Source organism: Phalacrocorax carbo, chromosome 3, assembly GCF_963921805.1.
Source record: "Phalacrocorax carbo chromosome 3, bPhaCar2.1, whole genome shotgun sequence".
In the NCBI taxonomy this organism is placed as follows: Eukaryota; Metazoa; Chordata; class Aves; order Suliformes; family Phalacrocoracidae; genus Phalacrocorax; species Phalacrocorax carbo.
This window is the reverse complement of record NC_087515.1, coordinates 126,633,634-127,767,486: the sequence shown is the minus strand read 5'-3', so window position 1 is coordinate 127,767,486 and position 1,133,853 is coordinate 126,633,634. Positions and strand designations below refer to the sequence as shown.

Below are 1,133,853 nucleotides of genomic sequence, written 5' to 3'. Positions count from 1 at the left end.
AGGTGAATAGGTCAGGTCTGGGGGGGGCAAAGCTGTGCTCCCTCGGCTCCAGGTTTCCCAGCTCAGTCCGGACTCATTTCCCAGGAAGCCGCCTCCGCGCAGACGGGGGATGCTGTGTTTCCAGAGGAATAAACGAGGCCAGATTTTGGGGAGGACGCGTCCATCCGGGCTGGAGACCCTCAGCAAGCACCCTTACGAGCAAGGGTTTCCAACGGAGAAAGCAGCAGATTTATTTATCTTTTCTCTTTCTCCTCCTGGAGCTTTCCCTGCCCCTGGAATCGCACTGCGGGCGGCCAGGGATGCTCCCGGAGAGGAGGGGGCAGTCGGGGATCCTGGTACCTCTGGGGCATGGGGCACGGGTGGTTTGGTGGTGATGCATGTGTTTATGTGGAAGGGGCTGAAAAGCAGACGGGGGCTGGGAAACAGGGAAAAAGAAAGGAAAGGGAAAAAGGAAAGAGAAGGAAAAAGGAAAAAAGGAAAAGGGAAAAGAAAAAGAAAACAAAAAAGGAACAAGAAGGGAAAAGAAGGAAAAGGGAAGGGAAGGGGAGGGGAGGGGAGGGAAGGGAAGGGAAGGGAAGGGAAGGGAAGGGAAGGGAAGGGAAGGGAAGGGAAGGGAAGGGAAGGGAGGGGAGGGGAGGGGAGGGGAGGGAAGGGAAGGGAAGGGAAGGGAAGGAAGGGAAGGGAAGGGGAAGGGAAGGGAAGGAAGGGAAGGGAAGGGAAGGGAAGGGAAGGGAAGGGAAGGAGGGAAGGGAAGGGAAGGAAGGGAAGGGAAGGGAAGGGAAGGGAAGGGAGGGGAGGGGAGGGGAGGGGAGGGGAGGGGAAGGGGAGGGGAAGAGGAGGGGAGGGGAGGGGAAGGGAAGGGAAGGGAAGGGAAGGGAAGGAAAAAGGACTCATTCACAATAAGTAGCCACAATTTATTTCTTTTCTCAGCTTCCCCTAAGTTGCCTCTTTTTCCCCTCCTCCCCCACCGTTCCTTTCCTGCACAAACTTCTTCAGCTTCTTGCCTTTAAATGCGAATTTCACAGGACTTTCTGCTCCGCTCTCCTCTCCTCCCGTGCCAGGATGCTCCGAGCAGGAGTACCCCCATCAGCATCAGGGCTTTAAAATGCCTGCTGAAAAATATTGGGTTTTTTTTCCTTTTCCCCCCAAATTCTGCCTCTGCGTGCATCACAACTGAGCAAATTATTCAAATGTTCAAAATGCCACTAACACCCTTTGGTTGGGGAAGTCGGAGCCGCGCTGGGCGCAGCAGCCTGAGGGCAAGGGGGTACCACAGGGGTCTTTTGATGGCTTTTTGGGTGCTTGTGCTGGTGCCACACGGGCGTGGGTGAGGACGGCGACGTGCAGGTGCTGCACCGACCCGGGGCGTTTCTGCTGCCGAGAGCGGATGGCGGGAACCCTGCGGGATCCCAGCCTGGCCCGGGCTGTGGGCAGGGATGTGCCGGGCACTGGGAGTGCTGGGAAGCTGCCTGCAAATCCCTCCCAGGTTGGATCCATAGATTTAACAGCTTTTAAATAAACAGATGGGGGTTGGTTTTACTTTGGAGCCTTTTTAAGGGGAAGGGAGCAGGACCCCAGTCCTCTTCTGGCTCTGTGAAGGGGGGGAGCGATCCAGGACAGGGGGGATCCAGGATGGAGCGGGATCCTGGACAGGGGCTGATCTTGGACAGATGCGAATCCAGGCCAGACAGGGATCTGGGATGGATGAGGATCCAGGACAGATGGGGATCTAGGATAGACAGGAATCCAGGATGGCTGGGCATCCAGGATGGGGCGGGATCCTGGAGAGGAGGCAATCCAGGATGGAGAGGGATTGAGGATGGAGGAGGATCCAGGACAGACAGGGATCCAGGATGGACTGGGATCCTGGACAGGGTGGGATCCAGGACAAAGTGGGATCAAGGACGGATGGGGATCCAGGACAGACAGGGATCCAGCACAGCTGGAGATCAGGCATGGGTGGGATCCAGGCTGGGGGATGATCCATGTATCTGGGGTCTGGGATGGAGGGCATGGCCAGTGCTGGGGCAGAGGAGCTGGGCGAGAGGTGGGTGCCTGGGGAGAGCTCGGGGGAAGTGGGACAGGGCTGGTCCTGGGGTCAGGACTGTGCTCCCCAGAGGGGTCTCAGGGGTGCTGGCTCCAGGGGTGCAGGACCCTTCATGGGGTGCAGGTCTCTGAGGTGCTGGCTCTGGGGGTTCAGGGCCCCTCCTGGAGCTGTGGGTTTCAAGGCTGCTGGCTCTGGGGGTGTAAGAAGCCTCCTGGGAATGCAGGACCCCTTTGGGGGCCACGGGTTTCAGGGATGCTGGATCTGGGGGTACAGGACCCCTCCAGGTGTTGCCGGTCTCAGGGGTGCTGAGTCTGAGGGGTGCAGGAGCCCCACTTTGGGTACCAGCACCCCTCCTGGGGGGCAGGTCTCTGAGGTGCTGGGTCTGAGGGTGCAGGGGACCAGAAATCCTCCTGGGGGATACAAGTTTCAGGGGTGCTGGGGGAGCAGGACCCCTCCTGGGGGTGCCCATCTGAGGGGTGCTGAGCCTGGGGAGGGTGCAGGATCCCCTCCTGGGTACCAGGAACCCTCCTGGGGGTGCAGGTTTCAGGGGTGCTGGGGGTGCAGGACCCCTTCCAGGGTGCAGGTTACCCTGACATGCCCGTGACGGCTGGAGACACGTTCTGCCGAGCCCGGGCGCTGACGGGTGTCCTGCGGGAGCTGGGTGCGGCGGGTGCCACCCATCTACTGCTTCTGTCCAAAGTTGAGCGTCGAGAGGAGCCGGTTGCACCTGGCCCTGCCCAGCCCAGGTGTCCAGCACGGCCATGGGGTGAGTGGCTTCCTCGGGAGTGGGAACTGCAGGGTCCCAGGCTACAGGGTGCCCCCAGCCCTGTCCCCACCCCAGGCTGGGGTGCCAAGAAAGGTGGGGTGTGGGCAGGCACCTCAAACTGACGCTGGTCTTGCTCATCTCAGGGCACAGCTGGGGAAACTGAGGCAGAGCGGGCTGGTGCGGGATGCGGTGGGTTGGAGGGCTCGGCGGTGCGGGACATCACCGGTGCTCGGACCCAGCGTGTGCCCCAGGGCTGCCAGATCAGCTGGAGGAAGGTGGCTGGAGCATCCATTGGGAATAAATCCCTAATTAATTTTGTTCTACGGGCAAAAGCACCGTCAGGCTGAGGCCTGCCTTCACGCCCAGCCGGGGGGTGGGCCTGGCCTTGGAGCTGCAGGACCGTGGTGTCCCCAAACCCCAGCATAGCTCTGGGAGCCGGGACGCCGTGCCGGGAAGGCTGAGTCACAGCCGGCAGAGCGAGCTCAGCCTGTTCAGTGGTTTGGTTTGCCAGGCTCTCGTCTTGGAAGCCAGCCTTGCCAGAGGAGCTCAGTTCACCCCGAGTTTTAGGCAGTGGGGTTTGGGTGGAAGAAGGAGCCAGGGACTTTTGGGGGGAGGCTGGAAATGTGTTTTCTCAAGCAGGTTGGCCTCCCTGTGCTTGGTGTGGGTTCAGAGGCACCCCAGTGGGGATACCCAGTGTGATGGCATCACCCCCCCCACCCCAGCGTCACCCCCCCATACCCCAGCATCACCCCCCACCCCCCCCCGCATGCTCCAGCTGGTTTTGCCACCCGCTGCCCCTCACTGCAGAGGCGAGAGCGGCCACCGCTCCGAGAACCCGGGGTGGGGATGGGGCACGCCTGCCTGGACCCTGCCGGCGAGCGGGGCCGTGGGTGCCACCACCGTGCACTTGTTTGACACACAGAGCTTTCCTGCACCCGCAATAGCCCCAAAATCCTCTCCTGCCAGAAAGGGAGAGAAGGGTGGGATGATGCTGGGCATCCCACTGGGATGAAAGGATGGGGAGGGATCCCTGGAAAAATTGCTTCTGATATTAAAGGGAGAACGGGAGCTCCACTCCAGCACCCCCTAACCAGCCCCCTGCACCCCGTTATTACCCCAGTCCCCCTCTGTGGGCCTGACCTGGGGCTCGTCTCTCCCCCAGCTCTGCCTCCCTCCAGGGCTCGATGGCGCTGGCAGAGGCTTCGGTGGCCCCGGGTGCCGCGGTGGCCTGGGGCTTGGCCAGCACCAGCCTCTTGCTGCTGCTCCTGCTCCTCCTCTGCTCCTTCTTCCACAGGTACGTTCCCTTGGAGGGGGGCAAAAAGGGGGCGGGGGGGGGCGGGATCGGTGTGTTTGGCTTCTTCCCGAGGGTTTGCCATGGATTTCGTGGGCTCCAGGGAAATGCCGTGGATGGGGAGGGGGTCACGTCCATGTCGGCGCGGGATGGGGAGCCAGAGCTGGAGGATGCTCTGGGTGCAGCCAACCTGCGTGGGGTCAAGCGGAGAGGGGACGAGCGCTGGGGAAGGGGACACGGTGCGTGACTAAACAGAAAAGAGCAGCGAGCGGAGGGGATGGGGGGGCCTGTGTCACCTCCGAGCCCCCCCCGAGCATCCCTGGGGATGGGACGCAGCTCCGCTCACCTCTCCCTCCTCCTTCCGCAGGGCGAACCGGCGGTTTTCCACCCAAAAAATGGAAGAACCCCCTGCGCTCGTCCGTGGGGTGAGACCCCCGGGGTCCCCACCGCGCCCTCGGCTGCCCATCGGTGGCTGCTCGGCCCGGCTGGAGGGCGGGGGGGGTCGGGGGGGGGGGGGGCTGAGGGAACCCCGCCGGGCCCCACGCGGGTCACGCGTGCTTTGGGAGCCCTCCAGCGTCAGCCGGGGGAACAGCCCTCTCCTCGCCCCGCATTCACCCCAAACGGCTTCGCTCGGCCCCCCGAAAAGCGGCAGGGCCAGGCAAAGGGTGGGGGGAGTTGGGATGGGGACAGCGGGTGGCCCCGGCCACGGTGGGACCCACCCCAGGGGTGCCCCACCCCATGGGTGCCCCCCACCTAGGGTTTGGTGGGGTTGAGCAGAGGGGGCGTAGGTGCCCCCCTCCCCCGGAGCTGTTGGGCCAGTTGGGGCCAGTCGGGGCTGGCAGAGGGCAGCCCCCCCGCCCATGGTCCCATGCTGACACCCCCGCCCGCCCCCCCAAATCGTGGGTGCCCCTGAGCTCCCCGACACCTATGCTGCTGGCACAAGGGCTGGGGGGGTGTGTGAGTGGCCGGGGGGTGCACAAGCGCCCAGGGGGGTGCACAAGCGGTAGCGGGGATGCTCGAGCGCTGGAGCGGGATGCACAAGTGGGGGGCGGGGCGGGGCGGCAGTGCACAAGTACCCAGGGGGGATGCACAAGTGCTGGGGGGATGCACAAGTGCCAGGAGGGGGTGCACAAGTGCCAGGAGGGGGTGCACAAGTGCTGGAGGGACGTGTAAGTGGTCGGGGGATGCATGAGTGCCTGGGGGGTGCACAAGTCCTGGGGGGACAACGCACAAGTGCCTGGGGAAGGGGATGTGCACAAGCGCTGGGTGAATGCACATGTGCCAGGAGGGGGTGCACAAGTGGTCGGGGGATGCACAATCTCCAGGGAGGATACAGGAGGGTCAGAGAGGGGGGATGCAGATGTACCGGGGGCGGATGCGTGAGTGCCAGGGGACTAATACATGAGCACCCACTTGTCTCCTTCCGCTGCAGGTGAAGCTGGCAAGGCTGGGCTCCGGCAACGGGGGAGCAGCACTGCTGGGGGGTAGGTCACGGCACGGGGGCACGGCCGCTGCGCCCCTCTGCCCTCTCTGGCCCTGCTGCTCCCAGGGCCCTCGCACACCCAGGGGTTGGGTGGCCCTGGCCATGGAAGGCCCGTGGGTCTCCCCCAGCTCCCACGGCAGGCGTGGGGTGCAGCAGGATTGGGCTCACCCCACGTATTGGGATGCTGGCCATGCCCCAGGGGAGGGCCACGCCGGTGTCATGGAGCCGGGCACCGCGGTCCGAAGGTCCCCGCGGATCAGCCTCGCTCCGGCAACCCAGCCCGGTTAATGATTTGCCTGACGGATGAACTTGGAAGAGCTCAGGGGCTTGGCGGGACTTTGAGCCAGCCCTTGGCTAGATGTGGGGGGCTTCAGCCCTGCACCCCCTCCCCGGCCGGGGTCACGGCAGCCAAAACAGAGGAAATTAGTGACGCTTATTAGCGGCAAGGAGCTGCTCTCCATCCCCGGGCACGGAGGAGAAGATGGGGATGCCCCATGGCAATGGCGAGGGCATTTGGGTGGGCAGGAGGCCACACGGGCTGGCAGCTGCATCCAAAAATCAGCTCCTAAAATTCCCAGTTACAGCAAAATATCCCAGTAAAAGCCTGCTGGGCGTCCCAGTTCCTCCAGCAGGACCATGTCAGATGTTTTAAAATACGCCCTGGCCTGCTCGGCGCCGGCAGAAAGAGAATTGCCTGGGGAAAGCTTTAAAAAATGGTGTTTTAATGCTCCAAACCCTCCTGCCGGATTAAGCATTCAGCCCATTTGCTTTTCCACACAGCCGGGAACAAGTTTCTCTTCCCATTTACACCAGGAGTGCTTTATTCGGCATCGCCAGATAACGAGGACGATTAAACCCCACGTATTAATTTCCCCTTTCCGCCACGCCGCGGCTGAGCTTCGAGGTGCTCGAGCAAAATTCCTGCTTCTCTTTGCACCACAACGGGGAGCTCCTGAGTATTTTATGGGGTGGCTCTGCCAGCCTGCCCCCCCCCCGTACCCCATTTCTGGGGCACCCCTCACCCTCTCCTGCTTTGCTGCAGAAGGATGGGGCAGGGACTCCCCGAAAGCGAAGCCTCGGCCCCTTGGGGTGCAGCAGGTGGGCTGCGGGGGTGCGCCGCGGTGCTCTCGCTGAGGTGCTCGCATCGGGGCCTCACGGGGTGTCCACACTGGGGCTGGTGGTGGGGTGCCGAGGCTGGGGTGCTCATATCGGGGTGCCCATGTTGGGGTGCTTGCATTGGGGTGCTCATGCTGGGGTGCTTGCTTCGGGATGCTCAGGGTGGGGTGCTCATGTTGGGGTGCCCTTGTTGGGATGCTTGCATTGGGGTGCTTATGGTGGGGTGCTCAGGTTGGGATGCTCATGCTGGGGCGCTCACATTGGGGAGCTGACAGGATGCTAACAGAGGGCTCGTGCTGGGGTGCTTGTTCTGAGGGTGCTCACCTTGGGGTGCTTATGTTGGGGTGTCCATGTTGGGATGCTTGCATTGAGGTGTTCACGGTGGGGTGCTCAGGTTGGGATGCTTGCTTCGGGATGTTAATGTTGGGGTTGCTCACTTTGGGGTGCTTATGTTGGGGTGTCCATGCTGGGATGCTTGCATTGGGGTGCTCATGTTGGGGTGCTCATGGGGCTGCTTTCTGCCAGGCCAGAGTTGGAGGGCGGTGAGGAGGCTGTGCTGGCCCCGAGGGGCTCTGGCCTGGATCCGACCCTGCAAGCTCCTGCACCAGCCCGTGCCTCCACCGCCGTGCTGCAGGCACGTACGCACCCCGCACCGCAGCTGGGGCAGGGAGCGCCCCGGCTCCTGCACCCAAATCCCACAGGACCACCATACCCCCACATATTTAAAACAGGAGGAGAAACACCCGGTTACGTAGCTTTTTCCAGAGCCTACTTCGCTTTCGGAGCGAACAAACCGGCTGGGCGTCCTGCTCTGCCAGCTCCCCGTGCTGACAGATCCTGCTCACAGAGCAGAGCCTCCTTCTTAAATAAATATTTGACCAAAGGCATGAGCCGCCGCACGGGAAGGCGGGCGGCAGGTCCCGACACCGCGCTGGCCCCGCTGCCATCCCCCGCCACCAACCTGGGGATTCTCGCCCTGTTTTTAATTTGCTTTTTATTATCTTTCTTGCTAAAAGTGGGGAGCGGGGACAGAAGTGGGAGCGGGACCTGTTTAATCCCATTTCCTCAGGGCTACTTTACCCTCGCATTAGCCAGGGATGACCCCCAGGGCGATGGTGCTGGGGGTACCCTCGCCGGCTCAGCACCCCCTCTTTTCCCTCCCTGCAGGCATCCCCTCTCCTGGTGAGCCCCAGCAGCAGGCAGACAGCCTGGTGGTGCCGGGAGACCCGGATAACGCCGGTGCGGGACACCCCAGGCTGCAGGTGCCGGGCTGGACACCCCATTCCCAGGAACTCTCCGGACCGTCTCCAAGGACCCCTGAGTTTCTGCGGCACCGACAGCTGCCGGTTCTGCCCGGGGATGCTGGCACACCTGCAGCGGACACTGCACTGGATGCTGAGGGGACCATCTATGAAAGCATCCGGTACAAAGCTGGGATGCTGAAAAAGCCTTGGGATGCCGGCAGCACCCCGAGGGACTCCCCATCCCTGCCCACCAGGGATGAGCCGAGCATCCCGGTGCAGGAGGTCATCATCCAGGAGGAGCCGGGCAGCGAGGGGAGCCCCAGCCCTGTGTACGCCCGGGTGTGCAAGCTGCACCGGGCACGGCAGCCCCAGCAGCCCCCCAGCCATCCTGAACCCCAAGAAGAAGCACCTCCATCGCTGCCGGAAAAGCACTTTGATGTGGCATAGGATGCCCCGGAGATGTTTTGGAGCTGCCTCGAGCCTGGCCAGTTTGTACAAGCTCGATGGAGGTTTTCCCCAGCTGCAGGCAGGAGCGTGGGCTGGCACGGGCAGCAGCCCGGGAGAGCTGCCTGCTCCCTTCCTAACTCTAAAATCAAGTGTGGGTGGCCTGGATTATCCCCCAGCATCCGGCACGAGGGTCCCCGAGTGCCCCTCTGGGACATCCCCATTGCTGGGGCCCCATGTGGAGCGGGCGGTGGGGTTACACCCACGCAGGGTTGGCCGAGGAGAAATGGCAGAAGAAAATTGTGTGATCATTTTTTGGAGAAACTCCAAAAAAAATCCACAAATTATTTCCACACGTCATCCAGCTCCGATCCCCTGGGAAAAGTCACCTGTAGCATGGTCTTGCTTCCCGGAAGCTAGAGGTTATGGATGAGCAGCTATGTAAATAGTCCTTAATTGCTATTTTAATTGTTTTTAATGAGTGTGCTGTGCTCTGCTTCATCCCTGGGGCAGTTTGGATGGGGTCTGCCAGGGGGACGAGCGTCCTGCAGCCAGGGTTCAGGCAGGGGTGGGGAGAGCGGCCGCCTTCTGCTGGATCCTAGGTGTGGGCTGGCCTGATAGAGCAGTGAGACTCAGTTTATCACCTCCCAAAAAAGGCTGGCAGGGCCCCAGGGAGGCCTGTCGGGCAGTGTGGAACGGGAGCGGCGGTTACGTGCGGTGACTGAGATAACACTGTTGTGCTTCTTCCCGGGGTGTCCCTGTACCTCTGCCACGGCTGCAACCACCACCAGCCCCCGGCAGCTCCATGGGGACCGGCACGGACCCAGCTCCCCCTCTTCCCCACTTTCCATCACCCCCCCTTTGCCATTTGATGGCAGCCACCAGCGGATGCTCATCCCAAAGCAGGCAGAGCGAGGAGACCCAGTATCCCTGTCCCACCACCGAGGCAGGAGGGTCTGGCCGTTCCCATCTCCCAGCTCTCCATCCCAGCAGTCGTCCATCCTCTCTTCCCTCCTTCTCTCACCATATAAACCTCCAAAGCAGCCTGGGCTACACCCCCAAGCACTCCTCCTTCTCCCCTTTTTGCTCCCAAGTTCTGCATCCCAGAAAACCACCCAGCCATGCCCCACCAGGACGTGGCATCGTCCCCCCAGACCCGCCTCGCTGGGCTTTGCTTCTCTCCTCCTGCATCCGCCCCCACTGGCACCAACGCTGGCAGCCGACGTGCCGCGGGCCACAGCGGAGAAGCCGGGGAGGAGACTTTGCCGGTGGCTTTATTGGGGCTGAGTTAGAGAGTCAAAGAAAAAAAGGGATTTCACTTTAAAGGGAAAAAAAAACCACCAAAAAAATAGCCTGCAACATTATTCCTGGCTCAGGAGCCAGGGACATTTCTATTTTCATTTGTTGCTAGTTGGAAGTGTGCTGCTGCATGCAGCGGGATGAGTCATCTCGGCACAGCCCCGGCACGCCGGGTCCGGCACGACTCTGCCGGCGCGGCCGCGTTCGGTGAGGCGAGGTTTGGGTGGCTCGGAGCCACGGGGAGTTAGAGGTTTCTGCTGGGCTGGGCCTCGCCCCCGGCCTGCAGAGCCACCACCCCCCACAAGCACCGGCTACCGCTGATGGAAGGAGGTGCTGCCGCTCGGGGGCTGCAGGCAGCTGACCCCTCAGGGGCTGGCGGGGGCTGTATGCTCACCGGCCTCCCTATACACTCACTGGCCTCCCTACACACTCATCCACCTTCCTGCACACTCACCTGCCTTCCCATATGCTCAACACCCTTCCTATATGCTCTCCTGCCCTCCTGTACACTCATCTGCCTTCCTATACGCTCATCCGCCCACCTACACACTCACCTGTGTTTCCATATGCTCAATTGCATTCCTATACGCTCACCTGCCTTCCTATACACTCATCTGCCTTCCCATATGCTCACCTGCCTTCCTATATGTTTATCCTCCCACCCACACACTCACCTGCCTTTCCAAGTGCTCAACTGCCTTTCTATATGCTCATCTGCCTTCTTAGACATTAACCTGACCTCCTATATACTCACCTGCCTTCCTATATGCCCACCTATCTTCCTATATGCCCATCCATGTTGCTATACACTCATCTGCCTATACACTCACCTACCTTCCTATATGCCCACCTGCCTTCCTACACATTCATCTGCTTTCCTACATGTTCACCTGCTTTCCTATAAGCCCATCCACATTCCTATACATTCACCTGCCTTCGTATACACTCATCCGCCTTTCTACACACGCACCTGCCTTCCTATGGAATCCTCTGCCTCCCTGCCCATAGGTGCTGTTGGTAGCATCCCCCCGAGCCGGGGCAGCGTCTCCACGGCCAACCAGTGGGGCAGGCATGTGTATCACTCCGCACTGTCTGCAACCCTATATAAAAACATTAAAAATTGAGATTAAAGGGGAAAATAGCGTCGTCCCCACCCAGCAGGTTTCTCTTCTTACAGCTTTGCTGTCACCTGCAGCACTCACCCTGCTCCTCCGCTGCGGGGACCAAGCTCCCGGGCTGCACCCCGGCGCTGCCAGGAAGGAGAGGGGCGACAGTTCGCTGTCCCATGAGGAGCGCGTGAGGGCTGGAATTGCCTGAAACACCCCTGAAAGAGATCAGGTCTGGAGCTGCTGGTGGAAACCCGTGGGAAACGCCATCTTAATAAGCAGCAAAAAAACACCAGTGCAGGGCCAAGGGGATGTGTAAAGGCCCCTGGGTGCTGCCCCGGTGTTGGGTCGGGTCTGACTCCAAACCCCTCAAACCTGTGTTGCTGCAAGTAATTTTAGCAGCATAAGGGAAAACACTACATTTTTAGGAGGGTGATGAGAAGGTTTGAAAAAGCTGAATATTTTCTTGGTTTGAGCCTGGTCTGCCCTGGCTAGCTCAGGAGGGGCGTGTTGGCATGCTCCCTGTCCCTTAATAAATATTAACCCATCGGTTGATTTGCACTGGGATGGAGATTTAACACTAACAACATCTTGATGGGTGTCGTAAAAATAAGGGAGGAGGGTTAGAGCATTTGCAAGCTCGCCAATCAATTGGGAGGGTGAATCTTTATGGAATAGGATTTCCTTCATCCAGTTCTGCCAGAATTATTTGGGTTTAGATTTAATATATCTAAAAGAGGCACCTTTGCTTCTCTGGCTGTTGTTGTAGTCGTCCTTGAAGCCCCACAGAAGGAGGTGGCAATGTTCCTGGTCTTTAGTTGGGATGGGAACTAACACAGGACTTTCCTTCTCCAGTGGAAAAGGCAAGGGCCAACCTTCTCTCTCCAGCCAACCAAAGCACCTTTCATAAAAAGAGGATAAAAAATTAATAATTTCAATAACAAGCAAGCAGGAGATCAAACCAACCAACCTCCTTTCCTATCATCTTCCAGCACCCCAAAATTCCCTGACTAGAGGGAAGTTGCCTCCCATCCCACCTTGCAGCAGCGGGAGCACGCTGACGTGTGCTGCGAGGTGGGTACAAGAGGATGGAGGTGGGAGAAGGTGGTGAGATGCTGCAAGGGGTTGGTGACCCACCGGCACACCTGGGCACGGAGGGAAGACCCTGCAGATGCAAAAAGGCAGGCAGCTTCTGAAATATTCACAGTATTTCACAAATATTGTGGCCAAGAGATGCATTGCCGTAGGACGGGCTGGTTGCAAAGAGAGGTGGCTCTGGATGGTGGAGGATAGCCCCGGGGCGGTCGAGGCCACCCCGAAACACCAGCATCCTGCTCATGGAGAGGAGCTTGCTGGAAAAACAAACAGGCTCCAAGGCAACAGACAACCCGTAAGGCAGGTGTTATGGTTTTCCTTTACGTGCCGCTCAAAGGACGGGCCAGTTAATTATTAATTTTCTATTTTAAATGAAGCAGAGTGAAAGGTTTGGCTGGGTGAGAAGCTTGGGAGTGCAGGGAGGGGCAGGCTGAGATCAACATGGGCAGGCCCAAGAAGAAATGCCTGTGATCCTAAAAATCCGCTCAGGGAGCGGCGCCAAGATCTCATCTGCTGTCAGCAAGTGCCAGGGGAGGATGAATCCTGCCCATGCTGTGCGTGTCCAGCCAGAGGCCTCCAACCCCTCTCCCCAGCTCAGGTGGAAGATCTCTGTAGGGTGCTCCCAGCCCTGGGACCTTTTGGAAGGGAGGAGATCCAGGACAGGACAAGCCTTTGCTGACATCCCCCATGAAGGGTCTTGAAGGCTTCAGCAACATGCAGGTCGGTAACTTTGCAAGCCAGAAGTGACATCTTTGTATTTAAGAGCCCTCGGTGGACTTTTCTTCCATCTCTCTATCCCGTGAGTTTCTGGAGCCCTGCAAACCTTTAGCACCCAGAGCATCCTACGGCAAGGAGTCCCGCAGCTCCACAGGGGACTGATGAAAGGCTCCGCATGGTTTTGGACTTGTTGCAAACCAGTTTCATTCACCCAGTAAAGGAAAATTCACTGTCTCCAAGCCACTCACCATCTTACAGACCTCTGTCACGCTCCTCCTTGATCTCCTTCCTCCTCACCAGCGCCATAGTTTGTGCAGATCCCTGTTTCCCCCTTATATAAGAGCTGAAACATCTTTTTCTTGTAGAGGAGCTCCTCCACACCTCTCATCATCTTCATCAAGTTCTCCAAACGAGACAATCTTCCTCCAAGCTGCCACGCCGCGCTGCCCACCAAGATGCAGTGGAGAAGCTCCAGCTTGCGCCCAGTGGTCTGACCCATGGTGAAGAGCCAGGCTCCTTAGCGCCAGTGCCCTGGCTTTTTTTCCCAGGGTCTCCATATCTCACCAACTTGGATCCGCTCAGCTTCCAAAATAAACCAAACTCAGCTGTAAGACAGAGCTTGTGCCTGGTGCACTTGACCAAGTACTTTGTATAGACCTGGAGATTGCTGAAACCACGTGGGCTGTGAGGCAAGAGCAGTGCTGCGAGTGAAAGCAAAGAGTTAAAAATGAGCAAGCCAAAGGAAGGGGTTAAAAAAAGGCAAACAGGCCAGAGTTTAAAAAAAAAGAAGTAGAAGGCGGCAAAGAGCAGAAAAGGAAACCTCGTGAGTGTCTCTTCCCCTCTTGGCTTCTCCTCGCTCAGATGGTGAAGAGGAGGGGAGGCTGGAGCCCGCGGGTGTGCTCCCGCAGCCGGGCTTGTCTCCCAGAGGAACCCCTGCGACTCCAGCACCAAGCAAACGTCTTCCCTGGCAAGAGCAGGAGACGGACTCTGAGCTCCCTAATGCATCCGCGCGTTTCCTGAACACCCTTAAGAGGCACAGGCACTCCAAAAAAGCTGGTTATCTCTGGGTCTGAACATTTCCACGAAAGCCAGGAGCTGCGGCGAGAGGCTAAAAGCACCATTTCCTCCAGCGAAACACGGCTGGGGCGCTTACGCCACCCGGCAGCCCACGATTTGGAAACGCAGCTTTTGGGACGAGCTCTTTAATGCAAGAGCGGGCTCTGCTTCCCCGTGGGTGTCCCAGCCGCCGCCGGAGCGGGAGCCGGGAGCCAAGCGGCTTTGCTCCCTTCCCCCTTCTCAGCTCCATCAGCAGCTTGTTGAGACGAGCCGGCGCTGGCTGCCGCACACTTGGCAGCGAGGGAGCGGGGAGCCTTGCCCAGGTTTGGCTGGGCGAGCTCCCGGGTCGCGCACGGCAGATTTGGGATACAATACACTAAATATGTTGTCCGCTTGTAATTTGGGGAACAAGGAGGTGCCGCAGCGGTGCAGGCACAGCGGTACAGGGTGCGGGCGCAGCCAACACGTGGCGGGGGGGATGAAGGATAACCACGCACGGTCCCATTACCACACCAGAAAATAATTATATGGTTACAGGAAGATGGGAAGGAAAGAGAGGGGGAGCCCAGGGGTCCCTGGATGATTTTTAAGGTGATTGCTCCTCAGATGAGCTTTTGCCAATGGGGCTCGGTCGGGGACCTGCAAGAGAAGAGCCCCCTGGCCAGAGCAGGTGCTGCCTTTGTGGGTTTTGCCTTTACGTGGCCCGTCCAGTGCCTGTCAAATGCTGTTTTTTCAGACTAACAGGGAACACTCGTGTCACATTCCCAAACAGTTTCCTACTTGTGTTAGAATAAGAAAGCCATTTTTTAACGTGTGAGTGGGGCACCTCCATGGGCCTTAGTCACATGGAGCCTGAAAAAAGCACACTGACATCGATTTTTCAGCTAACAGTGACAATTCATGCAGAAAAAAAAGGATCATTTTGCCCCATTTTTTCCCCCCCTAAGAGTTTGTTGCATCAAGTAGGGGCTGAGGGCCAACAGCTGGAAGCAAGAGAGAGGCAGTGCAGGCAATCGGGAGATTTGCAACCTGGCCAAGGGCTCTCCAAACCTCTGCCAGAGCCCGCCTCTCCTCCTTCTGCAGTCCCCTCCGAAAAGCAGGGGGAGAAGAGGAGCAGGCCCGGGGCGTCGGTGGCGCTGTTCGGAGCCCACTGCGAGCACGGGTTTCGTTGCCGATGTTTACATCGTTCTTTCCTGTTTCCTTTTTTGTATTACAATTGGAAATCCCGAGCGCGGGCAGGCTGCTGTTGAACACTCCTCGCAGCTGCACCACGAAGCGTAAACAGCCGGCGAGCCCTTTATTGCACTATATATGGACAAGGAGCCGAACTCTCCTTTTAATTTTGAAATGAAACACCCCAAAGGAAGCACACGCTTTCTTTTTAAGACATGCTTACTCCTTGCAGTTTATTTCACCTGAGATGGCTCTGCTCAAAGCGTTCCCTACAAAAGAAAAGCAGAATTGCAGCACAGAGCGAGCATCCGAGGCACCGGTTTCTGCCTTCTGAGTGAAATGTTGCAGGCTGTTTTGTTTATAATATGGAAAAGAGCCCGGAGGGTGTTTGGAAGGAAGCAAAATTGCAAACGGCTGAATTGCATAACCAGGAATCACAGCCGCGTATCACCATCTTCCCTGCAACTTAGAAACGACACAGTAGCGGCCGAGAGCTGCGTAGGTCAGAGCTTCCTCCGCGGATGCCGATGTGATGAATCCCACCGCCTCTGCGGAGCTTTCCTGGGTCTCCCTGTTCATGCGAGACGCCGCGAATAACTCCGTTGCAAAAAGCTTTCCTGACGTCACGTTTTGCTTCGCCGTATGCGGCTTTGCGGATAATCTTTTCAAGCACCTCCCAGTGTCCTGCTCGGCATCCGGTACGCTTCCGCATGGGAGAATCAGCAAAATTGCATTAAAAGGGCGTTAGGATCAGACCACCAGCTTTCGCGTCAGTGACTGGAACAGGCACGTTGCAATAACCAGGTCGCTGAAAAAAGTAAAACAGCTGGGATTATTTCACTTGAAAACAATAAGTATGTAAATTATTCTTCGTGGACACACACCTGCTCCCCTTCTCCCCAGACCAGCCCCTGACCACACAACGTTTACGGCAGTGGCTCTGGATCCGAGCAGGGTTCATAGCTGCTTGTAAATCTGGGAGGTTTTTCCCCCTCCAGCTGGTCACGAGCGTTGAGCCTGGGAAGGTCACGTAATCTGCTCCCAAGCAGAGGTTGCACAGAAGCACATGCTCCAGCCCACCGCCCTCCTGCTCACCACGGCCTGCAAGAACTTCACCTCCTCCCAACAGCCCAATTCAAGCTTTTCCTTTACGTTGGAAGAAGTTACGCTCTGCAAAACAGAGGTGAGCAAGGCAGGTGCACTGAATCCCGGCAGTCGGCTGCTTGCAGGAGACGGTGCTCGGCCACGGCTTCCTCTTGCGGCTCTCGGCTTGCCAGAAGTCTCTGTGGGGAGATGAACCGTTTTGTGCGGCCACCAAGAAAGCCCTCCTACCCCACAAGAAGTGGTTTTGCAAGCCTTGCTTCTAGAAGGTAATTAATCACTCGCAGCATGTGAAGCAAGCAAAAAGTCCCGTTGAGACACGATTAACTTCAAATCGATGGAATTGCTCATGCTGTTAGCACAGTCCTCGGCGTAATTTTGCCGTGGGTCAACTTGCACACCTCCAAATAACTCACCCAGGCATGGGTGAGGAGTTGGCATGGGCTGTGGACAATTTCCCGGAGGCAGCAGGGATAAAGCAACGCTCCTCCTGGAGCTCAGAGACTCGAGTAGTGGGGATGTGGCCAGCTTTGTCAGTGGTCCTCAAGGTGTTAGTGCTGTTGAATTCACTAATGTTGTTGTTGCTGTTGAGGTCAAAATTGGGAATAATAAGTGAAACTCTCCCAAATCCAGCTGGCTTTTGTTAAGGCTAGGATTTTATGCAAATGTTCTCCGCATGTGTACCAATACGGCAGGCGCTCAGGTGCTGCACGAGAACAAGCCGTTGAAGGCAATAATTTTAGAAGATGTAGCCTCCATTTTAGATGGACGCCATGTCCCACAGAAGAGGCTCCTCACTTCCAATGGCCAACCTAACAGTGCCGACAAGCTCTGAGGTCCTGTGGGATGAAACACCCCAGAAACAGGGAGGGAAGTCTGATTTCCCAACTGGATGGCCCTGACGAGATGTGGCTTTGATTAGTGCCTGCGCCTCGAGTCTGGGAGGGCTTTCAGCTCTTCTGCTGGTCTCAGCTGTCAACGCTCGATTTGGGAAGGAGGGTGATGAGCAATAATGGGTCGGTTGACTTGCGTAACTCGGCGCAATTGCAGGCATCAGGAAGACGAGCTCCTGTGTATCAGGACACCCAAACGGCTGCACCCGAACTCACAGAGGATGCTTTCTAGGAAATTTCCTACTTTTCTTTAACAGCACGGTCGATAAAAATCTACTTAATTTTCTCCGCTCCTCCCCACATCTCCTCTTCAAATGTCTTGATCCCATGAGCTGAGGATTTTAACAGCATCATGTTCCAAGGACTGCAAGAATTAGTGACTCTAAGATTGACACCTTGATTCTCCCAGTCTGGAGTTGCTCAGATCACCGTATGTGTCGGTCCTTTGTAACAGCAACAACATGTAGGAAAACCTGGTAAAAACCCTCCAGTTTATTTGGTTAGTTTGGTATCGGTGGCTTGGCTCTGATTTGCCTCCTGTCAAAACAAAATGAATGATATTAATAGATTCAAAATGTCAGTTAAGCAGTTTATCCTGAGCTTGTGTATTCAGAAATGAATAATCGCTTGAGGTCGAGGGACAGAGGCCAAAGCGAAATGCCGGGCAGAGCAGTGGGTGGGTAAGCCCAAGCCAAACTTATTCAACTGCTCAGCATTGTTGGACTCAAACTAACATTTAATATTATTTGAAATTAAAGCTGTGAGTAATGGTCATCCTGTGGACATGTGTTTTTTTTATGTATGGCAGTTTTTTCCATTGTGTTTTTCCCCCCTCTGTTTTAAGATGTTGCACAATTAATTTAAAAATTGGGTGTGTTTCTCACATTGCATTCATAGCAATATTGGGAACACTACAAAGAAGAAGAGTCAAAATAAAACCCGAACAGAAATAGGCATATCTTAGTTCTTCTTCAGTAAAGTAGGCTGAACCATCACAAAATAGTTTTAATTGGGATTTTTCACTTACAGGTTCAGGGAGATTCACCAAGACTCCCTGTCAAATTCTGAGAGACCAAGTTTTTGTGGGACAGGGAAGGAAGCCTCCCTTGTAGATAACTGGTTAAATATTTTTGAGAAACCAAGAGTAGAAATAAACAGCTTCACATCCATTCCCCAAGGCAAGAGGGTAACAGATGGGATCCCTCATGGATCTGGACCGGGTGATCTGTTGTTCAACACATCATTATAAAATCTGACCAGGGAATGAGTAGTGAGGTGACAACATTTACAGGCAAAATTATCCCAAACAGCCGTGCTTGAAACCAGGGAAAGATCTCACAGCACGACGCGATGAGGAGATACAATGGCAGATGTGATTTGACCTCAGTAAGAAACACATCTTGGAAGAATTATGCTAATCATACGTATACAGTCATGGGCTCTAAATCAGCTATTACCTCTCAGGAAAAAAAAGATTTGGGGGTGATTGTTGATAGTTGTCTGAGAAGATCAGCTTAACGCTCAGCAGTAGTCAAATCAAACGTTGGCAGCTGTTAAGAAAGAAAAAGAAACCAAGATAGCAAACATCATTATGCTGGCGAATAAAATACCACATTTTGATGACTGATGCCAATCCTGTCACCCCATCTCCAAAAGCTTATGTAAAACTACTAAAGTTACAGCGAAGGGTTATCATGGTTAATCAGAGGAAGAAGTCAGATTCTGCGCAAGGGAAGACCAAAAGTCTGCTTAGGACGTGACTGGTGGGGCAGGGAGGGAGAACCCGATAAAGCCCCTGAGTCACAAACGCTGCAGGGACGACAAAGGAATTAGTCAGTAAACACCTAAGACAAAAGCTGGGGACACGGAAGTAATAACCCTGGCAAAGCTGTGGGCGCAGGATGTGGCCGGGACCAAGCGAATTAAAAGGGTACAAAAAGGGACTAAAGAAATTAATGGATTAGAGGTGCATTAGTGCTATTAAACATGATAGGCAGACGCTTTCTAGGTTAAAAGTGGACTATTAACCACAGAAGAGCTTTCTACCCAACGTGAAACGATCCCAGTGCAAGACCTCAAAGGCCGCTCCCGCGACATGCACACTCATCATCAGTGCTACCACACTTGCTCACAACCTTAGCAGAGATGCCGCACGGTCTCAGCTCCAAATCCAGCCACAGACCTTCTCATTTGGGGGTCAGGTACACTGACGTATCGGTGAGCTTTACGCACCAGTATCCATCACGTTACATTTTATTGGTACGCAAAGGAATTAGCTGCCCAGGACTGGGTATGCATCTGGGATATTTAAGCAGTGGATCACGCACACATACTGCTTTCACTGTATTAAGGACTCTATCTAATACTACACCTATCTCAAGCCTCTAAATTTGGACTATATACAGGCACCACTAGTACTTATTCTCCACAGATGCACTCAGTTTAGCTTACTTTCAGCTAAGATTTAATCTGACATCAACCCCAAACTCTGACAACAAAGGTAGAATTAGTGCAATGAGAATCACTAGAGCTAGGAAGGAGAGAGGTCAAGTAACATCCTACGGTGAGAGTTTTCCGTGGTCTCAGAAGAATTCTGCAAGATTTAGGACAGGCAGTTGATCAGTGCAATTATTTATTTGCTGTTGTGCATTTATGGTGTTTTTTTTTAATGGGCTGCAAACAATTTTTTAAAACACGGGTAAAGAAATGTCTCTGGAAGCAGGAGGGACATGATGCTGCAGCTGTACTGCACACCTAGGCTGGATACCCAGCCTAGGTAGGACAGGCCTTACTTGCGATGCAGAAGAATGCCTGCCCCATACCACCTCTTTGCTTCTTGCACTGAAAACAACGAAGTGAAAACGCAAGAACATTTTCCCTACACTTTAACCTCACTTTTCCCTCTTTTAATAAAATAAAACCGCACTCCCCACACGCTAACCCGAGGTCGAGTTTTACCCCCCCGCCCTTGGCGGGCTGGCCCCGCTCTGAGGAGCGGCCCGCGCCACGCCCGGGCTGTGGCAACGGCAGAGCTTCCCCCTCCCTCAGAAGGAAGCTCCCACCCCGCCACGGCCGAGGGGAGGCGAGAGGCGCTGCCTCACCGCCATCCCTCCCTCATCCCTCCTTCCCGCCCTCCCGCAGCGCCATCGGGGCACCGGGGGCAGGGCGGGGCTTCCCCTGCCGCCCCTCGCTATTGGCCGTCGAGCGGCACCGCCTCCCGTCATTGGTCCCTTCCGGCTCGCCTGCCGCCCGTCGATTGGCGGCGCTTCAACAACCACCCCCCCCCCCCCGAGCTCCCGCCCCCTCTTCACCCGGCTCGCGGACGGGGGCGCGAACGTGCCGGGCGGGCTGTTCCCTGGCCGGGGGGCGCGCGCGGCCGCCACGTGGGGAACTGCACGTAGTCAGGGCGGGCGGGGGGGGCGTGAGGGCACGCGCCGTTCCCGCCAGCGCCGGGGGGGGGGACGGGAGGTGGCAGGGACGTCAGTCGCCGGGCGGGGGGGGAGAGAGGGGGAGGGAGGGGCGGCCGTGGGGGGTGAGGGGTGGCCGTGAGGGGACATCATGGGGGAAGATGGGGTCAGCCATGAGGGGTGAGGGACTGTCGTGAGGGGACATCACGGGGGAGAAATGAGGGGTGGCCATAAGGGAAGATCATGGGGGCGAGATGAGGGTCAGCCATGAGGGGTGAGGGACCGTAGTGAGGGGAGATCATGAGGTGGGGACATGAGGGGTGCCTGTGAGGGGTGAGGGGAAGCCATGGCTGCTTGTGAGGCCCCCTCTGAGGAGCAGGACTGGGGTGCCCCTGACACCACCCGTGGGCTCCTTCCCACTGGCCACAGGGGTCCTACCCCTTGCCAGCCCCACTCCTCCCCCCCAGCAGCCACCTCCCGACCCCCGTGCCCGGAGCAGCGGCAGGCCTCGGCACAGCGCCAAGCATCGCCAGGCCGACTGGCTGCTGAGGGAGGCCTCCGCTGATGCCGGCGGGGTGCGCGGTGCCCTCCCAGCCCCCTGTCCCGGCTGCTTTGCAATGCCTCCCAACGTGCGTGAGACAGCTGGGCGAGCGCTGTCGTAGGCACCTGCCCCCGTCTGCATGTGTAATAACTCACTTCTCATCTTAACAGGTATTGAGGTGACTTAGAAATCCAAGTCTGAGGATCTTGGGAGGAAATTTAGGAGCATTGCTGGGAGTAGAAGATTTTGGCTCCTGTTTGGGTGCTTTGGAGAAGGTACCTTATTTTTACTGGACAAAAAAAAAAAAAATAGAGTTGGGAAATACTAGAGTCCTCATGCAGACAAGGCAGATTTCATTTTTTTTTTATACAACAAGTGGATGATAACCCCTTCCTGTTCCAACAACTTACCTTGGACAACCGTAGTAAAATCCCATCTGCATTGTGTATTAGTTGGTGGTAAAAATACACTTTTTTTTTTTTAAGCTGGCAAGAGGCCCAATGTTGGTCTCCACTAGCCAACACGCATTAAATCGCCTTGCCTGTACCGAGGTTTTAAAGGTGATTGCCCGAAGGGGCTGGTGGCCAGTGGGTGGGGGGTCCTGAGCAAAGCCTGAAGGCGTTGCGTTGGCCGCTGCATTTGTACATCAGCTTTGCTGCAACCCGCTATAAAGGGACGAGCGGCAAAAATGGGGATTTTTGTCACGGGGAACCCAGAAGCCAAGGCTTTGAGAGGGGAATTTCAATGCCCGAAACCGAAATAAATGTCAGAAGGCGCATGGCTGGTGTTAATTTAATTCTCCCTTATTGCTAAACAGACCCGGTGAGGCTGCTTGGGCAGAAGAAGAACCTTCGAGGTTTGTGTCCAGTCGTGCTGGAGAGCTGTGGCGGGGACTCGAGTTGGGGGTCATCGTAATGTCCCCTCCAAATTAAGAGAAATTAGCGGTAGGGCCTGTTAAATGCAAACCGAGAGGCTCCGGCCGCAGAGTTGGGACCCTCCGAGGTGTCTGTGTGCATTGGCGGGGGGATGAGGACAGCAGGGTGATGACGGGGAGCCCTGGCCCTTGGGTGACAAGCCCTGACAGCCAAAACTTAAAATACGGATTAAAAAAAAAGGCGACTTTTGGGGCAGCACAGCTTAGTAAGCAATGATAGATGGCATGAGCGTTGTCAGCCGCCGCGCCTGGCGCTCGGGTAAATGGGGGAACCGGGGTCTTCCTCCCCCTCTGCCTGCGTTGCCCCCGGGCCGGGCCGGGCCGGGGCGGCTCGGCTAAGCTCAGCTCAGCTCGGCTCCGCTCAACCAGCCCGGCGGGAGCGGCGGGGCCGGGCGGCGGGGGCGTGTATTTAAAGGGAGCCGCCGAGCCAATGCGCAGGAAGGGGCCGAGCATGTGGGGAGGTTGTTTACACCAGCCCGGCCCCGGGAGCTTTAACCCGGCCGGCGGCGAGGCGAGGCGCGGAGCGGGGCTCCCCGGACGCCGTGAGTAGCGGGGCCGGGCACCCCCCCACCCCCCGCCCGGCCTCCCCCCTCTCTCCCTTCTCCCTGCCGGGGGGAAAAAATAAGGGGGGGGGGGGAGGGAAAAAGGATAATAATAATAATGATGGTAATAAAAAACGGCGCGCGCGGGAGCGGCGGTTCCCGCCCGGCCGGGCCGGGCCGCGCCTCCCCCGGCCCCGGCTCCTCCCCGCCCCGCCCGGCGGGGCTCCAGCCCGGGGCCGCCGCGTACGTGAGCCGGCCGCGGCGGGGACGGGGATTTCAAAACAAGCTGCGGCGGGTGGAAGGAGGGAGGGAGAAAGGCGGGAATAGCGTCGGAGGTAAGCGCCGAACCGCGCCAGGCCCGCTCCCCGCTGTGGGACCCCCCCCTTCCCTCCCTCCCTCCCTCCCTCTCTCCGGGGGCGGGGGGCGGCTCCGCACCCCTCCTCCCTCCGTCGTCCTCCGGTGGGCGCACCCCCTCCCCCGAGTCCTGCCCGTTGCACGGTCCCTCCGGTGCACGCCTCCCCCCTCGCCCGGTGCATGCTCCCCCCCTCCCCGCCCGGTGCATGCCCCGCCTCCCGGCTTCCCCGGTGCATGTGTGTCCGTGTGTCCCCTCCCCGTCCATGTCCCCCGCCCGCCGCAGCCTGCCCCGCGCACACGTGCCCTGCCCGGTGCCGCCCTCCGCGGCAGGCCCGGGCACACGCCGCCTCCTCCCCTCGCCTCCGGCCCTGCCATCTTTCCCGCATGCCCTGCCTGCCCGCACGGCTGCGGGCCCTGCACACGCATGCTCGCACGCATGTACATGCGATGCACGCCCTGTCTCCTGCTGCATGTTCGTCCCGGTGCCCGAACGATGGCTTCAAGTCACGCTCTGCCGGCGCCGCTCCCAGAAAGCACCAAACTCCCGCCCTTTCCTTCCTGGCTGCCTTCGCCACCGGCCCGCCGATGCCCGGGGAAGTCGCTCTGTCTGCGCCGGCATTCCTGCCTGCGCCGGAAAACTCGTTTTTAGGCAGGCGGGTGTTCTGCAACAGTGTTTTTCCTCTGGGATCGCCCAGCAAACGCCAGCGGGGGTGAAATGGCGGGGCGAGGGTCGGGGAGCCCTGCCCGGTGCCGCTGGTGGGGATGCGGTGCAGCCCCGCGGTGACACGTCTGCGGGTGGAACCTGAGCGGCGAGCACCGAGGCGGGATTAGGAGGAAACTTTTGGGGAAAGCGACTGTTTTGTATTATTGTTCCTAAGGGTTAGGTCGCGGGTGGGTTTGGCTCCACCTCGGGGTCAGCAGATCCTTCTTGCTTCTTTTTTTTAATTTTTAATAATAAAGGCCCAAACTTTGCAAACCGCTCCGTGCGGATATCTTGTTTCCCTGGTCACGTGTGCTGACGGGCGCGGGGCCAGAGTGCTGTCTGTAAAGGGCTGTGGGACGTTTTGGGATGAGAGTGGGCTTTTTTGAAAAACGGCGGGCTGGGAGGGAAGATGGAAAAACTGGGGTTTATTATAATTTACTGCAGCTTTTAGGGTCTCTTACAGGGTGGACTTTGCGGTCTGGGTTGCTGATCCGTGGTGGCACGGTGGTTTGTGGCAGGAATTAGGCTGGATTTTAGGGAACCTACCACCATTTATTCCTAAAAATAATGGGGGGAAATAGGGTGTTCTGTAAACGCACGTTCTCTGGGAAGGGGATTTGTGCCAGTGGTCCTGGTTTGTGCAGCACCACGGGTGTGAGAGTTGCCTTTCTCCCAGCAAACCCTGGACAAGCAGCAGCCGGGGTGAGCTCTGGGGCACCCTCCCTGCTTTGCAGCAGCCCCCCGCCCCGAGCTTCCCCGCTTGCTAAACGAAGCGTTCCTCATTTGCCAAACGAGGCGCCTGCTTTCCTAAACCTCCACCCGGGCTTTGCTCTGCCGGCAGCGGCAGCAACACCGGTAGGCAGAAGGGCTGACGTTTTTTCCCCCCCAGCGAGAGTTGGGAAAACGCGGTCCAAAATACACGCCCGGCATTGAAGCAAGAAATAATTTGGGATCTGTGCCGGCTCTGACCCCTGCGGCGCGTGATTGCTAACAGCTGGGAGGGCTTGCGGCGGCAGCGTGGCCTCCCAGCTCCGCCTGCACCACTGACGCCCTCCCAGCTCTTGCTCCTCTTCTTGCTTTGTGTTTTGGGGCATGGTGGGGGAAGGATTTTTTTGGCATTGGCATGTCACCCTCAGCTATGGGCTGAGCGCTGAAATGGGATCTGGCATTCAAAGGTCTGCTGGAAGCAGATGTGGCTCCAAAATCTGGCTTTTTGGGAGGGTTTTTTTCTTCCCCCGCTTACAAGCGCGCCTCTCTCCTCCTTCCCGCTCCCCGCCCCGGACCTGAGGGGGAAGGAAAGGGAAGGCAAAACGAAACCCCGAAGGAAATGAGAAGCAGCCTCCCACCTTTGGCGCTGCCCTCCTCACATCTGGCCGCCAGCCAAGCGCTGTCTCGAAACCGGCGTGCGCCGACCATCGGGGAGGCAGCAGCAGAGATTCGGTGCTGTTTTCTATGTGTCAGCAGCACCGACATCGCTGCATCAACTCCCTGAGCCCTCGGAAGGGCAGTTCCCAAACCCTGGTGCCTGGGATATCTGAGAGCAAGGTTTTTAAGGTGATGTGAGAGGAAACGTGGTTTGGTGGTTACTTTCTGCGGTGAGTTGGAGGGGCTTTGCTGCAGCTTCGCGCTGGGATTTGAGGCAAACCGCCGCGTCCCCCCCCTTTCCCTGCCCAGCCCTTTTGATGGCCTTTTGGATGCGAAAGTCCCATACGGGTACGTAGGAGATTCGGGAGCAGAACTGCTTGGCCAGGTCACTTGTGTTCATCAAAAAAGCATGTTGCACTGTGGGGAAGAAAGACATTATCAGACCAAGCGGGCTCTGGAGCATCCCCCGGTGAGACCCGTAGGCTGCAAAGTCCAGTGTGTTCCGCGGGCAGGGTGAGATGAGAGGGAAGCCGGGGGAGCGGCTCCGCTCAGCCAGCCGCTGCGGCCTCTTTGATCCTGCTCCCGAGGGAAGGCGGTGACGGCGGCAAAGTCCCCTTGCACTGCGGGACAGGCAGCCCTGGCACGAGGTGCTCTCCCCAGCATGCCTCTATCCATTTCACACCCTATCCCGCTCTTCCTGCTCTATTCTTTATGACTCCTAAATAGCTGTTAATTTTCTACTCGGGGACGGCTGGATTTCGGAGGAGGACAAAGTGAGCTGAGTGCGTATGGTTGTTCATAAAACCGCTTGTAAATCTTGGGTGTCCTTTGAAGTGTGCTTTGGAGTAACCCTTGTCAGGATGGCCGGCGGTTGAGAGGAGCGGTGAGCTCCCCTTCCCTTCCTCAGGAAACTTTTTGCATCTGAGATAGTGTGTAAAACAGCTCTCTGTAAATCGAATATCCAATAAAAATTTTGATCTGCCGTTAAAATGCTGCCACTTTGTGAGGGGGAACTGAGCGTCTCTTGCAGCGACCTTGCACGAGGAGGGGAGGGTATGGGCACAACCGCCTGGTAGCTCGGGGTTAATCTTGCACAAGCAGCAGCCCCTCAGAGCTTGGACTCTCCGTGGCCCAGGTTACGCTCCAACCCAGACACCCAACAAACACCCGCAGTCCCCGGCCAGCCGGGTGACGCTCGCTGACAGGCCCAGGCAGGGTGGCAAAGGTGACAGGTTTGGCAGTGCAAAAGCACGTGGCTTTTTCGGTGCACCCTGAGACATAGCGCTGCACCAAGCCTCTTGCCTCCTCTTCCCTCCTCCTGAACCCCAGGTGCCATCACCCTTCAGCCTCACCACGGTGTGCTTCCTTGCTTCCCGCTCTCCTCGGAGATGGTGTTGCGGAGGACACTTAGGGAGGAGGACGGAACAGAGCAGGGCAGCAAGTGCTGCTGGAGCTGTCAGATTTATCAGGGCTGGGTGCATCATCTGTCCCCGTGACTGGGTGTCCCTTGCTTATAAAGAAACCTGTAAAAGCATGTTTCTTTTAAAACAGCAGTAAAATCTACAAACCCAATCTTTCTTTGTCTCTAAAACAGCTCTCTGGGTAGGCTTGCTAGAAGAGCCACACCAACATGAGGAAAAACCTATGTCAAAGAAAAGGGGAACTATTTGGGTGGCAAAATAGGTTAAAGATAGTTGCAGAGAAACAGTTTAAGTCAAAAAAGCTCCAAATTCTTCCGTTTGTAACAAAGCAGGGCAGGAGGACACTCCTGGCTTGTTGCCAGACTGGCCCTGGGAGGGCTGGGCATGAGCTGCAAGCCTGGAAAAACCTCTCCCAAAAGCATGAGGGCTCCCGAAAAGAGGAGCATTGGGGTGCAGGCTGGCAAGGGGCGCTGGCTTTTGCTGCTGAAAACTTTCCTCCCCTGCCAGAGCGCGGGCAGGGGAATTGCAGGACTGTGCTGGGCACGGGCCCAAGTCTGGAGGTCAAGGTTGAAGAGCACCGACGGCGGGTTTCAGTGTGATGGGCGGGAATAGCCACGGTGGCATCGGGAGTGTGCGCTGGGGGCAGCTTGGGGGGGGGGATGTGGGCTCCCACAGGCGTCAGCGGAGTTTCCTTTGGGCTGGCTCAATGCTTTTTTTTTTTTTTAATTCCAGAGGGGTTTGGGAATGACCTTAAAGACAAGAACTGCAGCATAGGGGGAGCTCAGGCACCAAGGGATCTTGGCTCCTGGGGATGCTGGAGCAGTGGAGAGCTGCCTTCTCGGCTCCCAGGGTGGCGGTGGGGATAAGACACCGGTTGAACGTCATGATCCTGCACCGGAGGTAACACCCCCGTGTCTTTCTCTTCCGCAGCGTGTCCGAGATGGCGAGCGTGCTGTCCAGGCGCCTGGGGAAGCGCTCCCTGCTAGGCACCCGCGTCTCTGCCCCCAGCGCTTTGGCCGAGGGGGTGCTGGTGGCCACCCAGATCCCTGGCTTGCAGACTGACCTCGGCCGGGCATCTGCCCACGCAGCACCGCGAGAGGACGGATCCTGCGTGCCACCAATGCCTTCGGCAGAGGAGAGCAACCAGGCACCCAGGTTACCTAGCCCCAGTCGCCAGCAGCTCTGCACCGGGCAGCAGGTACGTAAGGAGGCTCTCGGTGTCCTTGGCTGGTGGGATGTGCTCCAGTCGGGGGGAGAAAACTCCTGGGACTCCCCTAACGTGAGGTGCAGTGGGGATATGTAATTACCGAGAGTCGCTAACAGGCGTTGGCGTTAGTGCACTCGGCCTTGGCTGTGCCTGAGGGGTTTGGACCATACCAGCTCAGGCAGAGATCCGTCTCCTCCAGGAGATATCTCCAATGCTAGCTAGAACTGGGTGTCCAGAGAAGAGGGTGAGAAGACCTGACGCTTCCCTCCAGTGCTCTCTAACTGTCTGAGGCTAAGGGAGATGGTTTCTATACAGTTAGTGACTCCCGGTGGACTTCTCTTCATGAACTATCTCCCCATAACCCACATTCACATCTGAAGGCAAGCAGCCAGGAACCCCCCAGCTTAGCCGTGGTGGCGATGAGCCTCATGGCTCAGGCCTTGGAGCTCAGTCTGCTGCAGCTTTTTGCCTCAGGGTTGAGGGTTGATGGTGTGGACCTACATGGTGAAGAAGTTCTTAGGGAAGAGCAAGGTGTGACGGTTCGTCCAGAAAGTCCTGCTGGAACCCCCCATTTCTTGTGCCCCAGGCTCTCAGTGCTTGGGAGGACCATGCCTTGGCCAGGATGCTGCCTGGGGCAGGGAATGGCGCTCATTCGCGATCCCACTGGCACGATTCCTGTTAGTGCCTGGTCAGGCAGGACTGTCCAAGGGGAGCTGTGAACTTCTGATGTAGAGCCTGTTTTTTGGCTGCCACCTGCAGAACTGTGAAACCTCTTTTGGGCAGAGCTTGTGAAACAGAGTGTAAATAAGGCCCCTTTTGGGTTTTCTGGCTCCTCCTGCCCCATGTTTATTAACCGCAGAGCAGTGAGAGTTGTTTTCTCCTACGTGTGGAGGATTTTGCTCACCTGCTTTGCTGCTGGGACCAGCAGAAAAGCAGCAACGAGGTGCCTTTGCCTCCCAGATACAGCCAGGACCTGTGTTGGTGGCTCTGCAGAGCTGAAGGGGATGCTGGCTCCTCATATTCTGCGCAGTTTGGGGGACAGCCCGTGTGGTTCACAGGGAAGCCTTGCTCCTTGTTCTCAGAAAGCAGCATCAGGGTCTTCAGTGTCCTGATCCTCGCACTGATCCCCTTAACCCTTGTCCTGCTGCGGGTGGCTTTTTTTCCATACTGGTGTTTCTGCTGGAGATCCCACCCAAGATGGCCTTGCAGGCTCCTCCTGGTCAGGGTATGGGTGCATGTGTCTGTCCCACATTGGCTTCTTGGTACGCCACCCGTGGCACTCTCATAAAGAGATGTTCCAGTTCCTATAAATAGCCAGAGACACACATAGCGTCTTTTGACGCAGATACATTTCCATTAACAGAAATAGGCTCATGGGTGATAGTGGTAGAAAACTCTCCGTCAGAAGGAGTTTGGGACTCTGAAGGAGGAGGTGAGGTTTGTGCATCTCCTTCCCCTGCCCAAAGGAGCTGGGGATGGAGGAGCCAAGGTGTGAATTTGGGATCACTTCACCCAGGAAACCTCCATTTCCCTGTCCCCCTCCTGCTTTTAATCCTTTTATCCACATACTTTGCCAAGGTGTGTAATAGTTGTGGGAGTCCTTGCAGCAGGATGGTGCAAAAACAAAGCCAAAGCAGACAAATTCATTGGAGAAAAGTCCGCCCAAAGTCACAACGCTCAGACACACCTGATACCAGCTCAGGAAATCCCTCAGTTTGGGATTGCTGGAGTTGGGGAGCTTGTACCTGGGAAGAGCAGATCTCTCAGGGGTGGGGTTGGGACAAACTCTGGCCACCCCTTTGGTTTGCTGTGACAGCAGTCTGAAGTCCAAGCCCTTCAGGACAGGCTCTGTCTTCATCCTAAAGCCCTCTGTTGCCCCCTCTGCCACGGGAGGAGGAGGGAGGATCCTCTGGCAGCTGAAGCCTTGCTTGTGCTGCAGCAGGACACCCCCCAGGAGCAGCGGGTGGCACTGACAAACCGCCCCTCGTGCTGTTTTCAGGTCCTCGTCACCTACAACGGGCAGGAGTGCGCTGGCCTTGTGGAGCAGTACAACCCACTGAGTGACAAGGTGAAGGTGCTGCTGCCAGAGCAGGGCTTGCAGGCGTGCTGGAGGGTGCAAGACGTGCAGCCGGCCGCGCTCCAGCCCCCCATCCTGCCCACCGCTGGCGGTCCTGGCCCTGCCGAGGCACTGCAGAGATCCGTATCCAGCAGTATCGATGTACCTAAAAGGTTTGTGCCTTTGGCTGGTGGTATCTTGCTCAGGCAGGAGAGGGGCTCTTGGTGGCTCTAGCAGCACTTGTGCTTGGTTTTACACCAACAGAGAGAGCGATGATGCCAGGGATATCTGCCTTCCCAGTGCGGGATTATCTGGAGGATGGTTAAATTTAGGATTAAGGGGTCTTGTAATTTTTTTTTTTCCTTCAAATGGAGAGAAAACATCCCTCCCAATGAGTTCAAAATGATTCAAAGTTAAAGGGAGGTGGGGAGTGGGGGAACCTGCTGTGTTGCTGCAGGTTGTGCTGCCCTTTGGGTGCCCAGTGACTCCCCGGCTCGTACCCGGGCTGTTTCTCTGCTTTTTCCTCCCTGTGATTCACGCCTCTCCTCTCACGGTGCAGGAAAGCCGATGCCGCTGTGGAGATGGATGAGATGGTGGCAGCCATGGTGCTGACGAGCCTCTCCTGCAGCCCAGTGGTGCAGAGCCCTCCCGCTGGCGAGAGTGGCATCCCCCGTGAGTGTGCATTTAAAATATTCATATATATTTAGTAAGAAAAAAATCTGAAACAAAAGGAGATGTGGAGAAATGTGCTGTGCTCTTTGGATCTCAGTGTCAGGGCTCTTGATGGCCACAGAGGTGCTTTGCTGGGTGCCGAATAGTGCCAGGACAGGGACGGTGCTGGGCTGGAGGTGGCTGGGGAGCAGCGCTGGGGTCACAGTGGAGCCCATGGGTGCTGGTGCTGGTTGGAACTGAGCAAGGCGGGACAGACACCCTTGGCAGCGTGGTGGGGGTAACCCTGCTCTCCGCAGCCGTCCCGGGGGGCCAGGGAGCCCCAGGTCGGGGAGCACCACCCGGTCGCTCCTTTTTTTAGAGGCAGTTTCATTCCCGAGGAGTCAAATGCAGCCAGAGGAGTAAAAATAGCCGCCTGGAGCCGTGGGAAATGTGTGTGCCCCGGTGCTGGCTGCTTGCCGTGTGCTGGCTGTGCCTGCAGGATTGCACTGATGCCAAGGAGGATGGGGAGGGGGGAAAAAGGGGATAAACGACCAATAATTGGGAGCTGGTGCTGAGCAAAGGTGTAAAGACTTCACCTTGCCAAGTTTTTAATTAATAAATTAGGGGCAGACTGTTACTGCAGGTTATCCAGCTTCAGGGGTGGTGTCTGTCCTGGAGGGGGTTTGGGTGGCACCGAGCTGAAGGTGGCAGCATGTGTCTGCTCCCCGCAGCCTCACGAGCGGCGTGCGATCCCTGGAAGGAGAGCGGTGACGTCTCTGACAGCGGCAGCAGCACCACCAGTGGGCACTGGAGCGGTGGCAGCGACATCTCCACCCCTTCGCCCCCCCATCCTGCGGGCAGCCCCAAGTATTCCAGTGAGGCCCTGAGCTCCCCCCAGGCGGACGACGGCTTCGAGACCGACTCTGACCCCTTTCTCCTCGATGAACCCGCTCCACGCAAGAGAAAGGTACTGCTGCGCGGTGGTGGGATCCCGGCACTGGTGGGGTGGCTCGAGCTGAGCCGGCGTCCTGTGGAGGGGATGCTGCCACCAGGCAGGGGGTGATATGGCCTATCTCTCTGCCAGAACTCGGTGAAGGTGATGTACAAGTGCCTGTGGCCGAGCTGTGGCAAGGTCCTGCGCTCCATCGTCGGCATCAAGCGGCATGTCAAGACCCAGCACCTCGGGTAAGGGGAATATTTCACCTCCTCAATCCCTGCCCAGCCACCGAAGCTGTGCACCCTGCTGCCGCATAATTAATTCCTGCAGCGAATACCCCCAGTAGCGGAGACACTGGCCTCTGTGCACTGAGCTTGGCAGTGCTCAGCCAAGCCCTCCCATGTCACTGAAGCCGCTGTTGTATGTGTCCCCACCTCCAGGGAGCCTGGGGCTTTCTGGAAGGCACAGGAGCCCCCTTTGGGCTGCAGGGCTGCCGAGCTCTGCCCAGCTCAGGAGTGGGTGTTGCACCGGGGGGAGCTCAGGTTCCACGCGAGCCCTTGGCTCCGGAGCAGATGCAGAAAAGCACCAGCCCAGCTAGGTTCTGGAAGGGCTGAAAGCCGTGCCTGCTGCAGTGGTGGCTGACTCCAGCTTGGCCATCAGGGCTGGCGCGGGCGTCGACGTGCCAGCCCGCCGGCGGCCACCCCTTTGGCAGTTTGCTTTGTCCTGATCTCCTGTGAATTCTCTCCAAAATACAAAGTGGGGAGGGTGTGTGGATCAGCTTTGCTCTGCTCTCCTCCTGTGGCCCCATTGCAGTTCACACCCCAACCTCAGTTTTCTTGTGCTTTTGTCCTTGTTTTCTGGTACCTATTTTTCTCCTCCTTGCTTGCAAACATGAATGCTCTGGGAAAGGCGAGGAGGGGAGGGCTGTGGCACAGCGGGCAGCGCTGGACTGCCATCCAGTGCCGGATAGACGCACTGGGAAAATGATAAAAACAACTTCAGAAGCTGTTTCCTGCTGGCTGAACCACAGGGCTTCAGTCGCAGCTGTGCTAAATGAACCCGATTAGAAATGAGCAGGGGACCTTCGGTGGTGCCAGGTCAATGTGCCAGTGTTTTTAAAGGCCCTGGAAGAGGTATTGATCTTCCTTCAGAGCGCAAAGCGCTGCTGCAGAGGCAGTGGCTGTTGCTGATCGCAGCCAATGTGATGCTTTGGAGCCTGCGAGCAGAGCTGCTCTGCCCGGAAGGGCGAGATCGTTCTCCCCCGGGGAAGTGAGGGGCTGCTCACATTGGTGGAAACAGGGCCGCCTTTTCACAGCTGTCCCCTTTTCCTCCCCGGCAGGGACAGCGCAGACTCTGACCAGCGGAAGCGGGAGGAGGATTTCTACTACACCGAAGTGCAGGTGAAGGAAGAGCCGGCGACGGAGGCAGCTGCTGCCGCCAGCCCCACGTCTGCATCCGCCCCCATCATCATCCAGCAAGCCCTGGCGAAGCCGGAGGCACTCCTGGTGGAGCAGCCGGCGCTGGAGCCCGCCCTGGCCAGCAGCGCCCTGAGCCAGTCTGCCCCCAGCTCCTTCTGGCATATCCAGGCTGATCACGCCTACCAGGTGAGCTGGTGGCATCTCCCGGCAACCGGTCGCCTCCTGTAATCTTGCCAAAGGGCAGGTCACGATCCGTTTTCCTCCGCAAGTCCCTGCTGCAGCAGGGATGTTTCATTGCCACCCCTGCAGCCCGGAGAAGCTTTGGTGCTGGTGTAGCACCATCCCCAGCCTGGCTGCCCTTCAGCCCCTGAGCAACTGGCTTTGTTAACGCCTGGTTCGGGGGCTCATGTGCTTCTGCCGTGGCTGTTCCTGGGCTGGGGGGAGCTGCCGGCCTCTGCTCCCCTGCAATTACCCCGTTGCTGGTATGCAACACACCCTTCTGCCAGCAGATAATGCGGGGCTGGAATGCAGCTGTGCCGGATCCTGCACGTCTCTGCTGTGTGCTTGCCGTGGCACGGGTTTTTGAGGCACGGGAAACCTGGGGACCCGGCGCGGTGGTCCTTGTCCCTGCTTGAGAGCCGAGCACTGTCTGGGAGCTGCAGGGTAGCACAGGGACGGGCTCTGTAGATCCATAAGCTGCTTGTGTATCCATTCCCATCCCAGTGAAGGGATGCAACATCATCTAAAAGCAGAAAGTCAACGTAAATAGGTGAAAAAAAAAATATATATATATGGACCAGGATGGTGCATGTGGTCTGGTATTGCAACCGAAACCAGTTGGGGGAGTGAAGAAGCTGCTGTGCCCGGGTGAAGGGTGACACAGCACAGGTGACGTGCCCTGTGTTAGCAGGATTGTGGCGCTGGAGGAGAGGTTGCATGGGGATTTTCATCCCACCCCTAGTGCTCCCAGTTTGCAGGCTTTCCAGTCTGGTCTTCTCAGGGCGGTGAATGCCCGTGGGGCGGTGTGTGGGAATGGGGAGCCCCTGGGGCTAATGCTGACTCCTCTTTTTCTTCTCCACCCACAGGCATTGCCCTCGATCCAAATTCCAGTGTCCCCCCACATCTTCACCAGCATCAGCTGGGCTGCTGCCACCTCGACTCTCCCGTCCCTGTCACCGGTGAGCCCTGCCTGCGTTTCCCCTTCATCCTTTTGGGTGCGAGGTTGGGCTGGGAGCTATGGGGACTCCATCTCTACTTTCTCCCTCCCCACTTTAAACGTCGGGATCTGTGGCCCGAGGGCACCCGTGTCTCATCGCGTTGCCCCACGTGCCCTTTGACACCCGATTCCCTGCAGGTGCGGAGCCGGTCGCTCAGCTTCAGCGAACCTCAGCCACCGACACCGATGCTCAAGTCCCACCTGATCGTCGCCTCGCCACCCAGGGTGTCCATCGGCACCAGGTGAGGGTCCCGCCGGACGGAGGTGGAGCCCGTCAGCAAATTGGCTGCCCTCCTGCATCTCCACTGAGACATCAGAACGATGCTCAGCTGTGGTTACGGGACCTCATCCTTAGATATGCGGCCAAAATTCTGCAGCAAATTGCTAAATGTTACTACTTCTTTCTCCTTTTGCAGGAAAGTCCGCGGTGAAGCCAAGAAGTGCCGTAAGGTGTACGGCATCGAGCACCGGGACCAGTGGTGCACGGCCTGCCGGTGGAAAAAAGCCTGCCAGCGCTTCCTGGACTGAGCGCAGCACCGCGGTGCCGCATCCTGCCCCTGCTCCTGCCCGGAGTCCCTCACTGCTGCAACCAGGGACCTTGGAGGTACCTCCTGTGACCCCAGAAGACACCTCCAGAGCTGCGTGTAAATTCCTCCTTCTGTATATTGTACAACTGCTGGGTTTGCTCTTTTTTTTTTTTGTGTTGTTTTTTTAAAAAAGACTTTTTCCAACTTTTTTTCTTTTTTTAAAAACCTGAAGAATATCTCCCTTTGTACGGTAAACCTGGGGCTGGAGGGAAGGAAGCCGGTTCCTCACGGTTCGGGTGGAGATTGTAGGTGGTTTGGGGACCAAAGAACTTCCTGCATTTCCCAGATCAGTCCTAAACACCTCCCAAACTGTCACAGCGTGGCAGGAGTGAGGCCTTGAGGCAGCTTCCTGTGTCCTTTGACTACCCAGCAAGTGCGAATCCCTTGTATCCTTTAAGGGAGGGGATTGGTCACAATTATAGCTTTAAAAAAAGAAATGCTGTTGGGTTGTTGCAAGCAGGGCGGGAGCGGTTCTCAGGGCAGGAGTCGGACGTTTCTGTCCCTGCGTGGACGTGGTCTTCGCTCATGTCACGTCATGCCGGTAGCTTGCGCCTGCGGGTGACTCTGGTCGGATCCAGCGCGTCGGTTTTGGAGGCATTTTGGGGGGGGGGAAAAGCCCACCCAAAACACTTTAATCAGGAAAACAGAACTTTTAAGGCGAAACCTGGTGTTCCTTCTCATTTTAGGCTTTGTGAGTCTGCTTAGCTCCATGAAAATCTACGTCACGGCCCTCACCATGTCTTTCAAAACTAGCCGAGCAATTCTTTTTCTTTTTATTTAACGATTCCACCAGGAAAGGCAGCTGGGAGGACTGGGAAGGGCTTTCCTGCATCCTCACCATATGGCCCCAATTCAGCAAAACACCTCAACGCTTACTTTTGAATCCCGTCAAGCCTGGTGGGGGTCAGGTTTTTGACTTCCATCCTTTAAAAAGATACATTTTCCCCACCCAAATTCCTGCTGTTTCCCGTGACTGGCACGGCTGTCCCACCGACACCAGCAGCGCTGGCGGGGCCGTGCACTCGGTGTCGGGCCGATGAGCTGGATTGCCCCATCACCTTTCTCCCCTCGCTGGGGCAGGCAGCCCTTTTGGATTTTTTTTTTGTTTGTTTCGGGTTTTTTTTGCTGCGTTTTTGATAATCATAGGCCATAACCCGCAGCCATCGAGCGAGCACAATCCCTTGAGCCCAGGCTGAGACTCAATTTCCCTTATAAAAGCAAATAAGGTGATTGGGAGAGTCCGATATTGTTCCTGAATCTCTGCGAGCCCTGTTGTTGAAGGGGAAAAAGCAGGAGCAAAACTTCCCAGGTGGGTCTGGGCAAGCCTGGCTTAAATCCCAGGGAAGAGAAGGGGGTTTTGCTCCTTGAGAGCCGCTCTCTGACTCCTGTCCCCGCTGGAGTGTGGTGTTAGGAGCAAAAACATCAGGAAAAGCCTTTTTCTCTCCCGTCGGCCTTGGAGGCTCTTTGCAGGTTCCCAGGTTGAGCTTTTTATTGCAAGAAGAGCTTTGGGAAGCGCGTTGCAGGCCGGTGCTCCGCATCCACAGCTCTGGTAACAATTCACTGCGTGGCGGGCTTGTTGCACTACTCAAAAAGAGGTATTTTTATAATATTAAAAAAAAAAAATCGCCCACACCTTTGCTGCTGTCCGAGCTCCGGTGTTTGACTGGCTGAGCCAGCGTTATCCCTCCTGCAATGCCCGAGATGCTGGTGGCTCCCCGGAAGCGAGCCGGAGCTCTGGGAAGTCCCACAAAGCGCCTCGCTGCATTCTCATTTTCCAAATATTTTTTTGAAAAACAGGGCTTGAGGCAGTGCCCAGAGCGTGGAAGGAAAAAAAAGGGTGAATTTGTGCTTTCCTCAGACCTTGTGCCTTTGTCCCCATGACTCGGAGAGACCCAGGCAGGGCCGGAGATTTTTTACTTCCTCCTTTTTATGCTCTTTCCGCCCCAAACTGTGTCGAGCAGTGCCTGGACACGACCCGGCTCCCGCGACTCCCGGCTCAGTCACTCAGGAAATGTCAAACGAAGCCATCGGGGTGTGGGGTTCATCCCATCCCCCCCCCAAAACCAGCATCGGACACCCCCAGCCCTTCCCAGCGCAGATCTGCCTCAGAGATCGGGCTTTTCACTCAGGTCTCTGGAAGAGAGTGAAAATAACCTGCTGCTTTTCTGTTAAAGATGCGCTTTTAAAAAAAAAAAAAAAAAACAAAAAAAACCCAAAAAATATATAGAAAGGGAGAAAAAGGTGTTGATGGCTTTAGAACGAGCAGGCGCGTGCGGCGTGCAGTGTCCCCCGGTGAGACGGGGGGCTGGCGGGACCCCTCGCAAGGCCTGAGGAGGGGCCTGTGGGAGTGTTTGATACCGGTGGGGAGCTGTCGGGGCGGCAGGAGCCTACACCCTCTTTTCCGAGGGTTTTTGTGGTACGGATTTCACTGGACAAACTTGTCCTTATGCTTCTGCCTCTTTTTTGTTATTGGGTTTTTTTTTTTAATTATTTTTAATGGAGAAACTGGTGCAGGGTGCGTTGTTCTGTTTTGTTTTGTTTTTTTTTATTATTTTCCCTCTGGTTTGGGAGTATTTTTACACTTCAAACCAGAAAAACCTCATATTCTTGCAGAAATTACAGCAGGCTTCCACCGTTACCGGGTTGGTTGGCATTGGATATATATATTTTTTTTTGTCTTTTCCCTATTATTTCCCTTTCCTATCATTTTTTAACTCGCTTCCAGCCACCTCCCGACCGTTGGACTTTTCCTCCCGACCCTTGAGTCTCGCTGGTCTCAAGAAAACTCCTCTTCAGCCCCAACCGCGGGTCACCCCGACCTGTAAATCCAGCTTGGAGAGTTTTCCCTCATCCATCCGGCTGTCTCCCGGAGCATGTATATGTATGTATATAGCAACCTCTTCGTTGGGCACTAATTAATTGGAGGCTGCTCCCCCCTCGGGACGCTCTGCCCGCCCTGCTGCTGGTCGAGGGGGGACCCCGAAAGGCGAAGCGAGGGGGTTTAGCGCAGGGTGACCCCCCCCTGCTGTCTGTCGGGGCCCCGTCGGTGGGAGGCGTCACGGGGAAGGGGTTGGGAACGTCGTGGCCGTGCCCCTGTGGGGCCACCGGCTGAGCAGGGACGGTGCTGTGTTAGTGAATTTTCTGTCTCATCGGAGCTTTTTCTCAGCTGTCTTCCAAGTATTATTTTTATTGTAAAAAAGAGGGGAAAAAAAAAAAGGAAAAAAAAAGTTAAAAAATGTGAAATGTAATTTTTACAGCAGCAATATGAAATATATTTTATAAGAAATAAAAAGAAAAGTTGCCTGGTAGCTGGCTGGCTCTGCCTTGTCCTGGTAGCCTGTGTTGTGGGGGTGCCTCACGGCCCCCGGGACCCCCCCCATCCCGAGGTGGGGGCACCTCTTGCCTCCGCCCGCGGGTGTGGACGCCCCCCCCAGCTCGGGGAGCCCCTTGGCACGGCCGTTTCTGGAACCACTAGATAGCAGTGTCTGTCCAGCGCTGGGAGCCACGACGGCAGCGCCGCTCCCTCACGCTGCGCCTCCGTTGGTGGTGGTTGTTGGTTCTCCTCCCCCCACCCCCCCTGAAAAAAAAACCCAATTCTTCAAGTTTTTAACCTGGAAGCTGCAGGGAGGGGTTAATACGCACTAAACTGGGCGGGTTTTTAAATGTTCTGTCCACGGGGCACTCTGGTCTTGCGGCCCAGAGCCCTCCCTTGGTGCGAGCCAAACGTTGAGCTGAGAAGTTGCCTTTTGATGCAAAAAAAACCCTAGATAATTTTATATATATGTATGTTTTTTAATGGATATCGAGGTGTGAGAGGAACTGAAAAAGGGGGTGGAGAGGGGAAGGGGCTGGAGGATGGAGGGAAGTGGAAGGGAGCGATGTCTTCCCCCCCCCTCCAGTGGAAAAGGAGAAGGGTAAAAAAGAAACTACTAAAAAATATCATCCCAGCAGCACCAAATTGATGGAATTCCTGCGCTTTCCGCAGGGCGGCGGCTCCGCACCTGGGCCCGACCCCTCCCGCCGGGCAGCTCCGGGACCCCGGCCCCAACTCGCGGCGGGCGAAGCAAACCCTCCCGCCGGTCAATGTCTTCCCCCAATTAATTTTTTAATTGCTGCCCCGTTTCCTTCTCATCAGCAAGAAAACAAACCAACAGCAGCGGGAGTTGCCTCCCTGCCCGGGGCTGGTTTGTTACCCGGGGCCTAGCGTTAACCCGGTCGCAAACTGGGACCCGAGTGGGGCCGCTGGGATGGGCCAGTGGTGTGGCCACCGCGCGTCCCTCCCGCCGGCCTCCTAGGGAGAGCCGGCTTCCCGCCGGCGCCGTTTCTATGGCAATGCTAAAAATAGCACGCGGGGATGGGGATGCCGCCGCTCTCCCCAAACCTGGGCGCCGCCGAGGAGAGGCGAACCCCCACATTTCCAGTGGGGTTGTAGAGGCCGGAGCCTCCATGGGGATGGGGGGGGCTGCAGGTGCCAGAGCCTTCATTACCCCTGTGGAAAAGGGTGTGATGGAGCAGGGCAGGAATTCTCCTTTTCTCTCTGAAACCCTAAAAATCCCTTTTTTATCCCCCCAAATAACCCCCCGACCCATCCCATTTTTGGCTGAGGGGTGCGTGTCCAACCAGAGCGACCCCGCCCTGCCCATGCAAGGCGGAGATTTCTACCGCCCCAAAAGCCCCTACTCGGGAAACAATGCAAATAGATATATAATTTTTTAAAAAAGACAAAAACCCCCTCCCTTTTCCCCGTAACCCCACGGGATTCCCGAGCTGAGCGGGGGGGCGGTGCCCGCCGTGGCGGGGGGGCGGCAGGGACCCGCCCTGCGAGCGTTGACCCAAGTGACGGTCGCCAGTCGCAATAATATCGTAGAAACAGTAAACTAATTTATTAATCCTTTTGCTATGTACAAGTTTAATGGAGAAATCTTTGTATGAAACAATTAAAAAGAACAAGATCTTGGAATTCTTTTTTTTTCTTTTTTTTTTTTTTTTCCAGGGGGGTATTATATTCTATTTTTTTGTATTTTTTTTTTTTACAAACAGTGAAGGGCAGCGCTGCGGGTGAGACCCGGGCGGAGTCGCTCCCGGGGTACAATTTTTTTTATTATTTTTCTTTTTTTTTGGATAGCGAATTCGGCAGGAGAATCAACCGGCTCCGATTTATCCTCCCGGGAGCAGCACGGAAAGAAAAGAGACCCAGCCCGCCTCCCGGCGCGGGACGGGGAGGCGATGCGTGCCGGGGGCGGGGCGCAACGGAACCGTGCGGGTTGTGTTGCTGAGCAAAGAAGTCAACCCCGGAGGCTTTAGAAAATTTTAAGGGAAACGCTTAAAAAAAGAGGGGAAAAAAATTTAAAAGGAATTTTTTTTAAAAAAAGAAAATTTAAAAAAAATAAAAGGAAATTTTAAAAGAGAAAAAATTAAAAAGGAAAAAAATTTTAGAAGGCAAAAAAATTTTCCCTTTCAATTTTTTCACTTTTAAATGGGAAAAATTTTTAAAGGGAGGAAAAAATTTTAAGAGGGAAAATAGGAAATTCTTTTAAAAGGGAAAAAAATGACAAAAGAGAAAAAAATTTAGAAGGCAAAAAAAAAATTTAAAAAGGAAAAAAGGGAGAAGAATTTAAAAAGTGAAAAATTTTAAAAGGGAAAATTACAAAAATGGAAAAAATTAAAATGCAAAAAATTTAAAAGAAAATATTAAATTTAAATATTTAAAGGGAGAAAAAATTCAAAGGGAAAATTTTTAAAAGGGAAAAAATACACAAACGGAAAACATATTAAAAGGCAAAAAATTGGAAAGCAAAAAAATAGAAAATTAAAAAGGAAAAAAATTTGAAGTGAGAAAAAAGTTTAAAAGGGAGAACTTTTTAAAAAGGTAAAAAAAGTTACAAAACATGGAAAACAAAGTCTAAAAAGGGAAAAAGAACTTCAAAAGGGGGAAAAAAAAAAATTAAAAAGGGAAACAAATGTTACCAATAACCGTTTCCAGGCGGTGGCGGGCGCTGGGGCGGGGGCTGGCGGGGACGGAGCCGGCGTGGGGCGTGGCCCCTCGGCACCCCCCACCCCAAAAGCCGGGAATCAATCCCGTGGGGAGGCGAAGGCCCGGCCGGGGGCTGCCGAGTTTCCTGCTGGATCCCAGGCGGCTCGTCCGCGGTGGCCAACCCAAAAACCCCCAAATCCAATTTTATTGTTTTTGCAAAATATCCCATTTTTTCCCCTTATTTCGTTTACATTTCCTCCTGCCGCCCCGCGGCCCTCCCCGCCGCTTCCCCGCGGCATCTCGCTCCCGTCGCCGGCGGAGGCCGAAATTCGTCGGGTCCTGGTTTAAATCGGGCTTAGTGAGTGAAGAGCAAAGTGATTTCTGAACGCGTGCGAGTCTGAAGCGCTTTGGGGTCCGTCAGAGAGAGGATGGAGGCTGCTGGGGTGGACAGGAGCAGGGTTAATTTTGCCTGTGCCTGGCGGAAGGTGCTGGGATGCGGTGCCGGAACGCTATAAAAAAATAAAAATAAAAAAACATACAGAAAAGAAAGAAAAAAAAGAAGAAAAAAAAAAAAGAAAATAAAAAGAGGGAAAAAAAAAAAACAAAAAGAAGGGGGGGGGAAAAAGCAGCTGAGCCAAGAGCGGAGGGAGCGGGGGGCTCCCTCCCAGGGGCTGCGGGGCCGGGGGTGCACCCCTAATTTACGGAGATGCCAGCCGGGGGGGGGAAAAAAGGAAAAAGAACCAAAAAAAAGGGGGGGGGGAAATGTTAAACTTCTCCCAAATTGTAAATTGGGGGGAGGTTGGGGGGGGGGGGGGGAGGTTGGGGGGGGGTGTCCTTGGCAGCTGCAGGGCAGAGGGGGCTCCGAGCATCCCGGGGCGGGGCCGGGGTCGCTGCTCGCCGGGGAGCGGCAGCACGGGGTGAACCCGCTGCTCGACTGGGCCACGTGAGGCTGGGGCGTTTGGGGAAGAATTATTGAATTTCTGAAAGGAAAAGGGTTGGCTTTAATTTATTGTCATTCAGTATAATTTAATTTTTAAATTTATTTTATTTTAATTTATTTTTTTTATTTTTTTAAATTTTATGTCAGTTTTTAAACTTTCAACTTTCATTTTTAAAACCACTTTTTAAAAATGTTACTTAATTTTTAAATTTTTAACTTAATTTTTAAATTTTTACTTAATTTTTAAAATTTTGACGTAATTTTTTCAATTTTAAAAAATTTTAAATTTTTATTTTTCAATTTTGTTTTTACACACACCCCCTGTTTTTTGGGGGGCGGGGGGACTGAACCATCCTTCAGACCTTTTTGGCGTCGAGGATAAAACCCTTCCGCCCACCCTCCCTGGGTGGGGGGAGGCTGACGGCAAAGGGCCTTTCCCCACGTGCCCTCCAGCTGCCGAGCTGCCGGCGGCCGCCCTCAGCATCCCTCCCCGGTCTCCAATTTGGCATTTTTCAAGCCTTTTCCAATTTTTTTTTTGCCCCTATTTTTTCATTTTTTCAATTTGCACCTATGGAGATGTGGTGTAGAGGGGTAGAGGGTTGACTTTTTTGGCCATGGCGGACCTAGCCGGGCGGCGCGGGTCTCCGTTAGATCTCGTTGTGCTCGCTGATGCCGCCGGCAATGTCGTACTCACTGGAGCGGGGCGACATGCCCAGGTACTGCTTCAGGAACTCGCTAAACCTCTTCTGGTTGTTCCACTTCCTCGCCGACTTGCGGACCCCGATGAAGCCCCCGTACCGCTTCTGCACCCCCCTGGCCGTCGGCGCCGGCCACGAGTCGCGCGTCCCCCGCGGGAAACCGCCGAGTCGTCGGGAAATGTCCTCCGGAGGCTGCAGGAAGGTGCCGGGCGCCGGTTCGACGCCTTCGTCTTCGGCTTCCCGTCGCCGCAGCAGCTCGCTTACCTGCAGCGGGCTCGCCGGCGCCGCCGCGCCGTGCCAGGGATCGCCGGCGTCCTGGAGGTCACGGGGCCGTGGGGCGGCTCGGCCGGCGGCAGCGGCGCACAGCTCCCAGGTAGCCCGTGGCACGGCTTCGCCTTCGCACTCCAGGATGCAGACCTGCGCGGGAGGCACGGGGATGGGTGTCAGATGGGTTTTGGTCCCCCTGGGACTGTGCGGTGCCAGGTGGGGTACCTCGCATCCCCCCCACTTTGAGCCCATTCAACGTGTTGGAAGACGCCCATGGGAAGGTGCCGGCAGCTCATCAGCCCTCACCTGGCCTCATTTAGTGAGGTGTCCCTTCCCAAAACCCATTCCTGGGTTCCCAGAGGTGGTGGTGGAGATGCTGGGGAGCCGCGGCAGCTGCTCAGCGTCCCTGTCCCGACCCTCCCTAGGCTGGTGCTGCTTCATGCTGGACGTGCTCCACACTTCCCTGTTGACATCCATGCTCCCATCCCACCACCCCACGCTCTGCATTGCTGGGCCCTTCAGTCGGGCACGAGCCCAAAATAAATCACCGAGTCACCAGACAGCGGAGTTCTGGCATCCGGGCCCTCTGCGTGTGCCCATGGCATCTCCTGGAGCCTGGGGCTGGTCCTCCCCAGGGCAGGAGCTAGAATCAGGGAATTGTTAAGGTTGGGAAAAACCTCTGAGATCATCAAGTCCAACCCCCAACCCAGCACCCCCAGGCCTCCTAAACCACAGCCCCAAGTGCCACGGCTGCACGGTGTTTGAACCCCCCCAGGGACGGTGACTCCCCCACCTCTCTGGGCAGCCTGTGCCAGGGCCTGACCCCTCTGGCAGGGAAGGCATTTTCCCTCACACCCAACCTAAACCTCCCCTGACGCAGCCTGGGGCCGGTTCCTCTCGTCCTGTCCCTGGTGACTTGGGAGCAGAGACCAGCCCCCCCCTCACTCCAGCCCCTCTCAGGCAGCTGCAGAGAGCGAGAAGGGCCCCCCTCAGCCCCCTCTTCTCCAGGCTAAACCCCCCCAGCCCCCTCAGCCGCCCCCCAGCACACTTGTGCTCCAGACCCTGCCCCAGCCCCGCTGCCCTTCTCTGGACACGCTCCGGCCCCTCAAGGCCCTTCTTGTCCCGAGGGGCCCAAACCTGAGCCCAGCATTCAAGGTGGGGCCTCCCCAGGGCCGAGCACAGGGGCCCCATCCCTGCCCGGCTCCTGCTGGCCACACCAGTGCTGACACAAGCCCGGGGGCTGGTGGCCTCCTTGGCCACCCGGGCACTGCTGGCTCATTCCCAGCCGGCTGTCAGCCAGCACCCCCAGGGCCTTCTCCGCCGGGCCCTTCCCAGCCCCTCTGCCCCAGGCCTGGGGCGCTGCCTGGGGTTGGTGTGACCCAAGGGCAGGACCCGGCACTTGGCCTTGTGAAACCTCATGCGGTTGGCCTCGGCCCATTGATCCATCCTGTCCAGATCCCTCTGCAGAACCTTCTGACCCTCAAGCAGATCAACTTTGCTCTTCTTGTTGAAGTTCATGAGGTTGTCACCAGCCCATTTCTCCAGCCAGGCAAGGTTCCTCTGGTTGGCAGCATGACCCTGTGCTCTACCACCCACAGCTTCTGACTTGCGTCATCTGCTCATTGCTGAGGGTGCGCCTGCCACATCATCCCGGTCATTAATGAAGATGTCGAGGTCCTCCAGGTCCACCTCACTGCCCATTTATCTACCCCATGCTTCAGCAGCTTGTCTACGAGGATGTCATGGGAGACAATGTCAAAGTCTGATGAAAGTCGAGACAAGCTGGTTTTCTCACTGCAGAAAGCTATCAGTTTGGTCAAGCACGATTTCCCCTTCATAAATCCATGCTGGCTTCTCCCAATGACATTTTTGTCCTTCATATGTTTGGAAACGCTTTGTGGGATGATGTGCTCCACCACCTCCCCAAGGATTGAGGTGAGACTGACAGCCTATAGTTTCCCAGACCCTCCTTCATGCCTTCCTCGAAGACAGGTGTGACACCTCCTCCCGGTCCCCAGGAACCTGCCCTGATGGTCACGTCAAGAGCAGCCTCATCAAGAGGTGCCATCAGGCTTGCTCAGCGCTCATAGGTGCATCCCGCTACATTTGCATCTCATCCCGTTCCAAGAGGCCTCATCTGCCAAGGTGGGACACAGACCTGGCACCACTGCAGGGTGATAGCACCGGGCGGGCTTGTACCACCAAAACCAGCACCCAGGGGAAACCACCCAGGAGAATATCGTAGAAGAAAATTAACTACATGCCCAAAGAAACTAGGGCTGGAGGGCCCAGAAGGGGCCTCGGAGTGTCTCCATCCCAGTGTTAACTTCATGGTGGGCTCTTTTAAATGCTTAACACCAACTGGGGAACCCCGCGTTGAAGCATGTTGGCGTGTCTCATTGCTCCAGGCCACCTACAAGACCAAAACCCTTGCAAAGACCCTTTTCACCGTAGGTTCATTAACTTTGCCAGTTGGGAGGTGCTACAAGTCCCAGCGTGGTGTCTCAGGGCTGCAGCTCAAGCACGTGGCTCTGCAGTGGTTGACTATTTCCATCCCCGAGGACAGCCAGGCTTGTCAGACAACAAGAAGAAATAAAAATAGTTGTCCCAAAGTCAGGTGGTGACGAGGGTCTTGTATGCCGGGACACCTACGAGGGTCCTTGCAGAGACATTGGGGGTATCTTGCCAAGCCAAGATTCTGTCCTGGGATCTCCAAGGCTTTGGCAGGGTCTACAGCTGATGGACAGGGTCCAGACACCTGGGCTGGAGATGAAAGGTACAAGTAACAGCTCAGATGAGCACCAGCTAATAGGCTTCAAGAGGAATTACCCCAGGCATCAGGCTGAAGACCATCAGTGGTCCTACCATTCATCCACCAACCAGCCCCATGAACATCCCAGGGTCCTCGGCCATCGTGCTGTGGTCTTAATTCACATGGAAATGGCTTCTGCTCACAGTGTTTTGGGAGCCCTCAGCAAACACCAGCCAATGTTCCTCCACGTCCAGCATCAAAACTACCTGGGGAGGGTCCTTCTGATCTTCAGTTGGCGTTAACGGTGCCACCGTGGGTTTGCGCCATCCTTAGATGACCCTGGGCACCAGGTCATAGGTGATTCATCCCCATCTTGAAGACCGGCTCCATCAGCTGGTCCCTGCCCTGCCCTGGCAGCTGTAACTTCAGGGGCGATCTCCTAACTCCAAAGGATGGATCAGCCATGTCGCTCATGGGACTTCTTTGGCCATTGCTTTGGAAATGGTGGAGGGTTGGATCAAATCCCACCACGATGCTTCTTCCAGCTGAAACTGAGCTTCGGAAGACCCCAGGTTCCTCTGTTCCCAGTTCAAACCGCTCTTGCTTTGAGACACAACCTTAGACGCAACCCATGAGCCGCCATCCGTCCCATCTCCTCTCCATCTTGCTGGCCGGGGAAGACAGAGCAAAATGCAGCTCCCAAAGCAGGACCAGGTGGGAAAAGGTGGGGGCCTTGCAGAGACGCTGGTGCCTTCAGACTGCGAAACAGTATTTTGGGCAAAACCAGGGAGGTTGTGCCCGAAAACTTGGTGGCAGCAATGTACTATTGCAGGAGGCTTTGGCAGCAAGGGGGTGGCACTGGGGTGGCTCCAGCATCTCCATGCTGCCCTGGAAGTCACTGGTCCCCCGCTGGTTTGGGGGGGACATTTCCCAGCCCTGGGGGCTTCCCGAGCTGCCGGCTCCTTTCGGGTGGACGTCTCAACCCACCGTGATTTATTGTCGCTAATAAATGGGGGAGCGGGTGGGGGGGAGGCGATGGATAATCCCCTGGGGGTGGAGGGGGAACGGGAAGGAAAGAAAAGCTGCTGGCCAGGGCATAGCCATGGCTCAGCAGAGGGGAAAAGAAAGGATATGGGGCTAGAAAAAAAAAAACAAAAAGGCTCTTTAATGGTTCTTCCTAACCAGTGTTGGAGGCAGATCAGGTGGGAGAGACAGGCTGCGGGGTGCCCAATGCCGGGTCCCCTGAAACACCATGGTCTGCCAGCCACTTGCAAAGCTTGTCCCATCCTGACGGGGCTCAGAGGGGGATTTTGGTGGCTCCTTGGAGGATGGGGTGGGGATCTGGAGGGGGTCTGGGGTTGGCGTGGGTGGGGACAGCGATGCCACAAGCCATGGGGGCAGTGAAACTGGGGAAGCTCAGGTTCTTGGGACCCTCTTGGGACCCTCCATGGGCTACCGCAGCCTTGTCCCCATCACTCCCAGCAGCTGATTTGGGGTCTGCATCCTCCCTCGGGGCCACCTTCACTGATGGTGTCCCCGAGGGGTGCTCAAGGAGGAGGGACTGTGACAGCAGGTGGCATCTTCCCCTTGAGGCTCCATGCCAAGCAGCAGCCAAAGCCCCCCCAACCCCAAACCCCAACCCCTGACGCAGGGAGGGGTGATGCAGCTGGCACAGCACCCATGGGTGCTACCCCTCATGGGTGCTGCCCATGGCAGGGGACAAGCCAGCAGGCGGAGGAACTTACGAGGACGTCAAAGCTGTCCCGGTAGAGGTGGCGGTCGCAGCGCAGACAGTCCCCCCGGCAGTCACCCCGTGCCCGGGCGAAGAGGCAGAGCAGCAGCAGGTCCCAGAGCACAGCCCTCATGGCGGCAGCGGCAGCGGCTGCAGCGCAGGAGAGAGAAAATCCGTCAAGCTGGGACGGCACCGGCACCGCTGAGCCCTGCACCTGCACCGAAATGTGCCCGTTCTCAGCCCGTCCTCCCTCACTGCTCCCCCCAGACACGTGTGTTCCCAGTCTCCCTGCCGAAGTTATCCTTTCAGGAAAGGAGCCCGCCTGCTTCCCCATCCCTGAAACAGATCCAGCTTAATTTTTTCCAGGCTATCTCATGGCACGAGTCCCATCCGGGGCTTATTTTAGCAGGTGGACGTGGCGGGGCAGCACGTTCCCAGCTGTTCCCTGAGCAGGACACTCCTTATCGGAGCATCACCGGAGCCCGATGAGGATGTCCCACTCCATTTTCCTCTCCTGGCCATTTTTGGGGTGCTGCCACCCCTGTCCCTCCCATGTGAGGATTCAGCCATCACTGCCAACAGTCTGAGCCAGGATCTGAGCTCACCCCATGCAGAGCAGCAAAGCCAATTCCCAAGGAAACCCCCTGCTCCCTCTCCAGTTTTGCTGACGTCGGAGCCAGGCGGTGATTAAGTGACATGACCAAGGCCGCGCGCTTCCCTCACAATTCCCTCACAATTCCTAGAGATTTAGCCTGATGCATCCTCATGGGCATCAGCAAACAGGAGGCTTGGTCCTCCTGACCTCCCCCCCTTGCCCTCATCCTGCCGGTAAAAGGGATCTGACATCTCCGTGGTCCTTGAGAGCGGGTCCCGGTGCTGCAGAGCATCACGTTTATAAGCCAGTGAGGGGACGAGATGGAGTGATGGAGAGGAGCAGGATGGGGATGTGAAGGCTGGCGCTGCCTTTGGTGGCACCCAGGTCCCTCCACGCTGGAGCAGCACCTAGGAACATCCCGTACTGCGATGCTCAGAGGCAAGGAAGACCTTGGTGACAGTGGCTTTGCAACCCCTGAATGCTCCAGCAGCATTTCAGGCTGCCTTTTGGGGGGGGGGGGGGGGGGGGGGCGTTGAGCACCTGGGCAGGGGTCCCCACTTATTCCCCACCCCACCAAGGCGGGGGGACAACCCCGCTCCCTGCAATAGAGGCAGAACGTCCGCCAGGGTCCCCAGCCGGCGTCACGGTCACCTTTCATCCCCGCCACACAGAGCCTGGCGGCTCCTGGCTGTCGTTTGCTGGAGGGTACAAGGGGAAGCTGATAAGGAGCAGGAATTAAGGCTTAATCTTTGTCGAGTCTCATTAAAACTGGCTGGCAGCGTGAGTCAGAGGCTTGGCAGAAACCTCCCGGGAGAGGGCAAAACACACACACTCCCCTCCGCCCTGAAAAATCACTCAGCCCCAAAACGGGGTTCAGGTGAGCCAGGGAGGGGGCTGCAACGCACCCCCCAGCCCTATCCCCATGTCCCCAAGAGAAATCGCGTCCAACGACCTGGGAAAAGCAGGTCACATCTGGCTGCGGAGGAGGCTCCGAGATTACGGCTCGGTTTTTCTTCCCGGTTAATTGAAAGATGCTATCGGGCGGGCGGGATGCGGTACCCTGCCAGCATCACCGGCCGGGGCAGGGCTGTGAAAGAGGGGAACAACCCCCCTCTTTGTGCATTGGCACCCCCTGAAAAAGTCAGTCAGGCCATTGAAAGGAAAGGACCGAGTGCGGTGGATTTTTTTTCCTGCTTCTGCCCTTGGGTGTTTGGGGCAAGGGGGGTGGTAGGGTTGGGGGGCGGTGGCGGCACGAAGCCCCTTTCTGAGTTTCACAGTCATGGACCCACAAGAAGAAGAATAATGCCTTTTTTTCCCCCTTTTTCACCATTTTTTCCCCATTTTCTCCCTTTTTTCACCATTTTTTGCCATTTCCCCCCCCTTTTTTTTCTATTTTTCCCCATTTTTTCTTGTGGGAAAACCAAACCTGGGCCTTATTTCTCCAGGGATGCACCAGCCATCCCCGCTGCCCTCACACCCAGGGATGCCGCCGACCCCAGCAAAGGATGTGACAGCCCTGGCATCACACCACAGCCACCCCTGTGGCTCCTCGGACACCGGGGCTTCTCCCGGGCACAAACCTTCCTCTTTCTCCCCAAAAACTAAACCTATCCCTTGCAGGGGGTGTAGCAGGATATGGCCACCCCATCCCGCAACACAGCTTTGGGACCCCCCCACTGCTACGGGCTGCCCCAAGTGTGCATCCTTAGGAGTTTGCAATCCAGTTGAATTACCCTCATTAATATTTGAGGTGGGGGGGAAGAGGTTTTTCTAGAAACCCAGCCTGTGTTTCAGATAACAGCGGGGTCTGGTTATCCGTCAGGACAAGCGGCTTTTATTTATCGCTCCGGGTGGGATGTTGTGGGAGATGCAGCCATATAAAAGGGCTGATTTGAGGGGCAGCGGGAAGGATGGAGCGGAGCTTGTGGGATGTGAATAACCAGAAAGGAAGAGGTGGAAGGGGAAGCAGGTGCTTGCTGAGATGGGTTTTATTCGCTTGATTTGATGCGATTTGGGTTGGGAGCTCGCGGGCAGCGCTGGTGAGACTCTCCCTGCTTCTCCCCAGGGATGCTCCATCCCCTCTTCCCCTGGGAGATGCTAACAGCTGGGATTATCCCAGCAGTGGGATCACCGTCCTTCCCCAAACACCTTCGCAGGGGTTTAAACGCAGCGATGTTCTCGCTTTCCCGGGTCAGGATCAGTCCCGCCACGTGGGGAGCACATTTAGGAGCTCCTCACCTCCCACACCCGCAGCTCAACCAGCCCCAATCAATTTTTTCCCCGCTAATTCCCACACTGCCCAAAGCCAAGGCCTGATCCAGAGGGCAAGAGGGATGCGACGGGGCAGGATCTGGCCCCGCTGGGAGCCAGCATTGAAGGAGTCAAAGCATTTTCCAGTCGAAAAAGCGCAATATTGTCCAACAGTGTCCCCCACTGGCACCGGCTAAAACACTTCCCCGAATCCCCCAAACCCTGGCGATGCCGCATGGCTTTGTGCCGGCGGCTTTTGGGAGGATTTTAGGGAGAACCGGAGGGATTTGGGGAGGGGTGGGGGGGGTTGGCTACAGATGCCCAGCGCTTGCCAGAAAAATAAGCGTTTCCTTTTGTCGATCCCCCTCAATCAGGTAATTGGCCATAATTGGCCAAAATTAGACGCCGCGGCGCGACTATAAACACAGATGTGGGCTCGAGAGGCTGAGAAAGGCTGTTTAGAGGTAAAAAACCTCGGGAAGAACATTTCTCTCCACGTCCCCACGTCTCAGCTATTTATTCCTGCTCTTTGGGGGAGACTGAAAAAAAACCAAAACAACAAAACCCCCCCATTTTTCTCCTCTTTATGCTTTTTTTCAGAGGAAAAAAGGGATTGCTCGCAAGCTGGGCATCTCCCAGAGCATCTTGCAGTGACCCCGGTAAAGTCCTAACTAGAGGAAAAAGGAACAGAAATACTCAACAGGGAAAGTCATGGTGCGGCGGCTCCCCCCAGAAAAATCCCCTAAAAAATCCTACCCATCCTGGAGGAACACACCGTCGCCCCACGGGCTTCCCCCGGCTTCGGGCAGGTGGCCCGCACCAACTCCTGTTGCATCCCTCCGGCTCCACTCTGGTTGATTTTGGGGCTGGATGATGAAGCCGAAACTTTTCCTCTCTTGGGATAGAGGGGATGGATTTCTCCCTCCGGGAAGATTTTTCATTTAACCCTCAGCAGGGAGGGCAATAACTAGCTGTGAATCGAAGCCGGACGGACCATCCTCAGACTAAAAAAAAACCAGGCAAGCCCCCCCAGGATGGAAAATTCAAGCAGATTTCCTACCTGCGGGTGTGCTGTCGGCTGCCGGCTCCTCTGATCTGTGACTCCTCCGGCGCCTGTACCACGGTGGTATATATAGACGGTGTACACACGCATCCCCACACCTCCCTCCCCGAACACGTGCGTCGCTGAGCCCACCCCCGGGGGCTGCCGGTGGAGGGATGCGCCAGCCGGCAGCTGGGGACTGGGGATGTGCATCCTTCCCCCTTCCTGCATCCTTCATCCCTTCCTCCTCCTCCTCCCCAAATCTGCGGGGCAGCCCCGAAAGAGGTGAGGGATGTCGGCCTCGTGGTTATCTGAAGGTCGGTGTCTCCGAGTGTCCCGGGGATGGTGGGGTTGGGATGGAGCCCGGTGGGGGGGGTGTGAAGCTGCTGCTCGCTGGTCCCAATGTGCCCTGGTCCGGACCTGGGGGGGGGGTTACAGGGACCCAAAGGCACCAGTAGCTGGGTGAGCCCCGAAATCACCCCCACACCGCTGGGGCAGCCCCCAGCCCTTCACGGAGGGGCCTTTCCCCCCCACCTTAGACCCCAGGAGGATGCAAAGGGGAGGTCCCCCACCCTGTTACCAACCCTCTCCGGCACGGCTGCGGCAAAGCCACGCGGCTACCGAGCACGTCGCGCATCGATGCCAAGCGTGCGGGTGGGAATAATTGATTTCAGGCTCAGTGGATGATGGGTGTGGAGGGGGGGGGAGCAGAAAATTCCAACTTTACATTTCACGGATGATAGAAACGCCCGGCGAGCCAGATGCAGCCGCGTGCCGGCCCCTCATGAAGCGGGGAGCTGGATTTGGCCGCTCCGGCATCAGGGATAGATGCTGCCTTTGGTTTGGGAAGGCCAAATCGGTGTCTACCTTCAATAGTTTCTCCTGCAAATGAGCATCACCCCATTTTTCTCCCCATTTAGGTGACCTGCAGCTGTAACGCTCACCCTGCCGGCACCAGCGCAGAGCCAGGACCCCCTCAGGCACCCCTCCCTGCCCCACCTCGGCAATTAAATTATAAAATCTGCCACGGTGCTGCGATCCTATCTTGGTAATTCCTTGCAACGACTCCCTAGGAGGGGCTGGAGATGGGAGGAAATGCCGCGGCACGCTTTTCGGTTCGGCTACGGCTGTTAAACGGTTGCATTTAATGCCCCGGGTGAGACCTCGGATGTGCCGGGGCTTGGGCGGGCGTAAAAAATATATCTAGAAATTGATGAAAATGCCAAAAAGTGGTGAAATGGCATCATAGGAGAAGTTGGAAGGGACCTGCCTGGTGCTGGGGCCAAGATGCGAGCCTGGATTTTGGGTGTTTTAGGGGAAAATAGGGCTGGTGAGCAACGCTGTGCAGGACCCGGGGGCAGCCTGGGGTGAAGCGGTTCCCCATCATGTTCCCAGGCAAGTGCTGGAGACAGGGAAGCCTATTTTTTTCATATATATATATATTATATTTCTATTTTTTAAATGTGGGGTTTTTTAATGTAGATCACTTCAGTCTTTCCTTAACCACTTGGTTTTTCATTAAGGACGTATCCCCTTGGCTGTTATGCAAAGCTGAGCAGCAGCCGAGCCGGGGCGGGAAGGCTTCGTGCTTCTTTGTCATCTCCTGGGGTAATTTTACAAGCTCTCGGAGCTGCCGTTCTCCCCGTGGCCCCCCAAAATATTAATTTCTCAGCATTTATTGAAGTGCCAGAGCCTTTTCTCCCCTAACTTGGCCAAAGGGGGTTGCCTTCACAGCCCCTTCTTTGAGCCGGTGATGATGATGCTGTTGAGCTGGCAGGAGCAGGAGGCAGCAAATGACATCGGGGTGACGTCATTTATGGTCTCACTAATTAACAGAGGGTGGGGGAGGGATGATTGACAGCCAAGGTGCCCATAGCCAGCACGCTAGGCAGGAGAAATGCCCATTTTTGCAGCATTTCCAGGTTTTTCCAGGTCCGTGTGGGTACCAGCAGTTAAACCCACTGTGGAGGGAATGGGTTTGGGATCCAGGGACAGATTCACCCCTTGTAAAATTAGGATAGAAAATACAGATGCATTTTTTTTTAAGTTTTTTTGGGCATTTCTGTTTCAAAGTTGGGTCCGACTGAGCGCTCTCCTCCATGGCTTGTGGGGGGGGGAAGAGCATCCCTGGCGAGGCGGAGCAGGAGGATTCGAAGTGACAGGCAATTATCAGCGAAAGGCAACGATCCTTTTCAGAAAGAGGACATAAAGCAGATGGGATCTGGTGCAAGGGAAACATGGAGAGGATTTGAAAGCTGCCTGGAGGATGCAGGAGCTGGAAAACTCAGCAGCTGGGAAGTTGTGCTGTTCCTCTGGTCTCGTGGATCCCCTAAATGATGCGTTTGGAGGGGCCGAGGATGTACCCAAGCCTGTCTGATGCATCCCATGCTCACTTTTGGATGCTGCCTGATTATTTTCCTCATTAACTCTGGGCACGTATAGGGCAGCTGTCCCCTCCATCAAGAGAAACACTCCCCGGGCGTCACCTCCTCTCCCGGCCCCTGCTTGGGTACCACCGCCCAGGAGGTGATTTTCCAGGAGCTTTTCAAGAATCAGGCACTCGATGCTGGGGCCGCCCCCTGCTCCCAGGCAGCCTCGGTGAGATGCTTTAATAGGATGAAGCAGCAGCTTCAAAGGCTTCATTGCCCCCAGTTTGGGGGTCAAGAAATGCCAAAGGTGGAATACAGACCGGTGTTGTTGATTTACTTGCATTGGCAATGATGGGGGGCTTTGAGCTCTGCCCTGGTGGGATGAGGATGAGCATGATGAAGGCTCAAGCCCTTTCTGAGCCCCTACAAGCAGCTCGGGGCCAGGCAGAGGAGTGGGGCCAGCACACTACGTCCCCTCGCCAAGCCAGGGCTTGCATGGCCACCAAACACTGCAGCCATCCGGGTCCTGCTGGGCAGCAGGCACGGACTTGCCGAGCACAACGGGAACCCGTTCGCACCCTTCACTGTCAATAAACCTTAACCAAGGCTCCGGGCCACACATGGGGACCGCTGGAGGCCCTGCCGAGGATGCCGAGGGTTGCCTGGAGACCTGCCTGCGCTGAGCAGGAGGCAGATGCTCTGAGCAGGGGTGCAGGCAGGAGGCGAACCCCAAATTTAAATGCAAGGGGAGGGGGGGGAAGCAGGTTTTTGCCAAGCCATGGGGTCAAGGCACATGGGGGCGTACCCTCTGGCTCCATCACCGTCGAGGCAATGGGTGCTGTGGGTAATATTGTAACTGGGCTGGAGCTGATTCAATTCACTGGGTGGGAAAAATAGATTGCTTTTTGCTCAGGTAGGTTTTCCACCAACTTAGTGAGTTGGATGAGCTCGGGAAAAGGTCTGATGGGTGACGGGGCAGAAACCATCCTCTTATGCAGATGTAGCTCTTCATGGGCAAAGCAGCACGTAATCCTCTGCCTGGTCTCCACTGTGACGTGGGCAATAATGGCTTTGCTGCTGGGTCTCCAGCAGGGCCTGGCTGAAATAAGTCAAGAATGGATGAGTTGAGGGATTTGGGAGAAATGTTAAGGAAAAAAAAAAGAGAAAAAAAAGTGAGGGGAGAACAATCCTTTCCTGCACTTTGCATCAAGCAGGAAAGTAGGAAAGATGATACTCGTGCAAGGGAAGAGGGACTAGAGCAATTCAGCTTGAGGCAACATCTGAGAAGATCATAATTTCTGCTTGGTGCCCTTCATCCCTGCCGCCAGGAGGGGCCAGTTTGGACACGGAAACTCCATTTTGTGTTGGGAAAGGGAGGTTTTACCCCCAAAGGACGTGGCTGCTCCTCTCTGCACAACCTCAAGGTTTCATCCTTGGAGATGGTGGAACCACGTCTGGCCAGGTGCTGAGAAGCATGACCTGCTTTGAGGTTAGTCCTGCTTTGAGCAGGATTACGACCAGACCCCTGTGGAGGTCCCATCTCACCTTCCTGGGACTTTCTGGCCCAAGGTGGGGTGAAAGGTAGCAGGGACCTAAAATAGGCCAGGAGGACCTTTATTAAAAGTAATAAGGGGGGGTATTTCCCCCCCTGCCTGGAGTGACACCAGGAGTCATAGGATGTGGCCATCTCTGCCCATCTCCATCTCCACCCATCTCCACCCATATCTTCACCATCTCCACCCATCTCCATCTCCATCCCTGAGCCAGTCTCGGTAGAGATGGGACAACTCTTGGAGACTGGCAGTAGCTGGGGAGCATGTCTAGCCCACAGCAAGATGGTGGAAAGTATCCATCCTGGTGTTTTTTGAATTAATCTGTGGGACCAGTCTGCCTTGACCAGATCAGAAACCCTCCACCGGCACCTGCTTTGCTTGCATAAGGACCTGGAGCCCCCACCTTTCCTCCAGTGTTGGTTTTGGGGGACCTGTCACATCAACCCTATACAAAGAACTAAGATCAGCGATGGATTTTCCTCAAACATCCTCAAATTTGCCATTCAAGGCAATTTTTGACCCCAAAGCTCTTTGTGCCAGCATCCCAGACCATTCTCCTGGTTACCCCATGCTGGGACACACCATCCCCAAATGTCCCCACGGCTCTGCCCTCCTCAGCTCTGCTCTCCCGTGGGACACACGGATGTTAGCTGCCACCACCGTCACCACGCACCCACCTCGGCGTGCACCCACGAAGCAGAGCACAGCCAGACAACAGTCCGCGGTCTTCTCCAAGCAGAACCACGAATAGGTTCCTCAAGAAACAAAACCAACGGGAGGAATTGCCAGCAACACAAGAGCTCTGCCGCTCGATGCTCAGCCTCAGCGAGCGGCGGGGGCTCGACAGGGCCCCGCCAAGTATTTGTGTCATCTCGTTAGAAATTGCCGTTTTACTGAAAGCCCGATTGCGCTCATTTAGCTGTCGCTCAAACCCTGCTGCAGCCGCTTATTAGCGCTGGAGCGGGGAGCGATAAGACATTGCTGAAGATCACCCATCCTTTCACAAATTACCTCTTACTGATGAATTAAGGCCATCAAGACGTTGGTGCCTGAAAGCTGGAGGGATATCTGAATTTCAGAATAAGTGCCTGAAGCCATTACCCCTCTGTAGTCATCACCCGTGGAGCCACTTCTGGAGCGTTGCATGGGATGCCCGGCTCCGAGGAGCAGCACAGGGACCAGGAGGCCACGGGGATGGTCGGAGGCTGGAGGCTGGGATGTCGGAGGAGCTGTTAATAGAGGCTGTGGAGAAAATTTTTATTGAAATGGTGGGGGAAAATGGTAGATCTGACCCTAAGTATGGTCCAATGTATGGTGTATCGTCCCTTGTACATCCCCACCATGCCAGAGTGGGTGGCTTATTAGGAGATGGCTTGAGTCCAATGTGAGGGGAGAAAATCACCTTATTAGCACCATAGGCTGATTTTTGGGGGAAGAACCCTCAAGTTTAGGCAAATCCCTAAAAATACTTCAGGGCAGAGAAAGCATTTTGTAGGGGAAAGATTTTAACCCATGGTGTGGGGAGCACGGACACATCCATATACGTGTACGTAGGTTTGGGCATCCAAACAGCAGCCAAAACTTTGCCGGTTGAGGCTCTCTGCCCCCCAAAGCATCTGGGAGCGACGATGCCATGAGCCCACGGTTGTTATATTTATGTTCAACCCCTGAGGCCAGCACTTGAAAAATGGGAAAGATGATGTTTAAACCATCTACTTGCTTCTTGCTTTGGGGCCACGGCACCCCCCGTCTCCTCCTTCCCGCAAAAAAGATCTTCCCCCGGGAAAAAAATCTGCTTGGCTCAGCCCCGTCTGATGGATGGCGGCGGGGACGGGCTGGCGAGAAACCAGATTGAAACCGGTGACTCATTTCCCACCGGCGGCTATTTCGGGGGAGACAAGCAGCGGCCCCCCCCCCCAACATCCATCAGGTGGTCGGAAAGTCCCCGCAGCCACCTCCAACACCCGCCGCGCTGCTGCGGGGCGGGCAAATGAGTTTTCACCCTAATTGGATCTTTTTCCTCTCTTTTCTTGCATCCCCGCCCCATGCCATCCCCTGCCGGACGTGGGATGAGGATGCAGCTTCGTCCCCGCTGGTACCCGGACCCTCTGTGTCCCCCCTGGCTGTCGATGGGTGACATTTGGTTGCGACGGAGCAGCTTTCCCTGCGAGGGGAGATAATTAGCAATCAGCTTCCCTAGGAGACCACCATCGCTTATAGATGCTGCGATGTCTCTAGGCGCTGAGACGGAGCCCGTACCTACCCAGAAATACAGCACAGATGCCCCAGGGGGGTTTGGGGGCAAGATTAGAGTTTTGAGGTGCCGATGATCCCATCTGAGAGCAGAGGATGGCTCTGAGCCCAATGCACCAGCACGCATCCATCCTTGCACTGCCCCAAACGCTTGCGCTGCCTCCAGCCGGGCTCGCGCTGGGAAAAAAGATCTTGAAGTTTAATGAAACAGGTTCAGCAATCAATAAAACAGAATAACTATAAGGGATTTCATTGCTCAGCAGCAACTAAATCTCTCCTGCCGCTCGCAGTGCTGCCCAACCGACCAGCCTTGCACCCTCCGCTCGCCCCATCATTCCCAGTGTGGGTCCCACCATCCTCCCAGCAAGGAGCCTGGGCTGGTACCAGTTAAGCCACAATGCACCAAAAAATAACCCCCAAGCCCCAGCATTTAGTGCTTTGTGAAAGAAAAACTGCTACATCACTGTCGTCTTTAGCACATAAAACCTCTGAGTCACCGGAGGAATGTGCAGCGCTTTTTAATAGAGTCCAAACTGTCCCAGCGGGCCCGATGTTTAACATTCAGGACTTTGATTTATTTTATCTTTATTTATTTAGATTGCTCCATTAAAATATTCCCCCCCCCCCAACACCCTGACACATTGGACGATGCGTTTGCAGGAGTGAAGGGGCGCCGGTGCTGGATGTTGCGCAGGTGAGGAAGGACAGGTTGGCTGCACCGCCAGTCCTCTTGATGCTTAATTATTTTTTTAACCCAAATGCAAAAATAACAATTATCCCTGATAGCAGGAGTGGGTTTGTTGATGATGCTGGGTGAGGTGTGGGAACGATGGGGTGGTCCCCTCATGAGGGACGGGGAAAGAGGCAGCTCAGGGCAGACATGCTAAAGGTCTACAAAAGCCTCTCCAGGCAAAAAAGTTAGTAAGAAAATTACTTTTTTTTCCAGGATAAAATACAGAAATGCAGCGAGCAGATGGGCAGCTGGAAGGGGAGAGGAGGAGGGATGAGCCCCTGACTCCTTGCTGCGGGACATCACGGCAGCTGAAGGATGCTGCTGTGATAATAATGGAATAAAAATCCAGCGAAGGCAATTAAAACCCTCCCTGCCAGCCGGGCATGGCTGGGAAGGCGATGGGGTGGTACCCAACATCCCACCGGGCTCATCCTCCCTGTAGCATCTCCATGTGGAGCCAGGATTTGGGGCTGATGTGCCCCTGGTGGGTGATATCGCATCCCTGGGTCTTGTTTTTAAGGCACAAGGAAATATTTCAGACCGGTGCCGTGGTTTTATTTCATATCAGGAGCGCTGGCTGTTATTAAAACCGATATCAAGGGGGTGTGATGGCCACGCAGAGGTTGGCCACAGGGGAAACTTCCCCAGCCTTGTCAATTAATGCTGGGGGACTGGGATGCTCCAGTCCTCAGGGCTGGCACCCATCTGCAACCCTGGGTCCCCCTCTCTGAGCCATCCTGGGGTGAAGAGTGGGAGCACCGTGGGGTTTTTATTCCATTGCAATTCCTAATGCAAGCACAACCAGGGTGGACATCTCGAGTGCTTTCTCACCAGGGAACCACCACAGCCCTTATTGCTGAGATGCAGATGGTCCCAGCTGCCTCTTGCTGGTCCCTTTTCCCGGCCCCATCAGTACTAAGAGCTTGTTTAGGACACAGATATCTCCAGCAGCTCAAAGACACCTCTTAAAATTGTATTTTAGTTTGGAAATGTGGCCAGGCAGGGTTAAACAGGAGCGGGGAAAAAAATGTGGGACAGTCTGAAATGGTCCCCACTGAGAAATTTGCCCCCTCCCCCCTGCCATGCAACCAAATCCGGTTGGTCTCTATAAATTATCAGCAACAGGCTCCATTTTCTGACAAAATTGGGTTGTTAAAAACTCTTTTGTATTATTAATTTCTGCAGGTGCAGTGGGGAAATCCCCCGTGCCCTGTCTCGCCCATGCACGACATGGAGGGAAATGAGACCAGCTTGAAAAGGCACGTGTCCGCTGCCTGAAAATGCTGCCAATTAAGAGAGATGAGCTGGAAATCAGCCTGCCCGTGGTGAAGCCTCCTCCTCCTCCTCAGAGGTGCAGTCTGAATCCTGAGCTGGGGCTGAGAATGAGGGGGTGACCCACAGTTTGGGATGAACCCCCAAGTGATGCTCTGGGATGGGGGCACATCCCTCTGATGCTCTTTTCGAGGCATTTGATGCCACCATGTCTTCGCGGGGGGTTGCACCAGGACCCTCATTTTGGGGGGCCCGGGTGGGCTGGTACCCTCCGGGCACCTGCCAAAAGTTTCAAAAAAACCTTGTAGTTATTTAAATTTTTTTTAAACCATAGCAGCCAAATCGGAGGTGGGAAGCGAAGGCCTGGAAGCAGCTGCATTTGCTTTGCACAGTTGCCTCGCTAACCACTGCCGGGACAAGGGGACAGACAGGCAGACGGACGGGTGGGGAGGACACAGCCTTGGCCCATGGCTCCAGCACACGCGGCGTTTTGCGGTGGTTTGGCCTCAGCGGGCACCTGTCAGCCGCAAAGGCTGCTGGGACTTGTAGTTCTCCCCACCGCCCGCTCCGCCACTACCACGCAGGCGCAGAACTTCCCCGCCCGGGCCGCTTGAACCGAAGGGAAGGCGAAACGTTCGCTGATTGGTCCGACGGCGGCCTCATCGTCCCCGTCGCTGATTTGTGATTGGTTCGACCGCTCCTCCTTCCTTCTGGTTGGCAGGCTGCGGCCAGTGGGCGGGGCCGAGCGGCGGCGGCGGGAATTGCGGCGGCGGCGGCGGTGAGAAGGGGGAGGCGGGTCGGGCTGTGGGGCGGCTGGGGAAGGGGCTGAGGCGCGTGGAAGCGGGATCGAGCGGGACCTGAGGGGCGGGGGGGTGGTGGGGCAGGGGTCTTTGGCCAAGTGGTGGGAAGAGGTGGGCCTGAGGAGATGGGGAAGGGGGCTGAGGGTGGGGAAGGGGGCTGAGGTGAGATCCTGGGAAGGGGTGGGCCTGAGGGGATGGCGGAGGTGGGGAAGGGGCTGCGGGGTGGAATGGGGAAAGGGGCTGAGGTGGGGAAGGGGCTGGGGGGTGGAGTGGGGAAAGGGGCTGAGGTGGGGAAGGGGCTGGGGGGTGGAGTGGGGAAAGGGGGCTGTGGGGGTGGGGAAGGGGCTGGGGTGGGGAAGGGCCTGGGGGTTGAGGAAGGGGCTGGGGTGGGGAAGGAGCTGGGGGGTGGGGAAGGGTCTGAGGGGTGTGGGGAAGGAGCTGAGGTGGGGGATGGGGGTGGGGGAGGGGCTGAGGTGGGGAAGGGGCCTGGGGTGGGGGAAGGGGCTGAGGTGAGATACTGGGAAAAGCTAACCCTGAGGGGCTGGTGGAGGCAGGGGAGTGGGGAAAGGGGCTGGGGTGGGGAAGGGGGGAGTGGAAGAGGGCTGAGGTGAGATGCTGGGAAGAGCTGGGGCTTGGGGGGGTGGGGAAGGGGGGCTGGGGTGAGATGCTGGGAAAAGTTGGGCCTGAGGGGCTGGTGGAGGTGGGGAAGGGGGCTGAGGTGGGGAAGGAGGGAGTGGAAGGGGGCTGAGGTGAGATGCTGGGAAATGCTGGGCCTGGGGGGGGCAGGGGGGAAGAAGGGGGCTGGGATGAGGAAGGGGGTTGAGGTGAGATGCTGAGAAAAGTTGGACCTGAGGGGCTGGTGGAGGTGAGGGAGTAGGGAAAAAGGCTGGGGTGGGGAGGGGGGTTGGGATTAGGGTGGGGCCCAGGGAGGTGGTGTGGTTATGCCGGGGGGAGGGGGTTTGGGGGAAGGTTGGGGTTGGGGCTGCGGTGGGGGCTGCTTTGGGGAGGGATGGGGGACTGGGGGACTGGGGACTGAGGAGTGGGGACATAGGGTGGGACAGGTTTGGGAGGGCTGGGTGGAAAGATGAAAGGTTTGCGAAAGGAGCACAGGTGGTAGATGGAGCTGGAGGAGAGGGAAGATGGGGCTTGGGTTGGGGGAGGTGGACCGAGGGTTTGGGAAGGGAGGAGAATTTGGGGGGCAGTGGGGGCTTTGAAGGTGGTGTAGGGAGCAGGGGAGAGGTTTGAAGGGGGAAAGATTAAGGGGATTGGGAAAGGAACATTTGGGGCATTTAAGCAGAGTAAAATTTTGCTGGGAGCAAAGAATTGATGTGTTGATTAAGGAGCAAAATGGGCTGGTGTTAGAGAGCACTGGAGCAGGGAGAAGTGAGATGAGGGGCTAAAATGGGAGTTGGGTTATTAGGGGATAGGGCTGGGGGGAGTCGAATGAGGGACCATGAGAATTGCAGGGAGAGCTGGTGTTAAGAGAGTGAAATGGAACCCAGTGGGGCAGGGAACTTGAAGTGGAGGGGAAGTGCAGTGTGAGGGGCTGGAAGAGGGTGAGCTGGAGAAAGGGGGTGAGTATCAGGGTATGGACTGGTGGAAAATTAGTGGTGGAAGCGTAAGGACATGATGTAGCCATTAATGGATAAGTACAGTTGCGAGGGGGGAAAGTGAGAACAAAAGATCTAGTGCCAAACTGGCACTTCTGGTTAACTTTATTTCTTCAAAAGTCAATTCTTGTAACAGTAAGTTCAGCTGTTACCCAGGAGGTCTTGTCTTCCCTTTCCTGCCCTGCTTAGGAAACGTGTCTACATAGTTCTTTTCCTTTCTCACTAAACTTCATCCGCTGTTGACAAATCAATGTCACTTCCCAGGTGGTTGTATCCAACTGTGCAGTCCGGACTGTACCTGATAATGTCTTAAAGTTACCATGGATATAGATTTTTTCCTCTTAAAACCCCATTTTAGCTGTTGGTCCTCATGCAGCTGCATCACACACCGATGCATATACCACTAAAATTGATATTGGGCGGAAGTATTTGCAGGTGATTGTTGGTAAGCTGCTTTGTTTGGGAGAGTTTTAAGCTTTTTATCCCCTTCTCTTCCAGGGTTTTACTGCAGGTGACTGATTGCCATGAGTTCACGTATTTTCCTCTGATTTGCTGTTCGCTGGGCCGAAGTGAGGGATGGCTACAGAAGCCAAGTACAGCATCGTTCGAGAAGTGGGGCGAGGGAGCTACGGGGTGGTTTATGAGGCCATCGTTAATCAAACTAGAAGCAAGGTAGCTGTTAAAAGGATGCATTGTAACGTGCCCGAAAATGTAGAACTGGCTCTGCAAGAGTTCTGGGCCCTGCAGAGCATCCAGAGGCAACATGAAAACGTGATCCAGTTGGAGGAGTGTATCCTGCAGAACGGCCAAGTTTTTCAGCCAATTAGTCATCGTTACAGGAAATCGGATAGCCATTTGCTGCTAATTGAGACCTGCCTGAAAGGGCGGAGGTGCATGGATCCCAAAGCCGCCTGCTTTCTGTGGTTTGTGATGGAGTTTTGCGATGGTGGCAACATGAATGAATACCTGCTGTCTCGCAGCCCAGATGTTCAGCTGAATAACAGCTTCATGCGGCAGCTCAGCAGTGCCGTGGCTTTCCTGCACAGAAACCAGATAGTGCACAGAGACCTAAAATCTGACAATATTTTGATTTCTCTTAGACGTGGAAGCCCCATAGTAAAGGTAAGGGAATAAAACTTTGCTGTAACAAGTACATGATCTACAGGCTCGTGCATCACATGCTTTGGAATGGTCTTTTGGTAAGTCTTGTGATCCTTGTAGCTTGTAAGAAATGTACTAGGAACATCTGATATCAGTTGTGGGCTTTTTGTGTTTTATTTTTTTTTAGGAGGCTTGGAAGGAAGTAGAGGGTCACGATGGTGTGTTTCTGTAACGTCCTTCATCCACTGCTTATCCTGTTGAGGGGAGCGGTTTGGGGCTAACATCTGCACGCTAGATAATCAGAGAGATCGTGATCAGTCAGAAGTGAAGCAATTTTTTTTGTTCCTTTAAACTCTAAGAACATACTGCCCTGTTACAACAGTTAGTGCTTCCAGTAGTGCTGCCTCACGTTCAGGGGAGGCAGGGAATGTCTTTGTGTTTCCTTCCTCCTTCCAGCAACCCTTCCTGCAGGTTGATGCCTGGATTGAGGTGAAGACTGGCTAGCTGCCTTTCTTGTAGCACCAGGCTGAAAGTCCGTTCAGCTGCTTTTCAGGGAGCTGGAAAAGCTGGGAGCCATCTTGCTCCTGAACGTTCAATCCCGAGAGTTGCTCTAGTTAGAAAATAAACAGGTCGGTGCCTTGCAGATAATTCATGTCTTGACCGTTCAGATCAATAACGGTTATTCGTACTTCGACCTGTAGAGCCGTCAAGAGACATTTAAATCAATGTCATCTGAATCACTATGGATAATAACGGTCATGCGAGAGGTTCGGTGCACTCGCTGTGGAACAATAAGAGCCACTTCTCCCATAGATGTCATTTGAGCTATGTTCATGCCCGATTAGATGTAATCGGAATGAACTTCACGGCAAGATAACAAACAGATACCTGCTTTGCCCATCTTAGGAGGGGGAACAACCAACAGGGAAGGAGCTGGGGAACAGAGAGCTAACAGGGAAATAATCAGCTCTTTGTTTCGCTAGGGTTGCCACCCGCCAAGCGTCAGTGGTGGATTTTGGAGTGGCATTCGCTGAGCTGCTGTTGCCTACCCTGTTTGTAAACGATGCCTGTAAACTCGATGTTTGTGAATAAGTTCTTGTTTTTTTTTCTTCTTAGGTAGCGGATTTTGGCCTCAGCAAGGTGTGTCAGGGGAAAGGGAACGTAAACCAGCATCGCTTCTCCTCTGCGTGTGGGTCAAACTTCTACATGGCTCCAGAAGTATGGGAAGGTCACTACACTGCGAAGGCTGACATATTTGCCCTTGGGATCATTTTCTGGGCTATGGTAGAGAGGATCACCTTCCGAGACGGGGATACTGAGAAGGAATTGCTCGGTGAGGATCAGATCGGTGCTGTCCTGTTGTCAGCAGGTGTTCTGGATCTGTAGGGAGCCTCTGAGAGGCGTCTCTCCCGTGCGTAGTTACAAATGCTGTGGCACATATACCTTGGATGTGGCTTTTTCCAGGAATCTGCAGGCACTTTGCAACCCAAAGAAACCCAAGTTGGGGTTTTTTGGGTGTTTGGTGTTTTTGTTTTTAAAAGAACTGCAAAGAAATCTTTCTTCAACATGCGTTGCTCCTAATTTGATTGCTTCTCATGCAGGGTTTCCAGGCCCTGAAGAGATACTGCTAAGGCGGAGGGAATGCTTTTTGTATTTACAAATCATTTTGTTTGGAAGATCATTCCTTCTGCCAGAAATACTCTGTGGGATTTAAAGGTTAAGGGAAAGATCGCTTCTGGCACTGCTGTCAGGCCTGCCTTGCGCTGAGAAATGCTCTTCAAAATGGATTTGGCCCTTATTGTCACTAAAGAATTGTAAGAGGAAAAAAACTGGTAGCTGTTGGTGAGGCATCTCTCTTACAGCTATGCTCTTTGTAGAGGATTTTGTAACCGTATGCTTCCATTTGCTCAGAAACGCTTTTAATGCTCTTAAAACCAAAACCTTTCTGGAATTGGGCTTACGGGTTCGCTTGTATCCTTGACTTGGCATAACCAAGGGACGGGATCACTCGGAGCACTGAAAGGATGTTCCAAGGAGCCAAATAATAAACTGGGAAAGGATGTTTAGATAAGCCTCAGTGCCATCTGGCTGAGTTTCCTCGCAGTTGAGAGATGCAAGATCTCACAGGGACGACTCCTCCGATGGCCTGCTCTCTCCGCCTCCTCCTTCCTCCAAATCTCCTACGTATATGCGCGCTTGAAATCCTTTGTACTAAATGATTTCAGAAAAGTATATTGCATTGGAAAAATCCATCTCGAGAGGAGAGAATGCCAGTCATACCCATTAGCATAATAACCGAAGACATCCACCCAGGCTCTGAGATCAATGTCTGTCTGTCTTTTAAATGTTTAAATTCTTTAAAAGGAATTTCTACCGAGGACCTTTGAGAAGCTATTGTGCTACCTCTTTAACTTTCCTTTTTTTTTTTTCGTCTTCAAGTAGGCTCAGTTCTAATTCGATTATTTATTTCTTTTTAAAACGCCAAACATTGATAAATGTTTGCCTACAGAAACAAGCAAATGGCTGCAGCTGAGACCAAAGCATGAACAGATTTCATTAAAATAGCTACCCGCCTACTGGAGATAAGGTGTTTGCAAGGCCAACCTTTTCTATACGCAAAGAGGTCGCTGCCTTTGAAACATTTATTCTTTGCTTGGTGCAGGGGCAGAGCAGCTCGAGTGAGCAAAGCTGTTTTTACTGTCTGTTTTGGAAGCTGGTTGCTCATTTCCAACAACCGGTGAAATTATTTAGATTACCAGGAGCAAATTTACATTTCCCTTCCTTAATCTTGCCGAGGAGAAGTTGGCTAACAGTAAATGGCATATGCTGTCATTTTAATTGAAAATTGTTTGACTAACTGAGCAAATAAGTTTTGTGTTTAACTCTTTCAAGTCACCTCAGCTAAGCACGGTCTCCCCCCTTCTTCTAGAGCTTCTGAGCCTGCTGGTAGGGTGGAACGGAGTAAAATGGAGGAAGCTGATTTCGGCAGCCCACTTTCTCTGCAGATGGCCCGTATAACCGCCTGACGAGCGTGCCGTGCTTACACTTGCTCCCTCTCTTCCACGCACGGTTACGCATGCAGCCTTGTGCAACACCTCGCTTACTCTTTGAAAGTAAAAGCCTCTTCTGGTAACAGCTTCTCCCAGTATTTGACTTGGCAGTCACCTCTCAATAAGTGATCTCCGGTAACCTTTGGGATGTTTTGTTTTCCAGTGTCTACCCGTACCGCACATGACAGCGTTTTGTGTAGACTTTCCTCTACCTGTGTAACCTGACTCCTTCTAATCTGTGTTCAGGAACTTACATCTGCCAAGGCAAGGAGCTTATTCCCCTCGGAGAAGCGTTGCTGGAGAATCCCAACATGAAATTACAAATTCCCTTGAAAAACAAGAAGTCCATGCCGGATGATCTCTGCAAGCTCCTGCATGATATGCTGGCTTTTAACCCAAAGGAAAGGTTGGATGCCTTCCAACTAGAAGTCCGAATCAGGCAAATCTCCTACGGCAAGAAGCGTCAACGCTCTGTCTCATAGAGACGAAGGGCGTTCAGGTTAGTGTCGCTGCCAGGCTACTCCCTATTTAGGCTGAGCTTACAGGGGATTTTTTCTGTTATTGACCTCCAGGCCAAAGCCCTCTAAATCAAACATGACCGGTAGCAGCTCTGAAAATTCAGAGATGGAAAGTTACAGCCAAACTAGAAGAAGAAAGGGCTTTGATAAACCTTTGGGAAAAGGAATTTGGTTGAAGTATGTGTAAGAGAGAAACTTTTGCCTCCTTAATTGTGTTTGTTCAGGGAATTGGCTGTGCCATCTGCATCTGGGCCAGCCTCTCCTTTACCCTAAACCTCGTCTGTTGCCCCAAGTGAGGGCAGGTTTCTGCCATCACTCCAGCACTTACCTTTGCTTGTTGCTTTTACAGTGTATTTGCTAACTAAATAACACCTGAAGTGGGAAAAGTTACTGTATAGTTGAGGGGTGCATCTTAAATGTGGTATTTAGGTATGAGAGTAACTGTAAGATTAAAGACAGGTATTTCTTTTTGGTAATTAAAGCACTCTCCATGCTCAGAGCGTATCGGAGCTGGGTACACCAGGGGGTAGAGGAGCTTCCTGTCAGAACTGTTTTACATGTAAAAGCCTTGAAGAATGTCTTGGAGAAGGCTGGGCTGGTGGCCTTGCCGAGTCCTGCCGGGAGACTGTTTGGTTTTATGTGCATATTTGGAAAAAAAACTTGTTCCTAATCCTTGATGGCCTCTTTCGTATCTGCCTTGATGGAAGGTTGGCCATCCACCAGAACATTCAAGGTGATCTCTCAGATTCCATGTCTTTCAGCAGAGCAATGAAAATACAGAAGGGAGTTTCCAGGATTTTCAAGTCGTGTCTTCTGCTGTCACGGGCTTCATATCCTGGCATCAATTTGATAAGTGCATCACAGAGATGAAGATTTATGTGTCTGATGCTGTCGCTGCGACTGAGCACCTGGCTGTTCTTATAGCTAAGGACATTCTCTCTTGCAACCCAAATGCATTTCTGATTGGTTTAACGCTCTTGATCTCGTGACGGACTTGTCCTTTACCTTCAAATGTTCTTCCCCTTCCCAGGTGTTTGCCCATTCTGAACTAGTTTGTAGAGGACAACTGTAACTCTAGTGGCATTTCTTCCTGTCCAAGCTTGGGTGGTTGGTTCCAGTGAGCCTGGCTCCTCCATCCTCCTCTGTAGATACAAATAATTTCTGTGCTTCCTCCAGACGAGTCTCTTCAGGTCCTTGCAAAGCACCAGTGTTTACTGGCTAGGCTGGAAATATTCCTCCCAGTGTATTCCAGGATCGCACCTCTCTCCTTTCACATCTGTATCACTTAATCCTCTCATAATTACTTTGTATCCTAAAGCCCTTTTTGACCTGAGTTGCTTCAAATCAGTACCGTTCTGGGTTACAGCAGTTACTTCAGTTCACAGATGCATGGCCTTATGTTTTCTATTGCTGAGTTTCAGCCCGTCAGTCAGAAGAAACAGTGAAAGACCCTGAATATTTCCCCATCCTTTTTTATAACCGTAATACCTCCAGCTTTGTGTCATCAGCACACTTCTAATTGTGCCAAGGCTGTTAGTGAAAACATTAATTAAACAAGTCCGTCGCCAGTGCCAATCTTGATAAAACTCTGCTCTAGCCTCTTCATTTCCAAATTATCCGTCCCAGTTTTCCCTTGGGCCAAGTTAACTGCTTTGCATCTTCCTTTTCACTAATCCCAGTCCTCTCCCGTCTAGCTAACGCTTTCTGGTGTGGTGCTACATCAAATGCTTTACTGAAATCTCGGTAGATGAGACCAACGCTGCTTTTTTTATTGAGGAAAAATCAATTTAATCACTGAAAACTACTCGATTAGCCTGGTAGGGTCTGCAGTTCTCGGGGCTCCCACCTGAAGCAGGGAGGCCTGGTGTACTGTAATAGCAACGGTACCACTAGTTGGCAGGCCAGCCCTGAAGTGGTTAGCCTGCGACAGAGGAATTTGCAAGGATAAGGTGGGGGTGGGAAGGCTGTAGCAGCACAGTGTCAGGCTTGCAACGGTTCACTTTCCTTTTCCTTTATGAAACCATGTTGGTAGGTAGGTTTGCAGAACGAGGTTCAGGAGAAAAACACCAGCGCAGCCAGGATGTAGCCCTGAAAACCCCGTCTGCCTCAGTCCTCTTCATTTATTTTATCTTGCTGTTCAGTAGGAAGCGAACCGGACACCTACCACGCTCGCTTTTGGTGCATCGCGGGTGTCGATGCAGCAGCGACTTGTGGCGCGGCGCTGTTGAAAACGCCGTCGGCCGCCGTGTTAGTGCGGACTGACGTGAGAACCCCCTCGCCTTTCCAAAGCGGGCTTGTCTTAAACGCCGGTTCGTGGGCGCTTCGGTCCAGAAAACAGAGCGGTTTCGTAGCTGACTTTCCTAATCTAAAATCGGGAGTAGCACGGAAGCGGGAAAGGGTTTCTCGGGTGCTAAATCCAGATGCTTCCGAAGAAATTCTCCAATGGCCAGTTCGATTCAAGCAGGAGACACTTTTTTTTAAAATTTCCATAATGCTTTCTTATTGCAGGGCAATGAACTCTACAGCGTAGGGCAACCAAACACCGACTCCCCTCAGAACAGCGTGAAAAACATCTAAAAGAGTTTTCTTTCATGAATTTAAAGACGAGGATATAGATATAACCTGTGATTCAGGAAGTCCTTAAGTTAAACTTTGCTCAGAACTGGAATTTTTACTGAGGGAAGCCCGCTTGCGTACCCGCCCTGGGCTCTTCCCTGTCCCCGAGGCAGGACAGAGGGTCAGGGGAGCTTTGGTACAGCCCAGTGGTCTCACCGAGAAGTATTTTATTTTGCAACTTTGGCGCGTTTCCTCTGCAGGTATCGTGTCCCGCTGTGACGTGGAGGCCTCGGAGACGGCGAACACCTCTGCCTTCCTTAGGAATGAGCGGGTCGATCAGAAGACCGTTGCCAGCTTCCGGTTTTCCCAAACGGTTATATTTAAATGGACAATAACTTTATTTATTTGTACAGTAATTTTAAGAGGAGAACTACAAAAAAATATCTATTTTTATGCAAACCATCGGTGTTTTTATATTTGTGTTCTTTTATGCAGCGAGTAGCGTAGGTGAAAACTTGACCTTGACTGCCTGGCCACGCTCGGCACGGTCGTAGGGGAGTTTCTGAACTTGCTCTCTTTCAAGCAAGCCTTGCGCATCCTTTTGTTTCGAAGGACAGCAAAAAACCACGCAGAATCCACCTGGAGACGGGCCTCTCTGCCCTGCTGCGTGTTGACTGCCTCTCCCGCCCTGGCTTCTCACTGATAACGCCACGTCGCGCGTCCTTGGCGCAGAAGTTGTCTTTACGAGGTTTAATTTGAGCTTTTCTTTCTTTCTTTTTTTTTTTCTTTGCGCAATTCCTTGCTCCGTATTGCTCGGCCGCGTTAGCCGAGTGATGGCTGCTGAATGAGCTGGCAAAGCGTTCCGTGCCTATTCTGAAAAGTTAGAGCAGAAACAAAACTGCATTTTTCTTCACAGTAGCTTTTGAATATTCTTGCTTAGATTAACTAAAACGCTTTCTTAAAATAAATACAAAGAATGTTAAAGATGCCAACTCTTGATTAGAACGTATGCGTCACTAACACTTAAAGTAGTTTAAGGAATCGTGCTTCCTGCTGTGTTAGCTGCTTGTGCCAGCTGTTCGTACAAGGGAAATGAAAAGGACTGAACTGGAATCTTGGCAGGTAAATGGGGAATCTAATTTACACCCTGTTTGAAAAATATTTTAATGTGTCTGTAAAATACTGCTGATCTCTGCTTTCCTTAAGGAGCCGGGGCCTCCTGGAAAAGGTTCCTCCCGTGCTCTTCTGTTGTGCAGAGGTGAAATAGCATCCTTCAGGGACGGCTTCCTTTTGGAGGAGAGGAATGAACAGCCAAAAGGAACATGGTGAGCCCCTCTGAGCCGCTCGGGGGACAGAATTACATCGAATTTGGTTAGAAATAGATTATATATTTCTTCCCCCCGTCCTACTCCGCTAAGACTACTGCTGTAAGGTAGAAGTCTGTATTATAAGCAGTGTGTCATAAGCGAAATTCGTGGAGAGGGTCTTTCCTCCTGCCATGGCTTTACCCAGAGGCTCAGCTGAAGGGTGTAACACTTTCGCACCTGCTCTTCCAGGCTCTACTAAATACTTCGTCCTGCAGAAATGAGCACTAATTGATCCCTGTCCCCTAAAAAGGGTAACAAAGGGACTGCTCCTGTCGGGTCACCCGTGAGAAGAGCTGTGGTGGGAACGTAGGTGTTAATTCAAATCTTTAAATTGAACCTGACTGACTTTAGCGAACCCCTAGCCCAGCGGCACGTGGGAAGTGTGTGCGGCAGTGATAGCCACGGTCGCTTCGAAGCTCATCCAGCTCTTGACGCCTCTGTGCGGACGGGCCGTACGGGGACTGGAGACGAACTGGAAACGGGGGTCTGGATCTTCTGTTACGAAGAGCCGCGGCCGCCCTGTTCTGGAGAGCGCTTCCACCTTCTGGTAGGCGACAGGTCCGGCTTTGGCTGCAGCTCTACAGCCGCAGTACAGCCCAGTTTTACCTAATCCTCGTCGTTGCCTTCATTTCTAACTAACCTTGGAGTCCCTGTGTGCTGGGTTTTCCTTTCCGCAGCTTTCGGTTAGAAATCCTCTCCTGCTTTGCAGAGCTGCTGTTCTGAAGTAAGGTTTCTTCATCCTCCTCTTCCTAACCCTGGAGCCGCTGCTACTCTCTTGTCTGCTTTCTGCCATCTCTCCTCTGAGCGTGCCCGTGGCCTTGCAGGGCTGGCTTTAGTTGAGACCGGGTCTATTTTTCTGGAATACAGATGGGTTTGCGCACCCTTGCAACACGTGAGGGAACGGCGGGGCGCGAGAACGGCTGTTTGCTTGTGTTCTTCCTTGTTTGCCATGCTCGGCGTGTACCCTCGCTGCTGCCAGATAATTTTAGCTAGTCTGTACCTGTGCTTTAATCACTTGAAACTGTATTTTATAAACTAATAAAATGCTGTGGTTATTTTTATAAATGCATTAAAATTGTGGGAATACCGAGCATCTCTTTAGAATCGCATGCGACCCTCTTTTTGTTAGCTACCACAATTTAAAGTCTTGCTTTAATACCTAATGAATTGGTAAAGGAATATATGCAATAACAGCCTCTAATTTAAGTGACTACTTTTGGGGGAAGGGGGTGGTGGGGAGAATGCTGGAGCTGCTGAAAGCAAGCTCAATATTCAGAAGTGATCTGAAGGGTAAATGGGGAATGGGTAGCTGGGAAACGGGGCAGGGTCAGGCTGGAGGCCCGTAACTAGCGGTGTTCCCCAGGGGTCTGTGCTGGGCCCTGACCTGTTTGATAGATCCATCAGTGACCTGGACGATGGGACAGAGCGTAACCTCAGCAAGTTCGCTGACGGTACCGAGCTGGGAGGGGCGGCTGATGCACCAGAGGCCGTGCTGGCACCCAGCGAGAGCTGGCCAGGCTGGAGAGCTGGGCCCGGGGGAACCTCAGGGAATTCAACCAGAGCCAGGGCCAGGCCCTGCCCCTGGGGAGGAACAGCCCCCCGCACCAGCACAGGCTGGGGGGGACCTGCTGGAGAGCGGCTCTGCTGAGAGGCCCTGGGGGTGCTGGGGGGCAGCGAGGTGACCCTGAGCCAGCACCGGGCCCTTGGGGCCAAGGGGGCCAGCGGTGCCCTGGGGGGCATGGAAAGGCGTGTGGGCAGCAGGGCGAGGGAGGTTCTCCTCCCCCTCTGCTCTGCCCCAGTGAGGCCACAGCTGGGGGGCTGCGGCCAGTTCTGGGCCCCCCAGTGCAAGAAGGGCAGGGAACTGCTGGAGCAAGGCCAGGGGGGAGCTGCCAAGGGGATCAGGGGCTGGAGCATCTCCCTGGTGAGGAAAGGCTGAGAGACCTGGGCTTGTTCAGCCTGGAGAAGAGAAGGCTGAGGGGGGAGCTCATCAGTGCCTATAAATATCTGAAGGGCGGGTGTCAGGGGGATGGGGCCGGGCTCTTTTCAGCGGTGCCCAACGCCAGGCCAAGGGGCCACGGGCACAAGCTGGAACACGGGAAGCTCCCCCTGAACATGAGGCCAAACCCCTTCCCTGTGCGGGTGCCAGAGCAGGGGCACAGGCTGCCCAGAGAGGCTGTGGGGTCCCTTCCCTGGAGACATTCACCCCCCGCCTGGACGCGGCCCTGTGCCCCTGCTCTGGGGGTGCCTGCTCCAGCAGGGGGTGGGACGGGGTGAGCTCCAGAGGGCCCTGCCAGCCCCCACCAGTCTGGGATTCTGTGAAAGGAGCACAATAAAATGGAAGCGCGCACGAATCGGTGGTATTCACTTACAAAAGCTGTAAGCAGCTCGTTAATAACAATATAGCTGAGCAAAAAAAAGGAAAGTATGGAGAAGTTTGTCAAAGACAAACTTTGGGAATGGGAAGTTTGTTATGTGTGTTACAGAGAACAGGACCTCCTCGTCATTAAGCGGCCGCTCCCCCTTATGCTGTGAGAGCTACGGGGGTGCCCAGGGGAGGCACCCGAATTGCTAAACTCCCCGGTGCCAGCGGAACTGTCCGAGAGCTTAAAGCACACCTAGTTGTGGAAGACAAAGCTCTGAGCGGTTTCTGAACAGTGGTTTAGAGCAACTTTTGTTTCGGAGCGTTCCTAACCCGTTGTGTAGGTGCTGATGGAGCTGTTCTCACTGTGGTGCCCTGTTTGTAGCTGGTTTTTCTTCCAGCTCCAGGGAGAGGCAGCGATGCTGCCCAGAGCTGGCTGCCCAGCACAGTCCAGTACCTGGGTCTTGGTGAAACCCGCTGCTTTGGTGGCTGGAGCAGGATGTTTGCTGGGGAGAGCTGCTTACATGCCCTCACATTTTAGGGTGAAAATGTACATCATGAGGCAACAGGGCTGCAAGCGGGTGCCTCGGCTCAGTGCCCGGCTCGCAGGGCTTTCACACTGTTGATTTTTCCCTCGGTCAGGGCGGCAGTGACTAAGGATGTCCCACGCTGTTTTTTTAATCTACATTCGTAATAGCTCTTGAAGAAAAGAGAAGAGAAAGGAAAGGAATGTGGCTCAGTGATTCAGCTTTGCATTTTGAGCGACCAGATAGTGAAGGTGAAGCTTTGTTCTGCTTTGGTGGGGGGGGGGAAAAACCCGTGTGAGGTCTCCATTTTTATTCTCTCCCCCCTGCAACGTGCCTTGTGTACATCGGAGCTGTTTGTAGACTAGCCGCTAAATGCCGGAGCTGGCCATCGAGGCAGGCAGTGAAATTGATTGCTTTGGATTAAGGGTGCTTCAGAGTAGTTAGATATTTTTTTTTTCAATGGGACAGATAACATCGCTCACAGAGACGCAAGATAGCTAGGGGCTGGATTTAGCTGGGGAAGAATTAAATACTCACCACCGTCCCCAGTCAGGATCAAGTCAGTCACTACTATTCTATTTTTCTCTAAAATTAAGCGTCGGCGCCAAATAATTCATTAACAGAATCCCCCATTAATCATAAAGCCCAGGACATCACGCCAGACAACAGAAGCGGGTCTTTTTTTCCCCTATGTCTGTTAAATACATCATGGTAGCGGGTAGGCTTACAGCTGCTGGGAAGCGGGGTGGTTTTTTTTTTTGGAACTAAATAAATTCCCAGGTCTGTTAATCACAAAGACTAACGAAGGCGCCCGGGACGCCTGTCAGCGAGCAGTTATCTGCAGGCGGCCGACGGGCAGATGGGGTGGCTGGAGGTATAGATCATTCCGAGGGGGGACCCGGGAGCCGGCGGTTGGATTAAGTGGCTCATCTCGGCGGGAGCTCAGGACGCGATAAGGAGAGCAGATTTGCCGACCTGTCCTGGAGGCTCGGGCGGGAGGAGGGACGGGAGGCGCGGCGGCGCTCCTGTGACCCTGATGCAGCAGCTCGGCACGTTCCCTTTGCGAAGGTCGGAGGAAGCGGTTAACTTCTTCATGGCTGGAGAGGTAGGAACGACGTTATCGACTTGTGTGGGTGCAGAAGGGACCTGGCGGCACTCGCGGACTGACTCTAGAGAAATATTTTTGCAAAATAAGGAAAAAAAAATGGGGAAACCTGTGGTTTAATCCATCAGAGGTGGATACAGGCTATTTCCTAATGAAAACCTTTAGCACTGGAGCGCTCGCTTCCCCTTCGCTGTTCCTCCTCGCTCATCCTAAACTTTGACCATGTTGCTCTTTTGTTCCGCTAAATAGCTGCTGCCTTTCCCCATCGAAGGCGGCTGGTTCTGCCTCAAACACTAGCGCTGTATTTGCGCGCTGTTCGCAAAGCGTGAGGCAGGTGCTCTCGCAGGTGAAATGTAAAGACACCTACGTGCCGCGGCTGCCGTCGCGCAGGAACATCATAGAGGGTTTGAAAAGGTAACGCGCTCGTGCGGTTCAGCCTGTCGGTCCCTGTTGTTCTTTCAAGACTTTTCCTACACTCTTAATTGATTTTGCTGAGGCTTTTGAAGCTGGAAGCAGCGCTTTGCTCCTTTACAAGCTTACTTAGCTTTCCTTTCTTCTCACAGAGCTGCAGGATCGCAGAATTGACATTGAATTGTTTTTAAACTGGAACAATGAGCAGCCTACTGGCGTTATTCGCACCTCCTCGCAGTGCTCCCGCTCGGCGCAGCCTTCTGCTCGCTCCCTCTTCAAAGGGCTGTTTGCAGACCAGCCTGGCGTGCAAAGCGGCCGGGTTTCCCAGGGAGAGAGGCGAGGGGGGAGCTGGCAGCCGCCATCCCGCCGCATCCTGATGGACACATGTGGACGTAAGACCCAAAAGCCATCGATGCTCGCCCTCTTGTAGCTGCCCCAGAAAGTCTGGGGTTTCAGTTTTTGCGAAGCGGGTTTTAAAGCAGCTTCGTGGATGTCTTGCAGGCTGTGCCGAGCGGTGATGTGGGGTCCCACAGCGAGGGGGACAGACACCCACGCGCGCTCTGCCGGGATCCAGCCCCTGGTGTCGCTGCCCTGCTACCGCCGGCTGCCCTAATCCCAGCAAACCTTCCTGGGAGAGCGGGCTCCCACGTGAAATGGAGGCTTAAAGAAACCATAGTAATGGGAAATAAATTTCTAGAACCGCTCTGATACATGCAATGATGCAGGAGTTTGAAAGCCCGGTGGCAGAGGAGCGGGAAGGGTCTCCCAAGGATGCTGGAAAGCTGTGGCCAGTGTGGCCAGCAGGAGCCGGGCAGGGATGGGGCCCCTGTGCTCGGCCCTGGGGAGGCCCCACCTCGAATGCTGGGCTCAGGTTTGGGCCCCTCGGGACAAGAAGGGCCTGGAGGGGCTGGAGCGTGTCCAGAGAAGGGCAGCGGGGCTGGGGCAGGGTCTGGAGCACAAGTGTGCTGGGGGGCGGCTGAGGGGGCTGGGGGGGTTTAGCCTGGAGAAGAGGGGGCTGAGGGGAGCCCTTCTCGCTCTCTGCAGCTGCCTGAGAGGGGCTGGAGTGAGGGGGGGGCTGGTCTCTGCTCCCAAGTCACCAGGGACAGGACGAGAGGAACCGGCCCCAGGCTGCGTCAGGGCAGGTTTAGGTTGGGTGTGAGGGAAAATGCCTTCCCTGCCAGAGGGGTCAGGCCCTGGCACAGGCTGCCCAGAGAGGTGGGGGAGTCACCGTCCCTGGGGGGGTTCAAACACCGTGCAGCCGTGGCACTTGGGGCCATGGTTTAGGAGGCCTGGGGGGTGCAGGGCTTGATGATCCTGGAGGCCTTTTCTAACCGTGATTCGATGCTCCTCCGTGAGGATGTGTGTCCCAGGAGCAGTGTACTGAGCTTGTGTTTCACCGCTGCCTTCCCTGGAAGTGATCTGAGAGGTCTGTGGGATGCATCAAGCCCTCACAGGGATGACGCTACAGATATGTAAGGCTTACGTGCCATGTACATAAGGCTTGGCCCCAGATCTAGTGCCCAAGAACCATCAGTGGGTATCTGCGACAGCTGCTGGCAGACATGGCCAGAACAAAGCTTGGATTTCATTTTCATCACAATGTCAGCTGGATTTAGGCAAAAACTAGGACTGCACAGCTTCTGGGAGGCAGCATCAATGAAAACAGGCATCTACGGATGAAGTCGCACAGTTCAAGTAAAGAGTTTTGGGTTTTTTTAACCTTCTCCCTTAAGCCAGCACCAACTCCTGCCAAAGCCATGCGCTGACTGAATTTAGCTGCCAGTTTGTGACTGAGTTGTCCCAGCCTTTCGCTTACACAAACGATTGAGGCTAAAACCACCACATTTGGCTTTTCCCCACAATTATAAACAAACTGAAAATGAAAATCTAAAGCCAAGTGTGTTGCTGCAAGAGTTTAAAACCACCAAAGCAGCTCTGTCAGCCAGCGCAGGGGCTGGTGACCTTCGGGAGGGGGCTTTGGGCATGCAACCCCCCGCTGCGCCAGCCAGCTGGGACGGGGAAGGGGCAAAAGGGGAACCAGGCAGCGATGGCGAGAAATCGATGCCAAACCACTTCTTTCCCGTTTGGAAAAGGGCTCTGAATGAGCCCCAAGATTTCGTGCTGCTGTTTACCTGAGGTCTGAGCGGTGCCATTTCACCTCAACTTTGTTTTTTCCGAACCACTGGCTCCTCAGTCTTATTAAACAAAGCTGATGAGCACAGCCGGATCGTGACTGCTGTATTTTTTCAAAATCAGGCTCCTTTCTGGCTCCTGCTCCTCTTGATTTAATTTGCTCCCTCTCTCACAGATTCGCCGCAGATTCCCCGACCCCCGGCGTGACGGCTTATTGCACTGAAGGCGGGAGGCAGCCCCTGCTGCTGCCACACCGAGCGGGCGAGCGAAGAAGAAAAACAAAATCTGAGCTGGCAGAAGGGGATCGATCCTTGAGCGCAGGTCAGACCCCCACCACCCTGCGCCGCTGCTAACGCCTGGCCTCACCAGAGCGGCTGCCCTTAGTGCCGTTAGGTATTTCTGGGTTACTTGCCTTTTTTTTCCTTTCCCTGTATTTCTCTGGGTTTTTTTCCCAGTTCACTTTTTTATAACGAACAGAGCTGCTGAGGTCTCGGCAAGCACCGGAGCTAACCGGGGCTTAGAGCTGGCAGCAGGATGAGCCAAACAAGAATCTGGAAACAGATATTTTATTTTCTCCAAACTGAAGAACTTTATCCTGCTAAATTGATCCCTTTCAGATGTAGAAGGGTCTGCTGGATGTTAAAATTGCCCTTAACATCAATGACGGCCGAGCAGCTGAGCGGCTCACGCCCTACCTTACCGTGTTTATCTCGGTGTTGGTGTCCTCCCGTTTTCTGGCTCAGTTCCTGGAACGGCGATGCTTCACTGTGGCCGTCTTAGGCTTGAACACCGCGAGTTTTTGAGGTGTCTCCCAGCTGCTCTTCAATTTCCAGCTCCCCGCTGTGGTCAGACGCCCTTCTCCTGGAGCCAGCCCTCCTACCTTGCAGGAGTTGCTGCGCGGAGTCGTTCGGCACCGCGAGAGCCACCCGCACGGCACATCCCGTGGCTCCCAGCAGCAGCTTTCTGGGTTTTCTTTTTTTGCCTGAAGAGGTGGTTGAATCACCGTGTTCACCTGGCCCATCCTGCCTGATCTGGCTTGCGCGTTCACTCGCGTAGCTTCAACGGGCAGGAACCGCGTCCGCCTGCAAAGCTACAGGCAGCGAGGACAGGTATTGCACTGGGGTGACCAACAGGCAGCTGGGGCCGGCAACGCAACCAGCTGGAGGCAGCCATGGGTGCGTTTTTGCTGGGGATATGGGACATGGGGTTGTGCAGGAGCTGTGGCGGATCTGGGTTGGGTTTTTTTTGCCACAGAGCTTTGCAAGTAGGGTGATGCCCAACAGGTCCTCCAAGCTCAAGTCGAGCACTGAAGCAGAGAGGACAGAGGTGCCCAGATGTGCCAGAAAAATGTAGGTGCAGAATCACTTAGAATCATGGAATCATAGAACATCCTGAGCTGGAAGGGACCCACAAGGACCATCGAGCCCAGCTCCTGTCCCTGCACAGGACACCCCAAATTCACACCGTGTCTCCGGGGGCCTTGGCCAAGTGCTGCTTGAATATCGCCAGGCTGGTGCCGTGATGCCTCCCTGGGGAGCCTGTGCCAGGGCTCCACCACCCTCTGGGGGAAGGACCTTCCCCTAATGCCCAGCCTCACCCTCCCCTGGCACATCTCCCTGCCATTCCCTCGGGGCCTGGCGTTGGGCACCAGAGAGCAGAGACCAGCCCTGCCCCTCCTCCTGCCCTCGGGAGGGAGCTGCAGAGCGCCATGAGGCTGCCCTCGGCCTCCTCTGCTCCAGGCTGAACAAACCAAGGAACTTTAGCAGCTCTGGCTGGAAAAGATCTTTAAGATCATCGAGGCCAACCATCAACCCAACAGCACCAAGCCCACCACTAAACCATGTCCCGAAGCACCACATCTGCACATCTTTTAAATACCTCCAGGGATGGGGACTTGACCACTTCTCTCTGGGCAGCCCATTCCAGAGTGTGACAACCCTTTCGGTGAAGACATTTTTCCTAATATCCAACCTAAACCTCCTCTGATGCAATTTGAGGCCGTTTCCTCATGTCCATGACTGTCTCTGTGCTGCTAATTTCGCCATCGCTTGCAGCCAGGGGAAAAGCTGGGGGCAACAGCACACGTCAGCAAGGGGCGCAGGGTACTCTTACCTGAGCTTTGCTCTCTTCACAGGTGGAGCCTGTGCTGGGTGGGCCCACCTGGACGCCTGTGTGACCCAGGCCAGCAGCTTTGACCCCTCCTGCAGGCACCAGCCACCGGCCCGATGCTGCGCTCCACCGGAAAGCAGGCGGTAACAGCTCCCCGGGGTCCGAGAAGCAGCAGATCGAGGCAGTCCTGCACCCTCAGCAGGGTTCTTCTGCCAGCAGCTCTCCTGGGCAAAGATGGGATCCTTCCCATGGCCGCAGGGAAGCAAAAACCTGCTCTGCAGCCCTTGTGCTTCCAGCGAGAGCGGTGCGCTTAGCAGGCACTTCACTCATCGCTCCGGCACTGCCGAGGCAGGGGCAGAAAGTAATTTTCAAGCAATGAGGAAAAGGCATATAAAGAGAAGAAAGAGAAATATTGAAGCTGGCAGAGCTTCTTTTCAGGTCAGAAAGCACAAGACTACAGCAATGAAATCACGGCGCCAGCCCCGGCGCTCCTGCCCCGAGCAGGTTATTAGTGCTCGAGCTGCACCTGAGCTCCGGCCACCCGTGTGCCGCATCGTCACATCCGAGCGCAGGCAGGCAGAGCAGCGGCGGCCCGAAGCCCGAGAGCCGGGGAAACGCAATAGGCTAAAATTAATGCAGAAATGAGCATGACTCACCTGCTGCTCCTTCTTCCACGTATTTTAAGCTGGTCGCCGCTGTTTGCCCGTGAAAGGCGAGAGCAGCTGCCGTTAACAACTTGCTTTCTGCGTGCTGGCCTATTTTCCTCGTGGGTTGCGAAGGAGCTGGGCACGGGCGGGGGAGCACAACCCTCGCTGGCGCGCTCTTGCTCGGCAGCATCGGCCTTAAATCCCCTGTGCCTGACTGAGGCCATGCGGAGTTACCGAGCGGGGAGGACGCAGCAGGAGCACCTGCTCCGCAGCAGGGGCCCGAATCCTCCCTTGGCACCATTTCAACCTAGAGCAAGGAAATTTGGGGGCTTTCCCAGCCCCGGGTTTCATTTCCATGGGCATGGGATTGGCCACAGCCCTTGCTCTGTTGGGTTGTACAGGCAAACGGTGTTTGCTTGACTTTTCTCAGCTTTTAAACCGAAGTGCAAGCCCTTGTCTCCTTAATCATGCCCATCGTGAAGGGAGGAGGAGGAGCTGCAGCTTGTCAGTACAAACCACCTTGGTGGGGTAGGGTTTGGTGGTTTTTGTTTGTGGTTTGTGGTTTTATTTTTTGTTTAGTTTTCCATCCAGGAGGCTTCAATACACTTTTCTACCACATCCCGCGTAAAAGAGGCCGGGCTCGGCCACTGAAGGCCACGCTGCCTGCATTGAGCCCCCCCCGAACTGCAGGACGATTCACGGCTGCACACGAGAGCCACATTTCATGGGCTGCAGCGAAGCGCAACTGCTCCTGCGTTTCAAAGCCGCTCTCCTCTTCGCAATTAATTACAGGATGCTATTAGCTGATTTCCGACACAATAGCTCTGTAAGAATGACGTACCTGAAGTAAAATGGGTGCTGTTCTTAGGGAGAGACAAAAAACTCTAACGTAATCACCCCAACTTTCAGACTACTGCAAAATTGGAGACAACTGGAAAATTCCTCGGTGGGGCTGAGTGGCTACCAGGACTAACGGCACGGGGCGCGGGCACCGGCCTGGCAAAGAACACAACCATTTCGGTCATGTACAATCCTCTCTGCAAAGAGCTGCTGTCTGTACATCCGCGCTGTCACAGCGGCATCTGCATCAGCCCTGGGGTGGCCAGCGGGAGCCGGGCAGGGATGGGGCCCCTGTGCTCGGCCCTGGGGAGGCCCCACCTCGAATGCTGGGCTCAGGTTTGGGCCCCTCGGGACAAGAAGGGCCTTGAGGGGCTGGAGTGTGTCCAGAGAAGGGCAGCGGGGCTGGGGCAGGGTCTGGAGCACAAGTGTGCTGGGGGGCGGCTGAGGGGGCTGGGGGGGTTTAGCCTGGAGAAGAGGGGGCTGAGGGGAGCCCTTCTCGCTCTCTGCAGCTGCCTGAGAGGGGCTGGAGTGAGGGGGGGGCTGGTCTCTGCTCCCAAGTCACCAGGGACAGGACGAGAGGAACCGGCCCCAGGCTGCGTCAGGGGAGGTTTAGGTTGGGTGTGAGGGAAAATGCCTTCCCTGCCAGAGGGGTCAGGCCCTGGCACAGGCTGCCCAGAGAGGTGGGGGAGTCACCGTCCCTGGGGGGGTTCAAACACCGTGCAGCCGTGGCACTTGGGGCCATGGTTTGGGAGGCCTGGGGGTGTTGGGTGGGGGTTGGGCTTGGTGATCCTGGAGGTCTTTTCCCACCTTAATGATTCCATGATTCTATCCTATGACTCTATCCCTTGTAGGCAGGGCTACTGGTAGGAAACATGCCGTGTGTCTCTAGCCACCATCAGGATCCCTCTGGGCTCCCCAGTTTGTTATTTGGGTACCTGGTCCCCCACTGTCACCCCGTATTAATGATATTTACCTCAAGAGGTGGCCGCCAAGCTTCAAGCATCACCAGGGGAAGGATCTGCGCAGCGCCTTTTCTGCCAGTAGGGTTCATGTTCCCTTTGTGCCCCCTTTTTTGCAGCTAAGGGTGTCTTAAATCTTACCAGTATCGTGGCTTCGTTGCCGTTTGTGCCCGGCGTCCCTCAAGCCCCAGGAAGCCTGCAACCCTTTGGAACAGCTTTAGTGGGAAGTGTCGTTTCTCTTGCTCTCCCCCCCGGCAGCCGCGCCACAGGCGGCCGAGCGCACCGCAGGAAACGATCTTGCCTGAACTTATGTCCAGGCAACTGCAGAGCCCACGAGCCACACTAAACCCCACGGAACATTCACACGCACACCTGCTACCGCGTCCCTTCCCCAGCTCTCTGTAGGTGACCGACACATACTAATATATTTCTAAACTTGGGCAGATACACAAAGGGTGAGGAGCTGGAGCTCGGGCTGCCCTCTCCTCGCACATCGCCTCTCCTGCGCCATCCTGAGCTGCCCCGGCGAGGGGACTCGGCTGCCTGAGACCCTCTGACCCCGTCCCAAACGCCAGCGGTGCAGCAGACGGGACATACGCCAGGAACATGCGTTGGAGGAACTCCCTGTCCCTGGCTGAAGCAGTGGCTCGGAGAGAAGTACAAACCAGCTATTCATTTGGCTGCATTTATATCAAACGGACAAATCAATACATCACACTTCAAAACAAACCCAAGCCTGCGCAGACAAGCCCGGAGAGTTTCGCAGACAGTGAGCCAGTGCAGCATGAAATCACCCCAGAAAGAGCACATAAATGGGAAGCTAAAAATAAGACATTTCCCCCCCCCCCCAATTGCTTTATTTCTTGTTAAAGCTGCCCATAAACTCAAAACACATTGGCCTTAAGAAAAAAATAAACGTGTCCGATATTTCCCAGATTTGCCAGAGGGCCACGCTTTCAGACACACGGAAGCGGTGAGCTTTTCTGGCCAGTACCTGAAAAAAAACCAACCCTGGGCTGTCAGAGCTGAACACGTCAGAGTGATTCATAATTATGTCAGTGGTACCAGAACAACAAATTTTGTGGAAAATTTTTAAGGATTCTGCACAGAAATTGCATCCCCTCTCAATGCATCGCTTTTCATCTCGGCTTTTACGGCGTCAGACGCTTAACATGCCCCATTTACCAGTGTCTTGGAGGATGAGAAAACCAAACAGTTCAAGAAATCAAGAAGCAACCGCCTCCATCTCCCTTCTTTAAACCAAACCCTCTGTACGGGCCAGGAGGCTCAAACGCGCTCGGGGTTTAGGTACCAACAAGCTGGTCTGAGGGTTTTTTTTCACTCCCAGCCCTTAAAACACAGGCCACCAGGCGTTTACCTTCAGTAATAAAAACTTTATTGCCAGGTACGTCGGCTTTCCAGCAAGGACGTGCTTTTTTGGTGCCGCCCGGGCCGCCGCCACGGCCCGTGCGTCAGCAGACGTCAGCGCGGTTCCGGCCACCGACCCGCGAGTCGCCGCTCGGGAGCAGCGACAGATCACGGTGGCAGAAGCGCATTTACTGCGTGGCGCGGCACCGCCGCCACGAGAGCTTTCCTCCTGCGAGTTAATCACGTGTGTCCGAGCGCTCGTTATTGGCAAAGTTTCTAGAAGGCTCCTGACAGTGTCATTTATTTGAGTAACGCCCGAAATGTCAACTTCTCTACCAGCCGCTACTCTGGATTTCAACCCTAGTTTTGATTGAAATACCAATAAAAAAAGCAGCGGAGGAGGTCAGAGCTCTGGCCGCTCCCTTCTGGTTTTGTTAAGTCAAGCGGGCAGCACCAGCCACGCTGCTTTTGAGAACCCTGAAGCGCCGGCATCAAAGGGCACCCACCCGCCCTGCGCCATCCCCGCCGAAGGGCTGGGGAGAGGTGAGGGAGGTGCTGAGCCCTTCACCCAGGGTCACGCCGCACTCTCCCATCCCATCTCGCTCCCTTTGCAAAAAGAAGCTTTAACGCTATCGTTCCTGATAGAATTCCGCGTGCCTGGAAAAGGCAGCCATCGCAGCCGTCTCCAGGGGGGACCAGGGGGAGGATTTGGGGAGCTACAGTCAGCCCCACCTCCATGCTGGGAGAGATGGGGACTAAACCCTTCAGCTGTGGGACGGGGAGGGGAAGACAGAGCTGGCAACAGCCAAGAGGGATCTCCCGGGGGCAGATCGTGCCTGAGCAACCCCGCTGCCTGCTGGGGTGAGATCGCGGCAGCACAGGTAAGGGAGGCCCACGGGTGTTGTACACCGTGACCTTGCCACGGCCCCTGATGCTGCTGCCACACGGCATCCTCGTGCCCAAATCGAATGGTTATGGGCTGGAGAAGTGGCAGATCTGGTGCTGGAAATAGAGACTAACAAGCTGGAGCAGAGGCCATGAGGATGGGTTACGGCATCGGGGTATGTGATGTGCAAGGAGAAGCCTGGAGACCAGAAGCAGACTTCTCCCAGAGGTGCTCAGCGACAGGCCAAGAGGCAACGGGCACAAGTTGAAACACCTTCAACTCCAATCTGAGATCAGGAAAAATTTTTTCAACATACGGGTGGTCAAATATTGGAACAGGGACCTAGATGCTGCGGACTCTCCACCCACATCCATTGATTATCGCCAGCCTTGGAGGTATTCAAGCATCGCCATCCTGCTCTCATGGGGCCTGCTTTGAGCGGGGTTGGACTAGAGACCTCAGAGGTGCCTTCTAACCTCAGTTACTCCACGGTTACGTGTCTCTGTGGAGATTCAGGTTAAGTTTTAATCTCAATTCCTACCGCTAGCAAGGTAATAGCTTCCAATCCTCATGGTCTCCTACTGTGAAAGGATCAAACGGCATCGCTTGGGATGGGCAGAAAGCAGCCAAAGCCAGCATAAATAAATATGCACAGAGGGGGAATTCATTCACCTTGCAAAATAGCACGCACAATTTCAACACTGAAACGTTAAAAGCCCGCTGACAACATCACAGAAATAATAGATGTTTTTCCCACTAGGCTGTTCAATAGGGTCCCCAAATTCAGAGCTTGCAGTTCACCCACACTTCAGTCCTCTACTGCAACGCATGAGGGCCCGTCCCGGGGATACGGCAGGCTGACGCAGGTGACGTGAAACGTCCCCAGCCTCTGCCGGGGCAACGGGCAGACCTCAGAACTGCTCTCCCCAGAGGAGATGCCCTATTTGTGCCGCGGGCTCTGGCATAAGCAAGTCCTTTGTAGTTGGCAGGCTTTGGTTTTTAGCTTACATCTGCCACCTTGAGCTTTCTTTCCAGGATGAGTCTTGTCTCCTCTCCTCCCAGCAGCTGGTTGGGGTGAGGACCTCTTGGGGCATCAGTCCAGCCTTTTCACCATGTAAGGCCCTTCCAGCTCGTAGCCGATCTTCCTGTAGTAGTTCCTCGTGCCAACACCTGTGAGAAGAATGACAGAAAGGTGCAATTCAGTGCGATCACAAAGACGTTGGAGAAGCCAGGGCCAGGCAGGAAAGTCATTTCCATGGAGGGATGGTGCCAAAAGGAGCTCTGCCTCTCCGAACAGTCGGCGCCAGGCCTCCCCAGCTGCCGTGCTGGAGCAGGGGTGTTTACTCATTAGCATCTGGACTGATTATGGTGTTTTTAAGGGGGGAAACGCAGGAACATAGCTGTTCTATCTGCCCTCAATCACGCACCTCGTCCTTTGTCCTGAGAAAGGCTGTGAGCTGCAAGGGAGAAAGGATGGACCACGGGAACAGCGATGGAAGTTCAGAGTACCCCAGATATAACACAACCCCAAGACAGGCTCTTGAGAGGAGGCAGCCCAGCTGCCCGCATCATTACCACGAACTGAAGGGCTCTAAAACCCGACAAACTCTGTCTAATCGCTCCTAGAAATGAGCTCAGCTCCACTTCAGAAAGACAAGTGGGCTCCGCAGCCACAATCCAATTTCCTCGTTGAAAAGGACAGCCTCCGAACGCCTCAGTTCTCAAACAGCCTCTTCCCTCTCCTTCCTCTCTTAATGAGACCCCGCAGCGTCTGTGCCCAGGGCGAGCCCAGCCTCACCGACCCGACCGCAGCTGCCTTTCACGCAGGACAGGTCCAGCACAGCAGCCTTCCCCCTCGCCTTATCTAATTACTCACAGATGCAGACATTAGTCATCAGGGGAGGGAGGAGGAATTCAGCATCATGGCATCATTGGCAGCGCAGCTGGTGGGCAGGGACAGAAGGACAGATAGGACACAGCTCTCCATCAAGAAAAGCAGCCCCTCTTTCCTCTAATCTCATCCTTCCAGCCAGTTCCTGGAAACAGCCGTGCTTGCAAATGGCTCTCCAGGAATCGGCTGCATCTCCTATGCAGGGAGTGACCCGGTGCAGCCGGTAACCCCTTCCTGCCCACGCATCGCTGCAGTGGTTTTACCCATTGCTGCTTTAATGGGATTTGTTTAAAATAGCAGTACTGTGTTTCCTGAATGCACATACAGTATTACCAAACGCTTAAGCACCACAGCTCCAAACCCCCAGCCAACATCCTAGAGAAGCATTCTAGCAATTCAAGGTACTGAAGGACACCTGAAACCCAGACCTGAGATCTCCTCCTGCCCCTCGTTCCAGCTGAAGCCGGGAAGAGCTTGAGAAACCACAAAGAACAACAAATTGGGGAACACCTGAGCAAATTTCCTTCTAAGCGGTGGCAAAGCCCCTTGTGACATTGCAACAGAGCACCGTCCTCAACTAAAAACATCCTGAAGGGATGCAAATTCACTCATAGAATTATGGAATCATTAAGGTTGGAAAAGACCTCCAGGATCATCAAGGCCAACCCCCAACCCAACACCCCCAGGCCTCCTAAACCACGGCCCCAAGTGCCACGGCTGCACGGTGTTTGAACCCCCCCAGGGATGGTGACTCCCCCACCTCTCTGGGCAGCCTGTGCCAGGGCCTGACCCCTCTGGCAGGGAAGGCATTTTCCCTCACACCCAACCTAAACCTGCCCTGACGCAGCCTGGGGCCGGTTCCTCTCGTCCTGTCCCTGGTGCCTTGGGAGCAGAGACCAGCCCCCCCCTCACTCCAGCCCCTCTCAGGCAGCTGCAGAGAGCGGGAAGGGCTCCCCTCAGCCCCCCCTTCTCCAGGCTAAACCCCCCCAGCCCCCTCAGCCGCCCCCCAGCACACTTGTGCTCCAGACCCTGCCCCAGCCCCGCTGCCCTTCTCTGGACACGCTCCAGCCCCTCAAGGCCCTTCTTGTCCCGAGGGGCCCAGACCTGAGCCCAGCATTCGAGGTGGGGCCTCCCCAGGGCCGAGCACAGGGGCCCCATCCCTGCCCGGCTCCTGCTGGCCACACCAGGGCTGACACAAGCCTGGGGGCTGGCTTGAACCTTGAGCTTCAGCGTGAACCTGGAACCAAGGAAAAACCCAAACCCACTGCACACACGTCCACTCCCCTCTTCCTGATCTCTGCCTGGGAGGGTCGGGATCTCTGACCTGGAGTAAACTACCTCTCTTATCAATATCTTGCCTAAAAAACTTCCTCTGGGTTCGTTAGCAGATTTTGGCAGTAAAACAGCAGAGCCACCCCCACCCACAGGCCAGAACAACTTGTTAAAAGGATTAGCGAAATCTAAAGCTGAAGAACAACCTCTTGAAGTTAGAGGACAACTGAGTAATTCAGCTGATGATTTTAAAAACACCTTGATCAGAGTTATTTAACACTTTCCCTTGTTTTCTAAAGCCCTTGGGAAATGTGTGGATTTTAAAGAAGGCAGTTTAGGTTGCGTCGGCGCATCATGTGCTGCCTCCATTAATCTCAGAGCTATTAAGTGACGCTAGTTAAGCGCCAACTCTTCCTCGTTTGAGGGCAATGGGTTCAAGGTATTAACAAGACCGATGATGCAGTTGGCTGGCCCTGTGCCCCAGGGGTCCCACGCCGTGCTGCTTTGCGAAGCGTCTCCATCATCATCTCAGCCCTGCTCGTAGCAGTAACTTCTTGCACAAAATTACTGTCTTTCAACAGGAAAAGTCTTCCATGAAGAGGAGACAGGAGATATCTCAAGCTGAGGGCTGCACAGGAAGGTACGGCGTGGTTTTCCTGCTGCCCAGCTCTAACCTGGGATGTCTCGCTAGCTCCAGCGCTGCAGGAATGTTTTCAAGGCAAGAAGCTTTTGAGGGAAAAGCTCCCACCAAGACACCTGTATTGGGCTTGCGTGGCAAGGTTTCGGTAGCCGGGGAGGCTACAGGGGAGGCTTCTGTGAGAAGATGCCAGAAGCCTCCCCTGTGTCCAACAGAGCCAAGGGCAGCCAGCTCCAAGCTGGACCCGCTGCTGGCCAAGGCCGAGCCCATCAGCGATGGTGGTAGCACCTCTGGGATAACACAGTTAAGGAGGGGGAACAAAGAAACCCCCCATGCAATTGCAGACAGAGGGAGGAGTGAGCATATGTGAGAGGAACAGCCCTGCAGACACCAAGAAGGAGGGGGAGGAGATGCTCCAGGCGCCGGAGCAGAGATTCCCCTGCAGCCTGTGGGGAAGACCATGGTGAGGCAGGCTGTGCCCCTGCAGCCCACGGAGGTTAGCGATGGAGCAGACACCCACCTGCAGCCCAGGGAGGACCCCACACCAGAGCAGGTGGATGCCCAGAGGAGGCTGTGACCCCATGGAGAGCCCACGCTGGATCAGGCTCGGGGCAGGACCTGTGGCCCCATGGAGAGAGGAGCCCACGCTGGAGCAGGTTTGCTGGCAGGACTCGTGACCCCGTGGGGGACCCATGGTGGAGCAGCCTGTTCCTGAGGGACTGCGCCCTGTGGGAAGGACCCACACTGGAGCAAGTCCATGTAAGCCCATCTCCTGTGGGAGGGACCCCACGCTGGAGCAGGGGAGGAGTGTGAGGAGTGCTCCCCCTGAGGAGGAAGTAGCGGCAGAGACAGCGTGTGATGGACTGACCACAACCCCCATCCCCATCCCCCTGTGCCGCTGGGGAGGAGGTGGAGAAATCAGGAGTGGAGTTAAGCCTGGGAAGAAGGGAGGGGTGGGGGGGAAGAGGTTTTAAGATTTGGTTTTATTTCTCATTACCCTACGCTGATTTGATTGGTAATAAATTAAGCTAATTTCCCTAGGCTGAGTCTGTTTTGCCCATGACAGTAATTGCTGAGTGATCTATCCCTGCCTTATCTCGACCCACGAGCCTTTCACTGTATTTTCTCTCCCCTGCCCAGCTGAGGAGGGGAGCGATGGAGCGGCTTTGGTGGGCACCCAGCGTCCAGCTGGGGTCAGCCCACCGCAACACCCCAAAAAGCAGCTATTGGGTTTGTGCCCAGAAGCAGGGCAGCCAAGTGCTCAGGATTATGTCCCCTGGACCACCAGCCCGTGTCATCGTGTCACAGCACAGTGGGATGGTGGGAGGCTGCCCAGGCACAGGACCTACATCTGGAAGCGGGGGAAATCAGGCAGGTGTGGAGGTACAAGCCAATGGGACAAAGACCTGTTGCAGCCTCATCTGGCATATTGGGAGTGGATGAGCAGATGGAAGCACTCAGTGCTCGAGCCCACACCTCATCACTATATTGACTGCAGGGGGTGACTCGAGACTGGATTTTTGGTATCCTGGACTGCATGTCCCCACCACACACTTGGTTTCAAGTTGGCCAAAAAGCCATTCATTCAGACCCCTCTGTCCCCTTCAGAGGGTGGACTGTGTTTGAGTGGCACTTGGAGCAAAGCTTGTGGTTTACATTACCCTGAAATGAACTGTGCTGAAAGGCACAAAAATCTCCCTGTGAGCCAAACTGATGCACAGCAAGGGAAGATGAGGATGGGATTCACTTCAGCTCCTCTGAACCCAAATGCTAACAAACCCAGCCTACAATATTCACTAGGATGCTGTTAAATCGAAGGTGTCTCCCTGTAGTCAAAGCATATCAGGGAAATCGCAACCAGGACGGGTGTTTTGAGATCAGCATGGCACAACTGGAAGAGAAATGGGGTGTTGATTCATGGAATTAGAGGGAGGCTGGCAGCCAGAAACCATCCACAGCCTTCCTCATCCATGAGAGAAGTGCAGCACGGTAGGCACCGCTAAATGGAATAAAAGGTCTGTGGGACACTAATAATTGCCTATAAGTCACGCAGAAGGAATCCCTCCTTACAGAAACCTCCGTTGTGAAATTATCACAACTTTGTACGAATGCAAAGTCCAAAAAACCAAAGTTTTTGGATCATGCTGCTGGCTCCTGATCACAAGTGGAGTATCAACATGCAGCCCTAAGAACATCAGAGCTACAGCTATTAAAACAACGTGCCCTTTCGTCTGCTCGCAAGTCATTCTAGGGGTAAGCGCTGGAGAAGCAACTCGTAATGCCCAGCATGCGCTCAATACTTGTCCATCACGCGTGCCTGAAAGCAAAGCCTCGATGGCACAAGTTCTCTTCCCAAACCGCTGCTGCTCGAATTTACAGCAAACACACCGCAGAGCTGGTGGGACCTGTTCAGGCAGCGCTCTTCCCAAGCCGCTCGCTGCTCCAAGTCACACCCGTGCTTTCTGGTGAAAAGAAACGTCATCCAAGAAAGATCACAAAAGAAATACCCTACAGGAGTGGAAGAGGAAGGCCAAAAGCTGGCCTAAGAAGCTTTTTGAATTTCCAAGCTAGAATTGGCTGCATTTCTTGTTCTGGGTCTTTAAAACGGGGTTTTAAATTTTAAATATTCCATATCAAACTGTGCAGGAGATCTTAGTTTGAACTCAGCAGCGCAGATTTCAAGCGACCACTTCCAGATTCACCACCAGCAGTTTGGTTGAAGGGCAGGGGCTCTGATCATGCTGCCTGGATGGAAACCTGTGGCCTGGGGCCAGCTGAGGCTTTTTGGACACGTCCCTCTCTGCAATCTTCAGATGACACATCCTCTGGCAGCGGCTGCTGGTTAATTTAATCGCCTTTTGTTCTCTTCTTTTAAAAGCATCTGAGAAACTGTGAAGCCTACTGATAAAACCCCAAACCTGGCTTTTCACTGTAACATTTAAACCTCAAAATTCATTAAATAAAGAAAAAAACCCCTGCCTGTAGCAGGGGACAGAGAACAGTGACCACAGCGTCGGGGTCAAGCACTCTTCTGGCCCAGAAGGATGAGCAGCCGGCACGGGACTGCTGCCCCGAGGACGGCAGAAATGAGATTTCATTGCCCATGTGCAGCAACACCTGCCCATGACCTTTTCTGTGCGGAGCCCATAAATACACCCTTCTGACTCAGCCCTGCCACACAGAAATATTGCGATGCAGCATCCGAGGGTGAGTATCCTCAAAGATTCCTTCACCACGGCTCACTAGTCACAGAACTAAGTGAAAATGAGATTGTTTTCAGGATCATTAAAGAGCTACTAATAGTTCATAAAATTTCCATAGCAGAGACTTACTGAGGCACACGAGAGACTTCTCTCTACACAAGCCTCCGCATCTTCTGGCAACGACTAAAATCTTTTCCGAAGATGCACAGTCAAGGCATATCGTGTCTCGCAGCTTCCTTCCCCCTCAAAATATTTCTTAGAAGCAGTTAGCGGGGCCCTGCGTGCAAGGCGGCGAACCTGAGTCAGCTCAACTTTCCAAATTGCCTCAAACCATTAACGTGCCAGCTGCAATTCTGGCGATAGCGAAGCCTCTTCCAGGTTTTCTTGGGAGTCGCTATCTGGCTCAGCGCTTTGCCTGAGGGAGGGAGAGCCCCGGGCTCACTGCGCGGACACCCGGATCGACTGTAGGATCCCTGGCAAGTAGGACTGTCCTTCAAGGGTGCCAAGAAAAGGATTCGTGGCTAGGGCAGGCAACAAGACAGGAAAGGGTGATGCTACATTCGCCAAAGCGCTATGAATTTCACCCAGAATGAGCAGTGAGTCTCAAGCCAGCCGCGGGGATTTGGGAGGGCTGAGGCTTCTTCTCCCCGTATCAGAAAGGGCTGTGACCGCCAGCGTTGCTGCTGGCACAGCGATGCTCTACGAGGGGAACGCTCTGCCACGCTTGGAATGTGATTTCTGCAGTTTTGAAAAGGCACAGAGAGGGAAGCAACAAATGCTTTTGCAGTCACCTACAGTACTTCCATGGACATCGGTTAAACACAGCGACAGCACATGGCGACAGCACAGAGCCGGGCAGGAGGCTTGGAAGCTGCTGCTGCCACGGGACAGACCGTAAACATCTGCCTTTTCAACACAGCTAGAAAAGCGGAGGAAGAAAAAAAGAGCTCTGAGAGAATCTCCTTGGCCTCCACGCGTGGCTCCCATGATCAGACGGAGGCTGCCAAAGCGTCAGGAGGATTCAAAGGCCGGCAGTCAGAGATCACAAAGCTCACGTTTCAGAGTCTCTCAAGACTTGGGGCCGGGTGACTCAGAGCCTGACGTCAGTGGTGAGCGAGCGAACACAATCCTCTTTTCACCACGAGTCTTGGTGGAGACTCAGGCTACTAAAGGTGAAATGTTAGGCTTTTCTTTATACTCCTTGCTTTGACCTCCACCAAGTCCGAGAAGACACTCTGCTAGCTGTCAAGCAAATGCCCTGTTGTGAAATCCGCTGCTATCCACAGACTATGCTCCGCGCGGGACTTCAAAGCGAAGCCGACACTTACTGGCACTCGGCAGCCACTCGGGCAAGCGTCCAGAGCTTGCTTCGGAGCGAGCCCTTGCTCTTCAAGTTGGCAGGACCCGTTTATACGAGGAAGGGTCAAAACTAGGGTTTCCAATACATAAGATTGGTAGGAAAATAAGAACGAGATGAGTGAATGTTTTCTTGTCTGCTGTACACCGGACGCTGACCCAAAAACCACACGCCGCATTTCTGAATGATGCACGAGTTAAGAATGCACAGCACATCCATCCATCACCTCCGATTAGTTTGCTTTGGCATTTACACTTTTCACAATGCTGGATTTTATCTTCAGGGAAAACACGCGGCTGTTTCATGTGAATCGCTACCAACCAACCGCAGAGAACCGTAACAGCGGGGAAAAGGCAAAGGATCTGAGATAACCAAAATGCCTTATCGGCACCGAGGAAAGAGGGAAAAACCAACGTTCTTAACACTGCTGAGAAAACCCGGGCACATCAGAACGATCAGAAAAAAGTTATTAATTTAGGAAGCCAAGGAACAATCCTTACATCAGTCCCTGCAGCAAAGATCTTGGTTTTTTTCTTAAAAGGTTAGATAATTGGCCACTCATTTCCCAAAAGTTCCTAAAGATCCTGGGAGATAAAAATCCTATGAAAATTAGAAGCAGGGGTTTTTGGAAATGTTACCCAGTGTCTTGCAAATACAGTACTCTCAATTTTCAAGTTAGCATTGAGAGGAAACACAAACATGCTCACTCTTCTTGTCAAACAATGGATTCTGTTGAGAATTATGGAGGACTTTGGCAGTTATCAGAAACCATAATCCAGGCAATGCGGATGGAAAATAGGAATACCTTTTTTTTTTTTAAGATAACTGAAAATATTTTTATTTCGATAAATCTGCTTTAAAACCAGAGCACCAGAAACCCTTTTTGATATTTTTTTTGCACCCGTAAGCACATCGCAGCACTGCGGGCTGAAGCATTCTCCCCACAGAGCGACTCTCCCCACGTGTTTCAACAGTCTCCAGAGAGACTAAATCCCAGGATGGGAGAGTTCAGTGTTTCATGACCTCCTCCTGCTGCAGCAACCACAGAGAGCTAATTAACGTCGCAGTTAGAGCTGTGACTTAGACATACCTTTATGTACTTACGTGATTGTTAATATCACCGCCTGTGAAGCATTTCATAATCCTTTCTCCAGTAAGGCTGAATGATTAGCAGAATCAACCCCGCTAACAGCGACGGTGCCTAACCTGTATTTAGTCTGTGTGTTGCTGATTGTTGGACCTGGAAGAGAAATCTGCACCTAAAAGCCTCTATTTTTTTCTGTCAAATGCAAGTTGTGCTTTCTTCCTGCCCGCATTGCTTCCCAGAGATTTTAAATTATTATTTTTACAACACCTCTGTCTAGCAGGGAGGTACTGTCATCGCCACGTCCCAGAAGAGGAGCCAAGATCCCAGGCAGGTGGGTAATTTGTCTGAAATCACAAAGCAAGTCTGTGATAAAAAAGACTTTCGAAGCCTGGGTCTCCCTTCATCAGCTCAGCAACGCACTTCACTACTGCAGAACACTGATGGCCTTTCAGATTCGAGATTGGATTATTGCTGAAGCCGTGACCCACAAGCAGAATGCCCTGAATATCCCCAGCATCCCTCCCCGCCCAGCCTCCCACGTAAATCCAATCCTTGCTCCACTTCAATCCACTCTGGATTTGATGCAAACACAGAGAGACGCAGACGAGATGCAGTCCCTTCCAAATAGAGCTGATCCTTCCTCCAGCTCGTGGTCAGCTACTGGGCTTGATAAATAAAAATGAAGGAAGAAGCTACGCTATGTAAACAGGAGCACAGACCTTCACTCTCCCCTTTGCAACTTACTCTTTATATACTACATATAATCTAATTTAACTCCATTTCAATCTAGAAGGGCTTGGCATGGTCTAGGACCTGGCCGCTTTGAAAAACTCTTCTTCCTCTCTTGCATCTCCCCAGGGAAAGGCAGCACCCCCTCATTTACCTTCAGCCCTCTCAAACGGAGGTCTCTCATCTAGCAAACGAGGTCCCTGCACTCGCTCCCGGTTCAGCCTGCCCTCCCTCCGTCCCCGGCCGCAGCGGGAGCCTCAGCAATCACTTCAGAGGAACCACCTCAACTTCAAAGGTTAACACGGGCTGCGACGAAACCTTCTGTCACAGAGCAGCGACACTGACTCACCGGCAATTTCAAGGTGAAAGAGGGATGTTTGGGGACACCGGCTTCAGACGCCCATTCTCCTAATTTGCCAGGGTAGGTCTGCCAACCACCTAAGCACCAAATACAATTTAACGGGACAAGTTTCTGGAGTGACATTTTAGGGTGGGAGCCTGCTGTGCCCGAGGGCTTTGAGGGCTACAGGTGCCCCAGCCCAGCTCTGGAAAGGTATTTTCATTGTAAGGATTATAGTACCTTGCCAGAATCATTTCCTGAACTGCTTATGAAGTTTTATTGAGACAAAGCAGGTATACCGTATTTCCTCCTATCCTGCCACGCTGCAGAGTTTGCGTGTTGGTGAAGGTGCAGAGCTAACAAGGAAATCCAGAGCAAAAGCTTTATCATATTAACAAACGGACTGCTCAGAGATTCTCTGATGTCTTTTTAAGGCCAAATCTCAAAACCACTGACTTTTTAATAAATATTTAAATAATTTTAAATAAAAATAATTAAATGAACGGTAGAATTAAGGAACTGATTTTACACCATTTACCTTTTGGGGTGCCTCTTCGCACACAAGAGATGGCCTGCCTAGAATTGATTTTTAAATAGCAAGTCTGCAGCTAAGACCCATCCTAGAGCTTCCAGATGGTGAGATTACATCTCATTGATCTCTTTATTATAGAAGCGATATTTCATTAATGACTACACAGGCCTGCCCAAACCCAGCTGCACCGAAAGCATCCACTGTCAGGAGAGAGAAAGCCACCACGCCAACACCGCCTTTAACTGTGACAGATAAAGCCAGAGGTGACAGATCTTCTGACTCTAAACCAAGCAAAATTAAATATTTAAGAGCTAATACTGTAACTTCTCTCACACTTTAACAAAGTGCTGCCACCGGGCACTGAGAGAGGCGGGGACAGTGAAATGTGTCTGCTCCTCGACCCCAAATTTGTCAGCTTAAACGTTTGGGAGATCTTAGATCTACAGGCTATGCAATGTCTGGAGGCTTCTTCCAGAGATGGTTGCTGAAATATCCAACCCAGCTGGTAAGGTATTGCCGAGAGATTGGGGATTTAGGATGACTCACCAAGCATGTGAGGCATTTGCGATCGATTTTCTGTCCTATGGGCTATGAGATTTTAAACACCAATGAAGAAACACTCGGCAATCTTGAGAGTGAGCCCTCCAGTCTCAAATCAGCAGCACCCCCACGCATCTACTTAACCAGAGAATCATGGAATGGTTTGGGTGGGAAGGGACCGCTAGAGGCCACCCAGCCCAACCCCCTGCCATGAGCAGGGACACCTTCAGCCAGAGCAGGTTGCTCAGAGCCCCGTCCTGCCTGGCCTTGGGTGTTCCCAGGGATGGGGCATCGACCGCCTCTCGGGGCAGCCTGGGCCAGGCTTTCACCACCCTCATAGTAAAAATTATCCGTATATTCTGCCATTACTTTTGGTAGGAGCCACTTTCACCACCCTCAGCGTAAAAACATAGCACATGGCTTCAGGAATTTGTTTCAGTACCTGTGCAGTGCAGGAAGGTAGGGGTCAGAAACCAGCCTTTTCTTCTAAACTTCCCCTCTTACGCATCAGAACAAGAAAGAGACCATTAGTGTTATAAATATGATGTCTCTGTACTGAAGAACAACTCCTGTAGTTCTACAGATTAATAATGCAGATTGCTACATCAGATGTTAATGACTTCTGGTGAGTAAAAGTAGTGTGAGAGAAGAGCAGAAAGACCCCAAATGCCTAGCAGGAATCCCTGCCATGGGTTCCTGTAAGCAATGGGCACACTCAGCAGTTTCGGTGGCTGCACCTGAAAGTTATTACCGCACGTATTTTTAATAAAAAAGCATAAAAATGCTCAAAAAAATAACGCTACTGATTAAAAAGAAGTGAGAATGACCGGGCAGGGGAAAATCCTTTATGATCTCTTCTTGTTTTTACACGCGTTTGCTTTATTGTCCCTCTTGCAAGTTGCTGATAGGGCTCCTACAAGTTCCTGCGTTCGTCTGGACCCAGCAGCAATGCAGGCGGAGAGGGTCCCTCAGACATCAATTACATTGGCACCTCTGCAGTGCAAGGAGGCCCTGGAAAGGCCCCGGTGTGGCAAATACTGAATGAATACAGTTAATATAATACTAGCTAGCCTCTCGCTTCCAAACTTTGCAGACAACACCCCTTACCTGCTCTGCAGAAATACCGTTCCGCTTAGTTCTGAGCAAAGCACACTGAGATGGGCGGTTAATGAGGACTGTGCACGCTACGGGCGATTTTTTCTCTGGCTCTTCCTCAGCTACTCGACTTCTTTGATGATCCGGCTAATGAAGCAGGCTGGCGACGCTTGACATCACCTGATCCTCCACGCCTACCATTCAGAAATCCATCCTGCCTTCCCATCGCCACCTTCAGCCTCAGCGCACTCAGGCGTGAAACATCCCTGGCCTGTGTCCATGTTAATTTTCTACTTGACAGAACGCAAATAGAAACCTGGTCTGGGGGAAAACTGATCATCTTGCCGCATAGTAATTAGCTTATAGCAGGGAACGGCAGCGGTGCCAGACCTCCACACCGCCGCGATAAGGCTGCTACGTCACCGGGATGGAGCGAGGCTACAGTGAAATCTCGCTGCAGGGAGACATTAAACTACTGCTTCAGAAGATGAAGCGTGCTGGTGCGGATTTGGCTGCGGTTCCAGACACCTCTCCAGTCTTGAGAGTAAATTACCAGTGAGGCTCGTTTAAAGGCTACTGGAGACAGTGTAGGCACAGGTGACAAAACGCCTGCACTTTAAAGGAGAAAGGAAAGGGTGCTTATTAATGGACCTCGGTGCATTTGGTTTGAACAAGGCAAGCACCTGCGATACGGGAATTCAATCTCATCCCCCACCCCGAACAAGCGTCTTCTGTACAGAGATAAGGAGACAATCCTGCTGGTACAAGCCAAGCTAGTCTGCTTTTCTGATGCCAGCATAAACAGATAACGCTGACAGACGTCACAGCAGATACTGCAGCTGAAAAAGCTCTTCCGTGCAAGAGCACTGTATTTATAGAGCTAGCTTTTAGTGTTTGAAAAGTAATTTGCAGTCTTACAGCGCATAAATATTTCGTCTGTGCTCTCCTGGTCCTTGCCCTTGGAGTAGCCAGCAGCCTCACCCACAGCATCTCAGCGGTCAGATTCACTAAACCGAGGAGGCAGCTCACCTGCTGCAACCAGCTCGCTCGTCAAGGACAATCAGTAAGACGCCAACCCTTTACGGACAACGTGGCGGTATAACGGTGCTGTCCCTCTCCTTTTGGCTGCTGATTTAGGCTAGGTAGACAGCGATAGAGACAGCTCAACAGCTGGATCCCTTCAGTTCCGCTGCTGTGAATATACAGTGGTAGCTCCGCCTTAACTTCAGCCAAAAAACTCAGGTTATGGAGGTGAAATAAGTAAGCTATGTACTGTCACTGTTAAGTGCCGCTGGTACTGAAACCACCACCCTCTGCTGTGCCCATAGAAAGTGAAGTTGGAGGCAGCGACCTGCGCTCTGCGGTGTGAAGTTTAGAGGAAAGCAGCTTTCACACGCTGAAGACGTGAAGGGCACGCAGAGGCAGTGGTGGACAGTACAACTAGGGTTTGGAGACGGTAACACTGAAAATCCCTGTGTAAAGCCAGCAGCTATCCCTGAGACGGGAAGAGACATATCCTTTTAAAATAAAAAAACCCCAACCAGAACAGCAATGTTACACACGGAGTCAAAGCAAGATTGTTTTGGTGCCAGGACAGGATGTCAGTTTGGCACAGCCCCAATGCTTCTCACAAAGAGGAGCAGGAGATTAAGGACTTGGCAAGGAGCTAGCAAAGCGTAACAGCCCGCAGCGCACTCGGAGCCGGGAGAGGCTGCCCGGGCGCAGGCGAGCTCTGACGCACGGACGTCTCACACTCGGTTATTGCTAAGCCGTGTGTCGGCACAGGCCGGTCACAGCCGCTCAGGTATTGGCCGGGTGTGCTCCAAGTCTTCAAGGCAGAGGTCTGAAGGCTACCGAGCCCAGCTGGAACGACAGCAGCACTGAGTAGATCCCTTCGCTGGCTCAGCTCTGGGCTGTGACGCTTTCTGCCACCTTGGATGAGCACCCAGGCTTTGGCCGGCGGCGCCGGGCACTTCCAGGGGCAGCAGGTCCTCATGAGTGACCTTGAACACGTGTGTGCTGCTGTCGCTCCGTGCTGCTACATTCACTCGGTTGCACCCTTCTGTCTCTGTAGACCTGCTGATTATAGCCTCTCTCCAGATTTCCTAGATTGCTTAATAGATGACGCAAGCATTAAAAGAACAGAAATATTTGGGATGGGAACTCTCCGAAAACTGCACCTGCATACACATTATTTAAGTTCACAAAGATTATTTTAAAAGGAGGTAGGGAAGCATTTCTGCCACACGATCTTCAGTATCCCGTGTAACTACGCAACTTTAAAAGAGAAAGGTCTTGTAATTTTACTGCTCAGGTGCTTCAGGTAATTATAAAGCACTGACTCAATCTCTCCAGTCATTGTTATTGCTGAAGGTAACCACCACAATCAGAGGATGACACCAGAACAATCGAGTTGCTGCTTAGAGGACACACAAAGAACCCACAAAGTATGAATTTGTTGAAGCACGTCCACTCAGGAGCTTTATGCTTCTGTCATTTAGGAGGGGAGGACCCAGGACTTCTAATATTTCAGAATTTGATGTATGTTACATTTCACATGCTTATCTCTGGTGCTTGAGGTTTGAAGTACTTGCTACAGGATTAGGGTCAGATGGGGCTCATTATGGGGTGTCAAGCAGCAAAGTCAAACAATGGCAATAGGAACCCTGAAGGAGACAACAGGAAAGGTTTTAACAGAGGACTGTCCTTTATCCACCTTCACCTAGACCAAACGATTACTCCTCCCAAGCTCAAGGTACAATGCCGAGGCAGTGCAACTGACCCGAAAAAGCTCACGGAAAGGGATGGGGAGAGAAGTTTATTAGTTGTTGCAGGCGGACTGGCAAGGCAGAAAAATCCCTCGAGGACTAACAGATACAAAGGCACCCTCTCTGACTCTAGAAGTCCTTGGGCTACAAATGGCTGGAGGCGGAGAAGATGTTTGCCTGCTTACTCAGTATTTACTCCCTTCCCCAGACAGCCAGCATCGGCAGCGTCAGAAATGACATATTGATCCAGCCCATCGCAGCCTACTCGTATCCTTCAGGCAGCCTGAAACGCTGCAAGTTGGACTAAGATACAAGTACGAGGGCTGCGTTGGACTCGTGCTGCAGGAGGAATGCGGGGAAGGAGCACGCGTTTGTCCTAAATCATCCTCTGGATGCCGTGCAGTTTCTGCCAAAAACCCTGTAGTGCTTGAGTCGCCGCATGTGACTGCTCGCCGCTGGCTCCCAAAGGGGACCCCGGCAAGTGTTGACACCTTCGGACCACAAAACGGGAGATACAGCCTCAAAACAGAGCTCACAAAAATCCTACCCCAAACAGAAACAGACACAGGTCCGTAAACTGAATGGTAAAAGAGGATGGGAAGGGAAAGCGTCGTTAGGGATTGGAGTAGCATCATCATATCAAAAGGAGAGAAAAACCTGAATGCAGAATTCAAGCATCGGCTATTGCCAAAAAAGGAAGACGCAATTATAAATTCAGCAAGCTTACAAGCCCATCCACTAGCCTCAAACACCACGTTTTTTTACATTTTCAGTGCCTAAGGACTTGTGGACATCAGAAGAGTAACATGTTTAAAATTGTTTCAGTGTAATTTAGGTTTGGGGGGGCTTTTTCCAAAGGGAAAAAAAGATGCAAATTCAAAGCAGGTAGCACAGAAAGAAAAAAAAACCACTGCAAAACCAACAAAAGGCAAAGAAAACACACATGCAATTACAAATGCTGGAAAATGGAAAAACAGACATTTCAGATCAGACCTCCCCAGAGCTCTGAATAATGGAGTGATGCCTCCAGGGTCTACCATTCAGCTACCCAAGCCTGCATACTAATATACTACTCACATCAGAAGAGTAGAAAGGCACCACTCATGCAGAAAATTACCTTAAATGAGCAACGACTTCATGATAAACAAGCCACTCGCTTTTTTACTTTGCTCTTTGATTTAGGTGGTGGGGGGCACCTCCTCCCTGCTGCTAAGGAGCAGACACAGCACACTTCTGGCTCTGCGCACAAACCTTGCAAGCAGGCCACAAAACCACCTCGCTGTTGGGAATATTTAATTCTGGTTGGTTTGGTCAAACACCAAGATATGAGATTGCATCTTTGGGGGGAAGGACGTACCTTGTAATCACTAACGTCCAGGATCCAAAGCATCCAAGCTTTAAATAGAGCAGAGAATCTGCACAGTGGCAATGCCAGAGGTATAACTACAGCATTGCACTACAATATGAAACCAGAGTATCTAAGGCTGATATCGCTTCCCGTCCCATCGCTACCCTAATTTCCCCCTGTGCTGCCAGAATCCAAAATGCCCTTCCTAACCTGGCTTGCAAATGCTCGTCTCCCCTTACAAGCGCACTCCTAGTGCATTTGTCATTGACTCCATAGTCGATTAAATGCAGTTCTCCCACCGGTCCTCTTCAAATGAAGTGATATTTAACTAGACACACCACGAGGCAGCTGCTGTACAGCCTAGCTTGCTTTGTGCATCATTCTCCGGTTCATTGCCTGTGATGACTCCTGGGTGCCTGATGCAAGGGACCTCAGATTTTCCTTTGTTTGAAAGTAACCTTGCATGGCTTGAGGTACTGTCGTGATAAGCAACGGCAATCCCTTTAAATCCTGCTGCATCTTTTTCCTTTTCTGCCCGTAAATTGAACACCCCTAAGAGCTAAAAGACTTGTGATGAGAAGCCAGGTTCAGCTGAACCCGTTTACTCCAAGAACAGCAGGGAGAAAAAAATGCTTTGGAAAGAGTCCGCAGGGAAACGCTGAATTATTTTTTTTCCTAGGAGTGCAAACTAATGTGCTCTGAAGAAGCGCAGCAACTGATGGCATTCATTTGTGCAGTCGTAGTTTGAATGTGCTTTTAAAGGAAAATCTGCTCCCTTTCTCATGAATACTGACATAGGGAGAGGTCCTCACCCTGCAGCTGATGAGGTGCAGAATGCTACCCAGACTGCAGGGTGCGACTGGTAAACCAGGGAGGGGTGTTGGTCTTTCTATAGCAGCCTTTGGAGACGAACAAAGCACACCAGAGATAAGCCTGCCTTAAGCCAGAGGTAATTCTCAGCTAAAGCAGCAGTTGAAAAGCTGGACTGCAAGCGTGCATCAGATTTGGGTTATGAACACAACAAAGATGAAACCCACAACTAAGCAAACTCGGTACTCAAAGGTTTGACTAAGAACAAGCTTTAAGCCCTTAACCTCTGGCACAGCCTTCAAAAGGAGGCTTACCACTTGCAGGCAGTGTGAGAACAGTGCCAGTCAGAGAGGAAGATTCCCATGAAAGAAAACGATATTTATTTTTAAATCCCTGAAAACTGCTGTTGCTCACAGTTCTGACTCAATGCTATTTATACCGCTATGTATTACAAGTCACTAGGATGGAAATCACCTTCATTTCATCATTAATCTGATTTCTAAACACTTCCTACCCAACCTAATTTCAAGAATTTGTGGGTTCTTTTTAGTTGTTTGGGTTTTATAAACTTGGGGTTAGTTTGGGTTGAGGTTGGGAATAGAGTTGTTGAAAAAGGAAGAAGCACAAAGGAGGTATCGCCATACGTTCAACCCCTGCGCGCTAGATCTTGCGTAGGATTTGTCTTACCGGTTCTTCCTCGGCCCGCTCTAGGGCAAGCTCCCACAGATGGAGACCACACAAAAGCCTTAACAAACCAAGACAGGTCTCCACTTTCCAAAACATGCTCAGCTGGGACAGATGCAAGACAGGTGGAAGTCTCTGGTCTGTATTATGCAGCAGTGAGGTCACCTTAGAAATCTTTCTTTGTGAGATATATTATGGTATATATATATAAAAAAGCTTCCTACCAGAACACCCTCGCAGAATGCTGGCTTTTGCAGAGGCGTCCTTGCTTAAGGACAGAAATATTCCTGTTCACGCCTGCGCCGAAATCCTAGTTAATACAGTATCAAGCCTGTTTTCAAAGCTGTTACGTTATTAAACCTTCAAAACTGAAGTTCATTAAGAACTAGAGGATTGCACACAATAGCTATTCCACAGCACCAATCCCCTTGTACGGGTTTATCCTTGGCTTCTTCCAAATCCCCCTAATTAATTTTTTTTCAAAGGCCATCAATCTGAAGCAGGCAAACATCAGAGAGTCAATTCATTAATGTTCCCATATTTCCACTTATCTTGGGCCACTTCTTCACTTATTAATAGCTAGTAAGATTGGCATTTCTAAAAATAACCAACTGGCGCTGGAAGCAAAACTCTGGGGAGCCCTCCCAAACCCCATCAATCCTCCCAGCAATACTTCGGAGTCTCGTCCTAAGGTCTCCCGAGTACACCCTGGCAGTTGGCAATCTCCGAGGCAGCCCATGAATCAACATCCAATATGAACTACGAGACGCTGATTACTCAAGTAATTTATTACTACTAGGGTGACCAAAAGGCTGTTTACATGAGGAAATTAGGATACTTTAGCGTACCATTGAATGTGCCCTTAACGTTTACCTCTGATTTATAGGCTGGCTCAGTTTCTCTCTCCTTAATGTTCTTCATCGCAGGTGAATTTAACACCGCTGTGATGCATCGGATTTACTTTTAGAAAGTTCTGAACCTCTGTTCTCTCCCTAACCGCAAAGGGCGAAGACAAGAGTAGCACAGTTTCCTTAAACACATGAGACAGTGTGCTCAGGCAGCACCAACAGACCGGGAGATGAGTCACCGACTATAATGAACGATTTTATCTCTCGTGGAGACTACAGAAAACAGGTGGTATTAGTTTAATTTCTATTCACAGCCTTGCGATTGTGGATTCCTGGCTGCTGCAGCACGCTTAGGAGAAAGATGTTGGGATCAGTCACCCCAAACTGATTATTACGGTCCTACTGATATTAATCAGGAGGCAATCATGAATTACTCACTTGTTTCCCATTTACATGTTTGTATGAAGTGATTTTACAGTACTGCCTGACAGAGAATGTGAAAACGCGGACACTTTACCCTGAAATATGCCACTGACTCACTGCTGAGGGGGAAGGATTTTTAGCCCTCCTCGAAGCCAGAAACAGGCAAGTACAAGACATTACACCTGACCTAACGAAGGGGACACCTGCATTTGCAAGGCAGTGAAATAACGTTTAATTAAGAGTATTGACTAGTTTATATGTGGGAAGGAAGCAAGCAGAGGCAGAGGGGGGAAGATGTCTGAAGTCCTCCAGGGAGCCTGGACAAAAGGAGAATTGGCTCTGGCAGCTACCATGCTCTGCCATGGAGGAAAGAGGTTTCTAACGAGTGATGCTCTAATGGACACAGCCTGAGATGGCAGGAAATGTTGAATACTACCTTGATCAGGGTGGGCAGCAAATCAGCTGGACAGCAAACTGGAGAGAGGTGTTTCTAATGTAACCTCACTAACAGCAGATGACTCATATGGTGTTTTTTTTTCTTTCTTTCCTGTTTTTCATAACCATTTGTAACTGTATCGCCTGTTTTAGAGGTTGTACATACATACTTCCATCTGAATTTACCTTAATCTGTCTTAGGTTAAATGCATTTCCAGACCAACTTCAAGCCACGGTTCAATCCAAGGCTGTGGCAAATCGTCAGCCAGAGACTCCTGGACTCCTCCAGACTTACCTAGTTCCCAAAATTCATTCCCTACAGGGTGAGTCCCCCTGCCACCAGCTGCATAAGCCAGAGGTGGATGCCTGGCCTCTTGTCTGGGGAGACAGAAATGTCCTCAAGTAAACTACAATGCAAAGAAAATTCATCAAGGGTTTGAAAATCATAAAGGTGCAGGAGCCGGCCGTCCCCATGTGCCGAAAGACGAGCCAGTGGGGAAGAAAACCAGCCTGGCTGAAAAGAGAGCTTGGGCTGGAACTCAGGAAAAAAAGGAGAGTTTATGACCTTCGGAAGAAGGAGCAGGCAAGTCAGGAGGACTGCAAGGATGTCATGAGGTTATGCAGGGAGAAAATTAGAAGGGCCAAAGCCCAACTAGAACTTAGTCTGGCTCCTGCCATAAAAGACAATAAAAAAATGCTTCTATAAAAGCATTATCAACAAAAGGAGGCCTAAGGACAATCTCCATCCTTTATTGGATGTGGCGGGAAGCAAGTGGCTGAGGATGAGGAAGAGGCTGAGGTACTTAATGCTTTCTTTGCCTCGGTCTTTAATAGACAGAAGGCTCTGCAGAGGGATCTGGGCAGGCTGGATCGATGGGCCAAGGCCAACTGGATGAGGTTTCACAAGGCCAAGTGCCGGGTCCTGCCCTTGGGTCACACCAACCCCAGGCAATGCTCCCAGCCTGGGGCAGAGGGGCTGGGAAGTGCCCGGCGGAGAAGGCCCTGGGGGTGCTGGCTGACAGCCGGCTGGGCATGAGCCAGCAGTGCCCGGGTGGCCAAGGAGGCCACCAGCCCCCGGGCTTGTGTCAGCACTGGTGTGGCCAGCAGGGGCCGGGCAGGGATGGGGCCCCTGTGCTCGGCCCTGGGGAGGCCCCACCTCGAATGCTGGGCTCAGGTTTGGGCCCCTCGGGACAAGAAGGGCCCTGAGGGGCTGGAGCGTGTCCAGAGAAGGGCAGCGGGGCTGGGGCAGGGTCTGGAGCACAAGTGTGCTGGGGGGCGGCTGAGGGGGCTGGGGGGGTTTAGCCTGGAGAAGAGGGGGCTGAGGGGAGCCCTTCTCGCTCTCTGCAGCTGCCTGAGAGGGGCTGGAGTGAGGGGGGGGCTGGTCTCTGCTCCCAAGTCACCAGGGACAGGACGAGAGGAACCGGCCCCAGGCTGCGTCAGGGCAGGGTTAGGTTGGATGTGAGGGAAAATATATTTTCACTGAATGGGTTAAGCACTGGCACAGGCTGCCCAGGGAAATGGTTGAGTCACCTTCCCTGGAGGTATTTAAAAGACATGTAGACGTGATGCTTAGGGATATGGTTTAGTGATGGACTTGGTAGTGGTAGGTTGACTGTTGGACTTGATCTGAAAGGTATTTTCCAACCTAAACAATTGTATGATCCTGTGATTCTAAAGCAAGGCTCTGGCACACAGCAGGATACCAGGGGGCACCCAATTGTTCGGGGTCCCTAGGAAACGGGCTGTCCTAAACCAATCAGTGTGAAACACCCCTACTCAAAGCCAGGGTAGGGAACAGTCACAGATGACCATAGAATCATTGAATGGTTTGGGTTGGAAGAGAGCTTTAAAGATCATCTAGTCCAACCCCCTTCCCACGACGACTGCTGCTAATTTCTAACCAGAGCTGCTAATTTCTAGTTTGAGCTGAACTTGATCTTAGAGATAAGACCGAACCTTTAGCCAATAATGAAAACCCTATATGCTGTCCTACCTCAAAAATCATGTGCTTCTTTTTGAAGAAATCAAAGAGGGAGTTTGCTACTTAGACATAACTTCCCTAAAAATTGTTAGAGTATAGAAATTCAACCACCCACTCTGTTACTGTGCTAGCAGGAGCCCTGAGAAGGTTTCAGCCCTGACGGACTAGCACTGCCCCACGCAGCTCCCCAGCGAGTGCGTGCATCAGGGACCATTCCCTGAAGTGGCAGTCTGTGTGTTCTGGCACCATTTAGTTGACTAATACTGATGTAGCCGTTAAGTGCAAGACTGGAAAATACTGTTGAAGAAAGGACACTGTTAAATGAAACACTGCAACAAAGCATTAATAAAAACATGCTGTACTAATGAGATAGAGTCCTGTGAGAGACATCTTCAAAGCAGATCTCCCTTACACGCTTCTCTCTAGAAAACAGACAAAATTTTGCAATATGTTGGAGACCTAACCTTGCAGTGGGTTCCCAGATTGAAAAAATCTATTTTGAAAACAAAATTAGCAAAACCAAGTTCATCCTCCAATGGAGAAAGAACTTCTGGCTATGTTTTTATTTCAGATAAACCTACAGGAGAACAGAAATTCAAGCGGTAACATCTCCAAGGAAACAGCTGGAAAACTTGTGGCCTTTGCAGATGCCGTAGCGTTCTGTATTCAAAGACAAATTGTACCATATTGTACTTCGCACTCGGGGAGCAGGGGGGGATTTAAAAGTCGCCAGGCAAGGTCTTAGTAAGATGCCACAAACTCTGTATGCAGCAAAACAAGACTTCTTGCACTGGATCTCGATGCAAAGAATATATTCTTCACATTGCATTGCTAAAATACAGCTAAAATTAGCAACGTGAATGTTCACAAATGATCTTTTTAGTAATTGCTGCATGTTTTCTGTTCTGGTCAAAAGAAGTGTTCCTCAGCACAAAGGAACCGTGATTTCCTCTCTCCACACACCCCAAGCCAAGGCACCATTAGCAAAACCAAACGAAACCATTTTCACTTTCGCCTCTCTTCTGCCTGAGGAGCGACGTGATATGGACATTTCCTAACCGTATGAAATTCCCAGTTCAAAGTGACACCCACGCAGCAGCAATAGAGAAACAGGATGGTCATATGTCTTAAGCAAACAAGAAATAGGGAATCCAGTGAATACAGAATTAATTATCTTTAAGCATCTGCCTGCACGCTGTCCTCACACTCTGGCCCTTGTCACAAGTACTTGTCAAGACAGCGCACTTCGGTTTTTCAACCTCCAGGGATGTTACACAGCTGGAAAGGCACAGAGAGGCTTGTCATTTCAGCACTCAGCAGCTTGGATCAAAGTTTTGGTTTCTTGCTTTTTTGGGGCTTTTCGGTGGGGTGGCAGAAGAATATTGTTTTATTTTTTAAAGGTCTGTAACTATTCTGTCCCCCAGCATACACGAATCTTACACCAACAAGAGTTTTTCTTCCCATACAATTTGCCAGCACCCCCAGTTGTATAAACTATACGACTGTAAAAGCTTTCTATAGCTACCACAACTGCTAATATAAGATAAATTAAGGCACAAAGGCAGTCCCGACCTTGGTTTCACACATGCACAATGAACTCTGATGCCGCTCTTCTTAGTCACAATGCCTTGAAAATGAAAAAGGAGAAAGGGCTGCAGCTCTTTCTTATATAGCTCCCTTCATGATAATGCTTAATGTATCCTAAAAGCACATCTGCCCACCCTAATGACGGTACTTGCAGAAAGACTCTAAAATGGAGGCCGGCAATTTTCTATCCTCGTAAGCTCTGGAAAGCAGCCCTTGACAATAACAACCTGCGATGGGGCCAAATCAGCGAGGTCGGAAATAGCGTTTGGAGGAGGAAGACACCCATGCTCACGCAGTCTGTCTCCTCGGGCACTGAGAGCAGGATGGTTCCCCGCAGCGTGTCCTCCGGTATGCTGCTCACAATCCTAGTATTGTCTGGATAAAGCTATGATGGAATTTGACTCCATCACGAAGAAGCATCTGCTGAAGCTCATTTTCTACCTAATACGATGAATGTTCACAGCGGTGGCATTGGCTGCACAGGGTTTATTTTCAGATTAAGATATATCTATTTTAAAAAAAGGGATAAAGCAAAGGTACCTGAAATTACAGCAATTTTCCATGACCCGTGCTCCTCCTTGGCTATTCTTTCTGCCTCCTCCATTAGTAACATACCAAATCCCTATAATGGGAGAAATAACAGGAAGAAAAGGTAAGTTCTGTAAAAATAGAAAGCATAAGCAAGGTCAGAATGTAAGCATCAGTACAGTTCCAAGAGAGTCATATTTTTGGCACAGGAATGATGAAAACCTTACTGCAGGAGAGGGCTTGAAAAGAGTACCGCAGGAGAGGTGTACCGACACTAAGCTTTACAGTGGAGCTTTCGCAAGGTTCTTTTCTGATCGTGAAATTCTAGTGTCTGACTGCTTCTCAGTGGCAGGAACACAACGAAGTTAAATCCATTGATGGTAAGTCAACTCGGTATGCATCCTGTAATTCCTGGCGCTGAACAAGTCTATCCTGCTGAGATAACCGATCCTGAACAACAATCGCCCATCTTGACGTCTACCTTACTAGACCCGGCTTTGTGCAGGCGAATTAAACAAAGCCAGAGCACAAACGCCAGATGCAACTGCCTACACTGTCAAACTGCAGAAGGATTCCAGTGCCATTCTGACCGGGGACATCAGCTGAAACAGAGGTGGCCAGACACTACAGATCCAGAGACCCCTGCTGCTGTTCATGTTTCTGATAGACATCTTGCCTTTGCCCCTCACAATCTTTATCTCCACAACCCCTCTGGGAGTCACAGAATGACAGAATCCCAGGCTGGAAGGGACCTCAGGGATCATCTAGTCCAACCTTTCTAGGAGGAGCCCAGCCTAGACAAGTCGGCCCAGCACCCTGCCCAGCTGATTCTCGAAAGTGTCCAGCGTGGCCGAGTCAACCCCTTCCCTGGGGAGATTATTCCAATGGTGACTGTCCTCACTGTGAAAAATTTCCCTCTTGTGTCCAATCGGAATCTCCCCAAGAGCAATTTGTGTCCATCCCTCCTTGTCCTCTCCATGGGACTCTGTGTAAAAAGGGAGCCTCCATCTTCTTTGTAGCTGCCCCTTAAGTACTGGTACGTGGTGATGAGATCCCCTCTGAGCCTCCTTTTCTCAAGGCTGAACAAACCCAGCTCTCCCAGCCTATCCTCATATGGCAGCTTCACAATCCTTTGATCAGCTTGGTGGCCCTTCTCTGGACCCCTTCCAGCCTGTCCACATCTGGGCAGTCAGGAGCTGTTACCGTGCTCATTTCAGGATGAAGAACTGAGGCACACAGCGACCACAGGGCTTGTCGGGACTACACGCAAAGGCTGCATCAAACCGCTGCATGACCCTTGCAGACTAGGCTGGGCTTAAGCTCTGTACTGCTCTAAGCTCAGCTTGTGACATAGGAGATGCCAAATCAAAAAGAATTGCAGAAGAACATGTTAATATTCTGGACCTGATCCATGCCTCTATTTACATTTGGAAATCTTGCACAGCAGGAGTGCTACTGGAATCACAATAATGCTTCAAAATAAGGGAAGAGCCTTTCCACTCTATTTAACAACTTTGTTGTCCTATATATCTGGGAATAATTGATTGGATTAATTCACTCCCAACATTAGGATGCAGGAATTATACTCAGCTCTTCCTTCATTTGTCTCCTGACAAGACTTAGAGAATTGGGCTGTGGCCACACTGAAGCAGATGTGATTTAATTCAAAAAAACATTTAACACTTAGAGGCATTTTTAAATAACACACAGAAATCTTTACTCTAAAATGTCCTTCTAATCAGAAATTGCCCCCACAACTGTGAAGAACACTTTCTGATTAACCTCTTGAACATTGACTATTCTGAACGAACATGAGTGCGTCATATGCCATGAAATTTCAATTTGCAGCCTATTTTAATGTTTGTAGTAGGCTACTTTCAATTGATTTTCTCTCCCTCTCTCTCTCATTTATTTTTTTTCAAATACTTAAGATGACCACTTTTTGCTTTCTAAATTTTAAAGTGTTAACTATTTTATAGCAGAAACATCCACTTTTTTTTGCTTCTTCCCCCCCCCCCCCCGCCCCCAGCCACTGCTTTATGGTCACACATCATCAGCATCTAGCAAAACTGCATCTTAATGCATATACTTAGGGAAAGATTAATAAATACAGGGAAGTTAATTTAAACCATCAGCCCTGAGCCCTTCTGGCAAAGAAGACAAACTGATTGCTTTTTTAAAAGCTCAGTCTGAAGGTCTGAAACCTACCGGGGCAAAATTTAATTCACATTTTTGCTTGTTGCAAGCCACAGCATGTTACATGCAGCAGAAGGATAATGTGCCATATTCATACGAGTTGCTGCAAAGAATTAGAAACACAGCTCTCCGCTCTATTCTTCACATGCTTTAAGATATATATGAAACAGCCTCACAAGTGTGTCTGAAGCAAAAAGCTGTCAGCCCCAACGGAGAGACTTTACTTGGGAGTCTCACCACATCACTTAAAGTGATTATGCATCTCAACCAAAGTTGGATTTCTTGTTTTGGTAGGAAGATGTATTCAATAAATGTTCCTTTGACAGAAAACTGGGTAGTACCAAAGAAAATCTCACCTCCCATATATAATTATTTCAGATTTCAGAAGTGAAACTCATCTATCGAACAGGATCAATTTTAGAAGGAAATAAAAAGACACAATGGATGTATCGCCTTTGTTTCATTTTTAGTTGGTTTGCAGTGAAGTCTGACGTACCGTACAGGATATCAAAGGAAAGATGCTTCAGAACCAAAGATGCTTAGCACTCGAAAGCCAAATTACCATCCAGCTCATACTGTGTGGGTATGAAGTAACGCTGAGAGCATTCAGGCATGCTTTTTTTATCTCAGAGCAGTTGCAATTGCCTAAACATGACTAGCAAAAACTCAGAAGCAGCATGATTTCAGTAGGTGAAACACAAGAAGGGGCTCAAATTCAGTTCTGTTTCTATTGCAGCGGACTATAATTCAAAGCAACTGAATGAATCTCACATATTTAGTAACGTTCTTCTCCAATTACACTGGGGAGAGGGGAGGAGGGTGCAAGAAACAGGCACAGATGAAGAATAAAGACGGCTTAGAGTACCTGGTGCTGAAATTTTGAAGGATCCCGACTGCTCACAGGGACCACACTCCCATACACATGCAGCTCCCGGACAATGGAAACGCCTCCTTTCAGCTCAGGTCTGAATGATTCCTCTGAACACTTCCGCAGCCGTAGAAGCCCAACGAGAATATCCTGCTCTGGATCTTCATAGGACAGGAAGGTCTCCCAGCCACCATTAGCCACATAATCCCTTCTAACTAATTCAATCTGGTCAGAGAGAAGAAGCGATAATGAATACAAAGCAGAAAAGACAAAAGGAAAACTTCTTTAAAAATATTTAAGCAACATGTTGAACAGACCAAAACCAATTTCATGGATCCATAAACTATTATGATTCAGAGAAAACATGAAGTGCTTTCTTAAAGGCCAATTTAATTCTAGATGGATTTTAGCAGTAGTGGATAAGAACTGCTGCTACTGCAGTCATATTAAATATAAAATATGTGAATACTTTAATAGAAATATATTTGCCAATGGGACGGAACTAGTCTTCTGTCCCTATTCACAAGCTTTCAAGAGGGGCTGGTAACTCACGCAGTTACCTGTTTGTAAGTCAGAAACCTAAAACCTACATTTCTTGAGTTACTTGAGTTTCACACCCACTGCAAAATCAATGGGGGCAGCAACTCTTACATTAACCAAGGGTACGTGCTCTAATTGAAGTTCAGCTCCAGTTACAAACTTGCTAATGTAGAATGAGTGGTTTTGCATCTGACTTCACTAAACCTGCGTTTAGGTCCATGTCTCCACTGCTTTGCAGAAGAAATGGCTTGAGATGTCTACAGACCATAGAATTATTAAAGTTGGAAAAGACCTTTAAGATCATCGAGTCCAACTGCCAACCCAACACCCCCAGGCCTCCTAAACCATGGCCCCAAGTGCCACGGCTGCACGGTGTTTGAACCCCCCCAGGGACGGTGACTCCCCCACCTCTCTGGGCAGCCTGTGCCAGGGCCTGACCCCTCTGGCAGGGAAGGCATTTTCCCTCACATCCAACCTAAACCTCCCCTGACGCAGCCTGGGGCCGGTTCCTCTCGTCCTGTCCCTGGTGACTTGGGAGCAGAGACCAGCCCCCCCCTCACTCCAGCCCCTCTCAGGCAGCTGCAGAGAGCGAGAAGGGCTCCCCTCAGCCCCCCCTTCTCCAGGCTAAACCCCCCAGCCCCCTCAGCCACCCCCCAGCACACTTGTGCTCCAGACCCTGCCCCAGCTCCGCTGCCCCTCTCTGGACACAGAGCAGTCAACTCTTTCACTAATTACCTATTAGTTCTTTCCAGCACCACACAGGATCTACCTGAGCAAACTGTGTAGCGCAACAGCAGTGGATCTGAAAGAGTTGGTGTTGGGCAAGTGTGGCTTACAGAATCAGCAGGATGTATTTTCTCACTCATTCAAATAGTACTGAAGACACCAAAACCATCCAGACAAGTACCCTAAGAACTGACCAGAGACAACATATTACTTGCCTCAAATCCAATTTTTTATAACAATCTAGACACAGGCAGCTCTGAAGATCACAATAAGTGGAAGGGAAAAGTGAAGTGAAAGTTGCCTGGCTGTGGAGAATACAATAAAGACCACGCTTGTGTGGAAGAAATCACTTCTGCAGAGCACCTAGAAGCTATAAGGAGTAACTAGTGGATAAGAGAGCAGGATGAAGAAAAAACTTCCTTTTCAGAGAGTCCTGACCTACCATCACCAAGTAGCAGCCCCAGGACCCAAGACAAGACTTCCTCATGGCAACAGAAGATCTGATCCAACCTCACATAACGGTAGCTGTGTTTCTATTCAGCGGAGGTAGCACCGAGTTTACTCGATGTAACCCGTAGTCGATGATGATAATGTCACACCTTTGGTGACAAAATGAGTCACTGTTTGTGTTTTCAATTGATATGGTAGAGCTGGAATAGCTGCCCATCCTTGCTGTAGGGCCTCCCTTGCCCACCTGTAACAACCAGCTGCTGAGCAGGTCAAAATTACTTCCCAAATTGTCTGGCTCCACGGAGGAGCGGCAGCAATAGTTCGCAATATTGAGAGCCTGATGACAAAATATATGTTGGGAGGTTTACAGTATGGACTAGTCCCAGTCTCACCCCATGAACTAGGCACCTACTACCAGCTGGCATACCTTAGGTGTGCTCCCAAATTATTCTTAATTAATTAAGGCACTTTCTAAATTAATGTGAAAGAAACCAGGTTTCTGTGCTTCCTGATGCTTTCCAAGCGGGGAACCATGGGAGGATTTGCTGCACAAGCACACCCCTGATCTGAAATAAAACCACCACGTAGATACACCTGCCATCATTTTGAGAGACTCCTTTAACTTTAGGAATTCAAACGTGAATGGCAAGTGTCAGCAGATGCCCTCGTGTTTCCAACCTTTACATCCCAGCAGTACAGTATAGGACTGACCCCTGTGCATACCTTGCCATGCTCTTCCTAGTACTTCTATGAAGACTAAAGCACAGGACTTCAGGGTTTTTTTTTTGCAAATCCTCTAACACCCAGAAATCCATGAATTAAAGATTTGTTTACAGAAAAGCCATAAGGGATTCTGTCGCCTGCCTGCTCTGCTCCATGACGAAGCCTGGGTGAACACAGCTCACAATTAAATCCCTTACTGACTACAGAAGCAAGGCTCATTTCAACACTGACGTACGGCTCACGGGGTAAGCGCCCAGACAGATGTCTGCCGATGTGCCAAATTGTCCAAGAGCACAACCCCACTCCGCTTGTCTGTCACGACGGCTGACACACACTGATCCAGATCTACCATTGGGTACGTAACACCACTAGGAAAATGGAAATGTACTGGAAAATAAAAGAGTACGAGACTCTTAAAATACCCAGGTTCTGCAGTTAAATTCCATATGTGGAAAAGCAGTTAGGTTAAAGCTTACTGCTAATTTATAAAAAAGCAGAAAATATTATTAGTCACTGCTATACTAAGAGTTCGAAATGGCAAGATTGGAGAACTCCTGGTTTCTCCCAAGGGCAAAACAAAACAAGTAGAAAACGTGGCTCCGTTGCTTGCCCTCCGGTAGGGACTAGATGCCCTGTTATGCTCACCTCCAGCCTGAGAGCCACATGTAGACAGAAATGAAGTAAGCCTACAGGAACCTTCCCCAGGAGGCTTTACATTGTGTGCATCGTGCGCACGCACCAGATGCGTTGATATGCTCAGAAAAGTCCCTATTGGATTGTGCCCACTTCCCTGGGCACAGAGGGTCCTCGGATACATAAATCCCCTCAAAGGGTTTTCAGGGACTCATAAGACATAGAAAGCCTTTTCCTTCTGCGATACTGGTCCAAACGAGGCCAAAGCCACCTCCTGGCCGATCGGTATGCAGCGATGCATGGCAGCATGCTGCAGTTCCCAGCGTCAGTCCCTTGTCCGTAAACCACCCTGTGTGCTGGGTAAGAGTAAGATCCATCAGGGTGGATCACCATTTCAGTATGCAATCCTATTAAATATCTGGCACCGCCTGTTTTAAACTTATTTTGACAAAGGCAAAACCCAGTTGCGGACTACATTCTTGACCTAAAGCAGCTACTCTCAGCTTAAAAATGTGCCTTATTCCTACTAAGGCTCTATACTAAGATCATTAGCTTGATACAAACGCCCAAGCTTTGGAGGAAGAGCAGCTTCTACGTCTTACGCTTTCTGATTCAACACTAATGTACGTTCATATCTGTAACAGAGCTGTCATTGCCCCTTCTCTTTCAAAAACTGTCAGTCCAACATCTCTTTACAGCAACAATTCACTAGAGCATTTTTAAGGCTATTACGTAGCACTATGTAGCCTTAACCCTTCTGAGAGGGAGCGAATACCTTCTGCTGCTACGGAGAAATGCCACTAATTGAAAAGGCAGCTTAGAGACGGCTCTGTACAAAACCAGCTATGGGCAAGTAATCTAATTCCAATTCATTTAAAAAAAAAAAAAACTTTTAAGAGCAGACACACCACTGCCTACCGATCCTTAACAGAAAGAAGCTGCATGAAGTGTACCTAATTACAGCAAGCGATTAATTTATTTTAGATCCGACATGATAGCCTCTCTTATCGAGAGGATGTGTTGTTTACTTATGAAGCCAAGAAACACATCATACCTTGTCATTAGTCTAAAGCGCATGAAAAATTATACCATCTTCAGAATATTTCTCTTGCTTGCTGTCATGATAAATTTTGCTAAGACTACATAATGACATCCTCCTGCCACTCAGACAGATGAGTTTAACAAAGGGAATTTTCAACATAACGTTGCTTTGAAAACCCTGTGATAAGCTATTTGCTAACTACTCAAGAAATTTAAAATTTAAATTAGATTAGCACTGCTGACAACAGCCGTCTTTGGAAGATATTTCGTGAAATGACCACGGATCAGACAATGGGAGCAGAGCACAAAGGCTGCATGGCCCAGGTACAAACGAGTCCGTACAGCCTCAGTTCTTGCAGAAGTCTGGCAAGAGCAAGATAATCTGGGATGGTTATACATTTCCATAGTGGATTTCTGTTATGCAAGATGGGAAGTATCGCGCTCCATCTGAACACACGTAATAGCTGGAGAAAACCAGAATATGGCTCCCAGTAATCTCTGATTTGCACAGTGAGAACATCTTTCAGATGCCAAACTCAGAGAATATTCATGCTACTTCACTTCTGGCACCAAACTCACAGCCTCTTTGAAGCCTAAACAATCAGTGGAGCTTCCAAAGCACAGCTGAGAGGACCTCTGTTAGGAATCTCTTCCTGTGCTGACGCCTAGAAAGCCTAACCCCAGTTCGGTGGCTGACATTTAGAAAGTGGGTACGTGCCCATTGCACAGAAGAGGAGGAGGTAAGTGCCACGCTGATTCAGCTGCCTGCCTGGGGGTAGCAGTATCTTCTGCCTGGCACAAAGAACTATTGTCTGAAAATAAAGGAGGTATATGTTGGACAAACTCTACAATTCATTTCAAGTCCTTCTTTAATGTCCACAAAGGAGGAGGAAGAGAATACTTCCAGGGTATGATTTACTAGCCCGAGCATACATGCCTACTGAGAGGGACCCAACCCTGTGTGATCTTAGGAAGCTCATCTGCCGGGGTGCCGTACATGGCCACGGACCTCCTGACAGCCTTCTGGAAGGACAGATCCTCCTTGTAACTCCAGCCAGCTGGAGGATTAGTGTCCTAAATTGGATGCTTGAAGTTCAGCAGTGAACATTCTGCTTTCTATAAAATAAGCATAGCAATCTTTTTGTGGACTATTTTAGGAAGGTAAAAAGCAACATAAGTGTCATACACTGACTGGATCTTCTCACATATAAATACATATATACATGGGCAGAAGTGTATTTATACATATACTGTTCGCCAATATAAACATGCACGTTCACAAAAAAAGGCTGTAAATTCATCTTGCTAAATATTCGTTCCCGTTCAGCACACACACCCTGTGGTTTTGGTATTTTCTAAATCCAAATGTGTAATGAGGATGGAGAAAAGGGAAGGGTGAGAAGCAGTAAGAAAGAGCTGCTTTTTTGTTATTACAGCGCAAATACCAAAATAACAGCTGGCTGTAGTCAGTTTATTGAACACGGCGGTCCATATATTTCAACATGTGACTGACTATGCTCAAATAAGAGACATCCAAAGCTGCTGTGAAAATAAATGGAAAATTGCATCCAGCTACAAAGGCAAACCGCAGGATTGGACGTGCAACAAATGGGTCCCAACGCCTCCGCACCAAACACAGGTAACAAATTGTGTCTGAAACAAGCTCCTAGAAAAAAAGATAAATTTTACCTGGTACGGTCTCACTTTATGGTGGATTTCTTGAATTCCAACCTCTCTTGTCCTTACATCACGACACTAGGAAAAGAAAGGGAGGAAAACAAAAATTACATGGGAGAAAAACATTAAGCTCTGAAACACACGACTTCCGGCCACCTATTGGGTTCAAAACTAAGCTGAAATAGCATGAAGTTGCAAGGATGAATTTCAAATGGGTAGACTTCAAAATAAAAATGCTCACCCATCCATACCTAATACACCTCAGAAAGAGGTCTTAGTGCTAAATGGAAAGACATGCTGGCAAAAATCAATTCACTAAGCAACCATTATGGCTCATGAGGAAATGTAGCCTTTGATTCACAAACAGCAGGGTCTGGAGGCAAAGTCAACATACGTGAAAGAATAACAGAGAAAAAAAAGACACTTTGCCATAATCCATTTTTACCCTACATTGGGAAGGCCTAACATCAGCAAAATCTACGCTGAGGCACCAGAGAGTGCTTAAATAGCCAGGTTTTTAATCTCAGCAACCTTTTTCTTGCTTTTAAACCATCACATGAAAGCTGTTGCAGAAGTCCTACCCAAATATCGGAGAGCAAATCTAACACTGATCTGGCATCCACAGAGCATCACTGAGGCTTGGGACCAGTGATGGAGAAAACAGAAGACAGCCAAAAGAAATCTTCCCTCCCTTAGAATTCTGGAACCTTAGAGACTAGGTTCCAAGCTCAGTGCCTGAGAGACGGGTTATAGCTTGCATTAACTTTTGTGCTTCTCAGCAAAGCTAATGAAAATGGAGTAATTTGGCACCCATTCACATAAGATAACAGTTCTGATAGCACAAGCACTCCTACCGCGAGGGACTGCGCGCATTCACGTCTTAGCGGGTTTATTGGGAAGTTCAGTGCTAGGCTTAACCAGAAGTGCAGCCACGATACTTTTACCCAAAGCAGATGACTTGCAAACGCTCGCTTCATTCCACGAGCACTGCTGTACTTGGAGGGAAGGAAGATAAACTCCACCAATGGGCTAAAATTGCCCTAACAGCAAGAGCACCTACCTGCCCAGGTATTTCCAAAAGCCAGACTTTTAGATGGGGAAAAAGTGTGTGAAAATGCAATTCACGCAGAAACTCAGAGTACCCAGAACAAGCACAGGTCTGCCTCATGCCCTGTCCTCGGAATGCTTTTAAATTCCATTATCAGTATAAAGCAACAATCTCCCAAAGAGCAGAAAAAGCAGGGGTTTTTGTTTGGTTTTTAGAGTGGACGGGGAGTAAAACTGAGAGTCACTGTTGTATCAGGATTCTAGAGCAGACAAACTCCTCTCTGCTTTACAATTTCCCAGCTACTCAAACAGCCCAGTGAAAGGCTCAACAACAGGACTCAGAAGGTCGTGGTCACTGGGGCAGGGTCTGGCTGGAGGCCCGTAACTAGCGGTGTTCCCCAGGGGTCTGTGCTGGGCCCTGACCTGTTTGATAGATCCATCAGTGACCTGGACGATGGGACAGAGCGTAACCTCAGCAAGTTCGCTGACGGTACCGAGCTGGGAGGGGCGGCTGATGCACCAGAGGCTGTGCTGGCACCCAGCAAGAGCTGGCCAGGCTGGAGAGCTGGGCCCGGGGGAGCCTCAGGGAATTCAACCAGAGCCAGTGCCAGGCCCTGCCCCTGGGGAGGAACAGCCCCCCGCACCAGCACAGGCTGGGGGGGACCTGCTGGAGGGCGGCTCTGCTGAGAGGCCCTGGGGGTGCTGGGGGGCAGCGAGGTGACCCTGAGCCAGCACCGGGCCCTTGGGGCCAAAGGGGCCAGCGGTGCCCTGGGGTGCATGGAAAGGCGTGTGGGCAGCAGGGCGAGGGAGGTTCTCCTCCCCCTCTGCTCTGCCCCACTGAGGCCACATCTGGGGGGCTGCGGCCAGTTCTGGGCCCCCCAGTGCAAGAAGGGCAGGGAACTGCTGGAGCAAGGCCAGGGCAGAGCTGCCAAGGGGATCAGGGGCTGGAGCATCTCCCTCGTGAGGAAAGGCTGAGAGACCTGGGTCTGTTCAGCCTGGAGAAGAGAAGGCTGAGGGGGGATCTCATCAATGCTTATAAATATCTGAAGGGCGGGTGTCAGGGGGATGGGGCCGGGCTCTTTTCAGCGGTGCCCAACACCAGGCCAAGGGGCCACGGGCACAAGCTGGAACACGGGAAGTTCCACCTGAACATGAGGACAAACCCCTTCCCTGTGCGGGTGCCAGAGCAGGGGCACAGGCTGCCCAGGGAGGCTGTGGGGTCCCTTCCCTGGAGACATTCACCCCCCGCCTGGACGCGGCCCTGTGCCCCTGCTCTGGGGGTGCCTGCTCACGCAGGGGGTGGGACGGGATGAGCTCCAGAGGGCCCTTCCAACCCCCACCGGTCTGGGATTCTGTGATTCTGTGATATACTCTTCATTAAGAACCCCAGAACTGAGGAAGGACAACGTATTCTGGGATGCTGCTTTAAAATTCCATGTCCCAACTGTGTACCTCCACTTCTCCGTGTTGGGCAATCACGAAGGCCAGCATCTGGTCCCACCAACACAGCTCCTCAAGAAAAGTTTCTTTCCAACAACCCCAGGCACAAGTTGCAGTGTTGGCATGACTGATCCCCATCCCTCAAACACACTCCTCACCAAGCCATTTCCCAAAGACAGATGTCGGAGCTGATGGGCTGGTTGATCTTTGCTACTGAGCCTGCAAATATAAGATTCCTACAAGTTTCTTCCTTGCTTTGGCCTTTTCCTCTCCTTTCCAAGCTAAGAGACAAGAGGATAAATGTATATTTATAGTTTTCTCCTATGACACAAGAAACACACAACAGTACCTTACATTTCAAGCAGCCTGTTTGGTTCCTCATTCCGCCAGCTGCAGAGTTTCTGCCTCACTAAATTAAAATCTATAATCATCTGCACAGCAGAGATATTTACAGATTTGGTTCTTCTAAAAGCGACGACTGCCAGCTTGACAAGTCCTTTAATGGTTCAGCTCAGCCCTGGCTGCCATCGATCAGCTATCCCTGCTTCTCCAGCTGCTCTTGATCAAGTTCAGATCAAATGATGTGGTTTAGTATCAAACCCCGGGAAGAGTTCAAATGTAGCCCTAAAGAGCTCAACTGAAAAGGCCTAGCTGCACCATGGAGGTTGTCTCCCCTGCCTGGTTTTGAAGTGAAAGGCCAGCAGGAGGGATGGAAGCTTCTGTGGCTGGCAAAGATGTCTGCCAAATCCTGGCTTGCTACTGGAGAGAGACTGGGAGAATGACTTAAGGACAGAGTCCAGGGCATCAGCTTAGGAGAGATTAAGCGGTATGGAAAGCCCAGCTGGAAGGAAGACAGTCTGGAGTTTATTTTCTGATCTTTTGCACTGCAACGGCAAGATCCAAGCAAGAAGGCAAAGGCAGTAAAGAGCTAGATGTAGCCTAGAGAACTATCCACATTAAATACCAACAACATAGGCCAGCAGCTCAAGTTGATGTGGGGCTACAGGCATAGACTGTACTTCAGAAGACTTTACTATTGCTGGATGCAGTAATGCCTTAAGACCTCTTTAAGAAAAGGTAAGCTAGAAAGAAGGAGTGCTGAATGGTAATGAACACACAGAACAGTTGTGAGGATCTGCCCCTGCCTGAACACCAGGACACCAAAGCAACTGAAGCCCTTTGCAATAGTCTCAAGGAGCACGAGGTTTGCGTGATGTTTTGTCTAGGAAGTCGGACAGCCCAAGAAAGGCAGGACCTGGGCATAACTCTGCTGGAGGACCGGCAAACTGTGGCTATTAAGTGGGTTTCGGAGGGAGGTTCAAACAGTGGGCAGTGTCAGGGCAGACCATGAGGGACACCGTGCATGCCAACTGCCACAGTGACCTTCCGAGAAAAATCAAGACTGGGTATACGTACCACTTTCTGACTTCAAATATAAACACAATTCCTCCCTCCCCCTCCTTCTTTCCACCCCCGCTCGTATTTTTATTTTATCTTAGAAATATCAAGAATATCAAGTCTCATTTGTTTGTGCTGAAATCTTCTCTTACAATATTTCTCTGGCCTCAGACTAAGAGCTTTTCTTCCAATTGTTCAGTCAAGAAAGTGCATGCGTGGGAAAAATAAAGGAAGGAGAAATTCTAATAGCATAAATTAAAAAGAAACCTTCCTGCCTTCTCTCTGATTTAAAGGGTTCGTTCTGTTAAAAAATGGAATATCACAAACTAGTTACCAAGTACCTTCAGGAAGGAGGTGAAAGTGCTAAAATAAAAATCAACCAAACAAACCCAGCTTTTCAGAAGTAACATCAAGGTGCTTTTCAGTCATTACAATTTTTCTGAAAGACCTTTGCAGATCATTTTAGTTCAGCAGTAAACCTGGCTCTTATCCTGTCTTTTGGTCATCACTTTCCTCGCTGCTGCTTTGTGTAAAGTCATCAAGCAGCTCTCCCTCAATACCAATTGAGAAGTATCTTACCTGTGTCCCAAGATCTTTCATCCTGGCCAAGGCAAGCTCTCTCAGGTTCCCGTGCTCCACTCCAGAGCTGACTAGGGGCATTGGGATATCTCTGCATGTAAAAGGAAAAACAAAAACCTCAAACAACTGCATTAGTGGACAATACACCATAAAGCGCCATTACAGTCACCTAAGCCAAGATCCCAAATAGCTGACCACAGAACTTATCTGAATTACCTTTGTTTCAAGTCTTTGGCTGAACGAGAAATAACCCAGACAAAACACAGCTAAAAGCAGGAAAAAAATGAAGGGAAAAAGCTACAGATTTTATTTTAGTAATAAGAGTGAAGACAAAATTATGCTTTTACAACCCTGAGAAATGGGTCGTAATTTTGCTCTTAGTTCTTCACTTGGAAGTCTGGAAGAAAAAGGAGCATCCAGCCAAGCCCGTGCCTCGCCTAAGACTCCAGGTCAGATGTTCTTCATGGTATCTGTTGCTGGAGACAGGCGATTGGGAACAAGACCACATCTTTCTGCAGTCTCCCAGTTGAATGTCCATCAGGGAAAATTCATCAGAATTACAACATTTTTATATTGGGACTCTAGCTGCTTAAAAATGATTAGCAAATGATTTGCAGCAAAACCCAGCCAGAAAGTCTAGGGCCTTCCTATGGGAATGTAAATCAGGAGTCTGCAGATGGCAGAACTCCCTCCTTCTGTTCTCCACGGGAGGTACTACAACGAAATTTGAAAGCAAGACCAGGTTTGGCCTGTCGACTGCCTTCCTGAGCAGTTTGTCCCTCTGGAGATTAGGAAAGTGGGATACCATCCCTTAGGGAAAGGAGGATTTATGCATCCAGATCAAGCTGAAAAAGAAAGACGTGGATTATTGGCACATCCCACTCCACACTCGCCTTATACCTAACGCTGTACTATAGGGTGATTCCAAATGCTCCTCCCTCCCCCTGCTCCAGCTCCACCCTGGCACCTCTGATAACATGCCACCCAAGTGCTCGACTGCGTAATCCCAACCCCCTCAGATTTTCCACAGGGAAATAAGGACTACACAAACACCAAAGATACTTGGTACACTGTCCAACAGGTTGGTCTCAAAACAGGGCTGAAATGCTCCTTGGTGAGCATTCCTCCTTTTTTCTTTATCCATGCAAGCATTCAACAGAGGAAAGAAAAGACTATCACAAAAAACATACAGAGAATGGGATGGTTCGGGGAATTGGTAATGTAATTAGCTTAATCCATCTTGGTTCAGTAGTGATTGAAAGTCATCACCATCTAGCAGCTGTCTGATGACCTCCGTAAAATGTATTAATTGATCTATTCAGTTCCTTAAGGACTTGCATTCACATCATGGCCCCCATTAACAATTGCTATTTTTGGCAGTAGCTGTATAAAAGATAAAGGTCTTCAAGGGTCCTAAAGACCCGATCCTTGTGCTGCTTTGGCTTTGTAGAAGTCTGAGGCAAGAGGGGCAAGAAAAGTGTTTTTTCTTGACTGTTAAGAACAAAACCAAGAGCTTCAGACTCCAGGATTCACCTCCCTTTTCAGCATCGCACTCCAATTTTGGCACAAGTTTCTCCAGCATAACGAGGGTCCTGTGCTTTACTTTCCTCCCGTTTTCTCTGCTCTTTTTTTTTCTATAAAGCCAAAGGGTCTATGAAAAATTCTTCACCTCTTACACTCGCATGCCAAAAAGTTGAGGCAAAATACAATTAGCTAACCAGTTCATTTATTCAGTGGATTTCTTTGAGTAAATAAGACACTGCAGAGCCAACACAACATACTTCAAAGAGCTTCAATTAGAGGAAATGAGCACTTCGCATTGTGACTAAAGGACACACTAGAGGAGAACGGCATTTTCATCAGGGTATGTTAGATCTACAGTGATAATCTAACTAAACGCCTTCCTTCTAATTATGGAACAGCTCCAGAAAGTCAGGCCGTGTGTATTTTCCCTACAGGGACACAGATGAAACATCCTGACATCTTCCAGTAGCAGGTCTTTAGCTAAATCCAGAGTCAGCTATGAAATAGCAAATAAAGTACTGCAAATAAAAGACAGATCACAACATACAGTAACTCGAGCCTCTCTCACCTGCCAACTAGGGAGCAAACAAAATTAAAACATGAATGTGAAAAATAATCTTTTTAAGAAAAAAAACAACCAAGAAATAGGTTTTCCATTCCCACTTCACATTAGGGTAGAGTATTTAAATAAGTACCCTGTGTGCATCATGAGTGTACTAACTGCCTATTCTGAATAGCCACAAGACAGCATTGTACCAGTGACTTTAGTACTTGTTAAAATGCTAAACAAATTCAGGGATACGGGGGATTAAATCCTGACCTTATTAAAGTTAATGTGCAATTTGCCAGAAGCTTCAACAAGGCCTATTTAATCTTTTATTTTTCAAACATTTTGCATTACTTAGGACACTTGAGAAGCGGTCGATTGAAGCACACGGTGAAAGTCTAAAGACCTTGAGTCTGCTCTCAACTCTGACTTATTTTATGATCTCGGTTGAGTAAGGTATTTTATTTCTTCATACCTCCATCTCCCCATCGGTACAGTGAAAATGACATTCATATAAAACACCGGGATCCACGAAAGGAAAAAGTCTCAAGCTGTGCACACTCCTGTCATTTCACACCTTCTCACACACCAGAGCACTTCGGTGATAATGAGGTTCACAAACATTCAGGATAAATACAGTATTGAGCATCTCTGACAGTTACAAAACACCCTGGAAGATATATTCTCCTCCAGCCAGCCATTAGCAACAGCATCTCTTTTTTATTTTTTTTTTTTTTAAAAAAAACATATTTAACCTGGTTTCCTGAAGCAGAAAGACTTCTACAGCGTTTTGTCAGTGACACCTCTCCCATGCTCACCCAAATCATTAAACTTATTATTTTGAGCACGTGAGGGGCTACAAAAACATTGACTCCCTTATGGCTCCTCAAAACCTGGTACTAGGGAACAGAGATCCCAAGTGCTGGTCCTAGCAAGGAAGGGCACAGACAGCTCAGTCGTCTTACGGCGGTGTTTGCTAGAAAACCCGAACGCACGTACCAACCAGCTGGTCAGTACGTGGAGAGCTCGGGACAAGCTGCCATCAGGGCACAAGCTGGGGCTGAAAGGACTGTGGAAATAGAGCTTGAAATGCTCTAATGAAGGATGTGAAGGATGGAGGACTTGTGGCAGCAGGCTGGAAGGAGATGGAAAGGACCTGGGGCAACAATGGAGAATGGGGGAAAAGTTGCTGTCCTCAGTGAAGCGGTGTCGGGAACAGGCCACAAATGTTTTTAGAAATCTGGCTTTGTTCGTTATTCTGTTAGAGAATCACACAATGGCCCTGAAAGCAATTTAGATCAAAGTAATAGCTTTTGGACTTTGCATTGGAGGTGTAAAAATCTGTAATCACCAGGAACAAGTTCCAGATAACATGAGGCAGGCAGTAAGAAAACAGCTATTCCTCTGGAATATAATAACTGACAACCGCATGACAGCTGGATGGAGGCTGCTGCTGTTGACAGAAGAAATCATAGTCAAGCTCAGGCAAATCAGCACACCAAGCAAAGACTTTTCCAGGTCTGTGGTCCTTAGGAGACCACCTGCTAGGCTGCAAACTCATGTCGCCCTCTAAGAATAAACCTGTTCTTTTTAGATACGATGCTATGGTGACAGCATCACGACCGAACGGGCCATTGCGCCTCTAACAGTGGAATCGACGAGGAAGGAGACATGCAGGGAGAAAGATAGGAGCTTTGCCTTTAATAATGCTCCTACAAGTGAAAAACCTGGGGGAATGAATATCGAGTAGATATTTCCTCTAAGCCGTGTTTTGCCGCCTTCACCAGTATCACATCCTCCTTCTCAGAGTTCAGCTACAGCCACCAGCTTCTCAGTTAACGAAGAGCTGAAGAAATCCTGGTGGCTGAATCTGTGTCTCAGTTACTACAGACTCTTGGATCACAATCATGTTCATAAGCCTAATCAAGCTTCACCATATTCATGTTTAGCTTCTCTTCTTCTTTGGTAACTTTGGAAAGCTATTCCAGAACCTCAGCCCTGACCAAAAATTCCAATTCCCAGCTTCCTGCCTCATTTGACACAAGGCTACTTCTTATTTCCTCATTCTCTGCCCAAATCAATGTCCCTATTTCTTAGAAGGTTATTGTCCTTCTCTCATAGACTTGCAGAGGTCATTTATGTCCACACCTATCCTTCAAACAAAAGGCTCATGCTCCTCTGCACATGTTTCAGCAGTTTATTTTCTTGAAGATGGGGATTATTCCAGACAAGGTCTTACCAAAGCCTTGGCTGGCTGCTCCATTAATACTTTCATCTCTAAGAAGAGTCATCCTGAAAAAAAAAATGCTTTTCACGGCTGCATTCACCAGTGGCTTATTCATATTATAGACCAAGACGTTAAGAACTTTTCCTCCTCTGCTATTTTCACATGGTGATCTCACGGTTTGCAGCAAAACCCCCTCCGAGTTTGACCTCAAACTTCCCTGAGCTGCAGCTCATCCCACTCCAGCTTCACCACCACCAGATCCTGCTTGTGCGTCCCCTCCCTTTCAGTGATGCTCTCCAGCCCTGCAAGGTTTCCTCAACGCCCTATTACTTCTTGTGTCATTGTAAATAAACACCATTTTGAGCAAGATGGGTTTTTAAATAGACGTTTGAGAAACCACGCTCATAACCCCAAGTCCATACTTTCTTTAACAAAGCTACCCAGCGTTTCTTGCCTTCAGCCACTTTCTTCTCTACCGCGTTTCTCTGCTTATCCCTGTTCCGTCATATTTCTGTTAAGGCACAAAATTGAATGCCTTAGAGAAGTCCGGGCAGGTGAGGTCTCATGCACAAGACTTTCTCCTCCTGCACGCTCTTGGAGAGCCAGGCATCGGCACTGTTTCCAGCTCATGTAGCCGGAAGCCAACTGTGTATTGCCTGCACATGCAAAAATAGGCAAGTATGCTAGAGCCTCCCTTCCTAATATCAGACAGATGAAGGAGATAACAGAAGAAAAATAAGCCAAGGAAGACCCCACACTGAAAATACAGTGCTAAATGGAAGTATTATCTATCATCCTGGGAGGTGAGCGCCGGAAATAATGGCACCACTATAGTGCATTTATGAAAACCCTGCAACACCCGCAGGGAAAGAAAAGAAGTCTCTATAGCAAAAAAAAAGACACACCTTGCTGCTCCTGCAATAAATATAGGAAAATTCACCCACAGTCAAGAGGCAATTATCTACCAGTATCATTAAAGTACTACGTGTGCCACATCCTATGCTCTTGTCTGACTGGCAACAAAAGCAAGGCCTCTGGAAATCTTGAAGTTTCTGGGTGCGTTAGACAGGCAGTTCAATTTAAATAGCTTCTCATTCCCCTTGGCCTTTCCCATTCTGAATAGGTAGCAAGCAGTTTTAAAAATCTTTACTGCATTAACGATTAGGGCTGAAAAATAAGAAAAGGCTGAGTCAGGCCTCGCTGTAATTAAAGTAAGCATCCTTCCAAGTACAATAAATCAAGATACAAGGCCCACCACAGAAAATTACCTCTGAACACGGTACACACGCGTCCACGGCGGGACAAGGGCCAGGATTCTGGCCACCAGATCCACAAGCGTGCTGGGGGGGTAGCTCTTGTATCTTCCAGTCTTCCAGAGTTCGTACAGCCCAGTGCCACGGATCACTAGGGTCGGATAGAGCTTCATGCCGTCTGGACGAAAAGCAGGATTCTCAAAAAACTCCTGCAAAAGTGGAACCAAAAATGCAAGTCAGGGCAAAACAAAACTACATTTCCTGGGGCTTTAGTGCCCCAACAAAACTAATTTCAAGGCAGATTCTGTAAAAGGGAATTGTAAGTATGGTTTAAGAATTACCGGCTGATGTTGAGTTTCCAGTTTACGACATTTTTAGAAATGAAAGAACACGTTCTAGATTTAAAGGGAAGTCTACTAAAGAGAAAAAAAACCCCACATGACAATGCTACGATGTCAAATCTGTACATTAGTTCTACCTTTCAGCATGAATTCAATAGATATTGCACCGTTTATTGTAACAGACTCTGCTCAGAATTAGAACAATAGAAATGAGTGTACTTATCTTCAATCTCAGCAGACCACATTTAGAGATTAATCAATGTGTCTGGGACACATCATTTGAATAGCAATGAAGAAAAACAGATTTATTCTACAATGATGTTCTGAACAATCCCAGAGAACAGGAGGACAAACTGTATCTCCCACTAACTTCTGTGACTAAATCCCAGTATAGAACTGCAAATTGAACAGCACTAGCTCACACCTCACAACAATCACATTGTTTTTTTGCAGATGAAATTTCAGTAATGACAACGAAAATAAAATCACTTAGGAAAAAAAAAAATCAAAACCAGGCAAGGGCCCCTGAACCAAGCAACCATTAAATCAACTTAAGGGATGACATGGCCCTCATTATAATAGCATCTATGGGCCAGATCTAATACTGGATTAGACTGTTGCACATGTGAAATCCACTGCTTGATCCCTCTCCAGCATGGTATTCTCATAGTAATAAAAAAAAGCTGAGTTAACGGCAGGCTATTGCGGTGCCACCAGTTGCTGCGCAAGCTTTGGTATTCACCAGCGCTTCGCTGAAGTGCTTCAACACATTCACGTGGCCCAGACCCACTCAGACATTTTGCTACACTTCCTACTGCTGCTGTGTGTTAAAGCAGCTCCTGGAGTGCTCCAGCAAGCCCTGATGTTGAAATAAAATGCCATTAGCAGCCTGCTGGGAGCAGGACCTCCCCACCTGGGCAGCACTAAGCAGAAATGTTGGCTCCGTGTGCTTCACAAAACCGTACTTCGACATGATAAAAAGCAGCAAATGGTTCGCTGCTAGCTTAGGCACACCAGAATGGATCTGCAGACTTGGGTGCATGCTAGGTCCAGCACAAGGACGGGAGGAGGCGAGCAAGGTCAGAGGAATGGCAGGACCACGTCAGCCCAGGCCGTTCCTGGCAGACACCCTGCCTAAGCCTGGGGCCAGCTCCAGCAGCCTCTGCCCTGCCCGCCCGCGCTCCTGTGCCACCCTGCCTGCTGTGCAGCTGCGGAGAAAAACCAGAGAGCTAATCCAGCTGAAAAAAGAAACCCGTTAAAAAATATCTTTTCCAGGCAGACCATCCTCCTGAGCCTCATGAACAGAGAGACAGGGACAACCGAGCCAGTTTAAGAGACAAAACAAGATCTGGACCGTGGGTAAAGTCCACGCTGCTGCAGTAAAATTAACGGTCAGATCCTGTATTCATGGTCTGATGAAGCTTCAGCCATCATCATCGCAGCAGCACTGCTGGCTTAAGGAGCAGTAAGTCTCAGATGGCCCCATAAAGAAAAAAAACAACACTAGGGGGAGGTACTGGTTTGATATTTTTCAGTGTTGTTTTAACTCAGATCAACTCAGTGACTTGAGTTACCTGCAGCTTTGCAAAACAGTTGTGCCAAAAGCTGCTGCTGCGAGAACTCGCCAGGCACAGCCTCGTTGTGCTCACCTCGCTACAGAACTGCTGAACAATTTGGTTCACCCAGAAAGCGAGACCCACATTCTCCACCCTCAGCCTCCAGGAGCGACATCTAACTCATTTCTCCTCAAAGAGTATCCAAGACGCAAGACCAACTACCCCAGACGGGCAACAGACCTTGTATCCCATTAAGCTGGGCCATCTGGAATGTAAATGCTTTACAAGGAAGTTGGCCAAAGGCAGATAAAGACAGCTGACCCTGAACCCCAAAGTCAAGGTGCTCACTCTGGAGCGTGTGTAGATACAAGGTTGGTCTCCTCCTTTCCTCAGGTCTCATTATGTGCTCTACAAACACTCCTGTTCGTCACGAATCTCACATCACCATCACGAGATGAAAAAACATACTTATCTTGCCAGCTCTGTGAAATTCTAAAATCATCACCACCACCTCTGAGGATAGGACATAAGGGACTTATTCGGTGACGCTTGGGGCTGGTTTGTGCTGCAGCTCCGCAGGCAGCAGATGTAATGGCTCCCTGCCCTGCCCAGGCTTCCAGCCACGCCGTCCTGCTCCCAACCTCGTGCCAGCTCCGATTCCCGATGGACCCCTGACCAGGATGACTCACCTCGCTGATGCAGGAGAGCCCAACAGGCATTTTGAGGAGAGTGCTTTTCTTTTGTTTCGGTGTTGGGCTGGGTTACGGAGCGGTCTGTTGAGCACCACTGATGAATCACAGAATATCACAAGTTGGAAGGGACCCATACAGATCATCGAGTCCAACTCCCAGTAAGTGGGTAAGGTCAGAAATAGGATCTGCCGCCATGTGACTGCAGGGAACCATTATGTCTGCTTAATGCATCTCTTGGAAGCGTGTGTCCTCCCCTCTGCCCCAAGGGTTCAGCTTGACTTTACAGGCCAATACTATCACAGGCGGCTGTCAGAGAAGGCAGACGTGTTCTGCCCTTGGCTGGCCACTCTTACCCCCTTCTGTGCTGGCCCTAGTGTGCATCTGATGCTCTAGATACAAAGAAGGGGGGGGAAAATAAATCATTTTCAAAGCAGCCCGCTGAAGCAGGTGTGTGATCCAAAGTTATATAGCATATGAGGTAGTCTAGGGTCCAAAAAATAATTCAGAACCCTGTTGTCCTGGAACAACCCAAAAGGACAGACTTCCATCTTTTGTGAGTGCTTAGAGGTGCTCTAACGCAAAACAAAGCAACTGTGAAAGAAGGAATAAGAAAATTGTGTAAGAGGTGATTGTTCTAACGAGAAGAGCTCTATGGCCAAGTAGGACTGAAGAAGAGAAAGCCATTCAGGTAAGAAAGCAATGATGCTTCCCCAACGAGATATACGAAGGTAAACAAACCGCTCCAGCAAGGAAAAAAGGCTTCCAGTAAGATTATGTATTAATATTCGCAATGATACTGAATGCAAAAGCGTGTATGATTCACCAGTCGGAATATTTAAACATTCGCTGATTTACATTGCAGATTACAGGCAAAGGCACCACCACGGCACTGAGGTTAAAGCCATCCAGCAAAGGCAAGGTCGGAAGTTAAGGTTTCTAATCACATTGTGAATTTTTGCCACTTCATACAGACCGCATATTTTACGTCAACATATTAAGCCAGCTGATAATGCTACCTCATACTTCAGTAATGCTGGCATTCAAAGAGGAACAGATTTTCATATTTATTTCTCAACATATTTATCAAAATATTACTGAAGTTTAATTATTTCAGAAGTAATTAATTTCGAACAACAAAGCAGTGTCTCCTTATTTTTTCTGAACCCCTTTTTCCAGCGGTAAACTTTAAATAATTTCTGTAAATCCCAATGTTTAAAGGCTTAACCTTTTCCTGTTTACAAACAGTTTTGATTAAGTCTCTCATGAAACAAAGGAACTATAAAATGCCAACACATGCCAAGCTTTAGTAGGAATTGTAGCCTTTTCTTTTTTTAATTAGACACCTTAAAAGGTGTCTTCGACTGATAAAAACGTTCAGAACCGTTTACTGACAAAATAAATCCAATCCCTAAAACATTTATTCCAGAGACCACCATCCATAGCATCACTGGAGTCAACAGGAGGCCTTCCATCAGCTCTAGCAAGCACTCCATCAGGGCTTAAATCCACGCCTGCTAATGCGCTGTGAAGTTAGAGGTTAAAGATGACCTAGAGAGAAAGGATCCTTAAGTATTTCCAGTCTTTTGAATCACTTGCGGCGCAGTGCTCTCGCATGCATAAATATTCCAAATGGAAGCACAAGCAACTTCAAAGCTACTAAACCAATTTTCTTTGAAGTTTTCTCCCCTCTAGCTAAAGACTGTAAGCCAACTAGCGTTTAACATGTCTCGTGCAATAAAGACAGATGCTAGAGTAAAACTTAAAAATTTGCATGTGTGGAGGGCGAACAGGATGTGAGAATTTACCGTAGTGGTTTAGTTGTAGTATAAAAAAGGGTCAATTCAGATCAGCTGAAACTTAAATGATCATAAACATGGTCATTTTCCTACCCTAAAATAATGTTCATCATAACCTTCCCCAATTTATGTGGTATTAAAGTTGAGTACTTTTCTCTATAGACCTTGAGGGACTGGAGCGTGTCCAGAGAAGGGCAGCGGGGCTGGGGCAGGGTCTGGAGCACAAGTGTGCTGGGGGGCGGCTGAGGGGGCTGGGGGGGTTTAGCCTGGAGAAGGGGGGGCTGAGGGGAGCCCTTCTCGCTCTCTGCAGCTGCCTGAGAGGGGCTGGAGTGAGGGGGGGGCTGGTCTCTGCTCCCAGGTAACAAGATCGGACAAGAGGAAGCAGCCTCAAGTTGCACCAGGGGAGATTTAGATTGGATATTAGGGAAAATTTCTTCACTGAATGGGTTGTTAAGCACTGGAACAGGCTGCCCAGGGATGTGGTGGAGTCACTGTCCCTGGAGATGTTTAAAAGACCTGTAGACGTGGTGCTTAGGGACACAATTTAGTGGTGGGCTTGGCAGTGTTAGGCTAATGGTTGGACTCAATGATCTTAAGGGTCTTTTCCAACCTAAACGATTCTGTGACTCTACTTTTTCACAGCAAATAATATAATGAGGAACCACAGAATCCTGGAATTCAAAATTATTTTTTTTCTTGCTTCACCTGAGCTCCATTAAACATACTTTACTTGTAGGAACAGCTGCTCTGTGAATTACAAACAATGAATCTTAATAAGATCCCATCAACACACATTCAGTCTACAAGGTTATACAAGTTAGCCGCTAACATGTTTTATGAGAACAGTAATTGATTTTACTAGCATATGCCTTTGTTGCAGAAGTTCCCTGTTATTAAAGCTAATGGCTTCTATAGGATCCATTCATCCACCACCTCATAAACTCACTGCCACCATGAATAATCAGGGTCCAGCGGGTGTAAAATCAGTCATTTAGATGCCAAGAGGCCACTGATTTTTCCGTCAAGACAGATGTATCACAATGCACGATGGAATCATTTTGTCCAACTCCCATCAGTTGTTTGAGTCTTAAAAATTGTAATTACTGTCCAAGAAAACAGACATTAGTTGAAAACTAAAAGTCAATGTAACACTATGCAAATGAAAAAAAGATCAGAATATAAGAGGAGGCAAAATCAGGAGATGAAGTCCTGAACTCAAATATTTCACTTCCATGTGAAAATGGGAAGCCAATCGATGCGATCTTTTTGGATTTCAGTAAAGCTTTCGATACGGTCTCTCAGAGTCTCCTCCTGGACAAAATGCCCAGCACAAGCTGGGTAAACATGTCGTGCAGGGGGTGGGCAACAGGCTGATGGGTCGGGCTCAGAGGGTCAGAGTACATGGGGTTACATCGGGCTGGCGGCCAGTCACTAGCTGGGTTCCACTGGGATCCGTCTTGGGGCTGGTACTCTTTAATCTCTTTGTTAATGACTTAGATGCAGGACTGGAGGGAACACTAATGAACTTTGCTGATGGCACAAAGCTGGGGGGAGCTGTTGGTGCTCCTGGGGGCAGAGAGGCCCTGCAGAGGGGTCTGGACACACCGCAGAGCTGGGCAATCACCAGCCCTATGGAGTTTAACAAGGGCAAGCGCCGGGTTTTGCCCCTGGGGCAGGGCAGCCCCGGCTGTACAGACGCCTGGGGAGCGAGGGGCTGGGGAGCAGCTCCCCAGGGAGGGACTGGGGGGCTCTGGCCGACGGCAGGTTGAACACGAGCCCCCAGCGTGCCCTGGCAGCCAAGGGGGCAGCCGTGCCCTGGGGGGCACCGAGCCCTGCATCGCAGCCGGGCGAGGGGGGGGATTGTCCCGCTCTGCCCCACGCTGGGGCGGCCTCACCCCGAGCGCTGTGGGCAGCGTTGGGCGCCGCAGGACATTGGGGGTATAAAGGTACTGGAGAGTGTCCCGAGGGGGCCACGGAGTTGGGGAAGGGTTTAGAGGGGAAACCGTACGAGGAGCGGCTGGAGTCCCTTGGGTTGTTCAGCTGGAGCAGAGGGGGCCGAGGGCAGCCTCATGGCGCTCTGCAGCCCCCTCCCGAGGGCAGGAGGAGGGGCAGGGCTGGTCTCTGCTCTCTGGTGACCAACGCCAGGCCCCGAGGGAACGGCAGGGAGATGTGCCAGGGGAGGGTGAGGCTGGGCATTAGGGGAAGGTCCTTCCCCCAGAGGGTGGTGGAGCCCTGGAACAGGCTCCCCAGGGAGGCATCACGGCACCAGCCTGGCAATATTCAAGCAGCGCTTGGCCAAGGCCCTCAGAGACACGGTGTGAATTTGGGGTGTCCTGTGCAGGGACAGGAGCTGGGCTCGACGGTCCTTGTGGGTCCCTCCCAGCTCAGGGCATTCTGTGATTCTATATGTGTTTGCAACAACCTTTTTAAACAGAAACCCCGTTAGTCACCCATGTATCTGTTCAGAGTTGCAAGAGAAAGGTCAAATGATTTGGGATCCTAACGAGACCACACAGCATTTTGGTTCTATTTTCAAGTCCAGTAACAGCACAACTCAGCCAATATTAAAAGTTTTTACCTTGCAGTTCTAATCTGATTCTACTGACTACTTCAAGTACAGAACAAATTAGAAACATGTTGTGAAGACACCCAAAAGCAGCAGCTCTCCTCTCTCCAAAGAGGAAAAAAAAAATTTTATGGGATTCCACTTCATCTTTTTACAGACCAAAGATTCGGTTGCCATCCTCAATCTTCTTGCTCTCGAGATGTTCAACTGTTTGAGGAGATATCAGTTATAGGAAAGCGCAGCAATTTTTAAAAGCAATTTACTAAAATGTCAGGTTTTGTTAAAAATAAAGGTCACCAATATCTATTTTTTAATGACTGTCCACTAGCAATCAGGTGCCACTCAACCTGATTCTTGAATTGGTTCCTTTTCTATAGTCCCTGCATTAAACAGATGATTAAATTTATGTCTGACTACATTAAGGTGAACATTATCTTAACTCTCCATATTACAGCCTTCCTTATCTCCATCAGCTGTATTATTTATAACTATGAATACTGGTAGCACTTGAAAGCTCCTGCGCTGAATGACACTTCCAACTCTACAGGGAACGAACAATCACTTAGTAGTTTAATTATATGCATTAATAGAAGCTTGTGGCTCTAAAAATGCAGCTCCATTTTAACTCGAAATTTGCATTTTCCCCTCTTTCTTGTAAATGCTAGTCAAATTAAAATGCAGCGATAGGATCTGCATTCACTGATACTGACAATGGCCTAGTGACCGAGAAGGATATGCTAAATTGTGCCTTTTGGAGCAGCCCGGGAACACACACATCATCAAGCACCAGTTGTCGCAGAGAAACGCGGTGCCAACAGCAAGCTGAGGTGGTCATCCTGAAGTAATTTAATATCTTTCAATTATGTGACCTTCGACTTCTTATTAAGTTACCAGAACATAGTAAAATACTACTTGTTAGCTGCTCTGACCACCACCTGTTTGCAGTCTCTGAGTCGTGATAAATGAGATGGTTTTAGATCAAGTTTCCCACTCGGTGAGAGAACGGTGAAAAATAATATTTACTGTGATGCATGTTATGAATGCGTATGTGCTACATAGCGCGACTGTATACACACCGTGTGCCAAGCCAGCAGCACGAACGCAGCGCGGACCGTTCAGTGATGACAGGGCACGTCAGCCCTCTACGGAAGGGAAGCAAACTCCCTAGCATTTCACCTGCGGCAAGCCAGAGCTTGCTTTTCTGCTGACTACGGGCACACCCACTCTTCAAGGTATTTTTACTTGACACTCATTATAAATACACAGAACAACAATACAGTTGAAACGTTTTTCTAATATAACCTGGGGAATTTCCAAAGCTGCCTTGGGTTTAGAGAGAGACAGTATGTCGAAATTACTTGTGCCAAATACGCCACGGTTTCTGAGGTCCATCAGGTGTCACCTGTCCTCAAAGAGCAACACTTTCTGGCCATTCAAATGTTCTTTAGGGGAGTGACTTTACAGTGGTCTCTGCTCCCAAGTCACCAGGGACAGGACGAGAGGAACCGGCCCCAGGCTGCGTCAGGGGAGGTTTGGGTTGGGTGTGAGGGAAAATGCCTTCCCTGCCAGAGGGGTCAGGCCCTGGCACAGGCTGCCCAGAGAGGTGGGGGAGTCACCGTCCCTGGGGGGGTTCAAACACCGTGCAGCCGTGGCACTTGGGGCCATGGTTTAGGAGGCCTGGGGGTGTTGGGTTGGGGGTTGGACTCGATGATCTTAAAGGTCTTTTCCAACCTTAATGATTCTGTAATTCTAGTAAATCCTGTTGGCTGAAACAGTGAAGTCAGATGCAAACGCAGTACAAAACAACAACATTTTTAATTAAGCTCCTCCAAAATGCATCTGTTAAACTATATATGTTATCGTAACTCTATAAAATTCATTCCAAGGTGGGCTGAAAGCAGAAGTAGATCAGGTCAGTTCTGCTTAATGCCTGCACTCATGACAAAATGTCCTATAGATGTGACCATGGGCAAAAAATTTCTAAAGCAGGTGATTCACATTTTCAGCTCTCCTGAGAGCACCTGTAAAGCATTCTGCACTCAGGGGAGCAAAGACCATTTTCCAGTTAATTGTTATAACTTTCCTGCCTATTGACAGCTATGGAACGAAATCCTTTCAGTTCCTGACACACTCAAGCTGTCAAATTTCACCACATAAATATGATCATGGAAACTACTCAGCCAAGAAAACAGTGACATCAACCCCAACATTTCTGCCCTAAGAGTGTCAGTTCTGTGACAATGACCAGCATCTATTTTTAGCCCATCTGCCTGCAAATTTCTTCAACATTAGGATGTCTTAGCGTAGAGAAGAGCAGCTCATCAGAGACAGTAGCATGGTAATACATTGTATGGGAAACAGAAAAGTTTGTTTCATATTAATTTTGCGTATTTGTTTTGCCAGTCATTAAATTCCTACAGAAAGAGGCTCTTTTTAATAAAACCTAAAGAAGTTGTTCAGTAGTGCGTCACTGAAGGCCTTGATATGTCTTACTGAACTATTACAATAGCACACATTAACAAAAACATACAGTTTTGGTTGTTACTTAACAGGATAATCCATGAACTTATTGTAGGATGTTCTCTAATGTCTCACATGTAGACTTTAAATGTCAAGTAAGAAAAGTGGATTTGCCTGCCAACGTCCGGAGTAAGCAGTGTAAAGGACCTTGCCATTCACCCTGCAAGGTGCAGAAAGCTGTTATGCCTCCTCCCTTCCCCAGCAGCCTCAAAAACCCCAAATCCACATGCCAAAGGGAGCTTTTCCAGAAGCGTCTAACACAAGTGAATCCTCACAATCTTCAGCTCCAGTAAGAGCAGGAACAAACTGCTCTTGGGGTTGAAAAGCAACCACTACAGTAGAGACGAACTAATTGACAAGACCATTTAGTCCACAGATGAGAAGGTGTCTTCAGCGAGTTATTTACCAAGACTACGCACCTCAGCGCCATAAATACTCTCCATAAATTCTCTACATGGTATAGGAAAGTGCTGCTGCCAGGTGAGGAGGGAACATGCCTCCCATCCCATTCCCATGGTCTCTTTTCACCTCTGGACTGTCAGGATCTACAGGTTGCCTCCTGTCTAACACTCCGCTGGATAGATCCTCTCTCCAAGTTCGCACAGAACTTATCGCAAGGAGATCCTAGTCTGCAACAGTCCCCGGCACCTCTATAATACAACTCAATAAGAAGAGACATTTAACATTTGGAAGAGGCCTTGGGCATCGGCAGCGTGACCTTGGAGCGTGGTTTTGACTCCTGAACACAGTAGCTATCTGAACACCAAGACAAATCTCTCCAGATTGTGCTCACTGCACCGAACAGTCCCATCTGCTTCGTCTTGCAGGTGCTCCAAGTGAGTCTCCATTTATTACGCAGTTTTGGAGAAACCCATGAGAATACCTCGATCAATTTGCTGTGAAGTTTCACCTTCACTTTTACCAAGCACAGAACTCTGGTCTTTACATTTCTGGAAGGGTCAGCTTTCCCCTAGGGCTAAGTACAGGAAATAAGACAATGAAAAATGCCATAAGTACACAATTTTTGCAACGCAGATCCCTGTAAAGCATGTCTTCTTCCCTAAAAAACATTGAGACCAGCAACTCTATGATGTTGATAATCTAATCCTCCTTCATCAGACCTCTCCTTTCCATAAGGAGCAGCAATACAGCTATGTGCTCTCTCCCACCCCACTCAACTGCGCAAAAGCTTCTCTCTTTTATGTTTTGACTGATACCATTATGCTTTTCCAGTATGCTTTTTATTTTATTAAGAAAAAAAAACCCCAACAACCCAAACCTACACAAAACCAACAACTAAGTCCTCAAAAATTTAATTTGGACATCACGGTCTATCCACTCTGACGCCAAGCATTCAGTTGCTGCTGCCGATTTGTGCTAAACTACATATTTTATTGAATTATGCTCTCTTTGCCTAAATGCTTGGCAAATTTGCACTCTTTATCCAAGACACATCCCGTCCCTCTATTCCTGCGCTCCTTTCCATTCAGCTCTATGTTCCCAGCCATATGCTCATTATTGACTTCAGCGGCGAGGGGCCTTTGTGAAAGAGCCCCAGAAAACAACTTCTGAACGCTGGCGTGAAAAACCAACGCTTGAACGGGCAGAGCAACTGTGTGAGCCTATGCAACCCACAGCGGTCTGTGCAGAAATGATCTTTTAGTGCAGGTAAAAAAAAAAAAGGTCTCAACTGTACCTTTATATTTACCAGAAGCTCTTTCTGAATGGGAGGCTATTTTAAACGGTAATGTTTGTTATTATCATAACTCCTACAGCTGACATGCTGGAGGAAAACGTGTGTGCGGACAAAATACAAATACAAATTCAGAAAGACAAAGGAAGCGATCCAAGACCCATAGTAAATGCAGTTTTCCCACACAACTGCAATTTATCACGCCCATACTAGTGGTATAGCGATATGTACTGTGTTCCTGGGCAGTACAATGCAACGTAGCATAGATCACGCTGCTACTGAACCCCCCTATCCTTTGGATTTTCCGGTTTAAATTGTGATGCCCTACCCAGATTAGGCACGGATCCCCAAACGATGCGGAAGATCAGGGATCCGTTTCACCCGAACTATTCAATTGATTCAGCTATTCTGTTTCTGCACATTGTCACACCAGGGGCTGCAGCTTTAACTTCTACTTCTTTCCTACGCTGCGCATATCCAGAGAGAAGTCTGACCTGCTTTGTAGGAAACAAACCCAGAGCCACAGCAAACACACCCAGCGAGCAAATAAAGTTATCTCCACCCGGTTGCTGGAGAGCGAGAGCAGCTTTGTGCACACAATTCGACCATCTGCAGAAGTGGGCACACACTGGGGCTTTATCAAGATATTTTATCTGCAGAAATATGAGCGCAATTATCTGTGAAAATAGTTTCTAAAAATAGCCTGTTCCGTACTACCATGATTCTCATTAACATAAAAATTACCACAGCGCTGGCCATAGTTCATGAAACTCTAATTGTTTCCGACGTGAAGAGCTTTTTAGCTCTAACATTTACTAAAACTGCAAGAGAAGCTCTAGTAACTGAAGGACTCATCATTAAATACTGCCTAATCTGTTTCTGTAAATGTGCCCATGGAAAAAAAAAAGACAGATTTTCAGAGGTAATGCTGGCTACCTGCCAATAATAGTGTTTCAATGAAATGCTTAGTAGGAACTGAAAGGAAAATCATTTACCCCACTAAACATTTCAGAGCTATATTTAAAAACATAGATAATTGTCTTCCCCAAAGAGTCAAAATCAGTGTAGATCAGCAGCTTAACTGTCTTTTATTACAGTTATTAAAAGCTCCTGATAGAGGTGCAATATATTAGTTTCATTATGAATTTCATCTCCTTGATAAAAATGAGAGCCCTCAGGAAAACCATCTCCTTATTTACACTAAAGGCGATACAATAGTATTTAAAGTTTTACAGCAACATCAAACACGTCGCAAAGAGAAAGTACACTCGTATTACCCACTGCGTTACTCGACCGTTGTTTTTCTCTCTCGTGTTCAACATGCCCAGGGAGGCCGTAGCCCTCTGCATAATTTACACTTGGATCCCAGATGCATCAGGCGCTTCGCTAAAATTACTCTGTTCCTGGGAAATGCTTGTTTTGCAATTTCTTCAGAGAAAACCCAGCCTGACACATGACTGTCAGAAAAGGAAGTTTCGCCAGACTAAAACCATTCAATGATTGCATTTTATTTAAAGAACGCAAGAATGGCTCTGCTGAATTGAACCAAAAGTCTTTTCAGCCTGATACTTGTCTCCAGCACTGACCACTAAATGGTCCTGCCTATGCTTTTACCCTCGTCGCTTTATTTATATGAGGCTTCAGATGGACAGAGTGAAGCCACAGGACCTCCTCATGGATCTCCTCAAGGAAACTCAGCAACTGAAGGCCTATCTGGTATTTCTGGGCAGCATCCACCACCTCCCACGTGCCTTCAGAGCTGGAGGGTTCTGCCAGCAGCTTGCGATGACACTTCCCCTGATGCTTCCCACACTTGAAACTTCTAATCTTCTGGCTCTCCTCCCTGTTTCCTTTCCTTTTCCTGCTCCCCAGATTTATTTCATCTAAGAAGGGTCTTTAAAGTTGTCTGAGAGTAGGCTTACAGCCATCCCTCCCGGAGGACCAAGAGGAACAGCAACAGTAAATCATGCTCAGGCAAAGACCATAAAAATAAAATAAAGGCAAACATAGCAATACCTTCCCCATTAATAAACGTTACTAGCTTCATAATATTTATACTAGAGCAGAAACAGCTTGTTGATTATACCATTGCCACTCTGTGGCTCTGCAGCAACAGAATGAGGAATTAGTATCAGCATCCTGGGAATTCTTTAGCCTCCTAAAGTTTTTGCTTAAATCCTAAGTTCTGCTTGGTAGCCCTGTTGGCAAGTGTGATTCATGAATCCTCCCAACCATTTACCCCTGGAGTCACCTCATCTCTCTCGTGCTACAACAGCAAAGCTGAGTGTTTATCACGTTCCACAGAATGAGGTGTCTGCTCTGGTAACAATTCCATTATTCCCGCTGAGTCCTTGATTTATTCTAGCTATTATTCTAATTATTTTCTCCGACCACCTGCTACGTGAGGCACTGCGAATCGGTCTTAACTGTTTTGCTTGCATTTGCCAACAATAAGTAGCTGTGCGCCCGCGTGTGCGCGTACGCTACCTGACACTCGTGGCACAACGACGTGGGTGGTGGGAGGAAGCAGAGCATACTGCCCTCCCTGTAGCGTTTTCCCGTGTGTGGAATGGGGTGAAGAGACCTGAAGTTGAAAGGAAATCCTCTGAGGCTGTAAAAGACTCAATAGCAAGGGGAGAGGCATGATGGGGGAAGGAGCACGACATAACTGGGCCATAAAACTAGTATATCCACTCTGAAAAAAGGAACTGTACTAATCTTTCATCCCTCGTGATGAAGGCAGGCAAAAAGCCAGTCATATGCCACTGACTGTAAAAAAGAATATATACATATAACAAAAGATCTAATATACTCACTCCAATCAATAAAGTTTGGAATAATTATTAATCAACTTTCCAGAAGAACAGTTGCTATACACACACAAAACTTTGAAAACCTAGTTACGCTTGCAAAAGAGGAACTGACAGGCATCCTAGCTGCTGGATGGAAGTAGCAGGAAGCACTTCGGAATCAATAGGTCATAAGGGACAGAAGCAGTGTTAGTCTTGAAACCATAATTACTTGTTCGGTTTGAAGAAGCACCCAGTATTTTTAGTACGCGGTCAGCACAATCAGCAAGTTATTATCTTCCCAGGAGAAGCCCCTGTATTTAATATATCAACTGGTAATGAAGGCAAGGTGCTTAGATCTCCTTCTGAAGTCATTTCGGTTCTTTTTTTGTCCTACCATTCCCTGGTCTGAAAGGCACGTGGCTAGAAAGGAGGTCAGTATCACAACAAATAAAGTTCTTTTCTCCAGGCTTATTTAGAACTACTGCAAAAGCAAAAATTGAGAAGCATCCTTGATAAGGCATAGGTGTCTTTGTCCCAAAAAGTCAGAGGTATCTTAAGGAAGATTGTAATTTTTTTTGGGAACGAGGAGGATACTGCATAAAAGAGCACTAGGCTGCTCGTGAACAGCTTAGTACTGTTGTAAGAACCCAACAGATGCTCTCCACTTCGTTCCTCTCTTCGCTCTCACATTATTTTTATGCAGTAGAAGTGTCTAAATATTTACCAGCACAGACCAACATTTATACAGCACAACATACAAATAAGTTGCTTTAATAACTCGAGACCATGATATAAGATTTTAAGGTAGGAAACAGAGAATGGACTATCTAGCTGAATCCCCGGGAAAGACGGAATTACTGTCTGCTGCACACTTGTATTATGTCCACCAGTGCAGGGCTCTGGGAAAAAAAACCAAACCACAGAGGGCTGTTTTTACCCTCTATTCTCTCCTATTTCAGACAAAAGATCTTTTAAAAATAAATCATAAAGCACCTAAAATAGGATGAGAAAGGCAGAGGAGAAGGTAAAAGGAAGAAGATAGCTGTCTCATTTACCATCCCATCTTGAAACATGTCACAGTGATCCACAACCTCTCCACTCTCATTCCCTGCAGCTCCAGTTTCTGAAGCATACTGTGATCACTGAGCCGGGCATCAACTCTGCAGCTGCCTCTTTCACAGGAGTCTTCACGTGCTGTCCGACTGCGGTGGGGACCCTCTGCACCTCTCTAACGCGGGCGTTTTAATTCCTTCTTCTCTCCTTTCCCACACTCCCTTCTCTTTAAAACAACACAGGTATAATTCTTCTCCATATTGATGTGATCTATCACCTCTTCCCCACCAGCCCGCCTCTCCAACTTCCATTTCTCTTCCTCACTCTGCAGCATTCCCATTACTTCTTTAGGGCTTCGTCCTCCACACTGATTACTCATCCTCCAACTCCTCAGCTGTATGTTCACTGGCATCAAAACTTAATTCGATCTGCGAGCCCCGCTTCAAATTTCTGAACTCATTAACAGGACTGTCACTTGAGCTGGTCTTCACCCTCTCTGTGTTCTTCAATTCCCTTCTCTTAAACTACCACCTGGTTTTCTTTTTTCCCTGCTCAGCATTTCTCTTTCCTGGCCCTCCAACCAGCCTTTTTGCCAATTCCAGGCCTTCAGAAAAAAAAAATTCTGATCTTATCTTAACCTTTCCTTTTCTAAATTGAAAAATGTCCTAATCCTCTTTGGGCCTCATTCTCATCTACTCTTGCTTTTCTCATCCTTCCCCATCACAACGTGCAAATTCCTTCCTGCTGTGTCCCAGAGCTGGCCCGCCATCAACAATTGTTTTCCCAGCTCCTAAAGTCAAGGGACTTCTCTGGCAGAAATAGTCTAACAAGTTGACCTCCTCTGCCCAGTTTTTTCCTTCTCCTGTTTTTCTATGCTCAACTATTTTCCCAGCTTTCTTTTAATCCCCTCTCTCACAATTCCAGCCTTTTCACCACATTCTGGTCTCTTCTTTCTGAAAACTTTGCCCTCTGCCTCTTCTATTTCTGCAAAAGTTGTCATTAATAAATGGACAAAATACAGCATGGCGCTACCCTTCCCCTAACAAGCAAGGGAGCCTGCTGGCCCGCCAAAACTGGAGTTATACCTTTTAAACAGACTCCCTAAATCTCCTGCAATGAAACAGGAGCAACTCCAGACCCAACAGTGGAAAAGCCTTAGCCGTTTATCATGAATAAGCAGCAAAGAATAATAATCACCAAATACTTTCTATGGAAGCTTGTAATTCTACCTTAAATAATTCCTCCCTCTTCAGTTTTACATCTTGCAAATACCTTAGATTACCGTCTCCTCTCTTCTGGGTCTTACCCAAGGTTAGCTCTTTAAATCTTGTAGTCGGTATTGCTATTCTTCCACCACAAATATTCTCCAGCTTAGTATTTCTTCAGTAACGACAGGCCCATAAAGAACCCAGCACTACAGCTGCACCTTCATGAGATACTGAGAAAGGGACTCAGGTTTTGCCGTACCCTGCATCACAAGTAATTATATGAAAACACAGATAACGTGATGCCCACCTCTATCTCCTCTCCTTCAGCATTATAAGAAAATAAGCCAGAAGCAACAGAGTCTGGGGCAGGAATTTTGACCACGTGCACGTCACTTTGCCCCTGCCTCTCACTTTGTCACACGAACGTAGTATTTGCTGAGTACTATGACATTGTTTCTGAAGAGCTCAAGGAATTCGGCACAAAACCCCTTACAAAAAGTACCTACCGCAGTTTTCAAAATTTCCTTCACGTACCGTACAGCTGTGTTTTCGATTGCTTCTTTCTAGACATGCCTGTTCACAGCCTACCAAGACAAACCGCTGCTTTCTGCCTGTACTCCTAACCAATATATCCCATCGCATTGATAGCTTCTTAGTGCCAGAAAGCACCTAGTCTGACCTTGCACAGAAATACACCCGATTCCTGTATCCTGATGGCAATTTCTGCCCTATTTTAAAAAGATAATCAATTTTGACTTTAAAAGAAATTAAATAATGGAAAAATCTACCACGCTACCAGACAAAGTGGTTAGTTCCCTACACTGTTTACCAGTTGCTCTTTTCTCATTTCAGTTTCTCTAGAAATAACTTTATATTTTCTTCCACATCATTGATAAAGACGTTGAATAGCACCGAGCCAAGAACAGAGATGCGATATAATACACCTATACACTTTACTTTGCAATTAATTACCTTCGAGAGACTATGCTTTTAGCTTTGAATCATGTAGTATTCTAAATCCAAGGAAAAAAAACACCTTGGAAAAAGCAAGAGCCCTGGTTAATATCGGAAGAGCTATATTCCACAGAGACACGAGTGACTCAGTCTTTCATGAGGCAAGGATATAATTTTCTGGATGAAGTAGTTCAACAAATCTTTCTCACCCTCCACCTTCAAAAACGAATTTTAAATTATTTGTCCTTAAGAAACAATTCTGGCCTGGATCGTAACTAATAGCTGAGCTAAGAAAGAGAAGCAGCATTAGATGACAAAGCTGGAACACACTAGAAACTCCCTGTTATTTTAAGCCATACTCACAACAAACTGGTCCATGTCCCTCTCGAGCCCCATGTTTGGTAGGTCAGGCATCATGTGCGCCACCACTTTAAACCCAGCGTCCTTGGCTAAGTGAAAAGACTCGCACACAGCCTTCACGGTGTGACCCCTGGGAAGAGAGAAAAGAGAGTCAGGATCACACAGAAAGACATATTTTGGGATGTTTGAGATCATTCTCTAGGTAGTGAGAAAGGTTGAGTTTCATTATCGGTTTACCACCACCCAAGACTCCGAACACGGATGCTAATAAAGTAAACTGCACTAGGGGCTAAAAGTAGCCCAGTATGCTGCTACTTTAGCAGGTGAATCCTACCAGGGCTACAGCCATTCAAATCACAGCCTGAGAAACTTTCGAAAGCTGCTGAAATTCCATTTGGAAAGCAATGGCACAAGTTGATGCCACAGCACAAGCCACGACACACTGCACTGAAGACTGTGTATAATCAAAATGAAGCATAACCAGCAACAGAAGGGCAAAAGGAGAAGAAGGATGGGGCTACAGAAAACCAGCCAGCTAGTGAATCATCCTGCAACATGCTTGCCGAGCTCTCAAGTACTCCCTTTAGAGAAACACAAACTCTTCTAAACTTCTGAGAGGTGCCAAACCTCTGAAACATAGCCTGGATTGGGACTTTTGAAGGATTTCTCGTTCTTCTCCACTGACATCAAACCAAACTAACTCCAGCTTGCTTGGAGAGAGTGGGAGCACAAGTGACTGCAGGAACAAAGGTTGACTCTCGCATAACTCATTAGCCTCAAGCAAACTCCTCCCTTCCTCCACCTCCACAGCTCTGGAGCTGCCTTTTGCCTCCACAACAGCAATCATTATCACTAAAAACAGCTACTAGGAGGTCCCTATCACCTGAGATCAGTCTTCCCATAAAGTCCTTACTCTTGCTCTTTCCCCTCTGGGAGGGCTCTTCCACTACTGGCTTGACATTTCCATCTTCTCAGCACCTGCTACCTTCTTCCCTCTCCAATCCCAGTTTTCCTCCCGTCACACTTTCACACCAGTTCACCCTGTCTTTTGGAATTCTTTGCCAACAGATGAGCTCAGCAGGTGACTCTTGTCCTCAACAGTCCTTTGGATGAAGAATTAACGCCATCTGGGCATCTCTACAAAGGCATGCCTTCTGCTGAGACCCAACATTAACCAGACAGCTACTTCCCTTGTTTTAAGGACCTCTTCCTTCTTCTCTACTGGAAGACTCTGCCTCTGTTAAAACCTTACATGTAGTTTTATGACTATAGTTTTATTTACGATTTTTTTCAGAAGTATTACAGTGTTTTTCTGAGACTGTTCAAGGACAGTATTACTCAAGACCTTGAGTACCCCGAGGGGAGTGAATGGAGACTTGCTTCATGAATAAAAATTATTTTCTTATTAGAAGTGGAATTTAAGCTGCATCAATAACTTGATTATTTGATGCCTAGATCTGTTCTTGAATATTTTTCTGCCTCACAGCCACCAAAAGCACTCAAAAACCTCACTAATGACTTATGGAACATAATAGAAAGTAATTTCCAAACAGTTAGCCTAATTGGTTGTAATCTGACATTTTGCTACAAGCAAAATATTAAAAGTTTAAAGCCAAAACACAGCCCCCACAAAGTAGCAGAAGAACAGAAGCAAAATGAGGTCATTTCAAAAGAAAGAGAAACTTGAATCACCCTTCACTAAAAGTATATTCCAATTTGTTGTCGGAAAAAGTTAGAGGGAGATATCTGAGTGAACAGCCTGCGTTTTCCCTGCTCTGGGACAGCCTGCAGCAAGGCCTTTTAGGAATTCTGCAAGCAGCTTTCAAAAATACAATCCCATACAGGATTACTTCTGAGCAAAAGCAAGTCAGTAACATAGTACTTCATTCTCCTTCTGATTCATCAGCATTCAAGCAAGGGTTCATTAGCAAACCTACGAGCCAGAAGTGGCACGCTGCTTTGAATGATTTATGGTACCAGTTCTGATGTGACAGACAAAACCAGAGGAAGACCAAAAATGACTGAAGGGATGGCTGAGTGGGGTTTTACCGTCCCACCTCAGGATGGGACACCTTTAAAAGATTTGAGGTGAAAAAAAAAGTTTTTAAAACTGAAGAGAAATTCATGTTAGATTTACAGTGTGTCAGAATCAACCATTAATGAATACATCTAGTCCAAGAGTGAGATTTAGCTACATTCCTAGGTAGGGATCTTTTCATTTGGAAAGCTCTGACATCTAGAGGAGGAAAGCACCACCTATAAATATTAGCTCTTAACTCTTGGACCACTCAATAAATGGCTCTTCCCATCTACTGAGACCCGGAGCCTGACCGTTTCATAGCAGTGACACCTGGCACTTCCATGAACCAGCAATACTGCAGCTAAACCTGCAGGAGGAAACTCATTTTGGATTCTTTAAGCCTCTAAAAGAAAACGTCCAACGTTTTCAGTTTTGCACTACTGCCTTTAAGGTAGGTATTAACAGAAATGTGCTTTGCTTATTGAACCATAATCTCTCTGTCATTACGTATGATTATGGTTATTAAACATCTTTGGTAGGCGACTGGAATACGCAGTAAGAATGAAGGCAAGTTGTACGAGTATCAGAAGTGAAAAAACAACAAGAAAAAAATCACTTTCAAAATCTGAATAGAATTATGAGACTTGCAATAGAAAAAGAGACAGACTGGCTTACTTGCGTGTAAGGGATGAGATGAACAACGTATCACGCACTGTCCTACGCAGGACAACCATTCTTTTAGCCATAGGTCCAATATGACAAGGAATAAATCACAGGCCTCTTGTGAATTTATTTTGTGATCCCTGGAGATACTGTATGCCTAGAATGACTGTGGTTAATCTATCAACAGGTGTTGTTTCTGGCTATGCCTCACCCTCTGTACTTGCCAATGTCATCTCTCCTCTCCAATATTCAGCAGTAAAAAAAGGTATCTGGTGTAGAGAACGTGCTGTTTGCTGGTAAAGTACCTCCAGTAGATTATACTGCATTGTATCTACTCAAGCCTGTAGACTATGAATTATGTAGGACAAGAACTATGAGATCTCTCTGGGCACATGTTCTGCTTCACAAAACTGCATTTATTTATGAAGAAATTAAAAAAAGGAAGATATGTACAATACAGGAAAAGAATGTGATTTAAAAATAAAACATCACAAATAACCCCATTTTCTCAAGCCATGGTCTACAGAGTATCACAAAGAAATCCATGAAGCCACTGCGGTTTATTATTTTTTCTTAACAGACATACGGCCACACAAGCAAGGAAACGAGCTAAATGTTTCAACATTCAATGTTAAACAGGTGTTCAAGCAAACAAGTCACAACACGCAGCTCAAGAGCATTCCAGAAAGCACAGAGCGAGCAGCCACGCTCAGCTTCGCACCGAAGCTTTCTTCTCACCTGTTGGTGTCCCTGGCCACGTCCTCGTACACGCTCTGCACTCCAATCTCCAGCCTCGTACAGCCGTAGGACAACATGTCGCTTAAATGCCGCTTCAGGCAGTAATCCGGTCTGGTCTCTATCGTTATCCCGATACATTTTGTCAGGCTTCTTTCTGAATACCTGCAAAAATACCCATCCTCTATTACAACTGTGAAGTTGTCACACGGACTTCAGAAGAGTTTCCAACATCTTCCAGGTGAGAGTTTCTACATCACTACCAGAATTAAAATCCAGGTTAAAAACCTCAAATATCCCAGCAGAGAGGGAACCCTCAACCTTGTTGCAATGCATGGATGAAAGCTACACAGATATACACACTAATACAAGTCTGGGGTTTGCTTTGTATAGAAGAGCACTGGACTGCAGCAGCCTTGCAGGGCTTTGTTAAACAGGCCCTGGCACAGGCTGCCCAGAGAGGTGGGGCAGTCACCGTCCCTGGGGGGGTTCAAACACCGTGCAGCCGTGGCACTTGGGGCCATGGTTTAGGAGGCCTGGGGGTGTTGGGTTGGGGTTGGACTTGATGATCCTAGAGGTCTTTTCCAACCTTAAAGATTCCATGATTCATTCTAGCCTATGATTCTAAACAGTTGTTGTTAGGAAGATGCTCCCAGACCAGACTGAGCCTCCAGTACTCATCATCTGGAAACTAAGCCTGGGCAAAAGTCAGGGCAGGCAATGACAATCACGTTCAGCTTTGGGGCCAAACCGAAGGCAGTTTGAGCGCTCACTCCCGCTCAGACCCTGATAATGATACAGGACCTCATGTTAGGGAGAGTTTGGTGTAGTCGGTACATTTTCATTTGATTCCCATGGTCTACAGATAAATTGCAGGGACTGGGACAAGATCCAGCTGCGTTCTCACAAGAAAACATACAAGATTGTCTATGAAAAATTCCACAAATCACCTCCCTTCGTGAGCAAGTGGCACGCTTCAACTTCGCTGAAGTCTAATGCTGAAACAAAATTAATTGTTAACCTTTTCCCCCTCCTCTCCCATTTATCACTGGATGTCTAACAGAGACTAATTGTTCCAGCTAGTAGAAAAATCCTCTACTGATGACAAATGGTAAGTTACTGACCTATGAGAGAGTAAAGCAGAAGGAAAAAAGGAATCGAAAGCAGTCTTGAACCAAAGCTCACAAAAGGAAACCATCGATCAGCATACTCTCCAACATCACCAGCAAGGATAATATTCCTTTCCATGTACGAACCATTTCACTTGACCATCTTTCCTGCAGAATACTGCGGTTGTATAACAAAGGACTGCAGCACAGGAGAAAAGATTTACAGCAGGAAGAAGGAAACTACTTCTTTTGAAACCACTTGGAACTGCAGAGAATCTGGATAATTCCCAAACCAGAATGTGGGCAGGATTAACAACTACTGTTTCAGAGGAATATCGGTCTCTTTAATGGTTTCAAATGATGAAGATCTCAGTACTAATATGAAGTGTTGCTGAAAAGAGGACACCTTGAGTAAGAGAGAGATGTTGTGCTGATACCTGAAAGAATGCTGCTCGCCAAAGCCACAAGGATGACTAACTGCAGCTCTTTATTAGGTGTTCTATAAAGATTCATCATCTGATTTCCAGCTCCAGATAGCTGGAAATTTCTGAATCAAAATAAAGCTCCAGCGCCTTTCTTAGCACATGATGGGCATCCAATTTTACCAAACCACCCCCCCCCTTCCACCCTCCCCCGAGAAAACCAAACCAAACAAAAAAAAAAAATCCAGAAAAAACCCCCAAGGGGGCTCAGACTCACAAGCAAAAATATTAACTCACTTCAAACTGTTAAAGCCTAAGATCTATAAAGACCAAGATATTTGCAGGACAGACTGTAATGGCTGTCAAAATAAGCATTTTTAAAAAAAGCCCAACAAAAACCACGTAAAACATTTCAGAGTTTGTGGCTCACTAATCTGACAGACTAACGGAACAATTGTTTATCACGTCAGGGAAAACATTGCCAACGTGTGATTCATTAACATCAGGCTGAAAAACGCTCATTTTTAAAGACGTGATTTGCAAGAATTAAAGAAATTTTAGCTAAGAGGGGGAGAAAAAAGTCACCAGATAGCTCACCCATCAACGCCAGAGGGTACGTGCTCAAATTAAGCACCTGCAATCATGGCTAGAAATACTATAAGTAATTGTATCCCCCTGCCAAGCAAATTTATGGTCAAGATTTAAAATGCTGCATAGAACAAACACCAACAGACCCTAAACTGTTACACCTACTAGGGCACCAATGGGATTTCAGTATGGTGTCATGGCTGGTAAAATTCTCTTTTCAGCGTAGAGCTGGGCAAGACAAGCGTGTCTTAATAATAACCAGAAAAGCAAAACAAAGACGAACCCAAAACAGATAAAGTAACAAAGACGACATTTCCAAGAAAAGTCACAAGCCTCATCAGATCACCATCTTCTGTAAGACTCAGGCATTTGCAACCCGAGCCACAAGTCCTCCAGGTCTCCCCAGCGGTCCCAAAGACTTCTAGTGAGTAAACAGAGCGCAGTCTCATACTCTTCTATTTTACTAACATAAAATAAAAGCTTGAATCACGTGGTCCATATTTAAAGCCTACAGATCCTTTTCAACTAATTGAAAAAGAGAAAGAAGTGTGTGATAGCCAACCTTCCACAGAAGGTGATTTTGGCAACACATCTCCATCATTTCCTGAACAAAGGAAGAGAAATTTGACTTTTCTTCTGCCTTTTCTCAACTTTTAAACTTTAAACACTCATTTGGATGGTCGATATTTTTCCTATTCGCAAAACGAGCAACTCTGTTTCATTTGAAACCTAATACTGAAACTGAGGACAGGCACAAATTGTAAGACTGTAAGGTAAGACACCAAACAGTATCAGAAGTGGACATGAATTGAAAGTTTTACTAGATTTACATAACCTGTCATTTTATGGAAAGAGTTATCAAACAGCACCCAGAAAAGCTGTACTGATCATCATAAACCAGCACAAAGCTGCATTATGCAAAGTTAACTTTTTAATTTCTTAAAAATGAATCTGTCGGTGCTCAACATTTAGTTGCATCATTTCCCTATGCACCATCCGCACCTCCTTCGCTGACCGGGTCAATGGTGAGCTGCGAGAGAGAGCTCGGAGACCTGAAAAAGGCAGTAAATACTCCATAAAAGGTTATCTACCAAATATTGGACTGATATCAAGAAAGACAATTTTTTTTGTTAATCAAATTGGCAAGATCTCTTATTTAAAAGCACAGGCAGAATCCAAGACAGATATTTACCAGCGAACAGAAAAAAAGAAAAGACAAACTGATGTATGTTTAAGAGTAACCCTTCTTTTTAGTGAAGAAAGCTTTTGGATTTTGTTTTTAAGAAGTATATCTTTGAAATCTGATAGTGATTTGCAGGTCTGAAGTCAGATTTTGTTATTGATCAGTGATTTATGTAACAATTTCTAATAGACTGGCTATTTCAAGACTGACTTTACTCACCTCCTACTTTCAGCACCCAGGTTTCATCGTAACTGCCCACCGGAAAAAAGGTGGTTTCCCCCATCTCTAAGCAGGTTGGGTAGGCACATTTTTGCCCTGGCAAATCCATGCTGAATCCTCCCGGCCACCTTCCCAGCTATGGAAGCAGCTTCCAGAAAGACATGCTCCATAATGTTCTTGGGGACCAAGGCGAGGCTTACCAGCCTGTAGTTCTCCTCTCACCCTCTTAAAGACAGGCCCAATGTTTTCAGTCACTGGGGACCTCTCAGTTGTCATGATCTCTTCAAGGTGAGACAGAGCTACCTCTCCCACCCCCTTCCACAGACTTGCGTGTGTCCAATTTGCCGGTCCTGTCCAATGCAATCCTTGCCATGGGCACTACCTCTCACCCCAAATCGCCACGAGCAAGAGCAGATCTCCCAAATAAAGACTGAGGCAAAGAAACACTGCGTAACTCAGCCTTTTTCTGTGTCCTTCATCACAGAGTTCCCTGCCTCATCCAGCAGCAGACCCACATTTCTTTTGACTTCATTTGCTGGCAAGCAGAATCACAGAAGGCAGGGGTTGGAAGGGCCCTCTGGAGCTCATCCCGTCCCACCCCTGCCTGAGCAGGCACCCCCAGAGCAGGGGCACAGGGCCGCGTCCAGGCGGGGGGTGAATGTCTCCAGGGAAGGGACCCCACAGCCTCTCTGGGCAGCCTGTGCCCCTGCTCTGGCACCCACACAGGGAAGGGGTTTGTCCTCATGTTCAGGTGGAACTTCCCGTGTTCCAGCTTGTGCCCGTGGCCCCTTGGCCTGGCGTTGGGCACCGCTGGAAAGAGCCCGGCCCCATCCTCCTGACACCCACCCTTCAGATATTTATAGGCACTGATGAGATCCCCCCTCAGCCTTCTCTTCTCCAGGCTGAACAGACCCAGGTCTCCCAGCCTTTCCTCACGAGGGAGATGCTCCAGCCCCTGATCCCCTTGGCAGCTCTGCCCTGGCCTTGCTCCAGCAGTTCCCTGCCCTTCTTGAACTGGGGGGCCCAGAACTGGCCGCAGCCCCGCAGCTGTGGCCTCAGTGGGGCAGAGCAGAGGGGGAGGAGAACCTCCCTCGCCCTGCTGGTCATACCTACGGAAGTCCTTCTTGTTGCCCTATAATCCGTTGGAGTTTCAACTCTGGCTAAACTTTCCTAACATACCCTCTGCCTGCCTGTATCCCCCCTGGGTATCCCATACCTCCTTTCACCTTCTGCACAGTCCTTTTTTCATACTTGAGCTCCATCAGGACTTCCCCATTAAGCAGTTAAGCAAAGCTGGTGACCTGCTTGGTTTCCTGCACATCAGGATGCACCGTCTCTGCAATTTGTGGAGGTTGTCCTGGAAGACTGGCTAAGCTCACATGGGCTTATTCACCCTTCAGGGCATCCTCCCATGGGATCCTGCCTTTCGGTTCCCTGGAAATGTTGAAGTCTGTTGTCCTGAATTCTGACGTCTTTATTCTGCTATTCGCATCCCTCGGGACCTTAAGCTCTAATATCTCAGTTACTGCAGCCAAGACCACATCCCTCCCTCAACCAGCTCTCAGAGCAGCAGATCCAGGAAAGCACCTCTCCTAGGCACTGGATGAGCCAACTATTTCAAAACATCATCATAATGCACTCCAGAAATCTCCTAAATTAGTTGTGGTCCACCATGTTGCCATTCTAGCAGGTATCGGGCTGTCAGACTAGATTCATGCAGTTTTGTATGTTGTTCATTAAGTGCATATATTCTAATGCTTCCATCATTTTCATACCTTTTCTTAGCACCGTCTCCAGTTTTTAAGCATTCTTCTTGTTGCCTTTGAGACCAAAAACAGCCACAGAACTTTGCAGACACACCAGTACTATATCCAGATGGAATATGATTTGCCTATTCCTATCCAATTTTCCACTATTTATACAGTCAAGGGTAATTTGGCTGCTGAATCATACAGAAAGCTCGTGATAATGTGACTTAACTCCTAAATATTTTCTAGATATTTCGCTGCTTCTCAGAATAGAATCCTGCACCGTTCCTAGAAAAACAGCTTTACATTTTCCCATAATAAAGTACACAGCTTGCTCGTATACAACTTACTATGGAATACAGATTTATCCCTTATTTGCCCATCTCCACTATTGATAGCTCCTGCCAACCCTTAGAAATTACTATTTTAACACCAAGTATTAAACACAAGGCCCGGAGGCAAAACCAACAGAATCCTATTAGAAACCATTGAGGTCAATGACAATAATTTTCTGCTATGCCTGTTTTGAAAACCAGTGTAATGGGTGACACGTTGTTCTAGTCTCCTTTTTAATGTCAAAATATCCCACTGTACCATCTTTTGCAGAAGCGTATGCATATTACACCTCATTTCTCAAAAAAAAACAACAAACCCCGCTGCAAGCTCACTACCAGGATACAGTGACTTATCGTGATAATGGACATGACGGATTTGCCCTCACTTCATCTTTAAAAACAGCAGATGTCTAGCCACATATCCCACAGGAATGGCACGCCAGCCGAGGCAGATAGGAAGAGGGTACAGCCCCTATCCAACTAGGCAGACAGCCTGAAAAGCAGATATCTAGAGCTCTGAAGAGAGGGATTTCAGGATACTCGGACACAAGAGGTTAAGACAACCTCGATAATGACCAAGACAAGCAAAACTATTACTAACTGAAGACCAAGAGAAGCAAAACAGAGAAAGCCCTGAGAAATTAGATGAAGCCAAGCTGGAAACTCTACCCGTGATGGTCTCGTATGTACAAGTTCACCTGATTTCCAGGTCCATTCTGGCATTAACGTTTATGATGTGCGTTTCTTCTGGAACCTGAGAGTGGAGATGGATTTTTATCTTCTCAAGCAGCAACAAACATTTTGCAGCATTTCTTCTCCCTCCCTGGAACGGCCTTATTTGTTATTTGTAATACAGCAGTATTACACATTATCAAAAGACTAATCAGAAATCAAGACAAGTGTATAGCACAAGATGACAGTGGGGCAATTTTAACAAAGGACTGACAGCAGCAGTGAATTATGCAAATAAAATAGATGCTGAGCCATATAAATGAAGAAAATGAGATACAGAGGAACCTTAAGATTGGACAGACAGAGCTATTGTAAAGCCAGTTCTTTTCAGCCTGATTACAGAACTGTCTGAAATACGAAGAAGTAAAGGAGATATTATTAATCATTAGAGAGTATGCTCTTTTTTTCAGATCGAAACAGCACCTACCTCTCCCCCAGACACAGCAGTTTGACATAGGGTCTCAGGTACTTGCTTACTTAGAGGAAAAACAGACAGCACTGTTCTGGCATAAAACAACTCACTTAAAGCCTCTACTCGCTCTCCATTAAACTTTGGTCTACAGACAAAAGTCTCATCAGCTAAGAGTCCTGAACATCAAAGACTCGATTATTTACAATCCATACAGCTTCCAAACTCCCTGGTTGGGATAAGAGTGGCAGGAGGCCAGACAGCACAGAAAGACTTGCTTCACCCCAACAAACTCTGAAAAGATAAACGATAAGAATAAAGCAGGTGGGTTAACGCAGCACGTATACAGCACGTTAATCACACGCCTTGAAACCGTTTATCTGTTTTACACGCTTCAGAGCGGGGGAGTACAAAAAGAGGAGGTGAATGGAGAGGCAAAAGAGCAGAATAAGGCATAAGAAGCAGCAGAAACAGTTCAAAGGCAGCATCAAAGAGAACCAACCATCAAGAGCAAGAAGTGTTTAGGTGTATCCACCTATATGGAGAGAAGGGAAGGATCCAGCACAACTCATCCAACCCAACAGTCCCCAAAAACTTGCCTGTGGGACATTCCAGCATGACTTCAAAAGCCTAAGAAAACCTTCTTGGAGGCACAGATGGAATAAATGATGAAGATGCTCATATTACTTGATCACCGTTGTTGCTAACGGATTAACCAACAGGAGCCATCTCCACAAAACATGGTGCTCCCCACTCATACACATCGCAACGAGCAGACGCAGCTTAGCTGGGAAGGGGAAGGCACCGCTGCTCATCTACCCTTAGCCTATCCCCAAGAGGGAAAAAAAAAAACCCACGAATTGCAAACCTGCCTTGGAAGAGGTGCTTAGAGTCTTGTGGGAAGAGGGAAGCGTTGGAGGGCTGGCCAGGAATATCAAGAATTTTAATCAGTGACCAAAGGAGTCACAGAAGGCTCCTGGCCTTAACTTTGTGAAAAACCAAGACAGTGAATAAACAGCATCTCAAACAAGCCCAACACCTTGAAAAAACCCCTTCTTGCGCCCTTGACTGCAAGGAGCACGGTCCCAGGTGTAACACAAGTACAGGTGATCAAGACAGACAATAACATCTATACATATGGAATTAAGACAAAAAGTGACACTGTGGGTTTCTGAGGAGAAAACCACTGATATAATACACAATATCTTACGTATCACATCCTCACCTATTATGTAAATGACCTCCCCCTTCTTGATCTCCAGTAGCTCTGCTTTATCACAATGCCAACCTCTGAAAACACAGCTAGCAATAATTAATTCAATATCTACAATTTCCTGCTAGTAAACAAAACCAGGTGGCATCTTACTCATCCGACATGTTTTAAAAGTTGCACATTTGATGATTGCCCAGAGCAGCTCAGATGCCAGTTATTTGGCTTTATACTACTTTTTTATTGCAACATTTCAGTGTTTTCTTTATCACCCTTACCAGGGGTAACACAGACTGCTTTGGTTTCTTAGCAGCATCAGTCTCCCAAGGTTCAGTTTTCAAATACTGAAAAACTTAGTTACTTAAAATACAGTCATTTATTGACTAAAACATATTTTTCCCGTTTTGATAAAGTCCTATTATTTATACCTGTTAAAAGATGAGCAAGAACAAATCCTTTTTTTTTTATGGTGAAATGCCACTAACAGGTAAGTCACACGTAATTATGCTCCCTCCTGCTGTGTCACTTGTGTTAGAAATCCAGGATAGGATCCGTGTTCAAAATAATACCCATTCTGAAGCATAAAACCCCTAGAACTTACCAGTTTTCTCGCTTTCTTAATTTGTTTACCAAGTTGTAACTGCAATGAATGGATCTGACATCTGAAAATCCTCCGAACAAGCAGCACAGCACGAGCAGAAGCGGCACAGTTATGTTAACACACTTCAGGCCTAATCAAAGTAGGGCTATTTGCATGGACTAATTAAACGCCTGGCTGTAACGACAAGGAGGTAATGATGTCGGCTATAGAGGGAAGGGGGTGGGAGGTTTGTTTGGTTTATTTTTATATCATTCACGGCTTTCATAGAGCAACATCACGTAGAGGACCTTCAGGCACGGAGGCTGTAGCTTTGCTGGAGGGACCCTGCCATTCACGACAGCCAGGACAGAGCCGTGCACGAGAGCCGCTCTGCTCTTACCATGCTGGGCTGATAAATGCACAATTATTTCCAAAGCCATAATCACTGCCTGTTCTCAGAGGACATCTGAGCAGGCCCTGAAAGGTTTGTCCTAGCTCAGGGGGCAAAAAAAGGACACTTAACAGAAAACCCCAACAGGACCTTTTAACACTGCAGGCTTATTTTCTAAGCTCCCATCCATCAGGCTCAAGGCAAGACCAATACAGACAATGTTTTTTCAGCAACAAATTATTAGCAAGCTGTAACTGAAAACACCAGGATGAATAAGCATATGCTAGAGTGAAATATTTCAAACAAGAAAAACCCATGTGCGCGGCTCTAACAGGGGCCAAGCTGCAACCTCTTTTCTACCTATCTCTGTCAAAAGTAAAGGTTTAGGGGAAAAAGGCTGAAACAAGGCTAATATGGGCAGGAGAGTGCTTATCTCCTCCTCCCTTACGTTAGCCCTCTGCTCTTCTCAAACCTGTCCCAGCGAGCACAGCCAAAATATAGTCTCAGAGACCAAAGCCTTCACAGTTCTCCAAGAACAGAAGCAGCGACACGAGCTGCCTCTCCCTCGCACCGAGGCTTAGGGAGAGCGAGTGTCTGAACCGCCTTCACATGGCAACTGGGATGCCACTAACAAAGTGACCTGGTCTGGTGGTGGAACAAGGGACCTGCACCCTCCAAAACCACACCGCCAGTGCCTTGGGGAAGTCCAAAGGTCTGTTCAGCCCAGTAGCCCACCCACTCACAGCAGCTGCAGATGCTTAGACTAGAGCAGTAGGAGCAGGGCAAGCTGCGGTTGTGTTTTCCTTGAATACTCTCACAGTTGCAAATTATTTCCTCTTCAGGGACTCCCTGATCCAGAGGTGAGGTCTTTAGTTGCAGTAGGTGTCTTCAGCGCTTAGCAGCTCTCAGTGGATATTTTCTGGATGAACGTGTTTGGTCGCCCCTCAGCCTAACTACATACTGCACTAAGAAGGGCCCCCTTTGTATTTAGCTCCCATTCATAAATGAATTCCCATTTCATCTGGCCCTAGTTCTGGTGCTGCAGGAGATAATCAACGTTTATCCTTTTTCTGTCTTCTCAGTGCCACCCAGGATTTCATATTATATCACTCTCAAATATTTTTCCCCAGTTCCACAGTATCATTTTCCCTCTCCCTTTCCTTATTTTTAAAAAGAATTGAATATAGATTCAAGCTGTGATGGCGCTGCTGAATTACGTGGTAGCATAACAATATTTCCCAGTTTGCTCTCTATTCCCTTCATTATAATTCCTCACACTGAGTTGGTCTGTTAACTAATACCAAGCATCAAGCCTGTGTTTCTCATGGTTCTCTACTATAACTTTAAAATCTTGCTCCTGAGTGGCACTAGCCAACTTGGAGTTCATTGTTCTGCAGGAAAATAAGGGAAAAAAATAAATATCTTCCTTTCATCGCTCTGTATCTATCCTAGTTTTCAGCTGCCTCTTCACCAGCCACCCAGCATGGTCAAGACCACCTATCCCAGCACGGATTCCTCTGGGACACCACTAACCACCTTACTCTGTTGTGTAAATTGATCATTTATTCCCTTTCCCAATACCTTTCAATTACTTATGCACTCAAGGCCTTCACTCTTACTCCCACAATCTTTAAACAGGTTTTGGTGAGGGACCTCATTTTTGGAAATCCAGGTAAAGTTGCACATCCTTACCAAATGCTTCAAAGACCACCTCAACCTAGAGGTTTCATTGAAATATTAGCCCATTTCAAGTAGCCAGAGAAAAAGAGTCCATCTGCTGTGGCATGAAAACGTTACGTACGGAAACAAGAACCTCTCTATGCTCATTCTACAAAAAGAGGGAGGTGGCTTGGTTTTTTAGCAGCTAAAGAAAACAAAGACTGTTATCCTAATAAAGATGATTGAGGTCCAACACATCAGCAAAACACAACTTCTTCCAAGATGTCTGAAAGAAAAAAATACATAAAGTGCTTGTAAAATGTTCACTTCCTAAGCCCATGCTCAGTCGATTAGATGAGGAGCGTGCACACTTCCCTTCAGCACGAGCCAGACACTTTAGATTTCAGACTAATATATGAATGCCAGTAAAAAAAACCAACCATACGTCTTATATGTGGAAGATGCCTCTAGTCCAACACACCATGCTGGTCATTCCAGCTTGGGTTTTCAGCAGCCATGACAAGCAGATCAACGAGCCACACGTGGATGAAATGATAGGTCGGTTGCCCGTGCGCTCAACCAGCCGTTCTAACACTCCCGTCCTTGTTCCCAGGACGCTTGTACAGACTTTTCATCTCCTTTGATGACCACTAGTGGCATTTGCCAATGACAACTAAAGAAAAGAAGCCATGAATGTCATCCTGAAAGTCTTGATAAAACTGCAAAAAGGAAGATATGGTTCAGATGACCAGAAGCTTGAAGGCGCTATGAAGCTCCAGGCTCGCTACAAAGAGCGCAAGATTTCCTGTGCCAAACAGCAGCTCCTCTCCTATTTAAGAAAATAGTTTACAAGTAATTACATGCCCTCCCAGGTTACCAAAACCACCAAAATCACTTCCGAAGTGGGGGAAAAAGCCCACACCGAAGGGTTATCAACCCCAAACAGTACTGTTTTGAAAACCATTTTGTCGGTTTATGATGCAGAAAAGCTTGGCAAAAAATATGCTCAGCACAATGAGAGAAAATTGGAGACATTTTAAGCTATCAAGTTTTAGAAATAATTGAATTAATTTCGTCGTAACAGTTTGGGAATTTCTGCCCAGTAATCCAGGATAAACACTAAATACAGGTCCCACTCTTTGCCTTAAGCATTGGTTCTGTGCAGTGCGGCAGCCTTAACCCACACAGTGTTTCAAGGGGAGAAAAGCAGGAGGCTGTAGGCTGACTTTGGTTAATATTTCTTTTTGGTCAATTTTACCTTCCTGGTATCTTTTCACCAAGCAATATAATGTCTAAAAAGACATAGCTCTTAGTCCCATTTCAGCTGTTCCTTATGTGGATTCCAGTACAATTTTATCTGACCTTTAGTTGAATTCCACCTCTATCAGGCAATCGATATCAGCTATTCCCACAGGACAGGTTTTACTCTACATCCCTTTCTCTTTTCATCCAAGCGTACAGAAGCAGATAACGCCCCGTGAACAACAAACCATGTCACCACAGTGACACTGAATCACAAGCAGCTCGTCAGCCTGGTACGTACAAGTGAAACAAAGACTGTTATAAAACTTGCGTGAGGAGATGCCCAAGATTTGCCCTTGATTTCTCACACCTTTGCCGGGCAATTTAGTTCAGGGAAACTTGAGAGAGCAACAATTTAAATGTCTGTTGCCAAATCAATATGATCAACAATTGGGTCATAATTATATCAACAGTTTACCATGGAATAGTCAATATATAGTTATAGATGCAGCCTAAGAAGGGATTTGGCAGAAGAAAATCCTTATATCTAAAATTATGAAAGAAATGAAACAACAGCCTCTTCTATTAAATCTAAACTGAAGTTCAAAGTTTTCTTGCTACAGTTGATGAGAGAGACAGCACTAGGTGAGACTTGTATTAAAAAAAACTTCATTTCAGATATCGACTCACTGTGACCTAGGGGAAGTTGCATATTCTTAGCAACAACCACTTCCTAGCTGATATTGAGGAAAATCACTGCTTTTGCTGCTGCGGTACTGCTTATAGTTCTGACAACTAAATGCCCTAAAAGTTACTGTTGCACGAAGACAGTGTCCAGTAAAGAACTTGCTTCGTAGTTTCTGCATCTTCCTATTAAACAGGATTCATCTCGCCCCCATCTGACACTGCGATATAAACATTTAGCTCGAGGAAGGAAAACAGCTTGATTGCCGCTTTGAGGAAACAAAGGAATTGTATCAATAAAATTATAAACAGAGCTAATAAAAAGCAGTCATCAGCCAAAACTGCCAGTGTAAAGCTATGGTTTAGCTAATCTTGTTCTCTTGCCAAAGCAACTCCCTCACCTATAAAGCTGCAATATGATCTCTGTCAAAAGAAAAAGTGCTACAAAAACATATACGTGCTTGTTTTCTCTGCGCTTGTAAAACCACACGCTCAGGAAGAGCCTTGCTGCAGTAGCCTACAAGAACCGTTGGTGCCATTTCCCCAGCTCCATTTGCCATCCGTCGCAGCTCCCACTAAGGTGCCAACAGCAACTCAGTTTTTAATGGTGATTGAGCTCATTGCTTTGAAAAGTATTTCAGCCTTTAGCTGTCACAGCGGCTTAAAACTGCATGCGTTCCCCCGCGGCACAGACATCCCTCGCACCTCCGGTGAAGATGTGTTAGTCCCTACAAGCAAGTTCCTGCTATGGAGTGAAGCCACCAAACGTTTCCTCACACAGCTACAACCCCTGTGAACGGCACAAGCTGGCTTACGACAAGACAAATACCCCAGAGACAACAGAAAAATGAGAGTACAACCAAAGGTGAGTGACTACTTTTGTCTTCCTAGAGGTGGGGAAACACAAAGACCTGGAAAGGAGAATGGGACCAAGAAGCAACGCTGCAAGAAACAGGAGTATCTTGCAAAAAGTGACGCTGCATCAAAAACTAGCAGGAGCTCTGGGAGTCAGAAGTCAGAGATGAAGAAGAAAACACCTCCTGCCCCAGCCTGCAGTGGAGCCAAGGCATTTCGTGCGGGATCCAGCTCATGGATGCCAACGCCTATATTGAGCTGGGGCTCTCATCTCCCATGGCAGTCAGCGGTGCCCGGCCAACAGAGCCCTGAGAGCGACGCAGACCCAGCGCGGGTGCCTGCTTCAGCATAGCTGGATCCTTCTCTGGGCCCCACTCGCTACACCTCCGCTGGCTGTAAGGGGAGATCAGACACCAAGTTCACATGGAAACATCTGAATTGAGCTGTCTTAACCCACATCTCACCTCAGAGCTGTTAAAGAAAAGGTGACTCTTATTTATATTGAAAGAACAAAGGCCCTTCCCACTAATATTTGAATTTTGAGGGCAGCGCACAGTCTATCTCCAGAGGACAACCAGGCAAAGGTCTTGCAGAAAAAAAATAGGTAATCGTGTAATCCAAGGCCCAGGCAGGGGGTGACCGAATTAAGGCTGCACAAACAACCCCAAGCTCTGCCAGTTCCCAGCTTTTGAGTATTTGACTTGACAAACTGATGGGCCACGAGGAGGCACAGAGTCCCAGAGCACATTAGCTGCAACACATTGCGGAAAGATGTATCTCAAAAGCAAACAGCCTCTGCTCTGCTTAGTACGGCATTCGCAGAACAGGCACAGGAAAACCACTTCTTGACACCCTTCCATAAAAGTATGAAAATTAAATCTGCCTCTTTTTTTTTTTTTGCATGCCTACTGCACCCACCACGTTACTAGAAAATGACTTTTCTTCCAAATTAATTTAGCGCTGTTGAAAGGCAATGGGTCTCAGTTTACAATATCAATGAGGCAAGCACAGCACAGCTGAGGGAACTATAAACCACATCGCACTATTTTACCAGCCCATTTTAATTTGGGCTGGAAAGCAATCTCTGCTGAAAGAAGGAGAAAAGGTAGTGCAGGTCCCATATTAGCTCTCCAGGGCATGGGAGCATCAGTCTAGGATCACCTGCATCCTTACGGAGCTCAAAGCACACTTGGAAAACCAGAATAGAAGAGCAACTAAGGCAATACTTCTGTAATACACAGGGCAGCGAAATACTTTGTGTCAGGGAGGAAATTAACACAGAAAGCTTGTTTAGTACATGCCTCATTGTCTCTTTGTGGCATTACCTTTGGATCACCGGCACCATCTGAACTAGAACCAAACAATCATCAGGCCAGGTTCATATTCATACAGGTGACCGAGCCATGAATAAAATTCCACCTCCAGTCAGCGATCCCAGCTGACCACTCAGATCCTATCCTGGCATTAGCATTTTAGTGCAGGTCACCGGAGAACTTGTTACGTTTGCCAAATTACACGCGCACAGCAGTGAAGCAGCAAAAATGAGAAAAGTATTCCCTTTGGCAGGTGTTCAGCAGTAATTTGCTGAAAACGTACAAAAAAAGGCACTGAAATTCATTATTTCACTTCGACAATGTCATGACCGCTAGGGCCGTCATCCTTTCCAACCAATGTAGGGTGAAATATGGATCAATAGCATTTACAAATATTGCTAAATTTGGTGTAGCTCAAATTTCTGTTATGAGCAAACACTAACACCTTGTAAACCTATGACAAAGATGTATTTGGTTCCTTAGAAAACCTAAAGTCACATAACATCAGACGTTGCACATGCACAGAAATATGTGGGTACGGCTTCCTCATATCTACCCTCCCCAGTCTTCTACATCCAGTCACAAACCTGAATGTTTTACGGGTAGGAGAAGACGCTGCAGAAATACTGAACAGCAGAGAGAACTGGATCGGTAACCACCTTCCAAAGCTGCAGGAGGCAAAAAGATGCACAGCTACCCATAACAAGATTAGGATCTGATGAAATGACTTTCACTTATGTGCCTTCCAAATAACACACACTTTAGCAGCTAAAAGTTGGATCTTGCAGTAGACAGTAAGCAAGGCAAAAGTAACAGGATACCAACAGAGGCCAGCCAGCTTTGGGGTAATTTTCCTCAAATTCTGCAGTGTAGAAAGACATTCTCTATACTGAAGGCATTTAGGGGTAAACACTCAGCAACAAACAGGTTTTAATGGCAAACATGGCTCCTGCACCATGGAAGAGTCGCAGCCAAAGCTGGAAAACAAAGAAAATCCGCCCGCTTCTCCAGAACTAGTCTCCAAATCTCTGGGAATAAAAGGAAGTTTAAACCGAATCTCTGCTGTCAACGATCTGGCACTAAAACAATAGCCAGTTATCTCCTGCCTGGCACAGAGGCGCGGAAAAAATCACTGCCCAGTCGGACGTCCTAAGGGATTTGACAGGCAAGCTCTGATGGATACAGCCACAGCAATTTGCAACGTTGCTGCCTCTGGCTGTTCACTTCCTTCCCCGCCAGAAGCTGCTGCCTGCACAGGAGGGGATGCAGAACCGGATAAGCGCCCACACACCCCGGCTGCCCAAATTACCGCTAGAATAGGAGCTTAAGCTGACAATTACAGCGGTTTGTGCTGGAGCTGCGAGAGCTGCAAGAGCCTACCTGTCACAGCACCTACTCATTAGGGCAAGTCAAGAGGTGAGATCTGACTATCAAATTCTGGCAATTTGTAGCAGGGCAATTTAACAGGCTGGGCTCCCCGCAGCCAGAGAAGCAGCATATCTTCTTAAATCGCTATCCGTTCCAGATTACGTTAATTTGCCACAGGGTGAACTCTGGCAGCTGAAGGGTGGACGACTGTGTTTAGCTGCCTGTTTTGGAAGTGGTAACCTCGAGCAGAGGGTCAAGGTAGATAAAAGGAGAACAGTAACCTCTTAAATAGCCCCAGCATGAATCACTGGAGCTAGTGAGTCAAAGCGCTCGGTTATTTTTGCTAGAGTCACAATTAGTACTCAGAAAGCACAATTAAGATACATTAGTGTAACAAGCAACCATATGTCAATTGAGCCATCCGAATTGCACGAGAGCATCTCCTTCGCCTATATTAACTGCAAGGTAAAGCATTGTATTGGGCTTGCATGGCAAGGTTTCAGTAGCCAGGGAGGCTACAGGGCTGGCTTCTGTGAGAAGATGCCAGAAGCTTCCCCTGTGTCCAACAGAGCCAAGGGCAGCCAGCTCCAAGCTGGACCCGCTGCTGGCCAAGGCCGAGCCCATCAGCGATGGTGGTAGCACCTCTGGCATAACACAGTTAAGGAGGGGGAGCAAAGAAACCCCCCGTGCAATTGCAGACAGAGGGAGGAGTGAGCATATGTGAGAGGAACAGCCCTGCAGACACCAAGAAGGAGGGGGAGGAGATGCTCCAGGCGCCGGAGCAGAGATTCCCCTGCAGCCTGTGGGGAAGACCATGGTGAGGCAGGCTGTGCCCCTGCAGCCCAAGGAGGTTAGCGATGGAGCAGACACCCACCTGCAGCCCAGGGAGGACCCCACGCCAGAGCAGGTGGATGCCCAGAGGAGGCTGTGACCCCATGGAGAGCCCACGCTGGATCAGGCTCGGGGCAGGACCTGTGGCCCCATGGAGAGAGGAGCCCACGCTGGAGCAGGAAAGGAGTGTGAGGAGTGCTCCCCCTGAGGAGGAAGGAGCAGCAGAGGCAGCGTGTGATGGACTGACCACAACCCCCATCCCCATCCCCCTGCGCCACTGGGGAGGAGGTGGAGAAATCAGGAGTGGAGTTAAGCCTGGGAAGAAGGGAGGGGTGGGGGGGAAGAGATTTTAAGATTTGGTTTTATTTCTCATTACCCTATGCTGATTTGATTGGTAATAAATTAAGCTAATTTCCCCAAGATGAGTCTGTTTTGCCCATGACAGTAATTGCTGAGTGATATCTCTCCCTGCCTTATCTCGACCCACGAGCCTTTCACTATATTTTCTCCCCCCTGCCCAGCTGAGGAGGGGAGCGATGGAGCGGCTTTGGTGGGCACCCAGCGTCCAGCCGGGGTCAGCCCAGCACAAGCATGTTGGCTTCAGTCTCTTTCCTCGAGATTCACAGTACACTGGAATTTCTCACAAGTGGGGCCAGCGAAATATGTACACAAAGCCAGCTGCAACAGCACAGGCATAATATGCCCACTTGTTACCCCACATAACTTCATTGAGTGCCTGTGCCCTAGAAGTCAAGCAGCTGGGCTAAATCTTGGTAAAATTACAGCAGCAGCAGCAAGGCTAGACTTACCAACAGAAGCCTTGGCCTTCTAACAGAACTCCTAAAGTCTTACTTGGGAAATTTAAAACAGACTTACTTCGAAAATAAAGAGTGACCTTTTAAAAGTAGGTTTATTCCTCACTATTGAAAAGCAAAATTAGGAGTTGCTTAGCTGTCAGCCTTCATGATCACCGTATTTCTTGTGGAGAAACTGCAGCTTCTATTAGAATTACTGATACATGAGATCTAACATAAGTATCTGAGACAAGAATGTAACGACCTTTCCAGAAAACACATCATCTGATAACCACACAAAACACATCTTTCATGGGTTGCTCTGATCTGGCATGTTCAAGAAGAGTGATTATCAGCTGGGTTTTAAAAGCACCAGGAGCTCCACATATCAAACCAACTGCTGCCGAAACTGCCAGCGCTCAGGGCTTTTTTCCTTCCTCGGATGGGTTAAGAGGTCTTAAACCGGACACACAATAATCCAGCCTTAAGCAGTGGTTATTTAAAACCCATGTACTCTCTTTCAGTGAAGGCTCTGAAACAGCTGGATCTACCCGCTTACCGCTGGCCAAAAGATTAATACAGCTTTTGGGATACCCAAAGGAAACTTCCTGGTGCATAATGAAAACGTTTGTGGCAGCGGGAAGCACTGCTGCCTGCTCACCAGCTCAGCAGAAGACACAGCTAATGGTGGAAGCACAAAAGGACACTTGGCTCAAGCAATTGAAGACAAGGCTAAGAAAACGGCTGTCTCACGGTGTCATCTGGTATTAGGAGCTGCAGTTTCTCCATGAGGTATCAAACCTGGCCGCTTACTTACTTCTGCACGTTCTGGGCTTCAACGCATGATGCAAGTGGAAAATGAGCCTTTTAAGAGACTAGTGACTGATGAGTGGATGCAAAGCCAAAGCAGTCTTGAATTATGGGCCTATTATGGAAACAGTTATGTCTGCTGTACACCTGAATATCGTCACATAAATATCAGGCACAAGACTTGCAGAACACGAGGTCCTGGCAATTTTATCCCCTTCTTTCTTTGCCATTGACAATGTGATCTACAACCAGATCAAGCATCAGATAACGCGTGATACTGTTCAAATAAAATAAAAAAAATTAATAATTTCTGTATTTTTAAATACACTAAGAGAAGTTGCAGTCCAAGGAGCTGCACGGGCACGTAGCCTCAGGGAACCTTGCTGACACCTGCCTTTCTCAGCACAGGCAAGTTCTCCTTTGGCCGCATCTACTAATTAAAAGTCAGATCCTGGCTCCGGGATGAGGTGCTCAGCCCTCGGAGTTAAGTGGTGAGTCACAATGGCAGTTAAATATGCCCAGCGCCTCTAATGACTCACAGGTCAGGTGAGAGGAGCAAAATGATGGGGAGCAGCAATTCTCATTTGCATGTGTATTTTACACCTTGGTTCACTGTCCTCACAAAAGAGCAAAGGCAGCTGCATCAGCGATCAAGTCAACGCTTTGGCTTGATGGGAACAACTCCCAGGGGAAGACGTATTTCTCTAGCGTACAAAAGGAAAAATCCATCTTATAGTGATTCTTTAGCAGTAATTACAAGTCTCCCCCTAAAGAAGGGAAGCTTATCACCAAGTCTACAGCCTTGCTTGATAGGCACCCAGAAGCACACCGAGGTCTCCTAAGCAGTGTTCTCAGCAGATAAAAATTCAAACTTCTCAGTCTCCTTGCACACTCACTAGAAAACAAAGATCCCCTCTGGCTCTGCAGTTCTTCACTCATTCCTTGGCCAACTTATTTCTCAAGCATACCAAAGCACCTCAAGCAGAGACTTCTGTCTGAAGAGTCTAAAAAAATGGTTATTAGCTCAATAGGGAGGTGCTACGGAAATGCTAAACACCAGCAACACTTTCTCAGGGACGTCATTTCCCTCCACTCACAACAGAGTTGCTATGAAAGCCCAGCAGTTTATGTTTTCTTTAAAAAAAAAGGTCACACTTTTGGTTGGCGAGTTCATGTATGTAAATACAGTCACTTCTACACTCATCTTCCATTCATGCATCCATAAAATCCAAAACCTTAACCCACTTCAGGTCCACTCATGCAAAAAGGATCTCCTACTGCTTTATAAAGAGAGGTATAAAGGGAGCTCTTCACACTCCCCAGGTCAGCTGCCCAGTTTAACTGGGAACAGCAGACTAGCTTACATGCTCTGAGCTGCCCCATGAAGATCCTGCTCTCTCCACTGACTACAAAGCCACGGTTTCAGAGTTATTTATTCGGCAGCAGCTGGCTGGAGCAGTGCCTCCCTTCCCCGGGACAGATGACTCCCGGTCCCACATCGTTTCTCTCAATAGGCACTGCTGGGTTTGCAGCTTCGTGATGTACCACGGGACTGGATTCACCATAAGACACTGAATCTGTAAGAAAGCCAGAAGCCAACTCAGGACATCAGCTGGGGTCCAAGGACCAACACAGTTTAAAGACTTATTTCTTTAGTCAGATTTGCGGTGCCGGTTCCTGGTGAGGAACAGTCTATACCTCCACGGCAGGCTACGGTCGTACCGTACTGGTTGAAACTGCACAGAGTCACATCCTTTTTATCAGATTAACTGGCACCAGAAGCTGCAGCGGGCTGATCAAGACAAAGTATTATACGAAGAAAATTCAGAATTACGTCAAGAGGAGGATGCCGGATTGATGAGCCCTTCAGTGCTGCACAATTCAGACCATGTAGGTCAGAGCATCGCTATCACTGGAAAGACAGCATTGGGCATAGAAGCAGAGCTCAAGTTTAGGGCATAATAAAGAAATGACTGGACAAAAGGGGAAAAAAAACATCTTCACATTTAGGTGGACTGAAGCCCATATAGATAGATGCTGCACTGGTTTAATCAAAGGTCATGCTCAGAAAGACTTTTTAAGAAGTACTCTGGGCGAAGGTCTTTTTCCCCATCAGGGAAACACTACGCAAAATCTAAAATTAACCAATGATTTGCACAAGGAGAAAAAATTTCAAGGCTACTGTAATCACATTCAAATTAAGGGGTGAGAGAGACCAGATCTCAGGTTACCGCCTAACGCAGCGCCCACAATATAAAACAAGTAAAATATTATCAGTATTCCCCATGCAGCATGGCCTCTGTTGATGGAAGCAGTGAGGGAGAAGGGCTGAATCCTCATGTTCAATGAGAAATAAATTCAACTTTGACTGTTCGTTCCCCCTGCCATTGACCATCTCAAAACAGAACTGCAGTGCCACAGCACAACGAAATGCAAGAAGCACAAAACGTAAAAGGTTCATCTTGAACCCAGTTTTCTCACTTCTAGAAAATTTAGGAAGTGCAACTGGAATAACTCCCACATACCTCCATTTACTAAGCATTTAACTTAAAATTCATGTTAAAAATACAAACCTTTATTTATCTACTGGAAAAAAACCCACAAATTGTCAGTGCAGATTTTCTCATGTTGCTCGATCTGCGTGCTTGCAAGGCAGTACACCGACTTCAGAGTCACTTCATTTTTGCAAGCACTCAAAATTACTTGGTCACACAGTCTGTGCTGTAAATAGTTTCCTCAATAACCTGCAGAGCAAAGGACAGGCTACTCCAAAAGCAATTTTGGGTCCAGTAAAATTAGCTAGACACCTGCAGCAGACAAAAAATACGCAATAACCACATCCTGAGCCACCTGACATACGTATAAGCACAGCACTAATTTGGATAGACAACCTCCAAACTCCACCCTTCTCCCATACAATGAGTTGCATCCTTCTGGGCTCACGACCAGGGCACGAGAGCAAAAAGAAAAGCAATTCTTTTCCCAACTTGCTTGTGATTTTACCTTGATAAAATCCACTTGGAAAGAGCAGCAGAGCACTTTTTGTCTGGTCTTCGAATGACAAGTTAAAAAAAACAACAAAGAAAACCAGCAGAAGTGTTTGCTGCCCTCCAGAGGAAAACTAAATGAAATCACAGCTTTAAAGTACAAAGGTAGACATGAAGCTAGACAAGGGCTAGTCCTGCTCAGTACTAAAACCACTTTCTTTAGTAGATGATAATGGTATCAAGGAAAATCCACTGCACTGAATGATGACAAAGTAGCAAACTAAAACTGTCAGTAGGGATGCTCACCTAGTTTTAACGGCTCCAAAACATCAAATCTTTCACATTTTTCTTCTCAGTTTTCTACTACAAAATGCACTGGAAAGTTATATGTTTAATGACCCAAAGCACACGCAAATAAATCAGCCCCTGATTTTCAGTTCATCATCTATTAAATGAGAAGGGGAGCATCTCCCTGTCACACCGAAATACTGCAAGGGTAACCGCGTTTGAGACTGCGAGGGGCTCGGAGCTCCTGAGCATTGACGCTCTCGGGGGTGAGTCATCCCTTATGGGAGCTGACGTCTGGCCTCCCTCCAAGCCAGGATCAGCTCCCCTTCCTAGCTAAAGGAAATAAATCCCATGGCAATGTGATTCGTCACAACTCCAAATCAAGGTGATGAGGCATAAAAGGTAGAAGTCCAGATGGAACGCCAAGAAATCAGAAGCATCTTAGCATTTCCTACATGAGAAAACAGATAAACCATGGCCCAATCTTCTGCTGGTGCGATGCGGCACACAGAGCAATGCTGCAAGCTGAGCTATAAACATTCTGTGCCTAAGCACGTATTTGGATAAATATTGCCTTTCAAAAAACAAAAAACGAGGCCTCAATGTTTGTCTTCAGTATCTTCTGTTCCCACATCAGTTAAAGAACACTTCTAAATAATTACATGAAAGAAAACCAAGACGCTTACCTGACGGCCTCTGCTACGTTATTGGAAGTATGACCTGATAAGGCATCATGAAGGTTTCTGATGAAGTAATCTCTGTACTCTTCAGGCAGGGCCATGAACGTTCCACCCATCACAATGAACTCTACTTTATCCACGCTGTGGCCCAGCTGCTTCAGCTATAAAATTAAAAGTTCCAGGGAAAAATTACCGATCAGGGACTTACCTAAAAGACTTCTCTGAAAACCCTGACACTCCTACACTGCATTTCCTTCTTTACTTGTCAGAACTTTCATGAATGACAAACCATTAACACTTTGGTACAGATTTCTTGTAATTCCCCCCTCCAGGAAGCCTCAGAAATTATTCTTCCACTACAAGAACACAGTACAGATATTGAGCCCAGCGTAACAGGTTTTCTTGACAAAGCAGAGTTATTTGAGCCTAGCATCTTACTGTTACCCTGCTGTTACCAGTTACACTGGTTCCAGCTTGAAGCTAGCTTAGATATGGCCAGGAGGAAGTTTCCTCGCATCGGCTTCAATCCATGTAGAACTAACTTGCCTTAAAAACTTGTGGGAGAAAAGGACTGCACTGAATCCACGGAGCATTTTCTAATGGATTTGGAGATAAACAGGAAACCACTCGAAGCAGAAGAGGACTGCGGAATTTTTCAGATCTAATTCACCAGCAGAGACCCCAAAAAAAATCATTTTGGCAGGAAAGCCACTATTTCAGTACTAAATCCTCCATGTAAGTAATTATCAAGAACTAGCAACTGCCACAAAACTTCTGTACAATTTTGTTGCAATTGGATCCCCTCTATCAGTAATCAGGTATTGCTCTGAACAGATGACATCTTACAAAAGGTTGCCATTTGTCTAATGGAAATGACTGTTAAGACAATTAAAAGGCCAGGCTAATGTGGAATTATAGAATCATGAAATGTTGAGGTTGGAAGGGACCCCTGGAGATCACCTAGTCCAATCTCTCTCCTCAAAGCAGCATCAGCTACAGCAGTTTGTTTGACGCTCTGTCCAGAAATGCTTTGAGTATCTCACAGGATGGAGACTGCACCACCTCTCTGGACAGCCTGTGCCAGTGCTCGGTTGCCCTTGCAATTAAAAACTGTTTCCTGACGTTCAGATGCAGTTTCTCATGTTTCAGTTTGCCTCCTGTCCTGTTCTGTCACCGGGCACAGCTGAGAAGAGCCTGGCTCCATCTTCATAGTGTCTCCCACCAGGTATTTATACACACTGGTAAGATGGCCCCAAGCCTTCTCTTCCCCAGCTTAAACATTCTTGGCTCTCTCAGTGTCCCTTCAGATGCTCTGGTCCCTTCACCATCTTAGTGGCCCTCTAGTGGCTAGACTTGCTCCAGTATGTTCACATCTGTCTTCTGCTGGGGAGCACAGAACTGGACACAGCTCTCCAGACGGGGCCTCACCACTGCCAAGGCCAGAAGAGAGATCCCCTCCCTTAACCTGCTGGCAACACTCATCCTAAGGCAGCCCAGGAGGCTGCTGGCTGCCTTTGCCTCAAGGCCATAATGCTGCTCATGGTCAGCCTGGTGTCTACCAGGACCCCCAGGGCTTTTTCTGTCACGCTGCTTTCCAGCTGCTCAACCCCCAGCATGTCCTGGTGCCCGGGGTTGTTCCTCCCCAGAGGCAGGACTTGGCACTTCCCTTTGTTGAATTTCAAGAAGTTCCAGCCAGTCCATTTCTCCCTTGTCCAGGTCTCTCTGAATGGCAGCACAACCCTCTGGTCTATCATCCACTCCTCCCAGCTCTGATTAAACTACAAACTTGCCGACAGCGCGCTCTGTTCCAACGTCCAGGTCATTAACAGAGAGGTTAAACACTGTTGGCCGCTGATATTGACAGCTGGGTTCTATGACTAGAGCCTGGCCTCCAGCTGGACTCGGTGCTACCAATCACAACCCTTTCAGCCCACCGGTTCAGGCAAATAAAAGCATTATTATTTTCATCACAATCACAACGCTTCCCCCTCACACTCTAAAAATGTACCTGTTCCACTCTGTGTCTTGTCTGGAGATACGGGTCATATCTGGCCCGAATGGCCCGCATGGATGTTGGCTAAAAAAAACAAACACAAGGAGATCCATTTTGTAAACGTTTTTTGTTTTTTTAAAAAAATAATCATAGAATCATAGAACCACTAAGGTTGGAAAAGACCTCTAGGATCATCAAGTCCAACCCCCAACCCAACACCCCCAGGCCTCCTAAACCATGGCCCCAAGTGCCACGGCTGCACGGTGTTTGAACCCCCCCAGGGACGGTGACGCCCCCACCTCTCTGGGCAGCCTGTGCCAGGGCCTGACCCCTCTGGCAGGGAAGGCATTTTCCCTCACATCCAACCTAAACCTCCCCTGACTCAGCTTGGGGCCATTTTCTCTTGGGGTTGGACTCTTCTCCCTAGTAACAAGCGCTAGGACGAGAGGAAATGGCCTCAAGCTGCACCAGGGGAAGTTTAGGTTGGATATTAGAAAAAACTTCCTCACCAAAAGGGTTTTCAGGCACTGGCACAGGCTGCCCAGGGAGGTGGTTGAGTCTCCATCCCTGGACGTATTTAAAGAAGGGTAGACGTGGTGCTTGAGTATATGGTTTAGTGGTGGGCTTGGCAGTGATAGGTTAGCGGTTGGACTTGATGGTCTTAAGGGTCTCTTCCAACCTTAACGATTCTGATTCTCTTGTCCCATCACTGGTGACTTGGGAGCAGAGACCAACCCCCACCTCACTCCAGCCCCTCTCAGGCAGCTGCAGAGAGCAATAGGGTCTCCCCTCAGCCACCTCTTCTCCAGGCTAAACCACCCCAATCTTGAAGTGTACAAAGCCTGCTTTTGTTTTTTATTTTTGCAACATGGGTGAATAAGTAGAAATGAGAAGCAGCCTAACCCAAGTTTACAGCGAGTGTAGGCACTGCATTATGGCAGACCAAAGTAGTACCTCATATCCCGTGTAAGACTGTGTTGAATATTCAAAATCAGAATCAGGTCCACCTGGGCAGTATCTGCAAATATTAAAAGACAGAAAACAGGCGTCAAACTCACACGAATGAATCACAGAATCACAGAATCACAGAATCACAGAATCACAGAATCACAGAATCACAGAATCACAGAATCACAGAATCACAGAATCACAGAATCACAGAATCACAGAATCACAGAATCACAGAATCACAGAATCACAGAATCACAGAATCACAGAATCACAGAATCACAGAATCACAGAATCACAGAATCACAGAATCACAGAATCACAGAATCACAGAATCACAGAATCACAGAATCACAGAATCACAGAATCACAGAATCACAGAATCACAGAATCACAGAATCACAGAATCACAGAATCACAGAATCACAGAATCACAGAATCACAGAATCACAGAATCACAGAATCACAGAATCACAGAATCACAGAATCACAGAATCACAGAATCACAGAATCACAGAATCACAGAATCACAGAATCACAGAATCACAGAATCACAGAATCACAGAATCACAGAATCACAGAATCACAGAATCACAGAATCACAGAATCACAGAATCACAGAATCACAGAATCACAGAATCACAGAATCACAGAATCACAGAATCACAGAATCACAGAATCACAGAATCACAGAATCGTTAAGGTTGGAAGAGACCTTAAGGTCATCGAGTCCAACCGCTAACCTATCACTGCCAAGCCCACCACTAAACCATATCCTCAAGCATCACGTCTACCCTTCCTTTAAATATGTCCAGGGATGGAGACTCAACCACCTCCCTGGGCAGCCTGTTCCAGTGCCTGACAACCCTTTCAGTGAAGAAGTTTTTCCTAATATCCAACCTAATTGCAATGACGTAACCTGTCTGAGGTACACAGAGGGCACTGGCTGAGCAGACACTGCTCGAACAACCTCATCTCTCATCAGAAACACAAGGGAACACCAACTCGAGACAGCCTGACCACAGCAACGTGCCGACCGCCCTGCCAGCATCTGGGAGCTCTCACGCAGGCAAAACCAAATCCACAAAAGGTGGATTACTAGCTCAGGCACTGCGGTGCCTCAATGCTGCAGTACAGCTTCTAGACTAAAAGCTGGCTCACGACTGGTCAGCTGAGAGCACAGGCTGAATGAATTCCTGTGTTTCTGCATCACCCGATGTAAATGCAGGTACGGACCCAAACGCACACGCGGAGGGCAGCGGTTCTGTGATATCCAGTGACACTGAGAGGAACAGAGCCTCTGCGTGCACACAAATGCTAAGTGTGCAGTGCAAAACAGTTGTCTCGTTGAATTTTAATGAGAAAGGGATGTCAAAAAAAGAGTTCAGACCTGTCAAAATTACTAAATCCGTACAAAACTAGATGTACTAGAAGCAAAATGTACTGCGAACGTATTTCTGGAACGTGGCATTATTTTAGGGAGCTGCCATAGAGTTTTGGAGTAACAGGTACATACAGATGATTAGATTTCAAAAAGTAATTTTATAATAATTTCTAAATTAAATGCAATATGTTTAAAATTTCAATATTTTCCACCGTTCTATCAAAAACAAGCTCATCTGATGTAAAAAGGGGTTTTGTTTGGCGTGGGAAGACATAAAATGGAGACATCATCCTGTCACACGATCCGTATTTAAATTCTATAAATTTCCGGAAGAGAAATATCTTGATGATGAGAAAGCTCATTTACATTTGTTTTCTGATCTCAGGAACATGCTATTTCATGCATACAGCATTCTAAGACCACGTCACAGGAACAGAGTCCATCTACTCCGGATAACTGTATGGCAGTTTGGTACCGAACTGCACTTTGTGCACTCTGAGGCTTGTCTGAAACTCTTATTCCGTGACACAGCAAGACCAACTTGCAGCTCTCACAGCACGGCTGCTAGCTAGGAGAGGAACGGTACACAGCAGAGAGTAATTAAAAGGAATATAAGTTTATTCTGAAGGGTCTTTAGCTTTCTTTTGAGGGCTGTGGGGTTAATGACTGATGTACAGCCGTTCTGTGCTCAAAGACGACCTGAGATTCAGCGTTAGCTGCGGGCGCCGAGCACCTCCTACAGACGAGGAAACAGAGCAGTCTGCCTGTTGTCGCTTACAGCGAGCAGATCTCCACTGCACAGACTAAGATAATGCCATCTCTACCAAATCAGACACATTCGGCTCACAGTATAATTGATTAGTTTCCTCACCGCCTGCCCTGCAAATTCAACCCAAGTCATCTGTCACCATTATAAAATTAATTACCAAATTACCACGGCCAAATTAATTTGCTGGCAAAAGTTGTACAATCCAACTGAAGACATTTCCTGTACGTAATTACCTGGAACGTCTCAAACAGAATAGCTCCTCGTGAAAAAACAAGAACAGAGCCAGCTCCCTCTGCATTAGGCAGCGAAATGCGCTGGTAGTTTGGGAGTGACAAGGCAGGAATGAGAAGCAATGTTTTAAAGTAGATGAACTGATATGGTTAGCAAAAAAACCAGACGAGATTTCAGATGCACAGACTCTTAAGTCAAACAGAGGTAACATACTTCTAGGTAAAACCAGCTTGGGTTTCTCATTCAAATAAAACTCAGAAGCTATTCCCTTAACGCCACAAGCTCTTGGCAGCTGGAGGCCACCCCTTCCATCTGCCCTCTCCTTTCATTCCAGAGCCAGGCAGAGCCAGACCATCACACCGAGCAACTCCTTGCAGACACCACCCGCACTTCCTCAGGAGGGTCTCCGTTCAGCAGTTTTCAAATTTTTCAGGTTAAGCCCTGTTTCTTTTCTGTAATACTCTTCTCTGATTTGCTTCCGTACCCAGCCATACACACAACACGCGTCCTGCCACAGTAACACAACTTATATTTCATAGAATCACAGGCTGGTGGGGGTTGGCAGGGACCTCTGGAGCTCATCCCGTCCCACCCCCTGCTGGAGCAGGCACACCCAGAGCAGGGGCACAGGGCCGTGTCCAGGCGGGGGGTGAATGTCTCCAGGGAAGGGACCCCACAGCCTCTCTGGGCAGCCCGTGCCCCTGCTCTGCCACCTGCACAGGGAAGGGGTTTGTCCTCATGTTCAGGTGGAACTTCCCGTGTTCCAGCTTGTGCCCGTGGCCCCTTGGCCTGGCGCTGGGCACCACTGAAAAGAGCCCGGCCCCATCCTCCTGACACCCACCCTTCAGATATTTATAGGCACTGATGAGATCCCCCCTCAGCCTTCTCTTCTCCAGGCTGAGCAGACCCAGGTCTCTCAGCCTTTCCTCATAAGGGAGATGCTCCAATCCTCAGAACATTTGATTGTTAATACATTCTCCTGGTAACTGTATTCATGAAAGTGTATATCTACTAAGGTAAGTAGGGTTTGGCTCACAAAAGAAAAAGGTTTCCGCCTTGAAGAAAAACTGAAAACAAGCAGACTTTTAGCGTGATGTGCAGGTATCAGCAACCTGCAACTTTGTGCTTGCGCAGAAAGGAAGCCTGCCCCCAGTACAACACTGCTGCAACACTAGATTTATACAGAAATACTGGAAAACAGTCCTCTTAGGTCATCCAAGCTGTCATACTTACACACATATGTTGCCTGTGAAGTTAATGTGCGGACACCTGTGCGGTTTACACATCACAGCCACGACAGCAATCTGTAAGAAGCAGAGTTAGAGAGGAGAGAAATTATAGTAATTGCTTCTGAAGTTACTAAAATAAAATGGATCTTGGAAGGCGATGGATACACGTGCATCTGCAAGAGACTATTTAAAGATGTTTTCTGCTTAGTCTGCCAGCTAGAATAGCTGCGTGTTAACTCTTGAAGGAGACAACAGTGGATAAGGAGATCACAGAATCATAAAAATCACAGAAGGGTTTGGGTGGGAAGGGACCGTTAGAGGCCACCCAGCCCAACCCCCTGCCATGAGCAGGGACACCTTCAACCAGCGCAGGTTGCTCAGAGCCCCGTCCAGCCTGGCCTTGGGTGTTCCCAGGGATGGGGCATCGACCACCTCTCGGGGCAGCCTGGGCCAGGCTTTCACCGCCCTCAGCGTGAACAATTCCTTCCTTCTCCCTAGTCTGAATCTCCCCTCCTTTAGTTTAAACCCATCTCCCCTTATCCTGTCACTACAGGCCTTGCTAAAAAGATTGCCCCCGTCTTTCCTACAGTCCGCCTTCAAGCCCTGAAAGGCCGCAATAAGGTCTCCCCGCAGCCTCCCCTTCCCCGGCTGCACAACCCCAGCTCTCCCAGCCCGGCCTCGCAGCAGGGGGGCTCCAGCCCTCGGAGCATTTCTGTGCCCCCTCTGGCCCCGCTCCCACAGCCCCGTGTCTGTCCCGTGCTGAGGAGCCCCGAGCTGGAGGCGGCGCTGCAGGGGGGTCTCACAGAGCGGGGCAGAGGGGCAGAGCCCCCTCCCTCGCCCGGCTGCCCGCGCTGCTGGGGATGCAGCCCGGGGCACGGCTGGGGGTCTGGGCTGCGAGCGCACGTTGCCGGCTCGTGTCCAGCTTTTCACCCCCCAGCACCCCCAAGTCCTTCTGGGCAGGGCTGCGCCCCATCCCTCCATCCCCCAGCCTGGGCTGATCCCAGGGGCTGCCCCGACCCAGGTGCAGGACTCTGCACTTGCCCTTGTTGAACCTCATGAGGTTCACATGTGGCCACCTCTCCCGCTTGCCCAGGTCCCTCTGGGTGGCGTCCCGTCCCTCAGGTGTGTCGGCTGCACCACTCAGCTCGGTGCCATCTGCAAACTCGCTGAGAGTGCACTCAGTCCCACTGCATATGTCACTGCTGAAGATACTAAACACTCAACTTGGAATACCTCATTTCCCGTTTTAAGAAATCCTGGTTGGAGTAAAAGTTTAATGAAATATTCCATAGCCAGAAAGAAGAAATTAAGGGATTTTTTTTTGTGCTTTTGTTGGGGTTTTTTGTTTGAGGTTTGTTTTTTCTTTTGTAAGTTACAAAAATTTAACAATTCCTGGGATTTTGGTTTCTGTTTTTAGGGGTGGTTTTTTGTTGAGTTTAGGCATGCTATAGATACAGCAGGCAAGCTTAAAAACACACCGCTGAATGTCAGCTGTGCCTCTATTCCTGCTTTCAGCCCAAACTACCTTTCAAAGAAACAGGTTAAACACTAACATTTCACCCGTGTTCACTGAGAGGGCCTGCAGATTAAGCTGCACTGTTTCTACAGCAACTAAAAGGCGAGACATGCTGCTCTGAAACAAAATCTCCACACCTCCTCTTTCTCTTCTCCTGACCGCTTTGAAAGCGATAGACCTGTGGGCACATCACAGAAAAGGCAACCTGGAGGCTGGCAATGCAGCCAGAGCATCTTCATTAAAGATTCGGGACGATGGATATCCTGGTCTTTGAAAACAATTAAATACAATTTATCAATGAGAGCAGGGGCGGACGGCGGTGGATGGAGAGAACAGCGTACGCGCTTACCCCGCTAGCGGTCCTTATGGGCTTGGCCTTCAGCTTTGGTACCAGCGCCTTGCGGTACTGTGGTGGGACAGCAGCGATGAGGTCAACCAAACGCGGCTGCGCCGAAAGCCCGTACTTTGCTGATGTCTTGGTTTTCAGCCTGAAGGCAGAAATACTTCAAATTAACATTTCTTCTCCAACTTGCATATCCATATTCCACAGCTGTGCTTCTGTATTGCTCTTCAGCTACATGAGATCCAGGTAGGTTCTCCCAGTTTGCCTTTCCAGGCAACTTATTTAAAAAGCATACAGTAATTCCTTGGAACAGCTGCGCTGTATATTAAGATATGAAAATAAACTCCAAATAAAGTTGATAAGCAATGATGTTTTGAGCTTCTGTATATTTTACTTCTAAGTATGATTTTATCAAAACATCATGAAAGCTGCCCACAGGCTCTGGCTCACCCATTTTCAGTGATTTAATCCTTTTCGTAAGGCTTCCACCTGATTAACCCACACACAGGCAGACTCCAGCTGACTTAACTTCTAAGACATTCATGTCAGTTATTTTCAGCATCAGCAAAACTTGGTAATTGTATCACGTAAACAAAATAGAAACAGCATAAGAAATTAACATTTTGTTATTCCACATATGTAAAGAAGCAAGAACTTTCTGTAAACAACAACTTCATTTATAACACACTGCTAAGAAAGTGTGATTTAAACTTTACCCCTAAATTAATCTCTCCTTTCCCTGATGGAGCTGACTTTGGGAGTGCTGAAGGATGAACACAGGTGGAAACACAAAAACAATGACAGGCTGCTTGGAGTTTTTCACCAAAACAACCCATTTTGTTCTCTGAGCATCGCCAATAACAAGGCACGACCTCAAATGACCTCAGAATTTGCAAACCTGGGCTGTATTTTTTCATCAGCTAACAGGAAGAGAAGTGACAGTAGCTGGTAAAAATAAAACGTTTTAATAAAGCCTGAACGTAACAGACTGTACAGGACATGTTCATCACCGGTGGATCAGCTCTTCAGCATCATCCCGGAGTGACTTACTTGTTCAGATTCACATCTTTTCCCTGCTCGTGAGCCTCAATTAGTTGCTTTATGATGTCAGCTATTGTCATCATCATCAGCTCCGCATGGCTGAGGTCTCCTGAAACGAGAACAAAACAACAAACCACGTGTATAGCCAATGCTTTCTAACTCCTTGTGACAGCACATCTGCTCTTCATTTTTAATATTTCCTACAATTGTTGCCTACAGAGGGAATTTTGCCGCTGTGTATCACTCTGATTTACATCATTCCTCAAACAAATGACAGTCACCTCCTCGTATCACTGATTTTCTTTTACTTCTAGGACAAACTCCACCATCTCATGCCAGAGCAATCTGCACTACCACTAGAAACAGAGTCGTTGGAAGTTAAAGACAATTAGGAAGCCAAATGCAGAGGCCAGCTCTGTGAGCTCCATCACAGAGAGGGCACACTGCATCAGGCGGTGCCATGGGGACCTAAAGCTTCCCAGCTGTGCCTCACAGACCCACCCCATGCTGCAACGACGGTTTGCACCATACAGATTGTGTACCTCACAGAATCCCAGGCTGGTGGGGGTTGGAAGGGTCCTCTGGAGATGATCCCGTCCCACCCCCTGCTTGAGCAGGCACCCCCAGAGCAGGGGCACAGGGCCGCGTCCAGGCGGGGGGTGAATGTCTCCAGGGAAGGGACCCCACAGCCTCTCTGGGCAGCCTGTGCCCCTGCTCTGGCACCCACACAGGGCAGGGGTTTGTCCTCATGTTCAGGTGGAACTTCCCGTGTTCCAGCTTGTGCCCGTGGCCCCTTGGCCTGGCGCTGGGCACCGCTGAGAAGAGCCCAGTCCCATCGTCCTGACACCCGCCCTTCAGATATTTATAGGCATTGACGAGATCCCCCCTCAGCCTTCTCTTCTCCAGGCTGAACAGACCCAGGTCTCTCAGCCTTTCCTCATAAGGGAGATGCTCCAGTCCCTTGAGCATCTTTGTGGCCCTCCACATTGCTTACATTTCTTCCATGCCAGCTCTGGGAGAAGAGGGGCACTGCTATTAAGAGATCCATCAGCACTTCCTAACAACAACGTGCATTTATGTCACCTTGTGTAGCTCCATCTACACCAGCAAGTACCGGGACAGTAAAATATACACACCAAACTTGTCAGAAAAGCCACCCACAGGGACATAGTGGCATGTACAACCGCTCTGACAAGTTTTTGTTCATGCCAGCTGTTCTGAAATCCAGCAGCACTTACACCCACCCAGGGAAAGTGCCAAAACGATTCTCCCATCAGGTCGCTCTCTGCGGGTAGTTATGTGGGACAGACCACACCGCTGCTAGTCCCGCGCTGCCCCACATCCCTTCCCCTGGTTTGTTTTTTTTTTCCCCTTTGCCATGAGGGAAAAACCCTGCAGCACCCGGATTCCCCCGCGCCCCGGACCGCACTGCACGTCTGGCAGCCGCGGCACCGCTCCGAGCGAGGCACGCCCTGAGCACCCCCATGGGTGCAAAGCCTCTGCCGCCCAGCGACAGCGGGGGAGGGAAAACGGGTGGCTCACAGAGGGGTGCCAAGCCCTTCCAACCCACAAGCAGGGTCAGGGCTGGCCCTTCACCCGCCCCCAAAGGAACGGGGGGGGGGGGGGGGAAGAGCAGGGGTTTGCCTCCTTTTCCCTCTCCGCACACAAGCACAGCGCTAGAGGAAGTGTAAAGCCCTCCTACCCCACACCTCCCACCCCCAGAGGGCCGCGGGAAGCATAAGGAGCCCCGTCCCACAGACCCACAGGGCGAAGCGTTGCTCCTCAGTCCCCCCTTCACACACACACTCGGGGCTGGGGGAGGAGAGCAAAGCCCTGCCCCACAGCCCCTTCTCCTCTTCCTCCCCCCTCATTCCCAGGGCAGGGAGAGGCGGCAAAGCCCTGCGCCCTGCCCCCAGCTCCCGGGAGAGGGTCGGGAGCCACCCTGCTGCCGGCCCCGGGGCACTGCGACCCCCGCACACCCCAGTACCTTTCCTCTTCTGCTTCATGGCGGCGGCACCCCTTCAGCTGTCCCCCTCAGCGGCCGGCGCGCTCTTGCCGTCAAGCGACACCCTCCCTCCGCACGGCGCCGTCGCGAAAACGTCGCGCTTCCGGCCGCGCTGCCGGAAAGCCACACGAGGAGGGCACGGCGCGGGTGGGGGGAGGGGGAATGTCGCCGTATGACGCATGCGCACACGGCGGGTGAGGCGGTACCCGTGCGCCTCTTCAGCACTAGGGGGGAGCAAAGCATCGCCATGAGACGAGGGAAAGGGCACGGGTTTTTCTCATAAAAAGCTAAAAATCCCTCTCTGGGGGTTGCGTGGAGACCTGTGGGATCCTGCGGTGGTGGAGGAGCGCGGGGGAGGGGAAGGGGGTGATGGAGGGGCGTCCCTGGGGAGAGGCTGAGGGAAGGGGCTCGTCCAGGCGGGAAGGGAAGGGTTTTGAGGGGCCCTGGGAGCTGCCCCCAGAACTGCCAAGGAGGTCACTGCTTCACAGTGGTGTGTGGTGGGAGGTAACGGGCGTAAGTGTTAAGGACGGGTCCTGGGGGTGCTGGCTGACAGCCGGCTGGGCATGAGCCAGCAGTGCCCGGGTGGCCAAGGAGGCCACCAGCCCCCGGGCTTGTGTCAGCACTGGGGTGGCCAGCAGGAGCCGGGCAGGGATGGGGCCCCTGTGCTCGGCCCTGGGGAGGCCCCACCTCGAATGCTGGGCTCAGGTTTGGGCCCCTCGGGACAAGAAGGGCCTTGAGGGGCTGGAGCGTGTCCAGAGAAGGGCAGCGGGGCTGGGGCAGGGTCTGGAGCACAAGTGTGCTGGGGGGCGGCTGAGGGGGCTGGGGGGGTTTAGCCTGGAGAAGGGGGAGCTGAGGGGAGCCCTTCTCGCTCTCTGCAGCTGCCTGAGAGGGGCTGGAGTGAGGGGGGGGCTGGTCTCTGCTCCCAAGTCACCAGTGACAGGACGAGAGGAACCGGCCCCAGGCTGCGTCAGGGGAGGGTTAGGTTGGGTGTGAGGGAAAATGCCTTCCCTGCCAGAGGGGTCAGGCCCTGGCACAGGCTGCCCAGAGAGGTGGGGGCGTCACCGTCCCTGGGGGGGTTCAAACACCGTGCAGCCGTGGCACTTGGGGCCATGGTTTAGGAGGCCTGGGGGTGTTGGGTTGGTGGTTGGACTTCATCCTAGAGGTCTTTTCCAACCTTAATGATTCTATGAGAGAGGTTCAAACTGGGTGCAAAGAGAAATTTTTTCATTTCCAGGCTAGCCGAGTGTCCAAGTGGGTTGCCCATAGTGGTTGTGTCATCTTTGGAGAAATTGAAGACTCTGTTGGATCCTGAGCAACCTGGGTTGATCACAGAACTGACCCTGCTTAAAGCAGGAGGTTGGACCAGAGACCGCCTGTGGTCCCTTCCAGCCCTAATTCTGCTTCGGTCCTATGAAATGAGCTTAAGATCCTTCCATGAATCTCCAGTGACTTCTAGAACCCACAGGAGCTTCATACAATCATTTAATTTGTGGGCTGGTAAAAACCTTTCTTTGAAAACTTGCTGATCTGGTGGTGGACCTGAAGATTTTTGGCATCATGCTCATGACCGGCGTGTGCCCAGGGACTGAAGGGTCAGCAGGATTTGCAGGGAGGGAAGAGGGCATGTGGAAGGAGCTGCAGGTCAGCTGTTCCCACTGCGTGGGTTGGTTTATGAAGCAACCGGAGCCTGCACATGCAGCCCGGCATGCGGCTTGTATGAGGCTGTGTGTTAGCGTGCACGTGTTGTGAGACCATCCTGCCTTCCCCACCTTGCTGGGTGGATTTGGCAGCATCCTGCCTATACAAAGCAAGATCCCGGGGTGGAACAGGTTGAAAACATGTTTTAGACCATCTGTTCCCATTGTTGCCTCCTGCTTTCAGGGCTTTTTGGAGAGCTGAGTTTAGTTTCCTTCCTACAGGACGTGCTGGGAGTGTCCTGCAATGTCTGGACCTGTCTATACCCATGATTTTACCTCCCCAGGGGTCTCCCAAGTATCCTGCGCCAACCAGCAATTTATCAGTGGTTTGGAGAGTGGCTGTGATCAGGATACGGGCTGTGGAAACAGCTACAAAGCATCTATCCAGGCACGCATCTCCTGCCATCGCCTTTCTCAAACCTACTGCAGCAGCTGCTGTGCAGCAAGGGGCATTTCAGATGTGACCACGCGGTGTGGGGTTGTTTGTGTGTCTAGCCGTGTCCTGCTTTGGGCTGACTGGGGTGTGAAAGCCATACCCGCTACACAGCGTCCATTTGGAGGACGTCTTTGTGTGTCATTGGGGATGGCACGGAGCATGGGGCAGGTAGGATGCCCATCGTAGGCACGCGATAAGGTGATCAGTCTGAGCACACCAGCAGGGACAAGACAACTGATTTCGAACCGATTCCCGTACCCCTTTCCCTTCCCTAACTCCACCCTCTCAAACACAACCCTACGCAGCGCATCACTACCTCCTCATCTCCTCAGCCCTTTGTTACGTGAGTGGAGCTGCGCTTTCCGTTCTTTATCAGCTTCATCCATCTATTACAGCAACTTTTAATCTTGCGCTTAGCTACTGTCATTAGCTGCTTTCCCTTTGCAGCAAGGTCTCCACACTCTTCGGTAACCATCCTTTAACCTATTATGACCCTAATGCCACTGCGGAGACTTCGCTCTGTGAACGCCCTTACTTCCCTGGCAACAGCTCACGTTCACTCCTCTTCCGTCTTGCCACACAAGTTGGGTTTTTCCAAAAATCCTCAGTTTTACTCTAACTCCGCTCCCACCTGCGACTCCCATCAACTTCATTTACACATATTCCTTTTTCCAAGTTTTTGTTTCTTTAGCTCAGAAGAGCAATAATTAGGAAAACTTCATTTTGGCTACAAAGCCAAACTACAGGACCAAACTCTACCATTGCTCCCGGCAAGGAACACCGGGTAAATGCAGGTGGAGTTTTGGGCAGAAACGGATGGTAAAGCTTGGATAAGAGGGCGGCTGGCATGTTTGGGTTTGTTCCCCACATCTGAGCAGGGCTGTAGCCTAGGGCTCACATTCTGATCTTGCTTGTACTGGTGGAATTCAGATGCAGCAAGGCTGATTCATTGGCCTCTGGGGTTTAAAAGGTACTTTCAGTTCTTTAATCAAAGGCTGTGGCTAATCAAGAGTTGTGCAGGATCTGGAAATACCAAGCAGTGCAGGGAAATGCACATCTACAAGGAAGGGCGAAGGCATAACAACCTTCCTCTGTACTCATTTAGCAATTTCTTATCAGAATATCTGGAAGTGCACTGTATATGTGGGTAAGTAACCATCTGCCCCTGCAGATCAGCAGCCCGAGGCACAGGCAGCGATACGGCTTGCCTGAGGCCAGCCCACAGCTCAGCGGCAGAGGCAGGTGATGGAGACTCTGTCTCTCCCTGTCTGTTCTCTCCAGATTCTGACCCATTTTTTGACCTCAGGAATGACTGTGAAGTACGTTGTTAAGTACATACCTTTTTATTCTAACAACATAATCGGTAGGAGTTACATCAAGGCATTACGCAGGTCTGCCATTACTTCAAGGATAGACTACTTGGCTTGGTATGTCTCTGGACATTCCTGTTAGTTACTTTACAAAATCATAAATACAAAAACTTTATAAATCAGAGAAGGCCTAAGCCTTAAAGCTTATAGCGAGCGCGTAAGACGCATGATCTGCCACAGCAAAGGCACAGTGTCTGCAGTAATGCCTGAGCATTCAGCTCCAAGAGCAGGCAGACTCTGGGAGCTTTATGTTTCCGGCAAGTATGCTCATTGATGAGAAAAGAAAAACCATTGCTGCAGGGTTACATCATTTCCTTGCATAGCCATTCGCTCTTTGTAACACGGACCGAGCGCTGAACTGCTGCCACAAGAAGCTACACGCTGCTGAACGGAGACAAAAAAAAAAAAAGTCTGGAACAACAGTTTGGGCTTGAGAAGCCAAGGGAACACCCAGGAAGCAATCAGTTTAACTTGGGTTCCTGGGGGAAAAGGGCTTGGGAGGAGAGATTTGCAATACCAGGGAATGATGCCGATGAATATTTTGGATGGGATTTACCCCACCTCACTTTAAAGGCTTTAAAGTTAGCTTTCTTAATCAAAATTAGTCAGTCTGGTCTCTTGCATAATCAACAGGTCCTAAGATACGTGAGATAACTGCCATCTGCAAGTTCCTATTTCAGCTGATCGCTTGAGAGGTGAACAGCTTAGCGTTACCTAGCTCTTAGGCCGTCGTGTTGGCCTAGTTCATCATGAGATGACCTCCCCCGTCCAAGCATCCAGGGAAACTAGAAAAATGAAGGAACAAGAGGTGGGAGAGGGTGATGCACCGAGCTACCTGATCACTGGTTTGGTGCTGGAATTCACATGGCACTCAACCAAGTACCCCAATGGGCACAGTCTCCTGCTGGATGCTTTCCCTTCCAGTAAGATCCACAGTGCGTCGGGCCCGGTCCCTGGTCTTGACAACAGTCAATGTCTTTCATGTGAAAGAACTTGGAACCCTTGAGTGACACAGTGCAGAATAATCTGCTCACAGAGCAGGAGTCTCCTAATCCTTGTCGATCACTACAATGAGTAGTTGGCATTTTCTCTGAAACATAATTTCTAGTCTGTAAGTGTTGAGAATCCATGGGCGTACTGTGACTCTTCCCGACGTGTGGAAAGGTTCGGTTTTACCCCAGCACTCTCACTCTGGGATATGATAAGACAATGAGTTATAGTTGCTGTGCATTCAGTCCCCTTCTTCTTAAAAACTGTTATTTATTACGTTTACTGGATATTTCCTTAATTGCAGAAAAGACACATAAGAGCACATGATTTACATTGTCTTAAATAATCAGACTAGTACCAGCTCCCCACGCAGTGCCATGTGCAATGTTGTAATCCAGAGTGGGAGATTTGATTTCCTTCTCACTAACATGATTGAAACGATGGAGTTGCCTTGTTTAACATGAGAAAGAACTTCCATCTTCAATACACCCCTAACTAGGTTTTTGTGGAAGCGTTTTCCCTGAGCCTCCTTTCTCCCACGAAATAAAGGCTTTTCCCTTGAACGCTGTGGTGCTTTCTTCACAGCCTCGCTGACTTGGCTGGGGCTGTAGGTTGCAGCTGAGGGATCACATTAACATTGGTGGTAAACCACTCACTTTGTAGGGAAGCTACAGTTCCCGTCACTCGGGCGGCTGGCAGTCCTTCCTTGTCTTCCACAATCCCCTCGGTGCCCATGGAGACGGACAACTTCCGTAATTCACTGGCAAAGCATCACAGAGCAGCTCAGGCCATGGGCTGTGCCCTGAGATGTCTGAGTGACACACGGGCAAGCTCACATGAGGTCCAGCAGCTCTTGTGAGGATCTAGGCAAGTGCCTCCATGGTCAAAAGCCTAGGTGAACTCTGCAGAGGCAAAAAAGAGCATATAGCACCAGCTCGAGAGCAGCAGCGACAGGAAACCAGCTGAGAAGCACAACAGGAAAACAGGCTCAGACTGACCTCCAGTTTGGAAATGGGAGATCCCACCTGGAGATCCCAAAGGCCAGCAGGAGTCATTGCACCAAGTACGGGACTTTCCAAATAAAAAAAAAGTACAAAGCCATTGCTCCAACGCCTTTCTATCTAAGCTGGCTGCAAGGCAGTTAGGGTTTCTTTTGGACAGCCTAAGTGAGAACAGACGCAGGACCTCCATGCCCCTTTCTTTGCATTGTGCGGTGAGATCAACGAAGAAAGTCTTTTCTAGCAACAGTTGAAAAAAGAAAAAGAAGGTGGGTCCGTATGAAGGACTCAAAAGCAGCTGTTCTTCACCGAGCACAGCCTGTGGCTCAGGTAACATTGCTGTTGTTTCCCCAGTGCCTGGCTGATGAGTTTCTGTTCTGCTGGGGTGAAAAATAGTCTGGATCCTTCCTCCTTTAGTCTGTGTCAGATCCTTGGTCAGATGGAGGAATGTGCCAGGGCTGAGCCTCAAACAGTGGAGATGCTAGATGAAAAAGAAATCATGTAAGAATCAGATTGATTTAGTCAGATAATTCAGATTCTAAACATATTTAGGTACTCAGCCAATCCTTGGGATTTCAGTGGCATTTCATACCTCAAATACCTTTACAAATTTGGACTGAATGGAAAGACGGTTTCCATTCATCATCTCATTGTGGAGAAAATAATCATCAATCAAAGCGTCTTTACTTTTCCTGCCCACCTTTCTGACAATCTGCAAACATGCCCTGCTAAAGCCCAGCTGAAACACTAAAGTTAGTAAATTTACCTTGAGAAAAGCCTGGCAGAGATCACAAAGGTCCAGGAGAGGTCACCAAAGGAATTAAGAGAGGATTTGTCTCTCTCTGATACAAAAAAAAATACAGTTTTGCCTTGCAAATTGCCCCTAATCCAAATGCAATCCCTCAGGGTTAATTTACCTTGGTAGCTTTTATACTACAGCAATGGTGGTTGTAGGTAGCTCGCTTTCCTCATGCACAGTTTTTAAATTTCTTATCGTGTAGAAGACAGTGACTGCAGCACAGCTCGGACAGGACACTGCACGGCCCTGCATGCGCCGTTATCCTCCACCCCTGTGGAATCATTACTAATGACTGGTGGCCACTTCCCTGCAGGAGCTCCCCTTACTCCGTCCCCCACATCCTCTTTGACAACACTGAACCGCGCCTCAACAGCAGTTCAGCCATTACAAATTTGTTCACAGAAGTTAAGGGACTTAAGAAACACCTTCTTCCCATTCCTAGTGCCTCCCAGACGGCAGCAGTTGGAGCTGAGTGCCACATTCCTGGGAGGCCACAACACCGCTGCCAGACCAGCGGAATTCCCTTGATTGACTGGAACAACCAATAACACAGCCAAGGCCCAGAGCCGACACTTCGTGATTTGGCCACAGTCCAGCGAACAACCTTCCTAAGGCTCTGTCCAGGCAATGCGACTTCAGGACGAGGGTCCTATTTTATAGACACCTTGTATTGCTTTAGAAATATGTGGCACTGTAACCCTCTAGCCTAATCTTGATGCTTTCCTCTCTTGGCTTGTATGACCAGGGTGCATTTATGTGCTGCTTCCAACGTGAAGCAGCCTTAATGTGTTTTCCATCTTACTCATTGCAGTGCTTTCCCCTATGTATCATCCTTCACCTGTGTTTGGATTCTTTCTTTCATCTCCCACAGAAGGATTTGTGAGCACTGTGGGTCCTCCTCGTGGGGGTTAGCCTAGGCACCTGCTAAAAATGCTGGATGCTAGGGAGATCCGAGGGGATGCTGGGGGCCTCCACATGCTCCATTACCTCCCTTCCAGATGGGATCATCAATAATTACTGGATAGTCGCTGCCTGTAGGAGCTCCCCTCACTCTACCCGTGTTCTCTTTGAAGATCCTAACAGTATCACGTAGAATCACAGAATCATTAAGGTTGGAAAAGACCTCTAGGATCATCAAGTCCAATCCCCAACCCAACACCCCCAGACCTCCTAAATAATGTCCCCAAGTGCCACGGCTGCACGGTGTTTGAACCCCCCCAGGGACGGTGACTCCCCCACCTCTCTGGGCAGCCTGTGCCAGGGCCTGACCCCTCTGGCAGGGAAGGCATTTTCCCTCACATCCAACCTAAACCTCCCCTGACGCAGCCTGGGGCCGGTTCCTCTCGTCCTGTCACTGGTGACTTGGGAGCAGAGACCAACCCCCCCCCTCACTCCAGCCCCTCTCAGGCAGCTGCAGAGAGCGAGAAGGGCTCCCCTCAGCCCCCTCTTCTCCAGGCTAAACCCCCCCAGCCCCCTCAGCCGCCCCCCAGCACACTTGTGCTCCAGACCCGGCCCCAGCCCCGCTGCCCTTCTCTGGACACATCAGAAACCTCTTTTCCTTTGTTCACTCCAGGTTCTTTATCAGCTACCATTCCCGTGCTATTAAAAATCATCAGGGACCACAAATTGCAATCCTTGTGTGGACAGCCCGCTTGTGATCTAATAGGACCTTCACCAAAGTCTGCACAAATGTTGTGTTCTTCTGAAAGATACCCAATAATTTCCCAGACAGCTGCAGGCACTGAGGACCTTCAGGAGGTGCTGGGTATATCAAGAAGTGAGGTCTTTGTGAGTCACTGAGCCAACCCTAGACTGAAATGGCACTAAACTGTTTTTGATCGTGTCACTCTGCCTCCATATTTTTGGAAGCCATTCACAGATCAGCTGCTTTCTCAGCTGTTACCTCCCTGCAGTTGACTGCTTTCTCCTGTAATTTGCTGAATGCTCTGATTCCAACCCAACCATACCAGCTCCTCCTGGCGTCTGTCCAGGACCTGGCAGAGTCCATGGACTTTGGACTGAGACACCCCTGTCACTTCTGATCTAAGATCTCTTGCTCTGCCATTGAGTATTAGTGAGTTAAACCCACGTGAAGCCCATGCCAGGGTTTAACACCAAGATGACAGTTGTGACAGACAGGTGGATCTAGCAAGTGCTAGATGTGACGTCTTTGGCCATATGTTCTCTTCTGATGCAGCAAATCAGTGTCACCTGGATTCCCACCCTCCAGAATGACTGCCTTCACCTACAGAAATACACTGCCAGCACCATCTCCTTCCCTCTGCGGTCTAAATTGGGATATTGGCCGTCTCTAAAAGAGCTTCCGCATGGGACAGGGCAGCTTACTAACATGGAGACCTGGTGTTCGTCCTTGGGAAGTCTTTCTTTCCTCCTTCATGTGGCTTTGGCACTGGAGCTCGAACAGGTGCTGGTCGTATCCCGGCATTCCACTGGGAGCTCTGGGCTAGGGTCTTTGCTGCTGCCTTGGAGGACAGGCTCCCGGTTGGCTGGTGAGTGGCCCAGCTGGGACGAACTGGTGGTTTGGGAACAGGCTCAAGATCTGCAGAAAATGATAGCTAGGAAGAGAAGGCAGTAAGTATCATGTCATCCCAGCAGCTCCAGAGGGACTGAAAACATCAGAGTCTGCTGAGAACTTCTATAAATTCTATACATTCTATATACATCCTATAAATTATCTTCCTAAACGATATCCCTAAGTGATATTCCTAAATGATACAAGCATAATTTGCATTATTTGCAGTGCCCAGTGCTCTGGTATAAGTTTACCTTAAGGACAAAAGGACCCAATTAGAAATTGATGCCAGTAAAGCCAAACCCACGTTAATTGATTCTCCACATTAATTCATATGTTAATGCACAAACTCTCCCCTGTGCATACGGCTGCGACTGCTCCCAGTCTTGCTGTTTGAAGTCTCGCAGCGTAAAGGATGAAGTTTTATTTTAACATACTGTTCAATGAGCATTTTACTCAATAGGATAAAAATGAAGCAGAAAAAAAAAAAAGATAAAATCTTAGCAACACAGTGATTATTTATTCCTTGAGAAAGATCCCAAGGATTCAACACAGGTTCTGCAGATCAACGGCTTTGGGGTTTTTTGACTGATACCGAATTATTTGGTAAGAATAGCAAACGAACGTTAACAAACCCCAACATTTACATAGCAACTCATTAAAAAGCAATGTGGGCCGATACTCTGATGTGAAACTAGTGTCCATAGTAAAATGGTTGTGCGGGAAAGTCAATGCTGGTCTGTAATTCCTGCCCGCCCGTTTCCCCTTCCCATTATTTGAATTGGCAGCAGTGGCAGATATATGGTGCTTCATGCCTAATTGCCTCGTTATAAATAAGCAATCCAGCGGCTGCTGAATATTGGCCTAAAGAAAGGCCAGTGATTATACAACTGCCGGAAGCGGCCCAGGTTTTTAGCGGTACTTGACGTGTGACAGAGACGGCGTGATAAACCCAGCTGCAGGTTTTTTGTCCGAGCGAGAAAAGCACAATACCATAGAAGTGGCGGTAGTTGCAGCACAGATCTGTCTATTCCTTGCTTTTCATCTCCTGAGTTGGTGGTGGTCCAATTTTAGAGCTCACAGGGATGGATAGCCATTATAGCCAGGCTATACTTTTAAAATTAGGGTGACATATAAGCTGAATTTGAATATGCAAAGATTATATTGAGCTATTTTCACTCTTAGGAATAGTCCCATGAAGTTCAATGGGATTTCTTGTTGGAATAAATAAAATTCAAAGTAAGGTTTGGAGAATATATGCACTGGACAGCACCATGTCTCAGTGCCGAGAGCCCTGGATCTTCATATGGGCTACACCCACACAGTACATAAATTGAGATTAATATTCAAAACATCATTTCCCTGTCAATATGTCATAGGAAAATTTATTCCTGACTTCAAATGCTGCAATCTTATTACCTTAGGATATAGGGAGCGAGGCAAGAATGACTGATCCTGTCAAAAAGATGTTATTTAGTAAGTACTAAAAATAAGGCAGTAATTCAGGAACAGCTGTGAGGGTGGAGCAGTCTCTCCAACAGAATCAAGCAGACAGCCTGAAAGGCAAAACCAGCCCCTAATTGCTGACATTGCAGTCATTTGCAAAGCTGTCAAAAGCATCGATCAGATTTTACCTTCCTCATAAAGTATCTGGGAATTTTGGCATTGGGTATGACGCTGCCTACTTCACTGAGAAGCTACAGAAGACTCCTCACTGGAAGTCCTCAAGGAGTTGTGTAAAGGACACCGATGTGGCGGCAGAAGGGGCCTGTAGGGCCAGAGCTCAGAAGTCACAGCAGGGCAACACAGCTCCATGTCAGAGTGAACAGGAGGGATGATAGCGTGGCCCAAAACAGAGAGCTGGGTTCCATGCCCAGCCTGGTAAAAGCTCGGAGAAGTCACCGAACCTGTTGCATTCTTCACTTTTCTTTCTATACCACTGGGCAGCAGCTGCTGAAGGCGACGTGAGCATCACGGTGGTGTAGACAGGCCATAAAGCCTTGATCCAGTGAAGTGCTTAAAGAGATGGTTAACACCGCAACTATACATACCCTTAAAGTAAGGCATTTTCTTGGATAAAGATAGAGCAGGTATTCCCTCGCCGCTGTAGAGACACGGGGGCTGCATGTGCATTCATAAGAAGGAATGTGGCCCTCCATTCAGAGACCTAATTAACTTAATTTATTGTAATTTAGCCAATTTACTTTAATGTATTCTAAATTAAGTGTGAGCCCGGTCACACTTTATGCCACTGTTTCCATGATTACTAATAAACTCCAAAACCTCACAAGTTGACTAGGAGGAGAACTGATTCACCGCATGCAAATGTGGAGCCAGTGGATGTAATTCCAGGACTCAGGTCATCACCTTAATTATATGTTTGTTCTATTTTGGTGTGCTGTTGTTCAGCCTCCCCAGCTTGGAGCTCCACATAATAGCCCTTTTCACGTCTTCATTGTTGGCTGTAATACATTTTATTCTCACCTACTTTCTGCACTTGTGTCATTGATCTATTTAAGTGCTTCATTTTAATTTGACTTGATGTTTGCTTGCTTGGGGCACTTATTCTTTCATCATAGTCTGTTCTTCTTCTAAGGATTTACTAAAAGATTTGAGCATTAAGCCTCTTTATTTGGACTTGATTGAATAAGAGTCTTTTTACAGGTCTCCATTTCAACAAGGTTTCCCAATGCTACCTTAATTATAAATGGAAATTAATGTTGGATTATTCCTAGCAAGTTATATGTATTTTTTTTCTTTTACTATGCCTCAGACTACCATAACCTAGCCTTTATTGTCTTCTAGTGTTGTAATCATTAATGGCCGGCATGACAGCAGGCTTGTACATCAGAGAATAAGAAACATGGCTCTTCTACTGAAATTTGGACAACTCTAAGCTCAAGGGAAATACAAACCTAGTTTCAACATAAAGGTCTAGGAAAGAGTGACACAGCAACAGAGGCTACCCCAGATTTTTCACACAAATAGAAGCCAGTGCTAACACGACTGCATGGCACAAAGGCACAGAGCTCCGTTCTGGGCTGATGTCCCCAAGGTGTAACCCCATGGGTTTCAGGACACTTACCCCTGGCTTAGGCTGTCCTAACTGCCTAGGAGGGACCAAGGGAGGACGGTGGTTCTGCCAGGCCATGGCAGCTGGCAGTGGCTTTAACGCTCTTCCCAGAGCCTTTTGTGGGGTGAGACTTCAGCACTCACTAACTCTGCGTGCTCCCCCGGACACCCATCTGTGAGCATTCTGCATCAGCTAAATGCTTTCTGGTAATGATTTGCTACAGCAATAAGAATGGCCCTCTTAAACTGTGAGCAGCCACCAGAAGGTGACACACACAGACTCTTCAGCCCTGTACTGCTGCAATTCATAGCAAAATCTCCCACTGAGGTTGTGCAGGAGGGTCTGGATTTCATGGTGGGAGTCAGACTACATGCTTGTGCCTTCCTGATGGTGGGTTGCAGGTTAAGTAACTTCAAAGAACACATAATTTTCCTAAAATCTGGGGAAAGAAAACCAAATTCACCTCTTTTTACCCTGAACTAAGATTGTTTCACTTCTAGGCCAACAATAGACAAGCTTTAAATTTGAAACGGGAAGCTGCGGTGGAATGAGACTTTGTAAGGGTGCTCTGATCTAAGGGCTACGGAGGAAGCCATTGGAGAACAGAAACTGTAAGACACAGGCTGAATAACTTTAATTATATTTTCTGGTTTTAACACTGACTGAATCTATTTCCTTGCAACCAGGCTGTATTTGGGTCAGGAGAATTCCTCCCAATCTCGGGAGACAATGCCTGTCTTTTATGTAAACCTTCTTTAGCTCAACTCACATGCATGCCCTGGCTTTCATCACTTAGGAAACACGCTTCCAGGTCTGCAAAAACCCCCTGACACGCTTGTGAGCACGTCCTTCTTCTGGCAGTTATTTGTTGCCGTACCTACAAAAGCTTAGACCCATGGTGCTTTCTGGAAGCCTGACTTCCCTCGATTCCTTTCATGTGAGGATGCCCTATTTTACCAGCAATGAGCACAATGAATCCTCAGTATTAAGACCTTGGGGCTGCTTGCTCAAGCTCAGTGCAACGAACAGAGAATAAACTAACATCAAACTGCGACAATCAAAAGTTGCAAGCGCAGAAGAGAAGCTTTGGGAAGAGATGCAAGTGTCATAAGAGAATTGATCCAGTGCTTTGTAAAGCGTGGAAACGGACTGTCGGGATACCGTACAGGGAGGAGCAGATAACAAGGTCGCTGCCTACATACAGGCAGCTGCTGTCCTTTTCTGACCGATGGCAGATGGACGATGTCTAGGCTGCAGTGAGAGACTGCGCCTGGAGCAGCCAGACACGGTGTGTTTTGTGTCCTCCTTCTGCCCGGGTATCTCCCTCAGGGACAGGCAGCAAATGTGCCTGGCAGCCTACGTACAGCAGGAGCAAAGCTTCTCAGTTACCTAAGTAAAAGCTCTGAGCTAAAATGTTCCTGGGTGTACCTGACACTGGGCCCCAGCTGATGTAATTACAAGCCCGTGATACTTGCCAGTGATTTTGCCTTCTGGAGCTTATTAGATCCACGACCCGCTCTCTTTTTTCTCTCAGCTGCCTGCCGGCTAAGGTCTGGGGTCTCCCCTCCTCCTTTCTTTCTCCTGCAGGGTAGAACAGAATAGTATTAACAAGTGCTATGGAGTTGGTTCCCTGGGGTTGAGAAACAGAAAATTCCTTATGGTATTGCCACCCGAAAAGACATGGTTTAAGATAATACATTTTATCTTGCACCTGGGGAGACCAAGAGCACGATCAGATGCTGTGGCTCAGAGGAGGGTGGAAACTTGCTATTTTTTAAGTTATTTTAACTTTGTAGCACTCAGACACGTGCCCTTAGCTCAAGACTTACTGATTTAACCTAAATCCATGTAACATGTTACATCAGCTTAGGGGAATTCATGGAAAGGCAGGTTTAGCTAGATCAGTTTGAGAGCTTTCAGTGAAGCCCATGTAAGTGTAACATAAATAAGTCTGGAGGACTCCCCTCCAACAACTTATTTATTCATTGGTTTTATACCCAAATACTTCTTCCTGTGTATGTATATAAATTTATAGATTTATAAACTTATATGCAATAATGAGTAAAGTCAATACAATTAACTGCCAGAACAGGAGTATACCAGAGTATGAAAATTAAGTGAAGCACACCAGAATATGGCCAGTTGTCACATTTTTTCCAATATCAGGAGTAAAATACATACTATGAGGAAGTTGTTTTAAGAACTCAGGCAGGTTCATAAAAACATTTGCTCTGAAGGTGTTCATTCCCCTTCCACATTCAAATTCTGCAATACAGAACTAGAGAATTTAAAGCAGCAACTCTGTGCTCTCTGGGTTGGTGTCCCAGCTCCATCACCAGTGTCTCTGGGCTCTTGGAAGGCATGCTAAAAAGCATGTTCTGAATAGAAAATCATGAACATAAAGGGTGGAAAGAGACTCTAAAACCTCTACTGCTGTATTCTAGAATCATAGAATCATAGCACATGGGACAGGCTGGATCGATGGGCCAAGGCCAACTGGATGAGGTTTCACAAGGCCGAGTGCCGGGTCCTGCCCTTGGGTCACACCAACCCCAGGCAACGCCCCAGGCCTGGGGCAGAGGGGCTGGGAAGTGCCCGGCGGAGAAGGCCCTGGGGGTGCTGGCTGACAGCCGGCTGGGCATGAGCCAGCAGTGCCCGGGTGGCCAAGGGGGCCACCAGCCCCCGGGCTTGTGTCAGCACTGGTGTGGCCAGCAGGAGCCGGGCAGGGATGGGGCCCCTGTGCTCGGCCCTGGGGAGGCCCCACCTCGAATGCTGGGCTCAGGTTTGGGCCCCTCGGGACAAGAAGGGCCTGGAGGGGCTGGAGCGTGTCCAGAGAAGGGCAGCGGGGCTGGGGCAGGGTCTGGAGCACAAGTGTGCTGGGGGGCGGCTGAGGGAGCTGGGGGGGTTTAGCCTGGAGAAGAGGGGGCTGAGGGGAGCCCTTCTCGCTCTCTGCAGCTGCCTGAGAGGGGCTGGAGTGAGGGGGGGGCTGGTCTCTGCTCCCAAGTCACCAGTGACAGGACGAGAGGAACCGGCCCCAAGCTGCGCCAGGGGAGGTTTAGGTTGGATGTGAGGGAAAATGCCTTCCCTGCCAGAGGGGTCAGGCCCTGGCACAGGCTGCCCAGAGAGGTGGGGGAGTCACCGTCCCTGGGGTGTGTGTTCAAAAACCATGTAGACGTGGCGGTTGGGGGCATGGCTTAGTGGTGGGCTTGGTAGCGTTGGGTTGATGGCTGGACTTGATGATCTTAAAGGTCTTTTCCAACCTAAATGATTCTATGGTTCTAAAAAAGCAACATTTACCCTATAAAGAAACAGGGCCACACACAGAGACATCCTCAAAAGCAGCCAACACCAGCACGTATCTGTTATTCACTCGTCCCTGACCAGCTACAGATCAAGAGCCATAAAAGCAAAGTATTTGAAATAGTATATTGAGGAAAACTGCAATCTGTTTACAAACACTTCAGTAACAGCCAAGAAAGAAAATTCAATCCAAAATTTTATTGTAGGGAATGAACTGATCATCCTTAATAGAACGCAGGCTTGGCTTTGTGGTTGTAATTTAAGATATTAACCTCTACTGCTGTATTCTAGGGTCCATGCTCATGGTGTCAGAGCAACCCTCTGCAGCAGGTCACCACCATGATTCACCTCAAAATCAGGAAATTCCCATCCCTGGGAACACTCAAGGCCAGGCTGGACAGGGCTCTGAGCAACCTGCTCTGGTTGAAGATGTCCCTGCTCACGGCAGGGGGTTGGGCTGGATGGCCTTTAGTGGTCCCTTCCCACCCAAACCCTTCTGTGATCCTGTGAAAAATGTAAGCAGGAGGATGAATTTCTCAAGGCTGCAAAGCAAAAGGGCATCAGAGCTGAGATGAGGATGGCAAGTCTCACTCTCAGTGCTGAACTGGGTGTTTCTCACCCCGCTTTCCTTCCTTAAGGAGCGTTTTTAATTCCCACAAGGCTAATGGGCAGAGTACTGGGCTGGCTATTCAGAAACATGAAAAGAAGAGAAAAGCGTTAGGATTTGGACGGACAGCGAAGCACCATGCCCTTCTCACGCAAGCCGGCCCCGTTTTTGTCAGAAACTGGGCCCAGGCTGCTGATAGAACAATTACTTAAAGTAATTATTTTCTCTTTGGGTAAACACTCCAGTACAATATGCAACTGTTTTTAGAGCCAGTCTACGTCCATAAATTATCTAACTGAATTAGTGCTGGCTTCCAGAAGCCCAAGCTGGTTAGGGGGTGGGAAGGAGCTTGCATTTTGGCTGAGCTGTTGCCATGAGAAGTAGCAGGGCTCTTTCTTGAGACACAAGGACACAATCTTGGCGGGGATCCAGCGCTAGGCTAGAATCAGAATTCATTATTCATGATAAAGTGAGAGGCAAATCTTTTGATTTATTGGCAACAAGCAGCACAAACACCAGATGCCTTACAGCAGAACTCTACATGCATGGACTGAAAGAAACGCCCCTCCTGGTCCTTTTTAGCTAGATCAGAGTCCCAGAGAAAACTTGCTAATTTGGTTCCATACTTTAGAGAAAAATGTTTCACTTCACCCCTGCAATATTGCTTTGTGCCCAGAGAGACAAATCCATCTTTGCTGGTCTCTGTCTTGTTTGTTTGTATATAAACAAAAAGCTACCTGGACAATTCAGGCATAAAACAAACCTGACCTACCAGAAATCATCCTCATGATAAATTGCACACGTACACACAGCAACACTGAAAGTCACAGCTCTAATTCTACCAAGGGACTTTGATAAGCCCTTCCAGGCAATTTGTAATTCAACCCCTGTCTGTATTTCTTCTATTCTATGTCACCTCACCACTCCCTCAACTATGCATCTGATCATTGCTATTCTTAATTTCACTGCTCAGTGACTAGGAAGCTTCTCCCACACCCTCCCATCTAAACCAAATAACGTCTCAGTGAGCGCACTCAGGGATCTCTGTCTCATCTCCTTCAGGCTGCGGTGATGTTTGTCACTGAGGCTCTTGGGTGCCATTCAGTTTTTATAGTACAAGCTTATGCCTTTCTGAGCAAGCAGCAAAAAAAGCCGTCAGAAAGAAAAACCCAGTCGAGTCTCAATTATCATCCAGATTGCAAATTAACACCATTCTACCATTTTTGGGGGCACTACCCAGCTGTGGCGCAGTGTTACGGTTCTTCCCAGAGACATGAAGCACCAGCACAGTCCAGGCCAAACCCTCGCCCAACTGCTCTATAGAAATCTATATAAGACCCAGTTATGGTCTTATTGCCCAGAGTATATGTTTTGTGTTACCTCTTTTAGGACTCCCTCCTTCACCTCCGCTCCTCTGCTTAACTGAGAATTGACTGTAGCTCATTATACTTCCCATGTTTCACTTTTTTTGGCTAAGCAAGGAAAAGTTCTCTGCTATGGATTCACAGCAGTGTAGTTGTGATACTGCTGAGGAAGGGAGTGCGTAGCTAATGACTCGTCTCCAAAGTCCAGCAAAGAAACCAATGATGACTCTGCCATTTAAATGACAATATTTCGGCTGCAGTGTGGACACCCTGTTATGAACAGGAGAGTTCTCACCTCTCTCTGGACCAGAAAGCAACTCAGAGTGAGGTCCAGCTCAAGGGGAGATTTTAACCAGGTCCAAGAACTCAGAAAAACTTTATTTTTTCTGTTACCTCTTAAATTCTCCAAAATTCAACCTGACATTAGGCAGATTAACTTTGATTCAAAGAAGTAGCCAGTGACTAGTCTCACACATTGCTTTGATGATGGCGTCAGGTATTCCTTTGATGTAATCTTGTTTATTCACAAAGAATTTTCTACAAGCCCGTTTTCCCTCAGCACACCAGAACTCAAACGGAAAGAATGGTTCGTTGGCTCGCAGCTTTCCAGTCAACCTGCTGGCCTACTCACGCTCTCTAGTCCTTCTCTCTCAGCCGTCACTTTGGCTTTCTGCTGCATTTCTGCTGGTTCTGCAGCATCTTTTCACACATGCTCATGACCTCAAGAAAACACTCGTGCCTCTTTATATCTACTCAGACTGCAGCAAAACTCATTTCCTCTCCCAGACTACCTTTGCAAACCCCTGTATTTTGGGAAATCACTCCTATTGTTTTAGGAATCTGATTTTACATAGATTTCATTACTTCTGACATTCGTTTTACATGAAGAGTGGTTGTTATGCCCTTGAGCTCCAAGAATTCATCTAATCTGAAGAATAACTATACCTATAACAGCCTGGGGGGTCAGAGATTTTTATCTTGGTTCTCTGTTCTACTTTACAACCCTGTACACTGGTCAGGCAGGGTCTGCCGGAGCCTGTAGGCTGCAGTGAGGTAGATCAGCTTGCACCGCATTCACATGAGACTCCTAGTTCAACCGACTAGACACTCACAGTTGGCTGAGCATGGCCTTCATCAGCTGTCCAAAACAAAGCTTGGCATCACCGTGGGGCACTCTGACCGCTTTGCCATTGTGCTACCATTGACAGGCACCCTGCGCCTGCCCAAGCTGCCCACTGGCTGCTGCTGCTACCTCCACCGAAAGCCTACACTTGTGGAACACCCAAGCACAAAAGGTGGTCCTCCTGTTCCTACTGCAGACAGGGAGCCGGCTGAAGTGCTGAAGACCCAATCCCCGTGGAGCTGCCCAGAAGCAAAGGATGGAGGATGCAATATTTAGACAGGACATGAGGAGGCATTTCCTTACCAAGAGGGTGGTCAAACCCTGGGACAGGCTTCCTGGAGAGGTGGTCGATACCCCAAGCCTGTCAGTGTTTAAAAGCCATTTGGACAATGCCCTTAAAACATGCTTTAACTTTTGGTAAGCCCTGAAGTGGTCAGGCAGTTGGACTAGGTGATTGTTGTAGGTGCCTTCCAGGTGAAATACCCTACCCTACCTACCCTACCCTATCCTATCCTATCCTATCCTATCCTATCCTATCCTATCCTATCCTATCCTATCCTACCCTACCCTACCCTAACCTATCCTACCCTACCCTATCCTATCCTATCCTATCCTATCCTATCCTATCCTATCCTATCCTATCCTATCCTATCCTATCCTATCCTATCCTACCCTATCCTACCCTACCCTAACCTATCCTACCCTAACCTATCCTACCCTATCCTATCCTATCCTATCCTATCCTATCCTATCCTACCCTATCCTATCCTATCCTATCCTATCCTATCCTATCCTACCCTATCCTATCCTACCCTATCCTACCCTACCCTAACCTATCCTACCCTAACCTATCCTACCCTATCCTATCCTATCCTATCCTATCCTACCCTATCCTATCCTACCCTACCCTACCCTACCCTATCCTATCCTATCCTATCCTATCCTATCCTATCCTATCCTATCCTATCCTATCCTATCCTATCCTATCCTACCCTATCCTACCCTACCCTAACCTATCCTACCCTATCCTATCCTATCCTATCCTATCCTATCCTATCCTATCCTATCCTATCCTACCCTACCCTATCCTATCCTATCCTATCCTACCCTATCCTATCCTATCCTATCCTATCCTATCCTATCCTATCCTATCCTATCCTATCCTATCCTATCTAGACCCTTAGCAGGAGGACTTCTGGGAAGGGGCTGCAGAGGGGACTATATCAGCAACGTGTCCACAGAAAAGCAGCACCAGAATCTCATTACGTGAGTGGGAAGCTGGGCCAGCACCTGAAACGGCACACCTGTGTTGCTGAGTAGTCATTACAGATGAGACTACACACTAGCAATTACTTTCAGCTTAAGCGATATTAAAGGCAGATCCTTGATAAACAAGCAAATCTCATACAATTCATTTCTCTCCTTGCGATAATCCTCTATAATTACGGATAAATGCCAGATTTGCTAGAACACTAGGCATTAAAATATTCTCCATTGCACAAATGAATAGAGGCTCAAATCTCACTTAGGAGAAGAAAACAGTCAGTGTGCTTACTGTATCATTAGCAACTCAGAATCATTTACATCTTCTTGTCAGCTGCATCTGCTCAATGCTGGAACAAGTGACTTTTAAACTCTTCAAACAAGGCTTGTCCCACTTTTGACACGAGGTCATGGCCAGCACAAGGGACACCCTAAACCTCAGAAACCTTTGGGAGCAACGACACAGAAACATTTAGCACAGCTGAAAAATAGTATCAGGACATCCATTTGCAACAAGAGGCATTTTGTCAAAATATTTAAAAGCCTCAAAGAACTCTACCCAAAATGGTGCTAGAGTTTGGAAACATACCACAGAAAGAGGGTGAGGTGGAAACTGGAAAGCTCTTTGAAGTAGTGCAGTATCCTAGGACTAGGGGACGCGGATTAAAAAATGATTCATAAAAGGCTTTTGCTCAGACACTGGGAACTTTGTGGAACACCCCGGAGGAGTGGTGGGTCCAGCAAAGTTAATCACATTGAGAAAGAGCCTACGCGAGTGCACGACTGCTTAGCCAAATAATCACTTGGCTGGGGTAATTCATGGGTTGATTGTTCCTGCGCACAGGGCTAATCTCAGCTCTATCAGTTATTTACTTAAAGAACAATCTGGGTACTTTCATTGTGGCTCAGTTGGTTCCCAAGGTTTTTGTTGGCAGAGTGGAGGAATCTCCTCCTCTCCGCACATTTGGTTGGGTGAGCGTCTGTGGAGTCCTTTTCACAGGGACTCTCACAGAAACTAGGCAACGGTCAAGCTAATCCATTACCTGTTCACCAGGCTCAGATTAATGGTAGTATTGCCAGTTTCACAAGTTACTGCACATCAGCTGAATGAGGTAACCGCTGTGAGCCCAGGAAAAATGAGAGGCGGTATTAACAGAGATTTAAACGAGAAATGGGCCAAACATTGTACACGGGCAGCTGCTGCAGCCTCCTTGCTTATTGTTCCTACTGATGTTTGTCAACGCACAGAAATTTGACCACAGATCCAAGATTCGGAAAATACCTGATGCCAGAGGCATCAAAGGAAAACATGGGGCAGTCCTAACACAAGTCAATGTGCAAAACTATACTGGAGGGTGGAAATGCCTTTCTTTTGCCGGTTGCTGACCAGATAATCCTGGGAGCCCAAGAACTGATGGATTGAGGTGGTCTATCCCAGGCAGTGTAGATACAAAAACTATTCATTACTTAAATGTTCTATAGTACATGCACACTCTTACACCCGCACCCCCATTCAATCATCTAAACCTCTTTTCAGCCAGAAGATCCTTGAAGTGATAGCGTTATATTTAATCACAATTAATTCATTCTTCCTCTCTGTGCAAAAACCGCAGATGCCTCTCAACCTTGCAGCTTTATTTAAAAACTCTTGAACAAACTCTCGTCCTGATTCTCCCCATTACAGCTGTGTAACATCCCCAGAAGCTACAGCCTATTTTATAGGCAGACACTAACAGGCTGCGCCCATGCTCTGCACTGAAAGGGCACAAAGTAGCGCAGCTGCAACTACAACAGGACCAGGATCAATCCAAGAAAAGCCAGAAGAGCAGCAAAGTGGGTTTGCAACCAGGTTGCTGAACTATAAGGCTTGCAGGCAGCTTGGAGCACAGGCAGAATGAGCCTGCAAACGACACGGACATGCCCTACGTCACAGAAAAAGCAAAAGGGAAGAGATCAAGCTCTTACGCCTGCCTAGCCTGCTCAATGGGATCGAGGTTGTCGAGGTAGTTGAATCGGATGGTGTCTGTAGGGTGCCTGTCTGATGAACGCCACGGTGGGAGCTCTTTTTTTTCCTTGTTTGCCCTCCTTCCTAGCGCAGAAAGTTTTGCCTCTGGGACATTGCTTCTTACTGGTTGCACGTCAATAACTACAAACTCGTCCTTTGAAGGAGTCTAATAAGAGAGAAGAAAAGCAGAAAATACATTTTAGCCTATAACGAAAGTGAGATTTATTTTGCCTAATTTTAGACTTCTAAGAGTTGGTTGTTAACTCAAAATTAGTCTCTCCAGGCTCCATTATGGTCAGTGGACAGAAATAGGCACCCTGACAGTGCATGTCATCACCCATGTCCCAAAATCTGTATTAAATTGAGCTGAACTGTTTTGAGATGCTTTGGCTTCTCTCCATTGACTACAAGGAGAGCCTATGGAGGAGTTTGGTTAAAATTAGAGGGCTGAGTTTGGAATTCAGGGCAGAAGAATCCCACCCTCGCAGCCCTGCAAACCAGGCATGGCATCAATGAATCTCAGGAGAAAGCAATGGCTGCTGAGTAATGATCCACCTCCCCAAAATGGTCCTGCCACCTTTGAAGAGGAGAGAAAGAGACAATACCCAGGGCTATAACAGGCATAATGGGTGCTTTTTTTCCTTTCCACCAGGTAAACTGCCTCTGAAATGCCAGCAGGGGTGATGCTGGGTACCCCACCTCTGCTTCTCAGATTGAGGCAAGCTATCATATGCTCTATAAACTGGGGAGAAAGAGAGGGGAACAGCCTTGAGTGTTGGAGAGGGAAAATCAGAGGATTACTCCAGAATACCCTGAAAGGATAGCAGAGTGAGACCTTGGTGATTGCTTCTCCCAACCAGTCTGATTTTCACTTCCCCCATACCAGGGATGGATGATGGGAAAGTAAAGCACATGGCAACACATTAGTTTAGATTCTAATTTAAAATTCTGTATCTTCCATTTTACCAGTGGTAGATTACAGAAGGATAAAGAGGCGAAGGGGTAGGCACCCAACCAGCCCAGTTTTCCCACTGGCCCTAGAGGTGGTAGGTATGTACCTTCGGTCTTGTGACACGCAGCTCTTTCACCATCTCAATGTAATGTTTCTTCCAGATTCCTTGCTCAAAGGGGGTTGGAGAGAAGTTGATGTACCAGCCAAAACGGAGGCATTTCAGCATCCAGAGCTGATCCAGTTCGGACAGGTACTTCCAGTACCAGCTCACCTATGAATGTCCAGTAAGTTGAAAACCTTGGGGTTTCAACCCCAAGATTGCAACCCCAAGATGGTTTCAACATCCAAGATTGCAGCTAGAGACTTCTGTGCTGTGGATGTAATTCCCCTGTGACCTTAAACTAGTACAATTTTTCAGCACTCTATGCTCCATTTAAACCTTTCATTAAACCATTTAAACCATGCAAGGTCTTCATGACATGCTCTGTTTCTAAGTGTTAGCTGATCTTCAGCACATAGAATCACAGAATCACAGAATCATTAAGGTTGGGAAAGACCTCTAGGATCGTCAAGTCCAACCGCCAACCCAACACCCCCAGACCTCCTAAATAATGTCCCCAAGGGCCACGGCTGCACGGTGTTTGAACCCCCCCAGGGACGGTGACTCCCCCACCTCTCTGGGCAGCCTGTGCCAGGGCCTGACCGCTCTGGCATGGAAGGCATTTTCCCTCATATCCAACCTAACCCTCCCCTGACGCAGCTTGGGGCCGGTTCCTCTCATCCTTTCACCACTTACTTGGGAGAAGAGACCATTTCACATGGTGAAATACTCCCAAAATCACCAGCCAAGAGAAGAAATTCCAGCTCATACAGGGCAGCTTCCTGCACTTGCACTCAATAAGCACACAGGAGTTTGAATAAACCCTTTATTAGTTTCCACTGAGAAAACCAGCATCTATAAACTCGCCACATCTGACAGACCCCTCCTGAACATTTTCTTCCTACTCATGTTCTGTTCTAGTCCATCACACAGTCACCTTGCGTACAATGTTTCTGCCAGCTTAAGGACAAACATCATCTACTGGCACTGCTGCGCTTATAATAGGAGCTATCCATGATATGACACAAGTCGCACTGTAAAGATCTCTCTTTCTAAGTAATTTCCTAACCTGCCTTCTCCCTGCCTGTGAATGAATAGTGTGAGTTGCATCCACATAAAACATCAAATGCTGGAGAAAGATACTTGAGCAAGCTTTAAACAAGCTGAGATGTGGATATATTTGTCGTATTACATGGAGTGCTATGTCAGTGCAGTAATAATGTCACCGATATCTGAACTTATTCGTTCAGAACTACTTTGGGCATCACCTCACAGCACTCTATCTCATGCAAACATATTTTTGGAGTCTTAGCCACTGCGCTCAAAAGCACACCTGTAACTTCTCTGCTTCTCCACGTCCAACACTTTACCCTCCAGCATTTTAAAGGACCTGGATTTCCTAAAGAATCATCTGCAGTTCTTTGCAACCAGCACAAGCCAATACTTTCCAAAGCAATTAATGATTCTGCACACGGTGCAAGGTACTTTAAAAGAACATGATTTTCAGAAAGTACCAGGCCTCCTTCTTGGGAAGAATCAGTCTTGTAAAATGCCACATTTTAAATGCCTTAGAGCTGAGCATCTAAAATTACTCTTCCCTTTTGTAATTCTTGGCCAATCTGGCTTAATTTAGGATCTGTGAAAGTGTTGCGTTCGGTCCCATACAAGCGTCACTAAGCATCTGGCACCACGCTTCCGAGTCAGGAGACATCCTTGCACTATGAAGAACAGCACTGGTAAGTCTTTGCTGAAAACGAGGGCTGTTTTCTTTAACTAGCTCCACCTGACTTTCTGAACCTTAGGTACATGTTGGCTTTTTTACCTGTGCACATCGACAGAGGCTCCGTGGGTCCAGGAAGGAAAAGATGTATAAAGACAGTACTCTAGGAAGCCTTGTGGTAAAATCTAGAGCCTCGGTGGGAACTCGATCCTGTAGCTGCTTGGCACAGAATTTCTGCTGTGACGGAGAGCAGCGTTCCAACAGGTCCACCAGGATCCTCCGCCTCTGACCATCTGTCCACTTGTCAAACTGAAAAAAGGAGTTTCAGGTTCTGAGAAACCGGAGGTTCAGCTTCTTAAAATAAAGCACACATTTAAGGCAAGGGAAAGTGCATAAGCAGCAGCTTCTGGTGACTCATTCAAGAGCAAAGCACATAGGAACTGGGAACAAATGGAGAGGCTACATTAAAAAACTCTGAAGCCACGTAACATATGATTTATAATCCTCAAAGGATCCAGGATGGCCTAGTCCAGGACACAGTCACGCTCACAAGACACTCTGCTCCTGGGACCAGCTCTGAGCCTTGGCTTCACTCATGGAGAGGAGGAGACTCAGATGTGTGTTTACACGATCAGGTCCCAAATTATGAGTTCACCGCTGATCCCTCATCTACCCTGACACTTCTATGGCCCCCACTACTGCAATATCTGAGTGCCTCACAATTTGTATTTATTCTCACAATCCCGCTGCATAGGAGAGAAATCCCCAGTCCAGAGAAGCGGAGCAAAGAGAAATTAAATCAGCTGCCTAAGTCTCACAAGGAAATTCTGCGGCACAGATCCGGCAGCACAGTAACAAAGATTTTTCACAGCATCTCTATGCTTATAACAGGTATCTAAAGAGAAGGATTAAAATGTTGTGGGAAGAAAGGAGCGCTTAGGTAACCACATGAGCAGGTATCGCTTTGCTACGATGGCAACAACGCTGCACTGAGCGGAGCGGGACAGAGCTGTGTAAACAGGGTGGGAGCGATGGTGGCGGTAGCTGGTGTTTTAACTTGTGTTGATAGCAGGGGATGGAAAGGGCCCTGTCAGCAGGAATCTCCTGGGAGGAGACTGACCTCATCACCACAATCTGTGCAATCTGTCTCAAAACCTGCAAGAGCAGTCCTGGCTGCGAGGGCAGCGCAGAGTGCCAGCAGGGAGGAAATGTCAGAGGACCACGGCGGCTGCAGGCGGGACTGGCAGGAATCCCCGGCGGGAGCTGCAGGCAGCACAATGGCACAGTTAAAAGTGGCTTTCTGGAGGTGAAATACAGATTTTGGAGAAGTCCCACTTCATCTTCCTTCCTAGCACAGCACGAGCAGCCTCCATCCAAACTCACCTTCTTTTCAAAGGGAAAACTGAACTGTCTGGGGAATTCCCCTGGTTGGGTTGTGCTGCTTTCCCCCTTGTGTTTCCTTCTCATGCGTTGGCCATCCCCAAAACACGCACCCTGCTTTCACAGGACTGTTTCCTGAAGCCAGCTTTCAATAGCTTGATCTCCACAGGTCAAATCACAGCACATTCAGTTTTGCCTTTAACCTCAGGGGCATTTGAAGATCTTATTTAAATGTGACCTCCAAAAATTACAAATAATAAGAAAAAACACGCATTTCTTCCCATATTTTTTCATTATTGTAGGTACAAGCTTTGACGTCCAATGACCCTTCCTTTCCCTTTCAGAACAAAACAGACTAGAAATTCAGATATTCTGTTTTCTCTGCTTCCCCCCCAAAAAAATCTACAGTCAAGTGGAAGACTGGCAGAATAACAGTTTAAAATGTACTGTGCAGATGAACAGTAATTGAGAAGCAATTTCTTTCCAGGTGATTTTAAAGGACTTTTTGTTTCTTTATTTTTACTTGGCTGTATTTAATCCAGTACCAGTGAATGAACTCTAGGAAGTAAATAGCTCTTCTTCTTGCAAACACCTCTGCAAGACCTTTGAGGAGGTCAGCAAAAAGAAAAGGGTGGAATTGGCATTCCTGAGATCCCAGAGACAAAAAGCCAAACAGAAGAAAGCTCCCAAATGTCCCTGCCTTTGAGACGCAGACAGTGAATTAAGGAATACACCCTTTCCCTCTCATCCCTGTTTTGCATATAACTTTCACCTCTAATGATGTTTAACAGAGTACTAAGGAAAAACTGAAGCAGGACCTTTGGATTTGGGGCTTAGAAAGGAGAATAAAATCAGACAAAGGTGTACCAGAGGGGGACAGAGGAGGTTCTGCCTGTCCCCTTCTCGCCCACAGCTTGATAGGAAGGGCTTTCTCTGTCATATGGTGAAGGGGGAAAGCTTCTGCTGCACAGACTCCTCGTTAATGATCACAGCTACAGCCTCTTCTCATTAAAACAATCTGCAATTGCCCATTTGCAAAGATAAATATCTCCCATATATATGTTCCAGAGACAAGGGGGGAACTGGCTTACTCCCTTCCACACCAAGAGATTAACTGAACTAATAAAAGCAAATCTAGAGGAGACAGAATATTTGCTCCTATTATCTCTTCCCATTCTGCCCCAGGTTTTGCAATAAAGCAGTTCTTTCCAGCATCCTCAGCCTGTGCTTACTCTGCAAGGGAAACTCCATTTAAATCAGCGCCACACAGTCAAAACCATGGGAACACCCAGCTTCTTCTCCCCTGCATTCAGCAGCAGCCAAGTAGTTAAGGAGGCATAATTTGTCTATTTTCCAGTATTAACAAGCATGTCCCCATCCTACATTTGGCTGCCTTTCTCCAGAGTTCCTCCCCTTGCATCTGATTACAGCAACCCAACCAGTTGGACCGGATTCCCCTTTTCAAGGTGCTGCACCTTCTCTATCCACAGCTAGGAACACTTTTTCCCTTTTCTGTGCCTTTCCCCGAGCCCTGGCGAACAATGTCTCCCCAGGGACCGTATGACATAAGGCTACGCCGGCAATGCAGAGAGCTCAGTCCCTGCTTCCGCGATCAGTTTACAATTAATCCATGAGTGCACACACACAAATAACGCAGCCTGGCGCTAAGGGGAGAGCCCAGGACCTCAGGGCCAGAGGCTCTGCCGTTTAACCTAAAGAGGCCCCTCTCCGCTGTAAGACACAGGTTGTTTTACTGGCTTGAAGTAGCCGCTGAAACGGGACATAATCCTCACCCTCAAACCAGCGTACCGACAGGAGTTCACAGGGTTAAAATCACATGCAGGCATCCCTGTGCTCTGCAAATGTAGGACCGCGTTCGCTAGTCACTGAGGCTCTTGCAGAATGGCTTGCAAGTAGATGGGAGATGATTCACCCAGGGAGAAACAATTTCCCCCTCCCTCCCCAGCCATCTTCTCCCCATCCCAATTAAAGTATTCATTGGAGCCCCATGACCTGGGTGAGAAGCAGACAGGCACCTGGTGTCCATAAGATATACTAGTTTGACCCACAAAATCCTAAACATCTCTGCTGCCAAGCTGCTCCTTGTCAGCCATTAGCAGCTAGCACCTAGGATCTATTCCTTTTTGCTTTCACCACTGTAAGTTAAACAATCAAACCTGAAATTTTGTAAGAGGAGACTCCTGGGAAGACTGCTGAGGAAGGCAAGCCGGCAGCCTCGTGACAAGAAGCATCCCTGGGCAGGGGCCATTGCTCCTGCACCTTGGCATTTAGCATTCAGCTCCTGGGTAAAGAGATGTCTGTAGGTGGGGGTCTGTGGTGAGCAGGGACAGGGTTCAGCTGCCCAAACACCAGTGTCCCGTGTTGTGGGGCATCCTGCAAAGCCTAGAGCTGCCCCTCCAAGGGTGTCAGCTGTCTGCAAGTCCTGCATCATATCTGCCGTAATATGAAAGGTAGAAAATGAGACCAAGAGGTGGATAATACATATGTCCACACTGTCATCCTCTTATCCTTCAAAACAAGGTGGCTGGATCCAAACCATCTATTTGGCATGGTTCTTGGCCCAGGCCAATGCCTGAATTGTGTCTGAACAATATCTGGAAGAGTGCGACCGGCCCAGGCCAAAATCGTGCCAGGTAGCGTGCTAACAATTTCATAGTGTGGACAAGCAAGTTTCAGTCCTCAGGAACTCTCAGATGTGCTGTATAAATTACTAGCAGAAGATGTAGCCCACAGGGTGAGCTGAATCACTGTCTGGCTCCCCTGACTTGTCTACATCTCATTTGGCTATAACGGAAGCTGAGAGGCTCAGATCACCTGGAGACACTGAAGCTTGGGTGTCTTAATCTACAAGTTCAACCCCAGCTCCATTGTCAACTTATTAACGTGGGTGTCAGCGTGATAGCACCGAGCATTAAGGTAGAGCAAAATGCTTTTATGTTTTTTAAATTAATGGGAGGAATTTTTGGCTTGCAGAACACAGCAGAAAGGGAGGCTGAGAGGCAGCACGTCAAGGCATCTGCCCTGGGTGCAATACAGAATAAAAGCGACTAGAATAAAACAGAAAAATTAACAGAGAGATGTTAACCCTTTCACAGCTTAACCATCAAAAGGGTTTCAACTGAAAGACAGCAGCACAATTTCTCTTTGTTATGTATCTGGGTAATATTTGGGTAAAGGACCTGGTGCGAAGGAAATGCATCGCCAATGCCTCCAGCGGGATCAAAGCCTGCGAATACTCGTGCATGGGAACGGCCGTGTAAGACAGGCAGTCTGCTGCCACCACACACCACCACCGCTTCCTCTGATACTCTGCGGAGCTGAGCGCAATCTGAGGCAGCCAGAAAACTGTCGAGGGTCCCATCGCGCGTCTTGGTGACAGCGCAGGCAGCCCCGTGTCCCTTGGGGCTGCCCAGCAGCCTGGAAACAGAGACATGAAGTCCCTTCAGGTCAGCTAGATCATTGTTTCTCGACCTGTGTTTTATGGACCACAAAAGCCTGGGAGACATCAAAGATGTTCTGTGGCACAACCGGAAAAAAAAATAACTAAATGAAAATGCACATACATAGTCCCTGAACGCATGCAAATAAAATCAGGAGGAATAAAATAAACAATGAGCATCCAAAGTTTAATCTTTATTTGGCTGTAAAGGAAAACCACTGTGGCAACGCTGCACAAGGCAACCTGCTCTGCTTTCCCAGAAGGTTGGATGGTCCTTCAGTGTAAAAAGGTTGAGAAACACTGAGCTGGTTCATCTCCTGCCGCGAGGCAGGATCCACTCTACCTAAACCATTCCTGACAAGTGTTTGTCTAACCTGTTCTCAGAAGACTCCAGCGATGGAGATTCCACCCCTAACCCCTAGGCAAGCTATTCCAGCAGTGAATTATCTGTAGCATTAGATTTTGCTGGTGTCTAAATTGTGTCTCCATCATTACAATTCAAGCCCTGGTGCTATCCAATGTGAACACAGAGATCAGATCATTCCCTTCCTCTTTTCGGACATCTTTTGTGTGTCATTGGAAAGATGTTATTACGTCTTTCCTCCATCTTGCCTACAGTAAAGGGATTGTTTTTGTATTTTCTGGACCTGAGACTGTTCCCCCATATGCCTTGTTCTCAGAAGTATCTCCAGTTGGTCCTCCGCTTTCTCAAAATGCAGGGACGAGAACTGAGGATGGCTCTGTCTTTCAGACAGCCCTTTGGGATATCTCCCTTTATTACAATTAAAAACCACTGTCAGCTTATATTCTATTTGTGATCCACCATAATTCCCAGCAATTTTTTATGCAGAACTGCTCTGTACTTGGCTTTTCTCAGATCTGCAGTTTTTGTAAACGTTGTTCTTACGTGCAGTGCTTTCTACTTGTCCTTATCAAACTGCAGATCATTTCACTCTGATTTCTAATCTCCAAAGGTCATGAAATCCCTCTGAGCCTGGTATCGTCTACAGATGAGTATGTACTTTCCATTCCATCATCCAGATATTACTGAAAATGCTTAACAGTTCTGGACTTAGGCCAGACTTCAGCCTTCCAGTTTCATAATAAAGCATTTACAACCACACTGAATGTGCGTCCCCAGCCATACAAACCCACCCTTCAGCAGTTTCATCTAGCCCATACTTCCTGCAAGCACTTTGAGGAGGTCATGTGAATCAAAGTAAAAACTCCTGCCCAGAGCACAGTGATTTCTTGACACAGTTTCTCTCAAACTCAGAGCGCTCTAGGCTTTGCATACCAGATCTTATAACGCCACAGGCTTTCAAGGGAGTTAAGAGCAGCTTTTGTGCTTTCTGCACCCTTTTCATTGGTATGATGGATGACAGCAGCGCAAGGAAAATTAGCTCTGGAGGAGCGTGATGAGAGCTACTGATCTAGTGTCATATGAAGGGTCAGAAATGTAACCTTTCAGAAGAAGATTCAGCACTCCTATGTAATTTTGGAGGAAGGTTGTTTCCAGGTTTTGGCTCTTGCAGTGGGGGTTCTGATGAAAACATTTTTGTCCTTTTGCTGGAAGATCCCATGGGAATTTTAAAACATCCAACAATATTCAAGGGATAGGTTTTAGGTCTGTCAGTTACGGACTATGGTGCTAAATGGTGGGTTTTGAACAATAATCATTGCATTATTTTGTTTTGTTGGTGTCCATGAAATTCCTTATTATCAAAATGCATGCATGTCAACAAGTTATGGAAAGCATATTTCCTATAAAATGAATAATCCTTATAAGCTTAAAATCAAAATACTTGTCTGTAAAGAGCAGTTCATATGCAAAAAATTTCCACAAGTCACCTATTAGGCATAAAGAATAAACATCATCGTTCAACTAAAATTACTGTGCAAATACTATCAGAGAGTGCTGCTAAGGAGCATCATTTCTATATTTCTGCTTAGCTTGTGTATCATATGTGACCATGTAACTGTTTCTTTGGTTCCATTTATAAAGATGTGCACAGGGCTCAACCATACAGTTCCTACCAAGCCACATGAATACATTCAGCTGAATTCACTCATTTATCACAATGTTATTCCTGGTTGCAGAGGAGACTGAGCAGATTGCGGCTGCTGCCCCATAATGGCCTGCCAAGGGATTTTGCCGTATAAAAAAGAAAGCACAATGTGGTATTTAAGGGCTGAAATTTTTAGGGCAAATCTTGTGCCATTGCACGCTCTGCCATCAGCTTCCTGGGTAGGTCAGCTGGAGTTGTATTCCTTTCAAGCAGCGACCAGTGACGTCCTTCATAGGCTATAGAAAGAAATGGGCAACTCTAAAGGGCTGATCTTTCACCCTACATTAAGTGAGATGAATTACTCTCTGGAAGTACCACATTCTCTCTGGTGACTCTGCAAGGAGCCTGTGATGACCAGACCAGCCAGACTTAAATATTATATTTCAGACATACACACCCAGCCAGAGAAACCCCATCCTGAATGCCTAACTTGCATTGTTTGTGGTTGGGGCAGACAAATCCTATCTCATGTCTTTCTGTGCCTCATTTTTTCATCTGCAAAACAGGGTGACAGCACTTTTCTGTCTCACGTTGGAGCTGTGAAGATAATGGCAGTAAGAAATTGTGAGGCGCTCAATGATTACAGCATTAGGAGCCATATGTGTGCACTTGGTAGATAACAAGCCATTTACTACAGGTTTCAAAGACCTGCTAGCAGGCAATGGCAATACCTAAACATCCAGTATCTTCTTTGAAGACTTCACAGACTTTTCCCAGGGTTTCTTATCCCATTTCAGATCATTCCAATGACGGACTCTGATTTCCCAAGTTCAGAACTTACAGAATGTGGTCAATGAGGGAATTTACACCTTTACCTTCCTCAAAAGTAGAACAGTTACAGCTCACTTTTGCATCAGGAAAATGAACCCCTTTGTCAAAATAGGATAAGTTTTACATTCCCATTATAGTAATCTTGATCAGTTCAGAAATCCAGCTATATTTAAATTTATATTTAAAGAGAAAAGTTTACCCATTTTCCAAGCAGGGCTCTTCTTTCTTCAAACACCTATAAAACATACACATGCAAATAAATAGAATACTTAAAGGGGATTCAATACGTCCTATGAAAAATACAGCTTGAAAAACAATCTACAAAATATAAACAGAATTGCTGAATGTAAGAGTTTAGAAGAAACTCGTGGAGATCCTTTAGTCCAAACTCCCTGCTAGGGTCAGCTAAAGCAGGTTGCTCAGGGCCACGTCCAGATGGGTTTTGAGTATCTTCTTGGATGGAGACTCCACAACCTCTGTGGCAACTTGTTACAGTGTGTGACCCACAGTAAGAACATTTTTTTCTTACATTTAAATGGAATTGCCTGTATTTCAATTTGTGGCTATCGCCTCCTATCTTTTCACCAGATGCCACCAAAAAGAGTCTGGTTCTGTCTTCTTTACCCTCTCCCATCAGGTATCTATACACATTGATAAGGCCCTCCACAAGCCTCTCTTCTCAAGGCTGAACAACCTCAGATCTCTCAACCCTTCCTTATACATCAGGTTCTCCAATTCCTTAATCATTTTTGCGGCCCTGCGCTGGCTTTGCTCCACTAAGTCCCTGTCTTTCTTGTACTGGGGAGCCCAGAAATGGACACAGCATTCCAGATCTGTCCTCACCAGTGCCGAGCAGAGGGGAAGGATCATCTCCCTTGACCTAGCACCTACATTCTTCCTAATGCAGCCCAGGATGATGGTGGCTTTCTTTGCTGGATCGGGGCCCAGTTAGTATTCACCAGGACACCCAGGTCATTCTCTCCCAAGCTGCCTTCCAGACTGTCAGTCCATTTCTCCAGCTTGTCAAGGTCCCTCTTAATCGCTGGAACAACCTGCTTAGGGATGTGGTGGAGTGCCCATCGCTGGAGGTTTTCAAGACACTACTGGACAGGAGGCTAGATAATCTCATCCAGGCTCCCTTTCCCACAAAAGATTGGACCAGATGATCTTTTCAGGTCCCTTCCAAGCTGGGCTGTTCTATGATTCTATGATTTATGAGAGCACAAACGTCTGGTCTATCAACTACTCCTCCCAATTCTGTCATCTACAAACTTGCTGAGGGTGCACTCTGCCCCATCATCCAAGTTGTTAATGAAGATTTTAAATGATCCTGGCCCCAGTGTCAACCCCTGGCATACTCCACTAGTGACTGGCCTCCAGCTGAACTTTGTGCTGCTGGTGACAATCCTTTGAGGCCAATAAGTCAGTCAGTTTTCAATCCACCTCGCTCTCCACTCATACTTCAGCTTGTCTATGAGGATGTTATGGTATACAGTACTGAAAGCCTTACTGAAGTGTGAAAACCATTCAGTTTCTACTGGACCTCTCCAGGGCCACATCCTGTGTGATTCTTCCACATAGATCCCTGAAGAGGTCAAAGTCTGCTCTCCTGAAGTCCAGGGTTGTGATCCTTCTATTTGTCTTGCTCTTTCCTCTTGGTGTCCTGAACTCCATCATCTCCTGGTCACTGCCGCCAGTACTGTCCCTGACCTTCACATCCCCAACCAGTCCTTCCTTCTTTGTAAACATGAGGTGCCGCAGAACACCTTCCTTTGTTGGTTTCTTGATGGCCTGTGCCAGGAAGTTATCATCAATGCACCCTTGAAAGCTCCTGGATTGCCCTTCCAGCAGATATCAGGGTGGGTAAAGTTCCCCATGAGGACTAGGGCCTGTGAACATGAGGCTTCTACCAGTTGTCCAAGGAAGGCCTTATCTACTTCTTCCTGATCTTCTTCAACTCTATAGGCTGGTTCCTGTGGAAGGTTCCTTTAACTGAAGAAGAATCCCTAAAGTTCAGGGGCTATGTGTGCACCTCTCTGAAGGACAGCTCTGCAGACTGGCTGTAATGTTCTACCTCTCATCTTCAGCTACCTTCATTGCAGCTGCTGCACACACAATGTGCCAACGTAGCGCTCTACTCCCTTGGCCATGCGTGATACGTGGTGTCTCATGTGCTTTGGTGAGACCAGGAGCTGGGCTTCCCACCTCTTTATTTTAGAAATTTTATTTCTCCTAAGTTGGAGACATTGGGTCCTCAAAAACCTAGTGAAGTTAGTCAAAAGTCTCCTAGAACAGCTACAGCATGGGTAGCTAACACACAGCCCTCGTGATGGCTTCAATCTTAACATGGCAAGACCATTTGGACTAGATGATCCCTGAGGTCCCTTCCAACCTGTGATTCTGTGATTAGGAGTAAGATAGTAGGCCAGTCTTTGTTCCCTGGCCACTTTGCAATGACATCTAACAAGAAGGATGATCAGTATCAAAATACAGTGGAGGATTTATCACATTGACCTTTATCCATAGGGAACTAGACCTGAAAGCACTAGCACATGGCTCCCCGCTACCACAAAACTGCCTTCTATACTCTGGATTGTGACCTGGGAAGTGAGGAAATGCTGTAGATTATTTTTCCAGAAGACAGATGAAAGAGGAAAAAAGCCCAGCTTATAACTGCACATAAAAACAGCTATTAACCACAACTAGGAAAACATGCTTGATCATTATAAACCCCAAACATGTTATTGCTATGACAGCCTGCAAAGAAGATTCCTGCAGAGAAAGACATTATCAGTGCTGATGCCTGGTACAGCAGTTGACAGCGTTAGCGCTGTCTCTCTCAGCAGGAGTGTCTCTTGCAAGGGGTGGAAAATGACATTTCTTTCATTTGTATGTTGACAGTTATTATTTGCTTTATTTGCATGTGGGACACTTGGCCAAGTAAAAAAAAAACAAAACAAAACCAAACAACTAACAAGCTGAACTTGGAAAAGGATTTGCCACAAGCAACTGATGAATAGTCAAAGATCTATGCTTTGGGTTGGATCATTCAAGTGAAACAGGGAACTATTTATATAACTGAGAGCAATGTTAATGGTCTTTGATCAAAGAAAGTCACATATTTGCTTTCAGCATTCTTGGAAATGCATCTGAGCCAACTCTGTCAGACAAAGTTCTGCCTACTTCAGGCGCTTGGAAGCATTAATTAGCAGCAGAGTGCCCCAAAATTGGTATAATCATCCACTGCCTTAATCAAGCCCATATTTACTGTCCTCTCCTCCAAGGCCTTGGAGTTATACCTATCGTGTGCCTAAGCTGGCTGGCCTTGGATGCAGCCTGAGGCCTAGGTTGCTCCAGAGATCTGCCATCTCACATCCATGTCTTCAGGTGGTTTTAAATAAGCTCAAGTTCAAGGCTGTCTGGCAAATCCCTCCACCCTTTGCTGCAAATGCCACTGGGGGCTCTCCTACCCCACACCTGAATTACTGCCCAGCAGAAGGCAAATCATCTCCCGACTTCCAGCCCTTCCTTAAAGGCAGCACAACCCTGCACTCAGCACGACTGATGCTGAAGTCTGGCAGTTTTGCTGCCGGCAAGCAGGCTGCCCCGCCTCCTACCTTTACTTTATCCTTAGCTGTAGGACAACCTTGGCATATCCAAGACTCCACCTCTGATTTTCTGACAATGAATGCTGCATAGTTTGAGGTTTCCTAATTCTGGCTTCTTCATCTGTTCCTGGTGGTTCCTAATTCTGCCTTTGGCCTGTCCCTGACGGTGATCCTGGCTTTAAAACAATCACGACTGCCCATGTCCCAGTCGTAACACCCTGGATTGTCTCTTCTGTTCTAACAGCTGCTGTAAGGGCAGAAAACCAGAGATGGAGGCAGCAGGACTCGGGACATGCCATAGGCAGGAGGGAGCTGGGTCCTACCAACAATGCAGATGAGTGTACTCTTAAGCATGTTTGAAAATCCAGGGAAATCTACAGGAATGGAGTTCCCCCAGGACAACCCAAAATTAGACAGGTAGCAATTTTATGCCTCTAACTGTTCTTGGGCCCGCTCCTAACAATGGTTTAGATGAAGCTTTAATGCTTCTGCCTTGGATCAGCTCTGAATTCCCACCAGTCCTGCCCCTCGTTGCCTGTTCTACCAACAAGTGCATTTCTTAGGCATCCCGTCTCTCTATGCTTTCATCTTCTCACTGCTTGTCACGTACCTTTTATCTATAAATTATTTTCTCTCTTCATGCTTTCTCTTAACTCAAGACTGCAGAAATAAGCAGATATATGATTGTATGAAAATGGCGCCTTCTCACTCGCTAGCTCCCTATAGATAATAATTTGATTATCTCCTGATCTCAGCTGTCAGCAATATTTTTGTTGCAACTGTTTCTTTTTTCCTGCTAACACTGCGGAGCATTATAGTGATTTACAGAGAGGAGTTTCAGGCAGGTCAGTCTGTTAAACCTGGATCAGAAACGAGCAAACGCTTTTTATCATGACTGAGCACAGGTCTGGGAGCTTATGGGATATTCTTTCCTACCTGGAGCATCATTAAGCACTGGAGTATACAACAATCCAATATGAGCTCCTAAAAGTTTTGCTGCAGCTCAAAGCAGCATCAGACTGCCTAAGGAGCAGAGAATTAAGAAGGTGGAAAAGGATGGCTTTACCCACAGCCTTATTTCAAGTTAGATCATACTTTATTGCACAGTGATGTGCATCTGTAAAAATATGTTTTAAAGGGTGTAGGAAAGAGACATTAGAATGATTCAAAGGCTGGAGAATATGCCAGATTGAAAGGACTTCAAAGAGCTCAATCTGTTTAGTTTATCAAAAAAAGTTCAAGTGTTGGCTTGAAGCAGGGTAAAAGTCCTTCCACAAGGGAAAAATACTGGTTACAAAAGAGTTTAATAAGCTAGCAGGGAAGATTTAAATGATGGAAGCTAATGCTAGAGATATTCAGACAGGAGACAAGGTTTTATCTTTTAATGGTATAGGGGATTAATCCTGAGAAAATTATTAGGGAAGTGATGACATTTTCATTTCATAAGGAATGAAGGTCCTTGACCCCAAAGGAAGTCTGGATATCTTCGTGAGAGATATATTTTAGCCAAAGTCTAGTTACTGGGCTCAAGACTGGGAGAACTGTGTGAAACAAGAGGGCCCAAGAAATCCAGGAAGCCAGACTACATGACGTAATGGCCTTCTGTGGATTAAATTCTATGAATCATCAACAGAAATTTAAACTGTATTGTGAGGGAGGAATATGATCCTGGTGATACATGAGCCCAAACCCCCTCAGTTACGTTAGCGGATCCCAGATATAGTATACAGAGTGGGAGGGTAGGAAATGCATCTTGTTATTTATAAATTGAGTGCATCACTTCAGTTTCCAAAATATCAAGCTAGCCTCATCACTGCCAAGCTTAGCCGAGAAGCCAGAGCATGGGTACTAAGGTCTCTCCTACGAGCTGAGATGGAGCACATCAGCCTCTCAGAAACCTACATTGATGCTCAGTTTGCTCTGAAGCTAAACTAAACTCTTCTGGAGCAGAAAAAAGGAATAATTTGGCAACTTTCACTAACAATTAAATACACTTTTTGTTTAAAAACAACTGATTTGGTAAAATAACAATACTTGAACTGAATACTTGAATGCTTTAAACAATGTACATTAGGACTTTCAGTTTTTACATAACTTATTAGTTTTTATGTATATGTATTCAGAATAAAGTCTGTATGTGTGTTTGATATATACATACTTCTAATAGTAAGCAAAACCTTTATGTTCTTGTTCCATTACTCATGACCTACACCGGCAAAAATCATAAAGGAGGTTGTAGCGAGGTGGGGGTTGGTTTCTTCTCCCAAGTAACAAGCAATCAATGAGAGGAAACAGCCTCAGGTTGCATCAGGGGAGGTTTAGATTGGATATTAGGAAAAATTTCTCCACCTAAAGGATTGTCAAGCATTGGCACAGGCTGCCCAGGGAAGCGGTCGAGTCAGCATCCCTGGGGCTATTTAAAATATGTGTAGACGTGGCGCTTCGTGACATGGTTTAGTGGTGGGCTTGGCAGTGCTGGGCTAATGGTTGGACTCGATGATCTTAAAGGTCTTTACCAACCTAAATGATTCTATGATCCTATGATTCCATAAGTTAAATTTTTCTAGGACTTGAGAATTTTTGAAGTGAACCTGAGAATTTGCCTTGGGAGTTGAGAATATTCAAAACCTGACTGGACAAGATCCTGAGCAAATGCTCTAGGTGACTGCCTGGAGGGGTTGGCCTAGATGTTCTCCAGAGGTCCCTTCCAACCTCAACAATTCTGTGATTCTTTGAATTTAACCCATCTGCATGGAACTTGCCTTGTCATTCATGAGTTGATGGTTCAGTGGAGTCCATGTGCTCATCTTGGTCTGTAGCTTGGGGCCATCCATGTTTCTAGGAGGTGCAAATGCCATAGATAGAGGAGATGGTGGGTCTTCTGATGTCTTGTCGGCACCAATGGCTACAACAATCGAACAGAACAAAGAACCAGCATTATCTCTGTGCTACTCCATTACAGTATGTTAGTGAAAAGTAAATAATTTTAAGAAGGAATCCAATTATTTAAAGCATAGCAATGACACAAGTAAAATTATCTGAAAGTCAGTTAGGGTAAGGCCTTTCATTTGATGTGCCCACAGGAACTGTGACAGTAAAGGCCAGATTTCCTGACAGAATCTCTGTGCACTAGTGACATATAAATAATTAAGAATTAAGCAGGTCTTCCCCATCACAAATGTTGTTGAATACGCCTTTGATTTTTGCTATGACAAACAGGGTATCACAACAGGGTATTTGCAGCACGCTAGAAAGTACATGAAATTCCCCTTTCCAGTTGTTGGCACTGAAAATTAGAGAAAACTTGTGTATTTACTTAAGTGACACTAGCTCTGTTTTACTGATTTTGATGGGCATAGAATGCCAAGTCTCAAAGGGCCAATTTGTTTCTCTAACACTTAACTGAAAGAATGAAATACAGAATGGCTCAGAATTTACTGAAATCTCTCAGGGTCTTGTGTTCAGGCAGATTGGTTTGGACTGTCTGTGCTGCTCTTTGAAACAAAAACTTCTACATGAAGTAAATCGAATATTTAACAAGATTTTCCCTTCCCTTTTGTGACACCAAGTAACTAGACTTCGTTCAGACAAAGTAATTTCTTCATAAATTCTTGCCCAAACATAGGAAAAGCTTTTTTTCCTTCATCTTCTATCCTGCAGCTGGATTCAGCGGGATAATGTCATTGCTCACCTCAGGCATCCAATTTCCAGACTGCAGGCTTAAGCTGCAGCAGCCTGGAAACCACGTCAGTTCTTTACCGCATTAAAAAATATCTCAGTTCCCTGCAAGTAGTTACTCGGCAATTTTTCTGTAAACATTTCAGATCGCTTTAAAGCTTCATGGTAGCAAGGTGAACATTAGGTCTTTTGGAATAAAAGAAAAGGCATATCCACTAAGTAACTACAATATTGTGTTGCCAGCCTACCCTGAACCCAAGCACTTCAAAACCCACCCAGCAAAAGGACCTTTCTAGATAATGCAGCTCTGAGGCTCACAAGACAAATCGTCACGAAAGCCCAGTCTCCCATTCCTTACCCAGACAAAATTCCTGTCTATATCAATGGAAGATTAATCTTCAAAACCCACTGCAGGATCTGTCTGGGCACATCACCTTTTTGATTAGTTGTTCTTCCCTTTCTTTCCTAAGTTTTTATGGAATCAAAGAAATATAAAGAGAAAAAAAAAGAAGGAAAAATATGTTACATCTTTATCCCTGCATCTGGAGATGTAATATGGTCTGTGGTTGGGAAATCAGTTCATTACAAGAATCTGAGTTCTTTCTCTCCTTTTTTTTTTTTGCTAGAGATCCTTAAACACCTTATTGTCTGCATACTGCAATTTTAACTTCCCACAGAGAAGCCACTGAAAGCTAAAAGACTGACTAAGGTTTCAAAGCCTCATATTCTGTAGTTGACCAATGTTAGAGGCTTCTTGTGCAACTGAGTAGGAGCATTTGGGATACGCATTACGATGGGATCGCTTACTGGGTAGGTTTTGGTTTCCTTTGTCTTCCTGCAAGGCCCCTGCCCTTTTCAATGCACAGAAATACAACATTACAAGCTAGAGAAACAGCTCCACTGCCAAAAAAACAGGTTCAGGCAACCATGTCCTGTTTTTCAGGGACAACCTTCTACATTAGTCACAAAAACATCAGTTGTCACTACGGCACACTCCCAGCCCTGGATTCACGTTCCAGTTTCCCTACGCAGACATCCTTTCTTGGTGCTGGAGCAGCCGCGTTCACAAAGCACCTCTGCGCACCGGCGTGTTAGCAGCTCATAGCCCAAAGAGACAGTCATGCCTCTGGACCCTCTTGTGCACCTTTTGTGCCAAAAATGTGGCTCAGAACACACCAAGCCACATATTCCCAGCTGCATGTGCCACAAAACTGCCTGAATTGCACTTGATGTTCAAGCACGATGTGGAAACGGGGCTGCAGAGGCAGGTACCATCAGGCAAAAAGGTGCGCAGAGGCAAACATTTCAACTTTGCATACAATGTGCCGGCCCGCCATCCCTCCCTCGCTACCCCTTTGCTACCACATCACACAACCACCCTCCGCTCAGCTCCTTGTCTCCCCAGCTGCGCTCAAAATGGCGATGAGGGGTGGGAGGCAACCCCAAGTCCAACCCCAACTGCGTGTGTTTACAGGATGAATTCTTTGGTGAAGTCAGGACTGTGCAGCGTCACTTTAGAGCATGTGTTTTACCGGGGTTCCTCAAAGTCACGCTCTGCATGCCGGGACTCAGTGCACTTACTTATTAGGTAGCCTTGAATTTCATGGGATGCATCAGAGGAGCCGGCAGCGTTAGAAAAATCTAGAAGCACCTTACTTGTAACATGCAGCTATCCTGAAAAATGGACTGCTAATTCTTTATAGGCCTTCAAGAAGAGACTTGGTTTACCAACTACAACTTAGCTGCCTGCTCCCCAAAGGAAAACTTGCACTTCTTGTCTTCACCATGAACTCCCTATCCCTGACAGGATTAACAGCCTGGAGTAACCCTGATCAGAGTTAATCGATGACATGATACTGAGGTGGCTGCAGCAGCTTGCTCAGCATGCATTAAAAGGCAGCCAGTGTACTGTGCAGACCGGCAACTGTCAGGCTGTTCAGCCAGGGCCCCACTTTTCTTCTGCAATAGTCGTTATCTTTGCACTGGCTGCCCAAAATAACATTCCAGAGATTGCTCCACCTTGTTCTTCGTGTATCCTGGGATGAAATTCATCAACCTCAGCTGATCTGAAAACACTCAACCAGCGAGAGATGAGAGATGAGGTTAACAAGAAATGAAACTTTAGATATACAGAAGGAAAATGTTGGTTCACTACCCAAAGAGGAAAAGCTGCTGACACATGACGCTAAAAAAATTTGCTACTATCCTTCTAGGAAAAATAAAAAGGCAATGTAGGACCAGACGGCATACATAGCAAATACCAGTGTGAAAGAGATTTGGTAGAAAGACTGGGGAAAGGCCAAGTTTTGTGAGTATATACAATGTTTTCAAGCTAGTCATGTTTGATTAACTTCACCCCAAGTTGGTCAGAGATCTCCAGCTGTTTCAAAGCTGGAGTTATCTTACACAGTTTGCAGAGAGCTGGTGAGCCTGGCAGAGCGCAAATGTTAAAGAGCAAAACTGCCTGGGTTGCTGCAGCCAGAGAGTACCTAGGAATGGTTCACAGCTCAAATGAAAGGATATACTGAGTGGGGATCCAAGAGATTTGTGCTTTTTGAGAAGACATACCTTAATTTCATAGGGCAGGAAAGACGGATGGCACTGTCTAACAGCAAGACAATTTCAAGACTAATCGAAATCCTGCTGAAGCCAATGGAAATACTTTCTCTGATTTCAGTACAAGTTGGGTCAAGCCCTTGGTTTTAAAAAATGTGATTGCATTTAAGAAAGATTAACAATACATAATGATCATATCATATTAACTAGGGGCATTGGAATAATTTCCTTTAGCTGGGTTAATCTCTGCTTAACCCTCTGGAATGCCATTCCAGAGGTTTGTGAAAACCATACTCAAAATGAGTCCTTCAGAAGCAAACCCGCTTTATTAATGTTTTTGACCACATCTCTATAGCAGTAAGCCTCTGCGGTTCAACAGAGCCTGGTGCATTCAGAGGTTTAGGAATAAGTTTTGCAGAGAAAGAGCCTAATCACATTAATCATGTGACAACTATGGCATAGCTGATGAGTTCAGTTGTGAATAAACAGAATTTAACTGAATTAATCTCAAGCTTAGACAGGAAAGTAATTTTTATTGTCAATTATTGTATCAACAATAAATAGTGTAATGATTGATGCTATGGAAGAAATGCTTTAAACAGTAGTAATACAAAAACAATCTAGAATGTAGGCCAAACTGTAGGGCATTCAGAATGGAAAAAATACAAGAGGATAACTCTGAGTGGAAAAGATAACGTGAAATAGATCCTTGTATGCAGGGGGACGCCTAGAAAGATGACAAGAGGAGAAGGGCAGGAGGCTAAGTGCACATGTGCAATGATTTACAACAAGGAGGCCAATACTGCGCTCCTCCTTTCCCTCTAGCTAGCCCTTAACCCACAAGCTGCAAAGCACTGATATCATCCAGCCTTCCACATTTGTCACCTGCACTTTGCACAGTCACGCCCTGCCCTCAGTTAACACGTCCGCTCTGACTGCATGATATTGCCAGTGTTCCCGGCTACTGCATCAGCCTTCTCATGGCTGTCCCCAGCCCCGCGGAAGGCTCTGTGACCCTGGCATGGATGTTTGCCCAGCTGGCTTCGAGGATCTTTGTGGTACCATAGAATCATAGAATGAATCACAGAATCACAGAATGCCCTGAGCTGGAAGGGACCCACAAGGACCGTCGAGCCCAGCTCCTGTCCCTGCACAGCACACCCCAAATTCACACCATGGCTCTGAGGGCCTTGGCCAAGCGCTGCTTGAATATCGCCAGGCTGGTGCCGTGATGCCTCCCTGGGGAGCCTGTGCCAGGGCTCCACCACCCTCTGGGGGAAGGACCTTCCCCTAATGCCCAGCCTCACCCTCCCCTGGCACATCTCCCTGCCATTCCCTCGGGGCCTGGCGTTGGTCACCAGAGAGCAGAGACCAGCCCTGCCCCTCCTCCTGCCCTCGGGAGGGAGCTGCAGAGCGCCATGAGGCTGCCCTCGGCCCCCTCTGCTCCAGCTGAACAACCCAAGGGACTCCAGCCGCTCCTTGTACGGTTTCCCCTCTAAACCCTTCCCCAACTCCGCGGCCTCCTCGGGACACTCTCCAGTAGCTTTATACCCTCAATGTCCTGCGGCGCCCAACGCTGCCCACAGCGCTCGGGGTGAGGCCGCCCCAGCGCGGGGCAGAGCGGGACAATCCCCCCCCTCGCCCGGCTGCGATGCAGGGCTCGGTGCCCCCCAGGGCACGGTTGCCCCCTTGGCTGCCAGGGCACGCTGGTGGCTCGTGTTCAACCTGCCGTCGGCCAGAGCCCCCCGGTCCCTCCCTGGGGAGCTGCTCCCCAGCCCCTCGTTCCCCAGGCGTCTGTACAGCCAGGGCTGCCCTGCCCCAAGGGCAAAACCCGGCACTTGCCCTTGTTAAACTCCATAGGGCTGGTGATTGCCCAGCTCTGCGGTGTGTCCAGACCCCTCTGCAGGGCCTCTCTGCCCCCAGGAGCACCAACACCTCCCCCCAGCTTTGTGCCATCAGCAAAGTTCATTAGTGTTCCCTCCAGTCCTGCATCCAAGTCATTAACAAAGAGATTAAAGAGTACCAGCCCCAAGATGGATCCCAGTGGAACCCAGCTAGTGACTGGCCGCCAGCCCGATGTACTTTGACTCTTTGAGCCCGACCCATCAGCCCATTGCTCACCCAGTGACCAGTGCTACAGCATCAATAAATGCCCAGAGCATGGCATTGCCACAATGATACACCCAAACACCTGCAGCACCTTGTGCCACTGATGTTTCTGCCTCTGCCCAGCACCATCACCTCTGTGCACCCTGCACTGCACAAAACCAACACCCTTACCCCTGCCAGGGCGTGCTAGAAATATCCCTGTGCAAAAGGATTGAACGTTTGAGTACCACTACAATCCCCCTTACCCCAGGCAGTGAATAAATAATGCTGTGTTCCTCCCTTGTCCTCGATGCCTACCAAGGCACCAGCACCTCCACCCCAGAGGAAATACCCTCCACTGACCCACAGACCCAAAATCTCTTGTGCTCCTTCATACCTATGCCATTGCTGTGCTGCTTTAGCTTCCATGCCCATTCCCTTCAGAACCATGGCTCAAAGCTGTGTCAGAGGAGGTTCAGACTACACATTACAAAGCAGTTCTTTACCAAGAGGGTGGTCAAACCCTGGAACAGGCTTTCTGGAGAGATGTTTGATGCCCCAGTGTTTAAGAGGCATTTGGACAATGCCCTTAAAACATGCTTTATCTTTTGGTAAGCCCTGAAGTGGTCAGGCAGTTGGACTATGTGATTGTTGTAGGTGCCTTCCAGGTGAAATACCCTATCCCATCCCATCCCATCCCATCCCATCCCATCCCATCCCATCCTTTCCCATTACCCCACAGCATCACTCAGCTGCAAAGGACCAGTACCATCTTTGACCCAGTAAAGCAGTGATCTCCCCTCTCCAGTGGTGTCAATCACAGAATCCCAGACTGGTGGGGGTTGGAAGGGACCTCTGGAGCTCACCCCGTCCCACCCCTGCGTGAGCAGGCACCCCCAGAGCAGGGGCACAGGGCCGCGTCCAGGCGGGGGGTGAATGTCTCCAGGGAAGGGACCCCACAGCCTCTCTGGGCAGCCTGTGCCCCTGCTCTGGCACCCGCACAGGGAAGGGGTTTGGCCTCATGTTCAGGTGGAACTTCCCGTGTTCCAGCTTGTGCCCGTGGCCCCTTGGCCTGGCGTTGGGCACCACTGAAAAGAGCCCGGCCCCATCCTCCTGACACCCACCCTTCAGATATTTATAAGCACTGATGAGATCCCCCCTCAGCCTTCTCTTCTCCAGGCTGAGCAGACCCAGGTCTCTCAGCCTTTCCTCACGAGGGAGATGCTCCAGTCCCCGATCCTCTTGGCAGCTCTGTAGCTCACGCCTCCCCCCCGTGCCCCCCCGTCCCCTCCTCTACCCCCGCTGTGCGCCACGCTCTCCCAGGGGATCCGCACACCCCGTGGCCCCCTCAGACCTCGGTCACCCCGAACTGGGGCCGGGCCGGGCCGGGCCGCCCCTCACCTGCCTCCTCCCCGCCGCGGGCGGCGCGGCCTGCTCCTCCCGCAGGCCCGCTTCCAGTCGCTATGGCAACCCCCGGGAAGGGCACCAGCCAATCAGATCCTACCCGGGCGGAGGGACGCGAAGGCAGAACGGCCGGAGCTCCCGATCTACCTAGCAACCTGCCCGGCTCCTTCTGATTGGTTCGTTCTCTTGGGCAAGGAGAGGGGCGGGGCGCGGTAGGGCGTGACGGGACGAAGGGGGCGGGGCGGAGGCGAGGGGCGGGGCCGGCGCTGCGGCGGGGTCGGGCGGGAGGAGGAGGCGCGGCCGCTGCCTCCGCCGCCGCCACCTGAGGGAAGACGCGGGGCCGCAGCGGCGGGACCCCGCGCTGAGGTAACGGCGGGGCCTCGGTCCCCGGGCGGGGCTGGGCGTGAAGATGGGCAGGGGGTTTCCCTCAGGGATGTCGTTCTTTCAGCCCCGCGGCGGCCGCCTCGCTCGCCAGGGGCAGAGACACCCGCTCCGGGAGACGGGGCTGCGGGGGCCGGCCATGAAGCGTCCTCCGGGCGGGGGAGCGAGAGGAGAGTGGAGTCCCCCCGCTCCGGTGCGGCGGGCGCCCAAAGGACACGGGATGCTTGTCTCGTCCTCCGCGGAGCGACATGGAGGTGCTGGATCCACCCCCTCTCCCTCAGCAGCGCCCCGGGGCCGGGAGATGCTGGTCCCCTGCATTCCCGCTCCCCTTCTCCCTACCAGTGCGCCGGCAGGGCCGTTCCCCCGCAGAAGGGGATGCTCGTCCCATGCGTTTCCCCTCCCTTTCCCGTAGCAGCCCATCGGGGACCCAAGGGGAGCGGGGTGCGAGTCCCAGGTACTCTCCGCCCTTCCCCTCGCAGCGCCCTGGGAGCCGGGGGAGAGGGGTGTTAGCCCATGTGCATCCTCTCCCCCTTTCCCCTTGCATCTCCCCTTGCAGCGCTGGACTCGGAGGAGAGGGGACGTACTGCCTCGCTTTCCCCGACCTGAGGACCCGAGGAGGAGGGGATGCCATCCCTCCCTCCGCACACACCTTTTCATCTGCAGTGTCTTGGGGACCAGAGAGGTTGCCAGTCCCACGCTTCCCTCCTTTCTCTTTGCAGCGCTGTAGCAGTGACCCGGGAGGAAAGGGATGCTAGTCCCATGTGCACCTCCCTCACCCTTTTCCCTTTGCAGCGCAGCAGGGACCCAAGGGGATGCTTGCTCTGTCCACGCACTCTCCTTTTCCTTTTGCAACGCAGTGGGGATGCAGGGGGAAGGGGTGCTAGCCTTATGTACGTATATATCCTTCCTTTTCCTTTGCAGTGCAGCAGGAATCCAAGAGGATGCTAGTCCCGTGTGTGCACTTGTTCCTTTTGCCTTTAAAACGCAGCAAGGATTCAAGGGGAAAGGGGATGCTAGTTCAGTCTGTACCCTACCTCCTTTTCCAATCTGAGAGGGGTGATAGCGAGCTCCCTCTCCAGTTCCTTTAGCTTGCCATGCAATATGAACTCAAGCGGAGAGGGATGCTAGACCTGTCCCTCCATATCGGTGGAGAATCTAACCAGAAAGGGTTTCTGCCTTTCCGTCGTCCCTGCTGGCAGTGGAGCCGGGACTGTCACGGTGTCGCTGTACGGAGGGAGAGGGGAAGAGGAGCTACTCTGCATCTTTCTTCATTCTGCCCTGTAGTACAGTGAGGAGGAGCGTGGAAGAGTAGGAGAGCATAGCATGTGCCCTCTTTCCTCCGTGGTCTCCTAATTGAAATAGAGGATGTGGGGGATTATGGTGTGGTTCTTCCTTAACACGTAACAGAAGTGGAACAGGGGAGTACAGCACTGGAGTTTCTTTCCCACTGACTAATTAAAATGGAGTTGGGAGAATAATGTATTCTCCTTTTGTGCCTTCATGTGGGTGGGAATGGGTTGGGGAAACGCTGCCAGTGCTTGTATGCATTGAATGAGTTCCTTTCCTTTCTCCGTGGTCAGAACTGGGTGGGGAATGACTAAGGTGACATTCTCCTCTCGCCTTCTCACTTGTACAGGAGGAGTCTAGTTTGTTGTTTTATCACCTCATTCCTCTGGGGCAGATAACCGTGAGTTAATCCACCTACAGACTTTCTTTCGAAAGTATGATGAGTTTTTCTCATTACCCCCTTCTTTTCGCCCCTTAGTAACTTCAATATTTATTTGGAGAAAAGAAATTTCACTTGTGGGAGTCAACCCTTGTAATGTAATGATTTTTACTCTTTATAGTAGTTTCCTATATATGTCTTAAGTTATCCTTTACAGCAGGAATTGGATGGGATCCTGTGATTATAAATAACTTCCAAATCCATAACCACACTAACAAACTAGCTGTTTCCTACCCCTTTTGCCCGCAGTTTTTTTTTTGCAGCGCCTTGGGGCAGGTGGGTAGGTATCCCCTCCTCCTCTTTTATCCCCAGTGTCATTGTGAGTGTTTTGTTTTGTTTTTATGTACATACAAAAATAACCACAAAATTTCATATGTAGGGGCTTAACAAAGAGTATACAGAACTGGATCTGTGGTAAGAAACTATCTTGACACTAAAGATTGCTTATTACAGCATTCATCTGTCTACACCAATTAATAGGTCATCTATATGCTCATTTGCAAAACTTCCGTCTCCTTTCGCAATGATATGGTTGGGTTTTTTTCCTTAATTTCACCTAGATTTCCTCCCCCCACCCACCATGAAAGAGCACTGGGTGACTAGGCTATAACATTTGGTGTTCTTTTCCGGCTCTAATAAATATATTCTTCATTTCCTTTATGATACTATATAGTAATAAGATCTTGAGCATAAAATGGAAAAGTCCTGAAAGGACATGATGATTTTTTTCCTGCTTTTTGCACAGTTAAAACTTTTTGTGGCTTATTGAGTCTGGGTTTTTTGCATGTTTTTTTCAGTTTGAGGTTGTGGGGAAGGCAGAAGATGGGTGGATTTGTTTGGAGTCTCTACTTTGAATGTCATTAATATGATGATTTGTGTGTAGCGTTCTTGGAGTTTTTCCCAAGACTCTAGATCCTGACCTGGATTTGCCCAACGCTTGTGCTTCCAACTTTAACACAATCCCTGGTGTGAGTACGTTTCATCTTACGTTGCTTCTGAACCTCTCTTAAGAAGCGTTATCTGCTGATCGCTGCTGGAATGGCACCTGAATTCCAGGGAGTGTGCTAAAAAGTCAATTGCTAACTCACATTACAAGTTGACTTTGCTGAAGTTCTCGAATACAGTCTTTTCGAGTTGGTGGGCGAGATGTTTGCGAAGAACTATGTGCTTGAGGCCGGTTTGGGAGATGGCAACAAACTGAAAAGGCTTCTTTTCCTGAGTTTGGGGAACTATTATTAAAATGTTAAAATCAAAGGACTGGATTTAAAGGGGTTTAGGCACCTTGTGCAAAACGAAGTAGGAATTGGTTTTGTCTGTCTCTAACTTGGAATCTCCTGGTCAGGATGTGAGAATATGCAGAAACCCCCAGGGTTAGCTGCTTGGAAGATGGGCTGGTTCAGACCTTTGGGGTTTTTTTTGAAAGAGGCACCGTATTCTTTGAAAAATAAGTCTAAGAAATGGCTTCCTTAGATCAGAAGGTCATAGTTTTCACGGCCATATGAACTTGAAATTGGACTGAAATCAGGTGTGCTTAGGTGTAGCATGTCTTGTATATTTTGGCAAATTTTGATCTTTCCAATTCAGTGTGTTCACTGCTCTTGACAGCAATGCTTGCTTCGGAATATAAGGAAGATGCTGTGATTTGAGCTGTGTTGGTTGGTTCTACCACCAAACTTAAGGTGTAGCTAGTTCTTATTTCTGCTTTTTTGTGGTCATGTTTTATTTTTCCTAGGTTTGGAATGGTTTTACTATTTATATTCCTTCTGTACTTCAATGCTGCTTCAAACACGGATTCCCCAGCACTAGCTGAGAGAGAGTAAGCAGCCTGTGAAAGCAAGTTGTCAATGAACTTAATTTAACATGGTTATGTTTAGCATCCTGGTCTTTTTCCTATTTGTGTGTTTGTTTTTACCAGCCTGTCTTGCACAGCTACAGCCAAAAACATTGCCTCATGTGATCTTAAAGAGAAGCACAGAATTGTTTAGGTTGGAAGGAACCTCTCAGGATTATCTAGTCCAACCCGCAAAGTGTATGAGGGTTTAAAGAGGTATATGGTATTTAATTTTTCTGACCATAAGATGGGCCTATGTAAACAACAGTGTGCATGCATGACTTCTTTGATCGGCTGATACCAGCAGAAGCCTGGTAATTTCCTCTTTTGTCTCTCTCACTAAGTTTGCATTAGGGAGAATGGAAAAACTTTTTCCCTCTCTGATGTGGAGGACTTCTTTCCCTTCCTGAATATCTAAGGAAAAACATTACCCTCTCTCAAGATTGGAAGCCTGTTCAAATTTGTGATTGCCTACCCTGGGGAACATTGATGGAGTACGTGGGGTTTTCTGGTTCAAACAGAATGTTTAATTTTCTGTTCCCTTCTTTAACGATAACTTTTTAAAAGCAGTTGGTTTGAGGCTGAGTTTTGCAAATTTCATTGCTGTAAGACAAAATTTTTGTATGAAAAGGACCTCTTTGTACCCTTACAGCTCTCTCAACTTTTTCCATGCTTTAGCCTCCAGTTTCCGAGTTGGTTTCTCCAGTCGATGAGCACAATATGCTGAGTCCCCATTCTGCTCGTTCCGCTCCAGCCCCTTAGTGCTGAGAAAATGCAGATCCAGCCCTGAGGAATGGCTGCTGTTTAAATTGGCTCTATGGGTAGAGTGGAACTGGCAGAACAACCGTACGTAGCTACCTTTGCAGCTTCCATCTCCGAGAGCGTGTGGAGAAAGAGGCGGTCAAAGAATGCTGTTTTCTGGCTTATCCTGAGCTGGTATGATGGTTTCCAGAGAGCAAAAGACGAGATGTGTGCGAGCAAAATGGGTTAGAGACAACAAAAAGCTGTTTACAACTGGACTAAAATTACATATTTGAACACAGGTAGCCAAACCGTGACTGTAGCTTGTTGGGCAGAACAGTAGCCTTCAGTACTGCAAGTTGGGGCTTGTGTATTGGTGGTGGCGACTGCTTTGTTTTTGTTTTATAATTATGCAGCAGAAGTTACGAGGGCATGCAACTAAGGAGATGCTATCGCTGTGAATGTACCAGTGGAGATGCTGAGTCACAAATAGCTTGGTTTCAGTGTGGCCAACAAGTGTAATATTCACATGGTAATATTTGAAGTGTGGGGTTTTCCAAAAATGTTTTCCTCATAGTAAATACATTCCCCTCTTTCACCATCCTGAGGTTTACAGAATACGGGCTTTTTTCCACCAGAAACGGCCTGTAACCAGGATTAAAACTTGTCAAGGGACCTTCTAGTTGTGCATATGAAAACTGGAAGCAATTTGTCTGCCAGGTTATCTAGAGCTAAAATATTTTAATCAATTACGAGGCTTTTGACTGCATTCTGTTTGCTGTGTTTTTTATTCTAGGGCACCTAACAAAAGAAGAACCTAACTCAGCTGCTGCTCTGCCACGATGGGGTCAATTGTGTGGGAATGCGGTTAAACGTTTTATACCTTAACCTGATACATGTTGTATAGTACGGAGAAAAGAAAAGCTAGGGTTGATCACACATCTGTCTCAACTACTTCATCTTCTGGACTGAGCTGAGAATGTTGTGTGCAAAGAGTATTCCAGTTTTGAAGAACGTTAAACAAGGAGCGAAAATATCGCCACTGAAGTGAAACCTGAGGGTACCTGAGGAGCTGAAAGAGCTTTCTGGCTGGGCTCGATAACTGGCCCCGTCCCCAGCGTGGAAGGATGGCTGTTAGCTGGATGTTCTGTTACATTTGGCTTTTGGATGTTCTGGTAGGGCATGCAAGAGGGCACAGTTTATTTTCTTGTGAGCCCATCATCTTGCGGATGTGCCAGGATCTGCCTTACAATACCACCTTTATGCCTAATCTTCTGAATCATTATGACCAGCAAACAGCAGCATTAGCGATGGAGGTAAGACTGTTTTTGGTTTTTCAGCAATATATATGGTTTTGGCCTTTGGTTGACAAATAATTGGTAACAGAGTCAAGGAAGATATTTATATTAGAAATAAAAATGAAAAAATCAAGATAATACTTCAAACATAAAACCAAATACCACTTGCGTAAGATGTAATACATACTAAAATATTGTACGACTATAAAATTTGCCTAATTTAGTATAACTGAGTGTGAAATACTCTGGATGTGTTTTGTGTTAGCCTGTTACTTTAAATATTTAGACAGATGAAGAATGCTTATTTTGAATGGTCTGTCACTCAACTAAATGCCAGAAAAATAGCATACTGAACAATGAACAGAAGATTTTTGGTTCCGAAGGCTGTGTCCTTTGGTGGCTTCATAATATTTGGCCTTTTCTGACTCGCCTAAAATTTGGTGTAAAGAAAATGAACGTAATAAGACATACTATGAAAATAATGGAAACTGCTCATTTATTAGAACTCTTTCTCAGCTGCAAGAAGGTCTGTTCTCTTGCAGACAATTTAGTTACCCTGTTTCTGTTCTATTTCCAGGCAGACAAGCTTTGAGACTTGCACTTTCTTTGTTATAATGGTACCTTATTGCTGTTACCATTTTCCCCCAAAACCTGCTTTGGACTTACGTATAATAATTTTCTCCTTTTAATAACCCCAACACATTTCCACTGGTATTTGTCGAAGCTTTCTTTGGAGAACTTTCTTGACGGGGCTTCAATGACACGCTTAGTCTGTTCTTATCTACAGTCTAATTTAGACAAGACTTTTAAGTTCACTTCAGTCTGTTCTCTGTCCTGCCACCCAGCCTAAGGAGTTTCCTTACTTGGTATTCTGTGATATGACTAAAATGGATGGAAATTCAGAATATTGGGCAAGTCTCACTGTCATCCTGTTCAAATTTTCATGAGAGATTTGTGCAGATTGGGTTTATTGGTATTTTTGAAGTGCTTGAGAATCCTCGCCGGTAGGTCTGCTGTGCTGTGTACTGGGAACAGAAAGAATAATCATGTTTTTGTCGTTGAGTGCTCTTTCTGACAATATAGAAACTTAATTCAACTGCTCTTGTTAAACAATATAAAGCCAAGGCTTTATGTTGTCGTTCTATGGAAGAGTTGTGAACCAGACTTGACGGGAGTTTTACAGTAAGAAGAAAATCGAGATTATTACACTTAAATTTTCTTTGTTTGAAAGAACTATGGACTTGCATTTCAACAGCTCATTTGGTTGTGGCTAGGGATTAAATTATACTAAATACATAGCAGCAAGAATGAAATTTATTTTAGAATTGGTTCTGGAAAGCTCTGAGGACCTTTGAAGATCTAACTCTAAGGAGGGAAAATGAAGCCAAAGCAAGTTTAATAGGATAACAGTGTGAACATCTAGGTGTGACAAACCGTTTCTTTCATCTTTGAAAGGTGGAACTTAGGGTAATAAAGGAATCAATGAAACCAACTGGATTGAAGACTTCAGGGACTTGGCTTGCAGAGGGGTGGAGATAGTGGGTTTTGGCTGCATTGGGTGGTTGGAGAAGTCAGTGGTCACCTCTTGGAGTGGAAGTAGGTTATCAGTGGACGACTTTCGGGATCTGTGCTGTTCAGTATTTTCTTACATGATCTAGAAGAGAATACCAGCAGTAAGATGAGAAAGCCTATTGCTACTCTTGTGAGTAACTGAAAACTAAGGTCAAATCAGAATGAAGAAATGTATAAATCTTGAGATTATGTTTGAGATACACTGGGCCATAAAATTGTTGAGTAAATGCAAAGTGATAAATATGTATGTGTTTGGGGGAATAATATTCTTCGTCTCAGTGGTGGTGGTCAGCTTATTTCCTTGGACTTCTGATGGTTTGTTCTATTGATGTATGAGTTGAAAGCTTGACTGAGCAGCAGGAAAGCCAAAAGGCAAATCAGATGTGCAATATTAGGAAAGGAATAACGACCAGACATGATGGAGGTGTTATATCATCCTGTGGCTCACAAATAGCTGGAGTGTTGTGTGAAGTTGTGAGCTGTCTCAAAAAAATGTTTGAACTGAAAAGGTCCAGAGAAAAACAGAAAGAATGACCACGGGCTTAGGGAGCTTATCCCGTGTGAGGGGTGTTAGACTGCGGCAGGGCGCTTTAGCATACTTAATTTAAAATAGGGGAAAAAAACCCCAAACAGCAACAATGACCATCGTAAGTGGCATGCAGAGGGTTGTAGGGATAGACTGTACATGGTCTGTTCCAGTGCAGGAGCTAGGCTCCCTCAGATGAAGGTGCTGGAAGCCAAGTCAGAACAAAGAGGAAGAGATGGTTCTTCAAATAGCTGGCAGTAGAGCTTTGAAACTCGTTGACAGTGCTGTGGATGCAAAAACCTCGAGGAGATTGGACCAGAACTGGGAAGATAATGCCCATGAGGGTGACCAGGTAGAAAAAAACCACTTCAGGCTCTTCCCCATGGCAGAAAATTGTCACAGGCTGGGAAAGCATTTAGGGAATGTAAGGAACATCTCTTTTGCCACGCATTCGGTATCTGCTGATGGCAAGAGGAGGTACTACTTAGGAGAGGGGTGCACGCCTCTCGTCTGTGGGCTGCTTCTCTGGTGCTTCCTCCGTATCCACAGTCCCAGAATTACGGATGTTAGAGGGCACCTCCCTGCCTGCTCCCTTTCGTATCATTTAATGGATCTATTATCAATGAATTTCTCTATTTTATGAATACAATAATGTCAACCGGTTCATTAGCCACCATGTGAAGAAGTTCTTATTCTCCAACCTGTTTTAAACCAGTCTCCTGCTAGTTTCATTTAATACCCTTTTGTTCCAGTGCTGTGCAATATTGCACTGCAGTTAAATCCTGTTACACTTGTGATTTTGGAAAACTTGGTTTTATCCCCCAGGCTTTTCCTCTCCAAATTGAAGTGTTCCAGCTGTTTGGACTTTCTTCGTGCAATTCAGCTGCTTCATTCCTGTAATAATTTCAGTTACCTTTCTGTGTCCCTTTCTTCTAGCCTTGTCCTCGCTGAGGTGTAGAGATGAGTGTGGCACACCGCTCCAGATGTAGGCGCACCAGGGGTTTATTTATAAATAAAATCACACTTTTTTTGCTGCTAATAGCTTCCTAGTAACAGCCAACATTATGCTTATTTTTCTGGCTTTTGTTATGTGTTAAACCAATGATTTCCGAGAACTGTCAAAAATACCACTTTCACTAACAGTCTGTTTATGGCCACTGTTGGAAGCAGAGCAGTAATTATACGGACCCTCAGTCTAAGCCAGAATAACTGGTGTAATTGTTCTTATCTTTGTAAAATAGCTTTTGGCTACAGGGAGAAACAGTTGAGAAGCGAATGTTACTTCTCTGCTTTCCGTGGTATAAAGCTCAGCTTAATAGCATAAATTAGCTTGGATGAAACACTGTGTTGCTGCAATTCATATACTAGCTCGATGCCAAAGCCATTCTTGATCTTAGCATGGGTGCGTTGGTGTGGCGGGTGTATATAGTGCTCCTTCTGCCAATGTAATTAGCATATAGGCCGGTGGTTTCAGTCGGGGAATGGACTGTGGGCTACTTCAGAATGCTTCATGAAAAATGATGAAGGCTGGGCAAGGAAACAAACCTATCAGCAAGCGTAAATTCACTATGCAGGGACCTGCACCTCTATTGCAGAGGTTTTTTAGAGGTTTGAACAGGGGAAAAGAAATGAAAAGCCACAGACTTTCATAAGTATGTTTCTACTCCTTGCATGAGCCTAGATTGCCCCTTAAATCAGTACTTAGCAAGAAGGAAGTCTTTATTATTTGGCTTTTTAGACGTTATTTAATGTTGCAGTCAAGTGGATGGAGCGCTCAGCTTTTGAACTGGATGAAGGCTATTAAAACTTGCATTGTGACTTTTTCTGGTAAACACCTCTCATCTCCAAGGCCTCCCTAATTGCTGCGAGCAAAACCACTACAGCAGCAGAATGATTCATCTTGTGTACTGCGGGGGGAAGGCCTTGTAATTCTCACAGTTTTTCAGTACCGCTTTTTCCCAACAGTTCCTAAAAAAAAAAAAAAAATCCATAAGAAAAATTCAGCTTGCTTGTACTGAAAGAGTGCAATACAAGAGAGTGACCGTGAAGCAAAACTGGGAACTACTACAGCTGTTGTCTTACCATCAATAAATTCAGCGTGCTTCTCTTCCCATACCATTGATTGCTTCATTGAAGGAACTGTTGAAAAACTTACTTGTTATTTCTTGAAAACTCAAAAAAACCACTAAGTTGCCTTTTTGAGACTTTATGCTAATATTATTCCTTCATAATTATAATAAAGGCTAATGTCGCATCGTCAGTGTTGTCTTGTTACATTGCAGCAATGTTGGTATTAACCGTCTTGATTAAATGAAGAAAATCAGAATATTGCATCAGGATTCATTCTTAGCGTGTGCTGGTCCCTGCTGAAATCAGTTCCCATGCTTTCATTTACTCCTAGGAAAGATAATGCCTTAAGCTTTCTGCTGTGCCACATCAGCAAGGCCCGGTTTAAGCTGGGAATGCTGAAGGGTGGGTTTGCTGCCTTCAAGGGCCTGGAGCGTCATTCTATCCCCGTGTATCTCTAACGGGGCTTATTCCTTTTGATAGAGAACAAACCCCACTTGCACTAGTCCAGCCTCTGTTAACATTCGCTTGGCTACAGCGGAGACTAAAATCAGAGTCATTTTACATCTGCTCCTTTCTAAAAGGAGTAGTGCTGCTTAATGTAGACTAAGGCACTAGTCGTGATAGAGCGTGGCGATAGGAGGTGGTAGGTGTAAGGGCACGTGTTTTTGGGGCCCCCTCCCCAGGCCCTGGGCCAGGCTGAGCTGTCCAGGCGGGAGCTGTCCTGCCCCGCAGTCCTGCACCGCGGCAGCCGCTGCGCACCTCGGGGCCTCACGCTTCCTGCCTCCCCGGGGTCATTCCTTTGATGTGCTCCGTGCTCTCATGTAAAACATACTGTAAGGTATTTTTAACGTTTTCTATCATCTGCTAACAGGTTGTTTTGTTACAATAACCATCTAGCGTGGTCAGTCTGTGCTACGCTGTTAGAACTTCCCTCTAAATATGTTTGTTACGATAGCGTGACATGGAGATGATGTTGCACAGTGCTGCTGCTGCAGTTCTGCTGTGTTACATAGATCGTGTGCTGAACGAGGCAGTGACAACAGGGAGGTTAAATTACCCCTGTCCCCTGAGGGATCTGACCTTGTTTATCCATCTCTTGGATTATTATTGCTGCAAAGAATTATCTTCTGTCCCTTTCTCGCTTAATATTCCTTTGGTCTTGAAGGATTTGCTTATGTGTAAGACTAGCAAGAGGTGGTTTTTTATCTGCCTTAATGCAATTTTTGTAGACAAATATTTTCATCAGAGAACACGTAACTCGGTAGCCTGTTGGAGCCTGGGAGCATGCTATTCAAGCTTTTGTCGCTGATGAAGAGAAGTGGTTTAATATGATGATGGCCAGCCTTGCTGCAGTCAAATATACTGCCAGCACTTTCTCCTCCTCACTCTGTTTTTTATGGGACCTCACAAATGATATTAGGGGTCAAAGAGGCTTTAATGGACAGGAACCAGACATGGTGGAGGGCGAAACGGGTCCCTCTGGGTGAATGCAGAAACGTTTTCCTTTGGGATTATAGCGGAGGTCAGACGCTCCAGAAATGAGATGATACAGTTGCCATGTGGGCAGAGGAGATAACATGCTATTCCTTTGCACTCTCTCCCAACTTCCATTCCCATTTTGCATATCAAAAAAGAGCAGCAGCAGGACTTCGGGATGCACCGTAGCTAGGTTGGCTCGTGTGTAGGTGGGGGATGCAACAGGGGAAATAGAGAAATAACGTTCTCCCACAGTTGATTTGGTTTTTGCAGTGTGAGGGAGGTAGCTGGAAGGGGGAGTAATGTTGACGCATATGCTCCTACTCCATCAGCATGGCAAAGCTCACCAGCTGGCAACCATTGGATTAATATAAATAAACTATCCGGTCATGGAGTTTTGAATATTTAGAAGCGGAACTGGTGAATAGTTAATGGACTTTGTCACAGAAAATGCAACCGCAGATGTGAAGACACCTGATTTTTCCATACCCTATTTCAAATTTAGTGGTTTCTTGCTTGTGCTGATTCTTGCAGAGGATGATGCTGTTGACCTGCCGCAGAGCAGCGTGCATGCTGCAGGATCCGTGTACCCTTGCTAACTATATTTCTGTGTGTACAGCACAGTTTCTTTTTTGTGGCAATATATTTTTTTCTTCTTCTCCTCCCAGCAGTGATCTTTGGAGTCTAGCTCCTGGATTTTTCTGTCTTTTTTCTTTTTTAAGTGGAAAAGAACTGGAGTATGCTTAAAAATGCCATCAACAAAAGACTTAGATCTATTTATTCCCATCCTAGTCTTAGCATGTGCAATAGGAGTTAGGTATTTCACCAGTATAGGTAGGTCAAGTATTAAGCGGCTCATTTTAATGAGGTTTCTCTAATAGCTTTTTTTTAATCAGGCATATGTTACTGATTTCAGATAACCTGGGTTTGGACTCAATGCTGTCTCTTAATTCTTGATTTGCATAAGGGTCAGGGAGAAGTGTGCAAAATTCACTGATCTTGGTTTATGTGATAGTGATTCCTACCTTCCCTGGAGCTGGGAGGTAGTACTGCCCCATCCCTCCTCCTATTTCTGAGTGATTTTTTTTTTTAATACAAATGGGAAGCATCTATCTTTCTTTTCCACTGATAAGCAAGGATGGATAGAATGCAGGGTGGGAAATCCTTAACTTCTTCCCCCCTTAATTCCATCTTTATTCCTAAATGTTAGCACTTTTCCTTGGCTTTCTGTGTTCTTCAGTTCTGCATCCAAAACTTGTAGAAGTATAAGAATCTAAAGCTAATGGAAAAGCAGGTTTTAATCAGCTGGTGCTTTGTAAGCACGCTGATCTTAGACGCTCATTTGCAGTAAGGATTAATTTTCTCTTTAGCATGTAAGACTGATGCTTACAGAACAACGGAACTGTACATGACCATAAGAATGCCAGCTGTGCGCCAGCTGATTAAAGCTTACTCTTCCATTAACTTCATATTCTCTTATTCCAACTCTGAATTTTTACCTTAGAAATAGCCATGTAAAGATAGAGACTGTTTTGTTGTTAAACCAGAATGTCTCAAAGCTGGAATTACGGAGATGATTCTGCGGAGCAAAGGAGTTCCTAATAACGTACTGCTTAGAAATTCCAGCTTTAGGAATAACCTGAGGCTTGTCTGTTTGAAACGCATCAGCTTCTGGTTTCAATCTTGACCAGTAAAGGCCATGAGTGTTGTGCAAAGGTGAAACTTCTGAGTGCATAAGAACAGTTTGGGAAGAACTAGAGCTGTTACATCCCCAAGTAGATCCCTACAAAAATTGGTTTGATCTGATGGTTATGTAAAATGAGGCTTCAGAGGAAGCTGTTTCTTGAATGCAACCTCAGATGGTCTCGTATTAGGACCATTGATCTGAACCTTTTCACATTAAGGTCCAATGAACTTCAAGATAATCTGAACAAATAATATTCAGTGAATACTGAAGCACCTAGACTCATTGGATGGGAAGAGCAGCCACGTGAGATACTAATTCATGTTCAGATGAAGCACAGAGCTGCACGTATGTGCCTACTTTGAGGTTGGTAGAGGCTTAAATAAGGAAGAAAGGGCAAGTGCCTTGTCTTGGGCTAGAAATCTTTTGAAGCAGTTAGCCCAAATCGAGCAACATCCAGGAGTAGATGCAGAAGAGATGGGCTCTTCGGCTGCTGTCACGTGCAGTGTCTGTGTTTGGGAGGGCACTGCAGTTCTGACAATAGGACTGCCACATACGGGCTTACCGAGGGAGGGATTTGTCAGTGCGGAGATACAGCATCCACAACAGCAAACCGAATGGATTCCTGGGCCTGGCTCACGCCTAGCTCACGCCGTCCATCCTAGTACAACAATCCAAGGGGATATAAACTCTATCTGGCATTCTAAGGTAGAATGGATGCTTGTTTAATGGCAGCAGTCACAAAGGTGAGTCTCTGATTTTTTGGGTTTTTTTTCCTGCCAGGGGCCATGTCATTGTGCTTCGAGAAACCAGACGAAGGTATTACAGCGCTATGCTGTACCGAGCCGCATGAAACATCAGAGTCCGGAAAAGATGCTGCTTTCTAAAATGAATACAAAGAACACAAGGGTTAAAACTTCTGCCTGTGGATCTTTGGTGCTCGAATAGCAGAGCTAGGTAGCAGGTGTTAGAAATGCTTACTTCCTTTTGCCTGGCTAACAGGCATTCTCCAGAGAATAATTTCTGAAATACTGTTTTTGAGTCTTTTATGTTCGTTAATGAGAACAAGATGCCACGTGAATATTTCAAAATGCCAACTAGTGGTGATAGAGAAAATGAAGACAAGTGGGGTTCGGCTTGGAGGGGTGTTAAATTGATAAACTACCGCTTGCACATTGAAGATGAACTTTGACACCATGTTCATATTTTCTTGAATAAAAGATTAATTCTGAATGCTGATTCAAGTGGAAATATGGAAGTGAAATTTAGCCTTAAGAGTTTAGTGCAAGCAGATGAAAAAAACATTAGTTTTATGTAACGATTCAGTTTAAAGTGAATGATCTACATCTTAATCAACATCTATTCACAGTGGGCTTGTTTTCAGGGTCATGAAGGCAGATGGCTCTGCATTGTGGCTAATTCTGCAGCATCTGGTGGAGGCTTAAAGAGGAATTATTAGGAAAGGTGGAACACATGAATTTACTTTGAATAGTTAAATGACAACATACTGTAGAGTCATTTGTATCTTCATATCTGCAAGTGTAAACTCAGATGCAAAAGAATGTTGTGCCGGAGCATTAAGGGAATATTGGTCTTACCATTCACCATTCCTCTTACCTACACAAGTGTACAGACATTCGTTCCTACCTTTGTATGTTTTTTCTCTACCTTAACCAAAATCAGCCCATTGATTCTCTTAGGTGCAGCTGCTGTGGGACAAAACCCTGTGTTTATATTGTATATCGTATGCTGTGGTAGTACAGGTTAGTATTTGTTACAGTGACTAGACTGAGCCTTATATCTAGTCGTGTGTGTAACTTGGAGGGTACAGTTCTGCTCTACTAGCACTGAAATAGCTGCCTTGTTTTCTGTGCATAGACATGTTAGATTCTGTCCCTCGTAAGGCAGGGGTCTCGTGTGGCGGCTGTAGAATCAAGTCCCCACTTCTGTTTAGTGCAAGTTACTAGCAAGACCTTTCTCTGCCCCCTTTACACTCTTCTGGTACCAAGATTATCTAGGCATCTCAGTTATAACTTGTGAGCTGACATACTAGGTTGGAAGCGCTTCGGTTTTCTGTCCTTTCGACTTGCCGATCTTCTAGAACATGTTTTTTTGTGCAAAAAGTTGGCAGGGATGTGAGTAATGATGGGCTACTTAAACATTACGTGGCTTGGCTAGGATGGACTTATGATTTTGCTGCTCGCTTGGAAGCGGTGGGTTTTTTCCTTGCTTTCTCCAGTGTGTGATGATGGCTCCAATTATAGGATAGTTGGATTCAAAAGGAAAGCCGCAACAGATTGACAAGACAAGAGAATAAATATGAAATAGCAACTTAAGCACCAAGGAGCAGTTGTTATAGATTTTACCATTTGTCTGGCTGGTATGGCTGCAGATTTCTTCTTTGTTTTGGGAGACACCTATGGTGATTTTAAGGAAAATTAGGATGGCTTTTATGGATTTGAATAATTTTTGTATCAATGGGATGTTCCTTTGTGGCTGCAAAGGTAATGTGTTCTGTGTTATAAGAAGAAGAATAATTCACCAAAGCATGTTTTTGACATTCAAAGGACAAATCTTAAATTCACATGTGCCTCATCTGTGCACTGTCACCTTGCTCCACATTCTGTATCCTGGTCATTAAGAGACACAAATGCATGAGGGTTTTGTGACTTTCTGAAGGAAACTGAGCCAGTGTTTGTCCTACATCTGCCACCAAACCAGTACTGAAGGTGAGGAGCCTGTGGGCTGTAAAATATCCCTGATGGCTGAGGAACCCACTGATGACTTGAGTTCATCATTCAATCTTGCAACACCCCAGACCTGCAAAACAATAGTATTTTAATAAAGTATGCTTTTAAAGAATATACTTGGTGTGAGAGATGGGCTAGTAGAAATGAAATTGGGGAGGAGATGGATGAATGTAAGACCCTCAGGCCGGCGATACGAAGTCAGACCAGGGATCTGGTTAGCCTGGTACTCTGTCACCCGATGGTGCCCCACAGTGGGTGTGGGTTGCAGCAGATAGGAACAGGTCAGGTACGTAACATACACCTGCCCAGGCTGTTATTCCGCGCTCAGCAATTCGTGGCTTGGAAATGATGTCTCCTATTAGTAACCTTTGATGGATTGTTGTACAAATGTATCCATTTTCTTCCTCAACTCATACATTCTTTTAGCACCCCCACAAATGGGCAGCAAAGAGTTACAGAAGTTAAAGGCGTTGGGTGAAGAATTTGCTGTTGGGGATTTTTCCTCTTCAAATGAACCGCCTGCCGGTTTTATGTTCTCTACTTTTTGTGCTGAAGATAGAGAGAACGATTGGACCACATTTTTCCTTTATATATCATTTGTGATTTTATAGAGCTGTTTCATGCCTCATCCTCCTGCTGTCTCTTTTACAAGGTACAGGAATAACGGTATGCCATATCTGTATTTTTATGTAGTAGATGAATGCAATGGCCTGTTAATATACTGTGTGTAGATCTGCTCTGTCAGACTGCTCTTGCGGTAACAACAGCGGCTAGACTGTCTTCCATATTTGCAGAACTGTTAGTGTAAACTGGCTCTGCATGTTTGAAGCGATCTTCCTGAAGCGGTGTTGTTTCCGCGTACCTGTGAGATGTTTAGAAAACATCTTCAGAGCCCGTCAAAGTCAAAGGGGAGTATTCAGCATCTCTTCAGGAGACCGTTAGGTACTTGCGTCGAATTTGAGAATCGGATCTGCCCGGTTTCTCTGTGGTCTCGTGTAGATAAATTCGATGCTATTATGTGGCCTTCAGCCTAGCAGGAAGCTGGATACTGGGTCCTTAAAGTATTATTTGAATTCTTTTCAGTTGTAAGACCTTTTTCTTCACTGTAGGTTCTAGCGTTGCGTTTTTAACGATGTCTTTCCCGTTTTGTTTCCCATCTGGTGGGTTCGGCCGCGATGCTCCTCCTGCCTGCCGCTGTCCCGCAGCGTTAGTTCCTATGGTTACCCCCTCTTTGTGGGGTGACAAAGGTTGGCATCTTGATTCTCCCGAGCCAAATTCTGCCCTTTGACTCTCTCCCCTTTTCACACCCCTGGCTAAGCTTGGCCTCTTGCTCCGCTCGGAGGCTTGTCGGCGAGGGGGTTCCCATGGAAACGAGGAAGGAAATTTGAAAAGAGAAGAGAACAGAAGCACAAAGGGCTGGTTAATTTGAATTTGAACAAGGAAGGAAAGCTCCTTGTAGTTCATCTTTGTGTGCTGTAGCAACCTGAAATTTATCTTTTTAAAGTTGCTTTCAATTTGTAAACTTGTTTATGTTCCCTGTTTCTTGATTTATAGAACAAAAGTTGTCATGTTTGTGCCACTGAGCAAGGAGAAACATCTTCCTTTTAAGTTCAATGAGATAATTCTGGTCAGCAATTCATTTAGCTCTTTTCCCCTCACAGGTCCAAAAGCACCGCTCATGTTTTTAATATTTTTCTCTGAAAACTTACACGTATTACTTTTGTTCCCTTCGTAATGATTTGATCATACTGTCAATTATCTAACATCCATGCATCCTTTTTTGGGGAGGAGTGGATGAATATATGCCGTTCGGAATCAGCAGACCCATTAGCTGAATCCCTCCCTATGAGTATTCCTTCTGGTTTCTTGTGCGTTTTTAGCGTTGTCGTCTGTTCTGGGCAGGCGCAACATGGAAACATAACTGCGGAGAAGAAGATGGTAACAAAGTTTGGTCTTGGATTTCAGGTTTGATGCTTACTGTCAGTAAGGAAGAAAGCATTTAAAGAAACAAAAAATGTATATCACGTGGTTCTAAGTGCCTTTGAGACACTTCATCTGCGTATTACACAAATGTGTTAAGTAATTAAAGTTTGAGGTGAATTTGTTAAAGAATGCTGAAGTTACTTTGTCTTCAGGTTTTCCTCTGTAGCTTTTTGAATGACAGATAGTCTGTCTAGTTCTTACAGAAAACCAGTCTGTACCTCATGCAGAAGAAATACCATTTAAATGGTCTGATGTGAAAATTTGTCTTCCAACTGCACTTTTACAAAGTCTTTTGGCTAAAATACTGAAAAATGGCAGACCCTGAAGAGTAGACAGAAATTTTCCTTAGTCTTACTTTGCAACTACAGGCAAGTATTTCCTGTTATTCAGAATAACCTTAATTAAGTGGCATCACAAAAAGGCGACATAATTCTTCAGATCCATCAGTTACTTTTTTTCTGACACAACGGGAGGCGGTTGCTTTTGTCTGGAAATAGTAAGCTTCCAGGCTTTTAAAATTTAGGCTTTGGTTCTCCTCCCACTTTGTACTGGCTGCTATTAGTAGCCAGGGTCACGGAGGGGACTCAAGAAAGGGGTGTTGAATTGAAGCCAGGACTGTAAAAGATCTGTAGCTTGTGGTTCTCCTACAGCGGCAGCCAATGCCTCTGCCATAACCTGTTGTACCCATCAGAGAGGAGCCAGCGTGACGGATTAAAGGCCACGTTTTTGATCTCTGGGTGTTACTCCTCATCCATGAGGTGGGAGGCAGTGGGAGCCAATATGAGTGAAATCAGCAGAGGGCTGTTGGGCAGCACTCGTCGTGAAACATTAACAAATGCACGTACGTACACTTCGATCCACTACCCTGTCCCTGTCCTGCTTCTTTTGAGGCTTAAGAGACAAAGGGAGCTGGAAAGCCAGCTCTGCCATAAGAGCTTCCTATGGTTCATAAGAGCTTCCTATGGTTCTTCAGCGCAGAAACGCCCTCTGACTGGTCTTCTGTGGCTGCAGGTGAGCCCTGCTACAGCTGTCCAAACAGGGCTCATCCCAGCAGACTTCCAGCTCTTTTCACCTTCCCTACCTTGCAGCCCCACGCCTGGTCTTTGCTCAATTGCATTTTCCGTCCCTTTAGACACAGATATATATAAAAGGGATTTTGCAGTGTTGGGCAATTATTCAAAGAGGCGATCAATGGGAAAACAGACTTACCCCCTCTCGCCTCTTGCATCGCCCTCAAATGCTTTCATCTCCAAACAATTTAATGCAGTCTTTCCTATTTAGCTGACCTGCTCTTTTATAGTTTGATCCCACCAATTCCGTCCTGTGTCGATTGCCCCGCTGCAAACACCCCTGCAGCATATTCCGTGCAGAACCTGGCACACAGAGCACATTTGCAGTGCTTGCGAGTGTCTCACTGACTCTTTGAGATACCTTTTGAATAGGTACTTCCTCCACAGCACCCACAGATATTTGCTTCTCTTTCTTCTGTTTATTTAACTGCAAAAGAATTTGGGTCCATCATCCTGTGTAGGGGCCTCACGGAGTAGCTGCATAATCTTTTTGTCTCCCCTTATTTCCCTCCATCTGTGTCCCCTCTCTCCTCCCACTGTCTTGTTAATCCTGTTACTGTGTTAGGTCTTGTCCTACTTGTCCCGAGTGTTTCAAAGACGTGCAGGATACACAGTGGGAGTAATTTTTCTGAAAGATATTGGTGATACAGAAGAGGACTAGGCATAAACTTCTGTCCTCAACAGGGAGAAACTTCTGGACCTTTGAGGGCAAGATATTATTTAATCGATTTTGAGAGAAGCAAGCACGCTTTTAGGGTGCCGCAGAAACAAATAAGCGGAGGCACTGTGGGAATTCCTGTCAAATATTTATCTGGTAAATTATTAACTGTAGGGAAGAAAAATCAACTTCAGGAGCTTGGTTTTATTCTTAATTTGATAGTTTTGGTGAATTCAGACGCTCGTGAGGCAGATGACAGCTTTCTGTCCGGTGGGGAAGTGTGGCACAATTGCAATTATTTTTTAAATTCTCTTTCCCTATCCTCCCCTGTAGAGTCCCTCTGTGACCTCGTTAACTTGGCACTAAGTGGGAGGGATAGTATCCCCTGTTGAATCCTAAATTTTAATTTACAGCTACTGTGTTTGGACATGTTTTTTAAAAACGGTTAATTATTACAGTTGAAGTCACCAATTATCTTAAAGCTTCTATTTTAAGCAGAAATGAATTTTCATTTCATATGTTGGAGGAGATTGAGATTTTTCTCAGTCCTGACTCTTCTGTGCTCTATTACTGTCTGATGAAATAGAGAGGCCCAATTAGTGACCCTCTTGTAATTCTGTAATTAGGTAAAAGAAATATATATTGGGATGGAAAATCTCTTAGAAGTTAAAAAAGCCACCCTACCAGATGGAGTCAATGTTTGGTCAGAATATATAGACTTGCTGTAGAATTATAATAATGAAAGAAAAACCTCTTTCCAAAGACTGAAAATTTCCCCCAAAGCCCCCTCATTTTCCCTTTGTTTGTGTCGAGCTGCATGTGCTGTGCAGGCGGCACACGGCAAGAATTTTGCACGTAATACCAAAATATAGAAAGTTGATCCCGAGGTTCAACTATCCAGGTCCCCTTTTATTTTTGTCATGGCTGCTTTGTACTTGCTCGCAGTAACAGCAACAGCACAGGGTGATTCTGCGTGGAGCTCCTGGTAACACAGAGATACATGGTTGGTTTTTTCACTCAAACTTCCAGGTAAATATACAAGTTTTCCTGAATAAAATCTGGATTATATTATCATCTGGCCACATCTACCCAATTAATGCATGTGAAGGGTACGAAGTACTGCAGCTTTACTCCTCCTGTGGTAGAAATTGGCTAAAATAGCTGCAAACCCAGATACAACGTCCTGAGGATCCTTACAACTGAAATAGTCTGAAAACTGTAATTGGTATTTGAGAGAGAAGAGAAACGGTAACAGCTGGTAGTAGAGTAACTCTGTAAAATGACGTGGAAGGTGCTGTTGAATTGCAATTGGAGGCGGTGCAGCTTGACTGGGATTGGATCCTACTCCAGTAAATGCATATAGGGGCAGCCGGGCTGCAGAGTTTGTAGTGTAGACCACGCATCCCGGTAAACCATCCCACATTATTTATGCCTGTAAAACAACCTGCTAGTTTTTAGAATTAACTGTACCAAAAAACATCTTAATATATATATTAGACTGATAGTGTAGCTTTCCTGGAAATTAAGCAGGAGGGAAAGAAAATCAAAGCAGCAGATAATATATTTTAAATATTGCCCTGTGAATATCCTTAATTTTGAGGCCTGAAGGTGCAAATCTCCCCTCCTATTCAACTGTTGACACGTGTGTGTGTCTGTGTGTGTGTGTATGTGCTTTTGCCGGTATGTAGCTGTAACAGATGGTTTGTAACATTAGATTAAGATGCAGCTGTTAAAATATTAGCATTCATTTTGCAGATAGGTTTTGGTTGCTATTCAGAATAATTTTCACAGTATTAATCCAACAGATTATGTTCTTACTTCAGCTTGCATCATATTGTTTATGTACATAGTTGTACTGGATCGGTGTCACACTCTGTTTCTTTCCAAGCCATGTATACCAAGCCCCTGACATTTTCATTGTTAGAGAGGCATTATTGTATTACCTGAGTATTCGTTTTGATTTTCAATAAATACTGAGCAGGATCAAGAAAAGTTTCACTCTGTAGCCGCACACATCTGCAAATTCATTTGGCACGACTGGTTTTGGTTTTTTATATAGTGGATATTGCAAGATCATTCCCTGAGGTATTTAGGTTAGATTCTTTATGAGCTTTCATAGGAGCAAAATTAAGTCATTTCACCTACGCCCAAGGAGATGTCGATCCTAATGTCACCAGGAAAGACATGCGAGTTTTTGATAGATGACTCCTGCTTTGAGAACGCTGTCTGATATTTCAAGTTTAAACAGTAAATTTATTAATTAGGGTGACTGAATCTGCCATTGAATTCTCATCTATGAAACCAGCTGTTTTGGCGAGTAAGAGAATTTTGTGAGAGAATTTTGACAGCAGACTGGCTGCCAAGGGAGTAGCAAATAGAGCTTTCTGAATTCATTTAGTGTGTTTTTTCTCTTGCAGCCTTCTGTCTGCAAAAGGTTATGCTCCTGGGTTTGAACAGCATTGACGACTGTTCTCTGCCATAGCACAAAGTCTTTGTCTTCTGTGTTGTGGAGCTAATGCTATAAAACTCAAAGCTTTGCCTTAAACATATCCTTGTAATGTTCTCTGGGTCTAGTTGGGTTCAGGGAAGTTGAACGCTGTTTTAGATGGTTGTGAACACACCAGATGTCCTGAGCAGCACAACTTAGGGTTCAACAGTAACTAGCTGTAAGGTCAGCCTAGCTGTGCCCGGTTCTTCATCCTCCAGTAACACATCCTTTTTGCACCTCGTGCGCTGGCACCGGAGTTTGCCCAAGGCTATTTTAAGGTCTTTAAGGAGCTAAACCAGTAAAAAACTAAGCTTAGAAAAAAGTGAATTGATTAACCTAGGTGCGTTATACGGGCAAGATATTTAGATGCCAACAGTTAAGGGGCTCAGCATCGAGGATCTTACCTGGATTTTTATACTACTGATGGTCCAAATACAGCATGTGTGGCTTTGAGGTTAGGTTTGTGGACAGTTTCAATCAATCTTAAACCCAAGTCAGTGCAAAGGGGAGGGGCAGGGGTTCATAAACTGATGCCCGTAGTGAAAGTGCACCCTGAAGTGTGTTTGGTGGCATCTGTAATTTGTCCTCACTTCACAGCCATACAGGAGGAGGAGGATGACAACTGACCAGCTCACATTTACTTCTAAGGGAGTCGACAAACTGAAGGTTCCCTTGGTTAGTCTGTTAAGGAGCACTGTGGCTTGAGTGTCAGAATTCAGAAGACAGAAGCCACCTCCTGTCCTCATCCCAGTGGAAAACATGGAGCTTCACGTAGTCTGCACTGGCTTGTAACATTAAGCTCTCTTAGATAGAGCTACCAAGGTGATCAGGGGCTGGAGCATCTCCCTGGTGAGGAAAGGCTGAGAGACCTGGGTCTGTTCAGCCTGGAGAAGAGAAGGCTGAGGGGGGATCTCATCAGTGCTTATAAATATCTGAAGGGCGGGTGTCAGGGGGATGGGGCCAGGCTCTTTTCAGTGGTGCCCAACGCCAGGCCAAGGGGCCACGGGCACAAGCTGGAACACGGGAAGTTCCCCCTGAACATGAGGACAAACCCCTTCCCTTTGCGGGTGCCAGAGCAGGGGCACAGGCTGCCCAGAGAGGCTGTGGGGTCCCTTCCCTGGAGACATTCACCCCCCGCCTGGACGCGGCCCTGTGCCCCTGCTCTGGGGGTGCCTGCTCAAGCAGGGGGTGGGATGGGGTGAGCTCCAGACCCCCACCAGTCTGGGATTCTGCTACATCAACTGTGTGAAAAAACACAGTTAGCGAAGTCACACGTGAAATAGTAGAAGTCATCCAGCCTTTGAAAAATAAAAGTAAATTCTCTTCAATGGGAGTATCCAGTGTTGCTTTCATTGTATTTTAGAAATCCAACTTGTCTAATCTTATTCTGCAGGGTATTAATGTTGTTTGTGATGTGACAGACGCTGTCATTATGTATGTTGATGGCAGTAAAAATGAAAAGGTGAAGCAAATCTGATTGGTGATTTTGAATCTTGGCTATGTTCTTATCTCTGTTTTCCCTCATGTTTCCAACTTTTTGAAATTCCCTTTTTATGAGCTCTGAAGAGCTTGATCTGTCTACCGACTCCATTGTGTGCTCTCAAGTTAGTGTCAAGCCTTCTAACAAATTCTTCATACCAAATGCTTTTCCTCCTTCACACAGCCAGATAAATTTTAGAGCACCACGCCAATGGTGAAGTGTTTATACTCTTCACTTCTGTTGTTCTTCAAGGAGACAGACCTCCCTTGAGTTGGCAGAAACAGTCCGTGAGTCCCTGATGTCCCGATCAGTCTGCGGTGGCAGAGCTGAAGGGAAGAAAAGCTTGTTATCGCTAACGCTCCACTTCTCGTAATGGGTATCTTTCTCCTTCCCACGGTGACGACAGCACTGGAGCGTTTTTTCGGCAGGCATCAAAGCAGCGATCCCACTCACTTTGTACTTGGAAGGTTGTCTTTGCAACTGCAGGAGATAGAAATGTGTCATTTAAATGAAAAATATTCTTTTGTCAAGGCTTACAGCTCCTGCCCCATAGTCCCTTGCTTGTCCAGGCAAGTGTGCTTTATAGTGTCGTAACTTAATAGTATCTAAAACACGGTCCAGGGGATATATATTTATTTCTCCGTGATACTTTGGAATTCTCCCAAGCCCATCACAGCAGGCATATGGAGAGGAAGGAGGAAGTCCAAGCAGTCTCAGCTGTCTTATAAAAACTAACACTTCTTGCAAATAGAAATTGTTACCAGGACCACCCATCTGCCTTCGTCGGTTCCTAAAATGTAGAGATCACATTAGGAAAAGTGCAAATTGACAGATGGATGCCATCTTTTCAGTGTCTTCCAAAGGAACTTCAGAATTTAAAATGAAGCAGTAGATCTCTTTAAAGAATGACAGCAGATGGCTCTGCTTTTTAGTCATATAGACAGAGATTAATGCCATTTGCTGTCTTTTAACTGCTTTCATCTTCATCCTACTTTTTTTCCCTGCACTTGAGAAATTAACCTCAGCTGTCTGTTTACAGACCAGAAAGCTTGGGGTGGTTTGTGTGATCGCTGCCCTTCCACAAGTAAGGCAGGTAAAACAATTGGTCTTAGGTTTTAAAGTGAATGACAGGGTGATTGGCTGGTTCAACCTATACCATGAGAAAAATATCGTTTAAAACCATACCAAATGCTTGACATTTTTATTGTTGGAATGACTTAATGGCTATTTAAATGTAGACATATATTTTTAGCGAAACAGTCTGAAATTTTTTACTTCCCAGCCCATAAAGTAGTAGAGTGTCAATCTAATCCAGTTTGCAACCCTGATTTTTCCAGCTAGCATCGAATTCCTGGGATATTGGAAGGCAGCGGGCTATGTGGTTCGTAAGGGTCCATACAGATAATTTGAGAACAGCATTTTTTCTTGCTGAAGAGAAAAGCTTAACAAGTGGCCAGAATTGTGGCCCCATTTGGCTTTTCTCATATCTGCATCACTGTGCAAAGCTAAAAATAATCAATAAAAACAAAGTTTACCAAAATTTCTCCAGACGAGGAAGTTAATGGTGAGGTAGGCTTTGAATATACATTATGGTAAGTATTTGTTGTAGTTTAGCCCCAACACCAATCTTTAACAGACGCAGCAAATAGAAGAGCATGGTGCAGATCGGATAAACTAATATTGAGAACAGAGTCTCTGCTGTGACCAGCAACTGTTATTGTTGCAAACCCTTCGTGCCCCGTGTTGGGTGCCAAAAAGGACTGTCGTGGTTTAGCCCCAGTCAGCAACTAAATACCACACAGCCGCTCGCTCACTGCCCCCACCCCTGTGTGATGGGGAGAGAATCAGATAATGATGGTGATGATGATAATAATAATGAAAACAGTGAGAGAAATGAAGCCTGAAAATAAAAGGAAAAAAAACAAAACACAAGCGATGCGACTGCTCACCACCTGCTGGCTGATGCTGCTGGCCCCTGAGCCACAATCGCTGCCTGCCCCCAGCCAGCTCCCACCAGCTAATGTACTGGGCATGATGCCATATGATATGGACTATCCCTTTGGCCAGTTTGGATCAGCTCTCTTGGCTGTGCCCCCTCCCCTCCCGGCTCCTTGTGCACCTGGCAGAGCCTGGGAAGCTGGAAAATTCTTGACTAGTACAAGCCCTACTCAGCAACAACCAAAACATCGGTGTGTTATCAAAGTTATTCTCATACTAAGTCCAAAGCACAGCACTGTACCAGCTACTGTGAAGAAAATCAACTCCATCCCAGCTAAAACCATGACTGTATTCTACTCTAAATTTGTCTTGGCACTGTGCATTCAAAGCAGGCCTTTGAAAACAGAATAAAGGGTCTGTGGAATAAAGCTGCACTTCCACAGTCATGTTAAGTTGAGCAAATGTGGGTCAGTTCCTAAAGAAATGGACTTGCTGTGACACACCTGACTCTGTTTCTGGCTCCTTCAGCCACCGTGACTTATGTGGCCATGTGGCACCAGCTTAAGGCCAAACTGAGTGAGAAAAAAGTAGCTTTCTGTTAGATGTGGCTATGTTTTTTTTGAAGAAGGTGGTGCCCCAGAACACTTCTCTTTGCAAATCTCTGCTGTGCTGTGTGAGGGCTCCCTAGTCTTTAGGAAATGCCAGCTAGGTTACGGCAGGACGCTCAGCTGCAGCCTCATTTAGAAGTTAGCATCAGCAGTTGAAGTACGACAGCAGTTGTTCGGCTCAGGATATTAACTTACAGCAAATATGTTCAGGTTAGGCTTGTGTGGCAGCATGACTGTGGGACACAGGCCGCAGCAGACCTAGCGGGATTCCGAGGAGCGTGCAGGTCAGAGCCGTCGGAGAACAAATTTCCACTGTCTCAAGAAAACCAGTTGTGCCTGTAACAGTCTCTGGAGAGCGTTCACATGAACTGCTCTGCTGTCAGAGCTGTGAGAGCAGTTCAATCGGAGAAGTGCAGTGATCAAAAGCAGGAGGCAGTAACAGGTTCGGTCTAACTAGCAGTTGTCTGAAGAGTTAAATCTAGCTGCAGCTTCTGCGATTCTCCTCGGGAGGTAGCCTGGAAAGCATTATTGCCCATGGACTTTGAGATACAGTTCAAGATTTTTTCCCTAATGAATAGCAAGCTGAATTCAAACTCAGGGCAGCACAGGACAGAAAGAGCAGATGATGTGCCTGGCCTGAGCCGGGATACGCCCTGAGGCAGTTGCTTCCACCAGAGAACTGCAACAGTAATGGATAGTCATAGCATCACTCTTTTCCCGTGAGCCCGAGGGAAGAAAGCTTCCCTCCTTCTGCCTATGAGTTTATGAGAATGCTTCCTGTTCAGTTTTCTGTTAAAAGAGAGGAATATATCAACAAACAAAGCAGTGAAAGATTAGCAAAATCTTTTTAAGTCTTGCAGTAATGTCACTTCCCAATAACAGCCAGCTAAATGTAGAATAAAAGGTGGAATTTGGTTTATTCTCTCTCAATAATATTAGAAGTCTGAAACTGTAATGCAGCTCCACCTGTGTATTGATAGTTATTGCTCGTGCTTTGTAACGAAGTGAGAATTTGTTTAAAATATTATTTTTTGGGGGAAAATCTACACAAGTCATTCTGGCTCTCCTTTGCTTTCATCCCCTCCTGAAAAAACAAAAACCCAAAAGAAAAGCAAAGGCAAGCAGGGGGTCCCTTCCAACCTGTGATTCTGTGATTCAGGGGATTTCTACTCTCTGTTAGAGCATGACCATTAAAACATTTTCAGCCGATAGGAACCGTAGGGAGGGAAGGAGCTGAGGTCACACTGCTGGGAATCGGGAAATGTCTTAAAGCAACTTTGCTACCCGCAAAGGAAATTCTGAGGAGGAGGGAAAGAAGAGATGGGTACGGTTGCACTGCAGGTTGGGCTGCTCTGGGGAGGGCAGTGATACGTGATTGGGGCACGTTACCTGATACACAACACCTGCGTGGCAAAGCAAAGGCGGGATGAGAGTGTTCGGACCCAGCCTGAAAGAAGTCCAGTTCATAAGGCTGCTGCTATCGCTGTCTTTGAAGGGATTTGAATGGTCGTAAAGATTGTTCTCAGAGGTAGAAGGACCGGTGGGTGTACAGCTGTAGATAGATTATACAGTTATGTGATCTGGCATATTTTAAATACTTAAGTACCTCTAGTAGCGAAGAGTGTTTATCTCTTCTGAAACATTTATCTCTTCCCTTTCTTGGATTTCCCAGGACTTGGCCTGAATTATTGAAATCACTTTGGCTATCACGTCTTCTCGTGTCCCTGTCCTCTTCCTCTTCCCTCTGCGTGTTGGGTTGTTCAACAGGCATTCTTCAAAGGCACGTCGCATTTAAACAGAGGGCCTCTCCTTAGGCGCTGAAATGGAACAGGGCTAAATGTCATAACTTGCACTGTGTCCTTGGGCAAGAGCGTAAAAAAAGTCTCTTAGTCTCCCTGGCTTTATTTTTAAGAGTGAACAACATAATCAGTAGATGGAAATGACGTTTCATCTTAGGAGCTGCAACAGGCTAAGATGATTTTAGAGGTAGGGCGCTTGCAGACTGAGCTGCTCCCTGTAACAAATGCTGCTGGTACTGGTTGAAAGCAAGTCGGTGTCTTTTTCTGTGTTAGGAGGAGTGGTTGGAAGGTTTTTTCTTCTTCTGTTGTCTAGCTCAGCCTCTTCATGATTTTAAAATTATTTTAAAATAAACTGATTTTATATAATTCAGAAGAGAGTTCTTGTCTGCCTGCAGCTGCTATTTTGAGAGACGGAATGGTGTGAGAGAGGCCTGGAGCTGCTGTGAAACAGAACAGCCAGCACTAGGGGAAGGAACAGGCCTATTAAATTACCCCTATTTAAGTGTATTTGCTCAGTGTTGTTGGGGTTGAGTATATCCGTGCTGCGTTCTGAGGCTATGCCAAGGCCATGCTCAAACCCAACTTGTTTTCTGCAGCTCTGAAGAACCCTAAGTACAGCTAACATGCCCTCTGGGGGACTTTGTCAGGGAAGATTTGGTTACTCCAGCGTTACTTCAGATGTTGCAGCGTCTTCAATTCAGCCTCCAGCTGCCATGCCAGAAGGGAGTGGTCTCTGCATAGACCCTGCATCCTATCTGTCAGGCCCAAGAGGGGACAGATCTTGTGCCTCATTGTCCAGGCCCATGTGGATGCCTTGGAAAATAAATGGCATCTCAGATAGCAGGAGAAGCCGGTGTTTAGGCAGCTGTCTTGCATCCCGCACGTTTGAGCACCCTGTAACGTAGCCCGCGGGCTGCTGAAGGGGACAGCCAGGGAGCATGCTGCTCTTACTAGAGTGCTCTTTCAGACCCTGGAGCCGTTGCCAAAGAGCACCTTCTGCCTCCCGCTTTTTGGACATTTCTTGTCCCGGTTCCAATATTCCCTCGGCACCGTCGCCCAGCGTCCTTTGGAGCTGGCAGAAAGCCATTACAAGAGCCACCTCTCCCCATAGCAGGATCAACAGGATACAAGGAAATACCGGTACCTTTCTGTCCCCTTGAACTTGCTTTACTATTCTTCCTTTGCCTTGCAATAGCCATGATCTGGAGCTCTGTTTGCACAGTTTTCTCATGTCTTGAGGTAGCCTGGGATCTTCCTAAATAGTACAGCTTTCTGCAAATCAATCAAAACAAACCTGATCTTTTAATGAAGGTGAAGTAGCAGGAAAAGAGAAATTTCTGAAACCTCTTTTCCTCATGGAAAGCGTATCAAAGGAGAGTAGTAGAGCATTTTTTGCGTGTTTTGGATTTGTGATGAAAACAGTGGTGATAATACAGAGATGTTTTCATTATTGCTGAGCGGTGCTTGCACAGAGTCAGGGCCTTTTCTGCCCCTCACCCCACCCCACCAGCAAGTGGGCTGGGGGTACACAAGGATTTGGGAGGGGACACAGCCAGGACAGCTGACCCCAACTGACCCCGGGGATGTCCCACACCAGGGGAAAGAGGAGGAAGGGGGGGATGTTCAGAGTGATGGCATTTGTGTTCCCAAGTCACCGTTACGTGTGATGGAGCCCTGCTGTCCTGGGGATGGCTGAACACACGCCTGCCCATGGGAAGGAAGGAAGGAATTCCTTGTTTTGCTTTGCTTCCGCGCGCAGCTTTTGCTTTACCTGTTAAACTGGCTTTATCTCAACCCATGAGTTTTCTCACTTTTACACTTCTGATCCTCTCCCCCATCCCACCGCGGGGGAGTGGGCGAGCGGCTGCGTGGGGCTTGGTTGCTGGCTGGGGCTAAACCATCAAATAAAGGAAGACTAGTATCTTAAGCTTTGCCAGTCATGTCAGGCATCGTAACTACCCAGAATCAACTTCTTGGATCCTTGTTGTCAAAAAGTCGTTTTACCTGTGTTGTAGGCAATAGCTATTTAAAAATAAAAACATATATGCATCTGAAGTAAACGTCCAGACAAATAGAAAGCATTCCTTGAGCAGTGATGAGCTTGTAAATGTGAATACTTTCCAACTATTGCTTCCTTCCTCCTTGTCAATAGCTCTGAAGGGTTATACTGCTCTTCATACAAGCTACTGCCAAATTGCCTGGCTCTGTTGTCACGTGACAACATTTTCAGAAATGCATAGCGCTGAAGAGAATTTAATCAGCTCGGTAAATAATAATTATGTTAAAAAAACCCATCAGTAAAATCACAGCACGGTTGTGTCTTGCATTCCAAAAATGAACCTTTTGCAGAGGAAGAATTGGAGGAGTAACGAGGTGATAAGGAAGAACCGAGATGTGAAACTTTTCCTCATCATTTCTAGTAATTGTCATTTATATTGCCACAGAACATGACCTGTTTTTTCCTCGTTGGGTCTGTTCTGTTCTAGAGTTTGGCAAAAGAAAATGTTGAATCAGCTAAAATACTTTTCAGGAAATTACATTTTGAAAATGTAATCTTTCTACAGCCTAGCCTTCGGCTTCAGTTACAATAAGATTTAGGTTTTATATAGATACAGCAGCTTCATTTGTGCTTCTGCTATTGCACCGCAAATTTTGACGATGAGGCTTCTTGCTCTATAATCCTGCTGGGCTGTGGAGAAGGGGAAACTCTGGTATCACGATAATGGACTTCTAATAAAAATCTATCTAGAACAGAGCCCGTGTTTGCCCTGCCATTGATCAGGCAGCTGTCACCTTTCCTTGTCAAGCTATGATTTGAAATATAAGTCCAGGAAAAGAAGTGGCTTACTAAAATGTCACTGCTGTCTCTCCAGTCTGGAGGTAGCAGAGTAATTCCACATTCACATGCTGGTTTGTTTTATTCTAGTTTTAAGCCCTAATGTATTTCAATATTCTGTAGTTCCAGCCCTAAGAGAATATAGTTGATTTTTTATTAATATCTGAAGAGGTGGTGAGGCTTTGTATAGTGGCAGGTGCCGCACAAGCTCAGAATAAGATATTGATTGACTCCTGGAGAGTTTTAAAGACAAGCCATAACAAAGCAAGAGCAAAATGAACCCCCGCTGGATAGTGAGACGATAGCATGGATTATCAACGTGCACCAGTTTTCATTAAGACATAAATTCCTGTCTTACTTCTTTTCCTTCTTTTTCATCTTCAGAAATACTTGGGAACAGCTGTATCTTGGCTAATTGCGATAGATTTTCTCTCGGTGCTTCCAAGGAGTGTTGCCATCACTTAAACCTGTTTTCAGGCAAGACGGTAGCACGAGACACCAGTTATTTTTTCTGGCTAATTTTTTTCAGGCTTTGATTTCACAATGTTTTCTGATGGTTAGTCAAGAAATGACATATTTAACATTACTTCAGTGTAATTACAGCCCTGTTTTGGAAGGTAGAGTGTTCATGTCTGTATAAGAATATATATAACAACGATAGCATGCACGTTGGGACTGTTTTCTGTCCGCAGATATGCTCTGATCATAGAACTGAGATTTTAGCAGATGGGTTCTCTTCAGTTGGACAAGATGCCATGGGAAGAGCGCAGTGGAAAATGCCCTGTGTTTGCATTTTGTAGAAAGATATGAAGAACACTGCCCTGCTGAAGAAATTCAAGAAATAGGTTATTTACAAATATTACGTTGTGGCCTGAAAAGAATATTTAAAAGATCGCGGTGTGCTCTATTTCTCTAATGTCAAGGAATCTTGCATTATCTACCATTCCTCAGATTTTAATCTCATCAACTGAATGCAAATTTTTCATATTATCCTACTGCGTAAGAGCTTGCAATTCATGATGTGCCTGTCAGTTACACAAGCACTAAAAGGAATCAGGTTTATATGACTGTTACTGGAGGGTGTGAAGCTAAGCCTGAATCCTTAAAGGTGTTCAGCTGTCTAATTCCCATTGATTTTAATGCAAATTGAGTACATAAATGTCCCTTGTGAATCTTTGTCATTGTCCCCAGGCTTCTTGATTGCCTGTCTTCTTAAAATAACGCAAGTGCTGTATTATGGTGATCACTTCTTCCAACAAAGTTCAGAAAAAGAAGGCCGTGGTTATGGTCATGGTTGTGAAAGCCCTGACATCTCATGAGACAAATTACAGCGTACTGCTGAAGCGTTCTCAAAACTTCTGTTTGGAGCTACTGAATTCTCCTTTTTCTTTTCTAGCCCTTTCATCCAATGGTGAATTTGGAATGCTCCAGAGATTTTCGACCGTTTCTGTGTGCCCTCTACGCTCCTGTGTGCATGGAGTACGGCCGTGTCACTCTCCCTTGTCGCAGGCTCTGTCAGAGAGCATTCAGCGAGTGCTCCAAACTCATGGAGATGTTTGGGGTCTCGTGGCCCGAGGATATGGAGTGCACCAGGTGAGCAAATTGGGGTTTTTTTTCAGAATCCCAGGATAAAATTTTAGTATGATCTAGGAAGTTCTATGATCTGAAACGGACGTTTTAAATGTGTTCCATTACAAATGCCCTTATTTTCCCTTCCATTTGTGTGACAGCCTGTTTCCTGGGGTGGAAACTGCGTTTGTATTTCTATCATCTGCCCAAGAGATAAGCTGAAAATTTCTGTGGGCAATTAGGGTAAACCACATGTCCGTATTCTTCAATCAATTAATATACCTATCTATTTTTCTTCTTTGTTATTTATCCTGACCTGGTTTTGTCTGCTATACCGAAGTTTAATAGGTGATGCTGCTATAAATTTATCTGAGAGGCAAAATTACAGACGCTGGAGATGAATAGTCTCTTTTTCTGAAGGGGGAGCTGGCTGGTTTTGATGAGTATATAAAATTTCAAAGCTCTGTTTTCAGAGCGTCTCCCTCTTGTCGAGCTTGTGTGCAAACAGATGTTTTCAGCTTTACATTAGGCAAATAACTTTATAGAAAAGTATTCGATGATGTTCCAATCTATTTGAAACAGAATATACATGGAATTGAAAACAACCTCTTTACGTTGGTTTTTTTTTTTTTATAAGTGACTCTGCTAATAAAATACAGGAGCACAAACAGGGAGAAATAGACTCTCTTACAGTTGGATTGGAGGGAATGAAAAACAATGAAAACTTCTTTTAGCAAAAGCATAAGTCAGAGGATGTTTCTAGGTCCCAATAATCTGGCTCAAAGATCGCTCTGACTCCATGCTCCGAACAGATGCCTGGGCCCTTTAGGTCTCCCATCTCCTCAGTAAGGCCCAGGCAGTGAAATTTCAAAACCAGAGATAAAACTTTGCTGGTGCTGTGTTAGTGCCACGGTGCCAGAACATGAACTGTGGCAGAGGAACAGGCATACTTAGCTTACGCTGTGCTTGCTGAGGCGATAACATCTAGCAGAGGGAAGAACCGGACAGCTATGCATGGAACCTCTCCAGTTTCTCCTTCCAAACTTGCAACGGCATCTCCAGCAGCCCTTAGCCTCCAGTCAGAGCTTTACGTAATTACTGAAACACCTTCATCATCATTTCAATTTAGTAACGCTAGTAGCAGTACTAGGTCGGATTTTTGGTCTAACTAGCTCACTGCCCTATCTGATAACAGCTTGTACAGTTGCTTAGGGAAAGGTTTGAAAATGTTCTATAAAATCCCTCTTCCTTGGGCACATAGTCTCAGTTTACAGTAAGCCTAAATCTGTAGACTTCCCGAGAGGATTTTGTATCCTCAGCTTTATGCTTAAAGCTTCACTGGGCCCCTTGTCCATTTATTTCTCTGGTTTATTTTTAAGTGTACTTATAGTTTCAACATCCACTGCATTCTGGGACAAGGAGTTCTAGAGTTTGTTTAAACATAGTATAGTATTTCAGGCATGACCCATTGCTTGGATTGTCTTTGTTTTTGCTCCAGTTGGTGTGTCTAAAGTCAGACATATAGATAAGGTTACTAATCTTTGCAAAGTATGTGTGTATTTCTTGTAAATAATTCTTTTCTTACTTTTTAGATTTCCAGATTGTGATGAGCCATATCCTCGTCTCGTTGACCTCAATTTAGCCGGGGAGCCCACAGAAGAGGCCCCAATGGCAGTACAGAGGGATTATGGTTTTTGGTGTCCTCGGGAGTTGAAAATAGACCCTGATCTGGGTTACTCTTTCCTGAGCGTGCGGGACTGTTCCCCTCCTTGCCCAAATATGTACTTTCGGCGTGAAGAGCTCTCCTTTGCTCGCTACTTCATCGGGGTGATCTCCATCGTCTGCCTTTCGGCTACCTTGTTTACTTTTTTAACTTTTCTGATCGATGTCACAAGATTTCGCTATCCAGAAAGACCGATAATATTTTACGCTGTCTGTTACATGATGGTGTCACTAATTTTCTTCATTGGCTTTCTGCTTGAAGACCGAGTAGCGTGTAACGCATCTAGCCCTGCCCAGTACAAGGCTTCCACAGTGACACAGGGCTCCCACAACAAAGCCTGCACCATGCTTTTCATGGTGCTCTATTTCTTTACCATGGCTGGCAGTGTTTGGTGGGTCATCCTTACCATCACGTGGTTCTTGGCAGCTGTGCCAAAATGGGGCAGCGAAGCAATCGAGAAGAAAGCGTTGCTCTTCCACGCCAGTGCCTGGGGCATTCCAGGAACTCTAACCATCATCCTCTTAGCAATGAATAAAATTGAAGGTGACAATATTAGCGGCGTATGTTTTGTTGGCCTCTATGATGTGGATGCATTAAGGTACTTTGTACTTGCACCTCTCTGCCTGTATGTTGTTGTTGGAGTTTCCCTTCTGCTAGCTGGCATTATCTCTCTCAATCGGGTTCGCATTGAAATCCCGTTAGAAAAAGAGAACCAGGACAAACTAGTGAAGTTCATGATCCGGATTGGCGTGTTCAGTGTTCTGTACCTCGTGCCGCTGTTGGTTGTAATTGGCTGCTATTTCTATGAGCAGGCTTATCGAGGTGTGTGGGAGACGACGTGGATTCAAGAACGCTGCAGAGAATATCACATCCCGTGTCCTTATCAGGTGAGGAAACCAATATGACATATTCAGGAGTGCAGAAATTGGATAATGAGGGTATATATTAAGACTTACTTGTCGTCCCTGACTGAAAGTGCTGCTATTCCTAGAAGGGGATGTTATTGCAGTACTCAAATTATTTGGATAATGCATTAGGCCTTCTGGAAGACTACATATTACTGGAAAACAGGAGGCTTGCATCAGCTGCTTCGTGTTTTTCTGTGGAGTTTCTGGGCTGTATGTGACCTATAGAGAGTATAAAGATGCTATTTTAAACCGCCTTTAAGAACAGGACTTAATCAGTTTATTTTTGGTCATTGGAGAGGCGTTAGAAATTTTGCTCTGAAGGAATTTTGCCATTTAAACAGACTTGTCATCAGCCCGACTACGGCTTTTTCTAGTTTTCGTTGTTTATCTGTAACAGTTTTGTTGCCTGGCTTAGCCTAGAGGTTCAGTGCTCCTTTTAAAGCAGTCTGTGCGTGTGTCAGAAACCTCTATATAAAATCATACTTGAAGTGTCTTCTGAAGAAAAACAGAGCTTACAGCTCATCAGTTTGGTTATTTCAGGGAACTTGCACTTCCTTGCTCAATTTGTTTAATCGAGTTATCAGAGGAACAGAAGCCTCTCAGAGCACTAGATATCAAACTGTCCACTGTTACGCTGGTGCACTTGCAAAGGAAGTATTGTAAGTATTAATTACTTGAAGCCTACTTCCCTTTTTGAGCCAAAGAGGCAAGCTGGTTTTGGAATGATATTGCACAGATATTTTCTGCAACGAATTTGAAAGCAGCTTTATTTCAAGAAGGTGGTACCGCAAGCACCCCCTGTAGAGCTGCACACACAGGGGTATAAAAACAAAGTTAGGTTTTGGCTCTAAAGCAGTTCAAACACCAGCTGGATCATCAAAGCTCACATTTTAATGCAATAAAATATCACTTAAAGGTTTGGCTTAGTCTATAGAGCTTGATAATAATCCTTTTATTACCTTTTAACCCTTTTTATTGTTTTCTCCGTTAGATTTTATTAGGGTGTGACTCTTCCCTCCCATCCAATGTGTGAGCATTTTTATGGCAGGAAATATCTGTCGGTGGGTGTGTTCAGTCTCATTTGCTTGATTGAGTCTTCATTGCGGACGGTTTTAATACATTAAACTGATGGATGCTTAAAAAGGGAGAAAGAGAGGGGCAGGAGGCTTTCTCTCAGTTAATTTCAAATACCCACCATTTGCCAATCTAAAATGCATATAATAATCTATATAAAATTAAAAGAAATGTTTAACAAAAACTGTTTTAAAGCTTGAAACTTCTGCTGTCTAAGGACCAAAATCCTGGCTGGTGGAATAATGAAAACATGTAGTAAAATGCTACTCGGATCCCAGGAAAACCGTTAACAGAATGGCTCAGCGGGAGTCAAAAGAACAATAATGGTTTCATTCACATCAAATTGGGTTGAAGGACCCGTAGGCCCTAGGGAGTATTAGAAGGGTTTTTCTTCTAGCCCATCCAATTTTTTTTCTTGAACTAAACATGCTTCCCTAATTAAACTATCCAGACTTATAATTTAAATGGATTTCCAAAGCTGTGAGGAGAAATAATTTTATCATTAGATCATGCTCTAATATTTATTATTAAATCAGGGGAAAATGTAAAGCTTTGTGGAGAGCATCACTCACTTGCAAAATAAGACCATATTTTTTCTAAGCCTTGCTGTCATTTAACTTGACTTTGAATATTTGGATATCAGGGTCTGAGATTGGACTATCCTAAACTGAGAGCTCTCGTCGTTTCCGCAGTGAACATAGGTTTTAGGCAGCGTTGCTGCAGTTAGAATTTGCTGTTTGCGTAGGCATGCTTTTTCCAACACCAGCAAATCTGAGGTTAAAAATTCATTAGTCCGTTCAACCGTTACATCGGCTTTGCCATCAGGAGGATGATGCCACAGTAACTCATTCTGGAAAATTGCTAATGGGGGAAGCTCAAGTGCGCAGCTGCTACAGGCGTGCTTCCCTGCCTCCCTCCTGCGTGCCGGCTCCGTGCGGGAGATACCGCGGGGTTAATACTCCGCTGCGGATTCTCCTGGCTGCTGCTAAACCAAAGAGGGCCTCGGCAGCTGGCGTCCAAATGGAAAGTAGACATCATGTTTCTTTGACTACTGAAAGGGCTAAATACTCCCAAAATGAAGGAAACAAGAAGATACCTTTCTGCTTCCGTCTTGATTTCTGGCTACCTGGATGTTTGCTGGGTTGACCTGGCTACGTATTATTATGGTTATTTGTCAGATCTGGGAGGCATCTCTTGCTTTCCTTGTGAAAGAAAAACATTTTTTGCCACGAAGATGGGAAATCAATATCCCAGTAATCCCATTCTTTGAGGACTAAGCAGGGCAAAAAGGAGCTCCTTCCTTTGCCCTCAGTGTCCCTGGCACTCCAACTTTCTAGAAGACACTAGGAAGCAGGGGAAGGGTTTGTGAAAGCTGCCAGCAACTCTCCCCCATGAGCACATCCCGGTCCTCAGTTTTCTGTAGCATCATGGGCTGCTGCAGTTCAAGCAGTAGCTTTAACCTGTTGCCTGGGTAACAACAGGAGGTAAAACAGGCAGCAGTCGTGCCTCTGGTACCATGGCTGCGAGGGCTCCGACGAGCTCTGGGACGAGCCATCAAAAGTTGAGCAGAGTGAATATTGTTTCCTTGAGTCTCTTTTAGTAAGGAAAAAACAACTGCTATGTTGTGAGGTGAGGTTTACTTACCGTATATACCATGTATCTAATGTGATTAAGAAATTTATTTGCACTCTCCCCGCTGTAGGGGAAATGCATTCTTTCCGTGGGCGTCAACTTAAACGGGCAGCTCATGGAGTCACGTTTTGTACCAACCTGGACAAGCCTCTTCATTTAGTTAAAAATACCAAGGATGCTGTGTTGGTATTCCACTTTTCACTCATTGCCTTAAAAAATGAAATCATGCTTGGCCTCAAAAAATGGATTCACATTTTTGTGCAAGAGGAGTTCATGCAGCAGAAAATGGAATTAATTTTCACTAGTTATAGAACCTGGTACCCCCATCATAAACGTAGTGTTTGAACTGGGCCGTGTGCATTACATGTTCTTCAGGTCTGGCTTTTATCTCATATGTTATCTTTTTAATGAGGAGTATAGTGCAATTTTACATCGAGGTAGAATGCAAAAATGAAGGGAAAAAAAGCAGGGAAGTGTGACATGATCCGACCATCTAGCCGTCTCTTTTGCTACCATTGAAAACAGATGCTTTGCTGCTCCTCCTTTTGCTTCTGTTTCTAAGAGTGGTGGTTCCACCGGCATCGTATCGTCGTTCAGAGGGCAGAGCCTTGAAAGAGAGAGTTGGATTTTTGTAACATTGGGCTCAAGGAGGGACATGTGGGGAAATAAGATTCTGCATGCTCCGATCGCTGTTCAGTGCGGCTATCGGCATCATAATCTCATAATTTTTACCATTCTCTAGAAGTTCTTGGTGCTGGCTTGGCTTTTTAGGCTGCAGTCCTGACCCAGTGGTTAGCTTTCCAAGCCTGCCTTTTTCCAATTCCTTTGCAGTTTCTACCTTGTATGTTGGCGGAGCGTGTCGTGCTACGGGAACTAATTCAAACGAAGTGGTGGACTGGGATAAAATTTTGGCCAGTCGCTTTACTGAAGCACAGAATCGCTCAGGTTGAAGGGACCTCTGGAAATCATCTAGTCCAACCTCCTGCTCAGGCAGGGTCAGCCCAGGACTGTGTGCAGTTGGGTTTTGAATTCCTGTTGCGTAAAGCAGTAAGTTCCTTTCTATCAGACATCAAACCTCAGATGTATCTGATGTAAGGTAAAAAGTAGGGTAAAAGGGAACAAAATTAAAAGTTGGAAGTGTATTTAGCTGCTGTTGCATATTCTTGCCCTCCGGACACCAGCGTTTTGCTCTGCCCAAGGAGAGTTTTGTTCCTCTTAAAGGCAATCAAACTGGGATGGAGTGACCTGCCCCAGTCTATGAAAATATGTCTCAAAACTGGGATGCATTTGGCTACAAAGCGAAATAGATACTCAGCAAAGGCCGTCTCTGAAGCTGGTTGTAATGCACGTGTCTCTTAGGAAAAGCTGGAGTTTAAATGGCCAATAGAGCTTTTCTAGCCCAGAGGAAAGGAAAGGGCTGCATCAGGCCACAAACATTCAAAGGTGGAAGTAAGTGGTGATTGTCGTCCTCCGAAGATAAGGAAATGTGTCTGCGTTCTCGGGATGGCAGAGTATGGTGTGAAAAGCTTTTACCTCTTGGTTTAGTCCCATAATTGAACTGTGTGAAGCCGAGTAGGCCTGGAAAGGTTTATTGAGCTGAACCACAAAATCAGATTTCCTGCAAAGTAAAGAAGGTCCCGAGTTAAGATTCGTTTCTCTGAAATCCAAATGTACATAATAGGCTCTCTGCAGTTTTCATGCCTGCCTCAGGGCTAGGCTAGGCACTGTGCTGATGGGAGAGTCATCTAATTTAGATATTAAAGAGGAAAAAAAAAAGGAAAAATAAGCTGTTTCAAAGACATTTGCTACCCTGGTGGGAGTCCTTGGGAAACGATCGAAGCAGTATGAATTATCTTTGCTTGTGATCTGATATTCATCATTTCCCCGCTCATGTGGTTTCACCAGATTAAAAGACCTTAGTGCTGACTTGCCAAGAGTGAAGGTGGTGCTCCCCGCTTATCTCTTCGATATTATTTAGAGGAATGGAAGCCGATGTGAACAGCACGTTTGGCTTCCTGTTGATGGGGAAGACTTGACATCAGGGTGAGTTCAGAACAAATTGCAGACTCTGGGTTTGTATTGGAAACTCTCCTTCTCTTCCGTGTTTCATTAGGAACTCGGTTTCATGCTGGATGCTGAACGTCCCCCCAGTCTTGCTCACCATTGTGGTCGTGTACTCCGGGGAGATTGTAAGCCCAGAACCAGAAGTAAAAATAGTGATGAGTACATTTAGACGTGGAAGGCATGTATAGATCCAGCTACAGGGTCTGTTTAGAACTGACTTAAGCAACGAATGGCACTGGGCCTGTGCAGTGTCTGCTTCCCTATATCATCTTATTCTTTAACTTTGGGGCTTGACCTCATATAAACCAGTGGTGTTTCAGAGAGAAAATAATGAGCGTATATTGGAATGAAAACAATGTGAAAATCAAGAGCAGCCACAGACAGCAGCACTCATTTAGTAATTCTGGATGTCTCCTCCTGAGCCAGGCGTCCTAGCCTCCTTCTCTACCTGAAGCTGAGAAATGGGCATTTTTATAGTGATTCATTGGATATTCGGATGAATCGTACCCTGACTTAATTTATTGTCTCTTTGAAGGGGTCACATTTTCTCTTCTTGGAAATATTTATGTTAGGATTTTTGCTGCAAAATTCTGGGCAAGTTTTGTGGGGGGAAAGGGGAGAAGAGGTTGGGAGGTTTTTTTTGCAATCTCTCCCCTTCAAAATCAGGATCTGCCTCAACACCCTTTAAGCACTCTTTCTATATCCTGACGAGTCCTGGTTTGAATAACAGCCATTCCAGAAAAAACACTTGCTAACATGCTTTTTGCTCGTTTTTGAAGAAAGGACATAAATAAGCCGCTAAGACCACGGTACCTGGAGGGACGTAGGCTTGCCTGTGGGAATCCCACGGACACATAACTTTGCTAAGCATGGTATAAGCACGCTCCAGCTACTGAGGGAGAAGGCAGCTTCTGCAAGAACGATAAGCACAATGACTGCTTTTGCAAATGTCATTTTAACCAACTGAGTTCTGGAAGCACTTACTATGCCTGTCACCTTAAATCTTTTCTTATTTCCTTCTGATCTTTCATTTAAAAAGTTAAAACCACCTGGTATTTTTAAAGACTCACCTATTAAGAGCGATGCTGTAAGATGGTGTAACACCAAAAGTCATTTCTATCAGACACAAAAACAGTCTATCCAGGCATGTTTTTTTTCCTCTCCTCTCTACCTCCTTCACTCCGAGACGAGGCCCCAGCCTTGCTGTGTAATAATGTCAAATGGGTTTTTACTGAAGATGGGAGTTCTCACCCACTCACTTCTGGTCATTGCTGGTGTCGGATAGAGAAGAGAGGATTAATTGTGGTTGCCTAAGATACCGAAAGCGTAAATGGAAAGAATGTTTTGTTGTAGTACCTCTTGTCTCTCAATGGCGGTTAAATGTATCCAGTACAGGCACAAAAACCCCCCAAAGTACAAGCTCGCTAATATAGTTCTGTTAATATTGAAATTATATCACATTACAGATTATTTTAATGCATTATTTGACAACTACCATCAGAGAAATGGACTTTAATGTTAGGATTAATCTCTGTCACCTGCTGATAATTTTGGCTCAAGAATTTGTCAGTCTTCTTGTTTCCCATTTGCACAAATGCACTTTCTCATCCAACCACAGCTCTTCTTTTTTTTACTTTTAACTTTTCAAGATCATTTTAAACATCTCAAAAGTAACACTGCTGCGATACAAATCTCTTCAGACTGGTTTGGATCGCTAACAACTCTAAATTGCTCTTTGTTTTGCATCCTTTTTAAAGGTTGCCCACGTAACAGGGGCAGGGGTAGCGTTTTCAGGTGTGTTTCATTCCCACTTGCCGTGGCTTTGTCCTTCCTTCGCTTTATGCCCGGTGCCCTGAACAAACACCGCAGGAACGTTACCGAGAGCGGGGAACACGCAAGGCCGTCTTGCGGAGCCGTTTCAGCCAGGGAAGCTTTCTTATGAGCAGGTGCCAGCTGAAAAGCGACCGTGGCGGTGGAGTAATGGTAGGCTGAGAGCCAAGAGTACGGGAGCGTTTAGTCATCGGCTCTGCTGTTACTTTGCTCTGCTGAATGTTACAACCGATAGTGCCTATGTTAGATAAAATTGGGCAGAAGCAAAAGAGCTTCTCTAAGTTCCACGTCAGATTTTGCAGCTACGTCTTTTCCTTTCTCCCCCATCCCCCAAAAAAGAGAAGAAAAACAAAGAAGCCTTACTTTATAAATTGGATTTGTGTTCAGCTTTTAGAGTACTTTTTTAAAAAAAAAAAAAAATTCTTGATGGACATTTGAATTTACTGGAGAAATTTCAAATTTTGCGATTGCCAAGTTGACTCGCACGCACTTAAGAAACGCTCTTGTAGCAGACTGTCTTTTCCCATGGCTGCGTTATGGGTGAAGTGTAACCCCGGTTGACACAGGCTTTATTTTCATGCACAAGTGCTTTAGAACAATTGCACACGCGGACCGAAGAGAAGAAAAGATGGGGCTTGCAAACATCTTGCTGAAAACAGCAGCAAGAAGTAATTGTTGAGATGTAGAGTCTGTGGTTTTGGGGTGCTGATTAAGTTGGGATGGGGTTTCCCCACTTTTATTGGCTGCAATATGTGGCTTTTTCCAGTTTTTGCCATTTTCTCCATAGTCAGGGGTGTTGCCACTCTCTTTTTAAATACAAAATGTCCCAGCTGTTTTACCACCCGAGTTTCAGTGGGTCTTAAGAAACATGCGGGGGAGTGCACTAAGCTGGGTACAGAAAAGAGGCTTTGTTAAGAAATGTCTTAGCACCGTTTGTGTGTGGCACAGGCATAAAGAGAATATATTTAGAGATGTCTATAAACCTAGATTTCTCCTCCTCCCTCTTTTTCATTATATTGTTTAGAATTCCTCTTAGGAGAGGTAATGGATTTGCTTAAATCTGCCCTAAGGAATTGCTTCTTGTTGAACATAATTATTCTGTCCTAAAAAAAAAAAAAAGGGGGGTTGAGATAAAAACATATTTTCCTTATTGCTGTTTACTCAGAAGAGACAGAAGAAATATGAATTATGAGTTGGGCTTCTTTCAAAAACAAAAGCAAAGTCAGCTCAGAACAACATTAATCCCAGTATTACACTGCTTCCTAGCAGTGCTTCAGTTAATTTCTCCTGGTTTAGATGCGTAGGAAAAAGAATATATTGAAGGAAAAGAATCTACTCAAGTTAATTTCTCAGATTTCTTCTTTTCAGCATTACTAATATCACTCCCGTCTCCTCCTCGCACATCCAGGACTTCGATAAATCCTGCAGAGGATGCAATGTATTCTCTTATCTCACTTTGGCATGATGCAGTTTCCAGTCAATTAACATATTGAGTGAAAGCAATCATTTCATTCACATGACTCATTTCTGGCTGGTTTTTTAATTGGATTGCCTGAGCTGGAGACAAAGGGAAACGTTGATTTCTCAACCATTATCTTCAGACAGGTTGATTTGTACTTCTACCCAAGGATGACTCCTCAAGGTCATCTTTTTCTTCTTCTTCCTTGCTTTTTGTTCGGTATTTTGCTGAGGGTGGCTTGCCAAAGGAGGCCAGATCTTGCTATTTTTGAGTTCTCCGTTTCATTCCATTCTCTTTTTAATAAGCGTGCTTTATATCTAGAACAGCCTTTAATTCTGATTATTAAGGAAGCGCTCCTTTTCCACTGATTCTTTTAATTGCTATTAAAATGGCAACAAAAACGAAGCTAGGAGGTCTGATTTCTCTGGTTTTGAAGCACCAGTCACTCTGAACTGTCAGAACTGAACGTTGCAGTGCATGTGTTAGGAAATCAGTCACCTAAAAAAAGATTTACCTTTTAATTTTAATAAATTAAAGGAAATTGCCTGTAATTTGCATTGGAAAATTCTGAACAGCAACACATTCGTTAATAATTATGACTCTTTCAGAGTTGCTTTGAGATATTGGATAGTCATGTCAAAATAGCTGTAGACCAGCTTGCAAAGCGAAAATCTTTAATGGGGCATAAACTGCAGATCTTTGCCAAAATCTCAGCCAACGCTGAGCCTCGATGTTTGCATGTCCGAATATTCTGAGCGAATGTCAGTAAGATGGCTTTTGTTGTGCTCTCCGTAGCGTTCCTTGACTATTGAATGCCTTGTCCTGTCAGCACAGAAACTCAAGGTACGATAAATTTTGGGGATACCGCACTTCTGCGCATTTATTCCTGGTGATTCCAGAGCATCGGTATTATTTTCAACAAATCGTTTAAAACTTCAGTCTCGGAAGGGTGCTTATATTTGAATATCGTTGGTGTCAGGACTAAGCATCTCTGACAGTAATGCTGCTGGCAATAGATTTTTTTCTGAAAGCTTTGGCTTTTCAGGAAATCGTGATTCTAGTCACCGTATCTATAACGCCACGGGGCATCACGTGGGCAAGCAGCTCCTGCGGCGAGTATTTCGAAAGGTTTGCTGAGTGGCGCAACGTAAAGCAGTTCAGATACTGCCTGTAAATACACAAGTAGAGAAAAACGTTTACTCGCTCCATTAAAACAATTTGTTTCTAGAACTGAAATCAGTATTATTAAGTAAAGGCTATACTTAAAAATAACAGATCTATTCGGATGATGAAATCTAATGAGATACATGAACTCAGTTCAGCCATAAGACTGGTCCAGACCTCTCGGACGTGTTCTGTGTGTGCCTTGATCTTGGTAAACATCAGCTTAGCTCAGACATGGCTGGCCTGTATAGTATGGAAAAGTAACAAATAACCTGCACGTTTCAAGTTTGATTTTTCTTTTACATTATTTGTATGAACAAATGGTGCTCCCCAGCATCATCCTTCTCTTAGTTCTTTTTTCCTGAGAGCGAATTATTCTGTTTCCTAGAAATAAATGCAGACAGGGAGTACAGGATCGCTTCCCAGCATGTAAGAAGGTTTGCTTTCCACATGAGCTGAGCCCACTCAAGAATCAGGTGCAGCTTCAAAATCCAGTTGAGGAACATAAAATTACTTTTTGTATAACTCAGAATCTTTTTATACAAAAAAAAGACTATATTTGAGTTGTCTAAAGACCTGGGTCATTCACGTGTTTTCCATTAATAGTTTATATTCTTAGTAATAGGGATATACATTTACTTGTGTCTTGTTTATGTATTTTTTCTTATTAATAGAATTTCTGAAGTCATTCTATATAATCTTTAATGCTGAATTACGTTAAAATACTTGTTATGCTCAGAAAAACTAAGACCAGTGCCTATTTCTCATTGTCACCACAAAAGAGTCCAAGTGTCAACACAAAACCAATAAGCCGTATCATAAACCGATGAGTATCAAGACTGATAAGCAATATCAAAACTGATGAGCTGTGTCGTCTTCCAGGACGTAGAACATTCACGGGCCAGAGTTGTGCTTTGACCGGACTGTGTCACGCCTCGTGTGTGAAGTTTGGGACTTGTCTTTTTGAAAACGCATTGTTGTCTAGGTTTAACAGCTGAAATTTTAATATGTTAAAAGAACTTCAATTCAGTTATCTCAAGAGAGAACTAAGAGGGGTTTTAAGTAGAAGTACGGCATTGAAAACTCTTCATCTTGCCTGTATTTATTTGAGAATAGCTGAGGGTGGAAGGGATCTGGTGAGATCGTCTAGTCAAGCCGTTGCTCCAAGTGGGGTCACCTCAAGCAGATGGCTCACAGCTGTGTCCAGCCGAATTTTGAATATCTCCACGGTCGGAGACTCCACAACCTCTCTTGGCAACCTCTTCCACTGTTCAGTGGCCCTTACAGTATTACAGCATTCGGTATTACATCGTAAAATTTTCTCAGTTGATGTAATAACCCTGACACCGAATTATTTTTCAAAGATTCAGTTGAACTGAGTTTTTGAAATCAAACCACATAAATGATCATTGACATTATTCCATTCACCCTATAATTTGAAAAAGAAGGCCCTTAGCCTAATGAGCATAGTATTTCTGTCTGTGGAGAATAAGAAATTCTGTATGAATACCGTGCTTGCTAGAATAGTTATTTGTTTCTTCTCTGAACGACTGTACTTTTGCTTGAAGCTCTGGTTTGGCTATTATTTGCATCTTTACAGAATTACACTAATCTCTTTCTTATGACTTCATCTCCAGCAATTTCACAGTGTGGTAATTACTCATTCAGAACCATTTTTGGAACAAATATAATCTCACGTGCAACTGGTTTTTTCTGCATGGCATTATGTGACTGACTGCATTGTGTTGGATCAAAAAAGACTGTAAGAAGAAAACAGAAATAAATGAAAAGTAGTGAAAGGGTGCCAGGAATAAGGTTCTGTTAGAGCTTGTCTTTGGAGGAGGAGGCTGTAAGAGCGTATGTAGCCTTGCCAAAGAACATGAGAAGGGATGCAGTGGCAATTTTAGAAATCCATAAAGGACATTAAAAAGGAGTTGTTAAAGTCAAATGGCAGTGCTGACAGAGTGATACCATGGCCACGAATAAACTTCTGTGGGAAATCACAGACTTACATGATGAGGTGAGGCGGGGAGCTCATGATTTCAGGATAAAGCTGGATAACTGAGTAGGCTTCTGTGCCATTGCTGGCTGCAGCGGTGGAAGACTTGACTTGACCAAGGATGTTTCATCTGTTCTGTGTTCTTAATGCCAAGTGTCTTCATTCAAGTAGTGGGAGTTTATTAGTGGGAAATATTCGAAGCCTGGGTCATAGCAAGGTTCCTAAATTCTATAAGAATTGAATGAATTCAAGAAAGAATATCTACTGCCAAAGTATACATTAAGGCTGCAAAGATTTTAGTCCAAGTATTTTTAGCAGCAGGGTTGACAGAAATCAGATTTTCTGATTCATGAGGGGTCTTTTTTTCCTGACTTATTGTTTGATTCCCAATGAAGTGCTAATATCTGAAGAAAAAAAAATGCTGTTTTTTCTGAATGGCAACAGGGAGCTTCCAACCTCTCTGGCCACAGGACAAATCTGCAAAATGCAACCTACTGCAGCGACCCCTCAGTATCCCTAATTTGACAGATTTGACGGTAATTCAGGTAGGCATCTCTTTAATCTTGTCTTAATCCCTGTGAAAGATAGGTATAGCAAGCAGTGTGTTGTGGGTGCCAGTAAGGAAGCACTTGCTGATAAAACTTTGTTTCAGCTGTCAGTTTATTGACCCATTTTAGCCCCTGCCGACCGCAATCCCTGGTGGCACAAAGACGGAATACCACAGTAACGCCACCTCGTTCCCCATGCGGGGTAAGGACAATCGCACGACTTTTTTGGGGGTGAGCATTGGGATTTAAACCTGAGAAATCATAGTAGATCCAGTTTGTTTCGTCCTTTGTGTTAGACACCTTTGGGTGAGTCATGCCTTGACTTGAAGTGATACTTTGTCATTTTAATCCGTGCGTTAGTCACAGGTCTGTAAGGGAAGAAAGAGTTCATGGGTCCTTGGACCTGTTACATAGGTCAGCTACAGCTCATCCAAGAGGGGGTACTCGGGAGAGGGGCCGAAACGGTCCGAAGTGAGGAATGTGGTCAAGAATTGTGATGTGATTCTCTTATTCCAGTGACAAGAAGAAGGATAATCTGTGCTGGGGAAAAGAGCTGTCTGGTGGGTGGGGACTTGTTTGCTTTTTTCTCTCTGCAGACGACACCCCACTTCAGCTTGTCTGCAGGAAAAGGACAGAGAGGTCTGAGTCTTTCAAGGGTAGTACATTCAGTAGACTTGTTTTTCCTATGCTCACTGCCTGGCGTTAGTGCTAAGAGACTCGTGATACCAGTTCCTCGTGATGGTAAAACAGGAGGCAGGTGCTTGGGCAATCTCTCTAATTACAAACCATGGCTAGCACTTAAAAAATCAGTTGCCGTGACTGAATGCTGCCTTCCATTTCAAGATAAAGCCACGAACTACCAGACATCCCGATAGCTTAATTGAGCTTCAGCTTCCCCCTGATAAACAGGGTGTTCTCCCAGAAGTAGTCTCCTGAAGCTGCAGAATCAACCCGTCCCAAGATTGTCGCGAGATACCTGAGAGATGATCACGGGAGCTGTAGCCTCCTGCATTCCCATCCCATGAACGCAAGAGCATCAAAATTCTTGATGATTGCTGGTTACTGACACTGTGACTAACTGCAGGGCCTGAAGGGCAAAAGCGTTGGAGGCAAATTATTAGACTCTAGTCATGAGTCAGGACCTTTTTAGTTGTCCTCTGGGATCCCTTTTCAAGAAGGAAATAGATGAGGAAAACCCTGCAGCGTTACCTTGTGAGAGGCCGCTCTCTGCTGTGCTGTTCTTTATTCAAGCTATTTTTCCAGTAGATGATTAGTCTCCAGCACGTCTGCCCGGCTCACCGCCGACAAGGGATGACTTCTGGTGAAAACCGGAGCAGTTCTTCTGTGAACTGAATGATCTGTTCCCCGTATATTTCTTTCCCATAACATGCCAGAGAAAATCAAGATAAATTCTTCTAAAATACAATTCACTGCATTTCAGAAGTTCTGCAGAGGCAGTTTTTGTAGGGATGTATTTTTTAGGCGCTTACACAGATTAAATTCTCAAAAAACTGTGTTGCAGAGGAGCTTGGTGTGGTGAGATGGATCTGCAGTGCCTGGGCTAACACTTCACTTCTGTGGTGAATATGTTTCCTCCAGAGTAGCCTGTAGCCCATTAAGATGGTAATTTTATAAGCTTTTATTACAGTATCTTATTTATTTATTTCTAGCTTGGCTTAGGTATCGAGGCTCTCTGTTTCTGGCCCAAGTCTCGCATAGGCTGATCCCTTTGCTTTAATTTCCACTCTGGGTATGTAGCAACTCGGTAGTTATTAAGTAAGCCTGGAGAACAGTTAGCAACGCTTTTTCATAATTGTTCGAACAATTTATTTGTTTTAATGTGAGCCAATGGGCAAAGTTAATGCGTGGCGCTTTCATGCTCCTGCAGCTGAGGAGAGTGCAACTGAGAGCAAGAAACAAATTGCGTCCGTGTTCCCACGTGACAGCGCGGAGCTGCGCCTTCGGAAATCCTGTGCTCTGAATGATCGCGTTTCTTCTGCTTGGAATAGTCTGGATACCTCGTGAGCCATGTGGCTTTTGGTATTTAGAGCCAGAGAAGTGTCCTTTTGTTTCTTTTGGATGCAGGGAAGTCTCCTGATCCTGTTGAGACTGTTTCACGTACACTTGAGCTGTTCCAGAGCTCCTGAAGTATGTATTGGCTTTGTCGTTAGCTCTTAAATGAGAGCTGAATCAAGGTGGCTGTTACCTTTTTTTTCAGGTGCTTTTAGTTCCTTAAGTCTTCAGCTTGTGCTGCCTAGTGGCCGGAATGGTGGCATGGGTTTGCTTGTTGGATAAGAATCAATCAGGGAAGTTGCAAGGATTTAATAACCTGGAAAAATAATTGTATTTTACAGTGACAAATGCTACTACATTTTACTGGGAAACGAGCAGCGTGACTATAATATTCTAAGTGTCAGAGCAATGACAGTGATGGAAATGGTTATGAAAGTGAGACTGTTGGATCAGATTCCCTTTGGTCTTTCCCCCACTTCTCCCATTTTCAACAAAAGGATGGGTTAATTTGAATTTCATTGCTTTTTATCCTTAGGGAAATATCAAATGATCAGCGTTATTGTGGAACCGTGCCCCAAAGGAGGGGGACAGGTGTTGTGTTTGTGCTTTCACTTCACACATGCAGCAAGCTCATTAATTTGTGATTTCATACGTTCTAGTGGGAAGAGGCCACTGGTCTCTGTCACTAAAAAGCAACCGTGATTGATCGTTCAGGGGCAGAAGGGGAAAATATTCAGAAATTAGTTATATAAGCATCTTAAATTAACAGTGTGCCTACAAAGAAGTGCTGGTTTTTCCCTGGAGGAATGCTGAAATTGATGTTTTTAACCTCCTTTCTGAACACCTGCCACTGTGTGTTTCAGTAGGGGAACAATGCATTCAGACGAATGTCTTTTTGCGTGCACTGAGGGAAGTGCACTTCTCTTTGATGATCTGCACCAACCCAGCTGCGACGCCAACCCAGCAGATGGGAGGGAAAAAAAATGGGCTACAGAAATCTCGCTATCGCATATGCAATCTTTGTATCTGACAGAACTTGTTTGTTGGTCTTCGCTAGGTGAAACATCGGTGCCCGTGCTGCTTGCGAGACATGCCTGAACAGAATAGAGCGGGGTGTAGAGCGCACAACCCAAACCCCTGCCTCTACATCTCGTTGCCTTTTTTCTCTTGTTAGCTGAATGCTTCGGAAGGCCGAGAGCTGCACGGCAAGACAAATTCAGTTCAGGGACTTAGATCCATGCGATCTAGCGTTCACGCGGGTGTCTGCATGAAGCCTGTCAAGGCTTTCCAATCACATCTTCATATGCGGCTGCCTTTGCAGCAGGTCCGACTCAACGTGCAGTGAACAGGCTGTCACTCAAGAACGATGCTAACCGATTCGTGCCGGCTTTGCTACATTGCCAAGTTCTCGTGTTGCTAGAGTGCAGGAGCCCCTCTTGCATCTCCGGGAAAGCGATCAGGTGTGAAGGAAAATGGAGAATCGCCACCAGTATTACCTTTCCTCTAGGGGAGGTTCTCATCTTGAAGGACATGGCCACCGGCTGCCTTCTGGTCTCTGTTTCCTTGACACTGTCTGCCCTCATGGAAAGGCAGCTCCTGATGTTCAGAGCAGACCAGCGTGCTTGTAAGACAGGCTTTTAGCTAGAAAGAAAGGTATTATCTCAGTTTTTTAAGGCCCAGAGGAGATCTGCGCTGTCTCTAGATTTGAGTCGGTGGCTCGCCAACATGTAAGAGGTCTTTTGAAAGCCTTTGATACATGATAATGAGGGGAGCGCTGAGCTTAACAGACATAAAGAAGGGTCTGGCAACGGTGCCAAGTGGGAAACAGAAGAAATGACTGAATTAAATTACTTAGTAGATGTTCACAGTTACCGTTTCAGCTGATAACGTGTGGCAGGCCCAAACAGCAGTATTAGTTTTAAGAGGTTTTTTCCTCATTGGCCGCCTCTGCAGTGGAACTCAATCTCTAATATTAAAGGGATCGCTTTTCTAATGGGATTCCTGCTTCTCCTTCCGTGCCAAAAAAAGTAATAGTATTTGAGAGCTGTTATTTTATAGCTGAAACAGTGTTCGCCCTCTATTTTTAGATGCATGTTGGGAATTTTTATTAGCGTTTCACAACTTGGATTACTTGCGGAACAAAACTGAGAGTTGAAGTTAATGCTCATACAGAACTAATTTCAAGGGAAATTAGTCTAATGTACGATCTGTGGTTAACACTGAAGGCCTAAACTAGACAACTAAGGTGAGCTGGATGGTGCTGCAGTTGCAGAGGGTATTTTGTGATCAAGTACCCCTTCAGAGCCCTGCTTTGAAAGTTGAATATCTTAAAACTCCTCCAGTGTTTAAACCGCTGGGGGAGGCCATGAGGATGCCCCACATCTCTAGACGAAGGGTAGAGGGATGTAGCGTGTTACTGTATGAAAATTATCACCGTACATCAATAACGTGCCGTAACCCAAAAATAGGACAAAGAATGCCTTCAACATACCTTGCTCTTTACTCTTAAATCGTTAATTGTTGCCTCAGAAGCTACATACCACGCACTGAAAATCAAAGCAGAAACAACAATAGACTGTATTTCTTAGGCTCTTTTTATCTTGTGCCACTGAGAGTGTGCTTTGTATGATATTTAACAGTCTATCTCCTGAGTAAATTACAACATAATAACTATGCTTTGCGTGCATTGTAATTCTATAAAAGACAAGGAAATTCTGCATAGAGAGTTCACATTAGTGATTTTTACTCCTTGTTATTACAGTATTTGTTATGTGGAGTTATACAGAGCACAGCACGTCAGCAGCTGTGAAGGGTTCTGTAATAAAATAAGAGATGAAAATGCATTTTACGTTCTTCGTAAGTGCATTTCGGTTTCTTTTCCTCCTCTCATAGCTTAGCTTTCAGGGTTGTTTCTTAACTAAACTATTATATTTGTAGCAAACAGTACCAGTGGTGTAAGATTACCCATTTTGTTGTTGTTGTCATAAAAGAACTGCCACATTTTCATTGAAAACTTCTTATGGAGAGAGATTTTCTCCACAAATACATTTTTAAAAGAAAAACTTGTCTTCATGTTCTTGCCATCTATCAATTTCCAAATTGTATATTCCACCACACTTCAATTTTAGTACTTTTAAAATTGTTTTCCACTCAAAGTTGCAATATTTATGTTAGAGAGAACAATAAAAAGATAGTGTTTCTTTAGATGTTTCCCAATATCCTCACCTGTCAGGAGGTGTATAGACGCAATTAGTGCTTAAAGAAGTTTGCATTTGCTTAAGCTCAAACATATTTGCTTATGTTTTGAATTTTTAAAAACACAGATGGAAGGTGCATCAAGCGACCTTATTACAGAAGCATGGGCAGCATCGGAGACCTGAGTGTCTCATTTGCTGATTAATCAGTCTCCATTTCTGTTAAACCCAAAATTTGGGTGACTTCCCTCTTGCCTCAAATTTGCAAAAGGCTTTCTGCCAAGAATCAAACAAAGGCGAGCTAATGGGCTGGAGAAGAGGAGAAAACTGTAATCTCTGCAGACATGGGAAGATGGTCTTCTACAGCGTCTAGGGCTGCATTATGTATTCCCTGCATCATCTTCTCTCTCCAAGAAGATCGATGGAAACTGGCGATCTTGTACAGTTTTCACTGTCGTCTTCGAAGGCGGTGACACGCGTAGATGTCATATGGTTTTAAAGAAGCCTGGAATTCTGTGAAGCGTTGGGTCTCCTCTTTCAGTCGTTCAACTGAGGCGGGCTGTAAAAATGAAGCTGCTGATTTTTTTTGGAGGTGTGGATGGCGTTGCAGCAGCAGCTTTTTCTCTAAGTACTCCCCCAGAAAATTACTGAGGTCTCGTGTGTTGAAGTTGGATACTTCTGGAAGGGTTTGGGCCTTGCACAATGAATTCGTCGAGAAAAGGAAGAGCAAGTGATTTTGTAGTGCTGAAATTTCTGCCGTTGTTGCTTTAACCGATCCATACTTGCCTCAGTCGTCCTAGTTACCTGGATTTTCTCAGCAGGAGGCATATATAGTAAGGGGCATGTTGAGCTTTGGAAGCTGAGGGTCTGTACAAAATGGTTTTAAAATAGCAGAAGTGCTACTGAAATAGTTTCAACGTACGACTTGGTGTCAGTGGGGATTTACTGTAAATAAAGACCCTTATTTCTAGAATTATCAATGTTGTGGTTGTGTAGCAAAGCAGATCACATTAGCAGATGCTTTTGGAAAATGTTGTGCATTTGAGTAAAGTGGTGTGTGAAGTTTGGATATTCCGGGTCAAATTATAATTTCATGTATTGTGAATGTATCTAACCACGTTAAAGTCTGCAATATTTCACTGGTGTATTTTTTACTCTTCCTCAATATCCGAGTAGCAAAAGTGAAAATCTCCTGGATTTAAGTTTTGAGGGTGAATTTTAATTTTGGCTTGGATTTATTTATAGCACCCAGCATGAATATGTTGAGCCAGAAGTTTTGATATCAAGTGATTTACTGTAATATCTTCATGGAGGTAATATAATTTACTTAGTGCAGTAGGGATTGGTACTATTTTCAGTATGGGCAATAGTACACATCACAGCACCTGATTTCTGTTGGCTCTAACAAAAAGCAGCATGACTCAGTCAATAAAATAAAGATGTCCTGTAGTGCAGCGAGCAACTGAGAGCTTTAGCACTAGAACTGCTGTTTTATTCTTCATGCAAAAAATCAAAATTAAATTCCCTTGAGGCTGGTAGTTGTGCCAGGGGAGACTTGGCCCAGCGGACAAGCATTATATGTAAATATAAAAATTTACCTGAACATTACCTTCATTAAGAAACAATGAATTTCACCATTTATCCCACTTAATGCCGCATTTGCACATTATGAAATGAGATAATAAGTTTAATTTTTGAGAGCTTAATTTTGCTGGATAATTTTTTATTGGGTAATTGTTTTTTTTTTTTCTTGAGTGGAATCTCACAGGTTGACTGCAAAAACACCTAGAAAGCCTTCAGACTTGTTTTGCATGGTTAAATGGGTGCAAGCCTGCGTAGGAAGGTCCGTAGTGTCGTCAAAGACCTTCAACATCAGAGCTTTTCCTGGGGTGTAGGTGGGTGGAAAGCGTCCCGAGCGGTGCTGAGGAAAAAACGGACATGGGGAGAGCCTTGATCCCGCTTCACACGAAGATGAACTCGCTAAGAAACATCTTATCATAGCGCTCATTACATTTCTACATGTAATTGAAAGACAGGAATGTAGTTACTGAAGACAAAAATCGATGGTGCTGAATTCTGGTCGTGTTCTAGTCTGCCCCAGTAGTGCTGTGTGATTTTGGGCAAGACACCTAAATTATCCTCATTTTCCACCTACAACGGTGATATTACTCAAAAATGTGTAATAATGCAAAGTATTAATACAACAGTTGCTGTATTTTCACTGGTCCGTATAGAAGCTGTGGTGCCATCAGCATTATATGGTCGGAAGTCACAGGGCACGAGCCTCCTTCTGGCAAATTGTCTTGACACAGTGACGGCACTGAATTCACATTTTCAGCTTGGAGGAAAAAATGGTTCTTAATGTTGGTTTAGGGGATTGCATACATGTTTCTACGTTAATGCAGGCTCGTAGGATCAGAGGGAAGCTCTGACTGTCACTGTCAAGAACAGCACCTTTGTAAACTGATAACCTTAAAAGAAGCTCGTCCCCACTGTTCCTGTTTGAAAGCTATTCCAAAATCTTAGAATCACAGAAGTGTAGAATTATTAAGGTTGGAAAAGACCTCTAGGATCAAGTCCAACCCCCCACCCAACACCCCCAGGCCTCCCAAACCATGGCCCCAAGTGCCACGGCCGCACGGTGTTTGAACCCCCCCAGGGACGGTGACTCCCCCCCTCTCTGGGCAGCCTGTGCCAACCCCTGACCCCTCTGGCAGGGAAGGCATTTTCCCTCACACCCAACCTAAACCTCCCCTGACGCAGCCTGGGGCCGGTTCCTCTCGTCCTGTCCCTGGTGACTTGGGAGCAGAGACCAGCCCCCCCCTCACTCCAGCCCCTCTCAGGCAGCTGCAGAGAGCGAGAAGGGCTCCCCTCAGCCCCCTCTTCTCCAGGCTAAACCCCCCCAGCCCCCTCAGCCGCCCCCCAGCACACTTGTGCTCCAGACCCTGCCCCAGCCCCGCTGCCCTTCTCTGGACACGCTCCTCTAAAGGATGGTATTGCTTCGTGGCTGATGCAGCCGTACTTCTTTTCCTGTTGCTTAGCTCAAATACTGCTAGGTGGGGTTTTTTGCCATTTTGCTGTTTAGATATTTCACATTCTGTAGCAATTATTTTTCTCTCACCTTTGAGTCTTTATAGGCCAGACAAGCTTCCCGCAAGATAGGCTGGCTGCTCCCTGTCACCCTGCCAGCCCTTCTCCGTACCCCTCTGCTTTCCAGGAAGGTGAACGCAAACCAAATTCCCACAACTGTACCAAGCGTTTCAGTCTCACAGAGCAACGTTCCCCTGACTTGAAACAGCTCACCTGATCTTTTCTTCTGTTTCAAACAGCCCAGCAGATACCCAGATCGCTTTCTTAAGTATAATGGTTTTTATCAGCTGCCTCACTGTCAGTCCCAAAGCTGTTGCTGCAGGTGCTCCTTGTTGGAAAGAGACCTAATTTCATGAGCATCTCCCCATGACGGACCAGCCCCAAACCTTCCTGCCGTATACTCATCCTTGAGCCATCTGCGGATCTTTGTACCTACTTTATTTCTGTTGGGTTCAGGAGAATTTAATGGAAGATCAATCGAATTTCCACCTGCTTAAACATCTTTCCCAGCCTTAGCATTACACATCCTAAAGCCATTCTAGCGGGAATGTCGTCCTGGCATGTCACAATATGAGACAGTCACTGATGTCTTCCCCTCGCCTGTCAGGTCCTTTTTCTGCCTCACGTCTGCTGCTTTTTGGCTGTGCTCCTCCCGGGCAGAAGACCCTTCTGCTCTGGATCTGCTCTGGTTCAAGGCCTGTCAGTCCTTACCCCGGAGGCTGCAGCTACAGGATCTCCTTCCCTCCCTTCTGGTCTCCCTTCTGCTCTTGCCTTTACGCCTCCCGTCCTTTCCCATCATGTGCTTATCATTTGCTTTCTCTCTTGGCCCTGGCTGCCTTCATTTTCTTTCTCTGCTGACAGGACTACCCGCTCTGCTCCTTTATTGTGCCATGGCTGTTCATAGTCCTCGTCCCCTCTTACAGTCACATTTTTCAAGGTGGTTTGCAGACCCGGTCCTTCAGACTCAGCCTTGCTGCGGGCAGTTTTACTGACTTCCCTGGTTGCTGACTATGTTGTGTCTTTTGACTGATCCCACACTTAGGTTTTCTGACCAACTCTCCCGCAGCGGTGATGAAAAGCAGGGACCTTCTGCCTACGCCCCGAGTCATTTAATGGCCAGTAGATGTTTGAGATCTAGAGTACCTTCCACAGTCACAGTGGCAGAGGCAGAGGCACACAAATGCTTACAGAGAACTGAATGACACCAGAATAAGTCTGTTCCTTTCCTCTACAGCCTTATTGTAAGAAGGCGGTGGTACCTTTCAGCTTGCACTTGAAGTTCTCTGTCCTTGAAGGTTCAGTTTTTGAGCTGGGTTATTGATCAAGAGAGTGCCTGGATGCCTGTTTGTTTTAAAACTACCTTACAGACCTTCCTGGAAATAACATTTTGGCGTTTTCTCTGCGCCTTTTCCAAACAAACCCTTTGTATTTCAAAATCTTTCTAAAAATAGACCTCTTGAGCTTTTTCAAATTCAGTTGATCCCCCTGAAGAACCAGGGAGAGGTAGGGTTTTGCCAGGTTGGTGAGAATCAGGCAGTTGTTGCCTTGCCGATGCCTCGAATTCCCGAGGGAGGGAAAATACAGGTATAACCCCCCACTGAAGGGTGAGGAATAAAGGCTTAGCGTTGAACATTCCACGAAGCATTTCTCTGGGATTTTTCCCAACAGCAAATGTAGCACCTGGTTTTATCTAGGTTAATTCCATCAAAGAAACGAGTCTTTACAATTTGTAGACTAGAAAAATATTTCGCAGTTATTCAGGGCACAGACATGAGACTGGAAATACAAAAATAAGGCCAGGACCTCCCAGTGGCTGAAGCTTTTGTTTCACTCAACAGTGGGCTGTACAACACACTCGGTCACGCTCTCGAGAGCCACCAAACAAAGGAACCCTGTTGATGTTTACTTTGGCTCAAGGCAGAGACGGTTATTTTAAACAAGTTAGTAAATGGAGTAGTGAACTATGATGGGTTGTATAATCTTTTTGTCTCTTTTTTTCTCTCTCTAGGTCACTCAGATGAGTCGTCCGGATTTGATTCTCTTTCTCATGAAGTATCTCATGGCTTTGGTCGTTGGGATACCCTCTGTCTTCTGGGTTGGAAGCAAAAAGACTTGTTTTGAGTGGGCCAGCTTTTTCCACGGACGCAGGAAAAAAGAGTGCGTATTGATACCTCATAGATAGTCTGGTGGAGCACTGGCAAATCATCTCCTCTTCCCTTGTCGTCCTGGAAGAGTATTTGGTTAGTTTTCCGTGGAGGCAAAGACAGGAACAGGTAGGAGCAGCTTTCTTAGAAATCTCTCGCTGTCCAAGATGGAGCAAGGAAGGACAAGACAAGGAACAGCTCAAAAAGCCCCTGAGGAGTTGCATATTTTTCTGTAATTATTCTTTGGTCCCAGGATCAAATCTACATTGCTCCGTCTGTTTTCAGAGTATTTTTTAACAAGGGTTAGGCTTCAGTAGAATATTACAACTTCTCTGCCATTTACTGAGAGGTGGCATTTAAAGTTTTTGCTTATAGACGTGCTTATCTAGTCAACTGAATCAGACCTTTAAATTGAAATTAAACGTTCTCTTCACCGTGATTGCAGTTAAAGGCGGTTGTCTCTGCTTTTCATCTTCCCTTGCGCATTAGTGCCAAAGCACAGCTTGATAAAATGGCAGTAAGGATGTCTTACAGCTTCTGTGAGATCGAAAATAATTTAGACGAAGGTACGGCACAAATTTAGAGGCAATCTATATGGTTGTGTAGTAGCGATGAATAGCTGCTTTCAGAATCGTAAATATTGTCTTGTAAGTAGACGTTTCAAAATAGAGGCACAAAGGTAGCAAGCCTTTAAGTGACTACTCCATGCCTTTGGCTTGTACCTCCTTACCAGAACTGTTCTTCTGCTGAGTTTAAAGCAAAATTACCTTCTGTAGAGCTGGAGTCAATTTTTCTTTATTTGAAAGATAACCTAGTAAGATACGCATGGGGTTAGCAACAGCTTCATGTGATTTTTAACGCATGTACGTACGTTTAGATAGGATTTACTTAGAGGTGACGTACTAGTTTGGTGGGTGGAGGACAGGAATAGAGTTAACAAAGGCAGGGAAGCTGTTTTACAGGACTGTCTTATCTCAGACTCGCTATCTCAGGGAGAGCCGGGTGGCTCCTGGAAGTGCCATCCTCTCTCGCGGTGCAGCGAGGCAGCGGGGCAGCTCCCACGCACGGCAGCATCTGGCTGGAGCCGGATTCCTTTGCCGGCCCCATTTATTCCTTGAGCAGTAAGGGGCAGAGCCGCTGCAAACCTCCCTCCTTAGGTAGCCTGTGATCCTCTGCGAGCACAAAAATGAAGAGGAGGAGCTAGCCGGGCTGAGGAAACAGAACATGAAAGAATAATATAGAGAATGGGAGGGGAGGAAAAGGCCTCCCCACAAAAAAGAGATTAAAAAAAAAGGAAGAAAAAAGGAATCTCGGGGATGCAATCCCACCTCCTTTCATCGTGCTATGGTAGAGCGGCCAAGCGTGTGCCCCTCTGCCGGCCCTTCCCAGCAAGGGATTTCAGCAAACAGAGGAGCTGTGGGACTGTAACCGCAGATCTGAGGGCTACAGGCCAGTTGCTTATGCGTTATTAGATATGTTGTATTTCATCTGGTGTTCTCCTCCTGCTGCCAGTTTTAATCCAGATTTTAAATGCTCATTTGAGCGAGGAAGCGGCTTCCCATGTTCCCTGAGGGGCAGTTCCCTGCGTAATCCCAGCTTGCCGAGTCACAGCGCTGTCCCAAGGATTTTTCTTGCAGCAATAAGGCCATAAGCGAATCCACTGCCGTTATTCCACGTGTCTAGGCTTGAGGATCAGATACAGGGAGTAGGAAAGATTCAAGAATATGAACTTTGCTAAAATATCCAAATACCCAAGTCTAAAATATCCAAAGAGCTGCTTCAACATTAGGCAAATAGAGGTATTATGATGCAAATAAATGGTCTTATTTGCCAAGCTGGAATATTTGTCCGTTCCGTTTGTAAAATAGCTATAGTGCTGTTACTGCGATCGCTTTTGTGTCGCAGTCATCGCTGTTAACGATTCAAATTGCATGTCTTGTCCAGAGTTGTAAACGAGAGTCGGCAAGTGCTGCAAGAGCCAGACTTCGCTCAGTCCCTTCTGAGAGACCCCAACACCCCCATCATCCGAAAGTCGAGAGGCACTTCCACACAGGGCACCTCGACCCACGCCTCCTCCACCCAGCTGGCGATGATGGACGACCAAAGGAGCAAGGCGGGCAGCGTCCACAGCAAAGTGAGCAGCTACCACGGCAGCCTGCACCGGTCGCGTGACGGCCGGTAGGTTTCTTCTTTTTAAAACCTTGTAGGAAATTGGACAAGCCTCTGCTAGCCCGACGTTTGGCCATCGCGTTGCTAAAACTGGAAGTTCCAATAATATTTACTTTCTCTGATTGTTTCTGCTGTCCCTGCTAGCATCTGCATTGGAGAGAGAAAAAAAATAGCGTGATATTTTCAGAATCTGAGTTAGTCTTCATGAATGCGTTGAGCGCTGGGTTTTGGGTTGACTGTTGGACTTGGTGATCCTACTGGTCCAACCATAATGATTCTTGGAGTCTATGATTCTATGATTTTCCTGCAAAGGCAGCGATCTGTGTTGCATCATCTAAGCGCGTGGGAAAACAGATCTCTCCCAAAGTCGGCTTTAGTGTTTTTGTGGCTGCTTTTGTCTGCGTGTAAATCGATTTTGTTTCTGTAAATAGCCCTAGCCCTGCTGAAGTAAACAACCATAAAAGTTACCCACTCTAACTTGAGGTGTAGTTAAGGTTTAGAACATAATTCATCATCAAGTATTTTACTCACCTAATTATCGATACTATACATAGCGCTGCAGTGAGAACCAGGCTGCGTAAGGAGTTGAAACAATTTGCCCGGGGCTGCGTAAGCTGAATGACGGCGCTAAACAGAGCACGGCCTTTTTCACAGAAGCAGAGGGTTTATGTGCGTGTGCGTGCACATGCACCGAGATTTATTTACATTCTTTCATGACTGCGGCGGTAACAATAGCAATAATTGTCCTCTATTTTTATAAATCAGGTACACTCCCTGCAGCTACAGAGGCGTAGAAGAAAGACTACCTCACGGCAGCATGTCACGACTGACTGATCATTCCAGGCATAGCAGTTCTCACCGGCTGAACGAACAGTCGCGTCACAGCAGCATCAGGGACCTCAGCGGCAACCCGCTGACACACATCACGCACGGGACCAGCATGAACCGCGTTATCGAAGAGGACGGCACCAGCGCTTGAGCCGCTTTTCTCGGAAAGGGGTAGTTGGTGTGGTTGCACGGCTCGTGGTCCCTTCCTCAGCGATGTGATAACGCTCAGTATTATCGTGCCTCTCGTCGGGTGCTGATTTTTGTGCATCAGGAAGCCAGAACTGGCTTCTTCGTGTTGAAGCCGGCGTTGTTGTACTCGCTTCAGAGCTAGCGTGTTCGGCAGTCTCGAATTATTGAGTAAAAAGCTGGTTGCCTCATTTGAACCTATCTGTAGGTAATTATTTATTCCGTAACTGTTACTCATCAGACGCCTGTTGCTGAATCACTTATTCTGTGCTGAAAAAACTCTCCCCCTGCCTCCGACGGCTCTGCGTGTCGGTAGGTGTTACCCTTGCAGACTCGCTGGCAGGGTCACGCTAAGCTTCTTGTAAAGCATAAGGGAACTCCTGGGATACCGAAGGAATTCCTCCGCGCACCTCTCTGACGAGATAACAAACTGCTACTCGTTTCCGTCGAGCGCAGGGGGAGGGGACGCATATTAAACGCTGTATAAAGGACACCTGCGCGAATCGGCGGGCGCTTTTAATGGTTACGCTGGAAATGCAACGCAGGAGCGAGCGTTTTGGAGAAGGAAAGGAGAGGAGACTCCGCTGATGATCACCAGCTCTTAGCAGAGCTGTTCAGGCTCAGTTGTTGGGGTGGGGCGGGCGGGCGGGGGGAAGAGAGAGGCAGGGAAGGGTGATTTTTGTATAACTTGCATTGTCCTTGCTTTTTTACAAAATACTATTTAAATTTTCTACTTGTTTACAATTTAGGTAGGAAGAGATCGATTTTAAAACCAGTTATCTAGATAATATTCAGCCACTTATTTTTTAGATTAATGTGCAAAAGCTGAGATTGCCTGTTCCTCATCTATTTAAAATAATAATGGAAAAGCTGCATTTGTCACCCAGACGGGAACGGCCAGCCTTTCCCTTACAAACAGAACAGATCCTGGTCACAAACTCCGTAGCCTGGGTGAGGAAGGCTGAGGCCAGAACAGGCGGGAGGAGTTTAATCAGGGACGGCCCACCTTCCTTGCGGTGTCGGGGCTATTTTTTCGGAGGGTTCTCTTTGCGCTGAGCGAGCGGGGAGCAGGGATTTGGACACCGGTGGGACAAATCCAGGCGGGAGCTGCCGGTGGGTGGGGAAAGAGCGGGGTGCAGCAGGCAGAAACCCGCGGCATTGCCGCCGTGAGGAGGAGGAGGCGGGTATCCACGTACATTGTTGGCTCCTTCCCAGCCGGGGAGCTCGCATGACCGATCGACCTCCCCTGCAGGTTATTTTCTTTTCACCCCCCCCCACTAGAGTCAAAGTGGAGAATTCTCAGTTTGGGCTTTTTTTTCGTGTAAATAATCTGCCAGGGTACTGCAAGTCGTTGTCGACGCTGCAGGCAAAAGCCGAGGCGCGTCTCGGGTGGCGCGGCAGATCTTCGGAAGCATCCGCTGAAGGATGCGTTCAGCACCAGGAAACACTGATTGCATTTAAACCTACCTCAGTCGTTACTACGGATCATTGCTGGGAAGTGAATACTTATTTTTGCGTTGTCCTTACATAAGTCCCTTTTTGACCTGTTTGAGGCGCGTTGAAAAGCCTTTGCACACGCTTGGATGGCACAACCTCGGGGGCAGGAGCAGGGCAACAACCCCGCGGTGCCTCTTCAGAGGGTCTCGCGACCGGCAGGAGCGGCGCTGCGCTACGACTGCGCATGTTAAGTGTAGCTGATGACACAAGGGCAAAGCACGCAACCGTGTGCGCTGAAACCGACGCTTGCCCTGGGAGTCACCGTGTCTTAGAAATATATTTACTGTAAATTTAACGGCTTCAAGCTGCGTCAGGAGAGGTTTAGGTTGGAGATGAGGGAAAATGCCTTCCCTGCCAGAGGGGTCAGGCCCTGGCACAGGCTGCCCAGAGAGGTGGGGGAGTCACCGTCCCTGGGGGGGTTCAAACACCGTGCAGCCGTGGCACTTGGGGACATTATTTAGGAGGTCTGGGGGTGTTGGGTTGGGGTTGGACTTGGTGATCCTACAGGTCTTTCCCAACCTTAGTGTTTCTATGATCCTAAATTATCTTTCTTGCTTCCACCGTGCTTTTGCTCCAAAGTAGAGGCACCAAGCGGCCCCAATGTGGTCTAACAAAGCTTAGCAACAACTCCACGCTCGCTCTATTGCCAGTGCAGGGAGGGCGGCTGCCGCACCGAGCGCCCGGGGCGGAGCAGACTCCGCTTTGCTGTTTGCTCAGCAAACAGCCCCGGGGGTCGTCCGCGGGGATAACTGTCCGCATACGGCTAGCTCACCTCTTTCAGAGCAGGCGGGGATGAAAAATCTTTTGAGTGACTTCAGCTGGCAAAACTACAATTCCCTCTAAGCCGCAAAGGTGGAACCCTTTTTTATTTTCAAATTCAGCTTCTACTGAATAACTCGCTGCTTCGAAGGGACGGTAGTTTTATGAATCTGGATCTGCAAAAGGAGCCGGGCAGCTGAGTTTCCGTAAACGCTGTAACGGAACTAAATAAGCTCAAGTGTTTATGTTGAGCTTCTTGGCTCAATTTCTACGTCTTTTTTTTTTTTTTTAATTGTAGCAATGCTTTGACTTGTTTAGAGTCAGGGAGGGGAATGATGACGGAGGTTTGAAATATGTCCTCCTTGAAATGATGTTAATTTGTGAGGTTTAGTCCTCTGTATTGTTTCCAGATGGGAATAGCTAAGCTGCTCCTTGCGCACACGTCCTGTACACAAGGGACAGACTCCTGTCACCCCAGAGAGGTGATTAAAATGTAAAACTCGAGTTCTGGCTGGGTTTTATGTCCCCACCCTGCCCTGTAATCCCAAACCCCCGCTTTTATCTTCAACACCTGAATTAGCGCGCTGCTCTCTATTTCTGCGAAGCACTACTTCCCAGGACTTCAGAGCCCTTTACCAAGGACTGTTTCAGGTTTCACGTGTACCATTTCCCTGGCTGGGACACTCGCAGGGCTTCAGCTCCCAAATCATTGCCAATCTTTAAATTTCCCTGGAGCTTAAATCCCGGCCTAGGGCAGCATTCTGTTGCAGAAACACTCTGGCTGCTTTGGGCCCGGCTGACCTAACGCACCTGACCTCAACACACGTTCCTTGGGATTTACCAGCAGCGCTTTGTCCCTTGCTGGAGACACGTGCCGCAGCTCTCCCAGCAAAAGCCTGACCCTCTCTCCTTTGAAGCAGGTGGAGAATAGAATCAGAGAATCATAGAACCACTAAGGTTGAAAAAGACCTCTGAGACCATCAAGTCCAACCCCCAACCCAACACCCCCAGGCCTCCTAAACCATGGCCCCAAGTGCCACGGCTGCACGGTGTTTGAACCCCCCCAGGGACGGTGACACCCCCACCTCTCTGGGCAGCCTGTGCCAGGGCCTGACCCCTCTGGCAGGGAAGGCATTTTCCCTCACACCCAACCTAAACCTCCCCTGACGCAGCCTGGGGCCGGTTCCTCTCGTCCTGTCCCTGGTGACTTGGGAGCAGAGACCAGCCCCCCCCTCACTCCAGCCCCTCTCAGGCAGCTGCAGAGAGCGAGAAGGGCTCCCCTCAGCCCCCCCTTCTCCAGGCTAAACCCCCCCAGCCCCCCCAGCCGCCCCCCAGCACACTTGTGCTCCAGACCCTGCCCCAGCCCCGCTGCCCTTCTCTGGACACGCTCCAGCCCCTCAAGGCCCTGCTTGGCCTGAGGAAGCTGCACGCAGAGGAGCTGTCCGTAGCCTGCTTTCCCCAGTTCATCCCAATGGCGGGTTAATGAATTTCCATCGTACGCGTACGATGACCGAAGCCTCAGAATGCTGCTTTGCAAGAGCGCGATATGAAAGCTTCCCATAAAATCCACGGCTTCTTACTCCCCGTATTCCCGGGTAACTGAATCTCCACGTTATTTGCGGCCGTGTCACTCCCCGGCAGCTGTACATCCTCGAGAAGTGACGGTGGTGGCCGGTCGCCCCGGGTCTCCCCTGCGGGCTGGCACAGCGCGCTTCGCCCCAAGACCTTTGCTCTCCCATCCGGGCAAAGCGGGAGGTGGCCGGGGCAGGCGAGCGCTGGGCTGCAGCTGGTGAATACAGGCATCGGCCCCTCGGCCGCTGACCACAGACCCCCCAGAGTGTGCGACGTTCCTTCTTTCTTAATCCCTTCGTAGCTCCCGTCGTTCACTGAAGCATCATGAACCAGAGGCGCGGTCGTATTGCGTGGAAAAATCAGCTGCAGGAGCCCGCAGCCGCCTTCCTGGTGGGCTGGTAGCGCTCCTCTCTTTAAAGTGTAAAAAAAAATCCAACAGCAGCAAAAAGCCACATTTAGTTGTAAATTTCTTTGTCTGCTCTCAAGCACTCTCTGTTTCTTAGTGCTTAGACCTCCATTTTGCTACCAAAGCTTTAGATAGAAGCTGAAATCTGGCCGCAGCCAAATGGTTCCAGCAAGGAGGGGAAGGAAAACCCCTCGGGAAGGGTCCGGGAGGCCGTGAGAAGAGCCGGGCGAGTTGGGGCCAGCCCTTAGAGCGATGCCCACCCTTCTGGGGAGCCGACCCCGCAGCACAGCTCCGGGGAGGCGAGGACCCCCAAAAACTCCTCATCGGGGAGCGGGGAGCCCCGGCTGCACCGTGGAACCGGGGCGCAGAGCAGAGCGACTTGAACAGCAGAACGTCGAGTTGAATGTGAAACTCCACTCCCGCCGCCCTGGGCTTCGTCGTAACGGGATCGGGATTTATTTTCACCCAAGGCGGGTGTTTTTTCGCGGGTTTTGCCTGTCGCCAACGCTGTCAGGCCCGTGCGCCGCGGGAACCCGGTGCAGGTGACGGCGCTGCCCCCTCCTCCGGCGCTTTCCCTCGACGCGCTCGTGTCCGTGTTGTAATTTCATCCATTCCTGAATGGGAGAGGAAGAAGCTTTCGTGTTCGTGAGGCCTGTACGTAGAGGGTGCACGTGGCTGTTAGGACCTGACCGTAGCTGACTTGACTTTGCACTCGGCTCTTGGTAGGCTCGTTTACAGTAGTCCAGTGTCGGTTTTGTAACGTTTGATTTTTAGCACTTTAACTGTGAGTGTACAAACGGATTATATTGTAGTGGGTGTACATTTTCATTTTAAACCTTTAAAAGTTTTTAATAAAACAATGGGAAAAAAAATCCTAGTCTCTTCATCAACAGGCTTTCAAACCCTCGCCGATGTGCGTAACAACACACCCCCCTCTAAAACCCAGTTTAGGGCGGCTACGGTTTAAATATTAGATTTTCCTCCAGCTAGCGGCACTCTGAATTTGAAGAAAGACTTTCCAGACCTCACCTTTCCGAACATCTGTGCTCGCGGACGCCCGGCACCCTTGCAGCGAACACGGAGCTCTCCGCGGACGCGGGGCTCTGGTTCGTTCTGCCCTTTGATGAGCAACAGGCCACTCAAACCAGCGGCGCTCGGCGAGCGAGGAGACGAGCGAGCCAACGGCTGGCGGCCAGCTTTGGGAGTGGGAATACTGGGAGGGTCTGGGCGTTCGTGCTGGGATTTTTGTTGCCAGATCGAAACAGGGAATGGGATGAGCTGGGGTTTTTTTAAGTAGCTGTCAAGCTGCTACTCGGATACGTGGTTATTTCAGTGTGGGAAGCCGTACGCTCCGAGTCTCGCATGGCTGGTGATAAAATAACTTATTCTAATAATCACAGATGGTGCTGGTTTAATATACGGTGCTTTTTTGAGTCTCGTTAAGATAAATAACTCACTTCAGGGATGAAACTTTAGGAGCTGCCGATTAAGACACAGGTCGTGCAGGGCCATGCGGAGACGCGACATCCTCAGTGGAGCGGCTCCGTCCCGAAACATCGGGATGCTGGGGATGCCACAACCGCAGCACCCGAAAAGCCCCTCGGAGAGGTGGCGGTCGGCTGTGGAAAAACAGGACAAAGCGAGGCAGGGCTGCGGCTGCCCACCCTGCCACCAGGGCCTGCCCCGCGGGGGCAGAGCGGACAAAGTCCCTTCTCCTTCGTCTTCCCTGAATTTAAACCATCGCTGTTGCGGTTTGTGAGCTGTGCCGGCTCCCAAGTCGGGCGGCTGAAGAAATGGTCTGCCTTGGCCTCCGGGAGCAGCCGGCGGGATTTGTCACTGCAGCTGGAACCAGCCAGGATGAGGAATCGGGGCTCACCTCGCTCATCTTCCCGCTCTTTGCGCTGCAGTAGCAGGTCCCCAAGGGGTTAATGAAGGGGACGAGGGGCTGGGGAGGAGATGGGAGTCACCCAGAGCGAGCTCAGGGTGCCCCAAAGCAAAGTTTAAAGACAGTTTTGGGGACGTGGCTGGAGCTGGAGGCAGCGGCAGCCCAGAGCCCTGGTCCTCCCTAGGCTGAGATTAAGGGCAGCGTATTTTAGCTGCTGTCACGTTCCCGATGCAGCTGAGCCCCTCCTGTTTGCTGTTTTGGGCCCAGCCTTGCCCCTCAGCCCTGCCGACCCCTGCCCTCACTGCGACTCCTCCACCGGTTTGAAGGGAGAAAAGCATCCGGCCACGCTAATTTAATTCCTAAAGGAATTAAAATCTCCAGGAAATCCTCGATAATAAAAGACTGAAACAAAACGGGTGGAAATAGAAGGATCTTTTACAAAAAAGTCATTTTCTTCAGGCGTTATCGCCAGCTCGATGCTGCTCCCGCCCAGCGGGACAAAGCTGCCGACCCTTTGGCATGACCGTGCGCTGGGATCCACGTTTTAAACGTGCTTCGCTACCGGTCCAACTGGTTTTTATGATAATACTCCCAGCGCCTTTGATCGATATTCAGTCTCCGGTTTCGGTGCCTGCTCCCAACGCCCACATCCCGCGATCCTGCCAGCACCTCCCGCTCCCTCTCTGTCTCACAGGGACATCTCCGAGGGCTTCAGCCGCTCTCTCCTCACCCCTCTCATTTCATTCCTCCTTTATTAAATCCCCCTTTCCACTGAGACACTTTGCTTCGCGCCCCCATTTATCGCGTCGCCTCCGCAACTCCCCCGCGGCGCTTGGGTGCGTATCGAAGCAGCCGCCTCCGCGTTGCCGCTGGCTTTAAAAAGTGGCCGGGACGTCTGCGGGGGAGGGCTGCAGGGACGCTCGGCAACTCGGAGGTGTCGCGACACCTGACACGGCGAGGAAGCTGAAGCAGGATGGATCTGCAGTGCCAAACGGTCGCCAGCCTCGTCCCAAGCTGCTGTAATAGAACATTTATAATGTTTTTATGCAATTTATACAATTTATAACAATAACATTTATATAGCATAGAATGAAATAGAATAGAATATGTAAATATATAAAAAGGCTGATGTCTTCTTCCCCTCTGCTCCCAGTCACTCTTCCTTCCTGATTTCTGATTTTTTTAGGGTTTGGGGTTTGGTTACTATATCGTCCTCTGGGGGTTGTGTCGGTTTAACCAGAAAAAAGATGATAGTTTCACCCTCCTCAGCTGCCAGCTCCCAGGGCAGGGGCTGCAGGTGCTGGTGAGAAGAGCAGCTGAAGAGCTGACGGCTCATGGCTTGGACGGGGGGACCCTTTGCTGGGCAACAAACTGGCCGGATGGCCAAGCCCAGAGAGTTGTGGTGACGGAGCTAAATCCAGCTGGCGGCCGGTCACGACTGGGGCTCCCCAGGGCTCAGCGCTGGGGCCGGTCTTGCTTAATGTATTTGTCAATGATCTGGGCGAGGGGATCGAGTGCGCCCTCAGTGAGGTGCAGATGACACCAAGCTGGGCGGGAGTATGGATCTGCTCGAGGGCAGGGAGGCTCTGCAGAGGGACCTGGGCAGGCTGGATTGATGGGCCAAGGCCAGTTGTGTGAGGTTTAACAAGGCCCAGTGCCGGGTCCTGCCCTTGGGTCACACCAACCCCAGGCAGCGCCCCAGGCCTGGGGCAGAGGGGCTGGGAAGTGCCCAGCGGAGAAGGCCCTGGGGGTGCTGGCTGACAGCCGGCTGGGCATGAGCCAGCAGTGCCCGGGTGGCCAAGGAGGCCACCAGCCCCCGGGCTTGTGTCAGCACTGGGGTGGCCAGCAGGAGCCGGGCAGGGATGGGGCCCCTGTGCTCGGCCCTGGGGAGGCCCCACCTCGAATGCTGGGCTCAGGTTTGGGCCCCTCGGGACAAGAAGGGCCTTGAGGGGCTGGAGCGTGTCCAGAGAAGGGCAGCGGAGCTGGGGCAGGGTCTGGAGCACAAGTGTGCTGGGGGGCGGCTGAGGGGGCTGGGGGGGTTTAGCCTGGAGCAGAGGGGGCTGAGGGGAGCCCTTCCCGCTCTCTGCAATTGTTTTCTTTCTTTTAAATCCACCTTGTTTGGTGTAGACAGCTCCTCTGCCGCTTCTCATGTTTGTTGGCCCAGTGCTGGTGTGGCAGGTTCCTGTTTTTAGGGGAACGTGCTGAAAAAATCCCTTAGGGCTGTGAATTGCAACATAATCCAGCTACAAATCCCACCTGGAATCTGTCAGAAGCGACGAGCCCTGACATACCTCTACCGAGCTCCTGCGATGCCTTCAAAGCCCTCTGATCTCCTCCGTGGAAACGCTGCCGTCAGATAAGGCTCGGCCCCTGCCAAAAGACGTGAAACATCTGCTTGGCTGCAAAAAGTGGGATTACACAAAAGCCAGCCTTGTTCCTAATATTTAATTTTTGGGGGGGAACCAGCTCCTCATGCAGGTTCTCCCTTGCATGGGGGCTTTGTGGCGGACCCTGAACCCCGAGGACGAGGTGCTACCAAGCCCTAGGGGATGGTGACGCCGACTGGAGTGGGGCCGGCGAAGTCCCAGCTCGTGGAGGAGCAATAAAACCTGGGACTAACCAAAAATTTGGACCCCATCAAACACCAGAAGGATCTTTATACTTCAAATCATTTTTCCCACTTGAGAAGTTTTTCCCTAAATGCAATTCTGAAGCACCTGGTTGTCCAGAAAAGCTCCTGGAGCTCCCTTGGGAGGCCCGACCTTGGCGGCAGCCCAACAAAACCTGAGCCCGCAGCGCTGCCTGGGCATGGCTCAGCAGATGAAGGGTTAACACTGGTCTTTGGGTGCCTTTAACTGTGAGCAAAACCCCCAAATCCTGCCAAACCTCATTAGCCCGTGAGTGGCGTGAAGGGCAGCAGCGCTAATTGGAGTGACGGCCTCGCCGCGGCGGCCTCCTCCGGAGCTGCGACAAATTAGCAGTGGCGCAACAAGGAGGTGCTGAGCTTTGCTGCCGTTAACAGGTGCTGGGTCACGCCCGGCCCCCCCAAAACCCCGACCCCCAACCGCTGCTGGGTGCGAGTGACCCCCTCGACCTGCTGGCGGGGGCATTTCTCCCTCCAGCTGCTGGGGAGGGATTTTGATCCGTCTTTGTGCAGCGGCAGCAGGAAGCGCAGCGGCAACCCGTGTCCCCAGGGCCGTGAGAGGGTACGGGGACCCCATCCTGCGCCCTGATGTCCCAGGGGCGCTCAGCAGGGATGGGAGGTGCTACAGATTGTGGGATTAGGGGCACTGGGATAAACTGGGAGGGGGAAACATGGAGGAGCTGCTGCTGGAAAAGCCGTGACTGGCAGGACCGAAGCCCAGCAGAGAGGAGCGCCGCGGCCCTGGCAGCACTGGTGGCTGTCACGGGCCGTCTCTGTGCCCCCTCTGGAGCAGCTGTAAATCAAATTCCCTAATGGTCCCCCCACCCCAGACCCTCTGGGGCTTTCCATTAATCAATTTAGTGGGATCAGGGACCGTAGGGGAGCAGGCAAAGAGCTGCGCCATCCCGCAAGCTTGTGTCGCCAAACCCCGGGGCTGAGGCTGGGCCCGACCCGGCTCCTGGCATCAGGTGAGCCCCTGCCCTCATCCTCCTCTGCTCCCACCGTAAGCAGGGTGCGTTGTACAACATTCACCCCTCCCCATGCCCTGTTTCCCCAAGGATAAACCATCCCTGAGGGCCTTTCCTCCCTCCTGGGACGGTGGGGAATGGGGAGCCTCCTGAAAGAGCTCTTGGAGCAACGTGGGGGCAGGGAGGATGCTTGGCCATGCAGGGATGGAGGGGTGCTCATGGGGATGGAGTGAGGGAACCTCGTGGGGATGGAGGGGTGCTTGTGGGGATGGAGGGGTGCTTGTGAGGAGGGATGGATGCTCATGGGGATAGAGGCACACTCAGAAAGAGAGAGGGATGCTTGCAGGAATGAATGGATGCTCCTGGGGGTGCAGGGGTGCTCCTGGGGGTGGCTCCTCATGGCAATGAGAGTGGGACCCTGAGGCAGCTCGAGATCTTGCCAGCTTGGAGCGAAGACAATGAGCCTGGGCTTTGCAAATCTGCTGAGTGGTGTAAACGGCTTTGTAGGACCAAAGCAGGTGGGTTACGGGAGGATGGAATAATGGGAGCAGCCACGACGTTAACCCTGTACGAGGTCCTGAGCAATATCCCACACCGTCCCTTGGTTTTGCTGCTGCTCAGGGCAGTGTGGCAGGACCCGCTGCGGCTTTTCCACCCAAACCCCAGGGGAAGAAATCCCTCCGTCACCCCCGAAAAGGAAAAACCCCTGGGGAAAGGCAAGGTCCCATCCCAGCAGGGCTGAGCTCCAGGCCGGGCAGCATCTGTCCCGGCTGTGCTGCTCGATTTGGGGAGCCCACAAAGAAACCCTTGGGGTCAGGAGGGCTGCCACGAATCATCCCCCCAAAAATAGCAGCATTCCCAGAGGTCAGCTGGGATTTTTAATGCAATAGTGCCACCCCGTGCAAGCCCTGGGCTCCGGGCGCCCGTGATGGGCCGAGTGGCCTTGGCAGGGTCACAGATGGCTGACAGGCAGGATGGGGTCCCCCACCACGGCGGGGCGGTGGCACTGGGGATGAAAACACCCGAGGTGGGAGACACGGCCACGGTCATGGCAGCAGCAGCGGGGAAGGGGTGACAGCTGAGTCCCCGTAGGAATCGCTCGATCCCATTGCAGTTGGGATCCTGTAGGTGGCAAAAATGCCTGTGGTTTGTAGGGACACCCACAAAAGCTGGAGAAACATGGAATAGGCAAAAATCACTTCAAACTCGGCGCTTTCTCAAGCTGCAAAAGGCAGTTTTTTGCTGGTTTATGCTCCTTGCTGGTGGCCTACACCAGTGAGCAGCTCCCGCCGACATGGTCGCCTCCCTCTGCTCCGTGTCCTGCCCTGCAGGGAGGTGTGGCGGGGAGGGGGAGCACCGAAATATCCCACCTCTGACCCTGCGAAGAGAGTCCCGTGTCCCAGCCGGGACCAGCATCACCCGGGAGAAACCTCAGGTGGGATGTTCGGGATGCTTTAGCTGTCACACTGTGTTTGCACAGCTTATAGGGGGGGTTGGGGGGAAGCAACTATTTTATACAAAAATCTCACTGCCGGATGAGCTACAGCAGCGAGGATAGATGGGTGACAGGTGTCTCCCCAACACCCCAGGGACCCAAGACACCCCAGAGACCAGAGGCACCCTGATGGGTCTCCAGGGACCCGAGGTTGCCTCCAGGGGCAGCTCAGCTCACACGAGATAAGCACCCAGAAGGAGGGAGTGGAGCGATGCTCCCGGTTTCAGGTCCCCAAAATTCCTTGCTGCAGGGGATTTCAACCTACCGGCCCCCAATTCCTTCCGTGCTCACGTATCCCAGAGACTGTTTCAGGGCGTCAAAGGGGACAAGAAGATTTTGTGACAGGACATCTCTGTCCCCAAGCGTTTGTAGGGTCAGACTCTGCTATTTTGGCACGTCCTGAGGGTGCGTGTCCATAAGGGTACATGTGCAGACGTGAGCATGGCCACGCACCCCATATGGTCCTGTCGAGGCTGTTGAGAGAGTCGGGACAGCCCCTCTGGGCACCCCCCATACCCTATAGGGTCCATATGGGATCACCGTGCCCCATACTCTGGCAGAGGGATTTGTTGGACGTACGGCTGGAAGGAAAGCGAACGCTCTGCAGGCTGTGCAAATAGAGAGCAGCATTTGTATGTTGCTGAATAATGGCGGGGGAGATGGTTTTGTGGCTGATGGCTGGTATGACGCACGCCCCCAGCGAGGCTCGAGACGCAGCCGCCTCCCTCCGCTCCGATCAGAAAGGCTAATCCTCTGGGAATAATAGATGTAAGCCGCTTAGCCGGCTGCACTCTCAATGCCCGTCGCTGATGAGCTGATTAAAATCTAAGGGAAAAGATTAAACTCACCCCCTCCGGGTACCCCAGGAGCCGCCCGGCGGCAGGCGATGGAGAGGAGATGCTCCTCGGTGGGCTCGGTGGCTTCGCTCTGCCCTGTGCATCTGTGCGTCGTGGGTCTGTCCACACCTGGGTGCTCTGTGGCCAGGAGGGATGTTTCAAGCCTTCATAACCACCGCAAATCCCCTCCCTGCGCCGCACCGGGAGGTCCCGGCAGTAACCGGCCCCTTTGAAGACGACAGATTATCCATGTCCAAGCCGCCACCTGGAGCTGGAGGAAGTGGTGCCAAAAAATCAGTTATGGGCAAAATTTCCTGAAAGGGAACCCCTGTCCTCACCCTCTGTCAGCCCCAGGGGACATCTCCAACAGCTCACTTTATTTAAGCAGTTGTATGAAACAGCTCTCGCCCCTTTGGGCACGAGGCTTGGCAAACACACCACGTCACAGCAAAAAATCATGGGATTCCCTTGGATTTGAGAAATTCCTGCAGCCTTCCCCAACACTCGGCCAAGCGCCGCTTGGGAAAGGGACCCCGATCTCCCCAGAGTCAAATCCCTGCTCCTGTTGAGCACCAGGACCTTGTGGAAAGGCATCATGTGACCGGGGTCAACGGGATTGGGAATTTTGTTAAAAAAGAGGCTTTTTGAGTCAGAGCGAGCGACTGGGGGCTGCAGGGTGGCATCAGGAATCCCGGTTCTACCTGCGAGGCCGCCCACGGTCTCTCAGCTGCTCCTGCCCTGGTAAAGAAGAGAGGCAAAGCTGGAGCTCAAGCTGTGCGCACGCCTGCTCGCTTGTGCCTCTGGTTTTCCCCCGATTCCTTCGGTGATTCTCCTCCGTCGTCGCCGGCGGCTCTTTTCCAGGTCTCGTCCGTGACCTGCCATTGCTTCTGCTGTTGGAAAAAACATCAGGAATTATACTGGAGCCTGCTGCAAACTGGAAATGTGGATCAAAGCACATGGGGTCTCCTGCTGACCCCTTTTCAGAGCGCTATTTGGGATTTAACCCTTGTTTTGGGGCTCTCCCACCCCAGCTGGGGGCATGGTCCCACTCTGCTTCCCTCATTGCCCCTTTGGGGTCTCCGTTTTTTTCCCAGGGTTTTACTGAATTATGGGGTGGCCTGTGAGCAGGACCCCAGTGCTGGGCTGGGCAGAGCAACCCGGGGGGGCGACACCTCCCGCAGGGCTCAGGGGTTCGTTAATACGGGTTGTTCTACACATGCGGCCAACACAAAAGCTCTCGCACCAAGGGGAGTACTCGGAAACTGGCACCCCAAAACCCAACGCGCCCCAACATCCCCCCCCTTCCTCTCCAAACCACTGCGGCCCGCCTCAGGGCACCTTTTTTTTTTTTTTTGGAGGGGGGTGGGGTGCTTTTGGGGCCCAGCCTGGGAACAGGCAGAGATTCGGGGTGCTGCAGTGGCACGGCGGCAGAGCGAAGCAGCGGCTTTGCGTGAGCCCTGGCACCCCGCTTTTGAGAAGCTCCCCCCCCCCCGCCCCGAATTCTTTGTAGGGGGTCAGAGCGTGCCAGGGGTGCCAGACCCAGGTGCCGATTATCGGGGGGCCCCTATGGGTTAAGACACTTACCCAGATGTATTTTACACCCCCCCCCCCGCCCCAGGTCCCCCCACCCGCGGGGACCCCACGGAGGAGCCGCCACCAGAGGGCACCGCACCCCCATTTTTGGGCGCCGCTTCCCAGAATGCAGCGAGCCGGGCCGGGGGGCTCCGCTCCGCGCCGCTCCGCACGCCGGGCTGCGGCCGCAGGGCCCCCGCGCAGCCCCGCGCAGCCCCGCGCAGCCCCGCGCAGCCCCCGCGCAGCCCCGCGCAGCCCCGCGCAGCCCCCGCGCAGCCCCGCCGGCAGGTAAGCGCTGCCCGCGGCGCCGGCCCCGCCACGTCGGGTCCCCGCTCGGCACGGCGGTGCCTTGCCTTGCATTGCGTTTTATCTTATCTCACTTTATTTTGCTTTGCTTTGTTTTTTTTTTTTTTTGTTTCATTTAATTTCGTTATTTTATTTATTTTATTTTCATTTAATTTAATTTTCTCTTAGTTTAGTTTGTTTTGCTTTGTTTTATTTTTATTTCATTTCATTATTTCATTTCATGTATCTTATATTTGTTTTATTTTATTTTAATTAATTTATTTTAATTTAATTCCGTGTAATGTATTTCATTATTTTATTTTTCATTTTATTTATCTCATTTCATTTCATGCCATTTCATGTCATTTCATTATTTCATTTCATCCCATTTCATTGCATTTTATATTTTAAAGTTTTATCCGCCAATTATTTTCCTTTTCCTATTTATTTTCCTATATAATTCAATTATTCGTTTGATTTTACTTTATCACCCCCAGGACGGGGGGCCCCAGGCTCAGCGGGGAGCAGCACCGTCCCCTCCCGGGCTGGGGCCCACCTGGAGGGGACCCGTCGCCCCCTCCCCGCTTCCCCGTCCCCCCGCCGGGCTGGGGCTGTCCCCGGGGCGGGGGGTTCTCAGGGTCTGTGGAGGGGCAGCACCGGCGGCGGGGTGAGCCCTGGCTGGGCTGGCGGCGCCTTCTTGGGGTGGGGGGTGGGCTGGGATTTCTCCCAGACCCCCAAAGTCGGGGGAAACTTGTGCCCGTGGCTCTGGGGTGGCACTGGCTCGGCTCCGGCTCCTCCGGGCTGGCGCAGCAGAAATTGGGTTTAATGTGAAAGCAGCTGTTTAACCAGCGGGTGAGTGATCCTCTGCCCCGGTGGAAGTTGCTCTCAAGTTTGGCAATTTGGACCATGAGGTGATGCCAGGAAAATTGGCTGCTTTGAAAGGGCTTCTGAGCCACAAGGAGAAATCTCAGCCAGGAGGGAGAGCCTGGGATGACCGGAGAGGAGGAGAGTGGCCCCCGAAAGCAGAGGAATGGCTTTGGCTTCCCCTTAGAGGGGGATCTCGGGAGCCCCAGCGCGCCCGGCGCTGCTGGTTCAGTGGTACCTCTCCATCATTTGGCTGTGGCTGCATGAACTCCTCGTCCCGGGAGAGCGCAGCGTGGGCAGAAGGGCTTGGAGGAGTCAGGATACCCTGGTCTCGCTTCCTTACCCCTTTGTGTGATGGACCTGGAGGTGCTCAGGACTCACCAGCTCCCTCAAGTTGTGTTTTGGGTCGGTTGGTCATTTAAAAAAACCTCAGTTTTGCACAAAAGTCCCTGGCCAGAGCAATGTTAAAGAAAATTTTCTGTGCCAGGGAGGGAAGTTGGATACAGGCTAAAGCAAATAAACTTGTATTTCATCATGCTGGGGTTGGGTTTCTTTGTTTTCCACCCGGCTCTGGGCAGTCTGGCCTCCCTACGGACGTGTTTCCACGTCCAACCTTCACCTTCGAACACGTCTCAGTGGCCGAGCAAAAAAACTTCTGCTCCTCTCTGCAAACCTCGCTCCCTAGAGAGGCTGCTCTGTCCTCTGCCTCCCGCATGCTCTTCCCTTGGGTGTTTCTCCTCTTGCCGAGGTGGGGAGGGGTTCTGCGGGGTGTCTCCTCCAGCCCCATCCCCACGAAGCAACTCAGGACCAGGCTGAGAGATGCTGCAGACAGTGGAAAGCACGAGCACGGCTAACCCGGCAGCGGCTGTGCGTCAGCTGGGGCTCTGTGCTCTGCCAAGGGATGCCTGCCAGCTTTGTGGCTGCTCGGCTCAGGAGGTGAAGGATGCTGTAAATGAGGGAAGCCGGTGTTATTTTTGTCCCTGGAAGGGGTGTTAGAGCTAAAAACACCCTGAGATATTTCTCTCCCCATCCCCACTGCTACAGACCTGGCTGGATCCGGGAGCTGGAGCCCAGATCATCCCAGTAAGCATGGGAATGTGCCTCTCCGATGTGAGAACCGAGGGGCAAGGGGGTGTCAGGGCTGGAGAGCTGGTACATATCATTTATATGGGGCTGTAAATGATGCCAGTTGCTTGTGCAGAACACTCGAGCAAGAGCTTTCTCCTTGCTGGAAGAGCTTGTGCGGTCCCAGCAATGCAGGACACGTGGGAGCGGCAGGGTCAAGGCACAGGACGTGCGAGGAGATGCGATCCTGTGCCTTCCGGGTGATGGCAAAGACCAGGGAAGCTGGGGAAAGCGGGCTATTAGTGGGGGGGGGGAAAAGAAAGATCAAAATTAAATGATGTGTCGTGCCCTGATGTGCTCTTCCAAAATAAACGGGACGTGATGTGAGCCTGCTGACCCGGCCTGTAGCGACGGGCCAGGGGGAGCCTGCGGCTTCTTTGCTGCAGCAATGCCAGGGCAGAATCTGTGGCTGAGACCTAAAATCAGTGTAATTTCTTAAATGTGTTCCATTGTCTTATAAGAAAGCAGAGGAAACATAGGTACCAATGTCTAAAGTGCTTGCGAAACACTGCCACATTGGGAGAAGGGGAGGGTTTTTACACGCTGCGCAGGTTCCCATCCATTAGTCATTTCCAGCACACAGACTGTTTTGTTACCATGTGTGCACGCGCATTTCTGCATAAGGGAATGCATGAGAAGCAAAATCGGAGGTGACACGAGGGGATGGAGAAAGCCAGGTGGGTTTTTCCCCAGCAGGACCCTTTGCTCTCCAAGAGGGACCTCCAGCTGATCAGGCCTGACTTCCCAGCATTCATGGCCGGGGTAGGTGATGCTTTCTTTTCCCTGACATGTTTTTGACTTCTTTATACCAGTCTTTGGGAGGAGGCAGGATGGAAATGTAATTATCCCTGTAGAGAAGTTTGACATTTTGTAGCAGATAAACCCAAACGTAGACAGTTGCTTTGATTTGGCTCCTTTTTGCTGACTTTAAGGGGAGGCAGGAGGGGCTTTAGGCTGGAGACGGGGAAAGGAGGTGGCACACGCGCTCCTCGTGTCACGCTGACATCCAACTCGGGGGGGTTTAGGAGAAATATGTCTCTGAGAACAGGCTCTTTCCAACTTTACTCCTGCCCAGAAACCTGAATCAATTGTACCCAGCCAAAATCTGAAGGTGAGGCAACCTCTGCTCCCGTGTCGCCAACATCAGTTTTTCTGGCAGCTGTGATTTGATCACGGGGGATCCCACAAAGGATTTTGTGGTTGTTGAGCGAGTTGGAATCGAAGGTTCATGGTTGCTTCCTTCATCTCTTCTATTTCTTTGATCTCCCTTGGGCAGGAGAAAAGGGTTTACGGTCCCGTGTCAGTATTTGTGTTTATCACATCTATAGCAGGTCTCTGGCGGGCACCGGGAGCAGCTGGCTGGAATCGATCACACAGAAGGTTTTAATGATGTGTGTTACCTCGTAGCAGGACCGGGATGGGGTCCCGGTGGCCTTTCGGGTGGGAGAGGAGGGGTGGCCACTGGTGGCTGGCGCAGGGGGTGGACACAGCTGCTGACTGCTCCCTCCCCAGCAACGGCTCTTTCCAGATGCGCCGTTTCTTTGTTTTCTTTCCCAAACATCCGCTGGCTTTCCCCAAGAGATGAAATGCTGGGATGTCCAGTTATGACTGGGGCAGAAGGAGATGGTGGCATCTTGCCCGGCTACTCTCTGGGCTGTGTGCCACCTCCCTGCCCTTCCTGTATTGCCCTGGAAAAAACAGAGGGTTTGCCATGGAATGCGGCCTGGGGATGCTTTTTCCTCCAAAAAGGGCCTGAACCTGTCCAGTTCTGCTGCAAAATCTTCAGCTGCTTGCCTGGGCCATTCTTTAGAAGTAAAGGCATTTTAAAAACTGCTTTTTCCCCCCCAAAAAATAGTGTCAGTATCTGGGACTCTCGCTGGGTTGTGTTCCTGACGGTTAGGGGATGGCTCTCTTCTTACTAGTTAATAAGGCAGTGTTTGTAATAGGAAATGAATAGGAAATGCTTAAATCAATTAATTAAATTAATAGGAAATGCTAAGGAGCGTTTGCCCTTCCCTGGGGCTGCGGAGAGGCGATCTCCGCGCGAGCGTTGGCTGGAGGTCAGAGCCTGTGGCAGCCCAGATGCAGGAGCGGAGGAGCTCACTGGGGAGCTGGGAGCCCTGGTTTGGGCATCCCGGTTTCACACAGGGATCGTTCGCTCGCCAGCCAAACAGCCGGCGTGGCGAGGTGCGCATCCAGCTCTCGGCGGGAGCTGGCAGCAACACGATGCTCGCTTTCGGTCTGATCTGGCTGGGAGGTGGAAGCGTGTCCTGGTGCCAAACAAGGAGAAACTCCTTATTTCTGCAAATACAGCAGAAGGAGGAGTCGCTTCCGGCGACATAAAGGGGCTGAAAGGAGGCAAAAGGGTTGATGAAGAAGCACAAGATGGGTGCAGGTTGTTCAGGGCCCCCATCAACCCTGACCCACCTCCAGCGTGGCCTTAGGAACAAACTGATCCACCTTCAGAGCGTGCTACAGAGCGCGTCGGACTTGTTCTCCTGCTTCTTGGTGGGAATTCCTTCAGTGAGGCTCCCCTGGATCAACATTAAGCCATCTGCCAGCACTGACCCTGGTAAAGTGGCTGCACAGAGCACAAAAACCTCACCTGGGAATCACTTTGCTTCTTGGGCTGGCTTTGCTGGCTTGAAACCAAATGTGCCTGCCCAAACTGGGGCAGGGGAGGTCAGCACTGGGTGGCAGGGCAGACATAAACACCATTATTTAGCAACGTGTGAGGATAAAGTAATGAAATAATCAGAAAGTTATTCAAAAGCATCCTAAAGCGAAGGTGGAGAGTGCTAAATGCTGCTGTGCCTTTGCGGCGCTCTACCCGGCTGCGTGCCACAGGTTTGCAGAAGCTCCTTGCAGGGACTGTGCTTTGCTACAGTCCCATCAGGCCTTTTGAAGATGCTGTATAAAAATGGTAAAAAACCAAACCAAAACAAAGGATGTTCCTGGATGCCTTAAGTACCGCTGGGCTCGTGCTCTGCGGTCCTGTCCCGGACTTTAACTAAGTCCTGGCTCTGGCACTGGTCTGCAAATCTGGGTGCGTGGCTCCGTGGCACACAAACACCGTTCCCCGAGCCTGGGGATTCTCCAGGGAATTACTAACGCTGGTAAAAGGGTGAGGAAATGTCAACGCGTTTGTATTTGAAAAGCGGCTCCATGGAGGGATCCTGTGGGGACACACATGTTGCCTCATTTGGAGGGTTTGGCCACGTATGTCAGTGTGGGATTGGGGCCAATACTTTGCATTTCCATCACTTTCAGCGTATTTTCTTCTACTTGGCTGGCATTGTAGGGATTTCTTATAGCTGAAAATGAGAAAACTCTGAAAAAAAAGCCCAAGCAAGTCTTTCTCCCAGCTTTCGTTTCACAGTTCACCTTTCTTTCTGGCTGTAATTTCTGCTGGGGCTTCTGGCTTCCTAGGGAAAGGGTGAAAAAAAAAGGGAAAAAAAGAAAGCAGGTGTTTAATAATAGATCAAAAATGAGATTAAGCAGTAAGTCAGCCCTCCCCTACATTCTCCCTTCCCAAAAGGCAACCAAAGAAATTGCAAATCGCCTTGAAAAAGGGGAGTGAAAACAGTGAAGATCACACCTGATGTGAAGTATAGATGAGGTGTTTATATTTTATTTAATGCCTGTATACTGCCACCCTCCTAGAAAAGCCTCCCTCCCCTGAATTTCTGTATGTGATTAATAAAACAGTAGAGACGAACTGGAACAGGGAAAATTCAGTAAGTATCGAGCTCCGAAGGTGAATTCAATGGGCATCATCAGCAGGCGCAGGCAGGGTTCGCTGCTTGGGACACCTGAAGGCCTGTGCACACCCGGTGATGGCTGTAGTCGGCGGTAGCTCCCAAAACCCAGATGCTGTTTGTTGTCGATCCCCAATGACTCTTCAAATCAATTTTGACCACGTTTGGTAGAGCGGTGCGGTCTCAGAGGGAAGGGAACCCAACGGGCTTTGTGCAAGATGCGCAGGCACTGGCAAAAATGCCGTGACACGGGAAGAGGTGAGCTCATGTGTGATTAGTCACCGGCCAGACTGCACCGGGAAGAGCCTTTCGGCATGCCCCGGCCTGGGAGAGTGTTCAGTCGAGGCTTGCGCTTGATGAGACACGACTTCCCTGGAAAGGAGGCTTAGCCCTGGCACCAGGCGTTGAGGCCATCAACCCCAGGCCTGTTCTTGTTTGCTGTAAATCTTCTGGCTCCTTGGGTCTTGGTTTCATAGGGGTCACTGCTGCAGGCCAGGTGGGAGGCAGGATGGCCTCAGCTTTCTTGCCAGATGCTTTGAAAACACGGTTCATGAGGAGCTGGTCTCCTCCTGGGCTCCTCCCAACAGTCTCCAGAGCCAGCGTGGACATCGTGTATGTCAGCTGCGTGGGCTCAAGCGAGCCAGGTTGGGAGGGTGTGCAAGGGGGAAGCACCGTGTCTCCACCAGGCAGGACAGCAGAGGAGAGGGCCTTTAGTCTGACCCAACCTGTGGTCCTGTTTGCACCCTCGATGAATAAAATACCAAAAGGAACATGAGGCATAGCCAGTCCTCTCCAGTATCGCCTTTGTCCAACACGCGATAACCCAACCTGGGTCATGCCATGGGGATGAAGACCCACACATGCAGCTGCAGATCTTGTCTTCCTGCTAAATCACCCACTTTTAAGTGCAGAAAGTGTCACGGCCCCTCTCGCTCTGTGACCGCAGCTGGAAAGAGGCTGAGGAGCTATATCCGTCGCAGCTGTGGGTGGTGAAGGCACGGTGGGAAGAGAATGCGAGCAGCAATCCCGTGCGTGGGTCTGGCATGTGGGGCTGTGAACGTTTGCCGAGGGCTGCCAGAGCATGAGACGAGGCAAAAACTGCCCGCCTGCTGGAAAGCACCGCCCCCACGCGTGATTAGCATCCTTTATGGTGTTAATTTATCTTCTTTGTCACCTCCTTGGTCTCAGCATTGTACTTGTAGAGTTTAAGGAGAATCTGTTTCATTACCTGCTGGTCTTGTTTATTCCCCAAAAGGAAGAAAATCGGACGTGCCAGAGCTTAAACTTAAAAAAAAATAATAATCCAGACTTTGGAAACAACCACTTGCAGGAGGGATGAGCCTCAACAAGAAAATGTTTGTCTTCCACCTTTTTCTGAGGCTGGCTGGGAGTAAAGCGCAGGGAGAAGACGGGGCAAGGGTTACTTTCTTTTAATTTCAAATATATTCCAAAAGCGGAGCAGTTGGGCTTTCTTTTTTTTTTTTTTTTTTTAAGTTGCTTTGCCAAGTTTGGGTGGAGAAAACCAGCTGAAAACCTCGCCTTGGTGGATGTGGGATGGAGGCAGGAATGCATTTATTTTCTTTATTTACCTATTTTTACCGGTGAGGCCCTGAGGCAAAACAGCAAAGCCGTGGCCGCATTGCCTGCTGCGTGCAGGCAAGAAGAGCGCTCTCCCCCGCCAAATCCTTCTTCCCGACACCAACAAGATCAGCACTGAAGATATGTGATTGAGTCAGCAATGCAGATGCCATCAAATATCTGTTTTATTCCAGTGTATGACTCAGAGCAGAGAAGTGTCAGAGCCTCATATCCTGCATCTCCTGATAAGAGTGCAGTTACCTCCGAGGAAACAAAACACAGTGAAACCCCATTATCCCGCTCGTTGTGAGCACCTATAACTCACCAGCACCAGCAGCGCTTGTTTTATTGCAACTCTTGCAATAGCACGTGCAGATTTTTTTTTTTTAAAACCCTACATCCTGGAGCCAAAAGATGGTTTGGGGTTTGAATTTTTTTTTTTTATATTTGCAGAAAAAGTGATCCAGCATGTCTACATGCACATACACAGATATGAATATATAACTATGACTGTTTTCTGGAGCACAGCCGTGTGTGTTAGCCCCCGTTAGACCAGTCAGAGCAGCGTGTGCTACCAGTCTGGGTTCTGGCTGCTTACGCTACAGGTTTTTCCAAGCTATCGTATTGTTGGGGAGGAAGGGGTATTAGCTTCCTTCAACTTTCCAACCATGCGTTTACCTCTAAAATCAGCTTTATTTCCAGATGTAATTTTTTTTCTCTTTCGTTTTGCTGTGAAAATTACATGCAGAAGTGAAAGCCTTTATTCCCAGAAGTTTTCTGCTCTCCCTTGCAAGACTTTTCCATCCCAGCTCCTGGTTTTGGAGGCACAGATCACAGCCACCTCAGTGACAGCGTTTCCTTCTATTGTTCGATGGGGGCAGCTTCTGGCTCCCTCTGCAAGAACTAGGCGCAGCTGCTGGCTTTTGCACCAGGTCCCTCCTTTCTCCTGATCCCAGGGGACCATCTGTGTCCTGTTCCTGCTGCTGTCCCGCTTCTGCACCCGGGCTGGGAGGCCTCGGTGGGAGGGAAAGAGAATTGTAATGGTGTGGTTTATATCCCCTAGAAACAGATATGACAGTGAAATTTTGCAACTCTCTGGCTGTATTGTCCCCAGGGGACAGTGTGGGGTTGTTTAAAAGACAGTTATGCTACTGTGGCAGTGGTGGAGGCAGAGAAGGACAGTTTTCACCCGGATTCCTCTTTCAAGGGACGTGTTTGTTCCTAGGGGTTTTTTCTGTACCAGAGACTACAGAAGTTGAGGGGATAAAAAACATATCCGTCGTTCCTCACCTGTAGATTTCAGGGAAAACTAGTTCCAATCCACCATCCTAGCTCTCGCTGCAGAAGTACGGAGCCTAGACATTAATAATTAGGAGCTTGCACAATAAAGTGCTGGAATATTTCACGCATGACACAACATCTTTCGATCCAGCTGATGCTGTACAGAGATCTGTGTGAAAGTTCTGTACAGCCAAGTTGGAGAAGTTTTTGCTCCCATCTGTGCCTTTTGAAGAAGAAAATGGGAAGAAAAAAATCAGGTTACATCCCAAAAGTCTTCGCTAAGGTTCAAGCATGGGGGTTTTAAGGTGCCCCCCTATTATAAAGTGTTTGAATGTGCTGAAAGAAAACAATGCAAATTAATAGTTATCCTTTCCTTGCTTCTCCCATCTTCAAATCACTCCCATTCAGCCAAGCTGCCTCCTGTCAAACTTCTAACATGAAAAAGAAAAAAACCTTCTGGACTGTGACTGAACTGTAGGTCCCCAGGGGTCCGTGTTGCTGGGGCTTGAGGGCTGGATGATAAGAGCTTTGGGCCATGAGATGACAAATGTAACCTCTCAGTTGCTCATTCATGCTCCAACAAAGGTCTGTTTTGGGTGTAGGTATTTCCCAGTAATGAAGCTGAGGTCTTACCAGCTCTTATATGAATATTCTTCACTTTTTTTTGATGCAGTTAAAAGTAATTGGAGGACTGGTGGTATTTTGAACAACATATCCACCCAGGAAATTATGACCATGGATTTATTCAATCAAATAGTATCAAGATTAAGAGTGAAAATAGCTGGGTTTGTCAGTCACAAGGAATTGTGTTGCAGCCTGGGCTCAAATCCGTCACGTGAAATCAGGAGACTGTGGCGGGGTATTCTTCATTCATCAGCAAGAGACATCACAGCGAGATCATTTAACTGTAATTCATCAATTTACCGGGCTACTCGATTAAGTGGGGGCTGGAGAGAAGATGAAGTGAATGATTCTGCCCATTGTAATGAATCTTTGGCCACCTGAGGACTTTTTTTGCTCATTGCTCTGTTGTATTCCATGTTGCCTCGAAGGCCTGTCAGGAAAGCCCGGACCTGTGGTGCGTTGCCGTTAGTGGCCCTGGTTTTTCGTGTCGTATCCACAGGCCTTGTGCATGGGAAGACTTGCAGCATGCATCAAGCCATGCCGACTGCGGGAGAGGAGGGTGGCGACGCTGCCTGGTGGCTGTGTACACGCAACCGTTGCACGTACAACATGCAAGTACTCAGCCTGTGACTATTAATGAGGAAATATGCGTAATATTAATCATAATTTTTGAGTGCAAAGTAGTCTGTTACCTGAGTAGAGGCTGTGTTTGCCGCTAAATTTACATAAAACTTTCAACTCCTTGAGTCTTGGCACTAGCTTGAAGTAGGAGTGCTGCTTTCTGTGCTCTCTCCTTGGTGTCCAGGTCAACCTTGCCACTATAAAAACTGCATGGCAATCTCATGGCTGCAGGGCTTTCTGCATCTTGATGCCAGAGCGAACCTTCGAGTGGTACATCTCTCATCACTCTTCTAGGCTTTGTTAAAAGGAAAACATAATCACAATGGTGGTGAAAATAGAGGGCTTAAAGAATTAAAGGGATTAATGAGGTAGAGCTTTTCCTCTACATGGCATGTCACTGACCTGAGCCTGCCTTAACCATAGTCTGAAGATACACTGGAGAACCTTGGGTGGACATCTGCAAAAATGTGACTTAAGTAAAACTTTGTGCAGCCTGGAGTAAAGGCATAGGCTTTTTCAGATCCATCTCAGCTCTGTTCTTCTCATGTTTTTGTGGTCTGACGCCAGTCTCGTTGGTGAAGCAGTTTGGGAGCTTGGTGCAATCTCTGATTCTGCTATGAGTGGTCCTGTCTGGCCTCAGCTGCCCTGAGACCTTGGCAGTGTCATCCTAGTGCTGGCTGGCGCAGCCCTTCATCAGTCTTGAAGAAAGAAGCTGGGCTAGGGGCTTCTTTATGAATGTGGTATTTTAGACATTTGCCTATTCCTGAGTATATGCAAATGCTGATTTTTCCGGGTGGCTACACCTAAATCTTTAGGTAGCTTCACTGCGGATAGCTCACTGCTTGGGATCTCTGCTTGCATCCATGTTGACACTCCCTTGTTTTGCCCTTATGATCAACATCTGTGTTGTTCTCTTACAAAATGAGACTCGGTCTCGTCCGGGTTTCTTATCACCCCATATGTACGTATGTTTTCGCCACCCCAATAACTTCTGAACCTGTCAGCCTCTTTCAGTCAAGCCTAACAAAGAGATACAGGTCTGCAAGGGTAATTAAGGTTGCATAAGTTCATGAAAAACAGGGAGCCAGCCACGAGGGATAGCCCAGGTACTTACTGAGCCTCGGGGAGAGGCGCAGCTCCTGCTTGCGTGAGTGGATACCAGACAGTCTCCATGAGGGAGAATTCTTCCAACTGTTTTGGTCATGAGATCCATCAACTGGAGCCAGAGCATGGCCCCTCTGTTGCCCTGGGAGACCCCAGGCCCATGGATGGCAGTCTCTATTTGCAGTAAAATGTCTTCTCGGTTTAAATACGGTGGTGGTTCAGGCAAAACTAGCCCTAGTAGAAACGGGCTGGTGCTGGGCAAACTTTTGGCTCAGTGGGAGGTGTAGCTGCTTGCCTGCTTTCTGTAGGATCACAGCACAACTTTTCAGCAGGTCCAAGATCTCCAGACCATGAACATTTCCTCCTAGCTGGGTTTCTCACAAGTCCTATTGTTTTCTTTCAACAAAAGCAAGAGAAAAGGAGAATTCATTTGATTTTAATAATGAAATACCTTCAAGGAGATGAACCAAAAGGAACTGTTAGCAAGAGGAATAGGTGGAAATTAAAACCACATTTTTTCTCTTGCTGTCCCTTGCACATGCACACTCATTATACATATATGTAGCCAGATCCCTTCTCCTTGTGTAAAATGGGAAAACTACATTGAAAAGGGGACTACACAAATCAAGATGAAAGGAAAAAAAGAAGAAGATGAGTCAGCTCCATTCCTGCCTATCCGAACCAAGGGGAAGCCTGGCCTGGCGCTCATGACAGATTTTTTGCAGAAAAGATAATACATCAGATTGATGACTGCGAGTGGTATGAAAATTGCTGGCAGGTACTTGAATGCCACTGACTGCACAGAATGAATTGTAGGCTGAGTCGCAACAATTTCCCTAAAGCCGTGTATATTAACATACAAATACCAAGGAAGTCCAATCTTTGAATTTTTATCTGCTTCAGCTGGAGAGTCAAACAGGCGCATTACAGAAGTGTCATCCATTTGAGTCAATTGTCACTGTTGCATTTGTGGAAAGGATGCATCTGGGTTTATTGATAACGTTATTGAGGTGCTTAGAAACACAAGCGTGTTGGGTTTATTCTCCCTTTAGTGACTTATTATGTTTCTGGCATCTTGTTACAATATTTTTTTCAGTTCTAGTCTCCTCTAGAGATCTCTGCTGAGCAGAGCATTAGTAACAGAGATGCTCTGTACGTCCATATCATGTTTCCTTCATGAGTTAGTTATAAACCTGACTTCTTCTCATAGCTTTTTTGTAAATTTTAAGGTAATTTTATTTGCTGGAGGAAAAACTGAGATGGAGAAGAGAATCTAGGAATCACGATTTACTGACCTGCTGAAGAGTAGGCTCAGCTGCTTGTTTTTTTTTCTTGGTTAAACCACACCAGCTGAAATGCAAGTTAGTGGCCAAAACTTCCTGTTGATCTCCATCGTACCATCACTTCACCCATTTTACTTCCTCTGCTGCTCTGCCGATCCCTGCCTGCGCAGAGAAGATACAAAATCAGTCTTACGCCCACTTGAGAAGTAACTTTATGTATGAGGTTTCAGGTCTGGGGGCAAATATTTTAGGTTGTAGGTGTCTCCCACTGACAAGAAACACAAGGGGAATTCCGCCTAGTGAAGGGGCTACGTGACTGGGAGCCCCAAATGTCTGCCTTCTGCTTGGCTGGTTTTAAAAATTGCCTTTTAGGAGCTGTGGCCAGCAACTTTACCATTTTGCCTTTGTTCCCAATTTTAAACAGTTCCTGCACCTGAGGAGGTGGTTGTGAGGATTAGTCACTGGTTTTAAAGCTCTTTGAAGATGGCAAGTGGTGTATAACAGCTCAATGTTTATTAATGGCATGGCTTAATACGATGAGAATTTTTTACAGCTGAGTTTAGATACGCCAGGACGGGGCCTCAGCAAGTTGAAATCGGCATCGCTTCATTGATCTCATCCCAGCTGCGCTGGTTGATGACATCTGATTATCTGGCCCATCATACCTGATCTGTGGGCTGCAGCAGGGAGCCCTCCCTCTCCTTACTCCTCGAACAAGTTCTCCTTCCACTGGCCTGCTGCCACAGCATATGCCAAGTTTAAATCTGGTTCTGTGTTTTTGGCTTTGTTCCTTCTAAATGTTTTCAATTTTGTTGGCTTTAACTGATCCCAGTGGCATCTTTTTATGATGCACTTTATTCAGCTTCTTCTACTGCTTCAAGTGCAATAACACTCCTAAAGTTCAGCCTATTTTTTAATTACAAAAAAAAAAAAGAAGACAAAGTGTAGTATTATTCTGTCACTGGTGGGAGAAAGGGAGGATTTTTCTTAATCTTTAAATTTGATTGAATTTAAAACTCAACGTACAGAGTGGTTTTAGTGGAACATTGCTGTAATTGGAAGGGCGAATTATTGTTTGTTCTTGTTTTCTTGGGAGCCAATGCTAGTGTTGAGTAGACACAGGTATTGCCATCTGTTGGATGATCTCAAAGCACTTCAGGACTAGTGAATGAAGAAGACTTGGAGAATGTCATTACATCCTACACCCATAAGGAAGCTGAAGCAATCTTCCAGGGCTTAGGCTGAGATAACACCTACTGGGGACAACAACTCCTGATCCATAGCAGCGTATTTATTGCGCTAGATCAAACCCCACACCAGCTGGAGTGATTTCCATGTCTATTCTCTGTTTTTGCCCTCTCGTTGGCCTCTGCTTTTCTGCGCTTACACCATAAAAAGCTTCATTGCCTGGTTCTGTAGCTGATGAGATTTCAAACTGATGCGGTGTTGTCAGCTGGTGCGTTTCTGCAACCCTTCTGCGAGCAGACGTGAATTTATAGGGAGGGAGAGATGGGATGGGAGGACGGGGTGTGTGTGCTTGGAGTTGTGTGAGCGCACAGCCCTCTCTTCCACTAGGTCCAAGCAGCTTGTGTCCACCTCTGCTGAGAACCACACTCCTACTGACTTGGTTGGTGTCAAAGTCAATCTGCTGCTCGGGAGATCCAGGAGTAACAAGCAAATTAACGAAGCCAGCGTTTGCACACCCATCACCCAGCACTGGGTGCATGCATGGGTTTGCATTTAGGAAAAAAAAGCAAAGAACCCCCTTTCCTTAGGGTTTAGCTTTTGGTTCAAATTGATTAAAAGGCTTAGCTTTTTATTAGCTCCTTGAACTGCCTTGCTCTGCAGTCATGCCATCGACGCTGCAAATGGCACCGCCTATTGACGCTCACAGCACTGCAATGAGTACAGCTGACATCAGCTCAGTCTGCCCCAAAACTACACCCAAAAATATACTTACACAAACGTTTTGGGCAGGACTACAATGAGGAGAAGCAGTCCCGCTCCCCCTGCCCACCTTTGCTCACTGATGTTGCTCCTCCCTTGTAACAAAAGTGTTGCTAACAACACAGGCACAGCCGCATGGGCAACCGAGCTGCACAAGTGCTCTGGGTTAAAAGAAAATGTTTAATGAATTAGTTTTTGCCACATTCATTTTACTTGAGAATCATCTCTTCCTTTGCATGAGAATAAAAATTAGTTTTGTTTCAAGTTCTGAAAAGCCAAAGACATGCTGAATAGATAGAAATTGGTTCTATTTATAGGCTGCAGAATTCCTTTGTACAATAAACCAGTTTGTTTTAATTTAAGCTATGTATTCAGCACATTTAGCTTAATTTTATTTAACTACAAGTTTTACATGCCGCTTTCCTGCATTCTAATTGTTTTTTAAATTTGTGACATAAATCCTTAGTACAATTAAAAAGTCGGGCTAGTCATTAAGAAACTTCATTTACCATTTTTAACATAAAATGTGATGACTTGCATAGCTTATTAATTTTTACAAATGCCCAACTGTAAAACTAGGACAGCTTTCCAGTTTAGCCAAAGGCCTGATTTATGGAGAAATATGCCTTTGTTGTTCTACACCAGCAAAAGTCAGCCTTTCGTTAAGAAAAAAAGAAGGCAAAAAATGCAAAGGAAAACAGTTTACATCAATCAGAATTGAAGTATTTTGCTCTCTGTTCAGCATCAATAAATCCTGTAGTCACAGCAGAAAAGGTAGGACAGTTGAAAAAGGACTGGCGGGCAAGTTAGCAACAGTGTTCCTCAAGGACTGGTCTCAAGACCAGTGTTAATCCATGTAGTGACTAATGATATAGCAGAAATTAATGGGAGTCGGAGATGTCATCAAAAGAGGAAAAGCAGGACAGCCCATCAGAAGAATGAACTAGGACTGCAAGCAAATGCAAGCTCCTGTAATGCAAGCTCTGATAGAAAGTTGGGGTTTCTACATTGGAATTGGAATGTATTAATCAATCACTGGATAATTCTGATCTCCCAGGGACAAAGATACATACCGGGATCACATTTGTCAACCAAGTTACTTCCACTAGTGACAAGGAAACGCGAATGCTGCTGCAACAGGTTTTAGTGAGGCGTTGTTTAAAATGTACTATGCGTTCCTTGTCCATGTAGGAGAAAGATTGATTTCAACTGTAGAAGGTGCAGGGGAGGGTGTCTGCTAGAAATGATCTCCAGAAGAGAGAAGCTGGTTCACAAAACGATTAAAGGAGCCTGGATGTTAAGCCAGTGACAAAAAAAAAGGCAGAGAAAAATGATATTCCTCCTCTATAAATACACTGGCGTAAATACCAGAGAGGGAGAAGAGTTATTTAAGTTAAATGACAATGTTGGCACAAGAACAAATGGCTCTGAATAAGTTTAGGCTGGAAATGAGCGGAATGGCTTCAAACCAAGGGAGGTTCTTGAATAGCCTTCTAATGGGAATTCTGTAACGGGCTAAAAACCTGATTGCTGTGAAGATGGAGCCTGATAAATGTATTAATGGGATTATGCAGTGCGGTTGACGTCAGTATTAGGGATCAGACTCAGGATTTCCGGTCCTGTGCTTTTGTAAATACACTTAAGAATCCTGCAGGTATAAGAAAAAAACCATAGAAAGTTTCAATTTAAAAAAATATTTTCATAATGATTCAGCTTTGAGTTAGTTTCTCCTTTTCTAATGCACTAATAACTGAATTGAGTGACCTGCAGAAAGAAGGCAGCATCCTTTCTGCACTGGGAAAAAAGCAGCAGCTGGCAACTGTTTCCCTATTTTAATGGTCAATTTTGGCAGCAGGCCTGTACTACTCAGCTATATATTTTTTTAAATGTAAAGCATTTTGGTACATTATAGTAAAGTTAGGCCTTGAAATACATTGTGCTCAGAATGATGACAATTATTTATTATTATTTAACTTTGTCATGATGCTTTTTAAAAAACCTGCAGCACTTAATGCACACTAGTGTTTATTATCGATCTCCCCGTTCTCTTTATCGATCTCCATTTTCCCCCTTTACTAATAGTCCCCAGTTTTCTTTTCGCTTTGATAAAAATCCCAATAAATAAGACTGACTGCCTTTTTGTCAAAAGAAACCAGTTATTTTATCAAAGATGGGTGCGAAGTTATTTTAGCATGAAGTGACTTTGATCTCACAGTGCACTTCACACTCTCTATTTCCGTGCCTTTTATGTTTTGATTCAGACTGTTCTCAAGCCTCATCTGCAGCTGATAGCTGTGGCTTCTCTGAGCGCTGCTGCCTCTAGACCTCCTTCTTAAGCAGAGATATTCTGCGTAGAGGTCTCCGTGATTTGGGAGAGACGCTGGTTGAAGCAGGCTGGATGCCGCGTTGTCACCTGAGAACAGCAGACATGCACATCAGCACTTTGAAACACAGGTTGTGGGATGAGGAGGTTCATTCTGGCGCTTCTAAGCTTTCATTACAAAGATTTCTGAATTTTACTGGAGGGATTGTGTAAAATCCTAATTAAATTAAATTAAAAATCCAGTCCCCATTGAAAGTCCTCGCGAGGCGACTCGGCGTGTCAGCAGCCCGGAACAGAGTGCACTGAGCAGTGCAGCTGACTTTCCCCTGGCTGGAGGAATTGCAGGCAGACTTTCTCATAGCCCACCCTGCCTTCACTCCGTCACTCGTTACTCAACGGCAAAGCGGCATCTGTATTCAGTCTGGGGGGCTGGGGCTGACCGCGGCTATCTCCAATCTCCAGCACGTTCTCATTGCATCCCGACGTGTGCTTTTTATTCGCCTCCTCTGTTCAGGAGGCAAATGGCAGATGGTTTTTCTTCCTTGGTTTCGGGGTCTTCTCATTGGAGCCTTTCAGCCATTCAACCCTGTCAGCTTCACAAACTAGCTCCCTTAATTACCTCAACTTTTCTTTTTGAAATTGAAAACCTTGCAGACCTGCTTTTATTTTGCCTCAACTGAACCAATTTGTGGGAAATAGGCTTGAATTGAGTGATCACAAGCAGCTTTTATTACAACACCCTCACTGTTTGCCGAAAGTCTGCAGCAGCATCACCTCTCATTTGCTCAGCGCCTATTTTGTGAAGTCTTTTGACTATTACATCCCTGACTTACAGGGCCCTGCTGTTAGTGTTTGCTCTTCCTTCTATATCTGGAATTTAAGACTCCCTCATCAGCCAGTTCCTAGGAGTATTTCTTTCTCTCTCTAGTCATTTTTAAAAGCTCTCTGCACACATCCAAATCCGATGGCGGGGTCTCCAGCGGACCTCTAACACAATCCCAGCAGACAGCCTTTTACAGCCTTTTCCCAAAGTGACTTTAATCCAGAACGATCGTTTTATGCATGCTATCGCTTTGGATTTCTAGCAAACATGGATGATTCACTCTGTTCACAGAAAGAACCGCCGAGTGGCGTCCCGAAAGATTATTTAAGTGGAGTTTTGGAAGTGGATTTGGGGTTACCGTGGGTAGCGTGCATGCTGAGGTCTGACTTTGGTTTGGGGTTTTGAGGGTGGGGTTTTCTTTCTTAACCACCTGTGTACATCTTTACTATATGATGGCTATAATTTCGAAGATTGTTTTTCTGACAGTTATGTAGGAAGAATCATCCCCAGTTTATGTTGTGGTAACCGAACCCGGGGATAAATGAAACAGCTGGCTTAAGCACATATGTCGCTGTGAGCGGAGTCCGCGTTCCCCGAGTCTTCTGTCTTTTTAAGCACTCTGGGCAATCTGGCAGGTTGTCAAGGCCCCTCGAATTGCGTGGACTCGAGGGTGAGCTGAAGTGCTGGAAGCTCACAGCCTCGAGTCTGGTAGTCTGGTACAACAAAGCACACACTTAAAACGATGCTTTTGTACTTTACTGAACTGCTTGTTTTGCAGTCACTTTTAATTTAAGTTTGGACAGTGCTGAACGCTTAATTAAAAAAAAGTGCTGTCAGTAGACAAGAGCGTAATGCCCAAGCCACACTGCAGTTACAATATGTAGGTGTTTGGGGATTATGGTATATACAAATGAAACGATTGTTTCTTTTTAACTCCTGTTTAAATATAGTTCAAATGATGGAATATTTAGTAGAACAGAATAAGCTGCCACTTGCCAGCTTTTTCATACCAGTGGTTACCAGATGCTTCTGTATTTATAACCTCACCATCTGTTCCAGGGTGGAGTTTGGGGGTAGTCTAGGTATTTGGATGTGTCTTCTTTCCTGGGTATCTCTGGAAAACTTCAAAGCATCTGTTTTGAGATGAAGGGGAAGCATGGTTAGCTGTAATACTCAAGGAATTCGAGGGAATTTTTACAGAAATGCAGCTGATTCCTTAGTGTGGCAGGGCGCGGAAGGGGAAGGAGCCTTAAGCAAAGAGGCAGCGCTGGTATTTTGTGCCGTTACTCAGTCATCGCCAAGATCCACTCAGAGTTTTCCTTGGCTGTCACCAGGCTGGGATGCTGCCTCCTGCTTTGGAGCGCGTCTTTCTTAATAGTCACTGGAATTTCCAGGATTATTGCAATAGGGAAGCCTCTCACTGGGAGGTTTTTTATTATTTCTTGTAGATAAATTTTAGTTAAGATATGTTTTAGATAATTTTTGTGATGCTGGGTGACTCATCTTTTTTTTATTTTAGAATGACAGAGCTAAGCCTAGCTAAAAAGGGAAGCAAATGTAGCACATTCCGACACATTCGTTTGCCCTACTGTACACCCTGCGCGGGCCCAGGTGAGGACGGGAGAGCAACGACGCTCTGTAGGATTGAGAAAGAAGCTCAGTCGGTTATTTAGTTAGCTCCTTTGCCATGAAGCCACCCATGGAGTGGCTTGTGTGCAATATCCCTCTGTTCTCAGGGTGCCACCGTCGTGAAGGCTGCTGAGGGAAAGGGCTTGCTGTTAAGGTACCTGGTTGGGCTTGATTCACACACACAAAACAACTCTGCATGACTCCAAGCGTTTCATTTTTGCGGTAACTAAAAAATGCAAAGAAAATGAGGGCTAAGCTCACGGAATTGCTGTAGAATTGCTGTGAGGGGTTGTAGGCACAAGGGGAAGAAAACCCGCTCTGCCATCACCCGCTCACGCTATGTCTAGCTCCACCGAAGCCAGGAGTGACTTGTCATACTGAAATTGGTTTGCTGGTAGTTTTGGGGATGGGGGAAACCACATTTTGGTCAACAAACTACTTGTGAAAAATATTCACCCAGTGCTAGTAACAGCCTCTGGTTGCTAATGAAGTGGGATGTACTGGGGGAGGAGGGAAAGCTCCGTGTCTTGCTACCCCTCCTTGGAGCCATCTGGTCTCTCACGGTTTATTCGTAACCAGTGTCCTAATCTCCCTTAACTGACCTCATTGTTGCTGAAATATGAAAATTACCCTTTTAGGCGTTGTGGTTCTCGTGAAGAAAACAACAGAGCATAGTTATGTATGGTTTTATAAGCAAAGCATAATGCAATCATTTAATTAATTTATCCAGAGCGTTTATTCTTAATCAAATGCGTGGCGGTGCAACTCGACACACTCCAGGTGTGATCCATAATATTCCACCTTAAACAAAACTTTAAACAAAACCTTCTACCCCATTTCTTGCCTAATGATTTTTCTGTCAAATAGCTCAGTATAATAGAAAACACTAACTGTGCCTTCATTAACAAGCGAACAGGCATTTCTTTCCCTCACCCCAGTTTACTACCAGGCAGTGTCCTCCAGCACCCCAGCATCTTGCCAAAAGCATTCACTGCTTTTATAAACTTGATTTCTTCTGCCATTAGGATCTGGTTTCCCCCGTGCAGGATGCCAATAGTTCATTGTATTTGCTCTTTGGATCCCAGCTGGGGCCGCACTGGGTCCACAGTAGAACTGGCATTTGGGACGGAAAAGGCTTTATGCCCGTGTGTCCATTCTGACGCTAACTTCTCCTTTCCCAACATAGATATTGCCGCTGAGTGTTTCACTTCATGCTGTGCTTTATGGCTGGCAGTAGGGTGTAGTTATCCTACTTCTTGTGTCCATGGGGTCTTCAAAGGGCTTTATTTAAATGTACCAAGATGCTTTCACCTACCACTGAAATGCAGCTACTTATGCTGCAAAGCCTGGCAGCCGCTCTAGCAGCAGGAGCAGGACCAGGCCACTGCTTTTATGACATAAAGTAAGGAGGGGAAAAAAAAATCCATATCCATTAAAAACTGCAGGGAGAACGTAAATTGTCAGAATGTAATTACCTAGACTGGAATTTGGCCAGCATTCCAGACGGACATTTCCTCTCTCATGAAGCATGCCGTGGGATACCTGATGGCCGAAAGCAGCCAGGGTCTCGGCAGGATTAAAACTCAAGCTTTGCTGTGTAGTCGTTCCATAGCGGCTGAGAGATGTATATTATCTATTTAGCGCCTACAGCACCCTGGGGCTAAAAAGTGACTGAATCCTATGAAATCTGATAGGAGTGTCTGAGGTTAGGAGTGCGGTCTAAAAACATTCCATGAAACTTGTAAAATCTGCAGATGGTCCGGCCTTGGTACTGTATCCTGTGGAAGGGAGGAGAAAGAGGTTAAAAAAGAGTTGCCAAAAGGACTGTAGCAGGGAAAAGATGAAAGTTCAGGGTCCTCTGCGTAGATTGTTGTTCCCTTGAGGAGCAATGGATGTTTTTCTGAGGTTTATTTCGGGCCATGGAAGTGTGCCATGGAAATGTGCATTAGCTGGCTCTGGAACTCCTTAATACCTGCTTGAAATGACTTGATGTAATTTATAGCAGATTGAGATACCAGCGTGTTGGATGCGAGAAATGCTGACAAGTCAGCGGGACAAGGAAGAGGGAATTTGGTGCAGGTAAGGAAAAGAGGGAAAGCGGGGACCATTTCAAGTAGTGAAAAGGAGGACACAAAGGCGTGGTGGCATTCGCTGTGTTCAGTTGCAGCTGCCAACGGTAGAGCTACTTAAAAGGTGATATAAGAGAGGTTCCCAGCATGAAGTCGTACACAGGTGCCTAAACACATTGTTCTGTGGGCAGCGGGACTCATGAAGCCAGGTTTTCTTAGATTTTGTCTTTTCCCTATAGCCTCTGACTGCTGCCATTTCTTCTGTCTCCGGGCTGTGCACCATCACAGACCCTCACCCTATTCCCCCGCCCCAAACCTCCCTCCTCCTTGTTCTTACTGTAAATCCCCAGATGGCTCCTTATCCCTGCCTCCCTGGTAGCCCCGGGCACCCCTGGAATCCCAAACCTCCTGCCACTGTTTAGCCTGGGAGCTGGAAAGGCACCACTCGGATACAGATAGCTGGCTGGGAGGCGGCTGCTTGGTTGGCGAGCAGGTCGAACAGAAGGGGCAAGATCTGAATGGCAACTGCTTTTTAGGTGTCTTTGCACCTCCATGATTTCATATGGCAGGATCTAGTATTTTTAGACCTCTGCCCCTCTGTCAGATTAAAAGTCGCCAAGGAGTTTCAAAGTCTGTAACAGGATTGGCACAGTGCAGTCAGCTGGCGCTGTGTGTTTAAGGCTCATTCCTTTGGGAAACCAGGCTGAGAAGCTGCTAGGAGTAAAAAGGCTTCTCCTCACTAGGAAAGGAGTCAGGCAACCATTCTATGCAACTTATTTGCTTCTTTAAACTATTATTCACCATAGGTTATAGATTCTGCCCATTAGGATCCACTTCTGACATAAAAAGTTTACGTGTGTTCTTGGATACTGCGTATGAGAAAACAAAAGCCCAGAGAGCAAGGAGGGTGGAAACGAACACGGAAAATTTTCTCTTGGGATATACAGAAGGCAGTTGAGCGGTGGGTTTTTGGCTTGATGGGGGTGAAACTGAAAACTTCCCTTTAATACTGATCTCCTGCTACATTAGAATAAGAAGGGGATTAAATCTGAAGCTGCCTTCATCAATATGATGTGTAATAGCCTCGATGGCGCTTTCTGAAAGAAAGACTTGCCAGACTGGCTGCTGGTCCTGAAAGCTTGCCTTCTTTTGGGAGCTGGGAGGATAATGACTCTCTTGAGTTGTTTCCTCAAGTGCATGTCCTCCATTTTTATTTCTTCCACAGTGAGGTCCTGAAGGGTATTTATTGTCTCCCCATTTCCTTGTGTAGAGCTCCAGGTAGAGCAGGGTGGAACAGCGAAGCCTCAAGCCATGGTAGAGCGAGAACAGATGCGTGTGTGAGGACAACGTGGGCGTGTTCAATGATTCGGGTGTTCATTTTGAGTTTATACTGTGCAATGCAGTCATAGTCTTGTTTTTTCCTGAAAAATATATTGTTTCTTAGAGCCTTTGAACCTGCAGTACCTATTCTACCCTTCAGTACAGCATGTTCCCTGCTTGTGAGATTGGATTTTGTATTGTTTATCAAAGGGTAGACCTGTGCCCCCTCGCCTTACTCCCCACTGGTTTTTCATCTCAGTATAAAAGTTAGTTTCTCCTTGCATTCTTTACACGTGTTTAAATGACTGTTAAAAAGTGCAGAGCAGTGGAAAAGTGGTTTCTTCCAGTTTTGAAGTGCTCATATTTTATTAAAGCTGAGATTCCTAGAGCTTTGTGGCCAGAGACACACTACAGTTGCCACCCTCTCCACTCCTACAGAGATAAAACCCCATTTCTTCCTGTGAAAATTCTCCAATCACCCACAAGTTGTCAGTTTGTGTGTTTTGGGGTGAGATTTAATTCTCCTAGATACAAATGTCTTTCATATGGCTTCTAAAATATAAAAGTACAGGTAAAGTGCATTAAGCAATGAAGCAGGGTACTGAACCTGTATGACTTGACTTTGTTGTGAGAAGATGCTGGTGCCATTACTTGCCTTCCCCCCACCCCACCCCGTTATTGCCCCATTGCTTTTTTCCCCCCTTTTGCTTCAATTACCATCTGTTACATGGTATGTTTGGTACTTGTCACCCTGAATTTTACATACCTGCTGTGACTTAACAACATTTAACCACTAATGACATGTAACACCACTCTAGTATTTGCAAGTACTTTGTCCAGAATGAGTGAGAATTTGTGCTGTTAATGCAAACCCTCCAGGTTGGATCTTGATGTAATTTTGTAACAAATTGTGGTATATTAGCACCCATAAGCCAGCTCCGCAGTAAGTGTCTTCATGTCTTTCAATCAGCTTCCCACAATACAGTTGTTTTCATAACCCCTGTTGCCGGGAGTCACCCAGACATCTCTCTGGGGCATCAGCTGCAACCTTCGCAGTCACCGCAGTGCTTTGACCCTCATGGCTGAGCTCCACGGGTTCACCCCCAGCCTCACAGGGGTTTTGGGGGACAGCTGGAGAAAGACAGGGATGCTGTGGATAAAGGGCTGGGACATGGCTGGCCGCATAGGCAGCATCGGGCGCCGGGAGGACATGGCGGCTCCCCAGCGAGGGATGGGGGAGAGGAGGAGCACAGCACGTGCCTGCCTTTGGGCGGGAAAAGCGCCACGCCGCCGCGCGCATGCGCAGCGGCAGGTGGGCGGGCTCTCGGGGGCGGAGGGAGGAGCTGCTCCACATCCTCCACGATTTAAAGGGACAGCGCTCCCTTTGGCTCTGCCGCTCTACTCCCCGCCTCAGGACCGGGAGGGGGTGGGTGGTAACTGTGTGAGCCCTCGCCAGTTCGCGCCCTTGCCCTCCGCGCTGGGGAGCTTCAGCTATTCTCGGCAGGTTCCGGAGCCAAGAGTCTCCTCCTCCGCGATTCTGCTCCCCGCCCCCTTAGCCCTTCGGCTGGCTCCGCCGCCGGCTCGGCTATCTCCGCCCACCCTTCGGCTAAGCCCGTTAAGTTCCGCCACCACTTCGGCAACTTCCGCCGGTTCGGTCGGAAATGGCCGAAGACGTGAGAGATCCAGCGGTTTAGGGGAGAAGACCGGCCGGCTTCTCGGAACGAACCAACTGTCTCCGGATCCAGGGGGGTGGGGGGGGAGCAGGGGAGGGCGGAAGAAGGGGGAAGGCTAAGGCAGCGGCTATGGCTCCCCCCCCAGCCACTCGCGGTGGGCGGCGCGGCGGGCGGCGGGACCGCGGCTCCGCCAGGAGGGTGAAGTGAGGGCGCCGAGAGGTAGGGTGGACCGTACCACGTACGGGGGTTGGGGGGGTGGGAGGAGGGAAAGAGCGACTCGCGGCGGTAGCACACCCCCGGGGTAGCCCGTGGGGGCGGGTGAGTGGCGGGAGTGGTACAGTCCGGAGGAAGCCCCCTCCTCTGTGAGGCGCGGGGGGGGGGGCCTTCCCCCGGCCCGACTGGGGACGCTGGGAGGGGGGGGGGTCCCTCAGGGCTGGGGACGCTGGGGGGGGCGGGGTCCCTCAGGGCTGGGGACGCTGATGGCGGGGATCCCTCAGGGCTGGGAATAGTGGGGGGCGGGGGCATCCCTCAGGGCTGGTGGCGCTGGGAGAGGGTGTGGGCACCTCAGGGCTGGGGACGCTGGTGCCGGGGGGTCCCTCAGGCTAGGGATACTGGGCGGGGAGTCCCTCAGGGCTGGGGACGCTCTGTGTGTGTGTGTGTGGTCCCACACAGGGTAAGGGGCATTTTCGGGGTCTCCCAGGGCGAGGGGCGCTGCGCGGGGGGTGTCCCACATGAGGGGGGCTCCCTCATGGCGGGAGGGCTGCGATGGCACCTGGTGCCCAGGCGTTGCTGACAGGCTCCAGCCTTCCCGCCTGCCCACCCTCCCGCCTCCCTCGGCTGACTCTGCGAGGGGCCGGGGTGCAGGTGGGGGACGCCGGGACCCCCTTGTCCCGTCTCCCCAGGCTGCCTGCAGCATCTCCTATGCTTCGAGGGGACGTCGGCTTCCCCCATGGCCAGCGGGGTCCCGTTCCTCCCGCTCTGAGGCGGGTTTCGGCGCAGGGGCTTGAGGCCTAGTGCCCGCTCTGGCTTCGACGGTCACCGAAAGCGCTGACCCCGAGGCGCTTGTCGCCGTAGCGCAGGGTTGTCCCATGTCTTGGAAACTTGTCAAAGCCCTCGCGCTCGCCGCTGCCGCTGGCAGCAGATTCCCCCCGGGTCGGTGTTTGTTCCCTGCTGCTTGTGCCGGGGTTTTGCCTTGTGAGGTGGTGAGGACAGAAACGATAAGGCTGTTGTCTCTCGGCATCTCAGTGTTTCTGGTATGCTCGTATTACACTCGTCTGGATTCTTTGCTGAAGTTGAGGTTTGTATTTTTTTTTTCCCAGCTGTTTTCCCCACATGAGGTCTCTTCTTACTCAAAAACACAGGGGTCTTTCTTCAATCAAAAAAATTTTACTGGTGTGGGGCTAATGCGTTGCTGCTGACTGCCTAACACCCCGTTACGCTGCTACAAGCCCAAACAATTTGGAGCCTGGAGGAGCTGGAAATGCTTAAAATGGTCTTAAGGATTCACGAAGATGCTTTCTAGATACACTGTTCTGTTGCTCTGTGTGTTAAAATTCAAACACTGAGAGACTCATGGACTAGTTTGTGATCTCTTGTTGCTTATGCATGCCTCTGATAAAGTGTGTGTGTTGATATTCCAATGTGATAGCTTGGCTTTAAAATTTCTGGGTTTCCGTGCTGCCGGTCTAACATCTGTATGAAGAAGACTAAATAACTTTGTTTCCTGAAAGGGGTGTCACATGCGGGTGATTATCTTAGAGATATTTCTGTTTTTGTGGAGAAGTGGGTTTGCATTGGTTCAGCTCAGCGTTAAGAGGTTCTGGAACAGAGGTAACTGACTGTTGTCTTTTGAGCACGGTATAGCCAAATTCTTTTGGCAGCTCAGCTAAGGTACAGACAGTTCTTGAACTTCTTGATGTCTCACTGCAGAAGGGAAGTCCAAAATAGTTTTCTGAAATCCTCTAATTTTTCAAGTGGAGATTGTTAGCTCTCATGTTTGTTTGCATGCGGGGTTGGATTTTGGCAGTTGTAAAGTCAGAGCAAAAGCAACAAATGCACAAAACTGATTGTTGAATTGCCTTCACTTAGACTGCTTCTCAAAGATATATGGCAAAATTGGAGGGGGTTTTATGCGCTGTTAAGATGGGATGGGAAGGATCATCGTCTTCCCTTGAATATTTGTAGTGTGGATCTCTGGGACTGTTCAGCCAATGAGTTGAATGTCGTCGATGCATTCCCAGGTCTTGCTTGCATATGTGGAGTCAGAGCCCACCTTGAGCCTGCTTTCCATGACTACTATCTCTTGAAATGTCACAATACCCTCATCTTAAGTTTTTAGAGTTTGTCCCTCTCCTTCTGCCTGTATGTGTTTGTTCCTTTATTCCTTTCAGTCTCTGTTGCCTGATTTTTCTCCTTGCTGTTTGACTCCTATCACCTCTCCCAGTTGCCTCGCCTGTTTTCCCAGGGCATTCCTCTCCCTGCCCACCATAATGATTTCACCGGAGTGGGAAATGAAGCCAACTGCACATGTTAGCTGTTTGAAGCCAAGATCACAGCAGTTGAATGTGAATTGGTTCTTAAACCAGAGGCAATTTTTCTGCTTTGGAAACCCCACAAAAACACTGAACTGGAAGAGACCTCTTGATCACTGGATCTCATCTCCTGATCCGCAGTTAGGTTTTCCCAGTGCTTGCTGTCTCACTTCTCTACCTGTGGTCTCTGCTGAAAGCCCCTTTTTTGGGAACATTTTGAAGCAGTTCCCAACTCTGGGGTTTTAACCCAGGGTGGAATTTTTGCTGTTCCTGTAATGAACACATCCTAACCCAGACTGGGATTCCTATGTCTTAACCACCCAGCAAGCAAAATATGTGGGGGTTTTGTTTGCTTCTGTGTGAAAAAGGCAAGCAATACTCATAGGCGTATTTAGATACGTGCCGTTTCAGTACAGATAGGCGTATCTCTGCTAGTACGTGGCTAGGCAGTAGGGGAAGCATTCACGTGGGATTTGGGGCACAGAACTGGGACTTCCAGCTGTCTCATAACCCGTGCTGGCACAGGCTGTGCTTGCTGGGCTAAAGCTAGCATGAGTATGTACCCTCAAAAGCAAAGAGCCCGTAGTTTTCTTCTTGGAAAATACCTGGAAGTACTGCGTACTGCGGATTGTCGTGGGTGAGTTTGGTTCCTGCAGCTTAGATGGGTGTTTGTCAGATGCAAATGATGTTGGTGGAAGCTGCCTGAGAAGAGGTGCAAAGCCAATTTGAGGTTTTGGGGTTTGTTAGGAAGGATAAAGACAGAAGCATGTACAGCTCCGTGGCTTACAGCTAATCGATCTCTGGATTGCCTGGGCGTAGGAAGCCTTGAGCGCTGGCCGACCGGGTAAATTGATGTTATTACACCGCAGTTGCAGGGCCAGTTTTGAAGTGCAAATTGAAATCCCATTTTTGTGAAATCATTGCTATTAGTTAATTGATGTCTGTTACCAGCAAGAGCAGCTTAGAGGACTGACTAATCTATCACAGATGGATTTGAAAGGACATTTTCTAGCTTCTGCCTTAACTTGCTGGACATTCCCTACAAGGCTGTAGCAATTTTAAAGCAGTTCCGATATCTTTGTTGTTTTTGATTTAGCGTCTGCTGAGGAAGTTTGCGATATCCAGTCTTTCACACAAGAAGCATGTAAGTGTGCTGTGCTCCCTCTGCTGGCATCTGCCCCTGCTAGCTCGTGGTGAGTGGCCGTTGGTTTCTCAGGGCTATGTTGACATAACTAGTAACACTACAAAGTGACCTGTCCCTTATTGATAAAATTAAGTGAAATTCAGAAAATCCAGGCTCATAAATCAAGCAAATCAATCTTCTATGTCTGTTGGGGGGGCCAGATCCTAAACCACCAAACAAACAGATAATCTGTAGCCACTGATATATGTAAAGGAGGGTTTGTTTTTCCTTTAAGGCGCATGTTTTAATGGTCACAGAATTTCTGCCCTTACAGTCGGTTTCTGAAATGGCTGGCATCTCCTTGCCTGGAGTCAGGGCTGTGTATTTTCTCTGCCTATCCCCTGCCCTCCCCCTTGCCCCTGAGTTTTGGTGCATTAAGAAAGTGTGTTGCTTTTCTGATGCAAATGGTTGCCTGAGAGTAGTATCAGAACATGGCATTAACCCATGAACATTAAGAAACCCTCTCAAGTTTCTTCTAATACAAAATGCTAATAACAGTTCCCACTGCACAAGTAACATTTTTATTTCCTTTTTAATGTACACTTTCCAGCTGGTTAGCCTTTTATCCGTCTTGTTTCATAAAATGCTTTCTTTCATGATTCAAAATACTTGCAGGTATCTTCTTATCTGGCCGCCCTCTTAGGGGTAGCGGCAGTGCAGGTGGCCTGAGGTTTGTTTCCATTCCTGTTGCGTTTTGCTACGAGTGCTGCTGTGCTAAAGCGTATGTTCTGACGTCTGACTCTGCAGGATGAGCTTTCTTACTGTTTTGTGCTAGCCCTTCTGTGTAACATGAAAGGACTGTGGAGCTGTGTAGCCATCTTAAGTCTATGCCAGTACATTGGCCACCTATGAATTAATTTGAGTTTTATTTATTTGAAAGCTGAAATGTCACTGAGCGGGAAATAAATTGGCCTATACATGTACTATCTTCCTTAGGGGACACTTCTTGACAGATTGAGTACTTTCTCATTCCAGTCAAACAGATGATGAATTCAAGTTTGGCAACTTCATGTGGAAATTGGGTCCTCCGCTTATATAAAGGCAGTACAATTAAAACCAGCAACACCCTCCATTACATTGTCCCATCAACATGTCTCAATTTTCAAAGTGGAGATAGGCTTTTCTTTTCCCCATCCCATACGTAGCCCACCTTGTGGGTCCAGATTTGAATGTGATGGAATTAAGCGCATCACTGAGTGTGGGAAAGACTTCTTTTTCTTTTCCTCCCTCGATTAAATGCCTCCGCATCATATGTAATGCAGGAGTGCATCAGGATGAGATTTGTACATGTCTTTTAGTGTTTCTATTATGGGCACGAGGAAGTAATTATACTGCAGGTCTGCTCTGTGTAGGCACTTAGTGGGAAGTGATGTGTTCTGGATTGTGTTGGTGTTGAGTGGAGTAGAGGCTGTGGGGTACTGCTGACATGCAGATGACTGCTGGAAAAGGTTGGCATGAAAGCGTTGGAGCTTGTGACAAGAAGAGCTGCCAAACAAGTGGGGAGCCTTGGAGTTGAGAGCAGAGCCTAAATATATAGAGCAACGGTGTGAGCCTCTTTCTATGGGGTCTCTAAACTCTGAGCAAAGCAGTCCTGAACTCGCTATTGAAGAACTTATAAGGGTCTGCAAATAAAATAGGCTGGAAACCTTTGATATAAGCAGAGTTGCAACATCCAAGGCGTGATGTGTAACCAGCAGGCGGGGAGAAGACAGGACGGTATGATCCTGTCTTCCTCATTTAGAGGTAATTTGCTGGCCAGAGATAACATGTGGTACCAGAGCCCACTGACTCCCAGAAATGCATTGTACATCTAATAGTAAATGCCAGCGAATAGGTTAATATCATTCTCAGATTAATACAGATAGCAGTCCCATTGCATATGGGAAGAAAAAAACCCCAACACATGCATTGTTTAGGTAAGATATTTCTTTCCTTAGGCATCTCTCCTGGGAAGACCTTGGTAGTCATAAATGAATCTGCCGCCTACCTTGTGTACCTTCATTTTAATGTGGGGATTGAGGAGGAGCCAGCTATCGGAAAACCAGCCAGAGATGGATGCGTTGGAAAGTTGCCACTAATTACTGTGGCGTCTGACAATTAGCTGTTGTTAAGCCTTTCCTTGCAAGTTCTCAACCGTGCATCAGGAAACAAAACCAAGGACGTGGAGGAAGGCAGCAGCTGTCCTTGTAATGATCTTGTAAAAAATAAGTTCTGGGTAGTTGTTATTTCGTTGATCTTACTAAAAGCAGAACTTAGAGTTGATTCTGAAAGATGGTTCTGTTCTAGCAGAGCCGGCTGGATTTGATGGACCCAGAAACTCTTTCCTTTCTCTTTTGGCTGTCGGGCTCTGTTGTAGCCCGCAGACTTCTTAGGCCTCTTATCTATAAACCAGGTTTGAGGCTGCCTTACTTCACGGGAAATCTGTAAATCAGTAATGCCTGCAAAGTGTTATTGTTGATGTTAATCTTGGAGTTCTTAACAAAAATTAAGATTTAATGAAAATAATAATAATAAAAGATTCAAAGAAGTCTTGCAGTTGGTTTCTCGCATTTGCCTCCAGGGTCTTCTGACTTTGTTTTTACTTTGTGGCAGTGATGAATAGCACCAAGCCTTTTGCAAGCATCTCAGGGGTGTAGTTAGTTAGGAGTAACGATTGAGCTGGAGCTGGCAGGTATCTCAAGGCTTTTGTACAGAAGCAAGTTCGCCCCCAACCCCTCAGGAATCAGACCTGCTCTTTCTCTGGAAATGACTTTTACATTGCCAGGACAATGATGACTTTGATTAGAAAGACCAAGCAGTGCAATTATTTCTTCCTTGTCAAAGGAGCTGTCGAGGAAGGTGATCTTTCTGCATCGGTTGGAAGTCTGTCTTACTGAGCTTGCGTTTCAGATGACGCTGCTCAGGCAGCGAGGCCCAGAGCATCTTCTGGAGTAGTTTATACAAGTACGACCCAGGCTTTGCACTGACTTGGGTCTCTGTATAATTCCATTGACTTGGAAGGAGTGACATGTAATCTCTAGACAGATCTCGAGTCTGGTTTAATATGCATCTCTGATCTATAATACATGCGCAGACACGTCGACCCTTTTGGTTACCCCTGAAAGCAGCTATATCTGGGACAGAAAGTGGCAGCTGTTTGACAAATGTAATAGAGTAGGTATTATAAAAAGAACCAAAGTGAATTTCCTGTTCTTAAAACTGATTAAAGCAAAAGCAGCCTTGCCAATGATTCTTGTGAGCTTGATGCTGCTTTGCAGGGGTGTCTTGCTTGGACGCTTTGCTGTCCCTGTAGCTATTCTTAGCCTGTTTACCAAAAGCTGTTGTGCGCGTATTGAGGGAGTGCTGCGTTAACTCATACTGTGCACTCACTATTTGTATGTCTATGTGGAGCCTTTTGGGGAGGGAGAGGATTATACCCGAGCTCTTCTGTCACCTTCCTCTGCTTCTGTGCTTTATAAATCTGTAGGAAAGAGAGGTTAATGTTTCTGTAGTATCTGAGCATATCACAGTGCTTCTGTGATGGAGGGAAGTACTGCCCAGTACTTGTTGACACTGACCTTTGGATTTGGAATTTGTGACATGGTTTAACTGATTCCATAGCATGCTGCTAGAAGGGATGGCCTTGGTCCCTTTCCCTCTCTCAGCTCTGCAGTCCTTGTCATTTATGTGATGCCTCGGTGAGGTGAGGCAGTTTGATAATCTGACAGCAAACTGCTTGTGGGTTTTTTTCTGGGGTAAATGGGGGGTTCTCTCAGCAGTAGGATGGGGAGAAGTTGCTAGGTGCCCCTTCTCCCCTTTTCTTACTGTTAGTTAACTGTCTTAATGTTCCTGCATTAGGATATTCCTGTCTTGAGTCCAACCTGTCTCTCCCAAGACGTGGGATATGAGCACTGGCAGTGCCCGAGGAGGAGACCCACTCACTTGGCAGGGGTCGGGGAGTATCTCTGTATTTTGATATTTTTTACCCAGCTCTGATACTCTGAATTTTGCTGCCCCAAGGCTGTGAGGGATAGATGCCTGGTATGAGCTGACCTGTTTGTGTTACTCAGAAGGCAAAGTGAGAAGCAGAGCAGCCAGAAGCCGGGCTTGCTGCCCCTGTGCTGCTGGAGGGGATGGGAGGGCTGGGCAATGCCTATATGTGCTTGGCCCCTTCGCCTGGCAGCAATAAGAGTGGCTGAGCATTGCAAGGCTTGGGCAGATGAAGAATAGGTAGTGGGATGGTGACACAGCTGCTGTGCTGTAGCAGAGGTTTGCTCCAGCACTCTTTTATCTTTATTGCAAATCTGGAGTCTGCTCAGGACCAGCGAGGGTAATTTAATGAAGCTGGGGGACTTGTTATAAATGAACGCGCTGAATGGACAAGAACAGTTTGCTGTTGTATATGGCTATGAAGGTCACTAGAATAGGATGCTCATTTTTCAGTTGCTGCATGCTGCTGGGTGAAACTGAGGTTTGTGCTGACACACGCGGTTCCTGTTAATGGGGACTGGAGTTGCCCTGAAAGAAGAAAATGCCCTGATTTGAAGGCTGCTTGGCTGGGAGACGACTGGAGACACATGTGGTTTTGGTACAAATCTCTTCAGACCCTGGTGCTTCGTTTGATTGCCTGACTACTTCTTCTGAGGCCTTCTTATTAGGATTTCTACTCTTCTGTTATGAGAAGTGAAATTAATAATCTCCCTTACTTCCCATACATGGGAAAGAATGTCTTCATTCTGGCCCAAGTTTAGCTGCTGATGAGATCTGTTTTGGGAACTGCGTCGTGCTAAAACAAAGGGAGAGGAAGAGGAAACAAACAGTTGTGTAGCCTACTCTCTTTGAAACGCAGTTTTAGTGGTTCCCTGGTATTGAAATAATTATTTAACTGATTTATCTGATCCATGGGATTATTTCTCTTTCCAAGTAATAACTAGAGCAGTAAAGATGTTTTATTAAATAAAAAAAAAATAGCATATGTTGTTTTCAGTATTGCATTTTAGTAACTGTTTGCAATGACATTTTGGAATCTCAGAAAATTTGTTTGCTTGACTTTCTCGCAGATCAGCTCCTGGCTATCTCGATATAGAGCAGAATTGAGTTGTTTGTTTTTTTTTTTAAATTACCTTCTGACAGCAAAGCCTATTCTATGTATGTTGCAGTTCTGGCTTTTTTAAATGTTAAGCTGTCTTTAACAGGACTTCCACAGGTGTAGTTTTCTGAAACTTTGGGGGGTTTTGTGTTTTTTTGTTGTTGTTTTTTTTTTTAATCAAGAATTGCTTGTCCTTAGTGTTATTTTAAAATAATGCTATATTTATTTTTTTAATCTGAGGAGAAAATTCTTAATGTATTTTTTAATGTCTTGAGGCGTGATGATGAAAGGGCTGTGGTTTGGTGTTGGATTTTGTTTGGGTTTTTGGTCTGTTTTTTTTGTTTAGTTGGTTAGGGTGTTGGTAGTTTGGGTTTTTGGGTTTTTTTTGATGTTGTGTTTTCCCCGTTTAGCAGGTTGTAATGTGATTAGGATATGGAACCTTACCAGCTTCAGAAAAAAAAAATCCTTTTTAATTTTTTTTTTTTAACAAAGCTTTAACAAAACTCTTGTGAAATGTTGTTCCTCAATGTCACTGGATTGTGGTCACAGGCCACCGTGGGTGGAAAAAGTCAAATATCTGAGAGGGCCACGCTCCACACAAACTGTGTGTCTGTGTGAAACCTGCTCTTCTCAGGGACGAAACCCATGGTTCCTCCTACCCTTTCGAAATGTCTCTTCTGGCATTCTTCCTGTTTCCTCTCTAAAATCTGACAACTCTTGAGATCGAAGGGTCGGAAAAACAGATTGTGTGAGATCTCTCAGATCAACTCAGCGTTTAAGTGTGAGTTTTCACATGAGAGCCCATTGCACTGTGTGTTTTCTGAAGTGGTGCTTGGAGAGGCTGTGAGAGCCTGGTCCCTCAAATACACCAAAGAAAGCTCTGTGAAACAAGCGCAAAGAGCAGGAGCCTTCAAATTAGGGTTCTGCCAAGTCTTGAGAAACAAAATTGTACTGACGGAGATCTGCACCTCTCAAGGGAAAATAAGTCTCCAAAATGAATGTCCAATCTGGAACAAGTGAACAGACACCGACAATATCTCCAGTAGCTCAGTTTGCAGCTGGTCCTTCCCTGCTTCTCAGTCTGGTTCGTTAAGGCAATGAGTGAGGTATGTAGGAGGACAGAAATGCTGGAGTTACTTGCATAGGTCAAAAACGAGTGGACGAATCAAATGGGGCCCAACCATGTGTCTCCTTAGGTCCACATTGAACTGGAGCTGGGTGAGCAGAAGCACATGCGATTTCAGCCCCCTAGTCAGGCTGGTTTTTGCACATCATAACTTGAAAAAGTGGGCTTTTCATTCTTGAACCAGAATAGAGAGACCCGAGGGGCACTTTGTATTTCCTGCTAAATTCTAGATAAGATCTTCTACTGTTCGAACTTGCAAAACAGTTTAGGTGTGTGCTTCCCTGCTTGCAGCGCTCCTGCAGAGTTTGATCCACCCTTTCACTTTGTTGAGTCTGTTAGGAATGAATGATGTTCCTCAAGCTGTGAACACAAGAATGGTTTAGCTTTAAAAAAAAGTTTTTTTTAAAAAAAACACTCCCCTGCAAACAGATGATGTAATGTCCGAGCCCCATGTTTAAACAGTAGCTAATTTGCCAGGGGATAATCCAGAGTTAAATCTGTCAGGCTTTCTCATTCCCAGATCCAGCAGAGCTTTGTTCTTTGTGCTTTCAAACGCATGTGTGTCCACTGCAGTCGGTGTGATTTCCTTCAGTTTCTGTAGTGAAACAGTTTGTCCAGGGTGAGAGAAAATGTTGCTATAAACCTTTTGTTGCTATAAGCCTCGACATGTATCTTTTTGGGTTTAAGTTTCACTTAGTGACTGAATTAAACCAAAACACCTCTTTGGTGAGCTGCAGCACAGCGAAACAGAATTTCTTCTGAATTTGGATCTTGTGCTTTTGTAGGCATCTTCCTTTTGCCAAGCAAGGTTCGCTCCCTGCGAGGTCCCAGGAATGCTGCTGGGTGGGAAGCTCCACGCTCTGCAGCTGGTTTGGGCTGCACATGGACTGTTTAGTTGGTGTTTGGACTCTCCTCTCCCAGACAGTTCTGTACAAAACAAGGAACACTTAGTTTTCACACATGCAGCTTTGATTTTTATGAGCAGCTTTCTCTGCTGGTGGCAGCTCTGGCCTGTGTAACAACACTTCAGATCTGCTGACAGGAGGGGACTTACTGTGGTTGGTTGTGTAGAGGGAGGTTTGTATCAACACTTCTTTTTGTTTTTCCCCTGGGATATTATCTTTATTGGGATTTTTCACTGACCTATTCCTTTAATCTTCAATTTTGGCACCATTTCCCAGGGCTCATGTGAGCAAAGAACTTTGCCAGCTAGCAGGATGAACCAGCACGTGCAACAGGGTTAGAGAGCTCCAGAAGCTGTAATATCTGCTTGCAGTCACGGAGGAGGGGAGACGATGCTATCGTGAGAAAATGAAGTGGCAGTTTAAGGAATTGCTTTTATTTTCCCTAGCTTTTTATATCAAAAAAGGAAAAATGTCTGTCTTCTAACTTGGAGCCACTTCATATGAAAGTTGACACCTATTTCTTTGCTATGTCATTAACCAACTTGGCATGCTGGGTGGTTTCAGCAGTTTTTCTTCCTCTGAACAGCGCTGGCAGAAAACTCTGAGAGTGAGTTGCGCTGACACCGTGCTTGGTCTGGAGATGTTGCTCTGGAAAGCAGTCACTTTGGGAGAGATCACATCTGTGAAGAGACATTGCTGACTCACAGCATCGATATCTGCTGGGATGAGCTTGTTTTAAACAACTGGATTTCAAAAGCTTGTAAAAATTGCAGAAGGGGGTGGGAAGCTGAGAGACTGTCCTGCAGTTGATGGTTTCTTATATTTTTCCATGGTTTCTGCTGAAAACTAAGGGTAAGGGTAGTGGGCCGGTTGCAATTTATGGTGAAGTTATGCTTAATCTGTTCTGCTCATTGTTATTTTATTCCTCACACTCTGCTTGCTGACGTGACTTCCTCTTCTTAGGGATTTATGTGAAAATAATGCCATTCCTCAGAATTTCCTTGTTCTCTGCCAGCTGAGGAGCAGCTGTGAAGATACCAAAAAACATTAACTGCTCTTAAGAACTGCTCAGAGATGCATGGCTTTGTGATGGAGACCGGATTTAGCTGGAGCTCCTCGACTGGGCTGAACTGCCCTGTAGCTAGCAGCCATGGGGATGTGTTGGGAAATTGTGGACTGGTTCAGACAACAGGCCTTTTGTTTGATTGCCTTAGCAACCCTGCCTCTCTGAAAGACGAGATGTTCTCCCTCGCACATAGCGTTGTTCGCAGGAAGGCTGGTGGTTTCTCAAGAAGCAGGCATGCTTTGGAGGACTGATCTCGGGAGACGCTGGGCCTTCTATTCCCTCAACCCTTTTCTCTGACAACAGGAGGTTTCCAGCCAAGAGAAGTCTGTGGTTATCTAGTGTTTGTCCCCCAAATCCCAAGCAGCATGTCCTGCTGTCTTATCCTTTGCTATATCTGCTCCTGCGGACACAATGCACTGAATTTAAATAAATCGTAGTCCTTGCTAAATATCTGTCAAATATTGACTTAGCCTGTGGCGTGAGCTGACTAAGCTGAAATTAATGGTGTAATTCTAGCTTGTTTGGCACATGTGTATAGGCAGTTTCATTGCAGATGGTAGACAAAATTAAGATCTTACCTTGACTCCATCTCAAGGGGAGGAAAGAGAAGCCTCGGGCTTATAATGGCAGGAAGGAAAGACTTGGCAGAGACGTGGGGGGGAGTGTTTGTAAAGATGTTATTTGACGGTGATAAAAATTCTTCCTAATGAGTGAGGTCATAAGACAAAATTGAGGAGTTGTTAATTGTGTGCTATTACAGATGTCTTAAAATCATCTCCTGCGTTCTGGTCCATTGCCATACCCCTGGGATAATTTTTCTTAATCTGTTGAAAATGATATCCAAAAAAATGAGACAAGCTGGCTGGCTGAGGTTTCGGCACAGATCAGCAGATGTGGCGCTGGTATCTGCTGGCTTCATGTGTTCTGTGGAACCCTCTGCAGGGGTAAGGGTATCTAGAAAGAGGCCGTGGCATCTCCCTTCCTTGGGATGAGGAGACACAGACAACTCTGTGTGTTTTTGAGATCCTACTGCAAAATGACAAAACACTGTCATCTCCAAGGGAAGGAATGGAAATGCAAAAAGGTGTCTGAAGTCATCTGAGTCATCCGAATGACCTGGACCTAAAACATGCAACTTCCCTTGTGTTTCAGAGCTACCTTGGAGCCTCTCCTGCAAACTCCGGGGAAGCTGGTGGTTTTCTGAGGTTATCTTTGAGGGGTTTGTTGCTGGCATAAATAAATCTTGGGATTGGAAACGCTAAGGATTCAGCTTTAGGACCAGTCCTGCTTGAGTGACTGCAGGGATCTCACTGCTGGCGCTGGGAATCTGGTGGAAGCTTATGTAAATGGTAAGCTCATGAGTTGGGTTTTTTTAAAGACACCTTTTTTCCTCTTCACCCCCCGCCCAGCTATTTGTTGCAGTTTTGCTGCAGGCAGTAAGATCTCCATTGTAGCTTTCAGCTTCGTGGGAGCTTTATGCCTACAATTGATCAGTTCTGAGCTGATCCCAGAGAGCAAATGTAATGCAGCAAATTCATTATATGCTAAAATATTTATCGTATTACTGTAAAGGTCATTGATAGCAATGAAGGCTCAGTACAACAGTCCTGAATCTTTCCGAAGATCGTATCTGTCACCACTCTCTTTGGAGAGCGGTATCTCTTAAAGAACCTGGAATAACTTATCCCTGGCACACGCTTTTTTAGGTATGTGCTTGTATCCTCCATAGGTCGGTAAATAGCTGTTACACTGCATCTGAAAGTTAACAGCTGTATTTAATGTTGTTGCATGTGCTCCCGCAGGCAGGAGTGAAAGGTAGAGCAGGAAAGGAGTCTTAATTTAACCTTGTACTTTTTTTTGCTCGATTTAAGTAATTTGCAGAGTTGTATAATAAAATCTCCATGATCTTATTTCTATTAAGATTACTATAATCTAGAATCGTTATTAATGCTGAAGGGCATTTTTGCTCCTACATGTGCAGGAGTGAATTACTTGTTGCATAACATGATTTGGAAAGATAGAAACGAAAAGGCTTCTCAGCAATGAGGTGGGCTGTGATTTGCCTTCCCCTGAACCACAAAATGAAATATCATTTGGCAAATGGATTCGGGACTGCGAGGACCCTCTCAAAACACTTTGAGAGGCGCACGAGTGGTGATGTGTGACTGTTCCCTGTCGGAAGGCCCTGAATGGTGTAGGATATATGACTGACCTATTTGCTGGTAGTTTTAGCATCTGGCTGGGCTTAGTTGTTCAGCCAGCTGATACCCAATTCCTTCTTATCATGGTATGTCTTTAAGGAACAGTTAGATTATTGGCTGCTGAGGAGCATTTTGGAGTCTGGCCTTGCGATTACAGCTTTTAATTGAAGCTACGCTCGCTGTCAAGGTTGCCTTTTTAAGTTCTGCTGTATGTCCTCCTAACAATATTCCAGCCTTTCTGGCTTCTCATTGACTGCAGATGAAGCGCTGACTGCAGTCTGCCTCTGATCCTCACTTTGTTAGATGGGGACTGCGGCTTGTCTGCCAGGCAGCGGCTGCTGGCATGCACATTTGTCACCTGTGGCCATTCCTCTTGCTGTGATGGGCTCTTTCCTTGTCGCACTGAGAGTTTTGCTAATTGGAAGCGAGCACTGAAGGGGCTGCGTTTATTGTTCTGTGTCACGAGTAAGCTCTTTGCCTGAGTGTGCGTTTCAGGCAGCTGCGTGAGGTTCAACAGCTTTGTCTGTCATGATCAGACAGATCTCTAGATAATCTAGCAAATCTCTTGATTATGAGGGTGGAAAATAATATGCTTTGATTTACAGATGTTGCAGCACAAAAAGTGCTTCTGTGAATTCTCTGAATAGCAATATCTGTGTGTGTTTGGCATCCTCGATTTCTGGGTACATCCGTTTTCTGAACATATCCTGAATTTCTGCATACTCTTCTGGACAGAGCATGCAGTTGCTTGCACGTATAACATGGACAGCCGTCTTATAGACAAGCAAGTTATTAATAATTTTGCAGTAGCATTTTAAGCCAAGTTGAGGGATTACATTGGGTGAAGAGTCCTTGAAGCTTACAGTAAAGAAGACAAAGGATGATAGAAGCTATTGCCTTATGTCTGAGTTTACAGGCAGGGTTGAAAAAAGGGAAGGTGATGAAGTATGCTTTGAATTAAATCCTCTAAACACCTTTTCCTTCTCTCCCTTAGGAAATTGTAGACAAACTTGAAACCATTTTCCATTGTCTGTGAGCCGTGGGAGGGGGAAAGAGATGCAGCAGGCACATGTATCTCACATCTGCAGCTCGTGGTGACTGGTCTGGTGAGGTGCACCAGCAGCAGGAGTGATGCAGGTTACTTGTGAAGGGTGTTGACATATTTTTTGCCTTTTGGGCACAGAAGCTCTCTTGGTTACAGATTGACTGGCAGATATGAGAAGATTAAGAAATGTTTTCACAACCCCTTGAAGTTGTGGTAAGCTGGAAAAAAGAGGTCTTGTGGTCTCTTTTTCCTGGCCGTGTGGTAGACCAGACTGGGAAGTGATTGGATTGAATCTAAGCTTTCTTCTTGTTTGCGAGGTTAGTTGTAACCTCAGTTCACTTGCAGCCACACCATGCTTTTGCTGGGACAAGGAAGAGGAGAGATGATGGGAGGGTAGAAATACTCTGGGTTTGGTTTGATGAGCTGATGAATTTATGGTGTTGGCTTCTTTGCTGTTTAAAGTGAGGGCAGCTTTCGAGTGGGAGACACTTAGACTGGGACTCTTCTGTACAGATGGAGTTGTCTACCAAGTTGTGGGGTTTTTTTCCTTATTCTTTCTCTGAGGTCTGCTTTATAGTCAGTGGAGAAAAACAACCATTTCTGTAGCACAGTTCATCCTGTCCTAAGTAGACATCTTGAACCAATCAAGTTTTACATGCCCCAGAAGTCTTGCTTATTTTGCTAGCTGTAGAGAGCGCCAGACCAGCTAGTTTAGGTGTAATGGTAACTGGTTGTGGCCCACCGTGACACCTTTTTGAATAAGTGGCTTATGCAACGCCAAACCTAAGGTTCTGGGTAGTTTTGGAGACTGTATGAGCTCCTTGTAGTTGCAGCTTCCTCCTTCCTAGAAGAAGGAAGAGCTGATGTGGTCGCTGGATCTGATTATACCACGTGGTAGCAGGTCTGAGGTTTGCAGCATGTTTCAGGCCATTTTAGTGACAGTCATTATGTGGTGGTTCAAATATCAGTGAAGGTAGTTGAAGGGCTGTGTTTCACTCTCCTGATGCTGGAAAGGTTGGCTGGTTTGTCAGCTGTGATCTGCCCATGAGGGAAAGGTCCAGCTAGATGGGGTGATGTCCTGGTAGCAAGCTTGGCGGGGTCCTACTGCACTAGCAAAGGAGGGAACGAGATAGTGCAAAGGGTCTTTTCCCAGTGATTTTTGTATCTCTGATCAGATGTGCATTGGTGGAGGAAATCACACTGAAAACGACCACAGAGCTTTTTGTTTTAACTCTCTAACTTGAGCCTGGATCATACAAAGCAAACCCTCTGAGCCTGTGAAGGGGGTTTTGTGGAGGAATAAAGCTTATTGTCAGCTGCGGTGTTCAGACCCTTGGGAAATTGTGACCATTGTCTGGGCTATTATTGCTTAATAAAAGCTTTGCATTTCCTCATTCAGGGTCTTGAAAATCTGGTTCTGTGCTTTTAAAAATAACTCAGCATGAGCCACAATTGGGAGCATTCACAGAGGAAATTCTTCAGCCCTCTAAAACAAAGTGAAGGGAGGGAAAAAAGCCCTCCTTAAAGTGCTTTTACTTGTCCGTGAAGAGTGAGTGTGTCTGAGCCATGCTCCTGCTATCTGGAGGAAGCACAGTGGGGTGAGAGCCTGGTTCTGCTCCTGCTGAAGGTTTGTTCGCTTGCAACCTTCATGGATTTTGGGTCCAGCTGGGGAACTGGGGCTGGGACTGGGCCGAACGCACTGGATGCATCCATTGGGACGGAGGGGATGGTGGTGTACCTCTCGTGGATGAGTTTCTCTGGGCAGGTGGGTGGACTAGCATTCGCTGATGAGGTTGAGGCGTTTTGTGCTTGATGCAAAAAGGCAGTAAAATGTTTTTCTTTCTGCTTGTAACAGAGGCCACTCCAGAAAGGGTAACTTTAGGCAAACTGAAACTCGGTCACGCACCGAAGGTCGTGCAGTATTTAGGGCACCCGCTACCGCAGGCTTGGCACCAGCTTTGGGGCTCTGCCTCGGCGCAGACATTGCTGTGGGAAATGACGGGGTTGCTAGTGGGGGGCAAAAATGGAGCCAGCGCTTGAAATGGAGCAGCACGCATTGCAGCTAGCCTCGCTGCTGTTGGGGTGCTGGGTGGGGGAGTTTGGGGGTTCTTTTTTTCTGAACCAGCCAACACTGGGGTGGGGAAGGGGGCAGAGGAGGGGGTGCCATGGGTTCTGCAGTGTGCATCAGCCCTGAAGTTGGCTTATCTGTAGTTTTTGTTCTTCCCAGCTTCTGCTTGAGGTTGTAGCTCTGCACAGAAGCCCCTAACTATTTTGCAAATCCAGCTTTGGAGGTTTGTTTCTTTCCCTATGTGTGTTCTTGGGTTTCCTTTCCTTCTTGTGTGGAAATAATTATATTGCTTTTTTCTTATGTTCTGGCTTTGGCTATGAGGAGGAATGTATTCAGATTTTTTTTGTGTTGTGGTGGTGTTTTTCTTTTTTTTTTTTCTTCTACAGTAAGCAGTGCAGTTTCTGCTGTTAAAATACTCTGGACAGCAGTTGCTGCCCACGTAGAGCACAGAAATGTGTGTTTAGCGGTTGCCAGGCATGCTTACTCTGGGTGTGCCGCCTTGTTTTGTTTGGTGCAAGTGTCCACGTATATGACTGGCCGTAATTTATCATTGCCATTAAGCTAGGGAGACATCATTTACATTAGTAATTGGTGCTTTGTGCAGGGCAGAATTACATTGACTCTTGAAGTAGATGTTGCAGTAAGTTTCCTCTTGGAGCTGCCTGTTCCTTGCAGGATAGAGGCCACTGCATGAGCTGCCTGGGATGATGCTGGGCTGCAGCAGTGCCGTAGGAGATAGTTGGTGGTGAAGAGGCTGACGGCTAGGACATCAGCTCAGTTTTACCCTGAGATAGGAAATTAATTTAGGTAGAATACGCCTCTTCTGTGCCTCAGTTTCTCCGCTGGAAAATTAATATGGCATGACTTGCCTTTTCACTGCGTTGGACAGCTTGCAGACTTTTTAAACTCTCTGTAATGAAGGCAGAAAACAGACAAATATGGGCATCAGAGGAACACCTTAACTGCAAGGTGCGGTGAGATCCTAGTGCAAGAGAGCGGTGAAAAAGCCTAGTGTTGGGGTGTTTTTCCAAGCTGTGCTCAACCAAACGCTGAGATGCCTTAGATACAAAAGTGTTCATTGCAACTTTTGCCTACAGGCAGTGGTGAAAGGAGTTTCTTTTCCTTAGAAAGAAGGGTAGAGGGGCTGGTGAGAGTGTGTGTTCATCAGGAGCAAGCAGGAGTTACTCCTCCTCCCTCTTACTGACTTCTGTAGTATCTGCGACATGCACAGGCATGTGTGGTGCAAGAGAATGGGGACAAGATGCAGCCCTGCAGTAGCTAAATCCTGTCACAGCTTTGTATGGATTGGTATCACCTGAAATTTTCTAGGTCATGTGCACCATTAAAATGATTTCCATGTCTGTGTTTGGAGAATCTGCTGTGCCTATTTTCATTTATACCCATGTGACTGGTCCAGGGCCATATACTAAAGAATATAACTGCTTTCTTTTTCTTTTTTTTTCTTATTGGTGTCTATATCTAATAAGAATGCAGACTGGAGCTCTTTAATGGGGCAATAAGTCATTCCTGCCTCTCCTCCTTTTAAGACAAAACCACCTCACACACTGGCTTCTTTTTGTGTGGACTTCTGCTTTGCATTTCTACACATTCATCATAGCATGAAGCCTCTCACAAAAGGCAGTAAGAAAAGACTGCTGAACAGACTGTTTTAGTGTGCATAAACCTGAACTCTTGCAAAGGGAAAACCCTGAGCTTTAGCGGGGGAAGTCACAGGCTGTGTGCGAGTGTGTGTGATGATAGAAAGTGTTTTCGAGAGAGAGAAAAAATAACAAATACGGTGCTGAGTAAGTTTAGCATCGTCTTGAATTGTACAGCTAAGAACAGGAGCCATTAGGAAGCAGTTTGCACGGGGAAATATTTTCAATATTGTTTGTTCCCTTTGCAAAATCACAAAATCTAAGTGGTTGTTGGAAGTTTCTGCCACCCAAAGGAAAATCTTTATACTGCTGGCACCGAACTTCTTGGTGAAGTCGGCCGGGGGGCGTGTGGCACGGCTGGGCACTGCTGCATGGATACGCTATTTCTGATTTTGACCGTTTTGGTTCTGGGAGGAAATAGCTTTGTGACAGGAACAGCTCTGGTCTGCAAGCACATTGCTGCGCACGCTGCTGCAGCAAATGTGCCGTGGTTGTGGTTTGACAGCTGAAGTCAGAAAACAACTGCTAAATCAGATTATGCTTGCACATGGTGGCTGGGTGTGAAATCCCGGGTGGCTGAGTGGCACCGTCACCGATGCACTGCTGTGCGGTTGCACGACGTGTTTTCTGGAGCTGTAGAGTCGTCTCCCTGAGTTGCCACGCTCGTTTGCATCCCGGCGCTGCCGCTCCTGCCAGGACATCTGTTCGCTGTGAACCGCCTTGCTGAAATACCCGAATCGGGGCAGGGGAAAGAAGAGATGTGCTTGTTTTGGAAGGGCTTCTTCCTTTTTTCACTGCTCAGAGGTTGATCTGGCACGTGGTTGGTGTGGTGACAAGCTCTAAGTGGGACTCCAGTCTCCTTTTGCTAGAGAAGACCCACCATGTGGCTACGCACCGAGACTTGCTTCACTGGGCTTGTAGAGGAAGAGGAGGAGGAGAGGGAAGCCTTAGCAATTCCAAGTTGTTATTGAGGATTGAAAGCCAGAGTTTTGGTGTATAAAACAATGGACTTGTAATTGTTTAATCACAAAGTATGTCAGAACAGCTGAAAAAGAAGTTGATGAGTTGTCTGAAATGCCGGCCCATGTGAAAAGGTGCTGAGGGAAGGTAGTCCAGGTTGTATTTTTTAACTGAATGACCTCTTCAAATGGGCAAACCCTACTAATCGGATGTAGCAGCGCCTTGCATAAGAGGTGCTTTATTTACAGGTCACTCATAGACATCGAGGCGCAATGATATATTATTTAACTAGAGATATCCAAAGAAGCGAGCCAGGTGCCTGCTGGGCTGCGTTGTCTCTCTGCTTCCCAGCCTTGCATGGCCTCTTGCTGGCTAATTCACGAAATCCAGCCGTTTGCAGAAGCAGTCTCTCGGTTATTAATGTTAATTAGTGAGGTTCTGCTCTGTGAATATTCCTGTAGTATGCACTTCCAAAACATACAAAGTGCTAAGCTCTTCACCCGTGTAACGAGCGTGTATATAGCTATATTGTTAATTAGCTGCATCCCTCCGAGGATGTGTGCCCCTCTTGGGAATGGTAGTTTTGGTGTTTAGCTGCTGGTGGTAGTTAAGCAAGTCCCCTGCGAGACTCGCTTGCAGGCTTGTGCCGTAGTCGGGTTGTCAGACTTTTGGCCTTTGTTTTAATCATTAGTTTCTCCTCTGTGTATTCTACTTACTAAACAGTGCAGTCTCTAATATTAGTTATTTTCAGATTTGCCATTAGTGCCTTGTTTTAATCAGTGCCAAGAAAGCTCCTGACTTGATACACGCTCTAGGCAGGGGTCAGGATTTAAGTGTTCTTCAGAAAAGCTTTTATGCTATGAGAATGGTGCTCCTTGAACTGACAGCAGTTTTCTATCTCTGCCACCTAATAACCACTCTGTGATAACACCTTCTTTCTTCGACTTACGCAAACAACTTTGTTCTGAGGAGAAATTTCCCCCTGAAAATGTGGAAGTGCCGTTTCTTCTGCAAAGTCCAATTGGGGCCTTATTGCTCTGATTTAATATCCTTGCTGATGGAATGCTCCCGTTGTGTGTGGGTGTAACACCTCTGAGAGATATCTTCTCTCTACAACTTGGTAGAAAAGCTTCCCCCCACCCCGCCCCCACCTTGTTTTAACACCGAGGGCAATAGAATGGAGGACGATGATACTCTTTGCTGTATAGGGAAATAATAAGACTATAAATAAGAACCGAGCTATATATTTATGTACATTCAGGATGAAAAAGCAATGTGAGATCAGCGGGCCTTTCCAGAAGAGGAGGGTTGCTCTCAAATATGTGTGCTTTGTCCCTAGTTTTACGTTTTCAGTATCATCCAGGAAAACTCGTGGGTTTGCTGTTTGATTATAATTTGCATTTAGATTGGCAGCCTGAAGGGGAGTCGCTTGCAAGGGGAGATGGGGCTGTATGGCTCAAGTCTCTTGCAGATCTGGCTGGAAGTAATGGCATTTACATAAAAACCATTAGCTCTGTTATTGATAAACATGAAAGGCATCCATTTCATTTAATTTTCTGATGAGGAATCTTGAATAGAAGCATACAATAGCAGTGCAGCGGTAGCATTCCTGCCCCCCATCCCTATTTACTGACCTCTTGTTGTTCTAAGGGCAGGTTTTGATGGGGATTTTATCGGTATGGAGATGTGGAGTTTTTTTCTGTTCCTATTCACTGAAGTAGCCAGTTGCCTTGCTGCCTCGTAGGGAGTTATTTAATGCTCATCTAAAGAGGTGTCTCTATTAATTGAACAGGGATTTAATGTCTCCCTGAAGCATAACTGGTCTGTGTGTGATGTATACTAACATGTATGTCTAGCAACGGGCGTTCCTTTGTCTGCATCCCAGCGCCGTTCTATAGTTCTATGGGAAATCTTCTGCTTAATCTAAATGGGTTTAAGCAGAAGTTCAGTGGCTCCTTATTAAGGGGATAAAGTATGTTGAAACAACGAATCTAAAAAGGATTTCTTTAGTGCACACTAGGTCACATCCCATCTAACCCTTCAGAACTGTGTCTTGATAAAGTAGTTTTTGTGGCCAGTGAGGAAAAATGTCTCCCTGGGTAACACTTCTGAGCACATGTGGGATGGTGCATTGGCATCAGCATGTGCCAGAGAGCTGCAATTCACCGTCTCTGTAGGAACTGGTTTTGTGTAGCTATTGCTGGTACTCTTACAGAAACATCTTTCTTTACTCTTGGGTTGGGTCAGATCTGACCATCCTGAGAATCTCCAGAGGCAGCTGGTGCCATAGTTGTTTTCAAACATTGCAGCATTTGCTTGAGAGACTTTGCTGTGAGCTTTGCAAGCTCTTTTGGTGCTTGACCTCAGTGTTGAGGGTGTGTGTCTGTCTGTTTTGCATTGCTTAACTGGCCTACTTGATATTTTTAATTTTTTTTTTTGGTCACTTTTTCTGTATTTACAACTTCTTTCCTTTCTAATAGGCTCCAGACAAATGAGTAGACGGTTGGGTACAGAAGAGGGACAGATTCCAGTTTTTCCAGTTGATCACCTTGTACTGTGAGTACCATAATATTTTAAGAATAAGATTTTCTGCAGTGCCTAGTGTTGGCTTCACATGGACTTCACTGGGGAGCAGCATTAAGTCTGCATGCTTGGACAGTGTTGTCCTAGAAATACAAGCTCCCTTGGCTTAACTCTCGTTTTGAGGGAAGCAGATGTTGTCGGCTCCAGCTCCTTTTATGTGAAGTGGTAAATTTTATTTGTATTCCACTTCCAGTAGCTTGCATGCTTCAGCAGAGCAGAGAACTGATGCAGTTATGTCTTGCACCTGCTCAAGGCTGTGGGGAATCAACCCTAAAGGTGTTGCCGCATAATTTAGCAATGTGTCACGTGTGGCTTCCCATGCTGCAGAGCTGAGGAGGCTCAAGGGTCACGAGAGCGAAGGTTCACCTCCTCTGTTCCAGCCTTGTCAGAAGTGTTGAACTCAGCGAGAAGGGTGGATGAGGGACCTGCCATGGCACATGTAGGTGTTACTCATAAAGGTGTGCGGTGAAATCAGGCAAATGAGGCTTGGCTGGACTTGTGGGCTGGAAAGGATAAGCAAAAAGAACTGGAAAGTGTTTCCTCGTTCATGGTAAGGATGGCAGTTTTCTTTTCTGAAAGTAGAGGAGAAAATTGTTATTTCATGGGGAATTTTTACACATTAAAATATCTTGCATGCATGCTAATGGGCTGTAATAATGAGCCCATGCTTTATGAGGTGTCTACAAATATTTTAAACTTGCTACTGTGAGGGACTTAATAGTGCTGGTTAATTGGAACATCTTGGCCCATCTGCTGCAGTGGCATAGCCAGACTGAAATAGTTAACTGCCTACTGTAGGCACCCGCAAGCTGGGAGGACACTTTACTTCTGGGAGGAAAATGCAGGCGCAGACATGGCAGGTGAGTGTGGGAGCTGCACTGATTGCCTGAGACCACAGCACAATTAAGTTTATTGTAGCAGCAGGCGACTCCCCTAAGGATAACACGGGATGATGAATTTTAAAACTGAGGGTTAATGAAATAATACACTTTGAGAGTGGAGTGTGTCAGCAAGTTGGTTTAAATACATCTTGGGAGCAGAGAATGCCTGCACTTTTTGTGGAAGAAGGGGAAAAAGAGGCTTACTTATTTGTGGCTTCCTAACTTCTCCTATATCTGACCAGCATAGCGTGACACACGGGATGTCCTTGGTTCAGATGTTCTATTCCTCCTTACTACAGCATTGATTTAGCTCGTTATACTCCTGGATTCAGAGTGGTCTTTCTACCCTACTTTTGTTACATGCCAAACGCAGCGGGAGCTCTCTTCTCAGCTGGTACGCAGCTACTGTAACGAACGCGATGGTGCATAATAAAACTGGAAGTAGCAGAGAGGTCGTATGAAGAACAAATGATGCCGTTATTGATGACTGGTGCCATCGTGCCATGGTCTTAATTGACAGATCTAATCCCAATGTGTCTTTAGAGTCAGATCTGCTGACTTCAGTAGCTAAAATAAGTCGATACCATTGAATTCTTTCTCCTTGCATATCTTAAGTAGAATGTAGTAAGTTGCAGCCTGACAGCTGTGCAATCCGCCGAAGGCCACAGGGCTGCATAGGCTTCCCCGAGGGCATAATTTGGCCTGTAGAACATTTATTGCGGCTGGTGTTTTGTGTAGCAGACTCAGCGTTGACCTTCAGAAGCTGTTATGCCCTTGTGGGCCCGGTGGCTGGAAGAATGAACACAGGAGACAAGGATTTCAGGTTTGGAGTCCTTTTGTAGGGCAGAAGAGTGTGATTAAAGCAAGAAGACTGCGTGCAGGAATTTAGGTCAGTAGGAGATAGCTCAGCGAAGGGCTGTTCTTGGCAGAGAGCTGAACAGAGAGGTGCTAGAAACATGGTCTGTCTATGATTGCCATGGAAAAGAATGGGAAAATAATGTGTTTCAAGGGAGTCCTTAACAAGTTGTTCTTATGCAAGACTGCCGCTGTGGCACTAAATATCTAAATAACTGGGCTGCGGCTAGAATAGAAAAATGTTTTCAGAAGACTCATCTTCAAGCCTCACCTGAGGCTTCCTGGCTTGGCAGCAAAGCTGGGTGTCGCGGGAGGCTGTATTGCAGGTCCCTTCCTATGAGGATGTGGCATCATCCGTAGGAACATGAGCGTAGGTCTGATGCTTCCTGTGCAAGCGCCGGGCTTAGCCGTGTGCGTGCTTCTGCGGTCTCTGTCTCCTCACAACCGCAATTAAGAAGGCGAAGCGAGAGCAGTTAGTTTGGTATTGCAAGGAGGATTTGCGCTGCCTGTATCTCCTGCCTGCAGCCCTCCTGAGGCGCACTGGGCAGCGGGGAAGATGAATTCCTGCTTCTTGCTGCTGCTGTTATCAGAAGAGGCCGTATACTCTTGCCTGCTTTATTAAAAACTCAGAACGTGGCAAACAAACACCTGAGCTGTGGGAGGTCAGAGGTCTGTCCCGTCTCCAGCAGTGGTCGGAAGAAATGGCCTTCATCTCACATCAATTTATTTAGCTCTTATTTGAACCCACATGTGCTTTTGGCCTCTGTCCATTTCAAAGTTAAACTATAACTTTGTGTGATGAACCACCTCCCTTTGGTAACGGAACCTGCTGCCAGCTAGTTTACTGTAATAAGCTCCTGTTTAGGGAATTGTTGTTTGCACATTTGCCAGTGCCATGCTGGTTTGGGTTCTGGAGATCCCTACCGTGTCCCCTGCCAGAGGTCTCTTTTCCAGACTAAAAAGTCATAATTAATTCAACTGTCCTTACAGGAGATGCTCCATGTCTTTTACCATCTTCACTACTTTTCTGTCCTCTTTCTTTCTGAGAGTAACTTTTGGTCATGGTGCACGTCTGTTTTTTCTCCTCTTGAATGTTCTTACAGTCTACTTATTAGAAGCTTGAAAGAACCATTAGGTTTCTGAGGGCCTGTCCTTTTGCTTCAGTTCTCTGTATTTATAACCCCGGAAAAGAAACTAGGAATTTTGTATGCTCCACATAATGAGCCACAGACTTACTTTTTTCTAAAAAGCAGAAGTTTATGTGTCTAATCTAAAGACTCTATCAGAAGAGCTATGAATAAACCTGATACATTCCAGTGCACTGAGTCACTAGAACAATATAGGATTTAACAAGGAGCCCTGGCCACACATTGTACGGCTTTGTGCTAAAGCTGTCAGCCAGGATATGAGATGTATCTTTGTATCCTGCAGCAGTTCCATGAAACTAAATGGCTGCTGGTGTGCACTGCATCTTCTAAACGGGGACAAGAAACACCCTGGATGTTAAACCTTCTCTCCATTGGTCAAGAGGGGAGATGATATCAAAAGAGAGAATTAGTCTTATTTATGTAAATATAAATCAGTGTCATCAAACAGGTACTGGTTCTGCCAGGGAAGGGCACTCCTCTCTATCCCCTGTGCTTTGCTTAAGTGATATTTATTTTATTAGTGCTGTGGCTTCCAAAAAATAGTCTTGGAATACAAGGTGATTAAATTCTTCACATCTAGGGTTGTAGTCACAGGTCAGCAGCGATGGTCTGCAGACTGAGATGCCTGGGGCTGTGGCAAATCTGTGGTTTCATATATCTGCCCTGACTCATATCCCTGGCTTTTTGTGCTGGCCTAAGGTGAATCATGGCTCCCACAAGGGTGTTAAAGTCCTGCCCTCTGGGCAGCCTGGGAAACCTGGCTGCTCCTCAGCACTGAGTCATTGCTCCATGGATTATCCAGAGCAGTTTTTCCTTGTGTTGAGGCTTATCTTCTAAGTCCCAGGGCATCCTCCCCACGCCTCCCAGCTCCATGGCTATTTCTGCCACTGGGCTTTTCTTCTTTCCTCTCTGCCACCTTCCTCAGCGCTTCCTTCCTGTTTTTAAAACCAAAGAATGAAGTCATTCAGGCTTGTCTGTGCTCTGCTCATGGTTTTCGTTCGGAGAAGCCAGAGGACCTGGCTTCTGTCTACCTCAGCCAACCCCTTGTTTCAAGGGGCCCATCTTGATCACTGTTAGGGTATGGGTAGGGTATAGTGGCCACTTCTGCCATACCGATACCATGCCAAAACCCCAGCAGCCAGAGGCTGATGCCAGCTCTGGTCTGTGCTGGTCTGTGGTATCACGGTACCATCAATTAGACCTGCAGATGTGTACAGACCAAGTCCTCACAGCAGTTTTCTCCCAAAGCAGCCGGTATTGCTGCTGTGTCCAGGACAGGATGTCAACAAGTGTGCAATGAAATCATTGTACAGATTTGTCCAGACACAGGTAACAAAACACCAGCTCCCTAAAGCCTCACCTGGCCTGCCAAGATGTGTCACCCTGGGGACACCGAGCTGCCTCACACAGCCACATGGTCCTGAATCCAAGCTGCGGAGTCCCCGTGGACAGGGGAAACATGGCACGAGGGGGAGGAGGAAGGGAGAGAAAAACACCCAGAAACCATAGGTTGATGTGGGGTTTATCACTGGCCAGGGTGTCCCAGCCCCTGCTTGTTCAAAGTGAAGGACTATTGGTGGGAGGTTTTTTCATTCTTTCCTTGCCTTCTTTGTATATAATATTTATGGTTCTTTCTCATTCTTCTTTCTACGTGTGCTTATGTGAAGTTGCACACAGCTAGCTTGCCAGCCCACAGACAGCCTACTGTAACGATTTTGGGAGTAGTTGAGCAAGATAGTAAAGTGAGAGCAATTTTCTTATCTGGTTGGGATAAGAACAGCCAAATTGGCTGTTTCTCCTGTTGGGGTCTGTTATTTTTGGCCGGGCAGTCCTTAGAGGGTGTAAATTTGCCAGACATCGATCTCTCTGAAAGAGGGATCAACTCTTCCTGGACAGCACTGCAACACTGCATCTATTTTATTTATATTTTAATTTTATTTTTTTCAGTACGTTGACTGAATAATATAGCCAGAGTGGAAAGAGCTTGTAAAATGCTGAGTTAATGTGTTGGACTTTTGCTCTGCCCAGGAAAATCTCTTGTGATGGAGAGACTCCATGTAGAGGAAAACTCGTGTGTTAGTTTGGAGCGAGGGAAGGTTTTGGAGACCTTGCTGGGACCCAGTGACGCTTGGGAAGTGGTATGCTATAAATGGGGAGCTCCAAGAAGCCAGCTAGCACCATCACCCAGGGGACTTTTTCATTTAATACAGCCATTGAAATTGAGACTTGAGGCTGCATGGGACAATGCTGTAATGGTAAAGCTGTAACAGGCTGCCTTTGTGGCAGAATTACAAAGCTGGCAGTATGTGCTGAAATGCTCCTGCTTGCTAAGCCTGTAATATCAGTTCGGGTTCTGCTCTCCTCCCTTTCCCTCCAGGAACTGGTTCATATTTGGGTAGAATAAGTCACTGTTTGTGTGTTTATTTCTTTTCTGCTTACGGTTCTTCTTGAATCACATGGTGGGTTAGATGAAGAGTGCTCAAGTGAGGCTAAAACCATCATGTTGTGTGCGAGATTCTCCATAATGTGTTAGTGCAGGTCTGCAACTCTCCACTCCTCTTGTTCTCTTGGTTTTACTATTTTTTTTCCAGTATTAAATAACAAAGCTCAGCTGTCCCCTGTTGGGCTGTGGCTCCATCTCCCCTGCTGTTCTCCTCCAGGCTGTTTCTTGGGTTCATTCCTGAACTGCTCCTGGGAGGGTACCTGGGCAGATTCCCTAGCTGTATTTTTCATGCTTTCTCTGCTACAGGGACATGGCTCTAGACTGGTTTCTTTCTGCTTCTCTGTCTTGTGCCCCCATCCAAAAAGGAGGGGGGAGATTCTGACCATTCCTGTTCAGGAATATCATGCAGGGCTTCCTCCTGAAGCAGGGATAAACATTTACTGACAGAAGCAGCAGAGATAAATAGGCAGAGAGTTACTGAATTTGTAGCTGCAATTTTTGGGTGAGGTAGTGGATCATCAGACTTCTCACACGTTTGCTGCAAGGGACCATTTTCTGCCAGCCTTTTCTTCGTACTTATCTACAGGCATGGTTTGTGGGAACTTCTCGCTGAACACGTGTTCTCTGCTCTAGAGATAACAGCGGCTGATCAGAAACCATGTCCCCTAGAGGCCAGGTAGCCTGCTGGGGCGGTTTTCCAGAGCTATTTACAGAATGAGTTAGAAGTAGAGCTGGATAATGCCAGCCTGGAGAACTGTGGGGTGAACATGGGATCTTCCCTGCAAAATAAAGGATACCTTGGCTCTACCCTGCATCCTGGTCAAGCAAATAAGTCCGAATTCAAATTACATCTGGCTTTGCCAAAAAGATGTTGCATGTGGATGATAGATCACCTTGGAAGCTGGATGGAGGCCAACAAATTGAGCCTGCAGCAGATGCCTCCTTGTAGTAAGACAAACCTCCTTGGATCGGGCCTGATGGATCCTTTCGCTTTGCTCGTTTTCTTCCGCCAAGCACCCCAGGTACTGTAGCAGTGCTGTGGGATGGTTCAGGAGGTGCTTCAGCTCCTGAAGAGCGTGTCTGTGCCACCAAAGGGTAAGAGGGCTTGGTGTCGCGGGAATTGTCAGCTTCCGGGTAATTTGTAAAGCAAAGGCCTTGACCGTTTACGGTCATTAAAAGATTCTGTCATAAGAATGGGGTTAGTAACCCTGGGGACTGGCTGGATTTCAGTTTGCTTTAAGAGCTTCTGGTTTCCCTCAGTGTCTCGTGAGTGCAATATCATTCATTTAACCAAAAACTGGTACAGGGAGCCTGCTCTGTTAGGAGTGATTTGAGTGCATCTGGACTTTGGCACCTAGGAAGGGAGAGGTGTTGGAGACTACTGCAAAGTACAAAGACTGAGAACGTGAACATGAGCCAGCAGTGTGCCCAGGTGGCCAAGGAGGCCACCAGCCCCCGGGCTTGTGTCAGCACTGGGGTGGCCAGCAGGAGCCGGGCAGGGATGGGGCCGCTGTGCTCGGCCCTGGGGAGGCCTCACCTCGAATGCTGGGCTCAGGTTTGGGCCCCTCGGGACAAGAAGGGCCTTGAGGGGCTGGAGCGTGTCCAGAGAAGGGCAGCGGGGCTGGGGCACAAGTGTGGAGCACAAGTGTGCTGGGGGGCGGCTGAGGGGGCTGGGGGGGTTTAGCCTGGAGAAGAGGGGGCTGAGGGGAGCCCTTCTCGCTCTCTGCAGCTGCCTGAGAGGGGCTGGAGTGAGGGGGGGGCTGGTCTCTGCTCCCAAGTCACCAGTGACAGGACGAGAGGAACCGGCCCCAGGCTGCGTCAGGGGAGGGTTAGGTTGGGTGTGAGGGAAAATGCCTTCCCTGCCAGAGGGGTCAGGCCCTGGCACAGGCTGCCCCGAGAGGTGGGGGAGTCACCGTCCCTGGGGGGGTTCAAACACCGTGCAGCCGTGGCACTTGGGGCCATGGTTTAGGAGGCCTGGGGGCATTGGGTTAACAGTTGGACTTGATGATCCTAGAGGTCTTTTCTAACCTATATTATTCCATGATTCTATGAACAGATTAAAATTTGTTGTACGAAAACGTTGCAGTAAGTTTTTACTATAACAGAGCTATTTCAAAGTGTTTAAAAAAATGTATTAAAGGGACTGTCCAGGAGGTTTGCGTTACTATAGTAATGACTGGGAAGTAGGGAACAATGTTTGCCAGTAGCACAAATTTTCTTCTGTGAGTAAAATCTATGCACAGCTGGACATAAACACTTGCTAGATAGCCTCAGACTTGAGAAAAGATTGGCTAGTGAAACTTCAGTTTGGATAAAAGTGCATTAGCTCACATTGTCAGATGAAGCTTTTTCTATACTGAAGGTTCACGTGGTAGTTTGGAGAGAGGCCCCTGGGAACGATTGTGGGAAGCACAAGTGAAAACCTCCTTGCTTTTGTGTGAGCAAGGAAGTTTCCAGTGCAACTCGATCGCAGAAAGCCCTGGTATGAAAAGGATTTACTTTGTGGAATTGTTCTGTCATCACTCAGCAGGATAATTGACTTCTGATTGGGAAGAAAACATAGCTGAACGTTCACGTTTGAAGTTATAAAGTCCTCTTCAAAAGGCAGAGCTCTTAAACAGCAACTGCTCTGACAAGAACAGGATGCTTGTGACTCCATTATGCTGGTATTGATATAACAGCTGTTGTTGTTTAAACAACTTGTTTCTCCCTCCTTCACACTCCTCCTTCCTCCTGTTGCAGATCAGAGGAAGAGTGGGAATCAGCGTTGTTGCTTTCCCATAAATAATAACAAGGTTATTTAAATTTTTCACTTCCGGAAATGATTTTCTCACGTGCTTCCTGTACTTGCTGAGTCTCAGACCTGCTGCTGTCTGTTTAGCTAGTGATGCTGATGGTTGGAGGATACTTCTTTCACAGAATCCCAGACTGGTGGGGGTTGGAAGGGCCCTCTGGAGCTCACCCCGTCCCACCCCCTGCTGGAGCAGGCACCCCCAGAGCAGGGGCACAGGGCCGCGTCCAGGCGGGGGGTGAATGTCTCCAGGGAAGGGACCCCACAGCCTCTCTGGGCAGCCTGTGCCCCTGCTCTGGCACACGCACAGGGAAGGGGTTTGTCCTCGTGTTCAGGTGGAACTTCCCGTGTTCCAGCTTGTGCCCGTGGCCCCTTGGCCTGGCGTTGGGCACCACTGAAAAGAGCCCGGCCCCATCCCCCTGACACCCACCCTTCAGATATTTATAAGCACTGATGAGATCCCCCCTCAGCCTTCTCTTCTCCAGGCTGAGCAGACCCAGGTCTCTCAGCCTTTCCTCACGAGGGAGATGCTCCAGCCCCTGATCCCCTTGGCAGCTCTGCGCTGGCCTTGCTCCAGCAGTTCCCTGCCCTTCTTGCACTGGGGGGCCCAGAACTGGCCTCAGCCCCGCAGCTGTGGCCTCACTGGGGCAGAGCAGAGGGGGAGGAGAACCTCCCTTGCCCTGCTGGCCACACGCCTTTTCATGCATCCCAGGACACCATTGGCCAAGCACATTTCTTACAGACTTTTCTTCTGTTATGACCTTGGAAGTCACACATAAGCTAAAAGTAAGCCAAGATTTGTACCTCCCACAGGCAGCAGGAAGGCTGATGTGGAAGTCATGGGCATCTCACTGTGAAGATGATGTTTAAAATTTTAGAAAAGGAAACCTTGGTCCAGAGTAGTGAGCAGGGGGTGCTGCTTACCTCGCAGGGAAGGTTCCCAGGCAGAACAGGTTTCACTTCTGCCTCTATGAGCAGGCTTCAGCTTGGACCCGTGTTAGCACTGCAGAAAAACTTATCTGAAGACTTGAATCTTTGTTTGTAATCTATGAAGAGTCAGATTGTTGTTCTGCATATTAGTATTTATGCTGTTGAAAAGAGAGGGGGAAGGTTCTCAAGGCTGGTGCAAAGTCAGTTTGGATCTGGACTGAGTTGAGAGGTGTTGCACTGTGCTTCAGCCTTCCGTACGAGTGTCCGGTGGTGGCTGCTGCTCTGGACAGTGTAGGGCTTACGGGCTCTAGTTCAGGTCTTATAAAGCAGTTCCTATGAAAGCATTTTCAGAAGAGAGATTTAAGCTGGGAGGGGTGGAAGGTGAATGCATTGCTGCACTGGAACTGCCCTTAAGGAAAGGAGGATGCACTTCTTCCCTTTCCCCTCCCATGTTTTGTATGGGGCTGCCTGGGTCCTCTGCTTTATCCTGCTGGTCCAGCTGCTGCCTTTCCTTGTGGACAGATTTAATGTCCTTTTAATTCTGCCTAGAGTCCTCACCGCGAGGCATCGCAGAGCTGATGCCTTCAAGGAGGAAAGGAAGCCTCAGTAGGTCTATAGGGAGCTAATTTATACAGATACTCCTGGGTTTGCTAGTCAAGTGTGTGTTTGTTTCTATATGCTTTTGCCTCTGAGATCTTATTGTACGGTGAGATGAAGTGTCAGTCTGCTGCTGTCTGCAGGACTGTGACCACACAGTTCATGGTTTCACATCTTTAGCAGCAAGGGGAGGGAGAACTGACAAAATACTTGGGCTGAAATTGGATGTTTTAGCCTGTCTGGTTGAAGTTGGGTTTTGTTGTTCTTTCTGAGTTATGGATTCTTTCAACCTTGAACCTTTAGACTAAAGCACTTTTTAATAATTATTATTAGTTTATTTTATCAGTAGTACTAGCAGAAGATTAGAAGTTGTGTGGGAAAAGAGGGGTCTCACCCTTGCCAGCCCTAATGGGAGATATCACTGGCACGTTACTGTCCGATGTTGGATTTTATTTCAGTACAGTAAAAAAAAAAAATCTTAAATATTTATGGAAGTAAAGTGTGTGTTACAGCTGCATTTTTTTAAAGCCATGATTAGAAAGAAGAAAAAAACTGGGACAGAAATTGGCTACTTGCTATTGAACACTGAGCTTTGCCTAATAGCCCAAATCACAAGTTTTATGTCTGCCATGAGCACAGCTCAAGTCTCCAGAAACATCTTAAAATGGAGTGCGGCTTGAATGGGAAAGCTTTTAAAAAGTCTGTTGGAAATCCCAAATCAGCAGGGGGTAGATAGAAATATCAACAGGAGAAAACAACATGTCTTCTGCCTGCACAGCCTGGAGTTTGTTTTCAGAGAGTTTTTCCCTTTTCTAGAAAAGGTGGAAATGCGGAGAGTGACTTAGAAGTGAGTGGTGAGACCTGATGCTATTGCTGGGTCGCCTGGTAGGGTGTTTTAGTTTTTTTGGTTTTGGGGTTTTTTTCTTTTATTGCTTAAAAGGAGGCCCCTAGTTTTTTTCCTCAGGTTCATTTTATTCAGAGTAAGTGTTCCCATTAGATCGTGCGTGAAAGGATACTGGATGCTGAGATGGATAATAAGGGAGTAAGCTGAGAGAGGCATAATTTATAACATGTGAAGTGATTCTCTTCATAGCGCTAATGAGCGGTGACCCAAGCACAGGTAAATTGTCTGTAGGTTTTTATTCCCCTTTCCTCCTAAACCTATGATCATTTCCCTCCCTGGGCAACCTGTCCTTCACCACCATTAGCTTTGCCTCAGTTTTTGTCTATATTCAAAAGTTGAACCACTTTACCTGCAATTGATCTGTGCTCCTGTAGGGTGGAAAGCGCTATGGTGACATAAAAGCATTTATAATAGAATGGCTCATTCTTGTGTTGGGAGAGGAATAATGGATGTGAGATACAGCTTTATAGTTATAAAGCTATCTAAATTTAGAGAGTGCATTGTAGCTGAACTGATGTAATGTCAAGCTGGTGTGTGAGGAAAGGTTTTGCTCCCAGCATTGTGCTCCCACTGATCTTTTTGTGCTGATACGCATCTGATTCCTTCCTTCTCAGTACAGGTAGTTTCCTTCCAGCTTAACTCCCTGAATCAGCTCGCTGTGGATCCAGGCTTGGTAGCAGGGGAAGAGATCTCTCTTTTCAGCAGCAACAGGCCATTAGATCAGCTGAGCGACAGTGCGAAACCACATCCAAATTGAAGTCTTCCGTGCCAGTAGCGCGTGTTGGTATTTGAAAGGTATTTGCAGTTGTTCTGCTTTCTCCCCTGCGATAAGTGATGTGTGGGGCGGCCATCGTAAAAGCAGCGCTTTCGTATTACTTTGTTTTGCCGAATTAAGTTACTTCTCCTGGAAATAGCTGTGTTTCCTTACAGCTGCCTTGCTTCAAAATAAGTGCAGAGAATTGTGGGCAGATCATTTATATGGCATATGCTCTGTGATGTTCTGTGTGTTATGCCCAACTTGAAAAAATAATTAAAAAAAAAAAAAAGTTTGCTGTTTCTTGCTGGATGTTGTTGGATACTTAATGGAGCTTGTTGGCAGTAAAGCGCTCCCTCCCTGGGGGTCTTTCCAGAGTCATTAGACTCGGTGAAGGATGATCTGGAAGAGTCTGCCATGTAAGAAACTGCCGCTTCTCTGAAGTGTGGAACATTTTCTGGACACAGGAGCTGCAAAAGGGGCCTTGTCAGTCATCCCTGGGCAGCTGCAGGGTGACAACAGAGGTGTGCTTGGGATGCTGAAGGGAGGGCAGAAAAGTTACAATCTCTGTAAATATGTAATACAGATAATATACAGGGGGAAAAAAATCCTTTAACTTGAAGGACAGTGATCTCCAAACGGAAGATGATATTATGAGGCCACAAATAAAGACCGACTGAGAATTAAAAGGTTTTCGGTCGTGAGATATGCAGCTTTAAAATAGTAGTTTGGGTGGAAAAAGAGGGTGAGTTCAGCCATTTGGGCTCTTCTTGAAACAAATTGATTCTTTTCAGAGAAGGCTTTGGGTTGGTGACTGTAGCAGGTTGTACTTGATGCCAAGCTGTCCTGAGCTTGTTTATACTCACTGTCAAGACTCAAGGCTACCGAGTAATGCTTGCTTTGTGTGATAGATGTGTGTGCTGTTTGCCTCCCAAGAGGGCAGGGGGGGCTGTGTGTGGGGTGTGGGGTTATTGATCTGTAGAAGGCCATGAGGACAGCCTGCAAGGTGGCCTCTGCAAAGGGACGTGGTGTAAATATTGTGCTGCTCTTCTGCTCAGTTGGGACTTTCTTCTGAAAAGCATAAGCTTCCAGATGTTAATATGATGGTATTTTTAATGCTGTATTTTGAGGGAGAGACTTTTACTAAATATAACCTTGGGCAAAGTTTAAAACAAACAAACAAACAAAGTGAAATGGGAAGCGATAAAGAGTTGGCAGTCATACAGCTATGGATTTGTGTGGGAAGGCCAAAAATATGCTCTGTCTCTTATCGTAAAGAACGAAATAACAAGGCCTGTCCTCTGCCAGGTGCTTCCACAGGCAGGAGAGCACCCACTGCTTGCTGCAGTCCTCCTGCAACCTTGAGTCCTGAGCGTCAAACTTCGCCTTGAGGTTTAGAAGAGGAGGGCTTGTCAGATGGCAAAACACCCTGTGCATTGGCAGGTTGGGGTGTGGCTGGGAATTTGGGGCTGGCCCCTGCAAATTTCCAGCCTCTGTCATCCCCGCGGGCAGAGCTGCCCCAGCCTCCCATCCTCTCCCTGTGCTGGGTACAGGCATCAGGTCCTTGGTTACGCCTCCTCTCAGCTGGTACCGTTCAGCTGCTGCCCTGCTGTGCAGATGTGTGCCGTGTTGGAGGGCGCTGCTCTCTGCTGTGTCCTCAAAAGGCTGTAGAAATCCAAAACCAGTCCAAAAACTAGGAACACTTTGTTGGAAAGACCCCAGAGCGGCAGCCAGGAAAGGTCAGTGCAGCTGCCTTGCATTGCAGTGTGCGTTAAAACGCAGCGACATTTCTCATCTGGAATTGCCTCGATTCAAAGTTGTCATCAAGATGAAGTGTACTGCAAATACATACATTTCTGTGGGAATTGCTCTGAATGCAATGGACACCTTAATAATGACTCAATATCTGCCTCGCTGTGTGCAGTCTTAATTTAACTAGAAGCCAAGGGCATTGATGGAATTCCGAGCCAAAAAACTTTGACTCTATCTATCACTAAAAACCAACGCATGCAGTTGAGGTACATTAGTTTAACCCCTGTATTACCACCATCCTGCGAGAGCAGGTTGGAGAAGCAGCTCCAAGATAGATGGCAAAGGAAGCAAGCTCCTGCGCGGGAAGAGCCTGGACGGGATCTGGCACGTGGGGCTGGGTGGAGCGAGCGGTCTGGGCTCCCTTTGGGTCCTGCCTCCCTGCAAAGGGTTGGAGAGGGGGTAACTAAATTCAGCAGCAAACATCTGCTGGCCCTACCCCAAATGTTTCTGATGTATCCTGGCTGTGCCAGGTTGCAACAGCATGTGTAATACTGGAATTGCACAACCAGCTACCTGGTTCCCTGGCTACGTTTCAGGTTTTCCTGGCTCTTTGGAACTGCCTCTGCCTTGCAGTAGCAAAGAGAAGATGGTGGCCAGCTGTGTGGGGCAGTGACAAAGCTGACTTAGTGGTGGCCCCAGTATGCTGCGGCATACAGCAGCCTGGTTTGCAAGCCACACCTTGCAGCTCCTACAGAGAGTTGCTACGACCACGCAAGCTCGCAGGAAAGCTGCTTGAGGTGCTGGATTAGTGTAGGGAAACCTTTCCGTCTTCTGCATTTGGTCTGAATGCTGCTTGCACACGTGGATGGTCTCCTGACTTGCTGAGCACAGTGGCCAGATGGTGGTGAAACCTGTCCTGTGCCATGTGGGGCATGGTGTTACATTATAAACATACAGGGAAGATAAACTTTATATATATATATATAAACCATATTACACTATGTGTAACTAGTGTCTGCCATTGGGTATCTGAGCTCTCCAGAAGGAACGCTGTCCGACAGCATTTCTGGTGGATGGTGATATCTGAATAAGGTGACCACATGAAGAGGTGGGTTTTTAAGCCAGGCAGGCTGGCCCAGGTGGCCAGTGGAGAGGGGTCAGAGAGCAGCTGCAGATGTGCTAGACAACTTGAAAATGTCCTCACCTCTGCTGTTGTAGGAAAACATAACCTGGATGACATTGAATTTGAGTAAAATAGCACCTAGAGCATGAGACTAGATGATTTGAATGGCAGTTTGTATCCCCAAACTCTAACTTCCTTGATAGTTCCTGTAGGTTGAAGGATGCTTTAACTCATTGCGCTCACTGCGTATGAAACCGATGGACCTGTAATTGCTGCTGAACTGGTGTGTCCAAGGGACCTGCAACAGATTCAGCTGCATGTAGGCACCTGATTTTGCTCTCCCAAGTGAGGGACCCGTGTCCAGCTGCAGGGCAGTAGACATCACTCAACACCTGACTGGTGGAGGAAGAGATAATGCCCCTCATCTCTGCAGAGATCCGACTTCCTCGTACAGCAGCGTAAGGCAGAAGGGGTCTTTGTCAATGTCGTGGTTTAGCGGCAGCTCAGCCCCACACAGTCGCTCGCTCACTCCCCACCGGTAGATGGGGGAGAGAATCAGGAGGGTAACGCTCGTGGGTTGGGATAAGAACAGTTTAATAATTAAAATTTAAAGAAAACAACAGTAGAAATGCAATGTAAAGGGGAACAACGAGAATTAAAAGAAAACAACAGTAGAAATGCAATGTAAAGGAGAACAACGAGAGGCGCAAAGCCCCGGGGGGGGGGGGGGTGGGGGGGAAGGGAGGGGAGAGGGGGAACGAACCGCCGGAACAAACTGCCCGCGCCGCAGCCGCGCGCCGCCCGCCGACCCGACGCCGCGCCGCCTCCGTGCTCCCTGCCACTGCCCCCCACCTCAATATATTGGTCATGGTGTCACATGGTATGGAATGAACCTACCATTGGCCAGTCGGGGTCAGCCGCCCCCACCATGGCCCTGCCCCTCCCAGCCCCCCCCCCGCCACGCGGCAGAGCGCGGGAAGCTGGAAAGGTAGCCGACCCCCACAGTGAGGAGAATTAACCCCTTCTCAGCCAAAACCAGCACATTCTCCACCCCTTATTCCATACCATTTACACCATGCCCAGGTCCCATATGCTGCAATACAACCATACCAACCACCACCCCTCCCCTTCCCATCCTTTAACATAATACACAGACATCATTCCCTTAGTTCATGGACCTTCCCTGTACAATGTCCATTAAAAATGTCCATTGAGTTCATCCAGTCCATGACTCTGGGCTCCATCTGTTGTATCAGTCTTTCCGGGTGGGAGAGATGGTGTGTGGCGTTGGGTCGCTGCATACCGAGTCAGTCATCGTTCCATCACTGCTGCACGGCTTGTTTCATAGTTGATCTTCCATAGGTTGGGAGGCTCGTACTCTGATATCATTGGTACAACACAGAGGTGACACACAGTATTATATAGCAGTTCACATTGTGCCATTCAGTTCATTGACTGTTTTCACCCAAAATCAAATCCCCTTGAGGCACACATCGGATTTCTCCATCCTCCCGCATCACCCACCAAGTGCACCCAGGTCCTCGAGCAAAAGCAATCCCACGAATGGGTTTGCCTTTGCCGGAGGCAGGAAGAACCCAGACTGTTTTGCCCAGCATACTTTTTGTGTGCACTACAGGGACTCTATCCCCTTCCACAGTACGTAAGGATTCTGACTGGGCAGGGCCAGCTCGGTTGGCAGATCCCCTCGTGTTGACTAACCACGTGGCTTTTGCTAAATGTGTATCCCAGTGCTTGAATGTTCCACCCCCCATTGCTCTCAGTGTAGTTTTTAACAGTCCATTGTACCGTTCAATTTTCCCAGAGGCTGGTGCGTGATAGGGGATGTGATACACCCACTCAATGCCATGCTCTTTGGCCCAGATGTCTATGAGGCTATTTCGGAAATGAGTCCCGTTGTCTGACTCAATTCTCTCTGGGGTGCCATGTCGCCACAGGACTTGTTTCTCAAGGCCCAGGATAGTGTTCCGGGCAGTGGCGTGGGGGACAGGATATGTTTCCAGCCAGCCAGTCGTTGTTTCTACCATTGTAAGCACATGGCGCTTGCCTTGGCGGGTCTGTGGGAGTGTGATATAGTCAATTTGCCAGGCCTCCCCATATTTATATTTCAGCCATCGTCCCCCATACCACAGAGGCTTTACCCGCTTCGCTTGCTTGATTGCAGCGCATGTGTCACATTCGTGGATAACCTGTGCAATAATATCCATGGTCAAGTCCACCCCTCGATCACGAGCCCACCTGTATGTTGCATCTCTCCCTTGATGACCTGAGGTGTCATGGGCCCACCGAGCTAGAAATAGTTCACCCTTATGCTGCCAGTCCAGATCCACCTCAGCCACTTCAATCTTGGCAGCCTGATCCACCTGCTGGTTGTTCCGATGTTCTTCAGTGGCCCGACTCTTGGGAACGTGAGCATCCACATGACGTACCTTTACAACCAGGTTCTCTACCCGGGCAGCAATATCTTGCCACAGTGCGGCAGCCCAGATGGGTTTGCCTCTGCGCTGCCAGTTGCTTTGCTTCCATTGCTGCAGCCAGCCCCACAAGGCATTTGCCACCATCCAGGAGTCAGTATAGAGATAGAGCACTGGCCACTTTTCCCGTTCAGCGATGTCTAAGGCCAGCTGGATGGCCTTTACCTCTGCAAACTGGCTCGATTCACCTTCTCCTTCAGCAGTTTCTGCTACTTGTCGTGTAGGACTCCATACAGCAGCCTTCCATCTCCGGTGCTTTCCCACAAGGCGACAGGACCCATCAGTGAACAGGGCGTATTGCTTCTCATTTTCTGGCAGTTGGTTATACAGTGGGGCTTCTTCAGCACGTGTCACCTCCTCCTCTGGTGATAATCCAAAATCTTTGCCTTCTGGCCAGTCCATAATCACTTCCAAGATTCCTGGGCGACTGGGGTTTCCTACTCGAGCCCGCTGGGTAATCAGTGCAACCCATTTACTCCATGTAGCATCAGTTGCATGGTGTGTAGAGGGGATGTTTCCTTTGAACATCCAGCCCAGCACTGGCAGTCGGGGTGCCAGGAGCAACTGTGCTTCAGTACCAACCACTTCTGAAGCAGCTCGAACCCCTTCATATGCTGCCAATATCTCTTTTTCAGTTGGAGTATAGCGGGCTTCGGACCCTCTGTATCCCCGACTCCAAAACCCTAGGGGTCGACCCCGGGTCTCCCCTGGTGCTTTCTGCCAGAGGCTCCAGGTAGGGCCATTCTCCCCGGCTGCAGTGTAGAGCACATTTTTTACATCTTGTCCTGCCCGGACTGGCCCAAGAGCTACTGCATGGACTATTTCTCGTTTAATCTGTTCAAAGGCTTGTCGTTGCTCAGGGCCCCATTTGAAATCATTCTTTTTCCGGGTCACTTGATAGAGAGGGCTTACAATCAGACTGTAATTTGGAATATGCATTCTCCAAAAACCCACAACGCCCAAGAAAGCTTGTGTTTCCTTTTTGCTGGTTGGTGGAGACATGGCTGCTATTTTGTTGATCACATCCATTGGAATATGACGACGACCATCTTGCCATTTGATTCCTAAGAACTGGATTTCTCGTGCAGGTCCCTTCACCTTACTTTGTTTTATGGCAAAACCAGCTTTCAGAAGGATTTGGACTATTTTCTCTCCTTTCTCAAAAACTTCTTCCGCTGTGCTGCCCCACACAATGATGTCATCAATGTACTGAAGGTGTTCTGGAGCTTCTCCCTGTTCCAGTACAGTCTGAATCAGTCCATGGCAAATGGTAGGACTGTGTTTCCACCCCTGGGGCAGTCGATTCCAGGTATACTGGACGCCCCTCCATGTGAAAGCAAACTGTGGCCTGCACTCTGCTGCCAGAGGGATTGAGAAGAATGCATTAGCAATATCAATTGTGGCATACCACTTGGCCGCCTTTGACTCCAGTTCGTATTGAAGTTCTAGCATGTCTGGCACAGCAGCACTCAACGGTGGAGTGACTTCATTCAGGCCACGATAGTCTACTGTTAGTCTCCACTCTCCATTAGACTTCCGGACTGGCCATATGGGACTGTTAAAGGGTGAGTGGGTCTTACTGATGACTCCTTGGCTCCTCAGTTGGTGAATGAGTTTATGGATGGGGATCAGAGAGTCTCTGTTGGTGCGATATTGCCGCCGGTGCACTGTTGTGGTGGCGATTGGCACCTGTTGTTCTTTGACCTTCAGCAACCCCACCACAGAAGGGTCCTTTGAGAGACCAGGCAAGGTAGACAGCTGTTCAGTTTCCTCCGTCTCCAAGGCAGCTACACCAAAAGCCCATTTGTAACCTTTTGGGTCCTTGAAATACCCTTTCCTGAGGTAGTCTATGCCAAGGATGCACGGAGCCTCTGGGCCAGTCACAATGGGGTGCTTCTGCCACTCATTGCCAGTTAGGCTCACTTCGGCCTCCAATACAGTTAGCTCTTGGGATCCCCCTGTCACTCCAGCAATGCTGATGGGTTCTGCCCCTATATAGTTCGATGGCATTAAGGTGCACTGTGCGCCGGTGTCCACTAAAGCTTTATACTCCTGTGGGTCGGACGTGCCAGGCCATCGGATCCACACAGTCCAGTAAGCCCGGTTATCCCTTTCCTCCACCCGGCTGGAGGCAGGGCCCCTCTAGTCCTGATCATGGCAGTCACAACTCACTTCCTGCAAATGTGAATCAGGAGTCCCTCTATTACACTTAGAAATAAAATCTGCGCTTCTACTCCTCTGTCTGGGGACTTGTTCACTGGAAATTGGAGCAGCAGCTTTCCTGGAAGAGCCCCCCTGAGTGACTGTTCTTCCTTGCAGTTCATGCACTCGTGCCTGTAGGGTCGAGGTAGGCTTGCCATCCCACCTCATCATGTCCTCTCCGTGGTCACGCAGGTAGAACCATAGGGTGGCCCGTGGTGTGTATCCCCTTCTTTGAGCCAAAGGACGCTTATTCCTAACAGCTGAGACACTGCTCTGTCGAGGTGGGGAGTAGGACAGATCTTCTTTGAGTTGCTGGACCTCTTGGGATAGTTTCTCCACAGCAGAGACAAGCGAGGAAGAGATATTTGTGTCGTAATCTCGGAGTCTATCTATCACCTCTGCCACCGTTGGTGTCTCGTCATCTTTCCAGGACATCACTGCCAATGAGTTTGCATGCGAAGATGGTGCGCTCCGTACAAACTTCCGCCACATGGGTCGTGTGCACTCGGCTTCATCTGGATCTTTGGATGACCGTTGATCATCCAGGTCACCATAAATCACCTCAAACACAGCTAATTCCCTTAGATACTGGATGCCTTTCTCCATAGTTGTCCATTTTCCTGGGCGATATGTAACATCTTCTTTAAAGGGATACCTTTCCTTCACTCCAGACAGGAGTCGCCTCCAGAGGCTGAGGGCTTGTGGCTTTTTTCCTATTGCTTTGTCAACGCCCCCTTCCCCAGAAAGGGATCCCAATTGTTTGGCTTCTTTTCCCTCTAGTTCCAGGCTACTGGCCCCATTATCCCAGCATCGGAGCAGCCAGGTGACAATGTGCTCACCTGAACGACGGCTATAATCTTTTCGCATATCTCGCAACTCGCTTAAGGACAGGGATCGGGTGGTCTCTATTTCATTTATTACTTCTCCCTCCTCTCCCCGCGATGGCCCTGGTTCTTCATCATCCCGTTCTAAACGAGTTGATGTCCGCTTCCAATATTTTGTCTTGTGTATGGGGGCAACTGATACTGGTACGGGTTTATTTTCTGAGCTAGCTCCGGTACTTGTTGTGGGGGTTTGAGTGGCTGCAGTGCCTGTCGTCCGGGCTGGATTGTCTACAGTGCCAGTCACTTTGCATTTCAATCCAGAGACATTCTCTTCCCCCTGGGGGCACTGAATGCTGTTGAGCAGGGCTCGGTATGCATGGGCCAGACCCCAGCATGTTGCAGTTATCTGTGTCTCTCTGGAGTTCCCAGCGTAACAACATACTTTCTCCAAATATTCTACTAGTTTTTTAGGATTCTGCACTTGTTCGGGGGTGAAACTCCAAAACACTGGGGGTGCCCACTGCCCTAGGTATTTGCCCATGCTATCCCACATGCCCTGCCACTCGTAACTATCAAGCCTCGGGGCAGATTTCTGGGTGATATTCTTAAGTTGCTTAGTCAAAACCAAAACAACCTGCCCAAAAACTAACAATAAGTGCACCTTAACCACCCAAGGATGTTCAAGATACAAAGACGTTGTTGTAACAAAGGCACAGACATCATAGAACAAAGTTGCAAAGGTATTATTCTGTATTTCCTCCATATAAAATCTCTCAGAGGAGGAGGTATAATTGCTAATTGCCTCAACAAGGTGGTATCCAAAGTACAGTAACGGTTTCAGCAAAAACCCCAAATACCAGATAAAGCTGAAAACGAGTGTTTGTATAACAAATCTTGTAGGCAAAACATTACTAATCACAGCAGAACACAGCAGACTCAACAAACCAACACCAATCTGTAACACCAACTGCAAAAAGGACAACATGGTGCTGTGACCAGCAGCTGTTGTTATCTCCAACCCTTGAGCCCCACGTTGGGCGCCAAAAAGACTGTCGTGGTTTAGCGGCAGCTCAGCCCCACACAGTCGCTCGCTCACTCCCCACCGGTAGATGGGGGAGAGAATCAGGAGGGTAACGCTCGTGGGTTGGGATAAGAACAGTTTAATAATTAAAATTTAAAGAAAACAACAGTAGAAATGCAATGTAAAGGGGAACAACGAGAATTAAAAGAAAACAACAGTAGAAATGCAATGTAAAGGAGAACAACGAGAGGCGCAAAGCCCCGGGGGGGGGGGGGGTGGGGGGGAAGGGAGGGGAGAGGGGGAACGAACCGCCGGAACAAACTGCCCGCGCCGCAGCCGCGCGCCGCCCGCCGACCCGACGCCGCGCCGCCTCCGTGCTCCCTGCCACTGCCCCCCACCTCAATATATTGGTCATGGTGTCACATGGTATGGAATGAACCTACCATTGGCCAGTCGGGGTCAGCCGCCCCCACCATGGCCCTGCCCCTCCCAGCCCCCCCCCCCGCCACGCGGCAGAGCGCGGGAAGCTGGAAAGGTAGCCGACCCCCACAGTGAGGAGAATTAACCCCTTCTCAGCCAAAACCAGCACAGTCAAGTATGTGTTAGACAAGAAATTAGAATGGAAGCAAGGTTTTAAACTACATATTTTACGCTATTATGTTTCTATCCAAGCTTCTCCTAGGCTATACATATGTTAGTGTGAGATTTTTGAAAACTAGTGGATTTTACGCCTTTCAGTGTCTTAAGTCTTTGAATGTGCTCCACTTATTCTTAGGTTTCCTTTCCAACTGCATCATTAAATGTATTTCCAACTGAAATATATACTTAATCAGCTGCCTCAAGGGTTTTTTTTTTAGCAGGAAAGAACTCCAAATATGCTTATTTTCACGGTAAGATCACAAGCATCGGCTACCACTGTGTATTTTGGCTTTTTAGTTCACATGTGTGTTTATGCGGATTCTTCCCGTCCTTGCAGATGTTCTCAGCTACTCTTTGTAGATCCAACAAACTGACCCTTCTTCTCTTAAATACAAAATTTTCTATGTCAATTTAGCAAATAATCTACTGGTTTTCTTTTGAGGAAAGGCCCTTTCTGAGCTGAATTGCCTTTGATGAAGAGGAAAACTGAAGGAAGAGCAGTTGATTTGTTTTTTACAACTTATAAATGGATGGTGTTGCTTCAAAGCTTGTTTGTAGCGGTCATATTCACCTTTGTTGACCTGCACGGCCAGAGCTGGCTGGCTTTTTCTGCAGAGTCAAGATTTCTGTTGGGGCAGTAGGTGGAGGGAAAGGAAAGGTATCAATTCTATCCGGGCTGCACGCTGGGGAAAGGCGGCCGCACTGGAAAGGTTGATTTGTGTTTTAGTGGGGGGTGTGTGTATGTATCTGTGGGGCACTTCCTAAGTAGAAAGAGTAGATACCTTATGTTAAAGTTCCTGAGATATTAATTCTCCTCTCTGCAAAATAAGGATAAATACTTCTTGATCTGCCAAAAGGGGCTGTGTGGGTTTAATTAACGTTTGCAAAGTGCTTGTGGATAGCATCTTTCATCCGAGAATCTAAAGGCAAAATATATTCTAGGCATTCTCGCACAGCTTTGCAATTATTCCTCCAGCTGTCGTGAGCTGTGCCAACAAAAACTACTCTCCTGTCATCAAGGGATTGTTGATGCCTTGTGACTTGTTTTGATTTTGATATTCTCTTCCTCCCACTCCTTCTCCCCCCACGCACTTGCTACGCAAAATATAGCATGCTCTCCAAATCTGGGGGAGAGAATAAAACCTATTCTTTTCCATCACAAACTATTTGTGTCTCATGTTATGTTCTCTCTTGCTCCCCTTTTTTGGCCTGTGCCCTTTGGGAGGGTGATGGTGCCCCCTTCTTTCTTTCTTTCTTTCTTTCTTTTTTTTTTAAATTTTTTTATATTACCATAATTTAACAAATCCCAGGCACTCCAGAGAGGCATGCTGGCCCATGCAACGTAATCTTTTGTTTTAAAGTGGATGTGAAATACAGGATGAATTCCTCCATTCCATGGACTCAGGTTTCCCTGAGTTGATACTCGCAGCATTTGGGGAGTTGAGACCTACAGCTAATGCTAATTTTATTGCTAACAGTACTTTGTGAAAGCCTCTTTGTAAGAATCGATATTACTCAGATTTAGTTTTAACAGAGAGCTTGTATGTATATAGTTTTGAAGAGAATAATATTAAGCCTAACAATTTTCAGATTAAATAGCTATGGGTTCAGTCCAGATTGAGGTACAGCCCTTCTACAAGACCATAAGCTGATCTTTGTAAAAAGGGAAAAACACCTCTGGTTTCCAGATATATTTGCTGTTGTTGATACCTGCTGTGGGACTGGGTCCTGGCACTCTGTGTCATGCTGTCTTCATCTGTCCCAACATGGCCTGGCAGCACCATCTTGTAGTCGGTGCTTGGCAGCAGGGGTTGCCTGCTGCAAAGTTGGGTGGGTTTGTAGGTGGGCTGAGCACGGACTGCCTACGAGAGAAGTACGGACATGGGGAACACTGGGTACCCCAGAGCACCCCCACAAGTCTATTGCTTAGGTAACCGTGGCTATTACTGTTATTCTTGTGAGGATTCATTCATCTTGACTTAAAAAGCATATGAGATTTAAATTTTTTTTTTAACTTGAAGAAAGCGCAAAATATCATTTGAAGTCTTGGAACGTTTAAGCTCCTAATTATCTGTGGGAATGAAGGCTGCAAAGAAATTACTTGAAGACTATCTATGTACGGCTGCTTTCATCAGCCTGTGTGTTAAAGCTAGATCTGTTTGCATTATTAAACCCGTGCTCCTGTTTACCCTTCAGACGGGGTAATGCTGTGGGAGAACGAGCTGGAGTCTGCCCCACCGCGTGCATCTCTATCAGAAAGTGAGCTGGTTCTTAGTGACAAATTGGCAAGGGTTTAAGAGCCAGAAAAATAAAATGCAGTGCGATAACTTGTTTTCCCCTCTTTAAATCCCAAGTCATACATCGCAGAGTGTGTGGCGAGATGTGGTTGTTCTCTGCCTGGTGCTTCTGGCTTGAGGGATTTGATGCTCCAAATTGAAATTAATATCCCTGGTTTCCACTAAGGGTAGGGGGAGTTGTGTGACTTCATGAAGATTGGTGTCTGTGTTTGTCAGCGTGAACTTCATTATGGGAGTAGAGATATCTTGACTCCCACATAAAACGTAGCAAGTTTCTTCTCCCCAGAAGAGGATTCTGAATTCTGCCAAGTGTGTCGTTGATGGTTTTCAAAATAATAAATCTTAGCACGGTGCATGCACTTCACTCCTTACCGGAGTCTGTGATATTTGCTGGGTGAGGAGGGCAGTAGCCGAGATGCAGTCCACCACTGCCTCCCTGTGCTTTGGTGCCTTAAGAGGGAATGGAAAAATCTTTGAGTGAATAATGACTTAACCAACAAGTTTGATTAAAACAAGAGACCAGCTCGTCTGAGCATCCTAATTGTTTGCTCTTTCAGGCAGCTGCTGAGATTTGAGCTTATGGCAGCACATTTCCCGCTGCCCCTGGGCTGCGTGTCCTTCATGGAAGCGGTGCACTGAGAGGGGTATTCCCAGTGCTGGTCTCAGACAGGAGAGGCTTTCTAGTTACCCTTTTTGCTAAAGAGCTCTTAATGTTTTCTTGAGAAATGTCAGTAAATGGTGCCTGGTAATTGGAAATAATTTTGCTTCACTGCCTGTTTTGGAAGGGTTGGGTTTTCCCTCACCTGACCCCCTTTCCCATCTTATGACCATGGGCCCGGTTTATGGCAATGCACGCACCTCTTGCGGCAGCTTGCTTGTTCACGACCAGCAGCCCTTGAGGGAGGGGAAATAAAGGGCAAGTGGCTTTGAGGAGAGACCTGGAAGAGGAAATGAAGCCAAATACAGAAACTGCATGTGCAAAGTTTGTTTCTGAAACCCTGAGCTCTGATTACATGCAGTTCTGTGGCGTAATGATCCTCACGGCTATGGACAAGCTGAGTGAGACGAGCAACCAGGGAGGCTGTCGAGCCGTACCCCTCGACCGGCAACCAAACTTCTCCACCGTGCATCATCTTGTGGTTTTATTGCTGAAAATGGGGCTCCTGCTCCTGCTCTTAGGGGCCTTTTTGATGTTCCAGTAGAGCTTCATCTGAAGAAAGCTCAAAATTGCATCTCAGCAATTGTAATTCTGTCATTTCAAGCACAGCCTTGTGTATCATTGCCAGATACCTCTCTACTGCCAGATATCTCTCTTCAGATATGGGGAGCCATCATTATGTGTTCCTCTCGGCTGCTTTTTAGCTACTCTTAGCTCTGGGGCTCTTCTGTTTCTGGAGCAGAAGAGATCAACAAGCAAGTTTGTCGTGATTTGTTTCCTTACATATGCCTTAATTACAGCACTTGAGAGGAAGGATTTTTTCCCATCTCTGTCTTGTTTAGTTTATCTCATTGTAGGCCTTTCCTTTTGGGCTGGATTTAATTGGCGAGCCGTGCCTTGGGAACTTCAGCTGGTATTTAGTCATCCCTCGCTTTAGAAGTTGGGCGGAAATCCGTTCCTCCTGTTTGACCTCCCTGCTCTCTGCCTGCCCCAGTGGCCTTTTTCCTCTTCCTAGCAGACTTGCGTTTCTGAAGCTGGGTGAGTTATTCCTCCCTACCGCTGTGTCGTGTTTTCCCTAAACTGGTGTGATTGATTCGATTCCTACCCTCTAAGCAGTCTTTTTCACTTAACAGAGTCGATGCAGTAAAATGAACTTGGAAAACAAATTTGTTATTCCTTAATATTTTCAAACTCCCTAGTCTCCCATATATATATATATTATTTTTTTTAACAGAAACCTCCTATTGAGCTCTTCTGTAAGAGCTTTGTATCTCAGCTTTCCTCTTAACGGCTGGCTTCTGGGCTACAGCGCTCAACGCACAAGTATCATAGCCTTAAGCATCATATAATACTTTCCATTGCCAGGATCTCTAAGCCCTAGACAGCTATACATTCGCAGCTCGATGGAAATACAGCCATCTGGGAGGCGGAAAGATGATTATCGGCTGGGAGAGCAGTATCACACTTCAGTCTGGGAGCAGAAAGTTGCGCTGAGACTGCTGTGGGGTGTTTGGAAGAATTGCTGGGAGGTTCATGGCTCATCTGCATATGGATATGCGAATGCAAACTAATCTGAATTCAGCTTCTCAGGTTCTTCAATTGTTTGAAGTTTATGAAATTTAGTTCTTGCTCAGAATGAAATTCGCCTGAAGGTTTGTCTTAATTTACTTCCAGAGTCAAATTAAGCTAAATTGAAAGGTCACTTCTGCAAATAGAGGTTTAGTATGGTTGAACTAATTGGTTTGGATTAATACCTTTTTAGTTCAAATAGAGTAATTTTCGTTGAGTAGCCCTGTAGTGAAGTCAGCGCTGCGTTAGGACCCAGGAATTCTTGCTGCTCTCAAAAGGGTTTGTCTTGCTTTTATTCATGCCCCATTTTTGTGCCTTTGATGTGGGCATGCTGGCTGGGCACCGGCTGTTACGTATTGCTTACCATGTGTTCGTGTGTGTGGAGTTTTCCCTGTGCACAGCAAATCCACCACATCATCAAGTGAAATCTGCCTTTCTGTGCAATAAGATGCCTTGAGCCTAGAGGAGCAGTATTCATTTTAAATTTGTTTTAAAGCAAGTACTGTTTTTTCCAGAGCAGTAGAGCAATAAATAAGAAAAGCTTCCTTGGTACTTTTAGGAAACTACAATTTTGTTTATACTTTTTTCTGAAATCTACTAATGTTTTTGTGAAACGTAAAGGTTTTAAAGATGCTCCAAAAATGGAAAAAAGTTGTAAAACAAAATCTTGGGCAGCTCATAGATCGTTTTTCCCATGGAAAACATTTTTTCCTCGTGGATGTAGTAAAGGCTAAATAATCTTGCTCAGAACTTGATTCTCGGATTTCAGGCAAGTCTGCTTTAAACCTCTGGAATCTACACACGTAATTCATCCTTCCTGGCAAATGTTCTGGTGCTGGTTTTCCTTGTAAAATCAATAAATGAAGATAGAGAAGAAAAGCAAGCGTTAAAATCTTTGAGTGAAGGGAAGAGACGGTGCTTTTGCAGGTACTTGGAAGAAATAAAATTTGAGCAATTTTCTTCTTCTCAAGCTGCTGGTTTTTTTCTGCATATTGACTATTAAAATCTTGTTCCTTCTCTGGTTCCTGCTAGGAGGGGATCACCTGCACTCGTCTGAACTCTGGCAGATGGGTGTATAGGTGAGAGTGTGAGCAGGAGAAAGGAACTGACAATTTCTCTCAAGCACCACAGATGAAATAAGATTTTTCTCTATAAACAAAACCTAAACATGCTCTTAATGTTAGACCTTGTATATTTTATCTTCAGTAGTCATCCTTTCTACCTGAATTATGTTACTGTATTTTAATTGTAACAAATTATCTGGTTTGATTGAGGTGTCTGTTTCATAATGTAGCGAACGGTGCTAAACCTAAATCCAGTTGGCGGCCAGTCACAAGCGTGTTCCCCAGTGTTGGAGCCGGTCTTGTTTAATATCTTTATCAATGATCTGGACAACAAGATTGAGTGTGCCCTCAGTAATTTTGTAGATGACACCAAATCGGGCAGGAGTGTTGATCTGCTTGAGGGTCGGAAGGTTCTGCAGAAGGATCTCGACAGGCTGGATCGATGGGCCAAGGTGAACAGGCCAAGTGCCGGGTCCTGCCCTTGGGTCACACCAACCCCAGGCAGCGCCCCAGGCCTGGGGCAGGGGGGCTGGGAAGTGCCCGGCGGAGAAGTCCCTGGGGGTGCTGGCTGACAGCCGGCTGGGCATGAGCCAGCAGTGCCCGGGTGGCCAAGGAGGCCACCAGCCCCCGGGCTTGTGTCAGCACTGGTGTGGCCAGCAGGAGCCGGGCAGGGATGGGGCCCCTGTGCTCGGCCCTGGGGAGGCCCCACCTCGAATGCTGGGCTCAGGTTTGGGCCCCTCGGGACAAGAAGGGCCTTGAGGGGCTGGAGCGTGTCCAGAGAAGGGCAGCGGGGCTGGGGCAGGGTCTGGAGCACAAGTGTGCTGGGGGGCGGCTGAGGGGGCTGGGGGGGTTTAGCCTGGAGAAGAGGGGGCTGAGGGGAGCCCTTCTCGCTCTCTGCAGCTGCCTGAGAGGGGCTGGAGTGAGGGGGGGGCTGGTCTCTGCTCCCAAGTCACCAGGGACAGGACGAGAGGAACCGGCCCCAGGCTGCGTCAGGGGAGGGTTAGGTTGGGTGTGAGGGAAAATGCCTTCCCTGCCAGAGGGGTCAGGCCCTGGCACAGGCTGCCCAGAGAGGTGGGGGAGTCACTGTCCCTGGCGGGGTTCAAACACCGTGCAGCCGTGGCACTTGGGGCCATGGTTTAGGAGGCCTGGGGGCATTGGGTTAACAGTTGGACTTGATGATCCTAGAGGTCTTTTCCATCCTTAATGATTCTATGGTAAGCTGTGATCTTATGTATCTACAATTTGTACGGACAACTTTGGCATTGAGAATTATTTTTTCGGTGTTGACTTCAGCCTGTGAGTAAATACATGAAACTTGTATGAGTTGCATGGCCATTGTATGGAGCTATCAGCTGTCACTGACACCGTGATAATGGTATTTTGTCATGAGGATTAAAATGGTACTGCTCCCTTCCCAAATTAATGAAATAATTATTTAAATATTAGGTAAAGGATAAATGGACTTAGTAGATGGGGTTTAATTAGCCTGATACTTTGATGTTAACCTGCTTTTTAAATTTTAAATGTTTATATTCTTTTAGTTAATTTTGTTTAGTTAAAAAATAAATACAGCTGGAAACTTTTCTGTACTGGTACCCTTTTCGCCAGGAACAGACACAAAGTGAGAGCCACCCCAGCCTATGGCCAGGCGAGCTCTGTGAGCCTCTAGAGGAAGCACCTCGGTCTCCGAGTACCCGTCGGTCTGTGCAACTCAGACTCAAGAGCTGCAGAAACGTGGTTCTTCCCTCTTCTCATCTCCTGCTCATCTGTAAGCCCTTAAAAATACGTACAATGATTTGATCTCCTGGATCCGCTGTGTTTCAGTGCTTACAAAGCCTGCTGCGGGGCTGGACGGGGCAGCGTTGGCAGGGCTCCCCGAGGGGTGTTATCCCTTCTGTGCAGGTGGCTGCGGGCAGACCCAGTGCTGCACCACGAATGTTTCGAAAGAGGAGGGCTGAGAACGGCGGATGCGGGCATGGACAGTGCGCTGGTTCCTAGCGCTTCTTCAGCATTACATGTTGGTTTCAGAGCATTTTGGGTGAAGAGAGAAGCATTAGCTTCATTTAGTTTATTTTTTATTTTATTTTTTCTTTAAGCCAGGAATTTTTTTGGCACCACAGGTGTCAAGGGTTTTCCCTAGGCAAGAGGGTAGGAATTACTGCCTAGAAGCCCAAACCTCTTGGGACCAAGGGCACTCGTTCACTTGGAGCTGAGGTGTCTCACGGTGATGCTGGGATATGCAGTATAGAGAAACCTTGAAGTGTCTCCAGAACTGCTCAAGGAAAGAGATTTCCTCAAGTCTTTAATGGTATAAAGTGCGTTTTAGTCATCGGTGGTGGCCTGTTGGCAGGGACCTCTGCAGTGACAGGATCAGAGTGTGCAGGTTGCCGTGTGGCAGGCAGTAAGCACAGCCCTGTCAAATCCCGTAGAGAGCAGTTGCTGCCCATGAGACAGGACGTGAAGCAACTTCACATTCATGTATTTCTATGCAGTGTTAAGTGAGCAGGTGCTCCAAACACTAATGTGTGTTCTGAAGACTTATCCCCATGGAAGTATTTCCATTGCCTCCTCATGCATCCCCATGCACTTCCCCTGAGGCTGTCAGGGTGCAGCTCTGGGGACTGGGATGTCACTGCTCGTGAGTGTTGGTCAGGCTGTAGCATTCCTGGTCTGTTCCCTGGCCTCAGCCCACCTTGCACAGCCTGGACATGATGATGCTGTTAAACTTCCAGCCTCCAAATCAAGCCAGCTTGGTCCCAGCTCCCTTTGGGGACGATCCCCAGCCTGTGCCATTTGCTGACCCTTACATGGGGGCTGTTTGGGCCCACTCTGGCATGGCTTAACTCTGGGTTTCATCCTTGTCCCCGTTGTTTAACCACTTGTTTATTCTTCTGTCATCTCCCTGTGTAGGAACCGACCTCTTCCAGGTGAGGGACTCTCCCCCAGGTTGGTGTGTGGGGACCGTGTTCTCGGGGCCACCTCCGTTCATGCTGCAGTAGTGCACGATAGTATCACCATTAAACTTGCTGGCAATAATTGGCGTTCACATGGCAGGATTGTCCCTGCTCTAGTTTCTGTTGTCTGACTTTTTTATAAAAGTGTTGCTTTGTCTCTCTCTGTTAAAAAATTGTTCTGTTGTCCTGTTTGCAGCCTTTAAACTCTATCTTTGTGGTATTACGTCCTGTCACAACACAGGCGTCGCCATGCCTAATTCCCTCACCTGCCAATGTGTCCGGTCTTTAATGTGAAATGAAAACATGGGAAATCCAAACTGTTTCGCCAGAAGGTTTTAGTTAAAACCAAGTTCTGGTGCCAAGGTGGCGTGGCCCAGGGCTGGGTGTGCAGATCAGGGTGGCTGGAGAAGCAGGGCTGATAGAAAACCATGGTCTGCACCGTCCAAGGGACGGGGCTCCCGCAATACGATTGCTGGGACAATGCTAAAATCAGCACCAAAAGAGGGAGTGGGGGGCTCTATATTTCTCAAACTATATGCATAAGGTTTTAATCCATTAAATAATTTTAAAAAATGAAATCCCACACGGTCTTAAGGTTTTGGAGGTCTGAAGGTTTTGCTTTCTTTTTGTGAATAATTAGTTAAAAAGTGATAGGTTGCCTTGGATTGATACCTTATTAACTGTATTTCTTCAGACAAGGCTAGAACTTCAGGACTTTAGAAAAACTGTAAAAAAAACCCACTTTTTTTTTTTGTTAGGAGAGGTCCAAGACAAGTACTGAAGCCTGTTTGATATTAATGTCTGAGGCATGTCAAACATCTCATGTTAGCAGAACCAGACACATTACATAAAAAATGTAATAAAAGCCGATATTTTTATTCCCACTTACTGTTCATATGAATTTCCCATTTCAGTCTGGATATTCAATCTCTGTTTCTGAACAAAATTCTACCTCCTTACGAATCGAGATCCGTAAGACACGCTGTGCTTTCAGCCTCCATACGCATCTTTCTTGGGTGGGATTTCTCATTTAAAGGACATGGGACTCTCTGGACTGATACAGTGAAAGCAAGTCCCTGGTTTTGTTCTCTTTAGTGCTTCTTCACAGGTTTTGCAGTCTGGAAGGGCCTCTTTCTAGAAGCTAAATAAAATCAAAAGGGGATCTGAGACTTTGCACCCTTGTGGTTCTTCTTTGCAACAGCTGGGTGCTTATCAGAGATGTGCACGCTGGAAGGGATGTCTCAGAGAGTGAAGTTAAAGCCACCAGCTTTTAACTGTGTGGCCAGCATGTGTTGATTGAATGAGGTATCACAAATTCCAAAGCTTTTAGGTGAAATTACTAGGAAATGACCATTATTTAGGCCAGCTAAATGTCTTTGAGTGGCCTTTTGTGTTTATCCATATCTTGTTACACCCATGCTTCAGAAAAAAAATCTACGCTGAAGGAGCAAACCGCTGTATATATGATGTGGGCAGCACTTTTCGTACAGCCTTTGGAGTTGATATATAAATGTATGTGGGACGGGAACTGTTTCGAATAGCTTTGCATGGGGTGAAGTTCCTGTGCATAATTTTCAGTGAGTGTTATGAGTGTTTGCTCCCGTCTGTTTAGTTGACCTGTTGATCATTGTGGAGACGTTAAGATTTGTAGCAGAAGAAACGGAAGTCAAAGCACGAGGGTTAAACTTACTCAGGAGGAACCGCAGTTTCTTTGCATGGCTAAAGTCTGGATCTGGGTTTGTTGTCCCAAGTTTGAGCAAAGGTGAAGTTCTGAGTCTACGCTGATCCAGTTCTGCCGACTTAACACGATGGCCTCTGCCGAAATGTCTCCGTCGTGTAAAGTTTCCCAGGTTACATTTCACTTTGATGCAAGGAGAATTCTGCGGAGGCTTTGGAAAAATCTGTGTTGTATGAAATGTGTGGTGCAAAATTAAAGAAGACACAGAGCCTCCCGTGTCATACGAAATGGAGGCATTTTAATTGAAGACAGCAATGCTTTGCGTTAATGGCATGCAGCTGTGTGGCATTGCACATATTCGTGGCGCGTTGAAGCAGTTAGGTGCCAAACGTCGTGAAAGTCTCAGGTCTTCAATAGATTGGGGGGGAATGGAGGCTCTGTCAACTCCTGAATGTTTATTCAGTTGTGTGCACTGTCTGTAGTGCTCTTGTTCCATCATGCTCTGCCTTTTGTTCTGGGATGAATCAGAACAGCTCACTGGGGACAGGATTTAGAAGGATCCAGGGCTGAGCGACTGACTGAAGCTCTCGGGGCTCCAGTTGTGACTCTTGCTCAGAGTGATCCCCGCGAGCCGACTAGGCTGCATCTCGCTGCCGGTCTGAACGGCAGATCTGCTGAGGAATGGGCTGCTGCGCGTGAAGCCTGAACAAATGGTTCATTTGCATGGTTAGTTCATATGTTTGCAAAGTCTGTTTCATGCTGTAAAGCGCTAAGCTTCATTTCTGATGCGCAGGTGTTTGGCAAGTAAAGAGACATCACACCATCAGCTGGGATAGAGGAGGAATCTGCTACCGGAGTGTTGATTCAGAAGTGGTGGATAGTGTTCAGGAAACTTTTATTTAAAGAGTTTTCTGAAGTTCTTTGCTTGCAAATGAAACAGGAGAACCCTGCTGGGCTCCCAATCTTGTGCTTATAAATGGTGCTGGGCAGCAGGATCTGTTTCTGGGAGGTCATAGGAGGAGGTTGGTGACGTGGTTAGCTGGGCAAGTCCCAGGAGGGGTCGAGCCCTGGGTCCTCTCATGTCTGTGCATTACTGCCGCCCTGCAAAATAATCAGTGTCTCCTTGGCTCTTCATTATTACGGAGTTATCATTTTGCCTTTTTGCTCTTTGCAAAGTCTACTTTTGTACCGAACTTCTGAACGTGACTCAGAATAAAGCCACAAGTAAAAATTTGATTCAAAGTAAAGCCATAACTTCAGACCTCACAAGGTGCTGTGAAGGGGGCGTCAGGCTTTGCAGTGATTTAGATTCATCCTGGTACCCTGCTTGTATACAGTGTGCTTCTGAGTTGTCAGGCGGGTGGGCTTAGGCTCGTTTGCTCTCAATGAACTGTGCTATTTCCCCCGACTTTATTCTGCCTCCACGTACGTATCGTTGGAGCAATGGCTCTACGTTGAGGAGCAGCAGGTTGTCTGGTCTGGTGGGGCTGTAGGTCTGTGTAATGTTGCTTGCTGCAATTATTTCTGTGAAAGCTGGAGCGGCCTTGGAATGTCCCACCCATGCTGTATTCTTTATAGCGTATTTTCTAGAGAGGTTTCGGAGCTATAGGAGCTGTGTACAGCAGCAGCCCAGGAGGTGGGGTTGCTGGCTGTTTGTGTGGCCCTTTTGTAGGGATAAGTAGGTCAGTGTTACCAAAGTGGCACTCGTGATACTTCACCCTGAAAGCAAAGCATAGCTGTCAGCCTGTTCTCTGGCCGCTGGCTTCATTCAGCGTTACGTGTTTTGCCTTCAAACTGGCACATGATGATTTAAATCTGTGCGAAGGGTTGCTGTGACACTGCCTTTCTTCCAAGGGTCTGAGCCATGAATCCTGTAACACAAAATGTGCCGATTAACTAATTGGATCGCTGCGCTGCCGGTAGGTATGGATATGCAAAAAGAGATGAGAGAAGATGCTGATGAAGGGTTCCCGTTTCTGCCACAACGTTTTTTCCCAGATTACCCCATGTTGCTTTTCTGGTGTTAAAGCTACTCTGAGGAGTTAATACGTTGTCTCAACAAGTCACAGTCGATGTGGTACAAGAGTTTTGAACTGGAAGGTATACCATTAATTAGTTTTGGCCCTCAAATTTTTGAGGACCTCAGAGCATTTTACAAAGAACTACCCCTGCTCTGCCCCTGCAAAGGAAAACCAGCAAAAGATCCCGGGTACTAGAATATGTTCAGTTCCAAACAAACCTAAAATGTCAGAGCTACATGAGTGATATGTCAAAAATAAGCACACTTTTCCTCCTTCTTTCTGTTCTTTTATTGTGTTTAACTTGTTTAATTGAGTCTGCCCCTCCGCCCCCAGTTTTTGCAGGAATTGAGAAAGAATTTGAAAGATTGTGGATTGCACAGGAGGAGAGAAGGATAGAATTCCATTTATTTGGGACCTGAGAGTAGTCATAGTGATATCAGAGGAATTAGGTGGTAAGGAACCAGCCTCGGAATGGGAGATGCCCGCTCCAAAAGCCATCTTTCTGAGATCCTGTAACTGGTGAAAACAGGAATTTGTGGATTGGACCAAGCTGGTATCCCAGGGCTGTGGAATTTCCAACTTTGAGAAGGATAAAATGAGTAACAACTGGCTGGAATTTTATAGAGGCATTCCCCACAGACAGCTTTTACGGCATTACAGCTGAGAGCTAATGAGAATTCCCCACAAGAGAATTTTTTGCAAGGGGCAGATGAGAAACTCAAATTAAATCGTGCTGACGTCAGGCAGAGGATGAGACCTGTTCACATATTACTGGATGCTGCCCAGGGGTTCTTTCTTGGTTTTTTAAGCTTGAAGTTTGGGTCTGATTGAAGTTGAGGGGCCAGGAGGGCTCCACTGAGAGTTCTCACATGTTCCTGGCATGTCTCACTCCCACGCTCAGGCTTTATTTCAGACTCAGAGCTATGAAATAATTTAAGCCAGACCAGCGAAAGGTGCTTAATTTTTCCTGTCTCCCAGGATCATCTTTTGAGACCATCGAGACATATGTCTTCAAATAACATCCCTGTGGCTCAGCATGGGTGTCCCCTTTCAGCCCTACGAAAGTGGGATGGTTGGAGGGTGCAGATTGATCAGTTTTGTGTAGTTACGTCTTTTGGCCTTGTTACAAGCAAATTTGTAAGATGCTTTACATCCCGCTGAACAGGAAGTTGTTCTTGATAATATTTCTTGTCTCAGCTGCTATTTGTAACCCATGAGATCCCTTGTGAATTACTGAGGAATGCTGCAAGCGAGGGAACCGGAGCGGATGAAGCGAATTCCCCGAGGTTGCGCAGAAGGTCTGAGACACAGCTGGGAATAACACCCCAGTCACCCAACACCCTGTCCCTTGCTTTAACTACTGTACAAGAATTTCCTCCTACTGTGTCTTTAATAGAAACTGCAGGGCCAAATTAAAGTGGGCAGATTGTAATCACTGCTGGTGAGCTATCCCAGCTGCAGAATTACTGCAGCCCTCTGCTCTTTGCTGCTAATTTGGAAAGCTTGCTGCCTCTCCCCCTCCAGTGTTCCACCTTGCCACATTCCAGGCTCCGCATTGTGGGAAAAAGAGCTCGAATGACCATAAAAAGCCCAGATGTTGTGTCTCAGGGCAGGAAGCGCAAGTGGGCTACCCCTGATTTGTGAAGCTAAAAATAGTGAGGGCATTAATACGGATCTCTCCCTGCAGCTTGCTGGGCAGACTGGCCTCTCCAGATGCATCTTCGTTGTAGGAGGCACACAGCGTAGGGTGCAGGCAGGCAGCTTGTTAGATTCATTTCTCCGCGGTTGGAGTTATTCTTTTATTTGTATTACAGGAGTGCCTGCAGGCCTGAGTGGAGCTCAGACCCCCCAGTTAGGACATCATGGCATGACATGGGTGCATTGCAAGAGGCTGTCCAAGCCTAAAGATGTTCTAGGTGAATTTAAGAGTAAGCAAGTGTAGCAAAGGAAACAGAAGGCAGCAGCCATGTGATGTAGACCAGCAATAAACTCACAGTGAGTTGTTTATTATCTGTTACCAGCATTATTAGTGTCCTCAGCTCATCCTCGGCCGAATCATCACTGTCACATGCTCGCCTTACTGGGAGCAACGTGGAACGGCTGGTGCTTAGTGGGCAATCGGGAGACCCAGGCATCGCCCCCTTCCTAAACCAGTGCAGGAGCATGTCTGTTACGAGTTGCTTCTTGGGGAGAGTCTGTCCGGTTGGCGGATGCACTGAAGAATCTTTCAAAGTCCCTTTCAGTCCCCTTGTCAGCGATTTCATGTCAGGGATAGCGAGTGGGAGAGCACACATGGGCATCTGGGGGACTGGAGAGTGTCTGGACCTTGTCTAGCATTACGGCTGGGGTGGAGAAGGTAAGGAACAAGATGATTAAAGTACCTTTTGTTCCCTCCAGCATAGATTATAGTAATGTTGCTATGGCCACAAATCTCCCTCAGATTGCCGCAGCCAATTCATGAACTTTCTTTTTTTTTTTATTACATCCTAACACTGAAAATCAGCTAGGCTGCCAGAAACCTCTCCCAAGGAAGCCTCTACTGCTGCAGACGTCCAGAGCTGCAGCAGAGGCTGGAGTACAGGTAGTGAGTATTGCTGTACTAGAGGGATGCGGTAAAGAGAATCTCTTGTTGCTGTAATTTTGGGATGTTTTTGAGGCTGAAGTAATTAAATTAATCCTAAGTATCTATCTGCTCACTTATATCCCATGACTCCGTATTAATTAGTTATTCCTATCTCCGGGGTAATTGGAGTATCAGGATACCTGAGTCATAGGCAGTCTAGTCCTGTAAGCTTTATCCCACTCTGTTCTGCTCCCTGTGATGCTTTCTCAAGGCAGCCATGGAGCCGGCCGAGCTTCATCGTCCCCTGCACAGGAGCGGGGTTTCTGAAGCCGGGCTGTGAGATCCCTGGCAATGCCTCCTGCTGCTGCGGCGCTGGAGAGGCTTTTATTTTTTCCTTCTGTTTGTAGCTTTGCTCGCTCACAAAAGAGCATGTACCATATGCCGTGTCTTGGGCAGCCCGGCCAAGCAAGTGTCCCGTCAGCAGCCGTTGGCTCTTTGAGGCCTAAGCACCAGGGGGGGTGAAGGACTTTTGTTTGTTTTTCTTTCTGTTTTCAGTCGAGTTCTACATCTTGCCTGAAATCACTCAGCCAGAAAACTCTTGTCTCTGTGGGCGGAGAGGAAGAGAGCAGGGAGAAAGTTGGTTTTGGCTGCAGCGTGGCTTTCTCACCCCATGGCAGGTTTTGAGATGCCATCGCTTTGTTCCGACGGCTCCCATGTGGCTTGGTCTTGTGGGGGTTCTGTCAGGGCTTCAGGAACAGGGCTGTAAACAAAACTCCTAAACACCACTCATTTCTCCATCACTGAGTGCCTTCTGTGGCCCTGGGCAAATCATTTAGCTCTTTCTTGCCTTCGTTTGCCTAATTATTGCCTTCTGACATCTCAAAGTTATGGTAACTGGTGCTGCTGGTTGTGCATCGAGGCAATGGCGAGGAAGCTTGGAGAGAGAACAGTTTCAGCGTGGTTCCCTGTTAGCCTGTAGCCAGATAAACAGCAAACCTCCTGTTTGCTATGTTTAATACAACAACTTAAAGGTGACGACCAAATTTATAACACAAGGCTTAGCTGTGGGTGCAGGGTTGCTTGCCCATTCCAGCCTGGATGCTGACAGGTGGTACTGGTGTGACCTTGTTGTCCGGAAATTAACCTATATGTTATTTTGATTAATTTTTTAATTCGGTGCTTGTTAAAACATATCCTTGGTACTTTTCACATCCTGAGTCGTGGGGTGGATTTTGCCATGGTTTGAAGTGACAGAACGAAAGCTTTAGTGCATAAAACCCCCCTTGTTTGTTTCATGAGCTCAGACTAGAAATCTTTTGTGTGTCTAGAGTCTGAGGAACTGAGATTTATGGTTATTAAATGTGATCAAGCCTTCCTGCCTTGGAGAAGAAATGGTTGTGCCCTCCGAGTGTCTGGGTTAAGCACAGCTAGTGTTTTGCATCGCTTATGCCCGTTGGCTTGCTCTTCTTGGGCTTCCTTGGTTTTGTGGGTATTGTGGGTCTCTTTTGTGTAGCGCCTGGAGTTTGCACGCACACATCAAAGGCTCGGTGTTGGTGCCAGTGTCAGGAACAACAAGCTTTCAGCACAGCGGTTGGGTTCAGCTGCTGGCTTGTATACGGAGCACCTGGGGTGAGAGGGGCCTCCAAGGCATCCCATTTGCGTCTGGGGGTGCAAGGGACGTGGGCGGAGAGTTGGGCCAGCAAGGATGAGCATTTTGGGGTGACCATGTGAAGAAATCCTAGTGTATCTACTGGAGCCTCCTGGAGCACTTCTCTGATGAGAGGAAGAGGGCCAAATCTGGAGGAACTGTCGGAGAAACAGAATAAGGGTTGTGGAGGAGCTGGAAGCAAAGGTGGGAAGTGTCCCAGGTGAGGAACAGTGGACAAGGAGACAGGCCCATATTGTAGGCAGAGACTGTGCACCCTGATTTAATTCCTTTTTGTTTTTTTCTATTTGACTTCCTTCTCATGCCATTTGCACTAACCGTACTGATACTTTTAGTTAATTTCTAAGAAAAGAAAAAAAATTAAACCGTTTCTGCAGCTTCAAAAGCAGGAAATCCTCATTAATTGTGGTGTGGCTTTATCAGCCTGTTCTCACGCTGGCAGTCTGAGCTTCACCACTCTGAATTCCCCCTCCCGTGGCATAACAGGCTTGGACCAGGCTGTTGTGGCTTTTGTGAACTGCATGTCTGGCTAGAAAAATCAAGGCTATGCTGAACGGACAGACTTGGACCGCTCTGGCACCCGCTGGCCTGATCTGTGCGATGCTCTTTTGTCCCACATCCGTGGTGAGTTCTCATGGTCACCCCACAAAGTGTTAACGTTCTTGTAACTAATTGGGCATTGAAATTAATGTCTGGGGGAAGCCATCAATAACCTCAATTTAGTGTCCTAAATGTTAGCGTAACTTCTTTTTTTTGCCCCAGAACATTGATTTGAAGTGTCACAAATGCATGTTTAAGTGTGACTCCTTCGTAACCTCTTTGACTACCTCTCGCAGAGGGCACAGCGTGGAGCAAGCAGCACATGTGCCTTCGGGTGTTTCCCACGAGAGAGACGGATCTGTTCCTCTAGTACAGATGGTTCTCTGCCATACAACTGAATACAGAAGGAATGTTCTGCTTCTCCTGCAGAACTGCTTATTCCTTTCCTCATTTGCTGCAGGACCACCTTACTACCCTTCTGCCTCCAAATCATCTGCTGCAGGGCTTGGTTTGGCTCAGTAGCTTTTAAAAAAAGCTTCCAGTGCTGTTCCCTCCATGTGCTATTGAAATATAGATAATAAATACCATGGATCCTCCTCTTGTGTGTGTGTGGAGGGAGGTTGGGGGATGGTGTTTTTTTTTTTTGAGAAAGGACTCTGTAGAAATCTTTCCCAGTTCCATTCATGTAATCAGTGTTTAGTATTCTTACGATGTGCTTCAGCCCGATCACCTTTTAACTCAATTGTTCTGAGGTTACTTATCTGAAAGAGACTGAGGTTCATTATGTTAACTGGCTCTGAAAATTACTGCATTAAGTATCTGTAATTGGTATTATTATTCTGGTCTTGCTGTGTCCTAGGGTTTTCAGTGAGCAGAAATGAATATGGAAACCTGTGCTTACAGTTGTGGTTGCTGGTGGAGCCTCACGTGAGGTTGGTGTTGAGAGGCTGCTCGGTGCTTCTTTTAAGCCAAGAGTGGGTTTGGTGACATGGAGAGGGGTAAGATCCCTGCTTTGAAGATGTCTGTGTTTAATCCCAGCTCCAGGGAGAGATCCCCGCTCTGACTGAGGTGGGGCTTCTCCAGCTGGACTGCTCTGGCTTAGATCCCAGAGTGTTTTCTGGAGATGGGACAGCGCTGCTTACCCCCCGTTGTCCTGAATCAAGGCAAGAGCTGCCCAAATGCAGTGTAGGGAGGGAAGCACCTGCAGGGGTCTGCTGCAAAGCTTGCCACCGCGGAGGGGTTTCTGATTGCCTGCTCGGGGATTACGCCCTGGGATTAATATCACTCTTTTTCTCTGCTGGAAAGAAGCATTTTTAATCATTTTAGAATGAAAACTGTGAGTACAGGGAAGAGGTGGCCACTAGGAAGATGGAACTATGGATGAGCAGTTGGAAAATTAATTTTAGGAGGGAACAGGTGTAGAATAAGCTGGCGTTTCCACTCCTGACTGCACTGCCTAGAATTGTCTGGAGAAGGGATAACTTCTGCCAGCATGGCATGTCTTGCTCCTGTTGACAGCGCAGTTTCTACCTAGTTATGAGATCCTCTTACAACTAAAGCTATTCTCTCCCCTCCCACTTCTCCAGTATAGCCAAAATGGGTTTTGCCTTCATCAGGCAGAGTGAAAGCTTTCTTAACAGTTCCTGACAGTGCTGTGAGCTTGGATGAGCTGTGGCATAACTCAATCCTCTCTGAACTGCAAAGCACAGGCAGCGTTTCAGTAATCTGCTGTAACGGGATCTCTGCGCCCAGCAGAAATTGTAATGTAGGTTGGAACTTAGTGCCGGCGAGAGGACACTGGAAAGGAAGAAGGGGTGCTGGGTGATGGATGACGGAAGCTAGAGGGGTGGGGTAGGAGCCAGGAATTGGTGTGAGGACAACATTAGCAGGTAGGAGGTGCATGGGAAGGGGATAGAGGGGTGTGCAGGGGTGCCTGAGTAAAGGGGAGGAAGTGAGGATCTGCTTTCAGTTCTTCCCAGGCATTTCTTTTGAAGCACATATATTGATTTCTGCTCCATTCCCTGGTAATCCCTACGGAACTCGCTCTGGCAGGGGCCTAAAGAGCAACATGCCGAGGAGTGCAGGACTGCTCTTGGGATCGATGGATGGGCACGGCTTCTTGTCCAGGAGTCGGTCAGGACACCCAGGAGGTTTCAGGAGAGGTGTGGCGTAGCCTTTCCTGGGCCAGAGTAAGACCAAACCTTGGGCTGCATGTAGGGCACAATAGTTGTTCCCTCTGGGCATTGTAGCTACCATGGTAATGATTTTGCTCCTTGAAGCCTGATTTATTTGAAGACTTAAGTATGCAGCAGGCTGTTCAGAGCTTCATTTGAATGAAAAGATCTGTACTACTTGGTTGGGCCAAATGCCCATTTAGAGCAGCATCCTGCATGGACACAGTAGTGAATGCTTACTGAGGAGTGGAGGAGCCAGCATTTATCTACCTAAACATGAGAAAAACCTTCCCTGTGCGGGTGCCAGAGCAGGGGCACAGGCTGCCCAGAGAGGCTGTGGGGTCCCTTCCCTGGGGACATTCACCCCCCGCCTGGACGCGGCCCTGTGCCCCTGCTCTGGGGGTGCCTGCTCAAGCAGGGGGTGGGACGGGATGATCTCCAGAGGTCCCTTCCAACCCCCACCAGTCTGGGATTCTGGGACTATCATTTCCCTACTATCCTGTGGCAATCAGGGACCTCCAGCGCTGGAAATTGCCAAGTGACCTTCTCTTTCCATCCCTGTGGTCCTGTAGATGAAGCCATTTCCACGTCTTTCCTTACCAAATTATGAATATGTGATATCTCTGCAATACCTGGAAGGTGCAAATAAAGCCAGGTGCTGGCTGCATTTCTACCTTCTATGAATTCAAGGATCCTCCTTTCATCTCCTGTGTCTTCTCCTGTTCTGCATTTGCAGGTATTAGTTTGCTTGGCAAAAATGCACAGCTCTTCGTTGCCTCTCCAGCTTCAGAATAAGGGATGAGCCGGGCTATTGTCTGTGTTAGACGTTGATGATGCAAATTAAAAGCTAAATTCAAGCTTTAGAGGTTGCTTCTTGTTAAGGGGCTGAGAGTTGGAAAGAGCGCTACTGCTGTGGTATAGCTATATGAGACACTTTAAAAAAAGAAAAAATATTGATTTGCAGAAGGAAAGCTACTTACAGGCAGTGGATAAGCACACCATGGGCAAGGGAATCCTTTTCCCACTCCAGCTGCCTGTGTGGATGCCTGGAGCTTTGTAAAGAAATTTTCCACAGTCTGATGCACACATTGTAGAATTAAGGACAAACTTTGCTGCCACTGATTTGAAACTATTTCCTTGTTATTTGAATCTTTGATAAAAAAAAAATTCTCCAGGCTGTTTTCACCGTGCCTCTGAGTCCTCTCTGAGCAACACAAGGCGCTGTCAGCCTTTCCATGGAGTCAAATTTTCTGAATTTTTGCCTGTTTTTTATTTTTTTTATTAAAAAAAAGTATTCTTTAGGTTGAAGCTGGAATGATACAGCTTCCATCTGGGAACTGTTTTAGTTTTAATTTGAAAAAACAGACTATAAAACACACAGTCATAAAAACTGTTTGTCCTTTCCAATGTACTAGAAAATTATTCTCATCAGCCTCTTAAGGCACTCTGCTTTCATGTATTTAAGCTCCATGACATGTTCAGAGAGATAGTTACTGGGGGTGTTAATACAGGGTCATACATAAATTTCCAGTATGGATCATTTGGGGAAGATTAATACGGAGAATGTGTTAACAGTAAAGAATTTGCAGCACTGCAGGTTTGTGCAGCATTTGCTATGCACAAGTAGCTTAGTGACCGTAAAGTTGCTGTCCAGTTTTGCTTGAAAATGAGATGTACTTAAAATGTTGAAAATCAAGTGTGCCTGTACATGTGCGTGCATACTCCTGCCTTGCTGTGGAAGGGTAGTTGACAAGTATCGAGTGTTGGCCGTAGGCTAGCAGTGCTTCAACCCGATCATCTATCTACTCCTGCCTCTTCGTTGTCATCACATTGGGAGCTGCAAGGTGGAATAGGCTGAACCGGGAGCTCACCTACTCGGCAGCAGCGTGGCACTGTCTGAACGCAGTGATCGGTTTTCCGCGTACTTCTGGAAACCAGCTTGTGCTGCCCGATTTTGGCTTTTTAGCATTCATTGCATCTCCAGCTCTGCTCAGCGCAGTTGAGTTGGTAGTACGGGGGCAGGAGTAAGGCACCACTTAACAGCTTAAGAATTTACCAGCTGACACTGTCAATTTTCCATGGGGTGACACTGATTTCCCAGGCTATGATTTGATGCTCTTATTCATGAGCCTGACAGAGCCTGTGCATCTCCCTCACCCCCAGGGAGGTTCCTTGATTAAGTCATTTGTTCTTCATGGGACCTCATGGGGAGCCTGTGCTGCCAACAGTAATGAGCCAAAAAGACCAGCAGTGTCAGATTATATCGACATCCTGCAAAGATCTCATTCACTTCTGATTCCTCATTATTCTTGGTGGCCTCAGTTATGATGCCATCTGACTTTTGTGGTATGGAATTTTTTGCAGCTTTGGTATGGAGAAGCAGAGTTGGGTGAGGGATCATGCAAAGCAGCAAGGTGTCTGACAGTGTCTGACCTGCGAGGGTTGCAGCTGCCCACCTTCTCCTTCATCCCAAGCAGCACTTGCTTCAGGGATTGTCGGAGACTTTAAAAAAAACCCAAACAAACAAAACCACCCAAAAAACCAAACAACAAACCACCGCCAAATTGCTTTTGAGTATCGTGAAATTGTGATTATGGAAATGTTAGTTGTGCATTACAACACGCACTCATCTTCTGCTGGCGCAGAAGTCCTGCTGGTGGCCCGTGCATGAACAGAAGGACATTTAAAGAGAATTTTGCTTGAAATGCACTTTGTTAGGACACACATTTAAAACTGGTGCCTTGATGGCTAAAATCAATGGGTTTGCTTGTGAAGCAGCGTTGGTGTGTGACGAACTTTTACGGCCTTTTTCCAAAGGAGCACACAGCCTAAACTGGGTAATGCAGCAAAGCAAAACGGCACAGAGGCGGATAAAGAGCCCTCAGAGGGTAGCAATGCAGGCTTTTATCTGGGAGAGCTGAACGGCGGCATTCCTAAGCTTCTCCTTGCTAGCTGATTTCCCCGTCACCGATCTTACAAAATACTTGGAGTACATGTAACTTAAGGTGTGATTATTACATTTTGAACAGAGTTAAGTTACAGTGATAGAGGAGTTGTGCTTTTATCACGCCTGATTGTGCTTTTATCACTTCAAACAAGTGCTGTTTGAAGCTGGAGGTTGATTTTAGGCTCTGAAGGGAGGTGAGGGCTCCGGGCTTGCAGCCCCTGCACACATTGCTAATCCAGGTGAGTGGCCAAGAGAGCAGCGGGAATTTCTGAGCAAGCGCCTGCCAAAGGTGTCCTGAACTGCCCTTGGGAGGAACGTATCTGCTTCTCTCTTTCTTCTTCTCCTACTTTAGTGAGATCCTAGCGAGACCAGTTAGCTAACTCGGGCACCTGAACTTTGGTGGTATGAAAACCTGATCTGCAGTTCGACCAGATTTTCGCTTTTCAGTGCAGCTGGGGCGGATGCTAACACCCATCATTAAAAGTTTGCCAGACATTCTGTGCTTGAAAATCCTTGTTGTAGTTGCTCATATTTTTTTCACTTCATTTCAGCTAGAACTTTCCAGCTAATTGTCTGCTAGGAGATGTGCTTTTTGGGAAGAGTGAGAAAATACACACTTTGTTACAATTTAAAAAAATAATAATAAAGGCACAGCGACCGCTTAAAGTCACTGTGCCCCTACACTTAAGAGCAATGATTTGATGTTTGGCAGATGTCTCTCTTGCAGTTCCTATAAAAATCTGCCAAAGTTGGGCCAATTTGGAAATGTGTCAGGGAATAGGGGCAGGGAACTGGAGGAGGGAGGAAAGCTGTGTTACTTCAGCATTGCTGAATACCGCCCTCAGGTTGGATCCTCTCCTTGCTGTTGCCTGAGAGTGTGTGATTTTGGGGGAGCTGCTGGAAACAGTCTCTTCAGAAATATTTTCAGAGCAGTGTATGTCTTTGGAGACCCTGGATCTAGTTTTGCAGGGTCAGTGGTTTTCAGTGGGATCTGTCTTCTGTGTGTTTGCCTGTATATTCATATAACATATGTACCTCTATATATAATATATAATATATAATATATAATATATAATATATAATATATAATATATAATATATAATATATAATATATAATATATAATATATAATATATAATATATAATATATAATATATAATATATAATATATACGTACCTCTGTATAGCTGTATGTTGGTGGAGATGGTAAAATATATCTACATATAGATATACTGAGGTGTGAGGCATCCTCATGTTAGCAGAAGCTGCTGGTCCTAGTTCCTCCCTGCCTTTGAGGCTCATGTCCTTATGGAAGGGCAACCTATGGAAGGACAGTCTTAATGTCTGAAGAGCTTCATCCTGGGCCAGATTTAGAATCATAGAATCACAGAATTATTAAGGTTGGAAAAGACCTCCAGGATCACCAAGCCCAACCACCAACTCAACACCCCCAGGCCTCCTAAACCATGGCCCCAAGTGCCACGGCTGCACGGTGTTTGAACCCCCCCAGGGACGGTGACTCCCCCACCTCTCTGGGCAGCCTGTGCCAGGGCCTGACCCCTCTGGCAGGGAAGGCATTTTCCCTCACATCCAACCCAAACCTGCCCTGACGCAGCCTGGGGCCGGTTCCTCTCGTCCTGTCCCTGGTGACTTGGGAGCAGAGACCAGCCCCCCCCTCACTCCAGCCCCTCTCAGGCAGCTGCAGAGAGCGAGAAGGGCTCCCCTCAGCCCCCTCTTCTCCAGGCTAAACCCCCCCAGCCCCCTCAGCCGCCCCCCAGCACACTTGTGCTCCAGACCCTGCCCCAGCCCCGCTGCCCTTCTCTGGACACGCTCCAGCCCCTCAAGGCCCTTCTTGTCCCGAGGGGCCCAAACCTGAGCCCAGCATTCGAGGTGGGGCCTCCCCAGGGCCCAGCACAGGGGCCCCATCCCTGCCCGGCCCCTGCTGGCCACACCAGGGCTGACACAAGCCCGGGGGCTGGTGGCCTCCTTGGCCACCCGGGCACTGCTGGCTCATGCCCAGCCGGCTGTCAGCCAGCACCCCCAGGGCCTTCTCCGTCAGGCAATTCCCAGCCCCTCTGCCCAAGGCCTGTAGAATTCTGTTTGAAAATGCTTCAGGAGATTTTAGAAGTGGTTTAAGGAAGCACAGTTGTAGAAATCTTACTTCTGTAAGAATCTAGGCTGGAAGTGGGCTAAGGGCAGTGTTTCACACCCTGAAGTACTGGGCAGAGCATCAGTGAGATACAGAGCGTGGGTTACAGATGCTCCAGCACCCACCTCTACCCTGCTGGCAATTCGTGCCTGCAGGAAGCAGACAGGCAAATCGCTGTGACCCTGTAGAAATGGAGGCCCAATGGAGCAGAAACCCCCGCAAGGGACATCTTGGATCAGGCTCTACAAGTTACGTTGATACATCATTCTTTCTTCTTCAAAATAGCCTGGAGTTTTGCAGGAAGCCCCATGGCTGCTCTGTAGTTGCAGAATCAAGCATCATTTCTGTGGGGACAAAGCCCTGCAGAAGTACTGGCTGGGAGGAGAGGAGTGCAAGAGTCATTGAAGGACGTATTTGTCTTTACTCCTGGGCAAATACTTAAATTTACTAGTTTTTCAAGTTATTTCGCTTTGATAATCAAAATTAGAGTAGATAAGCATATTTATTTTTTTAAGGATGACTTTTCCTGCTTAATCAATTTTCTCTTGTCTGTTGTGTAAAGAAATTGAGTGTAATATCTTGTGCTTATATGTAGGAGTGGGTTCTCTGTGAGCTCGTGGTAAAACACTGCTCTGAACGAATCCAGTTTTGTGTGACTAGACAGTGTCAAAGCTGTCACGAAGTCAGTGTAAGCCCATGTCTTTGCTCTTTTTCATCAGTGTAGGAAATAAGACGTGTAAAGGCTGTGATAAAGCTGTAGTGCTGTAAATGTGATCCTGGGAGTTCTTAGGAATAGCTGCATCCTCGCTGTTCTTGTGATCGCCATCAAGTATAGTCGCTGCCGAGAAAATCTGTGTACTTCACAGAACTGACGGAGTAATAAGTTGTTATGAGAATATGATAAATGACTTGGAGTAATCCACATGACTTGTAAACTGCAGTGCCACAAATCATGTGTGAAATGACCCATGACCAAGTTGCAGGTGGAGGAGGAAGCAGCGCGGGCCATACCCGAGGCAGAGGGCTCTGCCCTGGGCAAACGGTCGCTGTGAGAAGGTGCTTGTGGTTGTACTGAGCAGCCGAGTCTACTTGAATTCCCAGAGTGATAGTGCAGTAAGAAGTGTTTCATGCCTTCTATGGACATGTGAGCTGTGCAATAGGAACAAAGGATGTTTTTACTTCCAAAAACTGCATTTATGAAACAGCTATTTAGCTCTGATATCCGTATTTTAAAATAGACGTGGGAGGAGCTAGAGGACATGCAGAAGGAGCAGCAGGGCGGTATTAGGAGTGGAGAGAAAATAGCTAGACTTCAACTTTTTAAAAAATCTCCCACTGTGTTTGCTGGGTCAAGAGAGAAATGGAAACACGACTCCCTTGTGTGGGGAGAAGGTGCTGGATACTGCAGAGTCTGTCGGAGAGGGCTGTGAGCCGTACCAGCTCTTTGGAAGGTGACGTTAGAAGGTAGGCACAGGCTGCAATTAACCATCGGAGCAAATTACCAGGAAGGGATGGATTCACCGTCTCTTCAGATCAAGCCTTGATGTGTCTTTGGAAGTTGTACTTTAACTAAAAGCAGATAGCTGGGCTCGCTGGGGGACACCTAACCAGTTACTTCTGCTTTATGTGTGGGAATGCTGAGATACAGAGGGTGTGAGGCTGTTCTGCTCGTGCAGAAGGTCCACGGTGTGGTTGCAAACTGAGCTATGGTATGTATCAGTCCAGTGTCTGTTGCAAAATTGAGACCATGCCAGGAGGTGGTTTCTGAATGCCTCGTGCCAGCGCAGTTCTGCACAGTGACGGTGGCATTGAGGAAAGGGAGTTTCCATTCCCTTTCTTGAAGGCTAAATCCCATGGCATCATTTTTGCTGTGAAAGCAAAATGCTATAGTGAAACAGAGGGTGGTTTTGCACAGTAAAATGCTGGAAGTTGTGGCTTGGACCACTTTCTTTCGAATGAATTTCCACAGTGGACTGGAAGCTTAGGACTAATTTTCTAAAAGGGAAGTGTTGCTACTTCTATGTGCTTTAAGTGCCAGTGGAAGAGGGGAGGACCTCTGCGCTGAGACAGATGCTGATGTGCCTCTTGTTCTTCTTTGAAGCAGCAGTTTGTCCCCGCTGAGCATCCCTCCACTTGCCTGCTAATTCGTCGTGCCACCCAACTGGTCTAATGTGAGGAAGGATTTGTAATATCCCCAACAGTGGGCTGTGACTTCAGGTAAGGAGGGACGAGCCAGCCACAGAGGGCCTTCATTTGGAGGTCTAGGTTATTTCCTGAGCCTGAGCAGCACGTGCAAAGTGGCTTCTTTATGAAACCTTTTTATGAGTTAGCTAAGGAAAAAAATCCTTTTTTAATTTTTTTTTCTCTTCAAAAGTAAGTCCTGATGCTCTCCCTTGGCTTGTTACTCCTTGTTCATAGGTTGTAGGGGTAACAGCATCAGAGTAGATGTCCTGTTTTCCTTATCCACCCTCATTCCTGCACTGAGCAGCCTTGTGCATTCCTCCTTTTCTTACACCCTGCACTCTCTATGGAAAGCCCTCCCTATACATCATCATATGATGACTTGACTGGCAGACTTGAGCTTTCCAAGGGAATGTAGAGATTTTTCAAGGGGATCTTGGTTGGTTTGGGATTTAGATAGTCACTTGGTCATCTAAAGGCACCTGGTCCAGAATTGTGTCTCCTGCAAGAGGATGTGAAAGGGAAATTGTGGCTACTGGAGTAGGTGGTTGAGGACACGCAGACCTTTCAGCTGAGTGTCTCCAACGTGAGCTGCACCCTGCCTGTGTGTTGGCAAGCTTCTAGTCAGCTGTAAAGTAAATTATTAGCTTAAATCCATTTCCCTTCCGGTGACTCAGCAGGCAGGCAGCAGCTTTTTGGGCATCTCTAACCTGTTTGACTTTTGATTGTGAGTCTGAACCCAGACTGGCAGCCTTTGAAGGTAAAGGGTAAGGAGAAGGCAGTAGAAACTAATCCTTTGCTGGCAGGGTTCGACTTGACTCTTGGCAGGGGGGAAATAATTTCCCAGTTTGTTTCTGGGAAATCAGTTGTTTTTGTTTGGGTTTGCAGAAGAAACTAACCTTTTATCGCTATTCTTTGCAAGCCTTTAAAAACGCCTTTCTTGCAGTGGAATCATAAAATCTTTGACTTTCTCTCTGCTCTACAATGACAGGTTTTAATTTCACTGTTTGTATGATTTTGTTTGCTAAAGTGGAAGCTAGATAGGGGCTCTCTGGGGTGTTCTTCTGTGGTTTTTTTCCCCCCCATAGACCCCTCCTGCCTTATCCCAGTGCAATCTGCACTGTAACTCTGGCATAACAGGTTCCCCAAACAGTCCTTCGTTCCTAGCTCTTTTTACATGTTCTTTTCCACAGTATTATTAATATGCTGGGTAGCCTCTGCGCTCAAACGAGGCATAAACAATTCAGACAGCAAATGGTATAGAGCAAGTGCACTTAATGCACCCAGATGGTTTTGTTGCCAGTTTTATGTGACATGTTGCCTGCATTAGCCTGGGAAACTTTGATATACAAGAGCAGAAAGAGCTCTATTTAATGGTTTGCGTTGTTCAAACTTCTGCTGGACTTTGGCACCTCCTTAATGGCCCTTGGTAGCGCAGGTATGGGCGTGCCAGCAATGCCTTCTGCCTGATCTTGCGTAACGTCTCCATCCCGACCATGGTCAGCTCAGCAGCTTTGGTGGAGAGATCCTCGGGGAGATGCCAGCACGTGTGCGCACAGCGGAGCAGGTTGCAGCCTCCCGTGCCTTCGCCGTGGATGGATGGCCCACCGGGGCTGCAGATCCAAGCCCATGCTGCGCAATGTCTTGATCACTTTGGCCTTCTGCTCAGCTTGGGTTAGAGCGTTGCCTGCCAGGAATGATTTCCACGGGCATACTTCTGTATTGGGTTGCAGTATACCTCAGTGCAGGAGAATGAGCTTAAATAACCATATTGAAAACAAATTTTAGGTACGCAATAGCGTGCCTGACAACGTGAAAAATAATGATGGTACAGACAGATGAGTGAAATAAAAAAGCAACATGAATGAGAGCTTTGAAAGAAGAGAAAATAGGGAAACAAGTGGATATAATTGTCAGGAAAGGGTGAGATGAAAGCAGTTTGTGATGTTTTTGTGACCGAGGGTTAAAGAAAAAAGCTTTTTAGCGGACACTGCAAGGATGAGCAAAAGAAAATGGACAAATTTAGCTGGAGAGTGAAGAGAGGTCAGAAAAGAGAACTTAGTAAAATATCCCAAGATGCCATTTAGTGCCATGCGTTTCACTCTTGGCCTTCCCCAGCCCCCACTAACGTGGATTGCCTCAGGCCATCTGGGGCTGCAAATCCTCCATCCCCGTTTCCTGCTGGGGAGAAGGAGAACTCATCTGTGTACTTATCCAAGATGCTGTTTTTAATTTCCAGGAAGATGTAGGTCTTGTTTGTTTATGTTGGAGCAGCGAGCTGGAGAGGGCAGGAGGAGACCATGTGTCTAGGAGCAGGGCTGGCTTCTCCAGGGAGCAGAGGAACCTTCCTGGGCATCTCTCCGTTGCTGCTCTCCTGCACCAGCCATGCCCCACTCTGCCTTCAGCCCATGTTCTTGCTGCCTTCCTCCAATCCTGCATCCCAAAGATGTTGGACATGGCGAACATTTCTCTTGTTGTAATGGCACAGGTCTTTGCTGAGACATAGGGACAGGTTTAATCCCTACCTTCTGTACGCCAGCAGTCTCCATGCTGGAGTTCCCCCATCTCCAGCACCTGGTGGCTTGGTGTGGTTGCGTAGGGCAAAGTCTCCTTTTTACCTTTCAAAGCAGTTCTTACATGCACGCACGTGCGTTGAGGCTCTCTGCAGCAGACATCTGTCGCTTGCTTTTCTCCTGCGGACGGTAGCGGTGAGGCGCGCAGTTAAAGGTTGACGGTGGGGTGAGCGGCAGATGTCGGTAAACGTTGTCTCTGCAGCGTGTGCGCCGTTGTGCTCCGTCTGTGCCAAATGCAGCCCTGTTTCCTTAGCGAAATAACTGAGGATGAAAGAGGGGGGTGACATGAAAAAAATGCAATTGAAATGGTCTTTTAAAAAGACAGCAACAACAAATTTCTGTTTCAAAGGATGGAGTGGTCCTTATCTGCTAAAATACGTCATGCCACGCAGATTCCTGTGATCTCGAGAGACCTTTGGGAGCTCCGGCTCACCAAACTGTAACACATCAAAGAAGTGTCCATAGGGCTTGGACTACAAACGTGTAATATGCAGATGGCGTAGGGAGTTCACAAGGCTCTAAGCCCATGCCCAGGGAACAGATACTCCCTTGCTGAGAGACCATCTGACAGCCCTTTCCTTTTAGATGACTCTCTGCATCAAAGGTGACCTGAAAAACTTTAATACATTAAAACAAAATGAAAAAAAGCTCCCAAATCTAAAAATCCCCAAGTCCTGCTGCAAGAGCCATGCCTCTGCTTAAAAGATCGTTCTTTGCTAAGTAAATTTTGCTTGTTTTCGCAACCTTTGAGGCATGCTTGCCTGGCACATGGGCGTCTTTAGCTCTTGCTCTGGCACACATGGAGCGCTCCTAGCACGGAGTCCACGTGCGCTGAGGGGAACATGGAGGGATCCACAGCAAGTGGGCAGTTGAGAATGACCCATTCTCCAATACTCACCATGTAGCATCATCTGGCATCTGATAGACAGGAGGGAAGGAATGCCATCCAGAGGGTCCGTGACAGGCCTGATGCATGGGCCCATGTGAGCCTCGTGAGGTTCAACAAGCCCCTCGGCTGGGAGAGCCGGGGTTGTGCAGCTGGAGAAGGGGAGGCTGCGGGGAGATCTTATTGCAGCCTTTCAAAATATAAAGAGGGCTTATCAGAAGGAGAATGACTTTTTAAAATAGGCCTATATTGATGGGACAAAGGGCAATGGTTTTAAACCTACTGGCTTTCAGTTTATATTGGACATGTTTTTATGATGATTGTGGTGCGACACTGGCCCAGGCTGCCCCGAGAGGTGGTCGATGCCCCATCCCTGGGAAAACCCAAGGCCAGGCTGGACGGGGCTCTGAGCAACCTGCTCTGGTTGAAGATGTCCCTGCTCACGGCAGGGGGTTGGGCTGGGTGGCCTCTAAAGGTCCCTTCCCACCCAAACCGTTCTGTGATTCCATCATCTCAGCTGGGGATCGTGGTGTTTGGCAGTTTCATCTGAGGTGATGGAGGTGGAGCCGCTGAGGCTGTTGGTACAGAAATTACTTGGGGTTGTTAATGCCGTTTTAAGGCTTCTCTCTCTGCAGGTCAGACAAATTATCTTTAGAGCATTGGTTCCTGCAGAAACCTCACCTTTGTAATAGAGGCACTTTTGAGCCACCAAGTAACGCTGCCTTAGGCGTTGTAGGTTGGGCTCTTGCCACAACTCGGTGGTGTAACCGAGATCTGCAGGCAACGAGGCTGCCTCTGCCCCGAGCACAGTGTGACCCGGGTTCAGCTGGGGTTTACCTCCTGCTGAATCAGGATCCGTGATGCAGATGAGAGCACAGCCCCGTGTGCCCTTCCAGTGGAGGTTTGTCAGCCTTGGGAGCTCCTGGCCTTGCTGCAAGCACCCTGAGAGGTGTGGCAAGGCAGTCCACATGCATTTCATGGCTTGCTGTGTTGCAGGTAGCACTTCGGGACCTCGGGAAAGCTCAGCATCCCACAGAGCTGTGGGGAAGCAGGACTTGAATTCAGTCATACGATTTGTCTGGTGCCCAAAGTAATTCACTGCTTTGACCGAGAATGCCCCCATTCATTCTGCTCTCCCACAAACTAACATTCCCTTCCCTTTTTCCATGTTAGTTTTCATAATCAGATCTGGAAGCAAGTCCTCTGCTAGGCAAGCGGCCAGCAGACGTCTCGGCAGTGGGATGTTCTCTGCCCTCCAGCCCCATGTGCTCAGGGCAGCTGGGTGAGGATGAAGACCAGCACCTCCTACCAGCTCAGACTGGTGGGGCAAAGCAGTTGGGCTGGTCCATGACTACAAGTTCAAGGAACAGCTGATGCAAATTAAATCACTTTTTGATCATCTGTAGAGAAGAGTCCAGCAGAACCCTGGGGTGGCTCTTGGACTAAAAGCAGATGCCTGCTGTCTTGGGAATCTTCAAAACATTCCTCCTTCAGCCAGCGCTGTTTGAGGCTTTCCTGCGTTGGGTTTGTGCCAGCCGCATTGTGCTCCAGTCCTCTGCTTATCCCCTTCAGGGGCTGGCACAGCAGGGAAGTGGAGTTACCTGCCTTTGATTGATGGGGCAGCACTGGGCACAGCGAAACAAATACCCTGGGGATATTTGGTGTCTCCTCTCCATCTCCTGGGACCCAGCTGGGAGGAGGCAACTACCCCAGCCTGCTTCTGCTGGGTCCCTCACGCGTGCCAGCAGCGTCACGGTGAGCCGCGTTTCAGTCACAGCACGCCCTACAGAGGAGCTAATTTTTGTACGTCGAGATGAGGTTAAATGAGAGGCTTGTTTAGAAGCAAATGAGCACAAGGTTTCCTTCAATGCTTAATTACAGTGTGTGCCATCAGTCCGTCCTTTCACAAGCGCGGCTGCACTCCATCCCACTGGGAGCCCATCGCACGCCACCATGCTTGATTTTAGCCCGAGGGACGTGAAGCAGCGTGTTGCCTGCGTCGCCATGCTGCAGCAGATGTGTGCCAGAGCGCTGCCGGCTCCCACCGATGGAAGGGAGAGTCACGACGATGTGTGTGTATGTGTGTGTGTTTTGGCAGAGCTGCAAAAATCAGCATTTGCTGGGTATGACGGAGCCACCTCCCCTTCTGTCAAGTGAGAATAACATCACAGAAAGTGCACATCTCCACGAGGGAACAATTTGGTAGCAATCAGCAGCTGTTGACTCTTGAACAGCTTCTGCTGGTCCAGCCAGTTCTGTAAAGGCTGGCGGTTTTGGTCTCTTTTGTTGTTGTTGTTGTTGTTGTTAAATGGCAGCTTGCTAAGGGCCAGATATTGTTATGACAGTACCTCTAAAATCCTTAAGCTGCTTGAATCACTCCAAGGAGCCAAGCAATAAAAGAGCTAGAATAAAATGTATCCCACAATATCCTTCACTTCTGCTGACAACTGCAGTTTAAATTACTGGTGCAACCTTTTAGCATAGCTAGCTTGTAAAAAATAATGAAAAATAAAATGAAGTCATAACAGCTACTTGCCACCGCTTCTATGATGGGGAGTAGAGAGAAACTACCTTTCTTTTCGGGTGAGCCTATGCTAGTGTACTGTTACTGCTGTTAATATTCTATCCTAATCACTGTCATTAATACATGCTGTAATTTTTTCATTATATAAGTTATGCAGTGTTTATTAGAGAAGGGGCTTTGCTTTTATCATAAGGTAGCATTTATCCCATGAGGACCCTAATGTTTTTCAAAGCTTACATTAGAATTATGCTTTTAAAAAACCTAAGCTCTCAGAAGAGCTGTTCGTTTCGCTGGTGCGAATTTGGGCATCCCAATTCCAGATGCTCTGATTCCTTGGGTCCTTTGCCCCAAGTGCCTGGAATTTCAGGGACCCAGAATAAATTGTATCTTTGAAAAAAAAAAAAAACCAAACCAAAATAATCAGTGTGGATTTTAATTTTGTAAGCTATATGCCTTTGAAGTTTGCGATAAAACATTTCCAGACCTCAGAGAGCCGGCGAGGGTTCTGTACAGATGCTGGCTTCGCGTAGTGTGGGTGAGCGTCGAAGTGTGTATTTCGCAGGGCATGTTGAAATTGAATCCTCAGCTGTGACTGTTGAGTAACATCTTCACTCGTGATTTCTGGAGAACTCTGCAAAAAGCTTTGCAGTCCGGGGAAGAGCGAGGGGTAGAGGGGTCGTGGCTGTTAGTTCTTGTTTCTGCAAACATCTTGTAGCCTTGCGCGGATGGAAACGTGCCACGTCCTGCAGCCTGCCAAGAGAGAGGCGAGCTACATTCACGATATGTTTCCTTCTGTGTAACCCAGAGACGCAGGCACTTGGGAAACATTTTGCCAGCTAAAGCCAGAAGGATGGAGGCAGCCTTTATAAGCAGCTGCCAGTCTTGTCAGCAAACCCCAGCTCCAGCCCCTGAGGACCAGCACCAGCTCCCTGCCGGGAGCAGCAGCGGAGCCGGGACTGTGTGAAAGGCTGCGAGTATGGAACACATTAGTAAGGGGAGGGGTGGGAAGAGGGAGGCTTGGGACACTCCGCCAAAACTGTGAATGTCCAAAAGGCTGTGTAGGAGGGTGAAGGCGGGATGTGGATGGCCCTGATGTGCAGCGCTTTTTGTTCTGAAACAAAAGGAAATGCCACCTACAGCAAAGGCATCGCTCACTGAACAACAGTCCTGCAGCCTTGGACCTCAGTTAGCAACAGGTATTTTGTGTCAGTTTTCTGTATGTTTAGCTGCTGAGATGAGATCAGGCAGTTGTTTGCAGCAGAACCGTGTCTGAGAGAGGATTTTTGGTAGGGAAAAAGCTGGATTTTAAAATCACTGAGAGTTACTGTGCTTGAGGCTGGAACTGGTGGGTGGAGCTCGTGGTGTGTCATGCAACAGGTCAGACTGGATGGCTTGCAGTGGTCCTCTTTGACCCTGGTGCTTATGGAACAATGTAGTCGATTATTTTATTTTATTTTTTTGTGGGAAACGGACAAATGCATGTAACTTGAGAGCGATCGGTTGCCAGGTGTTGTAGTGGTAGTGTTTTCTGTGAAGGGAGCAAAGAGCGCCTGCAAGCTGGCTTTGAGTTGATGGCGCGCAGAGCTGGTGACCCACATCTCATCCCATTTAGCTCCAAAGGATTTGAGATACCCCTTCTGCAGGTTGCCTTGTTCAGAGAGAGGTATTGGTAGCAGCGTTTGTAATGCATGCTGATTGTTTACCGCTGTGGATTGTACTGGCTATACCAAAGGCGAGTATCCTCGTCCCCAGCTTCAGTAGCGGGCCAGGGTTTGGTGGAGTGAAGGTAACTCAGCAGGTCAGTGGCAGATCTGACAACCAAGAGCATATCTCACGTCTTTCTTGTGGACCTGGCTGTCCCCGTAAGTGTGTGCTGCCCTTGCAAACCAAAGCATCAAAGTCAGGTAGGGGAGGCTCGGAGTACATTTTCCTGGGATTCCTGCAATGGAAGGGGTTCAGGACCAGGAGTCCAGATCATCAAAACTTTGCTTGGGAAATTTTGGCCAGTTTGCTTTTTATTACAGGTGCCCTGGGCTCCCTTTGTGAGCCTCTGCTGTACTGAAGAATCTGCAGGAGAGCGGGATGTGCCTCATTGCTCTGGGTTTCATAGCACCCAGGGAGGTATCCTTGGCCTTGGGCCTCATCCTGTGCCTGTCTCCTCAGCTAGAGTCCTCCAGCCACCGATACTCCCAGGAGCCCAGATTGTCAAGCCCATGGGAGAAGGATTGCTTATGGATCTCTCATCTGTTTGGAGACGGCCTGGAAGGAATGTTTTTAGCCAGTGTGCTAATAGGCAGCCTCTTGCATGATGCCTGTAGGTGATGGGTCATACGTTTCTCAAGTATATGTGGTTTTGTTTGTGTTTTTATATTAAACAGGAAAAGAACCCTTGAGATCAACACTGGGAGAAAGAAGAAAAGTAGTGAAGGAGTCGATGTGTGATGCAGGACAGGTCTGAGCCAAGGTGCAGAAGGTAAAGCACAAACAAGGCCTGCAGGGTCACCCTGCTCCACGCCTGGCATTAGATTGCTCTTCCCTTGCTCTAATTTAACAGTCTATCAAAACGCCTCTGTGTTCTTCTAGCAAAGCTCCCTTCTCCCCGTAGTCAAGTTAAAGTAACAGTGAGATGAGCAGAGCTTGTAAAAGTTGGGCAGCACCAGTCCAGTGTCACCCATGGAGTCTTAATCAAGCCCCTTGGTATTTTATGGCCATCAACTCTTTTTTTAACCATCTACTATTTGCTGTAAGTTCTAGCCAAATTCAGTTGGCAGAACCACAAGCAAAGAAGCGGCATTTCACAATATTCTGATTTCAACAGTTTAACTTCTCATTTTAAAAGCAGTGTTGAATGTCACTAATGGGCTGAGCTCACCAGGCTCAGTGTCTGGGTGCCTCGGGATCCGAATCCCTGCACACAGCTCAGTGTTCTTAGATTTGGGCTCCGAAACTGCATGCATGATCTGAAAATGTGTCTTCTTTAGCATCATGTGTTGGGCAGATTCTTGTCGCAAAATGCTCTGTAACCAAGGTAGGTTCCCCGTGTACGGATTAGTCTGGGGGCTGCTGATGCACAGCTATTGTGGGGGTGTGTGGCTGACTGGGAACTGTGGGCAATCTCACTGCAGAGGCTAGAGACTGCTGCCGGCAGCACATTTCTCCTTCTCCAGTTTTCCTCTCGCTCCTGTAATGAAGCCAGAGGATGAGATTTTTGTGCCCTGCGCTGAGCTCCTTCAGGCAAACTCCCAGAGTATTGTCAAAACTGATGATGAATTTGGGCTTGAGCAAGGGTGTCAAGTGTGAAGCAAAGTGGCTGGAGCACGGAGTCACTTGGAGTGACGCGGAGTCACTTCTGCCTCTGCCAGGAAGCAATGTTTTCTGGCAGAGGGACGCATGGGCACCAAAAGGCAGTTGCGTCCTATGCAAAGCTACTCTGGCAGCCTGAGTTTTCGCATGGAAGTAGCACATGGATTGTTACTGGGAGCTGCCACCGTTATTCAGGTTGGGATTTGGCTGCCAGATCTAACTCCTGCTCTTACGAAAAGTTGGATGAAATGTAATGGCCTGTGACAGAGCAAGAGCAGACTAGGTGCTCTCAAGGTCTCTTTTGGCCTTGAACTCTACTAATCTGTGAAAAAACCACAGCTGCATCTCTAATAACACATGACCAGTTCAAGCCCCTGTATTGACTTGCTGTCAAAAGATTTCTCTAGGAGCGCTGTGTCCTTGTGTGTCATGTTTGGAGCATCTGCTCCGTATATACTTGGGTTGAACTGCTTCCAGCAGACTTAGCAACTGTGCTGGTGATTTCCTCTAGGAAATCCAACCACGCAGGATAGCGTTTAGCTTATGGGATCATGGCGATCAAGACGTAATGGCACTCTCTTAAGTTGCCCCCTTGTTGTTTGTTTTTTTTTTAAAAAAAACACCTTTAGCTGTCTCCCCACCCGCAGCCACATAGCTGTACATCTAGGTGGGGTTTTTTTATGCCATGTTCAAGTGAAAGAGTAAATCCTTTTTGATTTATTCCAGAGCAACCCTCGAGCTCAGCTCCTGTGAGAGCCTGCTGACTTTGAGTTCAAAAGATCTCACGTCTTTGAGGCCAGGCTGTGGTCTTCCATCTTGCCTCAAAGTTAAATTGAAAGAGAAATTTATTTTTTTTTTTTCTTAGAGAGAGAGAAAGGGAGAAAATAAGCATGCTGTGTAAGGGAATCGGTCTTAGCTGCAGCAGAAGAGAATGCCAATGTGCAGAATTTCAGGTTAAAAACTGGTTGTTTAGCGAAGGCTTTATTTTCAAGCACCTAGCATGTTGTTTAGTAAGTGTTTCATAAATACTTCCTTTTAAAGCAGTGCTGTTGGCTGGCTGGGCTCCAGCCTGTGATCCTACATTAAAGCATTTTTTGATGTTTAAACCGCTACATTACCGTGGTGGCTAGAAATGGTAGTTCTGATCCCTAATTTCCTGCAGATCTGCTGATAGCAAGGTCTGGTTCAGGCCGAGTTTTGCATCGCCAACTCCTGGTTCGGTCTTAATGTCTGCGCAGAATTTCACTGCAGGCAGGAGTGTTGGTCACTAGCATAATTGCCTTGTTGCCTAGTTGATGTTTTCAGGAACGAATGCTAAAAGATAGGCCAAGAACATCACAGTTCAACATTTAGGCTTAATATCTGCCTCAAGCTCTGCATCTCGTTTTCCGTGCTGACCAACTCAAGGCATTCGGAGGTGGAAGCAAAGCCGCTCAAACGTGGGCTCTAGCTCACATGCCAAGCAAGAAAGGCTTGCCTTTAGATGTGGATTCCTAATGCTTAACTCCTAACGTCATCCTGTGGAGCGATATTAAATTTGTCCAGCAGTTGTTGTGCTTATCAAATGACCGTCTTGACATACCAGAGGGGTTGGGTGTGGTTGATACCTTAAAAAGCCCGTTATGCTGGACACTGTAGTGATGAATATGAAGTACTAAGCCCTATACCAAAGATGAGCTGTGCATCTTGAGAGGAAGGAGGTGCAGACAGCTGTCTGACATACACGTTTATATATATATATATAAAAATGTATGTATGTATAGAGCAAAATAAATATGTAAGAGCTATTCTATGCTGGCTCCCTTCTATAGGGCCCTGCTTAGTCCATATTCATGCAGTTGTTGCTACAGCTGTGTATTTGGAAGGGCAGAGATAGATGGAAGACCTTTAAGGTATAGGGACCTTTCTTTTAAAAAAAACCAGCTCTTCTGAGCAAGGTGACCTTGGCTCTGCTTCTAACTTGGGAAACCAGCAATGCAGTGGAAAGGAGGTGCTGATCGGTGCAGTAAAGCTCGGTTGGACGCAAGCAGAAGATAAAACACCAGTTGGGTTGGTCTGGAGGTTTAACTGCAAGTGAGGTTGTCAGGGCTGCCGTGCAAAACTGTGGGTGCTCTCCCAAACTTGTACGAATTGAATATATACATGGGAGATGTGTATCTATATTTTTTTTTTCAAAGCTCCAATGTTGGTATGGCATACTGGGGAGAAAAACAGCTTTCTTACCTGCCTCCAAGGTAGACAATGATTTGCTGGCAGAGCAAGTGAAAGCTCAGCTAGCCCTTACAGGCATGGGGAAAGTCTCGTGTGATGTTTTGCAAGCCATTCTTACCAAACTCTTCATTTTCAGAAAGCTTTTCTTTCAAGGTTTTATAGTCTGTGGAACATGTGTGTGAGAACACCTTGGTGTTTATACCTGTCTTTTGGGGGAGGATCGAGGAAGGCAGCTGAAACTGCAGTCATTTTCTGGCGTGTCTGTGTACAGTAAAACCACACAGCTCAGTTTACAATACGAAGACAGGTAATTGACTCTTCTTTTGTTCTGTCACCACTTCTCCTGCTCTTTCTTCAGCAGAGAAAAACCACACATCGACCTTCTCCCACAGTCCCGTGTTCTGAGCCAGCAATAAAGTAGGAAAATGTTTTTTCCCAAATCTAATTTGAAACATGATGACTGGACCATTCTTAAACAGCTTCCAACTTAACAATAAAGAAACTTCACAGAGTGCTTGGCAGGAGCCTCTGTACATAATTTAGATCATAATCAGATGCATTAACACATTTTATATGGATCTCATGGGGGCCAAGAAGACGAGGTGTGCTGGGTAATTTCTTTCCAGATTTCTTTACCTGATTGTTTATTACTCTTGGGGACTTCATTTGTGGTCCAAATGTCACCAGCAGAATCCTGCTGCTTCATGTGCCTGCATTTAGAGTAGCTAGTAGCAAGGCTTCAAATAACCTAATCGGTGTGTTATCGTCAGTCTTTCCATCTGTGCGTGTCACAGGGAGGATGGAGAGTACGTGGGGAGGGAGAGAAGCGAGAGGAACAAAAGCAAGGACCCAATTCTGCAAATTGCTGAGCCTCCCCTGTGCCTGCAGCTCAGTGGGAGGGAAGGTGCCGAGAGTGCTCAACGAGTAGTGTGTTTCCTGCTGAGAACAATCATGAACTCTGCTTCTAGAGAATGGCACGGGGGAAGTGTTCCCCACCTTTTCATTTTAGCTGTTCAATATAAGCAGCTCCAATTTTATAAAGCTTCTGAAAGCTTTTCGGCACTCTGTGCAAAGAAAATGCACTGCTTCATTGTTTTGCCACGAATCCACCCGTGCCAAAAGCATCCTTGTGAAATCTCTCCTTTGACAGAAAATTCTGTTGCTGCCTTGATAAATGATGTTTTGGATTTCTTTCCGCTCTGCTGGTTTGTATTATCCCCTCAAAAGGTGGGAAGTGAAGTTCGCTGTCACTTCAATGTCTCCTTTATACATGCTGAAGTAATAACCCTTCCCATGTGTTTCATGGGTATTTATTTGTTATTAAATGCTGTGAACTAGTGTAACATCAGGATTCCCAATCCTTTCCCAGCCGTGGGCTGTCAAGGCCAGGCTCTGCTCCAAGATGCACAGCTCGGGGTTAGGAGCCTGGTCACCGGGGTGCAAGGGGGTGCTCCTGGGCACTGGGACTTGCTTGCCCAGGCTGTAACCCGCCAGCAGTGGCCTCGGCCAGCTACATTTGACCCACACGATCCCTGTGGGCCGTGGGCCAGAAGTTGGCACAACCGGGAACCGAACCCGCAAGGCAGGTTGGATGTGGCCAGTGTGTTCAGGAAGGTGAGAAAGTTTGAGCATGAAGGTGGCTGGATTACACCAGCTGGACTTGGGGCCAGAGAATAGGTAGATGTACTGGCATAGCCTCGGAGCCACGGCAGCCGGTCCCAAAACCACAGAGCTCCTCTTTCCCCTTCTTTCTGTGATGCTGAAACTGAAAACCACCCCTGACTGGAAAGCAATGGTGTTTTACTGGGATGCAGCGAAGGAGTGCTGTGGTACGGTGCTTTGGGTGCTGTGCACAACCCGCAGGCAAACTGTGCCAACTAAAACCTCTGTGGCCAAAACAGGTTTGAGTGCAGAAGATCCTTTGGAGGCCAAAGGAGAAGCACTGATTTCTGTTTTCCTCATTTATGTTTTTTCCTTAATAATTGTTTATCAACAACATTTTCCCAGGCGATGATGAAACTCAGCACCCCAGACTAGCTGAGATCGTAAAGTGACTTTTTATAACAGAGCATAATGATGATGAAGAAATGAGTATCCTTAAAAATCAGAGGTGATTGGGTTGTTGACTTGCCATTTCGTGTGCCAGGCGAGTCCCTGTGTCTCACCCCTGTAACACCAGTGCGTTGTGCTATTGAAATGTTGATGGGGAGAAAGGAGATGAAGAGCTGAGTCACCCAGTGCTTCTCCTTCAAACACCTGCCTTTCCCTGGGTTTTCCAGCTAAGTACTGAGGAATGTTGTTTCTTGCAGGATATCCTCCCCTAGGGTATAAAAGTTCTGGTTGTTGGACTCTCCTGGATAAACCCTTTCCCCTCCATCTCCTGATTATTATGGATCATGAGAGCATCAGGGCAGGCTGATACAGGCTCCAAAGGGTTTGTGCAGCAAAGTGGGCAGGCGTACATGAGAGGGAGAAAATATCCGCAGCCCCCTTGCTATTTTTAGCCAGCTCACGAGCAGTTTCCTTGCTTCCAGTGCCCAAATTACCCACTGTGACTGATGTAGTCTCCTTAGGTCAGCAGCACGTACAGCGGCCAACTTGTCTTGACAAGCTTGGGGGGTTGTCGGCTCAGCTGATGAAGTTAGCGTGGCAGCACGCCGAGCAGCACTGCTCTGCTTGCGCTGTGGTTTGGCGGGGGCACGAACACGCCTGCTTGGTTGGGCCTTGGAAGGGGGTCTGAGCTCGCCACGGCGGTGAAGGAAAAGGAGTGTTTTGTCTTCTATTTGCTTAATATCTGCTTGGGCTGGACTTCAGGATTACTGATGTTCGACCTGTCTTTGTACCAAAACACTGACTGTTCAAACAATTGCTCAGCTGAAACTATTGAATTACCTCTCGCTAAAGCATTATTTGATTTGCCTTTCTGTTTTGCCAAGCCTCTGAAAATAATAGCTTGCTTTAGCCTTTCGTCTCCGGAAGAGGCCGTCTAGAGAGGATGCGCTGCTGCCTTCTAACTTCTGTGAGTTAGAAGCACTGTGGCTTATCTGCATGGTGTAGGATCCATCAGCCTTCACCTGCCTTCTCCATTATGTCCTGCATGTAATGCTTAGCTGGGTAAGAATTTTGTTCGCTAAAGACCTGCCGGGTGCTGATCTGTTCCTGCTAGGTCACAGCTGCTGTGTTCTCTGATTGCATAGGTTGGGTAACCCCTTACAGCTCAGGCCTCATATCTGAAAAAAAGAGGTGATGAAACTCTTCCAGGGATCTTGTCCATGCGTTTATGTGCTGAAATGCAAGGGGGAAGGTGTTGCTTGTGGTTTGCTTGTGTGGCCTGGAAGGTCCTTCCCGAGCACGGGGAGAAGAGCAGAACTGCTGCTGAGTGGGGGAACTGAGGAATTTAGGTTCTCTTTTGCCTAATTTCAGGTGAATATATTTGGTGGATGCTGTTTACGTGTCAGAGGGAGAGGCGTAGGCATAAATAAAGTAGAATGGGAAAGGTGGAACACTTAAACTCTTCTGGTGGTTGGAAAGGGGAAGAAAACGCTTGGTGGTTTTTTTTTAATCAGGCAGCAGGATGCTGGCTGTTGCATATGTGTGTGGTTGCCCTCCACTGGTTGATATTAGAATGACCTTCCTGTATCAGAGCCTTCTTTGCAAAGATCAATGTGTTTCTTCAGACTGACTTCAAAGAGAATCAAGAGAATTTTAGATAGAGGGATGGGTTGTTGAGAACTGGTCAGTGCGAGTGCTCGCTCTTCATCTGCAAAGCCACCCTGGGCAAGAGGCAACTTCTGAGCTGGTGAAGCAGGAGGAGTTGTCACTAAACAGGGCTAAAGTTTGTAGAGGGGTGCAGGTGCTTGCAATGGGATAGCCTGGGCTTGGAGAGGCTGCAAAACACAGGCTGCTACAAGATGTGGCTGTGAACAATCTGTCATCAAGGCTTGGTGACCCCACAGGGCACATTGCACCTCAAAATAGGCAGCACACCCCTTGCCTCCTGGTTTGTTCAGTGGAGTAGGCTTGAGTTATGCGTCAGGCTGAGAATTATGCGACAGCCTTAATTACAAAAATTGTTTGCTGACCTTCAGTTTTATGAAAATAATCTAAATGTGAGTTTATCAGCACTTAAGCGGCTGTTACAGTGGAGAAGCAGAGACTTAGAGGATTTAAGGGAAGTGCATCAAGCACTTAGGATTTCCACTCTAGTGTGTTATGCCATGTCCTTGAAGGTTGCTGATATTGACTAAGTCAGGTAATCTTGGCCAGCAAAACCAGCAACTTGTGGTTTGGGGTTTTTTCCTTCTGGATCAGAGCCAGCAAAGTCAGGAAGATAGCTGTGTGCCCTACAAGACCATATTAAGGATGAAAACTTTGCTCTGTACTTGAAACCCTTTCAAAATGTGTACACTAGGAAATATAGATTTTTGTCTTCTATGGATTTTGGCAAGGCGGCTGTTAGAGTAAAATGAAAGGAAAATGAACCAGAGAGGAGCTTTCGATTTTGATGAAACTCAGTAGTTACGCTTTCCAGTAACAACAGAAGACATTTCTAAAAAACAAATCCCAAACCTGGTGACACATAGAATTCAAAGGCAGCATCTAATCCATTCTTTTTTCATCCTGCTAAAGCACCCAGACAGGATCCAGTCTGGGATGTGCATGCCTCATGTATCTTTCTGCATGTTGGATACATGGAAGGATTTGGGGAAATCATTATGTGGTGGTTGAGCAGAGACCTGGGGGCAGAGGAATCCTTAAAAGGATGTCTCTTAAAATGTCGTTTAACATCAGCCCAACCCATTTAATCTCACAGTGTTGTTCTCAAGAATGCTTATCACCTTCTACAGGTGTTAAGTCTTATGATGCCAGTAAAGCACCTTGAATTTTAATGTGAAAGTGTTATCTGTGTCTTATTTGAACAGACTTATTCCTCTATCAAGATGTAAACATTGGAGAAAAGAAAGCACAGTGTGCTGGGAGACTCCCCCCTGTCACCAGGTCATCAGCTCAGTTAAGAACTTATAAAATCATCAAATAATTTAGGTTGGAAAAGACCTTTAAGATCATCAAGTCCAGCCATCAACCCAACACAGCCAAGTCCATCACTAAACCATATCCCTAAGCGCCACGTCTACATGTCTTTTAAATACCTCCAGGGAAGGTGACTCAACCACTTCCCTGGGCAGCCTGTTCCAGTGCTTAAGAACCTGTTTGGTGAAGAAATTTTTCCTAATATCCAGTCTAAACCTCCCCTGGTGCAACTTGAGGCCGTTTCCTCTCATCCTATCACTAGTGACTTGGGAGAAGAGACCAACTGCCCCCCCCTCCCCCCCGCTCCAGCCCCTCTCAGGCAGCTGCAGAGAGCGAGAAGGGCTCCCCTCAGCCCCCTCTTCTCCAGGCTAAACCCCCCCAGCTCCCTCAGCCGCCCCCCAGCACACTTGTGCTCCAGACCCTGCCCCAGCCCCGCTGCCCTTCTCTGGACACGCTCCAGCCCCTCCAGGCCCTTCTTGTCCCGAGGGGCCCAAACCTGAGCCCAGCATTCGAGGTGGGGCCTCCCCAGGGCCGAGCACAGGGGCCCCATCCCTGCCCGGCTCCTGCTGGCCACACCAGTGCTGACACAAGCCCGGGGGCTGGTGGCCTCCTTGGCCACCCGGGCACTGCTGGCTCATGCCCAGCCGGCTGTCAGCCAGCACCCCCAGGGCCTGCTCCGCCGGGCACTTCCCAGCCCCTCTGCCCCAGGCCGGGAGCGTTGCCTGGGGTTGATGCAACCCAAGGGCAGGACCCGGCACTCGGCCTTGTTAAACCCCATCCAGTTGATCTCAGCCCATCGATCCAGACTGTCCAGATCCCTCTTTAGAACCTTCCGTCCCTCGAGCAGATCAGCCCAACCTGGTGTCATCTGCAAGCTTACTGAGGGCACACTCGATCCCCTCATCCAGATCATTGATAAAGATACTAAACAGAACTGGCCCCACTAATGAGTCCTGGTGAACACCACTTGTGACCAACCACCAACTGGATTTAGCTCCATTCACCACAGCTCCTTGGGCCCGACCATCCAGCCAACGAAGAGTACAGCCAGACAAGCTGTGAGCAGCCAGTTTCACCAGGGGAGTGCTGTGAGAATGCTATGAAGAGTTACTTTTATTATACATCAGAGCGTTATCTCAGATATCTCCAGGAAAGACTTCCACCTTCTCTTTCGAATTTCTTTGAATCATAGAACAAATCAGGTTAGAAGGGACCTCTGGAGGTGTCTAATTCAAGAGTAAAGCTAACTGCAAAGGTTATATAAAGTTTCTCAGGTCTATGTCCAGTTGAGGTTTGACCATCGATGGGGTGGAGGGTCTACCATCTCTCTGGGCTCCTCTTCCAGTCATTTTTTTTCCCCCTGTGTGTCCAGTCATAGGAGACTACATCAAAACCTTGCTGATGTCAAGGTAATCAGCGTCAGCTGCTGTCTGCAGATAGAATCATAGAATGGGTTGTGTGGGAAGGGACCTTTAGAGGCCATCCAGTCCAACCTGCCTGCAGTGAGCAGGGACATCTTCAACCAGAGCAGGTTGCTCAGAGCCCTGTCCAGCCTGACCTTGAGTGTTCCCAGGGATGGGGCATCGACCACCTCTCGGGGCAACCTGGGCCAGGGTTTTACCACCCTCAGCGTGAACAATTTCTTCCTAATATCTAATCTAAACCTACTGGCTTTCAGTTTAAAACCATTACCCCTTATCCCATCACTACACTCCCTGATAAAGGGTCCATCCTCATCTTTCCTGTAGGCCCCCTTCAGGTACTGGAAGGCTGCTCTAAGGTCTCCCCGCAGCCTCCCCTTCCCCGGCTGCACAACCCCAGCTCTCCCAGCCCGGCCTCGCAGCAGGGGGGCTCCAGCCCTCGGAGCATTTCTGTGCCCCCTCTGGCCCCGCTCCAACAGCCCCGTGTCTGTCCCGTGCTGAGGAGCCCCGAGCTGGAGGCGGCGCTGCAGGGGGGTCTCACAGAGCGGGGCAGAGGGGCAGAGCCCCCTCCCTCGCCCGGCTGCCCGCGCTGCTGGGGATGCAGCCCGGGGCACGGTTGGGTGTCTGGGCTGCGAGCGCACGTTGCCGGCTCGTGGACTTTCATCCACTGTTATCCCCAAATCTTTGACTGCTGCCAGCAGCAAGGTGCCATGTAAGCAGCTGGGCAGGGTAAGCGCAGCCTTTCCAGTTGTGTTGCTGTCCTCTTTATTCCTACCTCTGCGGCACAAATACTCTCAAGAGTGAGTTTTTGTTGTGAAAGTTAATGCTTGGAAACTTACTGCAGATAACCTTGGCTTCGTCTTGACTTGGCTGCTCATGGGCTTTCATTGCCTTCACTAATAAAGCCTTTACAATTGCTTAGAGACACTTAAAAGTTGTTAGTGTTTAAATAAGGGGATTAATTTCAGGCATCCTGCTGCTAAACTTGCATGTTTGAATTTTGAAAAAGTGTGGTTTTCCCTGTGAGGTGCAAACAGGCTCTGAAAACCGGTTAACTTTTATCAGCTAAATGGACTGTAACTCCTTGTGAGGAGCTGCTGAACTCTTTGGCGTCGATTTACGCTGGCCAGGCACTGGAAACAATTATGTTGGCTCCATGAAGAATAAATAGAGAGGGGTCTTACGGCGTGAATATAGGAAGGTGCGTCAGGAACACCTGCCCTTTAAACCTCTTCTTGCTCTTGATTTTTATTGATGATTGAGTCAGTATTTTAAAATTGCCATACCTTGGTTTCCCTGCCTATAAATTACTTGTGCCTCCCTTTTGGGTTATTGAGGACTGCTTGGCTATCATGTGTAAAATGCTGTCAAGGTAGGGTGCCAAGTGAATACAAACTATTTTATTTTTAGTGCCTTTTGAAATCTTGGACTTTTTGTTCTCCCTTTTATCTGTCTCTTTCTTTTTAATCACACAAAATGGAAATAAACTCAATCACAGCTGTTGCTGGAGAAGAATCATTAGGCCCATCCAGCTGGCTCTCTCGTGGCCAGTGCGGGATTGTTCCCTATGCTGCATTTCAAAAGCATTTTATCTCCTTTAGTCTTGCGTGTGTGTGGAGTGATGAGTGTCTTTCACTTCTGTCGGCTCTCTTCATTGATCCAAATGGGAAGGGCTATTTTTAGGTGGCTGTAAGTAAACGGACATCAGGCACTGCAGAAAGGGAACTGGGTTATTTTTGGAAACCCATCAGCAGCCGTTCTGGCAGGTCCTGCTGCTGGTTTTGTCTTCACTTGGGCTGTCTCAGGTTGTGGTATCAGTTCCCAAGGTTGTGAACCGGGCTTCTTGGGTGCGATTCGCAGTCTGAATCTGGAATTAGCAGCTGCTGGAGACTGTCTTGATGGCATCAGTTTGTGGGAGTTAGTTCCCCCTAAACCAGCCTTGCTTGGAGGGGTGTAGGGTGATGAGTCAGCTGGAGATTTTGGGGCATAGGATGAGGTCAGCTTGGGGGCAACATGGGATGCACCTCAAGTGGATACATGCCATGGAGACGACCTCACGGTTCGAGCCCTGGATGAATGTGCAGACGACTTGGCATCTGTTAATGGCAGGTTTTGGCATGCTCTTGGGCAATTCACTTGGGTTTGTTTTGCGTCAGTGGATTGCAGAAGGATGACATTTTCTTGGGTTTGCTTAGTCTTTTTCGTAAGCGCTTTGGGACAGCTTCTGCCTCTCACTGTATTTTTTGCATGGCGCTTGCCGATGCTGCGTGGAGCCATTAGGTGCTCCATTTACTCGGCTGTGAATGTGCGAGTGGGAGTCTGTGGGGGACAGTGACTAAACCTACGCCACTGCTGGTTGGAGAGCTTGAAAAGCCCAAGCAGAAAACATTTAGTTGCACATTATCTTCTCTCTCCCAGCAAAGACCCAAGTCTAATTTCAAAGGTCAGAACATGCTCTCACCTGGGTGTTGCAGGCCTTTTATAGAGTGGTTGGAGGCCATTACCTAAAATTAGCTTGCTGCTTGGGGAAAGCTGATATTAGCTCGGTATTAGGACTCATTTCAAAGCTCTTGATGATCATTTACTTGATGGGCTCCTATTGTAGCTCATGGGTACAAGGTAAAAAATGGAAGATGAATGGCGCCTGGTACGGCTTCCTAACTGAGAAGAAAAATTGGGTGGGCTTTTTGGCAGAATTCCTCTTCTTCCAGGGTGGTTCTTGGTGGTGGGTGGGGTGTTTTGTTTTGGTTTGTTTTTTTAAGGATCTCTAGTGAAGCATTCCTAGGCAGGCCTGTGCACTGCCTTTAGAGTCGGACTTATTTTTGTTTACCTCAAGCTTCCTGATGATCAGATGTGTTGGGGAGCACTGGAGGGGCGAACACATGATTCTGAAGCAGGCTTAAATTGTAAAGCACCGTCAGATCTGCTAAGCAACAGCATTGACACGTTTAAATAAGTCTGCTGTTGAGTAATATAGAGTGACATATTGAGAGCAATTTAAAAAAAAAAAAACAACTCGGCACAAATTTGGGAAATGGCTGGAACGGAAACAGAACATGGAGGTTGGAGGACATTGGGTAAAAGAGAGGGAGGGCTCCTCCAGAAAAGGACTGTACTGGAGAACCAGGATGTCCATCAGGAAGGGTGAGACAACAGCAGAAGTGCAAATTTATGCTGAAATTGTCTGCCGGCAGTAGGATCCTTGGATTTCTACTTCTTTGCCCATGGTCGCAAGGATTGAAAAGATTAATACTGCCTAGTTCAGAGAGGAGCATGTGGTGGGAAGTCAGGCAGCCTGGAGAAGGTAAGGTGGCGGTTCTCATTCTGATGGCTTTCTTACTGTTGTTGCTCTGGGTCCGTAGTGAGCTGGGTGAGAGTCCTGTTGTACCTGTCACTGTAGAAGTGTGTAATGCTCTAAAAAAGGGCTCAGACTGAATTCAGAGGGTTTGTATTTGAAGCTGGTGAAAGGAAACCACTTGTGGAGCTCAGCGGTGGAACTCACTGCTGCAAGAAGCGCTGAAACCAAGTGCCTTTCCTTTCTTCTTCTTTTTTATGTTTTTAACAGTTCAGACTTTGTACAGATGAGAACATACATGATTGATTTGCTTCAAAGAGGTGTTTTGGTGGGCAGCTTCTGTTCTTCAAGGGCTCATGCAACTCCTATTTGCTAGCGGTTAGGGAAAATTTGTTCTGAATAAGCCGTTCTGTGACTATGACTTACGAGTAGCCTGCACCAAAGCAGCTGGAAACGAGCACTCAGTAAGGGGTTGAAGCGGATGGATGGTTGGTTTGATCTAATATAGCCATCCTCATGGGTTTTTTTTGTTTTCATTGGATTCTATGCAGTGGTCAAATTCAGTTATTAATTTTGTGGCTATCTTAATGACTTTGTTCCAAGCCAATGCCTTCACGTCTGTCTGCATGGCACGTTCGCAGCAGAGTTGATGGCTGTGTCGCTGAGCTCTTCCAAGCATGTGTTCACCGGCAGCTGTCCCAAGCTCTGGGAACATCTCCCCTTTTCTTGGCTGGGCATCAGGTATTTACTCTGGCCATGAGAAGCTTTTGTCCAGTGGATGGCAATAGCTAATTCAAGCACTACCCAACCTACTGTGCTATTACACCTAAAAGGAAGATAGCTGTGCTGTCCTTGGCAAGATTTTTGTGTGATCTGAGCCATTTATGGCTCAATCCACTGAGGTGAGGGTGACATGGCGCAGCGTCAGAGATGCTAGGCCGTACTCTTCTGTCCGTGATAACGGATGGAAATGGTCAGAAGAGTTGTTTGTGGCTTCCTTGTCCGTTAAGACCTCTCAGCATCTATTCTGCAAATGATCCCTGAAGCTGGCATGAGTTGGAAATGGTCTCATCTTTGGGACGATGGCTGGGAGGCAACAGCTTGTGTTGGAAGCGATTGCTTCGTCTGCATGAGCATTGTGCTGGCAGAGTGTCCCACTGCCCATCTTTGAGCTGCTCCGAGGACATTTGGCCCCAACTCACCCAGGAAAAATAGCCGTTGTGCATTGGAGATTTCTGCCTGGAGTATTTTTAAGCCTGGCAAGTCCTCACCAAAGTAGCTTCAGCCTTCCCAAATGCACCCCCTCTGCTAATATTTGGGTTCTCTTCACCTTCTGTTGTGAACGGGCAGGTGGGACTGCACATGGTGAGGCTTACGTGGGCAGTCTCTGAAGTGCAGCGCGTATCCACGATACCCATGGCACACAGTTTCTCTGGGTATTTTTCCTCTGGGCCATGGAAGTGCATTAGCGATGTTAATTGTTCGAAGCCCTGTCAGCTCTGAATAAGGTCTGTCCTGCACATCCTGCTGCCAATCCAGGGAAGCTGTTAAGCCATTAACTTTGCAAGAGTTTGGCTGGTTTAAGCTGCTCGGTGCTAGCACCAGTCTCACCGCTCATTGCAGTGGGTGAATAGCTGAAGCATTTGGACATTATATGATTACATCAGACAGATTGTCTCAAAGCCACAAGGTATTTAGCTGGCCTGTGTGTTCGATACCAGTTAATAAGGATTTCTTTAAAAAGACACTATTGCTTAGCTTTACACGGTATTTAATGTTGTTAGAGTGTTCTAATAAAATGGGACTTTGGCATGTGGTCTTATCTGTTAGTCTTCCAATAACTTGGGAACCTATCAGCTGCTTTCCCTCATGTTAGAGGGATAGAGCTCACCAAAGCATTAACTCCCTATAAATGTCCTGAAAAAAGGAAACTGAGGCTCTTTACGGGGTGCTGGAGAAACCCACAGAAGCTTGAAGGCATCACGCAGTAAGAATTCAAACTTCCTTTGTGCTGGTGTTCCCAGAAGTACATGATGGGACTGAAACAAAAGATTATATTTTTCTCTGAGTACGATGCTGAGCATCACAGGGGCCATTACAAGTGCCTGACTAAATTAATACTCATTCCAGCTGTTTCTCCAGCTAGCGTATGGGACACCATTAGGTTTGTGAGAGCAGTCAGGATGTGCCTTCGGACCAGGCTGCATGCTTGACGGATTTTTGGTTTCAAAGGCAGAGGATTTAAAAAAAAAAACCAAAACCAACTCACACAAGGAGTCACGCCTTGGTGCCTCGGCCTGGAAGGCAGTGTTGAAGCTAAAAGCTCTATTAGTGGGTTTCAGTTTAGTCAGGCTGAATCTTTCCCTGAGGTTTGCTCGTGTTCTGTGGAATTACAATGTTTGGCATGGTAATGTTTCTCCCCTTTATTTCTCCCTTTTGCACTTTTTTGGTGTGAGCAGGCAAAGCAGTAGCAAAACTCTGTAGAGGCTGGAGAGGCGTGAGAGCACTCAAGGGATTGCAGAATCCCAGGCTGGTGGGGGTTGGAAGGGCCCTCTGGAGCTCACCCCGTCCCACCCCCTGCGGGAGCAGGCACACCTAGAGCAGGGGCACAGGGCCGCGTCCAGGCGGGGGGTGAATGTCTCCAGGGAAGGGACCCCACAGCCTCTCTGGGCAGCCTGTGCCCCTGCTCTGGCACCCGCACAGGGAAGGGGTTTGTCCTCATGTTCAGGGGGAACTTCCCGTGTTCCAGCTTGTGCCCGTGGCCCCTTGGCCTGGCGTTGGGCACCACTGAAAAGAGCCCAGCCCCATCCCCCTGACACCCGCCCTGCAGATATTTATAAGCACTGATGAGATCCCCCCTCAGCCTTCTCTTCTCCAGGCTGAACAGACCCAGGTCTCTCAGCCTTTCCTCACGAGGGAGATGCTCCAGCCCCTGATCCCCTTGGCAGCTCTGCCCTGGCCTTGCTCCAGCAGCTCCCTGCCCTTCTTGCACTGGGGGGCCCAGAACTGGCCGCAGCCCCCCAGCTGTGGCCTCACTGGGGCAGAGCAGAGGGGGAGGAGAACCTCCCTCGCCCTGCTGCCCACACGCCTTTTCCTGCCCCCCAGGACACCGCTGGCCCCCTTGGCCCCAAGGGCCCGGTGCTGGCTCAGGGTCCCCTCGCTGCCCCCCAGCACCCCCAGGGCCTCTCAGCAGAGCCGCTCTCCAGCAGGTCCCCCCCAGCCTGTGCTGGTGCGGGGGGCTGTTCCTCCCCAGGGGCAGGGCCTGGCACTGGCTCTGGTTGAATTCCCTGAGGTTCCCCCGGGCCCAGCTCTCCAGCCTGCCCAGGGCTCGCTGGGTGCCAGCACAGCCTCTGGTGCATCAGCCGCCCCTCCCAGCTCGGTACCGTCAGCGAACTTGCTGAGGTTACGCTCTGTCCCATCGTCCAGGCCACTGATGGATCTATCAAACAGGTCAGGGCCCAGCACAGACCCCTGGGGAACACCGCTAGTTACAGGCCTCCAGCCAGACCCTGCCCCAGTGACCACGACCCTCTGAGTCCTGTTGTTGAGCCAGTTCTCAACCCACCTCGCTGTCCTCTCATCTAACCCGCACTTCCTAAGCTTGTCCATGAGGACGCTATGGGAGACAGTGTCGAATGCCTCACTGAGGTAGAGGTAGACAACACCCACTGCTCTCCCTTCGTCAACCCAGCCAGTCACACCATCATAGAAGGCTGTCAGGTTGGTCATGCATGGGAGTGCGGCTCTGTCAGACCAGGAGATGTGGGGGCACAGCAGGATGCGGTCTAAGGAGATGAACGATGCTCACAGGCTTCGGAAATAATAAATGTTAGCAGAGGAAACCAGTGCTGGGTGTCTGCCCTCGAACTGCTAGTCGTTAGCCGACTTGCTGCGAAGGAGGCGGCTGGAGGTGGGTCACAGGGAAGCATGAAGAAAGATGTGGATGAACTAAAGTGATGGGCTGACAGTGCTCGTTTGTGGAGGGTGCAGAAGACACAGTGAGGCAGTGGGGTTGTGGGAGAGGGGAGGACAGGAGAGACCCAAATAGGGGAAGGTGGGATTCGGGCAGCAGAGGAAGGGTGGTGAGAGAGGGGCAAAGAAAATGATCGCAGCAGCTGCATTTTGCGCGGCTACTCCTGTATCCTGCAGCTGTTCATTAGAAATTCTGTTTATGCCACAGGGAGTTTTGGAGTCTCTGAAGCTGACACAGTTTTAATAGACAAAGACATTTTGAGTGCAGCACATCTGCTCCAGGATGCTAAGGAACAGGCTCCATGCAGCAGTGCCATTGGTTGAAGCATTTTATGATGCTTTTTTTATTTTAAGACCTCGTCTCTTTTATCCTAAAGAGTAATTTTTGAGGTCAAAAGAAGTGCTGTGTTTGCTCATTAGGTTTGCAGCCATTAAACAGTCCTGCCATACTCTTCCTAATATCCCCAAGTTCACAGCCCTGCGAGTTGGCAGAATTACCTTTTACTTTGAAGGATCCTGAAGCATTTCAAAAAAGTGGCCTTCGTGGAGGTGTGAAGCAGCGGTTTGGTAAGGCATGCGCTGCGTAACACAAGGAAGTGCAAAAAAAAGTCAGGGTGAGTATCACAGAATCACAGAATGCCCTGAGCTGGAAGGGACCCACAAGGACCATCGAGCCCAGCTCCTGTCCCTGCACAGGACACCCCAAATTCACACCGTGTCTCTGGGGGCCTTGGCCAAGTGCTGCTTGAATATCGCCAGGCTGGTGCCGTGATGCCTCCCTGGGGAGCCTGTGCCAGGGCTCCACCACCCTCTGGGGGAAGGACCTTCTCCTAATGCCCAGCCTCACCCTCCCCTGGCACATCTCCCTGCCATTCCCTCGGGGCCTGGCGTTGGTCACCAGAGAGCAGAGACCAGCCCTGCCCCTCCTCCTGCCCTCGGGAGGGAGCTGCAGAGCGCCATGAGGCTGCCCTCGGCCTCCTCTGCTCCAGCTGAACAACCCCAGGGACTCCAGCCGCTCCTCGTACGGTTTCCCCTCTAAACCCTTCCCCAACTCTGCGGCCCTTCGTATGGGATAATAGTCACGCTTTCTGGAGTATGGTGGGTTGCTGATGCCTCCTGAGCCCCGGGGGTGAGCTAGGAACCAGAAGAGTCCAAATAATTTACATATTATTCCATTTTATGTATATGACAGAAATTTCATAAAACTAAGACGTTTTGCTATAACCTTCCTTCAACAGAACAGTGTAACTTTGCCCTTCCTAACTGGTCTGTTATTAGTACATCTGTCCCACAGTGGTTTCTGTATGTCTTTGTACCTACACGTTACGACAGGGGCGGTCCCTATGCCGGACACACGTGCTGAGCGGAGCTTGCCGTCTCCCATCCTGCCTTTTCCAAGGACTGGGTGTTGTTAGTCTTCTCCAGTCACACAGCTTGAGGCTAGGTTTGTCATATATGTTTCTTCATGGTATCTTGCAAGCGAAGCACTGGGCACCGGTGACAGAACAGCACACAGCGCGTGTCAAATTACCCAGCGTTTCAAATCCAAGCGGTGACTTCGCTTTGTAGAAATTTAATTATCATGCATTCTGCTAGTGCTTATCTTCTATCATACACTCTTCTGCTGGTTAATAACTTCGTTAAGCACACCCACAAGCTTCAGGCATAGTGTTTCATTCTCTCTGTGTATTTTGAAGTGCCGTATTTGCCATTTCCACGTCAACATGTCCTAACCTGTAAAGTGCAGGTGTCCGGCACAGACTTTTGTTAGCTGGACTGCAAACATCTGGTTTGTTAGGGCAGCTTGAGTCACCTGGTCACGTTCCTCCTTGCTTTGCGCGACTACGGTATTTAGCTTTTATTTCTTTCTTTCAGCCATCATAACATTGCTTTAGTTGGCAGAGATCTTACCTGAAAGGTCTGTCCCAGTGGCGCCTCTTGGTTTCAGGTGGGGACTTTATTTGGCACAGCTTTTACGCTAGCATCATTTTTACAGCAAGGATGCTACATGCCGTATCGCTTTCTGCCAGCACGTGGGTACCTTGGATGGGAGGAGATCCGTAGATAGGCTTCATGGTCTTCTCTGAGTGTTTTAAGGATAGGCCATGCCCTGGGGAGCTCGCAGGTTAAACAGATGGGGAGGAGAATGGCCAGATGTGCGTGTTCACTGTGTCTTGGTTCACTGCTGAGCTGGGTCTTTAGAAAAGGCTTGCTAAGGCACGGTGCTGGGCTGATGAGTAAGAGGAGCTCCTGGGGGGTCCAAAAAACAAACAGGAGAAGAATGCTGTGTGATACAATCCAGAAGGACCGGTAAAGCTGGGGGCGCTTCTGTGATGGGGAGGAGGGAGCAGGGCAATCATGAACTTTTCTCAGAAGGCTAGAAAAGGCAGAATATCCTTAGGTATGTTTTTGCCCCATGGCTTGGTTTTTGTTGGAGGTGTGATTTTTCCAGAAGCAGTTATTGGGATTCAATCTCCCTGGTGCAGTGTGTTTCCACTCTTATATGTGGCCAAATCTACATGAATATGCACAGTCCAAAGCCTACCCATGCAGAAATGTTACCAGCTACGAGTATAACAGTAGTAGTGGGTCTGGGATGCTGTTACAGTTAAAGGGGGACAGCTTTTACACCAGCCTGGCGGAGGCGGTGGCGTGATGGTGTGTGGCACAGTGACATCTTTCTCCTAACGCTTCTGCAGACGGTGAAGATGCGGATTAGTTGAGCCACTGGGCTCCTGCTGTGTTGCTCGCCTTGTGAGTGCAGCAGAAAGGCATTTAATGTCCCTCGCCTAATTGGAACCGTGTGACTCGGGTGTCTGGCAATGAGAGAGGGGTTTTCACCCATATGACCCTCTTTGAAGCTAGTCCAAATTAATAGAGACGTGGCAATAGTTGTGTTTGTGCATCTGCATTTCTAGCTTGCTTTGTAATGAACTGTGTCGGATAAGAATCCGCCTGCTATATAAATATGGGTGATTATGGCATGTCAGGTAATTTAGTTATTTGGCATGATCGATTGGGCTGTCTGAAACGGAGCGGCCTCCACTTACGTGGTGATGAAGCGTTCTCCAAAAAGTGCAGAAGGCCGTCAGCTTGCTAATGAGACTGCGTGCGGCTGCCCGCCCCGCGCATCAAAGGCTTTTCTGAGGGGAGGGGAAAAGCTGGTGTTAGACGTACAGCAGCACAGATACAAATGGGAAGACGGGGAGCGGGTGAAAGAGCTATTACAGGGAGGGAAGGTACATTTGGAGTTGGTTAGCCCAGTTAATTTGGCTGCGTAGCACTGATGAATTTAATGTCGCTGCGCCTTGCTTGGATGTAGCAGCCAGGGTTCCCTGGTTTCTATAGGCTTCCTGTGGATGTAAACCTCCCGGCGTGCCTGGGTCGTGAGGGCTGACTGCTGACCTGCCCCCTTGCCCGCTGAAATCCGTGAGAAGCCACCCGTGTGATTTCATGCTTGTTAGACGGCCCTCAATGGAGATGCTCAGTCTCCAGAACTGGCTTGTTCGCTACACGCGGGAAATGGGCAAACCTTCCAGAAAACCCACAGAGACAAGTTATTTTCCATAGCTCCCCACCCTGCTAAGCAAGATGCTGTTGAACGCTGTGTTTCTGTGCTGTTTGGGCAATATTTCCTTTTTCTTACAACTTACCCAGGACAGAAAAATTAAATTTGTGCTTAATTATGACCTGAAGCATCTGTCAGAGAGCAGGAGCCTGAATTCTGCCACGTGATTATTTGCTGCTGAGGAAGTGGTGAGGATGATGTTTTAGGGAGGTGAGAGAGGTTTGTGTTTTTGCCTCGGGGACGACAATGTGCCTGAGCTATCTAGGGCTGAAAACCACGAAGAATACCAAGGACTTGAGCTGTCTCACAAAGTCAGCAATTGGAAAGCCAGTCCTCTCCTCCTGTCTGGAGCTGACCTCTGCATGCTTCTCTCATAGGATGCGAAGCGCCTGGCTCTTCGCTGTGGTTTTACCTCAAGACAGTTCTTGTTCATTAATTGCTTCAAGGTAAAAGCAAAAAGAGCCTTTCCCTCTTCCCACACCTAATTTCTCCCTTTTTGCGGTGAACAAATGATCAGCCGCACACCTACTCCTCGAGCAGCTTGTGCCACTGCACGCGATGGAGCAAAGTATCTGCTTCCCCGACTTGCTTCCTGCTTCCCAAAAAGTCTTTAGCACTTTGTAAACGGGAAGGCGGTAGGAAGTACAACATCAGCCGCTGTGTGGTTGTATGGATTCACCAGCTTCCTGGTAAAGCTCTGCCCGGCGGTCCCTTGCTCTGAGATTTGGAGGGGGGTGAACTTTGCATGCAGGGTGCTCTGCCATTCGGTACCGCAGAACATAAAAGGGATTCGCTCATAAGCTGGGTATTTCTTTGTGCAGCCTGGAAGAATAAATAAAACAATATGGCTGGTTTATTACCAGAAAACAACACTAAATAATAAATTTAGGAACTAAAAGCTCTGTATGTAAAGTAGATTTTGCAATGCATCATGCAAAAAGCAAGAAGGGACCAGAGAAGGAAACCGCTGGAAGAGGCAGGCTGGGAAGATGGACGGTCTTGCGGATAGGACAGTTAGATGTGGAGTGAATCCCAAGCTGGTGCAGCTTCTGGGGTGACCTTGGGCAAGTTGTTTCTCCATACCTGCATTACCTGCTCTCTGAAAACTGGATGCGGTTTTATTGTCTCAAGGATTTCATCAGAATCGATGAATGTTCGTGAACCACTCGGTTAACCTCAGCTGGGGAGCATGATAGACCTGCAGAGGGCAAAGCAGGCAGGTACCTGGAAGCACTTGGGAGAGAGATTTCTGTAGCTTCTCCTTGCCATAATACTGAGCGTCTCCTGGAGCATGCTCTTGTCCCCGTGCCCCTGATGGGGAGCAAAAAGCTGTAAGACTGTCAGCTCTTCACTTGTCTGCCTTGAAGCAGTTTGAGTTCACCTTTGCTTTGTACAGAAGGAGAATGAGGCATGGAGGTTGTGTGATTTCCCATGGGTTGCTGGAGAGAGGCAGTGTTAGAGCTGAGGGCAGACCCAGGACATCTTGATTCCAGGTTTCTGCTTGCATTTCTGAATTATTGGCCACCTGAGAGCCCAGGTGCAGAATCATGAAATCGCTGCAGTTGGGAGGGACCTCTGGAGGTCTCTGAACCTGGGCATCGTCTAGCCGAGTTTTGAATATCTTTTGGCTTCCTGTCACAAGGGCCAGCTTTGCCTAAGCAGGTAGTGGCCAGAGCTGCAGTTTGATGGCACTCCCCACCTCCATGTGCTTTTTCATTTGGCCGGTGCCGGAGCCCTGGAAGGTCTGATTGCTGCCACCGCAGACTGATTTGGGGTTGCAGGTAGTCAGCAGGAGGAAGCCCCTGTCCAAATCCTTCCAGTCCTCTTCTTCCTGCTCCCAGCCCAGATGTCTAGTGCAATTCTCCCAATTCTCCCTCCCTCTGTTTCTTTCTTTCCTTTTTGTGATGATGAGGCAACTCAACTTTCATCCTCGAGGCAACAACATTCATTTTGCCTCCACACCTGGGCTGATTAACTCTTACTATGTCTTTTGGGTATCAATTTCCCAGTTCGCCTGTCATAAGCTCTCAGAAGCACCAGCAGAAGTACAAACAGATGTGCATCCTGGGGTCTCGCCTGTTGGCTTTGTCAACTGATGATGCTTATTCTGGGTTTTCTTACCGTGAAACTTCAGAAAGGGGGATTGCTTCTGAGAAAGGTCCGATCCTGACCTTGCCTGCTGGGGCTCTGCAACCAGTGGCAAAGAGTTCATGCTGATTATAATGGCCCTTTCGGCAGCTGCAGCAGACTCACCTATCTGTTCCATGCCTGGAGAGCCTGCAGGGCCTGGCACTGAGCAGCTGCAGGGTGGGAGCACGGGTTGAGAGCTGGTGCCCTGGGGTGTTGCGTGCTGGAGTGCCCTTGGCCAGAGATGCTGTGGTTACAGGAGTGAGCACCCTTTGCCCCCAAGAATGTGGTTGGAAAGCAACTCTCAAAGGGTTTGTCCTCAAGTGCCACTTCTAAACCACCCCAAATACCTCTCTGATCCCTCTCTGCTCTCACAGTTAAGGTTGGGGGAGGGTCTGCAAAGGAAAGAAAGTCAGAAAAGCTCTTGTAAGGTCCTGCCTTTTCTGTCCGGTTGCATTTCTTCCCCCTAGCACTGTTCCCCATCCAGATGAGCTGTTGGGACAGTTTGCCCATGCAGTGGGTCATCTTCTCCCTCCTCCCCCCAAGGATTTCTGAATTACAGGAGATGCATTTGTGAAGACTGTAAGATGAAACGATGCTGTACTGGGAGCACTTGTCCTGTGCTGTCGGTGCAGGAGGCGCCCGGCTGGAGAGAAGGTAGCAAGCATGGTGCAAAGCTAGTGTCCATCTTGTCTAGGACCTGTTTCCAAGAGAGCACACAAGCAGCACAGGGAAAGAGGAGAAGAACAGGTCAAACATACATGTTGCTTCCCCTAATATCAGTGAACTGCTGCCTTCTTCAGCAGACGTGGTTTTCTGACTTTGCTGGAGCGAGCACACGAAGGGGCTCTCTTGGAGTGTTTGTCCAGGACCCCTTTACCCCACGCATGCTCAGCTCAGGAGCATCGCTGGAAGCAGGTTCGGCTTCACAAGGAGCTGCAAATGTGGTGAATGTTCCTTGGTTTAGATAAAAGCTTCCTGATGCCAGGGATGCAGTTTATCCCCTGAATTTACAGATTACAAGACCTTTTACCGGTTGCCTGTGTAGTAGCGTTGATCTTAGCCTAGGAGAATTTCTCTGTACCTGTGAGCTCCCGAGATGGTACGAATCCCTCGCGATAATCCCTAAGGCTGTAGCATGTGAAGCATTTCAGAGTGAATTTTCCATCTGCTCCTTTTAAAGATCTGCTCTCAAACATACCTTAAAGCACACACCTAATAGATTTATTCTCTTCGTTCAACCACTGCTGTTCCCAAAGTGATCGGCGATTTGGGGTGTATTCCTTTCCTTTGAGAGCATTAGGAAGTAGAAAGTTATCATTGCTGAAGGGCTGTTTTGTATTAGTTTCTTTTCCATTTCACCAGAAACCCTGTTCTAAAGCTGTATTTTCTTTATTTAGCAGAATTTTCTGCTTCTCCTTTAAAAAAAAAAAAAAAGCTGAATTTTTTTTCCTTTGATTTTTAGTGCCGGTGAAGAAGCAACTTGGCAATAGAAACTGTCTGTTCAAGACTGGGCAGATAAAGCACAGGAGCCGCTAACGCGCGCTGCCTGACATCCTTCGCCGCTCGTCAGGAGGCAGCCTGCGTGACAGGTGGGTACAGCACTTCGTTCTCCGTGGAGAGGGCCAGCACAGCAGAAAGTTTGTGGAGGTAACACAGCAGCGATAACACTGCAGACCCGTCATTTGATGAGGAAGGAGAGTAAGGATGAGTGCAAGTGTGTACAGACAGAGTGTGGGAGCTCTAATTTAGCGGATGCAGGATCCCTGTGGATTTTCCTCCTGGAAAGTTCAGTGCAGTCTGTGTCACCATATTCTGCCTAATGGTTATTTATTGCTGTGCTAAGCTCTGGAGGGCTGTAAGTTTAAAATTTTCAGGCTCTGTTCACAAATATGCTGAGAAAGGAACAGTATTTCTCTGATTTTATAGGGAGATGGGCAAAAGGAGGTGTAAGCAGGGAGGAATAGGCGTGCTCAGGTGTTTGCAGAAGGACCTTGGTGACCGAACATTTGCAGAGTAGTGACTCCACGAGCACCCACAGATCACAGAATCCCAGACTGGTGGGGGTTGGAAGGGACCTCTGGAGATCATCCCGTCCCACCCCCTGCTTGAGCAGGCACACCTAGAGCAAACCAGCCTGGCTCTTTCTACTAGAAATGCAAAATGAGGGAGAACCTCAGGTATTCCCATAACTTCACCGGCACAGGGAGTGCCTACTGTGGAGTTGAGGAAAGCTGGGAACGCAGCCTGGGTTTTGAACTAAGATGTGACAATGTGCCTGAACAGCAACTTAGTCTCGCAGACCCGCACCATGGAAGGAGGAACTGCAGCATGTAAACCTGTTGTGCCTGAGAAGTCGGAGAATGAGCATTTGGGAAGAGGCCCTGGCAATTATTGAGCTTCTGATTTCCTAAGAGCTTTTCCTGCCCCCTTTTTGCAGCAATGTTGTGTTATAATGTCAACAAGCATTTCTCAGTGTGGGGCTCAATCAATTTGAAGAACTAATTGTACTTGGGAGCGAGAGGAATGAGTTGTCTGGGAAGCCCAGAAAGTAACCTGTTTCATCTCCTCCCAAACGTCTTTTTGGGAGCTATGGAAATCAGCAGCCTTTTTCTCCCCAGGACTGCCTATTGCTCTTAAATACAACACTGAAGTCTCTCTTGGTAAAACCGCAGATTGGGTTTTTACTTTGCCTTTTTTTTTTTTTCTGGCAGCCCTAATAACAATGCGTTACAACCTCAGGCTCTATGGAGTTGATGAGGAATAAAGTCTTAGTAGTGAAGAAGAGTCTGAGAGTGTGTCTAAAGAGCTTGCTTTATCGCCAGCACATATTTCATACTGACAGTCAATACTTTTTAACTGATCCCAAGCCACACGTGTTGCATTTCAAATCCCTCCCCAGCCTGATCTGCTCTTTCCTGTGAGGTCTTTTCCAAGCTAGCGGCAGGGTTAGATTGTCAGCTTCAGGTTTCTGTGCATACAGATTTTTTTTAATTCACAGCCCACGTTTTTAGGTCAGGAGGATAAAGTTTGTTCTGTGTCAACTGAATGGAAGGACCGGAGGAGCCACTGGAAGGATTAGGTGGCAGAACAGCTGCAGAGGATCGTGTGTGGGGCAATGGATTTAGCTTTTCAAGGGCTCCAGTGCTGGTTTGGGGAGTCCAGATGCCATTTCATCACCATTTAGGGCTCATAAATGGGCAAAGCAGCTAAAACGGAACAAGATTTCGATGCAGTCTGTGTTGATAACCTTTGTGACTGCCTTTAATGCAGGGGCTGCTACTGCTACTGTGGGGCTGCAGTTTTCTCTGGCCAGGCGAAAGGAGCGCATCCACATGCTCCTTTGTTGTTTCTCAGCCACATTTATGATCTCTTGTTTCTGTGTTATCTCAACACCTTGCAGGGTTTGACCACACTTATTCCATGGCACCCCCACACAAAAAACCCAGCAGAGCTTCTTTTCCCACACGTGCCTTGAAGTTAAGGTGGTTTTTAGATTCACTGGTGTTCGAGTAAGTGTGTGTTTGGACAAAGGGTTAATAGGCAGCTCTCATCTGGCCAGCTGTTTGCAGAAAACTGGTAGCAATTCCAGGGTCTTTGCAGCCCCTCTGAGACCAGGCTGCAATAGCACGGACAGACCGACTGCTGCAGGCGCTCAGACAGCGACAGCGTGAGCTTTATTTCCTTGGGAGAGCTTAAAAAAGGGAAAAAGGAAAAAGAAATATAGACTTTAAAAGCTTTTTTTTATTATTTATTTTTGCCTTCAGTCGCCTGGTGTGTGCTAAAACTCTTCGACACCGGTACAAGTGTGTTGCTCTTGCCAGGGCTCCCCGTGCCTGACTGACAGCGCAGAAGCACTGGGGATTTAACATTCATCACCAGCCTCTTTCCCAGCCTGGGCAAACTCAAGTTAGTGTACAGAGAATAGTATTAAAATGTCCTGCCAGCAGAGCCGAAGCCTCCCCCATCTGCCCGCAGCGACTGTGCTGCCAAGATCTGAGAAAGCTGATTTAGCCTTTTCCTGACTTTTTAGCCCCTTTATCCTCCTGGCTTTCTGAGATTTACGCCAGCGCCGCTTGCCAGACGGTGTTATGGATTTTAAATCTGCCTTGATTTTAAGTGTCCGTAGTGCTGTGCAACTCCCAGTTGCAGGTCAGGTTGGGGGGGATCCCCATTTAGTCGTGGGGTGTTAAGTTACCGGCAATAAACGGCCTTGTAACAAAATAGGCCTAGGAATTGTGCTTTATTACTCCACTTGTTTCCCCTTTCATTTCGATTTTTCCTGGTTAAAATCAAGTCTTCCATTTATTTTTTCTGACACACACTTGTGTACTACACTGAAAATTATTCCTGACGTCTTTCTGCTCCTTTTAAGTGAACCTCTGTTTTGCTTTGGCCCATTTCCAGATCTCTGTTTTAGCTGAGATTTGCTTCCTGGCCTTCTTTCTGCTAATTCTCAATGAGTAGATGAGAGGAGTATTAAATAGATTTAGTGAAAAATGACCGTCACCAACATACATGACTTTCCTCTAATTAAAAATTGAAGCGGAAATGAATAAGCTTCTCTTGAGGCTGTGCAAGGGTCACTGCTAAGCCCAGCACCATATTCATCAGTGAAGTGGCAAGTCCAGTATATGAAAGAATACCCCGGAAACTTAGGTACCTCGGAGGATGCTAATAAAATGGAAGAGAGAGTTTCTAGTGGCAGCGTATTGAGTATTCATCTGGCCTAGATTTAAATCTGTTGGCATAGACCAAAGACTCAGAGCTGAATTTGCCATGTCCTTGATTTTTATGCCCATAAAAATTCGGTGCCATAGCAGAGTCTTCCAAGGAAAAAGGCATATCTGAGCAAGCTGATACCACTTGGGTGGTGCAGTAGCTAATGGTTCCTCACTTTGGCATCTTTGCTTTGAGGTACAGTGTAGGCTTTTCCAGTTTTGACCAGAAATTCCCTCTTGTATGCAGCCAGCCAGCAGAAGTAATCTTAACCAACACGACTACGTTCCCTTTAAACTTCCTCTTGCAATTAATCAAAATTCTCCAGCAGGAAATGAGAGCAAAACACTTCATCTAAAAATTCCTCATCCGCTCTAGTCACTAGACCAGAACAATAGCGATTACACTCAGTTCTGCAGCACAAATTCACAGCACTGCTGTGTCCCAGGATCACAACATGCCATTAAAAGGCGGGTAGAGAGAGCAGGTGTACATTAAAACCTCCATTTCGTACATGAGGATGCAGGGGCTGGCAGATGTTAAGCAGCTTCTGCAAAGTTACACAGCAAGATAGTGGCAGAGGCAGAAATAGGAAACCAGATCCAGGGGCTGTGATTCTTCTGGCCTGGCCACTGAAGCATGCAACCCTAATGAAAAGCAGAGTGCCCGGAGAGAGCCACATGTCTGCATCTAATGAATCCCATCACTTTCTGGGGTTTACTGGTATTAACCCCGGAGGTGTTAGACATGTATGAAGGTAGCTTTTTTGCAGAGAGGACAGTTGCTTTTAAAAACTAGCCATGTCTTAGGTCACTAAGGGGTCGTTTTGATTGCATTGTCTGAATATGTGATTGTTCTCTTGTAGGAATGGCAGAGCATCAGCCGCACAGCAGCGATGAGAGGGACTGACATTCGTACGAGTCTCCTCTGGCTCTTTCTCCACAATGGCTGGTGCCTCTGCATATTCATTGGATGGTAATGCAGGATGTCGAGAGCAGCGGTAGAGTTTGGCTTGATCCCATTGTGTTTTTCTTCTGCCCGTTGAGACTTTGAATCACCATGACAACGCTGTGACACTTCCAGCAACGGTTGCCCACAGACCAAGGGTGGGCTGGGGGTGGGTGAGAAGGTCAATGATTGAGTCTAACGGGATCAAAAGTTGTGCCTGCGGCAAAGCGACTGTAGAAAAGCCGTCAGCACGACAAGAAGATGAAATTCCCCTTCTATTGGCTTCTCGTTAAGCAGGCACAATAACATTTTTTTTCGAGAGACTCGCTATAAGAACTCTTTTGGTTATGGCTACTGATCCAACGTGATTGGGCGCGCAGCGACTTTTGAACTCATGACTGGATATACGATGTTGCGGAATGGGGGAGTGGGGAATGGAGGCCAGCCGTGGGTGTTGAGATGGTCCAGTCGGATCCGGCTCACCTGGCTTAGTTTCACCCTCTTCATTATCCTCGTCTTCTTTCCCCTCATTGCCCACTACTATCTAACCACCATCGATGATGCGGATGATGCTGGCAAGCGCATCTTTGGCCCTCGGACCGGCAACGAGCTGTGCGAGGTGAAGCATGTGCAAGACCTGTGCCGCATCCGCGAGTCGGTCAGCGAGGAGCTGCTCCAGCTGGAGGCCAAGCGGCAGGAGCTCAACAGTGAGATCGCCAAGCTCAACTTGAAGATCGAGGCCTGCAAAAAGAGCATTGAAAATGCCAAGCAGGACCTGCTGCAGCTGAAGAATGTCATCAGCCAGACTGAGCATTCCTACAAAGAGCTGATGGCTCAGAACCAGCCCAAGCTCTCCTTGCCCATCCGGCTGCTGCCAGACAAAGACGATGCGACCTTCCCCCTGCCAAAATCCAACCGGAACTGCAGGCTACACAACTGCTTTGACTACTCGCGCTGCCCGTTGACATCTGGCTTTCCAGTCTACGTCTACAACAGTGACGATTACCCTTTTGGTAGTTCCTTAGACCCTTTAATTAAACAAGCCTTTGAGGCAACTGTCAGAACTAATGTTTATGTTACTGAAAATGCAAATATCGCTTGTGTGTATATAATTTTAGTGGGGGAAATGCAAGAGCCCATAATGCCAAAACCTACTGAACTAGAGCAACAGTTGCACTCTTTGCCATATTGGAGGACTGATGGACATAACCATCTCATCATCAATTTATCAAGGAAATCGGAAACTCAGAACTTCATTTACAACATCAGCACAGGGCGCGCCATGATTGCCCAGTCCACCTTTTACGATGTGCAGTATCGACCAGGGTTTGATATTGTGGTATCGCCTCTGGTCCATGCTATGTCTGAACCCAACTTCCTAGAAATCCCGCCCCAGGTGCCAGTCAAGCGTAAATATCTGTTTAGTTTCCAAGGGGAGAAGATCGAGTCTCTCAGATCTAGCTTGCAAGAGGTTCGCTCTTTCGAAGAGGAAATAGAAGGCAATGCCCCAGCTGACTACGACGATCGGATCATCACCACCCTGAAGGCTGTTCAGGACAGCAAGTTGGACTTTGTTTTGGTGGAGTTCACGTGTAAGAACCAGCCTAAGGCGAGTCTGCCCACTGAGTGGGCTCTTTGTGGAGAAAGGGATGACAGACTAGAGCTACTGAAGCTATCTACTTTTGCACTGATAATCACCCCAGGGGACACCCATTTAGTGATCTCCGCCGGGTGCGCCATGAGACTGTTTGAGGCTCTGGAAGTTGGAGCCATCCCGGTGGTTCTCGGAGAGCAAGTTCAGCTACCCTATAATGATGTGATCCGGTGGAACGAGGCAGCCTTAATCATACCAAAGCCACGTATCACAGAAGTGCACTTTCTTCTGAGAAGCATTTCTGACAATGATCTCCTTGCCATGAGGAGGCAGGGCCGCTTCTTGTGGGAAACCTACTTCTCCACCTCTGACAACGTGTTCAGCACAGTCTTAGCTGTCATAAGGACTCGAATCCAAATCCCAGCTGCTCCTATCCGAGAAGAAACCGCCGTGGAAATTCCCCACCGGTCTGGAAAAGCTGCTGGTACAGACCCCAGTATGGGAGATAACGGTGACCTGGACTTGGGGCCTGTGGAAACAGAACCACCCTATGCATCTCCCAAATATCTCCGCAATTTCACCCTCACTGCAATGGACATCTACAGGAATTGGAATTCTGCTCCAGGGCCTTTCCACCTCTTCCCCTACACTCCCTTTGACCCTGTTTTACCATCAGAAGCAAAATTTTTGGGGTCTGGGACAGGATTTCGACCAATTGGTGGAGGAGCAGGTGGCTCTGGGAAAGAGTTCCAGGCTGCTTTGGGTGGCAACGTCCCCCGGGAGCAGTTCACAGTAGTGATGTTGACTTATGAGCGGGAGGAAGTGTTGATGAACTCCCTAGAAAGGCTCAATGGTCTCCCGTACTTAAATAAAGTTGTGGTAGTGTGGAACTCTCCCAAGCTTCCCTCTGAGGATCTCTTGTGGCCAGACATTGGCGTCCCAATCATGGTAAGAAAGATGTAGCTACTTTTGGTCTCGCTTCCCGGTGGGGTTTGTGCGTTCAGGTTGGCTGTAGCTCTTCTGTAGCACATCAGCTCACCTTAAATCATCCAGGACAGCATTCATTTCGTGTGGTTGTATGTGTCTGTACCTGATCTGAACTTTTACCAACAGAGAAAAACAAGGAGGTTACAGGTATGACTCATCTGACCCACTTTAGGTGTTTGCATGCGATTGCCATGGCTGGTGCTCCAGAAACGCCTGTTCCTCTCCAGTGACTTTGAAGGGAGGCCAATGTTCAGAGGCGGGTGGCTGTGCTCTGTGGATGTGTAAGCTTAGGCGAGGTGAATTGCTGTCATGAGAGAATTTGTTCGGTGCCCCTTGGGTTACGAAATAGAGGAGCCTGAATTGTGGGATCTTTAGAGGTGCCAGGTGTTTAGCAGTCATGAAACGGTAATTGCTGTATGGAGCCTAATATGAATCTCAGGTCTTAAAACTGGAGGTTCTTGTTAATGGAAAATCTTGCTTAGCCTCTTTAAGTGTCACACTGTGAGGACAGTTGGCACCTTATAAATACCTAAGCAGTGACTGCTTCTGTACTTTACCAGATAAATCTTTTATAAAAACAAAAGAGGGACCCACTGAAGCTGTGCCTACTGCAAAGGCCTCAAATGTAATTTATCACTTTATTTTACAAGGGATGGCAGAGAAGGAAATAGAAGCCAAGGCCAACATGACTATAAAAGCTTCCATGCTCCAAAGGTTATAACTGAGTTTTGCTTAGGTTTGGGTTGATTTCCCCCGCATCCCCTGGCCAAACTGAAGAAGTGACACCTTCAAAGACCAACATTCATTTTCATGCCCAGCTACTCACTTGCATATTGGCAGTGTTGCTTGGAAGGAGTTAATTCTCCCTAAATTATTAATTTTGTATGTATATATTAATTTTAGGACTTTTCTGTCATCCCAACTTTCTGCGCTGGCCATTATTAACAATCAATATTAAATACGAATCTCCATGTGCCCTTGTAAAGAGAGCACGGGCATAGAGCCACTAACAAGGAGCAACACTGTGCTGTCTGAATCCGGTCGTGTTTAGAGGACAAATGGAAGGATAATGCCATACAAATTAGGAAAGGGAAAAATAAAAGAGGGAGATGGTACTTAAGTACGCAAACTGCATGTGTTTTATGTGACAGGACACTACTGAGCTTAATAGCAGTGTGAGCTTTATGCTTCATGCACAGAGATTCATTGATTTAATATTTTGTTTTATTATTATTGTGATGAATAAATCCTTCTGCTCACATTTAAAAACCCTTATGGTCCAGGGACAATGAGGAGAGAAAATTGCTTTGATAATTGCAAAATAATCTTTCACATTAGTCCTGTTGAATGCCTGAATTCTGCAAAATCTTCGCATTGTGTCTGCTGAAAAACTGTGTACTCCTTCAGAGTTGAAGAGTGGGGATTGTTCTCCTTGGAGTTGCTAATGGGTGTTATTTGTGGGAGAAAAGTACGTTTCTGTTGATGGACGTTAATGCTTCTTTTTTTACTCTGCTCTCATCTGCACGTCTATTGTGTTGGAGGCCCGCTGGCTTTTTGGGGGACTTTGACACACACGCAAGTTGCTGCGTGTCGGCTTCGAGCCACACGCTGGGGTTTGTATGCTATGGAGGACGGTCAGTACTGCTCTGCTCAAGAGGAGGAAATTGTCTTGTGCCTCTTTGGGGATGTTGGGTGGTAGCACCGTCCTCATGGCCAAGTGCCCGGGAACGGTTGGAGCACAGCGAGCTTCTGCTGGGGTCCTTTCTGAAGGAGCGTGTTGGTCTGATAATAGGTATGCTTTCTTTCCATTTTTCTCATTCCCAAAGAGCCCAAGTCTCTTGGGATCTCTTACAGGAGGCTTAAACCTTTGGAGCTTCCAGGCGACCCTCCCCTCCAAAGTGCAAGTTGCCCAGTCCATATTCAGACAGGGTGTTTAAATCACCTTGGGAGTCTGTAGTGTTCATCTCTATGGATGGTTCAGTGCAGTAACGATACAGAAACTCACCTGGGCTTCATCAAACAGCGACAGATCCTAAGACCTGCTGCGGAGAAGAGCAACAAGAACTTAGGGAGTCAAGGTGAAGCTCCATTTGAGCCTCGGTGGCTGAGATGTGGGGTGTGCTAGTCAGGGGAAGAGCCAGGTGGATACGTGGGGTTGGCAAGAAATGCAAGCCCTTACGACTGCTGACGTCAAAAGAAACTGCAGAGCTGTGAATCTGATTTCCTTATGGGGGAAGAAAGTGACTTTTGATGGGGAATACTGAGTTCTCTCAGATCTTGAAGCAGTGCTGTAACTCTTTGTAACAAATAAATTCCCAGTAACACTGGGGTGTAAGGAATTGCCCTGCATTCAGGTCCCAAAGCACAGAGCTACGCAGAGGAAACTTGGGGGGAAGAGAAGCAGGCGGGGGTGGATTTGGGTGCCCCCCCATGCGACTGAAGGGGTCCAGGCACCATCTGACTGCGAGGAGCAGTGCAACAGCAGCACGTGTGCGTCAGCATGATCCATGATCAAAGCACCCGAAGCCAGAGGGTTATTGAGGTAAATCGCAGGCAAAGCAACGTGTGTAGCATGTTCTGGGCTGAAAGAGCCCTCGGAAGCATAACGTAGTCCTGAGTCCCACCGGGTGCGTCTTGGTGGGACTTGGACTATGCTTTAGCTGTGCAGCTTTGTGTTAGCAGAATACCCAAAGGAGAATTGGGCTTCCTCCTGTAGCCTTACTGCATGGGTAGTTAGTTCATTGATCAGTTCATTGAAATTTCGTTTGCAAACTGTTCTGCTTGGTTGTGATTTGGTCTTCCAAAGCAAGTTCTGTTGGTTTTTTTTTTTCCCCTGGCAGGCTGGGAGTTAATGAAGAGCAAAGCTTGAAGCTGTGTTGGATCTTTGACTCCTTCATGGATAATGAGATAAACAGGGCTACAGAATATATTTGATTTTTAAAAAACTTTTACTTAGCTATAGATTTCTTGTGATGGCATAATTTACTAAAAAATCAGTAAGATTCCTTAGCTGCACAGGAGTCTCTGATGAAATATTCTGGCCCTGTACCGAGCCTGAAGTGACTAAATGCAAATATAATTTAATGTAAAGTTGCGTGTGTAGTCATTCAAGGTTGCCCCTGGAAGAGATGTCGGTAGATTACCCTCTAATTTAAAGCGCCTTTGTGCCGGAGCTGAGCTGTTAAATAGTATCACAGCAAAAACCAAAGGTTGTAAGTGAGAAGTCTTGTCTGTGCAAGCTTAAAAACTTGTCTGCAGGTGTTTGTATCTGTGGCCATGCATTAGGAGAACTTCCTCAGACAGAAGAACCTTGCAACCACGGCTTAACGCCTGAGCACCTTCACTGCAGCACTTACACAGTTTTGATGCATCCTTCACGATTGGTCCTTCAAGATGTCTGTGGCATCTGGCAAAGTCACAATATACTCAGGGAATTAAAAAACTGCCCAGACCACCGATCCCTGCCAGCCGTTGAGCTCCGCTCCCTTGTAGCAAGGGTGAGAGCCCTCCTGTACTCAGCGTTGTTGCGGCTGCTGAAGCCCCCGGCATGGTGCTGCCCGCACCTCCCCAGCAAGCGCTGCTGCTGTTTCCATGCTTATGGCGAAGGAAAGGGGAAAGGAATTTGGATTAAGTCTCTGGTCCGAACAGGTGGAAAGACTGCACTAGGGTTTGAGGGAGGTGGAGATACTTGGCTGCTGCTCCCGCACTGCCCCTGCACGCACGTTAATCTTGGAAAGATTTTCAGTGGCAGAACAAAGAAGGAGGCATTAAGGAGAATATCTGGCTTGATCTTCGGATAGAGACTCCCAGCTTCCCCTTTCAGCATCTCTGTGCTCGGGATTTCTAAACAGCGTACAGGCGCTGACAGGAGAAACCTCACTCTTTGCTTTGCAATTCCTTGACAGCATTTTCATCCGCATGAATAAAAGTGAAGGGAAACAAATGAAACAAAACACTCAGGCAACCACACATCCAGCCCACGCAAATGGTAATAAGATGCACCCAAGAAGATGCAGATCCTGCCGTGCTTTGTGGTGTGCTCGGCATCGATGTGCTGCTGCTTTCTGGCTGCTGCAGGGCACTTGCAATTCATAGGCAAACTTGCAGTATAGATGCAAGCCCAGATGCTTAATAAACCCTGGATGTGGTTTTAGCAGCTTCTCAAATCCTCCAGAGCTGGTTCACCATCCGGCTTCCATGCGGCTCTGAGCAGGGCATGGATTGGGGCAGTGGGACAGGAATCATTTTGCCAGTTTCTGCTCTGGTTTTAATCCTAAAAACCTAAAAGAATGAGTTGAGCTTGAACAGCCAGAGTAACCTGAAGAGTTTGTTTTAATACATTTAATATGTATTTCACAAGGCTGCCAGTGCTGCATAAGCCCTTGGTTCAGTGGGGAAAGCACAAAGCCCCGAGCAGCGAGGTGATTAAGCTGTGGAGCAGCTTGCACTCTAAACAGCCACAGATCCTCTAATGCAGCAATTAAATTAGCCGTTTCCCTTTCAGAAACTTCCTTAAAGCCCTCCAGGAGTCACAGTCCAAGCCAGGGAAGCAAACAGTGCGCGCAGCAGCCTCCCCTTACCTCCTCTCCTGCCCACATTTCTCAGCCTGTGTGTCATGCTCTGGAGATGGGAGTAGACTGGAAAAGGGAAGGCTGAGCTCAGGAAGACCCTAGATTTCGTTATAATCTCAAGTTAAAAAAAATTCTTGGCCCATTTTTATGTATCGTCTGCCATCTGACTCCAGCATCATCGGCTCAGTCTGTCTCTTAAGCTGGACAAAGATTTATTTTTAACACTTTTTTCCCTCTGTCCTTAGTAGCATAAGGAGAAAGCATCTCATTTTAAGTAAAGTTTTTCCCAGCCAGAGAGAGGAGCAGCTGCTTTTGAGCTATGAGGGCTTAGTACTGTGTTGCCAGTGCAGCGACCTCTGCTTGCCAAAGGCCACAGAGCTCCACGCAACATGAGAAAAAGGTTTGTGGAAGACAGACAGCTTCACGTGGACAAATGCTTCGCCCCTTACAGGGGTGTTTGAACCTGGAGCAGTGATTTCCAAACAACGTTGCCTTTATTTCTGAAACCTTGTCTTATTTTTTCTCCTGTCCTGAGCCCTTCGCGCGCAGCTCAGAGTGGCTGCCTGCTTCACTGGTCTCAAACCCATCGCTTTGGATGCGTGGGCTGCGGGGTGGTGGCACCATCGGAATCGTTGCTGGCTGCTCAGCGACCCGCCTGCAAACTTCTCAAACGATGTAGTGCCATCTGAGACCTGAGCTGTTTGAGCCGCATGTGTTGGAGGCAGAGGAAGAGTGAGATTTATCCCCGTTAGCTGATAACTGAGGTTTTGTGGTGCTGGGGGAGGTGTGCTGGATCAGGACTATCCAGTTGTGCCGTCGTTGTACTTTGTTTTGAGCCAGTGTAACATCCCTCCTGCTTTCCCAGTAACGACTGGCTTTTGGCTGGGTTATTGTGGAAGCCCAAGGGCTTTGCATGGGCTGCCCGTGTCATGCATGGAGTGTTGCGTATGAGCCCAGCTGAGCTGCAAAAGGGCTTCCCACATTTGGGGCTAAACCTTATTCAGCCCGAGCCAATATTTTCACAACCTGTGCTCATGTTCTAAGAAATTACAGCCTGAACTTCCAACTCCTCTTTCTTTTCTGCGTGTGTGCGGGTCCTTCATTGGCAGAGCCCTGGCTGGAAAAGCCCTGCAGCAGTTTGCTTTCTCCTCTTCCTCCGGGGTTAGGTGGTGTGTGCTTGTAGGCATTTCTGAGCAATTTAGCTGGGTTCACTGCCAATGCCAGCTCCTGTGGCTTTCGGCAGTGACTAATCCTTTCCTTCAGCTTTGTTACAGAATAAGTAGCTGGCTTTGATCTCTGCAGCCAGTTCCAGTGGCGTAACGTCCTTTTCTGCTGGCTTGGTGGCCGGCTGAGAAAGCTCATTCAATTTAGCTGCTTGTTTAAAAAGGAATAATCTTTGGAAAATTTCTAATCCGGAAGCATTGCTGCATCTGCAGACCTGTTTGGCTGGCTGCGGAGTCCCTTGACATGCCACTTGTTAATCAGGAGCAGACGGGGGAAATGCCGTCATGACTTTCCCTTCTGCTTGGGCAGCATCCATAGAACCGCACTGTGCTGAGCTCGCCATGGGAAGGATGGATGCCTTACGTTTGCACATCCTTTCTACCAGAAATATTTGAAGGCGCTTTGGTATGTCCATTTTAAGGAGCATGATGGGGTCCCGCAGTGATGTTTCTGGCTAAGAGGAGGAACAGAACCTGGTCAGACTGTAACATCAGTGTGTAGCTTGCCATGGTGGCACCACGAGCTTCTCTGCTCATCCTTCAACATCATGTTTGGTTTTCTGGTAAGGGCAGAGCCAAACTTGCAAGCTAACAGCTCGCACAGTCACCAGTAACTTGAGCTGAACTGGAGTGGTGTGTGTGATCCAGGGCCAGGTCCTCAAGCCGTGAGTTAACCAAGAAAATAAAACTCTCCATAGTGATCACACCACCATTTAAATCGATTTTTTTTTTTTTTTGCTTCCTGGGAGCTTTGCATAAATACCAGCTCAGGTCCTGATTCGATCAGGTACTTAAACGCGCGCCTAACCCTTCCCTGGTGGCATGACTTGTGCTTTGCTGGGTGGACTCACCTGCTGAAGCTCCGCCGTGAGTCAGGGCTTTACACTGGGCACTTACTGCTTTTCCCTACCTTACCCTAGCTTGCAACTCTTGTGTGCAAAATCAGGAGGAATCCAACTTAACTTTCAGGTCCTGGTTTGTATATGGGAGTGGGGAGCTAGAGGTTTGCTTCCAGAAGGAACAATTCAGGCTATGCTTTCTGTGACAAAGAAAATCAGCTGAGAAAATCACCTTGGTTCTTAGCACTGAGTCACTTTACACAAGAGATTTGCACCATCCGTGGGTTAAATGGGCCCCAACCAGTGCACCAGCTTTACCGGCGGTGTATCACAGGTTTACAAGTTCGATTTCTCAATGGGAGCAATTTTATAAGGCAGGGCGATGTTACATGAAAACGTCTGTGTGCTGCTGTCGGGTACGTAGCACCACCTGCTGCCTGCAGAGCAGGGTGCTGCTGGAGAGGCGGATTAGTTCTCAAACCCTTGGGAGTTTTTCTGTCTCAATATACATTTTTACCGTTGTGTAGCAGAAGAGGAAGGAGCAAATTTGCTGCTTAGTTTACCTGCGATGCTCAAATCCAGACGCCTGGCACTGCAGGGCCTAAGTAAAGGTGCAGCGATGCATGAATGTACGCTGATAATGTAACAAGCACTGCTGACTTCTTAGGGATTTGCGCTCTGAATATTAACTCAAACACCCTTGCAATACTCCACTGCTATGGCCTAAAACCAGTGCTTAATTCTCTGGCTTGCCATATGCTGCTTTGTAAAAGCTTTTCCATAGACAAAATGTTACTGTAGCCTCAGCTCTCTGAATTCCCTTGGCTTAGGATGTAGTTAATGGGGTCGGTGACCAGAAGGAAGGTGTTACTTCGGGGCACTGGAAAGAAGAAGCAAGGTGGGGAAGCGTCCTTGTACACTACAGTGTACATAATTAGATGGGTTTTCTCAGGCATAAAAGCTTGAAAATATCATGGGTACCAACCCCCCTGTATTGAAGCCTTTAACCATCAACACGAAAGCTGTCTGTGCATCTCTAAAACACTCTCCACTCCGGAGCAGACTCTGTCATGACCGCCAGGGAACAAAAGCAGCACGATAGAACATGGCACAGGAGTCAGTGCAGCAGCAAAATACTACATTGTTTTCCTAGGACTGGATTCCTGCTCCTGCTAGGGTTTGCATGGTGGCCTGCATGTGCCTGTTTAAATAACAACAGAATATTTAATGTCCCCAGATTTCTCAAGCATGGGGAGGAACACTTTTCCCTCTTTAAGGCAGATGTACCCCATCTGTTGCCAGCAGTACCATCTTGTGATGCGGTACCACGAGAAATGGATGGCCCCCAGGCACAGGAGAGAAGGAGCGAGCTCTAGTCACCAAGGTCATGAATTTGGCTTTGGCTTGTTGGTATTCAGTAGATGGGACAAAAGGAAATCTGTGCTGTTAAAGTTTGCTGGAATAGGAGGGACCTCGTGGGGCATCAGGACAACAAGGAGACACCTGTGAAGGGCATGAGAAGGTTAGAAAGAGGAAGATAACTCTTGGATACAAGGTTAGAGAAAGAGATGAGAAGCAAGAGAGAGGTTTTAATCACTCTGCTTGTTATTACGTGTCTGGTGTAGCTCACAGGTGCCTCCCCAAGCTCTGTGAGATCGATCAGCAAAGATATTGCAGCTTTCAAATAGAAGATGGTGACTTATTCCCCAGTTCGCCGGTGGGCTGGCGACGGTGCAGCACAGCAGCCACAATATTATTCACCTCCTGGACAGTCTCTTACCCCTTTTCCCCACGGTGCCTGCCTGTATCTGGCGAGGAAGCAGATACTGCTCTCTCTTATCTAACTGATGGATGCTTTTTCTTCAACTTTCTTGAAATCAAACTCTGTAGTTAGCGATAAGGCATGATGGATCTCCCTGCCGCGCTGTGTGCACAGAGTGCTCCTCTCTCCAAAAAGCAGCGCCTGGCTCCTTCCTGTGCTTCTCGAGGAGGGGGCTCATCAGTAAGCAGAAAAGTGATGGAGTAGCTGGATTCAGAACCAAGGGCTGCAGTTTGTTTTCCCGTTGTCTTGACTGCTGTATGCCTGGATTCAGTCCTGGTTCACTATAAGTACCCAGAAAGGATGGAATGGTTTTTTTCTTCATGATGGCAGTGAGGGGATGCCAATTTAGAGAACTTTACTCGAGAAAAAGCAGTAGTTTTAAGTCACTTCCATCCATTTAAAGCCTTGCATTGATTAATGAAAATCAGTGTTACCCTGTGAAGAAAGGTTAGGAATATTTCCCTTCTCCTGAAATTGGCACAAAGACCATAAGCAACGAGCTAAGGGCATCTTGCTAATAAGCCAGAGGGAAACTGAAGCACAGAGAACAGAAAGCCATCATCACTAAAGTGTGCACTCATATGTCTCCTTATAAGCTCGCAGAAATGCTGTAGAAAGCTGTTTTCACCTATTCCCAGATTTACTGACAGCAAAAAGATGGTAATTCTGGTGAAGCTGTTCTTAGACTTCACAGATAACACTTTCAGATCAAAATAGTTTAGCAAAGTCTCCAGGTTTCTGAATGCTTATCTGAATTGAACTCTAAATTTTCTTGAGGTTCGTGTAGGAAAGGGAAATGGGTTTTGTTCTCGACATTGAATGTTTAAAGCATTCTGGGCAGGGAGGTTCAGTTTTTGCAACTTCGATGTGAAGGGACTAATCGTCACTTTGATCTCCCGAGCTGCCTGGAGCCCCGGCTGGTGGAAATCTGCCTTATCTCTACAGTAAGGAACAGCTCCATCTTTTACTGTGAAAGAAGAGAGCTAACAGAGAGCAAGAAAAGCACTTTTCTGGGGAATATAACAGCTGTAAGCTAGATAATTCTTTGCAATAAGGCTCATTTTTCTCTTGCTCTGAATGCAGGTGACAAAGCAAATTGGTTTCAAAACCCTGGTAATAATGAGGTTGAATTTTATCAGAAATTTAGGGAAGGAATTGTTTTTAATTACAATTCATTTATGTGAACTCTGTAATTTCTAACACATGCTGGCCCTTAATTGCCAACCGGTACTGTGGATTGTGGGAGGTGGTTGTGGTAGGCTGTATTCATCCCGACCGTGTGTTTGTCAGTAATGTATTAACTACCTCTTGGTGGAAGTGTTTGTTCCCCCCTTGATTTTATTTTAATTTTTAGTTGACTAGTGGGAAGAGTTTAAATAGATCACTAAGTAGTAAAAGTCTCAGGGCAAGCCTGGCTTTGAAGAACATGATGTTGCCCATCGCCAAGCCCATGGCTTGGAGAGCATGGGGATGGTCCTCCTCTTGCTGCTGCCTTCTGCTCTTCTGGTGGAAGCAGACGGTGGGCTGGTGCGGGCCATGGACCAGGTGACGTAGGATCTGGCAGTTGGGATCCAGCAGTTGAAGCCTATGAGCAAAGGGAGAATCTGCAGAAACCCATGTGGGGCTTCTGTCCTGGTTTGTCATCCACTGGCTCGGCCGTGTCGCGTGAGAAGGCATTTATTGCTTGCTGAGGGGAGATTGTGTGTTTGGTGAAACTGCCTTTCCCCTTTATTTGACCATGTTCAGGGTAATAATATACTGCCCCTATTTGCTGATATTTGAGCTGTTGGAAATTGCTTTTCTCCATGAGCTGTACTCATCCCAGATTAAAATGAGAGACCAAAGGCTGATTAGGGAATCGTGGTGTGGGGTTCCTAGTTCTTCTCTTCTAACATTACATAAAAGAGCTCTCATCCCTAGACAATGGATTTGAGGACAGACACACTGGCAGAAAGCTGTCTTCATTTCATCCAGACCCATCAGAACTTCTGTGGTGAGATCTTGGTCTTCTCATCTTGGAGGTCCCCGGAAAGCATCCAGTCTGGAATAAACCTGGACGCCAAAAGAGGGTTTGCGTGCCTGAGTGCTCTTTACGGTTGCTGCTCCCAGCCACATAAGCAATAATAAATCCTCTGTCCTTCAGCCATCAAAAAAATAACCTACCTGCAAACTTGATGGCTTCTTGGCTCTGCTTATATACCAAGTTTATATACCAACTTTTTTAGTAGCTGCTCAGTAAGTTAATAGTCTGACCCCACTTCCTCCCTCGGTTAGTTGAGATATAATGTTCATTTTGATGCCTTCAGCCCCCAGATACGAATGCCTGTACTAAAGCTCTTCTAGGAGGGGACACAGCAGCTTTTAAATGCTGAACAACATCACCGAGCATCGTTAGATGTAAAGTATTCCAAACAGGGAGTCGTACCAATTTTAACAAATTTCAAAATAATTGCATCTGCTCTGCTGGGCGTTTTGTTTTACTGCTGTAGTGGAAATCCTGCCTGACAGATACTGAGTAGAAGGAGAAAGAACCCACTGAAGAAGTAATTGCACAACAATACTGAGGATTTGCACTACGAAAGTCTCTGTTAATTAAAGCAGCCGGGCTGTCGGCCAAAGAGCAAAGTGTGGAAAGGTAAGCTCTGCCTCAGTGAACAGAAAGAAGATATTTCCAGTAATCCCCTGGGACCACATCCCTTGGGTTTCCAGCACTTTCTTCTTCCACCAGAGATGCTCTGACTCTCCGTTGTGCATTTCTGTATCTCTAAGATGGATGGTGCTGCGTTTCCTTCCCTTTTGATGCTGATGACCTGGTATTGCACGGCAGCTGATGGCTTGGCAAGAAGAGGATACCTCAAGGGTGTTCCTAAATCACCTTGCTGACTTTTACATGCTCTCTGTCTTGCAGATGAGATGTGACAGCCCCTCTCAGATCCATCGCTGAGCTCTCGGTCCATTTGCTGCCAGACTTATCAGCGTGGACCAGGGGACTAGCAATGTGTCTTTTCCAATGAAATTAGAACTGCGTGAATTAGCAGAGTCTTCTCAAGAGTCAAGGGCTGAGAGAGATCTGAGCTTCAATACTTTAGAAGTTTTGGGGGTTCGCTTGTTTGTTTTTTCTTAAATAAGTTGAGGGAGTTGCAGTTTGTGCATCTTTCTTAGGCTCTCTTATGGCTGTTCCGCGCTCTTGTGTGGCTCTTCCAAGGAGGCCAACATACTGAGATTGTACCTCCCGACACTCCTGCGGTGAGCGCTCCAGCTGCAGAGCACAGGTGGGAAAGTGAGGCAGCGTCATTGAATATTTTTGCCAAAATAAGGTCGGTCTTTCCCAGTTGGTTCCTCTGTGAGCTGGTCGGGTTTTTCTTCTTCATCTGTACAGGCTATATTACATGGCATTTCTGTGGTTCAGTTCAAGTACAGAAATTGGATAGGCCTGGCCGTGGGCTCTTTCCTGGCCTGTTTTCACTCTGTTGCTCTGAATTTCACAAGCTGCTCTGAAAACAAATTAGCCCAAGCGGCATGCAGCAGTCCTGGCTGCAGATATCACTCCAACCTCGTGCATCTCTGCCCTGTGTGGTGCAGCACCAGATTCCCTGCGACACCCAAAACAGATCCAGATGAAGCTAGCCTGATGTGCTCTCCAGGCTCTGCCAGCCTCCGGGAGTGGGCCAGGACGCTGTGAGGATCTGCAGCTCCTCTGCTGGCAGAACCAAACTCCTGCTGAACCCCAGGAGTTGGAGTTGTCTTAAAACTGGCGCAGAAGTGTGGTATCCCAGGCTCACTGGCACTACGCACATCTATTCCTGAGCTGTTGGTATCTACCAGCCCAGCTCTGGAAAGTTTTTGCTACCCACAAGCAGTTTGAATCCCCCATCCCTGAGCTCCAGGCACTAATACTCCACCTTGTGAAAAGAGCTAAACGACGTTCCTGCCCTCTTTCTGTCTCTTTGTGTGCTCTCTTTTTCACTTGCGAGGGCTGGTTAAAAATGGCATGCCTTTGGTACAGAAAATGCAAGGCAGGTGTCCCCATTTCATCGGGTCTCACCTCTCCCTGAGCATCCTGCTGGATCTTGTCCGGGAAGAGCTCAGGTGCCCGGGTTGGACGGAGACATGAAGCTGGAGAAGGGATGCTGTAGAGATGAGGTCATATTAGCTTCCCCTTGAACTGAATTTTATAGCGCAAATAAAATTTATTGGAGGCGGGAAACAGGGAGGCTGACCTAAGCCTACCGTTTTTTTCTTGTATTAAATGATACAGAGCTGTGCTTCTCCAGCCCCGAGCTCCTGAGAGCTCCTCCTCCGGGTCTCAGCATTATGTATCCAACCCTGTTGTATCACCACTTAATTGATGCTGCGCTGTCAGGCGTTGGGTGAAATCTGTTCGTTTTCATGACTTAGAATCGGAAAGGGCAATATTCCTGTAATATAGGACTGACCTTTGAAAATCCTCTAACGCGTTATTTCCATCCAAAGGTCTTTGAGTTGGTAGCAAATGTTTGTCAACCTAACAGCTGCCCTGTGAGATTAGGAGAGATGGCACCAGTTTGTTAAAATGCAGCCACATCGGCTTGGAGCATGCCAGTAGTTTCAACAGCGCGTTATATCATTACCCCAAGTTTTAGAAGAGCAAGCTGTTTTATCCAACAACCTTTTTGCTATTAAAACTACCACTCTAGCAGCTGAGGGATATTTGGAGAGGAACAAGAGGCACAGAGGACGAAGTTCAGAGCTGAGATAGAGTGCCACAAGCAAGAACTTGTAGATGGAAAGGGTAAAATGAAGGCTGAGAAAACAGTTTTTCTGAGAACATATTTCTGTTGTTAGGATGAGCGTTTCAATGCTGTCGCCAGAGAAGTCTTGGTGGCTGGGTCACTGTCGTCCCTGCAGAAAGCTGGATGCGATGGCACACATGGCCTCTTGCAAAGGGTCCCTGCAGGAGCCGTGGAGAGCAGGACAAGCGCAAAACCTCACAGCAGAATCAGCGTCTGCTAAGGGTCATGCTGCAGGCCCCTTCAACACCGCCGCTTTGAAATTGCAGCAGAAGCAGGTGGTACAGCATATGGATGTTTCCAGTTTATTTGCCCTGCTTTGTAAGACAAATAATTGTGTACGGATGCCCCTGCTTGCATTAAATCTGTGCGTGCTCTTGCCACAGGCACTCCTGCTGCCGCCCATCGTCTCCCCAGCGTATTTCGGCTCTGTGCTCTGGGACTGCTTCTAGGCTGGGTGGAAAACTTAATCTGAATTTTCAAGTCTTGGATACCAAGACAGGATTTGCCAGGTGAAAGCAGGTTTGTGACGTTCGTCTAGCTGCAGCTTGAAAGAGCATCGATAAAGAGCCACCAATTCAATCACCTGTGGGAACATGGCACCTTTGGATAACGCCAATTTAATTGCAACAAACCCCCCCACCAAACCCAAAATGGGGGTTATCAGTATCAAAACCCTAAGCGTGAGATCTTCCCTCCTCACATGGCTTTCTCTGGTTTCACAGCAAACAGCCACTTGAAAATCAGGCTTGTGATCCCAGACGTGCTAATGGAAGTTGGGTCCTGAGCTTTTCTCTCCCCGCGCGCTCGGCAGTTTTCCCCTGCGAGCTTTCGTGTAAAGCACAGAGTGGAGTTTCAGGAAGTTGAGAAAGGAGTGAGACGAAGCAACGGGAGATGAGGTATTTGAAAGCCTCAACTGCAAGTGACAGCATGTTATCCCAGGGACGTTCTTTGGAGCCAAATAATTACAAATAATTGTAAAATAAATCTAATCAGACAACCAACTCAATGTGCACCTTTAATTGCACAGCCACTAGCAGGAACACACAGAGAGAATAAAAATAAGTGAGTATCTAGATCCCTTTAACGTTAAAATAAGCATTCTTCTCCTTTAGGTTCTCTAGAAAGATGCGACAGCTGCACCCATATGAAAATGAATAAATAATCAGTTTTATTCGTATCACAAGCTGTATTCTCATCTCAGAGATGAGCAACCCACTGATAGCAGTCGAGTAGTTTAAAGAGAGCCCAAGCGTTTGTACATATTATGTGCATGGACACAGTATCGGTTTAAAAAAAGGATTTCCAGTAGTATCTGCCGGTGTGGTTTTGTTCTCAGTGGGGGATGATTTATGCTTGGGTTTATGTTGCATTATTTAATTACGCGTATTTTAAAAATGCATCTGTTTTGCCAATTTATATGCAGTATATGCTGCCTTTGGATAGCTTTGTAGCTAAATAGCCTTTCAGTGAAACTCTTCATACCTCTGGAGATGAGTCTTAAAACAGTCAATAAATCCTTTTCATTCAAATTTTGAAAATGCCTTAAATTGGAGGTAGCAAAGCACAGAAGTCTGCAGTGGAGCTAGGCTGGTTCAGGGCACAAACTGTTTCAAGGTTAGGAGGAAGAGCTGGGGAAGGAGCAGCAGAATAATTAATGCATGAGAAAGGGGATAATGATAACTTTCCAATCCAGTTTTACAAGCAAAGATTAAACGGAAAACAGGAAAGTGAAGAATTGCCAGGGGAAGCCACCACAAGAACCAGGGACGTGTCATCGGGCAGTAGATGACTGAAGGAACATCCCACTAAGAGCCTTTCTGAAGAGCTGTTTTCAGGTGGACATTCCAATAAGCGACTGATATTTTCAGTTCAGGTGCCATCAAATCAAGCAAGAGAGCAGATGCCAGAGAATATGTATGAGGTAGGTGAGAACTGATGTGGAAGAGGTCTGGGAATGAGCACTGGAGGAGAAGCGCCATCTCCTTTCTCCTGCCTGCCCTCTCCCTTGTCCGGCTGCGGCAGACGCTGGTGTGGCACCATGCGGAGCCAAGCGCGGCGTGGCCTGGGCCTCATCCAGACTAGCTGGAGCGGAGCTGGGAGCCAGCTGGGCACGGCAAGGCTGTTCTGTGGGGAGAGACCAGTCACAGGAGATCAGTCATCCCCTTATGGCTGCAACTCGCATGCAGGTAGATCCGAGCAGCCCAGCTCCCTCTCCAGGATGGCTTTGGCCAGGGTAACGGGGCTTGTTTAGGAGCTGTGGTCACACCCATGCCTGTTTATCAATATCTTCTGGATCTGAGTGCATTAACCCTGGGATAATGGCAGATTGTTGGCTTTACACCTTACAGAGCTGCTTTCTGCATCTGTGATTTTGCCTTTGCATCCCAAGGTTTTTAAACATTAATTATAAACGCTCATAATCAAAAGAACATCCATTTCTTTACAAAATGCTAAGAGCTGCCAGTGCTGGTGGTCTTACTGGAGGGAGCTTTAACACCATGTTTATGTATGTGTCAAAGTGCAGGGATGCAATTTCCCCTGGATTTGCAGCTCATCAGGAACTCTCAGAAACAGCCTGTAGTCCCGTGTCACGCTGCTCTCATTTCCTCGAGTTTTTGGGTCTGATCTGGGAATGAGAGCATGATATTGGGGAGGAAAAGCATAATCCCGGGGGCTTGGTTATGGCGGAAAGGCCATGCTAGCATCCCATCTTTGCCTGTTGCCTGCCCACACAACCCCGCAGCTTCATGGCGTGCCGGGACGAGCATCATGTTGTATCGGGTAAGGCCAGATTTTTCTGTTTCTCATAAAATGAAGAATTGCTGGCTGAGCTCAAGGCTTGGATCTGTGCTTATCAGTGTGGTTTGGGCTTTGGAAAGCAGGATGCTGGCTTGGATGAATTTCTGTCCTCTGCAAATGGGGAGGGTTTTCTCATGGTGGGTGTTGAGATTGGCAGGAGGAAAGAGTTCTGCGTGAGCAGGGCAGGGGCTCGGAGCCACTGGGTTTGATGCTGCACTTTCAGGAGGCAATTGATAGTCTTCAAAAAGCTCCACTGTAGTTGTCCTTGGGAAGGGCAGTCAAATAGATTTGAGGCCTGGGCTGAGAGCCATGGTGATCTTGCCAGCTTTTGTGGAGCATCTCAGCTTGCCCAAGAGCAGGTAGTGGTAAAACACTGAGAAAACGGAGGGGAAAAGACTGTGGTCTTGGTCAGAACCGCATGATTCACACAAATGTTATCTAGCTAGGAACGGGTAGAGGCCTGCAGAGATTTTTGGTGGCATCTGTAGCAGTGGCAACAGCTCCGCTGGTGGCTTCTTGACAGCTGCCTTGGCAAAGAGCTTGGCTTCTCGTCACGCAGCCAAAGCGCACACGCGGTGCCTACCTTGGGACTGGCCTCTCTTCACTTTTCAGCTCCCTGATGTGTTAAATGGGGGAAGGATAACACGGAGCACGAGAGAAATCATGATCAAAGTCATCTTTGAGACAGCGAACCTCAGGTGTGTAGTTTCCCTGTGGAGCCTCTGCCGATGCCAAAATCCATGCCGTAACCAGGGATGGTTACATAGCCCTGTCTGACATTCCAAACTTGCTCGATTTCCAGCTGGTCCATGCAAACCCATTGTGACAGCTGCCCTCCTGAAATAATACACAGCTTCAAAGATGCTGCCGTTTCATGGGGCCAGGCAGACTTGTTGTCTTCCTCGTCCGCATCTCTGGTTGTATTTGCAGAGGAGCAAGTGCCAGTCTGATCTAACACCTCAGTTGCAGAGGGAGCAGGTCATGGAGTCAGCCGTGGTAAAAAAAGATGTGATTTATCCTGCTTATGCATACGTGAATATGCACATGCACATAACTACTTCTAAAGAGTCTTGTAACTAATCTTCTGACTCAGCACACGTACGCTGATGCGTAGAGGGAAGGGACCCGGGTATATCTGGTTGTCTGTGGGTCTTAAGGGCTGATCTGGACAACTTTCTTAATCAGAGGATGCCCAAATTTGTCCAACTAGGAGTTGAAAGTAAATGGCTGATTACAGAATAGTTTCAGGGATACTTGATACCTGCTCATTGTTCCCCTCTGCTGGAGTTGGCCATCTCCTGAAGTCTGCTAACAGAGCCCTCCCTAACTTCAGTTAAGCCTAATTTGGCTGATTTTTAATTGCATTCCTTACTACGTTAGCCAACGGGAGCAGCTGCATGTGCTGCGAGCCAGCAGACACATGGGATAGCTGCTGCAGAAGTCTTGTCTTCCCGTGTGCTTTCTGCAGAAAGAAAAAGCCGTCTTCAAGGTGGATGGCAAGCAGCCCGCTCGACTTGAAACAAGGATGTGGGTGGGATGAAGATCATCAGCTCCCAAATGCGCAAATCTGCCTTCCTCGATGGGTGGGGACGGTGACGGTGGCATCTCTGGAGCCAAGTCCAAGTGTTCAGGCTGCTCACCAGTGATCTGGGAGATGCCTTAGCCCTTTTCTTCGTGGAGAGGATCTGAACTCCTACCTGCTCCTCCATGCGGAGTAGAAAAGCAGGGTCCTCGTTGGGAGCTTTGCTCCAGATGAGGTCCTGGGAAGTTCCTACCCCTGTGGTCAGCGCTGTCCCCATCAGGCTAAGCTGCGCTTTGCAGAGGGCTTTGCTCCGGTCCAGTGGATCAGTCCTTGTGACAGCGGGGAGCAAAAGGGCACAACCCTGGAGCCTCTGGCTAGGGCGCTCCCCTGCAAAGCAGGAGGCTTGCTTCACTGAATCTTATTAATAAATGTTCAGAGTCAGTGCCAAGAAAAGGGATTGGCAGTGTTGTAAATCTGCATCCTTCCTGCAGGACTGCGCTGGCAGGAGCTCTCTGCTTTTTCTTTCGAAGTGTAGATCGAGGTCAGCTCTCCAGGGAGAAGAGGCAGATGCATTTGGCTCCTGCATCTTCAGTGCTGTACTTCTCAACTGCATGGTGAAAGGGAGCTCGTGGTGTCCCCACCCCAGTCTGCCGGTGGTGCTATTTTTCCTTAGCCCATTTAGGCTGAATTGGCACGTATTTGGGAATGATGGACATGGATCCTTTTCCCGAGAGCTTGTTCTTTGTCTCCCCAAATTATCCAGCCCCCCTAAGGGCACCCTTCTGGGTTTTTTTTTCTGGTAAAGACCTCACATGAGCTATGAGGTTCCCACTTTCTTGCAGAGTTTGTTCTTGGCCCAGAAATCAATTCAGTTCACTAAGTTGAACTGCCAAAACTTCTCCAAGGGCATAGATATTCTTCATGTTTTCAACATTGAATTATATGTGACACTTAATGTAGAGCTTAAGCATAAAGCCTCACTAGCAAGGAGACTGCTGGAAGATACTGATTTTACTGTATTTTTGTATTTGTGTATAAAAACATACTATAAAGTATTGGTTAGTGGCATTATTGATGGGCAGACTCTGGATTTATGCTCTGGTTTAGTTCTGTCTAACATTTTTAAGATCCATTTAGCCAACGTAGCTATGAACAACACCAGGAGCAAATGGGCTTGCATAGGGTTGTGGGGTTTTGTGCTCCCTGAGTCAAAAAAAAACACCCCATGTTGTGGAACCGAATCACCTTGAATTGATCTGCTGAACAGAGCAGAAACTTCTGATGTGGTGTGTCAGGTGCTCGGGGGCGTTTTAGGTCTTGCAGTTTGTCTCAGAAGTTTCCAGACTCTTTAGGAGGTTCATGATATTGAGCTGGGGGCCATTTAGCTGATGACAAAGTGGTTTTTTAAAAAAATTATTCCCAAGGAAAAGCCCAAAATAACCAAAATAAAGACAGAAATACACAATCCGGGGTAGTTTTGAGTCTGGAGGGGCTGGGCTTTGCAGGTGTTTGGAGCTTTAACATTTGCTGTAAGGGAAGGTGGCTTTTTGGTAAATGCATTTGTGTTTTTCTCGTAGCTCGATGGCTGATTTTGTGTCCTACTCACTCTTTTAACCTCCTTGGGTCAGGGTAACTGCTGACTGTTTTGCCGGAGCACAGCATTACAGCTTTGCTGAGGGAACATCTTTTGTTGGGTTTTGATAGAGCTCTTGGCTCAAGACCGTTGAGAAACAAGATTGTAGCTAAATCGGTCATTAAAGTGATGGAAGGGCAGGAGAAACAGCCCTGGGGGAGACACTGAGACCTCAATCTGCTTGAGAACAGAACAGAGAGGCGGCTTGGTTACACCACCTGTGTACATTTCTGGGGCGGGTGAGGCCCACCAAGGAGCAGCAGCTGGGAGCTGAGGGCAGATAATTCACGAGGAGCAAGTTGTTAACGTTTGAGAGTGAATATCTCAGAGGAAAGGTGGATTCCTTCACTCTTGATGTCATCAAATGGAGACAGGATGCCTCCCCAGCAGAGATACTTCTACTGGTGATGGCTCAGGTCTGAGATGAGGTCCCTGTGACCTGGATAATATAGGTGACTTGAAAGTCCATTTTGGCTTAACTTACTGCTGTCAACCCCACCAGCCATCCGCCTCTGGTTCTCCAGAAAGCATTGAGAGTCCATCCAGTGCCATGAAGTTTGAACTGGATTTGTAATTTGGTCTGAGTTGTCATTTCACAGCCATTTTACGGTGCTGTGTGATGAGAGTCTTCCAGAGGAAGGGTGGCTGCATCAAGTCTCCCGGTCCACCATGTAAGGGGGTCACACAAGATTATCGTGATGAGCTCCTCTGGCCTGTAAATCCCTGAATTTGGCAGCATAACATGCCTTTTGTCTGTACATATAGATGTGTGGTCACCATAGTGTCTGCTGGCTTTTTCCCCCCAGCCCCACATGTGGTGGAGAGAAATAAATCCGTTGTAGCTGGAAGAGTGCTTTGAGATACCTGCGGCTGAGGACACAGCACAGTAAGATGTCATTCAGCTGTATTTTAAGGGTGTGACAAAGTCATGAAAAATTGCTAAATCTCACTTAATGCCATGTGAGGGAGAGGATTAGACTAGTTTTGTATTTTGCTGGTATAATAACCCATCTTTTTTCACCTGGCCTAGTAAGCGTCTGCGTACGTTTGTGCCCATAACGCCCATTTCATGCCTGAGAAGTCTGGTGGGTTTAGAGGCCCGTGGAAATGTAAAAACTTCAGAAGAGAGGAAAATGTTTCAAGTCTCTGAATCAAATACCCTTTCCATTCCTGCTAACCTCTTTTTTACAAGATTAGTTGCTTGTATTAAAGCAGAAAAGTTTCCCAAAATGTCACTGTTATCTTTCTCCAGAGTTGTCTTTTCCGTCTAACAACGCGATGCCCTCGTTTCTGCAGCTCGGGATGCAGCGTATGCAGTTCAAGATCAAAACCCGGTCTTGCCTGGGGAGGCACCACATTTAAACTGTCTCAGGGAGATAGACAGGAGGAAGATTTTGAATCTTGGCCCCATCGTTCCCATCTCAGATCGCTAGATTGCTGCCCGCAGGTCCCCGAGCGCTTCCTTGGTGTCATCGCCCAGGGAAAAGCGCGGGGATTTACAAAAGCCACTGAATAGTTGTCTGATGACGGTTAGCTGCATCCTGAAAGTGCTGTAAATTGGGATGCTTTCTTTGAGAACAAGGCATCAAAGGCAATAGCTTTTAGTTGCTTCTAACTTTTGCCGGAGCTAATGTGATGAATTGAATGTGCTGATCAAGGCTTGGAGGCATCCTGCTCCTCTGTAGCAGCCTTCTCTTTAGGGAAGAGTTTAATGCCAGTGCACTGATGTCTCTATCCTCTGGGGACCCCGATTTCAGTCATTTGAGGTAGGATCCGCTTCACTTTCTCAATTGACAGTAGTTGCATCATGTTGTTGTTCAGCAAGTTACGGGGGAACAAGTCAATCAATGCACTTGCTGGGTTTTTCCTTGGGATCTATCGATTTACAGGGCGCTTAAATCTTAAATACTCCCGGATGAAAGGCACGAGCACACCTATTTTCTGTGAAATGCAAAAGCTGAAAACTGACACTTCTAGACCTGCAAAGCTTCAGACTTGATGGCGTAACCTGAAATGTGCCCGTTGCAGAAATGTGCCACGTTTTGCATCCTGCCTAGATCTTTACAACGCAAGGGGGTGGGCCTGACTCCGAAGCTCCGGTGACAAACATCCCCAGCTTTGCTGGGTCATTGGACCTCTGAGCTAAACCGCTTCACCTCTCTCTTCATTTTGAAGAGCAGCCAAAGCTCAGATCTGGCCCTGGGTTCTCTTTGACCTTTTGCACAGTCCCTTTGGAAATGAGTGGCACAAAAATGTACGGTTGCTGAGGGGGCTCTCTCTGGCAGCAGAAGAGCTTTAAAAGTGGCTTGACCACGAAATGCAGGACAGAGCTGTGGGCAAAACCTCTGTGCTGCCGTTTTCAGCTTTGGGGAGCAGAAATGAGTTGATGTTTGTAGATGTGGTACCCGAATCTTTCCTGAGAAGCTGAGATGAAGACCCGTGGTGAGTAGGAGTCTGATAAATTCAAAGCAGTATCCACTTCCCAGCGCATCGGTGAGGCAGAGAGGGGTTTCTGCTGCTCGGCCTGGTGGTTCTTACTCTTCTGTCCTTTATCCATCCATCCATCATCAACTGGCAAGGCAGGACCTCACCTGGAAAGCATGATCTCAATTTGCTGTGGACTTAGTCCAATTTCTGCTGATCCTAAGGGGTAAGACACCCACAGGCTTCACCGAGGTCAGCCTTTCTGAGGAAACACCATCGTAACGGCAGAGACACGGCGTGGCACGTGCTTTTTAGCAGAAGGCTAAATTATGTATCGGTGCTGGGTCTAATAACTTGGCAAACTTCCTAGAAGGCAGGATCAGCAACGGGGGCAAGAAGTTGGTGGTCATGAGACTTATCAGAAGAAATGGTGTTGCTTTTAGAAACCCATCTTATAACGTTGTTGAGCTGGAGAGAGAGCGATGACCTGTTCCCAACTGGTCCAGGCTGGAATTTACTGGAGGGGCCCTTGCCTGTGTCAGAAACCATGAAATCTCCTCTCGGGTGGTTTTTGCAATCGCTGCCAATCCTGAAGTTGTCATGGAGCAGTTGAGAGATGGTGTGCGGGGTGGGCTGCCCACGCGCTGACTGGGAAAGGAGCCGGCCACATGTGGGAGGCAGAAAATTTCCTAAGGCATTTAACCACTCACATAATAAAAATGGATCCTGTAAATGCCACGATGCACTGGGTGATTAATTAGAAAAGGGGTGGAAATGGGGGCTAGCGGCTTTTTAGTTAAAAAGGTGAAATGCCTGTGTCCCGCTAGAGGCATTGAGCAGCCCCCACCAAGGTCTGGTTTGCTGCCCTGTGCAATGTTTTTGGTCTTGTCATCGCATCGGTTTGCCAAAGGGCTCTTCCCTTTGCAACTCTGAGCAGGGCCCAGACGCCCCATCTAGAGCCACATCCCCTCTCCTGGTCCTCCCGGTGCAGCTGCAAGAGCACTTGGGTTTGCTAAAGCCATTTACAGATACAGCCGTGGTGATGTAGGAGAAATTCTGAATTCTCCTTTTTGACAATTTGGGGACCACTCTTGGCTCCTCTTCTTTTCTGGTTGACACATCCAGAGGATGCCCGCAGCATGTTGGATTTGGTGATGCTTCTGTGGAGGTGGTTTTTACTGAAGCCTGCACTGGCCTCCTCGAGCCTGGGCCTTCCTTGGCCTCCAGGGCCAGTGCCTTAGGGCTGTACCATTCCAAACCTCCTGGTTTTTTGATTACGGTCTTACCAGCTGCCTCCCCCAAATCAGCATGTGGAGTTGCCTCCTCTCCCGCTTCCCTCCTCATCACCCGTTCCCACCAGGATTCCTGCAACCTCTCTTTTCCAGCAGAAGCTGTCCCTGGGAGCATCTGCTGGCTCACGCTAACTCTGAAAATAAATACAAATGCCATGCTGATTTTTGTTATGCTTCTCCACCTTGGGAGGGAGAGGGGGATGAAATTCCTGTGCCGGCATTGTCTGTCTTTGCTTTTGCCTTCTCTCCTACGGGCTGTAATTGCATCGCAGCCCTCCTGGGGAGGGAGTGCTGCCGGCTCGGCTCTGGCCCTGCTCCACCACGGCTTAGAGCTGCATAATTTGTTCACCTCCCTGCAATAAATTGTTCGGGCTTTTGATGGACCTTCAGTGAAATATTTTAATGTGTTCTTGTCGAATGTTCCATTTCTCCCCCCCAGCAGCTATCGACAGATGAAAGCACTAACACTGGCTTTACATGGGAATTTAATCGTACCAGCTGTCATGCAGATCCCCGATACAAATACTTTTCACTGTTAATGGTTTCAGTGTGGGCTTTTTCTGTGTGATCAAATATAATCTTATTTAATTGAATTTTATTGCCGTGATGCCTTATTCTTTTCACCAGGCTGGACTTTATTTCTAAATCAAGAGCGATTGTTCAGAGGAGAGCCAGAGAAATGACCGGAGGGATTGAACGGGATGGGAAGCCCAGAATGAACTCAGTGACTATAGATCAGCCAGGGCGGGCAAAAAGTGTTAAAAGCAAAGGAGAAAAAGGGTCCAGCGTGGAAGGGGCAGTCAAGAAGAGGGAGAAATTCAGCCTGTTTTTACACGTGTATGGCTGGGGATAAGGGAGATTGCACAGTGGGAAGGTTGGAAAAGTTTGGAGAGGGGGAGACGTTGCAAACGAGTTGTGTCCAGGGCAGAAATTGTGGGTAGCTGCAGAAACAATCCTGTTCTGATCAGCGCTGGAGAAATGCTGCAAGGGCCACTTCTCCAGCGGCCGTAGGAGAGACGGGCCGTGGCTGCCGTGTTTTCAGCTCTGGCTGATGCTTCGTTATTGCAGAGCCACCCTCCTGCGCGCGAGAGGGCAGGGGATCGCAAGCACAGCCAATACAGCTGGTACCTGGCATCGTGGGGACTGGGTTCGGCTTCGGCAGTCCTGCGAGTCGGGCAGGAGGCTGCGGTAAAAGGGCTGGAAGGTGGAGCTGGCACCAGAGTGAGATGATGCTTTTTGTTTAGAAAGCGTTTCCCCATCGCAGGGTCTACGAAGCGGTGCCGAAACACTGGACCGCCACAGCTGGAGTGTGCAGCCCCAGCCCCTAAATCGCTTCTCTGTGCATCTAGAGCCACTGTAACTATCGTGTGTTCATCTTTTAGGTTGTCCGCACAGAGAAAAACAGCCTGAACAACCGGTTCCTGCCGTGGGACGAGATCGAGACGGAGGCCATCCTGTCCATTGATGACGATGCTCACCTTCGCCACGATGAGATCATGTTTGGGTTCCGGTGAGTAGACCCCACACACGTAGCCTTTGGAGCCAAACTGATGTCTTCTGCATGCAGGGCCTGCTTAGGTGCAGCGTGGCCTCATGTCTAAAGCCAGGGCCAGAATTAGGACTAGCACATCCCTTCCTGTGGCTTTCCAACTCAATTTCTTGGAGGAGTAATACGTGGCAATGAACTGTTTAATGACTGCAGGTGGGTGGGCTGATTTCAGGTTGTCCAGGCAACCCTGATTCTCACGCTTCCTAACCTCAGCTCTTCAACTTTTGCTGTCCTGATGACGCTCCCTTGGTGGTTTTGGGGGGGTGCATGGCTTCCTAGGGTGGAAGGAAACTGGAAAACAAGTCCAAGAGGCTGTTGCACCTCCATTCTTCGCGTGCTGTTGGCAAGGCCAGGATGTTCTCAGCTGCTGGTGCTCAGCTGCTTGCGGTGGGCTGCCGTCCTCTTCGCTTGGTGTGAGATTGGGACGCGACAGCTATTTTGGCAATTTTTTCTGCAGAGGATGGAAAAGACAGATGTTACACAGAAAAGGCTGGTGCTGGTTGCTCTTATTCCCATTCCCTTTCTGCTCCAGCATCTTTTTCCCTTGACTTTGCCCTGGCAAAAAGCTTCCGACGGGGCTAAGGGAGAAAGCGGTTACGTGGACTCCCGCCATGGGAGGTTTCTGCCGGCTGCTCCTGCAGCTCGCACAGCTAAACCTTGCCGGCTGCCAAAGAGGTGCCGGGGAGCGAGGATGGCACGAGGAAAGAGCGCTGGCGCTCGTTTGGCTGCGGCTCATCAGCCTGCCAGGCCAGGAGCGGGGGCTGCGGTTGCTAATCCGAGAGCACCCAGCAGCTGGCTGGGGGGCGGGAGACGGGGACCAGCTCTCCGCTCTCACCAAAACACGTTGGCTCATGTTTGGGAGGAAGATTAAAAGGAACTAAATGCCTGGAAACCCAACAAGCTCTCACTGAAAGATGAGAAATGAGGTGTTAAAGTGATTAAAGCAGGGGAGTAGGCGTCAGGACTCCTGCCTTCCCTTCCATGCTCCATTTCAGGCTCTTTGTCTGAACTTGGCCGTTTTCTCCCCCTCTTTGGTCTCCGTTTACCTTTGCTTTACCACAGCGCCTGGCTGAGGCTTTGCCGATTAGCCCTGGACAGCATCAAATGAAATTCTAAGTGCCGCGTATTGCTCTCACTCATACCCCTGCTTACAGACACCTTGTCCCCACAAAGCCTCCCTGTGTTAATGCGTTCAGCCAGGGAGGACAGGGTGCCTCGCGACTGAGTGAACCTCTGCCCGTAACAACTGTGTTTTGTTGAAACTTCGCTTCAGGCTGTAATTCTTGGGGTAAAAAGCCTCGTCTTGCTCCACTTGCTGCTCAGGAGTGAGCTGGAGGCGGGCGCCTGAAGCAAACCTTTCTGAGGAACGCACCCAAAATTATTTTCTGGAGAAATCCTTATTTTTGTGGCTGAGCTGGGAAGGAAAAAGCGTCACGTTCATGGGAAAGTGAGACGTGGGAGAAGTGAAAGGGAGTGAGCAGTTTCAACTCTGGCTTTTCAAAACAATCACACTGGATTGACAGAAGCTGCAGCAAACAAGTGCTTGCTGGGAGGATGGTGCCAGGGAAGCTGCTGCTGGCGTTAATTACTCGGTTTTCATTACCAGGCTATATCGGAGTTTCATTAATTTGAGTAGAGGATATAACGATAAACACATCTCTGGTCCTGGCTGTGTCAGTAAGTGTAATGAAAGCTCGGGGCTCTCGGAAGCTCGGTCTTGTCAACAGCCTGCGACTGCCCTGCAGCCATCGCTTCTGTAGCTCTCCACAGGAACGGGAGCTGCGGGAGGAACCAGCAACTCACAGCCACCAGGGGAAGAAACCAAAAAGGCCACTTTCTGCCCTTTTTTGTGCCTGTGGAGAGAACCCTTCTGTGTCCAAGAGACTCCCACCTGGGACTCGTTTCTTGTAGTCCGGAGTCCCTGGGTTTGGAGGTGCAGCTTGGACACGAACCGTTAGCGAGGTGGGATCGGGCGACCCGAAGGAAGCCAGCACCCCTGCCAGGGGAAGCCGGACTTATTTCCCAGGTTAGGCATTAGGCACCGATGGTTGTTTTAATTATTCTTGACGGTGTTGCAGCTCTCCTGAGGGAGTCCTCTTGAGGAGAGCAAGCTTCAGATGCGAGCAGAATATTATGCAAGCCCACACTCTCACGTGCAAAGCTCAGGATTTAACTGCCTACAGCTCGACTGCGAGCGTGCGTTAGGGTGAAGGGTGCACTTACAGCCCCTGTGGTTTTTCCTGTAAGGACAGTGCCCAGGAGGCAGCTGGATGCTGGTTTGGGATGGGAAGGTGGCACTCTAGGTCTTCTGCCTGGAGACACCAGGGTCTTCAGCATCTCAGCAGCTTTCCTGAAGAGAGCTTGATGTTATCTCGACTTTACAGAGGATGAAACTGAGCTTCTGGGAGATGGAAGGTCCCTGGGTTTTGGGGAAGAAGCCAGGAGATGCTGGGTTTCTCCCAGGCCGAGCCCTGGCTGCTCTGGACTTTTTGTAGAGGGAAATAAGAGAGAAGCAGTGCTGGCATATGTGTCGCGCAGTGGTGCCCCTGCATGGGCTGCGGGAAGCTGGTGGCAGATGGAAGGGTTTCCCACCTCGCTGCCTTTCACTGCCTCTTTTCTCTGCCTTCCCACCCGAGGTCTTACGTTTTCCATTCTCTTTGTAACTCAGAAACTGATTTTGGGCCACTGGGCTCTTCTGTTAGTTTTTTTTTAAACCTATAGAACAGCCCTTACGGGTCAGAAAATCCTTAATTTATGAGTTAGGAGCACTTTCCCTGTGAATGAGCAACTCAAACGTGCCTCTGGGAGAGGACCAAGGTGAGAGGCTCAACTTTGTACCAAGCGGCGTCGGTCTGTGCTCACAGCCCGTGCTTGGGGCAGTTGGCTGAGGGATGCTTCAGTTCACATCTAACGGCTTTTAACCTTTAACAAGAGAAGGTCAACAAATTCTGCATGTCTGTTAAAGCCAAGATTTCTGTTCAGCCCTTTCCTGCGCTACAATAGGAAAGAAATAGGAGTTATCTTGGGGAGAGGCCGACACTGGAGCTTTGGTGCTGCAGAGGTGGGCGAGCTTGTACTCAACAGCCTATGTAAAAAGCCACCTTCAGCATGTTGGAATGGTCTGTGTTTTTATTTAAAAAAATTAAATGCGCTTTAAAGCAAGGTAATTGCATGTTTTAACCATGTTTATCCTTTTTGCCCAAACTAGTGTATGTTGGGTGTTCTTTGGAAGAGCACTTGCCAAATTCTTCATGTAGAGGTGTCTCCATCACTTGCAACCCCACTCGGGAGCCGGTCCGTTGGCGTCGAGGGCATAGTTCTGTCTGCGGACAGGCTCCCCGGGTTTGTGTCTCACTGAAAGGCTTTGTGTTTGCAGTGTGTGGAGAGAGGCAAGGGACCGCATCGTTGGCTTCCCGGGACGTTACCACGCGTGGGACATCCCCCATCAGTCCTGGCTCTACAACTCCAACTACTCCTGCGAGCTCTCTATGGTGCTCACTGGTGCTGCCTTCTTCCATAAGGTGAGATATTGCAGCCACAAAGCCCTGAGCTTTCCTTTTCTTCTCAGAGTAACCAGAGTCTGTATGTCTGTGGGGTGGGTTTTTTTTAAAAAAGAACAAATTTTGGAGCTCACCACTCCTTTTCCCTCGCTTCCTCCAAATTGAAACACGGCCAGCAGCTGGTCTGTGTCCCAGCGAACGGCCTCCTCGAGGAGCAGCCTGTGTTTGTGCCATGTGAGAAGCACCACAGCACTGAAGCAGGCGGAGGGAGCGTGGGGCCGAGCACGTTTCAGCGATGCTCTCAGCCATTGCCTGCCCTGTGCCTTTACTGTAGCACCTTTAGTTTTCCGGACTCAAAAGTGTTGCAAGGGGTGATTTGCAGGGAGGTCATGGGTTTCTGCAGCTGCGTGGTGGCACGGGCTGGCTGGTAGGTGTGGGAGGTGGCTGGTTCATGTTGGAAGGGAGCAGTGCAGAATGGCTCCGGGACAAGCACCTCTCTGTATGGGAGAGGCAACAGAGGGTGAACAGACCTTGAGGAAAGGATGGGATGTTGCCCCGAGGGGACCGTCCTGAGCTGTCATATCGCGGTGGGAAGGCAATCCACCAGCTACTGCTGCCGTGCCGACTGCAGCAGCTAAGGCAGAAAGATCTGAGGGGGCTGAAACCATCGTTTCGTGATTTCTGAGGTTACAGGAGCCTCAGGATTCGGCATGGGTGGTGGCTATAGCATAGAGTTGCTGCTGCTCTGGCTACAGCAGGTCCCTGGGTGCAGGATGAGCTCCTTTATGTGGAGTCTCCACTGGCATCCTTGAGCTCTGAGTCAGACGTCCCAGTGAGCGGTCTTGATACTCACCTGCGGTGCCAGGACGGCTGCAGGGCCGATGCAGACGGCACCGGCGATGGGTGGGCGCTTGCTGCTTGGCACCACCTTGAGCGACGCTGTGCCTTTTTATCTGTTCCAGTACTATGCCTACCTGTACTCCTACGTGATGCCACAAGCCATCCGCGACATGGTGGACGAATACATCAACTGCGAGGACATCGCCATGAACTTTCTGGTCTCTCACCTGACGAGAAAACCTCCCATAAAGGTAAAGTGCCGGGAAGAGGCTTGTTCTGGGCTTTGTGTTTCTGGATAAACAGTGGTTTGGATGATGTCTTTGAAAGGCAGGCAGTTTGTTAGGAGGCGGCTCTGCTCTGGGGGGGATCCGGCTCCCTTTCTCTCAGCACAGGCAGGTACCGAAGCTGTCCTGTGCAGCAAAATCGGGCTGTGTCACATCTCTGAAGCGCTGTGCCGCAAGTGTGGTGTGCTCGAGGCTGTCGGCAGGTCCCCTCTCCGGCCTCGGGGGGATGTACTTTGTGTTCAGCAAGGTGTGAAAACCCAGTACAGCCTTCAGAAGCAGCCAAACCCCCACCATAGCAAGTGGATGAATTGGGGTTTGACTTACACTGCAGCTGAGACCCGAGGCTTTCCAGGCTCAGCAAAGGCCCTTCTGGGCAGCTGATCCCGCAAAGACAAATTCCCTTCTTTCCATAACACACAGCACAAGTAGGAATTATTTCCCTGCTGAATTTGTGGAGCTTCCCACAGACACGTAGGCTCATCTGCGTGCGGAGGGCTGTTGGTCCAAACACAGCAGCCCAGCTGAAATTTCCCTGCCCTGTGATAACAAATGAACGTCACAATTTTGAGCATGAATTTCGGATGCAGATCATTCTGCTCTTTATCGCTGCTGGCAAACTGCTCTTTACAGCCCTGCATATGTCTCACCGTCGCAGGCCAGCTGCCTTGGAGATGGGTTTTGGCCATAAATATGATGGGTGGGTTTTTCTGTGTGGTGTTCTTCCCATCTGGAGCTACTGTGAGGTGGAGGCTGTAGAGTTTGGTGCAGCTGAGAGGAGAATCAAACCAAAACCGAAGGGCGCTGCAATGGGGTGTCTGATTCAAGTCAGACAAGGAGGCCCTTTAATCAACGGGTGGCCCCTCGGCACCTCCTGAAAACTGGAGCCCCCTCCAAAGACCTTGCTCTGGGTGCCTAAAGCAAGAGGCACCCCAAACTGCCAATTCTTCTGTAGCATCTGTGACCAGCAGGGCGAGGGAGGGGGTCCTGCCCCTCTGCCCCGCTCTGTGAGACCCCCCTGCAGCGCCGCCTGCAGCTCGGGGCTCCTCAGCACGGGACAGACACGGGGCTGTGGGAGCGGGGCCAGAGGGGGCACAGAAATGCTCCGAGGGCTGGAGCCCCCCTGCTGCGAGGCCGGGCTGGGAGAGCTGGGGTTGTGCAGCCGGAGAAGGGGAGGCTGCGGGGAGACCTTATTGCGGCCTTTCGGGGCCTGAAGGGGCTGATAAGAAAGGTGGGACAGACTTTAGCAGGGCCTGCAGCGACAGGACAAGGGGTGATGGGTTTAAACTAAAGGAGGGGAGATTCAGACTAGAGAGAAGGAAGGAATTGTTCACGCTGAGGGCGGTGAAAGCCTGGCCCAGGCTGCCCCGAGAGGTGGTCGATGCCCCATCCCTGGGAACACCCAAGGCCAGGCTGGACGGGGCTCTGAGCAACCTGCTCTGGCTGAAGGTGTCCCTGCTCATGGCAGGGGGTTGGGCTGGGTGGCCTTTAGCGGTCCCTTCCCACCCAAACCCTTCTGTGATTCTGTCTGTAGCTGGTGAAAGGAAAAAAGTTCCTTTCTCAAGGTCTTATTTTTTCCTGAAACAGTTTCTCAAACCTTAAACCACAAAAAAATCACTAAGTGTTAGTAGATCATCATGTCCCCCCTCAAGCCTCTGCTCTGTCAGAGCTGGTGTGGACCAAGTCCTTCCTTGCTGGGACACCCTCCAGGGGACACCTGGCAGCTGGGGAGAGCACGGCCGAGTCCGCGCCCGGCCTGCGGCACGCCGTGACTGGCGTCAAGCCAAGTGCCCCCCCGCAGTGCCCGGGGCGCAGGCAGGGTGTCCCCCCCGGCCGGGGTGTTGTGGGCAGCGTGGCACTGACCGTCTTTGTCCCTCTCATTGCAGGTGACCTCCCGCTGGACTTTCCGCTGCCCCGGGTGCCCGCAGGCGCTTTCGCACGACGACTCTCACTTCCACGAGCGACACAAGTGCATCAACTTCTTCGTCAAGGTGTACGGGTACATGCCCCTCCTGTACACCCAGTTCCGTGTGGACTCGGTCCTCTTCAAGACCCGCCTGCCCCACGACAAGACAAAATGCTTCAAGTTCATCTAGAAGGGAGAGGCAGCCGGGCGCCCTCGGCTCTCCGAGCTTCGGCTGGAGGCGGCTGAGGGCAGAGGGTGGCTTTTCAGCAGGGCTGCGAGTGCAAAATGCCTTTTGCTATTGACTCTGGCCTCCCTCCCGTGGAGCAAAAGGGACGTCCTGGATTTGGGCGGGTGCGTTTCCCCCTCCCTTCCCGCTCTCCCCGCAGCGACTCGACCGAGCGACAGGGAACAGGATCTCACGGCTCCTGTAAAGAAACTCCCTAGGATCGTACACTGAGGAATGGCATGTTGGCTAGTGGCTCTGCCCCTTCGCTAGCCAAGGGCAACCATTCTTTTTAATTATAATTATTGTTATTTAAAATGAAAGTGGTTTAGATTTGCCGCGTGAGGCTTTTTTTTTTTTTTTTTTTTTATTTTTCCCCCTCACCCACCTCCTTTTCCCCTCTGGACCTGTCTGCCCGCTCAGGGGGGACCGTAGCGAGGCCAGGCTGGAGCTGCTTCACTGCAAAGAGGTTTTTCCCAGCATCAAGGCAGCTCCGGCCACCACTGCTGTCCCCATCCTTTCTCCCTTCTCCTCCCCTCCCGCATTCCATGTCTTGGCTCGTACTTGCCCTGTGGCTACTACTGAGGACTTTCGGGTGTCATGCGGCCTCCGAGGCCCTGCCCTCGGAGAGGGGCGAGCCAGGACGCGGTTGGCCCCGGAGGGTCCTTCCCTGGCTCCCAGCGGCGTGCCGGTCCCGTACCACAGCCAACAGGGCGTGTGGCTGCTGCGGTCTCTCGGTGTCCTTTCCCACCCCGCAGAGCACACCGCAGGCGCTGCTAAACCTCCGAAGACAGGGAGCGTGCTCAGGGCTTGGGAACGATCCATCTGCAGCACAGCAGGGGCTGGCAGTGCCCCAGGCCTGTGAGTTCGAGCGGGGTTGCCTTGGCCTGTGGTTTTTCTACAGCCGCTGCAGCACCAAAGGCAGCTGCAGAGAGTCTGAGTCTGGCCTGGCCCTTACACAAGTGCTTTGGGACTTCTCCTCCTGCACTTCAGAGCCTCGTTCACTGGCCCTGGAGCTTTGCTCCGGTAGCACCCTGAGATCAGCTACACGACCCGGTGCTGATAAAATAAACCTCTTTCCCCAAAGCATCCGAGAGTGGATGCGGTCTGCCAAGAGTTGGCTCGTGGCGGTGCCTGGCCCCGCTGGGGGAGCAGGCAGGAGCTGAGCTTTCAGCGCCGGTGCCGTGGGGGTCGGGGTATCGGGGCCTTCTGAGATCGTGTCACGTTTAGCAGAGCGGAGGAAAGAGACGACAGCAACCCTTCATCTGTGCGCAGCCCAGCAGGGCCGAAGCCAGGTGCCAGCCCAGCCTGCACGTGCTGGAGCCACGGCCGCACCGTGGGCTGGAGTCCCCGCTCTGCCGCGTCCCTCGTCCCCCAGCCCAGAGTGGAACGTGCCCACGCTGGGTTTGCCCGTGGGCCTCAGCTTATCTGCCTTAAACCCTCACCCCGCCCACGCTCACGCCCTGGCTTTGGGCTGCGTTCGAAGGCTGGTCCCACCAAGAGCTTTCCTTCACGTGATCCAGGATCGCGCTCGTGGGGCTGTTGTCTGAGCTGGTTTCTCTCCCACCAAAGCGAACTGCTGTTACATCCGTGTGCTCGCCCGACCCGTGCTCAGCTCGCTGCTCCGTTCTGCCTCAGTCCCGGCCTGTGACAGGAGGGAAGGACACAGCTTGTCCTCTCTCGTGTGACGTTCTCCCGCAACGCACCCCAGATGGTTCAGGGCAGCCTGGAGAAGCTCTTGCCGGGCAGCTGGGAAGGTGACACTTGTGTCCCCAGCATTCCTGGCCCGACTTCCACTGTGGCAGGTTGCGGCTCAGCACCCTGCAGCAGGCTGTTACCACCTGGTTGTGCCTCTGGTGTGTCCCAAAACAGGAGCAGGGACAGGCTGTCAGCAGCTCCTGGGCTCACTCGTAAGGTCAGCCCTGTCCACACTCCTCTCCTGCAGCCTGCACCACGTTTTGGGGTGTCAGGTGGCCTCTCCAGCCATTTTTCAGCCCTTTTTCATGTCAGCCCCGTGGCCGGGGGTCACCGACACTTGCTCCTTGGGAAGGGGCAGCCCATCCCCGGCAGAGCCGACAGCTCGTGCCTTCACCAGCCCTACAGACCGCAGTGAAATAGGCATCAACGTATCTTTTCCTCTCCATATGCCTTTTTTTTTCTTTCCACTTGCTTTTGGTTTTAACATCAAGTGCTCAAAACAGAGCATGTGAAGGCTCAGACTCTCCTTAAGAATGTGATTGGAGACTCCTGCGAGGTCCTGAAACACCTGGAAGGATGTTTTCTGCCCCTGCTCAGAGTGGAAACATGGCACTTGTCAGCAGCTGCACCAGCGTCAGCATCCCGGAGGGGCCTGACGCTCCTCTGCCGCTGGCTTTAATTCTCCCCTCATTAATAGGCGGTTCGTTAGCAGCGATGCCGTCGCTCACGTACAGCCTCTGCCTGCGCAGCAGGAATCGAAACGGGAGTGAGGATGGTTGCAGGCGTGGATTGCACTTTATATAAATAGAGATATGCTCTTCAGCAACTTATTTTCAAAAGTCTTAAGGGAAATATTATTCTGCTGAGAGACAGTAACATGGGGCGCTTGGAAAGACGCGGACGTGACGTGAAGGGCTGGCGTGGCCGTTGGCGTGGCGGGGGCTCGGGGCTTGCCGAGCCACGTTGCTTGGCGGCAGTCGGAGCTGGCGGCAAGCCCGAGGTCGGGGCTTTCGTCTTTCTGTTGGTGCATTTCAGTTCAAGGCCAATGTCGAGATCAGCGGTGGAAGCCCAAATTGTTCTTCCTCCCAGGCTCTTCACACCCTCTCGACTCTTGCCCAAAGCATTGGGTTGTGTTTTCGAGGATCCCTGGTGCTGCGATAGCCGGGGTCAGGCTCGGAGCGCCGTGGTTGCGCGAGGAGGGGCTGCGTGATGGGATGGCTGCGCGCGCCGTGGGATGGTTTCCTCCTTGCTGAGACCCCCCCCAAAGGAAAGGATTTGGGGGTGAAGAGGTAAATGGGTGCTGCGAGTCGCCGATGCTGCTCGGGGTGGCGGGGGCCACGTGCTGGGTGGCAGCAGCGGCAGGAGGGATGGCGAGCCGTAAGGAAACTAAATGCCAGCGAGAGCATCTCTTTCCCAACTCTTCCCAAACAGACACCGAAACCCCTCCAGAGCACAGACTCGTGATTCACACCCCGACTTTCTGCTCCTGCGGTATCCCAGCATCTGAGCTGTCTCCAGCTTTCCTCCACCACCAGGGAGGAGAGAGGCATTTCTGGAGAGCGGTCCAGCCCGTGCCACCGTCCCCAGCGTCCTCCCTCGCTACCCGTCGCTCTCCTGTGATTTTCAGGGGTCCCAGGGTAGCTCCGAAGCTCAGGTTAGGTTGTACGATTCATCCCCGCTCCAGCACAGAGCAGCCTGGGGCACGCGGGCCCCGGAGGTGGGAAGGTCCCTCTGTGGCTGCACCTTTCCCAGGGGAATGGCCTTTTCCCTCTTTTCAGTGTTTCTGCTGCTTCACCCGGGACTGGGGGGTGCAGCCGGCGGGTGCCGGGTGCGGGGCGAGGCCTTTCTCACGTTCGCTGTAAATAGCATCGTCTGCTGTGACACGGACCCTGCCCCACACCCGGTCCGTGTCGCACAGCACAGCCCCTGCCCTCCCCTGCGCCGTGGTTGTGCTGACTGCTCCGTGAGCACCAGGTTTAAAATTAAAAAAAAAAAAATTAAAAAAATAACAAAAAAAAGAGAAAAGAAACACTCCAACACGAGCACAATGTTGAGGTTTTTTTTTTTTGTAAAAGGATCCAATAAATGGAGAGTTTAACTTGAGAGCGGCTCCGTTCCTCCTTTGCTGGGTGCTGGGGGAGAGGGGTCAGGACTGGAAGGGGGCTCTGTGGCCCTGGGGCACCCTGAAAAAGCAGCATCTCCCCAGGCCTGCATTTCCCGAGGGAGCAGGAGCAAGGGGCAGGTGAGCTGGGCGGGAATGGTGGAAACCCCTCAAGGACAGCAGCATCCGATGCTAAACCCTGCTGCGTCCCTCGGCGCGCTCGTGGCTGGGCCAGGAGAGCCACCAGTCCAGCCCCAGCGGGGTTTGGACCCCCACGTAGCTTCAGGGGACATCGCATCCCAGCTGTCGCGGTGCTGCAGGGCTGCTGGTGGCGTTGGGGACACCCAGCCAGGCCGGCGGATCTGGGAGAGGCTGGAAGCCCTCGGAATTCAGCACCAGTGATTCAAAGCTCAGCCGACCAAAAAGCACCTCCCCGAGGGCCTGGCTCCACTCAGGACACGGCCCTGGGGCCTCGGCCCTGCAGAGGGATGCTGAAAGCCACCAGGGACGGGTTGGCCAGGTATTTCTAGGCAATGAAAAGTGCAGCCTAGAATGAAATGAAAGGGTGGGATCGCAAACCTTCCCATCCCTGCCCTGGGGTCCTCTAACAAGGAAATTTGGGGACCATTTCCTATGGCGCTCGCAGGCATCGCTGGCTCGGGGTGCTCCCGGCCGCTCCTCTGCGCAGGAGGCGGTGTGGGAAAACCAAGCGGATCCGCGTGATTCCTGAGCTGATTTCCGCCAGCCTCAAACCTGCGGCGAGGAGCAGAGCAGGGGGACGGAGGTGGCTGGGCCGTGGGGTCCCCCCTCGACTCTGGGCTGGAAATCCCACACTGCACGTTGCTGGATTTCCTCTCCCTTCCTTTCTGCTGCCGTTTTTTGGCCTTTCCTCCGTGGTTGCTGGGTCACCTCTGTGTCACCTGCCCTCGCTGCTGCCCCACGGGAAATGGCCCCTTTATTCTCCCTGCTGCCTTGGGGTGAAGGATTTTCCCCCGGGGGAGTGATTGTGCTTTATTTCCAGGATGGGTTTCGGGGAAACCCCAAATGATTTTGATCCCAGAAGGGAGGAGGTGGCTGCTCTGCCCAGGACCTGCCTCCCAAATGCCTGGGGTCTCTCCTCAAACTGTCGCTGGAAGGGGGGACATCACCAACAGCGTGAGGGCACAGGCAACCATGCTCGAAGGCTCGGACCTGGTTTTGGGGGTCCGGCTCCCCAGTGAGCCCAGCAGCGTCTTGGGCACTGGCTTGACTGTAGCAGTTTTGCTCGTGGGGCTTTTCCAGCCCTTAGGCAGGAGATAAAAATCACCAGTTAAATGATTTTTACAGCAACTGTGACCTTGGTGAGACGAGCCACAGCATCACGGCTCCTGTTTGGTTTTCTTTTTTTCCCCATATATAAGGGTTTGTACCTTGGGATGAGGGAACAGACACCGGGGAGAGGATGGGGGGATAAATCCCCCTAATAACTCAATCCCTTCTACCAGGCGGGAGGGCCGGGGCGGGAGAAGTGCTTTACACTCCTCGACACTAAACAGTGCCCTCACCGTTCCCTTTCCGATGACACATCCTTGAAAAAGCAATTCAAGCGAAATGGCTCCCCATGTTTCCATCAACGCCGTAAGAACAACCAGCTCCTGCGAGAGCCCAGGCGAAGGCCCCGCCGCCACCGGCGCGGCTGCTGGCACCCTCCTCCCACAGCCCTGCCTTGCGCCCCAGCCGCGCCGAGACAGGCAGGAAGAGGGAAATTACTCATTTGGGGTTCGGGTTTTTTTTTCCTCCCAGCTGGACATGCAGAAAAGCGCTGCTGCAGGGCCGGCCACCGGCAGCATCACAAAGCTGAGGTCGTGCTGCGTCCATCACTCCTGGGTTGATTAGATGACCGCTTTTCCACCCACAAGCCAGGACAGCCCGTGCATCCCGGCATCACTTTCCTGTTGAAAAAAAAAAAAAGACTTAAATGGAAGCGTGTGTGGTGTTGTGGGGAGCAGGTCTGGCAGGGAAAGGGGAGCGCTGCGGCTGCGGGGCGTTACAAACCCCTACATCCATATCATTTTTCGGAGGGCATTGCTGGGCCTGTGCTAAGCCATGTGCAGGGTTTACACCTCTGGCTTGCTGCCTGCGACGGACTGTGAAAAGTTTTAGGAAGGAAAAATAGGATTTTATCCTCAGCGTTTTAAGAAGTTACTCCATAGTTGGTAGGGGGCTGAAAAGCAAAGGGCTGCTCGTTACCATGGGTGCCCAACACACAGGGAGGGTCACCCTCCTCGCTCCCCGCGTCCTGCTTTTAGCCCCGGGGCAACGGCACTCAGCTGCAGTGGAAATATGAAGTGGGAATGGACTAGACTAGACTTGACTAGTCTGGACTAGTCAAGGCCTGGGGCAGAGGGGCTGGGAAGTGCCCGGCGGAGAAGGCCCTGGGGGTGCTGGCTGACAGCCGGCTGGGCATGAGCCAGCAGTGCCCGGGTGGCCAAGGAGGCCACCAGCCCCCGGGCTTGTGTCAGCACTGGGGTGGCCAGCAGGAGCCGGGCAGGGATGGGGCCCCTGTGCTCGGCCCTGGGGAGGCCCCACCTCGAGTGCTGGGCTCAGGTTTGGGCCCCTTGGGACAAGAAGGGCCTGGAGGGGCTGGAGCGTGTCCAGAGAAGGGCAGCGGGGCTGGGGCAGGGTCTGGAGCACAAGTGTGCTGGGGGGCGGCTGAGGGGGCTGGGGGGGGTTTAGCCTGGAGAAGAGGGGGCTGAGGTGGGCCCTTCTCGCTCTCTGCAGCTGCCTGAGAGGGGCTGGAGTGAGGGGAGGCTGGTCTCTGCTCCCAAGTCACCAGTGACAGGACGAGAGGAACCGGCCCCAGGCTGCGTCAGGGGAGGTTTAGGTTGGGTGTGAGGGAAAATGCCTTCCCTGCCAGAGGGGTCAGGCCCTGGCACAGGCTGCCCAGAGAGGTGGGGGAGTCACCGTCCCTGGGGGGGTTCAAACACCGTGCAGCCGTGGCACTTGGGGCCATGGTTTGGGAGGCCTGGGGGTGTTGGGTTGGGGGTTGGCCTTGGTGATCCTGGAGGTCTTTCCCAACCTTAGTGATCCTGTGAATCCATGATTCTCTGACTAAACTAGAATAGATTATTTCAGTTGGAAAGGACCTACAAGGATCACCTAGTCCAACTGCCTGACCACTTCAGGGCTGACCAAAAGTTAAAGCATGTTTTTAAGGGCATTGGGAGACCCGATCTTGGCTTAAAACCCCTGGGCAAAGCAGGGTTTTGCCCACAGTGCAACCAAACGGCTGCAGAGAGGTGAAGAAGGCATTGGCAAACCAGAAGGGGCAGCTGGCACCTCCACAGAGCACCTGCAGCCACCCAGTGATGGTGTGTGCTGGGCCGACGGCAGCACACTGGAATTTCGAGGCTCAAAAGAGTAAATATTAAGAGCAGTCAGAGAGAAACGAGTAGTTATTAGCCAGGCAATTAATAAAAGACCTAGGCCACGCTCAGTGCTGTGCCTGCAAGGGAAGGATAATTGTCACCGTTCGGTTTAACCCACTAAGTAATTTAATGGAGTTTAAGAAAAGCAAAGACAACATCCCTGGATCAAGCGCCACTGGTCCTTGCGAGCGCCTCCCTGGAGCCCAGCTCTGCCCCAGGGGTGCTGCCAGCCCCGGAGCAGCCCTGCGGCAACAACCCGGCAGCTCTTTTATTTTTCCTCTTCCCTTAAAGCTTATAAAGAAAGAGACGTGAGGTGTAACACCAGTTCCTACAGGTTGGCTTTAAAGCCTTTTGGATGCTCTTCTTGCAGGTGTTTCTCGGCAGAGGGCCCTGCTCTCTTCCGTAGCTGGTTTTGAGCTCTCACCCTGCATGTCTTGCTGACAACTTGATAATAAATATTAAAAATAAGACAAGTTGCGATGTCTTTGCGTGCGGTTGGGCGGCTCCGTGTAGCATCACGGGGCTGCTTTGCTCTGTCCCTCACCCTTTTATTACGGAGCACACATTAATATCAAGAAAATACTAATAAAGCCAAGTTTTACCAAGAAGGAGGCCAGTGTTTGCATCTTTGGTTATTGCTGCAACAGGGACCAGCTGGTTGTCAGAAGTTTTCTGCCAGGGAGTTCACACTAACCCCACGGCTTGGCCTAAGCGCACTGAATTACGCTCTGCCTCAGGACATTCGCTGGCTTAGCTTTAATTCCCCACAGCAGCCCGGCCTTGCCATGCTTGAGATGGAGACATCACCCATGTGCTCAGGGCAAGGAGAGGGACATGTCCTAGGGACCCCCAGGGACAGAGATAGGGCCAAGGGAGAGAGAAGATGGGGAAATGATTCAAATTTTTGCCTTAATTAAGGCAAGGAGTTCAGCAAACTGATGCCATGACTTCTGAAACAGGAGTTTGGGAAGATCATTGCTTCTTAGGGCTGAATTAGTCCCGCTTGGCTCAGGAGCCCGCTATGGTGCTGCTTGACTGTGTTGCACCAGTCACTGGGGGCAATGTGGGATGCTGGCCGTGCTCTCCGACCCTAAAGAAGCCTTGCCCAGGGGATCCTGCCACTGTTTCCTGGCCAGGGCTGCCCCATGCTCCTGGGCAGTGCCCCATGGCCCCAAGTGTCCTCAGGGGAGAAGTACCGTGTCCCCACGGTGGCTTGGCTGTAACCCCAAGGTCCCGTGACCTTGCCAGAGGTCTTGCGAGAGAGACTTGGCTTGTTCCCTGTGGGCCCCAAGCCTTGGTGATGGGACCCAGAGCAATGAGGTCTCAAGCTGTAGGTCCTTGGTGATGGGTCCCCGGTGGGGTGGGCTCATACTTCACAAGCCCCAGCTGATGGGTCACATGGGGCCCTGTTAGATCTGACTTATCTGCCCCATCACAAGCCTACCCAGGCCACGCTGACCGCAAACGTCCCTGCACTCAGCTTCCCCATTCCTCCCAAAGGATGAGGGCTGCCGGGGCACAGACCCAGCGTCTCGCTCCAGCTTCCCTCAGGTCATCGTGCCCAGGTTCCCGAGGAGGTGACCCTGGTGCGGCTCGGGGCGCTCATCAGGTGGTGTCGGGGCCAGCTCCTTCCCCGTGACGCTGACTGCCTCTGGGCATGGTGGGGGCCGGCACGAGCCTGGGATTGAATGACTTGGTCTGGTTGTTTTTATTAAGGCTCCCATTAATAGGCACAAAACACAATATACTTCACTCCTTCCAGGAATATCTGGTCCATAAAAGCCAGTCAAGTGCAGAAAGCTGATTTTTAACCTTTTCCCCGCATTCTCCCCCGGCCCAGCGACGCAGCCCCGGCTGCGCTGCGGCAGCGCACAGGACGGGAGGTGCACTGAGACTGAATCACTCGCCAGGGCCGAGGTGCGGCCCTGCAAAGCGGCTGCTTGAGAAGCAGCCCAGCTGCGAGCAACGCCACTGGCATTTAATTAGGGGAGCTCGGAGGGGGGGAGGCAGCGCACGGCATGTGGGCCTCCCACGTCACACCTGGTCGCAGGGACTGGAGGTGGCCATGGCACCATGAACATCACACGGTGGCCAAGGGGATTTTTGGGGTTAGGCTTTTTTTTAAACTTTCTGGAAGAAAGAGAGTGAAACCAAGTAACTTGGCTGCTGTTTGTCCATTAAAGCGTGTATCTGTGGTTAAACCGTATTTGCTATCCGTCGTATTCCACCCCCTCCAGCCGCAGCTCTCCTGGGCTGCCATGGTTACCTCTGCACGACTGACCCAGCCGGAAGAAATGCTATTTATTTTTCTTCCTTTGTGCAGAATGAACAAGCACTTATTTTTGCTAGTTTCATGAAGATTTTTTCATTTGAAAAAAAAAATAATCCATGTTTAGTTTCCAGCAGGCACAACTTTTCCATTTATAAGAAATGAATCAGTTTTCAGAGCTGGGCTGGAGCAGTAAGAAGTTTTCGTGATCAAATCGACAAGAAGAAAATTGTAAAAACTTTTAATTTATTTTTTTTCCCTCCCAGGAGGGTGGAAAAGCCTTTGGAAAGCCATTAGCTACCAGATGACCTGCTAGAATACCAGCAGGGCTGTTCCTGGCCAGAGCTTTGCACCGCAAGTAAGGTTTTTGGTGTGACAGCTCAATCGCGCCAGTTGCCTTTCAGTGGTGAACCAAGCTAGAAACGAACTGTTGAGCTTGAGTACATCCTGTTAATGAGCAGAGCGGCCCACTCCCGGTTCCCAAATTACCTTCAAACCACTATGCTTTTAATGTGCCCTGTGCCGCAGCAGCTTCCAGCTGGAACCAGTCTCAAGGCAGCCTGCAAAGGCGGCTGGAATGATTTCTGTTCCACGTAAGGAGAAAGTGAGGCGCTAAAGCCAGGAAGGTGTCCAAAAGCCTCCATCAGAGGCAGGACTGGGCTGGAGTGCTCTAGTTCTGTCAAGTTAAGCAGCACTGAGAGATTTCCACAGGGGGTTTCGGCGCATCAGGGTTTATTTGGCCCAGTTATACACTAGTCACTCGATGGAACAGCTATTGTGGCCGATACAGCCTGTCTCACCCCTCACTTCTAAATATTTCCTTGATACCTTGAGATCAGTAAAGCCTCTCTGTCTAACCTGACTCTCTGTAGAGCGAGGCTGTGCTGGATGAGTAGGTTAGGTGGTTGCTCTCCCCTGCTATGGAAGGCTGGATGGACTCGTAACTCCTGCAAAGACAGCAAGTCTCTTGCTTCCCTGCCCTCGCACACCTGCAGTCAGAGAAACACAGATTAAATCTTTGATGTCAGTGAATCCGCAGCCCTGTTACTGCAGGGCTCCCTGTCATATAACGACATAGAAGTCACAGGAATGTCCCCAGGTGTCTCAGCACCCAGGTAGTTCAGCTCATGGGTTCTGGCTCACGGGAATCCTCTTGACTACGGGTAGCTACAATTCGGCCCTACCCCAGCTGAGGTCTTCTTGACTCATAGCTGGGCGTAAATGCTTCTCGCTCCTTCGGAATGGAGCACTCGGAGCCCATTTACCACCAGGGAGTGACAGCTCTGCTCAACCGCACCCGTGTGGCCTCTGACAGCAGTTTGGCGAGGGGAAAGGCCACGGGCCAGAGCCCGCGCTGACCCAAAAGCTCGGTGGAGCCAAGCCTGGAAGGTCAGCCGTGGCTCAGAAGCAGCGCATCACACAGCCGCAGTGAGGGCTGGCGCATAAGCAGCCACGAAGTGCTAATGACTGACTCTGCTTCCCCTTTCTCAAAAGGCATCAGGAAGAATGGAGGCGGAATTTCAGGCTTGGGGGTGTGCTTTCACTGTGCCAGCAAACTGATTTTTTCCCTCGTTCTTTGCCCCAAAATAAGCTGTTCACGGTGAATTGTTAGACCTTCCGATCGCCCCCCGCAGCATCCCCTGCGAGCCCTCCCCGGCAGCGCGCTGACTCGCATTCCCTGATGCTCAGTTGCTCGAGCGCAGCCTTCGCCAAGTGGAAACCACTGCCTTCGCGCTCTGCCCGCCGGCACACGGCTGGCCTGCCCGCGCGCAGCCAGGCTGGCTGCAACGCGCAGCCTCGGGTCTGGCTTCCTACAGCAACAAGTGAAATAATTATGAATGAAAATGAGTATATTCACAAAATGAAGGCTCTGGAACACTGGGAGCGATGCTCTGGGTTACAAGGAGAAAGACACGCTCAAGGACTCATCCATTACACGCTGACTCTTCCCTCTCCCTCTCCCCCTGCCGCCTCAGCTCAGCTGAGTTTATCACATGGCCTCTGTGTGCTACGAATAATCTTTTTGGAGATTTAATTACAAGGTGAACTATGTCCAATTCTATTATTTCATTTTCAAGTGATGGTAAAGAAGGCAAACTACTGCAAATGTTGTAACCTCCTATGAGGATTAATGCTACTGCAACTAGGTTTTGATCACATTAATGATGCCATTTCTCTCCCGCCCACGACACGCTCGCAGAGCAGAGGTATGGATGCTGGAGCCTGTACATCCAATCGAACAGAAATCCTTAATGTGTACGAAATGTGATGTGGAAACCGCAATAGCAAATAGTTTTTATTACAGAGATGTTCTTCCACTGCCTTAATCTGCCCAAAGCTCTAAACCGAAGGAGCAGCTGGAGTTGACAAATGCGCATATACATGCACAGGCGGATGTGGAATAGGCACCCAGATGCTTTTATAAACCACAGAATGTGCTTCCTCCCTGGCAGCCTTACTATGCTTTTTATTTTTAACACCAAATAAATACATAACAATCCAATAAAAACCAAAGAGCAGTAAATCTGAGAGATCAGTTGCTTTTAAAAGCAATACTATTTACTAAGTTTAGGCCCCAAATATATGACTTTTGGGAGTGAAAAGCCTCCCCAGGGCTGCAGTACAGATGGCTTCGTATAAATGACTCAGTTTTCAATCAGGATTTGGGATCGTGGCGGCTGAAAGGACAGGTTTTGGAAGGTAGAAACAAGAGGCACTTAAAGGTTTTTCACGAGCATTAGGAGATTAACTACTTTATGTACTTCCAAAAGTATCTTCCTGAGATACCTCCTCCAATGATGGAGGAACCCAGGAGAAACCAGTGTTTAGTGTGGCTCAGTGAAGAGCCTAGAGCTGGGTGGACAAATCTGGTCACAGCAGATGGGGGTGCAGCATCAACAAACACCTTGCATTGCAAAAGCATCTAGCTTTCCCAAAATCCCTCTACTCCTGCAGAAAATGGCCAGGCTCTTGCCGCTTCGAAGCTATTCTACAGATCCAGCACAGCCCCCTTTCTCTATTTCTGTTTTTATTATCTTTGCCTTACCAGCTTTCTCAGTCCTCTTTGTGCCAGTGAAATACACATGCGCAGTGTAGATGGAGGACAGACAGGAAATTGGATCTGGTGACTGGGAAGAAGCAGTGGGGAAAAAAATAAATATCTAAGGCCATTGTTTCAATATTCCTACAGAGTTTTCTCAGATAAAGGACTTGGGCATACATTGCTGAGAGAGTCACTCAGAGAAATGTCTGTGTCTGCACAAAGTTTCACCCTGGCCTCGTAAGTATACATCTATTTACTCTGTAGTTCGTATTTCCTATAAGATTCCAACTCCCAATTTTACAGAACAGGAATCCCCTCCAAAGTATTCCAAAACCGGTTAAAAATAAAATTTAAAAATCAGATAGATACTAAAAATTCTTCCTTGCTTCTCAGTGAAGGGGAAGGCGGTTTCTGGCCTCTTTGAATCAAGAAATTCTCCCTGGGGTCACTTTCTGGAAAGCTTTTAGCTCTGGTGCTCTGGGGTCTCTCCTTGCAGAGCAGCATGATGACCATGAGCTAAAATTTCTGCAGGAATTTGAGAACCAGGTCACGCAGTTTCACCCTCAAAGGTTCATCGTTGTCGCAGATGATGTGCGTGGAGTCCTCTTCGATCTGAATGAGGGTTTCTGCCTCCTGGAGGAGTACGATGTGGCCTTTGGCTGTGTCCTCCACCTTCACGTCACTGAAACCATGCTAGATGTAGCGTTGGGGAGGGAGACAAAGAGAGAGACGTTACTACAGCTCCAGAAAACAGGCGGAGATGAGAGACAGGGGTAGGAGAAGGGAGAATGGCTATAAAATATGGAGTGCCATTGCAGATATCCTAGATCTCTGGGATTTGCAGAGGAAACACTCTGCAAAAACTAAGCTAAAATGACCGTCATTATAGAAATGGATAAACTATAGAACAGGGAGGAAAAGCCAACATTTTCACCAGGCCACTGCAACTGCAAAATCTTGAGAGACAAAGAGGAAGAATGGCTCCTTTAACTTACAGAAATGACCATCTGCTGACATTACTGCCTCAAAGAAGATGACAGTGGAGAGCTCCTGAACCCCAGGGCAAAATTCCTCACAGGCAATCCTGCCTTTTTTCCTGCTAATTTGCTCCAAGGAGCCATGCAGGAGAGAACAGGGCTCCACAGAGCAGTAACCAACTGCCTGTAAGTTCAGCCACCAAGCCCCCTGTCCTGCAGCTCCCCAGAAAGCTTCTCCAGCAGTGGAGATATTTACAGGGTCTCTTCGTCACTTGGTCACCTCATTTCCAAAAAACTTGTAGGTACTTAAATACTTTTGAGACCTCTTCCCCACCGTTCAAATGTATTGGACATCAGCTGATGAATCCAAAAGTTACATGGGGGAAATTCACCCGTGCAGAGGGACCCCAAAAGCTCAGCTTCCATAGGAAACCAGGAAGAAATGACTGATGTGAAGCCCCTGTATCAGGACATGACTCCACGGGGAACTATTCCCTCCATACTCAGTGCAGGGACACACATGTTCCCTGACATACTTCGCTAGCTCATTAGCCCCCCTCCATTTCAAGCTACACTAAAAATATTTTCCCTCTTTCTGCTTGCAAAGCAGCACATTTCTGAGATTAGCAGAAATCTGCTTGAACCTCACTTGCCACCAAAGACTTATTACCTTCTCGAGCGTCTGCACAAACTGGTCCACGGGAATGGAGCCGCTCAGCAATGGCTTCAAAGGTTTACACTCTGGCACGTCATCGCTCACTCGCTTTCTCTTCTTGCTGGCAGGAGGCTGCGGAGGTTTTGGAGGGAGCTAATGGATGAGAAGGTGCACAGTTACGCAGTGAATCACATCAGCTTATTATAATTTAGTTGGAATAACAAGCACATGAGATAGGAAAGGAATACTGATTTTGTTTTCTGTCACTGAAGGGGAACGTTGCAGTACTGAAGAGGAGAGGAGAAACCCAACCTTGGGCTCCACTGCAGCTCTGCACACACAAGCCACCATTTATAGAAGTAAATTAGCAGTTTTTAGTTCAAATCTCCATCATCTTAAAATTTTTGCCAAATTCAGTTCTCTTCAAATTTCCGTCACCTTAAAAGGCCTGTCAGACTCAATCCAAGACTGAAGCTTTCTATTTTAGTGTTCAAGTAACCTGTAACATTTTCTAGGAATCATGCCTTAAAGAAGTCAACGCCTTGAAAAATCACACTCTAAAAGATTAAACAAGTTGAGCAACAGCCAAATTCAGAGTAAATAACTACTCGGGGAATGAGAAAAACGGGTGATTTATTTCTCACTGGCCTCAGAAAAGTGAGTCTTTAGGAAGAACTTGAATTCAGACAAGGAGGCGTGAGAGACGCTGCAGCGCTTGAAAAATCACTGGAGTGTGATCTGGGTATAATTTTGTGCTGCTTCAGAAAGCTCTCTGCCTTAACTCATCCCTGAGACCCTTCTCCGTTAGCAGGGAGGGGAGGCAGGGTTAGCACGTGCAGCGGCAGCTAACCTAGCACTGTGCGTTGCTGTGTGTGCGGGCAAGGCGCGGGGTTAACTGAGCACTTCCGAAAGACTTTTCCTGGAGATGAAAACCAGATTCCTATAAAAAGAACAGTGAGGAAATTATTGTGCAAAATAAGCCCACGTGTCCTGTGCCAAGTAAGTTAGTAGTAAGGGGAACTGTCAGCACTGGTCTTTCCCAGTGAACTAGCAACTCCGTCCCTGGGAAAAAGGTGCTGGGGGGAGTTTCTCCAAATTTTTGGCAAGACTGTTTGCCAGGGATGCGTCTGCACAACACACATGGCATTTGCCTGAAGCCACCCCAGCGCCCTGTAGCACCCTGTACACTCCAGGTGACAGACTGGGCTCCTCTCAACTCTCTGTCTTTCCCATCCTGTAGCATCATGTCTGAACCTGCTGCTGTGATGTCCCTGTGTTTTTTTCAACAGCCAGGGAAGAGCGTTTTTCACTGTTGGGAGAGAAATGCTGCCTGCTCAGAGTGAGTACCACAAGCAGGGATGCACTTTACAAAAGCCACCATTTTCCCTGACGTTGGTGGGCCTAGATGCAGGTATGTGATCTGTGCATCAGTCACCGATATGGTGGATCCCGGGCTCAGCCAACACTGACAGATACCGCTGGGCTGGCTTGTCTCCATCTGTATGTGAGGGCTCTGGCATTTTAAGCCTAGGTCTAAGTTTATTTGGCATCAGGAATCTGAGTACAGAAGGGAGTAAATGAACAACACAAAGGAGAAATCAGCCTCAGACCAACTGCATTTTAATATTTCGATTTGTTCAGGGTTGCCTAGTGTTTCTAGGGAACTGACCTGGAAAAAGTAAGACAGCCTGTCTGCTGTGCAGTGATATAAATCCTTAACCAATCCTTCCGTCCCTGCATTAAAGACATTACCATCACTGGGCCCTTTTCCCAAGTGCAGTGGGCCCAGCCCAGCTGCCCAGCTGCCCAGCTGGAGAGGCAACATCATGCAGAGTGTGGCTTCACCGAGTTCCCTGCGTGTTCATGCATCAAAGGAGAAAGGTGACCGGGGTGTCCACTGCTATGCAGGGCCACCAGACATCATCCCCCTTTGCGGAGCACTAATGCCAGGAATTGCGGAGTCAGCCTAAAGGAGGTGGTAGGAAGGATGTACAAGGACGTACAATCCGCTTCTTGGGGAACAGGGCAACTTAAGAAAGACAGTCCCTTCACATGTCTGATGTTTTAGGTCATCTCTCCCCTCTGACCCTCAGTTTTAAGTCCACAAGAGGCTGACTGATGCTGATCCTGCTGTATGGGTTATGAAAGACAGCAGTATGATTTGTAGCCTCTCTTCAGGAATAATCTCACTTCCCCTTTTATCTTAGCCAGGCACATGGCCAATGAAAAGAGGGTAGAGAGATTTATTTGCATCCCACTCTCTAAGTGTAATTCCTCACTCGCACATGCCAGGACAAAGCATCTGACAAGGACTCCGCTCCGGTGGGGAAAGAGTTGTTGGAGGGGTTGCTTCACGAGAAGAGCTGGGGTCCCAGGTGGCAGCAAACCCAGGGTAGGGATATTTTTCTCCCTTTCCCGTTATACCATACCTGCAGCACATGCTTGTTGTCTTTAGTATGCAACATGGCAGAAACTGTTGCTAAGGAAATGCCAGGCTTAATCTCCAAGGGCACAAGCGAATCTGCAAGCTAAAGCAAAAGAAGGATTTTGTTCAGCAAGTCATAATCTCACAATTTGTATGAATCCAGCTGTGACTTAAATTGGCAGCATGGTATTTTTAAACACAGGCTAATGAACTGTAAACACAAACCCACTGATACAATGACAGAGCGCTCCTCTCACCTGCTTAGCCCTCTTTCCAGCTCTTAAAGCTACTGACTTTCATACCGTTATCAGAGCAGTGTGAGGTTTTCTGTAACCAAGGCAAGTCTTGCAAAACATAACAGTTAAAGAGAAACCTTGTTTAAAAAGACATCAACTCCTTTATTAAGAATTTTTATTAATAAAACTCATAATGTAATTCACCATTATTTATTTTGTTCATTACATCAATGGACAATGAAAAATCAAAGCCAGTTTCCTTTCCGTTCCTTAGTTCTGTGGCGTTCTGGCTGCAGAATAGCTGGAAGAAAAGGGTTTGTCCTTAAAAACCCAATGGCTCTGTTGAGTGGTTTGAAATTTTTCCTTACAACACTGCACAGAAACACTTACACTGCCTTTTACCTAATTCTTCTCTGAAAGAAATAAAATTTAGTCTTGGCTCCAACTTTGAATTCAATGGCAACCTCCCAAGATCGTCAGCGTTGCGGGTGCTGGCAGTGAATGTGGAATGGGCAGCACTGCACCTGCTGAGGCTTGCGAAGTTGGCCAGCTGGGGAAGCACCTCTTCCAGCCATGTTTCCAAAGGAACGCTGCAGAAAACAGCGCTCAGGAACACAGAAAATTATTCCCTTTTTCCCTCCAACGGAGTTCTAGGTGACAACACACTGGACACCAGCTGCCCTGGAGTCCTGTCTACGACTGCAGCCAGGATGATCTAGTCCTAGATCGAGGTACCTTCACACCACATGGGCCAGCAGCCCAAGCAGCTTCCAAGCATCACTCCCAGCCAAGCATGCTCCTGTTAGTCGCTGTGGACCCGAATGCAAGGGTGCGTGAAGTATGCTCTCTGTGGGGAAACCTTGCAGGCACCTAACAAGCCAAAAATGGGTAAGATTGCTCATGAGTTATACCATGGGGTGGGAGGACTTGATGTGGAGACAAGTAACACCTAAAGGGACAGAATCTACTTGGCTTTTTCCCAACAGTTGTATCATCAACCCACTCAGACCATCGCCCCATCCTGTCTAGAAAGAGCCTCTACAACATGATGGATGTTCATCCGAACTCCATTCTCTTTCACCTTCAAACACATGGCACCTCCAGTTGGAGCCAGATATTAAGAGCTTAACCTCCAGGTAAAGGAGCTCTTTTGAAACTTCAGCCACCTGCCGCAGCACTTCCATGGAGCAGAGCTCTGGAGAACCAGCTATCATCACTGCCCTGCCAGCAAGGCAACACCAGCTCTCTTCAGCTCACCAGAAGCTCCAATGCACGAAGAGCAGGAAGACAAACTGCATGGATTTTAGAATAGCGTGGTATATTCCCATTTTGGAGATAGTGCACCTGAGGCAAAGGAAGGTTAAACTCCTTACCAAAGGCCACCCAGTGAATTTTCAACAGGATCCAAACCAGGAGAGGGACAGAGCAGAACTGAACCCTGATACTTCAGGTATCAATACTTTACTGCCAAATACTCTGGTCTGCCGTAAATATGATTATGTAGGCGATCACTCTATTACTGCAAAGCTCTAGTCCTTGTGAATACAACAGCAACTGAACTTGACTTCAAAAAACACTCACTACTGGCCTAATCCTTTTGCCATCAAAGCACTGAGAAGGCTCTTCTGTCGGCTTCAATGGCAGCAAAGTTCAGCTTCTTCTGGTAAATTCTGAAAATCTTACCGACCACTATTAAAACTGCAGGAACATTTGCAGAGCACCTCCTCAAAATAAAACAGTTGGATGGATGTTTGTGTTGGAAAAAAAACACAGACATTTTAAGGCTGAATTCAAATGCCCTAAAACTTTGCACATATTCAGACTTGGGGAATCTTAGAAATCAAAATTTCATGGAGCAATTCAGATTGCTCTATCTCTGGGATGCTGTTCAAGATCTTTAAAGCAGGCAATTTGAATACAGCCCTTAGAGTTTGTTGTCAAAGGCTAAGAGAATGAAAATATGATAATTATCGCTTCAGATTTCCCCTGGGACCTAAAAATAGTAACACTTGCAGCAGCGTGTTATGCTGCAGTTTGCGGTGGTCGAAGGCACTTTCCATTCCCACCACCTTTCAGAGGAGGATCGATAAAAAATGGGCTCTAATGAAGAATACATGGCAAAATGACAAACACTGTGAAGAGAAAGATCCTTAAAAAACAGAGAGCCACTTAGAATCCAAGTCCTTTGCTGCCACTGAAATACTTTGATATTAACATTTATGCAGGTTTTAACCACAGAGCTGGTAAATAGCAACACTTTAATTATTAACAGTCAGAAAGACAGTAAAACAGACATTCATTTTTATTTTCTCTAAGATATTGCTTCGTCTCACAGCCCTCTCCACGTTGCAGCCAATCCTTTCATTACAGAAGTTCACTGACCCAAACCGAAAAGGTCATTTAATCACATCCAGTAATTCACCCACCGAGGCCAGACAGTACTGCAATACTCCTTTTGACTGACCTCCTGCACACACAAATCACAGAACTCTTCCAAAATGCTGGATTAAAGAAACCCTTTTCAGAGAGACAGCAAATGTTCTCTATACTCCAAGCAATGGCAACTCCACCATTTCCTCTCACAAGCTGTTCCAAACTTTAATTTCCCTTGCAGCTAGGAAACCGTGTCTTATTTCAAGGTTGAATTTGTCCAACTTTCAGTTGCTGGATCTTGTTACACCTTTGTCTGCAAGATAGAAAAGCCCCCCACTATGCAAGAATAAATGCTTCTTCCTTCCAGTCATTATCACAAGTCTAATGCCACATGCTGGCATCAGGAAAGCCATGAAAGCAGAGGCGCACGGCACTGAGCGCTAACATCACATTAATCAGTCCCCTGCCTATGGATGAGCACTTGGACTGCCTTAAGACAAACTTGTCTCTGTGTGTGCATGTGTACTGTGCATGTGTACTGTGCAGTGCATTTTTTTAAATCCCTCCTGTTAAGGAAAGTCTAAAACAGACACCAACCAAAAATCAAACCTCATCGACTCTCTCAGTACTCTGAAACTGCAAGCATTGAAGTGAACCTCGTAATGGCTGAGGGAGGGAAGAGTCAGCTTGGGAAGTTCTGCTCCCATGGTCAGAGCTGTCCACCTACGCTCTTACAGAGGAAAGACATTTCTACTATAAACTGCAGTTGAATCTTTTGTGTAGGATTGCATTCTCCACAACAAAATAAGATCTGACACATGCTATGCGAGCCCGAACACCGTTGTTGGCCAGACTATAGTTGTTCATAAAGAAAAGCAATGCTCACAGGTTAGGCTACTCTGAAGTCTGTACTAAGGACTTCATCGGGGACAACTCTCCCTAGGCTTAAGGTTGCATGCTGTCGTCAGTCACCAGCCAACACCCCTCTTGTTGGCAATGAATAGCTGAACAATGACTGAGAATGGGATCTGAAACTCATACTTTAAAAAAAAATAAAATTGAGGCTGAATAATCAGTGAATAAAATCAGGAGAGGACCAGATTTTTAGCACACATGGTCTTGGTCCTATGGAGGATTTTCAAGTAATTTCTTTCCAGATTTTTGGGACACATCTCCAAACTTCTTCCTTTTCCCTCTTCCCCTCCAAGTTTTATAAGTGCGACAGTTCTTGGCTTACACTAGAGAGCATGCAGGGAGACTGACCCAGCAGGGAGATGTGAAGCCTGAGGTGAGCTGGATCTTCACCCTCCAGGACTGCAGCAAAGGGGAACATGCAAGAGCACAGCAAAGCTTATCAGTAATTAAAATCTCCTTAAGATCGGAAATTCACTGATGTGTACACTAGATTATAGCATGTGTGCTTAGAAAGAGACACAGCTGGGTTTTTACATCAACATTAAATGTGTATTTTCCAGATTTTCAAACTGTGCATGAATGTATGATCTCTGCATAAGAGGTAGGAGCTGGAGTTGCAACTCTGGATCAAACCAGAGAAATCAAAGACATGAAACAGAGCTGTGAAACCACTGGGCAGGACAGACCCATTATGAACTCAACACATTGCAAGTCCTTAGAAAAAATAAAGAATAAAGTTGTAATGTATTTCTTGGGGCAGGGATCGGTTCTGTTCAGTGCTTGTGTAATACCTGGCACTCAGAAATCCTACTAAGGTGTCCATCACTCATGCTAATATACAGCAGTAATAAAGTAAATGGAAGGAAAGTTTTAAAAAAATCATCAAAAGTGGATCACATGCGACTAACACAGCAGCTTCCTCCGATAAGGCTGAGGGAATTGGGGCAGCCACAGCCTGTGCTTCATGAAGCACTACCAAGGTACCGCATGGGAAATTATACAAACTGTGGATTTCTACAGCAGTCCCGAGGTGGGGAAAACGCTAGTTAAAAGCAAAGATATCCTCAGACAAGTACTGGGCTGTTGCTGCAGTTCCTGAAGGGTCAGTCTTGAGCCTACTCCCATACAATTTTTATTAATGACCTCAGCTCAGAACGACGAGAGTGTTCAGATGGCCCCACTGAAGTCTGTAGAGGCACCCTTAATAGAAAGAAAGATCAGGCTATCATGGAGGAAGAACTAGACGACCTCAAGAACTGGAGTGAGAAAAACAAGATGAAATTCAATAGCGTGAAATGCAAGGCCAGGGACTGGGCTAATACTGAGAAATTCTGCTGTGAGCTGGCAGCTGCTGCAAATGACAGAGGTGAGGGGTCCAGGTTTATTAGTCCATCCCATGAGAACTGAGAGTCACAAATTCGACATGGCCATGAAAAACCTAAATGCAACTCCAGAAATTATCAGGTAATTCTAGCAGAGATGAGCTATTACTATTATATTGGGCCCAGCAAGATCTCATTTGAACTACTTGTAAATTGTGGGTAATTTAAGTTCAAGTAAGATATACTGAGGGGTAGATTAGGGCAGGGGAAGCTGTCTTGTAAGAGGAAACTAAATACCTTGGCTTGTTTAGGCTGGCAAAAAGAAAGCCAAAAGGAGAAGTTGATTATTCTGCATAAACACCACAGGGAAAATACCAACAAAAGGGAAAATCTATTTAGGCTAAAACACGATGTTACAAATAACTACATGCAGACCAGCCATGAATACGTGTAGGCTGAAAATAAGGAAGTTTCTAGCCATCAGAGACTGCGGGGGATTGCACAGCATTCTAGTGGGAACAGCAAGGGCAAAAGTCTTCACAATTTGAAGCTGGCACCTTACATTTTATGCGGCACATTGTAAACACTATTACTAACTGCAGCAGGGTTCCGGCCATGTAACCCATGGGGGCACTTCCATTTCTAGGTGGAAATGATTGCTTACTGCCTTGGAGCTTGCCAGGTATGAAGAGATTCCTACTCAGATCCTAGCCCCTAAAAAGGATGCAGTTCATACGCGACAGAAAAATATCCTCTCCCAATTATTAGAGAAGCCCAGAGATTCTTCTGCCTACCTTCAGGAGTCCACCAGCTCCTAGTGATCACAGTCTCACAGAGGTTTTTACAATAAGTAGTCCTCAGCAAAATCTGAACGGAGAACAACCTGCTTCATCCTCCATCCCTCCACTCACCTTGGTCCTCACAGACATCACATCCAGTTTCTGATATCCCTGACATGCAGAAAAGCATCTTCCCAGTGTACCTTTAATAGGAAAAGACCGCCCAAGTAAACCATGTGCTTAAAAGCTGTGCAATAGCCGTTTCACGAGCAGGGATGGTCTGTATAGTCAGTTTTGTAAACAGAAGATAAAACACGGTCTTCATCCTGTCACATATTTGGATGGCAACCTTAGGAAAGGAAGACAATTTACCTCACCTCCTACCTCCCTGCCTTTTCTTATCCCCTCAGTATTTAAGTACCAGGAGCTCTATTGTCGAGTCTCTTGAAACCAGACACAGAAATGCACAGGAGATTATAGTGTGGGCCGAAGTCTCAAACAGACTTAGCTTTGGCTTTACACCATCTGCTAAATCAGGCAGAGCCTGAGTGCAGGAAGTCTGCAAGTGTCAGATCCTGCAGAGGAAACAAAAAAGATATGTGGTCAAACACATCACCGAAGGGGAAAGGTCTAAAGATTTAAATATGCCTGTGGAGTAAGCGTTCATGACCAGCAAGCATATTAAATACGGCACAAGCATGCTGCAGGCCATTTGTGCAGCAGGACGGAAACTGGGGAATCTTTCCAATGCGACTTAAAGGAACAAGGGTGTTTCCAGCAGAGAAAAACAAACATCCTAGAACTAAGGGCATCTATACAACCATTAGTGTGTGATCCAAGTCATGCCTTTTTGGGGTCTCAGCCTCAGATTTTACAGAATCCAAGTGTTTTAAATGCAGTGAAGCTAAACTAACCCTAACTTAATAGATCTTTCAGTCTCTGTGGGTCTGCTACAATTCTCTCTGGAGCGGATTTTAACTTCAGTGGATGAAGAATCATGCCATAAATATCTGAAGTTTTTTATATTATTGCTTGCAAATGCCTACATCTTATCTTTACTTTTCCATAGAGCCAACACCTAGTGGAGAAATAAAACAAGCTGCAGTTTTGAGCAATGTAACAAACACCACCTTTTCCATGTATATGGACGAGGGTTCCAGATCAACATGACAAACCTTGCCCCCAGAGCCTGGAAATCAAAACAGAAAGATACGTACTGACCAACCAACAGGAAATAATCCTTGTGGGATTAGAAACAGTAGTCTCAGTACTAAAGCTAACCACTGGCTTTTTGCCAATCCTGTGCCAAGAGACAGTTCTAAGGAGGTATTTAAGAAGTGTAATGAAGTAGATTTATGGCTGTTTAATGAAGCTCTTCCACGGTATGCTGCATAGCCTGGGAGCAGGCAAGAAACAGTTGTTTGAGGAACTCACAAGAGGACAGTGGAAGCCAGAACTAGCAGAAGCAGAAATCAGCCTCAAACTTGAATAAAACATGACAGGTAAGGGAAGCAAGGACGTGAAATTTCTTCAAAGTAAAGGCAAGCATCTTACAGATGCAAAAGATGAGTCACTTGAAAGACATGAAAAGGGCATCAATCAAAGTATTCAAAATATAGTGACCAGTTTATGGGTCAGAATGTCAATATGATGTTGTTGAAGCTCATTGGGAAAAGAGGCGAGTGCCTGGCTAGAAAAGTGTTACCTTACAGCCAGCCATGAAAAATGAAGAAGAAACAAACCTAGATATTAATGTGGGCAGGTGAAGGCAGTCTGGGAGCAGAAAAGCAGATCCAAGTTTGAACAATCTAAACAGGACAATCTGCAGATGAGACCAACCAGAGGAAAGGTACAGCAAAAAAAACCCAAACCCCAAAAGCCAGGGAAATGAGGGATAACACATTCAAAGCCCACAAAAGATGGGCAGAGGGAGGAAAATCGACTGCAGAAGCAATGGGAAGGTGAATGGCAGGGAGAAAAGAGACATGGTAGTGAGGTGGGAGGCATTTTTAAGAAGAAAGGAATGGCTGGAAACATTCAAGGTCAGGCTGGATGGGGGTCTGAGCAACTTGATCTGGCTGAAGATGTCCCTGCTCACTGCAGGGGGGTTGGACTAGATGACCTCTAGAGGTCCCTGCCAACCCAAACCATTCTATGATTCCACGATAGCACTGATGTAAATCAGGAAGATGGCAGACTACAGTGGTTCTGGCTTTGTCTAAGAAAAGGTTGGCAAAAGCTGGGAAAAGACTAGTTTTGATGGAATGTCAAAAGTTGAAGTCAAACTCGGAGAGGGCCTGTGCTAGAATGAAGGAGGGACTCCAGGCAATTTTACAGGCGGTGGATTCAGTGAACTTGGATCTGAAGGGAGGAATGAGAGTGGCAGAAGCAAGCAGGATGGTTATATTTAATTTATTTTATGGTAAGTGAGGCTACAGCATCTTTATACAAGGCGGAAGAGTCAGGGGAAAAAGAATGGAGAGGTCAGGAGACTGGATAATGTGGGGTCACCAAAATAAGTCACGGGTTAGAATAAAGACAGAAAACAAACTCTTTAGTCCCTGAAAAAATGGAAGGAAGTTGGAAAGCTAAGCTGAAAGCCATGTTTTGCCTTTCTTTTTCTCAAAAAAGCATTGGCAAGATCCTATGTGGAAAGGCAAAATAAAAGGGGAGGGTAGAGTGAAACTACATAATTATAATGGGCTGCCAAGCGGCTGTTTTCCTAATTCTTCTCTGCAATAGTTCCTTATCATTTCACTTCATGTCAGACCCTGCATTGCACATTCACACTCTCCTGCACTGGCCTGTGTCCTGAAGAACTTGCAAAGAGTATTTTAAAAACACAGAGCCCTCACTGAAGCCAGCCTGCCGCCGAAATCAAGTGATCTGCACCATTGTTCAGCTGTAATTAAACTGGAGGCACATTATTTGCTCAAACACTACTGTTTAATTTATCTGTTTGCTCCAGAAATGTGTTTTCCATTTTCCCATCGCTCTCCTGTGAATAGACAATGCCTAATCAATTTCCAGGAAGCAGTCTTTTTTTTTTATTATTTTTTAAAGTGAAAGGCAGATGCCAGAGAAGAACAAATTAGTTCAAGTGTAAAGGTTTCCACAATACCTCTGAGAGCCATTCCAGCCTGGTGCCTTGGGACTGTTAAAACCTCTCTCTAAACAAAGGCTGCTCCGAGTGTAAATCTCATTAACATACAACAGTCCTGCTTGACCTGACTTCGCTCTTCAGTGAAGTGATTGAAATGTAGACAAGCTCCGCCAGCATCAGTAAATTTCCATTAGTATGACAGGCCAGAATTGAAGCACTGGAACAGTTTTGGGAAGGAAATTTCACACTACTGTACTGTCAGTCTGTATTGACTGAAAGGACGCTGAGCCAACTGTTTGGTTTTCATGGTTTTCAGAAGCTTTAAGAATTGAGACAGAAGTTTGAGTGCATGTCTGCTTCCGAAAGAGGGCCATTAATGCTAGGAGAGGGCCCTGATCAGGACTTCATTGAAGCAGATGTTCTTTTATGAGACTTTTGGCTGTACTTTAGACCCAAGTCTAAAGTACAGACCCTAGCCCTCAAGCAGATCTAGCAATTACTTTTTTTCCCAGTGTGGATTTCACCATTCCATTTTTGCCTAACATGGTTTTGACAAATAACAAGCCTTCGCAAGGTTTGCTAGGAGCTGTAAAACACCCCCTCCAACTGCCACTTGAGCCTTCACAGAACCCCAGAGAAACACCCTTTCCTTGCAGTATAGAAATTCCTATATGTTTAGGCACCATTAAAGAGTCTTCCTGGATTAAACTACTGAAAAGGGGACATTAAGCAGCAAATACTCTCTGCCAGGGAGCCCTGTCTATGGTATCTGAAAACCTGTCTTGCACAATCCACCCAGTAGAAGGGGAAGTTACAGCCATTTTTTGCCGATACTGTGTAAATCCTGCCTGAAACCAATGAGCCATTTGCATCAGCCTCTCAAAACCAACATCCTAATGATCCCTCTGCACAATGGGACAGACAGACAGGGCTCTTCTGCTGGGAGGGGGAATAAGGCAAGCCATGCCGACGGCACATAGAAATTATGAGGGAGGTAAGGAGATAATGTCGTGCTTATTCAGGGGGTTAGCATCAATGGAAATACAGGCCCCAGAAAAAGACAGTCTTTTCCTCCTTCTCCCATTTATTTGAAAACCAAACGATGATCCTTTGGGATCGACTGTTGTGACTGGTTACACAGAGATTACATAGTTACACTTCTCAGCAGTCATCAGCTACGCTGTGAAGACTCAAAGACCAAAATCAGAGAGGGTAGGAGACAACAGACCATCCCTCCTGCACCTTATGACCACGCTGCAGGTCAAGTTGGAAGCAAAAACTAGCCTCACACAGTGATGTGATGAAGGCATGCTGAAATAGAGATCGTCCTGGGGAGACAGCCTGGGATCACTACAAAGTTGGCAATGCTATTCCTCTAGCAAGTTCCCTTATAAAGAATGAGCAAGATCTCTTTTTGAGGAGGGTTTGCATATCTCAGGGCTGGGGAATGGCATCCTATTAACAGCCCTGAATCACAGCCTTGCTCTCAGAGGCTAGCATGAAACCACTAATGGGTCTAACTCTCAAAGAGCCCCCTGAGGCAAGCACACACTACCTCCCTGACACCAATGGGGAAGGACAACAGCTTTCCTGAAAGCCTCAGAGATGACCTGGTCTATTAATGTTTGTATCATACTGAAGTCTTTTCAGGAGCGTCATTACATACCAAGTAGCTTTTTGCAACAAGTTGGTGAGTGCAGCTTTGGAACCAGGGAGAATACCTGGACATGGAAAATCACGTGAGATTTTTATTCACTGAGCACAGACAGCTTTGAAATAAGGACTCCTGTGTGAATATAATTCGATGTTATTTGTTAGAGGGGAAAAAAAAGGGCCATTTCTATTAATATTCCTGTCTGTGCAGCTTTCTGCTCGAACTCCTAGCTGAAGTCAATGCAATAGAACCCAGCTCTCGTTTCCTGTGTGATTCTTTGATAACCTTTCCCAGGTTGGTGAATACCCCATTGGCTACAGGGCATCCTCCCTCCAACATCCCAGCAGTTTTGCGAAGTGCTTTTATTTCTACGCGCTGTTTTTACCTCCAGGTATAGGAAGAATCCATTTGCTTCAGTGACAGACAGCACCTAAAAACCACAGGAGATCTGGATTTGAGAAATGGAGAGCATTTTCACATTAGTGGCTGCCAATGAGGCTGAATCCACATGGCCTCTTGAGCCTCAAGTGTAAGGGATCTTGCTGTCAAGAGCCAAGCCAACAAGAGAATTACTGACTTGTTTTCTGATGCGGTCTAGCCTGTGAGCATGGCGCTGCCTTCAGACTAATAAGCTCTGCCAGGGAACTCGGTGTCTTTTCCAGTGTGAGCTGCATTTTGTGTTTCAGACTCATGCTTATCATACAGGAAGACTCTGACAGAGCAAGAAACTTAACCTGCGACTCCCATGGACCAGCCTAGCTTTTAGACAACCCTCCCACTTGATAGGGACTTAAAAATGTATGAGGGTTGGTGAATATTCATCTGTAGCATCTGTGCTAATCTGCATTCTGTTTGCAGGGAAGGCTGGTATCGACCCTCTTCACAGGGCTGACACAAGGGATAGTAGGCTCACATACAAAGCTCACTTACACCCTCACAGTTTAGGGGAAAACCCAAAGCTTCAGTGGAATCTAAATAACAGGTAAATCATGTGCTGGCTCTCTGCACTCAGAATGCAAGATTTGTTTCGGTCGTGCTGGTGAACGGAAGCCACTTTTTACTAGTCTTAGGTTTAACAGGATCCAATAAATATGCAAATCTCCAAAACAATTAAATATACATGCCATAATGGAGCTGCATCCAAGTGTATTTTCTAATTAAAAAATCCTTCCTTGTCTCTGGCAGTCCTCTCACCAGTGAGCTGGGCACAGGCTCCTAACAGAACCGATGCACAAATTAGACACACGTGAAATGGCAGGAATGGGCGTTGCAGACTGGCTGAGGGATTTTGTTACGTGCGTACCAGTTCTGTACTTCGTGTCTGGTACTAAGGGTACTTCTTCCCTCTACACTCTGATAAGAAGTAAAGTCACGTATTCAACAGTTTCCAAAGGGCAGAACGCCTGCTTGTAAAAAGCCACTGTGACCTTTGATCCAAGGACACAGTTGTGCTGACTGGATTGTCAAAAAATGGTTTAAGATCATGTCTGTTAGAATATGGATCACCCTTTGTATTACGGGTACATTTATATTTGATTTATGGGGTTAATAAATTATTAATAGATGTTGCTGGCATACATAGCCCACATTATACATGGCTACAAGCAACCCATTAACCTGTTGGACTTCAGCAGTCCGTAGGAATTAACCATTTATTGAAACTGTTGTAATACAAATGAGCCATTTCACTACTATGCCTTTAATGTATGACTGAATACTGCTCCTCAACGGAAAGTGTTTTCTCATGCAGGTACAGCTGAGGAAGGAGAAAGACAACTCCTTGCTACTAACTCCCAGATCTTTTCACAGAATCCCAGACCGGTGGGGGTTGGCAGGGCCCTCTGGAGCTCATCCCGTCCCACCCCCTGCGTGAGCAGGCACCCCCAGAGCAGGGGCACAGGGCCGTGTCCAGGCGGGGGGTGAATGTCTCCAGGGAAGGGACCCCACAGCCTCTCTGGGCAGCCTGTGCCCCTGCTCTGGCACCCGCACAGGGAAGGGGTTTGTCCTCATGTTCAGGTGGAGCTTCCCGTGTTCCAGCTTGTGCCCGTGGCCCCTTGGCCTGGCGTTGGGCACCACTGAAAAGAGCCCGGCCCCATCGCCCTGACACCCGCCCTTCAGATATTTATAGGCATGGATGAGATCCCCCCTCAGCCTTCTCTTCTCCAGGCTGAACAGACCCAGGTCTCTCAGCCTTTCCTCACGAGGGAGATGCTCCAGCCCCTGATCACCTTGGCAGCTCTGCCCTGGCCTTGCTCCAGCAGTTCCCTGTCCTTCTTGAACTGGGGGGCCCAGAACTGGCCGCAGCCCCGCAGCTGTGGCCTCACTGGGGCAGAGCAGAGGGGGAGGAGAACCTCCCTCGCCCTGCTGGCCACGCTCCTTTTCATGCACCCCAGGACACCGTTGGCCTTCTTGGCCCCAAGGGCATATTGCTTTTGTTGAATTCCATGAGGTTCCCCTCGTCCCAGCTCTCCAGCCTGTCCAGGTCTCACTGGATGGCAGCACAGATCCTTTCCATGGCCCTGGGCACCTAATTCAAACTGCAGTGCCTCAACTTGCTCATATTTAAACTGGAGATGACTGACTTGCCTCACAGGTGGCTAGCAGAGATGGCCCTTTGCTCTGTATTTTGAGATGCAATACATCCTTGCAAAGGACAACTAACCTGAGCATATTTTTTGCTTGCCCGTAATGTTTTTTTTTCAATTCCCATTAGTTTACAAAGTGAAATTCTCTCTCAGAAATGCTTCTTTCTTAGCCCTCCATATGATAGGAAGGGCTCTACATGATCATAGTCAACAGTAAATCACAGCCACAAGACATCTTTAGCCAAAGGGGCTACTGAAGCAGCAGCTTGGATTTGGCTGTACGAGCAAGAAGCCACCATCTTTTCCCCCACTTTTGTTACTCACTTCTGGCATGATTTCGATCTTCTCATAACGCCGCTTGTACGGAAGAGTCAGCACCTCCGCTCTGCGGTAGGACATCGGCGGAGGCTGGCAGTCTATCATCAGATCTGTGCGATGAGACTGGGTGGGTGGTGGCTGAGTGTATTGCTCCGGGCAAACGACGTGGAGAGGCTGGAAAAGAAGAGTGGTGACTTACAAAAATGTTTGGTTTGTTCTGTGTGCTGCCCTACAACAGTAATCATTGCCATAAGGAGGTCTGCAGGTTGTTGTTCGCAAGCTAATTTATGAAAACAACATCCAAAAGATGCAATCCAGAAGATCCAGTCAGTATTGGAACAAACTGCTCAAGGAGCAGGCAGTCTTTGTATACAACAGTGTCCAGAGTAACAAGGCCTTGATTTGCATCTTTAATCACCGCTTCAATATCAGCAGTCGTATTAGCTTCCATAAGGAGAGAAAAAAAAAAATATTCACTAGCTTTTTCTTCCAAATCCTTGTCACTGAAATTGGAAGCAAATGAGACTGGTGGTGGAGACCATCACAAAATGGCATGGAGTGAGGCAGATGCATCAATATGCAAGGCTGCAAAAACATTAGCAAAATAAGCAGCTCTGAGTTTTTGTGACCTGGCAGCAATATATTAACAAAGAGTAAACGGGCTGGTTGCCACAAGGATCACTGCGGGATTTAAGGAAGACAAAGGACAAGACAGTGTTTCTCCAGACTGTTTTGGAAACAGCATTACACTTCAGTAGTAACATGGAAGAAGATGCTTGTCAGACAAACAGGGAATGGCAATTGCTCTCAGGTGTGCGGTGACAAGCCGGGCCACAGAACAAAGACAAAATGATCCAGACATTGTTAAGAGGTTTGGAAGAATATCCATTTTTATGTTCAACAAGTTGAAAACAGGACAAAGGGAAAAGCTCAGCCAGGAAAAAACCTGGGGATTATTCTAATTATGGCATGAGTCACAAAGTAAATTTCAGAAGAAACGGATGGACAATGAGAAGCCACTAAACCCAAAAAGAGTCAAGGGGGGAAAAGCAGAGACTACATGAACGCTCTGGCCTTCTCCCTAGACAAAAGTCGTCTGGATTTTGCAAATGGAGTAAGGAAAGCTGTGGATTTGGAAGAGCCGTGAAACTCCAGAACAGCAGTGCCAGGACCAAAGCAAGTATCAATGGCAGGATAAAGAGCAGAGGTTAAAGCTGAGGGCGCTGAGGATACTCAGCACTGGGTACCCTTTACATTAAGACTGTATTAGACACAGCCAGGCTTAATCACACAAACAAGAAAAAGAATAAAGGAAAAAGTTATTACGACTATATAGACCTAAGAAGGAGGAAAGGAATGTACACACCATTTGCTCTGCGCTCTAAGCTTTTAGGGATCTTCCAGGCACTCTGTGCAGAGATTGGCAGTCATGCCATATCCAGTTTGGAGCAGGATGATAAAGGAGAGCTCAGTGCTCTGTGCTCTCTCATGGAAAAAAGGATCTGGGTGTTGTCTTGATTTTGCTCGTCCACAATTGACCTATTTATTTCAGGTGTGTAAAAAAAAATAAGGAAAAGTGACAGGAAATTCATTACCTGGACTTCTTTGAGTAATTTAGACACCTGAATAAAATTCAGTCTTGTGTCAATGGGACAGTAAACGCATTTCATCGCCAAAGGTTGATAAGGAGCCAGGGCATCCAGGTAAGAGAAATCAGGTTCTGAAAAGAGAAATGTTGAGAACACTGAATGCCTGTTAAGAACAAAGATGGCCCAATTCCTCTCTGACTCCACATTATAGTCTAGACAAGCTGTTGCTCAGCAATGTTAATTCTGTTATACATTTCTCTTCCCTTCTTCCTTCCCCCACCCGTTATTTTCAGTTAATTTGATGAAAATTATGCCCACGATTAGTCTTACCTTAATCAAGCAACAGAGCAATACTATTTAACTTGAACACACTATTGCATGATTTTTTGTAACAAATTTAATCAAGACAAAAACATTATCTCTTATTTTAATCAGATCCTGTAAAAGAAGGCAAGATGTATACATTTTTGGTATCATAAGATAACCCAAGTGTCAGCTTGTTTTTCACTATGACAAAAATGCAGCGTAGAGATTGTATCTTGATCAACATGCACCAATGTCCTCTGCTACAGACACATCACCTCCCATCTCCGCTTTTTCCTTACAGTGTGTGTATATATATATATTATTCTCTTTTTAATCTAAGTGCCAGGTTTAGACTGGTGGAAAACAAGGCCCGAATATTAATATAACCCAAGAGGACGTGTAGGGAGTTGGAGGGACAGGTAATTGGGCTTTTTACAGCTATGCCAGCAGAGCAGTTCTAGTTCAGGCCAGTATGAACTGAAGGCTGCTTGTGGTAGGGGCTACCCAGAAGGAGAGACGGGCTGTGATAACTTTATTAGTTGGTATCTTTATTAGACCTACCCAGTCTCAACTTCCCTTTGTACTCCTATTATTGACTTTTAAAAATCAGATTAGAAGTTTGCCAGGAAAAAGTCCTGCACGGAATGGGCTTTTACTCACACAGAGAGTAATACAACATTGAGAATACCACAGAAAAATACTATTTTTGGGTGAATGAAAAACACAGGTCTCATAGGTGACTCAGCGTAGGATACGTGTAGCCACTTGATTCGGAGGGTTACCAACTAATGACACGGAAAAGCTTAGTCCATCACTATCTACCTAATAATTGTGAGATAGATAGCATAGAAGGAATGCTAGAAAAATTAAAATTGGTATTAGTTTGGTAAGTTCAGAATGAGAAAAAGAGGAAGGGATGCACAAAAGACTTATCTGCTAGACTGTTCTGAACGACAGGGCCTCAAAGGACAACCTGCAGAGTGAAGTGCAGCTGCGAACCACCAAGCCTTGCTAGAAAACAGTATGAGGTATTTCGCTGGTATCTGCTCAGGCTGTGTAAAAGGGTGAACTTAAAGGAAACTTAAATACAGAGGCTTCAGTCTAGATTTAGACAGCCATCTTCTGCGTTCTTACATCACCCTGAGGAGAGCACTGGCTGGATTTCTCTTGCAGACAGCAAGAAAAAAATCTCCTTAACACTTTACCACAGGAAGTTCAGCACCCAGAGTGGTGGTCTCATTCTACTGATAAAGACAAGTTAATTGCTAGCCTAAAAATCTGCTGCTGGCTGAGTACCAGGGATCATGATGTGGTTATATTTACCCTGTGAGAACAGAATATAGCATCAGCCAATGATACATATGTTTGGAACTGTCAAAGGGATAATTTTCCCAAGTTTAAAGCAATTGTCAGAATAACTGCCTGGGAACATCAAAGTGAGAAATATTAACAAAAAATGATAGTTGTACAAGAACATCTTACTAGATTCCCAAAAAGGCATGAATCCACAAACATGAAATAAAAATTATCCTAGGCAAAAAGCCATGCTCATTAAAAGCAGATGTGTTAGTGGCAATGAAACAAAGCCTAAAAATATCTGTGTGAAAAATGGGAGTTAACGGCAGTTAAATTTAATAGCAATAAAGAGAAGCTTATAAATAGGAATACTAAGAAGGTAGCTAGGTGAAGAATGATCGCTGGTCAATTAGGGTTAAATCAAGACATTTTAGAACTCATTGGGGAAAACCAGAAAACTTAAGTCAGGCACAGGTCGGGCAGGGATATACAATGAAACTGCAAATAGTAAGTTGAAAAAGTTATCAGAAGAGAGCTTTTCCATCCCACCTGGTGCTGTGGATGACACAGAGGTTTGACTGCTTGTATCTGAGAATGCCAGGAGGCAGCACCTATTCAGACGAAGTGCTGTGGAATCAGTAGGCTCAGATAATCTACAGACGTGGATTTTTTGATCTAAGAATCCAAAATGGCATCCAGCCTACAGTCTCTCCGAACGACTAATAGGAATGTAAGTAGCCTTGGAAAAGTGAGAAATTCTAAAGAAGGAATTCTAGCACAGGGCTTAGAAGATTTAGAACACGTGAAAAACAACCTGAGCTAATCTCACAGTGAACTCATGTGACATACAGGAATAGCTGTTTTGAAACCACCAAAAAACCAGAAGTCACCTGTCTGATGGAAGACAGTGCCTGTCAAGGACAAATATTGACTTCTTCTGACAGAAATACAGGTCTTTAGCTTTTCCCCCAAGACATCTGATTTAATACTGTGTGACAATGAGTTATAAAACCTTCCACTGTACAGCACTAATGTGGCATGCATGCACTGTTTTTAAGATCTCCTAGGGAGTTAGTTTTTAAAGCATTGTTGTTATCGGAGAGAGAGCAAGAAGCAGACTTCTTTCTACCATGTTTTCTTCTACAATTTCTTTGTGGCTCAGTGGTATTCAATATTTTTAATCGATAAACTACTCAATACTGCTTCAGCGGTAACATTTGCAGGTGACACAGGCAAGCAGAGCAGCACTGCAGCTCAGTCACAGCTGGCGTCCTGTCTATTGGCTGCAGCTGCTGTGTTAGTCTATATTCTCTCATAGTTGTTTTTTTACATTACAAATTGGAAAGGTGGAGACTTGTAGCGCCTGTGGACTGAACAAGCAGTATTATCATTAACAATACTGCACGGCCTGTAGTTTAAAGGTCCTAATGACTATAAATTAGGAGTCTTTCACATTATCCATCTGCTACTACATATTGCTTCAGTGGACCACATTTTTTTCATAACTATAGGAGATTTTATCTTAAAACAGGAGAAGCTAGATAATTAAATAATAAAAATCCTGGGCATCAATGGAAGCACTTCAGATTTCCACTGGACTTACTAAGAACAGAAGAATTTAATCAGCTAGGAATTTCTGTAGACATTTGTTCCAGGTGAGACAGTCATAAGGAAGCAGGAACATCCTGCCGAATGGGTATGGCTACAGAGAGAGACAGAAGCTGTACTCCAAAAGCCACAGATAGATAAATTTAGGAAACAAGCCACCACACGCGCCTGGAATCACTGTGCACACCAAGGTCACCTCAACCAAAGCTCATCTCAACTGGAGTTTCATTTGAAGTATAAACTGGGAACAAATCTCAAAGACCCTGACTTAATGTATCCACACAGGTTGTTACAACCGCCATTCAGATGCCTTAACAACTTGCCAGGGCCAGGCTCTAATAGAAGCCTGCTCTACTTCCTCACTTCATAGAAGGGTTACATTTTAATACCGAAAGGTCAATTACCTCTCCCTACAAGAAGGCACAGAATAAGAGTCCTTGCCATTAAAGGCCAGTTTCTGATGGTGGGTAGCACATTCAGAACATGCTTAATGCCACTGATTTCCTCTGCACAACCCAGCAGAGGGTGTGCACACTTTGGTTTTAATTGAAGTCCCAACTGGAGCAGCATTCGCTATTTCCAAGATAATGCATATTTATATTGCAATTTTACCCATTACTGTAGTTAGGGCATATCTCCTGAAACTACCTCAAAGGGCAGGAGATGGGTACTGTCACAGCTATGACATTAGTGCTGTGGTACCATGAACCATTCCCCAGCACAAACACAGTCTAGGTTCTAGTGTCTGACCTGCTCAGCAGGAACCCCCTTAGATCTTCCCTCCCCTTGCAGTAGGGCTAATTTTACACTTCTTTAAATCTTTCCAATTTGGTTTAAGAGTATCACAATACTGTGATACTTTTTGGTATCAGTACTGTGAAAGAATCAAAGGGACTTGCCCATTGCTATCCTCAAGTATATAGTAAAAAAACCCAAAAAAACAAAGAAGGAAAGAAATAACTCTTTACCAATCCTGTTTGCTTTAGGAGGTTGTGTGCTTTCCAGCAGTCCCACTTACTAAAAACAGGTGGAAAATAAGCTTAACAGTGGGACTCCATCATGCCCTTGCTGTGGGAGTAGGTTTGATTAGTTACTCTGTGTTCTCCTCCCTATTTCTAATTACTTTGTCCTAGTCCAAAATCCACACTTTTTTATCTGGCTAAATTATATAGAACACATCTCCCAGTCATACCAGAGCTTGTTATACATAAAATCAGTAGCAACAGCCCGAAGGACAACTACTCTGTTTGAAGATGTCCCTGCTTACTGCAGGGGGGTTGGACTGGATGGCCTCTAAAGGTCCCTTCCCACCCAAACCATTCTGTGATTCTATGATTCTATGAAAGGATTATTTCCCTTCTCCGATCTGAAGAGTGCCCACTGTAGGGTTCTGTTTGGAGGACACAATGGGTACAAAAAGGAGGCACCTGGACAGAACACCAGTTTGAGGGAAGGCCTTGAAGTTTTTTTAAAGGAGATCAAACTCTGGAAGATATCCCCTTTGCTATTTTTCACAAAAGCTTCATGTTCTCTCTTAAATCCTTTGTCTTGCTGTTAATGATTGGCACGATCCCAGGACGCAGCTGTCCCGCGGCTCTCAGACCATAGCTCGTTCTGAGGCGGATGGGGCTTGATTCATTAAATCCGTTACAAGTAGGGTCAGCACTAGAAGCAGACTGGGAGAAGTGGAGGAACTTAAAAGTCCTGTTGTGCCCCTGGCAGCCTGAGTCACTGAGAAAGAGAACAGCTCCCCAGGGTATTAGCTAGAGCTGTACCTTCAGCTTCAGATACAGATGCGTCTGTCAGCCAAAAAGGAGCTGAAAAAAAAGCTCAGCCAAAAGGCACCAATGGGATAGATCGCAACTGCCAGGTCTGTAGGGGTGCACGCTTCTGAAACGGCAGAGATGACAGAAACATCTTTAGAAACAGACTGCCTGGTTGCCTGAGGTTTTGATGAAAGGGCAGGAGAAAGAATGAGGAAAGATTTGCGATTCCAATGGAATATGGAGAAGAAGTGTTTCTCCTGTCTAACCAGCATCAGTTAGGTCTTGCCTGGGTTTAACTTGCAGGCAGCTGTTTTTAATCCAAAAATTAATTTCCTGTAGGCATTTTACTGCTGTGCTTAACAAAGATTTTGCTTAGAAATGGCAAGAATGGACTCTGCATGGCAAAGGTTGGCTCTGCAGGGCTAAAATGAATTAAATGGCACATTAAATAATTAAATGAATTACATTTGTCCCTACAGTCAATCCTGGGGTCTTAATTTAGATGAGCTCCTACTGAAGTCAGAAACTTCTGCCCCTGAACAAATGAGTAAGGCCCCCAGGATACGGCCACACTTAACAAGAGCACACAACCTACTGTTAAATTGACAATGATAACTGCATTTTACTTACCTGTGAATATAACAGTGTTCAAGCTAGATTTTCCCCATAACTCCATGAAATGAACCACATCCCCAAATCTAAGAGAGGGATGTCCAGTAAACACAACACATGGCTGCTTGAAGTCATTGCTGAAGTCTCCATGGATGCTCGGATAATGCTTCAGTTTGTTTGTCTGAATGAGCTGAAATAAAAACAAAAATCCAGACATTACAAACTTTTCATGACTCTGTGCTTTGTAGTTCAGTGTGTTTATTTAGAGAAGATTATAAATATTTTACAGTTTATTTCTTACTTATCACAGAGTCCCTTCCTGCATATCCCCTAGATTTTCCAACGAATTTGGTCATGACTGTACTAAATGTTACGAAAAGGAAGTCAGAGGATGGGGCCAGGTGCCTCCAAGTCCTGGCTCTCATTTCTTTGGTACCAGCAGTACGGTAACTGAGTGGAGACTCTGCAAACACTCCCTGCTTAGAGTTGCACGGAGTGAGCAGAGTGCTCAGCTGCCATAAAATAAACTACTTTTTCTTATTTGCCATGTCTACAAAGAGCTCTGGGCACTGATGTTTAACCTGGTTTTCTTACATCACAGTAGTACTAGGCAATTTTGCCTTCAGCAGTGTGTTGCTATGAGTTTCATTGGTATAATGGGTTCACACAAAGTCGAGTCCTCTGAAAAAACATACGAAAGAACAGACCGGCTTGCCCTTCCCGAACTATGGCTGGAACTAGTAATGACAATGAACTAGGAGCAGTAAGAAGTGCCTGTCACTAGAGCTGGCAAACAGAGTGTAATCAACTCTGCATGTGGAACTAAGATGGGGAAGTTTATTTATCAAGGCACTTTTTGAAAAAGAATTTTGCGTTATTTCTCCTGCCTCTGTTTTCTAATCTGTAAAGCAATGTTCAACTTCAAAAGCGAATTAATAGACTAGTCTGCTAAGCACTTCCATGCAATATTTCGCAAGTATTTTCTTGGCAGGTATATGCTTCCCTACCGGGCCTGAAAATAACTGTAAATATAGTTTTCTGAAAAAGCATGCCATTTAACGTAACAAAATCACACACTGAACAATTAAGAACATACACGGAAATATGAGTGCGAAAGAGGGGAATGGTACTGCCTTTGTCAGCCAGTTTTTAAAGGAGGTGGGACTGTCCATCAAAGATCTCTCCATACGTTGCTGTCTGCTGCCAGGCACTGCAACATTGCTCAAAATACAGCGCTCACATACGCAGGGTTCAGTGACACGTTTCTGCAGCCGTTGTACCGCGGGAACCCCAGACGATACCACTAATTAGCGACTGGCGTGCTCTTCCCTACATGCCCTAACACGATGTACGCATCGGGCCTTTCTAGCAGAAAACCCCGCCACCCAGGACATTCCTTTTCATCCTAACGTATTTGATTTTCAAGAGGAACTAATAAAGAACATTACGATAAGCAAGCTCTTCTGGTCTCTTAAAGCTGTAATTCATCTTTCCATATTCTCTTTTATTTGTTGCTTTTTACCAGTAGATCTAACTCAAGATAGGGTGCCGACACGGGAGCGAACAGAAAGCTGAGAACTCTGACGGGTCTTTAAGCCTCCTAACAATTCACGCGCAGCAAAGCACTTCAGAACTTAAGGTTACTATACAATCAGGTTCTTAATTGAATTTAACATCACTGAACGAAGGTATCAACCCTACTCAACTTCTAACTGTCACCACCTACAGATATGCTTTGGTGCTAGAACCGGCAATGTACAAACTTACCCTCAACACCCATCCAATAAAAGTTGGCTGCACATAGGCGCCAATATTTATCTTTCTCCTTTGCTTCTTTGAGTTTGGTTGCCTTCAAGTTCCCAACTGCAAATATTTTGCTGTGATTTTGCATTTGACTTCCCACACGCCCTGTTTAAAACTGCTGTGCGATACCTGGATGGCTGGAAGGGAATGGGATTGGGGTTTGAGGTAGGACGGAGACTGTAGGTAGACACGGCCTGTTACTTCCCTGTGGATCCTTGGATCACGGAGGAAGTAGGTAGGGCTACACTTTCTGCAGCTTATTAGTAATATCAAATTCCTGTTTAATCTTCAAGAGGGAAATTTGAAAAAAAAAAAAAACAGCCAATAACTGCTCTGGCAGTTAATATGCACTAAATCTTGAAAACATCTCTGCAATTAAGACTAGTAAAGATTTCTGATTAACACATCTGGAGTGCAATATTTAGAATCTAAACTTAGCTTCAGTAATAAAAACTGCAGTTTAGCAGACAATGTGCAAAATAAATCTAATCCCATAAAATACTGGCATTTAAAAGAACGGGTAGGAAATGGCCCATGAAGCTTTTTCCTTGACTTTTTGAGGGAAGCCAAAAGCCTCAAAACTGAAGCTGCAAAAGTGGTTTCAATTGGGTAAACTGGAAGAAGGGGACAATTTCTACTTCAAATATTAAATGGGATATGTGACATTCCAGGGCAAACCTTTGTCAGGGACGAGCAGATAGCTAAGTGACAGACATTTCTACAGCTAGCATTTATGTAACACACTTCTGAAAATCACACACTGTTCTTCCAGCATCCTGTTTCACAGGTTCCTTACAGTTATATACGTATTTGTACACAGTAGCATTCAAATCTTTGCTAAGATGTGAGAGCAGCACTCTATGTGCAAAAGCATTCTCAACAGCCTATTTTACCGCTCTACCTCTACAAATGTTCATTTTTTTATAAACATAAAAGCTGCATTCTCTTCAAAACATTATGGCACCTTCAAACCCCTTCCTATTTCTTTGTAGAGACACAGGATTTCTAATCCAGTTTTCAGGACCTTGGGTTTTGTGCGCGTCATTCTTTTAAATTTTTATTTAATTATTTCCAGCAATAGAACATCTACTGTAATGCTGGGGTGCACTGCTTCTAACTGGGGTGCTAACTCAGGAGGGGGAAGGGACACAGGTTGAATCCTCAGCACCATGTTCTGAGGTGTGGTGATTTTTTTTTCTCCATCTCTTTTTTTCAATCTTGGAAGACCTTTTGTGATAAGTCACACCAACCCCAGGCAACGCTCCCAGCCTGGGGCAGAGGGGCTGGGAAGTGCCCAGCGGAGAAGGCCCTGGGGGTGCTGGCTGACAGCCGGCTGGGCATGAGCCAGCAGTGCCCGGGTGGCCAAGGAGGCCACCAGCCCCCGGGCTTGTGTCAGCACTGGGGTGGCCAGCAGGGGCCGGGCAGGGATGGGGCCCCTGTGCTCGGCCCTGGGGAGGCCCCACCTCGAGTGCTGGGCTCAGGTTTGGGCCCCTCGGGACAAGAAGGGCCTGGAGGGGCTGGAGCGTGTCCAGAGAAGGGCAGCGGGGCTGGGGCAGGGTCTGGAGCACAAGTGTGCTGGGGGGCGGCTGAGGGGGCTGGGGGGGTTTAGCCTGGAGAAGAGGGGGCTGAGGGGAGCCCTTCTCGCTCTCTGCAGCTGCCTGAGAGGGGCTGGAGTGAGGGGGGGGCTGGTCTCTGCTCCCAAGTCACCAGGGACAGGACGAGAGGAACCGGCCCCAGGCTGCGTCAGGGCAGGTTTAGGTTGGATGTGAGGGAAAATGCCTTCCCTGCCAGAGGGGTCAGGCCCTGGCACAGGCTGCCCAGAGAGGTGGGGGAGTCACCGTCCCTGGGGGGGTTCAAACACCGTGCAGCCGTGGCACTTGGGGCCATGGTTTAGGAGGCCTGGGGGTGTTGGGTTGATGGTTGGACTTGATGATCTTGGAAGTCTTTTCCAACCTTAATGATTCTATGATTCTATAAGTCTACTGAAGACTCTTACTCTTTCTTAAGATATCTCAGCTCACAATCTCTGATTCTCACAGCTGGACATAGCAGGGGTGAAGGGCTACAAAAACAAGTTTAGAGGCATACTACTCACCCCAGTGATAAAGCAGCTGGTAGACTTCAGTGTCTACAGCAAAGTCTTTTCTAATTAACATATTAAAAATAGATGGAGCTGAACTTGCAAAACAGGTCCAAGAAAATTTCACAAATCATTTATGGGGACTAAATTTGTAATGATTTGTACAGGTCTTTTATACCTACAGATGAGATGGGTTGTATAAGCACAACAGCCATGTTCAGATCTCCAACCTGTACCAAGCCTGGGCCATAACCAATGCCTGGCATTTAGCCAAGGAGTATTTTCAAAATGGGACTGATTTCTGGAAACCAGAAGCAACATTCAGAGCTTCCTGCTACAGAAAGATCCATTTTTGACGGAAAGCTTAAGAGATAGAGGATGGTAAAGTAGTGAACCGAGACTGAGGCGAGCTGTGTTTTTTTAAATCCCATATGGTTATACTTCCCTGTAAAGCGGTAGACTTGATTTATGGGGTCAGCAACTGCTGCTATAAACAGGATAAATCTCCAAAGCCTTTGTGTACCCTTTACTGAAGTGAACCAAAACACAGCGCTATTTACTCTGCGCGTGTGTGTGTTCTGTATCCAGAATTTTGAAAAGATGTGGTTCTTATCAGTGAATGAGTGATGCATTTATTACTTCACCTCCCTCACTCCCTTCGTAAGGCCAACACTAACGGGCCTAATTCTATATAATACCATAAGACAAAACATAATACTGTACAATCACTTGGTTCCAGGTATTTATTGCCTTGAATGTGTTACGCAGGAACTGGTATATGGAGGAGGGAAGCAAAGATGAAGAAGACAAATGCTAGTATTTAAGACCACAGAATCAATATTACTCCCACCCTGGCTATTTTCAGTCAGAAGAAGAGGCTTTTCTTAGCCATTTCTCTTAGACACTGCTAACAGAATCCTTACTAAGAGGACAGCAAATCCACATTCTTCCTCCACTAGCAAATACTGATCAATATAAATTACCTCTCAAATTTTTCTGTTGCAGGCATTTAGAGAAGTCTGGATTCACTCATCTCGTAGCCTGAAATCATCTATGTAAAGATTGAGCAGAAAGGAAAAGGAGCGAAAGCTTCTCATTTTGCCGTGCCAGAACAATTCGACTATTCATTTATAAAGCCTCTACCTCCACAAAAGGGATGGTGCAGAGGGTACGATCCATGGTTTGTGTTTGAACGGTTGCAGAGATGGCCAATTCCTCAGCTGTGGCTGTGTTAGGATGGGACATCCCTGTGCGCTCAAGGAATTTGTTAAAATACCACAAGTTGGTTCCGGGATACCAGAATACCATTTCTAAACCAAACAAATTACTGATTTATGCTCCACTGCATTTCAGCTAGGCATCGTGCGGCTTAAATCTAAGCCTGTTTAGACAGTGGATCCTAGAATATAACTGATACAGTGCCTTGGAAGTGAAAGCCACCACCTCCCCCGGCCAGCCTGTTGTATTCACAAACATTTGGAAACTCCAGTTTTTAACTTTGTGGAAGCTTCCAACGTTACGTCAGTTTGAGCTCCTTCTCCTCTATTCCCCAACACAATAAATGCTGGTGAAAAACTGAATCGCCACTTCTGTTTAAGTGTAGGAGAGAGCCACCCACCGAGCGACCCACCCCTTCCCTAAATGACTGTTTCTCCACTCCACTTCTCCAGTTTTCCTCCAGAGAAATCGCTGGCTGGAATGTACAGCAGTCCTGCTCCAGATCCCAGCTCCCTCCAACAGAGTCACAGCAGCTCTTACCCCAGCAATCACATAGAAATGCCTTTAAAAAGAAGCTCTTTTAGCTTGTGCACCACTAAAAGGCTGCAGATGAGACTTCAAAAGCTTGTCCAAGAATCTGGACACTCTGTTCATATTAACTTTAGCAGGAATTGATGTCCAAATCCATCCCTACAAGCGTGAAGCACTTTAGTCCATGTTCCTTGCTCGTAATAGACGGAAAGTATATTCCCTGCTCACCTGAACTGGATGTTAGGAAACAAAATGCCAGCCCAGAGCACAATAAATTGGACACAGTGATTGTGCAGGAGGAGATATGATGAACACCTACTACTACATTAAAGCAGAAGTAACAAGGACGGCGCAGAAGTGGTTTGGGTTCTCTGCAGAGTTGAACGGTGTGTCTGGTTTTGTTCAGCACAGCAGAACAAGGAATGAGTTCAAAAGGGGTAACATAAATCGTAAACCTGGAAAATTTCCATGCAGAGAATGAAAAAGTTTCAAACAACTTAGTATAGAGAGAAGAGTAAGAGAAATTAAAAATAAGAATTGTAGGGAAGATGAAGATACGTTTCTTTATCCTGTTGTAACAACAATCAAGAGATAGTTAAGCGAAATGCCAACTACATTCGTAACCGATTAAAGGAAGTAAATGCTCTTTTATACTATGCACCAGGCACCACCGGAACTCATTGCTGCAAGGGACTATATCAACAATTTGGGGGATTTTTTACCTTGTTTGTTTTTAAATCTTGCTGTTTATACAGCTAACAGGAACATTGAATTTCAGGACCAGACAGCATGCTGGGCTGGACTTGTTCTGCAGATAATTAGAAGCTTATTTCCTGGCCTGTCCCCTTCTGATGTATCATGCCAGCCATGTTATTAATGCTTGCTAATAACTAAGAGGCATATCTCAGTAATCCCCTATTTTCTTCCAACAATTGAGCAGCTAAGCACATCTTTTCATCATGGGCCATTTCCATGTAGTTTACATTGCACAAGCCTACCATTACTTTGAAAAAAGTAAGGCAATTCTCCACTAACAACCTACCCAATAGAAATGATCACTCACTGTCTGTTTCTGATACTCATTAAAACTTCTCTTGAGCGCTAGTAAGCAGAGCTCCTGATGGTGAGGTTGTGGAGTCACAGATTTAGAAAGAGAGTTTACCTAAGACAGAAAGGCTGGCTGCTGACTAAGGCTCTAACTTACTCACTGGAAGCCTCAGGCCCAAGTCCTTGGTCCCTCCTAGACTGACTGTATGGCCATGGAGAGGTTATGTAGGCCAGGTCTGTATCAAGACCATTTTGCTTGGTAAAATTACACCAAAACATCATAGTAGCTGAGCCTACTGTGGATACTCTTTGCACAGGCATGACAGGGTTTCTTCCAGGGAATAAATAACACATTTGTTGAAGACTGCACTGAAAAGAGGTTATAGAGATGTTTCACATTATAAGAATTACATATAGAGTGTCAGCGCAAGATTTTGCTCCCCTTCTGTTTATACTGTTAGTTCCAACTCTGTATTTCATAGAAGAAAAAGAATCCCATGCCTTAGAAACAAACAGTATGACAGCACTTAAACATAACCAGCTGTAGGTACCACTAAAACTGGAATGCAGGCCAAGGCAGCTGAGAAAAAGGAGTAAAAGGATGACAGTAGGTGTCCCTCAGAGGACAGCAACAAGGAATTAAAGGCATGTGCTGAGCACTGTGTACCTGACATGGACATCCTGGAGCTGTGCTGGTGAGCATGGGTGTCTTATGTGTCAGTCATCTATATAAATCTCAATATGCTTTGATTGTTTAAAACCAAACTAAATCAAACCATGCATCTTACACAACAGAAAGCAGCAATCTGATCTGGTGTTCCCAAGCGTGTCTAAACTTCAGTGATTTATGACCTTAGAGAAAAGCACTAAATGAAATTGCAGCCTCAGCCTTCCTTCGCCTGGGTATTACTTTGTTTTGGCTTTGCTATTAAGCCAAGCTTTTGAAAGAGTGTTGCGATATGCCTAGGGCCTCTCCTCCCCACCGTACAAACTGGTTTTGCAGAAGAGCCAATAAGGATCAGGAATTAGCAATGATGAGACCCATTTAGATCATCATGGGGCGTGGGTAGTGCAGGCTACTCCACTTCCCAGTGTTTACTCCACTTCCAGTGTTTATACAGCAGGTGTAAGTGAAGACCCAAACATAGAGTCTCAGTTGTGTTAGAGGACTTACTGTGAAATGCGCAGTACTTCAGATGGCAGCTCAGCACTGAAATGCCCACAGGCTACAGCCGTTTCTAGTTTGGGAGCCACAAGGATGTGCATACACACTACATTGTCTCATTTAGCACATTTAAGACAACCCTTAGGCAAAAATGTATGAAGCCTAGGAATGGCTTCCAATTGATGACATCCATGGGTCTACATAAAGCTATTTGGGCATCTCATGATAAATGTCCCTAGCTTTGCGGGTCATACCCTGTATGATTTGGCCTTGTCAACCAAAGCCTGTAGCTGTAACAGGTGTGTTACTCCCTCTGTGCACTGCATTTTGTCATAGGGAAACTGATGCGTTATCCACCGCTCTGAGTCCTTTCCTAGATAATTACCTTGATGTACACATGAAACACAGAGGAATGTCTCAACAGCTAAACAATAATTTGGCAAAATCTCATTATCCACAGGCCTCTGGAGAATATAAAATGTCCTAAAAATTAGAGGACACAGTTATCACTCTATAAACTCAAAGACCCATCATATAAGATGGGTTAATTAATCCAGACTTAGACAGCTGCATGTTTGGCCTCTCATTTTTGGAAGGGCTTTCAATTAAACCTGCCAGTGCCATTGCATATTGTGAACTAAAATTTCAAAGGAATGTCTTTGGTAGAATATAAGCTGTCAGAAAAAACACTGACACTGTGTATCAACAAGGACACCCCAGAAGGCAGAGATGCAGGGGAAATTAGAAAGCACAGCCAGCAGCATGGCTACAGTCTTGTACTCAGAGATCAGGCTTTGGAATTGATTTATCAGCATGAATGAATTTTTTGGTTACAAAAAAAAGTGGTGAATAGGTGGCTTGCCCTGCAGTCTGCATTATTCTTGGTAACAGATTATACATAATTCACTGTGCATCCTGCTTGAAATGCATTCAAGCATCTGGAAAGAGTGAGGGCTTCTGGTCAGATCCTACTTCCAACAATGCCTTTGAAGCACCTATAGATGATAGGTATGATGGGCAATTTCCAGGACAAGTCCCTGGATGAGATATCTCAGAGGGAAAAAGCATTTAATCTCTGGATTCTTAAACCTTCAGTGGCCACTTGGCACATCTCGTCAAACAGTTCTGACCACAGGAATTGAAAGAGCCAGTTTTGTGAGACTACATGCCCCAAAAGGGTCACTGTCTCACAGGAGTAGGATTTAGCCAAAATTATTTCTCAGTCCCATTTCTTCCTTTCCCAGCCCAACTCTCATTCACTTCAGTGGGAAATCTACCTGTCCCCAGTGGAGAAAGTAAGAGATTTCCCTTCTTGATATGTGAGATAACTCTGAAGACAGAAGTTATACTACATTTATTTAACATCTGGTTGGCTAAAATTTCCCCTCATATTATTATTTTGTTGCAGGGAAGATCCCCATAACATATATTGCAGGGAGATTCCCCACCCCCAAGATAGGAACCCTATTCCTCTTCGCTTCACTAAGATGCTAGCTCAGATAATTTCATTTAAAATTGCCAATGACAGCACTCAGTGCTGCAAGCTTTAACTTTTTTATATCAAACCTCTCTTTCAAGATATAATTTCTCCTGCAGCAGACAACATGGTGCCTATTTCAGCTAGGGAGGTAGGAGCTGGGATGACTAAGCTGTCTCTGATAACAAGCTCTTAGTTATACAGGCTTTGAAATAAACTGCTTGGACAAAGGGAATATTTGTGGTTGCAGCCCGATAAGAGCAAACATTCAACCATGTGTATGCCAGATAGCCTTCTGCAGGGGAAGAAGTAAAACAGGAGAACATATGTAAGTTATACGCTGAAATGAACATCATGATAATTTTTTATTTGAGGGAACACCATCATTCATTCCTCCCCCGTAATCCCAAATTAATCACAGAAAGCAAATGAAAAAAAAAAACCTTGTATGAAAAATGACACAAAACTATCAAATAGCCGTAGAAGTGTTCATCAGAAAAACAACAGCCACACAGGACCGTGTTCCAGAAATGCACTCACTCTGTGATCTTAGCAACCAGCGAGACCGTGGTTTACTTACCTCAGCATGGGGAAAAGGAGGTTCTGGAAGATATACCTTTGTTTGTTTGTTATGACACAACCTTCGAAAGAAAAGGAAAATAAGCTGGGTTAAAGAGCTGCGGAATGTCCTGCAGTATCTGCTGCCATCTGCTGTTAAACTTTTTCTGGAGAAAGCCTTTTCCTGTCTGTGGCATCAGGTGCAAAATCACTGATTTGTTTTGTTTTGTTACTTCCAGTCTTTCTGCTTAGAGGACCAGCCCCTTCAGGACAGGACAACTCAGTCATAGCAAGATCACTTAGAGAAGGTGCAGAACAGCTAAAGTGATTTTGTACCCACTATGCAACAGAATTCCTTTGCTGTGGAAGACAAATTTGTAAGTCAACATCCACGGCATTTCATACTCCAGACCTCAGCAGTTTTTGCAAAGCCGAATCACCCATCAACAGAAAATCCCCAATTGCATCATCCCACTTCTCAGCAATGACCTGGTCCTTTTGTTCGTTATAATCTTATTCCCTTATATATTTTGTTATTGCAGCTACAATGTTGGTAAACTGCCTCTCACCATGGCATAATGCTCACTGTTACCTGCTATTTTACATCAATCATTCATTTTTAAGACATAAATACTGAAAGTTGTTGCTTAGCTCTAGCCAGACTCCTGATTCATCCTACTACAGAAGTTAAAAAAAGATATTTGTCAGAGGCTTGTCACTACATTACCTGTAGTAACACTGTCCTGGTGGCTTTTGCTGGGAAATGCTACCCATCTCATACTGTCTTCACTTTATTCTAAAGCAATAAGCCTGGATCAAACTAAATTTGATAAAGTCTAAGCAATACTAAGAGCAGGACATTTCTTTTTGCTGACTAAATAGTAGAATTGGAAGGCTGGAATCTCTGAATTTCAACCCCCGTTCTAACTCCAAACCTCTATTTCACAGATGTTCAACCTCCACCTCCATTTCTACCTAATGAAAACAATACCCTACACGTAAGTTTTTGGAGATTAGCTAATGCTGGGTTTGACTTTTGAATCTAAGCCGCTACAGCCCCGCAGAATTCAAAAACATGGGGTATGAATTGTGGCAGCTAGACACAGCAGGCAAAGCGACCCAACTGGCACATGTAATATTCCTGCTGCTTCGACAGCAAGAGCTAACCCAAGGGGTTATTACAACAAGAACTATGGAGCCACCACTTCAGCTGCCACTGAAATGAAATCACCATGTAAGAACAAACCAAACAATTGTTTAACTGTAAACTATGTGATTCAACACACCCTGGTGAGGACACCGAAGTCTGGCCAGGACAGCAAGGCTTGATTTTCCTACTTAGCTGAAAGTAACATGATCAAAATTCACCAGATTTCATTCCTCTCTACAATCCTCCCGAGGGATCAATTCACCTATGATTTCCAGGACCTCTCTTTTCTTTCCTGACCTCCAGAATTAAAAAGTCTGAAGGAAGGAAAAACTAACTTACTTTATTTAACAACCTAGAGCACCTCTCCGTTTCTAAGAATTTAGGACCAGTTACAAGTAGCTGGGTTCTCCTTTCCAGGGCTCAGAATCACAGAATGGTTGGAAGGGACCTCTTGAGACCCTCTAGTCCAACCCCCTGCTGAAGCACTCTCAGCTAGAGCAGGTCTCCAGGACCGTGTGCATTTGGGCTTTGGTGTTTCCATAGAGACTCCACAACCTCTCTGCACAAGCTGTTCCAGTGTTTGACCACCCTCACAGTAAAACACTGTGTTTCTTTCCTTCAGATGAAATTTCATGTGTTTTAATCTGTGCTTCTTGTTCCAACAGTGGGCACTACTGAGAAGAGTCTGGCTCCCTCATCCTCATTTCCTCCAGTCAGATATACACATTGATAAGATCCCCTCGAGCCTTCTGCTCTCCAGGCTGAAGAGTCCCAGCTCTCTCAGCCTCTCCTCATCCGAAAGATCATCTTTGTGGCCCTGTGCTGGCCTTGCTCCAGGAAGCCCATATCCTTCTTATACCGGGGAGCCCAAAACAAGACACAAAACTCTCCGTGTAGCCTCACCAGTGCTGGGCAGAGAAGAATCACCTTTCCCTGACCTGCTGGCAGTACTCTGCCTAACGCAGCTCCAGGACACTGTTGGCCTTTTTTTACCACAAAAATACATTGCTGGCTCAGCAAAATTAAGCCTGAAAAATCTAGTTTGCTTACACAGGGGGACCATGGTATAGTTTTGGGGCCACCGGATAAGACGTGCAAACAGGCACAGCCAAAATTCACTCAAGTCAGGTACATCATTTAATCATAAGTGCAAGTACCAAAAAGGTCAGAGTATTTGAGTTTGTATGTTCTATAGGAAACGATGCTTCCCTAATTATAGAACATCTACTTACACACGCACGCACACCCTTGTGACTTGAGAAACGCATTCACAATTCTAATCAAGTATATATTAGAATATGTCAAGTAGAGATAACCTGCATTTATCTATTTACCATAGCTGAGTGTGTGAATTGAGCCTGATGAAGCAGCCCTTTAACACCTACCATTCAGCAAAGATCTGGGAGAACTCAAGGGAGCTGTTGGCCACAGGTGAGATGAAATAAAAAGGGACGTTGGAGAGACCGGCAGAGTCAATATACTGATACAGGCACTCCAGCAGATCGTATATTACTCCAGAGGGGTAACAGGGAACCAGCACATTTCCTCCATTCCGGACGGTCATAGCTAAGGGAGAAAGTAAAAATCATTTAACAGGGTTCGTTTTTAAACTTTTTAATATAATTCCTTTAATCCAAACAGTACATAAGGTATAGGAAGAAGCTATTGCATGAATTAGCAGAACACATTACGCATATGAATTGGGAGGAACACTTCTGGTCATTAGATACATTTATTTACTGCCTTCCCCAGGCTTAGTGGAGCAAATGATTATACCCCATTAGCTGGGGGGCATGTAAGAGCCTGAGCACATGAAAACTCCTGACACGAGAGGGCAGTCTTGCACTGGCACATGAGGATAAATGAGTGACACAAAACACCTCACCACCAAAACAAACCCTGCTCCATCTATCAGCTGTCCACCAGAGGGGAAGGACAAGAGTTCACAGGTCTCAGCTGAAAGCACTACACATGGTAAACCGTTCTGTACTCAGTTTTCACCGCTCTAGACAAATGGCTGGAGATGTGGTTATTTCTAACAGCCCCCCAAACTAGAAGGGGCTGGGGGAGTGTTTCTCCTTAAAAACTCTAAATATTTCTGTCCTTTCAATATAGCAAGAACAATTTAAAACCTCTATGAATTGTAGATGGCATGGGACTAGAGAAAAATGAGAAGAAAAAAGAAGAATAGGTTTTCTCTGTAATTGAGACAGATCTGAGTACAACAGCAAAAGCAAGTACAGAGCAAGCATTTTGTTCTTTCGGCAGAATGAATTACAAAAATCCTGTGCCTTATGGGAAAGTGGAAATACTTTGTCCAGCTCACTGAGCAATTGCTGCCTCACTAGGATTTCATCTGTGGTCATGGGGTAAAACCATCTACTGATGTTAATTGCAGTGCAGCAGCAGTAACATTATGCATCAAGGCATTACAGAGAAAGCTGTGAAAGAGCCCGAAAACGCGTATATTACATCCCGCCACAATCACTTCCTTGACTTCAATTTATTGACAAGCTTTGATGGGGTACGGATTTAGCACATTAAGGGTCTTTTTGCCCCACCTACATGCTCAAGGAAGATTTTTACGGCTGAATGTTTAGAGGTTTTACGAAGTCTAGGGAGATGCACAAACTCCGTAGCAGGATTTTTCACATGCATTTAGGTGCTGAACTCCTTTTAGCAGTCAGCGCCTATGGCATGCTGCTCTCAACAACTGGCCAAAGACACCTTCTATATCAGAATTACAACTGCAGTGTAGTGGATTTACTGCCTAGATTTTCTCCAGGTCACATACAAGGTATACCATCAAAATATTTGTGAATATGAACAGCAATACTTTACATTTGCCCAGAACCTGAGACGTTACAAAACATCCCAGCCATGTTTTATATTATCCCTCTTACATGGGTAAGTCTAAACTATCCCATCTGTAAACAGGATGCAAAGAGAGGAATGAGGAGATTAAGAATGGTATTTTCAAAGCCACCTGGGGCCTGAAAGTTAAGCCTCTGGCTCCAGGACCAGAATTTGCATTTTGCACCCAAAAATTCTGCAGAGAGGAAAGATAAGTACCTATATCCATGGCAGCAGGAATGCTGCATGGGCCAGAAACAGGGAGGTGGAGCGCAGGGCACCTTAGTGATCAGTGGAAAATGCGAAGGAAAGGGGTATGTCTGCAGCTCTGTCTCTGCTCTGAACGAAGGTACTGGCTGAAACACCAAGGTATGCGTCCCCATGAAATAGGTTCCTTGTCTTTCACTCAGGCACCACCTAGCTTCACCTGGTTAAGATGAACGGCTCACTGCTCCCTTTGAAGAGGCCGGAGGAAGAGCTTTCATCTAACAATGGGCTGGTTAAAGAATATGTCCAGGCCATGAAAAATGTGGATTTCATTCCTAAGCTTTAGTGTTTGAATTCACAGCTCCCCCTTGCCCGCAGCCATTGGTTCGCTATAGGAACTTCAAGCCTTTCCTGTTGAAAAGAACCAGAAGTTCAAGATTCTTGGGGCCACAGAGAAAGTAACGGAGGGCAAGGTCTTGGAGCAGGCGCCAACTTGAGTTTCGGTTCCCAGGAAAACTACAGAGCTGGTTACCAATAATTAATATAAAATCACAATATATAAATATAAATATATATGAATATATAAATATATAAAAATAAATATATAAAAGCACTCTTCCAGCCAGCTCCCCTCGCTCCTAGGCCAGGGACCCAGGGCTGCTGGCCCCTTGAATCTCATGTTCCTGGAGGCACAGCGATGCACCTTTGAAACTGGCCTGGTGAATACTCCTACTCCCCAGGAGAGGAAAGGACAGCAACAGAGCTGCCCCACCACTGACAAGGCTCTACGTGACAGCTTGTTGGTTTGGAATATATTACTCAGTTCCCTGGTACAAGCTGGTATGTGCTGTGGTCAGCACAGCAGGGCACTACTTCTTGAGGGTGCTCTTAAGTGGTTCCATAAAGGGATAAGAATTACCTCCCGGCTTCTACAAAACAGGGGTGAAAACCCTTACGAGCACGTTGCTTTCCTGCAAGCAGCAGGTCCAGTCTGGCTCTCTGCACCACTACGGCAACTTTCTATAGTCGTCAGTAAGAGGACACGTATATTTGAAAGCTGTTTAAAGCCCAATTTATCTCTGTGACTGATGGATGCGCTCTCTTGATAAAAGTTGTATAATAATCTTGGCATTTCAAATTTAGTCTCCTTCAGTAGCTCCATAACAAGTTGTTCAATTTACAACTCACAATGAGATACTTGCTTTTCGAACAGCTGCCACCACAAGGTCAAGTTGGCACCTAAAAAGCAAACTGTGCTCTTTTCTGCTTTATATAAACACACACACACACACAGAGGCACAACCGCACACGCACACAAAACATCGCAAACTGCCCCTACAGACAGTCTGGCAATTTTGCTGATGATGCCCAAGGCAATGCAAAACTACAATTGCTTTTCTTGAGCTGCAGAGAGCTGGTGCTGCAGTGCTGAGCACAGAAAAAAGGGGTTTGGGCTACACTGAGAGGAACTTGGAGATGTGACAAAGCACGGTTTCAGTGCTGCACACACAATGCAGGGAGGAAATCATGCATGTGCCTTGGTAATAATGGGAATCAGCGTCTACAACTCTACGTGCTGGGATGAAAACAGAGATCAAGGTGGTATTTTCACACTTCCATTCCTGTGTTTCACAACCCTTACTCACAAACACGCTGTTACCTCATGAGACACATTTTTGGTAGATTTCCAGTGTCTGCTTTAGAGTTTTTGCCTAGCTTCTTGTGAAGTCCCTGAACATTTTGGAAACGGGAAAAATATATGAAAACTATTGCGCTCAGCTTGCCTACTCTTGCTTTTCCCAAGAACCTATTGCGTTTTGGACTTTTTGACACATTCGAAAGAAAACTGATTCACTGTTTTCTTCTCCTGATGCTGGGTGAGTGTGTAAATACTGCTGGTGTCATGTAAAAGACAGCCCTACCGCCCCATTATTCATAGAATGATTTAGTTTCTTCAGGTTCCTGTTTTTTGGCAAATACCACTCAAATTCCAGATTCTTAGAATAGCATTATTTTAATGGCATGTATTTTAATGGCATATATCTTAATAATTTATTTTAAGCATATATCTTCCTTTGGTCTTTAATAATTTTCTAATTTCTCTGAGTTTGTCTCATCCAAGACAGAAGCTGGCTCGAAGACCTTCTGCAAAACCCTCAAAATATTTCAGAATGTTTCTAGAAACCAAAACAACTTGTGCAGATAAACATCCCCCCCTGTACCTACATATGTAACACATTTCTTTATATGCCTTCATCTTTTGGATTTTGTGTTGGCCCAAGCTACATTTCTAAGACTTTAACTTTTAAAAGCATTTTAATTAACAACGATCTAATTCTTGTTTACTTAACGTACAACTGTTGCAGTTCAAGACGCGAGTGACCAGCAAGGTACTTCCCAGAGCACATTTGCAGCAGAGCTGGCAGCAGGGCGACACGTACCACTCTGCGGCCTCTCCAGTACAAAGCCTAACATTTCAGCTCAGACTTGCTTCCTTGGTGGTTTAAGGTAAGATGATAGGATGTGATCATGCTACCATCTGTCAGGGGGACAGTAACAGCTGTAAAAGTCCAGAAGGGGCAGAGAAGGGTAGCACATGTGGATCTAGCACAATAAGGTCACCAAAGCTCATCTGCGACAGCTCATCAGGTAATAAAATGAAAAATGCATAAAAACAATGAAAACACAGACCCTAATACACACATGCACTTATAACACGCGCATCGCTTGGGAAAGGAAGGCACAGGTGTCAAGAATTAACACAGCTTCAAGGGAAGGTTAAACATGTTCCTGGAAGAGAAATCCACTGAACATTACTAACTACACAAAAGCTGTGTCTGATTCAGGAAATTCCTGAAATAAAAATACTTGGAGGCTATGAGATGATGAGGGGAAAGTATCATATAATCTCACCCTGTTCTTCTACTCTTCTCTAAGCATCTGCTCATGGTCCCTGTTGGAGCCAGGATGTTGGCAGAGAGGATCTTTGGTATAACTCATGATTATTATTCTTATAAAATGCCAAAACGTTCTCTATTAATAAGTATTTAGACTACAAGGAATCACCCTGGCCCTGTAATTCGTCCTTTTCATATACCGAAAACCCAAAACCCATATAATTTTACCTCGTGCATCCCACAACAGGACCTCTGACTCCTGTTTGAACTGAAATGTGTCCTAAACAGGGATAACTGTCTTTGATTTAGAGATGGTGGGTGATGGAGGAATCTACCACACCCCTTGTATTATTTATCATACACTACCATGGCAGTCTCATACTGGGACTGTGAGACACTACATAGATATTCAGCATCTGTGAATACGCACAAGGATTTTAAAATGGGGAAAAAAACCCAAAGTATTGTGATCTTTTTCTTCTCCAAGGATCGAATCATGGAATCACAGAATGCCCTGAGCTGGAAGGGACCCACAAGGACCATCGAGCCCAGCTCCTGTCCCTGCACAGGACACCCCAAATTCACACCGTGTCTCTGAGGGCCTTGGCCAAGTGCTGCTTGAATATCGCCAGGCTGGTGCCGTGATGCCTCCCTGGGGAGCCTGTGCCAGGGCTCCACCACCCTCTGGGGGAAGGACCTTCCCCTAATGCCCAGCCTCACCCTCCCCTGGCACATCTCCCTGCCATTCCCTCGGGGCCTGGCGTTGGTCACCAGAGAGAAGAGATCAGCATTCATTCACCTTTATATCCACACATAAAATCACCTTTACATTCACATGTAAAAAGTAAGACTAAGAATTTGCACTTCATTTCTGGTCTGAGCCTTATTCTGCAACCTTGGGTAAGCCACCTAAATACTACAGCTCAAATTTCTCCCAGCTGTGTAACGGGGACCAGAACGCTTGCTTACAGTGAGGATTCCTTGATTTAGACTTTTAACGTCTTTTGATAACCTTTGTAACAATCCTCCTATCACAAGCTTTTTAGTCTTCTTTGTAAAAAGTAGTTAGTTTAAAATAAAGAGAAGATCTCTGATAAAAGAACAAGCAATATACAGCAGGACAGAGATGAGAAAGTGGTTTGATGGCAGAGGGTGAGAGCACAGAGGAACGGAGGTGGGGGAAGGGGAGAAAAGGAGAGAACAGCACTGGATGTGACATTCCAAACAGGCTAGAAAATGCTGCCATTCACACTGATATCACAGCTTTGCAATTATCAGCTTTTCCAGCTGTGAAAGCGTCTGATTAGGTTTTATATTTCTGGGATCTATAAATACATCTTGATATATTTTTTTAAACAGAGATTGTGCTGTTTGGTTTTGATATATTTAAAAATCAGGTGTAAGAAGGGAAGCAGATGTGCTTGTTTTCAAAACTGAAAGTCATAAAAAAGCATGTAAAGATTTTAGACTGGCTGATATACAGGAAGGAAATAGTAATATTTCAGCTGGGAACAATATCCAAAACTGAGGCAACACGTAGTCTGTTGGCAGCTAAGCGACATACTTAGCAAACCAAGAGCAGCACATGATTAAATCTCATTATACCTGTTCCATTCCAAAACATTTTAGGTACAACTTGTGTCTCTCCAAGCACTTACTGTATTAATGACATCAGGAGCACATCGTAAAATCTAAACAGCTAGTTTTATGCCAGAAGCTATAGCTGGACAACTTATTCAATTCCAGGAATCTCAGAATTATTTCCCACCCAAAGCAATGAAAAGGATGATAAAATAGGCGAAAGACTTCTTTCGACGACCTACCCAAGTTGCTGCAGAACTCTCCTACCATGCCATCCGGGTTAGCAGTAGGGATTTGTGTAAGACCCGTCAGGATGAGAACGTCACTATTTTTAAGAGAAGCCTGGTCCATGGGCTGAAACAGATCACAGGGGAATAAAATGAGTAACATGAGAATTACAACACAGGTTTCTCTGCTCTGTAGCAAGAAGACTGCAATACATAATAGATACAGTGAACAAGACAGAAAACACATGGAACACTTTAAACTTAACATTCCTCCATCTGTGGAAACCTAACTGGAGTTCATAAAACACATACAACTGTTTACCTGCATACCACAGCCCAAAACAAACAACAGACCCGTAACCGGATCCATCTCAAAGTAGTCTCCATAGGCTCATGGCCTCAGGAGCTGAACACCAAAAAGGCAGTAATTTGCTGAGGGTGTGGCAGTGCAGCCAGGAATGGTTTGACACTGGCATTCCTATCTCTGGCCCCGCCAGTTCCCAGCTTGCTTCCCTTTGTAAATCCAGGTGTCAGCTTTGATTTCCAGGGCTCGCCATCTACAGGGGCAGTACCGTTTTCCTCAACCATTCAGTGGATTCTCTTTGGAAGAGGTGAGATCAGCAAAGGACTTTGGGCCTGAAGCTCTCAATTTTATGTATGAATCTGAATACCGCACAAGGTTCTCCCTTGACTGTGAAGCCTGTTCCTCTGCCCGCAGTATTACAACCATGACTTTCAAATACTCCTTTCAGATTGTTTGCACAGGCCTTTTTAGAAGTCTGGTTTTGTGAAACGGTAATTGGCTACTGCTGGCTGAAAAGAGAAATTGATTTACATTCCTTAATATTGGTAAATTTTGTTTATTTATCTAAGAAATAGTAATCTAAGAAGTGATCACTTATGCTTTTTTTTTTAAATGTAGCTATAATATCAAGCCAAACAGACAAGTATTTCCTTAAAAGCCAGTAGCTAAAAACGGGTGAAAAATCATAGCTTCAACTGCACAAAAAAACCATACAAAAAAGTAGAGCTCCCAATGCAACACCAGAGCTAAAATAATAGAGAAAACATAACTTGGTTTACCAGTCTCCTCTAGTGAATCGGATTAGCACTACGCCCCCCTCCAATACATTTCTTTGAAGACTGTGTTAGAGGCTAAGCTATGTCAAAGTGAAATAGATGCCTTCACAGGGCTATGACCCCTGATCCGCTGGGTCTACAGTGTATGCTGTACCGACAACCTACAGCCATAGGTACAAGCCTAGATAATGCGGTTAAAGTGCTGAGGGTAACTATCACAAGCACCTATCCATGCCATGCCCGCTTCCTGGGGGACAGAAAAGTTTATATCTGCACAGTCTATCCTGTGGCTCACGGATATAGCAGAGGGATGAACAACTAATGGTCCAAGGGAAGAGTGTGGCAACTTGGCCGCTGGCAGACAGACTAATAATGTTAGAGCAAACGTCACTTCTGCCTCGGCTGTGCATAAAGGCTCACACTTTTTTCACTGAGGTCAATCATTTGACATGTTTTATACTGGCATTTTATTAAAGCAGAATGAAAATGCATACCCATTTCTCTCCATTAGCAAACCTAGAGTAGATATTCAGAAATTATACTTAAGTGTGACCTGATACTAAATATATATTCTTGGTACCCAAAATTTAGCATAATTCAATCTTGAAAAGGCAAAATCCACTTCTCTCTCTGCAGACACAGTTCAGCTATGGTGAAAAGAATCTTTTAGCCTCGCTCTGGGCTGGGACGCACTTCTCACAGGTACTATTCAAGCAAAGGTGGGCAACTGCAGCCAGCTGCATCGTATTTTATGGTTATTTATTCTCAAGTGGCTCTCTTCAGTCTCACCAACCAGGAAAGACTGCTACCAGAAGAGACTGATGAAGAGATTTCCTCCACTCAAGCTAGAAGACCACTGTACAGTCAATCCCCTGCTCACAGCCCCTGACTGCCATTCTTAAGTAGCTGAGGAAGACCTTGCTCTGTTAAACATGCAGGGGAATTTCCTATCAGCTTCAACAGAAGTTTATGCTGTGCACCGCCTTATAGGACCAGACCTGTTACATGAGATATATTGCAATCTCTGACTCTCTATAGCATGTCCATGAAAACAAAATGCCAATAACGCAATAAAAAATAATATCGAATCTGCCTGTGATAATGTAGATAATGATTATGCCATATTAGATACGCATAATTTCAGCTGCTATTGCACTGAAAGGGCTTGCATCGATTTTTGAGGGTTAATGTAAAGAATATGTCTTAAAAGGCTTTTAGTGACATGTCTGAACCTGTGCTGTCAACTCCTGTTCTCCCCTTCAGCGGCAACTGTGTCAATTGTAGCCTCAGTAGAGGGTGAGGCAAAATTTCCAATAGAAACCATCTGCCAGAAGACAGAAGTGAAGGGAACAATTAATGGTGCCAGACCGAACTCTTGAACAAACCCTTTAAGGCTCTTCAGTTATTTTCAGCAGCTACGAATACAGCCTTGCTGAACCCTTCGCTTGCACTTCCTACAGACCTGCTGAGGATTTCACAAGATATTGCTGCTCCTGCATCCAAGCTGAGCCCAACAGCCAGGATTCACTGCACCCAGCTCCAGCTAATCTGTACATCCTGGGCCATGCCTAAGCTAAGCTATGCTAACTGCTTCATTGTCTATCTGTTGTTAATAGAGATGGACTGATTATTACAGATGCACCACAACTCCCTGCTGATTATAGATGTAACCTAGATGTAACTTAACATTTCAAGAAAACTTTAAGCCATAATTTATACTGAAGAAGCGATCCCACTCTCTTCCCATGATGGTTGATTCCTGCCCGTGCTGCCATGTCCACTATGTCAGCCCTTAAATCCCAGTGCTGGCAGACGGGAGAAGGAGGGAAGGATTGGTGGGGGCCCACTTTTGGTTAGGTGAGATGAACCATTATCTTGTTCACACCTTGAGAGAAGGAAATGCTTTCCAGGTTATTACTGTGTATATTAAACAAGGTGTAATAGGAAGAAGCATTTTTTCCATTTGTACACCCAAATAATTGGTGACTTGTCACCCTAAAAAAATGGCTGATGAGGGCCTGATCAACTGATGCCCATCTTTAATAATTACAGAGGGAGTTCCAGAAGACTGGAAAAGTGCTAAGGTTTTACTATTATTCAAAAAGCTCTGGATATGTTTTTACATAAACACATGCTGATATAATATACTGGATATAATATACAGATATAATACACTGGCATAATTTTTAAACAAAAACACAGTGACTGTTTTCATACACTGGTAAAAGACAGGAATTTCGTTATGATGGCTCACCACAATTCTATGGAGAAACAGGTCAGACAAACAACTTTCATGGCCCGAGGAAAAAATGCTGATCTGTTGAACACAATTTTGACTCTGTGCCACTCAAGATATTGTTATCATTACATATTGTCTGACAAACATCAAAGGGATGAAGAGCTGGTTGGCCTCTCACAACAAACACTAGTCATTATAGATTCACCATATTGAAGGAGCTTGTACTGGTGTTCACAGGGATTAACACTGGGACAAAACTATTCATTGTCTTCAATAACCATCTGGAAGCAAATATAAGATGATGATGATGATATCTGATATGCAAATGATACCTGGTAACATTTGTGATGTGGTAAATAACAAGGAAAGGGCAAACTGAATGCAATTTCAACACTCTGGTAAGCTATTCCTTCAAACTATGTGTTAATATAAAATAATGCAAAGTGTAATGGACTGTACGCTAAAAAATGAGGCTCCTGTAGAGCATGTGGGACAAGCAGCACTGTCAGCAGAGCAAATAGTGCAGGTTTCATCTCTTGTTAGCAAACAGAGCAGGTCCCAAGGGTTTCAGGTAGGCTTGCAGTACATTTTCCTGCACTTGTTAAAGCTGAAACTGTGCTGTCGAACTGCTACCACTTCTGCAGGTTGCAGCGAGTGAGTGCAGATCTGCTGCCCACAGGCTGTGCTCTTAGCAGGCAGTTCATTCGCACACCGCTCCCTGCCACAGGGCAGTAATTTCCTTAAAAATGGGGACTTTAGCAGAAGCTTCTGGAGAAATGTCCACCTTTGGAAAATGATGAAGCATGGCCAGTCTACCCTGATAAACTGAATCACTGTTTCTTGTAAATGAAAACACTCTCAGTTACCAAACTACTTCTGATAGTGCAACGTTTTTCCTCACAGAAATGTTCCATTCATATGGAAGCTGGTGAAGAGCCTGGAGAACAAGTCTTATGAGAGGTTGAGGGAGCTGGGGGGGTTTAGCCTGGAGAAGGAGAGGCTGAGGGGAGCCCTTCTCGCTCTCTGCAGCTGCCTGAGAGGGGCTGGAGTGAGGGGGGGGCTGGTCTCTGCTCCCAAGTCACCAGGGACAGGACGAGAGGAACCGGCCCCAGGCTGCGTCAGGGCAGGGTTAGGTTGGGTGTGAGGGAAAATGCCTTCCCTGCCAGAGGGGTCAGGCCCTGGCACAGGCTGCCCAGAGAGGTGGGGCAGTCACCGTCCCTGGGGGGGTTCAAACACCGTGCAGCCGTGGCACTTGGGGCCATGGTTTAGGAGGCCTGGGGGTGTTGCGTTGGGGGTGGACTTGATCCTAGAGGTCTTTTCCAACCTTAATAATTCTATGATTCTATATATTGTCAAACACTGCTGCTGCTCCTTCACTAGAAAGTGGCGGAAGAGCACATCCCAGGCCAGCATGAGGCTGATGAGAAAAAGGGATTTAGAGACTCTGATACGTTGCATGTCGCTAAGTACAACCGTACTATTAGGGATAGTTTATCTGTTGCAGTTTTTCAGCTCCTGAAATCAAGCTTTTAAATGCAGGATGCTCAGAAGCAAAGCTCTTTAGAAGATACTCACCTTGGGGGAAATTACTTACTGATCATGAACCTGACACATTTTCTAAATTATTTTAAAATACCTCCTGCTAATATTGCTTTTAACTATTTTGACAACTTCTGAAGCACACAGTACTGCAAACTTCAAGCCATTCTTTGCACTAAGAATTTATGGATCTAGAGAGAATTAATTTACTGGAAATTACATCTACAGCACTATAAAGACTTTGCCCTTAGCAGAGAAGGGTGGAAAAGTTGGCAGCCAGTTAGCTATCATTTCTCTCAAGGAAGGATGTTTCAGAAGTGATATAGAAGCAGTCTGTGAACTGTCTGTAAAGACTCTTCAGTGAAATATGGATTTTAAAAAAAGTCATTAATGCTCCATTGTTTAACTCTGTTGAAAATTTCCTATTTAAGGTGAAGGAGAATTTCCCAGCTGGTGAGCATGTTCACATGAAATCATCAATAGCAAAGAATTTTAGGTGTCCTTCCCTAGGAACTATTGATACCTGCCCACTTATCAGGGTGGTATGTGTTCTCAATGCCATTAAAAGTCCAGCCAGTTACTAACAGAGGTACCTTTGTACAGCTTCCACACTACACCTGATCCCAGCCGAAATAAGCCCCTCTATTCTCTTTGAGCAAAGGCACTTCCTCCTACAGAAGACTAACAACAGTCAGGGGTTGTACCTGAGGGTGTGTTGTAAGTAGAGAAGATCCTGAAACATAGGAAACCTTTTCATAGTGCGACTGGATAATCCAATTGGAACTTCCAAGAGCGTAGCCTGAGCTGAGAGGGGTGACCTGCACAGCACCGAACAGCTCCTGAAACACACAGTAAGAGCCATTAACTTGAGTGAGCCCCCAAGAGCAGTCAGAACAGGTCATTTTACATTTTACCATCAGTGATATCAATTTTAAAAGTAGTTCTGCTATTCAAACTCTTTATGATGGTAGTTTCTTGAGCTTTATGACTGGTGTTTTTATTTACCAATGTCTAACAGGACACATGCTCTGACAAAAGTTCTTCCTGAGGTAGTGCCTTCATAAAGTCTCTCTTCTGTGTGAATTATATGGCATCTAACTGAGCTCACACTGAGCCGTAACTCTAAATGGAGGAATCAACCAGGGTCTTGATTCTCTGCCTGCCTTTGCTGTACTGAAGAAGCTTGTAGGAGCTTTACATCTTTGAAGACTCTATACTCCTTTAGTCACATTTTATTGATACAGGCCAGCAGAAGAGAAGGAAGGACAAGTAGTTCTGTAGTGACAGAAAACTCTGCTTGGGTTACACATTTTGCTGTGGAAAACATAAACTTAACTTCAGACTTGCTCACTTTCTAACTTTATTTCTTTTCGAATGCTAGCTACTGGTGATTTAGAAACAACACCCTGCAAACTCAATCCAAATTTCAGTTTCAGCTCTGAGCATAAGCAACCTGACAGTTGTCTCCTTTTCAGGTGTCATTGGAAGTTTTAACCATACACAGTAATGTGTTATTCTTGCTTTGAGAAAGGAAAAGAAGCCTCTGTGTATACCTCACTAATGTGTTCTACTTTCTGGTTACTGAATAATGGAACAAGCATCTGATTCATGCAATACTAATGATTTTTCTAGTATCTCAATAGATACTTGGATGCCTTTCAAAACAAAACAGGGTCTCCATCCCTCAGAGTGTGTAAACCAAGGCTCTAGACTGCGCTGATACGCAGACATGTAAAGTGGACAACAAACCATTCTTGATGCTGTCACGTATTGGGTTAACTGGCTAATTAGGGTCTCATTGTTTTAAAATTTGCTTTGGGAAGAGATAAAATATGCTCTAGAAATGTCTCTTTTTCTCCCCTGGTAACTATAAAGGAATGTTTGGCTCAGATGCACAGATCTAAAATTAGGCAAGATGCATCCACGCTGTGAGGGTAGTGGAAAATGAACAGTAACCCCCACGCATACTGAGGAGGTCCAAACGCCCTCAACCTGACCGGTTGCTGGACAAAGCTGCAGCCGTTACTTGGGTCAGCAGCCATGTTAGTGGTGGCTTGGAGTCTTTTTTCACCAGCTGTAATGCAGCACCACACAAACCCAAATCCACCAGATCTAGTACACAGGACCACTGGTTACTGTTCTAATCTGTCTTACACATAAACAGTAGTCTCCAAACTTCAGTGGCCCACTGCTTAAGAAAAGGGAGCAAATAAAAAGCTTTGGGTACACAACTTTAACCCATCTTTTTATTTCTTAGAGCCCTGAGCAGCACTAGCAGGTATCACAGCCCACATGCGGCCTACAAACTATAAGGGAACAGTGTATCTGCAGACTACTCAATTGTTTGTTCAGTTCATGTGAGAAACTACACTGGATTATAGTCAACGGCATTCAAACAACAAACGTTAGCCAGGAACCCTGGGAAAGGAGTATTTGAAGTTCAATGTCGAACCATTACATTTTGTTTACAATCCCCGATTTGCTGTATAAAAGAAAGTGGGGGCTAAAGCACTCAAAAGATTCCCAGAAGTGAGATACGGTAACTCAGAAGGGGATGTGGCTTACAGAGAGGATACATGCATTTTGTACATCCTCCCAGCTCTCAGTGGGCCAGCCATCAACTCCAAATTTGGAGGCACACTGCCTTAAAATTGGCCTCCCTAAGGAAGAGGAGAAACAAATGGATACTGTCTGATTTCACCAGACAAGAACCCTTCGTGGGAGGCAGACTGAAAGACATTCAATATAACCTTGTCTTGCTTTCTTAGGCTAGGGTAACTAGGTCTTACACAGGATCTAGAGGTAAAATAAAAAAGGAAAGGCTTTTGCGGAGAAAAGCTGGGAAACAACAAGTTGTTACTGTTGACCTGAGGATAGCTTTACAGGTACTCACAATTTTCTGAGAATACCCCACCAGCTGGATCTTACTGAGCGCAGCATTCACTTCTGGCATGGTGTAGCACTTCCTCCACATCGACACCTCCACCGCATCCTTCAGAGGGGCAGGCAGCAATCTGCAAAGATCAACAGGGTGTGGGCATTTTCAGAACTTCATGATGACCACCAGCTTTTATTCCCATTTATATTCTCAAAATCTTAGATTTTCCCTTTTTGTCTTTTTATTTTAAATATGCCTGGTGCTTCAAAGTGAGAAGCAAGACTTTCTGCCTGTTGAGGAGCAGAACTGCACTGCCCATTCTGCCTCACCCCAAAGACTGCGCTCCTTGAGCTCTCTTTGTTGTTGCTCCTATTCAGCCCTTTCATCAAAGAAGTAGCTGTGATGAAGGTGTAATAGCAACTCTTGTGGCATTTTCAGCACTGATGAAAGATGCTGGCTGATCTGACACGTCAACATGAAACACACCACTAGAATTGGTAAAGATGACTGGGATCTTGGATCAGTGTCTCTTTTGCATGGCTGAAAAATTTGAAAACAAAAGCAAACCACAATCTGGTGATTCAAATGCAGTTATCAGACCACGAACAAAGACTGGCCCTCTCCTTTTTGTCACCAGTGTCTTGCAGGAGCAGGTGCCCCTGCACCTCGGTTTCTTTGCCTCCACCTCAGACACCCCACTTGCCTTCCAAGTGCACTGGCAAGGGTACATTAGCTGACACTGCAGAGCTCTTTGAAATCCCCTACACGGAAGTATTTAAGATGTTTTACAACAAAGTAAAATCCATCCATTCTGCTCTTCACAGACATTGCAAGTTAGCTGGACAGCGTTGTCAAGGGAAGAAGTGAACTGTAATGTCACAGGCTGTAAGAGAGATGGCTAACTTCTGGGAAATAAATCTTCCTTAGCAACATGAACTGAGGCAGGAAGCAGCACAGCTGCCAAATGCATAAGAAGAATAGGGTTTTTTTGTATATTAAACCAATGCTAAATCAAAGGCTAATTCAAACCAATTTCCAAAGATTTATGGAAATTGGTCAAGTTTCTTTGATCAATTTGTTTAAAGGAATTTAATTTATTGTTATATCTACTAGGTCAGTGAGCTCCTCCATAATTTAAGATACTGAAGAAAGGATTAAGGCCAGCCATTGCCAAGACCGCTGTACAGGTCTAGTGCGATAACTGTAATTCCAGCACATGCTGGCTGAAAGCATACTGCGCTTAAGGAAACAAACAAAGCGTTCAAGGTCTTTTTTGGGAAGTCATAAGCAGCAAAAGGCCAAACAATGTGGATAGTTGTCCACCACTGCACAGAAGCAAATTGCCTGTAAAAGCCTTTAACCTACCATAAGAAGCATTTAGTGTTGGATGCTTTCAGGAACTTCTCTTCTGGGAAGAGGAGAATGTATCTCCAGGTAATGGAGAAAAGTGGGGAATTGTCCTTGGTGATTGAAGTAAGCTTCTATTAGCCTTGACTCTGTGGCTACACTGTAAATATACTCTGATCCCTAACAGAGACCAGTGGCACCAGTCTCTACTGGTTTCATTCTCTGCTGAGCAGCACACAGAGACAATGAGGACTGTCAGTTCCTCTAACGTGCCCCTGCTGGCATTCAACCTGTCACCCACGCTTTTAGAATTTGTACAGAAAGTTACTAGAGGATGTTTTAAAGTCTGGAGTGAATCTGCTACCACTGTGGCAACATCCTATTACGGATCACCTCATAACAACCAGATGCATGTGGGCAGATACCGCCAACCTACAGCTACAAACAGGAAGGTATCACAAAGCAGCAAGGTCCAGTGGTGAGGATACTAAATTTAGGCGTAAGAAACTCAGAGGCTTGTATTCTTAACTGGGCATCTGCACAGAGACAGTCCCTCATGTTTGATGCAATGGATAACATTTAGTATATGACTTGATACGTTCTTGTTTGGAGGAGAGGACGGCAGTACCAAACTAGATGAGAATGCTGGCCTTTCTTGTCCGCTGCACTGGCTCAGGAAACCGCCTGTTTCAGACACTTTATAGAAAGATGTAAGCAACCATCAAACAGGTAGCCAACAAAGTGCAAACTTCCTCTTTAGCCCCCTCAATCCTAATCAGCGTGAAAGATATCCTGGTTGAGCATCTATAGAGCTTCCATGAGATTGCTCATTTAAAATAAAAACCAATGGTAATAAAACTTGCTAAGCAATTAGTTCAGACTGGATCTGATAATGGAAAACCGTAAGCCACTATAATGAACTTATTATATTTTATACAGTATTTGCATTTAAAATGCTTCAATGCTTTATCTAATGAAGATGATAATACTTTGTGTTTTATACTATCAGAGTAGAACTAGCTGAACTGTAAAGCAGCAATGGTGATTCATCAGCCTGAAAAATTAAGACTCAGAAGTAATAAGTATTCTGTTCTAGCAATAGCCAAGTATTAAAAAAAAATTCACCAAGGATCACATTTTCTTAAATAACGGATGTCAGTCCAACCCTGCATGTGCTATTAGCCAGGTGTTAATTTGTGGATCAGTAGATGTTTGCTCACATGCTCTAATAATCAGTTCCATTCACGCTTGCATGACACTTGCCACCAGGAATCTCAAAAACACTTTGCAAACATTAATTAAGTCCTTGTATACCCTCTGCGGTAGATAGGAGCTCTATTTTCCAAAAGCTTAGCGAGCTGAAGGGGGAAACTCAGAGCACAGGTGGGCACAGTTGGAAAGGGAATTCAGATTTGTCCCCATTTCAGCTCACAGGCAACATTGGTTTGTACCAGCCTCAAGGCAGGGTTTATGATACGTGGACTTTTGTTACTGAACAGCTGCAGCGCCACTAGTCACACCTTGCTGTCCCGCTAACGTAGCGTTTCCCTGCTCTGCCTCTATCTCATATTCAGGCAGGGTGTGCATTTTATTTCTGAAAGCTGAGGGACCTGCCATTTGATCAAGGTTCTCAACAACATATGATGTTGTGGCAGTGCTCTGGGCTCTACAGAGGTCTTGTAAGTGGTACAGAAGGGTTGGTCCTGTCTGTCCCCAGCAGTTGCCTCTTATACCATCTTCCTACCTCCATTACAACAGCCACTTGAGGTACTAAGGAGGAAGTGTCAATGTTAGGGTACTTCCCAAGCAATATGAGGCAGAAAAATGTATTTTAAACACTGCTCCAACAGTAAGACTCCAGCCTTCTACAGCAATTGAACCAGACAAAGATCACCTCTCTGTGTTCACCTCTGGAATAGTCAACAGCACACAAAGTGCTAGACAGCACTTTTTCTAAAATACGACCACCAGGGAAGTGACATTAAATGAGCTCTAAGATATATGATCCTCCCTTAAACCATGCATACAAAACACATGCAGCAGTGTGACGAGAATAATGGCTCCAGTCCTCTCTCTTCACACCACTGTGAGCTTCAGGAGTGGTTCTGGTCAGGCCAGTGGACCCCAGAATTAAAAAATCCCACTATTCTGATGAGACTATACATCAACCAGCACAAAATCCTGATCGACTTTATTGTCTTCAGTTTTGTTTTACATCTGTGTTTTACTTGCCACCTTCAGAAGAGTGAGAGTTCAGTGCTGAGATAAGACAGCTCCTGAGCTCAGCAGGGGAGTACAATATATAGGTAAACACAGGTTAATTTGGATTTTTAATTTCTTTGCTTTGTGATATTGGAAAATGTCAAGACTACTTTTATAATGGATGAAATAACTGATTTTTGGTAAACTTTTAAATCAAGCCACATTAAGAATTAGGAATAGAAAATGGGAGATCAATTAAAAATGCACAAAGTAGCTTTTAAAAATAACTTTCTAATTAACTGGCCTTGTCTTTAATATGTGCTAATAATGTAACCGTCTCCCCCACAGAACATGTTGTGCACCTAAAGTTGTTTTTATTTCCAAAGAAAGCATTATCTGCAATTATAAACTGTATGAATAATTTTTAGATTATATAGGCTTTCAAAATTTTAAATGTAGAAAATCTCAATTTTGAGCAACTTGGTTTTATGTATAGATGAAATAATGGACATGGAGTTTCCAAAAAAACATTTTCATTCTGATTTCAATTTGTTTCTAAGCCTTGAAAGAAAGCAAAAAATCACCTCTGTCACCCAAGTGTGAAAGAAGCTGCAGCCCAGGGAAGAAAGGCATCACTGCTCTGTGGTCGCCCACGAGCGACTTCCAACAGTTGTGTCTTGACTTTTTTAGCATTTCGGCAAACATGAATGTAAATATAATTTTAAATTAAAGTTATTCCAATAGAATATAATCAAGGTTAAATAGCTTGCTAATTTCAACAACTTTTTATGATGTTAATACAAAAATCTGCTGGTTTGATCTACTATCACGGGGCTATGTGAGGGGAGACTTCCACGTTACAAAGTCTTCCTCCAAGAATCAAACTTGTGTGGTTGTTTGGAAGACCAACAATGTGCAAATGATTAAAGAAAGAACCAACCCACGGAGTCATAGTGTAAACCTCTTAGGCTATTTTTTCTGCTTAATGGCAGTAGCAATCTCAAATGGTGGCAGCTGACCCATCATCACAGTGAATTCTAAAGGTTGGTTAGGGTGTTTTAGGACAGTCACCCTCTCCCGGCAGCTTGTTCCTTACCTCTGTACCTCCTTGTTCTTCCACATGGAGGCAGACTGAGCCTTTGGCACACGTTCAATGGAGTTCACCAGTTCTTCCATGAGAAGTCTGAAAAGACATCCTAACTGAATTAGTATTGCAGCCTTTTGCACAGGAGAGAACTTTCCCCCATATGTTTCCAAAATATCACACAAACTGTAACACTATAAGGCAGTTTTAAAGAGAGGTTTGTCCCCCAGAGGCACCGCAGCAATTACCCCTCAACAATACTACCCCTGCTTCTCCACTGAGTGTTTCAAGCTAGGCTAATTTTGTCTGCCTGCTTGCGACAGCAGAAGATCTGGCCCACTGGGTTATGGGTTATTTGGAAAATGGCAGGACAAGAGGAACTCCCAAATCTCTCTCCTGCTGTGCAAGATGATTTCTTCATTACTGACTGCTGGTCATATGAAATGAGACAAAATATATGAAGAAAACTCGTTAGCTGATGTCTGTTTATCACTTAGAGAAGCCAAGCACATTGTCAGAGTGAACTCTCCGCCTCTACAAATGCACAACACAGCATTTGAGACAGAAAAATATGTCAGGCATTAAAAATTGGCACTGCAGGTTTCACTGCCCAAAACCTAAGAGCATTTCTAATTGTATGCATGCTTCTCCTTGAAGGTAGGAAGTGACAGATTTAACTGCAGAGGAATGGCATGTGGAATTACTTGGGGTGGGGAGAACTGCACCAGTATACTCTCCAACCCGACTATGCTTGTTACCGTCAGCTACGGGCCAGCAATACCCCAGAGGTCTACTACTAGTCCATATTTATACAATTCCCTTCTCCTACAAGGGCCTTCAGTTTCTGTTTGTTTTTACACAAAGGGAGAATTACTCTGGCATGGAAAGTTTGCACAGGACCTTTAATAGACAAAGGTTCCTGCCCTAAAGTGCTTACAGAGTAGTTCAGATACCACGGCCTAATCTGGTTTCTAATTATTGAACGTGGCAGCCGATCTGCATGAGGGGTGCATATAGCACAAGTCCTGTTAGACTTCATGGAGGCCCCAACCTGCAGCCTTTGGTCTCGACTTACCCAATTAAGAGACAACGTTGTAAGAAAAGACTACCAAATTTGATGACCGAGTATTAAGCTTTTGACTGCACTGTCGGGTCTTACATTTCCTACTTGAGTCTCATATTTCTGCTGGTTTTCTTAGTGCTTCTCTTTGGAGTTCAGTGCTTATGTATCTCAACTGCCGTTTGAGATTAAGCCAGCCTAAATTCCCTTCCATAGTGTGGAGGAAAGTGTGATTATATGAATTTCAAATGCTGAAAAACTACAAGGCAATAATCTTAAAGTAATTTAGTGTTGAAAAGATTGGTGTCTTCTCTTTTGTTTAAGGGGAGCAGACAGGAGCAGGAGAGATCTTTGATTCATGGTTTTTGAAGGTCTGAAGTTGGCTATATGGTAATTGCTGCTCAAGGTGTCTCAGTCCACTCAAGACCTACTATCCCACATCTACTGCCTGGACTCAACACAAAGCACCTGTTGTAAATGTTGAAGACAGATGGTTCCAGAGGTTGGGAAACATTGAGTTAACACATTTGCAGCACTAAGGACTTGGCTGGTGTTCAGCTACTGCCTAAAAGCCTCTTTGGAACATTATACACCACTCCTCTACCCATCTCGTCCTTTACACCGTTTCCTTAGCAGTGAGGAACGAGGAGTAGAGAATATTAAGGGGCTTTTTACCTGCCAATTTGCACAGTGGGCTCAGTGGCATACACTGTTCCAGTGAATCCTGTGTACTCTGTGATATAGGGCAATGCCATCATGCAGTGATAGTTTGAGATCAAGATTACATCTACCGTGGAGAGGTCAAGCAGCTCAGTCTGAAAACAGAGGAAAGAGATAAACAACATGTAAGCCTTTCATGCAGTTTAAGCAATGGCAAAAACATCTTGTTCTTTTTTTAAAAAAACTTTATATTGCATGAATGTAACCGGTTTACTAAAAAAGCAGGTGGCACACATGTCTCAGCTGTGGCAAAGATTAATATTTCCTTTAAATTAACAAGATTTATTTTAAAAGCTGCTTAAAACTGTTCCCTTCTCAAATCTGAAAAGGAAACCATGCCCTGGGTTTGTCTGTCTTTCATGTAACGAAATGGCTGCCACTAAGAGAGGCATGATGATTACACTTTTATCAAAGACCTGACGTGCGTGCTTCCTTAGGGAGGAACACTCCGCAGACACCAAAACTTCTGCAACTGCGACTTAATAGGGTGTCTCACATTTTTATGTGGCTCATGGTACTGTACCCCAGGAGAGTGAGAGAGATGAACGTAGGTTGTATTTATTCATACGGTTAAAATAATTCTCATATTTTCCCAAACTAAATGCTTGGCATCTTCATCATTCACGTTTTCTATAGCAGGCGATTAAGCTCATTCATAGGATACAACAAAACAGGCGGGTGGGTCCAATTTGTTTTGATGTGACAGTTCAGACAGTAGTTCAGAGAGTGAAAGAAGATTTCACACATTGTTAAAGGAATTTTAATTAGAAATATTTACTGGTAATGCTATAACACAAATGGTGTCAAGTCAGAAATTTACAAGATATATGACCTCTAACTCAGTTATTATAGAGCAGCTAATGGAATTCAACACTCATCAAGCACATATTATCTGATTACAAGGCTTGGTCCAGCAATTTGAATAAAAAAGGCAAGAAAGTAGGTCACTCAGCTTTTCAGAGGGCTGACACAGTGCTCTGGTGACAAGCTGCTTAACTCACAGCTAAGCGTTCATGGTTTCAATCCATGATCACAGCTGATGTTGGAGGCATGATCTCCAAGCTGAGGACAGTAGGTGAAACACCATTCTCAGATTCATAACAGGGCACCTGTTAACCTTACTAAGCTTGCCAGACAGAAATACACCCGCTACATGGCATCAGAGAGTCTGCTGGCTCCCACTCCTACCACGCTGCTCCTTCATGGCTTGGTTTTCAGCTCTGGAGTCACTCAGCCCTGAGCTGAATCCCAGCCCGGCGAGGCATCAGGAGGATACAGACTACCACTTCCCAAGTTTAAGCATCCCACACCTCAGCATCCTAGAAGCATTTACTAATAGGATGGAAAAAGGGTGTCAAAACCAAAACAAAGTAAAATCTTCCCTGGGACTTGCAGCAATCTCACTAAAAGTGCCTATGAAGTGAAGAGGTTTAAAAATGTTTCCTGAATGTGAAGCGAGAAAGACCAGAAGGTTGCCAAGCGAAGAGAAGGCTGCACCCTGCACTCTGACATGTGGAAGTGTACTCTGCTGCTGAGACAGCCTCTTAGCACCTTGTGGCTTCTGGATTACATTCAAAACTTGGCTTTCTTTGGCAATGGTGTTCCTGGAAGCGATGCTGTGATTTTCAAACTAACTGATTTTGCGGACAGGTTTCTTCAAAAGAAGTGGCGTGGAAGGAGACAAAGAAGACCAGGCCTCTTTCACACAACCTCCTTCTTATACTGTGCTGCCAAACACCAGCAACATTTCTACTCTGCTGATGCACTTGGCTGGCCATGACATCTGAACTCTCCTCCAGACAGGGGAGATCGTGAAGCTAGAGATGCGAGCTGTGAATCACCAGCAGATCTGCTCCTCATGCTTGCAGAAAAGACCTGGCATCTGTTGGGAACTTTGGGAACTGAAGCATTTGAGAGGCCATTTGTAAAGTCCCTACAATAGTTACATGTGCAGCTGGTTGCTGTCTTCTAGTTGCAACACAGACTGCTGGAAAACAGAGTCACATTGAATGGTGACACCAGTATAATGAAGCATCAACTCCCCACCAGTCAGATTTATAGCTACACACGTGGGTATTTTCCAGCCAAGCAAAGTGACCAGAAACCCAGCCAAAGCACCCTAAACCCCAGCAGATTATCATTCCTGTGCATGGCCTCAGTTCCAAAGGGAATCCAGAAGAGAAACTCCATTCGTCCCAAGATCTGGGACTTAATGGCACTTCCTAGGCATTCAGATGCTTCCTATATCTCTCCCTTCCACAGGAAGGTTACCAGAAAGCACACAAGAACCCAGAATTATTAGGTTTGGATTTGTTTTTTTTTTTTTTTTGTGATTGGATTATATCCATTCCTATTGGGGAAAACAAGCAATTGCACACAGATCTGTTGATATCACTTGCCAAAACTAGTACCAGAGCTGCCAACTTGCTTCAAAAAATCAAGATGACAAGAGTCAGAAGCTGCAAGAGGTGAGTTTCATGGAATCAACAGACAGAAACTCTATTGCTAGAACCCCAGCAAGCTGACAACAACCTTCCAGGAGTGTTTTGTACTCCTGTCAACAAGGTCAGGCAGAAAGGAAAAAAAATATCCTTGCCCAAAAGCAATCGCCTCTGGCTTTGAAAGACAGAGAAAACATCCCAACATGAAATGAAAGAACTGATGTTATCACAGTCCGAACACAGTGAGGAAAGCGGATACTATTCCCAGACTATTCCCCACCATTCACCCCCACCACTCTCTGCTCAGCTTTCTACTCTTTCAGCTCTCCTATATACACACACCGTTGATCTGATCAGTAAGGTAAGCTCAGTTAATTCAAGCAATTTCAATAGTCTTCATTTCTTTTTTTTTAAACCCAGATATTCTTGAAAAAAACAGCTTGAGAAGCAGCTTCTTGCAGTTATGTCAGTGGATATGAAGGTGCAGTTCTTCCCTCAAAGAGGCAGCAATGAATAGCTAAGAAGACAGCAAAACTTTTTAACCTAAACTTGCTGCCGGCAGCAGGGCACGTCTGACTGCAGCTCAGCAGAATCAAACAGTGGCTTAACCACGCGGTCGGCTCCCCAGGGGAGCTCCACTGGGCAGGTCATGCATCTGTGGTTAGAGACAAGCAGCCTTCCTTGGCTTCATTGACTGCCCTTATCTAGATCAGCACATGTATCCTGTCATAATCGAGTCCAGCTCACTCATATGGGCCTTCCAAAGACAATAAAAAGGGACAGTTAAGTCTTGTTCTTTATTGATCTGCTCAAGGAGAGCTTCCAGATCTCCCAAAACGATTGTTGAAACGGGCTGTTTCCACCCTTTTTCCAGTGCCATAGATACTAGAGGCACCTTAACAACACAGAGGTTTTAGTAGTATTATTTACTGACTAGTAATAAAATAGCGTGAATCTGATGATAATGATTTAGCAAGTTTCTCCCACATGATTGAACTGAGTCAGATTTTTCAGTAAGGCTTGGAACAAACTTACCTCTGGCAAACAGAACTCAGGCACAGAGTCTACAAACACGTGGCCAGAGCACTCCTTTAGCTCCTGTAAGAAAAGCACATGGACAGAGGAGACACAAAACCACAATGCAATGTTACTCCAATGCAGCAGATTTTGCACTTTCAAAACCTTTTCTTTAGCACAGGTAATTTCCAGCCTGTTACTACATTATGTTTATTCCCCTTCTAGATACAATTTGCTGTAAGCAGATCTGCTGAAATTGCTTTCATGCGAGATGGGGCTGCTTGGAGCTTCAAGGGAACAGATCCTCGCTTGGGGGAACAGAAACAGCACTCTGGCAGGTAAGGAAAGACTCTGCTAACCACGGGCTGGGTTTGCTATGGGCCATGAGGGAGATGCTGTTCTACAAAGGTGCATTTTCTCTGCTCTTCCAACTGCAGATGTGTTGGCTGGGAAATCTGTAACAATACAAGTTGACTTTGTCTGTCAGAATCAAAAATAAAGTATGAACTGAAAAGTGGGTCATGAAGACCACTCTTCTCGGAACTGCTGCGCTCCTGCCCCGGAAGGTGTGCACAGAGCCTTTGCAGTGCCCTGGCTATCTTACCAGTTCGGAATTTAGCTTTGGTTCCCAATAACATCAAACCTTTTCTGTTTTATTAGGAGCAGAATCAATTTTTAGCCCCTGCCTCAGAGCATTTGATGAAACATATTTTGGGGATCTAAGCCCCACGTGGCACTTTTTGTTAGAGTTATCTCTACTGGATCTCTAGTCCTCTATTTTCTTCTTCTTTTTTCAAGGCTGACATCAGAAATCTTTGTCACATGAGAAGTCACATTCCTCAGGATTACGTATGGAACAAAAATATTCCCAACTCTAGTCCTAACACACCTCACAGGCTACCTATCACCTGCTCTGCCTTCTCTTGTGGATGCTTATCGTGCTTGGCCCCGGGTTAGTAGTCTCAGCCAGCTTCAGACTGACAGAATTAAAGATTGAATCCAATTCTTAATAATTACAGTGCACCTGCCAACTAATAACGAATGAGCAATTACATCTAGTGGCAGAAGTCTCCTAACCTCATCTCAAGGGAGTTCAAAATGATTAAAACTAGATCGCAGCAAATTTCAGTGCCTCTCCAGGACTTAAGTTTTATAACTGTCATCCAGAGAGTGCTGTAACAGGAATGTCCACCCGACATGATAAAACGTCCCCCTTTGACTCCTTCCCTTGCCGTTTTCCAGCATGGGTCAAAGAATTTACCATTCCAAGCAGTTACAATGGTCAAGGTGAAGGTAGGAGATGCTGCCTTTGAATTTTTAACACATGATTTCCATTGACGCTGTGTGAGTTTGGCGATTTCTCCCGAGCACACACTGCAGTAGCAGTACTACAGAAATGTAAATACATCACATATGAAAATACACTGACAGCCTACCCGTTCTTTGGACAGAACCGAGCCCAAAGCTCTGAGACCAAGGCTGGGGTTCAGGAGAAACAAGTTCCAGGGAATTCAAACTGGGCAACTCGAGTCCTGTCACTGAACCTCTGTAGCTCTGCGACTGCCAGTTAGCATGTGCTCTGAATAGAGCTGTTACTATTTTACTAACAGAAATGCTGCCTATACAGTTTCTTTTGTCTGCAATGAGAAGAAAAACCGGGTCTTTAATCTGTGATCTTCAGCTCCCTTGCCTGTAAAAATCAGATCAATCCATTTTGTCCACCTCAAAGTCCCCTGCAAAAGCAACTATTATTACTGTTTTCCTTTAATGTTCACATAGTCAGAGAACAGTCTATTAAAACAGTATTTTCTCTACTGATACCTATCGCTGCAACCATTTGAAATGCATCTGCCTATTTTACTAACATCTGACATATTTTTGTGTTCATTGTTCCTCTACGGCAGACCAAGCTGGATGCTGCAGTGCCTAGTTTTGGTTGAAGCCTCAGATAAATTCTGCCTACAAAACTAATGTAATGAAAAGAGGGGGAAAAAAGACAAATTAAGTGTCTCTCATATAGCTGAGTTAAGTCCTGTGTCTTAGGAGGCTGGAGATAACATCCTCCTGGCTATGGCCAGCCCCAGAACACATGTTGATGGTAGAGGACCACAGGATAAAGCCCTGGAGGGAAGAGGGGCCCAAGAAAGCTGGTTAATATTCAAGGATCACCTCCTCCAAGCTCATAAGCTATCGCATCCCAACAAAGAGCAGTCAGGCAAAACCTCCAGGAGGCCTGCATGGATGAACAAGGAGCTCTTGGAGAAACTCAAACACAGAAAGGCAGCCTACAGAGTGTGGAAGCAAGGACAGGTAGCCTGGGAGGAATACAGGGAAATTGTCCGAGCAGCCAGGGATCAGGTTAGGAAAGCTAAAGCCTTGACAAAATTAAGTCCGGCCAGGGATGTGAAGGGCAACACGTAAAGCTTCTATAGGTATGTCAGTGATAAAAGGAAGACTTGGGAAAAGGTGGGCCCTCTCCGGAAGGAAATGGGAGACCTGGTTACCTGGGATATGGAGAAGGCTGAGGTACTTGGTGACTTTTTTGCCTCAGTCTTCACCAGCAAGTGCTCAAGCCACACCACCTAAATCACAGAAGGCACAGGCAGGGACGGGGAGAACAAGGAACCACCCACTGTAGGAGAAGATCCGGTTCGAGACTATCTAAGGAACCTGAAGGTGCACAAGTCCATGGGACCTGATGAGATGCAACTGTGGCTCCTGAGAGGACCGGCAGATGAAGTTGCTAGGTCACTATCCATCGTATTTGAGAAGTTGTGACAGCCCAGTGAAGTTCCAACTGACTGGAAAAGGGGAAACAAAACCCCCATTTTAAAAGAGAAAAAAGGAAGACCTGGGGAACTGCAGGCCAGTCAGTCTCACCTCTGTGCCCGGCAAGATCATGGTGCAGATCCTCCTGGAAACTATGCTAAGGCACATGGAAAATAAGGAGGTGTTTGGTGACAATCAACATGGCTTCACTAAGGGCAAATAGTGCCTGACAAATCTGGTGGCCTTCTACAACAGGGTTACAGTGTTGGTGGCTAAGGGAGGAGCAACTGATGGCATCTACCTGGACTTGTGCAAAGCATTTGACACTGTCCCACATGACATCCTTGTCTCTAAACTGGGGAGACATGATTTTGAGGGATGGACCACTCGGTGGATAAGGAATTGGCTGGATGGTCACACTCAAAGCGTCGCAGTAAACGGCTCCATGTCCAAGGGGAGACCAGGGACAAGTGACGTTCCTCAGGGGTTGGTATTGGGACTGGTGCTGTTTAGCATCTTTGTCAGCGACATCGACAGTGGGATGGAGTACACCCTCAGCAAGCTTGCTGACGAGACCAAGCTGTGTGGTGTGGTTGACACGCCGGAGGGAAGGGGTGCCATCCAGAGGGACCTTGACAGGCTTGAGAGGTGGGCCCGCATGAGCCTTATGAAGTTTGACAAGGCCAAGTGCAAGGTCCTTCACCTGGGTCGGGGCAATCCCAAGCACAAATACCAGCTGGGCAGAGAATGGATTGAGAGCAGCCCTGAGGAGAAGGACTTGGGGGTGTTGGTTGAGGAGAAACTCAACATGAACCAGCAATGTGCACTCACAGCCCAGAAAACCAACCGTTCCCTGGGCTGCATCCCCAGCAGCGTGGGCAGCAGGGTGAGGGAGGGGGTTCTGCCCCTCTGCTCCGCTCTGGGGAGACCCCCCTGCAGCACCGCCTCCAGCTCTGGGCTCCTCAGCATGGGACAGACACAGGCCTGTTGGAGTGGAGCCAGAGGAGGGCCATAAAGATTATCAGAGGGCTGAAGCACCATTCCTATGATGATGGGCTGAGAGACTTGGGGTTGTTCAGCCTGGAGAAGAGAAGGCTGTGGGGAGACGTTACAGCAGCCTTCCAATACCTGAAGGGGCCTACAGGAAAGCTGGAGTGGGATGTTTTACAAGGGCATGTAGAGATATGAGAAGGGGTAATGGATTTAAACTGAAAGAGGATAGATTTAGATTAGATATAAGGGGGAAATTCTTCATTAGGAGGGTGGTGAGGCACTGGAATGGGTTGCCCAGAGAAGCTGTGGATGCCCCATCCATGGCAGTGTTCAAGACCAGGTTGGATGGGGCTTTGAGCAACCTGGTCTAGTGGAAGGTGTCTCTGCCCATGGCAGGGGGTTGGAACTAGATGACCTTTAAGGTCTCTGTCAACCCAAACCATACTATGATTCTATGGTTCTATGATTTCAGAGGCAAAGACATGCTTTTCCTCTATAAGTGACCTCCCATGGGCAAACCATTCACTTTCTCATAGTTCTCCTGTCTAAAAAAACGGTATGATACCAACCTAATGATAAAATCATGCTTTTAAATGAAGCATGCTATGAAGCTTTAGTGTCAGAAAAGTGAGACTGTTGAATAAAAGGCACTCTAAGAAGGCAAAGCACTATTATTTTTGGAGCTCCGTGAAATAAGAAAATATTCATACTGGTGATTTCTTCATTTTAAGAGGATATTTTTAAAAGTTAGGCTACCTCTGAGGACTGAAGGCTTCAGAGTTGCTATTAGCATTTTGTTTCAAAATGTTCTGCTCTACAAGGACATCATGGTTGGTAAGGGTACACATAGAAACCTTTGCGATGAGTCAGCATGGAAGTATTGTCCCTGCAGCGCAAGCTCCTAACCTGTCATGTAGCTGTTTGCATGGCAAGAAAATTCTAACCATCAGTATAAATACCTTGTCCAGAAATGTGCTTCCATCTTTCAAAACCCAACCAGGAAGTTTGGACAGCCTGGGGCTGCAGAAAGAGAGAAAAATTATTTCAATATGAATTATACCATTATCAGTGGTTAAGCACAGACCTTCTATTTAGTGTCATACAGGAAAAGACCACCATTTCTGTCTCAGTGAACTAACAATCTCCATAAAACAGACAGACAGTTTCACTGTGTTTAAGTGTTCACTGAAATGACTTTTACAAATCATGATTATGACACTTATAAGTAAAAAGAATAAGAGGACGATGCATGCAGGGAGTTTGATTTTTGTCATTTATGGTGAGAATTTCAAAAAGGCTCAGTGCTGCTTATGTTGCCCTGTGGTGAAACTGGCTGTATAAACAGAAGAAGGGTTAGGGCAGCAACAAACTCTGTGTCTGAAACAACACAAAAGCACCGTAAAACCGCTCTGGGACAGAAGACGACAGAAAAATATTCCCATTAGCAACAGCAGGGAAAGACCGATGTTCTGGACTAAGTCATTTATAGACACAGAGGTTGCGATTTTATATCCACATAAACCATGGTCTCATGCTTAGGTCTCACCCTGAAAACCCACACCAACAGCTGCACAGTGCTTTTCCTTGTGTTGGAAGGACAAAGGGGCAAGGAGGTATTGCTGTGAACTGCGTGTTTTAGGTTGGCAGGTCTGGTACCTGTCAGCAATGTCAGAGCCCCCTTTTTTTAATTGTTTCACATGCTAATAAAGAACCTTCAAAGTGAACATAGTGATTTTGAGTTTACAGTAGTAATTGCTGCAGCATATCTTGCTACCATAACTGAAAGACTTATTCATACTTCACAGTGACATTTGATTTTTGCATGAGCCTACAGCTTAGCTCTAAAACCACTGCCTGCCCAGATTCAAGCATATCTCCAGAAATCCAAAAAAGAAAAAGTTGAGGAAACAAGAGAATTGAACCCACCCGGAACCAAGCTCTGCCACGATCCCAGATTTGGAGACAGAACTCGAGAACCTGGTTGCAATGAAATTTGCAAGTGTTATGCACTAAGCTCTACAGATGGGCATGCTCATACGCTATAAGGGCTTTCAAATTTAAGATCTTGAAAATAAGAAGTGATTCAAGGGCTCAGAGGAATGTTGTGTTCAGACTAACATCACTATAAAAGAACAAATCCTAACTGGCACTCCAGAAAGTCACAAGGAAGGAAAAAGGGGAAATCTAAGACTCAAGGAGTGAAGACGGAAGGTAAGAGGTGGAAGCAGAAGGACATGTCACTGAGAAGCTATGCCAGAGAAGCGCAATCCCCTTTTGAGGATAAGGAATAAGTCTGAAGAAGTCTGACGATAGGAAAGATGAGGTGGCTAAACGTACTACCCACTGACAGGTTCAAAAGCACAATTTAAGAGCAGTATTTTGAAGACTGGGGGCTGAGTAGAATTGGTGCAGAGAACTAAAAGGGCTATGTAAAAAAGCAGGGAAAAAGCGAGAACCAACCATTCTGACATGCAATAACTTTGACAGATAAGGGAGGAGAGGACAAAAACCTTGGTTGGAAGGAACACCTGGAGGTCTGTAGCCCCATGTCTCAAAGCCAGCACTGGACCAGATCAGGCTTTGTCCAGCTGTGTCTTGCAAATCCCTGGAGCGTGAGATTCTAGAGCCTCTCTGGGGATGGGTGAAAGTGCTAAGAAAAACTTTCTCACTGGGAGGCTAACACCCTGCCTGAACCTCTCAAGACAATTTGTGGCCGCTAGCCCCTTACACTGCCTGCCACTGTCAAGGAGAGTTTGGCTCTGTGGCTCTTGTAACTTCCTTTCAAGCCAATGTAGGTGGCTGTTAGCTCCCCATCTAGCCTCCTCTCTGCCAGACTGAATAAGCCCAGCTCCCTCACCCTCTCTGTGCAGCCATGGGCTCCAGACCCTGACCATCTCGGAGTCCCCTGAGCACCCTCTGCAGTTTCTCTGCATCTGTCTTCAACTGGGGATCCAAACCTGGATCCATTTGTGGTTTCACCAGCACAAGACAGAGAGGAATAACCTTTCCTTGATCTGCTGGCCCTACTCCCCCTAATTTAGCCTAGTCCATGGTTTGCCTTATTCACAATGAAAGAGCACTATTGACTTGCACTAAGCCTGACATCCACTGTATGCAGTCCTGTCAAGAGAGGCAAAATTAGCAGATAGGGCTTGTGTGTGGGTGAAAGTGGAATAAGCAACACAGCACAGAAAGGACTCTTTACCTTGAAGCCAAGAAGTAACACAGTTCCTGCCGACATAGTTTTGACATTGCAATAGAGTGATTGATTAATCCAAAATAGCTTGAACTGTCCCATAAATAATGTGAGCAAGTGTGTCATGGCTAGACAGGAAAGGTTAAGAGCTTCCCACATGTTCATTTTATCGTTTTGCATTTGACTTTGGTACAGGGGAGAAAATTCCAGTTGACAAACCTCCTTTAAAGTACATGAACTGGCATAAAGTGTTTGGCAACTGCAGGTACTTTGCACATGCTCCATGGGCTGGTGAGAACAAGGACTGCCATTTCCAGGACAAGGTGGAACCTAAATACCTTTTGACGGGCTTTTTTTGAAGAGCAAAGGACTCTAAAAAATGTCCAGTCCCTTTAATGACACAACCACTACACCACTTTCCTCTCTTAGAGATTAAAGCACAGGCTCTCAAAATGTTTGCTCAGGGAGGGTCCCGTGCCAGGTATGACACAGGCTTTAGCTGCATAGCAAAGATCCTCTGTAATATCATACCTTTATGCTCCACAGAGGTAAAATTAGGGCACCTTTGCAGAGCACGTACTGAGACTTGCAGAGCCCAAGTGGTTCGTGGATCCTACTTTGGGGACCTTTGGTTTAAAGGCAGCAGAGAGAAGCATACCTTCTCTCTGGTCAAGGTTTCACATGGGTCCATCTCAGCCTAGCTGCAAGAAGCAGCACTTCTGGTTCCGAGAGGATATCCAGCTGGTAATCACCTAAGACCTGACAAACCGATGTTCAAATTCTTGTGCTGCCACATTTCAGAGGTATTTAGACATCATAGTACTGGAGATCTGATATATAGTGGTACAACTATGAATACTATAGAGAAATAAGGACTTTTTAGTGGTGGCCACACTCCTCCTCAAGTTTCTAACTAATTTCCACAACTCCCTGCAGGACATCTGTTTTGTAGCACACTGAAGAGATCAATTATTTGCCCAAGTCCACACGCTTAGGACAATCCTTGCTGTAAGGGGTGTTCAATCACCTTAGCGACAAGACTGATTGGATTTAAATCCAACTGTTTGCTCCCATTCCATTGGGCCATCAGGGGTCAAATCTGACATCCTTTCTTATTGAGTTTGAGTCATTTTAATGCAGACATTCAGGAGGTACTTGGGAAATTCCAGGTTGTGACCTGCAATTTGACTGTTCATTCCCAGGGTCTGCTATTGGCAGACAAAGCTGGCATATCCCTGGGGAGCGTTGATGCCTGCAGTCCTAAAGAACCTCTTAAGCCTTTGTTCAATCACCTAATTTTGCTACTTATTCCTCTCCCAATTTCCTTTTTCTTTGGGAGGGTGGGAGAAAGCGAATGCACCTCGATTTCCCAAATGTTCTGGATCCCTTCAAAATCTACTACTGCCCTTTAATGTTGTAGTTAGTAACTGGAATGGGACAAAAATTGACTGTAACACTGATTCGTCTTAAGGCATCTGTCGCCTACTCTACAGCAGATCTTGAACTCCACATTCTAGCAGAACAATGCACATACATTGCCTATTCTTTTGTTCTCCAAAAAATAACACATCATAGGAAGCACTGGACAAACTGCTTTAACCTTATGAGGTCACTTAGGAAACCCCCTTTCCCAATCACATTCTCCCCCTTCTCACTTGAACCTTCCCTGAACCAGAACGTTCCTCACTCGTTTCCTTGTGGTCAAAGTTACTAAATGGTTTTTGTGAGAACTCCTACTGCTTTCCATCACCAAGACTTACTCATTCCCACCTTTCCAACCCTTCATTTTTGTAATTTACTCCATTTATGTAAGATGAAAGTCACCCTAACTGAATATCTAAATTCATCTAAAAACCTGGGGAAATATGACTTTGTAGTTAGGGCATAGAAGGGGGAGTCTTGATCTCAGGATCCTCTTCTAGGCTCCACTTCTGTTTCACTGCCGTTCCATTCCTGTGCCCAGCTGCACTGCCCCTCTATTTATTTACTTTTTAAAAGGGAACAATTGCCACCAAGTCAACTAACGAGGACTGTTAAGTGCTATTTTTCTTTGCATTAGTCCATGCTCTGAAGAAAAGCCTGAGAAGACAGTGGTTAAACAGTACTTGCTGGGCTCCATGCACTCCATTCTCAGTTACCCATTTATCTCATCTTGCATGAAGCAGCCAGAAAGATGACAGATATGTGACCTCACTTGTGCTGAGCAGTTGCTGCAATACTTTACTGAAGCTTAGAATAAATTATCTAGAAAAACCAATCAATAAATCCATAAAATGTCTTCCGTCTACTGAGCCAAAGGACGTTATTTTGATAAAGAGAATTTTTAAGTGAACAAAGTCTATTTATGATATCAGATGATGCTGTTCATTTGTACTCATCCCCTCCCTCCTTCCAAAACACCATTTCATGCAGAGCACTCCAACCGCAACCCAAGAAGACACAGACTAAGTGCTTACAGGCCACAGAACATACCTCTGAACCAGCGGCAACGGGAGGAAATTGAGGGTGGACGTCATATCCAGCCCGCAATCCAACATGATGGTGGTGGATTTGAACTTGAGTACGTTGCATGGTAAAGTTGGATGTCCTGACAGGCAGTACTGAAAGAAGAATACGAGGATGAGTTACTCAAGACCTTTACCAACAGAGTGCACCTCCCTGAAAATGGCCTTTTTCTCCCTTTCTTTTTAAACACGTAGTTTCACACACACCAGAACAAAACCTGATTTCCTACAAATTTGTGTCTCAGAGCTGTGTGTGTTCATTGAGATTTTCCCATGTCTGGGTCTTAAGGGGCAGATTTTCTTCAGACAAGTTTTTTGGATCACAAGGGTTGAGAGGATGGCATAGCTCCCCTCTCCAACTTAGGAAAGAGATTCTCTTTTTTTCTAACAGCCACCTATTTTCACAAAAATGCCCAAAAATCAGTTTCTTCAAAACTCAGGCCTACTGGCAAAACTTGGCTGAAATTGGCTAGCAAATTTGAAAATTGCCTGGGGTGGAAAGGGAGGGAGACAATCCCTGCAGGAACACAGGTTTTATTTCCTTAAGAAACCTGCCTAAACAAACAAACAAGGTGCAGCCGCATCTCCTGTGGCTGCTTGGCACAGATCAGCAGAGGAAGCTGGAGGTGTGCAGGGCAGCAGCTCCGGGGCATGCTCTCACCTGCTTTTTGTCTTGCTAAAAGCAAACAGGAAACACGAGGGAATGGACAACCGTACCTGAATGGAAAGGTTTGTGTACTGAGAAATCCCAAATGCTTTGCAAGCTTAATGAGCCAGTAAGCAGGTTATGTACAGGGGCACTTCAGCATCATTGAGATGCAGTCGCCTCTTGTATGGAGAGTGGAAAAACATTTAACAAGGCACAGGAGCAGCTGAAGCTTTGAATAAGAAGAGAAATGAATAAAAATGCCAGCTTTAAAATGCGGGATTAGAAACACAAATGAATAGAGAGCGGCCACCTCGGCGTGAGGGTTCCTCTTTGATGAGGGATTCGATGGTTCTTCAGGGACTGCAATAATAGGAGATTTTGCATCTGGAGTACCAGGTTTTGCATCTCCCAAGTCTGGGCATCTGATTGCACAGCAACGCTCACGTGGTCAAACTTTAGCTTTTAAATTCAAGTTTTGGTCAATTAAGATGAAAAATATCAATTGGTTGGCCATGCACTGCACTGAAAACAGACTCCATCATTCTCCAAGTCATTTATGCCTTATGCTTTCTTCTTATACTTATTCGACAAGGTGGAAGGAAGGTAGATTAATCATTTCATTTTCTACTTCTGTTCATGATATGTTAACATAGGACTGCAGCTGTCTGGATTAACAACTCCCGAGGAGTCTATTTACATACATTCATCAAAAACTTGTTTTAAATTATATTTAAATATTAAAAAGCTACTAAGCCCCAAATATTAAATTAAAAATATCTCAAAGACATTTTCTTTAAATTCACAAAGCCTTAATTATTAAAGAGCAACATTATATTTTGCCTGCTGTTAGCAAAGTTTAAAAAAAACACATGAAAAGCCAAGCTGGTGAAGAAATGAGTATCCAAGTAAGGAATTCAGCTGTTTTATTCAGAAATGTAAAATGCGCATGTGAAATTAAGTTCTCACCAGACCAGAACTTTGACAACTGACGCTACAAATCCAAATAAATAGAAAGAAATGAAGGGAAAAATAAGATCTAAACTATTTTTGTAGCTTTTAAACTACTGGTAATTAAAAAAGGCAATGAAATATCACCACTTTTATCAGCAAAATACTTTCTTGCTTTTTTTAAAATCATGACTAGGATCATGACCCCAACATCTACGAGCTAACTGGAAAATCTTCCTTTTTTTTTTCTTTAAAAGCATCTAAAATAATCTATATCTGTGGCTGTCACGCTGTGGTAAATGGATTCCTGGGAGTCAATGGACTCTTTCTAACAGACTCAAGTAAAGTGACTAAAAAAAAAAGCTATTCATATATACTATACAGCTATTTCCACAGGTGACATTTCTGGGCCCGTTAGAATTTTAGATTAGGAATCAAAGAATCTGAGCGGCTGCACTATATACGCCTCTATACACACTACAACTGTGATAATTTCCACCCAGTTCATACTTGTTACTGTTTAAAACAGTTTCAGAGACCCCAGTCACAGATATTCCTGACCGGACTAAAATGCAAGTCCTTTTTGCTCTAAGATTTGTTTGCTTCCATGTTTATTCCCTTACGGCTAAAAGCTGGTGCAGCTAACGCACTAGGTGCCTCATGTCCTCGTTAAAAAACAGTAAATGTAAAAAAGGTCACAAAATATACACAAAGCACAGAAATACGCCCACCTCGGCTCACAACTTTCTTGGCAGGCTTTCTAAATTGAATGGAAGTTTGACAGAGCAGGGCATAGGAATGAAGATGAGGGGCTAATTCCAGATGCTAAGGCTCTCCCGGAGACGGGATCTCAGCAGACATCTGGCTCACGCCGAGCGCTCGCCAGCTCGGAGCCTCCCTGGTGATCTCATGGATGGCAGTGTGACAGAGAAAAGAGATGATGTCTCACGCCAGCAGCTCCAAAACATTCAACATTTTGCAGGTTAAAGCCAGTGCTTTGAATTCCAGCTGAAGCCAACAAATACTGCAGTGCATTCTTCCAGTATTAATATTGTGTGCTAGCTTAAAATCTAGGTGGAAATTAGCAACTGGATTAGCCTGGGCCAAAGCACATTCAAATTTGTGGGAGTCTGATGTTTTCATGGGACTACTTCATCTGGAGTCCGTCACCTTTACCTTGATCTTCCAAATTCAACGCAAATATACGAGAAAAGAGGATGAAAGAGCATCCAACTCCTACCACCATGACCCTGAGACAAGTATAAGATGAAAAATCTGGTCTTGTGATCCCCAGTCCCTAATGTATACACAGGTCTAAAAGTGTTACAATACAGATTTCAGACAGCTTGCATTGCCCACGCCAACCCCTTCCCTCTCCCTACCCCTATGCAAGACTCCAGACGTAACAAAGAAGCCTGCATTTCCACTATGGTCTTAATTTAAAGATTTCTCAGCTTGCTTTTCCCCCCTGCATCATATCAGCCTCTACAATCACATCCAGAAGCGCTCAGATTTGCAGTTTGTCCCACTGGCAGCATTCATCCACGCAGAGAGACCTAATTGCATATGCAAGATGATGCAGGATTGAGCCCTTTGGCAACTTGCCTATCGAATTAATTTAACACAGTTACACCACAGGTAGCAATTTATTGGAAGTCTCAAAACAAGCCCAGAATCCAAGTTCAAGTCTATGAAGCTTCCTCGAGACAAACTGCTCAGTCTGAAAACCGAGAGAGAATCTTACGTTTAACAATGGTGTAATTTTGGGTTAAACAAATCACGTTCTGCTCAGGTATTTCGAAAGCTGCTTTGGTTTTCACCTCCAGAAAAATAATTACAGCACATTCTGTCAAACAGGGAAATTCTTCCTGGAAAATGAAGTAGCAGCTGAATCCAAGGTCTCTGGGAAACTTAAATAGTTGAAAATAGAGATCTAGGAAGGAGACCAATATTAGGGGCATTTTCTTTTCTGACAGAAAATAATGTCTTCTCTTTCAGAAAAGCCTTCCCTTCAGAAGACTGCAGTATCAGAACCAAACTGTCAGAAGCATAGCGCACCCTTGGCACAGCTATTCCAGGCTGAACTTCTTAGTAGCAATTACCTGTATTGACATCACACCGCCTATGGAAAGTAATTTTATTATGAACCACGGGGATTTATTAACATTTCTAGAGCAACGCAGCGGAAGTCACACGTGCAGCCGGCTAGCTCCGGCACTGCTCCACGACGAGACTCCTGTTTAAGGGTAGGAAGGCAGACAAGCACCTCCTTCCTCTTCCTCCTCCTCCTCCTGGCTCCCAGCGATGTTTCATCCCACTCAACACCCCAAGAAGCCCGGCAGGCAGGGGGCCGGAGGAGAGCCGCCTGCCCCCCTTCCCGCACTCCAGGCCCCATCCCCTCAGCCGGCCGCCCCCCGCCGACCGTTTAACGGCCGCTCGCGCGGCGGGCTGCTGAGGGGAGCGGGGTCGGGTGGGGCCACCCCGATTCCCTCACGGCCGCCCCCCCTCAGCGTCCCCTCACGCCCGGCAGGGCTGAGGGTGCCGCAAGCCCGAGGGGCGATGCCGGGAAGCCCCCCTCACCCGCAGCGCCCCCAACCCCACACACTCACCAGCTTCATGCTTTACCCGGCTCTATTTACCGGGACAATCCTGCCCCCACCTTCCTGCCCCCCCCCGCCGCCCCAGGGCGTCATGGGACTTGTAGTCTCGCCGCTCCCCCCGCCCAGGATGAAGTCATGGCTGATCCCTTCCTAGGCATGTCGGGAGTTGTAGTCCGGCCCCCTACGCGCCCCCGCACCCCATGGCGCGCCGCGCCCCCGAGGCATGCTGGGAGTTGTAGTCCCCGCGGGGCGCCTCTCCCCGTCACCCTGGGGAGGGGGGACTACAAGTCCCAGGGTCTCACAGCGGCAGCAGGTGGGAGCTTGGATGTTGATATCAACATGGCGCTTGTCAGACAGACAAAGACAGTCAGTCTGGTGTGATTGAGCCAAAAAAAAAAAAAAAAAAAAAAAAAAGAGAGAGGGAGCGAGCGAGGAGGAGGGAGCGGCAGGAGGAGAGCCAGACGGGGAGGGGGGCCCTCGTCCTCGGGGGGGCTGGGGAGGGGGGCTCGGCGGCTGAGGGATTTCCTTCCCCCCCTCCCCTATTGTTCTCGCCCCCCGTTAATCTCCCCTCAGGCTGGGGCGGGGGGACCCCCCCCACTTCTGCCGTTCCATGGTGAGGTGGAGACGCCGCCAGCACCCAGAGGTGAGTGTTGGTTGTGGGGAGGAGGGAAGTGTGGGGCGGGAGGGAGGGGGGGGTTGTGAGGGGAGGGGGCGGGCGGGTGGGTGGGCTGGAGGGAGGGAGGGAAGGGGGAGCGGGAAGGGGGTCCCCCCTCAGCCGGCACCGCCGCTGCCTGCGGGGGAGTTGAGCCGCGCCGGAGAGCGGGTTTTCCTCGCAGGGTGTGAGTGAGGAGGGGGGGAAGCCGGGGCGGGGGGCGGGCAGGGGCAGCCCCTCAGCCCGGGCTCGCCGGCAGAGTTTGAGCCCCGGCTCCGGGTGGATGTCCCCACGCGGGGGGAGGCTGCCGCGGGGGTCTGCGGGAGGGCAGGGCAAGCTTTGGGTTTTAAAGAAGAACCCTCCATCCTTCTTCCTGCCATTGATTTATTCTTATTTTTTTTCCTACCCCTCTGCCGGGTGTGGGGGGTGACGGACTCGTGGTGGCGGGAGTCCCCTCAGCCTGGGTGGGTGCTTCTTCTTATTTCTTTTTTTTTTTTTTTGGGGGTGCCGGGGATCGATTTTGTTCGTCCCCGAGTTTGGGGCTGGGCTGGCCAGCCCTAGCGCGGGTGCGGGGGTCCCCCCGCTCCCCAGGACCCCCAGGGTGGGCTGCCCCGGCCGTAGTTTGGCCGGGAAAAAGGCAGAGGAAGGGGGGGAACCTCCGACCCTGCGGGGATATGGAACCCGGTGCGTCCCGAGGATCGACCCCCCACCTCGTCGGGGCTCCTGTCTAGGGGAACCCCGTGCTTTGTGCCTATGGCGATTCTGGGGGGGGTGGGGGGGAACCCGAACTCCGCCGGATCCCAGGGCTGGGGGGCTGCTGAGGGCGTGATCTGTTGCAGCTCCCGGGGCTTTGAGAGAGGTTTTTCGGGGGAGGGCGAAGGCGTGAATCCGAAGGGTGCCTTGTTGGTGGAGAGTTTAACATGGGAAGGGGTGGGGGAGGAGGAGGAGGAGGGAGGACCTGGAGGAAGTCATTCCCAAAACGTGCGAGGAGAGCTTGGGTGGGGTGTCATAGGCTTGTTTATTTTGTACTTCTTTGGGAAGAGATGGGGTAAATGCTTTCGCATCCGTGCCGGGGCTCTGTTTTCGGAAGAAGAGTGTGTTTGACCCCAGGAGCGGTTGGAGGAAGTGGCAGGGAATGCCGCCGAACTGTTCTGCTGTGCTTCGGGGTTAAAACGAAACAAGAGGCGAGTGTTTTTGGGTGCAAAACACACATGCGAGACAGACCGAGCCGAGTTCTTCAGCCTCAGTTTTGTCTGATTTTTTTTTTTTCCTCAGTTGTTCTAAGAGTGTCTCTTGGTATGTTTGTAGAGCACTTCTTCGGAAAGCTTTTCTTTTTTTTTTTTTTTTTTTAAAAAACCTTGGTGTGTGTGCTGTTCTTCCCAGTCTTGTCGTGTTAGGGACAAAAAAAAAATGCCTTTTTTTGGGGGGTTGGGGAGGGAAGAAGGAAGAGGAAATGAAGACTGTAAGCATGTTTGCCGTTTGCCTGTGGAGTCGGGTATAGCTCAATTTGTTCTCCTGCTCGAGTAACGTTGGCAGTACAGAGAAGTGGTTTTCAAGTACAAAATGTACATGAACAAAACCTGGAAAGATTTGAACTTTGTAGGGAGGAAAGTGTTAAACTGATGGCCAGGGTTTGTGAGCAGTGTCGGAGCAGAGCTGGTAGACGCTAGCTACGTGCCCCTGCTTCAAACTAATGGGGATGGAGGAAAAGGAAACTGGTGGGGATAAAAAAAATACAATTTGCATGAATGATACCATGTAAAATATATCGTGTCGGAGGGAGAGATTGTGCTCTGCAGACGATTTGTGGGCTGGCAAAACCCTGAAGTGCCTGCTTGTGTCCCGTGATATGACTAGCTCATTTCTGCAGGGCTCATCAGGTACAGGCTCTGCTTCCTTCCTGGGATGGTGCAGCTGGCATTTGATTTCCTCCATGGATGGGAGAGGAGTCGTCCTGTGCAGTTTTTTTCCCTGAGATGATTGCATTTTCTTTGGCCTTGCTGTACCCTGCCTCATTAGTAGGAACTGCATCTATATTTATTTACCATTATACCGTGTCCCTTGGGATGTCGGGTGTAGTTTGGAGTAGGTATATATGGATTTATCACTCTTAACATTTTTTTTTCTCCCATCATGCTAGGGCCAAATCCGTCAACAGCAGAGAACAAACTTAATTTATTTCTGTGCTTTGCATCTCCCTTTTTGCCATTTCTTTTCCAAATTGTGAAGAAAGCATCTCCGAGATGTGGATGAGGGAGGGAAGTAGGGGAGAAGAGAGAAAGGGATGGAATATGTTATCTGTGCAGGGATGCATTTTTTTCTGCATGTTCTAGGAGCACAAGGCTCTGTGAAAGAGCAGGGTTTGATACTGCATCTGAAAACTGGGGCTTGGGAACACTCTCTTCCCTTACGTGAAGATTTTTCTTCAGCCCCATGACAGCCGCAACTTTTTCTGTGTGGTTGACAGAATTGTCTGACGAGCCCGGGCATGAGACTAGGAACAAGGAACTTGTGTTTTACTCAGCGATGTCTGTTCTTCCTCCTATCGTTCCTTTAGGACCAGTGCAAGCACCAGAACAGGCATCAGCATTTTTGCTCCTGTGTCATCCAACTCTGTTCAGAGCAGGTCTAGACGACATTGTGGTATGCAGACTGCCAGCTGTGTTATAGGAATGCTACCGTAGGTGAAACTGCAGGATTTTTAGAGAGTGGTAAGGAAATCTTGAAGAAGATCCTGTTGTGTGGATGAGGCCTACTTATCTCTATAACTACTTTATTGAGCGGTCTTGAGCAATTCCTTTCTATTTTGTGACCTTTCTAGAAAACGTGCATCTCTCTAGCGTTATGATTCTGATAATTCCACAGAATTAGTAACCAGTGTCAGCTGCAGAAAGCTTACTTCTAAGGCAGCTTCTGTGTCTGGGTCTTACTGGTCTCTTTCGAAAGGATATTAAAAGTTCATGGCTGTCCAGTGTTTTGAAAATTAAATTATTATGAAGTGTTTACTTTACAGTGATAATCTGTAAGTTCATGGAAGTGTTTGATATGTGTTTTCATCGGTATCTGGAGCTGGGAAAACAGTAGGGTTCTGACATTCACTTTTAAAACTAATTTTATTTTTAATAAAATGAATTTTTAACAAGCATGACTTTCAAGAATTGTTCGACCATTAACTTTTGGGATTGCTCTTTCTTTGTTACATGTCGTTGGGGCAGTGGTGAAATTTGGGTCTTCAGGGTATGATGTTTGGGCGGGGAACTGGAAGAATTAATGAAACTGAAACATGAGAAAGGAAGAACGCTGTACTGTCCCTTTCATAAAGGGATCTCAGATGATGTTCGGTTGTCTGTGTTACACAATAAATCAATTTGCATGAAATGACAGCACATTTTAATCTAAAGAAAGCAACTTGTGCTTTACAGTGATTTCTGTGCAGAGCTTTTAGGGACGCTACAGAATTGCACATTACAGTGTTGGGATCTGAGACAAATGTTTTTCATCTTCTGCAAAGTTTAGCATTTGAAATCAAACGCCTGAAGGGATGTTGTCAGCTTAAGAATCCTACTGCAAAAAAACCACGCCTTTCTTTCTCCTATCCATAACTTCATGCAGCTTTGACACTTCTTCTAAAGTCTCTGAAGTTGGTTTTGCTTTATACCGATTTTAGCGGAGCAGGCATTGGATTCCATACACACGTCCTCATGGGGTTGGCCTTTAATTATACCTATGCTGATAATAATATCTTGTGGGTTGTCAATGAAGTGAGACCAATGTCATTATTACAGTGGGATTTTTTAGGAGCTAATGAGGAGAATTTGAGATTTTGGAGGGTCTAACTCATATCCCTAAAGCTGGTTTTACACATAAGATTAGTAATAAACTGTATTTTAGCATTTTAATATTCCTGTATTGACTAAAGATCCCTTCTGACATCTATAAAATTAGAATGGCTGGGTAGCAAAGTATATGAAGAGTTTGTATTTGAACATTGTCATGCAAATGGATTGTATGTTAGTTATGAATGCAGTTTGCAGTGTTAATGCTAAAGATAAGTGTTTTGACAAATGCTTTTAATTTGGGGAACAATATGAGCAAGAATAACAGAATATGAAAAGAAAGTGTTATTTTTCATTTCACAGGTGGCAAACCAAGGTGTAGAGGGATTAACTTGCCCGGGTTCCTGCACGGAGTCTGCGGTAGAACTAGTAATCAGTCTGTGATCTCTTGGATTTGTCAGGGCTTTAATCAGAGTTTTTCTTCCTCCCCTCATTAATTGGCTAATTTCCACATTTTGAAAATAATGTCTAGAGATTATTTTTCTCTCCTCCGGTCTCAAACTTCATAGCATGAAGTTTTTTTCGTTTTCTGTCAAGCCTTGAAAACACAGGGTTGGGAAGCTTCGCCTCAACAGCACCTCCCTGACATCCGATACTATCTTGAAACAGCCTCTGACAAGTGAACCCTCTCATTGAAATCATGTGAGGAATTTTATTACTCAACTCTGAAGATCTTCTGGGGGAAAGGAGGTTGCAAACTATTAACTATGTGGTCTTCATTGCAAGTTGGCACATAAAATGTTCTTATGTATTGAGGCAGTCATGTGGTCCACAGGAGGAAGTAGAGAATCGGCTCTGTAGTTGCTGGCCAACTGAAAATTTCATTTTCTAACTGTGAGAAACACATATTTTTGTGTTGTGCCTGCTAAAGAGATACATATTTGTTTGAAATCTTGTGTTTTTTCAAATGTGGTATTGTTTGATTTCCTTTACCTCCCCTCCAACTCGACAGGGTGCTTATGCAGGGTTAGCCTGTGACCATAAAAACATGTGGAGAGCCTTTTATGATCGATAGCCTTACAAAGTATTTTGCATTTGGGATGCTTCTTTTCTTTCCTGTTGCCATCAGGTTTACCAAAAGCTTGTTGTTCATGCAGGCTTCCTGCGTAAAACGCTGCCAAGCAAAGTGCTTGTTTCGTAGTTATGAAGCTGCTGCCATCGCAATTACTGCATTGTAAAGCCTAACCTAATCAGAAGTGATCGATCTATGGCTGTAACTTGTGTGGTGTGCTGGTGGAGTACAGCTCTGATGTTTCACATTTGATTCATTATGGCCAAGCCACTGTCCTTCTCTTTTACTATTCTCTGATAAAATAATACTTAGTACCTTCGTCCGTAAACCCTTAAGTGCTTTGCAGAGGTATCAGAATTTTACAAATAGAGAAACTGAGGCATAAGGGCCGAGTGACTCACTCAAGGTCACATACCGAGTCAGTGCCAGTTGAACACAGCTGGCCCTATTTCCCATCTATTGCACTTCCACATCTCTGATATATTAACGTGTATTAACCATACAAGGAGTTTACTGGCTGGTCTTCTCATGTGCTCGATAAGAATACCTAAGTCAATGAGATATTTTTTTTTAAACAGTGATGGATTTCCCATGTTCCATTGACTTCTGTGGTTTGACACTTGTCATCCTTATTTATTCAGTTATTTTTATTGCTTTTCATCCATTAGATTCCGCCCCCTCTCCTCACAACCAAAAGCTCTACTGGGATAAACTTTCTTACAAGACTATAAGAGATGCCCATTTTTCTTGCATAGCTTTTCTTCTGCTTCATTTAATAGGTTTTTTTTCAGTGTTGGACTTCAAATCTATCTCAGGAATGCACATGCATGTTTGTTATTGTTTTGATTCAGCGCCGTGTTAATGTAGACACCAAAAGGTTGAACAATTACTATTTTGATGCGCTTTTTTGAGAAAAGAAAAAAATAATCTAGAGCTGGTTATTCTTGCCGTCTGTGTGCAGATTTCCCTTTCCCAGTTCTTAATCAAAGCTGCATACAGGGTCTGAAGTTAAAGCCTGCTCTGAAAACTGGGAACTGCTGTAGTGCAGTGCTTTTGACAAAGTGTATTCTGCTTTATCTTTCCTGTGCAGCTAACCAGAAGGTATGGAAGGTCAGTTAACTCTTTCTCCTACAGTATTCCTCTGTGAATGTTTACTTCATCATTTCATGTTAGTTTCAGTGCAGTTACTGGCCTGCAACTTCTTACTAAGCATGGCCCTTCATCAGGCTGTATTTAAGTGACTTCGGTAGCATGGTTCGGCAAAGACCTAGCCTCACGTGCGCACCCGCGGTATGCCAGCAACTTCTCCCAGTTGCTATTTGCCCAACGGGTGGAGTGTTGTTTCCAGATCTGCTGAAGAGTTTCTCACAGCTGGAGGAAACACATTTTATTGCCTGCTTGGTGCACGGAGGTGTCATTCTTTCGTTCTCCACACATAGATGATGTCTATTTAGGCTACGTTAAACTTGGGTGAACCTCATTCACTGCTGTGGTGGTAGATGAGGTCTTAACGTTGGGCTAAGGAAGCAGTTTACAAGCCAGGCATACAAAATATATTAATTATGTTTGGCTCTACCCCTAGCTGAATCTCACTTGCCCTGAATTCCTGGCATCAGTTTTCTCCCCACTTTTAAACTTAATATTTAAGAAGCCTTGTTTTCTTTTCACTTTCTTAAAAAAAATTATTGAATGTTAAGTTCAGCAGTAAAACAACTCCTGCTACTGAATACTGTAGGCTGCTCTTTCAGTGAGCTTTGTGAACAGCCAGTTTTATTCTTCTGATAAGACTATCCCCTATCAATTGGGAAGTGTAGCATATAGTCATTTCCTGCATTTTGAGCTGCCCGTTGCTTATGAGCTCTGAAGTAAGCACTGAATCTGCTTTTTGTTCTTCCAGTGGTACTGTAATACTAATGGAAGCAGAAAGCATTTAGTTAGTTCATAAAATACAAGCGCTGTTTCTACTTGGATATTTATTCTGACCTTTATTTTGGACAGTTTTTCTGCCATGATCAGATTCTCTGATTACAATGTCAGCTTTCACTAGAAATCTCTTCGTGACTTAGCTGGCAGGGTTTTGGAGTTCGAGCAACTGGGTGCGCAGCAGCTCTGACATGTAAGTAGTACTCAAATGTTGAAAAGGCAAGTTCTTCCTGGCAGTGAGGTTGCGCTGGGCTCTCGTTTCTAGGCTCTGCCATAGGTCTTACTTCATGACCTAGGGCAAACTTCTTGACTTGCCTGTGTTCCAGTGTGTAATATGAAAATAATCCTTTCAGGGCTGTTGAGATGCTTTCACGTTCATAAAGTATTTGAAGATTCTTGGCTGGATGGTAGTGCGTGCTGCTGCTCTCGGCAATATAAACATGAATGTCATAAGTGTATTTACACAGAATAAGAAATAGTTATTTAAGCTGATACCGATTTTTTTGTGCCGCAGATGGGAGAGGTAAGTAGTTGATCACAGTTTTTTCAACTAAGTTGTGTTATGCATGGTTTCCAGACGTTGTAGTCGGTCGTTCTCTGTCTGTTTGCATTTTGTGGGACTTCCATCTGTTTGAGGGAGCGGTGCTGTTTAGTGATAAGCAAAACAAGAAAAAGAAGGAACGTACTGAACTTGAAACTTATTCCTCCCTCTTCAATCTCCTCATCCATAGAAGTGGAATGATGTTAATGTATTGGAGATTCATAAAATTTAAGACGAGAACAATTAAATCGCCTTGTCTGATATGTTTTATATGCTTTGTATCACAAGCTTTAAATTTTAATAATTTACTCTGAAACTGAGACCAGTAACTGATGTTTGGCTAAAAACAATTTGAAAACTTTCCAGCTTTGAGTGTCCATCGTTAATAATTTCAGACTCATCACTTTGCTTGGTAGTTTGTGCCATCTCACTGTTAAAAACAAGTGGCTGGTTTCTAATTTGAATTTGTCTTAAGTTCTGCTGCTGGTTCTTGTTACGACTTTCCTGACAAGATTAGAGCCCTTTAGTATCCAGTACTTTCTTGCCATTGAGGTACTTACACTCTGTAATCAAGTTACTCGATTGATAAGGAAACAGAGTTGAGCTTTTAAGTCTCACTCTGAGGCATTTTCTCCAGCACTCAGATCATCCGGTGATTCTTCATGGTCTCCGTTTATTTTTAACGTTGTGGAAACCAAAAATGGTGAATGTTCCAGCCTGTGTCTGATCCATACCGAAGACCGAGGTGCAACTGCCCTTTTCGCTACGCAGCCATTTAAAAGGTTCACAGCAGCCCTTTTGCACAGGAAAATCCTGTTGGTGAGCCTTGCTGCCACGACACTGAGATTCTTGCTATTAAAGTCTGCCACTTCGTAGTTACAGCCTGCATTTTGTAGATTATAAATTTGCCTTTGTATTCAGATGTGTTTTGCTCTCCTGAACTAAGTTAAGGCAGGTATTCAGACTTCTTTCTTTTGCTGTCCTTTCCTTGTAATAATGTACTGTTCCTGTAGTCTCGGTGTCATTCACGGATTTTTATCTGCAGTGATAAAAATGTTGAACTGCATCAGACCTTAAATTTAGTGACAAAAAAAATTAGCATGATGCAATCCCAGGAAGTAGATTAAGAACTGGCTAACTGACAGCTCTCAGAAAGTACCAGTCGATATGGAGCAGCCAATGTGGATTTCTACTGGAACCGAAGTACGCTCTGTGCACCTACTTTCTTCTGTTCGACTACATTTGTAATCTCAAAGAACAAAGTCCTTTATCAAGACATTTGCCATTAAAACATGCTGGCTGGCACTACCAAGGTCCCTGTTCTCTAATTCTTTAGTAGGAAAATACTTTTTTCTTTCTTCCCCATGTTGGTTTTGCCTGGATTGATACCCAGCTGACCACTTTACAGCTCTCCAGATTTGCTCCATCCCCTTTTTGAGCATTAGCATAATACAAACATCTACCTGGCCTGGGGTTTTGCCCTCATTTCGTAGAGTCCCTCATTTAAAAAAAAAAAACAAACAAACAAAACCAAACAACAAAAAAAACAACAACAAAAAACCCACCCTACAAGACTGCAAAAAATCTGTTTCAGTTCATGTTTTCTAGGCTGATTTTAAATGTTTCACTCTTAATGGATTTGCTGAAAATCATCTTTTATTACTGATGAATTAGAAGGTACTTTGTGTGACAAAAGTGTGTTGCCCCAGTCTACAGAACTGTTCACAGTAACCCTGGTTCTCCCTTCCACTAAAAAGTTAGTTTTAAAAATTTTATTAATATAGTTTTGGTGTGTGTGTGTGTGTGTTGAATCTTGTACTCCGGTTAGTGAGAAGAACATCCCAAGACCTTTTGTTCCTGAATGTCTGCAAATATAGAACCACAATGATTTAGGGGTGGCCGTGGTGCATCTGCTGGCAGACTGCACAGCATCGTGGAGGTGAAGACCCTTCCAACCTTTACAAGCGGCTACTTCTGAAGACACTAATGAATCATCCTTCAGTTCATTTCATGGGCATAATTCTGATAAATATTGGTGTCACTCCTCTGTCACACTCAAGTAAATTCTGTTTTATTCATAGCAATGTGATTTCTTACTTTTTGTTAAAAATGCAGCTGCCTTTGCTTGCTGGCTGTTCCCTTCCATTTCCCTTTTCCTGTCCCAAACTGATATAGCTTTTACTCCGTCCATGTTGCAGCTGTAATCAGCAGTGCACACGGATGTCCCTGTAGGAGTGGCAGTATTTTTTGCTCTTGCTTTTTAGGACACTGTAATAAGGGATCTTGAAACCAAACCTCATTTAAATACCACTGTCAGTAAGAAGTGTGGCTTATTTTGGTTTGGTTTTTAAGGTGGGTGTTTGAAAGGACTTGGCTCCCTGAGAAAGTCCCTGTTTTGAAACCTGCAAATTCCAGGCAGATAAAATGCAAAGAGGTCAGGCAAATATCTGAAGTTTGGGATGTCTGCTTCCTTTCTGGCTATCGAGTGGGAAACCTGCCATAGGGATAGATAGGCTTTGAGGAAAGGGTTGGAAGAGGACCGAGGCACAGGATCTCGGAGGCTGGGAAAGATACTGTAAACGAAGGTATGCCATTTCTACTGCTTGCAATCTGAGGCGTGGCACTGTGGAAGTCTTAAGGCAAGTAATAGAGACTCGAAAATGTGTGCTGTTTTGTTGGACACAAATATTTCTTATAATGCAAGCCTCTGAGCTCAGCCAGCGGCTTTCCTGCCTCCTAGCTAAATCAGTATCTGATTTTTCTGTTCCTCTGCTGTCTTCTTGCAGGAGTTGTTTATTGACTGAAATTGTTTCCATATGGCTGCAATGTAGAGCTTGATTACATTAAACGTGGCGCTTTCCTGTGGCATTGCAGTGCTATGGAAAGATCATCCCTCTTTCTCTGCTTCCAACCTCCCCTTTCTCCATAAAACCTTGGTTTTGGAATGTGTAACTTCTTTAGGTATTATCTTCCCCCCTACCCCGCTGAGGCCTGTAGAACTGGAAATTGGGGATCCAATTCTTTTTTTGGGGTCTTTGATTACTTAGGTGAGTTATGTTTGCCTGTAAATTGCTGATAAAGTACTTAAGATGAGAATGGCAGTGATTGCAGTTTGGGAGCATTACTGGAGCTGAGGCCTCAGGGTGTTAAGCACTGAACAAGTATGCACACAAGAGATAGCCTCTACTTCCAAAGAGCTTACTGCCCATGGGGACAGTCCATTTAGATTGTATTTGTTTACAGTGATGATCAATTTAAATAGTGCTCTGAGAAGGTGTTAAAATTCCTGCACTTGGACAATTCAGGATGCTAGAGGGCCAGCAGACTCCCTGCTTATCTGGGGCCTGGAAGATCTGCCTAGTTTGTGGAAAACAGATCCATTTAATAGCAAATGGATGCATCTGTATCTTTGATAAAGATAAAAGCTGATTGTTGGCTAAGTTAGCTAATAAAACCAGCAGTGAAGCATCTCTGCCCTCCCTTTGCAGTTAACACACTCTTTTATAAACCTGAGATTCAAGCCTGGATTAAAAATTTAGTTTTTGTTAAAAATGTTTTCTATTTAAGTAGGTTAAAATATATAAAAACCTTTTTCTTAAGCCTAAGCCATCTGATGTAATGCCTACATTTCTTGTGATATACTTCAGCAGAACCTAGGCAATGTATTTTTGCTGCCAATCTCTCAAATAAAGTCAAATCAGTGAAGTGACGGTAGTCACTCTTGGCTGAGCACATGGAACAAGAATCTCATGAAGTAGTAAACCAGCTTTTGACAGAAGTAGCCTCTTCTGCATGTGCATAGAGAATATTTTCTTCATTGCTGTATATTCAGGTAGTTCAGATCACAGACTATTTTAATGCAAAACTGAGAAACCATTTGGGAGCTGTAAATGCAGAAATGCTTGTTTTCCTCGCGTAACATAAGGCAGGAAAAAAGAACAGTGAGGAAGGAGATTCACTAATACTGAAATCTTGAGTGGAGGACACAGCAAGGTTCAATTCACTTAATAAAGATAATTCATTTGTTTTCACTCAAGCATTTTAAAATGCAAACCATGTTTCCGTAACCCTTTTATGCATACAGCACCTATGAAATATCATTCAAGATTAATAAAATTGTAATAGATAAAAGCTGCATTTTAGAATTGTTTTACAAACAGTCTGGCTAATCACCCAGGGTGAGGATGGAAATGCAGGTATGCTCTTCAGGCCTTTGCCTTACTAGGGAGTGAAGCTCCCTCCAGTCTTTTTTTTTTTAATTCAGTGTAAAAGGAAAGCTTCAAGGGAGAAATCGGCTTTCCTAACCAAGGGGTATCCACTGACTTGCTGGGTGGTGCAGGGTACTCTGAGGTGTTAGATGTCTCTGAGGCAGGTTCAAGCCACAAGTTATTTAAATGTCCCTCATAATTTAGAGGTGTTTGACGAGTGAACTGGCAGGGAGAGGGAAGGCAGCGACCACAAGGCCGTCGCAGCCATCTCTTCTGCTTGTCCTTTTCCTTAAAGGACTTGCTGCTGCCCAGTGCTTGGAGTAAAGGCTGTAGGCACTGTTTTCCAGTTGGGGTATTACAAGTCTTAAAATTGTGGTCTGATGGAGCTGCCTCCCTTCAGCCCACACTGAGGCACCTCACTTCAGCAGAAGGGTGGATTTAAAACCTTTCATTCTCCTTTGTGGTTCTACTTCAGATGGCTCCTTGTCCAGCATGCTGGGTTTTGTGCATCCCTTGATAGCTGGCTTGTAGACATTGTGAGGGGAGAACTGTTCATGAAAGGCTGTGGATCCTGCAGCTGCAGCAGGATCCCTACAGATCCTGATTTATCTTGAAGATCTCTCTACTCCCTGTTCTGCAAAATGCTGTGGGAAAGGTGGGAGATGCCTTAGTTTTCTTCTTCCGTCCCTCACAAAATGCACTAGCTATGTGGGAGCAGACATTAAGACGAGCGCATTTATTTTTCAGTGTTGTCAGCTTCACAGAAAGGGAGAAGAAAAGACAAATTGTGACTGTCGCAGACCTTGTCTATTCTACTTCGTGAACATCAGAGCTGCATTCTGCTTCTTACCTGGGGATGACCAGCTAAAACAAAACCAGCACCTCTTCAAACCCCTCCAAAGCTGCCTTCAAGGAGCTCCTTTACACTAATGAAGTTCAGTTAGCTAGTTACTTTTCAGTGATTTCCAGACCTGTTGAAACAGAATGAGTTGATTAAAAATGCCTTTTGTGTTTTATGTGAGCTCAGGTATTTGAATATGGAATAGAAGTGGTACTGAATATCTGCAATTGCCATTAAATTTCAGTGCCTTTAAGGGTGAGTCCTTAAAACAAGACGTAACTAACATCAGAGGCAGTGGGAGTGCGCTTTGTTGGTTTTCACAAGAGCTGAACTGGAAGTATATTGAGGATATTTTCTTTTGATAATTAACAGGAGATCGCCGAGTTCTAGGTCCTTTCATGCTTAAGAATAATTCTCCATTGTTCTTGCTTTTGACAGATTTTTACTGTCAACCTTCCAAAGGAGACATTGGCTCTTCCTCCAATTATTTGATGAAACAATTTACTATGTGCAGGCTTCCCCCCGCCCTTCATGGTAGAAATCTGCTTCTGGTGTCCTCCTGGGTGCTGCTTCCCAACTCTGCTTCGTGCTCTCCTTCTCTTACAGATAAAACCCTGCACAGGGTTGGGGTTGAAACACTTTTTTTTCTTTTTTTTTTTTTTTTTTTTTTTCCTCCTTGCCTGCTCTTGAACAAGTCCACAGTGCTGGCCTTCTAGTGAACAGCATGCATTAAATGTTCTGCAAATAACTGAATCAAGGGGATGATCCTTCAGTTTTCTTCTAATGAGAATTACTTCTGAGGACAGACTGTGGGCTCAGGGCCATACTGCCGTTGCACTATTATCAGTACATTTTGGCTGCAAATGTGATTTCTTTTTTCTTTAATATTAAAGGGAGGGGTTATGACTTCTGAGGTATAATTGTGCAGAGACATTACTTGGGCAGACCTCCTAAACCCTCCTGCATTAATTTGGATGTGCTGGGTACGAGCTCTGTGTGCTTACAGCTGCTCAGGAGAGTCTTGGACCATGACTGATGTTCGCAGAAACCAGGGACCCTGCAAATAATGTTTCTGCTGCTGCGTCTTGAGTCTCTCTTGCCTGCTTTCCCTGCTCCTGTTGGTCTTTCTTTCGGACCTGTTCTTACGCCATTTGCAGTCTTAGTTCTCAGTTAAAAACTTAGCATAAAACCGATTTTAGCTATCTTTTCGGCTCTGGTCTTAGGCAGCCAACTAGCAAAAGTGATTTAGCAACGTTCTCTCAGGTTTCTGAAGCCCCTGTGCCAAAAAGTATGGCCATCCCTACCTCGCAGCTCTGAGACAGCTTGTCTTCCAACGAAGATGTGTCTTTGTAGTCCAGTGATTACCCCAGCATCAACCTAAATCCAGGTGGATCATCATGTGCCTGCACATTTATTTTTAGAGCAAGTTGCACCAGAAAATTGCATATGCGGGGGCGGGGGGGGGTAGACCTGACAAGCTTGAGAGGTGCTATCCAACCTCCACAATTCTGTGGTACGTGCAAATAGGGAAATTAAACTAATAGATTTCATATAGATACATCTTTGTGCTTTTCATCCTGTCCCACATTCTTTCTCTCTCCCCTTGTTTCTGAAAGGTGAACCTTCTAAAGCCTTTTATAATAGTTCTTAAAGACATATTACCGTCTCTGGGTTTAACACTGCGGCTGGTACAAGGGAGGGTTAGAAGCCAGTTGTTTAATTGGCGTTTTACATGGTAGACTTTGAAATTGTGAATTCAGTGAGGTTTCTGCTTTGCCACTCTTTTTCTGCAGAGCGGCAGCGGTGTATGCACACAGTACTTCTAAAAGTAAGGGTGTATGTTGTGAAAGTATTGCTTGACGCTGGCCTCTGACGTGCAGAAACGGCAGAGCTACGCCGATTTGTACCTCTGAATATAGGTGGCTGTGAAATAAGATTCACTTAAGAGTTGCAGAACACAATATGGAGACTTATTTTAACTGAGCTTACTGAACAAAAAGTTCAGTTAAAATCTGGTTTGCTAAAGGAATGGCTGTAGCGGTCAGCTCAGGAGTTTGCCTTACCTGCGGCACAGGGCTAGATAACCAGCAGTCCTGGATGCTGAGGAAGGCACAGGGCAAACACTTGATACCTCCCAGCATATACTTGCATATATCCTCACTGTGTGCTTCTGGCATTCGGTGTATCTTTTGCATCCTATGTTTTCCACTTAAGGAGAGGTCTAGGCATGTTAAATCCTTAATGGCTCGTTAGTCTAGACAAACTGCTGTCTGGAGCTGTGTCAGTTGCTGTGTTTTCCACCTGCTTAGTGTCACATACCTGGAGGCTAGGTGGCTTTTGTCAAGTGAGGTGCTTTTTTTAGCTCAGTTCCTAGTGAGCCAACGTCCTTAATTTACAAATTCAGTCACCGTTTGTTTGTTTCATTCCTTTATTTTTTTTTTTCCTGGCATCTCTGTTCAGTCCTGTCCTATGCCACTTAAGGCATGAGCAAAATACCATCTTTTAAATTCTGTGTGCTGGATGGTAAACAATCATCCCTCCCTCCCGAAGTTACCATCCTCACCGGTCTGTTGACAGGGCTGCTTGTTTAATAACTCTCCCACTTGGTTCAGATGAAATCGGTTGGGATAACATGGACCTATGTGTAACTTCACGCTTGATCTAGCCCGAATAGTTTTGCTGAAAGTGATTTGGGGAGTGCTCACAAAGTACTGTGCCAGCAGGAGAGGCAGGGCATGCATGGGTTAGCTTTCTGCTAACATACCTGCATCCAGAAAAATGCATCTGTCTGTGTCCAGGGTAGCATGAACGTTGCAGAACGAGGGCAACGAATGATTCCTCTCCATTTTAGGTCATCTACAAACATCTATAGGGCGATCAAGTTACTGTTTAACTCCAGCTCTGTGTACTTTTCATAAGTAAGGACTAAGTCTGCTGTCATTTAGAAACTGAAGGGTTTTTTTCTGACTTGTCAGGACCTTTTTGGTGTGGCATGATTGCTATTTGGCTGTCACTTCTCTAATTTGTAAAGCTGTCTCCAGTGTATGCAGTTTTATATCCCATTAGCTCGCTCTTTCTCATGCTCATCATACTGCACTGCAATCATCTGTCCTCTTTTCTGCCCCCTAATACTGTTGGGTCACTCTCTTTTAGTACTCTGTTTTCTAAAAAAGCTTCTTCCTATAAAGTGCCACTGTGTGAGACTATTTTCTTGGCTACAATGATCTTTGTAAGTCTTGAACAAGGAAATTCTAATTTTTAATTTATTTTTTTCTAGATGTGTATTTGATAGCCTCAGCTCCTTGGAGCCTGGCTGCCTCCAAGTTTACCTAAAATGTTATTTTTTTTACAGCATATGTGTGAACGTACTGTTTCAAATGCTGTACAACAGTACTAATTCTTTAATCAAGGCGGGAAAGGAGCTGGAAACAGCACTGCCTATGAAGTTGCAAATGCAAGTGAGGTGCGTCATTGAAAGCACAAGGGTTAATATTCTTCTCCAGATGCTAATCTGTTTCCTGCTTTTATTTTAATGTATGCATATAAAAAGATTTTGGTTTCTTTGTCCCTTTGCACTTGAACTAGAAACTGTAATCTATTTGTGGTGCACAGTAGAAAAGTATTTTTTTTTAGTACTTTTGGTTTAACAGTTTCTCTGCAGAGAAAGAAAAAACAGATTGAGACATCCTTCCAGTGAAATATAACATGAGAGGACCGCAATATCTGAACTTAGTGTTGTCTCCACTAGTAGGAAGAAAGATGACAAAATACATTGAATGGTCCCTAACTCCCTCTGTTTTGGAGAGAGGAAGGGAAAGCGGGAGGCTGAAGAAAATAATCTGCAAATGGCTGGGGATGACATTTGCATTTCTCCTTCCAAGAAGTTGGTAAGAGTTCTAATAGAAATGGGTTGGAAATGGGTTTTCTTAACCTGAAATGAGTAGCATGCTTAAATTTCATTGCTGGTGCTGCTGATTTCTGTCCAAAGATTTCTGTTTTACAGCTGTTATTAAAAATTTATGGGGCAACTTGAGATCAAAGCAAATATATATTCTTTTTGTTATGTAAACTTGGTTTGTGCAACATATGCATTGCATCCATACACTTCATGCAGGAATTCTCGTTCCAGCAAAGACAAGCAGCCTTTACATTGAGCAGTTAGACCCGAGATGTGGAAAACCAGGGTTATATCCCAGTGATTAATGGTGGTCTGATTCTCTGTCTTCTTTCCTTATCTCCCAAGTAACTTCATATGAAAGGGAACGACTCTCCTGAGGTGCTGTACTTACCCTAGTTGAAATCTTCTGTACTGTGCTTCATACTGAGGTTTTTCACACCATTCTTTTTTTGTGTTCCACATAACCTAGGTTTCCCACTGGTGTGCTGAAGGACTACCTTGGACTACCTTTCACTTCTTAAGGCCGAGGCCTGAAAACACTTATATAGATACCTAACCTGATGTGGTGGACCATAGTATCACAATAAGGGCTTTAGGTGACAAGCTGTTTCCCGGGAGGGATGGTCTTTCATGTGTTTGTTCGTCACCAGGAACAAGGCAGCCCTCGCTACAGGTATTGCGGAAACGGGCTCCTGATAAGTGCCTTCTGTTCATTCATACATCTTCTCTGAATAACTTCTTGTCCTCCATTCCCACCTTGCTGCATACGAATGCAGGCTGTTAATATTGGCATCTTTTATCAAATTTTTAGGGTGGTTTTTAATGCGTCAGCTCTGAGAACCTACATGTTACCTAACAATCTCAAGTTTTGCCAGGACTGAAGATCTCACTTCTGCAGTGAAAAGCTCACAGGCATGAACCCTGATGCTCCAGTTTGAGACAAGATCTGAAAAACCTAGACACGAGGGTTTCTGAAGGGCTGCGGTTGCTTGTGTTCAGGCATCTCTTTGAGATTCGAACACGCCGGTTCTTCCTTGCTTTGTATTCCACTTCTGACCCGTCCTGTGTCTCCAGCTAGTTGGTGGTTTCTGAGCTCTTACATGAGCTGTTGCGTTGGCACTTGATAGGATTTGTGTATGCAGTCCTGGGTATAACTTAGCCCTTGGTGTGCTATTACTTTAAAGCACTGATAAAAAAACTGCTAAAATGGGGGGGGAGGGAGGGAAGGCAAAAAGCTGAAAAGCTGCTAGATCTTAAAGATTAATCAGCCTGGTTTAAACAGCAAGCACAGCTACAAGCATTCTTTTCTACACAGCGTGTTTTCTTTCCATTCTGCTCCTGCAAAGCTGTTTCTCCAGGGAAGATTCAAGCTCCATAAGACTGTGGTCCTACATTAGTGTCAGGACACAGGCTAAGATTATTTGTGTGAATATGTAGAAACAGTTACATTACCTGGGGTTACTTTCATGCTTTCTCGTTGGGTGGAATTATGGCCTCATATTGCATGATTGCTTATCTGTTACTCTGTTCATACGTATCTATATTTACAAACTCGTACCAGGGAACTCTTGTGTATGAGCTTCCATGCTAGGCTAAAGTCAGTGTAAATGATAGGCAGTTCTAGCCTGTGTAGATGGTAAAGCCAGTCCTATTTATAAATATTTGAAGTATATACAATAGTATTCTCACAAGGGGGATACAGTCAGACCCAAGGTTGCTATAGTTATTGGTTAGTGTTTTGTTTTGTTTTTTAAGTTGAACAGTACATTCCCCTGTGCCTGCGGACGGCTTCCTGCACCCTTATAACACACAAAGGACTGTTTCATTTTTGCTGCAAGGAAAAAAGTGGTACAAGCAACCTGCAAGATGGGGACACTTCCTAAAACAGGTTGACCCCTGACACGGAATCACAGAAGGCAGGGGTTGGAAGGGCCCTCTGGAGCTCACCCCGTCCCACCCCCTGCGTGAGCAGGCACCCCCAGAGCAGGGGCACAGGGCCGTGTCCAGGCGGGGGGTGAATGTCTCCAGGGAAGGGACCCCACAGCCTCTCTGGGCAGCCTGTGCCCCTGCTCTGGCACCCGCACAGGGAAGGGGTTTGTCCTCATGTTCAGGTGGAGCTTCCCGTGTTCCAGCTTGTGCCCGTGGCCCCTTGGCCTGGCGTTGGGCACCACTGAAAAGAGCCTGGCCCCATCCTCCTGACACCCACCCTTCAGATATTTATAGGTATTGATGAGATCCCCCCTCAGCCTTCTCTTCTCCAGGCTGAACAGACCCAGGTCTCTCAGCCTTTCCTCACGAGGGAGATGCTCCAGCCCCTGATCCCCTTGGCAGCTCTCCCCTGGCCTTGCTCTAGCAGTTCCCTGCCCTTCTTGCACTGGGGGGCCCAGAACTGGCCGCAGCCCCGCAGCTGTGGCCTCACTGGGGCAGAGCAGAGGGGGAGGAGAACCTCCCTCGCCCTGCTGCCCACACGCCTTTCCATGCCCCCCAGGACACCGCTGGCCCCCTTGGCCCCAAGGGCCCGGTGCTGGCTCAGGGTCCCCTCGCTGCCCCCCAGCACCCCCAGGGCCTCTCAGCAGAGCCGCTCTCCAGCAGGTCCCCCCCAGCCTGTGCTGGTGCGGGGGGCTGTTCCTCCCCAGGGGCAGGGCCTGGCACTGGCTCTGGCTGAATTCCCTGAGGTTCCCCCGGGCCCAGCTCTCCAGCCTGGCCAGCTCTTGCTGGGTGCCAGCACAGCCTCTGGTGCATCAGCCGCCCCTCCCAGCTCGGTACCGTCAGTGAACTTGCTGAGGTTACGCTCTGTCCCATCGTCCAGGTCATTGATGAATATGCTGAACAGGACTTGCCCCAGCACAGACCCCTGGGGAACACCGCTAGTGACAGGCCTCCATCCAGACTCTGCCCCATTGATCATGACCCTCTGAGTCCTATTGTTGAGCCAGTTCTCAATCCACCTCACTGTCTACTCATAGACCTGTTTTCTACCCTCAGCCTCTCATCCTCCCTCCTTTTCTCTCTGCTGGGGGTTTTTACCTCCTCTGCCGTGCTGGTTTGACTGCTTGCATAAGTAGGCTCAAAGAGGGGTTGTAAAGCTGTGATGGGGGCAGGGGCGGTAAAGGAAACGGGTAGAAATTATGATTTATTCTTTTCCATTTTCTCTGCTTTTCCAAATTGATTATCAGTTGTGCTTACGAAGCACCATCTACAACACAGATCAAAACCCGAGGAGGTCTTGTTTAAATCTGTATCAAACAGCAAGTTTCTGTATCAGTGTTAGTGACTTGCTAACTCTTGGTTGTCTGTAAGGTATTAGAGGGGGGTCCCTGAAATAGTTGCAGCAAAATTAAATGTTCCGGACTCTACTTAATGGGCATGTTCTCAAGTGCTGTCGCTGCCTCCTGGCATTGTCTGAGAAGTAAAAGCTGAAGGGATGCAGGTTTTTTATCAATATTTTTAATTAAGAAAATGTTTTACCGAAAAGGTTAGTGGTTTTATGACTCTGCCACTTCCGTGTATCTTAGTGTTAGTGGGATGCAGTGTGGCCCTTGGAGTTATTTCAAAAAAGCTGGAGTTTTTTTAAGGTTAAGAAATGCCATCTTCCCGGCCTTAGGCAGAGGGAAGCAGTTGTGTGTAGCATGCAGGTTGCACAGCACATCCTAGGTGGTTAACAGACCTCTTTGCATGAATCCCGCTGCATTGGACTGCTGAAGTTGGTCTATTTTGCCACCATCTAGGGTCGTAATGAGAATTAATAGTTTTCAGTGTGCTCTGGGGATGGAAATATATATATATGTATACATGTGACTTATAACTGAAAATGTGTATTCATTTATTGACTAGCATTTGATACAAGATCAGAGTTTTCATTTATGGAGACGCTAGCAGCTTTTTTTTTATCTGACCCCATCAAAAGCAGAGAGGGATGGGCGAGAGGGCAGGCGTGGATCAAGGAGAGCAGGTAGATGTTGATTGGAGCAGATGGAAGGTGGGCAGTAATGTGAGTGAGTATCCGGGGAGGACTGGACGTGGTCCTTCGTAGTCGTAGGTAGCGGGGCCTAGGGGAATAGTGCTCCAGCAGCCTGAAACTGTGTCAAAGTGGAATGGCAGAGGTGATAAGCAGTGGATGGAGAGGGGTGGTGTGGTGGTTGGGGGTTAGTTAGGAAGGGTTTTGCCCGCAAGAAGGGGTTTAACTCCAGAGCCATTGAAGAGTGCTTATTAGATCACCTGGCAAGCAACAGAAAATTAGGAAAACCAAGAAATCTTGCTTTCTGACGTCTGCTTTCCTGTTTTCCCTACTAATTTTTGGGGGGGGACATTTTTTTCTTTTTGCTGAATAGAGGACTCGGATCCGGATCCAAGCAGTTGAGGGAAAATAAGAGTGTTGCTCTTACTTGGAACATGTTGGAAAGGAAACGGTCTTAAAGGCAACAATAAGTGCTCTGGTATAATGCAGACTAAACCATACTTAAAACAAGTCTATATCCATCACGCTGATATACTGAAATCCCAATCTGCTGATTTGATGTCAGGATGATGAATTATGACCTTTTTTTATTATTTATTTTAAGGTTTAGTTGCAGACTTTATAAAAACAAAGTGTGTCTGGCTTTGGTTGTAAGGTTTATTGAATGGCTGGGAGAAGCTTTTAGATTTGGAGCACAAGTGGTGGTTTGTTTTCATGTATTTATATACACACAAATGCATTTGCAAGTACATGCAACTTATGTTTGTTTATGTATGTGATTTACAATGGGTAAAATTACAGCCAGGTATAAATCATGTCTAGTTACATGCATGGTAGTGGTTAGAGGGCAATTTGTGGGTGTCGCCTTGCTGTGCTTAGGAGAATTCTACATGTGGAGAGACGAGTTTAAGCTGGTAGGGAACCAATTTAAGATGGAATGGTGTAAGGCGCCCACAGTGCAGATTTATTTAAATGCCTCTGAGGTGTGGTTTAATCCTTCCAGTTTGCGCTTGGCCCTTAGAGAACACCCCTGAAAATACCACGCATGTGCATGGCTTTGCATAGCCAACACTGTGCTCTGCTGCAGCGCTCCTGGACTGCTCCGGTCCTGGTGGTACCAGTCGGATGGCTTTGTTCAAACCCCGTTGATCGCATTGTGTCCCAGCAGACGTGGCTTTTGCAACACAATGCTGCAACGTTTACCCATGTAAGACTGTAGGATCTGCTGCTTCGTGTTTTATCAGGGATGGTTGGAAAGGTTGCATGTTACTGGTCCTTTGTTTTAAAATAAAATGCTTTGAAACAGCTGTCTGGCCAAAGTTCACATTGTTTGTCCACCTTCTGTTTGCTGGTGTGGTTGCTGGACAGATTTGGTGCTCAAGGTGTCTCTTGGCTTGTGGTAGTGGTGACAGCTTATCTTGATATCTTGAATAGGTCTGGTATGAAATATCATCTTCCTCACTGGGACTAAAACCTTCTGTACTTCTTGTTCAGTGAGTAAATATTTATGTAAAAATCTTTTGATGTTGCTTTTTCTGTTCCTGTGCTGAGAGCAAGCAACTTTTGCCTGCTCAAAACAGTTTAATAGTTCACAAACAACTTCTTACACCTGTTTCAGCATTTCCTTTCTATCCCATGTGATACAAAACGGATAGCTCCAGCCCCTTCAAGTTTGCATTTTTAGAAGGTGGAAGAAAAGGTGGTTTGTTTTCAATTTGCATGTTTCTTCTTAAAGAATGGGTGAGTTTGTTTGCTTGAATATCACAAACTGTTGGTCTAAACAGCCAAATCTGGTCCAGAGACTTAAATCCAGCCAGCTCAAACCACAGGCAGCGCTTCTTCCTCCAAATCCAGGCAGGACCTTGTACCTGAGTGGTGCCCCTTGGCTCCTGCTCCTAGCAGTGCAGCGGTGGCAATGCTTTCTAGCTAGCTTACCCTTGGGTGTCCACAAAAACTACCTTTGGCCTCTTAGAAGACAGAGAGAAGTTTCTCCAGGGAGCAACTCGTAGGATTTGCAATTAGGCTCCTGTTTTCATTTGCCTGTAGAGGTCTTCTGTCTCCATCAACTGGAAGAGGAGCCCAAGGAAACTGTTCTCTTGTCTCTGCTCTTACTAACGCACCCAGATGAGGCATTCGCTCAACCGCCTCTGGTCTTCCTGTTGTCTTCTCCCAGAACTTCCTTTGCTCCCCTTCCCTTAGCTGCTTAGGGCAGAAACAGCACTGCTTCCCAGGTAGGGAAAGATCCATTAGATACATCCCAGAAGTTCTCTTACCTCTGATAAATGCATTGTATAGGTGCCATATTAATCTAAATATGGCTTCACAGGGTGGGTGGTTGTATCTGTCGATCGTCGAAGTCAACACTGCAGCGTGTGGATCGATTAGAATCAAAGTGGTTTAAATAGCAGGCAGGAAACTGGTTTGAATAATCGATCTTTAGTTTTGTTTTGCACATGTATTTCTTAGGTTCTGCTGATAACTTCATAGTCTTCTGGCAGGTGTCAAGAAGTAACCTAAGCAGTTCATTACTTCCTTATTACATGCTGAATTAGAAAATGGTTTGTTCTCTGCATATTTTCCAGCTGATTATGATTTACAAATGATGTCAAGCTACATTGGGGTGGAGACTGGAATTGAATTGAAAGTGCAGTTTTACTTGATGTTAAGGCTGTGTAACACTTCTGTCAAAATACAATTTTTCTTTTAAAATACACTTATTAAATACAGTGAGTCTTGTCTGGATAAGGTAAATTTCACTTAATTTCTGGTTACCTTGCCCTTCAAAAACATAAAGCTGGCAGAGCTCATCAACTTACCTTATTTTTATTCCTCATTTAAAAGCAAGAAACTGTTTTTCCTGCTTTCTGAATTCCCAGCTGATTTCTCAACTTTGAAAGCAGTAGTCATTGAACTGAGCTAAATAAGCAAAGTAAAAAGAAAATGTTTGTTCTTTTGTACTTGCAGGCAAGGATACTGCTTGAAAGATGGGTTGGCACTTAATCAGACACTGGTTCCCAGTGCTTACCGAGTGACTTCCACTAGTTCACTGGCTTGATGTTCTTTTTCCCTTGGAAAATTTTTGCTAAATATGCATCTTGCTCGCTTTGCTAATTTAAATTATTTTAAATTGGAAAGTAATTTTAAAGCTTTTATTTTTAATCTGCATGACTCTGCAGTGATGCAGATGCACCTTTGCTTGTGAGTATTGCAGCTGTGTTTGTGAAATCAAGGGCATGTGTAACGGCAGACCCAGCCCTGTCAGATATCCTGTAGCTGAAAGCAGGATTGACAGGGCATGCTCCCACCCGTCTCTTCTGCCGGCTGGGGATCTCGTGTACATGCAGCCCAGCACGACGGTGGCTGTTTTGCTCTGGGGCCTCATATCCCGCATTTGGCCACTCATCTGTGATCAGCCTTTCAGTGGTACGTGGGGCCAGGGACGAGGGAAGAAGTGCTGCTGTCCTGGAGCTGTGGCGGGGAGATGTCCCCCGTTAGAGACTCACACTCAAAGCATTGTCCAGCCTTGAGTCCAGGCTCGGGACTTTTTCGTGGGGGGACAAACCCTCTACTGAGAGTGTGTATTAATGACCTGCGTGTCTGGGCTCAGAAAAGAAGTGACCACAAGTAGCGTGCTTAACTCTGAGCTCTTCCCTTAAGGTAATGCCTATGTGAAGTCCTTCAGCTGTTTAAATGATAGGCTTTGGTTTAGCTTTTCTGTTGCGCCTGCCCCTGAGTTTTTAGGATGAGTCTCTGGAAGATTGTTGGAAACGAACTGCTTAAATCCCTTCTGTTGAAGAATATACATTCATGGCAGGGTTCTTGCTGTGTAACAGGGTGCTCTGCTGGCTATTTTTAGCTTGTTTATCTTTTTAGATAATGCTTGCCCTGGCATCATTCATAGCACTCCTTTAACTTTTAAAGGCTTTAAATGCACGTTAAACATAGACCATCTACTTCTACTAAATCCTTCTTTCAAGCTCACGTGAGACATTAAAGATGGCAGCAGTATGTCCTTCTACTGATGAAGCACTGGGTCTTGAGCGGATGGCAGAGCCACATTCTGTAAATGCTAAAATTGGAATTAGAGTGTAGAAGAATAAGAAATGGTTTGAACTCCACTGAAGGCAAGAGAGGGAAGTTGCCCTGCAGCCGCTAGAGCAGGAGCTCAGCTTGCAGAATGAGCATTCTCAACAGATGCAACTTTTGTGCAGGAGTTAAAAATAGATTGTGAGGAGTAAAAAAAGTTGGGACAACAATCTGGGCATCAGTTTATGGCCACTCTAGTTTTCTGAGTGTATTGGGGAATGAATTTCTGAGATCTTGAGGCGGAAATGTCTATATGCAGCCGCAATAGCTTATTTTGCTCTCCTTTTGGGATATTAACTTTTGCTATTCCTTAGGTCTGGACTGTTTGCTCTCCTGAAATGAGCTAAACTCCGTCTACTGATTAAAAGTGAGAAAAATGGTGTTTTGTTACAATACAGGGATTTGGAGTAGGGTGGTTTTTTTGTTGGTTTGCCCAGCTAGGGTATTTTAGGATGTAGCATAATAATATTTATAAAGTTTGTTGTCTTTGTTCAATCTTGAAACAAACGAATGCCTTTAGTATGATCTGAATTTTGTCATCTAAAAATATTGTTTTTTCCTATTGCATATTTTGATTTATCAATTAGCAAGAAATGCATAGATTATAAATAAATGGATTTAGATAAAACTCTCTCTTATTAAAACATAGAGTATTTGGTTTTCATTTCTTCCCTGTTAGTTTGAAATCGAAAGCATAAAGCTATTTAGGATCGATAGCTTCCTGATTTTCTTTGGAACAGATTCCTTTTTCCTTCACTTCTTTTTTTCACGTGAGTGTTGGCGATACCATTTAAGCTCTGATCCTGAAAGTGCTGAAGAATGCTAGTAATCCTGCTAAATCCACTTTGAATCTCCCGAGTGGAAAAGCTGACACAGTCGGGGCGTGCGTTCTCCAACCAAGAACTTTTCAGAGCGGTATCTCTGTATGAGAAATTGTAGCACTATTTAATTTTTAAGGTACTGTACTACTTTAACCTAAAATGTATTGTAATTGGATCAAAACGACCATGATACAGTTATTAGCTTTGTGCTGCTGCCGTAAAGTGTTTGCATTTAAAAACCCAAACCTACTTGGTACTCAAGACAATCTTGCTTTTGTGTATATTAATAAAAAAGGTAAAAGCACTCAGTGTTTGCTCTTCATTTTTGAGGGTTGTAGTTTGCGTAAAATGTCATGCATGCAAAGCATCGTCTGAATTCTTAGTAGCTGATTCCTGTGCTGTCCCAGCACGCTTGATAATTGTTTAACTTGTGTGATCCTGACACCCAAAGTTTCCTTAGTGCGCTTGCCTCCTTCCAGTGTCTCCATTTGCTTTCCTTGTTGTCCCTTGAACTAGAGGCTGCTGGAAAGAAGGTAAAACCATGGAGAAGAGTTGGTATTTTGAAGGGTGGCCTACAAAGGGATTTGGGCAGTATCACAGTCACCCGAAAGTTCAAGTGAAGAGTCTGAGGGTAGAGGAAACTAGGCAAAAATTGTGGTAACCGGGAAAGGCCTGAACACATCAGAAACAGTCTCTCTAGGAAACACTGAGGCAGGCTGGGGAGAACTGGAACAAAAATCCGGCTTCCACAGGTACAAAGATTGGTAGGGTCTAGCGAACGTTTTTGTTGCCTTTAGAAAAGGCAGTTTTTCTTTAATGAAGGAGAGCCTACACTGTGTTAATCCCCGCTTTGGTCCAATGATCAATGCAGGAAAACAGCATGCTGTGAAAATTTACCACTGTAGATCAATAGCCCCTAGCTCTACCCAACTGTATTAAAGATAATTGATGGGCTGAGGGGATCTTGTAAACACTTGTTTGTCCCATCAGTGCGCCTGCTTATTTGTTGATAGTAAGGCCATCTACAGAGCCACTGTCAGCTGTAATATATTTCTGATTTTACTTGGGATTACTGCAGAATGTGCATTTGTTTATCTTTTCAACCACTTCAGCATCCCAAATCTGATTAGGCATCAGTAGTGGAAATGTATTAGTTGATAGTGAATTTTATAAATTTTTAAACGCGAACACAAAAGCCTTATTTATGCTGGGTGAATTGAGATTTAGAGAAATACCCAGCTAACTTTGGCCCCTAGATGACATTTTAAGGGATAAACGATCAAGGTTATGCAAATGAGTGAATTGATCAAAACTGGTGATTTAAATCACTTTGATTTACATCAGCAAGAGGGAAGCTTTGATTTAAATCATTGATTTTAATCTTGTTTTGGGATTGTACTTTCATTATTTTCCGAAAGACAGGTTGATTTTCATTGGCTGGTGACTATTTGAAGTGTGTTTATTTGCAAACAAGTATAGCTCTTAAGTTAATTTCTTAATTTCTTTCTTTGGGCAGGAAAAGGGAATGCTTGACTGGTAGGGTAAGTATGGCAGGAATATGTCCTTAATCAGGTACATAATTTGTCAAATCCTCATTTAAATTCTTTAACATTTACATTTTCGAGAAATGGCAAATGAGGGCTACATAGATGAGGACTGGAACTGAATGTAAAAAAACCCTCACCATTTTGAGATGTGTATTTAAATGTAGCTATCTTAAAAAGCCAGCTTTTTAAAAAAAGGATGACAATAACATCTCATAAATGTTTTACATTTTAAACCTGATTCATTAAACAAAGAAAGCATTATCTGCAGTTAATGAACTGAACTGTTTCTGGATACCATGTCCTTCAAGGTTTGAGAGCTGGCAGATCTTATTCTCTCACCTCTTTTATTAACAGATTAGAAGAGGAAAACAAGCTTTCCTCCTTCATTTTTTCGTGTTTTTTTTTTCCTTAAACTCCCAGTTGGCTTTTCAGCTTTTGAATGAACAAGTCATTGGTTTGAATTAGATGAACAAAATATTCCTTACATGTGCAAAAGAGGGCAAAAGCGGTTTAGCACTTGGGGCTCTCCTTCCAGGTGCTTACACTGTACCTGCCACCTGTTCAGGAGTCGGCTTTATTTCCCTTCCTTCCCTGGCCTCCCCACAAGACAGCAAGAGCTAATGCTGCTAAATATTTTACCTGTAATTTTAAGTAACGTTATAGTAAATGTACGCGTTGGAAGAGTTGATCAAAATTTTAATAGAAATTTAAAAAAAGTCAATTAAAAATGTAATTCCAAAAACTTGTTTTAATCTTCCCTTTTGAAACTAATATGAATGCAGATCATCTCCTAGCATTTTTCTGATGGTGAATGCAATCTAGGTTTGGTAATCAAGGTGAAAGAAAGGTACTAAGATAGTTTTCAGCTTGGAATACATATTGAATTTTATTTTTTCCCCTCTGAAGGACTTTAACAGCAGATTTTTTTATTATTATTTTTTTTAGTGTAGAGTGTGTCTCTCTCAGACAAGTTCAAGTGGTTTGGTCACTGTTTAAATTCACAAAGCTAACGAGGCAGGCAGGCGCAGCTCACTTTTCCTGTGATTAAAAACAAGTGTCTTTCACACTTTTTTTTTTGTTCCTAGACCACGAGACTTGTTGAAGCCTTAGAGCAGTTACAATGAAGATTGAATAAGAACAGACAAGAGATAGTGGTCTGTTTAGATTTTCTACTCTGTTTATTTTATTGAAATTGATGGGATGATGACAGTTTTGTCTCAACTGTAAAGAGCACCTTAAATCCTTTGGTAATTAACTTTGCTTATTGCTCTACGCTCTCAGGCACTGGGTAAACATTTACAGTTAGGAAGAAAGGCAACAGTTTTGGGCGAAGCTGATGATATCTTCCCATCTTCTTCAACAGTATCAAACCTGTGATGCTTCTTCCAGCACGGTGCTTGTCCTCTGCTGCAAAGTGTGCCTGTGTTTGGCTAAAGGATGCTGCAGGGCCTCGCTTTTCCCCCTGCCATAAAAAAAAATTAATTCTTCAGAATGTACTTTTCTACTTTTGTACTGCCTTAAAACAAAAGCCTCGCCATGTTGATTTACAAGCACTGCCTTGTCGAATGTGCTATACCGTAAATCGGGGCAAAAAGTGAGGTTCCAGCACTTTGTGAGCCTGTTTCACTTGAATTCTGTAGTGTCAGGTCATTCATTTGCTGCCGTTTGTGTTCCTTGGTGATGCTATGATAAATAGCTTTACCTCCCAACATTTAAGTGACTGCTGCTGGAAATGACGAAGAAGTACATTTACCGTGTTCTTTCAGATGTTAAGCTCTGTTTTAATAAGTCAGAAAATACTTAAATTTTTTCTGATGGGGGAAAAAAGCCTTTATATGAACACAAAATACAGTTGCTGTTCAGATCTGTAAAGCTGGAGGGAGGAAGCAATTGTACATACGACCTAACGATAAACTAGAAACATCTGTTATTACATCCTTGGGTGCTTATGTCCCACATCCTAGATTAGAATTTTAATTTTCTGTCTCTAAAACCTTTGCACGTATCTGAATGTGAAGCGTAAGTTGGTGGCTGATGCAACATACTGAGCCAGTTTATATGTGTTGGGACATCCATTTAGGAAGAAAACCATTGTGAGACAGAACAGAAATATCAAACGGGAAAGAGAAATTAAGTGGTAACTGCTGTTTACCCAGTCTCATAATACAGAGACTGCTAGATGTAAAACGAAATGGAAAAGAGATCCTTCAGGATGTGTGCCAGCCTTGATAACAGATGAGGATTTCTTGCCCATCACTGTGAAACACCTGATTCTTGATACTGTTATCTCTGGTCCCTCAGAAATGTGGACATGGGAGTAGGCATACAGATTTGCAGTCTTTGATTACTGTTAATCAGTCAACACAGAGGCAGTCCCTGAACCAGCTGTAGCCCACACTTTCTCTTGATCACTTGGACGGGCAAACAAAAATGGGATGGGAGCGTGGGGTGGGAACAGGGCTGGGAGCGAGATGTTGTGAAGTTAACATAGAAGCTGGAAATGTGGCCGTAAAAAGATGGAGAGTTGAATTCTGAGAGGATTCTACAGGGGCAGGAAAGGGCAAGGACACCGAAACCGTCAGTAACCCGCCTGCTTGCCAAGAGTTGTTCAAACCCGATGCGAAAGTTTCTTGTAAGGAAATGAGGAATACGCTGTTTCTGCGTCTGCTGTGGGGAGTACAAGAAATTGCCGACCTAGTTTTCAGCAAAAAATTGATACTATGAAAATAATTTCTGCATTGGACTTCTGGAATAGCTTGCTTGGGGAGTCTTAATATTCTGGTTGCTCTTCCCTGAGTTGCTGTAGGCTTTTCCTGCCAGTAACTTCATCTCAATGCAGCAACAGTTATCTGTAAAGTCTAAGTGATCCTGCAATAAAAGGGCCTTCTTAATCAAAGATGGTAAAGTCGGAGACAGTCAGTGCTTTCAGTATTGGCATCCTGTTCTGCTAAGGCAATCCCACGTAGGAGGAAGACAGACACAAAAAGTGATTTGGCTGTAATGCAGCAAAACAAATTCTGGCCAAATTGTGGACTTGGAGTTAATGGGTACACAGTGTTACTCTGCGAGTCTCTGTAATGCTGACTGGAAATCGGGGTGGGTTTTGTAGTCCGTTAACTACTTAAGACTGTTTTGTTATTTCAAGTTTGGCTTCAGCTAGTGAAAAATGGGGCACTTTCCTGTCTTGTATTTCAAAAATAAAAACATTTTAAGAATATTAAAGGTAAATCTTAGTGGACTGCTTTAGAGCAACTGGGAGGCTGTGATCTAATGCATTTATATGCATGTGTGTGTCATCCCCGCTTCTCCCCCAGCCAACTGGATGCTGACTTACGGTGTCAGTTTTCTCCTTGTAGATGCAAAGCGAGTCTTTTCTGAGGTACCATGTTTTACAATATATTCACGCACTCTGGCTCGTGGAACGGCTGTACATAAATTGTGCCCAGGCCATTTAAGAAGATAATATCCCTGCAGGGTCAGACAGACGGTCAGACTAGCCCAGTAGCCAGTCTCTGATTACAGTAAAAACTCTACTTGCAGAAACTCAGCCTTTATCTTGCAGTTGAAGAGGTGGCAGAAACCACGCTCAGGGCTTCAGCTTCATATATTATGACTGACAAGGGTTCAGGCTATCAGGCGCCTGCCCCTGCCCAAACCTCTCTGGCTGTTACCAGTTTTCCGTATAAGCCTACTTGACCCGCTTTCTGCAGCTCATCTGCTGTACAGCTCTTCCCAACAAGGCCGCTTGCTGGTTCTGGACTGATCAGTCTCAGTCACAGGTAAGAGTGGCTCCAAACTCCTTTTTACAGGTTAAGAGAGGTTTTTTTGACCAATCACGGTTGTTTTTTTGCCAGGAACTTTATGTTCCCAAGTATTTGAAACTAACTGATGTTTGTTACTTACAGTATCAAATATACAAAGAAAAGTTGTTACTAAATCAGGGTTTGGTAAAGTAAAGGGGTTGATTCCGTCTTAAGGATACCAGATCTGTTTATTCACTTTACGTTTCTCAGCTTTTCTTTTTCCACTTTTCTTTCTATCATTTGACTCCAGGAGCTAGAGCTTAAAGAAAAGCAAATGCTAACTGTGAATGTGAGGACAGTGGGAGAATGGCTAAGGTGTTTTACTTTCTGATTTGGATTCTAAAGGATGTCCTAAAAAACGAGACTGACAAAGTTATCTTTATCGTTTTCAAATCCTTAAATGGTTCCGTTGGTGCAAATCTTTGGTGAGAACTGCAGGGAATCAACCAGCACACACTAGTCGTTAACCCCTACCAATGATCCAGGTAGTTCACTATGTGCATCAGACATCTCTTGTAGTCTGTACGTGTAGTCCAAGGCCCCAGTGCCAGCAAGATGGGATGAGGTAAAACCATCCTCTTCACATTTTGGAGTAGAGTTGGTGGCCTGTGTGTGGCAGGTTTAGCTGTGCAGCTGTGTTGATGGAGGGGAAGGATGATTTCTACTGGAATAGTAATATTGCGTAGAAGACAGTGTTGACATGGTGAGAGATTACTTATGTTGGTGTACTTGTTCCCTTCTTTCTGTAGGAATAGTGATAAAAGCATCTTTATGTTCCTGTAAAGAGATGAGGGAGGAAATTGTATTACTTTAAGGAATACAATATTGTAATTTCCTAGAGTGGAGAGGTCTGGGTTTGAGGCTTAAGTAGTATTGGGTCATAACTTCTCCCACTCCACTTGGTTGCTGAGGCCCTGAGAGGGTTTTGTGAGCTTTCCGAATGAGTGGCACTGTAGCCCTACTGCTGTCATAGCATGCGCAGTCTGTCACGATGCCCACCGAGCCACTGCTGTCGTCCCTGCCCCCCCACACCCCCCCTAAATTTGGCTTTTAAAATAACTGTTCTAAGATACGGTGCTCATTTGATAACTGTGTCATGTTATAAGGGCATGCCGTGCCTTCTACCGTCTCTAGCTAAAGACAACCAGATTTTTTTCTCTTTTTAATACAAAGTGAATCTAGGAAGATCCATCTATTGTGGCTGCTAGCTGAGAGACAACTCGTAACCAATGCATGCAGTGAACTTGCACTCACTTACATCCCCCCCCACCAAATGGTTTGGATACTTGTTTAGAAAGGTGGAAGTTGAGGGATGTAGGTCATGGTCTCCAGACGCCCTCCAAGACTGCTGCCCCGTTTTGTTCTCTAGAGGGTCTTGCAGCAGTCTTATTGCTGTAACTTCTGAATGTCTTCCAGGAGGTCTTTAAATTATATGACTAACCTCAGTTGTGGGAATTTAGCTGTGTTTTCAATGGTAAGCCATATTTAAACAGGGACTAAACTGGCTTAGCAAATAGTATCCTTGTGTGGATAGGAACAGAGGTTTATATAACAGATAAGTGTGCCAATACATTATCAACTGGATGTAAAGAGTCATAAAGATCTGAGTAATAAGTGAAGTTGGAAGTACCCCTTTATATAAATCAGTATTTTGGATAATATTCTTAGAACTAACTAAAAACAAAAAAATTCATCCTACAGTCTCCTGTGCTTGGCAGCAGAATTGTTAGTCAGCAAGAATGTGCAGAACTTCTTGTGAAAAATTGTTTTTGAGATAATTGCCTGTTGCAGACTGTCTAGAGGAACTCACATCTTATTTTTGGCATATTGCATTAAACGGTACCGTATACATTTTAGGTCTGATGTGTTGATTTATATATCTTCCAGTCCTCTGGTGGACGTCCAATTTCCAAACTTGGATACTTCTGTTGAGTAATGAGAGTAAAAATTTTCAGTTCTCAGAAGGGAAGAGAAACTTTCCAAGATACTACCTGTCCAGCTCAAAGGAAAATGGTGAGGCGGTGAGTGTGATAGGTCTAAAAGCGTGTGCAGGAGAGGCTTTACACCCACTCCCATCTGGATATTGGTGTGTATACCTTTGAATGGGTTTAATATCCCTCTGGGCGACATACATGCACTTAGGGAAGGCCAAGAAACATCTAAGAAGTTCAGAATCAAAATGCAAATGATGTGTGAATTAAAAAGATTTGGTTGTCTTTCATTGCCCTTAAAATTGGCAGCTTGTAGCGTGGGCAGTAGGGCAGCTCATTGCTGGTATTGCCGGTTGTTAGTGTCACTGGTAGACAGGAGGTATCGCACAGATCTTTTTGAATTATAACTGTTAGAAACTTGTTAGCAGTCCGTGTTGCAGCAGGACATAGAGGGAAAGTGCAGTTCCCACCTGTGACGGTACAACCGTGCCTCTTGAAGCATGTTTTGGGAGGATGCTGCTGCCCCATCTGTGGTACCGCAGTAGCTGGCAATAGAGGGGACAGCAGCATGCATCCGCACCACAAAAAGTCTTATGAGTTTTTTTAATTGGCAACCATTGGAACTTTAATTCATATCTGAATTGCACGTGTGTAGAACCGCCAGGGTCCTGGGTTTCTCTCCAACAGCTGCTTCTCTTTTTTTGGGTGGTGGGGCTGAATGGGATGAGGTTAATGGATAATAACTGTTTATTTGGGTTTAAAATAAAGTGTGTGTATATAAAAATATATTAAAAACCCTTTGGAAGTCTGAATGGTGAATTATAAAGAATCTTCCCTGATCTTTGAAAATACAGGGTGTAGCGTGAAGACAGGGTAACAGAAAGACGTGTCTAGAAATGATGAAAGTCAGGGCTGGAATAATTCTTCAGATGGTGTCTGTTCATCGTGTTACCGCTGTACAAGAGTGGTCTGCAGCTTTGAAGGGAAGTCAACCTTGCTCTGAGACGATCTCTTTTGAACCGCCGTTTGAGCTGGTCGGTACCTGACCCATTTGGACAGGCTCACGCAGGTACCTTAAGACTGCTCGACTGCATGAAAGGGCAGAGAGCTCAGCTCAGGAAAACAGCTCCAAGAAAATGCTTGTGCAGAGGGGTTTTAGAAAATAAGCTGCACTATGGCTAGGAAGCTTTTGGTGAGGGGGAAGTTTGTGGGGTTTTCAGAGCTTTCTGTAGATCGTCAGTCCAGCAGGTAACACAGGCTGAGGCAAAAAGGGTTTGCACAAACCCTGGATGTGGCACTGGTTGGTTTTGGGAGTAAGGGGAAATAGCTCGACAGCCCACAGATGTTACAGAACAGCTCAACACTTTGGAAAATATGAGATGTCTGTATGCGAGGAACAAATGAATGTTCTGCTAGGCATCATTTTGGCCACTTCCCTGCTGCTTCCCCTAGCACCAGGCTGGACCCTGTTTAAAGCTAAACACAAATGTTGTTTGGTTCAGAAACAGCTATAGTTAATAATGCATTTTCTGCTTGTTTCTGGAAGTGGAAAAACTCCATGTTCAATGAACTCTAAGAATAAATTGATGGCAGCTCTGCCTGTCTTCAGTACAGACAATTTGTGCTAATTCTTCCCACCCCTTTGCCTTCAGCGTCTCCCACAGTTAGCAAGTTTCCTCCAGAAACTGCCTGCGTTCAATTGCATTATATTTGAAAAAAAAAGTAAAAAAAGTTGTCAGAGAAGTTAGCAAGTGAAAACGGAGTATGTAATGGTGGCCATAACTGTAGCCTTTGCTGCCAACGACAGCTATCGTTATATATGGGGCACATACATTCTAGCATATGCTTCCAATTTAAACCACACTGGTTTCAGCATAGACCAAATTTAGGATCTAAGCATGGTGACCATAGCACTCGCTAAATCTCTTAATTCTATCTTCTGCCATTTACCATCTCAAATGCTCAGCGAGACTTTTTTTCCTAGTTGTTCTATGGAACAGCTTTGATTTTTCTCACTTTGTGGTTATTTTAAGCTTCAGAAAACAATAAGAATGTACTTTTCTTCCCCCCCCCCCCTTTCCTCTGTGCTTTTATGAAAGCAAAATCTGTGTAGATAAAGCACAGTTGATCTGTTAGGGATTACTGTTTCTCAGTTATTCTTTTGCTCTTGCATATCATGCCTTTATGTGGAAGAATATTTAAAGGTGTCGTGTAGAACAGCGAGATGAAAGATTCTTTGTGCATTGAAGAATTCTGGTGTCACAGGAGTCCACCTGTTCTCCTGTAACTTTTTTTTTTTAAGCTGAAGTTTATTTAAAGTGAGTTTTAGTGCTCATAAAAGCTGCTGGCTTTTGACAGCCTTCAAGATTGAAAGGCTGTCCCCACAGGTGGCGGCAGCAGCACTATGGCCTGGTATTCAGGGCACAGGAGTAGGAATCAGAAGATCCACATTCTGTTCTCATCTTTAAAACAGGTGACCTTGGGCCAAGTAGCATGTTGCTGAGGCTCAGCTCTCTGTGGAGAATTTTACCCCAGCTCATGAGGGCATTGTAAAGATTTGCTACTCTCTTAAGAAAGAAAAGACAAGGATGAGAACTTCTTGCATCATCATCAAGCAACAGACCTCGTCTCCAGCCTACCAGTGATGAGAATAATTGGCGGTTTTCAGGACAAGATGTTATCAGCAGCCCACTGAAAGTGTCAGACTAAGTGGAAGTATTTTTGTCTGGGCAGAATTGCTGAAGAGGAGCTAACCAAACCAAGCGGGTTTCACGCAGGTCCAAAAAGATGGTTTCTGTTGGTGTGTCCTACATGAAATCTTAGTAATTTTTGTGGGGAGTGGAGCTGGATCAATCCGTTTGATGTAGCATTGTGTGTCAAGTAGTGGTCAGTATCGGACAATTAATGCATCTATCCAGCTTGCAAAGCTATTCCTCTGATTAAGCACAAGGGGAGTTTTCTTTTTGACCCTTTCAGGCTATCAGCTTAATTCCCAGAAGCTTCAGATTTAATTACCCGTATCATTACCACAACATGCATAGCTGCAGATTTTATTAATGACCATAAAATTATCGAATCCTCTTTAAAATGAATGCAGATTCCCAGCCAGAAGGTCCTTTCGCACATCAGCTCTAGTACAAGTGAATCCCACAGGTTGGTGTAACACCTCTCAAGTCCGTTTGTCAAATGCCGAGCCTAGCTCATCCGCCTTTCTGCACCTGATTTCCTGCTAATTTACCAACCACTAGTAATACTCTCCTGCAGTTCTGTCACCAAACTCAGGTGTTCTTGCCTCTAAAATGGTAGCTGAGCTGAAGTTTACCCTTCTCGGAGCCCGTTTTTATGCGTTTAGCAGCAGACTGACCTTTACACCTCCCCGTTGCAGGCTCCTTCCGCTCGCTGCATTGCTTTTGTTCCTATCCCTAAAGTGTTCTTTAATCCATTTCAAGTCCTTTTCCCTGCACGATGCTTTATGACTTTGTAAATCAATCTGAGCAGTACAAAATCAAATGCTTTCCTGAGATCCTGATAACTTATGTCCACTGTTTCACTCTTGTCTAACCTAACGATTTGGTCGTATAATAAAAAGAATTTCAGCAGATTTGTCAGGCATGACCTTCCTTTTATGAATCTGTACTGGACGTCCTCTACTAAATTATGCATTTCCAAATGTTCTGCCATTTTGGCTTTTATCAACACTTCCAATACGTTCCCACAGCTGAAGCTGGGTTTCCTGTTCTAAGGGAATTCAGCAGAACTCTGTCACAGCACAGCAAAATTCATCATTTTTTTCAGAATTCTCCATAATAAAAACTTCTGTTTTCTGCTTTTTCTCCTCATCTTATTGGATTCTTGACATTGGAATTAGTATTCTGGTTTGTATAGCCCTGAGAGTACTGCGTGTTCGGGAAATAACAAGCTCGCCGTTTGCAGTTCGGCAGGTTTGCGTGTCGCACGTGGAAGGAGTTGCTGAATCTCAGCCCAGTTGTAGGTGAGAGGATGGAGGCCGGTAGCTCAGAGTCTCAATTTTGTTCCAGGCTTCCTAAATAATTTCATTTGAGACTGGAGGTCACTTCGCCTTTCTGTGCATCTGTTTATTTTTCTGGCCTGTTTCCTGAAGAGAGTTCTACATTGCAGCCTTGCTTTGTGGTTTTGTCTGAAAATATATATGAGGGGGGAAGGGCAACTCCAAATCCTTCAAGTGTTCTTGCTTAAAGCCCTTATGCTTGTGCTTATACCTACTTTGAACATATAGCTTGCCACTTGGGCTATGCTTCCAAATATGGATTTCTCTTGGAGGTATGTTCTGACCCACCTACTTTGCACTGCAGATATATTTAGCAAAGTTTTGCTGTAATAGTCCTACAGTGCTGTCCCAAAGCTGTCATCTGCTCTTCTGCCTACCTCCTTCCCCGTTACCTTCCATGCGTCAAAAGCCACCTGCCGGTGTTCTGCATCTCTGGTCAAGGCTTTCTGCCACTGCCACAGCTCTTTTTTTTGGTGGCAGGGCAAGCAAAGAGGCTGAACAGCCCTTCCCTCTCTGTGTGCCGCTGGCTGGGCAATGCAGCTTGCCTAAACTTGAGTTAATTCCTCCGTGTCTGCAACAAAGATCGTGAGTTCTGGGAGAAGCCCCCGAAGTTATGAATGAGACCAGCAGAATTGGAGACTTCTATAATCAAAGCCTCAAAGTAGGGGGGATTTGGGTTTGGTTTGGTTTGTTTTTTAAGCAAAATGCACAAACGGGTACGTATTCCTTGCCCCTAAGCCTGGCTTGTACAAGGTGCTCAGCCTGGTTAGGTTAAGATCAGTGCAGGAGGCTCCTACAGTTGGATCACTGCGCCGGAGCAGACCATCTGGGGATGATGTGTCTGCCCTGTATCTGCTGTTTATTGCAGGAGGAAATTACCAAGTTATAGTGATACTTAAGTATGACAAAATTATGGGAGACACTGCATTTAGTGAGCTGGCTTTTCTTTAGAAAGCCAGATTCTGGCTCCCTCCTCCAATCTTCTTGTTAGATGTCATCCAAGATGGATTCCAAGTGGGAAAAAAAATATTAAATAAATAAAGCAAGCAAACCTGCACTGAGTGAATCATTCCTCCTAAAATTAAACCACTTATTATGGGGAGGGAAAAAAAAAACCAAAGAAAACTAGGATTACAGGTTTAGCAAGCGTGAGCATGTATTTCAGCATGTGTTCCTATATTCGTAATTGCCAAACTACTGATTTCTTAGAACTCTACTATTAGCATTGTTAAGCAGTGTTCTGGACGGTCGCTCCTATAAATCCCTGTTAATATGTTGAGCAGGAGAAGGCCTTTGCAAGAATAATATTTAGCCGGCAAGCGATCGCCGTTTGGGGCATGCTGTCTAGCCTAAAGGGACAGATAGGGGAAGTAACTGTGCTGGCTCTTAGGACGTCCTGCTTGAGCATCCGTCTGATGGTTGCTTGAATCTTATTGCCACTTCCAATAGGTGCTGTGGAATGCTTCTTTTATTTTTAATTATTTATTTGGGCAGAAGTGTGTGAGGCTTCTATACAGGGTGTACTTATAACAGTAAGGCCTGTAGTTTACTGAACTCTTACTCTCCTTCGTATGCTATTCAGGCAATAAGTAACCACATGAAAAATACCTCAAACAAACAAATGGCCTTTTCATGGACAAATATTGTTCCTTTTCAAGTGTGCTATTCCAAATAATGAAGTGCCTCAACCCATGAAATTATGAAAGCACATTACAAATGCCCCCCTTTTAAAACTTTATTTCCATAACACCAGTATAACCAGAACATTTTCATCGCTGCTGGTCTGCTGACCAAAGTAATCTCAGTTGCTTTTAAACTAGTCAGTGAGTAGAAACAAGATGGAGTGTCTTGCGAATAAATCTGCCAGAGTACAGCTTTACCTTGGAGAAAAAAGATTGCCCTCTTTCACTTGCATCTGCTGAACCATGTACCTCTGCAGGGGTGAACGAGCCCCACAGGCTTTCTGGCAAAGCATGTGAAAAAGAAAGCTTGGATCGTACTGTTGGGTTGACATGGATGAAAGTCTAGGTCATCAGAGAGGAAGAAGAGGGGAAAGCAGAAGAGGAGGGTAGAGCCACACATCAATACTTTAAGCACAACCAGTTGACAAGGGCGCAGGGATGGAGAGGGGCGAGGAGAGTTGTTTGATCTGTTGCTGCAGTGAGGACACATCTGCCGGATCCCAGCCCGGTTCCAGCATCGCTGGCGGACATGCGGATTCTCTGACAGCTAATTGTATTCCAAAGTGAATAACAGATGGGTGCCCTATGACCGTCTGTCAAACCTACCTTGTTGTAAGGCAGAGGGCGGACATTGGCAAGACTGCCGTGCTTGTGGTCTCCTTTTATGGCACAATTTTATCCAAACTTGTTTGGGTGTAGAAAAGGGTTGCGCACTTACTTTATTACAAGTAACTGAGAGCTCGCAGAGGTTTTCAGAACGCCATTTAATGTTCTGTGAAGTCCCTAACAAGTCTATTGTTTGTACAGCATGTTATCAGATTACTGTTTGGGAAAAGGGGATGATGACCTTAAATTCAAAACCTATTTTGAAAAAGATAATACTTCAATTTTATGCAGTGTATTTGCTATTGCCAAGTGTTTCTACATTCCTCTTAATACTTTTTTTTTGTGCCATACAGCAACGCAAAAACTAAAAGATCGTAAGGCATTACTTATTTCCCTTCCATGCTTGTTCCTGGTACTAGTGATAGCAGATACACTTCAGCTTTCTTTTCTTAGGTCAGCAACGGGGCATAGGTGCTTCAGCTCGCTTCAGCTGCACATGCATGCATCTTGCATTGGGCATCTTCGTATTCACACAGGATCGTGCTGGAGCACTTTTCTGTGCCTGCCAAGGGTTTGTGGTACCCCTGTCCTACAATTAATCTCCCTCTGTCAAGTGACCTGATGCCAAGTATGATTTCGGGAATCCTGGTAGAGGAGGTTTGGTGGCACCTACTAAGGTGCGTACGGGTCCCCTGGAGAGGCATAGATGAAGGAAGGTCTCTGCCTGTCCAGTCAGGTGAATGCTCTGTCATCTTGGGACTGGTGTACGCTTGGCAGTGCCTCCCGTTTTCATGCTTTTGAACTTGCCTGTCACCGGCCACGACTTTCATGGCAACTGAGCGTTAGTCTTCATAGTGGACATTTGTATCCTCTTTGGGACAAGCAAGCTGGGGGTCTGAGTGGAACTGCCAGCCAAGGAGGAAGCCCGGTCATTAAAAGACTACAAACTTGAAGTCCAACATGTAAACCTGCACAACTGCAAGATAAAAAGCCAAGCTCTGTAAGCACTGATTCTAGTAGCCTCGGTTAGTTGTCGTCTAGACATTGGGAAAGCTAGTATGTTTTATCATCTCTCTATGTCCTGTTACTAGCAGGCAGAGAGCAGTTTATCAAAGCTTTATGTACCAGATGGATGTTCTGAAAGCACTGCTGACTGTCTCGGGCCTGCAAGATGCTGTGCTGCTGCTGCTGTTGCTGGTTTTCCTTCAGCTGGGTACGTCTTTCTATGTGCGGTATGGAGGGCAACTCTGGCAGGTTGTTCTCTAACAACTGAGCTCCCTGCTGAGACCTGGAAGCCACAGTAATTCTTTCCTGTTCCTAGTGTGCACTGTTGGGCTTAGTGTGCTTAGTCAGCATCCTGTTGCACCCAAATTACAGTCAAACAGGGTAAGTAATTCCTCTGTGCCAAAACCAATACTTGGTGCTAGCTAGACTAGAGAGATGGCGGCACTTCAGGAGGTCAAGTTCTTCCACAGCATACTGCATAGTAATTCATTTGAGCACTTCCAGTTGGTGAAAAATGTAACTGCAGCATTATTTTGGTCATGTTATGGTCATAACCACACAGGTGCAGACTGCACGTGAGCCTGCCTGGATAGACTTAGCAAGCAGAGATGCTCACATCTAACGATATTCTGCAGAGGAGGTACGCTCGCAGTATGCACACATTACACTTGGCAATCAAGAATCTCATTATAGTTGGCGTATCTAGTGCTACTATGTTACTGTATTCCTAGCAGAAAACTGTCAAGGTAATTAGCGTTAATTGGGATCTTTTTTGAATGAGCCTCTCATTTATTGTATGTTTGGCCCGGCCTTGGACTCAAGCAGTTGGCAATCTCCCATCTGCAGTTTTGTCCAGATGAACGTATATGCCTTACAATGTACATATCCACAGAGTTCAAGGAATAATCCCTACTGTTGGCATGTAAGTGCTTTAAATCTTCGTTCTACTTATAGGGTATGTCTTGCCCATTGTAGCTCTGTAGGAGTTGGCTGGCTCTGAACTGCTCCTTCAGCTCTCTGCTCTTGCCTGTCGTCTTCTGACATGCAGTTACTCATTTTGTGAGAGCTTCTGCTCTGTTGCAATGCAGCGTCAAACAGTTTGAACCGAACCACTTAACTGAGAGTCACTGTCTCCTTACGTTCTCTCTCACACGTGAACAACCATCTCACTCGTCCTCATCTGTGTCAGTGCTCGAACTGATCTAAGTGGATTAAGAGAACCTATTTGATCATTAAGGAAGTGGTCTTTGCAGCAGCCGTTAGCTATCGCTATTAGCTGTGAGTTCGTGTGCCTTGCTGTCGGTCTTCCGCTGTCAAGATTTGCTTGTAATTTTAGCCAGAACAGCTAATTCAAGCCTGGCCTTTGGTTCCAGGCAAGTTTTTAGACGTGATTGAAGGGGGCAACATACTGAAATTCAGGAGATACAGCAGTGTAGGTGCTTGGTGTGTTAAGGCCGGAAGCTCATTTGTAAGCAATAACGAGAATATAACCCAAGGTTCTCTGCTGAAATGTGTCTGCGTACGTATCTTGATGACAGCATTTCATTTTCCAGCTGCCGTTAAGGACAAAGCAATACTAAATTATGTCCTTTTACTGGGGCTGCGTTGCCTTTTATGTATCTTCGGGACTTCTGGGGTAACTCGCAGTCCTTTCCAGTGAAATGCAGATGAACTTTTCTGCCATTCTGGAAGCCTTGGGTGAGTTTGGGAAACTTCATGATTTTTTTGACCTCAGTCTTTCTGTAGAGAGGATCCGTTGCTAGGTTGCTTCAAAATGGAGCCTGGCCTCTGGCTTGCACTCTAGGTAATTCCACTAAATTTGGGTGAGCAGGTTTCTTTTCTGTGGGGTTGGAGAGGGAAAAGGAGAGAGAAACGATTTTAACTGCAGTCCTTGGCTAATTGTTCTGAGGAGATCTATTGCAGGGCATGTTGTGCGAGCAACTATTTGCTTCCTTGCTTTTTAAAGTTTACCAGCTGTGGCTTTATCATGAGATTGACATGTGTGTTTTCTAAAGGGGAAGAGGCTTTTGATGTTTTCCTGTCAGTTCAAGAGTTCTGAGGAAGAAGAGGATCCCATTAAAAAATCTTTGCTGTAAGCTTGGCAAGATGCTACTCTATTCCTTCACATAATCCCAAAATACAGCTTTCTCCTGGTTTGCACTGTAAAGGGTTTGGTAAAGCAACAGTCACAATGAGACTGAAAACAGCACTGATTGGAGGTAACTTCTGAGCAGTTTCTTCAAGAGTTTTTGTGTTCGTAAAAAGTATGCTCTCTTGCTCCCTTTGATTCACTGGTGTGGGTTGCCCAGAGAATTGGTGGAGTCTCAAACCCTGGAGATACTCAAAAGCCATCTGGGCATCATCCTGAGCAACTGGCTCTGGGTGGCCCTGCTTGAGCAGGGGGCTTGGACAAAAGGACCTCAGAGGTCCCTTCCAGCCTCAGCCGCTCTGTGGTTCTGTGATTAGAAGGTCACAACCTGTCCCTTAAGGTAAGATCTCTGCCGTAGCAATTCATGCCTTGTTACCTTGCAACTGAGCCAACATGCTCCTTGCAGGCATCACTTCCAGGTAGCCCAGAAGCTGCAGCAAATGCAGTGACTGTGTTACTTGTTGCACACTGATTCTTGATGAGAGCTTGTTGTGCACCTTCTTGAGGGTCTGTGCAAGCCATGCTGAAGGCACAGATCAGAGTACTCACTTAAAGAAGTGATATTTAAATTACTTGGAGCCTGGAGACTTAAGAAACCACTCTTCTCTCTGTGTTGCGGTACAATGACTACGTGAAACTGTATGCTGCGTGTCGCCACACCACAGCGTGTGCTCAGGAGGTGGCAGTTCTCAGAGAAGGTTCTTAACCTTGCTTTCCAGGGCACAAATGTAACACATCCTCAAGTCATATGGCAGAGTGTTTGGGTTTTTTCCCCCCTAATAACCCTTTTTTGGGAAAATGGGCTAGAGAGTCCTAGATTAGCCGTAGTATTTTGGACACTGGTCCTACTTTTGTGCATGCACCCAGATGAGTTTTGATACAAATGCAGTATCAGGAGTTTTAAAGCACTGGGTAAACAACAGCCTGTCTGAACGTCTCCTAAGAACAAAGGACTCCAAGCTGGCCAAGGAAGGCTTAACAGGAGCTACTGTTGGGAATCTGAAGCCAGACACATTCAGAGTAGAAATCAAGTGTGCATTTGTAAGGGAGAGGGTGATTAATCACTGGAATGAACTAGAATGGATGGATGCTTGGTCTCTTGCTGTTTTCGAGGCAAGATGTCTTCTGGACATAAGTTAAGCCAGGTATCACGTTTGTTTTACTTTACACTGGCCTCAGTGTAGAGAAGGTGAAGCGGATGAAATGTAACAGCCCATGTTTATAGGCACGTGTGTGCGCACACACACACGCAGAGTACAGCCAGAAGACCTGACGATTCCTGCAGACCTTAAGCTGTATGTTAAGTGAAAGACTTAAATTTTGAAATATTTTGTTACTTCTAGGAGAGGATCAGTTCGTAATTACGCGTGGGGTTGGGAATCTGCCTTTACTGCGAATTCAGCAGTGGTAAAACTTCATTCTTGGGGATGAATTTGCGTTTCTTCACCATCCGATGCACGAGGTGTATCAGCAAGCTGAAACTTGGTTCTTCTGCATTTCAGTAGCTGGTTTGGTAATAGTCCTGCTGTTAGTAGTGGGAGCCGTGTCCTCAAGCAGATACCATGCTCAGCAACTAATACTATCCTGTGCAGCTTTAAGCCAAGACTTTAGCCCCTCTGTTCATGGTTTACTTTTGATGAAATGGTGATGTTTCTCTTCCCTGAGGACAAAAGCTTTTAATCTGTTATTTGTAAAGCCCTTTTTAAGAACTGACCAAGGAAGGTATTAGTGAAATACACAGTGGTGGCATTATTTTTCACTACGTGACTCACTCAGAAATTAAAAGGGAAAATGAATTTCTCTTCCAAATAAGTGATATCAGCCTCAGCTTTACCAAATGACTTCCTCCTTGCCTTTGCAGGGTGGTGTGGATCAGGGTGAACTATACTTCAAAACATTTAATTGCATACAGTGAGAAATGAAGAAAACTGAAGTGGATCCCAAGAACGTATTAAAAATCTGAACTAAAATGAGAATGATTTCATGTCAAGTGAGACAAATGCAGAGTTGATACTCCAGTGCTTCACACTTCCACTTGTCCTTGGTACTGAGAAAATGAGATTTTTAATATCTGAAAAACAGATTGCCATGAAGACTCATCCATTGTACATTTAAGCTGCCTTTATAGCAACTTAAGCTGGGGACAAGATTGTTCATTACATCTGATTCTACAACTGAGGCCATGATTTCCATATTAATATTGAAATTTTTTTTTATTGGCTGTGCCAGCAAGGGGAAGGAGAGCTGGTAGTGTTTTCCCTGTGTTAGCAGATAATTTATTTAATGAATAATGCGAAAAGGGCAAAGGTTTGTGAGTTCTTACTTGCATATCAACCATAGATTGTGGTGACCCCTGCTTTTGCTGCTGTGATCAAACCTGGTATGCTGCTTTGGTTTATGCTAAAAGGAGGCTGAGGGAAAGGGGGATATTGATTCATGATTTCAGAATCATGATTTGTTGGTGGCGGAAGTTATGTTGTTTGGGGCTGACCTTCTTTTGGCTAAAATTATAGGCGAGGGGTTGCTTGTTCCAGGCTGATGTGCCCTTGAATTACAAAAACATTTAAGCAACCTTTACATGTGTGTGGGGGCAGGGAAGGTATTTCTGTGCCACTGAACTTTAGACCAACGTTGAGTCAAAGACTATTTGTAACCCTTTTCAATAGCAGCCGTTCTGTTCTGGCATCAGGCGTAGGAAGCACTAGCTTCCTCTCCTTTCTGTGTAACTGCGTTTGCTTTCACAAGTCCAGCTAGCAAGGCAGACCTGAGGATTCCCTGACCCGCCTTACTGCTTGGCTCGCTCTGTGACAGTTTGCAATTGCCTTCAGACCGTAATAGTGCTGCCTCAACCTTTAACATAGCAAAAACTGAGAATTCCTCTTATTTTCTCATGAACTCTCTCCTGTTTATTTCTGCTGAAATGCTGTCATCCTCTGTCTGCGCTCACAGATCTGGAGTTTCTTGGAAAAGTTCCTTCCTCTTCTGTTCACATCCCAGATTTGGGCTAGATCCTAATGGCTCTTCATTTATAACATCTGAGGTCTGTACCATTCTTTTTACCTCTTCCATTAGTATCACTAATATCATTGTCCTGCCTTTGTCATCTCACATCTGAGTTACTGCAGCCTTTTCTTTGGCTCCCTGTCTCATCTCATGTTCCAGTTTTAATACTGCGTTTCATGATGATGGAAGGTGATCTTTTCTTTCCTTCGTGGGTTTTCTTCTTTGCTTCTTCCACACTCCTCGCCCTGGAAGCATATCTTTCTCTGAGGAATCCAGTTCTCTATCATTAGCCTCTCTGACCTTCAGAAAGTTTGTATATTTTAAGTCTTAATTTGTTCCTCTTTGGAAAACAAAACAGCTCTCTGTATTAAACTCAAAATTTGGCAATAAGTCAACAGCATGATCTCACATTTTTTGTGACTGCTTCAGGGAAAATATTTTAAATGCAGTTAAGAGGTTTAACAGAGAAGTGTTTTGGTGTAGAACTATCTTTTAAAAGGTTTGGGGTGGCTGACTGCAAGGGACCCGTGTGTTTGTCTTTTCCATCCGTCAGTACTTCGGTGTCACGATTTCTCTCCCAGGCCACAGTACATGACCTGTAGTCTGCTGGGACCACTCATCTTGTCTGTGACCTTGCTCTTGGCGACCTCCCGTCCTGGAGAGGAAGAAAGCAACTCGAGACCTAGATGTGGGCCAAATGAATTGTTCTGGAAGTGGTAGCAGCCAGCTCTCAGCAGCTCCCTCCCCCAGAACACCCAGCGCTTTGCTTTGCCGTCTCTGGGTGGGAGCAATCATGCAGGGGCAGGCAGAAAACCCCTGGGAAAGTTGGTGGCCAGAAGCTGACTGCTGCTACTTCTGGAAAAGTTCATTCAGCCCAGCCTTTTGCCCTGAGAGTTCCTAAGTTCTTCCAGGAGTTTTGAAAAAAAAAAAAAAAAAAGAAGAAAGCCACATAAGCGACAGTACAGCCTGTGTGTGCCCAGTGGACTCCGTCTGGAATAGGTGCAGCTCTTCCCCAAAGCCTGTAGCGGGTGTGACAGAGGAGGAGCCAGGCTATACCGTCTGGACCACTCTTAACCACCGAGCAGATCCAAGATGTGTCCGCCCTCAAGGCTTGGTTGCTAATATTACAGACTAATACTACAGACGTTTCTTTACAGAACAGAGTAAATTATCCCGTGCAAATCCCTGTGCTGCTCTACCCACTTGTTTTCTATTCTAGCTCACATATGCCCGTAGCCTGAAGTGTAAATACTCTCTCTAGTTCTTTCTGCATCTGCCTGGATATAATATCCTCCCTTTCTCTTTCCCGTTGGTTAATAGTTTGACTTCTGAAGCACTTCCTGTCCATGTTAGTTTGTGGAGAAAGACATCAGCGGTGATAGCTAAAGAAAATTCTATTAGGTCATTCCTTTTCAGAACATAGTACCTGTCTTTTAAGCTCTTTGCGGATGTTAGCCAAATAATCCTTTTAATAGCTTTTGTGAGTTAAAAGGGTAGGTAACTGTCATAAGGCTAAATGATTGCATAGATGAATTTACTTGTGGCCAAAAGAAATCAATTGGAATTTAAATTTTTGTCTCTGGACTGATAACACTACCAGACATCAACCTTCTCCTTAGGAATCTACCATGTGCATTGAAGTATATGTCTGTGACGATATATGGGTCTGGGTTAGTTACAGATTATCCAGAGTAATGTGATTGAACATTTCCAGTTTTTAACTCATGGGTGTACACAAGCTCAGAATACTCAGCTGGTTGGCCTTGTTTAGGTATAACTTGAGTCATTATAATTCATAGAGTGTTTGGGTGTAAACGAATATTTGCCAGACTTTAATTAAGACCATGGGTCCCTTGCAAACCATGCCAAAGCACCTGAAGGCAGAGTGAAGAAAGAGGGTGAGGCTTTAACAAGACCATGTAAAAAGAGAATAAATTGAAAGATGATATAGGAAAATTCAGTGGTTCCAGGGAGCATTTTTCTTAACCGTGGCTATATTTAGTGATTGGTATACGTTCTACAGCCTTTTAGCCGAGGGATGGATTGGGTGATTGAGAAGGACCCTGGAGGCGCCTTTGTTTTTTTTAATGAGAACTGATTTGACGCTACTGCCTGGCGAAACTGCTGTAAGGTTGCCCTCTGTAAGCCGGTTGTATAATTGTAAGTCAGATAAGAAGTCAGAATGTATTTGCCCTTCATAGAAATCTCTAACGTTCTTGTGTCTTTTCATTGTGTCTTACAGAATGGTGAATAACACTGAAGACCCCCAAGAGGCTTTATAACGTCCCATCCCCATGTAAAGTATGCTCAGAACTTTTCCAGTAGTGTAAGTATAAGCTAAAAAAAAACCACAAAAATCCATTGTTGAGAGCTCCAGAGTTGTTGGGGGGGGTTCTCTTGATTTGTCTGAGAAGAGCAGGGAAATGGTTACTATGATTATCAGCAGTTTGCTAAATTGGAGAGTGCCCCTGGTTTGGTATTTGCTAGACATTTAAACCAGGGAACAGTAGCATTTAATTCTTCACTTGGTCTGGCTGTTTTGTTATTTCTACTTCTACTTTTCTGTCACTGAAAGAGAAGGAGAATCATGCAGTTCTTAGAAACTCAGCCTTGATCAGAGAAAGGCTATTGTTAAAAGAGAGATCTCCATACATCTACTGAACATCCTAGGGGGGTACCAGAGCTGTGCAAGAGGGTTTAGCACCACTACAGGCTTGGTGAAAGGGGATGAATACACCATTAATGTAGCATTATATAGCAAAGGGCACCTAACCTAACGTTAGAATTAGATGTGTTGGTCCAGGCAACCCCTGCTGTATCTCGAATCCCAGTATGAACTGAAGTGGTCTAAATCTCATCCTTGAATTTGAGCCTATTAGTGTGTTCTTTTAAATGACTTCTGTCGTGAATCTTCAATGTAATTGCTATCCATGCTGTTTCTTCAATAAGCAAATGTATTCAAAGTTTGAAGCTTGTCAGCCTGAAAGGAAAGGCTTGACCTGTACTGTGCTGTCATCCGTCTCTCTTGCTGGCCAGGCCTATATCACTGTTCCCCATACCTCTTTTATAGGCATGACCGAACGCTTGTCCACTGGCAATCAGATTCTTGAGATACTTTGACCTCTTGACTTCTGATTGTACCTTCTGTCAGACTGAGTTGGCAAGAGAAATCCTGTCTACAGAATAGGTAGCAAGAAACTGGGCTGCTGTGAATGCAGTCAGATTTTCCCAGAGGGATTATTTCAAGGATGAAGATTATTCATCTAGTGCGTGGTCACTCACAGTGCAAGTGGCAGCACAGTCACAGGCTTCTGTAGAGGGAGTTACAGCAAAAAGTAACGAGTGGCAGGGGTTCTGTGTTGGAAACTAAACTACCGATGTATTTCAAAGAGACTTTTGATACAACCATTAATTAGTTATTTTCTGTTGCTGGTGGCTTGGTCTTCTATTCATAACTAGTGGTTTCCTACTTTGTTGCCAGTCCCCTGAGCCACCTCCTCTTCTCTCTTTTAGCTGGAAATATGTTGGATTTCAGTATTAAAATCACCACTTGAAATTGTAAAGATCTAGTTCACAGCAGGAAAGAAGTCTGGAGGTAAGGCCACACTGCCATGTGCATCTTTATTATACTGGTAATTCAGAGTTTGCAGAGTGATCTTAGAGCTCCTCTGTGCTTTGTGTGAGCACAAGAACAGTCTGTCAGCTTTAACTTTGAGTCAGACTTTTAACATAGATTTCCAAACTCTGAATTATATAGTTTTAATTTCCTGTGCTTTAGCTAGATTTCAGTCATGTTCTGCCTCTGCGCAGTTTTAGTTGGATATCGCGTTGTTCTGTTGCTTTCCGGAATCGTTGCGGCACGTTGATGTGCCCTGTTAATCAGCTGCCACCCTCGGTCAGAGGAGCAGCAGCTTTTTCGATTTATTCCAGTGTATGTGCAGTTAATACAGCCATCGAGAATGCAATATAAGAATAGGTGAATACTTTCTGATTGAGTGAAAGCTGGGGTGAACCTATTTGGAGGGGATTAAAGAGTATTAAATTGGAGAAAATGGGCCAAGATGACCCATTTAGGTGTAAAGTTTCCAGATTAAACCATAGATATCTTCTAAAGAGGATAAGTGGGCATCGTGGTTTCAGAAGAGGAAGGAAGAAAACAGAGTCTTTTTAAAAAAAGTTTTAACTTAAATACTGAATAAGGTTAAAATTGAACAGTCCTAAAACTACCGTGGTCAGAGAGTACTTTGGTTACCCCTACCATGGCGCAGCATCCTCTGTCAGAAGAGCAGAGTAGGCAGCTGGCTGCAGTTACCGTTTCACCTATCTAATTTTAATCCACAGTTGGATGAGAGTCAGTACTTGAGAGGAATTTGAGGTTTGGTGCGAACACAAGACTCTCAATTTTGGTCTCTCAGGAATTAGTCACTGAGCTGAAACTAAGTCCTGTAGCCAATGCAAGTAGATCTCTATTGGGTTCTCCATAAATATGACAGGAGTAACTATTTATACTTCACAGGCTCACGGCAGTATTGATTAATTAATATGTGTTAACAGTTAGATATGACCATCAGTATTTGTATTGCATGTTTCAAACTATGCCTCAGAATATGATTTCTGATAGAACTAGTCAGTTCCAACATTGTCACTTGAAGTTTACCTGAATTACCAGGCTGCTGCTTGTGAATCGAACTGCCAGCAGTGACAGAGCTGTCTTGGAGCGAGTAAAAGCCTGCTGAGTGGAAAGAAGATCAGTGTGAGTAATGCAGATGAAAAAGGACTAGATTGAAGCCTTGTCATCATTTAGGGAAAACAACAGAAAGAGAGGACCGAGTATGCGACCTATACCGAAGTCAGCACACACTGAAGAGCAGGCAGCGGAGGTACAGTGGCTTAGAAAGTCACCACGTGGCTGAGCTGCATTAACTGTCCAGCTTCCTTCAAACGTGACATGAAACATGTTAATTAAACTTGGGTGAAAGAGGGCTCGGCTAATTTGTTGGGTTTTGTCTTCAGGACAAGGTATTGTGTAAGTACTTGGTGGCTGTAGGAATGTTCAGCTGGCATTTTAAGCTTCCTTAACTGAAACATTGTTTTGTGTGAGCCCTTAGTTTTACCTCAGTTTAAACCAGATGAGTTAATTCATGATTTCACAGGCAGCTAAGCCACTCTGAAAGGGATCTGAAGGAAATCTTGTTGCATGTGTGCCTCTTACACTTACTTCTGCTTTTGGCCAAATTAGCTTGTCCCCATCTGTTTAGTTGGTGATAGCAATCGTCAGAGCCTTCCCTAAGCTAACGCAGCTCACCAGCCCCTGCAGAAGCCAGCTATGAGTGGGTCGGTTGGTTGATGATTTTCCTGCGGAGTTAGTGAACTGAACTGGTCGGTGGACATTTCCACCAAGTCCTGGAGCTATGCAGAAGGGCAGAAGAACAGGTTGTAGGTTGGTTCACGCTCTCTCATGTATCTGCAGCCTCAGGACTTGCATCTGTAGGTGTTCTCCTGCTCCGAGCAGGACACAGAAAGATTTGGACTTGCCCTGAGAATACAGCCTGGGTCTTCTCTGTGCCATGCAAGAGGATATTTCTCTAGTTCAGGTCTGGGCTACACAAAGAGATGTTTGGTTGCTTTAAGAGCATTAATTAGGCTGTGTGTTACTTTTTGAAATGCTTTTAAATAAAATAAAACTCTAATATGGAAGCAGCTGTGGCCAAAAGCCCATGTTTTTGCCATTATCATTTATATTCTTCAAGGAGCCGCTGTTATCTATTCCTGAGTTGTTCTCCAAGTATAATCTCTGTCTCACTAAGTCTGTGTGCCAGTGAAAGTACACTTGCAAACTGTTTTCTAGTGGAAAAAATTTTTTGCTTTGTAGTTAAGCACAAAATTAGGAGTAGGCAAGTTTCAGGTATTTGCTGGGTTGGGTTTTAGTTTTCTGAAGTAACAAATTTATCTTCTAAGGAAGTGTGCTGATTGTTACTGCTGGTGATAGATCCTGAAGGAGAATGAAGGTGCCTGAAATACTTCAGAATGTCTCTTTTTCTCCACCTGTGGAAGAGAAGTGGTGGAAATCCTGTGATGGAACTCCTTGAAACCTGTCCTACACCTTGTCATATCTGCTGCTGTAGATGGGCCCTGTAGGATGGCTGTATATGTGGTGAGAAAACAACTAAAGTTTGGCCAGGCGCTTGGTCTGCCTTCCTGCAGAATGCCTGCGTGACTTCGAACGAGTCATTTTGACGTGTCTGAAGGCCAGCCCCCTTCTGTGAGCTTTTGGTCTCAAAAACTAGCATAGTTTTACTTCCCTGCCTCACAGGGGTGTTGTATAGAAAGATGCGTTTCAAGTATTTAGACGCTCCAGCTAGCAGAATTAATAGAGAAGAATTCTGAGAGTCTGCCTGGATTTTAATGAAGGATTGGTCAAGTTCTGAAGTGAGCTGGGGGAGGCAGAAGACGGCAGTATACCTACCCCAGTAATCTTGACAGCTGAAAATATGTGACTTGCTGGTCTGGTGTCTAGGTTAGGCCCACATCTCAGTCTTATTGCCACAATGACTCTCTTTCTTCATGTGGGTTAAAGACAGTATTACGGTGTCTTGGTGAGATTTGCTTAGCTGTGTAGCTCAAGCGCACAAGTCCTGATCTGATTCTGTTACAGAGCTTATGTATCCAAAGTTTAGTCTTCAGCTCCCGAATCCAAGAGCTCCTCCTTTGCTCTTGGCACAGGTTTGGGCTTTGGGCCCTGCTTCGGCACTCAGCTGCCACTACAGCTTTTCTGTTGGTTAGTCCTTCTGATCCCTCATTCTGCCCTTGAATCCAGCCTCAGAGTTTGAATTCCTGCCTCGTTGCTTGTAGAACTGCAACAATAGTAGGAAACCCAGATTTTAGAAGTAGGGAAGGTTAGGGTTAGACAGATAAGGTGTCAGTGTGAATCAGTCTGTGCCTTGAGTAGAATTCAGAAGTATCTGGCTCCCAGCCCTGTGCTTAGTCAGAGGTCAGTCCCTTCTGTAAGACTCGGATTATGACAATAATTGGCATTTATATTATATTTTTGCCTAGTAAGATCGATCTCAAGTCCTCTCTCTCTCTCTTTCCCAAAGATGTAAAGCAGATGCTATAAAGCAGAGTAAGTTACTCACCCAAGTGGAATCAGTGGTGAAACTGCTAGGGTTTGCTTACTGCCAGTGTGCCAGCATCCAGTAAAAAACATTTTATCGGCAGTGAAGAATTTCAAAGACAGAGTCGAAGAACGGCTTATGTAGAAGTGATGAATCTGGGTTTGGGGCTCTTTAACTAGCTGAGAAAACTTGAAGCCTCCTGAAGAAATGATATGTTGATATTCTGCTCTCAGCTTGCCTTCTATAATTTGTGTAGCGGTGAGTATTTGATTACGTTGGATTTATTTTCAGAAGTTTCAGGCTGCTCTTATTAACTGTCACCGTTTTGATCGAAAGCGTATGGCGGTGTTCTGCATTCATAAGACAGTGTTTTGCATTCATAAACAGAACCGGTGACGTTTAACCTCGATAGATCAGCTTGTAGTCTGATTTCACTCCTTGCTGCAATGTGAGGCTTTCGTTTCCCTGGGATGAGAGCAGTCATTACAAGCATTACATTTTGTTTGTGAATCAGGATGAATGGGAGTAGAGTCCTCTGAAAATCAGAACTAAGAGATGCAACTGCAGGAGATAATTATGCTAACGTATGGATAAGGATGGCTCTGTGTTCGTTGACATGATGAGCACTTGAGGCCTGATTTTTTCTCTCTCTCTTGAAAACGGGTGCAACTCCACTGAAAATACTGGAGTTGCAACTGATGAGCATAAGTGTTGGCTCAGATGAGTCAGATCCTTAATCCTCTGTTGCGCCCCAGAATTCATAGCATCAACTACTGTTTAGAAGGCAGCTTTGCTTAATAAGGTGCAAAGCCTTGGGTGTTTCTGAAATATTTAAATTATCTGTGAGTACAAGGAGATGCACTTGTTCAGTAAGGACAGAAAAGGCCAAAGCTTGAATTTCAGAAGACTAGATGGTGTTATGCCCTAAATGTCCCAAATTTGTTCCAACAGTGCCTTAGAGCTGCACTTGATGAGTCACAGCCTTTCCCTCTGAACGTGTGTGCATGGTGTTTGCACCCTTTACTTTGTGATATATGTCAGCCGCTCTGTGGAACAGCTAGAGCTCAGAATGAAAGCCCCTCTCTTGAGCTTCTTGTGAGAACCAGCTGCGTCCTTTGGGATGGATAACGGTGCGTGGGATGTAGAAAAGGAAGGAGGAGCGCATGAAACTGCTTGGGTCCTTGGATCTCACAAAAATGCATGGAGAGAGAAACAAGCTTACACAGTTAAAAAATTAACAGACTGGGCAGCTGGAGGCGGCGTTTCTTTGTAGTCACTGGTTCTGATAGAAAGCATCTGGAGCAGTAGTGCATGTGAATTAAGTTGTTGAATATCAGTCCGGTTAATAAGCAAATTATAGCGCCTTTGGAAGTAGCAGTGCCATCCTTAATATCCCTTTTTGCTTGCTGTCTAGATCAGAGACCTCACGTAGAAAGGAAGCATAGTACCCCAGTCATCCCGAACAAGGATCCTTACACCGGTGCGTGGCTCGGAGCTGGGCATGCAGAGCCAGCACAGCTGCTCTCTCTGCTATGTTTTTAATAGCTGGAGGACGTCCACCTCCACAGTTGTTCAGATGGCAGTGCTCACTAGTACTGTATGCACATACACACAGGAAAAACCTGGCAGGATAAGGAGTTCAGGCTGTGACGAAGACTGTGATAGTCAAAACACTTCTTTAGTTAACTAGTTGCAGAAAGTAATTTTTTTGCTGAATACTTTGGGATCACCTACGTCAGCTGAAAAGCCACAGCTTCACAGTGTTATTTTGCAAAAAAATGATGGTGCTGTAAAAGATTAGATTACAAATTGTGGAGATGCTGTTAACAGGACGGTGTAGTGCTGTTAGGGTCCGACCCTGGACCAGCAGTGTATGCCATACGTCAAAGAAGGGTGGAAGTTGGCACCTCTCCCCATCCTGTTTGCCACAGTTGATGTGACTTCATCAGAATCATTCTTAAACCAATTACCAGACCTAGGATCCTGTTCTGAACACTTTGGCTCTAGCCCATATCCATATTATGCAGATTATATCAAATATAGGTCTCAGATCAAAAAGCGCAACTGGTTTTGAGAGTCTTGAGCTTTGTCAGAGCTTATTAGATAAAGCAGTGAATTTTAATGGAAATTTGGAGAAGGACCTCTGCAGAAGAGGATCTCTTTGGTGATGCTAGAGTACTTCCTACTCATGAACAGTGAGTAGAAGAGTGGAAAAAAATGATTTCTTGTGATCATTAAAGAGTCCAGAGCCATTTTCTCAAGTGTTAGAGGTGTTAAGGCTGGTGTCTGGCCTTATTCCCAAATGGGTAATTGAATTGCTCTGAACTTCTGCAAGTTCAATTGGACATGGGCTTAGCTCGTAGCTGTTTTTTATGGGATTATTCTGCAGTGTTCCATCACCTAGAAACTTAGTGTCGGGTAAATGATTCTTATACCTGTGGCTATGATAGTAGGTGAGAAAACCTTGCTGTGTTGTTTCTTACTTTTCTCTGTGAGATGCGGGAAGATAAGGGAAGAGAATGCCTCTGTGTCTGGCCACATACCCCCATGCTAGATCAGTCCTTTCAAAGTAAGGAGGGACCCCCATATCTAAAGGGTGAAATTCGTACAAAAAAGAGGCTGAATAAGTCTCGGTGGTATGACAAGGAAGAGTGATGGTATGGAGAGCAATTATGCCCCTAAACAGCCATCACTCCAGAAAGTGGCTTTAGAAGTGAAAAAGAGCGATGCTGCATCTGGCTGGTTGAGACCTGCTGGATATTTTATATCTGTAGATTTGGGAGGGAAAATAAGTTCTTTTTTATTTAGTTCCTTATAGTTTTCCCTTCGATCTGGTGTTCAGGTACCTTAGGTTCCTTTTGGTTGAGCCACAAAAGATAAGCATGAAGTTTTAATGCTTTATAGATACCAAGAGGCAGTAAGTGGAAGCGGGCCATCTTACTTGGGGTGTTACTGCCAGCTTAATGTAAGAAATGTTAAGAAGTTTGATACTTTAAGCTTTCTTTTTGCTGTCAGGATCTAAATAAACTTGGATTCATTCTAAGGGCCGGGTTCAGTTGTTAAAAAAATTTGTCAATTTTAATTTTGAGCTTAATTAGTACTTTGCAGAGGTCTTGCTTTCAAAAGTTCTGGGAGGAAAATGCATGGCGATTCTTCCTTGGTTGGCTCTCTGTTTTGGGTATCTCACCAAGGAAATTTGATAGTTCATTGTAACTGGTGAGAGTTTTGCTAACTGATCAGAAGATACAGCATGTGATTATAGAATCATAGGATCGTTAAGGTTGGAAAAGACCCTTAAGATCATCGAGTCCAACCGCTAACCTATCACTGCCAAGCCCATCACTAAACCATATCCTCAAGCACCATGTCAACCCTTCTTTTAAATACCTCCAGGGATGGAGACTCAACCACCTCCCTGGGCAGCCTGACAACCCTTTTGGTGAAGAATTTTTTCCTAATCTCCAACCTAAACCTCCCCTGACGCAGCCTGGGGCCGGTTCCTCTCGTCCTGTCGCTGGTGACTTGGGAGCAGAGACCAGCCCCCCCCTCACTCCAGCCCCTCTCAGGCAGCTGCAGAGAGCGAGAAGGGCTCCCCTCAGCCCCCTCTTCTCCAGGCTAAACCCCCCCAGCCCCCTCAGCCGCCCCCCAGCACACTTGTGCTCCAGACCCTGCCCCAGCCCCGCTGCCCTTCTCTGGACACGCTCCAGCCCCTCAAGGCCCTTCTTGTCCCGAGGGGCCCAAACCTGAGCCCAGCACTCGAGGTGGGGCCTCCCCAGGGCCGAGCACAGGGACACCATCACTAGTGTGGAGGATATTTTGCTACACTGGCAGCGAAGTTTGCCAGAGCTTGACCACAGCAAAGCAGCTGGTCCAGTCTTTGTTCTCAGGAAAAGTGTTTGCTGTCTTGATTTTCTCCTGCACATCCCCAATCATTCTGCTTCTCCCTGTCTTATTTTGCTTGTTGTTACTTTTGCAGTTGATTGTATTTCACAAGGAATAAGAGGGGGGAAGCAAATTGAATTATAGCTAGCCAGAGGAGTTCAGGAGGATGAGAGGCTCTTACAGCAATATGGGGGGTGGGTGTGGGGGTGAGGTAGTGAAGAATATCCATTAATTAATGAGGTGAATGAAATTATGATGATTCTACAATGGCTGATTTACTTAACTGCCTTGTAAATTGATTTTTAAACAGGGTAAGTTTATTAAAATATTTTTAAAAGGGAAAATAACTGAAGCCCTGCTAGAATAACAGTTATAAATAATGTTACTGTAGTTATTCATTAAAAAGTAGTAGGTAGTTGGCAATGTTGGAACCTGTTCAATAATACTGAGTTTTGCAATATTTGTTTTGGGTTTTTAATGGAAAATTCCCAGTTCCTGCAGTTGTTTTCCATACATAAAAGTCAGAAACAATGTTTCTAGATCTCGTGGTTGTGTAGAAAATGAAAATGTGAATAAGAGTTCAAAATCAAGAAGACCAATAAGAAGCATGTCAGATGCAATGCATGCTGTGTGTGTAAGTGTAAGCAAGGCAGTTTTTACAACTGTGTATGACTCTAGTGAGACCAGCAGTGAGATGCTGTATCTGATTTTGGTGTCTGTATCTTTTTAAGTGTTAAAAAAATGATAAAGAAGTTGTCTAAAATGGCTAGAAGGATACCTTGCATGGACAGACAGACTGCTGGGATCATTGACTTTAGTTTGGGTTTTTCGTTTGGGTTTTTTTTTTTTCTTTTCTTCTAAATTACCAACATTTTTCCAGTGATGGTGTTAAACACGGTATAATGGATTTAATCTGACAGTGGGTTTGCTGCTCTTAGATTACTTTCTGCAAGCCTTTCAGCAGTAGTCTGCAGATTAACAGGACTTTGTAGAACGCAAGTTGGAAGTCGTTGAATATCTTATTCTTACGGCCTTGTCCAGCAGCCCTTGCATTCCTGGGCAACTGAAACCACTGCACGTGCACAGCAGATCCCCGCTGCATCAAAGTGGGACAAACTGGGGGCCAGATCGCTTCCCCACATGCAGCTGCATACGACAGGTCAACCATTTCTCTTGCGTATATGAGCACTGGAGTTCATTATGTGTAATTCACTAGTAATTCGCTAAAGCATACTCAGGATTCACTAAAGGATTATGTATAATTTGCTAAAGTATATTAATTTGGCCTGAGAACCCAGATCTGGAAACTCAGCCCTGACATTTTAGACAAATTAGGGAATCACACCCAAATTTTAAAAGGGAATGACTGGCCGTGGCAACAAACTGCTGCAGGAAATGGTAAGTTTTGTGTCGCTTCATGTTTTTGAAGCCATCTGGAAAGCCATGCTTTTGCAGATGCGAGTTTTTCAGTTCACAGGGCTAGAAGGGCAAACGTTTTGGGTTTCTAAGCCTGTGACAAACTGGGTATTAAACTAGATAATCTAAAGTATGTTTTGGTATTAAACGTCAAAGAGTCAGCAAAGTAGGAATTTTGAGTAGAGGTAATTCTGGGTGGAGGTTCTGGATCATTAAATCCTCCAGTTCAACAAGTACTGGAGCACATGACGTTTGGTGTTGACAGAGAAATGAGCCAGGAAATGGCGACATGAGAAATACAGGTAAGAAATGCCAAAAATGGGTTTATCTCTAAGGAAAGGCGAGCTGACATATCTAGTGAAAACCATCTCAAGGAGAGATGTTTAAGAAGAGGTTTTCTATTTGAAAGCCATGCTACTCAGGGCTGATGTGGGGGACTTTCAGGCTGTGCAGGAGTTTGTCGTGTGAGTCAGTAAGTCAGTGTCACACTTCTTACAAAGCTTGGAGGAAAGGCTTGAGCAGCCCTGCCTCCCCCAATGCAGAGGCCAAACCTAGAACACAATGTCTGTTTCCAAATGCTCCTTGTCAAGCTCTGAACGTCTCAGTCTGAGATGCGACTTCCAAATTTTAGTTGTTAGAATTCCAGTCAGTTGCTAGTCTACTGCCGCATTGGCTGCTCTGCCCTCCTTTTAGTGGAATAATCTGTGTGCTTGTCTTTTAAAATTTAAAATGGCTTGTATGTTTTCAGTAATCAATTGTCCGAAGGACAGCACATTCCTGTTGGACTGAAGCACTTATATGGCTGTAGTCCGTCTGTCTTCTCACACAGTCATTTTCTTGGATGGGAGTCATCCCCTTGTATTGTCCTCCTGCTTCCTTCTCCCATGTACACACTGTTGAAACCATGAAAGGGATTTGATAGTTGCTTTATGAGACTAAAGATAGCACCTTCTTCTCATTTCCGTATTTTCCAGACTGCAGATGCCATCTTTGTGGATTCATGCATCCTGGCTTTGTAGCACCATGTCCGTACAGCTACATTCTAGCTGCAGCTCTTACTAAGCAAGCCAGTTCTCAGTGCTGGCCACATCCATACTACCACTCGTAGCCTTGAGACTGAGTGGCGGCATCCAACAGAGTGTTCGTGGTTTCTGCTCCATGCAAAATCTTCAAAAAAGCCTGTGAATTGGTCAGGGGTGTGCTGGTTGACCAAAACTGCCAAAGACAGTTACAGTGAATTAATAATGCTGCAGACGACACTGTGTAGATGCTACGGTGCCTCCTTCTGAGCACTATTTAATGTACTAGTATTGACCTGGCTATGCCCCCTGACTCAAGGATAGACCTGTTTCCATTGCCTAGTCAGGTCTGCATTGTGAGATGTTACTCCCCTGAAGAGATATTCCCTTGCTACTCCCCCAAAACCTAGGGGCTTGGTTTACTGTGATTTATGTATCTGGAAAAAGACTAAATGTAGCAGTTGAAAAAGTTTTGTCGCTCTGTGGCTCCTGTTGGGGACTTCTCTGTGCCAGTGCAGAAATGGAAATGAGGAGTGATCTTCAGAATCTGTGGAGAGAAATAGGCAGCCCTGTCCATGAAAGGTCTAGCATAATCATGACAGCCATCATCCCTCTTTTGGTTTTCATAGGGTCCTTGGAATTCTTACTTGACTTTCCTGAGGCTGTTGTTTGTCTGCTCTTGCTTGTAGGGATTGTACATTAGCTCTGTCATGTCTCCTGGAGTTTGAGTGATGTCTTCACCCTGCTCTCCTGCAGGAATTGTAATAAACCCTTGACTCATAAGAAGATTCACAAGAAAGATGGAAAATGCCTTGATCTCTTTGCCAAGTTCTGTCTGCCCTCCATCTGCCATCCCTTCTTCTCAAAATCTTGAGTTCTGAAGGAGGTGATCTTGTCATTTGTATGCCATTTGGATCTGTAGTAAGGAGACTTAGGAAGGAAAAGAAATTAAGGGAGCGTATTGTGGTTTTTTTTTTTGTCAGTTCCATTGCTGGGCTTTGCAGCAAATACATGTTCATTGTTCTGGCACCTTGGGAAGTTTAGGAGTTAAAAATGCTTTTGATGAGCCAACAAGATGACTGAGTTACACGAGAAGCCTGCCTTTGGAGGGAAAAAGGCTGTAGACTTATTTCTTTAAATGAAAGCTCAGTAGTAATTGGATGTGCTGCACTTTCCTTGTTAGGGCAGGCGACCTGTGACAACATTCCAGGTTCAAAAGTTACTAACTTCAGAAACGGGACTTCAGTCACATCAACTTTGGTCCTACAGGCCACTAGAATTTCCGCTAGGTGTGGTTTTATCTTCTTTTTTCAAGGTAGCAACAAAAAAAGTTAGGGCAACTCAAACTCTTCGTACTTAAGATTGGAAAGAGTTGAGATTCGTAAATCTCATGTCATAACTGGTTAAAACTTCTCCAGAAAAACTCAACCTCTGGCCACAACCTAACAGTTTTGGAATCTGGAATTTCTGTCTGGTGGATACTTAGCAATGGGCAAAATTTTGTCTGAAATCAAGTTGCATCCTTAATTACTGAGCAACCACTGTCTCTATGTAGCAGCAGTTTATCAAAAGCAAAAGGGTACCAGCTGCAGGTTTATTGCAGAAGGTGTGGGGAATGCTAGTGGAAGAGAGAAATGTTATTTGAGCACTTCAAAGAAAAGAAGCCCTCCTGCTACATAGCGAGACTAGCTTTCATGGGAGGTTGCCTGCTGAGCTTGTTTGGAGGTGGACTATTGAGCGGCCAGCTCTGTCACGTGTGTGACTTAAAGTTTTGGACCAGAATTGATCTTTCCTGCACGTAAGGTACTTTCCACATACCACAGAGAACTATTAAACTGAAGTATTTGCTTTTACATTTTCCTTGTTTTCAGCCTGCTGGAAACCATGTCTCACTACACAGACGAACCAAGATTTACCATAGAGCAGATAGACCTGCTTCAGCGCCTGAGACGTACAGGAATGACCAGACATGAAATCCTTCACGCGCTGGAAACCTTGGACCGTCTTGATCAGGAGCATAGCGACAAATTTGGAAGAAGGTCTAGCTATGGAGGTGGTTCCTACAGCAACAGTACCAACAATGTCCCAGCATCCTCCTCTACAGCCACAGCTTCAACGCAGACCCAGCATTCTGGGATGTCCCCGTCACCGAGCAACAGTTACGACACCTCCCCACAGCCTTGCACTACTAATCAGAACGGGAGGGAGAGTAACGAGAGGTTGTCTGCGTTCAACGGGAAGATGTCACCTACCCGCTACCCACTTGCAAACAGCTTGGCTCAAAGGTCGTATAGTTTTGAAGCTTCTGAAGAGGACTTGGACATTGATGACAAAGTGGAGGAACTGATGAGGTTAGTAGAAGTCTTTGTAAAAAGTTTGGAAAGTCAGAGTGAGAGATCCCTCAGAAGAAATCTGCATGGTGGAGGACTGCTGTAGTAGTGATAGGTGTTATCGAGAAAGCAGGAACTGCGTTAGACAGCTGTTCCCCTGCTAGTTCCCTAGTGGTCACCATCTCAGTACCTCTCACCTGCCTCTTAGTCTTGTGTAGACAACCCCGGGCCATGCATGGGTATCCCAGAGTCTGGTTCACCGTTGGAATATTTTTAGCTGTGCTGAACCAAAACCTGAAATTCATGTTAGCACTAATTTTCTGCCCTACTCTTATTCAGAAGCCTTCCAACTGAGTGTTAATTCACATGACCTCTCCTCCACTACTTCACACCAGTTGTAGTTCCTTCCGTATATAGGGGGAGTAGGGAATCTGCTTGGTGAGTGCTTTCCACTGGGATCTACAGAGCATGTATGTCATCTGTTTGTGGCAGGGGCTGACTCTCTGGGTTTTGCACAGTCTGCAGATTGGTGTAGGAAAATACAAATAATAAAGAAGGTTTCAGTGAGAGCCAGTTGTTGGGGTTTTTGGTTTTTGGTTGGGTTTTTTTTCCCCCCCCAGACTGACCTTCCTTTACTTTTAACAGCTTCCTTTTCAGCATTATGGCAAAGATGAAAGGAGGGGATTATACTTCTGAGGATGAAAGTAGAGTCAGTGGGCTCGATAGCAAAAAGAAATCAGAGGAAAGGCCAAATGTCTCAAAACAATTTTGGTCATAATATTGGAATGTCTTTTTTTTTTTTCCCAAAATTGCAACATTTTATGAAGTACCTATGAGAGAACTAGGGTCCATGAGCTCCAGGGTGAAAATACATGTGAAGTAGTTTGGAGCTTCAGGGTAAAGGTGTGGCTTTTGGGGGAGAGGATTAGAGATGAGCAATAAGAAAAGCCGATCAACCTTATTTACTGTCGGCTGCAGGATGATGGAATAACACAGGGAGGTGGTGAGTATAGCGGTATGCAGGGGTTCCCGTTGCTGAAGTTTAATCGCTCCTTTGAGTTTTGGGTTCCTGTGCAGTAAGTCTCAGGTAATGCTTTTAGTGCTTATTTAAACTGAAACTACTTTTATTTGCAGGCATATGGAAGGTGAAATAAAAGTGAGCCCACAACATAGCATTTATTTTGCATTTACGTGTGCAAGCTTGAATCTGCCCTGAATGCTGCAGGGGCAGGAGGGAAGAAGGGGAAGGGAAATTACCAAATAATAAAGCCTAATAAAGTCTGGTTTTAATTGTCTGCCCTTCTCAGGAAGGGAGGAAGAGGAGGAAAAAGAGTGTGTTCACTGCAATTGAAATTTGCTGCATATCACAGTCCCTGCGCAACCTCCAAATGATTTTCTTTTTAGCACAGTTTTAGTCCCTTCTGAACTATCTTTGCACGCCTTGTAAAAAAATCATGCAAAAGCTTTAAATAACTGGCACTTGTTCATTCAGTGCAAGCTGTGGACTAAGGAAGTAGGGGTGGGGGATAGAGGTTGCAAAATCTTTTCTCCTTTGGGTCTTTTCCTTGGAAGGCTGGAGAAGGTTTGTGTATATATATTCATTTGTGTAGCTAACCATGCGGGCCCCACTATCCTTTATTTTTTATTTTCGTGCCTCGTTTTTATGCCTGAGGTTTTTATGCTGGTATGAGAGATTTATTCATCCCTGTGTAATGAAACTTTGTACATTCCATATGGCAGTGCTGCACCTAATATGAATTATATAGGACATGAGTCATCCATTCTCCTGCCTAGGGTACTTTGATCAAACGTGACACTTGTTAAAAGAAGTGTCCACCAGTGAGGCACTTTGACTATTTTAATGCCTGCCTTCCCCACTCCTCATCCCCTAAATAAAGGAAATAAAGCCATTTTGCATCTTCAAAGTGCACTTTGGTCTGTCCGTCTTTTTGTGTGTTCTTCTGGTTTTTTGTTTTGGTAGGAGGGACAGCAGCGTGATAAAGGAGGAAATCAAAGCCTTCCTAGCCAATCGGAGAATTTCGCAAGCAGTTGTTGCACAGGTAACAGGTAAGAGCTCGGGGAGTCCTTTCTTGATTTTGGGGAAACTGTGTCTAACTGCCTCTCTGTGCATGGTGCAGATGTTGGAATATTGCTTGGCTTTCTGCATTGCAGTGCAGATCTGTCAGCTTAGTCATGATAATGTATGCCTTTGATTTAAGACCCATTGTCCCGCACATCATGGCACTTCCCCAGTGAATCACTTTTTCTTTTTTTTTTTTCTTTTTTTTGTGGCTTGTGCTAGCAGATTTTATTTTACAGCATTATAATAAGCCTGAAGTTCTTATCTTAAAATGAAAACGGTTTTCCTTAATTCTTAAATTGTTTGTTGAGTGCGGCAAATAGATGCGTATCTGCATCTCTGTATATGGAGAGAGAGATATGTAATATGTATTTATATTATAAAATGTATATGAGTAAGCACAGCTATAGCTGGTATCACTACATCCAGGAGCCAGATTATGATAGTTTGAAGTTTTTGAATCACTTGCCTTTGAGTCACAATTAATGAAAATCAGATGTGAGGTTGAGGGGATAACTGTATTAGCTCAGATTTTACCTAGAGGGAAAAGTAGTTCTCTTTTTTGCCCTCAGCCCTGTGCCTTCTGTCTCACATTCAGGACAAGCGAACAGACTGCAGTGATATCACTTCTTCCTTGGGTGTGTTTCCAGAGCTCTACACAAAGAGTAACAAAGTCTTACTGCTCCTCCATGGGGTGCGGTGCTATTAGTTCTCTTTTGCAGGCTCACACTGCTTGTCCAAACGGCGTAGCTGGTAGCATATTTAGGATGAAGACTCAACAAAATACGGATAGCTCGATCCCCTGTTATACCTATAACATCTATTCATTTTTAAACCCAAGCTTGAATAAAGATCTTGAAATAGATTGTTTTTAAGTTTCCTTGATGACTAGGAATGCCAAACTAGCAGGAGGGAAGTTGTTCTTTTATGATATTTTCAGTATTTGAAATGTCATAGGAACCCATCTGTCTGGGATATCTGGGTTTGCAGACGTGCGAGCAGTTGAGGTAGGCAGGCAGAAATGGGTGCTTGAGCCATGGAGCCAGGAATTCCTTCCACATCCCCAACTCTTCTCTGTGATCTTGGGCAAAATTACTTGTCCTTCCCTGGTTTCAATTTCATCTGTAAAATGGTGAGATTAACATTTTGTGTAACTCTGATGAATGTTATTAAGCCTTATCAGATGTTAGCACTAGTACTTAAAAAATAAATGTTAAGACTAGTTACTTAAGTTGTACCTGACCTCTGAAGTTTTGGGAGTTAGTGGGTCACTCCCCTACTTTTGTGCAGTCCTTGCCTGAATGTAGTCCAGGAATAACCCATCTCTGGATTAGCCTCTGTATAACACCCTTCACGCCTACCAGCAAGTCAAACTAGCTTCCCCTTCAACAGGAGTAATATGAAGAGGAAAAAAATTGCAGAAAGAGGGTCTTTCCAAAACAAGCCAGCTTCCTTTTTTTTGTCAGTGGGACTATTGCATGCATGGCTGTTGAATCAGAATCACCCCACCAAATCTAAGACAGTCTGTATCAGTAAAAGCAGCTGATATAATTGTAATTAGCTTGGTGTCTCAGTGCATGTCTTGATACCCCTGCAGGCAGACTGTAGGAAAGTCAAGACCAGGCTCTTCACACCTGATCATTTTGCTCCTTCCATCCTCAATTTACTGTCTTGGATTTCAGTTGTTAAAGTAGTTACGCTGGCATTTAGCCTTTGGGAGCTTTCGCTGTCTTTCCCAGGCAGTTCCTCCTATGAGAAAATGGCACCATCCACTTCATACACGGTTGACATAAGTGTCACACCCATCCTGCTCAACCCTTCTGCTTAACACAGAGTCACAGAATGACAGAATCCCAGGTGGGAAGGGACCTCAGGGATCATCTAGGCCATCCTTACCAAGGAGAGCGCAGCCTAGACAAGACGGCCCAGCACCCTGCCCAGCTAACTCTTAAAGGTGCCCAATGTGGCTGAGTCAACCACTTCCCTGGGGAGATTATTCCAGTGGTGACTGTCCTCACTGTGAAAAACTTCCCTCTGGTGTCCAGTCAGAATCTCCCCAAGAGCAATTTGTGTCCATCCCCCCTTGTCCTCTCCATGGGACTCTGTGTAAAAAGGAAGTCTCCATCTTCTTTGTAGCTGCCCCTTAAGTACTGGTACGTGGTGATGAGATCCCCTCTCAGCCTCCTTTTCTCAAGGCTGAACAAACCCAGCTCTCCCAGCCTGTCCTCATATGGCAGCTTCCCAGTCCTTTGATCATCTTGGTGGCCCTTCTCTGGACCCCTTCCAGCCTGTCCACCTCCTTTTTGTGCAGCGGGGACCAGAACTGTACACAGTGCTCCAGGTGTGGCCTGACAAGCGTTGAGTAGAGTGGGATGGTGACTTCTTTCTCTCTGCTGGCGATGCCCTTTTTGATGCAACCCAGCATCCCGTTGGCTGCCTTGGCCGCAGCAGCCACTGTTCGCTCATGTTGAGCTTCCTGCCCACCAGGACCCCCAGGTCCCTTCCCACAGAGCTGCTCTCCAGCCAGGTGGAGCCCAGTCTGTGCTGCACTCCCGGATTATGTTTTCCCAGGTGCAGGACCTTACACTTGTCCTTGTTGAACTTCATAAGGTTCTTGCTGGCCCATTCCTCCCGCCTATCCAGATATCCCTGCAGAGCAGCTCTCCCTTCCGGAGTGTCTGCTTCCCTGCTCAACTTGGCAGCAAACACGGTGGAGAATCCAGAATGTACTCACACAGCGATCAGAGAAAATATTACTAGGTGTCTCTTTTGAGCCTGTCAGTGGAACAGAACGAAGACTGAACTAATGGCACTGTGTTATTGTCTTGTTTTCAAGCCAAATCAATGGGAAAACAGGTAGATCTAAAGGTTAAACAGCTCCGTCCTTTTGCAGCTGACCCTGTAGTGTTTCCATGGACCTTTTAAATGAGAAAACAAAAGTGGTGGTTTGCACATGATGGAGTTTCTCAAGCAGAGAGAGCAGCAAGGCTTGTGCTGCACTGTGACGCACCAGGCTCGTCCTCCCCCTACCCTTTGCAGCTGAACTGTGTCATCCTCCATATGCTCTGTGGGAAGGTCTACAGGAGCTGATTCATTTTAAATATAACCCGTAGCCTTGTGTAAGCAGATGTGTAGTACTTGTGTGCCACTATTAAGTCCGTAGTTAGGCCTTATCTGAAAGAAATAGTAAATCTCAAAGAGATGTTTGAAGGGACCAGATTAAAGAGTGTGCTCAGCACTACTGGGAGAAACATCAGCTTCCTTTCAAAAGCACAGTATGGTGAAGAGTGACTGAAAATAGCTCAGGACAGAGACCCGGAGCAGAAGGCATGTGTCCCAGGGTCTCACTTCCAGAGACATCTTAGGCCTGATGAGTGCTAGCTGACTTGCGTATTCTTCAGATGTATCCAACATCCCTTCCCGTTCAGCTGTGAAACAGGCTCCTAAGGAAGGCCTGAAAACCACTTTTGGTTCATTAAAAAAGCAGTTTATATAGACAGAGGTAATGCTTTGCAGAATATATGATCCCAAGTGGTATTTACAGGCTTAGTCCTACTGGTAAAGCTGTTCTGTAAATCATTCAGTAAACAAGAGGAAAAATAAATAAATCCAAAGAGAGGTCAGTAGCAGATGGCGTAGAGGAGGACTATGAGAGTGACACCGTTTCAGAATACTCTTCAGCCTCCAGCAACCGTGTCTCAGGGTCCTCTTTATTATCTTGTGCATTGAGGTAGAACCCCGTTCTGGCCAGCGAAGAGGCCGTGAAAGAGCGTGAAAGGGGGGCAATTCTGCAAGAACAGATCGGCAGCCCACAGAGGCCAGTGTGCTTACAGCCTCCGCCACCGTTCGTTGTAGTACAAACACAGCAAGCTGTGTCTGGAGGCTGCAGAGCGGGTGTTGGGCATGTTTGACTTGCCCATCCGCTGGCTACCACCCTGCATCAGCTGGGAGTCATTTTGTTTAGCACTTGAAATAAATGCAGAGTAGCGTGGCGTCAGCTTTTAGCGTTCGTCTCTTCTGCCCCGGGAAGAGAGGCAAGAATGAAATGAAGTGAAAAATTTATGGCTGGCTCTGTCCAGAAGGAGAGTTGTTTGGCTTGGCTACCCATTCTGTCAACTTCCTCCTTTCAATCTCTACCAATTTCTTTACTACTCTAAAAAATGGTGGGTGTGTGTGTAAAGGGAGGGGAGAGTGGCACGGGGAGGGGACCGGAGTAATAGCGCATCTCAACAGAGTGATCCTAGACCTTTAGCTAGGAACCTAAAACTTTGCTGCCTTTTCTTAATTACAGCTGGATTTGAAGTCGGCCAGATTGGACGTACGAGTGATGAACTTCAGCTAAATCAATGTATTTGCATGTCTTCAAATTGCAGGTCTTGGACTAGCTCATCAGAGAGCATAGTGTTTCCCCTGTGCTTATGATCGTATTTGTCCCCATTCTGTATCTTGTCGTGTTCTGTCCTTGGTGCAGGAACCTCAGCTGCAACTTCTGTCCCTTGAAACTTCTGTTTTACTTTAATTCACAAATTCTTCAAGCCATTTAGGATTTCATTCAGAAATATCTTTCTCCTTTTTCTCATCTTAATTCTAATATTGCAGTGCACTTACAGAATACGCATTCCTACGTCAGCCACAGCTCTGCAAAGCACACCGGGCAGCCTTGCATTTACAGACTCTGCAACAGTAAACAGCTTTTCCTCTTGTTTTTCCTGTGCGGCAGCATGAGGGGATGGGAAGTGGTGGAGAGGGAGGATACGTGACAACGGAACACAGAGCTGAAGGTTAAAGTCAGCTGTTGCAGCAGAACAATTTTTTAGGCTCTCTTAGTCTTCATAAAATTACCAGAAACTTTAAAAGTCATTTAGATAATGAATCTGACAGGGAAAATTAAACCTGGAAGACGTTCTGCAGGGATGCCTTGTGTACTGAGAGAAGAGGGCAGATTGGAAAATAGTAACAGAGTATTAACTGGTGACTTGAAAATAAAAGGATGATTGATAAGAAGGAAAAACCTAGCATAACACTTATTAGTGCTGGTCCTAAATACAGGAGCTGCTTTTTATAGAAACTTTTTTAATGGTGTCTGTAATAAGATAAACAAGAAGCACTTGGGTTGGGCTCTGTATAAATAATCTCCTACTGATAAGAAAAATGACAGTATAAACAGGAGCTAATAATAGTTCCTGCTGAATTTCCTATCTTGTTATTTGAAGCTCCTTTTAGCATAGCTGCAGCTTACTCGGGGGTAGGTATTTAGCCCTAAATGTGGCAGGTGAGATGCCAAATTTTTATCAACAGTAATTTGAAGTCATGTGCTGCAATTTGCTTTAATTGCCACCAGAATTGTAGCTGGGTACCAAGTAAGTTACGGTCAGAAGGCAAAGGATAAAGAGGTAAATGTAAACTTAGTAAGAGACGCTGCCTCTTAGCTTCCAAATGTAGATGGAGGGCAGGGGAAGTGTTTTCGGAAACTAACATCTTTCTGTTATGTACTACAGTAAAGGAGAGAGGGAGGAGTATGCAGAGATGAGCCCTTTGCAGCCAGGCTACACGCTTTGATGCGTGAGGCCTCTGCAAGGTTTGGAAATGTTACCTTTCCTATTTTTTACACATAGGGAGTGAAGGAACAAAAGCCCCTTTACTTTCCTGAGGTCACGGTGGAAGCGGGCTGTGGCAGAGCAGGAACTTGAGTTCAGATTTCTCAATTCTAAGCTAGTCCCATAAAAACTAAACCACTATTCAAAAAAAAAAAACCAACAATAAAATGCAGAGGTCATGGTGGTGTGTTTTTTTTTTTTAAATACATAACACACAGAGCTTTCCAGTGTGCAGGTGTGCTAACCTTCCCAATTATTCTGCTTGTACAGTTCAGCCCTGTCCTACTGTCTCTGTCTTAATTGATACGAAATCTTCAGGACCTGGCTTTATATTAGGGTAAACGCACGCAGCATCTAGCACGGTGGAGGGCAGCCTCGAAGCACTGCTGTAACCTAAATAAAGTCCCTTAAGGTTTGGAACCTACACTCAGGGATGCTGAGCAAATGCAAATACAAACGAAGTGAAACTTAACTAGTTCCATTGTGAAGAGGATTCAGAAGATCAGTGAATTACTGATTGTCTGAAAGTTCAAGAAGCTGGATTTTGAAAAACATTTTCCGTTTTTTTTTAATATACTCACGACAACACAGGAAAAGATTTGTTTTTCTATGATTTTGATCTTTGCAGGTTTTCTGTAAACAAGCTTTGCTAATCTCCTAAATTGATAGATGTCCTTTGCAAGCACATGTTATGTATCTAGGACTTTGCTTACAAACTGAAGAATTAAAACACAGTCAGTTACTTTCTTCTCCAAATCTGATGTATTCCAGGTGCTTCTAAAAATCTTTCCTGAAAGAAACATTAAAGAAATGCAAAGCAGTCTCTGAACAAGTCTATCTGTGAAGGTGAAAGCCAGTTACCGAAGACTTGATGAGTAGCAGTTTTGAGGGTTATGAGCAGATTTGTACTGCAGATACCAGTTGCCTTCTCTTGATGATGCATTTTGTCATTTCTTTTATGTATTTGAAAGGGAAACTTTCCCCCCAGATAATTTATGTAGGAGAGAGTGGGACTGGCCAGAAGAGCATGCCTGTGCTGTCATCACCATTTTAGCGTTAGGACGAGTAACCCGCTATGGGAGGGTGTGTCGTGTGACGCAAGAAGTCAACAGTGGAATTGCTGTAATCCTTTGTGATTGCCACTTTTTTCCTTCAGTATTTTCTATGAGAAAACTAGTTGTGCTCGTGACCATGTGTTCGTGTCCCCGCTGATGCTGAGCCCGGAGGACGGCAGTCTTCTGTGAGGGCTGTGGTTCAGTTTGAGAGTGAATTTCCTCAAGGCAGCTGGATTTTCAGTACTCCAGAGAACTTATTTCATTAATCTGCTTCTGGCAGCAGGATGATTTCTTTTTTCCTGCCAGTGCAATTTCCTAAAGTAGCGTGATTACAGACAATGTGACAGGATGGTACTGGTGGTAGTAGTAGTCGCTGTCCCTATGAGTCAACTGTATAAAACCCACTTGAGATGCAAGAAACTCTGATGTGACAATTTGGGTTGTTTTCTTTTTTTAAGTGAAAGCGGTGAAGGATGGGTTTGTGATTAAGACACTGTACTGGGATCTAGGAGATCCTGGATCAGTCCTTCTGCTACAGACTTTGCATGTGACCTTCAGTCAGTCAAGCTGTTGGAATATACATTTTTGGGGCCTCTAAACTAGGGTGATGCACAGATGAAAGATATTTTATATCTTTAAAAGCGGAGGGGTGGTATAGGAAGAGGAAACCTTGAAGAATCTCGGTTGTCACCACAGATCTGAGAAACAAGGAAAGAGAATAATAAAAACCAGAAAAGAATGATAGGAAATGGGACTTCAAGGGTCTTCTAGAGGTCATCCACTAAATTCCTATGACCATAAGCAAGATGAGCTGCCTAAGCTCTACCTGACACATTATCTGGTTTTGTAGCATTGCTATAGAAGTTTGCTAGCCAAAGGGCAAAACAGGTATGGCCTTTCAGCTAATGCCAAAAATGCCATGGACTGCAGTGCCTTTCATGAGATACCGTCCCAAGTAGCAATGCCCTGAGAATTTATAGTGCATGTGCTGAATTTGTACATCTCAATGTCCTTTACAAAGCTCCATCTTGCCGAAGTGACTTTATAAACTGCGAGGACTCGGAGGCAATGTGGACACGGCAATACATAGCTTGAATCTTTTGGCTCCTGCTCCTTTGCTTTGTCTCGAGGACATTGTCTGAAGTGGCTAATGTCTGTACTGCTTTGGGACAGTATCAGGCAGCCGCTTGAGCAGAATTTGGATTTTCCTCTATACAACTCTTGTTGAAGACACTTAACCTCTATTTATGATTTTTATCTAATAATGCTTTGCATTAATATCTTATCCAAACAACTCAGCAACTACTAAGTCACTGCAATAAGGGTAAGTGGACTGTAGTAAACAAGTAAATTAATGGTGCCGTTACCCATTGATTAATAGGAGCCAAGCAGCCAAAAGCAGCGAGACACAAGCATTTGTGTCCCACGGCACTGTGTTAAAGAAATAGCTTTTATAAATCATAAGAGTAGGTGAAGAGCTGCAAATTTTCAAAACCTGGTCTTTTCACCGGCGATCAGACGTCTGGATTGCACAATCTCAACTAGGCTGAAGCCTTGCTTTGGGCTGGAGAGTTTTATCAACTTATATTGACTTCTTTTGGTATGAACTTGTATGCTTCCACAGTTACTTGATGTAAACTTGGCAGAATATAAGGTTTGCGTTAGGCTGAAAAATTCCACTTTCCTGCTAGTAGAAACGTAATTGTAAATCCCAGTGTGGCCCCTGGGGGTAGTCAACTCTTGACTGCCCCAGCTGTTCCTGAACTCTTTCAGTCGTGGGGCAAAGGCAGTCTCTGGGAACGGGTGTTAAGACGACCAATAGATGTACAGGAAACAAAACCAAACCGGGGTATGTTTGGCGGGCAGACCTCTGTTGGAGAGCAGTAAGCTTCTGCACTTGAAACAAAACACACCTATCCCTTTTCCCCAGGACAATTAAAACTTCATAGGCTCCGGAATTCTGTATAAGGAAAACCAGTGAAGAGCATAAACTCACTGATTCTAAAAATCTGGTTGGAGTAAACCCACCTGAATATGACACCTGAGAGTCAAGTATAGTCTTTCTAAAGTTAAGTTTCTATGTTCAGTGTAAAAAAAGGCATAGTAAAAAACCCTCCATTAGAAGCAGTAAAACTACAGGAGGTTGTTTTTCATGAGTTAAATATGATTATGAGATCTCACAAAAACCTTGACGCATCTCAAGAGGGGAGAGGTAGTTCAGTTTCTATGTGAAAAACAGCCTTCTACCTGCCGCAGTATCATCACCAAGCAGGTGGTGGCACAGGTGGTGTTCAGCAGTATATTGTTACTTGGAGCACCTCCTAAAACTTTAGTTTTCAGGAGAGTTTGGTTGCTGTTAACCCTTTGTAATAGCTGAGGAGCCTTGTGGAAAGCCTAGGGGGGAGTCCTAACTTAAGTACCCTGTCTGTTATTCAACAAACGTACATATTTTTCAGTATTTTCAAATGTTCACCTCCTAGTGCACTTTTAAACCTCTTGCTTTAGTTGGTTTCTCTCCTTTTAATCACTTCTTTTCCCTTTCTGCATTGATCCTTCATTCAGTGTCATGCTTTGGAAGTAACTGTATTAACTTCTAAGGGTTTTTCCCCTTTTACTGTTTTCTTAGAAGGCTTCTTTTAAAAACCCTGGAACTGTTTGTCCCTAATCCTGCCTGGGTACCTAAAGCTTCAGTCCTGCTTTGCTGGCAGACAGCTGCCCTGTTTTGTTTTCTGGCCATTGTTACAGCTGCTGATAGTTGGTTTGCTCCATTTCTGGGCTGATTTGATCTATATCATATAAACTGTTTCTACGTTTATCTCCCTTCTTATTCAAACATTGAATGATAATCATCTCTTAAGTATCATGATTTATATATAATAGTGGGAAAGGGACTTGTTCCCATTTCACAGATGAAGAAATCTAAGAATCCGGGAAGTTGTAGGCGATTCAAGTCAGTGGTAGATTTGGCTTCCCAGTTTGTACCGACTGTGTGTGTAGGTAGATTGTGCTGATTCCAGGATGTACCTTGACTAAGGCTGAAAATAACAACAGGGAGAAGGTAGAGCGGGCAGGGACAGGGCAGGGAAGCTTGAACTCTCTACTTTTTCTGTGATTGAAACATTATGAGTTCCTGGGCTTTGTAAGACAACGCCTTTTATCAGTATATATACCACTTTAAAATGTTTTAAAAAGAACAAGTTTTCTCTTCCTTTTTCTCTCTTTTGTTTTGTTCTGTTTTTTTACAGGTATCAGTCAGAGCCGGATCTCCCATTGGCTGTTGCAGCAGGGGTCGGACCTGAGTGAACAAAAGAAAAGGGCATTTTACAGATGGTACCAGCTTGAGAAGACAAATCCTGGTAAACAAATACAGCCTAAACATCTCCTGCTGTTTTATTTATGGAAAAGACGACTTTTGTCATTGGCTTTCATTATCACTGATCATTCACTTCTTGGTCTGTACGCTGGAGAGGTACTCCCTCTGAACAGTTTACTTTTTAGGAGGGTAGGAACAAATCTGTGCTTTGCTTTGCAGCAAACGATCCAGAGCTGGAGCAGACTCATCTGTAGCTGCCTGTCCAGCTCCGCGGTCACGGTTACTCGCCCTGTCCTCTCACTGCTAGCTAACTCTGGGGATCAGAAAGCAGTCAGCAAGGCTGTAGTCAGCTAACATGAAATGTATGCTGAGGTTTTTAAGAATGAACAAGTAGAAAACATTAATAACAGCTGCATAATGTAAAGTTGCAGCAAAAACACCTGCATTTTGGCAGAGAGGAACTTTGGGATAACTTCAGAGGGTTTGGGGTTGGATCTCAAGCTCATGGATGGGATGTTGATAGTTAACGGTGATAAGCTGGAGATATCTTTCAAATCCCACCTGCTTCTCCAAATCTCAAAATAGATCTTAAATATAAAAAGAGAAGTAAAGCTCCTCATTATCTTTAACTAACCAGCAATCTTCAAAATCACAGTTGAATTAATTTCCTTGCATTGTTCCTCTCCATAGATTTTGTTTGACCACAGTTCTTATTTTTCCCTTTAGCGGTTTTATTGTAAAGATCAAAATATTTACATTTAATTTCCTTTAAACAATGGCATGATTAAATTAACTGTGTAATTGTTTTCAGGAATTTAAGACTCAGGCTCTCTAATGTGAACTTGGCTTCAATATCTAGAATTCTATTAAGAAAAATTCCAGTGAAAACAAATCCTCAAAACTTCTGCTTTGTGTGTAAGATGAAAATGAAGAGGCTCCAGCTGTCAGTTGGGCTGCGAATGCTTTAGCTTAAAGTTGGGTGGGTTCAAAGCCACAGCCAAGCCTGTCCCTTTTGTTAAGCATCTAGAAAATTGCTTTAAAGAATGAAAGTGCCAGGGGTTGTGAGGTGCTGATGAGCTGCGGGGATCACTGAGAAGCCTTGATTTGCCGGTGGCTGGAATTGTGATACCAAGGATCAGCAAAGTGACTGGATACAACCGTTCAGTGTCAGCTGCTTTGAACGCCTCAAGTTGTACCCCACGAAGTAACTCTCAGCCATTTCTCTTTGATGGAAGGTACTGCCTCCAAAAGAGTGGAGAGAACTCGAGGGTTTTTGGAAGGTGTATTTTGGAAGGAAAAAAAACCCAAATCCTCTCCTAATGATGAAAATTGTTGCCTGGATCTTTCTTATGGCCTTGCATGTTTTCTTTCCAGTATCATTTGGAGCTTTTTAAGAAATAGCATTCTGTGCTGGGGTAAGAGAAGCCTTACCAAACTTAGCACTATAGAATCTTTACTTCTTCCTCTTAACCTTCTTTCTTTCCCCATATCCACCAGCTCACATCTTGTTTATCCTTTCGCTCTTAAGAAGTGTCCAAGGAGGGAATACTCGCAACGCTGAAGGTTACAGCTTAAATAGAAATGGCTCGATGTTAACATCTTACTTTTCTGATGCACTGTCTTGCTGAGGCCTTGTTCATTTTTCTTTATTTACACATGGAAAAATTTCTTGAAGAGTGATTGTTTGCATTTAACTTTTTTCAAGTAAGAGATCTTATACAGCGTTTTTAAGACCTGTAAAAGGCAAAATGGCCCATCTGCCTATGCCAAGGGACTATTTGGATGCACTTAAATTCACTTTAGAACCAAATAACGTCTGGTTTCTTTTTAGAGGCTGAGGTAAAGCGGGGAATCCTCAGTTTTCCTGTAGCTGTTGGAAAAGTCTACTTGAGGAAGATGGTTGTGTTATTTATTGTAGGATAATCCCCTGCTTTGGATTATTGCCATCTACTATATTGTAGGTCAGCCTGGCTAGCCAAGAGATAATGAACATGCATATGTGCAAGTGTATGCAGTGTATTAAGGAAGGTACCAACCTTGTCCAAAGCATCCTGGAGTTAAATTACTGTTATAAAACCAATTTGGAGCCTGTGTTTTGGATACTACTTAGTGTATCTTGTGATTAGTAGACTCGACGAGCCATTCCCCTGCCTTCTCTAGAGTCAGAAAATGAGGAAATCGGTAGATCCTCCTGCCATGTTCTCAAAGGAGGAATGTCGTCACTGCACTCTGCAGAGTGTAGAAAATTGCCCTCCTTTGAAGAAATTTAAGAGATTAAATGACTGGCAAGGGTGTTTTCTATTCGCCCACTTACTAGGAAGTGACATTTGGCTTTCTATCCTCGTATATCCCATCTTTTCCAATTCCAGCTGCTGGGAATAAAATCTCAGTCCTTCTCCTTTGAGTGTCAGGTCTCTCTGTGCGGAAGCACCCATGCGTCTGAGTTAGCAATGGGCAAAGTGAGGTCTTTGGGAACTTTTAGTTCCCCCATTTCTTTATTCCCTTATTTTGGAACACTGGATCTTCAGAATAAGTCCATTTTCTGACTGAATTTGTCTGTGTAGTAACGGAAAGAAAACTTCTGCTTAAAATTGAAGCCGTTTTGAAGGCCTAGGACACCAGATACAATCAATTTATGAACTGTAAATAAAGAATAGTTGTTTCCTGAAGGAAGACTGGAGATCTCTTGGCAGACCTGTAGTCATTCCTTGGCTCTGCCAGTTTTTCTGTACGACTCTTAGCAAATACTTGCACCTTCACACCTCGCTTTCCCGTCTCCTAGAAAAAGAGGAGACCATTTTCCTGTGTACGACTTGCCTGCCTTGCCTGTAAGGTCCTCACAGCAGGGAGTGTCTTTTATCATGTTTGTATACTGCACCCAGCCAGGAGTTTCTAATAACATTGGGGACAAAAGATGACTTATAAGTACGCCAAAGAGATTTTATTTTTCTGGGTTTTTTCAGATGTGTAATGGTGCTATATAACACTTTAAATCATCCACAGGCAGTCCTGCATCTGCTAACCAAAGAACTTTGTATTGTGGAGCCTTAGGGCGGTGTTGAGACATTGCTGCTGTTGAGAAGTTGCTAGATGTTGCTCCTGTACAGAAGGGACTCGGCAATTCCATCATGTCCATGATTTAGCAGCTTGCTTTGGCCTCTTGAATATGCTCTTTGTTGTTCGCTTGGTTTTGATTGCTAATTTGCATGGGTACTTTCTCTATTTCTCCTGGCTTTGATGGTGGCTGTTCAGGCAACAGCAGACTGGCACATTGCAAAAGAGACGTGAGTCTTGTGGAACGTAAAAAAAAAACCAACCACTTTTCCTACTGTATGCAATAATCTTGCTCGGAAGTTTTCTTGATCAACATCTTCCTAGTAGGAGTGATGTTGGAGTTAACAGCAGTGCTGCGAATTCCAGTGTGTACCAGTGATTGTAAATTTTTGTGGAAACAGTTGCCAATTAGGGTGAAAGGCAGTTTTTTGTTGAAGGGAAGAAGTCGGTGCTAAATGCTGGTGTTTGAAAGGTCTTTAATCTAATTAATAGTGATGCTTTTCATTTAGATCAGGCTTTTTTTTGGACAGGCACCACATCTCTTGCATTTTGTAGAGGACTGAGAGCATTTTGGCAGTTGATAAATAGTATATGTTTCAGAAGCCAGTATATGAGCGCATGCAGTTCTATAATGTACTGATTTTTTTTTCTTCAGAGCCCATAGGTTTTAAATAAATAAATATTTCTTTTTACATTGGTTGTTGTTAGCCTGATTAGTTGACTGGCACCGAGTCTTGGGCAACGTGGAAAGTTTGTTACGGAGTAACTTTAGCATGTCGTTTGTCTCTGTGTACTGCAAACTGAAGGTGTCACCTAGAAATGACGTGTTGAAGTTACAGATGGATACAGGCTGCTTCCATTTAGGCTGGATATTTATTTCTACCGGTCTTCTGTGATAGGGAAGCAGCTGTGGTCACCTTGGAGAAAACCATGTGCTCTTCCTCCTTGAACAAAAGGGAAAAAGAAAGATAGTTATTACCGAGATGTAGCATCTCTTGTGTTATTCCCATGGCCGTTCTTGTTTAGCTGTAAAAGAAAAGCCTACCTCCCCCCCGCCCCCCCCCCCCCCCCCCCCAAAAAAAAATAAATTCAGGGGCAGGATATCCCACGAGATTTGCACTGGAAACCTATTGTTGGTGATTTACTATTTTACAGAGCTGCAGAGAAAATAGTCCCTGCTCTGAGCCTTTCCATCCAAGCAATGAGCTCTGTAGGGAACCTTTTGCCGGGCAGGCTGCTGATTCAAATCTAGCCTGGCTCAGTAGTAACTGAAAGGTGTTTATCATGTGAGCTGAGGTCAGTCTGGCTAAAAATAAAGTGTGACATCTGTTCTTATCACTATAATATATGATAGGTACTTGCTGCAAAGGCTTGCTACTAAATGGGTTTTTGGAGCTGGGAGATGGCCTGAGGCTTGCTCCAACCATTCTGCGTATCACCCCTGTACGGCAGGGCCTCGCTGAGACATGTGATGTGGATCAGCAATTGCATGTGACGCCTTAAGAGCAACGCTGTTTCTTCAGGATAGTGGCTGGGACGTGCTGAGAGAAGGCAGGCCTTTGCCACGAGGGATTCTGAGTACAGCGACAGAGCTGCATTCCGGTTGGAGAGCACCGCTCTTGCTTCCTCTCCCCAAAACCCACCGGCAGCATTCCCAAACTCATACCCCACGCTTGAGAAAGTACTGGCTTGCACAAAGAAAATTCTGTAGTGTTCAAAAGGTCCTCAGCGCTGGCAGGTAGTGAGAGATGTCGCTTTTCATTTTTCTCTGCAAAAAAAGTTCTTCCCAGATGGTTCACCTCTATACACCTTATAGATGTCTTGCTTTTTGATGCATATACTAAGATGAAAATCTCATACTGCATTTGCTCCGCTCATTCTGCTCAAGAGAGAAGTTTTACTACTTCTTAAAAGCTGTTTGAGGGGGTTGTGAAAAGAATCTGACCTGGTAACTAGGATGTAACTTATTAAATTGTAAAGAAGCTGAGCTGGGTGGCGAGGAGATTGCAATGAAGCGTTGGAACAGCAGAATAAACAGGATCCCCGAGTGCTTGCTTTATTGAGGGGGATGAAAAAAACCTCCATACTTACCTCATCAAATGTGGCAGCAGTGCATAATGTCCACCACCTCTGCCACTCGTACATCCAAGCACGTTTTGGGCCTCTGCATGCACTCAGATGCTTCCATCTTTATGCGTGTGCAGAAGCAGTGGTGGGTGCTTGCTTGTGATCCTCGGCGACTTCTCTCTTACCTTGGGCTGGTACAGCTGTTAGCCCATAGAAGAGAGAAATAGGTAAATTAATCTAGCAAGGCTACTGAAACAAAAAGGCTTCTTATATCCGGTAAGTGAACATATCAGTGGCAGATGCAAATTTATGCTTTAAACGCAGATTTTTTTTTTTTCAACCTTTCTCTGAAAAATCTTGGGCAAATTTAATCGAAGTGCTCTGCGTCTCTTACCTTGATGTTGGGCATCACTGACAGACCTGTACTCTCTCTGTGAAGTCAAATCCTCGGGTAGGAAAGTGTATTGCTAAGGCCATGCAGGGAAAGCTAATTTCTTGTCCCGTTCTCCCATGGCTTTTCTTAATTTTTTTAAAGTTGTATTTAGAGCCTAGCAACTTGGTACTGACCCAGACCCCTAAACTGGGCAGATGCTACAAAGAGTAGATAAGGATCTTTCCTTGAATTGGCCTCCCAATAAATTGGCAATATAGGAGATATTTGGTGTGTCAGTAAAATTAAGTAATCTGTGTAGGCTCGCTAGCTGGGAATTAGTAAGAGTCACCGTCCATTGTGCATGCAGGCAGAGTCTGTGGGCTTCGCTTCTGATACGCTTCTCCTGGGTAAAATTTGTGAATTATTTTGGGCTCCGCTACCTAACACAGATGCAAGCCCCTGGCAGTAAGGAAAACACTCATTGTGCATTTCTGGAAAGGAACACAGCCAAATGCATAAATAGCTAATTTCTTGCTTTTTAACTGTATGAATTTGTTTATTGGTTAAACTCTTTAAGTTCCCTAAACCCTTTTACTCTGTTTTAGATTAAACAAACAGTATTGTTTCACTAACGCAGTATGTTTTTATGATTAAATCCTAACCATTCTGAGCAAGTCTGTGTACCCGGAGGGATTTGCTGTCTCAGCCCTGCTTTTACATGTGCACAATACTGCATTCCTCCTGTGAGCAGAGCTGCCTGCTTCTCTTGCATCTATCCACGCTGGTTCAGCGCATGAATTCCAGTTGAGCTCAGTATGCATATGGGATATAGGTAGTGATTTATCTTTTCACATGACTGTGCTTTTTCGTTTTTTGCACACAAGAACAGCTATTTCTTCCCTCTACGGGAAGTCACCGAGCACAAAGCTGCCCTTCAGAACATACCCTGTTTTACGTACTAATGTCCTATACCAGTTTCCCATCCCCACCGAGGGATATATGAACGATCAGTCTCCTAGTGTGTCTTGATTTATTAACTGAGGGGCTGTTGTGGAAAGAATCAGGGGTAAGTTTCAAGGGGCCTTTCCTGAGGGCATTGTGCCAAGTCCTGTCTCTTGCTTGATGCTTTCCAGCTCAGGCTTCTTGAAATGAGAAATACATCAACAGAAGGGGGGCAGAAGAGGAAAGGTGTGATGTTAATCTGCTTTCAGTGACTTTTCCAGGCAACCTGGCACTCAGAAGCCTGTGTTTGCACAGGGCACGGGGTGTGTTTCTATCACTCGACCTATTGAAAGTGTTCACTCAGCTCTTTGGACACATCGAAATACCTTTGGTATAAATTTACATTTTACTTCCTGAGACTCTTGTACAATTAAATTGAAACCTGCTATTCCCCGTTCCATGGCAGAAGAGGTAGCAGAACAACCTAAATAAATCCCAGCTGGGGCATAGCTTACCCTTTCCGTAAGGCACTTTTCCTCTTGATGAAGGCAGGACAGCTTTTCCAAAGTGGCTATCAGCTCGGTTATGCCTCCCTTGGATTTCCATGATCACCTCACACCTCTCTGGCTTGGAGGTTGGCGATGGGAACTCTAGTTGTCTTTGTGTATCTTTAAGGTGCCTTTGTTTGATAATGCTTTACTTTTTTAGGTTGAATGGTTTCATCATCTGTCTTGTCTTTTTTTCATGAGCAGGAGTGAGAAAATGGGCATGATTTTTAATCCACTAGGAAACACAGTATTTATTATTCTTAGGGGCTACGTTAAGCATGAGACCCGCTCCTATCCCAGTAGAAGAGCCAGAATGGAGACAGACGCCTCCCCCAGTCACAGCTACCTCTGGGACCTTCAGACTACGGCGAGGCAGTCGGTTCACGTGGAGAAAGGAGTGCCTGGCTGTTATGGAAAGGTATGTCACTTTGGGGTTATGGAGATGGGCATTTCAAAGCCAATATGAGTGTCCTTTTTCCTGCTCTGGTGAACACCACCTTCATTTTCATGGATGTGTTTTAGCATCACGCAAGCCAGTAACAGTGTAATCATTTGATTCTAGACCATAGGGTAGGAGGAGCTATTTCACCCTTCTGTTGTTCGAAAAAATGTTCCACCGCTTTGGACAATATGGTATTTTTTTGTAGCCCCTAAGACATCTTGTCCTTAGCTCAGCCTGAGAGTGCTCAGCTCTGCCTTTGCTTTTGCGGAAACCTTTCCCTCTAGCCTAATCCAAGCTCTGTCTTGGTGGGGGTCTGCATACTCTTTACATTCTACTTTTCTCTTTTCCCGATTTCCTGATTTGTCCTCATAACATATCGTGTTATTTTATAGTTGATACTGGCATTTTGGCAGCACTATAATGGTTCAGGATGCAGAACTTTGCCTAACAAGCAGTAGATTCCCCATCCAAAAAGGCTCTTAGAACCCTTTTACGTGAGCTGGGAACAGTACAGAGCGAAGTGGATCTTTCAAATACATATGCAGAGTGGCAGGTGATCATTAGAGCGCCCAACTCTTCAGTCCTGCAGAGACGAAGCACGCTCTGAGCCCGGTCTCCTGGCTGCCTCTGTGCTTTGCCTTTCCCTCTGCTTACAGTTATGTCTCTTTTGTGGATAATATAGTATAATAGAAAAGGGCTAGTGAACTCAAACGTAGTTTAGGGATGAATGCTTATTTCTGTAAAGGGATAAATGGCTGGGAGGAGTTTTCTTCCCTCCGAGAGCATGAGGAACCTTCTTTCCATGAAAGCGCCAGATGACTCTCTGTGTGTGCTGCACTCCTCTCTGGTTTGCAACTCTGTTGAGTCTTTGACCAGCAGATTATTAGGATGTGTTTTTGCCCTTTCTGTAACGCTTTGCTTTCCTCTTGCTTGCACAAGGGTCTTTGGAACTGGTGAGGAGCCAGGAGAGCGTCTCCCTTTACCTAAGCTAAGACCAAAATACCAAGCTCCCCCAGGGACCCAAGCTGTTTTACACACAAGATGAACATATTTCTGTGTGGCCACAGGCCATCACAGGGTCTTTGCAGGGCTGAGACCAGTAACTAAGTGTTTGTTTCCATATTCTGTCCTGCCACTGCACTGATGTTTTTAGCTTTGGCTGAATGTTTCCCCAAAGGAAATAATGTAAATGCTTGAAATACGTTCTGCTTTGCTAGACCCAACCAATGCAAAGTCCTGAAATCTGGTAGCACAAGGGACTGTGTTTTTCTAGTGTCCCCCTCCACGCAGGCAGTACGATGTGTAGTATAGGATCTTTAGCACTTCAAAATGCTGGTATGTCTGTCCTGAGTGAAGTGTGCAGGATGACAAAAATGTTGCAGCTCTGTGTACCTTCAGGACAGGACCGTCTCCTTATTAACCCTCTCTGTGTGAAATATTTATTTACTCTGAAGTAGAATTAGAGCTCTTTGAGCATGGGTGTTTTCCTTCCTGGTTTCTGTCTGGCCTGAAGTGTGATAACTGCTATTACTTGCTGTTTGAATCAGGATAGTGCCTTAGACTCCATCGTGCCAGGTGCCTTGGAAACGCAGAGCAGAAAGAGAAAGCTAAGCAAGCGAGCGCTGCCCTTTCCTCCTTCAGATCTCTCCTAAAGCCAGTCTCTGCTGTGACACTCAAGAAGTCAGACAACGTGCGGTGGTTTGGTTGTGTCTGTTGGAAAGGTGTGAGATTCGGTTCTGCGTATGGAAGGAAGCAAGTCGGTGTTGACATTGGAAATCATCCAGTTGTGTATGCAGATACATAATCGCTTGATCTAATTTTTCATTACCCTCTTCCTTCTTTGTCATTCTTGGTTTTGTTTGCTGTGTCTTATGCTCTGTACGGTCTTTGCTGCTGGGGTTTTCTTATTCTGCTGTTTAATGGAGACTTCTGCCACAATGCCTTAATCCTGGCTTTAATATTAATTTGCAAAGCCCTTGCTAGGTCACTGCGAGCACTGAATTTCACAGCCTTGTGTGTGGGTACTGGAAAGCATGGCTCGGGAGTTTTACTTGAGGCAAGGAGACAGTAAACTCAAGCCTTGGTAAAACCTTTGTATGACAATAAAAGTACACTGTAAAGCAAGCTGGGAATATGGTTGTTTAACTGTTAGACTTAAATAGGCCTAGTTGAGCTGTAAGGATGAGAGCTGTTTTATGTGACAAGTTTTGACAGAGTGGGAAGAAAACACTCTCTTGGGAGCCCTGCGAAGAAGCTAACTAATTTCACTTACGAGTCGCTGCAGTCTTCCAGGCTTGTCCGTAATATGACTCATAACAGCAGCCAGGATGAAGGTAACCAGACTCCGGGCTGTCTGGCCCAAGCAGATCAGGTTCACTTGATGCCATAGGGTCAGGAAAAAGCATTTGGCCCACTAAAATGGTGTTTGGCATTGCATGTGGTCTGGCGCCATTTATCTAGTAATTTGCATTTTCCTCTGAAGGATTAAGTTTTGACTGTGAGTGGTGGCATCTTACTCAGTTTAATGGATTATTTTCCTTAATGAAATGCAAGTTTGATTGCATTGCGTTTGTATGTCCTGCAGCATCTTCATGTGCTGATGGTGCACGCAGGGATTTAGGCACCTTTTTTGAGCCTCTTATTTGGGAGCCTCAGCAAAGTGCTTGTTCATCTAGGCCTCTAGCTATTCACTGATGAGAAATAGAGGTCCAGAAGACAATTCCATCCCACTAATGCAATTTGTATGAGGGCTATACGCACCTTCCTCTCTGGCTGCGAAAGAGGAGCCCTCTGCAATTAGACCTAACTTTGGTGACTTAGTCAAATGCCTGAAGATGAGAGGGTTGAGTCTAGACCTTAATGGAAACTCTTGTGCAGGTAATGCAGAGCTGCTTCTTCCCTATAAACTTCCGACATGTTGCTCTGAAGCTGTATAAATGGTTTTTGGGTGAGAATCAAACTCTTGGGCTGCTCTATTGGTTCATTGTGGTATGTGCTTCTGACTTGGATTCAAGTGATAAAAAAATGCAGTTGCTAGAAGTCGATGTGTCAAACCAGTTGAGAGCACTTCAAGGGAAGAATCTGAATTTGATAGCAAAAATTAGAGAGATTTGCTTCTAGGAGCAGGCTCTCCAACTGAAAATGCACAGCACCGGTCAGGATTTGGCCTGTGAACTGAATGAGAAGGGTGAGGGTTGAAGGGCTAGTTTCTCTTTTTTAAAAAGATTTAAATCAACAAAAACTCCAGTGCAATTAATTATTATATTGGTGCCAACCTGATATAATTAAGATTAGAGTTAGGGCCAGCACATATACTTAAATGTCTAATGTACATAACTGTGTGTATACAGGGTATGTGTATTAAAAAAACTAATTGGTTTATACTGGATTTCCAGAATGCTGCTTGCGGTTTCCGTAATTCAATTCTCCAGTCTTTACTGCTTTTTTGGAAATTCTCCCAGGGTAGTTTATTAGTCGCTAGGCTTAGATTTCGGACAATAGATTCAGGTCTCTCTCCCTCTCTCTCCATTCTATTTTTTTTTTTCTAAATATCTCTCCGAATATTTATGCTCTGAAGGTTAAGAGGAGCAATAGTTCCAGAAAGTAAAGTTCTATATTTAACTGCAGACTAGGTGTGGTTCAGACAACTGCAGTGCAAGCTCCCTCTCGCTGCTGTGCTAGTGATGTCAACCTTGACCTGTTCTCTTCTTCAGCCTCCTGCTCATGAAATATGCTGAGTTTTGTGTGAGGCGTTGTCGTCGTGTGGCTTACCTTCCTTTGGGAACAGAGCGAAGAGTACAATAGTCCTTCCTGTGAAAACCCGAGGTTAAACTTGAAAGTCCGTTTTAAGGTTCACTTTTGTGTTCTTCATTCCATCTTGTCCCAAAGATACAGATACATATTTTTTCTTTTCTCTGCTTTACTTCTTCAATTCAACCCCTCTCATTAGAACTATGAAATTGAAAATTTCCTTAGGGTTTTCTTTTGTAATGATGCTGTGTTGTCTATTTTTTTTTTTAAGTGATTGGTGCTTCTCCTCTAATCATGTTGGAGTTAAGGTTTATCTTCTTGTTCAGGCAAAAAAAAAAACCCATCGAAGACTGGCAGCAGAATCAATGACTATATACCTGTTTTAAGGCACTTTGGTTGAGTGTCATTAAACTCTTTGGGGGGGAGTTGAGTGTTGTTTTTTAAGCATATGCTTTATTCAAAGATTAAATTAAAATAACTGTGAATTCAGCTCTAAACAAAATGAATAATTCATCAGCTGAAAGTATTTCAGTTTGTCTAGGGAGCAGGGACTTCACTTTCTGGTTGAGGGTTATTTGGTTTGATTTTATGGGTCTTTTTTTATTTTAAAACTTGTCTGTGCTCTTGAAGCATCCTTTTGTAAAGATGTATTTAGATCAAATAAGACCAGAAAATACAGATAGCTATTATCCCCGTTTCATAGAGGGCAATAGAGAGTCAGGTGTTTCACTTGGCTTTGTGATCCAAGGCAACTTTATTCATATGAGAAATGGGTTTAGATTTCCCAAGATACTGAGGATATAGTTTCATGATGTAGCTGAGCTGAATTAACAGTTTGTCACCATCTCATCCTTAGGTGTTATCCTGTCCCATCGCCCTTCTCAGTTCCTCCTCCTCAGTTTCCCTGCTGCTGCCACCCTGCATTGTGCCAGATAGGTTTCTTGTCTGATCGAAATACCAGCCAATTCAGCTTGATTCAGGAAAAAGAAATCCTTTTTATTTCCTCCTGCATTTCATTGACTTGGTTCAGCTTGCTGTGCAGCGAGGGAGTGCCAGAACTGGCTCAGGGCAAATGACAGGAGAGCACAGGGAAGGGGGAGTTTAACAAAAAGATATACAAATTTTCCATGGTGCTTTTTTGGTCTGCTTGGTTTTGTTCTGACTGTGTTTGGTTTGAGCTGGATGAGTTCCTGGTTTGGTTAAAAGCATGGTCACGCTGACAGGTATGCTGGCATCATGGAAAGAGGCGGCCTTTGATTTTTGCCAGGGAGCAGCAGTGTATTACCCTGCTAACACTGCCAAGCTGGTCTCATTTGACCAGGTTGTATTCTTTGTTCCCCCTTTAAAGTAGACCCAAGTTGGCGAGGGAAGTCGTCTCTGTGCCAGAACCAGTCCCTGCTGCATTTCTGTCAGCAGCACGCGTACGCTGTAGAAGATGGCGCATCGTCCACCCTCCTGAAAGAAGCACCTTCTGCAGTGGTCCCAGCGAGCCGGTGCCGGGCTGGGCCAGCGGAGCCCTGTGCATGGTTCTGGCCCTGAGCGATATCAGTCCTGACATGCGTTATTAGAAATTCTTCCGATTGTGAAAGCGCTATTACTGCAGCTCTCCTGAGCGCTGGGGCTTCCACGGCTTCCCTGGGGAAAATGAGAGCTCTATTAGCTCCTGAAATTCAGTTAGGAAATTTTCTTAGTTAATTTCATCCCATTACTCTTAGTTATGTCTTCTAGCAGAACCTTAATGCCGGCCCCATAGGGGATCTAAGTTTCCTGTGCAAGGCTTTGGAGGAGATTTAAGTTTTGGATTCATTGCGTTTCTCCCTTTTCAAGCCGACAACAGAGCAGGAAGTAATGTCTTTCGGCCTCTTCCATTAGGCTTGTACATCGTTAGAAACAGAACATCAGTTTCTCATCAATGTAACGATGCCCACCAGTTGGCTCGGGAATGCTGCTCATCTTCCTCGGGTTTGTTTTGTGGACTGCTAAGAGGTGAGGGGTGCTCAGAGTTATGCTCTGCTGTCCCTGTGACCCTCAGATGTCATTGAACTTTTTGGTTCTCGACTGTAAAATATCTCCTACCTGCCTGGGAGACTGAGCCAATCCAAAGAAAGGACGAGCAAGATGCTAAAAGCCTGTAACTTTTGGGTTACCAAGGAAGATTTGTGTAGGCATTAGGAAAAAAAACTTCTAACTTTAGGAGTGGTTGAGCACGAAGCAGTTTATCCACAGAAACTGTAGAACATTCCTGAGGAGCAAATTAGCTAAAATCTGTCAGGATGGGTCTGATATACTTGATCTTAGTGCAGAGGGAAACATCAGGTGACTTCTTTACATTATTTTCCATCTCTTTCTGTTCTGTCGTAAGGAGTTGGTTAGTCAGCAACTTGCAGTGGGAGGTTCAACTTGATTAAGTCCTTTGAGATGTAGGAAGGGAGTGGTTTTTTTAGGATCTTTGTTCATGCTTATGAAATGCTTTGAGGTGTGTGAGTGCGGGCACTTTGTGAAGGCATTCAGTAAAGTTCGCTTTACAATTTAGACACAGGCAAGATCTTTTTATTGTTTGAAAGTTCAAGTGGTTTGGCTCGGGGTCATTGCTGTATGTCTTCATAAAATGCAAGAGCAGCCATTTTATGCTTGCTACACAGTACCTTCCTTATTTTGCATTAGATGAAGCTATGTTCCCTCTTAGACATGCATAATATGCAAGCTTCCTATTCTAATCAGCTGTAAGCAAATCCCAGTTGTTTGGCAGATTGCATGCAGTAAAATATAATGCTAGGATGTCTGTCCGAAGTGCTCGCCAGACTCTGGTCTCTTGAAGGATCCAACATCTAATGAGTTGTTTTTCTTTTTCAGGGAGCTCAGGTGCTTTTTGTATCTTTGCGTTCTCTCTCTCTCACTTTTTTAAAATAACAACAAAAAAAAAAAGAGATCTGTGGGAGGGGCAGCTCCTTGCAGCAGACTCCAGATTAAAATTTTGTACCTGCCAAGGTCAAAATAACTGGAATCAACACTTGCAAAAGGAACCTTGTCAATCTGACCTGCAACAGCACTGCCTGGTGCAGTCAACCCACATTTAAAGAATGAGAATTCTTCTCTAGTCCAGATACTCCCCTGCATTTCTCCAGGACCGGTTGAGATATTTCTGTCTCTCTGCTTGTGAAGGTGAGAAGCAGGATCTCATCCTGAGTTATAACGTTGTCTTCTCATAGCAACAAAGCAGTGGTCATACATATGGGATTGGAAAGCGCTATAAGTACCCAGGTGCTTTCAGTGAACAGGTAAAAAGGCATCGTTGTTGCTTACTGTGCAGGCTGATGTAATTTTTCCTGGCTCCAGTAGCACCAGTGCATGGGAGGATCCGTAAGACCAAATTTACCTCTTAACCTACCGTTTGCTTTGAAGAACACCTGCTGGCTCCTTCAGGGGTGTCCCAGCTCGCAGACCCCATGCTTGGGAGCGTACCCCTGACTGCTCACATGCGCAACATCCAGCTGCCCTGTTTGCCCTCGCAGTGATTTCACGTCGCCGTCCCCAGCATGTAAAGTGATGTTGGGGCATTGCGTAGGGAGAGGAGGTATAGATGCCACCTCAATTCAACCTGAGTTGAAGTCCTACTAGGAAAACATGATTGTGACGTGGCAGGTCTGAAGAGCACCATGAACTATAGGCTGCTTAGTATCTGCCTAGGTAAGCCTCGTTTATGAGCAGCCGTTTTGTCCTTGGGTGCCTTTTCCAGCTCCATCTTTTGTCCCTGGCACAAGGGCTGACCGTGCGATGTGTGCTGGTACCGCACCGCCACCGTGGAGTTCTGGCTTGTGACTGAAGCTTCAAGGCTCAGCAGTAACCCAGGTGATGATGATGCCGTTTGTCATTCTTTCTAGCTATCATCTTGACCAGTTCACACACAGCTAGCAACCATGTGGTTGTGGACAAAAGCTCTTATCTCCTATCCTGTATTTTTTTTAAACCCTGCTATTGCAGCTCTGGGCATTCTTATTATTCACATAAATATGTAATTCCTTCTAAATCCTGCTAAGGTCTTCAGGGTATTTCGGGTGAACTAATTATACCTAGTTTCAGTTTATATGCTAAAATGTGTTTAAAAAGTTGGAGGTCCCTTTTGCCTGAGTACCATGAGAAAGAATAAGAAAGAACATTACATTTACCTTCCCATGATCGTTCATTGTATATATTACTATCAGTGTGCTGGTTACTTATCTCCTCTCCGAACTAAACAGTCATTCTCTTATCTCAGATGGCAAGTCTTCCCCTGCCTTTAATAATATTCATTGTCGCTCTTCTCTGGACCTTTTCTATTTCTACATTGAATTTTTAGTGACCCAGGGTAGGTGAGCAGGGACAGGAGCAGAACTGATTACCATATTTACAGGGTGAATATTCCAGTTTATACAGGCAGCCGAATCTGATTCCTGTTGTTCTCTGACCTCCAGCCTAACATCTGGTTTTTGCTGATCACTTTTGTGTATTGATTGAGAGTATGTTTCCTTTGAGTAGTCCACAGTGCTACGTGTGTCTTTTTCCTGAACAGTTACAACTAATTTAGAACCAGTCATGTATGTGAGGAGTTTGAATTCATTCTTTTCCCTGTACGGTACCCTGCTTTTTGCAAAGAGAGCAAATAAAGTTCACTCGTGGGGGTGTTCAGATATTTTTGAAATTCACAGTAATTATCTGCTGTATTTGTACCCAATATAAACAAATCACTTTCCAGAACATTATTTAATGTAACTGTTAATGCCAATCATTTTAGGTCGCCACTTCTCTGAGCCAAGGGCTTGTATTCTGTTCCTACGCAGAGCCTCGTGCAGCGGGCTCTCTGCAATCATGTTGAGACCTCTAGATGCTGCATGCTGTAAGGACAGTATAAAAATATAAGCCTAGTGCTGTGGGTTCTCTCTCTTTGAGCTTTCTTCTATGCCAGCATTAGACTTTCTGTAATCCTTCAGGGTATTCTTCTTCCTGTGACTGTTCTGTTTAAAGTATGCAGAATCAAATAGTAACATAAAGGTCATTTTCATTAGCTATGTCATTATTTTCTTACCCGTTGTCATGGTTTAACCCCGGTCAGCAGCCAAGCACCACACAACCCCTCGCTCACAGCCACACAACCCTGCCCCGGTGGGGTGGGGGAGAGAATGGAAAGGGCAAAAGTAAGAAAACTCGTGGACTGAGGTAACAGAAGTTTAATAATTGAGATATAGTAATAATAATAATGATGATGATGATGATGAAGAAAAAGAAAACAACAAAAGAGATAGAGAGGAACAAAACCCAGGAAAAACAAGTGATGCAGCGGCTCACTACCCACCAACTGCCCATCCAGCCCGTCCCCAAGCAGTGATCGCTGCTCCCCGGCCAGCTCCCCTCAGTTTATATACTGGGCATGACGTCATATGGTATGGAACATCCCTTTGGCCCGTTTGGGTCAGCTGCCCTGGCTGTGCCCCCTCCCAGCTTCTCGCTGGCAGAGCATGGGAAGCTGAAAAATCCTTGCCTTAGTATAAACACTGCTTGACAACAACTAAAACATCAATGCGTTATCACATTATTCTCATGCTAAATCCAAGACACGGAACTACACCAGCTACTAGGAAAAAAATTAACTCTATCCCAGCCAAAACCAGGACACCTGTTAACATGATTTCAGGAGGCAGGGAAAGTCATGATGTACCATTACAGATGGTTTGGGTGGGAAGGGACCGCTAAAGGCCACCCAGCCCAACCCCCTGCCATGAGCAGGGACATCTTCAACCAGAGCAGGTTGCTCAGAGCCCCGTCCAGCCTGGCCTTGGGTGTTCCCAGGGATGGGGCATCGACCACCTCTCGGGGCAGCCTGGGCCGGTGTCTCACCACCCTCAGTGTAAAAACATTTTCCCTTCTATCCAGTCTGAATCCACTCTCTTTTAGTTTAAAACCATCACCCCCTGTCCTGTCACAACAGGCCTTGCTAAAGAGGCTGCCCCCACCCTTCCTACAGCCCCCCTTCAAGCCCTGAAAGGCCGCAATAAGGTCTCCCCGCAGCCTCCCCTTCCCCAGCTGCACAACCCCAGCTCTCCCAGCCCGGCCTCGCAGCAGGGGGGCTCCAGCCCTCGGAGCATTTCTGTGCCCCCTCTGGCCCCGCTCCCACAGCCCCGTGTCTGTCCCGTGCTGAGGAGCCCCGAGCTGGAGGCGGCGCTGCGGGGGGGTCTCACAGAGCGGGGCAGAGGGGCAGAGCCCCCTCCCTGGCCCGGCTGCCCGCGCTGCTGGGATGCAGCCCGGGGCACGGCTGGGGGTCTGGGCTGCGAGCGCACGTTGCCGGCTCGCATCCAGCTTTTCACCCCCCAGCACCCCCAAGTCCTTCTGGGCAGGGCTGCGCCCCATCCCTCCATCCTCTAGCCTGGATTGATACTTGTCACAGAAACTGTATGAACTGGACCCTGGCACGTTCAGTCTACGTTTTGTGTAGCCATTTTATAATGACTGTCACCGTAGGCTGTCTGGAACAAAATTTCTTGATGATATTACAACCCACGTAAAGGTGATGTGTCTTTGGATGAGCTCTGGTACAAGGGTATAACAGTTATACGCTGCTCTCTCTGTGTCTGTGCTGGAGGAATGTGAGACAGCAGCGGGGAGCGTACTTACCCTTCATGAGCAGACTCCTGGGAAGTTCAGCAGATAAGGCAGTGGGAAACAGATCTCTGGGCAGTGACAAGCACAAGTGACCATAAAGCTGTGATCTTTTCCCCCTTTGGCTCTTTTTCAGCCTGCTTAAAGTCCTAAGAAAGAACTAAACAGCCCTGACCTGCCAAGAAGGGCCATTCCAGAGCCAAGTTCAGCTAAAAGGGATAGTCGTTGCTCACAGTGAGATTTACCTGACCTGTATGTAATATTATCCATGGAATAAAGCCACTTAAGTGAATTGCAAAATTAACTTCTTGCGTGACCTGGAAAGCATTCGGAAGGAATCAGTAATCAGGTTGGCACCTTGTCACCTCTCGCTTTGCTGTGGCCAGCTGTTGGCATCGAGTGGACGTGAGCACCATCCATCCAGCTCAGAGCACTGCTGGCTTTGCCCATATCTGGTTTCTAGAAGTATGCAAAGCGTTCCTGCTGCCTCTCGCTGCAGCTAGTCTCTGAACAGAGTCCAAACCTACCTCAGTGGAAGGAAATTCTCTGCCATCTAGTAACAGATGTGAGGTCTTTATACAAGTAATAAACAGAGTAATTACAAGGAGAAGTGAGGGAGCAAAATTCCTAAGTAAAGCTCGTAAGTATGTTGCGTCATGTATTTATGGGCTCTTGGTCAGGCTGTGGAGTGCTTTAAACAGACTAAAAAGAATGCTTTATCAGAGAACCATATGGGCTTTAACCACAAAAGTCACTACCATGTCCTAGATTCTTTTTTATCCTTTTTTTTTTTTTTTTGGTAGTCCAGGAAAGCAAAATTGACTTTTTTTTGTTTGATTTTCCATTGGAATATGCATAAGTTTTAATTTGTTTTGAATTCTGTGCTGTTTGTGAGGAACTCTGTCAACAGAATAGAAGACATGGATGTGTTCCAAAGAGCCTTTTTAAAATAATATTGTTATAAAGAAAAAAGAATGAGAAAATTGGATATGTAAGTACAAACATATAGAAAAAGTCATCTAATTTGTGGCTTATTATGTACATTGGGCTGGTGCTCTTTCAGTTTCTAAATGCTCCTCGGTATTCTCTTAGTCACAGGAGGGTTGGACTGGGACTTCCAGTTCCATGTCCAGCGTCTCTTGTTTCAGTCAACCTTTATTATATCCTTTTCAGAAACTGATTAAATTTGCTGTCTGAGAAGCAGGTATAGCTGTGGGTACAAAAGCCTGTTAGGAGATGGCTACCCAGCAGGCTCTTGCTGTTCCAGCAGTTAGATATCTAAATTCCTGAGACTGATTGTGACCCATCCTTCTTGGATCAATATTATCATTTAACTACAAATAAATCCTTATCTCCATCTCTTGTCCCCAGTGTTGGTCCTCTTCATGTATTTATGGTAAGCCGTAACCTTGTCTCTGCCCTGAGGTTTGCTCAGGGAAAACGCGCTGTATCCCTTGCGAGGTAGGCTTTCCATTCCTCTGTCATCCCGTGATTGCTCTCCGAGACGTTCAGTTTTAAATTCACCTTTCTTGAATGTGGGAGACCAGGATTGTACATAGCCCAGGTGCGGTCTCGTGCGGGTATTCTAATGCCTTTCTTCCTGGATTGGAAATAGCTGGCACCCTCAGCTATGCCAGGCTTCGCCTTTTTGGTGGTTTTGTTGCATTGTGTCTTTTGGTCATACTACGCTGACTTACCAGACAACTATCTTTCTGTCACTGCCAGCTATTGATCTTTTTGTGTATATGAGTTGTTGTTGTTCCCAAAGTGTATGACGTTGCATACTGCACTGTTACATTTCTTCTTAGCTCTTGCCCTTAGGTTTGTCTGTTACTTTTTGTGATTCTCCCATTCCCTGTATTGACATGGCTTCTGACTTTGCCATCAGCAGCCTTCATTACCACGTTCAGGCTTTGTGTCAAGATCACTGAGTGTGTTTGTTCTCAAGATACTCCAAAGACGGTGCTTGAGGAATGTCGCTGATAGCCGTCTTCCAAGCCATTATTTTAGATTTTCCATCCAGTTCTTAGTTATATGGTTTTTTCCTACCCTATCTCATAATTATATTAATCTTTGTCTTTTCCAAAATTATGAATAATTTCCTATTTGTGACTCTATCAAAAGCTTTCCTGAAGTCCAAAAATGATAAGAATTTATTTTTCTAGACACAGGACATACAGTCAACAACTCCTCAGTTCCTTTTAGAGCATTACTAGCAGTATGGTTTTAGTCAAGCTTCCTGAAGAGATGAGGCTGTTCCCAGGGAACGTGGCTTTTCTGAGGTGAAGCAGCAGTGACATTTAAGAGGAGGCACGTGACAGAAAACATGGCTGGTGACAGGGAGCACAAATCTAGGATTAAGGAGCTGCGGATTCATTTCACAGCTCTCTGGCTGGTTTCTTGTGTCTCTGTCTCTTAACTGTGCTGATCTTCTACCTCTGAATTCTTCTAATAATATTAAAGAATAAGAGTAAAGAACACAGTTTCAGAATACTTTTAAGGGGTTTATGATTTGGTTATAGAAACTGTTCTCAAAATACGAAGCATGATGGGTGTTTTTTAATGAAGTAATCCTGTTGAAGCCTTGGAGCTTATTGTTTCCAAGGTAATTATTCACAGTCCTATAGGCAAAAAAAAATACATAAAAAGTAGGATAATGAACGTAGCTATTTCTTTTCCCCATGGATGGTGAATGGTCATTGAATAATCCGTAGAAAATAAACAGAACGATGTTGCTGCTGCCAGACTTGAGTAGTAGTGCTCTTCAAGGATCCACAAAGCTACCTCATTGCTTAAAACTTTCCTTAAACCACCTTCTTTCCTCTGCTTTCTACAAAGAACCCCATGAAGCTGGTCTTGGCACCACAGTAGCTTAATCAACTAGCATGCTGGCCTATGCTGATTCAGTATTTCTTGGTCTCATTCACTTATACCCATCTGTTGCATTGCAGTTAGGTGGCAAGACAGGGAATAGACTGATATTTCAGAAAAAAAACCAAACAACCCACCAAGAAAATAGACTTTTTCTGCGTTGTGCCTGTACAGCGGTTAATACAGTAATGGTTCTGGTCCAGATCTTGAAGATACTGAGCATTAGGGAAAATATATGTAGAGCCCAAAGTCAGAAGCTTTGACCCTGAGCCTTTTGACTTCAGGCACTAGATGTCTGGCAAGAATTGGCCTTTTCTTGTCTTTTGAATCCTGTAGGAGCCTTTCGTTAGCTTATTCAATTTTTATTTTCTGAAAACGCAGCAGCAATGGCGGCCGTCTATGCGCCTCTAAGCTGAGCTGACCCGAGTCTGGTTGGAAACTGAAAAGCTCGTGGCTCCTTGAGGGGAAATGCTAGTGATTACGTTGGAAGTTGTCAGCTCATACTAAGCTTTAGCACAAGTCTCATGTTTGGTATTTTTACTCTCCTGGAGACTTAGGACAAAGGGGAGGCCTCAGGCTTCGTAGCCAGAAGGAATTTTGAAAAACATGACCGTACTGAGGCTAAACTAACAACAACTTGAGGGACCTGGCTCCTTACACTTGACATTCTGTACATATTTTTTTGTGATCCAGTGCTGAATTTCCCATTAAAGCATGATTTTGAGGCAAGGACAGGCTATTCTTCTAGAAAAACCTTACTTTAAATGAGCAGAAGGCTTCAGTTCTGGCTCTGATGAGTTTAATATTTTCTTCAAGAGAGCAGAGAATGATGTTTGAGGTTGAGTAATGTAAAATCCAAGTCGTACACTTTGCTATTTATTTGTCTTGCCAAATAAAGCATTTTGCTTTTTTGGTTTGTTTTGTTTGTTTTGTTGTCAAATAAAGCCATGGAATCCTCTGCTGTCCTGCAAGTAGTATCTTTAATAACCACCCTGTTGGTTAGAGTGCATCTCATTGGAAAGGTGGGTCACCAAGCAGCAAACCAGTCCTTACGAGTGGGTGGGCTCTTACTGAAGTCCCAGATTTACACGGGGTCTCATCACTTCTTGGAGATGTTTCGTCCAGGGACTGATCCTGCCTTAGCTTGCTTTGCTTTGGAAGAACTAGCTAATCCAGAGGATGTTATTCAGTAACTCCTCCCCTGTAGAAAGTTAAAAAAATGAGATGTTTGTTTCACTGTTGTCTTCGTAAAGGTCTTGTTTATCAATTGGTTAAGTCCAGAGGATTTAATGCACATAAATATCCCTGTAGCATGTAGGTCTCAATTTAAATATTGCAGGTAAATGAAGGAGAACAAGAGACACTATTATTCATGCTTAGATGCCTTGTTAGGAAGAGCTTTGAAGGTGCTGTATGCTCACACCAACCCGTTGTTGAAATATTACAGAACAATTCTCACTTTATCATGTCTGTGATGTGTTAGCTACTTGCTGGCTTCAAAAATTTTCCATCTTTTTTCTTTTTTCCTTTTATTTTGTGTACAATTTAGTTGACTATGTTAGTTTGAGGGGGTCTGCGATACCATTAAGCTTAAGGATAGTCAGAAAATTTTAGCCATTGTCTGCTGTCAGTGTCTTCAAGGTGCCTTAAGCAGAAAGTACCTGTGTGTTTCAAATTGCTAAAAACTCCAAACCTTTCTGCTCAAGAGAGAGCTGTTCTGTAATTTCAAAAATATTCTTATCACCAAATCCAATTACAAGGAAGAGTAAATCGCCACCTCCGATGTCTTAACTATTCCCTTTTTAATTGTTAATTATCTCGACAGTAGGGTGCTATAGATTAGGAGGCATAGATTATCTTCTGCAAGTATGAGGCTTTCAGTGCTATTATCAATTAATTCTGTTTTTAAAGGAATTCTAGTATAATATTAATAGCTTGATAGGATTGTGCTGGTGGTTGAGACCACTGTCAAAATACTGAGAAAATAATTTTTTAAAAATTAGAAACTGACGATGTTAGAGTAGCTTTGAAGGTCATACAGTTCTATGCACTCCAGTGCAAGGTGTATTTTTGGCGTTTTAATCTACATTGCAGAGTAGATTCCTGCTAAGAAACATCAGTAAAATTACTGTCTCGGAGTTTAGGCACCGATCTGTAAAACCAGAATAGAGTCAGCTCTATTGTACAAGTTTTTTTAATGTGTGCTGAAATGACTGTGCAATTTATGTACACAAACACATACAAGCGAAATAGTTACAATTGATATGTGTCTGGTGCTCTAAGTGATCAAGTCCCTTCGAGATCTCCAGGTTTGCACTTTCCATGAAAAGAAGTACAAGAATGAAACGCATCTTACAGTGGGAGACTTAGAAACTGTTCTTTCCCTAGACAGAGAGCACAGCAATACGCTGGCGTTGAAAGCTCAAGCTAGGAATGAGATGCAGATTTTTAAAGAATGAGGATTTTTACAGTTTGGTTCCAAAGCGTATTTAAAGTTATGGTAGATTCTGCTTTGGATAAAATCCCAAATTTTGATGTTGGGACTGGGTATCTCTGTAGGTCGAACAGAAGGTCTGGGCTTAAAGCCAGAATCACTGAGAACCTCTGGTCGGTGCTGTAGAAGAGGTCAAGCTAGAGTCCTGTAGTGGTTTCTTCAGTCCTTAAAATCCATAGACCTTTGAAAGCCACAAGCTAAATGATGGTGCTGTAGGGAGAACAGGAGGGAGATGTGGCAATCTTCCTCGTCAGTGTTTTTTCTGGGTTTGGGATTTTTTAAAAAAATTTGCCTTTTGCCTGGATGGAAGGTCTAGTTGAGCTGAGGCTGTGGGAATGTCTAGACTAAGTCCATCTGCGCACATCCAGAGAGAGCTGCGGTTCTCATCCATGGCTGCTCTCAAGCACAGCAGTGGCTCACCAGGTGTTTCCTGTAGCAACTAACCTGGTGGTTATGTTTTGCAGTCCTTGGGGGAAGGAGAAAACGGTGTGTTCACTGAATTCTCAGCTCCATCAGAGTTTATCTGTGGAGAGTATATATTTGAGCTTTAATTTTGCTGTCTAGGGTAGAAATGACTTTACTATATATGGTGGGGTTCACTGTTTAGATGACACGCATGCCGTTATTACAGAATCTGTAGAAAAATCAGTAGATGAAATGGGTGGTCATCTGTTGACCTCGCTAAAAATGGCATTAGTGATACTCTTGGCCAGTATTTGCTGGGAAATAAACTAGTCATTAGACTTTCCGATGAGATTATGCTTTGAATGTCACTTCTCTGACAGTCTGTCTCATGCCACGCAGTGATAAGATCTCAGGCACAGATGACAGGCTAACTTCAGAAATATTCCCATTGATTTGACAGCTGAATAATAGTTCTGTTAAAAGCCACAAAGACTGAAACAATGACCTCTTGGTACTGGGTGATGCTACATTGATAAATATACTAATGAGAGATAAGGTAGGTAACTATACTGGAGTGTTTTATGTAACTTGTCAGTGGAAAGCAGAGGTACCGTTTGAAGGGAAACTAGATAGCGAGCTGAAATTACAGGCAGTCTTATCGAAGACAAAAGAGCAGCTTGCACTCTCGTGTATTTTGAGACACCAGGTTTGGCAGGGAGCTCAGTCCCTGGAGGCAGCAGGATCTTCTGTTCATCAACAGGGGTCAGATGGGAGCTGGGGGAAATGGGCAGTTGGGGGTTTTTTTGTCCATACGTCCCATGGCCGGTTGCTGAGCCCACCACTCAGGCTTTGCTTTTAGCATCAGTTGAAGAGGATGTGGGTGAGCTGCCATTGAAGGAAGCGGTCCCAGCTGTGTGTTTCAGCCATCCCCTGCCCGCCTCCCTTGGCTGCGCAACCACTGCTTTTGGCACGCGTGGAAAGCTGGACTAGAGAAGCAGTCGGGCAGAAAACCTTCCCGCAGAGAAGAGGATGGGACCATTCCTTTCAGTCTGTGCTTAAACTGCGTTAAGCTGGACTACAGCCTGAGCCTCGGGGAAGATGGATTTCGGTGGAGGAGTGAGAGCCCCACAGGAGTGCTGGGGGATTTCACTCGCAGGTGATTCCTGCATCGATGGAAGTGGGAACCCAGAGATGCAAACACAAAATTAAGCGAGGGGGTGAACTTGCAGCATGTCCACTGTTCTTCAGTAAACATCCCTCTGCGTATTCTTACCTCCTGTTAATTGCAAGGTGAATTATCCTTCTTTCAGTGAGATTGCCCTGATCTACACATACCTGAATTACCTCTCCCTGATCGTGGGTAATTCAGCTCTAACAGCTGACCCGCGGTGAATTGTTACCCTGCAACACATTTAAGCCTTTTTGCTTTGAATCACTTTCACACTTTGAAGCTTTAAGTGTTATGTCATGCTGTAAAATAAGCCTTTCCCCAGCCCGGGGTCTTCTGAGCAGTGCTGGGTTTTTATCTGTTTGTGCCTGACACCCAGCCGTATGAAAAAGCACCGAACCTGCCCGTCCTTCCGCTGCTCCGTAGCTCGGGTCGTTTCAGACACTTCCCTGGCAGCTGCAAAGCTGATACGAAGAAGCAAAACTTCCACTGTGGATTATCAGGAACACTGCTGAGGCATTGCTTAATGCATCTGATATCTAAGCCTGGATAACAGCAGCCGTACAGCCGAGAGGAAAAAAAAAAAAAAAAAAAAGGATTGGCAGCTATTGCAGGAATTCAGATAGGGGCACCTTGGTAAAGAGTCGGGGGGGATGCGTTTACTTCCATTACAGAGCCCAGGGCTGAGATGGATTCTCTCTCTGTCATTGTCCTAAGCACATTATCCCTGAAAGAAAGAGGGTTTCTCTGAATCTGCAATTTTTCTAGGCTTCAGTGTTATTGAAATGAAACCACTTCAAGGATATCTATATTCTTTACCATCATACGGATTCTCATCTCATGTAAATTATTTGGCCACTTTTCATTTTAATCCTCTGCTGTCATTTCTACAAAAGAGATCGTTTGGTTTCTTCATTGAAGGTGTTCAGCTGACAGCTGCCCTTTGTCTAGAAAGCAGCGTGCCTTTGCAGGATTTACTTGTGCCTGCTCTCTTCTTTTCCTTTTTCTTTTCCCCTTTTAAGTTCATATTGCTTCAGATTTTTCACCTGTAGTTTTTCAGGAACATTTCAGCTCGTGAGCAGGATGTCGTTGGTAGCTGCAAAGAGAAATCCAGACATCCCGCGTTTTTCCATGTCCCTTAGCAAGGCTATACCTGGCTGATAAGAAACAGAACTGGACGCAGATTAATTAATTTCCTGCTTGCAAGAAGAACTGTAGTCAAAAAATGCAGTGTTTTAACAACCTCTACCTGAGCAAACCAAAACAGCAATGGTGAAGCCTTGAATTTTTTTTTCCGTGGCTTCTCTGTCTTGAAAACTCAGTTATCACCAACACTCCAGAAGTGTTGGGAGGCTTTAAATGTCTTGGTATGTCACCCACCAGTCCTGTTACGACCTTGAAATAAGCGGTGGGAATGAAACATGGATGTGTTGGTAGAGTGTGTGTATGGAGAATGTGGAGGCTGAGGATGAAAATCAGCTCTTACGGTTGAGGTTGTATGGTTTTGGTTACCTGTAGCTATGAGACTTTTTACTTTAAGACTGAAAACGTCTGAGTATGATCTCTTCTCTGATAAAACCTGCTTGCTCTCTGTCAGAGGTTAAAAGCACAATATGGTGACGGAGAAGAATATTATCAGGAGAAGTTGAGGAGAAGGTACAGTTTTGGGAAGCCCGAGCTGAGGGTTGGACAAATTTACAGGCAGCTTGAACGTGTTGGGGAAGGAGGAGGCACGTCATTAATGCGGATAAGGAATACGCCAGCAGGTGGAAAGAGAAGCAGGTTCTAAAATTACTGTGTCAGCCACAGAAATAGAGTTTTAACTACTCCGATAGTGCCCTTCCAGCTCCCCTCTGGTATCTGCTTAGCTTTGTGATCTCCATGAAAATGTCTTATTTACCAGGAGAGCTGCCTGAAAACTTCCTAACTTTTCAGTGTTTTTTCATAAAACAGGGTTTCAGGATGAAAACCATTTCATATTTTCAAGTGGGAATCACTTTTCATGTAGAAACTTTCAGACATTTACATTAAAAGATGAGAAATTTGTGTTAAAATTTAAAGAAAATGTTCCAGAATTATGAAAAATGTGGTTTGTTCCAATCAAATAAAAATGTTTATAGCTTATTCAGTTGTGAAGTTGTAGAAAACACAAAGAAAACACGAAGACGACTTCCTTGTTTGCCAGAAAAGGTGTCTCATTCATTGTCCAGATCTGAAAGTTAGCTCCATCACAGGGAGATTTCCTGTTATCCCAGAGAATTGTAAACCTGCGCCTAAGTTCTGTAATTATTGGAAAATGTGAGCTTTTTTATTGGAGCCAGCAGAAGCATAAGGCACTCAGTGGCTTGCTGCAAGGATAGTGTTTAGTTACGTGCCAAGAGAGGGACAGCTAGTGGTTCTTGTGTTATCTTTTCTTCATTCGTTGGCGTCTCGGTTTCTTGCATCAGCGTGAGAATGGGCAGTTCACCCATTTCTTAATTTGACATCTTTTGTTATTTCTTCCATCAAGGTAGGCATTGTCTAGCAGTTTTGTGACCACAGATGATCTAGACCCATAATCCCGCACGACATCAGGGTTTCCACTGGTTTTAATACATCACCATGTAGATCCATCAGGTTTTCTAAGTTATGGGGTTTCTTTCATGGTGTTTGTTCTTGACTTTTGACAAGTATCTATAAACAAAATAATGTTTGGCAAAGGGGTCCATAAAATAGCTATTATGGCTTCCAGAATTTGCCAAGTTAATTTTTGTACACATAGGGATGAGCTGAATTCCTAATCAGGACTCCAGGTCATACATATATTTATGTAAATAATAGTACAGCAGTTTTCAGCTGTGACGTTTTCATAGAATCATAGAATCGTTAAGGTTGGAAAAGACCCTTAAGATCGAGTCCAACCGCTAACCTGTCACTGCCAAGCCCATCACTAAACCGTATCCTCAAGCACCACGTCTACCCTTCTTTTAAATTCCTCCAGGGATGGAGACTTTTGATGTTCCTTTATCTCATGCCACTTAAAAGAGGAGATAGTTCTTGGCTCTGGGCAGAGGGCGGGGCGCTCTGTTCTGTAGGTGGGAGAGCTGAGATGCTGTCATGAGGCAGTTGGACTGGAACCCTGAGCTTCTGCTTCCATCACTAACTACTAGAAAAAGCATTTTCTGGTCTGTTTTCCAAGCTCTCCATTCTCCAAAACAACTTTGTACAGAACACAACTCCTTTGAACAGAAATTTGCAAGTGAAGATAGACACACGTATCACTTCAAAGGATGTAATAACAGAGAGGATGATATATCTGGAAGAGGAAGGAATATACTTTAAAAAATACCATGCCCAGAGACTGGGCGTATTGCTGGGAGGGGGAGAAAAAAGGGAAGAAAATCTCTTGCTGATAATTGAGGGAGCATTCCTCTGGTGCCAGTGCCAAAGCTGACAGCTCTACATACTTGAAGCTTCCCAGAAAGTAAGTGTAACCGGGTGTCCTCCTCTTCAGATCTAATGGCAAAATCTCAGCTCTTTTTTCCGAGTAGGATCAAGCGTAGTGGGAATTGCAGTTATGGGCCCTCTCTCCAGGTTTCCTTCATAAGAGCAACTCAGAGGTCCAGGGAAGAAGTAGTGGATGTTTACATGTAAATGTGATTGCCTCCAAAGCCCAAATCGGTAGTATAGATGTAGTCTGCCCTTCATTTAGTGAAGATGGAGCTATTTCTGTGGTTTCATTTGCTCTCTAAGCTAGCAAATCAAGTGGAAGTACATTAGCGGTGCAACTAGCTGTGCTAATGTGTGATGTCTCTTAGTCACCGAGTAGCAGCGTTGGCCTCCGTTTGCGGGCGTGGCTGCAACGCTGCAAACAGTGGGATGAAGAAGTAGTAGCCAAAATTCAAATTGAATATTTGAAATTCGTATTTACAGTGAACTGATGTAAACTGGAAGCGAAATAGCGAGATCTGCATCAGTACCACTTGTTCAAAAGAAGGTTGGACACAAACAGTCGCTGTATGGAACAGAATCCAGGTTTCCGTAGAAAGTAACTGTGCTGGGGCTGATCCATAAGAGGAGAAATCGGACCATGGAAAATAATAATTGCCTAAATATGGCTAGCTCTCCTACTACCAAATGATCTACAGTTAAAGGAAATATCTTATTTTCAAATGCAGAGCAGCTGTCCAACAGCTGAACCTGCTGCCGATCAAAGTTGATCAAAGAATTCTTAGGATTATCTGTTACGGACAATCTACAGAAAAAATGTAGCAGTCCCCGCTTATGGCATGCTTATCAGAGTCCATTGAAGTAAACAGGACTTTTTGTTGGTTTTAATGCAAATCTGCTACGCTCTGTAGAATGTAAATCAGTTCATTAAAATTTGTAAAGCCCTTAAATGAAGTAAAAGAGAAAACAGTTTAACTTTTATAGATGTTTACTGCATATGAGATACAATAAAATGAGTTATTCTGAAAAAAAATACTGTTCAAATATGCTATACTCGATAGGTTGTTCTGGGGAAGACTGAAAATTTTTAAATTGTGATTTAAAATAAAAGCTAGTCTGACTTTAGAAATCTTACTGTATTACTGTGTGATCTTGTCTGTACAATCTTCATACCGTATGTGTCTAAAGTACACAATATTCGTGTGCGTTTGCGCTTAATACATGTGCAAGTATGTGTGTATGTGTGTATATATTGACCCAGGGATCCGAACAAATACCGAACAGCTCCTTCATTTGTAGGACGCTGCCTAAGGTGGGGATACATCAGGAAGAAAAATGAGTAAATGATAATAAAGGCAGAGGCATGGCCTGGGATGCCTTCTGACGTGATGCTTCACTTGACACTCCTAACGCTGACATCCATGGGACTGCCTGCTTCGTTGTATCTCCTAGTACAATATTCTGAGTGCTGAGGTGACGCTGCAAATGCTGAGATAATATTCGTTTCTCTGAGGCGCTGGGGAAGTTTTATGCACTATGTGGATATGAGTGCATGCCGGTATTGCCTTAAGCATATACAGGGTTACATAAGATTTACCACATCTGTGTTCTCTCCGTAAGAGCGATGCATAAACCAGCAGTTGACACCTTCTAGCGAAGCTGCTCTGGAGCATTCGTGCTCTGATTTCTGAAAAAAAAACTTTTTTTTTTTTCCCCCCCTTGCAGTTACTTCAATGAGAATCAATATCCAGACGAGGCAAAGAGAGAAGAAATTGCAAACGCCTGTAATGCAGTTATACAAAAGCCAGGTGAGGAGCTGATCGTGGTGTCTTTTCCAAAGGCAATTGCAATTGGATTTCAACATCTAAATTCAGCAAATCTCATTTTAAGGCTATTACTAACAAATGTAGCGCTCTCAACTAGTACTAGGTCTCTTCTTGAGCGTTCTATAACCCGTGTTATTTGGAGCTGCCGCACTTGGATGAACATGACAGCCAGTGCAGATTTCAAACCTAAATTCCTGCCAGTTGAGATACGAAGTACAAGTTGTGCATCTGAATATTTCACTGCTAAGAAAATAAACATCTGAAAGGTTTTCAGCGTAAACATAGCTGAAAAGTTTTTGTTCATAACGTTCAGTTATTTCAAAGGACTTCTAGAAGCACTCAGTAGTGATCTGAGGATTGTATTACATCCCACGAACGTGGGTGTTACTGGGTCTGTTTTACAAATGGGAAATCTTAGGTTCATAGACTGGGGCTTGCTGGAGATCGCACAGCAGGTCCTCGGAGGATTCAGGAGCACAGCTTTCCTTTCAATTGTTTTACAGCTTCTAGAACAAGGGTCTCATATTAGAATCTGTGTATTAATGGAGGACCTGGTATTTGGGTCAACAAGATGCATTTTCCCTGTTCTTGGAGAAGTCGTACTTGGGAGAGGAGCATGAATATTCAGTGTAGTATTAGTGGACGCACCTGCCTGTGCTTGGTTTTGCCAACCAAACGTTTACACAGTTTTCACAACTTGTATTTTGGATATATTTAGATTTTATGCAACCAGAATAAAAACGAATGCAGAAGAAAGCTACGGCACAGCTCCTGAACACTGGGACAGCCACAGGAGAGCACAGAATCTTAGATTAGGCTGGAAGCGACCTCTGGAGAACATCTGGTCAGGCAGGACCAGCTTAGGTTAGCTTGCTTGAGGCTTTACCTTGTTGAGTTTTGAATATCTCCAAAACCGGAGGTTTTCCGGCCCCTGGGCCCTTGTTCCACAATTTGAGCACTCTCGTGGCCAAATACTTTTTCTTAACCCCTAGTCAAAATTTCCCTTGTTGCAACTTCTGTGTTGCCTTTTGGTCGCGGAAGCAGAGTGCTCTAGCGGGTGGAGCACCGAGGAGGGTGGGGTTTTATTCCTGGCTGTGCTGCTGGTTGGTTCAGCAGCTTTGAACAAACCCCTTAAACACTGTTTCTCAGGACCAGTAAAATATTGTGAGTGCTGCTGATGCCAAGCGTTAGGAAACAGCGCAGCTACCTACTTCCAGATTTTCCTTTCTTTCACTTGTCTCACCTCTCTTCACGTCCTTAAGTTTGCAGATTGCTGCAATTACATGAATGTTTTGTATGCTGAATAAATAAGCTTTGAGAAACGGTCTGAAGCAGGGGAGTCTCAATCCCCATGTAGCCTGCAGCAGGCGGAGGTTGCAGCTTGAATAGGGTCAAGGCCAGCTGACGAGGTTTCTGTGCTGTCCCTGCGATGCCGAACCCCTGCTTTTACACTGGTGATCAGAAGGGATCGCCTTCTGTCGCTGGCTCGTGGTTAGTGGGACTTTATTTGTTGGTTTAAATGTAAAACACCAGTGATCTGGTTTCCAACATCCCCCCTTTTCTCCCAGAAGATTGCAAGTGTCCTGGCACGATTGAGAGGGTGTGATTAGTGCTGCGGGAGCATGATAGCAGCTGGTGGGGGAGAGGAAGGAAAATAGATTGAAGTGAACGGCACAAAATCTCTTTTGCTGCTGAGGAAAACATGTCATTGAACTGTATCCTGGTGGCACGTAGTAAGAGAACTAGCCCAAGGGTACGCGAACTGTGGCAGGGCTCTGAATTGAATTTGAGGTTTTTTGAATCTCAGTTTTGTGCTTGAGCTAGAAAAGCAGCCCTCTGCTCTCCCACGGCTCTGCATTAAGTTGATTGAAGCTGCAAAGAAATTCCTGTATTTCAGATTTTTAGAAAAAGAAGAAAGGCTACTTTGTTTTGAGAGAGATATTTGGCATTTATTACCATAGCATCTGGGCACAGTACTTTGATTCACATAAAATTCACTTTATTCTCAGTTATAATTACTTTTCAGTGCAGTCTGCATTTCAGGGGTTTATCACATGTGTAAGGGTATTCGCCTACCTCTGGAACCCAGCGAGTAACGTTGGTGTTTTTTGTTTCCTCCCTGTTTCTTTCATAGGAAAAAAGTTATCAGATTTGGAGCGAGTTACCTCCCTTAAAGTGTACAATTGGTTTGCCAACAGAAGAAAGGAAATCAAGAGAAGAGCCAATATCGGTAATGTATCAGAGAGCCTGCTCTCCAGGTTTAACACGTACACTTGCTCAGGAGGGATGGAAGGTACATAAGATGGGAAATACTAGAGGTTCTGACATTCTTAGCAGGAGCGTGGAACAATTTTTAGACTTATTCGCTTGCTGTCCCAGACTTTTTCTAAAATGCGGGTAGGAATTTAATTGATGGAATTCCGTCATCAGCGGAGGAAAATGGTGCAGTTACAAAGTTTTACTGGAAGATCAGTTTTTAAAAACCAAAGTGAGGATTCTGTTGGCGGAAGGAGACTCGTATTTCCCTACGCTCAGGCTCCTTTGGGTATCCAGAATAAAATCTAAAATAAAACCTCAAAATATCTGCATTGGAAATAAGGGAAATTGAGATGGTTGCAAGTTCACAACCTTAGCACGCTGTTTAAATGAAAAGTGGCTGTCGTGAAGAGCTTTTATCTGGTTGTAAGTTTCCTTTTGTCTGCGTTCCACTGAAATGCGCTTGTTCTTTCAGCCAAAACCTGGGGGTGTCTTGCCACCTGCCATCCCCGAGACCCCACAGGGATCTGAGAGCTCAGATGAGTTGTTTTACATCTCAGATACAGCCACTGGGACCAAAGGCTCTGCGAGCCAACTTCTCGTTCCAGTTACTCCTGTGCTCCGTCTTGCTTTCCAAGGGGTTGCACAGTGACACGTGGCTGGAACAAAGTAATAATTTTTCTTGATGATCAGGATAAAACAAAAGTCGCTTCTGATTTAACCCTGCGGGTTCTCTGAGTGATGAGCAGCTGATCGTAAGGAAGCTAGGAGTGACTCGGAACTTGTAAGAAGTAGACCTTCTAATGGGAATAAACATAAGCCATTCTAATGAGAATAAATTCATATTAGTGGCCAGGGCTCTACAAGCTTCTGCAATGCACGCACGATTGTATGCACTTAGATACTGTGCGGATTGTGTCTGCGATACGTAGACGGGCAGAGATCCCTACCTGCCTGTTACCAGTGTTGTTGCAGGTCTGGAATGTTACGCCCTTTCGCTATCTGCTTCTTTTTGCCGTGTTTGTGAATAAGGAAAATTCCTTTTTCCAGCATTTGGTGTGTTACTCAAATTTAACCTAATTTTTTTTTTTTTTTTAATGGAACCTGTTGATGGGGGGGAACAAAGCAAAGCTAGTCCAAGGTGGGTGGAGTTACAGCTGTATCTGACCTGTGTAGGGAGGAGGGTTGGAAGGAGACAAAAAAGAACCAAAGGGAGCTTTAGATGCATGGAGCCTACTACCAGATGAAGGTACATGTGGTTTTAAATCCCTTAAGTGCTTTAAAAAATTTCTCCATCTATTTTCAGACACTCCCCCCGCCCTCTCAAGTCCTGCCAGTCCAAACTGTGTGGGAAGATCTACAGGGAATGCCTTTGCTACTCCAGTACGTTAGAAATTATCCTAGTTTCTAATAGGACTGGCTAGAAAACAAGGATTCTTACTCGCAAACAAGTCTGTTAGTTGGTAGAGAAGGATTTCAGGCAAACCAGTATCTATACATGTCCTACCTTCCTAAATACCAGAGAGGGAAGAGGAAGAGGCTAAGAACTAACTCTGTTCTTCCAGTTATTCTAAATTCTTGGGAGAAAAAGTAGTTACTTTTAATTACTCTAATGCATCAGATAAATTAGGGATCCATTTGCTTTTTTCGAAGAAGCAGCAATCCTGGAGAGCCATGGAATAGATGTACAGAGTCCGGGAGGTCATTCCAACAGTGACGACGTCGATGGCAATGACTACTCAGAGCAGGTAAGCGTCACGGCTGAGCCTTGTGGCCCAAAAAGGGAGAGTTCACGCAACACATGAAGAGGCCCTCTACCTCTCGCAAATCAGATGTCTCTTGTTTTTGTTCTGCTTTTATGTAATTGTAATGGGGAAAGTGGAAGAGCACAGCTCCCCTGTTTGAATGTGTTGAGCAACCAGTATTCACCCACATGGATTTATTGTCATACAACAGGACACTTGGCAAGTACGCAATGGGGAGGAGGAGGGAAGATGTTCAGAGGGAGGCAGAGAAGCAGAGAAGGTAGAAGAAGACAGGAGGATCTGCTCCAAACAAGCAAGTTACACCATTCACGCCACACGCAATGTATGAAAAATGTTAGGAGAGTGTTAACTCACCCAGTGCACCATGCATAACTTGCGCTCTCCTTACCCATGGCACCGCTCTAGTTATCCACCCTCAAGAAAGGACGTACAGGTCTTTAACAGTTGCTCCTATATATCAGGCACTAACACGCTTCCCTGCAAAACTAGGCATGCGTGTTCCTCTTAGACCTATTATTTCTTTCTGCAAGAAATATCTCCAATGTAGCCTGTGCTACAGCTACTGTGAGCTGCTTGTCTGGCACCCAGATGAGCACAGCAGCGAGCCCCTGCCCAGTACACTTTGTAATGCCTTCTGCCAACCTCGCCCAGCAAGGCACTGAGCACCCTCCTTTAAGGTGCTGAGCTCCCTCTGTTTGTACCCTTCAGGAGCATCTCAGGATCAGTCCCTAAGACACTGACAGACAAAGGGTGAAGGGTGGGGGGGAAAGGATTTGATTAACTGAAGATTGATGTTTATTTGGCCCCCCTTACCTGTTCCGTATTGTTCTGCAACGATGTGCTACTATTTGGATTGTTTACGTATTATCTGTCTTTTTATTTTCTTCTCCTTTTTGCTTTTTAATTCTTGCCTATTCTCTATTTTTCTTGGTTGTTTTTAACCCTTGACAGCAACTTCTTTTTTAAATTCTCTAGCAAAAGAATACCCCTTCCCGCACTCTGAGCCCTCACCTACCCTAAAGTTGGTGACCCTTCCTTCACACACCTTCCTGCCAGGTATTGCATCCCCTTCCCAATTTTCCTTCAGGTGTCAGTGTTGGCCATAACCCCTCAGGGCTGTGCGTGCTTGGAACCGGTGGACTTGAACAGTTCACTTGGCTTGGTTCTGGTTTTGATATGAGCTGTGCTCTGCGCTGCACCCAGCATCTGGGGTGGGCAGATCACTTTTCATTGACTCGCTTGGGAGAAGTAGGTAGGTCTCCCTGTATACAGGCTGCTGGTGGAGTGTAACAGCAACTGAGTGTCCTGGAACGAGTCCCCAGCATACTTGGCTCTGGCCCAGTACGACAGATATCTGGCAGAGGCATTCCCAGCCGCTCTGCTTCTGATGGGTATTAAGGCCCTTTTTATAGGTCATCACCAGCAGATTTGGTGGATCCAACTTTGCTAGCTTTAGATGATGAGACGCTGCTCTGTGTTACAAAATATTCTGAAACTGCTGCCGAGCACAGATAATTCCTTGTCAGTCAGATACAGGACCTGAATACTGGGATGAAGTGTTATGTAGACTCCCAAACTATGTTTTTTCTTCTGTGTGTTATCCAAAATACTTTGAAAAGAGGAATAAATTGGTTATTAAAATTTAAATACCTTTGTTTAGAGTCCTTAAAAATTGCATTTCTCAGCAGTCCAGCTGGGCTCCTCCATGAAGTGTAATTAGGCATTAGCAGCGAAGCAGGTTAAACGGCAAGCTCTCCTGATGACCATGTAACGTAGAATCATAGAAACGTCCCTTAGCTGTTAAAACCATAAATTCTGTTTTCCACAGCGACACTTAAACTCTGGTAAACTTTAAAACACAAAGTTCATCCAAATCCTAATGAAGTGCCTAAAACTCAGGACTCTGTATTTCTTACTATGGTTAAGATTGCTGCGAGGCCCTTAGTGTGTGGGCACACCACGATGTTTGCCTGACATTTGTTGTAAATGAATCCATTCCTTTAAAGAACCTTAGGATTTTACCAAGTCCTGGCTTTTCTGGGCCCCTCAGCATTTGCCACGTCTTCTTAATTTAAAAATGCTTAATAACACATTTTAAATTTCACAAGTTCATCCCTTAAAGGCTGTTGGAAGACTGATAAATGTGTATCATTTCCTTTCTGTAAATAATTAAAAAAAAAATGTGGGGTCATGGTGTGGTTACTATTAGTACCCCGTTTTAAAGAGGAGAAAACACTGTGATTTCGCCCAAAATTCCAGAAGAATTTATTTGACAGCTGGGCTTACAGTTTGGATATTGCTGGTTCTCTGTCTTACCATTGAAAACCAGGCCCTATTTCTGATGTAGACAGAGAAACATGCACACCCCGCTATAAAATTTATGCAAGAATTGTCAGACTTTTAGGTCTGATATTGTATGGCCATTTTGCACCTGGAGAAGGCAGCCTTTCCTGTTTGTTGATTTTAAAAATTTTCACTGCGGTCCCATAGCAGCAAGGTTTCTCTGTATTCGTTTTGCTTGCCAGCCATCGCAGCCGTCAGCAGAGTGGTCCTCTTACAGCTGAGAGACTTTGCTCTTTAGAAAACAGATGAAGAAATACATGGCCTGTAGTTCAGTGGGCTGGTGAACCTGGCAGTATCGTCACCTGCATATTTGCATTACAGTGGTTCCAGTCCCCTGGCATCATTGCACTCTTTCTCTTAGCAGCCTAGGAGGTTTTCAGCAGCTTTGTCCCTATACCTGTGTGAATTCAGTGTCTTCACAGGATACTGGCTCAGACCAAGGGTTAGTCTAGGCTTGTATCCTGTTTCTGACTGAGGTCAGTAGTGGTATTTAAGGAAAAAGTATTGTTAAAGAACAGGACAATTATAGAATGATTTTATTACAGTAGCTTCCAGCTTCTGGAAGACAGTAGTTTTGAGAGGCTTCCTGAGCCAGGCTCTGTATCCACTTTGTTCTTAATTTACTAATAATTTGTAATAAACATTTACCATATCAACCATCAGCCATTTCTTTTCCAAGCTGAAGAACCTGAGTCTATTTAGCCTCTCCTCGTACGGGAGCCTCCCCGTGCCTGCCTCCCTCCCTCTGGGCTGCTGTCCTCTCTACCTTTCCTAGTTCTATTGTGTCCTCTTTCAGTGGGATGACCAGAACTGCATATTCAAAATATAAGCGTAGCACAAATTTGTACAGTGCATAACGATTCCTATCTTAGTTTGGTTTCCTGACATACTTTGTGTATCACTTTTACCTTTATAATTTAATATTTTCCTCAGAATACCCTCCCCCTCAAAGTCCTCTCTCGAAAATTGGGTACGCCACTCCTTGCCCCGCTTACCTTTGTCTGCACAGTGAGGGAAATCTGTCCTAAATCAATTGCATAAACTCCTTTCACTTTCTACCCCTGTAATGAACGTGCAGTTTGCTGCCCCTAGTCCGTGACTTTACACGCTAGTTTTATCTGCTGGTTTTCTACTTATGGAGTAACAATGCTTCTCTCTTCTCCTTTCCGCGTGCACAGGATGACAGCACTAGCCATAGTGACCATCAAGACCCCATTTCATTAGCCGTGGAAATGGCAGCAGTAAACCACACCATCCTGGCATTGGCCCGGCAAGGAGCCAACGAGATCAAGACAGAGGCTCTAGACGACGACTGATACAAACAAAGGGGAGGGTCAAAGCAAGAAGTAACTTAGTTTTAGACGTAGCACCTTAGCAGACTTTCCTCGGTCCTTAATATGTGTTCTTACAGTATAACTTTGCAGTTTCTTGTACGTCAGTTAGCTGTTAGGGTCTTGTTCTGTGAAGATGGCATGGTGCCCTCAGCCTTTGCATATACTCTCTCAGTATTAATTCCCAATAAATAATCAATCAACCAACCAACCTCCCTCTCCCAGCCCCAGTGGCTAGAAAAATCTTGCTGCTCTGTCTTAGCATTCAAAGTGCTTCCAGGTATTTTAGACAGCCCTCAATTACAAGTCTTAGGCTACACTTAAAAAAATCTTGGATACCCTTAGAGATCGTGTTAAAAAAAAAATAGTCTGTACGCTTTTCCTTCTCTGAGACTGAAAGGATGCAAGCTGAGGTAGTGGCACAGGGTCGATGGACGCCAAATCGGGAGTGTCAACAGAGAGTAAAAAGAACACTAGAAACCCCACTTCAGCATGGGAATAAATTATTTCCAGCTGCAATAAGCCGTGCCTCACTGGTCATACAGTGACTCGATATACTTTTGGGTGCTGTGCTGAGAATGTCCATTGGAAACACATTCACATATTTCGGTTGATGTTCACATAGTCAACACAGACATCCTCTACTCTCACAAGCTGCGTGGCTTAGTGGATAAGTACTGCCTTCTGCCTCTGGGACCATGATTGAAGCCCAGCCTGGGATCATATGAAAAATGAGCTGAATGTCTAATGGACAACAGTCCACTTCTCAAAACCACTATTCATTATTTGGCATGGCTAGCAGTGCCTGCTCAGAAGAGGTCTAGACTCTATCGATCTGTCATTAACAGTTTCACCTTTTCTTCCTCCTCTCGCCTTTTCTGTCCCCGCCCGACTCCCCTCTCCACTTTGCCACTTTCAAAAGCAATGTTTTCCAGGAAGGTTATTAAGGTCATAAAATGGGTGAGTGGATTTTTACACATCTGTGTAACTAATGCCTATGTCCTGACTAGCCCGAAAGGTTATTGGAGAACTTTGGCATCTGACCTTTGCTTGATAACCATCAGAGCATAAATATTCTCCTAAAGACGAACTTTTTTTGTTTGTTTAAAGGCTGGAGGATCTCTTACCTGAGAAATGGGGTGTGAATGTTTTGTGTTCTCTTTACTCTGTCCTTGTTAAGACGTGAGAAAGCTATACTGCTACGAGCAATTTAATTAATAATTGGAAGCCATACTGATAATGGATGTGGTAATATTTGTAAAGCAAACCTACTTTAAGTAGCAGAAACTAATGGAATTGTTTTCCTTGATCATATGTAGCACTTTTGTTACTTTTTTCTTAAAGATATTTATATTTGATAAGTCTTTTTTTTATCATTTGAGAATTCAAAATACCAAACAGCAAACTTGCATTACAGAGTCACCCTGCGATCACCTTGTCATCTAGTATCTAAATGATGAACTGTGTGTGCATCTAAGAAAATTACATCTGCTGGCATTGTGTGGAAATGATCTCCTGGCATCCTGATAAAATGATATGTTGCTGCCGGTAAGAGGAAACATTTCAATGGAAACAGCACGGGAAGTGTTAGAGACGGACAGGACTGTGTTACATTAAAAGTAAAAATTAAAAACCTATGTAAATTTTTGTATATAGATATATAAAAATCTGCATAGTGTTTCCACAACATTCCATTTTTATCTTCCCCGTTTGTGTGGGAATAGCTTAAGAAGGGGAAACCGGCTTAGTCTGAAGGATGGGTTTCCCTTTTCTCCCCTCCACTTGTAAAGGTGGAGGGAATGAAGGGAAGTTGCTATTACTTGGCTTGTTGTCATCCCTTCCTCGCGCTTAACTATCAGATAGCGTCGTGAACTCCTACAGTGTGGCTCATGGCAGGTTCCTAGCCAGCCTAAACCCCTTTGAGGCTGAGGCTAACGAGATCGTCTTTACATCTTGTTAATCTTGTGAAAATTGCTTAGGTAAGTGTGGAGGAGATTTTGTGCTTGCAGAGGGCACAGGGTTGGCACCTCTTTGTCTCCATAACGTTGAAGATATATAAGTAGGGCTTGGCCTCGTCTTTCATTTATGGATTTCATTGGAAAATTTATGTGCTTTCCTTAGATATAGATCACTGAAGCAGAATGAAGCCGTCTTTTTTCTGTTTTATTGCATTTCTTGAGTAGGCAAATTCATAACTAGCATCAGAGCAGACTCGGGAAGGAAAGGAATTGGATCAGTGACCATTGCACCTTTGCAGTTTTTTTCTTAATGTGCGTATGAATGTGTTGGTACTAAGGAGTGAAAGGACGGGGAGAGCTTTTATTTCTATTTTTGCACAGCGGAGTGATCGAGCAAACTATAGCCTTAGTGGAATTTTACCTGCTTATTCATACTACAGTCACACGCCAAGCTGACAAGCAACATCCACGATTTATAGTAAGGCGATTTTAATAATCGATGGCCTCTTTACGTTGGCATTGCCGCCACCGTTTGTTCTGGCTGTTTCATTTTAAAAAGAACAGACAGAAATTGTTGGACAGCTGCAATTTTAAAAGATATATTGCTTACTATACCATCTTAAAAAAAAAAAAAAGTAATTGTTTCCAGCATCGCCTTTTTAAAGCAATAGGGAAGAATAAAAATAGTACTGGAACTTCTGTGTCCTGATTGTAGGCTCATGTGATGCGGGATCATAGTAACACCACTAAAACTGTGTCTATACCACCTAACATAGAATAATCTAGTCTTAATTCTGTTTGCCACTGGCAGGTAGCTGCTGGTCTCATCGTGCATGAATATCCTATCTGAAGCTTAAACTGTTAGCCCCCCCCTCGCGAACAACTGGAGATAGGCAGAACCTCCTTGTCCGTAGCTTCCTGGTGAATACCATCCTCTCACCAGAGAAAATAACAAATGGCTTAACTGAGGAATCGGACACTTAGTTCCGTGGTATCAGTTTTTGGTTTGCCCCTGTCCATTTTGGCTTTTCTTTGACCCTCAAGAGGTATGAGGAAAGAGTAAGACTTCAGCTGTTATCAGGATGCCCGTGGCCGTCTATTTCCTTTATTCTGAAAGTTCACAATGAACAATTTGCAGTTGGCTAATAACTGTTTGGTTGGTCATGAATTAGCTAAAATGGAACAGATGCTGGTGCGATGATATCGTGCGAAGCGGACGTGATCTGAGTAAGAGAAGGAATTAGTGGAGAGCGTGTCCTGGAATTCAGCCTTTGTTCTACCTTTTTTTCCGCTATATGGGAGTCGTCTTTGTCTTTGTGTCTCTGGATTTTCTTGAAAATTAAGCCTCGTTTTTGTAGCATTGCAATTTGTTGCAGCCAATCTGGAATTACTGCAGTTTGTTCTCATGTGGATTCCCTTGAAGTGGATCTGGTGGCAGACTAGATCTACCTTTGTGTTCTGTGAATAGAGAAGAAGTTAAGATGCTTCTCTTCTGTGATGGGCAGCGATCGCTTTTAACTTTGTGGAGTAAGTTCTGGCTGTTATTTTGTCACTCATGAAGTCCTTATACTTGAGTTGTTGTCTCTTACCGTCTTCTTAAAACAACAATTTCTACCTCCGCTTCTTTTTTGGATTGTTTTGGTTTTGGGGTGGGTTTTTAGGTTTTGGGTAGGGTTTTTTTGTGGTTTTTTTGTTTGTTTGTTTTAATTTCCCCACCTTATTCTTGAAGTATGAGATCCCAGACGTTTGCAAAAGCACGAGTTGATAAAAATAAGTTGACAGAGCAATGAGTGGACATGTTATCCGTTGATGCCCTAGCGTTATAGACATCTTCTAAATACTCTTCCAACATGTGTATTGTTACAGTGTAATGCCATTGGTCAGGTGTTGGATGTGAGCGAGTTGGGTTTGAGTCAGCAGTGCACCCTTGCAACAATTAAGAAATCTCATTAGGAAGAGCCTTCAGCAGGTGAAGGAAAGCGTTTAGTCCCCTCTGTTCATCGCTTGTGGGACCACACCTGGAGTACTGCGTGCAGCATTGGGCAGGAGTGAGTCCATCGTAGGGCTGCTGAGGTGAGAGGGGTGGAGCACCTGCCATGTGGTGAGAGTCCGTGAGAGCTGGGTTTGTTCAGGCTGGCTCTGGGGGCATCTTGTATTTTGTTCTTCAGCTGTCTTAATGGGTGGGTTTAGAGAAGACTGAGCCAGGCTCTTCTCAGAGGTGCATGGCAAAAAGGTGAGGGGCAGTGGGCTCAAACTGCATTGAAGAAAATCCCAGATGAATATAAAGAGAAATATCTTCATACTCAGAGTGGTAGAACAGAAAGGCAGCAGAAACCCCATCCTTGGGGATATTCAAAACTCAACTGGATGAGGTTGAATTAGAGGCTTCCAGAGGTCTTTTCTGACCTAAATTATTCTGTGATTCTGTACAAACCTGCTCAGGTTGAGGTGTTTCCTAATTCTGATCTATACATGTTGTCTTGTTTAAAGAAATTCTATTAATTGGTTGTTGGCTTTTTTTTTTTTTCCCTGTTCTGCTATTCATAAAAAGCTATCTTTCCTATTCTCCTATTAGAGGGGAGCTTTATTTGCAGGGTTTGGCTCCAGGTTCCAATCAAGCCATAAGTGATAAATTTCATTAATTGTTTGCTCTGTTTACACAGTTCTTCAGGGATATTTGAATTATTCTGTTTCTTTCATTGCCTAACATCAGACTGGTAAGTTTTCCATGTTTCCGTAACATCTGTGCTGTAGATCAGTTTTTGCCTTCGTTTGTGAGGATTTATCGTTGTCTTGCTGCTGTGAGTGCAGGCGGAAAATTTCATATAGCTGGACTTATTAGAGGAAAAATTGTAGTTAACTTAAGCCCACCAGTGACTGCTATGATAAGCTACAAATTTTTGGTTCAGTACATCCTTAATTGGTGATTATCAGAAGCTGAAGGGACATGACTAGGAAAGAGTCACATTATACTCACTTGGGTCCTCCTTTTCTTTCCTTAAGTCTTCGCTGTTGGCCACTGCTAGGAAGAAAAGCTTTTTGGTCTGATTTGGGTGTTATTTTGAAGAGAAATCACAGTGGTGTTTGCGAATATGGACTGGCATGGGGTCAGTTAGGCTCCCGAGTGTTGATATCTGCCTTCAAGGAGCATAAGAACGTGGAGATGAGTTCGCCAAGATTTTGAGTTCCCCGATGTGGTATAAAAATTCTTCACAACGAGATGCTGCTTGCAAAAAAGTAAAATGAAAGCATCGTGCTGGCCTTCCCCCGGAGTAGTTGACACTGAGACGTGTGGTAGTTGCAACAGGGTTCCGTAAGGAAACAGGTTTTATTTTTCCTATAGATAAAACCAGCAAAACTGGTATAAGGGGTTTCAAAACTCAGAGCTGCTGCCCCTAAAGCACTTAATGCAGGATCTTGTTTCCCCACGTGTAATCTTAACTCGAATGCAAAGCTGGACTCATGCCTTTCTTTGCAAATTACTAAGACTCAGTGTGAGATTTTGCCCATGGTACTGAAAGTTGTGGATGTTCAGTAGGAGAAGATTTTTTTTTTCTGCCTTTATCCCTGAATTCTGCTCATTTTAGATAATAATTTTCTTGCCAGAAGGTTTATGTTCCACCTCCCACCCCAGCTACATCATTGTGCAGCCCTCATTCCTCAGCGTTCGTCAGCGTCTTTCAAGTTCATTGGAAAATTACCAGCACACTCTAGGGGTTTTTTGTCAAAATAAACTTTGCTCTTATTTTAGACAAGGCTTCCCACCCAAGTAGCCCGTGCACTCTCTGAAGTCATTTAACTTGATAATATTATTTCTGTCAAAGTCTTAAGCTTGTAGGCAATAATCTTGAGTTTGGGGTAGTTTTGATCATTTGGCAGGAATCTTTGTTGGCAGGTTTGGACTTAAAAACTGTGTTACATGTCAGTGACCTAACGTGTTCATTAGACAACTGAGGATTTTGTGTCTGTGTTAGTAGCAGTAGTCGGGGTTGTATCGTGATCCCAGCTAATTTAGTGGAGTTTTGTGGAGTCAGGCATTTTCACTGTGATTTCTTGGAAGGGAAGGTTGATGGCCTGACCAAAAAGTACCTTGCAGTTCCCAAGAAGAGTTGCAGAGACATTTCAGAATAAAACATTCCCCCTTGGGCTTTTTGTAGCTGGGAAATTTACTCAGGATACTGAATCAGTTATCGGCCAACAGGCATTTGGCAAGCTGAAAAGCATAGCCGTAAAACCTTCATTTTAGGGTCTGTTACTGTTGTCTAATTTATGGGGTTTAAACTGTCCAACTAAAGATGTTGCACATTAATGAAAAAAGGAGGCATGCTAGAGGTGGCAGCTATGAATTTGAATTTAAAATACACAAAAACTATTTTCCCTCTTTTGTGAGAAATGTATTCTAACTAGAAAAGTGAACTTAGTCATTTGAGGACTGTCAATAAGATGACAGCATTTTGGTGTTGGTTTTTGTCCAACAAATGTAAACAAAATCGAATAAATGAAAGCAATCTCAGTGGCCCCAGTGAGACAGAGATGTGGGGAGAAAAATTCAAACATCTAAAGAAGAGTTGCCCTTCGCTAACCTTGGCCTTAGGTTTTATGACTTGAAAGTAGCTAAGAATTGTTTGCCCGTGCCTGTTCTCCTGTAGGCATCCGTTGAACGTAGGTGAGGCTGTGGCTGAGATGGTATCGGCACAATTACAGTCATCGGTACAAACTGCTCTTTGTTACGGTTCTTCTGTCACACTCTTTATGAAAATCCCTATCAAACTTTAGCTTGAGCTTGCTGGAAGAAGTAAACAAATACATTTTGTTCTTTCAAGATCCCAAGATATACTCTGTGATGCCTGCAACGCGCTTATGGGTGTCATATCCAGGCGATATTATTGACAGCTTATGTCACGGCGATAGAAAAGGATTTGCCATTTTGAGTGTGGGGGGAAAAAATTCACGGAACGTATTTTAAATGCCCCTTTTAATCAGGCTGATCGAGAAAACTAATAGGTTGGATTGCTGCAACGTTGGGCTCTTCCCCGTTCTTTCCAGTAAGCTGTGGAGTGCTCTGGCCAACAGCTTAAGCACGGGTGAACTAAAACCATTGAACTGGAGTGAACTGCGTAATGGGCCTTTGATGTTTCTGCATGTACAGTGCATCTCTCACTCAGATGGCTTGGCAGAAGGCTCTCTCTGCCATTTATTCCCTCTCTTCCCTCCGCTGCTCAATGGAAGCGGGTGTATTCTGCTGATCAAAACATCCAGCACGCTTCTGCTAAATCCTTTCAAACTGCAGCCAGGGTAATTGGGATGGGTAGGATAAATGCATAAGACTATGGCAGTAAAAGTGATGGCAGTTCTTTTGAACGACTGGGTGTCCTCCTGACATGTAATTAGCTGCTTTAGAAAGATGTGGATTGGCATGGTCATAATTAAAAGGATTTCTGTCTTTTCTGTGATTGAAAACAGAAGATCTTCCGCCCCCTAATTCTCTTTAATACCAGTGTTATTAGTGACACTTGGAACACAGCTACTTCGTAAACTTAAATAATGACCTGTTCCTAATGGTAACTTACAACAGCAGGGACTGAAACCGAGTTTAGTTTTCTATGCAAAGCTGCTTCTCTTCGTTTTACGGTTCCCACCCCGCTCCAGCTCACGTATGCGTTGCTTCTCGGTAAGAAACAAAAGGGACGTTTAGTTATGCGTGACAGCACGATTACCGATTACCCAGCATTCTGGTTTAGCTCTTCTTGATTTGTTACTCAGTTGTAGTGCTGAGGAAGATTAGCCATGGTCCAGGACTCCACTGAATGACCCACGCTGTGTCTTCACCCTGCCCGCAGGTAGAGGGTACCAGTCGCACTGTTGTCCTCCGGTTCCTGAAAGCAGGGAACGCAACTAGCTCTTCCGTGCCGCTCCAGGTTCCCCTTCGTAGCGTCTCGGTGTGGAAGCCTTATCAGCCGTTGTCGCCAAGTGTATAAGCGTGTCGTCCTCCAGCTGTCTGCTGTCCCCTCTTGCAGTTAGCATGGCGTAGTGTTACGAGCTAACTCACCTTTTCCTTAAGAAATCTCAAGAAGCGCCTGCAGCTGGATAGTCGGCTGGACAGCATGCTTGCCACTCGCAACAGGAGAGGATATATGGTGGTGGCCTAAAAAAACATCGTCGTCTTGCTCTGATGTGTTGCTAGATTCTGAAAAAGCATCTGTCGTAGGGTGTTACGTGCCTTTTTATTCTGTGCTTTTGTGAGAAACGTTATCTGTTGACTGGTCTTGAGCACTGCAGAGCCTGTGCTCCGTTTTCGCCCATAAGTGTCTTGACCGTATTTTTGCATAGTGCTGTTCTGCTGTAGTTACTTATCAGACAGGTTTCTGGAGTTTTTTGGTATGCAGAGGTGCATATAGACACGCTTAGTCAAATTCAGAAAAGTTAGGAGGTTCCTAACTCCAACAGGTTTGCAAAAGAAGTTAGGAACTTGACTTCCGTAGGCTCTTCTTTAAATCCCCCAGTTACTTTTTAGCTTCTTTGTACTGAAATACTTGTGTAAGTCTCATCCAATGTCACTGTGGTTCAGAACAGACCTGCGGGTCTCGGGTACTTCAGTTCTTCCAGCGCGGTTGCCACTGGTGGTACTACACTCACAGTAGCAAAGGTAGCAACTTCTTTTCCAGGACAAAACGTTTTTAGACGTTAACTTGCTGCTGTCGCTGGCCTCAATTCAGCTTCCTATCCTCCTCTCCCCACCCCTTCTCCTTAACTAATTAAAGTCTTCCGTGTTACAGCAAGATGGCGTATGTAGCTTAAATAACCCACCTCTATAATTAAGAGGTTGACTTTAGCCTTCTGAGATCTATTTTACATCATTTGAGATTTAAAAATACATTTTACTTACAAAGTTTATCTGACAAATCGCTCAAGGAGGGCAAAGGGATAATGAAAGTAAATTATTAATTAATATTTCTCACTCAATGTAGTCCATTAAGAATATTAAGCATATATTCCGTTCCTCAAAGCACATTTGATTTTGGATATTTTTTTTTTTGAAGTCTGCCTGCAGATCAAGTTGCTGCTATCTCTGTTCGGCAGGACTGTAGTGGCAGTACTGGAAATATCCTTCAGGAGCGAACCAGAGCCAGGAACTCAGACTGTTAACTCACTGACCAGTTTTTCCTACAGCCATTTCATTTATGCGTTAGGGCAAGCGGGCAGATCTTTTTAAGACCAAAATGAACTCAGACTCTCCCTTGACACCTTCAAGCTGTTCTTCTGTTCAAAAGGTTTGACGTAATTTTGGAGTGGAAGGTAGCAGCAGGAGCATCTCGCCTTCCTGCGTGTTGGATAGAGAGGTCTGAGTTCAGGTGGAGCTACGCTGGGTACGGAACGGCAAAGAGGAGACCCGATGTGTCGCTGGGAGCGACTGAGTGTATTGCACAGAACGTGTAACTACGACTTGAGAAGCGTAAACGTCTTGGGTGCTTTATTAATGAGGGAGTTGAAGCAGTTTATAAATGCTCTGGAATCTCCAACGTATGTTTCTTTGTGCCAGCGTGCCTTCACAGCACGCCATTCAGCACTATCAAGTTGGTTTGGGAGTTGTTATTGGAATTTGAGGCATGCTTTTGTTCGGTTTGTTGCCGAGGTAGTTGCTTATGGGTTTAGCTACACGTCTGCGTCGTGGCACTCAGCTGCTCCGTCAAATTCTGCAACTCTTCCTCTGCTAAGTCACAGTCCTCTTTCTTCAGGTGCCAATAAATAGGGCTGAGGTGAGGGAACGGACCCACTCAGTTGCAGAGCTTATCGGGGTTGACATCCGTTGCGAATCTGCCCCTAGATTTCAACAATACTCACTTATTAACGCTGGGATTTGTAGCAGAGCAAGAACAAAACAGTCCTGAAGTTGGCATGGGCAGTAATTCAGTTCAGTGAAGTAGGCTTGAAAATTGGGTTAGGAGTAACGAGTCAACAAGTATCCGTGGACATTAAGAAGGTATTTGTAAATGTGCTGAGAAAAAAAAATATTATTCCATTTATGTTTATAAATCCATTGGATACAAATGGTAACATTTTTAAAGAGTTATGTGGAAAAGGCAGACACTTTCCCTTAGGGGATTTTTTTGTTTGGTTGGTTTTGCATTTGGAAGGGCAGGATGGTTCCTTCATCCCGTTGGATGAAGTAGGTAGAAGAGGGAGTTTGCGTCAGAATCTGGGAGGCCATCTAGTGTTCAAGGTCTCCTTGCAGGTGATAGACTGGTCCCTTCTGGCCTTAATTGTAAAACTCTGATTCCAAAGAAGTAGACTTGTCTTTTACCGTTATAACCTGTTCATAGTATTTAATAATTTATAGAGATTTGAGTACTAGAGGGGTTCTCTGCCGTAAGAACTTCTTTGAAAAGTATGACTTTCCATCAGAGAACATATTGTGCCTTATGTCTCTAAACCACGTGAAGTTCCGGTTGTGTATGATAAATACCTTTATACGCTTTGTACTTCTGCCATAATGGGAATCAAACAAATGTAGTTTTGATAACAGGTGGTTTCTGTATGCTGCCGTATTGCTGGGGTCTGCTCCAGTATCTCACAGGTTCGGCCTATCTATTCTACTGCCACAGCGATGCACACTTCGTACCCGTCGGTGCTGAGCAGCTAAAGTAGCTCTGGAACAGCGTTATTCTGTTCAACTGTTCTTTTTGCTTCTTATTTGAACAAAAAAAACCCCACTAACCAAAAGCCCAGGTCAGTCTGAATTTCTAATCCTAAATTCTTTGTTCCTATTCATTGCAGTAGACGTTCGGGTACGAAAATCCCGGTTAAGGATACCTTGCGATGTTCTTTACTATTACCCGAGAACATCCAACATGAAAACCGTTCAACATGAAGAAAATTTGAGCAGCCACGACCATTTCCTCTAGCTGCAGTGCCTCAAGCAACTGTTTTTTACAAATACTTTCATCAATTGCCAGAGTGCTTCAAAAAACATCACAGCCACCAGAAGCCCTCTTGCTAAACTGATGTCTCCTCTTATTCCCTACACTGAGCCTATATTTCCTTGAAGGAATTCCAGACGAGTGTTTTGAGCTACACCTCCTCCAACTGCTCTGAGCCATTCGCTTTCCTCTGAAGTTGATTCTTGTTGGTACCAAATTTGTCACACGATGGTTTCCCGAACTTCGGTTCTTCTCATAGAGGTAACTACTTTTGTCTTTCATCCAAGCTCCCTCACACCCTGGTAACCCTGTTTCTCCTGGTTTGCTGGTGGTTTTCGCGTACTGAAGTGCTCTGATCTGAACCCGTTGTTCTTACGGTCTCTGGCTGAGGGGCGTAGGTTATTTCCACCCTAAGGAAAAGCGATCCAGTGCTGAAGCTTGCGTTTGGTTCAGCCTTCGGAAATCTTCCGAGCTTTCCGCTAGCCCAAAGACCTCGGGTTTTTCCACCTTGGCTAGTTAGCGGCCCTCCTCCCTTCCCTCCTTTCAGTTTTGACGCTTAGATTAGAAAATCAGGGAAATAGGAACTTCTAAGTGTAATCTTTGGGGGGTTTTTTATTACTACTTGAACTATCTGGTTTTTTACTGGGAAGACTGGTACTGGTACAGCAGAATCTCAGCAACGTTCCAGCAAATTGCTTGCAAAAGTAAGGTATATCGCAGATACGGCAGCGCTTCTAAACAGACTAATTGAGGTGTCTTGCACCCAACTACAGTGCTCAGGTTTATCCGTTCTGTTTAGTCCTCCGTGCTGTTCGCTGTTTGCTGCCTCTCCCGCTGCTGTTAGGGCTCGCGTGTTGCTCTCCGTGCCCTGTCTGCCCTTGTGCAGTCTTCGGTGGCTTTCGCCGTTTTGATTTCCTTCCTCCCTGCTTCCTCTGGTTTCTCCTTCTTCTCTTTTTCCTGTACAGGCACTTTATTACCTTCACAACTTCAAGCAGCGAATTTATGGTTAGACATTTTTTAGTTCTTTGACTACTACTTTAGTCCAAGTCAAGAGACGCCCGGCCTTTCCTTTTGCCTATTAGACGGTGCTGTATCAGTTGCTTCCTCAAAGCCCAGACATGCTGTCCACAGTGAGTACAAATTCGAAACATTTTGTCTACTCTGACCATTAAAAAAAAAAAGAATAGCTCATAAATTAATCCGTTTTACAGCAGGATCTTCACTTGGAACCTCTTGTGTGAAATAAGGTAGTTCCAAGGTGCTGGACCGCGGTTAACAGGGGGGGACAAGGTAGTAGCATTGTCTTCTTTCGTTTTCTTTCGCCTCGCTTGCACCTAGTGTTGGAACCTGTCCTCGTGGGCGCGGTTGGTTGTTATTTTATTGGTGAGCGTGCTCTTGCCTTGCTTTTGTCAACGGGAGGGTTTGGGGCAGGACGCGTGGATTTGCACGGCTTTACTGTGTGCTGGATCCCCTTGTCACTTCCTTCCCCAGCGTCTGGGATCAATTCTTGCAGCCAGAGTAGCTTTTTATTATTATTTTTATTTGAAGTCGGTTTAGATTTGAAGATGACGAAAACTTGGAATTACTTTTCCAAACCGATAATGAAAACGGAGTTTGGATTTTGATCTTGCCATCTTTCGGTATTATCCGCTGAACTTTCTCTTTCGGCTTCCGCCTACATCTAGATGCCATCTTGAGACTTGTGCTGAACTGAAGCTGGCGCCTTGTTCCTCACTGCGTCGCTCGGGGGTCAAAGCCCCGTTCGCTCTTTCGAGAGGGACAGATTTTCCATTTCATCACCCACCGCAATACAAACTCAAAAGCAAAAACCCTTTCGCCTTGCTTTTGGCTCTAGCCGTGCCGGTGTCTTTCCGAATCTCGTCATCCGCCGACCCTCCTTAATTTGCTGCCGGAGCTGTTGAGGGCTGCGGGCGGCGCTTCCCTGGGCAGCGCAAGCGCTGGGCGCGCTGCTGCCGGCTGCGACTGGGAGGGCGCCGTCTCTCTTTGGGAGGCAGATGTCAGATCCGATACGATAAAGCGACATCATCGTGCCGCAGAACCACCGTAAGACGGGCTTTTACCTTAGAGATAATACAGGAATAACAAATTTAAACTAGATCTAGTTCAATAGCAGTTCTATCAAAGGGTGACAAATAGAAGTCAGTTGCGTCCATGGGGAGCACTATTTTCTTGACGAATCGCCTTGGCTGTCTCCCTCTTGGTCTTTATGATCTTCCCAAGGCTGACGAAAGCCCGGGAAGTGTGAAATATGTGCAGTACTTTTTTAATTTTATTTTTTTTCTTAGTGTCAATTTAAAAAGTGCCTAAGTGAGTAACAGGACTCCAGGGTGAGCTGGAGGAATAGGATTAGACCTCATTTCCCTCTTAAGGACAGAGCCCTCCCCGCCGTCCCTCCGCACCTCGACCCCAGAGGAGCGGTGGGAGTCTGGAGCCCTGCAGAATCCAGCTGGAAAGAAACGCCCGCTCCTTCCTCACGTGTCCCCCCTCGGTTTTCAGCCTCTTGTGGGGATCTTGGTAACGAATCTCATTTCTCAGCCAAACCTTTAGCAATCTCCAGCTTGGGGGGGACGGTGAAGAGGGGGAGGCTTGAGCAGAATTCGGTAGGAAACTGCCTCTTGGGTTGCAGACACGAACCGCTTCGTGCATCAAACGCGCCCCTCTGGATAACCGTAGGTCTGAGGCTCTGGATGGAAAAAGCTAACACGCGTATTTAATCATCCCTTTTCGGAATCACAGAGGCAGTTTCTTCCTATATTCTTAATTATTTCTAGGCTTATGATAGCGGCACCTGCTAAACATTTTGTCAAAATAATTGTGACTGTTGGCAGGTGGGTGTAATTTTGTAAACATACACGAGAATTTTATGTGGGGGAAAAAACATAGATTTCAATGCTAGTTTAAAAAAATCGCATTAAGGGAGAATTTCTTCTGACCACAGTGAAAGGAAATAACAGAACACTATGAAGGTGCATTAGTACCACTTAAGGATTCAGAAAATGAAAGCAATCCATATGTAGATGTTTTATTTTTCATTAGTAATAAAATGTTGTTTTCACTCTGACAACTTAATAACGCACGAGTTGGGAAAGCCGAGGAAATTACTGTTGGCGAGAGAATCTATAAGGACTTCTCTTCTGCAGAGAACAGAAAATGAGCTTGTAGGATGTTGATGGGTGTTGATATAAGCAATGATCAAATGGGAATCTATTGCTGGGGTACTAATGAAAATAAAGTGTTTGTGGAGCCTGTAACACACACGGGCCGTTCGGCGTTGTACCGTCGCCCTGCTCTAGAGATGCCTTTTTTTAACAGTGATTTTTTTATTTTCTTCTTTTTTCTTTCCTAAACCAAGCGATTGTCAATAACAGCGGTTGTGATTGAAAAAAGATTAATGTAGCAGTGAGCGTTGCAAACCTAGAAGCGAGAAGGCGGTGGAACAGTATCAGAGGCACAAAAGCGAAGCAAAACCCCCAAACAAAAACCCCAGCAAAGCGCCGGGGAGTCGCGTTTTTGCATTGCAAGATTTTGTGCGTCTTAATCGTGTTCCGCTGTCTCGCTGGCCGGGGCCGGGGGGTGTCGTCTCGGCCGCGCGCCTCCGGCAGGGGCGAGCGCGCGCGGGACGGCTGGCGGTCGCCCGCGGTTGCCTCATCCGCCTGCCAAACGCATCGGTCGCGCCCGACGAGCTGCGTCCCATCTCCGCGACCCGCCAGCGCGTTGCTCCGTGTCCGTACGTTCCTCCGTCGGCATCTTCCGCTCGCGTATTTGTTTCTCCCGCCGCGTGCCCTGACGAAAACGGCACCTGTGTCTCATCTGCTGTAGGTGTTCTGCCTACCTCAAGAGGTAAACATGGTATCCTAGAGTTGTATGTTCACAGTCTGTTCTTCTTTTTTTACACGAGCACTAGCGCGCGCACACACACACACACACACTGGAATGTATATTCTCCTCCCCACCCCCACCCCCCAATAACCTCTTGACCTGATCCTTGCTGTAGCCACCACCAACTCCTCTTGCAAATTGGATGCTGCTTTAAATGTGAAAACAAATGTTCAAGAAGCTATAAAACCTGAATGAAAGCTAAAGCTGAATTTATAAAGCCTTGTTGCATATGAGCCAAAAGTGCAAAAAGCTCTATATAATGAACTAACCTGCCACTCATATAAATATAAATATATATAAATATATTAAAATCAGACTGTTCTACAAAATTGTGTATTTGTATTTTTGTGTACGTACAATTTTCTGCTAAGCAGAAGGAGGATGTAGTATAGGATGATGTGAGAAGAGATTTTGTTTAATCATATTTCTTTGTTACTTATTTTTGTTAACATCCAGATGCCTGTCTTTGTCTTATGTGTATGACACTGTTCGAAAGGTGCAGTATCTCTCTCCCGCCCGCGCATTAAACCTCTCCCACCGTGGAAGAGTCGGGCGATGCTACACGTCGTCATCAAACCCCGCAAATACGCCTGGATCTTAGCAAGGGCTGCTCGTTCAGCTTAAACACTATCGAGTTCGCGCCGGCGTTGAGGGGGCGCGTTGTGTCCTTGCTCCTGACGGTCACGTCAGATATTCCCGCGCCGGCTGATCGCTTCTCACGCAGGTGTTCCCCGGGCACGCCGCCTGCTCCACCCGCGGCCTGTGGTATCTGCTGCTCGGCCTCGGCCTGGAGCTTCAGGGAAGGGGGGGTAAAAAAACCCATGAATAGTGTAGATGGGAGAGCGGATGAACAGAGCCGTGTGTTAAAGTTCCTTGGGGAAGAAGAGCAGCCAGGGAAGCCGTGCGGTATGTCGCAGGGGAGCGAATCTCAGGTAACACCACCGCGGAGGAAGGTGCTGCGGGAAGCTCGTCTTCCCCAGAGCTCTCTGCACGCTGCCGAAGCGCGGGGAGATTTTTTTTTTTTGCTTTCAGGAAGGCCAGCAGGCAGCAAGGGAATCGGTTGTAACGTGCCCCGCGCCGCTCCCGGCACGGCCCTCCCTGCCGGGAGTCGCGCACGAGCCACGCGCATCTCTGGCGGCTCGGGACAGCTTGACTTGTAGCAGCCTCGTTTGATGGGGTCCGTCTTCTCATGGCTTGATGCCCTTGCAGTAAAGATACTGATTTTTAAGAAGAATATTCTAAAAAAATCTTCTCCAAATGACTGCGTTTACCTGCAAAGGGCCGAGTGGGTCTGCTCCGTCATTTGCCGCAAGGCGAGAAGCCATCGTTTTTCTCCCTTGGTGCGCTCGGGAGTCGTTCGTTGCGCGTGACGGCGGAGAACGGCCCAGGGGAAGAGGGGGGGGCCGAAGGAGAACTGGGCGCAACGGGGTGCAGTGGAAAAACTAGCGCAGAGCTTTGGGCACGAGGTGACGGACGTTCACCTTCCGGTCCCGCCGCAGGCCCCCGAGGCAAACCGGTCCTTCGGCGTGCTTCGGCGTTCCCGTCGCCGCAGGGCAGGGGAGGGTGAGCGTCTGTCCCATCTCCCTCAGGCGCCCGGTGCTGCGGCAGTCTGGAGTGTCAGCTTCTTCCCTCGTGTCCTTTGCTCTCTTGCTTTTAAATATATATTTTTTTTCCCCTTAAATTTAAGTTCTAACATTGTTTTAACTGAATTTTAGCCCAGGGAGAGCGATACTGCATCTTTACATGTAGGGCTCATATTTATAACAATGTGTAATGACTGTAGCAAAAGTCCTTGTTTCTATATGTGAATGGACAGAGAAACAAGTGCTCTATTGTATTGATTAAAATAGTTAAAATGAGTCCTGTATCATTGTATCTCCTATTCTGGATTAGTGCCTTTTGGACAGTAGACTGTTCTGTAATTAAAATGTAGTATAACTGCTTTTTTGTACAGTTTTGTTTTAATAAAACTTTTTTTTAATTTGTGTTTATTTTAGTATTGTACCTATTAGAAAATAAAAATGTATAACTCAACAACGAAGCATTTCTTCCCTAGTCCTTTCTGTGTGCGAAGCTGTCGGGGTGTGAGAGGCCTTGGGCGCAAGGAAGACCTAAAACGTGCCTTGGGAACTTGGTCAACGTAGAAAATATTAACTTGTTTGAGAAAAGCTGAGGTCTTTGTGCCTCCCCTGTTTTGTAACACACCCTGGGGCAGAAGCACCTTTCAGATTGGTCCTCGTGCCTCTCTGAGACATCAGGGGAAGGGGGAGAAAGTAGCTAAAAACTCTGCCTCGATCAGCTGCATCAGCTGGGGTGTGGGGGATGCTCCTGGGGGAGCGGGGTGGGGAACTGCTGTAAATCAGCGCTGGCTCTGAGCTCGAGTTGAAGGCTTTGCCTTCCCAGAACTGTCGGCTTTTGAGCCATTTTTCTCATTGGTTTTGTTTCCTTACACGTTAAGCCCCAAAATGTTTCAGTTTGGTCTAATTCCCGTAGAAGGGGTGCCCCACGGGAAGGTAACACCGCTGAGCGTTGGGGCCCGAGTCCCCCAGCTCTTGTTGGAGGGGAGAAGGGGGATGTGAAAGGACCCACACAGTGAGGGCAGGTGGGGTGGGGACGGGGCCTCTCCCAGCGTGACCAGGCACACGCACAGAGTCGAGTCACAGAATCATTAAGGTTGGAAAAGACCTCCAGGATCATTGAGTCCAACCCCAATCGAACACCCCCAGGCCTCCCAAACCATGGCCCCAAGTGCCACGGCTGCACGGTGTTTGAACCCCCCCAGGGACGGTGACTCCCCCACCTCTCTGGGCAGCCTGTGCCAGGGCCTGACCCCTCTGGCAGGGAAGGCATTTTCCCTCACATCCAACCTAAACCTCCCCTGACGCAGCCTGGGGCCGGTTCCTTTCGTTCCAGCACTTGTTACTTGGGGAAAGAAACCAACCCCCACGGCTCGCTGAGGCGAGCCATCCCCATCGCTGCCCTGGGCAGAGGACGAAGGACAAAGCGCTCTCTGCGTCACAGATGAAAACGAGGAATGCAGAAAAGCTCCATTTGGCGAGTTTTTATTATTATTATTTTTATTTTTAAAGAAACATAAACAAAAACCTCTGCTCCCACCTCATTTTGTGCTTCTCCTCCCCCCCCCCCCCCCCGCCCCAGGAACCAGATGATCAGGGTGCACCTTTGGAAAAAAAACAAAAACAAACCCACAAAAACCCCACCCACAAACCCCAAAACAAAGCACTCACCACAGGGCTGTGTCCAAACCCTCCCCGGGGCACTCGGCCCGGCTCCTGGCAAAGCGCGGCTCAGGTGAGCCGCTCCCGCAGCGCCGTACCCACGCTCGCCTCTTCCCTTGGCTGCCGCCTCCAGCGGCTCCAGCGACTGCCCCACTTGCCTGGCGCGGCAAAGGGCTTGAAGACAAGTGAGGCCAATGAAAGTGGTACTAATTTGAAGAAAAGGGGGAGAAAAAGGTGTTCTTTGTGGCTTTTTTTTTTTTATTAATTTTATTTTCCTGCTCGTTTTGATCGGTGCCTTTTAAAATGCAGCTTTGGCTGACGAACAGAAAGCGGAGCGCGGCTGCGGCACGGGGAAGGTGTTACAACCACCTTCCGGGAAGAGCAAGGTTTCAACAAAGTAACAGCACTTCAAAAGGCTCCTGTGTTTCAGCCAAAGATTATTTCTTTTTTTCCAGAAGGTAAAAACATTAAAGGGAAGTGGCTTTAAAAAAAAAAGAAAAGCAGCTGTATTTTCGTGCACTGATTGCAAAACAACACCGATAAAAATATCCTCTGCTAAATGACTTTCAGCAAGGATTGGGGAAGCAACATGTTTGTGGCTTTAAAAAAATAAAGCAGAACAAAAACCTAAATAAAAACACCCCCTTCAAAAAAAGCTCGTGTCAACCCCTGCCAGTGTTCCCAACAAGAAGCCAAACCTTGGATAAAGTGTTGCCAAAGGAAGAGGCAATACCCTGCCCTCAGGAGGGCGTTTCAAGGACACTGCACTGCCCTGGAACAGGGGTTGCGTTTCTCATCCCCCCCGAGGCTTTTCTGACCAGGGTTCCCGCAGCACCGACCTCGCTGCCTGTGCCTGCACCCGCAGAGCAACCCCGCAGCCACAGCCAGGCAGCAGAAGCGGCCCCGGGAGCCCCCGGCCGCGCCACGCAGGGCCCCGCGGCCGCCGGGGCTGCTCGGTGCGGAGGCAGCGGCAGGGATACGAGCGGAGAGGTGTTCTGTTCCGCCGTGCGCCGGCTCAGTTCTGGGGTGGGAAATGCAGCGCGGGGCACGGCGCGGGTCGTCCGGCGGCGCTCCTGCCTCCGAGCGCGGCTTGTGCGTTATCAGGCGGCTCCGCCAGCGCTGGCGTGACTCACCGGCACCGCCGTGCCCGCGGCAGCTCCGTGCCACGGCTGCTCTCTGGGCGAAGGGACAACCTGCAGCACTGTCCCAAGCGGTTCGGCCCACGGTGCGCGCAGCCAGCCGAGCGGGCGGCAGCTTCACCGAGTAACCGGCGTTTGCTTGGTGCTGCCGAGGCCTGGGAGGGAGCTGCAACCCGAGGAATTTGTAATTTGCCTCTCTTTTTTAATTTAAATTTATCTTTGTTTGCTGAGTCACTTCCATTACATTAATTAGAGACACTGACAATCTGTAAGAGGCCCCTGCCCAGCCCCTCCACGTTCCACCCAAAGCCCCAGCCCGTGACACAGCCCAAGAGCAGACGCCTTCGGCAGCACCACTGCAAGGAGGCGGCGGCAGCCGGGGGTCCTGGGGGATGATGTGAGGCAGAAAACCCCCATGACAATGGGGAGATGGTTTGTCGTTTGGTTTTGTTTGTGGGCTGTTGGGTTTTTTCCCCAAGAGCCAAAGCTTTTCCACCCCAGACCCGAGCAACACAACCGCGCTGCTGGGCCTCCTGGCCCGTGTGACGCCGCTCCCTGCGGAGGGAACTGCAACAGGGCCAAGTGTTGGTTAGGAAATAAGCCTAAATAAACCCAAAGCTATCCTACAGGGAAGGCTGTAGGACGCCAAGTTGCCACGACCATGAGGAAAATGGAGTTTTCCTGCCTCTGGGCTGCACCTCGCATCCGAGGGGTGACGCCAGCCACGGCCACGACCTCCTGCTGCCAGGAGAGCGCTGCCCCCGGGGGGCTCGGGCTGCTCGGAGGGCGCTCCTTATTTTTTCAGACTGGGCTTGGACAACCCCAAGACCAGCTCACGGGTCTTACTCAGTCTGGACGCCCAATCCTAAAATAAATCATTTCTTCAGCCTTACGTCTCGGTTCTCGCTGCGAATTCAGAACGAGGACAGAGGGGCTCTGGCAGCAGCCGCTGTCCCTTCCCCTCGTGCCCGGCCGCTGCCCGTCGGGGCAGCCCCTCTTCTCTTCCATCGCTTGCCACATCTGTACTGTTTTAGGGAAATCGGGGAAGACCAGGCTGCGACTGCATTAAAATAAGCGTTAGTGCTAAGTTCAGTTGGAGCTGGTTTTCAAGGAGGAACAACCTGCGCCCCAGCTCCCTCCCCACTAACCAGCTCCTGGAGTTTTAAGCCGTTTCCTGGGAAAACTCGCCCCACGGCAGCCGGCACCCGCCGTCCCTGCCCCCGAGCACTGGGGCCGTTCGCCCCGTTCCGGGGGGCTGCGGCAGCTGGTTTTCACAGCCCGTGGGGGAACAGCAGGAGCTGAGGAAGGAAACATCATTGCAGCGACTAAGGGCAGGGCCGGCAGCGACAAGCCCTGTCCAGTCCCAGCACAGGGAACACGAGCAGCCCTCCCTCCGCTTTTATTTAGCGCAATGACACGGAACGTGAGCATTAAATAAAGCCTCCCCTTGGCTCAGCACAGCTCCGTGGAGCCCCGGTCTGTGACGAGGGTTCCCACCCCTGAGCGGCCGCAGGCAAAGCGCTATTTCCCTGAGCATCAGAAAGGAGGGGGATGGAGGGAAGGTAAAGCCGTGGGTTTCCGTTCACCCACGGGAAGGCCCCTAACTCGTGTGCAGCAGCACCGAAGTCTTGTCGGAAGCACATCTCGGCCCCCTCGAGCAATGCTACTCCGTGGAAGGGCTGCAAGTGCGTCTAAATCTTCCAGTGATACAACGGGGATTAACAACGCGCAGACGTACCGGCTCTAGAGATGACGTTTATTTCGGTACTGCGGGCTGCACGGCAGGTATAATACAATATTACAGTAATTTAGTATTGTACAGAAATAATTAAAAACTTTACAGCTCATTACAAAGTATCTTTGGATTTTAGCTCATTTAAAGTACACGGATGGACACGTAACACCACAGTGTAAATTGCCGCTCTGTATATACAGACCCACCACATTTACAGAGGTGGCAGAGGCTCCCCTCCCACGACGCGGCGGCCGCCAGCGGCACGGAGCAGAACGCACGGCGGCCGCAAAAGCGCGCCCGGGGAGGAGCGGCGCCAAAGCCAAGGGTGTCTGAAGCGAGGCGGGACGCGCCCATCCACGCCCTGCCGGTTATTGCTCGGAGCGCGGCTCCCGTACCAGCTTCCGAAGCAGTTTGGCAGGGGAAAGCGAGGGGGAGAGCAGCTGCCTTCTCCTGCTGAACAAAAGCACCGCTCCTCCCGAGCGGGTAAGGCCGGTGAAGGGGAAATGTCTTTAACGCATCCCTGCCGCCCTGCGCCCTCTCGCTGGGTTTAAGGAGCCCCAGGCCACGTCCCTGTTCCCTCCGCTGCAGCGTTCGGCTGCCGGAGCCCGGATAAGGCTTAGCCAGGCCATGCCGGGAGGCTCTGCTGCCGGCTGAACCCAGCCTAGCCGGGGGCTCGCGGGCAGAGAGCAGCAGCCGAGCCCTTCCTGGGAGTGAAAAACATGGTGGTACTTTAGGAGGAGGGTGGAGGGAGCAGAAACTGAAGCAAAGCTGGATAAAGGAGATCTAGGAACAAGACACTTACAGGTGACCCCAGCTCAAGAGCATTTTGTAGCATGACCAGGCTGCGCCGTTACTTATCATGATCTCCCTTGCCTAAAAGCTAGGCAGCCTCGAGGGCGGTGGGACACCCAGCCCCGCGCGGCATTGCTTCGTTGCTGACCCGGGGATAAGGCACTGCGAAACCCAACTTCTTGTGCAAAGAGCTGGCAGTCCCAGCGCAAGGACGACACAAGCATCACACAGAAAAGACTCTTCAACAGCTCCGTTACCGTGCAAGCAGGTCCGGACGACTCCCAGGCTCGTTTTGTACAGGTTTTCACGACTCGTAGGTAGGAACGAGGCTTCTCGGTTCGTAGGAAAGCAAAGAGGTGTTGAACAACCTGCCTCATGGGCAGCAGCGGGGAGCTTCCATCTCAACCGCTGCAAAACTCTCTTCTTAAGGACGTGGGCAGTGTTGCCATGCACAACTCATCTCTGTTAGTCTTCCTCGACTAAACTACGTCATTAAGCAGGTCAGATCCAGGCCCTCGAACTGAAACAGTATTAATTTGGACAGAGAGATCAAAACACCATGAGACCACTGAACAAAACACAGGAAGAAGTCTTGGCTTGGCTTGAGAAAACCCAAAAAGTCCCCTCAAAAAAACTACCACCCCCTTGGCTGGCTCGGAGGACACGCCACCACGCTTCGGAACCCCGCGCGGAGGCAGGGACCCGCAGAGCTCCCACACGGGTTCGGACCCTTGGGTTTCCTACCCGCCGACCCCATTTTCTACGCCCAGAATCCCGAGACCCACTGACGGTTCAGGGATACGCAAAGCACGCTCGCACCACCGAGCAGACACAGGAGATGAGACACTCGCTACAAGTTACAGTTCCTGCATTAAATGTTGTTCTTCCCGGGATAAAGTGCATGAAAATATTGGAAAATATGCATAGCTATTAATGCTCCAGCCTCAGTTGCTGGGCGGTTCCAGTTAAGAGCACCTCCTCCTCTATGCTGAGTGTAGAGTTTTTCTAATGTTATCAATAAAAATATATATATATATAACCTTCATTATGGTTTTAAACTGATTTTGGGTTAGTTGGCTTAGCTGGTGCAAAGTAACAGATGGCTTTGAGTAGAGGGACGTGCACTCACTGTGCCAAAATCCTGGAAAACATCTTTAGAAGAACCCTCGCGTGCCCAGGAAAGCCGGGGCGAGCAGGAGGGAGTCAGGGAAGTCCTCTAAGAACATCCTCCCGGCCGAATTTGATTTGTTTGGCTTTCTGGAGCTTGTGCCGCACCGGGGCCATTCGGTTAGGATGGCTTCACTTCTGGGGCAGGGTGGGATTTGAGGAGAGGTTTCACCGTCAAACAAGATGGTAAAAACCAAGAGAGCGACGAGGAAGATCCTCCGCCGAAGTCCACCAGGCGCTCTCTTCGCAGAGCCACCCTGTCACGCCAGTCTTCTGCTGGTGCTGCAAAACGGACCGGCCGTATTTAAGAGGTTTGCTTCCAGGACAACGTATCCTAGAGGAGGCCGCGAATACGTTCTGTTCAAACCACGTTTCGTACCCCTCTAGATACGCCCAGCGCGGTTCTGTAGCACGACCGAGGGCAGGTGGAAGAGGAAATCCACCCCGTGTCAGTCGGTCGCAGCCTCCGGCCGCACGCTCCAGATGTGCCAACACTGAAATACGTCCTTACGCGCCCAGAGCTGTAGTACACATTCGGCCAGAGGAATTTACGGTGGGTAGAATAAATAGTGAACTATTAAACCAACTGCCTCCTGCTTGACCCTGGCACTCCCCCACTTGGGCGCCTCTACATTGGTCCTGGAGAATTCCAGTCTTCAGAGGCAGCGGTGCAAGAAAAGAGGCTTCAAAAGGACTTGGACAGGTTCTTCCCTTCATATCTCCCCCAAAGGGGCCACCTAGCAAACATGGAGAAGCCTTAAAGGTATCCCTAAGTCCAGTAAATGAAATGCTGAGACTAAAAAAACCCAACTAGCCGTTCGGGGGCTGTTTCACATTAGCTAACTTTCTGCAGCACGTCAGAACAAAGTGCAATTAGAAAAAAAAATGGGAAAGGTGGATTTTAGAAAACTTCCGAGGCAGTACAAAAGACATCCTATCAATTAGCGGGCGGCCTTTCATCAGCAACACTCGTCGCACCCCAAAACGAAACGTCGTTTTGTTGCGTGAGGCGCGTCTATAAAAACAGCTGCAATTTTAAAAACCCAGGATTTTAGCGTCTGCATTGTTAGTCGCTAAATTTCTCCCACCGTCTTGGCTTGAACGGACAGGAGCTTCGTGCAAAGGAAAAGGGGGGAAAAACTGTACACTAAAAATACCTTTAAAAGCTGGTCTGTACATTTTATATTAAGATTTCTTTAGGAAAATTTAGGAAACACTGAAACTAGTTACACAAAGCGGAAAGGATATACGATCCCTGGCAGTACTATGCATGCTGCACTGTAACCCAGCCCACTTATCTCTGCTACAGATTAGTTTCTATTTTAATTTTATTCCTTCTGCATAAATGATATTAATTACAGTAAATCAGCATAATTATCTCCTTCGCTAAGCATCCCTATCTCCTTTGATGACAATGTAGCTTTCCCTTGGACCTCTGAACCAGATGGCTAAGGCACTTAGATACCCACGTGCAGCACGGGCAGCGATGAGATACTTATTAAAGTTTAATCATTGATTCGGAATCCTAAATATTCCCCACGTAGATAAAACATCTATTGCTCAAGCTGTCCAACCCCCCCCGATGACTAAACAAGACATAAACATCTCAAAGTCCGTGGCCTTCCTTGATTTGTTAGAGAATGAGCGCGTGTATGTGGATACGTGCGCATCGCACGTGTGCGGTAACATGTAATTTGCACCACAGGCGGTTAAAAAACTAGCAAGGGTTACCAAAAATAAAAATCTAATTTTATAAAAGCCAGCCCAAACCTCCCTCTTTCAAGAGAGACTCGTTTTGGGGACGACTCTTCAGCTGTTCAAGCGGGTTGGCGTTCGTGCGCCGCTGGGATGGTTTAGCTGGCGGCGGAGGCACCTCCTCTTCGGATGGACGCTGGGTACGGCGCTAGCAGAGCTCCTCTGTGCCACGGCAGGCGGTGGATGATTGTAAAGCGCAAGCATTTCATATTTTTTAAAATAATAAATAAAAATAAATAGACCGGATTAATCCCATTATAAGGACAGCGACCCTCTGCTTCGCGTAACTGGTAAGAATCCAAGTGTCTCCAAAGGCTGGGTGGGAATTTCGAAGCACGTCAGTGCCGATACCTCTGCAAAAATCCTCTTGGCCCAAAGGACAGAACCAACGAGAAGAAGGTCCTGCCGCTTCGGTGCAAGTGAGAGAGGGGATGCGGTCATGGGGTGAGTGCACGTTAAATGGGTTACAGACAGCAAATTTGCTCAACTCCCCTCTTTCCTAAAAAAGAAGGGATCAAAAGTATTACAGAGCGGGTCGCGGGCCTTCTCCCGTTCCCAGCAAATCAGCTGGAAAGATTGTGCTGATTTCCACAGAAGGAGAGAGGGACGACAGGACAGCAGTCGAAGCGGGCACTGGGCCCAGGCCACACAACCAAAGAGCTGTTGCTTTTTGAAATAAAGGGGTTTGGGGGGTTCTTTATTTCCAAACGAAGTTTTACGTTCGCTTCTCTGCCTGTCTGGAATCACCGTGACCTTGCCCTTTCACCACGTATTATGCGATAGGGACACAGCTCTCACGAAACTAGAAAAGAACTGTTATTTTGGGGAGGTTGGGGTGGGTTTGTTTGTTTTAGAATTGCCAGGCACACCGAGAGAAGCACCGGTGCGTGGGCAGCGTTTTGTAGCTATTGGAAAGCCACGCTGTAATTTGAACAATTTACGCGTCCCTTCCATCTCCGAAAGGCGGGAGAGAGCAGAGTTTGCACCCACCCACCGCCACGAGCTTTTGCCGGCTGCCACCAGTCATACCCTGAAGCATCACAATTTGTAACAGGAAACGAAGGACGTAGATCCAGCACCATGACAAGGCAAAGAATTAACACATCAATCACCCAAAGCAGAGGGAAAAAAAACAACAAAACCCCTTCATTAGTGTTTGCCACAAACTAGAAGTTCACACGCTTGGTTCGGCCTCCCGAAGCTAGAAGACCTGCTCCCCTGGCTGCGTCGCGCGGTGTTTGCTGCGGTGGGTAGGGCTGTCTCAGTTTGCCCAGGATTTCCTGTTCTCCACGTTTTTCTGGCTCTTCTCCGGCCGCAGCGTGGATCCTCCTTCGGATTTCGCCAGGGCGGTGAGCGACGCCAGGTTGGAGGCCGACCCGGAGAAGTTGCCACTCTTCCTGTTCTCAGCGGCGGCTCCTCCTTGCAACCTCAAGCCGGTGCTCCGCCGCCTTGCTGGTCCCGTGGCCTTCTTAACTCTGCCTGGTTTCACAAGCAATCCGTAGCCTGGGTTGCATCTGAAATACTGCTTCCCTCCAATCGAGCCATCGTTCTTACCTTTGACAAGAAGAAAGAAAGATGATAGACAAAATGGCTTTTATTCTGTGCCCGTGGTGTGCTGCTAGGTGGGCACCAGAAGAAGAAAGCAAGAAAAATGCTTGGAGGGAAAATGATTGTTCCCTATAAATGCACTCCGAAAGTAAAGACCCAGGAGGAGAGCGCGCTGTGGGCACTAGAGGACAAAGCTGGCACGAGAGTGAACGAATCTGCAGATCAATACACTTACTGATACAAAGACAAGTCCTCCAGCTCCCAGAGGAGTAGGAGTGGGAGCTGCCTTCCCACAGGAGGGAAGATAAAAAAATATCAGCCGGTTTTATATCTGACCTTGATAAAATGCTAAGAGTAGAAGAAGCAGCTGCCTGCAGAAGGAAAGGCTTGATTCAGGGGGCTCCCAGCTGCAGGCTTGTGCTCCAGTGACACCAGTACGCTTCACTGCAGACCACCAGCAAAGCCACTGCATGGAGCCAGTCGCTCCGAGTGGGACACACCACCTTATTCTTCCTCCCAGCTTCCTGTTCAGGGGAATTCTTTAATTTCACCAAAGGTGTTAAATAACCAGCTCAGCAATCGATGCATTAGCAAACTATCAGGAAGGAAAGAAAAAAGCCATTTAAGAGAGCTTTTGGTTGTCTGAGTCGATGAGAGTCTGAAGTTGAGAAGAGTTACTGTTTCCACGTCATATAACTTCCACAGACCAGACAGACAGAATTTCTTTACGCGATGCTGTTGACATCACAGAATCATTAAGGTTGGAAAAGGCCTCGAGGATCGAGTCCAACCGCCAACCCAACACCCCCAGGCCTCCTAAACCATGGCCCCAAGTGCCACGGCTGCACGGTGTTTGAACCCCCCCAGGGACGGTGACTCCCCCACCTCTCTGGGCAGCCTGTGCCAGGGCCTGACCCCTCTGGCAGGGAAGGCATTTTCCCTCACACCCAACCTAAACCTCCCCTGACGCAGCCTGGGGCCGGTTCCTCTCGTCCTGTCACTGGTGACTTGGGAGCAGAGACCACCCCCCCCTCACTCCAGCCCCTCTCAGGCAGCTGCAGAGAGCGAGAAGGGCTCCCCTCAGCCCCCTCTTCTCCAGGCTAAACCCCCCCAGCCCCCTCAGCCGCCCCCCAGCACACTTGTGCTCCAGACCCTGCCCCAGCCCCGCTGCCCTTCTCTGGACACGCTCCAGCCCCTCCAGGCCCTTCTTGTCCCGAGGGGCCCAAACCTGAGCCCAGCATTTGAGGTGGGACCTCACTTACTTTCTGGTTTTTTTTCAGATCTTTCTACATCTCCCTTTTGATCATTTAAAATTCTCATGATCGCTGTTCTGGGTACCAGGACAGAGACCGCTCCCATCTGTAAAGGGAACGTAAAAAGATACAACATCTTTTTAAATGACCTAAGGTCACCTTTTTATTTTGCGGGTGTTTCCTTCTCTCCACCACCATTACTGCGTTGGGTCCAGTATACCCTCACGTGGCCAAGGACTTGGACTTCTACAAAGTCTTCTTGGACTTTGTAGATTGACAAAGATACAAGTTTGTGACTGTATTTCCCAAGTGAAGCTCCTGATGTGCCAGAAGCCAGTTATGCTCCAATAAATCAGGGACTTAATCCTTGTGCAAACAGAAGGGGAAAAAAAATATCCAGCAACATCAGGAGTTCAGCCTTCGACAGACCAAAAATCTCGTAGCCGTTTGACTCTTCCACAGACAGCAAAGCTGATGCTCACCAGGTATGTGCTGAACAGTATTAGCGCTGTGGACTAGAGTAGCCAGGCAGGGAGGGAAGGTGATTTTCCAAAATTGAAATGAATCTATAAATACATTTATATATTTTTTTAAAATAAGACATGAATTCAGGACTGAGAATCAGGTCTACAACTTTCAAAGGGATTACAGCCACAGTTTGCTTTCCGGGATGCCAAACTCCAGAGGGTTTTCGGAAACCAGCTGACAACACACCATCCAGTTCAGCTTTTATGAGCACACCATGCACAGGGAAGATAACTGCTCATTTAATGGGAGTTCTGCATCCTTGACACAGTATTTAACTTGGTGAATGGCTCCAATCCCAGGGAAGCGTGCAGCAGAGACAAGCACGGGCAACTCCCTGGTGCTGATTCACCAAACAGAGCCTGCACTGCAGAGTTGGAATGCTGCAGCTTGGTTAGAAGGATTTAAATAAGGAGCTTCACGTGCCCTCGGTAAACCAAACCCTCTTACTATCAAAGGCAGCGGTATCTATCGCTTGTCTCTCAAATTTTCCACTAGCACGCCCTGCCTTCCCCCAGTCCTGCCTACTCTTGGAGAAAATGAGTGCCATGAAAAGTGGACACGAACCTGCAGAGGAAGGGATTTACGAAGCCTGGGGCTCCAGCAGAGAACAAAAGCCAGCCGTCACCTTTCTTTCATCCCTCTCACTTTAAAGGGCCTGTGCTGAAGTCACTGTTTTTCTGCACTATCCTACAACAGCACATACGAACAGAGCCTCCCCAGGAACAGCACCCTAGCTTCCAAAACGTATGTATTGGAGCCTAAATTGTGCAAAGTCTACAGATGTGCAGGTAAGAGGCAGACAGGAATGATAAATGAGAAGCTGAAAGAAACCTTAAAATCATCTGTATGGCCAGGCGGTCAATGTATGATTATTTCTTACTGGTTTTCATATACCTAAGTACACACACAAATAGTCTTTTATAATTTTACAGCTTATTTTAAAATAGCTTGTGAGAGACCAGTAACCTTTTAGATTCTCTTTTAGCCTAAACGTTTGTTCCTTTGATCATTTGAATCCTACAACTCCTGTTGCACTTTGGATACTCTTATCCTCAGGGCAGAAGTCCAGAAGAGAACTCTTTGGACACGAGGTGTATCTCCTGCAACTACAGACTTACCGAGCTGCATTGTAAAAGCAATCCTGATTCCTACCTCCATTGTAAGAAGCCAAAGACATAGCTGAAAAGGCATACAATTCAGTCAGAGGTCAGGGAGACTAGGTTTACAAAGGCAGACTGGAAAAAGATTGCAGCAGGGAAAGATCTTTTATATTTCCCTTCTCAAAATGCGCCCAGTAATGGCTAATGAAACCTCCCTCGTCAGAAAGTGGTCATTAAAATAAGCACTGCGAACTCTGACGTGCTGTTTGCTTTACACCCGGCCTAGATCGTATTTTACCTGAAGGTAAATCCAGTTCGACACCAACCCACGTTCCGTCTTGAAAGTCCGTGGGCCCAATATACCTAACGGTGCCCGTCTTATTTGCGCCGACTGTGACATATTCTCCCTCTTTCAGCCACTCGGGAATTTCATTGGCATCTTCAGAGTCAGAAGTCACCTCCAGTTTTTCTTCTGCCATTTCTGATCCATTGTGGTTCAGTCCACGGGCAGCGGACGTGTTCTTTTCTCCTTCTTGCTGCTCTTCTGTGTTCAGTGAACACGTGGGATCCGTCCCCAGCATGCTTGTAAAGGACTTCAGCTCTGATGTCTTCACTTTCTGGATTTTGAAGGGGGAGGCTGCAATGCCAGGCTGGGATAATTGGTCGGGATGAACCCGTGGTTTGGGAAACCCCAGTTCTGAAGACACAGAAGGAGTTTCTTTTTTCCTAGCTTGTCCTGCTGACTCCACTGATTGTTTGGATAACAACTCCTTCTTTGGAGTGGAGGTAGAAAGAAAGGTTTTTGCATCAGTGGCTACAGAGGCATCATTTGCCAGCTCACTCTGAGTCACAGGAGATGTGCAAGATTTTGATTTCAAAGCATCGTTTCCATTCACTTCAGTGCTGTCTTTAGGTCTTACATGAGCACTTTGAAGGCTGAAGGCAGGTGAGCTCTCTCTCTTAGTACCGAGGCAGCTTTCTGAAGAACTGTCCGAGTGCCCTGGCATGTCGGAAGAGACCTGAGCCACAGCGGGAGCTGGGAAGTCAATCACTGCAGGCATTTGACCTCCTGGCTGAGCCACAGCATCACTTCCTGCTGCAAGGGCTTCAGAGAGGGTGGCTGTAGAGACGCTGTGAGAAAAATACCCACTGGAGGCTTCACTCAGAGGACTGGGAGGTCCTTCCTGGGAGTCCTGCACCTGGGGCTCTCCTGTGGGCTGCTGCAAAGGCACTTTGGATGTCTTGTCTGGGCTCTTGTCTGCCTCAGATGTGTGCACTGCAGTTTCGAATGGCTGTTTCCCTGCTTCTTCTTGGTTATTCTGAAACAGAACAGGATAGTGACTGTGGAGCTCTGTTATCCAAAATATCTGGGCTAAAAGGACAGATACAAGGCCTCTGGGAAGTACTAAGGCCTCCAGCTTATCTAAATCCCTGTGCAGCTGCAATCTCCACAAGATGCCAGCTGATCCGAAGTCAGCTTTGCAAACCTGGTAGGATTGTCAGCTCATTTCTTCCATTAATAAGAAAAGTGTCGACCAAAAGAAATACGTCCCCCAGTATTTACTGAAAAATTATTTATATTACAGGAACGGTCATTTGCTGTTTGAATAGCAGGATTTATATGAAATGTGAAATAGCCATGATCTATAAGTCTCTCAGTTATTTGGCTTAACTCTCAGGATTGATAAATCATGCCTCTCCAACTCAACTGTCACTTATGTCCCCGTTTCCAAATGCCATTCCCACCTCGATGCCGCCAGCACCACACACTTTCAGAGTATGAAATTAACTGCACCTCATGAGATTAACAGCCCATTTTAGTGATGTATTTCTTGGCTGTAAAGTTTACTAAATCTGATAGATCAATATCTTTTGCCAGCACATGTACTCTAAAAGATTAGGATGTCTCTAAATCTCTTTGGGAGGGAGGCTGCTAATAGGAAGGGGGGAAAAATAGTGGCTGGAGGATGGCAGATTTGTACATATCCTACCTTAACTGTCAGGTGTACATTTTGGTTTACTGTTCAAAATCTCGTGGTTTATCCCACGTAGTGGTAAAGTGTCCCAAACTAGAGGATTTTCACCTTATTCTGAAGTGCCTTTTCCACTGGCAACGTAAATGGCATTTGAAGAAAGAGGTATTTGATTGAATTACAGGAATTTCGGAACCAAAGGCTAGCTTGCTATTGCTATGCGAAAGGTAATACAGAAAAGTTTTGTGAAACATTCCTGCAGATTAAAGACGTTTTTAGCTTTTCTGTGGAGAGGGTGTTGAACATGTGGACTCTGGAGCTCTGGTCTTTGGGTTTTCCCTTTTATGCGTTCAGATAACACGCATTCTGCTAAGACAATAAACACACAGTGGGAGAAAGCTGATTTGCTATTCAGAAGACTCAAGTTCTGCTGAACTGTGGGAGATCATAGGGTCTATTTTCTCTCCAGCTTAGCAAGAGCTTTTTTTTGCGTCGATATCATGAATTGGCTTGATATGTAAAATTGAGAATGAGGCTCAACACTCAGAGTAACAGACACGTTCTGTTTATAGAAAGCACCAGAGCCTAGCAATTTGCCTTTTAAAGCAGCAAAACAGCTAAATTTTAGCTAGTTAACTGCTCATGCAACCAGGCTTTCAAACATAAAAGTGATATAAGGGGAGATTTTACCAGGACCTAAGAAAACACAGCAACACGCACTGCATTTAATTGTCTCCCAGTGAAGCAACAGCAGAAGAGCAACAGGGTTTAAGCAGTTATCCCAGCAGCTGCTTTTGCCACTTCTGGTTTCGGGCACGTGAATATGAAACTTGTATCATCACATCCTAGGATGCGCTTACCTGTTTTATCCGTGCAGCGCTGGCATCAGTGCTGGCAGACTGAACCAGAATTCGTGGGACAGCCTGCAGGAACGAAAAAAAGCCCAGAGCATCATTCGCTTGAAGGATTAAATATTGTCAATCTGGTAAACATTAAAACTTGTATTTGAAATTTTGGAATCGCAAACAAACCGTTGTCATGAAGGGATGGAGCACTGCTTTTTATTTTTTCATTCTGATGACATACTCTGAAGCGATAAAAACCTTGACCAAGGCATCCCTGAATTTTAACACATAAGCAGCTACAAGTACATATTCTTAGCGTACAAAGTTTTTGTTTTATGCAGGCAAAGTCAGAGCACTGAGCAAAGACAGACATCTGAGGTCGCACCGGTCTGGCTAGTGACATCCTCAGCTTCAGTCTGTCTCCAAAACTCTTTCTCCACCTCCAGGTACCTTAATTCAGTTTAGGTTTTAGCACTGTTCGCTTTAACTCAAAAAGGAAGGAAGAAACAAGATCTGCGCACCCTCTTTTCAAAGAGGGCATCACCACTGCCTGCTAGAGTGAAGACTACACCCGCCATTTGCTAATCACAATATACCCGTCCCGTGTCAGAAGGACGGCTCCAAGTTTCACCAGTACCTTCTCTTTTATAGCACGGGGTTTGATACGAAGGCATTGACAGTAAGTGTCCCTCGCTTGCCCCGTGTGCAGCTCTTTATGTTAAAGATGTGAAATAATCACTCTCCTAAGGGTGTAACAGCAAACTGCAACACTTGACTCTAAAGCTGGGGCTAAGCTGCCAACTTGGGCTGTCATGCACTGTTGACACAGGAGGGAAAGGGACGACCACGACAATGGAGAACCTTGGAAAAGGGAAACGTGAAGAAAAGGAGAGGAGAAAAAGGCAGAAACATCTCTCTTTAGCACTGTTAAACAACGTACTGCAAGGGCAGGTTCATACTTTCAGGGAAAGAGCTTGTTAAGGGCGGCATATTATACAATTTGGAAGCAGCCTGCTGTTTTTTCCTTTTTCTCCAAGGGACTTGAGAACTCCCTCTGTAGAAACAGGCAGGCAGTGCTCATCTCTGAGGCTGCTATTTCCAGAATTTGCCAATCTGTTTAAAGAACTGAAACTTTCCAGCTGGAGTAAGGTACTCTTCTCTTGCATCCTTTCTAAATACAGTAAAGCAGGAATATGACTAATCCTGTCCCCAAAATAAACAAACATGGGGGAGAAGAATGGCCATTATTTATACGGAGATGGCCAGACATTAAATAAAAACATAGTCTTTCAAGGTAAAAAAATAAAAACACAAAAGACAGACAAAAAAACCCAGCAGCTTCACAGTGGATCAAAATAACTTTTTGTAAAGACATTAAAGCTCCAGTTCAATAACAGCAAGTAGAAGAGAGGGGGTTTGCTTGTCTTTAAACCTGCTAATTGAAAGTACACTACTGAAGTGGGGTTCAGAGCAAACCGGCTCTATTTCAGGTGCACAAGGTAGAGCGTTTTGAGATCCTTACTACGACATGCACTCCAGGAAGCAGAGGGTGACCCAAATCAGAACAAATCAATGAAGCCTAAAAATAAACACAGCTTTAGGGCTCATGATCCAGTGGTTTTCAGACACCTCGTACTCCAAAACTTCAGCTTCCTTCAAAATAAAGTGGCATTCTTAAGGCAAAAGTATTACCCTGACAGCAGCTGCAGTACTGGCTTGTGACCGAGTCTGGAGATAGCTTAGAGCACCGAGGTGCAGTGAGTACCCTGACTCGTCCTAAGTATTAACTCAGGCATACAAGCATAACTTAATTGTCATAACACAAGTGTTTCACTTCAACTAAGACTCGAGAGGAGAGGGATTGACTTTCTTACGAGGAAAACCCTGCAAATTTTAGGTTTAATAGAGGCTTATCAGGCTGTTAAAGGGAGCAGAGTATTTGGCAGAACACTTATTCCCTCCTCTTCAACCACCTCTGAGCCATGGGTTGGTCCACCTTGGGAGTGCGAAGCCAAGCTATTAAATATTACCTTTTAATGAAAAAAATATCTGTAGTCACAAGGCATTAGGGCCAATCCCTAGGCAGGCACTTACATAGCACTTCAAACCCTTTGCAGAGGTGCAGCTGAACCTCAGTGAGAAGCCAAGACTCTTGAATTCAAATTATCCTAGTTAAATATCTCCACGCTCCAGCGCTAAAAGCAATGCATTTTGGCATCTCAGAAAGGCTGCGCCGAGGGAAAACACTGTCCTTGTTGCTTCCACACCACTGTTTGTGATCCGATATAGCAGGGGGAACAGCCCTTTTCAGCAGACCTTGTATCGGGAGCTAAAGGCAGCTCCAGGCTCTCCCACTGGCACCGTAACGCAACTTGATGATCTTGCCCCGTTTTCTGGGCACGTATACGTGTGGGCAGTGCTCCGAGGTCTGGCATTATTATCCAGAGATAAGGACTCAGAATTGGAATAAGAAAAAGTATTTAAAGATATTGCTCTGTTCCCTTCATTTCCTTTTTTTGCCTCTAAAAGAAAGAAACAGAGGAAAGCATTGGGTTTTTTTTCCCTGTCTCAAAACCTGTCAGTCTTACAGGATGTAAATCCATGAAATCTAAAAATCCGGTTGATATCAAATAGCAGAAGAAACAAAACCGTTACACTTTAATCATTCCTCATCAAGTTCTCCTCCTGAAAGGATGACAAATCTCAACACGACAATAACTTTGCCAAGCAATGTTTAGAAAAAGATGGAGAAAAAAAAGCAATTATGAGAAGTGGCACTTGCCCAACTTTGGTGTTGACAAGAAACAGATGGGCAGAATCACCCGCGCTGGGGTAGCAAGGGTACTAAAACGAGTCTTTGTTATGAAATGTAATCAAGTTTCTTGGGGGGGAGTACGGAAATGTTGTGTTTGACTATCTGTGAAGACATTTACTGGATGAAAAATATTTCTGAATCGAGAGCCAAATTCTGTCATTAAACGTTTGTAGATAGCGACTGCTAAACTAGACATATATATTTACCCAATGGCAAAACTCGACCCTTTTACAGCGATAATTTTTGGCACAATTTCTTCAACCAAGCTGACAAAATACGGAGTAAGAGAGAACATGAAAGCAATTCACTTTAAAGCATCTTTGAATCTTTGTAGAACAAAAATCGTCTTTTTCTTAAGAGCTGCTACTCTGTGCAGTGAGTTTATAAGGATTTCTAAGAGCGCGTATTTTCTGGTCAGATGAGAGGTCAGTTTGCACATACTTTGAAGTGACCAAAAGCCATGCTGTTTCTAGTGATTAGAGTAATCTGGAGACTAACCCGGTACGCTGGTGAGATTGAACTGGAGAAGCAAATGTGTATCTTGCCCCACTTACAGAGGCACCGAAATTAATCCTGAACAAACCAGTTTTCATACCGTGTATTAAATATGTATATATAATGGCAACCCCTTCAGTGAGCTCAGAAAAAACACATTTGGTATTTCTACATCATTAAACATTTTGTGAAATGCCTCTGACATGGTGACTGATGACTTCAGTCCAAAGCCTTTTGACTTTATGGCGATGGCTGAAAATCCTTCAGTGTGAACACCCAATACGCAGGAAGTCCAGTGGCAGTTAACGGAACGGACCGGGCCAGCGCGTACAAGAATTATCCTCCAAGCTCCAGAAACGGTCTAGCCAAGGTTATAGCTGATGCGATCCTGAAAGGGCATCATCAGAAAACTTCCGCTGCTCTTGTCTATGTTTTACCATGCGCAGACAGGAGTGACTGAGCTCAAGGACTGCCACGCTGACAGTATTATGTGCACATCACCATTTAAAAGCAGCTATTGGGAACTTCTGCAGCAGGGCATAACAGTTGCTTCATTAAATGTCGATTTAAATCAGTTTTGAGCACTCAGGATAAAACACTTTCACAAGACATGCACAGCAATGCAGTAAGAATTCTGAATCCCCTCGTACAGAGCCAAGCGAGTCGAATCCATTTTAAAAAGGGACACCCCCCCCCCATATTCTTCTCTGCCCTCTATTTTAAAACAATTTTAAAATAATTTTATCATTCAAATACAAGATCTCCTGCATTCCAAAAGGAGATCTGAAACCCAGAACAAGTTAGTTTGTTGGGTATTTTTTGTGCGCGTCTGTTTTCTTCTCTAACACTCTACATTTAAATATTAACCCAAACTAAACCCTCCTCTTCCACCTTCCGTATGTGGAACATTTCAGCCTGTAATAACACTTTTGATTCCCACATTTCCAATATACTGTATGCAAAATTAACCATACCATTTGCTATGCAGTTAAATTACTTCGTTCCTAGGTCCAGGCAGATTAAAAGGGTAATTCATAACCATTTTCAAGTTAATTCATAAAGAAGTTTCAGTGGTTTCCTCTAAGAACTTTAAAAAGCCAGATTTCCACGCTCATTCTCATTAAAAACTATTTGCATGAGGATGATAGGGAAAACTGAACTCGGAAAGAAATCAGAACACTAACAACTCAGTCCCAAGAACTGCGCACATACGAGCCCAGCTGGCCACAGAGGATCTGCTGAGCTATGCTGATTATTAGCATCCAAACGATTCTTTATCTGAAACTCTGAAAAAAAGCCTGCGAGATTTTAAAGAAGGTTCTCCGTGGTCACATTATTTACATTTGATTAAGGAATGTCAGTTCTAGCAATTATACTACGTATCACGCGCATCCATGAAACTGTTATTTTTTTTTTAATGCACTGCCAGAAAAGGGCTGTTGTCTATTCAGATAGCTTTTCATTAGCTGCACTTCATTATTTTTAAAGATTAATTACTACGTCTGCATCAGAAGGTGAAAGAGAAAAAATTGAGAGCTGCCCTCTCCACGTGTCACATGCCTGCTTTTCTATACCACAAAACAAAAATGAATTACATTAGTGTACAAAAACTCAAATAGTTTATTATTTTTTCAACATAGCCATGACTCAAGATCTCTCATTTAAGCCGCGTGCTAACAAAAAGACGTCCGAGTGTCCAACAAGGTTCTCGAGCCTGAAGGTGACCAAAATCCACTTACCCAATGCACGTTGGTCAGAGGAATGTGCTTCTGCCCCAGCAATGTCAAAAAAACCAGAAACTGAAATTTAATATGTACATTTCTTTTTTAATGTCAGCACCCAGTGATGCCCTGAAATGTAATTACACGGGCAGTTCCTGGAGATCAACAGGGTCATAAGGTAAAGGACAGTAATTCTGCTTGGTGCACGCTATGGAAGGCTCAGCATGTTAATAAAAAAGACAAGCTTCAAGAGCATGTACATAATGTAATTAAGCACAGAGAGATGAATATCTGATTCTCCATCCACCTGCATATTTTTCGCAAGTGTTTTGAACTTTTCCCCACCAGCAGTAAGGTTTGGTAAGGCTTTAAATCTTGCACACTGCGGTACTAAGCTTTTTAAAGAACGGACTAGGAAAATAAAAAGCAGTTCCAGCAGTCCAGAAAGGTTTAAGTTGTTGGCTTTTTTTTATTTACAGACTACTGGCAATTAATTTAAAGGCATCAGATAATGGAGAAAATAGGCATTTTCTAACTTAAAAGTATATAAACAGCTTCATCAGAAACCAATCTTTTAGGAACATAAACAGCTTCATCGGAAGCCGTTCTGCTAGTTACATAAAGAATCCTATTATGCCAAATTAATTCAATCTAACTAATTAGAGAGCAGGAAGTTCTTTCAATTATTTTATGTGCTGTCTGAGAAACACACTTGAATACGAGAGCAGATTTCATTAATTGCGGTTCATTATTCTCCAGATTAGTTACTAAACTTGCATCAGAAGGTCAAAGACAGCAATTTTGTTAGCTGCCACCACCTCGACTGGAATGTCTCTGCCTTTCTGAAACTCAGGCAACCACTGACTATAAACAAAAACAGCACCAGGGAAGACCATTTTGTTAAGATAAATTTTGTACGTGCTTGCTTACTTTAAGGTTGATGTCAGCCTAAGCAAGGGCGTATGATTGAAATAAAAAGCTGGTAAAATAAGAAAAGATCTTTTCAGAAGCCCATGTTTACTTGCACAGAATCAGGGATTGGGTAAAGCATCCATTCGGAGAGCTGCTTGGTCAGGACAAGCTTAACTTCAGTTATAAACTCGGAAAAAGGTTAAGAACTGCTCTCTTAGGAATGATGCTCAAAAGCACTAAAATCAACTTAGCCATAAGACCCTGCTTACAAGGCGCGACGAAACAAATCCGATGCTTTCCGCAGGCACGTCCAGCCATCTAACCCAGATAATTTAACTATCACGTATTGGAGATTCGATACAACAGCTGGGCCAGCCATCTAGTTCAAGACGGTTCACCAGCATTTTTCCAGGCTGGGTTTTAATGACATTAGATAATTAAGGACTCTCAAATCACCTAACAGATATGCACTGAAAAGGGAGCTTGACGAGAACTCTGGAAATTCTCCTTCGCTGGAGTTGTTTGATGGACCAGGAGAAAGTAATAAACTGATGCACTTAGCTTTTTGGTATTTATGTTCAAAAACCTGTTATTATATATCTGCTCCTTTGCTTTTAGCCAGGAAAGGATGATTTAGATCTTTCCATTTGCTTTGTAAAGCATTCCTTTAGTCATTTCTACTCCTGAGCCTAGCTCTCCCAATTCGTTGTTTATGGCAATAGAAGTCCATCAGTTCCCGGTTAGGGGTCAGATTCCTTTGCAATTACAGCCAAAAATTCCTTTTGGCTTCGCCTCCCCCTTATACTTCCTGCAGTTTACCACCTCCGCTCCCCTTGCGCGGTCATTTATGTCCCCTGCCACCGTATATCGGGGTTTTAGTCTTCCACAGAACTAAGATTCATTGTTCTGTATTTTCTGTGACTCAGAAATATCGGGTTTTGTGTCCCCTCGGTTGCGTAGCTTACTACAGTTATGCAAGAATTAGTAGCTTGCTGTCTCGCTCCGGCAGGTCAGCGATAAGGTGTTAAAGCCGATTGCCAAACGCTGACCCCACAGAGCCCATCATCCTCCGAGTACAACGGCCATTCGTCACCACCACCGTTTAAGTTCTGCTGGCCACGTTTGCATCATCAGGCCGTTACAAAGAAACAGCAAGAAAGATTACGAGACCTGGTATTTATGAACTTCAAGCCAGTCTCGCTACAACAGCACATATTTATTCTTCGTGCTGCACCGAAGAAGCTGTAGCTAATTCTGTAGCAGTTCCTTCAATTTCTGCTCTCCCTTCTATGCACTGTGATTGCTAACAGGAGTGAAGACGCTCTGTTTCCCTACTGATAGAGCTGCGAAGAGTATCTATAAACCTCTCGAATCAGTGAGGTGTTCTTGGAATGCAATTGACTTGTTCTACTACAAAACTAAAAGTAGCAAATAATTTTAAGATTTCGTTTTATTATACAGATCCAGCAGTCACGGAAAAACTTCAGTTGCTTCTCCAGCGCAACCAGGCATTAAACCATCACACGCTCCTCCTCATGGGTTAGATTTTTTTTTAAAACGAAGCAAATATCGCATTTTCCCTCCTATTAAAATTGTTGCGATCATGATCTGCTCAAGTTTCCATAGTAATCCGTAATATAAATTAAAATCTCTTTAAATAGACCTCTTTGTAGTTTAAAAACTGACTTGAAGACAAATAATACAAGACTGATCTTGAACAGTAGGAAGGAGTGGGAACAGGTGGTTAGACTAGAGGCAGGAAATTAGGCCTCGTTTGTAATCTCAGCTCTCATTGATTCAGTAAGAATTCAAGAAGTTGTGAAAGGCTCTCACTGCAATTGTAAAGAGCACCTATTTGCATCTTTCGATACCCAAATACCTTTAAGAAAGTCACTGTCTTAATTTTAATTCTCTAAATTTCATAATGAGTAAGGTTATACACTTCCAGGCTCAACACTACTGCTGTTGTAGGCAAAAGGCAATGTGAAAATAAAAGCATTAAAATTAGATAAGATTTGGGAGCAAAATTTGCTCCTTTTATTACTTTGTAGAGAACAAAACAGTTGAACTAAAAATATTTTGGACCTGTCTTACTTTTATTTGTGCTAGGTCTGTCAAAAGTTGCTTCTAAAAATATTTAAGTGCTAGTGTATTTATTTTTAGTCAATTTATTTATTTCATGTTTCGCTGTACTTCTACAATGACAAAACAACTTCCTGTAATCCTCAGACATTCCTGTAATGGCAAGTTTAGTTGTAACAAACAACTGAACACAGTGTCTGGATCCAATCACGAAAAATAGTTGCTTGGTGATTTTTGTTGTTTCGCTCTGTTGTGAGAAAGATATCCTTTAAAATATTTGTCTGCATGTGAAGAGGTACGGAAAGGTGGAGGGTCTGAGGAACAAGTGTGCTGGGGGGCGGCTGAGGGGACTGGGGGGGTTTAGCCTGGAGAAGAGGGGGCTGAGGGGAGCCCTTCTCGCTCTCTGCAGCTGCCTGAGAGGGGCTGGAGTGAGGGGGGGGCTGGTCTCTGCTCCCAAGGCACCAGTGACAGGACGAGAGGGAACGGCCTCAGGCTGCGTCAGGGGAGGTTTAGGTTGGAGATGAGGGAAAATGCCTTCCCTGCCAGAGCGGTCAGGGATTGGCACAGGCTGCCCAGAGAGGTGGGGGAGTCACCGTCCCTGGGGGGGTTCAAACACCGTGCAGCCGTGGCACTTGGGGCCATGGTTTAGGAGGCCTGGGGGTGTTGGGTTGGGGGTTGGACTCGATGATCTTGGAAGTCTTTTCCAACCTTAATAATTTTATGATTCTATGAAAGATCTAAGTTAACAGGTAATGTGCTCCCAGAACCCCAGACAAGTGAACAGGAAGACATCAGAGCGAGCCGGACGGTTAATGAAGCACAGACTGAATAGACTTCCACAAACTTTATCAAGTGAGATTTGCCTCCAGATTTCTCTTCATAAGTTATTTAAATCTTCCAGACTTACACTAGACAGGACCAGTCCTTTACAAATACACTACAGACTCTCAAATAAAGGAGAAAATATTATTTATAATGGGATTCTGTATTTCATCTGTTTTCTTTAAAAGACAGTAGTGTTTTCTAGTCTGCTTGCCCAGCATTACCTCAGAGCACAGAAGCCACATCTAGAGCAGGTAGTTTTGCAGCAGAACATCAGAAAAAAAAAATAAAAAAAAATCAAATGCTTCTCTGACATGTGGAATAGGCAAGAGAATCAACGAAAGCAACTGTCCAAAGTATGTAGCAGAAGATGGTAAAAGGTGACACGAGCTGGGGCGAGGGGCAGGGGAGAACGGCATATGAAATAACGAATTAAAAACAGAATTACATTTTCCACTTGGCAATCCACAAACAACACTAAGTGCACTTCATAAATTTTACTATTGTTGCTGCAAGTGGTATTACCATAAATCATGCTGGTAGCGTAGTTGGCACGTTTAAAAAGCCAAGTGGGCTGAGTGTATCAATAAGTTTAAACAGCTCCGCTATCTCTGGACAGAATGGAGGGGAAATGCATCATAAGGCTTCACTATGACTAAAAGCTTGGTTTGCACTGCAACAACATATAAAACAGCACTTTGCCAGCACGCCTAACAGCACTCACCAATATTACCGCATAGCTTATTTGATTTAATTTTTTTTACCTGCTGTGCAAGAGGAGAGGTCTGCCTCCCCTTTTTCTCATCTCTAACAGGAAAGAGAGACTTCAGCAGCTTTGGCATCTGAGGCACAAAGGACTTCACAGGATTCAGATAGGAAGCAGCAAGGCTACCAACTCCTGTTGGAAAAATTTAAAAAAATGAGATCAGTTACGCTTTGGGGAAAGGAAGATAAAAAAAAATACCCAACCCAAAGCCCCCTAAAAATATTACAAAACTGTTATCATTTTAGCCTAAGATGACATCTTCCAGTGGTCAAAGCATTAGCCAAGGAAAAGCATTGAGTGCTCGCTCCTCCCTTGAAAGGGAGACGTGAATTTGGGTAGGTCTTTATCTGTGGCCCCCGTATACAGAACATTTTTTCATCGCATGGTGTGAAAAAGCTTGTCGTTTGCAATTGGAAGCTTAAAATGCTCTATAACTTGCAGAAGCAAAAAAAAGAAACAACAACAACAAAAAAAACCAGAAGCAAAATTGAAAAAGGACGCCCATACAGCACACAATTTCAACAGCAATTACAAAACTTACTAGAAATAAAAGATGAGAAGATCCAGCTTAAGAAAAAGAAAAAAAGTTAGGGGCATTCAATTCTCCTTACCCCTACTGCCATTTTTCCTACACTACTCCCCCCTTGAGAAAACCTATTTAGACACACGACACATCACTACGCTACATCTCTGCGCTCTCAGTTACACATTAGGCACCTCAGCTGCAAAAAAAATCCATCCAACTCCAGTGCTGCTTATTTTCTAAAGCATTATATCAGCCTCACTGCCTTTGCGGGTTTACCTACATAACCAATAGCACTTTCTGAGCCCAGCTCACTTTTGGCTTTAGAAGTTGAGCTCCTGAGATAAGACTGCATCTTCAGACAAGTTTAACCATACAGCATTTAGCAGAACCAGTACCAGAGTTAAGGGACAGACCAGTTAGAGCAGCCTAGAGGCTGAGTAGCTTCACCACAACTGCTAAATATTCACGTAGAGGGAACCGCATGAACACTGCTCTGGAGAAGAACTTTCCCTGCATTTCTGAAGGCAGCTCAGCTTTATCTGACATTCAGGAGCTGGTGTAACTTCACTCCATTTTTAGGGAAGTTGTTTGAGCTTTGGGAAAGCCCTTACCTGGATCAGGAGCGTGGTTTTGCTGCCCAGAGCCTGGCAGAGAGGTACGAGATGGACTAATGCCTCTACGGGAATTTGTGGCACCTTGGGATACGTCTTGCTGACTCTCCCATCGGCCCTAGGGCAAAAAAGAGTTGCATTTTTCAAAGTTAGCACACCAGCAAGGGCACAGCCATACTTACACACCATGCCAGCCTGCATAGCCCCTTTGCAAAGTTCAGAATGCACAGAGCTGAGGAAAGACCCTTCCCCAGAGGCACTTTTAGTTGAAACACCCAGTCCTGCAAACATAAGCACCCTCAGCTCCCATCAGCATCAAGGCACGTAAAAAGTCTACTTATAGAACTTAAAGCTATAACAGTTCACTTGGCTGCACAGCTGCATTTTGGAAGTTACAATGGGGTGAAAAGTTACAGCCAGGAAAAAATAAGATGGTACTGTTTGCCCCAAATTCCTAAATATTTTGCCTATCTGCTCAGGAAGCGGTCACAAGTAAAACGTGGCTATAGAGAGTGTCAGAGAGAAGGGGTGAGGACAGACACAGCTCTGAAGAAAAGAAATACCATCTTAGACCTAAAGGCTGGATGGTAGTGCCTTAGGTCAGATAATGGATGAGCTGATCAGATCAACAGGAAACAACTGTGGTAGCGCAACTTTTTAAGAGAGCTTGGAACGGAGATGGAACGCACAACAACAAGCTGCGGATACCAGGAGCCAAGAAAAAAATCAAGTATAGACAGGTTTGAGTTTTGCCATGGTTCGTGAAGACGAAACATGATGATTTTCAGACCTGCAAGAGCCCGAGTATAGACGAGGTGGGAAGAAACAGCGCCTGAGAAGGTGGTAAGCCATATGCCTTCCCAGCGTCCCAGGATTCTCTTGTTGGGTTCTCCCACGGATCCGAAGGGAGGTACACACTATGGTGGGGTGTGATTTCTCTCGCTTTTACAAAGGTCCACTGGGGTTTTGCACCTTTCATCTCAACCTTACAGGTCAGAAACTGGCTCGATGACAAAGTCTCTTGGCTAAGGGAGAGAATCTCCAAGCTAGTATTTCACACCAGCGCACGAGTGTCAAGAATTTATGTGACCAAATTGTTTTTTCCCTAACTCTATCTTCCTGATATATGAAATCATTTACAGATATGCCTGCAATGATTACACTAAGTGACTGGCCAGAAGTTGTCTCTGGTGAAAGTTTCACGTGGATATAAGACAGTACGTTGCTTCACCAAACTGAGCACCACGTTAGGTGTGCAGAGCTGGAAGGCAGGCACTGAAACGCACGTGGTTGTCCTGCAAACTTCTGATACAGGCAGGCTCGCAATGCCTGTCAAAGCCGTTCCTTTGCACTGCTAAAGAACAGGCTAAATAAAGCTATATGGTACTAATTTACTTAATTTATAGGAGACCTTAAGGCAATTCAATATCCATTTAAGAGTCTACGGGTCAAAAGACTCTGGCCTCTAATGCTACAAGTCTCAATGTCTTGTGGAAATGGGCTGTTCCTGCCCACGTATCAGAGTGCCCTCTGGACTACAAGCTTGCAGAGTTTCACCTTCCCAGAAATAGAGGTTGCAAAGACAGGATGGTGCAGCCAAACCGATATAAATTGAAGCCTGATCCCACTTCTGGTAACGAGTTATGCTATGGTTGGTGCAATATCTGTACTTATCTGGATTACATCTTATCTGAATCTGAATCGCGCTTGTCCTTTTAAAAGACATAACAGAAAAAGAAATACTTTCACAGAAAGCTGGTACAGCAGACGTACTACAGAGGCGTCACAAAGGATGGGTAGATCTGCTACATCCTAGCCCACAAGTTTTGTGTGTTCTTTTCCTGAAGGAAGGATGGGAAATGCACCTTTTCAAGAAGCTTCACGCTGCTGGATGCAAGGAAAAAACCTGACCTTGAACAGAAAAATGACAGGCAGCTAAACTAATCTTAACTGTAACTTGAAGTCATGAATGTTTCACAAATAATAAATAAGCCAGGATATGAGGAATAGATTTCTCCAATGGGTTGAAGGTCACACTGAGCAGCCCCGAGCAAAAATCGTTCCCATTTGGATCTATAAGTTAGTCCCATAGAAGCTCTCCTGCTTTGAATAGCAAGTAACGTGCACTTTTGCAGAGCAGCACCTGTCTTCAGACCTCTGCTAGCTAACATCCGCACTATTAGATGTACAGACAACAGGCGCCGTTTCGGTGAAGTAACATTCGGGATACCTGAAGACTAATGGATGTCTGAGGTCACTGGAAGCAGCCATCCTGAATGTCAAAACTGATGCAACCCAGGCCGGGACTAGCAGGAATATCGGCGGTTTGTTTACTCTTGTATTTTTGAGGACTTTGGTGTTTAAGCCCTTCTTGAAAGCTTCTTGCTCTGTCAGCATGGATGAGAGAGCTGTTCTACCCATACCTTAAGCCCCCAACTTAAGCATTATCTTTGACCTGCAACTCATAACTTACACACACCAAAAAGTCATGCCTATGTCTGGAAAATTCTTTCCACAAAACACTTCCATAGAAGTCTTCTCTGCTCCACTCCCCAGCCGCTCTTATTCAGGCTTTTGCTGTCTTGAGTTTCAGCTAGTGCTGGTTTCTTTCAGGTGGCCTTACCGCAAGCAGTCTCGCCTCACTTATATCCAAATACTTATATCAAAATACTGCTTCAGAGGCTGCTTTCTTATCCCGCCATTTTGATCCTTCCACGCACTGCAGCAGATGTTGGAAGCCAGCATGGGAACAGCCAATAACTTCCAACTATGCTCAAATTGTCTTCCCCTTCCGAAGGTAAATGTCTCCTGAAGTCTCCTTCTCTGGCTCCCACTGACGGGTTAGTTTGCAGAAGAGTCAAAACATGAGAAGAGAGTTCATACTCTGTCTAGATGGGAGAAACATCTCAGTGTAATTCAGTATTTTTTGGATGTACCAGCTCAGTGGTGCTGAAGGAGTTAAGAATAGAAGACTATTGGGTGGGGAGTCATCACAGAATCCCAGACCGGTGGGGGTTGGAAGGGCCCTCTGGAGCTCATCCCGTCCCACCCCCTGCTGGAGCAGGCACCCCCAGAGCAGGGGCACAGGGCCGCATCCAGGCGGGGGGTGAATGTCTCCAGACTCACAAGACTCAAACGATCTTGAAATACTGTTTGGTTTTGTTGCCTTCTGGTCTGCAGTCAGCCTGGCAGACGTTGGCATTAGGGGAAGAAAAAGAACTACGGAAGAGTCCTCTTCTTTTTGGAGGATGTAACAAAGCTTCATTAATGTTACTTTTGGATCTCAGGATAACGATCCACTTACTAAAGACAAATGGATAAAGGTGACATGTCTTAATAATTTTCTATCTATAGGGCAAGTCTAAGTGCTTTTGAAGACAGAAGAGACATAAGAACCAAAAAGACTATTACCGGAAAGTTTTCTAGCTTACTAGAACACCGACTCAGGAACAACTGAATCATCTTCTGAATCACGATTTGTTGAGTCAGAAGTGCCCGTCATTGACCATTACAACAAAAGTAATATCAGGCAAGTATCTTACTTTCTAGATCTGTTCGGAGAATGATTTTAAAAAAGCAGAGTAGGTAAGAACCAGAGCAAAACGCTTTCAGAATATTCATCCTGTACAAACAGAATGGCAAGATTTAGCAACTCTTTCCTTAGGAAAAACATTTTTCTTAGAATCTTTAGGAAATTTTGCTTCAGCCTTAATATTATGGATGACTACAATGGAGGATTTCATTTTCTATCTATTTTTAATTTAATGTTCTACATTTTGCCAGGTCAAATAAAACGCAAGTCCTGAGAACAAGAATATTGAGCACTTGAGAATAGGATTTGTCTGGCCGTATACTCAAAGCATGTTGTTTTTTTAAGTAACACTTGCTTTGGAGGGAGCAGAAAGATCATTTTAGACTGACAGTCGGATTTATTAGGGGTAATATGAGCCTCAACTCTGAGATGACAGCAAACAGTTAAAAAGTAGGTAAATCAGGGCATCAGGTGGAGAAACATTCACAAAAGACAATACTGGAGACAACTGAAAGGGTCAACTGCTGTGCAAAGAATCTGCAGAGGCAAAAGGTAGTTCATGAATGATTGATTTGACTGAACTGGATTGAAAGATAACCCATCTCAATCTCACAAAAGGATAAAAATATAAGAATCATTAAATATATGAACTTGATGAAGTTCCCAAGTTTCACATACGCATGCTAACATAGCACTCTCACATGATTGCTTTGTGCACTCACTAACCGAAACACTTAAAGTCTAAGCAATTGATATTATTTAAGTGCTGTGAATCTTTCCTCTATCAAGAAGGGTGGTGAGAGAAAGGAAGGAAGCTTGTAAATCATTTGCCCAGAGGAGCCATCATTCCATGCATGTATTTGGTCTCTGCCAAGTGACCAAACACAGGTCAAGTGACTTAATTTAACAAATCAAAAATAGCCACTGCAAGAACGCATGTCCCTTGATGTATTTTGATACAGAGCTGTTATTAAAGTGTTTTATTTCCATACCACCTTCTCCTCCTTCTCCTCTTCCTTCCCTTCTTTCACACACCCTCCATGAAAAACACCAGGGAATTTATTTCAGGTCAGCACTGACACGCGCAAAATCTTTAGAGCAAATATGGGTGATCACTACCTAAGTCATCTGTAGGCTTTACCTGACAACAATTCTTTTCTTGAAGTTGACAGACCATTAAAATGCTGCCACTGGGTAAGAGAAATTAATAGTTCTTGGTTTTTATTATTTTAGCAGTTCCAAAAAGGCTTAGGAAAAGGTGACCATGTAGCACTGAAATATAAGCATGCAGCTGGGACAAAAGGCACTTGCTCTCGTGAACACCGAGATTATTCAAATTGATCTACACGGTATCAATTTGGTGAAAAAACTTTGGTTCCCAGTAAAGCGTGACGGGTAAGTGGCACAATCTTGTCTTACTTCGCTTTTAGATACAAGGCTTTTGAGCTATAAACTACTGGACCTTTGGGTAAGGAAGGATGACTGTCAAAGAACAGCTATTGTGCAAAGGTATTTTAAGAACAACTCATGAAATTTTTCATCAGTATGTGATTATGGTTTGAAGACCACCTGTAAAACAAGTCAGAGGCGCCCTTCCTGTCTTTGTGCATCTGATTCATCCAGTTTAAGTCAACTGAATTTTTAAACTTCCACTGCAAACACCCCGGGAATGTTAAAATCCAGCTCTGGATCTCCTATCACCGCTAAGAGACTCTATACTCCTGCATCACCCGACACGTGCTGATGTTCAAGATGAAATAAAATTCATCTCACTCTCCTGTAACCATATCTGCAGCGATAACAGGAGTAAAAAATTGGCTTTTTCTCATTTAAGCAAGCAGATATAACGCAGAGGTGAGACCAAATGCAGTCCTGTTAACCTAATATGAAACATCCGTAAGACTGTATTCTGAAGTGAATCTAAAAGGCATCTCCTTGCCTTCTCAGCTCAATCTTTAGAGTTATTAATTTAAAAAAATCCCAGTGGTGACTTAAATATTTCACATGAATGCATATCTCAGTGTGAGAGTCACCCCGCTCTTTGGGGTCTGTACACACTCTTTAATGTTTGTTTCAAAATGTGCCAAACCCACAGCCCTGCTCCAGTCCTGGAGAAGGGCTTCTCCGGCTCTTTGTGGGGGCATGACCGCCCATCCACGTCTGTAGGAACAAAGATTCAACTATGGCTGCAAGATGAATCCGGGTCCTAACTCCGGAAACTTCTGATCTGCCTGTTTTAGTTGCACCAACACAATCTTTACTTCTTATTCTAACTTGTTTAATATTCTTGTTTACAGGGGAATGAGTCCTGGCTACTCATAGCGCTGAAGAATGAAGCAGAGTCCACATTCAGGACTTTACCAGTATGAACGGTGCTTTACATGCAGGAATGAGACTTGAGCCCTCTCCACAAAGCTAAAAATCCATGGTGAAGAGTGAGAACGCAAGGACTAACGATGTTAAAATTAGAGAGAAAAATGAAGTAATGGAATAAAAGTTAAGGACAGGAATATTCTGAAATGTGTCAAGGGCTTCCACTAACGTTAAAGTACACAGGCTTGACAGATCAGTTCTCCACCCGATTCAGGATGCCGTTACTATCCCATGACCAATGTTTCTTATGATATAATAAACCACTTGTTTGAGATTAGCTTATTATAGCCACTTGTAAAGAAAACCAAATTCCTGGTAACATAACGATTTATGACGGCTGAGGAAGACTCCTTGTTCACTAAACTTCTCTGCAAGTGATGAAGACATCTAACTCGGCTGAAACTCTGCATATCCAGCCATTCTCAAATCCTTTATGCTGGAATAGATAGGACTGATATCACCGGCGTGCTTTATGATGTCTGTGTGCTATAGGAACATTGGAGAATTTGTTTAACATTTCACTGTGATTACAAACGCTTTCGTTTATCTCCCTACGGAAAATGAGCCAGAGATCCATTTGAAATCAGAAAATTCTAAGAGGGGAGGGTGCACCTGTCATGTCCTGAGTAGCAAGTGCCTTGAAATGAAGCACGCCACAAGCAAGGAGGTAAGCTACGCAATCTCAGCGCCGTGTTACAGCGGTACAGCGTGTTCGTCAGCGGCTACATAAGCCACAATGAAGAGCTGCAAAACCCCATGCAAACCACTAGTAACGCTGGTAAAGCAAAGCTTGGTACAACCAAGCGGACAAAGAGTCATTCCTCCAAGAGCGTTAACATGATACAAAGGATAAACATGTTTTCCATTGGCCCAGTGTTAATTTAAAATAATTCTTTCATAGAAATCAAGAGTTGTTAACACTGAACTAATTGAAGCCATAAAGCCTGAGAAACATTTGGAAGAAACTCTCCACGTTTATCTCATCTCCAGGCTGATGTACACACGACTGGCGTATATTTACTTGCTTTCGTGTCTATCTATTTTCATTTTTTAGCGGAGATGGGGCCATTTCTGAAATAGCTTCACCCTGTCCAAAGAACTGTGAGAAATGGCATTAAATAGCTCTGTAACAAACTGTAAGATGCACCCAAGAAAGAGAAAATTCTCTCATTTGTACCAGTTTCACGCTGCATTAATGACAGGCTTTTCAATGGAAAAAATCGTTTGCAGTGTACTATGCAAATGAGACACCACCAGCAGCATCTTCAAAGCAGGAAGTAAAAGCATTAAATGAGCAAAATAAACTTTATAGTGAGATAAAATTATTATCCCACTCATTAGGTGGACCTAATGGATTACCTCTGCTGGGACCTTTGGACTCTGAAACATGCAGTGAGAGAAATCATCGAGGGGAAGGGGGGAGAAAAACAGAAATCATTAAGAACGCTGGTCTTTAATTTTTGCTTTAAAAACCTACAATGTTGAAACATCCCACAGTTCTCTCCAAATAGAAGTTTCTATAAGCACTTTATCACCTGCACATATTTTAGCATTCCCTCCATGGATCAGATGTAGCAGATTTAGCAACCAATGCTAGAGCACTATATCAAAATTCTATTATTCCGTGCAATCGCATTATGCATTAAAATGCCTTGTCACCACTAGATTCTCCCTTTTAAAATGACTACACGCTCGCTGGGCAGAATATCCATCAGGAGAAGCCCCTTCAGTTTATCTAGGATTTGGAAAAGAAGTTTAAATTGAATCTTTCACTTTTTAAAGAAATACTTTTGATCTATACTGTTGTTTTTATGGAGTGTAATGGGCTGAATTATCACCCACTGCAAGCTGAAGTCTGCTGGTTTCCCTCTGAAGGTCAGAGACTCTCTTCACAGGCCTCTCTTCTGTCCTAGAGGTAGACCTGAACTTACACACGAAGTAAATTTGTCCTTTAGCCAGAAGATTTGCATCCACCCAGGTCAAAGCTTTGGAAGAGCTCTGAAGCCTGACAAGGACGAAATTTGCCCTGATAAATGCCCTCCTGCGTGACAGATGGCTACGTTTAATCTTGCCTGCTCAACTCAGCTCTGCCACTGCACATCCCTAAGCAGCTGGCAGCAGTGCTGTATAACTGGCGAAGGCCTGGGAGCTTTCCCAGGGAGGTCAGGCGTAGCACACGCAAAGCTAGTTATGTCCTAGGAACAGTCCCATAGACACAAGGAGCGCATGGGTGTGCCCCACCTTTTACAGATGCTTCCCACTTATGCCCCTGTAACTGGTACAGTGCAGTCACTCTAGCTACCTTTTTTGTACAGAAGATTTCCCAGGAGACCTTCAGATACTTACCCGGTTACTGCTCAGGTTATAAGGAGGTGCTAAATCTTGGCGGCTTCCAGACAGCTGAAACAGGTAAGAGAAGCAGAATTATTTCTTAACAAAAACTTAAATAACTGATAAATATGCCTCTTGGCAAACACAAGGAAGGGTGATAAGAAATAGCGTTGCAGGTAAAGCAGTGAAATCCAAGAGATGAAAGGTGAAATCCTGATTATTGACCTGGAAGAAGCCAGAATTTGACAAGTTTGATTACCAGTTCTATCAAAGGATTTCTTTTCAAATTTTGGACAAGAGAAGCCTCATCCTTCTGACGTACAATGCTGTTACAAAGTTTAAATTCAGTAAAAACTTGTAACTTGCTTTCAAATCTTTTAAAGAAAAAAAAGATCTTCAACTTGATAGCTAAATTAAAAACCTCCAGTGTTCAGAAAAAGAGAAGAATAAAGCAGAAGGTCTTTTTACGTTGCTTTTTCAGATAGTCTGGATTTATGGGGGTGCTTTCAGGCATATTAGCCTGCATGATGAAAGCATGGATACGTGCAGATTTTGTCTCCACTTGGCGATTTACATGCTCACAAATAGCAGAGACAAACAGAAGGGTCAAACAGAAGGAAATTTATTGCTCTACTCCATGACTCTGGCATCACTGGGACCTGTAATGGAGAGACTGGACCTGCTGCCCTCAATACGCTCCAGTTGCTAGCATGGAATACTCACCCGATTCACATTAGGAGAGCTCAGGCTCCTGCGGCAGAGTTTTCCTTTTCCCATTAGCTGCTCTTTAACAGCAACTTCCTGCCAACCATAGAGAAGCAAAACAAAGAAAATACGCATCTTTTGCAAGAATCTACGCTCCAATCACCCCGGGATAGTTTTGTTTGTACAAGAAAAATGTTTCTAAATAGCCTTATTGCACAGGCTCCTGTCTGTAAAGGCTACTGGAACCTAAAACTTGCACGTAGCACGGCTAGAAGTGTAGGAGCGGATGAACTCGAACATCTGCTATTCTGCTGATTGGCACACGTAGGATTTTACGGCTAGTTCTGATTTTAGGAGACGGCTGTTACAGATGCGACGACGAAGACTCCCTCTCCTCGCTGAGGTCCTATTTTAATCTTTTAAACTAATTATATATGACAAGGAACTTGCTTGCAATACTTAAGAGTGCATCACACTTCACCATTAATTTATAGTGGGCAGGCACATACTCTAATTGATTTTGCATAACTTTCTTTTGTGCTTGCATAATTTATATCCAGAAGAACAATTTTCAATAAATGTTTTTCTCTCCTGTATTTTCCCTGATAAACAGATCCAGTTACAGTATTCAAGATTAACCCAATCAATGTCTTTTTTATTGACAGAACGGGTTTGGTTACTTCAAGGTAGAATATGGGCAAAATCAGCAGAATTCTACTAGCCACTTTGGAAACTATTACTAAAGCTTCAGAAAGCAAAGGCTCATACCACACAACCACTTTTTCTGAACCATAATTAGCAACGCACGGTCTTGAAGCAACCCAAGCATCCCATGATAGCGTGATTACTATAAAGCTCCCAGTCCCATCCAACCCAGTGCAGGTGGCCGAGTGAGAACATCTCTGTAACGAGAGCTACATTTGCTTCTCCGGATGTCTGCCACAGGCGCTCTGTAAGGCTGAGGTACGCGCCAAAGCTGTGGCTTCGGTTTGTTAGCCGTTGTACGCACTTATGAGAACATTTGCGCTGCCGTACACTGTTCTCAGTAAGCATATTCTCTGCTGTCTGCTACAGCCTTAAAGACAGACCTGCCGCAGGCAATCCAAGGTGAGAATGTTCTCCACAGCCAGCACGCTCCGCAAGTACTTCTCGATATAGGCTTCGGAGTCAGCTGAAGCTGCATCTTCAACGTTTGCTGCCATCCTGGCTAGTGCCTCCCGCTCTTCAGCTCCCTGAGCGTCCTAGGAAGATGAAAAGGAATAACATCCTTTTAACATAAAATAATCTCCTGCATCAGTCCTGAAGAAAACACATTTTTAAAACATGTGGGACAGATTCAACACTGTTTGCCCTTAAGCTCAGGGTCAGATGCAGATGTCTTGTTGGGGATTTCTAAATATAAGCCTCGTGACACTGAAGGAACTTGTGCCACGCAAACTGCGCGGGTGGCTCCTACCACTGTCACAGACATCTCGAGCAACTGTTGTTCTGTTGGTTTGGGTTTTTTTTTTTTGAGAGTCTCACAGTGGCATATTGCCACTGATTAGCAAAAGGGCTGCATTCAGCTATTTTGTAATTAAGAAGCGCTCAAACACATTTGGGGCGTTATCTATCCTGTGAGGACAACAAAATTTCAAGTGACTTGCAAGAAAAAAAAAATAGAACATTGCTTGAGAAACATTTCAGCGCAGAGTGCTAAATACAGCGGAACATAAAAGACAGAGCCAGGCACCAATCAGACTTTTGGCTCTTCATGTGTTAATGTTTTCACAAGTGCTCAGATAGAGCATCTGTTTGGAAGGAATGGATTAGCATCTAACTACGAACATGCACAGGAATCAAGAGGCTGCATAAAGACATTACTTAGAAAAAGCCACTTTGTTATTTTTCACATATTCTCATGCTCCCTACATCAGGCACTTCACCTACCCATCTTTACTCCCCCTGGTACCCTCTCTTTACAATGTTCCTTCAAGGACCTGAGCAAATAGATGCTCGCTCAACAAAATACATAGTGACACTGATAAGGTTGCTGCTAAGTCACAGCATGTGAAGGAATATGCTTAATCTTTTATAAGAGCCATAGTTTATGCTCACAGCAGCAAGAGCCAGCAGGCTCAAAATAAGGGAAAAATCAGAAAGTCAGAGGCTCTTTGTCATTTCAGATACTCTGACTTCTTATTTACCTCCGGAATATTTGAGACTATCTCAAAAGTGACACCACAGCCAGGAATGGAACTTCGGTGAGACATTCGTCGGAGGAAACTCTGTGCAAAACCCTGTGGGGAGGCAAAAAAAAAGAAGAAAGAAAAAGAAAAAAAGAAAATATCTCTTGCTTTAAGGAAAACATGATTTAACATATTTCAACTGAAGTAAATCTAGTTTACAAAGAAAGAAGTCACTTGCTTGCCTGTATTTTACATACAGAGAAAGGATTACCTTCCTTCTTCGCAAGGTGACCGCTTACCCAGCACACAAAGCATCTGCTAGTTCTAGAGGTGGGGTTTGTTTTTTTTGGTAGAGCCCTAGGTGACTCGTCTTGAATATTGACGAGTACAGGCATTAAATTCTTGACCAAAGAGATCGTTATGAAGAATGACTTAAGGGGGCATGGTCATTGTTTATGCTGACTTGGCGCCTTGCAGGGTTAAGAACTGGACTGTTGAATTAATGCAGAGATGAGTCATTCAAAGATGCTGCTGAGACGAACACCAGGGAAAGGTTATTGACAAGGAGTTTTAGAAACCTAGCAAGAAAGCCAAAGATTCCATGTCGAATAAAAGTAAAAAACGTCATTGGCTAAATCTGTAGAAAACCGAATTGATGAAGACTGAACGCAATTGTAATTACTGGCAGGCTCAGTTTAGCTATTGAATACACTCCTCCATTCTATGACAAAAACATCACTGTTCTCTTTCTGAGAAAAAGCTTTTGCCTGATCGAAGCACCAAGAACTCTGGTTCTTCTGTTCCTAGCTCTAAAAGCAGTTTAGAGCTGCCTACAGGGTTTCTGGGTGTGACCACACGTCTTCTGCTCTTGCTTCAGATTTCAACTACAGATGTGCAAACAGAATAACAATTCGGGCGTTCTGCTTTGTCATGATCACTGCTAGGGGAAGCTGGATTCTGAGACAACGCTGAACAAAACTCTTCCTCACCATCTTTCTCAAGGATTGAATATTTTTCAGGACATGATGCTGCAAATGGAACAGCAACCTTCTGCTTTCCATTTATCAAGCATTCTACTCTCACCTACATGTTATTGTAAGAGCACAAGCCAATTGGAAAACATAAAAGACCAAGAGCAATTAAATTGACAAATCACACAACGGGACCTCTGCTCCAACTATCCCTAGTTTATCTCTAAATATCTGGATGCATAAACAGAAATGGTTAGCAGCAACATGTGAACATACTATAGGAGTAGAGAAACACACAGGTTTCTTCCGATGCACAGTTTTTGCAGAACATGAGCTCCAGACTCAGAATTTAACTCCTTCTACTTGTTCCAGTGACTGGGGATAAAGCACTCAGTAGTTAATACAAATAAGACTGAATCTCTCATACTTAGATGCCATTGAGCCTTTAAAAAAAGCTGCATCATCATCCACAGCATGAAAGATACTACGAAAATTACTTGGCAACCTAAAGCCTCGATGCGTGCCATTGATACGGTGCTTCCATTCGGGGGAGATGAAGGTAGATACAAGAAAACAAGAGTCACGGCAGCAGCATATTGCACAAGTCACAGCCTTCCCTTCCTCGGGCAGTGATAAACATGGGGCAGAGTGAAAGTGTGAAGGATTATAAAAGAAATACCTGTCTGCCGTACACGTTAACGCAAATGCGCTTGCGTAACACTAACTGCATTTCCGCAGGATGGCTGAGCTGGACGGTGGCTCTCACAATAAGGTAAACTCTTTCATCTGCTGCTGTTCCTTTACTAAGCTGGATGCAGTCGTGGACTGTGGAATCCCATGAGGCTTCTGCTTTCACCTGCAAAGGAAAAAAATGTATCCTCTAATAAGCATAATTAGGTGTATAATTAACTGTAATTAATTAAGCATAATTAGCAAAAATACATAATACATAAATTTTGAGAGTCAGCTTCCCCATTTCACTCGCTATGAAGAAAAATCTCTGCACTTTAGAAGAGGCCATTTAAAAATCAAGATTAGTTTGCCAAATGAAGACGTTGGGATTAAAAACACCAACTTGCTCAAACTCTGAAACATTTCCTCTTGAAAAAAAAAGATCTTTGAATACCCAGGATCATTGCAAATAAATCATAAAATATGCAGAACTACAGGACCATTTGGCCTAATTTATTAAGATAAACCAGAGAGCAACAGAGATTGCAGTGAAAATCTTCCATCACACCACATGAACTCTCCTGTCTGTATTTGAGAAATAACTTTGCTGAACCATTTCTAGCAATACAGCAAAAGCTGGAATTTCTCTTCTTGAATGTTAAAATGTAAGTATTGCTGAAGATTTAAATGGTTTGTCTTCAAGCCATAAGAAAAATGGCCTGGCAGCCAGCCTTCCAGCCTTTAAAAATAAAGCAGAACAAAGAAACCCTACCAAAACCATCAGGAAAAAAGCTCCTCTAAAAATATAAAAAGAAAAGTTTCAGAGTAAGGAGCAAAAGTTTAAGGTAAAAAAAAATAAACAACAAACAATCAGAGATTCTAAACCTAACAGCAAAAATTATAAACCAACAATTGGAGAGTTGTAAAACTATGAGCCATGTGACAAAATGGAGTATGATGAATGTAACAATGCAGAGGTAAATATATGTTAACTGTAGCAACGGTTAAGATTGTTTGGTTTTTCAGCTGGGAGCTTCCGTACTCGGATTTGCCTGAGATTTTGTAATGCTTGATTTGGATGAAGCAAGGTCCTTGAGTTTTATTATTTTTCAAATCACAGTTATACTCCTAGCAAATATTCCTCGAAAACACAAAGTCAGTCGTACAAGAAACAAGTGTTGTACCCTTTGCATGCCCTCTTTGATGCATTATTTTCACATCTGACTATATGAAGAGAACAATTAAAAGACTCGTAAACTAAATATACTGGTCTGCATCTCTGCTCACCTCGCTATCGTGATGCTTCACAATCTGCAGTTCAAAGAATTCCTCCTCCTCTTCTGCAACAAGAGTAGCATCCCACCCACCCGCTTCTGGGTCATCCAGGTTATCTTGGGAACTGAAGTCATCAGCTAGAAACAAAAGTGAATGCAGAAGGTGGGGAGACACAAAGCAATTATCCTTTTTAAAAACATCCATCCGGCAAGTCATGAATTTGCATTTTCATCCCTAGTTCCCAGCTTGGCTACTTAAACTCCACCTACGTAAGAAAAGCTCTTCACACTGTTCCACTTCAAAAAGAATCCCATTTCTATACGGAAAGAGCGCACAAAGATTTGGGGACACAGACTCAAGCCTGCCTTATAAAGCCCTCTATTGTGCAGGAATCTCCCCCAGCTGTAAACAGCCTCTCCTTGCCCACAGGAGTATGTTCAGCACTGCTGGTCAACCGTACTAAGTCCATTCCTCATTTGGCATTAATTAGGTGTTCTGGGGTTCGCTTTTTTATTTAAATAAGGATAAGCTGCTGGTTGAACAAGTAAAAGTACAGTACCTTTAGATCGTGATTAAACAAATCCTTCATCTGGTTTGTGAGAAGCAGTTTAACCTGTTCTGGCTCCAGTCCCTCACCAGGAATGAATAATTAACTAGCTCCTCTTTGAACCCATTTGATATATCAATGTGCTTTTTGAGGTGAAGAAACCATAGATGGAAACAGCACTGCAGCAAAGACCTCACAACAGGCAGCATGCCACCTCCCCACCCTCACCTGATGCTTCTAATCCAAGTGGTACCCCTCTTTTAAACATCCTAACAAGGATTTGTTCAACTGATTAGGCACTGTTGGCTCCCTGGACTACTTGGGGTTGCCGGTTTCTTGGCTACAATTTCCCATCTTTGGTAGAAGCATCTGCCAACTACGCTGTTCAAACTGGATCTTGTATTTGGATGTACTGAAACACACATTGTTTAAAGAAACATATACAATCACACTCTAAAAATAACTTGGGCTTATCATGCCATGATTTTTTGATACGCAGACATTATTACCGGTGACTTAACATTTTCTTCTACGACACCAGTAAAGAAATTATAGGATACAGCATCAGTGCTATAGCCTTGTGAGACCCTGGAAAGAACATTCCCAACAGTAATTTCTTCTTTACTCTGGCTTTTGCTGTTCACTCCCTTAGACGTACTCATGTTACTATTTCTATTTTACTTATTAAATATCTGCAAAATATTGGGATTATTAAAACCTACGGTTCCTTTCATATATAACTGTATTTTGAAACATTAAATAAAACGTTTCAGTGAAAAATGTGCGCTCTTGAATTAATCTACCTGCCATTTCAGGCAATTTCTTCACTTTACTAGCTTGCTTAAATTCTCTAACATCATTGGATGTACAAAGTTTCTTTCCAAGTACTCTGCCATTTTAAGAACGACTTACCATTCAAGTCAAGGAAAATAACAGGAATGTGAGTTTCCATACCAGGCACGGGAGTCCTAAAGCATAAGACAGAGACAACGGTGACATTTAAACTAAAAGCAGATTTACGCAGCACACGTCCCTTACGACACAAGCCCACAGCATATTACGCTCAGTACAGCTGCAATTCTAAGCCAGACCATGGGTAACCTTAGCAAACAGCTTTATTTTAATTTACCGTTGCAGATTCCAAGAGACTCGACTAAACTGGTATTTCTTTTATAGCAGCTCTCTTTGAATTATTATATTCTTTGACCTTTGCTTTCAGAAATGTTTTCTCCCTCTAAAACGCTAATAGCAAAATAAAGTTTATTTAGTGGCGCACACATTTATTAAATGCAATGGCCCCTGCATTAGTGATGGCAGTGAAGACAGCAGAGTGAGAATCAGTTTAAAAACTAGATTTTTCTAACATTAACGCTGCCACACTACACGGTTATTACTCTTTCTCGCAAAACACACATATTTAAGAGTCAAAGCTCTCATTTAAGGAATCTTTCATATCATGGAAGAATGGCTAACATAGGTGGTGTTTTGTTTGTTTTTAAAATGAAATATTCTGCGGCCTAGCCCTTTTAAGCTACACAACATTAATAAGGTACTAAAAACATAATATGCAGCTTGAAAGACTCCTTATTGAAATCTCAGCTGTAAATAAGCGCTGTAGCCACCTCATGAAAAACTTGGACCTGCTAAACTTTACGGTGAACATGTACTATAGAAGGTGCTTGAATCATGCTGAACATTTCTTCTGGTACAAATGTGTTCAAAACAGATTCTTCCTCAAGTAAGTTTCCTGCAGATCCACCATTTTCAAACCTAGTCAAACACTTTGATGTGAAAGTTGATGGGCTTCCAACGAGCATTTGCCATTTCTATGTTTCAGAAGCATTACCTTTAACAAACTTCAGAGTCACGGAACAGTTTGGGTTGGAAGGGACCTGAAAGACCATCTAGTTCCAACCCCCTGACCTGGGCAGGGACACCTTCCACTAGACCAGGTTCCTTCAAAACTCCGTGACACCCTATTTAATCAATAAATACTGTTAGAGGTTTGCTCAAAAAAATATTTCTGGAAGTCAAAAGCAACTGACGGCAAGAGGTTTGTAGCGAAACAGCCTCGCTCCCTGCTCTGCAGTTGTTACTCAGCTGCTAGGGTACGGCAATCTCAGTCTAGCGTAGTTTACTGTTTTTAATGTTTAGAAAATTACAGGGAACACTTGCTGACTAAACAGACTTTGCGCTCAAACCAGGAACGCAACAAAGTGCTCCTGTAGATGCAGTTTTATTATGACGGAGCAGCCTTTTAAGTGAATGAACTAGGTAATTAACATATTAGCTAATTTTTTAAAATGGTAAGTGCAGTGGTAATAAATATTGATTCCGTTTCTTCAGAAGGTCATAATTACACTCTGATCAATAACAGTATCGTTTACTAAATAGCATTTCTGGATTTCAGATACACAGTCTAATAAAATAATTTAAGCAAGAGGCCTAATTTTAACAACTTTGCTCATCCAGTATACAGAGGCCAGATTATGGAAAGCAGAAAATGGCAACAATCCAAGCCAGGAACAGGCCGTGCATCACGTCAACGTTCATTCTTGCATATGGCAATGTATGTTCATACCACTCCGCCGGAGCTCCAGGGATGCCGCTGCCAGCAGAAGGAACCATTACAGCATTCCTTTCTTCAGTGAGCGTTAGCCTCATCTCTAAAAGCTGTGCCTCCCGATCTGCATCATCTTCTGTTTTATCTGGAGGAGCAGGATAGCAGTCAGGGCGATAGAGAGCATTTCTTACTCACTGCCTTTATCATGTGTTAATGATCTTATACCATCATACAGAATAAAATCCACTCTGCTCAGAAATGCAGCACACACAGAAGAAACACACAGCATCCAAGAACAATGAACAATTTTATATAGGCTTCTCTAACTTCAGTTTCATCGAAAGCAAATTACTGGTGAGTGCAGAGATTCAACCTTCCATTAACTTCTTTTCTAAATTTTACAATATATTAAGATAAAAAGCGCGCGCGCCTGTCTCCCTCAGCCTATCGCTATTGTTACCTTTAATAGCATTTTGCTTACCAGGCTTCTCAACAAGTTTTTGCAGCTGCTGATCAAGATACTCCTGACGCTTTGTTAAGGCACAGAGCCATTTCCGACGGAGCCTCTCCAAATCCCTATCCTGTGAAGGGAAAAGTAGTCATGTTAAATATTGACCCAGGAAAGCCATTGTTTCCTATTTGCGGCTTACACATTTCCTCAACCCTTCTGCTCATCCTGTACCCGAGAAGCAGATAAGAAAGACAGAGTAGACCCCCAAGAAGTCACTTAGCTCTGCTCTATCTTCTTTCACACAGGACAACTTAAACAGAAACACAGAATAGCTGAGGTTGGAACCGACCTCTGGAGATTGTCTAGTCCAACCCCGCTCTGTGCCCAAAGCAGAGTCAACCACAGCCCTGAGCGAGCTGCTATGTCCAGCTCTGAATATCTCCAGGGATGGAAACCCCACACCGGCTCCAGGCAACCTGTTCCAGTGTTTGACCACCACCAGGGTAAGAAAAAAAGAAGTTTTGTATGTGAAGTGGAGACTCACTGCCTCTTGCCCTTTTGCTGCATGCCACTGAGAAGGGCCTGGCTCCGTCTTCTTTACTCCTTCCCATTCATATACATTGACAAGATCCCACCTGAGCCTCTTCCTCTTCACAACACTAAACCCCAGTTGTCTTTGCCTTTCTCCACAGGTCCAAACCCTTAACTTTCCACACCTTATTTGAAGTATTTTGCTTGCAAGCCCAAGGCATCTCTTTCTCTAGCTGTTATTCTGTACCACCCAGTTGGACAAACCTCACTTTACACATCATCTTTGCCCCCAAACTAGTCTAAAACTCACTAACTGCTACCTTGCAGCAACGCTGGAAACCCCAGTCCTTACCCATGACTCATCTGTTTAACAGCCTCGTATTAGGAATCCATCCCTGCCTCATATGCCACTCTCCGTAGTTATGGCATTTGCAACTGAACCTTTAAAAATCTTCTCTTAAGTGCTCATGTCCTTCAAAAAAACCACCGCAGTATCCTTAAGAACAATCAGTTCATTTGTCTCTGGTGTAGAAATGTTCAGAAATGATGAATGATACTCTACATGCAGCATGTTGGGTGCCACAAAGATGAGCTATCAGCTCTGGGATGCCTTCAGGCAAGCCTCTTCTATGGCAACGGCAGTTCAGACTCATTCCACTTCAAACTCGAACAAATCCTTTGTCAAGAAAAATGGGTGGATGCAAGACTATAAACTCCAGTTGTATCACTCACCCATAGACCCCTACAAGCATGCCAGAGTCTGTCAGAGAGCATTAAACCTAAATCACGGGTTGCTCGCATTATACAAAGTCGAGATCAATAATGACGATGATGTGCTTTTGTTAAAGTTATGCAGAAGATGAAAAATATATCGCGGATATTGTAGCTCATCAGTTCCCCTTTACGGCTCACATTACCATGACATTACACACATTTAAAAAAAAAAATAGCGTGCTGATTTCAGTAGCTTTATCACCGCTGCCTTGGGGCTCCAGGAGCAGAATTCCCCTTGCTTGCCCAGGGGTTGGTCACTATGCAGTACGCTCCAGCTCTCATACCCATTAGCATATTCATAGTATGAAGCAGCATGAAGTATTTTGACTGCATCTTCAACACTGCCATACCTAGTTTTGCTCTTAATGAGGACAATCTCAATCTAGCCATCATTTGTCAAGAAGGAAGACTCCTTCCCCTACAACACCGAAGATCTTGTTTTGAAAATACATATTAAGGCATCTTGTTCTTTCCCTTCCACCTCTCTAATCCACCATATGGCACTGTAGCATAACAATCTATGCAATTCTTAAGCTTTTAGTCTCTTCAGAAGACAGGCTGTGTATACATCCAACCAAGAGAGCAAAGATAACGTGCTGATTCTCCTCTAATAGGTTTTAATCTGAAAATGTCTGAGTTTGTAGAAAGAGAGAATTCAAAATTTTTACCTGATAACTGTCCATTTCATCCTCTTCTTCCTAGGCCAAAACATGCAAAACCACATCATTAAATTTTTTTTGATAGCAGGAAACACACTGAATGCAAAAGGTGTAACTATTCTAAGCAATATTAGCAGTCCTACGTGAAAGGCTGAGCTTAACAATAGCGTGATCACCGAATTAAAACAGACATCCCAAAGATTTGCTGCTGTCAGCTCATCTAAACTCCAACTAGAACAATCCAACAATTATAACGGAAAAACTTCACAGAAATATAGCTCTTAGAATTCTTCATAATTGGAAGCAAATGGAATACTTAAGTTACGCTAAGAAAGAAATAGGAGTTACAGTGAAACAACTTGAAACATGTCGATCCTGGACAGCAAAGAAAAATGTGTTGTTTTACCTGTAAGAGTTAAGTATGAAAGTTCCAGGAAGCACTCAAAAAAAATCAAAGTCTGGCATAAAGGATTCGAGGTAAGCTTGCTGTGGCGTTTAGAGGAGAAAAAGCATAAACATCTAAGCCAATTGTTAGGGAATGAGAATAACACTCTGCCACACCAGGAATTGCAACGCAGACCTCTGACATTTTGATTCCCATTATTTTCTGAAGGGAGACACCGCCTCAACATTCATCACAAGCAGAACAACTTGCAATGAGCATAATGCCACTCCTGCACAGTGAATGGAAAAGCAATGAGGATTCCAATCTTTATTGAGTTATTACTTATCTATTTAAGTAATAACAAGCCACTGGAGTCTACTTTTGTTTCTTAGTAATGAAGGCAAAAAACTTGGCTAAGCTGAAATTAAAAAGCCATATAGGAGAGGCATCTTCTTAGTTCAACATCTTTAGAAGATCCTTCATGTTCCACAGACAGCAATTTACTTGAGATAGAGACATGCTAATAAGGGGACTAAAAATCCAGGTGTTCAAATCACCTATTGTAAGCCACAGAACTACTAAAACATGGTTTTCAACAGCCCTTTCCCACACGGGTTATCAGTGTCAGACAAATCACTGGTCTCTCTCTCAAGCAGAGCTTAAATCTTTCTCCTTGAAAGAACATACTATTTTGTGGATTTCCAGCTCTGTCAGTTATGGTTGAAACTGGTCAACAGATGAGAAATTCCCTGGGGAAGAAACAGGGTGAGACAAACAGAATGCTCACCCGGGACTTGTCCCCTTATGAAACAGGCTGAAAGGGACGTGTATGTGTGGGTGTGTAATGGCTTTCAAGTAAAATTGGCAAGAATCAATCATTCTGTCTCAAAAGAGAAGACTTAAGAAACTCGCTTTGTTCACGAACAGTAGAGAAATGACAGTTTACTTGCTTTATAGGACGTGGGTATTGGGGACTGCTGTGATGGAAAGGCAGCAAAGAGAGCCTGCAGGGAGAGTCCCTACAGAAGCATAATGGGGAATAAAAGCCATAATCTGCCTAGGACACTGCTGAAAAGTGAGATTTCTGCAAAGGCAGAAATAATTTCCCTTTTTGCGTGCCTGACACAGAAGGGGCAAAGGATTGCTGAGGTTAGGAGATGACAAAACCCAACTGCTTCAGACATTAAAGGGAAAAACAATACTGATCAAGCAAAAAAAAGGGAGCAGATAATGCATTGAATCATAGTCTGTCAACAGGGTAAACATCATGGAAAGCTGGGAGATGACCCAAAAACTACTTGACATTTAGTTGGCCTTGTCTCAAGAGGGGCAGCTAATAAAGCAACACCGGAGTCTTTTTGGCTGGCTAACTCAGAGGAGCGACTGAATTTTGATTTAGCTGTTGGGGAGAAAAAGTAAAACTGTACTAGAACCTTCAGAAGCATTGCAAGAAGACAATCCCTAAGAACAGATCGACACGCTTGCGGTTTAAGACAAGATGCTGAGGTTCTCAAACAACTGGCCAACATATACTGTGGGCCAACAACTGCCTCTCATAATTCTAACATTTGTAATTCAACACTATTTGAATATATGTTCCAATGCTTTATTTTTATTTGAATACTTGCTTAAAATTGCTGCCATATCTAATATTTCAAGGGAAATCTACCGGACAAACTCCTAATGGATTTTAGAAAATTTAGCATTTCCTTTTTTCTTTTATGGTGTGTTTAGTCTGTGCTGCTTTTAAGGATAGGAAAAAAAATTCCCAAACCACAAGAGACACAGAAGTCTCTTAAAAATATTTTTGCCATGGAAAATGATTTTTGATTTAGGGGAAGATCTTCCACAACACTTTCTGAAAGAGAAGAGGTTCAGATTTGAACTATCCTCAATAATCCGTCCACTGTCGGACGGACAGACGTCCACAGTCGAAGCAATTCTGACAATTCTCCTTGACATTGCTCTCTACATTTTAAGAAGCAGGTTCAAAAAATATCCCCCCAAACCAAACTAAAACTTGAAACAAATGGAGTTTCCTCCAGCTGCATCAAACTTAGGACATCGCTTTATGCTATTATGTGTCTTGGAAATATTCAGATCCTTACCTGATAATTGTCAGGTACTTTTTGTGACTTGACATGTTTTATTTGAACACAGCCAATTCCAACAGATAATATTGATTCCTCAATCAACGGCAAGGTCCCAGATTCCTGGACAGATCTCACTTCAACCTGAATCCGTCGAGATTGCCCCTGCCCAAAAGAACAATTTGAAATATTTGGAAAAAAAGAATATAAAAATGCTGAAAGCTTAATGACAGAGAGACCTCTACTGGCAGTCATTTGCAACACCGTTGTATTTTCACTTCATGAAGAACAAAGTGGTGAGTACTGGAATCTCAATGACCCGGTGTTGAAGAGATACACCTTCTGTTGCAAGGATTTATGTTTACAGGATTTATGTATTTACAGGAAAAAAAATAGTACAGCATTCAGCAACTCCTCAGTTTACTTTTCTGGAGGGTTTTCAAAACATACACTTATAGGATTTTATTTTTAATACTTCTGAAGGCGGAAAATAGGATCTTTTCCCCACCTTCAAGAGAGGAAAGAAAACAGCCTAATTTGGTAAGCTATGGGAATTTCAGTGAACTTCTCCTCACTCTGGTCTCCTTGACTGAAAATTCTTTCCCATTGATGCTGTCAATGCAGTGAAGTCGCTGTTCTTTAGTAAAATGTGTAGGGGGGGGAAATAATTAAAAAAAAAAAATCAAAGGCACTGGGGAGTTCAGAGGTGCAGCCTGTATCTAACTACCTAATTCCTAGTGTTCTCCGGGCAATAGCTTATCACTTAAAAAATGTTAACTACTCAGTTAAGCATTAACAATTTAATGCGCATAGAACTCAAAGAACAAAGGAGTGGTTGGCTGAAATGATCAAATAAAGGGGAACTCTGGACCTCTTTAAAAAATAATTAAGTTCATTCCAGACTTTCTACCAGGTGCTATCACAGAACAGGGAACAGAACACAGCAAAAAGATTACAGGTAAACCTTTGATCGCCTTTACATCTGTGCTCATGCACGCTGGCAGTTTCACAAAACACAGACAGGCTCCACTTGCTTCCACAATATCCTATTCTGTGTCTAAGCTTGACGGTTCCTCGGATGCCACTCCTTTACCACACGAAACAGAAGCTGCTTAGCTTTCCGCCGGCGTTTTTCACAGCTGAAATCCTGTACACGGCACCTTACCTGTCTGAGCTGGAAGATGCCTCCCGTGCATACATCCTTGGCAGGAGTCACCTCAACCGGAAAGTATTCCCCATTCTCATTCAGCTCTAGAATTTGAACCCAGAGTTCTACTTTTCGGGTTACTTCACTCCACCTGCAAAACATGTCAAATGCCCGTTGGTTTTTTGTTTTGTTCTTCCAAAAGAAAGAAAACATTACAGAAAAGAAAGAAAGAAAGCATTAGCTCAGACTGCAGATTGGAGAAGCACCGGAACACTTCAATAGATGCATCTCTGACTATATAGGGTAACTAGTGGTGCAGGGCTTATAAATTTTACTACAACTAGTTTAGTCAAACATCAGAAATAAGCCTTTTCTTTATTCCAATACAAAACACAATTCCACTAGGTTCTAACATTTAAGCTCTGGTCTCAGCTACTGCCACATAAACCCAGTGTTGTCAGTGCAATCAGATTCATACAGAAGAGAGCGGAATGAAATAAACAGCATTGTCTCACAAGCTTTCGAAATTCAGGGCACTTTCCTGAACTTCATCATACTACTGCCTTCTCTCCAGTTCTTCTAAGAGCTTGCATAGGAAACGGCCACTTTCGCAGTGCATCAAAATTACAAAGGAAGGAAGTACTTACTACTCAGCTACCAAACGTAACTCATTATTTTATAACATCCTTTTTCCATCTCCTCTCTGCTGTATTTTCCTGACTTTTATTTAAAAACTTCCCTATATATAGATTAATATTCAACACGCTCAACACAAGTTGGAGTTGCTCAACACAAGTAGGAGTACTTAGCTGGAAGTAAAAAAGAGAAGTAACTGCCAATAAATTAAGGTGCAGACCTGCTTTCTAACTGGAGAGGCAAAACAACTTACATTTAAGAAAATTCTAATAAGCTTACTTTGGGGACAACAAACGGCTGCCAGCAAAAAAGCAAGCCCCTTCAGTCTAAATTACCATGCTGTTGCATATTTACTTCAACGGAAGTAATTAGCAATATAACTCTTCCAACGGAAGCATTACAGTGATGACACTTCATGGCCAAGAATGAACTGGAGTTGAATAAATATATCAGTGTACAATCAGAACAACCATCTTACTGCTTCAGCCTTGATAGCTCTTTCTGGTGCCGACTAACATAACAATATAAAAGGAAAAGAATCAGCTTGCTCTTTCATAGAACACTACTTATGTATTTGAGTTTGCCTAAATAAAAGGGACTTCAAAGTCTTTCAGGTTTTACCACTTTTAATTTGAAACAGAAATGGGCACTTGTCCTCTTTCACTCTTTTAAAGCCTACTGACACATCATATGGTGTTTTCCCAATCAACAGAGTCTATTTATAATAGTCTAATAGATACAGTCTCAAACACGTGTTGTCTTGAGTTCAAAATTGGACTACTTATCCCAAACCTGCTTCAAAATTAGGCACCTCAGACAGTGATTTTCCAGAATTCTAAACCAAGGGTCTATTTTCCATATTTACCTATCACGAAGGCTGCGTGTTTTGGCTTGAATTATTCCCAAATCCCACAGGGCTGGATTTTTGCGGTCCCCACTCTGCTTGTGCCCATACACCTCAATCGCCAAAGCACCGTCATAAAGATGTTCCATGAAGTCTTCGGAAATGTTTACAGAAACTTCCTGTATGTAAGCAACAAATCGGGTGATGACTGTGACTGCGCAACGACGTATGCTTAGAGATTTACTGTCCTGACCTTCGTATGAGCACGTAGTAAAGTCACCCTGGCCCCCCAGATACATTATAGAGCAAAGGAGGAACCACCACCTCAGTGTGTAAAATCAGGAGGCAAGGAAAAGATACATTATTTGCTGAAGATTAAAGCCTATAAAGAGCTGAAAAACGACGGCACACTGTTCCAAGTCCTGATCCAATGCTTAAAAAAAAACACCAACCAACCCCAAATCATATGTTCTCATGGTCAGAATCAGAAATCAGAACTCATCAGAAGGTATTAGATCCAGTTTACAAATGATAAATGGAACAAATTGCCCAGTGTAATGACAAAGATGAGAACTCGGGTGATTGGCTGGCATTCATCTAAGCTGACTTTAGATATCTCCATAAAAGATGCCTCCCTCCACTTGGCCATCTGCTCCGAAGTCAATAGGAAGAACGAATCTGTTCTAAGATCTATGACCTAACTTCAACATCTACATTAGGATAACAGGCACCATGTCGCAGGACTGGGGCATTTCTCTCCCCTACATCAGAGTGCAGAGTGACCAGCGCAGATACGGACATCAAATGTACTCAGATGAATACCGCTCTTCCGTGCACATTCAGCAGCTTTTTTACTGTGGGTAAGCTCTAACTTAAGCCTCTCTGCTGAAAAGATTACTTTCCTTTATTAATCCAGTCTTCACTTTCTTCACCTTCTGTGATTTTTGTACAAGTGAACAACAGTGTAGTACGATCAAACTTATATGGACTCTGAGATGTTTCAAGCTCTTATTAAAAATGGTTTTAGGGCATCAGCCTCACAAAGCATAGTAGTGAGAGCAAAGCAGCAACTAAAACTGTTATGCAAGCACAAGCCTGCTTTGCCCGCCTGTAGTTTCGTTAATAAAATAGAAAAAAATTTACATTGCAGTGATCGAAGACAACCATGCACCGCGGTTCCTTGCTGATGGAAGATAAGGAAGAATCCACCTCAGGCGCAACATTAACTGGCTCCAGTTGATCCCAGAACGTATATTTGCAGAACACAAAGTTGGAGAGGTGCTGCGGCAAACCTGTGGCCTGAAGTATTTTAATCTAGAAAAAAAGAGATAAGAAACAAAGAAACAGAAGTTATTCACTACGCACTGAATTAAAAATATCTTCTGCTAGAACAATGTTATTCTGTCCATGGCAAAGGATAAGAGAAAAAAGAAAGGGGCAAAATAAAAAAACTCTACAAAATACGAATTTCTGCATTGATAGACACTGGACACAATCTCTGGAGTGCATCAGCTGAACGTCGCCACTAGGTGTCACCAGGCACATATTTCTTGGGACAAAGGTAATGGTACGAATTTTACGAACACACCAAAACATTTTGTTAATTTTTAATGGCGAGATGCACTAAAAACTTTATAACCCAAGAGGAATACAATAAAAGCTTCCTACTTCTACAAAAACCGGCTCATTTACTCTGCAAAATCCTTGTCTGAAGATACTCCTTGTCCTTATTCTTCGATGCTGGAAATAACAGAAAAATAACCCCAACAATACAAAAGCAGCCTGTCCCCTCTTCTTCAAAATCAAGGCCAAATCGAAACAAAATGTTTTGAATACACTTTCTGATCTAAACAAAGCCACCATATTAACCATGCTATTTAATAAACTTGTATTTGCCATTTGTCAACTCAAGTTCTGATGAGCCAGACTCCTACGGTACGGCACCACTCAAGATCCTCAGGAGAATATGTTTCCTGCATCACTGCCCCATATCCCTCGCAAGCACATGGAGCTCTGTGGGACAGGATAAAATGTGAAAAAGGAGTACAGCTGTCCCCAAATTGTCCATATTGTCCAGAAGCCAGCTAAGTAGGGGTTCCACTCCCTCTGGTGCTTTTTACCCCCCTTTTTTCTTATCTGTAGCTTGGCCTACCTTGCATTTTACTACAACACAGCACTACAAGAAGGTAAACTCTTCTTGCTATCTTTCTTTTTATTATTAACAACAATAAAGACACCTGCATAGATTTCACAAAATATTGAATACTCAGAGAGAGAAATATTGAGGGAGAAGGATTCACAGAACAATGGGGGTTTATCAGATTCTGTGACTCCTTTTGAATTAGATATTATTGCTCCAGTCCTAGTGCACAGCAATTCCATGTCTTCCAAGACTGTAATAAACCAATCTGGGGTAAGATTGTATGCACATACTTATAAATATCATTTAATTAATACCTTGCAGACTTAAAAAAAAAACTCATGGAGACTGAAAGGACCAAAACCCATCTAGTTCTCTTGTCTTATTTCAGCCACTCAAAGAAAATATCGTGAGAAAAGACCACACAGCAGCGCTTCAGGACAAACTCTGGGCACCAGGACATTACTCAAGGCCATGAAAACAACTACAGGAGAAGTATTAAACTCAGTACACACAGCTGAACGATTAGGTAGAGCTAAATTCATTTAAATAATTTGCCTTTTTAATTATTATTTTAAATCCTCAAACATCAACACAGTTTCATACAAACAATCTATGAGTTTAAAGACAGGACTCTGCCTGTGTAGCTTAATACTGGAAGCGAGCATGGCGCACGAGGTTACTAAGAGACATCTAACGTCCAGAAGCCAATGTACCAGGGACGACTTTATTTTAAGACGTGGGATGGAAGGAGAGCAGGTTGCTCAGAGGTTGGGAGGTATCTGGAACTCACCCGGCAGACAAGTTTTCTCTCCTGAGTGTCACTTTCATTTGAACAGTCTGGACTATCCTCGCCTCCCACCAACCTGTCATCTATCTCTCCACTCACTCGAACAACTTCAACGTGGAGACGACCTGATACCTGATAAGAAAGGATTAAGAATTAGTTGTGTACCAGAAAACACTGACAGGTTCATCCCTTTTCAGGTAACTGCAACTACTGCTGTTTCCAGTCTGTAAGCAGACAACATTTTATTCCTTCTTATTGTTTTGCACTGTGCATTTGTTGCACCAGATGAAGAATTCTTTGGAGCAAGAATCAAAGAGCCTTTGTTGTAAAAACAAAGAACAGCATACTGCAAACTCACTCACCTTTACACCAGTCTCTAGAGAGTCTGCAAAGTGCACGTGCGATGCAGAGCACGGAGAATGTTGCCTGGTATGCTCTAGTTGCCTCGAAGTTGTTCTTACAGTATATATTTACGAGCCTATCCTCGATGGTCATCAGTGAAAGCCAGCGGAGCTATAGCTCATACATGTTCTACTAAGTGTTTTGGGCTGCTTTGCTCAGAAAGGTGCTCACAAAGCTTTCTCTTTTCACAGTCTCTGCTGGGATTCAGAGCTGTCTAAACCACTCTACTAAGGTATTATGGGATTTGCATAGTTCAAACTGTTCGCAAAGAGCTTGTGCACAAGGAACTGGAAAATAACTACTATATACTGGTAATAAGATCCACAGGCTGTAATTAAACAGTTGAGTAAGGATAGTTATAGAAGGCTGACAAACCTCTCCCTTCTGATTGATGATTGGAACAGCATATTGTAGCTTCACATCATAGAACAGGCACTCAAGAAAAACATTGGCTACTCCGATAAGGCTGTGGTTTTCCTGCTCATCGTAGAATGGATCAGCTCGCCTGAAGTAAGCCCTCATCACCTTCAATCAAATTCAGAATCATGTAAGAAAACCAAACTTTTCATGAAACAGTTTTCAAAGTGTCGTGCAGCCAACACAAAGGAAAAGGAACTCAAGGAAGAGGCTAGACTGGATCACAAGAAGAGTGGAAGCTTGAATTTTACTTTAATGTTGTCAGACTCTGAGAGGTCAGCCGGAACTTCATCTCCTGTTGTGTTTGCTTACTGGTTCTTATTGTATGCTCGGTTTGGTCACCAAACTACGCATGCAAACAACCATCAAAGTGACAAGATAAGGGTTAATGAAGCGCTGAAGACCTGCTTCAGTACTAGGAGAAGCAAAGGCTCAGGAAAACTTCTGTCGTCCCATATCCCACCCCCCCAGATTTCCTCACCTCTACTTAAACAAAAAAATTCAACAGGGATATCATTCTATCAGCACAATACTGGAGTAATTTTTACTTACTGGGTTGTCTTCCTCACAGTCTTTCCACTCCTGGTAAAGATCCCTCATATCTACCAGTCGATTCTCCAGCTTTTCCAGTGACCAAATCTGTTTGCCTTTCCCTTTCCTTCTCACCTGAATAGCAGGCTCACTGAGAATCGCGCCTCTCTGCGAAACAGTTAGAGAGATATCAGTAAGGAATTCGTGTCACAATGAAAAAATAGTTTAAAAACAATAAAAACTTTTCCCAAAGTTTGGATTTTGGTTTTTTTTTTTTTTCTAGCTTGAGCAACCAAATTCAAGCGTGACAGATTCTGAGTTCAGCTGTCACAGTACATTCGTGTTCAGTTTAACTGCGAAGTCTAATCACAGCTACAGGCACTAGTTTCCACGGATTTTCCCCTTACATAAGTGTTACAAATAGGCACATTTAAGCATTTCACAAACACCCTTAAGTTACAGAGCAGGCCTGGAGTTCCAGCTAAGGTTACTACTGCCTGCAACTTTCAGCTAGTGCAGACACCCAACCCTCTTTCCCATCCTGTTTCTAGACGTGCCAGAAGACCGCAGGAAAAACAAGCACATGAGAGAAACTTCTAAACCAACTGATAATCCCGGAATAAAATACATCGACTGTACTAACGACAGCCTGACTGTCACCAAAATATTGAGCTGACCTCAAGAACAGAAATGATAAGCCGACTTAGGGAGCCAGCCTGAGACATGGAGGTCTGGGTCCAGTTCCCTCCTTCCCAAATTTCTAAGATGCCTGGAACAAATCATCCAAATCCCCTCTGCTCCAGGTCCTCCCTGCACAGTGGGGATGACAGCATCTTCTCAACTCACTAGGATGACATAAAGCCAAATGTCCACAAAATGATGGTAAATACTTGAAATAGAGGTTACCTAACCCACACAGGTTTTATCACCCTGCAACAGAAGCAAGCGTTGAACTTCAACACCCGTGGGAAGGTCTCACACCACAACATTTCTCAGTAAGCTGGCATACTGGAGGACTTTCATGGCAACAAAATAAGATAAGGATGCAGCATGCACTAACAGAGCCATGTTTAATGCACATGAATAGACTGGCAAACTATCTAGACCATTAAAGTCAAAAAATGGCAAATATGAACGCTGAGGGGCAAACTTACCAACCCATGATTTAGTTCCTTTAGGGCTACCTTACCTTACTGTTAGCGTTAAGGCTTGAAGCTGGGATCTGAAGGGTAACTTTATATTCTGTCCTCTTGTCCAATTCCTCCGCGATAAAATTGGCTTCTCTCACATACAAATTGGCTTTAACAATCTGCTCTCGCAGCTTTCTCAGGCTGTGGGTCAACATTTCTTCTCTAAAAGGGGATTTGGAGGGAGAGAGAGAGGAAAAATCATGGCATTCAAATATTGCAACTGAGCGCGAAAAAATGCTCACTTGACAGGAAGGAGTCTTAACATTCAGCTTTTTAAACACAAAAGTCAGGCAAATTAGATTGCGTTTCTTCTGGGGGGAAAAAAAAAATCTGTATTAATTTAGCAGTACAAACATTAGCATACTGCTGGCTTTGGAGACTTCTCCATGCATCTGCTGAACAGTCAGCTCTTGTGTGGCTTATTCCAGAGTTTCTCCACCGCAGATGTGGATGTTCCATCTTACAGAGAAAGATTTATTCAGACACCATGACCCACTTGCTCACTGGCCTTCCTGGCAAGTGTGAGAGAGCATCAACTGTGCAGCACAGGAATCTGGTACCACAAAATGTTCCAGACACACAGCTAATGCCTTGTTAGACCGTCTCAATTTTTTTCTATTTCAAAAGTTGCTTCTCTAGCCATATAAATTATGTTTGTATTTTCTCATTACAATGTCTTTACCACACTCATTGTTTTAGGGTACGTTTCATCTTCTTCCTGCAGCTGCTCTTTTTGACAGTAATACTGGAAACGATCATTTAGAGGCTGAAGTAAATAACCTCAGTGTAATTGCCCAGGAAAAGGCAAAGAGGACAGTGGCCCCTCTGTGGTTTTTGCAAAAAACAGTTTTTGCAATGCTCTGGATCAAAATTCTTTGTATTGTCCTCTTAGTCCCTTTTCTTTCCGCGCTCTTTGGTTGCCAGGACCTGCCCAGGTCAGACAGATGGATGCGAATCAAGACGAAAGACAGCCTCCCAGCAGCTGAGCCGTGATCCACAGAAGAACACACACACAGGAGTCCCAAAATTTCTTCCAATCACCCCATCTTTAGTCAAATTTGTTGCTGCTCAGGATAGAGTTCTCCTTAGCAACAAAGCAGGCACTCATTCTTTCTCATCTTTTCTACCACTATAGGTCTGATTGTTCTTAGACTAATATTTTTACTCTTTCCCCCAGCCCCCCACAGGAGCCCTCTCAGAAATTTGGCAGAGGCGCCCAATGCAATTAAAATCTTGCAAAGTTCACTGGCACTGAAGAACTGTCAGAGAACACTCCTGATGGTCAGATTTGATTACCCACCTCTCCTCTGCCCACTGCCGTAAGCGCTGCTGAGCGCTGGGAGAATGAAAGGAGAACCTGTCCATGCTGCGGAAATGCTGCTTCTCTGGCGACAATCGCCTTCGCAGTTGCTCCAGTTCGTGTTCGTACATCAGTCTCTGGCGTTCAAGCGCAGATCTCTTCTCCTCTTCGTGTTGCTGCTCCAGGCTTTGCAAGATTGACTGCATTGGATCTAAGCAGATGTTGAAAACAAAGACGCTAGTACTTCAGGGGTCAAATACCTGCTAACCATAAAATTAAATGGAAACAATCACGTAATGAGTATGGGGGCAGAGACAGTGAACTCTGAGATACGAGGTCTTTCTCATGTTCTGCTACAGACATGCTGTATGACCTTGAGCAAGGCACAAATTACTGTGATTTCACAGAATCATGGAATCACAGAATGCCCTGAGCTGGAAGGGACCCACAAGGACCATCGAGCCCAGCTCCTGTCCCTGCACAGGACACCCCAAATTCACACCGTGTCTCTGGGGGCCTTGGCCAAGCGCTGCTTGAATATCGCCAGGCTGGTGCCGTGATGCCTCCCTGGGGAGCCTGTGCCAGGGCTCCACCACCCTCTGGGGGAAGGACCTTCTCCTAATGCCCAGCCTAACCCTCTCCTGGCACATCTCCCTGCTCTTCTCCATTCTAGATCTGCAGTTATCCACATTAGGGACTGCGGTAGCCACTGAAATCCATGGTGAAGAACGTCTTAGAGAGTAAACATAGTTAGCATATAAAAGGATTGTATTTTTGCTATAATGCATATTTAAAAAGTGCCGCTGAACTGTGGTGAAAAACATCGTCAGAACAGACGGGATGGATGATTTAAGAGAGTTGAGAAAAGGGAAAGACCAAGCTGAAAAAACCCACTTCCTCCTGTTTCCAAAAATAACACCGTTCTGGGACAGCTACATAAGACCACAAAACTAAGGAACACGGTTTCAGAGATAGAAATCACTACAGTTAATGCCCAATTGAGACATAACACAAGAAGAATAAACAACAGAATGAAAACACTTTGATTTGAGGCTGCATTACCACCAATATTTCAGGTTTGGGTTTTTCCTCAAGAAGAACTGCCAAACAAAACATTCTGTAGTGGTTTTTTTCCCCCCCTCAAGTGCTAAAATGGCTATGATGAGTCATTCACACGAAAAGTTCTCTAGTAGGAAGTAGAAAGAAGGGAAAAAGTCTGTGGTTAAGAATCCCTGAAGATGTAACCTCATATTCAGTACCTATTTCCATAAGTTCTGTTGCTTCTTACCGTTACTACCAAGTGCCTTCATAGTGACTTCCATCTGGGCATATTCATAGCTGAAGTTAATCTCACTAGACACTTCACTGGAATTGTCTCCATCTATGTCCAGCTGCTCAACGCTATTACTGCACTTCATAGAGTTGTCTCGCTCTTCATCCTCATGATCTGCCTTCTTTTTCTTCTTGGGCAAATTCAGCCTTTAAATAAGAGGAAAATGTTAAAAGAACTATTAAAAACAACTTTGAAACCAAGGGCTGCTTTCAGAGATTATTGAAATTAAGCAAATTATCCAAAGCAGTACATTTTTCCCTTTCAAAATTTGTTGATCTCCTGTGAATGTAGTTTTCCTCAGGGTAAACAAGGGAGTTCAAGGCAACCTAACTAACCCATTCTACACTTTTTTAATAGGTAGTACCTGATATTTCTAATCAGATGGATTAGGTAACCATGATTTTTTTCAGTCGTCCCATATCCAAATAAGTTAGAGGCAATAATGAAATTATATCCCACTTTTTATGCAGATTCTTTCAAGCATAAAAGAAAACAAGTTGTAGATTCTCATTTACATCTACTGATCTTTAAGGTATTTTAGACCAGACACAGAGGGTTTCAAGAATACAGTCTTTCACAGAAGACTTCTGCCAGTGATCCTGTCTGATACAGGAAGGTCTCAGGCATGGCTGGCGCTGGAATTCCAGGGAACAGAGGACACAGTGCCCTTCTAAGGACCCAGATCACTGTATAACATAGGCCAAAAATCTAACACCTTAGCTGCAAAATCCAAAAGGCAACCTACCCAAGTCAAAGCTTGGGTGTAATATTTTCAACTCGAAGAGCGGAACGTAATATTAACATGGTACCAAACCACATTAAAGTTACCACCTCAAAAATTAACCCTCTTCAGCGAGATAACAATACTGATAACTACAGCAAGGTCCTCATCAGCAACCTTAGAGTCCCCTGAAAATACAGGAAGTTAAGTCACCCCGTTGCTCTGAAACTAAGGTCACTCACGGTTGCTATGACATCTAGCATTCAAGAACAGCCAAACACCAGCATTGCCTTTATAATCTCAATGAAAACGACATCACCTCCTCCTGCAGCCCGAATGCTCCACCGTCATCTTTCCTCCTACCTTATGATAAAACAAAGTTGGCGCAAACTTACGATTTCTTTAGTATCTTTTGTACCTGAAGAAGTGGTTGTTTCCCCACAGGATTCTGTCTCCATGGTGCAGCTGGATAGGACACATGACAGCGGAACCATTTACGAATGTCCTGTGAAAAGGCAAAAAACCTAAAGCAAACGCAACTATATAAGGCTTATTTTTTTCCCCCCAGTTTTAGAAAAGGCTTATTTCCCCCCCCCCCTTTCTTTATTGTAACCAGTTAAGGTAGGAGAACAGGCTTATGGATTGCAAACGGGGAAGCATCCCCAGAAACTTCGTTCACCTATGCTGTGCTGTCATAAAGTCCTCAAAGTCAGCTTCTTTTGATTGCTTAAGCCTATCGAGTTCAGTACCTCTGGAGAGATATTATGACAGCTATGTCTGGGGAGTATGATCAGAGCTTAAAAATGAGAGGCCTGAAAAAAAGATGTCGTCACTGGAAATAACCACTTTTCACATTACTTTGAAATACAGACGCAAAATAGAAACATTTGAATAAGACGTCAGAGAACTGTGCTATATAAATAGCTTAAAGACAATAAACTGATTAGAATAATCAGAAACTACTTTCATTTCAGAGTCAGATTAAGTCTGAAAATACGATCACAAGATAACTCAAATTTGAAGGGAACCTCGGTGTCATCCAGTGCAATCTCCTGCTCGGAGCAGGATCAACTACGAATCAGGGTAAATGAAAAATTCTTGAATACTGTGTATCTAACGATAAATCACTGGAGATGCTGACGATGCGATGCATGTCATTTTGTGATCAATTTCAATATACCATCTGCTTTTCGAGTACTGCTACTTAATCAAACAAAGCAACAAACGCTTCAGCAGCTCTTTGCATATTAACAGATTTCCTATAAAATTAATTCAAATTTTGATAGAGTTAGACAGCTGCAGATCAGTATCTACTTGCTGAAAGCATCTGCAATTTGCTCAGCCTCTCTTTGGAAACTTAAGACTACAAACACCATCACTGAGAAAAATCTCTTTAGAACGAAAGCTGTGAGTTGACAGAGGGGTAGATGACAATTAAGGCAAGATGTAAAGACAGGATGCACCAAGTAGAGTTTTCTTACTTCAGACTACATGGAAAAGTTCATTTTTTTAATCTTTTTGCACCACTAATCATCAAATACTAGATAAAACTACAATTATTGTACAACTGGAGCTGTATTTTATTCCTTTACCTAGTATTTTTTTGAGGTGTTAATATAACCTGCCCTTCTGGGGTGATGTCTATAATGCAGTGCTCAGGAAGAATTCCCATCCCACACAGCTGGATATCTTGAGAGTTGTCTGAGCCTATTAACGTGTGCTCCTGGGAAAAATTAATTAACATGTTAGCAATGCATTGCAGAAGTTCACTAGTTCTAATTTATCAATTCCCCTTCTGGATATATCTCGTCGTCTAGTTCCAAAATTTGAAAGCTGTTCAATACTTCCCGTAGAGGAAAAAAGGAGAACGAAACGCTGCAAGCAAATCCTTGCTTTGTCTTACAGCACCAAGTAGGGAGCACTCAGCAAGGTTTACAGGCAGCAGTTAAATCCAAAGAGGAGGAGGTTTCTGTAACTTAACTGTGGAATTCAGTGTCTCGGGACGTTGTAGAAACCAAAAGTATAAAGGAGTTCAAAGAGGAGTTAAGACAGGTTCACAGCGGTCAGACCCATGGCTATTACGCAGGTTCCGCCTAGATCATCCAACGGCTTAGGAGACTCCTGAAGTACCTGAGGCACGAGGGATTTGGCAGAGGAAGGATCACTCCACACATGCCCCAGTGCATCTATTTCCTTTTTAGGCATCTCTGACAGTCAATTTTTTGAGGAACAGATACAATAATTTAGATAAGTCAGATTAAGTTGTTCTTTGGTGCTTATAAGAAGCAGTATATACGCAGCCTAGCATTAAAGAGAATGTGAGCGAGATATTTACTCTGGGAAGCAAGAGAGCATAACCTCAGAATTTTAGCCTAAACAGGTGTAAGTCATTTTATTGAAAGCATTTCGAACACCGGGATTTCACCAAATCACCAAAATTCTCAACCAACAAAATGAATTGGCGTTATAAAAAACCAAAAATAAGATAAAGACTTACTGAAACTCACAAAACCTACCCCCTGCAAAGGGGTGTTCTCTAGAAAAGGGAAGTAGCACAGCACCACCTGAGACTCTTCTGCTGGTACTGATGGGCCAAGGCCTGTTTTCCAAGCAGGCTTTGTCTTCAGCGAACTCTTGTCGCATGTTCACAACGAACACCACAGAAGTCGGCTCTGCTTCAATAGCTGTCAGTGTGGAGGCTGATTTAGCAGCTCGAGTCACACTCTGGACACCTACGTGCAACACGCCTGGAGAGGATTCAGTTCTTCTCCCAGAACCTCAGCTTGGCTCTTTTGTCCTTTTAAATGCCTTTTTTTTTTCAGCAGCTACAACATTGAGAGAAGTCTTTCCCTTTCTTTCGTTGAAATATCACAGAGTAACTATGATATGAAAGAGGATCACGTATTTCCTAAGACTGACTAAACCAAAACCATCTTTCAGCCCAGTTGCTAATTCTGTGGCTGTTTTGAGAGTTACTATAGACCACTTCAAAGAGAAGAGAATGATTTAATGTGAAGCTTGCACTGCCAACATTCTTACACCGCTGAATTTTTAGAACTTGTATTCTAAAATGCGACTCAAAAATGGTTGGAAGTCATTTCTCCTCCTGACTCCAGATCACGTCTACAGGTTTTTAAAACTAGAATAAACCGCTCAAACGTTTCAGCGCAGAGTCTAAAAGCCACATTATGCGTTTTATGTTTAACATCAGTAACGGGGACTGCACATCAGCAGAAATGCTAAGGTGGAACAGAACTTGATTTTTCACTCCTGGCAAGTTGCATGAAGAGGAATAAAAATGCATTTTATAAACTGAAGTTCGTACTACACACATAGAAGCAAGCTGATTACTGATATGCCCAGATACAACACTTCTCTCAGTAAAACCTGGTGAAAGCTGGCAAAAAAAAACCCCAGAAGACAGATTACAAAGCGACCATCTCTAAATTCCTGTTAAAAAAACAAATAAAAAACAGGAAAACCCCAAACGTTCTGCTGATACAAAGAATTAAATTTGAAATAAAAAGGTTGTACTCATTTTTAATGAAGCAGTGAGCATCAGAAAATGCTTTAGATATGCAGTTTTTATAACATTCTGTAAGTACACCTCTGCCAATGGCATTAGAAGCCCGCTTCTATTAGAAATATATATACATTTTAATATATAGATCAATATTTAATTTTACCTTTAAATAGTACACCAGAAGTTCATTGAGAGCTGGATCTGCATTCAGATTAACCAGGAAGCACTTATTATCCCCAACTTTTATTCCCGAAGACTGAAGAGATATGCCAAGACTTTCCAACTGTTTCTGGCGCTCCTGCAAGAGGGTAGCCATCAAAAAATTAAGCTGATCGAGGTACAGCCCTTCGGAAAACCATTCCTATCAGCTACTTCTGAAAAAGGTAAGTCTCTTCTGCAACAGATTAGGCACAAAAGCCTTAGTTGTATCAAGCTTTGATCAGGGGACCTGCGATTTCCCTTGTCCCCCCCGCTTCTGGTCTCAGAGGGGTACGTGCTATGGTCTCTCTGAGTTGCATCTTCCTAGTGAAAAATGAAAACAGCTGAGAGCGGCACACTGCAGCACTGTAGGCGCTTCTCCATGACCTCACTGGGACAGCAAAAGGCTACCACAAAGACATCTCTAGAGCCCTTTATTTTCTCTTTTGAGCTAAAAAGCAACAAGTTAGGTTAAATCCCTGCCAAGTCAAGCTCCATGTCTATCTTTTATTCCAGAGCAATCAAAATGACAAAAAACTGGCAACCTGCTATTTAAGTAATGCAAGTAACACTTCCTGCTGAACAAGAATAGCAGCATTTTGGATGGTCTTTTGTTCTTGTCAATAGACTTCATAGAATTCAACAACAAAGCATTACTGTGCAAAAATGTACATCTTTCAAGGGGAAGTGTTTGGGTGAAGACTAGAGCAATGAAAGAGGAACACTAAACGTTTCTGACTCAAGAACAGAAAGGGATTCTTCTACAAACAAACAAACAAACAAAAAAAAGAGATAGAAATATTGAGAATTGTTCCCAGGATCATACAGAAACTGAAATGAGACTTGCCCACTTAAATAAACATGGGAGGCCTCTCACAGAATTGCTAGGGGGAAGCAGAAACAGGGGAGGGTAAAACACTTAAAATAAAAAAACAAATATAAGAGACCTGCAGGGCCTTTCCTGGGATGCTGAGACTTAAAATAATAACAACTAACTAACTTTCTCTCTCTCTCTCTTTCGATAGATCAGCCATTATATAGGAATAATGCTGGCATGTTTATTAAGGTTCTGACCTTTACCACCACTCTGCTTTGTATTTAAAAGCTTAGTATGCCCTACTATTCAGTACAATTCTCTGTTCAATACTGGAGTTGTACCAGGTCTAATCAAGATTAAAATAGCAAAGAATAGCAAGCACAACTCCATCTTGATTTTTTTCTACCCTGTCTCCTCACAGACTTACAAAACCAACAGAATGTCCTTGTAAGGAAAAGTTGTGTGTGTGTGAGAGAGAGAGAGAGAACAAAGAACAGTGCAGAAACTGCAGTATGATGTCAAAGATTGCTCTTCCGATCATCAGTGCCAGGCTGTGAAGTTCACATAATTCCTTATCATCTACAGAGATAAAGAACATGTCACCCAAAGGAGGACCTGGCCCACAGCCTAAATCTCACAGGTTTAACTTAAAAAAAAAAAAATAGAAAGAGCCAGATTCTGTTAACTTTTGCTCAAGACAAGAAAACTAATGTTCATTAACATTAATTTTCTTGAAGTTTATTAACTTAAACATTCAAAATGCATTAACTTAAACATTCAAAATGCATTAAAACTACATCAAATCCTCGATGAAATTTTGAAAAAATTTGCCTATTCACCTAGTCTTTAAGGCTCTGAACCCTCATTGCCACTCCACCTCTATAAACTGCCTCTTCGATGGTCCTCATTCTTTATGAGGATTCATCCTTTCCTCAAAGACTTGCAATTATCTCTCCATCCTACCCTACTACAATTTGACAGGTAGATGTTGGTGGATGCTGGCCAAAATAAAACCACTTGACAAGCCGTCATATGAACACCTTTAACCCTGGGCCTCCCTAAACCTGCTGAAGATGGCAGAAGGTTCTTTCCACCGGCTTCCAAGGGGTCCTGAAGCAGCCTTATACTGCACAAACACTAGTCCCTCCTCTGAAAAAATCGCTTCTTCTACAGCTGCAAGGCTCATGAAACTCCCAGCTCCAAAACACAGTAACATGCTGAGAGTTTAGAGCCAAAGAGGAAGAGAGCCAAAGCAAGCAGCTATAGGCAAACATCCAGGCAGATTTAGTCTGCAGTGTTGAGCTCCAGTGTTTCAACCTCCTCACACACTCAGGGTTTCTATGCCTAGAAACTATTGTGTAGGATAAGAGCAGAATAGTTTAAATATCCTTATTATTATTATTATTTTTCACCCTTACACACAGGGAGGAACATCCCTGGTATAAATCTGCGTTGAAAGCTAGGAAGCCCTCGTAGTCACAAGCAACACTTCTTACAATGGATGTTTAAAACTAAAGTCAACAGAGTCTATTCCAATTGTGTCGTCTACAAGAGGGCTTTGTATAGGAAGCTCCATTTTCTCCTTATTTATTACATGCTACTCATCACCCTTCAGTAGTCCTCCCCCTCAAAAGCTCCCTACTCCAAATATATACATCAGCATTGGTGTGGTAAGAATTGGAAGTGTCATGCGATAATCATGGTGACCTGCATGATTTGTCAACGTAACCATCACCTTCAATTACGGTCCGAGGCCCTAAATGTCACTGTAAGAGGTATTAAAACACAGGGGGATGCTGAACAGTTTTATTTTTTAATATTCTGAATGCCCTTTGCCTTGTGTATTGAGGCTCTCTGTACACAACCTTGTATTTAACGCTCTCAACACTCCATCTTTCACCACAGACAACAATTTTACTGTCTGAAGAATATAAAAACCCTGTAATCCTTTCATCCAGGGATTATTATTTTTTAAATAACTTCTCCATTTGCATATAGTGACAATTTATTATTGTCATTGGAATAGTAATCTGGGAGGCACCCAGCTATCACAGGAATTAAGCGAAGCTTTTCAAAAGGGCAGTAAGCTTGACCTACTTACCCATAAATGTGAGGAGAGATTCAGACAATCTCTGTCAACTGACAGGCAAAGGAAACAAACCTATTTTTCACACACACAAAAAAAAGAGGGGGTGGGGTAGGGGTGGAAGAAAGTAGCAAACCTGTGCTATCTCCTCAGTTTTTCTTAATTTTTCTTCCCAGGTCACAGTCATTTCCTGAATCAACTTTTCCGATTCCTCCAACCGCTCTTTCAATTCTGGCGATTTCATAGCCTGCAGAAAGAAAAGCAACTAAAGCAAGAAACCTTGTCGTGCTTTGGTTTTTGCACATCGCTGTCACACAGCTGGGGGGGGGGAAAAGGAAACATAACACTACTCATTTTCCAAGGCATACTTATCAGTAAGTAAAGGGGCTTTTTTTAAATACATATTGCATATAAATTCAGAAACCATCAAAAAGTTAGTTTAATTAGTTTCAAGTACAGTTGCTAAAGTAGAGTTTATATACTTCAATGCAAACCAATTACATGATACTGGCAGATTTGCGCAAAGATATTCAACGCAAACTAATCTCATTTCTCTACCAATACAAGTATCCCAGGCGACTCGTATCTAAAACAATTTGTTTCTCAGATGCTGCTGATCTGGCTAGCCACCGTTCTCTCAGCTTCCTTCCCTCAGAATGGCAGTTAACACCTCAAACTGCCACGCCACCAAAATATTTTTACTGTCCGTTTCGATATGGCCTGATAGGTGTGATTTTTTCCTTTCTAATGCAAGGCATCCGAGGTGTTCTAGTTATCTACCTCTACATACGTAGCAGGTATCAAAAGAAGCTTTATGATGTGCAACTTTGTTTTGTGAAATAATCCAAGAACTAACTTTAGAATAAGATGATGCCCCCCATCGCCACCCACTGGGCACTGCAAAAACTGAAAGGACATAATTTTCTAACTACACACATTTACTTCCTCCAGTCTTGGTACTGGCATATTCCTCCTGTGCTACCTTGAACAGGAAGCCTGTGGGCTTCCTTACGTCGCTATTTCATTACCACTAACAAGAGGAAAATTATTTTGGCTGGTAGGTATTTATGCAATGCCAATTAAACAATGCAAGCATCGTTCTCCATCAGGTATACCTTTACCACAAATACCAAAACTCCTCACAGGAATCCAAATCAGAGTAGCTTCATTACACTGCAGTTTGTTCAAGAAAAAAAGCAAGTGCCAGGAGTGGAAAAATCCTGTCTTAAGACAGGAGTTTCCTCTGCCTCAAGACACAACAGCCTAGGAACTGTCAGCTGGCATGCCTCGTGTTGTCTTTTGCTGGTTGGCTATCTCAGATTCCTAAAGACAGGGTAAAAGGGAACACAGATTCCTCCCAGGAAAGGAAAGTAAAGCCAACGCAATCTCCAGCGGAAAGTTTTATCATGACCAGTAGAACACGATCAGTGCAAAGGCGCTGGACACTACGGAGCAGGACAGGAAGATGAAGCCGTAACTCTCAAGGTCTAAGTCTTGTTTGCCTATTTATTTGGGCCTGGGGCAAAATTACTCAACATTTCCACATGCTTCAACTGCAAAATGAGCTAGGTAATTCTCCTCGCTCCCTACAATGCTTCTCAAACCAACAGATATATGGGACCAGGTTCACACCAGGCCAGCAGGCGCACTTTGCTGATAGCAGTTAGTTTAAATTCCCAGCTTAGGAAGGACAAGCTCGTGGTCTTAGCACATAAGACCAATTAAAACATTTGAAATTAATTCCGATTAGAAAAGATCAAAATGTGTGGATTTAAAAAGAAAAGGGGAAACAAGGAGAATGCCTTACTCTTCTGGGGATGGGGAGGGAAGTAAACTGTCAGGTTCTGTTCTGCCTCGGCTATTTAGGAAAGAAAAGGATCCTGGCACCAAAAGGGGGGAAAAAAAAAATAAAAATCAAACCCACGACTTGGTAACCTCTGTATTTGGAAATGGGCTTTGAAAACGTAACCTGACTGTCACAGCAGGTCAGTGGTTTTGTTCCCTTAAAATAACGTTACTTATGCACATTTCTGTAGGAACAATTAAATGGGCTACAAAGGTAATAAACCAACAAGACAATGAACGTGGGGTTTGACCCTTAGTGTAGCCTCTTTCTAGCCAACTACACCATTTTTTCCATGCTTTGTCAATGCCACTGAGATGACAACTAGGGTGGGACTGTAATACTTGGAAAAGGAAATACTTATTACTTCATATTTAGGAAACACTACTTCATTACTTTGGAAAGCTGCCATTATTTTGGCATTAACGCTCACAAATGAAACAAATAGGGAGTGCTTGCATCTCAGACTACTGTTAAGTCTGTGGTGCATATTTTAGAGGAATTTGTAGATATTTAACTTGAGATACCTTAAAAAAACCTGCTACACACTTACTGGATGCTTAGCATATTAGGCAGCTCAGATGAGAGCAGTCCAAAATTCACTAGTCATTTCTAATGCCACAGCCAGCACTCCCTGCATACCTCATGAGGCAAATACTGTAATCACCATTTATTCTGAACTGCAAAACAGACGGATTATATCACTGATGCTTTTCCACATTTGAGAACAAAAGTCAGAATTAGGCTAGTTCTTGGCCTTCATCTAACATTTAGACCACACTCCTTTCACAATTTCATTGAGGTAGCTGTGCAGATACTCATAATATTGTCTAGCACCTCTAAGAGATGCCATTTAGAACAGTTAAAGCTTGTTAACAAGCGTCATTTAACTGAATTCACAACTTGCAGGATGTAGCCACACTGAATTCTTTAAATGTACTGGCAAAACTCTGCCTATGAACTGCACAATCTTAAGACTCTACCCCTATTCCTGCCTTCATGTCCTCTTGCTTTTGACCCGTATCTCACAATAAAAACGAGATTGCTCAACCAGGTGTTCAGAGAGAACCTGCTATCTTGTGTTATCACCCGTGTTTCAAGACTGACATACAGAAAGATGAAAGAAGTGATATAAAGGGAGATTTCTCACAGATACCATGTAGCATTGCTCTGTGGCGTTCATTTTCAAGAACCGGGTAAGAAAGTCCTGCCAACAGGGTTTACCGGACTTACTGGCTAGTCAAGTCTAAAATTTGTACCTCTGCTTTTGTGAGCTGTTCTCGCAGCTTCTCCACTTCCTCACGGAGCTCCCGAATAATGCGAGCATTGGGGTCTTCGTTCACCACGGCATGATTAACAATGTTCTTGGCCCGATCTGCATACCTCAGTGTCGAAAGGGTCTCATCATAGTTGTCTGCTGCCGGACTCACTGTTGCTACCATGGCAGTCTTGCTGTTACCACCAAGGCTATCCTGGAAAGTGGTAGAGGATGTAAGTTAAGAGAGAAGGTTCCTTTGGTTATAGTCAGTCAGTGAACTTAGGCAGTGAATAACAACTTAGGGTTGGGAGTAGATGGGGAGCAACTAGTAACAGAAACATTTTTGTCAGAGCTCCTCAGTTCAAAGTTAATATTTTAGGCTCTGTAAATCAAGGAAGGTTGTTAGTTTAAATTGTCTTTTTATTTTAAGTACATTTAGGAAATATAATTCTTGGCTTTCAGAACCAGTTTCTGTTTAAACAGGAATGAACACAGTCCCTATTTTGGGCTTTATGGTGCCTAGTAAAAGCTTCAAAGGTTTACTTCCATGTTTTCCGCTTAGGTTTATAAACCAGAAATAAGAGCACTGCAGCATTAGACCTCTCAGATAGTACTGAACGAGCCCAGGAAAGATCATGAGGAATTCAGAATATCTCATTTTAAAGACTGGAAATGAGATGGTTCCGGTAAGTATTTAATTTAAATTACTTAAAGATCACCTCATAAACAATATAGCTGAATGTATCCTTCTAAATATTTCAGAATGGGGCCCTTCCCTTCCCCCTGCTTGCAGGGCTCACAAATCTCAGCTGAGTTATGTAAGAAATTACCCTTTTGGAATTTGGTTGACAGAGAAGGAGGGCGTGAAACCACATTCCTGCAAGGCAGTGCGTCGGGGAAGGGGGGGAAGGAAGGAAGGGAGTGTTCCATCTTTTCATTGATCACAAAATTGTGTTTGGTCAGTCTAAATGATAAAATATTCTGTTTGGAGCAAATATTTTCTTAGTTGGTTGGGGTTTTTTGTGTTTTTTGTTTGTTTGTTGGGTGTTGGGTTTTTTTGTGGATTTTTTTTGTTTTGTTTTGTGTTTTTTGTTTTTGTTTTTGTTTGATCGGTTGGTTTAGATTTTTTTTTTTTTTTACCCAATACCCCTTTCTGAGATGAACCATACTATTAACTTTATCTTCAATAACCCATGAAATCTAGGTCAGGCATTGCCATTAGAACAATCTGACTACATTAGCTGCTTGTCTACCCATTTCAATTACAAAGCGCACATGTAGCTTTCCCTAGCAATCATTAAAATGCCCCTTTAAGTATTTCCTTAAGACTCTCTCTGTTGCTGCACGATGCTTAAAATAAGTTGACAGCAGTCCGGATGCTTCAGTGGTCAGACAAGCACTGACCAACCCGACCAACGTTGCTTCACTGCTGCACTGGCAGCACTCTGCTGTCTCTGGCCATGCAAAAGAGATGTTAGCTCTCTGAGCAGAGAACATAATTTCAGCTGTACAGTGTTCAGCACGGTGAGCTGCGCCAGCACGGTTAGCACTTGCAGGTAAGAGTATTTACAGAAGTCAGCTGAAAATAACAGCCTTCTGACAATACCAGCATGTGGGGTTTTTTCTCATCTGAGGAGCAGCCAATGTTTACTCCAATAAATATAGGGCTTGGGAGGATCCACTCTGTAACACAGAAATGTTTTCCCAAAGCATCTACTGAAAACTTTAAAGAAAATTAACACATGAGCACATGACTCATTTGGTGGGATTTCCCACCAAAATCCAGCGCAGAGCTGCCAAGGGGATCAGGGGACTGGAGCATCTCCCTTGTGAGGAAAGGCTGAGAGACCTGGGTCTGTTCAGCCTGGAGAAGAGAAGGCTGAGGGGGGATCTCATCAGTGCCTATAAATATCTGAAGGGTGGGTGTCAGGAGGATGGGGCCGGGCTCTTTTCAGTGGTGCCCAACGCCAGGCCAAGGGGCCACGGGCACAAGCTGGAACACGGGAAGCTCCCCCTGAACATGAGGACAAACCCCTTTGCTGTGCGGGTGCCAGAGCAGGGGCACAGGCTGCCCAGAGAGGCTGTGGGGTCCCTTCCCTGGAGACATTCACCCCCCGCCTGGACGCGGCCCTGTGCCCCTGCTCTGGGGGTGCCTGCTCCAGCAGGGGGTGGGATGGGGTGAGCTCCAGGGGGCCCTTCCAACCCCCACCAGTCTGGGATTCTGTGATTTCTGGCTCTACAGAAGCCAGGACTTTTCTTCAATCCATCAATGGTTTCAAACATTAAGAACGACATTCTGTAACTGCAATCCCCGTTCTGCATGAAAAGGTAAAGTTTATCAGGGAGCTGCCAGGTACTCAGCTTCCAAATCAAACCTTCAGTTTGCATTTTGAGAACCTCCTTCACTAATTAGCTCCAAAATAGGATTAATTCATTATTTGAATTGCAACTCTGCTCTGCAGGCAGCTGAGAACGCCGTTACAGTGATACATCGTAATTCACAAAACACCCATTATGGCAGATTGTCCCATAAAGTTTTATGTATAAAACCATAGTGCTGATTTCACTGGTTTCTGTAATGTTAAGCAAGAAAGGTAGATGAATAGTAAGCCAGCCTCTCGTTAGTGAAGACAGCATCTGCAAATTACCCTGGAAAGGCTGGGATTGCACATGATGGAGAGATACACCGAGTAGAAAAAAAATAAGTTTAGTTATTTCTAAGACCAAATTAGCATGGTCTTCTCTAGTAGCAAGGTTATTGTGAAAAGAACTTAAAGATCTGTAATTATGTTTTTTAAAAGCAGCCATCACTGAAACATACAGGGCCTCTGGAAAATTTGGAAAATGAGATGTTTGTGTCAACAGAATTAGATAAAACCAAGAGGCTAAAGAGCTGATAAACTATTCTGCCTCCCACACATAACCCGACACCACTCTTCAAGCATCCTCTTGCAGTAATATTTTTCACCTGGTATTGTCATCTAAGGATACTTGACAAAATTAAAGTCAAAGTGTTAGATTTTGAGATCTCCTCAACTCTACTGGATTCTCAGATTCATGAAGAAACTCTATATGACAGGTATTCCTAGTGTTACAACTCATTTACTCCACTTTGGCATCGTAATTAAAAGTTGAAAGCCGGAGAGAAAGATAGCCCACCATCTCATGGCTTCTACAAACAGGCCTATTTAAACGAATAAACCCCTCCTTTGATCTTTAATTAAAAAAATGTTTAAATTTTCCTCTTTCAAAATAAAGCTTCTCTTCAATGAGCTTGTTTGTAAAAAATCCAAAAGCCCTAAACCTTTTGTTTGCACTTAACATAGCGGGATGTTAAAGACACAAAGAAGGTTTGCTTGAAAGAAGGCAGAACAAAAGCGCACTTCTATTTATGAGCTAAAGCATGTGCTATGTACGGCCATCATCATCGCAGCTACAATGCATCAGACAGGTGCTAAACAGGAATTTCACTCTGCTTGCTGGATTTGTTTAGAAATGGAACAGCATAACTAATTCTAACAACACTAGAAATTCGTTAGAAAGGTTTCCACTCTGCTCGCCCAGACTATTGCATCCACATCAGGAATGCAAGCACACATGCCGCTGGAGCAAACCGAAGCAAGCTGAGCGCTGGTTTTGTTCCCATCTTTGCAGAGAGCTAAAAAGCACTTGTTCAAGTAGAGGAAAAAAAGTGTAAACACAGAGAGGCAAAAGTATATTTCAACACTAAAAACGTCTTGGTGCAAGGAACACTGCGAAACGAGGATTTATTTTACTGTAGGAAAGCACAGACACTGTTCCTGTTGTGCCATTCTGATTTTTATGTGGCCCTCGTGACTGTACTATTTGATGCGCAGTATCTGTGACATTTACAGCGGGGAGAGGAGATAAATCGTTTCATAGCAGTTGTGCTCAAAGGTTCATTAAGACAGCACTGAGAAAAATGAAGGCTTGTGGTGTCAAGGGGTTACACAGGTAGAGAAAGGAAAGGAAAACATTGTTTTTAAATCTCCACACCTCTGTACAACCTGCAAGTGACTTTTTCTTTCCACATGTGCAGTTAAATCACAGGGACACCAAATTCAAACATCCACAAACATTGCTGGGGGGGTGGAGGGGGAGCAAAGCTGAGTATTCAAGATAACAAGATCTAGGCAGAGCGCCTACAAAAGAGGGCAAAAAAAGGCTGGTGGTGCCAAAAATCAGTTTCTTCCCAGATTATATCTTCCTACCAGCAAATATCTTAGTTGTTCCTTGAGAACAATAACACAGAGCACACGGGGAAAAAAGGAAACTTGGAAAATGAAACTGAAGTCACCTACACATGACACCTAATTCAATAATCCCTCAAAATCCCAGTCAACCAAGACCACTCGCACTGTACCAGGCAAAATATGAAAAACAAAACAAGCCACCTTTACTAGCAGGCAAGCTTTTTACAGGCAGAAGTGGCTACATTTCTGCTTGCCAGTCCTTCAGAGAGTAAATGACAACTCTACTTAAAATCAAACAGGCACTCCTAAGACTTTTTGTCATCAGGGTACCACGCTTTATGGCCACCGCAGGCAGGAAGTGGGAAGAACAACAAAACCAAAAGCTTGCTTGTTAATTCAACAAACAAACTCATATTTAACAATCTGGGGTTTTATTTATAGATCTTACAGATTTGCATCCAAGTACCATCATGATACATGCCTTTTTCCCCCCAAAGTAATACCAGAGTCCTGTGCGGTACAGACAATTATTTAACTGCTCATTTCACATGAATATGAGGTACAAAGTCTTCTGACCTGTTCCTCAGACTGTAATTGGGATAATGCTTTGCAATTATACTCTGCTGACAGAAGTAGATTATATTAACAAATATATTAGACAATTAGGAAGAGGTAATAGTCTTAATCAAACTCTTCAAAACTAACCGTGCCAGTATGTAAAATGCAGTTGCAGGTGGCGATACCCCAAATTAAATTAGCCCAAGGTTGTGTATGAAGCTGTATGTAAACTGACCCAGAAAAGGTAATGCTTTTTAATATTTTTTTTAGGCCATTACAGGTCAGCAGAACTCAGGGAATATATTCAGTCTGTAGAGATACTAATGGCTTACATCCACCTAATTTTCCAAAGACAATTATGGTTACCATCAAAACCAGAAGACGAGGCAAAAAGAACAGCCTTTTATTTCATTGAATGGGACTTTTCGCCCTTTTTCCTCCCTTGCAGTTCTCTCTTTAAAAAAAAAAAAATTAAAAAAAAATCAGAGTACTTACTTTAAGTAACCAAGTGAGCACAGAATCACGATAAGGAACAAATTTGTTCTTGTTCTTGCCAGCAGCCTGATCTGCCAGGGCAGAAATAACCAGCCCAAGTGTTGTGAGGGACCTGCACAGAGAACACAGGCAGTCATTAACAAGTGTAAATATTCATTAGTCAAATGCATATTTAGACAGTCACTTTCTCTCCAAGAATGAGTTCCGAGGAAAAAGTTTCTAATACAGTTTTGGTCATTCTTCTCTCACAGAAGCTCTTGTTTTCAGTATACATTTTCAGCCTTAACAATCACGTCTTCACAACGCAATTATGTGGTAGCTGCAGGAACGCAAGTACAGAATTAAAAACGCCAATCATTTTAAGTAGGCAGAGATCCCATTCAAAGATCCAAGAGTATTCTATGTCGGAGAAGTAGAGAGAAGGGAAGAAGAAAACTGGCTACAAGAGCTTATACAGACTTTATCCTATTTTACAAGTACACTGTATTTAGCAGCCAGGATTGTCCTGGTGAAAGAAAGGAAAAGAAATAATCACAGAGTCTTACTTGTTAATGTTGCTTCCTTCCTTCAGCCTGTCTCCTGCAGCACCAGTCTTAGTTGCCCTTTCACTACCTGCTAAGTCCACCAGACTCAGCTTGCCCACCTTCTCACCTGACGTCTGCAGAAGGAACCAGAGAACAGCTATTGTTAGTTCACTCAGATCAAGTTACACAGTTTGATGTACTTTCGAACAAGAATCAAGCTTCATTTCTTGGTGTAGACTCTCTGCAGCTCTTCCAACACCTTTGAAAGTCATTGGACTTGACCAGTATTCTGTGCTAACGTACTAGCTGCTGCTTCAGAAACAAGAGGAGGATCTGAAGTAAAGTCAGGCACACTAATATCTTAAGACATCTCAGAAATCTCCAGAGGAGAGGAACACAGGGCACGTTAGTAAAACGTTAAACCAAGAAAAATGCAGAGGCAGTACAGGCCAAGGAATAACAGAGACATGGGGTCTATAGCCCCATTCTCAAAACAGTTCCCTAAAAATCTCAGATTTTATACCAAGTTTCTTCTCTGTTTTTCAGAGAGTAAGAATGAACATGACAAGAAGCATGTTATCATTTACACAAATTACAATTGCCAAGTCTCCTGGATCCTTAACAGCCTCCTCGACAGCCATCCAAGCTATGCGAGTGTTTAAACCTGTAACACAGATTTTGATACAAATCCTTTTATCTCATTTGACCCAAAATGACATCCTGAAACACTCCTTGAATTTCACGTCAATCTGAAGAGCTAACTGTCTTTGAGAACAGTTTGCTCACGTCATGTACTTCTGCAGCATGTACAACTTTAGCATCTCGGTATCACAGTTGCAAAGTGCTACGTTCCCCTAAATGAACAGGATCATTAGAATCAATATGCTTTCAAAGATGTTACTCGAAGCCTCTCCAAATATAATGTGATCATCAGGGCACGCCGAAACATGTCATTTCCAGGACTGAAAGGACGAGCAGATGGGAAAACAGAGAAATCTGTTCCAGAAACTCACACACTGGTCACTGGTAGATGCAGAGAATACAGACAAGCACAACTACCACCTTGCATCCGGGCTGGCCATGCCCACACAAAACCCACACATGCTAAGTACATGGTGGAGCCACAGCAGAAATGGAATGACAAGCTACGGCAAATCGAGGAGTTTAGCATAGTAGGACCGCTGATGTGAAGCACAAAGGGAAAAAGAAACCAAATAAAGAGCAAGGAAAATCGTTTGGATGAGAAGATCGGTGGAGACTGAGAAACGAGGAGGAAAAGAATCCAAATGCTCCTTATACTTTACATTGTATTCAACATTTAGGCACGTACATGCCGTAGATTTGCTCTGCAGACACTCAAAATTTCTCCAACGCTTTGAAGACATTTAAAAATTGCCCGAGCACAGAATCTATCAACAAAGTTTAAAGAGTTTTGGTATAGGAGATCTATTTCAATTTTAGTTTATCACCATTTTCTATGAGGGATTAAATAATATTAACATAAATGTATTCCTCACCCACCTCCAAGGAATATTTACATATAAGGAAATGTAAAGAAAAACACTTCCACATTTAAATGTCTTTTAGATATTTCATATATATACATAAAAATATCAATGTCATACAATGCAAAGTTTTTGAAATGAGTATATGTTTCTGTTTATAAAGCTGATCATTTGTACATCTTTGCATGAAACAAACCCTGGAAGGAGATTACCAGGTGTACACTCCGGTGTTCTATTTTTCATCTACACATTACATCCTTAGTTTCTGCTCCAAGTCTGTACTACACACCATTGTTTGAAAAGAAGTGTTTCTTTACTTTAGATTCTAGGCTTAGGAGATCCTTCCTGCACCCTCCGGCAAGTCTGCTGCAGCTTGGGGCCTGCATTTTTGCTTTCCATTTCAAAAAACACATTTCCACTTACAAACCTATTAAAACTGATTTCCCTCCGTCAGGGCACAAGCACATGAGCATTCTGAGGATGCAGCTAACCTGACCCGGCGCTTGCAGTGCACAAGGGCAGGAGACTGCAGCGAATGACCTCCTGAGGTCCCTCCCAACCGACATTTCTAAGAGTCTGCGAAATACATTAAAGCAAGCTTAACATTTGGACCTTGTAACTTGTTTTACTTACCCCTGATTGCACATCGTAAAGTGTGTGGGTGAGGATGATCTTGAAGACAGCATGGGACCGACTGCTCTCCTCATTCATGTTGGTGGCAGCCACTGTTCGAGATTTGTTGCCCTCAGACATTAAGGACTCGATGTCCTAGGTACAATTTTCACAGCCGTAAGCATATCTGCATTAACATTCTTCTCAATTATCTACTGAAACAATCTCAGTTTGGTAAAATACAGCAAGTATTTTCCCACTAAGTTTCCCACTGTTTTTTCATAAAGTGTGAGGAGAAAAAATAGTGTGATCTCCCCTTTAAGGACTAGAAATTCCATGATGTGACATGCATATTCATCCATTACCTTTACTTAGATATTAAATTATCAAAAAAAAAGCACCTGGCTGCACATAGCAATACTCAAAAGCAAAATAAAAAGCGCAGAAACAGCAATTCACGTTTGAACACCTTCACATTTTAGCATAAGTTGTCCAACACACATTCCTGAAATCTGTAATACTGACATTAGGCTCAAAGTTTTATAAAACAGAACCACACTGAACGGGTCATTACGTTCCTCCTACATGTAAGAGCTTAGAAACTCCTCCGATATGTCCAGTTGTGATACTTGAGAAATACACAGCTCCCCTGCTGAAGTGTTTTACAGCAATCCTGTAAAATCGGTAAAACTTCAGAATCTTGGGCTTAACTTTTTATTCAGGCGTCTCTAGCTGCATGGTGCTATAAAAACCCACAAAACAAACAAAAGAACACCACAGACCACTCTGACTCTGTATGCTGAATTACACAAAGCCGCTGGGCGACATGTAAAGGAAAAGCACGCAATGTGTCTGGTCTTAACAGAAACCACCAAAGAGAGGTGGATGAATACCTGGGGAGACTCCAATAGGAAGGACTGCATCATTTTCACGTTTGGTTAAGATGACAGAATTCCATCCTGTATTTACTCATTTCTCTCACCGTACATTAATGCTTCTTAAAAATTAGGGCATTTTGTGAATGCATATATAAACATTTCCTCTCCAGCAAGCAAGTTTTATGCAATGTTCTCCAGTATTTGCCTTGTAAAGAGCCACTGGTTTATAATTCCAGTGTGCCTGTGTGCTCCTGTAAGTGAATTTACCCGGCAATAGCGTGACAGCCAAAAAGTGACAAAATGTGGTACTGAAAGCCCGTGCCTGCTAAATCCTGGTTCTGCAATTAATCACAGATCGCTTTCTCATGGATACAGCGTATGCTCATCTTAAGTTTGGGAGGAAAGCTGCTTCATTCAATAGGTGAATTACTTCCAGAGCTATTGAGTAGTACAGGATGAAGATGAGTTTCTGCTCTTAATTCTGTTCTCCCCAGTCATCACAACGCAACAATCCTACAGCTCTCTTGCTCTAAAATCCGTGTTACTGCCATGACAATTAGGAGGAGCTTAATTTTGTCCTGCTGAAGGGACAGCACCCTGGTGTTTAGGATGTCAACATAAGCCTTTCAGAAAATCAATCCTTACCTTGTAGCTAGCAACAGCTAGTTTGGATAGGCCATCTACGTAAGGACCGTAAACACTGTGTTCTCTAACTTTTAATGACTGACGGCTTCTGGTTGGGGGAAAAAAAAAAAGTGATTTATAAGCACATGACTGACTTAAGACAACATTTAGAGAGAGGCAATTTCTCACTGAGAGATCTCAAACATGATGGTCTTACAAATATCATAATAAAGCACAGAAGGAGGGCTATAATGCAAACAAAAAAGCCTTATGTCTACACATAAAATGCTGACATAGACATTTGTGTCACTGCATAAAAGGTAGCATTAGGGTGAGTTTACTCCAAGCTTTTAGTCTTACTACTTTATTTGGATTTAAAACGAAAGGACACTGAAATCAGGAAGAAGTAAAAGCCATCCTACGCAAATGCCTTACGCGGGATCCATTAAGGCAAGCTGGTTATGGAAAGGAGGAGTGTATGGCAACATATTACAGTGCTGTTGACACACAAATTACTTACCCTTTTGGGTCAAGAAGATCTCGGACTTTCTCATTGTATATCTCCATGTAGGACACTTCCACTTTGAAACTCTGCTCTTCATTTTCCTCTTTCTGTGCCCTTTCGAAGAGTCCACTGCAAAGTCTAGGGATTAATCCAGGCTGGTCAGCAGTACCCATCATCGTGTATGATTTTCCCGATCCTGTGTGATTGAACCTTTGATTAGTGCACATGCAACAAAGTTTCTTGCTGTGTGGAACATGGAAAGGAAATAGAAGAGGTGGAAAAACCCCCTGCATTTCAGTGAAAGATATTTGTGCAGTTTTGTATTTAGAGCAACCAAAACACCATTTAGCTAAAGACTATTTAATTAAAAGGAAAAGCAAAACAGGAAGTTTAGTACAAACTGACAGAGAAGACGTTTTCAGGTAGGTACAGTCTTACTGTAGATGACAACCCACTAACACCCACATATATGCCACAAGGAGAAAAGTGAGGCGCACAAGCAAATTCATTTTTGCATATTACATTTAAAATGATGACTAAGATTATTGCAATGAAATATGTAGAAAATATGAGTGATGCACTGAACTCAAGGACGATCTCTATCGTTCCAAAGATTATAATCAAAGGTGTGAGAAATAAGGGCTGCCAGCAGCAACAGACAAAATCCTATTTCTCATCCTGTCCACCTCCTGTCTACTGTTACAAAAAAGAAAGGTGTTTATCACCTACCTTACAAGGCATTTCTCCCAAAACAATGCCACAACAGCCCTGAGGAGGGTCTCCAGTCAGAATGTAACACCTTTTGCATCAATGATGTTTTTTGCTTATGTCCGGAAGGGACTTACCAGTTTGCCCGTAGGCAAAGATGCAAGCATTATAGCCTTCAAAGGCATTCTGAAGAATATTCTCTCCAAGGCACTTGAAAACAACATCTTGACCTAAGAAATAAAACACACAAACTAACATTGTAAAAAAGCAGCAGATTCCCCCCACTCCTTGATTTGGATCCTTCGACAGTTATGTAAAAGCAAACAGTGTTTTCCTGCTGTTGTTGCCCAAATAATATATTTAGCATCTAGTACGTGCTCCCTCTCCAAGAGCAAGATCGTCAGCCAGTAGACGTGCTCCAGATTTATGCTACTGCAAAAATCAGAAGCCGTGATTATCACGCACGTACCCGTGTATATAAAGGTGTATACCATGTACATATGTATATGCATATATATATATGTACCAGTACCTGTATGTGCTTAAAACAACATCCTGTCAACGTTCATACTCAGAATTCTGTTTTATCAGCAGAATCTACTACCAGCTGCAGAATTTCGTCCTCCGGTGAATGACACCGCCTCAAAATATACTCAACCCATACATTTTAGCAACTGCCACTTGGTTTTAACCTAGAGCACTTAGTAGAGCACTAGATAATTTAACTGTAGATGTACAAGGTATTAAATAATACCATGAGGAGATTGTTGCGGAGAAGGAGTCACAACTTTGTGGGAGATGTTACAGCACAAGACATGCATTAGCTAAATACAGGGTATCCCACTTCTTTTGGAATTGAACTAAATCTGTAGGAAAACCTTTTGGCTCCTTTTCCAAGCAAAGGAAGAATACATTTGGGTATTACCTATTTAAACAAAACCTCTATTTACAGAATTTCTTTTACAAGCAGAGGAACTAAAGCCTGAACAAGACACGGCAGAACTTCATGGACTGAGAAGTCCTCTCATATATATTAATGCTCCTGAAAGCTTTTCCTTTCTCTCATTAATTGAGTCTGCATCTTTACATCCAAGTCCACTCTGAATTTTATGAATGCAAAATTCCCCATCAAAATTCCTGACAGCTGTTCCGGGCTAAGCCCAGCGGAATGGTTTTGGGCCGAACACTTCCGATGTGTCACAGACCATAATATAAGTGACAGAGGCACCTCCATTAGTCTGAGAAACAAAAAAAATTTACCTTCCTATGATTTATATGGCTGAAAGTATCACATTTTTCTCAATTCCTTACTAAATTACTCTTCATTAGTTCTTTGTTAGAGAAATGAAAACCTAGAAGCAAAGGCTTCTCTTATTTTTCTTGTGATTTTTTTTTAAAAATAAATATAAACAAGCTTAGCTGGTTCCCAATTTTAAGAGATAACAAGTATGAAAGGAATAGATCACAGGAGTGATAAGTCCAAATATTTCGTGTTTTACCCTAAGTATTTGCCAAAATGTGTCATAATACACAGAAAAGTTTTAATTAAATGCATTACCCATCCTCACCAGTCCATGTGAATTCCCACACCCCTATATTAAATTAGGCTTTTTTTAATACTCCATTATTAAGTTCTAATATGCTGTCAAACTCCCATCAGCAGTGTGAAACATGAAATTACATATAACAATGTTCCTCCAACCCTGAAAAGAAACCATTTTGATGCTTTTAAAAATGACAGACCTGGAACTGTATTTTAAATAAGGATGTAAATACGCATAAGCCATTATTGTGATGGATTTCTCAGTTTCCTGTGCTGCAGACAGGCAGCGATGCCTATTGCTGTTATCTTTAGAAAAGAGAAACAGGAATGATTGAAGACTTTCCTTTTTCTTTTCACACCAAGCTGTCATACAGGGGGAGGCGCTTTGTGCCATGTGGTCTGTGCCCTGTAGCCAACACTGCATTTTAATTAGATCATTCGCGCTTGGAGACAATAAGCACAAAGCTACAGTAAATATTACCTGCATATTTCTCTTTGACAGATTCATCCATAGACCAAAAGCAGTGATCGTAAGCAAACACCTGCAGGAAAATAACGAGGAGGACACCTTTTAAAAACTGTTGCCAAATCAAACGCATTATCCAAATTTGACAGCGCTGTAGTACGATGGCTAACATCACGCTGCTTGGGGCCACTCTGAACATAACACACGTTCCGCATAATTACCTATTTTCTATGAGTATTTTCAAAAACAAACACTGCACCTTCCCATATGCAAGCCTGTTCCTTGCTATTATCTGTTCCTTGTTTTTATTTCTTCCTTTCTACTGCATGAATCCTGTTCCGTGCTCTCCAAAAGCTCTCCATGTGGCAACCGAGAGGGTATCAAGGAGCTCTCCTTCTCTTCCTTTATACCCATCCTTGCAATTCACTCTTCACAAGACTTTCTATTTTGCAAACTGACAGATGTCTCCTGGCTGCTTCTGCCTACTATCTCCCGGCATCTCCTGTCTGCATAAATTAAAACATGCCTTAGGGCAGGCACCTCTTTCCATAGAAGAGGAGTAGGTCTGTATATACTGCTGACAAACAGAAGCAGTCGGCACCAAAGTCTAATACTTGTAAAGAACAATATAGAGCAAATGAGCTTTATCAGGAGAACAGTAGCACTATAATCTTGTTAAATAGACACGTTTCAGTTTCGTGGGAAATCCCTGTAAAGGTCCACAGGCACTTTCATCATGAAAGCTGATCTCCAATAAGATAGTGCATAGTTTGGGCCTTGAGGCTGCAAAAACAGGCATTGGCAAAAACAACTCCCCTGAATAGGTATTTATAAGAAACAAAAAATTCAGGGTAATACCTGACCTACATTCACACAGGCAAAAATTCCTTTGTAGGATATAAGAAAATGGAAGTACAACATGTTGCTCTTTGGCTGTTTACTTCTCCCCTAAGCTTAACGAAAGCTGCTCTTTCCCCTTAGAGATATTCTGCATGACTATGTAGCTAAGCTTGCATCGCTTCAGATCATGTTGGCAGAGCAAAGCACCACGCCAGCATCTCACATCCACCTTCTGAACACTCCTTCCATTATTTCTGAAAATTTCATTTTAGCTGTTAACACCCATTTTCATGGTCCATTTTAATGAGCCTGTTGTCTCTATGCTAAAGGCACTGACTATGAACTGGCATCTGCACAGGTAATCAAACTCAACATTTCTTAACTAGTAAAGGTTGCAGGAACAAAATATGTTGCATCATACCTATATTAATAATGTGAAACCCCTAAAAAGAAATACTGAGTCTGTGGTGAATTACCTCAGTTATAGCATTTCCTAATAGATCATATAATGGAATCTGAAAAATCATTTAGGGACTCACAAAGCAATAAAGCAAATCTTCCTCAAGTATTTATACTAACTAAAATAATTAGAAAAATTATGCAGAAGTCAAAAATCCGTACCTCCGACACATCCAAACTTACTACCTAGGTTTACGAAAATGCAAAAATCCTTGAAATATAAATAACTTATTTTAAAAATATACACTGGCTTTTTCCCTGTACTACATTAATGTCCCAGCATCAAAAGATACAAGTGGTTATTTTACATCCTCTAATTGAGGAAACAACAGCCTGGTTATTTAAAATTCAGGGGTTTTGGTTCTTTATGTTTATTTTACAATTAAGCATATTATTATAACATCCCACGCCTTCAGAGCATTTAATAAAACATCCTTGGCTATACGACCACATCAATGAAGCTGAATCCTGATACGCCAGGACAGACATAGATATCTGTGTACCAAATAGAGTCACAGGATCACAAGCCATAACAACAAAACGAGTTTGCTTTAACACAAATACCAGGAAATGCTTGTAAAAGCGCTCAAACAAGACGTCGTCTTCCATTCACGGTCTGTAATGCTGAGTAGGTATGTTCTCATTTGTTCCTGTGACTCATTTTTTGGCACAGGCTGCAGTGTTCTGCAGCAAGGAGGTGCTTTGAGTTTCTTACTCAGCAGCTGATCAACTACAGAGTTGGTTTTTTGAAATGCTTTTAAATATTTAACCCAAGACCAAATAAGCGCTACAACCATTTTTTCACGCACTGATTTAACATGCAGTCAAAGCCCTTACCTTTGGTTGGGTCCTACTGTTCCCCGAAGCAGCAGGCGCAGAAAGGATTTGGTATAGGGTTGGGGTAAAAAAAAAAGACAGACAAGAAAAACAAAGACTGTTAGTTGCGGTGATTTTAGCTTAATTACTCTATCATTATTACCTCATCATTGGAACGCTGTATTTAAAGAGTTAATTCCTCTCCTCAGGTTTCCCCTCGCTTACAGATCCCAAGTGATTTTATAAACCAATGCTTGTCTCTTTTCAAAAGCAAGACTTGAGATGCTGCTCTGAGTAAGTTGATTTTAAATTCAAAGCCACTGATTTTCCTCACGCTGCCACCATCTCTTCCTCATTCTCTCCCAGTTTTTTTTTCCTGGGACACCTCCCTCCAGTTTTGTGGGTGTCACCGTCTCTTGAAAACAAAGCACCCAAACAACATAAAAATTTCTAGAACCACTTGAGCAGGAATCTCAGGAGAGTTATTCAAGAGGAAATTTCAAAGTCCAGCCCTTGGACCTGCCCAACTCAAGTTCTGTCAGGGTTGCTGGGACAGCAGAGTAACATTTGTTTCCCTAAAAGAAGGAGCAGACAATTCCTTTAATCTGTTATGTGTATAATTTTAACGGGGGTGGTGGCGGTGGTGTTCTTTGTTTTTAAACAAGTATGAAATTGCTGCAGTAACCTTTAAAATAACAGCATACCATCACCCAGTGCCCTGGCAGCAGGTTACGCGGTCTTCCCACATACAGAAGACTGGAGAAATACAGCAAACACACGACAACAAAGAACTAAAGTCTCCTTGTCTGAGACCTTCCAACTGGGATTAGGAAGCTCTTGATGTCAGTAACAAGTAAAGTCTTGTGACAAGCATCACTGAATTCTTTTGACCAGAGCAGGAGAAAGACATGGGAGCCATATAAGATTACTCTCAGAGTTCTTGCTGCTCATATGGATTGAGAAACGAGTAATGGGTTGAACACCAGTAATTTCTCAGCATTGCCCCTCAAAAATAATTATTTATTAAGCAAGTCCATCACCCCTTTTGCTCAGGCTTGGATCTAATATGCCTATCTGCTTGACATAACAGGAATGACGGTGACTTTGGAGAGCAGCCGGCGTGACCCGCTACGCAGGATGATTAAGTCAAGGTTACCCATGACAGCCACATCACAGGGTCAATTCAAGCAAGCAGTAACAACGTGACCACTTTCCCCCCTGCCATCTGGCTCAGTTCGAACAAAAGCTCTCCCAGGGTCCTGGTAGCATGCTTGGGGGAGACACTCGACCGTCGCTGTTGCTCCTGGGTGGTTGTAGATACAGAGCGCATTGAGGGAATCGCCTTCACCGAGGCTTTGATCCAGACACAGAAGACACCAGAAAGCCCGTCTGGATTACTCCGAGAGAGATGCAAGGGCATTTTGTTGGCTTTCTGTGCTCTGAAACACTAGTGGAGCGTTCTGCTGAAGGACTTCACTGGAAGCTGCTAAGTGGCTTTCAGGGATGCTCCTGCTTATAAGGCAGGCTTATTCCTATTCCTACCGGGAGATCATTCTCGTAAAATGAAGAGAATAGCAAGCCTGGATTCTAAGTTTGAGTTTAGCACTCAGAGATCTGACGCTGCTCTTCATTCCACAAGCAGTTATGCTCATATTCCCCAGCCCAGTTCCAAGGCAGGATTATATTGTGACAATGCAGCCCTCATTGCAGGATGTATTATTATTTGGATTAGAGCAGCAATAAGGATATAATCTCAGAAGTCCTGTCACATATACAATTTTAAGAGGATGGATTATGCTAGGCTGTGTAAATCATCAAGCTTAGTTCACACTAAAGGTCTTAAATTAAGTATCTCATTTTCTAAAGAGCTGCACAAACACACAAAACCACGGCTCGCAGACTCGCTTAATCCGAACCTGAGCAAACGGAAGCCCTACGTCCGAGAAACCCAGTGTCCAGCATTTGGGGTATGGCACAGCTAGCTAGAGCTGTAGCTTGTTCTGTGTCATTTGGACCAAGAGAATAAATTGGACAAATGTTTCCCTAAGGAAAGCATTAAGGGTCCACACTGTCTAACGCAGCGTCATGCTGTGCACAGACGGAGCCATTAATGCCGCGGCTGCACGCTGCAATAGCCGGGCCCAGAAACCCATGGAAAGATTTTCAGCCTGATTCGAAACCCTGTGGGAAACGAATAGATATGGGGATGCACCACCCACAGCAGCCTTCCTAGCTACAAGCACACTGGAAGCGCAGGGTGCTCCGAGGCGGCTCCATGCGGCGCATTGCTAGGGTCCATCCCCGAGGTGATGAAAAGGCAAAGGGCAAGCAACAGCATCACCTACAGAGCAGGGAAGTATCGTCTACAATGAAACACGGATGACAGCAACGTATGCAATGAACTTTTCCTATGGTTAAGGCTGGCATTAGGAAAAAAAAAACCCAGAGGGTCCTAACAGGGGCATCTTGTAATGACTAGTAAAGAATCACGAGTAGTGCTAAAGCAGAAAAGATCACGTACAGTTGCGTCAGCTGCAAACTGGTCGCACCAACACCCACGTCCAAGCCAGTGTCTGCAAGGCAGAGAGTAAGACGGAGCACACAGCGAGGGGGTCGTTGCAGGGCTCAAAGCACCCGTCCAGCCGTTTCCCCCAAGGATGCTGCCTCTTCAGAGGTGCCGGCAGGCCTCGCTATCGTTCCTCAGCTGACAGCCAATAATTCACGTCTATCTCAAATGCAGCAGAAACACCCAGGACAGGAAGGGAAAACTTATCTTTTCACTGCTGAAGGATGTCGTTAAAATGTTTTCAGCTACATATTTTCACTGGAATCCAGACTGACAGGACTGTCCTTTGTCAGCTCCCCTCTTTTACCATTTTTCAATTCTATGTCAAACAGAAATAGGGGGAATCTAATGTGTCTAGGGTTTCTAAAACTAAAAAAGGAGAAAGACAATACTCAAACAACTGCCTATAATTATTACTATTTCATTTTTTGCAGCCAAGTGAATATACATGCCATTTCAAGAGTGAACGAAGACATGCAGCCCTGAGTAATCATCTCTTTTTAAGCTAGCTCTTACACAGTATGAGCTTCTTGACCAAGACACATTTGCTTTCATATCAAGAACACTAGCGGTTCCACTGATCTTATGCACAATTTAAACACCAGATAAAACACAGCAATTCCCAGCTGAGACCATCAGTATACATCCAACACTATTCCTTGTTTTTTTTAAAAAAAGAATAGAATCTCCAATAATTAAATGATATATTCAAGAACATTAAACTCCTTTGTTCAGCCGTAGTTGGTTAGTTAGTAATATCTCAGATCAGTTTTGACTCTGGCTTTCCAGGTTCAAAAGCAGAGGGAAGGTACAATGACCTTAAGTATATTTGAGATTTTGCAAAACTCGTGGGGAAAACACCGCAGCAAATGAGCAGAGGTGAAACGTCACTGGGAAGAGGCGAGGGGAGCTCAGTCCTTATCTGTTCTGTCTGGCTGACCCAACAGCTCAGAGGTAGCAGCCAGCTGGCAAACCAGCACGTGCTCTAAATCAGTCACGGCACAGCCTGCTCCTTGCCTGAATCAGAAATGGGCTGATGGGGCAAACGGCAGGAGAAAGGTGGGAGGTGGCAAGTCAGAAAGCAGGGGAAAGAGGTACAGAGGCTGTATGACATGATCTGACAAGCCAGAGTTTTTTTTTTTTCCTTTTTTTCTTTTTTTTTAAGAAAGAACATTTCCTAAGCCAGCAGCAACCGCAACGACATCCAAACTATAAATCTGGCTGATACTGCTCAGTGGCACAAGGCTACACTGGGTTTACAGAATCGAAACCTAACATTTTACCATTCTCAGAAGCTTCTGGAAAAGAGAATAAGAATTTGCAGCTTAAAAAAAGGAGGAGAGGGAACAATTACAGCAGTAACTATGAATTAGGGAAGTCCCAGAAAATTTTATTGCTTTCCACTTTCAATCTTCCATAACCATTGCAAAAACAAGCGTATCAGATTCCAGCGTAACTAGTGCTGGTTTATGCCCTTCAGCAGGAACTCCCAGCGATGGCTCTGTAAGACCACATCTTCACACTCCCGGCTAAGTTAGCTTGCCTTAAATCAATTTGTATTCACACACGTTTTATTAAAAGTAAAGTTGGCATCCTGTGTCACAGTAATTTATCCTTTGGATGCAGGAACAACTCCACCTCGTAGCAAGTCTATTCTTTTCAAAGTTTATACAGATATAGTCCAAACCACCGCATTTCTGACACTTCTTAAATCTAGTATCAGGTGAACTCCTCACAGACCCTGTTGTAACACTCAGAGCCACGATGCCCGTTCCACACTTCCAAGCAAATCTGGACGAGAAAAGCTGTGTTGTAACTACACCTTTGCTCTCGCTTAGGGAACATCAACACAACAGGACAAGCAGCCCCAGAGCTGCTCTTGGCATGGAGTCAAATGGAAGAAACTGTGGTGCAGCACTTAAAGGACAAATGTCTGATGATCTCCAGAGGTCCCTTCCAACCTCAGCCATTCTGTGATTTTATTAATAATTTGCTGCAGGTAAAAGCAATACAATAACTATACAGGGTTCTGACACAAACGCACAGCTGCATCGTATTGTGGCTGTTCCCTGGAAGCAAGTAATTAGTTGACCTCACGGATCTTTCTTTCCTTGGTTAAGTATGCCCCAAACAGCACCTCTCTGAAAAACCTTAAACTATAATGCTCAATTTCTTTTGTGGCTTCTGTACAGTGTTTTCCCTTGCTCCTTCTCACTCCCTCACCTGGCATGAGCTTCCCCACTCAAACGCAGCAGGGTAAGGATGCTTGGGAACACCTCAGAAAAATCAAATATCACATTTGCAGAACCTTAGTGCAGAGCTTTACTAAGCAAACGTAGGCTCTGTTTGAAGAGCGATGGGTTAAAAGGTAATGGCTTTCACGGACTGAAGGGTTTTTTCAAGAAAACTCGTCCTTCAAACAAGACTTTTGAGTTTGACCCCTAGCTATATCTCGGAGGGTAAATACTGGGCCTAGGTGGAGCTGAATACCAAAAGGACCCGTGCATCGCTCACGCTGTCTCGGCATTAGATACCTGCCCGTAATGGGAGCCAGGACTTAACCAACCACTACTTTGCAGTCGTCTATTTTGGAATAAGAGGGCTTACGATTTGCAAGTTTACCTTCCACTGTGAAGAAGCAAATATATCCTCTGCTGTACGACAGGAGCTTCCCAGCGTGGAGGAACTGATAAGTGCTGCAGGAATTACTGAAGAGCTCTAGCACCAGCAAGTCTCCATGCAGACAGCTTCAGGCATACGGACGATAAGGATGTGGGCACAAAAAAGTGTCAGGAAGATCTTGCATTTGTTTAAAGTTTAGGAGCCCGGCTATCTTTCTGAAGCAAATCCTTGAACTGGTAGCATTTTTTTTTTTTTCTGTCTGAATAAAGGATTCAGAATAAGGCTTTTTGAAGAGGCAGCAGTTCATTAGAAAAGACGCTGCGATGTTGAGAGTTTTGCTGTTTAAATTTCAGCTGCAGAATTTCTTTCCTGGCATAAAAGAAAGCCAGCCAATGGAAAGAAAATTTAGACAATAAATTATTTTACTAGCATAGACATAATTGAAAGACAGCAGTATGACAGCTGATAAGAAATAGTAGAATTCATTGAGAAGTTGTTTCCTCTCTTTCTGCCTATCGGACAAATACAACTTGCACCACCTTTTGCTGCTGCTAGGTATACAATGAGAGGAAATGTCAACTAGATCAAGTTTGATCGCTTCAGGCTTCTTCATCCTACGATACTTAGAAATCCACTTTCCCAGAATATTGCAGAAAATAAAGTGCTTAAGGTTGTTGGGTTTAACAGTTCATAAATATTCTTTCCCCATTTTTCACACATAGACCAAGCAGCACCAAAATACTGAGTCCCAGTAAACTCCATTTTCTGGACAATATCCTCCAATTAACATTGCTTTTATAGAGTCTCGCTTTTACCTCCATAGCGCTACCGAGCTCTTTGCGAGAAAACCACGCTGCCCTATTTGAGCAAAAGATTTCTTGCGAGCAGAAACAGTCTCTAAAACAAAATCCCCAAACACGTAAAAAAAAAAAAATGTGAAAGAGCAAACACAGTTCAAAGCCTAAACTTGTGTAGCCAAAAGGAACAAAAGTAATCACTGTTACTTGGAAAATTCCTCCAGTGCTCCAAGGCATTCCAGGCATAGTTGGCCGTTACTTAGTTTCTACTGACAAAACTAATTTTTGCCAGCTCACTCAAAAAAAAGAAGTAAAAAAAAGCCCGAGAAGCAAGAACTGGGGCTGAACAGCAGCTTTGTGGGTTTGGGGTGTTTTCTACTCGGAGCTAAATTTTCTGTGTTGTTAGTACAATAATCTGCTTAGTCCCGACCACATTCAAAGCGGTGCGTGTATCCCATAAAGCTTGCACTATGACAAGGGGGCTACAACTTCATCCTTTTGTTTGTAAACACTTAGATGTCAGGATACTATTGTGCTCTAGAGAATGTCTGGTGAACAGCCAGCACCCAAACTTTCAATTACTATTGTGATTTTCAGTATTTTTTAATAGAGCCTGATGTAGCTACCATTTTATAACCATGAGAGGGAGGAAAAAAAGCCCTCTTATGATCTGGCAGCCTATTAGCTCTGCCACTAGATCTCCAGATGGAAACATGACGGCCCTAGCCCCAGGATTTGGCAGAAAACCCGTTCTGCCTCTGGGACAACTGCACAACTTGCTCTAGTCAAATGTGATCTTCAGGCAGCCAAGCAGCTGTGCTATCAGCTCCCGAAGAGGCAGGTAGCACAGCACGTGCGTGTCCATGTATGTGTACAGGTGTACAGAAACATGTATGATAATCTTGTTCTACAGCATTAACTAATGCAGGCATCTGTACTCAGAGTACACCTGTGCTCGGCCCTGGGGAGGCCCCACCTCGAATGCTGGGCTCAGGTTTGGGCCCCTCGGGACAAGAAGGGCCTGGAGGGGCTGGAGCGTGTCCAGAGAAGGGCAGCGGGGCTGGGGCAGGGTCTGGAGCACAAGTGTGCTGGGGGGCGGCTGAGGGGGCTGGGGGGGTTTAGCCTGGAGAAGAGGGGGCTGAGGGGAGCCCTTCTCGCTCTCTGCAGCTGCCTGAGAGGGGCTGGAGTGAGGGGGGGGCTGGTCTCTGCTCCCAAGTCACCAGTGACAGGACGAGAGGAACCGGCCCCAGGCTGCGTCAGGGCAGGGTTAGGTTGGGTGTGAGGGAAAATGCCTTCCCTGCCAGAGGGGTCAGGCCCTGGCACAGGCTGCCCAGAGAGGTGGGGGAGTCACCGTCCCTGGGGGGGTTCAAACACCGTGCAGCCGTGGCACTTGGGGCCATGGTTTAGGAGGCCTGGGGGTGTTGGGTTGATGGTTGGACTTGATGATCCTAGAGGTCTTTCCCAACCTTTATGATTCTATGTTCCTATGATCTATATGCCCAGTGTTCTCATCCAGGATAACTTTTTATTTAAGGCAGGGGCTAAGAAGCCAGCTCACTGTTATACAGGATTAATCCTGGAACAATCAACTGCACCTTACACAAAGCACAGGATGTACATTAAAAGCAGTCATTAAAATACCCACACAAGCCACAGACACATAGGATAAGTCTAAAGGTAGAGAACTCGGAAAGGTAACCTGCAATACGGCTCTCCAAGTCACTGGAAAGAATTTTGGAGGAAAATCTCTACACCTGGTAGAATAACTAGTGGGATAATTGTGTAGAAAAGCCTTCGTGATGTGGACATAATTAGGTGTCATAAAGATACTTTCAGTAACAATATTTACAGAAAACAGTCTGTATTTTCACAAGGCATCATTTTCAGTGGCACAACAGAGTCCGCACAAACAGCGGCTGTATGAGAACAACTGTGTCATTCGAATGACTTCTTCATACTTCTCATCAGAAGAAAAACCCCAAACTCTCGACAGCATGACTGTATGAAGAGCAAAACAAGCTCAACAGATCAGAGTCTGACAACCTACTTGGAATTCTTCAGGATTATCACCAGAAGTGCCCCAAATCTTGTGGCACCGAACAGCTGATTCTGTACTTCCCTTCTGCAAAAAACCCTACAAACCCCTTTTGGCTGTGATATTAGAACCTAATAGCTATTTTTTTTTTCTTCTTTCTGAGCTATTGCCTGAAACCACACACATGCAGAACTTTTTCACTTCAGAAGTGTGTGCTGTTTTGGGGGAGATTTTTGTTTTTAAAAAGCATTTTCCATTCCAATTAGATGAGATTCAGCCTGTCCCTTTCACTTCCCCCCAGCCACAAGCTCCTTATTTCCAAGGGGATCCAGGACTCGCAGGTTCGAGGCTTTATTTGCGCCGTTAGCCCCAGTTCCTGTCAATACGCAGAATTAATTTACAATTACTGCAGAAACTGTGTTATGAAGTTTCAGAACAGCTACCATTCTGAATATTTTTCTTTTTTTTTTTTTTTTAGGTATTTTGTGACCAAGTTGACAATTCATCGTGCAACTCGCCTAATGCAAAGGGAAGCTGCAGAGAGAGAACAACTGTGTTTACATGTCCTTAACTCCAGCTTTTAAGTTTTAAGATTTTAAACCGCCTATTTTAAAAATGAAGGCTTTTCCTACATTTTTTTTCTTGGCTGAGAGGTGGGATTTAGGAGAGGTCAAAAAGATGCCCATGAACAATTAAATTCTTTATCAGCAACTTTCTTCAACTGAGATTAAACACACCAAGCACATTCACAAAACGAGAAAATTGTTTTAAACACAATTTCCACCATAAATGTAATATAGATTTTTTTTTGTGCGTTCTTTCTGAGCCTTTCCAACATCAAATAGCCATGCCCTTCTCCTACAGCCTCCTGCCCAGCAAAGGGGTTTCAACTTCAATGTATGAGTTTGTGCGTGCATTTATGGCAAAGCTACCAGCACAGAGGACCTGTCACCAGGTCTCCCAGGAAAAAAAAACCCAAAAGTCTTTCAAACCAATTTTTCCCGTGTCTGTTTTCAGTTAGCTACAGCAGTCTAGAGCGATATTTTTGAAATTCCTTGTTGCAAGAGGGTTTTTCGTACAGAGTCAGCAAAAGGGGAAAAAGTTGGGAATGAGCCAAACTGATGCCAGTACCTCCTCCACCGACAAACTGCACCAGACAACCTCCCCAGGCCCCCTCGCTGCTCCCTTCCCTTGTGCAGGATGTGAGAACTGTCAACACTCCCTCACTTCAGAAAGAAAAACATGCTGACATCCACAGAAATTTCTAAGGGGAGTCTACTGGCAGCTAGAAGTAGAAAAATAAAGGTGGGAAAGGGGGGTGGGGGGAGAGAGCAGCCCTTTATGAGCACCTAGGAACGAGAACAAAAAGGTTTAATCCATGAAAGTGTGATTTGAAGAACACTCTCAGTTCCACCAAGCCTAGTATTTCTTCCTTTTGCAGATCAGCCAGCTGTACCGTCCAACTCATGAACTCTTTATAGCCTCTACCTTAAACCAGTTTGAGTTTGCCTGTCTTCCTTGAAAACACAAATACATCATCCAGAATTATTTTGGAAGAAAGTTGATGTTTTTCCACAGACTCTGTTATATTTACACACCAAACCTGTGCATCCAGTATCATTTGACAGAAAAACTAATCTACTTCAGCACCTCTCTGCTTCAAACAAGGAAGGAAAAAAGAGTCTGTGATTATGAGCAAGAGCCATTCATGGGAGCACGACAGGATCTGCAGCCACAGTGGCTCCAAGCCTCCAGAGTAGCCCACAAGCTCTTCACCCTCATATTAAGTTACAGAAATTACTGTAAGGAGTCTTCAACCCAGGGAAACAAATGATCTATCAAGACCATTCAAAAAATTTTAGTAATGTTTTCTATTTCTTTTAAACGTGCACTAACTCCCTCTAAACATAATGTGTAGAAGCGGTGCCTCTCCTGCACTTGTCTCTGAGTTGCTAATTCCCCACCTACCCTCCTTCCACTGAATTACGTAGGCCACGAAGGAGCTCTTTTTAATTACAGCAGAAAATACACAGTAGCAGGTAAGATCACATCCCCAAAGAACTTACATTTATCCCACGACTGTCCATGCAATTTGTTAGCTAATCACAAAGACTGCAATGGAGGAGTCACCTTCCAGCTTGGTGGTCTAAATAAGGCAAACGACCTCCTTCGCTTTGTTTCCTGGCCCCATGAATTTGCCGTGTCCTCGAGCGAAGGGTACACCCTCCTCTCTTTGGAAAAGGCAACATCTATTTGAGGAGATGCATGGACTCACTTCTCCAACATCTTTAGCAAGTCCACCAGCCACTAAGCAAGTAGGTGACTTCTGAAACAGCTGCGGTTCGAAAGAGAACATTTCTGTGGCCACATTTTGTAAATAAATCAGTCTGTGTTGTGTTTGTATACGCACAATGTATGTACAAGGTTGGGAATTTAATCTATTACTGCAATCTCAGTGCAATTCCAGCACTGCTGGGTGTTCAGCTGTTGAAGACGACAGTTCTGGACAGACTCATGGTGCAAAACTTTATACCTCAGAGTTGTTTTTGGTGCCTCCAGAATCAGGCAGCTGCTAAACAAAGTGTTATTTTCATGTGGCAAGTCTATTCACAGCCTGTTTTGGATCCAACTCCAAATTAGGAACTTGGCAGTATTTAAAACTACACACACACTAGAAACCACAAATGATGTTGATCTAGTTGTGTATGGAGGGGAAAGATAAGAGCTATAGGCAAGAAAGGTTGGTTAAGCAGAGCAGTTATTTGTCTTGTCTCCATGGTTCAGTAACCGCCTGAATTTCCTTACTTCAGCACACACACGTTTCACCACCACAGTGATAAGCCAGAGGTTGTTGCACAATAGCTACGTACTCTGGGCTCCAACCCCCCATCAATGTCTAAGGAGCCTGGGAGGTGAAAGAACAGCGTAACGCATCTGAAGCACTGTAGTGAAAGGAATGCAAGAATGGCAGCTTGTCAAAACACTGCCATCTCAAAAAGAGCACTTCAAATAAATCTCAACGCGTATTAGAAGCCTCAGACATTCAGCTATAGCAAAATTAGTGTTTGATATCTCTCAAAAAAGAAAAACTCATCATATTGTCTTTCACTCTTCCCAAGAGCACAGACTACATACCATCCCTCCTCCGATCAGCTCTTTCAATACCGTCTATGTCCCTCCAACCCATTTTAGCAAACTCGACTGATAACGTGAAGATAAGGAAGCAGGCAGCGATCAATATCCACTTTGATGTTTCTGACATGCCGAATCGAATGTCAACAAAAATTTGAAGCATTTTGGCATACACTGTTACATTACTTATTCTTCAGATTTCAAGCCTTTTCACCCAGCACTCTACTTACGCAAACTCACTCAAACAGTTCAGCAGCTGCAAGATTACAGTTCTGCCATGAACGATGGTGAGAAGGGACTGCTTTCCTCACCTACTCATATCCCCGCTATAAAAGCGGGAGTTACTTTCTGTTGTCCTTTTTCCAAACTATAATGAGCTCTCAGGACCAACATCGTACTACTAGAGAACCTGGCATGAGGAAACACATAAAATCTTTGTCCCAGTGAAACTAAGACTAGAAAGAACCATTAAAACAGGCAGCCTAGATCTCTCCACAGCCCCTCTGCCTACTGCTTTTCAGGGTAACACTTTTGCACCAAGCCGCTCTTCTGCCTGACCTAGAAAAGAAAACCTTATCCTCAGTGCTCCACTTAAATCAGCTGTTCTTTTCCCAGCACGAGGATGGGAAATAAGCTATAATTGACCTGTTTGCTGAGAAGCAAAGGGAAAATACAGCATATTATGAAAATTACAGGCAAGCCTTCACCATGACAGCTCGGCTCCCGTGTCCCGTATATGCCCTACTAACGGCTCCAGTCTGCTGAAAAATGTCATAGTGCTCTAGGCAGAATTAAGTATTTCCTTAAACCTAGAATTGCATGAAAGCACATAGATCTGCATCAAGAACTTGTTCTGAAGGCAAAAAAAACCCCATCGAACACCTTTGCAGTGAAGAGGAAAGCTCGATCCCAGGCTCGTGGGCACACAATGCGTGCAGCAAAGCCAAGGTGCAGCTGAACGTAGAGCCACAAGGTCCCCGCCTGAAGGTACAGCAGTCCTTAGCTACAGGACTGAAACACTGCTTGCCTATTCAGCGCTTCCATTTCTTTCTCTCTGCAAAATATCAATTTCTTCAGTATTTTGGGGTAAAAGCCCAACTATTCCTTCATAAAAAAGTGCTACTGACTCACTGTAGCATTCCTCTATGCCCTTAAATTTCCTAAATTCATATTTTGTTCACATGATGAACTTACGCATCCACTTTGTCTATTCTTCTCCCTCCCACCTCAGCAAATCACTGTGGTCATTTTTAAGTGTAGGAAATATTTTGTGAACTGTTCTTGAGTCAACACACCACATAACTATTTCAAAGCACTGCTGTTCTTTCATGCCTATTGTGTTCCAACTGAAAGCTCTCATTTGGGGAATCAGATAATCCTAAAGTATTTAATGAGGAAGGTCATTTTGAATAAGCTTTTATTCCCTACTTCTTGTTCCAATGATCTTTATTTATTCTTGTGTACAAAAAATTCTTTCATTAAAAGCTTGTACCAACACCCATCACCTCCAAAAACAAATCTGGCAGTTGCTTAAGGGCTTGTACATTACCGTTGGTAATTTATTCATGCTGGAAAAAAACATAAGAATCAGTAACAGGCATTAGCAGGGAAGTAGGACTAGTGGTACCAACTGCAGAAGCTACAATGTAGATAATGTAAAAGCATCTGGTCACAAATTAATTCACAAGTTAGCTAGCTGGAATGGGCACTGTGACTGGGGCTGGAAAAGCTGTACGGAATTTCTGGCTGACAAAACAGTCTTCCAGAGACTATGGCCTGCAGCGCTGTAAGAAGCAATCAAGGATTAAGTTATCATTTCACAGCTCTGGCAAGGGAATTCAGATATTTAGCAAGGTGAAACATGCACCGTACACCATCAGTTATCCCTTTTATCCAAATAAATTGTGTCAGACTAAATCCCACCACGTACTTTCCTGCCAACCAGTCTCCTGGGCTCTGGACTCTGGCCAACGACTCGTTCGCTCTTGCCAGCTCTCATGCTGTCCCACGGCGGGGCAAAGAAGTGTTTGCAAGGAGGATACAGTTCCCACCTTACGGCAGACAGACGGGAGACTGTTCCTAGTACTCTTACTAGGCATCTAGAAAGTGCAAACACGAGCCCTCCGATCTATCACCAACTTATATCACATACATTTAGCAATGCCTGAATAAGGGGTGCAGGGCTTCGAGTCACACGATGGGAAGTTACACCCTGCAGGTTTTCAGCAGATTTCACTACGTCTTTCAAAGGGTATTCAGGTAAATCCAGCAGCAAACCTCTCCCCGGCACCTTCGAAGCACCTACAGGCCAAGGTCAGAGGCGCTGCTCAATGTGCAGCAGCTGCCAACCAGATTTCCTCCTTCCTCACTCTTATCACTAATTACTTCTAAGAGCTTCCCACAATCAATGCCATCTATTTGCTTCCTGCACTGCTCTTAAACACAGAGCTGTTTATCACCCCAGCATGCCTTTTCTTTTGAAATCCCTTTCAACACTTCTCCCTCCAAAAAAAACCCACACACCAACAAAAAACAACGCCACAAACCCAAAATGCAACCCCAAAAAAGAGCCTTTAAACCATTTCATATCACTTTCTGGAGGAAAAACTGGTTATGATTGTAGATATGTTAAAAAATCCTTTTCATGACATTATACGTGTGCTGTATTACAGGCAGCTCAGGCCAATTAAAAGTTCATTGTACGTTCAAGTGTCCTGTGCTGCAAGATGGCAGCTAACCGGCTATTTAAGTTCCCACCCCTCACACAATATAAAGAATCTCAAAATGGATTTGGGAAAATAGCACGCAGAGCAGGGAACCACAGAGCTGGCTACCAAGAAATACTGCACTGAGGGTTACATTACATAGGAGTGAGTCCACATCCCACAGCGAAGAGATACATAACAACAGCGGGGCAGATCCCACAGAATCCCAGACTGGTGGGGGTTGGAAGGGCCCCCTGGAGCTCACCCCGTCCCACCCCTGCTGGAGCAGGCACCCCCAGAGCAGGGGCACAGGGCCGCGTCCAGGCGGGGGGTGAATGTCTCCAGGGAAGGGACCCCACAGCCTCTCTGGGCAGCCCGTGCCCCTGCTCTGGCACCCGCACAGGGAAGGGGTTTGTCCTCATGTTCAGGGGGAGCTTCCCGTGTTCCAGCTTGTGCCCGTGGCCCCTTGGCCTGGCGTTGGGCACCACTGAAAAGAGCCCGGCCCCATCCCCCTGACACCCACCCTTCAGATATTTATAGGCACTGATGAGATCCCCCCTCAGCCTTCTCTTCTCCAGGCTGAACAGACCCAGGTCTCCCAGCCTTTCCTCACAAGGGAGATGCTCCAGCCCCTGATCCCCTTGGCAGCTCTCCCCTGGCCTTGCTCCAGCAGTTCCCTGCCCTTCTTGCACTGGGGGGCCCAGAACTGGCCGCAGGCCCGCAGCTGTGGCCTCACTGGGGCAGAGCAGAGGGGGAGGAGAACCTCCCTCGCCCTGCTGCCCACACGCCTTTCCATGCCCCCCAGGGCACCGCTGGCCCCCTTGGCCCCAAGGGCCCGGTGCTGGCTCAGGGTCACCCCGCTGCCCCCCAGCACCCCAGGGCCTCTCAGCAGAGCCGCTCTCCAGCAGGTCCCCTCCAGCCTGTGCTGGTGCAATCTTATGTTAGCTGTGAATTCAAAGCTCAGAACTGTGTTCTGGACTAATGCATCTATGACTTCCATCCTGGATGATGACAACAGTTGTTTGACTTTTCTGTAAACTTCACCATAATAAACTGTTGTTTTCGAAAGTTCTAGTGAACAATTGATCACTCAAACTGAGAGCTGTGTGCTGGCTCCCACCGGCAGGAATGATTAATACAAAGCACATACTCAGGCACAGCAGAAAATGTGGAAATAGCTTAGTTCTCATCATGGACCATATGCTATAGCCCTGTAAAATATTAATTTGTTAAAGAAGCTGAGCCAGTGAATTTGCTAGAAGAATTTGCTCTCGGAATAGCTTGCGGCCTGGTGGTACAGGGGTGGTTTTCACCTTTGTAGAACTTAGAGCAAAACTTCCTGTAAATTGTCACCAGACAATTCTGCCACAAAGCGTTGTTATTAAAGAGGGGAAAAAAACCCCTAATAATGCATAAAAGCAATCACAATTCCTTGTTGTTGTCTGATGAAATTTCTTGCTTGTACTTCTGAATTCTTCACCTAAATATGCAACATTTAAAAACAATTCTACCATCACTAAACGACCACAGCTGTAAGCAAATGTTGTGTAATTTCTTTATGAAGCGAATGCAGAGGTAGCCTATGTTCGATGTGGGTTCTGTTACATTTTGGGTACACGCTCTCCGCAAAAAGTTGAATCTCTCAAAGTGTAATAACCTAAAACAAGAAAAAAGTCAACTCCAACCTAAAATTTGAACTCATGTTTATCTCCTCGCTCCTTCCATTCATCCCACAGTAGCCACCAGCACCAGATACTTGCTAGCAGCAGACAGCTGGTTTCACTTAAACCTCTCTTCTCCTCTTCCAACCATATATTTGGGAGACAGTGTGTGGTACGTGCTGTGTGGAAAAGTGCTTAATATTTTGTGGTCTCTGTGATTATTTCAATGATAGTATGATAGTTCACATACATAGTTAAGGAGCCATTTATTTTCCTGAAAAAAACCCCAACCCATAAAGGTGATACCACATAAACTTGTCAGCTCCTGATGCCAAGTTTGCATTGCAAAGAAGCTATTTTAAGTCTGCAAGCGTAGGCTACACAGCTAGTTGCTGGTATTCATAAACAGTAATGAGATGTATGGCTTTCATGTGTGCTGAAAGGAGGCAAATGATGGTTTCTGCTGAATTCTAACTTTGAACTTCCAGATTGCCGGCTGGTTGTCTCTTCTGAGTGAAACGTCTTGCTTTTAGATGCAACTTGTTGCCTGCTGGACTGCGATTTGTACGGGAACGCATATGCAAAAGCACTTTATATGACACAACCGTGATTTAGCACTGTACACAGCATCGCCCCTGCAAACAACAATAAAAGCGGATGTTTCTACACGTATCTCCAGGACTCCTTTTAATTATTTCAAACGTACACATCACCAAGAAAAGCATTATTTTTGCTAACACCAAACCAAATTTAGATTGCAAATGTGCTGACCAATACCTGCACCAATACAGATTTACAAAAAGCAGTTATGAGTATTTGTCGAGAAATAGGAAGATATTGGAATTTTAACAGATGAACAGGGCTGACTTACTCTCAAACGCTTTGAAGCAACTGTTAACTGAACAGCCAAAAGACATCTGACCATTCTGAGAAGCTGAAAGCCAAATACTAAGTTTCCTGTTCATCTGAGACTATACAACTAACACTTAACACTCAATACTTTGCATGGGGTGACAAAACAAGAATCATTAACCAAATATACTCTTCTAAAAATGTCTCTGCTGGATTCCCTGGTTACTGCATCATCTGCTCAAAATCACAAACAGCTTCCCAGTCACACTGAAAAAACCCAACAATCTGGTTGGGAACATAAACCCAACATGGAATTTGAAAGTCAGCTGTTCTCCTCCCAGTTTGTATCATTACCATTTAAAGTGTTATGTAATAAGAAACAACTAGGTTGTAACCAAAAAGATGCCATCATTTCCCAGGGAAGTTGGGGGACGACATTCAAGCTTCAGCGCTGCGTGGTACAAGCAGAGAAGCTCAAACGGGCAGCAGCTGCAGTTCTTTACAGTTAGACCATGTGTATGAGTTAAATGCAACTGCCTTCGTTTCCACGTAGATGTCTCCCTGACTAAAACTCCCCCAAACAGCACAGATGTATCAACTCAGTTGCATGCCGCTTCCTTACAAAATGAAAAAAAACTACACACACAAGTTGCACAAGGAGACATTACCTTTAATGTCTGATGTCTGTTTTGGGGGGGGGTTAGGAGTGGGAACAGAAAAGAAGGCTCTGTTTGAGAGGAAGAAAAGTTATTGCATGAAAATGTACTAGTAGTCCTGTCAAAAATAAACTACAGTGTTATTTGCAGACTAGCTGGTCCACAGAGCTCACGCTTTGCCTACCACTATGAACCATCACATATTCATAGAAGCAATTAACTGGGGGGCGGGGGGGAATCCCAGAACAGTACTTCCGATTAGTTTACAGACACAGAAGTTTGCTGTCCACCACCAGCTAGCATGTATTTAAACAGACAAACTGAAAGCCTGCAGCACAAGGGAAAAGACAGACGTGTGGCTAATATTTCCTAACTGATCAGGACGGGGGGAAGAATTAACCACCGAAGTTATCTTTGGGAATTACCACGTTGTTTCATCTGGAGCACAGGGTTGAGATGAGGGAGACACGTAGACACCACAGTAAAATCGATTTAAACAGCCCTGCATTTTACTTTCCTTTTTCAGATTCCCCACTTTTGCTGGCAATAGTATCACGCAAGCCACGGTGGTGATGGCTGGAGCCATAGTGAGAGAAGAAGAGTTACTTTGCTTTCCAATCTTTCCCTCCCCACTTAATAGAACCGCAACAATTTTCTAAAGGACCCGTGAGCCTCAAAGAAACAAATTTACATTTACAGACAGTAGATTTCTTTTCATCTGCAGACCCTTCTGTGACAGCACAACACCCACGCCCACATTCCACTTTCAATCCTAAAAACACAGGTTGAAAGCGAGTCCTCCGCCTGCCAACAGGAAACAAGAGAGTCGTGAGTTTGCAGGCAGGCTGGGAGATCATTCAAGGCCAGCTGCTCTAGGATGAAGCCCGTGTTGGAAAAGAAATAGTTTGCTAACAATTGTTCTCCCCAAAACACAGCCCGGGAAGTGGTGGGTAAAAGAAGTCTCTCCCCTCGGCATTTTTTTTGCAAGGGGAAAGGACCTAGTAGCTTGCTTTGATAAAAACCACTTAACACATGTGAAATTAATAGCAGACTTTCAGATAAAAGCCTGTGGACATCACAAGAACTAAATATACCAGATGACAAAGTACATAAGGGGAAAAATAAGCAAAGGGATAGTCATTTAAAGATGAGATCTCATGTTCCAGCTGAGTGAGTTCCTCAGAAATCAGACTTCAGCCTACTGGCTTGTTGTCCTCACCTACTGCTCCAAGTTCATTTTCAACACTGGCTTGATTCTAACTCGTGAGCTAATTCATCCAATTTTGGTATTATTCAACCAGTATTTTTCTCTTGGAAGCACCTTTAATTATGAGGATTTAACACATCAAATTCTCAGCCATGTAAGCAAACACAATTATTTTTCTTAGGACAGTCGTACACCTCTCCTGCACACATTCAACAAAGCGCATATAAAAGACAAGGGCGTTCACAAGCAGCAACACCCTAAAAAGTTGTCCATTTCTCTACTGCAGTCAGTTTTCTGTGATATTAGATGTATAATGTCTGCCATACCCTATAGGATGAGAGATAATGTGTTTCTAGAAACATTACAGGTGACCCACTGTATAAAATGAACTTCAGAGACTGTCAAGTTATTTGCCATCATTTAAAACAGAAATAAACTCTGAAAAATAAGAGAAATAAGCTCGTATGGCTTCCACACCAGGCCACACAGTTGCACCATTCTGCCTGCCTCTAAACGTCATGAAACTAAACATGGGCAGAAAAAACATCTTAAAATCAACGCATTCAGATATCCACAGCAGAAGGACGGCAGCTTTTAGGTACGCCAATTTTGGCCCTTCATCAACTTGACAGTATTCCTTTAACCTCACTACTGTTCTGCAGCCAGTACAAAAACAGACAAGATGTCTAATTACCATAATTTGGCCACTCTGGTTTATAAAAATCCCTAAGTGCTCATTCATGCAGCTGATTGAATGAGTCTGTCCAAGCGTAACCACAAACACAGAAAAGATGCAGGATATTCAATTTTGTCATTTGATGCTACAAAAATGGGACACACTGATAAAACTCCTCTCTACAGCTATTGCAGCAAGTGTTATTACCACGTTAGAATTTCCCGTGCTCTTGGACCATGTAATCCATTACTTCAAAACTAACTCCCACAGAAATAAAGTCATACAGAAATTTAAGGCACTCTTTTAAACCCAGGATGAAGAAAGGGTGTTCAAAGATGGAGTGTCACTGCTAAGTCATCAAACCCAATTTTTTTTGCTTAAGTAACAATCGATATCAGCTTCTTACCGTGCTTTACTTAACAGCAGCACAAAGTAGAGTCTGCTGCAATAATTTGCAGGATTTGCACCACCAGCATGAGTTATTGGTGCTAGAACACGTATGGAATGAGCAGAGGGTATTTATCCTTGCTGGCAACCTCTACTGGCTCTAGTTATTATAGTGTTGGGTTGAAAGGAGACAGAAATGCACCGCTGCTATTGTGCTGGTTACAGTGACCAGGAAATCAGGCTCCAGCAAATAAAGCCCTTTAAGTGGTACAGTTATAAATCGAAAGGGCAGAGGGGGAGCATCTGTATAGTTCTCTCCCTCCACCCCCAACATACAATCCATAAATCAGCATTTATGCAGGACTGGTAGGAACGCAGCTTCGCCTTCCCGCTGGGATGAGTGTCCAAGCACGTAGTGCCGTGCAGTTTCAGGTAGAACTGTGGTACCAAAAGGAGACAGGCCTTTGAAACCTGACTCAAGAGTCAGAGCTGGAAAGAATTCAGACAGACACTTGGCCCACAAAGAAGAGCTTCAAAACACAGCTTCTGTTTGCCTGTGTATTAAAACCAAGTACCTGAAGAGACCCTCCCTTGTTTCTGTCTCCCTCCTTACACCTCTATTTTTATCCCTTTAACTTTGATTTTCCCATCAGCAATTTAATGACTGAATGCTTCCAGAGGAAGAGTCGGGTTGTGCGATTCCAAACATGCAAGTTTCCATTTATTGTTCCACAGAATGAGAGGAAAATCTAGCCTCTCCAAGTACAACACAGCATTTCAAACATTACATTTGCCTTCCAGAGTTGAAAGGGAAAGAAATCTGGTTAAAACATGACTTGCAAAAAGAAAGGAAGAGAAAATGTTACAGGCATAAAGCTGTATTGTACGAGATTGCTTGAAAGGCTGCCAATGCTGCAATTCCCCACAGGTTCCTTGTCATAAATACACATTGTAACCTTGAGGAATACCTGGTTGGATTTTTCTAGCTGCCGTACAGTTTCAAGTAGGGTTCTGATACCAAAAGGGAGAGTTTAAAACTCTCAAGCTCTCTTGTAAGACTTTTAAAGGTCCTAGCTTGTGTCGAGTCCAATGCTGCTTTCAGATATCAGGCAATTGACTTTGCCTGCCTAAAAATCATTGAGCAAAACCAACAGAAATTAGCAGCAAAAAATCAGATCTCTCAGTATCCTCCCCAGGCTATTTATTCTCCTCCAGTGGAATATTTTATAAATTCAACTGCTAAGTCTGTTTTCTTCCAATGACTTACGAGCACTTAAAAGAAAGATTCAATACTAAAAACCTTCCAAATAACATACAACCCTTCATAGCACAAGTTCATTAGAAAGAAAACCAGACAAGTACACATTGAAACGTTCCCATACTTGGTGTGAAGAAAACCTTCATTAAAAATAACCCTGCTTAGTTTAACTAATGAGCCTAGAGATCGTGTTTACCAACTAGCAATACACAGCGACACAGGCAGTTTTTCAAGCCCAGTGAGTTTGCTTGCTGTATAACACTACATTCTTAAACACGTCCTGTTGAACTATTGCAGCATATAGATATGACTAAATAAACTACATTAAAATTTTATAAACCTTAGATTAGGCAACGTTTGGGTTCGTGAGTGCATTTGTCACCTGGTTCAATGGCAGTGCCTCAGCCACCTGTGCTATCAACAAAATCCACACAGATGACTTAAAACCAGATTACTTAAACATGAAGCTTTTCCTTTTTTCTTTTTAAATAACAGAAAAGCATCGAGAGTCTCTTGAAGCCCCTTGCATTGTTCCCACTGCACGGATTTGATAAAAGGGAACAGTAACTTATCCCAGGCTGTATGTGTTGGCAGCAGAGCCAGAGCTCCGAGCCTTCTTTATCTCCCCCTCCCCGCTACATGTTTTATTGCCTGTCATGCCAACCTAAGGAAGAGGATTTCACAACACAAGTTGTTTTGTCCAGCATCTAAGGGCTTTAGAAAGACAGCAAGAGGAGGGATATCGTACTTCTGAAGACCCCACAGCAATGTATAGCCCTGCCTTTTCCCAGATGATGCCTTCCTTTCAGCACCAAATGAACTGAGGTTCGTTCACGGGGCTGCTCATGCCAATGCAACCAGCTTTTTGAACTGAATATAGATAAACAGAGGCTTCAGGGAGGTTATCAGATACTGTCGCACAGCCCACATAAAACTTGATTTAAATGCAACTGCAAACATCTTAGAGTATATTAAAACTGAATAAAATTGCAAACAACTTAGAGTATATTAAAACTGAATAAAATTGCAAACAACTTACAGTATATTAAAACTGAATAACTTCAATATGTCGTTAACATTTTATATTTGTACTACAGTCATGCACTGTACTTTAAGCCTTACCATCACATCCTCTTTATATTCAGAGATACTGAAGCTGGAAAGAACCGTTAGACAGATAACCTGACTTTGTAACACCAGCTACGCAATTACACCCATCAACTTGTGGTTGGCCATCACAGCTCCTCCTGAAAAACCATTCTTATTCTTGCAAAAAAAAAGCCCACCACTTCCCATCATACTTTGTTCCATTAGTTCATAACCGTTGCTGTTAAAAATGGTACACATAAATTCCTAATTTGTATTTCTCTAATTTTAGGCTTTCATGAACTTAGTCATTGTGATACCCTTCCCTTCTTACAACACGAGTTTCCAAGATGATGACAGCACTTTCTATCGTGCACAGAAGTCGTGGCTACTCCAGCACGTGAAATACTTCACGATTTATGATCCTTTAGTCTCTAAAGCCCATGGCGTGAAGACGTTTTTGAGCAAAACAAAGTAGCGAGACAAATACCTGCTGGTGGCATATATCTTATGTAAAAAATATCACATTTTATACTCAGTCCTATGCTAAGGCATATTCCACTTCCAAACCTTTCCATGAGCTCTCCACATCAACAAGGAAATCAAAAGAATTAAGAAACAAAGGATAAGCATCTGAAGCCATTTCATACTGCTGACCTAAAACTATGTGACAAAGACTATCTGTTTAATGTCATGGGAACAAATATTTTTCTGAATTATTCCAATAAAATCCCAGAATGAAAAATGCCTTAGCAAAGCGCAAGTATGCAAGGCTACAGCACAGAAAATGGTCTAGCTTTACAGAATGACTACTGCAAAAGAAACAAAAAAACCCCCTCATTTTCTAATACCAAAAGACAGAAATCAAAGTTCTTTCTAGTTTTATGGTTTTAGCTAACCAGAAGGCATTAGTCTATCAACCTGCACTTCATGCTTCTGTCAAGGAAACTACAACACTAACCCTCCACTTAAATCAGCAATCATCTGCAGCCAAAACCTCCATGGTATCAAAACACATCTTGAGTGCCAGCAGATCACAGCCAACAATACCAGTATGCAAGTGGGATAAGGTAGAATAGAGAATTTAGTTATTCAACATCACTTAGACTGCTGTGAAATGTCCTTGTAGTTTCAAACAACTCAATTGCCCCTTATTCACCTTTCAGCTTGCAGGACTCACAGTTCAAGCGAGCCATGTTAAACCAGCATCACTTTGCTGCTGACACCACAGTAGCTATCAGCAGTAAATCTTTCACTGCAGTAAGCAGTCTTAGATGACCAAAAATAAGATTTCTATCTGCATCAGATCCTCAACCACTGCTAATTAAAAATCTGATAAAACAGAACAAGCTATTCTGAAGCAGCGATTCGTGAGATAAACTTATTATATATACATTGTTGGTTCTGTGTGCAAGGCCTACATTTAATTACCAGGAATAGGAAGTTATAAAACATAGACATTAAAAAAAAAATCAATGTAAAAACAATTCAATCCAGCCTGTCCAACTTTCTAAGCATGTGCAAAGATTAGTTCAGTTTCTCCGCAGCACAACCCAGGAGGATCATACATGCTGTCAAACTCCTGGTCACAGCATTAATAGGTGATTCTTAATAAAGATGTTTTTAAAAACAAAGATTTTGAGCCATGAAAAGTGAGTGCTTACAGGAAGGAACCTTCTCTGCCTGGATCTCACTGGTGTGGAAGCAAAATCACTTTGAAGTTCTCTGTGGCTGCATTGTTTCCACTGTTAAAAGGCAAGATAAACCTTCTAGGGGGTTAAAATAAAACTCCAAGACATGCAGCTATTTTATAGCTTCAGGGAGCAATGCCAGCCAGCAGAGAAAACTGTCACGTACTTGCTTCTCTCCACTGATTACACAAAATGCTCCAAGTTATTGCCGAAGTATCACTCATAGCTGTGTGATACTTCAAAACAACTAAAACATTAATAGCATCTGTGGTCACATAAGACGGGTACATAAGGCCAGAGAAACTGTGCCCTCCAAAAAGGGAGATTCACCCAAGACGGCAGGAGATGCTCTTTCCTGATGCTTCCTAGGAAGTGCTCAAGGTTGGGATTGGCCTTGTGGGACTTCCATAAGTACATGGGTGGAAAACTGCTACCCAGGCTCAACACAGGACAAAAAAAAAAAGGTGACTTGACTCAGCAGAGTAGGAAATGCACATTCAGTGGCACAAGAAGGGACAGCAGAAGCTTATGCCTGCAACGTTTGCAGGATGCACTGTGAAACGGTGGCTGCAGACAGCAGGTGACACCAGGGATTCGGAGGGTATAGCGTGTGTACGTATATGCATGCCGTCTACAGCAGTGGTTCTCCGTCAGCGCAGGGTGTGCAGCGCATCCCAGGAACCACAGCAATGGACAAAGCCAAGGAGTCAGAGAACTGCTGACATGCTGGGAAAAACAAAGCCCAACAAGGGCATTCTCTCCAGTCTCTCCATCCTTCAGCAGACATCCTGCCCAGCATTGTTAGGAAAAACTTAGGAGACCATTTACTTCCGTTAAAGTTTGGATGATGTACAAGCCTCCCAAACACAGCCTTACACACCAGCTTGGTCTTACGACTACTCTACAGCATTCAACAACCACCATAAAATTAGTAATTCATCTAACTCAGCTTCCTTTGCAGCAAAGTGATCTATGAGACAACGTTGTTTCAGCAGGGATGAGAACTGTGCTCCCCCAAATACTTCAAAATTTGTACATCATTCATTAACAACACCTGCCAGTGCATCTGCTCCACATCACCGTACATACACACCACTCAGGCCCACCAAAAATAAATTCTGCCAGTATGAAATCAATGAAGCAAAATATAAGCGGTATCAAAAACATTAACACCATCTGGTTCCCTATCCGCCAATTCCCACACCTTTGGAAGTCCAAATAACTTGGATTTATGCAAGGACCCAATGCAAAGAAATACATATTCCACTCTGATCAAGCCAACGGTTTGCTTTCCCACGTTTGCACATCACGTCACCTGAGGAAAAGGAAAGGAGATTGGGAAGAGATAGAGGCACCTCCTGAACAAGCCTCCAGATTGCAAGTACAAAAAACACTTACAATGGATTCTTAACTTTCCCTTTGTGATGACTACAGGCCCTCTATCTCTACAGAACACGTAGCAACAGATAATTGTCTATTTTGACAAGTTTGCTTTGTGTTGAGAGCATGTCTCAGTCACCATGCTCCTCCTGGTCAAAGACAATGCCATGGCAACGGTACGAGGTCACTCTGAAGTGAGTTTTCAAGACACTTTTGAGGTTTCTTCCCATCTGCCACTCCAATACCTTAAACAGGAGGGTTTAGGACAGGGAGGAAATACTCCCTCCCCCAAAATTCAGATGCACCGTCAGTATGATTTTTTTTTTTCTTACAATGTTTAGCATTAAGTAACAAAAAGGCTACGAAGGAGCCTTACAGGAGAAGCTATAATTTTAATATATTCAGTTGGTTCAGCAATGGAAAAGATTCCCTACAAAGCATCAATGGCAAGAGACTCACATAAGAATAGGCAGCAGCACCTTGGAATTCAAATAATAAAATGGAAATTGCCATTTAAGGAAGAACAAAGATCTTATACTGTACTATCGTTATTACTCATTTTACATACTGCCTTTGTTACTGTATTCTAAAAGAATCTGAATTTTAAAATAGGTTTTAAAAGGTCTTCAGATGGCATTCTTAAATCACAATTTAGAATCCCTTTAGTAACTGTTTCAGCGCAAGATTTTTTCCTCCTTTTCGAGTTCACATAAAGAGATTTTCAAGTCTGAATACAAACTCATTATATATCATTATAGTCCTGTGCAAATGCACAGATTAAAAACTTGCTCAAAAACTTCAATTATAATCCCAATCATAACCATTTGCAAAACAGCAAAGATATTTAAGTTATGGCCATTTCATTCATTTTTATAATATTTTAGAACTCACTGGATACAGATGGGGACAACAGCAGGAGAAACCCACAATTACATTGTAATTAGTTTCTAGTTGGCCTCGAGATGCCAGGACAAAGTTGTCACGTTAGTTTCTTCTGTGATAAAAATTCACTTCATTCTTCTGCAAGGATGGATTTTTCAATACTTCTCCCTAAAGAATCAAGCTCTTTCTAAGCATTAACCCTGACAGTAAACAAGGCATAATAACTTTTATGCAACTTGGCAACAGTTTTAAAGCTTATTAGTGCAAATGACGTCTTCAGAATTATATCTGCCAACGTTTGCAGCAAGTATAAGGCACAGGCACAAACAGAACCCATGAGCTCCTAAATGCTCAGCATCTTTCTACCTAACCTGCAGTGCCTAACTGAATATATTCAAATCATAGCTTCTCCTTTCTAACACTCTTCTTTATAGCTTTTTTAATACTACAAGCTTTTGGAGGTACAAACTTCACTTTGCAAGCATCCATACAACACACAGCATAAAGATCTAAAGCATTTATGTCTCTGGATACTACAAGAGGCAAATGCTATGGGGCAGGCAGCCTTTTCTTAGGATGCAGTTAGTCCAGTAAATACCAGTATAATTTAGGAAGTGTAAAATCCTGTATAAATCATCTCCGGATTGGATGTTCATACAAAGGAAGCTGTTGCAATCCGTCACGCGGGGTGATGCATTTGTTACCTATGCAGCATCCAGCTGAGTGACTGTATCACTGAAAAAACACTTTATCAACATCTGCCATTGTCAAGGTTCAAGGATCCCAATAGTTGTTAACATTCAAAATGCAAAGAAAAATGTTGTTTCAAAATCCATGGCAACCTGGGGTGTCTGGCAAGTTTTGCTAAAGGTTGTCATCACTAATGTGCTGAAGATCCTCCCAGAATTACCCCAAAAGTCAGGCAAGATCTTTCCCAAATGACTGAAGTAATGAAAAAAAAAAAAATCCTTGATCATTTAGGACAAAGGACCATGGGAATTACCCCAGACACACACTGGCAAGGGCAAAACCACGAGCAAGAGCACAGCAGGACAGGGTTTGCAGATGAGATCACCATACAAAAGGTAAACTTGGGTGCCTGGCATTAATGCCCAACCCAGACAGTACCACTGGCGATATCATCATCAAATGCAAAGATTTCAAGGAAGCTCATGAGCAGAATTTAAGATACCTGTGCTAACCATTTCCCAGCTAGCCATTTTTATTAGAATAGACCACATGCTACTTTCATTGAGTGCTACAGAAGATGATTTAGGTTTAGCAGTGGGACGGTTAACTGAATTCAAGCATAGATACAGAGAAGAAACAGGAAACTTGATTTTTTTTGCCCTCCAGAAATTGAAGGTACACCCACACTTACTGATGAAGGAGAAAAAAACCACAGCTCCACCTGCTCCCTATATGAAATCTCAACCTCTCCCGAACATCAGGGTTACCTCACATGATACCCAGAGTACTCAGTCTTGCCCAACCTCTTTAAAAAACAGCAGGTTTCATGATGCTTCTGTGGCTCGTTGCCACAGAAGGCGTTGGTCATATGACACATAATTAAGACACCAAACTATCAACGTCCTATCTGCAGGGCTTAGGAAGGCTGAAACCTTTGACATCCTTCAGAGCTTGTTTATACAGAAGCCAAAGCAGCCAACAGCTGACACAAGAAACACTCAGCACTGAGGCAAAACCATTCAGCTTGAGTTGGAATTTCTTTGGGTCCTACTCCTGCACGAGGTATCAACTAAGTTTTCATTTAGAAAAGAATTAATCAAGACGAACATTTGATAATTGTGATTCGTTCTTTTAGTTTCTGGATGGATGTCCTGCTAAACATGATTTGTGAAAAGGTGAAGACTTGTAACTGAATTTGTGAGAGGTTATTGGCAAGGTACAATTAGCTGCTGACATCACCACTGCCTTGAAAATAAACCTGTCTCTCACTTTCAAACATATTAATTATGGATACAATTAGAGTGATAGCTAGTGTTTATATTGAGAGCTGCCAGCTTGGTTACCACATCGCAGTAAGGTAGGTGTTTTCCAAATTCTATCACTCTGAATAAGGTCACTCTTCAACAGTATACAAACAGCTTATTATTTTATTCCTGTACACAGCTACAGGAATTATCCTTGGAGATATTAAAAAAACATCTGGACATAATCCTGGGCAACCAGCTCTAGGAGACCCTGCATGAGCACGAGGGTTGGACCAAATGACCTCGAGGTCCTTTCCAGCCTCAACCAGCCTGTGACTCTACCTGTTCATTACTACGTTTAAGACTGCCACGAGTAGCCTGCTATCACTGCAACAGCAATTCTAAAATATTCTGGGACCCCACTGCCTCCCAAATCTCCAGCCTGGAGGCGGGCAGCTGACCTCCCTGCTCAGCAAAGCAGCCTGCACGGAGCACACAGAACCTCGCCAACGTCCTCTGAAGGAGGTTGCTGGCATGACCTTACCTGGGAAAGTATCACCAAAGACACTTGAACAGGGACTACAAGCACAGACAAGGAAAATAAATGTATGAGGAAATGTTTGACTACAAAGGGTACAATATTCTCAGTTCAAAAGGCTAACACCATTTCACAAGAAGCTGTACCAGGATATATAGATCACATGACATTAGTGAACAATATCAGTTTCACCTTGTGTCACCTTCACAAGTAAAACACCTCACTACATAACCATGAGACTGTTTATTGTCACTGGAGACTGCGTCATGGAGGACTATCCTTTGCCTACTTCCAGTCAAAGTGCTGCAGTAATTATTCAGCAGGCAGAAGTATGCTTACTCTGTATCGCGTGTGCTCCTGTATTATAGCATGAACCTGTTGTGGTTCTACTAATCTGGCATAATTCTTGTACTGGGTATGCTGTGAAGGACTTGCCAGTGCTCTTCCTGCAATTCGATTAAACTCTCAGCAGCAGCAAAGATAGATATTTTAGTGGTGACAGCAAGAGATAAGTACTACGCACGAGAACTTTGCAGCGAGCTGTTGCACCGGCTGGAGGGAAGCAAGGATGTAAGGTTTTAGCACGCAGTTACTGCAGAACTTACTTGCTGTTGCGGGCAGTATAGATCCTAAGTAAGATAGCTCGTAGGCTGTAGAGATTCTTGTACATACGTGGCTCAGATAGTACATATGTGGTTTCAGCAGATGAGTAAAGCAACCAGATAATTGCTTCCTCCCAGAACCATCCCTATTTCTCTCTTCTTTACCACAAAATTTGCATATGCTTTTTCTTTGTCTTTTTTTTTTTTCCTTCACACCTCTGAAGTGTTTATTTTTCAGCTCAGCACACTGTAATTCTCCCTTCCTGTGGTAACATGGCTGCAAACTCTGCAAAGTCATTATCTCCAGCTGCATTTTCAGGAAGAAACCAGAACTACATGGGCTATCAGATGAAGGCTGGCTGGTAACAAATAGCAGTCAAAGAGCTCAGAAAAGTAGAGAAGAGCCTTCAGACCAGGAAAAGACTAGACAAAAGAATAAAACAATTGATAATGGCAGTTTTGATCAGAGTTATTCATATTACATAACATTTTTGTAAGCGATTACATTTGTTACCAAGTATAAATAAAATTCAGATCATAAACATGCAAATAATGCTTAAAAAATTCAGAGAGCTAGAAGTGCTCATTACTGAAGGGCTATTCAGCTAAAAGCTGGCTGGATATCCTGTTTCTTCATTTCATTTATCTGATCAACACAGTGGAGTTACAACTGCTGAAGAACAGAACAAAATGCTGGCAGAAGTCTACAAACCCTGAGGAGGGAGAAAGAAAGAAAATGGTATTGTGCTTTCCAAAAGGCTAAAAATGAAAAGTAAGTGCACTAGCCTAAGAACCTCAGACAATACACATTAAGATGTTGGGTTTCCTTACGTCACTACCACAATATAGAGGCCCTGAGTTCTGGTCCTGCTGAGCTATGTGACCTAATTAATTATACACCAGCACAGGAAGGTTCCTGCTTAAAAAAAACTACACAAAACACCCAAAACCAAACTCCAAACACAAAAAACCAACCCCAAGACAATAACAAGGAAAAAAACAGGAGACCAAAAAGCACCCTCTCCAAACAATAAAACCCCCATCCTCCCCAAACAATAAAACCCTTCTTGCACTAGATATCAACCAAAAAAATGGAAAAAATTGCTAGATTTATTTTAGAGGCTAGAAATGGTAGCAAAGAATCCAAAGCGACTGTCCCACAGTCAGATAAGAAGTGTATGGTAGGGCTGAGGCAAAACCTAAATCTCTTAATGCAGCTGCTGCTCTTACCAGAATTCCATCCTTCCTTCCTCCCCCCAGTTATTGTTGAAGTCCAGCCCTCCTCTTTTATGCTCATTTAGCAAAAAAAAAACACAAACCAAAACCCACCTAACCCGATTGCTTCTCTCCTCAAAGGAGCACTGATCAGACAATTAGGCTTTGCGTTTTTGTAAGATGGTATATGCCTATCAAAGCTGCCATGAACTTTAAAGCAGTAAAACCACTGAAATTTAGTGTGCCGTTTAGGAGGAGGCCCTAAACAGCCATACCTCCATACCTGCTTTCCGAGAAGGAGAGACATTCCAACCCAGAGGGAAGGGTGCTGCCCATGCGAGAGCAGCAGATGCTGCATTCCTGCAGACCTAGCTCATGGAAAACAAGCAACCTGCAAGATGTTAACTGACAATTTCTCTTCATAGGAGGAGAAAAAACAGCCCTTTTTATCTCTTTACCATCTACTGAAATTAAAATAGGTAAAAGAATATAAAATATTGTAGCACCTCAAGATTTACTTTAGCAACTGCAATCTTCCCTTCTTACTGTAAGAGCCTGAAAACAAGGATACACAGAAACAATTTCCTCTGCATCCAGTAGTGTTCTTTCCAACCTTACAAAGCTGTAAGATGGTGGCAGAATCAGGCTAAGCCCCTTAGATGTAGTGGAGCATCAAGCGTAACAGTGTCATCTTTCGAGCTTCTAATTCTAAAATTACCACCACAACAACAAAAGGGCAAGTTACCTCAAACTGATTCACACAAATAACTCCAAAAACTTGTTCAAAGTTCCTCAGGACAACGAATGTAAGACACTAAGAGGTACGAGGTGTCTCCTTTTCTTCACCTTTCATAATAAGCCCATAAATAATTTAGGGAACAAACCCTGAGAGCTTTTATATTCCATTTTCCAAAACCTAAGGAATTCCGCAGACTATATGTGATATTATCTCCTGACTCCCCGAGGTCCATAAAAGTACCTGTGTGACAATCACTGACAACATCATCAGGCACTTAACCACATTCTCAAGGAGAGCATCAAAGCACGTCCTGCCACAGACACTCAGCTCTGAACATTCAGATTAGCGTATTTCAAATTACCTCGAGAGATAAAGCGACACAATCTAAAACGATTGTGGCAAAGAGCATTAGAGTTGTTCGGCATGAAGAAAGTTATTCCAGCTATTACTGATCAATCTCGTCGGATGGCAAGAAATACCTTCTCTTGCATCTTTTCTGATATCTCATAATCATGTTAATCTGAGATCAAGAATTTGGATTTTAATCTCAAATAACCTCAAAACAAAGTTTCTTCATTTGATTTGTTAACAGGAAGCATACTTTAAAGCCTTTAAATCTTCTGTCAACATATTAGATCAACATAGGAAACAAGTATTTCAAACTTAAATCTCAGCTTTCATTGCCTTTTCGGTGTTTTGTTCGGTTCATGCTGTCAGAATAGCACAGGGTAATTTGTGAGTGTCATTTCCTTATTTTCATGCATTCAAAACAGAGTTTTGACTTGTTTTCTACCATTTCATGGAATTCCTACAATCAAATCAAATGTTACCCGCTTCTGAATTGTTTTCATAACAGATAAGCCTACACTGCAACAAAGTCAAAAAAGCCATTGGGCTAAAGTGGAAAACCCCGAGTCAAATCCTAATTCGATTGCAACGGAAGTCCAGAAAAAGACTGACGGTGTGGCAAATTCCAACCGACTCTTCTTAAAGCAAATTTGTTTGTCTGGTTTAACTGGTGGATTTAACAAGTCAAGAAAATTAACACATCAGTCTCCTTGGAGCTTAAACACCCTGGTATTCTAAGAATCAGATATAGACCAGCTTTAAAAACCAAGCTGTTGACAGCTATCTCAAAATTGCTATCGAGATTTAAATAAAAGATAGGTTCCACTCAAACATTTAGCGTGTCCGTATGCCACAATGAGGCCTCTTTTTTCTTCTTCTTCTTTAACACTGGGAACTGCCCTTTACTGCTGATACCACTTTGCAATGGGAAGGGACTACTACAAATTACTCTTTGCAGCAGAAGTCCACTCCTTCGATAACTCACAATCAGAAGCCTTTGCCAGCTCCAGAGAAGTTTGCATGAAGGACAGGCTGCTTAGCAACTATCACCACCAGCCTCCAAACATGTCTGCAAGCAGGTCAACAATGCTGAGGGTACTCCAAAACTTGCTGCTAGATTACATAGTCTATTAAAAGCCTTCAATTTAGTGAAGAATTAAGGTTGCAGGTACTTTATAAATGGTTTTAAGAAGAAAAAGTACCAGAGGTTAGGAATCTACGGAACACAATTTGAAGTTTAAACTTGAGATCACATGACATGTGAACCGGATTCATTCTTCATCTATTATCTTCACTCCTTCCCTCACGTACAGTAGGTTATCACCGACTTGGCAAGATCAGAAAAGGTTTCTTTTATGTTCAGCTAAGGAACAGAAGGTGGCCAAGGATTACTCCTAGCAGTGGCGTGGCCACCCAGTTCTTATTTCAAGAGGATATGGCTCATGTTAAAAGTAGTTTTCACTTACAATATGGACACAGAGTTTATAAGGAACAGGTAATTTAATTTGCCATGGTTAGGTTCGCCATAAAAAAAGGTAGAAGTAAATAGGTGTGACCCAACTGGTGGGAGGGGAATTGTTCATAAAAAAAATTAACACAGTCTCACTGAGTAACTTTCTTAAGCAAAACAAAACAGGACACAGGTCTTTTTTTTAAGCACATTGACACACACAAGCACAGTGCAAAGTTTTGTTAATTTTTTTGTCTCTGACATGAATTTGTGGAGGGTTTCTGCCTCACATTTTCACTTTTGCTCAAGTCAAAGCATGTGATTTGTAGCAAATACACTTCCTCAAAAGCACAACTTGAAGCGCAGCAGCCCCCTTCTCTCCTGGCAGACCTCCTACCTCTCAGTTCTGCACCGGACAAGTATTTTATGTGTCAAATGTGCACCTCCTTGTGCAATTTAATCCCCTCTCATGCGACTAAAGACTCAGGAGGTGCACAGCAACGGCCTTGTGTGCTAGCCCTGCTGTCCTCAAGACATCGTCCCTATCCTTTGTCCTTACTCCTCTCTGACTTAAGGCCTTTCCAAGACAAACAGATCACCTTCAAACTTTTGATAAAGAAAACTATTTCTAGGTACTGCAGCAACTCATCAGAAGTATTTAGACATATAATTTTTCTATCAGAAGACATTTTTCAGCAAAGCACATGACTGGCATCTGGATCCAGTCTAGCTTCAATGCACAGGTACAGAGTGTGCTCCGTAACACAGGTTTAAAATGAGTTCCTACAGAATAAACTCTGATGATAAACTGAAATAGCAATGGTTTTACCATAACGTCATTCAAACATTTACATTATTCTTTCCATTTCAGGTGAGGCTTATTTTTTCTCCCCTCTTCTAGCTTAGGCGGTTCAGTAACCTGATCAATAAAAAGCAGCAATACATACTTGAGGGAGCTCAGCAGAAACAATCATCACTTTACAGAACAGGGCCATGCTTGAAGTGCGACTTCTACACAGAGATGCAACAGAGCTGTACAGGCAAAGCCAGCAATACAGGAAAATCTCATAGCACTGTTTTCACAAACATGAATTTCCTGTGAACTGTTTTGTGCCCACATAACACCCATATGGATGTTGAGAGAGGCAGACTTCCCTTTCTTCTGGATGTCAGCTATGAGTCTCGGGGATACAAACACTCTTTCCCTTCCCCCACAACTTCCTGGAACGTTTCTGCGTTATGAAACGTCGCATAAATCTGTTCTCTGTAAAACAAAGCTGAACTAACATCTAACCTAGAAATTTCATTCTCAGTTAGTTTTATACGTCAATATGAACCCTTACCCGCATAGCAAGCCGTTCCCCCGCAGTGTAAGGAGGTAACACAGCCAACTATGCCATTAGTGTTGTTTCCACACACTCCCATCCTAATCCGAATTGCTCCTAGCCCAAGCAGTTTTAACACAGCAGGAATTATTATAACGCCAGAAAAGATACAGAGAAGCAAAAGCACATGCAGTGTGATTAGCTTTCACCCATCTTCAGAGATGGTATTTCTTCCTTTAAATTGCTTTGCTGTCAAACAGCAACTGTACCCCACCACGCAAATGGTCCACTGAACTCAATATTCAATTTCTGGCTGTGTCCAAAGGCTGGTATTTCAAGCAAGATGCGTGAACAACTGGGGACACACACACACAAAACGCTGCCTGAGATGAGGCAGTTCTCCAGGCCGTTCTTACCTAATATCAGCCAAGATCCTGGTGTATTTTCAAGAAAATGTGTGCATTTTTCCATGACTATATACCAGTAATTGCCTCTCACTGTCGTCTTGGGGCAAGGAGTTCTGCAGATTAGTTCCATATATGGCATCGCATTCATACGTTTTCCTCATTTTCTGATTACACACATTCTTTCCTAAGGTAGAAAAAGTGAAGTGTGCACCCCTAGGTGCTCCTGCTATCATATATTTTTAAAAGTCACAGCGTTAACCTGGTTACTTCTACCACTCTGGTCTTCCAGTTCATATTTATACACCCATACAAGAACACCTACATAATCACATCAGATTTCCCCTCTAGGCATCTTGATTGTCTGCATGCTGCTCTGGAAGATATGAGGAGAATCGATTTAATTGCGCAAAAATTGTAAGATGCTATAACCTGGATAAACAGGATCATTCTATTTTCAACTTTTGCTAAACCTTCCTTTAACTGGGATTTTTGCCTGCTACTCCACATATATCACATATTTTAGCGAGTTGTACAAGTAACATATATGCTTCTTCCCGTCACAGAGAGATTATTTACTTATAATTGGTTAATGCAAGTTTTTCACTGGTTAAGGTTCATTTTCCCCAACCAACACGCTCCCTATTGATAATTTTTGCAAAAGAAATCTATTTACGTGCAAGTTCTGCCACCTCACTCTTCCGGCATTTCCCATGTAGTCAGCTACATTAAGATTAGCATTTTCCATTTTTATCAAGAGAGCACGAGACCCGTATTACTCCACACAGCAAGAGCTGATAAGTTGTGACTTATTTTCATCTTTCAGCCAGCTTTAAGGAAGGTTCGAGTCACAAGAGCATCACAGCCAGATGAAAGCTGGCTTCACCTGTGCTCCAGGCAGGCCAAATGCTGTGCAACTGCTACGGCTGTGCCGCTCAGCATGCTCACTGCTGCTGCCTCCGCGCTGGGCAGCACCATCACAAGGCTTCTGGCTAGCTGAGAGCAGGCAGAGGGAGCTTGTGTGGGCTTGCACAAACGCCCTATCCTGGCTTTCTGTAACTGAGCAAACAATAGGCGAAAACAGAATCTGATAAGATCATATTTAGTTCTAAATATATTTCCTGAGCTTGGCAAAAGCTCCGGACACTTCACCTATTATTTAATGTAGTATCTAGGCATTTTGTAAACTTTCCTGCTAAAGTAGGATACAAAGCTTGGCTCAGCAGATACCTTTTAATTCCCACGACCACAGCAGTAGTGTGTTAGAATTAATAAGCCCTTCCAATTCTTCGATTTTTTCAGAATTTAGAAGTCGCATGTGTTTTTTACCATCCATCCACTTCACACTTAACCCCTCAAAATGAGTGAACCAACAGTGCTCAGTCCTTGAGACTCCGATAATTGTTTCCCGGTACCATTTTTTCAACAGCTGAATCGTTGACAGCATTCTGTCTGTCTTAGTCCTAATCCTCATTTCTTCTTCAAAAGGATTAAAAGGTTCTTCAGCTTTATAAGAAAAAAAAAAGCTTCAGTCCAAAGATGAACTGTGGAAAGTTTTAACACACTGGGCCATTCATTTCAACCCAACCACTGCCTGAAGTCCATTACTCATCCGAAATCAGCATTTTATTACCTACATACTGCATAAGTAGGATTTATTTAATTGCTCTTTTTCACTAAATTCTGTATTGGTTTTACTCTGTCAACAATCTTTAAGTTCAAAAATGGAAGACATTTCTCTTTCTGAATATTATTAGTAATAGCCACCACAAGGTAAACATCATTTACCTACAGCTCTGCAAGGTGACCTTGTTTTAATTACAAGGAAAGTAGTCCAAAATTATTTCTCCCCACAACCTTTTTCAGGGCTGTCATTTGTCTCAGAAAGAAAGTGGGAATTGGAATGGTAGAAGGATCTTATAAAAGTATTCATTTATAAGTAAAATATACTTGGGCTTTGTCTAGTTCCTCATCAAAGCAGAAATGATCAAGCTCAGATGTTGCAAGGCAACAAACCCCCTCAAGTCTAAGACAACAGTCTGCCCATTCTCAGTTTCCGGAACTCCTTAAAAATAATCAAATGGAGTTTAAGTATCACAACTTCATGAGCAAAAACATTGGCTGGGTGGATATACAAAAGCAAACGGGTTTAAATACAGGAATAGATACCTTAAAAGCAAACCACTTTTAAAAAATATTTATAAAGATACTCAATAATTGAAATATCTACTACAAAGCACTAATTATAAAAATATTACAAAGGCTGGAAAGGAAAAACCCAGCCTGGTTTAACACACTTGTCAGCTGCCGGTAGCTGCACTCATTCCTTGGAACAGTTTTTAGCCTGTGCCAATCCTTGGAGTCTCGCTATTCTGCGAAACAAGAGGAAAAGCATCTAGAAACCACAAATTGTGGCAAAAGTACGTAGAAGTCAGCACCTCTTTCATTTTTAAGCATATTCTCTTAATAAAAAGGCTCAAAGGTGGTTTGTTGGGCAGATTTAAAAAATGCTTTGTTTTACAAATACGATGGTTCATTCACAGGCCTGTGCAGACTAATACACAACTGATTTCTGAGCTTGTCTCAGTTACACATGAATTACAGTTATGTCTGCAGTAGATAATAAAACTCCTTTGTCCGACCTGCCAAAAATAGTAATTTTTAAAGTCTTTTTAATAGGTCTTGTTTAGGAAATGTAAAACAAGAGCACAAGCAAACTGATAGGGAAAAAAAAAAAAAAGGCTATAAAGGAAGCTAGAGCAATTAGAGTCTATTTGGAGGTTTTCCAAAAAATTAATTCCTATAAACATTCCAATTGTTGCCTAGGACTTATCTATTCACTTCAATCAAAATGAGTTCACACCCTCTTTCAAGCCCTAGCCACCAAGTAATAGTGCTAAGAGTAACCTTTGCAGCACACAGTAAATTCCCTGTTGATAAAGAAACTTTAGCCTTGACCTTTGCCAGAGAGAGAAAGACAACTACATAAGGCAAACAAAAGAGTCGACAAGTCATGCTAATGATACTATTCATTTACAGGGAGTCCCTGGAGGTTCACACATCCTTGAGAGGGGAGATTTTGATTTAAAGAGGTCACTTGGGGAAATTTGTGACAAAACTCAAGGCTCTCTAGCAAATAATTTTGTGCAAGCAACCAAAGAAAAGGTTGACCATTTCCACACAGTATCATTTTCATTTTAATACGAGACCATCACGCAACCAAACCTGCCCCCCCCATAGCCCGAGGTCAGTAACAAAGCCTACCCAGCCTGGAGGTCATCCGATAGATTTTAGAATTGATCTCTTGTACGCGATCAGATTACCAAAACCTGCACAGCTCTATTAAGGATTGCTCAATAAAATAACCGCTGCATTTCTCTATCTTGGGAAAGGTTGTTTTGTGGTTAAGGAATAACTAACAGGAGGATGCTAGATCTTTGAAGTCGTATGAAAAGAGACTTCCTTTTTTGAGAGCCAGTGTTTTACACGCATTTATTAACCCTCAAGTCTCTAAAGAAATGTGTAATTAATATCTTCAGTTTGTAGACACAGGAGAAAGTGAGGGCAATCAGTTATCACCTGGATTTTGAGAACATTCCTTAATTTCTAAAGCAAAATTTGAAACAGCTAGAGACGCCCTTTTTCTGAAGACCTAGAAATGTTTCACTCGCCATTACATCAACGCAATTTGTTGTCTCCGACGGCCAGGTCCCACACACCTCAAGCTGGGTATGTACCAAAATATGGAATACATAAAGAGCATGTACATTTCTGACTCCTGTACACATTCATTCCCAGGTCCCACGGGAAACTGGAAGGAGGGGTGGGCGTATCACGTAGGAACTCCAAAGCCTGCTTCTCCTCTTTATCTCAGAGACAACAGAGAACAATACATCAGGTATTTGGTCAGGTATTTGCCATTTTAACTGATCTGACTGGCAGGGATTTTTTGCAGGCAGACAGACGTGTTTTGTAGATCTCTGGCCTGTGAGGACCACCTTGGGGAAACAGGGCAAATATGCACAACTGTGACGCAGGCTAATTCAGCCATTAAACTACTTATTTACACCTACCCATCTCCCAGACTTCGTTTCTACCAGAGGGGATGGAAGTGGGAAAAAATGCGTATTTCCAAAAGCCATCGGTTGTTTTTCCAAATGTCACTCCCTGCCAGAGCATGGCTGAGTCATGACAAGTGGGGATGTGACAGCCCAGATTTCTGTTTCTAAAATCCTTTTCCCAGTTCCACAACTGACCCTGGCATCTTAATGAGAAATGCAGCAAAGCTCTTATGATTTTCAAAGTTACCCTGTTTTGCAGACATCTCAAGAGAGCATTTACAATATTATTTACTTTTCTCTGTGTAATTAGAAGCACTCCAGGTTTGCCAGAATTCCTTCAGCTCACTTTAGCGCTAGACAAGTCTGACATCAAAATGAATTATTTCATAGCACAAGGCAAAGTTGTTGACGGTGGATTTGGAAAAAGAAGCAGAATCTCAGCATAAATTAACCCCCAAATTTAGGAGAACCATAACTAAAACTAACCTCTTCAGTGAGCTTATGTTTAAGATTCCTCTGACGGAGCTGCAGAAGCCAAGACAATTTAGCAGCAGCCTTTCTCAGGGGTATTACATGCTAGATGAGACCCTGTTCCAAATCCTCACTACTCCAACTATGTTTTTGAGATATGTTGTCTCACTGTTTGCAGGCAAACCTTTAGTGCAGTTAATGGGCCTCCACTTTTCCCTCTTCTATTAAATCACCCCATATAAATTTACTGTGCTTCCTGCTTAGATTAGCAATGGGTATTTGTGAAAATGCAAATGAAGCATTCTTCGGTCTGGCACGCTGGTTTCTCACACTAGGCTCACCATCTTGTCTGGGACGTCAACGCGACTGCCAACCGATTCCTCCCTTGCCAGGGGGCACGATTTGCATGATGTATTCTCTCATGGCTGCAGTACGAATATTTTTTTAAACATGTAATAGGGAGTATCAACTACGCAGCATTTGATTGGTTGCCATGTTTTAGGGAAACTATGAATAACATTCTTAATACAGCTGTGCCTGACTAGGCTTCCGGGAATCTCTTTATCATGCCATTTTTAGCAGTTTTAAAGGCTCAGATCAACACAGATATTTGGCAGCAAAACAATACACATGTTTCTGGAGGAGGCAGATATTGATACAAACAAAGCCACCCACCACACACAGCCTGTTTGATTTTAAGTAACTTATTAAAGCTCCAGACCCACTGACTGTATGCAATAAGTCTTTCAGCTGATGACAGTAGAAAGTACATATTGCACCTGATGATCTCTGGTTTTCCATTTGCTACCACTTGGGTTTGAGAAGTTTAAATTATCAGAGATCACTTCTACTGACCATTGACATACAGTTCGGCTTTACATGACAAAGCTATGATATGTTGCATTTAAACAAAGCTCTTCTACGTGTTTAACTGAATTTTTCTCATTTTTGTCACCCCTAAGACCACTTTTTTTTTCTTCCAGAAAACAGATTATGATTGACTGTAGATGTCCAGTAACGGGCTTCTGCCTTTTCCTGCACGCTGTTATTTTGATTCATGCATACATTTTTTTCATTTCCTCCCCTTGCAAACAAGCAATAAATTAAGTAGTCACAACCTTAACCCTACGAATTGTTACAGGACTTTTCAGTTTCACAGTAGTTTAACAAACTGATGCCAGTTCTGGCATAAATTGGCCCCTACCCTTAGCCACCTTTCAAAGTATTTTTGATGCATGTAATGCCCCACTGCCAAGATGCTCCTAGAGCTGTCTAGCTCTAGGCACTAAACACCTCTCCAGCATGTTCCCATTCCCCTTCTTACACAATGAATACAAGCCCATTACGAGAAAATGATTGTGAAGATTAATTTCATTTCAAAATGACACACTGTGCCCCACTCAAATTATTTTGCAGATTTAAATTTCTCCTGTTCCATAATAGCACATGAGAAGAAATGAAACAGTTGACAGACCCATTAATTGCTAACACATGGTTTAGAGCAGGAAGCAAATGCGGTAAGCACTAGGTTTTCAAAGCAGCTTCCCAGCATGGTAAAATCAGCCTTATTTTATAGATGATGGCAATTACATTGCAGAAAGAATATATATCCTTTTTTTTTAAACTGAAAGCCCTCTGTCAAGGCCTACATTTCCCAGTTGTTAGCCTCATATTTGATTTATGAAACCTGACCTTCCTAATTCAAAAATCTTACCTGGCATCTCCTTTTGAAAGGTTGGTGTTTACGGGATGAAGAATAACCTTGTTTGCATCCACATCCACCACACATTTTGTATGCAGATCAAGCTCTATAAAGAAATGAGAAAGTGTCAAGCGCTGCTCCTAAAGCACTAGGATTATATACACCATTACTTCCTCCAGACACCAAATTTATTCATGCAGTCTGACAGCCACCCATCAGCTAGAGAATAGAAACAGGACTATTGCCAAATTCCACTTCTAGAGATATTCTGATGGGATGGATCCTGTCCAGCTTTAAAGCATGCACTCTTTTCAAAACAAGAAAGAGCACTTAGGTTTCACTGAAGGACAATCAGCATACACAAGGCCGTATGAAATTTCTTCTGGGGAAAGAACCATTAGGCACGGTACCACTTTGACAGCTCTTCTTATTGCTCTCTCAACGCCTCACACGCTCGGAGGGAAAGCTGCCCCTACCATCTGCAGCACATTTTCCCCGGCCACTGCTGCGATGCTGCAGCATGCCATGCCAGCTGTCAGTCCCGGGACACCTGCTCGGAGAAATTCAAGTCCCATCAAAAAAAATTTAGGTGCGAGTGTGTAGAAAAGGGTTGATCCTTCCCCACACGCTCCCGGTCAGCTGGAAAGCCCAACTCTTCCAAATGACGCTAAGCAATGGGGTATATACTATGAGTAATAAGAATATTTGGAATGTATGAGAATTCTCAGCCATGGAGGCGGAGAAAACAAAATAAAAGCTTTAGATAAACTGACAACCATCCAAGGTATCCACCCAATGACAAATGGAGTTAGATATTAAAAAAAAAAAAGCACACAACCACTTGCAATCAAAGTCACTGCCTGCAGACATGGGGGCCTAGACTTAAACAAGTCCAGTCCTATGTTCGTACACCCTGATGCTGAACCTGGAAAGCGCAGCCAAGTGCCGATACCTATAAACATGATGCGCTAATCATGGCACTCCACAACGCCCTCGCACGCTGCAATGACGAGGGGCTCCACTGAATAACCTCCATACAAGCTTCAACACCTCAGCTGAATCACCGAAATATGCTCGTGTCTAATCATGTTAATTATAATCCTCACCCTCCGTCATCTCTGCTCTTTCCTCGTCACCTGTACTTGCTCTTTCACCTTACAGCACCTTATAAACCTGGACTGCAAATCTCTCAGGCAAAGACCACAGGTCTTAATTATTGTACAGGACCTTGCAGGCTTCTTGCTACTGTTAAATAACATAACAAGAGGAAGTCTCTTTCACTGACATTTTTGAAATTTTTTGCTACTTGAAACACAACAAAGAAAGCCAAAGCTCAAGATGACTGGTCATAGCAGGCAGTCCCACGAAACACAATCCTTCTGAGCAGAACTCCTCCTCTGTTATTAAACTGTGCTTTTGAAGGAAGAGATGGACAAGTTTCAGAAGCTAGTGTTTATTTTAATTTCTCTCCACACCCTGAAAGCCAATTTACCTATCATTAATATGCACTACAGGCTGGCTTAGATGAAATTATATTCTTCATACATCCCATATCCGACAAGCCACCTTATCTTGGGCTGGCTGGTTAAGGATTAACGTTCTGTATTGCAGTGACCTGCTTCTCTTCAACTACTGAAGAAGGTTTTTAGGTGCTACTCCCTTATGCAAAGTGTGAGGTATGTGCACGCTGTATATAAGCAGTATGGTCTCTATCACTTTTTTAATCCATCTCTTGACAGAGAATGCTGATGGCAGGTTTTGCATCCATGACTGCCCACTGAACTCAAGGTCTTGCTAATATTCATTAAATCTGTTTGTGAAATACCTTTAAGAAAGCACATAGGCAGGATATAAGTCACATGACCTCAAAGGAGAAAAAGGAAGATTCAAAGCCAATTTGTCATGTACAACACACCTTGTCTGATGATCGTCATCACAGAGGTAACGTTAAAGTCCCTCACCTAGGCGTCCTGCAGGCAGGGCACAGCAGTTTCGGAAGACCTGGTGAGCCAGCCTAAGAGCTACTGCCAAACAAGGAAGCCTCAGTCCTTCCTTCTGGCTACCTGGGCCTGTTGCTCACCTCCCACCACTACTGTGCTCATCAGACTCCTCTGTAAGTCACTTTAAGTTACTTCAGTGGCAGAAAAACTACCCAACATGAAAAACTGATGTATTCAGACACAGAAAGTTCTATCAGCCCAGTGAAAGGTCTGAAGAACATCGAAGGCCATGCAAACAAGTGGTAGACCAGTGGGGAGGGGAGGAGGTGGAAGAGTGAGACCTCGCAGCGGACATGAACTGCTATATCAGCCCATGGTGTCCCATGAAGTAAATCCCAAAGAAACTGTTATATTCAGCCTCTAAACTAGGTTATGTATCTAGCCAGCCTCCAGGCTACTTATCCCAGTTACCTTGGCAAAAGACTCAAATTGCAACTCTCCTCTTAGCTGAAGAAACAGTTTAAATTCTGCTTTAGTAGCACATAATATGCTTTCTACAAGTTCTGGCTCCATTACAAAGCATGTTCTTTGACTCATTTCTGATTTCTTCAATGTTTCCCGTAGGTTGAGAGATGAATCTTATATTAGCCACTACTGAAAGTCATATCATAATTCCCACCTCATTAAGTTTTTAATATTACTAAAGCTGGTTAGCCCTACAGACGAATTATCTTCCTGCTGTTTTGCATATGATCACACATGGACTCCACCCTTACTTTTACAAGTTTCAGTGTCTCCTGGGTAAGCAGTGTACTTGCTGCCCTGAACAACGAGCAAAATTACGACGCATCAAGATAAGATGTTAAACATGCACATCCATAAACACCACTTGGTGCATCTTGTATTAAGGACTCCTTTGTCAAGGCTTGGTATTATTCGTTTTTTCAACTATACAGTTTTGGGGTTTTTTCAGGCAGCACAAAATTTAGGAGAAGTTAAAAGATGACAGAAGTGGCTCACTGTCAAACTTTGGAGATTTATCAAAAATCTTGTAGCTCAACAACATTTAAAATCTCACCTATTATTATTGCTAACCTGCTTCTTACCTTCAGTGATTACCAAGCAAACACAATCAACTACTCATTTGCTTCATCAAATCAAGAAACTAATCAGCTAATTGCTTTTTGAAAAATTAACACTCAAACTCTCAACATCTCAAGAAACATTTATTGCAGGGGAGGAAAACCTCTGTTGTAGCTTCGGAGTAAGAGAGCTGCAAAGTCCATAATAAAAGGGTAACACGTATCTTAGTCACTTTTCCACATCTACATTCCACAGCTGCGGAAGCGTTAAGCAAAGCTGGGCCGAGTACAGGAGTATCATTCAGCTGTGCGCGCCCAAGCTACTCGGAGAGGCTCTCAGGTAACTTTTTACTTTACTTGTGATACTGGAAGGCAGGGCTTGAAGGAGGCCGTTCTCCTTCCCATTTCCCTTGATTTTTCAACTCCTCACAAAAATGTCCTAAGCCAATAAAAACTGGGATTCAAGCGACGCAGATCTTTGCTGAAACCACACTCGTGTAAATCCTAAATGACTACACCTTTCATAAGCCTTATAGGTGTTGTACAAAGAATTCACACCACCCATGTACACTTTGGGCTTTTCACTAGCCTAAGAAATTTGGTGTGATTCAAACAGGGTGGGAAAAGTCAGTAAGCAGGAGAGAGCAAGAAAAACCAGGAGCAGCAATGGCAGGTTCAGCAGGCACTGGTATATTCCCAACAACAGGTAGGGGTTACATTCCCTCTGTAACAGCAGTCACGCACCTGGTAATCATAAGCTCAACATAGCAGAGTTTCCACAACAGCGTTAGGAAACGCTAGCAAAGGTGCAACTTTAAAATAGACTAAACAGGTTTGGGGCAGAGACAGAGAGTGGATGTGAATCCTGGAGGAAGAAGAGAAGAGTATTTTGGGAAACCTCCACCTTCATTTATGGACCAGTTAGGGAACTGTCTTCATAGATTAGCTGCAACTAGAGACAACAGTGGTTGGATAATGATGTACCCAACTCACTTCAGCAGAGGTGCAGAATCAAGCCGGCTGCCTCAGGTGGCACAACGAAAACATCTGAACTGCCATGGGGTGGTTCTGGAGCCTTTTCAAACACTACCCTAAAAAGTCATCCCACCGTTAAGGTTACTGTATTTCAGAACCAAACAAAATGACCCTAAAGAGAGCTTTTACAGGGAAGTTTGAAATAATCTTAAAATGAAAGATGATATGGTAAATAAGCTTGTCTGCAGTTTATTAAACTAGTGGTTGGGACCAGGGCATCATAACAGCTTTTAGTACAACAGCCACGGTAGCTGCAGAGTCTGTTACAACTTACGTGACCTTCCATATTTTCCTCTATATATACTCTATTTTTTTCACATTGTATAAGATGAATTAAGGGAAAGCATTTCCCTATTCATCAACAGCCTTTATTTCCATATAATTTTTTCCATCAGATTTCAATGGAAGAAATTAGTTTCTGATGGTTGACAGTTTTTCAGCCCTTTTGAATATCACTGGGCCCCAAACCCCACTGAAACAAAGATGTGAACCTGCTGTTATGACACAGGTCAAATAAAATTTGTGACAGATTCTTCCTGGTCCCACCCCCAGGTTTAGGGCAGCTGTACCGAGACCTAAGGACCCCCTGGAGACAGGACATTAAGCTCAATAGTGTCACCAGGAACAAGCTTGGCTGCTCTTGTAGAGTTTCAGAAAAAGCTAACTGAAGTATAAAAGATAATACGTGAAAGGTTTAAAGTGCCTGTACTAAGCTCATAAGCCAAAACTGGCCACAAATACAAAAGCTCAAAATAATCTCCTGTAAAGACAGATGATATAAATTTTGTATTTGAAATTGCCAGTAGATTTTCAGGAGATTAACATTCTCCAGAAGGTCAGAACTGGAATGTTGTGGCCTGAGCCTTCAATTACATTAAGAAATTGCAGTTGTTTTCTTGTACCTTTCCTGGTCTAAAACAGTAAATGGCAATAACACTGAGAAATGTTTAAATAGTAACTAAAAATATTTAAACGTTAATTTATCACACAGATTAAACGAATGCCACCTAAAAAAAAGAGGCTGTTTGGTTTTTTTGGTTTTGTTTTAAAGAAATCTGAAAGCAAGTTCAAAAACAACAGGTCCTCAAGTTTCCCTGCCAATGTTTGTTGCCTTAGAGTGACTTTTCTCTTTGACATTTGCTATGTAAAAGCCAACACAAATAAAGGAAAACCTAACTGACTAGATGAGAGAGTGTGAAAGTAACTTGCATCTAACAGACAATGCTAAGAGCTTAAATAGAAAATAATTATAAGACATAGTAACTGATACGTTCCGGACAAAAAGAGAGTAATTTGACTTGTCCCTTAAGTCTTTCAAGCTCCTCTGCTATATATATGAACTGTGCAAATACCATTCATGAAATTTTTAGTGTGCAGCAATTAAAGATCATTAAATATGTATGACAGCATCTGGAAGAGCACACAATACACCTCATCATCAAGATTAGATAGGTCAGCTCAAACTCACGAGCACACTGAACGCAAGCAAGCGCTCCTCACGTGTTAACACTACATTGTCCAAATGGTAAAAAACATATTCTATCTTCTGCTGTTACGTTTTCTGCAAGAAAAGAGCTCGCCAAGCGGCTTTAGTAAAGGCTCTCCGTGTGCCTGGACATTAACCTTACTCACAGTCAGTTCTGCTGCTGCGTGCACTGCTCAGCTCACAGAGACTAAGTAAATAAATCAGTCTGGTGACCTTCTGATGCAGCAAAGGGCTCTGAGGAAGTTCAATGCACAACTCGGTGCTGCTGCTTTGTTTCAGGCTTCAGAGTTAACAGGAATGAAACACAATCGTGTTTGCTCTGCCACCAACCACCCAAAAGCCAAGGCAGAACTATTCACTGTTCATCTGATCTTCTGTCGACTTCAGGAGGAGCAAGCAAACGTGAAACCAGAGCGGCAAGGTAATCTCATACTGCACTTCAGGCAGTCTCTAAAGGTGTAATTAGCACAAGAATTGTTTGCCTTTGTGGCATCCTCCTTGGACTGACTGGGAGTCTTGCTGGTTCCCTGAAAGTGGAGAGTAATCTTGTAACACCTCAGGAGTTCTTAAAATACAATTGCCTCAGTGAGGAAGGCAAGAGGAAGGACTAACCCTACATGCCTTACCCATTTGTGGCCGTATCTCTAGGTTAATCCTGACCGTACTACAAACACTATTTTGTAGGTTATCAATAATCACCAGGAAATATTAAACACTCTAGGCACTTGTTTATGACAAGGATAATGGTGAAGAAAAGTCTTGTGTTTTTGCATATTGCCATCAGGATACAACAGGTGCCATTTCATATACTCTAATACCATAATTAATTTTGTAAGACTGCTTGCACAAACTCCAATTTATAGAGAAATTGTTTCTGTTGTAATCTCCAGTGGGAAAACAAAAACACAAGAACAACCCCACCTCCTCCCCAAAACCAAAAACATTTTAAGTGACTGGAAATGCAACCTCCTCCAAAGAGTAGGAGGACATAAAATTAGCACCTAACACCACGGTCAGAGGCTTGCGCAGATACAGAAGCAAATTCCTTCCTTAGAAGCACTGGAGACAGGATCTTTATCATCAAAGCGCAAAAGGATCCCTGTTTAAACATAGAAACTAGTCTGGATGAATATACACATAAACATATTAGATATCTGAATGTATATTTACAGGCAATCCAGCTATTTAAACTGGAAGCCATCGGTCCCACACCAAATCCTACCAACAGTGTAACCTGGCAGAAGATGGGCTGCGGTCCCAGATGGTTTCGGCCCAGCCTGGCACACCCACACCACCACTCCCCACCTGCGCTGTGTAATGCCACCACCCAACTTTGTGCCAGCACGGTGACTTCTATTGCTCCTCAATAAAGTCATTCAAAGCACTAAACACATACCTTTTTTTTTTCTCCCCAGTAAGTTTCCTGCCTTTCCTGTTCAAACAGAAAAGCATTAACCCAAGCGAGATGTAGCAACACAACAGCAGTAGTTTTGACTGGCTTAAGGTGTCATCAGCCATACCCTCAAGCATAAGTCATATTCTTTTAGTACCGATAAAGGTGTTATACTTTCATTAACACTACACTGAATGGATTCAAAGGGACAGGGAAACACAAGGACTTAAATGTACTTATGGGATGCCTGTACACCAACATCACTTGAAAACAAAATATTCAGTAAGACAAATCTTAACTAAAAAGCCTTCATCTGTTTTTTGCTTTGCTTCACAGTGTGGCCTGAGCTTTGCACAGCATTTGCCTGAAATATAACGAATATCTGCTAAGTGAAGTCAAACACTGACAATATTCACAAAAGGAAATCCACTGCAACTCTAAAACACAACAGTGAAAGAACTTAGTGTTATCAAAAACCCATCAAAAAAACCCCAGCTTTAGTGAATGACAAACCAAGAAGAGAGAAGCTAAGAACTTTATCTAACAGAACAGCACTGAATTATTTAATTAATAGCATGCTGACTGAGATCCCAGTCTGCAAAGCATAAAGCAGGCAAAAAAGAAGTCACAATTGGTACCTACCAGAGCCTACAACTTCAGACACGATGCTGCAAGTGTGTTGATGTAAAAGTAGTTTTACAAACATGTGGCTTTCACACACAGTTTGTAGGATTGGGGTCTAATTCTGATGCAAAAAAAGTAACCTGGATGCAGAAAGACCAAGAAATCGAAGTACAGTGATTCCCCTCACTGCTAAAAATTAGTATTATAAACCTGGTCCCTAGGTCACCACTTTGCATCAGAATGAAGCAGGGCCCTCAACACTATCACCCTGAAATGCGAGTACTATGAATAACCAGCTATTTGGTATAGAAATCCCTTCAACATGCATGCAAGGAAACTATTACACTTTTATGAGCTGTATAAATTAGTAATAGTTAAACATACCGCTTTTATTAACCTAATAAACCCTCGCCTTAAGAAATTCATAATTCAAACACTAAAGACAACCACTACCACCGCCACAAGTAAACATAGAGTATTTCAAAGCTTAAATTCCAACAGTTGTAACCATCTGACAGGTTTGCAGTTTTAAGCCCTTCGGTGCAGAGGGAAGGAAAGAACATTACTCGTGATCCTGAAGAAAACAAATACTTGCTTCAGGTCCAAAGCCCCAGAACTTCATCCAAACACTGCTTAGAACAAAGTGCATATTAGAGCTTCCAAGAAAGCTGCCTCTGGCCTCAAAGCCTATTAAAAAAAAGCAAAGCCACAGAAGTCTTACAACTGGATGACTCTTCAGAAAATCAGTTACACAAATTCTTAAATTTAACATTAAATAGGTAAGAAAAATACTTTACTTCATATCACTGTTCGTTTTTATAAATTCTAGAAGCATCAGAAATATTACACGGAGGTAGAGGTGGTTTAGAACTGACCAAAACATCTGAACTGTGACAAATAATGTGCTCAAAAAAAAAAAAAATCCGGGACATTTTGTTTCAGGGAGAAAAAGGCATTGATCTTGTAGACTAGACTTACATGGAATTAGGTATTTCTCACAAAATAGGAGGATGCTTTAATAGCTGCAAAGCAGTTCTTACAGAGAGGAGGTACACGCCGACGGCCAAGCTGTGTGCCAAGGGCGTAGGGTTCAGGCCCCTCTTCTCTCTGAGGGAGAGCAAGGACTGATACTCAAGTGTCCCTCACTCCTGGATGAGCCTCCTAATAACCAGGCTTCAGCCACCCTCTCTAGTCCATAACATTTCTATACTTCTACAGAATAAAATAGTTGTGATACACTCTCCCATTCTCCCAGATTCGTGCAGCTCAGTGTTAGGATATTCCCCAGGAAGGCAGAAACCTCAAACAGATGCGCTGCTCTTAATCTATAATCTTCCATCATTTTTTCCCCTTTACTTCCACCACTTCTTTCCCACATATATTTTTTTGCAGAACTCGCTCCCTAGCTAGAAACAGCTTGAAGACCAGTACATGTGCACAAACTCGGGGCTGATATGTAGAACATACACCAGGAGGGAGAGGTGCATTATTCATCCTTAGAGATTCAAAAGTTGACTGAAGGAGGCCCTGTGCAACCTTCTCTAATCTGACCTGCTCTAGCCAGCAGGTTGGACTAGAAACCTCCAGAGGCCCCTTCCACCCTGAATTATTGTATAATCCCGGGGGTAAAGAACACAACCCAGTCAGAAGGTGTCTGGGTCACAGCCAAGGAAATGACCTACGACAGGAAAGTGACGTGAGCAAGAGGAAAGTCCGTGTCTACCCCTGAAACAAGGCACCATCGTTCAGCTGCTTTCCATCCCAGCTCCCACCAGCTTCTCTACACTATCGCTGATCTCCTCCCAGCCATTCTGCACAGGGATGGGTCCCTCCTCTGTTTTGAAAGCTGCTACCAGAAATGCACCAAAACGCAGGTTTTGGTCAAAACATCCTGTAACCCACATGATTGTAAGGGCATCAGCTCTGTCTCCTCTGTTTTAGATGCAGGACTTGAGAGCTCTTGCAAACTCAGTTTGACATTCCGCTGTTTTTGTTTTTAAAAGTATGGAAATACTGGATTCGATACTGTAACCTTTTTTTTCCCTTATCTATTTAAAGGAATTACACAGTTATTTTGTTTCAGATCATGTGGAAGACAAAGGGCTTCCCCCCCTTTTTGCTTCAGCTATTAAACTGACTTCACTCGATTCCCTTTCCCCAAAAGGAATTATTGGCATACTTCTGTGAGAATGTGGGGAAAAAAAAGCCACCCTACGCGTTTCTTGGATTTTTGCCTTCTTCACCTTCCCATTCCCTGGCTGAAGTTGCCTTCTCATACTCGCTTCCTCATAATCTAGAGCAAGTTTTTCTAATTAAGACAAGTAATAAACATTTAAACAGATGCCCAGACCACAGTCGGATTAACATAACCCTTAGGCAAGTTTTGCTGAGGGAAAAACGCCAAACCAACAAAAGAAAAAAAAAAGAAAAACATCTTTTCTTGTCAATTCGTGCTTCCCCTTCCATGTTTTCTGGTTTGTTTTTTTTTTTTTCTTTTGTCCTTACAGTGCCTTTGTCACCTGGTTAACTCCATCTCACTCAGTCACCGAGGGGTAAGACGAGAGGTTACAGAATTGAGGGCTGAATTGGCAGAGGGAAAAAATACAGAAAGAGGCTTTTTTTCCCCCTTAAAATCCCAGAAAGCAGGAAGAAGGAAGAGCTCTCCCGGAGGGAACAGGGCACAGCCCGGCTGCAGAGCAGGTGCAAGAGGTGTGGAGAGGGGGTGCATCCCGGGGGAACGGGGCAAAAAATATTTAAAAAAGCTATAAAACAGGGCGAGTTTGGGAAAAAGATGTCAGGGGAGGGGAGGCGAGGGAAGACAGCCGTTTCGCGAGAACTCGGCTTCTCCCACAAACCTACCTGTACCTACACACGCGTGCATAACAAATAAATATAGGCGTACGCACACCCCTACCGACATGTACACCTGTAAACACGCCCCCGCGCCGCGACACACACCTACAGACCCACACGCAGGCACACCTGCCCCTACAGACACCTGTGGGGACGGGCAGCCCCCGGCCTCCCGCCCCGCTCCGCTCCCCCCCGCCCGGGCCCGCTCCCCTCACACGCCCCCGAGGACGGCGGCGGCGGGAAGCGGCGTGAGGAGGGTCTCACCTCGCCGGTTCATGGGGCGGACGCGCACCGCCACCTTCACTTTGGAGTCCCCCATCGCGCCGCTCCGACCTCCCCGGCTCCCCCGTCCCTCCTCGGCTTCCGTCTGCGGAGGGACAGCCGGCGGCGCGGGGAGGAGCGCGGAGCGGGGCGGCGGGAGGGAGGCGCCCTGCCTGACCAACGTCCCGCCGGACTACAGCTCCCAGCGTGCACCGCGGCGGCCCGCCGGGAACGGGCGGGGCGGCGTGGCGCGGTGCACGCTGGGAGCTGTAGTCCTGCCCGCGGGCCCCGCCTGGAGGGGAAGCATTGCATGATGGGATATGTAGTCCTCCACAGTAGAGGGGTTTCATGAGGGGGTGCGCCCCAAATGGCGTTTGTTGTGTTGTACAACATGGCTCTGGCAGGGGACCCCAGGTCCTGCCACTCATCCCCTGGGTGGCTGCGGGTGAACCTCATCGCACCTCACTCCCTTCCTTCTGCGTTGGGCCAATTTTGGGGGAATACAGCAATATTTTGTGCCCAGCAGACAGCAGCATCACCGCCGAGACCAAAAACCTCACCACAAAATTTACTCTGGGTGTAACAAACCAAGACGGAATTGCTTTGCTGGTCTGCAGGGTTGACATCCGTTAGAAATCACGTTGCATCAAATACCATGAACCGTAACCCAAGGTATAAACCACGGTTCTAGGTGATGACCACATCTGGCTCCAATACTCTGTCAACACACTGTAATTAACGGGCCCATTGCGATTTGCTTAGCGAAGGTGGCTCACTCAAAAAGCTCAACAGTAATAATCAGAGACGGTTTGAGAAATATTACGATTTATCCCTATTAGACGGCTTGAGTGCTCCGCTGCTCAACCGCAGCTGCCGATTGCAAAGACCGAGAACGAAACTCTAATGCAAAAAAAGAAAACAAACCCTCTTTTAAATGGTCATGGTTGAAAAACCTTGTAGCTGCTATTTTAGTTCAAAACAAGGGTTCTCTCTGTGTGATTTTGAAAGGCCAGGTTTCAGCAAAGACAGGGGAAAAAGAAACATCAAACATGGTTTTATGACAGAAATAAATAGATAACACATTTCCAAGTAGTTTTGCACTACGATTTCAGAAGGTAGCACTTTTTGCCCAGAAAAATTGCACTCAGTATTTCATGCCTGCCTGACCTGAAGAATATCTTGTCAAGGCAGAGAGAAAACAAATATTAAGTTGGCATTTAAGTAACACTGGGATTAATGTCCACGTTCCTAAGAGGAGAGTCAGAGCATCCTGAGTTAAGAAGTTATCTTGAAGTTAAAAAAAATTAAATAACAGCAGGTCAGACCAAGCAGGGTGGCAAAAGCTTGAAATAAAAAATTGAGTTTTTGTCCGTAGCAGCAGAAAGCATTGTCTCCTCAGCATGCCATGCTGGCGGTTCAGCCCCACAGCCCCGTGCTGCGGAGGGTTTCTTGCTGGGAGAAGGGACGACCCGTGTTCAGCCTGCACAGTTGGTTCTTGCACTTGTGAACTTGAGGATCCAATTACAGGATGAAACTCGGCTTTGAACTTCTTGTGGTATTTTCCAGCTGGGGCCTCAACAAACCACACCAACGTTTTTCTGAAACTAAGTACTTTGTGATGGAGATAAATATAATCCCTGCTTTACAGCTGGGCACGATGAGCAGCAAGTGGAGGGCGGGGTTTTTTTTACATCACGTTGAGGCACCTGGAATCTGATTTAAATAAATGGGATGAAACCTGCCAGATGTGTGTACTGCCGAGGATAGCAGGTGTCACCCAAATCCAGTCCTTCTTTCTCCATCTCCTCCTCTGGTATCATCAGTCTCTCTGATATATGTAAAATTAAATAGTAAGTCTTCTGGGGAAAGGATTGCATACCATGGTTTTATTTGTTAGAAAGAGGTGCCAGCGTGTTTTAAGTGCCGTGTACATGGACAATAACAAAGGCAAGCATACAATGCTTACAAGCTTTGCTCCACTTTTCTACTTGGAATGAAGAATTTCTTTTAAAATCTGAAAAAACACCCTTTTAGCCCTCCTTCAATTCCAATTGCCAAAAAGAAACCAGACTCACATATAACCATTGCTACATTCTGCAAATGTCTTCAAAGACTTCCTTAGAGTCCAAAACACCATCCTCAGCTTCGACGTCGGGTTTTATTGGGGCTCAGGGAAGGCGCATAGGAGTAGTACCTTCTCATAGCTCTCTGCAATCCTGCCTCTGGACTTTTCCTTTATGCAGGCCCCTGCCTCCTGCAATGAATTACAGTAATGCAACTTATCTTGCACTGGCACAAGCTACCTCAGTGTAATTACCCCACTGTGAATTCCTCGACAAGCCCTTTCCCTGGCTCAGTGTTTCACAATCTGTGGGAAGCATCTCCCTGGAGGGGCACAGCTTGGAGGGAGGATATTGTTTCCATTCACAGCACTGGAACATGCTAATTATGCTGGGAGGAAAAGGGGGGGTGACAGCTTTCACTTGGGAGGGACAGGCTGGGCAAATAGTTTGTGAAACGCCAACTTAACCCCATCTTGTAAGGAATTGTCTCCAGCTCTTTTCCCCCTTCCTAGTTACTGTAATGAGGGGCTGACTTCCCAGATTAGCTCTGGCTATTTAAATGCTAATTTAATTAACAAAACATCCTGAGGGGGGAGGCATTACTTGTCCCTCCCATTCATTTATCGAGTTTCTGAATGCAACACTATTTTCATCAGGGTGAGGATCCACCGTTGTTATTGCTACGCCCACCTGGTCATAACAGGGATTAAAGCAGTGAAGTGGAGGGGAGACAATCAGGTCGTTCGTCTCATTGTTTTTTTTTAATAAGAAACTAAATACAACTGACTGTTTAGAAGTAACCAAATCAAAAGGATTTCATGTGTCCCTAATAATGCGGTGCCTGGGGTGTGCCTATCACCAGGCTGCAATGGAAGACAGTTGGATTTGTTTTTATCTAGATGAAGGTATGAATGGTTTAGATCTCAGATCATCGAGATATAATTATATCTCAGGGCAAGGCAGAAAACATGACAGTCTTCGGGATGTCTTCTTCCAGACCATAACAAGCAACAAATCAAGCGTACTTTAAATCTGTTTTTTTCATTTGTTAGACTGCCTATCAAAAGAGACGCCTCAATTATGAATTTTATGTAGACCTAGCTCCTGCCCATAAATCGTTCAGGCATTGGAAAACTAAAACAGAAGATCTTGTCAGTGTTTAGTTAGTTGTATGCAAACAACTAACCAAGTGTCACTGGGGTCCACTTTGGCAAGAAGCTGAGTACCGACTGGGACAGTCCCAGTCAAAGACTGGGAGGTATTCAGGGCATCCAGCAGCTCTTTAGCATCTTGAATGATCAGGTCCTCAGCACAAAAGTATGCAGTGAAGTATTTAGAAAATAAGACTTGTTGCTGTTGTACATTTTTCATAGATTTTTGTTTTGTCCAATCCCCGGGGTAATGAGTTTTATTCTGATATGCTAATTTTGTCATCAGGTTTATACTGCTTCTCAGTCTGCAGATACAAATACAGAAATGTAGCAGAAATTTGTAGGCAAAAACAGAAGACAAGTTTGTTATAAATTTCTTTCAACTATAATCAAGAAAGAAAGCACCAAGGGAAATCAGTATCAAGAACAGGTTGAGAAATCTGGAGAAAACATCAAATGAATTTCTCCAGATCTGTTGTGTCAAAATTCTGCTTGTTATTGAGATCGTTGGGTTGTTTTTTTTTTTTTAAAGGAATTGCTGATATTTCTCATGGAACACTTTGTACAAATGTACAGGTTCAGGAGACTCACATTAGTTTTAGCAAGGCACTTTCTGTACTCTGTTATTTTAATAGGAACTCTGTAAAATTGAAGGATTGATCATTTCCAGGGTTATTGAAAACTGTGAATTTTACCGATCCTGGGATGGACTTTTAAAGGTATTTGAGTGTGGCCTCCTGCCCTCACTGTGAACAGTAACCCCGGGCAAATAAATGAACTCCTGAAGTCTTCTTGCAATACTAGATTACAACAGAGTAAAGCCTGGAACAAACTTCTTGTAGACAGCCCCCACTTTTTAAAAGTTATTCCAAAGTTCACAGTCCTGATCATAAATTGCATGGCATTATAGGACATAATACTGTTTCTTATATTACCCAGAGGAAAACCCAAATTGATAGCCAGGCTCTGCTCACTCCATAAACCTGTTTATGGCAGTGAAATTTCTTATAGCTGCGCTTTGGCTGGGGTGCTTCTCCCATACAGTGGGATTTCAGTACAAATTCACGCCTCCAGCAGCAATGCAGGGAAGGTAATATTAGCAATTTATGTGCCGGTAGGATGAGGCTCCCGATGAGCATTTTCTCAGCTTATTGACTAAAACTTTTTATTATTCTTATCAGCTGTTCAGTTTGCTGTTACAGCGCGTTTCAAAGCAACTGGTTTTACCAGGCGCGTTGCACTGTGTTTGAGCATTTCTTTCCTCAGATAAAGATTCAACACTGGATTTCATTTGTTTGAAAATAAAATGGGTTTTCTGCCTTGGGAGAAAATGGAGACTCTCTAGAGAACCTGAAAAATACAAAATTAGTGGGAGAGTATGTTTAGTGGTTGCAAGGCAAGTTTATAGTACTAAAAAAGTGAAAAAAACAGCACAATGGCAATTGCCAACATGCTGAAGAATGCATAGTTAGAGAGTTGCATAATGTTTGCAGCATTTATCTCCTAGTACTTGAGATACATGATCGGTAAGAGCTGAACTACCTTGACTTCACAGATTGGAATACATTACAGCTTCATCTGCTGAATCATGTTGTTCTTGCTCCACTTCTGCAGAGGAGGCGCCTGCAAAAGCCACGGGTTTTTTTGTTTGGTTGGTTTCTTTTTTGCTTTTCCACCCTTCCACACCTTCTCTCTTCTTTTCCTTCCCTCTCTCCAGAAGCTGTACAGCTTCATGGCATGTCCTGGTTATCCAGACACTGCCAGACACTGGCCGAGCTCCTAATCCAAATCCAGATCTAAATTTTCTAGCTGCATTTACACTAATAATAATAACAACAGTAAATGACTGTGTTTTGCTGTGTTTAGCAAACAGCGCTGCAGGCTAAAATATCAGCTCCAGATAACCCCAAATTTAATGAGCTGGTGATTTGATGTTGAAACCTGGGAAAGTGTGATAAATGGGGATGCTGCTGTCACCACTGGGAGCTGCAGAATTTATTGATGAACTAGGATTTGAACAGCGACCAAAAATTCCTTCCTGACTCTGTAGACGAGAGTGACACCCGGTGGCTAAGGAGCAAAATAAAATCAGGTCTAATTGTAATGTTCCCCTTTCCTATCCTTGCTTACTGATTTTCTCCTGCTGCTTTTAAAGAGGTGGGGACAGGGAAGTACTTCTACTCCCTTGCAGCATGAGCACCCATCTCTTGATGGCACCAATTCCCCTGGACCAGCTCCTTTGGGGTGAAACTGGGAGAGCAAAGGGATGCTGGCAACCCTCCCATGGCTCCTAAAACACTGCAGCAGGGCACGGGGGTGCAGGTGTGGTCCTGGCACCCTGAATTTGGGCAGAGGATTTCCACCGATCCTGCCCCAATCCTTATGTGGACCTTCCAAGGGCTTGTGTAGGCTCATTAGGGCACAAGATGGGATATTTTTTAACTGCGTTTCAGCTAATATGGCAACAAACTCATTAGCACAGGTTATCAGAGAGAGGTAAATACTGGGGAGGGGGGCTTCTTTTTGCTTTGTGCCTACTAGGTATCATAGAATCATTAAGGTTGGAAAAGACCTCTGAGATCATCAAGTCCAACCATAAACCCAACACCCCCAGGCCTCCTAAACCATGGCCCCAAGGGCCACGGCTGCACGGTGTTTGAACCCCCCCAGGGACGGTGACGCCCCCACCTCTCTGGGCAGCCTGTGCCAGGGCCTGACCCCTCTGGCAGGGAAGGCATTTTCCCTCACATCCAACCTAAACCTCCCCGATGCAGGCTGAGGCCGTTTCCTCTCATCCTAAATCCCTTATTGTACACAAAAGAATATCTGGTAAAAAGAATGAAACACCATTTTTGCTACTAGTGTGGACAAAACCCTAATAATACCTTCAGCGCAGTGATTATTGATAGGTATGATGAATGGTTAACTACCTCAAGGAATGTGTTAAAAGAATAAAGTAATAGTTGTTGGTGAAGGGCTAAAAATGTACTGTTTTGGACTTTAATTTGGACTTACTGAAAATGAAAACGGAAATGCCAGGTAATTACATCACCCAGTGAGCTGTGGCTTTAACAAAATGTCAGGTGTTGGCCATGTATTGCTAAAAGCTGGTATTATGGGCCTCTGCTGGAAACGCGCCCATTGAGCAAACAAACCTGTTTGGCTCCTAAATCAAAAGTCCCCGTGGTATTTCTGTGTGAGTGAGCCTTGATATTAGATGTTCCCTAAGGTACCTATCCATAGCTCAATGTGTTATATAAAGGGAGCTCAGGCTGAGGTCTGGGTCTAAGCATTTCAATTCAGCTTACTGGGAGAATAAAGCCCAGCTTTGATACTTGGACCTTGCTTCTGACTCTGCTTCCAGACCTCTGCTTCACTGGTGTGGGTGACACCTGGCTGTAGGAGCTTGCTGATGCTGTTCCTGATTGAAAACGTGGAGCAGGGGAGGATTGTTGGAGAGACGGGTCAGTGTACTCTGGTGCCTCACTCTAGGATGGTTGCAAAACTCAGAAAACATTTTAGCTTAAAATTTGGGAATGTCTCTCCTGAATGAGAATAACTGGGATGGGAAGGAGCATCATTTTTGGGCCAGCAAGTTTTTAGAGTTTTCAGAAAGGCAAGGAACCACGTTATTACGAGCAAAGAGCATGAAGGAGAGGTTTTTGCACAGCACAAGGCCATCGCAACCAGAGAAGCAAGGAGCAGCGTAGCTGCCAGAAGGATCGAGCCACCTCTTCCACCATGTCTCAGCTCAAAGGCCAACTCTTTGCAGATACATCCCTCTTGCCCAGAGTCGCTTCGCATAGCATATGGCCTGCTGCTTGCCTGTCTCTTATGAGGCTCTTCTGCAGTCAAACAGCTACAATGCTGCTCATAATAGTCAGCAAATATTGGATCAAAAAATTGCATCTGGAGAAAGTGGCTCCGGAATCAAAACATCCCCCAGGTTCCTCTGTGACAGGCTGCCCTCCACCTCCATCTCCCTTTCCCCTGCGTTAACTGTCATTACCGGGGAAGATGTAGTTTTCAGAATCTTTTTCTCAGAAATACACAGCCCTAAGGTCATGCAGAAATCCTTGCTCAGACTCAATACAGAGCCTCGGTTCTCTGAGTTTTGATGTTTCTTCTACTCCCTTGTGAAATTAAAATAATGAAAAGCCAAATAAAGGCAGAAAAATGAAAAGCATCAGGAAGAATCAGCCACTTAACAAATCCTAAGGCTGATACAGATGTTTCACAACGGTTGTGTTCAGGGACTCCCATGGAAATGATGCGCTCCGGGCTTTGCCAGCCGCAGCCAGCCTTCACTGCCTCAAATGATTTGAGAGATCTCACGTAATGTTAAACACCTCACTGTATGTGCTCCAAGTGCTAAATCACTGCTAGGCTATAGTCAAATAATGAATTGTCAGGATTAAAAAAATGAGGAAAAGCCATCTTGCGAACCAAGAGGTTAGTGAGATCTTCTCCCACTGCCTTCCATGGGAGCTCCTCTTCTTTCAGCTTTGCACATCCCTTTCTCAACGGGTTTTTGACTTCTCTGCTGTGCGGGAAGTGGCCATCCCTTACCCTCCTTCCCCATATGTCACCTGAGTTCATGGGTGATGCTGTACCTGAGGGCAGCACTGGGTTGTAATAGACACCTGCAAGTTGAATATTCACGTGAATTAGCTTAACAAATTACCCTGCACAAGGAGCACACTTTCATTAATTCTAAGCAGAACTAGAAATACTGGAGTGGTTATTCTTGACTTGCCAGGGAACACCTGGATTTATCCCATATCAGAATTTGCCTTTAACGGTATGTCCTATAGCCAGGAGAGGTCACTGAGGTCTCTGACCCCTCTGCTCTAAATAAACCATGAATTTGCACACTGATTCTTTCCTTAAATCTTCAGTTCTTTCCATAATTAGAGTTGCTGCCGCTTTATCTCCAGTTTGAGCCAGTTTTGTTTTTTCTTCCAGTCTTCAGATCATTCTGCCCTCATGATCTAAACAGTATTTTAAATAGATGAGATCATTTGCTTCCCACTCCGTGCTTTTTTCTACAGGGATGCTCTGAAACTTGCTGAAGGCTTGGATAAGTACTGGAGAGCACCTTTCTCACTTACTTCAGCTCTGAAAAATACAGCATCTAATCGTCATGAGTACCTACCCTGTCTCTGCAGTCAGGAGAGAGAAGGAGAGAAGTACCTGGAGGACAATTTTCCTTTCCTAAAATAGGTGTCAAAGATACATGGGATAAACGGCCCTTTTGGTGGTGCTGGTCTCTCTCCAGCGGGGATGGGTGGGGAGAGCCGAGCTGCCTAGTGAAGACTCGGAGGACCTGACTTTTAGTTTGGTAAAGTGAAGGGAAACAAATCCCACTTCAGACAACCTGGTGGCCCTTTTCCATTCACAGGTTGCAGACCTGCGATGTTCTCCGTTGCCATCTTTCCAGGCATTGCAGAAATCCGTGGAGCTGCTCTTCCCCTACCCTGCCAGCACCGATATGATTAACAAATGGGTTTGTGGCTCTGGGAACAGGTTGGTCCTGCTTCCCAGAGATGCTCAATACATTTCCTGGTGTATTTTACAGGGACTCGGCACTTCAGAAAATCATCCTGGCCCTTCTTTTTCATGCACTGATATTTTCAGGCAGAAGGGGGAGCCCATACATTATTTTTTGTGTGTAACGGTCTCAAAATAGTGATACAAAGCCATCAAATCAGTAGAGTTTTTTTGAACATGAGGGATTCTGCTTAGCTGATATTACAGACACATGCAACTAGGGGAAGACAGGCTTGGAGAGCCCAGATTACTGTTAGCTATTCCTTTGCAACAATGAGAAATCAAGGAAGATTTGAATTCTAAACAACTTTATCATGTGTCATCACGTTAGTTCAAATGCTAGAAAATAGAATTTAATTAAGAACTCGTTAAACAAACAAAAATACAGAGGAAAAACAGACCCTTTAGAAATAGAATGTCATAGACACATGACATTTATTTTTGCTAATTCACTTACGCACCCAGTGGGAAACCAAGTACGTCACCTGTACGGTACTGCTATGGTTATTTGTACAGAACCAGTACGTCAGATGTTTCCTAAGGATGCATGTGAACATTAAACCGCTAAACAAGCTTTGGCCTTTTGTAAGGTACCTCTATCAGGGTGAGCAACTAAATAAAGGCACTGTGCAGGTTTTTTATCCCTGCCCAAACCCCCTTCAAATCTTCTCTCAGCGCAGAAGCTCCCAGGCCTGCCACTGTCATGGCCTTCAGCCACAGCTCCTTCTCCGCCCTATCACCAACCCTTTGGTCCGTGCACATGCACGCAGGGAAACCCACAAGTCCATTTTAGCTCTGAGGACCTCTGCAGTTCATCCCTTGGAATGTTTTTTTTGTTACTTTTCTTCCAAGAAAGATTTTGATTGCCCTTTCTGATGAGTTCGAAAGCAAGTAGATACTTTGAACTCACGGCTTTACCACCACCTGTGCTATCCTTCGGCGGCGTTACTCACCCGCTGGCTGCCATTAATACCTCTGAGAATGACACAAGCAGAGGTTTTGGCCCTAAAACTTGTGACTGCATGAAGTTATGTGACTATAAGCTCGGGTTAGATTTAACCCACACCATATGTATGAATGGGAGTTTTTCCACCTGGTTAATTGATGCTGCGTTGGATTTCATATACACCATGGAGTTTTACTGGCTTAGGTTTGTTAGTCAGAACTGTGGTTTTATCCCATTCTCCTGGCTGTGTGAATAAAACTACATAGATGTATGGATGCAGTTACACCATTAAAGCAGTCCTTCCGCTCATGTAGCTCCCTGTGCTCAAGGAACTGGCTGATGAACACCTGATATGTGTTAAGCTAACCTGGGCTGGAAGTGCTCACACCACCTGTGTGATATTTCTGATTTTCCATGAGCTCTGAAGATGAACTTCACTACCAGCTTCATCTCATGCCGGCTTTCAGTCTCAGACTGCTCTTCTGCCCTTGCCAAAGAATCATAGGAGCATTTAGGTCGGAAAAGACCTTTAAGATCATCAAATCCAACCGTAAAGGTAACATCAGGGATCTTTTAAGAGTAATTAAGCAGTTCCTGTAAGGAAGGAGCCTGGCTTATCTTTCCTTCCTGACATCCCCGCAAGAAGGATGGAAGGACGGAGCCAACAGAGAACCAGCAGGACCATGCGCGTGGGCTGCTCTGAGCACCACGTGCACCTCAGAGTGCCCTGGGTGATTGCTCTGCCCCTTCAATGGACAGGACAAGCAGGAGTTCACAGCAGCGTGGACACAGCCAAAACCCCCAGAGGATCAGGACAGTGCAGAGAAATGTCCAAGCAAGAATCTTGTGTTTTCCAGGGGGAAAGTGGTGCTGCTGAAATAGGTGATGAGCAAATATGTTGCCACTAAAAAAAAATTTATAGGTGTGAGGAATTAAATTGGTTTCATAGCTTCCATTTAAATGAAAAAGAGAAAGTTGTGCTGCAGAAATGCAATGACAATGTACCTCTGGAAGGAGTGAAGCTCCTAAGAGATACCAATTCTATGTCAGAAATTTGGTTCATGCTAAGGATTTCGAGCCTGTGGAATTAAAATGCAGGTTTGGAGGATTAAAGGGATCTCAGGTCATAGTGGGAGCCGGAGACAGAAATCTGAGCTAGAGGCTGGTAGGAGATCCCTTAAAACTAGGAGGAGTGAGAATTTAGAGAATACAGACTATAATCTGCCTGAGAATACAAACTCAATTCTTATTACGTACGACTTGGATGCTGGGATATAAGTTAACTTTTATTTGAAACTGCATGACAAGCTTTGCCAAAAAAACCTCATCCTGTTAAACAGGGAGAGGTTTCAGATTACATGGTGGAGAAATCCTTCCTAGTGTTGGTGTTTCTGCACCTGATGTAAAGATAAACTCAAAAAGATAACCTGCAAATTGTTTCAGGAAATGGTGTGTCCGTTCAAAGGCTGAAAAATCTGTTGGAATCTGTTGCTCTGGTAGGGATTATATGCAGAGGAATGGGAATTCAGGGAGATAGAAAGCAAAAAATATAAATAAAAGGCAGCTTTACATGTAAGTATAGAAATAACAAAGGAAAGTCTAAATTTTGAAAAGAAATATGCCACAAATAAAAATTTCAGATAGAGACCTTTGGTATAGAGGAGCTCAGACTGTGGTCCTGAGAAGTATGCTGGTTATTGGTTTGAGGGAAAGGGAAACAAATTTTCCCTTAAGAATGAATGTGATAGAGCAATTGAAATGCACAGGGGCATTATACTGCAGCTTAAAACCATGCCCATCCCAAAGCCATCCCTGAGCAAAGGCACAAGATGATAGTGTTGGTGTGATACTTAAATAACATAATATTGAGTTACTTAAAACGTTGTACTGCAAACAACTGTACCTTTGTAGGTATCTTAACACAAACAAATATAATACTAGAAAGAAATTGTATTCACCAAAATAATTTGGTGGCAGGAGGGTGAAGGACAGAAAAATGGTCTCACGACAGCAGTTAGCAGTGCGGGGTATCAAATGATTGGCAGTGAATCTGCAAAACATTGGGTAGGTAAGTGATGGAGAGTAGGCCATTACTGAGCTTCTTCCTTCTTTCAGGAGAAACTTGAAAAATCGTAGCACAGAAAAAACCAGACAAAAAAGCAGAGGTTAATGTTGTAAAGGTAAATATATTTAAGAATTCTGTAGGCTTTTGGTCTGCACTGGCATAAATTTATTTGCTTGTGCTGTTAGAAAATGCATGTTAGTTCTGGATTAGAAACGCAGGTGCTGGCGATTCACATAAACATGAAAAAAATTTAAAAATATATACTGTGAGAGGACTGCATGGTTTAAAGCTTTTGCAGCCTTGGAATAATATATATATATGATGTTAAGTATAGGTAAAAAGAGCAGTAGCTCATAGAGAAGTTGCTCCTCCCTCCGGTGGGGTAGGTACCAGACAAGGGTAGATCTCTGCATCCCGAGAACGGCTCTCCTGGAGGAGGCTGGAGGTTTGTCTAGCCCAGGGTCCTGTCTCCAAGCATGGTGGTAAGTGGTGCCTAGGGAAGAGCCGAAGAACAAGGTGTGTGTGGACGACCCTGCTTTCCCAGACTCCATCCACATGTGATTTCCATGTGACTTCAGTGGGTAGGGAAAGTGAGAGACACCTTCTACATGGCGGGGGGGGAAAGAAGAGGTGGATTCTCAGTACTCGAGCAAAACTAGAAAAACCCAGGCTCTGGAGGACTTGGAGGAGCAGACAACATCCACGGCTGAGCATTTTCTTGAACATGGAGACATTAGTGTTTTTAACTGTTCAGGTTGTATGTTACGTTTTCTCCTGCCTGTGTCCTAAGAGCACTTGCAACAGGAGGTTACAGGAGCAGAGGTCTATAGGACTAACTTCAGGAAATTCAGATTTGTGTTGGCAAAACTGTAAGCCAGCCCAGCAAAACTTTGCAGACTTGTTTTTAAGAGTGACTAAGTTATTTAGAAGATTCCCCCTCCAGAGATGCTCATTTATCTGAGTGCTCCTCTGGCGCTGGAGTTGCCAGGAGTATTTCCCAGCCAAGATTCTCCAGTTGGAGCAGCGCTTCCCAGTTATACTGGTCCTGGGGGTGTCCCAGGACCTAATTTCTTGGCTGACCTTGGGTTGCACCCTCATGGCATGTGTGTCCCAGAACTGGTGTGTTGGGGACCAGTTGGGCTTGGGCTACTGTCCCATGGGAGAATCAAGGAGTGTGGCTGAGCTCCCACGCTGGAGCATCACTGGATGCAGAGCAGCGTGTTTACTCGTGGGCTTTCAGGCATCAGGGCATCCTGCAATACTGGAGGTACCGCCACACTGGTGTCACGAGCCTTTTGGGAGCAAGGTCTCGGGTGCTCCAGGGTAAGCTGGTATATGGCCCCACAAATGACAGTGGCTTCCATTCTCCCTGTCCTCGGATTGATGGCACTGCCTCTACACCAGCCCCGCTCCTACATTCCCTCCTGAGTGCTAAGAAGTTGCTAAGCAACCTCAATCCATCTAGCAGCCAGCAGCACCACCACCACGTGTAGACGCGGCACTTCAGGGCATGGTTTAGGAGACATGGTGGTGCTGGGTTGGCAGTTGGACTTGATGATCATAGAGGTCTTTTCCAACCTTAATGATTCTGCGATTCTGTGATACCGTGGTGTGGATGCTCGGGTACCATTTTGTCCCGCAGCACCTATTGCAGCTGGGAAAGTCCCATCCTCCCCCTCCTACCCAAGAGCAACCCCACGGCTGTCCACAACTTTGCCCAAACACACGGGCGTACAAACAGATAAAAGATGGACAGCCCTGGTCTTTATATGAAGCATTTCTGCTTTGGCTCATCGGGTCATTTGGGCACGGTGTGGACTTTCGTCAGCATGAGCAATATGGGTTATTTGTAGGACCAGCTCCCTCCTGGCACCCCGGGGTGGAGTGATGCCATGTGGGTGCTGGGGAGTGCGTGGGGACTGGGTGGGTGCTGGAGAGGGGAGCACCTTGCTTGGCTCCCTGCAAACCCTCCAGCATGGGCTGTCCTCATAGGCAGATGGAGCTCACCTGACTTAGCTGAGATGTTAGATATGTCTGTCCAGGCTTTTCAGCTTTAGCATCCTAAACATGTGGCTGACTGTCAAGTCATCATTGCTGAGACTTTTTTTTTACATACTATAGGGGTATAGTCATAGATATTTATAGCAGCTTTCTTTAAAACAAGCAAATTATTACTGTGTTTCTCTGTTTTGAAAAAAATTTGCTATTTTTTTTCCTTCTGCTGCCCGCTTCTCGGTGTTGTTAGAGGGGTATTGCTTTCTGCAAAGGCATGCATAAATATTTAACAAATGCCCTTACTGCTTGGAGGCAGCATGATGGTGAACCATATAGGCATTGCGGTGTTGTTTCCTTTGTGCGCCGCTTGCATCGGTCTATCTTCGCAAGCCTCCTGCCTTCCTTCACGCGGAGTTTTGAGCTGCTCCTTCTTCCCGAAGGCTGCAGGGATTTTCTGAGTCCCACTCTCGGACTGAGCTTGCGGCTGTACGGCACTGAACCCTCCCTCTAGTGGCTGCCGCACCGAAGTGTCGAGAGATGCTCTGCATGTTTTGGCTAATCTCTGCTCAGGAATGGACAGCGGTGCCCAAATCAGATCGTCTGTCAGAGACCTGTGGTTCCTGCAGGCTGGGAAGCCAGACCCATAGCACACACTCCTCTTGTGCCATGTCCTGGCTGCGTTGCACAGGGTTCAGACACGTTGATGCAATTCCTGCTGTTCCTTGATTTCGATGGGCTATTTGCAATGCAGGATTTGTCCTCCTGAACTAGCAGAGAGGGGTGTGAATGGGAAGAGCTGCGTCAGGCTTCCTGTCTGGGTCTCACCACGCGTCTGGTCAAGGGCGCTTCTTCCTCTCATGGGTTTTGTACCACTAACATTTTGGATTCAGCCAGACCAGACATGCCAGGGTAAAAGCTGCCTTTATTTTAAATCTCATTACAGCTCCTCTGTGTTTCATCATCCTGCAGACGTGCTATTCGCTGCAGCATCGCTCCTTGCAGCAAGGAGGAATTGCAGTGAAAGTCTCCACAGCCGGTGGGAAGGGAAAAGTGCTGCCATCCAACACGCAGGACTCCCATCGACGCCTCTAATTCTCCGTCACCCTGGAGCTCAGCCAACACAACTGTATGTGCAGCCATTCTTGGGGTTAAACAACCAAACCTGGTACCAACGGTGCATAGTAGGGTTTTTTTTCTGGCCAACTGGGAGATGCCACGTAGGTGTTGGGAAGACAGGGCTAATGCAGGGGTACAGGGTAGCATCTCTTCCCAGCTTGGGTACAACCAGAACACCACATCTGACACTCCCTGGTATGAATGTGTCTGCTTGGGTCTGCTGATACCTGAACGGTCCCCAAGAGTTGTGTGCAGTATCGCTCATCTCAGAGACTCATAGATCCAGACCCCTCAAAGCAGAAACGGCTTCTAAAACCCAGGACGACTAAATGTAAACACCGCAAAACCTTCTGTTGATGGTTTTAACAAAACCCATCCAGACTGAATGGAGCAATCAGTCTTGGTATCTATCCACAGAACCGCTCTCCCAACATGTGGCTGTGCTGATAAATGCCAAGACTGATTTCCGACTACTGAAAACTTTAGTTGTGGTTGTCTTTTATGATCATGGATCTTCCCTGGATTATTTCGGTTCCAATCACAGTCTACGGACTGTTCCTCTGGCTAATTAAAGGACAACCATTTGTAACTACCGACCAAATTTTTCAGCAGTCATCAAGTTATTTTGCACTTCACTCAGCTTGACTATTAAAATAAACTGGACAATTTCCCAGTTATTGCTGATTCTCAGGCACTGGCACAAAGCTGCGCTCGAGTGTCTGTTGCTGCAGGGAACACATAGACTTTAAAAAAAAAATTGCCTCCCCGTTGTTTCTTATGAGAGGTTTCTCTATTTAGCATCAAGAAAAAAATCAGTTTCAAAATGAGCCAAACTTCTGTGCTCTGGGTACCTCTGCCTTACACAGCGCAGGTAGGGCACAGCCCACGTGCCAGTTCCCCTAGAGCTACGGCTGTACTAGTTAGTTATTAGCCAATAAACTAACCAGTGCCAGGAGGAGGTTATTAAACTCTCTCCCCTCCTAACAGGGTAGCTGCTTCCAAATTGCCTACTGGGAACCGTCCCGTGCCCGTGCGGCCCCTGTCCCTGCATGGGGACTGCCTTTTACTGTCTGGATGAAAAGGAGCATCTTTTGATTTCCCTCTGCTGCTGCTTCTGGAGCCTCTATTGCATCTCCCAGCCTTTCCCTGCTGTGATGGTGACTGGAAACTTGAAAAAAAAAAGCAAATCAGAGAAGCAGAGATTATCCCTTGAATCCAGGAGCTGAGGCTTTGAGGTTACACACCCCTGTCCTTGCAGAGCCTTTGGAGACGTCTCTGAGGCTGCAGGAGAATGCCTTGGCCTCCGCACATGGCACAGGGTAACAGAGGAATGAGAGCCATGATTTCCTTCTGCCTCTATGAATATTTCCTTATGTGCTGGTGCATGGATGTATATTATATGATATATACAGACATGATGATGTACATTACAGCAGGTGTTATCATAACTGCTCCAGGCTGGGATGAGCTGAGACTCAGGGTATTTGGAGTGTGAGGCAAAACATAAATGTAAAAAATTCAGATTAACATTGAAAATCTCTATCTTAACACTGAAATGCATTAATAACAGCACATTTGTCACCTTCTCATGCTCACAGAGGAACACCGCTGCCTTCCTTTGTGCTCTCTGTCACCAGGGATGCCGGTACCACCCAACGCCGGCTGCGTCGACAGGCAGGTTATTTCCCTACGCTACGGCCAGGTATTTATAGGCAGCAGATCTAGGCGGTAATTAGGCCATAGGATAATTTCAACTTGCACTGGGACCACCTGGTGCTGCTGGAGGGGAGCAGGAGGTCTTGGCCTGAAGGGAACCAAACCCCCTCTAGATGCGTGGCTCCTCAGATGGAGCAGAAGATGCCAGCTCGGTGTGTCCAGTGACAATCCCTACCCGCTTGTCCCTCCTGAAGGTCATCGGGGGCATATAATGGGTAGAGAATAGCTCCTTTTATGCCACGTGAGATATTTATATAGATAAGGGCTGCCGGTCGCTGGGAAGCTGCCCAAGACTTTAATGGTTTAATTGCTGTTTCCTGTATGTTCCCCTCTCTGTTGTTCATCACAGATGACAATTGTGGTTTTGTGTCCGTGAGGCTGGGCTGGTTCTCCCCGGGAATCTTGGCTCCTTGTGTAATTACTGCTCCTGGATATCTCTGCCGGTCTGGGTATGTCCTTGAAGTGTTTCCCCAATTATGATCATCCGTATGGGCTTCATTTCCTAGCGGGAATTCCTACAAGGTGATGTTGGTCCCTTTTTTACCCTAAGGCATGTGTAAGGGATGGAGCGCAGATTTGGGCATCCTTGCAATAACCCATAAAACACACTGTGCACGATGGGGTGAGACTGGGATGGACGCGATGCATGACAAAAACCAGGGGAGGACTGGAAAACGAGCACATTTTGGTTACCCTGGTACTCGCTGGGGCTGCCACAGAGCTGCATTAGTGTAAAGCAGGGCACAATTAGGCCTTTTAAGACTTGTGTGTGCTAGCAGATAAATACACCATTTGCTCCACCCTGATATTGATCCTGAAATAAAACCATGCCTCCCTCCGCTCCCAGTTCCATTATCTCCAACCCCAAATGCCCAGAAATCACAGCCAGAAACCCCCAGATCACAAAATTGGCTCCAAGTTCTTGATCATATTTTTAGTACTCTTTCTAATGTGCTTTGAATTTGCCTTCTGGTTTTTTAGCTGCTAGAGTAAACTCAGCTTATCCCTCAAACCTTTTGAAAATTGAGGTTTTTAAAAAATCAGTTGCCTCCAGGGCCTTGGGCTTTAAGAAAAACAACATAAATGCATGTATACGTAGTCCTACATATATTTTTACCTACATAAAATGAGATGCGTGGTAAAATTATGTGAGCTGGCAACACGACCGCCCTGTCACAAGAATCTCTTTCAAAGGGTGACAAACCACCTACGCCCAATGCACCGTGCTTTGTCTGCCTGGGACCGAGATGAGAGGGCAAACGTTGGCTCGGCTAAATCAAGCCTTGTCAGCCCTGATCCTTCATGTCACCCGCTGGTGGGTTTCACACGTGCACCCCCTTCCCTTGCCCTGAAACATTTAGATAGCTCCCTGAATTCGCACTGGGCTATGGCCAAGGACTGGATGTTTGCTTTAAATCACAGAGGGCTTCTCTGCCGCGCTTTAAAATCCAATCCTGGGCTGAAGTCGTGCCAGGATGAGTTTTATCAGTGATAGGAGGGAGAACCTGACAAAAAAATGATATAAATCTTTCAGAGCTTAAAAAGAAGAAAAAGTCTTTTCTCCCATGGGTATTTTAACAAAGGGAGTTGCCCCAGGATTGAGTCGGTGCCCACCACGCACCCGCCTCTGGTTAATTCATCTCTTGGCACCTTTTCCTCCAAAGCTGCCGTCGGTGCCGCCGCTCGGTAAATCTGCTGGAAAAAGCTGCTGGGAAAGCGTGTGCGGGCGTTCGTGTGCGCAGGGATGGTGCCACCTCCGTCCAGGGCACTGCTGACCCTGTGGGGGGCTGCTCAACAGGCTGAGCTTTGGGGAAAGGCTGCAGCATCAGGACCACCGCTGGGTAATCCTGGCCCAGAGACCTCTCCTGCTGGCCGTGGCATCACGGGAAGTTCTGAGCCATCATATTTAATGCATAAGGAACACTGGGATGATCTTTTTATAGGTAGTGCTCTCAGGCCTCCTTTTTTTTTTAATTGTTGGGTAATAAGGGCTTTGAAATTAGGGTTTGGGTCCCCAGGTTGGTAGGAGGGGTCTGTAGGACCAACATCTGGAGCTAGAGCTTTGCTGGAACCTATTCCTCATCCTGGGGACCAGGGACCCCTGGGGACCCCTGGCCCATAGATGGCTGCTCGTCTGGACTACGCTGCTCAGCCAGGCAGGCAGTGATGATGGAGTGGGGGATTCCAGCTCCTTTTTTAGCAGAGTGCACCTCCAGCTTCACCTGCCTTGAATCCAAGGAAAACCTTTTTCATTAAACTCTGGTTTTACCCAATTAGGTTTTGTTCTAGAAGTATGAGAGTCCAGAGATCTGGACTATATACTCTGTTTTGCCGGTGATGTGCTGGGTGAGAAGTCTTTTCGCTGTTAAACATAGCTGTAATCTTCCCCGTACCTTGCTGGATTTGGCCAGCAGCTTGAAGGTCTACTTGCACCATCTGACCTCAGCGGATTAAAAACAAGGACTGTCCCTTTTACCTCTCCAGAGACTGTATTGCCCTTTGTTCTCTGCTGACTTTTGTCTTGCTAAGTTTAAAGAGAAATCCTTGAATAAAATACAGCACATCTGGATCAGTGGGTTTTAACCCCTGGCCCATGGATGGCTGCTGGTGTGGACTATGCTGCAAGCCCGTTCTTGTTATATAGATCTTTTCAACACGGTGCAAATGAGGCAAGAAAGCAAGAAAAGGGAATTAAGAGTTAATTTTATGGGCATTTCAGATGTAGCCTGTCTTTTCTGTTGGCTGCCAGTGATGGCGATGGTACACAAAGGGTGTTTGGGATTTTAATCCTAAATCACAAGTCAGCTGGACTCATGGACCAATGTAGGTTGGAACGAGACCTTTGGATGCCACTTGGTCCAGCCCCAGAAGCTTTGCTGGTCCTTAGGTATTTTTGAAAGTCATTTAACGTTTTCTCCAAGAATGTTAGGGAATACTGAGCTCTAACTCACCCCCTTGTCCCAAGGCAGGACCAAGCATTTCCCTATGTCATTCCCAACACACATTTTTCTAACCTGGTATTAAAACCCCCCAGGAGCAGAGCGTCCACCCAGCTGCAGGCGTTCCACCCCACACCTAAACTAACCTCACGAAGGCAAACTTTCCTTTGAGCAGAATAAGAAAAACCCACAGCACCTCCTGAATCAAACAACATTTATTTTACTGACTGTCTTGGTAACCGAATCCTGCTTTTGTCTGCGCTATTGGGATCATTAGCTCTATGCTAACGAGGGCAGCGTTAAGAGGATGCTGCACTGGGGAGTGCATACAGAGAGAGGATGGAGAGGTAAATTCAGGTCCCTCGTAGGTACAGAGATAATCACTGCTATATGGCCCCTTCCCTCTGCGTATCACATCCCATCACATCAACCCATGCTAAGCAACCCGGGGCGTTTCTCTCCAGGAAAATCTGACCAGCTGAATTCCAGCAGAACTCATAGTAGGGGAAAGGAGAAGAAAACACAATATAATAGGCCACGATATAGTGCTATCTATAAATATTTTACCAGGAAAGGTATGTGACTGGTATTTTGAACAAATCCCCAGCCACACTTTTAATAAAGTGCCTTTAGCCTGCCACTCCGCCGTGTTTAAATATAATTCCAGTTGTCAGTCAAATCACTGTATGTTATTAACCTATGGGCATAATTGCCTATTCCAAGTCTGCAGCTCTAAGAGGCTTTATGTATGATTGTAATAAATGAAATAACTTTTATGATTCCAACTCACAGTTGAACACATTGACATTGAAAATTACACATGCATACGCGTTACTTTTGTCTTTCCCTATATAAGATATTATCAGCGCGACGACAACTGCAGAGGAAGACCCGTGTTAGCAGGGAAATGACTGAGCTTTGCATTAGCTCATCTCTACACCTGGTGCCACGTGGAAACACTTCAGCCCATCTTGGTTTAACATAAAAAGCCTCCATCCAAATAAGCAAACATTCATAAAATCGTCGCTGTGTGTATCGGTGATGGAGAAACCCTTGTACGCTGCCATGGCCAAAGCAATTTATATCAGATTTAGGCATTGATAGCTGCTGTCTCTCCATCCCCAACCTCTTCCTTCTCTCCCACCACGTCGTATTTTGTGGCTGTAGGAGGAAGCGATGCCGAAGGGGAGATCCGTTTGTTGGCTTATTTTTTATTTGTCACCACTGGGGCAAGGTGAACGTGAAACACGAAGGGCAAAGGCAGCATTTTCCAGCCTTTTTGTGCTGCTGAAAACCCATGGCACAAGTGGCAGGGCTGCGAAGGGTCACCAGCCACCAGAGGATGGAGGTGCTGTGGGCAGCAGGTCCCCAAAAGCATCATATCAGCCTGTCTCGGATGTCGCTGGACTTTACAAGAGGTTATGCCCCCCTCGCCCCCAGCAGTAATCCGTGCTGGGAGCATCTCATCTTGGCAGTGCCAGGCCCCTTGGCCCCTATCGCTTGCCCAAACTCTTGTCGTATTCATAGGGTGGGGCGGGGAAACATCTCTTCATTTCAGCCATCTGAACAGCACATGGATAGCCTCCACTTGCCTGTTGGACTGTCTCCTGGATGGGGAGAGACACAGGCACCTCCAGAGGGTGGTTTGTCTTGGAGACGAGGGACAGCTGTCCACCAGCGATGGGCATTCACACAGTGGGATTCAGAGGCATGAGAGGCAGCTGAGATTTGGTAGGATGAATCCCACCTCTGCACCTCCTCTATCTCCCTAGCCTAATGGCTGCTGAAGAGAGGTTGGGACACTTGGAAAGCATTTGCTGAGGACCAGACCCTGCTTAAAATATCTCAAGGGGTAGAAGGATCATCTTCCACTGAGCCTCCAGCCTGTGCCCTGCTCCCTGAGTACCCTCAGGAGAGGCAGCAAGAGGGGGATAAATCCCTCAGCCAGAGCTGCTCAGAGCTTGCCTTAGGTATGGGGAGAGGTTGTGGTGCTGGCCACCTCCAGTGACCAACCACTGGGGCCTTTTATCCTGTTGCTGTCTTGCACTTTGGCTGAGATAGTCCCAAAACACCCTAAGAATGACGCAATCGCAGCCTTCTGGCTTGAAAACACCATGTCCTTGCTGTGGGGCAGGAATCCTCCAGGCTCCTGCTAACGTGGCTTTTAGGGCTGGGACAGGCTCATGTCCTAAAATCAGGATGTTTCCACTGGATGATATAATGGACATTTTAGGGATCAGGGTTTCTGGGGCCAGTATAGGTGTGTTTATGTATCACGATGTGTTAGTTCACAGAAGGAGTGGGTGATGCCATTCAAATCTTTCCTGACATTGGTAGTGGTGAAAGAACTGTGATTTCACTGTGTATCACGTCACTGCTAAACCTTTGGATGAGGGTCTGGATATTTTCTTAATGCTCTGTGCCTTTTGAGCCCCTCTTACCGAACTCTTGCCCTCCAACCCATCCGATCTTGTTGAGGAGGTCAGGATCTGCCCCTCCAACTGCAGCGCAATAGGAACCATGGGAATCCCTCTTCTTTACTCATCCCCTGGCATATGGGACCTCTCGCTTCAGAGCAGCCCCATTCCCACCATGGGACTCAGCCCTGGCTCCCTTTCCCCTACGTGCAGTGTTTTTGAGCTCTGACCCTTGGTTGCAGAGCAAAGCGTGCAGAAAGCGCTGTAGGTACCAGGATATCATCGTAGCATCACCACCTCGTGATCGCAGCATGACTTGGGACCGTAGGCACGCACAGCCGTGCAAGTGCCATGGTAACGGCGTATCCTCCATCATCACCAGCCGCGGAGCAAAGGCTGGATCTGCCTTCCAGCTCCGCGGCGGCAGGAGACGCGAGTCGCCTCTCCTCCCAGCCCCTGCGCCGGGCAAAGCTCATCGGCGTCGCTCGTTTGGTGGCTCCGAGCGTTGGTCACACCGAGCATCTCGGCAGTGCTGATCTGTTGGGTTTCCACGGTCCTTTGGCGCAGCTCCTGATTGGAATTAATTTAATACTGGTCTGATTCTGGGCATTTTGGGTGATGGGAAAAATACATTTTGAGGGGCTGCTTCGAGATGTCTTAATAAGAGAAATGGGATGGCCCCGGTGTGCAGGAGCATCATTAAAGGGCCGTCCCCGCTCCTTAGAGCGCCGTGTTCAGCTTCCCTATTTGACCCCTTAATTCCCAGCAGTGATGTCACCGAAATCCCTGTTTGTGGTCTCGCCAGTGGTCTAAATTTAGAGCATTTGAGATGATTTGTGACTCTGTTGCTGGGGGGAGGCGGGGAAGGGGGGGGATCTCGGGGAATGACATGTGAGTTCTGTGTCATTGAGGCTTGTTGGGGCTTTGAAGACGGTGGAGTGGTATGCAGAGATGATGGTGCTGTCCAGGAAGAGCGGAGAGGAAAAGAAATATGGGACTCTTGGTCCTTTTTATAGCCTAAGCAATTTAATTGAGCTCGTTGATTAGCCAAGACATTAAGAAAGGATTTTCCCCTCGAATCCTGATTAGATTTCCCAATAAAACACCCACTTTGACTGCTGCTGCTAGGAGATGTGTTGGTTTGCAGTTCAAGGAGGTACGCGGCATAAAAATAAACCGAAAAAAGGAGCTGGATGCTGCGGGGATGTGGAGGAAAAGACCTTGCCCCATGGAGACCATCACCCTTCATGGGCTGGGTGAACAGCAGAGCTGGACGGTGCTGGGACTCGATAGACAGCTGGGAAATGAGGGAAATAGAGGAATTTCCCACATCTTCCTTTCCGCTTCCCCACCAGAGCCAGAGCATCTCGAGTCAAACCAGCGCCGCAGTCGTGAGCGAATTGGTCAGGGGGTGGGCGTGGGCAGGGAGAAATAAAAACGGCATAAAATCGCAGATGGAAGGATCTGCGTGCCCCGCTTCTCCGCTCCATCCATCCCTTTCCTCTCCCCCCATCGTAGGTACCCCAGGGTCCCTCTCCCCAGCCTCGCCGGCCCCTTCCAGCGCGCGACCTTGAGGCCAGACGCCTGAAGGTTATTTGGGGGCATCGTTGTGTTAATCAAACGTTCGCACAAGCTGCTTAAATCCCCCCCCCTATAATCCAACTGGGGATGGAGCCTGGCAGGTTTCTAGCCGTTATGTTTACATCGGACTGCGGGTGGAGGAAGGAGGGGACGGGGAGCGGGGGGAGAGCTGACGTGCTTGGAATAAAATTGTGCCACCTACTCCTCCACCCCTCAGCAAAAAAAATCAAACGCATCTGTCCACCCCCCAGCACCATTTCCCTACCCACAGTGTCCACCCAGAAAAGGAGGGGCCGTGCTGCAGCTCATCTCAAGGGGGCAAAGGTCTTTGAGAAACCCCCGGCCTGATTTATTCAGGGCATAGCAATATTTCTTGGGATTAATATTAATAAAAGCCTCCTGCCCCCTCCTCTCCATCCCCCTGAGCTGAGCCCAAGGGAGGCGGCTGGGCCCAGGCAGGGTACCAGGCCTCCCGCCTTCAGGTGCGAGGTGATGGCGTCTCTTATTCCCAGCCATTTTGCAAGAAATAAACGGGTTGTTTATTTATTTGGGGTTATTTAGATCTTCTTTCTCTCTCCCATGCTGCAGCTCATTAATGGAAAAGCCGTTTCGCTGGCTCTCCGAGTGAGGGCCGTGTGCTGCTGGGGCCGGCGGCGCTGCAGAGGGATGCTCAGCACATAGTGCGGCGGGGCAGGGATCTGTCTGCAGGGATGGAGGTGATCCCAAATAGAACCGACCCCAAATCTCTTTCTTTTCCGCCCTTTTATTCATTAAACAGGAGCCCTCTAGCAGTTCAGACTCTCCTGGAGGTCCAGGATGTGGAGGCGCCCGCCCAGGGTTGAGCAGGCGACTGTGGGCTGCCAAATTGAAAGGTTGAGGTTTTTATTTTGGGGTGGAATTTAATATTCATCCCCCACCTGGTGCTGAGTGCGGGTCCTTCATGGGGCGGGGAGGGGGGTGTCCTGCCTCCGCCGCTGGAAGAGACGGGTGAGAAACCTCCACGAACAAAGGAGAAGATGCGGGAGCCCGCAGCGAAAGAGCTTTATTGGCACGGCACGACCCGACGGGCTCCTTGCGGCATCCGCACCAGCTGGGATGCGAGCCCAGGGAGGGCTGCCCCGAAATACCTGCAGCACCCTGGGGGTGGGTGCAAAAAGGCGTCCCAGGGACCCCGAGCCACCATCAACGCTCCCACGGGCACCGTCCCATAGGTGAGGGTCTGCGGGTAGAGCTGTAAAGAGAGATGAACCCCCCCACGCCATCACCAAAGGGCCCCCCAGCCCGGGCACAGCTCTGCAGCCGCCCTGTGGGGTGGGGGACCGTCCCCTCCAGTAAGGCCCTTCCTTGCCCAGTGCAAGGCACCTGCTGGGAGCACTGGGCCGGCCACGGGGATGGAGGGATGCGGGGCAGGTTGGCCTCTGGCTGCAAAGAGAAGGGGATGGAGGAGAAGGGATGGGAGGAGGGCAGGGTGGTGAAGGGCCCCAGCGGAACGTGGGGCAAGGGGGTGGCGATCAGCTCCTCTCTGGCTAAAAAGGTGGAGAAAAAAAATTATATATATAAATAAAAATAATAAAGCGTCAAAAAGGAAGGGAAAAACTAAAAGAGCGGGGTGGTGGCGGAGCAGCCCCTGCGCTGCGGGCAGCTCTGCGGGGACCCCCCGCTCCGCGTTAGGCCGCGGGGTCGCAGCATCCCTCCCTCCCCCTCCCCTCCCGCCACCTCGGGCTTCCAGTTTCTTCAATTTAATTTTATTTTCTGAATAATTCAGGTGCTGTTTCCACACATCCCCCCCCCTTTCCCCTTCCCCCCCCCCCACCCCGGCCCCTCGCACACACACGCCTCTCGCCGGGGCTGCGTTCGGGGTATAATGAGGCAGCCGATGGGTAATTGGGATCTTTTGTAGGGAGGATGTATGGCCGGGGCAGCTGCCGGGGGGGGCAGCTGGGGGGGGGAGGACAGCATTACCATACAAAGGGAACAAATGACATGTTTATCCCTCCAAGAGATTTACGCCCGGCCTCGCCCTGCAGACACAGCGCTCCCCCCCTTCTTCTCCCCGGCACTTTTGATTTAAATTATAAGGATTAAAGGGGGGGGGGAGGCGTAGAGGGGAAAGACACACAAACAGCCACCGGAAAAAATAATACAATAATAATAAAGCTTTAAAAAAAAAATAATCAAGAAAATAAAGCGCCTTTGCCCCAGCCTCCCCCCCCCCGGTCCCCGCTCCGGGGGAGCAACGCGAGCCCCGGTGACCCCAAGACCTGCCCTTGCTTTTCAGCAGGGAAAAATAATAATAATAAAAAAACCCCAAACCCCATCGCTTTGAGAAGGAAAAAGGAGAGGGGAAAAGAAAAGGGCAAAGCACAAAGCGGCGGCAGCGGAGCAGCCTCGGGGGGCAGCAGCCGCGGCCCCCCCCGGGGCCCACCCGTGGGTCACCCCCGAGTGACAGCGCCAGATTTCATCCCCTCTACGCGCAGGGGGACCCCCCCCCATCACTTATTTACCGGCGACCCCCCCCAAATGTGACCCCCCCTGAAAGGTGCCCCCCCAAGATGCCCCCCCATCGCTTCCCCCCCCCTCCCCCCGCGGGTCCCGCCTGCGCGGCCGGGCTTTGGGGGCGGGGGGGGGGTGTTGGGGGGGTTCCGCGGGTGCGGAGAGCCGCGGAGCCACCTCCGGCCTCGATGCTGGTCAGCCTCGTTCTTGGCATTCACCGCGTGCCTTAATTGTATGGACATTTAAATCAAGGTCCGCTGTGAACACGGAGAGAGGGGCCTTTCCTCGGGAGGAAAAAATAGATATAATAAGGGGGAAATTATTAAAAATGTTTTTAAAAAAAAGGGGGGGGGGGGAAGGAGGGGAGAGGGGCCGCGCTGCCCACCGCCCCCGCGGAGCCCAGCCTTTGTTCTCCGCGCCCCGCGGAGGCGCGCCCTTCCCAAGGGGGGAGATATATATATATATATAGAAAAAAATCCCACCTAACCCCCCAACTTTCGGGCAAAAAAAAAAAATATCCTATAAAATAAAGGAAACGCCAGGCTGGGGGTGCTGCCCGCGGCGGGGGCCGGGGCGCGGGGGGGCGGCGCTGCCCCGTTACCTGCCCTCCGTCTCTGCCCGCCGCTGCCCGCTCTCTGCCGCCTTCCCCGAGCCCCGCCGCGCTGCTATAAAGGGGGGGGGTCTGGAGGAAGCGCAATAAACCTTCCCCCCGTTCGCCTGCTGCAGTCAATCCTTTCGCTCAGATCCCAAGTGGTGCAAAAAAAAGAGGAGAGGGGCCCATCTGGCTTCTCATCAGCTTTGTCAAGTCTTGCATACGCTAAAATGCTAATGACCTAGATAGCTCATGCAAAATGCAGCAGAGAGAGAGGGAGGGAGCAGGGAGGGAGGGAGGGAGGGAGGGGGAAAGGCAGAGGGAGGGGGAGAGCCCGGGTGCATCACCCCCCTCCCCATCACCCCCCCACCCCAGCCCTCGCTGGCCAATGCACCTTGGTAGGTAGAGCCGGGCTTTGATTTGAAAGGTCACCCGGGTGCGTGGGGCGGGGGGGGGGGAAGAGACGGGCAGAGCCCACGGATAAACCCCCCCACCCCCTCCCCAAACCCTCCAAGGGGGGAAGAAAGGGCGCGGAGGGTGGGAGGGGGCGCGCAGCCCCCATTTCATCCACCCCCCACCCTCCCCCGTGGGGTGCTGAGCGGTGTCGGGTCTGCGCTCCCCCCCCTTCCCGGCCCGACCCCAACGCCAAACCGCTCCCCCCACCCCCAAAAAAATAAAAATAAGAGGAGCGAAGGAAATACCCCCTGCGGCAGCCCCGCCGTGGTCCCTCCGTCCGGCAGCCGGTGCAGCAGCGCGGCCAGGCGCGTAATCCCGCGGAAGATGCTCGGGAGGGGTGGGAAATAACATCCCTCCCCACACCCCCCGCGCTATGCGGAGGAGAAGCGAAAATTATATATATATATATACAAATATATATATAAAAAAGAAAAGGAAAGGGGGGATAAAGCCAGCGGGGAGCGGAGCGGGCGGCTGGAGGGGTGCGGAGGGAGCGCGCAGCGCGGAGCAGCCGGGCGGGAGCTGCGCGGAGAGAGGAGCTGTCAGCGGCGCCTTCTCATTTATCATTAGCCAGCCCTAATCTTGCTCGCTGTCCTCCTTCGGTGATGTTGATCCACTTTCCCTCCCTCCTCCCCCAGCCTCTCCCCCCCCCCTCCCCTTTCCCCGCACCCCCCACCCCCCCCCGTAAAGGATTATTCAGCCAAAAAAAAAAAAAAAAAAAAAAAATCACAGCTGCTGACTCCGTGCGCCGAAAACAAGGCGGCTGCAGCCCTCGCCCCCAGCCCCTCTCCCGCAGAGATGCTCCGGGTGTTGTCCGCAGAAATGCTGCCTTTTAAAACAAGGAGCGACCCGCGGGGAGAGAGCCTCCAGCCCTGCCCAGCTCCCCCCCGCCGCCCCCCGCACCCTCCACCCGGCTGGGGGGGAGGAATTGGGGGGGGGGTGGGTGAGAAGGGGGGGGAAAACGGGAAAACCCCTGCTCTGGTCCCGTCCCCCCCCCCCCCCCAACCCCGGCCTCCCCCAGCCCCGCTGCGGAGAAAGGATGCTGCAGAGCTGGGCGCAGCTTGGCAATAAAAAAAAAAAAATTAAAAAAATAAAGGACCAATTTTGGATGAGGCTTCGCTTCCCCCCCCCCCCCCAGCTGCTGGTTTCATGGCTACGCTACTGTAATTATGAATTCTTCTTCTTGCGACTTGTGTGTGTGCGTGTGTGCGAGGGGCTGGGGGTGGAAGTGGCTGTGTTTTGCGGCTGACATCACTGCAGTGGCGTGGAGCTGACAGCTCCCAGGGCTGCGCTCCGGCTGCAGAGGCTCCTCAGCTTTTTTTTTTTTTCCCAGCTTCTCTGCTGACAATTGTCAGCAAAGAAGGGGGGGGAAGAATAAAAAAAAAAAACCCAACCACCCCAACAAACCCACCCCGTCTCACTGCGTTCAAGGTGAATTTCAAGGAGAAGAGCATGCTTTTTGTTTATGGTAAGGTCCTGATCTATACTGGTGATAGGAAACGCACGTTGTGCCTATCTATACATCTATATCCAGGGAGAGCTATATATTCCCAGCATCACCAGTCCTTCCCGAGCGCCCTCTGAGCCCCTGTAACCTTGTCAGGGCGCTGCGCAGCATAACCCGGGCTAAACCCCCGGCTAAAGCAGGCTCTGAAGGCAGGAAATCCTTTATTACTCGCCGGGTGATTTTGTATCAAGGGCATGTGCCCGCTCCTGGGATCTCTTTGCACAAGCCGCAGCTACTGTGCCATTGAGATCGCTTCAGCTACGTATGGCACGTATATTCCTTCCTATTGCATGAAGGCAGATACATGCTTGCTTTTTTTCCCCCCCTTTTTTTTTTTCTTTCCTTTTTTTCCCCCCAATCGAAGCTTAGAAGTTGCTGAGCGAAAAAACGCATGGAAGCACGAGTGCATGGCTCGTACCCCGAGCACAGACCGTGTGTGTGTGTGTTCAGAGACAGGCAGAAGCATCCGGCTCTGAACAAGCACAAGGGCCCTGTGCGCATCGGGCCCCCCCTCCCCGACGTGCTCGAAATCTTCGTGCCGAGCCGGCTGAGAGCCGCGGCCCTTTCTTCTTAGTGCTGTTTAACAGTAGTACCATTTTGTTTCCATTACGTTAATGGCATTTCATCTAATGCACCGAATCGGAGGAGTTTTCAAGGAAATACTGGAAATTAGATGTCGAAAATTATTTGGGAGAGTCACCAGCCCAGGCACAAAAATCTCCCCGCCTGCTGTTTATAATGCCACCCCCAGAAAACCCCCGTGACACGAGATTATTTGATTAAAAAAAACCCCCAAACCCTATTTACCCCGAATGAGCAACTTCTCATATACCGCCTTTAAACTGTTTGCAATTCAAATAAGAAATCGTGTAGCGCAGATTTTAAAGGTCTCGCTGACAGAAGCCAACAGCCAGAGCATCCCTGCGAGCAGCCGGAGCCACGGGCCGCGCCAGCCTCAGCCCCTGCCCGGCAGGCACTGCCCGACGGGACCGCGCCGGCAGCCTGCGCCGCGGCTGGGGTCACGGCAGCACGCTATTTATCTCCTCCTCGGCTTTGTCTTGGAGATTTATAGACAGCTGAGCTGTTTTCCTTAAAAATAAGTACATGTGTTTCATGGGAGGTAAGTTGGTTGGAGGCAAAAGTTGTCATTTCAGTGTCCCTCCAAAATTACTTCCTCATATATATATATTTTTAATAAGTAACAGTGCTTCACCTCTCCAAAACACCTTCCTTTGGAGGATCCCAGAGCGCTTTGGGAACCTGTGTGAGCCCTGATCCCAAGCGGCCACATGAAGGAGGCAATTGCAATCCCCTGCCTTTTCACAAGTGGGGAAACTGAGGATCAGGAGCCTCAGGGACATTTCGCCACCCGCCCTTCGTGGCGCTGGATGGAAGCGAGATGCCTACAGAGCCGAGCCGTGGAGATGGAGCCGCTGCTGAGAACCCCGGGGGCGGCTGGAGATGCAAACCCAGACCAGGACTCACACCGCCCGCAGCCCTCGGCGCTGGGCAAGATGTCTTTGCAAAACGGACGCGGGGATTTTCAGCTTGAATTTCAGCCCGCTCGCACGGGGGCTGGATGCCGCATTATAAACCTGCGCTGGATTAATGTTCAAAGGGATCTTTCAGGGTCTTTTCTAGTTCACGCTCTTGCCCGCTCCCCACCATGTTTACCGGGGGGTATATAAAGCCCACTCCGACCTGCTTGAAAATACATTACGCTTCCCTTAAAAACATAAATCCTTGGACTTAACCGGTGATCCATTCCCTCCCTCTGCACTATTAGCACATTAAGAAATTAAACGATAAAACTCCTAAAGATCCGATTGACCAGAATCGCGTCGCTCCATATGGCACGGCATATGTGTCCGGCCCTCCCGCGCGCCCCGTTCGGGATCGCCTGGATGCGCGTTCAGGCAGGCTGGGGTGCGAAAAGGGTCTCAAGGCAAATTCGGATGGGTTTAGAGTTTTTTTTTTTTCTTAAATTTCATGACATTTCCCTTCTCTGCCCCACCTCCAGCTCCGGAGGAAGAACGGCCGAGGTGATGTATGCCCCTAAATAAGGACGCAGAGCTTTGCTTTGCTGGAGGAGGTCAGGTGAGGCTACTTAACGCTTTGCAGGATGGCTCCTGAAAGACCATGGGCTTAAGAAAACAACCCCAAACCCCAAAGCTACATCCCTACCGTCAGCTTAACAACTGCTGGAGCCAACGGCAGAGGTGACTCTGGGGGAATGGATCCCTGCGGGCGGGTGCTGAGCACCCGGCTCGGGGGGAAAAGCCCCTTTTCTGCCCTACCCGCTCCATGATAAATCACATTGCAGCAAACAATAGGCTCTGGGCCTCGCTGGGAGCTTTCCCCGAGCGACGACGGGTTTCTAAAAGCCTTTACAAGCTTTTTCACCGCTTTGGTGAAATCTAAACCTCCTTTTTCTTCTTTTTTTTTCCCCCTGGGGTTCACCTGGATTTCTGGGTGCTGGGAGGGGTGAGGGGGTGAAGATCGCAGAGCCGGAGCCAGCAGTGCCTCGCTGGGTTCAGCCCCGTGCCCGGCACTGCAGAGACGGACGGACAGAGCCCGTACCGAAAAACTTTAACTCTAAACACGACCTAAAACAGATTAGCGAGGATATACATGAAGGAAGGGATTAACCCCCCTCGCCCCCCAACCAGGAGCAACAAATCCCATTAACTCCCCATCCCTAGGAGGGGAAACTCCGCATCCATCGACCCCTGAAAGAGGGACCTGCCGCATTTATTTAGTTATTTATTTCAAATAAAAATGCCAGCCCGTGGCAACGTCTCCTGCAAAAGCTCCGTACTGAGAATTAACGACGGTTTCTGCGGAAAGCATCGGCATCGCTGCGAACCAGCCTGACGGCGTTATTCTGGTGCGACGCCTGTGCCGGCTGCTCGCCTCCTAAATAGTTAATTCCTGGAGACTGCAAGAAGGTTAAATATGTATCGGGATCAGATGCAGTCACCTATAGCTCCCCTTTCTGCAGGATTTCTCGGGGCTACGCAGAGAATTGGGAGGAAAATTAAGCAAGATGGGGATGGAAAATCTCCCTCTGCCTGAAAAACCCGGCTTCCTCCCAAGTTGTAATTTGCTTTAAACCAGGCGAATTACTCACCGAGGTGATAGGTAGGAATCGCACAAAATATAGTGGGGGGAAAAAGAAGCTGTTAGAGACAACAGCAGAAGAAAAACTCTGTTATCTATGGTAACAGTCTGGAGACTGATTTATACAGCGTATAAATAGAGCAGGAGAAGCTTTCTCGATGTAGACACTCCGGTGGTGAAGTGAGAGTTTATTTTACCCTCCCTTTCAGGTTCAGCTTAATAGGAAAATTTCCCGTCGAGGCAGCGGCTCCTGCTCAGCGCCGTGCGACATCGCACCCATTTCTGTAGGAAACGGGCCCAAACTTTCTCCCCTCGAAGCTGAGCCAGGCACGGGTGAGGGATGCCAGCCCAGCCGTCCCCCCCTTCCCCACGCAGCCATTGCATCTTAATTACCCCCCCCAGCTCCCCCCAGAGCAGCCCTTTCTAAGCCCCCAAATATTATTGCTATGTTTACTACGGGGTTTTGTGGAGGATGAAAGCTGATGGACTAGATCCCTATTCCAAGTACTTATTCCCTTTCAGTTTTAATAATATCATTTCACTACTATTTAATCTATTTCATCTGAGGAGCAAAACACCCACCCCCAAATCTCTCTTATTTCTGAATTTTCCTCAAGGGGGGAAAATAATCTAAAGGCCTCCAAGCCGAGAGTTTATAATAATGCATCATATTTAAGCAAATTATATTGGAGTAAGCAGAGAGAAAAAAGGGAAAGATGTAGTGCCGGGCTGGAGCGTTGTTAAGCTTTTCGAGTACAGTAACGCCTATTTTAGAGAACAAAATGTGGGGGTTAGCAGCGGGATTTCAGGGCTGGTCTCAAATATACCTGGGCTGTTTGTGTTTGGGAGCCCCAAACCCCACGGCGTCATTTGCCCCCTTCGCATTTTGTGCCTCTGTCATTTTAGGAGTATTTGCAAAGCAGATTAAAACCAAAAACTCGCCTCGCCTTGCTGGAATTCGCTATTTATTTTCCAAGCTGCTCTGCTACAGCGGCAACGGCCTTGAAATCCCGCAGCTTCGGTTTTACGGTGACATCTCCCGGCGTATACATTATCTTGGCTCCTATTGTTCTATAGGTCAGCGTGAGAGCCCTGAATCAGGTAAAAGCACTTTCCTAGTCCCTTTTGTGCCGTATGCCACAATATAAATGTCTGCCTAGTGTGTGTTTCCCATACGCAGATTCAACTGGCGTTGAAGAGCAGATGGTTCAGGTAGCGGATTTAAAAGCCGTCCTAGCCAACCCCCAGTCCTGACCTATATTGCAGGATGAATGCCAGGCATACCTTTGCTTTCCCCTGAGCCCGTCATGTCCATCTTCAGATATTCCCCCCCCCCCTCCATCAGCTGTCAAAAAAAAAAAAAAACAGGGGAAAGGAGAAAAAAAAAATTGCAATACCTTCATGACTGATATTTACACAAGTAAATATTTTTTATGTATATACAGCCAGGATGAAATGATTTTTAATGAATTATCTGTGAGTGAAAACAGTTCTGTAAATCAGCAGGGCTGCAGGCAATTTTTACCATATGTCGGCTTGCATTTGTATCACAGAATTTGTTTTTTGCGAGGACAAAATATCTGCTTTCCTTTCATTGCTTATGTGCTAGGATTAGGAGCTACATAACTCAATGCATTTAAGCAAGAATATTGTCTGTTTTTATTGGGCTATTATTAATGCAAAGGCGAATGTATCCTATACTGCACTGCACCCCCCGACAGCGAGGCAGGCAGTAAGAGCTGCACGTTAGCAGGGAGAAGCCCGAACGATATTAAAAATCCCCTTTTTTTTTTCCCCCTAAAGCTTCCTACAAACCTTTCTCCAGGAGGTTTCTTAGAGTAAATCAGCAACTTACGCAGCAAAAAGAGAAAAAAAGAAAAGAAAAAAATCTGCAGAATGGAAGCTGCGCTCTGCACACATCCCTCCCTTCCCCCTCCGCAAAATAGCATCTGAATTCCTAATGGCAATAAGGATGAATTACTTAACGTATGGAGGGGGTGCCTGGGCTAAAAACACACTCCGTAATAACGCAAAGCTTTATTATCACTGTATTTACCCATAGAAGTGTAAAGCTCGTCATCCACAACAGAAGCTGGAGCCTGAAATGAGAAATTGCCACCGTAATACCCTGCAAAACGCAGGTTAAAACTTCTGACTGATCCAGGTTAGAAATAAATTGCTCTCCTAAATTCAGTTACAAAACCTCGATGAAAAGGAACTGGGGCGGGGGGGAGGCGGAAAACACAAAACCGAACCAAAATTGCTACAGAGATCTCTTCCTCCTGCTTTATTCCTGAATTCTGGGTTTTTTATTCCTGAGCCGAGGAAACATTTCAATTATCTTTTAAAAATATTGCCGCAGTAAAAATCTAAAGCCAGGTTCTCCATCATTTAGCTGGGGCTAAATCGGCAGGGGGGGACACACACACACTTCCCCCAGGTTGCACTGATGCCGGGAGGGAGGAGAAGGCCTCTGGTAACAGTGGTCCTCGCGCTGCCGCGCCATACCCCGAACAAAGAGAGGTTGCCCCTATTTGTGTACGGGTCCCGTACATCGAGCGATTCGCCGCTGACTTCAATGGGAGCAGAACGCTTTCCATTCGCCCACGGGGATATTTCTGGCGACGCTGCCTCGGGCGAGGGGAAGGGAGAGAGGCTGAAAAAAAATATTTTTTTTTTGGGGGGGTGAGAGAATCAAAATAATAAATAATAAAAATTTTAAAAATCCCGATCCTTTCCCCTCTGCCCCCGTTTTCCTGCCCTCCCCTCTCCCTCTCTCGCCGCGTGGTGAGGATGCAGCCACGAGACAGGAGACGACGATTATATAATAACGTAATGCTTAGATGAAAAATGTCATAACCATTTGTCACCAAATGCCCCGTGTACCGAGATGAAGCAAACAGTATGAGACTGACAGGGCTGATGAAAAACAGCACTTAAGCTAATTTTTTTTCTGCTAAACTCTGTTGTGCACTATGCAAATATGATTGCGAAAGTGGGACATTATCAACACTTTAACGCTAGTTAACTTTCGGAGATGATACTCAGAGCAATCAACATAAACTTAGCATACAGTAACTTAAATAACAAAAAATGTTTCGCCGCTCAGCCCTGACATTTGGCTCCAGCCGGTGTAACGCCGTGTGATGGATTGCGCCGTGCCTGCGAACAAATTAAAAATACATTGCTTCAGATCACTTGTGCCAGTAGCGAAGAGGAACTGGTTTTAAACCGGAATAACAATAATAGCAATTATATACCAATCTGGCCTGAATCATCTTGCCCTGCTCGCAGTTATTGATTATTAATAGGATAATATTTGCACCAGCCCGCCTTAGACCGCATCCCTCATCCCGCTGGCTCCTGCGCCAGCGCACAGCCAGAACCAACCCGCTCCCGACGAATTCGCCGTCTGGCCCTTAAATTTATCAAGTTCCTCAACAGCCTGCTTTTTTCCCTAAAGGTCCAATTCCTAACGCCATGTGATTGTGTGAGAATCGCAGCTTTCCTTTCCTTTTTTTCTTTTTCTTCCCCTAGAAAATGAATTTCTCTTTATCCATCAGCGCTCGGCGTTGCGAACCCTAAAGGTCACCCTCCCGAAGAAAGGAAGAATAACCTGCAATTTGTTATTTTTAAAAGCTCGTGGCGGCGGGAGAGGTGGCGTATGAAAAGGTGAACTGATTTACAGGAGAGGACAGGGCACGCATCTCCCTCGTTAGCATTCGCCCCATTCCCCACCGTAACAGGAAATAATAATAATAATAATAATAATAATAATAATACCTTAACACCTCCCAGCGGGGCTCAAAGGAGCTGGAAAAATAGGATTTAGGGTGTGAGCTTGGGGAAAAAAACCAAAACAAATCCCGGGCTGCAGCTGAACCCACGGAGAAAAGTTAAAGCTGAATTTTATGTCGTGGTGTTATTGATTGGGATGTTAACAAACCCGGAGCGCGGGGAGAGGGGGGAGGTTGGATGGCAGCCAGCTGCTGCTGCTGGTCCAGGCCTGGAAGGATGCCTGCTCAGATACGGCAGAAAAAAAACCACTCCCCACCCTAGGTCTTCCCAGGGCTTCTTCAAAAACGTTAATTAAGACTCGCACGCTGAGTAAAGTACAGAGAATTAGCTCTATTTTGCATATGCGGAATTGAGGTGTGGGGATAAGAGGCACCTTAATGAGGGTGGCCCAGGGAGTCTGCTGAGAATTGAGCCCCATCTTCATGGCCTGAGCCTTCCTCTTTGACCATGCCTCATCGGGTCTTCTCCTTAATCAAACCGCTGGCATTCCTATCTAGTTCATTAATGAAACGCAACAATTCATAGGAATTATTATAGATTGAAGGAACAAATGGCACCATTTCCAAAATTCAGGAGTCACGCCAACATGTGCGGTTGGTGCAGGGACCGGAGAGATGAGCAGAGCACCAGTCTGTCATGGGAGGTCTGTCAAAGGAAAGAGTTATATCCAAGGAAAAGTCTTCCTTCTTGTCTCGAGGGATGGCTGGCTGCAGAGATGCACCAAAGAGCAGGGTTTTCCCCTCTTTTGAGACTACAGCAGGCATTTATGGGTGAAGAAACCAAGAAGGACCCTACTGGATTTGGAGGATCAGCTCTGAATTTACACCAGCCCCGTGGAGCATGGGCTAGGCTTGCTGCTGACAGCATCACACCAGAGACCAGAGAAATCCCTAGCTAGACCCTTCTGCATGACTTAATTTATAAAAAAAAACCAACAACCAAAAATACGCTTTGACTCTTTGACAGAGGGGAAGAGCAAGGCTTACACATCACCCAAGACCCTCTGCACACGGTAGGGTGGGATTCACCCCTCCAAGCTTCGGCTATTTTGTTTCCCAGTGCCAAGACCTGCTCCGAGGTGTCTCTGAAGGCGGCAGCTCTTTGGGGGCACCAAGGAAAGACTCAGACTGCACAGGCGCCCCACAGTCACAGCTCCCCCACCCCAAAGACACGGCCTCATGGCCAAGGCTACTACACAGGTTTATTTATTAGTAAATACATAGCTAAATTCTATGATTTCTCCCAAAGGGTCTGCATGTCTGCTCTGGTCCTGGCCAGGGTGAGTAAGAGATGGGAAACAGAGTGGTCCAGCTTTTTTGGGCTCGGGATAGAGCATTTTTGGTTCATCAGCAGCTCAGCTTGATGGTTTATTCTGCTTCAGCTCCCTACGCTCTGGTGGTAGGGCATCACCAAGGCGGTCACCGAAGCCAGGGTCTTGCAACCCCCAAGGTACCCCCAAGTCAGCTCTTTCCACCTTCTCTCATCTCCAGGGTCTCCCTGGACTTCACCCACCTGCAGCTCCACACCTCCAAAGGGATGTCTGACCCTGGAAAGTAACTGGAGACCACCTCACCATAGCGGAAAGCCACCTTCTGTAGCCGTGACTGCTCTGGAGGGGAGCTGAGGTCAGCCAGCACGTTGCTGTTTGATGAGAGAGCTCTCCTCGTCCTCACCGAACGCAAAGGCACTTCACCGCTGAATTTCTGAAGCTGTAACAAGCCAAGTCCGAGTCCCTGGCTGCCTCTCACGGCCATCAGCAAGTCCTGGAGTGAGACCATAAATGCACTTGTTCTGCCTTCCTGAGTGCAAGGAAACTGTCTCAACAAAGAGGATGAAATATTTCTCGTGGCTTTCTGTAAATGAAGGCAGAGAAAGCAGGGCAGACGGCAGCTACTCGAACTATTCCACCCGGCAATTCGTAGCCTACAACAGCCTTGCGGGACCGCTGGGACAAGGCTTTTCTGCCACGGATGAACCCACTTCTTTATCATCTCTGCCCAAATTCCCTTTTCCACTCTTACAGCTCCTGGTTTCGTAATAAATAGCAGCCAGGTCTGCGAAGGGTGATCGAGAACAGCCCCCCACGACCTCTTGCTTTGCTCTCCATCATACCCCGCAAGTCCACGCCCCTCTCTGCGATGGATTTTTGTGTTACCAGCAGCAGCGGGATGCAAGGGACCACTACGGCTAACCTCAAATACCAGGAGTTGTGTTACTGGGGTTGCCTTGGACCTCATTTTCCATACGGCAGAGATCTGGGCATGATGGAGCCGTCCTCCACCAAGCTGACACCCACCCCGAAGAACCTCTTTTCAACATCCTTTCTGCACCTGCAATGGAGGCCAGGAAAACGTCCCAGTTGCAGTCACGTCATCTCAAATCACTGCTGGTTTGCCTTTTTTTTTTTCACTTGGAGCGACCAGCATCAGCTCTCATCCTATGTTTTATACATGGTCAGCAAGAGACAATCTCTTTCATAACAGGGCAGGAGCACATCCAATTAAACTGGCAAACAATATTACATTTTCCTATTACTTCACAGAGAACATCCTTTCTGGTAAAGAGAAGCCCAGAGGTTATAGAAATTTTAAGGATTTCTTTTTTCAAACTCTTCCATGGCCGAATCTGTGATCTCAATTTGAATTAGCCGGTACCTGCTGTTTGGGCTGTTTGTTGTTAGCTGTCGCCAGCGACGGTGATACCGGAAAGGCTGTAACACAATAGACTCAAAAGGATCTGAGGTCAAGGGCAATAAAGTTTAAAATATAATCTCTTCTTGCCTGGAGATATTTTTGCACATATATATCTTGAAAAGAAAACTCAGAAGAATAATGCTTTCAAATGCAATCTGAAGAAAGTCACAGGGAAAAAGGCAATATATTTTGTAATGAATTTGTTTAAGCAACTCAGGTGATATTGTTGATTTGCTGCTCCCTGGATTGTAATTTATTAGAAATTGCTTCTGATGTTTACAGGATGCATAAAGAGTAGTTCAATGTAAATAAGGTGCTGCTGTATGTTTAAGTGTCCCTTCTGGTGAATTAAATAACTTTGTGAAAAGACTTCTTGCATATATTTATTCCACTTCCTACTTCAATGTCATCTTGGCTCACTTAACCGGAGGAGAAAAACCAGATCGCACGTGAATATTTTACCATTCTTGATGGAGCTGCCCTTCGATACGCTTTGGAAAACCCCAAATCGCCCTGTGTGCTCTGCTGTCCTACCCACCCCCTTAACCCTATCACCCTGGGGACTCGGGTGCTGCTTTTTTTCTGGAGCGAAATGCCACCGCGTGAAGCAGAAATGGTCCCTCCCCTCCCTCGACTGCTGCGCCAGCGCCAAAGTGCTGAGCCCAGCAGATGGAAAGCTTCTGCTGCCGAACGGGGGGGAACCGTGGCCCGTAGCCTCCGCAGACAGAGCACGACATTATTCAAGAGTCACCTTTTCAGCGGAGTGATTTGCTTCATATGAGGCTTGCTTTCAATGTAGAAATAAATCTGAAAATCTATATACAACCGTCTCCAATTGATCAGACAAATCTTGCATAGCCAAGGCTAATCAGAAGGAGTTGTAATGCACAGATTCCTTAAAGCATCTTAAAATTAATGGCAGGATCTATCCCCGAGCTATAATTTTTTTCAGAGTGCTTAAAGGGGGTTATGCAGACATAATTCAGCTGGATCGAACAGTCTAATCTGAGATTTACATGATTGGTAATGCTTACTTCTCTGGTAATCAATTCTTGCCGCGCAAGAAGGAGCTCTGAAATGCTCAGTCTTGGTGCGAAGCACATTAGTTTTTTCTAACAGGTTTATTCCTCCACCATTTGTTTGTTGAGCGCAATTTCGTGTTACACCCCTCACAGACAAACCCAACAAAAGAGTTCTGTTTATTTAACTGCTTTACAGCCAAATTTTAAGCACCAGCACTTGCTTCTGCTACAGACTGTGCCCTCCCGTTAATGCAGGAACACCTCGCGAGCCCCCTGCCAGATCTTACAGCACCGCGTCCCACGTTTTCTCCCAGCAACGGTGCCAGTTTCCTGAGGCAAGCCCTTGGTGTGGTCTGCTGCGTAGGGTGATCGCCCTCCTCTCGGCACCAAGGCTCAGCACAAGCCATATATCCCTTATGGTCTTCAAAACGTACATTTTTGGACTTGTTTTCCAGTGTCACCGCAATATTCCAGCAAGCCCTTTAGCAATCATGAAAACCCCAGTTCTTCAGGGCAGCTCGTGTTTAACTTTATCCTCACGCTTTACTTGCTGCTAAGCATTTGGGCGCGTATGAGGAGCTGAATCTGCTGGGGCTGGTCTTCCATGCTGCAACCCCACCACGCTCGCTGCCCAGCCCAGAGGCAAATCCATGGCGGTATTTATGCCTCCACCACAGACGCTAGCACGTAGGAGCAGAAATTTAACTGCATGCCAGGTAAGCCTCACTCTGGAGAGATAAGTGGCATATTTTGTGGTCCGCCGTGAGACCAGACTTTGGTGGTCACCCACATAAACAAGTGACTTCATAAGCATCTCAGACTCCTGGTTATGGTGTTACTTGGTGGTGGTGAGTCTCTCAGCACCTCCTGAGCTTGAAATGTTTGGGTTTTAAAAAATGAGTATTTGTTCTAGCTGTGCTGTTTTCGTTCAAGGTGATTTAAACCCCTTCTTCCTGACACCAGTTAAGGTCAGGAGGTTTTACCTTATGCTGGCAACGTAAAAGGGACATCACGCCTTGTCTGTGGGGGTACAGCAGTGCTGACGCTGGGCCCGCATGGGCCAGGGAGGTGGAAACACCTTTCTTACCCTGAGGCTGGACCATGGGCACCAGCTCATGGGAAAGGTTCTCTATGTTCCATATTTTTATAAGTACGTTCATAAAATTGTAGCATCATAGAATGGAAGGGACCTTCAAAGGCCACCCAGCCCAACCCCCTGCCGTGAGCAGGGACACCTTCAGCCAGAGCAGGTTGCTCAGAGCCCCGTCCAGCCTGGCCTTGGGTGTTCCCAGGGATGGGGCATCGACCACCTCCTGGGGCAACCTGTTCCAAGGTTTCACCATCCTCAGTGTAAAAAATGTCTTCCTTATGTCCAGTCTGAATTTCCCCTCTTTTAGTTTCACTTTACATTATTACTCCCATCTTTTGCTAATGTTTTTTTTTTTGCCAGCGGCTCCACCTTCATCCCACCGGAGGAAGTACCACGAGACGCAGGACATGGCTGTGGGTGCCGCGAGTTTTCTTGCAAGCCTTGCATTTTCTTCTGAAGTCACAGCTTTTTGTCATCCCTTCCTAGGAGCTTTCCTTTGGAGGGTGGCGATGGCGAGGGAGCAGCTGGTCGAAGAGAATCATCACGTGCAGAGCACTCTGCGACAAGGCAAATGCTCCTTCGCTCCAGGCTTTTGTGTGTGATGCAAGAGAGAAAAAAATAAGGGTTTCCTCCCTGTTAGCAGATGCAGCCAAAGCTGATTTTGTTCTGATATATCCAAATTCACGTATTACTGGAGTGCTGCTGCATGGATGTGATGGGGGTGACTTGTCACCGGGCTCCTGCAATTTCAGGCATGAGGGTTTGAACGCAAACCAGGCTCCCCTGCTCAAGCAGTCAGGGCATTTCTTCATTTTAAAGAATGATATAAAATGGTAAAATTCAGACAACAGTCTCAAAAATCTTGCCCTGCTTACACAGTTAAAATCTTCTTTGGTATTTCAGTTTCCTGGCTGGGACTTCCATCCCTGGGAGGTGTTTCAGGAGCGGGCCCATAGCACGGCTGGCAGGCTGGACTAGAAGCATGTATGTCCTCCAAGAGACGTGTGTCAGGGGAGGCTGTGTAACAAAAGTGAGAAATTGCAAGGTGGCGATGGAGGAAACAGTAAAAATGTGGAAAAATGGAAAAAGCATTTCTAAACCAGAAGGAAACGTGGAGCCGTCAAGTTATGGTCTGACATCTCTTCTGCTGGTCCAGCAGGAACGGCAACGCGGCTGCGCACCTCCAGGGGCGGGCATGTTTGCCTGGGGCAATGTGCCAAGCGCTTTGGGTTTGCTTTGCTTCACGACAGGTTAAGAGCAGGTGTATGAGCAGCTCCCCCACTCCATCGGTCCACGGGAATTCATTATGCCTGGGAAGCTCGATCACATCAGAGTTTGAAACGATGCTAAAAAGACATCGTGGGGTTTCCCGGTGATTGTTCTCTATAGTTCCAGATCAGCTGAATTCAAAGAAGCCCCCTTATATCCACAAGGCTTTAAGCTCCACTTCAGGTCATCTGGAAATCAAAATCTCTTTTCTTTCTGCCTCTTCCATCCTCTGTGGCCACAGGCTGACTTTGGTTGTCAGAATTCAATCACCAGTACTGGTTCCTGAAGCAGAACAGACACTAACTCTAACTTATTCTTCCTTCTGTGTCTAGGCAAAGAGATGTTTGTGACACAAGCTGAGTTAGAATTAGACTGATTCATATTTTTTGTTTTTCTGAGCAGAAACCTAATGCTCCTTAGGTTTGATCCTGCAAAATCCTGGTTGCTTTGACCTTAAGTCATGACCAGAAATCATGCACGGTAACTCGTAGCATGCCCGGGGTATGTTTGCAACGTGCACGTAAGTTCTGGAAAATACATGATGTGTTGTTAACACAAAGCAGTAGTGCCTGCGCTGGGTTGGAGTGTGAGCAGGAGCTGTGTCCAGCCAAGGAAGGACCATGCCCATGAAAGGCGCTGTGCTTGTGGAAGAAAGAATGCCAAAGTCAATCATGCAAGAAAGAGGAAAGACGGCGTTTGCCACTGTTGTTGCCAATGACCATCTTACTTGCAGCTTGCACGACCTCATTCATCTGAAGCTAGTGCTCTCTTGTGACTTTGTAAATGATTTGTAGTGACACAGAAAGGAAAAGTGGTGCCATCCCAACAGGATGGGGAGGTGCATTTGGACCATGTTGTCTCTCCAGGTCCTCATCCTCTGCGGGCGGCACTTCTGCTAATGGAGCCATGTGTAATGGCAAGAGGCATAATCTTTTCGCAGCTCAAATGCTCATATGACCTCTTAGATTTCGCTTTTTTGGATTCTCGGCTGGGACAGGAGAGAAGAAAGCAGAGCGGAGATTAGGGAGGGAAGGTCATTAGCGGACAAAATGCTCCTGCTCTCTCCTTTCTTCTAAAGCCTGATGAATGCCACAAATAGGAGAAGAAAATCAGAAACCAGTCCTGGAAGAGCTGTTAATACCTTGGAGTTAGGCTGGGATCCTGCCATCCGCGTCCGAACTGGGCGCCGCAGAGCATCGACCTGCAAATGAAGCCTGCCCCGCTACACTGTGCTGGTTCAGCTGAGTTGAGTGTGTCAGCAGGCAGCAGGGTTTAATATTTATAATGTGTTCTGGCCAGTAATATATTCAGCCTATTTTCAAGCTGCATGGGTCTGCGTGGAAGGACATCTCACGTCTCTCAGCCCTATGGAAAGCTCCTGGACCTTGGAGGCAGCTGGAAGAGCTTTGCAGCTGCCATCCACACTCGAAGGAGGAGAAGAATTCCAGCTTTGCTTTGGTTTTCCAGCAGCTGGGAGGACACGCAGGGCTGGGGGTGGGATATCGCATGGTTCACGCGGTGGGAGAGAACACAGCGTTGGGCTATGGATATGGGATGCCTCGGCATGGCATGGGCTCTGCCGGGGCGGGCGCAGCTGCAGCTGCATCAGGTGTATTCAGCTGAGTTTGCTTTGGTTTGGGTTATCTCGGAAAATGCTTTCGCTGCTGCTTTAGGAGGAAATTCTCCCGGCAGCAGTTCTCAACCACAGGTCAGTTTATTTACACGAAGAAGGATTCAGATAATGAGAAAACACCATTGCGAGCCCAAATAAGCAGCAAATCAAGTTTTTAAAGCAGGAAATAATTTTCCAGCAAACAAACTAGTTAAAATTCAGGTTCTAATGAGAGACCAGAAGGAAAATTAACAGCAAGAGGAGATGAAACCTGTCTTGTTTGGATTAGAAGTTTTACTATTTTCAGTATCACTAATCTGAAAAAGTAAGCAATGTCAGCAGAAAATTAGTCAACGTGGGAGGAAAATTTGGTTAGTATTTTGGGTTTTATTTCTGCATTGGAAATCAGTTGTTAGCTGAAAAACACCCAGGGAAATTCAAGCAGTTGATGTTTCACTTCTTCTGTTGCACGCAGAGCTGGGAGAAAGCACTGGCTTTTTGGAAAGGAATTTGCGTGGGACATGACAGCAGTTCCCTTCACAAGAAGCCGAATGTCTCCAAATACAGATATAGTTTTTTAATTGAAATTTTGGGGGCCTGAGAACTGTTCGCAATTAAGGATGTGAAAGACAAGTGCCTGGTAATGAGGAAGCTTTACTCCATGTCTCCAAACAAGCCTCACCTAGATGAGATTTGTGCCTACACAGGTCTTTACAAGTGTCCATGCGTTATTTGAAATGTAAATAAAATATCCCAGACTCCTCAGACAGTGAATGGGAGGGTGAGAGCGGTCTGTGGGGTGCCCAAATTCGGGGCTAAGCTGGAGGATGTGGGTACAGGTCTCTCGGCTTTCTGTCTCATGCCATCCTATACAGCATGCAGGAAAGGGCAAGAGATTTGGAGGTTGCTTTTCAAATGAAAAGTCACCCCATTTTCATCTCCGTGTAACCCAAATAGCAGCTGATGTGACTGAGCTGAAACCAGACCTCCTGCAGTTTTAGGGAAAGCTGATGCAAGGGGAACAGGTCTAACCTGAAATGCAGTGACAGGTCAGGATGGGTCTTGAGATCAGAGATCCTGATATGCATTTATACTTAATTCTTTCCCATCCCAGAAACAATGTAAAATATCCTTAAAATTACTCTCCGGTATCAAATTCTTCCCTTATTTCCCCAGTGGTGCAGAGGTCTCTGAGGACAAGCCCCATGAGTGGCTGTGTTGAGCAAGGGCTAAAGAAGAGCCGGGGGATTTAGGCTTTATCTCAGAAAGAGTATCCTGAACGACGGAGCTGCCGACGGGTCAGCGATTTCCTCAGCAAACCAGTAACAGGTGAAACACTGCGCAGGGCTTGGAGCATCATTCAGCCAAACTTTGAAAATAGCAGTCCCCATAATAGGATTAAACGGCACCAACCAATAGGGGCAAAGGCTTGAAGAGATTATGCGAGGCATGCGAGAGGAAGGATTATCGGGAGATACAACAAAAACGGAAGCCAGGAGAGTGCACTTAGTGCTAAGGGCAAGCGGTGCCACGTGCCACGCATGCTTGGGGTTAACCTCTCCACCTCCACTCCAGGACAGCCTGGACTCATCCTCTCCATGCATGAGAACAGTCCCTGCACTGTGCCTCGAGATGTTCCATCATCACTTGGACACCAGCTTGTGCCCTACGCTAGTACCGACATAGAATCATAGAATATTTAAGGTTGGAAAAGACCCTTAAGATCATTGAGTCCAACCGCTAACCTGTCACTGCCAAGCCCATCACTAAACCATATCCTCAAGCACCACGTCTACCCTTCCTTTAAATACCTCCAGGGATGGAGACTCAACCACCTCCCTGGGCAGCCTGTTCCCATGCCCTGACAACCCTTTCGGTGAAGAAGTTTTTCCTAATATCCAACCTAACCCTCCCCTGACGCAGCCTGGGGCCGGTTCCTCTCGTCCTGTCACTGGTGACTTGGGAGCAGAGACCAGCCCCCCCCTCACTCCAGCCCCTCTCAGGCAGCTGCAGAGAGCGAGAAGGGCTCCCCTCAGCCCCCTCTTCTCCAGGCTAAACCCCCCCAGCCCCCTCAGCCGCCCCCCAGCACACTTGTGCTCCAGACCCTGCCCCAGCCCCGCTGCCCTTCTCTGGACACGCTCCAGCCCCTCAAGGCCCTTCTTGTCCCGAGGGGCCCAAACCTGAGCCCAGCACTCGAGGTGGGGCCTCCCCAGTGCCGAGCACAGGGGCCCCATCCCTGCCCGGCCCCTGCTGGCCACCCCAGTGCTGACACAAGCCCGGGGGCTGGTGGCCTCCTTGGCCACCCGGGCACTGCTGGCTCATGCCCAGCCGGCTGTCAGCCAGCACCCCCAGGGCCTTCTCCGCCAGACAGCTTTCCAGCCACTCCTCCCCAAGCCTCCTGGGGCTGATGGCCAGCGGGAGCATGGACAGCTGTCTGCACCGAAAATATATTGTTTAAAGCCACTTCTCTTTTGCAGTCTGGTAGCCATGGAGTGAGTTTTGTCTCAACTACTCTTGTATTTCTCAACCCCAAATGTCCCAACAGGTGTAACAGCAAATTAAGGCACCAAAAATAGTCACCTGAGCGTGGCCAGAGCTTCATCCTTTGCCTTCTGAAAAATGAATCTGTTAATGTATCTCTTCCCCACATGATATTCTTAAGACACTGGCTGGAAGATATCTTTTTCCCAGCCACCCTCACAAGATAGCGGTATCCATAGTGGAATAATCTCAGACCTGTGAATTAACATTCTCTTGTGGTTATATTTTTGCTATGGACACTGAACTCAACTAAGAAACGTGAGTGTGTCCTACGTGCTGCATAGGCTGTGCTTTAATATCATGATCTTGGTGTCTTCACTGATTTAAGCTGGGTGAGATCTGAGTTTTTGGAAGTCTACACCATCACCCCTCACCAAACTTTTTGCCATACAAGCATGAGATCATGCTACGTAGCTTCAGGCATTATCAAATATTGGTTTTTTTCCTGCAGAAGATGGATGTTTCATAGAATCATAGAATAGAATAGTTTGGGTTGGAAGGGACCTTCAAAGGTCATCTAGTCCAACCCCCTGCCATGGCCAGAGACACCTTCCACTAGATGAGGCTGCTCAGAGCCCCATCGAACCTGGCCTTGAATGTTTGCAGGGATGGGGCATCCACAACATCTCTGGGCCACCTATTCCAATGTCTCACCACCCTCATCATACCTTATGTCCAGTCTGAACCTGCTTTCAGTTTAAAACCATGACCCCTTGTCCTGTCACTACAGGCCTTGGTAAAAAGTCTTTCTCTGCCTTTCTTATAAGCCCCCTTTATATATTGAAATGCCGCAATAAGGTCTCCCTGGAGCCTTCTCTTCTCCAGGCTGAACAGCCCCTGCTTTTTCCAAGAGTTTCCAAAAGGGCAAACTCTTGGAAACCACATGGCAGGAGTCAAGGGCCTCTTTCAAACTTAAGGACTTTGGGGGTTTTCCTGGCTTTGTACCCTGAAATATAGTTTCCAAGCAGAAACTTGGTAAGCAGAAATCCCAGTACTTTAAAATTACAGAACAGCTCAGCTGGCCACTAATGTGGGGACAGCGCGCTCCTCTGCAGCATCTTCAAGTACCCCCTCTCCAGCATCCCCAGGGCTGTCAGGGCAGCCTGAACGCACCTTTCTGCACCCAACCTGCACCAAAAGCATCTGATCCTTTTGAAATAATATATGTCTTTGCTGATCTGAATGCATCCTCTCTACATTTGTCCACCTGACTGGGACCTTTTTGGTGACACCACTGTCATGTTGATGGCTACCTCTTGGCGTGCAAAGGAAAGAGCGGAGGCTTCGAAATGTCTTTGTTAATAGCAACAATAGCAATGATGGTATGCACCAAAGAGCTTTACATTAGCAAATTCTGATGACGGATGGACGAGTGCTACGTAGCACTGGGTGTTGGTACTGCTCCATGTTCATTAAACAGGAATCCTGAGCAGAGACACGTGCACTTGTGTGTGCAAGGTACAGCGAAGCGGTGCTTGACAGCAAGGTACTGCTGCTGCCAGCCCTGGATCCTCCTACTACTGCGGGTGCTACCGGTGATAGCATCAAATCAAAAGTTGTTGCCTTTCACATGCACCTCTTCACCTTTCTTTCCCCAGGAGAGTGTACTTGAGACACATCCTTACTGCTGAGAGGCCACAGCACTCCAAAAAACGTTGGTTACCATGACCTGCTGTCATTAACAGCTCTGTCTTTTGCTGTTCTGGCAGGTAATTGATAGCTGCTCCAGCACTGGACTGCATGGTTGGGGTGTCACTGATATTAAACACAAAACAATTTATTTATCTATTTCACCTCTGGGCCTCTGCTTAGTCTGCCCTTAGATGCTTTCCTAATATAGCTATTTCCAATGGAAAATGAAATGATTACATTTACAAGGAACCTCAGCGTGGACGCAGATGTAACGGCAATTTATCTGGAATAGTTCCCCCTTTTTTGTGTGCGAGGTGTGCCATCAGTCTAAAGCCTGTTTGTATGACAGAACATTATCTGTTACTGAAAACTGGTTTTCTACGTATAGTGTGCTGTAAATGCACCGTGTGCAGGCGTCAAATGATTATATATTTATTTTCAACATGTGCAACTGGCTCTTAGGATGTTTAGAAGTTGGATTTCTATGTCAAACAAGGAGTTCAGGTCTCCACTGGAGAGAAAGATTCACTTCCAGAGGGCAATTTTTCTTACCTACCACGGGATGGGATAAGCTGACCTCTGGCAGTGCCTGTCTTCTTCTGCACAAGAAAGCTTCAATCCACGGGAGGACATTTGGCAACTAGCAGCTTCTCAGGTCATGAGACATTTCTTTTTAGCCATCTAAAAGAAAATCCAGAACAAGACAGCGGTTGTTTAGCCTGGAGAAGAGGGGGCTGAGGGGAGCCCTTCTCGCTCTCTGCAGCTGCCTGAGAGGGGCTGGAGTGAGGGGGGGGCTGGTCTCTGCTCCCAAGTCACCAGGGACAGGACGAGAGGAACCGGCCCCAGGCTGCGTCAGGGGAGGGTTAGGTTGGGTGTGAGGGAAAATGCCTTCCCTGCCAGAGGGGTCAGGCCCTGGCACAGGCTGCCCAGAGAGGTGGGGGTGTCACCGTCCCTGGGGGGGTTCAAACACCGTGCAGCCGTGGCACTTGGGGCCATGGTTTAGGAGGCCTGGGGGTGTTGGGTTGGCGGTTGGACTTGATGATCCTAGAGGTCTTTTCCAACCTTAATGATTCTATGATTCTAAGACCATGAGGCCACCTGGTACTCTGGGGAAACCCTGGAAAAGCCCCGTACTGACCACGTGCTGTAGAGCTGCTATGGGCACGGAGCAAACGCAGACCGTGAGCCAGCCATGCTCTGCGTGAGCCAATGGGCCGCCAGCATGCAGGGAGCTCCTTCTTTAGCTCCTTGTAGTAAATCCACGATCTCTCAGGCACTGAGCTGTCCCTGCGTATCCTCGCAGGCAGCCTGCCAGCAGCAGCAAAGACAGCTTTACGGGTCTGCTGAGGTCATATCCGAATATCCTGAGTAATCTTCATGAGCGATGGAGAAATGCTCGTGCGTCTTGGTAAATAGCTGCAAGGGGCAGTTACCATAGTTTAAGATGTATATCTGATTTTGAACCTCACCCTGTCATGCAAACTGTGAGCAAGACTGAGTCAGCCAAAGTGCTGTCGCTAAGATTGCATTTATTACATATACATGTATAAGATTAATGACCTGAAGCAAATTTCCATGGAAAATATTTATTTTGGTAAAAATTCATTCTTCAGAGAAAAGACTGGGGGAAAAGAGGAAGGGAAACTGCGTATGAAAAAGCATCTAAAACCAATCAATTATTTCCTTTGTAAAAAAAGACCTTGAATGCCAGTTGGAAAAATGGTATGAAATTATGTAAATTTTTTTTTGTTTGCTTCCTTTTAAAATGTCTTTGGAAGTCTGTCTCTGAGAATTTCTGAAAATAAATGTAGCCAAACAAAGCTTGAGTCCGTCACCTACAGAGACATGGGGTATGTCAGGATTCCTCTGTCTAGACCCAAATTTTTCATTTTTTCAGCTAATACCATTCAGATTCCTATGGCGACCCATTAATATAATATGTGAGCTTCAGTCTGCTTCTCAGTAGGAGCTGAGTATCACAGCAAGAAGCAGAGACCACCCTTCAATAGCAGTCTCAACAACTCATATTCCTCCTAACATGTTTTCAACATCTCCTGAAAAGTCACTTATTCAAACTGTTTTCTGCCAGCCCACTCCTCCCTCTTGAATCCAGTCAGGAGTCACGAGATGAGGTATCTAAACCTCAGGTAAACACGTAATGACGATGAACTGTGGGAGGTGAAGATGAAGGAGAGAGTCATACCCACATGAGGTGCTCTGTGGAGGTGGGTGCTGGATCTGCTGCTCCTCGAAGCCTCAGCTGCTCCATTGCTTTTGGGGATTAAAGGGCCTCCTGAAGGAAAGAGCTCTATAGGTGGACATCGATATCCTTCCTAAGGACGCATTAAAAAAAAAGTCAATTTGAGGGAAAGGAAGAAGAAACAATCCCAAGAGGAGAGCACCAGCTTTTGGAAGCCCCTGATCTGCTGAGTCGCACCTCTGGATGTCCTGAACTGATCCAATATTGCGAGCAGGGGATTTCTCTCTACCCCAGGGACATCGCAGCCATACACTCCGTCCTGGCTGCGCTCATGCAAGGAAAAAAGGTCTTCTGGACTGTGTGGATCTCCAGCTGCTGGGTTGGGTTGAGGACCACTGGCAACCTCCACAGCCCATGGCTGTGCTGAATTTCAGAGGGTGATTCCCCCAAGCACTTGTCATCTGAGGCTGAATTTTCCTTGCAGACTGTCAGATAGGGAGGGTCTGTAACATATAATAAGAACTTGATGAAGGCTGAAGGGCAGTCACGTTTTTACAGACTCTCATTTAAATTTAATTTTAATTTAAATTTAAGCATTACTGCACTGCCTATAAGCGAACAGCTCCAATTGATGCTTCTTGTTGTTTTACCTCAGTCTGAGTTTTAGCCAGACCTGGGTCGCAAGTGGCCCTGGATGACTGGAGGGGTTGCGGATGCTGGTGAAGCCTTGCCAGATCGAGAGCCTCCCATTGCTGCTGACATGTGGGTGATCACGTGCGGCTGTGCTGAGATGCTTATCGGTCCTGTTAAAGCCAGCTATAGCATAATCTTCTTGGCAACTCTGGGCTAGGGACATGAGATATCCCTCAGCCCTTTGCCGCTCAAGGAGCTGCATCTACAAGCTGGCTGAGCGTGGATGAGACTGGCGAGCCCTCGTGGTATGTCACAGGTTATTCTTGGAGGCAGAGCCATGGAAAAATGCTGAGGACTCTTGTTGCGATGACAGCTGCTGTCCCTTGTAGGCCTTGCTGAGTTCTGCTTTGCATCCATAAATGCTGTCCCATACTCAGAAAGCACAATGATGTTTTCCACTGTGTCTGTCTTGCTTAAAACCCCCCAGAGGTGGCTTATCCTGCTCCGTTCTAGGTGCAGGGTCCTCAACCATCTCTTAGAGTCTTGTTTATTGTTAGCCTACAGATTTATCTGGGTAGCCACGCAACATGAGACCTCTTCCACTACTACTAAGGAGGTGCCATACAGCCAATGTGGCTAGAAGCCTCCCCTGAAATCAGTTTCATGTACTAATGCTTTATTCCCCCTCCCAAATAATCCTGAAGCACCCCAGACCCACCCAACGGAGCGATCTAAGTGGACTGCAGCGTGGTAGAGAAGGTAACCTCAGTAATGTAGTACAGCCGCTCCATGGCAGCGGTGAGCTGCATTCTGGCTTTTTGGCCACCCCTTTACTAGTAAGTTTGTGCCTAAATCCGAGAGCCAACTGGCAGTGCCATGCCATGTCTGTATTATCAGAGTCTCCAAAACCAGGTGGAGACATCCCAACTGCCTTTTGGGATTGGCACTTGTCCTGCTGTGCCGAGCAAGCCCATGTTCTGCCACTGTAGGATCTACCAGTCTAGCCACGGATTTTGAGCTTCCATCTATGTCTTGCAGGTACCGCTCCTGAATTCCTGCACTGTCCCCTGCGGATGGGATTTCTTTCTTTCTGACCCAAAGATCTCTTCAATGGACTTTTCATGTCACTGCAGCCTCTATACAGTTATACTTCAGACACATCCCTGAACACCAATATAGCAAAAAAGACGAAAAAAAGGAGCTGAGGAGGTACACATCTCTTAATGACTTTAAAAACCTTTTTAAAGGCCTGCAGTTGGATTTTTTTTTTAGTATAGAGCCACTCCTTTGGGACCTGCTCTTGGTATAAACTTGTGCTGATACAATATAACATCTGAAATAAATCTAATGTTGAGGTAATCCTTTCGAGCTCAGTCTTATAAAACACTGAGTACCATCCCTACCTGGAATGACTGTGTCTCTTTATTTCACCTCTGCGTGCAACGGAGGATCGTACTGACCTTTTTTATAGGGCTGAACACTATGTTCCCATCTTCATCTTGCTCCTGTTGTGAACCTTGAAGGTGGCTCTGACACTTTGCTTTTCTCTCATGAGAAACACAGGCTACAAGATCTTCTTGAACAGCCTCTTCTTATAAATAAATACATTTTTTCACAAAATTCATTTGAAATGTGGCAAGTACTTTCGCCTGTTTACTGAAGTGTGTGTCATATCATCTGTACCAACATTAATATATAACATATATAGTAAAAACCTCTCAGCATATATCAAGGGTTTTCTCGGTGCCTTCTGTAACGGTCAAATGAGCCCTGTTGCATTTTCAAGTGGAAAGGCCTGATCACCTACATGTTAATGCTCGTGTTTCTCCACAAGGCAGCCCATTTGAGGTCAGTGCCACATGACTTGACTCTTCCATTGCCCACAGGCTCGTGTGGGTATGGGGCCTCCGTCTCCATCATCTTCTGCCTCGAGCAGTTACTTACAAATTGGATTTAAGACCTGAATGTCATGTCCTTGGGACCAACGTTCATCTCTCAGTAGGTTCTGTCAGAAATAGTGAATTTAATGGATGTTGGAGCCCAACGGTCATCGGCAGCACGTCCCTGGCGTGGTTTTGACCTGGGACAGGTAGCGCTGAGCTACGGGGCTCTGAGCAACCAGATCTGCTTGAAGATGTCCCTGCTCACAGCAGGGGGGTAGGACTAGATGGCCTCTAAAGGTCCCTTCCCACCCAAACCATTCTACGATCCTATGAAATAAACCCCAAACCCAGATTAGCATGGGTTAGAGATTGTTCTTAATAGTTTGTCTGGGTGCAACCACCCTGTTTAGGGGAACAAGGGGGTATGGCAGTATGGATGTGGCTGTGCCACTCCAGCCATGCTGGGGCCAGAGGGCAGACCCCGGTGCTATTTATTTTACCAGGACAAATGCAGCCTTAACATTACTATTACATGTGCTGGCATCCCAGCCTGCTGTTAGAGTAGCCATCTTCCAGTGCTATTGTACATTTATTTTGTCCTGAGCTTTGGCTGTATTTTCTAAAGCTGCACTGTGAGAAAGTTGTAATTGGACTCTTGAAATTTAATTTAGCGGTTGCCTGGTTGTCGGGCAGTTTTTCTGCCCATTGTACGCCAGACGTAATCATATTCCATCAGAGGCAGAATAAGCCGGTATGTCCTGCATTACTAAGTGTAGAACAAGTTTATTGCCTGCTGGATTTCCTTGGGTTTGGGTTTGTTTAATTTTTTTCTTCCCATGACAGATGTACATATTTGGTTTTGTGACTCTCGTCCGTGGACCATGGTGTGTTGAATTATGATGGTACACAGGGAAATCGAAAGAAGATGGTGAAAATACCAAGATGGAAAGGCAAAGCAGTGGTTAGGTAAGATAAAATAACAGACAACTTCAGCCCTGTGGCTGTCATACTGCTAATAATATATATTCTGCCAAGACTGGGAGAGGGAAGGAGAGGAGTGTTTGAGTGGATGGAGAGGAGCTGATGTTGGAAATTAATCTGGAGCAGAAACAGAGTGATGTAGTGTATGGCTGTGTGGATTATCTTCACTTTGCCTGTACTCCTGAGATAGGATCACCTCCAGGGGACATGGCGGCCCTGGTCGAAGAGGGACATGGTCACCTCCCGTGTCCACACCAGCTTGTCCATAGCTGGGATCCCTGCCCAGTTCAGATCAGCTCAGAGCAGTGGTGAATATATATCTGCCTGCACCCATTTCTGCTGAAATACCTATAGAAACCCAAGCAGCCATATAATGAAGCTACTTGGGCTACGGTGCATTTTGCAAACCTGCATGGAGAGTTTGAAGCACAGGGAAAACACATATTTAGGCTGTATCTGCTTTTATTATGTAGCTGTGAGTTAAAGTAGATAAAACTGAAGGATTAGAAGGAACAACCACAGAACCAGATATTTTTGTTGCAAATGCCTTTAACAAAAAGTAATCTAAAATTAAAAGTGAATTCATGGCTATCCCTATTAGAGCTTAAATTTATTAATAACCACTGAAATGATGAAATGGCAACAAACAGCATCATTTAAGCCATGACTATTTGTGAGCTGCTGCTGGGGAGCCTGACCCAGGTTGATTCAGGTTTTGATAAAAACGTTTCCTCTTCTGCAGATGCAAAGAGCATGCTTTCTCTGGTCACTGACGCCAGCACCATTACACCACGTGGAGATGCTCTCGGCTGGAGGGCTGCTGTGAAGTTGGTGGAAGATGCCCAAATCCCTTGGAGAAACTCAGCTGTGGTGCCCTGGAAGCTGCCTGCTCCTGCCAGCGGCCCTCAGTTGACATTATCTCCTGGCTTCGCCTCTGAATGCTTCTCTGTCCCCTTTTGCTCCCCGTTGGAAGATTCCCTCTGGCAGATTGATGGTGTTACGGGGGGTGTCCCCAGCAGCCGTGCTGCCATCTGTCCCCCCTCCCGCTGGCACAACCCAGAGGCATCACCACTTTGGAATGGGTTTCCTGAGTGCTCCCAGGGGTCAGGTTTTCCCTCTAATGACTGCTGAGTGGAGCAAACATCTCTCTTGGTGGGATGCAAGCACGTGAAAACCATGCCCAGCCACAGGACAGCCAAGCGTCCTGCCTATTTAAGACACAGTGGATACAAAGGGGCTTCCCCTTTGCTGGAGGGTTTGCTCCAATCTGTTATAAAAATAACCTTTTCCAAGATGATCCGGTCTCAGGAGGGAGCAGAAGACCAAATCTCCTGGTTCCTCTTCTGGCTTCATCTTTTATCCATCCCTGTGGCTTTTCTATCCCCTGCCTGCTGCTAATCAGCATTCCTCACGAAGAGCAGCTGCTAATCTGCCGGCAGTAGTCAGTGCGTGCGGAGGGTGGGGAGGTGATCGGGGCAATGAAGCGACACCCGCCCGGCAGCTCCTGCCCGGGCTCCTGCTGCCAGCATCGCCAAACCTCCCCTTTCCCAAACTCAGACCTGCTGTGGCAAAAACAGATTCAGCCTGGTGCACCGAGTCCCACCTGTAAAAGAAAAGCTGTTTTGTAGCACTTGCATTTTAGGGAGGAAAAAAAGTATTTGTATATGTGTACGTGTGTTTGCGTGGGCGTGCGTGTGTGTATACATAAATACATATATATATTTTCCCCTCTGAAACAACTCGCTTCCCTTTGGGAATAAAGGGGATCTTTAAAAATGCAAAAATTCCTTCCAGACAGTTTGTCATGTCTTACTAGAAACAGCTGACCCTATTAGCAATTTAAATGATGTCTCTGATTAGCATAATTTTTAATGAAGCAGAGCACGTGTTTCACATTTGTGTTTCTGATGCGGTGGGGAGGAGGCACTCGGACACTCAATGAACGTAGTAGAAATTGGCTTTGAGAAGAGAAGGAGTGATGCTGCAGCCTTTTGACAGCGCCCCAAGCTGGTGCCATGAAATTCAGTGTTGGGGGAGTGTGTGTGTGCCTGTGCGAATGGTCCCCTGCTAAGGCGGTCAATGGTGTCCACATGGCCATCGTAAGGGACCTGTCCATAGACAACACATCCTTCTTCAGCGTGACACCATGTAGATGCTTATATCAGGATAAATGTTGGATGCTCTTGACCCGCTCACATGATCTCACAGCCCTGGTCAAAACGTTATTGTAGATCGTTCTCTGCAAGTGGGTTTGCATTACAATAATTTTCTCCAAATTCTATGTATAATTTGGTGGAAAACCTGCCCTGGCAAAAAAGGCCATGGGAACAAACCATGACCGCTGTTGGTCGGTCTGCCGGATTTTGGGAATCGGGGTGGTGAGCAAAGGAGAGGCATCTGTGGGTGGTGCGTGCGTGGTTTTGTTTCTTGAGCAGCAGCTGTGAGTTGTGGGATGCGCATCCTGAAGGTCTGTGCGTTATTTCTGCAGGGGAATAGATGAGCAAAGTCATCGCCATTGGGCAGCCAGCTTCACTGGTGAAAATACAAAAAGGGTCCAGGGTTCAGAAAAGGTCGCAAATCACCCTCTGTCAGATGTGCACGGAGAAACTGTGATTCTCATTTCTAATTTTTTTTGTTTTTCTCCCAAAATGTTGAAAATAGAAGGATTTTTCTTCCCTGCTGTCGTTCATAAAGTCTTTGGTAGCTTTTAAACACGATCTGGAAGATTTCTCAGGCTGTCGCCCTGCAAACTAGGCTCTGATTGCAATCCTAAATCCTCCCTACCCACTTGGGAGTCCAAAAGGGTTTAGCAAACCCAGAATGACTGACGGCAATAAATGCTAAATCAAACCACTTGCCACCCCAGATCTGTTATTATTATTTCAAATTCTTATTTGCTTTACAGTACCCTCGTGGCAGGTGCAGGAAGGGAATGCCAATGGGTTTTCAACTCGATTAAACATCAGATAAAGCAGGGCTGGTTTCTTTTTTTTTTTTTTTTGCTAAAAACCGACAAGATTTCTCTCAGATGAAATCGTGTCTGAAATTTGCCCATCTTCTTCTCTGGTTTCCCCCTGTTTTCCCCACCTCTTCCTGCCTGCAAAGCTGATCCCTTGCATTACGCCAGGTCCTCACGCACGAGCCATTTGCGACGTTAGAAGGGAAATTGTGCGTGGGTGTGAAATCTTGTGTGCACACATGTTCCACATTTTGTTTGCTTAAAAGCCCGTGCAAGACTTTTTTTTTTTCTTAATGGGAAAATCCTCCTAGGAACTGAAGTTACACAGGCAATAACACACAACACAAACCAGTAACCGATCCCTTATGGGGAGGACAGAAATGCCCTTGCACTGGGCCACCCTTTGGGACGGCAGAAGGTCACTCGGACCAACCTTTCCCCCTTGCCAGCCTCCCCGGCTCGAGCGCGAATGGTCTGCCATGATACGGAAACATCCTCATTAGGATAATAGGCAGATTTCCAGGATCCACTTCTGATTCCCTCGTCCTGGAACGCTCCCAAATATCACAGATGTTTTGACGGCTCTCCCAGAGGGCGGCAGCAGCTCGTCCTCCACTTTCGGCACGTTGAGTCCTGGCATGCTGTGAGCATGCAGGGCTGATGATGCCCTGCTCTGCGCCAGGGACGGCAGCCACCCCGATGCTCCTGGTGAACCCAACACCTTCACCCCAGCAGAGCGAGGTCCCAACCTGGGGTCGTGCCCAGCTGGGTTTTTCAAAGCCATGTGGCATCCTGGAGACACCGTCTCCAGCCTGCGCATGCTGCACTACCTTCTGGGGAACAATATGTCTTTTTGGGACATCCTACGAGGAAGCACTGCTTCTCAGGAAGGGCCTTGCTTTTAAAAAAGACGCAGAAGAGATGAGATGGATGGAGGCGCTGCATTGCAGCAACAATGGTTTGAGCATTGGGGAAAAAAATCGGGAATAAACCTTAGGCATCAAGGTGGCCTTCAGCATCAGGGTGACTTTCCTCAGACCACCCCAATGCCAAGCAAACGCAGCCCTGATTTCCACACTGGGTCCTGTCCTGGCAGCTAGGGGATGGGACAGTGAGTTGAAATATGAAAACACATTTTGATTTTTTGGGTAACCTCAGGAAATTATTTCCCTTCGACCTTTCCTCCTGTCCTCCCCACCTGCCTCAGAAGAGGCTGTGAAGCTTACTTCTCTCAGGATTTCAAAGTGCTTGGGAAAGTTCAAGTGAAAGATAGCATGGAGCTGTTACTGTTGCCAATGTTTTATTTTTCTTTGCCAGACAAATAAGGGGAAAACCTGACAATCAGAAGTTATTCATCATGCTATAAAACAGCCTCTCGTAGGGTATATCTTCCTTGGAAAGCAAACAAGAGCTGCCTGTTTATGAGAAGACTGGAAATATCGTACAACAAAAGAGGAGCGTCTCTCAGCGTTGCCGGCCTGGCCCATCTCCCACCTGGTGTCCTTATTTATATCTGCTCAAAGTGATTGCAAAGTGGGTGCAAAGTGCTGTTCTGGCAGGGTAGCGGTGCTGGCTCGCGTGGCACTGACGTCAATGCACCGAGCCAGTCCCCGAATCAGAAACTGTGGGGCTCATCTGTGCTTGTGCGCGAGCTGAGGTGGGACAAGGTGGGCTCTGAAGGGTTTAATAGCCAGCCTGAAAAAGCTGGTGATGGGGAAAGGGAGAAATGTGGCTTGCATTGCTGCGGTGATATGGGACTTGCACAGGTCAAGTCCTTAGCGGCAGGGATGGAGATATTGTTCATCCTCTTTCTTCCATTCATTGGAAAGAAGTTAAAAAAAATTTGGGGCTGCTCAGCATTGCTGTACTTAGCTGACATGTCCTGCTCAGTGAGATGCTTGTGGATTTTGTGGCATGGCAACAAATTCAGAGCTCAAGATACAAATAACAGACCACCAGGAAAATAACCATCGTTAGTGCTGCTCACCTCATACCTTCACTGCACCTTTATTCTAAGCCCTTCACAAATATTAATCAAATAAAGTGCATTGGAGTACCCGGTGAATTAGGTTAGGGACATTAGGGTTGTGTCTCTAACGCTGTGCAGAGTGCTCCTGGGCCATTCATCCCTGGGGCAGCCACTGGAGCAGCCCTGTTGGTGTTCCTGGGGAGGTATTGTGCTTGGTCCCCAGGTTGCCCTCTCACCTACCCTCTCATAGCTCCAGGACCTCCAGCTAATCCTTGGAGAGCTGGCGTTGCATTTATTGAGTGAGCAAGTGACTTGGAAAGTGCTGTGTGATACAGCATAGACAGAGACATAAAGACTTATTGCTACCTTAAGGGTAAAATATAGCTCTTTCCACACCTTTTTTTCTTTCAAAGAAAGCCTGTGATCATTCATGGTGGAGATGTATCCATGAACAGCCATGAGATGGGGATCCCACACACTCATGAAGAGCAGCCTCTTCCTTAGAGCACCAAACTGCATTCAAGTGTCATAGAGAGATTCCGGGGCAGATCATAATTATTCAAGTTAGAGGTTGGCCAGAGCACTGGAGTTAATTCTGTTAATCAAAACATGTGTGCTGGCACCCTAAATGATCACAGCTGGTTACAATCCAAACTTGGTATCGCCTCCGGAGGATGTTGCCATCAGCAGCACAGACCTACCCAGGACCATTCAAGTACAGAAGGGAAAAGCCATCTGCAACGTTCGGTGTCCACCGGAGGCTGCAGATCCCAATATTGCAGAGCCAGGACTTGTGACTGTCTATAGAAGGAAGTATGTCCACCCAATACAGCCCCATGAAATGTCTGAACTATCTCTTCCTTCTCAGAAGGTCAGTTGTCCTGGAAGGATGAGGCTCTGGCCAACACAGAGATCTCCATAGGTACCCGCAGAGGCTAAGGAATTTAGAAAGTACGTTCTGGCCAAAAGGGATCTTTACACTGGAAAATGTCTTTGATATTCATGGTGCTACCTCAGTAATGGTACTGCTCAATGACTACGCTGGTAGAAATAAATAATACGAATTAGCTAACAACTGAAGATGAGGAAGGATCCTTTCTTCATTGTAACTTGAAACAGTTTCCATTGAAACCAAGGTAAAGACTTCCTTTTTCCCCCAGAGAGACCGAATCAGGCCTTTCATGAAGAATTGATTTATATATGCCATTGCTGATGGACAGGCTTGAAATCCAGGGAGTTGAGAGGTAAAATGTGGGGTCGTGTCTCCTCTATGAGCAATCCCCATGAAAGCACAGGTTTAGCCTTCATTAATAAAGAGGGCTGTGGCAGAGACACGTCTGCTTCATGTCATCATCTCTCAGTCCAGCAAACACTGTGCTACCAGCTTGCTGCTTGTGCCAGGTGGGATGGCATGGTTCCACAGATCCCAGTAAGCCACTGGGAACGCACAGCAGGGTCAGTGTCCTGCTCTGCCACTCCCAAGGGGTACGTGCTTGGGGACAGTGAAGAAGCGGCTGCGGCATTCACACTGTCCAGCTGTGAGTTTTAGCTCAGGACCACAACACTTCAGAAGACCTCAACAGCAGATACACCACACCACCTGCGCCTCCTGGTCCTTCTGTATCCAGGCCTCTTTGACTCTCCTGCAAGGTCTGGCACAGAGAAAAGCCCTGTCTTTACTCCCACAGAAACTGGGCTGGTTTTTTATCCCTGTTAGTCTGTCTGTCTCCCCCTATCACTTGCACAGAGCTTTGGGGAGATAAGTGTTTTGAGAGCTGGAGCGACTTTAATTTACTTTGTTGTCCTCATTTTATCTGCTGGGTGGAGGTCAAGAGGAAATATTCTATTTTATTTTGGATTTTAATTTCGGAATATCTGAGTTATCTTATCTGATGGAAGCTGACCCCTGCTATGCTGCTTGCTAAATATTTCAGAGAAAGGTGCAAGGTCTCTGTTGGTGGGTGAGGATGAAATTCCTTGCTTGTCAGTAAAGTTTTTGTAAACCCCTTAATCAGAGTTGATCCCACAGTTAAATTATTATTTAGGTGGGGGGGTGTAATTAGCACTAGTGGTGCAAGAATATATTTGTCCTACTGTTACAACCCCCTGGTTGCTCCCCACTTTCTCCCAGCGGTTGCTAGCTCCTGCTGTACTATCATAGAATCACTAATGTTGGGAAAGACCTCTAGGATCATCAAGTCCAACCCCCAACCCAACACCCCCAGGCCTCCTAAACTGTGTCCCCAGGTGCCACGGCTGCACGGTGTTTGAACCCCCCCAGGGACGGTGACTCCCCCACCTCTCTGGGCAGCCTGTGCCAGGGCCTGACCCCTCTGGCAGGGAAGGCATTTTCCCTCACACCCAACCTAAACCTCCCCTGACGCAGCCTGAGGCCGTTCCCTCTCGCCCTGTCACTGGTGACTTGGGAGCAGAGACGAGCCCCCCCCTCACTCCAGCCCCTCTCAGGCAGCTGCAGAGAGCGAGAAGGGCTCCCCTCAGCCCCCTCTTCTCCAGGCTAAACCCCCCAGCTCCCTCAGCCGCCCCCCAGCACACTTGTGCTCCAGACCCTGCCCCAGCCCCGCTGCCCTTCTCTGGACACGCTCCAGCACCGCAAGGTCGCTCTTGTCCTGAGGGGCCCAAAACTGAACACAATATTCAAGGTGTGGCCTCACCAGTGCTGAGTAGAGGGGCTATGCTGTCATCTTGAACACAAACTGATGGCAATTGGCCTTGTAATAACATCAGCACAGTGTCCAGCATGATCAGGTGCCAAGGGTGGATTTGGGCCCCGAACAGTTTACTATCATCCAGCCTTCCAGAAAATCAGTTGCTATCTCTGTTAGTGATAACCTGTACTCTTAAAGATGAGTATCTCCTCCTGGTTTAAATAGTAAACTTTCTGGAAGAGAGGCTGCCTTTTGCTTATTTTGCTTAAACAAGACTTAACTTGCACTAGGTAAGATTAGCGTAAATTAGTTTATCTTCAGAGGCTGAAAACTGGGTTTTGACATGAGTTTTCCTCCCTCCCTCCCTCCCTCCCTCCCTCCCTTCCTTCCTTCCTTCCTTCCTTCCTTCCTTCCTTCCTTCCTTCCTTGCAGACAAGTCTCCCACTGAAGAGAGGACTCCAGGGAGCAAACAGAAGGGTTCACTCCAACTTCTGCCATTTTTTGGCCAACGCCAAGCGGGTGTGGTTTCAGAGGAGCTCCCACCCAGCAGGTAGCTCTTGCATGTAGGTTTTGCACTGGGCAGTTTGTTAAATGCACTTGCAATGCCTTTTCAAATGTGCGACAGAGTAAATGTTTTTTCCCACTCATTTGTTGCTAGGCTAATGTTGTGAGACAGCAGAATAGGCCATTTGCAATTGTAATGCCGAGCAGTCAAGCACAAGCATGTTAGCATCTAATGCTGGCTGCAGCACCCGCAGATTGGCAGCTGGAACTTTAGGTATAGCCCTTAAAGCTTATTAAATTGATTGGTCTTTGGAGTTTTAAATCCTTCCTACAGCGGCGTATTTATGGGCACTCACTCATGCCTACCAGTTGCTCTGCTGAGATTAATTGGCATGTCTTTGTGGGATCTTAAACTTTGAGCCAAGCCACATGCAACAGCGCCATCTTCACAAAGTCTTCTGAAAGGAGCTTTGCAACAAATAAAAACCCTAATTTTGTTACAAATTCCTATTGTTGACCTCTCTTGTACAGCCATCAAAAGAGGGAGGGACTGGTTCAGGACATTTCCATTGGCTGTGGATCCAGAACTTTAAATCTCCAAGCCAAAGCTTCAAATTTGGAGCCAAGTTGATGGGAATCAAAATTTACACTGAGAAATTCTAACTGAACAAAATGTGAGAAAAAAGATGGCGAAGAAGTCATTTCTTCACAGATAAGTGCCCACAGCACCAGACTGCCAGAGGAAAAGTGCTGTGCCAATAACCCATTTTCTGCAAGGCCTTCCTGACTTCAAACGGATCCCAGGTGGAGATCCATCCAAACCTGACAGCTTCATGGGATGTGGCATGTTGGTGTCTCTCCTCGGATGAAGGAGGCATGCACTGACTTACAGCTGGCGGTGAGCTATGAGAGGGCCGAAGGTCTGGAAGTATTGTCCCATTCGTTGCCAAGAGAGGACTACAGGTCTTACATGCAATATGCCAATGCCCTTAAAAGGACCTCCCTGTGTTCTCTGGATTTCCAACCCTTATGTTTTGGGAACTCGTTAAGCTTTTTAAGAGCCACGGTTAGATATCATCTCCTGCCTCAGCAAAGGGAAGTTATTTCTCATTATTTTTCTTGTTCCACTCTGCTGTGGCCCAGGAAGAGAAAACTCACTGGGCTTTTACAAGGTTTACAGGGGGTTGCCCTGGCACTGTGGTTTGGCAAAGCGATGGGAGGGGTCAGCAGCCCCACCCAAAGCTCCTATGCTGTTCATGAAGGGGACAGTTCTTGGATTTATTGTCCTGTGCAAACTGCTTGGCAGGAGCACTACTTCTCCCCCACAAGGATGGTGGGAGGCACACCGTCTTCCTCTCCACATAGTTGCTGGCGAAGCCGTGAAATTAATGTGACCATATGGAAGTAGGCTGCAGATCTTGACTGTCTAACGCATTCCAGTTTCCAAAATCATGCTCCTGACACAACGCAACCATAGGCTGCTCCAAACCCAAGGCTTGTGGCAAAAAGACAATTTTGTTCCTCTACATCAGCCAAGGTACTCTTAGGTGTGAAAGATAAAGGTCTCTAGCAATTTATAACTGCTAATGTTCTGGCCCTGAAATAATCATGGAAGACATTTTATTTTCTGTTTATTCATCCTGACTTGAAGTGAATCAACTTCTGAGCTCACACCATGTGATGGTGGCAGTGGCGCATGTGTTTTCTATGCCAGGAGAGAGTATCCAGGCAACTAGACCAGATATCAAAATCTTGTCAGATTTCCCCCATCCAGTATTTTGTCTTTTTTACGGTCCTTATTACCAATGAATTAAGGACCCATTGATCTCTAATGAATTCAATATCTCAACTGACTTCTGCAGAGAGAGCAATGCCTCCATTGTGCAGGTGGAGACTGGAGGCACTGAAAGATGTGCAGGCAACCTGGCTGAAGTAGGGATTGAAGTGGGATGTCCCAGGTCACCCACTAGTTACAGACATCCTTGTTTAAAGGTGGCAACAGTTCTGAGTGTGATGGATTCAAGCCACGAAAAGGAAAATTAACAATGTGTTATCTTACTGGACTAGCCTGGAGCAGAGGAGGCCGAGGGCAGCCCTCATGGCGCTCTGCAGCTCCCTCCCGAGGGCAGGAGGAGGGGCAGGGCTGGTCTCTGCTCTCTGGTGACCAACGCCAGGACCCGAGGGAATGGCAGGGAGATTTGCCAGAGGAGGCTTAGGTTGGGTATTAGGAAAAGGTTCTTCCCCCAGAGGGTGGTGGAGCCCTGGCACAGGCTCCCCAGGGAGGCATCACGGCACCAGCCTGGTGATATTCCAGAAGCGCTTGGACAAGGCCCCCAGAGACACGGTGTGAATTTGGGGTGTCCTGTGCAGGGACGGGAGCTGGACTTGATGATCCTTGTGGGTCCCTTCCAACCCAGGACATACTGGACTGTAGGAGAATCTGGGCTGGAAGGGGCCTTCAGAGGTCTCTGGTCCAACGTCCTCCTCAAAGCAGGGTCAGCCCTGGGTTTACACCAGGTTGATCATCCAGCTGGGTCTTGAAAACGTCCAAGGATAGAGACTGCACAACTGCAACCCACTCCACTGTTTGTGTCCTTTGCGCGCAGCCTGAAGCCTTTCTGCGTCCTTCTGCCAAGTACCAGCCCAGTAAGTCCCCACAAGTATAACCTGAGAGAGGGACCAAACTCACTGGAATGAGGGTTCTGCGTTTTCTGCTGAAACCAAGTAGTTCTAGTCCCAGGAACAAAATATGGATCCCTGGGTATGAGTTAGAAGTCGGGTCTAATCTACCTAATGCAGGCACCCAATCTACACTTAAATTTTGCTCCTGTCCTGAAACACCCATGTACTTGGTACATTCTCAGGGCAGAGAGTAGGTACTCTGAAGATTTCCTCAAGAAGATCTTTAGACTGTCCATAGCTTCTTTGCACTTGTCATCCACCCCTGGGCAGGAAAACCAGATCAATTCACCTGTCATTGTAATTCCTCCATTGTGAGTGAGAAGCAAAAGCCGAATCCCACGGTGTTAACTTTTCGTGCTTATCCTTTTTGTTCCTGCTTTTTGTTCAGCACTTCATTGTCAAGAGGAGAAATTGAGGAAGACAGGTATCATTTCTTGTATGACCAAACAGACAGAATAAAAATGGAATACCTGACTTTTTTTCCCCTAGTAGTTAGGAACGTGGGAGTCAGTCATAGACATTGTCATGGCAGAACGGTGGATGGATACTGGACTAAATTAGACTTTACACAGGCGTGGAATTTTAAGACCTGAGAATTATTTGTTAGGTTGCAGAGATTCATCCATCCCTATTAGGGAAAGAATAAAGTTTCTTCTACTTTAAGTTAAAAATAGTGTTGTTGATGACCCAACAATCTCAAAATGATTCCTGGGGGGGTGGAAATCAGGAAAATCATATGCATTTTTAATTCCTTGTCATTTTGGTTTAATGTCCTCAGGTTTTATTTCTTCAGCAATTCTTCTTAAATACGCTTATTCCAAAGCCTACGTCCTAATTAAAAAGCACAGTGCCCTGAAATAAGAGATGGCATGCATGAACGTCCTAAATAAAGAAAAATAAATAAATAAAGGGCCTGTTAAATTTTCTACATAATGTCCATGAATGAGGAATCATCCCCCTCTTCCATTTTGACCTATGGATATCATTAATATGGACTGTTCCAGCACAATGAGCTGGAAAGAATGGTAATATTTTTAATTTCCTCTCTTCGGCAGAAATAGTTGCTTTACCATATTAACGTCCGTGTGGGTAATACACCGACTTCTGGCTGACATGAAACGGGACTTTATCTTGGATTCTGTGGGTATGTCAGAATAGAGTCTGATTACTTTGGGGAACAATATTGATGCTGCAAATTCTAATGAGACTTCCAGAGGCGATTCATGGAGGCTTTTCCCAAGTAACCTGGAGTGAAAACCGGCTCAAAATCCCTGTAGGCGGCTTGGCCACCCTTGGCTATAAAGCCAGGCACTTGGACAACAAATCCACAACCATCCCTATTTGGTAGCAAAAATATGATTTTGCAGTAAGTTACAGGTGTAATTCAGCTTTCACGAGCTGGACCATGAGCTCGGCTTTACCCAGATTTGCTCTTGTTTTCCCAAGAATAGTTTACAGAGAATTGAAAGTGATACTAATTAGTTAGAAATCAGCTATTAGGGCAGCTTTCATTGACTAGTGACCTTGCAACTGGGCACAAGCGAAAGGTGAGAAGCAAAACAGACTCAGAAGTTTGCAGGAGAACTTGCTCATTCCCTTAGTGCAGCTCTTAGCCTTTAATTTTCCTGCTTAAAATTATTTTGCTAATAATCTTACTGAAGAAACACAAGAATAACAACGAAACCAATAATCCTTTTCTCTTTTCTGCCTTCCAAAGAGTTTACAACTTTGTGGGCTGTGTGGTCCCATCTGATGCTTGCTGTGGTCCCACCTGATGCCCGTGCTGTTTATTATGGGACTGAAAGGAGCTGGTCTAACCCTTATCTCTGAACTTTGTCTTTTCAAAGTAGAGGAGAAAAACAGCTTGGAGTTTAGTTTATATGCAGAAAGTCACACTGTAAGTAACACTCTGCAATTTTCCAGCCCCCCGTGGACACATTATGTTTGATCTTTCTTTGTTATATTTTTTTTAAAAAAAAGATTTATCCAAGGAATTATTTAGGCTGAGAAAAGCCTTTTACTGCCCTGCAAGGTTTAGTGGAAGAGAAAAAAATGAAAGAGTAAGCACACTGCTTCCATGCAAGCCAGGACAGGGGATTCATGGCAGGGTCCCGGAGGAAGAGTTGCCCATCCCCACATCTGAGCTGGGCACCATGCTTCTGGCATGGATGTGCCAAGGACAGCGATGCATGGGGTGAAACCCAAACCCTCAAGTGAATCCAGCCCAAACAGGCAGGACAAACTGCAAACATGATCCAGGGCAGGAGCTTGGGCTGACAATTGCTTCGATGTGTCTCAATCGCTTTCTGCTACTGACAAGGGGAAGGGGAGAAGAAAGCTGGATTTGGGGTTTTTTTTTGCTGCTAAAGAGAAAATACAATGATGGGACACCAGAATAGTGTGCACTTGTGAAAGGCTGTTCTGGAGGAAATGTAAGTTGCTCCCCAGGAAGAGGACTGGAAGAAATAGGCTTTATTCGGGGGAGGAAGACTTAGTCTTGAAATTAGGAAAGATGTTCCACTCTAAGAGTGGAAGAAGGCCTTTTCCAGGAAGGTCTTGAAAGAAACAGAATGCATCAGTATGACTGTGACCCCTTCAACAAGAGCAGTTTTGGCTTGAATGGGGGACTTCACAGACCGAACGTGACTCATGTCACGTTTCATACGGGTCCTAGCTGTAGGCGATCGCTCTCCCATGTTTTTGTGTTGATGCGTGGCCTGGGGAAGGTCTCTGAGAGACCTTGTTGGGCTGAAAGGATGAGTCAAATATCTGCTGGGAATGTGCTGAGCCTATTTCTTTCCACCCTGGTGCAAGGGGAGGCTGAGCACCAGCCAGGAGAGCCTCTGGAGGACCATCCACCCCTCTGGCTCCCAGCCCTTGAAATGGCACCGAGCATTTCCCCTCGCCACCCGGCCGAGGCACAAAGCTCGGGAGATCTAACACGAGCACGCAGGAGGGGGCACGGCTGCGAGCATAAATGATCAAAGGGCAGAGCAGGCTGATGTGCATAAAGAAGCTGTGATACAGCAGAAGAGATCCCCTCTAGCCCTCACCGATGCTAATGCATATATTTACCTCCTGATTGACTTCATAATTAATTGACTATGCGGGGTAGATCCTTCTCTCACCTCCCGTGCTCTACACAGGGCTGCAGAATGACATGGGTGTAAAACTGAGCCATGCAAGGGATGAAATGGGGCCTTTTGTCTTTATTTAGTCTGGAAGTACATAAAAGCCACAAGGAGCATGTAAGGGTATAAATGAGGGCAAAAATGTATTTATTTCAATCCCCAAACTGCAGCAGGAGAAGGTCAGCATACAGAAGGGCTTAGGCGACAGTTAAAAAGATGAGGGTTTTGTATTTTTGACTGTAAGGTGGATATATTTTTTAAAAATACGGTAGAATGGTAGGGGAAATTAATACTTCCATCCCAACCAGAACAAGGAGAAGAAGCATTTGTTATGCAAATCTTTTCATTATTGCAAATCCCGAGTGCTGATAAGAGATAAGCGTTGTTCTAGCTTTATTTCAAGTAGCTCCTGCACAGACGCGGGTACGTGATTATATTGCTGCGAAAGAAAGAAACAAACACACATTTTCCCTGTACATTTATTTCTGTTACTGGAACATGAATTCTGGAGCCTGCCTGAAAAGGCATTTGGTCCATTGAGGCTTGTTCATTTTACTGCTTTGTTTTCTGCTAAGGTGACATCTGCTCCTGAATGACCTTAGCATCTTTTCTCTCTGCAGCCTGGCCCGGGTGGCCGTTCCTTTTATGCGCATACATTAATGTTCGGGTGAATCGCAGCTTCATGAGGTCTGTTCTTTATCCTTTTCATTTCCACTAATCCCGGAGTCTGCGGGGAACAAAGGGCTGGATCCTTGCGGTGTAAACGGCCAGACCCGACTGTAGGGATTTACATCTGCTACGGCGTGACACCGGTTATCTCCAAAACCCATTCCCCACTTTACCATCTCCGCCATCAAATTCCTCGTCCTTGTCAATAACATACTGTTTCCCCCCCTTGCTTTTTGTCTGCTTAGGAGGCAACTGCAAAATCTGCTTGCAGCGGTGGGTGCATGGAGCAGCGGCAGCTCCCATCCCGGGTACCCCAGCCCCTGTCGGACACGTCCCCACCGCGCGCTGCAGCACGAGGGAGGTTGTTGGTGGGTCAAAGGCTTGATGCCACCTGAAAGGCATGGGATGCTGCTTTCCTTCCCACCACTGTCCCAAGGTGCTCCGTATCTTTGTGGCCCCAGTGCAGGATCTGTCGCCAACCGCTGCTGCCTTCTGTGGAAATCAATGAGGTTTGCTCAGCCCTGCATTTAGCTGAGACACAGCTATCTGTCTGCCTGGCTATTAAATTACTTTTCCACGTGACAATGGAGCTTCCAAAGTTTGCAGTATAATTTCAGTCCTCATATGCAGCTCTTGGAGCCATTTGATTTCCTCTCCCATTGTTTTCCCACTCTCTCCCCATTCAGAGGCTCGGCGTTGCAACAGGAATATTATATTTGCCCCATCTCCCTTTGTCTGGTACCTTTGTTTTTTGCATCACCACCAAATGAAATCAATTTTATAACTGATTTCTCTGACCTGGCACCAGAATGACATGCCTACAGTTTCTGCTACAAATTCTCCTTGCTGTCTGTAATAAGTTACTTAACCATTCCATTATTTCATGCCGATTCCCGGTGGGTTTTAGCTGCACAAGACATCTTTCTGATGAAATTGGCACTGGCTTTTAAAAAATCCAAATGAATTATATCTCCTGGGCCCCGCTCAAGACTTTAAAAGAGGTTAGTTAGGCAGGATCTTCATTTTACACATCTGGGTGGAAAATGCACAGGCATTTTTTCCCTCCGCCTGCACATACAAACAGCTCACATTGTTTCTTCGATAAAATTGTTTATCGTTGGGAGAGTCAGGAGCTCACTCAGGGAGGAAATTTGGCTGATACATATGGCAAGACTCCAATGGCTTTAATGAATGCATTGTTGATCACTTGAACAACAGGATCAGCAATATGGCATGGATGCGATAGCCCTTTTTTCCAATCCTGGTTATAAAGTACCAGATAACACTGTTGTGTCAGAGGGCAACTCCCATTAGAGGGGAAGAATTATGATCTGGGTGTTAAATCTGGTTTCTTCTCCCATCTTCTCCCTTGCAAGGCTTTGTCCCTGGAGCTGGTCCAATTCTTTTTTCCATTCAAAGTGATATTGAAATCCAACCTTACCTATGCTGCCAAGCTTTCTGGTACGGAAACAACCCAAATGAACCTTTTAAACAACAGTTTCACTAGATTTCTCAGTCTTCTCAACCAAGTCTTACTTGAACTATTTTCTAAATGAATACTGAAATGTTCCTTTACGGAAAGCAGAAAAATCTACTCCCTCGCTTCTTCGAGGTCATATCGTTATGCAAAAACCCACATGTGCACAACTTTCCACCTTTTTAAAAAATCAAACCTAAATTTGACTTGTTCTAAGTACCTAATGGGAGCTGCAATTTCTTGCTAATTATATAATTACTCCAGATTGTTATGTAGCACTGGCAATTAAACACTCGAAATACTTTTAGCTTGAAGAAAGTAATTATGTAATTCCAGAGAATCTGTGCTGTATTGGTTGCTGCTGCCTTTCCCCTATGACTTCATGTCCGCAGCCACTTGCACAGAGATGCAACGGTGAATTCCTGAGCTGCTGCGCGCCGGCAGAGCTCAGCCAGCCTTGGCACGTCACTTTATAGCACCTGAAGGCCAAGCTGGCTATGATGCAAGGGCTTAATATGAAAAAAATACCTTATTTATACAGACAGAGAGATATGGGTGTATGTGTGTATATATATAATCACACATGTATATATATGTATTATATTCTGGTTTTAGAAGCCTTTTCTTTTCAAAGGCTAGCAGGGCCATGCCAAAGGGACCATCCCAGCATTGCAGTCCCCCAGGGGACCTCCCTGTCACACTTTTTGATGTGGTCCCAGGACTTCCCAGTGGATATTTTCATGGGAAGTGTTTGCCCAGACCCAAAAAGGAGTGCTTTTCATGGTGTAGCATCTCTCATACAGCCTTGGTGACAGCTCAGGCGTAGCCCGATTGCTATTCACCACCTGCTTCTGTGTACCTGGACCAGGGCCCCACAGTTACACATGTCTGACCATCACAGAAAGAAAAATGTCCTTGTCCCCAATATCTCAGTGCAATGTCCCTTGACACCTAATGCTTTTAATTCAGGTGACAGTTCTGTCTCTGAAGTCTCCCCAGTCCCTGCTGTCTATGCCAAGACACTCAAAAGATGCAGTTGTCTTCAATCCTACACTTTACCTCCTTGCTTCATAGTAGCAATGATAATTATTAAGAAGTCTAGAGTGTCTTTTAGGTCTGGCCCCAGAGTAGTGGGAACCAGCGAGCAGCAATGCTGGCCACAGCTGTCAAATACTGTGACTTTTCACAGGATTCTCACATTCTCTTTCTTGGAGAATGAAGCTGTACATGTACAGGTAAGAGCTGTATGAGATTTCAACATCGCATCAACTTATTAGTTCAGACTTTAAGTAGGTTTTGAAGACAATTATAAGGCTTCTCGCAGGGAGAAGGGGAAAGGAAACACGCTAAAAATAATAATAACAAAAATAGTTAGAAAAGAGGAGGAATTTTTGCTAGCCCTCCAGAAAGCAAAAAGGCTGGGACTTGATGCCATTCAGGTGAGGAGAATTCATTGGTGTCCACCGATTTTAACAAGAACGTTCCTGCTGTACTGTTTATATGGAGCTATCATGGTTTAAAGACCAGGATTTTTCATGGATTTTGGTTCTGGCTCTACTTATGTCTCATGGTGCCAATGACTCTTCTTCTTGCTTAATTTTTTTTTTTTTTTATGAGGATAAAGACTGAGAGTGGAAACTCCTAAAAAGTCTAAAACCTGGCCCACTCTTGGAAGAAGACAGCATGGACTTGGAGCCTCCCTGAGGCTACTTTGCTGCAGATCCCAGATCTGCAGATCCTACCCTTTCCGTGCCAGCATCATGTGAATTTACTGCCTCTCTTCTCTGGGGAGCTAAAACCCAGCCAACCCCCTTCTGGGCCTGGAGCCTAGAACAGTGGCCTCATCTTTGGAGGGAAAATCTCATCCCACCCTTGAAGCCCTAACTTGGTGCTCTTCCCTGTGCAATGTAGGGACCGCAAAGAGGTTTTGAACAGGTCACTGGAGATCTTCGTCCCAAGCTGGATGGAAATATTTGGCTTGGCTTGGCTCCAGCAGACTTCAGTTAGTCCCTGGATTATATATATGTGTACATATATATATGTACACACCACTTTATAGTATATGTAAATCTCTATACCACTGATGATTTGAGGGCACTGTCTTGCTGGCCTGATGCAAATAAAACCCTCACTGAAGTAGATGCGGCTTTTACTTGCATGAAAACCAGCAGGTTTAGCCCTCACTTTGCTAGAAAGCATTTCCATCCAAACCCAGCTAGTGCAAATCGACCTGGAAAAAATAACCCTGTCAGTGAGATGATCAGAGATGATCTGTTTTGACTTGACAGCAAAAAAAAAGAAAAAAAAAAATCCAACCTCTTTCATTTTCCCTGCCCCTCCTATGCTGGGGGCAGTTCTCTGTTTAGTCATTCCTAGGGCTGAAAACAGCATGGAATGCTAAATGGATTAATTAGTACTACATCACTCTAAATTTAGACAGCTTCCTTTCAGAATTAGATTTCTTCAGGTTTATGCCATTACATTTCTTAAATGTACATTCTCAATCACATTAGCAATTATGAATACATTACATTTATTTTCTTTTTGAAATACTTTACTGTTGTACCTTAGGATATAAAATACACACACTGTCCTACTCAGGCAGAAATGTGAGGTCACTACTGCTCATGATTTTGTTGCAAATCTCACGATTTTAAAGATAATCCTGAGACGCACCCAGGAACTACCAAGTGCCTCCTTGTATGATAAAATCAACTTTCATTTTTCATGTAAGTTTTTATCTCCTGGAGTTGCAGAGATGTTATTGAAAAAAAATGGAGCATCTGCAAAAACCATTAGGTAAATACAAATTTGTGTTTGCCATTTAAACAAAAATTCTCTTTACCTGAGGTAATCATATAATTCTGGGGACTAATCTCATGACTTCTCACCATTGGAAGCTTAACACTGCTGAAAATGATAGCAATTGATAGAATGACCAAATAATCAAACAAAAAAACCCATGGGGAAGGATTCTGGAGCAAGCACATCATTCCATAAGCAATGTTAGGGCAGTTCCTCTGCCTATGCCATAAGCTTTGCAGTTCTGGTCTTGCACTGGAGAGTTTTTCTCTGCTCTCCCTGACATGTGAAGGCAACTGTGGACAACAAGACCAGGCATGTTCTGTTACATCAAGGAAACGGCACATTATGACAGAATCACAGAATGACAGAATCCCAGGCTGGAAGGGACCTCAGGGATCATTTAGTCCAACCTTTCTGGGAAGAGCACAGTCTAGACAAGATGGCCCAGCACCCTGTTCAGCTGATTCTTGAAAGTGTCCAACGTGGCCGAGTCAACCCCTTCCCTGGGGAGATTATTCCAGTGGTGACTGTCCTCACTGTGAAAAATGTCCCTCTCGTGTCCAATCGGAATCTCCCCAAGAGCAACTTGTGCCCATTCCCCCTTGTTCTTTCCATGGGACTCCGTGTAAAACGGGAGTCTCCATCTTCTCATCTTCTTTATAGCTGCCCCTTAAGTACCGGTACCTGGTGATGAAATCCCCTCTGAGCCTCCTTTTCTCAAGGCTGAACAAACCCAGTTCTCCCAGCCTGTCCTCATATGGCAGCTTCCCAGTCCTTTGATCATCCTGGTGGCCCTTCTCTGGACCCCTTCCAGCCTGTCCACGTCCTTTTTGTGCAGCGGGGACCAGAACTGTACACAGTGCTCCAGGTGCGGCCTGACAAGCGCTGAGTAGAGCGGGATGGTGACTTCTTTCTCTCTGCTGGCGATGCCCTTTTTGATGCAACCCAGCATCCCGTTGGCTGCCTTGGCCGCAGCAGCCACTGTTTGCTCATGTTGAGCTTCCTGCCCACCAGGACCCCCAGGTCCCTTCCCACAGAGCTGCTCTCCAGCCAGGTGGATCCCAGTCTGTGCTGCACTCCCGGATTATGTTTTCCCAGGTGCAGGACCTTACACTTGTCCTTGTTGAACTTCATAAGGTTCTTGCTGGCCCATTCCTCCCGCCTATCCAGATCTCCCTGCAGAGCAGCTCTGCCTTCTGGAGTGTCTGCTTCCCTGCTCAATTTGGTGTCATCTGCAAACTTCATCAGGCTACACTTGATCCCGTTATCCAGATCACAAGATGTTGAATAACATTGGGCCCAATACTGATCCCTGGGGAACTGCACTAGCAACAGGTTGCCGCTTGCAAAAGGAGCTGTGTACCACCCCCCCGTGGGTGCGGCCTGTCAGCCAGTTCCCCACTCACTGCACAGACCACTAGGCCGCAACACATGCACTTCTGCATTGTAAGCTTAAAACAGGACAGTCTGGGAATGTTGTATACAAAATGAACTTTTTCAGAAGTGTTCAGCATCTGACACATGTGGAATCAGACTTTCAAAGCAGGCAGGGGTATATAAAATATAAGTTATGAACACTTGAACATCTGAACTTGTTGAGCTCTCCTGACAGTTCTGGTCATAGTGATTCTATCGCTGTAAATGGGCTATTCTGTAGCAAATCTGGTGATTAAAAGAAATAGTGACAGAAGTATATTGAAAATCTGTGAAATGATTGCAGGAAGTGAGGATAGGAGCAATATATCAAAAATAAAAATGAGAGTATTTCACATTCCCTGGTATTATAAGAAGTGCAAAATGAAACAATAGCTCTTAGCTTGGCAGAGCGAAAAAGACTCAACTGGATAGCGTGTACTTAGAGGTGGTGTAGGAGATACGGTGGGCAGCAAATCAGTTTGTGGTGTTATAGTAGCAAGTGAATTTGAAAGTGATTTCAGGCAAAAGGGAACATTTTTTGGGAACGGCAGCATTAGCGACAGTGACAGAAGCAAGAGTGAGGAATTTACAAGATTTGCACACAGAGCAGGGAAACTGAACCTGATTCAAATAAAATGCCAAAGCAGTTTACTGAGAAGGATGTTTCTGCTTTAGGGAGCTCATTTTTACCTGTTTGAAAATTAATAGTGACTGAGAGTCATAAATGCTTCACAACTGGTGACTGCAATGCTAGAAAATGGAAAGACAACAGCTCTGCAGCCCCTTCAGAGACACCCAGCGTGGCTTCACCAAGGGCAAATCGTGCCTGACTAATCCAGTGGCCTTCCATGGTGGAGAGACTGCATCAGTGGACAAGGGAAGGTGTACGGGTGTCATCTACCTGCACTTCTGTGAGGCCTTTGATATGGTGCCTCACAACTTTCTTACCTCTACCTTACAGGTAGACCTGTGGCTTATTGCCCCTGTTAAATATTGCCCTGGGGCAGCATGGAGGAGCCATCTCTGGGGCTGCAGTGGGAGGCGTGCAGACAGGGTAGGGTCGCTGGCAGCAGGTACAGCACCCTGCTAAAGCTCCAGGGTGGGAGGATGGCACCCAGGGTGGCAGGATAGCACGCAGGGTGGCAGGGTTCAGTGCTGCTTTATGTGCAGGGCCATGTCTGTGAGTCCTGCATGGACCCATCATCCTGGCTGCCCCACCAAAGGGCTGCTTCCCCTGGGGAAGGGGACAGGGGAATCACCCCCCATGACTGCCTGCACCGCTGGAGGTGACTCAGCCCTGGGGATGCCTTGGTGCCCTTTGGGGATTGGTACCTCTGATTTGGATCTCAGCAATGCTTTTGCACCTCTTTGGTGCCATTTCCTGGTGCCCCCTGCGCTCCTTCCCCATCCCATGCAGGCACGGACAGGTTCTGGATAAATGGCTTTTAATAGAAAAACTTTGAACAAAACAGTCATAAAAACTACTACTACACTGTCAACAACCCCCCCACCCCGCCTCCGCATACCCCCCTCCCCGAAATCACCTGATCCCTACACAGGCCTAATCCCACCCTCCTGCCCCAGCGCTGGCTGCGGGAGCCTTGCGCTTGCTCCCATGTTTTGGCGATGGCCCATACCGCCGCTTCCTCCCTTGCTTTTTCATCCCGATGTCAAGCTGGGACATGCTGCCCTGGGGAGGTGGCAGGTCTGTCCCCGCATCCTGCCGTGGATCCTCACGCTTCATCCTGGTGGTCTTGAAGCACTCCATGCTCAGGATGCCTTTGGAGGTCTTGGGGACACTGTGGTTAGCAGAGAGCTTGTTGGGCAGCCACAGTGAGCTGGTCTTGTGATGGGCAATGGTGCCACTAGTGCCACCAGGGTCCCTGGGGATGGGGATGCTGGTGGGATCGTACTGGCTGATCCCCACTGCCCCCAGGGAGCAATCCAAGTGGCTCAAAGCCTCTTCTTGCTGTACCCCTGCAGGCAGCACAATGTCTCTGGCTAGAATCACCACAGGGTCCCTGATGGCTTCGGCGTGGAGGATGGCAGAGTGGCTAGGGGTGATGACACTGTGAGGGGAGAGGTCACCACCCAGGTGGTTGTGACCACCCAGAAGGGTGCCCTCCTCCATGGGGACATCAGTCTCCAGCGAGATGTCATAAGCTGGGAGGGTGCCCTCCTCCATGGGGACATCAGTCTCCACTGAGATGTCACATGTCAGGGGGGTGCCCTCCTCCATGGGGACATCAGTCTCCACAGAGATGTTACATGCTGGGAGGGTGCCCTCCTCCATGGGAACATCACTCTCCAGCGAGATGTCAACAGCTGGGAGGGTGCCATCCTCCATGGGGACATCAGTCTCCAGCGAGATGTCATAAGCTGGGAGGGTGCCCTCCTCCATGGGGACATCAGTCTCCACGGAGATGTCACATGTCAGGAGGGTGCCCTCCTCCATGGGGACATCAGTCTCCACAGAGATGTTACATGCTGGGAGGGTGCCCTCCTCCATGGGAACATCAGTCTCCACGGAGATGTCAACAGCTGGGAGGGTGCCCTCCTCCATGGGGACATCAGTCTCCAGCGAGATGTCACATGTCAGGAGGGTGCCCTCCTCCATGGGGACATCAGTCTCCACAGAGATGTTACATGCTGGGAGGGTGCCCTCCTCCATGGGAACATCACTCTCCAGCGAGATGTCAACAGCTGGGAGGGTGCCATCCTCCATGGGGACATCAGTCTCCAGCGAGATGTCATAAGCTGGGAGGGTGCCCTCCTCCATGGGGACATCAGTCTCCACGGAGATGTCACATGTCAGGAGGGTGCCCTCCTCCATGGGGACATCAGTCTCCACAGAGATGTCACATGTCAGGAGGGTGCCCTCCTCCATGGGGACATCAGTCTCCACGGAGATGTCACATGTCAGGAGGGTGCCCTCCTCCATGGGGACATCAGTCTCCACGGAGATGTCACATGTCAGGAGGGTGCCCTCCTCCATGGGGACATCAGTCTCCACTGAGATGTCACATGTCAGGAGGGTGCCCTCCTCCATGGGGACATCAGTCTCCACGGAGATGTCACATGCCGCGAGGGTGCCCTCCTCCATGGGGACATCAGTCTCCACTGAGATGTCACATGTCAGGAGGGTGCCCTCCTCCATGGGGACATCAGTCTCCACGGAGATGTTACATGCCGGGAGGGTGCCCTCTTCCATGGGGACATCAGTCTCCACTGAGATGTTACATGCGGGGAGGGTGCCCTCCTCCATGGAGACATCACTCTCCAGCGAGATGTCACTGCCTGGGGGGCAGCTGCTGCCCAGGGCTGCCCCCAAGGGTTCAGCTGTGTGGGACAGGCTGTGCTGTTTGTACTGCCCCTTGAGGGGGTGGTAGCAGGGGAGGCATGGCAGCAGCACTGGGGAGGCTGGGGCCACTGCTCTCCCCTGATGGTTGTAGGGCAGGAAGAGCTGTGGCTGGCCTTGTGGAGCCTGTTGGTGTGCCCAGACCAGGGGGAGCCTGCACCCCTGGGGTCCCCGCAGGGCAGCGCCTGCTGGAGAAGCAACCCTGTGGCTGGTCACGAAGGTGGCTGGTGGAGATAGGTCGGTGCTCATCCACTCAAAGCGGAAGACTTGGGGATTGAAGCAGCCGCCACATGGAGCCATTTGCACACCTGCATGGGAGGGTGAGAGATGTGCCGGGCTGGGGGCCGGGGGGAGTCTTCTGGGGCACCTGCCGAGCCAGCCCCAAGCATGGATGGCCCCCTGCTCTGCACCAGTGAGCGGGGAGTTTGCAGCAGGGATGATCCCTGTGGGGTGAGCTGCTGTGCCAGTGGGATGGGGTTGCACACTGGGGAGATGAAATGGGAGAGATGGCCCCAAGATATTGGGAAATTATCTGTAAGTTATATTTCCCGGGCAGGCCTTGCCAGGGTGATGGCACGTATGCTCATGGGGCCTTGCTGAGCCCATGTGCCACGACTGACAGTGGGACCAGGGTGCTGGGGCTGCTGGAGGTGCAGGGGGGGATGGAGGAGACGGGCGCCATGGGTGCTGGAGGCGCTGGGGGGTGAGGGGGGCAGGAATGCTGAGGTGCCAGGGCAGCTGGGGATGCCATACCTGCTGGGGATGCCCAGGGTGCCTGCGGTGCCACCCCCGCCGGGGTTGCCCAGGGTACAGGGAAGGGCTGCCGCTCCTGCCCAGGCACGTGGCACAGGTTGGTTGATCCTGAAAGAGGGACATTAGCAAACGCTGGCGGTCACATCCCAGGCTGGTCAGGAGGGCATACGAGGGGACTGAGAAGGAGGAGGGAGAGGTGCAACGAAGGAAGGGCTACGAATGTCCCCCAAATATGTCCCTGGGCTGCCAGTGTCGGGGTCAGTCCTTACCTCTGGCATAGAAGGTTTTGGGGACAATGAATGGCTGCATTAGCTGGGGCATCTGGGGGGCCCAGGGGCCACACGGTACGTGCCACGGAGCTGGCAGTGCCATGATCAGCTATGCTGGATGGTGGATGGTTGGTAGTTGCAGGTCTGGCTGCTTTTGTTTGAGTGTCTCCGAGGAAGGAATGTGGGGTCTCCCAGTGTTCTGTCCCACCCCCAACAGCTTTCCGAGCTCCTCATGGGGAGAGAAAGGGTTAACCAAAGAGTTAAAAGAAGAGTTACAGTCAATGGCTCGATGACCATATGGAAACCAGTAACAAGTGGTGTCCCTCAGGGTTTGTACTGGCACCAATGCTATTTAATATCTTCACACATAGGCAGTGGGATTGAGCGTGCCTGCAGCAAGGCTGGGTGACACCAAGCTGAGTGGTGCAGCGATACGCTGGAGGGACGGGATGCCATCCAGAGGGACCTGGATAAGCTGGAGAGGTGGTCCTGTGTGAACTGCATGAAGTTCAAGGCCAGATGCAGATCCTGCACCTGGGTCAGGGCAATCCCCAGGAATACAGACTGGAAGATGAATGAACTGAGAGCAGCCCAGCGTAGGACTTGGGGGTGCTGCTGGGTGAAAAATTGGACATGAGCCGGCAATGTGTGCTTGCAGCCCAGAAAGCCAATCGTATCCTGGACTGCATCAAAAGAAACATGGCCAGCAGGTTGAGGGAGGGGATTCTCCTCCTCTGCTTTGCTCTAATGACTACCCCTCTGCAGCGCTGCATCCAGCTCGGGGGTCCCCAGCATAAGAAAGACATGGGCCTGTTGCAGCCGGTCCACAGGAGGCCACCTAAATGCTCCGAGGGCTGGAGCCCCCCTGCTGCGAGGCCGGGCTGGGAGAGCTGGGGTTGTGCAGCCTGGAGAAGGGAAGGCTGCAGGGAGACCTTATTGCGGCCTTTCAGGGCTTAAATGGGGCCTACAAGAAAGATGGAGGCAGACTTTTTACCAGGACCTGCACCCTTAGGGCAAGGGGAAACAGTTTTAAATTGAAGAGGGGAGATTCAGACGAGATATAAGGAAGAAATTTTTTATGATGAATGTGGTGAGACACTGGAACAGGTCGCCCAGAGAAGTTGTGGATGCCCCATCATTGGAAGCGTTCAAAATCAGGTTGGACCGTTGGACGGGGCTTTGTGCAACCTGATACAGGGGAAGACGTTCCTGCTCATGGCAGGGGGGTTGGACTGGATAACTTTAAATGTCCCTTCCAGCCCAAGCCATCCTATGATTCTGTGATTCATATTAAGTATTTAACTTTTGCACTCAAAGTCAGTACAAGGTCTAGTGTCTTCTTCAGGTTCTTGGCGTAGAGCTCAAGCCTTGTTTGCCTGGTTTTCTTCTCTCATAGGTAGAACAGAAAAAAAAATATCATTAATGACCTTGTTTGTCAGTAGAGAGGGGACCTGCTTATCACCCTGGGCTCTTTTGGTGCTACACAAAGCCAGACCTTGAAGATGGCTTCTATGGCAACAACATCTCAGCCTAGTGGTGTGTATTTGAGTGTGGATGGTAGATCACTGCCCTCCTCAAAGAAGCTACCTTTGACAGGGGGAAGCAATGTACCTGCTGGGCAATCCTTGCCTGTTCAAAGCTTTGGGGTCAAATGAAACCAGGTCTTTAGACTAAATATTGTACAAAGCACTGAGCCGGGGCAGAGAAAATTATTTGGGGATGCTCTTGTGAGGGACTTCAGAGACTGGCTGGTGCCATCTGAGACAGTATCAGCTTCCAGATTTTACCCAACAACAGGGAGGACCAACAAGGCTTGGATATTGGGATAAATGCAGAAGCTCTTCATCAGCTTTATGTCACTTAACATAAGGCCTTAACAACATGCTATGGGTGAGATTATCTCCTCCTACGAGACGCTGCAGAAGTAACTCATACTGAACTGCAAGCGACTTAATAATGTTCGTCAATGGGCAGACAGCGCCAAAAATGAATGTTGCTTTTTGAGTAAATACAATGTCCTTGGACTTCTGTAAAGCATTTAAATTAGCACCATATAACACTACAATGTCAACGAAATCTCCTTTTAATGGATTCAGTACAGGAAGATCTCACAAAGCAGTCCGCAGAGGAGAATCACTGTCAAAAGGAGGGATGTTTATGAAAGTTTCACGTAGATCAAAACAAGGTCTGACACCGTTCCACATTTTTATTAGTCACTGAGAAATAAATATAGAAGCACTGCTGATGAATGGCTCAGGTATCCCTTGGATTTACTGCAGAACGGTAAATCGCAATGAGGAGGGGACAGATGTTATTATTGCACCCCAGTCCAAACTTAAATGTGTTAGGAACAAAAACCACAAGATGAACCTACAGAAAGGTGAATTGCTCTTGGAAAGCAGTGGCTTCAGAGGGGTGTTAGAGGTTTAATAGGTGGTGAGTGAACAGGGGCTGGCATGGGATGTACCACTGTGATAAATCGCAGATGTGATGCTTGGGGCACACACATGGGAGGTGTGAAGGGATCAGCTTCTCCCAGTCCCTCTGCATGTGGAAACCAGGACTTTTGGGAGAACCAGAGTTTTTCATTGCCGCAGTAATGTTCCTCCTGCATTGCTATTCTCAGTTTTGAGTGCAAGCAATAATCATGACCTTCTCTTTTTGGTACCATTTAAAAGGCATAAGGCAGATGGATTGCGAACTTAGGGTTATATGAGATTTCTACAATTTTATGATTTCCAGGAAATGAATGTTTTTACTTTTTAAACAAAACGCAGCATGTTAATGATCTTGGGGTGTATTTTCCGTGCAAAGGCATTTCTCCAAGGCACATCCCAGTTGTCCTAGTGCAACATCCCCATGCCAGAGTCTCAGTCCCACAGGGTTCCTGTGTGTTCAGCTCTCTCCTGTGATATTAAGACGCAGAAATTCTTCCAGATGAACAGGGTGTCAGAAGTCCCTCCCTGAGCTGGTCTTCACTTGCAACGCCTTGACGAGGGTGAAGAAAGAGGTACCTCGCTGCAGGGAGACAGCATGGATCTTGGAAACAGGACAGAACTGGAGAAGGCTACTGATGCAACACCTCAGCACCCAGCAATCCCATGTCTTTGTCGGGGTGGAGGGGGAAGATGTGAGCCTCCTTCTATAGGCAGGAAAATGAGTCAGAGAGACACAAAAAACAGCACTCACACAGGAACTTGGGTAGATCTCATGGGTCTAACAGTTGCATTAGGTGTGCCATTCCTAAATCCGGTTCATCAGAGTCCCAGCCAGGTTGCTGAATAACCTGGTAGGTGGCTGATGTTTAGAGATGCTCAAGTCAGTAATATTTGCATTCCCAAGCATGTGAGCGGCCTCTATACCACTGTATTAAACGGTGCCAGGGGATGCTATTAGGCACTGAACCTGTCATGATTCATAGTTCAGGTTTCCTCCCTTGATCCCATTTCAGAGGTTCAATCTGGTAGGAAGGTTTTAGCGAGTCAGGACCAGGACAAAACAGAGCAATGGAGGACTGTTTTTTCTTCATTAATTCTGGGAATGGGGGTCTCTGGCAGGATGCAGCATACCAGGGTTTTATGCCTTCCTTTCTCCAAAGAGTTTGAGCCCCCATCTCTCTGCAAATCTCTTAGGCTTCGATCCTGGGATGTAGTTGTGTTATCTCCCTTCAGTGAAGCTTTTCAGCTTTACTTGGCATTTAAATATGAATTGCACTGGAGAGAGGAAGAGGAAACATGACCCTTTAGCCTGAGTCTGAAAGGGGGAGGCTCAGGTTATGCCTACAGTGTTGGGCTGTAAGGGTGCAAGGGGCAGTGTTAAATTGTCATCATGTTCCCTGGCATAGTTTTGATCTGCGCCAGCTAACATTGACCCAAAAAATCCCCAGTCATTGCAGAGGGTATGGGATGAACCAGGGGTCATCCCCAGTGAACGGTGCGGACTTGGCCACCCTTGTTTTGGGACAGTGAGCTTAGCCGTACCACTTGGCCTCAGGGCAAAGAGCCATTCTCTCGCCTTCGCTAAACCCCGTTTACTTTGTTAGTATGAATGAAAGTGAGGGATTAATTTATGGAGCAAGGTCTGGGTCACAGGTCTCTCCCAGCAGCTCGATGAACATATGGCACATTAGGGACCCATCTCAACAGCTTCAGCAGAAAGAGGTAAAAGCATCCCCTCCCTGAGAGGAGTCTGGAGTGGGGTCAGAGGGAAGGAAAAGGGAGGACAAGCCTGCGCTGGGTTGGAAAGATCTTGCTTGTCTATCTCATGTGCTGCGAACGCTCTGATGGGCTATGCATTGTAACAGCACTTACTTGCAGAGTTTGAAAAGAAAGACCCCTCTTTTTCTTGAAAGCGAAGTCTTGAGCACCTGGAGTAGGTGCAGGACAGTGAAACCAATAAGGGGAAGGTCCTTATGAATTATATGCAGTAACAAGTGCCGTTATGATGCCACGGACAAGGCTGCAGAGGCCGGTGCTGCCCATCCCAGCTCTACCCCACTGGAGGGGTACAAGCCATCGCAGCTCTCAGAAGACACAGCACATTAAGGTGCTGAGACAGCCCTCGCTCGCGGCTTTATGGTATTGACACATGCCAAGCCTCCTTTGAAAATCTAGTTCTGATCCTAGAAAATTTAGTCACAGGTCTGTGGTCAAAAGAGGACGTGGTCTAGCAAGGAAATGAGTTCAGTGTGTATGTGCCAGCCATATGTTTCAGATCTCTTTTGTGATAAGGCTCTACACAGAAGTATATATGGAAGTGCATACATATATATTTATACAAATATTTACACATATTTTTACATGACTGTATGTAAACACATCTATATAAACACATTCTCACTCAAAAAGATCACCGAAGCATAAAAGTCATTTCACCATAAAGAGTAAATAGGGAACCATATCTTTTTCAAAATTTTTTTATAGCATAAAACTTCAGGATGCAGCAACTTTGCCACGGCTTCACCAGGCTCATACCCACCTTGTGACTAAGGTGAAGCAACGGAGCCCAACACCTTGTGAGAATCATGTATGTCACATGTCAAAGGCACCCACAACACCCTATTTTTTTCCAGTCTTGCACTTGCGGTTTTATAACTTGCGTTTAGGGCTAGTCTTTCAGGTCAACCTTAGCAAGGGTCAAAACCTTGTTTGCCACGTGAGATTTAATTTTCTGTGTCTTTCTTACATCAGTAAGTGAATCTTTGAAGTTCCCTCTGCCAGTCGTTGTGCCTTTCTGCAGCTTTATATTTGGCTAGATTGTACTACCTTGCAAACACGACTGTCTTGAAGCAGAATAGCATTGATGCAGAGACTGTCAGTCAGAGAGGAGTCGATCTTGCTCTCCTTTTAATCATGTGGGCTTTCCCCTTTCCAATTCTTGGTGACTTTCCTCCTACAGGAAATGAGTAGGATCTTCTGGCTCTGACTATTATAATATTTTACCACATGCGTTCTCTTTTGTTCCTAATTTCTCTTCAAACGTGACTGCCCGGGTTGCTTTTCCCATGTTAGTGCTGGTGAAAAAAATAGATTTATATTTTTCCTTCAGCAGCTTGTGACAGATCTTGAGACCTGTACTCATTGTACAGTTAACCGCTGTAGTATGTATCTTTACTATTTCCGGCACTAATTAATTTTATTTATCCTCTCAACGTCCCTTGCCTTTGCAAGAGAAAGGATAATGTGTGCTTGTTCCCACTTTGTTGATGCGGTGTTTAGGCACAGAGGATTGATACTCGCCCAGGAAAGCACCAGAGAGGCATTGCAATGCCACCAACCACGCACACGGCTCTGGCACCTTCCTCGGGGGGTTCACCCCAAGATCTCCCCCCACCAGTACCTCCGTGGTACTGGAAAGTGACCCCAAACGAGGGCACGCCGCATCACCTGTAACACTTTGCATGGCTGTACTGTTTTAGCAGCTCATCATCTTACGGCTGCCGGTAAGTGCACATATCAGAGCGATAATCAAGGTAGAATTCTGCTTTTAATTATACCCTTTGCGACACACTGAAATCAGCAGCATTGCACCACCATGTCTGAATGCTCAAACAAGAAAACTGGAAAAATGTAAGTGAGGGGAATTTGGTAAAACTTTCCTGATCTGATAGAAGTTCAGGAATTGACTTGGTTTCACAGAACCCTTGCTGAAGGCAAAATTTGGTCATTTTTGCTCTCTTTTCTTGCCTCTTCTAATTAATTTTAAATCTTTTTGTTCCATAGGACATGCTGGTTTAAAAAAAGACTGAATGTCAAAACTGCTAAAAGCTAACTTTGAAAACCAAGTAATAATTCATTTAAAATCAGCATCAAGCCAATGCCTCTCCCTAGTGTTCTCCATAAACCCAAAAAATTAGGTGATTCAACAAGAGCAGTTAATTATACCGTCAATGTGGAGCAAGACATTTATAAAAACCCCTAATGGCTGATCGAATGATCAGAGAATCACACAGCATTTGCATTAAACATAGAAATATTCTGGATTTCTGGTTGTGACTTGTACTGTCGGTGGTAACCTTATAGTGACATATAATAAAACAGTTATAAAAGCAAAGGAACCTCTCTAGAAGATCAGGTGATGAAAAAACCCATTGTGATCCTGAGATAATAGAAACCTGCACTGATTCCTCATCAGTATCAGGTGAATTAACCAGTTCCTTTCTTCTACACCTTCCTAAACTTCTCAATGAGATAACCACAAATTGTCAAACAACTCAGCTTAATCAAAGATTAAAAAATCCAGTAATTATTTTAATCTGCCAGAAACCTGGATTAGAGTAAAGGCATAAAGTGAGTTGTCCCACTTGAAAAGAGGTGGTTTTTTTGCAAGCAGAAATGTCTCTTTTCCTTTGAAAAACGTGTGGCCTAGGTAATATCCGAGAAAATATTCACATCCCTTTTTTGTTTGCTTGGTAGATGCTCCCACACATTCTCCACGCTTGGCCTATGAGTCCCACGTTGATGTCACCACAGACAAAGAGTGACTATGAAATTTTGAGGAAAACTTCCCTTGCAAGCTCTGGGAGCTAACAGCCTTCCTTGTTTCTACAGGCTTGCAAAGAGGCTGAAAAGCTTTCACAATATCCCGTGGAGACATAAAATTTGTATTCAGAACAGGCTTCAGAAGTGACAGCAAGATTTTCCATCGGAGATTTCCTCAATTAACCCCAAGACATGCAAATTGGCATTTTTACTAATATCCTCCAAGGTCTCAGGCTTGTGATGAGCAGAGCAGTATCTCTCATTAGCACACCTGTAAGAGCTTTGCAGCAAGCACACGCACCTCCCTGCATCTGAATGTTTTCCAACTCTGTTTCCAAATCAGCAGCTCCACTCTCACGGGAGGGAGAGGACGACGCCCAGACCCCACCAGAGTTATGCTGGTCAAGAACGTGCAGATCGACAATGCCACTGAGTTCTGGTGGCATTCATCTCCAAAGACTTTTAGGAGTAGGACTGAGAAAATATTTAACCCCCTAAAATCAAGCAAATATAAAAAATATTTTCTGGGTTCATTTTAATCCAGATCAGTTTTATGGTCTGGCTCAACCCATGGCCATGCAAATCTTGAGTAATGATGCCTGCAAAGAACAGCCACAAGCAAGGGAAGGTGGCACAGCTTTAGTAAAAGTTATGGTGATTTAAAGTGTCCTTTTTATGGCTGATCCGCTCAACACCCTTCCCGTGTCTGAACCTCACAAGGATTGGGCAAAAGAAAAAGGATTTCTGAGTTCTCCCAGTGGGGTCTGTTTAAGAGGAAGCTTTCAAGGCGTAGCTGCAATCTCAGGTTCACTGAATTGAATGTGGGTCTACCATAAGATGTTTGACTTCTCTACTCCTCAACTATGGAAGGAAAGCAGCAATCTTTCCTTTTTTCCTTGTGCTTTCAAGGGGTGTCTTTCCTCGGTGTTTAGAAGAAAGTTCCCTGTGTGTGAGGGAGCTTCCAGCCTGCAAACCACAAGAGTATGGAAAAGTCTGGCAGCATTGTAGATCTCTCTGCTCCAGAGAGAAACATGGCTTAAGACACATTTTCCATAGGGAAGGTCTGGATTATGTTTGACTAGGAGTGTGGGGCATGATGGAGAAGTCACGTGCAGCTGTAGCTATAGGGGTATTGCTGGAGAAGGCAGGCATCTGAACGGTGGGTGCTGCCAGGTCAGAGAGGAGTCCTCCTCTATCTGTTTTAAGGGTCATTAAATGAAGTGCATGAGCAGCATTAGAAACAGGAGCTCTGACCCTCAAGGCAATGTCCTTTCCTGACCACGGGGCCAAACTCAAGCTCCCAGCTGTGAAGTTGCTCTCCTGAAATTCAGCTTGTCCTTCCTGGCTGTGCAGTGTCCTGGTGTGAATGTAAAGGATGGTTGGTGTCTGGAAACTGAATTCTGGCCAAGAATTGTGTGTTCTGGAGTGAAGGGTATGACTGAAGGTGAGAAAGACACAGTCGGAAGCAGTGAAGATCTCTTTGGACAATTCAGATCCTACTTCAGTGGGCACATAAAACATACGGGGCATACGTCGATGTGCTCCTCATGTCAATACAACTGGTAAAAAGGAGAAGATAGATGAACCGGAAGGTCTGCTTTTGAGTGCAGATATGAATGTAACAGGCATCACAGCAAATTACTGGGGAGAAGATAATCAGGACACTATCAGAGCAAACTATAAATTATACAGGAAGGGCAGAGTAATTTGCATTGTGGAGAAGCAGTGCCACTGTTAAAGAAAGCAGAAAAGCCATCTCAGACAAGTAAGTTAACCCTATCAACAAGTAATATGGGTGCCAACAAACTGAAATACCACATCTAACAGAAGAACTTGCCCAGGTGGCCAAGGAGGCCACCAGCCCCCAGGCTTGTGTCAGCACTGGGGTGGCCAGCAGGAGCCGGGCAGGGATGGGGCCCCTGTGCTCGGCCCTGGGGAGGCCCCACCTCGAATGCTGGGCTCAGGTTTGGGCCCCTCGGGACAAGAAGGGCCTTGAGGGGCTGGAGCGTGTCCAGAGAAGGGCAGCGGGGCTGGGGCAGGGTCTGGAGCACAAGTGTGCTGGGGGGCGGCTGAGGGGGCTGGAGGGGTTTAGCCTGGAGAAGGGGGGGCTGAGGGGAGCCCTTCTCGCTCTCTGCAGCTGCCTGAGAGGGGCTGGAGTGAGGGGGGGGCTGGTCTCTGCTCCCAAGTCACCAGTGACAGGACGAGAGGAACCGGCCCCAGGCTGCGTCAGGGGAGGTTTAGGTTGGATGTGAGGGAAAATGCCTTCCCTGCCAGAGGGGTCAGGCCCTGGCACAGGCTGCCCAGAGAGGTGGGGGAGTCACCGTCCCTGGGGGGGTTCAAACACCGTGCAGCCGTGGCACTTGGGGACATGGTTTGGGAGGCCTGGGGGTGTTGGGTTGGGGGTTGGGCTTGGTGATCTCAGAGGTCTTTTCCAACCTTAATGATTCTATAATTCTATGACTATAACAGAGCTTGGCCAGGGTAGTGACACTGCCCAAGATGTCCTAAAGGAGACCAGAGATGTTGTAGGTGTACAAGATGCAATGAAAAGGGAAAAAGTCATGTACGCTGGGTAAATATGATGTCCAGGGTAAATTTTTAGATATCTGTGAACAGATCTTCTGTTCTATTTACTTCTTGGAGACATAGTCAGTGGAGAAGGAACTCTTGGTGCAGCCCAGGTTCACTATGGTATTGTCAAAGAGACATTCTGTACAAGAAGCTGTAATGTACCAAGATTCAGTATTATCGTAGAAACAAGAAAGCCAAAAATATCAGCAGCGCAGTCTTGGATTTAAAAAGGAGCTCTATGAAAAATGAGGCAACTTGTTAAAAGGAAATTAGTAAGAGCCACGACTGGTTGAAATGTTTGCAAGCAGCAGAGATATTGTTTAAAGACACCATATTAGAGGCTCAGAGAAAATACATACAGTGTATCAAAAAAGACTTTAAAAAGACCAGAAGAAAGCTATTGTAATTAAAGATCAGAGCGAAGGAGGCTATTACAAGTAAGAAGACTTTGTGTTCAAACAAGGGGAAAATAGAGAGCTTACATTCTATTAAAAAGGTAGACTAAAAGATTTGAAGAACAACTTTCTAAGAGCATGAAGAAATTACCAAACCTTTTCCAAACATGACTGGATTAAGAAGCCTGCCAGGCAGTACGAAGAGCCAACAGAGGACCAGGGAGTAAAATGAGTAACATCAGGCCGTGGTATATGCATTGAACACCACAGGAACTCGAATCTGAGCTGTCTGTAAAGAGGAAATTGCTAGTAATTATAACAAAGAACAGAAACGTTAAGTGCATGAAGTTGGGGAAGGGCCACATGGGTTTTGCAGGCCAAAGTCTTGCTTAGAAAAACTTTTAGGGCTCTTCACCAGCACCAATGAGTACGTTTATCCGGCTGTGTTGTGTATGTGACCTTTCAAAGGCCCTTACCAAAGGCTGCGAAGGAAAGCAAGCTGCCACGGTCATGAGATGGTATAAGAGATTTATGGTTTGTCACTGATTAAGGGAGAAGCAACACTGTGTTTTGCAAGAGAGGGGGATTGTTAACAGGCTCCTAGTGCTGGGAGGTGGCCTGCTGAATAAATCTGATGATACTGGATGATATATTTGCTGGTGATATTGGATTATTTGAGGTTGTGCAAATGAAAACCAGTTACAGAAACCTCATAGCACTGAGAGGCTGGATGATAAAATGGGAGATGAGACTCAGCGTCTGCCATGGTAAATTAAAGTGCAGGGGGAAAAGCAACTTTAAATCTCTGACAAGTACTGAAGCTGAGTGAGGTGTTGGTGGAGATGTGATCTTAGAGCTATGGCAGACAGGGCCACAAAAATGGCAGAAAACCCACTGCCCAGTAGGAAACAAAAAACCCCCAAAATTCTTTTCCCCTCCAAGTGACAAACTGAATGTTAGAAATCGTTAGGAAGTGAAAAAGAGTAAAACAACCCCCCATCATTTCACACGTCTAAGATCTCATCTGGGGAACTGCGTCCAGTTTCTAAACTCACCAGTCAGCAAGAAAGAGGCTGACAAAACTGGAGTGAGTCCTGGCGCCATCAATATGCTTCAGAAAATGAGGCACATGGAATATGAAGAAAGGCTGAAGGAACTGGATTAGTGCAGCGTTAAGAAGAAAAAGTCTCAGTGGAGATTTTATTGCCACCTTCATCTATCTTAAAGGAAGGTGTTGAGAAGATGGAGCAAAACTCTTCTTGGGGGTGCACAGAGAAAGGACAAGATTCAAATGCACACAAGCTGCAACAAGGGAGGTTCTGGCTAGGTGTATGGGCAAAAGATCGCCATTGAGGGTGGTCAAACTTTGGGACAGTGAACCAGAGAGGCAGTGGAACTGCTGTCCTTGGAGATATCCAAAACCTAAGTGAACATGACCCTGGGCTAAGCTGGCCCTAATCTGAGTGTGGGATTTGAGTGGAGACGCCCAAAGGTCCCTTCCAACTAAAGCCACTTACAATTCGAGGATTGCTTTGCATGTCTGTAGATAGTCTCTTGCTCTCTACAACTACCTGAAAGGAGGCTGTAGTGAGGTGGGGGGGTTGGTCTCTTCTCCCAAGTCATCAGTGACAGGACGAGAGGAAACGGCCCCAAGCTGCGTCAGGGGAGGTTTAGGTTGGAGATGAGGGAAAATGCCTTCCCTGCCAGAGGGGTCAGGCCCTGGCACAGGCTGCCCAGAGAGGTGGGGGAGTCACCGTCCCTGGGGGGGTTCAAACACCGTGCAGCCGTGGCACTTGGGGCCATGGTTTGGGAGGCCTGGGGGTGTTGGGTTGGCGGTTGGACTTGATGATCCTAGAGGTCTTTTCCAACCTTTATGGTTCTATGGTTCTATGATCACGGTGCCCCTGCACCTTGAAAAACACGTGTTGTTCGGGTCCCCCTCTTTTCTCCTTCAAAAAGGATACTGAAGCTGGGGAAGTGTCAATGAAAGGAGTAAGGATGATGGAGGCTATGGAATAACACTGACACAAGAAGAAGTGAATTTGACTGAAATGCATAGCTGAGCCTGGAGAAGGAGGGAGGGATGTCTGCAGACTGACAAGTGCTGTAAGGAGATGAGCAGAGAACGACTATAATTTCATAGTACAAGATCAAGACAGCATGTAAGGAAACGCCTTAGCTGCAGGTTCACCACAAGCCAAGAAGAGGTTCTGGGGAAGTACCATGGTACATTTGCTTTATTCTCAAATTCTTCTACAGGTGTTTGTGAGTGGCTTCATCAGAAAGAGAAGACTCCTCAGTGGAGCCCGTGCTGTCCTGCCAAGGCTGGACCCAAGCTCTAGTGAGCCTGGGAGGAGGCTGCAGAAGACCTAGATGCAAAAATAACCTTTGCAAGGCTTTACTCAGCCTAGCATTTTGTATAAACCAGTACAGCTAGCTCAATCCTTTCTCTGCCCTCAAACGCTGCTTGCATGTGTTAGCACATATCTTGCCTGCTGACACGTTTCTGTAGGTGAAGGCAAGATTAGTAAAAGTATTCAAGATGGAAGCTCACCATGGATGAAGAGAAAAGCTGCTGCCAGGGTCCCTATGCCTTAAAGCACTGAAACCTTCTCCCTTCCCCATCTGCCTTTTTAGCTGGCAGAGCACTCTGCAACGTCTGTATTTTCATCCTGCAGGTTGTGAAGGGCAGAGGGAGGAGGAGAAATGGCGGGTTTTGCAGTGGTTATTATCCTCTCTAGTGGCAAGCTGTATTTGTCTTTGGGGAAAGGTGGCTATTGTGTGCTTTCGTGACATCAAGTTAGATCTTGGAATGTTTAAAATAATAGGAAAAATGCATTTCCCATTGACTTCTTTGGAAGCAGCTTGCACATTTCTGCAAGCAGATGGCATGATGTATATTAAATTATCACTTATGTCGGGGGGCTTATTTTAAGGATGGAAGTGTCGTCTCTTGGTATTTGTGCCAGAACTGCTCATCCCCAAACCAGGATTTTTGTATCCTTCCAGCTATCCTGGAAAATAGTTGAACATGCCCTTCCCAAAGACAGGTAAAAACTGTATCACCTTGTTCTTCTTTTGCATCTTTTAATGAAAAGGGAAAGAAATTTTTTAAATCCCCTTTATTAAAGAAGGGTCCAAATTGGTATTAACTGAACTCAAGGCAAATGTTCCCCAGGCTTCATTGTAAATCTCCTCCACTAGGGTGAAGGTTCACATTGACGAACAGCGACAACATGAATAAGTAGTGCAAACATGCCTAGTAAAGACCAAGAAGTCTAAAGCAAATGCTGAGTCATCAACAATATTTATAACCTCCCACACTTGGAATAGAAGATACCAAGGGACTGCAATTACTGAGATATGACAAATGTTGAATTTTTAATGACTCCAGCTGTAGGACACTTCATCGTCCAAGAACATTGCTGCTGAAAGTCATAACCTTTGTTTAATCCATGCACATTGGTTCTAAGTTATGCTCTGTCCAGCTTGCCCAGAAAAAGGATTGCTACTGATGACCTAGAAAAGTTATGCCTAGTTTTGCAGCTATCCATACCCCATTTTTCACTGATCTATGCCTCTCCATAATCTGGTTTTATAACAGACTACTCTTCTGTGTTGCTCTTACACTCATTTTGACGCCTTATACCATACAATTGTCAAAACACCCTCCTCTGTGGATGATCTGTACTTCAATCCTCTTCACACCACTGTTTCTAAACTAGCCTAGTGATTCTACCCCACCACCATGAAAAACTATATTCAATAAACAACGCTGGCACTGGGCTCGTTACGCCTTTGGGATATTCTCTCTCATTTGGAATGTAAGTTCCTGGGGGACAGAAGAGGTGACAAAGTGCCACTGACTCCCCTGGGACCAGAGTATCTAGATACCAACAGAATTTCAATACCTAAACATGCCTGATGGTCTGGACCTGTGCCTCCCTGTATGTACTGCATAGCAACACGCGGAGTAGCAATTCCAACAAAGAATGGAATCAAAAGTCAGTACATCCCGTGAATGATGAAGAAGATAATTTAATAGTCAGTCAGATATATTTTACATATGCTGCTAATTTATTTCCTTCCAAATAGAACATTACCTGGCATTTAATTTCCCTCAAGTATCCAGATGCTGTCAGGAAATGTCCTGGTATTTTTGTTCAAAACCGAGAAGCATTTCAGGTGTCTTTTAATCCATTTTATTATGATTTCTGCGATGAAACTACCTCAAATATACAACCTTTCCATTTACATCAGCACCTGAGTGCATTTTGCCAAGCAATGACAGGCTGTGCTGCATTTCTATTCCCAGAAGAGCTTTCTGTGTTGCAATTCAATAATCACTGTTATTGCTGGATGCCAGAGCAAAAAAAAAAAAAAAGATATCTGTGGGTAACGCCCTGAAAATTTCTCATCACCCTTAATGAAATACCAGCTTTATTTTATTTTCACATGCTTTTCTTATGCACGGAGGGTGAGGAAACAGCTCGCGTTTCATAAAGATCATCTTCTCGGAGCACTAATTGTCTGGCTTGCAGGAGCTGCCTGCTGCAGTGGAGGAAGGAGCCCACAAGAGGGCTCAGGGAAGCAGCCTGCATCCCTGGACCAGCAGCCCTGGGAAGATGCTGGGCCGGGCGAAGCAGGGCCCGCAGGGAAAGCTCATCTGTTCAATCATATTCACCGTCCTCCTTAAAACATCTCATACAGGGCAAGCAAATAAACAAGCAGCCCAAACAGCATCACCTTTTATTACTGTGGGTAGTATCATACATGTATTTTTAATTTTTTGCCTGTGTATTTCTTACAAGCTTTATGAATAAGAGGGAACGTTGCTGCACGATAATATACGATGGCACTTAAAGCTTATGAAGCTCCCTTTCAGTTTTATAGTATCGGCACAGCAGGCTCTGCTGAGCACCACGTGAGCACATTTATAAAAAGCTTATTACAGCATATAGCACAAGAGTTGTTTTTTTAGCCTCGTATGGGAAACCGGCACTATTAAATACGATTATTTCCTTTAGTAGGGCAGCGTAAACAACTCTGTCATTTGTTTTTATAAAGTCATCAGTGCCACCACATACAAACCAGAGCCGACTGACAAAGCCAAGGAATCTACTAGACACTGTGCAATGCATTTAAAACCACCGGCGGAGCATGTTTACATTGCATAATTTCCCACCAAAAAACCTTAATTGATTCCATTAGCTTTTTAAAAATTATTATTACTATTGTGCAGTTTTGCCGTCAGATGAAAACAGAATCGCAAAGAAAGCCACAATATTTTGACCAAATGTGTATCTATGCACATAAGCAAAACAGGCTGCCAAAAATACATTAGGTGACATGCAATACTGTTTCCATTATCTAATCTATTCTAAGTCAGCCTGCTAGGAAGAAATACCCTTGCTTTGTTTACAGAAGTGATATTTTTACAGATTTTGAAGATATTCTGTATTATCTGCAGAATTCATTATGGGAGATCATAAAGGAAATCCAGTTATACACCATTTATTTGTATTTGTAAGGCAGATCGCACCAGCAGAGCAGCGTGCTGTGCAGTTGCCCTAGTGAAATGTTACCTGAAAGTATCGGGACAGTTTACACATTATCATCACTTATTTTTTCACTCTTGATAGTTTAAATACATAAAAGTCCTTAATAAAGTTTAGCTGCTTGTATGGATTTATGTGAAGGTACTTAAGACTTTCAATGACGCAGAAGAACTTGAAAGAGGCAAATATTTAAGCAAGGATGAGTATAGGTTTCAGGAAGAAAAAAGGTCTTAGTAAGGGAGGGAATGAATTTTGTGGACTATGAGATCAGTAAGGAAAGTGTGGGGTGCGGAATGTAAAATACTAGTTATGATGGGGAATATGAAGGATATTGTGCTGAATAAAATTCTGGAGTGGTTAATCAATGTGTAACATGAGTAAAATTTTCACGGGGTTGAAATTTGCTTTAAAATTTTGCAGCTTTTCTTAGGTAAATAGAGGACATAATTTTTGCCTAATTTCAGTTATTAAAAAAAAAATCAAGCTATCTGCTCTAGCTACTCACCAGGGCGCTTGACGTGAGTTGAATGAAATAAACCTCTCTGGAGAACAGTCCATCCTCCCAGCTCCACTCTCCTATTTTAAGATGGGATGAATTATGTTCTGAAGATACTACCCTTCCTTTCTTTGCTACGGAAAATATCTAGGTGCCCAGCTTGGATGGGTTGCTGTACTTCTGAACAGCTAAAGTTAGGTGGTATCAGCCCCACTGAAAACTGCTTTTCTCTGTCCTCACCTGTGGTGATTTATTTCTACGCATAAAGTCCATCCTGCAAAATGAGAGTTCAGCATGATAAAAACACAGAAATCCCAAAGTGAACTGTACAGAAGATATTTATTGAGAAACTTGTTACCAAAGTTACAGTTTTACCAAGAGAAGGGCTGTGTCACGATGTCTTCCAGCACTGGAATCTGTGTTAGAACTTCAGGTTTTAGGCAGGGAAAGATGCTGCCTAAATGCTGATAGGTGCTGAAATAATGCTAAATATGCTGAAATGCTAAAATAATGATAGATAGATGCTGAAATGACAATTTAAACTGATGTGTGCAGCACCAGCCACCGAATGCACACAGAAATTTGTGCTTTCTTAAACTGACCTACAGAATATTTTGTACCACAGTGGGAAATCTTGATTTAAAAACCCCAGGGTTCAGCCTTAGCTGAAGTTAAGAGGTAACTCCTCTTAAGCCCAAGAAATTTAAGGAGCTGTGAGAAGCCACGCCATTGCAGGAGATATCTGCCAACTCTTGGGCTACCAGCTACCTGCCTGCAAAGTGTTAATTCAGTTCTAGCAGGTGTTTGCATCTCTGCAGGACACAAACTCAGGCAACCCTGTGCAAAGTTGTTTGGCAACGCAGGCCTTTGACTTTTTGTGTCTGGGTAGGATTTGGCTCAAGGTTCGGAGACGTTTTAGGTGTCTCCATACACACAAGAGCTCTGAAGACAGGCAAGGGTTTTCTGTTTGATAGTCACTGGGAACTGGAGTGAATGAGCTCCTAAACCAGCAATCATTTCTCAGCTGAATTGCTCTCCTCACACCGTTGACGGTAGGACTTTTTTTCAGCTGCTCCCATATGGGTGCTGAAAGCCCTCTGAAATGCTCTACAGGATCAAGAGACATCTACGTGGGGCTTGCAGATACAACACATTTGTGAGATCAGTGCCAACCTGGAGGAGCACCTAAAGCGCAGGTGATGTGCCCCAGGGCATCACGAATGGTGCTACGCACTGATGGGCAGGCAGCGAAACCGAGCCCCGCGTTGACCAGCTCTTCAGTGACTACTATGAGAGCTCAAAACCTGATTCACACAGAGAGACTGGGAGACACCAAAATGCAGGTGTCTGCATCACCTTGGCTTGTGTGAACATGCCAGGACGGGTTATAAATCATAGAATCATTAAGGTTGGAGATCTCTGAGATCATCAAGTAAAGATGCAACTTGAAGCTCCAGTGAAGGAAAGAGAGAACCAAGGGTTATACCCGTCAACAAGAAAACTTGCCGATAGCTTGCTGGTTGCATTAGCGCTTGTTTTTCCGTAACTGCTACAGTGCAATGGAAAAATAAAGAACCTGTGTGAAGAGGCTGCTTGTATCCTGCATTTTTGCCTTCTCCCTGGCATGCATGGTAGGCTCTGTTCTATTAAATTGCCTATTGTTTTTGACATCCCTCTGTAAATCCCAAATCACCGCACTACTCTGAGGTACAGTGCTGATGGCTCTTCTACGTCAGTTCCATTTTTAGTGTAATTTACGTAGCTTAATCTGTATCTAAATGCTCATCTAGATCCCAAATTGTAGGTGGATGAATGACTGATTGATCTTCCCGCCTCTCTCTAGATACTGTCTCATGTAGATTGCGTTGCTGTATTATCTCTTTGCTGTCCTTCTGGGGTAACAGATACAGCTGTTGATACAGGAATTCAGGTCTCCTTGTTTCCAAAAAGAATTGTGGCACTTAAAGCCTCCAGTTCCCTTGATTGAAAACCCTTAGAACCAGTTCATGTCTTATTGCTAAAATTGGGGAACCAATGACTTCGCCCTGATGAAAATACATGCTTTTTCAGCGATCTCGTTACCTGACCAGTCACAAAATGTGATTGCAATGAGGCAATCATCATAAGGTTGGTGTGTTTACAGTGATGTCATGTGGCATCAGTCCTAAGCGCCTTTATTTGACATTTTTATCAGTTACAGAGAAGAACATGGAAAATGATTTCCAGCTGCTAGCAACTGACCCAAAAACTGCAGGAGCGGTAGTGACAAAGACGGTGGACTGGTACGAGTCTATACTGGTAATTTAAGTGGTGCCGAGGACTAGGCAGAGAACAAAATATTCAATATATCTGCCATAATCATCTATGTATTTCTGTAGGTTGGAAATAAACTCCTTAAGAGCCTGCGGGAGTTGCAGCAGTGCACCTCTGAGGCGGGAAGGTCTAACACTGCCCTTGGATAGATGAATGCAAACCAAGCAGGAATCAAGAAACCACGTTGTGTCCAGAGAAGGGCAGCAGGGCTGGGGCAGGGTCTGGAGCACAAGTGTGCTGGGGGGCGGCTGAGGGGGCTGGGGGGGTTTAGCCTGGAGAAGAGGGGGCTGAGGGGAGCCCTTCTCGCTCTCTGCAGCTGCCTGAGAGGGGCTGGAGTGAGGGGGGGGCTGGTCTCTGCTCCCAAGTCACCAGTGACAGGACGAGAGGAACCGGCCCCAGGCTGCGTCAGGGGAGGTTTAGGTTGGGTGTGAGGGAAAATGCCTTCCCTGCCAGAGCGGTCAGGCCTTGGCACAGGCTGCCCAGAGAGGTGGGGGAGTCACCGTCCCTGGGGGGGTTCAAACACCGTGCAGCCGTGGCCCTTGGGGCCATGGTTTAGGAGGCCTGGGGGTGTTGGGTTGGCGGTTGGGCTTGATGATCCTAGAGGTCTTTCCCAACCTTAGTGATTCTACAATTCTATAATTACATTGGCACTTGCCTGGGTCTGACCAGTACCAGAATGCTGTATTCATTAGTCACATCTTCATCAAAGTGAAAAAAAAGAGGTAATATGTAATCTGAAAACCTCGAGAGTGTACAGAGAAGTGCAATGACAATACTTAGAGAATTAGAAAAAATACTTCACCATGATGAACTCCCAGAGTCCCGTTTATCTTATCTTGAGGGATGACCTCAGTCTACAGCAGTAAGTCTGGATAACAAAAACCGGATAAAAGAAATCTCTTCATTCTAGGAAAGATAAGCTAAGATTTAATGGGCGGGAGCTGAAACTAACCTAAAAATAAGATGCATATTTTTAACAGTAATCAAGAACTGAATAATCCACTAAAGCCTGTGGAGGATCTTCTTTCACTGCATGTGTTCAGATAAAAAAGAGATTGCATTTCCAGGAGATGCACACTGCAGCACAAACCTGCTCCATAGTCAGTGTATCACCACCGAGATGGTTACAGAGGGCTTTATCGGCTTCAAGATACGGCAAATTTTGCTGCATGGGAAAACCGCATCTAGCCTAAAACACAAAGACTAGCAAATTTAACTCTGAAGGAAAGGATTACGTATAGTAAATGTCAAGTCCGGGAAAAAATTGTGTGTGTTTTGAGCAAGTTCCTAGGACTGGATGACTAGGAATTTGTGTAGTGCCCTGGCTGAAAGGACACAGGTGAGTAAGGCCACATCGCTTTCCTTCCTGCTCTCCCTCACGCCTCTCTTTTGCCTTCTTCACGCTGGTTGCCTGAAGATTTTTAGCATATGCTGTAAAATTGCTGTGCTGGGAATACTGTGATTATTACACGGGAATGCAAGTGCTGTGTGGGTGCCTTAATCCAGGCTCCTTCTTCTGATATACTTCGTAATTCAGTCTGTGTGTTGGTACATGTAAAGTCTATGTTTATGTGCGAAGCATAGCACATTATAAATAAAAAGATAAGCATGTTCTGCTGCTTGCTTGGATAGGTAAATCTGCATCGAGAAAACATTTAAAAGTTAGAATGTAATGTTCAGACCCTCCCCCTAGGCCTCAATCTGTGGAATGAAAGAAAGGGATAGCCCACACCTTCCTGAAATGTAAGCGGGACTTATCTAATTCCAAAAGTATTCTGTTTCCATGGAGCCAAGAAGGACTAAGCACTTTGGAAAATCAGCAGTTTTTATTTGTTAAGTGGCATGATGGCTTATTACTATTTAATACTTCGGATCCAGTTACGAAGCAGGAAGCCAGTGTGTGAAACACAAACACAGGATGAAAGACTGTTTCCTGCCCATAATAGCTGTAATCGAAATGCATCAACAGCCCCGCTACCTGTCGCTGCTCTAACCACTGTTTTGGAGTCCCACTGCCAATCCTTCAGTGCCCTGCTCTGCTGTTATCAGCCTCACAAATGAAGCAGCTGAATGCAACGGGTGACAAAGCAATTTTTCCTGTTAAGAATTAACGTCCTGGAAAGGACATCTATTATTTAAGAGATGCACACACTATACATACACCGGGAGAGCATGTATGGCATGGAGGCTGGGATCGTTTGAGTGGATACAACGCCGGCTTTTCAGCAGCTGGCATTTCAGAGCCCATCAGGGCTCTAAAAGATCTCAGCCACTTCATCTGCGAGGCCAAACAGCCAAACATTAGCCTGTTTTTCTGCCCTTCACCTCTGACTGACCTCGATTCAAGCAAGGAAGACGCCAATGGAAACGTAACCGTTCACAGAGGCAGCAAGGATGCTCACGGTTAAAGATTCAGGCTGGGCATTCGGGCTCGCAGGTAGAGACATTAACTCTTACGGGAAAATCACGCTGCCATCTGTTGTGGCATTAACCCAGGCATTGTTTAGAAACACGTTCTTGGCAGAGAGTGGAGCCAGTATAGATATATATGCTGAAACCGAAGAAGTGGGCAGTACAAAACCAGTGGACGTCATCATCTTTAGTGGCTTCTTACAAAGCAAGGAAGAGCTGGGAAATGTCAGCGCGACTATAAATGAGAGAACAGCTGATTAGGTGAACATGTTTTCAATGAAATTCACACTTTGTTATCGAACATTTCTCGTCCTAACTTGTACTGTTGAAATATCACATAGTTATTTATCACATCCATCTCTATATTCACTTATTCTTTATTTAATGGATTTCTTCAGGTTCTTGCAGGTTTTTCTGGAGGTCACTGGAGGTCCTCTCCAGCCATGATCTCAATCATTCTAACTGTATCAAAATTTAATAAAACTTGAAAAATTGACCATAGTCTTGGGACTACTTGTGCTCAGAGAGGATGTTGTTCACCTTTCAAACACAGGAATGGCGAGTCTGAAAACAGAGATGGGACAGCTTGCCTCTCATGTCCCCATCTCAATTCTTAATTTTAAAGAAAGCCTGACTCCTAAAACATGAATTTCCTGCTTCTCTGGATTCTTTTAGGAGCATCTGAGAACTCTTAATATTGCCATAAATATCCAGCTCCTTTATAAATATGAATTAAATTCTATGTCTCAGGAGTATCATATCCATGTAAAATCCAGCCTGATTATGAGCTGAATGGAACCGCATTCCTTTGTCATAGACCGTTTGTTGAATTATCTGGCCTTCCTCTCATAGTCTAGGCACCAGACTGTCACTTTATCATTTTCTCTCCTATTCAGCCAACAATCCAACTTCTTCAAAACCCTCCAGATGAATTTTGCATTGAATTACTGTCATTTCCCTCCTATAACTTCTTTGCTTCTTCTTACTTGTGCATTGTCTTTTCCCATACGCTGAACTTCTCAGTGCAAGATCCCGGCCTAGTTCACACACCTTCTTCGAAAGTTTTTGTACAAATTCCCCTTCTGTCTACTGACCACGACTACATGCATAGAATGAGCTTCAACTGTTTGAAAAGCAAAACACCATTCTGTAAGACTTCTACCTTAGAAACCTGGTGGTGTTATATGTTCAATACACATTGTATCACCCCCAAAGGTACGGTGGATGTTTTCCACAAGTACTTATACTCTGTTCGCATTTCATTTCTGTATATTTATTGCAAACGTACATGCAGACACTGATCTCTGGAGGCGTATGCTACTTAAGAGCATCTTCATGCAAAAAGTACGCTGCAAAACTGGCACGATGCAGTATATTGGCTAAAGGTAACATTGGGGAGCGCTGCGTATACCGACACCCAAACTCTGGGGGAAAACAGAAGATATTATCGTACAATAAAACATATTGCTGCATGAAGAGTCTGGTAGTGTGTTTTGGTATGTTCACACAAGCCTTCCCTCCCTCAACTAGGGAGTGTGGACAAAAGGGTGTGCCATGCACACATTCCCCAAGAGGAGCACATGCAAACCGCCCCCGACGGGGGAGTCCACGCAAAAACACGCAGGCTGTGCAAAACCACAACGGTGCAGGGGACTCCAGAGCAAGGAGCATAGCACAGAGGTGCTGAGGGCAAGGCCAGGGAGGAAGCCCAGCAGGCAGAGCTCAGGGAAAGGGTTGCTTTTGGGTGGGTGCATGCAAAGCAGGGCGAGTGAACCCCGAGCGAGCGACGCCACTGTGGCCCGCGCGGTGGTGGGGTGTGCGGGGGGCTGCACCCCTCGGGGCACCCCCGGACCGCAGGACACCCCGCTCCGGGGCACAGGGAGGTGGGTGCGCCCTCCAGAGCACCCACCGCCACACAGGTGACGCTCGCGGGGTGTGAGGGGGTGGCCCTCGCGCCGCGCCGCCGCCGCGCGCCCGCCCCCGTCCCAACGGCCCGCGCGCGCCGGGCCGCTCACCCCTCCCCTCTCGCCGCCACCACCCGACTCCCCTCAGGGGCGATGCCGGCAGCGCCGCGCCGCCTCCTCCTCCTCACGCTCTGCAGCTCCACCTTCAGGATGGGCGACTCGGCCTCCCGGCTGCCGCGGAAGGAAGAAGCGCTCCCCGGTAGGAGCCAGCGCATCCCGGTGCCAGGTAGGGACGACGCCTCCCTGCTCTTCCACCCCCCCACCCCCCACCCGCAGCCCCCCGTGGTCCGCCCCGGCGGCGGCGGGGGAGGGGAAGCGGGACCCAGCCAGAGAGCGGCGCGGGCCCTGCGCGCATGCGCGCCTCCCTCCCGCCGGCGGGGCCGTGGCGCATGCGCGGTGGCGGGGAGGGGGTGACATGGCGGGGGCGGCCCGCCTCTGCGAAGTGGGGGTGTGTGTGGGAGTGTGCCTGTTTCGTGATTTAGCTGCACAATGACGTTTCCTGCGCGCTCTTGTCATGAGGACAGGAATTAATCGATTGCTGGAGTAGCCAACAAGCACCTGTTTTTCTCTCGGCCGTATACGAGTTTTCTGTTTAGTTTTCACCGAGGGCCACAACAGCCCTATTGAGGGCCTATTCCCCTAGCGCTTACTTTTCCTGTCAGTACCTCAAAACAATACCTAATCATGGTGTGGATGTTCTAGCCTTAATGTTTGCAAAGTGTTCTTAAGTTCTTAATACTTCTTTCAGTGATCCTCCATCACTCCTTTTTGTTTTTAGTAAAGTGTGTGTTGTCAGGTAAGCAAAGTAGTGACCTAGAATTAAGCAATTGTGCCTTCTGTCAGCCCCCCTAGGAACTGAAAACATTGCGAGACAACTGTCATCGCTTTTAGATAGGATTTATAGTGGCACGGAGGTGCTCCGACAACGCGTGTTCGTTCTCCCATTGTACAAGGTGTTTATATGTGTCTTTTCCTCCAGGCACCTAAAGTCCCTAACAAAGTCTGTGAACCTAAAAACAAGAAATCAAACACATAAGGTACACAAGTGCTGGTGGGAGAATAATAAATGGATGATGGTGTAAGCCCAGTGAAAGAAGTGTTTAAAAGCATAGTGAAATCTTACTGTATAGATAAAATCTTATTGTATAGATAATCTGGTAAAATGCTGAATGTAGCAAGACTTTAGTGGTGAAATTAAAGGTAGCAGAAGAACTTTATGTCTGATGCAGAGAAGGTGGTCTCAAAGGAGGCGCGCAGACGGGGGGTTGATGTTATTAGGGCAACGAACTCTCGAGATGATACCAAGAGTAGCACATTGCCTAGATTAAAGTGGTACCTTTGCATTTGCTTGTTGATAAAAGCCTGGACAGAAGATATGCTAGGGACATTTTATGCTCCTAACGCCATAGATGGAATGATTTTGTGCTGCTGTACAAAAAATGTCGTCAGAAGGCCAAATATTTCTTTGAGACTTTTTTTATTCTATGACTAAACGTGATATTATTCACCTAATAACACCATGGAGCTCCAATGAATTTCAAAAGTTAAAATTTTTAATATGTAAACTCCTTTCAGAAAAGAACTGCAATTTAAATTTTAACATTGTGTAACATTTACTCAGTAACATTTCCTTTGTTTAAGTTGCTCTTAGATTGCAGAATCAGAGGTGTGTCAGTTGGAAGGGCTCTGCAGTCCAGCGCCTGGACCAATGCTGTGCTGCCTTCTAGTCAGAGTTTATCCTCATGTCCATTGGGAACCTCTTAAGGCAGAGCGAGTAACTGCTGCCCTTTCCGATGCTGCCCGGTGCTGCTGGGAAGGGTTTGGCTTTTGGCTGCGCCACTATTCTCACCCCCTATTAAGCTGCTGTAAGATTACCCCTTATTTTACCCTTCAGCAGCTGAAATACACCCAATTTCTGCAAGCTCTGCAGGTGTGTGTGCTGCTGACCAACCTGACCACTGACCTTGCAGACCCTTGCCATTTTATTAATGCCTCTCTTGAACTGAGGACTCAAAACTGGACATGGTATCCCAGGTGAATTCTTACCAGTACAGCACAGAAGAGAGGTTTTTTTCCTTACTCTGCTGTCCACGCTCCTTGTAAAGCACCCAAGTACACAGTTTGCTTTATTTGCCATGAGAGCACATTGCTAGCTCATATTTAACCTGACATCCAGCATAATCACAGGTCCTTTCCAGCAGGGCTGAGGTTATTTTGCACAGCTGCAGAACTCGCACTTCTCCTTGTTGACCTTCACAAAGTTTCTGTTGGCATAGTCCTGAAATTTTTCAAGGTCTCATTGGACTGAAGCTCTGCTGTTTGGTGTGTCCGCTCTCGCTCTCTGTTTAGCATTACTCTCAAATTTGCTGAGTGTGTTTTCTGTCACATCATTCATGTTATTGTTTAAGATAGTGAATGATATTGGCCCCGGCATCAGCCCCTGGGGTAACTTGCTACACACTAGACATCAAGATATTGATCACAGCCTTGTGAGTCTGGTGATCCTGCCAATTTTTGAAGTGTTTAGTGCCTAGCAGTCTGTTCTTCCAGCCAGTACTTTCTCAGCTTCCAAATGCAAATGCTGTAAGTGATGGTGTCAGAAGCGCTGCTAAAGTCAACATATATTACATCCACTGCTTTGCCCTCATCTGCATAGCCAATCATTTCATCATGAAAGGCAACCCAGCTGGTCAAGCATGATTTGCCTTTGGTAAATATGTTGGCTGTTCCTGATTACTTTCCTGTTCTCTTTGTGTTTGGAAATTATTTCTGAGGACATACTTGTGGAGAACAAGCGTGCTGGGGAGCGGCTGAGGGAGCTGGGGGGGTTTAGCCTGGAGAACAGGGAGCTGAGGGGAGACCTTCTTGCTCTCTGCAGCTGCCTGAGAGGGGCTGGAGTGAGGGGGGGGTTGGTCTCTGCTCCCAAGTCACCAGTGACAGGACGAGAGGAACCGGCCCCAGGCTGCGTCAGGGCAGGTTTAGGTTGGATGTGAGGGAAAATGCCTTCCCTGCCAGAGGGGTCAGGCCCTGGCACAGGCTGCCCAGAGAGGTGGGGGAGTCACCGTCCCTGGGGGGGTTCAAACACCGTGCAGCCGTGGCCCTTGGGGCCATGGTTTAGGAGGCCTGGGGGTGTTGGGTTGGCGGTTGGACTTGATGGTCCTAGAGGTCTTTCCCAACTTTAGTGATTCTATGATACTCCATGATCTTCCCTGGGACTGCGCTGAGGCTGAACAGCCTGTAGTTCGTCATTCCTCTTTTTGGCCTCCTTAAAAACGGCTGTTCCTGTAGCCCATTTGTAGTCAGCAGAGATCTCCCCCAGTCACCAGGATTTTTCCAGATGTCATTATATCTCGATCTGTCAATGATCTGATGGTCACACCAGCGAGCTTTCTCTGCAGCCCTGGAAAAAATCCACGTGGCTCCTTGCACATTTAACTCTTTAAGCAGCCGTGATCCATCTTCCCCCACATCGCTGCTTTTCTTTCTGACTGTGCCAGTGAGTGCAGAGGTTTTGGACCAGTCTTTGTTTCTGAAGACTTAGGCAAAAGAGGTTTTGAGTACTTTTCATCTTTTCTGTACTACTTCTAGGCTGTCTTCTGTATTCATCAATGAACTCAGATTTTCTCTGAGCTTCTTTTTACTCTTGTCATTTTTGTGGAATCATTTCTTATTACTGATTATGTCCCCAGCTAGTTTTAACTCCAGCTTTGGCCTCTCTGATTTTGTGCCTAAATGCCTAGGCAAAGCATTTTATATACCTCCTTTGTTGCTTGCTATTGTTTCTACTTCTTGCATGCTCTCTTTGCATTTTAGTTCATTAAGCAGCTGTTTCTGATAAAGTTCCCTGTTTTTCTGCAGGATATTTTGTCCCTTAGCTCTCTTAGAAAGTTTTTGTCAAAATTCAGACCACCCTGAAGGGCACTTTATCCCTTTGACAGCCTCTCAGGGGTTGCTACCTAGCAATTCCCTAAATAAGCCAGAGTTTGAGCTCTGAAAGTCCAAAATGCTAAATCTGCTGTTTACCTTTCTAGCCTTCCTTTGGATCCTCAACTCCGTCATCTTGCAGTCGCTGCAGCTGTCTGCCATCTGGTGCTGCAATGCCACCAGTCCTTCCCTGCTTCTGAACAGCCGGTCAAGAACCAGCCGTTATCCCTGGTGGTCCCTCTGGCGCTTTGGTATGAATTTGTCACTAGTGCAGCTTCCTGAATTGCTCGCACAATTTGATGTTACCCTCCCAGCAGGTGTCTGGGAACTGAAATCTCCCAGGGGACCAGAGCTAGCAGTCTGGAGGCTTCTGCTAGCTCTTTGTGGAAAGCCTCATCTGCTTACCTCCCCTTGGTCAGCTGCTCTGTAGCAGACCCCAGGCCACACCACTTCCAGTGTTTCCCCTCTGATCTTCGGAGGCTTTCAGCAGACGCAACTTCAGTTTCACACTGGGGCTCTGTGCTGTCAAGGAGTTCATTTCAGTAGGGTTCAGCTCCCCATCCTTTTTGTCTGTGCTGGTCCTTCCTACGTACCCTGTACCCATGTGTGGCACTGCTCGCGTGGTGTGCGCTGTGCCAGGTCTCCGATTCTGGTCACATCATAGGTCTGTGACCAGACTTGGACGTCTGAGTTGTCTTCTTTGTGAACCAAACCCTGCCTTAGTGTGCAGGCACTTGAGGAAAACATCTGCCAGACCTTTCAAGTGGTGACTAGCCCTGACCCTCATCCAGCAACCTGAGATGTCCATCCTGTTCATCTTCAGTGGTGATGAGGGCCTCTAACTGTCTCCTCAGTGAAGAGCTGCAGAGCATTTAGCTTCTTGACTGTGCGGTCTCGTTGAAGATCGTGTTGATCTCCTGCTCCTCATCCCTGATGCAAAACAGCCTGCTCGCTTCTCCTTGCAGCTCATCCCCTGGTGCTGCAGCGACTAGGTCTGCCAGAGCCATCTCTCAAAAGATGAGGCTGCAGCCACTGCTGTGATCCCCGTGCTCTCACCAGGCTCTCCCCACAGCCTGAGGCCACTTCTAGGAGTTCAGTCTGGAGGGAGTATCTGAAGTACCAGAGGTGGTTAGTGCTGTCTGGGTCAGGACGTTGTGTCCTGAAAGGTGGTTTCAGCAGCTGAGGGTTTTCTTTTGTAGAGCAGCACTTCTGGGCTCTCTTTGTGCCTCCTGCACATTGTAGTTAATTGCATCGCGCCTGCTCATGCATCCTTGTCCCAACGTTCGTGATGGTTTCTGGATGCGAGACAGGCGTGAATGTGCTCTGCTCGTCGGTGAGATGTGTTGTTTGGTGGGGAACCTCTCGTGCTGAGGGTTCTTGATCGCTGTTCACAAACCTTGTGAGTACAGAGACGGGCTCAGGCTGCTCCCTCCTTTCCTGCAGTCCAGAAGAGAGGAAAAGGCAGCTGAGTGACTGCCAGCGTCAGGCTGAAAGCTGCATTTAATCTAGTCTTGCAAAAAGCTAAACTGCGTTTCTGTTCCTTGTAACTTGCTGAACATGGGATTATGTGAGACTTGACCTTGCCTGTATAACTATTTTTATTGTTTTATTGTAAGATTATTGATAGTTTAGGATCTGAGTCTAAGAAAATGTATGCAGTTAAACCTTGTATATTATACGGATTTCTGTGAAGTGACTGAAGGTTGTTGGTTTGTGATACAAACGGTTCTGTTAAACGGGGATAAAATACTATACTGTGAGCTGAAAGCAATGCAAACATTACTAAGCTTCGCTTAGTCTTTTTGTAATCCCGTTGGATTTAGCTGATCTTCAACAAATTTCATAATCTGGAAATTAGAGTTTGTTGTGCTGTTTTCTTTCCTTTGCAGTAGAGCTGCTGCATTCATTTTTGAAAATTACTCCTTTCCTATGATTTCTGTATAATGGTGCACTACAATGTCATGCTCTATAGTAAAAGCACATATTATTTATTGCTTCTACCTTTGTAGTATAACTCTACTTTTCAGAATTCATTTTAGTTACATTACTGCTGAAGCATCGCTGTGTTTTACGAGTACGTGAGTGTATACTGCTTACACTATTTAATGGACTGTTTTATTTTATGATAGTGGTAGGAGGACTAGTCAAGGAGCCCTGATAACATAGAGGGAACCTCCTGTGCAAGGCATTGTATTACAGCATAAATACACACACACACTACTTTTTCCTGCAAGATAGCCTGAGATAGCAGTGCGTAGTAAGTTTAAAGAATGTTTTGTCCCACTGGTCCCAAAGAGCGGTGTCAGGAAATATCTTCTCTCTCTCTGTGACCTCAGCTGTGTTCTTCGCACAGGTACTTACCTTGTCACGTACACATCTGTAGTGGGTTATGTTTTTTGAGGCATTAAAGATACAGCTATGGGTAGACAGTCTTATGATGGTTTAAACCTATTAAGCCTCTTAGCTTTGTATTTACAGATTAATAGAACAGTAATTATGTGTGTGCAGGAGGTCATGGTGAACTTTAGTCTGACCTTCCATAGAAAAAAGAGCACAGCATTTCCATGAATTAATTCTTGCTTGAATCAGATCATCCTCTTCAAAGAAAACATTGATTAAACGTGTCGCTTGACACAGGATCCATGGCAAAATTTCATAAATTGTTCCAATGTTTCATAACTCTCTCCATTAAAAAGGTGCATATATTGAATCACTTTGTTATGTTTCAACTTCCAACCGTTGCAGCTTGGGACAGTTTTCTTCATGAAGATGAAAAGCTTGGTAGTATATGTTTTCTGGTTTTCATGAAATAAATTCAGATCATAATTAAATTGCTGGTTAGCCTATTTTTTTTAAAAAAAGTGATGACTTCAACCAGACATAAAACAAGCAAAGTGAGTTTTTATTGTCAGCAGAAGGCATGTTTTTCAATCATTTATTAAATTTTGTTTGTTTTCCTCAAATTGTCATGAATTACTTAAGGTCTTCTTCAGTTTTGGATATTGAAGTAGACACCAGTTTTTACTAGTGATAGTGTCAACTGCAGTCTTGTTCCTACTCAAAATTTTCCTGTTTGTGTATCGAAGGATAACTAACATTTTGAGTTAGAGTGTTTAAGTGATCATCTCCTGCACAACTAAGAGCTTCTTCAAGTTATTGGTATAGCATCTGATTCTATTTTAACTTTATGAACTGATCTGTATTTGCTTCACCTGTTTGATTCAATTCCAAGTCTGTATATTTTACATTAAATTCCTACAACAGTGAATTTCAGTTCTATGTACAATTAGGACTTCAACCTGACATACTGAACTCAAGAGAAAGTTGCACTGGGTGATTTTGTAGAGACATCTGGAGAAGAATGTGGCTAGTGAGCACTGGAAAGTGAGATTTGGACAGGCTTCTGGTCTCACCTTCATTCTTTTATTATTATTATTGTCTTCAGATGTAGCAGGGATATTTCAGGTTTAGTTGCCATGATATTGTTAGAGCAAATACATGATTTTGGAGTGAAAGGGTTGCTCTGCCTAAATTCAGTTAAGCTGGGACATGGTGCTCAGGGGGATCTAATCAACGTGTATAAATAACTGATGGGAAGGAGTCAAAGAGGTGGAGACAGACTCTTCTTGGTGGGGCCCCATGATGGACAAGAGGCAACAAGCACAAACTGAAATGCAGGAAATTCCATTTCAACATAAGAAGAAAACTTTTTTTTTTCTTCTCTGTGGCTGGTTGGACAGGGGAACAGGTTGCCCAGAGTAGTTGTAGCTTCTCCACCCTTGGAGATGGTCAGAACCTGACAGGACACAGTACTGCGCACCCTGCTGTAGCTGCCCTGGCTCTGAGCTGGGGCGTTGGACTAGCTTATCTCCAGAGGTCCCCTCCAACTCCAGCTGCACTGTGCCTCTGCAAATTCCCTTAGCTGCAGCTGTGGTGGTGGCAGCAGCGTCCATCTTTTCTAGGATACTCTAGCAGCTACAGAATTCCCTCAGGATCTTGATGATCCTCCTCTGTTGGGAGGCTGAAATGACATTCCTAAGCAGCCAGCCAAAGCACACCTGGGATGATGGTACTTCTTTAGGTGGCTGCAGGAGGCTGGAGCCAGACTCACAAGTCCTCTCTCTTTTTGGCCACACTACTGCTGCATCTCTGCCTGTTTGACAGTCTGACCCGTTGCGGAGTGGGGCATGCTGTCACTCTTGCAGGATACTCCTGGTCCAAGTGGTTAGAATATACTTCTGAAACGTGTTTCAGTTTTCCCCAGGTGGAGTGGAGGTATGGAAGTTTTTCCTAAAGTTCCTAGAGAATGTCCAGAAGTTTTACAACGGGCATCACTTGCTCTTCCTTCAGAGACGCACTTCGTGACGTTAAAGTTATGCAGAACATAAACAGGTATTTTATGGGAACTGCTTTACTCTCCCTGCTCTGTCCCCTGCCTGCTGAAGTAGCACTTGCTTTTCACAGGGTGTAGCCAGATTCCACCCCAACTGGCTGTAGAGGCACGAAGAATAGTACATCATCTATTCTTACAGGGCAATTGTTTCGTAAGAAATTTTTAAGTGAGATGAATTTAGGTATCATGTGTCCCGTTAGGACTGGTTTAGTTGATTTCTAATGTTGCATTTAGTTGAACGTATTTTGAAGCTTAGTAGTTTCCAAACACAATGAACATTCAGAAGCAGAAAGAGCCCTTTAAATTGTTTTGCTTCTATATCTGTTTGTTTTAGTGGAATTTCGGTGCGTGCTAATCTTTTTTACCATTCTTAAAACACTGAACAGAAATTATTATGGTCAAATGAGAGGCCTGTGGTTTGGTACTTTGGTTTGTCTCATCCCCTGCCCTTGGAGGAGGTCGCTGGCTGAACGGTGTTTGCTACCACGGGCACGTGGAAAGGCTAAAAGACCGTAAATTTTCCTCTGCGTGTTCATGGCCTCATACAAAGACTTCCCGGTGGAATTTGATCCCTGTGGGCACGGGATCATCCAGTAATTTTCTCAACAGTTAGTGAATCCGTGTTGTCACTAAAGTTTAAATTATGCTGACTTGTGGTGCAGGGGCGTTGCACTGACAAAGCGCGCTGGATATCACCGAGCTGTGAACACTGAATAACTTATTCTTAAATCATCAGTACTTTCCCACCAGGGGCGAATGGCAAAACAGAGAACTGCTGAGTGGGACAGCCCGATCCCCTGATACTTGTGAATTAGTGTCATGGAAATCTCCATGTTTTTGTAGCCTCTTTGTAACGTGCAGAATTAGGCAAAAAAATCTGGTACCTTCTGCTTATTCCCTGCCTAAATATGTATGCAGTGTTAGGCTGAGGAAGTTTAAACAGATTTTCCCTGATATTCTGACAGTTTGCCGAATAGTGCAAGGCACAAGATTTTGCAATAGAATTGCAAACTAAAATGCAAGCTCAATGTTTTCTAAGATATTTTTTCCAGTAGAATATAAGGAATAAAATGAAAAATATTAGCGATTTTTTCCTTTAATGATTAAAAAAGTTTGTTGATCATGGGCAAATATAAGACTTTTTTTCAGACATGAATTTAATATCACTCTATTGCAGGTCTAAAACAGATTCTTGAGTGAGATTAAGCCTCAGAACAAAGCCTACAAAGGAAATACAGTTTCCCTTGATGTTTAAAAAGATTAATTTCTTAAAGTTTTCCACCACTTTATTTACCTGATACAGTGTTTTACGTAAAGAATTTTTACTGAAGTTTATGTGGAATATGGGCCAAAAAAGGGAGATCTGACTCCCACTGAAGTAGAGTTCAGGAGCATGTTGAGTAACCATGTCATATATGCTCTAGCGTTTCTCAAATTTCAATTTACCTTGCTAATTCGGAAGAGTTAACTACGTATTTCTTCATTCTAAGAGATGATCTTTGCCTCAAATACACTCAAGCCATCAATTTCCATACATTATTAAATTTCATTACAATTTCACTGTGTATGCCGAGTTTCAAATCAGAAAGAACGTAAAGCAGAGTACGTTTCTTTGTGGAAGCACCTCACCCCCAACAGCTGTGTAGTATCTGAAAGACAACTTCTGAAATCTGTGGTTACAGCATCTTCACAGGTAGGTGTGAGATGAATTTGCTTGGAAATCTTGTCTGTAATAACATGCCATGGCTTTTCCTCTTGCTTCTTTTTTTGTTTTGCACCTTGTCAGGTATTTATAGCTAAACGTTGAACAGCTTGTTTCCCAGCCAAGCGTACGACTATAAATATTGCACTGCCATTGGAAGAGCAGGAATTACTTTTTAACCACCCATTACATTTACATTTTGGAAGGTGTTGCAAGGCAAAGCACAGGTTAAGTCAATCTAAGGAGTTTTTTTTCTTGTTCGCGTGCACTTTTTGCTCTTGGCAGCTGGAAAACAGCAACAAAAAGGAAGTTAGTGTGCGCACACGAGGCTTGATAGATTAAAAGTATACAGGAAATATGTTTACAGAGCTGCACATCCAGCTGTCAAACGCTGCTCCCAAGGTAACACCACCCCGACGAAAAAACCCTGCACTGCCTTATCACCTCTAATTACACCGCAATAGAAAGGGCGACGTCATTCATCACTAAGCCCTCTCCGAAAAGGGAAAAAGGAGAAAAAAAAAAACAAAGGTCTCTCGCTGGAGTCCCTGGAGTTCCTGGCGCGCTGCTTAGCATGCCGCTCACAGTCGGATGCGCGCGCTGGCACGAAGCGGCGCCGCACAAAGCTGTACCCCCAAGACCGCGGCGGGGCGGGTGCGGAGGAAGCTCTCCCCGGGGTTTCTCCTGGCAACAGCGCGGGTTGCTGGGAAACAGAATTACTTAAATGGGGAGAAACTTTACCCAACTGGCAGCCTCTTGAATGCAAATAAGGCTTGAAGGAGACTCCTCTTGCTGATACCGTAATTTCCATCTCTGAAATGAAAAATGAATCCAGAGGTTCTTTATTCAGAGGATTATGTGTGGATGCTGCTCCGAGGAATCATTCAAAGTTGTGTAATGAAAGACGATAATTATTTCTAGTAAAAGGCAGCGGCGTGGTACACAGGATTCAATAGCTTCTCGTCGCTGCGGTTTTGAAAAGGGATATAACGTCTGAATTTACCAAATTTCTGTTGTTAAATAAACCTGTCAGCTATGAGAATTGAACACAAGAGTTATATTTACACAGGTTATTTTTTTCACTAGAGGATATTTTACGTTACTTTGTGTGAATCCTGGCATACATTGGGCCTTGCCGGCTAACTGTGCCCTTTTAGCGCAATTTTTGTGTGAATGACATTGACCTGACATTTAGGTAACGTTCTGATTTCAACTCGGAAGATAAGGTTGAGAGAAACACCTTACTTTCTTCGCTTGGCCTCCATGCTACTATTTAAAAATCTTTTGTGCTTGGTTTAAAAACCTTTGGCCGCCAGCTGTGTTCAGTTGTGTCCATATAACTGACGAACAAAATGTTCTTCTTTTTAAATGTGGTATTTGGCTGACTTCGCCGTAGGCAGTCTAGCACAAGGGTAGCCTGTATGGGGAGGACTAAGTTAGTTTTAAATGATGGCTATTGCAGCTATTCAAGTACAAGTAGTAAAACAGCGTGTAGTAAATCAGGTTGTACCCCGGATCACACAGGTGCCTCTCTAACACTCATTTGGTGAATGTGTATCACAGGTAGAGACATGGGATTAGGTTGCCCACTGCTCCTTCTCTTTCCACGCTAGATAGGAGAGCGTGGAGGAAAAAACCCTGTTTTGGCTTTACTTTGTGCCAGGTGCAGAGCTGGAAGCTCTGGAAGAGCGCTGGAAGGGACTGTACGTGGTGTTGGATTGCTGCTGCCAGTACTGCTGCAGCAACACACGGTGTTACACCTTTTATAGGTAAAACAGAGACTTGCGTGATTCATTAATCACATGGTGAATGTCAAAAGACATAAACCAGGTGAATAGTGCCCCCAAAATGCCTCTTTATTCCACTGGCTGCAAGGGGAGAGTCCAGTGACCAGCTCAGATGGGGACATCAGTATTATAACCAGCTAAAGTGTGATGATGTAAATCCTGTCTTTGCTGTCTTAGGCAACCACAGAATCACAGGACGGTTTGGGTGGGAAGGGACCGCTAGAGGCCACCCAGCCCAACCCCCTGCCGTGAGCAGGGACACCTTCAGCCAGAGCAGGTTGCTCAGAGCCCCGTCCAGCCTGGCCTTGGGTGTTCCCAGGGATGGGGCATCGACCACCTCTCGGGGCAGCCTGGGCCAGGCTTTCACCGCCCTCAGCGTGAACAATTCCTTCCTTCTCTCTAGTCTGAATCTCCCCTCCTTTAGTTTAAAACCATCACCCCTTGTCCTGTCACTACAGGCCCTGCTAAAAAGTCTGTCCCCATCTTTCTTATCAGCCCCCTTTAAGTACTGAAAGGCTGCAGTAAGGTCTCCCTGGAGCCTTCTCGAGGAAGGTGTTCCAGCCCTTAGATCATTTTTGTGGCCCTAACCAGGTAGTGCGCAACCTTCCACGGGCCCACTGACTTGTATTTCAATTACGTAGCTGTGTATGTTGGTCAAATCATCAACACATCTGCCCCAGCCTGCCATTTGGAAGGGTTTGAAACTGCTTTGACTACTTAAAATGTTCTTTTAGTTTTGGCCTTATTATTTATTGCTCTTCTTATCTCTTCTTGTGTCCACATAGTTATTTAGCATCTCTCCATTTTGTTTTATTTCCTTGATGAGAGGAGAGTGGCCCCATGCCGCCTTCTCCTGTGTTCTGTTAAAGAGTAAAGCTGTGTTAATCTTTTATTGTAAAATAGCTTACTTTTCAAAAAATATATCATAATTGCACTTTTCAGTGTGGTAGAGCTCTGTTATATATGGTATTCTTAGGACTGGAGAGACACCTAAGTCCATATATATGGTATATATGGTATTCTTGAAGAAAAGGCTAACTACTATGGAGACTCATTCAGATGAGACGTGATTTACGTTATGGTTACATGGACAGATGAGCTCGGTGTAAGCCAGGTGTGGATTTAGAGCAGAATAACTACTCCAGGTAACTGGCTGTGTGGATGCCTTTGTTGTACAGGGAATGCAGAGTGATCTGCCTCCATTTCGTTGAAAGGTAAGCTATGTTACATTTACTCCAGGGCAAAAAAGTGTGGTTACCACACAGAGGTGCTCCAAAAAGTTAAGAATTTTGTTTGTGTGAGTCTTTTTATCTTCTCTCTTTTTCTCCAAGAACAGTGCAACCAAATGAGGGAATAGTGTTATTTAATGACCTGGCCCTGTAGTTGGTAATCAGTGTAAAGCCTTGGCATTTTTTTCTTGCCCACAGGGTCATTCTGGTTGCCCTGAGCCAAAAGCTCTCTTTTTTTTTTATAACTCTCTTCGTCAAATGCCAGTTCACAGAATCATCATTTTTTGATTCTTTTCTTTGCTTTTCTTGGTTAATGTTCCTATACAACATTTTCAATAATAAAGAAAAGAATTTCCAAAGTCAGGCTATGGGAGATGAGAGTCAAGTTGTTCACACATGGAACTGTAGAAGCGCGGCAGCTTCAGTTCCCTCAGAGCTCTCAGGAGGTGCAATAGTAAAACTCCTCATGCTTCAGCTGATTTGGAAGAAGATGAGCGCAGAATAGACCTTACAGTAGGTTATGTGTGGCAGATTTTAGGTGGTTTGAACATTTTAGCTATTAACCTCCGTGTCTTAGTCCTTTTGCGTTTCTTTGATGTGTAGTATTCACTTGGAATTTTTTTGGCTTAAAAAGCTTCTGTGGTTTAATTAATGTCTTCCTGTCAAATTTCTACCTTCAAATTACAGTGGTGGACATTGCCTTAACTTCAGTTTTATGTAATTTTAAAATAAATTTATTTTTACTTCGCAACTGTTGAACTATTTGGCTTGTAATTTGTTGTGTGATAGGCATTGCTTTGCAGACTGACATTTTTTATGTGTAGAATTTCAGTGGCGTGGATAGATGTGTATATTGCTCTTATTTTCTTACATGCAAATTTTTATGCTACATATGAAACTCGTGTTTAAATTTCTAGTACAATTAAAATAATACACATAAACAAGTCCTTAGTCTGAATAAGATAAAAGCCCATGCAATGTATAGTGGTGTTCATTGCAGTTTCTGACGTATTGCTCATAGTTAAATCCTCTTACAGATACGTAAAATTGGAGTTAGTGGTATTTCATCCACCTGGGTGAGGAGATTATTTTAGTCTTAGTTTTGAAGGTAGGATCTTACTTCCTGTTGAGCAATGTCACCAAGTAGATTATATCTGTATCTTTGCTGTGGTTTGGGTGCGATTTTTCAGGAATTTGACTTTCCAGGAGCCTCCAGAGATGTTTCAAGGATTGCCCAAATTTCAGGAATGGCTGGGAAGCAGAACTCTAGCAGGAACTGAGTTTTTTTGGTGTCCCTCAAAATGAGGCAGAAAGCTCTCATCTTGAGGACATATGCCCTGTTTGGGGGTGGAGATTTGGGACCTGAGACACTGGCTGATAACTTCTGCTAGGAACCCAGTGAGAAAGCAGAAGTATCGTGCAAGGGATGCTTGTTCTGATTAGATGATGGAAGTGCTCATAGACAGCCTGAAGATTAGCAGCAAAAGGGTGCCACAGCCTGGACTACTGCTCTGTAATCAGAAAACCCGTGACTGCCGGTGTGGCATGTTAGATATTTTCCACAAACCGTAGCCAGCGCTGGCCTTTGGGTAGGAGGAATGTTTCAGTTTTGCACCCTTGCTCTCAAAAAGGAAGCACGGGTTGGTTCTTGTTAATGGTAGTGCTGGCCTGTCTACTTGCATTGAGGCATCATCTGGATGATGTTGATGTTTCTCCAGAGGTCTTTCTATTTCTGACATTCCCCATTCATCTTTTACTATTTACAGGCTCAGAAATGCACTTTTTGGTTCATCAAACATTCAACTCCTGAAAATTTAATCCCGGAACCTGGTTATACGTCTCTGGCTACCTCACTCGATGCGCAGCCCGCTCCTAAAGCAGGAGCAGGAGTCGGGGAGGACAGTCGTTGGTTAGCCAGCAGGCTGGGTGAGGAAGAAGAGGGAGGGCTCCAGGCAGCGGCTGGGGATGGCAAAACGGGGCGCAGAGACAGGGGCTGGTACCTGCTGTACTGCAGAGGAGGATGATAGGATATAATCCAGGTTGGAAGGGACTTCGGGAGATGGTTGATTTATGAGATCAGTAGATTGACAGCTGATCTACTGGTCTTGTAGAGAAAATGTCTGCAATCATCTGCTACTTTCAAATGTTGAGCTTATGTTTTAAAAAAGGAGAAAATGCGATGTCTTGGAATCAGCGGATAGTTTCCTGGTATGTTGGAGCAGACTGCAGTAGGACTTTTCCCAAGATTATCAGAAGTAAAGTAACTGCACCAGAGAGAACATTACAATATGTAAGGTCTATGGGGGCTAGTTATATTGCTTGCCTTCTTTCATTTATGTTCTTCCTTAAGGATTCTCCTTCTTACCTAAATAGGGATGTGTGAACCTACTTTTGCACTTACTGAGGCTGACCTGATGTGTGATGGGGAGCAGAAATGAAATCTCATCTTAAAGAGGTTGCACTCAGACAACTTTCAATGAAATAAACTGTTCACGGATTAATAATGCTTAATATCAGTAGTTTCTTGAGTGACAACTTTCAAAGTTACTGCTCAGAAAGGGAACAGGAATGAGAAGAAATTAACAAGCAAACCAAGGGTAGAGGGTGTAGAGGATGGATTCCTAAGCTGAACATACTAATAAGTCTTTATATGAGGACGAGAAATATTAATGACTCAGAGATATGTTTACAGTTGTTTCTTCTTTAAGATACTAGTTTCAGGACTTAAGCTAGTGATCTTTTCTCTTTTCTTTTGAGTGATTCTGGGATTTTCTGACCCTCCTATTTTTTACCATTTCTCCCATAAATCCAATCATAAATTCAGTGATGTGGGTATAATTGCTCTGGAGCGCAGCTGCAACTTCTGAATTAAGCAGTAGGACCAACAGAATATCTGTTTGCTGTGTTCACTTCTTCAGAAGTGAAGCGTTCTGCTTCTGAAAAGTGTCTTCGGATGTTGTTGGCAGCTGAATATGATTCCTGTTTAAAACTCTGTGTTGAGCAGTGAAGGGATTTGGGGTAGGACCTTGTATCTGTGGGTTGCATTTGTTTTCTTACCAAGTTGTCTAAATTCCAAGCTATTTGATTTAATATGGCCCCTTTTGCCATTCTTTGTCATCAAATTGCTTTTCAAACTGCCCGAAAGATGTTCTTTTTTACTGGAATAGGTTACCATCCCACTTAGGAGAAGCTGGGTTCAGACTCGAACACCGAGTACCCAGCATGGGCATTGCAGGCTGCTTCTGTGCTAGTAAATTGAACTGTGTCAGGGCCTGGGCTCTGGAGATGTAGACGACTCACAGAATCACTGAATGCCCTGAGCTGGAGGGGACCCACAAGGATCACCGAGTCCAGCTCCTGTCCCTGCACAGGACACCCCAAATTCACACCGTGTCTCTCAGGGCCTTGGCCAAGTGCTGCTTGAATATCGCCAGGCTGGTGCCGTGATGCCTCCCTGGGAAGCCTGTGCCAGGGCTCCACCACCCTCCGGGGGAAGGACCTTCCCCTAATGCCCAGCCTCACCCTCCCCTGGCACATCTCCCTGCCGTTCCCTCGGGGCCTGGTGTTGGTCACCAGAGAGCAGAGACCAGCCCTGCCCCTCCTCCTGCCCTCGGGAGGGAGCTGCAGAGCGCCATGAGGCTGCCCTCGGCCCCCTCTGCTCCAGGCTGAACACACCAGGTCATCTCTGTTAAACTGTTAGAGAGATCCTGGGTCTGCCTTTGCCCTGGCCAGCCAGTGCGCTCCTCTGAAATTCCCAGACACAGCTCAGGAGTTAGCACGCATCGGGAATCATTCCCAGCCAACAGTTTGATGCAGCCATCCCTTTTCGGAGTGTACAAGTATGGTGTGGCTGTGCCTGGGCTGTTGACACAGGTCCAGAGGATGGGACCTGTGGTCACGAAGCAGCCATCAGCAGGACTTGGGTGTCTCTCCAGTCTTTGGTGGGGTGGAAGTGCAGACTTTCAGACGTGTCCTCTCTCTTGCATTTAAATGACTAAATTTCTCCTGAAATCCTCATTAAGGAGTCATCCTTGTGTTGAGCATTTCACACACCAGTTAAGACCTACTCAATGTTTGATTTAATTTATAACAATTAAAAGCAAGCTTTTTGAAGGAGAGATATTAAAAAATCCCTCATCAAATATGTATCCTATATGTGTGGGTATTGGCGCACAGACATTCCTGGGTACTACTGTTGTAAAAATATTATTAAGTATAATGGAAGTGGAAAATGAGTAAAAAATTGCACTCTCTGGGCTGATGACTGGATGCAGATGAGGAATTCTGAGATATTAATCTCTGTAGAACCATTTAAAATACTTAATTTGTGAAAATGTAATTGTTGAAGAGAAGGTTGGACACAAAATAAATCACTTTGTACCTGAATTTTACCAAAAAGGCCTTGCTTAGTGCAAAACAAAGAATGTGTTCTTATTCCTCACACATGGAGTGACGATTACGAGAGGGTAACCTGACAGTATTTTGGATAAATTGTCTTTCTTAGTTATTTGGTTTTTCAGAGCCTCTTTTTTTGTAATCACTGAAGATACTTGAGAGTTTCTGTCCACTTCATTACAAGTCTATTTTCACTCTACCAAGTTCACTGTAAGTGGATTCCATTATGAGTGACTACTTCTACCTAAAGTGCTATGCATGTATTTTTCCTGTTGCATGCTGTAATCGCTTTTCTAAATGACAGTCACAAATGCCTGTGAAGCTGGGTTCCTAACAGTCTGATTTTTGTAAGTATCTGCTTTTCTCCTGAGATTTAAAAGGAAATTATAAGCAGTTAAGGGTACAGATGATGTTTAAACTTCCATGTGGCACTTTATATATGTAATGCATGTATCTAAAGCATTCCGGGTGGTACTGGACAAAGAGAACGGGAAAACATTTTAACCTATGAATGCAAATTCAGTTTGATATACTCAGAAAAACAGCTGGTCCTCAAAATACTGAAGCAGAACACATTTAGTGTCGATTGACCCACGTGTTTTGCAATTTCATACTGGGGCGTCGTGCCAGCAGATGATGAGTAGTTGAAGTATATTCCCACAGTGGAATATTTAGGAAGCTGTTGATAGTGTCCCATAGAGTTTGGACTTGCAACTTATTTGCCTTCCAAAGATGGAGAACTCCACTCAACGGTGTGACAGTGTGCCAGCTCCAAACCCACCATGATGCAGCGTAGTTCAGGCGTGCTTTGATTTTCAGACGGATTCAACTGGAACAATCCATTTCTGGTGCTAATCCTTTTCCACAGCATCGCTCGACTATTGCAGCCTCCCACGGAAAAGGCTGCAGTCATGCATATGTTACGTTGTCAGAATGATAAATGATAAATGAAGGTGGTAAGTGGTCAGCTGCTAAGGAAAAGACAGTCTGTCCTGCAGCAAAGTTAATTGGGTACATACACAACTATGCAAAATGAGCTGTCATAGGTGGTCCCTGCAAGGGACATCTCATCGCTCTATTGATCGGTCGCTCTGGGAGTCTGGGGGACTTGAGGTGCACATCCGAGGTCCTTGCAGATGCAGTCCTTCATGTTAGAATCATAGAATTATTAAGGTTGGAAAAGACCTCTAGGATCAAGTCCACCCCCAACCCAACACCCCCAGGCCTCCTAAACCATGGCCCCAGGTGCCACGGCTGCACGGTGTTTGAACCCCCCCAGGGACGGTGACTCCCCCACCTCTCGGGGCAGCCTGTGCCAGGGCCTGACCCCTCTGGCAGGGAAGGCATTTTCCCTCACACCCAACCTAACCCTGCCCTGACGCAGCTTGAAGCTGTTTCCTCTCATTGTATCGCTATGTTCAGATTGTTCAGGCATCTATAGATATTTACTCTTGTTTTCATGGATGTTTTTTCCATTTTTGTGGTCAATTCTTGGCATGCCCACTTCAGCTGTTGCTATCTTCCTTTGCTGCTCCCGTACAGCTGCAATATTCCTTTCTTTTTTGCTTTTTCAACTGTATTTCTCTCGGTATTTGTACTCCTTTTATATTGGTCTCTATGTCATAGCTACATTCACTCATTTATGGATTCTTAAGAGCTTCACCAGTGTTTCTCTATTTAATAATAAATGACAAACCCAAAAGCAGAGAGTGATTAGGCAATTCGTTGTCATCATCGCTCCATAAGAACAGCCCAGGTAAAAGTAGCCTTTTTTCTGTCACGTAATGTACTTTCACCCTTCAATAATATATCAACAAAGCATCTGGCTTCAAAACTGGACTCCTAAAAAACCTCTGGCTTGTTCTCAGAGGAATTGGCTTCACTTATGTCTAATGGGAATGCCCAGAAATGATAACAGGAGTGTGATAGCAGAAAGGCTAATAGAGTTAGCCCTGACATGACAAACATGCTATGTTAGGAACGTGTTTATTCTTAAGAATAAAATGTTTTGGGGAATGTCATGCGCATGCTGCTTTTGAGCAATATTCTCACATCAGGTGGTCGGGACGAAGAGTTACACAGCTTCCATCGATCCGTAGCACTTAGGGGTTCTGTCAAGGGAGACAAAAAGGGAAATGAGAGGTATACCTGACATTAATGTTTTAAAAGTGGCTGTTTGGGGTTAAAGTGCCTTGATGAGTTTTCCAATGGATAAAGGCCCTTTTATCTGTGCAAATACTTATAACATTAAAAACATTTATAGTTTATATTATCTGGATTTAGGCATGCATTTACTATGTTTCATGAGAAAATGTAGGCCTGTAAGTGTTCTTGTGTTTTGTGCATCATTCTCTCATGTTAATTCTTCTCATAAAACTTGCCTGGTAGATTTGCCTTCCCTGCAAGCAAAGATGAGCTGTGGTTATGTGGAGGGAGAGCCAGTCTTGTGGGTGACTTCTCTATTAGATTCCAAATATAACAGCTTAAATGAATGAGTTACTTCTTTTTTTTCCTAAGTTTTCCACCTGTGAAGTGGGAAATCATGCTCATTTGACAGGTATACTAGGGCAGGTATCCAGGTACACTACTTCTGTGAGACACAGGTGTATTTGAGGGAGATGGAAAAAATGTATGAATAAAGGGATTTTGAGAAAAGGCAGAATAAGAAGACATCAGGAGGCTTTGGTCAGGAGCATTTTAAATGAACCAGTTACAGGGGCATCGAGGTGAAATATATAAAAGATGGAAAAAAAGAATTTGAATTGAGTGATGACCAAGGCATAGATAAATATTATTTTTTTCCTAATCCATAAAGAAAAGATGAAAGTGATATTTAGGATATTGCAAAAGAATAAATTGGTGGATTTTTCTAAGAGCATGGGGATGTAGATATTGTCGAAGGACAGACCTATGTGTTGTTCAGTAATGGTAAACCTGTCAATAACGAGGATGGTCAGATTTGGACTAGAGATGGACAGGAGAATACTTGGAGAGAAAATGAGGAGTTCAAGTCTTTCTGTATTTGGTGCATTAGAAGAGAATAACATCAAAGAAATATCAGGAGGATGGCTGGAGATATGAGGGTGTTCAAGAGAAAAATTTTAGAGTAAAAAAGTACTTCATAGAGCTATGAGTACAGAGACTGATGTCATGCGAATGGGTCAAGTTAGCTGAGATTTGAGTACTGGCCTATTGCAGCCTCCCATGGAAAAGGCCACAGCCCTAGTGCAAGAACAGAGTGACATGGAGCGGTGGGACACCCCGATGACAATAAGGAGAAAAGCAAATTGGAGAAACTAGTGGGGGAATAAGGTGAAAAACAGGCAGAGAATGTGGAAAAAAGTCTTGAAACACAAGGCATGGGGAAAGTTTTGTATTGCTTTCCATCTGGAGGATGTTGGATTAAGTGGAACACTACATTGATCTGGGCTGGAAACTTATTTATGGGAAGGAGGGGAAACTGGGTGTATAGAGAGATTTTGATGGCTCAGATTGGAGTAAGATGCATCTTGGAAGGTGTCACTGAGGGTGCTGTAAGCAACTGTGGTGGAGTCGAGCAGAACTGCAATTACGGAGTGTTTTAAGAGGAGAGAGAGGGAATTAGGAGAGCTACAGTAAACTACACATTTGAAAAAAAATGCTTTAAGGCAGGAAGAGGGTAGTAATTTCTGCAAATGAGATCTGCTGTGTTTGGAGCAGTGTATATTGAGAGATAAAATAAGGCTCTTCATCCTATTAGCAAGGCTCTTCTTTTCTGGAAGGCATTTGGCTGCTAGGGAATATATTTATTTTTCCTGCCTTACTTTCAGTGAGAGTAATGAAGGACTAGTTGAAATTGTTCATCTCTGTTGGAATTTGATATTTTTTTAGAGTATAGCTGCAATACTCTGTTGTCAATACATGCAGTTTTTGGAGGAAAACTAATTAAAAGATGGGTTTCTGATAGTGACTGCTGAAGTAGTATAGCCTTTCAGCGGTAATTCCACTGACAGTAATTTCTGTGAGATCTTTTTGTTCCCATGTTGATGCCTGATGGCCTTTCAGTAAAGGCAAACTGACATATTACAGTTTTCTGTCAAGTGCACAAAGAAAAGAAATAGAAAAATTATACATAGGTGTATTTTTCCCAAGTTGGCCTGTCATAATGATGCTAGGTGCTAATTGAAGTGATAGAATGTGCAATACTTTGAGGCAAAAATGTGATTTTAAAGTTAATGATGTTTCTTCTGGAGCTGGGAGGCTATTGGGAAAAACATGGCTAGGTCTGTTGCAGTCATTGGAAACAAGGCAAAGTGAGCCTTGGGAAGATGTCTCATTTATCCACCTGTCTGAAGGTCAGATAATTAACTTATTTTAAAAAAGTTTCACTAGTGAAGACTATACAATCTCTCCCAGAACGTAGCAGTTGTATCTTTAGAAAGTTTTGTCTTAAGGCTTAAGCTAGATCTTTATTGTTTTGGTGTAATTTGTTTGATTTCTTGTCCTGTTCATGGCAATTACATAGAACAATTTATATTATAGAGTCATAGGATCATAGAATCATTAAGGTTGGAAAAGACCTCCAGGATCACCAAGCCCAACCCCAACCCAACACCCCCAGGCCTCCTAAACCATGGCCCCAAGTGCCACGGCTGCACGGTGTTTGAACCCCCCCAGGGACGGTGACTCCCCCACCTCTCTGGGCAGCCTGTGCCAGGGCCTGACCCCTCTGGCAGGGAAGGCATTTTCCCTCACATCCAACCTAAACCTGCCCTGACGCAGCCTGGGGCCGGTTCCTCTCGTCCTGTCCCTGGTGACTTGGGAGCAGAGACCAGCCCCCCCCTCACTCCTGCCCCTCTCAGGCAGCTGCAGAGAGCGAGAAGGGCTCCCCTCAGCCCCCTCTTCTCCAGGCTAAACCCCCCCAGCCCCCTTAGCCGCCCCCCAGCACACTTGTGCTCCAGACCCTTCACCATAGAATCACAGAATCATTAAGGCTGGAAAAGACCTCTAGGATCGTCAAGTCCAACCGGCAACCCAACAGTATCACGTCTCCCAAACCATGCCCTGAAGTGCCCTTCTCTGACACGCTCCAGCACCTCAATGTCCCTCTTGTACTGAGGGGCCCCAAACTGAACACAGTTCAGTTTCAGTTTTCCATTCTCACTTTTAGTCCCATCTTCTTAGGTATTTTCTCATTTGGCAATTTTCTCATCAGTCTTTTGTCCTCCTGATTAAATAGCTGTAGCGAGGTATTTAGCGCTGCTTTCAGACCTGAAATCTAGAAATATGCATAGAGGTATCTCAGTGCACTCAGTGTGTGTGAGCTCCCGTTATGTTCCATGGAGGTACAGCCCTGGAGCAAGGCCTAGAGAGCTGGGGTTATAGGGTAAACAAATGGTGGGGAGGGCAAGGGAAACAAAATTTATTGATAAATTTACTAGGAAGAAATGTTTATTCAACAACTGAATACTTGGTATATCACAGACATGTATCTGATGGAAAGACGGGACAGGACAGATTTGAATCAAATGAGTTACAACTTGCCAAACAGTCCCAGCCAGCCACCTCGTTGGGCACAGTCTGCTCTCCAAAGACCTTTGATAAATGTGGATCTTAAAGTAACGCTTCTAACACTCCAGGGCTTTCTTAGCCTGAGAAACAAAGCATGCTCCTGTGTTAATTGGGGAAGAATATTTTGCCTCCTTTTTTAGCCCAGTGAACTTTATCCCTGACTCAAACCTTTGGGAAGGTTGCGTCACTAAGTCCCAAATAACAGCTTAGCCCCAAAACATCTGGGACTCTACATTGAATCTCTTAAGGAAAAACCAGTAGTATCCATAAACTTATAAAATTATTCACTTAGGGAAGTTTTTTTTTCTCTACATAATTTATTTCGCTCATTAGTGTAATGCATATATTTTTAAAAATTGGCATTTTGCCTTGGCAAATAGCTTGAAGATAAAAAAAAAAAAGTTTATTCCTCTAATTTTCCTCCTATGAATTCTTGTAATTTAGAATATCCTGAATGAAGTTCCAAGTAGAATTTGCTATCCTTAAAGTCTAGCAACGTATCAAAAATTTCTCCACCAAAGTTAACTGTTAGCCCTGAGCCGTTTCCCCTATGAATGCCACGACGGGAACTTGTGCTTTTGAATTAACGGTGACATCACTGGCATCTACGGATGTGCGGAGATTGCGGAAGATTTTTTACGTATTAGCTGGGATCAGATTTGGTATTAACTTTCAGCTATTTTTAATAATGGTGGGATTGATAAGGACTAGTAGTTTTCAAGCTGGAGTTTAGAAAGTTAAAACGCGCGTGACTTTCGAATGTGATCTTAATTCAAATCTATACGTCTCCTGCTCCTGGCATCTTCCCATGATTCTCGGAGGAGAGAAGGAAAACATTATTTTAAGGAGTATTTGATGCTTATTAAAATTACACATACGCCCGCCTTCAAAAGAATCTTGATTTACTGCAGGTTGTTCATGTGTCGCATGCGGACATTTTTAGAGAACAGATTTCTTATCGCTGTGAACAGTGAATGGCTTCCAGTGCTCCACGATCAGTGAGCAAAAATGTTATATCCATTGTAAAAGGTAGGAAACCATGAAATCTATAAGCCGATTTGGCAGAAGAAGCGGTTGTTGGTGCCAAGATTTGGTTACTGACCCACAGTTTCCTGTTTTTAAATATATTAATTGATTCGCAAAGAGCATCTTTTGGAAAACAAGAACTCAGACAGACTGGCACAGGCTGGAGCTCCGCCAAGACTGCTCGGGAAGGTTGCCATGCTGGGAGCGAGCGAGCGAGAGAGAGAGCGAGCGAGAGAGCCGAGGAAAGAAAAAAAGGCAAGACTTGGCACGGCTCAGTCAAATCAGCTTCTTTTGTCTGCTTTCTCGGCTTGAGCTTCAGGAAAGAAAACCGTCCTGGGGTACAGAAAAACTCAGAACTTTTTGGTTTTCAAACTTAGATAGCTTTTTAAGTCTCTTGGGCTGTTTGAAAGTGGTGGTACATTAAATGACTTTCAGTTACCAGTGATAAGAGAAATAAAAGACTTCTTTAATGAAGCCTCCACAATGTCAGTTTATACATATGGGAAATACGATATTTGATTTTTTTTTTTTTTTTTTGGTATGTCTGATTAAACTGTAAGGGAGCCGAGTAACTTGGAAGATTGCAGAGGGAATACCTAAATAAAGGGGAGAATTTTCATTTTTTGCAACAAAAAAAAGTTTTCATCGACACGAATATGCTTTCAAACCAAAGCTGACCTCCTTCGGAATATGTTCAGAATGGGAATTTCAGCGTTTCTCTCATACATGCTACAGATACGAACTTTTAATGGAACCTCCTTAAAGATTTCATCTGACCCAGCAACGAAGTAAGAGTAGAGAGAAAGTTGTCACATCTTAATATAAAAGTAAGTATGTTCTTAAAGCAACAATATTTATTTTTGCTGCTTCATGCCGTCCTAGCTCCATCTCCCAGCTCTTAGTGACAACACTGAAGACCAGCAGGGCAAGCCGAAGACACCCACACTACGCCTGAAGGGCGAAAAAAGAAACGAGAGCATGGTGATTTTGCTACTGCTCTAAAACATTTCTTCCGGTGCATCTTGCTAGAAAGCATATGAAATTGCTGGATTTTTCTACTTTTAGAGGAAATAAGAGATGGAAAAATATTGACTTCTGCCAAGTGAGGAGTGTTCGAAGATGACAGAGCTGGATTTGAACTGGTGACACTGGATATAGAAACTTCAATTTGTAGTTACAGTACCTGTTTGCTGTAAATTGTGAACAAATCTGCTCTTTTCTCATACATGGATTAAAAAAAAATCTGTGACGACTGAAGCGTGGATGTCTTATGATTTCAATAAAATTAAGGACCTAAAAATCCATTGTTTGTTTTCTCCAAGGGTGCCTGGATTTTCAGTGAGACAGGTACCTTATTTCTGATTTCATAGGAACAAATACTAGCACACTGCCTATTAGGCCTGGATGTGGTTGGATTATACTACTTCTGCTGTGACAATCAGCATTATTATTTCAGAGAGTAACTGTAAAGCATATATTTTTATGGATCATCTTCACTTATAGTAAGTATTACACTATCCTTAAAGACTAGCTCGTTCAGCCTGTAAGATGTGTAATTTCTGGCATGCTGCAGAAGCACGTTTCCCTGATTCTTCTTGTATTGCTGAAGGAAAGGAAGAAACAACATTAATGAAAAGCATTTTAACAGGAATGTGTTTGTATGTTAACTGTACATCGTGGCATTTTGGTTACTAGACTACTAGAAATAACCGGCCTTTTTGGTTATGTAAAAGAACTTGGGGTACTAAATATTACACTAAATGGGTTTCAGAGCAAGGTATGTCAGATTTTTACTACCTCAGTGAACCTTTTGAAAGATAGTGTAGTTAAATAGTGGGTAAGGTGCTTTGCGATTACCGTTTGGTGTACTGAAACCTTTTTATATGGTTTGTTAGTGATTTTGGAAGAAAGTGCCTCCATCAGATGATACTATAAAAATAGCAGCCCTGTCTTTCTAAATTGTTAAAAAAATATATTCAACAGCTGTGTGTTAAAACAGGTATCCCGCAATAGACGGCAAGCTGATACTCGGTGGGAAGGAAATGTTTGAAGGAGTTCAGTTTTGCTTTTTGTGTGGTTAGCTGGTACGTTGTTCATTCCTGCACAGGCATTAACATGTGATGTGATCGGGGAAACCGAGGGATGTGAGGGATGCAAGTTTGCAGTCACGACAGTGTAGTAACTTTGTCTATTTCTGTGCATGTTCTGAAATGAAATCCCTGCATTTCTTAGAAATAGTGTGTCGTCTCAAAGCATGTGCTATTTTCTTTAATCGCGACATTTCAGAACACATTTTTAATGAGTGTCCCTATTAAAAGTCAGAAAACAACAGACAACATTTATCGTGGTGCCTCTAAGTGAAAACAAGCTCTGATTATTAGAATAACTATATTTCTCTCCGGAGTACTTCTGTAATTTCATAAATGATTTCTCAGGTTTTAAACACGATCAACACGTGGGTCCTTGCAATGCATTTGCAAGTAGAAATATTTCTACAAATATTGGAGCATATGTTGACACTGAAGTTCTTTTGAAGGCAGTTACTACAATTTTGAAAATATTATTTATCTTTGGAATTTCTAGTCAGTTTATTTTGGTTTCCTAAATGAGACATACACCACTGCAGATTTCTTTTGGCCTACATAATAAAGTATTCGTTTTTTCTTTCTGCTAAACCCTCCGCTTTTAAAAGTTCATCTAAGTGCTTATTTTTGGAAAATAGCCCAACTTGGCAAGCTAAAATCAAAATTTGAATTGCATGATTTAAATGGTTGCTTCCAGAATCTTGATTGGATTGCGTGAAAATGTAATCCGTGAGTGTAATTTGACATGGTTTATCGTATTTATATATTTTATTTACAAACTGTATAATGATTTTGAGTTTTCTGGATACTTCAATCAGATTATTCATTATCGCCATCCATTTATGATCCTTAACTATTGGTTAAGTTTAATAACTTCATAAATGATCAATTTGTGTTTGATTCTTAATGAATTATTAATATATATTTTGGTTTGGATTGTACAGTTCCTTAAAGTGGCATATTTCACTGGGGAGGTGATGATTAGGGTTTAGGTTTAACTTGTTTTTTCTTACTAAACTACAGAGGCATAATATTATTTCACGTAGGAGCATTGCATTTGATGCTGTAATGGGCCTATGCCTGATCTCACTTGGATGTATTTATAATATATAAACCAAGGTTTACTCTTCTGTTTCCACTAGTATCAAAGTAGACTGAGATCAAAATGGGGCTGTAATGGCTTAGTTTGTGCCTTTTATATTTATATGTGTAAACCATTTTAACACAGCTCTGTACAAAGGTTGGGCGCTTCCTGTGAACCGATATGTTTATTGGACAAGGAAGAGATACGCAGTTCTCGGTGTGACGATGGATTTTTCTTAAATATGGCTGTAGGATAATAATATAAATGTTAAAATACAGCGTATGCAGATTTTGCATGTTACTTTTTGTGCTGATACCCATGGAAAATGCTGAAGATTAGCTTGATATTCTGCACATGGTAGAACTCCGTATTCTGTCATTGCTGAGGTAACATCATCTTCTTTATCCAGTAGTTTTTTTAAAAAAACCCTACATATATTTTAGGGCTCTTTCCATCTACCGTTTATCATTACTCCAGCATAATTGCTTATTTTGTAGCCTACTACCTGTCAAGGTGTTTCCTCTCTCTATAACAGCTTTTTTGGCACCGAGGTCATAATTCTAATTATTCCATGTGCCTGTAGCATGTATTTCTTAAGCTCTCGCTCCAGTACCCAGCAAGGTATGTAAAACTGTAAATGTACTCCTAATATTTATTTTATCTCTAAATCCAGCCTTGCCCAAGGTGGAAAACTCCCTGAGAAACTGCAGGAAGAAGGCTGTAGTATTCCCCTCTTTCTTATCGCCTATACCTTATCATGATTTAACATAAGTTTCTTCTCCACTTGTTCATGAAAACAGACACAGACTTTTTTTTCTTTGTTTCAGTTAAAATCACTTTTCCAGTACTCTGTGTGCCCGTGCTCATTCTCAACGTTGCAAGTTGGCGTAGCGGGATTGGCTTTGGTGGAATTCCACTCCTTTGTTCCAATGGGAGTATAGGCCGCAGCCGTTATCCGTGCAATAGAAATTTTGAGCAAAATCGATAGTATTTTGTCTGGTGTAACTGTTAAAACGGCACGTAAGTGAGTTAAGTAACTGTTTTAATCATTGTGGAGGGATAAACACCTTTAGAAGGTGATTTAGATGGCTGTCACATCGCTCCCGTGACTCACTCACTTTACTGACTATAAAGGTAACCCAGGGCAGCTAGCTTAGACTAAGACGTCTGACATTTCGTTGTCTAAATTTGAGGAAGATCAATCAAATTCTTAATAAGATAATATGAAAAAATGAAAGTTTTAAAATAAAAAATGGCAGTGATTACTTGTAGAGGCCCGTGCTCCCTACAATGCAGTATTTGCTAGATTCAATTTCAGGGTTAAGGAAATAGGAAAATAGGACAACAAATGCTAAGAGGATGAAAGTATTAACTTGTAATATTTTTAAGTTGTCTTAAGGGAACCCTATTGTCCGCTATGCTCACATTTCTTTTCTAGATGAGGAATAGTCCACAGTTGTTTAGGGCTGGACTGATTCTGATAATCCTGTGGAAATTATTGTGGAAGTGATAGAAGCTTGTCCTCTTGATAACCACGGACATCCATATTCTTCCTGTTGTTTTCCTATAATTAAATTACACCCAGCATACATGTGTTTCTCTGAGTCACTGGAGCGGTTTCTCCATATTTGACTGATGTTAGGGAATTTTAAAATGTTTGTATCCTTCCTGAAGCGGACAGGGACCTCCCACTTAATGTAGCTGAAAGCTCTAGAGGTTTTCGCCTTGCCTTGGGTATTCTGTGCCCTCTTATATTCACAAAGATGCCGGTTATTGTGGCTGGAAAAAAATCACAGAAATGAATTAGCCGCTGTGAATTTTCTCATCTACCTCATGGAGATGTTGGGATTAAAATGTGGACCTGATTTAAATGTTACTTTCATCACAAGGGGATGAATTATAGGTCTTGCAAGAAATTCCCATTATTGTCCCTTCTTTACATTTGTTAAATCACCTATTTTTTAGTAAGTTTGCCAAAATCAAGCAGAACAAGGCTATAATTTACTTTAGCTAGCTTCATTTTGTTGTCTTTGTATAATGAAGGTCAACTTTTCTGGGTCTGCTTTGGTTTTAAACACTGGGAAGACAAAGACACTTGAATCTTGCCTAATCTTTTAAACTGGAGAGTGACTTCTGTATTTGCTGCCTCCTAAGGAAAATATAATTCCCTTCTTTTCTGTATTTTTTCAGTAAAGGTAAAAGATATCCTTGAAGATGCTTGGTGACACTTCTTATGCTTCCATATTCCTAAGTATCTTGGAATGGATGAATTTTATTTTTTTATCTATTTTTTCATACACCATATAGTTTTCCCAAGTCTGTATTAGAGGACATTCGATGCTCAGCAGGTGTTCGAAGAGAGTCCATGAATTTCCTTTTCATGCACCATAAAATAGCAGCTCACCAGAGGTTCATATTGATGCCGTCTTCATTCTTCTCCTCATAGTTGTGGATAGCAACAGCTTTTTAGGGAAACAGGATATATTCTCCAGGAACATGTGGGGAATTTAGGAGCCTACCAGCAGAACAGAGTGCCATTTCAGACATCCTGAGCTGTCTGAGATACCTTCATGGAGCTGGCAGGCATGACGGAGGGCATGCAGGAGAACTGGGGTCTTTTGGAGTTACAGCTGAAGCCAGGTGGGGGCATCTGGAAAGGTATTGGGAGTTTAGAATTGCTTTCTTTATCATTTTATCTGTGAAGACTTTTCGTAGAGATTCTTTTTCTGTCAAGTCTTTGATTCCCAAAGTCAGAGTATATAATGCAAAGGACCATGGCCCTACAAATAATGTAATTTGTCTCCTGAGTGATGACAGGAGAACTCGTGAGTACAGGGTCAGGATCCCTTGTGACGTCTCCCCTTAGTTTTGGCATCTTAAAACCAGTCTTCACACCTTTGTTCAGAGCCGTGCATTTGTTCACATATCTCCAGGTCTTCTTCCTTCCTCTATTGAGCCTGTCTTATTTTCTCCAATCCCTGAAATTTTCAGTTCCAAGATGACCGATTTAGTGTATTTTAGTTGCTTTAACTAATTCTGCTACGTTTCCATTCTTCTCTGTTTTTCAGAGATTTCGCACTGAACGAGTCTTTCTTGAAAAAATAATTCCTTTCTTATTAAGGGACTCAGAGAGGGTTCACAGGGTGACCTAGGCATCTCGTTACTACCTGTTCCACATAAAGAGTTCAGGTTTCCACATAAAGAGTTAAGCTTTCCCACTCTAGTCAGCACTTGTCAGGCCACACCTGGAGCACTGTGTGCAGTTATGGTCCCCCCTATGCAAAAAGGAGGTGGACAGGCTGGAAGGGGTCCAGAGAAGGGCCACCAAGATGATCAGAGGACTGGGAAGCTGCCATACGAGGACAGACTGGGAGAGCTGGGTTTGTTCAGCCTTGAGAAAAGGAGGCTCAGAGGGGATCTCATCCCCATGTACCAGTACTTAAGGGGCAGCTACAAAGAAGATGGAGGCTCCCTTTTTACACAGAGTCCTATGGAGAGGACAAGGGGGAATGGACACACGTTGCTCTTGGGGAGATTCCGATTGGACACGAGAGGGAAATTTTTCACAGTGAGGACAGTCACCATTGGCATAATCTCCCCAGGGAAGGGGTTGACTTGGCCACGTTGGGCACCTTTAAGAGTCGGCTGGGCAGGGCGCTGGGTTGTCTTGTCTAGGCTGGGCTCTGCCTAGAAAGGTTGGACTAGATGATCCCTGAGGTCCCTTCCAACCCGGGATTCTGTTATTCTGTGACTCTGTTTAAGTTCCATCTTGTACTTCAGAAATCTCAAAAGGTGGATAAAGGCTGTTTGAGTTCACTGGACTTGCTTTAGGACTCCTGTATTCTGAAGCTGTGTTTTTGCCACCCTCCAGAGATGTTTTTGGTTCCAGGACAATTGGTGGTTGCTATATGAGAGCACAAAAAGAAAACAGAGCTTGAAATGTATGTGTTAGCACGTATGTGAATTAGGATCTTTGTGGCAGAGGAAAGCGTAGAAATAGTATGGAGTAGGACAGTGTTGCAGAAGAGTGGTGGGCTCTAATTTCCCCAAAGTATTTTGATTTAGCCAGGGCAATGAGTGCTTCTCAGAGCAAAGGTTCTAGCTGGGTAAAGGATGTGCTTCCTTGAATGTGTTTCATGGGTGTGGGAGGAAATGTACTTCGTACAATTTCTGGCATAAATTAGATGTAAAGAGGTATTTGTCTCTCCACCTTGGTAAGCTGGATTGTGAAGGGCAGCAAGATCTGACCATATTACATGACTGCTTCTGGTCAATGTGACTGCTAATCTGCTTAGGGAAATTATCTGCCTGGCACAGATGGCTCTCCGGGTGTCGTCTGTTCTCCTAAATTCCTATTCCTGCTGACCTCTTCAGCCTATGTAAAGTCTTGGTTTTGTGTGAAGTTGCAACCTCTGTAGTATCAAATGTTAGGTTTTTAAAAACAGGAAGCATGCAGCCTTTGTAGGACACTGACAGCCCTCTGTGCTCTGACAGCTTGGTAATTAAGCATATTGATAAGAGAGAAATTAGAGAATAGTCATGAAACTGGGCTGTCATGTTCACTGTATTCCTTATTTATGGCGAGATTGGATGGCGCACCTGTGGAGACTTTCAGTTTCACTCTTTTCACAGCTCTGCGTTGCTGCAAGGAAAGCAGTTGCTGCAGGTAGATATCTCAGACACTTCAGGGAGATGCTTAGGAGGAGGTCCACAACTTAGGAGGTAACCAGGTCCTGAGAAGAGTGTCTCTCTGATACGGAGAGAATACATGTACTGAATTCAAAAGGAAACTGGGAGTTCTGAAGAGAGGTGTCTTTTGACTTTACCAAACTATAATGAGAAGATATATAGCGGCCATGCGCATCCTTAAGGAAGCTATTAGTAAACTCTTGATTTAATACGCAGAACCTGTCTAAGGGTACATTATCCTTATGTGAGACAGATCAAGCCTGTCACAAGCAGTTCAAAAAGTAAATTTGTTCCCTGAGTTTTTGAAATGTTTCAGGATGCAGTTGTTCAGGAAGAGTGGTGTGGGTGGCATGGAGTATCTGAGAGCAGGTGTGCGTTATATTTAGTCAGTAGGTTATCTCTGTTCCACACTGTGGACTGTCTCCACATTAGGATACAGAATTATGTATTTCTGCTGAAATACGAGATCTAGAGTAGTACATGGGTGCTTCTCTGGAACGGTGCAAAAGGTGGAGAGTCCATACTAGCTGGCTGTTACTGGGGCTATTAATATATTTTAATACGACTTTGATTTATTCTTCCATATAAATTAGTGTTAGAAGAACCAGAGAAGAGGCATACAGAAAACATTGTCTTTGATCTGCTAGACTGCATCAAACTGGAATATCTGACCGTCTTCTTAGATGATGCACTTAACACAGTTCTTGCTTTTTTCCGGCTGCATAGCAAGGGTTGAGTCCAGCTGCCCGTCTGCAAAATGCTGACTGGGGGTGTCACCGTTTGTACTGATTTTACAGAGCAAGCCGTCATCCCTTTTGCGTCTCAGCACAGCACCAAACGTACGGTGTAAGAGTGCCTATACGAGATGAAAGGCTGTGTGGATTTTGTTTTGGATGCCCCACAGCTGTGTTTTTTCCAGTCCTACAGGTAGGAATAGGAATAAGGTCTAGTTTGCTTGTTCATCTAATACATAGCCAAGTGAAAACAAAGAGGTCCCTGGGGTCCTTACTTCTACATGGATAGTACAGTCATACGATGTGTCAAATTTTTGTTTTCTACAGACAGTTATTTTGGTAATATGGGTTCCAGGCTGGATTTAAACATCCGCAGAGACTCTGAGGAGAGGAAAGACTGAGAGAAACAGCGTATGGTAAAAAGAAGCGTATTCAGAAAAATCTGAACAATTTATTTGTGTTATAGTGATAGAAATACTTGGATTTGAACATTATAGGGTGGAAAGTTTTGCACTGAAGTAGGCAGTATCCACTGATAAAACCTTCCCCAAGAAGTTTATGGCCGCATCGAAAGCTTCTTTTAGGTAGTTTTCCCATTTGTGAAGAACATCATGGAGTTTGCCTGTGAGTTTAGATCTTATCCTGTTCCCAGTATTGCACTGTTCTCTCCTTAGCTGTGAGTTGTTGTTTGTTGTCCATCTAGGAGAGCAACATTTCCTCGTCTCCGTAGGGGAGCAGGCAGGGAGCATTTCAAAGAAGAAAGAGAGGACCTCTTCTTCACTAGTAGCTATTATTTTAAGGCTTGCTACTTTCACCAGCATTAGTTATCTTTCACTCTACCTTGGAGTTCTAGATACTGTCAGGTATCTGCAGCCTGGGAGGTGGAATAGAGGGGGTGATAGCTGGATGCTGTTGATGATGTGCTTGTGTATTGTCTGTATACAAAGCTAATGATATCATCTTGCACAGATCTCCCCAGTACTCTGTGCTGTGATGCATGTGGTTCTGAGATTGAAACAGCCACTTAATCCTTGGCTATGAAAGTCACAGCAAGCCAAACCTCCTGGCTACAGCCAGCTGAGATTCCAGAAGAGAGGCAGTGATGATAGAGGATCTGGCTTTTACGGGTATGTATTTCTTCAGTGGCTGGTTGGTTGTGATGTTTCAGAATAAGAAAGCAGAGATGAGACCGTTAGCGAGGTACAGGCGACTGCCGTACGCATGTTACTGCAGGTGCTTTGCTGCTTTGCTGTTTTAAAAGAAAACCAACGCTCTTTGGCAAATAAAATCAACGCTGGCTTATATCTGCAGTTACAAAGAGGGCAGCACCATTATTACTTTGTCTATAGCTTTATCCAGTGAGCGAGAATGTTGTAAGAGTAATCCCATATGTCTGACCTAATGCCATCGTATCCATTTGTGGAACTATCTGAGGAATTAACGCATGGGGGCTTAGTAGCAAGCTGGAAACCCACCTTTATAATCTATAGATAAGAGGTTTATAGTCCCTAGAAGACATGAAATTACATATACATGCCTTTCTATTAGTTGCGCATGGTTGTGATGCATTTTAAGTACTTGAGTTGTCTTGTTCTGATGCTGTTACACTCATGGCTCTTGTTTTCTGGTTTTGTGCGCCCAGTGTAGTAACTTTTTATAAATAGGCTTATGTAATGTCTGTTGTGTTTCTTGAGTTGGGTTTTTGTCACTATGATTAAACTCATAAACTCATAGCATTGGTGTAATTTTGCGTTTAAGATACATAGTGCTATTGTAATAAGATACGTTGTCCCAGCGTAATGTTTTTCCTTTCGTATGGATTCACGCTGTATAACATCATTCCTTTTTTCCATTATAACACATTTTCTGTGTAGATTCATCAGAAAGGGAAGTGTTAAAAGCTGATTTGTAGTGAATGGACCAGTTTTCGCGGAGAGTGCGATGCGATTCCTTGCAATGCTGTCTCACTGTCTCTTTAAAATTGCTCTGCTGTGGGAGGCTGTTGTGGTACTTACTTTTATAGTTGGGAAACATTTTTCTTGTTATTTAATTCAGATGCTGACATAATGAGTGCTCTGCTGTAATGAATATTTGATGTGTTTATGCTAATGTAAATGCCCAACTATCTTGCCAGTTCTCTTCAGCCTTTATAACTTTTTAGACAACAGTTTTAAGAGTGATGCAGTTTGTCTGCCCAACGCTTTTTGATGAAAAGGGAGAATATTTTTATGGACAGTCAGTTAACAACTTGTAGAATCCATTTTCTTGTGGTCTTGGCTGTTATTCAGGGAGATTTTTAACTTGAAATAGTTTCTTTAGACTCTCATGAGAAAATTGGGCCAGGATCAATATCTGCAGCGTAGGTATGTAGGACTCATTACTCCTATTTTCCTTCAGAGTCAGCAGGTAGGCACTTTTAGGCAAATTTGTTCATTATATAATACAATGCTATTGGAGCCTCGGGTGGAATAGGTTCTAGCAAAACACAGTATCTTCTAATTAATTTGCTCGTAGAAGTGCTGAATTATGATTGAGGTGCTCATAAGCAGTGAGTTTGCAAATCAAAGGCTTTCTTTAGCTCTCCTAATCTGGAGCAGATAAATGTTCTTTAGAAATTACTAGCAGTATGCAGAATACTTCGTAGGCACATAATTACATCTAGCCCTTTGTGCGCGTGTCCTCTGGGTGATGCCATCAAGTTGCGCTGTCCCACAGGAGCCATTTTAGAAGACGGTCTGTACGATTAATGTGGCACATTCTCTCTGGCATCTGCCCTGTCGTTCTAGCAGTAGGGTACAAACACCAACTAATGCACATTTTAAGATTTTGGTGCTGTATTTCAAGAAAAATATGGCCCAACTGCAAATACTCCAGGGGGCAGCAATGATAGCGATCAGAGGTCTAGAAATCAGTGAGAAAGCAAATCTGAGTTGTTCAGCTGAGGAAGAGAAGGTTGAAGAAGAACATGGTAATGCTATTCATTTATCTAAAAAGCTGCTGTAAATCACAAAGTTGTAATCTGTTCTCCACGCCTGTGGTGGCTAAAACACGGCATAGTGGATTTAAACTGTGTCGAAAGAGATTCAGGTTAGATATTTGGGAAGAAGTTCTAAGGATGCAGGTAGAGCAGGACTGGAATAGGTGATCTCTGGGTCTTTGGAGCATCCAACTGTACCAATCTTTAAAATCAGGTTGGACAAACAGCTGTCAGAGATGACAACAGGTAGTCCTGCCTTGAGACAGACTGATGGACTACATTTTTCTCTCCAGGACCTCCAAACCTGTTTTTATGATTATTGATACAATACATAGAAAAAAAAAAGACATAAAATGACCCAAACAGAAGGACAATGCTTTAACAAAACATCTAAAATGGCAAAACATTTCTAAAACGACATTCCACCACTTGGACTTCCTCCCAGTTTTTTCTACTTCCAGAAGTGATGCTTTTTGGTTAACAAGACTAACAAAATTTGAGTAACACCAGGGCGGACTAATGGTATATAGGGATGGAAGTAACCGGTAAGTGTTGCTGAATCCTGTGGTGCGATGGAGGTGAGGCTGGAGCAGCTCCATGCCCTGAGGTCCACCCAGCAGTGCGGCTGATCCATGGAAGGTCTTGTTTGATAATTTAATTGTTTTCTTTATTTTCTTAAATTTCTTCTTATATTTGAAGCAATTCTGTAACAGAAAAGAGAGAGGAGTTAAGTCTTCTGACCCGTGTGCCTCGCAGTGTCAAGGAACAGCACCTCCGCCTGCACGAAATTGATTTTATGGTCTTGTGGTGCAAGGAAGTTCACGGTACTCCGGCCAGTCTTTTGTGAACTTTCAGCCTGTTTTCTTACTCTAATTTTCCTACAGCAAGAGGAAAGTGTCTCTTTTGCTCTCTGTTGTCTTTTTGTACCTGAAACTTCCATGTTCTGCGCAAGCTAGCGTCCTCACTTGTATCATTATCACAGACAGTCTCAGTGGCCCTGACTGCCTATGTTACCTGCTTTGAGTTGTATGTTAGAAGGGGTGAATTTTGCCTGTGACATTTCCTCTCAGCTGTTTCATCCTCTGGGATCAGGTGCAATCCCACTGGCAGGAATGCATGATATTACCAGAAAACATTACAGCTGACCATGTCTTGTAATGAAAGGGCATAGTACTGTGCCCTGGAGTGGCCAGGCTTATATTTGCTTTGTGGATTCCTTTATCAGAAGCTCATTGAAACAAATCTCCTGGGTATTCAGCAACCAAATATAGTTTTAAAATGAAAAAATATTTTTAACATAATCAGATTGTGAAAAAAAAATCAAAGAAAATGACAAAAAGAAAAACAACTGAAGAAACTGGGATAAGAACAAATGTTTTTAGATGAGCTCTTCCAAGAAGTGCCTACATGCATGTTTTCTGCATTCAAATTTCTTTTGCTATTAGGAACAGAAATCTGTTGCTTACAGAAAGTTAATTTACTACTGCTGCATTGATTTCCCTCACCCGACATGCTTGTGTAGTAAATTGGCAACCTTTTACGCTCACAGGAGAAGGAGGGTATTTGATCTCTGTCCTCCATTACTGTGGTATGAGGGAATATAGCCAATTAAAATAACTTCATTTTGGACAACATATTAAGAGTCTGTAATCCTATTGTATTACTACTGCATATCAGTTAAAGTTATTTGCACCCTTTACTTCCTTGATTTTTTTAGCATATTTGGAGTTTTCTTTATTTCAGTATAATCTTTTAGTTTTTTTTTTTTATTTGCTTTTGGATAACTGCAAAATCCTTACATGCATTTTTTTATGCCTAATTTACTGCTGTGTGTTATTAAACTTATCTGTCTCAGCGGAGATTTTATTTAAAGATGAGAGGGGCGTGTGTGTGTATCTATACAAATGTATGTATATGTCTGTGTGTTTGTGCTGAAAGTAAAACTTCATGCACATATGCTTCTCTGAGATAATGAAAACATTTACTTTTTTTCGTTATAATCAGATATCATAGAGCTTGTTTAAAGATTTTTTTTTTCCTGGTAGATTTTCCAGACATTCTGGTTTTCAGCTTGCTTTGTACACTAGCTTAAATTTGTGTTTCTGAGTGACATTTAGATCAAACGCTCCGTAATTGTTTTACTGTAGATCATTATAATTTCATTTGTAATAGATAAAAATGAGACAAAGGAATGTGAAAAGTCCTTGTCTGCCTCCCCTCTAGTAACGCATTTCCTTTTCATTGCCTGTGCTGGGAGTTGGAGTTTCTAATGTTGCCTCAAATTCACTGTTTTTTCTTTACAAGTCACTTCTCTTTTATGTATAAAAAGTTTATAGATTTAGTTAGCTAATGCAGTTATTGGTTTTAAAATGTGCCTTTGGGCTCAAGCAGCCTTTTGTGTAATGCTGTTATATACGCAAGCGATGGGCCTGCTGAATGCTTAACTTGCCTTTCAGAAGGACACGCGAAAATAAAATGTGGTATTTGCATATCTTTCAGGATGAGACCAGAAGTGTTATGAGGCGCAAATGTCAAAATAGCTGATGAAAAACTTTGAGTGCACGTCCTGTGATCCTAAACACTGACGAGCTGAAAAGCAGGACCTTGATTTGTCTAAAAGAGTTAGCTCCTTCTGCTACCTTGAAGGGGACCAACACAATTTCTTTTATTTTGGGTTTTCTGCTAAAGTACTCAGGCTTTCTCCTGCCTTTTTCTGTCCACACGAGCGTGCTGTTCGGTAGGCCTGGATTGGAGACTTCTGGCTGTAGTTCTTTTGTCTGTAACTTCAGCTAATGCCACCCCCACCCCAAACACTGGCATCTCAAAGCTCTCGTCCTTTTCCCTAAGGGTCCTCGGAGATGTCAGCAGCATGAAAGGTTCCTTCCTGTTCCTGGGAAGCTGTGAGGCTTTGCTGTGAAGCTCACTACAACCAACCTACTTGTGGCTTTCCCTTTTCAGAAATATTTACATTATTCCCATGTGGATCCACAGTCCTGGTGCCTTATGCTGTGGCACCAGGAACAAAACCAGTGCTGATGGTACCAACAGTATGAAATAAAGTATGTAGCCATGGATTTATGTCTAAACATTTTTAATTACATTTATTTGCTCTTTCATTGTTTAGACACACAATATTGCATGTAACTACTGCTAAGAGCTTTTATTAAGTATCTGCTTTATTTAATCTCCTCCCTGCCACCAGCGTGCCCTGGCAGCCAAGGGGGCAACCGTGCCCTGGGGGCACCGAGCCCTGCATCGCAGCCGGGCGAGGGGGGGGATTGTCCCGCTCTGCCCCGCGCTGGGGCGGCCTCACCCCGAGCGCTGTGGGCAGCGTTGGGCGCCGCAGGACATTGGGGGTATAAAGGTACTGGAGGGTGTCCCGAGGGGGCCGCGGGGCTGGGGAAGGGTTTAGAGGGGAAACCGTACGAGGAGCGGCTGGAGTCCCTTGGGTTGTTCAGCTGGAGCAGAGGGGGCCGAGGGCAGCCTCATGGCGCTCTGCAGCTCCCTCCCGAGGGCAGGAGGAGGGGCAGGGCTGGTCTCTGCTCTCTGGTGCCCAACGCCAGGCCCCGAGGGAATGGCAGGGAGATGTGCCAGGGGAGGGTGAGGCTGGGCATTAGGGGAAGGTCCTTCTCCCAGAGGGTGGTGGAGCCCTGGCACAGGCTCCCCAGGGAGGCATCACGGCACCAGCCTGGCGATATTCAAGCAGCGCTTGGCCAAGGCCCTGAGAGACACGGTGTGAATTTGGGGTGTCCTGTGCAGGGACAGGAGCTGGGCTCGATGGTCCTTGTGGGTGCCTTCCAGCTCAGGGCATTCAGTGATTCTATGACTCTATGGTTTTCTAGTTTTCCTTGCTTCATTTTTAATGATCATGAGAATGGAGGTGATAATGTTGGTATATTGGTACCACTCTCCACTGTAACTAAAGTGAGTAGAACTTCATTTAGTAGCCTCAACATCTGAGTTAATTCACCTGCTTTCCTTTTTGCTGAGAATTTATGTCTCTGAACATTCTGTTTGTGATAACCCACAGATAGATTTGTGGCTCCCATTCCTGCTATTGGGTGCTGAGCACTCCAGTGACCGGGTTACCAAAGAATCCTCGGCACTCATGCACTCATGTCTTGTAGAGTCCAAGTTTGCTTCCCCCCAGAGAGCTGGCACAGATCTTACAAATCACTGAAGAGGAAATTCAGAAGTTTAACCCAGTTGAAGAAGGCGTTTGCACCTTCTCGTACAGCACAGAGTCCACCGAGAAAGAGCACTTGCTGCATTCTAATAATTTTAGCCCCTGGCTCCTCATTGAGCAGTTAAATGCCACAAAAGGTGGTTTTTTTCTCACTCGCGTCAGTGCTCAGAAGACAACTACAAACTTTGCTGAAGTTGCAGAGCTAATACACCTGAAAATAATGGGTTTTTTATTAATCACCTGTGATTACCTATGACAGCCTGTGATGACTAGTTTGGGGGCCGCGGTTTGGGAACACTTAGAGTAATATCCTTGTCCAGGAAAGTCCCGTAAGCCAGTGTCATGGTGCAATGACTTTAATAGTGATGAATAGGCTCCCTACAGTATCCTTTAATTAGTTTTATTAGTAATCTAAGAATACTGCTTAGCAGTTTCAGATAAATTTGGCTTTATATAAAACTGAAAAGGTCTGGGGAAATTTTCTGTATTGTTAACTCTCTTTTGGCTGAGCCTAAATTTGCATGTCACAAGTTGTACTAGGACCCGAATGCAACAGTGGGACCTGATCCTTTGCTGTCTTGTTTCTTTGTCTGTATTGCACAAAACTTTATTTTTTTGATGGTAAGTGAAATTAAAACCTTCTCCTCCCCTTCACAGCCCAGGAAGTGTCACGTTTCCTACAATTCTTTATCTGAAGATTTTTTTTGTCAACCTATCGCAGATTTCTAAGCCCCAGTATTTTTAAATGGACAGCTCCTTTTTAAGCTGTTGTAAGAATTATTACAGATATTTTGCGTAGTTCAAATATTTTGAAATCAAGCTGTAATTTTGCCATTGGTGATAGCAGTTACTCCAAAAAGACATTTATGAAGCAGTTGGAACCCAGCGAGTTCCGTGCCTTAGGTAGCAGGAACATGCTTTCAGGGCTTTCCAGATTTAATGTCTGCAGCGTGGCCAAATATTTCAAGCACATATGTTGAAACTGGCTTTCAAAATCTGTATTTAGTCTTTGATTTTATTGGAAGGTGTAAGAGACTGGTCCTTTGGAAAATCAGGCTCCTCTAATTATGTAGGTAACATATTTTAAAATGTTAGATTCTGTCTATGAATCATTCTCTCCCATTACTCGAGATGACATTTCCATTTAATTTCCCAGTGGGATTCCATTTCATGTTTTCAAAACAACGTCAGTTGAAATCATATTTGTTTTGGTTGTTTGCCTTTACCAAGAAATTTTTAATAGAAGAATTGTGAAGTTTTTAAAATGAAGAGTTTTTAGAGATGAGATATTAGTAAAAGTTCCACTTGTTATTTTCTTTGAAATTCAATGCCTTGAATAGATGTCAAACTTGTGAGGCAGCTTGGCGCATCTAAGTATATCATCAGAAACAAAGGACTCGGGAGTCTGCGGATTTTCTCATTTTGATCATGTTCTTATTCAGAGAATCATGTTTTAGTGCTACTGCGAATGAAGCTAATTCTTTGGTTTTAGTTTACAGATGAAGAAGTTAAGTCCGTCCTTGGAGTATTTGTATTGGCTTACCAGGAATACATGATATATAGCAGGTATACTGAATTTGTGTTACATTACTGGCTGTGATGCAGTATACTGCTCTGTTCTAAATAAGTCTGTTCTAAATAAAAGATGGCCAAGTGATTTTTGACCCTGAGACCAGGTGGCCTGGACTGCCTTATGTCAGTCCAAGGCGTGGATTCAGGCACTGAGACAAGATGCTCTGTATTCCCCAAATGTCCTGTTCTTTCGGAGATGACAAAAGTTGGATGTGGCTTAAAGTTTTAGGAGCAATTGCTAATAAGATTCTCCAAGATATTTGAGTCTTTGCCTTGTTTTGGGTTTGGTGAAATGTGGTGTGTCGAGTAAATTATGAAATTTAAATGTGTTAGGAAAAACTCTAGATAAAGACAAACTGCTTATGCATTTGTGAGGGTGTGAAAAGGGGGAAAACTAGCAGAGGGGGGGAAACAACATATGTGTGAAGAATAAGAGAGACGTAAAATCTTAGTATGCTGCTTATTAATAGGATTTATTGCTGCTATTTGTAATAACCCTGATTGAAAGAGTTTCTTCTACATTTCTTACTTGATACACTTTCAGGAAATTAGAAGAACAGATTAAACGTGTTACCTTCTACCCCATGTCCCCTTTCTCTTCTGATCTTTTTACTTGTTAGGTTTTAAACATTTATGGGGAAAAAACATTTTAAAAGGGCATGTAACACAAAGGTAATAATCACAGTGCCATGCTGTTTTATGGGGCAATAATCCGGTTGCCTTGTTTGAATAAACTACTCGGCCTTCATTCTCCTACGCGTTACCTTAGGGAATGGAGCTGGATTATTGCCTTGTAAAACAGTGCTGCATTCCTGTTGTTGATTAATTATAAATCTTTGCCTATCACTAGTCATGGAGTACTTTCTATCTTACAGCATTCCTGTTCCTTTCCTTCACGACTTTGTCCTGCATTCAGAGAATCCACAAACAGCAGCTGAGTTCTGCCTGATTTGTGGCACTCTAACGCTAATCTCCATTCTGGGAGTTTCTGTGTAAGCATGTTATACATTTATTTTCTTCAAATGAAAGTGAATCACAGCCCCCTCCATGTGAACAGCTTCTGAGTGAGATTCAGCCTGCCTAAATTTCCCTAAAGTCATTCAGTCTGAGATAACAGGGAGCGCAGTGCTGGTGAGGATCCCCTGCCTCCCCACGGGAGTCTACTCAACTTCAGATCACATACCCACTTATTTTCTCCAGCCACTGGGATGTGTAAGCCAGTAGTAAGTAGGTGTTAGCAAGGGGCTTGATTAGTACTGCCCAAATGAATTTTAAGAAGGTTGGGATCTCCTTGGGTTCAAACTGGGGATGTGGGCTACCGCCATCAAGATGCTGTCATTGTTAGCACTTAGCCATATACCAATCCCCCTGTCTTTTGCTAACTGACCTTGTTGGGCTCCTGCAGAGAATTTTTAAGTCTTTTTCCCCTTCTTGAAACTTTCTGGGAATGGGAAGGAACAGTCCAGAAATACCTGAACTAGCAAGAAGCCAGACACAGCCACGATCATGCGGTTGCTGGCATGGCATTTTCTGAAATGCGGGTAATCTGGCAGGATAGTCAGTTCAGAAGTATTGCCGAACAGACTTATAAATGGATAGACACCGCCCAGATTGGAAGATTATAGGTTTTGTAACATCATTTGTAATTTGTGTGCTGAAGAAGAGCCTGAATAGAGTCTGAATATTCTTAGAAATTACGTCTTTTGTCGGGGGAACGACCTACATATGGTGCTGAGTTTGCTCAGCGTACAATTAGTGAACGAGTGTTTTCTGATGTAGTATTTATGATTTGAGCTTGGGAATGTGGCCGTTGCCATTCCTTATTCATTTATCTATCAACTTGGATGCAATGGTGCCTCTACTTTAAAATCATTTGGAAGTTGAACGTGGTGCTGTGCATGACCATCAGCTTGCTAAGTAGTGCTTGATACGGAGGACTTACCGCACATCCAACTCAGTCATCAGAGATGACTGTCAATTGTTTTCTCTATGAACAGCAAAACAGTAACAAGGCAAAGTTTGCACGTAAGGAAAAGAATCCTTCATAGTGAGAGTGTGAATTGCCATTCTTAAAGATTTTGAAAACTTGACTGGATGTGACCCTGAGCACTCTGCTCTAACTTTGAATTCATTCTGCGTTGAGCAGGTCTTTAGGCTTCAGAGCTCCAGTGGTCCTTCCAAGCTACGTCTTTCTGTGATTGAAACTAGGAGGTCCTGTCTTAGTGTTACTATTACAAACTGCAGAGGAAGCTGTGAATTCAAGCGCGCTGCTTCTGTGTCAGACAGCTTTTCTGGGTTCTCCCTGGCTTGTGGGAGCCGTACTCTCTTCTCATACTCCTGCCTTAGTAGTTCATAAACTGTGCGGCTCGATGGAGAAGCTTCTTGTTGCTTTCTGGAGAGTACGTCCTGGGGGACTGGTTACTGCACAAGTGATCTACTCCCACAGTTTTAGATATACCACCAGAAATTCGTGCAATAGCTTCATAGTAGTCATCTGCATTCAAATCACACATTGCCAGTAAGGTTAGAGTTGGGAGTAAATAATGTGGAGGATATTTACAAGCTTTTCAAATACTTGGTAGAAAGGAGATCAACCCATGGCTGCTTGGCCCGTCCCAGAATCACATTTCTATGTCTATAGTAGGCTACGTCATCACAGTAAACTGAATGGTTTTCTGGTGTTGAATCCGTCTGACCACATCCGCACCAGTAAGCTCTTTTACCTGACAGAGCACTGTAGCAACATTCAAAATATCTTTTGGCAAGGTTCCTGCTCTGTACTGACACTGACTGAGTGGATAAATACACCAGCCAGTCTGCAGGGCCAGGGTCCCCAGGGTCTTCGATCTAAAGCATACGCTACATCCTGTTCAAATTTGCTTAAATTAGAATTTTCCTCCCTTTCCTTTCCTACTCAGCGTCATGATTTCTTGTTCGCTGTTTGTCTAGGAGGCAGTTCCTGCTTCTGTTCCTGACAGCTGAGTGACCTTACATGCTAAGATATGCTATTTTTTTGACACGCCATATGCAAGAATCTCTCTTGTGCTTGCCTGAATCACAGGGAGGTTATTAACGTCTAGTGGGGTGGGCTCCTCCTTCTCACCCAGTGAAGCAGTGCAGGTTTCACAGTGAAGTTCTGTGCACTGCATTTTGTAGTTTTTTATAAATACAGGCAGTTATAAACGAATGTTATAGGCATATAAACCAGGCAAATCGCCGCACCGCACTACTGACTCTTGTTTGAGATCAAACTTATTGATTATTTGCCACCTGACGGTGACAGTGAATTCTGGGTGCCTGATCCTCAGTCTTGTTTTTGAGGGAACCTGTGATATTTACTTCTTGAAGTTTTCAACGCTTTGGATGCTAACAGCTTCGCAGAGCCTGGGGGTCTCGATATGGGTTGGTAATGGGTATGATCACCCGAGAAGTGAGAATTTTTCAGTTCTTTGATTTAAGTGCTCTGTGCTGATGGCTACTTACTTTTACAAAGGTCTTTGATTCTTGAATATTATGAACAGAAGTACTTAAAATAAAGGTAGCTCAGTTTACCTATGTAAAACAGTTTCATGCTAATAATATCAGAAGGATTTTTATGAGCAGCGTATACTGATGAACTGTATTAAAATGTTATATTGATAACATTTAATAATTTGTAATGTGCATTTTTATTTTTACTGTGTCTAAATTTGGAATATAATGGATAAACATATTTAACTACCAAACAGATTATTTAGATTATTCTATTACTATTAATAGAATTAAGAGGAAAAAGCACAGGTTGTAGGAGGATGAGTTTTGGGAAGCACGAGGAAGTCACTGCCGACTGAGATAGCTGAACTGCTGGTAGTTGCAGCAAATCTATGAAAAGGTTGACAATGAAGAGCCAATTTAATTCTAGAAAAGAGGAGTCCTCCTGTGCTATCACCTGTATTTGGCACATGCAGGTTAATAAATGTCTTCCCTCTACATATACTCAAGAGAGGTATTCCTTAAAAATGAAATATATTTTTGCACCCCCATCCCCTAATTTCTTATTGTTCTGTAAAAATGAAGTCAGAACAGAAGTGTATTTTACCTTTGCTTAGAGCAACATAATTGGTAGGATATATGATGCAAATAAATTGGCTCAAATTTTCACCTAATGTACCCCTCCTTCAATTCTCTTGCTGCCCTTGTGAACTGTAGTTATTGTTCTTGCATTGTAGTTATCTTTGAAGAGGCAGGGTTGCCTGTGGCAGTTGCGGGAAAATCAGAAGAAAATTTAAATGATTAATTAGTGTAATCTAGTGTCTGTTTTACCAAAGGCTTCCAGGGACTTATTTAGCTCGATTAATGAGAGAAATTCCAACAGCAGGTTTTTAGAATAGGTTTTTGAAGAGTATAAATGACATAGGTGCTGGAGGGAAAATGATCTTACACCTCTTTATATTAAGCCACCCACTGAATTAGTACTGAGGAAAATATGTTCTTTTAAAGCTTCTATATTTTATTTAGTTATTATTTAGTACTTGTAAAAATCAACCTAGTACAAATTTTCTTTGAAGTTGGAAAGGACAGAGGACGTATATCTCAACTATAGCTATCGGCTGAAAGTGTACATGCTCCTAAAAGTGACTGGGTGAAATCATGAAAGAAAACTCATCTGAAAAGTGAATCTCTGCTGGCAGATACTGAATACAGGTACCACCGTTGGGCCAGGGAGGCCTGTGAGCCTGGGCAAATATTCCTGGAAGTTGTCAATATGTGCTTGTGCTGCTTCTGTGCTCTTCTCTTGGAGGGAGAGTGTCGTGGTTTAGCCCCAGCCAGCAACCAAGCCCCACGCAGCCCCTCGCTCACTCCCCTCCAGTGGGATGGGGGAGAGAATTGGAAGAGTAAAAGTGAGGCAACTCATGGGTTGAGATAAAGACAGTTTAACAGGTAAAGCAAAAGCTGCGCGCGGAAGCAAAGTGAAACAAGGAATTCATTCACCCCTTCCCGTGGGCAGGCGGGGGCTCAGCCATCCCCAGGACAGCAGGGCTCCATCACACGTAACGGTGACTTGGGAAGGGAAACACCATCACTCCCAGCGTCCCCCCCTTCCTTCTTCTTCCCCCAGCTCTATGTGCTGAGCATGACGTCACATGGTATGGAACATCCCTTGGGTCAGTTGGGGTCAGCTGTCCCGGCTGTGCCCCCTCCCAGCTCCTTGTGCCCCTGGCAGAGCACGGGGAGCTGAAAAAGGCCTTGGCCAGTGTAAGCGCTACTGAGCAACGACTAAAACATCTCCACACTATCACTGCTGTTTCCAGCACAAATCCAGAACACAGCCCCGTACGAGCTACTACAAGGCAATTGAACTCTATCCCAGCTGAAACCAGGACAAGAGAGCAAGGCTGGGAACTGACCTCTAGTTCAACCTGGTGTAGCATTATATGTTTTAGGATTCAACAATACCTGTAACCAAACGAAAAAGGTAAAAAAAAGTAAAAATGTTGAGATACTTAAATTTTTGAAATATTATCCTTTTTAAATGGTTGTTATCATGCTTAAATTTGGAAACAAACACTGATGAACTAAAATTCTGTTATTTCATACTATTACAGAAGGAGTTAGGAAAGGTGGGACTTTTGGAAGTTATCTAGTTCAGTTCCTTGCTCTGAGCATGGCTGCCCACAGAGTTAGGGCCTTGCTTAGCTGAGTACTGAAAATGTCCCAGGATGTAGATTTCGTTGCATTTTAAGGCACCTTGTTCTTGTGAATTCCCTTGTGAAAAATCTTCTCCTTGTATGGAGCTGGAGTTCTGCTTGCGGGTGATATTTTTGTTTCAGAAGTACACAACTAAATGTTTTGATACTTCTGAAGCATTTGCAGTTTTTTTTTTAAATTTCAAAACAAATTAAAAAAAAATATTGATTATTTCCAGCAAATTTTTAATGTAAGGCATACTTGCAATTGCTATAGAAGAATGCCATCAATTCCTGTCCAGTGAAAATGTCAGTGAAACCTCAGTGAAAATATTTGTCAGCCCAGAAGTTACAGCTGTCTATGGGGATCCAAAATGTCTTGCGTCAAGGTAACAGGATCCTAGAGTGGAACGGTGACAAACACTGAGAAAGACACAGAAAGATCTTAAAAACTGCCTTAATTTTTTTTTTTTGTAGCCTCAAACTGTGTCAAGTTCAATGCAAATGCACAGGTTTTCTTCCTCATTCATCCTTTTCTCCCCCCTCCTCTATAGATCATGCTAACCAAAATAGTAGCTAAGTAGAGAAAACCTCATATGCTGTAATTCTGTGGCAGAGGAATAGTGTAGTTTTTGAAATGAAAACTAAAAAGTGAAGGTTTGCACTGTGTTGTATTATCATAGGATGATGTAGGTTGGAAGAGTCCTCTGGAGGTCTGTGGTCCAACTTCACACTCCGAGTAGGGCCAGCTTAGGCAGGTGAGGTTGCTCACCGGTCCGCATACAGATGGCTCATCTATCAGAAGTGTTGGCTGAAACATAAAAGTAAATTGCCGCATATTTTTCTGAGCTGTCTCTTGTTAGAGGAGTTTTTAGCGGCCACAAGTTCAACGGCAAAATGAAAAAATGATGAAAAAGTATTTTTCAGTATACTAAAACCATGTATGCTTTACATGTGGCTTAATTTAATTTAATTAATTTGAAAGGTGTGCTAATTATTCTTCCTCTTTCAAGAACAGGGGTGACAATATTACACTCATCAAAGGTCCAGCTGACAATCAGGAGGCCAATATGACAGTGAGAGCATACAGAATTGGAGATAAAGGGATAAAGGAGTAAGAAAGCTGAAAAATGGAGGGCTAAAATGAGTCCCCAGGCAGTCTCAATATATGAGTGAGAGAAGGGAAGGAAGGGGGATCACTTGCAGAGGAGAACTAAAGGAATGAGAAAGTGTGGCTTTCAGGGTAACTCTGGCGTGACTGTGAAAAGAGGGGTTGAGATGTGGAATTTCACGGGGACTCATTTTGAGGTCACGAGTCACAGAGGAAACCCCCAAAAAGAAGATGACCCTCGAACGGCCTCCTCATGACTAGTCACTGCAAAATAAGCAGAGCAGTTCCCAGGGGAGGCAGTTAACCCTCGGTGGGTCTCCGTGTTAGAAGTATCCCCAGATTCTCAGTGCATCAGTCCTAGTGCGCTGGAAAGAGAACTAACACACTAACAATTTGTGTAGACATTATGAGCAGCAAAGTTTTATGTTATATGTTATGTTAGTACATAGCTTCACCAAATTAGGGCATGTGATAAGCCTACATTTTTAATACCAAGAGGTTTCAATAAAGGTGAAGAGAAAAGAATCTTACTCTTTTTAAAGCTTGCATAAAATACTACATTTGAATACAAAGCAACTGCTTCCATGAACCATAAACCAGCCCCAATGCACCGAGGAGGTTCATTATTCAGCCGAGGAACACTCATTCACAGCTCACAAATGCAAGCACGAGTGGCATCCCCTATGGCTTTTGTTTTAGTGGAGCCTCTGGCAGCAAGAGGTCTATTTCTTCACTAACTGTATATACATCTTGATTTATCCTTGTTGGCGAGCTAGCCCACCTTATTCCTTATGTTGTGAGATGCACACCATATCCTGATGATGGTTATGATGGAGAAGTGACATTTTAAACAGCCTTTAAGTAGCTTCAACTTATCCATAAATGGCAAAAGGTTCTTCCATCACTTCTCTGTAGTTTGTATTTAAAATGACCGTTGCCCTCTTGGTTTGTATCAGGGTAATACCTACCGGCACAGCTGAAGATACGCTGTGTTACCAAAAAATTTTCACTGGTGTGTATCTGTCAGTGATAATTCTGTTACTGCTTATGCTCAGATACCAGCGCTTCTAGTGCAGTCTGTCTCCAGAGAAGCTTATGATTCATTGGTGAGAGAAATGTGTAAGTTGCGTCCAAAAGCTGGTAGAGTGGAAACCACAAGAATGGAGCAGCTTTGTTGGTGCTGACAGGAATCTTGGGACTTCTCCTTCTGACAGAGTTACTTTTGGCAGCAGTACAGATGCCATAACCACAGAATCCCAGACTGGTGGGGGTTGGAAGGGGCCTCTGGAGATCATCCCTCCAGGGAAGGGACCCCACAGCCTCTCTGGGCAGCCTGTGCCCCTGCTCTGGCACCCGCACAGGGAAGGGGTTTGGCCTCATGTTCAGGTGGAACTTCCCGTGTTCCAGCTTGTGCCCGTGGCCCCTTGGCCTGGCGTTGGGCACCACTGAAAAGAGCCCGGCCCCATCCTCCTGACGCCCACCCTTCAGATATTTATAGGTATTGATGAGATCCCCCCTCAGCCTTCTCTTCTCCAGGCTGAACAGACCCAGGTCTCCCAGCCTTTCCTCACAAGGGAGATGCTCCAGCCCCTGATCCCCTTGGCAGCTCCCCCCTGGCCTTGCTCCAGCAGCTCCCTGCCCTTCTTGCACTGGGGGGCCCAGAACTGGCCGCAGCCCCGCAGCTGTGGCCTCGCTGGGGCAGAGCAGAGGGGGAGGAGAACCTCCCTCGCCCTGCTGCCCACACGCCTTTCCATGCCCCCCAGGACACCGCTGGCCCCCTTGGCCCCAAGGGCCCGGTGCTGGCTCAGGGTCACCTCGCTGCCCCCCAGCACCCCCAGGGCCTTCTCAGCAGAGCCACACATAATGTAGCGTTATGCTGACATTTACAGGATAGTTGGGTAGTAGTTGTTGATACTACCCCATACTGGCTTTCACATAATTTGTCCAGGCTAGAATATGGTGAAGATCACATTCAGCTCCCACAAACAACATGTATCCTGAGAACGCGTCTGACAGGGAACTCTGCTATATTGGTCGCGTGCTGCCAATTCAAACAAATATAAAGCATTAAAATAATCAAATGGAAAAATGAGAAGAGTGAGCTGTTGGCATCTGAGCTCATTAAGGGTTCCTAGACTCTTGTCTACCTGGCAAAAAGATGATGCGGTCTCGAGTGATATTAGTGGCTGATCCACCTGTTTTTGGGAGCCCTGCCTGGATCAAACAAGCACAAGGGATTGATGGTAAGGGAACTCCTTGCTTTAAGAGCTTTAAGTGGCCTTTCAAAGAAAGTAGATGGCCTCACCACTGTGATTCGGGGTGCCTCAGCCAGGTGCCACGTCGTCACTGGGACTAGTCACCTCTGAAGACCTTTGGAGTCTTTGACTCCGAAGTCACCTTTGGAGACCAATGCAGCAAACTTAACTGAAATGTCTGTCTATCCTTATCGGCTGTAGATATTTCTGGAGGATGAGCGAGTGCTCCTACATGACGGATATGCCTGTTAGATTCCTGCAGGGGCTGAGAAGATAATAAGTTAAAATTACTCAAATTGTTTTGGGCTTGTGTTTGTCCTTGCATTGCTCTCTCTGTTTTTCACTCTGAGTGGTGAGCTCGTTGAACTCTTGTTGTGGTGGTTCTCAGGTTTTATTTGTGTAGCTGAGGTTTGTATTTGTGTAGTGTGAATTTGCTGCACATCTACACTAGGTTTTGCCGCTAGAAAAAAGCGGGAAGAAATTTAAACACCACCACATCCCTGCTTTTAGTCTTAATTGCTTTCAGTTGGATCAAAGGCTGCTGACTAAAAGAAAGAGAAACTTCTAGTCTGAATTAAAAAAATCTTCCGAGACTTATCATCAAACGCCAAAGAAACATCAGTTCTTTTATTTTTACTTTCTTCTATTTTCCCAATACCTGTAATCCTTCTCATGTTTTATTTACCTTTTTTTTAAAAAAAAAAAAAAATCCGTGCATTCTTTTTGATGTTCAGCTGCAGAAACTGACTTTTCAGAAATTGTGGCTTTTTTGGTATGTTAAAAATATTTTAGTTTTAATACTGGAGCTGCATACATAATTTTAATATAGCTGTATACAATTTTATAGCTTGCAGTTCTTCTGTGTGTTTATATTGAAGAAGTGAGTCAATTATTATGTATTATTATTAAAAATGAAACTTTAAGACATTAATCCACCCAGCAAATAAAGAATCCTGCAAAGCATTTGATGTTGCTTGCAAAAATAATGTCAGTAGTGTATCATATTCAGAAGAGCATTTTATGTATTTCTCTGTTTTATGATCTATAACACCATGTTGCTTTTTTCCAAAGCTTCTGTTGGATCCTTCCTGTTGAGATTATTTAGCACTTGGTTTCTTGTGTCCTTATGGGTGCACAGTGACACTTCTCTCTGCTGCCTATTTAAAATTTTCTTACATCTCATTTTCATGATCCTATAATTATGTCGGATCAATGTCTGATTGTGTGATAGTTTAACGTAATGATCATCTGACTCAGTCCTCCTCTAATGGGCAGAAGCAGATGCTTCATTTCATCCAGGGTGATATAAACCTTTGACCCATTTTTATCATCATCTCTTTCATTATATTTTTGTATGGTAAATACGCTAGACCTGTTTTGATATACTGCTGAGCTGTATATCACACATCATTTAAGTAGTTACCAAGCCTTGAAGACATTAAGTTATTGTTTTAGAATTTTTCTGAGTGAAAAGATTTTTGTTTTACATTGTTTTTAAGGTACAAGTTTTGATCGTTCTTTAATAAAATAAAGTTAAATTTAATATCATGTCCTCCATCATTATTGATTCTTTGTGATTGTAGTCTCCTAGCAACAGAAGAGAAGGCAATTTGAAAAAAAAAAGGTTAAGTATAAAGAAATCTGCTTCTCCCTACTTAGGAATTTCAAGTTCTTAGTAATTGGAAAAATTGCAGCCAAATTAAAAAAAAAAGTCTTTACTCCTACCTACTTTATCTATTTCGACAATACTTTTTAACGGAGAAATGGTCAAAATATTTGTTTTATGATCCCTGCAGTCCAGCTGTGCAGGAAGAAATGATGAATTTTGCTAACAAGGTTGAGCTTAAAGACAATTTTTAACCACATAAGACCACGTCATCCATGCTGTTGGGTCATCCTCGTCTTGTGAAAGGTGAAACAGACTCCCAGAGTAAATACTCCCTCTGTGCTGGGGAGCATCCACCCATCTTTAGCGGTCAGTGGTGATCGAGTTTTCCCTTTGTGGTTGTTGTAACTTGGGTCAGTGATCGATGAGTTCGCACTCGCTGTAGACAAGAAGCTCCATCCCCAAGGCGATATAAGAGATCAGCCCACAACAGCTGGAAACAGACTTTAGGTCTCCATGTCTCCATCCAGGTGCCCCATCTGCCAGACCAGAAGTCCTTAATCTACAGCTGATAAGCAACATCTTGCCTTTGAGACTCTGATATTGCTCACAGCCGTGATTAGAGTTTGTGCCGCTGTGATCTAAGCGGATGGGGGAGTGGAGGGATGATGTTGCCCGTGGCACGTTACATTGCCAGCACTGTTGCCCATGGGCCTGCAAAGATTCAGGCCCTGCAAAGTTTGCTGTTAAACCACGCTTTGCTTCTGACGATACGTGTCTGCCAGTGCATTGTTTATCATAATGCCATAACTCTTACAGAGACAAAAATGTGTGTTTGAAGTACTAAATGTGTTTAAAAAATTAAACCCCAGAATTCTTTTACCCAGACAAGTGCATGGCTTTACGTATCCTCTTTTCCAACATCAGTTTCCACATCAGTTTCTCCTGTTTAAAAGAAAGCTTCTAAATGTCCTTTTACACCTGTGACTTATAATGTCCCCGTAATCCTGATTTCTGACTCACTTTCGATATGGGTCTTGACATTCATTTGATTCATTTCTACTATGTCATTACTCCATTAGTATTTTAGATTTGGCCTAATCCGCCTCATGTGTCTTCACTCCATCTCTTACCAGTACATGATCCCTGCATCATGGATGCTTGTAAGCATTAATATTAAAACTAAGTTAAACTTGCATTTAAAAGCAAATACTATTTAAACGAAGCAGAAGAAGCACGTAAGAAGACATAATCTTTTCATTTGATATCTATAGTTACTGTAAGCTTTTGGTATATGAGGATAGTAAAAAAGTTACCGTCGATAAACTTGGATGCTAGTAATATTGTCTTGATGTCTCAGCTTCATACCATTTCATGTCATGCTTCATTTGGGTTTTTTCAGCCTGGACAAGACAAGGCTGAGGGGGGATCTCATCAATGCCTATAAATACCTGAAGGGTGAGTGTCAGGAGGATGGGGCCGGGCTCTTTTCAGTGGTGCCCAACGCCAGGCCAAGGGGCCACGGGCACAAGCTGGAACACGGGAAGTTCCCCCTGAACATGAGGCCAAACCCCTTCCCTGTGCGGGTGCCAGAGCAGGGGCACAGGCTGCCCAGAGAGGCTGTGGGGTCCCTTCCCTGGAGACATTCACCCCCCGCCTGGACGCGGCCCTGTGCCCCTGCTCTGGGGGTGCCTGCTCCAGCAGGGGTGGGACGGGGTGAGCTCCAGAGGGCCCTTCCAACCCCCACCAGTCTGGGATTCTGTGATTCATCTGAGTGGCTTTTTGGTCTTGTTTTGGCTTTTTTTTTTTAAAAAAAAAAGAAAGACACATAACCTACTTAATGATTCAGACAACAAATTTTTTAATTCATGGAACGTCACTTTGTCCTTATTTACACCTTAGACCCTCATTTTTCTCTGTACCAGTAAAAATTCCAGTTTCTGAAGATGTTTTAGGTGCGTGTACCAAGTAACACTGTTAAAATTGGGACAGGCTATGTGAGAATCTATTCCTTCTGCATATCTGCGTGGTTTGGAAATCATTCTACACCAGGAGAGACATTTCAAAGAACTTTCCCCTTCTCACAGGGGTATTTGCGTAATCATCTTTGCTGGAACAAGCTCCTTTGGCATGCTAATGAATTCTCAACTCCAGGAGGTTCTTTCTACAAAGTTGCTTTACATCAGATTTAATGCTGTTAAAAGCTCACACGAAAATTTAACCCACAAAATATGTGCCACCATCAGTTATGCTGCTTCACGAAAATGTGACATGCACGACATGAAGAGATGATTGACTAAGATAACTGTTTATATAGTGTGAAGGGGAATAGGCTAAGCTGTAACCTTCCTCTCTTGGATATAAGCAAAGCCCTGGGATGATGCCATTGTAGGTCCACATTAATTACCCAGTAATTATCCAAGAAGAGAAACAAAGAATTTTTGAGAGATTATAAGGGATGTTGGATATCTGAGTTTTTAAATTTTTTTTTTTTAATTAAATATTAGGCTTTTCTGTAAGCTCTCCTCTTTTGCTGATTTGTACATTTTCACAGTTCTGCTTTTTAATGGGTCATCTTGGGGTATCTTGAATCTCTGGTCACAAGGGAAACACAGAGTGGCTTGAAAACATGGCCCTTAGAGGAGCCAGGGCCTGATGGAGCCGAATTAAAATTGCCATGAAATAAGAGTTCTAATTTTTTTCTCTTTTTTTTTTGTTTCTTCTCTGCAAATTTCATCTCTGAGATAACAGGAAAAATGTAAAGTCCTCTGGCCACTGTGCCACCAAGTCATAGACCTTGTTTGTTTTCCTTCTGGCTGTGTGACTCCTGCATGCTAATGGTTTTGACTGGAGGTGTCAGTAGTTGTTCTCCTTAATCTGCTGGTTGGGATATTTTATAAAGGTGCAACGAAAATGGATCTGAATCCTCTTAGGATCCTGCGCAGGTGACTGAAATTTAATCTGTCAAAGTATGTGGTAGGCTGGGTTGATGTTCATTAGCAATACTGCCTAGTGGAAACTGGTTGAGTAGCCATCTTGGTGAAACCTGCACTTAATGGTCATACCTTTCGCTGTTTTGGTTATAATATTTTCAGTAAGGAAAATAGCACTTCCCCGTGGGCATGATAAGAATATGGAATGCTGCAGCATTCAACATCTTTAAGAGTGGTAAACGCTGTAGAGATGTTGCCTACTGGGTTTTCAAAGGGATCATAGAATCATCAAGGTTGGAAAAGACCTCCAGGATCATCAAGTCCAACCCCCAACCCAACACCCCCAGGCCTCCTAAACCATGGCCCCAGGTGCCACGGCTGCACGGTGTTTGAACCCCCCCAGGGACGGTGACTCCCCCACCTCTCTGGGCAGCCTGTGCCAGGGCCTGACCCCTCTGGCAGGGAAGGCATTTTCCCTCATATCCAGCCTAAACCTCCCCAACGCAGGTTGAAGTCATTTCCGTATCTTCTATCGCTAGTATCTTGGGAGAGGAGACAAACCCCCAACTCACTACAACCTCCTTGTAAACATCCATCTTCCATTTTGATGTTTATGGAAGTTATGAATGCAAATACTTTATTTTTGAGCATCCATTCCATAAATTCTTTTAAGAACTTGCTAAAAGGCTTACTTTCAGCAATAATTCTTAATGGAGAACAAAAGCACTTGTGCTATTCCATCACCAGAAAGAATTCCTGAAACCGCTCTACGTCATTGGTAAGATTGCATCAAGAATGATACATCTGTATCATGGTAGATGCATAGAATCATTAAGGTTTGAAGAGACCTCTAGGATCATTAAGTCCAACCATGAGAAGGATGTGGAAATAGCAAAGAGAAATAAAGGTCAGCCAGATAAATTCTTTTGAAGCTGAAAAGCAAGCCTTATGATGTGGGTCTTGGAAACCTCAAATTATAATTCTGTATGAAGAGGAGCCAGATAGGCAACTCTCCTTGTATGTGGGCACTTTTATGTGGCGAAGATTCCTGCTAATGAGTGGCATTTTAGCTTTGCAGAGAAAGTGTAAGATAGAAAGATTGAAGTCGATGATGGATAAATTAATGTCTAAGAGAAGAGTTCATTTGCTAGCTGCAAAGATCGTTCGAGTATGGAGCAACTTCCCGGGGGACTGTTACACTTCTTATATCTGAAGTCTTTAAAATTAGTTTAGGTTTATATTTCAAAAGCTTCAAAATAGCTTTAAAAAGCTATTTTGGGAGAAGTTATTTGACCTGTACGTGCAGAAGACATTTTTAATCTCGTATTTCTCTTATGCAACGTCTTGCATGACAGGCTTTCAGCACAGAGGATTGCCTATGTTGCGCTCAATGTGTTAACAGCCTCTGTGTACTGTATTAAAACAGTTCTTATAATATTATTATTTTTAAGGGTGGATGCAGGTCATCTGTGCACACAAGGACTTCTTCAGTACACAGTTGGCTGGGTTTTTTTTTTGTTATGCTTTTCTGGAGGTGATTGCAACTTGAGAGGGGGCATCCAAATGGCAGAACAATGTTTGCAAATCCACAGGTGTGTTTCTGTAGGAATACGCAGAGTGGGGATGGTTGAGGGCACAGGGTCTGCTGGGGTAGTGCTGAGTATATTCCAGGGCAGGAGGTGCCACCCATGATATCTCCTTGGCTAAGTCTCCAGGAGAAATTAGTGCGAACCAATAGAATCAGATTTTTAGGTTTAGGTGGCATTGAGGATCTGATGTCTGTACTGCAGACATTTCAAGGCTTTTTATGTGAGATTAGCTTTAGTCTGGCCCCAAGGGCTAAATACCTGTGTGCAGCTGGTGTGTATTAGGGGCATTTCTGGACGAATCTTCCAGTTTAGTTTTATCCAAGAGGAATCAACTTCATGCACTCAGAGACCATTCTCATGGTGATGCAGCCGCTCACCTGCCGACTGACACCACTGGTCCCCAAGCCAGGATCGCAACTTCCCCCAGCCAACTTGCCTTGGTTAATACACTGGGCATGATGCCATATGATATGGACAATCCCTTTGGCCAGTTTGGGTCAGCTCTCTTGGCTGTGCCCCCTCCCCTCCCGGCTCCTTGTGCACCCAGCAGAGCATGGGAAGCTGGAAAAGCCCTTGACTAGTACAAGCCCTACCCAGCAACAACCAAAACATCGGTGTGTTATCCACATTATTCTCATCATACTAAATCCAAACCACAGCACTGTACCAGCTACTAGAAAGAAAATCAACTCTGTCCCAGCTGAAACTAGGACAGCCTGGCCCCACGGGCTGAATACCTATTTGCAGCTGGACTGTATTAGATGCATTTTTTGAGTGAATCTTCTGGTTTAGTTTTATCCAAGAGGAATCAACACTCAGAGATGCTTCTGATGGTGAAGCAGGTTTGCCTGAGAAGCATACTCCTCCTCTGAGCTAAAATGCTTAATGTGGACATTTTATTCCTGCCACAGGGATGAAATTTTGGACTGAATTGTCTCCAGCACTTCCTGCTTTGGGACAAACCTGTTGGTTTCTCTGAGAGAAAGCCCAGGAATAAGCTAAAAACAATGAAGATTTGACAGGTAGGGGAGCAAACCCAGAAGCAAAGCAGCTATATTATGTTGGCAGATTGGACAAACCTTCCAGTAACACTCTACTGTGGGGTAGGTGATAATCTGTTCGCCGTAATGATTTGTCAGGTGTGTTTTGAATAACAAGATCTTTGGCAATTCATCAAAAGCAAATTGGACCCTCGCCCTTTTGCAGAGTCTTCTTGCCTAAATCTCGGATCAACTCTCAATACAGTGAACATGGGGACAGAACCGCCTACACTGAACGGCTGTACTGATCCAAGAGCGCAGGCACTGTTCATGGCGTAAAGTGACCAAGAATGATTTACCTGAAAATTAGAAGAGCATTTCTAAAAATTAGAAACATCAAGTTCTGGACTGGCCTTCCCATGGCAATAACTGGGCAAATCACTTAACGTTGTATAAGTGAAATGACCGGTGTGTTGCTGAGAGCATGGGATTGGATCAGTGACCCATATGGGCCCTTCCTAAGAGAATAACAATTAAACTATAACTTACAATATAAAATGCTTTCCAATGTGAATTGTGTTTATCTTAATATCTGACTTTTTTTTTTTTTTTGGAAATGATTTGACACTCTAGCCTTTACAGATCGTGCAACCGTGGGCTGAAAAAAAAAATTTAACTCATTCAGGAAAATATGCGTCCATTCATACAGAGCCTGAGATGTGCCATTCCATTTTATATTCTCAGAAAAATGCCTTGGTGAATAAAAGCTTTTTTATTAAATTCATGCTATCGTATCTACTTTTTTACATTTAGTAAGGATTAATATTACTCTATCGTTTAGCCATAAAAGAACGGGTCCTTATAATGAACCGTGACAAGAGAGAGGTGAAGAAGAACTTTGATAGACAGATCTGATATAATGACACAGAAGATAATATACAATCCACTATCCTCATATCTTGATCTTTTATATATGTTCAATTGCGGGAAAAATGGAGGAAAAAAGCTTTTTATTAAAAGAAAAAAACACTGCAGTTTGCTTACAGAAAGCTTACTTGAATCACTGCTGCATAGGAGTGGAGAATATGTGTGACCATCCGACCCCCTTCTCCTCTTAGCGGGGAAATGGTAACGTTCTCTCACTGATCGCTGGAGCCTAATGGAGGAATCATTTTGCTAAGGTGTCCTCAAAACCGTTCATTTATCCTGCAGTTCCTTTGCTGGCTGAAGACTGAGAAGGCTTTGGAGGAGACGTTAAATATCCAGAGCATTTTGGATATTTCTCTCTAATTTCTTCTTCATCTCCTTCTGACCAAGGGGGGAAGAAAAGACTTTCAGCCTGTAGCTCTGTGTCATAGCTGAACAAAGCTCTGTGGTTGTGCTGCACGTCTGTCCTTCCTTGTCCCCAGTAACTTCTGAGTCAGCCGGCCAGCTTCAAGCAAATCTGAAGGAAGGATGGCATAACTTGAAAGAGAGAGACCAGTGAGTGTTCACAGTGGTGGAGAGGTGGGGAAATTCTTCTGCTTTAGGGGTAGTTGGCAAGCTGATGGGTACGTTCTTGTGGCTTTCTCGTCAGCACAAGCGTGGCCTCAAAGTTGCCTCGATCTGCTTCTTCGGCATTAAAAAAAGGGTCAAACGACATTTGGAGAGGAACCGTGATCGGTGAGAAAGCAAAGCGGAGGGAGCAAAGTTCACAAATCTAGAGGAGACCAGACTTCGCTGGCTTCATTTCTCCACAAAATACCCCAATTAAACATGTTAGTCCTCCCATGATGCAGCTGTATTCCGGATAGTCATGGTTTCCTCAGGGGTGGCCGTTTGCGTCATTCCAACGTGCGTGGAAGCAAACCATGCTTTCCACGTTAAGATGTTACCACATACAAGTGTGACAATTAACTGTCATATATAGGCGCTCTCCTCTCTTCACCCTCGCCTTGAGCACTGATCTACAAAACGCACATTTTCCCCCAATTATCGTACGCTGCCAAAAAAATTGTACAAAAGTCTGTGAAGGTGGCAGTAAACACCGAGCCAGTTCGACTTTGTACTTCCAATGAAGTATTTTCTGCTCAAATACTGCATTTGTTCTAGCTTAGCACAGCTTTTACCTGTTAATTTTACTGCGGCTGGAAGTGTCACCCTGAATCCAAATAACTGCCTCGTTTTGAGGAGGCTGAGTTTGTATTTGCTTGAAACTTTAATCTCTCCAAAACTCCTGAAAGAGCGATTTTAACTCGGTAGTCTTTGTTTCTTTTGTTTAAAGATGTGTTTAATTCTTCTTAAAAAACTTTTTCGATGAGATATTATCATTAAAACGACTGTATTAAGCTCAACATCATGAATAATTCATAATGCAATTTTGAAAAAAATTGCCATGCAAAACTGCAATAATTAGTTTTATGTGATAGGAAAAGCATTATTTTCATATTTAGACAGGAAGTGAACATTTATTTAGATACACTATTCATGGTATACTAAATTATGGCATAAACTAGTGTTTGTAATTTAAAAAAATGACAAGTTAATTTGAAAACCATCCCTAAGATGCAAATTTGTATGTTGTCACCTACCTGATAAAATTGATTACTTTGTATATTTATGCATTTGCTGTAAAGTGGGTGGTTTTAAAATGTGATTGCACATTTAAAATTAGACTCGAGCCCATCATGTTGCCTTTTATGCATTTTTTTGCATCTTATTCATAATATTTTGAGTAGTAATATCTATAATTTTCTGAGGACACAATGACAATTCTCATTAATTGCCTCCGGCCTTGTAGACAACTTTAAAGAAGTTATGGGGTGGCTGGAGGGAGCCGTAGGATGTGCCTCAAAATATTACCTTCCTGAATCTGGGATTGGAAGGTGCCTGAATACTGTAGTACAAATACCAACCTGCATCCCCCCAAAGGAGTGTCCTTTTTGAGTCAAGCTGTCTTCTTTTCTCTTACCGACGTCTTCAAAAATCTGCTCCCTTTCTCAGAGACAGAGTAAGGAGCTAGATGATCCCTGAGGTCCCTTCCAACCTGTGATGCTGTGATGCTGTGATTCTGCGAACTGTGCTGAGTGAGTACCGGGAGCTTCTGCCCTGCTCTGAACCCTGCATTTTGCAGAACCCTGAATTACTAGTTATTCACCGAGTCAAGCGGAATGGTGTTTTTTCAACTTAATTAATCACTGTGTACCTGAAATATAAGAAAAAATCCAGTTTTATTTCTTTAAGCTGTGTTTGGCAAGGCTTCCAGGCTTGTGTCGGAAGAGGGGCACAGATACTTTCACGTTCTCCGTTGAGCAGAGTCTGTGGGCTGCTGGACGTTGGCATGTGTTTTCCCAAAAGCTAGTCAGATGAAACGCAACGTTGCTTGCAATTCAGATACCGACTGATCCAATTAGTAGTTTGCAGAGCCCAGCTTTACATCCTGTGCTTAGAAAAGTTTTGGTAAGTTACTTTGATCTTCTTGGCAGTCCGTGCGAACAAGCATTTTAATAAAACGGCTTGAATAATAAATACATTTATTTATTTATTTATAACAAATATATTACATTTCATAAAGCCGCCGGAATACTTTTCTGCATTGGTAATCACTAAGTGATGCAAAGTTTAGTTTGCGCTGGGTGGATAAAGCTGACTGCTGCGAGCTGTGAGACCGGGAGGGTTAGGGGGTGAGCTGGGGGTCTGCCGCTTTGGCAGAGCCATTGCTTGGGTGCTGTCAGCTGTAGCTGCGAAGAGTTTATGCAGTCTGTTAGATACAGGCGGGTACCGGCATAGAATGAAGCCCTGAATAAAATCCTATCCACAAAACAGAGCTGAGGTCCTGCCAGAAAAAAACCTAATGACATAATTGCGTCTGTATCGTGATGCGCACACACAGCAGGGCTGCCGGGACGGATGCGGGCCGTCGTAATTCTGGCGTTTCCAAACATTCGAGCACCTGGTTTTGTGATTTTAACATGACTTGAATTAATTATTTCAATAAAGTAATGCTGTAAAAAAGGGCTTGTTGAAATGCAGTCGATGGCTCAGAGCAGCCAGTAGGGTTTTTATTCGTATCTCCTGATAGTTGGAATGGCAGGCATGTCCGAATCTCGCAGCGCGCTGTGAGCACGGCGCTCAATGTTTCCAATATTGAAACTCAGGCCTTGCCTTTCTGCGCTAAAATACTCCCGTATGACGCTGACTATCCTTGAAACCTTTTAAAAGCTTTCAATTAAGTGAAGAGTTCAGCACGGCTCTGCATTTGTAGAATTCTTTCCCATCTATCCTGAATTTAAGTTCCTTTTCTATTGGTAGGTGTGGAAATGAGTTTGCTGTGTTTTCATTACGCTATTGGAGCGGTACCCGGCCGTTTGGCGTGGGAAGTAAAGCGTACTAGGTAAAAAGTGTTCTAGGTAAAGATGATTGCTATGGGAGTGTTGAGAATAGCACTAGTTTATCTAAATTATTCCTAAGTATTCTTTATAGCGTGTTTTTTGGTATCTCCGTGATGATTTTGGGACTACCTCGTTACTGACTGGTACCTAGTTTAAAGACCCACAAGTTTTAAAGATTTTTTTTCTATCAACTAGGAAGATCCGCTATTGTTCTTTGTACCATGCAGTTTCCTCCAACGTGAAGAGGCTATAAAATGTTAGCAAATAATTTTTATCTCTGCTCCATTAAAGGCGTCATCAGGATAGTCTTCACAGCAGTTTCGACACCTTTTGTAACTTCATATTCCGCACAGAGCAGTGCATACTCATTTCATCAAAGCTTATATATGCAAACTTTTGTTGTGCTAATGTAAGCTCCCTCAGGGTTCTCTGTGGCGCTAGCACAAATTTTAACATTTTGACTTCTGCACTGCTGGATTTTGTGTATGTCACCTAAAAAGCAGCGAGAATTTTGTTTCTTTTTTGTTGTTATTGCTAGTTCTTTGTTCCTTCAAAGGCTTTTCAAAGCATTTTCCTCTATTTTTGTGGATGCACTGATTTCTTTCCATGATTTAAAGTCAGAAGAAGATTTTCTCTGTTACTTTTTGAACTGACAGGTTCTTTTTGAGCTTTCAAAGGCACTGCAAGATACAGGGTTGTGTCGTTATCAACACTGTCAGATTCTTTCTGCAATAACAAAAGAGCCATCCAAAGACTCTCTATAGCAAGACGAGAATTTATTGTGGATGTGCAGAAAAACCCTGCCTAAGGTTTCTTCTCATTGCTCCTGACGTACCAAGGATCAACATGACAACAGCATTGTTATAAGCAGTACATAAAAGTCATATTGCCTCTGCGACGCAAACTGCCGTTTCCTAGTGCAGGTACGTTACCCCCGGGAAACGACAGAGTGGTATAAAAAATATTTTCATTTTTGTATATAAAACTTCTACCATGTGGTGGTAGGGGCTTGATCTAGCGCCAGCTGGGCTGCCTGCAAACCTTGTCTGGCGCTAGTGTTTCGGTGGATGATGTGTTCCCTGAAGCTGGAGTCACGTGGCAGTAAGGGCTGTGTTAGGGGCCGGATTCCTACAGGAGGGGAGAAGGAAGCATTGGATCAGCAAAGCAGTGATATCAAAAAGAGGGAAAGAATAAGTGTTTTGCAACACAGTTCATAGAATCATTAAAACACAGATGGGTTGGGTGGGAAGGGACCGCTAGAGGCCACCCAGCCCAACCCCCTGCCGTGAGCAGGGACACCTTCAGCCAGAGCAGGTTGCTCAGAGCCCCGTCCAGCCTGGCCTTGAGTGTTCCCAGGGATGGGGCATCGACCGCCTCTCGGGGCAGCCTGGGCCAGGCTTTCACCGCCCTCAGCGTGAACAATTCCTTCCTTCCCTCTAGTCTGAATCTCCCCTCCTTTAGTTTAAACCCATCACCCCTTGTCCTGTCACTACAGCCTGTCCCTATAAGTTAAAAAAGAACCCCCAGAGTTAAAATGAATCCATAAAAATGAAAGCCTCCCCCCTCAATTAAAAGGGGAAAACCACAATATTTTGAAACAACAGAGGAAATACTAGGTTTCTCCTATAATAAAAACTGTGAGTGTCCACCGTCGTAAGGGGCATCGCAGGCAGAGATGTGAGCATGTGAACTTAGATAACTGCTGTAATAAAAAGGGAAATTTTCAGGTAACCGGAATGTTTAGAAGATGGCAGGCCCGGTGTGATTTCATTGACTTCAGTGGTTTTAGCTTGTAAAAAGGTCTATGTCTCTTGGATATGACATAATAAATAATCCTGTCTTCAGTACAAGTTATGACTTAAAAAAAATTCAGAGTGTAAATTCCAGGACCAAGGATCTGATCTGACTCTTCGTTTTATCAGGTGTGAATTTCTGACAGCTTGCAGCCTTAAAGCTGAGGTTAAGTACACCAGCGAGATAGAGTGTCACATTACAAGACCTAATGTTCGAAGAACCAAGATTAACTTGTTACTTCTGCTAAAAATAGGCTGATATTTGCAGTTCAGTCTCTTAAATATATCTATATTTTTTTTTCTACTGCAAGTGCTTTTACAGTACATCTCTGCGTTACTGAGCACATCATCCTCTAACTTTGGCATCCTCTAACACTCTGACCCAGTGTCATTATGGAGAAATACTATATTTCATGGAGAAATAAGATGCGTATTAATTTTCTGTTCCATTGGTATGTTCCGTTTACTTTGCCTAAGAAAGTACTGAGAGCCAAATGACTACATTTTAAAGATGTGAAAAACGTTATTGTTCCATATAAATGGTAAATATTCACTCTGCTACATTGACAAAATTATTTGTATGTTTTTTAGGTAAAACTTGCTTTTGGAAAAATAAATTGGCTCCTTTCACAATATTTAACATTTGCTTTCTTCCGCTGTGTTGTGCATATAAGTGCTTGTTTTTCTCGAAAGTCTTTTAAAGTTGAATCTCACTTTGACGAGTCAAGGCAAATTTTAATTTTAATTCTAATGGGAACAGGATTGGGCCATTATATCTTCGGTGCCTTTTAATATAGTGATTGACATTTTAAACCAGTTGGAGGTTTAAAAAAAAAGACTTTGAGGACTGAAATTGAGTTAATTGCAATAGGTAAATAGGTGAATGCATGATTTACTGATCTTATGAATTTTACAAAAAGAGCACCTGTAAAAGTGTGATGGGGGGATCTTTTAACATACATATTTTAAGTTCTGTCCCAGATAAGAGGCACAAATGAATAGGCACGGATGTTATTATTCTAAAACTAAATAAAAATCTTGGAAGTATATTCAGGGTAATGGTTTAGGAAAAAATATTTGGGATACAGATTGCTATCACTTCATTGCTTTCTGCGATTTTTATTTTCACTTTTCAGTGTTTTAATGCCGTCTTCTGAACAACTTTAATTAGATTTATGTTGGAGTAAAGCATTAAAATGCTATTTGCAGGGTTTTTTTTTTTTTTCACAACAGAAATCAATAAGGAACATTCTCTCGTTTGCTTTTCTGTATCATCTGCAGCAACTATACAATTCCAAACCAGAGGAAAAAAATTATCTTAAAAGAGATACTATAGTCAGTATGAGCAGAGAAAATGGCATTAAAACTGTGAAAAAAGAGGCAGAACTTGTAAATATACTTATTCTGCTTAGCTGTGTAAAACTTTTTACCGCTTCATATTCCTGCGTGAGTTATTTATTTATGTGAAAAACAAGCATCAACCCTGAAAATGTGATTTTAGGAATGATACATCAGTATTGGTGTAATATCCCAATGTGCTGTGTGCGGCATATATATCTATACGAGGAGAAATGGTTGCTGTCCCAAATCAGATATACTAAGAAATTTGGGAATGGAAAGAGGTAAAAAATAGGTGCGTACAAGCTGTGCTCACACTAGTAATTTAATTAACACTGAAGTGTGGGGCTGGGAGCTGAAACTCATATTCTGTGTACATTTCAGGTATTCTCTACTCTTAAGGATCTCTGTCCCACCCAGCTAGCATTTTTACAGGGACATTTGGCAATGCAGAGGAGAGCCACTGAACCAGTCTTGCACCAACTGTGATGCAGCCTTCCTGGTTTGGAAGATGAGAGGGGTCAGTGTGGATGTGGCCAGACCAGTGTCGTGCGGGAGAATGGGCCGTGGTGTTCTGTGGTTTGCTGTGATAGTGGTACCCAGATAGCTCCCGGGGTGAAGGGCTGATGCCGTTACCACCACCCCTTAGCCCTGCACATTTACCCAATCATTAAAGTGACCTTTAACTGTTAATTGCTTGTCAAGTCAATGGAAAAATTGATTTTGCGGAAGAATTTGTAGAAACAAGGGAGTATTGGGATGCTCTGAGTGCAAAATTCAGCATAAAATAAACATACAGAGGGAAACAGAAAGTGTGTGGAAATTCACATTGTTGGTGCGTGAGTCATGGTACCGATATAGCAGCATCTGGTTAGAGAGTTTCAGAAGGTCGTACGATGCGTTTGAAAGTATTAAATACAGAAAGTTTTAACCTGGTCTCTGTAGTAGGACCTAACAGGAGAATTCAGTGACAAGTAACTACGGTGACCTCAGCCGTGTTTTGTGTGGAAGAGGAAAGCACAATGTGTGAATCTAGGAGACAGTTAGGGATGGAAATAACATGGCTGTGCTTTACAATTTTAGCTGTAAAGACAGAAAGGAAAGATTATCTTGCAGAAATTTGTTGGAAAAAAGCTGCAAAACTTCCACCTGGAGTGGAGATGGAAGTGAGGGAGGGTACGAGTTGAGTCTGGCTTTGAAGACCTAAGCCTGAAAGAAGGAAAATTATATTGCTCATAAATGGTGTAATATTAAATGATATATATGATACAAAATATATTTATGTATATAAAATACCTCGGTGGTGTAAATCGTGGTCTTCAGACTTAGATTTTGCCATGATGAGATGGCGGGAAGACGATGGAGACCCTCAACTGATGTGACTAGTGTAGCCATATTTAACTTAATGGAGCTACACTGAGTTGTATCAATTAATTCCTAGCTTAGAAGCTTATTATTGTAAAACAGTTTACCTGATTACCCTGCTTCCAGCTGCAAAACGCCCAAACAGGTCAATTCTTGAGCAAGCCCTGGGGAGTATGGACTTTCAAAGATATTTTTTGCTTAATGACAGTGATTAGGAGATATGGGGGTGTTGGGTTGACAGTTGGACTTGATGATCCTAGAGGTCTTTTCCAATATTAATGATTCCATCATTCTGTGATTCTATGATTAACACATAAGATCAGCTCCTCTAATTTGCTCTCAGTAGAGGAGCAGAGGCAATGGGCACTAGAGGTGCTATGGAGATGTATTCTTATCGCTACTGCTTTGGCAAGGAAAGATCGTTTAAGAGCATACCTTCAAAAAGTCCCCTAAGTAGAGAGTGATGCTCATAAATTTTGTTTTCTATGATAGAGACATTGGATGAATTCATTTTTGTCACCAGAAGTACAAAACTAAAGGTTCCTGCTGTTTTCCTTTTGATATGAGGATCTTAGGTGATGAAATGAAAAACTAGTGCATAATTATGATTCCTTGAGCTTTGACAAGTCCAGTTTTCATCATGGACAGAGAAGTCAGGTGCCATTGCCAGGTAACTTTCACATAGTTATCAAAACAAAGTACATTTTGTATTTTATACTTCTCACAGATTACTTTAACCAACATAAATTATTTTGGTCACTTCCATGCTCATATTTATCGTAATTACTTCCTGAGTTCACACTATTCATGCAAGTTATGGTATTAGGAAGAATAAATAGAAGATACTTTTCTGCTAAACTTCAGTCTATAAACTGTAGTCTTTGTCGATCGAATTCTTGGCTAAAATATTCTAGTTCCCAAAATAGCCCCACTGAAAAGATTACCTAAATATATACGTTGCAGGTTTTTCGGGGCATATATTCTGTATTAATAGTAGTCCTGCACAGAAATGTTAAGAACATTTTAAGCTCCAATCATGATGCTGGTTTTCAGAATGGGGTACAATAAATCTCTCCTTACAAAGCTCTTGTCATTTTATTCATACCTATTCAGCTGTTTTAGTGGCTGGACAAAGCAAATTTTTAAGTCTTCCTGTCTTAAGAGGCTGAAAGTTGTTTGGTTGCCATTTAGGTTTATTTATGTGGTGCCAGCTCATAGTTAAAGTTCTGTAAAACTGCTATTTTTGCTCTTTACCCACATTCCTTTCTGCTGAATTCTTTGATTATTGTCATATCTGCATGTTCTGTGTGAGATCCCTTTATACATATTAAAGCTTCTTGGATTTAAACCAAGCCCAGGAACTGCTTGTGGAGGCTGATCCGCAGTCTGGAGGAACAGGTCCGCTCTTTATCTCTCTCTTTGAAGAGCTGAGACGTGGTGATTTAACTCTTCAGTTATTTGAACTTTGCTAGTGTAAACTCTCCATCTTCAAGAGCTCCCATCATGTCAGCACTATAGGTTTGTGGTTCAGACACTCATGATAGATTAAGCAAACAGATACTATTTACATGGCTTGAAAGGGAGACAAGTCCAGACGAAAACTGTAAATTCTGGCAACCCTTTCATGTCTCACTTTCTCCTTCCTCACTGAGGTTAGATGAGGTGTCCAGCGTCCTCCTCCTGCAGATCTTGGCTCGTTAGCTGAAAGATGGCGTTTCTCCCTTGTCTTGGTACAGCCACGTCTAGTCTTGGCCAGTGTCTTGGTTAAATGAAAACCCCAAAGCTGAGAAAGCTCAGCTGTGTTATAATAGTGTTGCTTTGTTTTCTGAGTGCAAGAGGCTCAAGAGGCTTTTCTGTGTTTTATGAGGGACTTAATTCTCCTAGCTCTTTTCAAATAAAGACTCTAGGGGCTTTTGTTTGAATGAAGGATCATTAACATTTAAGGGGTGAGTGCTGGCCCTGGCCTAGTGGAGACAGAGTCCTAGGACCATGTTGGGTGGAAGGGACCTCCCGAGGTCTTTAGTTCAACATCCTGCACTTAGAGCAGATTGCTCAGGGCTTTGACTCTTTGAGGACCAGACAGGTCCCACTGTCCTTCTGAGCCCCGCCCCAGCATTTGACCAGGTCTATGATAAATTTATTATTCATTCTTGTTTTGAGTTGGAATTTCCCATGTTTCAACTTCTGTCTGTTGCCTCTTGTCATTTTAGTTCACACCTGCAAGAAGGGTCTGGTTTCATCTTCCCTACAGCCTCCAGCTAGGTAGACAGCAACATGACTGACTCTTAGCCTTCTCCTCTTGTCATTCATGACAATATCATTAATACCTATTATTTTTTACATTACATCATGCATCCTACATTTTACACATATCAGTAATGTCACATAATCGCAAATCTTTCAGCATCCCCTCATGTGTCCTGTGTTCCAGACCCTAACCATTTTGATACTCCATATATGTCGCTGTCTATCTACCTACCTACCTTGAAAGAATACTAATTGACTTTGCTGATGACACAAAACTGGAAGGAGCTGTTGGTGCTCCCGAGGGCGGCGAGGCCCTGCAGAGGGGTCTGGACCCACCGCAGAGCTGGGCAATCACCAGCCCTATGGAGTTTAACAAGGGCAAGCGCCGGGTTTTGCCCCTGGGGCAGGGCAGCCCTGGCTGTACAGACCCCTGGGGAGCGAGGGGCTGGGGAGCAGCTCCCCAGGGAGGGACCGGGGGGCTCTGGCCGACGGCAGGTTGAACACGAGCCACCAGCGTGCCCTGGCAGCCAAGAGGGCAGCCGTGCCCTGGGGGGCACCGAGCCCTGCATCGCAGCCGGGCGAGGGGGGGATTGTCCCGCTCTGCCCCGCGCTGGGGCGGCCTCACCCCGAGCGCTGTGGGCAGCGTTGGGCGCCGCAGGACATTGGGGGTATAAAGGTACTGGAGGGTGTCCCGAGGGGGCTGCGGGGCTGGGGAAGGGTTTAGAGGGGAAACCGTACAAGGAGCGGCTGGAGTCCCTGGGGTTGTTCAGCTGGAGCAGAGGGGGCCGAGGGCAGCCTCATGGCGCTCTGCAGCTCCCTCCCGAGGGCAGGAGGAGGGGCAGGGCTGGTCTCTGCTCTCTGGTGACCAACGCCAGGCCCCGAGGGAATGGCAGGGAGATGTGCCAGGGGAGGGTGAGGCTGGGCATTAGGGGAAGGTCCTTCCCCCAGAGGGTGGTGGAGCCCTGGCACAGGCTCCCCAGGGAGGCATCACGGCACCAGCCTGGCGATGTTCAAGCAGCGCTTGGCCAAGGCCCTGAGAGACACGGTGTGAATTTGGGGTGTCCTGTGCAGGGACAGGAGCTGGGCTCGGTGATCCTTGTGGGTCCCTTCCAGCTCAGGGCATTCAGTGATTCTATGTACCTATCTGCTTATCTACCTATATTTTGGTAGCCCTGCGTATATACAATCCTCACACCAAACAGCTGATTCCCTAAAACAGTGGGCACTGGGGAAGTTCGTTAAGCAGTTCGGTACTAACAGCTTCACAAAGTTAAGCTGTGCATGGGCTACGTAGGTGGAATCACATGTTTTTTAAGTCAGAAGGTCATTCTTAATGCAGTTTGAAAGAGATTTTGTATATTTTGTAAGTGATTAATATATAATTTCTATTTCCATGTCTAAGTGCCATTTTCTTCTTTTATAGTGCACATCTTCCTTGGTTACAGTATTTGTCTTCATAGGCAATGCATACAAAGAGGGCGATTGCAGTCATATGTTTTACAAATGCAAAATATCTAAAATTAATATTTGCTTTTGGAAGCGGAAGCTAAGGAAATACATAAAATAAACATAGAGCAAATGGAAAGAGGAAAAAATGACAAAATAGATAGGAATGTGTATTTTTTTAAACTGCCAGGATCTGGAATGAGCTTTCACATTTTAAATACCATGTTCTCTTCTTATTGCTTTTATTTTATTCTTTTACCTTGGTTATTAGAAGAGCAAATGACGATGGAATTTAGAGGATGAGTGGTGAGGATCAGGAGACTGAAAGTAATATTTGCAGGTCCTTAAAGATGAAGGTGGCAGAAAGCCACATGGTTTCCAAAAAGGGACATTTCATGGAGTGATTTATCTGATATGGCATTGCCATTTGTTGTATAATTTCGGTCTTGTTGCTATGGGAACCAATTTTACTGTTGCAGTGATTGTTAATCAGGATTTGTAGTTATACCATTTTTACCACAAGGCCTTATATCCTTACAGATTAAATCATGGTTCTCATTGACAGTGGCGTACATCAAATATTATTGCCAGAAATAAAATCCGACCAACCTTCCTGTCATTTTTCTCACCGTTACCAGAATCAGAGAGCAGAAGCTTAAGGTAACTTTTACAGGAACTCAAGGATTCTGCCTCAGTTACGTTTGTCATGCTTGTACAATTCCAGGAAAAGAAAAGAAAAGAAAAGAAAAGAAAAAAAAAGAAACAAGGGTCTGCTTTACAGTATAATCATTTTATTTTTCATTTAAGTAGAAATGAATTGAGTACTCTGGAGATATATTTTCTACATATTGCTTCTTTAAGCATCTCTTAAGGTAGAATTATAGCTTAAGGTCATCTAAACTTAAGAACTTTTCTCCCTGTATTATGAAAAGAGAGTGAGATTTCTGTTTATGGAGGGAGGATTCAACACTTGAAGTTTAGATATCTCGGCAGTGTAGATATTCTGTGTCTTTTCAATCTTCCCTCTAGTTTTGCGACTGTCCCTGCAAGGAGGGTGTTGGCAGGAATAGGGACAAGAGGGCTGATGCTCTGTAGATTGTATTATCCTTTGCTTCAGTGAAAGGAGGATACCAGGGTCAGAGAGCATGACTTCTCTGGTCCTGGTCCTGCTCTGTTCTCTGTAAGGTGGATAGAAATGGCAAGAAGAATTCTTTCTCTTCAAATTTACTCTGTTGGTGCCCTGAAGAGCTGGACACCAACAGCTTTAAGTAACAAAAATATACATTTTGGCCTGATTTCTTCTATATATCTTACTAGTTTCTTTGCTACCAAAAAATCGTTTAAGTTCTGGAAAAAAGCTGTTGGTAAATTGTGAACTGATGAAACGCTGCACTCAAAATTCACAGAAAACTTGAAAAAACATATAAAAATGGTGAATTTCCCATTCATCTCAGTGGGTGTTTCATTCCGAAGTGCAGTGATGACCAGTATTGTTCAGTGTTCATCGGTGATCAGTTTGATGGAACCATTAAACAATATGCTTGTCTCCTGAGTCCGAAACTACGGAGCTGTAACGGCAGAGCTCGGGTTCTTTGCTCCCCAGGTCAGCTCCTTTAACTTGCACCATGAAAAGTTGTCAGCGCAAAAGTTGCGATAAATTGTGAGATGAAATTAGGCGGATCACATAATTTGGGTACGGAGTGGGCTGGGGATTATTTTCATGTCTCCTCTCTTATTGAAGTAGAGTTTTGGCAGAATTTCTCAAGCGCCAACCCAGAACGATGCAGAATGCCAGCCCTGTTCCCAGATTTGTGTTTATCCGATAGTATATTATTCAGTATGATACGGCCAGGTAGCATTTTATGCGATGTTTCACAAAACCCCTCAGACTGTTGGCTTTTTCTAGATGTACCGAATTCACAGCTTCTCTAATTTCAAGTCAGCCCCGTTGAGCCAGGAACATCTATGTAACAGTTTTGTTTTCACTTCATTGTATTCCAAGTACACTGAGGGATGCAGAATCAAAATATTAGCAAGGTGCTAGTCACTTTTTTTTTTTTTTGATCCCTTTCCTGATTTTCTTTCTCCCTTCTTTCTCCCTTTTCACGTTCGCTGCTGACGATACCCAGCCCCCACTATAATTCTGATTGGCTAAATTAATTCTGCAGCATCCTGCTGTGAATAATTATGTTCATCCAGTGTGGAGCTGGATGCCTTTCTCTCCCCCCCTCCTCCTTGCCTAAATTATAATGTGACAATTGAAGCTCACAGCTGGCTCATCAGAGGTGGCCAGTTTGGGAATTGGCACATCTGAATGTGCCTCTCCGTTAACTCCCTGCCTTGATTGCTTAAGACAAGACATATGTAAACCCCATGATTATTACCATTTTGTGCGTTTCACAAAGATACTGCTTTAAACTGCAAAGCTGTTGTGTTTGTTGGGGGAGGGGAAATTACAGGAATTTTTCTCTTCCCCTCCCCACAGTTCCCTCCAACAATAAATAGCTGTCAGACTTATGTCAAGAATGAAATTATAGGAGCACATGAGGCCTTGATTACATTGTTTTGGATAGATTGCTATTAGCATACTGAAATGAAGTCTAATTTTTCAGTGCTTTAGCTCAGTCAAGAATCAAGTGACAGAGGAGGGGGAAGGGATATCATCTACAAGAAATGAATGATGTAATTGTGTGCAACCATTCTGTAGCCCCTTTCAGTTATCAGTGGTTAAAAACAAACATCGAAATAAATAAATATATTCTGCTGAAATGTATTATTAGTTGGGAAGCAAGGCAAAGCTGGCGTATTACTGACAAAACATTCAGGTTAGATGTCATTCTTTGTGAACTTATTAAAGGCGTCTCGAAAGGAAATTGGTGTATATTTAATCCATCCTCATGCAGCTTCTACTTCGCTCAGTACTTCTGTATTTTAGAGTTGAAAATATACCAGTTTTTTATTAGTTGTTTGCATAATTCATAGCACATTGCCAGTTTCGGCTACCGTGCATCCTCTGATGATGCATGCTTGTTATCGGATAATGTGTAGGGCAAGTGCCCTTGTTGTGTTTTCGTTGTTTACAATTTCTGATGATGTGCACACATTGCTCGCTTAGTTTGGAAATCTTTCATTTTGTATTCTGTGAGTGTCCTAACCTTTAAATGTTTTAGTATCTGTGGCTCCTAAGATGGTAGTTTTATTAGTCACAGATACATTGTTTTTAACTACCTCTGTTTCGGTGGGGTGGAAATAAATAAAAATTGTTTTGACTGATTCTTGAAACAATCGACCTGGAGTTTGGAAAGGGTCAAGACTCATTTGGGTTTACTGGGACAACTGAGGGCGGCAAGAAGAGAGCATGAGCCGTGCATGATGATGCATAAAAATTCTACTTGCATGAGCTTGAGTTGGCCGTGTTCTGAGTGGCAGAGTAGTGGGTGAGATGCACAAGACATCCAAATCGAGCGTTTAGAAAGGATTTATACCACAGCATCATGGATTTGATAGATGGCACATACTATGCAGAAGGTTCTTATTGGAATGTTAGACATTTTATCTTTCTAATTTAAAATGTTGAGCACTTTATTATAACTGAAATTAATATAACTGCATTGGCCGCAGAGGGACATGGTAATTACAACTAATTCAATCTGAAATATCCCCAAAATGAAACAAAATACCTTGCTTATTCATTAAAAAGTCAGTTGTGAGATCTAAGGTTTTGCAGACTTCTGCATACTCAACAAAAACATGGTTTACTCAGTTGGAAAGTTGGGGGTCTCTTGGTTCAGTGGCTCATGCGGCCTGTGTGGAGCTCGTTGGCAAAGGCTACTGTGAACGCCAGGAGTTTACAAGAGCTCAGAAAGTGTTTAGAGAACTTCAGAGAAGAAAAATGCATGCAGACCTGTTAAAAAAGAAATACCACTTCTATTAGTGGCCTTTAGTGCAGGTAACTGGAAATGGGAGAATGTACGAGGAAATACCACGGTGTGCTTACACTGTTATACTGGGCAACATCTAAAGCACTGCCAAAGAAAGGGACCCAGATGTACTTTTGGTCAGATCCAGTGTGGATGTTCTTAGGGTTATATGCAATATTGACCATCTTGCCTTTTAGTTAGTGTTTACCTAGGGTTTGTCTTTATGTGTACTCCAGGTGGTTGGTATTAAATTCTAAAGCTTGTCTTGGACTATTTCGGTAGGTTGGAATTTCCTGAACGTTTCCATATAGAGGTGAAAAGACAATTTTGAAAGAGAGCTCTTACTAAAATAGATATTACTGATTTCCATTTTCAAATGGTTTCAGTTGCTTCAGTACTAGGTGCAGAGACTAATGGAGAGAGAGGGAGAAAGAGGGAGTGTAAGGTGGTGTGGAACCAAAGGGCTTTCTAGGTCAAAGCCGGTATGTCCACTTGTGCCCAGTGCTCCTGGTGAGCATAGACTCATCACTACATCTTTCTAGTAAAGTGGTGAGATACTCCATCCATGATCACCCAATTAACTCCCTTCCAAGTCTTAGTCTAGACTGAGCGTGGGGCTCAGCTGCACTACCCTGGGCCAAGGAAGGAGACGTGAACCTTAATGTGAGTCTTCTGATGACCTGGAACGAACCAGAACCACTTCAGCCCTTGCCTCACTATGTGACTCAGAAAATGGCCTTGGTACTTGGATGAATTGCTACAACCTTGTGGTCTCCCACTGGAAACATAACCAGCACTGGGTAATATTTATTTTGCAATTTCTAAGCTGACTTGGCCTATGAGATGACTATGAGGACAAAGCATTAAACTCAATGCCTGAAAATTTACTGTGGTGGTTTTGAGGAACATTTAATATGTTCTTTGGTTATAACTCAAAGCTTGGTAACCGCTTCTGCACTGGCCATGACATAGGAGCCATGGGAAAAATGAAAATAACTCAGCATGGTTTGGTTCTCCATTATGCCTGAGGCTTACAAAGTGAACTTGGTAGTCCTGACCTACACATTTTATATCCATTGTAGTGAATTCTTGCTGATATTTTGGTACAACCTCAAAAAGCACGTTGTATTGTGGCTGTATCAGTTTACTAGGAAATACATCTCTCACAGTTAGGTGAATGCCGCTTTTGAAATACTTTTATAAGAACGTCTTGAAATGACATAGAGCTCAGACAGTTGCAGTTATTGTTAAACAACATTTCAGTTCCATTGAAATCAGAGGAAAAAGAAAGTTTATTAAATGGAAAAGGACAAATTCACAGAGGAAAACAATTTTGGATTTTAAATGGTGAATTGAACTCAGATAAGAAATAGAAAAATATGTAGTAGGTCTTAAAAATATTTTATTATTTTAAATGCTCAAGTGTCATTGAGAGAATCTGAGTCCAATGAATAAAGAATCTTAAAAATTCTCTATAGCATTACCAAATTGTAAAAATACAAAAATATTTATTCAAGGGCTAAGCAATATTTCTTGCTGAACCATGTTTTTCACAACTAGTTCTTCTGAGCTGTGTGAAACTACAGTTCCCCTCAATAACAGCAGTGCCGCCGCTTCAGCCACGCTGCAGCCGATGGCAGCATTGCTGTTGATGTCAGTACGTACCAAATGTTGCTCAGTTTGACTAAAGATCTCACAAACTAATACTAAACCCACCCCCCTCCCCAAATTTGTAAATGGAGCGGGTGCTAATTTTCCTGTCTGTGGTGTCTGAATTTTAATTTTGCTGCTGTGAATGTGTTGTAAATATTTCACGTGAGTCCTTCTCGTAAGTCACTGGAATTACAAGTTTAAAAGAAGTTAATCAGAGGAATAGATCTGTTAGACATTTCAAGTGCTTTACAAAACAAGCGAGAGAACACAAACTCATGTTAGTATCTGCATGACTTAATAAAAGAAGCAAATGATGTGCTAACATAGCCAGAGGGAAAATTGTTATATCACTTATTTCCTGAGAAATGTGAGTTTCAGACATAATTAACCCAGCATTCATACGCTTGTGACAATACTATTGATTAGCTAATCAATGATAACTAAATACACACCTCTAAATTACATAGTTTAAAACACATTACATTATATCAATGGAAACAAACCAATTAAAGTGCTTTAAATGCATACAACTAATCAGAAATTTAATACATGCTAATTGTGACCAAAATTTCAATTAATGTGTTGATACATTACATCATATTCAGGAATGTAAAAACCGTGAAGTAATCAGGTTCATCATGATCATATCCAATGATCTCTGAAACATACTATGAAGAAACAATGGTGATTGTCTGCCATTAGTCAATATTTTCATGTTACAGATGTGGACTTCATCTCTTCATATGTGTGTGTATATATATAAAAAAAGTATCTATAAATTTACCTATAATTAGGATAATTCTAGGGTGGCCTCAGGGTGATATTGCCAAGTCTATCTCTTTTTAATAATGTTGTTCCTATCATCTCCTTTTAGAAGGTATGATATTGAATATTTTAATGTGTCACAAAAGATTAGTGCTGGAGAGGATTAGGTGGCAGGCTGTAAATGGCCAACAACAGCATAAATAAGTTTGCGTGTAGGATTTTTTCTCTGAGTAAAGTAAGATTTGTGTGCTGAATTATTATTAGGAGAGCGCTAACAAATCATAATTCTCTCTTTGGAAAATTTTTGGATAATAATAAGAATTTGTATCAGTATCCCTATTGTTGCATTCCTTTTATTTTACCTGTAAAAGATGGTGAATGTCTTTAAATAGACAAAAGATAGTTAAGTATGTACCTCTCAAAATTAAATGGAAATTGGACACTTTACAAATCTCTTTCTGAAGCGATTAGTGGAAAAATGAGTAGTAACAGCATAATAGCAACTCGATCCATCCAGGAATAGATGGGGAATAGGTGGGGGAAAAATTGCCAAAAATCTGAAGAGCAGCTGAGAGATAAGAAGGTACAGTAGGGACTGGATTCAGTTCAGAGCTAATACGCCTGAATTTAGATGTCTTTAAATGCGCGACTTTCCCTGCATTGTGCTGGGCGTGTTGTAGGTGAAGAAGCGGGGGCAGAACTGTGCAACTAATCAATTCTTCTGACTCATTAACAAATGTGATTTCAAAAAGTTTTTCATGACATAATTTAGACTTTTCCTGTTGAAAACAATGGAAACTGGGTGAAGCAAGTCCTTTGGTTCAAAACCAAGTGGTTCCATTTGGGGCACCTCTAGGAAGATATGAGGCAAGAAGAAGCTGAACTTTATGTGAGAGTTTAGGGAGAAATCCAACTTTCAGCTCCCTCCTTTGACTAACAGGATTTTAACTGATCTTCCCCCGCTTTCTAAGAGATTCCCTCGATCGCCAAGCAGTGAAGAAAACACTTTTTTTTCTTCAGGTAATGCCTCTGACCCTTTGTCCATTTTATAAATAAATAAACACTCACTGTAGCGGGGAAGAAAACCCAAGTGTCCTGCTTCCAAAGGAGTCCTCTGAGTGTCCTAAAATCAGTCTAAGCTGTGGCTTCTTTGGCTTCTTTCTTAATCCACTGCAACTGCTGTTTGATGCTGGAAGAGATTATCACTAAATGATCTACAATACATTTTTCAGTGAGGGTACTCGTGAGAATTTGCTGGTAAATCATCAGGAACCTGAAAGCGAGCAGGAAAAAAGGTTGAGATGCTAAAGATAGGGAGGTAAAATGACAGCTGAAGTACACATAAACTGTGAGAGGTGTATAGAAAATACATAAAGCACTAGAAATTTTATTACAAAATGATATTGTTATTTTGTGGGCTTGAAATATACAGTTACAGGAGATGGGAGGTTTCATACAGTAAGCAATATGATCCTATTAAAAATGTCAAGCACATAAAGTGAGGTCATTTTGCTGCCCTGCTTGCCTGGTTGGAGTACTGTGTTCTAATACAGACATTCCTTTAACAACGGCACAAACCAACTAGGTTGAATCTCTACGTAATCAACAGATACATTGAATTTTGCAGAATAAAGTTTATTAAGAGATTTCAGTAGCATTCAGAATGTTTTGCCTCAATAAATAATGGCAAAAACCAAGGGACTGCAATCAGCGAAGAAGCCAACTTTTCCGCTTAATAACAGAGCCGCAGACATAGCAATGCCCATTCCCTCCTGGAAATCTTAAACACTGAACAGTGTTAAGGTGTGCTCGGGGAGATGAAGTTCAATCTTACATGTCAGTTAAATGTTTCGTTCTCACAAACCCGTGACTGAGCAAGGCATGACAGAAACATGCTGCCAGGAACGGAACGAATGCTGTTAATGAAGCACATGTAGGGTAAATGCAGTTTTCCTCTTGCACTTTGAAGACGAGCACGATGAGAAAATTCAGCTCTTTACAGAACTTATGGTAACAAAGCAAGATTAAAGAGAAGACCCAGCACACTTACTGGGATATCAGGGCCAGCAGCTGAATATCCTATGAATGAACAACTCCCTTCTGTGCACGATTCTTCAGATTATGCTCAGGTGCTCGTTTTTTAACGTTGGTATGAGGCAACTGAGGGTCAGGCATAATTTCCTTGAATTTGCTTGAAGATATTCACAGAGAAAGTTTACTAACAATAAAAAGTTTAATTAGAACACATTTTGTAGCTAGATCACTGGGGTCCATGAAACGGAGCGTGGCCAGCAGGGCGAGGGAGGTTCTCCTCCCCCTCTGCTCTGCCCCAGTGAGGCCACAGCTGCGGGGCTGCGGCCAGTTCTGGGCCCCCCAGTGCAAGAAGGGCAGGGAGCTGCTGGAGCAAGGCCAGGGGGGAGCTGCCAAGGGGATCAGGGGCTGGAGCATCTCCCTTGTGAGGAAAGGCTGGGAGAGCTGGGTCTGTTCAGCCTGGAGAAGACAAGGCTGAGGGGGGATCTCATCAGTGCTTATAAATATCTGAAGGGTGGGTGTCAGGGGGATGGGGCCGGGCTCTTTCAGTGGTGCCCAACGCCAGGCCAAGGGGCCACGGGCACAAGCTGGAACACGGGAAGTTCCCCCTGAACATGAGGACAAACCCCTTCCCTGTGCGGGTGCCAGAGCAGGGGCACAGGCTGCCCAGAGAGGCTGTGGGGTCCCTTCCCTGGAGACATTCACCCCCCGCCTGGACGCGGCCCTGTGCCCCTGCTCTGGGGGTGCCTGCTCAAGAAGGGGGTGGGACGGGGTGAGCTCCAGGGGGCCCTTCCAACTCCCAATTCTGGGATTCTGTGATTCCGGGATCATGCTACAGGCCTTCTGCACCCATTGCAGTTCTCCCAGGGAAAGAGGACAACCCTTGAGCAGTAGCATTTACACATAGGAGAGGATAACAGCAGCTTTTGACAGCCAGCGCACGAATTCATTATTTTTTAGCAATAAATACTGGAGTTTCAAACTTGAGGTTATGGTTTTTCTAGGATGTAAAGTTCCAGGAAACATAACATTTTTTGAAAAATAGTCACTGGGTAAAAAGAAGTAATTAAACCGGTGGATGATTAGATGACATAAAAAGAGATTGAAGACAGTGGTAAGGGCCTCTTTGAAGAACTGAAATTATGTTAGTCCTTCCAGCTGAGTGACGAGGTTAAATGCATATTTACAAGGTCATGCAGAATACAGGAAGAAAAGGCAGGGTTTTTATTTTCTTCTCTGCGGAAATGCAACTCTCAACTCTTCTGTGTGAGAGAGGCAAGGCTGGAGTTGTTCGCTTATGTTTCTAGTGGTTTCCTCTGAGCATCACCCTAGGGTCATGCTGCCACTTTCAGATAATACCTTTGGTTTACACCCCGGAGGCTGAGGAACCTATTAGAATACCTGAACACTTTGGTCAAGTCTTGAGAACACTGGAATATTTGTGAAAGAGAAATGTTCTTTCCTTTCTCCCCCCAAGAGTGAACAGAAGTAGCTTTTGTATGCAAATGTCGTTTTATTCCCTATAAATACAGTTGTATATAAAAGAAAGTCTTCTCGATAAAGACAGCTTACGGAAAGAGGTGGTCAAGAGAGTTTATGCAAGAAATAAGCATCTCTTGCAGCAAGCAGCCAGCAGTCCGTAGCAGTCCAATAGTTTCTATTTCTATTAAGCATATAAAGAGAATTTCTTCTCTACTAGATAGAAAGTGTCTGAGATCCATGGCAAATAGGTATACATATATTTCAAAATGCTGTCCATGAGAACAGGAGCGTTTCCAATAGTAACACAACCCAACGAAAAAAGAAAGCTTTCATGTGAACTGAACAATTTGAGGGTCTGACTCAGAAGGAGGCAGATTGCTGCTTGCACATTCTAATGCTCTCAGAAACAGTGGTGTCTATTTTGTACGTCAATATATATACCTAAATAAATATACGAAGTAGTCCAGATTGTTCGAGGAGACACTCTGATTGATATATTTTCCATGAAACTTTTAATCAGCTGGTAGTTTTCATATATCAGTGAGTATATGCAAATAATCCCTTTTGGAGGAGACTTCAAAATTTTTGCTATAGAAAGCAGCATCCTTTCATTTAATTTTTTAGTGTTTACTCATTTTTGAACAAAGGTGCCATTCTGTGTGAAATGATTAAAAAAATAATGGAAGTGCATAACTAGGAAATGAATCTCTGAAAACCGAGAGATGATCCATGAGGTCCATGACCTTTTCATGGAAATGAAAACATTAAAAAACCCAGAAATGCCAAACTGTAAGCAAACAGAGAGAGTATCGCCAGGAGAAAAGAATTCAGCTGGGAAAGGACAACAAAACTGCCATATTGAAAACAATAAAAGAGAGAAAGAAAGAAAAAGGATGCTCTCCTGTAATTAGAGAAAGTAGATTGGGGTAAACAAAGATTTAGGATAAATATAAGCAGAGAAGGTTTTCAGCAATAGATTTCTAAAGTTAATTTCCAAAGTTTGATAGCATTTTCCCAAACTTTTGAATGTCTATTACCCCCATCAGAATCAAATTCTAATCAATTCTTGAAGTAAATAGAAATTAGTCATCTCAGTTAAGTATGTGGGCTTAAGGTAAAATCTTGTTTGACTGCATTTTCTTTTCATCTTGTGAAAATGATGTAAAATTCTGAAAGGTCTGTTCTCTTGGCATTGTGGTCAGCATTTCCAGAAAGGTGACGTTGCTCTGAGAGAGAACGTGATCAGTAAAATTTCATCGCGAGCGTTTCATGTTGCGTGGAAATCATGCAATAAACTCTTAACTTTTGAGAACTGGGATTCTTAGTGGGATTCGGACAGGTGGACGGCTCAGGTTTTATTTGGTTTCACGTTGCAGGTTTCTGACTGCTATATTTGCAAAAGCACCGAGGTCGTACACGTCTAGATAATCTCCCACAAAGTCAGAGAAATGTGTTAAAAGAAGGAGAAACATGAACTGGCCACATATACAATACCCGCTTGAGTAGATCCCAAACTTTCAAGGTCTTTTTTGCTTGGGACGAACAATGCATTCAGATTTTTGAAGGAGCAATACAGCTTGTTTCTTAGAAAATAACGTTAAAGCAGGGGTCAGATATCACATTAATTATGTGGAGGTCATTTTGAGAAAATTACCATCAAATGTGTTGAAAAAGGTTTTATATTCTCACAGAAATTATGATATGCTGTTTCTATGGAAACTGCAACAGGAGTTGATAAAAGCTCTTTAATGGAGGTTTACAAAAGCTTAACATCCTGAAGTCTAGCAACATCTACGGAAAAAGCACTCGTACACACATAAGGCCAATTTCTTCTTTGTGGCAACTCTTTGATTTCAGCCAGAGTTACATCAGGCATGAACTGAGTCCCTAGCATTTAATAGTTTTGTAAGATATAGGGATAACTATTATAAGATAATATTTGAATTGTAATCCTCAAATCTTTCTCCTCTGTTGGACACACACGCGCTGTCATACTGTCAACCCAATGAAATGGAGCAAATCTTGGAGGAACAGAACTATTTAAAAATGAACATTATTTCAATCTGTAGAACATTCTGGCCTAGGATTTTTTTTTTAAATATATTTCCATATTCCATTAAATGTGCTTTTCTGGTGGGTTCAGTCTGGAGCGAGACTGAACTTTTACACATGCTTAACTTTAAGCATGTGAATAGTAATATTGACTTCAATGCATAAAGATAAGAAAATGCTTAAGTGCTTTACTGGCTTAGAGCCAGATTGCTCGGCTCCCAGCAAGAGCATGCCCAATATCAATGAGTAGTAATAATGAAAACGAGAATTTGCATTTTCTTAGATAGTTTATTGATAACTTTTCCAAGATGAATATTCCTTTTATCTACCATGCATACACAGAGTCTGTTTCTTCAGTGAGATGTCATTCTGAAAAATTTTCAAGAGCCACGGTGGACTGCGGTTCCCTCTCTTTTAGCTGAGGGGACTAATAAACATGAATCTTGAGAAAAGAGGAATAATGTGATATTTTAGTGCAAAGTGCGGTCAGGGTTATTACTGTGATTTTGGGAAGATTCAAAATATTGCTGATTTGCTGACAAACCTGTCATATGTATCTTTAAAGCTCAATAACAGTCCCAAGGAAAAGAAATGTGGGTGGAGTGATGGTGAAGAATAGGCCATTACATGAGTTAATAGAAGTGATAGAAACATTCTTACAGCGTTTGCCTGCAAATATTAGTTTTATAAGATTTTTCTGCTTTCTGCTAAGACTTCACAGCTCCCATTTGTATAGGGTAATGAACTACCTTATGGAATTGAACTACAGACTATTTGCAGACTATCAAATTGTTAATGTTTTTTTCTGTGTATTTGCTAATGAACATGTAAGCAATTTGGGATGAAATTAATAACAAAAGTTTGCTCATCTGCATAAAAAGTGGATTTTCTAATTTTGCTATATGGGTATCAGATGCAAGGGAGAGAAAAGAATGGCTAAAATTTGGTTGCAGCATTAGCGTAATTTTAAACTGAATCCTCCAGTTATCCTGCCTTTCTGAGTATCTGTTCAGTTTGGTGTATACACTAAGACTCCTTTTGGAGGAGACTAAACCAACTTATTGTCTTGGAAAATAAAATTTGAACTAGTGACTGACCTTCAGGCAGCTGCACACAGCCACGCGATTGATGGTCAGAGTAAGTCTAGTCCAAATAGCATGTAATATACAGATAGGGACTTTACCAACAACTGCTTTTTTACAGATTTATTTTTGTGCAACTGAATTACTTGCTTTTCTAAACATAACCACTAGGCTTAGGAATGTACAAAAATAAAATTCTGTCTCTGCGGCCGTTGTTCCTTGTGGACACAGTTTTCACATAAAGACAGAAGTTCTGGGAGATACAGAATCCCAGAATCCCAGAATTTTGGGGGTTGGAAGGGCCCTCTGGAGATCATCCCGTCCCACGCCTGCTTGAGCAGGCACACCCAGAGCAGGGGTGTCATGGTTTAGCCCCAGCCAGCAACTCAGCCCCACGCAGCCGCTCGCTCACTCCCCTCCAGTGGGATGGGGGAGAGAATCGGAAGAGTAAAAGTGAGGCAACTCATGGGTTGAGATAAAGACAGTTTAACAGGTAAAGCAAAAGCTGCGCGCGGAAGCAAAGTAAAACAAGGAATTCATTCACCCCTTCCCGTGGGCAGGCGGGGGCTCAGCCATCCCCAGGACAGCAGGGCTCCATCACGCGTAACGGTGACTTGGGAAGGGAAACACCATCACTCCCAGCGTCCCCCCCTTCCTTCTTCTTCCCCCAGCTCTATGTGCTGAGCATGACGTCACATGGTATGGAACATCCCTTGGGTCAGTTGGGGTCAGCTGTCCCGGCTGTGCCCCCTCCCAGCTCCTTGTGCCCCTGGCAGAGCACGGGGAGCTGAAAAAGGCCTTGGCCAGTGTAAGCGCTACTGAGCAACGACTAAAACATCTACACACTATCACCGCTGTTTCCGGCACAAATCCAGAACACAGCCCCGTACGAGCTACTACAAGGCAATTGAACTCTATCCCAGCTGAAACCAGGACAAGGGGGCACAGGACCGTGTCCAGGCGGGGGGTGAATGTCTCCAGGGAAGGGACCCCACAGCCTCTCTGGGCAGCCTGTGCCCCTGCTCTGGCACCCGCACAGGGAAGGGGTTTGTCCTCATGTTCAGGGGGAACTTCCCGTGTTCCAGCTTGTGCCCGTGGCCCCTTGGCCTGGCGTTGGGCACCGCTGAAAAGAGCCCGGCCCCATCCCCCTGACACCCACCCTTCAGATATTTATAGGCACTGATGAGATCCCCCCTCAGCCTTCTCTTCTCCAGGCTGAACAGACCCAGGTCTCCCAGCCTTTCCTCACGAGGGAGATGCTCCAGCCCCTGATCCCCTTGGCAGCTCTGCCCTGGCCTTGCTCCAGCAGTTCCCTGCCCTTCTTGCACTGGGGGGCCCAGAACTGGCCGCAGCCCCCCAGATGTGGCCTCACTGGGGCAGAGCAGAGGGGGAGGAGAACCTCCCTCGCCCTGCTGCCCACACGCCTTTTCCTGCCCCCCAGGACACCGCTGGCCCCCTTGGCCCCAAGGGCCCAGTGCTGGCTCAGGGTCACCTCGCTGCCCCCCAGCACCCCCAGGGCCTCTCAGCAGAGCCGCTCTCCAGCAGGTCCCCCCCAGCCTGTGCTGGTGCGGGGGGCTCTTCCTCCCCAGGGGCAGGACCTGGCACTTGCAAGGTTTACTAATAGTATCTATGAACTATGTGAGTGCTGTTGACTGGGAGCATGTATTTGAAAATGTTAAATAATGATCTCGGGTGACTGGAGTTCATTTTGATTCCAACTACAAACTCAGTTAAAAGAAAATGGGAGACATTACTGATTTCTGTACAAGGCATGTATTAGCAAGTGTGAGTAGAACTAGCATATATGCATTTTAGAGAATTTTTTAAATATTAATTGCACTGAAGACATCAGATTACTTATGTGATTGGCTGCCAAAAGGCACATGGCTGACTCTAGAGCTGTTCAGCCGTTTACTGGTGGTTAATGCTATTAAAAATTTGGGAGGGATTTGAGAAACCAAATGGTATAGGCATATGGTCAAAAGTCAGTAGAAACAGTGTCATGCTTCTGTTGCTTTTACCTTTAGAATAAGGTAGGATTAAATTGAAGTCCATGTCTTAAAACCCACTCTCCTCAATGAGGACAGCTATTTCAGTCATTGACTAAAGTTCTTTTTCCCTCCATCTTGCTAATTAAAATACAACAACAACAAAAAACCCCAGGAAACAATAATGAGCTCCATATGTAATAGTAATACTAAATGATTTTGTTTATCATGGACACCTTGATTACAGATTGTATTACAGCCTTTTCCTGTCAAGGACCCAAGGCCAAAACAGGTACGCAGGGGGACCAACAGAATTTCAATTTCGGTTGTGCAGGTTCACTTCAGTGAACCTTTGCATGGGTCTTTAACTGTAACCTGTCAGTCACAAGATTCAGCCATAGTCAAATGAATTAGAAGTTTAGTCATCTGTCTTGTCTACATCACAACCCAGGTTCTTTGTCAGGGTGTCATTGCTGTACTATGCCTAAAACAGTCCTGAAAAAGGACTCCTATTAATCAAAGCCCCCCATAATTTGTCTTCCAGATAAGCAATTCTCAAAATTCTCTAAACTCTTTTACGTGTAGTATTTAAGATTGCATTAATGATCTTAAATAATTAAATGGATTAATTATTTTTATGGAAGGAATGAAAATACTTATAATAAGCATAAATACAGAGTTAACAAAAATAGATTTTTTTTTTTCCGAAGGAAACCCTTAATTAACCATCAGTAGAGAATGTGTGATATTACTGTGCTTTTAGATGCTTGATTTCTAAGAACTGTCTGGTTGTCTCTTAGGTACTTTCGCTCTATAAGTAGAAAGAAAAACAATGAACAATGTAGTTTAAACCTTAGTAACCTGCTTCAAAATGTGGCTGTCCAACACCCATACAATATCATTCCTTGGAGTACTGCCAAGAATATTTATTTAATTAAATATCATCTGTTTCCTCGTTAATATGTGGTTCTTCTTGGCTATTTTGTTGTTTCCTTTGTGCAAAAATCATCCAATAAATTTGCATCAGCCCTGATGTATTTTCTTCATTAGATGCTTCAGATGATGAGTCCCTAGGCAGGCCTTAATTTGATTTACAGTGTACAAAGAATTGAACCTTTTTACAAATTAAAACCAAAATGAAACAAACCATAACAGAACAACCTTCACTGAAGCTCTGGGAAGTGCTATCATTTGTTCTTTTCCTTCTGAAAAATAACATAGACAAACTGCAAAGGTGTCATAGCAAACAGTTATCGTAGAATTAATTCTAAAACTATTTGTTTGTACTCAATTATAGTCCTTAGTAAGGCAAGAATTTTCATCTGCTTAAACCTGAAACTTGTTTATCTTCCTTCTGGAGGGAATTTTATTTGTTTAAAATCTTCCAAGTTAGGTTGTTGAGGTCGATGTTTCTGGGATTTAAGATAAGATGCTATGTGAGTAAGTGCGAATTATGTGTGCCAGTGATCGGTGATAAAGTCCACCACTTCAGCTGTGAGGTGAATTTGCCAAGCTCTAGCCTAGCTGTCCCCCACCATTTCATATCAGCTGGTCGCCGACCAGTTTATTGCATAGATTAAGACAATGTGTATTGCATGTACACATACAGACAGATATATATGGATTTGAAAATGTCTTGGCAAACTTTTGCTGTCTAACTTGTGATAATATTGTGTTTTAAAGTCAAGCGCAGACAACACCTAAAAAACACACCTTATGTTGATGGAATTAGGAGAGGTTGAGGGAGCTGGGGGGGTTTAGCCTGGAGAAGAGGGGGCTGAGGGGAGCCCTTCTCGCTCTCTGCAGCTGCCTGAGAGGGGCTGGAGTGAGGGGGGGGCTGGTCTCTGCTCCCAAGTCACCAGTGACAGGACGAGAGGAACCGGCCCCAGGCTGCGTCAGGGGAGGGTTAGGTTGGGTGTGAGGGAAAATGCCTTCCCTGCCAGAGGGGTCAGGCCCTGGCACAGGCTGCCCAGAGAGGTGGGGGAGTCACCGTCCCTGGGGGGGTTCAAACACCGTGCAGCCGTGGCACTTGGGGCCATGGTTTAAGAGGCCTGGGGGTGTTGGGTTGGGGGTTGGGCTTGGTGATCCTAGAGGTCTTTTCCAACCTGAATGATTCTATGGTTCTATGATTCTATAGAAGTGATGTAGAAGGAGTGCAGGTTCAGGGAAAGCTACTTGTGCTTAAGAAAGCCAAATAAAATAATTGGTAGAGGTATTAGATCATTGTGAACTATAAGCATCCACCACTTCATTGAGATAGAACAGGCTGGTAGTGGATTTTCACAGTTTTTGTTTGACTGAGAAAATCAATGAGCTTTGAGGCTTCTGCTTTGAAATCCAGATTGAGAAGCCCAAAAGAAGAGCTGTTACGCTGAGCAAGCCAAGATCTACATTCAAATCCCTATTTCAAAACAGGGAGGCAACTGGAACTTTTTAAATTAAATGATTGCAAAGATTTTTATTTTAAGCATGGATAAAACATTCCTTTATTTTCTTAAAATTGTTTTGGCAAGTGGCTGAATTAAAGTTATCTGGAATTTATAAAAATTGAATAGATATAGACATTGGTATGGGAAAATTTTCTTCTAGCAATGGAAGTCTGGCAGTGTTATAGGCAATGCGAAACCAATCTACTGTGAGCAATGGGCAGGCTTAATTATAAGTGTATGAACACTGCAGCTAACATGCTGAGTTTCTAATTGAAAAAATCATGGTCATTGTTTTCATATTTTCCTCATAATGAATGATTCTGATTTCTCAGAGTGATTTCTAATATTTTGCTACTTGATCCTAGTGTGAAGTTTGGTCAGCAAATACAGATCTTAATTTTGCAAAATATTACTCATGTAGCGCACCTTTTCCTGGTAGATTATACATTGAGTAAGATCTTGTTGTGTGATTAATTTGCAGCAGTGTGCAATCTCAGGTCATGAGTGCGTTTCTGCAGAGTAAGTGCTGCTTAATCATAAATGTAGCAGGTTCCTAGGTTTTCATCTTTCCCAAATCTCAGCCTAGCTTTTTGCAGGAATATGTTTTGAGATCTGCTCTGTCTAATGCAGGATCCCCACGTACACAGCAATACTAATGAGAGTGACTCTGACCCCCATGAGCCTGTCTGTTCCTGTGTGTCCTTCACCCAGCTGAGAACCTATGCATTAACGTGTTACACATAATGAAATAATGCAGGAGTAGTACCTATTGTGACTGTATTTCTCCATCCCTAATTACCATCTTGAGATTTATAATGATATAAATGAGTTTGGCTGGAGTCTGTTTTATACATCAAGTATATGTGCTCTGTACCGAAGTTCAGTTAGACCGGAGAAATGGTTTGGTTCAGTTCACATGTACAAGCCTGGGGTACGCAGCGTACTGAGTTCCATTTGAGTCACACGTGTCTCGGAAGTCTTGCCCTCTGCTTTTCAAGGCTTTTGTCTCACACACCTCTGAAATATTATCCCCAATTTAAAGTGTTAAACCGGGTATAATTTCCTTTCCCAGTTCAGGAAGCATGTGACATATTTAAGGGCTGAATTCAAATCTTACGAATCTGACTTTAGCATATATAGAGTTCACACAGTTTGGATCCATGATTGTAACTCCTGTGACTTCTTTACTTAAGTCACTTAATTTTCCTGTATTAATTTTTTTTTCCTTGTCAAGAACTAGCACTAATTCAAATTATATCTCTTTCCGTTGCTGATTAAGTCATTAACATTTAATACTGATTTGAACATCAAAACCACTAATCAAGCACAAATATTAATGGCTCCATTTTGTAGCTTTTCCTATGACCTAGGTTGTGAGTGCTGCGGCTCTGTTATGGCCCACAAGTTCTCAGGGCACAATCTATTTCTGGTACAGCAGTTTTGCTGGTAAGCGTGGGGAAAGGTTGGAGGGATTTTTTTTAACCTTCCTCCTTTTGTTCCCCAAAGTCATTCCTTGCTGTTGGTAATTTGATTTATTTATGATGATGTGAGCTCTCTCCATTCTCGGTGCACTCGTTTACTTCACAATCTGTCCACACTTTTCCCTCCTCATTCATCAGCCCTAACTCTACCTGTGAACTTCTCTTTGGGAAGGTGGACGGATACCATATTGATGGCAGTAAAAATTATGCTGCTGCGTGTAATAGAAGGAAGACTGCGTGAATAAATGAATATAATGTAATGGTCTGCTAATTAATCAGCCTAGGTGACCTTATGGTTTCACATTTATGAATCTTTTCTTTCTAAACAGGGCTTCTTTCATTCATGGTCTTTCTTCTTGAGCTTGAATATTATTAAATTGGTGCTTTTAATAGCATCTCTCTACTCAACTTTTCTTCAGTAAGCCTGGCCTCTTTCTAGTGGCTTTTCAGTACTGGGAATATAAAATTCGTACGCGTACAGTGAACCGTAATAACCATGACATCACTATAAAGATGTTAGTCTTCTTGTACCACTTAGTGCAGGATGTCTCAGATACCTTATGCATCTAAAATAGCATTAGCTATATTTAAATACTTGAATATTTCCACATGTGCCACAGGAGTACGGTGACTTTCTTACATTTTTTTGTTTGTTTTACTATATTAAAGATACATTATAAATATAGGTACCAATAGCATGAGGCATAACGTAACCCAGCAGTCAGGCGCTGTTCTGTGACCATCTGCACAGGTCAAGGGCACTCATTCTGCCTGACCCTCAAGGCAGAATGGTGGACAGCCGTCTGAGAGCAAAGGCTGCAGCTCTGTTTGGGGGGGTCTGCAACATCTACCCCAGTGGTGGCTGATCATAGGATTGTAGAATCATTAAGGTTGGAAAAGACCTGTAGGATCATCAAGTCCAACCACCAACCCAACACCCCCAGGCCTCTTAAACCATGGCCCCAGGTGCCACGGCTGCACGGTGTTTGAACCCCCCCAGGGACGGTGACTCCCCCACCTCTCTGGGCAGCCTGTGCCAGGGCCTGACCCCTCTGGCAGGGAAGGCATTTTCCCTCACACCCAACCTAACCCTCCCCTGACGCAGCCTGGGGCCAGTTCCTCTCGTCCTGTCCCTGGTGACTTGGGAGCAGAGACCAGCCCCCCCCTCACTCCAGCCCCTCTCAGGCAGCTGCAGAGAGCGAGAAGGGCTCCCCTCAGCCCCCTCTTCTCCAGGCTAAACCCCCCCAGCCCCCTCAGCCGCCCCCCAGCACACTTGTGCTCCAGACCCTGCCCCAGCCCCGCTGCCCTTCTCTGGACACGCTCCAGCCCCTCCAGGCCCTTCTTGTCCCGAGGGGCCCAAACCTGAGCCCAGCACTCGAGGTGGGGCCTCCCCAGGGCCGAGCACAGGGGCCTCATCCCTGCCCGGCCCCTGCTGGCCACACCAGTGCTGACACAAGCCCGGGGGCTGGTGGCCTCCTTGGCCACCCGGGCACTGCTGGCTCATGCCTGTCATGGCTGTCAGCCAGCACCCCCAGGGACTTCTCCGCCGGGCACTTCCCAGCTTTTGAGATACTCTCTCAGCTGATAGCTACAGTGATAGCCCTAAAGAAAGCTTCTTACTACCTTTATATGCCTGTGGTAATAGTGATGCAGGATTACTGAAATGAGGGGATAAAGATTGAAGGAGGAGGTATTTTTGAGAACAGTTCCCAAATCAAATATTGCCTGTCGCATTCCATGATTTATCAACAAGCTGACAGCCTATTTCAGATTTGGAAACCTCCCAGAACTGTAAAATAAATCAAGCCCCCTCCCCAGTTTAAGTAGTACTTTGCCCCTTATCTGAGCTCTACTGGTTGTGGAATAGCGGAAGAGGAAGGTGGCATAGTCTAGCTCTAAATTAAACGGCTTGGCATTTTGCCAGCACCTACTTTTTCCTGCTACCATGAACTGTGTCAAGATCTTTTTTCCTCTCAGTTGACTGTAATCAAAATGTCATTTTGCCATTATTGATTCTTTCGTATGAGCATCTGAAAGCGCTGTGTTTGAAATTGCTGCTTTTTTGGTCAAAATTTACAGTCCGTATACAAAAGTTTCCTCGTCCTCACTTCTCCATAAGTATCCTTTCTTACATTTCCCTTACCTTTTCATGTATTACTTTTAGTGAAATCCGTATAAAATGTCTGGTCTGGATGAAGAGGGAGGAGGGAAGAGACAGGACTCACGTAACCTCTCTTCACGCTCATCTTCCTTATTTTTTGTTCCTTTTTTTATTCCCCAGGAACTTGTTGTTGAACTGTGACATCTCAGAAGCTGTCAGTCAAGCTGCCAGCCCCCCTTTCTTTTTTAGCGTGTGATACGAGATTATGATAACTTTTCACTTCTGTCTTTTTTTTGCTCCCTTTTCTCTTTGCTGTCATGCCACTGCGGTGGTGAAAGAAATTATCTAGTTTTGTTATCGGTGACTTACCTTTGTACCTTCGGATCTCCCCTTACAGAGTTTGCTTACTACGTTAGGCATTCCCCTGGTGAGCTCCAGTCCAGAAACTTCCATTATTCTTAATTTTTCCTTAGGCAATTTCCAAATAGCTCCACAAGAAATGAGACTTCTGTTGTGCTGAATGACAGGACACCTAGTCTAAACGGTCCTGGCCTAAGTGAAGTTAAACGCAAAATCATCTACTGCTGCTCTGCTGATCAAAGAGCCAAACTTGCCTTTTCACACTTTGTCTTTCTTTTTTTGCTTCTGATAATTTTCTCCAACCTGGGCATGAATTGTTATGCAAATTCTTTTTTTTCCAGATTTGTTGGAACAGGACCTTTGTCCTTTTCAGCAGTTCCCTGTTGATTTCTCAGGAGTTGCCGTTCGTGGAGGGCAGTTTTTGAGAGGTTTGTTTGCAGGATCTCTCTGCCGTGGGAGTGTCATTTAGAAAGGACCTTTGGCCAAAGGTCTCAACTATTCCTGTGATTTTGTTTTTCACTTGTTGATTTCCAGCTGACCTGTGCTTGCAGCTTTGAGGAAGAAAAGTTTGAAGCAGCAAACTGAGGCAAAGAGCAGGAATTAATTTTTTCTGCTTTCTCAGGGAAAAAAAAAGAAGAGAAAGTTATAGAAATAATTCCTCACTCTCTCACTCTTATAGTCCCGCTGGCTACGAAGCCTATTTATCCAGTGGCTGAACTAGACAACACTCTGGGTCCACATCTCATATGCATACATTTTTATATATAGATAAAATATGGATAGACAGGTGTGTAGATATATACAGACATATCATCTTATATATATATGTATGTGTTTGTATAAAGCAAAATGAAACTTGAAATCCTTAGAGATTTTTGTGTAGGCTTAAGTATTGCTCCATGTTACTTGATATTTACAGTTTTGCAAAAACCCACATCAGAACAACTTTCAGCGTTTCAGCCTTATACTGGGTCTTCTGCCGGTGTTTTAAACTACAGATGACAAGATTGTTTTCACTTCCAAACGTACGTGTCACAGTGGTCTAGATCCATCTTTACTTTTTAAATAAAGGCTATACAAACAAATTTCCAGTCTGATGTTCCACCCTCGCTTTAGGATACAAGGTGTCTAAGCTAAACTTACGGTCCAGGCCGGTTCTAAGATCAATGCAGTTGGCTGCCAAAAGACATTTCTAGGTTCCATCATTAAACGGTTTCAAGTAGAGAAGGGGAATTTGTCTGTTCGCTTGCCACTTTCTCTCCATGGCCCACAGAAAGAGCTTTACGTGTTCATTAGAGAGGTTTTAGATAAGTAGATTAGATAAATCTCACAGTTAGAATTTACAGGTCTTGTTTTCCTGCTATACAATCAGTTGATCTAGATTTTTTTTTTTGAGTAAACAAACAGAATAGTCCCCTGTGCTTATGACACTGATTTCTTAGCAGGTGTGAACTTTCTCTATGTGTAATTAAAAGTTTTACTACTGATCTTTGACACATTTTGGCAATTCACTTCAGTTTCCAAAGGCTGTATATTAAAAAACACTTTGTACACCACTTTCTGCATGAAATATAACCAGGAAAAGACTTTAATTGTATTTTGACTTTCAGTTCACTGTCCAATAATTTTATATAATTGTTTATTAGAGATTATTGTAGTCTCTACTACAATAATTAGAAGTTGAAAAGCAATAAAAAGAAGCAATCTTGTTGCACCACAACGTAGCCGCTAGATTTTGCATGTTTTCTTTTGCAGTTACTAACCAACAAAGATATTTTTCTAGTCAAAGACGTTTTTCAAGAATCGCACTGCTGGCTAAACAATTTCAAAAGCTGCATTTAATAATATTGTAAAATAAAACTATTTCCCATGGTTGACTGAGTAATGTAGCTTCTTCGAATAGTACAACCCTTAGCTAATTAACTGGGTGCTTTCATATCAGGAGCTGATTATTGCTTCTGGAAACAATCATTTAGCCACTGAGAGAGGAACAACACATCTTAATGAAGACATTTTTCCTTACAGATCAGCTCATTAAAAATTTTCTAATGCATGTCACCAGTGAGGCTGTAAAGTAGTTTTGACTGATCCTGCAAACTTTCATGGATTTTTGGCTGTAAAACAGGGATATAATGTTTGCTTATGAAACAGGAATATGTGCAGCAGCGAAGGTGTTTAGGTAAGTTCAGTGGTTTTGGGAAGCTGCACTTGTTGCTTGCAGAGGTTTAAAGGCCAAGACGGGATGACAACGGCTGTGACTCCGAACTTTTATGAATCTCAGTAGACATAATTGTACTGTGTAAAAAACTTGTATTCCAAAGTTAGTTCTTCTCTATTAGTTAAGTGATATTGAGCTGCTTAAAGACTAAGTCAGCCATGGCTCAGAAACACTAGCAGGTAGTTGTGATCATTCTCATTCCCAACGTAAGAGAGAGATTAGTCTAAGCATGTGATTTCTAAACGATCTGTGAGTTTGGCTGCAATTGAAGTGCATTTCTGAATTACCTATAGAATGGAAAAAAGTGAAATTATTTTAAATAATAATCACAAAAAAAGAATTCAAAGTGTGTTACTTTGAAGAGAGTTACTTTTAGAAAATGTAAACAACTTTATATAGAATCTTGAGATTCTTTGACAGAAGTGTTTGTAGAAATTTTTGGAAGATTTTGCTAGTTGAGGTGGCCAAATTGTCAAAAGATTTTTTTTTTTAATGAAAGGAATCTATAAGAAAATATTTATATTCATGATAAGTATTGATATTAGAAACACCCCCTCTTTAATCACTATTGTGAACTTGCGATTGATTTAGGTTGTTCCAGAAAAATATAATTATAGGGAAAGCATTATTGGTATAACTTTTATTTTGATTTGAAGAGACAGAGTTTGATAAAGTGACGGTTAAATATTATTTTTACTTAAACTAACAAACCAGCTTGAATAGAAAAATCAAACATAAAATTATCATTGTGATGAAAGACAGCCTTCACACAAACGGGGCCATATTTTGTCAAACAAAAGTCTACATTTGGGATCTAGGCATCTCTTTCAGTATTTGGTTGTCCATTTAGTTGTGGGCACTTCTCTAGAAGTATTTATTATGCTGTTACCCTCGTCAGCAAAACCATCTAAATCCTTTGTAAATGTTTTGTTGACGGTTATGTAATTTTAATTCATTTATATAAACATCAGTAAGAGAACAAATCAGTGAATCACAAGCCCTGGACATGCTGTGACGTGCAATCTTTAATCTAAGAGTTGGGATTGAAAACTCTGCGTGGAGTTCATTGCCAAGTTATTTTATTTTGACACTTGATGTTGCCTCTACATTTATTTGTATTGCCTACTGACAGAGACGGCACCTCAATCATCTGCTAAGCTTTCACTTTTCGTAAAGACCAATCATGTGTTAGCAACACGGGCTTACTCGGGCTGGGCCTCAGGAGGTCTCAAGTCACACCTCCTGCTCAGAGCAGCGTCAGCATGAATTCAGCCAGATTGCTTGCGGCTTTGTCCAGTTGTGGCTTGAAAACCTCCAAGTCAGACATTTCACAACCCCTCTATGCAAACCGTTCCAGTGCTTTATTATCCCCAGAGTCCTCTTTACATCCAGGTGGAACCCCTCCTCTCTCAGTTTGTGACCGTTGTTCCTCCTGACGCGCAGCTCAACAAACAACTTGAGTTGCTCAGGCACCTTTTCTGCTCTTTTCTGAAGAGGGCAGTACGTTGGGAAGACACTGGCTACAACCTGTGCAAAGGTACACTAAGATGTGTCTCTCGCTCTTCCTTCATAAGCAGCTGAGAGTCACTGGGTGTTGTTCTGACCGGCTCCTCCAGCAGCATAACTCTGAAGGAAGAATCGGGGTCAATTTAACTTACAAAGCTACGCGTGTTTGACTCCCTGGAGTAACTCTTAGTCTTCGGAGGCAGAGCAGAGCCTGCGACTTGTACAGATGAAACTGTGCCGTTTGCTTCCAGTAGTCTCTGTTATGCCTAGGTTAGTAATAAATTCAGGTCTTGTGTTCCCCTCTAACATCAGAGCTTTTATATTTAGCTGTGCAAGGAAATAAACCATTGAACTCACAAACTTATTCTACATTTGATCGTATCAATTTTATATTATTTGAACATTTCTCAGTAAACATAGCAATGGAGCATGAGTTACAGCTGCAGCATTTTCTCACATCACTTTCTGTTCTTTCATCAGCTTTGTGCTCTTCGTTTATTGCCTCCCCTGAGTCATCAGTATTGGTCTAATGGACTGGAACAGCCTAAGGTGAATGGTAATTACTTATTGAGTTGCTGATAGCCCAGATGAGAATAGGACTTATTAGATCAGTAATAATGGAAATCTGTGTTTAATGCAGAAATTTTAGAGTCTAAAAGAAAAGTGAATTTATCATTTCTTTCTATGCAGGAAATTAAAATATTGTTATAGAAAGGTTTAAAATTAATTATATGAATCATATCAAAAGAAGACATTTGAGAGGTAAACATAGTAAAAATGCACTGATTGCGGTCTTTCTGAACAAAACAATAAAATGAAAATGGTTTTGAAACCACCTTTTTATATGACAAGATATGAAAGAAAATATTCAGCCCCCTAGGAAGAAACGAATACAACCTGCTTACCTCTGCCAAACAAGTAGTACCCTTAAACTGCCTGAAAAGCGTCCTCAGAAACACTTCTGTTCCCGCTTCGTCCACACCGGGATGGTCAGGGCTCAGCTCCGGTTTGGTTTCAGAATTGCGGGTGTTCTGGGTAGAGATCTCGTTAAATCTTGTTACCCGCCGTTGTCAGGGTGGCTGAGTGCTTGGGTGGGGAGTTCTAAGGGAACATAACCTGTATAAAGTGGCCACTGATACTGTGCTTTTGTTCTATTCTTTTTCTGTTCAGATTAATATGATCTGTTTTTTCTTCCAGTCTTTAAACTCTAGTGTATTGTTGCAGGCAGAGACTTGGCTTCTTTTCATTATCCACCGGAGTAATTTTCTAATTCATCATCATGAAAAGTCCTTTATTAAAAGGTCTGCAGCTGCATTGTTAAAGAAAATAACAATAATAATGATAATAATTTGTATTAACCGACATGCCCAATCAGGAAAGTGGTGCTCCACTGTACAGGACAATGTAGAACATCAAAGGAGACATGACCCTTTGCTCGGAAAGATTGTAAACTGCTTTAAGAGTAGATATAACAACTGTGTACTGTGAAAAATAGGAAGGAAGATTAGAAGGATGAAAATAATTGCAATAATATTTGTCATCTACAGATGTTCACAGCCTAATGTTTGCCCTGAACTTTTACCAGGTTTGCTACAATATTTGTTTTTCTAGTGAACCGGTTGTATATATACGGACATAAATAAGACACCAGAGCAAAAAGAGCACGAGAACCAAAAATAAATGAGATATATCATACAATAGCTAAAAATATGAAGTGCTAGATTTTTCTCTAGTAAAAGAAAAAAGGTTTTAAATCCTTCCAAAGGAGAAGTGTAAGTGATACTAAATATCTAAAATTAGAAACTCCATTATCACTTTAGAGTCTTACATGCTCCTGTCAGTCTCTTCTCCCAATTAACGAGCAATAGGACAAGAGGAAATGGCTTCAGGTTGGGCCAGGGGAGGTTTAGGTTGGATATTAGGAAAAATGTCTTCACTGAAAGGTTTATCAAACATTGGCACAGGCTGCCCAGGGAAGTGGTGGAGTCCCCATCCCTGGAGGTATTTAGAAGCTGAGTAGATGTGGTGCTTTGTGACATGGTTTAGTCTTGGCAGTGTTGGGTTTATGGCTTGGCAGTGTTGGGTTATGGCTTGGCAGTATTGGGTTAACGGTTGGACTCGATGATCTTAAGGGTCTTTTCCAACCTAGACGATTCTATGTTTCTATGATTATTTTAAATAAATGAGACATCTTTTAAATATCCAGCCAAATGAGAAGCCCCAATGATTAGGGAAGCATTTTATTGCTGCTCTGTGCTATACCATAGAGAATGGTTTGGAGACTCTCTTTCCGTGACCTTTACCTGAAATATGAAGTAATGTTTTGAGCACAGGTGTTACAAAGAGCTCACACTACTTCTTTCTGAAACAAAAAGCCTGTCTTTTTCTGTAAATTCCCATTTTTATGATGCTGTTGAGCTATTCTAGCAGTTACCAATAAATGCTTCTTAGAATCTCATGTTTTCAGTAAACAATATTGGAAATGTCTTTTTCTTAAGTCAAGTCTGAAAGACCTTTGAATACGTTTTCCATTTGTAAGAGATACCTTGCCTTTAAGCAAGCCAAGAGCAGACTCTGATTTCTGTTGTGTTACCTGATCCTTTAAGATTTACTCTTTACTCTATTTAAAATTCATCCCAGTGCTGGGACAACCTGCTAAATTCACGGCTGGACTTGCATAATGTTGTTGAGATTCAGAGGGTCCTTCCCACTGTTATGACCATGAATATTTTTTAATGCCAAATAAATCCCAGAGAATCTCAGCTCATTCTAGAATTCTTTACCTTGTTCCTTTCTCATCTTTCAAACAGACTAGTCCTTCAAGGCCAGTTATGCAGTGGTGGATATGGATTAATGCCAAGATCCGGGTCTGCTGCATTGCTGGAATCTGCAAGGCAATATCAGATATTGTACAACTGCTATGTGGCAATGTCGAACGAGCTGTATCACAGGTCTTGTTCAAATATCATGTATTAATTTAAAAAAATCCAGGCTACATTGAGTGGTTTCTGACTGTAATAGGTTAAAAGCAAGTATATTTTATCTAACTGAGCATGTAGTGTTGTAGTCTCTTACAGTTTGTATTTGAAGAACTGCCTCGGATTGCTACATTATTTTGTTGTTTTGGATTTTCTTTGTTTTTATCACACTTCTGATAATCCTAGCCAGGAACTGAACAGCTAACTTGATTTCTTCTTTCCCTCTTGAGTTGTCAGGTCAGGCCACTTTTGATATTTGAAGGCAGATGATTGCCTACTTTGGGGGGTGGCTATTGCTCTTTATAAATATTGCCTTCTTTAGTTTTTTTTTGCTTTGGGGAGGTTATACAGCAAAGCATTTCAGTTTACATTAACTACTGCCATAAGTTCCTTTCAAGCCAAGAAATCTGAGCTGCCTGTGGGCAGACAAGTTTGTGTAGATGCAGCCTATACAATAAGATCTAAACAATATGCTGTAAGTCAGTGCCCTACTTTCAAAATTACAGAGTTAATCATATTTCTGTCAGGAATTTGCAACTGAGATTAATTACTGAAGTTTAATTATACAGTCATACATGAATGTAGATATATGAATATATGCAAGGTAGTTAATTTGAATTTGCAAGGTTGTCTTGTTTGTACTTGCATTACTAAATACTTTTGTCCTTGTTAGATATTAGTCATTGACCCTCTTTCCATTAGTTTTCATGTTGTTTACAGTCATTTGAAATAAAAATTGTAGTGTTTAGCTATGATTATTTCCTGTTTCAGGTTTCTTTGCTGTTGACTGTGATGAAGTTGATGATATTGTTCGGACAGGTAGTTTAGACCCTGGGACACGTGTATTCACTTTCCTTCTCTGCTGCTGCCTTCTTTTGTAGCCGGGGTATGTCAGGTAGCTCCTAATTCCGCCCTTCCGAGGGCTGTGAGAATAAATTCATTAAAACCTATGAAGTATGAGGTGCAATGGAGGCTTTCAAAGTAACTGAGACAAATTGGCAGGGTGCCTTTTAAGTTCTGCTTCTTGAATGCCCGCTTATGTGGGTTTTGAAATTGTTTTCCCTTGAACAGTTATGGCAGGAAAATTCAATCAACTGAATGTTTGTAGAAAGCAAATACAAAAGTGAAATGAACATGGTCAAAGCAAATTAATTTCAAAATGTGAATGATTTTCATTAGAAAATGCTTTTACATTATTGCCAGTAAGTATTCATCCAACTCTGCATGGGAAGTATTAAGACAAATTTTTTGTTTCTGTTTGGGGAAGGCAAGGAAATTTGAAAAATAGAATGGTGTATGCATATTAGGTGTTATCAAAATTAAAGATACCTGTGCTTTCTTTAACCCATCCACCTGACCAGCCTCTCTCTGAACAAACGAGTTCAGAGATCCTAATCCCACAGAGGTTGCTACTGACCTCATAATTGTTTTATTAACTTACATTAGCCTACCTGGTAAATCATAATCTTTTTTTTTTTTTTAAATTCTACACAGAACTTAGATTTCCAATTTCCAAATACCAAATAAAGTTCAGCAGTAACCTGCTTAATAAAGACAGCAATTAAGTTTTCATTATTCCCTCACTGCTTGTTAAACTGGGTCTAGAGTGTTTTATGGATCTAGAGCAATAAACATTATCTTACTTTGAGAGGTATTATAAAGTGTTGAGAAAAACATAATTAATTATTGTTATTGGAAATATTCAAGGTTTTAATGTGACAACGTCAGAGAAACTTTGTTATTTTTTCCACTGAATACCTTAAATACTTTTGAGCTCTGATAATGTAATATAAAACCTTTCATCTGTGGGCATTACCAATGAATCTTTGATAGTCAGGGGTGGCAAAAGTTGTCACTTGAATTTTGGCAGTGTCTCAACCCTATTCCATCTACATTTATATAAAGACAAAGACTACTTCTCTTTCCAGATGTAACTTTAAAAAGAAAAACAGGAACCATAACTTCCAGGCTTAGCTCTTTCTGTGGGTTGCTTGATGTAAACTTTAGCTTATGGCTCCATTTGTGACAGGTTATAGCTTCTTAGAAATCTACTTGAACCTCATCAGATCTTTGTACTGTGGTGGTCTTAAGTAGCAGTGCCCAGATTCCTCCAGCACATGACATATGAAAAACTTCCACAACATTTTGAGTCTTCAGGCAACATCTCAAGCATTGGAACAGGCTGCCCAGAGAGGTGGGGGAGTCACCGTCCCTGGGGGGGTTTAAAAAAACGTGTAGATGTGGCACTTGGGGCCATGGTTTGGGAAGCCTGGGGGTGTTGGGTTGGGGGTTGGACTTGATGATCCTAGAGGTCTTTTCCAACCTTAATGAGTCTGTGATGCTATAATTCAATTCTATGATCTATACTAGTAAACTAAGCAGAGCCAAGGCCTGTTCTTTGGCTTTGAGGCCACTGGGGTGGTTTGGCCACCTTCATGCTATTAAACACAAAGTAGAATGCCCTGAGCTGGAAGGGACCCACAAGGATCACCGAGCCCAACTCCTGTCCCTGCACAGGACACCCCAAATTCACACCGTGTCTCTGAGGGCCTTGACCAAGTGCGGCTTGAATATCGCCAGGCTGGTGCTGTGATGCCTCCCTGGGGAGCCTGTGCCAGGGCTCCACCACCCTCTGGGGGAAGAACCTTTTCCTAATACCCAACCTAAACCTCTTATTAAGAGATTAAACTCTCTTATCTTCCAAAACATCACGGGCACACCCAGACTGCCTGCCAGGAATGAGCCTTGACCTGCTCTAATTCCTGAACCTTGCTGGGAATTGCATGGAAGAGTGCTAGAGAACCACCATGAAACCATGGTGAAGACCACATAACGGTGGACAGCTTTGTGGTCCAGCCCATGTTCCCCTGTCACTGTTATTTTATTATCACAAGCAAAGCCTTAAAAGTTAATAATCTTAAGTTAGTTTTTACTGTCCAGGGACATTGATGAAAATGCATCAAGCAGGGGAATCAGCCGGTATTGGAGCTGACGCTCAGGAGAAGGGCCCAAACCGAGTGCGGTCACGCAGACTGAATAACTGGCACAGATTTGTAGGTGATCAAGAGGCAATGAGGCCAGTTCTTCAGGCTATGTGGTTAAATGTACACCAACTCTTTTAAAACCTAATTATTTTTCTTGAATACTAGTTGAAATAATACACAGGAGTCAGATTTTTAAAAGATCTTACAGTATTAAGTGCTGAGCTCTTATGAAAATGTGCCATCAGTTCAGTGGGAGCTATTGAATAATTTTGAAAAACCGTCCTTGATTATGTAGTACCATGAGCTGCAGCTGGTCATAATACACGCGGCAAGAAAAAAACAGTACAAAATTGGAGTCACATTTGCAACAGTATCTCAGCAATAGACAGATAAAAATACTGACGGACTGTTGTAGTTTTCTGCAAACTAGGCATTATACACTCAGGATACTTGATGTTATATTTACTTCTGGTAAATCAAGACATTAAAGTACTAAAACCGTGATTATGTTTTCTCATTTTATGAAGGTAAAAGATGTTTAAAAAATCCACATCCATTTTATCTAACAAAAATCTGCTTTGTCTTCCCTGAAATCACAAACATTACCATGTATTACTCACACAATTATATGAGAAGTGGCTGGCAAAATTATAAAGCAGGATTTCCCAGCAGTTCTCTTTTATTTCACAGTTTGACTGAGAAAGGAATACTGCGGGCAGCCACTCAAGTAGAAGACACACAGACATTTCAGAAGCAACGAGAGCTAAGCAAACTCATCCAGGAAGGAAGTGATGCAACGCAGGCAATATTCCCACATCCCTCATTCATTACAACTCGTGAAATCGTTACACGTAAGCGAGTTGTAAAAGAACGATAGTGGTTCAACGGGTTGTATGTCATGCCATAACCATGTAGCGCAAGCCTACCCTGAGCTATGGATGAGAGCGTGAGGTGGTTTATATATAGCAGTTTAAAGCAATAATAAATAAATTCATTACATCCCAATTTATTCAATTACAATGTAAGCTCAATATGTCAGTTAATTTCAGTGTATAATAGATCCGAAGATTCAAAATCTGTTATTAACATTTTTCAGAGCAAAAGAAGACTGGAAAAAATGTTAAATTTCTAAAAAGATGCACTTTATTAATTAGAGCATAATTAGTTAATAAAAAGAGGAAGACATTTTTAGAAAATTAGTTCTGTATTCACAGGAATGTGTTGTGTATTTGGATGACATATACTTCGTATTTCTTGGTTGAAAGAAAGGTTACATTCCTGTGGTGTAAGGGAATTGGATTTCATTGTAATTATGGAATTGTGTCTGCTAAGGGACTAAATATCGGGGTGCAACTAATGCTTCCATAATAACGCACTCTGGTGGGTTTGGTCTTTTCCTCACAAGAGTGACATTCTTTAGAAATACAGGATTCCCTGAAAAATTCTAATGAAATTAGGTTCTACAGTGGAGATGACTAATCACTTCTTTGCAAATAATAAAAAATGTTGCATTGATTTGGCCAAAATTCAGACGCTCACAGCATAGGTGTTGCTATCTGACCTGGTCACCACTGGCTCCGAAACAGTCATGGGGGAGATAAATGTCCTCAGGGTATAGTTTGAATATTTTAGATGACTGCTTTATGTTGAGGTGAATCATGTTAGAATTACCAGCTTATATCACTACATGCTTTATTTGTTTATATCTCTTGCTATAATGGGTTAAAATGTTCATTTTTGATGATTTTCAAAATAAATTCTGGCTTTCAGCTGAAATTTGTTGCAATTTTTAGGGCTATTCATAGAAACTAGCGTAAAGAAGCTAACTTCAGCATAAAGAAGCTAACTATAGCATAAAGGAGCTAAAATCTCCCATGTTTCTTCTTCCACAGTCAAAGGAGAGACAGCAGGTGGGAGACAACCTCATTCAGTTCAAGGCTGAAAACTAATTTTAGTTTGTCTGAATTGCTCTCTGCAATGCCCTATCTCCCCGTTGATCATACAGAAGAATTTAGGGCATTTAACCTTGGGGAATATATCGCTCGTGCCTGCCAGAGTAAGTGCCAGGTTCAATTTCTTTCTTTCCAAAGGCAGAAATCCTTTCTTGGCATGCCTCAAACATGAGGTTGAACGTACCGTGCCCATCTCGTGTCTGCTGAGCAACGTTGAGGATCAGGGTGCCTGTGCGCCCTTGTCCCTTGCTGGGGGTTGCTCTGTGCGGCCCATGTCCCCTGCCCACAGCCACTATCTTGCCCTCCTGTTCTTTGAGTATTTCAAGGAGTAGCCTGTTCCTCCTGGTGCTGTGAGACATGGAGCGCTCTTGTCCATGGCAGCTGCCTCTTAGACTAAACAGCCAGCCATGCGGATTACACTCCCAATTGCCCTGTAGGCATGAATTTTCCCAGGGCTAAAGCGTGATACAGCAATGTCAGTAAAGAGAAGGGGAGGCTGAGGGGAGCCCTTCTCGCTCTCTGCAGCTGCCTGAGAGGGGCTGGAGTGAGGGGGGGGCTGGTCTCTGCTCCCAAGTCACCAGGGACAGGACGAGAGGAACCGGCCCCAGGCTGCGTCAGGGGAGGTTTAGGTTGGGTGTGAGGGAAAATGCCTTCCCTGCCAGAGGGGTCAGGCCCTGGCACAGGCTGCCCAGAGAGGTGGGGGAGTCACCGTCCCTGGGGGGGTTCAAACACCGTGCAGCCGTGGCCCTTGGGGCCATGGTTTAAGAGATATGGGGGTGTTGGGTTGGGGGTTAGACTTGATGATCCTAGAGGTCTTTTCCAACCTTAATGATTCTGTGATTCCATGATTCTAAATGTTACTGTATTCAGTGGAGTTTAGAAACGGATGCCTAGCTGTGCTGCTGTTAGAGTTAGTCATAATACCCTCCTCGGTTAGTATTTTTATATATTCTACAATTCTCTTTAATTTTAGTACTAACATAGGTTACCGATAGTTAAATGGATGTGAACAATTCCTGCTAAAACTCTACTACAACTCTACTGATGTATTTAACGTGTGTAATATCCATTCTAATCAAGTGTTCTTCCATGTCCACTCTGCCTCCTTCCTTCACAGCTCTGCTAGAGCACCCCTGACATGACCCCTGCTATTCTGTCTCTGGATTTCCTCTAAGCTTTCTGTACCAATTATATCTAATTGTTCTAGATTTGGTAGTTGTTTAATGGTGTGTAGAATGCTCACAAAGGCCAGGTGAGGGCTGCTAAGCATGTTTTCACTCTTTAAAGCTGCTGTCTTCACGTTACAAATGGTATTTTAGTAAAGTTCTGTATAGAATCTGCTTATTCACAAGTTTTTTGAGAACATCTAAAGGCCATAGTTAGTCCATCTACTTTAGGTTCCCAAATCAGGCAATGCAGTGCCTTTAAAAGAGGTGCCCTGGACCTGGAAGGATGATTGAGGACTCCAAACGGAGGCACCTTGCTCTTCCCATCACCTGAAAGGAAGCCTCATCATCTCTGTCCTGCTCAGCAGATCTCTCCAAAGACTTTCGCGAGACAAACTAGTTTCTTTGTGCAGGTATCTAACATAGGGCTTCATATTCGATGCTCTCATCTAATGCTTCCTGAGGGTTTAAGTCCACTTCTTAGCCTGAGTGTAGCTTTGTGGTGACACTCCTCTGGGAACAGTTGAAGGCATTTTATAAATGAAACTTTGGTCTCTAAGAGGCCAGGCTTCAAAGCAGAGATGCTTAAAGATGCAGCGAAACTAACGTTAAGACAGCAAGCAAGGCTGCAACAAAGATTCCAACAGTCGGGTGCCCAACCCTGCCACCCTGAGAGGGCTGTGTGCCTCATGCTTAGGCTTTCTGAAGAGCCAAATGCAGCTTCATTTGTTTCAGATCCTCTTGCATCTCATGCTAAATCACTTCTGCGCTTTGGAAGGTACAAAATGTGAGCTGGAAGTTTACTGTGAAGCATCTATTCACGATGGATCCTTTAACTATGGATATGATTTTGTAGTGGTCAGTGGCTACTTTGGTGTTGAGTGGTCACTAGCTTCAGTAAAGAAACACAGTATGAGCCCAGAATCCTGGAGTAATTTATTTGACTTAAGATAAAAGTGAAAAACCCCCAAATTTTGTTAAGTATGAAGTATTTTATGACCTATTTCTAGTCACTAAGAAATCGAGTATCAGCCTTAAGCTGCAGTGGCTGTTCAAGATGAAGTTGTAGCAAATACTTATAATTGGGGTAACTACTTCCAATTTCACTTTAAAACTGTCTCTTTTAGAATCCCTTCCCCAGCCACTCCAGATACAATGAAAGAAGCAGTACCATGACGTTGTTTCACAACGAGGAGAAGCGCTTTGGATAAACTATATTTGAGGCTGAGGTGTATTTCTGAAGCTTTGAGTGAGATGCATCCATCCTTTTAAGGAGATAATTAACTGATGACTCCGCTCATTGTGGTGCGTTATAATGCTGTTCTCATCTTTATTTTCGCCATTAGATTATGAGCTTCTTTGAGTAGCAAAATCACAATTCCCTTTTTCTTTTGTGAAAAAGAAAAGCCAGTTGGCCTAACCTTGGTGCTCCCCCATCCTGCCTTTGCTGTGCCGACAGGGGATATTACCAGAAAAAGGCTGATGTTCGTCTGAAACAGATTGCGAGGGGGGCCTGGACCCATCAAGCTTAGCTGAGCATTAGGTCTGGTCATTTATCACTGTCAGATGGGCGAGGGGGGGAAGAAGCACTGGACCGTTCCTGCTCATCTGCTGACTGACAGCTGACTGAAGCCTAACGCAACCTCCAGGCAGATAATCTGCCATCAAGGGGGAATGTGTATGAGAGAGATACTCTATCACAGGCTGCATGCTGCTGCTTGCTCAAAGCTCCTGACATCTTCACAAGGAAAAAAGAAATGTCAGTTGTGCTTTAAGGGACCGCGGTGTATTGTAATGCTTCACTAAAACTGTGCTGTACCTCATTTCCATGGTTTCATGTAGATCCATTTTTAAAAACAGATTAACGGCGTAGTGGAGACATGCAGTCAGGCACAGAAATGATAATACGATGACAATGTTCAGATGAGAAAAAGCGCTGTTTGTTTCACCTATCAATTTAATTCACAGGACTCCAGATAGGCTGCAAAGCAGCATAATTGTTTAAAAATAGCAAAATCCACCCTGCCAAATATAGGCCTCTGAGTAAGCCTACATATTTAAGGAACGTGAAAAATATCTTGCGAGGGAAAACTGAAATTAAAGCCGGAAAAATCTAATAAGTAAGGATTAATACTCTCTCCTGCAGTGTTTTGCGCAAGAACTACTTTCTGTAGGTGCTAATTTAGAGCAGCGCTCTGCAAGATAGGCTCCCAAACTGGTGTGAGAGTATCCTGTTTTCAAAAATCCTTGCCTCACGACCTAATGAAAAATGCTGCATCTTTAATTTTGTCAGTCTTAAACTCAAGGTTTTATTGTTTTTAATTTGCTATTATTTTTATTAACAGTATGTAATTTTGCTATTCATTACAAATCATATGCATTAACTTAACTGGGGAACATTTTAATTGAGCACTGCTGGAGATTTTCCAATAAATTAACATTACATACTTTTAACAGATGTCTGAATTAGACATTGTTATTAGACATTGTAATTAATAGAAGTATTACTCAAATTAAAATCTCAGGGCCTTAGAAAAATTAAATTGTAGGTGACTGAGTGATGTTAACTCATTAATAGAGAGTGACTGTTGAATTCCCTCCATTGGGTTTTATTAGCCCAATAAACACCCTTTGCCATGTAGCTGGAGAGGGAGTTGGACAAGCTCTTTGGTATGAGGGTCTGGGAATCAAGACATGTTTTACCAGTGATATTGTGAATTTAGAGACTTTCTTTAACCTGTCATTGTGTTGTTAGTGTAATATGCATAATAATACCTTTCTGGAATGTCGTAAAGTTTCAGTATTGCATGCTGGCTAGATTTTTTAGATACAAAAATCACAATAGGCCTGGTTGTTCACTGGATTGGATCTTCAAAATTATTTTTCTTTGATTTTCATGGAGAACAAATACAAAGCTGGTCTAAAACAGGACAGTTGTGCAAGGAAGGATCAAGCGCCCTAATGGTACAGAGTATCAAGGAGTGGACAGAGAAAAGCATGAGAGTGGCTTTTCTTTGCTATTGCTTCTCTAAGTGTATGAAAACAGACAGTCTGGGTGGAATTAATTTGATCCAGTATCTGAGTATATATTAATTTGATCCAGTATCCAGTTTGCTCTTCATCTGAGCTAACCGCCGTAGGAGCCTTCATAGTAATTGGGGAAAAATAGTCACCTGTAGGATAAGATTCATCTCTTCTGTATGTGGATGCCTGAAAGCAGGTGAATTGCTCAATACTGCAGATTTTCCCCCATTAGTCCAGGTGCTTTGGGTGAGAGGAACCTTTCTTGGGTCAAGAAGAAACAAAGAAGTGACACTTAGAGTGATCTCAGCAGCTGAACGGCATGTTTTAGTGCAATACTAGAATACTGTAATGTTAGTCAAAGAAGTCTACCCCGGAGAAGCAGTGTTTCTCTATGAGTCCCTCCTCAGGAAAAACATGCCTGAGTTATGTCTCTATGTATGTAATTAAGGACTTGAAAAATCACTGCTCTACTATTTATCTACAAATTCACGGCCAGCCATGGATTTAAAAGGGCGTCTCCCACTTTGAACATGTATGTGAACGTCCAACAAAAACTATCTTCACTTTAATTTTGAGAAGCTACGGACATAAAAAGTAAATAATAGCTTGTTGGTGTTAAGATACCCAGTATCAGCTGGCACAAGACCTAAATGCTGTCAGGCTGAACCCTCAGAAAGTGAGCATCCTAAATCAAAAGTCACATTTAGAAGATTATGTAAATAGTAACGTGTAAAAGGGAATTACAAAAAAGCAATGTACTCAAAAGCAGTTTGGGGATTTTACCATTAGGTCTGCACTCGTTTCTCTGCCTAGCTTTTCTTTGCATGGGCTAGCCTAGAATTTGGCATTTATGTTGCTGATTCACAAGCGAGGAGATGTTGAGCCAAGCAGTGCCAGGAAGCACACCAACAGAGATTATATCCCCAGCAGCAGCCTCTGTTACAGAAGCTGAGGGCACGTGGGTTTCCAGAGTCTGGCCATTATAAGAGTTTATTTCTCCTGTGAATCTTCTGTCCTTCCCTCAGGCTGTGGTTCCTGCCCTATTAAAGAGTATTTTTCCCCCTTTTTCCTCAGGAAAGAAGAGGGTGCAAGCTCTTCCATAATAAAAAACGGTAGTATTCCTGGAGCTACTTTGCATCTCTCTGTGCTTCACTGCAGAATTTCTGCCTAGAGCTTTGTGCTAGTTTTCATTTTTCATGGTGTACACATGATGTCCCAGCTGAGTATCCAGCGCATGTTTTATTCATGTGCTTTTCACCCCTTCTTTGAGATCATTAATAAAGCTGCTAAATAAACCCAGGCTTAACAATCCTTCTTGCCACACCCCACTGGACATCTCCTCCCAACTCCGTTACACTCTGTTTATCATCGTCCTTTGTTTGGATCTCATGGTTTTTCAGCCTGTCTGATAGTATTCTTACCCAAGCTGGTTTAGATAAGGGTTTCAAGTAGGGTTTTGAAAGGCATTGTCTCCAATTCTGAAATAAAGTCCAGTTGTATTTTATCAGCTTCGTTCAATTCCAGCACTAACAACCAGATGCTGCTGGCACTGCCTGAAAAGCCATAATGCTAGAGGTGGCATGGATTGTTCGCATTACGTGGATAACTCAATACCACACTCTGCTCCAGGTTTAGGGTTTTTTCTATGCATTCAGTGCATTCCTGATCATTACAGGGAGTCAGAAAAAGATGGTGTGCTGCTATATTCTCTCAAATGATGGCATGCTGACCTGTTCTTTTGCAGAAGGGGATAATTATCAATGCAAATCAGTCAACAGCTATGCATTGGGTGCCACACAGTAAATGCAACACTATTTTCATTATTTTTAAGTGGATTACTACATGATGATGTAGAACTGACAGACAGCTGAAATCTCTATAGGTCAGTATACTGGCAACCTGACTATACATTACATACAAGCAGACTAACTAGTGTCAGGTTTTTGCTGTACGTTTCCAAAACTAGAGGAAGTTTATGGAAGGAGATGAGGAGGTAGCTCTGGGTTTGTTTATGGGGATCTCCTCCCTCCTGTAAGGGGAAATACCACAGAAATGATGAGGAAACTTGTTAGGAGGTGTGAAGAGTGATGGCTGGCATCTCTGAGTGATCAGAGGTGGAACATGACATCCAGCTCACGCATGAAGGGTTGGCAGCAATGTCTCGGTCAGGAGGGCCTTGCAAGTAGACAAGGAACCTTTGCTTGGTGCAGTAGAGGAGAGAGACATTGTCAAACTGATGGCCTAGAACAGTGTGCTTTGAAGCAATGTTTTTGGGGAATCTTAGTGCTCCAGAGAGCCTCTCTCAAGTCTGAAGGAAAGTGTATTTTCACAATCAAGATGGGAGACAATAAGAACCTAAACAAAAGATTTATATGTACATGTAGATAGTGGAGCCGTACTGTAGAGGTATTAGGAAGATAAAATACTGAGCATCTGAACACTGCATATCTTCTTAGAAGGAGAAATTTTATTTGTATTTCTTCTTTATTTTTTCATTTTTGAATGTAGGTGCTCTCCATTTTTGTAATCTCCCAACAGGCTAAAAAACATAGGTTAAAAAATGAAAACTGAGACTTTTATGTGATGTCATAACTCCACAAGTTAGGTTTTTGGGAAGTGAAATGGTCATAGAATCATAGAGTCATTAAGGTTGGAAAAGACCTCTAGGATCATCAAGTTCCACGGTCAACCCAACACTACCATGTCTCTTAAACCATGCCCTGAAGTGCCACGTCTACACATCTTTTAAATACCCCCAGGGACGGTGACTCCCCCACCTCTCTGGGCAGCCTGTGCCAGGGCCTGACCGCCCTGGCAGGGAAGGCATTTTCCCTAATATCCAATCTAAACCTCCTCTGACGCAGCCTGGGGCTGTTTCCTCTCATCCTACCCCTGGTAAATCCCGAAAGTACCACAGGAGTTGAGTACAGTGTGTAGATAATATGTTTCTGTCTACGTTACCTATCTGAGCTGGGTGAATACTCTGTTGACTAGAGGTGTATTACTGCAGTACAGCAACAAAACTGCTTGTGAGATAAACTACCTTCTAGCGACCCTAGGTTGCTAGGTGCCAGTAACCCTAGGAAAATTGTCATTTTCCTCTGCTATGGTTTCCTTTGCTATTTTGATCATATGTTTTACTGCTAACACTCGTCCTGGTCCATAACCCAGAATCTCTGTTGGTGTCAAGGCCATATTTTAATAAATATGTATGTACACACAAGTACATATAATCCTCCCACTGAATAGATCATAAAACTCAGTGATATTACTGCAAGTGATATAGGTGGAATTCATCTGAGTTTGTCAGTAATTTCCGTATAATCAGTGGTCAGAAATTGACATTTTAAAATATGATTCATTTTATCCTGAAGAAAACATCCAAAATATGTCAGATGACTCACCACAGAAGTGTCTGGTTCTTTCCCAAGTGCAGAAGCATCCAAGGCTGAATACTCAGATGTAGATATCTATTGTAGGTGACTAAAGCAAGTGGCATGAATCCCAATTTAAGCATATTTAATTTAACCTTAATGTATCTACCCCAAAACTCAAACACCTGGCCTACAGAATCAGAAGATACATCAAGCAGCACACGTAGGCACAGGCAGGATGTGAGAGATCTCGATTATCTAGGTCTCATGTACTTTTGGTGCGTGAAAGTCACACGGTGGCATGTTGCTTTGTCTCCTTGAAAGCAAAAAAAGTCTGTTATTGTAGTTTCTAGGATACTTTCCTCTGGTCATACATAAAATATATCCCTGATCCTCATGTTTTACTCCCACACCCCATCATCCTCTGCCCCAGCTGCCACGTACCCGCTACCCCTCACCCAGTATGTACATCTGCTCTCTGTCTGGTCTTACTGTAGAGAGGTGGTCTTATGGTAGAGACGTGGTCTTATGGTAGAGATGTGGTTGTGTTGGGTTCGCAGTTGGACTCGATGATCCTAGAGGTCTTTTCCAACCTTAATGATTCTATGACTCTATGATTATGCAGACCTCTACATCCAACTTTTCCCCTTGCCCTAGACGTGCTCCTATAGCCTGTTGTCCCCATCACACGCGGTCTCCGCTGACCTTGCAGCCCATCTACCCTTCCCCACCGCGGAGCCTGCTTCCCTTGTGGTCCGTAGCTGCAGGACATACTGCTTCCTGTTAGCACAGTCGCACAGCTAGAGGCGCAGCTGTTCAGCCACTGATCTGCAAACCCTGGTAGATCGGAAATTTCAGAATCACTGTTTCTCCTCTTCTACATCTCCACTGCCCTCTTCTAAGAAATGAATTCATTTTCATTTTCAAAAACTTATTTTCCTGTCATTGCTGTTGGTACGTTTCCCAGTAAGAACTGCAGAACAAAATCAGTGTGCAATAATCTCGCCTGTGTTCATTAAGCAGAACCTATGTTTTTTGAGGAGGCCATGTGTTTTGGGGTCTGAGCTGACACACTGTGCGAGGACGCATCACATTTTGTAGCATCAATCAGTTTCTGTGTAGTAATCTGTTTGATAGAATGGATGCAGCAGAACACAGTGTGTCACATTGTGAGACATCATCTCCAGAATACATTTCAAAACTGTTTTCAGCTACCAATCTTCCTTTCCTGACCTATTTTAATAAGCAAAGTTATTTATTTTTCAACTAAAATGGTAATTAATATTTTCCATTGAATGAGATCATGCTTTTTTAATAACAGTTGGGAACCACCGTGTGAGAACAATAACACAATACTACAAGTGGTTGTAGGCAGTGAATTACTGTTATGTAACTGACCCCTCTTTTTAATTGGTAATGAGTTGACAGCTGATCTCTACTGACTGACAGAGCATGGAACAAGAGAAACGAGAGGTGAAAGAAGCCCAGTAGATCATGTACGCCATCTCTCTGCCAATGCTGAGAACCAAAATGACTTGTCAGAGTTGGGAACAGAAATGGCTGGGTTCGGGCAGCAGCGTCCCCGTGCTGAAAATACCCTTTGGGAGGCGAAGTGATTTGAAACATAACACTTCGGGTTTCATTTGATATGACATTAGATTTCCGTATTACACAGGAGTTTGCAGAACGGACAGTTCTGCTCATTGAACCAGACCTGAAAATAAATAAGAGCTTCTATTTCGTCACCCGCTATGAAGAATTTATGGATGAAATTCTGCCATAAATTACACATCTAAATCCACTGTTAGCTCCACAGAAGCCTGAAGCAGAGCAACGCTCTCCCTCTTCTGTCTCTCTCTGGCCCTCTAAGAGCGTGCCCCTGGTGAAGCTGTGCTTTCATGGATTTTTCCATTGAGTAGCTTTTTGAAATCCCCCCAGTGATGAAGAGGGGCTCCACCTTCAGGGACAAGGATGAATGGGTGGTTTTGGACAGTTTAGGTTGGAAATGGGGGGGATTTAGTAGGGAGTCCCTATTCTTTCAGCAGGACTACCTACAAGCTTTCTCTTTAACAGCCGGACTTCCCCTCTGCCCTTTCTGGATCATTGTGAAACCATCTCAGAAGCATTTTCTGATATCGAGGAGATCTTGGGAGAGCGGACAGGTATAAATAAGGTGAAAGATTTCCCCTCTGTCTGAAGAAGTAAGGATCTGGTTCAGTATTGATGACTGGAACAATCTTGACCTTGCACAATTTAGAAAATGCTCATATATAACATAATTTGGTACATAGTACATGCATAACTCCTCTTGATGTATACATGAGATACCATATTAGAGAGCTAAACCCTTTTTTTAAGGAAATATCTTCCGGGTTATGAAATAAGTAGATGGTGAAAAGTTTTGCATTTATGCTTTTGTCTGAAAGAACTATGCAGCTTACTCCTGGAATAACTGACAAAGCAAGCCAAATAACTGTTTGGATCAAACTATCAGCCATGCCTACCGAGAATGATAGGACAAAAAAAGAAAGATTCTGGCTCTGTGACAGCTAGGCTTTCAGACCAGAATTTCATCAGATTGACTTCAAATTGGATGAATCAATTGTTAAAAGATTTCTCAGAGATTTCGTAATTTGAAAAAAAGAAAAGATTTAACAATTACTGTTAAAAGATTAAACAGGGGTAAAGTACAGGGGAAAAAAAACCTTCTTATATTTAAAAAGTCAGGCTTCAAGACTCATATTTAGGTATATAAATGAATGACCTGATTTTCAAAAGTACTGGCCAGCTGTCACTTTCAGAGAAGTTAATAGAAATTTCTGGAAGCCCAGAAGTTTTTAGAATCAGGTAATTTACTCAGGTACCTCATTTTAGGCACAAGTACGATAAAAAGGTCAGACTCCTGTTTCCTAAGTCAGGTTAATGAAGTGTGATGAAGCTCTCGTCAGATAACATGTAAATGTACTGAAATGGAGTTCTGTTTCAAAGATACCGAGTAAGTTTTGTATGCGGAAATGTGAATAACACATTTGTTACTGTCTCTTAATTCCACAGGCCATGTAGCCTAATGGAAGTGTACGTTTTAGTAGAGTTAGTTCACTGTTAATAAATTAACTGTTAATAAATTAAGTGCTGCCTGTAGGCTTCAATGTAGTTACCGTAAAGGATGTGACTATTTGAAAAAAATGAACAAGTATCTAGTTCATTCTCAGTTGACATGTGTTGGTTAAATTACATGGTTAAATTAAAAAGAAAATATTTGCTTAGAAAATACTGGAAAGTGAGGCTAATTTTGCTTCCTTTGAACTGAATTTTCACATGTCACCTGTGTTGAACTTCTACCCAAGGGCAGTGAATTCCTTATTTTTACTACTTACTCTTCTTTAGCTTAGGATTTCTTCTCTTTGGTGACACTTACAGACCTTTTACTCATTACATGTTAAATGGTAACACTGCACTGCCAAACGTCCACCATTTCATGTTGCAGTCTTTCGCTGGAAATAAAAATTAGATAATTTCTTGTTTACAAGACAGAAAAGAAACCCACTGGCCTTCAATTATGTACCTTATATTGATGGTGCACAGCAGTAAAAAGTGTTATATGAAAAAGCAGTAGGGGGTGATCAGGCCTGATAGTCCATGCATCTCGCAGTGGGTTACCAATCGTGCCATGAGGAGCTTTTCCTGAGTCTTACTTCTCACAAAGCGCTTGTCTTGTGCTATGGGTTAGATTTGTTGTTACATCACTTTTCAGACTGCTGATAATTCTGTCTCCTAAAGCAGTAAAACTTTCTCAGCCATCACAGGAGCCATGAATCTGATGTCTTCTCATGGGAGTGTTCATTTTACTGTGGTCTTTCTGGAGCGTACAAGCTCCGACAACGAAGTTAAACTTGGGCATTCAACGTATTTTTAAATAAAAGAACATAGCAGCTGTAGGTTGCAGTGAAATGCCATCAGTCTGTCTCCATGTTATGAGTTTTCGAATGGTGTCTGTCATCCTACTTTTCATTGCTTCGCTTTAGAGAGGTGGAGTTGTGACTGTGGGTGACATACTCCTCTCACATCCAAAATTTAGGAGACATTTAAATAACTTGCTTATTCAATGCTGAACGTTTTTCTTCACCCCTCTTTATTTAGATGAAAGCAGTCTTTTTCACACAGGCCTGGCTCTAAGCTTTATGCCCCTTTATTGCCTCCAAAATTTTGTTTGAAATGAATATGGCAACTATGCTAAATATTATAGATATGTGCCATGCGCAGCTAACAAAGGTCCTGCACCTGGGTTGGGGCAACCCCCAGTATCAGTGCAGGCTAGGGGATGGAGGGATGGGGCGCAGCCCTGCCCAGAAGGACTTGGGGGCACTGGGGGGTGAAAGGCTGGGCAGGAGCCGGCAACGTGCGCTCGCAGCCCAGACCCCCAGCCGTGCCCCGGGCTGCATCCCCAGCAGCGCGGGCAGCCGGGCCAGGGAGGGGGCTCTGCCCCCCTGCCCCGCTCTGTGAGACCCCCCTGCAGTGCCGCCTCCAGCTCGGGGCTCCTCAGCACGGGACAGACACGGGGCTGTGGGAGCGGGGCCAGAGGGGGCACAGAAATGCTCCGAGGGCTGGAGCCCCCCTGCTGCGAGGCCGGGCTGGGAGAGCTGGGGTTGTGCAGCCGGGGAAGGGGAGGCTGCGGGGAGACCTTATTGCGGCCTCTCGGGGCTTGAAGGGGCTGATAAGAAAGATGGGGAAAGACTTTTTAGCAGGGCCTGCAGCGACAGGACAAGGGGTGATGGTTTTAAACTAAAGGAGGGGAGATTCAGACTAGGGAGAAGGAAGAAATGTTTTACGCTGAGGGTGGTGAGACCCTGGCCCAGGCTGCCCCGAGAGGTGGTCGATGCCCCATCCCTGGGAACACCCAAGGCCAGGCTGGACGGGGCTCTGAGCAACCTGCTCTGGTTGAAGGTGTCCCTGCTCACGGCAGGGGGTTGGGCTGGGTGGCCTTTAGTGGTCCCTTCCCACCCAAACCATTCTGTTATTCAATGAACACTCTGGAAAGTGAGCAGCGGTTTTATGTTTCTTTGGTGCGTGTCTTGCAACTCTTATGATGTATAATATGACTTATATGTCACTTTTGGTTATAATAAACACTCAGTTCTTTTTACAACTGTTGTACAAACTTCTTGTATTCCCTGGTCTGCTTTCTCTGTTACCTGACCAAAATTTCCAGCCCTTTGGTGATCTTGCTACTGCTTTGACAGCTGAGTGAGTGCTTGGTGTAGCCAGTGGAGAAAAAAACCTGCACCGAGGTGGTGTGATGGAAAGTGTAGGAAAAGGTGTCTAAGTCAAAACAGAAAGCAGAAAGGAGTTGTTCAAGCAGTAGCTGATTTGCTTTAGGAAGTTCCTCCCTCGCCCCATCACTGCTTATTCCTTTTCCTTCTCCTCTCCCCGTGTACCCGTCATGTTTGTGCTGGTAGGAGATGGAGGAGGCTCATGGTAGTTGGTTAATCAGCTATTTTCAATTCAATTCCTGGCTGTGCTTACCATAGAAAATTAACAGTCCTTGTGTATCAATATGACCCCTATTCCTGGATTAATTTGATTATGTGAGAATCTCAGTTTTCATTTAAAAATAATAACTTTCTGGCTGCTCTGATAAAACAAGTTTGTATATGTAGTCTAAATATTCCCTAATGGTTTAAAAATCAAAAGACAAATATGAAGAACATATGAATCTCTTACTAATGAAAAATACATGTTCTCAAATCTTTACGATTGCTGGAGATTGAATATTTTGAGAGCAGAAAATTTCTGATTTTCGCTCAATGCTGGATCAGCATTCTCTGAAATTCAAATCTTTTTAAGCAGCTTCATTTGGGTCCACAGAGAACGCATGTTCATTAATGACTGTGGGTATCTTAACACAGAGCTCCTCTCGGATATCTTCAGTTATGCAAAATGCCTTGCACAGGCTTTCTACACTGCTGATTTCATTCTTGGTGTAACTTCCATTTCATCTGTGCTACTACTGTGAGAGGATTTTGCCTGTGAGTGACTGGCTGCTCTGCATTAGACCAGTGCTTTAATTTTTCATATTTAAGAAAGAACCACAAACTTCAGCTTCAAATAATTGCAAATTCGATTCTGTTAGAGGTCTGATAAGTGCTATCAGTTTTGTGGCAATGATTTTATTAGGAATCTAACTTAACAGCAGTGAGTTTTTATTTAACTGAGCTTTAAATTTCCTCTGGGCTTATAGCAGAATAGTAAATAGTTTAGAACCTAAGGCAGGCTGGTTTGAAAGGAAATATTTTTTTTATAGAACTTTCTCATGTGAACATCTTTTGTTGTTAAATTTATCTATTACAGGCGTGATACCATTGACATACATGGAACTGTGAAGATGAATGAAGTGTATCCTAATAAATTAAAATGTGCCGGAGAACAGGTCCGGGCACTGGAACTTGATTGTCCATGGCGGTAAATTGCTAGGATAGGATCTAACATGATTTAAGCTAGGCTAATTAACACTTCCTCAAATAGTTTCTAGATAGGACTTGTTTATTTTAATAATTTGCTAGTACAGATACAGCCTAATCCATGTGCGGACAGAACTTTACTTGAAGTTAGTGAATCTTTAGCGACGGGCAATTGTAGGGCTGTGTTAGAGACTATTGAGTGATAGGCTGCAAAGACTGAATAATGCCGAAGAAATAGTGAGGACCTGCTTAGCAACTTTTGATTATCTTTCCATATATGATGCTGTTTCACAGATACAGAGGATTTGTGAAGGATTATTTCTATAAAAATCCTGAGAGTCTAAGGAGAGCGGGCCAGGCATTGCACCTGCCCAAAGCAGACTTTGCCTGAAGCTAAAGTTGAATGTCAGGACCTCCAGGATATGTGTTGCTTTCAGCGCATACTAGTGCTGTTCAGCAGGGAGCAAAGTATGTTGCAGGTACCTCTCGGGCTTAGTCTGAAGAATGGTAAAGAGAGTTCTTGCAGTTGAGGATGGAGCAGCAGTCGACAATTTTGAGAGGAAGTGCCCCCTTGTTTGGGTGTGAGGCTACGTTCATGAAAATGCTAACAGCTTGAATACCAATAAAGCAGAAATAAAAATTGATTCCTTAATTGGCTTTCTATTGAAACCCTGAGGATCAAGATGATCAAGAAGATGCCATAAAGTCATTAATGTCCTCACAATTCTACTTTTTCAAGTGCCTGAATGCTATTGTAGCCCACAGAAGGATTAACCCTGTCAATATTGACAGTATTAGGGTGAAACGTGTTGTTTCCACCACTAGGAAGCTGAAGTTAACTTCTCATAGCCAGGTCAGTGCTCACTGATAATCCTTCCATGTCTCTGTAACAACAGGTTTTATCTACCATATTGTAAGCCCTTGTCCCCAGAGTGACGATGAGTCTGGAACAGTCATTTATTCTTTCTGTTGGCAAGTTACAGGGAAAGACTTTCTAATTTTTTTTCTAATTCCATGGGGCCAAATTATTTCTGATTTTCTGGAGCCCCTCGATCCAATCTGTAGGTGAGAATTAAAGCTTCTGTTTTCACAAAAAAATCGCCCTGTTCGATAAAAAGCCCCAAACTGCAACATTGTTTGAATAGTGTACTTGTGGAGAAGTTCTGTATGTTGCTACTTTCTTCCTAAGGTTGAATGTATGTTTTGTGAAAATCCATGAAAGTTTTATTTATTTTTATTATTTTTTACTATTCAGTGCATCTAGGCAGGGGGCAGGGAACACCAGAAAAACTGTAAAATAAAGTATGAATGACAAGAAAACGAATTTTTTTATCTGGCCTAGGATCTTTGAAACAAAAGTATGAAGGCCTTAGAAGACAACGTGAAAACTCTGAAAGTATTACTTCCAGTCAAGCCCATCTCACCTCTAAAAGTTTAATTTTAATATCTTGAAAGCCTCACCATTTGAAATGATAACTACTTCATACATCATATATGCCATTCACTCTTTAAATGAAGGCAGCTATCAGGATGAGGGCAGGGTTAGTTTATTTGATCTTGCATGATGTTTCATAATTTTTGTGACTCTTCGCTCATCTCAGACGGCTGTAGATCATGTTAGTAATACAAGCTATAGCTAACGAGGTTGAAACCTTGCACGGCACAGGTCATATTACTCCCACTCTGGAACCTCCCAACAATTTCCTTCCTAAAGCCCCTCTCTTGGCCTGTGTGGCACAGGGCATTCAATCTTCCTAAATGCAAACAATTGACTTCATGGCACCTCTTGCTCTGATTGCAGATAACCCTGGTTTTCCCTTCTCATTGACTGTTGATAAATGTTTGATGCCAGCTGGGATCAGTACTGCGCTAGGCCTCCCTGCTAATGAAAAATAGTGATTTCAGAGAATTCACAAGGCAATCCCATGTTCTTAATTCGACCTGTTTTATTCCTCACCGGGTCTTGTACTACAGGAAGTAAAATAATGCATGTACAGAGAAAATCTCTTGGCTTTCTCCCTGGAAAGTATTTTGTGAACAGAACCCTGTATTTTGAGTTCAGGTGATTTTATTTCTTTCCGCTACTGTTGACAATGAGTCTTAGAAGATCAAGAAATTAATGTGAGGATGCCAGTGGAAAGGATAGGGAATATTCTGTTGTGGATGTGTATATTTTATTTTATTTGGAGGTTAGAGAGCCCATTTCCAGTTATACATACAACCCTTCCAGGTTATACATACAACCCTGATTATACAATAGTGATAAGCCTATGTTATCACAAGGAGTAGAATTCGTTATGCTCAGGAAAGTACATTGGGATGAAAGAGAAGTGCATTGGGGTGTGAAGAATATATTATTTAGTTTGGAAACCGAGCCGTTTCTAGCCCCTGGGAGCCATCTTGTCACAGAGGGAGTAAAGCCAGGCTTCCACTATTTTATTGCATTGAAATCATCCCTGTGAGCACCAGCAATGCCATAATATTGCACTTCCCTGTCTGCTTTGTATTCCTTGAGACTGAAAGTCTCAGTCTTGATTTGGCTTTTATGCAAATGCTTTGTATAGGTATTATCTCTTATGTCCTCCTGTATACTTGTGCAAGGATATATTAGTCTTAAACTGCAGCTCGTGATAGCTGTAGCCCATCTATCTGCTTCTGCAGGCCAGATTTCCCAGAACCCAGCTGCTTTCTGGAGAAAATGGTCTTTAGCCTGAGAGTGGGCAGACATCGTAGCTAGGAAAGGGCCATTTAACTAAAGTAAACCTCAAATTTACCAGTTTTTCAGTTTCCATGAAACCAGCAGATGCAGTTTTGCTAATTCTGTGTCATGCATCAAGTTTTCTAAGAAAAATAGAAGAAATGTGGCCGTAGCAGAGAGGAAGCATTCTGTGTGAAAAACATCTCCGTTGTGGAGACCTGGTGGGAGCTGCAAGGTGCTGGGACCTCCAACCTCAAGTCACTGAGGACAACTGAGTGATGTGTTTTGGTTTGCATTTGCATTGATTAAGCACTGATTAATGGAAGAGCAGTTGTTTCATCTGTAACGGTGGTTTCCAATGGTGGCAGTAATTTAATAGTGGTAAAACAGTCCAAGGTGTGACTGCTGTAAAAAATGAACTCTGTATGGTCTGTTGTGAATGGATGTGGTATTACAGTAGTTGGATATTCATTTTAGCGAACATTGCCGGTTGTATTGGGTGTAAATGTACAGGTTTTGGTAGCGGGAGGGTTGCAGCATGAGAAGCAGGGGCTGCCCTGTGCCCAACACATGTGGTTCCAGCTGACTCCAACCAACCCACAGCAGGGCACATCTGGGCCCCTCAGTCCAGGTGGTGGTGATTCTGGCAAAATACATGTAAATACATGTAAAAAAGGACAAAACATGATGCAGCAGTGAGCAGTGAGGAAAAAAGTGTGAGAAACAGCCCTGGGAGCCTGTAGATCAGAGTTGGGGATGGAGTGAAGTAGAGCCTGGGAAAAGAGGAGGTGGGGGGAAGGTGATGTTTTAATTTGTCTTTGTTTCTCCGTATCCAAACACATTTTAACTGGCAATAAATTAAATTAATTCTCCCCAAGTCGAGTCTGGTCTGCCTGTGACGGTAATTGGTAAGGGATCTCCCTGTACATTACCTCGACCGACGAGCTTTTCCATCTTGTTTTCTCCCCCTGTCCTCTTGCCAAGGGGGAGCGAGAGAGCAGCTGGGTGGGCATTCGGCAGCCAGCCAAGGTCAACTCACCCACCTAGTCCAGAATATACACATAGTTCGTGCTTGATCTTATAAAAAAGCTTGTGGTTGAGGACCACCACATCCTAGCAGCAACACAGAATTATGATTTCCCTGCTTTTTCTGCTTGCACGAGGAGCTTGCTTGCAAGAGTGCTCAAGTGATTGCTACTGTGTATTGCTCTGCGTGTGTGTGTCGTGTTAGTATCAGCTGACTTGTCTTAACCACTAAACTGAAATACATCTACAGTTTATATCCTGGGAGTTGTGGACGGTATTTTTGAAAAATAGACTCAAAGAGTGTGAAGTTCCAGGTATTAGTGAATTGTACACGTTGGCTTTCATAAATCGGACGTCAGGTTTTGACAGATTTGTAAGAAAAAACCCAGTTGGTTTTATGCAAAGCCTATATTCTATTACATTTTGACTTTTTTTCTTTTTTTCCTTCTAGATAAACATCATGTCAATGGAAACAGAATGGTAGAACCTTTCCCAGAGGGAACACAGATGGCTGTATTTGGTAAGACAGCAGTTTTAAAATAAAAGCTCTGAGCTGTGTAGTGTTACTGCATGCCAAATTTCTTAATTTCAGCCTGAGTCCTCAGAGTTTCAGTATCTGGGCTGCTATTGCCATTTTCTAGTCCCTACAGTCAGCTAAAGCCACGGATCACTTTGTGAAATGTCCATGTCCCAGAAGGAGTACACTGAAAGTATTTTTCTGACTTATACAGACAGAGAATTTAAACCCTTGTTTTGTTCCTTAAAAAAGTCAAAATAGTAGCTTTTTATGTATGATAATTCCTGTAAGATCATTCATAAGCTTGAACAAAATTCTGAAGACGATCCATGATTCTCCAGACCTTAAGTCATTCAAGGAACTCAAACTGTTGGGTGGAAAGTTTTATCTCATGTACCTGCAGAGCTGTTACCATCTACGTGCCCCAAACCAAAGCTGCTGGTTTGTGCTTTGCTTTGTGAATAGCCCTGTAGACTCCCCGTTGGGTGCCAGCAGAGCTGGAAAGGTGGCCGGCTGTAAATGAGAAGGTGTTTAATTTCATTGCATCTACGCTATTTTCTATGAAAATGTCCTTCTTTGAGCCCTTTTGTAAAACTGGAAAAAAGAGTTTCTCTGGAGAAATTAATTATTTCTGGAAGAAAGAAACTTTCTAACAGAGATCAGAATCACCAGCTTTTTACCAAGGTACGGATTTTACCCAAATTCTGGGATTTTTCAGAGCTGTCATTTCAGAATGTGCTAGTGTTAGTCCTTAAGGGCAAGCCTATGGAATTTACTAGGGAAGAAAAAAAGTGGATTTCTTCAACAATTATTCTTAAAACTTACTGTTACAGAGAATGAAAAATTTCCTAACACTGTTTTAAACCATAGCATCATATTGTTTAGAAATTATATCATTCTCTATTAACCTCTACAGGATGATACAAAAGTGCCTTAGGAAATTTATTATATCCTATTAAAAGTTTATCTATCATCTGGAACGTTGAAGTAAATATTAAATTACTACTTGATACACCTGCTATATCATCTAGCCTGATGGAGGTCTAAATCATAATAAGTGCAGGTCACATCTATAAAGCAATCATCACTATTTTTGACCTGGGCCCATTCTAATAACGTATATATAAGTTTTTGGCAGTCACAGGGCAACAACTAATATGTAAGAGCAGAGAATAGAAAGCTGTGATTTGCCATCTAATGCTATATAAATGCCCAGTATGATGTAACAAAAAGAATAAACGCAGCCTTCAGATAAGAAATCAGGGGTGCCATGAGTAGGTATTAGCAGGGAATTTTACACCTGCACGCAGTGTTTCTGAAACAGATCCTAAAATACATTTCACATTCTATTGGGCAATTAGAATTTATTAACAACAGCAACAGAAAGGTGAAACACTGAAGCAAACTACCAAAGCAACCAAGAGAATATGCGTATCATCGTGCCTTCAGATATGGACTGGGACAGGTAGTGGGGTGCCTAACCAGAGGTTTCAGGTCTCTGAGGCTCACCGGGCTGCGGAGCCAGAGGGATGGAGGTCTCCTTTGGTCCCATGGTGTGGGTATCTCAGTAGTCCTAGGGCACCCAGAATGAACCTAGACACTTGAGTCAGGCAGCCCATTCACCCCAGGTTCTTCCTGAGGTTATGCATCAATAGAAAACACATAATTGATCTCCGTAAAGGCAGAAGCAGCAGAAATGATCTTCCCTATGTGATACAGTGGATCACATTACATAACCTAATTGTCCCTACTGATGTTAAAGATTATGAATCTGGAATTTACCGGAGAAAGTAGCCTATGTCAACATGGCATTTTCTCAGTTATTGAGCTTAGCGATTGTCATCTAGTCCAATTTATAAAAAGAAGAGTCGTAGCATAAATACTTCAAAAACCTGAGCAGTGTCTGGAGGCTCTTATGCAGTAACAGTTTACATATCTGTCTGGAATGAATCGTTGATCTTAACCTATTTTCCAAGAGAGCTGTATTCACACCTGAAATATTTAGTAATCCTATGTGGAACGCAAAGAGCGAAGTTATCCATGGGCACTAATTTATTACTCCAAAAATTACCTTTTCAATTGATTATTGCAAAAAACCCACAGTAAGCGTTAACGTTCCTGTGGAGTTAACGTTTCTGTAGTTACCATGTTGGAGAGGAGAAATGGTTTGTGAGCGTCACCCTTCAGTTATTGTCATGATTTCTTCAAGTTCTCTTTAGAGTTCCTCTAATCCAGTATTGTCTTTCTGCCAGCATCCCCTTGTCTGTGGATTTCTGGGAACATAAAAAAATTCTTGGAGTGGTCGAATGAGATTGTTTGATCAATTTTTTGGAGCTAATGGAAAATGATTCTATGTTACCTTTTGAGTTTTAAGATTAAGGCGGATGTAGAGATTCTTCTCTGAATTTCTTACAGCAGGCAAGGTCAAAGTTCTGGTACAACCTGGTATTGATGCAGTCTTCACTGTTTAAATTTATTTAAAGCTCCTCCTTTATTTCCTGTGTGATGGTCAGGTCCGTTTCCCAGTGGTTGTGGTGGGCGTTGGTGTGAGAGCTTCTGTTGGCTATAGCACCGTTGGTGGTACACAATTTGTAAAACTTCATGGAAAGTAATATCCTGCCTCCAGAATTTCATTGGAAGAGTGCAAAATCTTATTAAACGGCCTGCTTTGAATCGTTCCTGAGGAGCTCTGTTATATTCATATCAAGCCTGGGAACGTTAATCGTTTTTAAATTGCCCTAGATTTTCCACAAGGCTGTGATTGCAAACGTTGGGCTAGGTGGTGAAAACTCCTGCTGCTGCCATCTGTGCTGTGAACAAATGGAAAACCTACATGTTCTTAGGTTTACTATTAGACCTGAAATATAATAGTATACAAACATGACTCTGATGATAATCGTTGTCATTCGTTGGCATTGGCATCCCATTCTGATACGTGGTGTAGAAAAATGGAGCTACAGTTCACTTTTGCCACCTCCAAGGGGGCAGCGTTTGCTGGCCCCATGTGAATGGGAGAGAAAGGAACCCCTCAAAGAAGAAACGATTATCTATTAGTATTTCTTCTCAGACTGTTACTCATCCTATAAATGTATATGCCCGTTAACAGCAAATTCTTTGTGTTTTAGGACTCTGTAAGCTAGGGGGAAGAAACTGAGCTAGGCTGAGCTAGTGGGCATTCTGACTCCACCTTAGCAAGAGAGGGCTTCTCACACCTCTTCTCCAGAAATATCATTAATCCTTTAATTGGGATTGCACAGGGACAAGTCTCAAAGAGCAGTAGTTGCCAAGAAGTAATCCCTCTTTCTCAAAAAGATCTACAAAGATGGTAAATAACCATATGATTTTGTAGATATAGCCTACTTGCAGAGAATTTTCCCACTGCTTGGATAGTTTTAGATTCACCACTAAAAATAACAGTAAGAAATGTAATTCTGGGTTGCAAACATTAATCCTTTTACCTGCTTGCAAAATGCAGTTCGATTGCATTGCATAGCTCGTCTTCTGCAAAACCTCCTTCGAGATGCTCTTACTAATGCTGCATTATTTACTTTGTGATATGTCTTGTTTTGATCAAGGTACAGGGTGAATGTACATGGGTCATTGTTCCTGTAGCTTTCCGATTCATAACAGAACCTCCCAGTTTTCAAAAGACTATTTAAATGATCTTGAGATGCTCTGGTTGTCTGTTTAGCATCATTCAGCTGCCTAAGATGCACCTATTATTCATTACAATAAAGAAATGAGTCCTTGTTTCTACAATGGTGGAAAAGCTAGATTTCAAGGGTGAGAGTGACTCTCTAATGGAAATCTTTTAATACCAACCATCCACTGACCTCTTAATCCAGTTTCCAGCTAATATTGAGGCACTGAGAGCACAGGAGGTGAACAGACACCGCTCACAGCCCCGCTGGAGACACTGCAGAATGATGCATCAAAAATCGTTGTGTCCCGTGAAGTAAATGGGGGAGCGTATTCCCACCTTCAGCGACTCAAACAGATGAAACTCCAGATGTTATGTGTGTTATGGATGCTAAAGTGGAAGCCATTCAAGAAATGCCTGTCCAGAAGATGTTCTTGTAGTTTTTATGGCCACATATATTTTCACTTAAAAGTATTTTGCCTGTAGTGACTGATTTTGACCAAAAACCTAACCAAGAGTCAAAACCTGAAGATATATTAGGGGATCAATAACATTTTGAAAAGAAGCGATTTAGGGTCTAAAATCAACTTTTGGATAGAGATGTAAAGAATGAAAAGCAATACTTCAAAGCTGCAGAATATATGCAACTTTCAAAAAATTAGTATTTTCATCAGTACAATTGTAATTCTTTGCATATTTTTAACACATTTAAATGCTGTATTAAGCTCAGAAATCTTTCCGATCAGCATTTCTGAATTTTATGCACATATTTTTCTTATCAACTTTTGCTGTTGCAAGACTCCAGGTCATCCCATAGCACCTATATATTCACTGTGCTTTATACGCTACCTTATTTCTCCAAGAGGAAGCATTGAACGTATGGTGCGATCACAGAAGGGCTCTTATTTACCTTTAGCAAAATCTGGCAATAGTTCAGGTTTGTAATTATAACACTTTTTAAATACAGGACTGAATTGTGTTGCATTTGCTTGACATATACTGGCTAGGAGTGTGATTATTGGTTTCTTGAGGTAAATAAAATATAGACAGAAGTAGGATGTTAAGTAACTGATAAGATCTAATTACAGGCGTTTCTGAGTTGGCAGACAGATCCAAGCTTGTTCACCTTCTGCTCTGCACTTACTAGGCAGCAGCATGTTCCAGTAGTTTTGTAGAGATATATTATTGTTTTACTTTGCCTGAGTTAGAATCATCATCACAGAATTCCGTGAGCTGGAGGGGACCCACAAGGACCATCGAGCCCAGCTCCTGTCCCTGCACAGGACACCCCAAATTCACACCGTGTCTCTGGGGGCCTCGTCCAAATGATTCTTGAATACCGCCAGGCTGGTGCCGTGATGCCTCCCTGGGGAGCCTGTGCCAGGGCTCCACCACCCTCTGGGGGAAGGACCTTTCCCTAATGCCCAGCCTCACCCTCCCCTGGCACATCTCCCTGCCATCCCTCGGGGCCTGGCGTTGGTCACCAGAGAGCAGAGACCAGCCCTGCCCCTCCTCCTGCCCTCGGGAGGGAGCTGCAGAGCGCCATGAGGTCTTATGTTATTATGTCCGGTTGAGACTCAAACATATCCTTTGCATTCCCACAATTCCCACTGCTTCCAAATGTTATTTAAAAACTGCAATAGGATTACACCAAGATTGTCCAATTAGTCCTGGGCAGAGCCAGGGGTTTCTCAGCCTTTGCGCGTGGCCTGTTCAGCTGCCTCTGCAGGGCAGCATCACGCGATACCTCCGTATGTGGCTTATGCTGTTGGAAAACGGAGCTCCTCAGGTAAGACCTGCTCTTGGGTGGTTCAACACTTTCTAATAAAGGCTTGATCAGGTCAACTTTTCAACTAAACGAAAATAATTTCACTTGAAAGTGGGATGATGCATTTAAGAATGAAACACTGCATATAGAGTTTCTTCTCTTTCCTGAACCAGCTACTGGTGGCATCATCAGACAAGGACATTTGTTAGGAAGGCTTTTGGGCTGACTCAGTTATGTTTTTATGGTGAGCTCTGTTCTTTTCAGCAGGAAAATGAAATCACAGGAAACAAAGTTTGGACCCCTAGAGAAATACCATTTTTTGTAGGCAGTAAAAAATGAACAAACAATTATTCCCTGTTGCTCAAAGAAAAGGAAGAAAACTTTAAACTATGCTACGCGTCAGAAGATATTATATCTATCTGGAGAGAATATAAGACTTCATGATGATGAAACAGGTGCATGTTCTGTGACCCAAATTGTAGGAGAAACTTCTACAGCGATACTACCAGATGTTACAAGGATCACATTGCGTCAGAACTGAGAGCCAGAGGGAATGTCTTCCAGAAGGGATTCATGTTTCTCATGCTAATTCTCTTCCGACGTCTTGGAAAAGTGAAGGGAGTGTACTAACTGCCTGGGTTCATAAAGCACTGAAGTGTTAAATTTAAGAAGGGCAGGGAACTGCTGGAGCAAGGCCAGGGGGGAGCTGCCAAGGGGATCAGGGGCTGGAGCATCTCCCTCGTGAGGAAAGGCTGGGAGACCTGGGTCTGTTCAGCCTGGAGAAGAGAAGGCTGAGGGGGGATCTCATCAGTGCTTATAAATATCTGAAGGGTGGGTGTCAGGGGGATGGGGCCGGGCTCTTTTCAGCGGTGCCCAACGCCAGGCCAAGGGGCCACGGGCACAAGCTGGAACACGGGAAGCTCCCCCTGAACATGAGGCCAAACCCCTTCCCTGTGCGGGTGCCAGAGCAGGGGCACAGGCTGCCCAGAGAGGCTGTGGGGTCCCTTCCCTGGAGACATTCACCCCCCGCCTGGACGCGGCCCTGTGCCCCTGCTCTGGGGGTGCCTGCTCCAGCAGGGGTGGGACGGGGTGAGCTCCAGAGGGCCCTGCCAGCCCCCACCGGTCTGGGATTCTGTGATTCTCTGATTCTGTAATGCTGTCCTGTGTTGACAAGGTGGTATAAAAATGGACACTGAGCTTTCTGCAATTCTGGAATGAGAAAAAATGAATTTGTGAAGACATTGCATAACAAAAAGGGATCTCCTAAAGGGAACCTGCTGTGTTCCTAAACCAAATGATGTTCCTATTCTTACCTTTGCAGTGTGTTTATTGAAGAAATGTAGTCATATTTCCCACTGGGTTTTTTTTTTTTTGTGTCTTCCAGATACTGACTTATGGGCCAGTGTCTTTTTGGTTCTTCTTCAAGAAAACTGACACACAACCCAGTTCCCTGCCTCTGCTCTCTGGTCCTGGTTCGCCCATTATTTCACCCATGCCTAAACAGCCTCTCCTTTGTAACGTTGCCTGAAGCAACATGCTCTGGTTTGCTGGTCAAAACTTCAGGGCTTATGCCAGCTCTTAGCAACTGCCAGGGAAGGTTCTGGGTTTAGGGTTTAAGATCCTAACTGGGGAAGCCCTGAACTAAAAATTTTCCCCTAACCTTTTTGTAAAATGAGGTGATAAACACAGAAATAAACATAATTCTGGAACCTTTTAAAAATAAAAATCTCAATATTCGATTTCTCTTGTCCTATAGCATATCGTAGGCATCATGCATTAAACGTTGGTGATCTGATTTGGTAGCATCGTGCATCAACGTTGTGGCAGTGCAAATGGCCAGTTGCAGAGCACTATGCGAGACAGACCCGGATAAGTACAAAATGCTGCAGTCTGCTTGGTCTTTGCCAAGGACATTTCCTGACATTTATAAACACTAATAAGGGACAATAAAATATCCCTAATGCGAAGTGAAAGCTGTCCTTGATCAGCACAACCCTTCATAACGTTCTTTTATTTCAAAGGATCCACATCTCTTTTTCTTTTTGCTTCTGAAAACAAAAGTAATGTGGCCTTCAAACACAATATCTGTCCTTCTCCATCAGGGACTTGTTTATGTTAATTTAGCTTTCTTGAGGTAATGAAGAATTTAGCTTTGTGTGGATTTCCACTTAGAGTGTGTATTGCACATTAGTGAGGAACCTGAGGTTTTTAAAAGTAAATCAGATAGCAGCTTTTCAATCAGCAGCATTCACCTTAAAACAGCCGTTTAATTATGTTTTGGGGACTTTCCCACTGAAATGAGTGGAAGAGACATAGTTAATTTTCATGGGTTTTGGGGTTAGGCTCAGCGATCTCCAACGGCAGGAATTGTCTCTAGCATACGTTTTATTTTCTAGGCAAGAAGCCAGCAAGAGCACCTAGATTACTTTAGCAATGCAAAAGCTTTGCAGAGAAGTAATTTCTTGCCAATGATAAATAGGGATGTATCGGTGACTGGGATGAACATATGCTTGGCAGCATTCTGAGTTGGTTTAAGTTTGAAATAGAAGTAAATTATCCTGTTAATGACTAGAGGCTGCCCTCGTCAGATTTATGCGGCTTTGCGGGAGAGATATATATGTGTGTGCGTGTGTGTGTGTTTATGTGCTGGGATATACGATGCACACACATACACGTTTACCATCCGCTTTTATCCTTTGATCCCCGTTAATGAAGCACAGAGCACGGTGACGTAGCATAAAACATACGCAACGGCCATGATTTAGTGTGTTCAGCCATGCAAAATGTGATGCTAATTGTCAGTAGTTACAATGGCAGAGAAAAAGTGTGTAAGGAGGTTTTTGGAGGGATAAAATTGTGTTGCTTTGATAATTTTAGACATACTGTGTCGTTCACAAAGTACTGTCAGTTCATCTTACAGATCCTAATGGATTTATCTTTACAACACTGCTGTCGTAGGTTGTCAATATCAGAACTGGGGACATGAGACCGGGCAAATAAGGTCTTACATTAAAAAATAGGGATTAATTACTCAGTTATTCAGTTTGGGATAATTTAGAGTGATTTTTTCTGATTTTCAGTTTTTCTCAGCTGATGAAGCTATTGGTGGTCTCAAAAAAATATATCATTAGATATCTTGCTTAAAATCAAAGATACAAAAATCTTCATCTACTTTTAAAATAGTTGCTCAGAAACGCTCCTGAAGCTTGGGGGAGTCAACTGGAATCTTTATATTGATCTCATTGGTGCTTTCAACTCATCAGGCCGGAATTAATGTCAATAGATTTTAGGGATGTAATCTAAAGCAGTCTTCAAGAATTTCTCCCTAGTCAGAAAAAACACATTTGGAGGTCAGTTCGTAACAGCTGTCTCAGAAAGGAATAAATCACCCTCTCCAGGTGCCGTGTTCTGTCAAACGCTATCTAAACAACTACCTTAGACTAGGGGAAATGGATTCATTTGCTTAAAGATGTTGCAGATGTTTTATGCCATTTGAGGTGCCCTAGGGCATTTGAGATGCTCACAGGGATGATAACAGGCCTCACAGGAGATCCGTACTCTCCTAAGCTAGGAGATGAAAGCCAGACAGGTTTATCTAGGACATCCCAAATGCTATGAGATGCCAATGTTTAGGGATTCAGTGTACATAAAAGACATCTAAATGTAAGTGTAACGTGTATATGAAATTGTCCTTGCTCTCCAGCTTCCAAGGGCACGGGTCTACCTTTTGTCATGTGTGCCCCTCTTATGCCAGTCTTGTGCAGAATTAGACCAGAATCATAGAATAGAACCATTAAGGTTGGAAAAGACCTCTAGGATCATCAAGTCCAACCCCCAACCCAACACCCCCAGGCCTCCTAAACCTTGTCCCCAAGTGCCACATCTGCACAGTGCTTGAACCCCCCCAGGGACGGTGACTCCCCCACCTCTGTGGGCAGCGATTTGCTGCATAAGGCATCTCAGATGACACCAGATGCCTTTATTTATGTGTTGGTGCTGAACCCGGGGTCCCCACTGACCATCATGGGAGCTTGGACACCTTTTCTCCCATGGGAACACCTGTTTGTAGAGATCCGAACGTAGCTGTTCAAGTCTGCCTGCTGAAGCACACCCTGGAGGTCTCCATTACAAGTGCCTGAGGTTAGCTGAGAAGAATTGCTTCTGGAGTATTTCTCACAGGATCTCTGATGTCCCAGTATATGCCAGGTGCGCTATTTACCCCTGTGTTTAAGGGGATTGCCCACATTATTTGATAATTTTCAATGGCAATCTATGCTGGCTAGTACAGTCTCTCTGCTTTTTCCAGGAGACACACACAAGTCTTTTGTCTTTAGAAGAGAGTGAAAACTCCATCCTTAAAGAGAGTCAGACAGCATTTTATTCCACATTTCTTCTAGAATACCACCTGGCTTTGCTTTCTGCAAGACACACTTTAGCAATGCAGGAAAAAACTACCCTTGAACATCTACCAGAAAGAAATAATATGATCAGTTTTTCAAATAAGATACAAACTAATCAGAAAAAAAAATCTGATTTGAGTTGAACTGTAAGTAATTTTGAAACAGCCGTAGTTATTTGTTTGTGAGCCAGGGAAAACAGCATGCAATATGTCAGGCTTTGAGATAAAATTTGTTGGTGTGTCATTGGCTTAAATCCAACATTATGCTCATAAATAATATAATCCTAGTGTGACACATTTCTGCTTGAACCTTGACTGAAAATTATTGAGAATCATGTTATGAATTATGTAGTAGCAGTCACGCATTCAAGTCAAAAGGATATAACTTGAGTGAAATGCTGAAATGTATTTGTAATTAGGTACACTGTCTAAGGACGCCTAGTTGCAGAAAGGGCAAGGTGTCTTTCCGTGTATCCAAAGGCATAACATGGAGCCTCACTGCAGACTCAGGCTAATGGTCATCCAGCTTTCACTGACTCATTCTTCTAGGATGGAAAGTCCGATGTGGCTGAACTTTGTTGTCATCCATATCATTCTCTTATATGCTGTTAGCACCATCTTTTGTCTCTTAATTTGTACTAGTTCGATATGACCCGAGGCTCCAGACAAACCTTGACAATAATATACAGTCCAACTGCACAGCAGGATGGGAGTAACTCGGTGTTATTCAGCGGAATGTGCCTGCCAAGCCAAGAGAGGACAAACGGAGGGGTTTAAGCATCAGAATGGTTATACTCAGACTCATCAAGTGTGACGGTGTTTATCCCTGTGGCAGATAAAGAGAGTATCAACTGCTTTGCTTTCTGAAGACAAATAAACCCAAGTTCATTTTACTGTGCTGCTACATTAAAGATCTGGGCATGTTTTTTAGATGTAGAAGGGCTTTTGGTAGCTAACAGGGTCCCTCTTCAAACCATTGCGTAGTGTGCTGCTTGGCTGTGGTGGTTATTTCTAGTCTACTACAGACATTCACACCTGCTTCTTCTCTGTTTTTTGTCCTTACTATCTGCATACTACTTTGTCCCCAGGCTGTTTTCTGGAGAGAACCGATCGGTTCCCTTTGAGGTGAAACCTGCATGTAGTTCTGGGAAAAGTTCATCCTGGGTGCCAACTCCCCCTAGGCGTGCTGTGAAGCAGAGTGAAATTTCGCTCCCTCTGCTCTATACTATCCCCCTATATTTCCCTGGCAGGCTTTGTATGTCCTGATGTGCTCTCACGACATGCCCCAATGCATGCAGACCCCTTGGTCTTATGCTATAGAAGCACCACTCTTAATGGCCTGACACTGCTTTGAAACAAACCCCCAAAAGGAGAAAATGTATGTGCACACGTACACACAACACTGATTATGCCTTGGTGCCATAGGTGAAATGTGTTTTTCATGGTAAATGGAAGAACAAGGTTGTTGACCATATTTCCCATCTCAGAGCTTTAGCTTTTCTTAAGTTTCCTAGGTCTCGTGCCATGGTATATCCTGAAAGCAGGGAACGGCAGTGTTGCATGAATAAATGAAGCCAGGCCATGAACCACGTATGGTGCAGACATATCCAGCCAGCTGGAGCTGACTATAGCATGAGCATTTAGCATCTGTGAAGAATTCATGAATATTCCTGACTTTACTTGTTCTGGTAGCGTACCTTCAGACAAAGAAGACTGCATATAAGCGGAGGCTTTTAATATGGATTACCTCTTGCTGGCCAGTATCTTCTATATCCTTTCCTTTTGCTTTCATCAACAGGCTTTTGAATAGGTCACCAATTCCTTGGTGCATGTGACAGGGGCAGAATTTATATTTTTATAAGGTATGCTTATACTTGAATTTTTAAAAATCTTCGGTTAAAATATTGCTACTTACCTCATTTTAAAACTAATCCTGGTCGCCTCCAGTTGTTTGTTCCAGACTGCAATTATTTGTGCTTTACGATGCTGTAGACCAAACCCAAGGGTAAATCAAAGATGTTTGTAGCCTTGAGGCAGTTTTGTTGCTTTAACAGACTTATTGACTTTATACAAATATTCTCCCAAGAATTCAAGGTACTGTGTGGATCCAAAATGTTTTGGAGCATGTGCCGGAGCTTACAGAAGTGCTATGTTGCTTGGAACTCAAGGCTATAAGAGTGTTTCAGTTCCCAACCAGTTGTGTTCTCCCTGGCTGCAGCCTTCTGTGCGTCCAAGGCACTTCGCTGATATCTCCATCGGTCATATTTTGCCCCCAAACTCCCTTCTTATGCAGAGTTTTAGGAGGAGGCCGATATATGGATTTTAACCGAGGTGTAAGTTTGCAATTCCTTTCCCTGTTGATGCCTGTTGGTGGAAAGTGGAATAGGAACGGAAAAGAGAACAAAACAGAAACATTATTCATGTGTATAAGGCCATGGTTTTCCCATGCAGTGAATACTGTATGCATTTCTGCTCCGCTCAGCTCAAAAGAGATGTAGCAGAACTGGAAAAGGTTCAGGGGGGCAAAAAGAGTGATCGGAACTATGGGCCATCTTCTATACATGGAACGACAGGGTACAGTGTGAAAAAGAGGTAACCTAGTGGGGTATGAGAGGTCTACAGGACGATGATAGGCTTGGGGAATGTGAAAGGGAATTGATTTTGCAGAATATCTCCCCTCACAAGAAGTAGGGGCCAGAAGAAAGGGTGCAAAGAGGAGCCGGTTTCAAAGTAAATCAGAAAAGCTGGAATAAAGTAAAAGACTGTTGATCTCCTTGCCAAAGGATTTCCTGCATACAGAAGATTTCTCAGGTTGAAATGGGTCCAGGAGAACTAGCTGGAAGAGAGATCCACTGAGAGTTACTCAAACCACAGCAGGCTCAGGAAATCCTGCAAAAGTCAGACACTAGGACCGTAGTACTGGCAAATAGCGTGCGTGTTTGTCCTTTTCTTATTCTTCCCTGAGCGCCTGCTGTGGTCAGCTGTGAGGTGGATCCACCTTGTGCCACATACCGTATGCCGTAGGTCACATATATCGTGTATTCTCATGGTTTTGGCTGGGATAGGGTTAATTTTCTTCACTGTAGCTGGGGTAGTGGCAACTGGGGCTAGACCACGATGTGTGCGTATCACCTATCATATCACATCGACTGCTCTTCTACTGTGAATTAATTAAAGCTGTGGGGAGTCACATAGCTAGAACTTGCGTGCTGATTTGAAAATACAGGAGTCGTGGTTGAAAACGGTGTTGAAAACCATGCAAATGCAAGCCACAGTTGTCATTAGCTTCCTGTTGAGAAGGATTTGTAATGAGAAATAATAAATTAAAGATGCACGTGAATCTTCTTCTGGTGGACAATAAGGTCGGGCAAGTTTTGCAAACTTGGTGTGCGTTCTACTTATCGCACCTAACCTGCGTTGAAGTTGCATGTCAGAAAACCCCCCCAGTCCCCAAAGCAGGCAGAATGATTGCACAGCGAATGATGTAAAATAGACACCAGGACTTTCTGAAGCCGTGTCTCGCGTGGCAGCGATATGAGAGGTGTCCGTGCCGCCGTGCTTGGGAAGCAAGTGGGCTGAAGGTGTAGCGTGGAGGGACCTCTTACTGCTCCCGCCCTGGGGCAGCGCAGCTCTGTCTCTATGACTAATGTGAGCTCTCCAAGCCTGGTCGGATAGCTATAGTTATTCAAAATGCATTTGCACGAGGATCTCTGACCATGGTTTGTATAAGCTAATTTATTATCCGCTTCAGCGTTCGCTCTGTTGCCTCTCAGGCTTGTCTGCCGTGTATCACTTACGACCATGGCATCATTCTGAAATGCACTAGTCATAGGTGATACATATTGCATTGCTTTTTTTAAACATTTTTAATAATTGCTGATTCAGAACCTGTGAAGAAAGAGGGAAATTCTGCTGCATACAAAACCAAGTGTATCTTTGCTTGTTCAAAGAGTTGCTGTACAACGGCCACGTCCAGCTTCATGGTGAAGATGGGAATTTCCACCTTCCATGGCTGCTGTGCTGCTGTCATGGTGCTTCTTTAACAAATGGCAGCGCGTATGTCGGTAGCATGTCATGAGGCTCTCCCAAAAGCCAGCCTCAAGGTTAGAGAGGCTATTTATTTAAGCAAGAGCATGCTACTAGAGCCCTTAAAACAGCCGGAGGCTGCATGCCTCACGATGCCCTCTAGCTTAATATCCTGCCACCCACAGCCAGAGAGCACAGGACGTTTAGAGGATGTCTCAGGAAACCGCAGGGCTGGAGCGCGAGCAGGTCGTGGGCTTTCCTGCGTGTAATGGCAATCCCTCTGCCGAGCCACCGATGCAGCGCAGACACTCCGCCTCAGCACTTAGTGCAGTTACTTTATTTTCAACAGTGATATACCATGTTTTTTGGGGAATGCGTGCACGTCAAACACTGCATAAATGGTAAATGACTAACCACATATCTGTTTGGCCTCTGTCTGTTCCTCTGGATATAAATTGGTTTTTCTATAACAATCTTCTATGGTATTTTCTGGAGTAATTATCTTTTTCTGGGGGGTGGATAGGATTCTCTTTTGCAAGTAAGAACATACCAGCATTTTATTGGCTACTACCAGATGAGAAAATAATTCTTGGAAATTCTATCTTGCCATTAAGGACAGCTGTGGTTCAAAATAGATTAATTTTAATGACCTTCTAGGTACACTTGGAAGGCATTTATTAGTTTGGGCTTTTATTGGAAAAGGTTAAGGGTGTTTCTGTGGAGCTGGGGAAGGGAGGACTAAAGGGCTGCTTGTTGAATTGGCTTGTTATTTGAATGTAATTATTTTTTGCTCCTGAGCAATTATAGATTGCAAGTTTAAATAATTGTCAGGGTGCCTACAGCTTTCTATTGTTATTTAAAATCTAAGGTTATAAATAAAATAAGTAATATGAGATTACTTTTCCTGAATGTGTCTATGGCAGTTAATTTAACTCAGCCATAGTTCTCAAAAAAGGAAAGAAAAGGCAAGATTTCTATTCCTTGCAGTAAACAAACTTTGTAAACAAGTTATTTTCTGCAGCGTAGCCCTGAAAGTGATTCTTATTTTGCTGGTAACAAAGTGTTTGTGGTGCTTTGTTTTTATAATTGTAGAATACATTTTGTTTCGCTTCTGTGTATTTCAAGCTCCCTAAGGTTGCCGAGAGATGAGAGAGATTTTGACAAGACAAGGGTAAGGCTTCGCTAGTATTGCATTGTGTGAAAGATACAGTTTTAGGAGAATCAAATGGATTACACAGCCCTGATGACATCTCTTATTTTATGTGTACATCAAGTTCTACCTGAGTAGCAGAGCACTAAAGTGTGTCAAATGACCGAGGATGATCTAAAGTGAGTCTCTGCAAAGTGTTGGAATGCTTAGTGCAAAGGAAGATCACAAAATGATTTGAAAGCCTCAAATCAATGACTGAACTAAAGATGTGGTGCTTTGCAATGAAGCAAATAATCAGGTTGATGATAGGACCATGTAGCTCTGTCTCAAGCTCTTTCACATATTCTTGTAGCAGAGGTTCTTTTTAGCCCTAACAGACTTTTTAAAGGTAATATGTTAAGAAATTACTCCCTTCTTCAAAGGTGATAGAAAAGTGGCTAGACGGAATTTATCTGTGCACAAGCTGGCATAATTTATTCCTTATTGACTGTGGCCTTGGGCATTCTGCTGTGTTAATTCAGATTAAGATTTAGCTCCATTTTTGGATACTTCAGAGGTGTGCAAAGAGCTTCTGACACTTATTCATACTCACCATGTTTTCATTGATCCAATAGTTTATTTTGTAAGAGAAATTAAAAAGAGCAAAGAGTTAAAGGAGACAGAATTTTGACCATAAACCCTGACATTTTTCCTCTGTGTCTTTGGGACACTTCAGCCATTATCTTTGTGGCCATGGTCCCTACAGTACTTCGTAATATCCCTCTTCATCGATTAGACATGAAAGACATGCAGTTTTAATCCAAATATTTTGCACTTAAGGACTGATCTTTCCTACTTTGTGAATAGCACTTCTTTTCTGCAGGTCAAATCCATTTTTGGTGCGATATTGCTTTGCATGTGATTCAGTTGTTTGTGGAAAATGATGCCCAGTTGTTGCCAGCCATGAGCTTTCACTCAGTTGCGTTTCCAAATCCCCAAACACGAAAGAAAACATATGTTTATTGGTTTCCAGTTCCTGAATTGTACAATTTGTGTCAGATTTCTTTCATGTTTATGGAATGTACCAATATGAATGGCCCTGTAAATAGAAAACTAAACTTTTGGGGAGGTTGCTGTTTTGTTCTGCATTTGTACCCAGAACCCAGCAAAATGGAATTCAAATCTGTGACAAAGGCTTTCATGTGCTGTGGTTTTGAAAATAGCAATACCACTAATGATAGCAACAAGCCTCAGAGAGAAACTCCTTTACAATTTGCATTCAGGCTTGAATTCCCGAAGCCTCCTTCTCATCTCATTTTTCCCAGTTCTACACCTGTCTAAATATAATGGAATGGATTGCTCAGACAATGCCAAGTAACAGAATTAGTTCCATTTAATGAATGAAACTTGATCAAAGAACGAAATAAATTTTTATAGGACGGAATAAGACATTGAACCATTTTTTGGATGAATTTTCTATTTATTGTTAACCATTTTTGATTTCTCTTTTCCCGTGCCTAATCTTGAGTGATTCTGTCCTCAACCTAACAAATATCAAGATCAGCAGTTGGTATATCTGGTTCAACATGTTAAAGCAATCGCAATGTTCCGATATATTTTCTGTATTTTAGGAAGCAATTCTTTATTTTGTCTTGTTTTGCACATGACGTTATTGCACCTATATTCCACTGACAGAAGATGAAAGTTGCTACATTTTATCTAGACAAAGTTTTACTGAAGAATGCAAACCAACCAAAATACGGGAAGGAAAAAGAAAATACCTAGTTTTATCAAGTGGTGTTTCTATCACCCAATAGTCATAGCATGAAAAAGAGATATTTTAAACAAAGACCTGTTAGTTGGGATCCTTTGGTATTTTTCCAAAAAGGATTCTTTGCTTTGCTTTGGGACCACTCATACCTCAGTTGTGGAGTACTTAAAGTAATAATTCACAAATTATGGTTCATGTGAGGCTTAATTATTGTGTGCAAAATGCTTCGATGTTTTTGCATGAAAGGAGATAAATACATGTGAATTACTTGCTTTCTAGAGGAGGCAGAAAACATGGTTCCCCAGATGCAAACGTCTGCTGCCAGGCTTCCTCCTATGGCATGTTCCCACACTGAAGTCCTTTTGGGAGCTGGGAGCTAAAGCCCATGAGTTGTACCTATACATTTGGGCCTAATGAACCTGCGCATCTTCCAACTCCTTTTAACCTTTCTCTCCTAATTAAGAAAAGGCTGACTGTGATTCATAGAATCATCACAGAATCACAGAATGGTTTGGGTTGGAAGGGACATTTAGAGTCCATCCAGTCCAACCCCCTGCAGTGAGCAGGGACATCTTCAACTCAGTCAGGTTGCTCAGAGTGCCGCCTACCGGGTTAATCGATTAACGGTGATTAATGCAGAACAAATAGGTGCAGAACAGTGGTTGGGAATAAAGCCTGTACCCCAAGGCTGCAGAAAAAGGCAGCGCTGCAGAAGTGGTTGGCTTTCTTCACTCTTGCAAGGTCTGCTTCTCTTCCTATTCACTTTTAGGCATGATTCGCAGTGTTAGTTCTGACTATTTAGACCCAGGATGAACTTCTGAGCGGTTCAGGTGCAGCTCACGGGTGGAGGTTATGTTGCACAGTTGTCCTCCCAGCTCTGCCAGGTGGAGGTGTGTGTCATGGCCATGGGTACCGGGACATTCTGGTGCATCTCTCAAAGGTCGGAAAGTTTGGCTTCTGCTGCTTTTACATATTCCTTTTCCAGTGTGTGATGACGGCCTTCCGGATCAGCATAAATGAGTTTTTGGGTTGGCCGTATCTTCCAGTTTCTGGGAATTAAAGGCAAGAAGTTTTCCAACAGAGGATTTTGATGATGGAATTTTCTTATTATTTGGACGCACTGGAAAACAGTTTTGTTGACCTTCAGGATAAAATTGGTTTAAATATTCCAGCTTATTGGATGGGGAATAAGGCCATGTTGGAAAGTATTTGAATACACTGACTTGTGTATATCCCTGCTCTCTGCTGGTTAAGATCAAAATTGCATTTAAATAGGAAAATCTGGAACCTCTCATACTATAACTGTGAAGTTTGGAGCAACTGTAGTTTGTGCCTTATTAACATTCCTGATACTGGCTTCAGATTAATTTAAATCCTGTTGATTTTATATTATTTAAAACTTGTAACGTGCATTTACGATGGATTCAATAAACACACTTTAAGAAGATTTTTCTATCTATTTATCTCTCTATTGCTTTTCCCAGTTTGAGTGCTGTTGTCCTACAGGGTTTTGCAAAAGTCATACTTATACTTATGACATGTTAGGCATATTTTCTGTTGCGCTGAAAACATGGCAGTTTTTCTCTTGACAGTAAAATATTCCTTTTCTATTATGATAGTCTGCTTCTCCTCTTACAATAATTCTAATCTGTTGTGCAGATTTTATACAAACATACACACATACACAAACACGTGTCCGCACGCACTTCGGATGTCAGCAGCTACCATAGAGGCATAAATGAATTGCCTGGGCATTTGCTAATTTGAATGAACACGAGGCTTCTGCTTCTCCTATGGAAAAAAGAAGCAAACCCAACAGTTTCCCTGGGAATTCATGCAGTGTGAACAGAACACATCTTGGCAAAATGGTGAGCCAAGAAATTCCTCTTTAGTTGCTCTGTTAGGCAAACTGCATTTTAAATTTCTTGCCGAGGGCTTTGTTTGACTTGCCCCAGGCAAGCTGTTCAACATATTTATCAACCCTGTTGTAGCATTAGAGCCAACGCTTATCTAGGAAGATCATCCGCTTAATGCCATCTGTCATCAGGAGTTTTATTTCTTTCAGCTGAGCTTGTTCTCCATTTCAGGTTTTTTTAATATTTCTCCCAACCATTTCTTAGTTGATTGTTTTCCAGTGATCTCAAATATTCTGTGATTGCTCAAATATTCTGTGGTTGCTGCATGTTAAACCCCTAAAGACATCAATAATACAATTTCATTTTAAATCTGATTGATAACATTAATCCTATATGCATCCAGATGGCTCACCAAAGCACCCTACATATTACAGTGTTATGTAAAAGATGATATTGCATTTCAGGCCGAATCTGGAATTCTTTCCAGATTCTCAGCAAGAATTTGACAAAACTCAGAACAAAGACTCTGGGGTAATTCATGCTGTATTTTTATCTTGGTGCTTGTGAGGACATGGCTTTGATCATTTTAGCTCTTCGGGCCCTTAGTCACTGTTGTGTAAGCGTACAGGCAGTTTGAAAGTGTTCAATAAAGCCGTGTTCACTCACTTTACAGATGACTGTGAGATCCAGTTCTACTTTTGGATTTGCGTCCACGATCGCGGTGAAGCCAAAGGGACTGGCGTATTTCCCTGTAGAGAACAAAATGTAACTTTCTGGAAGTCTGGTGCTATTGAGTTACATAAAGTCAAGAAAAATTATTGTAACCGGGTGTACAACCACTTTGTACAGACTAGATACAGGCTGGATGTTCTCCTGGCTTACCAGGGTGTCCTGATCTCCTTATTGCCCAAATTGGGAGGCTGCTGGGTCCCATCACAGCTTCCTCGTTGCCTCTTTGGGGGAGGGAACACCATGGTGCCTACCAAGGTCTCCTCCTGACCTTTCATGGTGAAGCCAAGGTACCCACTTCAACCTCTGAAGTACTGAAAATTAATGGTCCCCACAGTTTTGGAGCACACAGCGTAAATAAATATCTCTTTGGCTCAGTACCTAGAAATATCAGTACTTGGACTGACTTCAATCAGTCAGCTGTACCAACTGCTCTATAAATTTTTTTTAAAGAGAAAAATGCCAATCCCACTCAGTATTTGGCGGAAATGTATGAAATGAGCATTATTATATAGGTATATAGCTTGCTGAGGTTCAATTTATTCCTTCCAACTGGGGAAAAAAATAATTTCAGTTCAAAGCAGCTGAGCATTTCCTTCTCCAGATTTTATAGAGGTAACTAAATCAATCGTATTCAAAATTTGGGCCAAGTCCTATACTGGCCAAGGGAAGCGGGGATACTGGCAGCTGTGTCTTCAGCTCCCGGAGAGATGCTGGCTAGAGCAAGATGCATTGAGGTGGGCCGGTGGGATGTACTGTTGGCTGTCCTTTACTGCTTCAATGTATAGGAGCAGCCTGTGCCCCCAGCTACTTTTGGCTGGGTACTGTAGCATTTGAGCAGCTGGCAGCATCATTGCTTCTAGGGTTTCAGAACATAAGCTGGCACAAGAGCTGGACTCCTCTGTCTAGTGTGCTCCCGAGCTTTGGAGATATCCCATCCCGCTACTTACTCTGATCTGGGGTTAGGGAAGAGGTTTCCAGGGCACGTCGCTCTTTGTTCTCTCAGTGTACCAGCACGCTTTTATTTTTCTGCGTATATATTTAAAACTGACATTTCCCTCTACTTAGTGGAATCATACGTTCTAAAATCCTGTTAACAGAAGGAGGAGCAGGATCCATATCCTTTGCAGTTCATCTTCTGCAGTGAAGCATTGCTATCAACCTGGCATTGAAACAGCTTCTTAATCTGCTGCATGGAAAAGTGCCTTGAAGTGTGGGTGTAGGGATTGCAGGCGGTGGGCCAGAAAAAACTTGGCATGCCAATGAAATAATGCATTCATTCTTCAGAATATGACAAAAAGAGTCTTCTGGATGTCCTGTTGGGCTGCCGGGAGGGCAGGGGAGAGAGAATGCTTGTAAATAATGCTGGCAGGAGCGAAAGGTCGTTGGGTAGTCAGGCAGAAGTCAGGTTGTGTATGCACCTGCTGCCCAGCAGAGAAGGAAATACCACCAAGGCAAAGGACAAAGGAATTAAAAAAAAATGTTCCACAAATGAAAATACCGTACACGTGTACATGTTCTAGAGAAAATATGAAAATTAGCCCATATATAGAAACAATACACCTGCTGTGAGTTTCTCTAAATGGAAAGCTGAGAGTCCCTGAAGCATCAGCCTCCTTTTGCAACTGTTGAGCTCAGAACTTAATAGACTTTAATTAGTACAGAATGGGTGCATCTTGTGAGGTTTTAGTTTGGCTCACGCATGCCCTTCTGATGCAAATCCACTGCTTCTGCTGGTTTACATCATGGAATCATAAATAGGAATTTACATCAGGGAACCTGCGTGGAAACTGGGTTTTATTCAAAGATGTGATAGGAAGAGACGTTGGAGAATGAGATCAGAACGAAGGCGAGTAAAGGTGACCTTTGCAGGATCAGGTAGTTTCTTGTATGAGTGGAGAACACGTCTTGAACGTTGCATAGTTTTCAAACACGTTGCCAACCTGGTTGTTGAATCTAAAGAATCTAACAATATTACGAGGCACAAACGTTATTATGAGGTTAGATACCTGTGTAATTAGCAATTTTGCTTAGGATTCGTCTAGCTTATGCTACAGCATAGACTTCTACAACTTCTACAACTTGTGGAAGAGAAATAGGCAACTTTCAGACACAACTCGCTGTATTTTGGGGGGTTGGATTCCACTACAGATTCAGAGACTTCTAGGTCTTTGTAATGTCTGCATATGGGGTATGGGCTTGTTCCTCTTGCCTTAAAATATGCACACAGTTACACCCGAGATGTCCAGAAGCGTTTTGCCTGGCCTCAGCATGCCTTTCAAGAATGGCACATGTCTCTTCCGAGTCCTGTGTCATTTATGTCAGCCTTACATAGATAGATGTCTTGGATATCCCAGGGCATCTCAGCTGACCCTGGATGTCTCTGTTTAAGCAAATAAATTAATCCCTGAATGTATGAGCTCCTGTTGCAGTCAATGGAGACCTAGTCAATATGGTTAACGTAATCTGTAAAGCTATTCATCTCACTAGAAAGTAAACACATGGGCTTCCATTCTGCTCTGTGAATATTTCAATATTATTACAGATTATCTTTAACAATGCGATGCTTATCTCTCTTATCAGAGTAACACTTTGCTTTCATTATTTTAGAAAAATACTTCAGCTTATACTAACTATTTTTCACAAATATGCAAATGATCTGGGTTGCCTATGGAAACACACATTCCTTGGCTGAGCGTAAGGCTGTGTACAGAAGGAGTTGTTCAGAAGATATATATGCATGTGGGTATATAAAGAGAATAGTTTGAGAAAATTAATGCGGATGCCAGAAGGGAATAGGGGTACTAGCATTTATTCCCAAATTGTATGATTAATATTATTTATAGGGACGAATGAACCTTGAAAGATTGCCATTTGAATCTGTTCGGTTTTGAAGTTCAAAAGCAAAAAATCTTTAAATGTCTTTTGAAATTCCAATTAAGACTCAGTCAAAACCCATCACTAAAAGAATAGTTTTTGTTTTACAAATTAGCAATTAAAAAGTGACAAATATCTTCAGTGCTTAAACACACTTCTGCAATACCCATTGTGTTCAAATAATACTTTTTCTGGGAACATGAGTATGTTCCCCAGTATTTCCTTTTTTTATTCTCTCTTAGGAATGCCTCTGGAAACTCTGTATCTAACTCTAAAGCTGCACTCACTCACCAGTACTGGGGATTATGCAAATTATTTCATGAGTAGTTTAAAAACACATTCATGTTTTCTAGTTTCAAAGTATAATATGAGTGGCTTATTTTGCTTTTATGTTTCTTTTCCTACGGTTTTTACTTCCCCCCCCCCCGCCGAGTATTGTTTAATTATTTAATTTTTGGAATGATTTATTTCTTCTGTTTTCTTACTAGAGTAGTAATAATTAGGGGAAGTAAACTTTTTTTTTTGTACTACAAGACCATGTGAAGTCTTGAACTGAGATTATTTCCCTGTTTTAGTAATCATCGTTCACGTTAAACATGGCTTAAGGCAGCCAGTGCTCTGAAGAATAGGTGTTCCATGAGCTGATGTGTCTTAACGCCGGGATATTATGTGGGGTTTTATTGTTAATATTTCTCTCCTTGTGACAGTTTCTCTGTAGAACGTAGCACCACTTTAACAGAATAACAAACATCAACCGCTGAATGGATTAATACTGTGGAAAGCAATTTAGTATTGTATTGTTGTAAATTATGTCCCTTTACTAGCAGGTTGTTTTATTATGACAAAGACTTCAATTTTATCTGTTCTCGCGGATGTGAGGATTTATTGTTTGTGCAAGGTGCCAGCATACTTGAGAAATGATGAGAATAGTTCACCAAGAGAATGAAATGTCTGCCTCAGAGGAAGGAGGGCAGAATGAATTCTCACATAAACTGGTTTCAGAGAAGAAAAAGTGAAAGAAACCATGATGAGGCTGTAGGTCATTAGGTCAAGTCAACAGGTCTGAGAGGGCTATCAATGAGAGAATCCTAAATACTAGTTATTGATTAAGGAGAGTCAGTGACCACTGCCCTGATGATCAGTATTTTCAGACAGTGCAGTTAGGGATTTATTGAGCGTTAAAATTCTTGAAACAAATAGGAAAAGAATGAGCATTTCGACCTCATATTTGAAGTTGGGCCTATATCTGAACTCAAACTTGAATTTGGGTTGTGTCCTTAATTTTGGGTTACTCCTTTGCGCTCAGGTGTGGGCCTAGGATATGTTGTGGGAAAAACTGTGGGCCTGTGCTATTCCTTGGCATAGATGAACTAGCTCCTTCACCACCCCTCAGCATGCCTGTCCAACCAATGTTAGTTTGATAAATTGGCTACCGAGTCCTTTCTGCGAGGGTCTCGGTGTCACCTGCTGCCAAACCAGCTGGCATTTTAGGTAGCTGGGGCTCAAACTTCCCTTGTAATATTAAGGATGTGCAGCACTGAGGTATTAGTGTTGGCCTGAACTTTATTATCCGTGGTTCGCATACAGATACACAGACTTAGGAGCTAACGCACAACCCACAAAGCAAATTGAAGGCACCATTGGAAGCAGTCTAATATAGCCTAAGCCTGCCCACTTCTGTGTGAGTTCTGATGCCACCTTCTGCTGTCCACCTGAATCCAACCATCAGAAATCTACTGTGAGGTGCCTGGTTTTTTTCACAACAACTTGTTTGGGTGAACACTGCCATGGCAGTAGAGAAGAGCCTAATGACTTCTGAGACCACCAAGTTTAGACAGTCCAAAAAAATAAATAGAATAGCTGGGCAGCGTGTGTAGTTAAAAATCTAAATTTAAGGTAGATGACATTTAAGTGGATCCTGCCTCCTTCCTCTTTTGGGGTTGCATATCTAAATACAAAATTCTGTTGACAAAGTAAATTGTGATTATCAGAAGGAACGAAGTCTGCTAGAGCAGACTGCATAGCCATGGAAAAGCTAAAGGGAAAGTGTTCCTAATTTTTCACTATCTTGCAATGGAATAGAAATACCTTTTTTTTAGAATCCATGACAGACTTCATACACAATAGGCCTTTACATAATTAAACAATTGTTCCAGTCATGACTTTTAAAAATTACGCTTTCCCTTCTGTGTTGACTTTAGCAAAATCAGATGCACTTTTCAAATAGATTCTTCATCACAGTCTAATTCTGTAACGCCTCCCAAATGTCCTCATGGATAAAGCAGTGTGAAGACGTAGTCAAGATTTAGCTACATCTCTAAGGCTAGGGATAAGGAGTAAAGAACTGCAGACAGGAATGATGAAGCTCAAGGGTTTTATTTTAACAGAAATTTGCCCTCCTACCCCAAGCTGAGTATGCTTGTGTTTGCTTCTGAACTTTGTTACCATATGCCAGCCCAGAGTAAGAGAGTCAAGCATTTGCATGCCCTCCATGTCAAAGTATTGTTAATGAGCACTGCCTACATGCTTCACATCACTCCAAGGTACTGCGACACGAATTTTGGTAGGATGCATGTGGTATTTTTACAAGGAACGTACCTGTGTTCACATGCAGTTCTACATGTGCGTATGAGAAACATGGATAAAACTGTACTTCTAAACAATTATTTGGTTAAAGATGCAAAGGCTGTGTCTGAACTATTTGTTTAAAGGCTGTCTTTCCAGTGGACCAAGGAGCACTTCCCAGCTCATTGCATCTGTGACCTGACTGTTGGGATGACACATGGGCATGCACTGTCCCTTTAGGTAGTCACGGCACCAGCCTGGCGATATTCACTTGGCCAAGGCCCTCAGAGACACGGTGTGAATTTGGGGCTGTCCTGTGCAGGGACAGGAGCTGGACTCGATGCTCCTCGCAGGTCCTTTCCAACTCAGGGCATTCTATGGTTCTGTGGGGAGGAAACCGGAGCATCAGGGATTGCTGATGTTCTCTAGTTACGCTCTTGATTTGGACAATGACAGGACCGCACCGTGCAACATAGCCAGAGTGATGTGTAAAAACTATCTCACCCTCTATCAGTTGACTAAGGGACGTAATTACTGGAGAACTTCCCAGATTTAACTGACATAAAGTAGTGACATCAGGTACAGAAACGCACTCTAGTTCTCATCACCATTAGGCTGGTGATATGTGAGTGCCTGAAAAATTTCTCTCAAATGAGAATTCTAGACTGTTCTTTCTCCAAAACTGGGAGGGAATGTCAAGACAGGTCCTACAGCAGTTTGCCGCCAGTCTAATTTAGCTGGTGAACCCAAGTCTAATAGCCATAGCTATCTCCGTAGTCAAGGGAGAATCACTGTAATTTGATCAGTAATTTATATCTTCTGTGGGCCGAATTGTCCTCAGGAGATGCCGGCCTCTTTCCGTGGTCTCCAGGAGCAGGCTAGGCTCCTAATTTATGCGCCTTGCTTGAGCACCTGAATTAGAAGGAGAAATCCGGGTCCTTCTGTATTTTTGGTGCCTTACAACTGCAGAGGTAGGCATTGGTCAACATAAATTAATTTGAAGCTAATCTCTGAAGTTTCAAAGAAAGAATATGCCTTTGTGAGCCATCGCGGTTGATAGAAGGGACTGTTTTGTTCTTCTAGTTGTACTTTGAAGGAACATCTCTGTAATTTTTTAACCTGTCATCCGCAGTGTTATCAATAGAAAACCCATCATGGACATTGATTTCGAAGTGTGTTTAATATTTAGCTTATTTTTTACTGCCTTTTATTTCAAATGTTTAGTAAGGGAATAATAAAAGGAAGTATGCTATTACTGAAATAGAAAATACATTGCTCATAATCTGGGATAAGCTAAACAATACTGGCATGTACATGAAATGTTTTGGCTTTAGAGAGTCCTCCAAATTGTAGCTAATATCTCTTAACTATTTAAGCCATCAGAGGATTGCCAATGTTATTCTTGTTTGTTCCTTTCCTCTGGATTTCATACAATGTGCTCCATTCCTATTACCAGGCGAGTTTTGCTAATTTACACCTGTTGACAGTCTGATGTCCTTTGATAATCACCTACGTGGGTGAATGACTACCAAAATTCCGTCTAAACATCAAATATCTGCATGCATAAATTGTTAAACCAAAGCATTTTCATTATATAGCATATAATTTAATCCATTATTACTGCCACCTTTCAGGCATATGCCTGAAAGCAGAAAATTAAATCACTGTTTGCTATTAATATAAATTATTGTGTTTTGACAGCTTGCTAATCAACTAAAGTAAAAATGGTGCTGTACAAATAGCTAAATTGCCTTTTAAGTAACTTTTTTTTATGTGCGTGAGAATTCTTCTTGTTTGGGCCTTTGAACCCTTGTAGGATTTGTCCTCTGTGATATGTTAATATTTGGAAGCATAACTAAAGCTTTATTTGAGATGTGCTCTGATGCAGAATGGATTTCTCAGTATAGTTACTCTGTGCATAATCTTGGGAGACATTTGACCATCATGTGCTGGCTGTAGATGTTACTTCCACTATGGACTGTATCAAAATAAGTGATTTAATATTGAACAGATTTTGACATAACGATATGTGCTTTCTGCAATATTCAGGTATGGGCTGTTTCTGGGGAGCCGAGAGGCAGTTTTGGAGACAGAAGGGAGTCTACTCCACTCAAGTGGGTTACGCAGGAGGGTATACTCCAAATCCTACCTACAAGGAGGTCTGTTCGGGTAAGTCTTTCTCTTTGGTTTTTAAGGATTGTGAGTAGAACCCTGTTAGATTATGACTGACAATGAAGAGTAAAATGAGTGACTGCAGCGACTAAAGAGATTGGGTATTTGGTCAGCCCTGGTATGGGCCTTGCATCCTAAACTGTAATGAGATCTATGGTGTGCCCATCCCATCGTTATGTCCTACTAATTACTGAGTTAACGTTTGTACCGATATTCTGAGGAAAAAGAAAAACTAGTTTCTTCAGGAAGTGAATTCTGTTTCAAATTATGCAAATGTGTTCTTTAGAAAAAAACATGAGTTTTGATTTTACTTTTGTCTGTATTTGAGTATGAACAAAAATCAAAAGGCACACGTTCTTTCTTTTTCTTTCCGTATAACCACAAGGCTGTATGAAAAAGTCTAAATTTCTCATTTGTGGTATTATTAATAATTTGTTAGATTTTGATACAGTTCAATGCACAGCATCCGATCACTTCCACACCAAACCGTTGCATTTATTTTTCATTGCACTCTTATACTAATCCTTCTACAGTACTAATAACCCAATACAGTTTCTTTCTGTGATCTAAAACATAGGACCACTGGCAGCCAACTGGCTAACGTTTCTGTTAAAGCAAATTCTTGCTTTCCTATACTTGCTAGTAAGAACAGCCGGGAGCTTTTCTTCTGGTTTATTTTCTTGTTAACACTTCTGATGCCAAATGCTGAGTTGATGTACTGTTCTCTCTGACAATCTGTCACATGGGCTTGGTAGAAAGAGTGTAAGAAGTTCAGTGGCACAAATAACGGACACTTCAGCAGCTGTGGAGGAGTGCTGCAAGGCACCTGAAAAAGCAGATGCGTTCTGGAAACGGTTAAAAATGTGAAAAGAGATGTTTTAAGGTGGTGTTTTATAGACAACAATGAATTAATAAGAAATTGCCTTACAAATGCTGAAGAAAACATAGCGATTCGGGAGAATTTCCAGTGGGAATGTATAGCAGTCTGTATGCTCCTGAGTGCAAATGTTTAGTGGATAGAAATTTTAAAATATCTAGAACAAAGCAGAAGGGTGCCATGCCTCTAGCACTAACTGATGCATAGATACCCAGAACTCCTGAAGAACGTAGCGAGAAAAAGCTTAATCTATGGAAGGATCGGTGACGCCTGTCGTATTTATCCAAATGGTCCGTTACTTCCTAATACTTCTGCACTCTTGTATTTGGTACTTTCATCATTTGCCTGCACTGGCTGTAATTTTTATAGGCATATATGGTCCAAGACCTATCTGGTAATTATTGTCCACTCTGTTTAATGGGCTGGGTATGAAATAATTAGTTCGTTTGTACAGAATAGGGATGTGCAGCCCAACTTCTCTTTCCCAGTGCACTCATGGTTCCAGTACACCAAGGGCAGTTATGATGGACTGCTGAGGGTTCCTCCAAAGATACTGAGTGTTGGCTGTTGGCCAAGGGGAGATGTGAACACAGGACAAGGTGGTGTAGCTGGGGAAGTAGGAAAAAGGTATTATCTCTTTTAATTTTCTGCAGTATAGTCTGGTTTTATATATTTTGGAATAGCTCCATAGTATTGTGAGATTTGTGTTTGACTGAGATACTTTGAAAGCTTTTTGTAGCTGCTTTATGTGTTGTATTTTATCAATAGTGATCAAAAATAAAAATGGTAATTAAATAATAAGAATCCTGGAATAAATAAATAGGAAAAATCTTTGAAGTCTGTTTTCTGATAGTTTTTTTAGTTAGATTTGTAGTGCAAAAACACAGCTGAGGTTATTTTTCTAGTGCTTGTTTTTATACATATTTGCATTATGGATGTTTATATGCCTCCAGATGCTGGACACTGGAGGATTTTTTGCTCACAGATATCCAGAAGCATAAGCACATATTTCATAGCCTTGTCTGTGTGAACATAAATAGGATGTGTATGTGCTACACGTTTCTGTTCCTAGTGCAGCTGTGCTGAGTTGGAGAATTTACTGATTTCTGCATGCTATTTTTTTCCTACTTAACTTCCTCTAGCCCTATTTTATTCTGATTTTATTCTGATTTTTTGGGGGGAGGTTTTTTTTTTCATCTTTGAACATACTTTTCGGAAGTCTCTTTAAAGAGAGCTCTCACAAGCTCCCCTAAGATCTTGCTATCTGGCTGCTGTATCTAGTTGCCATAGCTGTCATTGGGAAGAATGTTCTTATGAAATAGTAGACTTCAGTTACGCACTTTCTTATTCATCTGTTCCAGCAAGATCATATCTATGGTAAACACTTAACAGTCATGTCCTCTAAATGTCTCTTCAATTTAGAAACAAGGATGTTGTGTGGGATCATGGTAAAGGCCTTACAGAAGTCAAGGGAGGTGACATCAGTTGCTCTTCCCCTATCCACCCCTGCAGTCACTCCATGGCAGAAGGCCACCACATTAGTCAGGTGACCAATCAGTCAGGCTTTCTGCTTGGAAAGCTGCTCTTTCTTACACTGCAAGAAATAAAGCCCCTGCATGCTGATGTACCAGCAGCCCAAAGGGACAGGAATATGTTCCATGTACACAAAGGTTTTTCTCTTCTTGTGTATTTAGGATGTTCCGTAATGATCTTAAATAATGCCTTGTTTGGAGACTTCTGAGGACAACACTGCCTTAATTATAATTGATCTTAAAGTCTACAGTAACATGTCACTAACATCTGTATTTAAATACCTGTAAATTGAGGAATTACTGAGATGGAGGCTTAGAGCATATTGGTTGCAATTTGACATTCTGCTTCACTCTTTGTACTAAATCTTTTAGTCTTGAGTAAGTATTTTCTGTAGAAAACACGACAATGCTTAGGGTTTCTTTCTTCACGATTTCAGTTTATTTTCTAGAAAGAAAGCGTTGTGTTGCTTCAAGCTCAAAACAACCGGTTTCGGTTGTTTTGGTGCTTCAAAACAGGTCTGTTTTCCACATCCGTGGTGTTCCTGTCTTCTGCCGTGATCTTCATTTGATGGACTTCACTGAGAAGCGAAAGTGATCTGTAGACCTAGTATTAAGCTACATGGGGGGACACCGTTTCTCTTACAGGAGCCAGGTGATGGCAGTACCGTTACAACACTGTGTTGGTACCCCACGAAAACTTAAGCCTCTGAGGGCAAACCTCCAACCTCACAAGCCTTGAAGAGCAGCATGATTCACCTCCTCGCTGGGGAGGTAGAGAAGTCATGATTCTGCTTAAAAGGGTCAGATCAGTGTTATCCCGTTCAGAGGTGGGACTGGTCATTTGAAGATTCTCCTATCAGTTGATGTGGTATTGCCTTGCTAAGTTGAGGTTTAAGAGATAATTGAGTTACTTCGAAGCTTATGAATACAGTGCTGGAAAATTATTTTTACTTTTTGCGGTGGCAACCATACAGATGAAAATCTGAAAAGGCATTCTGGAGTGCGTGAAGGATTTTCAGCTATTTTCGGTGCATTAGCCTAATACATAAATACACCATTTTTGGCCAGCATTAGACAACCCAGGATGTTGATTCAGTATAAAACATCTTTTCATATTTTGCTTACAGATGTTCAGAACAATTCTGTTTATCTGTATATTCATAAGCTTTTTGAAATCTGCATAGCTCAAGTGGCACTGAAATCAGAAGGGAAAAACTCTGCTGTTGTTATTCATAAACTGGTTGTGTACAATTACCATATAAAATATGCGGCTAACGATTTTTTTTCTTAAAAAGCGGGGAACTTACAGGCTTATGGTTCAAGCTGTTAACATCTAAGCAGGTCATTTTATTGTGTTTTGGGTTGTTTTCTTTGTTTATCTTCAGCGACTACAGTGTAAGAAAAATAGATGAATAAGCCTGATTATTATTCAATATTAGTCAGAAGGCTTAGTGAACATAACAGTATATTTAGTTAGTTAAACCAATTTATAATCTAGTCAATTCTCAGAACCTTTCTGAAGCATATTCTCTTGTACGCAAGTCACATTTCTTAATAATTAACAATGCAATATAAAAGTATGCCGCATGGACTTAGTTTCTGTGTTGAGTTACATAAAATACTTGATTGTGAAGTTGTTTCACATTTCCTATGCAGCAAACCCACGTTTTTCTGAGGGATACTATTGCCTTTTACATACCAATTAGTTTTTTGACTGATTCTTGTACGTAGGAGTTCCAGTTCTCCTTAAAGTGTCTAGGATCCCAAAGGTCATCCGGAAGACTTCTAAATAGCTGATGGAAGAGAATGGAGAAAGGCGAAATTAATTTCTTGCTCTGTTACCTCCTATCCCTTTGGTCAGCTGGTGCTTTACAAAGTTAATTCCATCTCTGCTTCATCTTAGTTACAGGTGAAAGAGAGGGCGAGACAACCAGTAAAGTCCACAACAGGTTGGTGATTTGCATGTTTTTGCTTTAGGAATGGCAACATGTGCAGAGGGTTTGGCTCCAGGACGTGGGGCTTGTTTGGCGTACGTATGCATAAACAGCATAATCATTAAAGCCAACCCCAGAATATCTGACTGGCATTTTTCATGAGTTATTAATAGCAATATAGAGAAAATGTAATATGGGAAAATATTTCTTTCCTTCTCAGATTCCCCATTCTCTACAAAATAGAGATGAATGTCCTATGACAAACTATCAGTATGTTGAGACAGTGTCTTGTATTATTTGAAAAGCCCTTCATTTAGACATCACAACACTATGCCAAAGTGGGTCTGACTCTCCAAAATGTTTAAATGTATAATTAAACTACAAATACTCCTTTCCCTTTCTGTAGCTTATAAAGGGATCTGAAGGCTTTCGCGAACAGAAACTAAGTCCACAAGATTAAAGTTTCCAAGCAGTAATGAGAATGGCTCAGAACATTTTCTTTTATTATTAAATCGCTGTCAAGAGAATAGATTCCTGTTGTGCCTTTGTCTGTTCTTTTTTTCTTATAAGAACAGGATATAGGAATTTTAATGACTTATAGATTCTGTGAAGAATATCAGTGTTCACCATGCCCTTGATCTGTACAATGTGCCTTGATGCGATTGGCCAACTGCTCCACCTCTCCCCTTTTTTTTGCCCCGTTCACCTGTAAGGAAGGAAGGAAAGGTCAGCCAATCAAAGTACAAAATACTGTATTGATCAAAGTTGATGCACGTACGGTGGGTATTAGTGTTTTGTATATTTTTTGTAGCAATCCAAGGTCAAGATTTTGTAGAAAATACATAATTTTTATTAACTAGGCCACAGTTAGAACAAGTTGTGTCTCTAATCGTGAGACCATAGTCCTAGCAGCCTCCTAGATGTGCCGACAAAACCTTGATATAACCCTATAAACTACAATTTGTCCTTGATGCAATTGCTAAGTCATGAAATAAAATGAATGTACCAATTTAACTTCAAAAAATCATTTGGAAAGGTGATAGCAGATGCTGCTGCAACGTTAAAACCTTGGCAACAAGAAATATGACAGATGCATTGAATTTCAGTTACCTGCTATACTGCAGTTCTACCTAGAAAATTGTCTGCGTTGACATTATTGACATGTTCTTTTTCAACAGAAAAGCTTCTTGTTGACCAAGAAAACTTCATTATATCTTAGAAAACCAGGATACGGAAACGTATTCGGTGGCTTCGTCGTTTAAAAATGAAAGGCAGAATAAATATTTTTACCAATCATTTTCTGAAAAACCAAAAGCTCCTCGTCCGCAAGGGATGGTAGCTGCTCTGCTTAGGGAGTTCTGCTACATCTTTAATCAAGGTTAAGTCTGCATTTCCATTTCAGACTTTGACTTCTCAGGGTTAATATCTTGGCTGATTCAGGCTTGAAGAAATTAAACTGATATTTATTATTTAGATACCTGATTGTGCCTTGTGGCAAATTTAAAATCCTAATAGCCTCGCTGCTATCCTCTGTTCCTTTTATCTATTTACCTCAGCGTCGCCCATAATCACAGGCTTAGGTAGTATTAGCAGTATAAATACTAAATATATTATTTATTATTAACAACTTTATTTGAATTGTATTCCACTGAGATGAGTTGTTTCCGTCTTTCTCATCTCCTGGTTTTATTAAAGATATATATAAGATGAAAATGTGATAGCCCCAGAGGTTGAAAGAGCCATTACAGAACAAGTCAAAGACAAAAGCTTCTGACCTGGAGCCTGCACTAAGTTCCCAAAGGACCATCGTTTTCAAAAGAGACTCCGTGCAGGATTAGGCTGTGATGTTCACCACGTCACTGTGCCTGCAAACAGAAGAAGATGCAGCAAGAGGCTGCTTCTCGTCTTAGGCATGGGAACATAGGTATTTGTGGAAAGGATGATGTTACCAAAGGGCTCACTGTTGTTCCTGTGGCTGGTGGGGCTTTCTTACATGTTGTTTTTGGAGACACCTGAAAAGAATATAAAAACAACAAGGCCAGTCTCCTCAGTCTACTAAACTGTCCTCCCAGAACTAGTGATTACTACAAGTGGTAACTCCATTGAGCTCATTGTGGCTATTCGTGTCCATGAGAACTGTTCTTGGTACGTAATATTTGAAGTATTTTGCACAAACTGATATTACAAGTCAAAAGAAAGAGGAAAACGGCAAGCAAAAGAATGTAATGAGGGGTAGAGATCAGAGATGGAAGAAGCCAGGGAGCAGCTACAGCTGTTGGGAGCGCATCACTCTGGAAGGAAAGCAGAAGGTAGAACATATTTGTGTTTTCCTTGTATTTCTTGTTTATTGTGGTGCGTGGGTGTTATTTTGCTGCTCCTACTGCTTATTCCCCCAGGGTGAAATCTTCATTCCTTTAGTGGCACATGACTGAAGTGCCGTAGGGTTAATATGGATATTTCTGAGAATATATTTTTCCTGAAATGGGGATAGGACTGAAATTACTATGTGTAAACATAACCCACTTTGACTTGCTCCATTTATGGAACATGTTCCTATGCTGGCATATAAATTTGTAAATTGAGTACTGTCTCTCTAAGACAATTAAGATTTTGAATAATTCTACAAGTCACCTGCATAGCTTCTATGTCTTGGGATGAATTATGAAAATATCTAATGACAAGAGTTTAACTTTCTTCTTTTTGCTCAGCTGTGCCCAAGAAGACTATTGTATCTCAGTTTATAATACGCAAAATTATGATAGTCAAGTTCCGCTCTGTCTTACATTTGCAGACTCATGCACTCTCATGCGTTTCTTCGGGTGAGAAGAATTTGGTCCACAAGTAAGAGAAGAAGTTGGTCCAGTGATGGAGGCAGAGCCTTTGGGGCCCTCATGGCTGTAGCGCACTGTAGCAAAAGTTTCTGCATTTGACATGAAGTAACAACAGGGCAAAGGACCTTTGAGAAGGTTTTGGGGAAAGCCCGGGCTCAAGGGAGGTTACAGAATTGCTCACAGATTGGCTGTGGGCTAGGAGTTCACTACATCCATTGTAGGTGTGTTCTTTTTAGAAGAGAGAAAAGTCTTCCATATGCTTTGGTGCACTAAAAAAAGGCAGAGACTGTAAAGCTAGGATAAGCTGTAAATTATGTTCAAGTCACAGTTCTGGTGTAAGAGAAGGTATAGGATGCCATCGACCAATTTCTGCACGAAGTATCAAAACCTGTTGCTAGGTGGGCTCCTTCACTGACTGTCGGCTGTCAGGTTGCATGCCCTAAGTACTACTGTAATCACAGTAGGAAGCTATGAAGCCCAAGCTACTGAAAAGATTATCCAGTTTTTATTTGAATACCCCAAATAATAGGAAATCTGCCATTTCCATCAATCGGAAGCTTCCCCACAGTAACTGGGCGCAACAGCCCTCATAACTGATGTGTAGACGGACTCAGCTAGTCCTGTTTAACACCCCAGCAGAGATCTTTACCACCTCAAGGGATAATCCACAGGCCACACAAGGGACTTCTGACAAAAGATAAATGAGGTACAATTGATACAAGGGCTCCTTTTGCTTTTTGTTCATTGACTTCAAGATCCTTTCGAAAAATTGTGTCTTCCTGTGTGGGACATGTCTGCTCCTACAGCACGGGCAGGAGGGAGGGTGGATCACTCTTTTCTCGACCCCAGGATCTAAGATTTGTTTAATGAAATATGTTAGCCATTGCTTGACTAATTGGGCCACTCAAATGTTTATTTTGAACTTCCAGATCCCCTTTTTATTTAAGCTATCTCTCTAGAAATTTCTGGGATATACAATCTCAAAAAAAGGGAGAAAATAAAGGGAAGGTGTTTAACTAGTTGTAATATAACTGCTGTGTTGTTTCACGCCAAGGATACATTTAATCTGACAATCTACTTTGGTGAAAGTTAGCATGAGTTCTGTCTTCATATAGCTCACAGCTTCCAGGTGTTAGTGATTTAGTGTTTAATAATCACAGATGACCTTTTCTGTATTAATTTGTCTATCCATTTGCTTAATATAATTTTATTTCTGGCATTCACAAATATGAGGGGAAAATGGTGGTTTCATTGACTCTAGTGGTGAACCTGTGCGGGAAGTTTAAAGGAAAGCTTGCTACAGTTAAGTGATGTTTTGCTAAAGGTTATTTCATGGCCGCTAGGTATCAATACATCTGGGAATGAAGTATTTATTCTGAGGAGTAGGTAAAAAGAGCTTCATTTGCTTTACTGACACTTTACCTTATTAATAACTATTCCATAGTGACATGTTGTACCACCAGTAGAGCTCAAAGCAATAGGTAAACTGGGAAGTGAAGGAAAAACAAGGAAACGGGGAAAAAACAAGCAGCAGATTGTTCATAGGAGAGCTGAAAATATCAGAATTTAATTTTTTTTTCTTCCAAATGGTTACTGCTTTGAAACACTTCTGTAATACATCTTTGGAGGCTCTCACTTTGGCACCAGGAAGGAGATTTTTCTTTGTGGTTACACATCGTATGGCATCAGCCTCGCTGCTGTGCTTCACGTACAGCGCTGCTGGCAGGAGGCGTTTTTCCTTACCCCGTAGTTACAATAGTTGCTGTCATTCATCTACACTGGATTCAAATTGTTTGTGAACTGTGACTACCAACAGTACCAAGAGCATACCTCATTTCCACATCAGTGAGATCTCTTCAGCCTGTTGATATGGACAAGGTGGCCAGTGTAGGTATCTGGCCTTAAACCTGTACTTCAAAAGGAGGAGAAACTGCCTGCCTTGGACAGAGTCCACTTGGAGCTGCAGATACTCTTAAAAGAATCAGCAGGTTAAAGTCTCCTGAAAGGGTGCCTCCTCTTTGGCTTCTGAAGAAGCTGCTTTGTTATCAACACTAGCGACATGCCCAGAAGAGCTGTCATGGCTACGCATAGGCTGTATCCGTGGCAGTAAACTGAACAGAGCAGAGATTTGGGCATGGGTGTGTTATCAGTCATACTGCTGGGTTGCTTTGGTAGTCCCTGACATGGTCGTAGCCAGGCGAGGAGCCTATCCTGGATGATTCCTAGACATGGCTGATGGTTAATGTGGTACAGATATTCAAACCCAATAACCAATGCGGATGCACAAACCATGTCTGGAGGATAAAAAGTTTAGTTACGGGGTGAGTTCTGTTGTGGAGTTGGCCATACAGCCAGAGGGTAATCCTAGACCTGTTGTATTTACTAGCAAGTATTTTGTACTGAGACACTCAGTGGACTGTTTGAACTTCCCTACTCTTGTTTTCAGTCTTTTTTTGAGGTGTACTGTTGGTACTGGTATTCACAAACAGCCCTTTAAACCTGTGCATCCTTGAAGTGCTCTGGCTGGGAAGAAGCAAGAAGGAATTACCAGCTTTGCCTCCTCGAGTCTGATGCAGTACATGCCTGGAGACATTTCTGTACCTATTACTGAGCGCAAAAATATATTGTGGCAGTGCTTGCATACACACGCGCCCGCAGTGCTAACACACAGACCAAATCAGCCTGGAAAAAAACCCACAACCCCGACATGTGGCTAACCTTATTTTTTGTCTACTACTTCCCCACTTGGGTTTATCCAGTGTTTATTCAGTGAAGCGATTCAATTAGAAACTATTTTTATTTTCTTTCTGAGGAGTGAAAAATGTTAATTGTAGCTGAAATGCCTTCGAGTGATTCTGTTCTAATGTCACATTTCCATAAAGTCTATGCAGTTTGCTTTCTGCTAAAATAGTACAGCAGTAGAACAAAAATACTAAAAAAAGTGTCATTAGTGTTTTGAATGCTAGACTTGGCATGGACTATGACCTTGCTGGGTAAAGCACAGCAAAAAATAAGGTCCTTTCCTCCCAAAGCGTGCCGTACAAGACTGAGAGAAAAGACAACAGATTGCTGCAGACAGTCAGAAAAATCCAAAGAAACTGTAAGAGAATTTTAATTAATACGATAAGCCATCATCTCAGCAGACTAGTACGTATATGCTACTGCCTGTTTTTGAGTAGAAAGTAAAGGGAACAGAGAGCAGTTTCAACTATACTGTCCTTGGATTCGCAGGCTGTTGTTGGGTTTTAAACTGGAGCATGATGCAGACTGTGACGGTCCTTCTCAGGAATCTCGTGAGCCATGAAAAACAGAGCTGCGCTCCTGTTACCTAGTACTAGAGCATTTGGTAGTATCCGGGAGTAATATCTGGGAGAGGTAGGGAGAAGAGGGCTTCTGTCACCAAAAGGATGAGGTTGGCTCTCCGAGCGTGTGCGGTGTCCCTCGGGAGCTGTGGCTTTGGCTCTCCTTAGGTAGTAGCATTTCAATTTGAAGAGGTCAAAGGAATAAGTATAACCATCATGGGTGATTCTCAATACATCTGTGGTAAAGGGATGGCAATCTATGCCTAGGTTCAGTTTAGAATCACAGAATCATTATGGTTGGAAAAGACCTCTAGGATCATCAAGCCCAACCCCAACCCAACACCCCCAGGCCTCCCAAACCATGGCCCCAAGTGCCACGTCTGCACGGTGTTTGAACCCCCCCAGGGACGGTGACTCCCCCACCTCTCTGGGCAGCCTGTGCCAGGGCCTGACCCCTCTGGCAGGGAAGGCATTTTCCCTCACACCCAACCTAACCCTCCCCTGACGCAGCCTGGGGCCGGTTCCTCTCGTCCTGTCACTGGTGACTTGGGAGCAGAGACCAGCCCCCCCCTCACTCCAGCCCCTCTCAGGCAGCTGCAGAGAGCGAGAAGGTCTCCCAAACATCTAGAGATGTTCTCCCAAACATTTCAAAACATCTCAGGGGCAACTAGATGGAGATGGCAGAAATCGCTCAGCGTGAGAAGGAGGCTGCTGGGAGCAGGGAGTCGTTATGCACATTAGGCAAGTTATGGGACTCTCTGGAGAGTTGTCTGGGGAAAAAAGCTTCATGGCCCACGGGCGTTGAGCTTTTCAGGCCTGTGTCCTAACAGTTCTGCCTCCCCTGTTGTGCCTCCTTTCAGGTTCAAGCCTTCTAACGGTGGAGGAAATGGAGATCCTTTCCAGTACTTACAGGTACTCGTGCAACAAACTGCTGCAGGGAGCTGTAGCAATTGTTTTGTCTTGCTTCTCTGCAAGCAGAGTGACTGTTCTGTGCAGCTTAGGAGGCAGCTGAACAGCAGAAATATGCATCGAGGCTAAAGCATGCATTATAGCTGGCAGCCTTGACTAAGAGGCACCTGCTGAACTATAAAGGTTAGAAGAGGTTCTAAAATGAGGTAGAAATTTGCCATCACTGCGAAGCTTTAAATCAGGATTTTTTTTACTTTCTAAAATATGTTCAGCTTAGCCATGAGTTTTCCACCTCACTGATATGAAAGAATACATTCCTCCTCAAAAGGAGACTCTAGATTAAAGAGCCTCTCCAGCCCGTGTTATTACAGAGGTCATAATTTATTTTGGCCGTAACTTTCCTTTATTCATCCTGGAAAGGTGACAGGTACTACGTACTAAACTGAAAGTTTGCATTCTCATCAGCTACCGTGATTATACATTGTTTACTCCTTTTTTTTTGCTCCTTTTTTATTTTTTCCATTTTTGTGTTATAATTATAGTGTTTTAGATTTCCTGGAAGAGATACAGGGTTTAATCATGTCATTATGTGTGCTGAATGCTGTGAAAATTCTTTGTTCCATCTCAAGTGGAACACCATTATAATACCCTTATCATCTATTAAGAAAGTAATAAATTGGGCCAAATTGATCCTAGACATAATTCTGCTGATGTCGATGGTGTTACGTCAGGAAGAAATTTGTCTCAGTCTGTTAATACGATGATAAGATACGAGAGAAAAGTGGCTACTGAGTAGTAAACAAGTCCTGGAAAAAGAAGTTCCAATCTCATTGATTAGGCCCTGTTTGTGCAATGTTCTGAAGCTACAAAGCTTTGCGAGAGTGCTAAATATTGTTGTTGTTATTATTTTCTGAATGGACTGTATGGTGAGGAAAATGGTCAGGATTTTATTTCATTCTTCTCCTTTCAATTTTTGGCAGTGCACTTTTCTTCAACAGAACTGACCCTGAACCAGCGGTAGGTGCAGATGGGACCATTATTTTTCACCGCTTCATTTATTTTGGTTTAACAAATGGCTTCATTTTATTTCTTGCCTCATTCCTCTCTGTTCAGGGACAGTTTAGCCCTTCTGCAGGTGTTCAAAGATGTTCAGACAGGAGAAATGTGTAATGAGTTCTCCACTCACAGTGCTGTCTCCCGGCCTGCCTTTGTGATCCATTCAGAAGTCTTTTAAGTGAAACTAAAATTAAATGAAAAAAATATAGACTGGGATTTGGTGTCCTTAGTCTGTGACCTGAATTTAGGCACCTAGCTTGAGGGCACAAAGAAAGTAGGATCTAATTTTCATGAATTGAGTAGGTCAGATTTTGGATGGAGAGAGAACCTCTCCTTCCTTCTGCTTCTGAATGTGCAGCAACACATGAACCAAAATGGAGATGTGGTGGGTACAGAAGCACACAAGATGAGATCCTTGCACAAGAAAAAGCAGAGGTCCCAGCTTTGGCTTCTCACAGTATATCTGGCATGAAACACAGAATCACAGAATCCCAGACTGGTGGGGGTTGGAAGGGCCCTCTGGAGCTCATCCCGTCCCACCCCCTGCTGGAGCAGGCACCCCCAGAGCAGGGGCACAGGGCCGCGTCCAGGCGGGGGGTGAATGTCTCCAGGGAAGGGACCCCACAGCCTCCCTGGGCAGCCTGTGCCCCTGCTCTGGCACCCGCACAGGGAAGGGGTTTGTCCTCATGTTCAGGTGGAGCTTCCCGTGTTCCAGCTTGTGCCCGTGGCCCCTTGGCCTGGCGTTGGGCACCGCTGAAAAGAGCCCGGCCCCATCCTCCTGACACCCACCCTTCAGATATTTATAGGCACTGATGAGATCCCCCCTCAGCCTTCTCTTCTCCAGGCTGAACAGACCCAGGTCTCCCAGCCTTTCCTCACGAGGGAGATGCTCCAGCCCCTGATCCCCTTGGCAGCTCTGCCCTGGCCTTGCTCCAGCAGTTCCCTGCCCTTCTTGCACTGGGGGGCCCAGAACTGGCCGCAGCCCTGCAGCTGTGGCCTCACTAGGGAAACGGTTATAAAGTATATAAAAAAGGATGTTAACCATGAGAATAGGTTCCAAGACCTTACCCTTCTTTCCCTCCTTCTCCTCCCTGTCCCAGATTGACCTAATCAGTAGAAGAAAACAAGCTTGCCATCTGGTTTTATGACTTTTGCATTTGTGGTCACACAGTGGCCTTGGGTCATCAGGACAAGCAACAAATGTTCTTCCTTTAGCCTGGCAGGATGCTCTCAAGAGATGTATGTCTCTTAATTTGAGAGCCTTTGGGATCGAGCCTTCAAACTTCCTGAGGAGGTGTTTGGACTGAGCGCTATCACACCAAAGGTGTGCAATATTTTGGTACCAGCTCCTACTGTTTTGGATCTAATTAACTAGGAAGAGCAAAATACTCTTCCCGGTCTTTCCCAGAGATTCACACACTCTGAACCTCACCAAAGTCTCTAATGATTAACAGTATCTTTTATATAGCAGTGGGGATTTAAGGAACTTTGCATAATAAAGAGAATTATTTCTAAAGCCTGCTTGAAGGATGACTATTTCAGGCAGCGAAGGAAAATAAAATAATTAATTAAAAAGGGAAAAATCTTGTGGCAAAACTGCATTTGTTGCTTCTGCTCTTGTAATAGGCAGTTTTGGTCTTCTACTAAAGCTGCAGAAATAAGCAGTGTCACAATAGATATGGAAGGCAAATTCTTCAGACCAACTGATTATAAAGCCAAGCGTCTTACTGCATATTCATCTATTTACCACTTTCCACTTTCGATTCTTCTCTAATTCCTTTATTTTCAATATGATAATAGACTTTTCTCCATGCAGACTCGTTGTTACAGTGAAATAGAATTTGTCTACACATGATATGTTCATATAACGTGTGAGGGCAGAATTCATCAAAACAATTGAGCTATGAGCAGGGATATCATTTAGTCGCTTTTTGCCTCCTTTATTCTCATCTTTCTGCATTTGAACTGTTAAACAGGAGCTCTGCTGCCGTTTCAAAGCGTCTCTCACAAAAGCTGTTGCCATAGCGTTATACCTAGATATGAATTCTTTTTCTATCGGTGGCATGATAAGCGGTTATTTATTGGTACTTAGGCCTATTTAATAGCTCTTAATTAGAAGAATGGCCCAGAGTTTGAGGAACAACGTAACTATTAGAACTACCGCTCACAGTGCATTTGGTAAAGATCAGATAAAACTTCTTTGGATAGCTTTTTTCAGAAAGTTACAAGAAAATAACTCCCTCTTTTCTCACCTCTTCCAAGAATCCCTAAAGTACCACTGCAGTTGTCACACCAGCAATGCAACCTTCCTCTCCTCTTTTGAAACCCCTCCTAGAAATGAAATTTCTCCCTGAATTGCAGCAGGGGAAGATCTTCCCATTTAATTACACTCGTACTGAAAACGGGCGACAGAAGTTTCTCTCGTGGAGCGCCACAGCCTTGGCTGGCGTGAGCTCCCTTCCCTTTTGTTACTCTTGCCTTTCATATTCCTCAGCAGCGGTTTTAATGCTGGGCTTTGCCAGGCGGCTCTTTGGAGCAGAACGTCTTGCAGAAAGAAGGAGGAGCACCTCAGCTGGGCTGTTACCTTGAGACTCAGCTGATCTCCTATTCCTGGCTCCAAGGCTGACTTGGGTGAGCTTCAGTTCTTCCTGCCTATTGTCCTCATTTATGAAAAAGGAGATACTTTATCTTTTCCTATGAAGTGCTTTGAAATCTATAGCTATGTGGATTTTTTTTTCTGGTACTGAGTGTTGGAGGAAAGCATAGGTAACAAGGGGAAATCTAAAGTTTCATTCTCCTGTAGGCGTAGAGAATTTCAACTGATGTAGTTAGGTATTTATATATCTAAATTGTTTTATTCATCTGAAAGGAACTATGTATCTGAATATTTTACGTTCGACATAATTTTTATACTCCCTTTTAAAATTCTGATTCCTTTCTAGACCTGTAGGATGCAGAAGTAGATACTGTAGTGTATCATATAAAATCTTCTTTGGGCATTTTATAACTGTCCAGATTTCACAATATATGATAATACATACTCTATGCAATGTCTGCCCACAAACCTGCTCTGTATATTTAACGAAAATGTAACTTTTAATAGAAATAAGCTTTCAGACAGAGATTTTTACCGCTGTGCAGAATGCGACTTGATGGCTTCATTCAGCACTTGCATATATGGTGCAAATGCACTAAATCCATTGCAGTTACTGTTTTCATTTATAATGAAGTTACTGACAAGAAGATCTGCCCCTAAAACTTTTGTGATTTTGACATACTAAATACAAAAAAAGTGTAATAGCAAAGGGAATGTTATTTTTTTTCCAGTGGATGGACTGTACCGTATTGTTTCCTTCATTGAAGACCTTCTATGAAATTGGGTTTTAAAAAAATCTTTCTCCCACAGAAATGTTCTAAGAAAACCGAATTCTCCTATGAAGGTTTGTATTCCCCCAGAAGTATTTAAAACACTTTTTCTGTGTATCTCCTTAATTGAATGCAGCAGTATTTCAGTGCTACAAGCCAAGGTAAATCTTATATCATTGTAAAACTACTACCTTGACACAACCAAAATAATAATAATAAAAAAAAAAAACCCTTGGGGGGGGAAAAAACCCTGAAGCCAGAAATTACTGCTTATGCAAGGATAGTGTTAGTGGTTGTGCCATTCCCTCTTAAATAATTCCTCTCTAATTGGTAACCCAATGTAATGGGTAAGTGAACATATTTCACAGCAGCAGCTGTTGGATGTTCAATGACTGGAAAATACAGTGATGGTTAAGTGTATGGAGTACTCATCCCATCAGTAAGAGTAAGTTAATCATATACAATTCACTGAACAGTAGAGTTGCATTTGCAGAGCAGTGGGCTGCCTTTTAATTGTTGTAGGTCTTTTTCAATATCTTGCAGTATCTTTTGTCTCAGCTGTAGCAGTTTTGGTTGCATCCCTAAAACTGTCAGTCTTCCTTATTTTTGCAAGGGCCTAACAATTCCTCCTTCACAATGCAGCTTAAATTGGACCAGATGCTGCATCAATAGAACAGTCTGCCCATCTCAGAGGCATTAAGCCCAAAATTATTTAGAAAATTGAAGCCTTTAACATACTCTGGATTAATGTGATTAAGTAGAGCTTGCTTTAATTCATAGCCATCTATTCCTTTATTAATAGCCATTTCATCAACAGGAGCAGCACATATGGGTACAAGATGACTGAAAGTTAAATTGATTGCTGTAAGCCTGTAAGAAAAGCGTTTAATGTTTCAATAATAACTGATGTAAGACTTCACTGTGGGGCATTTTAGATAGATGTAGACCAGCTTATAGACACAGTATTTATTAACATCTTTTATTTTTTAATATAAGCCCGCTAAATGAAAGTCCTTTTTTTTTTTTTGTTTTTGTTGTTAATCCCTTCTTTAAGTCTGCATTTGATATACAAGATCAGTGCATTTATAAAGGAGAGTCTCTCATGTGAATGATAACAGCTGGTCCAGGGCATAGTGGAGTCAAGACTTCTGTCAGGCTTAGGAAAAGATAAAATGTAGCAGAGGTTAATTTTATTTGAGTTTATATACCCATGCATCCTCCAACGACACACATTTCTGATCCTATAGGCGTTATAGGTACTGAAGGAGCGCGTGCTAGCTCATGTAGGACCTATAATACAGGGAATCCATCACACACACATTTAAACTCCATTTTTGGGGAGGGTTCATGAGGTCCTTATTTATTTCCCAGCGCATTAATTATATATGTGCAAAGGTATACATGCACACACATGGGTAGGGGGAGGAGAGAGGCATTTACGGTATGACCCAGTGCCGTGGAGATGACCGCTCCAACAATTTGCAGTTGAAGAGATCTAATCCCAGTACCTGGGAATGTTCCCTGGTATTGTTTAATTTGCTGTTATAGGCACAGTCTTAAATTCTGCTAAAGGTAACTAAGATGCCAAAGTTGCTTTACATGTTCAGACTGTGCTACCTCATCCAGAATAAGTCTATAAATTAAAAGAGGAGAATGAAGACAATTAGCTGTAATTTATTACCATATTTATTGTCAAGGTGCGGAATCATAGAAATGCTGGTTGGAAGGGTTGTGCGCAAGTCTTTACTCCAAACTCTCATCTGAAGCAAGACCATCTTCAACACTCGGTGAGGTCATCAGTGGCTTTGTTTAACTAAGTCAGGAGAAGCTCCAAGGATGGAGGTTACAACAGTGCACAGGGTAGCGTGCTCCACTGCAGCTCTGTCCTCCTGGTAACAAAGGTTCTCCTAATGTCTATTTTGAACCTTCCATGGTGCAGCTTCTGGCCATTGCTATACTGTCCATCACTGCTGAAGAAAGAAGACTTTGTTTACATCATCCTGACTGGAGCATCTCCCTCGTGAGGAAAGGCTGAGAGACCTGGGTCTGTTCAGCCTGGAGAAGAGAAGGCTGAGGGGGGATCTCATCAGTGCTTATAAATATCTGAAGGGTGGGTGTCAGGGGGATGGGGCCGGGCTCTTTTCAGTGGTGCCCAACGCCAGGCCAAGGGGCCACGGGCACAAGCTGGAACACGGGAAGTTCCCCCTGAACATGAGGCCAAACCCCTTTGCTGTGCGGGTGCCAGAGCAGGGGCACAGGCTGCCCAGAGAGGCTGTGGGGTCCCTTCCCTGGAGACATTCACCCCCCGCCTGGACGCGGCCCTGTGCCCCTGCTCTGGGGGTGCCTGCTCCAGCAGGGGGTGGGACGGGATGAGCTCTAGAGGGCCCTTCCAACCTCCACCAGTCTGGGATTCTGTGATCCTGTAACCCCCCCTCAAATATTTTAGGTTGAAATTAGCTTCCCCTCTAGCATCTTCTCTGACAGACTCAGCTTCCTGCAGGTTGTGTGTGTAGGCCCCTTACCATTCTCATAGCTTGCTGTGGACCTGCTTAGTTTCTCAATCTCCTTGAACTGGCCAACCATCTGGCTTTCTTTGTACAGAAGAAAATAAAATGTAATCTTATATGTAGTTACAGTTTCACACAGGTAATGGTTAAAGGGGTCATCACATAATCTAATCGTCGGGCTATGGCTCACTTCTACAGCTCACCTGTATTTCCACACTGAAGCTCAGATAACCGTAGTACTGTGTGCCATATACAAGAAGCAGGCAATGGAAAAGTGCAGTTAACATACGAGGCCTTGGTAGTGGCAGAAGAACTCACTAAATATTCTTAGATGGCCACAGGGGAAAGCTGTTCACTTTCCTGCAGTTAAAGTGAGAGATGAAGAGGAACGAGCAAAACACATTAATCATCCGTCTGTCATGGAGCAATATCTCCTCCCATTCCTTCATCTGCAATGTGGACCACGTAAGCCAGACACAGAGTACCAGGCCATCATGTCCTCACCATAGGGGAATCTGTGCTTCAGTGGAAGGCAAAAATGGAAGAAAGACAGAGAACACCTCTGGCTACTTATACAGAAGGACATGGGGGACGTTACTTTCCAAGCAGTCAAAGCTCCAAAGTCTAAGAGTTGACTATAGTAATTGCTTTAATGAGAGCTGGAAACTATTGTGAGGGCCGAGCGTTACAGAAGTGATGTTCTCGGTAAAGCTTGTGAAGGAAAGGAATCACAGACAGAGACGGATGGTGCTGTGGATGAGCACCGTGACCATCCCTGCTGGCCTCCTGCATCTGCAGACCACAAAATTCAGCACCGAAGCTTGGATTAAAAACATCTAAAGAAGATAAATAATGTAAAGCATTTATCCCTCACCGCTAAGGAACTGCATTTTATTACAGGTTGAATTTATCCAACCTCAGCTTTTTAGCCACAGGGTGTTCCTGTGCCTCTTTCTCTTGGCAAGACTGGAGCTCCTCTCAGTATGAGAAAAAATTATCTCCAAGGAGTGGTATCTGTGAGGAAGAAATTTGTGCCCTTCATTTTGCCAGATTTGATGTTATTAAGTTCAAACAGATCTCACAGCAGTAGGTACTGTACAATAAACATGAACGCGAGCTCAGTGACTCACATTATTTGAACATACGACTTCCTTGAGTTTGGGGTTTTTTAATAGATTAACAATTACTCTTTTTTTCCTTGTTGTCTCCTAAGTACTTTTGGGCGTACAAATTGGGCATTTCTTTTTGGATGAATTAATGTCAAGGACTACTGGTTTCACTTGAATTAAAATCTTTTCTTTGCTTTTCTTATACGGTCCCATTTAAATGGGAATTTTAGAAAGGATACAAGTGACCTGTAATTTAAAACTCTTGATTTGTGACTGGTTGAATAGAAATAATGGGGAGTCAAATGCAATGAATGTTCATTAGGTTTAAGCAGGAGGTAAATGCTTTCACTGGTCTAATGTGGGGTGTAAAATAACATTTACATTTAGCAAATAAACCCCCCAAAATATTGTTTGTTATGTGTAAGTAGCAGTATAAAGAGTACACTGTTTACTGGAGCTAATTTTAATTAAGTTTATCGGTGGCTGAAATAAAGGTTGCTCTTATTGGCCTATTACAGCATAATTAATCATCGGTAATAATTCATTTTACGTGACTTCTTGAGGTTAAGCATTGGCATGGCCATTCATTAAAATTGGGGTGAAAATTAATAATGTCTAAAAGGTTTGCCACAAAAAAGTGAAATATCTGTAAAGATTTATTAGAGGCTAATGATTGATCTACTTGCCTTTATTTTTTAAACCTGATCTCAAATGTGGGTCATGCAGCTGTAGAAATATATTAGCTGGCGTTTGATCTGTTTCCAGCGGTTAATGGTCTTTGTGAAACCTATGACACTATGCAGCATATTTTTCACGGTGTCCTTAAGAAGATGCTTGTCATCACTAAGTGGGGTTTTATGCTCAGGGTGAGATTCTAGGAATGAAGAATTCCACTTACCATAATCAGAAATGAGATATTCTAACATGTTCAAGTAGCCTCAGATGGTGCCGGCCATGGGACAAGCCGCCTCTTCTCATTGCTGGGACCTCCATGAGGACGGTTGGGAAGAATAAACTTGCAATCAAGGCACTGTTAATTCTTTCCAGCAGTTTTAGCGGGTGCCAGGGCTGTCTCTTGGTCTCTATTCATACAGCACCTTGCACAGTGAGATGGAGGCTACAATTTGCAATGTAATGCGCAGGTACTGTAATAATGAAATAAGGCAGGAAAGGGAGAAGATGTTATTTTCTAGCAGAAAGACAACCATTCGGTCTAATGTACACTCAGTAGGGTCCTCAGGAGGAGCTGTGATTGCAAAGAACCCCTTGCTGGTGTTTTATATTCATGATTAAAGAAAATCAAACATTTTCCTAAGTGTGCCTCATCACCATCCACAGTTAATGGAGAGCAACTTCTGGTTCCCTCGAGGTGGACGAAGGGCTGCCTGGAGCTGGCTGATAGGTAACGCCGGAACAGCTCCGCTGACTTAGCCTTCACAATATCCTGATGACCAGGCTGTAGGCTATGACATCATTTGTCAAAATGCTTTGTGATGTCAAAGGTCAGCCCAGGTACAAGAGCTCTGTGGTTTTTGGTCATCAGGCAGTGAGTCTTTGGGAGGCAGGGAATATAAGTGCACAGGTTAGACTGCAACAACAGTTCCTTGGTTAACCTGACGTTGTACAACAGCTAACCCGCTTTCAGCGAGCTCTCTGCAGTGTCCTGACATTGTCTGCCAATTCAATCTTCTGCGTTCAGATTCGTTTCGCTGACATAGTTTGAAGTTATTTAAATTCCCTTTTTTATCAACCAGCCAACCATTTCACCTTTTTTTTTTTATTTGAACACCCCTTTCTTGCTCTTTGCAGACACTTGTACCACTCACTGAAGACTACACGTTTCTGATTTATCAGTCTCTGACCTCACGGCAATTTTTAATACTTTTACTGGGCAGATTTTTAGCCCCCTCCCTCAATAATCTTCAGGATTATCACTTCAAGAGGGGCAAGAGCTATAGTTTATATTTAAAATAAATACTAGGATATCAAAAGCTCTTAAAGGGAAGGCACGGATTTGCCAAGGCACTTTAAATGAAATAACTAAATATAATTTTAATGCTTTTAGCTTGGAGATTTTTTCCTGATCCTTAACGTACTTCTCTGCAGTTCCTCTGTCACATCTGAAGTCTAGTGTCATTCTGAAGGGTCTGCTCCGTTTTGTCTCTGTGCCCAGTCATTGGTCTTTCATCATGCTACACGCAACGTCTACTGACTCACGTTCCCCCAGCGTTCTCATAGCTGTGTTCTAGATACATAAATTGTCAGAATTCTATGTTTTTAAGCTCTTATCCACTTACACAATTCATTTCTGTTAGAGACTTTCACAGAAAACAGGTTGCTTGGACATTTTTAGAACTTTCCTTCCAGAATTCTTTTATTAGTTTTGGTGGACTTAAAAGTGTTTGTTGAGTATAAATTATTTCTGAATTTTCGTCCTAGTACTCTTTTAGCTGGAGGCCCTCTGAGCGTCTGTCTGTCATCATGAAGTTCCCTGCTCTGTGGCTGTCTCTTTTCAGTTTGATGTTTGTGAGAGGTCTCTGGTGAAACCAGGTTGCCTGTACTGCCTTTTGCATATTTGTTTTTGGGAAATCATAAGGGAAATCATGATCCAAATCATATTTATGTATATCATATAACTGTCAGATTAATTTAATAAAAGTTAGGTGTGAAAGAGATTCTTTCAGAGTACAAATATAGCAATCTATCCCTTTTTTTGCATTCTAGCCTACCATTCTCAGGTATTAAGACATGTACAGTTTTTTTCCAAGCACTGCAGAACCACAGAATCCCAGGCTGGTGGGGGCTGGAAGGGCCCTCTGGAGCTCATCCCGTCCCACCCCTGCCTGAGCAGGCACCCCCAGAGCAGGGGCACAGGGCCGCGTCCAGGCGGGGGGTGAATGTCTCCAGGGAAGGGACCCCACAGCCTCTCTGGGCAGCCTGTGCCCCTGCTCTGGCACCCGCACAGGGAAGGGGTTTGTCCTCATGTTCAGGGGGAGCTTCCCGTGTTCCAGCTTGTGCCCGTGGCCCCTTGGCCTGGCGTTGGGCACCACTGAAAAGAGCCCGGCCCCATCCCCCTGACACCCACCCTTCAGATATTTATAGGCACTGATGAGATCCCCCCTCAGCCTTCTCTTCTCCAGGCTGAACAGACCCAGGTCTCCCAGCCTTTCCTCACGAGGGAGATGCTCCAGCCCCTGATCCCCTTGGCAGCTCCCCCCTGGCCTTGCTCCAGCAGTTCCCTGCCCTTCTGGCACTGGGGGGCCCAGAACTGGCCGCAGCCCCGCAGCTGTGGCCTCACTGGGGCAGAGCAGAGGGGGAGGAGAACCTCCCTCGCCCTGCTGCCCACACGCCTTTCCATGCCCCCCAGGACACCGCTGGCCCCCTTGGCCCCGAGGGCCCGGTGCTGGCTCAGGGTCCCCTCGCTGCCCCCCAGCACCCCCAGGGCCTCTCAGCAGAGCCGCTCTCCAGCAGGTCCCCCCAGCCTGTGCTGGTGCGGGGGGCTGTTCCTCCCCAGGGGCAGGACCTGGCACTGGCTCTGGTTGAATTCCCTGAGGTTCCCCCGGGCCCAGCTCTCCAGCCTGGCCAGGGCTCGCTGGGTGCCAGCACAGCCTCTGGTGCATCAGCCGCCCCTCCCAGCTCGGTACCGTCAGCGAACTTGCTGAGGTTACGCTCTGTCCCATCGTCCAGGCCACTGATGGATCTATCAAACAGGTCAGGGCCCAGCACAGACCCCTGGGGAACACCGCCAGTTATGGGCCTTCAGCCAGACCCTGCCCCATTGATCACGACCCTCCGAGTCCTGTTGTTGAGCCAGTGTTCAGAACTCTGGTGTTCACATTGACAAAGAGTGAGAATTGGCATATTTCAGAAATCTAACCTCACATTCACAGGTCTCCTCAGAGTAGTAACCTCTTACTGAAATCACTCTGGAGAGAAAAGGATAAAAGTACAATTTTTGTTATTCTAGTGGAAAAGAATAGGTATTAAAATATCTTATTCTCATTTCTTCTTTTTTATATTCCAGATTATTTAACATTTGCCAACTCCTTACACTGAGCTTGCTATAAATAGACATTCCTAGGTATTATATTGACCTCCATTTATCCCTTTTCAAAGTTGTACTCAATGCATGGCATATTCTTCACATTTATGTTATTCTTTGCCTTCCATTATGCCCATCTGTTTAAGGAAATTCTGTGTGTGTTGCATAACTGTAGTTCAGGGGCTTTGCAGCTAAAAGCTGTAAACTTTTAAGCAAGAAATCGGACTTATTTTCTGCTAAATTGACATTAAAAAGAGATTCCCTTTCTAGAGTGAGGCTGGATTTCAGTACTGAATCCAGGTATTTTATTTATATATATATTCTCCACTTTTCCATCTATTTATTCTGTACCAGAGCAGAGCCCCAGTACTGCTTTGGTTTGGGAAATTACAGCCATTTTTGTGAACAAACCTCCCATTAAGACTCTCTTCTGGAGACCTGGGTCTCTGTAGCTCCTTATCCTGAACCTGCTCACAGGTCCCCTTCCAACCAAAAGGGAATTCTTGGTTTCCATTTGCCTTCTCAGGAACAAGCCACAGTTGAAGCAAACAAGTAAAGCCTTACCCGAGACAGCAAGAGTCAGGCTAGTGAACACTTTTATTCTTTGACTTTTTGAAACATAAATTTTTTATTTTGCTTTAATGGCTACGATAAGCATAAACTCAATTCACGCAAACTGAAATACAATCTAGAAATAATGGTCTCAGCTTCCCAAGCGTTTGTGAACTTGTGGTTTAGAGGGTTTTCAGGTTCTTGCACCCACTCAAACAATCTGTGCTACTAGGACAGGCTCTGGAAAAATCGCTCTCGAGTCGTCCTTTGCTCTCTACAGTCAGCTTTCTCTGTTCCTGGCAGATGCAGTGGTCAGAAGGGTCCTTCTCTTCAGAGGCTTGCCTTTCGTTTCTCTGGCTCTCAGAGCTTTTTGGGGATGGTATTAACATTGGGTGTATTTGCTGCTCTTTAAGGAAAATGTCAGTGTTTCCACCGTCTCCCCTCATTTTGCAGTCATATTCTCGTCCTAGGGTACTTCACTTTGGAAGCTGTTTGTTTTATGGCTCTATGTTGTCTTTGGCAAGAGAAGGACGTGACACAAGTCCTAAAGCCATTGGCTGACTTCGCATCCACCAGGTGGCATTTTTATAACTTAGTCAGGATTCAATCATTACCCAGAATCCCATTTCTGAAATGATCACAGTCCGTCACCTCACACGTGGCAGTTGGTTATATCTGGGGACAACTCCACATATCCTACACGCAAAATCCTGAGGGACACATTAGGATATTTGCAAAAGATGACATGGTTGGTCTGTGGCTGCAGTTTGTGTCAGTGGATTTTACACTACAATAAGTAGAGGTTAAAGGAATGGTTTAGTTGCTTAAGCGGACAGACACTTAGATGCTCTTTCTGAGACATCCATGCAGGGCTGACAAGTTCTCACTGGGTGCGTAGGCGATGCTGCCTTCTGGAGCAGGAGCTAGAGCCCAGGCAATTTGTCCTAAGCCATCTCAAACAAGCTATATGTCTTCATCGCACAACTGAATCAGTGTCTTAATTTCATGCAGCTGGAGATAGCATCCTATTTATTGAGCTTGTCAGAAAAGGTATGTTTATTGGAAATGGTAGGTAGTATAGGCAAATTATTACCTTCTGAAATTCTTACCTGCAGTCAAAACTGTATCACCATATATATTCCACGCACCATGTCATAACTGAATTTTTTATTACCTGTGTGGTTTAGCCCCAGTCAGCAACTCAGCCCCACGCAGCCGCTCGCTCACTCCCCCCTGGTGGGACGGGGGAGAGGATCAGAAGGGTAAAAGTGAGAAAACTCATGGTTTGAGATAAAGACAGTTTAACAGGTAAAGCAAAAGCTGCGCGCGGAAGCAAAGCAAAACAAGGAATTCATTCACCCCTTCCCGTGGGCAGGCGGGGGCTCAGCCATCCCCAGGACAGCAGGGCTCCATCACGCGTAACGGTGACTTGGGAAGGGAAACACCATCACTCCCAGCATCCCCCCCTTCCTTCTTCTTCCCCCAGCTCTATGTGCTGAGCATGACGTCACATGGTATGGAACATCCCTTGGGCCAGTTGGGGTCAGCTGTCCCGGCTGTGCCCCCTCCCAGCTCCTTGTGCCCCTGGCAGAGCACGGGGAGCTGAAAAAGGCCTTGGCCAGTGTAAGCGCTACTGAGCAACGACTAAAACATCTCCACATTGTCACCGCTGTTTCCGGCACAAATCCAGAACACAGCCCCGTACGAGCTACTATGAAGCAATTGAACTCTATCCCAGCTGAAACCAGGACATTATCTAAGCACAATAATATTGCTTCCCTTAGCCCCACACTAAATATCTATATTAGGTAAGGTTTTGCATTTGGGTTTTAAAAGAACAGAAATGCTGTCATCCCAGGGCTTGTAGTAGTCAGAGAAATTATGTTACATATATGGAAAATTAATTATGAAGAACACAGTGTAATAGTGGGTTATGCTCTGCAAAATGGGGATAATGGAATCCAAATTTAGAAAGTACTTTGAAGTCTTTAGGACAAAGGGGTGATGCAACTGTGATGTAATATTAATCTTTTATCCTCAAAGTTTTTCATGCCCGTGGATAACAAGATATATTTCGTGGGCAGATCTTTATTCACTGTGTTTATCTGTTCTGATAAAAAACGTCAAGATAATCTCATTAATTTAGTTTTTCAAAGAGGCTTTGCAATGGGAGAATCTTCTGAGCTACTAAATTCATAACTCTATGACAGCAGAAAGCGATGATGCTAGAAGTAGGCTCACGCTGTGTGGAATGTAATGCAGTGGGATAATGACTCCCGTGCTTCAGTCAGTGGCCGATGTTGGAGTTGCAGTTCGGTACGGGTCTTATCTCCCAAGCGAAGGGCCGTGAGTTTAAGTCAGATGCCCCAAGGTCTTACGCTGCTGTGTTCTGTCCCCAGTTCTCTCTATTGCCATGCTCCTTTTTTTATGTTTTTCAAGAATGACCTGTATACCTAAGGCCAATCAATACATCAATGTGTTTATAATTATAAAAAAGCATTTAAATGTATAAAAGACAGTCTTTTAGGGTATTTCAGTTTCTCACAGCTTTGTAGCCTTGTTACATTCCCTAATAGACATTTTCTTATCTGACCCAATAGGCACAAGTATGTCCGATAAGGAATTAGTTCAGGCGAACTGAATGAGCGGGACTGCAGAATACAAGGACGTACGTTCTTAATGGCAACATTTTCTTCTTCTGAGGAACCTAATTTCACTCAATCCGAAGTATCCCATAGAAACCTAAACCGAGCCGTTCGAGACTGAATTCTCCCCAAACACAGAATCTAACATTGTGCACCACTAAACCTGCCCCGTAATAGGATTACTTTTGATCAGGAGACTACCTTTGCATTCATGTTGTGTTGCTCTATCAATAGCAAGGTCATCATGTACTTTGGACCTACTTTTTCCTAAGGAGACTTTGTGTAAAAAAAATAGCCATCTTTCTTCCCTTGTTTTGAGTTTTTTTCTGTATTACTGGTATGCTTATGATCTAATAAGGGGTAGAGAAATACACACATGGAACGCAGGAACTTTGGGAAATGTCAAAGTACAAGGTGAGAAAATTAAAGAAAATTCTGGTATTCCATATAAAATGAGCGGGGAAAATATAATAAATGTATTGTGGATTTTAGCTCCTCTTATGAACATCATATAAATGAAAAATATAGTGTTCATATAAACAAAAAATATAGTGTTAATAATCATTTAAGTCAAAGCTGTATATTGTGCTGTTACTGTGCTGTTAGGAAGGCTTTGGAACAAGTAGTGGATTTTCTTGTGCTTTCTTGCACAAGAAATAAACGGAAATAAATAAAAATATATTATAATAATCATAAAATAATGAAAAATTATGTATTTTGTTGTACTCTTCCGGAGCTTGGCTCCTAGTCTAGGATCACTTATGCTATTAAGTGTTTCAGTCCCAGCCAGGAAAGTGAAAAATTCAGTTATGTTTTTCAAAACCACCTGTCTTCAGTGCAACGTCTTCATTGTAACGCTGTGTATTCATATGGCCACAGTTTTGACTGTCTTCCGTTTCTTATCACTCTCCAAACTGCTTCTCATGAGACACATCATGATTTTTCAGTATTTGAAAGCCTACAAACTATGTTTTTGTTGCCAAGAGCAAAGCTTAAAATTTTTGTAAGAGCAATGGTTATTTTAAGATGCCATTTTTACAGAAAACATAGAGTATAAACCAGTTATGCCCTTATTCTTGGTTTCATGGCAATGGAAGATACTGTCAATAATACAAGATTGCTGTTACTTATGAGGCTAAGATTCTGTGGTTCCCACTACTCCTTCCGTATTTAATCCTTCACTTTATTAATTAACTTTGTAATTAATGCGTCCTAACCTAAAGCTAGCATTTCTCCCTTGTGTGACTACTTGTTTTGTTCGATATTCACCTAATCTGGTGTTCAGATTCACACAGGCTAGGCGTTAGAAGCCTGGCATTGCATGTCCTTGGTGTGAACTATAACTAGTTTGTCAGTAAACGTAATTTATTGACACGTAAAGGCTCCGTCCATCTGATGTGTAAGCTTAGGGTTAAGTTTGAGCTGTTAAATGAGAACTTTGTAAATGCAGTGATATAAGGTCTTCCTGTTCCCAGTGCTGTAGCTGAAAGATTTTAACTCAGCTATATAGCGATCATATAGAAACTGTAGTTAGGTTAGAGTCTACCTCATCAACCGTGATGAAAAGAATACAAAATCCCAACTCTTTGTTCAGATAACACTGTTTGGGATAGAAAGGCTTTGTTAAAGCTAAGTGGACAAAGGAAAAAGAGGGGCAATTCACTCATATATTCACAGCATTTAAGGCTGGCAAGGGCTCGCTGCAATATTTAATTTGACATCTTTTATATCATAGGTCATTATGTTTCATCCAGCCACTATTTTAGTAAGCCCTGTAACTTTTTCCTTTAAGTTTAACTGGTATTTGTCTGAAGTGTCTCTCCCAGAAAGAGATCTGATTTGATTTGAAAACATCAGGAGACGAAGAATCGACCACTTTGCTGGTGTAATTGAGCAGTGTAGTGTTTTGTAGCACATTACCATCTTCAGTATTTAAAATATGTGCCTGCTTTTCCATTTGAATTTCCCTGGTTTCCATTCCTCCCACTGGCTCTTGATATGCCTTTTCATTGCTTGTTCAAAGATCCCTTTTGCACTTAGTCATTCACTTCCTGAGAAGATGCTTGTATCCTTTAATTAAAAACCTCTAGCTTTCCTTTTTGAAAGGCTAAACATATCACGCTCTTTTTGCCTGTCACTGAAACTATTTTTGAGGATCTACTTAATGTCAGGATTGATCTCTCCAGTGCTGTTCCTACCACATCTTTTTTTACCGAGGCACCCCAATTCAGTCACTCTTCCATTTTATTGCAATACCGCAACGAAATTCCATATTTACTTGCTTGTCGACTGCCACCCTTGCACTTCCATCAAAGATTGTTCCCCGTTTGCAGGTGTCGTGTGTGTCACTTGTTCCCTTACGTAGAGATTTTACGTATGACTGTTTTTAATGTATTTTTGATGGAATGGGCCCAGGGCAGCAAGTAATCACTTTATAAGACCATCCTATCAGGCTTCTCATCTGAGTTATCCACAGATTCTGTAAGTTGAGACTTTTTATTTCTTTAAAATTACTAATGAAAGACTTCAACAGCAACAGACTTTGTACCGATCCCTGCAGAGGACAGATAAAAATGCTGCCATTCAACGCTTGTTCCCTTTAGACAATTTTTTTAGAACTGTCATTTAGACAATTCTTAATCCATTTAACATGTGCACTATTGATATTGTATAGTGCTAATTTTTTAATCAGACTGTCATGAAGTAATAAGTCAAATGCATTAATAAAGTCTAAGTCTATTACATCCATGCTATTACATCCTACATTTATTACAACTAGACTTGTAATTTCATGAGAGAATGAAATCGAATTTGGCTGACAAGACCTATATTCCATACAGCCATGTTGACTGGCATTAATTATATACGCCTATCTTCCACATTTTTTCTTCAGTTGAATGCCACATGAGAGATTCTGTCGTATTGTCCAGCAGCAATGTCAGACTAATCCTTAAGATGATGTGGTTCATCCGGTGCTGTGATGCCTGCCGTACCCTGGCTAGCAAAGCACCACAACTCAAATGGGAGATACCCCATATCCCGTACCGCAACCAAACCGATCTCCCTAGGATGCAGATATTTCTCCCCATACAAATGGCAAGGAAGCTTTCCACCGACATCTGCAAGAAATCACTGGAATTGGTTTTGAATCTGAGATTCCTTTTGAATGAAATTAAATCAGAATATACTCCCTCAGAGCACACTTCTTGTAATTTCTCACAACTGAGAAAAGCACTGGGTCCACAGCGAGTCTAAAGTAATCCCTCCTGGAGTGCTTGCGGTGTGGACATTCAGCCTATAGAAGATATAACTTATAAGGACAGTGAACAAGATAGTAAAGCTTTGCTGCCTTTTGTTGTACTATAGGCTATATAGCTCATTTTTTTCCTTTTATGGATTCTTCAATGTACAGCTATTTTAAAATAAGGATGGAGAAAGTGTTGGTAGTAGTGGTCTTGCTTTTGGGTATTCTGTTCAGCGTCTTATCAGAAAAAAAATCACTGCTAAATAATACATAGGATCTTGGCAAACCAAAGTAAGACCTTTTCGTAGCTATACCGTGGAAATTTTAAATATTTGCAAATAAGAAACCAGCTCATTTAGTAGTTTTGTAGATTTTTAGAAAAAAGGCAATATTCTATGTTCAAACTGACAATCTCCTTTATCTTAAATTCATTCAACTAGTTTTGCTGAAAAATATGACTGAATTTCTGTGAAAAAGAAGTCAGTAACAGCATTTTGTATCCCAGTTTTCACTGTGACCTTTATTCTCTTCATTTTGATTTGACGGGGTAAAAAACTAAATGATTGTAACAGTCACCAAAACTGCATTTTATAGCAGTTCATTGTTCTAGTAGCAAGTTTTCTTATATTTTAAAATTTTCATTTACTTTGTAATTAACCTGCCCTCTACCAAAACAAATGAATAAAATCTAAGAAAATTCTCTCTTTAGAGGTATGCACCACATTGTAGCTCCTGTACGTGCTACTTTCTATAGACACCAGAAGCGACATGGTTTGCTTTGGTCCAGGCAGAAGCGTCTGCCTTCCAGGCAGAACTTTCTAGAATTTATGGAAGAATTTATTTTGATGAACAACTGCAGCATTGCCTGGCCCACAGTGATAAATTGGCTTATTGCTGTATAAGGCTGACATATTTTAGTACAACTGTATAAAAGAGCGTGGATCACACTGAGAAGGTAAAACATTATATTTTGTAAAGCAGAAATCCACAGTGGATAATAAACCAAACATTATCTTCTAGTTCAATGCTAACAAAGCCATTAAAGTTACTGGAAATATAAAGAAGGTAAAAAAATACTAGCCGCATGCTTGTGGCATTTTATACCTGATATATTTTACAGTCTCTTCCAAACAGTGGGAAAATCACCCTGAAAACCTGAAAAGTAGTCAGGAGACCAGGAGTTGCAGGAGGCAGATGTGGAGGTACGGGCTGCTCACCTCAGAAGAAGCCAGTGGGAGCCAAGTTGAGATAAAGGCAGTTGGTTCTTCGTGTGTGGTGTGGTAGATATATCACACATGCTTTCTCAACCCTTCCCTGGGCATCTGCTTGTGGCTGTGGCCGGAGAAGGGCTGGAGGTCTGAACTAGTACATGCTTATTACGTTCTTATTCTTCTCAAAGAGTTAAAAAAGATGAGTGTCCAACGGTTTAATTTGAAAGATCGATTCACTTAAAATATTCAGAAAGAAGAGGTAAGGGATGACTTCCTAGTAATCTCTGTCTGTACAGAAAGGCCTTTAAGTAAATAAGCTCAGATCATAAATAAACTCTCTGTTGTTTTTCTTTGCTTCTTTCAAAAGCGAGAGGTATTAACCACTCGATGAAGTTACCTTGACTTCTGGTGGATTTTCTGTCCGTTGGGTTCTTTGAGTCGAGAGCCGTTACTTTTCTAAGTACAAAATATGATCTGCTCCGGTGAAAGTCTCTCATCTGTGTTAGGCAGGAAGTCAAATAAAATTATCATAATGGACCCTTCTTAAAAATCTATCGATCTGTGATTATTTTGTTGCTTTGAAGGTAAAAAGGTGAAAGTTAAGTAGATCCCCAAAGTGTGGGTTGTCAGTGTTGAACCCTTTATTTAACACATTGCTATTTTAGGAAGAAACTGGGAATTTTATTAACGATAACTGCAACATAATAAAAATTCCCAGGGTGGTTTGGAGAAACAGATGCTCAAAAGACCTACTACTTTTTCCTGTAATACTTTGCATCTTCACTGGGGCCTAGGCTTTAGCTAGCACAAATTGTTTTAGCTCCAAGATCAATAAGCTCTGCAAAGTGCATCAGCTGAAGGTCTGCCACCTATTTCTTGAAATTATATTTAGGCATTTACTGGATTTAGGCCCTTTATTTCAGTGGGTAAAGAGAGGCAAGTCCTTTTTTTCTTGAAGAAGTGGGGCAGGAGGGAATGCTTTTGGCGTTGCTTGAATTTTATAACTTAACTCACCCCGGGCTGGAGGTGAAGCCCACGGGCGATGGAGCAGCGGCGTAGCTGCTGGGTGGCTGGGCGTTCACAGGTGAGGTGCTCTCAAGCCAGCCCTTTGAAGTCGTTCCACTTTGCCAGAAATAATTAAATGCTTACTGGATACAGCAAGTTAAAAAGAATGAGTTTGCTTCTATAATCCGTCAGCTTGGGCACTCACCTGGGAGATGATTAAGAAGGTGAAAATCTAAACACTATTAGGAAGAAAAAAAATTGAAAAGGAGCACTGAGGTGTCACTCAGATGTCTTTTTCTATTGCTCTTTACAGGAACATTTTTGCCAGAGTTTGAATCCCCGCTGAAAGAGCTCGCTGTAGCTAATCCTCTGAGAGTGGCTATGTTTTCTAAGTGGGAAATGGATACAGGATAAACAGACAATCTGCTGTTGGCACACAGCCCTCTCTGCCACGGTGTAATAAAGTCTTATCATCTGCAGCGAGGTTCTTCAATGGCTAAGCTCCTTCTAAAGCCGAAGGAGAACTGAGCACCATAACTGGAAATCCGATAATGGCACCTATAAATAAAGGATTTCTATTTGCACAGTTAACAGCAAATGAAATTATATTTAGTGATTCAATAAATTATTTAAAAAACATGGTTCAAACTTTGAGCTTTTTTTGGGGAGAGGCTTCTAGAAATGTTCATACTTGTTAAAACTTTTGGAAGTTAAAGCGAAGCTTGCTTTTACTGTGGGGTATTAAAGATCAGCTAATTAAAAGCAATAGGTGAACTGAGGACACCAGGACTCTCTGACTTAATATAAATGGATCTTTCATGAGAAATTCTGAAGGAGGCACTAAGGTGAAGAGCTGAATATCACTGAAAGAATAGCATCTATCACTGATCATTTTAAATCGTTTCAGCTGTGCAGTGTTAGCCTGTTAAATCTCTCATTAAAAGACATGCAGCTTTTCCGAGAACAAGTGGGTTTATTGTTTCTCTTTGATTACTCCCTCTCCATTTTAAGAAATCTTACAAAAAGATTAAATTAGAAATATTTCAATATTTTTTGACAATACAAAGGAGCGGTTAGCTGGTTTGATGCCTGCTCTCTTCTTTTGGCGCTGTAGTGTACCAAATGCATGGAACCCAGTTTGAAATGTGATTATGCAGTTTTTGTAGTCAAACTTAAGCCTAATGCAAGAGGTGAGATAAGAAGATCGTCAGGGAGAACTCAATTTCCGTTTCCTTTTGCCACTTTGGCTGCAGCTGAGTCACGTTCGGCACCGATGAGCTGGTAGTTTCAACATGCTACGTAGGGTAACCTCGTGGCATCTTTTGATTCCTTGTTGTGAGGCATGTTGCCCCTGCGGAGAGATCGCTCTTTTTTTCTTTTCCTGTCCCCTGATACCGTTTTCTCTCTGTGCTTCTTCTAGGAAATCTTGTGGTTAATGTGTCCCACATGGAGACTTTTACCTGTCTATTTGCTCACGTGTACCCAGTTGATTGGTCTAGTTTCCACTAAAATTGTTGGGAAGTAGGAGTGCTCACCACAAAGATTGTTCTTAGGAGAAATAACCACACCATATTCTGAAAGAAAATCTACTAGATTGTAGAAAGGCTTTGAGGAAAATGAGAGGTGAATCTGATAGGACCAGTAGCATTACCTCCTTGCTTTTCCTCTGAGGATGAATATTGATTTTAAATACGCTCTAGGTTCTAACAGTCTGTTAGCCACACATCTGAGGATTTTTTTTCTCGAGGTCAGGCTGTAGTTCTCAGAGTCGCACCATTATTTCCTTATTCAGAGGAAAAGAAGAAAGCTGATCCTTTGAACTTCTGGATTAGTCAGAGCAGACAGTGTTGACAAGATGTAATTGCTGCTTCAATTGAGAGGAAAGGTAATGCCTCTGTTGTTTTGAAGTTGTTTAAGAAACTCTCTTGTAATCTAAAGCTAGTCATCTTAGACAAGCAATTTGCTCCTGAGTGATAAGAACCTTTCATAAGGTGCACATTGGCCTAAAAAAAAAAAAAAAAAGAAATTCAGAAGCCACTCCTTAATCTCTTTTTAGCTCTATGATGGAGGCTTGTGAGAGCTGGACAAACCACTGTCCATTTGTTCTCCTTCTTTATCTCAAGCAACAACAAAATTCCCGACCTGGGCTTCAGCTAAGGCAAACCCCATTATTTTCACTGAAAGTCCATATTAAACCATGAAATCTGGAATAAATTCCACCCCTGACCTAAGATGGCCATCAGTTCATGCCGTAATATAGAAAGGCCATTTCACTTCATTATTAAGCCAATTATCTGTGACTTGGATTTTTATTATACTAAATGTATGATCCCTTTCTGCTAACCCACCATCAGAATTTGACTTCAGATAATGAGTTACTTCCATGGACTTCAATAGGCGTAGCGCGTGTGAAAGAGGAATTGGGCCATCGTTTGCCTGGACAGTATCCTGGTGGACAGGATGACATGACTTCAGCTACAGGTTACACGAAACTTGTACATTTTTGTCTTTTAATCTCAGTGAGAATGTCTTTGTTGTATTGTGAAGCAGACTGGATAGGAACCAACTTGATTTTATCAAAATTTTCATTATAGATCGCCCAGATGTGTCCCTTTTTACTCCTCTGCATTCTAGACTAAATTTAATCCCAGTCTTTTAAATCCCTTTTAATAGCTAGCCCACCCCTCTGTGCCTCATTTAGGTTTTCTTCATTTCGAGTGCCCCATTAACTGATATAATACTCTCATACTTTTCCCTGTTATGTCTCTTTAATATATCCTAGCATCCTTTTTATTTCTTTCTACTTTTTCTTTTTAATTAAATTTGCTCTTGGTATTGAATTGGTGTTTCTGCTGAACACTCCTCAGTTACTCATTGACTCTGATTTTTCTTGTTTGGTGACAGCTAATTCAGAGCCCATCACTGGGCCATTTTCAGCTGGTTGTTGCACTGCCTGAAATTCAACCATTCTATTGAAGTCAGCTGAGTAAATCTGAGGTTTATGCTGGTATAAATGAAATAAAAACCCGGTCTAGTGTGATCAAGGAGCTTATTACGTTCTCACCAAAAGGCAGATCTCACTGTCCAGTTTACTAATGTTTAATATTTACTTATTGTTATTTAATGGAAAAATAGGATAATTTTTTCTCCATTAATGAATATATTATGACAACAAATATGCCTACATTTATAAATTGTAAAAATATATAACGTGTAATATTTATAAACTATAAAATGCTTGTGTAGTGCTCAGTGCAATGGACTTTCACCCTGAGATGCCTGAGCAGTCGTCAGTCTAACTATTATTTACAATTGAAATGCCAGATCCTTCACATTTTGGCAAGCTGAATCTTTCAATAATACTGTGAGTGATTAGACACGTAAGGAATGAAAAAAATCATTCCCACAACGTAACTGAAAAATAACAATAATATGTTTTAATGTGCTGAAACACCTGCTAATCTTCCTCGAGCTTCATGTGCTGTCATGAAGTTCAGTCAAGCTCTCTGACTCTTTTTGAAGCCCGTTGGCATCAGTCTTTTGGGTGAAATAGTTTGAAATTATTTGTGTGGTCTTGTGTAAACACGCCCTTGAAATGTGTTTTTATAATCAATTATTTTATCCGTATTTTACCTCACAGAAACAAGGTTTTACACTGTTAAGACAACTTAGACATCCAAGTTTTCATATGTTAATGTTGTATTTAGAAGAGTTTAAAGTATTTTACTAGTTATCACTTAGAAATATTTAAGAACTATTCATTTATTTTTTTCCCTGTAAGCTGACCGACTGCTGTAATAACATCACTGTCTTACCTTATTGCCTCTCGGGATAGTTGATTTCATGATGGCCTTGTCCCAACTAGCAGAAACCTTAGAGCTGGCAGGTATATAAAATATTGTTTAAAAAGGCTTAAGTGTAAGTGATGGTAAATCAAAACACCTTTAGGGAAAGAAAGGGGAAAACGCAGGCTTGTGCTTTGAATCGCAGATATGAAAACCCAGATACGCACTAGCTAATTCTCACTAATAACATCTGAATTTATTTTCTCTTTTAAGGTAAAACTGGCCACACAGAGGCTGTACGAGTAGTATATCAGCCAGAAAACATCAGCTTTGAGAAACTGCTCAAGGTCTTCTGGGAGAATCATGACCCGACACAAGGTAGAGTGATGAGTGAGCCAGTATTTAATTATCTTACTAATTACAGCTGGGATAATTAGTGTTTGAGCTGCATGGAAGAGATGAACCTTGAAATCACACTGGAGCTCAAGAATATGATTGCAGACATTTATTGACAGAGAAAGAGAGGGAGAGAGAGAATGAGAGTACAGAAACTCACAATACCCCTCCTCCTTTACAGCTGTCTGGGCTGGGAAAATTCCCACAGAGAGGCCCAGCAGACAATAGAAAATTTTTTTCAATTTTGATTATGACAATTTCTTCTGCAATGCTATCTTTTGTCTCTGAAATTAAAGCATATTTCTTTGCAGCCTCAGAGCTGGTCATTTTATTTGTGCTGAAGACCTTTATCCTTCATAAAATTGTTGTTTGGTTTTTTTATATATATTTTTCAATGGCAGTGAAAATGATTAGAATAGAGGGAACAAAAAAAAGGTAAGAGATGGTGTGCAGAGGCACTAGAGCAGAGCGTTCTAGCTATTTGCCTTATTCAAACCTTTTGATTTAATTTATCTTTCTTGGAAGAGGCTTCGTGATGACATTACACACATCTGTGCAAACATAAATGGGAAACTGTGTTGAGAAAACATTTTACATGTTTATATAGTTTCAATAAACATCATCCTTTCTACCATTTCCCAGAAATACTACACACAGTAACTCATTTCAATATTTTAACAGCTATCATAATTATGCCACTTGTTACTACATCTGGGAACAAAAAAAAATGCAGATGATACCTTCAAATTGTGATACTATCCTGGGAAACAGTAACTCTGAGAAGGATCCAGAGGCTACTGTGGATAAAGTGTCTTCCAGTGAGCCCAGAGCACAATGCGAAGACAAAAATGCCTATTGCAACGCCTACCTATAAGAAAAGGGGAGCCTCAGTCAGGAGCGTGAGAGCCATTTTCTGTATGCAGAGGCAGTAAAATCTCAGAACATTTTGTGCAGTTTCTATGTGGACATACCAGATACTGCTGGTGATTCAAAGGAGGGGCAGAACAAGGATATAGTGCCTAGAAAACTGGCTTGGTACTGTGAATAAACACGTTCAACTAGTTGAAGAGATGACACTTTGACCAAGTAATCTTTGCCTGTGCTTATGTGAGGAGCCGATTCCTCATAGTGAGGCTGACAACCCAACCGCCGGTAAGCCGTAACAAGTTCCCGTAGCTGGAAACTGAAGTTTGAAAAGTTCCACCTTGGAATAAAATAGTTTCACAGCTCTCAGTGTAATTAAACGTTGGAGTCTTTTTCCATCGCCATCCTTTCAAGTCTTTAAGATGAGATAATTCATCATTTTAAAAGAGGTGCTTGATTCAAGTCATGAGAAGAATTTCTATGTCTGTGTGTCAAGTGTGGTGGCCTATACTGTTGATTTATGAGCCTCCCTTTTCAACTCCTTCCTTTATAGTTGCGTTCACAGTAATTTGTCTGCACCATCCTTGAAATACTTGCAGCTCTGCATTAAGACAATGACCGTCTTCAAATCATGCATCAGAGCCTTTGTGGTGTGCTCATACGGGTCAGGAAGGAGGCTTTCTCCCTACCCTACCAGTGGTTGGTTTTAGGTCTTTTTTTTTGTTGTTCTTTTTTACTTTGGATTGTCAGAGACTGGCCATCACCAGAGGCTGGCTGATTTGTAACGGGCTCATTGTTTTGATGTAGCAGAGAGTCCTATTGCAGGATAACTGGTTCCTGTGTCTTGCTCACACATTGGGATTCATCCTGATTGCCAGAGCTGGGAACTAATGGGCAGGGCTGTAGGATTCTTAACCTTCCAGAAGGAGGAATCCAGCATGAGGAATGGATTTCTGCTGAAACGATCTGGGCAACTACCCACCTAATCAGTTCTCTGCCATGTCTGTAGTCTTGGCTTTGGCAGAGTATGGTTGGGCTCTGCCTGTGGCACACATACAATAGGAGAGTCTCTAAAGGACTTCAGTGCTTTAGGCTGACTGAAGTTCATCTGCTGGACACAATGGTATGTGGATGAAGTGTACTAGTTGTGACAACAGGTCAGATCAGATGAATTTGTGATTCCTTCTGGCTTTAAAACAAAGTAAAATGATGACATTATGTCTTTATTTTCACCTTGCATTCCACATAACTGAGGTTCAAAATAGTTCCAGTCTGTGCTTTCAGAAGAAGGTTGGATGCTGGCAGATGTATGATTCACTCTTTGATTTCTGGCAACTGGGGAAACATCACCTAATTAGCCCGGGCACAGAGCCACGCTAATGTGGCTGTATTCCTTCTGGGATGTGAGCTAATATCTCCGCATGACACTGAGCTGTGTAGATACCCAAGTCATTCACAACTGTCTCAGGCACCTATGTGGCACTGCGGTGCTTGGTATAAACGTACCTAAGCCTTTATCTAAGCTTGGCTTGGTAGCATTTCCAGATGGTTCTTCTGTAATAATTTGCTAAAAGTGGGAGCATCCATTATCCACAGAGAAGGTGGCAGTCTTCTTGGAAGACTTAGTGTACCCAGGACTTGGACAGGTGGCTTTACCTATGTATTTTTATGGTTGCTTAATGCTCATCTCTGTGCAAGAACTTTGCAAAGCTCATCACATCTCTGCCACCTTTCTTGATCTGAGGAAAACCTAAACCACAAGGTCCCAGTTTCAAGTTTCTTTGTTTTGTAGGATAGGGATGGTATGCTTATATACCCTTTCAGGTTTGAGCAGTTAGCAGAAGACCTTTAAGGTAAAATAGTTTCTTTGCCTCTATTGGTATCTACTCCCTGCTTTTAGCTTGCTATGGGAGATGTGGTTTTATGTAAAGATGTTGAAAGTGAGAGTTATCTCTCTGACCTATGATATTTTTCTCCTTTCCTGAGGTTCAGCTGTGTGCACACAGTAAGTCTTATTTAGCCAGCCTTATGGGAATGCAGGACTCAGTCTGTCAAAGAGAAGTTTTTTACTAAGCGGATAAATTAGGAAGATTTCGTATTCATGAAATTCAGCACACTCTTTGGATGAATCCAGTGTGTCATACAGCCAGTGAATGCTGGACTTCTTGATTATAGCACTCCCTCCAAAGTATAAAAGCTTTGTCTGTGGCACTGTCTTATTTTTTTTCTCAGAAGTTGGGTTAACACCGTTTAAGCCCTCCTACCCCCAGCAGAGATAATGGCCTTGTCTAATTGTTCCAACGTCATTAGACATCAAAAATATACATTCTGTTACAGTTAAAGAGCTTTCAAACATCATTCTAGATGGTACCAAGTTGCTAAAGAGTACAGACTGGCAGTCCTATCATTCATTATTGTGTGAGCGTATTAATATTCAAAAGTTCCTGCTTTCCAAACAGTTGGACCTCCTACCTTCAAGATGAGACTGACATCTCACTGGGATTCAAATTTTCTCTGGGAGGCAGCCTGGCTCTTGTTTTATGAAACTCTTGAGTCTGAGTATTATACAGAAGCCTATTGAAAAGCAAGAACCTTTGATCAAGTCAAACAGTCTATGAGTTGAAAGAGCTTCTCCCAGATGAGTATCTCCTAAGTGTGGGGCCCTGATAAAGTCCTCCTTGACTATTAATTTAGGCTCTATTTTATAATTCATTACATTTGGGATAATGAAAAAGCAACAAACAAACCCCCGACTTCTGCCAAGTGACATATGGTTGTCATCTCTGTTCAGCCTCTAATGCACAGAACAGCATTCCTTCTCTCCTAGGAATGATTCTATCTATAAGAGGATTGCTCTGTATAGCTCTATAAGTGCTTGAGGTGGTTGCTTTTTTGTCACTGATACAGAAAAAGAGAACGAATGCGATAGGCTGAAAATACGGCAAAAGAATCTTACTGCTGTTCACTTTGTACATCATTTTATTTTTCTGAAGTTTATTGTGGTGCAGGGCACGTTTGGTGTCACCCTGTTTTTGCGCTGTGAAGGCATCCTCAGAGCCTTACGGATTTTTAAGGTATAAGCCCCACCGTCTCCTTCATTTTGCGCCCTGACAGTGGTTCTGCTGGCACCTCTGTGCTGTGTGTCTAGAGGGATGTGGACTTTCAGACCGTAAGTTTGTCAGTGCTGTGCCTCAGCCTGTAGTTTCACAATTGCTGTAAGCTTATCTTTGACTGAACTGTTAGGGAAAAGGGCATTTTTCTTCTCCCTCCTTGTTCTGTCGGCAGGATACAACCTCTTTCTTTGTGTTGACACTGGCAATCACAATGTTCTCTGATCAAGCTGAAAATTAACCCTGCATGAACTGAAGTGAAATGTAATTTTTAGCCAGGACTTAAATTGCCAAGAGCATGACTGCTAGTGGGACCACCCTTCTGGTATTAGCACCGTCCTGTAGTGTGTGAGCCAATTCTGTAATTGCAAAACCCGACTATGCTTATGTCCAGGGGAGAAGATGTCATATTTTTTTCTGATCAGAAAGTTTGGCCACGCTTTGTGGGGTGTCACAAACTATTTCTTCAAACCTTTGGAAAAATCTATCTGATACCAGAGGACTGTGATTGTCACAGTGCAAATGTGATTCCTGTAAAGCGTCTTACTGTTCATAATTCCCCTGACCCTGTGTGTGGTTGAAGTCCTACATGTAATGGCTTCAAGCTGCATCAGGGGAAGTTGAGATTGGATATTAGGAAAAATTTCTTTACTGAAAGAGCGGTCAGGCCCTGGCACAGGCTGCCCAGAGAGGTGGGGGAGTCACCGTCCCTGGGAGGGTTCAAACACCGTGCAGACGTGGCACTTCAGGGCATGGTTTGGGAGGCCTGGGGGTGTTGGGTTGGGGGTTGTGCTTGGTGATCCTAGAGGTCTTTTCCAACCTTAATGATTCTATGATTCTATGATTTTATGTGTCAGAGATTTCATCCCAGCCCATGGCAACTTTAAAGAAAGGCTCCTTTTTGCTTTCAATGGCTGTATAGCAGACAAGCAGAAAACAAATAAATGTTATTTATTCCTCTTTAAAACATGTTTGGGAAAAATGAAAAATCCACTTGCCTCCTTTAGCATTTTTCTCTCCTGAATGCGATCCAAAACAGGTGCTTGTTTCAGTGGTTCTGCTCCCCATGTTTGTCAAGGGTACCTAATCCTTCCCAGCCCACAAGATAACAACTTAGGGATGACAGTTCTCTGGGGTGAGCCCCTGTTGTACACAAATCCCATCTTTTTCATTGCTTCTTCTGGCTTTCTGTTTGGATTTTTGAATTAGTGGAAGGAGCTGAGGGAGTGAGGACTCCATAGTTTTGGCCACCCTCTGACAATGGGGTGAAGGCACCCATGGCCACTGCTGCCCAGGAGCTTCTGGAAGTTTTCTTCTAGCCTTATTGAGTCTTTGAGTGTGAATATACAAAGAACCAAAGATACTGGTAAATAATCTCATTCCTCCTTTCTGTCATGAAGGACTCCTTATCTTGCCTGTGTTTGTACAGGAAATGTAAGCAGAACTGATATTTTTCCAGCAGTTGAGGACCATCTGTACTACAACAAACTCATCACCTGCCAGATTCATTCAGAACATCTCTTAGTCCATATGTCTTGCGTATCCATGATAAAGAAGAGATGTACGAGCTGTTTCTCCTCCCTGCGACCTTCCAGATTGGCATTTAGCCTTAGTGCTGATACATGAATTCTCCAGATTAATATCTGTTTTTCATTGTGCTGCCCCATTTTAGTTGCAGAGGGTATATTTATTTCTCACCAGTTTTGAAGGACTGTACTTTTTTTAGGCATTGCATAAGGAATCTATCATCTGCAAATAATTAAAATTAGACACTAGAAATGACATTGTATTGCTAATGAGCAGATGTGTCTACTTATACCAGTGGAAGAACAGCTGTACACATAAAAAACGCTACAACGACCCTAAACCAGCATTATGTATTCTGCTACAGGCCTGTAACTTCATTTAGAGATTAAAGAGAAAAAAGTAATCTCTCCCTGTAAAATATAACCTTTTTTGGTTTTTTTCTTTACATTTCTGTAACTCTCTTCCCTTTATAATTTGAATGAAATCTGCAAGTCTCAGATTAAAGCACGGAGCACCCTTGTCTTGTATTTCAAATGTTGTTGAGTCGTGATGGTTTCAGCGTTATTACAAGATGTAACAAAAAACAGTAGGAATACATAATCTATTGTCACCAGACATTAAATGTATTCAAAATAGAATTACCGACCCCTCAGGGAGCCATTCTTGGTCCAATACTCTTCAATATTTTCATTAATGACTTGGAGGATATAGTGGAGAGGATGCTAATTAAATCTGTGGTAAAGACATTGCTAGGAGGCTCTTGGAGGAAACGAATAAAACACAGCTCTGTGTTGATAAATTAAAAAAGCCATGGAAATCGATACGCTGAGACGCAATAAAGATAAATGTATATTGGTTCATGTAGGACTGAATACTCAACAACAGAAATATGCACTATGTGAATTGTTTGATCGGAGACGGTAGCTTCTGTTGCCTTCAGGTTCTTCTAATTCCTGCTCTCGCCAATGAAATCGCAGTGATGGGGTTTAGTTGACTGATGTCTAGCCATCCCACCAGCAGCCAATTTAGTGTCCCCTTGCCCATAATCACCTCATAAATACCCGTGGTCTCTACTTTTTGCAGAGTAGCAAAGAGAACCTTTGCCAGTGGTGCTAACCAAGATTGCATTTTGAGAATGCACCCTCATTTTTTTCGTGAACTGAAATGCCTAATGTTGTGTTGTTTCTGTTCTTTGTCCTTTCTCTAGAACTAAATATGCATTAAAAATAAATACTTATTATTAGGCTGGTTTGCATCCCCAGGAATTTTAGCTGTCATGACCTAATTTGCATATTCAACTCTTTTTATCCATATAAATTAGAATAGACTTTCTCTGACCTATATTTCCAGTTTAGGAGATGTTGTTTTTCCATATCACAGTGAGAAGCTGAGATTTGACTCTGCATCTTTTTTTAATGAACGGGATTATTAGCCAGTGCAGTGGTTGCTGAGATGGCTGAATAGTTTGCGTTATGAAGTGAGTGTGGCTGAATCAATTCTGGCTCAAGGGCAAAAGCCCTTCTGGGCTCTGGTTTCTTCTTACCTTTAAACTACTTCTAGCTTATTTATTTGTGATAATGGTGTGTTAACCAGTTCTCCAGAACTACTGAAAATTAACTTTATCTTTCAATATTGCTGCAGTCAGGAATAAAATAGTTCCCTGAAGATGAGAAAAGCCAAGGCATCAGTCTGTTGTGCCGTTGAAGATGACACAGTGGGAAGCACAAACCCACCACTAACCTGAAGAGATTCCTTTTGTTCATAATGCCTGTATCTGCTAAGGACAACTTTGGAAAACACTTTTATTCTCTTACAGTCATCCGTGGGATCACTGCTGAGTTATTTTGTAATTATAGCATAGCAGTGTTTGTGACTGAGGGGAGGAAGAGGAAGGAATAAGGAAGGGAATCTTCGTTTTAATTCAGGCTTGTTGATTTTTAACTTCTGAAGGAAAATCTGGACTCCTCAATGCTTAGGAATGTCTTCAGTAGCTTTCAAGTATCCGTGAAGGTCATGAAGTCCAAATATCCATGGGTATGTGGTGTGAATAACAGCAGCTGGATTTGCATGTGTATTTATACAATTAGAAAAGAGCAACCTCAGAAGGTCTTTTTCTGCAGACTTTTTTGATGGACTGTTCCTAATCTTTATAAAAGGAAAGCAACAGATAAAGTCAAAACAAAGTAACACCAAATATTCTTTTCTTCTTCAAATAACCCACTAGTGAATTTGGGTCTAGAAATCTGAGGCACTGAAGCATGGCATCATTAATCATAGTTTATGGTGATTATTAGTAGGCTTTTAATCTTTGTTTTCATGTATAATTAGGTACAAGAGGTCAAAGCTGGCTCTATTCTAAACAACAATATTTTCAGTGAATGACTGTTTTTCTCTGCCTGCAATTTTCTCTCGCATATTTATAAGAGCATACTTGTCTGTGTTTTGAGAGAGCAGCGTCCCATGAGTTTATCTGCTGATAAAAGCAAATGACAACACTGTTATTTTTATTATCACTAATTATTTTTATTACTATTGCAATAACACCTGGTGGATCATAGTAGGTTTAGATTCATAGTGTTAACACATGCTTCAATTTAGGCAAGACATTAGTGAGCAACAGATAAAAGAAGAGAAAGGAGAAGGGACATAAAGAAAATGATAGCAAATTTGTGCGATTCCTGAGATAGCTGAGCTCTACGCAGTACCTGATCTGAATCGCTCTTTCTTAGTTATATTTTGTCACATGATCAGTAGTTGTCCAGCTTTTTGTAAGCATCACAACACAGCTAGTCCATGAAGAATAGAGGCAATTAGTGTCTTATTCAGATGCTTAAACAGAATTGTCTTTCGCCACGCCAGATCCTCTTGCGCATTCTGTCTGTCTTCAAGCTGTGCTTGAGAAAATGTGGGGCTCCCTTATACCCTGTGTCATGTCCTCCAGCCTCTTCCAGATGTCCCTGCTCTATGCATTTATTTGGTTTTGAAGACTACAAAGATCTTCGGTCAGGTGTGTCTGACCAGCATAGACACGTCAGGTGGGATAAAGGCTGAGAAAAAGCCACTGAAATGTAGGTGTTTCCATAGGCACGGAGTGTCTCAGCTCCCACGATTTTCAGTGGAGATCTAGTCAACATGGTTGACTTGCCCCAAATTAGGCACCTAATGTTTGGTCAGCGTTTGGTCACCTAAACCTGGAAGCTTAGTTCCAGCTGCAGCAATAAATACTGTTAAAAGATTTCACTCCCATCCTAAGTTCATCTAGCCCTGAGACAGATTTTTTAAGAGAAGGCACCTGTGAAAGGGCCTAATGTCTGTCTATGACAGAAGTAGTCTAAAAACATGTCTAAAACTAATCATTTAACTTTTGATTAAAGTTAAGTTAAAAAAAGTCCCTTGCAATAAGTTTAATGCCATTAAGGATGACTTATTGTCTATATTCACCATTCTATTTGCCTGTTCTGTGCACTACTGGTAAGGACATATTTTCAATTAATAATTAGAAATGGATTAAAATTCCTGTCTGCCAGTGACATTTAATACTTTGGCTTTGTGACACTCATCAAAAACTAACCTGTGTTTTTTTTGTGGGCTCAAGTAGATCATGCACTTCCTTCAAAGGTCAAAGAGCATTCAAAAATGCATTTAAGCAATGTTATATGTGAATGAATTAATAAATAATGAACCATACAGGCAACTCTTCTTTCAAACCAAGTCTTCATTCCGACTTTCTAGTTTTGTAAAATATTTGAACAATCTTGAGAAGTGATGAGATGCATTTTATAATTATTGAATAATAATGCTAATAAAAAGCCAAGAGAATTGGTCAGAGATAGAGCCTAAGCTGGAATACTACCGCCCCTTCTTGAGGACAGCCTGTCATTTCCACTAATGAACTAAAAAGAGACCTGATAACTCTTCGTGGCCCAAATCTGCTAACGTTGGAGGCCTGTGTAAAGTCCCTGATAGACCATATGGGAATGTCTTTGTGAACGACTAAGGGGAAAGCAATGGTTATTCACCTACATGAAATACGTTTGATATTTGTGCTTCTCCGTTACTGGAAAAAAATCCCAGCATATGGACAAGCACAAGATAAAAGTTGGAAGCAGAAAAAAAATGGTGGGCATTTTGCTGAACCGAATTTAAAACCTACCACTGCAGAGTTACGCATTCTGAAAGTTGCCCTTTTATTTCATGTTGGATGTAAAGCAGACTGCCAAAATGATAGACACCAATGCCCAGGAAATGGGTTTGGTGAATGCAGAGGGGCAGGAGAGATCTGTTCCAGACTGGGGAAGAAGGAGGTGAAGAATCTCCTGAGGGCATTTCACTTGTCAGCTTCTAGTTCTTGGGTGACTTTTCCCAGCAGATGCTAGGGTGGGCCATACTAATTTAGTATGGTGTGATGATGGTATCAGTTGGGTTGGGAAGGACCTTCAAAAATTATTTGCACCAACCCCCCTGCCCTGGGCAGGGACATCTTTCACTACATCACATTGCTCAAAGCCCTGTCCAAACTGACCTCGAAAGCTTCGAGGGATGGGGCATCCACAACTTCTCTGGGCAACCTGTGCCAGTGCCTCACCACCTTCTTGTAAAGAATTTCTTCCTCATGTCCAGTCTAGAATAGAATAGAATAGAATAGAATAGAATAGAATAGAATAGAATAGAATAGAATAGAATAGAATAGAATAGAATAGAATAGAATAGAATAGAATAGAATATTTAGTTGGAAGGGGCCAACAATGATTACCTGGTCCAACTGCTGGACCACTTCAGGGCTGACCAAAAGTTAAAGCATGTTATTAAGGGTATTGTCCAATGTGGTCGTATTGTGATGGTTTTTGGTATTACAGTAGTGTTAAACCTTTTGGACAGGGTGTCATTAGGGTCACAGAATCACACAGAATGACAGAATCCCAGGTTGGAAGGGACCTCAAGGATCATCTAGTCCAACCTTTCTAGGAAGAGCGCAGTCTACACAAGATGGCCCAGCACCCTGTCCAGAAGACTCTTGAAAGTGTTCAGTGTGACCAAGTCAACCCCTTCCCTGGGGAGATTATTCCAGTGGTGACTGTTCTCACTGTGAAACACTTCCCTCTCGTGTCCAGGTAGTGACGCATTACTCTATCTCTGTCACTGCACTGACTGCATTCTTCCCCAGTAAGTTGGGATGGGAAATTACGTAAGATATGAGGAAGCTGTAGAAGGCCTGGCAGGGAAATTTATTTCATTACAGGGCAGTGCTGAGACAATTTCCTTTTAGCCCAATCCCATGGGACCTCTTTTCTTGGCTGTTACTCTCCTTGTCTCACAAACCTGTTTGCACACCTTCTGCATCCCAGTTTTTGGTATTTTGCTGGAAGAGAGGAGGAGGAAGTCCTTCCTCCTCACATCTGCACAGAAAGGTAGCGCAAGTATCACTGCTCCAGATCGGGGGAGAAGACACAAGTGTCATGTAGCTGGGTGGCATCAGTCAGAGTCAAGCGTGGCCACCCTGAGAAAGGGACATTACTGCTGTGACAGTCTGAGCAAAACCAAAGCTGTATAAAGCTGCTCTTTTTTCAGTTACTTCGGTTTTGTTGTAGCAGCGTGTTGGCCATCGGTGGTGGGAACAGACACGATTTCTTCTTGCAGCAAATTGGTGGCAGCAATTCATCCCACTCCCACACAACGTCATTGCTAAAAGAGTGGTGGAGTGCATTCTCCTGTGTCTCCGTCAGTGTTTCTGGGTATGTTATGGCATTAATCAAGAATCTGTTGTCTGAAGAACTCTCTACTCAAAGAGCTGTTGTTATTTCATACAGTGAGTGTTGTACTGACCACCATCAACAAGCTCATTTACACCAGCGCTGGAAATCTTAAGGAAGTAAGTATTTTGTGATGACTTTGCCCTTGGAGATATTCAAAACTGGACTGCACAAGGACAACCTGCTCTAGCTTGACAGTATTTTGAGCAGGGGTAGTGGACTAGAGACCTCCAGAAATCCCTTCCAACCTCAGCAAATCTGTGATTCTGTTTTAGCTTCAAAGCTACACCAGAAAACCTGTAATATGGTGGTCTGATGAAGGTTAAAGACCAGACATTTCTGCAGCTGACGTAAATTATTACGAACATGGCCGTAGCCATGATGTTCTAAGTCTGTGTACAAGTCAGAATTTATTGGGAAAGCTACTATTTGCTGTCTTGATCCCAAAGGAAATGGGGAAGACCAAAACTATAGTTTCCTCCTAGACACTGAAAACCATGTATACTGAAAGCTTTGTAAACCTTTCGGTCTATTGACGGTATAAAAGTTTTCTTTAATATGTACAAGCTCATGAATGTATTGTAACGTTCTGAAGGAAACTCTTCTGTATTTCATTTATCCTTCCTGCATCTCAGCACCTTGAAAATCATCAAGAACTCTCAATACACAGCGCTGTAACTAACTTCTTTTCTATTAACATTTTTCTCCTTTAATCATATGCTATAAAGAGTTTTACTTTCCCTTGGCAACTTTTAAGCTGTATAGATGTAATCATTACAGTGAGTGATGACATCAAGCCAGGGTGACATGGTGCAATTGATTTTTACTAAATAATTATATGATGAGCTGGAAGAAGGAATTTTATTAGTCTTAACTCAGCAGGGATTGATTGGGGAAAAGAAAATGACCAATCAGTATATCAGGTTTCTGCGGGTATAAGAAAATAAGTGACAGCTGCAGAAAAGTCCATAAATCACAGAAAAAATTATGATAAAAATAAGAGATATGAACTGCCCTTTAAAATTTCACTGGGTGGCACAAAAGAGTCTAACAGACCTTCTTCATTTATCTCCATTATGCTTGGGATCCTCTGAGAATAGCAAGGGAGACGAATGATGCCATTACATTTTTTTATTATTTTTAAATGGAGAGAAGATAAGAAGCGTTGTATAAGTATTACTTTCAAGTCATTAGAGGGTTGAGTCTTCAAAAGAAATCCCTGATTTAGCCAATAAAATAAATAAAGTATATTTTTCTTTAGCCTTTTGTAGATAATATATTCAAAAATCACCATTTTGAAACAAATCTGCTTGTTTGCAATTAAAGCTCAATTTCTAAAGCAAAAAAAAAAGAAGATACAGTACTGGGAAATATGTGTTTTTATTAGTGCTGTGGATATTCCTATTTCTTGTTGACCTCAACCTCAAGATACTCTGGAGTTAGACGGGAAGGACAATGGCCCACCTAAGATGCATCTCAGCAGAAACTCAAACTGTAGCCTAATAGCAGTGTAACTGCCTTAAAGGGGTAACTCTTTGCCCCAGCCAAGCAGACACTAGTTTTTACAAGGTTTAGAACCCACGAAGGAAAAAGCTGAATTGAAGCAGGGATGGTTTTATATATTCTGATCATTCAAATCAAAGGAGAGCTAGTATTTACTACTTTGACGCCAAAGAATAACGGGGAGACCAAAACTAAGTCATTCCTATCCAGGTGCATCACAAGATATCAAGGTGTTGGTAATAAGGCTCTAAGCTATTTCTTGGACTGTTATTTACATTTTGGCAAATAATAGTTTTTTCCAGTGGCAATGGTTTGTATTGCATGGCAATCTCAACCTGGGAATCGTTCCTTTTGCAGGATCTGGGAGACCATGACAGCTCCCTGTCCTTTCCATCTACCATCCTGTGGCCACAAATTTCTGCTTCATATAATTCAGAGCAAGCGCTCGGCTCTTGAGGGCATTTTTTGATTAATTGGTGTTCTGGTCTCTGCTGGCACAGTGAGGAAATTTTATGTTCTCTAGAGTGGTCCAGGCTGAGAACCACTGAGGTACTTTGGTCAGCCAAAGTGAAATTCCTAAATACGATCCATGCGCAAGATCTAAACACATTTAGAGCTCCAAATGCCCTCATCCTCACTGGTTCTCTAGAGACAAGAGCTTACAAGGACTGGCCAGCGCTCACACAGGCACTGTGCTTTGGGCTTATGCTCTTTGGCACCATGCAGCTGTATCCAAAAACATGAATTCTTGCCTCTTGCCAGAGAGGTACAAATTCTATGCTTTTCTATCAGTTCTAAATTCAGTCTCTCTATCTAAACATCTCTTTCACAAGAGATTTTGTGGCTGTTCTCAACATAGCAGTGGATTTTCTTTGTCTTAGTATCAACAGCAGGTGCCATCCTTTTGACTCCAGGCTATATTTGTTCTTGTTACTGTTGGATGTGTTCCTGATCACTTGGTCAGGGAGACAGATATTTGCCTTTTTGCCAGTTACTGTCTTGCACCATTGACATTAGTAAAGTAGGGCCAGATGAAATGGGGTGATGTTGCAAACCCTGGGCTGGCCAAGGGGGTTCTGCTGTCAGAATCTTGGAGGACCTGATGTGAGGCTCAAGGACTTGCCTCTGCTCTGACCCTTCTTACACCAGATACAAGTCAGGTAAATCAGCTAAGCTTTGGCTTCCTCTGTGTCACGGCAGGGACATTGGATAGCCCTTGAAAGTCTGCCTGGTTGCCTCTAGTTACAGAAATTCTGCTCAACACTGGGAACGAATCCTCTGAGTGTGCTTTGTGGCAAAGTGGACTGGTCGCAAGCTACGTGTAAGACGACGTTCTGCTTTCAGGCCTCTGGAAGCTTTTCCTCAAACTAACTGTTGGAGAGAAATGGGCTTGAGATCACTCAGAGCGTATCTACTGGTCATTACAGCTGCAGAGGAGGCTTTTTGTGTGTTATTTCTTTCTATCATTGCAAAGTTTCTGAAAGAGTAGGTGGAAGTCTTTCTGCCTGTCAGAGACCTCACTCCTCAGTGTTAATACATTTTATTAACATATTGACAAAGCAACCTGGTTATCATCTCAGCCTAGAATGGAAAGGAGGTTCAGACCCTACTGACAGATTTCCCCGCGTATTATATCCTTGAGGAAGAGTTATCTCCTGGCTTTGCCCTAAATTTTATCCCTAAATTGGCAGCCTTTGCACAGAGAGTGACTTTAAGACATCTTGCAGAAGAACAGTTGTAGGCAATCAGCATTTCCCTGCCTAGAAGATCCGGCTGCTTTGAAGACGTGCAGCTGTTGTTCTATAGGAATTATTCCTTCTTCCAGTACTGAAGATATAGGCAAGTCTGATTCACTGGTTTGATTTGGAATTAAAGCAAAATCCTATGCGTGTCTTAAAAATGGAGTTTGGCACAGGTGAAAGAAACACCTTTCTTCTCATGTGCAAATGTTTTATTCTGATAAAATTCTTTGTAGAGAATTTTTAATGGGAAATCTGATCCTGAAATGCATCCATTATTTATAATAAATATTGCTTTAAGCCATCCAATCCATAATGTCAAGGGCTTCGTTCCTTTGCCTATGAAAATGTAACAAAAATAGTGGTCATTCAAAGGACTTCTAAATCTCACTGTTTTTATAATGTCTGATTGCAGTTTGCGGTAGATACCGGTTTGGACGGGTGTTTAACGAATGTGTTTAAGTCTTCTTTAATTACCTGGGAGCTTGTAGGCAAGGTGAATGACTTGAAGCCTGCGGAGATTATTTGTGGTTTTAGTTGGACTATTATAAACTTCGAACAAATTTCTTGCTGCCAGTGGAACCATTTTGATGCACAGAAAAATGGTTTGTTGTTTCAGCAGAAAACTTTTTCAGAGTCTAATGTGCATCCAGTGGAGCTGGAATCAGTGGCAGCAATGCTGACAATCCCTTGTAAGAATGGCTTTTGATTTAGCAGTACACAATATCTTCCAATACATTTACCAGGTTTATTAAATTAATTATTTACATTTTCACATTCTCCTCTGAAGCCTAACGTGTAGAACTGTGGTGTTATGGTAACAGAGAGAGACAGAATGTCATGATAGACAAAATAAGAAAGGTTTCAGAAACGGAAGGATAGTTAACTACAGATGACGTTGTGGAATTTTTAGATAGCCAAGCAGAGATCATTTTTGATTCAGTATACTTCCTTTCAGACAAAGACAAGATTGTTAAGCTCAATCATCCTACCACAGTTGTTTAGTAAATTGAATTTCTTGCCTTGTTTGCTACTCATTGAGTTAGTGAATCTCAACAAGTAAGACTTGCCAGAGGGTTTTAAAAAATCGGTGATGGACCCTTGAGAAGTAAGTTTGTACACGTGAGATACATTACAAATAACAACAGCAACAGCGGCAATTGATTATGTCTGTACACGTGGAATTTATTTTGGTTTATTATCTCATAGTCTTTGTGGCTTAGGTAATGTATTAGCTACTTACTGCGGGAGATTTAGGTACAAATTAATTTAAGTAACAAGTACAAATAAACTACATTTTAGCTTAAATGACTGATCACATTAAAGCTACACTTTGGGGTAGTAGTTACAAATACCTGTTCAGTCGTCGCCTTAGCTAGTGGATGGTTTAGCAGTGCAAGCCAACACCTGAGTGCTAGGAAGGGCTGTTGTTATTGCAGAGTCTGACCTCCTCCTTAACTTTATACGGTCAGCTTTCTGAGCTTTGTTTTATCTTTGGTGAAACTGCATATCCTTGATGTGAAGCCCTCAGAAAAAGGGATGTGGCTTTAGGGTACAGCGGGAAATGCTCTCTGCTCTTTGAAAGTTGCCTTATGTCCCATCTGGATTTTGTATACTTTGGCTTTCAGTTGAAAGTCATACCTAGTTAAGTGCCTCTGGTAAGACTAAAGAGCCTTATTTCTCAGGTTATTTCTCTATGTATGTATTTATAAATCAGAATAGTTCTCCTCTTAACCTTCTCTTCATTAAATTAACTAAGCTGACCACTTCCCTATTAGTATGTAATGGTGGCATGTGGATATATTAAATAATCTTGTTTATCTTTTCACTCAGAGCACCATGCACATGAGCTCGTGCTAAATTCACACTCTTGAAGTGCATGCTAGAAACTGGCATATTGTATAGTGATCCTCCATTTATAGAGATTTTTGTAATCTACTCCCTAGTCGGTTGTTAAGTAGTTTGTTAAACACTAAATAGATTTGTAGAATGCTAATGCTTAAGCTCAAACATCAGTCAGCATTAACATATCCTGGCAAAACTAATGCTTTACTGGCCTCTATTCATTTGATGCCTAACTATTCAGTAGCACTGGCTTTACAAGAGCTCCCTACCACCCTAAAATAACTTACAAAGAAATGAGCAGAATATTGTCTGCCTTGCAGACCGCACTATTAAGTATTGATGAAGAAAGTAGTTGTTCTTTTGAGTAATAATGTGACATTTCAGCAGTTAAAAAGTAACCCAAATAATCCAAAAACTCCGTAATATTTTGGGGCATCACATTTGCTCCTGTATACTGTTGGTCACTGAATGGACTTTTTGCCCAAATGCATCTTTCAAAACATTTCTGCATCTTTTAGTTCATAAATATTTCATTTGTTTATTGTATTAGCCTTTAAACAATTTTTCTGTTTCCTTGGAAAGTACAAGAGGGCTAAAAGTTATCATGCTTTAATGAGTAGTATTATGTTGATAACATCTTTTTCCCCCCAGTATCACAGCCTCTTTCTCTACCCTCTGCCCTTCGCTAGTGGGGGATCAGGATGTGCAGGTTTTTTTCCATTTCATCTCCGTAGTCCTGAGAGCTGATGGTAATCATCAAAGGGGCTTCTGTAGGCTGGTGGCAGTCAAAAGACAAATCCTGATGATTTCCAGTTTGTCTTGGGTCGGAGGCATCTGGGAGGAGTCTGCTGCTTCGAGTCTGCTGCAGAAACTCCAGCTTTGTCGCTCACCCAAGTTCGTGTACAACACCAGGCAAACTCAAAATTAATACATTTTATTACAGCAAAGCAAAAAGTTCTGTTCTGGAGTGCGAAATCGGCTAGCAGGTTACAAAAGACACAAACTGCAGAACTGTAATTGCAGTTGCAAAACTGCACCTCCAGGTCGTTCTTTATGCTAAAGCTCCTCTAGAAGGCTGTTGGCTGACTTTAGGAGACGTGGTAGTGTTGGGCTGACGGTTGGACTTGATGATCCTAGAGGTCTTTTCCAACCTTAATGATTCTGTGATTCTTTGATTCTCTGATCCCAGGAATTCATGGAATGATCCACAGCAAAGCTGGCTGGCAGTATTGCTGCCTGAGGGAATGGGAATGGATCACGATGAGTGGCAGCAAAGCCTTTGGCCGGCGTGGCTGCCTAGGACTGCAGAAGGCCGAACCGTACCTGGGCTAGTCACCTAAGGGGATAGCAAACTTCCCTCTGCTTTGGCCCATTATTTTATAGTTTCGTAGGTAGAATACATCTCGCATTTTGGGAATTTGTACATCAGCAACTTCATGCAACTAGTCTTTTGAAGGGATTATGTGTATCAGCAGTAAAGGGGCTAATCCTTGTACCAAAATTACTCATTTATGATATAATTTCAAGGAGTTACTGAGTATGTATAACTAGGTTTTTGTTTTCCTAACGTTAGATATTAACAGTTTTATATACTTTTGCCATTCATACTACCCACGTGTAGGTTGCAAACAGAATTTAGTAGAGGTTACCTTTGTTTCTACTTCTCCCAGACTCAAAAATAATGTGAAAGTGTTGCTGTTCTTAAGGATTACTGACTCTGTAACGGTACTAACGCAGCCAGGCTTTCTCCAAACCTTCTCTTTAGCATGCTTCGCTGTCAGAGTCCTCTTTGAAGCTCAGATCTGAGAGCTTTGTAAGAGTCATTCCTTCTCTCCATAAGTAGTGGTGATGATTGTAGGACTTGATAACTCCAGAGCTAATTCTAGTACTAGTATTAGTATAGTAGAGTACTAGTCTTTTAGCAAGGTCATTGCTTTTTGAATAAAGAAGAATAGGTAGTTATCTCCAAGGGTATTTTTGAACCTTTCTCTCATGAAGATGTACTCCTCCAGCACAACAGACCTTTTAAGCGCTTGGTAAAAAACCCTTTTTTTGGTAGCCATTTGCATGGTTCAAAATAAGTATTTTAGGAATACCTTGATGACAGTAACTGCAGCTTGAGTATTTAAGGTTTTACATCTGTATTTGACTAGTATGTGATGTATGAAAATGTAAAATGCTCACATTTCATTTGCATGTTATTTAAAAGGAGATATCAGAGTTAAATCTCTTCAGGACTATTTAACCAAAGAAAGACTTGGACTTCCTAAAAATACCTCCTGAGTATGCACGTACGAGACCATGCTCATCCAGGTGTATGAGACAGCCTAAATTTAGGTGTGTTGGATTCAGGCCTGCAGAAGGATGATCCTCACGGTGTGCTGTGCTTTCTCTCTCCCCAGGAATGCGACAAGGCAATGACTATGGCACACAGTATCGCTCAGCCATCTACACGTTTTCTCAGGAACAGATGGAAGCTGCCTTGAGATCTAAGGAAGAATATCAAAAGGTAACATTGGGCAGGGCGTGGAAGTGCTTCGCATATGAGTGGAGGTCAAAGACATCACCGATTAGCACAAAATCACTTCTCGTGCTGTGCGTTGGCTCCGTGTTGCTATCGAAGCCTCTCATTCCAAAACTGAACTTGCCTCATATTTGCTTTAAATTCCAGCTTTTGTGAAATGTGTTTTTTTTTTCTGTATGTGGTTCATTTTATTACTATGCAGAAAGAAAAATAGTTACTTGGGCAGTTTTAATCTCTCCTAGAGGTTTTTTAATGTGGGTGCACCGGAGCAAAAGTCTGTGATCTTAAAGCTATTCAAGCGTAACAGGACCCCATATTCTGAAGGGTGTAGCCAAAATCTCAGACCTAGGTGTTCTTGAACCCCGGGGGAAAGTCCCGGTCAACATTTGAGCTTGGTGACTCAGGATCACCCACCTGCTGCTTATAAGATGCTTCTATCAAGCCATTCCATAAATGTCTTTGATTAAATGTGACAGCTCGTGACTTAGTAAGGCTATTTCTTTTGACACTAGGATTTGTGTGAGAGAAGATCGACCATTTCCCTTTTTATACACAGTCCTATTTTTCAGTGTAGATGGATTCTGTCTCTTCCCTGCCACATAAGCTATTATTTAACTAAAGGCAGAGGGATTAATGCCCTATAATGTTGCTGCATTGTAATTGCTGTCTGATCTGCCTAGTGGTCTCGACAATGCAAGATCCCGATTCTACAGCAGAGATACATAAAATCTTACATGAAAAAAACTGCTCACCTAGGACATCAGGACAATAGGCAGAGTAACTATTAAGTAGTGCTAAAAGGGTATCAGCTTTCATGCATTTGCTTGTACTGTAACTTCGCTAAGGAGTTATGTTGAAGACCCAGGGTTTGTGGTGAGTATCTAACGTTAAAGGTAAAGCGCCGTGTTTTGGAGAGCAAGGGTATGACATTCAGAAGCATGTGCCAAGGTACGAAAAGGAGGTGCGGGTGCTGAAGTCTCGTGTGGCAGTTTGGTTTTCATAAATGAGTATGGCAGTGGTGGGCTGAGCTATGTGCGCACTCGTAGGGCTGGGTTGTACGTGCAGTTGGCGTTATTTTGCATGCAAAGAGATGCTCTGAACTGCAAGGAACTAATTTGCAAGTCGTTCTCAGCAGTGTGATAACTGTGCATGTAAATTGAGTGCTCAATGACATACATATTTTCTCAGGAGTAGCTGAACACATGGGGATAAGTCAGTCTTGCAGGTGTTTATCGTTGTTAACAGGGTGGTTTCTGAAGGTTCGGTATTCATATTTATCATGCAGAACTTCTTTCTGCTCATTGTTTACTCTAGATCCATTGCTTTTCCAAATTGGTTTTGATCCTTTTTGTTAACATCTGCTGACCAATATCACACTGTAAATCTTACAGCTTTCAGTTTGCTTTCACAACTCTATTATTGTCTGCTGTTATTTGTCATTAAATTAATACTGACTTGAAAGCAAAATTACTATGTAGAAGATTGCAATATGATATTACAGAAATTTCCATCATCAAATAGATTTTCTTAATGGCACAATTTAAAATTTACCTACTTTGAAGTCTATCACCATTTGAAAAGTGTGTATAATTAGTACATTTATATAATTAGGCAGAACTCTGTAAGTGATCACATGTAGAGTTTGTTTTTGCACTTAAGTAAGGGGAAGGAAGGGGACTGCGTTGCCAACTAAGGAAACACAGCAAATATGTACCGAAATTCCTAGAGAATATATGGTTTCTACGTATTATCAACAACAATATCTACGATATTATCTACTGTGGCATTGCAGTAGCAGTAGAATGGTGGTATTGGAAACAAACTGAGCAAACAGTCTGGAATCCCTTGTTATATTAAATATTTTGCATTACATTATTTTAATGTAAATGTAATACAACCACGTTCCTTATTATTGCAGTAATTTAAACCAAATGCCGAGCTCTTCTGGCAGTGACACTTGCATACCTATGCACCTGATAATGACAGGTAAAAACATGTGGGGATGGTGTAACACTTGATTTTTCCATGATAAGCAGCGGTGCATACCCCAAACAGGGGACTAACAAATATTAAAAGTACAATAACTGCAACGTGGATGAGATTTTTGGCACAGCAAATGAATAAAAGCAAAGGTGGTTTATTTGCTTGTTGACTTAAGAATTGAGCATGTGCTCTTTGATGTCTTTTTGTGCTGAGCCCCTGGAAGAGAGTCAAGAATGTCCTCCAAACAGAAAATTATGTGTTTCCTAGAGGGTTGTGGTTTTTTTTTTCATAAATCCAGATATGATTGTTAACTTGAAGGAAATATTTTTGTTCACTGAGGATAGAAGCCATCCAACCCCAAGGTTGGTATCATGAATTCCTGCCTCCACGACAGGCTAGCCTGAAGCGGTAGCTCCTCTCTAGAAGCCAGAGCGCCGTGTTCAGCTCTGCCTACATTTAGCAAAGAGTATGGGCTGAGAGGAGCAGCTCTGCTGAACCAAACAGTTTGTACTGAGGACCCAGAACACACTATGTGCGTTTCAAGAGGGTTTGTTTTTCCATAGCTGCAGTTTGGACCTCTGAACCACGTGCTAATAGGAGATGGAAGTGAGTGGTGTGTTTCTGGGTTCGCCCCATCAAAAGGAATTGGGTTCATTCATCCCAAGGCCACTCTGTAAAGTGAAATGAGGTGTGATAAGTGACAATGATCAGGGGATTTAGTACAAAAGCACACCTCGACTGGCCAGGAGGGAGAGGGATGTTGTTCTCCCCCTCTGCTCTGCCCCAGTGAGGCCACAGCTGCGGGGCTGTGGCCAGTTCTGGGCCCCCCAGTGCAAGAAGGGCAGGGAACTGCTGGAGCAAGGCCAGGGCAGAGCTGCCAAGGGGATCAGGGGCTGGAGCATCTCCCTCGTGAGGAAAGGCTGGGAGACCTGGGTCTGTTCAGCCTGGAGAAGAGAAGGCTGAGGGGGGATCTCATCAGTGCCTATAAATATCTGAAGGGTGGGTGTCAGGGGGATGGGGCCGGGCTCTTTTCAGTGGTGCCCAGCGCCAGGCCAAGGGGCCACGGGCACAAGCTGGAACACGGGAAGCTCCACCTGAACATGAGGCCAAACCCCTTCCCTGTGCGGGTGCCAGAGCAGGGGCACAGGCTGCCCAGAGAGGCTGTGGGGTCCCTTCCCTGGAGACATTCACCCCCCGCCTGGACGCGGCCCTGTGCCCCTGCTCTGGGGGTGCCTGCTCACGCAGGGGTGGGACGGGGTGAGCTCCAGAGGGCCCTTCCAGCCCCTGCCTTCTGTGATTCTGCTCCAAACTGAAACATTAATGTAGCTTACATCTTTCGGGTAGTGCTATGCTTAAGTGGAGGAATAGTGTAGTTAAGTGCACCATGTCCCTAACTGTACCAGCCTACGAGTGAGAAACATAATGTGCACTAAGCCCAAGTATCCTGCAGGGTTACATCTATTTTAAGTTGTGAAACTTGTTGCTGATTCATGCAGCTGTTTTAACAGCTGAGAAATGGCAGTACAGCAATGAATATGCATTGAGCCATGCGTCTTTAGCTGTTGATGAAGCTGAATGCACGCAGTCAGAGTCGGCTAGTGGTAATATATATTATAATACAATAGTGCTGCCGGTAAATTGTGACACAATGTAAGTGTAATCAGAAAAACATAAAATGAGGGCCAGGGCTTGGTGAAAGTACTGTGAATGAGCTGTTCCATCAGTTTTGCCTGAAGCTGAAGTTTTTTAATACAGTTGAACCTGAGGTTACTCAATTTTCAAGGCAGTTGCAAGGCTGGATTTGGTTTTCAAATGACTTATCTAGGCAATAATCCAAATAGTGAAATAAGGGTGGGAAGACATTTGTATTTATTTTTTTCTGAATCAGATGCTTGTATTTGTTTTGTCAAGTGCTAACGCTGGGTTTTCAGGCTCCAAGAATATACCGAGTCCCTCCTATGCATGCTTGGCTTATATTAAAGTAGCATCCCCAAAATGCCAACATCTCTGCATCCTCATGTAGGACAGCACTGACAGTGAAAAATGTGCACAGAGGGCAAAATACAGATCTATTACTTTGTTACAAAAGCAAATATTTGGCAGGAGAAGATCCTTCCACAAAGCAACTAAAGGGCCTCTCTGTGAATAAATATAAATGAATTGAAGCAGGTAATAAGCTCCTGATTTGTTATAGCCAAGAAGTTGGTGGGGAGAGTTGCTGTCATTTGCTCTTATAGTTGTAATCTGGAGAGAGTTATAAGGGCTCAAAGAGGCAGGAGTCTAGAGATGTTATTTTAGGAAGACTTTAAAAATGTGGATTTTTCTAAAGTCCAGAGAACTGGAATGAATCCTTTTTCACTGAACATGTAGGAAAGGTAGAGGAGGTACAGAAGTAACTTTTTTTTTCTTAGAAATGGATGGAGCTTTGCTAGGAGTAATGTAATGCATTGTTTTTATGATTTGGACTGTAAGGGTATAATCTTGCAGGACTACCTTGTGATGCTGGTAGAAATCCTCCCTGAAATCTAAACCAGCTGGTCAACAGATTGAGAAAACGAATAAAAAAAAACCATTAAGTTCACCAAAGCCAGAGTTACAAAGGAAAAAAAAAATAAAAGGAAAAAGCAATGCTAATTGTTTGCTTTGGGGCCTGCAAATATGTATAACTCGTCCAAAATGTACTGTAAGGGGAGGTGAAGGGATTAAATTTAAAAATTACCATTTAGTATTACTACAAGAAATCTAGGCAATTGAAACTAACCCATTGCCCAGCCTGTTGGTCTGGAGAACAGTCTCTTTGTAGAAATGTCAGGACCTGTAAAACCGTAGCTGGGTAGACTTTCTGGAGATCTTGAAGGGAACAGTATGTGATGCTCAGAGGAGAGACTGGATCACACTGCAGCCATAGCAAATATGTTTCTGTGAAGGTCTGAAGAAGATGCTCAGTTAAATGACTGAAACTAGCTTCAACTTGGTCAAATAGTCAGTTTTCGTTGCATTTAATCAAACAGCATTTTCTGTTAATTTAACAAAAGACTTGGCCTGAGGAACATGAATTTGACCAAATATTTCCTTTTGAATCAAGCAAGCAAAGGATTACTAGCTCATATTAGTGTACCGTGGGTTAGTTTTACCTCGTGCTTTATTGCGTATGTACTCACATGCAGCTGAGAAGGGAGTCCTTCAACCGGTAACTTCAAATGTACTGTTTGGTTTCACATTTGTAGGGATTGGAGCATCTGAACCTGAAGAACCATTGGTTTTCCTCTGTGTTTCTGTGACAGGACAAGGGGTAACAGTTTTAAAGTAAGGGAGGGTGGATTTAGACTGGATATAAGGAAGAAATTTTTTACTATGAAGGTGGTGAAAGCCTGGCCCAGGTTGCCCCGAGAGGTGGTCGATGCCCCATCCCTGGGAACACTCAAGGCCAGGCTGGACGGGGCTCTGAGCAACCTGCTCTGGTTGAAGATGTCCCTGCTCATGGCAGGGGGTTGGGCTGGATGGCCTCTAGCGGTCCCTTCCCACCCAAACCATTCTGTGATTCTGTGGTTCTTGGGTTTTGTTCTTCATGAGTTTTACTGTGATGGTTTTTTGGGGAGCATTGGGGTGGGTTTTTTTTGTTTTGTCTGTTATTTTCCTAACCTTTAAAGCCCTGAACAGTTAATGATAAATCATGGATGACCATGGGAAGAATAGGGATGCATGAAAAGGAGTGTGACCAGCAGGGCGAGGGAGGTTCTCCTCCCCCTCTGCTCTGCCCCAGTGAGGCCACAGCTGCGGGGCTGCGGCCAGTTCTGGGCCCCCCAGTGCAAGAAGGGCAGGGAACTGCTGGAGCAAGGCCAGGGGGGAGCTGCCAAGGGGATCAGGGGCTGGAGCATCTCCCTCATGAGGAAAGGCTGAGAGACCTGGGTCTGTTCAGCCTGGAGAAGAGAAGGCTGAGGGGGGATCTCATCAGTGCTTATAAATATCTGAAGGGTGGGTGTCAGGGGGATGGGGCCGGGCTCTTTTCAGCGGTGCCCAACGCCAGGCCAAGGGGCCACGGGCACAAGCTGGAACACGGGAAGTTCCACCTGAACATGAGGACAAACCCCTTCCCTGTGTGGGTGCCAGAGCAGGGGCACAGGCTGCCCAGAGAGGCTGTGGGGTCCCTTCCCTGGAGACATTCACCCCCCGCCTGGACGCGGCCCTGTGCCCCTGCTCTGGGGGTGCCTGCTCCAGCAGGGGGTGGGACGGGATGAGCTCCAGAGGGCCCTTCCAAACCCCCGCCAGTCTGGGATTCTGGGATTCTGTAATTACTTTACGCAGCTGTGGATTTACAGTGCTATCATTCATTTGCAGTGGCCAAATTTCAGTGTGCCTACAGTTACATGATAGCACTCCTGATTCTGAACTTGGTCACCGGAGGACTGGGAACACATTGACTTAACACTGAGATTGGCTTTGGTAGTTGTCATGAAGCTCCTCTATGGCGGGACCATCAGATACCATGTCTTAGCCGAGAGCTGTAAACCAGCTGCCGGTCAGCCCTTGAAGCTCCCTTATATCCTTGTCAAGTAGAAGCGCCTGCATGAGCAATGCTGTGCTCCACTGGAAGGACTCAACTAACCGCTGCCCTGGGAGTTCACATTTACCCAAAACTGAGTGTGCGCTCAGCCATGGGACACATTCCCAGGGCCTGATTCAGTCGCTCACACCTAGTGCTGTTGGGGAAACCCTAGTGTATCTCAGCCAACCTACAGCTGCTGCTCTACAACACACAAATATCCCTTCGCGGCAGTATCATATCTGCCAGTCCTGTGTAGATATCTGAAATACACTGGGCACCTCAAATAATGCTAAATGCCTGTATTTAGGTAGCTGATTTTAGGCACCCCCTGATCTCTCGTGACGGTAATGGAAGTTCAGATACCTAATTCATGCGTGGACCTCGCCAGGTATAAACCAGGCTGTGATGGATGGCTGCGTTCTGCAGAATAAGGGAAATGGTGAGTTAGTAGTGGCCAGCATAAGAGGCAACAGCCTCTGCAGCTCAGCAGCCTAACAGGTACCGTGAAGCTTTCCTGAGCTTGCTGTGGGACGATGTGGGAACAAACCAACAAACCCCTCGGCTGCAAAAAGAAGAGCTTTGTATTGGGAATCATAGAAAAGAGCAGAACTGAAAGCTGGAGTTTCCTGGTTAGCGCATTGAGCTGTGGCGTAGAAATCTGCAAGGGAATGGTCAGGAATGTGTTTGTCCAGGCTGGAGGAAAGGCTGTTTACAGACCTACGGGATCGACAGTCGGGGTTTTTAATTGCACGAAGGAGTGCCTTGTGGAGCGAATTTACAACATTCAGCTGTGGTTTTATGTAATGTGCTGTGTGAGTTCAGAATATGCTTTGGCTGGGAGACAGTTTTTCACGTGTGTTTTGGCTGGGAAAAGTTAAATAGCTCTTTTAAAAAGTAAGTTGTTGTTATTAAAGCAATATAATAGAGTCAATAAAAAATAACACCTGCTTACTCCTCTTCAAATTATGTCTATTTCAGGGCTTTACATATCGAATTATCTTTGCTTCACTCTGATGTGAATAGGAGCTACTTGATTCCTGATTGATGGTGATAGTTCTTATGAAAATAAGCAAACCTGATCTGATAAGCTAAGCCATTATTTGTTTTGTAATCACTCATCTGTGCTACAGAGATACCCTTTTTATGTTCATCCCGCTCTGAGAAAGCTGCATTAGGCTACGGATGAGGAGGTTTTGTGCGAACAGTTGCTGACTCTTTTCGTATTAGCTTAAACCACAGAAAATTTGACTTCTTTTGTCGCTCCAAGAAAATTTGGTCACCTTGCAGCAGAAGGATAGCTCAAAACTCATACACACTTTTGACTGCATTTCTTGATGACAGTGGCAACAAGATAAAAGCTTTAATGGCATGAACTTAGTATTCTGTAACTGGCTTGTCTGAGCTCTTTAGAATAAATATGTCTGTGAGATGACCTGTCCTATTGCCAACACTCACTAACAACCCACTTGTGCTTTCTTTGTTGAATTTAGGCTGAAGCACATGGCTACAATGCATTTATAAAGTTTTATGGTCCTCTGCTGTGTCTATTTTTTCTACTTTTTTGGTATGGAATTCTGTTATGATAGACATGGTCAGCGCCCTATGGTTTTCTTTGCAGCCATAACATAATACATGAGAGTTCGCTCAATATTACAGTTCCTGTTCATCTGACTTTCCTTTCTTAAAAGATTTTCTTACATTTCTATGCTGTGGAATCTCACGTCAAGTTGCGGGAGGAAAAACATGTTAACATCACCACCAAGGTGACTTTATTCTGAAACTAGGAAATGTACGGGGTGTATATGTCCATATGAAAACACAAATGAGCATCCCTGGAAAGCAAGGAAGGACTAAGGACACCTCAAAATTTACTGAGGCAGAGAAATGCCACCATCCTATGCTGAGTGCAGCATGCTACCAGTTGCATACTATTTCTTGTTCCCCTGGATGCAGCGATAGCACATGTTGCTTGCTTTTATCAATGCAGAGGAAGGCAAGATGGTTTTTTTTTTAGCTTTTGATTCTGCATATATACTGTTCATTTGATCAAAGGCCGGGTGTTTCACTTAGCCCTTTGACTGCTGCAAATACAGCTAATCATGCATTTGAAGTTAGAACTATGAACAACATTATGAAACCATACTTTCTATTTTACAATCATTTTTTCATCTGGGAGGTCATGGGGTTCAGCAAAGAAGCCATTTGCTTTATTGGACTGTGAACGTGAAGCCAGTGCTTCAAGCTAACACTTATATTGGACATTTAAACTAATATTAGAAATTGCCCTACAATAAACTAATGTAAATATCAAATAGATTTGACTCCAAGAATGGGTTGTAAATAAAACATTTCCTGCTTTGTATTGCTTGCTCTGTTCAGCTTGCCAGTAATGTAAAACACCCTAAGTTTGTCTAGACATCAAGTTTTCATATACTTAGGCAGATGAATTCTCAGTCTTCAGGGCAGATCTTCATGCTGATCCAGAAGATGATGATTTAAAGGGCTATGTTGACTTGCCTACGAGAGTCTAGTGCCATTTGAGATGTGCGACCCTGTCTGAACTGGCCTCCAGTTGCTGCTCCATCCATGGGTCCTAGGTCATACCAGTGGTAAGGCAACATAGTGGAGTCTGTAGTGATGCCAACACACTGAGGATAAATGCCTTTACATCAGCCTGTAAATGTGCTCCCACATGGTTCCATGGCACCTAGGATCATTCTGAAGGGCTTCTAGTTGAGGCTTATGAATTTCTTGATCTTGACTATGCATCCATCATAGCACTCTGAAAGTTTCACAAGCATATTAAATGGCAGGAGTATAAATTTGATAGTGATATTAATAATTATGGTTTAAGTGTACACAGTGATTTAAAAGGAAGAGGATATAGTTTCTTCTCTTAAGGGAGCTCTGAAGGAGTTTAGTTTAACTAAGAGATTAGTTATGCGGAGGACATGATAAAATAGTCTAGAAGAAGGTCAAGACAACAGAAAGATGATTATGATTAGGTGTTCCTGTTGTATCAGATCTTCATGTCTTTGGGTTAAATGTAGCCCTTAAAACTAACTTAAGCAAAAATTTCCAGGAAACGAAAACTGAGAGATCATCTCAAGATGTGCTGAGTCTCAAGATGTGCTGAGTCTCAAGATGTGTTGAGAATGTTGTGTCTTAATTCTGCTCTGGCCTTTCAATCTGTCCCTGTCCAGGTGAAAGATAAGACTTGTAGTGGGACTCTCTGAATTGATCTGGAGAGGAGGAGAGGGGTTGGCCTGGTTTATAGTTTCCATACAGATTAAAAAATGAAACAAAAGGCCTTTTTCTTTTTTAAAATGACCCATAAATTTTTAATGAGCATGGTGAAGTCTGGGAGCATTACTTCTGCTGTCCAAAGAGTTTGCTTATCCTTAGTGCAAAGCTGTGGGATCCAAAGGACAGTACTGAACCCTCAGGTTTTCTCAGAGACAAAAGTGTGCTTAAGCACACAGAATTCAAGCAAGTACTTGTGGAGTACTTTTCCACTGTTTATCCAACTCTAAAATGTGAAGCCAAAAATTTATTTGAAACAGGGTCTTCAAGTCAGATATAAGAACATAATGGCACTTCAGGAAGTTCGGAGCTCCACAGGGCACACACATGGAAACAACAGACACTTTGCATTTATAAAATATACTGCTTGGGTATCTAAATATGGACATAGGAGTGTCCACTTAACCACTCGGGTTCAAACAATTTGATAACCAGGTGTACTACAGCGTGTATCGACAGTTGTCATGCCCTGATGAAGTTGTTTTCTAACTGATGTTAACATTTGCTTAAATAACTTGCAAGATTTTCTCACAGAACCCAAGGCAGATCAGCCATACAGCTGCAAATCCAGAGCAACACCATTAGAATCAATGGAATTACTTTGGATTTCCAGTAATGCAATTGAGTTAAAAATCTGGCCCTTTAATTTCAGCATTTTTGTTCCCCAATATACTACCAGAGAATTCTGTGTATTATTTCATGTTTGAAGTATGCCACTCAGTCAAACAGAGCTCTCAGCTTTTGAGAAAACAAGTCAATACTTCCTGGAAAGGAAAAATCAGAGCATGCTTTAGCAAGCAACGTTGTCCTGTCTGTTTTGATCTTGTGATCTTTTTGCATCAAGACCTTTTTCTCCTTTATTGACTTCCACAGGTCACTTGTAGGCTAACCTTTTTTGTTTTTTTCTTTTAGATCCAGGATTTCTACTGATTCCAGTAAGAGCTAGATTGCAGAGAGGGGTCAGAAGGGGCTCTTTGGTTGGTGGGCAATACCCGCAACTGTATGATCACTCTTGTGCTAGAGCTTTGTAGGATTGCAGGCATTAAAACCAACCCAGCTAGGAAAAGCCAAGACATTTCTCTTTGGGTTAATGCTTGCCCATCATTCCAAGAAAGCATGGAGTTACAACAGATACTAACATCAGTATTTTCTCAATGGTGTATCAATGGGCTTAGGCCTGTAGATAAACCATTTGTACACAGGCATACAGGAATATCTGAAGATATTTTGTTAAGAGCCGCTGGGAAGCACAGAGGAAATAACGGGTGCTGCTATTCCTCAGTATTTGGGTGTGTCTGAAGACGTGGAGGGACGAGATTTGCCTGCGTTCAGTCCTATTTTACAAAAGTTTTAGTTCAGGCATCTCTGCATCTATGACTTTGATTTTATTCAGTGGCTCTGTAGCTAGTAATTTTGTCATCTTATGCTGCAGGGCTCATGAGCCTAACTGCTGAAGTACCAGCTAGATGGTGCTGACAGGCAAGATCAAGCAAAGCCCACGTTACAGCTCTCCGTTGGGCTGATGTAGAAAAATCAGTTCTTCTGCCTTTCTCTCTTCATTTCCCCACTCCCAAGTTTATTTCAGCCTTTAGTTGTTGTTTGTTTCCTCCCCACATTAGTTCCTGACTCTTTTGCTCTCCAGGTGGTTCTATCAGCTGACCTTGCCCCACAGCCCTTTCCTTCTAGCTCCACATTTTCCCCAGTCTTCAGATTTTCCCCTCCATTCCTCAGGCCCGTGTTTCTGAAAAAATCTTCTCTTTATCCTTGAGACAAGGATGAACTTGTATTTTTTTCTAGCTGATCTTTATTACATGCCATTTAGTCACAGGGTCTAAAAGTAAATCCAACTACCTGACATATCAAGGCGGACAAAATATATTCTCTCCTCCTGCTGCCTAAAGCATCCTAAGATGCCTCCTGCTGCAGCACCATGTAGGTGTGTTCTCGGCCAAGCCACTGCAGAAAGGGTCATCAAAGACTGAGAAATCATCTTAAGTGACACAGTGCTCCCAGCCCCCAGGACTTCTTGCCCTGTAGTTTTTGGCCCTGACCTTTCCCCAAGCAACCAGCTTCCCATGGCTTATTGAGGTAGATACATTTCCATTTTGGCTGTTCCTTTCTCCTTTGTTTTGGTTATTTTTAGGTGACTCAGTTAAACCACGACTTTTTCAATTTTTGAAGGAACTGTATTTAAGATGTTCACAGAAGAAAAGCTCTTTTACACATGAAGGCACTTTGTAAGCTAGTAGGGAAAGGTGTAATGAAGACCCTGAGCCAGCGGCTTAAACTAGGTGAAAGTATATATTTGTAACAGCAGGTGCCTGACAGTGAAAGCCATGGATGCATCATTTCTTCAGTAGAATAGTCAGTATTATTCAACTAATTATTTTTTATCAGGAAATGTGTGTAGTCAAAATTGTAGCTTTATGCATCGGTGTTCTCATATCAGTGACTTTCGCCAGAAAAATCTTTTAAACTTAGTTTTGAACTTCCTTGAAGTTTTTGCCTTTTAACATCAGTTTTCTTTTTTTTTTTCTGTGAAAAAAATAAAAATGGGTACCACAACTGGATCCAATATCACAGAACGAGCTTAATCTATGACGTAAAGAAAGGTCAGATCACCTCCCTGGGCACGCTGCTGTTTATACACACGTTTCTGTAGACATGCCTTTAGTCTTTGTTCCTAGATGTAAAATTTTTGGATTTCACCTCCCTAGATGTAGAATTCGGGGTTTAACCATGTAACAAAGATCTCAGCTGTGCAATGTGGGCGCCTCGGGATTATCAGCATTTGCTCTAACTCTGAGCTTCACGGGATCTTCCAATTTTACCAGCACTAATTTTAGAACTATTTCTAAGGCTTGGTCACTGCGCTTCGTAACAATTCTGGTGAAAGTCCATCTTAATGCAGTTACCATTTGCTGTGTTGATACCGTGTAGCACTTCTTTATTTATTAAGATAGTTATACGGTACTAAATCAAATCTGAAGTGTTAACTATATTGTATCTACAAAGTTTCCTTTGTCAGCTAATCTAATCTCATCAAAGAAAGATGTTTGGTTTATATTTGACCTGTTTTCTACAAAAACATGTTGATTGGCACTAATTATATTCCTTACCATTTGAAAGTCGTTTCTTTTTTTTTTTTTTTTTGCTTGTTTTTGTTTTTACCCAGGTACAAATTGGCAGTGTTGTGTGTGTTGCTTTACTTGTCCCTTTTGAAGTGCTGCAGGAAACCGGTGCTCATTCCCTCTTTTAGAATATTCAATACTAACCATCCACCGATTGTGTGAAAACCACATTTTTCTAAAGAGTCAAAAAAAATTAGACAACTTTGGGTTTATTGGCCAGTTCTTCATGCTGAAGGACTCTCAACTGTAAACTTCAAGGCTGAGTTTTTGCACTGCTTAAAGAAAGTGTCCCAGATTTTTTTTTTTCAATATGGAAAATCCAGTATTTTTCCCAGTTGTGTTTCACAGAAACACCTGAACAGTTATCCTAGAAAACTTGGAAAATTAATGGCCTCCAGCAAATACTATTTGATGACAACTTTCAGCCCAAAAGGTAAAGTTTCGCGGAGATTAAAATACCCAAAGAAAAATTCTGAAAAAAGAGGAGTTAGGAAATCACAGTGAGGGACTGTAGCATCCCTCCTCCTTCTCCACATACACACACAAATGTGCGCTTTTAATATCATCATCTCCCTCATTTTACTTTCTGTAATATTTTTTATTTTTATCTCACTCAGCTAATTATATCTTGGATGATTATTTTTCATCCAACTCTTCTTGCCATTATATATACGTCGTTGCTATTTTATGTGCCAACAATCATAGGAAATAAATTTTCCCATTATCCCGTGATATATTATTATAGGCAAAAACCTTCGAGCGCGGAATTAGGGGATTTAACGGGGCTGGAGGAAAACCTGATTTGTTTCATTGCCCTCTAGTGGCCTCGCAGCACGTCTGCAGCGGCACGAAATGCAGGAGCTTTTCCTTTCTCTTTGTGTGCAACACACATCACCGGGTTTCTTGTCATTTGAGCGTCCTAAAGTTGTTTGTCCACATTTGTGTAAAGCACAGAGCGCTGTTTTATATAGCAGATAAAGCAGAATTATCCTGCGGGTGTTTGTAAATTATGACAAGGGGGGATTCTGTGGCTTTTATATTTTGCTCCGGAAAAGAGGAAGGTGCACGTTACCTGTATGAACGTTGTTTACCGAGTGAGTTTTGGGAGGGACACTCATATATGATCATTTGTGTGGGTGCCAGAGCAGGGGCACAGGCTGCCCAGAGAGGCTGTGGGGTCCCTTCCCTGGAGACATTCACCCCCCGCCTGGACGCGGCCCTGTGCCCCTGCTCTGGGGGTGCCTGCTCCAGCAGGGGGTGGGACGGGATGAGCTCCAGAGGGCCCTGCCAACCCCCACCAGTCTGGGATTGTGTGATTTAAATATGTACAGTCTACAGAAATAGGCATCATTTTTTTAGGCATCATTTTCTGCTGCCATTGCTGTGTATAATAGTGAATCCATCACACATTCCAGCTGAAGGAGGGCTTGGCAAACATATAATCCCATTTATTTGAAAACTATCCTTCCATCTTGGAGTGGAAATCTTCCTTGGCACCCACAGGGGCTGATCGCTGGGGGGGTTGTGGGTCCGCCTGCAGGTGCAGAGATGTTGAAGGCCCATGAGAGTTCATGGTTTTGTGTCTTGAACTCACCAGGTGTCTTTGCATTGACACCCACGGAAGCCACGAGCGCTCAGCACCTTCCGGATGAGCTCTTGGCTGTTGTCGCACTCAGTGCTTGACACTGGACAGAGACCACAGAAATCAGTGGGGTCTAATTCTCATTTTGCAAGTAGAAAGAACATGACTTTGCACCACCACCCCCCCAATTTAATTACAGGATAATGTTTCAACAAATATATCAGTCAGGTGCATTAGGCGTAGTGAATTAGATGGGTATGAGACATACCGAGGGAACCACAGAATCACAGAAGGAAGGGGGAATAATGCTTGTGTTGGGAAAAGATCATAATATCAAGGGTGGCCTTTCGTGAATTAAAAAAACCCCAAAACCCAAACCCTACAAAACTTGAGGCAAAGATATTAATTTTGAACAGTAGGATCAGAGGAAATCAAACACTGCTCCGGACCGGGTGTTATTATTTTTTTACTTTGAGTTAAAATGCAATGCATATCTGAATTATGGCTTACCAGTCTTAAAAATGGAGTGCTTTTTGCCGTAAAATGCCTGGCTAATACATATTGACTTTATACAATGTCATATTTCTGCACTGTCCTGGAAGGAGAGGAAGGGAAAAGGCTTTACAGGGCATTTTTGAAATCACAGCACAGTTCTGGCTCCAATAGTTGTTTTAGGTC

At 45.5% G+C, this 1,133,853-nt stretch overlaps 11 protein-coding genes and 6 long non-coding RNA genes across 47 annotated transcripts in view; 7 read left to right on the top strand and 10 right to left on the bottom strand.

The window, feature by feature from the left end:
* Positions 1-6,351: 6,351 nt before the first annotated feature.
* Positions 6,352-12,996, bottom strand: LOC135312706 (uncharacterized). Its single transcript, XR_010372395.1, has 4 exons — positions 12,857-12,996; positions 11,540-11,697; positions 10,893-11,014; positions 6,352-10,790 (listed from the first exon to the last, which is right to left on the bottom strand). It is a non-coding gene; the product is annotated as an uncharacterized LOC135312706 (long non-coding RNA).
* On the top strand, positions 12,281-17,605 carry LOC135312707 (uncharacterized). The gene is made up of 2 exons (XR_010372396.1): positions 12,281-12,611; positions 12,974-17,605. It is a non-coding gene; the product is annotated as an uncharacterized LOC135312707 (long non-coding RNA).
* Positions 14,992-23,217, bottom strand: LOC135312705 (uncharacterized). The gene is made up of 3 exons (XR_010372394.1): positions 22,998-23,217; positions 18,289-18,381; positions 14,992-17,368 (listed from the first exon to the last, which is right to left on the bottom strand). It is a non-coding gene; the product is annotated as an uncharacterized LOC135312705 (long non-coding RNA).
* ZNF395 (zinc finger protein 395) lies at positions 22,144-37,478 on the top strand. Of its 2 annotated transcripts, none has more exons than XM_064448310.1 (10): positions 22,144-22,255; positions 27,029-27,296; positions 29,305-29,534; positions 29,921-30,033; positions 30,744-30,979; positions 31,097-31,197; positions 32,289-32,553; positions 33,453-33,545; positions 33,722-33,825; positions 34,000-37,478. In XM_064448310.1, exons 2-10 carry the CDS (start codon positions 27,039-27,041, stop codon positions 34,109-34,111), a joined length of 1,512 nt encoding a protein of 503 aa, XP_064304380.1. In that variant the 5' UTR covers positions 22,144-22,255; positions 27,029-27,038; the 3' UTR covers positions 34,112-37,478. The 2 variants fall into 2 exon arrangements, with proteins under 2 accessions (XP_064304380.1, XP_064304381.1); XM_064448311.1 differs by lacking the exon at positions 22,144-22,255 and adding an exon at positions 22,370-22,590.
* A 3,428-nt stretch (positions 37,479-40,906) lies between these two features.
* On the bottom strand, positions 40,907-50,511 carry PNOC (prepronociceptin). The gene is made up of 3 exons (XM_064448312.1): positions 50,439-50,511; positions 46,547-46,683; positions 40,907-42,199 (listed from the first exon to the last, which is right to left on the bottom strand). The coding sequence occupies exons 2-3, from the start codon at positions 46,664-46,666 to the stop codon at positions 41,732-41,734; spliced, it is 588 nt and encodes a 195-aa protein (XP_064304382.1). The 5' UTR covers positions 46,667-46,683; positions 50,439-50,511; the 3' UTR covers positions 40,907-41,731.
* An 8,828-nt stretch (positions 50,512-59,339) lies between these two features.
* Positions 59,340-70,695, top strand: LOC104040418 (serine/threonine-protein kinase PDIK1L). Of its 4 annotated transcripts, none has more exons than XM_064448328.1 (5): positions 59,340-59,378; positions 61,509-62,132; positions 63,228-63,444; positions 65,408-65,660; positions 68,496-70,695. In XM_064448328.1, the coding sequence occupies exons 2-4, from the start codon at positions 61,587-61,589 to the stop codon at positions 65,641-65,643; spliced, it is 999 nt and encodes a 332-aa protein (XP_064304398.1). In that variant the 5' UTR covers positions 59,340-59,378; positions 61,509-61,586; the 3' UTR covers positions 65,644-65,660; positions 68,496-70,695. The 4 variants fall into 4 exon arrangements, with proteins under 4 accessions (XP_064304398.1, XP_064304395.1, XP_064304394.1 ...); XM_064448325.1 differs by lacking the exon at positions 59,340-59,378 and adding an exon at positions 60,617-60,974; XM_064448324.1 differs by lacking the exon at positions 59,340-59,378 and adding an exon at positions 60,981-61,145.
* An 11,370-nt stretch (positions 70,696-82,065) lies between these two features.
* Positions 82,066-180,846, bottom strand: ELP3 (elongator acetyltransferase complex subunit 3). Its single transcript, XM_064448309.1, has 15 exons — positions 180,738-180,846; positions 178,760-178,859; positions 177,716-177,854; positions 175,855-175,925; positions 172,244-172,307; positions 171,305-171,373; positions 169,303-169,457; positions 146,863-147,024; positions 143,445-143,571; positions 125,926-126,119; positions 120,360-120,450; positions 115,908-115,973; positions 110,103-110,330; positions 107,054-107,135; positions 82,066-84,116 (listed from the first exon to the last, which is right to left on the bottom strand). The coding sequence occupies exons 1-15, from the start codon at positions 180,754-180,756 to the stop codon at positions 84,040-84,042; spliced, it is 1,644 nt and encodes a 547-aa protein (XP_064304379.1). The 5' UTR covers positions 180,757-180,846; the 3' UTR covers positions 82,066-84,039.
* On the bottom strand, positions 164,662-169,289 carry LOC135312703 (uncharacterized). The gene is made up of 3 exons (XR_010372393.1): positions 168,635-169,289; positions 167,915-168,148; positions 164,662-166,918 (listed from the first exon to the last, which is right to left on the bottom strand). It is a non-coding gene; the product is annotated as an uncharacterized LOC135312703 (long non-coding RNA).
* An 8,544-nt stretch (positions 180,847-189,390) lies between the features above and the next one.
* On the bottom strand, positions 189,391-226,175 carry FBXO16 (F-box protein 16). The gene is made up of 8 exons (XM_064448308.1): positions 226,097-226,175; positions 219,136-219,278; positions 212,965-213,000; positions 205,188-205,394; positions 203,372-203,536; positions 202,274-202,479; positions 194,127-194,232; positions 189,391-189,621 (listed from the first exon to the last, which is right to left on the bottom strand). Exons 2-8 carry the CDS (start codon positions 219,229-219,231, stop codon positions 189,391-189,393), a joined length of 1,047 nt encoding a protein of 348 aa, XP_064304378.1. The 5' UTR covers positions 219,232-219,278; positions 226,097-226,175.
* A 186-nt stretch (positions 226,176-226,361) lies between these two features.
* On the top strand, positions 226,362-286,805 carry FZD3 (frizzled class receptor 3). Its single transcript, XM_064448307.1, has 7 exons — positions 226,362-226,465; positions 231,575-232,094; positions 258,411-258,607; positions 260,176-261,193; positions 283,290-283,438; positions 285,370-285,603; positions 286,360-286,805. Exons 2-7 carry the CDS (start codon positions 231,906-231,908, stop codon positions 286,571-286,573), a joined length of 2,001 nt encoding a protein of 666 aa, XP_064304377.1. The 5' UTR covers positions 226,362-226,465; positions 231,575-231,905; the 3' UTR covers positions 286,574-286,805.
* A 37,551-nt stretch (positions 286,806-324,356) lies between these two features.
* On the top strand, positions 324,357-465,453 carry EXTL3 (exostosin like glycosyltransferase 3). Of its 5 annotated transcripts, XM_064448304.1 has the most exons (10): positions 324,357-324,768; positions 346,841-346,916; positions 394,684-394,796; positions 403,122-403,216; positions 427,137-427,263; positions 431,256-433,880; positions 458,199-458,326; positions 461,742-461,886; positions 462,828-462,956; positions 464,873-465,453. In XM_064448304.1, the coding sequence occupies exons 6-10, from the start codon at positions 431,733-431,735 to the stop codon at positions 465,080-465,082; spliced, it is 2,760 nt and encodes a 919-aa protein (XP_064304374.1). In that variant the 5' UTR covers positions 324,357-324,768; positions 346,841-346,916; positions 394,684-394,796; positions 403,122-403,216; positions 427,137-427,263; positions 431,256-431,732; the 3' UTR covers positions 465,083-465,453. The 5 variants fall into 5 exon arrangements, with proteins under 5 accessions (XP_064304374.1, XP_064304371.1, XP_064304375.1 ...); XM_064448301.1 differs by lacking the exon at positions 394,684-394,796; XM_064448302.1 differs by lacking the exons at positions 324,357-324,768; positions 394,684-394,796 and adding an exon at positions 324,799-324,867.
* Positions 465,454-476,856: 11,403 nt separating this feature from the next.
* Positions 476,857-552,281, bottom strand: INTS9 (integrator complex subunit 9). Its single transcript, XM_064448300.1, has 17 exons — positions 552,222-552,281; positions 547,984-548,111; positions 543,275-543,335; positions 538,572-538,634; positions 535,051-535,190; positions 533,328-533,414; positions 528,698-528,818; positions 526,509-526,643; positions 520,962-521,073; positions 514,567-514,747; positions 512,054-512,114; positions 502,171-502,342; positions 496,571-496,695; positions 494,982-495,149; positions 481,695-481,793; positions 479,281-479,418; positions 476,857-478,326 (listed from the first exon to the last, which is right to left on the bottom strand). The coding sequence occupies exons 1-17, from the start codon at positions 552,228-552,230 to the stop codon at positions 478,150-478,152; spliced, it is 1,977 nt and encodes a 658-aa protein (XP_064304370.1). The 5' UTR covers positions 552,231-552,281; the 3' UTR covers positions 476,857-478,149.
* Positions 552,282-552,512: 231 nt separating this feature from the next.
* Positions 552,513-680,060, top strand: HMBOX1 (homeobox containing 1). 18 transcript variants are annotated; one of them, XM_064448281.1, is made up of 12 exons: positions 552,514-552,855; positions 597,688-597,778; positions 599,984-600,067; positions 613,045-613,524; positions 615,485-615,570; positions 625,481-625,591; positions 632,797-632,950; positions 655,447-655,529; positions 657,682-657,777; positions 659,457-659,551; positions 659,760-659,891; positions 663,091-680,060. In XM_064448281.1, the coding sequence occupies exons 3-12, from the start codon at positions 600,045-600,047 to the stop codon at positions 663,226-663,228; spliced, it is 1,398 nt and encodes a 465-aa protein (XP_064304351.1). In that variant the 5' UTR covers positions 552,514-552,855; positions 597,688-597,778; positions 599,984-600,044; the 3' UTR covers positions 663,229-680,060. The 18 variants fall into 18 exon arrangements, with proteins under 18 accessions (XP_064304365.1, XP_064304364.1, XP_064304363.1 ...); XM_064448295.1 differs by lacking the exon at positions 597,688-597,778 and having other exon boundaries at positions 552,513-552,855; positions 659,463-659,551; positions 659,760-659,828; XM_064448294.1 differs by lacking the exon at positions 597,688-597,778 and having other exon boundaries at positions 552,513-552,855; positions 659,460-659,551; positions 659,760-659,828.
* Positions 680,061-684,139: 4,079 nt separating this feature from the next.
* Positions 684,140-814,975, bottom strand: KIF13B (kinesin family member 13B). 5 transcript variants are annotated; one of them, XM_064448275.1, is made up of 41 exons: positions 814,853-814,975; positions 804,188-804,281; positions 763,815-763,830; positions 761,694-761,754; positions 759,807-759,899; positions 758,977-759,157; positions 758,478-758,565; positions 756,976-757,110; positions 754,859-754,971; positions 754,314-754,425; positions 749,048-749,260; positions 746,082-746,192; positions 743,008-743,142; positions 740,914-741,044; positions 739,740-739,826; positions 738,556-738,746; positions 737,268-737,478; positions 735,967-736,129; positions 734,799-734,945; positions 734,205-734,354; positions 733,431-733,559; positions 731,641-731,811; positions 730,519-730,676; positions 729,036-729,168; positions 727,889-728,035; positions 725,405-725,434; positions 723,462-723,561; positions 722,999-723,125; positions 721,330-721,385; positions 719,883-720,007; positions 718,603-718,779; positions 716,971-717,063; positions 715,873-716,025; positions 714,803-714,880; positions 714,095-714,148; positions 713,108-713,128; positions 705,844-705,961; positions 704,705-704,838; positions 695,109-695,171; positions 692,574-693,594; positions 684,140-689,400 (listed from the first exon to the last, which is right to left on the bottom strand). In XM_064448275.1, exons 1-41 carry the CDS (start codon positions 814,905-814,907, stop codon positions 689,108-689,110), a joined length of 5,868 nt encoding a protein of 1,955 aa, XP_064304345.1. In that variant the 5' UTR covers positions 814,908-814,975; the 3' UTR covers positions 684,140-689,107. The 5 variants fall into 5 exon arrangements, with proteins under 5 accessions (XP_064304345.1, XP_064304346.1, XP_064304347.1 ...); XM_064448276.1 differs by having other exon boundaries at positions 763,815-763,827; XM_064448277.1 differs by lacking the exon at positions 713,108-713,128.
* A 97,713-nt stretch (positions 814,976-912,688) lies between these two features.
* Positions 912,689-915,392, bottom strand: LOC135312700 (uncharacterized). 2 transcript variants are annotated; one of them, XR_010372392.1, is made up of 3 exons: positions 915,309-915,392; positions 914,582-914,717; positions 912,689-913,528 (listed from the first exon to the last, which is right to left on the bottom strand). It is a non-coding gene; the product is annotated as an uncharacterized LOC135312700 (long non-coding RNA). The 2 variants fall into 2 exon arrangements; XR_010372391.1 differs by lacking the exon at positions 915,309-915,392 and having other exon boundaries at positions 914,582-915,286.
* The window catches only part of MSRA (methionine sulfoxide reductase A), a 301,026-nt gene continuing 82,523 nt past the window's right edge, over positions 915,351-1,133,853 (top strand). The window contains exons 1-5 of the mRNA XM_064448273.1: positions 915,351-915,483; positions 1,036,468-1,036,536; positions 1,063,343-1,063,462; positions 1,099,646-1,099,750; positions 1,118,509-1,118,615. Of these exons, the coding sequence (XP_064304343.1) occupies positions 915,351-915,483; positions 1,036,468-1,036,536; positions 1,063,343-1,063,462; positions 1,099,646-1,099,750; positions 1,118,509-1,118,615 (534 nt within the window). The remainder of the gene's footprint in view (positions 915,484-1,036,467; positions 1,036,537-1,063,342; positions 1,063,463-1,099,645; positions 1,099,751-1,118,508; positions 1,118,616-1,133,853) is intronic.
* On the bottom strand, positions 992,564-1,007,090 carry LOC135312912 (uncharacterized). The gene is made up of 3 exons (XR_010372528.1): positions 1,006,642-1,007,090; positions 993,677-993,844; positions 992,564-993,542 (listed from the first exon to the last, which is right to left on the bottom strand). It is a non-coding gene; the product is annotated as an uncharacterized LOC135312912 (long non-coding RNA).

Coding starts and splice junctions, on each gene's coding strand:
- ZNF395 (XM_064448310.1), top strand. CDS start 27,039: ATGGCGAGCGTGCTGTCCAGGCGCCTGGGGAAGCGCTCCCTGCTAGGC. Junction 29,535..29,920: donor AGTATCGATGTACCTAAAAG/GTTTGTGCCTTT, acceptor CTCACGGTGCAG/GAAAGCCGATGCCGCTGTGG. Junction 33,826..33,999: donor AGGGTGTCCATCGGCACCAG/GTGAGGGTCCCG, acceptor CTCCTTTTGCAG/GAAAGTCCGCGGTGAAGCCA.
- PNOC (XM_064448312.1), bottom strand. CDS start 46,666: ATGAGGGCTGTGCTCTGGGACCTGCTGCTGCTCTGCCTCTTCGCCCGG. Junction 42,200..46,546: donor GGGACAGCTTTGACGTCCTC/GTAAGTTCCTCC, acceptor CCTCCCGCGCAG/GTCTGCATCCTGGAGTGCGA.
- LOC104040418 (XM_064448328.1), top strand. CDS start 61,587: ATGGCTACAGAAGCCAAGTACAGCATCGTTCGAGAAGTGGGGCGAGGG. Junction 62,133..63,227: donor GTGGAAGCCCCATAGTAAAG/GTAAGGGAATAA, acceptor TTTTCTTCTTAG/GTAGCGGATTTTGGCCTCAG. Junction 63,445..65,407: donor TACTGAGAAGGAATTGCTCG/GTGAGGATCAGA, acceptor ATCTGTGTTCAG/GAACTTACATCTGCCAAGGC.
- ELP3 (XM_064448309.1), bottom strand. Junction 175,926..177,715: donor CCATAAGGACCGCTAGCGGG/GTAAGCGCGTAC, acceptor TGCTTCTTACAG/ATTGCTGTCGTGGCTGTGAT. Junction 172,308..175,854: donor TTCACAGGCAACATATGTGT/GTAAGTATGACA, acceptor TAATATTTGCAG/ATACTGCCCAGGTGGACCTG.
- FBXO16 (XM_064448308.1), bottom strand. CDS start 219,231: ATGGCATTTGCACCTCCTAGAAACATGGATGGCCCCAAGCTACAGACC. Junction 203,537..205,187: donor GCCTCTGTCGATGTGCACAG/GTAAAAAAGCCA, acceptor GGACATTCATAG/GTGAGCTGGTACTGGAAGTA. Junction 202,480..203,371: donor TGCGTGTCACAAGACCGAAG/GTACATACCTAC, acceptor CTCTCTTATTAG/ACTCCTTCAAAGGACGAGTT.
- FZD3 (XM_064448307.1), top strand. CDS start 231,906: ATGGCTGTTAGCTGGATGTTCTGTTACATTTGGCTTTTGGATGTTCTG. Junction 261,194..283,289: donor ACATCCCGTGTCCTTATCAG/GTGAGGAAACCA, acceptor TTCTCTCTCTAG/GTCACTCAGATGAGTCGTCC. Junction 283,439..285,369: donor CACGGACGCAGGAAAAAAGA/GTGCGTATTGAT, acceptor TGTCTTGTCCAG/AGTTGTAAACGAGAGTCGGC.
- EXTL3 (XM_064448305.1), top strand. CDS start 431,733: ATGACTGGATATACGATGTTGCGGAATGGGGGAGTGGGGAATGGAGGC. Junction 433,881..458,198: donor ACATTGGCGTCCCAATCATG/GTAAGAAAGATG, acceptor TTCATCTTTTAG/GTTGTCCGCACAGAGAAAAA. Junction 462,957..464,872: donor CGAGAAAACCTCCCATAAAG/GTAAAGTGCCGG, acceptor CTCTCATTGCAG/GTGACCTCCCGCTGGACTTT.
- INTS9 (XM_064448300.1), bottom strand. Junction 535,191..538,571: donor CTGAGTTCTGTTTGCCAGAG/GTAAGTTTGTTC, acceptor CTCTGTTTTCAG/ACTGAGCTGCTTGACCTCTC. Junction 495,150..496,570: donor AATTACTCAAAGAAGTCCAG/GTAATGAATTTC, acceptor CTTCTTTTCCAG/CCTCTCCACGTCGTTTGCCC.
- HMBOX1 (XM_064448280.1), top strand. CDS start 600,045: ATGCTCAGAACTTTTCCAGTAGT. Junction 613,525..615,484: donor AAAGTGGAGGAACTGATGAG/GTTAGTAGAAGT, acceptor TTGTTTTGGTAG/GAGGGACAGCAGCGTGATAA. Junction 625,592..632,796: donor GCTTGAGAAGACAAATCCTG/GTAAACAAATAC, acceptor TATTATTCTTAG/GGGCTACGTTAAGCATGAGA.
- KIF13B (XM_064448275.1), bottom strand. CDS start 814,907: ATGGGGGACTCCAAAGTGAAGGTGGCGGTGCGCGTCCGCCCCATGAAC. Junction 738,747..739,739: donor GGAAACAACCACTTCTTCAG/GTACAAAAGATA, acceptor TCTTATTTAAAG/GCTGAATTTGCCCAAGAAGA. Junction 723,562..725,404: donor ATGAAATGGACAGTTATCAG/GTAAAAATTTTG, acceptor TTCCCTTCACAG/GATAGGGATTTGGAGAGGCT.